The sequence below is a fragment of the Mesoplodon mirus genome (assembly GCF_964341445.2).
Source record: "Mesoplodon mirus genome assembly, chromosome: 16".
Lineage (NCBI taxonomy): Eukaryota > Metazoa > Chordata > Mammalia > Artiodactyla > Ziphiidae > Mesoplodon > Mesoplodon mirus.
Window position 1 is genome coordinate 69053867 of NC_138992.1, and position 1115331 is coordinate 70169197.

The window sequence follows — 1115331 nt, forward strand, 5'->3', positions numbered from 1 at the left end:
AAATGTGAGCCCTGTGATCAGCATCACGTGGGGGACTTGTTAAATTCACATCACAGGATCCCGCCCTGGAGTTTCGGGTAAAGTAGGTCTGGGACGGGGCACAAGATTTTACATTTCTAAACGTTCCCACACTCCAACCAGTGCCGTGGTTCCTAATCCACCCCCACTTACAGCTGGTGGACCCCAAAAAGTTATGTCACTTCTTTCAGTCTTGTTTCCTTGTCTGTAAAACGGGGATGAAGACAGTGTGTACCTACTTAGCCTGCCTTGGGAGGATTCAAGAGTGCAGAGCCTGGCATGGCCACTTCTAGATCATTCCAGTGCTCTCTCCAGAGTGCCAAGCTGCCGACCTCAGTTTTTGTGTATAACAGAATATTAATAGGATGTTCTTTCTCTCTCAGTTTTGATTCAAGCTCAGAAAACAGAGCACAGGATGATAGATGCCCAGGACCCCTTCTCATTACAAAGTGGGGTGCTGGATTAACTACTCAGAACTTGTAAAAGAGATGACCAAGCACGACTTCAGGCTGACCCTGCACAGCAACCCCCTTCAAGGCGTTAAAAGCCTTGAGTTGAAAGACCAAGAAGTACAGATGGCTGTGGGATGTCTCTGTGGATTCCAGGCAGTGATCTATGTACGCATTCCCGTACTTTGCCTCTTGAAGTAGTCACCAAACTGAGAGACCATCACCTCCAGATGGTACAAGTCAAGGAAGCCTTTCCAGGGTTCTTACCTCGCGTCCTCTGGCTCCAACCCTGGAAGAACCAGAGTCAGTCCCAAGAGGGGCCGGTGACCACAGAGAAGAGGAGCACCAGACAGAGGAAGGGAGGAGACGCCTAACTCCCACTCCATCATGCGGCTTCCATATGCCACACCTCAAACTGGAGGAGGAAACAGCTGTAACCTCCGATAAAGTTCTGAGTCGTCGTCATTACAATAGATTAGGTAATTTCGCTACTAAAGTAAGACTTCTTTTATAATTAGAAGTACTGAGAGACTGGTGATTTGAGCTAGTCTAGAAAACTAATAGACCTACACAGAATTTCATCCAGGGGCAGGAAAGGGACTAGCTCTCAGAGCATGTTTGATGGGACAATGGGGATGAGAAATAGGCTTCTTCTGAGTTGCACCCTTAAAGTTTTGGTCTTTTAATGAACCACGTACATGCATACACCTGCACATCCCATGTCACCGAAGCATACTTCTTGGTTCTGAGATTGTGCTTCCTCTCAACATATACCAGATGAGGAAATATCTTTATTTTAATGCCACTTTCAAAGAAGAGAGACATGATCATTTGGAGCAGCTCTCAGAAGCCCAAATATAAACCTTAAAAATACATATTCTTCAGTGGCTATTTGAAATATTATGCAGACAAGCAAAATATGTACTGTTTATAGTCAATAAATATAAAAAGTACTTTTTAAAAAAGCTTTAAGAAACTTAGCTTAGTCTAGATCAATCAACTACCGTTTTTAAGAAAAATGTTTTGCTGCTATTGGCTTGTTTTTCCAACCCAAGTCACTCATGCTCCTATTTGCAATCCTAGGAGATGCACAGCTGCCAGAAAACATCTGAACTTGTCAATATACGGAGCAAGGCTTATATTCTCCTTATGCTTTTAAATCATTTTTCATGTCCATCACTGACATAGTGTAGGTAGTATCGTGAAGGATTAAGTTATGAGAAGCCAGTATTCAGGCACACTCTGAATATTTTACAGTGAGGATATTCTTAGGGCTTGATTGCTACATTATTTCCTGCTTGAAAACACTCTAAACTGCATTGTTTCTCAGAAAATTTTTATTAAAAATCAAGTGCTATTTGTTGTTTCTAACAAAAAAGCATCCATTGTAGCTTCAATTCACCTCTAAACTAAGACACATTCGTATAAAACATAGCATTTTTATCTAGCTTCATAATTGAAACAACTGTTTTTCCAATGAAAAGCAATTCACTGGACTTCTAAAAGCAGCCCAATGAAATTCACATACACACACACACACACACACACACACACACACACACACACACACACTCAGTGATTCCTAAACTCAATGTGTGATTTTGGCAAATAGTTTTAATAAACACTTTATCACCTGTAGAGCCCATCCCTACTCTACATCAGGAGTTATCTGTCCAGGAAAAAAATTCAAGAAATTCCTATTGCCTCAAAATAAGTAAGAGCTATTTCTTTAAAGGGGCTGTCCATCCTCATCCTTTCTCCTTAACTTGGGCCTAATACAATGGTCTATATCTACTTTACTGTTTAAGCACAATAAATATCTCAGCCTCTTACCTTACAAAGAACGAGAGTAAGGGTTACAGAGAGAAAAGTAGTAGAATTAAAACTAGAATTCCAGTCACTGATAATGAATTTCACTTCCAGAAATTCACTTCCAAAGTTACTGAATAGCAAAAAAAAAAAAAAAAAAAAAAAAAAGTATAAATATTCCAGAACTGTAAATGTAGATTGTAACATTACATGAGAGATGATGTGTCAGGCAACTGGGGTGCTAATCCTCACTCTGCTATCATCCACTTGTGAACCCAGAATGGGTTGTCTATCTCCGCAGAGGCTCTAGAGTTAACAACAATAATGGCTTATCCACTGAGCAAAGCTGTTGAGAGAATCTGGCCAGTTAAGAAAGTGTGGGGTCCTTAAAAAACAAAACAAAACAGAATCCGCCCAAACAACAAGGTCCTACTGTAGAGCACAGGGAACTATACTCAATATCTTGTGATAAACCATACGGGGAAAAGAATATAAAAAAGGAATGTCTCTATGTGTATAACTGAATCACTTTGCTGTACAGCAGAGATGGGCACAGCACTGTAAATCAACTATACTTCAATTAAAAGACAAAAACAAAACAAAACAGAATCCACCCTGGGAACCAGTCAGACTTGAGTTTGAAACCAGGCTGTGCCTCCTCCAGGTCAAAACCTTGGGCAAATCATTTCCTCCCTGTGTCTTTATCTCATCTAAAAATTGGATCTGGAAGTAATTTAAAGTTTACAGGGTTCTTAAAGGGATTAAATGTCACCATATATGTTAAAGATGCAGTACATAATAGATGTTCAATAAATGGCAGTTGAATTTATGACTCATCTATGTGAAAGTGCTTGGGGAATATGAAGGCATCTGCATATGCAAATCCTTAATATCACATAACACATTCATGTAATTAGTCGAAGAAGGACTTCAGTCAGTATAGCTGCACAGCTACATGCAGTTCTATTCTTATCCTTTCCCATAAACTCTTTCTAGAAGGTCCATTTCTTACATTTTGTAAAACTCCATGATTCCACTTAGCGTTGACCGCTAAAACAATAATGTCTGTCATGAGCTTAACACTCCTTTTACAAATAAAGATGACTATTAATTTCATACAGTCTATCATTATAAGCAAACATTTCCTTTCTCTAGCTGCCTCCCTCATAGGTTTCCGATTCAGGGAAACCTCATTTCCAAACCACAGTGTTGTTCATACTGAACTTTGTCTACAGCTATACTGTGGTTAACAGAGTTTCCCAATCAAATGTTTATTTTTAAAATGAATCACATAGACTTCTAAGCAATCCTAAGTAAAAGCATGAATGATAATAACTCCCCAAAACTTGTAAGAATCATACACTGCAAATGATGTCTCGCAGGGGCTGGAAAACACAACTCGAGCCCATGCCCTTCTCTGCACTGCCTTTACAGTACAGAGCATTTGCAGGTTTCCCTGTGCCAGTAAAACACTGGAAGGAGGCAACTTCTGTAATAGGATCATTGGCTAAAATGAAATGAGTCAATCTGATCAATCGAAATTGCACATGCAGCAGAGAGCTCTTAATGGATCTTAATCTCCATTAGGCTTAGCTGGAGGAAGCTGCATCACATTTCAGCCATTTATAGTAGCATTGTGGTCCATGAGCAGCTTTCAGGGAATGGGAGTATTCATCCTGGGGTGCCCTGGGACAACCATCAATGGGATGGTAAACTCTTGCATCATCGGTGTCCAGGAAATGCTCTGGGGGATACTCTGGAGAACTGTCTCCAAGGCTTATAAAAATTTTAGCAGGAATTCGTGGTGGGTCAACCAGAAGAACATTAGCACATGAAGCTTTTCTGTCATGTGTAATTAAATGTGGTTTAGAATCTCTTAGACATGATTTATAAAACCAAAAGGAACAGTTCCAAGTTTGTTACCAGAGGCCCATAAAGGGTAGGCTATGAGGAAAAGGACAAGGATGAAGCTTTCCAGAAGTAGGCATACTTTGCACATGACACATGGAAATATAAAAAACCTAATGTTTGGATGCCCAGAATGTGAAACTAACTGCCTCTCAATTTAATATATAATAGGGAAAGCTCCATGTGGAAATTCGAAAGAAAAGGAAAATTGCACACAATTTAGAAGACTACCCATTGTACATGCACTTGGAAATTACAGCACAATATCTCCTAATTAATGTTGATTGAGTACTTTGATTTCAAAAATTGAAAAGCATAATACATGGACATTGCATTACACATTCACACACCCTCCCCACAAAGTCCTTGAAGTCAGAGACCAAAATAGAGAAGCCAACAGCAGATTACTTCGTTGCTTTTTTTCTTACTCTAAGTAAAGCTTTATGATTATAAATTCCAAAGTCCAGAATTAATAAAAACTGAACTGTCTTGTGCTATGGCACAAATAATTTATCCCAAATGTTTGGGCTACTTAATTGGAAATGTGAGGATTTTTTTCCATATGATATCAATAATTGAGATTCAGTAACATGTCACTACTACTTCTATTATGATAGCACTTCATCACTATAGAACACGCTTGCTCATTTTCACATCTGACTCTCAGCTTGATTGTGCCTAGATGAATTGTGAATCCCTTGAAAGCCAAAATGTCCCTTTTCATCATTTTATGCTCTGTGCCTAAGACAATGGTGATATAAAATAAATACATGATATATTCAATTGAATAAATCTCAGAACAGTAAGTAATTTTATATACCATAATCTTTCAGTGAGGTATTTAGAAAATACTATTTTTTTAATGTTTATTGGAGTATAGTTGCTTTACATTGTTGTGTTAGTTGCTGCTGTATAACAGTGAATCAGCTATACATATACATATATGTATATGTCCCCTCCCTCTTGCGTCTCCCTCCCACCCTCCCTATCCCACCCCTCTAGGTGGACACAAAGCACCAAGTTGATCTCCCTGTGCTATGCGGCTGCTTCCCACTAGCTATCTATTTTACATTTGGTAGGGTATATATGTCCACGCCACTCTCCCATTTCGTCTGAGCTTACGCTTCCCCCTCCCCGTGTCCTCAAGTCCATTCCCTATGTCTGAATCTTTATTCCTGTCCTGCCCCTAGGTTGTTCAGAACCATTTTTATTTTTTAGATTCCATATATATGTATTAGCATATGGTATTTGTTTTTCTCTTTCTGACTTACTTCACTAGGTATGACAGACTCTAGGTCCATCCACCTCACTACAAATAACTCAATTTCATTTCTTTTTATGGCTGAGTAATATTCCATTGTATATATGTGCCACATCTTTTTATCCATTCATCTGTCGATGGACACTTAGGTTGCTTCCATGTCCTGGCTATTGCAAACAGTGCTGCAATGAACATTGTGATACATGACTCTTTTTGAATTATGGTTTAGAAAATACTATTTTTAAAGGTCTGAGAGACCTTTAGAGACATGTCAAAAGATCACCTTGACATGAAAAACTTAAGTAGGAAAAAAAGCCAGATTTGTGTATCATCTGGGTACTTCCACAATAGAGAATATAATGACATCTATTAACTTTTCAGGTATGCTGCTTTATTGTCTTCAGTCACAAACTTTAAAAACTAAGTCACAAAGTTTTAATGTGTTGGATTTTTCTAGTAAATAAATATGCTGAGAATGATGAAAAAAAAAAGAAACCTAAGTAGCCAAATGTGTTTTATTTTCTTTGCAACTGAACACAGACAGGAAAGAAAGTGTGCTACGTAAATCAATTATTGGTGTCAGAAGGACTACCTAATAATTTACATTTTTAATTATCTTATTATCTATTAATTGCTGCTACCCATGGCACTTTCAAAGCAGACAATCTTATATAAAGTGCCTAACCACACACAGTAGGGACTCAAGATGCCCTGTGGAAAGAAGACATACGTGAGTCTCATTCCAAGAAAGTAATGGAAGCAAGCATCCAGCTTCCTTAGGTGCCATAACCATAAATAGTCCGGGTCCCAACACTTAAGACAACTTTTCTTTCTGTTTTAAAAACATCACTCTGGGGCTTCCCTGGTGGCGCAGTGGTTGAGAGTCCGCCTGCCGATGCGGGGGACGTGGGTTCGTGCCCCGGTCCGGGAGGATCCCACATGCCGCGGAGCAGCTGGACCCGTGAGCCATGGCCGCTGAGCCTGCGCGTCCGGAGCCTGTGCTCCACAACGGGAGAGGCCGCAGCAGTGAGAGGCCCACGTACGGCAAAAAAAAAAAAAAATCGCTCTGACCTCCCTGGACTATCAGAATATCTTTACCTGACTCTAACAACTTGCAAACATGTTCAGTCATCTAAGAATTGAGGGCAGACAGGAGAGAAAGTGCTTTTGGTAACGAAATTATTGATGGCACAATACATTTCTAATAATTTTCATTTTAAATTATCTTATTATTTATTACAAAAATACGAAGGCTAAGTCAAGTGAGAATTTTCCAACTCTTTAATTAATCTACTCTACTCGATTTGATAGTACTTAACTCATCCTGTCTTTTGGGAGAAGTTTCTTCTTTGTATATAATCTTGATCTTAGATAGGCTTAAACTGGCTTTATTATACCACTACTTGGAAGAGGGGAAAAGAGAATTTGCCAGTGTATGTCCAGATTTAATAAATATGATTGCCTAAAACCTAGCAAATGTACATTTTATTTGATATCACCAAAAGTTCCTTTAACCAAAAATTTCTTTCAGTAAAAAGAAAAAAAAAATTCTAGAGTGCAATAATTACAATAGACCCCAGTGGGAGGTGTGGGGCTCAGCTGGAAGGAGCAATTAAGTGCAGGTTCTGAGATACTGCGTGACTTTTGTGAAAGGAATGTGGAAGTGCCTGTCTCTATCCATGACTGGACAAGTCACTCCATTCAGCCATCATGGTCTCTGCATTTTGCAGGTTCCAGGAACTGGCCCAGCTGGGAGCCTGGAATTCCATCCACTTTAAAATATCTGATCAATCATTAACTATTAGAAAAGATGACCCCAGGAGAAGGTCTCTTATCAAGGAATCTCTTAAGAATTTATCTTAAGTAAACACAATTTTTAAAAATTGTGTATTGTAATTAGCTCCAGAGGCATAATCCCCTTAGGAAGAGCATGAAATAGAGTTTACCTTGTCTTCCAAAAGAAAAATGCTTTGTCTGTTCAAAACAATAGGCCTATTAGACTACTAGACATTCTTTTCAAATAACATGGCAGATTAATTCTAAACAAATGTTAGGACATCTTTTTTTTCCAAAAGGAATAACTTTATGAGGAGGAAGAGGGTTTTAGACATAATTTTATCACTGTGATCAGTTTTATAGAGTGTTTTATCTCCATGAAATATCAGATCAAAGCAGTTTAAGACAATTGATGAAACTCACCAATCTGTGACAGCAGCAATAGTACCTGGTGGTCATGGGCAGCGACTCAGGAGCCTGGTTGCCCTGCTTTGAATCCAGAATTCTGCAGTTACCAGCTGTGCTAATGTCTCCATTCTTCAGTTTCCCATCTTTGAAAGGAGAATAATAACAAAAAATATGTATCTTCTAGGTTTCGAGTACATAATATCAAATGAGTTTATATGTATAAAGTCCTTAACATAGTGCCTAGCAAGTTATGAGTACTATTCAGAGTTAATCATGATTATTATTGTGAATAATAATGCCAATGGGTATACAATCTGGGACAGTCATGATATTAGAGGCTCCTCTATCTTGGTATTAAAGCCAAAGTCAGAATCGACGTGAATGTTTTCAAATACATGTAAATGTTAATGTAAATGAGATGAACCATGGTTATGTCTGATTCCCTCCCTGTCTCATTAATTTATATCCAACAACTTGGTACAGCTAATAGATATACTGAATATATGACTTACTGCTCCCCAAATACACGTATGCTACAAGAGAGTATACTCTGATGGGGTTCAGGGTAGGCCACCCCAGAATGTGCCACTTTGACATGTGGATTATTTTGAGCTGAAGACAAACAAGGCCCAGAAACCTGAGGAAGAGCTTTTACCTCCCCCCATAACTGCCTAAAAGAATTTAGATAGAGGGACTGGTCCAGGAAGAGAACTATCACCAGAGATAACTACAAAAAATATGGACTAGGAGTGGTGAGCTGGGCGAAGCTTGGCAGGGCCTGGAGACCAGTCCTCTCTGTGTCCCACTGTCTCTGTATAGCATGGCAAACATTTGTTTACGAAACATGTGCTTGGGCTTTCCTGGTGGTGCAGTGGTTGAGAGTCCGCCTGCCAATGCAGGGGTTCGTGCCCCGGTCTGGGAAGATCCCACATGCCTCAGAGCAGCTAGGCTCGTGAGCCATGGCCACTGAGCCTGCGTGTCCGGAGCCTGTGCTCCGCAACGGGAGAGGCCACAACAGTGAGAGGCCCGCGTACTGCAAAATAAATAAATAAATAAATAAAATAACATGTGCTCTTCCCATCTTCCCATAAATTGCCCTCTTCCCTTTTGAAGTCCCAGACCTCCACCGCTCCTCGTGAGTTCAAGATGGCATACAAGCCTCTATTGTCGGACTGCCTTTGGATCTCATATTCTATGGGGACCCTGTATGTACATAATTAAATTTGTTTTTCTCCTGTTAATCTGTGTTAATTTGATTATTAGGCCAGCCAAAGAACCTAGAAGGGAAGAAGGGAAAAGTCTTCCTCCCCTACAAGTTCTTTTTAAAAAATTCTGGTGATATGTTTTAATTATCCTACAAAAGCGATCCACTCCCTACTTACTTTCAGGAAATGCAAATCAGTACCAAACATCAAAGATAAAAGCAAACTCATTGAAGTGAAAGGCATTTCCTAATATTAATTACATTTCAATTAACTCCATCAATTTTAAGTGACTCCACACAGCGCATTAATTCTTTCAACTATAATAAAATGCCTTTTACAGTTAATTTTATTCTGTCTATCTTATCAGAATGTAGTTCCTTCTTGGACAAGATGGTCTGTTGGTAACAAATGTCTTTAAAATTGTTTCATGCTAAAATGAATTACCTCATGCTCTATGGTACAGGACTCTAAGATCCCAACCAAGTGGCTGTGCAAAGGCTGGAGAAGATTTATGGCTCTTCTTCGGGAAATCACTACCCTTACTGCAGGTGTCTCTGCAGCCACTGGGGTAGGTTGAAGGGGCTAGGTCCCCTGCTTAGGAGAAAATAAGAACTGGATTCTTAAGCAACTAGATGAGAATATCCACTTTGCTGCCTACACATTTAGTACATAAAATATATGGCCCTTGGTTAACCACAGAAGCACAGAACACCTGCTCTATGTTTAAAGAAATTGATCATGATCTAACTGTAAGCCAGGACCACCCAATGGCTTACTCAAGTCATCTGGTACTAAACAGAATGTTCAAATGGGCATCCAACTCTCTAATCAATATTCCATAAATTCTATCCCTATATTAATGTTCATGATCACAGAGAAAATTACTCAGCCCTTGATGATGGATTCAAATACTCTGCTAAGTTACAATTTTATGTTACCACCAAAGCTTTTTTAGGTCAAAACAAGGAGCACTCTTTTGAAAAGTGTCTGGGGCTTTTGCAAAATTATAATTGAAAAAAGCCTTCCACACTTCATCCAGAGTGCTTCAGGAAAGTACACACAAAATAATACTCTCCCTTGAATTTAGCTCAGGAAAAAGTTGCTTTCTACAAATCCATGTACATATTTTCTTTGATCAGACAATGAGAGCCATGTGCCTCAAGTGTTTCCCTGGGTGCCCTGACCATTGGGAAACAGCGACTTAATTCCTGAAGAGTGCCAGTGCTGGGCATAGTAAACACTCCGTGACATCCACCTTCTATTATTAGCTATTATTAATCATTATAATCTTATTTTAAGTGCCAGGTGACATTTCCTACTTGCTATACATGGTCTCTGTTCTAATTTTATACCTGATTATCCTGTTTTGTGTTATTTCATTGTATCAGCCACCTCAAAATAGAGAAAGTGTAAGTTCAAATGAAAATTTTTAAAACAAGTAGGAACTCAACACAGTATTTCTGATTCCAATAATGGTATTTGTGAATCCAGTAATGTGATCCTAATAATTGGGGATTTCAATCATGTATTTAAAACTTACAAATTAGTGCTGATGACGGAAGTATAAGTAAGGCTGAGATTGAGGAGGATGTTAATTTTCCCACCACAATGAGAATATTGGCCCAAATTCAGTGTGTCACTATAGTTTTCCATTTGTAGTTAGGTATAGTAAATTCTCAGCAGGTCAAGTTAACTGGGAGTTGTGGAGAAAGGCTAAAGTAATGAATGGAAAGTTTAAACTATAGAACACATAAATAATGTAGTCGTATTATTTTTAAAATCATGAAAGCAGAAGCCAAGTGAGTCCAAGTGGGAGATGGTGACAGGCTGGACGCAGGTCATGCGGTGAGAAGGAGGGCTGAGCGCAGAGGAGAGTTTCTATAAACAGAGGAGGGCACCCACGTGCAGGAGGCTGAGTGGCCTTGCTCTGAACTCTGGGAGGTGATGGCAGGAAGATGAAATAGTACAGGCTGGTTGGAACTGAGATGGAGTCATTCCAGATTTCTAGGAGGGGGGCAGTCTCTATCCAAGCTGGAAATACAACTTTTTTAGGACATTATATAAATCTTTATAATTTGCTCCCATTTCAGTCACTGTAAATAGTCCTGAAATCATGGGCTATTGAAGCAGGAAGGAACCCCATGGACCATACGCCTAGAAATTTCGTTTGGCAGCTGAGAAAACTGCAGTTCGGGAAGGTTACCCAAGGCCACACAGCTGGTCAGTTAAGCAGCCAATGCTTAATATCAGGGTTTCTAATTCTCAGTTCAGGGTTCTACACCCTGCTGTCCTCCTTGATAGGAAAACCAAACGTCCCTATTTGTCTGGGACTGTCCTGGTTTTAAAATGGAAAATCTCATGTCCCAGGAAACCCATCAGCCCCAGGCAAACCAGGATGGTTGGTCACCTTAATGCAGGTATGAATTATTATTCATATTCCTAGAATTTCAAAAGAGTAGTTTTCATCACTCATCTTACCAAAACTCTCCACACAATAGCTTGTCCAAAACAGCTCCAGAATTAAGAGTGGTGACTTTTTGTCATCATGGTAGAAAGGAGGAGGAAGAACCTCTTCATTTCCAGTCTCACTTGTGGCTGAATACCTGCTATTAGTCCCAGGTTATGCTATCAACAGACCCCCAACCCCTATCCTTTTGGGGCTACCAGATCACAGGTAAAATTTACGGAGGGTCTGCTTTTCCCAACACCAACTACATCTAGAAAAATATTTCAAAGGTAAAGACAGAGTGGGATTGGACACAAGCCAATATTTTGCTCCCCTACCCCAGCCCATTACTCCAGAAAAGCGTGGACTGGTCTAAAAGGATCAGGCAAACAAACGTACAGACTTTAGAGAAACTCAACTGTCTGCTTCCCTCCAAAGTCACCCAGAAGCAAAAAGTAAGCCCTCTTGAACACTCCAGTTGGAGCACACTGGAAAGCAAACTGCATGGCCATCTGCTTTCCTGGGAAAAAGGCACAGAGGACACCTGGAAGAGCAGCCTCCTATCACCCAGCAGCAAAAGACTCGAGCAGAGGACTGTGATTTCCACCTGAAGGCCTTTCAGGCCGCTCAGGGCTGGTCTGGCTCCGCCCCTCCTCTGAGTCACGCTGGCCGGCACTGTCCCTGGCAGCCCAGCTCTGCCGCAAAGTCACGGCTTCCACCAGAGATGCAGCCCCTACAGCTGCGTCGCAGGCAACTGCAAGGATCTGAGCATCCACTTCCACCCCTCGTGTGGAGGGCGGGAGGAATTTTAATTTCAGCTTAAGCTGCCCCGAGTTTGTCAAAAAGAAATGCCTCCCGAGAAGATAAGACAGTGAGGGGAATAGCACGTCGTGCTTGTCCCTGGATTCACCACCTGACACAGAGACCTTCCTCCTGTAGGGAAATGGAGAGGTTGTTTTTTCTTTCCCCCTTTTCCCCTTTGATTTTGGTTTGAAGGAGCTTATGCAAAAAAGAATTTTTTGAATCAATTCCATTCACACTAAAGGAACCATGATATCTTACTTTTTCCTTTACTTTTTTACTTTTTTTTTTTTTTTTTTTTTTAAAAACCTCTTTTACTGAGTCTACATGAAGCTAAAGGGTATGGAATCAAGCCTTCTATCTAAAGGTTGCTTCTCAGAAAAGTTTCTGATTCCTGGCAATGATTCAGTAAAGGTGCAGCACATCATATACCTTCCTTTAAATTTCCTTTTTTGAAAGTCCGTGGGAGTGGGCAAAACACCGAAGCGTGGATCAGCCTGGCTCAAAATAACACGAATTACAGCTAATGCACTTTCTGTGAATTGGAAAGATAGTAAAATTTCAATGGGAAGTCTCTGGCTCCATCCCCCCCCCAACCAGATCATTGTCAATCTCCCATCTGAATACTCACATCTCTGAAGTTTCTTTTTTTTTTTTAACATCTTTATTGGAGTATAATTGCTTTACAATGGTGTGTCAGTTTCTGCTTTATAACAAAGTGAATCAGTTATACATATACATATGTTCCCATATCTCTTCCCTCTTGCATCTCCCTCCCTCCCACCCTCCCTATCCCATCCCTCTAGGTGGTCACAAAGGACCTAGCTGATCTCCCTAAGCTGTGACAAAGTGAGAGAGTGGCATGGACATATATCCACTACTAAACATAAAATAGATAGCTAGTGGGAAGCAGTCTCTGAAGCTTCTTGGTTGACTCAGAGCCGCAGAGGCTGCCTGCCTTCCCCTGCTTTTGCAGACTGACTTTTCTACTGAGCACCTGATGTGATACATCAACATTATCTCCCCCCAGGGGTTTAATTCTGTATTTTTTGTTTGATTTTGTTTTGTCTTAGGAAGTCTCTCTGGAAAGAATGCTGAACTTAAAACGTGAAGACCTGAATCCAGTTCTGCCACTAATTGCCTTGAATTTGAGCAATTTCCTGAGCCTCTCGGCATGCCAGTTTCCTATCTAGAAAATGGCAATCATGACACAATTATACAGGTTTATTGGAGACTCACAATGGCACAGGTGAAAGAGCTGACACACAGTAGGTGCTTAGATATTTATGCAATGCTTCAGATAAACGATCACCTGAATATAAAATACGTTTTGTGCCTATCGCCATAATAGGTCTGCAGAGCAGGGCTCAAAAACACGACTTTGACCTCAAATAGATGGCAACCTCAAAAGAGCTGCCATCTATTGAGCACCTGTTAGGTGCCACAAGCTAAGTATTTTAACATACATTGTCTTACTTAGTTCTCATAACAACTCTATGAGGCAAACATTATTATACCCTTTTTGCAGGTGAGGAAAAGAAAGCTTAGAAAAGTTAAATATACATTTCCCAAAGTCACACAACTTATAACTGGCAGTGCTGGGACTAGAATAAAGGTCTGTCTGTTTTCACACTGCCCTCCAGTACAAGCTGAGAAATCCTTAATCACATGCACACACAGAGAGACATGATCATATTCCAGAATGTTCCCCGTTCTCACTCAGGACTCAGAGGGTTAAAGAGAAGATGACAAAAGAGCATAAACAGCTGGTTCCAAGGTGCTAGTTACTCTTCTGTGATACCATTTTATTTGTCCTCTGCAGCTGTACCAGAAAGTTTTTGTTCTCTGAAGGAAATACTGAACTGAAAAGATAATTGGTATTCAAGACACACATGTTTTCTACCAGCAAATAAGAAGAAAGCACAACAGTATTCTTGAAGGATGCTGATTTTTTTGTGTTTTGCAATTCTGCATTTTCAAAAATGACATCTGTTTTGCGAGTGACTAAAATCTCTGGAGGAAGAATTTGTAAAAGGAAATAAAATTGTGTTTCTGAACAGTTTACTCCTTACTGCCTTCAAATGATATTTGTTTAGTTGGCCCATTTTCCCCAAAGCATTGTCAAGGCAGAAGTTTTTCTATTTCCTCCCCACATTTCTGACAGGTTTGAAATGATGTTCCAGTGGCAAATATTTTCAAAGTTTCTTTTAGCACTTTTTTGCCATGTATCAAATCATCCTTTCTTTTGAGCATTCCAAAAAAAATGTGCCTCGTAGGAGCATAAATGAATATAATGCATTGCATTTATATCACATGTTCTAGGAGGAACTCAAAAGTATTTTACTGTCTTCACTTTTCTAGGCTGTTTATTTTTGCCAGTGCATCAACAAATACAAAGGTTTGAGAGAACCATTTCTTATTCATTCCCATCTCTTGATTTATCACTTCCTATTCCATAAATTTCCAGTCTCTACAGCACACAAATAAAAAGATGCAGTAGCTCATGTAGTTTGTCAGACAAATCCCAGTTTTAGAGAAGACTGAATATTAACTAAGGTCATCTAAGGAAGAACCCACTGCATATGGTGCTGTGTCGGGTTGAACCCTCACCCACCCAGATCAAACTGTGGCCACTTTGCAAGAATCGCCTTCCTAACCCCAAGCATACACCACCTTCCACGCTGTAACTGGCAGAATCAGCACCCTTCAAGGTGGGCAGGAACTCCTCAACTGCAGGTGTGAGTCTTTCTCCTCCTGCCTTTGCCCAAAATTTATGAAGCCATCCATCACAGAGAAATGAAATATAAATGAATCTTTGGGAACTTTCATGAGGCAGAAATCTCCCAAGTTGTCCTGAGGATTTAGTTCTCATTTATCTAGTCCCATAATTCACAAACTGTAAACCCTGTTTGTTCAACATTTCTTTCTCAAAGTTTATATGTGTCATTTTTGTTGTGATATCTTAGTCATACACACTTCAACTTGCCTTGGATTTTAGGCCTTGACTAGCCAAGCACACCTGCCTCGGTATTTTCTTTCTTGCACAATCCTTCTGGCCCTTTGGTATCTACTGACTTTATGTCTTCTCTGTGCAAGTACTAAAGCAAACATTCCCAGACTACTTCACATATTGGATGGCTCTATCATTACAAAGCGTGAAGAGATCAAAGCTACAGAGAGGGAAGAAATAATATACCTCATTCTTGCAGTCAAAATTATCACTGGCAAAGGCCAAACCGAATGCAATCACCAAATGAGGCTCAGAGATACAGAAATTTATATACAAATAATAAAAGTAGCGTATTTGTCAGGAAACTCCTAGACATAATAAGAGTTCTGCCATGCCTGATGATCTGGGGTCAGGACCCAGGTTAGGCATCATTCTCCACCTTTTTAATAAGTTCCTGATGTCACCATGAGCCATGGTGACATGGCTCACATGACAAAATAGACTCCACTAGCTCCCCATCACTAAGATGTGCCTCCCCACAGAGTTGTTCTGCTGGAGAAACCCCTGAGGTTGGAAGCTCTGGTACAGCCTAAAGGACAGGTCCCACATGTTCTAAGTCACTGTGAACCATGGGAACAGCTAAAATGGGTACAGTGAACTTGTCCATTTGTTACCTAATGAAACTGGGGTCTGCTTACCTGTGTGCAGGAAAGCCAATCTACTGACCCCAGGTTCTGGTGCAGGAAAATGCAGTGTTTATTGCAAGGCTACGCAAAGAGCATGGGCAGCTAATGCTCAAAAGACCTGAATTCCCCAGTGGATTTCAGGGATGGGTATTTAAAGGCAAGGTGATAGAGGGGAGTTGCAGTGTGTGTGATCAGCTTGTGCACCATTCTCTGATTGGTTGATGGTTCCTGATTCAAGACTGACTTCCTTGAGGAAGCAATGACTTCACTGGGTTTTGAAAAAAATGAGTAAGATGGAGGAAGAAAAAGGGAAAATTTTCTGAACCAAAGGGGCAGTTTGAGCAAAGTCAGGGTGAAATGTTAAAAATCTACAAAGATACTAAATTAGTAAGCATGAGGTAGTCCTGGGAATTAGCTTATTTAACAAGCATCCCCTGAGTAATTCTGATGGAGGTAGATCCAGAACCATACTTTGAAAAAAATCATTCCACATTCTAGTTCTTGAAGAACTTACTCAGAAATATTTGATAGTGGGTAAAATGCATCATTTGGCTTGGTGAGAGAGGACAAGACTCTTGTGTGGACAGGTCTTTCCTCCACACCCCTACCCAAGTGATCTGTCCAAAATATGAATCTGACCATGTTACCTCTCAGCTTATAATCCTGCAGTGACAGACCACTGCCCAGAGAGGAATACCCACAGTTTTAGTGGAGCATCCCTGACCTCACATGAATTGACCTTCCTCCCTGGCCTTGCCTCTAGCCTCACTGCTCAAACTCCACCTTATGATTACATTAAACTCCACACCTTCTGCTGCTTTTTATAATTGTTACAAAATTACTAAAATTTAAAACATATAGAAAAGGCTTTCTACTGAAGCTATTCAATTAAGTAAGATTATTGTTCTTATAGAAACATAGGATCAATTCAAGTGTTAAGAGTGGAATACCAGAGCACTTTCCTTCCATCTGTGGAAACGTTAAATGGTCTCATAAATAGAAGTAAACTAAAAGAGTTCAAAATTCTGACAGAATGTTAGAAAATATCCCATGAAATGATGAGACATTCTATGCAATGAAGTAATAATGATGAACACAGAAACAAAAAGCATGCTAATCTCCCACCCTAATATGTACACATACATACATGCACAGACACACACACACACAGATGTCTTATAACACTGGAGGGCATCCTGGAATCTATGCATCACCAAAATATTCAGTGATAAAGACATTTTCTTCCTGGCACATTAGAGAGAGAAACTGAGACCAGACAGCTAGTAAGATAAGACACACTCTCCCTTCAGAAGCACATGCCGCTTTGGCAAACACAAATATCACTCACTCACACACACATGTACTCAAGCCTGTGCATAATTCTCTTGACAACTCCAACTTATAACATTAGCATATGAATGGTGAGGCTTACAGTGATATTCACCCACCAAATGGAGTTTATAATATAAATGCAATGAAAAGTATCTGAAAGATTACTCTTCGCTCCGAGTTGAGTCTGTCAGAGCCTGTATGTAAAATATATGTAATATCTGTACAGAACCCAGTGTAAATATATTCTTCCTGCATGCCCCATGGAGAAAAGCTGAGACGGTTAGGACAGTACTAAATTCATACTTCCTTTCCAAATAATGCATAAAATAAATGGTTCCAATTTCCTAGCTTTATGCATGTGTATCTTCCCGTTTCCAATATTTCATGTTTATTAGGCTAAATGTGATTTTTTTCAAGGTCTCTCTGTCTTCATTTTGTTTTGTTAGATGTCCTTTTCCTAGCTGCCAAGAATTATTCACAACTGTAGGAGAAAGATTTTAGAACTGGACCCATAATCTACTCACATGAGAGCCAGAAATTACTTAGTGTATGTGACATGTCTTTCCCAGCAAATTATAAGCTCCTTAAAGGGAACGACACTGACTTGTTCCTCTTTAAAGTCATGCCATCTTTTAAGTCGTGTGCCTAACAGAGCAGCAATGTGTCATCTCATGTGACTCTGCAGGTTGTCTGGGTGATTCCTCTCATGCCATCACCTGGGTTTGCTCATATGGCTCCATTAATCTGGAATGGCTGGCCAGGCTCAACACTTCCGACTTCACTCACAGGTCTGGCAGTAAGTGCTGGCTGTCAGGTGGGCTTCCTTGGTCCTCTTCCTCATGGCCTCTTGGTCTCCGTTGGCCAGGCAGGCTTCCTTACACACTATCTGAGGGCAAGGATGCAAAGCCTCTTACTGCCTTCCCTCAGAGGTCACACAGCATCACTTCCACCAATTTTTATTGGTCAAAGGAAGTCAGAGGGCCCAGGTATGGATGAGAGGAAATAGATGCCACCTTGTGGTGGGAGGACTGGCAGTTAGCCGGCCGAGGGGCAGCATCCTGGACGAGAGGAAGCTTTGTAGCCATCTTTATAAATAAGTTACCACACCAACACAGGCCTAGGAAACATACAGTAATGAAAAACAACTTGGAGAAGCGTCATTCATTCATCCATTTCTTCACTCACCCATTTAACAAACAGTTCTCAAGTGCCTACGGTGGTAAAGCCATAACTTTGGTAGGCTCTGGAAACAGAAGGAGCAACAAGGCAGAACTAGTTCCTTTGTGGAATTTATAAAGAATAAATGAATGAGTGAGTGAGTGAAAGAAAGGTGATAGGCAGCTGAGTGGAACTTGCAGATATACGGCTTCAAATTCTAGGATCCCTTCTTAGTTAAAGGTTTATGAACTTTAAAATGTCTGAATCTCTTATTGGAAGTGGGGAACCCCAGCCAGGATACTATCAAGGGACTAAAGTCAGAGTTGGATCCCAAGAAGTTGGGGCTGGAGCCATGAATTTCTATTGAAGGCAACATTGGCTACAAGAGCCAGAGGACCCTGCTTGGCTTTAAATATGAGAGACTCCAATACGACTGTATCAGTCTGGCCAAAAACGCAGAGTAAACTGTAATAGAGAAAAGGCAAGGCGAAAAGTCTTACGAGAACCAGAAAAGAGTGAAATCTGGAAATTCAAGGAAAAGGAGTGTTTTTTTGTGGGGGGGGCACACCACGGGGCATATGGGATTTTAGTTTCCCAACCAGGGATCAAACCCACACCCCCTGCATTGACAGCACTGAATCTTAACCACTGGACAGCCAGGGAAGTCCCAAAAAAGAGTGTTTTAAGAAGTTAATCACCTACGTCAAATGTGATAGATCAACTGGAAAAGAAATTATTGAATTTGATAATGTAGAAGGTGATGTACAAAGGTACAAAATAATGTCCTCCAAGAGGCTGCTGCAGCTAGTATTATTTGACTAAATAATATTTATTTTTTTATGGGGGCTTCCCTGGTGGTGCAGTGGTTGAGAGTCTGCCTGCCGATGCAGGGGACACGGGTTCATGACCCGGTCCGGGAAGATCCCACATGCCGTGGAGCGGCTGGGCCCATGAGCCATGGCCGCTGAGCCTGCACATCCAGAGCCTGTTGCTCCGCAACGGGAGAGGCCACAACAGTGAGAGGCCCGTGTACCGCAAATAAATAAATAAATAAAAATAATAATATTTATTTTTTAAAGGTTTTTTTGATGTGGACCATTTTTAAAGTCTTTATTGAATTTGTTACAGTATTGCTTCTGTTTTATGTTTTGGTTTTTTGGCCTAGGTCCCCAACCAGGGAGAGAACCTGCACCTCCTGAATTGGAAGGTGAAGTCTTAGCCACTGGACCACCAGGGAAGTCCTGACTAAATATTATTTAGAATGTGTTCATTATATCCATAGATGACTCCATATCGAACAAGACTACTAATAATTTAAGACAGCTCATAATGTCAAAGTAAACAGTAAATTTAAAAATGGCCAGCTTAAAAACACATACATACATACACACATATATATGAGACAGGCACAAGGCATACACATAGGTACCAAACATAAGTATATAACTGTGGGAAGTAATTAGATAAGCATAAGTAAAGGAAGAAAAATATTTGGGAAATATATCATTTTCAAATCAATAAAACTGTTATTCTCATAGCTATTGCTCTCACATTTTACTAGGATGATTTACTAGGATATCAACCTATGACCCCTAAGAAAGTAATTTTTTTTACTATATGTTAATCAATGCACAGTACATATAAGGGAAAATAAAGTGGCTTAGGATCAGTTAACTGCTTTTATTGACTATGTAGATTACTATGTAGATTACATCAGGTCCAATGTCATACATACAGGACACTGCAGCCATTTCCCTCCCTCCAATTGTTTATACTCTATTAGTTGTCTAAATTTTCCAAAAATTTCAAGTTTAATTCCTCTGTCATCTTTGAATTTTCCTTCAAATAACTTTTTCTCTACAAATTTTAAAGGCCTGGAGTTTTTGTTTTTTGGGGTTTTTTTTCCTACATTTTGAAGACTGATGGAGAAGGTGAAGAGATAGGAGGGATAGGAAAGAAAAGAGGAGATGCCACATCAACATAGAGACGTCAGAAGAAGCCCTTTGGAGACTGAGGCTTACTTAGCCTGGACCCCAGCCCACTCTTCAGCTGCTGAAAGTCTGATGATTGCCCCAAATTCCTGCCAATCTCCAGAGGTTATAGCAGAAGGTCCACTTGCATCATTCTTACAGTCTGTCTTGTTTTCTTCCACGCATCACTCTGGGCATGCAGCTCTGCCCTGTCACCAGTTTCCACTATTCCAAGTCCTTTGTCAATTTTTTTAAAAAAATTATGCAAGATACATGTGGTTGTTGGGATGTGTCACAGTCTCCAGCCATCATCTCCCTCCCTCCACTCTCTTGCATCCTCTCCTCTCTGGAGCATATGCTGGACTGTAACTCTCACCCTCCAAGTTCTTCCAGGCAGAGCAGACTCCCTTTTCTTCCAAAATCCTAGCACCAAAAGAGGGATGGTATTCTGCTTCTCCCAAACTTTCTTACACAAACTCATTGAGGCCCTTAGCAGAACCAAGGCCTGAGCACCAAGAGGGCCCATTCTCCCTAGAAGGCAGATAAGTTAGAGGTAACACGTTCATCACAATTAGTCTTTTGCCATAATAGTAAGCCAGAGTTCTGTGGTTACACACCTCACTCCAGGTCAAGTCCTCTCTCCTAAAATGTAACAGATGCCCAGAGTGAAAATATAGCAAGAAGAAGTTAGTCTTTATAAAAAGCATTGGACATGTTCTCCACATGTGTCTTTTATAAGCATTCCAATGCAATTTCTCCAAGAAAACATACCTAAGCAACCAGAAAATGTTGGAAATCTGGAAAGGGAAATTAAAAGGTCATGTGCTTCTTACATTTATTTCCTGAACCCTCTAGTATGTAAATCAGGCAAGAAGCGAAAAACAGCAGGTCAGCCTCCCACTTCTTCTATTGACATGTTATCACAATTTAACAAACTAGAAAAAGGGCGCGCCATGATATGCTAATGACCTCAAACTAGGAAGTGTGTGAGTTTCTAAACTTTGGGAAAAGCTCATTACGTCTTTAGCCTAAGAAAAAAGTTCATTTTTGTCTCTCACATGAACTAGACTGTTCCTGTAAGCCAAGCTTTGTATTAGCTTCCTTGCAGTACATTTTTTTACCTTTGTCTTTTGAAAAAGAGAGAAAGTGTCTCCATAGTCACCTTTCCCTACGCTCTAATGCTCTACCTATTAGGATCGTAATCGTTTGGGACACTACGATATAAGATGTGATTTTGAAAAGGCTTCTATTAGGGTGAGAATTGCTGCCTCAGCCACATTTTTTACATGCCATTATTTTGGGAAAGAGTGATATTATAATCAGATAATAAGTATCTATTTGCGCAAACACCTGTGCTGATTTTTGAAGCACTAATCCCTTAGCTTTCTGAAAATGAAAAGTACTTTCTTCCAGTCTTTCATTGTGTCCTTAGTTAGATCCTCTTCTTCCTCCTGAATATTAGTGTTTCTAAGATTGTAACCACAGGGAAGTGGGCTTCTCACTCAATGCTCTATCCTTCTATAATCTTATCTAAAAGTGTGTTTGTGTGTGTGTGTGTATGGGTGTGGGTGTGTGTGTATGTGCTGTGTTGTACGTGATAAAGTCTAAGGTTTAAGGGAAGTAAAAGGCTTGAGAAATAAATTTGAGAAGCATCAACTGAAAGAGTTGAAGTGTGAGGCGGACAGACTCTCAACCACTGTGCCACCAGGGAAGCCCTTGATTTTTAATTTTTTAAACTTTTTATTTGGAAACAATTTGAAGCTCATAGAATAATTACAACAATAGAAATAGTACATAGAATACCAGTATACCCTTTAGTAAGATTGACCTATTTTTACTCTTGTACCCCATTTGCTTTCATTTGCTTTATTATTTAATCATCAATCCCTCTCTCTCTTTTTCTCTCTGTCATTTGGACACTATCAATTTTAGTAAAAATAACATTTTTCTCTCTGTTTCTTGGACACTATCAATTTTTGACACTCAAACCAGACAAAGACATCACAAGAAAAGAGAACTACAGAACAATATCCTTTATGAATATAAATGTAAAAACTCCTCAACAAAATCTAAATCCAGCAAACTATAAACAGGATTATATGCCATGACCAAGTGCAATTCATCCCAGGAATGCAAAGCTGTTTAAACATATGAATATCAAGCAATGTAATACACCACATTAACAGATTAATGGACAAAAACCACATGATCATCTTGATAGACACAGGACAAGCATGTGACAAAATCCAAGGCCCTTTAATGCTAAAAACACTCAAAAAACTAGGATTAGAATAGAACTTTCTTGACGTGATAAAAAGGGATCTACAAAACTATCCACAGATAACATCATATTTAATAGTGAAAGAATAAAAAGTTTCCCACTAAGATCACAAACAAGACAAGGCTAGCTTGCCATAGCTATTCATCATTGTATTAGTTCTAGCCAAGGCAATTATAAGAGGAATGGAAATAAAAACATCCAAATTGGAAAGAAAAAAATAAAATTTTCTCTACCTGCTGATGAAATATACATACATATCCTAAAAAATCTACAGAAAAAAGAAAAGAAAACAGAAGAAGTAATAAATTTGTTTAGCAAGGTTTCAGGATACAAGATCAATATACAAAAAAAATCAACAGCATTTCTATATTCTAGCACTAAACAATTAAAATGATGTTAAGAAAATTCCATTTAGGGCTTCCCTGGTGGCACAGTGGTTAAGAATCCACCTGCCAATGTAGGGGACACGGGTTCGAGCTCTGGTCGGGGAAGATCCCACGTGCCGCGGAGCAACTAAGCCCATGTGCCACAGCTACTGAGCCTGTGCTCTAGAGTCTGTGAGCCCCAACTACAGAAGCCCACGCGCCTAGAGCCCGTGCTCCGCAACAAGAGAAGCTGATGCAATGAGAAGCCCGCGCACTGTAAAAAAGACCCAACGCCACCACAAATAAATAAGTTTTAAAAATAAGTAAATAAAAAAGAAAATTCCATTTATAAAATATAAAAAATAAAATACTCAGGAATAAATTTAACAAAAGATGTACAAGGTTTGTACAACGAAAACTACAAAACATTGTTGGAAAAAAATGGATAATTTGAGGAAGGTAATGAGTGATAGAGTGCACTAGGGCAACTTCTGAGTTTGCAAGTTTTTATACTGTGATATAAATAGTAGATACACGGGTGTATTTAATTTGTAAGAATTCATTGAGCTGTACACTTAAGATTTGGGCACTTTATTGTGTGTACGTTATGTTCCATTTTAAAAGGGTGATAAAAATAAAGAACTAATCAAATCATATTTTATTTCTATTCCCATTATTAAACACAATGTATTTAAAACAGGAAAGACAGACAACTACACTGCAATGAAGATATAGAATTTTAAAAAAGATGAGCTAATAAAGAGTATCACACAATGGAAAATGAATTCAAGTCACTGGGTCAAAGTAAAATACATCTTAAACTAATAAAGGGTCTGTTAATATAAACTTGGAGAATGATAGTAATTATGAAGAAGTTGTAGCAGACTTGAATAAGGGAGAGATTCTGATTTTCAAAAGGAAAAAAAGGTAGAATCCAGGAATAATTCATTTAGAAAAGTGATATTGATCTCTATCAAAAATCGAAAACATCTTGGTCTCTAATACCATTCTTTACCAAATGGAAATAGTTCTCTTCACAGAAATGGCTAACTCCAAGCCTGTGGCAAGCTGGGAACAAAATCAACCTGGGGTACCCTGTGAGTCCCCAAATGTTAAATGTTAAAACAATCACCACCAACAACAAAACAGTAGTTATATGTCATGAGGATATGAAGGAGCGCCCACTGGCAAATCTTGGACAATTTAAACATCAAAATAATTAAGGACAGTAATTAATTATAGACCACTGCAAAAATAGAAATTCATGAGTCTATTGATAACAAATAGATAACTAAGCATCTAAACAAATAAATAATGGAGAAGACAAAGCTCTTGCTTACAGTACAATTTCAAGAGCCAATAGGTAAATGTGATTGGAAAGGTGTAGTTAGAAAATTACAGTTTAGCACTATTGGAATAAAGATTGTTTCAAGCAAGAATTATCAATGGATGCTAAATATAGGGGAAATTTTTGATGAGGACCAACCACAATATTTGCATAACCTTACAGTGCCTCCCTATAGATTTCTAGTAGTTGCAAGAGAAAAAGTAGTAACTATACATTGACAAAGTAAGTAACACCTTTACCCAGTAATCAAAATTAACATCACCAGTGAGGGGCAGATGGACATTGTGTATGTCTAGAAGCAACACTCTCAGAAGGACACAAACATCTCTTCTGTTCCATCTTGGAAAATGTAACCTAATTTTAATCATGAGGAAACTTTGGGCAATCCCAAAATAAGAGAGAGTTGTATTAAAAGAGAGGAAAGGATGTAGAATTCTTTTAAAAGTGCCAGTGTCATAAAAAATAAATAAAATCTGTGGAAATTTTTCCAGATTAAAATAGGTTAAAGAAATATAACTAAATACGATAGCTGATCCTAGATTGGATTCTTTAATAAAAGGAAAAAAAATTCAGTAAAGGACATTATTGGAACACTTAACAAAACTGGAATAATGACAGTAAAATAATGGTATCAACGTATTTTTACTAAAATTGATAGTGTCCAAGAAACAGAGAGAAAAATGTTATTTTTACTAAAATTGATAGTGTCCAAATGACAGAGAGAAAAAGAGAGGGATTGATGATTAAATAATAAAGCAAATGAAAGCAAATGGGGTACAAGAGTAAAAATAGGTCAATCTTACTAAAGGGTATACTGGTATTCTATGTACTATTTCTATTGTTGTAATTTTTCTATGGGCTTCAAATTGTTTCCAAATAAAAAGTTTTAAAAATTAAAAATAAAAATAAAATCTATAATAAATCTATAATAAAACTAACATTAATTGAGGGCCTCCATATTCCAAAAATTATTTAAATATCCTTTTATTTAATCCTCACAACAACATTGTCCAAATAATTTAACAGGCTTAGGAAAATTTGTCCTTTGTCTTTTTTTCTCAAAATTTTATTTAATTCCTTGACTAAATAAGTAAAAGGAACACTGGTCAAATTTCTTTGTGACATGTGATGTTGGTTTTGAGTGATGGATAGTTTTTACCAACAGGATTGCTGCAGATAGGAGTGGATCCAGATTTCGTGGGACCTGAAACCTTTAGAAATGACAGAAGAAAAGACTCTTCCAGAGTGCAAAGTTACAACACAGAATTAAGTATTTATTATTCATTAAATAATAATAATTATTTACTAAGTAATCATATTTAACAAGAATGAAAAATGAAATCACAATAAATAAACTTAAAAAAACTGGTAACTACCAAAAATATCACAACAACCAGAAAAATAACATAATATTTATATTAATTTACTACCTGACATAGCTGTGTAATACGATTTTCCTACAGGTTTTTGGCTACGTACTCTTGAATCACTTCTTCATATGATACTAATTTTGCAATATTTTTCTAGAGAGCACAGAAAGATATTTCAATCTTCTATTGATTTAGTTGATTGAAATTTGTTTTCCATAATTTCTAGTGTAGAAAGTTTCCTTTGATTTCATAATTCCTTTGACATCATTACTCTTTATGTCACATAAATTTTCAGTACTACTGCCAAACTTGGGGAAATATCTTTCAACTTATTTTCTTATGGAAGACCTACTCACTATAGTACAACTATAAGTTTGTATCCTAAAAACACAGGAAGTCTGATAAATTCTATTTTGTGTAAGTCCATCAAAAAAGACAAAATATATATGCTGTCATAACTGTACATATCCTATTATCAAGTATATATCTGACAACAGTTTCTGGTTTTTTTTAAATAAATTTATTTATTTATTTATTTGTTTTTGGCTGTGTTGGGTCTCTGTTGCTGCGTGCTGGCTTTCCCTAGTTGCGTCGAGCAGGGGTTACTCTTCATTGCAGTGCACAGGCTTCTTACTGCGGTGGCTTCTCTTGTTATGGAGCACGGGCTCTGGGCACATGGGCTCAGTACTTGTGGCTTGTGGGCTCTAGAGCGCAGGCTCAGTAGTTGTGGCACACGGGCTTAGCTGCTCCGTGGTATGTGGGATCTTCCCAGACCAGGGATCGAACCTGTGTCCCCTGCATTGGCAGGCAGATTCTTAACCACTGTGCCACCAGGGAAGTCCCGACAGTTTCTGTTTTAACTGTGTCAATAAGAACAAAATCAGGGCTTCCCTGGTGGCACAGTGGTTGAGAGTCCGCCTGCCGATGCAGGGGACACGGGTTCGTGCCCCGGTCCGGGAGGATCCCACATGCCGCGGAGCGGCTGGGCCCGTGAGCCATGGCCGCTGAGCCTGTGCGTCCGGAGCCTGTGCTCCGCAACGGGAGAGGCCACAACAGTGAGAGGCCCGTGTACTGCAAAAAAAAAAAAAAAAAAAAAGAACAAAATCATTACTGCAGTTATACATGGATGACTGAAAGAAATTTCCACAGTGTAGCTTCTAGGTCTAGGGTCTACAGTATATGTCATATTGATATACAATCTCTGACCTTACAATTGTGTTTTAATGCAGGTGAGCAGGCCCAGGGGAAAGGAGAAAGATTTCTGGAACTCATTTCTACATTGGTCTGCTTGAAACAACTATACATATATGTGTTCAGTTGTAATGCATGAAATGACTTTAAACCACATAATTGTCTCACTGAATCCAAACTAAGTACATTCCCAACTCAGTTCCTCCTTAGCTCAGTTCCAAAAACATCCACAGCCATTCCAAACATGAGGAAAAACACAAAGGTTAAGTCAAAATGGAAAAAGACAGTAAAATATCTCACTTTTGTAAAATTACAAAGTGATATGACCATATGAATATACTGCTAAGGCCCTCCCAGGGCCTTGGAGGGGCCCATGCAAGAGAGGGCCTTGAAATTAAAGCTTTATTTAATATATACACCCCTGGCTTCAGGGCATCTCTTGGCAGAAGAAATTGACAGTTTCACCCTGAACCCTTTAATTGAGTCTACTGTCCGATCTAGTAAACTATCAACTTGGTCTAATAGCTTGTTGCACTATTAGGGGCATTAATTCAGCTCAAGGTGGGTGACAGTCTCATTACACTCACTAAGACCAATTCTGAGAATCAAACTTTTGAAGGTTACTTGTTTAGCCCGGAAGACATCCAAAGGACAGTGACCAGGAAAATATAAAGACTCAGAAGAAGAAGAGTTCTTAGAATTTGGGTATTTTGTATGTCAGAGATGACTTAGGGAGGAAAGACCTTTTGCAGAATGTGAAAGGGGCTGTCACATGGATGAGGAATTGAACTTGCTCTACATTCTTTGGAGCAGAAGAAGGACTAGGGTGTGGTTTGGAGACTTAGTGCAAAAAATATATATATAGGGCTTCCCTGGTGGCGCAGTGGTTGAGAGTCCGCCTGCCGATGCAGGGGACGCGAGTTCGTGCCCCGGTCCGAGAAGATCCCACATGCCGCGGAGCGGCTGGGCCCGTGAGCCGTGGCCGCTGAGCCTGCGGGTCCGGAGCCTGTGCTCCGCAACGGGAGAGGCCACAACAGTGAGAGGCCCACGTACCGCAAAAAAAAAAAAAAAAAAAAAAAAAAAATATATATATATATATATATATATATATATAATATCTCATGAATAATGTTTATGTTGATTACATGTTGAAATGGTAATACTTTAAACAGCTGGGGTTAAATCACATGTATTATTTTCACCTATGTCTTTTTACTGCTTTAATTTGGCCACTAGAATTTCTAACAGTATATATATAGCTTGCATTTGTGGCCCACGTTATGTTACTATTGGATAGCACTGGTCTAAGCCTTCAGCCCCACCAGGATAATCCCTAAGCCCTCAAAGCCATTGCAATTTTACTAGGAACTGAAGCACCAAAGCCATTTCATATTTAGGCAGCTTTGACTTGAAATTCTCTTTTCTTGAATTTACTGCATTTACTGTACCTGGTTCATTGGTGTCACTTGGCTTTTTCTTAAATCAGGAAAATGAGCTCTTATAGTGTTCAAAAATAGTCCAATAAAGATATATTACTGCCTCTTTGCTCAGTAGGGGTAGATGGGTCATAACAGGATGTCTGACACTAGCAGGTTTATACAGTAATTTTTTTCTTATCAGCTACTTAATGAAATGAATTTCTATCATAGCATCTTTTAAATGTTAATACTCTTACAGCTGTCTTCAAAGACCTATTTTGAACTAAATATGTTATCAATCAAAATACTCATTAAAATTCGGTGCAAGCTTATGTGAAGAGAGAGATTAAATCATTGAGGCATCTGGGCCTCTTATTCCACTAATGTGACCTCATTATATCGTAATTTGTTATTACAGAAATTTAATTTTCTGATGCCATAGAATTACTAAGGGTCTTCACATTTCCCAGATTTTCATCCAACCTAAGTGCAAACTTTTTGATCATTTACTGGTTGGGTCCTTGGGTATTTTCAAGATTTGTGCTTCTGACAGACAACAACGTGTAACCAAAGCAAGCAGTGCTCCCTGATGCTGGAGGGAGGTGATGGTTCCAACCCCTAAAGGCGCCTGGAGAGGGTGTTCTCTCTAATGAGGTAAGAAAATACCTTGAATTAGCATTTCATTTCCCCAGTAGCCACCATTAATAGATGTGGATCCTGATTTTCACAACTTCGCACTCTCTACCTTATCTCTTAATGGAATCTTCCTTCCATGGAGGTGTGATGGAGTCAGAAGTGCAGAGAGGGTTGCTTAGAGGGCTGAGCAGTTTGCCCACCCACCTCAGAGAGTCGCGAGGACAAAAGAAGGTAACGTGCAATTCCTAGTACAGTGCCTAGCCAAAGTAAAAACCAAAACAATCCAAGTTCCCTTCCTCTCTCCCCATCACCTTAATCTAATCATTCAACCAAACATGCTACTCAGTTTTCTCCTGCTGTTTAAGGAGAACCCAAGAAAAACCAAAAGGAGAGACAGAACACCCTGAGTGTCAGGAATCAAGAATACGATATTCAAAATTTTGGTCCATTTTTCCCGTGAAGACAATTACCAAAATACCATAATGTAGAAGAAAACTCAGAATTTCGTCTGAAAACCCTGTCACCTTTAACTCATACACCTGTACCTATGTCCAACACTGCTTTCAATTACAACAAAATGGTCATTCTTTTCATCTCTAATATTGTTTCTCCTTGTTACCTTCTATCTTAAAAAAAAAATTACCAAGTTGCCTAATTGCCATGGCCAGGGATGAATTCTGACCAGATCCCAGAACCCAGAGCAGTCCCGTCGTGATGGTCATTGATTTAGTGGCTTAGTTCCTAGTGCTCACACAGAAAGACTCAGAAAAAAGGACATAAGTTGCCCATCAGATCAACAGCCTCTTAGCCTCAAGTCATTACAGTACATCTTTTATGACAGATGTGAACTGTCAGGAAGTGGGTGTTTCATTTTACTCTCCAATTCCGTCTACTGTCTCTCCTACTATTCTCCTCCTCTGGCGCCCTGTCTCAGCTACACTGGCCTCCTTCTTCTGCTTCCACAGCCAGCCTCCCACCACAGTAGGGCCTTCGCACATCCTGTTCCCGAGGCTAAGATGCTCTTCCCCCAGATTCCCACATGGCTCGCTCTCACACCCTACAAGGCTTTGCTCAACGGTCTCAGCAAGTCTTTTCCGATGACCTAATAGAAAACGAAACTCCTTCCTTGCCCAGTCCCACCCCTCATCCACTGCCCTGTTCAATCTTCTGGATAGCATCTATCACCATCTGACACCCTCCATACTTCACACATTGTTCATTATTGTCAGTCCCCTGGGCTCAAAGGCGAGGTCCACAAGGTAGGGGCTTTGGGCAGCTTTTTTGCTGCCGTATCTCAAACACCTCCAAGAGTGTTTGGGACAAAGGACAGTGGGTAAGTGAATGGAGAGAGCATACAGTCACGAATTTTTGTCATTTTGTTGGAGTACAACAAATAAGAGTTAGTCTCCCAAGGACATTATTTTTAAATCCATGCAATGCATAATTTGGGTGACTTGATGTGTACACACATGTCTGTTTGTAAATGTGAATACAGTGCAGTCTACATTGGTGGGTTGTCGTGGTGCCCATTCTTTAGGCCCTGAAAAAAAACAAAGGGCTCTGAATTCACACGACTCTGAATAACAGATGACAGACTACTTTCCCACTGTTTTATGTGAAAGAATAAAAGAGAAATATGTAGGAGAAAAAGCCATTGAAGAGTGAAAAGAAACACCCGAGTCTACTCAGCACAACTACCACCAAGTGCAGCAGGATCCCAGGAAAACAGAGGAACTCTACATGGCTGGTGATGACAGCTTCAAGTCCCTCCCAGGCAACAATGTCTGGCTCTCACCTCCCCAAACTTCAGCTTTGGAGATTCCACAGCAAACACAGGAGGGAAACTGTGGCTTCACCATTAAATAAAGAAAATGAAATCCCTCAAAGCAAAAGCATGACATTTCTTCTCAGCACCCTCTGTTTTTTTGTCCTCTATTATTTGAGATCAAGCCTTAGCGTGAAACCAAAACAAAGAAAAAGAAAAAGTAAACAATTCTTTGCAGATAACTTGCAGTTCAATAACCTGATAATTATTCATTTCGGCTTAAAGCATGCTTGTAAATATCATTTCAAATGAAGCACTGATGATTTTTAATCAATGAAAACTGACATTTGTTGAAAAGGCTTTCTGAATAATTACCTTGCATTCTTATTACTAAAGCACATTTAACGGAAAATCAAAACAAACGATATTAATTACATTGTAGCCTCGTTATGTATTAATAGGTTCAGAAACCAAACACTGAGTGTCTTATAGAGCTGGGTGTAATATTTATATGAAGCTTTATGATGGAAGCCAGCTTAATTCTAATGCTTCCATTTTAGCGCTCTGACCTTCTGCTCTCTGGAAGTGTGTTTGATCTCAACTAGGAATCCATGTTTCTGGCATCAACATTTTGGGCTCATGCCTGAGAACCCAGAATGTCAAAGGAAGTTGACTTTCTCATGTCAAGAGACATGAGTTGCATGACTGATCACCTACCTTTAACTCAGAGTCATTATTGAAACACTTCCCCTCTGGCTGATGAATTTATAACCTCAAGCAAAGGAATCTCACCCTGTGACTATGCATTGAGATCTGCTATTATCTTTGTGTCCAGCAAGCAACTGAGCCGGTACAAGCAGGAGCCTGAAAATGAGGACAGTACCACAGGAGAAGGGATTTCCTTAGGTCTTCATCTCCTGTACTGGCTTTTAGACCATCACATCTTTACATTCATGTTCAGCTCTTTCATTGTAATTAGAAATCAGGTGGGTTTCCTAGCTGGGGAACCTTTTTAAGTTGTACAATACCTCTGAGAATCAGTTTTTGCATCTGTAAATTGAAAATAAAAATAATGGTTGCTGTAAAGATTATATAAAACAGAATTATTATGAAGATTAAATGAACAATCCAAAAAGTGCTCAGCAGACATGTACTAGGCTGTCAAAAAATATTAGTTATTAGTCATTATTATTAAAGGCCCCTTCCAGTCTCGACGTTCTGTGACTACTCAAATGCAATATGGAAACCCTACTGTGAAAGTCTAAGGAGACTTATTACCTCTTCAGTGTCTTACTCTGGCACAATAGCCTTCTGACCTCTAGGCTTGCAGTAAAACGCTAACATGAACAGTATGGACAAGTACAGAGAACTGAGTAAAGTTTGGCCATAAAAGTCCTCCCTACCAGAATGTAGACCACACAAAAAGCAGGCAGAGTTCACCAAAGCAGGTAGAGTCAAGACAATGCCTTCGTCCTTGAGGGCGACTTTTGCAAAATCTGAATCATTCATTCAGCAAAAATTAAATGCGCCAGTAAGTGTTCTAGGTACTGAGGACTCTGCAGTAAACAAAAAGACAAGGCTGTCTCGGGAAGCGGATGTTCTGGTTGGGAGAGAAAAATGGGTGGAGTAGAAAGGAGCGGAGAGTGACACAGCACCCTCCATCCTCCTAACAGCCTCCCTGGAGCCTTCCCTGAGTTCTCCGTGTCTCCACTGCACATGTCAGTCAGCATCAAACTGCCGTTGACTTGTTTCTTTCCTATAAATCCTCAGTCACCCCCCTCCTCTCCAATTCCACCGACACTTTCCTCAGCCAGGTCTATATCCTCTCTAGTCCTGGTTACAAGACCAGCGCCTTAGCAGATCTTCCGGCCACCAGTCTCGACAACCACTGAAATGCCCTTTTCTCTTTTGAAACAATTCTACTCAGCCTTCAAGTCCCAACTCACATGTCACCTCCTCCATGGAGTCTTGCTCAAAAACCTCCTCACCTCACATTCCAACACAGGCAGAACTAATCATACGTGCTCTGTAATTTCTTAATTTGGTCGCCCTTCCATTTATAGCTCTGCTAGGCTGTAACAGAACCCATTCACTCATTGGTAAATACTTATTAAAATCTGTACCCTAGATCTGGTCCTGTTATAGGCACTGGAGTTAAAACACTAAATGAGACAAACTAGGCCCCCATCTCAGGGACCCAGTGGTTCAACCTCCCTCTCCTTGAGGTTGGAGGTCATGTCTTATTACCTGAGTGCCCTTGGTGCATGTCCTGCATTCAGGACTTGCTGAATGGCCGCCTCATCACCAGAATTTGAGTCAGAGAGAATAGGTGTTGGCCAGGCCCAGCCCACCAGATTCTATGCCAGGATATGACACCGAATTCCCCAGTGTGGGGGAAGGTCCCTCATTCCTTTCTCTAAAACAGAGAGGAAACAATTACACCTCCCAGAAGAGTTCTTAATGTTTACCCTTTCATCCCATTACTTTTAATTATATGGGGAAAAAGACATCCACCTCCTTTCATAGCAAACCAAAATTCCTTTAATCTATAACTTAAGGTAAAATTGATCATTTTCTATCATCCACAAGTATTTTCTTTAAACATTATGCTATTAGTCATTTAAATAAAATAATCCCTAAATTTTCCTGTCAGAAGAATTGCTATCATCATATCAGATAATACAAGCACACAAGTGTGGCAGAATGAAAGAGGAAGGCAAGATCGCAGAGCTCTATAAGGTTTAAAATTTTCATTTATTCAACTTGAAGGCTTCTGTATAACCAATACCATTGTCAGATACTAGAAAGAATGGGTGCTAGTGAGGGAGGAGCTACTTTCAGGGAAAGTATTATTAATGAGATAATTACTATTACTAAAATGAGATACACTAGTGTTGTCTTGGTTAGTTTGGGCTGCCATAAAAGAATACCGTAGATTGGGTGGCCTAAACAGTAGAAATTTCTTTCTCATGGTTCTGGAGGCTGGAAGTCCAAGAACAAGGCCCTGGCAGATCCAGTGTCTCGTGAGGATATTCCTCCTGGTTTGCAGATGGTCATCTCATTGTATCCTCACATGGTGGAGAGAGAAACAGCAATCATTTCTCATGTCTCTTCTTATAAAGGCACTAATCTCATTCATGAGGCCTGCACCCTCATGACCTAATTACCTCCTAAAGACCCCATCTCCAAATACTATCACATTGGGGATTTAGGCCTCCACATACGAATCTGTGGAGGACAAAAACATTCAGCTCACAGAAAGTATTATTAGTAACATAATAAAATGAGCATGAGAAACTATAAAAGGACCACATAAACTAAGAGAGTTAGGCCTACACAAAACTTAGAAGTAGTGGAATAATAATGTCTTACATTTCAAATATATCATCTTTGGCCAGACCATCAGTTAGGTGAGTACCTGAACTACTACACGCCTCACCTGAACTGTACATTAGCATCATTCCATAAACAAATATTGAGAGAACTCAAAAGAAACAGGACTTTGAATCTTGCTCTTCTATTTATTTTAGGATTAATTCGTTCATTCCATGCATTCATTGAACATTGTTGACATTGATTATATGCCAAACATTTTATCCAAGGCCCTGGGAATAGAGAATTAAAGTATCATACGTTCCTTTAAGGAGCTTATAGTTTGGCGTGAAGTCAGACAAGTAAAGTATTATCACCCAATGTCACAAGAGCTATGCCAGACTTCAGGTCTGAGGACTCTGTAATCTCTTAAGAGAGGCCCAAAGCCTTGATGAGGGGACCAAGGAAGGCTTCCTGGAGGAAGGGAGAGCAGCATGGAGGGAAAATCAGACAGAAGGAACCAGAAGAGTGAAAGTACAGAATCCTAGAAAAGTATAAAGCAGTTATACCAAATGGCTGTTACAGGTGTAAATGAGGAAGAGAGAGGTCAAGGATGAGAGAACCAGTCAGTGCATCACATGGTTGCCCCTTACAAGAATCCTCAGGAAGAAGTTCAACCCTAATATCAGGCAGTTGTACCTCTCCTGAGCTATTGATTGATGTCATCTTGGGAACATGACGAAGTCTGCAAGCTCTCTGTCAACAGTACAGAACATTACTGGCGTGCTCTGTTCAGTACCTTGCCTGGGACTTGGCATAAAGCAGGCACTTGACAACTTTAGTTGAATATCAAAATAAACTTTGGGGCTATTAGCCTTGGTTTCATCTGACCTTCCAACATGACTTTCTTACCTGATGTTTGTATTTTTATCTCTATAAATCTTTGAAAGGAGATGAGCTATAAAGAAGATAATTACATTTAAAAATACAACTTACTTTCTTATGTAACTCTGTAGGTAAATCCAAAATTAAAGTATCATTTTAAAGATAAGAAAATTAAGGACTTGTGATTCTGGCCAAAAAAGGTATCACAAGGACTGGATTTACCTGAAATGCCTCCTTCCCTAAACACCAAAAATACTCGAGAAAAAATATGAAACAACAGTCTTTAAGGCATTGGCTATCAGGCAGTGATCCCTGGAAGACTAGAAATTAATGAGGTGAGCCCCCCCCCACTGCTTGAGGTTACTTCCTTGAGAGAAATTTCCAGGTCATGGAGAAGGGAAAGGGAATCAGGCAGAACCCAGCAAACTCCCTGAGTTGAGGAGATGGAGATGAAAGTCTAGAGAACAAAATGGCTAGAATTTGAAGAACAGAGCACAGGCGAGGAGAGAGTTGCACAGAGAGAAAATTCCAGTGATCTGCAGAGGCAGGGTCCCCTTGATTATTCGTCAGAGCACTGCTCAGTTCACGCATGGAAGGAAACTACTCCAGGCCAGGGAAAGAACCAGTCGAGAGGATTAGAGGGAAAAGTACCCAGAACTTGAATAGAGCCAAGAACAGTGCCTGTCTCCCTTCCCCACCCCCTCCCCCAGTCCGACTGGAAATCCTCTGATTCACAGGACATCAGTAGAACACTCAGAAGGGTTTTGCCTCAGTAATGAGGTAAAATTAACTCTAGACAAAATACAGCTGTGGATTCACCGAACAAAGCTTAAAAGCAAGGATCAAACTGCATCTAAATAACTTAAACGTGTCCCAGAACAAAGCTCAAGATGTGTAGGAATAAAAGACTTGGAGCCCCCAAAAGACAAAATTCACATCCCATCAGAATTGAACAGGCATGCAAAAAAAGTTAGAAAACAGAACTCATAATGAGGAGAAAAATCAATAATCTAAAGTGACCCAGGACTGACACATGTCAGAATAGCAGACAAGGAAGTGAAATCAGTTACAACAGTAGTCCGTATGTTCAAGCAGCTATAGAGAAATAGAGAGGGATGGATAGAAAAAGATCCAAATCAAATTTCTAGAGATGGAAACTACAATGACTGAGATAAAGAATGTAATGGGTTGGATTAACAGCAGATTTGAAAATGGAGAAAAAAATATTTTCAAGCATTGGAAGACATAGTAATAGAAACAACCCCAAATGGAACACAGAGAGAAAAAAAAGCCTGACAAAAATAATAACAGAGTACCAGTGAGCTGTGGAACACCTTTGAATGGCCTCATATATGTGTAATTGGAGTTCTCAAAAGAGAGGAAAGACAGCAGGGAGCAGAAGAAATATTTGAAGAGATAATGGCCAAATTTTTGCCAAACTTGAGGAGAATTATAAACCCACAGTCACAAGAAGCTTCTTGAGACCCAAGCATAAAAAACATGAAGAAAACTACATCAAGGCATATCATAATCAAATTGCTAATGAGAAGGCAACTAAAGCTCAGAGCATTTACCTGAAGTCCTTTTCAATGGACAAGTTTGCACTGGGTCCCTTCACATTGAGCAGACTTTATTCATATCTTAAAGAGGTCACAGACATGGATTGGCAAGGAATAGATCAGAAGTGAAAGCAAGAAGGAAAACACTACTTAGGAATGAAGGCAGAGACGCTGCCATAGAACCCTTAATAAAATATGTCAACACTTCATGCACTTAGTCAAGGTTAAGGAGGCCTTGCCTCTGCAGGCAATGAGCTCTGCCAGCCACACTGGGTGTAAAGCCAGTGCCAAGGGCCACAGGGTATGTTTTCATATCACTATGTCATTACCCCATTTCTTCAGTCTGCCTTCTTCTTCTCAGGCCTTAATTTTCAGCTTCTTGGGATTACTGTCTTATTCATTGTGGTATTTATTTTTTTTCTTTTCTTTTTCTTTTGGTCACTGGGTTTTCGATTGTTGTGAAAAATAAATGCTAGGTAAATGGGCTGTGTATCCTGTGTATCATTTCCAAAGCTTATAAGACCAAGAGGTTTATCAATTATCTTTCCTCTTCTCTTTTTGTACTTGTAAAGCAGAAATTCCCCTACTCCTTTATATACTTGAAGATGCTGATTCCTTCAGTATTTGCCCGATGAGAATCCTTGTTCCCTTGTGTTTCTTAAGGAGTCTTTTAGTTTCCTAGCTTGATTTTGCTTATTTTGTGATTTCATCTCTCTTCTCTTCTAAATAATAATAAATTAAGAGAACAAGTGGTAAAAATTTGGAATTAAATTTATTATTGGACTAAGCACACTTATAGTTTACCTCGCCGTCTTCCCTTTCCACTCCACAACTCCGAAATACTGTTTTTACTGAAGTTGAAGCACTTAAAATATGCTTCAGATTTTATTCAGCTAACAATTATTCTACCCTATTAGGCACAAACACTGAGCGAGACCTATAGAGCAGGTATGAAGGTGAGTGGCATTGATCCTTCCCGTAGGAAGTCCATAACCTAGAGGCAGTGAGACAAGACAAAACTAAACAAAACCCAAACCAAACAATAATAAGTACTTTCCTTATCAGTGGGTTTTCTTCTGAGTAGTTTGTTCAGATACAAAAACACACACGGCAAGTCATAAAATCCTTGTTCTAAACCAACTCAGTGTTGGTTGGGGCAGAATTCAGACCTATACTCATGAAATCATGCACATATGTGTGTGTTTTCAAATAGTGTTTTTGAAATTTCAGTCTTTTCTTTGCATATCAACTCTGCAACCATACAGCAAAAGTATGATATACCCAAAACAAGCAAACAAACCAAAAAACCCTTTATCAGGACTACTTTAAACCTATAAAACTTAGAAAACTGGTAGTAGTCAGCAGGCCATGAGAAATGAACATCTGATAGCCCAGAAGGTTCTAATTCTGGAAATAAACTTGGCTTTAAGTAATGCAGGTAATACTTGTGTATCTGCTTATCTTTTTCTGTTTATAAAGAAGTTTGAAAGGATGGTGACGCTCAGCAATTATGAACACTTGTTCATAAAAACATGAACATGATTCATGGTATTGAGATAGATGTAGTTTGGAGGCAGACCATCCAGGGAAAGACAGGACCGCTTGCCTTAAAACCCCTCCTTGATCGCCTCACTTCCTGAAAATTGCAAAGACCAAATAAAGAGCTGGAGTGTGCACTAACTGAGTACAGAAAGTGAGGAAGGTGTCAATGAGGGCGTCTCAATTTATTTCACAGTCATTCATCCTTCCCATTTCTCTGCACAGGCCCCAGGCAGGTCGATAACACAGCCGTCAGAACCTGCGTGAAGATGGCTGAACAATCAGGACGGGTGGTGCCAGTCCATTTGTGAGACTCAGCCAGGGAAGGACGGAGCCTGAGCAGCAGGGCACGAGAGTGTGCGCGAGGTCTGGTCTCTGGCCTTGGAAAAGGAGCCTTCATTTCAAGGTCTGCACAGGGGTGTCTGGGAGCCAAAAGAAAAAAGCCGCCTAGCCAGGGGCAAGAGCCATGGACAATGGGGTGACTAGGAGGTGCAGGGGGGAATTTATTTGTTATTTCCTGAAGTCAGAAGAAAAGGAGTCGCAGGAAAATAGCTTTATGTCAGCTCCTGAATTGTCTTATGGGCGATTTCCCTAGAAAGATGTTCGTTTTTTCCTTCTGAACCGTTCAGCACCCGAGCTCTCCCAGGATTTTCTCATTTCCATCCTCACAGGAGTGGATCCTCACACTCCTGCAGTTAAAAGCCCTCTCCTCTCCGCTCCAGCATCTAAGCCTTCTATCATTCTTTTGTTACAAATGCTCTGCCGGCAACAGAAGAGATTCTTTCTAGAAATAGCAAGGGGATGAATATGGGGGTGGGGTGGAGTGCGGGGAGAGAGACGGAGACAGAGGCAAGACAGAAGGGACGGCCAGAAGGAGAAGAAAGCGGTGCAGGGAGAGCAAGTGGGAAGCCCCGGCCTCTGAGGTCTTCCTTGGTCTTTTGTTGCCTTTCTCCCTGGCTGGCCTTCCTGAGAGCTGCAGCTCAGGGGACAGCCCGCTGCTGCCGCCGCTGCTGCGGGAGCTGCTCTTTCTTTCCTTCAGGCTCTCCTCAGCATTGTGATGCAGTCGTGAAGTCAGGCTGCCCTGTCAGACCTCATCGGCAGCCCTGTGAAGGCGGAATGCGATCACTTCTCTTGACCCCCCTGGCATATGCATAGGCTCCATCTTTGTGCTGAGGCTGCTGGTTCTCACCTTCCCCTCCCGCGTTGTGCTTATTCACACCCGTGTGCGACGGGGAGCGTTCATCAGGGACCACGCGCCCCGCTCCCAGGCTGCCAAACCTACCCAATTACTGAGGCTGGAAGGGACCGAAAGAAAAAAAAAAAAAACAAAAAACCCTCTGCTGGGCCAGTTCTCGTTCGTACCCTCTAAACATCAGACCTTCTGACTCTGCACGCTTCCGCTGTCCAATCTGCACGCTGACTTTGAACCGGCAGAGCGCTCATTATCCTTCGTGGGCTGTGTCTCCGAGATCCCCTTTTCTTGTTAAACAATGAGCAAGAGACGCTGTGTTTCCTTCTGGAGAAGCAGGGGAGAGAGGATGCGAGGATAGCTGCTACTCCGCGCCCTTCTTGGCTTCCTCTTCAGATGTGCAAGTTATGCAGCCCTGCTCTTCTGAAGGGCCGTTAGCACTCTGATCCCGTGCTGCCCTCTATCTTTCTGTTTCTTGCTAAAGATGTTGCGGTTTCCTTTAATAAGTGATTTGGAAGAAACCATTAAAATCAGGAGGAAAATTGTGTCATGTGATTTAAAGTCATGAGAGCTAGATGCAGACATTCCCTTCAATGTTGACGGACGAGGAGGGCAAATTGTTTAAAAGTATGTGTCTCTTAACACATTAATTTACTTAGACCTTTTTTTTTACCAATACTTTTATAATTTTTATTTCTCTTGATGTATCTCATTCTTCAGATTAGAAAAGGAAGCAAAGATTAATATTATTAGACCTACTACGTGAGCCTGTAATGTTTTTTGAAGCTCATTACAATAGAATTTTTATGAATTAGGATTTTTTAAGTTTATGGAAAGCAGAGTTGAAGAAAAGCAACAAAACCTGCCTGGGACACAGAAAACCTGGATTCTTGGCCCAGCTTGGCTTCCACCTAGAATCATGACCTTGTAAGTCATTAATCACTCTGGGCTTTAGCTCCCATATCTGTGGTTCTGTCTAGAGCTAACACTTCCATACTTGCAAGCAGGGGACTGAACAAAGGGAGCCTGGCCAAATGACCACTTGATGAATAACCAAGCCATTTGTGAGAACGGGGGTTGATTGCTTCCCTTATCCCCATGGACTAATGCATAATAGCTAGTGAGGCTGTAGCAGCGACATACAAAGCATAAGAAAGACACCTAGACCAAGCATCAACTGTATAGGGTGTGCTGGTCCCTACATAACCATTTCTCAAAAAAAAAAGAGAGAGAGAGAGAGAAAGGGAGACTGATTTGTAGCTTTAGCCAGTTTCTGTGGTATAAATACCCCCATCATGGTCAACTTGAATCTATCAACTTGATTTCACCAATGGAAGAGTTAGGAAGAAATGCTGAAAACTTGACTCAAGAGCCCTTACAATGGAGCTCCAGCACAACGCACGTTCCACCGGTGCACACTGCTACATGCCCAGCCCATCTACCCCCAAGCCCCACCAGCCCCTATGGTCCCCACAGATCAGCTGGGCTTTGAGTAGGGAACTGGGAATGGTGAAATTCCAGTGAGGGCCTGAGATATAAGATGAAGACAGTAAAATTGCAAAGAAAAGCTTGTCTTCACAGAGAGGTTTTGAATACTTCTCAAAAATGTGACAGAAAATCCCCAAAAACAGAAAAGAGAAAAGGAATCTTATGCCTCCAGTCTTTCTGGACACATAGTCTGAAGATACCTTAGAAGAAAATTTCTTCAAAGGTTTATGTCAATTTTGCATTCTATTTTGGAACTATCTAAGACTATTTTAATCTAAAACTAATATGAACATTTTAAAACAAACAAAAAAAAGGTTTTATATACCCCCTAGTGTATCAAACATAGGTCCATACAAGACTCTAAAATCAAACCACAACTTGAAGGGTTTGGAATGGCTTTCTAAATGAAGGAAAGAAGAGAGGGAAAGAGGAAAGGCAAGAGAAAGAAAGGGGAAGTGGGCAGACAAAACAAACTACAAACTCGATAAAAACACTAAAGTATGGAAGAAGAGTTGGCTTGGAAGGAGATACCACAGTTGTGAAATTCTTCTTATGACTCAGCTCATCATCATTCTCCATGACAGAAAGGTTCCAAATTTCTGTGCTCTTTAGCTCACTAGAGAAATGAACACTTTCTTATTTAGGCTAATGCCCATTTAAGCAAAATTTGAAGGTCAGCAGAAGAGGTGTGATAACAGCCACCAAAATGGGTGTGTTAACAGGAGTAAGTTGAGAAAGACCACGATGATAGAGACCATCAAGCACAGACACTGAATTATGAGGATGTAATAGCTTTGGTTTAGAAGAAATTAACATCACATGGGTATTGACTCGCTTAGAGGGAAAGAGTGAGCCGCAATCCAGAGGCTCCACTACCTCAGTGGGAAAGGGAATGTTTCAGATTGTTTGTACAAATGGGTCAAAAATTTCCTGAATTGATATCGGACAGCTCAATTTAATCTCATAAATATTCATGGTGCACCTGTGAGTACAAAAATCCCAAGTGGAGAAGAAATTGGTGCAGGAAAAGGGACACAGCCCAGGAAGTGTGTCCAGAGATAAATAAAGACATGATACACACCCCGAAGAAGTGAAGACTATAGCAGGGGTTGCTACCTAAAGCACAAGGAAGAACGACAGGTGTTATATGAGAGGTAAAAACACAGTGCTTGTGTAATAACTTCCAGTGGGGAATAAAGAAATGCACTGTGAACTGATTCTATTTCTATTTCATAATTCATTTTTTTCCTATAAGTGGAATATTTTGCTTATGTGAAAATGAGGAAGTCAGTTTTATTTCAACTAGATATACCCAGTTCACCACATTTTTTCCTTTCTCAAGTATCTTTCAGCACGGAAAAAGGACTTTTTATGCATTGCTAGCTAAGTCAAAAGGAGTTTACAAATAGCCTGCCTTTCTAAAGACCTTGCAGACCAATTTTCAGTGATGAGCTCACAGAGCTGTGTGGTCAGGAAACTCTTTTATATACCTCCCAGTGCTGAAGGGAAGACTTTGCTTTCAGGTTCTAGCCAAGAGTCTAGAAACAGTTATTAAAGAATTATTTTTTACTAAGGGATATAATTCTGAACTTAACTTTAAAAAGTTGTTAACATCCTATTAAATTTACCTGTCATTTTAAAATTTAATAATGCCAATCTAGTGTTTATTATGCAAGGATAGAGGACCATATGGAGGCTGGTAAAGAGAATACTACCTGGTCCACAACTGGGAATTCTAATACCCTTTATATAATGCCACCTACACGACTCAAAGCCCAACACCTCACAGAAATCTAATAAACCTGGTTGATTAGTCAGATGTGCAGCCAAACATCTAGATATTTTGAAATTTCAGGTAACTGAATTTTGAGTTTTCTTCACTTATAACATATTCTTGGAACTTCAGCTAAGAGCCAAATTCCAACTATCCATAGCAGATAAAGTAGCAAACGCATTAACTGTGAATCAAAACATGCACTTTGAATCAGCCTAGAGAGGCCTGTAGTGTCATAACAAACATAGACTCTGCAACCAGACTCCTTGGGTTCAAATCCTAGCTTCCCCCATTCTTGAGCTGTAAAGCCATGGATGGCTTACTAACCTCAGAACTTTCCTGCAGGGGAGGCTGTGATGATTAAGTAAAGATCTGCCATATACGGAAACCATCCTTCAGCAGTATGTATGTGCAGGTATTGCTATAGCCCTGATCCAACCAGCATTTCTAGATCTTTCTATTCCCCCAGTTACACATTTCCCTAAACATGTACCCTGCTATAGTTAGGCTATTAATGAAAGATTTGTTTACGTTTCCAAGCCTTGTGAAATTCCAAAGAACAAAGTTGAGTCAGTATTTTAGAGAACGACATCTGTGATAACACTTAACAAAGTTTTCCATGTTGACCCATGGACCTCAGGAAAAGGTGAAAGAAGGGGGTCATTGATGAACTTTAGGGAATCTGTGACCCTCTCAAAAAAATTTTATGCAGAAATGACTATGCCTCCATGGACATTGGAGGAAATTTCCATGGCTTTCAGCAGATGTGAGAAAAGACCCAAAAGATGACTAAAAGCCCCTGTATGTAAAACAAAATACCACTGATTTTTTTGATTCAAGGCAACCTTAGAATTCAAAGAGAACCTAATCCAGGTATTTACCCCTGATCTTTATGTGCTTGCCACCATTTTATGTTAGATGACAATTATTATATTTATGCAACTTGTTTCCTTTAACTTACAGTTAAAACATAGATATGAAAAGTATATCACACCCCATCTTAAAACGCAAGGTTATTTATACTATGTTGAACTTAACGGTTACTTTCATGTAGAATTTTTATTACTCCCCTTTCTACTTCAAATGTTTTTAGAGAAGCATCCCATGAAGACATAGAGGGATAGCAGGAAGAACAGGGGCTTTGGCATCAAACAAATGTGGGTCTGAATTCCAGCTTTCCCTCAGAGGAGAGACAAGAAACCTGCACAAGAAAATGGCTCGGAGGAATGTTGTAAACTACATAACAGGCAAAGTACAAGACCCAGGGACACAGTGGACATGCAAAGGTGGTTTTCTTCCCCTTTCTTTCCTCTTCCTGCCCTCTATTCCATAAGAGGAAGTATTGCAAGTTTGAAAATGGCACTTACACCATAGACTCCGACAAACTGAGTAGAGTCACGTCTGGTTTTATTCATTACATTCAGAAGCATACATCCCCTGGAAAAAGGATGAGTGGTAATAAATAAATAAATCGCTTTTAATGTTTAAGTGCAGTAATTTGTTCTATAATGAATTCATGTTAATAAAAAAATTTAAGTGTACATGGAGATCGTAAGAATTATCAGTGTAATATTACTGAAAATGACCAATTCTTGGTCAATTATTTTGTGTGCCCTCAGTGAAAATTTTTATATATTTATTTTTAAGTTATTTTTACATAAATTCATATCTTTCCCATAGGTGCATTTTTTTAAGAAATAAATCTTTAGTACAAAAACATTTTCAAAAATATTTCTAACATTTGAGTATTGGGAAAGATACATGGTAAAAAATGTCAGTGACTCAAAGGCTTCATTTCTTGTTTTAAACCCAACTCTTGTCTCCTCAGGACCAAACTTTTAAAGCTGCCTCAAAACTTAAGTCCATAAAGAAAAACTGATTTTTTTCCCATGAATTTATTTATTTATTTATGGCTGCATTGGGTCTTCGTTGCTGCACGTGGGCTTTCTGTAGGTGCTGCGAATGGGGGATATTCTTCGCTGTGGTGCACAAGCTTCTCATTGTGGTGGCTTCTCTTGTTGGGGAGCACGGGCTCTAGGCGCCTGGCCTTCAGTAGTTGTGGCTCACGGGCTTAGTTGCTCCGCGGCATGTGGGATCTTCCCGGACCAGGGCTCGAAGCCGTGTCCCCTGCATTGGCAGGCGGATTCTCAGCCACTGCGCCACCAGGGAAGTCCCCCAAAAAACTGATATAAACATTTTAAACTATCAACAGTATTTTTTTTTTTTTTTTTTTTTTTTTTTTTGCCGTACGCGGGCCTCTCACTGCTGTGGCCTCTCCCGTTGCGACGGAGCACAGGCTCCGGACGCGCAGGCTCAGCAGCCATGGCTCACGGGCCCAGCCGCTCCACGGCATGTGGGATCTTCCCAGACCGCGGCACGAACCCGTGTCCCCTGCATCGACAGGAGGACTCTCAACCACTGCGCCACCAGGGAAGCCCCTCAACAGTATTTATTATGATAAGATAAAGCAAAAACAGAGGGTACTAATTACCACAGTGACACATTCTGAGGTAGCCGAAAAGTAGAATTCAGATTTCTGGTTCTCGATGAAACAGACATTAGATTTACTGCTGTTAAGGAAGCAGTTTCCAACGTTATTTACATTGAGGGATCAGGGACAGTAGCATTTTATGGCTCCCTAAGACGAGACCAGCCCAGGACCTAGGAGCAAAGGAAAGCATAGTAATGGATCTTATGGGGATGCTCAAGGGCCTAATAACTCCTAATAACTCTTAGAGGTCGTGGAGAATATCGCATCAGGCGCTCTCGGGAAGAAGCATGATGTGCAGCTGGTCCAGCGTTCAAGTCCTCTTCACAAACTGCACCAACACGGGTCCTTGTCACCCCTCAGGGCAGCCCTGTGGTGAGCAATTATTACATCATGTTGTGTGGATTATCACCCTACAAGTAATTTCTCAAATGTTCTCATTAAGAGATATCTTGAAAGCGACAGACTCCACTTAGGAAGGAACAATGAGAGGCACTACCAGCAAACGGGGACGGGGTGGGGACAGCAGTTCAGCAGAGGTCGCTATGAGCCCCTCCCCCTCCCGCCCCGGCCATCCCGCCCCTCCCCCTGCCCTTCCGGAAAAAAGCCTTTGGCTACTCTTAAAAACTCATGAATGTAAGAGTAATACCAAGAAATACCCATGAATCCTCCTTTCAACGTCTAGGTTCCTGCATGTGACTTCTGGCTCTGCCTCTCAACAGTCACATGACTTTCAGATTATGTTTCTTTGGGTCTCAGGGAGAAGAACTGCTTCCTAAGGCTGTTGCCATGACTAAATGAAGCAATGTCTATGAGGTACCTGGGTCAAACGCCTGCACATGGAACGGACCCAAGAAATGGTGGAAATGTGAATATTTTACATTGATTGAGTAGCTTCTCCAGGCTGGACCCTTTGTGAACTTTCTCAGCCGTCCAACAGGGAGTGTGAAGGAGCTTCTAACTAATGGTCGTGCCTGACATTCAGAATTCAAAACATAGACGTGCCAGCCCAGCCTTTCACTTATTCTTGAACTTTTTGTCTGTCGGGCTGCATGTTAGGGGATGGAGATACAAAAATTAAAAAGGAAATCCTATATGTATATGTATAACTGATTCACTTTGTTATAAAGCAGAAACTAACACACCATTGTAAAGCAATTATACTCCAATAAAGATGTTAAAAAATAAAATAAAATTACAAGGGGAAAAAAAGGAAATCCTTGCCCTCATATTTTATAAGCGAATGGAGGAAATGTATAGACTAACTGCAAAAAGGGATCAAATGAATAGGAGAGGAGATTATAAAAGAGGAATAATAAACATTATCTCACATGTGACTCTGTTTTCTTTTCCAAATGCATTTCCTTTCATGTTTGTTACTCTATTATTTAACACATGATTCTGTTAAGTGGCTGCATTTTGCCAGCTCCATAAATGGCATTATCCTTGGAGCCACGTGGACAATGCCACACCCATGCAGTTTTGATCTGTCCCTGATGGTGCGACCCATCCATTTCCAGCATTTCAGAAGGCTGGTAGGGTCTCGCCATTGTTATGGTAGACTAATGGTATGGAACTGGTAACAGGACAACAAGAAGAAAAACCCCACACACACCAGCTGTGGTAGATGGGCACGGCCAAGGCCACATGGTACTGCCTCTGACACCTGAGGGAACAGATACAGGAGGGAAGGAACTGGGGGGGTTGCTCAGCTGCACCGTAGTAAAGGAGATGACGGGGAGAGAGACCTGTCCAGCCATATCCCGGTTCAAAGTCAGTTGCTCCCTGACTGAAGCACGGTCTAAGGAACCTGTTTGAGATCTCAGCAACAGCTTCCCCAGCTCTGCACCAAGCGGGGCTAAGAGCTTAGCCCAGACGTTCTACATCACCCTCAACTCTGATTATGCTTCTCAGAGTGGGTCTGTAATGAAATGCAGGTCTAAAGAGTAGCCAACTTTTAAAATCAGAAAGCACTTCAGTCTCGTTAAAGGCTTAAAAATCGGTGTGATACAACTGTTTACTCAGCACACATCAGGTTTATCCTCAGGACAAGGCAATGACCTGCCATGAATGACACGATTTAAACTGTTTCTTAGGCCCAAGTACTGTTTGCAAAACGCTTTGGAGACTTCCTTATACATATAAGCTGGAAAGCCAAGATAAGCCCGTGTTTATAGCATCCAAAATCTTAGCAAATATTCTAGCCTGTGAATTATGAATTAGCAAGATTTCATTATTTTTCTTTAAGAAAATGAGAGGCATCGGGTCCTGCAGAAAACCTAAACACGTCCTTGGAACTATGGCATTAAAAAGCTTCTCAGTATTTATAGAGCTATATGTGGAGAAAGATCAAGGTCGTGAGGAAGCACACCATGTAAAGGAAAAAAAGCACAGAGAATATCAGCACTTTCCTCTGAAATATGGCCTATGCTTTGTCCCCCAGTGAAGAAGCAATGGTCTCCATCACGTATGATGTAGCATGTTCTACTTGCCCTTCTAGATAGAGGAAAAAGTACTTAAATCTGAGGTTTATCTTCAGCATCCTTTCCCTGCCCCATTTAGCATCCTTCTTCCACCTCTTGGAACCCCAAGCCTCTGGAACTACTTTGGTTTCCAACAACCAGATCTTTTCCTCATCATCCTCATACCCACGCTTTCTTTTGTCCCATTCTGCTCTTCTAAAGGAGCTTAGAATACAGAGAAAAGGAGAAACCGTGGACTTGAGAACAGATGTCTGAGTTTGAGTGCTGTGAGTCCACAGATGCAGTCCAAGCATCAGTAGTTTTGAATGCTTCCCAAGCATATTCAGCTGCGTTCAGAATTAACCTGATGCTAACTGATCGTGTTAATACTCAGCTAGAACTCCTGCTAGAAAGCAAGTACAGAAATCCCGACTTTCCATCAACATCCGTTTATTGTGCTACCCAGTCTAAAGGCTAAGTGTCCAAGGATGAAGGTTAGCACCTCGTGGCAAAGCTGCCCGTGTGTTAGTGAGTCTTCAGGACATTCTCAGACCTCCTACTCCAACCACCCAGCAACTGGTCCTAACTCAGGCAATACCTGAACTTCCTCTTGTTGCCAGTGAGACTAAGGGACAGAACAAGATAATTCAGATGCCACAGGGGCTACTCATTTAATGTATGCAGAGTTGAACTCAGGTGTGATCTCATAGGTCTAAACCTTTTCCAACTGACTAGGAAAGAAGAGTCCAGTAAGCTAGGTTCCTCCCTAAAAGTAGGGCACTTCTGTTTTCAAAGGACAAAAATACTATTCAACTCGCAAAATAATATGCTTAAATAATTTAGATGAAAAAATAAAGCTACCCATATCACCCATATGAAGCCCAAGGAATCATTTGAGAGGAGATTGGTCAGTATATAAATTTCCTGAGATTGTGTCTTATCAATAGAAACATATTCAGGCAAATATATCACCAAGCCACTTCAGGAAAACAGCTGCTTCTTCCAAATAAGGAGTAGGCTTCCAGCCAACCATATGGAAAACATTCATTATGAAAAACAAAATTCTCTCACCTTCACCTCCAGACTGAGCCTTCTTGCTATGATTTACAAATATGGCTGCACATACAAATGACCTGGGACTTTCTTTTGGTGTCCCACCAAAATTTACTATATAATAACAATATCTGAGTGTGGCTTCTGGGAATCTGTATTATTGAAAAGTTCTTCATTCATTCAAGAACTAGAATTGGGATAACTGAGAGGCTCTGAGGGGAAAAAATTAAGTTAGGTCCACACCTCACATTGAAACAGGCTGAAGTCACTGGATCCCAAACTAAAAAATAAATAAATAAAACCACAAAGTAACAAGCAAGAAACTATGTGAGAATTCTTTTACCATTTCAGAATGGGAATAGCTAGAAACTATGAAAGAAAAGATTGGTTAATTCAGCATTATAACATATTTTAAATGTTGTTATAAAAACTGTTGAGAGAGATAGACAGACCATAAGAAAGTCAAAAGATAAACTGGAAAAAATAGTTTAACTTATATGACTTTTAAAAATTTGGTCTTTCTAATGTAAAGGATTCTAACAAATCAATAAGAAAAAGCCCAACAACCCAGTAGAAAAATGAGCAAAAGATTAGAATACATATTCACAGGATAAGAATAGCAAATGGCTCATAAACATATGAACATATTATTTCTATTTTTCATGATAACAAAAGAGTAAATTAAAACTACACTGAAATATCTTTTCATAGTTAAGAATGGTAAAAATCCCAAAGCTTGATGACACTGTTATTGAACAAGGCATGGGGAACCACTTTGCTCTCTCAAGTGGAGTGTAAATTAAACATCTGTGGAGAACAAGCTAGCAACAGCAGTTGATGTCATGTGGCCTAGCCACTCTCTTCTCTTCTATAGGCACACTTTCAGGCATATGACAAGATATATGTATAAAACTGTTACTGCAACATTGTTTGTAATAGTAAAATATTGAAATTAACCCAAATGTCCATCAAAAAAAAGGGTCTGTTTTATTAAATTATGGCTTAACCACACAATGGAATACCTGGCTGCCATAAAAAAAGATCAATGAAGTTTCTTTATGTACCAACACGTAATGACATCTAAGGAAACAAATGAAAACGCAGCACAGTCTGTATACTGTTGTACTATTTGATTTTTTTTAAAGCAGAGGGAGGGGAGCGCTGCTTTTCCTTGCTATCTGATCTTTCAGTCTCTGAAGAGTCACTATAACAACTGCCAAACTGTTTTATTCAGCATTCCCTATCTAAATTGAAAAGCTGCTATAATGAATCCATACGCAAGCACCCACAAACATTATGCACGATTCCAGGCAAGATCAGAGGGGGTGGCAATCATGTCTCAGGTGTACTCCAGATAGAATGGAGTCTCGGCTGATGCTGTCTAATCAAGTTCTGCTTTATTGTCATTATCTTCCCCCACCTGAAGTAAAAAAATATCTCCTAAAAGTAGAGAAGGAGAAAATAGGTGAGGCAAAGAGATACAGAAGTGTCCACACATAAGAAGAAAAGTTTGAAGTGATAAAGCAGATGGAGAGAGGAGATCTCAGCAAAATTCAGGTTCTGATTGACTGGGTTTGGGTCTGAGATTCGACAAAGCTAACAAGCTCCCAGGTGATGGCAATGCTGCTGGTCCTTGGACCATATTTTGAGTAGCAAACTTTGTTATTGTGTACTGCAGGTGAACATACTCATTAATGAGTTCAGTAAGTGTTAAATATTTAAGTGCTTGGTGTTTTATGATGCAGACAGCCTTGCTCAATTAATATACAACAATTGGAGAAATAAATTGAGGTTTCTAATTGCCTGGGAACATATTACTTTTTCCTTCTAAAATAATGGATTATAAGCTCAAGTTATCTAAAAATTTGCAATCCAATAGGTTTTCAGAAATTTATATGTATATGCACGCCTGTATGTTTATTCGTTCTGATGTGAGTAAAATAACTCTGAAAGGTTCTGGAAGAATAACAGGTTTAACACTGAGTATATGGGAAACATGAATAGTATGTGAACTTTATTATATTTCCCTTTATGCCTCTTGAATTTGAGTCATATAAATACAATATTTATCACTGAATAATTTTTTAAAGTTCCCCGCCTGAAACTGATGACCTCTTGAAGTTGAATGGAAAGGAAGGAGAAATCATGCAGGTCTAAACCTACAGAAAGCTTTTCCATGGTGCTGAACTGACCCTGACCAATTTGGAATACCTTCAATCTACACACAGAAGGAAATAAGTGTACAACGGTTGTGAATGAGAGTTTTGTATTTTTCCAAGAGCTTTTTGAAAGATACTCGTTAGAGTTATATAAATATGAAAATTTTAAATCACTTTATAAAGAAGGATATAATGAAAAGAAATGGTACCCTATCCACCACCTATCCATCTAGGATGGATCCACAGGGGAAACCATTTTTAATATTTTCTTCCTATGATTACATCCATGCTGACAAACAGTGTTTTTCCACACCTATTTATAAATTCAGGAACTGTACGCATTAATCATCACTCCCTGCTATGATGAATTAGGATTTGGCTTACCTTCCATTGCTCCCCGCCTCCTCCTATCATCCACCTAAAATGCTTCTATCACTATTTTTTTAGGCTTTCCAGCTGTTACGTTCATAACTGTAAGTAATATGGTTCCGTCTTTACTTTGTACTCTATCGACTGATACCGTGTCTCTTGACCCCTCCCTCTGTCTTATGAAAATATTCCTGCCTCCATCCTTCCTTTTAGCTGTCTCTCCATCTCTGGCCCTCCAAACACTGGCATCTACATTTTACATCTCCAGGGTGATCATATTCACATTCCGTTTTCAATCATAAATATGTAGTCCATATTTTACCCTAAAAGGGTTATCCTACACATTGAAATTTAATGCAGGGTTTACTTAATTATGAATAAAACTATCATTTGCTGTAGAGCCAACATCATAATATAATTATATTCGATTTCTTGAGCAGCTTTTCATTTTTCCTAGTGGTCCTAACTGGTTTCTTATTTCCTCCCATTATTTAACTTTTTCATAATTTTAAGACCTCATGATTTTTTCCTAATATTTTCATTTTTCCTCTGTAATATCACATCATATTTGTCCACCGTCTCTTCCTTCCCAGAGCCTGCCATTTTCTGCTGCAGTCTGTACCAGTCTAGGCTTGTAACACAATTCTCTTCCTAAACTTCCCCTCTTGTTGTCCTGGGTTGAATCCCTACCATCCTAGCAGGTCTTCTGACTAAAGGAAAATCTTCTGGCCAAGAGATTTTTCCAGCAACTACAATGAGACACTCTTCAGCCTACCAAGGACTTTTTTGAGGGAAAGGACTAATAGAAAAAGTCAAAATACCATATACTATGCTCTTTTTTTTTTTTCCTGCCTCCAGGATAGCAATATGCCTTTTTGAGAAGATCCCTAACTTGATGATTCAGATAAGACAATTTGGAACTTGATTTTAATTTAGTTATTTAACTCATGCCAGTTGTGATTTATTCTGTTTCATACTGAAATACTGTACTTTATTTTTCTTTCCAGAATTATTTGACAGACACTAAATAGAACCTTTTTTATATAATAAAGAGTGCTTAATTGTCAAAGGAGTAAAATATTATACTTGGACAAATGACTAACATTTTACTATATTTTACTAAGGTGCTCTGACTCTGCTTCCTTAATAATGACCAATTTTTTCAGAGTCTACTTCTTCTGAGCCTGTAAGATGCAGTAGGGAAGGAGAGCTATGATGATTCACCAACTTGATTAACTTTTTTCTCTTTTTGACAAAGTATTGTGTCATGATTATGTACAGCTCTGATTCCATTTAAATATCTGTGTGACAAATATTCTGCAGAGGAAAAAGAACAGGACTTGAGTAATATGACTAACTCAGCATACATAATTTGTTAATGCAGTTAGTTCTGATTCAGAAGTATGAAATCCTCAGAATTAATGGAATGCATAAAAGACAGACAGTCTAACTTTTACTTTTCTTATACTGGTTCAATTTATTCCAAATCCTAGCCTTTTTATACAGACATCAATATCTTGAAGACATTCGATGTGCAAATGTCTTATTTTATTCATTTTAATTTTTTAAATCTGACCTCGAAAATTTAATTTGTTTACAGAGCTCACTGTCCTATCTTTTCTCTTTGCTTAGTGAACATTTACTAAATGTTTAGCATTTATAGGTTCCTCCTATTTATCTGGCACAGTACGACATTCTTGGAGGAATCAGAACACTTAAAATACTAATACCTCACTCCAAGCAATTTTACAGAAACATGAATGATACTATGAAACAAAAAAAAATTCCAAACAGTGAAGAATCAAGAGCTACATTATGTGGCACAAAGGACTGTGTGGCACTTAGAGAAATCTGAAGGAAACAGAAATGAGGGCTGGGGCACCCACACAAGACTTAGTGAACAAAGATGAGACGTGAAGAGCTGCTTGTCGGTCATTCTGATGCAAACACTTGAAGCCAACTTATTGACTATGAAACACAAAATTTCCCACTGCATCTGGAACATTATTTAACTTCTTGGGGTATGTTTTCTTTGTCTCTGTGTGATGGGAATAAGATAAAAAGATTCATGCTTGCTTCTGTAAGTTGACTCTAAAAGTCAACATTTGTGTGTGTATATGACTTTAAATAGAGCCTATCATTCTAACTAAAATTCATGCAAGTAAAACTCTTTATTCTTTTCAAGTAACTTGAGCTCAGAAGGCATGATCATTTTAGAAGACGTATTAATAGTATCCTGTGACCAGCCTAATGCCCTGGAGATGTCATCACTCAAGGCGGGCCGGGTAAGCTTATTTTAAATACCAGTCCTGTGGCCAAGAATTTATGATAGAGGATATTTCACTTAAGGAAATAGGTATTTCCTGGAAACTTTGAAGACTGAAAAGCAGAAGTACTAAGTTAAACCATACAAAACTGACAATCTGTAGGGCATAATATCAGCAATTTTCTATGGTTCTCTTTTCCAGTTAGGTTCTCTTGGTAGCCACCACCCATAGATCAGACTCCCCACAAAAATTACACCTAAAAAGGAAGAGCTACTTTTATTTCTAAAATCCTAATATTTAAAGTTGGGGATTGATAAATCATCTCCAAAGCAATCAAAACAGGCAACAGACCCTTTCTAAATTCCATGAAGTTTCTTTGAAGATTTCTTTGTGGATCTCTCACCTCAGCTAAGAATAAATAGGTTAAGAATATGTGTATTGGGTTTTCTGTAAATTGAATAAGATCACTTATTCTGGACCTTTTAGACTTTCATATAAGAAATAAGGAAAAGAGGACAGAGAGAGAAATGTTTGTCAGCCTTGACCCAGAGTTCTTAAGACAAAGAGGAATAATATACTGAGGTCTATTCAAGCTTTGGCTTCTCCACAGATCATTACAACCAAGATGCCAATTAACACTAATGTGACAGTGGCTTGTATGATGTGGACAGCTGGCCACTCAAAGATACACAAGGACCACCTGCTCATGTAACATAGGCCACCAAACAGGCACCAGATGGTGACAACATTTGAATGTTATTACTATAGTCACTTTCACCTCAGCTCTATTTGAACTGGACATTAGGAAAAAGAGCTGTAAAATTTGCATTTGATTTTTAAAACAATATGGTTCTCTATAAATCTCACGTGTATGACTTACTTGAGACCAAAGAATCATCCCTGGGCATTGGTGGCTCAGAAGAAAGTTCTGCATCATATGGCAATTAGAAGCAACTGGCTTAACCAAGACATACTATTCCTGCTGAGATGCCCTTCTGGAAAGCTTGGAGAAGAGAAATGTGGAAAAATCAGGGACAGGGAAAGACTTGACTGAGGTGATGGAGTTGGGGGTTGGTAAAAAAGTGAAAAATGGTCGTCAGAAGAGGCAAGTGCCAAAGCAACAAGAGGAGCCAAAACATGCACAGTTTTTGCTGCATATCCCAAGCCCTTGAAATTTGCTCCTGGTTATACAGATTTTCAAGGGAAAACATTCTAGAAACTTTTAGACATGCTTATTGCCAAAAAAAAAGATGTAAATACATTTTTTTTTCAATAAATATGAACTAGGAGTTTGAAAGAACATTCAAGAGTTCACATCATTTCCCCAAACTGTGGAAAATGTTCTGTGAAATTGACTGATGCCCTAAGCATGGAAAAATAGTTATGAGGTAAAATTTGGTTAACAAATTCTGGAAACATAGTTTGTACCTTGGACAAAGAGCAATCCATGTTTGTATGTCATAGGGAGAATAGACTTCAGATATCATGCCCAAATCCTTAGTAAAGAAAACAACACTGTCTAAGGATCTAGAGATCACATGTAAAAATGTCTAGCAAAGTATACAGCAATCAAAAGACCATAGAGATTTCACTAATATTACTGCATTATAGACTGATGTGGTCCCTACTTATCTATGAAAAAAATCAGATTCCCATTTCCCTAACGACATAGGTGACCTTTGTTGAAACAGCAGCCAGATGTCCAATAAGATTTCCTGAATTTCAAAATGCAACAAACTTAGCAGGTGGTCCTAAGTCTCTAAATCAAACTGTTAGGGTTTCTTGGGGGTGAAGGGTGAGGATTCCTAGCTTAGGAAAACAGGGTCAGTATGGGAAAAAAGTCTGAAAAAATCTAGAGAAAGCAAAAGAATAGAGAAAAATATTGGTAAAATTTGACAAATGCATTTCTCAGTATTATGTCAAACATGTTTACTGAGCAGCACAATTAATAAAAAATATTCTGTACTAGAGCCCCTAATTATTATTCCACGCAGGACAGAACACCTCTTCATTATGCCTTTTTGAATTGATTGTGTACACCAAACAGTCGAGATATAAATAAAATATGCCTGCATGCATAATGCCCTCACATTAAAGCTGAAGGCAATTAACCTATGATTTCTCATTAATTAAATTAAACAACCTTCTAAAAAATGTCTAAAATCAAACCAGATTTCTTTTAGTGTAGATTTTCTCCACAATGATGCAGAGAAGCTGTTTACCAAATTTATCACACCAATAAAAAAAAATGCTATTTCTGATTTTATCCCAGGCTTGTCTCTAGTTTTCTCCTGAGGTCCCAGTCTCATTTAGCTAAATCTGATTACAATGTCAGGGTTTAATTTTTTTCCCTCTGTCTTTAAAAATACCTGTTCTCATCAAGATTTTTTTTCCTATTAAAATGTCCAAACACCTCCCTGAGCTGGATCCATATCATATAGTGGAAAACTCAAATTATTTGGTGAATTTGCTGAATTTAGATAGCTGAAGCACATAAATGAGACACAAGAGGGCATAATGGGCCCCAAGTACAGGGCAGCCCTCAGCAAGGCTGGAAAATTCTCATTACCTCCTCCTGTTCAAGCTCTTTCCAATTCTCCCTCTCCTTCCCTGACTCCCAAGTTACACCGAGTTGTTAGGTATTTCAAATTTCAGTAGTCTCCCCTCTACAGAGTATTTTCACTTTAAAACAGGTATAAAATGATATGTTCCACCAAGGAATATATCCTTAATAATAGAAACATTTTGTTTTGCTTTTCTATAAAGTCCTTTGCAGATCCCCTAAAATCCCACTATATTAAGAGACCACGTAGTCAGAGATTGCCTCCACCTAAAGCCTGCCCTTCTTAACACACAAACGGGCACTAAAAATTTTCTTAAACATCATGCATTGACTTCTTAAACATCAATCCCTTCTCCAATGGACAAAGTATATATATATATATATATATATATATATATATATATATACACTTTTTCTCATATCCTGAGGATCTGTCTGAAACAGTGCTTTCACATGGTAAGTCCTCAATAAATGATGCTGTACTGAACTAAGTTTAAACCTGGGTTCACTCCTTTCCCCCAGTGAATCAGCACCCCATCTCTACTACCACAGGCTGTTAGTGACAGCCTTTGTCTTCTAGTTCCCTGGATTAGAACTGTGAAGATATCCTTCACTCTTTGGTCACCTTTTCTTAATCCTTTTATTGATTTCCTCATGAGGTGCTATCATCTCTTCCTCAAAATGACAGGAAGAAATGATGACTTCCTTTTTCTTGATTCCAACAACCACAGACTAATACAGACACATTACTTTGCCCTTAGAAACGTTAAGCTTTCCCAGACAGCCCTCTAATCCCACTCACTGCCTCTAAATTATCCCTCTATGATATACATTACCTGTACTCTTTAACAACAACTCTTCCTTCAGCCTTGTTTTGCCCTTGACCTCCTCCTCACACACGTACATCAGCTGTAAAGCACACAATGTCCATTGTCTGTTCAACAAATATCATCACCTTCACTCCTAGTAGAGCCCTGGATTTTGTGTTCTAAAGGCAGGAGAGAGTCTATACTCTTAGAAAAGAACCACCCTTCCTCTGCTCTATGATTGGTCTAAACCAGCCAGCTTCTGGCCAATGGACTTTAAGGGAATGTTTCTGGGGAAGCTAATAAAATCCTCAATAACATGGCAAAGCTTCATAAGGACAAAATACTACACCTAAGTCTCTTCCTTACTGCTTGGAATATGAGTGTAAGGTTGTGATGCCTAGACCTATACCAATAGGTAAGAACAGTAAATCAAAAGAACAGAAAACCTCGGGTCCTTGATGGCATCATTCAGCTGGGAGCCAACTCTTCAAGACTTTTTGTTAAAGAATAAGAAATTTAAATTTAGTACATTTAATTTAGTTGAAAAAGATCAAAAGAAATTATTTTACTATACAAGGTGAATCTGCAAAAAGACTCTGTAAAGCATTGTTCTTCAATGCCCCGATTTGGGAACCCACTGGCACAGAAGACCATGAGTACTCTGAATACTGTGTAGCTTCATGATAAATTCTTTAGGAGAGTGATAACATACTGCACAGGATTTAATGTCAGGGTACACACAATCTCTGATCCAACAAAGGCATCTGAGAAATTCACTAAGCACGTATTTAAACAATTGAATCTGTCATGTGCATTCTGAGAAGTCCCTGAAGAAGAGTAAGCCTGACAGGATACAATGGCATTGGAGAAGCTATTATAGTCAATTCTATGAATCAGGTACCCTGATTCCCCAAGGCAATTTTTACAAGAGCGGGTCAATGGCTTACATTTAAGGCTTTGTTTTAAAAATGATACAAGGGATTTGAGAAAAGGTTTCCTTTTAGTTACAATACCTTTTAATACTACATTAAAATAAGACAGGTGCTATTGATACAAAGGTACATTTTGATAAAAGGATTTTATGATAAATAAATCTTAAAATGAAGTACTAATCCAATTTTTACTGCAGACCGTCATAAATAGAACACAGTATGCTGTACATAAAGAAACGAAAAAGCCTACTAAAAAGGTCTAAAGTATTAAAGTAATGTGACTGAGTTTTACAAATCTGTACATATGATTTTAGTCACTTCAATGTAGTCATCTTGTATATGGTGTGAGAATGTAGCCCAGTCTGATTCTCTTCCATGCAGCTGTCCAGTTTTCCCAACACCATTTGTTTAAGAGACTATCCCAACCCCATTGATTACTCTTGGCTTCCTTGTCAAATACAGGTTGACTATATGTGTAAGGGCTAATATTCCCAGGCTCTTGATTCTATTCCATCGGTCTACGTGTCTGTTTTTATGCCAGTACTGTACTGTTTTGACTACTGTAGCTGCTTTGTGTCAGTCTCAGCCTATCAACAGCGACTTTATCTGCTAGGAATGCCTGAGGGCACTTGGGCCCATGCTATTTGTGGTGAGCCCCACAATGTAGCGGCTGGACCACTCTTGTGGTTCTTATTATAAGAACCACAAGAGTAAGACACACTGCAGCAACAACCATCAGGGAACTTGGAAAAAGCAAAGGTTATTATTCACCAATCCTGGAGGGTACCTGGCACACCTGGGGCCATACCACAAACTCATGGATTTGGAGGGAAGGAGAGAAAGCACAGACCTGGGGTTCTGCCTTTATTCGTGCGTTCACTATTTATTGGTGAATTTAAAACATAAGAGCAAGAAGTAAAGTACAGGAAAGGAGAAGCAAGTAATCAGTTATCTAGGTCACCCAGGGCTTTCTAAAAGGGAAACTTCATGGATGAGGTAAGCCTGGCCATTTATTTACTTTGTTGTGTGGCTGGCCATGTGTTTATTCGAGACGAACGTCTTCGAAATGGATGCCTTGGCAATCAAAAGCTTAATGTCAATCTCTTCAATTACAATCAAAAAATTGCCAGATATTTCACTAAAATAGCTTAGTAATACAATTTAAAACCAGGAAGTGTGATGCTTCCAGCTTCTTCTTTTTCAGGATTGCTTTGGTTATCTGATGTCTTTTTTGGTTCCATATTAGCTTTAGGATTGTTTGTTCTATTTCTGTGGAAAAATGCCATTGGAATTTTGATAAAGGATTGAATTGAACATATGGGTGGCTTTGTGTAGTATGGCCATTTCAATAATATTAATTCTATTAATCTATTAACACTGGATATCTTTCCATCTGTTTGTGTCTTCTTCAATTTCATCAAAGTATTGTAGCTTTCAGACCTGTTAGTATTTGCTTAATATATTTAGGTGCTCCAATGTTGAGTGTATATATATTTACAATTGTTATGTCTTCCTGATAAATTGACCCCTTCATTATTATATAATGATCTTCTTTGTCTCTTGTTACCATTTATAACGGGCCTAAAGTCTGTTTTGCCTCTTATAAGTATAGTTACCTCTGCTCTCTTTTGGTTTCTACTTACATGTATTATCTTCCATCCCTTCACCTTAAGCTTATGTGTGTCCTTAAAGCTGAAGTGAGTCTTTTGGAGTCAGTATATAGTTGGATCCTTTCATAGTCATCTAGCCTCTCTATGTCTTTTGATTGGAGAATTAAATCCATTTACATTAAGAGTAACTATTAAGGGAATTCCCTGGCAGTCCAGTGGTTAGGACTCTGCGCTTTTACTGCTGAAGACCCAGGTTCTATCCCTGGTCAGGGAACCAAGATCCCACAAGCCATGCAGCATGACAAAAAAAAAAACCCCAAAACCAGAGTAATTATTAATATGTAAGGACTTACTAATGCCATCTTATTAATTGTTTTCTGGCTGTTTTGTAGTTTCCTTGCTCCTTTCTTTTTACCTTGCTGACTTCTTTTGTGAATTGATTTTCCATGGTGATATGCTTTGATTCCCTTCTCTTTTATCTTTTGTGAATCTACTGTAGGTTTTTGCCTTGTGGTTATAATGAGGCATATATAAAACATCTTACAGATAATAGTCTATTTTACATTGATAACAACTTAACTACAATCACATACAAAAACTCTACCCTTTTGCACCCTCCCATAATTTTATGCTTTTGATGTCATAATTTACCTCTTTTTATATTGTGTATTCATTAACAAATTATTGTAGCTATAGTTATTTTTAATACTCTTGTCTTTTCATCTTCATAATAAAGTTAAATGGTTAACACTCCACCATATTACAGTATTAGGGTATTCTGAATTTGCCTATGTATCTACCTTTACCACAGTGTTGTATAGGTTCATGTTTTCATGTTACTAATTAGTGTCCCTTCATTTCAGCTTGAAGGACTCCTTTCAACATTTCTTATAAGGCAGGTCTAGTGGAGATGAATTCCCTCGGCTTTTGTCTGTGTAAGTCTTTTATCTCTCCTTGTTTCTGAAGGATAGCTTTGCTGGGTAAAGTAGTCTTGGTTGACTTTTTTTTCTTTCAGCACTTTGAGTATATCATTCCACTCACTCCTGTCCCATACGGTGTCTGCTGAGAAATCCACTGATAGCCTTAGAGGAGTTCTAAGTTACAAGCTTTTTTTCTCTTGCTGCTTTTAAGATTCTCTCTGTGTTTGATTTTTTGGTCAGTTTTATTATAATGTGTCTTGAAGAAGATCTCTTTAAGTTGACTTCAGTGACTTAAGAGCTTCGTTAACTTGGATATGCAAATCTCTTCTCAGATGCGGGGAATTCTAAGCCATTATTTCTTTAAATAAGCTCTCTGCCTCCCTTCTCCCTCTCCTCTCCTTCAGAACACCGATAATTTGTGAATTGGTCTTTTTGATGGTGTACCACAGATTATATGACTTTCTTCTCTCTTTTTCACTTTTTTTCTTTGCACTCCTCTGACTGACCACAGGGTGGAGAAGTGAGGTGTGTGGGTGAGGCAGGGTACTAGGGGTGCCCATGGGCCAGTCAGGCGATCCACAGATGAGGCATTTCCAGTGGCTCATGAGTAGTCTTCTTCATGGAATCCACAATACAGTTAGTATCTGTGTCCCTTTAACATCCTCTGAGAGTTCTATATGCTGCTTTCCCCACCTCTATTTGCCCCTCAGTCATGTAGCTCATGTTTCAGTACTCTGGATGGGGTGGAAGAGAAATGAACCTTTTGGCAGCATGCTGCAAGAGACTCGAGCTGAGGACAAACTTTCTTGGCCCTAAGCTGTGCCACCTTGGGAGAGGGGTGATACAGATAAAGTCAAACTGTTCCTCTTACGCACTCCAATGTGTCCTAACTTGTATTTTTTGTTGTTGTTGTTCTAATGGAGTCCTGAAACTTCGTCTATGGAAACCTGGACTTTCACAAGGACTCTCTCATCTGTGAGTGACTAACTCAGTGTTCTCCAGGGGCTACCAGACCATGGCCAATAGAGGCTGCAGTTGGCTCACAGGCCACTGCAGTGTCCACACCTGGGGCCAAAGTCTGTCTGCCTATTACCTGATGTGCTGGTAGATAAGACTTCTCCCAGGTTCCCTGGCATATAGTGCTGGATCCACAGTGTCTGGCTCCCTCAAAGGCATGTTTGTCCATGGATGGATGACAACTTTTTGTTGTTGAGGGAGAAGAGACAAAAATGAGGGACTTCTTAGGCTGCCATGATGCTTATGTTACTCCTGACCATTAGATTTTAGTTGACGTTCTGTATTTATCCTCCTTCAGGAAAAGAATGTACTGACCATGCAAATGTACGTGTTTCAGTTCAGTGTCAATTATATACCTTGTTACAAATATCAAATAACTCAAGTCAAATCTAAATGGTGAGCACACAAAAAAAGTTGTGAACAAAGATGAAATAAGAGCAAGAAGTGCAGCATCTAAGGAAAATTAGAATCAAACCTGGAATTAAATTCTAGCTGTGCCAGTTTATAAGCTGTGGGACCTATGTATGGTAAGTCACTTGATCTCTCAGAATCCACGTTTTCTCATTTGTGAATGTGAATATTAATACAGTATGGTATTGTTGGGACAATTAGCAATGACATATTTCTAATCCAAATGTCAGTTGAGATCATCCTTTCCTTTTCATGCTGTGATCTCTGGAAACTCCAGTCCCCAAGATGCTTCGAGTCACATTGGGGCTTAAACTCTATGGTCCTCTCTCCTTCTAAACTCTTGTTTCTGCTAAATCTTTTATCTCTTTCACATTCTGCCTCCTGTATCTTTCTCTTTTTTCTAAATGTGCCACCTCAGAGCACAATCTTTTTCCTCTGATTTTTCCAAATCATCCAAGGCATTTATGCCTAGTAGACACTGACAGAGTATTAACAGATTTAAAAATAAATATTAGAAATGTTGTGGGCTATTTCCTGTTCCCAGCCAGCTTTCCTACTAACATTACTCCCTCTCTCAACGTTTTCCTCAAATCTCCTTCCCTACTCCCAACCACCAAAGTTTGTTTTATTTCTTTTGAAAATCAGTGTGTTACCTTTGCTTCTCACTCCCAAGGTCATTCTTGTTATGCCCAGAGAGGATGATTTTAAGAGAACTTGGTGGGCAGCATTTAAAGTAATGTTGTTTAGCTACATCCCTAAAATTCCTGAAGCGCAGACATTCAATTAGTGGTAGTTGTTATCATTATGTGTATAAATCGCCAAGGTAATGACCTTGAAATGCTATACTCTTTTGAATATATATATATTCTTTTATGTTTGTTAACAAGCCAGTCCCATTATTTTATGGTCACCACTTACAAATCACCATTCCAGAGGCCACAGGGGGTAATTCAATACTTTTGATTTTTAGAGTGCTGAAAAATAACTCACAATCACTACTTTTTCAATTATATCCCAACAAACGGACATTTTTTTTCCTTGTTTTGCTCCAACAATCACCTAATTTTCTATGTTAGATGTATTCTGCTTTGGTCTTTAGAAAACCACCTCTCTGTACTCTCAGCCTTTTTGCCTCCTCTTGTATTGCTGACACCAGCCCCACAGCCAGGGTGTATCTTGTGATCTAGGCTTAGAGAAACAGTACATTACACTCCCTGGCTTCAAACATAAGTCAAGGATGGACACAGTACCAAAATTGAATGAATCAGACCAAATGAGACAATTCTAGATGCTTTTAGGAAAGCCAACTGTAATGGTTAATTTTATGTATCAACTTGATTGGTATAAGGGATGCCCAGGTATTTGGTCAAACATTATCTGGGTGTGTCAGTGAGAATAATTCTGGATGAGATTAACATTGAATTGGTGGACTGAGTAAATCAGATTGCTCTCCTTAAGGTGGGTGGGCCTCATCCAATCAGTTAAAGGTCTCAGTTGAACAGAAAAGTTGACCCTCCTCTAGTAAGAGAGAATCCTTTCTGCCTGACTGCCCCTTTGAACTGGGATATCAGCTTTGTTCCTGCCTTCAGACTCAAACTGAAATGCCAGCTCTTCCTGAGTCTCAAGCCTGCTGGCCTGTGGATGGGAATGAAACCATCAGTTCTCCTGGTGCTCCAGCTTGCTAATGCACCCTGCAGATCTTGAGACTTACCTGCCTCTTGTCTTGTGAGCCAATTCATATGTGTATGAATCGTTTCTCTGGAGAATCCTAATACACCAACTATCCAAGATGGACCTTTTATAGACATATTGTTATTGTCAAACACACAGATAATTTTTCTGAAAATAAAGCCAACACAGCAGAAAACTGCACTGACAGACAGAGAGAGAAAAAAAAAATCCTTGTGGTCTTTCCTTGAGCCCTTGGTCAAGCAAAATTTGAAACCAACTCTATCCCTGGGTTTTTTCTGTTACATAGCAGAATAAACTCCCTTTTTGCTTAAAGGACCTTTCTATGTTTTGTAACAAGAATTTTTACTGATAGCTCATTTCATCCAAATTGGGGATAAATAAATACAAAGAAATACATACAATCATCCAGATAAAGTAAATGGAAACACAGAGACACACAATAAATGGAAAAAGTTTACACAAAGTCACATATAAACCAAGTATGCAAAAGCACATGTAATTAGCTTCTGGGGAAAGGTCCAAATTCAGGACCTTCCTAATGGCTAATAATTAACAGTTGTGAAATTTATAATTTCCATGAAATTAAAGAAAATCAATTGCATGGGAAGACCCCAGTTTCCTGATTCAAGAAAGGAAACCAAATATAATATTAAGATAGTCATCAAACACAAGGAAAGAGAGCAAAATAAGAAGAAAGGAATGAAAAAGAATTACAAAAACAACCAGAAAACAATTAATAAAATGACAATAGGTGTATATTTATCAATAAAGATGCAAGAATTTTATATTATAGAGCATGCCTTAAATCACAGTATTTTGGAAACTTTTCAAATAATATAGGACTTCTCATAATATACAGCATTCTCAGAACAGCTAACTTTTAACAATGTAATTCCTTAGAGAACTCTAAAAAATAAATTGGTTGAAAATATACCTCTGTAAAAATGAATAATTTGATACAAGATCATTGGATATAAGCCAATTAAATGCTGAAGGATGTCTGCTAAAAATGATAATTTGTGATTTGAAGTTGTTGAATGATGCATGTTCATTCTTTAAGACAATTTGATAGCAAAATCAATTGTCTGTAACCTAACATGTGAAAGAAAACCCATACGAGTGATATAAAGAATACTTATCTTTTTATTCTAAAAAGCATTAAATCTATTTCATCCACAAGCAATTTCAATTCATTACAATATCAGGATAATAAAGAGGAAAACATATGCCCATTATACACTAGCATATTTTCAATGAGGATATTATCAAGTGGGAGAATGGCACCAACTGACTCATTTGTGAATGTAGTTTCTTTGTGAGCCTCAGTATGAGAAGTTTATGTTGATTTTATATGACTTAATCTAGTTAAAAAACTACTACAGATCACAGGACAGAGGCCTAAATAAAGTTTTTATAGGAATATAGCCATACCCATTCTTTTATGTTTTATTTATGCTGCTTTTGGGCTCCAGTAGCAGATTTGAGTGGCAGAGACACAGACTGCATGGCAGTAAGACTAAAACATTTACTATGTGTCCCTTTAAGAAAAAGTTTGTGTACTTGGGACTTAGTTGAGAACTGCCCCTGGGTCCAAGTGCACTATTTTCAAATCTTAGATACTTTTATTCACAAAATTACAATGTGAAATTGTGGGTAAAGATTGTCAATATTGAATGAGTAAAACTTAAAGCCTAGTTGTTCATCGTGTAGAATACTGGCCCAAGGAACACAGACTTGAAATTAGTTAGGAAGGAAACTAGCATAGAATTTAGAAGACATGCCTATTTAATCAGTGGACCTATAACATCAGGTAAAGTAGAAGATTACCTTTTCAAAATTGAACAGATTAATTAATGGACTAGCAGGATGAAAATAGAGGATTACTTGCTAAAAAATGAATAATGAACCTATAACATAGGGTGAAGTAGATTACTATTTTAAAAATGAAGAGATTACTCAATGAGCACATTCAGATGTGACTAAAATCAGACCCCACAGTTTCCAAATAAACCATAAAAACTGCAGGGAACGTAAAGTCTTCAGGAGGTATTCTATTTAATTTAAACTCTTTAATCAACTATTCTAAATGAACAACCACAATTTACAGTAATAAAACCTGAAAAAGACTTGGAGACTACAAAGGTCAAGCAGTTCTCAAAGTAACTTCCTTTGTTGTATTTTATGAGGGTTCACTTAATACATTTGCTTACTATCTCAGAGTTGTGGGACCATCCTTCCTAAGAAAACTCAGGATCTGGTATAAATAGTAGAAATAAAAGAGTAAGTATCTATAGAGTAAAGTAAGAAAGAGCAAAAGAAAAGATAAATGTGCTCCAAAGAAATGGGATAAAATCAACATCTCTTAGCATGAATGTTGCAGGCCAAAACTCATCTTATTTATGCTTGAAGAGAGAATATACCATACCTGTCATCTCTCTGCTTGCTAAGCAGGAAATGAAGCTGACCAACTAACACATATGAACTCTGTTCACAGAGCCCAAAATGAACTTTCTACTCACAGCAGAGGCCTGTTTAGGAAAAGGCCTACACAATGACAGAAGAACGCATGCTAACCATCTACATTAATCAACCTAGTCCCTCATAAGTCGTTTTAAATATGAATTAATAAAGAAGCTCTACCCAACATTTGAGGAAAATCAATAATGTGAAATAAAAATGAAAAGGTAAATAAAGAAAACGAATAAGTTTGAATGAAACAAGATTATTTGGGAGAACAGAAGAAAACTTTTTTAAATTTTTAATATTTAATTAATTGATTAATGAAAATGTATGATACCCAAGAAACAAAAACAGACTGCCATCTATTTTTTAAAAAAATCAAAGAACCAAATAAAGAGTTCTTATAAGTAAAAATATGATTGGTTAAAATAATAGAAATAGGAATAAATAAGTAAGGTATCTTCCAAGCATTGAACAAGAAGAGACAAAAAGGTAGAAATATAGAAAAATTTGACAGTCATATAAGATGGGATGAAAGGAAAAATCTTCAGAAAGAAAATATGAGGGAGTAATCAAAGATATAGTAGAAGAAAAATATCCCAGAGCTGAAGAAAATTACTAGATAAGAATGGTACCACAAAGATTATTGAAAAAGTCTTATAGACACATTCTAATAAAATTTTAAGTACTCCAAGATAAAGAGAAAACCCTAGAAGCTTCCAGAAAATGAAAACAAAAGCAAGCAAGACTCATATTGCAACCAAATATCTCATTCAATATACTGGATGCTAGAAGAAATGGAACAATATCTTCAAGGTTCTGAGAAGGGGATTAATATCGACCCTAGAATTTTACACAAACTATTAATGACATGTGATGACAAAATAAGTTCATTTTCAAACACGAAAAAACTCTGAAAGCTTTTCACAGATATATCTAATGCGAAGAAAAATACTTCAGAGGCAATTGAGCAATATTCAATTCAATGATTCAAAAAACACTGACAGCTAAAGATATCACACACACACACACAAAACAGAAGGAATTGGGAAAGAAAATGACAAAATTTTGAACATTTCCTTTTCTGTGGTTGATATCTTTCTTCTTGGTTGTTCATTGATACAGTATTTAAAACTAACCTAAAGACAAAGTCTAGAATTCTTAACTATAGTTATAATATTGAGTAGAAACAATAATATCAATTTATATAGACATGAATCAAAAGATAGTATCTGAAGTTAATTAAGAAATACTGGTTTAAGTGTAACATCTAAAGTTATAAATGTATATGAATAAAAATAATAATATATAATTATATATAATAAATTAAAATTATGAGTAAGGAGAAGGGTGTGAGAGTAATAGAATTAAGTCAATTTCTCCTTTCCATACTGGGGTAAAAATAGGTGCTGTGCTAAGTTGCTGAATACAGAAAGAAATACAAGATTTAAACGCCAGAAGAACTAACAATAAGAATTATGAAAAGTGGTTATATCTGAAAAGTGGAACTGGAGTTGAATGATACCATGGGATATTTTAAATTTCATACTCTTTTGCATTGTTTAAATTTTTTCCATGGGCATATATTACTATAATAATATTAGTAATAATAAAAAATAATTATCCCAAGTACTAACCATGATATGGATTTCTAGCACCTCACTCACCATATTCAAATATGGAAAATACAATCCCAGAATCTATATGTATTCCCAGACATGAGTACCAAAAACATCATAGAAGGTTTTCAGATTTTTAGAAGAAATAATATTTTATAGTATAATTTAAATATGATAAGAATTCAGGTGGGACCTCCTGAGTTCCATCTTGTTTACCACATAGGTAACTTTACCAGTGTAGTTTTTAACTTCCCATCAGTTTTTGTCAAGCCAAGAATTAAAACCCTGTGAAGTAGGAGCATCAGTTCCTCTTTTGAGGCAACCAAGACAGCATTCAGTAGATCCTAGGACACCAAATAATCAGCAATAAAATTCAAAAGTCCCAACCATTTCACTTTTCGTAGCCCTTTAATCCCAATAGTCTAATTATGAGTACAAACAGGCTCTAGGTTGAAGTTAATGTAAGAGGAAATTGATCACTTTCTAACCAGTTCATAGAATCCTTCCTAAGTGTAGCAATAAGCACAGAGGAGATAATTATAGTTCTGTTTCCCAAATTTCCCCTAGGGCTCTGCTATGCACTTCCATTCAGCAAGATCAGTTTCTCTTAGTAAAGAATTATTCATTCATATGTATTCAACTCACCAAAGGAGAACGGTCCCAGAGATGCAATCTCCTACTTCTGCATTGGCTCCCAGTAGAACTCTACCAAGCCGACTCCCAGACCAGTCATTCAGATGTCCAGAGACAAGTATCTCTACCATGGAGATGCCTAAAGTAAAGAACAGTTGAAAGATTACCTAGCCTGTGTGAACCACGTACAATTTCAGGAAATGCATCAGGATTTTTCCATGAGACACAACATCAAGTAGTTCTGAGAATGAACAGAATGGCAGTAGTTTGCTTGCTTTTATGTTTCCTTCTAACATTTTGCCCTCAAAACAAAAGGCTTAAAATCATGGCTATAAAAACAGGTTATTAAAATTGAGATGCTCTTAAAACCTAGCAGGAAAGCTGACTCCTCCAGATTCTTATACATGGAACCCCAACCAACAACATTTCAGGGAAGAAATTTTAATGAGTGGCAATTTTCAGGAAATCTAATGAGAAGAATACAACTTTTTTCTTATGATATGGTAGCTCTAACACTGCACCTGTTGTGGGTGACTTGGCCCAAATAAAAAGGGGCAAGCTCATCAAAACAAGATGTATTATATGTAACTATTTGGGACAGTATACTTTCTTTTCTTTTTACAACATAATACTCAGACTAGAGTGTGTCTCATGGTGATTTATACAGAAAGACTTCACGCAGGGAAAGGGAGGTCAAGAAATGGATGGAACTAGTAGTTACACTAATGTATACATTGATATTTCTCAAAACTCATCTAATTGTACTCCTAAGAGCTGTGCATTTACAGCATATAAAGTTTACCTCAATTTAAGAAGAAAGACGTTGAGTCATCCTGACGTTTTAAGACCCCAGGAAGGTGAGGGCTTAGAAAGGCATTGTTTTACCTGTGAGCAGTCCTCTTTTTGCACAGTTCCAGTATGTGTGAACTTCAGTTACCACGGTTCAGTTAAATAACAGCAGTTCCCTGACATATAGTTCAAATTTCAGTTGCCACAATAGACTACCTAATTGCATAAAGTGCAAACTTCACTGTTAGCCCTTCAGTCCACAGATCACTATGTAAATAATGGATGTACTCATGATTGATGACTCATCGTGTCACTTCTTTCAAAGTCTGTTGGTGACTGATCACTGAGCATCTGTTATTCAGTTCACACAAGCTTGTAGTTGTGTTGCTTCCTTGGCTTTTCGTGGTAAACCCTTAAGACATTTTATGAAAATGAATACTTAATAGAGAGAATTAGCCAATCAAATGAAAGTGCAGCAAAGAAACAAAAAGTGGTAACACTTGGAAGTGAAATTCGAATCAAACATCTATTAAAAAAAAAAAAAGGAGCTGACTTGGAATATTGACACTGCTGCCCGTCAACAGACCCTAGATACACAGCTGGAGGAACTTAGTGAAGGCCAACTACTTACCCACATGAATGATAAAAGCACTTGTGACAAAAAAGATAAAGGTGTCACAGAGGAAGTGACACCAGGAAAAAAGTTCACATTAAAGGAACTCTCAGAGATATTTCATGACATTGAAAGCAAAACAGTTAAAATGCTGGGAGGTGGTCCAAAGGAGTAGGACAATTCCCAAAGCATAGAAGAGATGCTCACTCCATACCATAAGTTATATGAAAAGAAGAAGGCAACCACCTTTCAATCTGTTTTTCTTAAGTTTTTTACAAAGGAATAATACACCTTAATTCTCAATGTCTCTAATGTTTTAAATTAGAGTGTTATAAATAAATATTAATTTTACCATTTTTTATTTTGTTATGCATTTCCAATCAATAGTAAGATAGTTTTTTAATTTTTGACATTTTGAAGGGTAGAAGAACAATTGTAATTTTTTCATTGATTTTTAATGTTTTTAAATTTCATTGTGGTAAGAACACTTAAGATGAGATCTACCCCCTTAACAAATTTTTAAGTTTCATTAAAGTTGACCCTCGAACAATGCAGGGTTAAGGGCACCAGCCCCCTGCAGTCGAAGATCCACATATAACTTTTGACTCCCCCTAAACTTAACTACTAATAGTCTATGTTGACTGGAAGCCTTACCAATAATATAAACAGTCGATTAATACATATTTTGAATTATACGTACATGTATCATATATGGTATTATTACAATAAAGTAAGCTAGAAAAAAGAAAATGTTATTAAGAAAATCAAAAATTAAGAGAAAAGACATTTACAGTGCTATACTGTATTTATTGATACCGTAAGTTTATGTCATCTGTTTGCAAGATGAATCATCTGTCTGTCACTATCTACATTAATATTGTCTTATATGATACAAAACATTATATGCTCTATGTATTACTAACATTCGACATCAAACATGAAAAGATAATGTGAAAAAGAAATTCGTATTTACTTACAGGTATACCAATTCATGCGCTGACAACAGCATTTGTAACAGCAATATAATTGCTTTATGATAGCGTACTGTAATCAATATAACTGTTTCACAGTAGCCTAGCCATACCTAAGGAATGAATGAGTATGATATGTTTAAGGCATGAAGTATTATAGTCATATTCATAATACAGTATTGGAAACAGTGTTACACTTTTTAAAAAACTTTTCTGTCATCATAAGCTGATACACAGTTTCTCCAATTATAAGGGAGAGAGGCACACTATACAAAAATGTTTCAAGGGCTTCCCTGGTGGCGCAGTGGTTGAGAGTCCGCCTGCCGATGCAGGAGACACGGGTTCGTGCCCCGGTCCGGGAAGATCCCACATGCCGCGGAGCGGCTGGGCCCGTGAGCCATGGCCGCTGAGCCTGCGCGTCCGGAGCCTGTGCTCCGCAATGGGAGAGACCACAACAGTGAGAGGCCCGCATACCGCAAAAAAAAAAAAAAAAAAATGTTTCAAAAATTCTTTGAAAGCAAAGTTATAAAACAGTAAGGAAACTAACAGGTTATTAATTTTATATTAAATATCTCTCACCTTATGCCTACATAAGGATAGACTAGTATCTACATATATATTATGCATTCATGACATACCTGACTTTTTTCAATATTTCTAGGCTACGTGGTTTGTCTACGATATTTTTCAAATTGTCTCAAATCTCCAAAAAATTTTATGATATATTTATTGAAAAAAATCCAGGTATGAGTGGACCCATACAGTACAAACCCATGTTGTTCAAGGGCCAACTGAATAGTACTGATGACTACAGGTACAACGTTGTACAGCAGATCTTTAGTATTTACTCATCTTGCTTAACTTTATGCTCATTGATTAACAAGTCCCCATTTCTCCCTCCCCCCAGCCCCTGGCAACCACCATTCTACTATTTGAGTCTATGATTTTGACTATTTTAGATACCTCATCCAAGGAGAATCATGCAGTATCTGTCTTCCTCTGACAGCTTATTTCACTTAGCATAATGCCCTGAAGGTTCATCTATATTGTCACATGTTGTAGAATTTCCTTCCTTTTTAAGACCAAATAATAAGCATTGTATGTATATACCACATCTTCTTTATCCATACATACGTCAGTGGACATTTAGGTTTCCACATCTTGGATACTGTGGATAGTGATGCAATGAACGTGGGAGTGCTAATATGTCTCCAAGAATCTGATTTCAATTCTTTCAGATAAATACCCAGAAATGAGACTGCTGGATCATATGGTAATTCTGTCTTAATTTTTTGAGAAATGTCCTTTCTGTTTTCCACAGCATCAGCACCATTGTACATTCCCACCAACAAGCTGTGAGGATTCCAATCTCTCCACTTATACTTCTTCTACTAACTCCTCTATCCCCTCCCCATATCTCTAGGTCAAACTCCTGAGGGAGTAAAATCATATTTGAGTAGAGCTTGCAAGTCAAGACTTCTTGAATGCTTTTGGCTGCCTGTAATTGTGTGCTCTTGGGAAGTTCCAGTTCAATAAAATGTGGCCAGGGTAGGGAAGACTGGACACTGCAGATATAGGAAATGACCACCTATGCCTAAAGACATTCTGAGAAAGGTGCTTTCAGCCAGCAATGGATAGTAGGGAAGTTTCCCTTTGAAGGAGATTGACAAGGCAGGCCTTTTCAGCTCTGACGATCCAGTATGTTGTGGAAGATTTGTCAGGGATAGAACACATATGTAACACTTTACCACTAGAGTAAGGCTTTTCCCCACCCATTAGAAGAAATGACCTATTTCTCTCTGCTATAATCCCTACTAGTTGCTGCTTCAATGTGTGAGACAGGCCAGGACTTCAAATGTGTTTCTTATGGGAGGTTATGGAATGTGACGACTGAAAGACATCTACTCCTGGGTTTTCCTCTATGGGAAACAGGACAGGATGAAATAGTCCAATATCAGAGGAATAATATAATCAGGTCATCGTTTGAGAAAGTTAATCTTGACAATGGGGTTAGTGAGATACTGAAGCAAGAGGAACTGAGAGACAGAGCTTTGCCAGAGTTTACATGAGAGATATTGTGGGTCTTACTATGAAAGACGCAATGGGAATGGAGAGAAGCATAAGCCAGGGATATTTTACAGTAGGTAAAAACTAAGGTGCTCACGACAGTGAGATAAGGAGTGGAATCAATGGCAGGGGTGAGAGATGCCAACTATGACATGAAGATTGGTGATTTTAGGGACTATGGGGCCTGTAGTTAAGGCAAGAAGTACAGGTGGAGCAGAGGTTTTTTTTATGGGGAGAGGATGACATAGGACACATTTGATGTCGAACATGTTGCATTTGAATTTGCTTCAAGTGATCCATGTGGAACTTTCCAGAAGGAAGTATAAATCTGGATTTGGAGCTCAGAATAGAGATTGGAAATGGTCATATACATTTGGCAGCATATGGTCCATTCTAGCCCTTCCACTTTGAATATTACTTTCAATAAAGGAAAACATGCCAAATAGAATGTGCATTTCTTTCTGTGATCCCCAAAATAGACGTTATCTCTTTTTCTTTATTGCTTGCAGCATACTGAATTTCCGAGAGAAAAAAAAATCCCCCAAGATTACATACTAAATGATTTCATTTGTATAAGATTTTTGAAAAAACAAGAATATATAAAAATTTATAAATGAAGACCACGTTAATGGTTTCCAGAAGTTGGGCAGGGGCTACTGGAGGGAGGTGGGTGTGGTTATTAAAAGGGCACCATGAGGGAGTTTGCAGTGATGCAACTGCTGTGGATCTTGACTGTGGTGGTGGTTCCCATCAACATGCACATGTGATAAAATTACATATAACAAAACACACACACACACACATAAGCACAGGCAAAACTGGACAAATAGAAATGAAGACTGATGGAGGGAGCAATGTTGATCTCCTGGCTGGGATATTGTATTCTTCATTTTCAAGATGTTACCATTGGAGTAAACTGGGTAAAGGGTAAATGAGATCTCTGTATCATTTTTTATAACTCCATGTGAATCTACAATTATCTGAAAATAAAAAGTGTAATTTTTAAAAATAGAAAGGTAAGATTATTTTGAGGAAAAAAAGTGTGTTTTCTCCTTACTTTTCCTCCATTTGCTTCCTTAACTTAGGAAATATTCGTGGCAAGCTGGTGGAGACAAGAGAATTTAAGGAGGAAAGAGCATCCCAAAGTCTAAGAATAACTTGCCCTCGTTGGGATAAAGTAGGGTGAGGGAATTTGAGAAAAAAGTAAAGAGAGAAAGAGATTGAAGAGTTCTTAGCACTGGATGACTGAGACATGAACAGGTGATGTTTATTAAGATGCTGGCTGCTGACCAAGGAATGCCCAAGAACGAGGGCCAGCACACTGTACAAAGCAATGCCAAAGTACCCCCAGCATTTTTATAAACCCAAACAAAGGGACAGGGTGGGCATCTAGTGAGTAGTGTTATTTGAAGGAGGTGCTCTCCCACCTACATTTAGGGAATGATGTTAAACAGAGCCATCTTGAGACCCACCCCCTGCTCAGATCAGCTACAGTACCTCTCTGTCTCTTTAGCATTTGTCTTAAGCCTAATAGAAAGTCTACATTTTTGTTTTTCCATCATCCTGTATGCTTTTGGTTATTTAAACCTCCTTTGGACATTAGTGGATTCCTTATAAGATTGGAGCTCAGCAGAGAGACTTCTTTGCAGCCACACTGATTTCTTTATACACCTCTAATTTTCATAGTGCATGGGGATTATGAGTATTTTGTTTTCTGAAATTCTATTTGGGGGCCCTTCTACCAATCTTAAGCCACATTCTTCTCTATAATCACCCACCAATGAACTATACTTTCTTCTGATTTTGTTTCAATTTGATTTCCTTGACACTAATTTATATGTCTGATTATTCTTGGAATTACTTTATTTTTTGTCCTTATTATGAAATCTGAGATTTCTTGTATTACTTCTGCATCACCAGTGAGCTCTTCCTTCCTGACAAGAACTGGTTCCCAAGTTCTGCATGTTACAACTTCTATCTTCTTGGAGAACAAAGTCTCATCAAGCCAATTGAAGAGTATATCAAAACCATGCTTTTGGCAGAGTAAGGCTTTTCAGCAGATGTCTGAATAGTTCAAGTTTCCTATAACAACCAGATCATATCCCCGCACCTGCTTTATAATCCGTGTGAGAAATGCATCATTCCTCTCCCCTAACTGCCCAGCCATCCACAGTAGTGACATCACATGTTTCCTTCTCAGCGTACCCTTAACCAGATGTTCTCAACTGTGTTTCCAAAATTAGGCTTATTAACTTTCTTCTGTAGGAAACTTCGATACTCTCCAGCCATTTCTATTAGGTGTATTCTTCTTGTCAATGCTTAAGGTCACTTTCATTGCCATTTATGGTATTGGTGATTGTTATGAGCAGATGTGTATCAATTTGTGGTAAAAATCTTCAGTTATTTTATTACTCTATGCAACAGTATGTAGGTTCCTGTAATCATAAGTGTCAATCATGGCCTTCTTATTTACTTTTCCCCCAAGAGTCAATAAGTCCTCCCTCCTCTAAAGGAGAAAGCTATGCCACAGCAGCAATTATTGATGATATCAAAATGTTTCAGAGTTCTTTGAGGACATTTTCTTCTTTCCCCTCAATTTTCACTTTTTTTTTTTTTTTGCGGTACGGGGGCCTCTCACTGTTGTGGCCTCTCCCGTTGCAGAGCACAGGCTCTGGACGCGCAGGCTCAGTGGCCATGGCTCACGGACCCAGTCGCTCCGTGGCATGTGGGATCTTCCCAGACCAGGGCATGAACCCGTGTCCCCTGCATCGGCAGGTGGACTCTCAACCACTGCGCCACCAGGGAAGCCCCCAATTTTCACTTTTTAGATGCCTTTTCAAACACATTGGTGAGGATCCTGTTAAATATGTTCTTTTCAGGCAATTGCCCAATGAGTCAGAATGGGCTGAATTTCATAAAAGGGTAAGAAAAATCATTCTCATCTGAATCATTATTCAACTTGTTTGACAGTGAGCATACAAATTTAAATAACAGAGAAAAAAACTTCAACTCTCCCTGTGGCACTAAGTAACTGATTCTGAGAGGACCAATTGTATTATATGGTGAGGCAGGAATTTTGTTTTCTTCTGGCCGCACCACACAGCTTGCAGGATCTCAGTTCCCCAACCAAGAACTGAACCCAGGCCACGGCGGCAGTGAAAGTGCCGAATCCTAACTACTAGACCACCAGGGAACTCCCCAGAAATCTTAAATAAAAATGTTTTCATTGTTTTTAGCCCCCCTTTTGTGGGTTTTTTCCTTTACATTTTGCAGCTTGCTTTATGAGTAGCAGCATCATTGTACAAGCATCTCACAGATGTTAACGACCCAGAATGATAAGCTTTTATTATAATCTCCACTCATAGCTTCTTCATATCATTCCAAAAGATATTCCCAAACATTCTAGTTCAATGATTGTTAATATAACACAAAGTGATTTGTAGAGTTTTGCTTGGGATGTTCCTATGCTTGTTTTAAACAACATTTAAAAGAAAAAGTTAAAAAAAAGCTTTTCTGTTAGTACTTGCAATTCCATAACAGGTGTCTCCTTTGTCATGCAGCAGTAGGGGTGCAGGTTCTAAAATGAGAACATTGATGAAATCCAGATAAGGGGGATTGTCTGCTTCCAGAGAAGAGAGTCCCCTTGGTGACCAATTTCTTCCCAAGAAAGTCATAGGACAAGTAGATGACAGGGAATCCACTAGCCTGAGTAATCAGGTAGCTAGTATGTAACACATTAGCAGTCCAGATCACCTGTTTTCACATGTGGCCAAAACACAAGCAGAGGAGAGAAGCAAAAAATAGAAAAATGTAAAGATCAGAAATAAGGTAAACACAACCTAAATTGCAATGAATGAATGCCAGAAAAAGCATCAAAATCAACAGTGCAATGCAAGGTAAGAAATACAACCACAGGAGACAGAAGGATTGCACGAGAAAAAAAAGGAAAAGGAAATATAAGAGTGCAAAATTACCAGGGAGAGGCAACAAAGCTATTGTAACCTAAGATCTAGAACATAACACCTTTTCAATATTTAATTAATATTATTTTTAACTGTATAAAGCAATAATAATGTAGGATGTTAATGGAAATTAAAGTACATTGTGACATGGAAGCAACCTAAATGTCCATCAACAGATGAACGGATAAAGAAGATGTGATATATATATATATATAGATAGATAGATATAGATAGATAGATAGAGAGACATAGATATAATGGAATATTAGCCATAAAAAAGAATGATATAATGCCATCTGCAGCAACATGGATAGACCTACAGATTATCATATTAAGTGAAGTAAGTCACACAGAGGAAGACAAATAACATATGATAACACTTACATGTGCAATCTAAAATATGATACAAATGAACTTATTTACAAAAGAGAAACAGACTCACAGACATAGAAAACAAATTTACAGTTAACAAAGGAGAAAAGGGGTGGGGGAGGGATAAATTAAGAGTTTGAGACTTGCAGATACAAACTACTATAGATAAAATAGATAAACAACAAGGTCCTACTGTATAGCACAGGGAACTATATTCAATATCTTGTAATAAAACATAATGGAAAAGAATATGAAAAAGCATATATTGTGAGGAAGAATGAAATGTACAAACATGACAAAAGTTACACAAATGAGAGAGTGAAAGCGATCTAAGATTCTTCTATATTTGGGAGAAAAGTAAAAGTTTTTATTAACATTAAAATTTTATGTCAAGAAACCTCACTAATTTCTAGGAGTAATCACTAAAACAATAGCAAACAAGTATAGACTTCCAAATTAATAAGGCAGTGGTAAAAAAAATCAAATGATTTGAAAAAATATTCAAGTCAAATGAAAGAAAGGGAATAGAATCAGAGAATAGGCAAAACAAATAAAAAGCAGATAGATGGGAGGAGACCTTCAAGATGGTGGAGGAGTAAGACATGGAGATCACCTTCCTCCCCACAAATACATCAGAAATACATCTACATGTGGAACAACTCCTACAGAACACATACTGAACGCTGGCAGAAGACCTCAGACTTCCCAAAAGTCAAGATACTCCCCACGTACCTGGGTAGGGCAAAAGAAAAAAGAAAAAACAGAGACAAAAGAATAGGGACAGGATCATTCCCTCTGGGAGGGAGCTGGGAAGGAGGAAAAGTTTCCACACACTGTCCATTTGTTTGTGGAAACTTTTGTTTGCCCCTTCACTGGCAGAGATGGGGGGGAGCGGGGGGGGGAGCTTCGGAGCCACAGAGGAGAGCGCTGCGACAGGGGTGCAGAGGGCAAAGCGGAGAGATTCCCGCACAGAGGATTGGCGCCAACCAGCACTCATCAGCCCGAGAGGCTTGTCTGCTCCCCCACCAGGGCGGGCGGGGGCTGGGAGCTGAGGCTCGGGCTTCTGAGGTCGGACCCCAGGGAGAGGACTGGGGTTGGCTGCATGAAAACAGCCTGAAGGGGGCTAGTGCACCACGGCTGGCCGGGAGGGAGTCCGGGAAAAAGTCTGGAGCTGCCTAAGAGGCAAGAGACCATTGTTTCGGGGTGCGCGAGGAGAGGGGATTCAGAGCACCGCCTAAACAAGCTCCAGAGACGGGCGTAAGCGGCGGCTATCAGCGCAGACCGCAGAGACGGGCATGGGATGCTAAGGCTGCTGCTGCAGCACCAAGAAGCCTGTGTGCAAGCCCAGGTCACTATACACACCTCCCATCCCGGGAGCCTGTGTAGCCTGCCACTGCCAGGGTCCTGGGATCCAGGGACAACTTCCCCGGGAGAACGCACGGTGTGCCTCAGGCTGGTGCAATGTCACGCCAGCCTCTGCCACCGCACTCTCGCCCCTCACTCCGTACCCCTCCCTCCCCCGGCCTGAGTGAGCCAGAGCCCCCTAATCAGCCGCTCTTTTAACCACCTCCTGTCTGAGCGAAGAACAGACGCCCTCAGGCGACCTACATGCAGAGGCGGGGCCAAATCCAAAGCTGAGCCCCGGGAGCTGTGTGAACAAAGAAGAGAAAGGGAAGTCTCTCCCAGCAGCCTCAGGAGCAGCGGATTAAATCTCCACAATCAACCTGATGTACCTGCTTCTGTGGAATAACTGAATAGAGAACGAATCATCTCAAAATTTAGGTGGTGGACTTTGGGAGAAACTGTAGACTTGGGGTTTGCTTTCTGCATCTAATTTGTTTCTGGAATTATGTTTATCTTAGTTTAGTATTTAGAGCTTATTATTTATGGTTGATTTGTTTAATGATTTGGTTGCCCTCTTCCTTTTTTAATTTTATATATATATATTTTTTCCTTTTTCTCTTTTTGTGTGTATGTGCATGCTTCTTTGTGTGATTTTGTCTGTATTGTTTTGCTTTTGCCGTTTGTCCTAGGGTTCTGACTGTCCATTTGTTTTTTTGTTTTTTCAGTATAATTTTTAGTGCTTGTTATCATTGGTGGCCTCAATTTTTGGTTTGGTTGCTCTCTCCTTTCGCACTCTATTTTAATTATTTTTAATTTTTAATTTTTAATATTTTTTTCTATTTTAATATTTTTATTTATTTATTTATTTATTTATTTCCTTCCTTCCTTCTTTCTTTCTTTCTTTCTTTTCTTTCTTTCTCTCTCTTTCTTTCTTTCTTTCTCTTTTTCTACCTGTATTTCTGAGCCATGTACCTGACAGGATCTTGGTGCTCCTGCTGGGTGTCAGGCCTGAGCCTCTGAGGTGGGAGAGCCAAGTCCAGGACATTGGTCCACCAGAGACCTCCCGAACAACATAATATCAAAAGGCGAATGCTCTCCCAGTGATCTCCGTCTCAATGCTAAGACCCAGCTCCACTCAATGACCAGCAAACTATAGTGCTGGACACCCCATCCCAAACAACTAGCAAGACAGGAACACAACCCCACCCATTAGCAGAGAGGCTGCCTAAAATCATAATAAGGTCACAGACACCCCAAAACACACCACAAGACATGGTCCTGCCAACCAGAAAGACAAGATCCAGCCTCATCCACCAGAACACAGGCACCAGTCCCCTCCACCAGGAAGCCTACACAACCCACTGAACCAACCTTACCCAATGGGGGCAGACACCAAAAACAACAGGAACTACGAACCTGCAGCCTGCAAAAGGAGACCGCAAACACAGTAAGTTAAGCAAAATGAGAAGACAGAGAAATACACAGCAGATGAAAGAGCAAGGTAAAAACCCACCAGACCAAACAAATGCAGAGGAAATAGGCAGTCTACCTGAAAAAGACTTCAGAGTAATGCTAGTAAAGGTGATCCAAAATCTTGGAAATAGAATGGAGAAAATGCAAGATATGTTTAACAAGGACCTAGAAGAACTAAAGAGCAAATAAACAATGATGAACAACACAATAAATAGAAATGAAAAATCCTCTAGAAGGAATCAATAGCAGAATAACTGAGGCAGAAGAATGGATAAGTGACCTGGAAGATAAAATAGTGGAAATAACTACCACAGAGCAGAATAAAGAAAAAAGAATGAAAAGAATTGAGGACAATCTCAGAGGCCTCTGGGACAATGTTAAATGCACCAACATTTGAATTATAGAGGACCCAGAAGAAGAAGAGAAAAAAAAAAGAGGGACTGAGAAAATATTTGAAGAGATTATAGTTGAAAACTTCCCTAATATGGGTAAGGAAATAGTCAATCAAGTCCAGGAAGCACAGAGAGTCCCATACAGGATAAATCCAAGGAGAAACATACAAAGACACATATTAATCAAACTATCAAAAATTAAATACAAAGAAAAAATATTAAAAGCAGCAAGGGAAAAACAACAATTAACATACAAGGGAATCCCCATAAGGTTAACAGCTGATCTTTCAGCAGAAACTCTGCAAGCCAGAAGGGAGTGGCAGAACATATTAAAAGTGATGAAAGGGAAAAACCTACAACCAAGATTGCTCTACCCAGCAAGGATCTCATTCAGATTCGACAGAGATTAAAACTTTTACAGACAAGCAAAAGCTAAGAGAATTCAGCACCACCAAACCAGCTCTACAACAAATGCTAAAGGAACTTCTCTAGGCAGGAAACAAAAGAGAAAAAAAGACTTACAATAACAAACCCAAAACAACTAAGAAAATGGTCATAGGAACATACATATTGATAACTACCTTAAATGTAAATGGACTAAATGCTCCAACCAAAAGACATAGATGGTTCAATGGATATATAAACAAGACCCATATAGATGCTGTCTACAAGAGACCCACTTCAGACCTAGGGACACATACATACTGAAAGTGAGGGGATGGAAAAAGATATTCCATGCAAATGGAAATCAAAACAAAGCTGGAGTAGCAATTCTCATATCAGACAAAATAGACATTAAATTAAAGACTATTATAAGAGACAAAGACGGACACTACATAATGATCAAGGGATCAACCCAAGAAGAAAATATAACAACTGTAAATATTTATGCACCCAACATAGGAGCACCTCAGTACATAAGGTAAATGCTAACAGCCATAAAAGGGGAAATCGACAGTAATGCAAGCATAGTAGGGGACTTTAACAGCCCACTTTCACCAATGGACAGATCACCCAAAATGAAAATAAATAAGGAAACACAAGCTTTCAATGACACATTAAACAAGATGGACTTAACTGGTATTTATAGGACATTCCATCCAAAAACAACAGATTACACTTTCTTCTCAAGTGCTTATGGAACATTTTCCAGGATAGATCACATCTTGGGTCACAAATCAAGCCTTGGTAAATTTAAGATAATTGAAATCATATCAACTATCTTTTCCAACCAGAACGTTATGAGACTAGATATCAATTACAGGAAAAAATCTGTAAAAAATACAAACACATGGAGGCTAAACAATACACTGCTAAATAACCAAGAGATCACTGAAGAAATCAAACAAGAAATCAAAAAATACCTGGAGACAAATTACAATGAAAACACAACGATCCAAAACCTATGGGATGCAGCAAAAGCCATTCTAAGAGGGAAGTATATAGCTATACAAGCCTACCTCAAGAAACAAGAAAAATCTCAAATAAACAATCTAACCTTACACCTAAAAAAGTAGATAGAGAATGAAGAACAAACAAAACCCAAAGTTAGCAGAAGGAAAGAAATGATAAAGATCAGAGCAGAAATAAATGAAATAGAAACAGAGAAAACAATAGCAAAGATCAATAAAAACTAAAAGCTGGTTCTTTGAGAAAATAAACAAAATTGATAAACCATTAGCCAGACTCATCAAGAAAAAGAGGGAGAGGACTCATATCAATAAAATTAAAAATGAAAACGGAGAAGTTACAACAGACACCACAGAAAAACAAAGCATCTTAAGAGACTACTACAAGCAACTCTATGCCAATAAAATGTGCAACCTGGAAGAAATGGACAAATTCTTAGAAAAGCACAACCTCCTGAGACTGAACCAGGAAGAAATAGAAAATATAAACAGACCAATCACAAGCACTGGAATTGAAACTGTGATTTAAAATCTTCCAACAAACAAAAGCCCAGGACCAGATGGCTTCACAGGCGAACTCTATCAAACATTTAGAGAAGAGCAAATGCCTATCCTTCCCAAGCTATTCCAAAATATAGCAGAGGGAGTAATACTCCCAAACTCATTCTATGAGGCCAGCATCACCCTGATACCAAACCAAGACAAAGGTGTCACACAAAAAGAAAACTATAGGCCAATAACACTGATGTACATGGATGCAAAAACCCTCAACAAAGTTCTAGCAAACAGAGTCCAACTGTACATTAAAAGCATCATACACCATGATCAAGTGGGGTTTATCCCAGGAATGCAAGGATTCTTCAATATATGCAAATCAATCAATGTGGTACACCATATTAACAAATTGAAGGAGAAAAACCATATGATCATCTCAACAGATGCAGAAAAAGGTTTTGACAAAATTCAACACCAAATTCAACACCCATTTATGATAAAAAACCGTCCAGAAAGTAGGCATAGAGGGAACTTACCACAACATAATAAAGGCCATATATGACAAACCCACAGCCAACATCATCCTCAATGGTGAAAAACTGTAACCATTTCCACTAAGATCAGCAATAAGACACGGTGGTCCACTCTCATCACTATTATTCAACATAGTTTTGTAAGTTTTAGACACAGCAATCAGAGAACAAAAAGAAATAAAAAGGAATCCAAATCAGAAAAGAAGTAAAGCTGTCACTGTTGGCAGATGACATAATACTACACATAGAGAATCCTAAAGATGCTACCAGAAAACTACTAGGACTAATCAATGAATTTGGTAAAGTAGCAGGATACAAAATTAATGCACAGAAATCTCTTGCATTCCTAAACACTAGTGATGGAAAATCTGAAAGAGAAATTTAGGAAACACTCCCATTTACCATTGCAACAAAAAGAATAAAATACCTAGGAATAAGCATACCTAAGGAGACAAAAGACTTGTATGCAGAAAACTATAAGACACTGATGAAAGAAATTAAAGATGATAACAAACAGATGGAGAGATATACCATGTTCTTGGATTGGAAGACTCAACATTGTGAAAATGGCTATACTACCCAAAGCAATCTACAGATTCAATGCAATCCCTATCAAACTACCAGTGGCATTTTTCACAGAACTAGAACAAAAAATTTCACAATTTGTATGGAAACACAAAAGACCCCAAATAGCCAAAGCAATCTTGCGAAAGAAAAACAGATCTGGAGGAATCAGGCTCCCAGACTTCAGACTATGCTACAAAGCTACAGTAATCGAGATAGTATGGTACTAGCACAAAAACAGATATATAGATCCATGGGACAAGATAGAAAGCCCAGAGATAAACCCACACATATATGGTCACCTTCTTTTCGATAAAGGAGGCAAGAATATACAATGGAGAAAAGACAGCCTCTTCAATCAGTGGTGCTGGGAAAACTGGACAGCTACATGTAAAAGAATGAAATTAGAACACTCCCTAACACCATACACAAAAATAAACTCAAAATGGATTAAAGACCTAAATATAAGACCAGACACTATAAAACTCTTAGAGGAAAACGTAGGCAGAACACTCTATGACATAAATCACAGCAAGATCCTTTGTGACCCACCTCCTAGAGAAATGGAAATAAAAACAAAAATAAACAAGTGGGACCTAATGAAACTTAAAAGGTTTTGCACAGCAAAGGAAACCATAAGCAAGACAAAAAGACAACCCTCAGAATGGGAGAAAGTATTTGCAAACGAAGCAACTGACAGAGGATTAATCTCCAACGTTTACAAGCAGCTCATGCAGTTCAACATCAAAAAAACAAACAATCCAATCCAAAAATCAGCAGAAGACCTAAATAGACATTTCTCCAAAGACGATATACAGGTTGCCAACAAACACATGAAAGGATGCTCAACATCACTAATCATTAGAGAAATGCAAATCAAAACTACAATGAGGTATCATCTCACACCGGTCAGAATGGCCATCATCAAAAAATCTACAAACAATAAATGCTGGAGAGGGTGTGGAGAAAAGGGAACTCTCTTGCACTGTTGGTGGGAATGTAATCTGATACGGCCACTATGGAGAACAGTATGGAGGTTCCTTAAAAACTAAAATCAGAACTACCATATGACCCAGAAATACCACTACTGGGCATATACCTGTGAAAGCCATAATTCAAAAAGAGACATGTACCACAATGTTTATTGCAGCACTATTTACAATAGCCAGGGCATGGAAGCAGCCTAAGTATCCATCGACAGATGCATGGATAAAGAAGATGTGGCACATATATACAATGGAATATTACTCAGCCATAAAAAGAACAAAATTGAGTTACTTGTAGTGAGGTGGATGGACCTAGAGTCTGTCATACATAGTGAAGTAAGTCAGAAAAAGCAAAACAAATACCGTATGCTAACACATATATATGGAATCTTAAAAAAAAAAAAAAGGTTCTGAAGAACCCAGGGGCAGGACAGGAATGAAGACGCAGACATAGAGAATGGACTTGAGGACATGGGGAGGGGGAAGGGTAAGCTGAGATGAAGTGAGAGAGTGGCATGGACATATATACACTAACAAATGTAAAATAGATAGCTAGTGGGAAGCAGCCACATAGCACAGGGAGATCAGCTTGGTGCTTTGTGACCACCTAGAGGGGTGGCATAGGGAGGGTGCAAGAGGGAGGAGATATGGGGATATATGTATATGTATAGCTTATTCTTTGTTATAAAGCAGAAACTAACACACCACTGTAAAGCAATTATACTCCAGTAAAGATGTTAAAAAAAATTACCCAGATAACCCTTTTCCCAGAGGAAAAAGAAAAGCAGATAGATGGTAGATTTAAGCTCAAATATATTAAGATGTGCATTAAATGTAACTGGATTAAAAGGTTTCAATTAAAAGACAAAGCCTGTTCACTTAGAAATAAAATGTATGCTGTTTAAAAGAGCTATCTAAAGCATAAGGATACAAAAGGGCTTAAAGTAAAAGGATGTAACAAGATATATGATGCAAACATTAATGAAAACTATATGAAGTAGCACATAAATACCACACAAAATAAAACAGAAAGGCACCAGTAAGATAAAGAAGCTCCTTCACAATGATAAAATGTTCAATTTACCAGGAAAATATAATAATTCTAAACCACACGGACCTGATAGCATAATCCCCCAAACAAAACACAAAGTAGCAGAAATGCACAGAAAAATTAATTCATAATTAAAGTTTAATTCACAATTAAAATGAAAGAATCTTAGCATACCTCTAGAAGAAGCAGACGAAAATCAGTAAGGATACAGCATATTTGAAGAACACGATTAATAAACCTGAATCAGCGGGTGATATACGACATCCAAACTCAATAACTGCAGAGTATACTTTCTTTTCAAAAATACACGAAACCGCTTCAGAGATAACAATATACTCGACCATAAAGAATTACAATCTCAGAGTATATTCCCTGATCACAAGGTAATTATGCTAGAAATTGATAAGCAAAGATACTCTAAAAATCCCCCATATGGTTTATTATAGGAAATATAGTTCTAATTAACAAATGGGTCAAAGAAGAAATCATAAAGATAACCAGAAAGTCTTTGAAATGATAGATAACAAAATTAATTTATATACAAACTTGTGGAACTCAGAAAAAAAAAACAGGATTTAGAAGAAAATTTCACTAAAAATGGCAAGAACCTTGCACCAAAATTTTTGAAAATTTAGATGAAATTGACAAATTATTAGAATAACACAACTTAAAAAGCTGACATAAAAATAACAAATAGAATGTAAAACATTCCCATAAAGAAAACTCCAGGCTTCACCAGCAAGTTGTTCTAAATATTAAAGAAAGAAATAACTCCAGTCTTATAAGAAATCTTCCAGAGATGAGAAAAAGAGGAGACACTTTTCAAATAATTTTACAAGGTCAAGATAACCTTGGTCCCAAAACTCAACAAGGAAGAATAACTGCAGGCCAATCTCACTATGAACAGAGTTTCAAATATTCCAAATCAAATATTAACAAATTGAATCCAGCTATACACAGAAATAAGACAATATGAACAACTTTCATTTGCCCCAGGAAGGTTGGGGCAAAGTTGTTTTAACATTAGAAAATCCATGTAATTTAGTGCATTTACTGAATATTATGATGATTTGCACAGAGGCAGAAAAGGCATCTGATAAAATTCAACATCCTGTCAAGATAAATATTAGCAAACGACCAAAAAAATATCAAGTATTCTATTTAATGGTGAAACATTAAACATTTCTTTCTGAGATTGGGGAAGGACAAGAATGCCGTTGTTATTTCTATTCAACATTATGCTGGAGGTCTTAGCAAGTGCAGTAAGATGAAAACAGAATGAAAGGTAAATGGATTAGAAAGAAACCAAACTTTCACTATTCACAGATGATATGTGTGTATAGCAAACTCCAAAAGATTCCACTGATTGTTAGTTAGATTAATGAAGACGTATCAAGTTAGCCTGATTCAAAATCAATGGATAAAAATCAACTGTGGGGCTTCCCTGGTGGCGCAGTGGTTGAGAGGCCGCCTGCCCATGCAGGGGACGCAGGTTTGTGGGAAGATCCCACATGCCGCGGAGCGGCTGGGTCCGTGAGCCATGGCCGCTGAGCCTGCGCATCTGGAGCCTGTGCTCCGCAGCGGGAGAGGCCACAGCAGCAGGAGGCCCGCATACCGCAAAAAAAAAAAAAAAAAAAAAAAAAAAATCAACTGTGCTGGCCGTGTTCTGTTTCTTTACCTGGGGACTTGCTATATGTGCATCTGCTTCTTACTGATTTGTTAAGTTGTACATGCTTGCTTTGTGCACCTTTTTTATTAACCTGTACCCATTGCTAGTACCCTAAAGGTGTCATACTCTTCCTAACAGGTTCTACCAGCTTGACAGAGAGGAAAAAGGTAGGTAGCACTCAGCCTGAAAAGCAACAGTATACTTATATGAAAACATTTAAAGCCTTACTTAATGGACACTTACTTCTGATGCTCAGGATTTGGCTTAATTCCATTCCTGTTTTACTGTTTAAGTTTCTTTTTAAAGCAACCATTTCCTTTATATCGTTTACAACAGACCCTGCAAAACTATGACAGAAGCTATTTATCCAACAAACCATACTATTTCCCTTGTAGATATTTTACCTTAAAATAGACATTTACTTGGACAATTCTATGTACCTAGCTTTCAGTCAAAGAGATCTATATATTATACTTGGCCCTTGATGCACTGATCTATACATTAGCCTTTCCCTGAAGGAAACGGTCATTCAGAAGGAAGGAGCTATTTGATAAAGCCTATACAGCAAGTCATTGTAAATAGAACTGAAACGTTTTCTTAAAGACAAAGTAGAACAAATTTCTTTTCAACTTCTGATCAGTAGACAAAAATAAGTTGCATATAAATTTATGGGCACAAACAAGCACTATTTGATTCACTTATTGTTAGCTGCACTCAACACTGTTAAAATCCACTGGAAGCCCAAAGAGCCATTAGCAAAGGGTGGCAGTCACAGCATCCCTGTCTTCGGGCCTAAGAGCAGAATAGAAAAGCAGTATCAGGCCTCATGTAGGGATATGGTTTAGAACTCTGGCAAAACTCCCATGCTCCTAGGGTACCTGCTTCCTCTTACAAAAACATCATGCACTTTAAATGCCTGAGCCACTTTTCATCTAAAAAAAATACCATCCACTACTACACGGTTATTGTAATAACCTATATTATATGTACATTAGACATTAGAAATACAAACACTGACATTCTTTGCCTTACCTGTTATGGCACAAGAAAGCATAAACGAGTCTGTCAAATAACAAAAGGCTTTTGTTAAGCATCCCAAAACTAATCTGTTATTACCCTGCCTGTCAACGGGAAAAAAAAAGTCAGAAAACACAAATTCATATCATTTTCTATTAACCAACTAAAAATAGAGGGTAAAATGTAATTTCACTAGAAAAATGAATAAGTACTTGAAAACCATCACATTCTATAAAGGTCTAGCTTTTGGAAACTGTAACCCTGTCATTAAATTATTTCCCCAAATCCATTCACACAGTCATGTGCTGAGTCTAAGAGGATGAGAAAAGATCATTTTTTTCCCCAAATTTGGTATCTAGCTTGCTAAAAAAAGACAAAGGCACATTTTATCATCCTGGAAAAAGTGACTTCAGTGAAGCAGATAAAGTGTCTAATAAGGCCTAATTATCTCATGTTGTGATTCTTTTTAAATCACTTTTAACCTCAGGAAGAATTTTAATTATCTTGTATAATAAAGTCTCTCCTTATTTCACCCCCTCTAGGAGAAAAGACATATTAAAGCTTATTTTTGTCAAAAGATAAGAGCAGTATTAAGTTTAAATTGATGTCATTATGAAATAGTCGATATCAGGATTACAAATTTCAACTTGAGTAATTATTCGAGCGGTCACAAAAAGAGTATCATCGTACCACCAGCTCCTAGAAAGGCCATCATCGCTATCAGCACGCCTGTGATACACCAGGGATGGTGGGGGAGAGGAAAATGTGTTCTTTCTATTCCAGTCTTGTGATTCCAAGGTTAAATTACTGAAGCAGTTTGGGAGGTACATTTTAATATGATTTTCAAAAAGTTTTCTCCTCATTATCAACTCTTTAATAAACACTTCAAAGTTTCTGTGAGCTTCTCTACTGGGAAAAAATATTAATTCATGAGTTCTTCTTCCCAAAAATACACTCACTTCTCTCACTGGGATTCAAGAACTCAAGAAGGAAATGTTATGCAAGGTCTGCATATGGAGAGACAAAGTTTCCCTTCCTCTTTTTCCTATTTCTCCTCCGAGCATGCTGGGCACAGCGCCTCTATCCTGCAATACGATTCTGGCATATGAAGGACAGCCTCTCCGACTCAGCGAGGGCCTCTGAAACAGGGCATTAATCTAGTTCTCTCCTCTTCCTTCCTCATCCACATAAAATAACAATAGTTAGTGTTGACTAGATGCTCTGCACAGTGATAAGCCCTTCCCAACACATTTATCTCATTCATATTCACAACTCCACCCCCCTCTACTAATGAAGTAACTGAGCCTTAGAAATGTTCGGTGGCTTCCCCGAGGTTACACAGCTAGCGGATGATGGAATTTGAATGCACCTCTGTTTCAATTTACAGAATCTGCTCATGTAACCATCACACCAGTTGTAACACATTCCTTTATTTTGACATAACGGAAGTGACTGCTTTCCTCCTTAATATAAGGATGCAATTTGGATATTCATGGTGTCTGGGAAAAGCATGGAATTTTTCACTTACTTGTATCTTTATATAGTTGGCTTTGACCCTTGCCACAGAAACATATATATATTCCATATATATATATATATATATATATATATATATATATATATATATATATGGGTGAAACTTTATAGCCAACTGCTGGTATACTGAGCCTCGTTAAAACTCAAACTACTGTGACAAAGCGAAAGAGAGGCATGGACATATATACACTACCAAACGTAAGGTAGATAGATAGTGGGAAGCAGCCGCAGAGCACAGGGAGATCAGCTCGGTGCTTTGTGACCGCCTGGAGGGGTGGGATGGGGAGGGTGGGAGGGAGGGAGATGCATGAGGGAAGGGATGTGGGAACAGATGTATATGTATGACTGATTCACTTTGTTATAAAGCAGAAACTAATAAAAAAAAACTCAAACTACAGAATTAAATATGAGCAGAATCCAATTACATCAAATTTTACTTAAAGGAACTCAACTTCTCTTTGGCTTACTACAATAGAAGTCTGTGTCTTATTCTGGTCAAATCCCATTGGCAGTGTATAGGGGATGGGAAAGAAGCTCACCTTCGTGCATTTAGGGGCCCAAACTGTCAGGGACTCTTGATGTCTTGCAAGGTCACCTTAGGTGTCAACCTCCAGCCTGGGGTCTTACAAAGAAAGAGTGGAGGACGGCAGGGAAGGGTTTTCTGAGACAGGCAGAGAAGTACCCAAAGAGAAAAGGGAAGAACTGGGCAAACAGCTAGCCAGTCTTGTTTACCTTAGGTATACACAGTAACAGAAATTAGGTAAAAAAAATGTGATTAGAAGAGGCAGGTATGGGTATTCTACCGCATGGACTGAAATTTCATTTTTTAATGTGATTATTTTTTTACTATCTTTCAATTTTATTAACTACTGTTTAATCTGTATCTGTGTTAAGACCCTTTAACTACTCTCTAGAAGAAAAGAGAGGACTATATTTAATAATTAATAAATTAATAATAATAATATTATTGAATAATATCCTATGGGATCAAATAATAATAATTTTAATATTAGCAAACATCTACAAAACATTTCTTATATGTCAGGTACTATTCTAAGTATTTGACATATATTAACCCATTTAACAAAATCACTATGGTTAGTCATTTATTATTAATAGGTAAATAATGCTGCTTTAATCTGTGTTATTCATTTTTGTTCCGGGAAGGTTAAACCATTGCCTCATAATCTTTTTTGAAGTCTTAATTTGATTAGGAAGCCTATTTTTTATTTTCAATACAAAGGTAAACATCAGACAAGCTTAACTATACAATCGGTTAAAACACAGAATGCATGGTCTTCTCCCAGAGCTTATAACACAGTAGATCTGGGATGATGCCCAAGAGCATCAGAGTTTCCCTAAGTGACTCTGATACTGTTGGTATAGAAAAACTGAAAGGACTTAGTTTGCAAGAGTGTAGAAGCAAGGGTGTAGAAAACCCTACCTAAAGAACTTAGACCATTGGACTCTTCCAGGAATACGAGAGAATGGCTTACGAGAATGGGTACAAATCTGATTTTGATTAGAATCATAGAAAACAATGTCCCTGGATATTTCTTATAATAAGATTTCCAAAAGTTGTGTAAGCAGACAAGGCTTCAGTTAAAATCATGTCACACTGAGTTTGTCTGTCTCCGTAGAGATTCTGCCAGTGTGCTTGGTGGGACGTCCCAAACCCCTTCTAAAAAGAAAAATTCAGAGATTTTAGGGCCGCCTGATATTTAGTGCTACCTCTAAGAGAGAAATGAGAAGGCAAACCAGGAAGAGATCTCACAGGCAATCCATCTCTTCGGCCAGGAGGAAGGAATGCTGAGACAATTAAGAGAGATGGGGCATTCAGGAACAATGCCTGAGGAGGGTACCACCTATAGCCCACCCTCACAGCCAGTATGGGGTGGATACAAGCAGAATAAGAACCCCCTTCCTCAACTCTGGACTGCTTCCGACTTTGTAATTTGAGAAGAGGGCAGAACATGACATGGTGATGGACGCCCCATTCCTCTTCCTCCGTGGAGTGGGACCCCTTCCGTGCCAGAGTGAATTTCAAAGCCTCCACAGAACATGACTGTATCTGGGGCCTTTCAAGTTCCCACTGTGAGATCAGTGTGTAGGACATTTTTCTGAAATGAATCGCTACATGATTTGGTCTCTGCTCCTGATTCTCACTGCCTTTGCTAGACTGGCTATTTTTAAAGTCCTGTTTTAACCATGAATGAGCAACTCGAGTCTACCTTCCAACAGGGAAAGAAATTACTATTGTTGTATCAAAAGCTGATCTTTTCCTGTTCCTCTAAGATTATGTTCCATGGGGAGGGACGATCAGTTACTCCCTCCTCTCCATCCCTTCCATCTAGGAAGGATGCAGCCCAGACAGGTGTCACCAGCAGCCATAGGGCCATAAGCTCAAATGTGTAACAAAGCTCTGTAAGAAAAGGAATCACTCCCTGAGAGTCTCTCAGTATCATCGCGCCACCAAGCATTTCTGTTTGAGAAAGGAAGGACAGGGTACAAGCTGTAAGAAGGCAAGGAGGAAGCAGTCCATTCTAGCAATTCTGCCATTATGATTTCACTTATTCATTCAGCAAGCGTTGACCGAAGGCTACTGTATACCAGCGCCGTGTTGGACTCTGGAGACACATGGGGGAAAAGGCACACATGGGTGGTCCTCTCATATACTTTCTATTCCAGCAGGAAGACCAGCTATTAAACAACGACATGCATTACTAACTAACTGTGATTCCAGTGAGGCCTGTGAAGCATGGCTACAGCCTGGGGAGCTGAGTTGGTCCAGGGATCAGGGAAAGCTCCTTGAGGAACTGACACTTAAGTCCTGAAGGATAAGTGGATTTCTCTGCTAAGAAGGATTCAAGTAGGGAAAAGAGCTATTTGAAGGCCCAGAGGTGGCAGCATAGATGGTGTATGTGAGGAGCTAGCCAAGGGCTTGTGTAAGTGCAATAAAGACGGCAGGACACCAGCAGGAGATAGGGCTCCTGGAAGGTTCATATAAGGCAATCATGGGCCCACAATTAACCGTAAAAGGTTCTCCAAGCATCACGGACTTTGTCCAGAACAATCAAAGTACTGTCTTCCAATCCACCTTTTTTAAATCCAAAGCATCTGGTGCAGCGCTCTGCCAAAGGTGTCCAATGAATGTCTGACGAATAATGAATAAATTAATCAAAAATGTAAGCATGTGTATAAAACCTGTCTTTCACACCCTGGAATTTGTGCTTTGGTCCATTTGCTGCAATATTGCAAAATCATATAAGTGTCTGGGCTTCCTGAATTTGAAAAGGCAACTTAAAATAATTATTGAATTCTGAGCCTCTATTCTCTCAAATTAATTCCCAGGGCAGCATACGTGCTCTTAACCAGCTTTTCTGGTTTTCTGTCCAAATAAAATAAGAGTATTTCAAAAGACATATTGGGCCACGGATACCACATCAGATACCAGAAAATCTTAAAATGTTTATTTACAAAAGTCAGAAGAGAGAACAGTATCATAAGCAGCTGAAAACAATATGGACGACAGAATGGAAGACTTCCTACCAAATTTCTCCACTCTTCACACACCTTTTTTCTTCATCTCTCCCCATCTCTAAATGCATTCAGCCAAAAGCTTGAGAAATTTAAAAGCAAGTTGTATGTTTTAGACAGTAGATGCTTCCTCATTCTTTCTATTCATGTTTTTGTTCATCTGTTCATATTTACTGAGTTGTACATCAGAAGCTGTGCTAAACGCAAGAGATGCAAAGACAGATGTAACACAGTCTTTACTACCTACACCTCTTAGTAGGAGGTGTAGATAGACAGTAAGTGTTCAAGTGTCTCAGGTAGGGAATTTGGGCCTGGGGGCAGTGGAAACACCAAAGAAGGAACAGCCAGTTCTATCAGAGGTGGGGTAGTAGTGGGGACCTGCTACAGCGAGGTCCAGACAAGAAAGGCTCAGAGGAGCTGACAATTTCCTAAGTCTTGAAAGGTCCACGACCCAACGAGGGACACAGAGAGGTAGCATTCCAGACAGAACCACCAGAGCAGATGCAGAGAGATGTGAAATAGCTTGCAATACTCAAAGAACTGGGGAATTCCCTGGCAGTCCAGTGGTTAGGACTCCACCCTTCCACTGCCAGGGGCCCGGGTTCAATCACTGGTCGTGGAACTGAGATTCCACAAGCCATGCTGTGCAGACAAAAAAAACAAAAAAACAAAAACTCCAAGAACTGCATATAGTTCAGTGCAGAAGAACACGGAGTTCAAGCCAGAGCACAAAAACAAGACTGGTTGTGGACATCTTGTATTGATGAGAAGGCAGCTACTGAAGATACTCACACGGGGGAATGATAAAGCCAAGCATTTTCTTGCCAAAACACAAGCGTAAATAATAGATTACAAGGTGGGGGAGGGATAAACTAGGAACTTGGGATTAATAGATACACACTACTATATATAAAATAAACAAAAAGGACCTACTGTATAGCACAGGAACTATATTCAATATCTGGTAATAACCTATAATGGAAAAGAGTCTGAAAAAGGAGAACTGAATCACTTTGCTGTACACCTGAAGCACTGTAAATCAACTATACTTCAATTTTTTAAAATGAAAAAAAAAGAATGCATTGGACTAACATTGACATTGGGACATTTACTGAAGAATACAAAACTAAATAATGCATTCACTTCTCACAGACATTTTTCTCCCTTCTTTGACATTACAATTTCTGGAAAAAAACTAAAAATGTTTCTACTGTATGTGAAGAAATTTGGAAATTTCTTAAGTCCAAAATTCTTAATTCTAAAAAAAAAAAAAAAGAAACAAAGAAAGAATGGATTATGAGGAATTTAAGACTAGAGGCAATTGTCTAGGCAAGAAGCGTTATAAAGTTAGAACTGACAGAATTCAGTTGGCTTCCTGAAAACCTAGGTCTTAAATAAAAGGGGAGTCAACACAACTTTTACTTTTCTACTAACACCTTGGTACCTTTGTATAGAATTATTCAAGGCTAGAGTTGGCTGGACTTAGATGTCATCTAACCCAGTGCCCTTAATTTGCTAAAGAATCTGAGACCCCAAGAAATAAAGGTCACAGAGCCAAGCAGGGCAGAGTAGACTCCGGTGTCCTCAATCTGAGCCAGACATCCTAAGGGCACCCATCTCTTCATCTCTCCCCACTTTATTAGTTAATCACTTAGTGCCCAGCTATCACATGGTACTACTAGGATTCTATTCCAAGGAACTACACAATGAATTTTTTTATAATACAAATAATTTCGTTTTGTATTTTATACTTTCTTGTGTTTATGCATTATATTGTGCATGCCTAAAATTATTTTTTAAACTGTTGAAAGTCCACTTTCTGGGAGACCCAATAAACTATGACCAGTGTGAAAAACAGTGACCATTAACATTTGTAACTAATTCACATTCATCCTCGGTTTCTTGGTTGCAGTGATTCTAGGGGAGTCTTTTGCACCATGAAAATTACAAGCCTGTGTTTGAAATCTAGCTCTGCCACTTGCTAGCTGTGTGATCTTTAAAAAGTCACCTAACCTCTCTGTGCTTCAGTAAAATAGACCTAATAATAAAACCTATCTGATAGGGTTCTGGAAGTCTTAAATGAGCTAACGCTTTAGAACACTGCTTGGAATATAGTAAATACTACAGAAGTGTCAGCATTTATCAGTATGGATAAAAAGGTTCAACTAATCATGGGGTGGTCCAAAGCAGGACCCTAACAAAGACAAGGCCTATCTGTGATTACATATCACCAGAGAGGTTTATCTCTAGCTGATTTCAGCCTTCCATGAGTCTGTTGGGATGTCCCATAAAATCAAGTTAAATTTAGGGAATTCCCTGGCAGTCCAGTGGTTAAGACTCTGAGCTTTCACTGCAGGGGGCCTGGATTTGGTCCCTGGTTGGGGAACTAAAATCCCACAAGCCGCGTGGCCAAAAGTATTTTTTTAATTTTTTTAAAATTTAAAAATCAAGTTAAATTTGAAGGAGGTGATTCTCCCTCTGTCTTTGTTTGTGATTATTTTCTTCTGACGTCCGACTCTTCACAGGTTATCTTTCCTCATTAAGGAAATAATGAGGTACTATTTTGCAAGAATGGTACTAAACTTACCTGATAATATCACAAACCCTGCTGAACGTTTTCTAATGATGCTGTTGCATTTCTCCAAATAATAAGACATCCCTCCTCACTTTTTCTGATCCTGCAATCAAATGCTCATTTTTATCATTTTAATAAGACACTCCTATTCTTCCAATAATAAACACGCACTAAGAACATATAGGTGGGGGACACTCAGCTGGGTGTTAGGAATACACAGACACGACCTGTACTCAAGGGAATCACATTATTCCCTTTTCTGTTTGTTTACTTCACTCCTATTCATAGAGTACCTACTGGAAGCCAGGCCCTGTTCTTGGGAATGGTGTCTAGTGGTGAGTGAAACAACACAGACCCTGCCCTCGTGGAGCATCCAGTCTATTTTATCTATTAGGTAATAAACAGGGAAACAGACAAAGAAGCGCAAAATTACAAACTGAGAAAAGGCTTATGAGGGCAAAGAACAGGTTAAAATGAGAACCTTCTCACTCCTCCAAGGAAGGAGGTCTGTGTGTAAATAGAGTGCGCAGAGAAAGCCACCGTGAAAAAGGAGAGTCGAAGGTGACACCAGCCCAGCAGCCTGCCATACAGAGAACAGAGGAAAAAACGGTCGAAGCTGAGGAAACAATGACTGAAGCCCCAGGAGGGAAACAACTTAACAGTGTTCAAGCAGAAGTAGCCCTGTGTGGTGGCTGGAGTGAAGGCAGGACGATACCACATGAGACGCAGGGACGAGCAGGGACAAGAGCATGCAGGACATTACAAACCATGGCCAAGAGGGTGTATGTTATTCTTAAAGCAACAGGAAGTCATTAAAAGGTTAGAAGAAGTGATGTGCAGTTTACATTTTGTAAGGTTCTGATGGACACTGTAGGAGAATGCAGCTGGAGGGAAGTGGAGAAATTCTGATTCATTTGCAAGCAGCACTGTGATCTCACTGATGAATTAAAACTGCAGGTTGAGGAACAGGGAAGAATCAAGGATGATGCCCATGCCTGTGTGTCACGCAAGAAAGTGAATCAGGATGAAAAAGACAAAGGAGGAACTGGTTTCATGAGAAAAAAATCTGTTCCAATTTTTTGGTCTTATACAGAAAAACCCTCTTATAAATAACTACCTTACAGGAGTTAAGTCCTAATAGAGTTTCCTGTCAGCAATCCGGAAGGCTGCTTTGTGAGATACTCTGACTCATGCTGAATTAAAAGCACAGAGTGTTGCTCTCATCCCTGGCTCACTTCCTGCTCTGGACAACGGGCATCCATTATTAAATGTGTCTGGGAGAGTAACCCTAGGTGTTGATAGTAGCCCGAAGAAGATTCACCTCCCCTCCTCCTGGCCTGAATGTTGCTTGGCACCAGTGTAGGTTGTCCACAAGTGCAGCTGAATCCTTAATGAACCTGATGCTAGAGCACGAAATGGACAGCCATCTTAGAGTACCATATGAGCTGCCATGTTGGTGTACATTGGTAGTGAATGCCAAATGATTAGCCTGAGGGTAAGTGAAATGAGGAGTCTGGAGGCAAGGTCAAGGCCCCTCAAATGATCAGTCTAACTCAGTCATGGCATTCAACTCTCTCGCCAATGACTGGTTCAGGGATAGGCATGTGACCCAATCCTAGTCAATTCTAGTGAAGGAAAAACTGAGGGCTCTGGGGGAAATGTGTCTTGGTCCCAAGAAGAAAACACAAGGAGAGATAATCCTTTCTTTGTCCTGTGGACATTGCCATATCAGGAACCTCTACAGCCATCTTGCTCAGAATGGCTAAGGATGAAGCCAACGCATAGAGGAAGACAGAAGCCACACAATGCGCACGAGCTGAGCGGGACCCCTCCTTCCCTGGATCCCACCCTTCCTATCCCAGGGGGTAATCAAGTTCCTCATTGCTAAGCCAGTCTGATTAAGGGTTCTCTTGCTGACACTAAACACATCCTTACTAACATACGAAAGTCCCATGACTTGGGGAAATGATCAAATCGCTGTATGTTCAAAGTCCATGAAAAAACAAACCCTCTCAAGGGTTCTACTATACATTTTTTAATGCTGTACATACCTAATTTTTGGGAATCATGTAAATTCTCTCAAAAGCTTATAAATCAAGGTGTGTAGACAGAAGATATCTGGCAAAGAATTAAAGTACTTTTTAATAATGTTTTCCATGGAATAGAACAGTCTTCAAAAGAGAAATAAGTGGAGAAAAGTCACAAATTTCAGTTGCAAAGAAAAGGCAAAAACATAAAAGTGAGAACATGTTGAAGACCATACTTTAGTAAATAACCCCTGAAAGACAAAAATAAAAGAATCTACAATAAAGGTTTCTTTCTCTTTCTTCTTGATTTATTAGCTACTAACTCAGATGAAAAGTAGAAACAGTACTATTGAAGTTGAGAGGGGAGAATTATTTGGAGGACACCTCTGATGTTGTAAACAGCAGGGAATTGTATGAGCATCAAAAACGTCTTTGGATGCCAAGTTATGGAGAGAAAGGATTTACTGAGCTTTGTGGCCCTCACATCCTGAAACAAGTAAATCACAAGAGCAGGGAGAGATTAGCATGGATCACAAGATCAACAGAAGGTATATGAAAAAATTGTATTTCTTGAGCAGCTGAGCACTGAGGACCCTGAGAACATGAAAGACCTAGACCAGAAACAACAATACCCTTAATGGGAGAAGACTGCAACTGCACGATTCCACTGCCACACATCACAGGATGTCCCCAGGATCCATTCCTTACCGGCTACCTCTCTGTGAGGAAATTTCAGCTTGAGTCATGTAAGTCAGTCTGCATATTTAGATTTTGGTCACTGTGAAGCTAGACTAACTTCCTGGTCATTTATAAAAATGTCAGCTCAGATATAAACATTAGGGTACTTAGAATATTTTTGAAATATTTAACCTCTCACACACATAAAATTTTTCAGATTTTTCATCTTCTAGAAAGTGAGCAGGCCCCTATATTTTCCCTTTTGAGATGAAAAAAAAATTTTTTTTCAACTCATTCCCCAGTTTCATACTATTTGTAGTAACAGCAATTTATTCTTTGAGCAAGTTTCCCAATAAACTTTGTCAAAGGGACCCACATGAGTGCTCATGTGTGTATAAATATACATGAAGGTGTGATTCACTGTAAGCTGAAATATGAAAAGAACAGATTTACCTAGCAAGTAAATTCAGGGATGTCTAATCACTTTACAAAATTACCCATTATGGGAGCTCTTTAAATACCGAGTTTCCATGACAAGTTTTTATAAAATTATTAATTCATAAACATCAATATACTCCAAACAAGATATACAGATTGCCAACAAACACATGAAAGAATGCTCAACATCATTAATCATTAGAGAAATGCAAATCAAAACTACAATGAGATATCATCTCACACCGGTCAGAATGGCCATCATCAAAAAGTCTAGAAACAATAAATGCTGGAGAGGGTGTGGAGAAAAGAGAACCCTCTTGCACTGCTGGTGGGAATGTGAGTTGGTACAGCCACTATGGAGAACAGTATGGAGGTTCCTTAAAAAACTAAAAATAGAGCTACCATACAACCCAGCAATCCCACTACCAGGCATATACCCTGAGAAAACCATAATTCAAAAAGAGTCATGTACCAAAATGTTCATTTCAGCTCTATTTACAATAGCCAGGAGACGGAAACAACCTAAGTGTCCATCATCGGATGAATGGATAAAGAAGATGTGGCACATATATACAATGGAATATTACTCAGCCATAAAAAGAAACGAAATTGAGTTATTTGTAGTGAGGTGGATGGACCTAGAGTCTGTCATACAGAGTGAAGTAAGTCAGAAAGAGAAAGACAAATACTGTATGCTAATACATATATATGGAATCTAAGAAAAAAAAATGTCATGAAGAACCTAGGGGTAAGACGAGAATAAAGACACAGACCTACTAGAGAATGGACTTGAGGATACGGGTAGGAGGAAGGGTAAGCTGTGACAAAGTGAGAGAGTGGCATGGACATATATACGCTACCAAATGTAAAATAGATAGCTAGTGGGAAGCAGCCGCATAGCACAGGGAGATCAGCTCGGTGCTTTGTGACCACCTAGATGGGTGGGATAGGGAGGGTAGGAGGGAGGGAGACACAAGAGGGAAGAGATATGGGAACATATGTATATGTATAACTGATTCACTTTGTTATAAAGCAGAAATTAACACACCATTGTAAAGCAATTATACTCCAATAAAGATGTAAAAATAAATAAATAAAAAATAAACATCGATATACATATCCTGGCACTGCTCTCTCAACTCCGTGGGCTTCAGCACAGCCCCAGCCCTTGAATGACGTGGAAAACACATTAAAACCTCCATCACCTGTGCAACTGTCTATTGTCCTTCAAACATAGCTAAACACATTTGATTTTTTCCCTCAAGGTAAAGAGGTAACTCTGAATACGGCCAAATAACCTAGACTGTGAGAAATGCTCCACTGTCAGACTGTCTTGACTTTTTTCCTTGGAATCATAACAAAACCACGCCTGTTCTCTCTTGGAAAAAGCAATGAAAACCGACATGCCACGTGACTGTTTCGGAGGAGAAATGCGATGAGACTTGGCTGGGGGTTTCTCCTCTCTGGAGGGATATTTTGTTTCCCACAATGGGCACGACCTGCCTACCCCCCCGCCTGTGGGAAGCGGGAGTCCGCTGCCGTCCGAAGTCAGAGGTGGCGATGGCGGCCGTGCAGACGAGGGGGCGTTGATGGGGAGTCCACCAGGGAGACGGCTGTCATCGGGTCCTGTGGCTGCACAGGGCAGAGCAAGGACACTGACCCTCTAGAGCCAAGATGGGACGTATCCCCTCCCAAGGCCAGTGGGACTTGTGATACCACCACAGGGAAGCCAGCTGTGCCCATCAAAGCAGAGGCCACCTGTGAGGACACCTGTGAGGACACCCACAGAAATACTGAGAAACACTCTGGAGGAGACTCATTTATATAAAAGGAGCCAGTGGGAGATCCTACAGCAATTATGGATTCAGGCCTTTTCACTCGGCTGTTCTCCTTTTCTGAAATGTTCTTCCAGACAGACACATAGCTTGCTTTCTTACCTGCTTTGGGTCTCTGTTCAAGTATCACCTTATCAAGAAGTTCATCTCTTTCATCTCTGACCACCTTTCTTAAAATAGCAACACACACACAGAGTACCCATCCCGTACCCTTACTTTAATTTGTCCAATGCACTCTCACAATCTGACATATTGCATACCTTATTGTTCAACTCTTTTCCACTGGAAGCTCTGCAAGGTAGAAATTTATGTCTACTTGTTCACGGGGTTTTTTTGTTTATTGTTTTTTGGGTTTTTTTGCGGTACGCGGGCCTTTCACTGCTGTGGCCTCTCTCGTTGCCGAGCACAGGCTCCGGACGCGCAGGCTCAGCGGCCATGGCTCACGGGCCCAGCCGCTCCGCGGCATGTGGGATCTTCCCGGACGTGGCACAAACCCGCGCCCCCTGCATTGGCAGGCGGACTCTCAACCACTGCACCACCACGGAAGCCCTTGTTCACAGTTTTATTCCCAGTACTTAAGAGTAGGGCTCGGCCAAGAGTAGGCCCTCAATTATTCTTTGTTAAATAAGTAACTAATTCTACCCCACACTGTGGTCCACGGTCTCTCATTTCTTTGCCCCAGTCCAGAGACTGCAACAGTCACGTCTGGAACCTTGGCATCATCCACAGTAAACTTCTCCACCCCCACACCTCTCGCCTCCACTGACGTGTGCAATTTCTCCCACCGCAGACATTCTTCAAACTCACCACGACTCCTTTTACTTTCTTCCAACCATCAACTCCATCCTTTAAACCAAACCCTTTACTTCTCATGGCTCAGCCTTCATTGAATATCATTTCAATAACATTTCTTCACGCTCTCTGTCTGAGCTGTCCTGTCCTGCTAGCCCAGCCTGGGTGGACCAGCTCCACACACCTCTGTGACTCACGCCACAGCCAGGCATCGTTGAAGAGAGTCACATAACAGAGCAATTAGCCAATTAGATGAAGCGCTATGGCCAACCTCACAAAGGTCCTCAACACTCCCACTCTAATTCCTTCATTTTCACCAGGTAGTCTCTCCTCCTAGTTTACAGAGAAAACAGAAGCTGTTAAGATGGGGAAGGCATCACCTTTTCAAAAGCAAACACACAGGCCCACTCACCTCTCACACATTCCATCAACTTTCTTATCAGCTTGAATCCCATTCTCACTTATCTTCTGAGGAAATTCCACTATCAACTATCCTTGTATATTTCTCTTTTTTCCTAGGATCTTATATTTGTTTGCGAGGGTTGCCATCACAACGCATCACAGTCTGGGTGACTTAACAGAAATCTGTTGTTTCACAGTTCCGGAGGCTGGAAATCAGAAAGTGTCAGTCGAGCTGGTTCCTTCTGAAGGCTTTGGATTATGTTCCGTGCTTCTTGCCTGGCTTCTGGTGGTTTGCTGGCAATCTTTGGTGTTCCTTGGCTTGTAGAAGCATCACTCCAATTTCTGCCTTCATCTTCACGTGGCCTTCTCCTTGTGTGCATATCGCTGTGTCCAAATTTCCACTTTTTGAAAGGACACCAGTCATAGTGGATTAGGGCCACCTCACTCCAGGTTGACCGCACCCTCACTTCAGATAAGGTCACATTCTGAGATACTGGGGGTTAGGACTTCAACATATAAATTTTGTGGGGACCATTCAACCCCTAACAGATCTACATCCTTCCCAATGGCTTTTCAATATGCTTAAGTCTCTCCCTTTAACAAAAATCAACAGAGTCCACGTTTCATTCTGAATTCTGACCCTGTCTCTATTCTTTCCTAACAGTCATTTCTTTTCATTGTTTTCTTTACCCAATGTCTCTATTTCTTTATTTCCCATTCTCTCTTTGATTCACTCCAAACAGCTCTCCAATAGCTCCCAGAAAAGTCAACAGTAGATAACACAATGGTTATTTTAGTGCTCAGCTTACTTGGTTCCCCAGAAGCATTTGACCACACCAAACACACCAACTTTCTTAAAATATTCTCCTCCACTGGAGACTTATCACTACCATTGCTTTGCCTTCATCTTTCTACTCACTTTTCCACTTCCTCTGCAAGCTAGTCATCTTCTAAGAAGCCTGTAAGCAAACCTATAATCTTCCATCTTTGCTCCTGGATCCTCTCCTTTTTACACTCTATACTCTCTTTCTAGATGATCCCATACCTATAGCTTCAGTTACCTCCCAGACAGAGGTAACTTGGAAATTGACCTGGTCTCTCCATGGTTGCCAGACCTGTGAATCCTACTGGCTACTTGTTTCTTCTTGAATGTCTTAAACTTTTGTCAACTTCACATTTCTAAAATTGGACACAACATCTTCACTCCATCACCATCACTAATAGAGCCATCCTCCTCTTGTGTTCTCTGCAGGGATGAATTCAAACATTATGCAGACTTGACTAAAGGACCATATGCCAAAGCTGTTTCTTCTTCCTTTAACTTCATGTTGTCCTCCAACTCAAGTGCGTTTAAAGTACTTATTAAGCATCTAAGAGTGTCGCTATTCAAAATGAAACATATTACATGCAAATATTCATTAACTCTCATAACAATTCTGTAAGGTAATTTTATCTATTCGCATTTTGCAGATGAGAAAACCGGGCTTAGAGAAGTTCCCTTACCATGACCTAAATAGCAAATGATGGAGCCTTGTGTCAACCTAAATCTGACTCAGAATCTGAACCGTTAGCCACATGACTAAACTGTCACAATCACAGAATATATTGAAGTCATCAGGAGAAAGCAGAAAGCCGCATTTAATCCTGGTTTTGAGGAATGAGTGAAAATACGGATTGAGAACTGAGCAAATCATGCCATCTGAGCAAAGTGAAGATTATAGTGACCCTGACATATGAGAGAGACAGCAGAATCCATTCCAGGGGACCTGAGTCCCTACTGCGGACTATTAAATAAAAGTGAACATATACGCTAGGGTCATTAAATGGAATTTCTTGAATGCCAGGCTGAGAAGTTAAAACTTGAACCTCTAAGCAGTAGGAAATCAAGAGCAAAAGCATAATTATGTTGAAAAGAGGAGGATAATACAGTCTGGTTTTGCTTCCACTGCCCTTTCTGATGGCACTCAGATCTCTAAGAGCCATTTGGGGTTCAGTGAGAACATAAACTCTTCCTTCCTGAATTATAACTGACACCTCATAGATGGTCACAGTAATGTTAGCCCAGCAGTCACCATGCATTAAAGGTGGTTAGGCTTTCGAGAGTAAATCTCTAGATACTTGATAAGATTATACAAATTATTTAGAATAGGTGCTTTCTCAGACCCAGTTGTCTTCTCTTTTGTATATTAACGCACCTTTCTCTCCACCAAAGATCTATGCCAGAAATTAATCTGGAGAGTAAAAGATAAGGGTGTGGGACCATTGTACTAGGAGACGGTGAAAATGCATTCCTCATGATGACTGCTCACGTCCAGCTTCCAAAATGCCTTATTCTTACATCATGGCTGTGTATCAGGAGATAAACTAGTTGGAAGATTGAGATCATTCACTGATTAGAATACCTAAATTGGGTCAGGGATTCGCTAGGGACTGGAGACCCATGGAGCAAAAGGGTCTCATCCTCATCAAGCTTCCAGTCTGGGGGAAGACAGACACTAGCCAAATAAACACAAACATACACATTGATATTGATGAGGACTCATATTATATAATTCACTTCAATATAACAGATGAGTTAAATTAAACTTTGTTTTGTTTTCTGTATGCTGTAGGCCCTGATGTGCAATCCTGAAACGTGATGCATTTGCAAAGGTCCTCAAGCAAGTTATTCAATTTCACCAAGGTTCAGTCTCCTCATATATCAAATGGGAGTAATAGTAACAAATGGGGAGTTTTATAAACATAAGTGAGATAATGTATGTGAAAATGCTTGCATTGTGCTTGATACATACTAAATATTCAAATATGTTAGCCATCGTAATTCTTAGAGCCTCTTAGGAGTCTGCATCTTTCCTGCTATGGGATATAGAATCTGAGTAGCCGAATAGTCCTTCACTGCAACCACATCAACAATGTTTTGTGCCAACAGTGTATGCTTACAAAATATCTCTTACAGGCACCGTATAACATTCTGGAAGTAGGGAAAGAAGATGGTAGTTTTTAATCTAGTAAGGGAAATAGATATGGATACAGATCGAAATAGACATAGATGTGCAAACCACAGCGGGAGCTGGACTTGGTAAGTGTGGGCTGGAGATGGAAAAAGCTAGATGGAGCATGATACACATTAGAACACCGGAGTGAGAGTTATCTCAACGGTAAAAAGCCTTAACTGAATCTGGAGGCCGGACAGAAGCCCAGGTGGAGGCAAAAGAGAAGAACAAGCAAAAGGGAAACACTTCAGCTCCACCCCAGCCTCCTGGTGGGGAGAGCAGCCTAACCAACGTCAACCTAGAAAAAAAATACACGTTGCAAAGAATGCGTCCATTAAAGGCGCTATGACAATGATGATCCTAGCTTCTTGATACCAACTTCAATACAGATGCAAGTAAGAGACATAAAACAGTCCTAGGTCTCAGGTGGTTAAGATTTCTTTACACGTCAGAGTTGTTATTTTGAAAGTCTCAGCCTGAAAACTGACATCCTCACAAAAACCTGCAACTGAATGCTTATAACAGCTTATTCATAATTGCCAAAATGTGGAAGCAACCAAGATGCCCTTCAACAGGTGAACACGAATAGGTGAAGATGAATATCAAGATGAGTAGATGAAGACATGGAAGAATTTTAAGTGCATAATCACTAAAAGGAAGAAGCCAGTCTGAGAAGGCTGTATACTATAGTATGTAGACAGCATGATTCTAATGAGATGACATTTTGGAAAAAGCAAAACTATGCAAGTAACTGAGCCAAACTTGGGTCCACTCACCTGTGCACAGTAAAGCCAATCTACTGACCCCAGGCTGTGGTGAAGGAAAGTGCAGCATTTACTGCAGGGCACCAAGCAAGGGGCCCAGGTAGCTAATGCTCAAAAAACCCAAACTCCCTGATAGCTTTCAGGGAAAGGTCTTTAAAGACAGGGTAAGGGAGAGGGATGCAGGTTGTGTTATCAGCTCGTGGACGTTCTTCCGACTGGTTGGTGGTGAGGTAAGTGGGAGCCGGCATCATCACCCTTCCAGTTCCAACTGGTTTGGGGTCTACATGCTTGTGGGCAGCAGACAGTTAACTTCTCCTACCTGGTGGGGGCTTCAGTACCTGCAAAACGGCTCAAAGGCTCAAAGCTCAGAATATTATCTGCAGCTCTTGAGGAGGAACTAAAGGTCTCTGACTTTGTTTAATGGCTAAACCATTATTACTTTGCCTTACTTGACTGCTTTCCTCTGTTTCTGCATTTTCTCACCTCTCCAATTAAATTTATTCTTTGGACCTTGGGGAAGGCCTAGGAAGCTAAAGTTACTCTACAAACGAGAGGCAGGCAGAGGGCATGGCAGTGGGGAGGGGGTCGTCTGTCCCAGGAAGGCCCCATAGGGTTCTACTCAGTTACCTGGAGACAGTAAAAAGATCAGTGATTGCCAGGGCTTTGGTGGGAGGTCGGGAGGGATGAAGAGATTGGAGTATAACTGATTTATAGGCAGTGAAACTCTTCCATATGATATTATAATGGAGGGTGCATGTCGTTATATATTTGTCAAAACCCATAGAACGTACAACACCGAGAGTGAACCCTAATATAAACGATGGACTTAAAGTTTAACGATGTGTCAGTGTGTGTTCATCAGCTGTAACACAGGTACCTTCCTCTGGGGGATGCTGAGAGTGGGAGCGGCTGTGTACGTGTGGGGAGGGGATGTACGGGAAATCTCTGCACTGAACCCTCCATTTTGCTGCGAATCTAAAACTGCTGAAAAAAAGTCTACTACTTTTTTTTTAATCCTCAGTGGATGAACACTGTGTAGATAGGTGACGGGTGTGGGAGGGAGGCTTGTTTATCCTTTTCAACATTTCGAATTTTACATCATGAGAATATATTTCCTATTCAGTAAATAATTTCTTCAAAAATTAAAAGGGGAATATATCCACATCGACGGTATCTGTTTAGTTTACAAGTACTTAAGTCTAAGCTTACAAGTAATTAAATCATACATAGTCATACATGGAAACACGTGGAAAACATGATTGGTCATCCCGAGGCAACTCTGCAGCGTTGTACCCATCTATCTCTTAGAAAGCAGACACAGCAGTGAAGGGATTTGCCCCAAGACTTTTATCTGACCAGGAGGATGTTTCCTCTTCCGCTTCCTGCTATTTCACTGCTTCTTTGTATTGAAAAAGAATAGGGGTTTCACAAGATGTTCTAATCTGGCTCAAAGGCAACAGATGGTTCAAAATTAAGAAAACGTGAACCAGCTATATGGTTTGGATACCTTCACCACTTAGAAATTGTAACTGACCTTTACACCTGATCTCTGGCCTCTGCCTCATGGTCAAGCCTTGTCATTCAGCCAGGTGACAGGGTTAAAGGTAAGGCCACAACACTTCTGGCCTCCCAACACCCAGGCACAAGGGCACACTCCCAGGGACTGGGATGCTTCTTAGTTCAAGTTTCCACATAAGGAAATGGCTACTGGAGGTAAAGAGGAGGGATGACGATAATAGCTGATATTTATTGCAACTAACGTGCGAGGCATTGCTCTGAGCACTGTTCGAGTATTAACTCATGTAACCCACTCAACCCCGCGAAGTAGCTGCAGCTCTGTCCCCACTTTATAAGGAGAAAACGAACATACGCAGCGGTTAAGTAACTTGCCGACGTCACCCAGAGATGGAGTCAACAGACAAACTCTGGCAAACTGTGATCCCTCAGTAGAGAATGAATTTGCCCACACTCCCCGATACTTGCATTAGGATTTAAAAATAGAGGCCAGGGCTTCCCTGGTGGCGCAGTGGTTGAGAGTCTGCCTGCCGATGCAGGGGACGCGGGTTCGTGCCCCAGTCCCGGAAGATCCCACGTGCCGCAGAGTGGTTGGGCCCGTGAGCCATGGCCGCTGAGCCTGCGCGTCAGAAGCCCGTGCTCCGCAACGGGAGAGGCCACAACGGTGAGAGGCCCGCGTACCGCAAAAAAAAAAAAAAAAAAAAAAAAAAAAAAAAGAGGCCACAGCTCTCAGCAGGATTGTGGAGCTCAGTGCTCTGAAGTGTTCTGGGGAAGAGGAGAAGCAGCCTGAGAGCCATTCATTCTGTTCAGAAGGCGAGCAGCAGAGTCTGCTGGGAGGTCTGAGCCTGGCGTAGTTTCGGGACCTTAGAAGCCAGGCTGGGATCTCAGGAACCAGCCCCACATCCCTTACTGAGATCTGTGTGCTGCAGATCCCCAGGTCCAACCTCAGGAGTGATCCAGAAGCCTTAGCGATCTTCAAATACTTCCCGAAGCAGTGGTTCTCCAGCTGTGGTCCCCAAGCAGCAGCATCAGCATCGTCTGAGAGCTTGATAGAAATGCAAATTCTCAGGCCCCATATCAGACCTCCGGAATTAGAATCTCATAGTGGGGCCTAAAAGTCTGTGTTTGAACAAGTAATTCTGGGTGATTGTAACGTGGGTCAAAGTTCGAGTACCACTGCCCTGCAGGACTCCTATATTTGATCCGTGTCTTCTTTCCCCAGAGCGCCCCTTTGGGCAGTAATTTTCTGGGTATCCTTGGAATCACCTGAGCTCTCCTGATTCTGGGACCACCCACCAGTAGCAGTAGCACATAAACAGAGTCAGGGGTAGGGAGAGGGAACCTGGGGCTCTGACTTCCCGTTCTCTTTTCTAACCATTTTAAAGGCAAAGAGAGAGTGATGATTTCTCTTCTTTTGAAAATGCCAAAGGCAAGCTAAATCATCAACACGTTCCTTTTTGACAGAAAGGGATCACGTGGGAAAGTCTCTCAAGCTTGGAGTGATTTATTCTGCTCAAACCCCAGGTCAGCCCAGGAGCCCTGGCCATTTCTGGCAGTGGTGAGAGTTCCAACTAAATCAAATAGAGTGCGATGCCTGCGTGCGTGGACGTGCTGAGTCTCTCCCAGACACTGTTTGGAAATCCAGGACAGAAAATCTCATGGAACCTTCAGAACCTTCCCTTTCTCCTCCTTCTGTGTAGACGTGTTAAAAAGATGTGTAAGTGATTGTTCTGAGTAAGAATCTGTTCCACCGGCTCCAATGCGGGAAGCTGTAGATGCGGCTGCTGTGTGATAAAGGAAATGGTTTCTGGAAGCCCAGCTCCAGAGGACTGTGTTCCTCATGCGCCCTCTTGTGGCCACTTACAGATAATGCAATCAGGTGAGGCCTCGGACGGTGTTCTTCCGTTAAAGCTACAATTTAGGGAATTTGAAATCTCAAGAATTCAGGATTTGGAAAGCTTGTCTTTCCATAAATTATGCTTGCCTTGGGCCTTGTGGAAACCTATAGAGCTATTCTTCCTAAAATGACTGTGATGGTCTATCCCAACTAAAGCTGTTTTGCAAAGAATAGCGAATAAGTATCAGCTTTTTGTTTAAAGAATGTATACCGGGGCTTCCCTGGTGGTGCAGTGGTTAAGAATCCGCCTGCCAATGCAGGGGACATGGGTTCGAGCCCTGGTTCGGGAAGATCCCACATGCCACGGAGCAACTAAGCCCGTGCGCCACAACTACTGAGCCTGGGCTCTAGAGCCCGCGAGCCACAACTACTGAGCCCGCGTGCCACAACTACTGAAGCCTGAGCGCCTAGAGCCCATGCTATGCAACGAGAAGTCACCGCAATGAGAAGCCCGCGCACTGCAACGAAGAGTGGCCCCCGCTCGCCGCAACTAGAGAAAGCCCACACACAGCAACAAAGACCCAACGCAGCCAAAAATAAAAAAAGATTTTTAAAAAAAAAAAAGAATGTATAATAATTAAGGAGGCTGCAAGTAGAGAGAGGATAATTGAATTACCGTTGGCTTGTAGCTGTGTTTACATGGGAAAAGCAAAGTGCAACAGAAAATTTAGATCATTTGCAGGCTTGTTCAGCAGTTAAACCAAAAACAAGCTGTAAAAGAAATTAAAGAGATTAATTTCTATCTAATAATAGATATTAAAGCATGTATGTATGGAGACTACATATGTTTGGTGCGTGCCAGCCCTGCACAGCCTCCAGAACGAATTCCTTCCTGCTGCTGGCGTGGTTCTGAAATCCAGCGTCCTCCCCGTGGCTACACTGCCTTAAGCTGGGAAAAGGTGACGACTTTCCTTGGCTCCCAGGGGGGATATCCCAGGGGGGATATGGCACTGTCCTCTCCCCTGGGTCCTTGTTCTTCACCTGAAAAACACTTCCCTGCCCCACTAGGCTCTGAGAATGTGAGGCTTTGTTCCTGGTGCATGGAAGTTTAGCAGTGTTATGTTCCTGCTAGATTCTCTTCTGGCTTTAGAAAGAAGCCTGCCTACAGTTAATAAGCTTTCAATAGAGAGCAACAAGACCTAAGTGCTGTGCAGTGTCTAGCTAATCACCTCCACAAGTAGATAATAATGAAAGTTTGATAAAGGGAAGATTACATTAGTTATTCAGTTTTTCTAGTTGTCCAGAAATAAAAATGGGTTGTCGGCAGCTAGACAAAATTTTCCAGATCGAGGAAACATGGGGATGAATTAGGGGATTAGGAAGCACAGAAGAGTTAGGACAGGGCAGCTAGACCTTGGCACTCCTCGGCTGTTTGAGTTGAGTAATCCTTTGTTACAAGGGCTGCCCTGTGCCTACTGGAATGCACAGCAGTATCCCTGCGTTTACCCGTCAGATGCCAGGAGCACCCCACCAGTGGCGATAACCCAAATGTCCTCTGATGGCAATACCATCCTCAGTTGAGAACCATTGTTTTGTGGGGATGAGGCTGGTAGCAAAATTATTAAATATTGCAATTGATGAACCAAGATGAGACAGAAGATGTCTGACTATAGGGCGCCATGATGCACAGGACAGCAAATGGGCTTTGGGGTTAGTAAGACCAGGGCTCAGATTAAATGACAGGACCTTAGGCCTCTTTTTTTTTCCTAAGCCTTAGTTTCATGTACGTAAAATAATAACAATAATAATAGAACAATGGTAATTAAGAATAACATTGTTGATAGGTTAAATGAAATAAAGTTCATAAGGGGTCTAGTATATTGCTTAGTATTTAACAAGGTCAGTAGATAGCAGTGTCTTTTCCTTATCTCCAGAAGTTTTTAGAAATAAAGTATAGCTTCCTGGCGTAGTTTAAAAGAGTCCTGGGAGACTGGCATAGGTGGGGTGGGAAGAGCCTTGTACCTGGGATCCTTGGTGAATAATGCCACCCTACCTTCCTTCTGAAAGATTCTCCCTGAAATATAGGCTGTGCCTATTCAAAACTGAGGGTGGTGCAGTGCATTAGCTCTCAGGATAAATAATCACAAAGGGCAGCAAAACAGGTAAGAGCATTCCAGAAACAGAAATATTTATAGTCTCTAAATATTCCACTTGGGTCTCTATTTTTCGATCAGAAAAGTGCAAAATCATCCTTTTAACATGTGGAGTACAATCCTTATACTTTGATGTCAATGAAACATCCTTGGTAAATTTGAAGGAGGGGATGTTTGCCATGTTATTTGTGTCTGACACACATCCCTTCTTGAATAATGAGTGCTGTGTTTTCAGATTAGTCTTATAACGCTTCATGAGAGCCTTAAGTAACTCTCTGGAAACATCTTCATTGCCCTTACTGTTCCTTACAGCTTTCATTAAATCATTTGTTTACCTCTTACATAAACCACCTAAAAATAAAAAGGTGTTCAAATGATTTAAGTTTCCCATACAGTAACAATCATGGCATCAATAATTTATTCTTGTATTTTATCCCACTAAAGATTAATTCTCCTTTTCCCAGAATCCCTGAAACCTAATCTGTTCACGTCTGATTCTCTTCTTTCTAAACATTCAAGACCCTTTGTTTGAAAATGGGGAGCCTGGGAGAAGACTGAAATTCCCCGTTTTAAAACTTTATCCATGTCTCATCACTGTCACAAATTGTTCTAGGTGAAGCTAGCTGAAATTAACAACATATGACTTTTTTTGACCTACAAAAATGGCAAGTTCACATGGTTTAAGTTAAAATTCTATCCCAATTTCTCTATAATTCTGCTCATCCGATGTCACTTTCCTCATGGAGTTTTCCACAGTAGCTGCAACCCTGAAATGATCTCCCTTTCCTAAAGATGCCTACTTTGCAACAGTACTGTTGTTGATCCCTTATTACATCACTTTTGGGGGTGTTTCCCTTGGAGAGAGTGTAAATTGCAGAATTCAGCCAGGAGAGCTGTATTTGATTCTTGAGTCTTCTAAGTACTTGCTGGGTGAGTAGGGGTCAGTTACTTGGCCTTCCTAAGTCTCAAATTCCACTCTTGTAAAAGAGTTGTCTTAAGTATTGAGATAATGCATTTAATATTTTACATAGTGTCTAAATGCTTAAATGGTCATTTAAAAAAATGATTGGCAGCTGTATCAATGAACTCCTGATGCCATGCCTTATTCACTGCAGCCTCCCCATAGGGGTTCAACACGTAACAATAACAATATAATAACAAGTAGGCGTTTACTTACTTACTTCGAGTAGGCATTTACTCTACCTAGTACTTTGCTAAGTATTTTCCTTGGATATATCTCATGTAATCCTCACAACAATCCTGTGAGGTAGATACTGTTAATATCACCATTTTAGAGATGATGAATGTGAAGCAAACAGAGATAAGATAAGTGGAACATGGCCACACACATGGAGAAGCCAGGGCTGGAACCACAGTAATCTGACGTCAGAGTCCCTAATCTGTTCGATGGCTCCCTGGTGATGCCCTAGACCTACTGCAAAGGCCTCAAAGACTTCTACTTTAAAGATTCCATGATTCCAACGTGATATTCTTGGAGCACTGTCATTTTTACTCACTTAACTCATCCATCTTCCCACTTTTTTCTTTGTCCTATTAACTGTTTGATATTTCTTTTGGGTTCTAAGTAGCTAGAGATTTTTGTCAACAGAGCTGGGCAGGACTAAATCATGGTTAAAATGAAGAGTTCAGTTCATTTTAACAATCTACCCCCTATTTGTGAGATACCATGTGAGGCACTCAACAAATATATATGAATACCATAAGTACTTTGCTAGAAGTATTCATAGCAGTATCATATGAAAAGCCTAAGCTTGACATTTAAGAGCTGACGCCGTGGAAGACACGAACGGAATGGAACTTGGAGAACCATTGCAACAGATATCACATAACTGCCCCTGTGTGTCCAGCCCGCACTTTGCAAGGCGCCGTGGGATCTAAACAAAACTACAATGACTCTTGACTGCAGAGACCACCCGGTCCTGTGAAGATATCGACACTCACATGTGCAGTCAGATGACTGTGCAAATCAGCATAATCATTCCTTTAACAAGTATAGATTAAGAACCAACTACCAGCCAAGCCTATGCTGGGAACTGGGACAAGGGTAAACGGGTTAGGCCTGGCCTTGCCCCCGTGAATTGAACAATTTGGGGGAATACATGACAGATTTTGTGGGAAGGATAGAAAATAAAGTCACAGTTTAGAGAGCTCACTGAGGACTACAGTAATTGGAAAAGGCCTCTTAAATGAGGGCAGGATTTGAGTTTGGTCTTCAGCAAAGGATGGTAACATGTCACCTAGTGACTTAATTCCCAAACACGGCAATCAACACAAATGCATAATGTGGTATCGTAATTTCATAATGGTGGTAAAAGACAGCCAGTGAAAGATGATTACACCTTCACAGTGTGCATTCATATTCACATCGTCCTTCACAGCATTTTAAGCTTAGCATTCCTTTTTTTGTTTTAATTTATTTTATTTATTTATTTTTGGCTGCGTTGGGTCTTCATTGCTGCGCGCTGGCTTTCTCTAGTAGCAGTGAGCAGGGGCTACTCTTCTTTGCGGTGCACGGGCTTTTCATTGCGGTGGCTTCTCTTGTTGTGGAGCACGGGCTCTAGGCACTCAGGCTTCAGTAGTTGTGGCACGCGGGCTCAGCAGTTGTGGCTCACAGGCTCTAGAGCACAGCCTCAGTAGTTGTGGCGCACAGGCTTATTTGTTCCAAGGTGTGTGGGATCTTCTCAGACCAGGAATCGAACCCGTGTCCCCTTCACTGGCAGGCAGATTCTTAACCACTGCGCCACCAGGGAAGTCCCTAAGCTTAGCATTCTTATTTCTTTCTTACTGAAAGAACTAAGGCAAAATGTAACCTCAAATTTGAAAATGCTCCTTGCAAAGATTCTTATAGAACTATGTTAAAAAGCCAAAGTTCTGCACTATAGTTAAAATTGAGGTGTTTTCCTTTCAATTCAAAACCTCAATTTTCAGACCTAAATATCTTGGACTTTTCAACCACAGGCAGTGGGAAGTTGGTTACACAGAGTGGTTAGTATGAAGAAGGGGGTGGCTAATAGCATACTTCTGAAGCCCAGCTGTGGCCTCTCATCTTTCAGTGGTTAGGGAAGCAATCCAGAGAAAAATATGTTGAGGGGGAAATTGCTAACTCAATCAAGATGAATAACCTGGGCAGGTCAAACTGCATTTTTTTCCATTTCCTTTAATACTGGTCCATAGTGTGAGTAAGAAGCCCAGCTATATTTTCCCCCATATGATGGTTTAGAAAAGATTTCCACAATATAATTCACATGGTATCAGGGATTATCTTTTTATGTGCAAACTAAACAAGATGAAATTATGTCAGCACAAGCCTCTGCAGATAAGATATGTCAAAAAGATAAATTACATAATTTATATTTGCATTCCTTTGCATTTTAATATTGTTATATTCTTTGCATTTCTAATTATATTTGCATTTTAAATATTGAATTCATTTTTAATTTCAGGGGTAAAATGATATGATATAACTAGGAATGGATGGACATGAGACACTTTCAAATTCTTGTCTTTGCCACAGCTGCAATCAAAGACTTCCTCCCTTCCCATGATCCCACAGTACCCCCAAAGACCAATATAATAAAACTAATGCCTAGCTGCTTACTAATACAGTACCTCTTACTATTGTTCAAATCATTTCTCCCAGCCACGTAAGCAAAGTAGACACCTCTGCCCTGTGACGCCCCCTTGCAGGAGGCATCACATGCGTCTCTGCCTCACCATTAGGCTTGCTTACGTGAGTGGATGCAGAAGTTTTGAATCAGCCAGCACAGCTGTGTGCTTGCCCTCTGCCGTGAGAACACCAACCACGTCTCACATAGGGCTGCACCCTCACCCTGAACCCAGAAGTGAGAAGACATAAGGAGTGGAACCGCAGACGATCTGCACCACTGAGCAGACCTACAGTCAGCACAAGGCTGACTCCATGGCCCTAGGCACTGGCTCGCAGGGGGATCCCTCAACCTGGGCCCTGGTTCACCCCGGTGCCTGCTGGCTCCAGCGGTCCCAGGAAGCTCCCATGGCCCAAGGTGACTTCCCTGTCACCAGGATCCAAGTGAGTTCCCGCTACCCCAGGACTACAGTGGCTCCTGCTGTCCAAGGTGGCTTCCATGGCACCAGGCTCCCAGTGGGCTCCCACCAATCCAGGCCCCTGACCCACCCCAGCATCTGCTGGCTCTGGCAACCCCAAGTGATTTCAAAGAAAACGAGCTCCCAGCCCACCCAGGCAGCTCCCATGACCGATGTCTCCCCATGGACTTTAGCCAACCCGGGCTCCCAGATCACCCCTGAGCTAGCCAACTCCTGTGGCACCAGGCTCCTGGTAGGTTCCTTAGAACTCAGAATGCAAACGAGTAAAGAAATTCTGCATGCGTTATAGGATACCATGAAAAGAAACAATCTACACATTATTGGAGTCCCAGAAAAAGAACAGAGAGAGGGAGAAAGCACACAAAGTTTATTTAAAGAAATAATGCTGAGAACATCCCAAATTTGGGGAGAGATTTGGACATCCAAGTTCCGAAGCTAACTGGCCACCCAAAAATTTCAACTCAGAATGATCTTTTTTTTTTTTTTTTTTTTTTGCGGTACGCGGGCCTCTCACTGTTGTGGCCTCTCCCGTTGCGGAGCACAGGCTCCGGACGCGCAGGCTCAGCGGCCATGGCTCACGGGCCCAGCCGCTCCGCGGCATATCGGATCCTCCCAGACCGGGGCACGAACCCGTATCCCCTGCATCGGCAGGCGGACTCTCAACCACTGCGCCACCAGGGAGGCCCCAGAATGATCTTTAAGACACATTAGAATAAAAGAAAAGATATATTATAATGAAATTATCTAAAATCGAAGATAGAGAATTTTTAAAGTAGCAAGAGAAAAAATTCCTCACATAAGGAATTCCACAAGACTATCAGAGGATTTGTTAACAGACATCTTGCAGGGCAGGAGAGAATGGGATGATATATTCAAAGTGCTCAAAGGAAAAAAAAAAGTCAACCAAGAATACTTTCCTTGGCAAAGCTATCCTTCAGAAATGAAGGAGAATCTATGAAACAGAAACAGAATCACACGCACAGAGAACAGACTTGTGGTTGCCTAGGGGGTGGGGGGTGGGAGAGGGATGGATTGGGAGTTTGGGATTAGCGGATGCAAACTGGTATATATAGGATGGATAAACAACAAGGTCCTACTGTATAGCACAGGGAACTATATTCAATATCCTGTGAGAGACCATAATGGAAAAGAATATGAAAAAGAATGTATGTATATGTATAACTGAGTCACTTTGCTGCACAGCAATAATTAACACTACATTGTAAATCAACTATACTTCAATAAAAAAATAAAAATTGAAAAAAAAATTTTAATTTAAAATAAGAAAAAAGAAATAATGAGTTTGAAGATGAATAAAAACTAATGAATAAAGTGGGGAAAAAAAGAAATAAAGGAGAGATTAAGATTTCCTCAGACAAAGCTAAGGGAAATCATCATCACCCCTAGACCTGCCTTTACAAGAAATGCTGAAAGGAGTCCTTCAAGCTGAAATGAAAGGACACTAACTAGTAACATTAAAAAAAACATCAAAATATAAAACTTACTGGTAAAGCTAAGTATATAATCAAATTCAGATTACTCTAGTACTCAATATGGCAGTGTGATAATCAGATTATCACTTAACTCTAGTATAAAGGTTAAAGGACAAAAGTATTAAAAATAACTATAGCTACTATAATTAGGTAATAGATACACAATGTAAAAAGAGGTATATTGTGATATCAAAAACACAAACATATGGGGAAGAAGGTAAAAGAATGGAGTTTTTGTATGCAATCAAAATTAAGCTATTATCAGCTTAAAATAGACTGTTACACCTGAAAAATATTTTATGTAAGAGTCATAATAACTACACAGCAAAAACCAATAGTAAACACACAAAATATAAACAGAAGGGAATCAAAGAATACCACTACGAAAAGTTATCAGTTCACAAAGAAAGACAGCAAAGAGGAAGACAGCTAACAGCATACTCAATGGTGAAAGGTTGAATGCTTTTCCTCTTCAATCAGGAGCAATACAAGGATGCCCACTCTCACCACTCCTATTCAGCATAGTACTGGAAGTCCTAGACAGAGCAATTAGGCAAGAAAAAATAAAATAAATAAAATAAAAGCCATCCAAAATGGAAAGGAAGAAGTAAAATTGTCTCTTTCCACAGATGATATAATCTTATATGCAGAAAACCCTATAGACTACACACACACACACACACACAAAAATCTGTTAGAACTAATTAAGGAATTCAGCAAAGTTGCAAGATACAAAATCAACACAAAAATGTGTTGCATTGTTATACACTAACAATGGAACAACTGAAAAAGAAAGCTAGTGGCAGGGCAGAAATACAGACGCAGATGTAGAGAACAGACTCCAGGACACAGGGCGGGAAGGGGAAGCTGGGACAAAGTGAGGGAGTAGCATGGACATGTACACACCACCAAGTGTAAACTAGATGGCTAGTGGGAAGCTGCTGAATAGCACAGGGAGATCAGCTCGGTGCTTTGTGACGACCTTAGAGGGGTGGGATAGGGAGGGTGGGAGGGAGGCGCAAGAGGGAGGGGATATGGGGATATAGGTATACTTATAACTGATTCACTTTGTTGTACAACAGAAACTAACACAACATTGTAAGGCAATTATATTCCAATAAAGATATAAAAAAAAGAAAGCACCCAATTTATAATAACATGAAAAAGAAGGAATAAATTTAACCAAGAAAGTGAAAAAATCTGTATGCTGAAAATTACAAGACATTGATGAAAGAAACTGAAGAAGACAAATAAATAGATCCCTTGCTTATGGATTGGAAAACTTAATATTGTTAAAATATCCAGAGAACCCAAAGCCATCCATAGAGTCAATGCAATCACTATCAATTTCCGAGGGGGTTTTTCACAGAAATAGAAAAAGCAATCCTAAAATTAGTATGGAATCACAAAAGGCCCCAAATAGCCAAAGTAATCCTGAGAAAGAAGAACAAAGCTGGAGGCATCACAATTCCTGATTTCAAACTTTATTTCAAAGCTATGGTAATCAAAACAGTATGGTACTAGCAAAAAAAACAGACATATAGACCAATGGAATAGAATTGAGGACCAGAAATAAACCCACACATATTATTTGTTCAACTAATATTTAACAAGGGAGCCAAGAATACTCAATGGGGAAAGGAGATAGGGCAACAGGGAGATGTTGATCAAAGGGTACAAAGGTTATGTGGGATGAATAAGTTCTGGAGATTTAAGGTACAATAAGGTGACTATATTTAATAGTACTGTATCATACTTGAAACTGCCTAAGAAAGTTAGTCTCAAGTGTTCTCACCACACACACCACACAAAATCGTTAACTGAGATGATGAATGTGCTAACTAGTTTGATTGTGGTAATTACTTCACAATATATACATAGATCAAAACAGCATGCTGTATACCTTAAATATATACAGTTTTATTTGTCAGGTACACCTCAATAAAGCTAGAAAAAAATAAAAATGAAAATGAAAATAAAAATCTTTCAAGTGTTGACAGCTACAGGCTTCACAGTACTTGGGATGCTAACAAAGCATGAACTACTCCCATCAGATGGTGAAGAGAAAAATATCATTAGAAGCACATTAGTAGAACTGTAACCAGAGATGAGGCTTGAATTAGTGGAGGAGGGAGAAGAAGAGGAAGAGAAAGGAGGAGGAGAATTTTAGAAGTAAGATGAGGAGGAGGAGGGAGAAATAATCACCTATATCTCAGCATCCAGAGAGAAGCATAGCTAACATTTCGGTGACAGCACAGACACACAAATACACACACACAGTAACTTCAGCACTTTTCCTAAAGTTGGCAGGTGTACAAAACTTAGACGAGAGCCAGTCGGTTATAAGCATGTCAGGTTTGTCATAGTCATGCAGCATTTAGGAAGATGCATTTAAGAGTGAAATTTAGGTCCAACTTTGAAAGAAGGGAAAGAAAGCAGATGGGTGAGTGGTATTTCTAGGACTTGTCAATCTCTCAGGAATCTTGAAATAGACATCATAGAAGAGAAGGAACTGGCTGAGAGGATTTGAGAGCATCAGTATGGAATTAGATGAGAACAAAAATGGCCTTGTAAATAGGAAAGTTGATAGAAGGGAACACTGTGACAGAACAAAATAAAGTAGATTAAAACTAGGGGAAAAGAAGCTTAAGATTTTAAAATATAGTCTCCCCTAACAATTAGTTAGAATATGTAAAATATATATTACTTTTAAAATTGGTAGGCATGATACTGAGACTGCTTTGGGAGTGATTTGACACACGTATATCACAAAATAATTATTACAATAAGATTAGTTAACACCTCCATCTCCTCATATAATTATCATTTTCTGCGGTGATAACATTTAAGATCTCCTATTAACAACTTTCAAGTACACAACACAGTATTGTTAATTATAGTCATCTTGCCGTATATTAGATGCCCAGAACTTATTAATGTTATAACTGGAAGTTTTATACCCTTTGACCAACATCTCCTCATCTCCTCTGCCCACAAACCCCAGTAACCACCATTCTACTCTCTATTTCTGAGTTCGCTTTTTTAGATTCCACACGTGAGATCACGCAATATTTGTCTTTCTTTGTCTGACTTACTTTACTTAAAATAATGCCCTTGAGGTCCACCTATGTTGTCCCAAAAGAAAAGATTTCCCTCTTCTTTATGGATGAATATCTATTTGTTTATTTATTTATATAACAATGTCTTTATCCATTCGTCAATGGCCACTTAAGATTGTTTCCATGTCTGTGCTATTGTGAATAATGCTGCAATGAACATGGGAGTACAGAAATCTCTTCAATGTCCTGCTTTTCTTTCCTTTGGATATATACCCAGAAGTAGGATTGCTGGAATCATACGGTGGTTCTATTCTTAAGTTTTTGAAGAATTTCCATACTGTTCCACAGTAGCTGCGCCAATTTACATTCCCACACACAGTGCACAAGGGTTCCCTTTTCTCCACATCCTGTTATCTCCTGTCTTCTTGTTCTCTCTTGTCTTCTTGATGATAGTCACTTTAACAGGTATGAAGTGGTATCTCATACCTGTGGTTTTGATTTGCATTTCCCTGATGATTGGTGATGTTAAGCATCTTTTCATGTATCTGTTGGCCATTTATTTGTTTTCTTTGAACAAAATGTCTACTGAAGTCCTCTGCCCATTTTTTAATCAGATTGATTTGGGGTACTGAGTTGTGTAAGTTCTTTATTTTGGATTTTAACCCATTATCAGATAGACGGCTTGCAAATATTTTCTCCCATTCTGTAGACTGCCTTTTCACTCTATTGTTTCCTTTGCTATGCAGAAGATTTTAGTACGATTCAATCCTATTTTTGCTGTTGTTGCCTGTGCTTTTGGTGTATATCCAAAAAATAGTGGCTAAAATCAGTGTCAAGGAACTTCATCCCTATGTTTTCCTCTAGTAGTTTTACAGCTTCAGGTCTTACATTTAAGTCTTTAATCAGTTTCGAGTTCATTTTTGTGAGTGGTGTATGTGAAATAATGGTTTTATTTCCTTCTTTACATGTGAATATCCAGTTTTTCCATACCATTTATTGAAGAGGCTGTCTTTTCCCCATGTGTATTCTTGGCACTTTGGTTGAAGATCAGTTGGCCGTATATGTGTGGGTTTATTTCTGGGATCTAGAATAGAGAATTCAGAAACACTTGCAAGTTTTATGCCTAGCACCCTACTACTTACTTTGATCTTCCATGTTTGGTACCAAGAATGCTGAACAACTACAGCTCTGAATAGGGAAAAACATCCAGTATTCCTCCTGGGTTTCTCCTTTATTCTCACACTCACAACACTTCTACACTTCTAGTCACCAAATGTGTGTGGGGCTTTCCCACACCAAGCAATTCTCTGTTACACGAGCTGGTCAATTCTGACACTATCTACTAAAGATAGCAGCAGAGTCCACAGGTTAAGGGCTCAGTCTCATAAGACTGTCTCCCCGTCTCAGATGCCAGCTGCAAGTAGTAAGCCCCCAGGTTATCCACAATTTCTGTCTGAATTGGCCACAAATCAGAGGTTCCCATGACCTCCACCCCTTGGATTTGATTTTTGCTAAAGCATCTCACAGAACTCAGGAAAACACTTACTTACATTTACTAGTTTATAACTAAAGGATGTGAAGAGCCAGATGAAGAGATATGTAGGATGAGGTCTTGGGAGGATCCCAAGCAGGAGCTTCTGTCCCATGGAGTTCGAGTCCATCACCCTCCCAGTACATGGACGTGTTCACCAACATGGAAGCTCTCTGAGATCCATACTACTGGGATCTTATGGAGGCTTCCTCACATAGGCATGATCAATTATTAACTCCATTTCCAGCTCCTCTCCCGGATCTGAAGGATGGGGCAGGGGGTTGGGGGGTTGAAAATTCCAAACTTCTAATCATGGCTTCCTCTTTCTGGTGACCAGCCCCCATCCTGGAGCCATGCAGAGTTAGCTCACTAGTACAAAAGACGCTTCAAATGCTCCAATCAAGGTGGACTTTACATGGGTTTTAGGAGCCCTCTGCCAGGAACCGGGGGCGGAGATGAAGAGATAGGTAGGTAGGTAGGTAGGTAGATAGATAGATAGATAGATAGATTATATAATCTAATATCTCACAAGCTCCTTTACACTACTTAAGCTCCTTGGGTACCAATTCCATACACAGACCTGTCCTGAATTAAGTGGATATAGTGTTGGAGATTCTAAAATAAGTTTGTATCTCCAAATATAAAAAATAGATATAAGAATAAACAATTGATGACCCTCACATCTGATCAAATTTTCAAAACTCACCGTGTTAAGAACCAAGCTCTGTTTTGAAAATTGATCCTCAGAGGGGGGAAAAAAAAACCGGGTAGGAGGGAGATTCTGAGCTGCTGGAACTCAAACAGGAGAGACCCGATGTTAATAACTGAAGACTTCCTTCCCAGCGAATCTATATCTAAGGAGGAGAGCAAGAAATAATGATGATTTTGAAGCTTTTGCAAAAGCAGAAATCCTATCCCTAAGCAGTTCTAAACAGAAGTTAAATCTTGAACAAATACAAGAAGTGAATATAACAATAAAGAAGTGAAGTGCTATGACCATTTCCAGAATGGAAATATAAGGTCCTTCTCTCCTCCCACATTTATAAGAATCTCATGTTTTCACAAACTTCAAAATTCTGTGGAGAGAGTTTAGTTTACTGATTTTTTTTACTTTAAATAGCACTTGAAATGCTCTTTTAGTACAAAAAAAAAAAACACAATGATTTTTTTCCTCTTAAAGAGTGGCTGTCCTCTTAGGTTTGCTTTCATCACTTTTAAAACATTTAAATGCCAAAGTTTTGTTATGATTTTGCCATAATTTTTTCAAATTTATGTTCTTCCAAAATTATTTTGAATGTGTCATGTGATAGTTAAGAAAGTGGGTTATGAAATCAGAACTGTCCAGCTCTCCTGTAGCTTGCCATGATCGTACAGTAGTTAGTACTCTGCATTGTGGAATCAGAACTGTGTTAAGTCCAGGTCCTGACAATTAATATAAAAAACTAACATATGCCCCTATGCCTAGGCCGTTTTTTTTTAACCTGGGTGGATATAAAATAGTCCATGTTCCATAACAGTGTCATGGGTATTAAATGAGATATTGTCTATGAAGTGCTTAGAATAATGCCTGACAGAATAAGCTAAAGATTCTAGAATATTGTGGAAATGTTTATTAATTGTGTACAAATTAATTTCAGCTAGGAGCAGAGTGTGCAAACAAGCATTTGGATACTCAATAAATTCTGTAGAGGGAATGCTAAGGAAATACCTGCATTGACGAATGAATGAAATGTTACACAAAGTAATGTGGTGATGCTTTTCCTACTCTCCCAGGCAAGGTTAGAGCTCCCTCCTCAGGATTCCCTCAGCATTACAAACATGCTTTTATCACAGGACTTAACCGTGCTGTCCTCTGGGTCAAAGACTGTCTTGTGTCTTGTTTAGGTCCGAACCCAGAGCCTGGCGCTGTGTCTGAGTCTTCAAAATTTCTCAATAAATCTTCCATCTAATGACTGAATTTCAATTCCTTAAACAAAGGTTAAGACTCACGTGTAACAGAACCTCTGTCAGAATAATCCCCTGGCCAAACTCTGTTCCTGAGAGGAGGAGGGATGCTCTGAGAAATGTTAAAATGGAAAATTTTTAAATAAAAAAAGGTTCATAACCTATGGCCTCAGTTATTTATTCAACAGTCATTTAACAGGCACATACTGGGTGAAAGGTACTGTAAAGGATACAAAAATAAAGCAAAATAACATTTTCCTGTCCTAGGAGAGCTTATATTTGAGTAGAGAAAATAACATTTTTCATATATCACTAAAAGCAACATATAGTAAATTCTGCATAAGCAATTTTCTTTTAAAAGGACGGATTTCCAACTCATGTGATAAGGTTGTCCATCCTAAGAAAAGAAGTATTTAGGCGGGTTGTTGAAGATAGGTGAGGGCTCAGTGGGGCAGGTAGAAGAAAAAGAATGAAGACAGAGAAAGGGCATGTCAGAAGAAACAGCAGGAGCGAAAATGCAGAGAGAGGAAAATGCAATATGCGTTTAGAAAAAGTCTAGCTTCCAGCTGTACTTGTAACATTTGTCGCATGAGGGAGGCAAGGAAGCCAGCTTAGGGGTGTACTGTTGAGCCTGAATGCCAGCCTGGACTGTGAATGCCAGCCTGGACTGTGCTCAGCGATTGAAGAAGGTCAATGCGGTGCCGTGCGTGGAGTGGTTTGGAAGGTAGAAAGGGATCTAGTGTGAAAGCTCAAGCTTGGGTCATTAGTGCCAGAGCAAGGAATTAAAGAGAATTATCTACAAGGTCAGATAACTAGTGCTTGGCAACTGACTATGGACCTGAGAGCCCAGCGGAGAGGAGGCAAAGATGACTTATCATCATTAGACAGTCAGCCTCTGGCCAGGAGATGAAGTATTCCTTCCCTGTGACTCACACATTTCCAGAACCTTTTGATTTCCTGGAAATTTTCATTAAATTTCTAAGTCTTTCAACAATAAATTTTTAAACCAATTTTACCTTTTGTTCATGTTGTAGTATCTCTATGACAGATTTTAGAGCGGAGACTTTCTTTTCCAACTCCTGACATGAATCGGACCCAACATGACCACTTTTGACTAATTGGTCTCCAAGTCTATTACCTCAGTATGAGCTGCTGTCGACTGTTTTGTCCTAGACGGCAACAAATGAATGGTTAGATGAGTGGTTTTCTGGTAAATAAGAAACTTCTGGGTATGTTCGTACCAGTAAAAGGCAAGGTCTGTCACCTCGTCATACGGATGACAGGTTTCCACTGCAGCCCAGGGAAGTGGTCTCTGGTGCATAACAAAGGGGAGGGTGACTAGCTAATTCACAGAGCCTGAAACCACGTCTCCACGTCTCTGGGTTAGACTTCTCTCCTTAGCTCTTCTCTTTAACATCTAAATACCTATTTAAAAATCTCCACCTAGGTGTCCCACATGCACCTCAAATTCAGCATGTCCAGAAGATCATTCCTTCGTTGTCCTCTACCCAACACCTTCTTATTTTCTTGTATCCCTTGGCACCTAAGTCTACAGCCATGTTGGCCTCTTCTCTTCCTCTCCTTTTCTCCATAAAGGAACCACCTACTTACCCTATACCTGGACCCTCATCTTCAGTCCTATTTTACTGCCTTTTTTCCTCAGCGCTTGCCTAGGACTTCTGCAACAACGACAAACACGTCTCTTGCCCTCATTCTGTCTCCTTAAATCTCTTCACTATATTAGGACCAGAGTTATTTCTTCAAAATGGACATTTAAAAGTGTAAGATTTTGCTTTACACTTGTCAATGGCTTCCACGTTCGAAAAAAGATCCGAACTCCTCAAGTTAGTCTTCTGTTGCAGCACTTACTACATTGCCTAGTGACTGGTAGCACTGGTATCTGAATCCTCTAACACATTAAAAGCTTCTAAATGTTTGTGGGATGGAAGAAACGAAACAGTACTCAGTATATTTTTATGATATTATTTCATTCTCACAAAAACCCTGTCAGAGAAATAGTGTTCTTCCCATTCCACAGAGGAAGAAGTTAAGAGTCAAAAGAGGATATCTAGCCTGTTGAAGGGACATGGAGAGTAACGGACAGAGACTGGGTTGAAGAGTGAGTCTATTTGACCCCAAATCGCAACTGCTCACTGTTCCTCCATACTGCCCTTTATTTGTATTTGTTGTCTTCTAATTTTTGTAGCTACCCTAGGTAAGCCTGAGAAACACCTTTTGCTAAAATTTGTGTGTGTGCATATACATGTGTATTATTAGATTATGAGCTCCTGAAATTCAAAAGCCATATTCACTTCCAGCACAATACCTTTTATACACGCCTTTAGTTGGTTCTTAATAAATGATTTATTAAATTAAATTAAATAATGTAATGATAAAGGTAATTTTGTTATTTTAGGAAACAATGATGCTTACACCAATTACAAAGCATAAAGTAATTTTTAAAGTACCATTTAAGTACCACTCTATATGAGATAAGTAGTACATAAAGAAAAAAATTGCTGTATGCATTTACCATTTGTAGCTCATGAATTTTAACTACTAAAGAAGACAATATGTCTTTAAAACCTTGGTGTAAGTAATAGCCCGATGTTCTCAGGGCAAATTTTTTCAGTTATATTATTAATAAGATTTCACTTTGCTTTGGATTCAGATAGTCCTTGGCCAATAGCATTATTCAGTCTTTCATCTTGAATTCTCTATATAGAAAAATTTCTTTGGGATCATAACCCTTACCAGTGATGGCAACTTCCAGGTCAGGTGAAGTGGTAAGTTCTAAGAGAAGGAATCTCACAGGGGGTCTCCAACTTTTGCCAAGATGACCTTAACTCCATATTGATCAAATATATCTGTTGTGATGAATTCTAGAAGCTGTATTTTTATGACAAAATTTTGAAAAGTTAAAAAAAACAGATAGGGAAGTAGTCTGCATGGAAGCTGAGTCATCTGAGAAAGGGGCTGGAGAAAATGGAGATATATAACCTGGTGATAAAATTAGGAGGAATATTTACAAATATTGCTGCATTCAAATGTTTGTTATCTGAATGATATAACATTTGAATGACAAATAACAAACTATCTGAGTTTGCTTTGTGAGTTCACTGTGGGGCATTTAACCTCTTTGGCCCAAAAAGGAAGTATGTGCTTGTTTATTTTAATAGAAAACGTGGATCAAAACACCCTTTCCCTAAAACAATTTACTATAATCCTATTTGTTTGACTATGACTTTCTGTGAAACACACATGTTAAAATAGTGAGCGTTCTGGAACATCACGGCAGACTATCTATTGGTTATTGTGGAAGATAAACCATTTACTTTGTGGAGTTTACATGGTTTTACATGCATATTAATTGTAATAAACTATGCCAAATCAAAAAAATGTGTTATTTGAATGATACTGAGATATGGTATTAGTAGAATATACAGAATTACCTACCTAATACTCTTTCTCTAGAAATTGGCCCTCTTTTTCCCCTTTTTCCCATGACTGCAGCAGGAATGGCCGTGTTCATATATGACACAACATACAAACACAGATTTGTTCAGAGGTGGAACTTGATTCAACTAGAGTAGTAACTGGCCTCTCCAGGAATTATGGAAGAGAAAGAGAGAGGGCGAAAGAGAGAGAGAGAGAGAGAGAGAGAGGGAGATGAAAGACATGGAAAGAATCTTGGTGCTTTTGAGTCTCTGATTCCAGATCATTGCTCAAGCCTAATGCATTTGTGCATTTCTGTCCTTGGGTCCCATAGGAAAACTCTGCATCTTTCTTATTAAATTCCCCTTTATGCTTAGGCTAGTTAAGGTAGGGTTTGGTTACTTAAAAACTTAAAAGTCCACATTAATATAGTTGTGACATGGAAAAGAAATTGGACATTCTTATTGTTTCCATAGAGAGATTAAACAAGGACTAAAGTACTGAGGTTATAAAAAGGCAGACATCAGTGAGAATATATCGGAGAACTTTATAATAGTTCAGAGGAATCCGTAAGTGTGTTGCTGAATGAGCTTTCTATCCCTAGAAGCATTAAAGGAAAGGCTGGCTCTTGATCTGATACAGACGTAGTAGAGAAGATTTCTGACTCCCAGGAAATTGGACGAGATAACCTGTTAGGATCTTTCCAACTGTGATTTTCAATGAGGTGTTACAGCGATACGTTATCACTCATCTTCAGGTCCCCTGGTACCCACCTCAAGTATGAAACTATGTTCTCTCACCTGCGATTATCCCAGTGCTCCCCACCCCCCATCTCCAGGAGTTGAGCTCTATTCTGTCACCATGTTAAAAATTTGGTGCTTGGTGAAATGGCATATGACAATTATAAATGTCAAGGTGGTTGTGGGAATAAGAAAGAATTGCTAACCTGATACAGGGAGACAAGTTTAACAGCGGACAGTACGGGAGTCAGCCAACAAAGAGGCTGGTACTTGAATGAAAATGTTGGAGGAAGCACAAACTCCAAGTGGCGGCAAGGTTCTGCCAGCTCCATGCAGTTCACCCAACATTCCCTGCACCAAGGTGGTGACTGGCTCATTAGAGGAGTGCAGTCAAGTCACTGAGCGGATGGATGGATGGATGGATGGATGGATGGAAGGATGACTGAGTGAGTGAAGAGATGAAGCAGTCAAGAAATTTAGGCCAAAAAATACGAGAGGAACCTGAGTATAGAGATTTGAATTAACTTACAGAGCTCAGCCCCATCAGTTGGAAAACCACCTCTTTAAACCTGAATTGTGTGCATCAGGTCTACTTTGCACTTTCAAGGCTCCATTCACTTGGTTTCAGAAGTAACTGTTCAGTTTGACCACTAACTAGAGCCCTTACTGCCTTTCCAGATTCCAGAAGTATTCTCATCACAGTCACAAGCAGATTCTTCATCATCACGGCTCAGACTCATTCCCTCAGAGCCTCAGATTCAAGTTAACCAATGTTACTTCTCTGTCCTTCAATCTGAAGCAAACTTTAAGTGGGAGAGTAATCTCTGAACAAAACAAGAGGTTTGAAAACAATTTTGATGGCTGGAAATAAATTAAGGTGCTTAAAGTGCCCATTAAACTCAGCAGAGCTTGAGTCGTGCTGGCAACAATAAAGAAACCAAGCTCTTTGGAATCTGAAGACTCTCGAGTTACATAAGTGACCTGAGAGTTCTAGGAAGAGAAGCCTCAGGGGGCCTTGTTCAAGTCCCTCACCCAGGGGCCCTGAGGATGGAGATGGCGGGCTGCTCCCTTCCCCAGCCCCTTATTCACGCTTCACATGTTCAAGCTCTGTTTGAGGGATTAGACTCCTTCTCTCTCTAATTTCAGACCCTTGTCTTTCCTCTGTCCCATTTCTTGCCTGGAAGTGTTGGTGCTCTGAATTCCATTTTACTGGGTGTATCAAGCTCTGAAGGTCAAGGAGAATAGAGCAGAACAATTCCTGGGACCGTGGACAGCAACCTGCTCCTCAAGCACTGCTGGAGGCCAAGCCTTCCACATACTTGGTTCGCTTCCAGCTTATTTCTCCCTTGATTTTTTTTTTTTTTTGATAACCCACTTGTGATTTTAGGCTAATCAGGCAAAATATTAGCTCCAGTGTTGTGAAGAATTTGAGATGGGGTGGGGTTATTTTCTTCTGTTGGATCCAGTTCACAGGAGGAATTACATCCACAAGTCATAAGAAAGGGAACCCGTATCTTTTACTTTTGCTCTTTGTGCTGGTAAAGGATTGACTCACACACTTCAGGAGAAGAAACAGCCCCCTTAGAGCATTAGCTGCCTAACCCGTGCTTGTACCACCAACATGAACCAGCATGACTCACTGAAGGACTCATTTTTTTAAAAAAACTCCTGAGGTGACCACGTCAGTGCCTTCGTCTTAGTCCTAGATGAGTAAAGATTCTGATTATTTCCATTTGATACTGAATCTTCCATCCACTTTACCACGTGGTAGTTTATTTATTAATTATAACCAACTTTGTCTCAAAATTAAAGTCAGAAATTTTTCATACATGGATTTTCAGATTATTACTGCGTGCTCTGACAATCACATGAGGTCCTGTGTCATGAAGTGAAACTCACTAGTCACTAAACACATTAACTCAGAAATCTGAGTGGCTTCACACAAAGTCATTTCTAACTCAAGTACAACTGGTGAGAGAGATGCTTGTCTGCCAGGTGCTTGTCATCCAAGGGCTCAGGTCCCTTCTCACTTGTTGGTCCATTATCCCTTGATGCTTAGGGGTCCTCTGATGGATCTCGGCATCCAGCAGATGAGGGCAGATGGAGAAAGAGAGAAAGCACGGAAGTTGCACGTGAGGCTTGATGGGCCAGATCTGGAAGGGGTACACTTGCTTCTGCCCACGAGCCATTTCCTGCAGCCTAGTAAATGGCCTCACCTGATACAATGGAGGCGGGGGCATATAGCAGCTATTTGTCCAGGGGGAAAGGAAAATGGGATGGAAGAAAAGTAGCCAGCCGCTGGCACATCTAATTGCTGAAGAGTAATCATAATCCAATATTTTTGAGTACATACCAGTCACTGTGCCAAGTACTTGAAATTCATTACTTCATTAATCCTCTCAGAAACCCTAGAACTAAGTCTCATTCTTACTATTACTAGCTTATAAATGAGGATCCTGAGGCTGAGGAGTTCAGTCATTCAATCAGAGTCACACTGTCATCCACGGCGCAGGATTGGGATTGGAGCCCAGGCACACGGTTCCTGGAGTCATGTTCTGCATCCACGGTCCAGACGGCCATGTCTCCAGTTGCCTCCACCGTCCCCCTCCCGCCCCGTCGTCCTCTACGGGGTCCGCACTCCAGCCCCGTGACTCCAGGGTCAGTCTCTGCCTACGCCACCCCTTCTACCTGCTCCTGCTCTCCCTGACGAATTCAGCAGAACGGACTAGTCCTTGTGTCACATCAAAAGACAGTAACAGCTTTTTTAGAATGAGCAACCCGCCTCTGAACCCGCTCGGAGGGGACCCTAAGCCCAGTGGGTCCTGCTCTGCTTCGTGGGGCAGGTATGATGTATACACAGCCTGTGATTTAATTTCCTGAGCAGTTCTCCTCTTTTCTACCTCTTGAATCCCCGTCTGCAGAGAACACTTACATTCTCTGCACGTCTGGCTGTCACAGATCAAAGTCCTCCCTTTCTCTGTTCTCTATTCTCTCTCCCTTCCCCCTTTTCCCCCACCAATACACACACACACACACACACGCACACACACGCACCCGCACACACCAAAACCACAAACAAAAACAAATAACAATTCCATCTGGGGCTGGAGAGAAGGTCTGCAGTATGTTTTCAATCCTCCAAATTTCCAAGGCCCAAACCACATACATACAGATTGCGTGGGTACAAACATGATAGAAAAAGTGATAGAATCATATTCATTCCAACTGCTATGACCTAGGATCTCTGGAAGGGTTCTTAAAATTTTGCAAATGGTGTGGAACCAACGCGGAACAACAGAAATTACAGAGGAAAGGGAAAAAGTGGTTGCGGCTTTTGAACGAATTCCCCAGCTCCCATCCTGCTCCAAATAAAGACGGTGGAGCCTGAGGCCATGCAATTTCAAACCAGTTAAGTGAGCCTGGAGCATTCTCCTAGGAGCCCTGAAATTCACGGCAGGCTCAAGACAGATCTTTAATGGATTCAGTTTTTGGACCCAAATGCAATAGGTGAATTCACTTAGGCTTCTCTAAACCTTAAGCTGTTAAACAGCCAAGAACAAAAGCTCACCAAAAGCCTCTTTCAAACTGCTCTTAGCTGCACAACACTTCTTTTTCCCAGACAAACCTCCTTTTGGAGTAATAGCCAAGGCTTCTCTGTTTAAACTCAAGGCATGATTTTTTTAGAAGCCATGTTTCGTTGTGAAAACACACCAGTATCCTGCGGTAGATTTTGTGTGTGTGTGATTTTCTCTATACCATTAAAGGGAAAATGCACCAGGTTGCTAAAGCAGAATTTCAGCTGGATGTGTTTCAGGAGGAAACCATCATAACTGCCTTAAGTAGACAACACCCTAATACGGGCATTAGATAACACAATTCACTGAAGCAAGGAAAGAGGAGAAGGCAAGCCTTTGGCAGACTGTTCTTTAGTAGAGATACACACCCTGTGAACCCAAACTGCTGCCATGGAAAGACTGAAGGAATCTGTTCATAAGGGAAGTCAAAAGGTAAAACAAGACACCTCTGAGGAGCCTTTGATGCATATTTAAGGAGCCCAGCAGTGGCGGTTGGGTTCTGCTCTCCCCGAGCCCGAGACAGCTCATCACTAGACCACCTGGGGACAAGAGGCGAAGTGGTTGAGAGCTCTGGCAAGAATCAAAGACCTGATTCAGAATCTCATCTCTGCCTCTCACTAGCCAAATGACCTTGGCGAGTCACTTCACCGCGTGGTTCCCACCTGCAAAATGGGAATAATGGTAGTACCAAAATCACAAGTCAGTTTTAGCAAGAGAGATGCTTGTATGTCTTGCATGTGCTCCACTCCTTAGCAAATGGAATTTGGCAGCAAAAATTTATAGAAAAGTGATGTGAAATAGCACTGGCCGACTAGAACACGGACACTTGCATTGGAGCCAGCCTGGGCCCCCGAGGAGCACAGGAGGAGAGTGAAGGCAGAGACGTCCAGACACACGTGAGAGCTGCAGTTTGGTGAGGATGGAGAAGCAACTGTTGAAACTGATGATTTGAGTCTTGTTTACCTGCATTTCCAATGTCCAGAATATGGTAGAAATATTCAATAAATGCATGGAGAATGCATGCACGAATGTATGCATGCATGAACACTACGGTCGTAAATGTCTCCAGCCAGTGTGCTAGTGGCCAAGATGTGGAATGTCCACCCGCTGCGGTAAAGAAAGCCTGTGGGAATGGTGAGACTGTATCTGGCATCTTGAATCTATTTTATAAATTCTCCAGAGCATTAAAAAGTGTCTACTCTTTGAAGAAAATGTATTGCTTGATAAACACCCAGTGATGTTTTAAATGAATAAATGAAGATAATCAAACCCAATTTCATTAGTACCTATGTATCAAGGCTTCTCTCCCCAGCCAACACCGTCCACCAAGCTAGCTGAGGACGCTTTTCTCATTATGTCCTGGAGCTGAGGGATCTGCTGAGTGGAGCTAAAAACAGGCTGCCTTTGCTGTGGCCCCTCCTCTCCCAGCCACCGGCCAACAGAGATTCTCTGCAAAAACAGGACAGCTGCAATGCAGTATTTCCTCTGGAACTCTGAGGCTGAATTAAAGATTTCAGACATACAGTGAAAGCATATTTGTTTTCAGTGTTCAGATGCAGTTCCAATGGTAGCTGTTGAAGGAGGCGGATGAATTATTGCCAGCTGAGCAGCACTTTATTGGGCTGGCCGATCAGAATGGTGTTTTGCTGAACTAGACTATTTGAGGCCCCCTTGAAAATGATGCAGCTCTGCCCCAGAAAGCGTCTGCTGCTCATAACTCTAAGCCTTTAGTACCACTGCAGGCAGCGGAACTGGAGAGGAGAGCTGTCCAGCCCTGAGCCTTCCAGACCCAGGAGGAGAGTACTGATAAAGCAGCAGCAGGGAACTCACAGCAAAACAATGGGAACTTGCAGGCCACCTTTCCTTTTTTTTTTTTGCGGTGCGCGGGCCTCTCACTGCTGTGGCCTCTCCCACTGCGGAGCACAGGCTACGGACGCACAGGCTCAGCGGCCATGGCTCACGGGCCCAGCCGCTCCGCGGCATGTGGGATCTTCCCGGACCGGGGCACGAACTGTGTCCCCTGCATCGGCAGGCGAACTTTCAACCACTGCGCCACCAGGGAAGCCCCACCTTTCCTTTTTAAAGGTCATTTTTCTTACTCCTACTGATGCTAGCCACAGAGATTCTGATTCCTCACTGGAGACTTGGGTTATTCTGTACAATATTTCTCCTGGGTCCTATCTCGCTTCTGCACGTTGTGTATTCCGGGGGATGTATTACTGTCTTCTGGTCTTCAGTACATTCTTTTTTCTTTCTTGCCTGCCCTCTCACAGACTTGCGACTAAATTCCCTGGTCTCAAGGTAACAGAAATCTGTCAACATCAACTAACAGACTACACCTTGGTCGCAATTCCAAAGTCCAAATTAATCCTTAGAAATCAGAAGAGAGTTAAGGCTGAAGCCTGAAGACAGGAACTGCAGTGTTAGAGCTAAACGCCCCGGGTGAAGTGTGAGGGCTGGAGAAGGAAAACACAGCGTCCCTTGCCAACGCTTCCGTAGAATTTTATGGTCCGGGATGGAAAATGGAGTCTGGTTCTGCCCTTTGTAAGGTTGATATTCAGGACCGATGTAAGATCTCATTAACCCTCCTAGCCCCTCAGTGAGGTACAGAGCCAGCAGTATGAACTTGGCTTTATACAAATGGAAATGGAACACCATCAGGTAAAGAAACACAGCCAAAACTACCTGCCAAATTAATGCAGGAGACAATACCGTGTGTGTGGGGGGGGGGGATGTTTGGATTTAGATCTACTGTTAGGTTATGTTGCTTTTTGTTCTCAATGAGTTTTTTTCTTCCTTCTCCTGCCCTTTTAAAATTATTTGAACATTATTTTGGGCTATATCTCTTTGTATTATACATATTTACATATATATGTAAACTTTCGATAAGACCCTTACCAGCGTCTGACCATTTCTAGAAATTCATGCGATCTAATTAGAGAGTAGAATGAGTTAAAATGTCGTCCAGAGTCAGTCTTTGTCTTCTTCGTTTCCGGCCGACATTATTTCTCCTCTTCTGTCATCTCATAACTGGTAAACCCCATCGAATCTTTAAGCCCTGTCTATGACATTGCCGCTTGGTTAGTTAATATTATCCTGCACTCAGGGGTGAAAATGTTGCATCTTTAATTTTCCTGAGTCCTTTCTGCAAGCAGCTAGACTCTTTCATTCCAGAACATTCAATTCTAACTCCTCTTTTCGTAATGAACATATAAAAAGAGGATTTTCACAAAAACCAAACAGCTTCCTAAATAAGCTCTTTGCTCTCTTCTAGGGAAACTGCTTCAGCTGTGGGATACTTCGAATGTCCTTCTTATTTACCACTCCTGAACTAATTCATCATGAGAGCAGCCATATAAGGGTCAGAGAGGGAGGGAATATTGTCCTTCACCCCGGGCACCACGGAGGGGTGGTGATGGCTTAAACTAACTAGCCTGTAATAATACTGGCAAATGTATAGGGTTCTTTTGTGAACAAGGTAATGACCATCTGAAACGGGCACCTTGACTTCCTGTCCCTCAATCCTTTAAACCTATTATTATAAGACGAAAGACATGAAATATCTGATTCTAAGAGGCATGTAAATCATTTGTACAGAGATCATAACAAAGCTCTGCCCACACACAGGGTGGGGAGGCATGTCCCCCGATGCAGACCACTGATCGGCTGACCATTTGCCAAGTTTGGGGTAGGGCTTGGCTCAGAGCCCATCACCTTTTTCACGAAACCTGGAGAACTGACTTCACCCCCACGGCATGCCCTTGGGAAAATCAGTCCACACTTAGAGCAAGTAGGACCCCCTGAGTGCCAGTGGAAAGGAGAGGATGGAAGGCAAGCCTGCATGACCTCAGCAACACTCCCCAGAGGCCTGGGGGCATGGAGAGGGAGGTGGGATGTTTGGGGGTTTGAAGCCTAGCGCAGGAAGCGCAGCCTAAAAGATAGGCAGGTTTGGGAAATGTCCGAGAGGATGGGCACCAAGTATCCAGGGGATAAACAAACTTCCTGACCTTTTGTGGATAAGGAAAATGTAAATTTGTGATTTTCCAGCCTTGGAAGCTGTGCCAGGAATTTTTCCATCCCATTTTTATGGATGCATCTCAATCCTGCTCCTTCACTGTGATCCAAAAGTTTTTTTCTTTTTTCTTAAATGTTCTAAGAAATGAGGGTAGCCGCCCCTCCCATGGCAAAATATTTCCACTAAGATATATTGCTCTCCCTAGCTGTCTCCTTCACCCAGGGGAATAAGACAAAGCTTATCTTTACTTCAAGGTTCAGGTAATGTTTGTTACAAGCTGAAAAACAGAAACAAAATGAATTTGCCAAAAGGAAAAAAACATACCATTGTACTGGCATTATAAATTTTTCAACTATTATACTTTGTACTTTACAATAAGTGGTTTTGGGATCCCATCTGAACACACACAACTTTTTTTCTCCCTGGAAAATGGGCATAACTCCCACTTGAATCAACAGAGATGTCAGATAGATAACGTTCCCATTCCTTTCACTGATTTAGATTTGCTGTGCCCATAACTGCTTTCTTTGGAGGAAAAAACAGAAGGGGAAGACAGAAGAAAGAAAATGAGTTGAGAAGAAAAGGAGAAAGAATACAGGAAGGGAAAAGCATTACAGAACAGTAACATCAATAAAAAATAAGCAAGAGAAAGAGGATAGGTAGGTTACATTATCCCCATACGGGCACTGACAAGAAAACCAGGGTTTTGTGTCCTGGAAGTGTTGGTTTCCCAGATAATTAAGAATTGTTCTCAAGAATTCCCTGGCGGTCCAGCAGTTAAGACTCAGGCTTTCACTGCCATGGACCCGAGTTCGATCCCTGGCCAAGAAACTAAGATCCCACAAGCCGCGTGGTGCAGCCAAAAAAAGAAAAGAATTGTTTTCAAAACTAATTTCATAACAGCATTACACAAGGTTTAATACAAGCTCTACTCTGAGTAGAGCTGCAGAAATGAAGGAAGTAGAGAAGATCTGTACTCCCCAAACAGTGGAGGACAGGGTCTCCCAAGGAGGACTCTGACCTGTGTACACAGCCCTTCTGGGGCTTGTAATAAATCTAAGAAGGATCCCTGTGTGTGTACCTAAGGGGTCTAGACAATAAGTACTAGAGTTTGGCAGCCTTGGCAAAGATGCTCATGACTGAGCAAAAACAGAAGAGGAAGCACAAACTTTCAGACAATGGCAGGCAGGCAGGAAGAGACGAAAGCCTAGGAGACTAAAGCCTTTTTTTTACAAACAAGAAATGGGGGGCACAAAGGGGCTTTTGTACCTGGGAGGGCCCTACAGGGTTCTGCTGGGTTTCAGCACCCCCCCTTTTCTTTGATACCCCTCAATCCTGAGGGGAACAGGGAAAGGACAAGAATGGGAATAATGTTCTGGGTAGAGAGGTTAATGATAAACTCAGCAGGGGAACTCAGTGTTGGGGGGACTCAATTTCAACGTGAAATTTAAAGTATAGTTTGGGGGTCTTGAAAAAACAAGTGAGGCTCTCCTGATCCAACAAAAGAAGGTTTCCTGACCCTCATCTCCACTGTTACCACCAGTAGGCTAGGACTCCTGGGTGGAGGGAATGAAAAAAAGCCTAAATGCCCACTCAGCAATGTCCAGCAGGTCAAGGTGGGACTGACTCCACCCTCCTTCCTGACAATCCACTGCAGGTAGCAGGGAAAGGATTAAAGTGGGACTCACAGACTGAAGCCGAGATCTACTTCCTCCTAATGTGGGGAAATCAGAGACTGAGGAGAAGAATATGACCCTGAGCCCGGAAAACATTATGGTTAGTTAATTGGATCCTGAGCTAAGTTTTATTTGAAAATCAAAAAAAAAAAAAAAAAAGATGTGGCTTTTTTTAATGTCTTTAATGCCACAGAGCAAATTTATTCCATACTTATGGCAATATAGGCATGCAGAATACATACAGAAAACAACAGAACACAAATCCTCTGATCTGGAGGAATGAAGGAGTACTCAGATATGAAGAATAAAATGAATAATTGAATTAAAGACTATCTGGTCTTAAACAATCCTTTCATTTCTCTGTGATTTAATTTTTCACTTCTCCTTGGGAAAAGTAATAGTTGCTATTAAAAGAAAAAAGTATTATGAGAAAAGTTTATGTTTAAATGTTGCTTCTGCACAGGAAGCATTACATAAAACATTTTCTTTCATATAAGTTCTCTAAAATGCCTACACCACCATTTCTCCAGGAAACTTACTGGGCAGAGAAAGTAAACCGTAACTGAAACACCAAATAATGTCTGCTAAAAGAGCCATCCACCATGTAAAAACAAACATCCATTTCTACAATTTATTTTACCGGAATGATTTAAACTCTAAATTATTTTGGACCATTAGTCAAGTTTTAATTCCAAATTTAATTCTTCTCTAGTCTAATGTGTCAAGTACCTGGCATAAAAAAGAACAATAGCTCAGGTAAGAAATAGGAAAAGTGTATCTAATTATTAAAGATAATAGTATAATAATTTTTTAAAAGGATGCAAGTTAATTGATTCTTACATTTGATTCTCTACTCAGATTTTAGTTCTTTACTTTTTTATGTTTTTATAACCATAGATTGTGGATTAATCTATTTAAACGGGATAGTATTTCACAGAAAATGGACATCCTCATGAATCCCAGAACTCCTTACCAAGATGAAAGGCCGTGTTAATAAAACAGTATTAAATTACTCTGCAATAGTAATTACTCTGCTTCATTTACCATAGTGAATGGTAATAAAGGATGATTTCCCCACACAAACGTCCACGCTATTTCAAAAAATGAGACCACTGGCTTGATTTAAAATTTGGCTGTAGGGCCTACCAGTTCTAATTCACATAACTAAATCTTGATTTAGAAAAAGAGATAGAAAGAGGTTAAAAAAATACAGCATGTCCTAATCAAATAAGAAGATAATTCAAAGGTCTTCATTTTGCCCATGGAAATGACTGCCAGTTGAGATACATAAAAGAAAATTGAATCAAGTTGATATAATCTAATATATAGGAACTGACTTGAGCTTCATAACATAAAAAAGTTTTCTCTGATTCAGGCATTCAACACATTATGAATACCAGGTCAACAGAATCAGTATCAGTAACTCCAGTCCTATATGGGTATTTTATTTTTATTGAAGTATAGTTGATTTACAATACTGTATAAGTTTCAGATGTATAGCAAAGTGATTCAGTTTTATATACATATAATATTTCTCAGATTCTTTCCCATTATAGGCTATTACAAGATATTGAATACAGTTCCCTGTGCTATACATTAAGTCCTTGCTGTCTACCTGTTTTATATATAGTAGTGTATATCTGTTAATCGCCTATATGGGTATTTTTAATTGTCCTAAAATTTTTCACTGTAGCTTTTTACATTAATCAAATAAACAAATGAATGGTAAGTTATCAGCAAAACAATGGCTATCTTCTTAGAAGCCAGAGACTCATAAAGCATAGCTACAGAGGAGATAGATATATAGAAAGCGGAGGATACTTGACAGTATGTATACACCTTAGATGATTCACTGGGATAATTTATTTCAATTTAGATGTCTTTTAATTTTGTGGATTCACTCTGAGCTAGGAAGAATTTATGGATAATTTCATTTTGGTGATGACATGAATTAAGAGTTGGAGGGTGGAAATATTCTAATATGAATATTTAGAGTATTAGCATATTTAGAATATTAGAATATAGAATATCCTAATATGAATATTTAGAATCACTAAGTGATTCTAGGTGGTATAGTGATTTCCAAGTTGGCTAATCAAGTAATCTTCTGAAGAAATGATCTGGAAGAAAGGAGACTGAAGACCACCTGAACCGAGTAATCCATCTAATAGCAGAATAACCAGGCACTATATAAATCCTAACAGTATGAATCATGAAAGATACATCATCACCTGGGATATATTTTACCAAGAATGTTTAACTTAACTCTAACCAAGACATTAGTTCTAACTTTAAGTTTATAGGAAATACAAAAGATAGAACAAGTTAACACCAGACAAATCCAGAATATGGGACACTCCACAGAATAACCTGTTTCATTTTTTCAATGACTCAATGTCATTTAAGAATTAGGGAGAAGGGGGACTTCCCTGGAGGTCCAGTGGTTAAGACTCCATGCACCCACTGCAGGGGGTACAGGTTCTATCCCTGGTCAGGGAACTAAGATCCCACATAACACATGGCATGGCCAAAAACAAAAATTAAAAAAAAAAAAGAATTATGCAGAAGAAAATTCCAAATAAGACACTTAAAAGATACAACGACTAGAGTCTGTGGGTCTTTTTGCATTCTGGTTTACCAACCATAAAAGACATTTTGGGGACAAATGGAGAAATGTAAATGTGAACCAGCATTAAAAGATAATAAGGACTCATTGTTAATTTTGTTAAATACAATAATGTTACGGTGGATACTTTAAGAAATGTCCTTATTTTTGCGGGCTGCACATGAAATATTTAGATGTAAAATGACATGTCTATAATTTATTTTAAAATATCTTTATAAAGATGGGGCTCAACTTCCAGTAATGGTGGAGAGGTGAGATGATAATGTGACCCCCACAGATAACGACTACAAAATACTGGCTAAAATTTAAATTCGGATGATTAGAAAATCTTAGAAAGCATCTAAACTCAAGCAAAAGCAACAGGAAAGTTTGACTGTGAAAAAACTGCAGCTGGAAAAGTTAAGAATTTTCAGTCTGTGGCTATTCGATCCATGGCTCTAGCCAACCTCCACAGCTATGGCTGTTGAACTGCCATGAGAAACACAATAGCCTATTTTAGCTAAAGGTGCCACAGACTGAGTTCAGGCTTGGAAAGCAACTGGAATTTTAAAGGGGAAATTTTAGCAGCAATAGAGCCTCAGAAGGAGCGAGACCAAAATTCAGAGCAAACTGTACAAATCCCTGGCTGGCAACTAAACTATGCATAAGACCCTGGTGGGAAAAGTATTCAGAGACTAGAGAAAAAAATATTTTTGAAATTTAAACAGAACCAGAACTCTAAATTTGGTGCTTATCTAACTGAGGGCATTCCCCAACTACGAGTGGTTCAGCTGAAGAAAGCTGAATCCGCATCAGTCAGAAGAATGAGACAATAGAGCCTGAATCAGGTAGAAACTGGGGAGACAGGGGTCATAAACGGGAAAAAATCACAGAAGCAAGGCAGCACAGAGAGGGTGAGCTGCACCTCAAAAAGGATTTTCTTGGCTGGCTGCCACATTTTATAGCTATGGGGATAACTACAAGGGACAGGTTAAAAGGCTGCGTTTGGAAGCCTTAAAAACAAATAACAGCTGTTTACAGAAGAGACAAAGTCTACAGTTTGAATCCAGACAAGGTGATCACCTACTAGAACAAAAACCCAATAATACACAGGAGAACATGACAGAAGCCAGAGTTCATTACATTTTCTATAGTATCTAGTTTCAGTGAGAAATTAGTACTCATGCAAAGAATGAAAACTGTGACCTATATTCAGGAAAAAAGGTAGTCAGAATCTGACTCTAATTTGGGCCAGATGTTGAATTTAGCAGGTAAAGACATCAAAAAAGTTACTACAAATATATTCAAAGAAGTAACAGAAAATATGTTGGAAGAATTATAAGAAAGTTTGCTAGCAATAATTGATATGATATCTCAACAGAAAAGTGGAAATTATTTTTTCAAAAGGATATCATAGAGCTGAAATGTAAATAACTAAAATTAAAAAGGGCTAAATGGGCTGAAAAGCAGACAGGAAATGAGAGGGTATAATCAGGGGACTTGAAGATAGATCCATAGAAACTGTCCTAGCTGAAAGAGACACAAAAAAACATTAAATAAAAAAGTAGCAATACCTCAGAAAACTCTGGTAACACTATGAAGTGATCTAAGCAGGTGTAATGGGAGTGCCAGAAGGAGAGAGAGAGAGGGCAAGAAAATTTTTTTTTTTAGGTAATGTCTGAGAACTTTTCAAATTTGCTGCAAAACATTAATTTATAGAACTAAAAATCTCAATGAATCTCAATCGGAATAAATGAAGAGAAAATCATCCCTAGGTACATCATAGTCAAACTGCCATCAGTCAAAGAAAAATTGCAATTCTTCAAAGCAGCCAGAAAAAATACATTACACACAGGAAAGCCACAATATAACTAATGACTAACTTCTTACCAGAAACTATAGGAGTCAGAAAAAATTGAAATAAAATATTCAAAGTGCAGAAGAAAAAAAAATGTTAATCAAGAATCCTATATCCAGCAAAGCTATTCTTCAAACTGAAAGAAAATAAAAACATTTTCAAATAAACAAAAATGAAATGGATTTATCCCTAAGAGAAAAGAGTCACTAGAAGTCTGACGGAGAATGCTATTAAATTGCAGCTATTCATATCAACAGGATGAAGACCCCCAGAAGTAAACATGTGGTAAATACAAATATATATATACTTCGTACATATACTTACATTTTATGTTTATGTATAAATATATGACATACATACATGAGCCGTATATGATAAAAATAACACTGGGAGTTGGCAAACAAAAATACACTGCTTCAAAGTTGCTATATTTTACCTGAAGTAATTCAAATATTAATTCTGAATTGATTAGGGCTAATTTTAAGATGTATGTTGTAAACCTTAAGGCAACCACTAAAAAAAAGTAATACAGAAAGACATAGCAAAAAGTCAATCAAAAAATTAAAATGGAAAACTAGAAAACACCTGATTACCACAGAAGAAAACAGAAAAGAAAGAATAGAGAACAAAATGTTGATACAAGTAAGACCAATAAAAAACAAATAGCAAAAACGGCAGACCTAAAGCTACCACGTCAATAATTACTTTCAATGGGAACAGACCAGATACTCCAATCAAAAGGGAGAAATTGGAACTTCCCTGGTGGTCCAGTGGTTAAGACTCCATGCTTCCACTGCAGGGGGCACAGTTTCAATCCCTGGTTGGGAATTCTGCATACCACTATGCAGCATGGCAAATAAATAAATATATATATTTTTAAAGGCAGAGATTGCCCAACCAGATATAAAAGTAAAACCCAACTATATGTTCTCTATAAAATATGCACTTGAAATATAAGCACAATTAAAAGTGAAAAACTGAAAAACTTTTTTTAAAAAACAGGTTATTATGGGATTATATGAAATCATGTGTGTGAAACTTTTGAAAATTATAAAGCATTATAGAATTTAAAGAATCTTTCATTCAATAAAAAAAAGTGAAAAGCTAGAAAAAGATATGTAATGCAAAAAGAAAGCTGGAGTGGCTATATAAAATCAAACAAAATAGACACCAAAACAAAGAGTACCACTGTGGACAATGATAAAAGGTTCAATATATCAGGAAAAGATAACAATTATAAATACGTATGTGCCTTACAAAAGAACTTCAAAATACATGAAGTAATGGACCTGAGGGGAGAAAACAGACAAATCCACAACCATCATTAAGACTTTAACACACATCTTTTCTGTAATTAATTTTTAAAAACTAGATAAGAATATCAGTATTTCTGATAGAAGGCCTGAATGATGATACTAACCACTATCTTCACCTAATTGACATTTTTAGTAAACTAAACCCAGAAACTGCAGAACACACACCTTTTTGAAGTGCACATAAAGCATTCACCAAGACGGAGGATATGATGGGCCTTAAAACGGGTCTCAACAGATTTCAAGATTGAAAACTTACACAGTATGTCTTCGGAACACAAAAGAATTAAATTAAAATTAGCAAAAATAAAATTTTTAGAAAAACTTCAAATATCTGAAAATTAAGCAACTCTATTCTAAAAACCCAATGGGTCAGAAACAAACACACACACAAAAAAATTAGAAAAAATTTAACTAAATGAGAATTTGCTGTGACGTGTAGCAAAATGATTACTTAGAGGGAAAATATTACATGCTTATATTAGAAAGGCACAAAGTTCTCAAATCAATAATCTAAACTTTAATCTTCACAAAACTAGCAAAAGAAGAGCAAATCATATCTAGACTAAGTAGAAGAAAAAAAAGATAAGAACATAAGTCAGTGAAATAGAATACAGAAAAAATAGAGAAACATCAATGAAGCCAAAAGTGGTTCTTTTCAAATATCAAGAAAATTGATAATCTAGCTGAACTGATCAAGAAGAGAAGAAACAAATTACCAACAGAGAGGGGAAATATCACTTCAGATCTTACAGACATTAAAAAGATAATAAGGAAATAGTATGTACAACTTTATGCCAATAAATTTATCCAAACAGATTAAATGAATACATTCCTTAAAAATAATAAATTATCAAAGCTCTCTCAAGAAAAAGTAGACAACTTTAAAAGTCTGTACCTATTAAATAAATTAATTTCTCTGTGCACAGATTCTGATTGTGAAGTCTTAAGTAACCTACTATTAAAACCAATAAGTGCATTTAGCAATGTCAGAAGATACAATATACAAACATTACTTGTATTTCAATACACTAGCAATAAAAAATTGGAAATTAAAGTAAAAATAGTACTACTTACATTGAATAAAAAATTATGATACAGTAAAGTATAAATTTAGCAAAATATGTGCTATACTTCTCCACTGAATACTACAAAACGTTGCTGGGAAGATTAAGGAAACCCACGTAAATGCAGGGAAATACCGTTTCAAGAATCACAAGACTCAGTATGTTAAAATGTCAAACCTATCCAAACTGATCACCCCAATACCAATCAAAATCCCAGCAGGCTTTTTTTTTAGAACTTGACAAGCTGATTGTAAACATTTATATGCAAATGCAAAGGGCCTAGAGTAGCCAAGTGCTCTTGAAGAAGAACAACATTGAGGACTTACACTACATTATTTCAAGACATATTATAGAACTATAGTCATCACAACGGTTGTAGTATTGTCATAAAGGATAGTCATAAACATCAATGGAACAGACTAGAAAGTCCATAAATAGTCCTACAAGTAAATTGATTCTGAAAAAGATACCAAAATAATTTATGGGGAAATAGTTTTTTCCAACAAACAGTGCTAGAACAGCTTGATTATCAGATGCAAATTTGAAAAGATATTGGACACTCATCTAATATCATTTCCATAACTTGAAATGGAAAATTATAAAACTTCATAAAGAAAACAAAGGAGAAAAATCTTGCTGATCTTGGCTTAGTCAAAACTTCTTTACTGTCAGCCCACGTGCTGCAATGAAAGAGCCACATGCCACAGCTAAGACCTGACGCAACCAAAAATAAATAAATAAATATTTTTTAAAAAAATTTCTTTACTATCAGAAAGCATCAACTACAAAAAAATAGATAATTTGGAATTTATCATAATTAAAAACTTCTGCTCTTCAAAATTGACAGTTAAGAAAATGAAAATACAAGCCACAGACTGGGAGAAAATATTTGCAAGATCCATATCCAATAAAGGACACACTGCCAGAATTATATAAACAACACTTAAAACTCAATAATAGGGTTACAAACAACTAAATTTCTTAAATGAGCTAAGACTCAGAAAGGCACTGCACAAAATATGGTATACAAGCGGCAAGTAATCATGTAAAGAGATGTTCAATATAATTAGTCATTAGAGGAATGCAAATTAAGATACACACTCACCAAAATGGCTAAACTTTAAAAGATTAACATAATCAAATACTGGTGAGGATGTGGAGCACCTGGAACTCTCATTCGTGACTGATGGGAATGCAAAATGGTACAGCCACTTGGAAATAGTTTCACAGTTTTCTATAAAATTAAAGACACACAGTAGGACCAAAATTCTACTTCTAGGTGATTAGCCAAGAGGCATGAAAAAAAAAATCTACACCAAGATGTGTACCCAAATGTTTATAGCAAATTTATGAAGAATAGGGGAAAAGAAAAAAACCTGGAAATAACCAAAATGTCCATCAGCTACAGAATGGGAAACTTCGGTATATCCATACAATGCAACACTAATCAGGAATAAAAAGAAAAAAATATTGATAAGTTCATCAACATGGATGAATCTCTAAAGCATTTTGCAAAGTGAAAGGAGCCAGACATAAAATACTATCTACCTCATGATTCAATTTTTGTGAAATTCTAGAAAAGATAAAACTATAGAGGAGGAAGAGAAGTCAGTGGTTTACTGGGGTTTTGGTGGAGGAAAGGAATTGGCTGGAAATGGCCATAAGAAAATTTTAGGGTGTAGAATGTTCCATATCATGAGTCTGCTGGCTGTCACGTGACTGTATATATTTGTCAAATCGTAAAATTATTCACCTAACATTGAAATTTTTTATTGTATGTAAATTACACCTTAATGAGAAGCCTTAGGATTAATAAAGTTGTATAAATCTAAAACATCGAATAAATATAGTAAATGTTAATAAATTGTTAAATCTGTACGATGGATATATGAGGCATTACACTCTTCTTTCTCTTTCTCTGTATTTTGCAAATTTTCTTTGCAGAAATATTTTTAAGGAAGATGTTGACATGATGGGAACATCATGATGGTGAACATCAGGAAATTTTTTTTTAAATCTTGAAGAAGATTTCTTTCCCATCAAATGTAGCCACTACCACATATAGTGGCTCTTTGGCATAAGTTTACAACCCTGGCTAAGACTGAACTGCAGTCTCTCTTGAGGCTACTTTCACTGCCTTGAAAAATAAAGTCTCAGGAACAAAGAGAAAACCAGTAGTAAGATCAGGTACTATTTTCACAGAATGAACAATTTCTTACTGGCTCAGACTCCTTTATTCTTTTTTCCTTTCTTTCTTTTTTTTTTGGTGCAATATTTGTTAAAAGCTTTTTTTGGTGTTTTATTTATTTTGGATAGGTTTCTTTTTAGCATGGTAGTTCACAGACCATTTTCCATTTTTATTTCCTTTTTAATTGATCACTTGGTCATCCTACTTTTAGAAAATGAAGGAGCAAAAAAGAACATTTCACTTCTTTCACTCTCTAAAACAGTTCTAAGAAATTGAGAGAAAATACTAAGGCTGACATTTAGCAATTATTAAAAGTCTTTGTTTTAAAAACAAATTCCCTGAAACTCTATGATATATTAAATACTCACAAAAATTAATGAGAATGCTTTTATTCTTACCTGTGAAAAAAAATTTTTTAATGCATGGTTTAGATAGGAAAATTTTTAGTCTTGCAAGTGTTCTGCAAGTGTTAAGAAGTCTGGAGGGACCATATGAGAGAAAGTGAGAATGTGGAGAGCTGTGTGGAAAAAAAAATAAAATTGTTAAGAATATGCTGGGTAAGAAGAAAAAAAGATATCACAGCTTTTCTGCTTCTCCCTTTCTACCACAGCCTTTCACTAATGTTCTCAAGTGAAACACTCTTCTGAAAGTTTAAACAAAATCAATATTTTCCTTCATGTCAAATACATAAAAGCATATGTTCAAAGGCAGAATTTTCTAGTTATCCATTTGTCATGGTGGAAATGATCAATATTTGATGTTAGGGAGAAAATCATTTATTTCTGTCCATGTTTTCAAGTAAACAATTTTCATTTTCAAAAAAAGTCATGTTGTATATATGTACAATTATCATTCTTGCTGTCATCTTTCTCTGACCTAATAAAAGGAAGAAAGGGAGAAAGGAAGGAAGGAAGAAAGGGAGAAAGGAAGGAAGGAAGGAAGGAAGAAAGGAAGGAAGGGAGGGAAGGAGGGAGGGAGGGAAATTTCTTCTAACTTATTTCCTATGGAGAGAGTTAACTATATATAGCACTTCCAACAGAAGAGAGCTACTATCTGAGAAATGAGGAAGACTAAGAGAATAGCTAAGACTGAAAGTCTCTCAATTTAGTCTGTGAATTCCCACTCAATGTCACTGAATCCTGTTAGCAAATGATTTGACTATAATGTCTCAAGCACAGGGTAAGCATTCTTGAATTCTCTTCAGAAATCCTTCACTTGTACCCTGAGGCTGTCAATATCTAACAAACTAGAAATTCAAAGGCCACTCAGATAACTTTTTCCCTTGACAGTAACCAACCACTGCTATCTTTTACTTACCTCCTTTTACCAAACAATATATCACCAAGAGAGATATGGGAATTCCAACATCACGGATTTCATATTTGTGTATATATACTGTCTTTTTATTAGATAAGTATTTACCACATGCTAATATTATCCAAGAAATTGCATAAAAATCACATGCAAGGCACATATTTTAAGTGTGTTATCCACATGTAATTTACAAGATAACATCATCTCACACTATGATAGAAAAAAATAGCTAAATATTTAGTAAGAACACCATGCAGATGGCACTAGGCTAGGCACTGTCTGACTTACAGAAATGTATAAGACATGGTTCCCACCCTCAAAAAAAGCACTATTTCATTAAAGAGAAAGACTTAAAGACATAAATCTCCAGGCAGCATGTAAGAGGAGCCATGGGGCAAACCCATGACTAGATGCCAAAAGGCTGCACCAATAAAACGCAGTGCTCCCTCGGAGGCAGTGAGTACGGTAATTTGCAGAAAATTCTGTGCAGTGACTTAGCATTAAGTCAGCACTGATTGAAAATCCACACTTTTTGAGTAGTTTGTCATGCTGAGAAGGACACAGAATTCAAATTCGTCCTGCTCTGGTGTGAACTCAGGCTCTGCCATCTAGAATCTCAGGTTCAGCATTCATAAACTGGAAATAATAATACTTTTTCATTCCCTTGTTGTGAGGATTAAATCAGACAACATAGAGAGAATTAATCTCAAATACACAGAATATGATTTTTTAAGTTGTAAGCTATTTTATTTGCCATTGTTATTGGATTTTAAGTATCGGCTGTGGGATTCCTATCCCTTGGGAATCTGCTTATCCTAGACCCAAACCCCAGCTCCTTAGCTGTGCAAATTAGAGAAGTCTTCCCATGATTGCTCTAGGATTCTTTCTCATGCTTCTCATCCCCCATCAGTCTGGGCATGAAGCACAACCAATTCTTCGCCCTTCTTCTAGATTTCCACGTTAAAATCCACTGGCTGCTAAGCACAGGCTGTGTCCAGGGATGGCGTGGGGAGAGAAGAGGCGCAACATCCCAAACTTCTGAAGTTCCAGTGTCCAGTTAGAAGGCCCTCCAATAATCATGCAAGCTTAGTAGTAACAGTCGACTGGTCTACCAAAGGTAGCCTCAAGCCAAATCCCTTCCTCTTGGCATTTTTTCCCCTCAGTCTATCCTGTATATGCTGCTCCCCCCTAGCTACCAGGGGTGCGTTTGCAAGTGGTTCCAGCTCTTATTTTTGTGACCGTTCTCCCCTCAATGTAAGCAAATTGAAGGTTCCGACCTCCAACCAGGTCCCTGCTCAGAGGAACACTGCTCAGACTTCACCCTGAGATGCACCTCCAGTTCCCCGGGTCTAGTTCAGGGAATCAAGTTTGCTCTGTCTTATTCCCCAAGAGCTTGGTTGCCTCTTTTTTGCCCTCTTATTATTAGTTTCACTAACAGCAAAAATTTAAGGTTTCCCGTAAATGTATTGGAGCTTCTTCACTGGTAAATGTTTCTGTAAACTTTTCATACCCATAGCCCCAAGTTCTAGCAGAGCCTGATTTTTTCCAAATGACATTCCATAGCAATTTCTGGTACAGTTTGCTGCAAAAACATCTTAAATGTGCACATGTATGAAGAAATCTTTTCTCCTAGTATGTGGTCAGGAATTGACTGAAAGAATATCCCAGAAACTTCTAGTTTACCAAATATTGAATACACTGAATAGCAGACATTCTGCCATAGAAACAGACCCTGGCAGACATGAAACCATGTAATGTCAGACCCAACAAACATTAACTGCAGCTGCTTCTCCACCTCCAAGGCCTCTCATGTTATATCATTTCAGTGGCATGTTTTAACAACAATTCAAATTACCCTCTACTACCTGAGGCACCTAAGTCTCCAAAATGTCTCCAATTTCTGGAACGGGATCCCAATTATCGGCCATTTCCCAAAAGCTTATAGGAATATATTTTATTTTTAAGCTTATGAGACATGCATGGTACTTATGTGAATTTATATGAAGTTTGGGCTTATAAATTTGTGTACAGAGCTATAATATCTTCACTACTTTTCCACTCTTTCCAAAGCAACAATGATAGAGCATCTGATTTCCATGGCTCTCAAAATTTGTTCATATATGCTGGAAATGTTTCCATTTTTAATTAAAATTAATATTGTACCAGAGATGGTCTTTTCTGTATTACACATATCATATTTGAACTATGTATTCTATACATACAGACATGCCCTGCCATTCTAACATCAACCTGAATTCTGTTACTGGACTCATTTGGTACAGCAGGCTGATGTGCTGAGGGTCCTGAAGATTGGCCTTATGCTCCATGATTTGCTGGAGGGACTCACAGGACTCAGAAAATCTGTACGCACTGTTTACTGCAGTGAAGAGGTACAGATTAACATCAGCAGTGAAAAAAGGCTCAGAGGGCAGAGTCCAGGAGAAACCAAGCACCAGCTTCCAGCTGTCCTCTCCCTACGAAGTCATGCACAGACAGTATATAATTCTCCCCTTAACAATGTGTGACAACCCATGCTAAGTGTTACCAACTTGATCATCTCACCTGAGTCTTGGTGTCCAGGGATTTTATTGGGAGTCTACCACATAGCATGCAGCACCTGTATGACTGGCCTTAGCTACTCAGTCTGCAGCCCCCCTCCTCCAAGAGGTCCAACACTTGGTATGGTCCACAGCCTCAGGCATGCCGAAACAGATGATCACCATAAATCATATTGTTAGCACAAACTATCTCCTGTGGCCCAAGATCTCAGGTATACAAAGAAACTTATCAGGTAGGATATGCCAAGGACTCAGAGGTCATCTTCCAGAGGCCAAGCCTAGGGTCAGTTCTGAAGACGTTGGGAATGTATAGGGTTTGAGCAACCCAGACCTGCTGAGTTCATCCTTTCCTGTACAGCTGAATCATAATTCCCAAAGATATCCTGGCCCTCATTCCCAGAACCTGTAAATGTCATCTGATATGGTACAAAGGACTTTGCAGATAAGATTAAGTAGAGAATCTTGAGATGGAAAGAAAATCCTAGATTACCTGAGTGGATCTTAAATGGAACCACAAGCATCTCTATAAGATAGAGGCAGAGGCAAATGTTACTACATTGAGACACGGGGCAATATGCCTGAAGCAAGATGCTGAGGTGCTGGCTTTGGAGACGGAGAAAGGGGCCACAAGCCAAGAAATGCAAAGAGTGCAACGAGAAGAGGCAAGGAAAGGAAGTCTCCCCTGGAGCCTGCAGAGGGAGCATGGCCCTGCCAACAACTTGATTTCAGTCCAATGAAACCAATTTCAGACTTCTGTCCAGAATTGTAAGCCACCGGGTTTGCAGCAATTTGTTACAGCATCCATAAGAAACTGATACAGTTGGGGACAAAACTTTGTAATGAGATGGCTTTGGCATTTCATTTACTAAATCTTCTTAGAAGTCATTCTTTCATTTCATTCAGCTCTAAAAGAGTGAAATATTATAGCAGGATGTCAGTATATACATGAACATGCATGCACACATTTAAAATGCAAATGATCACAAGTACAAAACATTTCAAGAATTTGAAAGCCTAGAGAAATAGCAGGCAAGCTACCCTAAACCAGATGGCTAACTAATGGATTCAGCAGTTGTCCTATAAGGATATTAAATTCAAATATCAAAAGCTGTAATATCCTGAGTACTGTGACTTAAATATAAAAAAATAATTGCTAACACGGAAATTATAAAAAAGCAAACTGGCATCACACGAAGGGTAAGATAATCAATAATGTGGGAAATATCAATGAACTTTACTGGGTTCCGGGTCTGAATTTCCATATTCTATAATAAACCTTAAAGCTACTCACACTATCTTATTTCCTGTTTTTACAGATGATAATATGATCATCTTCTGCCTTTGGTGATGTCCCCAGCTTCAATTAATGTACACATTTACTCCTCTGCGAATGTATACTTTTCAGTTCTGATTCACATATACATATTTTAACCATTAGGTCAGAACAGGTTTTTTTCCCTCCAAGTATATTGGTAAATCTTCAGAGGCTTTTTCTCACCAATCAGATTTACCTATATATAATTATATTTATTTTTATAGTTCATTAATTTCTCTTTTAGTCATGATGTAAGCCAGTGGAACAGTCAAATAACCAGCACGATTTTCCTGAGCTCTATTTTTGTGGTAGATAAAGATAACTTTTTAAATTAAGTTAAAATAATAATTTTAAACAGTTAGGAAAGATGTCTATCCAATCTCTACCATTTTGTGTGTTCATTGTGCTATACTCTGTAAATTGATTATCATAAAATACTATGCACATTACACAATCAAATAGTGACTTCTAAACCATCAAAATGTGTAGAATAACTTTAGAATTTACCACACTGCATCAAATTGTTTGAAAATTGATAAGCCATATATGGACTATATGTCTACAATGAATAAAGCAGAATATTCATTTGTGAAGAACCGTCCAATTTATGACCATTCACAGTAGTTGTTCAATAAACGTTAGTTACATTTACATGTTAATATACTTTAGTAAACATCCACTCTGTCATGAACTTGATAACCATTTGTGTCAGAATAGAGCTCAGTCTTCATTATGCCCACTTCATTGAAACTTTATGTAATAAATTAGGAAACAAGGGTGTCAAGAGATTAGGTAGTTTGGCCAATTCTCTCAGCAAGTTATTAGCAGAGTCTAAACATGGTTACAGAGTTTAATAAAAATTCTTACACATACTTCCAATTTATCATGAAATATGTGAGAATATAGTTCCCATTAATAACTCTTGAGATACAAAATATTCAGGTTTTCTTTCTCCCTAAATAAAAGATTGGAGAATTTTTAACAATCTAGGCAAATTCATGTTTATAAAAGTCATGCACCAATTGCTACATCAGATATATGAGTCTAAATTAAATCAAAGTATTAATATTTGATCCAATTAACTGGAGCTCAAAGAAGATATTCACTCTAAGTAATTTCATTTCTGTAAAAATTTTTCAATTAATTACCACAACTGTTAGCCAAAATATCAGATTTCCTCCGAATAAGTGTAGCTTTGGGGACCTGGCCAGAGGTTGTGGCATCCTGCAATGCTTTCCACACTGATGACTGGCTCTGGGTATCAAGGGAAAATGCAACTCTCCTCAGAGCTCAGCTGGCATCTCCTACTCAGACACATAGAGCCATTTCTACTGTTATTTCCATGGAAACCACTAGCAACGTAGCTTAGTGAACCAAGAACCAGGTGTGAAGCCTCTCAGCTAACTGTACTGCGAGTTCAATCTCTGATGGACAAAATGAGGGTCATGTGGTTACTTAAAACCTAATATCCTCCATAGTGACCAAGACCCAGGTGAAGATTTTATAAAATTAAACTGGTGTGAAGGTGGCCCAAAGCCTCCCTTTCCCTACTGAAGGACAGCTGCTTATAAGTGCCAGAGCAAGGGCTTTACAACAGCTAAAGAAGTAATAGCTATAGTCTTTTGTGTGACTATATACAGGCTTTATATGCTACTTTATTCAAAAAAGACAAGTAATCATATGGATTCTTACTTCAGTTCTATGAGTACTATTATCTGCACAATTATTTAACATTTTTAAAATGAATTTTCCATTTACATTAAAATATCTCACTTTATATCAACAAAAACAGAGTTCCCAGTTTGTCATAATCAAGTCTTTAAATCAGTTCTTAGTCCCTGAGTACATATGACCTGACACAGATATGAAGGGGACCAGGAAAATTCACACCTACGTCATGGTCACTTGAGGTGACTGCTTCATCCTCAAAGTATTTACTGAGCACCTACAATGTGCCATGCACTATGTCGAGTGCTAAGGATAGAGTGGGAGTAAGGAAGACCTAATTCCTGTCTTCAGGGAGTTTCCAGCCTAGGGTATTCCATACTATAGGTGACCCAAATCTGCTGGTTGTGGGACAAAGTTCAGTAAAGTAACCATGTGCGTAGAAAAAGTTGCCTCTGCTAGCTGGGGCTGAAAATTATCTAAGGTAGTTATCCTTCTAGTTAACCCATAAAACATGCATTGCTTAGGGTAACTAATGCTGCTGTTAAAGAAAGAAATAAACCCTGAAATCTCAGCTCCTCATTTACCTCATCTGGGGAGGGGTGAGGGTACTCTCTTCCATGGTGTTCCTCGGCATCTAGGCTGCTACCACCTTGTGGTTCCACCCTCCTCTAGGTCCTTGGAGTTTTTATTCATTAAGTAAAGAGAGTGGGACGATTTGATAGACCAGGCCTGGAACTTGGGCACATGACTTCTGTCCACATTCCCGTGGCCAGAACTCAATCTCAAAGTCACACTTAACCCCACCAAACTCTAGGAAATACAGTCCAGCTGGTGCCCAAGAAGAGACAGAGAGCATCTTCTCCCTCTCCCCACCCATGCCAACCCATGAAGTTCTCTCCATTCCACCAGTGCACTGGAAAGAGAGCAAAAAAAGTGTACAAGAATTTTTCTCAGCTTGGCTGGCAGTGAAACACATGACCCACTCAAATTCCATTGTCAGAACTCAGTCTTGTGGCCACATTTAACCAAACGAGATCCTGAAAGTTTGAATAGCATTCGAACTTTCAGGATCTAGTGTCCACGGGTAGAACACAGGCACTGGGGTCACTCGTCCAACCTAACACAAGCTCCCTTTCAGTCATTACTAAGGCAAAGAAGAAAAGTGCACCCTTACTTGTTCACATGCATTTCTTTGGCTGCCCCTATGGGATTCTTCTTTTCAGAGAGTCCTTGAAGTCTTTTATTTTTCCATTTTAAATAAGAAATTAGAGGACTCGAAAGGTAAAATCTTGAATAAACTGATAGTTTATAGTCTGATAGCTAACCCAAAGCACACTTGTAACTAAATTTTAGATCTTCTCATTCATAGTCTATTTAGTTGACTTTTATTAAATACATACTGTGTATGTAGCATTGTGCTAAATATTTAGGGAATAAGAAAGAAAGAAAGGCCTAATACTTCCCTTCAATGAGCTTTTATTTATTTTTAAGAAATAATATATTTACATAAAAGAAACACATATATACATAATTATTATTTGGAGAAATGCATGCAATTGCACATAATGTGATGCTGGAATCAGAACAGGGACTCCAGGACAGTTTGTAGACAAGAAGGAATTGTGCAGAGAATAACTCCCAGGAAGAAGTTCACTGAATTTCAACTTGGAAACTGTAGGATGTGGATGAATAGAGAAAGAGAGAGGACTTGGAGAGATGATACTGAGCTGGCAAGAAAGCATGCACAAAACTCCGTTCTGAACAGCAAGGAGACAGGTGTGACTGAGGAGAACCAGTACTGGGAACAGGAGAAGTGGGGAGATAGAGCATGAGACCTCATTGCTGGGGATTCTGAAGACATCATCTCTAATTGATGTTAGAGGACTACAGTAGGGACTTGACCTGGCCATCACATGCCTGTCCAAGTGCTGAAGAAATACTGCCCTGGTGACAATATGTAGAACACCCTGCAGAAGGTAGAGATGGCTGACAGTGGTCAATTCAGTGGACCTTGACAGAGACTGAGGAACAAGAAGATGAGAGACTGAACAATAGCCGTGCTGGAGAAACCTTACAAAGAGAGAGTGAAACAGCCCTTGACAAAAGAATCTTACATTCATGAAACAACATACAAAAAAAACTTTAAGATGTTACAGAATAAATGCCCAAACCAATAATGTAGCCTAACATCCCCTACATGGTGGCCCATTTCTAGTAAATCCATGTATTCGTGTCCTGTTTACATTTTTGTCACGAGAAGAAATTATATCACTACCTACATAAGACCCTGTGCTCTTCCCTCAAGACAGTAATTTTTTGGCAAAGAGATTAAGTAAAGCCACAACCCTACAAAGAAATGCAAGACGACACACATTATCTCTTACAGGCAGGCAGTGATGTTTGTAATACACTAAGGAGATATCTTCTCAAAAGAAACAGATGTTCTTAGTTGACAATGGAAATGTAAACAGAACCTTATGGAATTTTCTCATTTGACTTATTTATTTATTTATACACTGCCTTTGCTAAAAAACAAATTAGACAAGCTTAGAGAGGTAAAACAAGATAAAGTAAAAATAGGTGATGAAATCAGGTCAGAAGAATAATACAAGTAGAAAAAATAAGATAGAGCCAAGAGTAATGCTGACACTTTTTTTTTTTTTTTTTTTTTTTTTTTGTGGTATGTGGGCCTCTCACCGTTGTGGCCTCTCCCGTTGCGGAGCACAGGCTCCGGACGCACAGGCCCAGCGGCCATGGCTCACGGGCCCAGCCGCTCCGCGGCATGTGGGATCTTCCCAGACCAGGGCACGAACCCGTCTCCCCTGCATCGGCAGGCGGACTCCCAACCACTGCGCCACCAGGGAAGCCCAACACTTTTTTTTTATGTGATAAAGCTCTATCCACTGGCTGAAAGCGAATCCAAAATTTGGTTCTGAACTTTATGCCCAAAACAGAATTGTTTTCATGATAACACAGTGTTCATAAAACAAAGCGTTTACTCAGAAGAGACAAAGCCATGTCTAGATGTAAGAACCCCCAAAAATTTCTCTTGTGGATTCTTAAAAAAAAGAGGTAACAATTATTAATATTTTGTATTGGTCGGAACTCTTTCCATTGTAAATGATAGAAAGTCTGACTCAAACCAGCTGAAGCAGAAAAGAGAATTGACTGACTGGTGTACTGAAAATTCAAAGGGTTAATCTATGGTTTCAGGCGTCGCCAGATTCAGGTGCTCAAGTACTGCTGTGAGGGCTCTCTTCCTATACCTCGGTCCTGCTTTCCTGTTTGTGGCTTTATTTTCAGGACGACTCTCCCCACTTAAAGGCAACAATGGGCACCAGCAATTCCAGATACACATTCGACCAGATTAGCACCTCTAAGAGGAATAGAGAGCCCTTTCCCAGTTGATACAACAGAAGTCCTGGGACCGGTTCTGGTGGTCCCAGCTTTGGTCACATGCCTCCGTCTGAACCAATCACAGTGGCCAAGGTAAGGTCCTTGTGTCTCGTGGGGTTGGGGTGGATCACTGCCATCCAATCCGCATGGACTCAGATTGGAGATGAGTGGATCCTTTAAGGGATACTGGCCAGGCTAAGTCGTGTCTCCTATACATCCCAACAACATAGTTCTAGAAAAATAGTTAAGTATTTATTTAATAAGGTTGTTTCTTATACATTTTGCTTAATGGGGTTAATGTTCTCACACCAAAACTCTACAATTCTATTAAGGTCACTAGAGTGTCAGCTAAGCACATACCTCTCTTTTGGCATGGCTTAGTTGGGTTTTCTGTGTTAGATTTCTGGAATAAACTAGAATTCACTCAGATGGTTTAAATAAATAGACTTTAGGAAAACAGTTACTTATGAAAATGTGGGCAGGAGTAAGGATGCATATAAGAGGTACTGAGGCATCCAGAACACAGCAGCATTAGGAAGTTGTTAAAGGGGACATGATTTTGCCCGTGGGTCTGTGGGTTTGGAGCTGTCCAGTGAGAGCTATGGTTGTGGAGGAAAGTACTTGCTCCCAGGAAGCAGCCAAAAAGCCAGGGGGAAGTGGGAAAGACATATCTGAGATCAATATAGATCCCCACATTGAAATCCAGGACCATTTCACCTCAAGAGACTCGACTGGAGCAGAGGTTCAGAACAACACCGTCCCAGTGATACATCCATCCACCACACAGCACCGTCACTGTCTATTCCCACAACCCTCAGGTACAATAATGGTTAGCCAACTAAGTGAGACCCTCTGGGAACACCTGAAGGAGAAGTCCTAATGGTGACCTTGCTGAATCTTCTAGAGTTGAGCATTGCTTTGTTTAGCTCTTATTAAAAAAAAAAAAAAAAAAAAAAAAAACAACCAGCTCTCAGCAACTCACTTACCATCCTCTTAATTTACACTGTTAGCCGCTGTATCATATGTAACACCCTGAGCATCGCAATTCAAATTAATCCTGTCAGTGCCTTGAAGCTCAACACGGACCAACAATCTTCCTATGACTCATGCCACTGGGCAAAACACCTGACACAACTCCTCAAGGTAGGCTTTGCATGGTGAAACCTTGAATGGAGACCAGATGGATTCTGGACACAGACTCCGCTCCCACACTGCTCCCAGATGCCAGCAGTGGATAGCATTCTCCAATGGATACTGAGTACCTCTAGATGTGAACTCCACCTCTATCAGATGACCCACCTTTCTCTTTCCTTTCTAAGGCCTCCTCCACCCCTTTACCTTCCCCCATCTAGGGAAATCCTTTCAAGTCCCAGAGGATGAAAGCTTGCTTTTATTTATTATGTATTACGGTCTAGCTCAGAGTTGTCCAATTCCAGTCATGGTAGAAATGATCTGTAATCCTGAGTTATATATACAGTAGCTTCCCTAGCCAAGTCTGGCTATTGGGCACCTGAAATGTGCAAACGAGGAACTGACTTTTCATGTGTTTAATTTTAATTCATTTAAATTTAAATAGCTACATGGCCATGGACTAGGGGCTACCAAAAGGACAGGTTTAGCTCTTGATACTCAAAAACTAAGAACTGATTTCCTTTTATTTTTGCTCCTGATTCCTTCTGATTTCCCCCCTTTTTATTTTTTGAGGTCGGAAAACGAAGGGGTTTTTTAAAATTTATTTAATTTTTATTTATTTTTGGCTGCGTTGGGTCTTCATTGCTGCATGCGGGCTTTCTCTAGTTGCAGTGAGCGGGGGCTACTCTTCGTTGCAGTGTGCGGGCTTCTCCTCGGGCTCCAGATGCACGTGCTTCAGCAGTTGTGGCTCGCGGGCTCCAGAGTGCAGGCTCAGTAGTTGTGGCGCACGGGCTTATTTGCTCCACGGCATGTGGGATCTTCCCAGAACAGGGCTTGAACCCATGTCCCCTGCATTGGCAGGCGGATTCTTAACCACTGCGCCACCAGGGAAGCCCGGAAAATGAAGCATTTTAATAGTCATTTCAGATAATATGGACATTCTTTTTTGATATTACATAGCTTAACAAATGGTAGTTTCTTAAAGATCAGTTGAAATGAGAAATCTGAAACCATACCTTTTGTACTGTTAACCTTAAAATTTATTGGTTTATCTTGCAGTTTGAATTGATCTTTTACCCATGTGTGATTTTGTAACATCGTGTATTGGTCAACTGGAAAATATTGGTTCACTAAGTTATACGACCGTTCCAACTGTACAGCGGAAAACTCCACCATATACTCCTGCGTGATTAAGAGTAAAAAAGACAAATAATGTCTTTATAACATTGTAAAAACAGCTTTGGCCTTCTGTACTCTCTAAATGGGTGGGTGGGGCTCTCCACACCTACTATGAGAACCACTAACCTAGGATGGCTACAGCCAACAGCTTCTGAAAACATAAAGGACCTTTAAGGTATCATTTTATGGCAAAATAACTCAATTGGATGAGTCTACAGTTAAACATAAAATGTATTTCAAGATTGTGAACACACTTCACAAATAAAGAAAAGCCTAAAGAAAATAAAAGTCACTTACACTTTTGTCTTCTAGAAATAAACGTGTTACTATTTTGGCCCACTGGCACCTCTCCTTAAGGGCAGGGACTGTGTTTTATTGATCTACAAATTTAAGATCTAGCACAGCGCCTGGCCCTTACAAGCACTCAAAAAGTATCTTCTTTTTTTTTTTAAATACCATACATAATTTTGTCCTTAATTATTTTTACGTATACTGTACATAATTCTCCATCCTTTGAGTTATTTGTAGTGTTATTGTATATAGTGTTATTGAGTTATTTGTAGTGAGGTGGATGGACGTAGAGTCTGTCGTACAGAGTGAAGTAAGTCAGAAAGAGGAAAACAAATACCATATGCTAACACGTATATATGGAATCTAAAAAAAAAGGTCATGAAGAACCTAGGGGCAAGATGGGAATAAAGACACAGACCTACTAGAGAATGGACTTGAGGATACGGGGAGGGAGAAGGGTAAGCTGGGACAAAGTGAGAGAGTGGCTTGGACATATATACACTACCAAATGTAAAATAGATAGCTAGTGGGAAGCAGCCGCATAGCACAGAGAGATCAGCTCGGTGCTTTGTGTCCACCTAGAGGGGTGGGATAGGGAGGGTGGGAGGGAGGGAGATGCAAGAGGGAATAGATATGGGGACATATGTATATGTATAACTGATTCACTTTGTTATAAAGCAGAAACTAACACACCATTGTAAAGCAATTATACTCCAATAAAGATGTTTAAAAAAAAAAAAAAGGGACTTCCCTGGTGGCACAGTGGTTAAGAATCCGCCTGCCATTGAAGACGACACGGGTTCAAGCCCCAGTCCAGGAAGATCCCACATGCCACGGGGCAACTAAGCCCGTGCGCCACAACTACTGAACCTGTGCTCTAGAGCCCACGTGCTGCAACTACTGAAGCCCAGGCGCCTAGAGCCTGTGCTCTGCAACAAGAGAAGCCACCGCAATGAGAAGCCCACGCACCGCAACAAAGAGTAGCCCCGGCTCACCACAACGAGCCCAAGGCGGCCAAAAATAAATAAATGTAAAAAAAAAGAATTACTGAGGGTAAACGTGGATAGCCTGGCTGTCATCACAAATTCTAAAACTCTGATGATTGCAGTCTTCAAATGAATTCTTTTCAGAAAATAAGTTTTTGCAAAAAGAGAGTGTACAACACATACATATAATTCTTTAATTTGTAATCTGATTAAAAATAAAAAGAATGGGGGGTTTCTTTAAAAAGAAAAAGACAAATGTAAATGGCATGGGTCCAGAAGGGCTCTAGGGCAGAAGTTTGGGGAGTGGGGTCGCTCCGCCACAGACTCACCGGGCCTGGGACACCTGGACACGGGCCACCGCGTTGAGGAGGGTCCCGAGACCACGACAGGTGGCGATTTCGCGGGAGACGGACATAGGAAACATATGGTCCAGCTCAGGCGCCCCTTCCATCCGCGGAGCTGCCTCGCACTTGGCTGGATACCGGAAGTGGAGACAGTTCTCACGTCTACAGCCCGGCAAGCTCGCGAGACGCCCGGAAAGACTGAGCATGCGTGGACCATGCGTGCACCGTGCCAGGCATCCCGTCTCCGCGTCGGGGAGAAGGCAGAGGTCGCCGGAGTGTTACCGCGCCGGCTTTCCGGGGTAGTCTGCGGCTTTGGCCTTTGTATCCCAGCAAATAAAAGTGACTCGAATCCGGGGCAAAGGGTGTTATGTGCCGTGTAAGGTTGACTTGATTAGCCTCAGTACTGGGACAACGTTCTGGCCCCTCTCGCGTGTCACTTCCTAGTTCTCCCGGGAGCATCTCTCATGGTAGAAATGAAGAACTTAGCAGAGTTGAAGAAGGCAGAGAGAAGTCAACATCATACCCATGACTGCACATTGCTTTTCCTGTGCATGTTCCAGGTAAGGAGGTTGCTTGACCCCCATATGATTTTGTGGGGTCTGTCTGGGTGGCATAGGCCCCGGACTATCTTGGAAGTTGATGGTTGTGTGCCCTCAACAGTGGTGCTGAAGGAACAGCAACTATAGGCTTGGACCTGAAGAGGCCTGTGGGGCAGGAACAAAGAAAGGATGGCTCAGCAGTGACCTTCATAGACCATCTGCCAGGAGCAGGTAGGTCAGCAGTTGCCACATTGGAAACAAAGGTGGACAGATGACAGCTGCCAGATGTCTCCCCTCTGTTCAGTTCCGTGGCATCATTTAAATCCCCCAGAGATAGGATGGAACCAGAGGGAAAAGGAGAAGTCCAAATAGGTTGAAACTAGGTTTTAACAAACCCCAACAGATTAGCACACAAAATTAAAATTTAGTTTTATCTATAGAAAAATGAGTTGACATTTATTCCTCACCTAAGTTTGTGAACTGTTATATTATGATAATATTACTGTTGTGTATATATAATATATCATATATGTTATATAGATTATGTATAATATATATTCCCCCAAAAGTACCCAGTGAGAGTGGACTTAAAAATCTACGCAGTATTTACAGTAACCCAACTCCTCTTTAAAACACCTAGTAGGTTACATTATTACATCTAGTCCCAGATGTAGCCATGAGTTTCTAGCTCCAATGAAGAAAGGTAAATTAAACTCACACTGGAAGACTAAACTGCACAAACGCTTAGAATTTTTCCTGACTTGATGGAGAGGAGAACAATACTTTGTTTTAAATCAAGTTTGAATAAGTCTTGGATTTATTTAACTAGAAATCCGTCTCTGCTTACTACTGATATTTAACTATGTTCATGTTGCTGCCTTAGTTTAAGCATCCAGCAGGTTGCCTCTAACATCCATCCTTTTCTCCTTGTCTGTCTGCTTTTTACTATGCTGGCAAAGCAGATCAGACTCAAGAAATCAGTGAAGTTTGTCTTCAAGTCCTCCCAGTAGCATATCTACCAGCACCCTGGTACCCACTCCCCACACCCCGGTGTAACTTGAGGACTCTAATATGGGCTAAGATGTTAGAACACTCTGCCAAGGTGACATGCATGCAGGGTCCCCTGTGCCTAGTGCCTTAATCATGAGGGTGGAAATGTCAAGTGCACCAAAAGAATGCAGGGAGTCGCCGAAGCTCAGTGGAGACAACAGACCTAAACAAGAGGTCCAAATACATCACTTCTAATCTGACACAACGACCAACTAGCTGGAAAACTTTAAGCAAGCCACTTAATCTTTCCAGGCCTCAGTTTCCTCATTTGTGAAGAGCTAGATAAACTCTAAGATTTTTTTCCAGTGAAAAAACTGGATGATTCTGATTTCATCTGTCTACACATGTGTATGTATGTGAGTAAATTACAGTCACTTACTTCAAAAATATCCTGTGCCATTTCTAAGATTTGTCTTATGAAATATCTTATAAAGCCATTTCTGCTGCTAGTGCAGAAATAGGTAAGCAGAACAGAACAGAAAGCACAGAAATAGACTCAAAGATATAAGCTAAAAGCTAAACATTGTTTAATCACTGCACATGTGCCAGATACTGCACTTTGCTTCTTATCATTATTCAACTTATCACTTAGTCCCTGCAACATGATAATTGGTGTAAGAGGGTGATTAACTGAGAAAGTCTTGGGTGTCTTGTTATTTGTTTCCTTACCTTGTTATATACTCCTTGGAACAAAACCTAAAGGGTTTTTTTCACCCTTTTTCCATCAGAAGAGTTAGCAGGACCTGTGTTGCCAAATCCTACCCAGAGGTTATAAACCAGTGACCCACGGTACAAATCTGACTTTCAAATGTAAAACCCACAGTGTGATTTTTTAAAAATATGTTAGTTGCCAATATTTTAAAATAGGGATGTTTCACTTTTTAAAAAAAATCCAAAATTTCATCCTCTCTTGAAAAATCAGAAGATTGTGCAACACTGAACATTTATTTCCAAACAAGATCAGCAACACAGGAGTAGCAACTGCCCCTTTAGGCTGAGCACCGTGTTTGCAGTTCACCACAGAAACTCCCCACTCTCTGCTCACCTCCATGTTCCCACCTAACTGGCCCCTGAGGGCATCTCATTTTGCACTTTCTGATCTCCTTACCTCCAGCAGTAAGTTACCAGCTTCTGTGGTTTAGGCTTTGAAGGCTTTGAACCAGCTTTTGTGGTTTAGGCAACATGGATCTCCTCAGACTGGAGGGTATAGAAACATTTGTGCACTGGGGGTCAGACAGGGAGGCATGGCAACCCACCCTGGACGGTCGTTAGGTGCAGAACAGTGGAGCCTGGGAGACTGCAGCCTCCACGGGGCCATGAGACTCAGACAGCTTTGGGGGAGTGCATCCAAAATACCAGAACCTCCTGAGGGGATCGGGGAAGGAGTCGGTACTAAGCCTCAGGAACTGACAAGCCTTGGCAGTGTCTGGGGTTGGTGCCCTCCTCAGAAGCTGCTCATACTAGAGGAACCAGACGGGCCCAGGCAAGTGGGATGGCAAGCCATACCCATCCACGTGAAGACACAGCAAATGATCAATATCTAAAGGCAGTGCCCTGGGCTGTGAAGAAAATGGCATGTTCTCCTCCAAGAGGCTCCTTCCCAAAGCCTTTTGGAGCATTGAGGACTTCTTTACCCTCCTGCAGAACTGGACAGTGCCCGCGAGAGCAACTCGTCCGGAACCTTGCCTGACGTTTAGTGAGTGGGCAGGGGTGGGGCTGGGCGAAGGGCTGGCGTCCCTATTTTCAACAAGCTTCCCTGGAGATTGTGCCACTCGGACTGGTTTGGGATCCCTTGGACTAGCCTTTTGTTCACTGACGTCCCCTACAGCTCAAAAATTCCACGATCCAAAGAGTTCTTTTGCATAAAAAGGGGAAAGGATAAAGGATGAGAAGACTAGTGCAGGGCACATGGACTGATGGGAAATTGATAACCATGAGATTCCCTACCAGGGTATAAGGTCCAGCATAGGAATTCTGTTGTAATTTGCCGATATATCAGTGCTATCATCAAAATGAAAGAAATCTTTAATTCACAAAATGGTCTGTACCTCCTAAGCAGTGCAATGCCACTAGTGGTAGAGGACATTTGCCATTAAGCCACCAGGTACAAGCAGGTGTTTCCCCATCCTGGTGGCACCTGATTTCTTTTTAAGGCCTTGCCTTTCCCCCAGTGGCTGTAGCCTCAGGACACAGACTAGGCTGCTTCAACGAGAACTTGTTTAAGGCTGATGGAGGTTTATTTCTGTCTTATAACATTTAAATGATTTCTTATATAACATAGAAGTTATATGACATAGAACTTATTTCTTATATAACACATAAGTTATTTCTCACTTATAACATTCGAGATGGTGGTCCAGGCCTGAGTGGAGACTTAATGGTTTTGAGCACACAAGCTCCTTCCATTTTTTGGCTTTGCCATCCCGAGGGTATGGCCCTTGCCCACAAGGTCAAAGATGACTTTCCACAATCTTTACATTCAGCTATAAAAAGAAGGAATGAGAAAAAGGGAACATGAGTACCTTCCTTTCCTTTTAAGGGTACAGCCCAGAAGTTGCACAAACCATTTTTGCTCATATGATCTCATTGACTAGAATTAGGATACATACTTTTGTATGAGAGAGGCTGGGAAAAATGCAGTCTTTAGCGCAGCTAAAACTTTTATTACTAAAAAAGAAGAGGAAAGCAGACAATGGGGAAATAGTTACAGTCTCTGCCACAAAAGGAGAATCCCTGGTTCCTGCCCTCCATTAAGAAATTGAAAGGGCCCCATCCTTCATTTACCAGCATCAAAGCAGCCAGGAGTTGGGCACGTTAACTAAGAATGGCCAATTGAATGATCTCTCTCAGGGTTTTGAATCTTGAGTGAGTGAGGCAAGGATAGAAAGTTAATTGGGGGCCATATATTATAGTGGCTGTGTGCTGACCCAAGTTACTGCTAGGAGAATGTTGCCATACTTTTTCCTAAATCCTGGGACTCTGTTTGCCCCTGCCTGACCCCAAACCTGGCCTCAAAGTCTTCTGTTGATTCTATAGCATCCTTCCCCACACCTACCATATCCTGATACCTTTCCAGTAAATTTCCTTTTGCTTTAGTTGGCTAGATTCCATTTCCATTGCTTTCAGTGTAGAACCTTGAAGACAGGGTTAGCCTCAGCGTAGGGAAATGAAAAATCTCAGGCTCAAGAGGTTGGATAACCCCTGACATGTGCTCTCAGAACCCCACACAGTGGAGCCTATGGGTCATGTCATTATGCTCCCTGTTTTCAGAGACCTGGGGCCTGGTCTAGAATCTATCATTCCCATTGTACTCCCCATCTGTATTAGTTACCTAGTGCTACATAACAAATAACCCCGAAGTTGCACAGTTTAAATCAACAAACATTTATTATCTTGTAGTGTCTGTGAGTCAGAAATCTGAGTGTCACGTGGCTGAGTGCCTCTGGCTCAAGGTTGCTCATGAGGGGACAATCAGGGCTGTGGTCTCATCTGGAAGCCCAACTGGTGGGGAGAAATGTGCTTCCAGGTTCATTGGTGTCGATGTCTGCAAACCTCAGTCCCTCCTCTTGTGGGACCTTCCACAGGGCTGCCCACAGCATGGCAGCTGGTCACCCCCAGCTGAGGGATGGAAGAGAGAGCAAGGAAGAGCACCCAGAATGAAAGCCACAGTCCCTTACCATCCAGTCTCAGAAGGGGCATCCCACTAGTCCTGCCGCATCCTATTCGTTAGAAGCGCATCACTAAATCTAGCCCGCACTCAGGAGGAGAGGATTACACGGGGCGTGAACACCAGAAGGCGGAGGTCACTGGGGCCACCTGTCTGCCTGCCACACCAAACCGTCATTCGCCCCATATAAATAAATCATAACCGGGGGCTGAAAGTATGATTCTTTTTTTTTTTCCATGAAAGGGCCTAAAAATGTTTAAGTGACTATTTTGCTTTCAAAATATCAGGCAGCAGTTGTCAGGCAGAACCCACCACTGCCAATTTTTTTTTTTAGTGTACTATAATTTAGGGTGCCCTGCCACAACTGCTGTTTTATATGACATCCCCAAGGATATTTTTTAAAAGACAGTTATATCAATTTCTTGAATTTTATTATTATTATTATTAACAATAATAACAAGCAAAGGAGCAAAAAGAGGTGACGTGTCTTTTTCTCCATTTATCTTATTTCTGTCCTCTATTATGATCTCCTTGGCTGCCATAGTAGCTTTCAAAAAGCTAGTTCAATTACTGAAGTACTGCCCATTAAATTAGAAATGATGGGTTTGCCAAAGAAATCAGCTATTATTTCGAAGTAAAAAGCATAGGCAAAGATACTGCTCACTCTCAATGAATTTCCAGAAGTCTTAACACCTTTTCAAAGCCATTGTGAACAACAGAACTAAGTTGATGCTTTTGAAATCTAACGAATTGTTAAAGGCACAAAAGTGACAACACCTGTAAATAGCTAGATTCTCTCCATTATCTAATAAAAGAGCTTATGTGCAAACAAAGTCATGTTTAAGCATCTTTTTGCCAGTTGTTCAAGCCCTGGAGTCCTCGTGACTTTCCATAGCTTTCGACTAAACAGCAAGATGAGGTCTGGGCACACACCCCGGGAGTCTACCTCTTGGGGTGGCCAAAAGCAGTGGGAGGTGATGCAGGGTCCAGAAAATGTTTGCAAGATTTTATTTCAATGCGTAAAAGAAAAGTAAGGGGGACATTTCTTGGCAGGACGCTCAGACTTCCCTTTGACAAACACATTATCTCATTTCATGTGAGCTTCAATGTCACTTTTCTCAAGGAAAACGCCCCTCACCACCCTCTCTGAAGGATCTCCAACACCCCTTTCCCCTTATTCTCTGCCACACACCCTATTCATTTCCTTCATAGCACTTGCTTTAATTTCAAATATGCATTTCTTTGTTTCCTTGCACGTGGACTACACCAAATTGTTAGCTCCACTCACACCACAGGGCAACACAGCAGAGAAGCTAAGCCCACGCACGGGCCCTGAGACCAGGCTGCCTGGGTTCTGACCTGGACATGTCAGTCACCAGCTGTGCGCCCTCCACAAGTTTCTTAAGCTCTCTGGGCTTTACTCTTGCCGTTTGTAAACTGGAGGTAAAAGTAGCCCCCTTTGCTGTGAGGATTTAAGTGAACTAATGTAATCATCGCTGGGAGACCACGTGCCACTTAGCAGGAACTGTTAAGGTTTGAGTTATCATTGAATGCCTCTCTTGAGGCTCAGTCAATATACATGAATAGTGGCTGTACCAATTCACATTCCCACTATGGAGAACAGTATGGAGGTTCCTTAAAAAACTACAAATAGAACTACCATATGACCCAGCAATCCCACTACTGGGCATATACCCTGAGAAAACCATAATTCAAAAAGAGTCATGTACCAAAATGTTCATAGCAGCCCTATTTACAGTAGCCCGGAGATGGAAACAACCTAAGTGTCCATCATCGGATGAATGGATAAAGAAGATGTGGCACATATATACAATGGAATATTACTCAGCCATAAAAAGAAACGAAATTGAGCTATTTGTAATGAGGTGGATGGACCTAGAGCCTGTCATACAGAGTGAAGTAAGTCAGAAAGAGAAAGACAAATACTGTATGCTGACACATATATATGGAATTTAAGAAAAAAAAATGTCATGAAGAACATAGGGGTAAGACAGGAATAAAGACACAGACTTACTAGAGAATGGACTTGAGGATATGGGGAGGGGGAAGGGTAAGCTGTGACAGTGAAAGAGCGGCATGGACATATATACACTACCAAACGTAAGGTAGATAGCTAGTGGGAAGCAGCCGCATAGCACAGGGAGATCAGCTCGGTGCTTTGTGACCACCTGGAGGGGTGGGATAGGGAGGGTGGGAGGGAGACACAAAAGGGAGGGGATATGGGAACATATGTATATGTATAACTGATTAAATTTGTTATAAAGCAAAAAAAAAAAGTACTTATCACTTTTAGAGAATAAAGATGCCATTTTAAATCTTAAAAAATATATATATATATACATGAATAAATCCATGTCTCACAATAGTTCTACCAAATAGACGTCATTGTCTCTAGGTCCGCAGATGAGTAGACTTACAGACCAAACCTCAGAAGTCAGCCAAGTTCACATACTAGTTAGTAGTCCTGGGACATGTCTGTGCAACGCCAAGCAATCTACATTTCCCAGCCCAAATTGCCTAGTTTTGTGTTACCCTTCATGTTAGTTTTATTTTCATTGTTTCCTAGCTTTCAGTGAAGGTTTCCAGCCTTACATTAACTGTATTAGGGCGTATTTACAGGAAAATCACTCGCTTATGCTTGAGCCCTAGTGTAAAACCAGGCGGGTGGTGCCCCTGCTGGAGTCCAGCAAGGGTTCCCCAGGGAGGGGATCCAGGAGACGAGAGTCAGAGTTTCAGGATCCAGGCACCCTTCCCCCAGGTTAAGGTTCTTCTGCCTCTAAGGCGAGTTTGGAGGAGCTGGGCCTTTTTTTTATGGAGGACTCGGCAGTTTGCTTTCAATATTTTTGCTAATTTTCCCAAGAATCCTACTAATAGGTACTATTATTCTCATTTTACAGGAGAGACACTGTGGAGAGGTTGTGTAACTGCCCCGTCCCTGTGCATCGCAGCTGCGGAGCAGGACTGAGGCTGAACTGATGGCGAATGCGCTCTGGAGGCGGAGCCCCGCAGCTCTGAATCCTGGCCCACCCTCTTCCCAGCTGAGGCAAGGTATTTACTGTCTCTGAGTTTAGCTTTCTAATTTGGAAATGAGAAGTAATAATAACTATCTCATCGGCTTGTCGTATAATTTAAACAAAGTCTGTGCATGCAAAGTGCCTTGTGTACTCCCTGGCGCACAGTGTGCTGGATGTAGGGGGTACCAGGCGAGGCTGTGGATAGTGTCGGCATTTCCACCGTGAATGCAGTGATTCTTCACGCATAAGATGAGTTGCCCAGACGGACAAGAGGAAGGTGGGAGAGAGGCCATTCTTACAGGAGGTATGGCCTGGGAAGGCATGGAACGGATGTGCTTGAGCAGCGTGGCTGAAGGAGAGGGGGCGGGAAAGATGGGGATGCCGTGAACAAAGAGTTTTAAATGGAAGAGAGACACAGTCAGATTTGCTTTTTTTTTTTTTTTTTTTTGCGGTACGCGGGCCTCTCACTGTTGTGGCCTCTCCCGTTGTGGAGCACAGGCTCCGGACGTGCAGGCTCAGCGGCCATGGCTCACGGGCCCAGCCGCTCCGCGGCATGTGGGATCCTCTCGGACCGGAGCATGAACCCATGTCCCCTGCATCAGCAGGCGGACTCTCAACCACTGCGCCACCAGGGAAGCCCAGATTTGCATTTTAAATGTTGCATAGAGCTGCAAGGGTTGAATCAGAGGAGACAACAGAGGCATAAGAAGGACCAGGACCCAGTCCATGGTGAACATCTGCATGGCGGCTGGGCTTGCAGACAAACAGCAAGATGGGATGCAACTTCCAGCCTGGGCTGGGGGGCAGACCTGACAGCATTTGACTGTAGTCTGAGCGGGCTGGAAAGAGAGGAGGCGGGGAGCCTGTGTGCCCAGTGAGGCGACCGAGCAGATGGACCAGCCACAAACAGACTGCCAGAAGGAAGACCAAGTGTTAGAGGTGCGGCAGAAAATGAAGAAATTTATCAACAGACGTAAAGTGCTTAGAGGGCAGATAGTAGACGGCTGAGTCCTATAGGATGAAAGATCAAACCCTGGGTAGATAGTCATCTTCTTGTGCTTGTGCGCAAACAGCCTGACTCTGCGCCATTTCCTCAGCAGGGCTCCCGTCCCCTCGTACCTGGGCACGGTGCCTGGACCCCCGCAGCATGGGTGGGAGTTAGGTTCTCAAATAGGTGCTTTTTCTTCATTTGAGCATCACATGAGCTAGTTGGCTTGTGTTTAGGGCCATGACATGAGAACCATGTGTATGTTTAAACACTAGACTAAAAGTCAGCGTGAAAAGGCGCTCACCCTCCAAGAGCTACCGGGACATGAGATGCTGCGTCACTCCCCCTCAGGACACACCTCCGTTGAGTTGAAACCAGACAGACCTGTCTAGTCAACTCAAGTTGTTGTTTCCCTCCCCTGTTTCTCCCGTTTTGATTTGCTGAGTGAGAATAGTTGGACTCACATAAGTTAAACATATGATGTGAGTCCTCTATAGAGGTTCAGTTGGTCTTTAATAAACTAGTTAGTAAGTGATTAAACCTTCTAAGTTTCATGTGCTTCCCCAGATTCACCCCAACCGGAAGGTCGTGCTGTGTGGGAACCCAGAAAACGGAGTCCTACCAGCCAGTGGTCTTTGAACTTCCTTGTTTGCCTATTCCTTGCAGGAATTTTGAAAGTTTATATGCTCCTTGCATATTTTTTAAGTTGATATCAAATTTTTTTCATTATTAGTTTAAGCAGTTGCAAAATGTATAGTTTCCAGTGTAGTGTAAATAATGATTTTTTAAAATAGAACTATGAGATCCCCCTTTCAAATATAGCCAGTGGAACGTAATACTGTATGATTTGGATACCCTTCCTTATCCATCTGCAAAATGGACACTAACAAGCTCTTCTTTAACAGCGAAGTTTCTTATATTATTCCTTTCCTCCTCACATACTTATTGCCATTCCACTGCACTTACAGAATTCTATCCTAATGTAACATATTTTATCTGTAATGATGTTTTATTATTTTATCATAGTATTCTACTAAAAAACTGTATGTATACTGAAATTAAACTTTATCATTTTCGGTGACTACATAGTTCTAAGTGTTAAAGATATCTTTCTTTCAGAATGTTATCAATGTAAACATCACCATTGGTTACAATTGATCAAAACAAAATACATTAAATAGGTGGATTAAATGTCATCAAACATTACAAGCTCCTGTCCGTTTCCTATTGCTGCCATAACGAATGATCACAACTGTAGCAGCTTAAAGCATCACATCTGTTTTCTCACTGTGGGTCAGGAGTCCAGGTATAGTGTGGCTGGGCCAGTTCCTCTGTTCAGACTCTCAAGGACTTGGCAGGGCTGCGTTCCCTTCTGGAGGCTCTAGCGGAGCATCCGTTTCCAGGGTCATTCAGGTAGTTGGCAGAATTCGGGTCCAGGCAGCTGTAGAGCTGAACACCTATTTCCTTGCTGGCTGTCAATTGGGTATCACTCTTAGCTCCTATAGGCTTCTCTCTGGTCCTTGCAGGAAGCCCCCTACATCTCGAACCAGCCACTGTGCAATGTGTCGTTCTCACCCTCCACATCTCCTCTGCTTCCCTTCTTCTGCTGCATCTCTCTGACTGAGGCTTCTGCCTTCTGCTGCTGCTTTTAAGGGTTTATGTGATTATTGAGTCTACCAGGTAATCCAGGACAATCTTCCTATTTTAAGGTCAACTTATTAGTAAATTTAATTCTGCAAAGTCTCTTCAGAGCAATACCTGGATTCGTGCTTGTTGATTAACCAGGGGTCAGGGACCTTGGGGGGACATCTCAAGAAGGCTGCCTATCACAGTAACTTCTCATCAAAAAAACATCTAGTGAGATACATGAGGCCATTTTTTTTCAAAGAAATCATGTGTCTGTGGATGGATATTACTCACAGGATGAGATAGGATGAGATATGTTCAACATAAATTATATTTCTATTTTTCATTTCAGATATGCAAGTGTTGAGAAACTTTGTCCACATAAATAAGCAAGTGGGAACAGGAGTTTTGTTACAGAGATGTCAGATGTCTTTAAACCCCTCCTAAATTATCCTCCAAAAATATCACGAAGTGATATATCATCAGAAATCTTTTTTCTTAAACGATCCATCAACTAAAAAGCCACTGAAAGTCCCCTTTAATTCTGTAGAAAGCAAAGAATTAAAAACCATCTGACTTGCAGTAGGATTCTTTACCCAATCATCCTTATTCTCAATTTCTGGGACTTACACCAAAAAGTATTTACAAGACTTATTGAGTGACTTTACCATGCTTATTACTCTCTCACTTATGAAGATAATGGAAATAATGTTTTTGACACAAACAAGCTTGGATGGAAAAGAAATGTTTTGTTCCCCAGCTGTGTCTTACTATGTAAACAATATTTTTAAATTAAGTACTCAAATTCCAGAGGTTAGAACGGTCCCCCCAAATAACCAAAAACCCACCTCAACAGAACAAAGGGCAAGGCTGCTTTTATTACATAATGAGTACCAAGAAAAGATTCAGAAGTGGCTTAATCACAAAATCTATGTTAACCTACAATAAGAAATATTTTTTCTCAGACTATCGACAATAACAATAATAGATAGACTTTCCAACACCCTCCCTCCAAATTAAAAAGAATATCTCGGCCAACAGGCTAATACACAATTTCAAAGGCAATGTAAGCTCAATAAAGAATAACAGAACAAAACAGAAATAGACTGTTAGGAATTGCATGGGATCTGTTATACAGCCCAGCCTCCTCATTGCATCCTGAGAGGTCACACAGCACCAAAGCATTCTTCCCTTAGCTCACCTTACAAATTAACTTTCACTATCTCAAAAATATCCCTGTGCCATTTATCAATTTATTGCCTGCATCATCTGCAAGATCACCCTTCATTGCCTGCTCAGCAAAAATTGTTCTGGATCCTTTAGTTTTTCTCAGCCAAGTGTCATGATATTAAGCTTTGCCAGTAGACAGCACTGGAGACATATTACAGGAGGAAGGGGCTTTCTTGCCTATTCAGGTGTGCTTTCTAGAATGCTCCTAAAGATGCCATCTTTAGGTGGCATCTCTGGCACTCAGCTCCCGTGATACCTGCAGCCTCTTCAGGACACAGTTCATGCAGCATTGCCAGCCCAGGCAGTACCAGCAGCCAGCAGCTCCCGTGGCATCCCTCTCCAGCAGCTTTTGTAACCTGCTGCTGTAGAGTAACTCCAGTCAGGTACCTCCCAATCAACAGATTCCCTGCTGTCCAGTAAGTTCCAGAGGGGGCGTTTCCAGCCACTTCTACCAGAGCAACACCTCAGTGACTTCTCTGCCAATCACTGAACTATATAGCCATGCCTTCTCCAACAAGGACTGGATCTCCAGCTGGGGGTGAGGGCGAGGTCCTCCTCCTTGGGCACCTGCACTCAGCCTCAGGAGCAGTGGCTGTGGCTTACAACCGCTATTTCTGCATCCTGTGACATTCTCTTTACTTCTTACCAGCCAATCTTTTGTAACTCCAACTCACTGTTATTTATATAATTATAAATAATAATTATATATAATTATAAATAACTATATTTATATAATTATAATTAATAGTTCTTTACATTAAGATTTCCTTGTTCAAATTTCCATGTGGTTCCCCTCTTCTGCTGGGACCCTGATATAGCCCTAAAATCAGACACCTCCAAGAGAACTTCCCTCAGCTCAGCTAAAGACAGATATGTCTCTAAGTTTTACAGAGAAGGAAATTTTTTTGAAGATGTTATAAGTTTCTCTTTTTAACAGATCACATTATCTGAAACAAATTGATATTATTTTTTAGCAAATTCCCTTATTATACATGATGAGTAATTCCTATCCATTTAACCTTTCCTCAGGGGCTCTCATTGATTCATTCAGCACTCTTCACTGGTCTTTCAGGATCTCCTAAATGTGAAGAGGGATTCTGTAATCTCACGACATGCTGTTGTGCACGTCTGTTATAATAGTTACATTTTCACAAGTTATGAAAAGTGAGAAACATGCTGATGCAAAGGCAAAATCATTTTAATAGGTAGAAAAGGCACTCTTTCTTTCATCTTTCTTTATTAAAAATGGAAGTGTGGAAAGCAGAGGAGGAAAGAAGAGAGACCACAAAATGTTAAGCAACCTAATCAAAAATAGAAAAGAAGCTGGTAATGAATGCCTAAATAATAAAACGACAACATGAGAGTGAGAATAAGGGCTCTATCGAGCTTTTAAATCTAAATTCAGACTTCAAGAAAGATTTCTAGTCGCCCTTGGAATTACCTGAAGGACCTTAAAATATATAACCCATCATTTGAATTAATCCTGCTTTTGCTGTTGTCTTCTGAAACAAGCCCAGAGAGTTCTTCAATACTTCAAGGTCATTTTCTGCAGCAAGGGCAATAGAATTCTGCAGCCAATGTAAGTCGATTCAGCAGCTGTAATAACAGGAAGCCATCTGCAGCCCTGCATTTAGTATGCAAATGAGAGAAAGCAAAGGTCTAGCATTCGATGTAAGATCTTAAATTTTATACCTCTCCCCTCCAGCTTTCTATCTGTTTACCTCTAGTAAGATCAGATTCATTCCTTCCTTCATTAAATAGTTATTGAGTATCTGGGGAAGAAAGACACGATCTTGAACGATTGGAGAAACCTGCTCAGGCCACTTTACGTTTTCTTATTCCCTTGATCTACCAATGCCCTTTTGGATTTACTTGCCTCCCTAAAAATCCGGGACAAGTCAGTCAGTCATCTATGAACTGGAGCTGAGTAGTAGCTGCTGCCCCTTTAAACCGTCCCTGTTTCCCCAACTCCCTTATCTCTTACACACACCTGCTCCACTCATTTACATTACTTACCTTACCCTGCAAGCATTCAAATTTACAAATGATGCCTTAGAATAACTGAGAGGATTTTCAAAGGAGGTAAATGGGAAAAGAAGATTCTAGAGTGTAGACAAACATGAGCAAGATTAGGGATTTTCTCCCCATTCCCACCTCATCCTAGAAGGAGGTGTTGCCTGGCTGAGAGGAGAAGTGAAGAACAATCTGCAGATCAGAGAACAGCAGAGATGCAGCCGAACTTCATGGCCATACCACTAAAGAGGAGAAGCCCCCAGAGAGGAGTGGTTGGTTGTGAGTCTACAGTCAGGAAGCACTGAGAACTTAACCGAAGCCTCTACATCCCAGGGCTGGTATAGAAGTAACATAAAGCTGCTGGAGATGCTGGAGCTAAAAGGAAAGGGACACAGCTGCTTGTCAGCAACCTGTAGTAACTAGGTCATACCCCAAATGGTGACTCAACTCTAGAGAAGGAAGGGAGATCCAGGGACTGTGGTTAGGTTTTCCATGAGCATGATGTCAATAGAAGAGGGACATAGAGACAGAAATACGCTTGAGGTGTAGAAAAATATTTAAGTGACCACACTCGCTCATCTGAGTTTGTGGACCATTACGAAAATTTCACAGAGGATCTAAAAATAACTAAGTATTCACTTTGAAACCAGAAAGGGAAGTGGCTCTGAGGACAGGACATGGAAGCATGAGCTTTATGTATTTAGATCAGTGCAGTCAGGTCATTTTGGCTGTAGTACAAAGGTTAAGATGGGGCCTGACAAGATCAAATATTGGAAAGGCAGCCAAGAGTGTGACCATGGAAGATATAAAAGAGAAAGGATTTTATCCTGCACGCAAGAGACATAATTGAGCAGGACCCAAGATGTTGAGCCAGTTGGAGTAGGTGGAGAGGAAATGAGTTCAGTTGTAGACATGCTGACTTGGAGGTGTCTCTGGGACATCCAAGTGGCAATATCCCCAGATATTAATGTTGGATACATTAATCTGGGACTTGGGAGAGAAATCTGGGTTATCAATACATACGTGGACATCATCAGCCCATAGATGGTAACAGAATCCATGGGGGTAGGTGGAATCATTCAAGGAGTGTGTCAGGTAGAATAAGGTGGGAGAGGACCTTGAAGAAAACCTAATTATAGTGATGGTCAGAGAGAAAGGACTCTGCAAAGGAGACTGAGAAGGAGCTTCTAGAGAAGAGGAGGAAATAAGAGAAAGCATCATCCTGGAAAACAAGGGAAAAGAGATTTTCAAGAAGTGGCCAAAAATCTCAAGTACAGAGGAACAATCAAATAAGATTCTTTTTTTTTTTAATGTGTGTATTGAGTTCCGTGACCTGAAGCATGGATTTTCAGGGTGAGATCAGTTTCAGCTGATGGTGGGCAGGCATCCTTTTGTTGTGAGTTGAGGAGTGGGTGGGCCGTGAGGAAGTGGAGACCGTGTGTGCAGATAACCTCCAGGGGATTTACCTCTGGAAGGAGGGAAGAAATGGAGCTACAGCTGGAAGAAATTTGGAGGTCCAGGAGGGGTCACTTTTAAGATAGGAGAGAACTGAGTATGTTAAAAGGTGTCAAGGGGAGAAAAGTTTGAAGATGAAGGAGAGGACTTTTATTCTTTGATTTTATTAAATAAACATTTGTATAGCACATACTTACCACTTTACCAATATTAACTTATTTGATCTTCATGGCAAGACAGTGAAATAAGTAGTGCTATTATTACCCCAGTTTTCAGAGAGGGAAACTGAGGCCTGGGGCAGTTAAGAGGCTTACCAAAGTCACACAAGTACTAAGTGCCAAAACTGGGATCCAGTCCCGGGCAATGTCTCCAGGGCCCATGCTACCTCTTGAGAGGAGGGGGTAGTTATGTTCAGTTCTGGGAGGGCAGGAAGAGTGGAACCCAGAGTGCAGGCAAGGGATAAACATTAGACAAGGAGAACACCTTGTCCTATTAACAAGAGGCACAGAAGGGACGGGAGAAACACAGTTCGTCTGGTAACTTCTCTTTCTTTTTCTCTAAAGTAAGAGATACCGCTGTTTGCTGAGATGAAGGTGGAGACAGAAGGAGCATGCATTTGGGAAGAGTAGACAGTGTTTAGCCATGTGAACAAGGGGAGACAGCTGGCTGGGGAAACACTCAGGCCTGGCTGCCTGGCTATGCCAACAAACCAGCTGCGGTCGGGAGCCGTGAATTCATGGTGGTCGTAATCAAAGCAGCTACATCGTTTGCAGGGCCAAGTGCAAAATGAAAACATGGGGCCCCTCCTTCAAAGAGCAGAAAAAAGGACTCCTAAGCATAATAAAATATACAACTTTTTTATAAAATAGATAATAACTAATGAAAAAAATAGATAATAACTAATGAGAACCTACTGTATAGCACAGGGAACTCTACTCAATGCTCTGTGGTGATCTAAATAGGAAGGAAATCTAAAAAAGAGGGGAGATATGTATACGTATAGCTGATTCACTTTGCTGTAAAGTAGAAATAACACAACATTGTAAAGCAACTATACTCCAGTTTAAAAAAAAAACAACTATTTTTCCTTTCTTCCGCTGTCTCATCTTATGTTCATCTGGTCACATGCAGAGCAGACACATTGCTTCCAAGAACTAAGCAAGAAGATAAGGCTGTGGATTCTCTTCTGGAAACTCAGATGATAACTGAACTGGTCACACCCATCTGTGTCTCAAGTGTCTACTTGGGAAGTTCCCATCCGAGTCCAACAGTGATTACTTCACATTTACTTTACACCGTTTTAACCATAAAATCAGCTTTTATTCTCAGACAATTTTTTTTTTTTTTTTTTTTCTTTTTGCGGTATGCGGGCCTCTCACTGTTGTGGCCTCTCCCGTTGCGGAGCACAGGCTCCGGATGCGCAGGCCCAGCGGCCATGGCTCACGGGCCCAGCCGCTCCGCGGCATATGGGATCCTCCCAGACCGGGGCACGAACCCGTATCCCCTGCATCGGCAGGCGGACTCTCAACCACTGCGCCACCAGGGAGGCCCTCTCAGACAATTTTGATAAACTTAATCCACCACTGGTTTCCACTGTGAAGGAAATTCCTTCTGGAACGTTCCCGAAAGTCATAGTTTACAATATACTAATGATAAAGGAGTCGTTGTTGAGGAGGAAACTTCTGATCTAAAATTCTCAGAGGTTCTGCCCAATTTTAAAATCTCTTTGAAACATTAGAAAAGAATTGACAAGTGGAAAGACCTCTCTGGCATCGTGTCATCTCCATGCTTCCTCTGTGGAGTCTTAAAACAGACACGGAAGAATTTGGGTTGTAGTATCTCTCTTTGGAATTGGCGGTGAAAAATTAGTAGTTATGCAATTTAAACTAAAAAAATAGCTTTAAAAATTATAGGCCCTTTCAAAATTGATTGAATTTGAAGAAAAATGTGTATCTTTTTATTACCCCTGAACTCAAGGATACTGAACTGAATGAACACCTATATTGAACCAAAAAGAGCAGTCTATTTAAACTATATGAAATAGTGCTGATTTTCATGGCTCTTAACTAAAAATTCATTTCCCTCACTCTTAAGACTAAATCACATTCAATTCTATTACTCTATGGAATGATTGTGACTTGAAGACTTTTATAATCTAACTTTTACTGATGACCTATATGCTTTAAAAAGCTGAGCTGCTTTTTCCCTAAGAGAAATGGCAGTGGGGTTAATCTAGCTTATTTGAAGGGCTACTAACTCCCAACCCCCATGCAACTTGGCTTAACACAGACCACTGGTATAAACATTATTCTTAGAATCTTTGAACTGGGTGAGGATTTAGAGATTATCTAATACAATGTTCCATTTGCTTCATGAATTTCACACACTTGCAAATGAATGATTTTTTTTTTGAAATGTACAACAAGGTATAAAAAATAGCCACAGAGAACCAGAAGTACATGGTTGGATATGCATAAATAGCAAGCATCTTCTACATCTAGTGTGTAGAGGGAAATCGCTTGTGTTTTTGTCAAAGTTCAAAGGATATGTTCATAGTCAATTATTTGACTTAAAACACCGCATTGTGACCCAAGTCAAATAAGTCAGTATTTATTACATAAGTACCAAATTGTACCAAGCTAAACTATATAGGCCATCATGTGAAAGGTACAAACTAATGTGAGTCCACTGATATTTTCCCAAAGAATAAAGAAGAAGAAAAGAATATCTTACTTCCTACCCCCTTTGTAGAGAAAAAAATGCTTGGTTTCAAATAATATTTTTGTTATAGCAATCTTCACCTTTTTAATATTGATATATTAAATGTCAAATACAGAACAATCTCTAAATGTTCAAGACAGAATCCCAAGAGACGATATTCCAAACATCAACAGTTTGCAAACAGTTGATCACTCTCCTTCTGAAACAGTCTTCACTTGCCCTCCGACACCACACTCACCTGGTTCCTGCTCCCCTCGGGGCACCCCTTCTCACACCTGTTACCAATCCTTCCTCATCTCTCAACTCCTTAACTTTGAAACTCCTCAGGACTCTTTCCTGGACTTCTTGTCTTTTCCACTTGTTCCCTCATTGATCCGATCTAGGCTCATGACTTTAAATGCCATCTGTTCGCTGGGGCACATAAATCTCCAACCCAGAACAGTACCCCGAACTTCAGACTCATATAGCTAACTACCAACTTGATATCTCCATTCAAATATCTAATAGACATGTCAAATCTAACATACACAGGATGGAGCCTCGAAACCTCCTTCCTCTAGAATCATCCTCATCTCAGTTGTGGGCAATTCCATCCTTCCACATGCAAAGTAAAGACCTTGGAATTGTCTCTAACACTCTCTTTCTCTAATACTTCATATCCAATCTGTCAGCAAATTCTGTTTACCTTCTCAATAGAAATAGAATCCACCCCCATCTCGTCACATCCATCACTCCCACCCTGGTCCAAGCCACCATCAACTCTGCCTGGATTATTGCAATAGCTTCAAAACTGGTCTCTCTGCTTCTACCTGTTCTCAACACTGCAACCAAAATTATCCTTTTCATCTTATCTAGTCTTGCTAATCCATGTCTCAGGTGTCTACCTATGAAGTTCCTATCCTGCTCCAAGAGTGAATACTTCAAAGTTACCTAAGTCAGGTTATATTACACCTCTGCTTAAAACCCTCCAGGGACTGCCCGGCTCACTCACTCAGAGTAAGCCGTGCCTCACAATGGTCCTTAAGGCCCCGCACGGTCTGCCTGTACCTGGGTGCAAACATACACACACACACACACACACACACACACACACACACAGCATTACTTCTCTGCTCTTATCTACACTGGCCTCTTGGCTGAGTCTCAAATATTCAAGAAATGCCCCTGTTACAGGAGTCTTTCACTGGCTGTGCCTTCTGCTCTAACCACGTATCGACAAGACCTACGCTCTTCATGCTTTGCTCACATTTCACAGCGTGAGTCTCTACTGATCCCTCAACTGAAAGTTGCAGTAGCCTCCAACTCCCAGAACTCCCTAGGCTTCTTCCTTGCTACTTTCTCTTTTTCTCCATATCACTTACCAGTTTCAAATATATTTTATGTTACATATTGAGTTTATTATTTTCTCTCTTGCCCACTAGAATGCAAGCTTCATGACGGCAGGGATTATCTGTTTTGTTCACTGGATATCTTTTTTTTTTTTTTACATCTTTATTGGAGTATAATTGCTTTACAATGGTGTGTTATTTTCTGCTTTATAACAAAGTGAATCAGTTATACATACACATATGTTCCCATATCTCTTCCCTCTTGCATCTCCCTCCCTCCCACACTCCCTATCCCCCCCTCTAGGTGGTCACAAAGCACCGATCTGATCTCCCTGTGCTATGCGGGTGCTTCCCACTAGCTATCTGTTTTATGTTAGGTAGTGTATATATGTCCATGCTTCTCTCTCGCTTCGTCAAAATTGAGTTATTTGTAGTGAGGTGGATAGACCTAGAGTCTGTCATACAGAGTGAAGTAAGTCAGAAAGAGAAAGACAAATACCATATGCTAACACATATATATGGAATTTAAGAAAAAAAAATGTCATGAAGAACCTATGGGTAAGACAGGAATAAAGACACAAACCTACTAGAGAATGGACTTGAGGATATAGGGAGGGGGGGAAGGGTAAGCTGTCGCTGTATATCTTTAGTAACAGTGACAATACCTAGCAGTGCTCAATAAATGATTGTGGAAGTGAATTCAGATATAGACTTTAAACAGCTAACATGGTATTACGTAACCTTCGGGCAATTCCGTTTTCTTAAAATTAAATGCTTTTACAATTATAATCCTTGATTTTTGTTACTTATGCATATTCTAAAGACTTTTTTCAGCTACACACTATGAAAAAAAGATAGATATAAGATAAAGACTAGACCTTAAAAAGGTGAATACCTTTTTTAAAATTTACTTTGGTTCAATTTTGTACCTCTACAGAGATCAATGAATTGGTTTTTTTCTGACCTTGGACAGTATTTTATATATCAATTACAAGCCTTTTCCACCTTTAAAAAGTTTAGTTCCTATTGAACAAAAATATATGGAAATATAAGGTCACTTGCTCTAAAGGTTTTATTTAATAAAAGACAGTCGTGAAGATTGATACAGTTAATGTGGATTTGGTTTAGTTACAGACTTGCTCCAGAGATCTCTCTGCCAATCAGTTTAATAGAATTACTGTGGTTTTATAGAGTGTATATTGAATATTTGAGCTTAAATCAAGTGTGTTGTGCAATTATCTAAAAATCAATTGACAAAGTATTTGCATATCACATTGACTGCCAGGTATTATGGAACCAAGGGCAACAAGATTCTACTGTCTGTCTCACGTACACACGTGTGTACACACAGGCACAGACACAAATATTTTGAGAACTTTTACTACAAAAGGAAAACATTTAATTCCATTTTTGAAGAGAGTAAAGACAGGGAAATGAATTACACATTCAAATGCAGAAAGGTAATTAGAAGCAGAATGGGACCGTTATCTGACTTTCAGTCTAGTGCTCAGCCGATGACTAGAAAAAGCACTGTTCTTTCAAGAACGATATAAAGAATAAACAGTGTCAGCACTGCTCCCACTACTTGCCATCCACTCATAGCTCACAAACGCAGTGGTCATAAAATTGTAAGACAGGAAAAATCCGGGTGGCTGCGGTAAGAGGAGAATTTTCGGAGAATTCAGAAGTGGAAATCTCAAAGAACTGCTGTGTTCTTTGGGGTTGAAGGGAATTTTTCAGGTAATGTTCAGTCTAGAAGTTGGTTTCTTCTACCCCCAAAAAAAGGGAAGAGGTTTGCATAGTCTAGCCTTCTCCACCACAGGACATAGAGAGGAATGATCCTCAGGAAAAAAAAAAAAAAAAAAAAAAGACATCACTTCTACAAGTGAGCATCACTGAGAAAGAACGTTGAAGGAAAGCAAAGCTTATTTTCCTGCATCGTAGGTGAGCTAACCCAAAGGATCAGGTGGCCAAGTCATTCACGTGAATCAAAGATCTTACCCAGTATCAAGCTTTGCTAATAGTTGCAAGAATACAAGTAGCTAAGATGCACAAGACACAGCAAGGCGAGGTCTGAATCCCACGTACAGCCCTCCAGGTCTTTACTTTTTGGATCAGTTGCATCCCCTGGCTCAGCGCAGTGAGTTCTCCAGGTAAAGTATGGTTTTCTCTCTTGGCAGGGAGCATTCCAGGTTATGAAATATCTCTGAATAATATCCAGAAAGTTAGACCTGTGACATTTTCTAAGAAGCCGTGTCACATAAATTTTTAGATTCTAGGTTTGTTTACCATAAGCATTCTAAATCAGACATCTTGCTAAAATATTCCACAGTTAAGGACTCTCCTCCTGAAAAACACCATGAATTAAGTTGGCTTTTAGCATTCTTACCAGAATATACACCTCATCACCTGTCTTCTCTCTTTCTTGGGCATTAGCAAAGATTCTCTCTGTGACCAAACTCTAGTCAGCCTCGTCTGAGCTCTTTCTCAACTACACCTTGACTTTTGGACTTCTGTGTTTGTCTCTGAATTGTCCTATTTTAGCAAGAGTCCTGCTAAGTCAGTTTAACCAGAAAACCTCCCCCTTCCATCCTCCGTATTTGATCACCTTTGATATCTATTCACATTCCTTATCCTTTACCATCCCCCAGGTGACATTTGATCACACTGGCCTGCTTTCAGCAAGAATCCTGCTAGGTCAGTTTAGCCAGAATCCGCTTACTCCAGATATTTATTTCCTCTTAGTAATTTTCCGCCCACTGACCTCCACCCTGCTCCTTGGTTGTAAATTCCCATTTTTCCTTGTTGTCACTGGGATTGAACCTGATCTCTGTGCCTTGCTACAAAACCCCATTGTAGTAGGTCACCCTTGAGTAGAGTCCTCCATACTGCCTTTAACGAGTGTCATGAATAATATTTTTTCTTCAACAGCATCCACCCTCAGCTCCCCATAAAGGGAAAGAACTAGATCACAGGCTGTCTTCTTCCTCCCCGGGTTGATCTGTGTGGCCGCAAATTAGAAATAGCAGTGAGTATTACTATGGCAATATAGTTAATGATCACCCAGTCCTTATAGTGTGAACCTTAAACAAACATAGACAAGATATCTGGCAATTTCTTGCAATTAGTACAAAAGTTTTGATATAAGGGAAGAACTTTCCAAAGCCAATTAACACACGTTTGAAATAGCATGACAGATCAGTAAACAACTTCACAGAAGAAAACCAAACGTGTGGTCTTGACAGAACCAACACAAAGCTGATGCTCCTGGCCTCTCCACTATATATTACTTGTAATTTGCTGTGTACAAAATTATGCTTAAATATTTATTAATTTGTATCTGTCGTGTGGGTTCTAGTTTTCTCAAGATGTCTTCTCATTGTCGTTAATATGGTTCAAATGTAATGACCCCCTTCTGGAACTGTTAAGCTGAAACCAGATGATTCTCCACATTTGCAGCACCAAGATTATGGTACCCAAAGTTGGTTTTAAAAAGTAATGCTCTTGCTGCTGGAGTGCAGTGCACAGTCCACACTGTCATTGTTTTTTGTTTTTCTGTTTTAATAAAATTTATTTATTTATTTATTTATTTATTTATTTTTGGCTGCACTGGGTCTTTGTTGCTGTGCGCGGGCTTTCTCTAGTTGTGGCGAGCGGGGGCTACTCTTCATTGCATTGCACCAGCTTCTCATTGCAGTGGCTTCCCTTGTTGCGGAGCACAGGCTCTAGGCACAGGGGCTTCAGTAGTTGTGGTGCATGGGCTCGGTAGTTGTGGCTCATGGGCTCTAGAGCTTAGGCTCAATAGTTGTGGCACACGGGCTTAGTTGCTCCACGGCATGTGGGATCTTCCCGGACCAAGGCTCGAACCCGTGTCCCCTGCATTGGCAGGCGGATTCTTAACCACCACGCCACCAGGGAAGTCCCCACTCTCATTGTTTTTATAAAGTCTTCCCAGGCAGTGTTCGGAGCAGAGTAAACACACGAGGACTTTGTCCTTAAGGAAATTACAGTCTAAAAGGGTCAACAAACAGAAAAATCAACAAGGCGACTATTCCCACTCTGACCCCACTGAGCTGATGGATGTCATTAAAACAAATCATTAGCCTACAGAAGGACGTACTGTCCTGGCTCACATAGACCTAAATCCTGGCTCTGCCATAACTCTCTGTTGGACCCTAGTGAACCACTTCCTTTTTCAGGATCTCAGTTTTATCATTCATGAAATAAATGAAATTTGGATTAGATGATGCAGAGGCCCTTTCAAAGTCTAAGTTCATGGAGGAAATACATACGATAAATGGATTGAGAGAATTAGCATCCCTGATGTTGGTATTATGAGACGTGTCATTAAGTCCCAAGAACTGAGTGTAGCACAACATGTATTTCATTTGGAAAATTCATATGACTCACTGCACAGAGAAAGGATTTGAAGTGTCTTGACTCTAGTGCTTCTATAAATATAATATGATCTTGGTTCATATTTTGGTCCCCAGGTATTTGAATTCTTGAGTCCTGTCCATAGCCTTGTACTCAAAGGCTATTTACGTAAAAATGTCCGAACAAGCTTTATGCCTTTAGTTAAGTTGCATACAAAAATGGCTTGTTTGAAAGAAAAGCAAACATCATTTCAAACTTCTAAAAGGAAAATTCAAAAATTTCAGAGAATACAGTCATGTTTTCTGGTCAAGGCACTCCCATAAGGAGCTGGACAATTTTTGTGAGCCTTTGAAGGTTCATTGTCAGAGTACCACATGGCACCGCGTTCTGAAGACCAGGGTACTACCTCCTCTAGTCACTGGAGGCTTCTTCCCAGCCCTGGCCAGAGTGAAAGAGACTGTTATGATGAGTGAAATAAGCCTGGCACAAAAAGACAAATGCTGTGTGATCTCATGTACATGTGGAATCTAACAGAGTCAAACCCATAGAACCAAAGAGTAGAATGGTGGTTCCCAGGGACTGGGTGGGTGAGGGAAATGGGGAGATGTTGGTCAAAGGGTACAAACTTTCAACTAAGAGATGAATAAGTTCTGGAGATTTAATGTACAGCATGGTGACTATAGTTAATACTACAGGATGATATACTTGCAATTTGCTAAGAAAGTAGGTTTTAAGCGTTCTCACCACACATACACCAAAAAAAATGGTAGCTACATGAGGTGATGGGTGTGTTAATTAACTTGGTGGTAATGTAGACACATATCAAACCATCACCTTGTACACCTTAAATATATACAATTTTTATTTGTCAGTTAGACCTCAATAAAGTTGTTGAGAGGGGAGAGAGATTATTATTGAGAAGCCAAGATGCTAAACCTTGAACCTGGCAAAGCCTAAGCTGACTGCATAAGTTATGTAATTTTTTCCCTGAGTCTTCCATAACTCTAAAAGAGGAGAGGGGAAAATCCAGTTTGAGTCTTTTTTTGAAGCACCTCATAATGGCAGAAACATTTGAATTTCTTATCTGGTGCACAAGCTAGGAGAAGAAAACAAGATGGGTAGAGATTTAAATTCAATTCTTCTCTTCTATTATGCGAGGCTACAGCATCAACAACTGGCAATTGAGAGAAGAGATACATCATTATACTTATTTATAGCATTAACTACTTTACATTCATCCTCACAAGTGGAACTGTAAAAAAAAAATTATAAAGGGAGTATGTGGTTCTTTCATTAGCCTGTCTGTAATACTGGATTGGTCCATAAATTAATGTGTATGGGGGGGGAGAGAATTCAAAGCTCTGCCATTGTAATTACAGCTCTTTAAATATCAAAAGACACAAAGAAAGATTCCTTTTGAAAAGCCTACTGACTGTCTTGGCAAGACACTATTAATTACTTGCATAAATCGGCAGTTTGTACACCCAGAGCTCTGGGTGACATTATATTACATTATCCGAGCTTTTAGCAGTCCCCACTGGTCTCAGCATGTGTTTCTTTAAATTCTTGTTTACCAAGCGATCCCTCTGTAAACTTCAGCCTCCCGCGCAGAGGGAGGGAACAGAGCTCTGGGTCAACAGGTAGATTTGAGTCCTCGTAGTGTCTATAACTAACACGATTCAATTAGAGAAACTGTACCAGGCGAATTATTAAATTAGGCTGGAGATTGCCATGAGCAGTAATAATATCACACTCTGATTTAAAACCAAGACATTTAGCTTCCATAAACAAACTGTTTATAAACAAACCACATGGGCAAGTGGGAGATACAAAGTGGGCCTCAGATCTAAATGAATAGTTAAAGCCCTAGAGAAAGGACACTAGAGAACCTGTTATATCTTAGAAAATATTTGCCTCCAAATTTCTAGCCTTTAGATATAAATTTAATCAACATGTCTCTTCTGAACATCTATCGCACAGGAAAGTTCATAGAATTAAAGTCTGGCCTGTGGCTCTATATTTTTGCAATAAATACAGACTCTAGGGAACATCCTCCAAGCTGCTTTGGAGGAGAGGGGAGAGTGTGTTACTTGATAAAATGAAAACCTAACTTCAAAACAGCGAATGTGTCCCCTGCTGTGCCCAAGTGCCAATTTTCAGCTTTAGCCATGCCTAAGCACCCTTTGCAAAATTTTTTTAAAGGAAAATGGGTTTATGACCAAGCCAAATTGGCCCACGTTGTCTATTTGGGGAGAGAGAATCAGGAAAAGCAAACAGAATGTCACAAACTAAACTACCTGGAGAGCCTCGCACCCAGGAGAAAGGAGAGGATGCTCTTCCTCAAGGCTAAGGCAAGCTCAACACGGTGGGAGATGAGGCTCCCTCAAGTCAGACCTTTGCTATGACTGTGAAGTTCAGAGATTCCAAGATCGATCTCAGAGGTAGCCCTGCTCTCACAGCCGTGAAACCTAACATGACACCATTTAATAATACAAGTTGTATTCCTCCTAATGACCAACAAGCCAATTAATTATAAGACTTGGCTGACAGCCAATTCTATTGATATCATGAAGCTTGATCATATAGTAGAATGGAACAGCTCCTTTACATCTTCTCAATCTTTCAACTCTTTATTTTACAGACAAGGAAACAGAAAGAGAACTCTATTTTACAGACAAGGAAACAGAAAGAGAAGGTACATGATTTTTTAAATTTTCACAAATAATGAGTTGGTAGAGTTAAGCTTCAAACTCCCATTTATCTCTTACTCAAGGATCCTTTTGCTATTATGCTTGAGAGTAAAAAGTACAGATGAGTGAATATGTATTTTCCTTAAATCTAACAACTGCTTTTTGCTGTGGTAGCCATGGTCCAGCTAAATAACAAGAAGAGAAATTTTAAAACAAACATAAAAACAAACGTATTATGTGGGAGATGTTTTAAAGAATGTTTGCCTGGGGCTCCCCTGGTGGTGCAGTGGTTGAGAGTCCGCCTGCCGATGCAGGGGACACGGGTTCATGTCCCGGTCTGGGAAGATCCCACATGCCGCAGAGCGGCTGGGCCCGTGAGCCATGGCCGCTGAGCCTGCGCATCCGGAGCCTGTGCTCCGCAATGGGAGAGGCCACAACAGTGAGAGGCCCGCGTACCACAAAAAAAAAAAAAAAAAAAAGAATGTTTGCCTGGAAGGAGGATTAAGAGTCACAAGCTGGATCGTGTCACTTTCTTACTTAACACATTTCAGTGATGGTCCTTGACTTTCAATGGTTCGACTTAATGATTTTTTGACTTTACGATGGTGCAAAAGCAATAAGCATTCAGTAAAAACTGCCTTCAAATTTTGAATTTTGATCTTTTCCAGGGCTAGCAACCACCTACGATCCTCTCTCAGGATGCTGGGCAGTGACAGTGAGCCACGCAATCATGAAGGTAAACAACCGGTACACCTCCAACCATTCTGGACCCAGACAACCATTCTGATTTTCACTTTCAGTCCAGTATTCAGTCAATTATATGAGATATTAAACACTTTATTATAAAATAGGCTTTGTGTGAGAGGATTTTGCCCAACTGTAGGCTCATGTAAGTGTTCTGAGCATGTTTAAGGGGGGCTAGGCTAAGTCTATGATATTTGGTACATTAGGTATATTAAATGACTGTTCAACTTATGATGTTTTCAATGTAGGATGGATTAATGGGGATGTAACCTCATCGTAAGTCAAGGAAGATCTGTACTGAGATTCAAGCTCCACTGTGACCTTCAAGACTCTGCCCTGGGCTCTCTCTCCAGCCTTCTCTCATGCCCTTCCTCTCCTCCACTGCTTTCTTAGGTCATCTGACTCCTTTCTGTTCGTGGTTGTCTCTTATCATCTCCCTCCCTAGATCATAAGCCTCGTATTTGTCTTTCTTGTTCTTCATTTTATTCGTGATGCCTAGCACAGAGCCTAGCATATGGTGTGTGTTCAATAAATTTGTGTTGAATAAATGAATGAAGTCAAGCATGTAAGAATGCTTGGAAAAATTCTAGGATGTAAAGCACTATTAAAATGTTAAGTATTTCTTCATTTAATTTTTAATGCATTTGGAATCTGACACTTTCACACAGTTTCTAAGGGACAGATTTATGGCCTAAAGCTGCATGCATTGTATTATACCATGACATCTGGATGAGCCAGAGTAATTAAAAATACACCACTTTAATCACCTATCACCCAACTCCTTGTACTCACCAAACTGAATGTTCTTAACTATACCTCTTATTAATAAAAAAGAGGGCTATTTCATGTCCAGTAAACAAAAATGAAAAGGCAGGACCATTCACCTCCTCTATTATCCAGTCCCTGGTTGGAGGGCAGGATACTCTCAGATCACACACAGTCATCCTCTGGAGACAGATGTGTGCGATGGCAGAGATGATGTTATTGGTCCCTCTCTGACCATTATTGACTGAGCTAAGTTTCTGCCAAGGGCCTCTCTAGAAAACGTAGCAGGAGCCTTGGGGCATTATCCCAGTAGAAAACCTGGGCCAACCAGGTCTCCAGCTCTGATGGGGATTGGTCCTTCTGCAGACAGGCTCCTCACCTTCAGGGTAGAGGAGGCTGCCCATTGGCACATATATAGCAGATAAAGTCTCTATACTCATGAAGTTTACATTCTAATTAGGAAGACAGAAAAATAAATAAGTAACTATATGTCAAAAGGGTAAGTGCTGAAGAGAACAGAAAAGGGGAAAGCAGGATACCAGAGGGTGATGATGGGGTGAGGCGAAGGAACCAGACTACATGGGGTGGAGGTGAGGGAAGGCCTGAGTGATAGGGTAATATTGAGTAAAGACTGTAGGGGTGAGCAATCCATGCAAACCCCTGTGGAAATGATAATCTACACACAGGGAACATGTAAGTGCCACTGTACATATGTGGGGAGCATGCTGCATTAACTATATTTTCTTATTTTCTGTATTCTTGAAGCTCTGGCATCTAGAGCCTGTTGATCCTGGAAAGACTGACGCCCCCTCCCCCGTGGGGTTAGCTAATTCCTAGAAATAGCAAACCACTCACTCCTGGAACATGCATTTCATATGCAAACCAACCAATCCAAAGCTGATACCCCAGCCACCTCCTTGAATGGGCTTTTACACTCAGGGCCAACATTCCCCTTTCCTAGTCATGCCAAGAGCAGGTATCTGACAACTAAAGACAGCCCCTGTACCCCAGAGACCACTAAAATTACTCAAACTGGCCAATCCTAAGCATGCTTACCCTGCCTTGCTGTGCTTTTCCCTGCAGAAACCCCAGTAAAGGCTTTTACCCCTGCTTTCCCCTCACTCCTCTGCCTCCTGGATGGCCCCGGTGCTTCCTTGTGTGGCCCTGCATGGCCTGTGATGCTTCTAGGGAACTGTGAGTAAAAACTTCTTCCTTCATGACAGTCATCTCCATGTCTGCATGTCTTGCCATGCGAGATTAAAACAAATCTAAGGACTTTTAAAACACATGCCTAGTGTGTTCAAGGAGCAGCAAGAAGGCCAGTGTGGCTGGAGCAAAGAAAGTAAGGGGATTAGGATGAGGAGAGAAAATGGGAGAAGGAAACAAAGGAGTAAGTCATGTAGAGCCTTAGATACAGTTATAAGAATGTTAGCTCTTCTGCCAGGTGAAATAAAGAGCCAGTGAGAGATTTGAAACAGAAGAATGACATGATTTGACTTAAATTTCAACATGATCAGTCTGGCTGCTATGTTGATAATAGACGAAATGGTAGCAAGGGCAAAAGCAGGGAAATAACTTGGGGATTTTTTACAATAAACTAGGCAAGAGGTGTTGGTGCCCTGGACCAGGATGGTCGTAAGGGAGATAGCAAAATATAGTTGAACTCTGGATATAAATTCTTTTGAAGGTAAAGTCAGTAGAGTTTGCTGATGGATTGATGTGGGTGTGAAAGAGAGAAAAGTCATGGATGACTGCAAGGTTTTGGGCATGTGAAACTATAAAAATGTGATTGCCATTTACTTAAAAGGTAAAAAACTGCAGGAGGAGCATATTTGGGGTGGGGACGTGGGTCACAAATTAGGAATTCATGTTAAATTTGAGATGCCTAATTAATTATGTTTAAACATAATTAATTTTATGATTAACTTGCAGCGAGCAGCAATAGGTACAAGTATATCTTAGGTAAAGAATGATAAAGTAATTTCCCATGTGAGTGAGGCTCACATGGCAAGAAACTGAGGGTGACCTCCAGCCAACAGCCAGCTAGGAACTGAGGCCCTGATTCCAACAGTTCAAAGGAACTGCATCCTGCCAACAAGCCTGTGCAGGACACACATCCTTCACCAGTCAAGCCTTCAGATGAGACCCTAGTCTCTGCTGACACCTTTATTGCAGCCTCATGAAAAATCCTAAATTACGGGATCCAGCTATGCTGTGCCCATATTCCTGACCCACAGAAACTGTAAGATAATACATGTGTATTGTTTTAAGCTGCTGATTTGGGGATAATTTGTTATGCAGCAATAAATAACAAATACAAGATCATTAGAATGAATGTATACATAAGAGAGAACTGGGGGTTGGCCCTGGGCTCACCACTGTTCAGAAGTCAGGAAGGTAAAGAGGAAGGTACAAGGGGTTGGAGGACACTCAGGGAAGTAGAAGGGGAACAAAGAGACGGGAAGACAAAGGGGTCAGCGAAGAGGGGGAAGTGATCAACCAGTAAATGCTATTGATGAGTCAAGTGAGATGAGGGCTGAGAATGTGTCGCTGAATGCTGAGAAAATACAGTGATACTATAAAAAGAATAGGGCAAAAAACATTTAAAAACTTAACTTCTTTTATAAAGATAGCCAAAATTTCACAGATGGGGTTTCCTTTAAGTCAGATATAGCTCTATCTATTCCTGCTCTGCCGCAGTTGATCATAAAATTCTAACACTGAAAAAGAATTTAGCGACTTTCAACTTCAAATGTCTCCTGCATCGATGAGCACAGTGAGCTAAGTGAATTATTCAAGGTCACATAGTTAACTAATAGAGGAGTTAGGAATCAAAATGAGAGCAAAGATTCTTGACCTACTGCTCTGCTACATCACATTCCTTCTTCGATTTCCTAGTGCAAGGTGGATGATTAAAAATCCTAAAATGCTGTATAGCAATATTAAGTATAGCTAACCTTTCTTACCTGAAATCTGGTTTATTTGTGCTCTCCTATGTTTAAAAGTTTGTAAACATCTTATTAAGAGCAAGTCTGTGGGCTTTTCTTTAAACCATTGAAAGAATCAACATGTAAAAGACACAGGGATACTGATGTGGGAGGTGGCAGAATTTAAATTAAAAGCTCAGTAAAGCCAATAAAATTATTTTAGTTAAGACAACTGCCAATGATCGCACTATTTTAATGAACATTCTACAAAGTTAGTCTTTAACACATAAAATAATTTGCTTCAGAACATTTTTCAGAAATCATTATCTTGCTTATTTAATTATTACTCTTGTTTCCATTGTATTAAAATATTGGCTCCATGAGAGTGGGGATCTTACATGTACTGCTCACTTCTGTTTCTGGGTACCTATAACTGTCCTTGGAAACCAGTAGAAAGTAAGATATATTTGAAGGATGAATGAATGTTTGAACTGGGCCTTGAAGAACATAAGTGGAGGCATGTAAAGCAGAAGAAAAGCCATGGACACGGGCCTGGAAGCATAAGAGTTCCTCACATGTTTGAGGATGGGGAGGGGCTCTGGTCCCTGGACAGTGGATGATTGAAAGAAAATGATGGGAAACGTTAGAGTGGAGCCAGCTCGCATGATTCTTGAATGACCGGTGAAGAGTTCTGGCCTCCATCCTGAAAATTCAGAGGACCCTCCAGAGATTATTGATAGGAAGAATGATAAACATCATGAAACCTGAATTTTAGAGAGGACTTGTATTTCCGTGTGGACGAGAAGTTGAGAATGAGACAGGAAGGAGGGCAATTTATTAGAATAATTTTGATTGGTTTTTAAAAACATGTCATCTGTGTGCTTGAGCTACAACCGTGATCGAGATATTTGCCCTCAGGGAAATGACAGTCCAGTGGGAAGGCAAATGCCTAAGCAAGCTACTGCAGCTCAGGGTCATGAGTATAATAGATGGAGAAAACCCAGAATGTGGTGGGTGCATAAAAAGGATTCTGAGCTCAACTTTAGTTGCAAGTGACATCTATTGTGATGGCAAAAATATGAGAAGTATCAGCAGTGTAGGGGGGTGGTCTAGGAAAAGAAAAGAGCATAGCCCAGGAACAAAAGGGCTACTGTCCCAGAGGCGAGAAATGATGCTCCCTGGACACACAAAGCAAGAAGGCAGTAAGGGCCATTCAAACCACAGGAGCATAAAGATTCTGTTAGCGCACACACCAGTGGGGAGGGCATAGAATATTTCCAGAACCCCGTAACTTTCTTACAGGCCCTTTCCCCAGTCTGAATGTTGCATCCCCACTCCCATGCCTGCTCCCAAAGGTAACCATTATTCTTACTTTCATCATCACAGGTTAGTTTTGCCTATTCTTAAATTTCACATGAGTGGAGAGGCCACAACAGTGAGAGGCCCACGTACCACAAAAAAAAAAAAAAAAAAGTTATATACCTAGTACTACTTAATTAATAATAGCTCTACCAATGGTTGTACACTTTGCTTTCATTACTAGCAGATATGTCAAGATTTGCACGTAGAATACCACAAAGGTGGATTTAGATATGGGGTTAAAAGTTAAGCAAAGGAAAAAAGAAAACTAGTCGAGAAGAGGCAGCAGTGAAGTGAAAATACTATGGCTAATATTTTATGAAAAATTTAGAAAGACAAGATTTTGTAAATACCAAAGAGACAACCAATAAAGATCTTGTTTCTTCCATCTGACTAATCTGGGAGCAGCAGAGAATATCGTTCATTTTAACCATCTTAAAAAAATGATCTTGTAATATTGCCATCTGTTGGCATATGACAGATACAGCAATCCAACAATACAGATAATGAGGCAAAAATACAGAAAATAAGGGACAGATGTGAAAAACTCACACACTCATTTGGCTTAGCGTTTCACTTCTGTAATCTCCGAAGCCTTCCCAGTGACACAAATCTAATTCCTGGATGCAATATCTTGAAATGTTGTGCTGTGCAGCAAGCAGTGTGCCCATGACTTACTGAAGGTCCACCCATTCCAACACATCATGTGTTCCCTCATCAATATTGGGACTCTTCTATCCAAAACTCCGCTTCTGTCATCAAGGGAGGGTCCGTGTAGGTATACATAGGTGTATATTACACTGAATGTATTTATCCATCCTTCTAAAACTTGGTCTCACTGGCGTTTGAAGTTAACTGTGACAAGAAATGCAAAAAAGGCTCTCATCCATGTGTTCTACACACCATTGTGAGATCATCCACATTTTTGATTGGCAGAGAAAAAATGAAAAGTAATAAAAATATTAACCAATTCCTGCATAGTGTATAAATCTGTTCATTTAAACACCAAATCTCCTTTTTACCCTTTTAAAATTTTGGACCGTAAGTTGCCTATTCAAAAATGTTTAGTTTAAAATGTGATGAAAGAGGGACTTCCCCAGCAGTCCAGTGGTTAAAACTCTGCGCTCCCACTGCAGTGGGCCCAGGTTTGATCCCTCTTCGGGGAACTAATATACTGCATGCCACACGACGCAACCAAAAATAAAAAATATAATGTGATGAAATAAATATTTAATTATTTCACAACACTTGATGCACCCTTGCCAGAGCATCACAGCTTGCAGAGGTCCCCGACCAGGGCTTGAACCTGGGCCCTGGAAGTGAAACTGCCGAGTCCTAACCACTGGACAACCAGGGAATCCCCGCCAAACACTTTCTATACACCTTCACTGTTGAAGCAATGTTGTAAAGCTCGGTGTTTCCCAATATGGAGCCCACAAACCACAGGGAGTCCTCAGCTGCATTTTTTTTCTTTCCCCAGCTTTATTGAGATATAATTGACAACATTCTGTAAGTTTAAGGTGTATAAGGTGATGATTTGATATACATATATCTTGTGAAATGATTCCCACTCTAAAGTTAGTTGACACATCCATCATCCCACATAGTTACTATTTTCTGGGTGCAGTGAGAACACTTAAGATCTACTCTCTCAGGGGGTACCTACAAGGTGGAGCAGTAAGACGCGGAGATCACCTTCCTCCCCACAAATACATCAGAAATACACGTGGAACAACTCCTACAGAACACCTACTGAACGCTGGCAGAAGACCTCAGACCTCCCAAAAGGCAAGAAACTCCCCACGTACCCAGGGCAAAAGAAAAAAGGAAAAACAAGAGACAAAGAATAGGGACGGGACCTGCACCTCTGGGAGGGAGCTGTGAAGGAGGAAAGGTTTCCACACACTAGGAAGCCCCTTCACTGGACGAGACGAGGGGTGGCAGGGGGAAGCTTCAGAGCCACGGAGGAGAGCGCAGCAACAGGGCTGCAGAGGGCAAAGCGGAGAGATTCCCGCACAGAGGATCGGTGCCGACCAGCACTCGCCAGCCCGAGACGCTTGTCTGCTCCCCCGCCGGGGCGGGCGGGGCTGGGAGCTGAGGCTCGGGCTTCGGAGGTCAGATCCCAGGGAGAGGACTGTGGTTGGCAGTGTGAACACAGCCTGAAGGGGTTAGTGCACCACGGCTGGCCGGGAGGGAGTCTGGGGAAAAGTCTGGACCTGCCAAAGAGGCAAGAAACCATTGTTCCAGGGTGCGCAAGGAGAGGGGATTAAGAGCGCCGCTTAAAGGAGCTCCAGAGACGGGCGCGAGCCGCGGCTAAAAGCGCGGACCCCAGAGACGGGCATGAGACGCTAAGGCTGCTGCTGCCGCCACCAAGAAGCCTGTGTGCGAGCGCAGGTCACTAACCCCACCTCCCCTCCCCGGAGCCTGTGCAGCCTGCCACTGTCAGGGTCCCATGATGCAGGGACAACTTCCCCGGGAGAACGCACGGCGCGCCTCGGGCTGGTGCAACGTCACGCCGGCCTCTGCTGCCGTAGGCTCACCCCGCATCCGTACCCCTCCCTCCCCCCAGCCTGAGTGAGCCAGAGACCCGGAATCAGCTGCACCATTAACCCCCTCCTGTCTAAGCGAAGAATAGACGCCCTCAGGTGACCTACACGCAGAGGCGGGGCCAAATCCAAAGCTGAACCCCGGGAGCTGTGAGAACAAAGAAGAGAAAGGGAAATCTCTCCCAGCAGCCTCAGGAGCAGCGGATTAAATCTCCACAATCAACTTGATGTACCCTGCATCTGTGGAACACCTGAATAGACAACAAATCATCCCAAAATTGAGGCAGTGGACTTAGGGAGCAACTGTAGACTTGGGGTTTGCTTTCTGCATCTAATTTGTTTTGTGGTTTTATGTTTATCCTAGTTTAGCATTTAAAGCTTATTATCATTGGTAATTTCTTTATTGATTTGGTTGCTCTCTTGCTTTTTTATATATATATATATTTTTTTCTTTTTTCTCTTTTTTGACTGTGTATATGTATGCCTCTTTGTGTGATTTTGTGTGTATAGGTTTGCTTTTACCATTTGTCCTAGGGTTCTGTCTGTCTGTTTTTTCTTTGTTTTAGTATAGTTTTTAGTTTTTGTTATCATTGGTAGATTTGTTTATTGCTTTGGTTGCTCTCTTCTTTCTCTTTCTTTTATTACTTTTTATTTTTTTATTTTAATAATATTTTTAAATAACTTTCTTTTATTTATTTTTCTTTCTTTTTCCTAACTTTTCTTCTGAGCTGTGTGGCTGACAGGGTCTTGGTGCTCTGGCCGGGTGTCAGGCCTGAGCCTCTGAGGTGGGAGAGCCAAGTTCAGGACATTGGTCCTCCCAGCCCCATAAAATATCAGATGGCGAAAGCTCTCCCAGAGATCTCCATCTCAAGACTAAGACCCAGCTCCACTCAATGACCAGCAAGCTCCAGTGCTGGATGCCCCATGCCAAACAACTAGCAAGACAGGAACACAACCCCACCCACTAGCTGAGACGCTGACTAAAATCATAATAAGTTCACAGAAAACCCAAAACACACCACCAGACGCAGTGCTGCCCACCAGAAAGACAATATCCAGCCTCATCCACCAGAACACAGGCACCAGTCCCCTGCACCAGGAAGCCTACACAACCCACTGAACCAACCTTAGCCACTGGGGTCAGACACCAAAAACAACGGGAACTACGAACCTGCAGCCTGCAAAAAGGAGACCCCAAACACAGTACGTTAAGCAAAATGAGAAGACAGAGAAATACACAGCAGTTGAAGGAGCAAGGTAAAAACCCACCAGACCAAACATATTAAGAGGAAATAAGCAGTCTACCTGAAAAAGACTTCAGAGTAATGCTAGTAAAGGTGATCCAAAATCTTGGAAATAGAATGGATAAAATACACGAAACGTTTAACAAGGACCTAGAAGAACTAAAGAGCAAACAAACAATGATGAACAACACCATAAATGAAATTAAATATTCTCTAGAAGGAATCAATAGCAGAATAACTGAGGCAGAAGAACGGATAAGTGACCTGGAAGATAAAATAGTGGAAATAACTACCACAGAGCAGAATAAAGAAAAAAGAATAAAAAGAACTGAGGCACTCTCAGAGACCTCTGGGACAACATTAAATGCACCAATATTCGACTTACAGGGGTCCCAGAAGAAGAAGAGAAAAAGAAAGGGTCTGAGAAAATATTTGAAGAGATTATAGTTGAAAACTTCCCTAATATGGGAAAGGAAATAGTCAATCAAGTCCAGGAAGCACAGAGAGTCCCATACAGGATAAATCCAAAGAGAAACATGCCTAGACACATATTTATCAGACTATCAAAAATTAAATACAAAGAAAAAATATTAAAAGCAGCAAGGGAAAAGTAACAAATAACATACAACGGATCCCCATAAGGTTAACAGCTGATCTTTCAGCAGAAATTCTGCAAACCAGTAGGGTGTGGCAGAACATATTAAAAGTGATGAAAGGGAAAAACCTACAACCAATATTACTCTACCCATCAAGGATCTCATTCAGATTTGATGGAGAAATTGAAAACTTTACAGACAAGCAAAAGCTAAGAGAATTCCTCACTGCCAAGCCAGCTTTAAAGTAGCAGGATACAAAATTAATGCACAGAAATCTCTTGCATTCCTATACACTAATTATGAAAAATCTGAAAGAGAAATTAAGGAAACACTCCCATTTACCATTGCAACAAAAAGAATAAAATACTTAGGAATAACCTACCTAAGGAGACAAAAGACCTGTATGCAGAAAACTATAAGACACTGATGAAAGAAATTAAAGATGATAACAAACAGATGGAGAGATGTACAATGTTCTTGGATTGGAAGAATCAACATTGTGAAAATGACTATACTACCCAAGGCAATCTACAGATTCAGTGCAATCCCTATCAAACTACCAATGGCATTTTTCATAGAACTAGAACAAAAAATTTCACAATTTGTATGGAAACACAAAAGACCCCGAATAGCCAAAGCAATCTTGAGAAAGAAAAATGGAGCTGGAGGAATCAGGCTCCTGGACCTCAGACTCTACTACAAAGCTACAGTAATCAGACAGTATGGTACTGGCACAGAAACAGAAATATAGATCTATGGAACAGGATAGAAAGCCCAGAGATAAACCCAGGCACATATGGTCACCTTATCTTCTTTTTAAAATATTTATTTATCTTTGGCTGTGTTGGGTCTTTGTTGCTGTGCACAGGCTTTCACTACTTGCGGTGAGCGGGGGCTACTCTTCATTGCAGTGCGGGAGCTTCTCATTGTGGTGGATTCTCCTGTTGTGGAGCACGGGTTCTAGGCACGCAGGCTTCAGTAGTTGTGGCATGCAAGCTCAGTAGTTGTGGCTCACGGGCTTTAGAGTGCAGGCTCAGTAGTTGTGGCACATGGGCTTAGCTGCTCCGCAGCATGTGAGATCTTCCTGGACCAGGGCTCGAACCCGTGTCCCCTGCATTGGCAGGCAGATTCTTAACCACTGCACCACCAGGGAAGTCCCTGTGGTCACCTTATCTTTGATAAAGGAGGCAAAAATATACAATGGAGAAAAGACAGCCTCTTCAATAAGTGGTGCTGGGAAAACTGGACAGCTACATGTAAAAGAATGAAATTAGAACACTCCCTAACACCATACACAAAAATAAACTCAAAATGGATTAAAGACCTAAATGTAAGACCAGACACTATCAAACTGTTAGAGGAAAACAGGCAGAACACTCTATGACATAAATCACAGCAAGATCCTTTTTGACCCACCTCCTAGAGTAATGAAAATAAAAACAAAAATAAACAAATGGGACCTAATGAAACTTAAGAGCTTTTGCAGAGCAAAGGAAACCATAAACAAGATGAAAAGACAACCCTCAAAATGGGAGAAAATATTTGCAAACAAAGCAACTGAGAAAGGGTTAATCTCCAGAATATACACACAGCTCATGCAGCTCAATATCAAAAAAACAACCCAATCCAAAAATGGACAGAAGACTTAAATAGACATTTCTCCAAAGGAGATTGTCAACAAACACATGAAAGGATGCTCAAACACATGACAGGATGCTCAAACACATGAAAGAATGCTCATCATTAGAGAAATGCAAATCAAAACTACAATGAGGTATCACCTCACACCAGTCAGAATGACCATCATCAAAAAATCTACAAACAATAAATGCTGGAGAGCGTGTGGAGAAAAGGGAACCCTCTTGCACTGTTGGCGGGAATGTAAGTTGCTAGAGCCACTATGGAGAACAGTATGGAGGTTCCTTAAAAAAATGAAAATAGAACTACCATATGACCCAGCAATCCCACTACTAGGCATATACCCTGAGAAAACCGTAATTCAAAAAGAGTCATGTACCACAATGTTCATTGCAGCTCTATTTACAATAGCCAGGACATGGAAGCAACAGAACATGGCAGCAACCATCAACAGATGAATAGATAAAGAAGATGTGGCACATATATACAATGGAATATTACTCATCCATAAAAAGAAACGAAATTGAATTATTTGTAGTGAGGTGGATGGGCCTAGAGACTGTCATACAGAGTGAAGTAAGTCAGAAAGAGAGAAATACCGTACGCTAACACATATATATATGGAATCTAAAAAAAAAAAAAAATGGTCCTGAGGAACCTAGGGGCAGGACAGGAATAAAGATGCAGACATAGAGAATGGACTTGAGGACATGGGGACGGGGAAGGGTAAGCTGGGACAAAGTGAGAGAGTGGCATGGACATATATACACTACCAAATGTAAAATAGATAGCTAGTGGGAAGCAGCCGCATAGCACAAGGAGATCAGCTCCGTGCTTTGTGACCACCTAGAGGGGTGGGATGGGGAGGGTGGGAGGGAGACGCAAGAGGGAGGGCATATAGGGATATATGTATACGTATAGCTGATTCACTTTGTGATATAGCAGAAACTAACACACCATTGTAAAGCAATTATACTCCAATAAAGATGTTTAAAAAAAAGTCTACTCAGCAACTCTCAAGTATATAATACAGTATTGTTAAGTATAGTCACCATGCTGTACATTCATTATATGCCCAGAACTTATTCATCTTATAACTGTATTTGACCAACATCTCCCATTTTCCCTACTCCCCGGCCCCTGGTGACACCAATCTATTCTCTGTTTTGACGAGTTTTGTTTTTGTTTTTTTTTTGGATTCCACATATAAGTAAGACCATACAGTATTTGTTCTCTGTCTGACTTATTTCATTTAGCATAATGACCTCAAGTTTCATCCGTGTTGTCACAAATGACAGGATTTCCTTCTTTTTAAGGCTGAATAATATTCTACTGCATTATTACAATGTATATATCAGATTTTCTTTATCCATAGGTACTTAGGTTGTTTCCATACTTTGACTATTTTGAATAATGCTGCAATGAACATGGGATTGCAAATACCTCTTCAAAACAGTGATTTCCTTTCCTTTGGATATATACCTAGAAGTGGGGTTGCTGGACAGCTCTATTTTGAGTTTTTTGACAAACCTTCATACTGTTTTCCGTAGTAGCTGAACCAGTTTACATTCCCACCAACAGTGCAGGTAGCTTCCCTTTTTTTCCACATCCTCACTCAGCTGTATTCTTGATAGCATGAGGATTCCTAACAGAACAGATAAATTTTGTGCCTCTGTTAATAGTCTTTCAAAAAGAAATAAAAGCATATTTTCCAGATATGGATAACAACCTTATAACCTAATAGGAGCAAGAAACCCTATTTTTCCTTTAAAAGGATCTGTCCATTACGAAAATTTGAGAACATTGGTAAAGTACCTACCTTAGCATTTGTTTTTATGAATGTGTCAGTACCAAGTTGCTTTGCATCAAAGCCTAATGTAAAATCAACAGAAGTGAACTTAATCTGGAAATCCTGCTTTTTAGCCAAATGACATCAAGAGCTGCAAGACAAAAGGCTTTACAGCAATTCATAGGGAGAAAAGTGGCAGAATTAAACTATCACAGGGCTTGTGATAGGAGAGTTGTGCTGATCACAAAAGCTTTTACACCTTTGGTCATCGGCACCGTATTCACACGGGAAAGAGTAAAGCAACAATATGCCTCCTATACTATCTAACATATACTTATCTTCAGCTTGTGGAAATTTACAACATTGAAGAAAAACAATTCACATCCATAATAAGGAGCTGAGAATCTTCTCCCCCAGCCTCCCACACATTAAAAGGGTTAGTGCTGTTCTCAAGCTTGAGAAAGACTTGTGTCAATGTTAGGACCACACCTTTGGGACATACCGGCCTGGTTTCCCCCAGGCTCTGGCCCTCACTAGCTGTTGATGTAACGGAAGTTCCTCAACCCCAGTAAACCTGCTCTCCACTTGTAAATGGGAATAACAAGAAACCACCCTATAGCTCATCAGGATGAAATGCCATCATTTGTTTAAATCACATGTGTTTATAAAAGACACAACATGGAGCTGTTTAAGAGCAAGATCTCAATATGTTTTCATTAGTTATTTTTCTTATTATTGATTCCTCACAATGAAGTGTCAAGGTAGAAATTATGGAGCCTATTTTACAAGTGATGAAACTGAGACTTAGGAATTTCTAGTAACTGTTACACAGCCAGGAACTGGTCTGGGGGCTCTGGAGCCTGGAATCTGTCCGTTCTACCACACCGCCCCTCAGGCAGTAGCCCAAGAATTCTCACGCTGTGGCTGAAGGTACACGGGCCCAGCCAACGGCAGCCCCACCAGCTAGAGCTTCCTGTCCTTTGTTACTAGAATCTGGGCCAAGACTTCTGACCATGGTGAGCAAAGTTTACCAGACACGCGATTACCAGTGATAATCTTAGCGAGCGCAGCTCCGAGAACAAGACAGAAGTGACTGTTGTCGTGAAAGATAAAAGCTCTTCCTCCACCTCCCCCTCAGCTTCCTCGGGCTCCAGGAACCACGAGCAGAGTGGCAACGTCTCACCTCCCTTCAATCCGATGGCACTGAGATAAGGAAGCATGAACACCCAACATATGTTTCCTGTTCCTGCCAGAGAATTTTCCTTGTTATCTATTCCAGTTAGAGGCTTTGTGGTTTCCATTACCAGAGTAAAAGTAAATCAGTGTGGGGTTTTTCTGTTTCTTTTTTGGAGGGGGAGGGGGAAACCTTTTCTATACCTTGATGTGCCCTCAGAAATCAACTGCAGAAGCAAATGGATGGAAGAATTGGGCGTGTAATGAATGCAGTGGCTCCCACGTCAGACATGACACAGTATTCTCTACACAACAGGGAAATAAAACTCTCTAGACTATCAAAGGTGACACTCCTGCAGTAACAGTCAATCCTTTTTATTTCTTGTCATTAAATGTGCTCTGCATCAGTATAATATGTAATCATCGTCCATGAAATGGATGTCTTTAGACTGACTTAGTTTCAGCGAAGGAGAAATCACAGATTTGTGATGTGGAGGTATTAACGGTGATGAGGGGGAGGAGGATGGCGTGGGGTTCTTGAAATGTCCTCCTTTGAAGAACCAAAGGCAGAGGATCTAAAAAGGCCTTGACCACAATCAGCGAGCAAGGACTCCACAGTCATTTTTTAAGATAAACCCTTGCAACATTATCTTTTATCTTCATCCAGTTTCTGAAGGGCTCCTGTTAGAGACCTGAGACACAGTATGGACTGGGGGACCCATACCATAAACATTCGTCTTTGCTCCCATGGACACATGGAAGCTGGAGGTTCGCCAGGGTGATGAGGTTCATGCAACGATCCCTTCCTCTGATGGTACCCTGCTCCTACCCACGGTGTCAGGTTCAGCTTCCTAGAAGGTAAGTCACAGCTCCGTGACACATTCAGTCCCTATTTATGTGAGCCTGTGTCATGCCAGGTGCTGGGAAAGGCATATGAAGGGTACAAGTCCCAAGGAGCTTGCAGTCGGTTGAACTGGGCTCTGCACTAGCATGTGGTAGGTGTCACAGTAGGATTAAGTGTGAGGATGGACCAGCAGGGTCCTTCCCAGGTGCTGTGGAAATGGAGCTGAAGAAAGAGCTTTTGTCCTCTCCTAATATGGGCTCTGAAATGGGAACCTAAGAGCTGCCAGCAGTCATACTGAAAAGGCCAGGAAACACTTGGCTGGAATAAAGCCAATATACCAAGAGAAATCAGGACAAGTGATTGAGGCAAAGTCCAATGCACTAGAGTCCCTGATTCCAGGTGTCCAGGACTTGGTCACCTAATCCTATGAATTCCCCGTTTTGGCCTAAGCAAGTTCAAATGTGGTTTCTGTTCAATATGAATTTGCAACCCAAGAGTGCTGGACAATGTAAGTGACAAGTGGGCCCAGCAGGGCATCCAAGTCGGTATATTCAGCAGACAGCTGGCTGGGTGCAAGGTTCAAAAATAGAATCTAGGGGCCTTCCCTGGTGGCGCAGTGGTTAAGAGTCCGCCTGCCAATGCAGGGGACACGGGTTCGTGTCTCAGTCTGGGAAGATCCCACATGCCGCGGAGCGGCTGGGCCCGTGAGCCATGGCCGCTGAGCCTGCGAGTCTGGAGCCTGTGCTCTGCAACGGGAGAGGCCACAATAGTGAGAGGCCCGCGTACCACAAAAAAATAAAATAAAATAGAATCTAGGATAGAAATATTGGTTCAGGAGTCATTAGCCTATAAAAGGTAACTAACTTCATGAGAGCAAAAAAGATCTTCTGGAAAGAAGATATAGAGTAAAAAGATAAGAGGACATAAAACCAAACTTCAGGAAACAGAACTATTTAATGGACAAAGAAAGATGAACTAGAAAGGAGATGAGAAAGTGAGCCAGACCCCAGGTGGCCTCTTGGAGATGACCGTTTCACTGAGGAGGGCGAATGGGACCACCAGCTTGAAGCATCCTGGCTTGGCCGGGAGGCAGATGCCACGGCAGATTTTCCACAATACTGTCAGGTGGCAGGGGTGCCCCAGGGTGGAGAGGTAACACCTGCTGCCTAGCAAGCAGTGAGTTCTTGGGTCTTCTCTGCGGATGTAGTGAGTGGTCCAGGCTGGGGTGGAGAACACAAGGGTTTCTTGCTCCTTTGGGTGAGTGTGGGAGACATTTCTGTCTTGGTTTTCTGCAAGTTCCATGAAAATGGTTCTCTTCAAAGCCCATTGTATCTGTCATGGTTTCCGTCTGTCTTATAAGCAAGTCATTCCTTTATTTGGCATCTCGAACGTCCCAGCCATTAAAAACCCCATGTTCTCTGCACTGTTTGGCCAGCATAATAGCTGGCAACGATTCAAAGCAAAGAGTTTTTAACCTGACGGCGTGGAATGGATAAATGAGGGTAGGTCCTTTGGTATGTACTCCAAGCACTGTATTGCTATTTTCTATAAAACAACCCATAGGCCTTTAACCTTTAGAGAAAAAGAAAAAGGTTAGTGTTTGGGGGGAAAGTGACCTCTTCATTAAGTCAATATGTCTGAGCTGAGTATGTTTTAATAAACCTTCTGATTTTTCTTGAGGAAAAAAAAAAAAAAAAGACTACCAAGCACTTGAGTAAAAGCAATTCCAGAGACATATAATCAATGTTCCCCTCATCAGGAGTGAAGTGATGGAGACAGATGGGGAAGAAACTGAGGAGGGTAACGGGAACAAGATGGTTCTAGAGTTACTCTGATTCTACGACTAGTCATGCAGCTTTGGGCAGGTTGTTTAACTGTACTGAGCCTCGGCCTTCTTATCTATAAAAACACGAAAGGTAGACTGTAATTGTGAGCTCCAGGCACGCCACACCTTTTGCAGAGGTCTTGATGATTATTCAGATGGACTGACCAGGTTAGTAAACCCACCCACTCAGGGACCTCTCAAAACTTCCACTGAGACTTCCTAAAATCCTTTTGCATAAGTCCCACTAGGCTTCCTTTAAAAAAAAAAAAAAATGGTTGGACTTCCCTGGCGGTCCAGTGGTTAAGACTCCATGCGCAGGTTTCATCCCTGGCCGGGGAACTAAGATCCCGCATGCTGCGTGGCACGGCCAAAAAAAAAATGGTGACAAGGACTTTGGGATCTGTGGTCGGTTCTGGAAACTTCAGCGATCCTACATTGCAGATGCCCTCAGCCCCTGAAGGGAAGGTGGGGTGAATTCCCCCTTAGGGGATACTGTGGTGTATGCGCCCGGATACCCTCCTTAGGACTGGAGCACATCTCCGTGCTGAGAGCTTTGGTGGCAGGCAGCACTCAGCTCCATGCCCACCCAGAGATTGCCCCTAGTTAAGGAGAAGCACGTTACCGAGGTCACACTTCCCCACACAGTCTGCATCCGATAACTGGCTGGTGGTTATAAAGGCCAGAAGGCCGTCCCTACCTCAGAGCCCAGCTCTGCTGCCTTCACCAACCTCCCCACCTCCCGCCACACAGGGATTGATCCCGAGGGTCCACCCCGGAGAACCTCCTGCATCCAAATCTCCATCCAGAGCCTGTTTCCTAGGAAACCCCAGCTGAGTTACCAATATTTAGAAAGTATATTGCTGGGCTCCCCTGGTGGTGCAGTGGTTAAGAATCTGCCTGCCAATGCAGGGGGCACGGGTTCGAGCCCTGCTCCGGGAAGATCCCACATGCTGTGGAGCAACTAAGCCCGTGTGCCACAACTACTGAGCCTGCACTTTAGAGCCTGCGGGCCACAACTACTGAAGCCCGCGTGCCTAGAGCCCGTGCTCCGCAACAAGATAAGGCACCGCAATGAGAAGCCCGCGCGCCACAACTAGAGAAAGCCTGCACATAACAATGAAGACCCAACGCAGCCAAAAATAAATAAATAATTTTAAAAATTAAAAAAAAAAGAAAGTATATTGCTGATGAGAAGGAAATGCAGACAGACAGGCATTAGGAGTGAGTTATTGTCTAATGTGATCCCAGATATTTAGGGCACACAAGAAGAACTTCTGAGTGGTATTTTTCAAGTGCACCCTGGCCCACTCTCAGGAGACTTAAAACCTGAAAAGCCCAGCACCCCTTTGGAGGACCTAGTACCAAATTTGTGTGAGTGAAAGGGGTCATAATGGACAAATTTCCAGTTCTGAGTTCTGGGGATGTAATGCACAGCATGGCGACTATAGTTAATAATACTGTAATGTGTATTTGAAAGTTGCTAGAAGAGTGGATCTTAAAAGTTCTTATCACACACACAAAAAATATATAACCATGTGTGGTGCTGGATGTTAACTAGACTTGCGGTTCATTTTGCAATGTATACAGATATCGAATCATTATGTTGTACCTCTGAAACTGATACAATGTTATATGTCAATTATATCTCAATTTTTAAAAATCTGTAAACTGAAGCAGAGGGTCTGCTCCCAACTGGCCCTGGTTGAAGCCACAAGTCTCTCAAGTCGAGAGTGACCCTGGAGGCAACAGTAGAGTCACTTACCTGTCACTGAGAACAAAAGTGCCACCCGGGGACTGGCCAGGGACCCTGAGGAGAGCAGGTGAGGGCTGGGGCTTGAGGGAGTGTGGCAGACATTGGTGACATCAGCGTCCACCCCTGGGCAGGAGGCCTAAGGTGACTTTCCTGCACACGGGGGCCCCATTCCACTTATGGCCAATAAGGAGAAGCACAATGTATATACTGATACTTCCTCAAACTGAGGCAACTTGCTTCTACACAAAGATTCTTGGGGAAAAAAAATCCATTATCCTAAATAGCTGAAAAATAATTTACTTTTTCCTCTTTTTTTAAAATTTAGTTGATTTACAACTATAGTTGATTTACAGTATTGTGCTAGCTTCAGGTGTACAGCTTCAGATTCTTTTCCATTATAGGTTAGTACAAGATATTGAATATAGTTCCCTGTGCCATACAGTAAACCCTTATTGTTTATCTATTTTATATATAGTAGTGCGTATCTGTTAATCCCATACTCCTAATTTATCCCTCCCCCAATAATTTAGTTTTTTACCGTAGTTTCTGGGGGGAAGAATATCAAAACCTTGGGAAGTCCTCTTCGCCCATTTCGTCACCTTTCCACCTCTGGCCTCTCGCCTCTAGTCCAGCTCCTGCCTCTTGAGCTCAGGGTGCTTCCTTCTCCCTCCTGTTCCTTCACCCTGTCTGTGCCTTTCTTTTCCCTGCCGGTGGCTCCCTAACCTCTCAAATATACCTCGCTGCACCCTCTCATGCTTCCCCAGTCTGTGCGTGTGTGTATGTGTTTGGGGGGGAGAGACACCTTACCTGTCACCCCAAGGCATGGGACAGGAGGTCCTGGCTTTTTACTGCTTGTGACACAGGGTCTTTCCTTCCTCACAGAATCTCAGCAGCAGCTTTGCTTACATTCCTGTCATACTAGATGTACTACATTTAAAGCTGTCCTTTATTTCAAAATTACAACCTCTTTACCTTTTGGTTGTTAAAATGTCATACCTTTTATTAAATGATGGTAACAGTAGATGGTAGTGTTTTTTTTTTTTTTTAAAGTACTTGGCTAAATAAAAGGTCTGCAACCTTATATCAGCCTTCAAAACTTTCTTTACATTTTACAAGTCCACTAAATCCAAGACTCTTGGAATCATTATAGTAAAACAATATGCATACCTGAAACTAATAATTTTATGTCACTTATACCTCATTCAAAGAAAAAGACAATATGCAGAGAAAGAACACAAAGCAGAAAGAAGGAAGCACTGGGGACTGTCAGTCTGCAAAACGTTGACTGCTATCCCCCTTGGAAGAAGAATTTGAGGAAAGATTAAAAAGAACAGAAAGGAGCAAGGGGGTTAGGAACATCCCAGGCAATATATGAGGGCTCTTTGCATACATTTGCATACATGATAACATGTAGGTGTTCACACCCCGACATTACTGATGCTGAAACAGGTTCAGAGAGCCTAAGGAAGGTGCTCAAGACAACCCAGCAGGGGGTGGCCCAGCGGTGTGGAGTTCCCCTGGTAGTGGGGACAAGAGGGACATCCCTGATGAGCAGCTGGATTTTAGAGACAGTGGAACTGATGGCTAGGTCCTAGGACACAGTATATACGACCCCCCAACAAAGAGCAGGGAGCAGAAAGTCTGCCCTGTCTATCCTCTAAGGACAGACAGGGACATTCTTCTGAGATAGAAATCAGTTGGAGGGCCTCAGATATGGAGCCAAGCAAAAAAGGAATTATCATCCTTAACTGACTAAATCATCTACTCACATCCACATAGAGTCACACGGAAATTTAATTCCCTGCCCACCAAGTGTTTCTGCTGTGTTCTCACACTCAGACCTTTGCCTCAAGTTATCAATAGCTTTTCTTCCCTTTCTTTCTTTTTAACTGAGCTAACTCCACCACTGCATCCTGACAGTATAATTAGCGCTAGCCTTGGGAGAGGAATTGTTCTGCATTAAAAAATAAGTATTGTAGACAGATACTTTTAGATCTTCTTGCATGGCTGAGGAAGAATCAGTACACTGAGCATGAAGTCAAGACAAGTCAAAGAACAAAGGAAAAGGAACACTAATGAATTCTCAGATGTGTTGGAAACCTGTTAAGTCACAGGTTTGACAGTAGACGTGGAGTTAAGTGATTTTTAATTTTTTTAATTGTAATTTCAAATTGAATATAATCCAAGAATGCTGTCTGTCATTTCACAAAACCTCACTGATGGTTACACAGGAGGGACACAGTAACTCCTACCAAAGGGATTCCCTTAGGAATCAATCTTCTAAGAGTTTGAGACAGAGGTGATCCTCCATAAAATTATGCATCTATTTTCTTCCATGTTTTTCAAACTGAGCTGTTTATGTTGGTCAGGAGAGCCAAATCGTCATCTAGGAAAGTAAGAAAGAGTTAGAGAAGTATTTCCTGAACAAATATTGTAATATCTTTCTGTAATATCTGAACGTATACATAAATCAGTCTACCAGCTCTATCAATCACAAAATGAGATAGGTTACAGGAAAATGCTTGGTCGACTATTCAGAACTCCTTTCATGTGATATATTATTCTTGTCATTATTATTGCTACTTCTGCCATAACCATATTTGAATTTGGTATTGAAACGTATAATAAAATAAACACTAATTCAGACTAACTGGGAGAGAACAGCCTAAATCATACACTGGGTTATTAAAATGTAGTGTTATTATCATAAAGTCTGCAGTCTAACTTAAAAGCTCCTTCTAACAAGTGCAACCAAATACAGTTTTGTCTGTTCTACTTCAAGATAAGAACCATTTGTACTTGAAATTACACATTTATATGCTATAATGAATGTGATAGATTCTTTAAAAAAGAATCTATCCTGTTAATTATTGTAAACATGTCTATATATTAAAACCTCATTAATCCAGGCTTCCAGTAATTCAGAGTTTAATCTCATTTTCCCTAGGCCAAAATGAAATATACCTTTCTCTCAAGATAATGTAAAGGTATATTTCAGTAGAGCACAAGCTGAATTAGTAAAATTTTAAAATATATTCTCTGAAAGAGATTTTATTTGAAAGGCTTTCAAAATCCTGCATTGCTGCCATCTGGTGGCCAAAGTGGTTCTCTACAATAATTTTAAAATTAAAACTACCTGGGGCTTCCCTGGTGGTGCAGTTGTTGAGAGTCCGCCTGCCGATTCAGGGGACACGGGTTCGTGCCCTGGTCCGGGGAGATCCCACATGCCGCGGAGCGGCTGGGCCCGTGAGCCATGGCCGCTGGGCCTGCGCGTCCGGAGCCTGTGCTCCGCAACGGGAGAGGCCACAACAGTGAGAGGCCCGCGTACCGAAAAAATAAAAAAAAAAAAAAAAAAAAAAAAAAACAACAACAACAACAACTACCTGTATAGAAACGTAACAATTTGAACTCTACCAATATGGGTATGCTGTTGCAGATGTAAATATCTTGCCATAAAGTAAGTGCAAGTAGGGATTTAGATAATTACCTGTAAAAATGCCCATTTATATTTGTGATATGCCCAAAGAAATTCTTCAAACATGTTCTGTAGTGGATTATTAATTACTGTACAGAGCAAGGTCCCTGCCTATGAATACAACCCCAAAACAATGAGGAATAGTCTCTGTAAAGGCCGCTTCATGTTCTTTTTTTTTAGCATAATATAGAGTTTTTAACAGCTCATGGGGTTTTGAGTTCTATTGCCATAGATTCAAACTGTACCAGGTACTGCTACTTATTAGCTAAGTGACTTTTGGTAAATGACATAGTTGCTCTATACGCTCTGTACCTCATTTTCTCATCTTCAAAATGGGGACAATTGTATTTATCTTTCAGTTTTGTTGTGCGGATTCACTATGGATATTATAAGCGTGTAATTAATGGTAGCAATTACTAGCATTTCTGTCCTAAATGGCAACACAGACGAGACTCAAGGAGAAAGCAGACTTCTTGTTTGGACTCTAACCCTAAATTTTCAGTCAGTTTCTACCTGAAGTGCAAAACGATCGCCAGCTTTCTACCCTTCCCGTGTAAACACTTAGGAGGAGTTTCTTCGTAACTGCTCCTTGTACTGTGACTCTGGCCTCTTGAAAGGCAAATATTTCATGGTATTCTCAAATAGCCAAGACTATAAGGAATCCACACTCAAACATGGGGAAAATGGGAAACAGCCACTGAATTCAACCTACACTTTTAAACTACTTCCTTAAAGGGCAGAGTTCTCAGCCGAAGGTACTGCTCCCCATGACCAGCGTAGAGGGACGTTCTGATTCTGATAGTTCGCCACCTGTCTGAGCATCCTGAAGCAGAAGAGGGCACCATCTGGACATCCAGCTCTTACCCCTCTGCTATGCCCTCAAAGAGGTAATTTGCTGCCCCCTTCCCCCCACCAGGCCTCCCTGTTCTCCCAGAGCGAACATTGACTCATCAGATCTGGTTTCCGAAAGGACTTGACTCAGATGTTTAGCCTTAGGTTGTTATCTCTGTGTTAAGATGCTTTGGTAGCAGGAAAACAGCATGAGAGGTTTAATCGTATTGATGTAGCACAACCAGCAACTGCATAACCCCACCCAGGACCACCTGGCCAGGCTCAACCCTCCAGGCCCACACATCAACTTTCATTAAGGGTCATATGTATGCTTGTGTGGCTCATGGGCTGGGTGATAAAGATTGGTCAGAAATCGTTAAGTAAAGACATAATTTTTATTTTCAAGAAACATCGTGTCCACCCTGGAGAACCCAATAGTAATAAGGGAAATACTAAAAAAATGCCTTAATATAATGCAGAGAGTGCATGGTTCTTTGCAACAAGGAGAAGGAAGAGATCAGAGCACACCGACATGATTCTAATCTTTGAGTGTCTCTCACTCACAGTAAGCGTGATTATCAGACCTCAGCACCCTTCCATCCGCTATGTAGTTCATCCCGTAGTCTACTTGGCCCCCCAAAAAGTTAAATAGCTAAATCATTTAAAGAATCTTTTCTTGGGCTTCCCTGGTGACGCAGTGGTTAAGAATCCGCCTGCCAATGCAAGGGACATGGGTTCGATCCCTGGTCTGGGAAGATCCCACATGCCTCGAAGCAACTAAGCCCGCGAGCCACAACTACTGAACCCGCGTGCCACAACTACTGAAGCTCGTGTGCCTAGAGCCCGTGCTCCTCAACAAGGGAAGCCACCACAGTGAGAAGCCCACACAGCATAACGAAGAGTAGCCCTCGCTCGCTGCAACTAGAGAAAGCCCGTGCGCAGCAACAAAGACCCAACACAGCCCAAAAGAAATTAATTAATTAAGTAGGAAAAAATTTTTAAAAAAGAATCTTTCTTGATCAACAGTTACTATGTACATGGAGCCTCTGAAACAATCCAGCATCATATCCTTGTTCCAGAGGCGTGTAAACAGAAATTGCTTTATAAGTTTCAGTTAATAAGCTTGAAAACAAAGTAGAGAGGGATTAATGCACAATTCAGATTTGTCATAATCAACCCCTAGATGTGAGAGTCTAGACAGGCAATAATAAAGATTAACAATCTTATCAGGATTATGAGGCAGCGAATTATTGGAAAAGATATCTTTGATTTATTATAGTCATCAAAGGAATTATTTCAGAGCTGTAGAAAATGATGTAAGTCAAACTCCAGAAGAGACAGAGTCAATTGTTAACCACTAAAATGACTTGTTTCTTGGTATCTCAAAAATTACCTGAAAACACAACAAGGAAATTAATTTTGTCTATCTTGGAAAGAAGGATATGTAGCCAAGTTATCAGCACATATTTATAAGAGCCTGAGCTACATCAGACCACATCATGTCTTTTGACATAATTGAATGAGTACATAGGAGTACCAGAGTAATAATAATCTATTTACACCTTAACAAAGCACTCATGATGAAAATCCATGAAAGGTCTACAAATATATGGATAAAGGAACTAAAGATGAAAATCCATGAAAGGTCTACAAATATATGGATAAAGGAACTAAAGATGACATAGTAATTAACAAATTGGTTTCTAGAAAAGCTTAGATAAATAACAGTACTGTTTCTTGTTACCTTTCTTCTTGAGTTCCAAATGGCCATGCAAGGATTTTGGGTGCATCCCAACTTCATAAGCGAAAAGGTTTGTCTCAGAGCACCTACACTCTGAAAGCATGTGACATAGAAAAGAAAAGATGTCGTGGGGAAAGAGAGGTGCACTGAGGGGGAAAATTGTGGAAAGTTCTGAACACAGCACAGAGAATTCAGGAAAGCCAGATTGTGAGGGAGACTCACTCTCCTAGTTGACTGTCACTTTGCCATATCCTGCAGGACACCACTAAGTCATATAAATACCCTGAGTTTGTTCCTACAGCCTATCATGCCACTCATTCTCAATGGTTGAGACCATATGCCCCACTTTGGTTACTATAAGCATTAGAACGTGAGTTCCATTAGGGCAGAGGTCTTGTATGTTTTATCAACTGCTCTATCCCTAGTGCTTAGAAAAGTGCTCAATACATAGCTGTTGAATGGATGGTAAATATGATCAATAAACTCACTGAAATAATCTGTCTGATGGGTCTAAGATAAATACTAACTCAGTAGCTTTTCTCTGCAGAAATAATAGCACTTACAAATACAAACGGAAAGAAATATTCCATTCACAGAAGTGACAAAAACTACAAAGCAGTAACAATACAAGAACAGCAGAGATATGAAGAATAACAGTACAAATATTACTAAAGACATAAAACAAAATTGGAACAAATGCAAAGATATAGTTGCATAGGAAGCTAATAATAAAAATGTCAATTCTCCCAAAAGTAATAATGTAAATCAATGTAATTCTAAGTATCCCAAAAGAATCTTTTATTTCATTAGGATCATATTGAATTTCATATGGAAGAATAAATATCTGGAATAGCCAAGAAAACTATTTAAAAATCTAATGACAATGGGAGATGTACTGTAAAGCCACTGTAATAAAACCAGTATGCTATTGACATGAAAATATATTAAACATAATAAATCAGTGGAATAATATAGACAATCCAGAAATAGATCCCAGTGTATATGTCACAAAGGGATACATTAATTTCATGAGTAACGAACTGATTCATTTCAAAAGTGTAATGGCATAGCCAGTGCTCCATAAGGAGAATGTAAAAGTGGGTGGGCCTTTATTTACACTGTATACAAAGTCATCTCCAGGCGTATACAAGAGGTATCTGTATAAAAAATAAGATAAATGAAAATGTTTGAAGAAAATGTAAGAGACTGCATATATAATCTAGGTATGGAGAAAATTTATTAACCAAGTGAGAAAAACTGAAATCTGAAAGAAAGAAACAGAAAAACTAGACAGGGAGTGAGGAAGGGAGGAAAAGAAGATTTGACAATACAATTTTTTTCATTAGGGTGAAAGTGTCGTAAACAAAATCAATAGATGCACAGGCAAGCAGTGCTTTGTGGGGGGGGGAAGTCACAACTTTGAAGACTGACAAAGTGTTATCATCTGTAATGTGTGAAAAGTGCCTCCAAAACAATGTGCAATAACATGGGAAAAGATATAAAAATAGGCAGTTCACAGAAAAGCAAATCTGAGTGACCAGCACACACACAAAACGATTTCAGATTCACTAGTAGTCAAGTAAATGCAAAAAAATAAAAAACTAAAATGTAACAATGAGATATCACATCCAGCAAAAATTAAAGTGCAATAAATGCCTACTACTGACAAGAATGTAGGGGGAAAGGAGACTCATACTACTAGGTGAAATGTCAATTTTATAGTCTTTCTGGAAAAAAATCTGGCAACACCTAATAAAATTTAATAGACTTACCCCCTTTGATGGGAGCAATTCTACTGGTAATCTATCACATAAAAATAAAGGCACCTAAAAATATCTATAGCTATGTTTTTTGCAGTACTGTCGATATGGTCACAAACTACAAGCAAAGTGGCTGTCTATCAATCTGGGGGATGCTTGAATATATTAAGATAAAATTACATCATGAAATAATTTGCATCACTTAAAACAATGGTTAGAATGATACTACATACTTGAAGTGAGTTCCTTGAAGTTTTCTTGAGTGAGAAAAAGAAAACACATAAAAGTAGGAATAATATAATGCCGTTTTTAAAAAGAACTGAAAAATGGCCTTCTGTGTGTATACATGTGTGTACAGAAGTGTATCTATTTGTAGCTTGTTTATAATTATAGAGCATGGAGTAAAACACATTCATAAGGGGTAAGGTCTGCCTGATTTAGGGAGGAGCAAAGGAGAGAAGCAAGAAGAGGCAAACAAAGGAGAAAAACATGTTACAGCCTCCCCAGATTATTATGTGATTCCATTTAAGCAGTTACATTAAATTATTTACATATATATGTGTGTGCATACATATAAAGAAACATTACAGCCTCCCCAGATTATGATATGATTCCATTTAAGCAGTTACATTCAATTATATATATATGTATATATATATGTGTGCATACATATAAAGAAAAACATTTAATTAAAAAAATTAAAAAGTGAGAAAGGGAAGGAGGAAGAGAGGAGAAGATGGGAGGGGTAGAGGAGGGGAGAAGGAGAGGGAGAGACGGGGAGACAGAAGAAATTGGCTTCGGTGACCAGCCTTTTCAGACTTACATCACATCAACTACTTCACTTACTAGTGACTTAAGACTCAACCTTGACTGCCTTCAACAATATCAGATATTTAAACAACTTAGTCCAAAATGGGGGTGCATTTTTAGTTTTTGTAATTTTTCTTTTCTTTATCCTTCCCTCCTCCACTTCTTCCTTTTTTAAAAACAAGAACAACCCATTGCCAATGTTGAACATTGCCTCCATGGCTCAGAATCTTACCTGACTACGTTGAAATCTTTTAAGCCAATGTGCCTACAGACTGATTTTCTAAGCTTTTTGTGGTATGTATGAAATCTCAGATAATCTATTGATGAGAGGCTTCTCCTAAAAGCAAAACTACCCAGCTCCAAGAAAAGCTCACTTCTGCAAAACAACAACAAAAGCTTCCATGTCTTCTGAGTTATAAAAGACAAGAGGCTATGTTTCCAACACAGAAGAAACAGTTTCTGAAACACCTTCATAAATCTCAGTAATTGTTAGCACACCATCAAGTCAAGCAGAAAACAAAGAAGGATATCAGTTTCTCAAAAGATCAAGGTCAATAAAATTGGTTCCAGCAACCATTCAACAATTTATAATGAGATCAAACTTGTCACCAAATATCTTGGGAAAGTAATTACAGTGGATGTACTTTGAGGCTATGGGTTAGCATAAGGCGTCACCGAGGAATTAAGAATGATGAGAGTATTAAAGGTTTAGAGAACAATGGACGAGGAACACGAATACCAGGGAAGGAGGTTTTAACACAGACATCGAGTCTGCAGACGAAAATTAACTGGAATTCAGGTTCGTATCATTCAAATAATCTATGTCCATTAAAATTTTATATTCAGCCCTCATCTCATCATTCATTCAAGCCGCCTCCCTCATCTTTTCTCTGCTTTAGCAAGAGTTGAGGACTCGACTAATACTAACCCCAGCTTCTTTTTGTTGAGCCCCTCTTCTAATAGAATCACACTTCCTATCGTATCTCAGTTAAGCATACTTGCAAGTTTGTGAAATAGGTATTTATTTCACCATGTTAAGATGAGGAGACGGACGCTTGGAGAGGTACAGAGAATATGATCAAGGTCAAACAGCTAGTAAGTGCCACAGCAGGGATTCACAGCCATGGCCAGCTTCAAAACCCGTGCTTTTTCTGCTCCACTGTCATGTGTCTCTTGTTAAGTCAATGTTGTCCTGGAGACAGCCTAACAGAGAACCCACCATATTCACAGCCATACTCTAGCTTGGAGTCACTGACTCGGTATTATTCGTACAAGGTCATTGTGGCTGTTAACATCTGTGGGATGGATCTGAAGACGTAACTGCCCACCCTCATCAGTTCATCTTCCTTAGACACTCATCTAGTAGGAAGACACTTGGTCCATCTGCCCCAGTCAGTGAATGGCACCCCACCCTTTCCCTACCAGCCACTGTCAATATCTCAGACTCCCAGGACTTATAGGCAAGTGACCTCAGGGAATTAGTCATGACCCAACTCCATATTATCTTTTCTTGGGGAAAAAAATATACATTTCCTCCTCCTAAGCTCAGAAAATTTCATGGGAAGAAGAATATTAAGGCTAATGGGTAATTAAAATAAGGTTACAGAATCTTATCCCAGAGAACATCGTGGATTGTGGAGTGCTCAGAGATTCTATGAGCTAGAGGTCTCCAGGCCAACATGCTCACTTTGCAGCTGAGGAAACAGGGCTCAGAGGTGACATTACAAAAGCTCCTCAGTGGTGCAGCCCTGCCTACCTTTCCAACCCTAGCCCACACCCCTCTGCCATCCGTCACATGCCAGTTAGAGCAAAGCAGCTAAGTGCAATGGACAGATTGCATGTTTCTCTTCCTCCATTTCCTTGTTTTCAAAACAGGGATAGTTCACCTTTTGGTCCTTCAACACATCCTTACTGAGATTCAACAATACTAAGAACTTTCTAGCCAACCTCACAGGGTTTATATGAGGATTACTTCATTAGAATTGATTAACGAGGCTTAAATTCCATGTACAATGTACAATTCTTAGCCTGGTGAGTGCTATATATATAGTAACTTCTCTGTAAGTTATTAGTGTTATTATTTCCTTATCTCACCACTACATCTTTGTACATGCTGCCCTGTCTGCTTGAAATGCCCTTCCCCAGCTTATTCAAAATATCAAAATATCACCTCCTCTGTAAAGCCTTTCTTTTTTACCAGAACAGTAACTGGTTTCCTTCTCCTCCTCTGGGCTCTCTTTGTGCATACATCAATTATAGAAATATTATAATACTTTGTCCCGTATCTGTCTTCCCCCATCTCCACTAGACACTGAGTTCCTTGAAGGCAAATGGGGATGGTGTCTTATTCATAGCAGAAGCACCAACATTTAGTGCAATAGCAAGGACAAAATCACTTCTCTGTACACGGATGCTGAAGAAGTGAATGGACTGCCTGAACTTTTAGAGTCAGTTGGTCATAGAACCAGAGATCCTGGTCCCCGATCCTGCCGCTTGTGCTTGTCTCTCTAACCACGCTGCTTCTCTGCATCACTGGGGAAAGGGGCCACAATATGCTGGTATCAAGGTACCACAGAGCAGCCAGTGCTTCTCAACAGGCCTATGTCAGTCTGGGTCCAATCAGGAGACAGAATCTACACAGCAATTTAAGCAGGGGAAGTTTAACATGAAGTTTAACATAACTACACTATGACTTAAGAAAACTATATAAGACAGAGTACCCAAGGGAAGACAAACATAGGAGGTGGTCCCCTCCCCAAGGCTGGGGTCCAGATCTCAGTGGAGAAGGAAGAGTTTCAGGCCACTAGTTGGCAGACAGATTTGTGGGCCCACAATCACAGGGCAAACAGGAAGCAGCCTGTGTGACACAAGCAAGCTGTGGCTGGTGGGCATGCCCACGGGTGTGCAAGGGGAGAGGGGCACCAGTGCAGGTAAGAGGTCTGGAGTGCCTAACGTTTACATCAGGAAAGCTACAGGAGACAAACCAGAGACAGAGGGAGCAGGCACGCAGAGGGAGGTGGGGTGCCAGTGTGGGCAGAGGGCCTAGGGTGCAGTGTCTGTGATCATCAGTCCAGGCCAGGGATGCAGGATCGTCAGAGGACCATGCGTTCTGGACTCATGGCTGGGGCACAGCACCAGTGGCGTTCTCACAGCCACACTGCTGACGGACAGGGTGGCACCAGAACCAACACAAAAGCCCATTCCTCCTGCAAACTCCTTCCGCTGCCCTCTATGAGAAAGCTTAATATGCTCACTATAAAGGAAAAATGTTTAAAGTTGGCCTGTCCATTATGACAGAGTAGATATTGAAAGATGAATTTGGAGCTGACGGGCAATAAATTGATGACTGGCACAAAGCCTAAATGGAAAGTTCAGAGTGCAATAACTGCTTATGCTAATTTTTTGAAGTCCATGAAATTGCCAGTCAAAAGTGAACAACAGGTTGGAGCTGAGGAATAATGAGATAATACAGATAAAGGTGTAGCACAAAATATACCTTCAACTAATATTTTTACCTAATTCCCTTAATATTATTATAAAAGTTTGCTATATGAGTGATCTATTGCTGTGTATCAAATTATGCAAAAATTAGCGGCTTAAAACAACATGTACTTATTTGCTCATAGTTTCTGTGCATCAGGAATCTGGGCCCAGCCTGATATGGTCCTCTGTGTCAGAGTCTCTCACAAGGCTTCAATCAAGGTGTCACCTTGGGCTGCGGTCTCATCTGAAGGCTCAACTGGGGAAGGTTTGCTTCCAAGCTCACTGCGATGGTTGTTGGCAGGACTTGTTCCTCAACAACTGTTGGACTGAGGGCCTCAGCTTTTTAAAGGTGATGGGCTTGAGGCTACCCTCAGCTGCTCCCCACATGGGTCTCTCCAGCTTGTTTCGTCAAAGCAAGCCCATGAGAGGAGCCAAAGAGAGTGCAAGCAAGACAGAAGTCACAGTCTATTATAACCTCATTTTGGAAGTGATGCTTCTCACCTTTGCCATTTTCTGCTCATTAGGAGCAAGTATCAAGTCCAGCTCACACCTAAAGGGAGGAGCTCCCACAAGGACAGGAATACCAGGAGGTGGGGTAATTGCAAGCTCTGTCAGAAGTTGTCTGCCACATTGCCTTTTGCTTTTCACCTCTCACTGCTTTTCCTTAAGAATGTAAAATTAATACATGAAATTATATTGTTTAAAATCCCTATTAGAAATCTAACTATGTTACTCTGATGGGATAACATATTTAAAAGATCTTTGGTAATGCAGGAAATGAACACAAAATTTTTAAAAAAATGCTTTACGATTGAGGCGCTGGCTACCAATCACAAAATCTTCCTCAATTTAGACAAGTTCAGCCATTTGAAACCAATTTTGAAATGTTTCAAGATTAATCCCTAAATTAATACATTGTGCAGTCATACACACTTGTAAGTTCTTTCTCAAAAGTTTAATTAGACATTCTAATTTTATATTTATTGTATTCATAGCTACCCCAAATAATTGACTACAAAGCACAATCATCATAGTGAAAGAGTATTTGTTAAGCATTCAGTTTTGTCCACCAGTGTCCATATACACATGTAAGGGTCTTATATTCTAACAGTTTACATTCTAGAAGATTTGACCCTGATGTGACTAAACATAGCTATGGCAGCGGTAACAGAATCTTATATTGCACTTTCTTAGCTATTCACAGCACTCTTGCAGGACCAAGACATCCTGCACTGATAGGACTTCCTCTGAAATGGGAAAGTTAAATGATCAATATATAAACAAGTAAGTGCTAAAAAGGAAATGTAATAACTGACAGAGGTTAGCTTATATAGAGTGGTCAAGAAAGCCCTTTTTGAGAAGGTGATTTTTAACCAAAGATGTAAAGAATGAGAATGAATTAGACTTCCAAAGAGCTGGAGAAAAGTGTTCCTGGCAGAAAAAATGTAAGTACAAAGACCCTCTGTAGCAAAGGGTATCTGCTTGGAAGCAGATTCTTTCCTAGCTGACCCTCCAGATGAGAGCCCAGCCCTGACCCACACCTTGACTGCTGTTTCATGAGAGACCCTAGAGCAGAAGATGCAGCTAAGCCATGCCAGGCAGCTGATACAAAGAAACTATGACTAATAAATATGTATTATTTTAAGCTACCAAGTTTGTAGTAATTTGTTACCCAGAAATAGATAACTAATGTAGGGCCTGTCTGCATAATGCCATCACTGCAGTGACATTCAGTCCCCTGAAGGGAGAGAGATTTACTTCATGTCTCAGGTCACCTACTGGTGGCAAATAACTTGAGAATTCACATACTCCTCTTGTGGTACCATAAATGTCTACTGAAGCCCCAACCAGGTAAAGGCAATTGATCTTGATCTCCTTAGGCCAAAGGCATTTAAAGAAAGGAATCAGCAATATCCTAGATGACATTTCAGGTGCCACCAGTTTTGATACACAACATCTGGGATAGCCAGGGCTATAACAACTGAATTCAGTGGCAATAATCCACCTGAAGTGTCCAGCCTCCATTAGCCTTTTCAATGGCCACACTGAACTGTTACAAAGAATTACATCTCTCAATACCTCTGTTGCCTTAAAGTCCTTAATCATGGCTTTGAATATGTTTATTTCTAGATAGTACTTCTGTATCACTTTTGTTGCATAACATGGATGGAACTGGAAGCCTAGTTAGTGCCTTCATCCCACTATCATCCTTTTACAAGCAATTCCTCTCCATTGGGAAAACCCTCTTATGCTTTATAAGCAATGAGAGCAACAATGGTGCCTCACAGAGGTGAGACAGCCCCATCCAGTTAATGACAGTGTTATTAAAAGACAGTCACTTCCTTTCCACATTTCACTCCTATTGTCAAATCCAGCCAATTGAATGAGTGGCACTCACCCCACAAAAGAACCTGAGAAGATAGACAAAAGAGCCATCAAAGTTTGTACCCCCAGCCCTTCCATTCTATCCCATTGTACCCTCAATGGAGTATAAGGTCTTCAGTTCCTTCTAGGGTCAGAGAGTTCCTTCTACGGTCAGTTCCTTCTTGGTCTCACCCTTAGCCTACCTTTTCCTTATAGGCTGTTAAAGCAGGACACAGGAATGCAAGGTCAGGCAGCTCCCTGATCAGTTCTCTCCAGTAGCTGGAGGTCAAGTACCATGGAGGAATCTGGCTCTAAAGAGGCACTTTCTGTTTCAGTTAGGTGGACAGCTGCCTCCTGGAACCCACTTCCCCCAGTTGCTATATGGGCCAAATTTCTCCAAAGCTCACCCCCTCCACCTCTCCTTGGGAAGCTCCTGTTAACCCATCACCATATTGCCTTATGGCTGGGTTCCTTTGAAGGGGGGTTGGTTTTAGTCCCATTCTTGGGTTTTGATTCAGATTACAGAGCCAGTGCTTCGTTTGGAGGGTGGGAAGGTCAGTCGTTGTCCTGGGCAGAGATCACAGCCTCCAGCATGGGGACTCCCATACCAGCAGCAAAACCAGTGGAGTTCTCCACACCGAGGGGCCGAGTTTGAGAACTCATCAACCATTCTGTAGGAACGGGGCTCGTTAGTCAAGGTGCCTTTTTTGTCCATTGTGCAGCTACTCAGGGAAACCTGTAGGTCTCGTGCTTTGAAGAGCTTACTCCATGGCATTTCCAGGGATTTATCAGCCTGGAGGAGGTCTCCCTGTGTTGGCCATGATGTAGTCACTGAAACAGAAATCCAAAGCCTTTCTGTGGAGCATGATTCTGTTCCAACTAAATCATTTGCATAATGGCTCAAGGCATTGGCCACGAGTGAGACAGCCTAGTTACTGCCAGTCATCCTCTTACAACAGAACCTTCCCTTTTCTCTTGTCAGACACACTGGCTCAGTTTCTAAGAGTTTCCTGCTAAGAAATATCTCCTTTAACTTCTCTCAAAAACTCAATAATTTCTTTCTTAGTTCCTCTTTCGCCACTGATACCTTTTCACTTACAGCTAAAAGAAACCCACTGGAACTTTTTTTTCCGCCTGGCAATCCCCTTACCCAAAATGCGTTGTAAGTATGACTCTGCCACTTACCAGGTGTGTGATATGGGGCAAAGATATTTCATCTCTTGTAGTTTGAATTTCCTCACCACAGTAATAAGGATATTGATGGCATCCTTGCAAAGATGTTGAGAGAGCTATAGTGAATGTATGCATTAAGCTCTAACCACAAGTTCATTAGGTGTATTTTCTATTTTCCATATTTTTCTTTTGGTCACACGGCTTGCAGGATCTTAGTCCCCCGACCAGGGATCAAACCTGGGCCCCCCTGCAGTGGAAGTGCAGAGTCCTAACCACTGGACTGCCAGGGAAGTCCCCTATTTTCCATACTTTTGCAGATGAAGAATGCGGCCTGCTAGATCAGTAAACAAAGGATGTTGCAGCCATCAAGCCATCAGCCATTGTAGCTCCCCTGACTGTGCACCCTGAAGGGATTCAGGATGGGTAGAAAGAGGATACTGGCCCTAGATGGCTAAGGTGCAGATCAAAGGAATGATTTCAGCGAGCCCAGGCTCTTGCATCTTCCCGTACAGAGAAAAGCGCTAACTCATTAACTTGAGATGCCTGGGTTTCTTTAATAAACAGTCATCTTTTGATGTTCCGATTGCCTGGTTTTTTCTGCCCAAACTCCTGCATGTCCTGGCTCCTCCCTGACCTCTTTGGAGGAGTCTCTCAGAGCCATGTGAGAGGATGTCTTCCAGAAAGTCTGCTGAATAAAACATAATTTTCAACTTTTAGGTCGTACATTTTTTTTCAGTCGACACTATCAACTTTCTGCCAAGTTTTCAGCCACAGGTAACTTGGGTCACCTCTTCTCCAACCCCCAATGACAATTTTTCTCTCTGTCCTTCCAGGTCTCACTAACAATCCCCTTGAGTCCCTTCCAGATTCTACCCGTCCCAAAGCCAAATCCTTAGGTCCTAAGTTTTTGTGATAGACTGTAATCAGGAGGGGAATGAGACTGAAATTATTTAGAGGTTTCCCTTGGACATTGGGATGGATTGGACTTTCTCTCCATGTAGTGTCATGTGGTCTCTCCAGGGTGGCCAGATTTTTTATATGGCAACTTAGGGCTCCCCAAAATGAAGCTTCCAGACCTTAATGCTTAGATCCACATAGGCAAGTGCCACTTGAGCTGCCTTCTGTTGGTGAAGCAGTCACAGGACAGGACAGATTCCAGGGAAGAGAAACTCTAACTCCCAATCAGGGGCATGACAAAGCAACTGTGGCCATTTTTTTTTCATCCCAAATAGGCTTATTGAAGAGGTACTTTCGGAAGTATCTCCTCCCAGGTATATAACTTGGCATCTTGACTTGATTGGCAAAAGTTTTGGCCGTGGTGATCTGGGAGAATCATCTGACCTCTTTGCTGAGCTCCGGGCTCTTGCTAGAGCAATGCACTTCATTAAGAACAGATTTTGCTACTGCTATTTTATGCAGACACATTTTCACGGACTCATTTCCTCGGATAACAATCTTAGCTATCAAGAAAAAGAGACCTTTAATTTGTTCTTGGCATCGGGGGTGGGGAGGTCGGTTTAAAACAGATTAAAAACAGAAGATAACACAACACATCTCTTGTTGCTGATAAAAAGCAAAGTGTCAAAAGAAACAAAGCTGAAACCAAGCACACTTCCAGCTTGTTGCTAAAAGGAACTAAAGGAGACGGGCAGCACTGAATTTTTATAGGAGATATTTCTGACATGTATTTCACTCACCTGGATACATCACCTTATCACATTCATGCAGTACCATGTTCCAGAAACATCTTCTAAATAAGTGAACTCTGCCAGTAGCATTTCTATCTTTATGGAACAATCAAGTTGATCTGTGGTTCTTGCCACCTAAATGTTTCCCAAGAAGCAAAAGAAAATGTTTGATTATACCTCATTAAGCAAAATGACATAAAATTAGATGCTTGGGAAGATTATCAGACTTGGGCAAAAATCATGGATTCATTCATTCATTCAAACATTTGCATTGACAAGATGCTGCCGCAGGACAAATGCTACTTACAGTTTCAAAAGAAGGCATCATAAAAAGCAGTATGGGCGAAGTGCCTTTAAAGACAGGTCACTCATAAGAGGCGGTGACACTGTTAAAATTGTGAAACCACCCACTATCCCTGATGCAGGCTGGTGCTGCCCTCAGGAGCAACTCAGCTTAACTGCTCTTCTCTGCTCCATGCCAGCCACACAAAACTCACACCATCGGTAGTAGAAACTACCTATATAGTTGAGTTGAGAATGCCAAATTTTCAGGCTGAGTTTCCTATAACTGTGCTCTTCCTAATATAGTGCCTGGATGTTACCACTGGATTCACCTTGGAGGTAAGCCACTAAAGGACCACGGGACACATGGCGGCAGGCTTTGGTATGAAGCCACAATCAAGACTGTCCATCCAAATATCTAGCTGAGGGACAGCACAGCTTGAAGTGAATGAGACACAGCACAGGTAAAATTCGATACAGAAGTCTAGAGAATGATGTCATGCCACGGAAGAAAAACCTGTGTAAAAAGCATTACTACTTTTATTTGACAAAGTAGCAAGGCTATGAGAATGGAGAAAACAATCTCCATTCTCTAAAAATTCCCCGTTACCTCTTATCGGACACCTATATCTGCCTGTCATCAGATGAGCTTTCGCATAAATTCACTCTGCCCCTCACAACAATCTTGCAAAATGGCATCTATATTCCCACTTCTATGGTGAAGGAACTCAGGCTAAAGGAGGATAAATGTGTTGTCCAATATCACACGGCAGGTAAAGGTTGAGCCATGATTTTCCCCAGTTCTGCCTGACATCAGAACCCCTTCTGGTTCTAGTGTACAATCTACCCCAAGCAGAGAGGAGGATTCCAACTGGGTGACCGCAGAGGAACACCATCTAAAGCAGACCCAGGGGTACGTGAAAGGCTTCAGGGAGACACTGATGCTGTGATTCAATCTGGGAAGGTCAGGAGACTTATTCATTTGTTTGTTTTTTAATCTTTATTTTATCTCGGAGTAGAGTTGATTAACAATGTTGTGTTAGTTTCAGGTGTACAGCAAAGTGATTCAGTTATACATATTCATGTATCTATTCTTTTTCAAATTCTTCTCCCATTTAGGTTGTTACAGAATATTGAGTATAGTGCCCTGTGCTATACAGTAGGTCCTTGTTGGTTATCTATTGTAATGCTCTTTTTTTTTTTTTTACTAAATTTATTTATTTATTTTTGGCTGCATTGGGTCTTCATTGCTGCATGCAGGCTTTCTCTAGTTGCGGCAAGCAGGGGGCTACTCTTCATTGCACTGTGCCGGCTTCTCATTGCGGTGGCCTTTCTTGTTGTGGAGCATGGGCTCTAGGTGCGTGGGCTTCAGTAGTTGTAGCACGCGGGCTCAGTAGTTGTGGCTCATGAGCTCTCGAGCGCAGGCTCAGTAGTTGTGGTGCACGGGCTTAGTTGCTCCATGGCATGTGGGATCTTCCCGGACCAGGGCTGGAACCCGTGTCCCCTGCATGGGCAGGCGGATTCTTAACCGCTGCATCACCAGGGAAGCCTGTTTTAAATATAGTGGTGTGTACATGTCAATCCCCAAATCCCAATCTGTCCGTCACCCCCCCTTCCCCTTTCATCTGCATTTAAATTATGTTCTTAATTACAAGTATAAGCTCTCGGCAGATAGTTCAAACCGAAGAAAGTTATAAGACAAAAAGCAAAGCCTCTCCTCCTTCCTCCTCCACACCCAGATAGCCTAGCACCATGCTTCAGAAGTCGCCATTGTTATGAATGTCCTGTGTATATTTCGAAAATCTTCAGCTATAAAATCCTTTTAACATTGCTTAAATTATGTTTTCAAATTATATGTGAATCTTTTATTTCAATTAAAACTCATGGTACAAATCATATGTGCCGTGAGTTTTTTTAATTTCAGAAAATTCATCACCATCTTCTCACATCAGCATTAACGGCTACCTAGTGTTTCATTGTCAGGAATTCCACCATTTACTCTTTAGACCAACAGACTTGCTTCCATTGTTTAATTTGCTATTACAAACCACACTGCAAGGAGTGTCCCACATCCCCACACCTTTTTTTAGGCACTTATGCACAAAAGGAGAAATTCCTAGAGGAGGAATTCCAAGTTGTGTTGAAAAAAATGAAGACGGTGGCTGAAGTGGGGAGGGTGGGCTAGGAGTGGGGAGAGCTCCGAAGCTGAGGGTCCAGTTAGGGGGCACAGAGCCAGCAAGGACCAGGGCCAGCAGGTCGCAGGGCCATGGAGAGCAGGAGTAAATCATACACATGGGCATGACCTAAAGACGATTGTGGAGAAAGGCCCGAAACAAACTTTTCCCACCTCCCTCCCCGTCACCCATCCACACACTGCACATGCCACCCGCGCATGCACACAGCGTGTCTCGTCTAGGTCAACCGTGCCTCCTCATAAGGAGGGTGTTTCACAAACGCTGTGAATTTCAAGCCTTTCAGGTCTCATACCATACAAGCAATCCCTGTAAGACTCTGAGGCCCAATAGAAGTCTCCGGGAAGCCAGACAAAAACACAAGTTAGGACAGCGGCTTGTAGAACAGCTGATCCTGATGACCCAGATTTACACTAATGGAGTAGATTCATTTCTAAAATTACCACTGTAAAATTACCATGACTCTTCTTATACCAATTACCTTTACAGGAGTTTGGGGCATGATCAAGAATGGAACGGGGCCAGATGATAGAAAAAAAAAAACAACTCATTTTTTGCAATCCTCCAAAGTGCATATGTATCCTCCAATATAATCAAACTTTTCCTGTCTGTTGACAATTGAGAAAATCTAAGTCAAAATATTATAGTTTAAAGAAAAACCTCAACCAGGGCAATGGAAAATGTAATCAAACCTCAATAGCTCCCTCTGCTGTCATTTTATGTAATTAAAAAAATTTTTTGTTTTATTTTGTAATTGCTCAATTACGAACCACATTAAGCTGGGCAGTACATAAGTCAGTTGATAAAATCCTTACTACTTTATCTGAAATTGGAAGCATCACCCCTGTATCATGAATACGGATTCTCTTATGGTGGAACATTTTTCTATACGGTAGAGGTATTAGGGTAACTTAAAGACGTAGCTACATTTCTGAAGTGAAAATTGATATATATGTTTCAATAACAAGGAAACATCAATCTCTAAAAATTAGACTCATTTTTTATTTTATTTATTTATTTATTTGCATTACGCGGGCCTCTCACTGTTGTGGCCTCTCCCGTTGCGGAGCACAGGCTCCGGACGTGCAGGCTCAACGGCCATGGCTCACGGGCCCAGCCGTTCCGCGGCATGTGGGATCTTCCCAGACCGGGGCACAAACCCGAGTCCCCTGCATCGACAGGCGGACTCTCAACCACTGCGCCACCAGGGAAGCCCTAGACTCTTTTTTTAAAACAAAACTTTTAACAATTCACTTGTCTAGACAGCGTTGGCCCTGTGAAAGCTGAAAAGCCCACTCATGGCTTTGAAAAGGGTGTGGAAGATCTACAGTTTGAATGCAGAGAAGGAGACAAGCACCAGGCCAATTAGGGGAAAAAACAGGTTCTTCTACTTGAGGAGCCAGCACGGCAGGAGAGAGGAGAGGAGGGAGCCAGTGCTGACGCACCCTGGAGGCTACAGGATGCCCCACAGCGCGCATTCTCACTGAAGGCTCCAAACAAGTCTGAGCAAGGATTTTTCTCACTTTACAAACAAGAAAACAGAGGCGTTTAATTGTTTGGTTGGTCAACAGCTATGGAGAAGGTGTGGGCACAGGTCTAGAAGCATTTGGCTTTGAAGTGGGAGCTAGAAACTCTGGGCTGGGAAGTCCTGCTTCTGTCATTCACTGGGACCCTGGGAAAGTCGTAGCATCGCAGCCTGTCTCTTCCTCTATAAACTGAAAGATGCGAGTCAGTGGTCTCCCCGGTCCTTCCCAGAACTCTTAACCATCGCAGGGCCAGTCACACTCTATTCCCCCACCTTATCGGACCCAGACAAAATCCAGCGTAAATGACAATCAAAGGCAATTTTGGAAAAAAAGAAGGAAAGGAGGGAGGGAGGGAAGCTGGCGGATTTCAAAAGAGCAGCCAAGTAGAATACTTGAGATGGAATGGAGATATGCTCAGGCAGTCAACATGTCCCTTGGTAAGGAAGATGAGTCACATGGCTTTTTTTCAAACAATAATTAGCAGCAGCAACTTTTTCCTACTCTTTGCATCACCAGTTCATAGACTGACTTCTGGATCTCAAGCAACGAAGGCCACCATCGCAGATCAATAGCAAAGGCTCCATCCATCCCAATCCAGGAGCAGATGGGTAGCTATGGAGCAGTAGCTATGGAGCTATGGAGCAGCTTACGTGCCAAAGCCCCTTCCCTCCGAATCTCACAGTTTACAAAGCCATACATAAGGGGCTTCCTTGGTGGCTCAGTGGTTTAGAATCCGCCTGTCAATGCAGGGGACACGGGTTCAAGCCCTAGTCCGGGAAGATCCCACATGCCGCGAAGCAACTAAGTCCGTGTGCCACAACTATTGAGCCCACGAGCCACAGCCACTGAAGCCCGCGCACCTAGAGCCCGTGCTCCGCAACAAGAGAAGCCACCGCAATGAGAAGCCCGCGCACCGCACGAAGAGTAGCCCCCGCTCGCCGCAACTAGAGAAAGCCCGCGCGCAGCAACGAAGACCCAACGCAGCCAAAACTAAATAAACTATTGCCTTAAAAATTTTTTTTTTAATTTCAAAAACAAAAAAGCGATACACGAACACTTCTGGATGAGTGCTAGGAAGAGGGCAGAGGGTAAGAGAATGGAGTGGCCGAGTAACTGATTCAGCTGTGGTGACCGGGGACGTCCTCTCTGAGGCGGTAAACCTAGCGGAGCCCCGTAGAAGAGAGCAAATATCTGATCCGGGCAGAGGACGGAAGAACTCGGAAGTGGGAATGAAACTGAAGTCTGTGGGAAGAACGCAAGCCAGTGTGGCTGGAGCACGGGGCCAGGGCAGAAAGAAGGAGCTGGGAGCTGAGGCCGGAGGGCAGTCCGGGCTGGTTAAGGACACGAGCAGGACGGCCGACCTGGACGGGAGAGAAACACAGCTGAGCAAAATGGGGCAGGGGAGCCCCTGCTTGCCTGCCGTTGTCCCTGCGTTTGTCACCACCGCCTCTGCTTGCAGCTTGGTAACTTAAAGCGGCGGTACGGAGAGAAGAGCAGAGGAAAACGGAAGCGAGAGGATGCTGAGCGGGTCAGGACAGGCCAGGAGGACCAAGGATAAGAGCAAACGTTCCCCTGCAGATATCCCCACACAAACCCCGTACAAGTACGGATCAAAACTAATGTGAGCGTTAAACCACTCATGTTCTTATTGCTGTAGGCAATAAAGCCGCGGGTAGGCTAAGGAAATGATATGAAGTTACAGGGAAAAAGTTCAGCGTTAACTAAAAGCTATGAATCAATAGGTCCCTTGTAACAAAGATGTTAACCGAGATGCATATTGGACTTTCTGTTAGTAGATCATGAAGGAAAAAGATTGGTGTGTGTCTGTAGGAAGGTGGGGGGCTGTGTACCCGTGAATGGCGGAGAGTTTCCCAACGAGACCCAAAAGATCTTAGGACAGCCATTCACACAGGGGACCACGAACACCATGCAGTCCACCAACAGTGTCCACAGAGCCGTGGTTCCCAGAGGGCGTCTGCAGTGACAAGTTTATACTCAGAATCATACCAGGACTTTTCACTCTCATTCTCTCCTGAGTGTTCAGTCCAGTTCTCCAGAGGATTACACACACAAGAAAGAGGAAACTCCAGCTGCTATTAAATAAAATAAGCGCTTCAAAATTTTTCAGTTTTAGTTTCCAGTAGGGTAAATACCGATAAAACCCACATGAACAAAATCTCTTTGGGTTACTCAATCATTTCAGGGTAACGGGGTCCTGAGACTAAAGAGTTTGGGACCTGCTGCCCAAGCTGTTGATAAATTTGAGATTATTAATATTATATACTATTATATTATAAACATGATGGAAATGTTACAAGTATGATACTGATTGGTGATAATTTTATTATTAATACATTAGGGGAGTTCCATTAAGACTAGATACCAGGACCATAAATCCAAGCATCAAAACCATCCAAGAGCCACTGTGAGGCAGTCATGTGTCTAGCATTGGGCCTGTGCAACACCCCTGAATGATGTAAAAACAGATCGACATTGATGAAACATTGGAGGCTTTCCTTTAAAACAGTGAAAGTTGTGCTTTCATTGTGAATGGATGTTTCCTCACCAAACTAAACACAGGAACTGAAGGGGAAGAAGCTGTGTCTATATGTGAAAGAAACTCAGCATTAATGTCTTTTGTTGTATCTGAACCTTTGTCAGAAAGCTGTTCAGAATGTCTTCTGTGAAATCTCTTTTTAATCTGGTTGAAAATAAATACAGATGCAAATAAGTAGTTTATTTCTACACACACACACACACACACACACTCACATACACACATATGCTACTAGTATTCATTCCTTTGGTTTTTCATTTGGTTTTAACACATGACCTTTCAACTATTGCCTGGAAAGCTGAAGAAATTTGAAAAATAAAAAATAAAAAAAAAAAGGAAGAACAAAAGCAAAGAAACAAGCCAAGGCTACATAACTCTAAGACAGGTACTGAATATCTAACTTCCTCTTTCTCAGGCCTTTTTTTTTTCCCCTTATTAAAGGAGTAATGGCAGGGGTGGGAGGGGAGGACCATCCATTTACATAAGCTCTGTGCCTTTCCAAAAGAGGAATGGTTTGACTCAAGACTTGACATGGTTTCAGTTGGCTTTAAATTTAGATACAAGAAATTATTAGTGGGTACATTTCTTCTCTCCAACATTTCATACAGAAAACATTGCTCATAGTTTAGATATTTGAAATAAATATGTAAGTGCTGGCACATTATATTTTCCAAGTGGTATGAATACTTCTCTTTATTACATTTATTTGCAAAGATATCCTAGCAGCTTATTATTACACGTGGACACATGCAGTCATGTTAAGCTATTTAATGCAGAAGGAAAAAAGTTTTGGGACTTTAAAAATAATTTAGGTTAAAACTTTAAAATAGTGTTAAATAATGAAAGAGATGTCAGTTAACAAGTAGATTCATAAGTGATACAAACAAACTTTGCACATTTTAATTTAAAACACAAATACTTCAGGAATTCCCTGGAGGTCCAGTGGTCAGAACTCTGCGCTTTCACTGCTGATGGCCCGGGGTTCAATCCCTGGTTGGGGAACTAGTATCCCACAAGGATTTGATTTAGGGCCAAGACTTCTCTGAATAAGAATCCTGTCTTTCTTCTGTGAACCACACCTCACCTCTAAGGCACCATCTAACATTTCCCACTGGAGCGAGAACTGAAAATACACTTGCAAACTACACGCAAATTCTACATTTTAATGATTTTCCTGCCAAGTTTTTACGTTTTCTGATCTATACCTAATTAGACAACTCACTTTTATCAGGTATTTCCAAAGAAGTCCATTTAGTTTTCATAGCAACAACTGTCAATCACATTTTATCAGTTTATGTATTTAAATCTCATACTGAAAGAAGTAAGTACGACGGGAACAAACAAGCTTAGGGAGAACCACAGATGACACTGGTAAGCACACGTACATGGGCAAGCTAGCAAACGGCTCGAGGTGCAAGTACCATCTGTGCTGTACGCACTCGGTGCTTCACAGAGGAAACAGAGTCAGTGACTGCAGCAAGCCAAGCAGAACAAGCTTAATATACTGGAGCTTGAATATTAGCATGCACCCGTATTATGTTGAAGCTTTATTTGTAAACGTTTTACCTCGAAATATAATCTTGAATACATACTCGTTGGAACTACTGTCTGTCAAATACCTCTTCCTTGTAAAGTGGAAATATGGAGGTAACACATCCATATGGGGTTTCCATTTTGAATTGTTACTAAATATTCATAGTGAGTTCTTATAACTTACTAATACACTTAAGTGGCATTAATATCAAGGGACATTTGTAACAAGCAAAGCAAAAAAATTCTTGATCTAATTTTCATCTTTGGCTTAATTTTCTTCTATTTTTCATAGATTTTCTTGTTATTCCTCCTATTGGCTTTCCTTTTGGTCTAATTTGCCTTTGGTTTTGCCATCTGCTCAGCTCTAGCAGGATAAACTATGTCATTTGATTTTTTTTTAATAAATTTATTTTATTTTTGGCTGCATTGGGTCTTCGTTGCTGCGAGCGGGCTTTCTCTAGTTGCGGCGAGCGGGGGCTACTCTTGGTTGCAGTGCGCGGGCTTCTTATTGCGGTGGCTTCTCTTGTTGTGGAGCACAGGCTCTAGGCGCAAGGGCTTCACAAGTGGTGGCACATGGGCTCAGTAATTGTGGTGCATGGGCTTAACTGCTCCACGGCATGTGGGATCTTCCCAGACCAGGGCTCGAACCCGTGTCCCCTGCATTGGCAGGAGGATTCTTAACCACTGCACCATCAGGGAAGCCCCTCATCTGATTTTACGTACTTTGAAAAAGCATGGCTGACAGTCACTGAAAACCCCGAAAGTCCAAAGTTGCAAAAAACGAAGATAAATGATAATTTAACAAAACTTTATTCAGGTAGTGCCTTTTCTCAGGATCTCAATCATATAATATGAACTGAAAGTAATCAACTTTCTACAACCTCTATACTGCATCTAAGCAGTAAAGATTACCGTAAGAAATATTCAATGGTAAACAATAAATTCTAAATTTTCCATAAGAAACAAAAGAGAGCCAGTTAACAATCGGAAGGCTTGCCATAGGCTCAAGGTTTGTGCTCACCACTTCCTATTACTTCGTTTAATCCTTATAGGCTCCATTCTCATTCATCTTTTTTAACTGATGAAGAAATCTAGGCTTGGAGCCTAGTGGATCCAGATTCCATTACAGGTTTATCAGCCTCCAAAGTCCATGCTCCCGGCCAGAATATTATGCAGCAGCCTCAGAAGTATTTCAAAAGCATTCCATCAAAAAACAGAGGCACAGCTATTTAGATCACCTTTTAAAGGAATGCATCTTTCTAACCATAATATACTGTTTAACTCCTATCTTTGGTTTTTCAATCCAGGCAAATTTGAATGACTATCTGTTCTTACCTATACTCGTTAAGATCAGGCTATTTGGCCATCATCTAAATTTTCTCTCCTGATAAACCTTCAATCCCTTTACTAAAATCTCCACACACAGTTAGAATCCATTCAGGGAGAGGGTATGAGTCTCTATTAGAATTCCTCCAAAATCCAACTATTCCACTGAGAAATGAGGAAAGAGAGTGGGAAGGGAGGGAAGTTCTAAAGAGATAAAAGCAAAAAGGATGCACAAGCCTGCCAGGATGAGACTATGTTCTAGTAAAACAGATTCCTGTATCCCTCTTTACAAATACAAGGATAAGGGAGAGCATAGTTGCCTACTCAAGTGTGTACTGTGACTTCCTTCCAAAGTACAGTGTGGAAAGGAGGGAAAAAGGGTGGCTTCATAATGGAGAAACGTGACACCACCAGAGCCAAGTGGTCAGTCAACATCAACAGGCATATGTTGGTGGTATGCATCCTTGACATGATGTGATGGAAATGGCAACTTTACCTATGTGGTCTTCCTCCCAAAAACTCACGACCCCATCTAATCATAAGAAAGATACATACAAGATAAATTCCAAAGGAGGAGTACTCTACAAAATATCTGACCACTACTCAATACTGTCAAGGTCATCACAACCAAGTCTGAGAAACCATTGCAGCCAAGAGGAACCTCAGGAGACATGACAACTAAAAGTCACGTGAATCTATCCTTGACGGCGTCCTGAACCAGAATAAGGACAATTTGGTTAAAAAAAAAAAATCTGAAAAAAAGATAAGGGATCAATATTGGTCCATTAATTACAACATATGTACCAGACTAATGTGAGATGTTAGAAGAGAGGAAGCTGGGTGTGAGGTATATGGGGACTCTCTGTACTGTCTTCCCGATCTTTCTCTACAACTGTTCTAAAAAATAGTCTCTTTGGAAAAAAAAAAAAAAGGATAATGTAAAACGGCAGTAGAATTAAAAAAACAAACAAACTTGGACTGGATTTCTTTGGGACACACATTCTCTTGATTCTTTTTACCAACACTGTGGAAAAGATGAAGATTTTGAACCACTAGACTTCAAAACTCACTAAAGGGAAGTAATGGTTATATTTTATCAGAGGCAATGAATAAAATACAATTGGAGGTATTCAGTACTTACATTCTGAAATAAACAAAGAATGACTATCACAAATTTCACTGGTTTCCAAACTTATTTTTAAAAGAACATTCATTATTGCTAGAATAAGCCTACAAAGCTATATACATCATAAAATTATAAAAATTCAGAACTGCAGAGAACCTAAGATGTATTCTATGCCAATCTCCTAAATTTACCAAGTGCGCTAACAACAAGGGAAATGATCTGTTCAGTGTCAATCCACCAGTTAGAAGTAACTATGCAAGTCTGGTCTTTCCAACTCCCAATTCTAAGATCTTCCCCTATACAGTAATTCCATTCTGGTTACAGATGTGTCAGAAATAGCCAATGATGTTTTCAAATGACATTCAGATATTTAAACCTCTAAGTGTGTTCTATGTAAGGGGTATTCTTTGAAGCGGCCCGGGGTGGCAGGCCTGTGTTTCGGCCCCCAGTGTTTCCAACTCTGCACTCACATCTTCCTTGTACACTGACTTTTATAAAGACAGTTTCCAGTTACATTTAGTTCCAATGGTATACAAGTAACTCAAAATGTGGAGTAGAAAAATTCTGAATTTAGTGCACAATTTATAAACAAAGTGTATTTAAACTGCCACTGCTACCTGTGGGTGATCTACAGGGGAGTTCTGCCCGTCACTGTCATTGCACCAAGAGAAATGAGGACAGAATACACATCAAGATTACACAATGACAAGTACAAGTGACCCTTGAAAAACACAGGGGTTTAGGGGTGCTGACCCTCCACGACATACAACTTAAAGTCGGCCCTACTCACACACAGTCCCTCCACATCCGAGGTTCCTCTGCATCCAAGGATTCAGTCAACCTCAGACTGTGCAGTACTGTGGTATTTACTACTGGAAAGTCTGTGTACAAGTGGACCCATGTAGTTCAAACCTGTGTTCACGGATCAACTGTTCCGTGATTAGAAAGCAAATGACCTTGAATTGCTCAGTTAACTTCTAACTGCAAGAATATTTTAGTTCCTAGACTACAATTACTAAATCTTATGTCACTAAGCAAGATAAAGCAAAGCCAGTAAGAATTAGGGTCCCAACTAAAAATGAGTAGCCTCAAATGTAAGTACACTGAAGAGATGCAAACCCTCTTTAGGAGATGATGCTGCAATGTGGGACATCTGGGGTGCCTGTAAAACTGTGCCCTGATCGCAGGCTAACAGTGTTGTATGCAGCACAAAACTAAAACTCTTTGGTTTCCCCCATCTGAACGAGTGCCTTAGAGAACCCAGCAATGATTATCAACGCACCATTCAGAGTCACCCCGATCCCATCTCCACAAGCTCTATCCAGCCCAAAGGATAACGTACACACTATTAAAAAGCATTCCTTGGTACCAAGAATGGGGGATTAGGGTTACGAGACAGCTGGTGCCAAGACTTCCTCCTATTAAATAAGCCTCTTTCTCTTTTGCTCTAAGTTTAGCGTTAAGAGCATGTAATTCAATGAGCTCACTGGAGTGGATAAAGATTAGGATAAACTGTGATCCTTCCTCTCTCTAACTTCCCCACTTAATTTCAAATGGCCAACTAAATCGAATGACATAATCTATTTGTACTTGAAAGGTATGTCAATCAGGAAATTCATAACAGAGTTGACAAGAATGGTACGTTTTCTGGAAGGCAATCTGTATTTATAAAGATAAAATGGAAAGAACACAGATATGAGTGAACAATTTTTATTGAAACCCTCAAAGATTAAAGAGGACCAAATGGTGAGTTTGGGTACCATAACAGAAAATCTCACCTAACTGTACCATCATTCACAGGAATGAACAAACCCAAACACGACAAAATTTAAATTCTCATGTAATTGCTACAAGTGAATGTAAATGAACTAATCATTTTATCATAACCTTTCTTTAATCATATGAAGAAGAAGGGAATTTACATGGCATAACAAAAGATATGCAAAACTTAATGAAACACAATTCTCTTAAAGTTCTCAAACTTATTTTTATAGGATGCAGAATGCACTTGAAATGATTAAATGACTTAAGCTGATTCTTTTTTTATTGCAAACTGTTTTAACATCAGCTTAACCCCCATGCATGGTATTCAAAAAGAACACAGCTTTTGAATTAGAAAGATCACTTAAGTTAAAACGAGGATTGAACTTAGGAAAAGGCTGGGGTTTCTTCTGAAAGGAATCTTCAAGTACCAATATGTATAGAGAAAGAATACTAATTTTGGTTACATTTTCCCCCTTACTGTTAAATATACAAACTATATAATGCCTTTCAAAATAAAACACCCACATAAGATAACTTTAATTAAGAAACATTCAAACCAGATCTTGGAAAAACATTAAGCAAGAAATTTACTGGGCCGATAATGTCTTAGTTTGTGATCACTCAAAACACTGGATCGGTCTCCTGCTCTAAGAGCCCAGTTTCTCTCCCTCTTGGTCCCTACAGTTAAGAAACCTTCCATTAGTTGTGCTACTGAGACAACCTCTGATCATCTCACTTAGAGGAAAAACACTTTGCTGTACACTGACAGGCCAAGGAGGGAGAGGGAGTAGGCGCTCTGAAGAAAATTTACATGAGGAAAAAAAGAAATTTACCAATTGGAAAGTTTTGTTTTGCCTTGTTTTTTCCCCAAAGGAATGCTGCACCCATTTCACTTAATATTAGAAGTCCAGGGTAAAGGCACTGGGATGTAGTCCTCACCGTGAGCAGACTGCTGAGTTACACCTGACATTTCTGAGTCTGCTACTGCAATCAGCCTGCTTGCTGAGTGTTTCCGTGACACCTCTTACACAGAAACCTAATGTAAATTAAACAAGTTTCAATCCGTGTAGAATGTAACTAGTTTTATAAAAATATTCAGAGTTGCTAATAAAGCACCAAGAAGAAGAGAACCTCAGAGAGAAGACTCAGATCCTTTCCACAAGGTCACCCCTGGACAGTTTTCTCTAACAGGACCTCCCGAGTGACAGTGGTCCCCTCGGACATGTCCTACCTATATGATCCTAGGGATGTAGAACGTTGCTGTGGTGACTATACCCAAATGCCAATTTTCATTACAAATAGTTACGAGACATGTTACAAGATTTCATGGCTTACTCTTAAAAAAGGTAAAATAGGTGCAATTTTCCTTTAAGAAAGTCTTTATTTTGTAATATACTATTAACATTTTGATGTTCCCTTCAGTAAACACTGATAACTATCCTGGGACTACCAAAGCACTGTGAAGTAGCTACAATTTAGCTACAAATACTGTATTGGTTTTCACTTGAATACAGTATTTGTACATTTTAAGAAAACATTGTACAAAAAAAAAAAAAATCACACAAATGAAAGCCTCAAAGAAATATCTGTCACTAAATTTCTGAATCGAAGTGACCAAAGACCATAGTAAATGAAAACATTTCTAAACATGATGTAAACATAAGTGGAGTAATGCAAAACATCAAGGTACTCAAATCTACTGTATTGCTATTTTCATCCTTAACAAATCTTTCTACATAGCTTTCTCCTTTTGGAACAGTAATATAAGGGGCAGTACATTATTTCATAACCATGTGCCATCAAATCAGTTAATACAGATGTTTGACACATAATTATACAAAATCAATTTGTTTCAAGATACAAAATTAATGTTGATATGTAATTAATGAAAAAAATAAGATGTTAAAAAGATAACTATAAGAATACCCAGATATATGCTGAAATTCCCATTTATATAGATCTGATCAATAAAACATCAACACATTCACTTAGATACTGATTTAATCCATGGATCAAGGCCATATTTTCAAATATTTTAAGGATGCCAGGACACTGCAAAAGCTGGAGAAAGGAGTTGAGGAACAGTATATGCTTGCTAAACAAGAACTATGTTTATTTAGCTAGTGAATACCTAGAGTAATAAATTTTTTACTTCATGATAGCAATCAGGCTCGCAAACACCCAGAAATAGGAATTAAGGGTTTTAAATGTAGTTATAAAGGTCATAAAAAGTCTGATTAGACTGAGGTACATTACTCAAAATTTTGAAATTCATTAAGTGGTAGCAAACAAAATAATTCCTCAGACAAATGCACATTTTTCAGTCTACATATTATTGGGGGAAGGAGGGAGGGAGAAGAATGTGCATTAACTGGTGAAATCCACCAGGCTGCATATCAATATTCTGTTACACCAAACGGTTTGAAGACAAGGGAAATGTTCTAATATAATCTCAGATTATGTTTCATTTGGCTAAAATAGAGCATAAGGTTGCTTTGCCATATTAAAAGTTTACTACAATAATTTTCACATAAACATTTAGACTTGAACTCCAGGACTAAATATGGCATGATTATTTTGCTTTTAATCTGTCAAATAGCTAAAAATTGACAATTTAAAAACTACAACAAAGAAAAAGTTGAAGCAGTGTGACTCTTACATCATTGAACCACTTCTAATGGTTAACTGTTAGTATTTAACAAATTCAAAGAGTTAATGAATCCTTGCATTCATTCAGTCTTCTGTGCCTTAGCTAGGATGCATAATTACAAAAGACAGCAGATACTGGTAAAAGCTTCAGGACAGAAAGTGCTTGACGAAGTTACAGTTCTCAAGTGTGTTTGGTGAGAGTATAAGGGCAGATGCGCTGATGAAAACCATTACAAGAAGAGTCAGTTCTGTGTTAGAGTTCAAAGATGTCACCTTAAGCAGAAAAAAGCTTTAATAACGTCTTCTTTGACTTATTAGGCATTTCCAGAGTCTACATCATTAGTGTTGTATAATTCTAACAGGACATCTTCATATGGTTATTGTTTGTTTCTATTTCTCTCCTGAAAGAAAAGCACAAAGACCTTTAACAAAACACCATCATTATTTAATGATTTAAACTATATGCATTTATAATGTAAACCATCTCCATAAGAAGTTCTTCAAATACTAATTTTCAAGTAATTAGCTAAAGACGATTTACTATTACCTATACACACCTTAGTGGGATTACCACAAACTATTTTAAAATAAAGAAGTCCAAACACAAAGACCTAGTTCAGGAGATTATAGGTCCTCTCCACAGCTCTGTTTTCCCACAGAATTTTGTTTAGGTGAGACGATTACAATAATGTCTTTCTAGCCCTTTCAATGAGTTTTTGATGGTGAGGTATCAAGTAGACCAGAAGTTCTCTGAAGCAATTAGAAAACTATTGGCCGAGGTAGAACCGTTAGGAGGAAAGGAAAAGAGTTGCATTAAACTGCATTAAATTAAGCTTTCAGTATTAACTTAAAAAAAAACAACAACAAAAAAAACTGAATCACAAGCTTCCTCCATATCCTACTCTCAGATTCAGGAGAATTTTTCACATGAAGAAATACTAATAATACTTATTATTATAATTTCTTTTAAGAAAGCAGAAACCCCTTGAACAGAAGTTAAGCTGAGTGATGTTTTCAGGATGTTTATTAACCAAATTATCCACATGTAATACTTATCCTTGATAAAAAGGATGACTAGCACTCTGCATGCCTATCGAGTGAATGCATTACGTAGTTTGTTTGTGCCATCTGTTTTAACGTGTCCTTCACTGGTTCTCATACTTCAGCAAGCAACAAAATCACCTGGATGGCTGTGGAAACACTCACTATTGGGCCCCAAAGGTCTGAAGCTGAACTTGTGAGCCTGCAGTTCTAACAAGTTCAAGGTGATCCTAACACTGCTGGTCCAAGGACCACACTGATAGCCACTGGTGTCTAACACATTATAAGACTCTCTATTTGTGGTTTCACTACTCCCACTTTTCCATAAGTAACACACGCTCCATAATAAATATGTATATACTTTGCCAATGGTCAAATTAATGTCCCATCCCCTGTGACACCATCAGAAAACTGTATTTTAAATTCCAAAGAGGGCACTTCCCTGGTGGGGCAGTGGTTAAGAACCCGCCTGCTAATGCAGGGGACATGGGTTCAAGCCCTGGTCCAGGAAGATCCCACATGCCGCGGAGCAACTAAGCCCCTGCACCACAACTACTGAGCTTGCACTGTAGAGCCCTCGAGCCACAACTACTGAAGCCTGCGCGCCTAGAGCCCGTGCTCCACAACAAGAGAAGCCACCGCGATGAGAAGCCCGCGCACCATAATGAAGAGTATCCTCCCGCTCGCTGCAACTAGAGAAAGCCCGGGGGCGCAGCAACAAAGACCCAATGCAGCAATCAATCAATCAATCAATTTATAAAAATAAATTCCAAAGAGAACTTTAAGTTCTTTGTTACTAAAGTCCTTTCTTTTTCATCTTTATATATTCCTAGAACTAGAATAACAGTATTTAATACAGAAAGCTAACAAATAAATGCCCTACTATACGATAACTACAAATGAATTATTTCATACACCCATAAGCATCAGTGAGATATTCCTAAAGAAAAAAAACAAAAATGAGAACAGACACAGAGCCAGCTAATTAATCATGTTTCAAAAGGATAAACAAAAACAAAAATCCAACAACATAAACAAAGGAAAAAAAAGACAAAAAAAGAATTTGGAACCAGGAAGCTGTAGTCTAATTTTACAAAGACCCTGAAGCTTTAAAAAAACCAGCCTAAACATAAAGGAAATTTATTTCTCAGCTGAAGGAAACAGATTTGTATGAGAAATGTTGAAGCCTGCTTTAATTAGCTGGATATAAAGCACAGTATTACAGATGAAGCAAAAAGTGGTAACAGCTCACTGCTTATTCCTCCCCATGAAATGACTGATCAAAACTAGAGAAATTCATCAACTCCATGAAAAGCCCCAAAACTACAGAAAAAAAGGGCAATACTACTTAAGGATAAACTAGACAAAGAGAAGTTTAACCTGAGGGAGATGATTAGGTACATGAATGAGGACCATGTTTTATTTAAACAGAAGTTAGAGATGCTGTTTCAGTTTGAACTGTAATCAACTATGGCACCTTTAACTGAATCGATAAAACATATAGATTAAATCTATGTACATAATGCATAACTTCTAACTCAGTGGACAGGAAAAGAGGAAAATTTTAAAAACTCCTTGCCTGTGGTAGGACAGGAAAGGAGGGAGAGGGGAGCTTGAAAGATCTAGGTGAATTAGAAAGCACAAAATATAAAATGGCAGAAATACACATTTATAACATTTATACATTTTTATCAAGCAATCAAAAAATGGAGGTTCATTAACGAAAACACAAAAGAGCTCAAAATTAAAAAAAGAAAAATCTAGTTTCACATGATTTACAGGAAATTAACCCTAAACACAAGGACACAGAAAGCTTAAAAACAAGCCAAATGAAGACTTAGTCAACTATATTAATATCAGATAAAGTGGATTCGAAGGCAAAAACCACTGAGGCAAAAACCGCTACATACTGAGTAAGAAACATTTTTTTATAAACAGCTGTAACAGTATTTAACTAAATATACAACTTTACATATATTAAAAGTTTTCAGAATTACAAAGAAAACCTGACAGGTTCCTAATTATAGCAGGAGAATTTAACACATTTCTCTTAGTAATTGATAAAGCAGACAAGTTAGTGAAAATAAAGATTGAATATACAGAATACAGAAAACTGAGCCAAATAATTACAGGGTACACAATGAACAACCACAGAAAGAAACTATATGCCAGACCAGAAAACCAATCTAAATACCAAAGAGTCAGTATCATACATATCACATTTTCTGACATCAATTTTAACAGCAAAACAGGTAACAAACAAAATCTTACATTTGGAAAATCTAAAACACATTTCTAAAAGTCTCCCAAAAAATCATAATAAAAATTGAAAATTTTTTACACCAGTACAATATAAATATACTAGATCTAATAAGCCCTGAAAAATAAAATTAGAAATTTACATGTATAGAATTAAAAAAAACCTTTTTTTAAAGCTGAAAAATAATGAGCTCATCATCCAACTCAATATGTTAGCAAATAAGTAGCATTGAGTCCCCCAAAGTAAAATGAATGAAATAAGACAGCAGGAGAAAATAATGAAACAGAAAACAAAGATAAAGAGAGCCTAAGAGAACAAAAATAAAAACTGGTGTCTGGGGGGTAAAAGAAGCTGACAATAGAAAAATCTCTGGAAAGACTGATTTAAAAAAAAGAAATGAAGCATAAATAATATCGTAAAGACTCACACAGCTAAAAATAATTAAAATACTATTAATGCCAATGTGAAAAAAAGCTTAAAACAAAACAGCTTCCTAAAAATAAAATTTATCAAAACAAATTCAAGAATACAAAGAAAACTTGAAGGCTTATAATAACTAAAGAACTTCAACTAACATTTAAAAATCTACCCCAAAGAAAAACTCCCAGGCTCATGTGGTTTCACAAGAATTCTGTACTTATACCAACTGTTCCAGAGACTAGAAAAAGGAGTATTTCCTGATGTATCTTGAGGTTGGCAACACTTGGATACTACCTTCAGAAAAGCAGGAGAAAACTGAGTCCAGTCTCACTTGTCACAGAAGGACCTCTTAAGGGCTGTTCTGATGGTAACGGAGTGCATAGAGGAGCAAAAGTAGAAGCCGGAAGGCCAGTAAGGAAGCCAGCACAACCATCATCCAGTACAGTAATAATAATGGAGGATGGAGAGCTAGTGGAAAGTGTTTAGATTCTGGATCTATTCTGAAAGCAGAGCCAACAAGACTTACTGATAGACTGGTTAGCTATGGAGTGTGAAAGAGAAATAGTGCGAATTAGCCCAGTATTATTGGCCTAAACTGGAAGGGCGGACAGTGGTGCCCTCTACAAAGAGGGAGAAGGAAGACTCTTAACATGCTTGATCTTTCTGCATGACCACACTATAATAAAGAACTACTTGAAAAAGATTCCAGGGGCCACATTTGCATCTGATGCTTTACTGTGTGTCAAGTTTAAGAAAAGAATAGATGCAGTCTAATAATATAAAAACTATTCATCTGTACCAAAGATCAAATAACCTCAAAGTGTACTATAAAATGGAAGAGTTAGGAAGAAGGTCAAATAGTGAAAACGGTAGAGGACAGTCATAAACGTGTTAGTTTAGGTGGTCCAAATGAGAGTAAAAACAGGGTTCTAAGACTGAAGACTAATTCATGCTTTGAGCTGTGATTTAGTTTCGGAAAAATAACATCACTCATCACACTAAATTTTTTGTTTATGTGCAGTTTTATTTTGGGTTTAGAGTTTTCACTTAATTTTATGTTTAAGTAATACAAGTAATAAAATTACAGGAAAAAAAGCATAAAGATCAAAAAGAAATAAAACGGTCTCTATTTGCAGATGATATGATCTGTTAGGCAGAAAATCCTCAGGATGTTCTATTAGAACTACCAGAACTAATAAGTGAATTTAGCAAGGTCACACAATATAGGACATTCCTATTGATATAAAATTGTAGCAAACAACTGGGAAGACTGAAAATACAAATTACATTCACAATAGCAGTAAAAGTTATATAAAATACTTAGAAACAAATTCAGTAAGAGCCATGTGCTTTTCAACAGTGAAAACTACAAAATTTTACTGAGAGAAATTATGTCTGTCTCTCCAAGACCTCTGAGTTCTACAAAGAAAGGGTTATTGGGGCTTCCCTGGTGGTGCAGCGGTTAAGAATCCGCCTGCCAATGCGGGGGACATGGGTTCGAGCCCTGGTCCGGGAAGATTCCCACGTGCCACGGAGCAACTAAGCCCGTGCGCCACAACTACTGAGCCTGAGCTCTAGAGCTGCAAACCACAACTACTGAGGCCTTGCGCCACAATTACTGAAGCCCGCGTGCCTAGAGCTCGTGCTCCACAACAAGAGAAGCCACCGCAATGAGAAGCCCACGCACCGCAACGAAGAGTAGCCCCCGCTCGTGGCAACTAGAGAAAGCCCGCACGCAGCAATGAAGACCCAACACAGCCAAAAATAAATAAATAAAATAAATAAATTTTAAAAAGAAGAAGAGCTATTTATCTTAAGTGGCTTCCTGGTAACCTTTAATATTTATCTGTTGAATGAATAAAGGAACAGTTAAGAAAAGAACACGCAGGCTCTAAATATATGGTGATAAAGGTTGACTAGAACACAAGACATATGCTAGAATTCTCAGTGGGGGGTGGGAGGAGCGGGATGTCACTACTCTGGAACCTAGTAACAAGTTCTTAAAGCCAAGCAAAGGAATCAATATGCAACCATATTTTGGAGTGAGATTTTGGACTCTTTATGATAAAATGAAAGTAATAAAATTATTATACTCCAGATTGTTGTTCACAAGTGGAACTGTCCACTTGTAGCTTTTTTACATCCTAGATATATATATATATATCACATATACTACACACACACACACACACACACACACACACACAGTATATATCCTGCAGGGAACTGGTTCCAGGACCCCAGTGGATATCAAAATCCAAGGATGCTGAAGGCCCTTACAGCTGGCCCCCTGTATCCACAGGTTCCATATCTGCAGGTTCATATCTGTGGATATGGAGGGCTGACTGTAATCATGCATTTGTTGCTAAAGAAAAATAAATAACGGAAATACCATTCAATTTAAGGATGACTGTTCACACCATAATCGATGTGAAACAAATCTCTCCCAAAGATCTATGATTAACCCAATAATCCATCTCCTAAAAACTCATAAATTTCTTTATCAATGTTGGAACTTAACATAGCCACTATTAAGTCTCCTATGGGGTGCCAAGATAAATCTGAGGGGGAAAAAAATCAATGTTATAAAATGCTAATTGAAGTACCTCTTTTCCCAATTCTGGTTTATAAAGAATTATTTACTAAGCTCAGAACAGAGTATTACTACAACAAAAACAGAATCATCTTGATTATTCAAATATCACTCAATGTCTTATCATAGAATTACTCACTTAAATACGTAATATAAGTTTATTCTGTCAAGTGTGATACATCCTGGGCCAAAAACTGTTTTCCAGAGAAATATTCTTTAAATTTTACAGTGAAGATGAAAGGAAAAGCAAGATTTTATACACTGAATTTGTTTCTGTTCATCATAATCAACTCACAAATAGACAACTACAATTGTAGAAGAGTTTACTGAAAGGTCATCAGATAGAGACTTCAACCATCTTGATCCTAAGAACTGCAATCTGATTAATGGGAAAGCATTCAACTAAATGTTCCACTTGAGAAAAAAGAAGTATAGAACTGTCAGGAAAATGCTCACTGCTAACAACAGCAACTACTACTAAAATAACTACAACTGAAGTAATTTCTTGTATATTAGCACAAACTTGATTACTCTGAGACAGAACTAAACATCACCTCATCTCAGAATCAAAATTATTCCAATTGTGAAAAAAAATATATCAGGGACTAAACTTTACTCTTTGGAAAGGCTCAACGACACAAAATAGCACAAATGACTAAAATACACAGATGATTCTGGAAAATAAAACTATTTAATAAGGATTTTATTACAGTTATGCCTTAAGTTCATCTCAAAGTTCCAGGTACCTGAAAACACTAATTGTTCCTATATGGAATTTAAAAAGCTATTAAACTAAAAATCTCACCTCAGACTGTTTACTGATCAATAAGGATTTATAAGAATGAAAGAATACAGTAGAAGCTAAATGATGCACGTTCAGTACAACAAAGGTAAAATTTCAGTAAAAGGTTATCTAAATAGTCAAAAGTAGACTCTACGGCTATGTAGACTACTCGAATTTATACTGGACATAATATACTCAAGACATTAGCAGTTTTTTGTTTTCTTTATTTTCCAATCAAACTAGCTTTATCGTTAGAATACGTACAACTGCAAGTTAAAGTAAAAAAGTAAAGCTCCCCTATCCTCCTCTAGTCTGTTCTATTTCAACTTCCTCTGATAGGTTACCACTATGGACTTTAAGTGGCATGCTAATTTATGCATTTCTTGACTTGTCAACTCAGACACCATCAATTCCCATTGTATATGATGAGCAATTTATCACAGTGAACGTTATATATTCTCCTCTTCCCCCTCCCTACAATAGAACTCACTCTATCTTTAGTTCTGGTGACTGTCCTTATGACGTCGCCCACTACACGCCAAGCATTAGGTGCTAAGGATTCAGCAAAGAACAAAGCAAGTCCTGCTCTCACAGATCATCTCCAAGGTCAGTGCTTCCCAACTGAGGGCTCCTGTCGTTTGTCTAAGACCACAGTGCCATTTAGCAGACGGAGGCTTACAGCCCCGAGGTCCACTGTATACAATGAGAACCTTCTGACTCAAAATGCATACGGAGTCCCTACTGATGGTTCTAGTATAACCAGCTACCAGACGTTCTCCTTCTTGAATTCCTTTTTCATTCTGCTGAAATACCTCAAGTTTCTCATGAAGGATATGTAGCTAAGCTCTTGTACACCTGAACTCTTTATTTTGCACTCCTCCCTCACAGATATTATTCGACACTCATCTTTAAGAACGTAATTCTATGCCCCATTCCCCTATACTACAAAATATGATTTTATATGTGTCCAGAGTTGTAGATGACAGAATTCTGGTTAACAGTCTGACTCTCCTTCCTGTGTAGCTTACCTACAGGCCTTTTGCTCGGAACACTTGTCTCTTTCTCGTATCTTTTTTATCTTTTACAACTTTAACTAATCCTGCTGGTTACTCAGTGAGCCCGTCATTCTGAAAACATGTATCTTTTGGCTCCGGAAACTTTTCCTTAGTCGCTCTTCCCGCCAGCTGTTTCCTCCTGTTCTCTTCTTAAAGCCTCCTTTAGACATAGTGGACCTCCTTCCCACCACATCTTTCACGCCTTATATTTTCCATCTCTATTTTTCCACATTTGGAAATTTCTGATTTGAAATTCCAGATGATTAACTGGACCTAAAACATTAACATTTTATTAATCCACTTGCTTAAAAAGAAACATTTTTAAAAACTGCTGACAATCCTGTTTCTCATTTCTAAGAACATTTTCTGGTTTCCTTTTCTTTTTACATGTGAATCCTAACAAATCAAATTCTGTTGTATAAATTACCTTCTGCTCTCAGAAATACCTATTTCTTTTAGAGGATTTGTCTTGGTTTTTTCATCAAGCTTGATTTTAATCAAATATATCAAAATTATGTGTTCAAATCTAAGATTGAGGAACTATACAAACACTGCAATAACTGGCATGGATTTTTCCTGCAGTTTTAAGTTTCACGACTACCCCTCAGTCTAAGATAGAGAGCCTGACTTTCCAAGTTTTATATGAACAGACAGGATATGTCTGGTCAGCTCCTCCATAGGCTGCTGTACTGGCAAAGCAAGCGGGGGAATTCCTCCTCTGCTAAAATAACCAGAAAAGGGGCAAGAAAACAGTCAATAAAAAAGACCCAGCAATGACAAGATGGAACTGGCTTTTTTAAAACTTCTTTTCTGCTATCACAAATAGGCTGAAGAACTTGAAGAGAAAAATGAACACAGTAAGAAGAGAAATGAAAGAAAGCTACAGTAACCACAACTAAATGTAAAATTTTAAACTACAAAACTTCTATTAAAAAGTATACAAAAAAATTTTTCCACACTTGGGGAAGGCAAAGATTTGAAGTCAGGTTAGTATAAGCCTTCTAAAATAGTTCTTATACAAAACTGTTTTGGTTATTCTAATCTTAGCCTGGATCTTATACTACAAAAAAAGTTAAAAAAAAAAAAAGGCTTAAAGGACACTGGACCAACTGACAGAATATCATGCTTACATGAGAGAATATCCTTATTCTTAGGAAATATATACGATACTTTTTTGGGGTAAAGAGCCATGACGTATGAAACGTACTCTCCAATTGCTCAAAAAAACCATAAAGCAAGCATTTTTCCTGCTGATTGCATTTGAGTTGTTCCCTGTTATTTACTAGTATCAACTGAGCTCCTAAGAACTTTCTTATATGTATTCTGGGGTATGCGCGAAGTTTCTCTTAGGTATAGATATATATCCTGGAGGACAACTGCTGAATTACAAGGTACTGAAACATTCAGCTTTGTAAGAAAATGCAGAACTACCCACCCACATGGCTATATCAATTCGATGCTCCCACCTGCAATTATATAAGACGTTTTGTTGTTATACAGTCTCTCCAATACTTGCTATTATCAAATTTCTTAATTTTTCCAAATGAGTGGATATAAAATATTTTCTCATTATAGTCTTGATCTGCATTTCCTGAATTATTATTAAGACTGAATATCTTTCTACACTTATTACCCATATTTATTTCCTCTCTCATGAAAGGATTATCCGTATCTTTTGCCCATCTTTGTAGTGGATTATTTTTTTCTTAAACTGATTCACAGGAGTTCTTTAAATGCTCTTGACAACTGTCTCCGGTCACTTATGTTCAAATTCCTCCCAGTTCCTAACATGTCTTTTTACTTTCTTTAAAGCATCTTTTGATGAACAGATTTTAATCTAGGCAAATTTTTATCAATCTTTTCTTTTATAAGTAGTGCCATTTTTTGTCTTGCTTAAGAACCCCTACTTTACCCAAGGTCTCTGAAGGATGTGCACCTGGGAAAAATGTGACCTCGACATATCAGGAGCTTTGAGGAATTTCAGCTGAATACAAGACAGATGGGGTCACATTAAAACATAAATAATGACTTCAACTCCTTTTACTTAAAAAAGAAAAAAGGCATAACCAGTGAAGGAAATCCTAGCAAAACACCACTAATTTGTCCTTTTTGATGGAGCCAAGGAGGACCTAGAATAGACAGGAGGCACATCCTTCATCACTGGGATGCCAAGAGTATTTGAAAGTAGTTTTGCTGGAAAGCCAAAGTGCAAACACAAGCGAACCTAAGAGGAAATCTACAAATGAATACCTACAATTTCTGCCTGGACAAGGACTTAACAGCTCCAGAAAGAAAACGGCAAGAACACTTGATATCCCAAATGCCAAACAGTTAATAAGCAGGGGAAAAGGTTTCCTGACATGATGGTTTCAAACTCAAAGGAAAGTCAGATTTTACCGACTAGCATGTCCACTGCACTGGCTCTCCCTTCTTACTCTTCACAGGTTGATGAATCACTTAACTGGTAAAGTCAACATACATCATGGCTCTCCCATCTCCACATTTGCAATGGAAAGAGAATATGCAACTAACACCAAGCATTAAAGCACACACACAAAAACAAACCTATCTGGGGGCAAATACCTGATCCGGATGATTCTCTGCCTGGTTTAACGATGACAGGAAAAAAAAGAAGAAAAAAAAAAAAAAAAGCAAAGAGTCTTAAAATATTTTTTCAGAAAAAAAGGATACTAACAAAACTATAATGAGTTCAGACAGACACTGGGGAAAGATAAAATACAAAGGGGAAAGAAAAGATAGACTGGGGGGAATACTGTACCCTGATAGTGGTGGTTACACAAATCTACAAATGTGTTACAATTCATAGAACTGTACAGCCCAAAAAAGTGACTTTCACCGTATGATTAAAAAAAATTTTTTAAAGGATATATACACAAATATTTATAGGAGCTTTATTTACATTCTTCAAATCTGAAAGCAACCAGATGTCCTTCAAAGAATGAATGGTTAACAAACTGGTAAATCCATACAATGGAAAGACAGAATTAAAAGGAACAAAGAACTGATACACAAAGCAACATAAACTGCAAGGACATCGTGCTGAGTACAAGACTCCAGTGTTAAAAGATTACACATTGTAATTTCATTCATGTGAAATTATGGAAAATGCCTTATAGAGAGAGAGAACAGATCAGTGAATTACTTACTAGTGGAGGGGCGCACTTGACTAGAAAGAGGCAGCAAAAGGTAATTGACAACTTTACTGCGTGTTAATTTAAAAAAAAGAGAAATTAAAGAAGATATGTAAGAGGAAGGAATTTAAAAATGATAATGACAGGAAGCAGAAATACGCTTTCAACAGTCATCTTTGCGCTCAATAAAATCAAGATGAGAATGGCCAAGAAGGGGAAAAAAAAAAAAAATCAAGGTGGACTCTGGAACAAGGGATTCAGGTTAAGAAAACAACAGGTGTGAAGGGAGAACTAGATGTGGTAATGTAAGCAAACTAACACTGTCACCGAAAAATACAAAACCTCACAAATCACTGAACCAACACAAAGCAAATCAAATCAATGACATGGAAATTCAATTTTGAGAAACTCTCCAAACGCAAAGAAAAATAATGAAGGTAAGAACCAATGGCATTCAAGGACAAAGATTCAATATATTTTTTGACATTACTAGGAAAAAGAAAAAAACAAATTTGGCCTACAGATGAAGGAATAAGGAAAACTGTAAGGGACCCATACTGTGCACATTCCATATACATGTTCACATACCAAGAATAAATTTTGTGCACACAGAGAGAAATAGTTATTTCCAAAGAAAATTTAGGCTGGCCCCAGACTTCTCCATAATATAAAACTATAAATAATAGACTATAAATAGAAAACTATAAAACAAAGCCTGAATAAAAAGACTGTGACCCAAGATTTCTATATCCAATAAAACTGTTGTTCACATATCATGGCCAAAGGAAGGCATTTTCGGGATTTAGAGGCGCTTACTAAATATATTACATCAAATTACTTTTCCTAAAAAAAAAAAAAAGATGATGGTAATAAAACAAGCTAGGCTCCAAATTAAAATGTCAAAGGTGGGTTCAGACACATTATAAAAAGACTGGCAGTAAGCCATGAAACAATTTAAATGTAAAAATTTTAAGTTTAAAAATATAAAGTTTAAATCATTGTTGTATATATGATTATAAAACATAAATAATTCCTGAGACAATTATATAATAAAAAAAATAAAACTAAGATAAATTTTCAGACTGGGTAGAGGAGAAGTGTGGGAAGACGTACAAGGTGACCTGTCCTGGTGATGGGAGAAAAGAAAAGAATCATTTCTCCTGATTCACTATTTGTAAAGGCACTTACAGTGGGACAATCTACTCAACTGCTGAGCTCAAAAACTCAGAAGGTACTCTTGATCCTCCTTTTTCCCTCACTTCCCACATTTAACCTGGAGAAAACTCAATTATATTCAGCAATTCAGTGGAAAGGTTGAGCAGGGCCTTTAAGAGTCATACGTGTATTATTCCAAAGCAAAGTTTCTAACAATTCAGTGCAGCAATCACTAGCACCAGAATCACCTGAGGTGCCTGTAACACTACCAGGTTCCTTACCAAATATATCAGATTTTCCTTGAGTGGGTCTCAAGAAGCTGCATTTTCAGGGAGCACCCTGATATTTATATGCCATAAGGTTTGGTAGGATCATTATTTCAACATTATTCAGCGATGAGGATTGTTATTTCAAACAGTTCCCTCTTCTGTACAGACTAAAAAGCCACAGGATACTCAGGCTCACACACACAGAAACGCATCACTGATGTTTTACATACAGATAAAGTTGAAGTTCGTGCTTTATCTTAATTTCTACATAGAAGTTTTCCATAGTAACCAACATAATTTACTGGAGAAGATTCTAACTTAAGCCCTGCTTCATTTGAAATTTAAATGTATTGTCTATGGAAAAATCTGCTAGTTGCCTATTCCATCCATTCTCTTTCCCTCCTAAAAATAGGACTCTGCAATTTACTTTTGTAGCTTGGAACAGAAAATATTCCTCAGCCTGTCCTGCTCTATGGGCTCTGTGATCAAATCCCGGCCAACCTGACGCAAGTATCAACAGTGTGTAACTTCAGGATACATCCCCCTTAAGAGTCTCACAGTGGGCAAATAACAGAAGTAGAAATCAAATTCTGCCGAGTTTTAGGTCCACTTCTCAATTCTAAGCTGCCTTCCTATAAAGTCAAACCCATACTATTATTTTGTACAAGTGCTTTAAGTGTACAAGTTATGAACATGCCTCGGGAACCTTGGGGGAAAATATCTATTTATCATAAATACAAAATGTGTAGCACTCAAACATTTACTTAAAAGCTGTTTGTCTCAAACTCCAAATACATTTTCCCGTAAAACTAAAGTCTAAGATTAGCGACTAGAATCCCTAGCCAGTTCTTAAGTCGGCTTAATTACAAATGCAGAACCCCTTTATCAGGGGTCTGATAAAGAATAAAGACCTTTATCACCGGAGGAGTATGAATAGGCAGGAAGCAGATTCTGAGTAAGGGTTTTACCCTTGGAAAGGCATCCGAGGCCTTCACGGGGTTCTGCAGAGTTCTGTTTCTTAAGCTACGTGGTTGGTTGCCTTCAGAGTAAAGTTCTTAAACTCAGAATGTAATCTTAAAAGGCATTAAAGATGTCCATCCATACACACCACCCCAATAAAAAGACCCTACACACAAAAATTACTGGACTCTTACCCTACGCATGGCTTCCTCCTCTTCTTGACGCTTTTCATAATGTGCAAAGTCATCAAAGATTGAGGTGGTGTGCTTGAAAGTAGCAATTATTTTAAGCACTTGCTTAGCTTTTTCTAGGGGTACCTCTTGGGTGTCCCTTGAATTGGTAACTGGTTTGTTGTCATTATTTTCTAAGCGAATATGCCGTAACTGGTTATTGGGAACATCTTTGACAAAGATCCATTTAACTTCAAATTTGCCCTTCCACTTATCCTGAGACCAGACACCGGCGTACGCGTTATAGTCCACAACAGACTTCATCTCAGCCACTCCACAAAAATGTCCACTGCCATTCACGCTGAAGAGCAAATAGAGTGGGCCCTTCCCATTCAGGGAACGGTAAGCGGCATCCAAACGCTTATTACCATGCTCAGTACTACACCAGATGGAGTACTTAATGGAACGGTGTATGTCATCCTCAGAATAGCTTTTAATTATAAACACCCGTCCGTTCTTCAGGTTCCAGTCAAAGTCTTTGGGATTGTAGTTGTTTATGGCCTTTAGCTTTTCCAGCACTGGATGCACTTCTACACTTGAAGGTGAAGCACTGGCAGGAACAACACCTAAACCAAAGTTTTCCCCTCCCCCTCCACTGTTCTGGTGGAAGCCCGCCCCCCTGTTCCGAGGAGCGAGCCAGCGATTCTGCAGCGGCTGCGGCGGCGGCGGCGCTGGGTGAGGCTGGGCCTGTGGCTGCGCTCCCGGCTGCGGCTGCGGCTGCGGCTGCGGCGGGGGCAGCTGGCCTTGCACCAGTGGTGGCGGCTGAATTAACGGCTGAGGCTGCTGGACTAGAGTCTGAGGAGGCAGAACTGGTTGGGCTGCTGGAGCCTTTACCACTGACCCCTTTTCATCCCAAGTTCCAATATTCATGTTGTGTTTTATAGGGGGCGGCGGCACGGCGGAGCCGCCAATCCCCACGCTGCCCTTGGGTTTGAGTTTCGGTTGAGGTTTGGCAGGCTTTCTGGCGATGGCAGCCCAGGAGGTTGGCTTAGGCGCTGCGCTGCTAACGGGGGGCACACTACTGGCTGCAATGCTAGTCATACCACTGCTGCTCAGAGCTGTTCCTACAGTTTTCGTCACCGCGGCTGTCAGCTCACCACCAAGTTTCAGTCCCGTCATGCCTTGCTCAATACTGCTAATGCCAGGCACCTTACTCAAAGTCTCATTGCCAAATCCAGCCTGTCCATCAGTGATAGCTCTCCCGAGAGAACTAGGTGGATAGCCGTAACTGCTACTATAAGCAGAACTCTGTGTTGATTGTCCCTGAGATCCACTTGTCCCCCATGTAGAGAAATCAGCATTACCAGGAAAAAAGTTAAACCCATGCTGACCAAGAAATGGAGGGGTATTTCCTAATGCCCCAGGCTGGCTAAACACACCATCTGGTATATAATGATGTTCTCCATTACTCATTTGTCCATAGGTTGTCAGATATGGCATAGGTTGGTCTCCAGCTGTGGACCATGCTGCTTCCCCAAGAGAATATGGAAATCCAATGGATGGCGCATAGTAACTAGGCATGTACGGATCTGACATTGGTGGATAGCTGTTATTCTGGAAAACAAAAGATCACAATCAGGACAGAAATAAGATTGTGGGGAGAGAAACATCTGCAAGAGTAAAATCAAATAGTTTTAAATAAATGGAAAACAGATGCACCTGTTCCAGATAAAGTTAAAATTTCAAATCCAGTTTTATCAAGGAAAAACTTTACTAATGACTCTTTTTATTTTATCTGTAATGAAAGTACAGGGTAGTTTTTTGCGGGGGTAGGTGGGTGGGGGGATACGGTGGGGATTATTTTTGTTTAAGAGCCAGATCCTCTGCGCACGATTTAAAAATACTCTAATTTTTACAAAAAGCTGATATATAAAGTTTGCAGAAACAAGGATTGTTAGCTTTATTTTTAGCAAGTGATGAACAAAAAATTTATGTGCAAGGATTAAAGAAACTTGGAAACTATGCCCAATAACAGAGGAACTACAGTGTATCTCTACGATGGAATCCAGTTCAGCAATTAAATTCTGTACTTTCATAAAGAAAAACTAGAGAAATGTTCACACTCTGAGAGGAAAAACAAAAAAAGATTCAAGATTATACTTAGAGCATGATCCATATTTGTTTGTTTTGTTTTGCCTTGCTCATTTTGAAAAACAAGACAAAATCCTAATGGTTTCTTAATGGTTGGTTACAGGTGCCTATTTTCTAAATTTTACATAACAAATGTATCACCTTCCTGATCAGAATTTTAATTTAGAAATAGTAAGTTCCTATCATTTTTTCCAGAATTCCTGTAATTAAATTGGCCTTTATTTTGAATAAAATTAATCATCCATTTAGTGATTTGCCAAAAATCAAAGCTTATTAAAGAAAAAACTCAAATTTGTTACTAGCCAATGTAAAAAATAAAATATTCTACAGATTTCTTTTGAAAGTAGGTTTCTTATGCCAAAAATATGTCTGATACAGCCGGCCCTCCAATCCACAGGTTCTGCATCCATAGATTCAACCAACCATGGAGCGAAAATATTCAGGAAGAAAAAAATTTCCATAAAGTTCCAAAAAGCAAAACTTGAATATGCCACACGGGCAACTACTTACATAGCACTTACATTGTATTTGGTATTATAAGTAATCTAGAGGTGATCTGAAGTATACAGGGGGATGTGCATGTTATATGCAAATACTACGCCATTTTATATACAGGACTTGAGCATCTGTGGATTTTGGTATCAGCGGGGGTCCTGAAACCAATCCCCTAGGGACACCAAGGGACAACTGTAATAGATTTTCACTCTATGATGTAGGTGTGATTTTTAAAGCTTTGGACAGAGCTTCAGAATTTGTAAAATTAAGCAAGATGAAAAAACTAAGCTAATATCTAGTCAAGACAATTTGTATTCCCCTCCCAAGGGTCAATACCATTTTGAAGGCTGATTATTCATTTTATCTACATAGACATTCTAAGTTCCCTGGAGCAAAGTGGAGAATGCAATGGAGCAAAGTGCAAAATGGACATTCCGGTTTTTTTGGGCTGTTACTCTCTTGGGATTATTCTGCCACTGCTTTCCCATTCAAGAAAGTATATAAATATGTGACAATTACATCATAGATACTACCTGGAATTCATTTTATTTTTTTAAAGGCCTATTATTGAAAACTAAAATGCTTTACTATTACTATTAAGTTACTTGTGACATACCTTACAACTATTAAAGCTGTCCACTGTCCATAAGAAAGCTAATTTCATATTTTGCCTTTTGAAATGACTCTCATATAATTAAATGAAAATGACAAGAGAATCAAATAAAGGCTGCATTTAAGTTAATAATTAAGACATAGATTTACTGAGTGTTTTCAGTAAAACTTGAACTTAAAAATAAAAAACAACTGTGTCAGCATTATTTAAAGAAAAAAATGACTTTAAACACATTTGATATTAAGTATATTCCACTGTATTCAAAACTGGAAATATATGTGTCAACCATTTACTAATTTAGTTGAACATATTCTCTAACTATATCGGATAATTATTAACCATATTTGAAAATATATTCAAAGAATGCTCACAATATTAGTATGAAGGAAATGAAGCCTGAGGGAAGCTCAAAGTCACCAACAGTGGTTTTCAAAGAAAAAAAAAATTCTTGAAGAAATTAATAATGAGTAAGCTTCAGTAGCCATGGATATACACACACACACCTGTTTATAATTAAATCACCAAATTATTTATTGAAAGTAAAAGTATTCATAGTACTTCATACTGAAGTCACTGTTGAGAAAGCCCAAAAATTTAGCCAATATTAATGAACATACACAATCAAGATATTTTTTAAATTTTTTCAAGTTATTAAAGGTTTCCCTTTATTACTTTTTTAACCACTTACTGAATGCGTACATTGTGAAAAATACTGATATAAAATATTCATTCTAAAAGAAAACCTACAGTTAAAGACACATTGCACAGGGAAGTGAATATATTCCACGTGAGGGAATAAGGAAGCTGAGTTGAATATGGAGGTAATCAGTTTCAGTTTCAAAGTTTTAATTTAGAATGTTGGCGTTGAAATCTGGACTTAGTAAGTCTTTACCTGGATGTGGGAGTGGAAAAACAGACAAGGTGGAAAATTTTTAAGTTCATTCATCATGATAAAGTGTTGGCAACATTACACTCGTAACTTATGTTGAATATTCTTACTTCACCCTCACAAATGCTGAATTTTGCACAACAGTTACACATCAGGTTCCTAATTTGTCTATATCCATCACATGATTCAGGGATCAGCAAACTAAAGAGCCAAAGAGCAAATATTTTAAGCTCTGCAAGCCAAGTACGGTATCCGGTTGCAGTCACATATTCATCTTCTTTTAACAAACCTGTAGAAAGCTGCTAGCTCAAGGGTTTCCTCAAAGAAAACAAGTTTTGGTCCCTGGGGCACAGTCTGTCAACCCAGTTTTAATAGATTATCTAATATATACTGATTCCTATTTTTAAAAAAAGCCCCCCCAAGCTATATTATTAGATTAAATGGGTAACAAAATTTCACCAATTCTGCCACTTCTGGGGCTGGAGCAGGTCCACACCCTTTTGTTGTGGGGCCTTCTATTAAATAGCTTTTCAATTATTTTTTAAATCATGGGTTTTACTACTTCACCCCTAAACTACTGATTTTGTCAAAACGGTAAGTTTTAATTACTTTAAAATGTGCTCCATTAATCACAAGGCCTTGTCAAACAGTCAGCTCAAGCTAATGAGCAGAGATGCACTGCTGTCCCTACCTGACTACAGAGCTATCCACAGTGCTTCTATGCTACCAACCTAGAATCCTTGAGTACACTGGATAACCTAGAATCCTTGAGTACACTGGATAAATGGCCTGCTTTCTCCAGTTTATCAAACAATGCTATTTATTCCTCAGCTTTACAAAAGTAACTTAAGCAGTCTCCTTCCAAAAGGCAAGGGTTTTGGTTTGCGTTCTAGTAAGAACAAAGTTGTAGGAAACTACTAAAGTTTAAAAAAGTAAGATATGGTCAACACATTTTGTATGAGCAGAGCTTCGATTATAATTGGAAATATTTTTAAACGTTTTGCTAAATGTAAGATACGTTTTTAATTGCTAGCTAAGTGGAAGGAAGGGGAACACAATCTCCACCTACTGATGATGGAGAACAGAAACTCAAAACCTTCCTTCACCTTTTACGTCAAACCCGGTACAACGAGGTACAAGCAATTTAACCGTTTATGTCCAAATAATCACTTTAAAATAGTGTATTCATAATTCTCAAATTGGTAGTAGTGAAATTTTACTTTGTTGTTTAAAGATATATAACCTTTAACAAAGTGATATGAAATGTTGGGCATTTCCCTCTTACTCAAAAAACGAATTGAAAAGGGGAAAATGACAATAGGTACACATAAAAAACGATATATAATAATCAATGGATATAATTAAACATACTTGTAAAGTAACAGATCCACAAACCCTTTACCTAGAGCATAAACTTAGAAACGCAACCTGAAGGTGGATGTGAAGCCACGAGGTAACTAAATTCTAATCCCAACCCAGGACTTATCAGCTGTGTGAAGCCAATATCAAGTTACTTAAAACTTGAGTTTTCTCGAATATTAAAAAGAAATAATGTACCTAGGACACACTAAATATTCAATCAACAGTCGTTATTCCCTACTTTTGCAGTTTCTATGTCAGTGATCATCAGATCATTTAATTTCTCTAACCCTGTTTCTTCGTCGGTAAAATGGGAAAATACCTGCTGCTCTAATCAATTACATACCTTTAAAAATCTAGTTGTTAACTGCAAAGTGCTATACTGAAGTACAGGAGTTAATCTTGTTTTAATTTGAAAACTAAAATATAGAAAAGATGAAAAATTCTTCCTTTGAATTTCAAAATCATTTGTACTTATCATTTCTTAGCCTTGTGAGTCAGGTCAATTGTTTTTCTATTATCTCAAAGAAAACTGGAACAACACTAAGAAAAAATTCATGATTACTGTTCTGACCTGAGGACACTTTAATACAACTCAATTATAACTGAGTCTTTCAGTTATAGTAACTTAATACCTATTTTTACTTCATAAATATCCAAACTTCCAAGAAAGAGCATTGTACAATGTCGCAGAAATTCAATAAAAAATGGTTGAGGTATTATTCACCAAAAACAGCACGTCTGCATAGAAAAAAGGAAACTGTTTTCCATTAAGAACCTGAGGCACTTCAAACCCCAGAACTAACTACTAGATTAACAAAAAGTTAAGTGAAGTGTAATGTACTTTTAATGTTTATGTACATTTTCTTCTATTATTTTAAAAATATTATTGTACTTCTCAAAAAGTAAAATACATGCATATTTAATCACAGAGATGTCATAAGAAAAAATGTATCATACATTATACTCAATTAACATGAATATTTCATCAAGCATACTTCTTCATTCCCTAATTCTAGTAGTTAACCTAATCTACTTATTCAATAAATACTTAATGAATGCCTACTACATGCCAGATACAGTGCCAGTCAACCTAGAATCAACCCAGAATCCTTGAGTACACTGGATAACCTAGAAAATAAGATAAAGAACATGGAGAAAATTAGATAAAGAACATGGTCTCTGACCTGGAGCACTTCACGGGTCAAGCAGGGAAGACATATTTACCCTGCAATTTGATAGGTATTGTTACAGAAATAAGAACAAAGCAAAACAAAAACTCTAGTACAAAGAGGAGGGGGCAAGTAACTGGAAAATCAGAAGACTTCATGAAGTGACAGACATGAGAGTCTGCGTGTGTACATCATACATATAAATGGAAAGCTTGAGATCATGGAAGAAAATATTTAGAAAATACTTATATTTTCAGAAAATAATAAGTCCTATTCCCTAAATAAGTTACATGGATAAAGTTGACCAAAGATGAGGCAGGGAGGGAAGTGGAGCCATTTTAAGGGCACTCATATAATGAATATATCCAATGTGGTGAAGCTTTGATAAGTCTTTAACGAGACGACGGCAGCAGACTTGGACTGTAAGAGGACTGCGGAGCGGCAATATGGAATTACCAGTTCAGAAATCATTCCAACAGCAGAGCTAATGAAAACCTCACCTAAGGGCAGTAGTAACACGGACAGAAAAAATCTGTTCCTGTCTTAGTTCTCTACACCTCTTCTCTGATAAGCATGGCTCGGAATTTATTTCCCCATATATACAAGCAGACCAATTCAAACTTCATTTTTTTCAATTTATCATTCAAATTTATATGCACAAATTACACAGCATCTTGAACAGTACCAATTAAACCTGAATTTTTAATCAACTTAATCGTCAGATTATTCCGAGGAACTATACAGAGAACTAATTTTAAGTCCTGAAGGACATAGGTTTACTTTTTAAATTACTATGAAAATTATTCCCTGAGAAACTGAGCATGAGAAAATAGAATACGCTGCCACAGAAGTAAAAGGCCAACAACCTGTTTTAAAGCATCCCTGGGTTTGATGTGATTTAGATCTAAGCATATAAAACAAACATTAAAAACTTTTCTAGACTAAAGAATATCATTTTTATTATTTATAATATTAAAATCAGATGAAGGGATTTAATTTTAAAGACATCCTGTATATTAGTTGAAAAAATTTTTAATTAACCAATTATTTCAGCTAGGTCAGTACAAGAAACAAATACTTGCATAACTTTACATCTGAAAATAATTACTTTAGATATTTCATCAATAAATCCACTTTTCAATAGTGTACTTTAAAAGGTCAATTTGTAAAAACTTTTCTATTTTAGCTAAGTAACTACGATAAATTTAAATTCTGTACAGCTTACCTTTAAGATTTCAGATAATTTTCAATTCTGCTCTCCAATAAACCCAGTTTTCAATATTCTATAGTGTTAGTATTCTTTAAAAGGTAAATATGTATCCTGGTTAGACAATTATTTTTAGTTATTACAGAAAGATAATTGCTGAAAACCTATTCGTCAGCACTGGCAAGGAGAGGGAGTTAAAATATAGCCGTACTGATATCAAACTTTAAGACTTCTCTTTAAAGAGCACATAACATTGATTCTAACATCAGTAAGTGATTTAATTAATATAAAGTTTAAGACCTTCCATTTAAACATCACATTAAAACAAACCTTTTATAGATGTTTTTGCCCCAACACAAGGAAACTTTTATGATTCAATTTAAAAACTGGGTTCACTAAGGTAAATGCTCTTATAGTCTTAAAAAATAATGACTTTCCAACACTTTATGTGAAATCTTATGCAGAATTACAACATATAAAACACATGAAAAGCAAAGCACAGCTCTGGCTGCTGCACGGGTAGGATCCAGGTTACCCTCCCCAGGTCTCCCCTAGGCAGACCTGAAGCATCTCTGTGGAATGCCAAAAAACCAATCTTCTAAGCCCCTGTGACAAATAAATTATGAAACATCTGTTACCAAATAAAATGAGAAGATTCTCACAGGTAGCAATTCTCAAACATTTATAATCCATTAAAATTTCTTGAAAATAGAGTTTGAACATGTCAGTCAGAGAGTATTCATACCATACCCTTGTCTTAGAAATTCATTTTACATTAAAATACAAAAAGTATAAAATCAAGTAGCAAAAAATAATTATGTAAACCAAATAAATTTCCCAAACTTATCTGATCATGGAGATCTTTTTAGGAGAATATCTACTACACCTCATTACATCAGAATTCCTCAAAAAAGTTGGAAACACTGCCATAGGATGTTAACTGAGATTACTGTATGGGACCAAATAGAACAGAATATATTTCTTTTAAAACTTGCACTACACTTCATAACAAATGATCTTGCCCTATTTTCCAGTGATATATTCTTTCACAACCTTTAGGTGGAAAGTAAATTTGTTATTGAGATCATAAAGGTAGATTACATAAGAAGGAAATGAACTTTTTCATTTTTTTTAAAGTAGGCTAACTTTCATAGATTTTTATCACCCATTTTTATTCTTTATTATTTATTTATTCCCTCCCAACATATGCTAGGGATGTGGATCAACAGATAGTAGGGGGTGGTTAAAGAGAAATAAATGTAGATCAGGTTGAACATAACCATGGCTCTCCAAAGTCCTAAAAATAACTGTACATTCCACAAATTGGAAACTACTCGTTTTTCAAGTTTTCTCTGCAACTGCAAAGTTCTGTAACAGTATTTGGTTCCTTATTCTTTTATAAGTTAAAAAAACTAGGTTAAGATTTCAAGGTACATTTTTCATGTCTTTTTATAAGCAAAACAACAAAGCAGTTTCATTCCAGAATGTTCTCTCTAAAGAAACTGTTTAATAATGAAAGTTTTTTTTAAATTTATTTCTAGTAGTGACATTTTTATTAACAAACAGAAAGAGATGCAGAATTGGTATACAGAGACTAAGAAATACCATTCTTTTTTGTCAATGTTTAAATCTAAATTATTCCTATATACAAAGTCACAAGATTATTTGTGAAAAATTCAAACACAGAAGAACCTAAAAAGCGACCAGTTATCTGATTTGATGAAATTCTCCATGCCTACAATATATAAGCAAGTGTGTTTATAATATCTTCAATTCTATTTCCTATGCTACCAGGTTACATGCCAGGTTATATTAAAACTTTAATTATACTAACCAAAAATTTCAGGCACAAACTAGTCCTCTCCTACGAACTTCTAGCTAATTAAACCTTATAATCTGCTTTAGCTATGAAGATATGGTAGCAGCATTAGAAGATTAAACTCAACAGTCAAAAAAAAACAATCTAACCACAACATATACAAATGTTCATCTTCATAGCTCTGTATTTCATAATCTAGTTTCAGCCATCTCCAATTTCCAAAGAACTCTCTTGTGCCAAAAGCCTGCAGCTGCTAGTCACTATTATGTAGGCACACTAGGTTAATTCATGTTAGGGTTCGCCTCATTCAACTAAAATACCTACTTTAAAAAATCAATTAATACTAACGTTAAGTTTAATTTCCTAAATATGTGACTGTCACACTTACCTGATTTGTCTGGCTACTCAAGTATGGCTCAAAATCATCATCATTTACAGCATCTTTTTGATGAATCGAACCGTTTTGTACTGAAACTAAAAATATGTTTGTATTAGATGCACTGTAATTATCTTTATGAAACTCACAAAATAACCTAATATTTTCAATATTTTTCAAATCAAATAGGAAACTTATCCTGGGTCCTTTGTTCTTTTCATTTAAAACCCCCTTTAGGATTAATTTTGGATATAAATATTTATGTGCCACCAAAAACTTACAAATCTTGTATATATAAGCCCAAGATTACATAAATACAAAGTATATATATACTTCTCATCACTAAAAACATAACGTAAATATCCCAATTTCAACACTGTAGTAAGCAGTTAAATTAAAATGTTGGAAGGGTTTGCTAATGCTATATTTGAATCTAAAATAACCACTTTAAGCAGTGCTATTGACAAGATAGATTTCTGAACGTTCTCTACCTTTGTTAAATCACTTTACTACTCAGTCCAATAAAGGTAAATAAATAACCTTGTTTGGTAACCGACGTTAAAATAAATATCTTAAATGTCTCCAAAGAAAGTGGCTAAAATTCACTTGAAGCAATATCACAATAAATAAATATTATCATAAAAAAATCTAAATAAAAAGGGCCTTTACTCTAAACAAAAAACAATGAAGACTTTCACAAGAAAGTATAAATAAAACTAAGACACTAAAGATAACCATGATTACTCTTGCAACATACGAGAAAACCAGTCAAGTGTGATTTATAATGCCATATTTGTTCAGAGATCACTTCCATAAATGCTCTATATAAAGCTGTTGTTCTGCACACTGTCTCAGTGCTTTTGAGCACAGACTCAAGGTAAAAAGATCCTGGGTTTGAATCCCAAGTCCAACATGGAGAAGCTGGGGGATCTCTAGTTAGTAACTTAGCCTGTCTAACTCTGACTACTTCTCTATTCAAGGAGGTTATTAATAGTACCTAGCTCATCTCATCTGAGTATTCAATGACAGTATTTAATAATCTTGGATATTATTATCACATAAAACATTACAAGATCCAAACAGGACTAAAAATTACTTTAGGACCACATAAACAAGCTTATGACTAATCGACTAATCTCTTGGAAACAAAAAAAAAGCCCCTCAACACCTGAAGATTTGTTGCTTAAAAATACAGTATTTTTAAATACAATACTTAAATATAAAATATTATAAATTAAGGTTAGGAGCAATGGATTTACGTTGTGTGTTCTTCTATAATATCATAACATCTTTATTTTCCCTAATCATTCCAATGAGTTCAGAAACATAAATGAAATACACAAGTTGACAGAGTCATGGGAGCAAAAATAGGTAAAATCCCTTAGTTCTTTGCCACCCACTGAGTAGCAATGATCACTCAAAAAAATACTATTCTGTGAAGCCTTCAAAGTAGACCTCTCAAGATTCTACACTGCCCCTCAGAGACTACAAGAGAAACCTCAAGGTCACCGTGGTCCTGGCTCCACTGAGGTGGCTTAACTGCATTTGATAAGGAATGCATCAATGCCAGAGTTGAGCTAAATGTGCTCCCCAGAATTTAAATATGTAACAGCCACTAGAAACAAAATTAAAGCGCAGGGTACCTTAGGTTATTTCAGGTGGGCTAATCATTTCAGCCCAAGAGATTCTAACATATCTGTTCTCCTCTACCACTCCTCTATCAAGGATAGTTATGCCTGGTCTATTACCTCCTGAAAAATAATTCTTCACTACGTGCCTGGACTGGTACATATCTGTCACTGTTACGTGCGTATTTGACAGTATCTGAAACAGCTACCCATTTCAAAATTACAACTATTATCTCTTGTATTCATTAGATTATCAGTTTAGTCCACACTGCTGTAACAGTAAAAAAGTACCTACTTAAAAGTTATCCAAATATATATTATACTGCTCTTGCTCATCCGCTCTATTCTATCTTTTCTTCTAATTCTAAGAGGCTGAGACTAAGAAAATATTCTCCTACACTAAGTAAATACAGTCTATAGTCATTTATAATGATGCATTAAAATGTCTAAGTCCTAAAAGATTATTCAAGGACTATGTCAATCTAAGGAAAAAATGTTTTATTTTGTTTTAAGTATTTCACGCATACTGATAAGCAATTTGCATCAAATTAGAATCTGAATAAGAAGCTAGCCCTAGAGTTTCAGAAGCACACCTTTCTTAAAGAAATTCAATTGTCTTAAAGACTTCAGGTTTTGAACATTACTTAATGACAATCTAATGTCTTGGAGACTGAAAGCCATTAAATAGTAATGAAATCCAAGCTAGTCCCATAGTCTGTACAAGTTCTTCAGGGAAAAAAGAACGGATGACTTACATGATTCTTCGCCTGTTTCCCCTGCTCTATGAAGCAGAGTCAAATCAAGATAGAACATGGGCCTTAGGAGCCAGGTGATTCTTTGCTCTGGTCCTGACTACATCAAGTTAGGAAAGTCAACAGATCTGTGCATCATGTTTTCCCACCTACAAAAACAGCGACAATACCATATACCCTCTATCTCCTTATAGGAATGTTTTGAGGATTAATCAAATGAAGCCTAAAATAACAGTAAAGTGCTTTGCAGTCATTTCCCGAGGGGTTGGGGTAGGGTGGGGAGAGGATACAAAAGATATTGCCAACATACAAGGCATTTTCCACTACTTTTCTGAAACGCTAAAAGATAGCCAAATTCAGCCTAATTCTTTTAAATTGCAGTACCAAACAATGACTATGTCCCTCTGTCGGGAGGGGCAGGTGAGGAGAAGAGGGAAAAGATAAATTCCTTTCCATATATTTGCCTATTCGTAAACTTAAGGGATAGGAGGAAGCAGGCAGCAAGGCCTGAGGCTACTAGAAGCATGGGATCTGACACTTTTATCTGTGGTGCCTGCAGGGAAAGGAATGGTACACTTGTATTCCAGCAAGCAAAAATTCCACTTGTTAAATAAACAAAAGTGACATGAAGTCAGTTTTAAATTATGGGCCAATAGGTACATAACTATCCTTAAATTTCTACTGTCCTTCAGTACTACCCTGGCCAAGGATAAAAGAGTTCTAATATTTAACATAGGGACAATCTATTAAAAAGAATTCAAACTTATAAACAAGTAAACCTAGAAGTATTACTTATACTACAAAAGCATTTTTGCCTTACAAAGAGATTGATATAGAATTCCTTTTAAATTTTTGCTCCTTTAGTGCATTTAAGGACATACAGAAAAATACTTAGTAGAAAATCAAAGACACTGAAGCCAGGTGTTGGGCTAATGCTGTCAACTGAAGACTATTAAGAAAGGAAATACACAGTCCCTGAAATCATTTTAAGTCAACTAAAAAGGATTATGCTTTCAGAATTCTGATAATTCCTCAGGGGCATGCATTTTTCATGAGGTTGATAAGTTCTGAATTCAAGTTTAATACTCATATTCTTAGGACACCGGGACTGTAGTTCAAGAAAAATAACTTTGCTTTCTGCTTCATAAAAGTAAACAGAAAAATTATAAAACAATTTTACTAGCTTGAAAACCAAGTCAACTAAGGCAGAGTAGTTTTTCTTAAACTCACATATAGCTACTTGTACCAGTTCACTGGAGCTGCTGCCTTTTCCTTGTAATTCTCAGAGGCATAAAAATACAAGTCATGTGTATGTGTATTTGTACACTTGTAATATCTACCAATTTAAAGCGGCTTAAGTGATTACCAATACTTTTAGGCCAATAGAATTTCTCCCTCCTGCCAGGTCTTAGGCAATAGTCTTCCTGCACCTTAACAGTAAATAGATGAGGTGAGGCAGCAATGATCATGGCTACTAGAGCAATGGACTATTTTAACTACAACAACCCTCATAACATACAACAGGATTTATGGCTAGAATTGTTACTTTTATTTTACAGAGAGAGGGGAAATTCTGACCAAAAGGTGCAATGTGTTCAAGCTCACTTGGCAAGTCAGCAGTATGAGAACACAGGTCTCCTAGGAATCCTAGTCCATTGTTCTATCCATGGATGAAATTATGAACTGAAGAGTAAGGGGGAAAGTAAGAAAAATTTCTTGGAATAAACAACTATCCAAATAAATACTTTGTATGTGTGTCTAAATACATCTAACAGAGGTGATACAAATGGATTAAAAAAAATTTTACTAACCAATAAATATTTGTAGTTGATACACAATTTTGTTTATAGAAAATTTATATCTCTGATATCAAAGACGTCCTGAGGACGTACCTAAGTGAAATAACTGTCATAAATCAAACGTACAGTAATACAGTAATGGCTTACAATGCTGTAGATGCTCTATTTTGTTGTGTCAAACAAGTACTTCGTAGAACTTGCACTTACCTTAAAGCAGGTAACACAAAACACTTAGCATTTCAAATAGCCTTGCAAAGTGCCACCTCCCCACAGATCTAGGATAAAATAATTTATGCTAGGCAATAATGACCACAGATTGCACATATGTCCAAGTCTATATACTTCCTAATGGGCAGACTAACAAAAAAAGAAATTAATGGATCATTCTTTTTAGATTTACAAATAAATTTTTAAAAACTCACTTAAAATAAATCAACAGTATCAAATTCTGAGCTGTGTGCTTACACCACAGAAGATAATTCTAAAATTAAAATTAAATTCTAAAATTTAAAATTGCTGTTTATATACATCTTTAATCAAAATAAAGCAATGAATCTGTTACCTAATACGATGCCATATAACTAGTATGTAAAACTTCTCAAAAAAATTGTACTACAACTCAAAAGAAAATTAAGCTGTGCATACAGAACCCACTCCTTTCAAATGTGCAATAGCTAATAAAAACCTTAAGAACATAAGGAGCACCGATAAAAGACATTAAACTTTACATCTAAAAGGCTACTGTAGATCTTACTTGGTAGGCAATACTTCACTACAGAAATAAGAAACTGGAAGCATAATTCTATTTAGTCTGATTTCAAGCCCTATTGCAAAATGTAATAAATACATAGTTCACTGTAATGTTATTTAATTGGCACCGTCCCAAGAAAGCAGTTATTGTTCTACACTTACTAATGTCACATGATTAATGTCATGTTTCAGTCAGCTGACTGTATGGCTCCATATTAATAAACACAAACCACACTAGTTTTTTTTAAAATGCTTGACTTTCAGCAGTACTTTTTCTTTCTTTTAGCTAAAGAGTAAATCATATAATCCTGGCAGGAACCTCACAAATTATTTCCTTCCCAATCCTTTCTAAAGTACCATATTGAGTCAAACCTTGCAAGACTACAGAGCAAGATGACATGCCTGTTCCGTTCTGATCCCTAACGGGCTATTGCCTCAATGGGACCGACTTCAACAGAACCAGTGACTAACCGTACAATTTCCACTACTGGAACACAGAATTCTATGTGGGCTGCGCGTTCCACGTAAACCAGACAAGGAAGAAAATGTCCACTTATCTACATACATTGGGAGAATCTGTGGCAGAAGTCACATAATACAGACTGTAAAATTAAAGAAATGTCACTACATTCATAACAATACCTCTTTAAGTGAAATACAAACTAATAAAACTGTTCCTCGTATCACTTTGGTTTCTATAAAAAGTGGCTTCTAAGCAAGGACCTACCAAACTTTCGGACAGCATTTGGCTGCCTTAGCCGAGACGAACTGTTTCTCTAATCCTACATTTCAAAAAAACAAAAAACAAAACAAAAACAAAATATCAAAACCAAAAAGGCCTTCACATAGTTTAAAAGTAACATCAAACCAACAATGAGAAATAAAGGTAAAAAAATATCCGAACTCACCTTTATTTCCTTGTCCTTTAGGTCTCTGTGTAGCAAGATGAAAGATGTGGTAATAAGGAAAAATTTAAAAAAAAAAAAGGGAAAAGAGGAAAAGCGTGTTAATCAGAGACGTTATCCGAGACAAGTTATTTTAAACAATCCGCGTAGGAGTGAAACCCACCACATCCTCCATCGCCACCGACCGCCCACCCATGCCGGGGCTTAGCCCTCCGACCCGCCACTCGGAAGCCGTCCCCAGCACCCGCCCGGGGTCAGCCCCACTTCTGCCGCCCTCAGGACGCGTCCGAAGGCCCCGGAGCGCAGTCCTGCCTCCACCCTCCGCGGCCCCCGCGGCCGCCCGCCTGGACCGCAGGCTCCGCGGCCCGGGCGCACGCCCCGGCTCGGGCGGCGGGACCGCAGCCAGTCGTGCCCGGGGCACTGTTACGGGCCCGGCGGCGATGGGGAGGAGCCGGAGCCCCACGCGAGGGTGGAGCTCCGGGTCTCGGGCCTTCGCCGAGCCTGCGGCCTCTGCTCCCTCACCTGATCCACGCTAGTGGCTGACATTCTTCACCGCAACCCGAGAGCTGCTGCTGCTACCGCCGCCGCCGCCGCCTGGGCCTCTCCCCGTGCACTCACAGCAGTTGGCTGCCGCCCTCAGCCGAGAGGCTCTTCCAGCCGCCGCCGCTCGCTAAGAAGCCAGAAAGCGGGCCTCGCGCTCGGGAGTCGGTGGAAGGGGCCCGTCTCTTCCGCTTGCACGCTCTCCTCCCCTCTCGCTCTCCGCTTCTCGGGTCCACAATGGCGGACAGGCTCCCTAGTCTCACTTCCGCTCTGAGCCTCCCTGACCTTCCGCTCTCCACTCTGACGTCCGCGTTCACCTCGCTCTTCCTCCCCCACCCTCCCGCCACAGGCCTTGGCTCCGCCTCCGCACCCTCACGTGATCTGAGACGGGCCTGAGCGGCCGACCTCTCGGCGCATGCGCCGCGTACAGAACGCGCTTGTGCGGCTGCGAGCGCCAGCTTTACGGGGCGATTCGGTACCTTTCTTCTTTCCCGCTTGGAGGCGGCAGGGCGCGCATCGGTCGGCGGCAGCAGAGGGGAGCCGGGCAGAAGCCGGAGTCTTGTCTCATTCTGGGAGGGAAGTGGGCGTGGGCGGCAGGCGGGGGCTGCCCGGGATTGTAGAGCCCGGCCGGCGGCGCCCTCCCGGCGGCGGAGTGAACGTTGTTGGGGTAGGAGCGCCGCGGCGGCAGCCGCGCCCACCCCTAGGTGATCGAGCCGCGGCGGCCAGGCCTCTACCGCGGCCGCCCGAGGCCGTCCAAGGCCACGTGGGCGGCGGGATGAGTCGGCGGCCCTCGGGACGGAGTTGCTGGGCGAACCGCACGTGCAGCGAAAGTGGCTGGGTTGCGGCTCCGGGCGCCGACACTTAAAAGCACATAGGAGGTGCCCCGGCAAGTGTTCGTTCTCTCCAAACCCCAGGAGCATGGTAGGAATAACTCACATTAACCGTCATCTCTGAAGTCAGACTTTACCCTCCCCTAACGTTGATTTTGATGAATGAATAAAGTTACCTTGGGAAAAGTAAGCACAGTTGCAGGACGTTTTTTCAGTCCTAAAAGGACAGAAGTTTAAAGGTTCAAGAGAAACTGGTAAAGTTACTTTTCTGCAAATTGGCAAAACAAAAGGAGCTGATTTACAACATTTTGAATGGTTCGTTGAAACAACGTCTTTGCAATAAAGGCAAAGATTTCTTAGAGTCTATGTAAAGAAATAACTTAAATGGCCAAGTCCTTACTTTACTTAAAAGCCATCGGATAAGTGATAGTTTATAAAATATAAAAGTGCTAAGTTATAGGATTGACTTTGTGTTTAACAATGCAACAATATTTTAGAAGCAATGAATAGAAGTGAATCTTATCTCGAGAGTCCAGTGTTTCATATACATCACCAAGAGGCATTTTGCAGGTCTGCTTAGCTCCCCAGACTCTCCCATTTTGCCACGAGTCCCAAGTGGGACTCTGCCTGATTCTCAGCTCAGGCTGAATGCTTTTGCAATTTCCCAGGACCGCCCTGCTCCACCCTACCCCACCCTTCCAGTTGCTGCTCTTAATCTCTACAGTCTGTCCATCCTCCCTCCTTACAGACCTTAGCCTGAAAGAGTTTGCTACTACAGTACCTGTTATGAGTGGGGAAACAAACGGAGGGTATACAAGAGGAAGCATGTGAAATCTTACAGGCTTTGCCTTCCAACCTTGACTATCTTAGTTAAAAAGCATGGCTTTGGGATCCAAACCAATCTGAGTTTGGATTACAGCTGGGCTAGATACATTAGTTGTATAACCTTGGGAAAGTCACTGAACCTTTCTAAGCCTTAGTTTCCCCATGAGTAAAATAAGGTCAGGGGCCTCCCTGGTGGCGCAGTGGTTGAGAGTCCGCCTGCCGATGCAGGAGACACGGGTTCGTGTCCCGGTCCGGGAAGATCCCACATGCCGCGGAGCGGCTGGGACCCTGAGCCATGGCCGCTGAGCCTGCGCGTCCGGAGCCTGTGCTCCGCAACGGGAGAGGCCACAACAGTGAGAGGCCCGCGTACCGCAAAAAAAAAAAAAAAAAAAAAAAGAAAGGTCAGATACGGATAATTCCTGGCAGAGCTTAAGCCTTCAAGAAGCAGTGGCTCTACAGGTCTAGTTTCTGGTTCCTTTGCTAAAGAATTCCCAGGATGGTGGTAATAGCTTACATTTATTTATCACTACATGTCAGGCACTGTAATAATCATTAAAATCCTCAGTGCATCGTTGGGCATTAAGTGCTGTTAACAAAAACTGACACACAATGAAGTTAAGAAAAGTGCCTCAAATAACACAGCTGATCACTGAGAGCCAGGATTTGAACACAGGCAGTTTGGCTCCAGAGCTTGTACTGTAGCCACCATATAATGCTGCCTAATGACATGTTCTGGTGAGTTTCTGTTCTCTTTCTGTCCCCCAACAAACTCCTTCCTTCCATATTATCCTAACTAGCCTGGAGATCTGAAGTCGCAGAATGCAGCACTACCTACCATGAGATGTGGCCCATTTAATATTAAATATGTTTTAAGTACCTGTGGGAACTACCTCAGATCCTCCCCACTGCCTCCAGAAGTGTGCAGACTTTAGCTGTAGAGTCTAGATTCTAGACAGTGCTTCACTCTTGCACAGGGCCGCAGGCATCTCAGCCTCCTGGTGAATACCCACTCTGGTCACAGCTTGGAAAGGAAAGGCAGGCTGGATTTCAGCCCCCTTTCACCCCTCAGCCACCTTGCTGCCTTTATCCAGTGAGCTTCCACTCTGCACAGCGGTAATCGTGGGCCCTGCACTTCTGCATTGACTCTTTGTATCCGTTCCAGTTAGGTTCAGCTGCAGGTGATAGCCAGTCCAAGATAACGGGAACTTAAGACAGGTCAGTTTTTCTTTCATACAAAAGAGGTTTTGGAGGGGCTTCCCTGGTGGCGCAGTGGTTGAGAATCCGCCTGCCAATGCAGGGCACATGGGTTCGATCCCTGGTCTGGGAAGATCCCGCATGCCACGGAGCAACTAAGCTCGTGTGCCACAACTACTGCCTGCGCTCTAGAGCCCACATGCCACAACTACTGAGCCCGCATGCCACAACTACCGAAGCCCACACGCCTAGAGCCCGTGCTCCACAACAAGAGAAGCCACCGCAACGAGAAGCCCGCGCACCGCAACAAAGAGTAGCCCCCGCTCACCTCAACTAGAGAAAGCCTGTGTGCAGCAACGAAGACCCAACGCAGCCAAAATAAAATTAAATAAATGAATTGAAAAAACATTGGTCTGGAGGTAGTCAGTCCAGGGCTTGGGCTGCTGTCAGAGTCAGGTACTGGGCTTCTTACAGCCTGTTTCGCCACCATCCTCATGATAACACTTCCACCTGGGGTCCAAGATGACTGTTCAACTTCCAGCCATCATAGTCATTCCTACCAGCAGAAAGCAAGGTGAAGAAAGGCACCTTTCTCCCCTTTAAGGACATTTTGTAGAAATTGCATTCCCCACTTCTGCCTGTCTCCTAACTAGGACACAGTCTTAACGAAAATACCAACTTAAGCAAACTTGGAGGATATATTTTGATGTATTCTGGTTGGCCATGTGCTCAGTTAAAAATCAAAGTTTACTACTAAGGAAGAAGGTGACAGTGGATAGTGAGAGACAAATTATAATAAACTGTGTGCATAGTAATTACCCAGATTCACTTCCTCACCTAGCAGCATTTAAACTTCTCTTTGAATTTTTGCCAATATTTAAGACAATTTCTAAGGCTTTTTGTTATCATTAAGTAACATAGTATAAGTGAAACAAGCATGGAAAATTCAATGTGAGGGTTGATTGATGCATTTTTAGAAGGAAGGAATCCTTAAATATGCTTAAGGGAAAACTAATAGCTGAGGAGAACAGTGAATAAACCCCTCCTCCCACCAAAAAGGAAAGTAAACCTGCTTTGAAAGAGAAAAGTCAACAACTTTTTTTCATTCTTGTGTCTACTACAGAGAAATTTACAATGACAGGAAGAAACAGAAAACATCAAGTAGCCCTAAGGTTTCCGTAAACCGGTGTTTTCCAGAGCGTTTCCCTAGTAACAGCATCTCTGGGGAACTTAATACAAATGCAAATTCTCAGGACCCACTGTATTTACCAAATCAGAAACTGGGTGGGGAACTTCTTTATTTTGAAATAATTGTAGATTAACAGAAATGTTGCAAAGATAGTACAGAGAATTCCTTTGTACCCTTCACCCAGCTTTCCCTAATGTTCACAAATTACTTAACCAGGTATATTTATCAAAACTAGGAAATTGAAATTGTTGCAGTACTATTACCTACAGACTATCCGAATTTCCAGTTTTTTTCACTAACGTTCTTTTTCTTTGTCTCCCCCAGTTTTTGAGTTTCTTCGTCTTTTCTTGTCTCATGGCCTTGACACTTTGGAAGAGTACTGGGCAGATATTTTTAGAACGAACCTCAAATTGAGTTTTTCTGATGTTTCCTTCCTCACAACTAGGTGGGGCTCGTGGATTTAGGGGAACAATACCAAAGGTGAGATGCCTTTCCTATCACATCATAACAGGGGGCATGTGACATCAATATGACTTACCACCGATCATGTTAATCTTGGTCATTTGGCTAAAGTGATGTCTACCAGGTTTTCCATGGCAAAATTACTATTTTCCACTTTCTATACTATAGTCTTGGGAGGTGAGTCAGGAAATCCAGCCCACAGGCAAAGAGAAGGGAATTAAGGCTCCACCTCCTGGAGTATTTAGAATTCTTGTGCAAGGAAGGTTTGTCCTTTCTTCCATATTTATTTATATCACTATGGACTCATGGATATTTATTCTTTGGGTTATAATCCAGTACTGTCGTAATTTATTTAGTTGCTCAGATTGTTCCAAGCTTTGTCCACTGGGAGATCAGATTGATTTTTGCCATACCCCTGTTCTTTTTTTTTCCCCCCCCAAGCACTTCACTTTGGAGCACAACAACTAGTTGATTCATTCTAATGTTTACTACAGGGAAATTTACAATGACAAGGAAAAGGCAACAGAAAACATCAAGTAGCCATAAGATCTCCCTAAAGCATCTCAAAGTATGGTCCTGGGATAACAGCATCATTGCTACCTGGGGGTTTGTTAGAAATGCAAATTCTCCAGGGCTCCACCCCATAGTTACAAAATCAGAAACTCTGGGCTTGGGTCCCAACAAGCTATATTTTATCAAGCTCAACAGGTGATTCTGAGGCACACTAAAGTTTTAGAACCACTGCACCTAAGTTTCCCCAAAGATCCAGGTCGAAAACCTACCCAAAGAACCCATAAATTCTGTTACTAGCCTTGGTGAAAGAGTTTCTGAAAAACTTCTGGTTATTTGCATTAAAAACAAAGCAGACAAGACATGGACAGATATTTCACCAAAGAGGATATACAGATGGCAAATGAGCATGTGAAAAGATGTTCAATGTCTTTTGCCATTAGAGAAATGCAAATTAAAATCACAGTGACATATCACTACACACCTATCAGAATGACTAAAATGAAGTGACCAAATGCTTGCAAGGTTGTAGAGAAACTGCATCGCCCTTACACCGCCGGTGGGACTTATGGAAAACAGTTTGTTTCCTATAAAAGTAAGCATGCAACCACCAATGATAGTTGGATTCTTGAGCACTTACCCCAAAGAAACAAAAACTTGTGGTTGGCTACATGATGGCTTTGCCGTGAGGCCCACATCCTTACGCGTAGAATTTGTGAGTATGGTACCTTATATGGGAAAAGGGTCTTCGCAGTTGTGATTAAGTTAATGATCTTGACATGGAGAGATTATTTTGGATGGTTCAAGTGGGCCCAATATAATCAGAAGGGCCTTTATAAGAGGGAGGTAGAAGGGCCAGAGTCAGAAGATCTTGTGATGTTTTAAGCAACACTTGGAATGCCGCCACGAGCCAAGGAACGCCAGCCAACTCTGGAAAGAAAAGGCAGGGATCCGATTCGTCCCTAGAATTTCCAGAAGGGACTCAGACTTTTTTTGGCCATACCCCATGGCATGAGGAACTTCCCTGACCAGGGATCAAACCCTTGCCCCCTGCATTAGAAGCTCCGAGTCTTAACCACTAGACCGCCAGGGAAGCCTGGAACTCAGGCTTCTGATCTCCACAACTGCAAGATAGTAAATTTGAGGTTTTTAAATTAAGTGTGTGGTAATTTATTACAGCCACAATAGGAAACGAATGCGCTTTTGTGGCACAAAAACCTGTATGCATATTTTTATAACAGCTTTATTCATAATAGCCCAAAACTGGAAACAACCTAGGTGTCCTTCAGTGGGTGAATGGTTAAACATTCTGTGCTATGTCCACACCTGGAATACTAGTCGGTAATAAAAGGGAAGGAACTGCTGACGGACGAAACAACTTGAGTCTTATGCTGAGTGAAAAAAGCCAGTCCTGAAAGTTTACATACTATGTGATTCCATTTATATAACATTCTTGAAATGACAAAATTATAGAAGAAGGACAGATTAGTGGTTCCCAGGGGGTTAAGGAAGATTTGGGGGCAAAAGAGAAGTGGGTATGGTTGTAAAAAGGCAACGGGAGGGATCCTCCTGGTGATGGAAAGTTCTATCCTGACTGTATGGACATCATTCTCCTGGTTGTGACATTGCTCTGTAGCTCTGCAAGATGTTCCCGTTGTGGGGAACTGGGTAGAGAGTATACTGTGTCTTCTGGATGATTTCTTACAGCGTATATGAGTGTACAATTATCTCGATAAAAATGAAGCAGACAGGAAAAAATGACATGCCTCTTATTAAATGAGATGATGTACAAAGGATTATTACAATTTATCTTATTTTTGAAGACTAAAGATATGGAAAACTGGCTTAATGTTAAATGAAGAGGGAGGAGCTAATATGGTTCCAATCTTTCTGTTTATGTGTAAAAAGACTGAGAAGAAATCAATCAAAATGTTAACTCTATCAATTTATGTGGTTAGTTCCTTCTTTGTAACTTTGTTTTCCAGATTTTTTACTCTTACAGTTTTAAAGAGTTAACAAGAATTTACCTATAAGATAGTTATGGATGAAATGGTATATGTCTGGGATTTGTGTCCAAATAATCCAGCTAGAGAGAGAGGAGGAGGAAACGAGACTGGCTGTTGTTGAGTCTGGGTCCTAGGTACCTGGGGGTCCGTTTACTATTCTCCCTCTTTCAGTTTTCTGTAATAAAATTTTAAAAGAAGAGTTACCTTATTTTTGTTGTTGTTGTTCATTAAAAACAAGAAAATGTACAGTCGATTCTCTTTATTCTTGGTAGTTAGTTTCTATAAAGTCTCGGGGAAACTGAATTAGCAAACAATGAGCCGTGGCTCCCAGGGAATCACAGGGTTAGGTTCCTGCAAGCCTCTAATCATGACATTTTTGTCAGCCAATCAGAACATAACCTTGTTTTATTTTTATTTAGTTATTTATTTTTTAAAAATATATTTCTTTTTGGCTGCGTTGGGTCTTGGTTGCTGCGCGCGGGCTTTCTCTGGTTGCAGCGAGCGGGCGCTACTCTTCGTTGCTGCGCGCAGGCTTTCTCTAGTTGTGGCGAGCAGGGGCTACTCTTTCTTGCGGTGCGCGGGTTTCTCATTGCTGTGGCTTCTCTTGTTGCGGAGCACGGGCTCTGAGCGCGCAGGCTCAGTAGTTGTGGCTCGTGGGCTCTAGAGCACAGGCTCGGTAGTTGCAGTGCACAGGCTTATTCGTTGCTCCGCAGCCTGTGTGGGATCTTCCTGGACCAGGGCTCGAACTCGTGTCCCCTGCATTGGCTGGCGGATTCTTAACCACTGCGCCACCAGGGAAGTCCCTAACCTTGTCTTAGGTATGTTCCATATATACTGTTGATTCATTAACATTGAACTCAGGGCCAACAGCACTGAACTCATGCCTGAACAGAGTTATCTAATGTGCGCATTTTCTCCTTAGGGCACATCACAGCCTTCTTGCACTTAGGGACACTAGATAGCATTCAGCGCTACAGGTAGGGGCCATTTTAAACAGCAAGATCAGCAACAAAAAGCACAAAAATGTGATAATCGGCACTTAATAGACTACAAAAATGATGTACGTATACAGTATGTGAGCTGAAACCAGAAGAAAGTGTGTAGCCGTGTCAGACCTCAGCGGGGAGCATGTGCCTCCCTTAGCAAATCAGATGCCCCCAATCTGCCCATGTGTATGCCCACCATCTCAAAACTGCTGGAATATTGATCTGAGGGTTACAAATAATTTTTTTAATTTATTTATTTATACAGCAGGTTCTTATTAGTCATCCATTTTATACACATCAGTGTACACATGTCAATCCCAATCGCCCGATTGATCCCACCCCCCGCCGCTTTCCCCCCACAGATACATTTTAAGTAGGCATATCTGCAAATACAGAATTCAGGAATAATAAGCGTCAACGAGTCAAAGTGACAAGTATAATGATTGACACAATATAAGTGATAATTAAGTGTTCCTTTCTCTTTTTGTAGGTACAGATGAAGATGCTGAATTATTCAATAAAATTTGATATGAGTACTGTGGTTCTCATGTAAGTGAGTTACGTTAGTGAGTTAAATATATTAGAAAGTAATGTGCAGATGAAACAAATGTCATCTGTAGTTGGTTATAAGTGGTGGTGGGGTTATAGAAACTTGGACATAACCTCCCAGCCCGTGAGAAAATGAGATTTAAACGTTTGAAAATTACAACATTTTGGGGAGTTCCCTGGTGGTCTAGTGGTTAGGATTCGGCCCTTTCACTGCCGTGGTCTGGGTTCAATCCCTTGTCAGGGAACTGAGATCCCGCAAGCCATGAAGTGCGGCCAAAATAAATAAAGTTACAACATTTTTGTCAATACTAAATCCACCATAAGCTGGAAGACTCACTACATGCTATTAAATGAGATTTGTGCTTCCCTGAATTTCACAAATGCGTCAAGTAAAATACTTTAAAAGGAAAACTATTCACTTTAATGTGAAAATGCTGAAGAATTCCAGTTTTATTCTGTTTTTTCCAAAGTGATTTTTTTAAATCAGGAACTTCAAATGGAAAATATTGATGTTTCTGATAAATCTAGCATAATGAAATTAGATTTAGGTTGTAAAAGAGTACAAAAAGACAATGCTTGTAAATGTCATTCAAAAGTCAGAAAAATCACTGGATCTTTAAAATGCTAAATCTGTTCATTAGATCTTGTTTACTAAAACTAAGTGTATAAAGCTGAAACTTTACACTAAAAGACCTCTTTTTTGGTAAAAATATTGTTTCCCATTAATCAACAAATACTGAATGTCTTCTGTAATTGATGCACTTTCTGAGGCATTTTGGGGGATGCACATCAGACATTGCCCTTATCCTCTAAAGAACTTTCCTAGTTATGAAGATAAAACCTGCCCTTATCACCTCAGTTGGATAGTGGTTGACAACTTTCAGGAATGTTTTTGCATCTGTTCTTAAACGAGCACGTCTCAGTCCTCTGAGGCAGGTCAGTTAGGATGTAATCCATTCATAAGAGAAGAAAGCTAGACTTAGGTTGTAACAGTACGTGAAGATGATAGAACTGGAAGTAGAACATAGACCTTTCAGATGGTTAGGCCAGTCTTCTAATCAAGTTTGAGGCAATTGTTTTAGGAAAGTCTCTGCTTTTTCCAAAAGAGTAAAACTCATGTGCCAAGTGCCATAGGAGTTTTACAAGATCAACAGAGGTTGCAGAGTGGATGGCATTTACACGGGCAGTGAAGAAAAGTCTAGGTAGCGGGAAAGCAGTGAGCAGAGCGTGGAAGCCGGAACTCGGCGGTGGCATCAGGTGATGGGGGAAGAGGGGCGAGAATCCTGGATGTGCCGACTTGTGAAAAAGGGCTGATTCCCAGGCCACCTTAGGACTCTGCTGGAAAACTCCACTTACTCTCACCCTCTCCCTTCCCCACTCCCAATAGTGCAACGGGACTAGACCAGAGAGTGCTGTCCCGGGGTCCCTGGATCATGGCTGGTGAGAGATGAGTTACCGCGGGCTTCAGCCCAGGGTGGATGTGGAAATAAGTAACTGCCTTCCCCGCCAACTCCAAACCCGAGGGAGTGCCCTTCTCCATCGTAGGTGTGGTGGCCACTGTCTCAGGCGGCAGGCGGGACAGTCCTCAGGGAAGAAGAGGATCAGGTGCCTCAGGCCCAGAGTGCGGAGGCCAGAGGGCCAGTGCGGAAACCGGCTCTTCCTGCCGCTGCAAGGGTGGCCCTCCGTCGGTAAAGGGAGCGGTGATACGTGGGTGATGGCAGTGGTCCACACGTGTGAATAGAGAGTTACAGACTCGATGGCTGCAGATGGGATGGTTTCCTTAAGTACCCACAGCACAGGCAGTTGGGGGTCACAGCTCCTAATTCCGTAGGGGGTGCTCAGTATGGTGACCCCTCCAGTTCTTACAGGCAGGGCGCACTTGTTGGAACCGTCATTTCATTTGTGCAGGATTCTCTGCGTACAATGCCCTGTTTGTTTGGGCTGCTGTAACAAAGTACCACAGACTGGTAGCCTATACGTGTGTACAGGAGCGAAATGTATTTCTCACAGTTCTGGAGGCTGGAAGTCCTCCAACTGCCGACACAATTGCATTCCAGCTAGGGCCCTCTTTCCGGTGCATGGCCTGCAGCTTCGCCATGTCTCCACGTGGCAATAGGGGCAGGGATCTATGTGGGGTCTCTTTCTTTTGTTTTTTGGGGTTTTTTTTGTGGTACACGGGCCTCTCACTGCTGTGGCCTCTCCCACTGCGGAGCACAGGCTACGGACGCGCAGGCTCTGTGACCATGGCTCACGGGCCCAGTCGCTCCACGGCACGTGGGATCCTCCCGGACCGGGGCACGAACCCATGTCCCCTGCATCGGCAGGCGGACTCTCAACCACTGCGCCACCAGGGAAGCCCTATGTGGGGTCTCTTTTATCATAACACTAGTCTCCTCTCAAAGGCCCACACTTCCTAATACCATCACATCAGGCATTAGGAATTCAACATACGAACTTCGGGGGGACCCAAACATTCAGACCACAGCATGCCCTTCACCTGTTAACATTTTTTTATTCTTAAGTCCCCGCCGTTGCTTTTCCCCATAACATCTCCAGTCCCACCCGTCAAGATTAATTGTCCCCTCCTCCAACCCCCAGAGTACTTTTTAAACAATAAATTATCATTATCAGCCTGACTCATAAGTACAATTAATTGAGTGCCCGTTACCTGGCTGATGTGTGCTGGGTCATTTACATGTGTTATATAACTTAGCCCTCACTGCAGTATATCTCCATGTGGCACATGAGACAGCTGGCAATGGAAATTGTAAGTCACTTGCTTAAAGTAATTGGGCTAGTCATATATTGGTTTGTAAGGTGCCAATAAACACCGTCACGCTGGTTAGTAATGGTGCAACAAGAACTCGGGTGACGAGGACTCTGGAGTAGAGACTGCCGAGGAAGGCTTCCTAAGGTCAGCTAGGCGTATACAAGTAGTTAAGAGGGCAGGCTCTGGGGAAGGCCCACCTGAGTGTGCATCTCGGCTTTTGCATTTACTAGCTCTGTGGCCTGTGGCTAATTCCTCACTGGCTCTTCTGTGCTTGCCTCTTAGGGTTCTTGGAAAAATTAAATGAGAGATAATTCTATGGAGTGCTTGGCACGGTCCTTGGCAGATAGTAAACATTCAATAAACATCAAGCAGTTATCATTATCATCATCATCATTATTATTAAATATTAAAAGGTACCAAGATGTGTGGCAAGAGCTCCAGAATTTTACTAAGAACATCTGGATTCATGTCCCAAGTCTGCCTCTTTAGAAAGCCTGTCTTAAACAAGTATTTAACATTCTCCATTCTAATTTCTTAATTTTCAAAATGAGAAAAACATATTAGGGTTCTTTTGAGAGCTAAGGGAGAAATCACACCCAAGAGTACTTGGTGAAACTATCAAGTGCTTCACAAATATGTTGTATCAGTAGTATTTATTATGAACTAATCTTTAAATGTTTTGCAGCATTTTATACACTGCTTGCACACTTAGGTTTAAAAACGTTGCTAAATCCAAAAGTATGTGGCTAATGATGAAAAATATGAGATATTTACTAGTATCTTTGTTCTTCGCACTTTATGAGATGCTGATGGGCAGTTGTTAGTTCACTGTATACACAATAGTGTCTCTGCTGTTTAAAGTACTTAGAACATTCTTATTGTAGGTTGAATTATGTCCCCTGAAAGATAAGTCCTAACGGCTAGTACCTCAGAATTTGGAAGTCGGGCCATTGCCGATATAGTTAGAAAGAGGTCGGAGTAGAGTGGGCCCACACTCCAGTACAACTGGTGTCTCTTATGAGAGGAGACCTGGGGAGGAGGCCCCGTGATGCAGAGGCAGAAGTGATGCAGCTTCAACCCGAGGCCTGGTAAGGATTGCCAACAGACCGCCAGAAACTAGGGAGAGGCAGGAGGGATCCTCCCTTATGGGTTTCAGAAGGAGCACAGCCCCACGGACACCTCGTTTTTGGACTTCCAGCCTCCGGAACTGTGAGACAAAAGAATTCTGTTGTTTTGAGCCGCCCAGATTGTGGTACTTTGTTACAGCAGGCCTAGGAAGCCAATATGATACCTTATGAATCACTTTCAAGAATGTTCGATAATCTTAATTTTTAAAAAATTAGAGAGTTACTTTGGAGAGTTAAAGAACCATAAAGTGGAAAAGAATAAAATACGATCTTAGACCAATACTATTCATGAGTCGAAAAATCTATGAGAGGCAACGAAAAATAATAAGAACGCATGGGTTTTTCAGTCATATGTGTCTGGCTTCAAATTCTTGCCAAGCCACCTAATAGCTGTGTGAACTTTAGCTAAAACGTGCTCAGTTTCCTAATTTAAAAAATGGAATCATCATGCCTATGTCACCGGGTTGTTGAGAAGCGTGTTTCCAGCGCCTGAGGCCAAGCAGGGACTCTGGCACATGGTAATTCTGAGTAGATGCCAGGGGATGTCCTGTCCAACAGCCTGGTGATTGTAATTTACCACAATCTCAGATTAAGAATATGTAAATAATCCCTACATTCCCCTTTAGTGACTCATCACAGATATTCCATTCAGGAGTCAAATTTTTACTTGTGAATATGAAGCAGAACACAGATTTTACAGTATCTGTCAGTATTCATCCAATCCTCTCTCCTCTTTCTCAACATTTCCTTTTTTTTTTCACGTAAAAAGAATTTAATCACATCTTCATTTGTAATTAAAAAACTGGAAACAGCTTACACATCTGATAGAAGCAGGTCATTTATATTGTACAATATGCAACTTATTTGAACAATAATATGGGACTATATGACATGGTATTGTGATATGTATATATATTTACACATTCATATGAATATATGTAGCAAATACACATATATTTAGGATACAACTAGAACACATACAGCCTAAAATAGCATTGAGGCCTTTATTTGAACAATTAAAAACAACTGTGTTTTCATTCGAGAGAAGCCATTGTAGGGGTAAAGAAGAATTCAAGAAGAACTTCAAGAAGGCTTTAACATCTGGAATCAGATGTCATGATTTCAGAAAGGTTAATACTCCCAAGTCGACGCTTGTTATAAATTGTCCAGTCTCAACATTTCCTTTTGTCTTCTTGGTCCTTTATCCATTTTAAAGCAGCACCTAGGCGCTTCTGTTTGTACTCAGGGAAGGAATGTAGCTATGTGTGTGTGGGGGGGGCGTGCTGGCCTTTGAGTTTCAAGGATAAAAACTAGTGAATTAATAGACAAAAGGCTGGGGAGGGAGCATCAAAATGATTACAGCTTCCCCTCCTTCTTCCACAGTCTCTCGACAGCCTCAAACAAGAATCCCCAAGGCTGAGAGGGGTCCTGAGTGTCCAAATGAGAGGAGCCTGGGAGGGTCCCAGAGAAGGGCACTCTCCCTGCCCAGTGAAGAGTCAGCACCTCCCAGGTAGGGTGGAGGTCCCAGAGCCAGCAGCTCCAAGCTTCAGCTCTGGGGGAGACCCCTGGGCATTCGCGGGACCCAGAGGGAGCGGCTGCCTGGAGCACCAAGCAGCAGAATGAGTCCCACTCATCCTTGGGAATGAGACCCAAGGACGGAGGCAGAGAAGAGCAATCCTAACTCACACGAATCGTGGGATAGGAAAAAGACAGTCTCCAGGGCAACCTGCTTGGCCTAATCCAAAAGGTCCAGGTGGGGAATTGATATCTCAAGTGATCGGGGGTCCAGATGACATTGAAGAGAAATGAGCTTCATCTCAATATCTCGGCTTTATGCAAATATTAGGGGAAAAGAGGGGAAGCTACTGAATTGACCAAGACAAAATTTTTGCCAGCCTTGGAAAAGAAATTGAATGGTAGTAGTTCTACAATTTCTATGTGTACATTTCATGCACATAGGAGTTTGTAGATGGAGATTCTGGCCTAATATACCTGATTCATCAGTTTGAACTATAAAGCTCAATTTAATCCAATCAATGTTTACTGAGTGCCTGCCATGTGGCAGGCAGTGTTCTAGCCCACATGATGTCTACTGTCCAGTTGGGGTGGTGGGTACTAAAAAGTAATTGCAAGTCAAATAAATGTTACCAAAAGGGAAGTTCGTGGAATCACATAGCAGAAGAATTTAGACTATATAGCAGTGTGGTAAATGCCTCCTTGAGAAAATTACGCTTAAGCTGAAACATGAGAAATTAGAAGGAATACGCCCAAGGTGAAATGTAATCAGGAGAAGAGTGGTAGAGGGAAAAAAGGGAGAGCCTGTTTCAGAACTGCGAGTGACAGGCGGCTCGGTTGGGGCCTAGAGGGCAGAGGGAAGGATATTAGTGCTTCGGCTCAAAAAAGTTTTTAGATTTTTATGATATTATTTCTTTGCTAGGTAAGTTGGCTGGAAAATCAGATAATGCAGCATACTTAGGTCTAAAACCAGGGGGAAAGTCTAGCCATCATTTAAAGTAGCATTCTATCATAATGCCCCAAATTCACTTGAAATGACTGATAGTTCTAGAGTAAAAATATTTTCACTCCTACACCCTATGCCTATTTCTAGACATTATCTGTAGTTTCATAACTGTGTCCAGATGGAGGTTCTCTTAAGGTCGTAAAGACTGTGTGCTCTTGTAATTATGTCACTATCTTCCCAACATATTACGGTGTTTACAAGTGTAAATGAATTCAGAGCTTTATACCACTTCCACTGGAACTCAGTACATTTCAAATGTTCTTTTGATCAGAATCTGATCATTTATTTCACTTCCGGGTTGGCAGTCTTCAACAGCACATTTGTTGTGTTACATCTGTGTGGGCTGGAAATTTACAACTTAAAATGCATGCCTGCATTAAACTACTATTATAAACGGTAGCTTCAACGAGGGTATGCATCCTGTAGTATTTGCTGAATTAATTTATCCTGCATTTGACTTTTGATTCGGCCCACTTGTGGTTACCTTACAAAGCATCCATACCCTTCTTTTTTTTTTTTTTTTTTTGCGGTACGCGGGCCTCTCACTGTCGTGGCTTCTCCCGTTGCGGAGCACAGGCTCCGGACGCGCAGGCTCAGCGGCCATGGCTCACGGGCCCAGCCGCTCCGCGGCATGTGGGATCTTCCTGGACCGGGGCACGAACCCGTGTCCCCTGCACCGGCAGGCGGACTCTCAACCACTGCGCCACCAGGGAAGCCCCAAAAAGAATTTTTATACCAGTAATAAAATAATTTAAAATTATTTTTTATATCACACTTGCTTGTCTATATTTTATAATGTACATAATTTATAAGTATATAAATATAATTAGAAGTATCCTTGAACAAATCACTAAGTCTCTCTGGATTCCTATATTCTCATCTGTAAAATAAATGGTTTTGCTTCCATAATCTGTTTAACTTGCTTGAAAATTATTCGATTTTATAATTCTATGCCTAGAGATTCCTTTTTGGCCTGTACATCTACATCTTTTAAATGATACTATCATCAGGATTCTTTCACATGTTTAAAAACGTTAAAGACCGGACTTCCCTGGCAGTCCAGTGGTTAAGACTCTGTGCTTCCACTGCTTCCTGGGTTCTATCCCTCGTCGGGGAGCTAAGATCCTGCATGCCGTGTGGTGTGGCTAAAAAATAAAAATAAAAAATCAAATTTAAAAAAATCATTAAAAAATGAAAGACCTATATTTTCTTTGTAATTCAGACAGCTCAATTCCCCCTGCCAGAGGTCAATCCCAAAGTTACAGAAGTATCACTCACTTGAGGTAACAATTAATTCTTTCCCCCCCACTGGGGAATACTGGTGAAAAGACCCGTTCGAGAGCACCGCTAAGCACCACTACAACTGGGGAATGAGAAGAGGGATTTTCTTAAGACAGTGGGGAAAGAAAGGAAAGAAAAAACAATCAGACATGGGGAATGACAGAGGAATTTATTGCGAAGAAAGGAATGACAGAACCTGGTGATAGGCTGGGTATGAGGGACTTTGTAGAGAGAAGAGTTAAAGGTAATTTAGGGGATTCTAGCTTTGGAGACTAGGAGAAAGACGGTATTATGAATAGATTTATAAACATATTAAAAGGATGCCGGTTTGTGACAGGAGAATATTGAGCACAGTTGCAAGAGTTAAATTCGAAGTAATTTTGGTACATCCAGTTATGATTTTTCTCTCCTTTTTTAATTAAAAAATAAATCTCAGATTATGGGAAAAATAGATGAATGTCCCTAATGGATAAAGAGCATGTACAAATCAATAGAAAGAAAACTACATTTCCAATAGAAAAATGGGCAAAGACAATGGCCAGCAATTCACCAAAGAAGACACCTAAATGACAAATAAATGTGAAAAATGCTCAACCACATAAACCATTTAAAGACTGTGAAATTAAATTAATAATTTAATTTAATATAGATTATCAGGATAGACTTTAGCCGCAATAATGTTGCTTCTTTGGAGAAATGGTTCTTTTCTCTTACAGAATTAGATTTGAATGTGCTTACAATGTACTTCAGAGCTGTGACTCTGTGCTCTGGCTCGTGGAAGTGAGAGCCTGAAACGGAGAGAGAGGCAGGCAGCCTGGCTGGAGCAAAGCAGGTTGACGTGACGTAACAGGTGGTCCGGAAACGTGATGAGAAGAGCTGAGAGTTGGAGGGATTAATGATGACTACATCAAGTGACAAAGATAATCTTTTACAAATTGAAGCGATAGATCTCGTTTCTGAAGCTGAAGAAAAAGTGAGAATATCTTCCTAAGCCAGCTCTCCAGGAATCCATTAACACAGTAATCCCAGCATATCTGGAGGAGTTGAGGAAGCACCAGATAAATACTGAAAAGCAGAAAGGTGCACAATCTTAGGTACGTGAGTACAGAAGATAAAGTTTGTCATGTACACTCATATCCAAGAAATGGAATTTGGCTTGAAAATCCTAGAGGATGCCCTAAGAATTCATAAGAGAATCATAGATCCTGTTAAAGAAAAAAACATCGGGAGAAACAGCAGAATTTCTCCAACTCTATTTGGAATCTATAGAAGAAATTAAGGAACAAAACAATGATGAAGAAACAATTTCACCAGCTTCAGGACTTGTGGCGTATTTTATGACAAGTCTTAACTTCGTAATAAGTAGTTGCAGTTAATTTTCCTTCTTATACTGCTGATTATTTATATGTCTTTAGTGACTACCTGCTATTCTAACTGAATGAAGCTTAGAATTCTAGGAAGGCCTCCTCATTTTTCAGGCTGAAATTTCTGAAGCCATGTTAACGTACTACATAGAGTGAAATTTCAGGGCCTAAAGCTCTTAATTATATATGCTTTGAAAAGAAATTTTTAAAAGAATTCTAATGAGAATCTGAACCTGACTTTCACTGTACTTTCTTGGATCATCTATCTCCTTGGAGAGGTAGTAACCTTCATTCAGAGCAATGTTTTATTAGGATTCTCAATTGTCAAAGAGGGCGTCAGACTTCTGAATCGTTTGACAACGTGTGAGTCTATATTTAAATGACAACACAGAAAATCTATAGTTCAGGTAATGGTCAAGCATAAAATATTAACTCACTGTTTGCTGAGATGTTATCAATGTCCTAGCTGAGAGAAGAAATGTTTTGGGAAGACTGACGGGAGAACTTATGCTCTATAGTGATGCTGTGGTGTGCCGTCCAGACCCCTGTAGGACTGCGGTGTTCATTTCCACCTCTGCCCACACTCACGGCTGCTGATGGCTCATGGTCCCCTCCAGGAACTGCCTTCAGCGGAAGCCGCTTTGCCCGAGGTTACACCACCTCCCTGAGACAGCTTGCAGCAGTTACTGGTTGGGGTGGGGCACAGACCTCCTTCCCTCATCTCTGAAGCTCCCTCTGGGGCTGACCGAGGCTTCTCCAGCAGCCGCATCGTGGTTCAAATTCTGCCAGCTTTACTTCCCCAGTGGTCCGTCAGGCGCTGCTCGTGAGTACAATCCTTAAAAAATCTCCGGCATGCAGATTGCCCCCTCAGATGCTGTTTCCAGAGAACCTGAACTAAGACGTACTCCAAATATTCCTTCAGATATTTCAACTCAATCCCTGGGTCGAGCTAGATATTAAGAAAGGTGGCTTTCTTGGTAATTTAATATCAGCCAGCGTAGAATCGCTTAGTTTAATTTGCATGGAGGGGTCTTTCATCTGCCTTTGAGGAGTGATGCTATAAAGAATAGACAGCTCTGTGAAGCTTGTCATTATTTATTCTCTAAACTATCATTATTTCTACGATTTCATTTCTAGGGAGTTTATCCTAAAGAAATAATTTGACTTGCACGCAAAGCTAAATAAAGATAAAGATGAACAGTGTATAATAAGGGAATATTGGAAACTATATAAATATACACCATATATTCATTATTTAAGTTTTAAAAACACATGTAACAATATAAATAATCTCATTTTTAAATGCCCTAAATATGTTCATAGATGAAGTTACCTGAAATTTGTCAAAACAGATCATGACATTAGATGTAGATATAGTAATTACCTACATAGATGTAAAAGTTGAAGTTACATCATTCTTACAACGCCATAAAATTAGATATATTTGACTCATTTAATTTTAGACAGATTCTAATTTATATAAAAATTGAACATATTCTTGAATAGATATGTTAATTTTTTTTTTTTTTTTTTTTTGCGGTACGCGGGCCTCTCATTGCTGTGGCCTCTCCCGTTGCAGAGCACAGGCTCCGGACGCGCAGGCTCAGCGGCCATGGCTCACGGGCCCAGCCACTCCCTGGCATGTGGGATCTTCCCGGACCGGGGCACGAACCCGTGTCCCCTGCATCGGCAGGCGGACTCTCAACCACTGCCCCACCAGGGAAGCCCCAAGATTGCTTTTTGGTGGAGGGAAAAAACCCACACATAGAATTGGTGACCAGAATTATTATATAGATAAATATATAATAGCTTGATGTAACCAAAGAAGTGTTAAATGAAACCAGTACAAATGTATAAACTCTATTTTAAAATATAAATATATATACAGACATAGAAAAAATGTTAAAATGATATACATTCTTGAATGGTGGAATTCTGAATGACCCTTATCCTAGTATACTTTTTTCTTAGTTTTGTAATATAAATGAGTATGTCGAATTTATAACTAGAAAAATTGGATTTTTAGTTATAAATATAAAGCTGCTTCTTATTTTTAAAGGGAGCATATCAGTCTCCCAGATAACTTTAGGATGTGCAATTTGTGTTGAGCTTACTTTTAATGAATCCTGATTCACTTTACATTTTTCCTTGTTTACGAGACTGTAGAAAAACCAATTGATTTCTTCTAAAGTTCCACTAGGTGGTGCTACAGTGGAATTAATCATGGCTTTCTTTTCTTTTCTTTTCTTTTCTTTAATCCACTAGTTCTCAAACTTTAGATCCTGTTTTGGAATTCCAGGCACTATTCATTTCCCCCAGTCAATCTCTTTATGGTGCCATTACCAATTAACAAAAACAGATCACCTCACTGCAACTCAAGTGCTGATTTAATGTGATATTAAGGAGGTGACATCTATTAAATATGATAGAAAATCCATTGATTTATGCTGAATGATAATATAAGCAATGGTCTGTTGTAAACATTAAACAGACATATATCTAACCTTGATAACCATGAGTCCTTGGAGGTAACTGGAGGTATCTGTACCATATTTTGTGAACCACTAATTTACAATACAGTATGTTAAGAAACTTGGATTGTTAATTTTCCAATTACCAGTCATTCTGAACTTTCAGATCTTGAGCTACAGTAATCCAAAATAATGGCACACTGATGATTAATTGCATGCTATTATGTATGGCATTTAGAGCCGTCTGTGCAAAGGTCATAAGTGTTCTGGCCCAGAGGTCCTTTATTGATGAGGCTCAGTAAATTTCTCCTTTTGCTGCACATTTGTCCCCCAGCGATCTTTCTGGCTCATGGCTTCAGACATTACAAAATTATCTCATTCTAATAATATATGCTCTTTAGCTTTTTTTCCTGGTAATTTTGTTAATAAATGTCATGAGTTGTAATACTGTGCCATTAGAAATATTTAGCAAAAATATGTCACAATTTGTTACTTGTAAATAAATTTATGTAGTAAAAAGAAAAACCCCATTTTTTTTTTCCTGTGTAGGGAAAAACCCAGTTCTTCCCTACTGTGTGTTTCTCTCCTGTGTGTCTCCTTTCCCACTCTCATCAAACACTTCACACCTGACACTTCTGGTCACGAAATGTGGGTCTTTTCCCCAATAACAAAAAGCAAGTCTTTGGGATGCCAGCTGGCTGTCCTACGATTTAACTAAATTCTGATCCTATCGACCTGGAGGTAGGTCAGATCCCATAGGTTAAGGGCTCAATCCCATAAGACTTTCCCAACACACACTCACAGTCACACACTTCAGATGCCAGTCACAAGCCCAGGTTCTCACCCGTGCTCCTGACCAAACTGGATATAAATCAGACGTCCGTTCAACCCCCTCGTCAGCTTCCATTAATTTGCTAGAGCAGCTCACAGAACTCAGGGAAACACTTACTTACATTTACCATTTTACTAGAGGATATGATAAATGATACAGGTGAACAGCCAGATGAAGAGATAGACAGGATGAGGTCTGGGAGAGTCCCAAGCCCAGGAGCTTCTATCGTCATGGAGTTGGGGTGCATCACCCTCCTGGTGTGGATGTGTTCCTCTACCTGGAAGCTCTCCGAAGCCCCTCCCATTGGGATTTTATGGAGGCTTCCTCACATAGGCATGGTCAATTATTAAGTCCATTTCCAGCCCCTCTCCCCTCTCTGGAGGATGATGGATGGGGCTGAAATTCCAAACTTCTCACCGGGAGCCCACTCAGACTCACCTCCACAGAACAAAAGGTGCTTCTAGTGCCCTTATCACTCAGGAAGTTTCAAACATTTTAGGAGCCTTGCACCAGCAATGGGGTCAAAGACAAATATTAGAACAATAGGTGCTCCTAGTATTCTTATCACTTAAGAAATTACAAGGGTTTGGGGAGCTCTGTGCCAGGAACCCGGGACAGAGACATACATATATTTTTTTCTATAATCTAACACGTAGTGTCTATAAAAGGTTGATGTGGTAAACTAAATAATGCCCTCCAAATGTCCACATCCTAATCCCTGGAATCTGTGAATGTTATTTTATATGGCAAAAGGGACTTTGCAGTTGTGATTAAATTAAGGATCTTGAGACGCGGAGAATATCCTGGATTTTCTGCGTGGGCTTGATGTAATTACACGTCCTTATAAGAGGGACACAGGAGGAGTCAATGGCAGAGGAGAGGGCCACGTGACTATGGAAGCAGAAATTGGAGTGATGTGCTTTGAAGATGAAGGAAGGGGCCACAAGCCAAAGAATACAGGCTAGAAGCCGAAAAATGCAAGGAAGTGAATCCTCTTTTAAGAACCTCCAAAATAATGCAGCTCTGCAAACACCCTGACTTTAGCTCAGTAAAACTGATTTTGGACTTCTGGCCTCCAGAAATGTAAGAAAATAAATTTGCATTGTTTTAGGCCATTAAGTTTGTGGCAGTTTGTTATAATGGCGATAGGAAATTAAAATATTGATACTTGTATATCTGATTCTTGCTCAGTTACCTACCCCTATTAATATAGCATTGTTGCATCTATTTTGAAATCCTAACCTGCCTATTTTATTGTAATATAAACATTGTAATACATTGCAAAAAAAATATGTGCTACTTCTGATGGATTTAATAACTAGTTCAATTTTTCTGGAAGAAGGTTTAGCAACATGTACCAAGATATTTTAAAATGTTCATACCCTTTGACCCAATAATGCTAGATATCTCAGGAAATAACCATAATTACATAGATTTTATACAAGAGTGGGCATTGTAAGAATATAACCAATATTAGAGGAGATATTAATAAAAGAGAAAAAACAAACAAAATAAATACGCTGCTTTCAGTAATGAATAAAATAGTGTGGCAGAAGGTTGACAAGAAGTAGAAGACATGAATATATTATAGCTCAAATAGACAAATAGACATCAATAAAACACTCCACCCAACAACAGCAGAATATACATTCTTCTCAAGTACACATGGACTATTCTCCTGGATAGACCACATGTTAGTCCACAAAACAGGTATCAATAAATTAAGAATATTGAAATCATAGCAAATTAACTTCTCTAACCATAATGGAACCAAAATAGAAATCAATAACAAAGGGAAAACTGAAAATTTTACAAATCTGTAGAAATTAAACAACACACTCCTAAACAACCAATGGGTCAAAGGAGAAACCATGAAAGGAATTAGAAAATACTTCGAGATGAATGAAAACTAAAACACAACATACCAAGATGTATGGAATGTCTTGAAAGCAGTGTTCAGAGGGAAACTTATAGCCATAAATGCTTACATTAAGAAAAGCAGAAAGATCTAAAATCAGTAATCTAACTTTCCACCATAAGGAACTGCTGTTCTAGGAAAAAAAAAACAAAAAAAACAGCAAATTAAACTCAAAGGTAGCAGAAGGAAGGGAATTATAAAGATTAGAGTGAAGATAAATAAAATCAAAAATAGAAAAACAGTAGGGCTTCCCTGGTGGCACAGTGGTTGAGAGTCTGCCTGCCAGTGCAGGGGACATGGGTTCGAGCCCTGGTCTGGGAAGATCCCACATGCCGCGGAGCAACTGGGCCCGTGAGCCACAACTACTGAGCCTGCGCGTCTGGAGCCTGTGCCCTGCAACAAGAGAGGCCGCGATAGTGAGAGGCCCACGCACCGCAATGAAGAGTGCTCCCCGCTCGCCGCAACTAGAGAAAGCCCTCACACAGAAACGAAAACCCAACGCTGCCAAAAATGAATGAATAACTAAATAATTAATTAAGAAAAAAAAAAGAAAAAGAAAAGAAACGTATGGGATTGCAGTTTTTAAAGTATATTCGACAGCCTAGTAAGGTTTGTCCTGAAATGAAACACAGGCATCATTCATCACATTGATCATCATATAGTAAATATTAGAATACACAAGAATCATAATTTGAAGCTATGATAATATGTTCATAAATCTTTTTCTCAGTTCTGATCATAAGTATTTTCATTTTAAAAATATCAATTTTGGGGGCAATAAATTTGTTCTTAGATTATTTTCTAATGTTCAAGGCATGTACTACCTGTGTCCATAGGAAAAATAAAATACTCAAAACTTGAATAAATGATATTATACTTACATATATTTTTTCAAGAATAATATTGGTCAATAGCAGGATTTGGAATTTTAAACTGTTACTATTTCTATTAGCTTAAAAGTTTTTTTCAAATTCCATGTCTGGGTAATGTAATCTATCTACAACAAAAAGCAATTTAATATACTATTAATTTAGAGTCAGTTTCCAAAAGGAGAATGACAGATCCCCAACATTTGTGGCTCTAGAGTCTAGAAGAATTCCTGGCGCATAGTAGGTGCTCAACTGTTTACTGAATGAGAGACAGTCGAATCCAAAAATGTTAAATCTGTGATTGCCAGTTGTATACTTAAAACTCTAAAGCATGCAACTCCCATAGCTCCAACTCTGCCCTGTTTTTAGATAAAAATTAGGTCATATCGTATTAATATCTGAATCTTCCCTTCCCGCAAAATGTCCTCCCTCCAACCAGGTATTTCAGAGAGGCCCAGGCAGGTACCACACACACTCACAGATCAGGGGCGGCTGTCCTCACTGTCTCTCTACTGGCTCAACCAGACAGTCGCTTCTTCAAGCGCTCTGCCTGAGAGTCTGGTACCCACCCCCCCAGGGTGTGCTCTGGGCACATTCTCGTTGCCACTATCCCAGCCTCTCATGGATAGCACAGCACGGCCAGCCCGCCAGGGGCCGGAGCCAGGAGGATGCCTCCTCTCCCATTTGTTACGTCCAGTTAGAGGGACCCCACAGCATAGCCTTGGGGCTTTAACTTTTAAATATTTAGTGAGAAATCTTGGAGTTCACCACCCCCAAAATGAACATTCTTTTATGTAGATCTTTGTACTCTTAAACAATTATTTCCTCAGAATAAGTCTCTGGGTTGAACTGCATGTCCTCTTTTCTTTTTTTCTTTTTTTTCCCCAGGGCATTTTTCAGGGCATTTTTTTTTTTTTCAGGAATGTGGATTGCCAAACGATTTGGAGAGGTTGTGCTACTTTACCCTCCCACCAGAAACTTAGGTTGATTTCCTAATGCTTTTATCAGCAATCATTTACATCTTCCTTTTTAATCAATTCCAACTAGATATATTGAAAATAGTACTTCATTGGTTTTTAAAATTTTTTATTACAGCTTACGCAAGCTTCTTAGAGATGCATGAATATCAAGTTTTACAGAAATGCATTTTGGAAACATTTGAATTATGAAAATTCCAATTTCATGTAGTACAAACTGAAGCAAATACTATCTGAAGCACTATTTGAACTTGGTTAATTTGCATAACTGATTGCCAGAACTAACTCACAGGGCAAAGCTAAGTAAACACTCTCTGGAGTTGGTTTTTGGTTATTTACAATGCTGGGTAGTGTACTAAAGGCCACCATCAAGTAAACTGACTGTGGGTACCTGATTGCCTCGTCCCTTCTAAAAACTTCATGTACAGACATTTATTCCTGTTTCCAGAATGAGGCCACCTATATAAATAATTTTCATGTAACAGGAATATTATGTATTAACATTTATCTATGAAACAAGACAAATTAGCTTTCTTTTTTTCCTATTCTTAATCTGATGTTAAATAATAACTGTAGGAAAGGAAATGGCTTCCTTCATATAAAACTCCTTTCTCGGGACTTCCCTGGTGGCACAGTGGTTAAGAATCTGCCTGCCAATGCAGGGGACACGGGTTCGAGCCCTGGTCCAGGAAGATCCCACATGCCATGGAGCAACTGGGCCTGTGAGCCACAACTACTGAGCCTGAGTGCCACAACTACTGAAGCCTGCGTGCCTAGAGCCCATGCTCCGCAACAAGAGAAGCCACTGCAATGAGAAGCCCGCGCACCGCAATGAAGAGTAGCCCCCGCTCACCGCAACTAGAGAAAGCCCGCGTGCAGCAACAAAGACCCAACGCAGCCAAAACTAACTAAATAAATAAATTTATAAAAAATAATAAATAAATAAATAAAACTCCTTTCTCAATTGTCATTCTGCTGTTGTCATCCTGCTGGCTGGGGCTGGGAGACCACTATCAGAAGCAGCTTCTCATCGTGTTAATTAAACATACCATGGGCTATGTAGATGTAACTACTTATGTTCATTTTACTTTTCTACCTTATAGAAGCACTTTCACAACAAAGATTTTTACATTTCCCAATGGATATTATGTTAGCCATATAGATGCTGTCACTGAAAATATTACAGGAGAGAAAGCAAATTTTAGGTAGATGAAGTTTATACCTAAGATAGTATGTAACCCAGTTCTTTCATTTTTTAGATGAGGAAAATAGCTTGAACAATTCTCTGTCACTTAAGTTTTGAAATAAGCTGTTTTAGCTTAGTGATTCCAAAGTAACGTTTCATGTGACCTTGTACAGTGGCTACACACAGAAGGCACTTTATAATTAATTGTAAAATGAATTACTGCTGCTGGAAAATGTTTAAATGATTTCTCTCAAAAAGACTGCCAATGAACACTCTATGACATAAATCACAGCAAGATCCTTTTTGACCCACCTCCTAGAGAAATGGAAATAAAAACAAAAATAAACAAATGGGACCTAATGAAACTTAAAAGCTTTTGCACAGCAAAGGAAAACATAAACAAGACGAAAAGACAACCCTCAGAATGGGAGAAAATATTTGCAAACAAAGCAACTGACAAAGGATTAATCTTCAAAATATATAAGCAGCTCAGGCAGCTCAATATCAAAAAAACAAACATCCCAATCCAAAAATGGGCAGAAGAGCTAAACAGACATTTCTCCAAAGATGATATACAGATTGCCAACAAACACATGAGAGCATGCTTGACACCACTGATCATTAGAGAAATGCAAATCAAAACTACAATGAGGTATCACTCACACTGCTCAGAATGGCCATCATCAAAAAATCTACAAAAAATAAATGCTGGAGAGGGTGTGGAGAAAAGGGAACCCTCTTGCACTGTTGGAGGGAAGGTAAATTGATACAGCCACTATGGAGAATAGTATGGAGCTTCCTTAAAAAACTAAAAATAGAATTACCATATGACCCAGCAATCCCGCTACTGGGCATATACCCTGAGAAAACCATAATTCAAAAAGAGTCATGTATGGTACTGGCACAAAAACAGAAAGATAAATCAATGGAACAGGATAGAAAGCCCAGAGATAAACCCACGGACATATGGTCACCTTATCTTTGATAAAGGAGGCAGGAATGTACAGTGGAGAAAGGACAGCCTCTTCAATAAGTGGTGCTGGGGAAACTGGATAGGGACATGTAAAAGTATGAGATTAGATCACTCCCTAACACCATACACAAAAATAAGCTCAAAATGAATTAAAGACCTAAATGTAAGGCCAGACACTATCAAACTCTTAGAGGAAAACATAGGCAGAACACTCTATGACATAAATCACAGCAAGATCCTTTTTGACCCACCTCCTAGAGAAATGGAAATAAAGACAAAAATAAACACATGGGACCTAATGAAACTTAAAAGCTTTTGCACAGCAAAGGAAACCATAAACAAGACCAAAAGACAACCCTCAGAATGGGAGAAAATATTTGCAAATGAAGCAACTGACAAAGGATTAATCTCCAAAATTTATAAGCAGCTCATGCAGCTCAATAACAAGAAAAGAAACAACCCAATCCAAAAATGGGCAGAAGACCTAAATAGACATTTCTCCACAGAAGATATACAGACTGCCAACAAACACATGAAAGGATGCTCAACATCTTTACTCATTAGAGAAATGCAAATCAAAACTACAATGAGATATCATCTCATACCAGTCAGAATGGCCATCATCAATAAATCTAGAAACAATAAATGCTGGAGAGGGTGTGGAAAAAAGGGAACACTCTTGCACTGCTGGTGGGAATGTGAATTGGTACAGCCACTATGGAGAACGGTATGGAGGTTCCTTAAAAAACTACAAATAGAACTACCATACGACCCAGCAATCCCACTACTGGGCATATACCCTGAGAAAACCATAATTCAAAAAGAGACATGTACCAAAATGTTCATAGCAGCCCTATTTACAATAGCCCGGAGATGGAAACAACCTAAGTGTCCATCATCGGATGAATGGGTAAAGAATATGTGGCACATATATACAATGGAATATTACTCAGCCATAAAAAGAAATGAAATTGAGCTATTTGTAATGAGAAAGACAAATACTGTATGCTGACACATATACATGGAATTTAAGAAAAAAAAATGTCATGAAGAACATAGGGGTAAGACAGGAACAAAGACACAGACCTACTAGAGAATGGACTTGAGGATATGGGGAGGGGGAAGGGTAAGCTGGGACAAAGTGAAAGAGCGGCATGGACATATATACACTACCAAACATAAGGTAGATAGCTAGTGGGAAGCAGCCGCATAGCACAGGGAGATCAGCTCGGTGCTTTGTGACCGCCTGGAGGGGTGGGATAGGGAGGGCGGGAGGGAGATGCAAAAGGGAGGGGATATGGGAACATATGTATATGTATAACTGATTAAATTTGTTATAAAGCAAAATAAATAAATAAATTAATTAAAAAAATAAAAGAGTCATGTATCACAATGTTCATTGCAGCTCTATTTACAATAGCCAGGCCATGGAAGCAATCTAAGAGTCCATCGACAGATGAATGGATAAAGAAGATGTGTCACATATATACAATGGAATATTACTCAGCCATTAAAAGAAACGAAATTGAGTTATTTGTAGTGAGGTGGATGGACCTAGAGTCTGTCATACAGAGTGAAGTAAGTCAGAAAGAGAAAAACAAATACCGTACGCTAACACATATATATGGAATCTCAAAAAAAATGGTTCTTAAGAACCTAGGGGCAGGACAGGAATAAAGATGCAGACATAGAGAATGGACTTGAGGACTCAGGGAGGGGGCAGGGTAAGCTGGGACGAAGTGAGAGAGTGGCATGGACATATATACACTACCAAATGTAAAATAGATAGCTAGTGGGAAGCAGCCACATAGCACAGGGAGATCAGCTCGGTGCTTTGTGACCGCCTAGAGGGGTTGGATAGGGAGGGTGGCAGGGCGACACCAGAGGGAGGGGATATGGGGATATATGTATACATCTAGCTGATCCACTTTGTTATACAGCAGAAACTAACACACCATTGTAAAGCAATTATACTCCAATAAAGATGTTTAAAATAAAAAGAATGCATGGACAATGGGGTCCTACTGTATAACACAGGGAACTTTATACATGTGTATATAAAACTGAATCACTTTGCTGTACAGCAGAAATTAGCACATTGTAAATCAACTGTTCTTCAATAAAATTTTTTAAAATGTTAAAAAAATTAAAATAAAATAAACTCTCTGAATATGAAAAAAAACATTAAGAGCTTAGTATGATCCCTGTCACGTGGTTAGTGAGTGTGTATGTCTATGTAATATAAAATCCCATCTAAGGTACATGGGGATCATCTGTTCTGCATTGCGACAGTATTGAACTGAGGCAAGTGATTTCTCAAGGAGAAGATGGGTTGAAGTTAGGATCTCAGTGTTAGTCAGCCTTTTATAATCTATATTATTTATCATACTTATAATTTGCACCTGAAATCGGTGACTTTACTAGGAAACAGAGCCACGTGGTCCAAGGTTATGAGCCAGCATTCCTGAAATCTGATGGTTCTTTCAACCCACTGTGGTTTGCAAGTCCGTTCTTGTAAGTCTCTTTGATGAAATGAGGTTTAGGGTAACCCCAATAGCCTAAAACTCCAATTATAAATCTAGAGCCAAATAATCGTACACTTATGAATGATTGAACTGATACATATTTTCTTATGTATATTTTTCCACACACAAAAAAGTTTGCACCAGTATTTTATCTTCAGATTGCTTCCACGTCATGCACACCCCCTCTGCAAGTCTTCATGCTTGCCTTTTTGCGGTGTGCAAGCAACATCTACTGTGTCACAACCATGGCCTGAACAATAGCAATTGTAGGAAGCCATTTACATGTATCCCAATTTCAGAGATGAAAAATGTGGAAAAATGTGTGCCTCAGAAGGAATGAAATGAGGGTCAGGGACTTGGGCTAGAATTAGGTGTCGGTATTTAAGGTCACAAGGGCAGTAATCAGAAGAGACTACATGTGATCCTGAGATAAATTCATTTGGCGACGTGGGTAGCAAAGTAGCAGACACAAAATTAGCTGATTTAAATTAGTAATCAGTTCAGTTAAAACTCAGTGCCAGAGTCACAAAGCAAAGAATGTGTGTGAGCATTCTGGCATGTTGAAGCAAAAAAATTAATAATAATGACATATAATATACATAAGTATATATTAAGTACATGTAATATATGTAATGAATCTGACAATGAACAGATCTTGAACAAACATAAGGATGCTCTTTTGATACCCTGCATCTGTAGTTACTACAACACACTTTCACATATATTATTTCATTTGACTTGACCCAATGGTCAACATCCCAATGAGGTAATCGAAGGAACCCCTTTCAGAGAGGAGCCAGGCACTTCCTCAGAGTCATGTCTGGTGACAAACAGAATCAGAGTCCAACTCCGGCTTTCTGACTCCAAAGTTCAACTCCTTTTCCCTCACCACAGGAACGACTGTGTTGTCTGTTATCACTGAATATGAGAAGCAGTGTGTGCTTGGGGTCTGTGTCATCTTGCCCAGCACTCAAGAGCTGAGTGGCATTAGATTTCACAGCAATAACCTCTTGAGACCCAATTTCCTCATTCCTAAATAGGGATAATATTACCCACAGTGCAGCACTGTGGTGAAAAAAGTTAAGGCATGTAAAACACTGAGCAGAGTATCTGGAAAAATGATAAATATTAGTAATATTTAATATTTACTCAATGGTTTTATTTTTACTCATGACAGCTACATTGACCCAATCAGTCAATTCTATATTAAGATAATCTGGTTTCCACAATTTAAATTCATGTGAGAAATAATTGCACATTTGAGGCAAAATAGCATGGTGGTTAAGTGTATGGACTCAATCATAAACAATCTTAAGTGGACTGACTACTAGCTGTGTGATTTTAGGCAAGTTACTTAACTCCTCTTTCCCTGGTTTCCTCAATTATAACATGGGATTAACAGAACCTACCTCATAGGATTGTGGTGAAAATTAAATGAGTGAATATTTGTAAAGAGCTTAGAATATTGTTTGGCACACAGTAAGGACGTATAAGTCTTTGTTTAAAGAAATAAACTTTGATCTAGGCTTTAGCACATGTAATTTTCAAATGAATGACTGACACCAGTATAAGGGATAATATTCCTAACAAGAGGCACAAATTTTTGCTTTTAGTAGCCCGCGTGATCCTTAATGTGTGGCTACAGAAGTGTTTGCATGGTTCAAAAATGGACCAGTAAGTACCCAGTTTACACTCTCAGTCCACAGTCCACAGATGTGGGGATACTTGATTGAGGGGGAAGCTAGGTCCTTCTGGGACATTCCCTGTTCTGCAATAGGTGTATAATACGAATCTTTCCCCCAGATCAAGCCCAGAGGGACCTGAAGCTATCTATCAGAGTAACGGAGCAATGGAGGAAAGGGACCACGTTGAGCTTCTAAGGGCTCCCAGATATTATGAAGCTAATCCCCAGAGCCCCAAAATACCTCTATGGTTTCCATCAGAATGAGGCTTATGGAGATAAGTGATAGATGAAGTCTTGACCTGAGTTTATTTTAGTGAATCTGATGGGATAGAAGACTGATCCTATGGTCATTTCCTCACTCGCAGAATAGGTAACGGGAATAAACATATTTGGTATCTGGTCATATCGGTCATGACCCATGAAGTACGTGCTATTTTAGTAGAAAGAGCCAAAAAGAAGCCCTCGAAACGGACCACCTCGCTCTCTCTCTCCACCCCACCCCCCAATGCCAATCTCCCGTATTATCTCCAAGGTAGTAACCCAGAAGCAGGACCACGTCCCTAGGTAACTGCAGAAATTGGGGCTATTTAACTTGCTCCTTCAGTTAGCAAAAGCCAAATGGTTCTTAGAAGGTGACTGTGAATTATTAAAAACGTGATCAGGTGGTGATGCCAGTTATAGCTGAGGTTCCAAGAGGTGGTTTCTTGACAGGAGCAGATAAACATTGTGCTATTGACCTAAGAAAAAGGGCTCTCCAAGTTCCTATCAGTGAAGATAATCAGAAGCAGGTTGCCTTTAGGCAGCTGAGATCCAGATCTTACCCCAGGGCTGTGCAAACTCTCCTGCTTTCTTACTTCATCCAGACGCCTTGATTGTCTTAATATGCCAAACTGGTTGGTCAGACAGGGTTCTGACCAGAAACAGATGGCACACTCAAATTGGATAATTTAGGATATAGTTTAATAAAGGGACTATTTACAACAGCAAAGAGGTGGAAAACAAAGTCGTTACCACCCTCAGGTTTGGTACTGGTTTAGTGTCCACCCCAAATTCATGTCCTTCCCAGAACTCAGAACGTGACCTTATTTGGAAATAGGAGAGGACAAATAAACTCCTGTATTAAACTGGTCGCATAACCCCACAGAAAAAAAGCATTTCTTAAGTGAATTTAAAATGCAAGTTTGTTTTGTTTTGTTTTGCGGTACGCGGGCCTCTCACTGTTGTGACCTCTCCCGTTGCGGAGCACAGGCTATGGACACGCAGGCTCAGCGGCCATGGCTCACGGGCTCAGTTGCTCCGCGGCATGCGGGATCTTCCCGGACCGGGGCATGAACCCGTGTCCCCTGCATCCGCAAGTGGACTCTCAACCACTGCGCCACCAGGGAAGCCCCATAAAATGCCAGTATTTTGACTATATATCCCTAATAAGATATAGTTGGGAAAAAAAAAGATATAGTTGGGTTTTTAATATTCACCTTTATTCATTTTATCCTGTACACACAATGTGTTTTGGGTCAGAAACAGAGTTCTTACTAAATATTTACAGTAAATTAAGTGGGTTGGTTCCCCTTGTCCCAGTCCTTGACCCCTGGGCAACTTGATGAATACTAAAGGATAATTTTCCTACGTGAGTGGCCAAACACCCCTACTAAGGAGTGTTGAGGAAAAATGATTTATCTTTGCATAAAAGGAGGTTGTCCTCCACCCCTCCTAAAAGGGTCTCCTCCTTAGACCTCCAGACCTTTGGTATGTAAATAAAATCTCCCCAGGAGCCAAAGAGATCTACTCCCTTGGATTCTCAGCTTCTACTATTTAGAGCTGTCTCCTCATTCTGGGATAGCCATTCCAGTCTTCCTGGCACCGTGGGGACTTAACCTAGGGACTGAGATGTGGTCATCTGGCTTTCTCCAGGAGATTAGAGAAGTCTTCCTATCCTTTCAGGTCAGAGCAATTAACTAGACACACTGCTACATAATCTAATCCTCGTGGTATGTAAAGATGTTTCTGTGAGTCTAGGTCTTTTTATAGAAACACTAAGCAATCCAGGAAAGTTTAATTTCCCCACAGACATATCCTAAGGACAAAAAGGACCACAAAGAAATCTTTAACAGCATTCAGTGATCTTATTTTTAACAGTACTATTGATACTGCCAATTTTAAACTTTTACATGTAAATTATATGATTAAAACATATAAGTATGTCAATATCAATAAGTGGTAAGATTTCGAGTGTAAGAAAACAGGGTTACAAATATAAAATCAAAGATCAGTAACACCATGACAGTCTTAAGTTTGGGAAAAATAGGTCTGAACTCATGATGCATTTTCTGCTTTAAAAAAATGCACTTTCTGGTTCTGTTCACTAAAGACACCTAGAAACCAAGACACTCCAGTAGAAATGAGCAAGAATGGGAGCGCCTTTGTGCCTGTCCAATCACCATCTGCCCCCCATGGGGACCCACTATGCAGGTTTCTGATACACAGTACTTCTGCCAGGTTTTATGCTTGTTACCGATGGAACAATCCCGCATGAAGTCTTCTGTGCCTGCCTTCTTTAACTCTACCTATGTTTGTGAGATGCATCCATGCTGTGTGTGGTTGGTTTGTTCATTCTCATTATACAGAGTGCTTGAGTGTCTGAATATGCCAAAATGTATTCATCCCCCGCTATTGTTGATGGACCGTTTCGAGAAATGGAATATTTCCTGCCATGTCAATAAGCAAAGGATTTCACAGTCATCAGCAATTGCAGCCCTCCAGCGTGAGTCGGTGAGCTCTGAGTAGACTCAGGAAGGAAAGAATACCTGCCATCTAGCAGCCATCAGACTGCAGCCACTCCCTAAGGTGAGCCCTGAGGAAACTCAGGATGTGAAAATACGGGATACTGACCCCAGGTAGCTCAGGTGCGTATCAAAGGAATGATTTCAGTGAGACCAGACTCTTGCATCTTCCCATACATAGAAAAGCGCTCAATTCCTTAACTTGGGATATCTGGTTTTCTTTAATGTACAATAATCTTTTGATGTTCCCGACGACCTGCCCTTTGTTGCAAAACTTCTGTATAACCTGGCTCCCCTCTCGCCTTGTCTCCTCGGAGAGTTTTCTCAGGGTTACTTGAGATGCTGCCCCCTGGGCTTGAAGTCCTAAAAATTCTCTCCAAATGAAACATAACTCTCACCTTTTAGGTTGTGAATAATTGTTTAAGTCCACAGTTTCATCGCTTCCAACTTGGGATACAACAAATAGAGCTCCTACAAACATTGTTTTACATTTTTTTTGTTGAACATATGGTACTTTTTGTTGAACATATGTATTCTGCATATATAGACACGTTTTGTTACACCCAAGTTATACATATGAATATATGTGCACATACATAGAAGTGAAACTGCTGGTCATAAGGCATGAATATTTTCAGCTTTAGTAAATACTGCCAACCAGTTAATGAGAACAGTCAAGCATTTATCTTACCTTTCCCATAAAAACTAAATTTCAAGTTAACGAAATAGTTGATAAGGGCAAGTTCCTATTCACAGAAAGTTTCTTTCTAATAAATTAGGAGAGAATGGTAAGATAGAAAATGACCATTTTGCAATCCCTATTAAAGTAATGGGCCTAAGCAAAGATTGTCATCAGCAAATGCAAAACCACTGGGTAAAAGGGAAAAGGAAAACTTTAAAATGGATGGATTGGGGTGACAGTATCTAAACCAGCTAATCCATCAGTACTGTAAACCAAATGGACCACACAGATATTATGCAAAGAAGATGCAAAGATCCAAGGAAGAGTCACCTCATGATAGTCTTCCCAGAGTAAGACTAGCTAAATCTAATCAAACATCTAGATCTACTTATTGTAAACCCATCTAACACCGTTCAGAATAGAGAAGCGCCTGTCAAGGGCCACTATCAAGTCTCCTTCAGACACCTAAGGACTGGGAAATTACTGAAGACAAAAAGTTACAGATTATCAGCACGTCCTGCCGAAGCACAGCCAGGGCAGGTGCAGCTGTGGACCAGAACAGATGTGAACCACCTCTCCTTGCTGCACCGTTTGCTCTTTGAAGCCCAGTGAAAGACTCAAAGCCCCACCACTTGCGGTCAACGCCACTCTGTGCGTCTGGCCCCTTTCCTCCCTTGGAAAGTGAATAAAAACTTTCTTTTCTTCCCTTGTTAATACTTCTGTGAATTCTTTCACAACCCACATCGACTCACCTAACACTTATCATAAGAAATGCAGGGGAAAGAGGAACAATTCAATGATACCACAAAAAAGCAATCCACCGCATCTAGACTGTGGTAAATCCTAAGGAATACTGACCTGGTTACTCCAACAAACTATTTAAGTTAAAAAAAAAAAAAGAGGAGAGCTACTTTTTACACTTAGGTTAACCAACCAAATGCAGTGTGTGCATTTAGGCATATCCTAATTTGAATAGATTAAAAGGGGGTATTTTTGAGACAAGCATGGAAATTTGAATATAGACAGGGTATTAGATGATATTGGGGAATTGTTGCTAATTATTTTAGGTGTGAAAAATGGTATTTTGATAATGTAATAGAAAGAAAAAAATGCACATTTAAGTATTTACCAGGAAAATGATTCTTTAAAATGTAGGTAATATTTAAAATATTACAGTTTATTAAAAAAGCAGAGGAGGGCTTCCCTGGTGCTGCAGTGATTAAGAACTCACCTGCCAATGCAGGGGGCACGGACTTGAGCTCTGGTCCGGGAAGATCCCACATGCCATGGAGCAACTAAGCCTGTGCGCCACAACTACTGAGGCTGCTCAGCCCCTGCTCGCCACAACTAGAGAAAGCCCGCGTGCAGCAACAAAGACCCAACGCAGCCAAAAATATAAATAAATAAATAAATAAATAGATAAATAAATAAAAGCAGAGGAGACAGATAAAACAAGACTGGCAAAATCTCATTGATTGCTGCAGCAGGTTGTTCATTAGTGTTCGCTAGTAGTCTCTTTTTGTTTAAAATTTTCCACCATAAATATTACTTTAAAATTTTTAAAATAAATTTACATCATTCCAAGTGATGTAGGATAAAATTGTGCTTCAGGGGAAAACTGTGCACTGTATGGACTCCACAGCACTCCCTCTGAATTATCTGATTCTGATTCTATCTAGGTTATTTCACAGCACCATAAATTATAGCTCACTGATGGCAATGACAGCTATCTAAGGGCATGCAAATTCTGCCCTACCTGGTAGAGTTTCAATTGGCCTCCTTCCTTCACGGTGGAAGAAGTTCATTTTGTCTCCATTTGCACATTCATTTCAACATCCTTTACTCCACGTAAATGTGTGCTATTTTGATTTCTCCTTTGAGCCTCATAACATCTGCCTGGTTCCCTGCTTACAAGTTAAATAAAAAATCCTTAACACACGTTCATTTTTATATCTGTATGAGAGTCATAATTGTACCTTTTTGGAAGTTATCTCTTAATGATAATAAATAGTATTTATGTCTTTCTTGTGAAGCTGAAAGTAAAATAATTGGTATACTTATGAATTATTACATGTTAATAAATAGTTGCTAAATAATTTCAGAGTAAACTGTAAGTTAGTTGTACAAATATTAACTAATTTTCCTTCCATTTTTTGTTTTCATTTCCTTATGCCACTAGTTCCAGAAACCCTTCTGGAATCTTTGTATCTGAGGCCTGGATGTATGTGCAGCAAGCAGGTGAGCTTGCCAGAGAAACATATGAGTGAAGACACTTCAAAACAAAGAGTGAGTAACATCTCCAGAAAACTCATGCCAGGAATTCTAAAATGTTTTTTCGGATCTAAGATACATTGTTGAAAGACAGAAGGATGGTCTGCATTACTTAGCAAAACTGTCTGTTTAGGTCTTCTGCCCATTTTTGGATTGGATTGTTTGTTTTTTTGATATTGAGCTCCATGAGCTGTTTGTATATTTTGGAGATTAATCCTTTGTCTGTTGTTTCATTTGTAAATATTTTCTCCCATTCTGAGGGTTGTCTTTTCATCTTGTTTATGGTTTCCTTGGCTGTGCAAAAGCTTTTAAGTTTAATTAGGTCCCATTTGTTTATTTTTGTTTTTATTTTCATTACTCTAGGAGGTGGGTCAAAAAAGATCTTGCTGTGATTTATGTCATAGAGTGTTCTGCCTATGTTTTCCTCTAAGAGTTTTATAGTGTCTGGTCTTACATTTAGGTCTTTAATCCATTTGGAGTTTATTTTTGTGTACGGTGTTAGATAGTGTTCTAATTTCATTCTTTGACATGTAGCTGTCCAGTTTTCCCAGCACCACTTATTGAAGAGGCTGTCTTTTCTCCATTGTATATTCTTGCCTCTTTTGTCGTAAATTAGGTGACCATATGTGTGTGGGGCTGTCTCTGGGCTTTCTATCCTGTACCATCGATCTATATTTCTGGTTTTTTTTTTGCCAGTACCATACTGTCTTGATTACTGTAGCTTTGTAATATAGTCTGAAGTCAGGGAGCCTGATTCCTCCAGCTCCGTTTTTCTTTCTCACGATTGCAATAGACATTTCACCAAAGAAGACATACAGATGGCCAAAAGGCACATGAAAAGATGCTCAACATCACTAATTATTAGAGAACTGCAAGTCAAAACTATAATGAGGTATCACCTCACACTGGTCAGAATGGCCATTATCAAAAAATCTAGAAACAATAAATGCTGGAAAGGGTGTGGTGAAAAGGGAACCCTCTTGCACTATTGGTGGGAATGTAAGTTGATACAACCACTTTGGAGAACAGTACGGAGGTTCCTTAAACTAAAAATAGAACTACCATATGACCCAGGAGTCCCACTACTGGGCATATACCCTGAGAAAACCATAATTCAAAAAGACACATGCACCCCAATGTTCATTGCAGCACTATTTACAATAGCCAGGACATGGAAGCAACCTAAATGTCCATTGACAGATGAATGGATAAAGAAGATGTGGCACATATATACAATGGAATATTACTCAGCCATAAAAAGAAATGAAATAGTTATTTGTATACAGAGTGAAGTAAGTCAGAAAGAGAAAAACAAATACCATATGCTAACACATATATATGGAATGGTATTGATGAACCTAGTGGCTGGGCAGGAATAAAGATGTAGACATAGAGAATGGACTTGAGGACATGGAGGGGGGTGGGGGAAGCTGGGGTGAAGTGAGAGTAGCAGCAACATATATACACTACCAAATGTAAAACAGATAGCTAGTGGGAAGAAACAACATAGCACAGGGAGATCCACTTGGTGCTTTGTGACCACCTAGAGGGGTGGGATAGGGAGGGTGGGAGGGAGACAAAAGAAGGAGGGGATATGGGGATATACATATGCATATGACTGATTCACAATGTTGTACAACAGAAACTAACACAGTACTGTGAAGCAATTATACTCCAATAAAGATCTATAAAAAGAAAGTAATCAAGAATTCCTGTAGGAGTCTACCACTTCTCCACCTATTTTTCTTTCTCTTTTCCTTTTTCTTCAGTGGTACTAACTGTAGGCACTGGAACTACTTCACATTTTGGTCACAGATATGCCCCGCCACCACTGTACCTCTTGGCTATTAGGAGCCGTCTCTGGGCTCTGGGCTCTGGGCTCCATGTTGGTAACATTTTCACTGAGTTTAATGGTTATCAATCAAAATCAATCAATAAATATTCTTTTGTGCTTATCTTATAGAGTTTTACCAGTACAGACCTAGCGAAATTGGACTCCACACCCCAAATAGCTCACTTCCAAAAAAGGACACTATAGCCATGATACTATAGCTATGTCCATGACCTCTCACTGAACTTTTTTTTTTTTTTTTTTGGCCACGCTGAATGGCTTGCAGGATCTTAGTTCCCCGACCAGGGATCGAACCCACGCCCCCTTCATTGGGAGCATGGAGTCTTAACCACTGGACTGCCAGGGAAGTCCCTCTCACTAAACTTTCTGCCTTATTTCAAAATAGCAGATGCTAATTACTAAGAACAGGTAGAAAAATGTGTTTAAAAAAATTGAAAGAGAAGAAAATATGCTATATATACTCTTTCTTCTACTAGAGAAGACTGGCTTCCCTTGTAGTTCTCATTAGTCAGGGCTCCAGGTAAGTCTTTGCACAGTCTACACCTTTTGGCTAGTACTTTCTTCCTGATCTCCCCATCTCGCCCTCACCTGGCATACTTTCCCAATGCATCCACTAAGCCCAAGCAAATATCCCCTCTTTATGAAGCCTTCCCAGATCCCCTAGGCAGAGTCAGGAAGGCTTCCTCTGTGTTCTCTACAGCACTTTCTCTTTACCTCTTTCATGACAGTTTTCATGTTGAATGGTAAGCCTTTACTCCAATAGCTTTCCATCTCACTCCAAGTAAAAATCAAAGCTTGGAATCTCTAGCCCTCATTTAAGTAAGTACCATAGCTTATTTACTGGATTCTGCTGATTTATTCCACTGGCTTCCCAAGCCTGCTCCACCCGTCCCCCGCCCCGCCCCCCAACCCTGGTCCAGGCTATCCCTGGTCCAGCCTCCTCACCCCTTGCAGGTGTTGATTCAAACATCACTGTAGGTGCTATCCTTCTTCACAGTTTTATGCTTCCCCAGAGCACTTATCACCACCTCTCATATTGTTTTATCGCTTATTTATCTCATTCCTTGTCTATCTCCCTCCACCAGAATCAAAGCCCCCAAGAAGAGGGTTTTCTCTGTTTTGTTTGCTGGTGGACCCTCAGTACCTGGAACAAGTTCTGGACACAGAAGCTGCTCAATAACTATTCTTTTCATGAATGAAATGGCAGTCTCTCTCACCTGCCACTAGACATCTTAAAGGCAAAGATTTGGTTTTATTTGTGCGATTCTAGTATTTACCTGTCGCATACCATATATTCAATAATAATTCGTCTCATGGGTTCCCCCTTGGGGAAACAGGTCAACTCTGGGATAGGGCAGAGATCAAGAAAAGACCAATTTAACGACCTTTCTGGCTTCCACATCACTTTCCTGCTCCGTCTTCATTACCCAGGATCACTTAGATGAGGTCACATAAGGACTCTGGACTCTCTGTTGAGGGACTAGACATGGTGGTGAAGCATAACAGAGGAAGTATAGAGTGTTTAGAAAGATTTGGTTTTGGCACTTACTAGTCATTTATTGGTATATGTCACTAACAGAGTAAAGTGCCAAGAACTGATAAGACTTTGCCTGGATTGGGAGGAAGGGGAAAAGCAGTGAGTCAGTGAAGGTGCCATTTTGGGATGTGTATTTTGGAAACCACTGTTGTAACACAGTTTGACGTGAGGACTCAGTGTGAAGCCTTAATGGAAGGGGTAGGGAGAGGGGTTCCGCGGGGAGTCTGACACCGAGACGTGAAGTGGTGGTTCGAAGGCTCCTTCCATCTCCGGGACAAGGAGGGAAGGAAGAAAGGGAGGGAGGGGGGAAGGAAAGGAAGGAAGGGAGGGAGGGAGGAAGGGAGGGAGGGAGGGAGAGAGGAAGGAAGGGAGGGAGGGAGGAAAAGGAAAGGAGGGAGGGAGGAAGGGAGGGAGGGAGGAAGGGAGGAAAAGGAAAGGAGGGAGGGAGGGAGGAAAAGGAAAGGAGGGAGGGAGGAAAAGGAAAGGAGGGAGGGAGGGAGGAAGGGCGGGAGGGGAAAAAGCTAAGTACTCTAGCAAACTATTTTTAAAACACCCAACCAATCACAATCAACTGAGGCAAACAAACCTTGTCATCTTCCCCTTGACGTCGAGCACCAGTGCCTTCCTTACTGGGCATGCTGGGGTTCCGACCTGAGTTTGCAGAACGCTGAGCACGTCGGGGCTGCCACGTGGTTCGCGTGAGGAGCGGCCGGGCTCACCCCTGCAGGCGGGGCGGGCGGGGGGCGTGCGCGGGCTGCCCGCGGAGGAGGGGCGGAGGCGGGCCCGAGCTCTCCCCGGCGCCCAGGCCGCGTCGGGAGCGGGGCGGCGGGCATGGCGGAGGCGCGGCCGGGGCCGGCGGCGGGGGCGCAGCTCAACGGGCTGCCCGACCACTCGCCGCTGCTGCAGCCCAGCCTGGCCGAGCTGCGGCGCCGGGCCGGGGAGGCGGGCGCTCGGCCGGCGCGGCGGCCGCTCAGCGACGCCTTCCTGCTGCGGTTCCTGCGCGCCCGGGACTTCGATCTGGACCTGGCCTGGCGGGTAAGGGGTTCTCCCCGCCGGGCCGCACCCGGGGGACGGGCCGGGAAGCCGCGGCCGGGCCCGGACCCTCGCCGACGCCCGGCTCGCCGGCCGGACCTCGGCGGGGACGCAGCCCGGGCGCACCGCGCGGCGGGAGCGGGAGCTCTGAGGATTCCCGCGCTGGTCCTTGCAGTTTCTCTGGGTCGTGGAAACGGAAAACCTAGAAAAACGCTGGAGCCTCCTAGGGAGAGGGCCCATTTGACCCCAAGCACTGGAACTCTGCCCTGCACGAGTCTCCCGAACGTATAAAGTTTGGGGGAAATGCCTCACTCTCCGCGGCAGAGCGGGTGAGATAAAAGAAAATGACAGCTGAAAAGTGGGAAGCCTAGAGTTATTCCATCTTAGCAGGTAACTCGACGTTTGGTGGGGGAAATGAAATTGCCAGTAAAACTGAAGATCCAAAGCCAAATCCTAGCAAAAGAGTATTATTATTATAGTAACACTGAAGTGTCAAGACGGTAAAGCAGTCCAGAGTGTTTTGAGTGGGAGGATGGGGATGAGGCGCTTCTTTTTTTTTTTTGCGGTACGCTGGCCTCTCCCTGTTGTGGCCTCTCCCGTTGCGGAGCACAGGCTCCGGACGCGCAGGCTCAGCGGCCATGGCTCACGGGCCCAGCCGCTCCGAGGCATGTGGGATCTTCCCGGACCTGGGCACGAACCCGTGTCCCCTACATCGGCAGGCGGACCCTCAACCACTGCGCCATCAGGCAAGCCCGGCGCTTCTTTTGTGGCTCCAGGTGTGTTATTACAGCTGGTTGAGAGCAGAGTGGTGGGAAGACAGGAATCAGAAAGGGGGGTACGACCTTGAGTTCTGGCACTTTGGACTCAGCATCCTCACCTGTTAAATAACGGTGAAAGGGCCTCCCGTGATGACTGGTTTCCAGGACTGAACATTAACCAGTTTAACGGAACAGGACGTACCCAGCACAGGGCCTGGCACTTAGGAAGCGCTCTGCAGTTGAACTTGATCTAGCCCTTTCTCCAAATGGCTCGCTCAGTGTCACACGGCGAGCTGGGAGGCAGAGGAAGTATTATAGTGCAGAGTCCCAGCTGTCTCGGTATGAGGATTTTTGTTGTTGGTAACTAATTTTTAATTGGAAAAGTAAGAAGTACAGACGGTAAAAAAAAAAAAAAATCCATAAATAGTAAAGAATGCAAAGTAAGTTCCTAAAAGTAACTTTCTAAGGGAAAAAATTCCTCACCCCAGACCTTAGCTTGCCAGCCTCCTACCCAGTGGCAGTTACCGTTACCTGCCTCTTACCTTTCCAGGTGTAATCTACAGTCACACAAGCATATGTATGTGTTTTACATTTTGCCTTTTTAACATAATTTATCATAGAGATGAATCTGTTTCAGCATGTGTCTTATTCTTTTGGGGGCTATTGCATTGTCTCAATTTCTTATATTAAAATGTATTAACCAGTCTCCTGTGTTGGACATAGGAGTTGTCATCAGACATTGGCAATGCTGCTGTGCATGCTGTTCATTCCTTCATTCAATGATTATTTTTTGAATTTCTACAATTTGCTTGGCAGTTCACAAAACACAGAAACCAAGACAAATAGGGTTTCTTCCACATCAGCTGGGTATTCTAGTATGTCTTTGTCATTGTGTCAATACAAAAATAGGAAAATCCTTATAGGGTAAGTTGAACTTGCACAATTGCTGGATGAAATGCAATGTTCATTTTCAGTGTCGATGAATAGACCAACTGTCCTCCAAAGTGTTTGCACTTATTTTATCACTTCTATATTATCAATACATAATGGTGTCTTTCCCCATATTATCACCCATGCTGTGTCACCAAACTTTATGATCTGTGTGTCAACCTGCTAGGAACTGTTTCTCATTATTTTAATAATAATGAGGAACTGGTTCTCATTATTATTATAATATGCATTTATTTAATTACAAGTGAGGTTAATCATCTTTCATATATTTATTTAAAAATTCCTTTCTAATTAACTGCTTGTTTTGCTATTTTCTTCCACGTTGTTTACATAAAATATAAAACGTTTTATTCATATCTTCATGTATTAAAGAAAATAGGCTGTTGTCCTAGTTTGTGGTTCGTCTTTTGGCATCGTTAATGCTATTTTCTTTCTGTGAAGAATTTTAAAGTTTTTATGTAATCAAATGTATTGATTTGATTGTTCTGTGATTGCTTCTAGTTTCATAAGCTCTTCCCTTCTGCAAAATTTTCTCTAGTAATTTATGACTTCTCTTTTTTATGTTGGAGTTGTCGATCTACTGGACTTCATTTTGACATTAAGAATGAAATAGGAGCCTACCTATTTCTTTTATCAGATGGCTACTAAGGTGTCCTCATACTTACTCAGCAGCTACTAGATATGAAGACACAATCTCAGGTCCAATGAAAAGTGTAGCTCTAATGGGGCGTTAAACATTTATAGGTAACTAACAATTACAAGTGTATGATTTACAGATTTCATTTTGGTTACCTTTTTTAAAGTTTTTTTAAATTTTATTTTATTTTTGGCTGCGTTGTGTCTTCGTTGCCGCGTGCGGGCTTTTCTCTGGTTGCGGAGCACCGGCTTCTCATTGCGGTGGCTTCTCTTGTTGCGGAGCACGGGCTCTAGGTGCACAGGCTCAGTAATTGTGGCGCATGGGCTTAGTTGCTCTGCGGCATGTGGGATCTTCCCAGACCAGGGCTCGAACCCATGTCCCCTGCATTGGCAAGCGGATTCTTAACCACCAGGGAAGTCCCCATTTTGGTTACGTTTTAAAGTAATGTCTACTATGTATAAAATAGATAACTAATGAGAACCTACTGTATAGCACAAGGAACTCTACTGTTATCTGTGGTGACCTAAATGGGAAGGAAATCTAAAAAAGAGTGGATATATGTGTATGTATAATTGATTCACTTTGCTGTGCAGCAGAAACTAACACAACATTGTAAAGCAACTTTACTCCAATTAAAAAAAGTAATGTCTAAATAGAAGATGAAATAAAATTTACCTCCATCCTCTGTGTTGTATATTTTTTTCCTGTATTATTTATTTTCCTGAATTGTTTTCATTGCATCATGTCTTTGAGGAGCTGGCTAGCAGGACTGTGTCCAAATCTACTGGATAGGAATCAAGTTTCTGTGAACCCTTTGCCCTATTTTTCTGCCAACTTGAAAAAGGGACAGTTAAGAGTATGAAACTGTTTTTTTCATTTTCTTCCACAGAGGCAGTTAATTCAGTTTACACTCCTTTATTTAAAATATGAAAGCCCTATCGTTTTAGTGTATGAAGAAACCTTGATAAGTCCCTCAGCTTTAATGAAGTTTCTCATTATTCTAGTTTTTGTATTTGAAGTTATAACAAATTAGTGACTTTGGTGAATTCTAATAGCTTTGGGAGTGCCAGCTACTTTGGTAAGTAGTGTTTACGTGGATTATCTCATTATTTTCTCATTTTAGAAGGAACTGAGATGTAACAAGTAAGTAACTGTCCTAAATCGCCGTTATCAAGGGGTAGAGCAAGACTTTGAACTTGAGCTGAACTCAGGGGAGCCTGCACTTTCAAGTGAGCTGTACTTGCCCCATCTGTTTAAAACAACCAACCGTTAACCTCTGTCTGTTCTATATATTCTTGTGAATATACAGAATCTTATCTTTCACAAGTGAATATTCCTCCTTATATTTTTGCTCTATGTGATACGTTTTTTATTCTTTAATTATTTTTATAGTTTTCCCAAATACTTCAATGTTTTCAAAATTCCACTGACGCTCCCTGCTCATTTCCCACTAAATGCAGCTTCTTTTGTAAAATTCACCGAATCAAGTGTCAGTTTCAGGCTCCGCTCTGCTTCTGGTAGCTACTACCCTGAAACAAATGTGTAATTTCTTCCAGTTTAGTTTTCTTACCAACAAAATGGGGTAACAATAGTTACCTCTTAGAATGGTCGAGAGCAGGAATTGAAATGATGCCATTAAACCCCAGAAAAGTGGCACAAATATGGTTGTAATTTTGTTGGAAAGTACACGAAAAATGTAAGGAGAAATCTACTCTACAAAGCAGAGTTAAAATAAGCTGTAACTTTTTATATTTATTTATTGCTAGTGGCGGTACAGAACAGGTGCCTTTCGGTAATGAATATTCACCCGCAGGCAGTTTTTTTTCTGCTGTGCACTTTGTGTGGTTTGTTGGAGAATTGCTGGATAGCAGTTTACGTCATTTACATAATTTATTTATGTCAGCCAGACTTTTGAATTTATCAGTGGAAAAGTAATAATCAAAGATCCAGGTGTAGAGCCTTCAGTTTGCAAAAGTCAAGTGTCAAAAGTATGAGGGCAATTTGTGCATTTTTATGAAAGTCATTTTTTTCAAGCACGTGGATCCAGCTGGTTTAATCATGTATTAATTTATTCTTTCATTCAACACATTTACCTATCTCCTAAGTGCCCAGCACTCTGCAGAGATCAATAAGCTGAGGAACCTGCCTCTATTCCCTAAAAGATCCCTTTAAAAAAAAATTTTTTTTTTTTTTTATTTTTGGCTGCGTTGGGTCCTCGTTGCTGTGCGGGCTTTCTTTTAGTTGCGGCGAACGGGGGCTACTCTTCGTTGCGGTACGCGGGCTTCTCATTGCGGTGGCTTCTCTTATTGCGGAGCACGGGCTCTAGGTGTCTGGGCTCCAGGAGTTGTGGTGCATGGGCTCAGTAGTTGTGGCTCATGGGCGCTAGAGCACAGGCTCAGTAGTTGTGGCGCACGGGCTTAGTTGCTCCGTGACATGTGGGATCTTCCTAGACCAGGGCTTGAACCCGTGTCCCCTGCATTTGTAGGTGGATTCTTAACCACTGTGCCACCAGGAAAGCCCCAAAATGATCCCTGTTAATGAAGCTATAACTTTTATTATTCCATGGGAAAATAAAATTGTTATTTCTGTATTGGAGCTCCTATGCTGCTTCTGGTGTTTTGCTTGAATTAGAATTAAAAGGACTAGTTTTCCATCCGAGGGAACTATGAAAAAAGTAATGAACATTAAAAATGCTAGTAACACTTATTCTGATGCCCCCTAAGACAGGAGAAGGAAGAGAAATTCATCTTATAGAAGAGAATGAATATATCAGGATCTACAAGGTGTCTTTTGTTCTTACTGCTTTTGGAATCTGCTATTTAGGTCACCAATTATTTCTTTGTTGGCAAATTTACTGACTTTTTTTCTTTCTAGCCTCTCTGTTGCATTTAACTCTTAGTAACATTCTCATTTTTTTTTTTAACAGTTAGGGAAAGTTTCTTAAATGCAGAAATGACAGGGAGGAAGAAAGAGAAACAGAGGGAAACAGTATCAGAGAGAAAGAAGTGAGTAGTAGAGCAGCACAGATGCCTTTCCCTCCCTTCTGTACATTGTGGTGCCAGTTCTCCTGTGGTCCAACCAGATCCTCTCTTCCTCCAGCCACTCCCAGCCGTTGACATCCCCCACGGCTTGGAATTTCACCCTTTACTTGGTTTTTTAAACTTGTTTTTGCAGTTTCTCCTCCAGATCATGACTACTTCGTGATTATAGTTCTCGTGTTCATTCCAGTGACTCAAATGCAAAATTTGTCCTTTCCTTTCATCTGAACTTTGGTTCCATGTTGCTAATAGATCTCTTTAAACTCAAAACAAATATACTGTCGTTTTAGCAAAACTGAGAATGCTGAAAATCATGGAAAGGTAAATTGAAATATAATAAATTTTAACTGTATAATTTGATGTCAGTATTCTCCACAATACACTGACAATGTTTGTATTATTTGTAAATGCAGAGTAACCATTAGTGGTGTTTTTTGGGGGGAAATAAAAGAAAATGCGGTGCTTTCAAACCATATTTTGCCAAGACCTAATATCCAGGCAGACTGTTCCACAGGCTCTCCGAGTGCATACTACCGTTAACAAAGTCCATTTTTGTTGTTTTCTGTTAGTACGGTATAGAAATGTTCCTTTGTATCTTTTTTCTAGGAGAAAAAATAAAAGCCAAAAATTTTTAGTTATCTTTAATATAAACCTGCACTAAAAACTTGGATGAGCAATTAATCTAAATAACTTTCCCTATTAAGAGAACAGCAAGGCTGACTACCACTCCTTATGCCCATGTATGCTTTACCCAGAACCCTGCAAGACACATGTTGAGAAAACATGACTCAGAGCAGTTAAATACACGCCAAGACCAAATGGATAGTAGGTGGTGGAGTCAAAGGTTTCCTGAAGCAGCAGCAGCCTGCGAATCAAGCTCTTCACTACATAGCATGACCTGTATGATCCAGTTGTCACCAGCCGGTGAGGTGCAAAGAGAGCAGGGATTTTATTCTGCCCATTGCTATACCTCAAGGGCCTCACTAAGTGTGTGGAACGTTGCAGATGCTCAAAAACATTTGTAGAGTTAATTCATCTGACTGATTCCTTTTCTTCCTTATTCACAAAGACTAAAAGGTGGATGTTTCAGCCTTCTATTGCCAAGTAACAAACCAACCCCGAATTTAGTGGCTTAAACCACGGCTGTTTATTGTAATGTGCCACTTTGGGCAGGGCTCAGTGGGGATGGTTCGTCTGTGCTCCACGTTGCATGAGAAGGGACCATGGCCGAGGTCAGGCTATCTGAGATGGCCTCTCATTGTCCAGGGCCCCTCTCTGCAGTGATTCATTATTTAATAATCCTACGTGGTGTCTGGATCCCAAAAAGCAAAAAGAGAAGGTCTCAGGCTTCTTAACCAAGCACCGAGTCACTTCCATCAAAGTGAGACACGAGGCCAGCTCAGCTTCAAGAGGAAGGAATCAAATGGACTCCACCTGCTGGTGGAAGGAATGATGTGCACACCAGGAGGGGAGGCATCGTTGACAGTTATCTTTGGGAGACTCTTTACCACAGGAGACAAATAAGAATTCCTCAACTTTGAATTTCTGACTAACTCCTATCACCTGAGATCCTGCATGAAGTGTGCTTTTAGCTTTTACAGCTAAAAAGATACCCCAGGTTAGAATCCTGACATAATACATGGCGAGGGCCCTACATAATGCCAAGACTTTCCTATCGCTCTTACAAAATGCTTATCATGTATGCTATCTGTAGATAAGTTTTATTTTATTTTCCAGTTACTAAAAAACTACTATAAGTGGAGAGCAGAATGTCCAGAAATAAGTGCAGATCTCCATCCTAGAAGCATTCTTGGCCTTCTGAAGGCCGGCTACGTCGGCGTCCTGAGAGCCCGAGACCCCACTGGCAGCAAAGTTCTGATTTACAGAATTGGTAGGTCACACACAGCACTTCCTCTTTTTTATTTTTCTTGACCGCCATATCGGAAGCTTCCATGAGTTCATATTTAAGAATTTAGCTTTTTAGATTTTAACTTGGGTTTCGTTTAGTCTTTAAAAAAATTTTTTTTAATTTTAATTTTTTATATTTTCTTGGCTGCACTGTGTGGCATGTGGAATCTTAGTCCCCCAACCAGGGATTGAACCCACGCGCCTTGCATTGGAAACCTGGAGTCTGAACCACTGGACTGCCAGGGACATCCCTCATTTAGTCTTTAAGGTCCCCCAAATATAATAAAACTGGCCGTTGTGAGAAAATTATCCAAAACCAATGAAAATCCTACTTCCATTCTTCCACACAGTTAACTATATAAAATAAGAGGAAAAGAAAACAGAGAAGACAAATAGGTGGAAAATGTAAAAAAGATCAAGGTAAAGTGTTTCAAAAATTCAAATAAGAATTCTGAACCATAATAATACAAGCTCCATGAGAGCATAGATTTTGTCTGTGTTCTGTTCGCTGAGGTTTCCCAAGCACCGAAACCAGGGCGTGGCACATGGTAGGTATTTATGAGATATTTTTGGAGTGAGTGACAGTGAACGGTGGTTGGGTCCTGCCCCAGGCTGAGGAGCGAGGGGCTCATTCTCCAGGCGGAGGAAGGGGCCGTGGGAAGCAGCACCCAGGCAAGCGTTAAAGAACCCCTGTTCCACGTTCCCCTCTTTCTTTTCACTGCTTCCTCTTTTCACCCCTAGGTCTTCCTAGTGTTTCCTGGAGGCTGGACACCTATAACTTTTGCCCCTCCCTTCGACCTGTGTGTAATTAAAAATGGCACAAAACAGAGGATTCACACTGTCCCCAGCATCCTTTCCTGGCCCGGTTGGAATGACAAAGATAACCAACATTTCATGAGCAGAATCTTATGAATTATCCTCTTACAGAAACGTTCACATCTGTAAATATTCTAGGGAACTTAAAGATATTTATAGATTTGCTTTTCCTGCCTGCTTATAGATAAGATACCTGCCTATAACTCAGCCCTTGGCTGTCTTGCAAGAAGATCCTGCATTTAGTTCTTGAAAAGGTAGCAGAAGACTAAGAAGAATGGTTCTGTTTTTCTGCTCCAGCTTCTGTGTCAAATACAACTGGGTTAATCGTGACGTCGTTGTCTGTAAACCAGACGTTACAAGTGCTCTTCTGCCCTGTCGTTGCCTCACCGGTGTTATAGGAAGTTGCATGAGGTTCCCGAGTTCCTGAGGGGTAGAGTTGCCAGATTCAGCGAAGTATCTGTGTTTTATGTAGCAAGTGAAACTGTTTTATAAAAACTACAGTGTCCAGTTACATTTGAATTTCAGGTAAACAATGAATAATTTTTTTTTAGTATGCATGGGGCATACTTAGACTAAAAAAATATATCCAGTTTATCTGAAATTCAGCTTTAATTGGGCTTCTTATATTTTATCTGGCAACCCTACTCAGGGGTCCCAGGAGCACAAGAAGGAAACCTACAGGTGATTCCTTCTGCGAGTATCCTGGCTCTGCACGCCTGGCTGGAGGTTTTTTGGGGTTTGCTCATGTTAAGAAGTAAAAATGAGACCTTAATAGTGAAAAAGCAAATGTGCTACTTTGATCAGAAACACCTTAAATAATAGAAGTCAACAGTCTTCTGTTGTTTAGCGAGGGCCTCTTTTTTTTTTTTAACATCTTTACTGGAGTATAATTGCTTTACAATGGTGTGTTAGTTTCTGCTTTATAACAAAGTGAATCAGCTATACATATACATATATCCCCATATCTCCTCCCTCTTGCATCTCCCTCCCACCCTCCCTATCCCACCCCTCTAGGTGGTAAAAAAAGCACCGAGCTGATCTCCCTGTAGCGAGGGCCTCTTGCAGTTCTTAATTTATAAGTGTACTGTTTAACTCAAAGAGATTTTAAAATCAAGAAAACATATCACTTTAGTGACGGTCGGACAGGAGAGTATGCAGCAAATCTTCTGAGTGTTATGTAGACTAACATGTTACTCCAGGGCGGAAGGAGAAACTCAGAAGAGTTTTATGAGTAAAATGAAAGAATAGGATAAATTTATATTTATAAATTTTCTAAATTTAATTGAATTAATGGGAGGAACTTAAAAAAGGAAATCTGTGGTAGAGCTTTTTGGGTAGAACGTTAGCATAACTCCTTCCCTGGTACCATCTCTGTGCAGTGTAAGCAGTGAGAATGCACAGAACCTTTTCCTCCAGTCCAGCAGGACAACCCAAGGTGAAACTAAATGTTTGCCATTATTGGCCTATAAGCCAAAGGATTTAATTTTATGCCTTTTGAGACTCACTACTGTACTACAGCAGCAAAAGTAAAATTTAGCAGCGAGCATTAAGTTTTGACTGGCTTGGTTCTCAGGAACACAGGTTCTAGGGCATGCTGCCTGGGTCGGAATCCCAGCCCTGCTACGTCTAACTACATGGAAAGCTGTGCAGCTATAATTCCACCTTCTCATCTGTCAAATGGGCATAGCAGAAACTTTCCTCATAGGGTTGCTGTGAGCATTAAATCTTGCAATACAGTATATATAAAATATAATTAGAAAATTACCTGGTATGTACTAAGCACTCAATAAATGTTAGATAGTTGCTGGAGAAGGAATTAAGAATGTACAGCAATTTTTTCTTTTGCCTTAAAGGAGCTTAGAGTCTAGACCAGCAATGTCCAGTAGAACTTTCTATGATGGTGAAATTGTTCTCAGTAGCTACTAGCCGCATGTAGCTGTTGAGCACTTGAAATGTGGCTTGCAACTAAGAAGCTGAATTTTTATTTTATTTACTGTTAATTATTTTGAATGTTAATTAATTTAAATTTACATAGCCACAAATGGCTAATGGCTACTATTTGGACAGCACAGGTCTAGACAACTATGCTGGTGGGCTCAGAAATTTAGGTCAGTCACTATTTTCTGAACTGCAGACTTTCAGTCATTCTGTTTATATTTTGCACCATTGTAGCTTTCAGCCAGTGTCTGAAGTCATACAGTATACGTGAACTGGTTTATCCATGGATTGATTATTCAAATTCTTACCAGGAATCTGAGGCTTTTAAAAATAAAGGGCAATTCCATTGTACCTTTCTAGGAATACCTCTAATTATCCCTTCTCTTTCTTCATCTCTAGATTTTTCCTTGCTATTACACACTATCCATTAACATTTAAATCTGTTAGGAGCAGCCATCCAAAAGCTCCTTAATCCCGTAAGACCCTCCAGCCTCCACCCTAGCCGTCTCCCCACACCTCTCATTCTCAGCCACATTTTTAGAGTTAGTTATGTTCACCATCCACATTTTCTCACAGGTCCTCTCAACGCCCCCTGGTCTGGTTTCACTGCCACCTCTCTGGTGAAATGACCTTAGCAAATCATCGGTGACCTTTTCACCAAATCTAATGGATGTGTTTAGTGCTATTTCACTTGACCTCTTTACATAGCAAACCTCTTCCTCTTTTTTGAGGTATCTGCCTCCCTTCTCTGACGCCACATTCTCCTAGTGTTTCCTCCAACTTAACTGTTTCTTCTTAGTCTCCTTTGCTGGCACTATGTATTCTACTGTAAATTCCGAAATTCCTTAGGACATTGGCCGCAGCCTCCTCTTCTTGAGCTACTTACCTCTCTACCATAACAGAGAGAAACATAAGTCCCTGGTACTCCCTGCTATAGACCTTTAAACACAGAAACTCTGAGATTTGTATCTTCATCCCCATTATCTCTTTGTCCCCAAAGCTCCATACGACCAGTTCCCTATCTCAGCTGTATCCGACTGGACATCTCACAGTCACCGTTCTAAAGTGTTCAAAACTGCCCATGATCCTTCCTTCCTAACACTTTTCTTCCAGTGTTTCCTGTCTCAACAAATGGTACCACCATTCTACCCAGTTGTTCAAGCCAGAAACTTTGGTATTTTTAGAATTTTATCGTTCCTTAGTCATGAATCTTTTTTTTTTTTTTTTAACCCTTCATCTTGTTAGGTATTGCATGAACCTTGTAATCTGAAGATTTGCATCTTTGTCCAGCTTTGGAACAATTTTCTCTTCCGTTACTATTCCTTTCTCCTCTGTTCCCTGTTCTCTGTATTTTTGCCTTCCAGAACTCTAATTAGTTGGATTTTGAAACTTCTGGATCTAGCTGCATGTCTGTTAACTTTTTATTCATACATATTGACTCCTGGGTCTTCTGTGTTGAGATTAAGAGACTTCCTCAGCTTATGTTCCAAACTATTATTCACTCGTTGGCTGTGTCTTTTCTGACATTTATCCCATCAACTGAGATTTGCTTGAAGTGTCATCTTTTTATTTCCAACATCTCAACTGATTCTTTTTCATAATAGCCTGTTCTTATGACAATAGCCTATGGTATCTTTTTTTCCTCACTGAAACAATTTTGTTTCTTTTAATGTTTCTTGCTTTATTAGCTGTTTCCTTCCGTTTTAGTGCCTTTGTCTATTGAATTTGGATCCTCTCTTCTTTGTGTGTCTGTGTCTTTAAAACTATTAAAATTCTTAGTGGTTGAATATCTTTTTTAAAGATCACCTGCTTGCCTATCCATTACTGTCAATTTTGCATGACGTGGCCTGCCCCAGGACTGATGGGGGAGGGGAGAGGACAGGAACTCAGTAGCTCCTCTTCTTAGCACAGGTATTCCTTGTTTTTCCTGGGTGTGGGGAGCTGGCTACCCGAGTGCTTCCCTGACTCAGCTTTCCGAGCACACACTACTGTTCTAGCCTATATGGACGTGCCTCTCCTACACGGAGGGTGTCAGAGAGACCCACCTGCCTGTCTACTCCTCGCACTTTCCCTTAGCGGCAGCCTCTGTGGTTACGATGGGGCCGTAGCTATTCTTCATAATCCAGAGCCTTGCTTTTCCCATTTGCAATACCTTCGAGCGTGGAGCATACCCAGAGGCATTCCCACCTTCAGCCACAGCTCCATCCTGCATATTTTGGGCTGTAGTTTCCTCTGGCCATCAAATCCAGGCTGCATTTATTCTCTTATTTTCTCCATGCTCTTAAGAATCTGTTCTTTGCTAGGGATTGGAGGGAGGGAGGGAGGGAGACACAGGCACGTGTTCTTGGACCACCAATTTGATCTGTTACTCAATTCATGATCTTTGTACGTGTTTTATTTCTATTGATCCTTTAAGTCTAAAAAGAATTCGTTTCCTTTTGTAAATCTTTCTGATTCTTTACACAGTGCTGAGATATGATTTTTTACATTTTTTTTTTTTTTTTTTAGCACACTGGGACCCAAAAGTTTTCACAGCTTATGATGTGTTTCGTGTAAGTCTAATCACATCCGAGCTTATTGTACAGGAGGTAGAAACACAACGGAATGGAATCAAGGCTGTCTTTGATTTGGAAGGCTGGCAGTTTTCTCATGCTTTCCAAATTACTCCATCTGTAGCCAAGAAGATTGCTGCTGTTCTTACAGTAAGTGTGTATTTTAACTGTTTGGGATAATACTTCCAAATAAGAGATACAAATTTAGTTATACATTAGAGAAGGGATAGTACATTTATTAGAAAATTAAATAAAATTTTAGAAATGATACATAGAATTCAATAACGGTAAGAGGAAGTAAAGTGTTATTAATTTAAAAAGAAAGAATGTTGCAACAAACTGTGAAAATATGTTCAAAATTTCTAACCACAGAATTCATATATTTAAACAATAATGTGGTGATTTTATCTTTCAGTCACTAAAATTTTCTTCCTAAATTAAAAATTGACTCAAAAAATAATATTTATAACGATGATACAACAAAATGTCATGTAGGTTTTGGTTGGTACAGACTGATACAGTTCTTTCCGGGAAAAAAAAAAAGTTTTAAAAATGGCCATCACCTTTGACCCAGTAATCCTGCTTTTGGAAACCTAGCCAAGGAATAATCTTAAATATAGCAAAGACTTTGTGTAGAATAATAATAGCTTACTGTGTGCCAGGTATTTTGCTAAGTGTTTCAAGTGCATTACCACTTAATGGCTACACCAAAGCTTATGACATATGACTATTAATTTTTCCATTTTACAAATTATTTTACTATGTCAGAGAGGTGACATAGCAATGCCCAAGCTTACACATTTTGTCAGCAGTGAAACAGGGATTCCAATCTAGGATATCTGAAGATAAAAGCTGTACTTAGAACCACCATTGCTTCTATTCGTAAAGATAGTTACTATAGCATCAATTTTTAAAAAATAAATTTATTTATTTTATTTATTTTTGGCTGTGTTGGGTCTCCGTTGCTGCGCGCGGGCTTTCTCTAGTTGCGGCGAGCGGGGTCTACTCTTCGTTGCGGTGCGCGGGCTTCTCTTTGCGGTGGCTTCTCTCGTTGTGGAGCACGGGCTGTCGGTGCACGGGCTCAGTAGTTGTGGCGCATGGGCTTAGTTGCTCTGCGGCATGTGGGATCTTCCCGGACCAGGGATCGAACCCATGTCCTCTGCATTGGCAGGTGGATTCTCAGCCACTGCACCACCAGGAGAGCCCCCTATAGCATCAATTTTTATAGAAGAAAATTAGAAACAGCTTATTTGTCCAGAAATAGGAAAAGGGTTACTTAAATAATGGTACATCCATTTGATGGATTATAGCATCAATATTAAAGCTCACAATGTTTACAAAAATTGTATTATGTCAGTGAAACAAAACGGGGTGCAAATTATTTAGAGAGCATATTAGCAATTATGTTTAAAATAAAATTATTCATAGAAAGAACCTGAAAGGAAAAGTCACAATTGATAACACATCTCTAAAAGCTATGTGCAGAAGAAAAAAAAAAAGTTTTGCATGAAAGAAACTTGGCAGGAAAAATCTCTATATTAACAACACATCTTTGGGTAGGGAAACTACTGATGAGGTTTTTCTTTGAACCCTTAACATTTTAAACCTTAGAAAAAAGCCGATATTACTTTGATGTGAGAGACTTATACCCGTGTCAAAAGTTTAAAAGTGTGTGTTTATTGTACTATTCTTTCAAATTTTATGAAAGTTTGATTTTTCTTCCTCAAAATAAAAATTTGAGGGGAAAGGTTAAATATCCAAATGACTCATTGATTTTTCAAAAGCACATTTATATGCGATTGGGGAAGATATTTTCTGTGTCCTGCTTATGAAAGATGCAGGTATTTCTTAAAATACTTTGCCTAAACTACAAGGTGAAACCTTTTTAGAGACCTTTTCTTCATCTAGGGACAGTGAACTATAAAGCAGGCTATTGTGTTGATGGACTAATTTTGAAAATAAAATCACACTTTAGGTGTTGCTGTAAGTTTAGCAAGTGTTCAAAGAAGGGGCTTGTCGATAGGATTACATATTGATTTATTCTTTGTTATTAACAAGACATTTTCTTTATTTTCAAAGGATTCCTTTCCATTAAAAGTTCGTGGTATCCATTTGATAAATGAGCCAATAATTTTCCATGCTGTCTTTTCCATGGTTAAACCATTTCTGACTGAAAAAATTAAGGAACGGGTAAGTAAAACATATCCAAGTCACTATTCTTCTGTATCAAATGTTCCACTCCTTTGTTATTTAAAAATTGCTCTTATTTCCACCCCTCCCCCAACACACACAGCATTGTCCCAGTGTTTTGAATATTTATCTAACAACCCAACTACTTTTATAAAATTTCTTTTTAGTTTTGAAAAATCAAGTTAGTGAGGCTGTGGAAAAACTGGACCTCTAACACATGGCTGGTGAAACTGCAAAATGATGTATTCCCTATAGGGGGCAGTGTGGTCATAGTTATCAAAATTACAGGCTTCACATTTCTGGGATTTTTATCCTACAGATATACATGCTCATAAACAAAATTACATACACAAGGGGATTCATCGTAGCAAAATATTGGAAACCACCCAGTTTTCATCATGAGGGAACTGGTTAAATAAACTGTGATGAATCTACACAATGGAACACAGTCAGATTTGCAGGATGTATTGTGAAGGGAAATGAGAATAGTGTTTATACTATCTTTTGTATAAAAAGGGAAGAAATCAGAATCTATAGTTATATTCGCATAAAAGTTATTTTTAAAGGATATGCAAGGAAACAACCAAAGTGGTTACCTGTATGGAACAAAAGAGAGGTATGGATGGGGTAGCTGAGGATATGGTTGGGAGCAAGACATCTCACTATGGATTTTTTATCTTGTTTTGATTTCTAGCCGTGTGAATGTATTATCTATGTAAATAATAAATATGCTTAGACATGTGTAACTCAAAACCATAGTACCCAAGGTATGTGACTTAATGTCATGTTAGTTAAAGCAAATAGATTTGATGGTTTTTTTTTTTAATTTATTTATTTTATTGATTTATTTTTGGCTGCGTTGGGTCTTCATTGCGGTGCACGGGCTTCTCATTGCGGTGGCTTCTCTTGTTGCAGAGCATGGGCTCTAGGCATGTGGGCTTCAGTAGTTGTGTCATACAGGCTCAGTAGTTGTGGCTTGCAGGCTCAGTAGTTGTGGCTTGCAGGCTCAGTAGTTGTGGCTTGCTGGCTCTAGAGCACAGGCTCAGCAATTGTGGCACACGGGCTTAGTTGCTCCACGACGTGTGGGATCTTCCCAGACCGGGGATCGAACCCATGTCCCCTGCATTGGCAGGAGGATTCTCAACCACTGCGCCACCAGGGAAGCCCGATTTGATGTTTTTTACCTATCTTGCGGAGTCTTATCTCAGGTGAATATCTAATATTACTTGGGATTTTTCAAGTGTTGACAATAGAGTGTGAGCTCCCAAACTGGCAACCACTCTTCTGCATGAATCTGTAGAGGATAATTTTTAGAGCATTTATTTAGACAAACGTTGGCAACATCTAATGCATGAACACAAACAGGTTTTAAAGGCTTTGACAATTTACATCTCAAAAACTATTTAAATAGAAATACTGGTAATGTGAGTGATAATAGCATATTTGGAATGTTACAAAGTATATTCTTTCATACTAAGAAAGTGTAACATCTTGCATCTGGTCAGAAAATGATGACCCTAGAGCTTCTTTTGAGGTTTTCCAGTAGGTATTTCTGTCTGTCTTCAAGAAGAACCGCCCCTATGGAAGATTCTTTTATTCTTATAAAAGCCGGGTTCTTTTGTTTATTCTTTTTTTCCTCTCTTCAGTATAGCTTGACAATAGCTGGCCATCTTCTGTTGAACTCTGACAGACATAAAAATAAGTATTTCTATCTTGGGTTATATTCTGGACCAAAAAACGAATACAACAATAAACTGAACCTAATAAACAGGAGAACATGAGCAAGAAGCGAAGAAAAATTTTAAATTGAGAAGTGAAGCATTTCAATGAAAGTTAATTGACATGAAACAGACTTGCCAAAATGGGGAGGGCAGGGAGGACCAAATCTAGCCACTTTCTCTCTTTAAACATTTTGGCAGTACTCTATGAATGATTTTATTTCTCCCTTCCTGAAGAGATAGTTGAATTTCTTTTCAATTAGCTGGTAATATTTTAAACATTTCAGAAAAAAATCAAGGATTGGGACTGCAAGGTTCCTGAGTGCAAAAAACTTGTTTCATTCATCTTTCAGTTTTCATATCCTAAGCACATAGTAGGTGCTTATTAAATGATTGTTGAATGTACAGATGAATCCTAGCAGATGAATAAAGATATTTATGTATTTATTTTTAACAAGATGTGCTTTTAATCAAAGGTTCCAAGTCTTTATTTTAACTTCAGGACATTATATGATCAATTTTTATAGTTTAAAATGTTCAAAAATTTAAAGTTCTCAACCATCATAATTTCTCTTAATTTTTTATTAGCCAAGACTATCTGTCAACTGTACCACATAAATTATTCCCTGCGTACCTGATTGTGTGCTCAAATATATGCTTTTATTTAATATGAACTAATAAAAGGAAGAACATTTTTATCATCTACAGAACCATCCCAGGATATTCGATCTTTTGCTAAGAATCGCCTGTACATTAGGGAATAGAATGTATAAAATGATTTTATTTAGAGTTTTAAAAATCTACTTTTGAAAGAAAAAAGAATAGCTTTTTGTAAATATTGTATAGTTATAAGGATGCAAATGTAAGAAAACAGTAAGATGATCAGATTCATAAGCAGTACAATCTAAACATAAGTAAAATTATTAGCTTCATAAGCAGAGGAATAAAGGCTGTATCAATAGTATCTATACATGCACTCCTATCTTACAAGTGATGAGAGCACCTTATCTTACAGTGTTGGTTTTCCATTCGAAATGCATCTGATATACTGAGAGGCAGAGGCCATACCTTCTAAAACATTTTGGCTGTTTCAGATTCATATGCATGGGAACAATTACAAACAAAGGTTACTTCAGCATTTCCCAGACATTCTTCCAGTGGAATACGGTGGTGAAGAATACTCCATGGAGGACATTTGTCAGGAGTGGACAAATTTTATAATGAAGTCTGAAAATTATCTCAGCAGCATTTCACAGACGGTTAAAGGAGAAGAAGTTATTTAATGTGAAAGACTTCCTAATTAAAAATACATGAGTAAGATCCTACCTGGTTATATGAATGAAAGAAAAAGAATTATTAAACTAATGCTTTTCCGATTTTTTTCAATGTAAAAATCTTCTAACTTGAGCAACATGGGTATTTGGGAAATTTCTTTACTTTTTAAATATCTTTTCTTTACCTTTAAAGTAATTAAATATTATTATACCTTAAAAGCATAAAAGAGGTTCCTGATTTTTGCACTTGGAAGAAAGTTATCTCTAAAGTATCTTTTCATGCGCACTTTGGTGTGTTTCTCAAAAGTTTTATTTTAAACAATTTTTCTGGTCACACTGGTTTGATTATAAATGAATAAATAGTCCACTGAAAAGAAATATTAGCACAAATCAACTGATTATAAAAATCTATTCATACTCATTTTGGGTGCGTGTCAGATAGACTATAATTCAGATTAAAATCTGAATACAGTTTTATATAGTTATTTCTGTGGGCCAGCAAGGTAGTTCACCTCAGGGAAATTCTATTTTACCATATTTGCACAATAGAAAGTTTTGATTGAAGGGTCTGTATGCCATAAACTCTTATGTGTAGCATCAATAGGTCTCTATGAAATTATTCATGTTGATACAGTTAGCTACATAGAGATTCAGAGGTGGAATAATATTTGGTTGCCGTATACGTGGACTCTATTTTTAATTGAACAGTAACACAACTACACAAGGGAAAGGAAATGTTTACATTTTAAAATCACTGTCAACTACATCTGGAACTTTTCAGATTATGCATGAAGAAATTTGGGTTTTACTGTATTATCAGAACATTCTAGCCAAATCCTACAATTCATATTTACTTTAAAAAAAATCAGGAGTTAAAATGTGCTGTTTGTACTGTAGCTATGTTAAAGCATATTTCATTTATTGAGAAAGATATGTCAATATAGCTTTCAACTTATAACAATTTTTATAGTATTTTATAATTTTTAAATTTTATTTTAAACTTAAAAATGAAAGATCAGAGTGTACAAAATTTGTTAAACATTTTTTAGCTTAGTTGGGTTTCAACATTAATCATACAATAGTAACTTTGTGAAAGAATATGTAAAGGGTGTTTTTCATTATAAGAAAATTATTCTAATCAGATGAGCTGATACTTATGATTCTCTGTACATATACCTGTGAAAAATTGAAAGTGATTGTGAATGTTCTTTAGAGAACGTGTTTGATTTTGATTTAGCATTGGGAAGGTAACTTTACATTATAAATTTAATTTAAAATATTGGATCATGCCTGTTTTCTAAAAAATGTTAAAATCTTCTTTACAAAATCATACAATTTAAAATTGTATAATTAAAAATGACAGCAGAATAAAACTATTTAAAAAGTATAAATAATAGCAACAACAAAAAGTTCTAGTTTACCCAACTTTTATTCCTGGAAGGTTTACATCACAAAGTTCCACTTCATTCACATTTGGGTGCTTAAAACACTTTCTTCGGACTCTGTGAAGGAATGATTACTTTAGCACAAGAATAAAGGATAGTATTTTAAAATGTCTTTTAAATATGCTTCATTGATGATGTTACTAACAGTAAATAGAATTAAAATAAGTCAATCAATAGAAGTACATTTCATAAGAGGACTTTGAATTTTTTATGACATGCAGCGATTCACTGAAGAACATTAAAAGAACAGTGTAAAATGAACAGGCAGTCTTATAAGGTGGCAAGATAAATAACTATTGAATTGTCTCTATTACTTTACTGTAATTGCACCAGAGGTACCTTTTAAAAGATTAACTCTAATGTGCTCATTGTGTTACTGAACTGCCCGATAATTTGTTTTAATATTGTTCAAAACAAAATAAACATCTTTCACACAAACTATAGCTGTTTGTGTTTCATTTTTAAGTATGAATATTTGGCATTCTTTTTCAAAAACTGCTTTTCCTTACAGAAGAGGTTAAGAAAACAGTATCGCATCTAGTTGTCCATTACAAAAACGCCAGTGTTTTCTTTAAACGTTTCAATTGCAGACTGGCTTTCCTGCTGCTCAGTTCAATACCATCTTCCCCTGTCTTCTTGTGCTGAAAGGGACCCAAAATTAACTTCATAAAACTAAGCCATGCATACTTCAGAAGTTAAAACTTCTAAGTGAGAAAAGCCAGAGTGTGTCACTAAATCAGATAATTGGATTCTGAAACTGCTATGAGCCCAGATCATGATTTCATTTGTCAAATTATGTTTTCCGGGCTTCCCTGGTAGCGCAGCGGTTGAGAGTCCGCCTGCCGATGCAGGGGACACGGGTTCGTGTCCCGGTCCGGGAAGATCCCACATGCCGCGGAGCGGCTGGGCCCGTGAGCCATGGCCGCTGAGCCTGCGTGTCCGGAGCCTGTGCTCCGCGACGGGAGAGGCCACAACAGTGAGGCCCGCGTACCGCAAAAAAAAAAAAAAAAAAAAAAAAAAAAAATTATGTTTTTCTTACAGAAATAACACTTAAGTCCTAGAGCTAAGAATATCTTTGTCTCCCACCTAAATTAAGCCAGTAGCTCACGAAACAGGTCAAACATACAGACAAACTCAAAACTCAACAAACTAGTAAGGTGGTGGTGTCTGAAACACTCCTTCCTGGCCTATGTGTTGAATTTTGCCCCACCTGGATGCTGTGGAGGAATTACAAGTTACAAAGATTGAACCAGAAAGATGGCAGTAAAATGAGGATCGGCAGCAGTGCGTCCCCACTAATGTCTGGCTGGCAAGGGCACATCCCATCCTTCTCCCTCCCCCACAGCGAGCACTTGATTGACTGCTCGCCTCTTCTCTATCCAAGTCAAGCATATCAATCTATTAAATATCTACTTTTGATAACACTGTACACTGAATTAAGTACTATAGTGAATAGAAAAACTAATTGGATGCTACCTAGACGAGAGAAAATACTTATCTAAAAGAGCCAGGTAGGACTTCCCAGGTGGCACAGCGGTTAAGAATCCGCCTGCCAGGGGCTTCCCTGGTGGCGCACTGGTTGAGAGTCTGCCTGCCAGTGCAGGGGACATGGGTTCGAGCCCTGGTCTGGGAAGATCCCACATGCCGCGGAGCAACTGGGCCCGTGAGCCACAACTACTGAGCCTGCGTGTCTGGAGCCTGTGCTCCGCAACAGGAGAGGCCGCGACAGTGAGAGGCCCGCGCACCGCGATGAAGAGTGGCCCCCACTCGCTGCAACTGGAGAGAGCCCTCGCACAGAAACGAAGACCCAACACACCCAAAAATAAATAAATAACTTTATTAAAAAAAAAAAAAAAAAAAGAATCCACCTGCCAATGCAGGGGACATGGGTTCTAGCCCCTGTCTGGGAAGATCCCACATGCCGCGGAGCAACTAAGCCCGTACACCACAACTACTGAGCCTGCACTCTAGAGCCCGCAAGCCACAACTACTGAGCCCGCATGCCGCAACTACTGAAGCCCGCATGCCTAGAGCCTGTGCTCCACAACAGGAGAAGCCACCGCAATGAGAAGCCCACACACCACAACAGAGAGTAGCCCCTGCTCGCTGCAACTAGAGAAAGCCCGTGCGCAGCAAAGAAGACCCAACGCAGCCAAAAATTAATTAATTAATTAAAAAATAAATGGATATTTAAGGGAAAAAAATACTAAAATAGCCAGGTAAAGTGCAGTACAGGTTTCTCCTGGTATCTGAGAGTAGAGCTTTCCTACCAAACCTTGCTTAAGCCAAAATGGGGTAACACTAACGGATGCACAAAATAAAGAGAGAAAGCACAGGTGCTCATAGACACAGTTCAAAGCTATGGATGCTGGATGCTGAGATGCTAAGTGTGGTTCCAGGAAGGAGCCTGGCAGTGTCACTCTCACTGCTCTGGGTGGTGCCACCTCTATAATGGCTCACGGCAAAGCAAACACTGAGCGCTATTTTGGCTTTTAGCCTTTTTTTGTAAAAGCAAAAATCCTTGTGGGATTTCTTTCGGTTAGTGAAAACAGGTACTAATGTAGGTTTTTGCAAAAGTGAAGTGGTGTAAAGCAGCCTTTCGAAAAGCAGCGGATACCTGTATAGTGTAAGAATCTTTAGAGTGGTTGCAATAAAGTGCTTTAGGAGTTTACCAGAAGGAAAGATCATTTCCACCCGGGGATCTAGAGGATGTGTTTTTAGCGGAGGTACTATTTGAAGCACAGCCTTTAAGAAGAATGGACTCCCCCAGAAAGCAATCAGAAGTGAGGAGAGGGAGGCTAGCCCAGGCAAAGAAATAGCATGAGCAGAGACTCAGAGATCAGAAAGAGTAGGTCACGTCTGAGAAATCGCACGTAGGCCTATATTTTTGGAGGGAGGGCAATGCTACAGGAGTGTGGGCCTTCTGTCTAGAAGGATGCTTGGGAAACAAAATATGGGAAGCCTTGAATGTCAGCTGAAGGGCACTCAAATGTATGAATTGCTTATTTTGTGCCAGACCCTATATTAGATTCACATACATGTCATTCAAACTTTGCGGAAAAAAAGAAGTAAGTGGCATTATGCCTGTTTTTTACAGAAGAGAACTCAACTCTGAAAGTGTCCATTCCTTGCTCAGAATCACAGGGCTAGTAAATGCCAGAATCATACTGAACTCGGCTGGCCTAGCTGTAAAGTCCACGCTCTCTGCAACACCACCATGTTCTAATAGACCCAATTCCACAGGCCACAGGGCTCAATGGCCACCAGATTCTATCAGTCCTACCTGCAAATATCTGACCATGACCCATTTCTAAGGCTAATCATCTCTCATCCTACCTGCTGTCATAGCCTCTCTTGTTAGACTACCAGCTTCTCACTGGTCCTGCCTTTATATACCCCTCCACTGCTGGAGTTATTTTTCTGCAAGATTTCATTCTCTGAACTTTTGGCAGAGCAACACTGCATGCGGGTAAATTACTAATTGGCACCTGAGGCCCTTCACGATGAGGCCCAATCTGTTTTTCCATCCTTAAATCGCAGGACTCCTAACCCCACGTATACGCTAGGCACACCAACCTTTTTTTTTTTTTAATTGCAGTATAATTGTTTTACAGTGTTGTGTTAGTTTCTACTGTACAGTGGAGTTCCCTGTGTTATACAGCAGGTTCTCATTATCTATTTTATACATATTAGTGTATACATGTCAATCCCAATATCCCAGTTCATCCCACCCTTCCCTTCCCCCCTTGGTGTCCCTTTGTTCTCTACATCTGTGTCTCTATTTCTAGGCACACCAACCTTTTCCAAAAATATCACCCTTTCTACACAAGACCTCTCAGAATCAGCAGCAAGGGGAAGGGGCAAGGGAGATGAAGTGTGTGTATTTTGTATTCTGGCCAAAATTCCTCAGAAATTACTCTAATCCCTACATTGTTCTGAGACAAGTTATGTTTGTTTGACAAGATCAACAAACACAGACCTTTCTCTTCTGCCCAGACCTGCTGACAAAGTCTCCAATTTCCTGCTCTATGTCTCATTAGTAATTAGCTATGATTAGAACGACTTATCATGACTGGTTAGGCAAGGTTAGACCTCTTTGTCCTCCTGAAACTTGTTAACTGCGGAGAAAGACATTTCCTGTTCAGATACCTGACAGACTTCTCCTGCTTGCAGAACAACCCCCAGAAGCCACTGCTCACCCCTTTCCATGAAGGTCTAAGGCAAAACCTCCTGAGTGAAACACCCTGATAGTCAGATCCGGGGAGCTGTCTATATTGCAACAGCCAGAATAATCAACCTCTTTACTTGTCCAGTTTTTGTTGTTGATAGAAGCCACCCAATATTCCCTGACAGGTAGGCAGGTGCCCCGTATGGAGTCAACAGAGAAGTTCTAAGGTTGTGAGCAACTGTTTTACCTCAGCTTGACTCAGCCCCTGGCCACAGGAATGTTATACAGAACTGATGTGTCTGGGCCTCCCTTGGCTGACTCTGACCTCACTCAATCAATGTGTCAGACTAACTTTACTCCTGAACACCCAACACACATATACACACAGTACAACACCAATGAAGAAGACAACAATTGAAGTAAAAAATACGCTGGAAGAAATCAACAGGAGATTAGATGATATGGAGGGATGGATCAGTGACTGGGGACCACACAAGCTGAACAGAAAATAGAAAAAAGAGTTTTTAAAATGAGGATACTTTAAGAGACCTCTGGGACAATGTCAAGCATACTAACGTTCTCATTATAGGAGTTCCAGAGGGAGATGAGAAAGAGAAAGGGGCAGGAAACTTATTTGAATAAATAATAGCTGAAAAATTCCTTAACCTGGGGAAAAAAAACAGACATCTAAGTCCAGGAAGCAAAGAGAGTCCCAAACAGATGAACCAAAAGAGGTCTACACCAAGACACATTGTAATTAAATAGCAAAAATTAAATATAAAGAGAGAATCTTAAAAGCACCAAGAGAAAAGCAACTACTTACACACAAGGGAACTCCCGTAAGACTATCGGCTGACTTCTCAGCAGAAACTTTGCAGGCCAGAAGGGAGTAGCATGCTATATTCAAAGTGATGAAAGGAAAAAAACCTACAACCAAGAATACTCTACCCAGCAAAGTTATCATTCAGATTTGAAGGATAGATGAAGAGTTTTACAGACAAGCCAAAGCTAAAAGTGTTCAGCATTACTAAAGCAGCTTTATAAGGAATGTTAAAGAGAATTCTCTAAGTGGAAAAGAAAAGGCTACAACTAGAACTATAAAAATTATGAAAGGAAAAAATCTCATTGGTAAAGGCATAATACATTCAAGGTTTAATCAACTACTTATAAAATTAGTAAGAACATTAAAAGACAAAAGGAGTAAAATCATCTATATTCACAATAAGTAGTGAAATAATACACAGAACAAAAAGAGGTAAAATTTGACGTCAAATACATTAAAAGTCGGGGGAGGGAGTAAAAAGGTAGTGTTGTTATAATGCGTTCAAACTTAAGAGATCATCAATTTAAAATAATTATATATATATATAATTCATATATCTATATAATATATAATCATATATATGTTTATATATGTGTAATTTATACAATAATATAATTATATGTATATATGTGTGTGTGTGTTTATATATAAACTTTATGGTAACCACAAAATGAAAACTTACAGATACACACACAAAAAAGAGAAAGGAATCCAAACATAACAGTGACATAGTCATCAAATTATAAGAGAGCAAAAGAAGAAGGAACAAAAAATACAAAAAACAACCAGAAAACAATTTAAAAATGGCAATAAGTACCTACCTATCAATAATAACTTCATTGTAAATGGATTAAATGCTGCAATCAAAAGTCACAGAGTGGCTGCATGGATAAAAAATCAAGACTCGGGCTTCCCTGGTGGCGCAGTGGTTGAGAGTCTGCCTGCCGATGCAGGGGACGTGGGTTCGTGCCCTGGTCTGGGAAGATCCCACAAGCTGCGGAACAACTAAGCCCGTGTGCCACAACTACTGAGCCCACGTGCCACAACTACTGCAGCCCGTGTGCCTAGAGCCTGTGCTCCGCAACAAAGAGAAGCCACCACAATGAGAAGCCCGCACACTGCAACAAAGAGTAGCCCTTGCTCGCCACGACTAGAGAAAAGCCCGCACACAGCAACTAAGACCCAACGCAGCCAATAAATTAATTAATTTAAAAAAAAGGATGAATCAGGAAGAAACAGAAAATATGAACAGACCAATTACCAGTAATGAGATTGACTCAGTAATAATAAAACTCCCTCAAAACAAAAGTCCCGGGCCAGGTAGCTTCACAGGTGAATTCTACAAAACATTTAAAGAAGAGTTAGGTCCTTCTCAAATTATTCCAGGGGCTTCCCTGGTGGCGCAGTGGTTGAGAATCTGCCTGCCAATGCAGAGGACACGGGTTCGAGCCCTGGTCTGGGAAGAGCCCACATGCCGCGGAGCAATTAGCCCCGTGAGCCACAATTACTGAGCCTGCGCGTCTGGAGCCTGTGCTCCGCAACAAGAGAGGCCACGATAGTGAGAGGCCTGCGCACCGCGATGAAGAGTGGCCCCCACTTGCCACAACTAGAGAAAGCCCTCGCGCAGAAACGAAGACCCAACACAGCCATAAATAAATAAATAAATAATTAAAAAAAAAAAAAAAAAGAACATAGGGGTTAACATAATTAAAAAAAAAAAAAAAATTATTCCAAAAAAATTGAAGAGGAAGGAACACCTCCAAACTCATTCTATGATGGATTAAAGGCTCAAATATAAGATCTGAAGCCATAAAACTCCTAGAAGAACATACACCACCACTGCACCACCAGGGAAGTCCCTGTTATTTATTAAAAGAAATTTAACTCTGTTTATAAGCAGCTCCAAGTTATTAATTTTCATGCATCATAATTATCTATTAATTATACAATTTTTCATTATTTTATTGATAATGATGTAAGTTGCACGTAATAATTCACTATTACAAAAAATGCTACAAAGAACATACTTGTATATATTTATTCACACATGCAAGCCTTTTTCTAGGGTACATACCTAAGTCTAAAAAGTGTTTGTGTTACAGAATATGTGCATCTTCACCTTTACCAGATACTGTCTAATTGCTCTCAAAAACAGTTGTAATACTTTACAATTCTACCAGCAGTGTTAAGAGAATTCTAATTTCTCTATACCCTTGACTTAGGTTCACATTTTTGTCATTCTGATGGATATGACATATTATCTTGTCTTTAATCTGCATTTCCCTGATGACTAGTGAAGGTCTGATTTGTCTTTTCATATTCTTTTCCAATTTTTCTATTAGGTTGTTTTTCTTCCTTGTTGATTTTAGTTCTTCAGTATGTGCTAGAAATGAACACTTTTGAAATTCTGTATTTTGTAAATATACCTTCCAAGTTTGTGCCTTATCTTTAATTTACTTAGTTACATAGAAGTTTTCAAATTATAACATCATTAAATCTACGATTTTTTCCCACTACAATGTCTTTTTTAAAAATATAACTTCCCTGGTGGCGCAGTGGTTGAGAGTCCGCCTGCCGATGCAGGGGACACGGGTTCGTGCCTCGGTCCGGGAAGATCCCACATGCCACGGAGCGGCTGAGCCCGTGAGCCATGGCCGCTGAGCCTGCGCGTCCGGAGCCTGTGCTCCGCAACGGGAGAAGCCACAACAGTGAGAGGCCCACGTACCGCAAAAAATAAATAAATGAATAAATAAATAAATAAAATATAGTGTTGTATGAAATCCTTCTGATCACCGAAGTCATGAACATACACTCCTATATTTTCTTATCAAAGTATAATATTTTGCCTTTTACATTTACATCTTTACTCACCTGGAGTTTTTGTATTTTTGCCAGGTAATACTTTAATTTTTTCCTACGTGGAGAGTCAATTTCTCCAGTACCACAAATTCACACTTACAAAGGTTCTGTTCAATTGTGTTCAAAACCAGCTGAGAATGTGGGGCCTTTCACAACATCTTTAACCGCACCCATGGAGCTTATCACTCATCATGCCCTTCTACAGCAGCATTACTTTCTTGCCAAACCAGACTACATATTGCATTCACTCTTCTTGAAATACGTTCTCTTCACAAGTCTGGTTCCTTTTTTCCTTACTAAATTGTAAACTTATGAAAACAGACATTGTCCAATTCGTCTTTGCATCCTCCATACTTGGCATTGAGTTGATTTTCAAACACTCTTCAATTTTATTCCGAATTTGACCCTTATAGGTGGGAACGCTCACCTAGTATAAGCCATATCTTTACATTTTGGTTTTCACGCAGAAAGAAAAAGCTGTCTTTCTTCTACTTTCCCACCAAAATATGCCTAGTGTTTCTAAATCTCTTTAAAATTTTAAACAGAAGCCTCAAAAGACTTCTAATGACTAGGAACCCAACTCATCCTTTCTGACCCGTTTGTAGGACAGTCTGCGCTTGGGGTCAACAGCGAAGTTAGGAGGCACCGTCTGCGGGCCTGGCCTGGCCTTGCCCCTTTGCCGCGATGCCAGCAGTGGGCCGACGCAGTTCGGAGCTGGGGCGATGCGTCCGTGGACGTGTTCGCATCCATCGTCCTTCCCTCGTCTTCCCGTCGTATCGTCCATAAGCCTCGACCCTGAACACAAATGGCAAGATGTGGAAATTACCTCCCAAGTCACCGTCCATCTTTGTATGGAACGCTGGGGTGTCAAACTTGGCTGCCAGCCTTCCTAAAGACGATTTTAGCAGCTCCCGACGATTTTAGGCAGGAGCTGCCGATGGCGCAAAGTTCTCAGGCGACTTCTAGAACCTCTCGTCAGCTTCCCCTGCTGCCAGGTTACCATTTCGGTCAGGCAGAGACCATGCGGTTCCCCTTCGACCGCTGGACCGGGCGCCCCAGTTAGTTCTCGGTGACTTAAGGTCACGTCGAGAAAACAACTGAAAGAGCAGATTCGAGGACGCGGAGACCGCCCCTTGCCCACCCGGCACTTTCCCGAGTCTCCGCAGGCGCGGCGGGGCAAGGCGGGGTCGGGGTCGCAGAAGCAGCACCAGCGGCAGCGCCGGCAGCGCCTTGATGGGGCGAGCGGGGCCTCTGGTACCCAGGAGCCGCCCGGCCCCGCCCCGGCCCCGCCCCGCGGCAGCCGCGCGCACGCGCCGGGACAGCTTTTTCCCATAGGCCCCTGCGGCGGAGCACCGCCCTCGCCCTAATCCCCGGTTCGGCCAGGAGTCAGCGGTTGAGTTACTTGGCTGAGCGCCGGCAGTGCCTTTGAAAGGCGGCGGGAGGCGGCGAGCGCGATGGCGAGCTTGGGTCTTCTGCTGAGAGTGCTGGTCCTGGTCCTGTGCGGGGCGGCGAGCCTTGGGCTGTCCGCTCCTCCCGCCCCCACCTCCAAGAAGCCCATCATCGGTGAGGAGGCGGCGGGGGCCGGGGGCCGGGACCGCGGTGGGCGCTTCCAGCAGCTGTGCTCCGGCGGCTACGTCCTGTCCTGGAAGACCCAAGTTCAGGGTTAGGATGTGTGCCTTCCTGTGTAGCACAGGGGCCAAGCCATCATTTGGATCGTGCTGAAATATAGCTAATTAATGCCTCGTTGATTTCCTCAACTCCAAGGCTCTTAAAATTGGAAGGGAGGAAGGTGCACTGTGAAGAATCCTGCGGATGGTTTTCTTGTTTGTACTTAGCTAGGAATTTCTACTGATCAAATGGATTCTGTACATGCATTATCTTTATTAAAATTTCACTGGCAGAGGGCGCATTTCGAGGAACGATACATTATAACGTATAAAAATCGAATTGGCTAGATAATCAAGAAATAATGGTATACCTTGGTCTTTGTCATCTCCAGCAGAGGAGAGACCAGCAGCGGCTGGTGTGATCCTAATGGCAATTCTATTCGGTGTTAAAGTGAAGCATGTCATTTTTCGTTTTCGACAAATGTATGTTTTAAAAAGAGAGTAAAATCAATTTGCATTGCCAGAATAGACATTTGATACTGGGCAGGGGAAAGCAACCCAGGAGAAATCAGCCCGGACCTTAAATTTGCAGAAAGTAACTTGTGTGTGGACAGTTAAGATGGTCTCATTTTAGCTGTAGTGTTATGCTTTTCGTATTGTTTTTTGTGTGTTCCCCCCCCCGAAGATGGGCACTGTATTGTGTAACTAAATAGAAAGTAGATGGGCATTTTTTCATGTATTTATTGGTTGTGCCCAGTTTTCAAATGTGTTGTGTATCAGTATTTGGAACTCGGAATGCCTTATTTTATAAGCTACTTAAAACAGTGGTTAGACTCGCCCAGGGGAATTAACTCAAAGTATAATCGCATGTAGTGTGCTGGGAACTGTGGGTGCAGAGGGGAGGGAAAAAGGAAGGAAGAGGAGTGGTTGGTTTCTCTTTGCTAGAAACAGTGGTTTCTAGGAAACAAGTCCAGGGTCAAATACAGAAAAAGTAAGGAAGCTTTTGGTTTACCCTGATCAGTTAAGACAACATAGTTAACTGAACACCTGTGTGCAAGGCACTGAGTTAGAAGTGCAGAGGATTCCAAGAAAAGAAGCCGCGAAATTCATGAGATGGCCTCAAAGTATGGGTAGAATTTTGGTCCCATTTTGAGGGGCGGGAATATAGCCGAGCTCTTGTCCCAGGATGGAGAGGGAGCGGGGGAGAAGTTGGTGGAACTTACCTGCTCTAATGTACTTTCCTCCTTTCTGGTACCTTGTGTCCACATGTCCCCTGCCCGCCTTTGTGGCACCTCATCCCTGCCTGCCCTGTAACCACTGCATTTCCTATGACACTCCCTAATTCTTTCCCTGCCAAATTGTTACTGTCCTTAATAAGGGCGATCTGACCGCTCCCTGAGGAGAAAAGCAGTCTTACTGAACAAAGTTTGGCATGTGGCATATATGTTAACTGAGTGCCTGATGAATGCCAGTTGTTGTAAGAAGCTGGGGATACAGGTGACTGACTGATAAGGACGGCCCTGCCTGTCGGGTGGCCTACAGAGACACTGAAGGTGTTCCAAATGGTGAAGTAGTGAGCGGTACAGGCACAGGTATATCCTCTCCGGAGAGATGTGTTTTGATGTGTCCTGGATGCCAGTGCTGTGCTGGGGCTGAGGTTTCACGGGTAAGAGGCAGCCAGAGCGGTAGGTGGGCCCGAGCATCAGGGTCTGTAGAGTTTGTGAAAGTTTAGGAGCCCATCGAAGTGCTCAAGCAAGGAGGTACCCCCTGCTGCTTTGATCTCTCTCTCTCTCTCTCTCTCTCTCTCTCTCTGATTTCCTTTCCTGTCACTTTGTCCCCTTGCCAACACAGGACTCTAGTCACAGGCACTCCTTGCAGTGGGTCAGGCACAGAGCTGACTTGGGGTCTTTGCACTTGCTATCCCTCACCCTGGAACCGTCTTCCTCCAGATATCCGCATGTGGCTGACTCCCTCACCTCTCTGAAGTCCTGCCGACAGTGTCATGTTCTGCCTTCTGAGAGAGGACTTGCCTGGCCACCGCCTTTAAGAGACTTTCTTCTCTCCTATAGACTGGAACTTACCCAATCCTTCCTTCCCCAAACACACACCTTCTGCTGCTGCTTTACTTTTCTTCTCGGCTCTTAACCACCAGCCGTCACACTATTGTTTACCCTTTTGATCTTGTTTACTGTGTTTCCTCTCTTCTCTCCCTTCCGCACACTGGAGTTAAAGCCCACAAAGCAGGGATTCGGTTTGTTCAGTTCACTCATGTGTCCCCAGCACCTAGTTCAGTGCCTGGTATATAGTGTGATTCAGTAATATATGCCAAAACAGTGAATGGTGATATCATCAGATTTCTTTCCATGTGGAGAACTGGTTGGAGTTGGAAGGCAGTTGTTTAAGAAAGGATGCAGAGAGACCTTTTAAGGGGCTATTATAATAGTCTGGGGTCGGTGGGACGCAAGATATTAGTTGCTTGGATTAAGGTGGTGTGGATGACGTTGGAGAGATATGGATAGAAGATATTTTCACTCCTTTACTTTGTTGTCAAGGAAACGATGTGCCTTAGAGTGTGTGTGTGGGAAGGGAGAGGCCTCCTTCTAGACTGAAGGATCTGTACTCTGAAGTTGATTCTAGCTTTTGTGAATAAGGCTGGTGCTATCGTAGACCTACTTTGGGGGCTTATTTGGCCTCCCTAACGAGGCAAGAGAGAAGGCTACTTAAAACTCAGATCAGCCTCCACTACTCCTTCCCCAAATTCTATAGATGTGCTTTCAGGAGAAGCTTCATATTTAATTCTGTGAATTAAATGAGTAGAGTAGTGACATTTCTAGGGTGATGTGTTTCCGTTTCTGAGCAGGAAAAAAGGAAATTGCTTGAAACTGAAACTTTTTTTTTTTTTTGTAATTTAGGAATATTAATGCAAAGGTGCCGTAGTGAGAACATGAAAATCCTGGGAAAATACTATATTGCTGCATCCTATGTAAAGTATCTGGAGTCCGCAGGTGCGAGAGTTGTACCCATAAGGTATGATTCGATATTTTTTACACTGAGCAATAAAACCTACAACTGCTGTTTCATCTCTAAAATTATCTTTTATCTCTAAAATGAATGCTTTCTCTCCTATGATCACGTCATTCAAGTGTGTTAACATCACACCTGATTTTTGTCACAACATCTAATGCTTAGGAGTCTCATTAAGCCGTTTAAAGTGTGAAGCTCTGTGCGTCTATGATATCGTTAGACGTGTGGCATATGTATCAGACAGAGAATGAAATGAGTGACCTTTACCCCCAGAAAAGGTGATCCTCATCAGACATCGTGAAAGTAATGGAGTGAAAGCACCTACAGCTTCACCACCTTCATCCCGTAATATTAGGATAAGGAAACACTTAGGGAATCGAGGAGTGTTCTAGAAGAGGACGTTTAAAACACCTTTGCGCTCTACTCTAGAAGTTTGGAAATGACTAATACAGCAGTGTTGCGTCCGTATAAATTACAGGTATTGCAATTTTAAAGGAGGTACATTATTTTTGTGGTATAATGACCTGTAATAATAAAATGATTCATGTCATATTCATGACATGACATGATAATAAATGATGCATGTCATTTTGATTTGGAAAGAGTTGAATTTTTTAACAAAAACCTTGTAAGTATTGTTATTATCTTATCATCCAAAATTAGTTATAGTTTAGGGTCTTCCAGCACCCTCACCTAATCCATTATAAGTGATTTCACACACAAAACACAACTATTTGCTCCGGGCAACTTGTTTTTGTAAATAATTTCGCATTAAAAAATTGTAACAAAGAAAAGTCCTGCTCAAAAAGAACATTAATACTAAAAATGCAAATATTACAGTTTTGAGAATGGTTCCACCAAATGGTTTTATGTTTAGATTCATAAGGATTGTCTTTTTGCTTGATCTTTTACATTTAACTCTCTCTACTCCAAGATGAACGTTCGCTTTTGACATTAGCCTTCAGTTTTTTAGCAGCAGGTCTAATTTTTCAAATGAAATCTTATTTGGAACCCAGATAACAGCAGCATTTTAGAGCTGAGGCAGAGGCTCTGGACAGTCCTTAGGACAGTGTTGCAAAGTTTTGATCCTGGAAGCTTCTTCTGCAAGCTCTTCTTTTAGGACATAGTGCTGATAACACAGTGGGAGGTGGAGAGTAAAAAGGCAGGTAGGCCAGTTCAGAGGTGGCTGCTAGGTGTGAGTAGGCTAGGTGTGAAGTGAGAAGGGCTTGGCTTAGAGCAGTGGTTGTAGGATCAATGGGTAAATATTCTTTAAAAAAATCAATAAGACCTGATGAGTAATAGAATGAAAGGGCACAGGGAGGAATAGATGAGAATGACAGAAGTTTTGAAATGGGAAATTTTGAAACTAGGGAAGTTTTGAAACTGATGATTTGTAGAATACTGGGACTTAAGATTGAGATACTGAAAACATGACTGTCAGCATTCAGGTTAATTTCCAGCTTGGGTTCCCCAAGTTCACTTGAAGGTATATTGCTCAGAATTAGAATCATGTGATCCTATAACAACAATGTAACGCATGGCAGCTAAATTCCCAGAGGAACCTGCAGAGGATTGCCTAATGTAGAATGAGACAAGTGATCACACCGATAACATTGGGTTCATTTCTGAATTTCGGATGCTGGGGACCAACTTCTGTAGTGTATGAATTTCTGAACAGCACAGCTTATTTGGGCTTAGAGGAGAGCCTAGAGGAGTTTTCTGGCAAAGCACAGCTATGTTCTGGGCATCATAGGTATCTCCTTAATAATGGGAGAAGTGTCCTAACGCCCTCTAAAACTTTCCTGTGGGGCAGAAATGGACTGTGGTTGATATTTGCCTATTTCTTTTTCGGCAGGTTGAGAAGGCATTATGCCTTTTTATTCTCTTATACAACCAGAAGACTGCTAAACGTAGAACAGATCTTGCAGGAATTCATAAATAGGATGCTCTTTTCCCTTGTTCTTTCATTCTGTCAAACTTCTGGAAGAGTAACCTGTCTTACCGTGACATAATTCAAGGTTGTAGCTAGTTGTCACAGACTAATCCCATGGGTTTTCTCTGGAGAAGGGAATAAAATCATCAATAACGTGGTGATTTAGGAAAGCCTTACCAGATGTTTGATGAAGGGAACTTCAGAATAATTACCTGGGCAAATTAGGCCCATCTATAGGGACCTGCATGCAGTCTGTACCACCTAGATCTGAACTCTTCTGACTTGTGAATACACAGTAGTTCCGAGACCTTTGCAGTTGGCGGTAGGGGTGGGTTGAAGCAGGGACTTGGCATTTATATTTTTTGCCAAAGCTTCCTGTAGTTAAGATAGGTACGCTAATAAATCTCTCAGTCTTTACTTAAAACTATGGAATATCCTTACCTTTTTTTTTTTTATCTTGGCTAGCAGAGAAATTACTGGTACCCAAATCTCGTAGTCTTTAATGTTTTGCATATTAACACGTACCTCACAATATCAAATTACATTAGACCAGAGGAAAACATGTTTACTTGTCTGATTAGCAAAACAAGGATATAAGTATGTGGCTTTCGCGTAGTTTGAAAAAAATGCCTCTAGGAAGGCAGAGGGGTGATGTAGTCCAGTATTTAAGAATTATTTTTCACCCGGCTTTTAAAAATTAATGTGGTAACTTCATTTAGAGGCTTACTTTTCTTCTTAAGTTTTGTAAATGGATGTTTTGTAATTATTTTTATTGTTTTCAGGCTTGATCTTAAAGATGAAGAGTATGAAAAGCTTTTCAAATCTATTAATGGGTAAGTTGCCAACATTGGTTTAATATAGTGTAGGAGGTCTAAGCAATTCAAAGAAGTACATATAAATTTAGTATTATGTTTCTATGTAGCTATCTTACAGTGGTGTAATATTAGTTTTCTGAGTTGAGAGGTGCAGAAGTCCTGCAGAGAAAAGGCAGGTTAAGAAATAAATGTTACACAGTAGACAACATACAATTTTTTTTAATGTGCAACATAGTCTGTATTCTTTTAATGCTTGTCTTAAATGTTTTGAAGCCACTTTGGAGGCCGTGGCATACTGCTTGCTTAGGGGATGTATAAGTCTTAAGAATGAGAATATTAATTGGTTATTTTTCAGAAGGTGACTTGGATAGAACTTGGAAAAAAGTTTTATATCCTCCAGCTTCTTCGCAAAAGATATGATTGCTTAGCTCACAGGAAAAAAAAACCCTCTTAATCATATGAAAAAATGTGCAACATTACTCACAATTAGAGGAAAGCTAATTATAGCAATTAAAAACCATCAAGTCAGCAAAGAGCAGAAAATGTGCTCGTACTCTGTGGTGAGGCTGTGAGGAAACAGTGTTCTTATCCTTTACTTACAGGAGTTGTTGTTCCAAATAATCAATAAACAGTTATTAAGGAATAGAAGAGAGTTTTATTTGAGCCAAATGGAGGACTATAGCCCAGGAAGAAAGTGCTCTGGGAAAACACGGTTTTATATCTTGACAGAGCAAAGAACGTACATCAAACACAACAGGGGTACATTCCTTCAAGGTTTTGACAGACAGATTAGCACATATACAGCGAGTTGGCATGACCTTGGTGTCTGGTCTTTGAAGGACTACTAGCATGGGCGTCATAGGAAGGGGAGACATTTATCCCTGTCTTCAAAGTGGACTTTTTTGAAATTTCTGGATAATGCATTATTTCCTTAGTGGTTAAAGCAGTTGTACAGCACTTGTTTGATGCACGATAAGATAGGCTGTTCTAGTTAGCATAAAGTTCAAGCCAAATCATGTGTAAGCCAGGATGATGTCCCCATACCTCAATAGGTGAAAATTTCTTCCATCAGGATGTAAGTTATATAGTCTTTTGGGGGCAGGTTTTTTTTTTTTTTTTTTGCGGTACGTGGGTCTCTCACTGTTGTGGCCTCTCCCGTTTCAGAGCACAGGCTCGGGATGCGCAGGCTCAGTGGCCATGGCTCACGGGCCTAGCCACTCTGTGGCATGTGGGATCTTCCTGGACCGGGGCACGAACCCGTGTCCCCTGCATCGGCAGGCGGACTCTCAACCACTGTGCCGCCAGGGAAGCCCTTGGGGGCAGATTTACAGTATCTATTGAAATTAAAAATGCACATACCATATGACCCAGGAAACCCTTCAGAAGGAATTTTATTTTACAAATATAATCACCCCTTTTAACATATACACACTACTATATATAAAATAGATAACCAACAGGGACCTACTATATAGCATAGGGAACATACTCAATATTTTATAATAACCTATAAGGGAAAGTAATCTGAAAAAGGATATATGTACATACATACATATACATACATATATGTATAAAAAAATGAATCACTTTGCTGTATACCTGAAACTAACACAACATTGTAAATCAACTATACTTCAGTAAAAAAAAAAAATAAAAGGGAAAGAAAAATATAATCCCCCCTTATGTGAAGACTTAGGCCCAAACATATGCATTGTAGAATTGTTTGAAATACTTCTGTTTTAGAACCCATCCAACAGTCCATCAGTTGCGAATTGGATTAAAAAAATAGCTTATATGCATATAATAGAATATTATACACAGGTGAAAAATGAGGCTATCTATAGATGTTGCCCCGAATCACTATTTTTCTGTGAACCATGTGATAAGAAGCAAGGCACATAGTGTATACTACCATTTACTTTTGTTTTTAAAGTTGGGGTGAGGAGATATGTATAACATATATGAGGTTAACATAACAAATTTTAATGGTGGTTATTTCTTTTTGCTTTTTTTTTTTTTTTTTTTAGAGAACACCCAGCTTTTTTTGAAATTAATTTTTGTTGCAGTGAGTCTTAGTTGCAGCAGGTGAGCTCCTTAGTTGTGGCTTTGTAGGCTCCTTAGTTGTGGCATCCGAACTCTTAGTTGCAGCATGCATGTGGGATCTAGTTCCCTGACCAGGGATCAAACACACGTTCCCTGCATTGGAAGGCAGATTCTTAACCACTGAGCCACCAGGGAAGTCCCATTATGGTGGTTATTTCTGATCAGGAGTGGGATGGAGGGAGTCTATTTTACTGTAAAGCTTTTATAAAAAGAACTTTTTAAAAATTTTAGAAAACTGTTCATTTATTACTATTTTTTTTAAAAAAGCTATGTTCAAAACAGTCGTTTGTATTCACCTCAGTTTGGATCAGTAAATATTTACAGTAAAGTTAGTTCAATTTAGTGAAACATTTACAATGCCTGTTATATGCAGTGTACTTTAGCATGGACAAAGATAAATAAGTCCAGGAGAGAGTATATGGTAGAACCTCAAAAATATACAGCAGACAACGAGCAGGACTCTAATGCCACTTCAGAAACACCTTTACTGAGCCTTGTATGCAGTTTTTATTTGGCGGGGGTGGGGGGGGCGCAGGGCTTGCAGAGATGAAAAGGCAGAGCCTTGCTTTGAAGGAGTTTGTCAACCGAGAGGGACAGTCAAGTTTTACTTTATGAATGGACTTTGAGATTAAACATACAAAGTTTGTTCAGAGGCAGCTTTTTAAATACTGAGTCAGTGAAAAGGGAGAACTGCTAATGAGTCTTCATTAAGCCACTTTAAACTGTAGGGTTTTCTGCTTGGTTTTGTGGCAGATGTTCTGCCTTATAGTTTATATATTTCCTACTAGACCATGATCCTACTAACAGCAAAAATTACCCATCTTTGTCTCTGTGGGCTAATACCTATTACTGAATGAACACAGTCTCAAAAGTGATATTTCACATATCTCAAATTCATATTTAAGTATTTTCAAAATTTTTAATATATTTAATCCAACCTTTGTAATCTCTTTTGAATATGCTTAGTTACTTTAAGAGCTTTTTAGAGTTAGTTTAAAAAGTTGATATGAAAACTTAAATATTTTTCTATCTCTCTCCTTTATGGGTAGAGTAAAATAAAGTCAAATGTCTGTGACTCTCCCCTTTTTTTTCCTAGAATTTTTTTAGAATGGTAATTGTGTTCTTTTTCAAAATTTTCTAACACCATTCTTATTTCTGGAGAGATTTCAGGGTAATAATAATAAATTTAAAATTCCATGGATGTTTAATTCTAGCCTACTATATTTTTATGACTAGTTTGTTCTTTATTGTTAAAACAGATTTTTTTTGTGAGGTAAGCCTGACTCATGATTATGGACCTGCAATTGATTTTGACATCTCTGATCATCTTAATTTAAACCTAGCTATACTTGGAATTTTATTTCTACTTGATTTCTAGCTGTGTGTACTCTCCTCCCCTCCCCCCATTTATTTTACTTTAATTTATCCGCACTCTATTTCAAAAATAAACTTGTTTATCCAAGAGGTTTGGTAGAATATGCACAAGTGCATTGTTAACTGCAATAGTTTACAAATGGGTGGGATTGTAAATATTTTGTATTTTCTTTTTGCCTAACTTTTCCCATTTTCTCTAATGATCTTGCTGCTTATGTAATAAGGAAAAGATGTTTTAAAATAAAAAGATTGTTTATTTTCTGGGAGTGGGGAGGGGTTGAAATGCACCCTGTTTGATGTTGTTTCAGGATCCTTTTCCCTGGAGGAAGTGTTAACCTCATGAAGTCAGGTTACGCCCGCGTGGCCAAAATATTTTACAAGTTGGCCATACAGGTAAGCCTCAGTTATTTCTTATTATTCCAGGTGAGTTTTTGTAATTTTCCACGAGGATAATTCTTTTTTTGAGCATGTGGTAATACTTCCTGCACAATTACCCTAGTCTCATCACACCGTTAACTTTTTTTTTTTTGCGGTATGAGGGCCTCTCACTGCTGTGGCCTCTCCCGTTGCGGAGCACAGGCTCCGGACGCGCAGGCTCAGCGGCCATGGCTCACGGGCCCAGCCGCTCCGCAGCATGTGGGATCTTCCCGGACCAGGGCACGAACCCGTGTCCCCTGCATCGGCAGGCGGACTCTCAACCACTGCGCCACCAGGGAAGGCCACACCTTTAACTTTTGAAGTGCCTGTTCTTTTCCAGCCAGTGGCAGCTCTTGCCCATTTTCTCTGTGCTTCATTTAATTCTGGGCTCCAGGGAGCCTTCAGAGCCCTGCTGGCCGGCCCTCTCTGTTTGAGCTCATTAACGTGAACCAGGCCCTCATGGTGGCTGAGTAAGCTGTCTTCATTATTTACTGGGCATTGTTCATGTGTTGTGTTTTATGTTTTTTTTGTTAATTATTTTTTTTGGCTGCGTTGGGTCTTTATTGTTGCCTGCGGGCTTTCTCTAGTCGCGGTGAGCGGGGCTACTCTTCATTGCCATGCGTGGGCTTCTCAGTGCAGTAGCTTCTCTTGTTACAGAACACGGGCTCTGGGCACGTGGGCTTCAGTAGTTGTGGCATGTGGGCTCAGTAGTTGTGGCTCGTGGGCTCTAGAATGCAGCCTCAGTAGTTGTGGCGCACGGGCTTAGTTGCTCCGCGGCATGTGGGATCTTCCTGGACCAGGGCTCGAACCTGTGTCCCCTGCATTGGCAGGCATATTCTTAACCACTGTGCCATCAGGGAAGTCCCTGTTCATGTGTTGTTAATTCTCATCTCCTCTCCGTGCAGTGACTTGCAGAGCCCCTCGATTTCTTTTTAGTCTCCTAAAAAGACTGCTCCTGCCTTTGCACCATAGCTCAGACCCTCGCTATTTCTCCCCTGAACTGTTAACAGCAATTTTCTAACTAATCTTGCTGGCCCTACTATCTCCCCCAACCTTAAATATTTCCCTAAGAAACTGCTTTTAGCATATGAGATGCTTGTTTGAAAACTTTTAATGGCTTGGCTCGATGACCTGTAGCCTTTCATAGTCTTTGAGTCAAGATATATAGTGTGTCCACAGCTCACCTTTCCCAGACTTTGCTTGTGCAGGTGATTGCAGCCAGGCTGGTATTTCCAGCACATACTCTGTGTCCTCCTACTTTCAGATCTGCTTAGGCTGTTTCTTTCTACCCCATCCCTAATTTGTGCCTTAGCCAGCTTTTCAGGGAAGCCCAGAGACAGAATATCTTGAAGTTAGCTGTTCATGTCTCATCAGATTGCATGGTTCTGACACCCTTCGAGGCATTCCTCATTTCATATCATATGGTTCCATGTATTTAGTACATGCTCAGTGGATACTTTTTGGAAAAACTAGCGAACAAAATTGAAATTTTATAACATGAGTGATTTAAAATGCATTTGGAAAGCATATATATGAACATTATAAAGCCACTCTTCCTTTGCATATAGAGACTCATGTAACTGGCTTGTTCAATTAAAAAAAAAAAAAAAAAAAGGAACCACCTAACTCATAAGACCCAAAGGCCTATTTAAAAAAATGTAACTAGGGCTTCCCTGGTGACACAGTGGTTAAGAATCCGCCTGCCAACTCAGGGGACACGGGTTCGAGCCCTGGTCCAGGAAGATCCCACATGCCGCGGAGCAACTAAGCCCGTGCGCCACAACTACTGAGCCCGCGTGCCACAGCTACTGAAGCCCGCACGCCTAGAGCCCGTGCTCCGCAACAAAAAGTAGCCCCTGCTCGCCATAACTAGAGAAAGCCTGTGCGCAGCAACGAAGACCCAACACAGCCAAAAATAATAAATAAATTTTTTAAAATGTAATTAGCTACTTGAAGATTTCAAAGCAAAGAAAAAAGCTTAGCAACCTTAAACTTCCATTTAGCTGTAGCCACTGGGGTCCACAGGCCCTGATGAAGAAGCCCTGAGAAGTGATTTCTGTGAGATCTATTTGGTTTCACTCTGTGTCCTTTGCTCTGCTGATCACAACAAACAAAAGATGTGGTCCCAGCAAGTGGGGATTTAACATTTAGTTCAGAAATCAAATTTGGTGCGCATATGGAAAGAGAGAACAGTTCAACCCTCTTTTGTGTTTACTGTAAGTGAATGCAGTAAGACCCTTCAACATAACATATACAATTCTAACTTCTAAAAATAAAATTTTCCAGACTTGCATATAAAAGTATTAAAATCCTATCCTGAGATAGGAAGTATAGAAATTAATGCTGTTCTATATTTTTCTCATTGAAGAACAGAAAAAAACTCCCTAACAATTTCCTCATTTAAAATGAGTTACTGTTAGGTTATATTTTACAGTCTATGCAGGAAAACCACTGCTTTTAGAAAAGTTACAAAACCCATTTTTGTAACTATCGGCACATATGGGTTTAATCTTTGGTTGATCAGAAAATTCAGTCTCTGGAATGCTTCTCCCCCAGTCACACTGGTTGTTGTGATTTCCTCTGAAGAAACCCAGTACATTTGTACTTTTTTAGTTGACAACTTTTACTCTCTGAAATTTTATTTTACTTTTGCTTGTCGACTGTTCCTTTCCTTCCAGATCATGGCTTTTACCTGATTTAAATCTGATTAGCTGAAGGTGGTATAATGCAGCTGTTACTATAACTTCTGAGATAATGGAGGAAAGACTTCCATTCAGAGTATGTTCAAAACCAGACAGTCCTTTAAAGCAACAAGATTTGTAGAAAATGTATAAATAGGCATTTACCTAGCATTATCTTTGATATTTACAGTCCCTGAATGTTACATGTGTTGTTTGGTAGTTGACTGGCAAATGTCTGTATCTTTCCCAGCACAACTGAGTTTGGATAGTTTGGTTAATTAAACCTGAACTATTATGTGGGAGCTTGATCTAAGAGAAATTAGGTGATATCCTGCTGATAGAAGAGAGAGAAAGTGATAGCCTACTACTCTTGATCCTGGAAAACTCCTTAGAAATCCATGTATACCTCAGGTGCCAATCTTGTATGACAAACCAAATGTATAATTTTTATTTTGAAAAGTGTGAGTAAGCTTAGTTTTCTCTTTATTCTGCACAGGGTTTTGATAAAGGAGACTATTTTCCCACGTGGGGGACCTGCCTTGGATTTGAAGAGCTTACGTATCTGGTCAGTGGAGAGAGCTTATTAACCCTCACAGATACTGTTGGAATTAAAATGCCACTGAACTTCACTAGAGGTAAGAATTCTCTTTTGATCCTTAAAAAAATATTAACTGGGCAGGATTAGTAAGTTGCAAATATCAGAGTAAAAAAATGTTCATAACATTTGTTAATTTTTAAATTATTTACACAGGCTGAAGATGTGAATGATCACTTTTCGTACTGAGTTATAAAGTTGGCTTAAGGAATTTTGAACGTTGATAACTTATTGCTTCTAGTGACGTCAGGACAGTGCATGATTAAAAACTCTAAAATCAGACTTGGTTTTGAGTCCTAGCTTTGTCACTTCTGCCTTGGGGAATCATTTAACCTCTCTTAGCTTTAATTTCCTGATTTGTAAAAGCGTTTACCTCTTAGGATTTTTTTGTGAGGATTAAATAAGATAATGTTTTCCAGGTACTCTGATAAGCACTTTAGATATTACTCTAATAAATGTTAGCTATTATTATTATAGTCAGCATTTTTCCCTTGGCTGTGTACTCTGTTCCGATCCCAGCTAGGGTGCACTGCGATTCCATTCTAGTACTAACAACCTGGAGTTAGCACAGACTCCAGTTAAAGGTTATCTCTGTGACTAGACTGCCCTCATGTCTGATACCAGCCATGAGTCACACCCCCAGGCCACCCATACGTCTGATCAGCTGGCCATGGATCTTGGGATTCCCACAATCCCCCTCAGGTCTCATAATTAACTGGAATGACTCTCAGAACTCAGGAAAGTGCTATGTTTGCAGTAAAGAGTTTTACTGTAAAGGATCCACATGGGACAAGGTCTGTGAGGGAATATAGAACTTCTTGCCCTCTCCCTGTTGAGTCAGGGCACGTCACCCTCCTGACACATCAATATGTTCACCAGCCCTGTAGCCCCGGTGAGCTTTGGTCCTCAGAGTTTTTATCGGGACTTTATTGTGAAGGCATGGTTGATTAAATCATTGGCCATGTTACTGAACTCAATCTCCAGTCCTTGTCTCATCCCTGGAGATCAGGCTAGCTCAAAGTCAGACCTACTCTAGAAGTCCAATGCATGTCCATTGCACTACACAGCCAGGTAAAGTCAGACCTGCTATAATCACGTGGTTAGTTTTTCTGATAACCAACCTCATCCTGAAGCTGTCCAGGGGCCACCTTGTGTCACCTCATTAGCATTACAAAGACACACCTATCAGTCAGGAGATTCCAAGGGTTTAAAAGCTCCCAGTCAGGAACCCAGGACAAAGACCAGACAAATTCTTTATTTACCAATCTGTGTAAATAGATAATGATTCTTGTAGGTTACTTGATTTCTGAATCATCAGAATTGAATGCTACCAACCACTCCTGTTCTCATAAGGATTTTGGATAGAAAGTAGTAGTTGTTATACATAGAATCTATAAAATGCTCTATACTTTTCAAAGCTCTTTCTCACATTATCTCACTTAATTACTGCAAGAATCCTGTGGGAGGTGTATGTATTAGGTCAGTCTCTTTTGGTTGTATGTGGTTAAAACCGAGTTTATACAAAAAAAGGAATGAAATCCGCTGAAGTAAGGTATCAGCGGATTTTTATCATGTGGGGCTCTGGGATTCTAATGGAAGCCATTGCATCGTGAATGAGGGGTTCATTTAGGGACAGCTGGCATTAGGGCCTTGAACACCATCAGGATTTTCTTAACCCTTTGCTGGTGTATGTCTGTGTCAGAGTCCAGAGCCTTCATTGAGGTAAATTGCTTCTTTTGATCTATTTAGTGAGTAGAATTATCTTGGCCTGGTTAGTGTTTTTTCCTACGTTGTTGGTATTTTTAACCGTTTAAGTCCCACTTACCTTTGAAGATGTGTTAAAAGTTCTGGGTCGTTTCCTGAGTAAACAAATATATACACATATGGAAAATTTTACCTCTGTTTCAGTGCCGTCTAGAGAACCCATTTCAAAATGCTCTGCTTACTCTATGACCAGCCTGCTCATTATCCCGTCTGAAGAATGTCAGTTATTCATGTTACAATTCTAGAAGAAAAGTACTTAAGTATGGAACATATTTGGAATTGTGTGTTAAACTTATTTTGTGCTTGACTAGAATACTTCTGTGGAAACGATATGTTTGCATATCATTTAGTCATCTTGATTATGTCTTAACAATGGCCTCTCTCTGGCTGTAGATCAGTGACTTCAATGGATTGTATTTTTTTGTGTGTTTAAATTATTTCTTTTTATGCTTCAATTATTTCAGGTCCACTGCAGAGCAGAATGTTCCAGAATTTTCCTGCTGGCTTGTTGCTGTCATTAGCAAGAGAACCTCTGACTGCAAATTTCCACATGTGGAGCCTCTCTGTGAAGGTATCACATTAATAACGCAATGAAATTAATGCATTTAGATTTACTACAGAAGTAATTATTTTGTTCTTATTTTTGTACTTTAGAATTTTACAATGAATGAAAAGTTAAAGGCGTTTTTCAATATATTAACTACAAATACAGATGGCTATATTGAGTTTATTTCAACAATGGAAGGTATGTATCACTGCAGATGTACACTTTATTTTACTTATTATATTTATTAATTTTGATTTTATAGTTCTCTTATGAATAACCTCATGTTACTTTGGGGACTGAAGTTAGAAGTTAGGGCATTTTTGGAGACAGGAAACCTGTTTTGCCCATGTTCCAAATCAGTTGTGGTTTACCTGGGTCACCTTCTATGATAGGGTGATGAAACAGGGAAGTGAAGAGTAAGGGGAGAGTGGATGAAGAAATAAATGGAGAAAGTGATTTCTGTTTCTAGCAATACTGCAGATTAAGTACGTGCTGCAGACAACGCAAAAAATGTGATTGACATACGGAAAAACATCTTCCTAAGTAAATACATTGATGAAGTGACAGTAAGGGTATTCAGGCCCCAAACCGCAGGAGGTAAGTGGAGTGTTTAAACCAGTCTTATTACTGAGTCAGGAGCGCTTGAGATGAAGCCCAGGAGCCCCCTCCCTGGAGAGCACCCCCATGGAGCAGGACGCAGAAGGCTGGACCCTCAGTGAATCCTGCCTGCAGAACTGCAGGGAGAGTTTGCCATCCTGAACCGTAGCGCTGAGGGGGTGGGCTGGTAAATCAGTAAGCCTCGAGTGTTTTCATGACAGGCCGGTCTAGTGTGGCCCGCGCTATACTAACTGGGAAGTTCGGCACATCTTAAGTCAAAAAGTGTGTTTGAAGTTATCTCGGACTGATAGTGCCTCAACGTGCGTGGCAGAAACAAATATCAGTAGTGCTGTCTGGAGGAACCTGCATTTATCCGGGACTTTTAAGAAGTTTCCATATGAGGTTTTAAGGAAAGTGATTGGTTCATAGCCAAAACATCACAAGTGCACAAGGAAGCAAAATACCATGAATGAGAGCTTGCAGAAGCAGTAGGTGGTCTTTCAGCTGGTGAGACTGATTGGCGCTACTGGCGAGGCCCGAGCACTGGACTGGAATTAACTGGGATGAAGCGGAAGTAGTTCACGCTATTCACAGGTTGTGGCCATGTCACTGGCTCTCTTGTTGGGGGAGGTCAGATGTCTGAAGGTTCAGAAACCACCTCCCCGGAATTCTGGGAAGGCTGATGAATCCAGTCTGAAGTGAACCACTCTGAACGTATCTCTCTAACCCTGTCCCCTCCTGTATTTCTTACTTGAGTTGACAGCGTTGTCATTCACCACATCATCTAGTGTGGGCTGCCCTCATCCTCCACATCTAAGAAGTCCATGCCACTTTCTACTTCCCAAATCTTTCTTGGGAATTCTTCTTCCCAAATCTCTCTATTCCTCCTGTCCGACTTCAGCATAAACCACCTGCCACCTGTGTTGCCGCAGGAACTCCTAACTGTTGCACAAACCTGCCTTCCAGCTGGTCACCAGCAATGCCCCGAGATTCCAGTCTGACCACATTGCTTGGGGAGAAAGCTCCTCACTGGCGCTTCAGCACTTGGAGGGTGGAGTCTGGATTTCCCAGTCATTTATTCATGGTCTGCCCCGCCTTCATCGCTAGCCTGGATTCCATGCACCCTGTTCAGTGCACACAGCCCTCCACAGAGCAGCACTTCTTGCCCCTGTGCTTTTTCTTAGGTTCTTTCCTCTCCTCTGAAAAGCTTTCCTTCCTCCGCATTCCCTTCTGCTGATGACCTCTTAGCTAGCTTTAAGAGCTCAGGTCAGTGGGCAGCTCCTGGAGCCCATCCCTGCCCGTTATCCTTTCTCTCCACATCCTCAGTGCTCCTGCTTTATACTTGCTCTGCACGTCCTAGGAATGTCTCTTTGCAGTTACTTGCTCATGTTCTATCTTTCCTCCTAGGCTAAGAGCTCACTGAGAGCTGGGACTCTGTCATTCTTTGTGTTTCCAGGACTTTATGGAAATCTCAGTAGATGTTGAATAGATGAGTAATTATTTAAATGAAAGAGTTTTGGCTTGGAAATTAGGGAATAGGACTTCATGTTGGTTCTGTTCCTGGCTACGTCATCATACCAGGCTCATTTGAAATTTTTATCTTCTGAAAGTTTTCTGACACCTACTGGATAGAAACACTTGAGATGCTCCTGTTTGCACATTTCCTTCCTGTTCTTGATATTTTGTTCTAAATCAGTGAGCCAGGGCATGATTCCTAGAGTTGTCAGGAACCTGCATTGATCTTTTATTGACGCAGTTTACAAAAAAAGAGTAAATCTCAACTTGTTTCTGAATGTCAGTGTGTATCTCTGTCCTATCCATTCATCTATCTATATATCTATCTGAAAAATCTTTATTACAATTTATCACTTAGGGTATTTCTTTTTTTAAATAAATTTAATTAATTAATGTATTTATGTACGTCTGTGTTGGGTCTTTGTTGCTGCACGCAGGCTTTCTCTAGTTGCGGCGAGCGGGGGCTACTCTTCGTTGCGGTGCGTGGGCTTCTCATTGCGGTGGCTTCTCTTGTTGCGGAGCACGAGCTCTAGGCGCGTGGGCTTCAGTAGTTGTGGTGCGTGGGCTCAGTAGTTGTGCCTCTTGGGCTTTAGAGCGCAGGCTCGGTAGTTGTAGCGCACGGGCTTCGTTGCTCCGCGGCATGCGGGATCTTCCCGGACCAGGGCTTGAACCTGTGTCCCCTGCATTGGCAGGCAGATTCTTAACCACTGCGCCACCACTTAGGGTATTTCTTATTCTAAATAATACTTTTCATATCTCAAAGAAATACATTAGAAGATCTGCCTTTCAGTTACCTACGTGTAACAGTTAATTTCCTGGTCATCCAGCCCACGGATCTCCTGCTGGTGGCATCACATGTGGTTCAAGACAGAGAAAGAGAGTACGTCACAAAGAAGGAGGGAGGGGGGAGGGGCGCAGTGGGGAGGGATGGAGTAGACTGACCGGAGCTGCTTGCTGGTAGGTTGTTTCCTCTTGTGAATCTAGACTGAAGAGGCCTAGGATAAAATAGGCTTCCTTCTTCTGACGTGATCTCTCTCAGCAGAATCTCATGGGATATGAGGGCAGTGCCCTTTTCCCTAGATATCTCAACTTTTGGATAATTCATTTCTCTATAATTCAAGTATCTCCCCATGGTAGTCAGGGTTATAATTTCAAAGCAAAAATAATAGAGGGAGGATTTTTTTTTTCAATTAAAATGAGGAAAGGCATATGTGAAGAGAAAAAGAGATGAGTATAGATATTTCTCAGAAGGTAAATATTATACATTTTTTTTAAATTATGGAATTTTAAAACCATATTTAGAAGTAGAGAGAGTAAGATAATGATCCCCTGGGTACCTTTTTCTAATTTCAACCACTATCACATTTATGTGGCCATTCTTGTTTCATGTCTATTTTCTCCTCATACCAGCTTAGTTTTTGGAGTAAATCCTAGGGATAGTATCATTTTTGTATATAAAGATATTTAAGAATTCTAAAAATAAGTGAAGTACATTACCAAAAGTCTTCCACACCAAATTTAAACTTTTAAAAACTATTTAAAAATTGGCAGTATGAAACATGAACCTTTCCGTAGACTGAGCGAGAGAGACACAGTTTAGCCTGAGACTTACGTAAAAGGACACTAAAGATGCTGGCGTAGTTCATGCTCATGTGAATGTCATTATAGGAGGGGATGAAAATGCGGTATGAAGTGGGGGGAAGAGAGTTGTAGAAGAAACTTGTGACCAATCAGATGTGCACTTGACTGTTAAGCTGGGATATATTCAAAGTCTCAGTTATTTCTCTCTACTCTGATCACCTAGTAAAGGGAATCATATTTCAAATTATAAAAGGTTATAAGTCAGTGAAACATTGTATTGTGAACTTTCACATTGACTATTAACTGAAATTGTTTGTGTCTGAGAGAATGCACAGTTTAATTTTGTCTGACATTGGGTGTTATAAAAATAATGTTTTACACAGGATGTAAAACATAATTTAATTGTAAGTAACATCCCTGACCATTGTTACTACTTAATACTCACCAGTCTATGTTCTTTGTGCAGGATACCAGTATCCAGTATATGGTGTCCAGTGGCATCCAGAGAAAGCTCCTTATGAGTGGGGAAACTTAAAAGGCATTTCTCATGCACCTAATGCTGTGAGGGCTGCATTTTATTTAGCAGAGTTCTTTGTGGCTGAAGGTAATACGGGGCAGGGATTATAATTTTGTCACCCTAGTGTGGTTTTGAAGGAAATTGCCCTCATCTGAACTTCTGTGTACTTTTACTCTATAAATGTTCTGTAGGTTTAACTCTTAAAAAAACTAATTCATGTGAAGGCCCTGAAATTGAGATATTAGTCATTCAAATCAAACCAGGACAGTTATTTCAGTTAACAGTACTGCACAGTCTAAAGTGGGCTGATTTCCTGAACAACAGCATAAAGATTGTTTTGTTTTGTTTCCTTGAGTGCTTTTTTTTTTAGATTCCCCTCCAATTACTCTTTTTAGGGATAATGATTTAATTATGACATTCTCTGAGAATTAGATCTTACTTTTCCAAGACAATTATGTAAATTGACTCTATGCTCATCAGTCTGTGGTCTTAAGGCTGCCTATCTGTAGGTATTGGCACATTGGAGAAAGTTAATACGCTTTGCCTGCTTTTTCATGATGAAAACACAGACACAGTCATGCTATGTTATGTTTGTGGGGAAACTGAGAATTTGGTTATAGATGCTTGAGTTTTAGTTGAGTGATACGGGTGTAAGACAGAGCTACGAACACAACTTGCAAGGGATAGGGCGTCACTCTGGCAAGTCGCGGCCCCGGGAGGATTTCCCTGAGCTTTGTTTGCATCCTCTCTTCACGCTTGCCCTGAGGTTTTATCAACCCTCCGTCCACACTCGCAGGTAAAGTGCTTCCTCCTGAGTTCACTGTGGTTTAGAATTGTGCTCCGTTGAATGGGTCGTTTCATTACAAAAGCCCCAAATTAAAAAACAGTTCTCCCATGTGTAGTGTTAGTCCCAAGAAACATCTCCATGTCGTGTGTGGAGGACAGCAGGGCGCAGAGCAAGGCTCTCTGCAGCAGTATCACAGGAACGGCTATGTGGCCTTCATTGTCCAGCATCCCTCTTTCTAAAAATGCCACGGAAGCCTGTATTTACCTTATTTTGACTTTAGGGTAAAGTCTGAGCCCTCACCCCCTCACACCTGAAGTTTAGCCGTGCGACTTCTTTGTGCCTCCTTGCTTTTCAGATTTCTGCCTTACCTGGGGGAGATGCCTCCCTTCTCCCCAACCTCAGCTTTGCCAGTGTCTCCATCCTCTTGAAGTGTCTTCCTGATTAGCCTATAAAAACTTCTGTGTGGTGACTAGACAAGACTTCTTGAGCGTTAGGACCTTGCCTTGTGGATGTCGCCATCCCCAGGCCCTGCATCAAGCCATGCACACAGTAGGCGCCTAGTAGACATTTGAATGGAGGGGGAGTGAGCACCACGTGGGGTCTGGTGCGGGGTAGGCACGGCTGCTGTCAGGAAGGCTGTACTCCAAATCAGGTGCTGCTTCACTTGGGGGAAATTTGGTAAGACGTTTCTCCTTTTTGCTGGTATTATCCCACTTAATAAGGCTGATTATAGGAAGAAATATTTTAAAGTAGCCTTTTGAAAATTGTATCCTATCTTTTTAAAAATTAGCGCTTTCTTTTTCTTGCAGCTCGGAAAAACAATCACCATTTTGAATCCGATGTTGAAGAGGGCAAAGCACTAATTTATCAGTACCGTCCAGTTTATACTGGGAACATTTCTTCATTTCAGCAAAGTTATATATTTGATTGAAAGCCTTCAATGTGTTAACAGAGAAATTTTGATTAACTCCATGATTAAACTGTTGTAATAACTTGTTACTCATGATGATAATAGAAGGCCACAGAGATTCCGTTTCTATGATGTGACTGGCTCTGATTCTTCATTCAGTACATTTGACTATTTATATCACATTTGATAATCAGTCAGTGAGACAGATACATAATCTGAGTGTTTTTCATGGAAAAGCTTTCTTTTATCTGAAGATTAGAAAAAAATAAATTTATTGAAAATACAGATATTTTATTTTTTCTAACTGATTGATTCTGGAAGTACGTACCACTCCCTACCCATCCACCTACCTCATCCTTGCTGAAGACTCTTTATTTTTTTATTAATTTTTATTGAGTTATAATTAACGTACAACATTATGTGAGTTTTAGGTGTGCAACATAGCGATTTGATATTTGTATACATTATAAAATGATCATCACAATAAGTGCGGTTAATGTCACCATAGGAGATTGTTACCGTGTCATTGACTGTTTTGTCTCTGTGTATATTACATCTTCAGGACTTAACTTATTTTGTAACTGGAAGTTTATATCTCTTAATCCCCTTTACCTACTCTGCCCTACCCCCTGCCTTTCTCCCCTCTGGCGACCACCTGTTCATTCTCTGTATCTATGACTGTTTCTGTTTAGATGTGTTTGTTCATTTGTTTTATTTTTTAGATCACACATATAACTAAAATCATTCAGTATTTGTGTTTCTCTGTCTGACTTATTTCACTTAGAATAATACCCTCCAGATCCATCTATGTTGCCACAAATGGCAAGATTTCATTCTTTTTTATAGCTGAATAATATTCCAGTGTGTGTGTGAATACATAATGGGATGTATACATATATATGGAATATATATACATACATATGTGTATATATACATATGTACATATGTTTGTATATATGTATATTTATTGGGTTGGCCAAAAAGTGCCTTCAGTTTTTAAGTAAAAATAAAAGACACATTTTTCATTTTCACCAAGAACTTTATTGAACAACATATTCACCCTTTTATTCCACTACCTTCTGCCATTTTTCAGGCAACTTCATAATTCCATCTTCCCAGAACATTTTACCTTTTTGAGCAAAGAACTGTTCCAGGTACCTTTTACAATCTTCTGGGGAATTGAAATTTTTTCTATTAAGAGAATTTTGTGAAGACCTAAATAAATGGAAATCCGAAGGTGCAATGCCCGGTGAATACGGCAGATGAATCAGAACTTCCCAGCCAAGCTGTAACAGTTTTTGCCTGGTCATCAAAGAAACATGCGGTCTTGCGTTATCCTGATGGAAGGTTACACGTTTTCTGTTGACTAATTCTGGGTGCTTTTCATTGAGTGCTGCTTTCAGTTGGTCTAATTGGGAGCAGTACTTGGAGTTAATCGTTTGGTTTTCCGGAAGGAGCTCGTAATAGAGGACTCCCTTCCAGTCCCACCATATACACAACATCACCTTCTTTGGATGGAGACCAGCCTTTGGTGTGGTGGGTGGTGGTTTACTTCACTTGCCCCATTATCTCTTCTATTCCACATTGTTGTACAGTATCCACTTTTCATCGCCCACCACAATTTGTTTTAAAAACGGAACATTTTTCTTAACGTTTAAGTAGAGAATCACATGCGGAAATATGGTCGAGAAGGGTTTTTTCCGTTTAGCTTAAGTGGAACTCAGACATCAAAACAACATAACCAAGCGGGTGCAAATGATTTTCAGCCGTTGATTTGGATATTTTGAGTATGTCGGCTATCTCCCACGTGGTATAACGTTGATTGTTCTCAGTTAATGTCTCGACTTGATCGCTATCAACTTCAACTGGTCTACCTGGCCGTGGAGCATCATCCATTGAGAAATCTCCAGCACAAAACTTCGCAAACCGCTTTTGACATGTTCGATCACTCACAGCACCTTCTCCATACATTGCACAAATCTTTTTTTTTTGCGTTTCAGTTGCGTTTCTACCTTTCTTGAAATAATAAAGCATAATATGCCGAAATGTTTTTTTCTTCCATATTCAATATTAAAATGGCTACACAAAAATTTGCCAATTTTGCTAAGTTTTTTTTAATGCACTTTGATATGACAGCTGTCACGTTAAGAACCTAATAAAATTGTTTTGAATGATGTTAAAGACAACCAAGTGCTACTAGAGCCATCATAGGCAGAAAACCAAACAAACATTTTGGCCAACCCCAGTATATGTATATGTGTATATGTGTGCATCTTCACTCATTCATCTATCCATAGACACTTAGGTTGCTTCTGTATCTTGGCTATTGTAAATAATGCTGCAGTGAACATGGGTACATAAATCTTTTCAAATTAGTGACCTTTGGTTTCTTCAGATAAATACCCAGGAGTGGAACTGCTGGATCAAATGGTGGTTCTAATTGTAGTTTTCCGAGGAAACTCCATCCTGTTTTCCACAGCGGCTCCACCAGTTTACATTCCCACCAACAGTGCATGAGGGTTCTTTTTTCTGCACATCCTCACCAACACTTGTTCTTTCTTGTCTTTTTGATAACAGCCATTTTGACAGGTGTGCGGTGGTATCCCACTTGGTTTTGATTTGCATTTCCCTGTTGATGAGTGATGTTGAGCATCTTTTCATGTGCCTGTTGGCCATCTGTATGTCTGAAGACACTTTAAATCCTATCTCTAGTTCACTGTGACGTATTCCTCCTCTGAGTCACTGGAGTAGTGTGGTGTGTGTGTGTGTGTGTGTGTGTGCACACACACATATTTCTGTTTCTGCTGTTTCAGCTCTGCAGTTAAAGTGCACTCCTCTTGAAAGCAGAGTGTGTGTTTTTATCTCCCACAATGTTCAGCACAGTAGGTCTTTAATGTTTGTGATCATTTGTGAATGTATTTTCTTCCATGGAAAATAATTTGAATGCTGTCGTATATTTACCTGGTTATATTTTAATATAGTTCTCAATCTGTGTTTCCCTCTTCCACCCCTCACCATCCCATATACCCTCACAAACACTGAAACGTGGGCATTCCTTGGGGACAACCAAACAGAAGAGAGGATTTTTTGAGCTGTTTCTGACACCATGTAGGTATCTGCTATCCTTATTCTTCCAGAGATGCTGCTGGAGAAGGGAACATGGGAAACAGAGAGAGTGATTGGGCAAGATGCTGGAGGAGACTAGGCACGATTTTATGTACAGAAAGATAGGAGCAATAATTTGAAGACACTGAGGTAAACTGTGCACTTTGGGCAGTAAGGCCAAACAGAACATAGAAATCAAAGGGGGTTAACACACTTAATCAGTTGAAAGACCTTAACGGGAGTGTGGCAGATTTCGTTTTTGTCTATGAGCACGAAGATTCCTTGTTAAGTCTTGACGGATGTGCTGTTTCTGGCTAATTTCATGTCTTTCACCAATAGAAAAAGGTAGTGACACTGTTCTTACACTGCCCGGGCTCTTCCCAGCCCGCCTGTTGCAATGTTGTAGATGTGCTTGTCTCTGAAGTTCCCTAGTAGCCCCGAATCCCGACGGTATCATTACTCACAGTGCTGAATCATCCATCCTCCTGCCCGTGAATGCTGGCTTCTCATTGCTCCCAAGGATTCTCACTGTGCTCCACCGATCATGGCCGCAAATGGCCATCTTTTTTCTTCTTCACTCATGCTAAGTTTTCCATTTTTGCCAACCATGTGGTTTTTTTTTAAGTCTTTTCGCTGGAAGCACTTTATTCCAAGAATGGAATCTCTTGCAAAGTTGGCAACACCCCTGCCTTCCCCACGCCACCATGCAGAGGCTCAGCAGGCGGCCCGAGGGCCAGTGAGGAGGGCTTCCCATTCGGGCAAGGCGTGTCTGTCCCTGGTCAGCTTGGCTGGAGTCGGACCCAGGGCAGCCGGACGTCGCTACCTCAGCGGAGCCAAGCAAGGACGTGCCTTAGAAGCGCCTGTTGATGTTACGGACCAAGTCAGGAAGTCCTGGGAGGGAGACGGGCGACCACGGCCAGGAGACCGCCTGACGCGTGGGGTAGCCTGGGAGTAGGGCGCCAGTGGCCGGAGGCCCGAAGGCCGAGAGATGGGTGTTGCCACCCCACCGCCTTTGCGTGTGTAAACCGGCGGTGACACTAGCTGGAGGAGTAGAACCAATACGCGGGCCCACGTGGGGCTCAAGCCCAAGGGTTAGCAGATCTCCCGTTGCCCAGATCCCTGAGCCTGTCCTGTGCCCATCATGAGAGTCACTTAGCATCAGCATGTCAAGGGACTTCCCTGGTGGTCCAGTGGTTAACACTCGGCGTTTCCAATGCAGGGGATGCAGGTTCGATCCCCGGTCAGGAAACTAAGATTCCGCATGCCGCGCGGTATGACCCCCCCCAAAATAAAAAAGAATCAGCATGTCAACAACACCATTCTCGCCAGGTGGCCGTCCTGGAGCTGTCCCGTCGGCATGAATCCCAGAGCTGCTCAGGGCATCTTGCTGAGCCCAAGGATGCTGGGCAGCACCTGGAAGGGGAGAAGTGGGAGGCGGGACCCGTGCAGCTCAGGCCAGGCTCGGAGTGGCCTGCCCGCACGGCCCTGCCCTGGCTGGCTTGTCCCCACCGGCGGCTGGGGCAGTGCTTATGAAACGCTGAGGTGCGTGCCTCCTGGGACCGGGGCCCGCACAGGACCAGCTCCAGGCGTGGGGTACCCAGCCCAGAGAGCACTTCTGCCCTTGGCCAGTCTCAGGCACTGGAAAGGGGCTTAGGCAGCTTGGAGGAAGGTACTCCGCAGCGTGGAGACCCCTGATGAGCCAGGTCTGAGCAGGGGCTCCGCTTGCCTGAGCCTAAGGGTGATACTGCCTAGCTCAGGGCGGGCCCAGTGACAGCTGCAGCTGGGAGGGTAAACGCTAAGAAGTACTAGAAGGTTTGTTTCTGAGCACAAAGTATGGGTGCCACACTGCCTACCGCGCTCGAAGAAGACATCCCTTACTGTGCCGGCGCTGTTGCCTTGAACCAGTTCGTGGTTCCAGTCAGCTCCCCCTGTTCCTGGGGGTGGCTTGTCAGCTGAAGCTCATTTGTTACCACTCTTGGTGTCGAGCAGTGCTTTCCAAACTTACGTGCATCAGAATCACCAAAATCTAGGGATCTTGCTAAAATGCAGCTTGTGACTCAATAGGTCTGGGGTTGAGCCTGAAGATCTGCACTTCTAACCACCTCCCAGGTGGCGATGATGCTACCGGCCACTGAGTCCCACTTGGAGTATCAAGGATCCAGACCTTGACGCAGGAGAGGAGCAGGGGCTGACAAAGTGTGAGTGCGGGAACGTGTGTGGATTAGGAGAAGGAAACAAAAGGAGGCAGGAGTGGGTTCATCTGGGGCTTCCTTATAAGTAAGAGATGCCAGTGTGCTCCCAACAGCTGCCAAAGTTCTTCCAGCGTTTCCCATTTCCTTTCCCTCGTGGAGCATCTCCAATGGAACGGGAATGTGGGATTTGAAGGACAGGCCCAGTCCCTCATTTCTATTCGAATAGGCCAGCTCTTTCTGACTGCCCACAAGTTGCGTAACTTGTAGCCTGGCACGCGACATTTCAGGAAGGGATGTTGACTGTCTCCATTTCCAGCTGCAGAGTGGGAAAGTCCTCAGCACCTCATCAGGGTGAGTGTCCGCGGTTAGGACGGTCCTGTAGCTTCTAAAAGCACAGTGATAACTCGCACTAAAGTATTTAGGCCCAGTACCCAGCACATAGTAGGCCTTCAGTAAGTGCCCCTCCCTCCTCTGCAGTAATGGGCAGCCCTACATATATGCTGGGAGCCTCTACCTTGCTATCAGAATAGCAAGAAAATCTTTCTCATGTGGGAAGAATTAGGAGAAAAAATCTTTTGCTCCTTAGAAACAGAAACCTTGTTATTATTTAGCTTGTAGTTCTATTGCACTTAACAAATTTCCTTCTAAAATGAACAAAGTTTTTATTCCATATAACATTTTCATTCTCATAGTTTAAAATTAAATGGAACTATTTTGCAGTAATGAATCAGGAACACTAGATGTCAGGAGAGAATCAGCTAACCTGATGTTGAACAGGTGTTTACGTTCAACCATTCAGGATAGTAGATTTTATTTATTTATTTTTCTTTTTTTATTGATTGAAATGTAGTTGATTTACTGTGTTGTGCTAATCTCTGCTGTACAGCAAAGTGACTCAGTTATAGACATATAGACATTCTTTTTTTCATATTCTTTTCCATTATGGTTTATCACAGGATATTGAGTATAGTTCCCTGTGCTATACAGTAGGACCTTGTTTTTTATCCATTCTAAATGTAATAGTTAGAATAGTCGATTTTATGTAGCTCATGATTCTGTGGGTCTGCTGGGCAGTCCTTTGGTGTGGGCAGGTAGTGAGTTAACACCCAGATGCCCTGCCTGAGACCCAGGTCCTTCTGAAACAAGACTATGAGGCACTGAATGCGTTGAGAGGGGATTAATTCAGTTTTGCATCTGTGAACTGTCTTTGTCCAAGTGCTGGGCCAGTTGGCCGCTGTGGCCCTTTAAAAACATTGAGATAGAACTGATCTGATAATCTTCAGAGGTATGCTTTGATCCTCTTCTCTTTATCTTTTGTGTATCTGCTGTAGGTTTTTGCTTTGTAGTTACCATGAGGCTTACATAGAACATCTTATATTTAGAACAGTCTGTTTTAAGCTGATAACTTAACTCTGAACACATACAAAATCTCTACATTTTTCCACTCCCCCTCCTCATATTTTATGTTTTTTATGTCACAATTTATATCTTTTTATATTGTGTACGCATTAACAAGTTATTGTTGTTATAATCATTTTTAGTACTTTTATCTTAAGGACAAGTACTTTTGTCTTGAGTTATAAGTAATTTGCCCACGACCATTACAATGTTAGAGTATTCCAAATTTAACTATATATTTACATTTACCAGTGAGTTTTATACTTTTACATGTTTTTCACATGCTGTACTTTCATATATTTTCATGTTGCTAATTACCATCCTTTTATTTCATCTTGAAGAACTCCCTCTAATGTTTCTTGTAAGGCCAGTCTAGTTGTGATGAAATCCTTTAGCTTTTGTTTTTCTGTGAAACTCTTTTTTTCTCCTTTGATTCTAAAGGACAACTTCACTGGGTAGAGCATTCTTGGTTAGCAGTTTTTTTCTTTCAGGACGTTAAATATATCATCCCAGTTCCTTCTGGCCTACAAAGTTTCTGATGAACAATTTGCTGATTGTCTTATGGGGGTTCCCTTGTGCATAAGTTTTCTCTTGTGCTTTTAACATTTTCTCTTCGTCTTTACCTTTTGAAAATTCAGTTACTACGTGTATTGTTGTGGGTCTCTTTAGATCCATCTTATTTGGAAATCTAGGGCTTCCTAAATCTGGATATCTGCTTCTTTCTCTGTTTTAGGGAATTTTTCAGCTGTCATTTCTTTGAATAAGCTTTCTGCCCCTTTGCCTTTCTCTTCTTCTGGCACCCCTAGAATGCATAGATTGGTCTCCTTGTTGGTGTTCCAAAGTCCCTTAAGGTATTTTTATTATTTTTCATTATTATTTTTGCTGTTGTTGTTTTTGAACTTCTGATTGGATGAATTCCACTGCCCTATCCAAAGACAAATTTCACTAATCCTTCCTTCTGCTTCATCTAGCCTGTGGTTGAATCCCTCTATTGAATTCTAGTTCCATTATTATATTCTTCAGCACTATGACTTCTATTTGGTACTTTTTTTTTTTTTCAGTACACGGGCCTCTCACTGTTGTGGCCTCTCCCGTTGCGGAGCACAGGCTCCGGATGTGCAGGCTCAGCGGCCATGGCTCACGGGCCCAGCCGCTCTGCGGCATGTGGAATCTTCCCGGACTGGGGCAGGAACCCGTGTCCCCTGAATCGGCAGGTGGACTCTCAACCACTGCGCCACCAGGGAAGCCCCATTTGGTACTTTTTTACACTACCTATCTCATTGTTGAAATTCTCATTTTGTTCATTGTTGAAATTCTCATTTTGTTTGTTCTCCTGACGTCCATGAGCACCTTTATGTCCATATTCTGAACTCTCTATTGAGTAAATTGCTTATATCTGTATCATTAGGTAGGTTTCTAGAGAGTTATTTTGTTCTGTGTTGAACATATTCCTATTTCTTCATTTTCCGTGACTATCTGTGTTGATTTTTGCACATTAGATAAAACAGTCACCTCTCCCAGACTTTACCAGCTGGTCTCCTGTAGGAGATGGACGTTGTCAATCAGGCTGGCCTAAGCTCCTGGTTGCCTCTCAGATCTTTGTGATTGTCTAAGCCACTGTCTTTTTCCTTAGTGGCTTCTAGCAGTCGCAGGTGTGTCAAGACTGTCAGTGTACCAAAGGGGAGGGTTGCATTCAGCACCTCTAATGCAGGCGATTAAAAACCAGACCCTGGGCTCCCCTGGTGGTGCAGTGGTTGAGAGTCTACCTGCCGATGCAGGTGACACACGTTCGTGCCCCGGTCCGGGAAGATCCCACATGCCGCGGAGTGGCTGGGCCTGTGAGCCATGGCCGCTGAGCCTGCACGCCTGGAGCCTGTGCTCCGCAACGGGAGAGGCCACAGCAGTGAGAGGCCCGCGTACTGCAAAAAAAAAACAAAAAAAAAACCAAAACCAGACCCTGGGGCAGCAGCTGGGAAAGTTTGTAGTCAAACCCCTTCCAGGGAAAAATTGGGAGGGGGCATTTTGCCTCCTCTCTCTGTGCCGACAAGTGTTTTGCCACAGAACATGCTCCTGCATCTGTTTGTTTGTTGCCGTGCCATGCAGCTTGCGGGATCTTAGTTCCCCGACCGGGGACTGACCCGGGCCCTCAGCAGTGAAAGCATGGAGTCCTAACCACTGGACTGCCAGGGAAGTCCCTGCATCTGTTTAAAAACTGCTATAGTCCTTTGGGACTTGTGAATGCAAGCCTGTTGGTTCTCAGGGGTTAGGACAATTGAAGCCTGCCCCTTGGTCGACAGTCATAATGTTGGGGTGCTAGATGTGTGGACAGCTCCTTCCAGGGAGATACTGTTGTATTGCTGGAGTGATCCAGAGGGAGAAAGCGGGGGAAGTGCACACCGGCTCTCTGGGGCAGATCACAGTCAGCACCTAGATGCATGACAGTCAGAAACAAGACTCTCAGGCAGCAGCTTATAAAGGATGCAGTTAAGTCCCTTCCGGAGATGGATGTTTCTGTCTGCTCGCTCTGCACTGAGCCCTAGGGGATAGCGGAGTTGAGGGCACGTGCGCCCATTAACAACTCTTCTTCGTTTGCTATAGTACTGTAGGGCTTGTGAATGCAAGCCCTGTTGGCTTTCAGAGCTAAGTGATTTGGGGGCCCCTCCCTCAGGAGGCAGCCTTCAAAGTTGGGGCGTCAATCCAAACCTTTTGCTCCTCATGGAGCAGCTGGGAGTTGGGGGGTCCCTTCCAATTGTATGGTGCTGTGCGGGGTTTGGGGTTATTGTAAGTGTGTCTCAGCCTTTCCTACCCGTTTTGATGTGGATGTTCTCTGTTTGCCACTGTGTAGGAGTCACTCAGCTAGTTTCTGGCTTTCTCTCAGAGGGAATTGCTCCGTGTGTAGCTGTTTATTAGGTGTGTCTGTGGGAGGAGAGAAATTTAGGAGCTTCTTATGTTGCCACCTTGGTCTGGACCTAGATTTTTTTCTTTTGATATTTATCTCTTTCTTTAAGCCTAGAAAATCCTTTCCTCTTTTTTATGTTTTCTTCATCTTTTTTTCCCTGATTTTCTGTGGTATAACTTTTAAACTCTGTAATGCAAATCAAAATCCATTTTACAGCATGGTGTGGAGTTAGCAGCTAATTTTTTTTTTTTTTTTTTTTTTTTTTTTTGCGGTACGCGGGCCTCTCACTGCTGTGGCGTCTCCCGTTGCGGAGCACAGGCTCCAGACGCGCAGTCTCAGCGGCCATGGCTCACGGGCCCAGCCGCTCCACGGCATGTGTGATCTTCCCGGACCGGGACACGAACCCACGTCCCCTGCATCGGCAGGCAGACTCCCAACCACTGCGCCACCAGGGAAGCCTGCTAATTTTTATTCTATAGTTACAACCAGCTTTTCTAGCATCACCATCAAATAATCATCTTCCCTACTTATTTACAATGCTGTCTATAGAATATACTAAATGTTGGTAAATGCTGTTTTGTATTATTTTGTTTCCTTAATTTCTGCTTATTCTTATACCAGTAGTACTAATTTAATTATAATGGCTTTGTAATATATTTTAATATATGGTCAATCCTTTTTATTGTTTTCTTTAAAGAATTTGTTTTGATATCCTTTCCCTTTTATATGTTAAATGAATTTGAGGATTGATAAAAACTCACAGCTTTTCAGTGTTTAGCTTTTTTCATAAAGCAATATATAATGCATCTTTTTTTTAAGTTGGTAATTTAGACTTTTCTTTTTTTTTTAAATTAGTTTCTGCTTTATAACAAAGTGAATCAGTCATACATATACATCTGTTCCCATATCCCTTCCCTCTTGCGTCTCCCTCCCTCCCACCCTCCCCATTCCACCCCTCCAGGTGGTCACAAAGCACCCAGCTGATCTCCCTGTGCTATGCGGCTGCTTCCCACTATCTATCTACCTTATGTTTGGTAGTGTATATATGTCCATGCCTCTCTCTCGCTTTGTCACAGCTTACCCTTCCCCCTCCGTATATCCTCAAGTCCATTCTCAAGTAGGTCTGTGTCTTTATTCCTGTTTTACCCCTAGGTTCTTCATGACATTTTTTTCCTTAAATTCCATATATATGTGTTAGCATACGGTATTTGTCTTTCTCTTTCTGACTTACTTCACTCTGTATGACAGACTCTAGGTCTATCCACCTCATTACAAATAGCTCAATTTTGTTTCTTTTTATGGCTGAGTAATATTCCATTGTATATATGTGCCACATCTTCTTTATCCATTCATCTGATGATGGACACTTAGGTTGTTTCCATCTCTGGGCTATTGTGAATAGAGCTGCAATGAACATTTTGGTACATGACTCTTTTTGAATTATGGTTTTCTCAGGGTATATGCCTAGTAGTGGGATTGCTGGGTCATATGGTAGTTCTATTTGTAGTTTTTTAAGGAACCTCCATACTGTTCTCCATAGAGGCTGTACCAATTCACATTCCCACCAGCAGTGCAAGAGTGTTCCCTTTTCTCCACACCCTCTCCAGCATTTATTGTTTCTAGATTTTTTGATGATGGCCATTCTGACTGGTGTGAGATGATATCTCATTGTAGTTTTGATTTGCATTTCTCTAATGATTAATGATGTTGAGCATTCTGCAACCAAGATTACTCTACCCAGCAAGGATCTCATTCAGATTTGATGGAGAAATTAAAACCTTTACAGACAAGCAAAAGCTGAGAGAGTTCAGCACCACCAAACCAGCTTTACAACAAATACTAAAGGAACTTCTCTAAGCAAGAAACACAACAGAAGGAAAATACCTACAATAACGAACCCAAAACAATTAAGGAAATGGGAATAGGAACATACATATTGATAATTACCTTAAATGTAAATGGACTAAATGCTCCCACCAAAAGACACGGATTGGCTGAATGGATACAAAAACAAGACCCATATATATGCTGTCTACAAGAGACCCACTTCAGACCTAGAGACACATACTGATTGAAAGTAAGGGGATGGAAAAAGATATTCCATGCAAATAGAAATCAAAAGAAAGCTGGAGTAGCAATTCTTATATCAGACAAAATAGACTTTAAAATAAAGAGTATTAGAAGAGACAAAGAAGGACACTACATAATGATCAAGGGATCGATCCAAGAAGAAGATATAACAACTGTAAATATTTATGCACCCAACATAGGAGCACCTCAATACATAAGGCAAATACTAACAGCCATAAAAGGGGAAATCGACAGTAACACACTCATAGTAGGGGACTTCAACACCCCACTTTCACCAATGGACAGATCATCCAAAATGAAAATAAAAAAGGAAACACAAGATTTAAATGATACATTAAACAAGATGGACTTAATTGATATTTATAGGACATTCCATCCAAAAACAATAGAATACACATTTTTCTCAAGTGCTCATGGAATGTTCTCCAGGATAGATTATATCTTGGGTCACAAATCAAGCCTTGGTAAATTTACGAAAATTGAAATTGTATCAAGTATCTTTTCTGACCACAATGCTATGAGACTAGACATCAATTACAGGAAAAGATCTGTAAACAATATAATGCATCTTTTATATCTCTTAACTGAGTTTTGTAGTTTCACATACGTTTCTTATTAGGATTTTTCTTAGCTATTTCCTTGTCTATTTCTATTCCTCAATGGAGTTTATTAATCTACTTTCTTAAATGGAAATTTTTAAACATATGTCCCTTAAATTCATCAGAATAGGATGTATTTTTAAAATTTTGATAGAATTTTGTTTTTTTCTTGTGGGTGTGGTGAGGACTTGGCGTACCGGCATTCCACTGACATTTGTGAATTTTGTGCCTGTTCTTTTTACTGAGCCATTTGTTAATTCTAGTAACTTTTTAATTGATTCCTAAAGGCTGATCATATTTTATTATGTAATATATGTATACATAAATATCTATAATTATATATTATGCATAAATATAATATAGTAGGATTATTAACTCACATTTTCTTTTTATACATATATGCATATATGCATTTTCCACATTCTATGTGATGATCCTTTCCTAGAAATAAAGACTGGAATGTGCATGTTAAAGTAAGGAGGGCTGAATCATTTGGATATTTAAATGGTGCAATTAAAGTAGCATGGTTAAGGTTTACAGACTCCTACTTTGCATAAATAAAAGCATGAATAAAAGCATTAGAAGTGATGGAGTGATCACAGTATGTAGTTTTCTGGTTGGCATCATCCCAAACCAGCTATTTAGAGGTAGGATCAGATGTGTGTGGACTATTGCTGCTCTGGTACTACAATTAGGCTTTTATCTTTTCTTTGCTTTCAAACAGAAAGGTCTGACAAACTATGTAGTGCCTTCAGGGCCTCTTGGAAGCCACACAAATGATGCCCTTGTGTTGAACTGTAATTTAAAGAAAGAACTGATGCTGTGCTAGTGAACTTGTGTCAAGATATTACAGCTCAGGTCTCATCACTTCTCATTAAGGCCTCGAGAATTCTATGAACCTTGCCAGTCTCTACCTTAGGTCATTTTAACATGTTTCCATTCCAAAGTCTGGCTGCTAATTTTGATTTTTTTTTTCCCTCTGTAGGAGTCCCTGAATAGTTATGGCATAAAGTCATTTACTTTCCCCTTCATAATAGAAAATTTCTGTTTTAGAAACTTTTTATTTTGAAATAATTTGTCTTAACAGAAAACTTGCAATTATTGTACAAAGAATTCCTGTATATCCTTCACACAGATTACCCAGTTGTTAACATTTTACACATCTGCATTATCATCCTCTCTTTCTCTGCTTTGTGTATGTGTGTGTGTGCGTGTATGTATATACACGCACACACACACATTCTTTTTTAACTAAATGAGATTAAATAGCAGGTGTGTTGCCTTTTAACCCTAAATACGTCAATGTATAATTCCTAAAAACAGGAATTTTTTTTACATAATAATGTATAATTATCAATATCAACAGACTTTATTAAAATGTTGCCAGTTGTCCTGCTATTGTTCTCTATAGCAAGTGAAAAAAAAAAACGGGGGGTCTGGGATCTAATCCAGAATCACATGCTGCATGCAGTTGTCATGTCTTCTTAGTCTCCTTTAATCTGTTCCTCAGTCTTTGACTTTCATGACCTTGAACTTGTGAAGACTGTAGGCGAGTTGTTTTGTGGAAGCTTTCTTTAATCTTAAAAATCCTAAACCTTCAACTAATTCCAAAGGCATGACCTTTAATTTGCAATTGAGTTCTTGTTATCTTAATTTTCCCAGATGTAACCTGAAGACATTTACCTCCTAATTATGATAAAAGAAGTCAATGTACAAGGGCAGAAACATGGGGAGGGAATTGACATTTGCTGGGCACCTGCAAAGTCCCTGGACTGGGTAGCTGATACACATTTCATTTAATTAGCACATCCATCATGTAGCATAAATTATTATTATTATTGCTACTACCCACATTTTGCAAATGAGGAAACAGATACTCAGAGATTGTAACCTGCTCATAAGTAAGATAATGCTGAGAGGAACACTGAATGTAGGCATAGAAACACAATCCTTAGAAAGGTAAACAAATCGCCAAGTAAAAGGGGAATTCAGGGGCTTCCCTGGTGGCGCAGTGGTTGAGAGTCTGCCTGCTAATTCAGGGGACACGGGTTCGAGCCCTGGTCTGGGAGGATCCCACATGCCGCGGAGCAACTGGGCCCGTGAGCCACAACTACTGAGCCTGCGCGTCTGGAGCCTGTGCTCCGCAACGAGAGAAGCCGCGACAGTGAGAGGCTCGCACACCGCGATGAAGAGTGGCCCCCACTTGCCACAACTAGAGAAAGCCCTCGCACAGAAACGAAGACCCGGCACAGCCAAAAATAAATAAATTAATTAATAAAACTCCTACCCCCAACATCTAAAAAAAATAATAATTTTTTTTTCTTTAAGTTAGCAATCTAAAAAAAAAAAAAAAGGGGGGGTGTAATTCAGGGCTTCCCTGGAGGCGCAGTGGTCGAGAGTCTGCCTGCCGATGCAGGGGACGCAGGTTCGTGCCCCGGTCCGGGAAGATCTCACATGCCGCGGAGCGGCTGGGCCTGTGAGCCGTGGCCGCTGAGCCTGCGTGTCCGGAGCCTGTGCTCCGCAACGGGAGAGGCCACAACAGTGAGAGGCCCGTGTACCGCAAAAAAAAAAAAAAAAAAAGGGAAATTCAGTGGATGTCATCATATGAGTGTTTAATTTTTCAAATTCAACTACACATAACCAGCAAAAAAAAAAACAAACAAAAAAATACCAAACACAAAAAAAACTGTAATGATGAAAAAAATCGCAGGGTGACAGCTCAATCCCTCTTCTGTGAAGACCTCTAACAACTAACTCATCTGACGGGCACCCACAGAATCCAACCACCCCTGACCAATTGTTGCCATCACTTCTGTGGTCACAGCCACTCCCACTTCTCACCTGGAATATTGCAACAGTCTCCTCACCTGTCACTTGTTTCTGCTTCTGCTCTCCCAATCGTCTCTTCTCAACAAAGGAGCCAGAGTGATTCTTCTGTATCATTTTTTTTTTAAAGTCCGCATGTAAGTGATATCATATATCTGTCTTTCTCTGTCTGGGTTATTTCACTTAGTGTGATCATCTCCAGGCCCATCCATGTGGCTGCAAATGGCATTATTTCCTTCTTTTTTATGGCTGAGTAGTATGCCACTGTATATATGTACCACATCTTCTTTATCCATTCCTCTGTCCAGAGTGATTCTTTAGAAACCTGGGTCCCATCGTATTACTCTTCTGCTCAGAACTCTTCGGCTACTTCCTAAATCACGCAGAGTAACAGCTGACCTTGTGCACCGGCCTCTGAGGTCTCGGGGATCTGGCATCATCTCCATCCTTCCCGCCCTTCCTCACTCCTACAGCCAGCTGTGCCAGCCTCCTTCCTGGGTCTCCCCCTCCCAGCCGCTTCCACACCTGACCTTTGCCCCTGTGCTCCCAGTCTGAAATGCCCTTCCCCGCAGAGCTGCTGGCTCACGCCCTCCCTTCCTTCCTCCCTTCCAGTCTCTGCTTAAATGTCACCATCTGAACGAGCCTTTCGCGATCACTCTACATAAAACTCTTGTCCTGGCGCTGCCTCCTCGCTTTCCCTGCTTTTTTTGTTTCCACAGCACAGAAAACGATCCGATGTAGTTTTATGTACTTGCTCACGTCATTTTTCTCCGCCGTATCACCTAGAACATCACCTAGAACGTACATGACGGTGAGGACTATGTTATCCTTTGTCACTGTGTGTGGTTGGTGCCGATTAAATAACCAGTGAAGAGCTGTGTGTTCAATGCTGAAAAACTCCTGACAGGGCTCAACTTAGGTGTACAATTCCCAAGTACTGGACTTCAGGGGTGAATTACAGTATTTTAAATGGAGATTTTGACTATACTTAACTTTTGCTTTATGCACTCACTTTACAACTTCATCCCTTGAGTAAGAGTTGACTCCACTATAGAAGACCATGGCTGTGCGACCTCTTTCATAAAATAAATAACAAAAACCTGGCAACCCAAAGGTCTTTAAAGCCTCTGACGACAATTAGTAAGTAAGTGCTGGTGTTAAGGGCCTCAAGCATCCGATATACTTAAAAAATGTACTAGACTCATAGTTTCAATTTTAATAATTCAACCCCCAAAACATGAGGCTTTCTTTTTTATTTTGAATTTTTGAATTTTATTTTATTTATTTTTTTATACAGCAGGTTCTTATTAGTTATCTATTTTATACATATTGGTGTATACATGTCAATCCCAATCTCCCAATTTATCCCATCACCACCACCCCCCTACTTTCCCCCCTTGGTGTCCATATGTTTGTTCAAAACATGAGGCTTTCTTGCTTCCAACTCAAAACCCTTGTCAGCCCAGCACCATACACAGAAAGGAACATAAATCTGACTCCATAAAGCCCTGAGGAGTAATAGGTCTTCAGGTGGAGTTTTCATTTTATTTTTTTATGAGGCTACGGAGGCGGGGGCGATTGCATGGTCACAAACACACTAAGATTTCCTACCACTCTCTGTAGACACCGTGCATCATTAAAGCTCCTTAGTTACTCCAATTTCCTTCCCTTTCTGCTCCTGCAAGCTCTCCCGGACCTTGCCCTCTTCCTCCTCGGTCACCCGTCCTGTCCCCAGTCTTCTTTCTTCCATGTGTCTCATGACATTTGTAGATCAGTCATGACTAATGTCGATCAATGTAGCTTTTATTGGTTTTCTTGGCAACAATCTGCATCCACGCTGAGCACCACAAAGGGTGAGAAGTGGGAAGGAGGGTTTTCCTCTCCCTCAGACACAGGCTGAGCTCCTCCATCGCTGGTAGCACAGTGAATTCTCTCTCCTTCTTAGCTGAGTTCAGTGCCCCTGGCTCTTGCCCTGCAGCCTGCACCATTTGAATGAACTCCCGAAGAGCACGGAGGACAAACATCTGAAAGATCCACTGCCCATGATTAAGCATGCAGCAGGCTGTGCCTTTGCCACGCCCATCTAACTGTGGTTCATTTGTTTAATATTAAAATACTCTCAAATCTACATAAGCCATCTGCTTTTCCTCCACGTTCACTGAGCCCTGATGCATTAAGCATCTCTAACACTATTTCTCTTTATGTCATTAAAAATGGGTGGGTGTTAATGTAAATACCAATTGGTTATTTATTTATTTATTTTTGTGGTACACGGGCCTCTCACTGTTGTGGCCTCTCCCGTTGCAGAGCACAGGCTCCAGACGTGCAGGCTCAGCGGCCATGGCTCATGGGCCTAGCTGCTCCGTGGCATGTGGGATCTTCCCGGACCGGGGCACGAACCCGTGTCCCCTGCATTGGCAGGCGGACTCTCAACCACTGCGCCACCAGGGAAGCCCCTGTAAATACCAATTGGAAAGCTTGAGTCGTTTCTCAGATTTTTCAATCATGCTGTTTGCTGTATTATTATTGTGGGTTAGTCTACTTTTGGTACAATTTCACAGTGTCGTCAAAGTCCTCCTCTAATACTTAGATCCCAAAGGAAAGATTTAATGGCCACAGTTAACACCCCAGTGACGTGGGTTTAATATTATGGTTCACCTGTTTTTGCTGTTTACTTTCCTGAGCTTCAGCCAAACTAAAGAAACTATGAAAACAGAGTCCAACTGCCCGTGAAAGAAAATGCCACCTTCCTCAGTAAAAAGAAAACCTGGATTCTTCTAGGTTGGTACCTTAGGGAGGGACTCGGCACTTGGTGCAGAAGGAAATGCAGACCCTGTGGCTCCCCTGCTCTTCCTCACGTGATGCCCGAGTCACACTGGCTTCAAGGACAAGTCCTGCCCTGGAACGTTCTCACTCAAAGGAAGAGCTGTAGCCCATGGCACGGCTGGTTTAAGATCAAAACATTTTGTTTATTTATTACCAACTTGAATTTTCCTGAACAGATTATAAAAGGAAAGTCTAGAGTTCCGGAGTTTGGAGGTAGGGCCTGGGTGGGGTGTGTGGGTGGGGCTTAGTCCCAGCCCGGCTGTAGGGGGTCTCAGAGGGGGTCTCCGAGTGTAGAGGTGGGGCCCTGGGTGGGGGTGTAGGGGTGGGGCTTGGGCTCTGCGTGCAGGACGGAGGCTCCCAGGGCAGAGGATGAGGCCCGGGAACCCAACAGGCTTCCCAGTGCCTGGTGGCCCCGTTCCCTTCCGGTCCTTCACGCCCATCCCGCACTATCTCCCCAGGGTCTCCCCCGTCCCCCCTGGACCCCTAACCGCGGGTGGGTCCCGCTGGGTGTAGGAACTCCTCCCCTCCCCCAGCCTCCCCGCAGGGGTGCAGGTCCCCGAGGTCCGGCCTTGTGCTCCCTTTTCCATCCCTCCCACTCCCTCAGGACCCACACGGCTGGACGGGGCCTCGGTGGGCAGAGGGTCAGGCCCGGGATCTCAGCAGGTTCCCAGGGGCCCAAGTGGGCAGCGGAAACCTGGCCACGCTCCCTTTTGATCCCCTGCCCTCCCAGTGGTTCCCCAGGTTCCCCGTGCGGGTGTGGGATCCCTTCCCCTCCCCCAGCCGCCCCTGAGGGGCGCCAGTCCCCTCCCTCCTCCACTCCTCCTCCCCCTTCACACCCCCCACGCCCCACGTCCTACCTGGTCTTTGGGGGTTCCTCCTGTCCCCTTAGGTGTCCGTGGTCCCCCACCGGTGCCTGGTAGGTGCCCTAGTTGTGAGGAGATGGGAATTCCGAGTCCTTCTAGCACAGCATCTTGACTCCGCCCGGAAAATACTTTTTGAAAGCAAACTTAATGAAGTCATTTCTACATCATCTGGAAGCAGAACTATCTTTTATGATTGAATTTCTACTTCCAACACATTGACCAATGTCAGGGATTATTATGTGTCACGGTGAGATGAACAAGCACGCACTTTGCTCTGCGTGGGCATAGGTGTATCCTCAGAGGATCAAATGAAATTAAATTTCAGCCTAAGTAAGAGGCGTCATGCAGTGCCTTGTCCTTCACCAGCCATTTTGGTTTTTGAAGATGCATGCAGTTCCTAGTATTTGCTGGTATTTGTTACCCAAAGAGGTAGGATTGGAGACGACTTGACTTACCCATGGGACCCAATGCCCTTCAGTGGTTTCCCACTGGCTGCAACCTCCACTTGCACTGACCTACAAGGCTCTGAATCTGGCTACTCCTCCCTGCTCCCCACCTCCCAGCCTTTTCTCATGTCTCTCTTCCACACTCACTGCACTCCAGCCACGGCGGGTCCCGTTCAGTTCCTTGCTGGCATCCACCTCTTTCCCGACTATAGTCTTTGCACTTGCAATGAAATCAGAGGTGTCACTTGGCCACTCTGTCCAAGATAGGGCCTCATTCCATGTCCTTCCCTCTCTACCACGTCATTCTGTTTGTGTTTTCATGGCACTTATCATAATCTGAATTTATTTTTACTGTGTTCATTGGTTTTCTTCAAGTTTACATACCATGTGATTATTGGGTTTGTCTTTGCTCATCAAGACGTGAGCTCCTTGAGGGCTGCTAGAGACCAAGTTCCTGGAACTTTTCCTTTGTCTTTAGGAAATTTTATAATTGCAAATGACTATTGGTCAGCATTTCTTCACCTTCTCTGGTAAGAAAGATAACTCCCCAGACAAACACTGGTAAATGTTAACTGAAGTCCCATAGCGCTGGAGCAAGGATCTAGCTGGCTCCCCATGCTGTAACCATTCAAGACACAGAGAATCATAATGTGAACCCCTTGAAAGGAGGAATCGTGTCTGTTTGGCTCAAGGCTAACGCCATTGTCCGGCCCAGAGCCTGGCACGTTATAGACGTTCAATATCTCCTTGTCGAAAGACTGAGTAAATAAAACTGCAGTAAGATCCTTCTTCTGGGTGAACCTGGAGGATCTCAGAGGATGGAAGAGGTGCCAGAAGACTGAAAATGGGCCATCAGTGTGAGAATCTTCAAGTGGAGGGAAGTAGATTTCACAAATCTTAAACTGATGAATTTAGTGAAAAATCCCAAGTAAGACACTAAGATATGACTTATAAAAATCTTGTAAAAACCAAGTGTGGTCTTTAAGAACTAATATCAATTCAGGTCAGATATATTATTTCTTCTTCATAAAATTAATACATTAGACTACACTAGAAAGATAGGAAAGTGAAGAATCTGGGTTTCAGAATGGCAGTCTATCTAAAAGTAGTGCATCCTCCCAGATTCTAAGGAGGCATTTGAGGACTGGCTGATGGGAATAACGTGATAATTTGGCAATAATCACTGTCTAACGTGCCTTATTCAACAATTTGTAGCCTCTGGATAAAAAAATGGTTGAGCATCTGTAAGTCACATGAATTTGAGGAGAATAACCAATAGTTTGGTTTAAAAAAACAGAATTTAAAATGATATAATCATATTGAAATGATTGGCTGAATCTAACAAATTAACTTTAATAGGAGTCAGTGTAAGTACCTGAGATTGAATCCAATAAACCTATTGGACAGATGCAGGATGGGGAGTTCCCACTTAAAATTAGGAGCATATAGGGCGGAAAACCTCAACCTTATGGCTCTAGGTGATAGAAGAATTAGTGGGGTAATTACAGGGTAATATGACTGCCAGAAAAGCTAACGTGATTCATATTTATAAAGCACTCATAAAACTCACAATGTAGTAGGTGTAGTTAGGGCTCCACATGTAATTATGGAAGCAGGATCAAAGTTCTTAGAGTATAGAGAGACCGATTCTGCCTTGTAGATTTGGAATCTTCCACATAGTAAGTGCTCCATAATTGTAAGTCGAGTGGGTTTTTAGTGGAATAACGTTTGACCTGAGTCTTGAAGATTGAGTAAAATATATCTAGCGTTCAAGACAATATGAGCATTCTACAATACTTACAGAAGAGGACTCCCATGAGAAAGCAGGGGAAATGTTTGGACAAAAGCATGAAAGAGACATGGAATAGGGAGTAGTAAGAGGCGAGGCTGGTACTGTCATTTGGGTCAGATAATGGAAGATCTTACATACTAAGCTTAGGAGTTTGGATTTGTTTTTTTATTCTATTTTACGATTTTAAGTAGGGTGATAAAACAATGCTCAGATTTGTTATTTTAGAAATATATTGAAAGCAGAGTTTTTAGGGAAAGGTGGAAGGTCTAAGCTCCATTTGGAGGCTGTTAAATTGGAAGATGATGAGGGCCAGAACTAAGGCAGTGAGAGTGGGATTGGGGAGGGGGCGCTAAGAGATGATATTTGAGTTATTTTCACACATGTGAAAAACAGCAAAAAAATAAAATTCAACATATGCTTAGAGTAGGGAAAGGATATATGCTAGTCTGTTGTTTAAATTCGTAGCCATGATTAGACTATAGGAATATCTTATCAATACATGATTTCTATGTGTCCAGCTAGGCATAGGAATTCAAATGCCCATTTGAGGGAAAAGGCAATAAGATTAGCAATTAAAATTTTTCTTCATTTTGCTTGTAAGTCCTTGGGTGCTCTGAGGCTAGACTATATTCCAATTTTTCTTGATAAATGGAAAAGGGGAAAAACTTATTATGTTTTAGGTTGTTGTGCTTGCATCTCTAAGGGTAGAATCTGGATTATACCACTGAAACAAGCCCCCTGCCCCCGCATTTTAAATAAACTTACTTTTAGAATTACAGAAATATTGCAAAAGTAGAGTTCCCATGAACCCCATCACCCCTCCTTCTTTTTCTTAGGGATGAACCCACTGTGAGCTGCTAGTCAGTTGGTTCAAGACAAATTCATTCACTGTTCTTGGGGAAGCCTGATTTGGGGACAGAATCCCAGGGCACAGGCTTCAGGCCAGGTGTTTAGTACTCTGCTAAATTGTGTAAATAACAGTATTCTCTTAAATAATCTCTGTGGAGATTACTCTCATGTTAAGGAGATTTTACTCCCTGATTGGGGTGAGGTGAAGGTATTTTTGCTAACCCGAACCAGAAACAGTGCAGAAATCAACAGTGGGTGGGTCTCCCTGGAGGAAGGAGGGAGCAGGCGGGAGTTTAAGAAGGGAGGGGCCGGCAGAGACCACCCCTCCCCCGTGAAGGTGAACTCAGAACGACTCCAGGCCCGCTGGTACCTGACATGCACTTTAAAAAAAAAAAAATTAATTGATTATTTAATTTATTTTTGGCTGTGCTCGGTCTTCATTGCTGCGTTTGGGTTTTCTCTAGCGGTCCGCGGGCTTCTCATTGCAGTGGCTTCTCTTGTTGCAGATCACGGGCTCTAGGTGTGCGGGCTTCAGTAGTTGTGGCACGTGGCCTCAGTAGCTGTGGCTCACGGGCTCTAGGGCTTAGTTGCTCCGCGGCACGTGGGATCTTCCCGGACCAGGGCTCGAACCCATGTCCCCTGCATTGGCAGGTGGGTTCTTAGCCACTGCGCCACCAGGAATGTCCCTGAGATGCACTTTTAAGCTTTTCCTTTCTGGGATGGAATCTCCTTATTTATCATCAAAGCTTAGTAAAATTTATTAGTTACAAAGGTTTGTTTCGCTTTGCTTGGGAAATAAAAGGAGAGCCTGAGGTCCTGCTTTGGAGAGAGGTTGCCTGGAGTAGACTGCAGGGACGAGAAGTTACTAGAAAGTTAGAGTCACTGGCAGAGCAGCCCAGAGCAGCTGTCTGCAGGGAGCCCACCCAGGTATCACCTGCGTGGATTGGAGGAACATTTGAACACTCCCCAGAGGTGCTCAGAAATTCGTGAAGAGATTGGTTTCCTATAGTCATGTAGCCTGAGATGTAACTTTTATTTGTGTGTGAAATAGAGGGCTTTTCTAATTTTACTATAACAAATACACATTGGAATGGGGAAAAAACTTATTAAAAACAGTAGTCATCTTTTACTTCAATGTACATTTTTATTTGTAATTGAAAAGAATAGTCTATTATACTGCTAATTTATTGTAAGTGTACCCAAAGTAAAAGGTCCATAGAGGCATAAAAAAATGTATGCGGTTTCTATTAAATAACACTTTCTGGTCACTTTAGAATATGAGTATAATATACAGATATTATATGCACAAAAAATGTAAAAAGGAACTGTGAAAACAAGTCTTGTTACCAGTTTGTATAAGAAAAAAGACATTTCTTTTTCACAGGCTACCAACATCACATAGGATGGTTCCTAACAGAATTCGACTTTTTCAGTTGATTCACCTGGTAGCTCAAATACGTGTAAGAAAAGAAGTTAATATACAATGAAGTCACTACACTTTGTTAGGGGGCAGTAGAAATTCATACTGGTACAAAATATTATTCAAGATTTTTACATGAAGTTGTAGTGTTGAGATTGAGACACATCTTGGTTGGCAAGTAATCTAAGAATCGTTCACGATTGAAAGTTTTGTTTAAAATGACATTTGTTAGTAAAAATGTTAAAGGTTAAAAACATGTAGAAATACACAGGCCATGTCCTTCTGTCCTGTTACCAGTAGATCCTTGCCTTTGTAGAGTGAAATGCTTTAAGTACTTCCAATATTTTCCATAAGATGGCAGAGTTGCTACTACAAATGTGAGAGCAAACTAACTTTCATTCTGTTGGTCACAGTGACAAAAAGACTTAGAGGCATTCCCACCATTTAAATACTGCTACTCCGCTTTCAATAAATAATAATAACAATATTGAGTTTGTTAGAAACAATACCAAAGAAATAATGACACGTCGTGTAATCCCGGCAACTTATGCCATCTTGCATGGGGATTGCTTTCATCATCGCACTGCTCCTTTACTGAGTCCCCTTACTTGTCTGCTCTGGGTTTTATTTTAAAGTGATCCATCAAATTAGACCAGGGGTCCCCACCCCCCAGGCTGCGGACTGGTACTGGTCCGCGGCCCGTTCAGAACCGGGCCACACAGCAGGAGGGGAGCGGGCAGGCGAGTGAGCGAAGCTTCAGCTGCCGCTCCCCATCGCCCCCCATCGCTCGCATTAGCGCCCGAGCCATCTCCCCACCCGCTGCCACGACCCATCCGCGGAAAAACTGTCTTCCACGAAACCGGTCTGCGGTGCCAAAAAGGTTGAGGACCTCTGGACTAGACCCTGTGCACCACCCTCGGGTCATCAGAGGTGGAACAAGAAAATGTCTGTTGATAATCACGTGAGTGAGTAGTGGCCACGATTGCTTTTGATTGCGAGGAGCTTTGAATGTGAATTCAGAGGCCCTTCAGACTTGCTGTGGCTTGTCTGGGATGGGTGACTGCAGTTCTGGCATTTGTTATTCGGGTCCTGAGCGGTAGGGGGCTCATTTTGTCCATTTGCCCTTTCAGCCAGAGTCACAACAGAAAAGATGGTACAGGTTTGGCAAGATGGACGGGGCAGCCTCTGGCCTAGCGAGACCTGGGTATCGTAGAGTGAGCAGATGTCGTTTCTAGAGGCCGAACCCAAGGAAAGCAACTTATTGACCTCCTGAAAGCTACTAAGATTTCTCCTGTAAACTTCTCAGGGCAAAGGTGTGATTTGTTTCTGTCACTCCCCCAGCTTCTGGCACAAAGTAGATGCTCACTGTTTGCTGAATCACTGGGAGAGAGAGAGAGGTTGTGAATGGGCTTTCCTTCCTCTTCCTGGGGTTGCTGGGGCCCAGAATCTGGAGGGAGGAAGGCCCTAGCCTCTCCCTTCAGGACCTGGCTTGTACAGAGCCACAGGTTCAGGGTGGTGAGGTTAATACTCCACAACCGACTGTGAGCTCCTTGTGGGCAAACCCCTTACATCTCTAGTGCCTGCCCAGCCCCTCACACACAGCAGGCGCTGAGCAGGGTGTTTTGAAAGGAAGCAGCAGCAGCCGTAGCTAGACACCAGGGTGGGGGGATGCTGGCACACAGTGTGGCTTCAAGACGGTCATTTAATCCCGTCTCCCTGGAGGAGCTGGTGTACCAAACGTTAGTGTGGTCCCCACCTGCACGGAAACTTCAAGACCAGCAGTATCTTCTGGATATTGTCAGTTTTACACATCCAAGTGCAAATCAGACTTATCCATGAACGAAGAAGTAACTACACATTCGAGTTTGCTGTAAGCTGCTATTATCAGGAAAGAAGAGATTTCTTTTCATAGAGCGCTGATAGGCCAAGAATGCGCCAGGAAGAAGTCTGTTTTCACAAACAGAGGAGGAGGGTAACACTTCCCGTGGAAAAAGCATGCTATACTCATGCTTGCTGCAAAGGCTTCCCTTGTCTGTGAAACGTACCAGGACTTTGATGTCTTTGCAACTGAAAAAATCAGAGCATTCTACTAGAAGAGATAATTTGGCAACTACAAGATGGAGAAAAATTTATCGAAGGGGAAAATTCCAGAGAACTAATGCCAAAACTCACAATCTTGAAAACCTATTCATTTTTTCCCCCCGAGAGAGCATCTCACTAGAACATGACTCCTATTCAGAATATTCAGGGAATGTCTTTGCTATTACTGATCCTTTAACTTTTAAAATACCTAAGCATCTTTATTTTAATCATTTTGGATGGTTAGTTTTCCAGAATCAATTTTATGTACCCAATTATTTAAGAAGAGCTTATTCACCACAGAACCAAAGTATAAAGTTGTGCAGGTTATACAGGGCACAGCAATGCCACATTTAAAGGGTTTCCATTCGAATGATAGACATTGAAGATCTGGATGGTTATTTGAACATTTTTCCAGTAGATGCTGAAGTGTCTAATTTAAATAAAAATCGATAATTTAATTTTAGGACAAATGAAAGGACCGTATCTTGATTAAGGGGTTCCTGTTCCTAATTTACAGTAAATGTTTTTATTGATAATCTGGATTTATCATTATATGAGTAAGATGCCGTCCTTTGAAGCAATACAATGTTACCCACAGGCTCTACTAAGTGTATTCCTTCTCACCTTAAATGTCTCCAGACAACTGTGCTATAGATTTTTATATTAGTTCTCTTTCCCTGTTCTTTTAGTTAGGGAGAGTATGTTAAATTATTGTAAGTATTCCTGCATATTGAAAGTATTCCTTTCTAATTTTCTGCTTTTTAGTCTGTCATGTGATTGACAATAATATCATTAAGATCATAAGAATTGTGTGCAAATTAAGAGTTAATAGGATTGAAACAGAGGGTTGAAGAACTTTTCTATGGGAAAAACTCAGGAGTTTCAGAGTGTGGACTTTATAACATTTATTGGGCTAGTCAAAGACCTTTTCTGTTTGTTCCTTGGTTCTCAGTTCTGTTGTGGGTAGAGGTTGCCAGGAAGCAGAGTTCTTGTCACATATAAGGGAGTCTCAGAAAAGTTTACTGAGAAGACAATGTTTTCTTGTCTTTCTACCTACAATTGCAGAAATTCCTTAGTGTTTTCAGATTGGGAAGGTCTCAGGGGGAGTTCTCACCTGTACATTGCTACCATGGGATGAGAAATAACTATTATTCAGAAAGAGAATAAAACATGCATTTAGACAATTAATACTTTCCACTTCAGATGTTCCTCTAAGGACTTAGAAGTATTTTGAAGTGTTAACACCCAAATTCCCTTTGAGTTCTATAGGAGGAAATTGGAATATCTATGTCTTTATGAGAAAACAAGACGTAGCCTTATTACAGGTGTCACCGATGCTAATAATACTCTGTGCTGTTAGCATCCATCATACGGCATCTTAGATTTGCAGGGAAACTTTAATGAAAATGCTCCACTTTCTTAAGAGGTTTTAATTATCATGCGGCCCCATATTTACAGATATGGAAATGTGAAGATCAGGTAGACTAAAATCAAGGAGGGTTGACGGCCATGGGCCCTGAAACAAAAGAGGAAAGAATAAAACAGGATCAGAAGTCCTCCTGCTCGACCCTCCCCCGAAACATCCTTCTCGACAAAGATTAATGGGACCAATGTGACTCAGACTCAGAACTTTAGAGCCAAGTCTTTGCAGGCCTAGAGCACGAACAGAACTTTCCAGAGGGTCAAGCAATTTTGATTTCTGGGTGAACTTGAGATATTTGAGTAATGAATGGCTTTTCTCTGTGATGTTAAAATAATCCAAAGATCAAGCAGGTGATTTTTTTTCTTAATTCACCACACTAAACAAGTGGTTTAAAAATAATAAATAAAATGGAATTAACAAGCTTTGCTTGCCCTATTAAAAACAAGTTAAGCATGCCGCATGAATTGCCCCAAATTCCATTCTCTAAAATTACTTAACTTGGTGCTCTATAGATTATATTTTGCTTTAAAATGTTTAGCACAGGAAACTAATTTTCTTATTTCGAGTGATGGCAAAAATGAAAAGCTATAGAAGGACTTAAATAAATATTTACAGGTGTTGGTTGAATAAATGGGTTAAATGGGACAGTTTAGAATAATAAACACCCTGGACAATGCAAAGAGGGGTCTGCACAACACAATGCAAGTTAAGATGAGGGAACCAGAAAGCAAATTACCATTCACACATAGAATACTCTAGTTGTACCATCATGATCTGAGTGCAGTAGGAATGTTGCAATGGTGAGGCTGTTGATTTCACTTTACATAGGAGACCCAAGAAAACTATTTTGTAAAAGTGCATTCAATGAGTGCTGTTTTAGGTTTAAAAGAGATTTAAGATAACAGAAGTGCAAGAGAGCAATTCCCTTTTAAAAAAAAAAGAGGTTTAAAAGAAATGAAATTATGGGAGGCAGTTAAAAGATGACTTGAAGCAATTATTTACAAAATCACTTCCTCAGGAGTAAAAGTCTTGAGAAGAGACTGATTATCTGGTAATTAGTAGTAAACTATCTGCTGGCTGACAAAAAAGCATGAGAAGGCTCGACTGGAGCAGATAGGAGTATGTTTAAATCACGAGTCAAGAAAGAAGAAGGCAGGAAGGACTGAGCTGTTCTGTCTTTAGGAAGCAAAGAGCAGTGATCTGAGGTCTGCGATGGTTTTTTGTCCTGAGAAGGCAAAGTGGCCAGAGGCAAGCCCACTGGACAGGACTTTCTGACGCTCAGATCCAGGAAGAGGGAGGGGGGAAAGGGAGGAGACACCAGCAGGAACCGAGGGGAAAACACTCATAAGACGGCAGTCAACAGCCAAGGGATGGGTCAGTCCAGACTCGTGACAGCTGATGGCCACCAAATGCAGAGAAAAGAAGGCTGGACCAAAAGCTTGCCCAGCAGACCGATGGGACGAGGGACAAGCCTTTGCAGCTACCAGCCTCTGTCTCCTCATCTCTGAACCAAGCGAACCAATTGTTGAGGTCCTTTCAACACTACAATCTTGCAGAGAAGGAACACGTTGTCCCAGGCATCTTCCTTCTTTTAATTCTCGCTCCGAAAAATAATGTTACACTATTTATCCTTCAGGGAAATGGCCCACAATGGTGCATTTTAACAATGTGATTTTAGAAAAGGATGTACTTAGTGAAGTTTGTGTACAGATGTGTGTGTACAGCATGGATAAGTCACCCAATCTTATCTCAATGATCAGTGTCAGCTGCCAGATTTGCAGGCACCAGGTGCGAGGAGGATATAACCAACACTTTTCAGTGATGAAAATCACTTCATGGGATATTGTTTAATGAGTAAAACCTGGAAGGTTTCTAGCTCTGTTGCTCTGGCTCTGTCTCCCTTTCACTCTCGCTCACACACACACACACACACACACACACACACACTCACTCACTCACAGAGCCTAGGAGGAATATATGATAAAATCTAATTACAAAAGCAGGTTATGATTTCCCTCAATTGTATGTTTTCTTAGAGAAGCGTACTATCAAGTAGTTTAAAATACACCCCCGCCTCCGTATCCACGGGTTTCCACATCCACGGATCTGGGGTGTTGGTGGGGGGAGGTGACTGTTTTCATTGTTTGTGCCGCTTTATTTAAGGGACTTGAGCATGGAGGATTTTGGTTTCCCTGAGGACTCCCGGAACCAATTTCTCACGGATACAAAGGGACGACTATACTCGTTTACCTCCAGCCAATATTATGTTCTTAAAGAAAAACAGATGAAAGGAAACACAAGTCTAACTTTTACTGAGAGAAAATAACAGAAAAGAACCATATACTTTTCACTTGAAAGTCCTTCCCCACCTCCCTAAGCACTGATGTCCATACATATTTGTTGAATTGAATGAAAAGAAAATAATGACACTACTGATCAATTCAGAAGAAAAGAGTTGAAGAGTTATGACCACAGAAGGATTAATGTACTTTTGTAGCAGAACAGTGAGAATCAAGCAATACATTAGATTGGTGCTTGAATTTTCAGTGCAAGTTTCAGAGAAGGAAAGTTAAAATATACTCTGCAGAATTATGGGAAACATTGAAGTATCTTGTGTCATAGATTTACATTTTTCTTTCTCAAAAGAAAGGCAGAAAGATGAGGTAGAAATTCTCATTTCACAGAGGTGATAATCAAGTCCTCACACTATTGAAGAATATATGTATTTTTCTATAACGTATTATAATTAAAGTAAATAAAAACATTATTCCAAAAAATCATGCCCACTAGTTTGAACCTTGTGGCAGAGACTGCTAAGCATTCTTCAATATACATTTCCCTTTCTTACTAAGAAATGAAACCCTTAAATTTTAGATGGGTACAAGGCCACCATGAATCAGGACTACAATTTCCAGCTTTCCTTGTAACTAAATTGGGGGTGAACCAAGTAGTGTGTGCAACTTGTGAGACACATCCTTAAATGAAAGAAGCACCCTTCTCTGTCCCTTTTTCCTCCTTTTTAGCTGGAATACAAAAGCAATGGCTGGAATTTTGGCAGCCATCTTGAATCATGATCTTGAGAATGGCAGGACACATAGTGAAGCAAGACAGAAGGAGCCTGGGTCCCTGTCTCTAGGGAACCCAAATCCACCTCTTTGCTATCTCCAGAATTTTGAAATATGAAGAGACATAGACCTGTATCTTATTTAAGCCACTGTCATTTTTCTGTTCTGTCACTTGTAGGTAACTCTAATCCTAACAAATAAAGACTGACGACATTGTCTGCCAAAGCAATTCTATGAGAATAACTAGATAGATTATTGGTTTCTTCAAACTGTTTTTAAAATCTTAACTCTGGAGAGCAAAGGAAAAGCAAGCCCTAAATGGAAAATGGTCCAATGTTTTCAGTTACTCAAAGAAACGAGAACAATAACCCCAAGTTAAGGATTGATATGTCCAAATCCAAGTTAGGTAGAATTTCAAATTTGAATTCTTCCCTCCTTCCTCCCTCCCTCCTTTCCTTTCTCTTTCTTTTCTCCTTTCCTCCCTCCTTTCTTTCCTTCCTCTCTTATTTCTCCTTCTTCTTTTTATTTCATTTAGTTCTCAGGTTCAAGCCAAAGCATATTTTGGATTCTTCACATATTTCATTTAAAATGTTTAGTATTTAATGTGCTACTTGCTCTTTATATGCTTGCAAGTCTAAGGAAGATGATTCATTTATCACCTGACACCAAACTTTTCTACAAATATCAATATTTAAGAAGCTTTCCTACCTTCTAGAAACGGCATTTTTTCCTTAGCTCTCAATAAAGAAATTAAGCTTTTTCAGGATGAAAAGAGAAATGCTGCCCACAAATTGTGAATTTTTTGAGAATTCTGGTTTTTGAAGAATTCTTTATTAATAAATACATTCTTCTAATATTTAAGATATATCTTCTCCCTTTCTGCACTACACACTATGCAGTTACGTGAGTAGTGATTCCCTGTATTAGCTTAACTTTTGGACATAATATCCTTGAGTTATGGGCCTATTTATCACGAATATTTGAGCAGCGTTCATAGGTAGACTATCTATCAACCAAAGATTACAGATGACCCTTAAATGGGAGGAAACAAGAAAAACAGACATTCAAGGTTTCTAAGTTTGAAAAGATCAATTATTGGTATTGTTTCCCACTTAATTCAGTTATCCATTGAAAGCAACTACTACCTTGGGCTAAAAGGTCAAGTCAGAACATTTGAATTCTAATCAACTGTAAAAGTTCTCCTAGTTACCTACTACAGTGACTCAGAAATGATAAGCAAGTATTTCCTTTAAGAAATAATTAGCCAGAATGTTTACACCATAGTGAATCCACATTCTGGGACACTATACATTTTTAAATTAGGTATGAAATGAAGATCTGTTTATTCTTGGCAAGAGTCCTTTCTAATTTGCAAAGATTGAAAAGAGCAATTTTGGTTTTCACTTGCTTCTCAATTTAGCAGTCACGATGGTTCTCTCCAGATTTGCACTGTACATTTCAGCTGATGTTGATGAAGACAAATTCCTCTCAATCACGAGCATCCCATCCATTAAGTTAGACAGATGGCAGCCCTGCCATATTTTGTTAGATCCAGCCTCTTGAAGCTGGCTGCTTCCCTTATTTAGGTCTATAGGAAATAGCAAGCCTTATTTTTCTGGAGGAAAAAAGAAAGAAGGATGCTAGGCAGGATGTCAAGTTATCTTCAAAACAAGTGAAGCAATACCCCCTCAGATTGGAGTGATATGGACATAACCTTTTGTTTCAGGGTTACATACCCTCACACTCTATGGCAGGTGGAAGGCTGAGATACTTGTGGATGTGCTAGCTTAGAGCTTTTCCTAAGAGACGTTCTCGATTTCTCTGATCTAGGCTGTTCCACACCCCAGTATGTATTCTGTCCCTTGGGAATTCTCTAACTAACCCTCTCAACCACTATAATTCCACTGCTTAACTTTTGCTGCTTTGAAGGTAATCCCAGCTGCCTGTGACTGACTAAGATAGAAGACACGGCCTGGGGCAGGGTTGGGCAGGGTTCACAAGGCACAATGCCAGGATGGTTCAAGGAGGAAAAATCCTGTGGTTTGGGGCTTCCCCGGTGGCACAGTGGTTGAGAGTCTGCCTCCCAATTCAGGGGACATGGGTTCATGCCCCGGTCCGGGAAGATCCCACATGCTGTGGAGTGGCTGGGCCCGTGAGCCATGGCTGCTGAGCCTGCGCATCCGGAGCCTGTGCTCCGCAACGGGAGAGGCCACAGCAGTGAGAAGCCTGCGTACCGCAAGAAAACAAACAAACAAACAAACCTTGTGGTTTTAACTTTCCTGTCTCCATTCCAGTCAGCACTAGGGGCTCATGGGCACTGGGAGACCCATCTCCAGCTTACTCAGGACAACTTCTGAGGAGAGCACTTGAACCTGGAGTTGGACCATCTTTTAGGATGAGGAGATCGTAGCAAATGAATACAGGCTAAATATATGAGTTGCTCTGACCAGACACACACTTGCATACAGAGAAGCCAAGATTCAGCAAGAGTGTAGATATAGTGAACATGTTTTTGTCGAAAACCCTGCTGCGTGATGCACGGTGCAGCGTGCATTCCCTAAAACAGGAGGCAAAAGCTGCAAAACCTGGAAACTCTCACTTCTAAGAGGCGGCAAGCTGGACAGTGCTGTGTTGGAATTACCCAGATCAAGCGGTGGCTGCTGAGTGTTAACTGCACAAGCCTATGCTTCTTTTTATCCCTTGGTCTTAAGTAAGCAGAACCTCTAAAGACTGGCCAGGAAGAGGAGAGGCAGGGAGGGCCCCAGTGGGAGGGAGAGGAGATGGGAGATCTATCTGACTTGTTTCTGATGAGTGGCAAATTTTCTGGAACTTTAGAATTACCATTATGGATTGCTGGGATTGGGGATTGAAACAGTTATAACTTAAATGAAGAAAGATTAAAAACTAAAAACACACGTACCATATTAAGTAGTTGCCTATATTGAATATCCATAGAAAGATCACTAAGGTGAGGATTTCCTCCTCAAATCTGCGGTTAGACAAGATCTAGGACTCTGCAGTGCATGGTAGAGGTATGTTCAAATTTATACGAAGGTAAAAGAGCAACACTAGTTAGTGTGGCACTGTTTTATGAAGTGTTTACTGTGTTTTGTGTGCGTGTGCGTGTGTGTGTAATGAAATGACAGTTTAAAATATTTAAATGTTATTTATACTCTTCTGTCTTACTGATTTTCAACATTTTTTATATGCTATTAGTTTTCTCCATAATAATATGTATTTGTCTTGGAATTTGAATGTAAAAGTTATTTTTAAATTAAGAAATGCAGCGTTTAGTGTATACTATTTCTAATCTCTTAAGTATGGGCAATTTTTTCAAGCTACTGTTTAGAAAACTTGGAAGAGTTTGGGGTTTGCATGGGCTTTGCACAGCACTTGAATGGGTAACAAGAGGTCCGGACAGGATCCAAGTTGTTCTGACATGACAGTGGTAACTGCCTCTTTCAATTGCAGCACGCTTCATTCACAGTTTACACGGTATTTTTTATATTTTCAGCTAATCCTCACCTTACCCTTGGGAGGTAGGGATTGTTGTTCTACTTTACAGATGAGGAAATCTCCAGGACCGAGATGTCTAACACTGCCCAAGACCACAGTGGTGGGCTGGGGGCCCAACCCTCTCCCCCTTTTGCCCTCCGGCTTCTCCTTCCTTCGGTCATAGCCTGTGCCCTCTGTATACAGCAGGGCTCTGGACAAATCACCAAATCCCCTAGGCTCCACCCCCAACTGTACAAGCCGGCTTGGACTGGCCCTGCTCCCCAGTCCCTGCGACCTCCTCTACATTTTGAATTTGGGTTTATTCAGTGGAATGAAAAGTGATGGGATTCACTGAGTGTCAGCTGACTGACAGGGCACAGCCCAGAGGCTGTGAGTACAGTAGGCCTCCGGAAAGCCCACGGTGTCTGTCATGAACTGAAAGGAACCAGGGCCGACTTTATCGCATAAATTCTGATTCTTAAAAGAATCTTATAAAATATCTGGGCTTCAAAGGAGAAGAAGGAAAAAAAAAACCTCTACACATACAAAAAATTGGACACAATTTAAGATGGTTTGTAGACCGACTTAGAGATGTATGGGCCACGTTAACTTCTGGATTAAATACTGCATGTAGACACAGTTTTGGGCCCTATAGGAGGCCTCATCTTGGTTGTTACACAAAGTGAGCAAAGCTTATTTTGATATGGGAAATAATTATTGAAAGATATGAAGGGAAAAAACTGTGATATGTTTTCAACAGTCCTTTTCCCATGGAATATTGTTTCCCATATTACTTTCTTGGTTCTTGGGATGGGGTAGGAGAAAGAAAAGTTGATTCAGAACAAATATAAACATCTTCTTTAGAAGTATTATAGAGAATTCCACACTATTTTAATACTTTTTGGAATATCTTAAGAGCAACATTCCTGATCACAGATTTATGGTTGTGATTTCTGTCCCATAAACCTATAAGCTGTATATTTAGGTCTGACGCCAGTGTCAGGACTGGGATAAAGGGTAGAAAATCTGAACCTCAGAGATACCAGATTCCCTCCAAATGGGAAAGGTGTTCTACTGGTCATTTCACTCTTTCATACGCCCATGATATATTTTTTTCCAGAACATAGGAAGAACAAGATATCATGCATGCATCTGAACATTTAGATTGCCATAAGATGATTCTGGGTTTTGGAAAGTCGAGAAGAAAGGAGGACTCTCTATTTTGTCTGTGGTGTTGAAAAAATGATCTGTACTCAGTCTGAAAGCCCCATCCACTATCTGTACCCATTTATCAGCTGTCACCACATCTAACTTCCTGCCGAGGAACCCCGGGTAACATCCTCTATGAGAACTCCCATCAGGCCTGAGACCACCGCAGTCAGCAATGGGGACTTGACATCTCAACTACACAAACCCACATTTCTCTTAGAATCGACTGTGGAAGGCTTTCACAGAATGTTTTTCATTTTGCATGCCTCACATTAAATATGGTTAAAAGATTAAAAACCAATTTTGGGGTACAATTTACAAGTATTCATATAAGAAGGAAATGACTAAAACAAACACCCACCCACGCACCTACAACTCATCTAGCGAACGATGCTAATAACACATAGGCTGTGCCTGGAGAACTCTGTGACTCGTGGGAAAGCGGGGAGGTGCAGTCCATCCTCTGGAAGAAAGTGAGACGTGTCAGTGCAGAGAGGTGCTGTCATTGGCGCTTCGCTTCCTAAGTCAAGTTCAGCAGCCGCACTTTCAGAGTCAGCGTCATTACTTATTTCGACCTGAAACAGAAAGGATGAAGGGCTTTAAAAGACTTCAAACTTGAAAACTAAATTTCCTTTTTATTCATCCGGGCTTTTCAAAAGGCAAAATGTGCCTTGGGCTCTCTGTGCCCGTGGCTGTAGCAATAAGCAAGCAAAACACCTGGGCTCCCTGCTTTTCAGATCAGGGCGGGGCAAGCAGGTGTAAACGTCAGAGGGGAGGACTTGTGGTTTCCTGGGAAAGACGTGCCAGCCACATAGCAAATGGGGAGTGAGGTAAAGGTATGGCCTTTGGTGGCCTTGGGGTAAAGATGACAAGGTAGTAGTATGTCTGCAAACTGCTAGCTGCAGCCTTAGCCTAACCTTCCTGTAGCCTTCTGTTGGTTGACTGCTGAAGAACCATCCAGATCTAGCTTTCATACCACCTATGGCCCGTACATACATCCCACCCTGTGACGGTTAATTTTATGTGTCAATTTGGCTAGGCCATAGTACCCAGATATTTGGTCAAACACCAGTCTAAAAGTCACTGTGAAGGTATCTTTCTTTTTTTTTTCTTTAGAAGAGATTAACATTTCTATCAATAGACTGAGTAAAGTAGACTCCCTCCATAATGTGGGTGGGTCATGTTCAATCAGTTGGAAGGCGTTAAGAGAAAAGACTGAGGTCGCCAGAGGAAGAAGGAATTCTGCCTCCAGACTGCCCTTGGACTCCAGATGCAATGTCAACTCTTCCTGGGTCTCTAGTCTGCCTGCCTACCCTGCAAATTTGGACTTGCCTACCCCATGATCACATGAGTGGATTTCTTAAAATCTCTCTCTCTCAACACACACACCCTATTGGTTCTGTTTCTCTGGAATACACACTCTCATCTCCAATCATTCTTGCCTCCACACATTTGACAGAGACTCTGTGCATCTTCCTGACTCCATACCAGGCGGTAAGCCTTTGGAAGGTGAGGGCTTTGGCTCTAGCACCTTCGTACAGTATCAACCTCAACACAGTGTCTGCTATATGGTTGGCACCTAATAAATATTTGTTGGATACTCTTGTTTCTCTCTTGTGAAAAGTCTTAGCTGATCCAAACCTATTCATCTCTGAGGTTCAGTTGAAATCTCCTCTCTTCCACGAAGATTCCACTTCTACCTCAGCCGTGTTGTTTTCTCATCCTGCTAATGGCAACTCTTATGCTATCAGCTGGACCCCATGTGTAGCGGATGGCTTTCAGCTTCACAACTAGTTGTGTACTGATTGTTTCACTCAGGTATGTAAGTTTTTTCCTGCCAACTAAATTATAAGCAGGGTGCCAGTGGAGACGGTGTTTCATACTTATTTTATATCCCCATCCAGCAATTCTCTTCCATTAACTCAGTTCAATGACTCTATGGCTCGGAATGGACTTTTTCATCATAATTTGAAACAGCTGAAAAAAATGTTCAACTTCCCAGTTTTACTTTTTGGAAGCCACTCTTCTCCCTGTAAATTCTGTCCCCTCCTCACCCCTCAGGGGTGGGAGCCCTGCAGTTCTCTCCTTATCACTTATTACACTTTCTCTGCTCTCCTATTTCTCTACATTCTGAAAGACGTAGCCCAAATGTCTAGCCCTTTGACCCCACTGAGTTGAACAAGGATTTAAATGGAAAGATAAAGGGATGAGATTATAAAGGTGGGATTTTTATAGTTTTATATAACCTTTTAGTCTGAAGGAAGATTCAAGTTGTGGAAGTTTATTCATCCGTCCAACAGGTGACTCTTCTAGAATGGGATAAGGCAGCAGGGGAAGGCGTTTTCTTTCTTTGTTAGTGATAATATTGGTGGGCGTCGGGGGAACGTCTAGGTACCCACTACATTTATCTTTCGTGTCACCTCTACTTATAGCTACTATTTTCTGCTTTGGGGCTTTAGCAACATGGATTGGAAAAGCTGTGAGGTAGGCTGAGCCTGTCCCTATGATGCCAGGTAGGAATGCTGGAGTGTTACTTCAGGCATTGGGAAATACGTCTGCAAGGAGTTTTCTAAGAAGACAATGAAGCAACTGTGAGAGGAGGCACTGAAAGGAAAGCTTATTGACCACTCTGCCTTAGGTTTTATTAACAGATGGATTTTTTAAAAGTCAAACATACACACACAGAAGTAAAGAGAATGGTATTATGAATCCCTATGTTCTCACTGTCCAGCTTCAACTAAAATAAAAATTATTTAAGTAAGTTTCATGTAATCACCACAACTTTATTATTTATTTTTTGGCTAGAGTATTAAAAGCAAATCCTAGACATCATGTCTTGTGTGTCACTCATCGACACATCTCAGTGATGATTCCCTAACTCGGTGATTCTTCCTAGCCAGGGACATTTACCAGTTGTTTGCCACAATTTGGCCGTGTGTGTGTGTGTGTGTGTGCACGCGTGTGTGTGCACACCCGCTACTGGTGTCTAGTGGGCAGAGGCCAAGGATGTTGCTAAATATTCCAAAATGCACAGGACAGCCCATACTACAAAGAATTATCTGGGTCCAGAGTTAACAGTGCTGGGGTCCAGAAACTCTGCTCAAGTGATAAAAATTTTTTCTTCTTTGGTAAAATCTATTTATTAGCATATCTATCAAAATAGGCAATAATTCCTTAATATCATTTACTATCCAGTCCATATTTGCATTTCCCCAATTGTCTAAAAGCATCTCATTACAGTTGGTTTGTTGGAACCAGAATCCAAACAAGGTAAACACACTGTATTTGACTAGTATGTTTCTTAAATCCCTTTTAAGTGGTAAGTGCCCCGCCCCCGCTGCTTTTTTCATTTGCCCTGTACTATTTCCCACATTCTAGAGTGGCTGATTGCTTCCTTGTGGTGAGATTTAACTTACTGTGTTATTCTTGTATTTTCTACACTTTCAGTCCAAGATCAGTCAGCCCAAGATAGTTCATAGATGGTGCTGTCTTGTTGCATCACCTCTGGAGACATAGAATGTCTAGTTATCACTCTTTTAATGATGGATCAATTAGTCTGGGTAGAAGAGTTTGAGTTTTGGGATCCTTAAGATCATTTTTTTTGGCAGATTTTGTAGATATGTTGGCAGTTACCTGAGGGTGCCTACCCTCGAGGCAGAATGAAATCAAATGATAAGATAGTGTTGTTATTTCAAAGTGTGTCTCCTGATAGGCCCATCATTGTCTCTTTTTCTATTGCTTTTTAGTCTCTCTGTCACTTCCAGTGTGTGTGTGTGTGTGTGTGTGTGTGTGCTTGACTCTGTGCTTTGTACATTCTTTATTATGTCTTGTTTCTTCCCAGAACCTGTCATAACATGAGGATTATATATATTTTTGATGTAACTATAAAATGAAAAATATATATTAAATATAAAACTTGGTTTATCTTCATTACCTTTAAGTTTAAAATCAGTGTATACTTTCTCTTGGGAACAGGTGTGAATGAAGTTACTTTTACTTATGCTGATGAGTCTTTTTCGGGGGGAGATGCTCCATATTTCCACACCACTACCGAAATCTATTTTCTTCTCATTGACATCAATGACAAGTACTGAGAAAGATCCTGAGATTCTGGGAAAGACAGGAATTGACAGCTTCCCTGGGTGGGGCACCGTTCAGATACGAGCTTTCTCATTTTGGGAAAGGCTCTATGTGCTTCACAAGGCAGCATGAGGACCGAGCTCCTCAAGGCTCTGGGGGCAGTGCGTGAGGTCATGTGTCAAACGAGAGGGTCTTTGTGTCCCCAGTGAGGATGACTGACCCTCAGTCGTGGAGGCCCTCTTGCGTGTGGCCGGCTACACGGTTGGTGGCCTCGTTCCATCCTAGCAAGGACAGTAGTGCATGAACTGGCCAGTGTAGGGATGAGTCAGAACTGCGGGAACCATATAAACACAGCCTTCTCACTGCTACTTGGTCAAATAGCTGCACATTAGGTGTGTTCTTACATTGTCCCTAAAATAGTATAATCATTTCCTAGGATGAATCAAAAAATCATGAATGCCAGTGACAAAGGGAAGGCTCCCCAAAGCCAGGGAGAGTGGTGAGCCCTAAGTGCCGCCCCCTTTGAGCTAAGTAAGGCAGGCAGGCAGGGAAGCTGCCTCTCCTTTGGGGCCACTAAGAGGACACTGAGTGCTATGCAGTTGCAATGCTCTGCATGCTTGAGGCGTCCCGGAGAGTTAATGCCTCTGTAAGTGCCCATCTTTCCAGGGACCGATGGTTGCCCTCAGGCAACAGAACTGCACACTCAGTAATGGGAAAAGTGAGCTGCCATCCTATGAGCAGGTCACAGACACCTGGCTTTGCGTGCCACAGGGACAGACACATAGATAGATGAATAGGAAGGTGTGAAAGCCAATCAAGGACAAATGAAAGCAGGATATAGCCAGAGAGCTATCATTTTATTAGTCTTCAGGCGGCTGGTCAAGAAATGGAGGAGGGGCTTCCCTGGTGGCGCAGTGGTTCAGAGTCTGCCTGCTGATGCAGGGGACGCGGGTTCGTGCCCCGGTCCGGGAAGATCCCACATGCCGCGGAGCGGCTGGGTCAGTAAGCCATGGCCGCTGAGCCTGCGCGTCCAGAGCCTGTGCTCCACAACGGGAGAGACCACAACAGTGAGAGGCCTGCATACCTCAAAAAAAAAAAAGAAATGGAGGAGGGATGGGGTAAATGATGGTTCCCCATTGGTGTTTATTGGTTGTTAAATCAGGGTTTGAAAGCACATCATTCTCACCTCCCCATCTCCCACACACACCCACACACATCCCTCTGATTTGTCCTCCTGGCTGGTTTTTAATGTAGATTTTGTACACGCAGGATGGCCTGGCACCAACTTGTAAGGATACTGATACAAAACACCCGTTCTCAGGAAAGAGCGGAGATGGATGTGACCATGTCTGGTTCCGTCCAGCAGCCCGATCGTCAGAGGCGGATGCCCTCTGAGTCTGTGCTGTGAGGGGTGGAGGTACAGTGGAGCTGACGGCAGTGTCAGCCTGAAATGGGGGGCAGCTGCGTCTGTGTTCCGGTACTTGGTTGCAATAGCACACACTCCATCAGCGGTGACCACAGAGCATGTAACAATTTTTGTGAAGAAGCATTAGCCTCCTGCAAAGGCAATCAGACAAGTCAAGATACCAGAGAAAAGTCAGGTTCTCATTTGGAAACCTTAGAAAAAGATTGGCTAAAAGTAACAGGAGAAGCTTTTTTCATCACGTCTTTCTTAACTGCAGTCGCAGGGTGTCTTCCTCATGGAAATTTCTAACATCATCAGATCTCTCTACTTCTCTTGTGAATCTCAGTTCTGAGATTCCACTGCCGTCTTTCTTTGATAAACTGCCTTGGTCTAATTATTATGTGAAGAGTTACTGCTACATGCAGCTTAATTGTCCCACCACCCAGTGGCTAACGATTATGATGATTTTGACAAAACTTAAAGTAATTCAGTTGCTCGCTCTGACATCATTCCCTGAATATCTGTATCTCTTTCAGAGCTGCATGGATTTATGCCAAGCTATGCTTCTTCCTGAGAGGTAAACCTGCTTCTGTTAGTCCTCTCCCTTTGGGGCAGCTGCTACTTCCACCATGAGCTGCTGCGGAGGTGTCCTCTTCACAGCCACTGATGACCAGGTGAGCAACCCTTGCCCTGACCCTTTCCCCATTGTGAAAGGGGGTGTAGGAGCAGCAACGGAGGAGACCCTGGCAGAGAAGCAGGATGTACTTATGTTGAGAGTTACAGCTCCCTCATTCGCCGTCATGGCAAGACAATGGTCCCCAGAACAGGCTCCCCTTGACCCGTGTGTCACGTATCCCCAAGCCAGACCCAGACGACCATCACTGGAAGCATCTCCATAGCCTTAGGCCTAAAGGATTCCATTGTTTAGATGGTGCAGCAATGGCTGTGGAGGGTCTCAGAGCATCCCCACCGGGAGCCAAGGTTCCTTCTTGGCTTAAACATCTGCTTCCTTGTAGGTTTGCTGACTTTGTGAGAACTGTGGTGAAGGCCAGATTAGATATGCACAACTTTCAACTTGATCCTCTGCAGAGTGGCCCAAAAAATGAGCCTCCATGCAGGGGACATTCATCTTCTTCTTCTTCTTTTGATAAACTCTTCATCCTTTTTCCAACATCAGCTCAGGCATCCTCTCCCAGTGGTGCCTTCTCTCCCCAAGTGAGAAGTAAAGGTTCCCTCTTCTGCAAAAAAATTGCCTTGGGGACGTTGTTTTGTATCTACTTATTTCTATGTAGGTCTCCTCTACTAGATCATTCGTGGCTGGAGGTCAAGCTCAAGTATTACTCATCTTTGTGTCTCCAGCCCAGGGCCTGGAACACATGTTGTGAGTGATCAACAAACAGTTGTAAATGGAAGCAAACCAATTTATGTAACCAGTGGGTCTTGATAGCTTGGTGCCATTACTTTTTTTTTTTAATTTAAATATAGTTGATTTACAATGTTGTGTTAGTTTTAGGCATATGGCAAAGTGATTCAGATATACACACATGCGTGCACACACACATATGTATATATCCCTTTTCAGAATCTTTTCCATTATACATTATTACAAGATATTGAATACGGTTCCCTGTGTTATACAGTAGGTCCTTATTGCTTATCTGTTTTATATATAGTCGTGTGTATCTGTTAATCACAAACTCCTAATTTACCCCTCACCCCCTTTCCCCTTTGGTAACCATAAGTTTATTTTCTGTGTCTGAGTCTGTTTCTGTTTTGTAAATAAGTTCATTTGTTGATGCTGGTACTTTAAAGAGAGACAAAACGTGAAAGACCAAATCCATGTGTGAACTGCCTCACATCACATCACCCCAGTGCACATATTCATACCCAGTTGGACTGTGGCCCTGGAAAAGTGCACTTTATGGTTGCGAGCAATGACACAATCAAACACAAGAATGAGGGCTCCCTGTACAAGTCTGCAGTGACTGTAACCACCCATGTGGAGTTGAAAGTTACCCATCTATGTCCATGTTCCCAGGCATATGATAAAGATTTTCCCAATCCCCTTCATAAAGTGGCTTCTTCGTAAACCTGGCTTTGTACTCCATGGAAATTAGAGCCTTAACGAAGGTAAAAAGCCAGGGTTCATGCCCCCTCTAACGATTTATTTCAGAAGATTGGCTTTTCCTCCAGTCTTGCTGGTACAATGGATGTGGCATCCCTGAGCTGGTTACAATGGAATCCAATACAAAGGCTTTATTAAAAGAAATCAAGCAGGCTGGTTGATGCCAACTGGATAAACTCTGCCATATTTGCATTCCTGAGGGGAGCACCCACTGACCTCTTAAATTGTTTCATGCACAATGATTTTAATTTGGGTTTAGTTTGATCTTGCAGATTCCTGCTCCCTCCATGGTTGAAAGGCATTCCATATTCATCTGACATAATGATATGCATCATCTATCAAAGCAGAAACTTGTTCTCTTGCTTTCTGCAGCCTGTAGTTGATGCCACATTCAGCTGAAAAGGTGTGGGAGGTCAGCAGTGAACAGGGTAGTTGAGAAAGCCCTTTGGTGCAACTAGAGATGATCATGCTAAGTGAAGTAAGTCAGAAAGAGAAAGATAAATACCATCTGATATCACTTATATGTGGAATCTAAAATACGACACAAATGAACCTATCTATGAAACAGAAACAGACTCATAGACTATTGGGCATATACCCTGAGAAAACCATAATTCAAAAAGAGTCATGGACCAAAATGTTCATAGCAGCCCTATTTACAATAGCCCAGAGATGGAAACAACCTAATTGTCCATCATCGGATGAATGGATAAAGAAGATGTGGCACATATATACAATGGAATATTACTCAGCCATAAAAAGAAACAAAATTGAGCTATTTGTAATGAGGTGGATGGACCTAGAGTCTGTCATACAGAGTGAAGTAAGTCAGAAAGAGAAAGACAAATACTGTATGCTGACACATATATATGGAATTTAAGAGAAAAAATGTCATGAAGAACATAGGCATAAGACAGGAATAAAGACACAGACCTACTAGAGAATGGACTTGAGGATATAGGGAGGGGGAAGGGTAAGCTGTGACAAAGTGAAAGAGCGGCATGGACATATGTACACTACCAAACGTAAGGTAGATAGCTAGTGGGAAGCAGCCGCATAGCACAGGGAGATCAGCTCGGTGCTTTGTGACCGCCTGGAGGGGTGGGATAGAGAGGGCGGGAGGGAGACGCAAAAGGGAGGGGATATGAGAACATATGTATATGTATAACTGATTAAATTTGTTATAAAGCAAAAAAATAAAATAAAATAAAATAAAATAAATAAATATAGTCAATTTGAGTTTTGTAAAAAAATAAAAATAAAAATAAAAAAATAAAATAAAATACGACACAAATGAACCTATCTATGAAACAGAAACAGACTCATAGACATAGAGAACACACTTGTGGTTGCCAAGGGGGAGGGGGGTGGGGGAGGGATGGACTGGGAGTTGGGGGTTGGTAGATGCAAACTATTACATTTAGAATGGATAAACAAGGTCCTACTGTATAGCACAGGGAACTATATTCAATATCCTGTGATAAACCATAATGGAAAAGAATATTAAAAAAGAATGCATATATGGGTATAACTGAGTCCCTTTGCTGTACAGCAGAGATTGATACAACATTGTAAATTAACTATACTTCAAAAAAAAAAAAAAAAAAAGAAAGCCCTTTGAGGAGGGAGTGGAGTTGATCAAAGCCTTTTAGGTAAACTTACCAGGACGTTTCATGTGTTCTGGATTCACAGATTGAAGGGACTTTAGGAAACAGAGACAGAAGTCACTTGCCTCTGGGCCATGCCACAGGGCACCGTTTTCAGGCACATGGATACACGAGTGTCATTCAAGAAAGGAGATTACCATCAGTAATCAATTGCCATTTTTAAATAACCTCCCCTAATAGTAAGATCTTTCTGACATCTGACCAACATCTTTCATATTGCAATTTCTCTGCTGAGTTATATTTTTCACAGTGGAGATGAAAGACATCATTCATCATCCTCTTTTCACATAACAAATATATAGAAGACTCTCTAAGTCACCGCTAGGCATTGTTTCAGTTCTTTTCTCACTTCCAGTTGCTCTGATCATCTTTGTTATTGTCACAATCCCTGCCAAGTTCCCCACATCCACAGATACCCACTTCTGGAGTCGATCATTTATGAGCACTCAGTAGCATGAGTAATGAGGTGACGGCTGCTTGGTCCTGGAACGTTATATAGGGTGAATGTTTTTCCAGATTAGGTTGGCTTTAAGAAACCAATGTTTAAACATCTCTCATGTGACAGGCACAGTGCTGATTTGTGTAGCCTGTGAACTATGTTTCCTTCAGCTCATTCTGCTGGAATCAAGTTAATTCCACATGGGGAGGTGGAGGAGCCAGTGCAGGTTTCTCAGGGCTTCCATCCCCAAAGAAGCTGGGGAAGGGGGTGCAGATTTGGGCAGGAACCACTGTGGCAAAGAGGCAGCTGATGAAGACTTTCATGCGTGTTTCTTACACCAGTGACTGTTGTCCAAATTTCCTCTGTCTCCATGAAATTACAGACCACTGGGCCAAAAGAATCGGAAGGTCATCTGAGCAGGTCCACAATGTCATGTTGAGGGAAAGATCCCAGCTCCATCACTGACTACTTGAGAGACTTTGGGAAGGTTGTCTATCATCTATGAGCCTCAGGTTCCTTATGTATAGAATGGACTACTAATTAGTACATTACAGTAGTTTCATGAGGATGAAGTGAGATAATACACACAAAGTGCACATGATATTTATTATTTATACAGTTGTCTATTTGCTACTTAGAGTTTTCTAGGAATGGAGTCATGGTATCTATTTTCTTGTTTTCTAGTATTTTATCAATCAAGTGACCATGATTCCTTCCTTATACTCAACTGAAATCTGTCCAGTTTGAGGTGTTTTTGTTGTAGTTGTTGACTTCCTTCTGGTTAGTCAAATATTTGAGTACTAGGCACAGTCATGAGCAACTTTACAGGTGCTCTACATACCTTATCCCATTGAATCCATCCTCCCTCCTCCACCTATGAAACTATAGCCCAGGTGACAGAACCAAGTCTCAGAGACTTCAAGGGGGGCCCCTGGGACCACACAGATAGAGTCTGGATCCCAACCTAGTCTTTCTTCCCTTTTCCCTCTGCTCTGTTGCCCCCAAGACACATATTAAGTTTCTCTTTTGTAGACTAAGTCATCTTTTTTTCCCTTCAATTTGGCAATCAACTACTGATAAGAAAAATAAAATAAAACTATCACTCTAGAAACATAAACCATGGTACCGACATCAAATCCTTTTTGGAATGAACAATAATAATGATAATGTTGGGTTACATGTGAAAGGTGTGTTTCAAATATGAGTGGAAAATTAAACCAATGATTAGTAGTGGTAGGTCCAAATTATTTCAGGTTTGGTTAGTTTTGGCCAAGTTAGAAGGATTAATATTTTCCATCTCATCACACCTTTACTTACAGATGAACAGGCTTTAACTCAACATGATCCTGGTAGTAGGAGTGTGCATCAAGTCCACCTATGAAATCAACTGAAAATACAACATAGCCCAATATGAATAAATGTGCAAACTCATATAATACTAGGTGATTTAAAAAGAACACATAAAAATAATATTAACAAAAATATCTGCCTATCACAAAAATGGAAGAATGTGTATTTAAGATAAAGACTGTTCAAAATATTATCAGTGGTCAAAAAATGGGGAAATTTTAAGAAACACACATAGAACTTGGGATCTTAGTGACTGAAAAATCACAGTTGTTACTGGCTTTAGTGAAAAATGAAGTAACATTAAATAACATTAGATTTTAAATAATGTGTTTGTCCTTAGGCATACAGATATGCCCTTTCCCCCTATATATCAAAAGATATAACTTTTCTTCTTGTTGCCAGAATCCATTTTTTTCCTTAAGAATATTTATTGCATCATTAGAAAGACCTTTGAGAAGTCACAAAATCTATGTCCTTGCCTTCTGTCCTCAAGCCGTTCCTGACAAATAAGTACCTGCATTTTGTTGGGTCCCCTAATTTTCTTTCCTTTTTTGGCCATGCCATGCGGGCTCTTAGTTTTCCAACCAGGGATCGAACCCATGCCACCAGCATTAGGAGCGCAGAGTCAACCACTGGGCCGCTGGGGAAGTCCCTAAGCACCTGCATTTTGCAGAGGAGGTTTCGACCTCTCTCTGGCAGTGTGGTACTTGCCTCACAGTCTGTATAGACTCACTATTTTTGGTAATATTCTTTCTAATTTCTTTCTGTTTTGATCAAAGCCTCAATCTTTCTTTTCCAAACCTAATGTCTACAGCTAATCTTAGTTCATTTCTCCTGCTGTTTTTTTTTTTTTTGTCATAGTCCATTAAAAATATTAATTAGGTCATACCAAGCTCTGGTTATACTACAGCACTCTAACATTAACAGGTATGTGGGCATATAGGAACACTGAACTCTGTGTCTGTATGTTTAGGTACACAGTATGTGAATATTATATTATATCCTCCAATCAAGACAGGCATACTAGTGAACTGTGATTTAGAGAGAGATGAATTAGCCTAGAAGTTCTAGTTGAGTCTTGACCTACTCTGACTTGCTCTATCCTTCCATCTCCACTGAAGGAGGTGAGGTGAAGCTTCACCAGATCACTGTGTACACATGAGCTTTGGAGTCCTCTGGGGCTCACAACAACCAGGTGACAAGGAACCATTTCCAGGTAATACCCCTGGAGACCAGAGGAGCCTGAGGCCCATCCTTTCCCTACCAAGTCACATAGGTTACCTGGATACAACCTCAAGGAGAGAAGCAGTGAGAGGGGAGTCAATGTGAGACACTAAAAAGATTTTCCCAGAGAGAATGAGCAGTGCCTAAAGGGGCCATTTAGTCAGACTGGATTAAGTTTTTATTAGATTAGATATTTAATCAAATATCAACTCCCTTACCTTGTTGACCAACGGGTGGGAATTTAGAAGAAAGATCACTTGATCAATTAAGATCATTGGCTAAAAGTTGAATGATCCTATAATTTATAGGGCACTTTTGGAAGTTAAAGGGGTGTTAAAATAAACAAAAGTATAAATATATACATTTGTGAATAAAATTATTCAATTGAAAAATTATATTGAAAATAAAATTATTTATAAAAATAAAGATTTAAAATGAATACCTGTATTCATTAAAGCAAAATAAAAAGAAAGCTTCTTTACAATTATCGTGTGAACGTTAAAATGGAACATTAACAGAATGATTATTTTTGATATATATTCATGTACTGCCATGAATCTGCTCCTTAGCCCATTTCTGTCTCTAATATACCAAACCACTGATATTTTGGGGAAAAATATATACATAATATATAGTTTTTTCAATATGGTTTTATTATTTTCATAAATTTATTTACAATCTTATTCAAAATTTCTTTTTATGATTAGTAAATTTGAAATTGTTGATATCTTAATTGACTGTAAATCACAGTATATATTTTTTACTCTATTTGCTTTATAGTTTGCTGTTTCTCTTCCATATACATCTAGATCGACATGTATTCACACATACACACACAAATAATATATATACATAACATTTTTCTGAATGATTCAAGAGTAAGTTATTTGCATAAAGCCCTTCACCTCCAAATATTTCAGTGAGCATTTCCTCTAAATAATAATATTCTCTTACATTTACACAGTAGTGTTTTCAACTTCAGGAAATTTAATACTGATACAATATTTTTATCTAAGCAAACAACAATATGCCAATTTTTTAGTTGACCTAATAATTTCCTATGTAGCATTAACTATTTTAACTGTGGAAATATCTTCCGTATAGGTGCTGCTAAATGCCAAGCAAGTTTGCTAAAGAGAGGACAAGTGCAATATAGTTTAGCCCAAATACCTCCCCAGCACTGTTATTTTACATCCACTCAGCACATCTTTCCTTGCCAAAAATGTTACAGGACACAATACTTAAATTGTATCTATTTATGATTCTTTGTAGAGCTTCTCACAAATCAACTTCTTTTCATTTTGGTGCAGAATATAAATTTGTTGAATAAAACACAGGAGCTCTGCCAAAAGAGTCTTTTCTCAGGTTAAGAAATTTCAGAAGGAAATTATAAAATTGAAAACTAAATTTTGTATAACCTTTAAACACTAATTTGTCCAGTTTGCTTGCTTTTGTGAGCATAAATTTCAGTGTTTTCCTTTTTTATAAGCTTTCATTTATTGCCATTTACTAAAAGCTTCAAAAGATGATTTGGGGGTGCTTCGTTTGATTTAATAACTTGATTTAATAATTTGATTTAAATTCTTTAACTGATCTTGAATGCAGGGCAGCTAAAATGTAGAAGAGTCATTTATGAAGTGCTCACAGTCATTGTAGGGAACTTAGATTAATTTACAAAGCAGTTTTTAAAGGCTGAAATAACTCTACCTCTGACTGATGAAGAGCAGCAAAGAGAGAAAATGTATTCTGTCATCCTGAAGTGGTTTCTGTTTGTTTGTTTGTTCATTTTCAACATCAACCTCATTACAAAAATATTCTCAGAGAAATGCAAACCAAAACTACAGTGAGATACTACTTTATACCCACTAAAATAGCTATAATAAAAAAAATCAGATAATAACAAATGTTGGTAAGGATGTGGAGAAATTGGACACCATGCACTGCTGGTGGAAAGGTAAAATGCTGCAACCACTTTGGAAGACAGTTAGGCAGTTCTTAAAAGGGTAAATCTAGTTACCATATGACCCAGTAGTTCCACTCCTAGCTATATACCCGAGAGAAATGGAAACATACGTCCACAGAAAAATTTGTACACAAATGTTTATAACAGCATTATTCATAATATCCAAAAGGTGGAAAAAGTATTGTAGTTTATTTACCCTAATGTGTGTGTGTGTGTGTGTATATATGTAAATTTTGGGAACTAGACAAGACTACCGAAAGAGTAACTATTAAGGAGGAATCATTGAAAAGTAGGTAATTAAGAAAGTGAAAACATCAAGAATCCTTTATGGATGGAACACAGCAATGTGGCCTCTTGACAAGAGAAGCCTGATGTTTCCATATTAGAAAAATAGTTTTTTATGCACACACCAGAGTAGGAAGATAGTTGAAGTAAAGAGGTAAATGGAAATGCAAATGGAGGGCAAGTTTATAGACTCTGAAAGTGTTTTTAAAATGATGCTTTAAAAAATGAAGTTTTTTTTGTTTTTTTTTTAAGATGACTTAACAAAATACTTGAAAACAACTCAGTAGGAAAGACCTTCAGCTTTTACGTTTGCAGAAAGGTAGTTATATCACATTGTTAAGAAAGTGAAGCAACTGTGCATTCTAAAAGTCACTGTAATGAGAAAGATGTGAGAAGATGCTGAATTTAAGGAGCTTCTCCAGTAGAAATAAGGAGATGGATTTCAATGAAACCTGGGAAGTAGCAGAAGAGGCATGGATGGGTTTTCAGAAGTATTAGAAAAGGAGGTTTAGAAAGGAAGCACCCATGGATTCTGCAGTCATTACAGTGAGAACACCACATAAGGGTCTTTGCCAGAAGGGTGCCTTGGAAGAGGCGGGGAAGACAGAAGGAGGGGGCGGGCACAGCTTGGTGGGTGACCTGCAGGATAATTGAGTTGAATTCAATATACTCCGGTTATTAAAGTCTTAAAATGTAGAACAAAAAACTTAGCACAATTAACACCTGGTATCAACGGTGCAGAAAAGCCAGTTATGCAGAGCATCGCCCCCTTCACCTGTTCTCGGAAACTGAGGTGTTACAATAAAAGATCCCTCAGGGAGAGACTGCAGCCAGGAAACCCCATTGTTTGCAGTCCTTTCAAACGTATTTCCTGTGCCAACTTCCACTTGGAAGAAATGATGTTACTTGGAATGGAATATCTTTGTGGTTACTCACTCTCACCACTGCAAAAACCTGTCAAGGGTTCTCTCCGACCTGGAGGAATTGCAAAGGTACTCTCGATTTACAGCAGCATCTTACTGTCCAAATACAGACTTGTTACCACTTGTAAGAGATGCACAACCCACTGCAAGTTTTCTGTTTGACTACAGGAGACTTTCGGTCATCAGTCAAGTTTCCAACAGATAACTCAGTGCTACTGACGCAGTGCCTCACTCAGACATTGCAAACCTGATTGACACCGAAAGCAACACAGGCCATTTCCAGTGAGGAACTCAACCTATCATTTATGTCCCAGGTTTAACTATTGTATATTCACCAAAGAATGAACCAGAGGGCAGGCCTCTTGTTTCTGATCCAGCTTTGTTGCATGCAGCCTTGTCTCTGAATTGGGAAACGCAGAGATACTGTACCACTGCATTTAGCTCAGAGAAATGAAAAGATTTGGGAAGATGAGGACCAATAACATATTTATTCTTAACCTACTTCCTGCTCTATCACTGTTCCTGCAAGGTGGTAATGAGACTATCCTAATAAGCATTTATTGTGTAGGTTGCCAACAATAATGTCTTAAGGAAGCGCTGCTCAGGACTTTTAAAGAACTCCAATATGGGGACCGTTATGTTGTGATTTACTTGTCCTGTGATATGTGTTCATAAGAGAAAAGCTGGGGTAGAGGCTCGACATCAACTGAGTTCACGAAGAGGGGCCCTTAAAGGACCTCAGGGAGGATTTTGCAGCACCCCACAGACAATGAGGGCTTTTAGGAGAGACCCGTTATTTCCGAGGTAGCTGGCAACTGAACTCTGCCTGCGTTACTAGGGAATGAGCTAGTCCACAGCATCACTGACTTGCTGCTATCTCCTGTCTGAAGAATCTGAGCTTTCAGAGGGCATGACCCGTGTGCCAAACTGCAGGCCACGGTCGGGCTGCTCACATCACACCAAGGGGTGCCCTGATGGGTCTGCTGGGCCCGGGGAACGTGAAACGCTGCTGATGCCCAGAGGAGCTGCTTGAGGCTGTGCTGCCACCTGCCCCAAATAACTTTAGGAGCCGTAAGAGCCATTAAAGAGGCAGACGACACCCCAAGGGCAACGCTTATGGATGCTCATTATTGTTTCAAATCTCCTCCACCTTGCAGAAAGCACAGGAAACTGCAGAAGGGAAGGACGTGGGACCAATGAGATGCTCAGGGAGATGTCAGCCCCAGCCGGAAGAGCAGAGTCCACAGTCCCAGAGGCTGCCTTGTCTGGATCAGAGTTTTCCAACATGTTTACCTCTTCCTGCCTGGTAACAGCCATGCAAAATGGACTCTTCTCACTTCATCTAGTCCCCCTCAGGCATAAGTACTGATGTAGCTCATAAAAACGGATATAGCTCAATGACCTGATGGCAGTTTGGTCTGGAAAACACTGAGAGCCATCACTGGGAGAGTCTGGAGGGTCTGGAAGCAACCCTCGGTCTGTCTGGGAGTCCAAGCTCCTCCTCATCCTGGGAGGATGTAAGGACTCCCCAAATGGTGTGTGGGTAAGTGTAATTTAAGGTGGCCAATTCCAAGAGCCTTATTCCAAAATTTATGTGTCCTGAGAAGGTACCTGTGGCTATTCTGGTCCTGGGTTCTCTCATCCTCTTCCACAATTGTCTTCTTTCCACTTTACTGAAAGGCATCCATCTCAACCATCTGAATAGGCACTTATCTTTTTGAAGTACTCATGTAAAAGCCCCTAGTGCGCTAAACAAAATGACAGTTTTAATTTCTTGTGATGGATGATAAAGTAATGGCTACTAATGACAAGGTAGGTGGTTTCCAATTTTTGCTTCCAAAATAATTGAAGGAGAACATAACCGATTTATCAGTTGTAGTACTTTAAAAATAATTTTTGATAATGGGTCAGTATGTATTGTACTTTTGGACCTATATTTCAGCTACTTTATCTATAATTTCATTCCTTCCCATTTGTCCTATCTCTTTTCCTCCTTTATTTTTTCTCTTTTGTATTTATTGCTCTTTACCATGCTGTATTATACATTTTACTTAAAAAAAATCTTATTTGATGTCTGACCCCTTCACTACAATTTAAGTTTTATGAGACAAGAATTTTTGTCTGATTTTGGCTGATTTTGTTCAGTTCTATATCCCCAGCGCCTAGAACAGTGCCTGGTACAAGATAAGTCCTCAAAACTATTTGGGGAAAGAAGGAATTAAAACAATTGAGTGACATTGCTGTAATCAATTTCCTCCCATTCTCATTTTTTTTTTCTGTGAAAGTACCTGTGGTAACCTATTGCATTCCAGCAAAACTAATTGAAAGAAAACAACTCTGTCCATTTTATTAAGAGGTACCCTTCCAATGAATATTTCGTTTTACGTTTAAGACTTGTTCATCAATATCTGTAAAATACATTTATGTTTGCTCAGTCACGTTGGTAGACAATAATTGCAATTATTGCAATTGCATCTAAAGAAGAACCTTAACACTTAAAATCTGGTCACAGGAAAATATTAAATTTTTATTCATGGGAATAAATCTAAAAAATTTGCAAGTTCTCTGCCCTGAATACAAGAAAATATCTTGACGGAAATTAAAGATGTCTTAAACAAATGGAAGAATATAAAACATTCATGGATTGTGAGACTCAATATTGTAAAGACACCAGTTAATTTGTGGATCAGTTAATCTATGGATTCAAAGAAATCTCAGTAACAAAATTTCAGCAGTTTAATCAAAATGCTGATTCTAAAATGTATGTAAAAAGGCAAAGACTGAAGATTAGTTAATAATCTTGAAGGACAAACCATGAAATTTCCTAATTAAGATTTAAGATTGATAACTGGACTACACAAACTAAGAAGTTTTGTACACTCAAAGGCACCACTGAGAATGAAATTTCAATCTATAAATGATTTTTCATTGCAGTAATGTAAGGGTAGACTAAAAAAAACCTTTTAGAAACAAATATATAACATTAGGACAGAAGTTTATGGGTGAAGAGGAACGGAAGTACAAGGTCAACAGAAAATGGAACAATTTAAAATTTCAACTATTAATTAATGCTTGTTTAGGTGCCTTTAAAATGAATAATTAAGGATATTAAATTGCTATGACATCGAGATTATGTGGGATACGTTCAAGAGTAATGCCTCCGTTTTATTATTAAATATTGTAGTGATTTTGTGATGGGTCAACGTATCTAAGCTGGAATTGCATTGTTTCCTGACTTCCCCTCTCTCTATGGGTCTGAGTCAGGGTTGGCTACACGAGACATTAGTGTGAGACGTGGAAGACTGATGTGAACAACAGTTATCATGCTCAGGAAGGTGATCTAGGGCCCAGGCCCCTCTGGACTTGTCCACGGAGTGAGGACAGCCAAGATCAAGACATGTTTGACAACTGAGACCGTGATAGGACCCTTGCACAGCTCAGTGGATGCTGGCAGGAAAGATGGGAAAAGACAGGGCTGCCGAGCCCTGCCCCTGACAGCCGTATCAGCACATCCACCTTCACCTCAGAATCAGTCCTGGGAGGAGGACAGCCTTCCCTGTGCTGACACCTGATGTGGCTGAGAAATCAGTGAAGTGGCTGAGGTTTCCTGGAAGTGACCATCATGAGAAGAAATGCTAAATCTCGTTTTGGGAAAATAAGGGAAGGTACATTTTTGCTTCTTAAAGATCATACCCACAACATTTGCCAGATCATATTCTGTTACATTTTATTGAACCAGACTTTAATCATGACAGATTATTGATTAGAATTTCATCGTATAGCCATACAGAACAGCTATTAAAGGCCAACAGTTTTTTGGGGGGAGGGGCATTGTTTTCACAGTTGTGTAGTATTTGAATCGCATCCTAAAATTCTGTTATTCTCATGACAATCTTCACATATTGAGTACTTGCTAACAAGACATTTGACTTGGAGCAAGATCGCTGGGTGTGTTACATATGCCTCTCCACATCCAATTAAATTTTACTGTGCTAGCCCGTTATTTTTCTTACATCATGCAAGTAATTTATATTCTTACTCAATATTTAAATATGAATGCTTTAGTTTTAACCTAGTGAGTGCACAATTTATCTTTCTTTACCTATTTATGAAGAATTTCATTGCTATCCTTGTCGGCACAGCTGGGTGCTTGAAAGCATACGGATTTTGGTCCCTGAAATATCTGGATCAAATATTAGTTCCACTTCTTGCAGGCTGTGAGCTGGGAAAACTCTCAGTGTACTCGTCTGTACAATGAATACAATGACTGCCTGCCAGGGTGTGGACGCCCTAGGTGAGATAAAAGACTTGGAGTGCGTGCAGCAGACTACAGGCTGCTATTGATTTATTCACACATTTATCTTATTCCGATGACACATTCCCATCAACTACTGATTTCCAAAATTTCAAAACCTTTGTTTATCTTAGGATAACAAAATGGTTTGTGAGAATTCCAGCATTCTATTCCCCCCTTCCCCAGAAGAGCATCTGTCCTTGGGGAACTTGTATTGAGCTTGCTTCTAGTCTGATTTTCTCATATTTGGAAAGAGTAGCTAGTCTGGAGGAGGGAGGATTGATTAGTCCATCACGTTTTGAAGGCTGAGGTTTCACCTTCTCTGAGTGTTTTTTATTCTGGAAAATTAAGCTTCACCGTATAAGGACACGGCAAGGAAGAAAGTAAAGCTCAAGGGAGGCAGAATTTTCAGAGTTCAGTGTCACGTGGGATTGTGGCTCTCCCTCTGTCCAGGGGTGGTGCTGGGCACTCCCTGAGCACGTGTCCAGCCTATATAACCCGCCCAGTGCACCCGTGACCTGCCTGAGTGTACACGGAACACCTTTTTTTTTTTTTTTTTTTGGCTGCATTGGGTCTTTGTTGCCGCGCGCGGGATTTCTCTAGTTGCAGCGAGCGGGGGCTACTCTTCCTTGCGTTGTGTGGGCTTCTCATTGCAGTGGCTTCTCTTGTTGCAGAGCACTGGCTCTAGGTGCGCGGGCTTAGTAGTTGTGACTCGGGGGCTCAGTAGTTGTGGCGCACGGGCTTAGTTACTCCGTGGCATGTGGGATCTTCCCTGACCAGGGCTTGAACCCGTGTCCCCTGCACTGGCAGGTGGATTCTTAACCACTGCACCACCAGGGAAGTCTGCACACGTGACACACTTGATCACCATTTTTTTATAAAGCTTTTAACTGCCATTGTTTTTATTCTCTAGTCCTTTCCCCCCACAGTAGCACAAATACTGAGGGAAGATCTCTCTCTTTTTTTCTTGGCATTTCAAGTCACTCCGTGGGATTCTTTGTAGGTAATATATCCCTTTTATGCAAAGTGCACAGAGTGATTTTTCCTAATGCCTTCAGTGTTATTCCTTTAGATGCAGGGATGCACTTATTCTAGTTATTCTGTAAGAATCCCATGGACCGTCTCTAGTATTTTGTCTTTGATTCTTGCAAGGGGGAACCTGGTTATAGTGTCCTTACAGGGTCCTTTGATAAGAAAGCATCTGCCACCGTGGCTTCTTTCCTCACTCTTAGTCGCTAGAGTTGTATCACCTCTATAAAGATGCCTCTGACATACCAGCTCCCAGCATCCTACTTCCTCAATACACACATACACATTTTTTTTTTTTTTTTTTTTTTTTTTTTTTTTTGCGGTACGCGGGCCTCTCACTGTTGTGGCCTCTCCCGTTGTGGAGCACAGGCTCCGGATGCGCAGGCTCAGCGGCCATGGCTCAGGGGCCCAGCTGCTCCGCGGCATGTGGGATCTTCCCAGACTGGGGCACGAACCCATGTCCCCTGCATCGGCAGGCGGACTCTCAACCACTGCGCCACCAGGGAAGCCCCACACATACAGTTTTTAGTTTAGATTTTCTCATATTCAGAAAGAAAGGAGCTAGGTTCTCTTTTTTTTTCTTTCTTATTTGTGTTTTCATCTTTAAAACACAGTTATGATGCTCAGGAAGGTGATCTAGGGCATTTTCTATTCCCTTTAAAGTTGCTCAGCTTTTTTAAAGTGACAAATTGTGCTATTTCCCTATTGTAGACATACTCTTAACCCTTTGCTTAATCTTCATCACTAATTTGGTGGAATGGCTGTTTACTCTTCTCAACTACAATTTGGCTTTCCTGAAGTCTCTTTCAAAGTTTTTGTAATTTTTCTATTACTATCTGCTCAGAATCACTGGTGGCTTTGTGTCACTACTGCTGGGCTCATTCAGAGGAACATTTTATTCTAGAGAAAACAAGATTTTTAAAAATTCTGAAAACACCTCTCTTTTCTATTTTTGGAGCTCCCTTTTCATTTTCATTTGGCTGAATTTCCAGCTTTTGTTTCTCTCATGGGTCCAGATCTCTGGAAGCAGATGTTCCCATAATCAGTGCTGACAGTTTCTTCCCACTTTAAAATTTTCTAAGAGTAGATAATATTTAAATAATGGCATAATGAATTTCTAAAATCTCTTTGGGGTCAATAAAGCAGAATAGAATGGCTGAGAGGAAAAATATTGCTTAAAAAGGTAAGGACTAAAAACAGTTCTAAGAATCTGTCTAAACAGATATAATTTTTCCCTTATGTAATACATTTTTTCTCAGTTATCCAATTTTTTCCCAATATATTTTTATCATTCTCATTTAAATCTAGCTAATGTTCTACTTTGCTCGATAAATCAAGTGACAAATACTTGTTGACTTTTAAGTCTCTCTATAATTCATTTTTACTGTCTGCTTCTACAATTTTGAAAATTTCCCCTTTGAATATTCTTTTTTCTTTTTTAAAAATAGCCTCTATTATTACTTTTGGTTTTCCCATTTCTAGGGCAGACTCCATCCCCAAAATGCCATTTTTTCTGAGATCATTTTATAAATTCTTTTCCCTTTCTATGAATTACTGTTCAAAGAAAATTGAATCTGATTGTATTCTTCCCAAGATTAAACCCACTCATTGATTGCATGTCATCTAGCAGAGTATCCCAGCTGGAGAGGCCTGAGTAGGGTGTGGGTGTGCACGTACACACTTGCTGAGCAAGCCTTGGGGTAGCTAGCCCTTTAGGGTGGTCTTTTATTGCTCGGAAAAAGTAATTTATTTATCACAGAGTGCCTTATAAAGGTTAACTTTCTCTATAAGTGCCAAGATATAAAATAGGTTGGGACTCACTGGTGTTAAGACAGAATCCAAGGTCCCTCAAAGACTGACCCTGCTGTTCACTTAGTGAACTGAACATACCCCACTACTCATCACTTCCTGAGTATCCCATGGTTTTCCCAAGCTTTTTTGACATACTTTTGCCAGTATTTAAAATGCATTTCCTTTGTTCCCTTCCTCATGATGTAATATTCTTCATATAAGACCATGTTCTCATGCTCTGAGCAGCCATGCTTGGTGCCCTGACACACAGTTAGCCTCTGCTTATTTTTTTTGTGCTTCTGATTCACTTTATACAGACCATTATCTGCACTTTACTCTTCCATAATTATTTATATGCCTTGCTCACTTATTAGAATGTAAGATCTCCTGGGAAAGGGACCAAGTCTTATTCATTTCTGTATCCTTGTGGGTCTAATACACAGAAGTCTTTCAATAACTGTTTCTTGAATGAATGAATCAAATCAATACAGGATTAGCTATTTAAACATGTTTAAAGCCCTAAAATTAATCACTAACATGCTGGAACTGGACTATACTTTTGGATATGGACAGGTTAATGACCTCAGACAAGAAGAGATTTGGGAGAAATGCTGAATCCAATCAAGCATTTAAATATCTACAAGAAAGAACACAGAATTCTGTTAGGAGCTATGGTTGAAAGAAGTCAGTGTAATGTCAACAAAGCATATGAGTCATGTGGGAAGACATTAAAATGTTTTAAAGGGTTAGTGAGTATAAAACCAACCAGAAAGAGACTCTTAATCGGAGTAAAGTCTTGTGTCTACTCAAATCTAACGTCATGAGTCCTGATGCTGTGGGCGGCTGAATTAATCACATTTGAAGGGTATGGAATGAGATCTCCTCTTACTCCACCAACTATTTCAAAAAGCTCTGAAAATCCATTCGTGGAAAGTGAGAATCCCCTTGGAATTGAGGTCCTGCTTCCCAGCTGAAAATCCCTTAACATATAGCAAACTCAAATTGCTTGAGATGCTTATTTGTTGGAGAAATAAATTTCAATATTTATTTCAACATTGTGGCTCCATCATTTTAAACATGTGGCTTCCAAAGCTTCTATGTTGGTCTGTATCCAACAGGCAGAAACAGGAAGAGCATGGAGAACCACATGTGGAAGTGACGTGGGCGCTAGGCCTGGAAATGGGCATGTCCCTTCTGCTCACATTCCATGATCTGGAGTTCAATGTCATGGGACACCTAACTGCAGGGAGCCTGGAAGATGCAGCCCAGCTGTGTGTTGGAAAAAGAACACACAAATGGCAAAGACCTGGCCAATCTCTGACACAAGCATGTACATTCAAGCTTTGCAGTTGACTGAACTGTATGTAGCAAAGAAAGCTGTTCTCTGAGTACACCATTAACTCTAATCTGGACTTTTGGTTCTTATAATCAAAGAGAGAGGAGAGAAAAAAGAGAGCAAGTGAGTGAGAGAGCGCAAGCTCCTGTTTCCTCCTCTGAGGAAAAATGTGGACAAAACTGAAAGGCTAGTTAGGTATAAAATTTAGAATTAATTTACTTTGTGCCTCATACACCTTAGAAGGAGAGACAAATGCTTTTACTTCTCTCCTACTTTATCTTCATGTTGGCATCCAAGTTATTGGTACTCCCAAATACCTCACTTAGACCAGTTTCAAATATTGCTCCCAGAAAGAACATGAAATTATTCTTTTTTAGTCACTAAAATGCTTAGTATAAAACACACGAAGGGACTTCCCTGGTGGTCCAGTGGTAAAGAATCCGCCTTCCAATGCAAGGGAATGCAGGTTCGATCCCTGGTCAGGGAATTAAGATCCCACATGCCGCGGGGCAACTAAGCCCATGCGCCACAACTACTGAGTTCGCGCGCCTCAACTAGAGCCCATGTGCTGCAAACTACAGAGTCCACGCACCCTGGAGCCCTAGCGCCACAACTAGAGAAGAGAAGACCTGCACGCCACAACTAGAGAGAAGCCCGTGCACCAAAATGAAGAGGCTGCATGCCTCGACGAAGATCCCACGTGCCGCAACCAAGACCTGATGCAGTCAAAACTGAATTAAAAAAAAATAATAATAAATAGATCTTTAAAAAAAATAAAGCACACGAAGATGAGTGTTCTATATATGCCTCTTAGTGTTGGTTACTTGCATGACATTTCTTCAAAGGAATTATAAAATCTGACTTCCATTACATATTTGGTCCAAGAGTATAGCTCTTGAGAATATTGTGTGCCATTTTGCTATCTAAGAGGGATGAACATCTGTTTCATTGTTTGGTCTTACTTTAAAATGCCTCTGTTTCATTGTCTGATCTTACTTAAAATGCTTTAGTGTAACAGTGAGAGTATAAGCTATATACTGGGGATGGCAAGTTAACATTTTAAGGACTTAATGATAAAACATCACTCCAAAAGCAGCCAGGGTCAGTACTTCAATATGTGTTACCTATGTTTGCATCAGAAATCTGCTTAATTTGCATGAGGATAATACAAAAAAAATTTTAATTGGTAAAATAAGTGCTCTTTGGGACTTCACTGTTGTCGCAGTGGTTAAGCCCCGCGTTCCCAATACAGGGGGCCCAGATTCGATCCCTGGTCAGGGAACTAGATCCCACATGCATGCCACAGCTAAGAGTTGGCATGCCACAACTAAGGAGCCCATGTGCCGCAACTAAGACCTCCTGCAACCAAATAAATAAATATATATTTTTAAACAATAAGTGCTGTTCAAGAGATGGGACTGCCTGGGAAAACTCAAGAGATGGGGTTGCTTGGAAGCCAGAAGGGAGCAGTCAACAGTGACCTAAGTCACCCATTACAACGAAGCCCGTTAAGATCTAAGTGAACTTGACAATTAGGAGGTCATGGTTGGCCTTCGAGAGAGCACTTTCAGTGATAATATAGGACAGAAAGCCCAACGACAGAAGCCCAACAGCCACGGCCTGACAGTGGATAGGAGGTGAGAAAGTTACACTGTCAGTCTGGACTATTTTGTAGAAAAGTCTAGATGTGGAGGGAAGAAGTGTGAGAGACAGGGAAGCTCAGTGTATACCGGGTGGGGAAACAGGGTAATTTCTTTTGTTTTGTTTTTAAACTTCTGTGGCTTTATTCATAAACTGAGGAAAAAGTTCCAATGAGAGGAAGAAACTGGAAGAGAGAAGGGAAAAAGAGAAAAAGTTAGGGCGGCGGAAAGAGAATCATTAATGAAGCAGGCCCCTGAATACATGGGAAGGATGGACAGAAAAGCCACAGAAGCCCGGGGACAGAGTGAAGGCCTCCTCTTCTGTCAGGAAGGAGAACATCATGGATAAATACGGACAGTTCCGATGGGAGAGAGACCCTAGGAGCTTGTGGGCACCCATGCCTACTGGCTTTCCTTTTCTTTGCTGTAGAGTCTTAGCGGGAGAGTCTCAGCGCTGGGCGGGCAGAACAGAGGAGGACAAGGGTGCAAGGATCACGTCACCTCTCTGGGCTTCATGTCCTCATTGCTAAAGTGAGAGTAAGGACTCCAAAGGCTCAGGGTAGGGAGCACTCATACTGCAGTTTTAAGGGACCCAGAGAAGGCACAAACTCAGAATGGGTGAGAGGAGGGGGGAGAGGTGGCCGGCGCACGTGCACACGTGTGACCTCATGGGGCTGCCTCAAGGCCAGTTGGTGCAGCACGTTCTTCTCTGCAGCTCAGGGCCGGCTGGAGAGACGAGGGCTCAGCCTACCCCTGGTGGGGCGAGCAGAACAGCTCAGTGTGAGGATTGAGAAGTGTGTGTGTGGCGGGCGTTGCGATAGGGATATTGAATTTAGAATTAAAATGGAAACACACGGACCCTGTCGGAACGCTGTTAGCTGCTATCTCGCTTGGGCTCCTAAATGTTCCCACTAATAACCCACAATAAAACCATTGCCCAGGACCCACATAAAATCCTCACAGCCCATTATTTTTTTGTCACTGCATTTAGGGTGCCGTGAGGATGTGATTTTTTTTTTAATGTTGAGCCTTCTTTTTATTTATTTGTATTTTTGGCTGTGTTGGGTCTTCGTTTCTGTGCGAGGGCTTTTTCTAGTTGTGACAAGCGGGGGCCACTCTTCATCGCAGTGCACGGGCCTCTCACTGTCGCGGCCTCTCTTGTTGTGGAGCACAAGCTCCAGACACGCAGGCTCAGTCATTGTGGCTCACGGGCCTAGTTGCTCCGCGGCATGTGGGATCCTCCCAGACCAGGGCTCGACCCCGTGTCCCCTGCATTAGCAGGCAGACTCTCAACCACTGTGCCACCACGGAAGCTCCTTCTTGAGCAAAGGGCATGCCACACAGCTTGGGGCTGTTGGTAACCAAGAGAACCTGACAGCTCCGACCTGTCTGACCAGGGATGGAGGGAGGTGAGATTATGTCTCCTTCAAGCTAACAGGCATCTGTGTAGAGTGCTTGCTTTAAGGGGTGAGGCTGATGCTTCATAATCCCTGGGCTGCTAATCTGGATCAGAGAGATCGAGATGTTCTGAATAGCTGCCTATATTTACCATTTGTAAATGAATGAAGGAAATGTGATGCACTTGATGGTACCTTGAGATAACCCCCAGCTCTGGGCGCCATCTACAGGGCTGTGGTGTTCGAGCTGAGTGCCTTGGGGATCCCCCAAGGGGTGATTCCATTTGTTAATGGGCGCAGACCTAGATATTGGCAGAGTGACGACCACCTTCATTTAAATAATTTCTAACATACAGTTTCAAGTGGGAACACAGAAAATTAAACCCCCTCTGGGGTGTCGGTGTTCTCTGCTTGTTGGTGCCAACTTTCTGTCAAAACAGGCCACAATTAGTAGCCAATGAAAACTTCCAGGAAATATAAGTGTACAAACCATTTATACCTTATTGCAAATTAGTCAGATTTTTTTTCTATAGTGCAAGGAATGGGAAATTTAAATTTTCATAAGGTGTGAGGACAGAGATATGAGAGATAATGTAATGACATGAGGGCATTTTCCTTGCTATGTGTTTTGTACATATTTGCACAGAATTTCACATCTTATTTGTATGACAAATATTTACTGATTTCTTATGATGTTCCAGAAACTGAACCAGGTCCTTGGATCCCAGGGTGGGCAGGGTATGATCTCTATGCTCTACAAGCATGTGGGGAACACAGTTAATTAAAAAATAAATTGAGCCCAGGTTCAGAGGGTCTACTGAGGCATAGGGAAGAGGGTGTCCTGGGGAAGAATGCTGAAGAACACGTACTTGAAGGGAGGTGACCGTGTCTCATCTGGTGACTGAATAGATGTGGGAGGTGAGGAAGAGTCAAGGAATGTGCCCAAGGTTCTAGCTTGTTTGAAGAATGGTCATTCATATAAATGGAGACAGAGAATAGAAACGGAAGAATTCTCCCCCACCTCTGCCAATGGAACTGCTAACCAACCTTCCAAGTCAATTTGCTTGCACAGTTCTTCATTCAATACTCACTCATTATCTATTGTACAGAGTGCCCATTATGTCAGGAAATGGGCGAGGCCCTGGGGATATCATGACTTTAAAAAATTACAGTTGTGTTAAATGTTTCCAAGGAAAATGCAGTGTGCAATGAAACCATATAAGAGTATATCCTGGGTGCCCTCAACTAGCCTGGGGAGGGTGAGAGGGAAGTGGCTAAATTGGGGAGAGACAGTTAAGCTGAGATCGGAAGGATGTATATAAGTTAGTGAGTCAACAGAGGGAGGAACGGGCTTGGTGAATGTAGGAAAACAGATGTAGCTGGAGATGAGGAAGTGAGGAGGGAAGAAAATATGGCTGTGGATAGTCCCTAGTTAGGTTGAAATATAGGGGTTTGGGGTTGGAGAGACATGACCGTCTGGGTTCCACTTCACCATGAGGTTAGCTGACTTTGGAGCTTGTTCTAGTAAAATGGCTTCTCTAGTCTCCATGGAAAGTTCCCCTCTTGAGTCACTGGTTTGGGTACTTTGGTGTTTATGACATTCTTCTTGAGAGATACTGTCTTCTTTTCAGCTTTGATGAGGTATAATTGACAAAACTGTAATATACTTAAAGTTTGCAACATGGTGATTTGATATATGTATACATCGTGAAAGGATGCCTACCATGGACTTAATTAACACAGTCGTTATGGAGACAGACTGTCTTGCTAACCTGCCCGAGGACTGGAATCCTCTCTGAACCAGAGCACTATAGTTAGAACCCTATTCTGTGCGGCCTGACCTTCCCATGTGTGGGGCTGGCTTAGGTCTCCACCCTGTTGGACCCAACTTTTTGACCGTACGTCTGTCCCCTTGGCCGTATTTTGCATTTGAGTTCACTCTATGGCACATCTATCTTCCAAGTCTCTGTTGCCTCCCTGATGTCTTGTCCAGCAGTCCATAAACTCAAGCTCTTGCTCTAATGTGGTATAGTGGAGGTTTACTCCATCTCCCTATATCTGTTTTTCTTTTTAAAGATTTTTTGATGTGGACCATTTTTAAAGTCTTTATTGAATTTGTTACAATATTGCATCTGTTTTACGTTTTGGCTTTTTGGCCCCGAGGCATGTGGGATCCTAGCTTCCCGGTCAGGGATCTAACCCACACCCCCTGAATTGGAAGGCGAAGTCATAACCACTGGACTGCCAGGGAAGTCCCCATCTCCCTATATCTTGACCTTCAAAATTACTAAAAATCCATCTGATTATGCTAAAGAGATGCAGGACCTCCATTTGTTAAACATAAATATTTGTAAGTTGGATGAAGGTGGTCAAAAGGTACAAACTTCTAGTTATAAGATAAATATAATAAATACTAAGGGTGTAATAACAACATGATTAATATAATTAACACTGCTGTATGTTTTATATGAAAGTTAAGAGAATAAATTCTAAGAGTTCTCATCACAAGGAAAACTTTTTTTCTTTTCTTTTGTTTCTACATGCAATGATGGATGTTCACTAAACTTATTCTGGTAATCATTTCATGATTTATGTAAGTCAAATCATTATGCTGTACACGTTAAACTTATACAGTACTGTATGTCAATTATATCTCAATAAAACTGAAAGAAAAAAATTGTAAATGTACCAAGCATCTCACTAAATTCTGAACATAATCCTAACACTTCATCAAATTTGAGAACCTTGTAATTTTGAAATCCATTTTGAAAAATGAGTTGCTGGGCCAAGAGAATTTACTAATAAAATAAACTTAACTATCATTTAAAAATATTTTTATTATTTTATTTTTGGCCATGAGGTGCGGCTTGCAGGATCTTAGTTCCCCAACCGGGGATCGAATCAGGGCCCCTGGCAGTGAAGGCACTGAGTCCTAACCACTGGACAGCCAGGGAGTTCCCTCAACAATCACTTTTTTTTATTAGATGCTATGTGCAAGGCATTTTCTAGGATCTAGAGTTATATCTGGGAACATAAAGATTCTGACTGCAGAGATTTTGTATTCTAGTAGGAAGGTTAGGTAGTAATTTTGTAGCTGTTTGGCAGAGTTATTGGGACATGCTTCAGGCTCTAAATCTAAGCTGTGGTGAGGAGAGCTGTAACTCACCAGATTGTTACCAAAAGAAATATATACTCTCTGAGAATCAGTAGATTCTTCATGGCTTATTGGACCAGTACTATGACTCCTTTGAAATATTGACTGTGACCACGGGATCATCCTTACCTGGGTCTCATGTATTTCTCCATCCTTGACTCTCACAAATTTCTCCTGTCCCTCCACCCTCGTATGGTCAGGCCACCCAAGATGGCTGTTCGCTTGCTCTCTGTACATCCCCTGCTGGACCAGTCCCTGCTTCACCTACACCCTACCCACACGACTGACCTTCCTTCTTAATCATAGAGCTTAATCAGTAAATGCCGGTGTACTTGCCCCCAACCCCTGTTAGTAATTGTTCTAATCTTTAAATCAAAATGTCTCCACTATGTTAGTTTGTCAAAGGGGTGGTGAGGGGAGTGCTTTTCTGCTGTTTGCCCTGGTAACCAATTAGTCAACCTGATAGTGGGGTGTCGCTCCAGGTCCCTTTCTGCTTCAGACGTGTAAGATCCCCCATTCATTAAACCATTGATGTCTCTGTTGCTGACTCTGGGCTCTTTCTTCTGTCTTGAGGCTGGGCCTCAAGGGGTCAGATGGTTGTATAAAGAGCTATTTTGAGATTTTTCCATGTAAAATGTTGAACCCACATCTGGGGAGTTCATTTCCTTTTCAAAAACTAATGCTTAGGATTTTCGATGTACATTTCTCCTGCCAATCAACATATACAGCCCAGGCTGGCCTTTGTGAGCCTGACAGACATCCCATTCGCAGTTTGCAACCTAATATCAGAAGAAGTAGTGCTAGCAACAGCTCCTCTGAAAAAGCCTGGCAACATTTATACAGGTTAATACTATTTTTCAGTATTTTTTGCCTCCCCTCTACACTTCCTTGAATTAAAAATGTTCTTTTTAGTAAATCTGACAAGGCACTAACAAGCCCACAAGTTCATTTCAGCAGTAGATGGCTCACACACAAGATGTTGACTTTTTTTTATGGTTATTTTTTATTTCATTTTTTAACATCTTTATTGGAGTATAATTGCTTTACAATGGTGTGTTAGGTGCTGCTGTATAACAAAGTGAATCAGCTATGCATATACATATATCCCCATATCCCCTCCCTCTGCGTCTCCCTCCCACCCTCCTTACCCCACCCCTCTAGGTGGTCACAAAGCACCGAGCTGATCTCCCTGTGCTATGCAGCTGCTTCCCGCTAGCTATCTATTTTACCTTTGGTAGTACATATATGTCCATGCCACTCTCTCGCTTTGTCACACCTTACCCTTCCCCCTCCCCGTGTCCTCAAGTCCGTTCTCTATGTTGACATGTTTTTACGACTACAGGTTCCAAATAGCCTGGTCCCACAAAAGTGTTCACAGAGATTGATAGATTTTAAAAAAGGAAATAAAAAATGAAATATATATAGATAGGCTTTTTCATTAGAATGAATGATGAAAAGTATTGACCCTACCTAGCAGTACTATTGCTTTTGTGAGCTTTTTATTTCATTGTCTTTGACCTGAAATCATAGTCTTTATAGGAAATTGCTAAAGAGGCTGAAAGGTAACTAAGAAGATGGGTGGCTGGAAATAAATGTTTCCTCAAGCATTTATTACCCTTCAGAAATGTCCATCAGCTGAAATGTTACGCCCATAGAACCACTTAAGCAGCGCAGAGGAGAGAAGCGGGTAGTTATTAATTTTTAAGGCTGGCTGACAGCTTTCAGTCCAAGAAAGGCTTAACTTTGCATTTTGAATAAGGCAGAGATTTTCATTAGTTAGAATAGAAATCGAAATGATAAATGATATATTGTCTGCCAAAATACTGTGACATTACATTATCTACTTGCAGTTACCTTTCAGAAGAAGCTTTCCAGAAGCATACTTAGATAAATTGGAAGGCTACCAGTATTATTTTCTTATTTTATGTTTAAATTTTGGAAACATAATTCAAAGGACACATCTTCTCGACTGTGGGTTGGAAAGGGCGGTTCATTGTTGCACCCAAAACCTAAGTGTTGGCACAAATTGTACTAGTCTATGAGATCATTGCAATTGGTTTCAGACATTTCTTTTTGCTCACATCTGCCTTCTGAAGACTCTAGAACAATTTAATTAAAATTACACTCTGATTCCTACTGCTTTCAATAAAAAATATAAAATTACCCTCACTTGAGAACTATCAGACTAAAAGATTTGTGATTGCTTTCTACTGTCATCTTGCTCCCTGCCGATTATCATGTCAGGCTGGTCTAGGGCATGTTTACTTTGTTTTGAGCACCCAAGACCCTTTTGGCTCTAAGTATTATTTGAATTGATGGTAACATAATTACTTTATACAGATGTCTCTTGGTAACTTAAGGTAGGGCCCTAATAACAAACAGTACAATTAAACCATTAATAGAATAGGCTGCTAGCAGGTGCTTCAATGCTGGTTTGATGGGCATTAGAATGGCTGATTCAGAGTTTTCTATAGAGAAACTTAAGCTAGTTAAAGACTCTAAAATCAATAAAACTACGATATCTGCCAGTAGCAATATGATCCATATACACTGACATTATTTCTCTTAAAAAGGCTGATAGAAGGTCAAAAATCTTTTACCCAATTTGGATGAGCCTTTTATTTTGCATGACATTTTGTATTTCCAAGTTTTGCTTAAAGTCACAAGCTTCAAGGAAAAGCCCTTTATATATTTATTCTACTAGATAAAAGAAGATTATTGATTAATCTACCTGTCCTCACACAATAAAATGGGGATGAGACATTAACATCATTTGAGAACCTCTAATCAGTTCGGTGAGGAGAAGAAACAGGATCATTTTGGTACCTACTCAAAAGTACTTTATAAGGTATTCAGCTGGGATTTATCAATCAGTGTATCATTTTGGGGGAAGAATTTATTCAGCACCAATTCTAATAATTCTTTTCGTTTTCAATTACAGTTAAAATTTTTCTTGCTCAACCGGTTGTTTTTTGGCTGTCAGGCTGTCTTAGCTGTGAGTTGGAAGCATGCTGCTGATTTTCTGTACATTAACTTTGTCAAATTGTGGAGCTACTAAATGGAACACCTGAAAATGTACTTTTTGAAGTTAACCTCATAGTCAAAAGTATTGTCATTACAACAGCACTTTTGAAATGTCAGAAACTTTCCAGCTCATCTAGCATTAAAAACCAAACCAAAACAAAACAAAGCCCCAAGCAAGCACAAAAGAGATGATGTGGTACGTTTGCGTGTTTTCACTGCCTGATGAGTTTAATCTCAAGGTCTAATATTTCTTCCAGTTGGTTAAATAAATCCTCATTGTTAACTGGATTCCAGTTCATACACCATGCACTGTACCTATTTGGTGGCAAGCACTCATCAGACCCTTTTTGAGTTGTGTTCTAGAAAGAAGTCGTAATGGCTAGCTAGACACTTATCCTCATATTTTTAAGAGTCAACTTTGCAACCCAGAGAGTATCTGTAGTGGTATAACCAAATCCCTGGGATGGTTGGGTATGATCTGTTTATCTAATAATTTATTTTTTTAAATTAAAATTTTCTTTGGTATTACATGAACCCATAATGGAGTGGTGCCGAGAAGTGCCTTAGACATTAGCAGGTGCTCCATAAATGCCACTCGTTAACCTATGTTGCTAAATCTCTACCCACATAACTTTGGGTAATATGTCTTTTTTGTGTGTGTGTGTGTGTGTTCTGCTAAAATGTGACCACTTAGCTTTTTATCATTCCATTAATTCTTTTTCAGCATCTCTTTTTTTTTTTTACATCTTGCATTGAAGGTTGTCATTTTTAGTTTTCTCAGAGTATTTTATGTAGTTTATGTATGTGTAGTTCTTGGTAGACTGTTATTATATTGATGTTATTGCTATTAGTCAGATTTCAAAATTCTGCAGCCAGCATACTTACAATTAGTGATGGATAAAACAACCCCAATTTTCTACTCTGAGAAACGTTTAGGTCTCTGATGAAAAGTTACTAAAATGAAACAACAGCCATCTGTAAGTGTCCCTGTCTCTGAGCATCCTCCCACATGACTTGGATTGAGAGTTTCAATACTTAGTGCCATCTTGTTTGTGTGCAGTATAGTTTGTAAATGTTTGATTGTAACTTTACTATGCTGATTTTCATCATTTAAAATTCCAAATATAAAAGATTTCATGGTCCTGTAATGATTAGTTTTGGAAGCTATATCTCAGATAAAATAAACCCACAGGTAGGTAGAATAATACTTACAGGTGTCCTCTTCTTCCATGAAAATACTGATCACATAACAGGCATACACAAAACCAACCAACTGCAAAGGAGAAAAAAATATCTTAAAAATCTAGGACAGATGTCCATAATTAAAAAGCCTATGTAACCAATAGACAAAGAATACACAGTATTATCGTCTATGAATTTGTAATAGAAAAAAATCTTAAATGCTATTTAAATGTTTTAAAATAATAGCTATGATTTTAAAGAACCTTTTCATTTCTACTTAGGTTTAATAGCTTTCTAAAGTAGTACACAGAAATGGGAAAAAAATTGCAGATATTTCACTTAGATTTTGATTTGGGATTTACAGTTCTTATATTGCAAAATCACCACAGGTTATTCAGAACATCTATTTCTAAGTTTTGACTATTTGTAGAGCAATTTGTAGCAACTCTCATTATTACTACAACTATTTTAATGTTTAATTACCACAAAGGGAATCAAAATATGTTCACTGTAAATTAAATACCAATCATTTACTTAATTGTGGAAAATGCTCTGAGAATGTAAATTCTATTTGAATACTAAATTGTTTTGTTAATTATACACTGCCAGCCACAAACACCAGATATATTGTTCTTCTTTCTTGACTGCTCCCCCTTTTTTTCTGCATCCCATCCCTTTCCTGATTAGTAACTATTTGAATCTGTCCTTTGGAACTCAGGGAATGTTTAAGAGACTGAAACCTTTTTCCTACTAGGAAACAGGGACACGAAAAGGCTTTTGTACCCAAGGGGGCCTCACAGTCCTGCTTGGTTTTAAGGGCAGGGATGTGTATGTGCGCCCATAGTCCAGGAGCAAGGCCTTCTGAAGAGAGCTGGCTGTGCTATTCTGGAGCAGGACCCTACCCAAGAGAACAATATTCCTTTGAGTTCTTCTGCAGCCACATCATACAGGGGGGCTCCTGTTCCCTCATGGGATATTGCTAGTACTTTAGTAACACATGAAGTCCTAACGTGTAGCCCTGGTGAGGCTACCAGAGTCAAGCCACATGTTAGATATTGTTAAAGGCTGGGTTTTCTTAGGATTTTAGAAAATAGATAGGTAGACAGATAGAAAGAAAGAAATAGGAGTAATATTTTCTCCTTATGCTCCTATGGATTATCTTGTTCATTCCTTTTAATACATGTGTTCTACTTTGGATTCCTTTATGTACCTCATTAGATTTATATAACCTACTGTGGAGAATTGACTTTGAAGATGACCCTTTTGCTTGAAGAGCAGTGCAATGAGTTCAGCTGACATGAGTCCTAGTGACAGAAACAGGCAGATCAGATATCTTTTGAACCCTAAAGAGCTAGACCAAGTGACAGCCAAACAAATCAAGAGTTTCTCTGTATGCAGTGTGACTAGGATGGCGGATACTTTGGGTCTCTTCTACTCACTTTACAAGGAGAAGGGTAGTAGAAGAATGGATGAATCATGTTACAATAGAAAAATGTCTGAACTACTTTTGTTACTTTTGTTACAGACCAACATTTAGATACTGCAGTGTTTATCTTGGACGTTGCTTATTGAATAGTTAGGCCACAGATGCTTGATAGCTTACATAGTTCAATCATTTTTCCCCTACAGCAAACTCAGCTAAGTTAAATCTCACAAATCATTATTTTTCCATCTAAGTAGGTGAAAGATAAGCAAACTGTTTTGATTGAGTGCTGTAGAACTTTTCTAGTATAAAGCTAAGGCCTTCATGATACCTCAATACTACAATGAATATTATTTTTCTACTTTCCTAATAGGCTATACATCTCTACAAAAAAATCTATTTACACCTTTATGCTGATTTGAAGTAGAATAAATTATTATTTTGTCTTCATTGATACCTTTTGAGATGACAATGATGTCTAAAGTGTATATTAGCATATTATTAGCCTCTTTGACAGGGAACATATTTTGGTGTCTTCTAACATTAGCTCATTCCATTTGATATGCTGGGTCCATTGGCATTTACTGGTTGGTTCATTGGCATTTACTGGAAGAAAGGCCAGAGGATTGATGAGAAGGGTCCTTGAGAGCAAACTCAGTGAACTCAATGCTAAAACACTGTTTTCATACATCAATATGTAGAGTTAATTTGATGAGGTTGAAAAAAATCCCATCCTGATAGAGAGATTTTAACTTGAAAATGAAGTCTACCCCACCCTTCTCTGGTTTGCCTTCCAGCTGTTACAAGAGACCTGGAAAATAGTAACTGCTAATGACTGTTCCATAAATTGCTTTGTTACATATTTATACATTTAAAGGAACAAATCTAAGCAACCTCTAGGGACTCTTTTTAATACAAAATAAAAATTTATTTTTTTGCAAGAAACTTTTTAATGACTCCAATACAAGTTTCCTTCCAGGCTAAACAAAAAGGGGTTGACCAGATGGCTAACACTGAAGAACAAATGCAAGTTATTTAGTCCTGATTCCATCATTTGAGTAAGTGCAGTTGAAATTTAGGGAGAGGTTTGGGGTTAGGATGAGACATTAAGCAAGTTAGAAGGACTGCATAAGAAGATGATTATAGATGTACTTTTATAAAGGCAAAAGGAGCAAACTCAACTGAATAATTTTTCAAAAAAATGTTTTTAGGGCTTCTGTGGTGGCGCAGTGGTTGAGAGTCTGCCTGCTGATGCAGGGGACACGGGTTCGTGCCCCAGTCCGGGAGGGTCCCACATGCCGCGCAGCGGCTGGCCCCGTGAGCCATGGCCGCTGAGCCTGCGCATCCGGAGCCTGTGCTCCACAACGGGAGAGGTCACAACAGTGAGAGGCCCGCGTACTGGAAAAAAAAAATGTTTTTACTTAAGTTTTAGTTATTTTGTATTTCTTCCCTGTGTTTTAGGACCATGGATTATTTTAAAATTATTGGGTTAACTGTGTTTCTGAAAAGATTGTCTATATACTGAAGATAATTCATTGATAGATTTATTTCTCTTTTTCCAAATGAGTCTTTTTCTTTTTTAAATAAATTTATTTATTTATGGCTGCGTTGGGTCTTCGTTGCTGCGCGTGGGCTTTTCTCTAGTTGTGGTGAGCCAGGGCCACCCCTCCTTGCGGTTTGTGGGCTTCTCATTGCGGTGGCTTCTCTTGTTGCAGAGCACGGGCTCTAGGCACACGGGCCTCAGTAGCTGTGGCTCGTGGGCTCCAGATGCGCAGGCTCAGTAGTTGTGGCTCATGGGCCTAGTTGCTCTGCCACATGTGGGATCCTACCAGACCAGGGCTCAAACCCGTGTCCCCTGAATTGGCAGGCAGATTCTCAGCCACTGCGCTAACAGGGAAGCCCCCAAATGAGTCTTCTGACAAATAGAAAGTAAGATCAGCCTCTTAGTTATAGTGATACCACACTATCCTTCCCTATTCAGTGAATTATTTTTTATTAATGAAATGTGAGAACACCCAGTTTTTAAAGAACAGAGCAGTGCATAGCAACAGAAAATTTGTCATATCCAATTGTTTACTAATGGATCTTAATAATATCTTGAGAGATGTAAAGAAAGGAATTTTGGCTAAGTAACTGAAATATGCAATACCATTAACCAGAAACAATAAGATAAAGACATGCCATATTAGACATATTAGATCATTGTCCAGGCCTTCAAACAGAATTTGTCAGACATAATCTCAATATTATAACAAATGAATTAACTAAAATATATCCTTTTAATTTTGCTTTATTGACTGGCATACTAATAAAATATTTATTCCCAAAATTACTTTTGCTATCATGATTAACCAAATGACTGTTTAACTAATAATGTTATTCTCATGAGAACATGTCTAGACATCATGTTAATCACTTATTTGTAGAAGCTGACTGTTGTATAGTTCTTGGTTTCCCAGAACATGAGTTGAAATAGTCCCTGTGGCTTTCTGCTTATCTCCAAGAAATGGAATAAAATGCATTCTTGCCAATAATGAAGACACATAAAATAAATAATATCAGGATAATAATCCTGATTATTTCTGCTTTAAATAAAGCTTTGAGTCACTCGTTTTAAAGACACCTCTTTTCCATTAAAAACATCCATCTCTATAGTTGTAATATTTAAATGATTTTCTCCTCCATATTGTAAATTCTGACTGCATAAATTCCACCTGTTTCAATATATTAAATGGATGTAAATGGCATAAGACTAGATTCCAACACCATTTTTTTTTTTTGACGAAGGGATTGATTAGTTTTTGCAAGTAAGATTTGTATATGAAATTGATTTGTTTTGGCCTGCCGGCCTTGTATAAGGATTGACAGGATTAGGTTTCTCACATGCAGATACTAGGATGACAACAATCCATTGTCTGTATGTCCTGCTAATTGTGGGTCTTGGTAAAAATGAGTCATCTCTACAAGCCTGAGTGTCTTAAGGGATCAGTTTTAGGTGAAGTGGATGGGTGAGAAAAGCTCATTTAGGGAACTCAGAGAGAAGAGCTTTTTCAGACCTAGCCTTAGGGTGAGAGAACTGAGGGGTCTGAGGGAAGCCAAAAGGATTCTTGAACAATAATAACTCCCCAATACTTTCCCAAATTTCCCAGCATTCATACCAACATTTAAGCCCTAAAGCTTAAGAGAATCCATAAGGAATGACAGAAGTTTCTCTATTTAACACAGGTTCTAAACAGCTCTTTGTTAGTCAGCTCTTCCTCAAGTCCACAATGACTTTATAAAAACCTTGGCCATGTATATGTGCTAGCATATTTGTTTCTGACGAACCTAAGAGCAGGACAGGAATAAAGACACAGATGTAGAGAATGGACTTGAGGACACGGGGAGGGGGAAGGGTAAGCTGGGACGAGGTGAGAGAGTAGCACTGACATATATACACACGACCAAATGTAAAACAGGTAGCTAGTGGGAAGCAGCCGCATAGCACAGGGAGATCAGCTTGGTGCTTTGTGACCACCTAGAGGGGTGGGATAGGGAGGGTGGGAGGGAGATGCAAGAGGGAGGGGATATGGGGATATATGTATACATATAGCTGATTCACTTTGTTATACAGCAGCAACTAACACAACAATGTAAAGCAACTATACTCCAATAAAGATGTTTAAAAAAAAAAAAAAGGAGAAAGATGGAGGAAAAAAAAGTCTTGGCCAAAGCTGGCCCTATTGGAGGCAGGCAGGCAGTGACTGACCCTCTTTGCTCTGTGTAGGACTTTGTCCCTATTGAAGTCATTAAGTTGGACACTTGTGAGCAGAAAGCTTCTGCATGTAATTTATTTGGGTTAAGGTGTTAAGTTACTTATAAAAGGAAGCATAGCTACCTAATGTCAAGAATGTGCAGGGTTTGGGATTTTACTCTACTTTATAAGCTAGCAAGTTAGCCTGTTACTCTTTCATGGGTGCTGGACCAGAGACCAAAGACTTTATTGCTCATGGCACAGAAGCCAGCACAAGCTTCACACCTCTTTGTTGTATTCCCCATGCCCCTTGGGCCATGATGGACCCCTGCACGTATAGTGGGTTGTGTTGAGGAGAGGAATATTGAGTTACTGTTTTTTAATTGGAATATAATTGCTTTACAATGTTGTGTTAGTTTCTGCTGTACGATGAAGTGAATTAGCTCTATGTATACATATAGCCCCTTCCTCTTAGGCCTCCCCCTCCCCCAATCCCACCCATCTTAAAGCATTAGTCTAAGTAAAAAAAAAAGACAAACAATAGAAAAATGAGCAAAGAACGTAAATATCTAAGCTATACAGAAAGAAAGAAAACTAATAAACTGTGGAATGATGTCATACATCAGTCATAAATTAAATGCACATTAAGAGTACAAGGAAACTATGTTATCACCAAATTTGCAACATTCTTTTTTTTTTTTTTTTGTGGGTGTGTGTTAGCAAAAGTGGTCAGATAGATATTCTCATATACTACGTTTGGAAGAAAAAGTTGGCAAAAAAGTTATACTCTTTCACCCAGTAATTTTACCTCTAAAAATCCATCACACAGAAATATTTTAAAAATCTCTATAGTGATTATTATTTTTTTTTTTGAGTTACTTTTCTAGCAAGAGGAAGCAAGACTACTCTTTGTCAGGGGTGGGATGGGGGAGATGTTACCTCATCCCTAAGGGTTGCTAGTTGAAAACACAACCCTGAGAAATGGTTCAGGCAAAGAGTGATGATAAATTTGGAGGTCATCAGTGTATCTATAGATAGTATTTAAAGCCATGTGACTGGATTAGATCACTAAGGAAGTGAGTGAAGGGAGAGAAGAGGTCCAGGGAATAAGTCCTGGAACATATTACATTTAGGGGTTGGAGAGAAGTTAACTCACCAGCAAGAGACAGAAAAGGACTGACCCAAGGGATACAGGGATACAAGAAAGCCAGGGCTATTGGCCGCATCCAAGGCCTCTGATAGGTCAAGGACAACGAGCACTGTGTTACTGAGGGCTGGGCTGGGTAAAGTGGAGGAAATGGGAGACCCTGACAGAAGTGGTTTTGATGGAGGGTGGGGCAAAAATCTGATGAGACTGGGTTCAGGAGGAAATAGGATGTCAACGATTGTTTCAAGGAGTTTGCCTAAAAGGAGAGTAGAGAAAGGGACAGCAGCTGGAGAAAGATGTGAGGTCGATGGGGATTTTTGTTTTTGTTTTGAAAAGTGGGTATTACTACAAAATGTTTGTTTTCTGATGGGGATAAACTCTTTTTTTTAATCATAATTCACAATTTGGGGTCATGGAGACCAAAGAATCTCTCGCCTGTCCAAGCACACATGCACTTTTTATGTCTCCAAGCCCTCTCTAATCCTTCTTCAACCTGGATTTCAAGGCTTATCCCCCACTCTTCTCTGCCATAGCCTGTGCTCCAACTCCCCACACATTTCTCATTCTCTGCCTGCCCGCCAACCCCTGACCCGTTCTCATATCTCTGCTTGCCCATCCTCTAAGTCCTGAGGTTAATGGCACTTTCTTTGATCTCTCCAGTGGATACGCCTCTAGTCTGAACTGTCTCAGAACTTTGTTCTTATATCTCCAGTGGCGGTTCCCAGCATTGCTTTGTATCATAGCTATGTGTGCACTTCCCAGTAGACCCTTGAAGGCAGGAACCCTCGGAGAGAGCTGATAGAATGGCCACATCCTCTGAGAGTCCTGACCTGGTTCCTTCAGGAAGAGGATCTGCTCCTTCCCTTACTTTGGCATGGCCTCATGTACCACGCTGAAGGCACATTTCACATGATTATACAATCTGTCTGCATGTCTGTCTCCACCACCAGGCTCTGGAGAGAACTTTTTGTCAACTCAACTTTGCATTTCAGACACACTGCCTGGTACAAAGAAGGTATTCATTAAATGTTTATGAATGAATAAATGATGAGCAGCGCTGTATTGCAAAGCAAAGTGGGGGCAGGGAAACCAGTATGGCTGAAATAAGGTGGGTGAATATCACAATTCCAGCGTGTTAGCAACGCTGAAATTCCCACAGGGTTCCCGGGTCACTCAGCCAACGTAAAAGCCAGCTCTGCTCACCACAGCAATAGCTTTCGTATTGACTTGATAAGTTCCACAGATTTTTGCTGTTTTGCTTTGATACCATCTGGGTCATGCAATAAACACGAGAACAAGCCAATGATTGTACCATGTTAGACAGATGGATGTATCATAAACATGTAGAAAGAAAAGGGATTTTAGGGATATTAGTCTATTTCCACTTATGAATTAACTATTGGTTGATTTTACATGAAACCAAACATTTGAAGTACATTAAAAGTAGCTACAGGTATCCCTGAATACATGCTGCTTCCTTCACTGGGGAGAGGAGAAATAATATGATGGAATAAGAATTTTCTAGCCAGTTTACTGAAGCGATCAGTGGTTTTCATAAGGAATGCTGGTGCTCCAACCCTCACTGCAAGTCTCAATGCAGCCTGCCCTCTTGTCAGGTCAGGATGACAAACAGAATGTCCAGGCACATGACACATGGTTACTGATTTGGGAACCTTCTGACTCCCTCTTTTAGAAGGGGTGTGGGCTCAGCTTTGTGCAATGGCTCACCCTCTGTACTGGATGGGACAGCAGGCATATCCTTCCTTCCTAGGGAGATACTTAAAAACTCTGAGACTGAAGAACAGGCTGCAAGTGGACAGTCTCATCACACAGAGCTGTGTGGACACGTTTCTTTCTCTATGGCTTCCAGGAGGGCTTCTACATGCAACTGTCACCCATGTCCATCTGTTTTCTCCTGTGTGCCCAGCAGAACAAAAGTCTGGGAACTTAGGATCCTCAGGGGAGGAGGCCCCCAGAGGGACTGGCTTCTTATTTATACGGATGACTCTAGGGAGAGTATCCTCGGAATCCTAGTAATTCCTAACCTATTTGTTTTTTAATCAAGCTGCTCATACTTATCCTTCAGGAATCCAGAATTTGTTATGTCTGTTTATGGAAGTGTCCTATGCCAAGTGAAGCCTGAAATTATTTGAAGACATTTGGTTCACTCTCCTAAGAGTCCCACTGGCACCCTGGGCTCCAAATGAATCAATGAATATGGAAATAAGTTGTTTTCTCTACGATGACCATAAAAATATACACTGGCAACAGCATCACATTACTTTGGGCTTTGGGGATTTATCGCCCTTATGTGTATGAGAAGCGCTTGTGTAAACAGTCAAAATGGAAAACAAATGGTTTGCTGGCTTCAACCAAGGAAGATAAGCTTTTTAATGACATGCTTTTATGATGCAGACACTCTGCACAAGCCAGCTCAGCAATCTACAGAGGACACACAAGTTACTCTGACTTGCAAAAAACTTTGTTCTCAGTGCATTTCTGGTGTCAAGTCATTGAGGAATAAGAGCATTGTTCAAACAGGACAAACAAACAAACAAGTATTTAGGTAACTCATATCTGGGACCTTTCTAAGTGTCCACTGCCAAGCTTGATGATTCTTCAATGGCATCATGTAAATAGTTTGGTAGGGTCATAGTACCTGAGTGTTACGAGGTGATTTGAAGAAAAATGTTTCTACTAAGAAAAATGTCTTCTAGTTTTTACCCATTTTACAATCTTAAACATAAACCTAAAAGTCAATTTGTAAATGTGTGAGATGCACATAAATGTAGCTTGGAGCTCAAGAGTTGCTTTTGTGATGGTGTTGGAATGTGGTGGGTAGGGTCTTGGGTGAGCATATATGTGGACTTACTCCAGGTCACATCGAGCTCTGACCCCTCCATACCTGATCCTCTACATGGAGTCAGGTCTAGGGAATTGGAGTAAAATCTGGGCTTAGGCATCCACTCAGACCCACCTCAACTTGTCTGTTCCATCTTGAGCTGTTGACTTCACTCCCTAGCAACTCAGACCTCTAGTTCTGATGACTCATTTTGAATCTGTTCTTTGGCTTACTAGAGCATGTTGACTCTTCTTGTGCCTCTCAGGGTCAAGGGTGGGCACCCTCAGTGTCTCAGGAGAGACATTCCTGCCAATACACCCTCAAATCCAGCTTGCCACTGGACCACACAACCCGACAGTGGGACGTCCATCTCCAAATCTTATGTATTGAGAACGGAGGTCCCCAGAGCACTCACTGAAAGGCAGTGGATGGCAGAGTGGCCGTGCTCTGAGCCCCATCTTAGGTAGCCAGGCACTGCCCCAGGGCATACAGATCTGTGTGTCTGTCCACTGCCACCTGCTTCCCACTGAGAAGCTGGCTCAGTCAGCAAGGGAGTCGCTGAGAGGATATTAACAAACGGCAATGTCTGGAGCCCTATCGATTGTGGACACTGCTCTCGCCATCCAGGGACAGTCATGCAACCTCCATAGACTTCTCAACCCCTTGTTGCAGATGGAGTTCTATGTGGATATATAGACTTTACAGATCTTAGGAGAACCCAAGAGAAAAACAGGCATTCCTCTGCTTGGACGATCTGTGGAATTTAAGGGGAGACATTTTGCAAAATGGAAGTCTACTTGTCCATAATCAAGTGGGGTTTTCACAGGTTTCTTAATTCATTTGAGGGATGTATTTGAAAGTCCCATCTAGTGACATGTGGCAGGAGCTGTGATCTGCTTGGCTGAATTAGTACATGGAGTCAATTCCACCTAATTCCCTTCTTGAACAGGAGACCGAATGAGACTGTGGTCTAGTTCTGAGAAGGCCCCAGGGTGTTCTTTGTGAGCAACTGGCTGCAGTACCAGTGCACCAGCCTTTGTAACTATTGAACCTTTGAGGGAAGCAGAGGCGCAGCCTAGGATCTGCCCGGACTTCACTGTTCTGCAGCAGATCACCCATCCTCCATTCAGGGCCAAGGCGGGGGAGGATCCCATGTCATGGACCGCCTGACCTCTCCTGATGGTCTCTGTGATGAGGACTGCCACCTTGCCTGTGTGCAGTTCCTGCACCCTCCTTGGTTCTGAGCCTCTGTATCTCTTTTCTCGTGACTTCTAGAACAACTTCAGGGTCCCTGGGACCAATGATCTCCTTTGAAGGGATTCAGGGAGTTCCATTTAATGCTTGGGGAATCCACAAGAGGCAACTCTTGCTTCTGGTGTTGCTCCAGTGTATCCAGTTGTCAGGAGGGGTTTCAGCCTTGTTCCCGGAATCCAGTGCTTATCTTACAGTTAATGGTTATGCTGGTTGAGAGTCCAGCTTTGTGGTTGGAGAGATCTCAGTCCAAATACTGGCTTTGCCACTACTACCTGAGCAACCTTTGGCAAGGTATTTGACCTCTCTGAGCCTCAGTTTCCTCATATATAAAATGGGGAACATGATCATATTAAATACTTCATTGATTATTGTGAGGGTTACTGAGCTAGTGGATGTTTAGTGCTTAGCACAGGGCTTAGCAGGACACTATAGGTCCATTGATTCATTAAGCCCTTATATCTTTAAGACCCAAGTTCTATCATCATCTTCATTCTATGAAGGAGAAAACTGAGGCACAGAGGTTAATCAATTTATCCCCAAACCACTTAGGTAGGAAGTTACACTCTGACTCTGTAGCCCATGATGTTGACCTCTCTCCTTACTGCTGCTGTATATACAGCTCTTCTACAATCCAAAGCTGCATTTACTCGGCAAAGCAGTTACAAACTCCTTTATACTATAATCTCGAGATTTTTCTTTTTTAAAAATTTATTTATTTATTTATTTATTTATTTTTGGCTGTGTTGGGTCTTCGTTGCTGTGTGTGGGCTTTCTCTAGTTGCAGTGAGCGGGGACTACTCTTTGTTGTGGTGCGCGGGCTTCTCATTGCAGTGGCTTCTCGTTGCAGAGCATGGGTTCTAGGGTGCGCGGGCTTCAGTAGTTGCAGTGAGCGGGCTCTAGAGGGCAGGCTCAGTAGTTGTGGCTCGCAGGCTCTAGAGCGCAGGCTCAGTAGCTGTGGTGCATGGGCTTAGTTGCTCCCAGCATGTGGGATCTTCCTGGACGAGGGATCGAACCTGTGTCCCCTGCATTGGCAGGCAGATTCTTAACCACTGCGCCACCAGGGAAGTCCCAAGAGTTTTTTCATAGTAATCTTACATGGGATTAAGTACTATCCAGGTGTTCACGCACCCCACTGCTCACCACATGCTCTGTTCTTTTAAAATGATGATTTAAACTTTCCAAAGCATTTAAAAAGCCTGAGAAGTACAAGATTTGAGTCAAAAGCATAAAATAGTTCCAAGATGCTTGTGTCTAATAATCTGGAGTTTTTAGACTTTACTTTTAGTTTTACTAGATACTTTTCCAATACAATGAGCAACAGTCATCATTATTCCTTATAATATGTTGAAATCATTAGAAAGGAGGCGGTTTTCACTAATGTTATCCATTTTCTTATTGTCCAAACTAAGAGTTTTTTCCTAAGATGGCTTTGGAATGATCCCAGAACTATAAGGCTGTGATATTTCCTTTCAAATTCTAGTGCCTGTCAGGGTCCAGGCAAATTCATTATTATTGGAGTTTAATTGATTGCTAAATGTTTTGTTGAAATTCAGATGCACCATGTATTTAGATCCAGGCACAGTCTAGCAATCATTACTGAAAATGCAACAAGGTTAATTCACTATGATCTACTCTTAGAGAGTCTGTGTTGACCTCTAGGGGTTCTATCATTTTTGTTATTAAGAGTCCTTAAATAATGTGTTTAAGAATCTATTCCATTGTAGGATGGTGGAAGGATCGAGTTTTCTTTCTCTATAATTTGTGAAATTCATCTTTCAAGAAATGAGACAATTGCCCAGGTCCAAGAAGGAAAACTTAAAGAACCACCCAAGCAGCAATCTTGGTTCTTTACCTTTGATAAAAGTGAGTTGCGGGCCTCCCTGGTGGCGCAGTGGTTGAGAGTCCGCCTGCCAATGCAGGGGATACGGGTTCGTGCCCCGGTCTGGGAGGATCCCATATGCCGCGGAGCGGCTGGGCCCGTGAGCCATGGCCGCTGGGCCTGCGCATCCGGAGCCTGTGCTCCGCAACGGGAGAGGCCACAACAGTGAGAGGCCCGCATACCGCGAAAAAAAAAAAAAAAAAGTGAGTTGCATGATTTATGGAAGATGGGACTGAGCTCTGAGTTGTACAAGCCACACTAAAGCTGTTGCAATCCAAATATCTCAAACAGAGCCATGTGCTACCAGTGGGGTCAGTGGGATTCTCATAGGAGCAGCTGTTCCCGTGGTGCCAAAGCTGGCTCTCGGCAACCTTTGTTGTCCCCAGTTGGCATTTTCAAGGTAGATATCTCAGGCCCAATTGTCAACCTCCCTCAAAGTGCAGAATGTTTACATGTAACCACATTCCAGAAAGGGAATTTGGGAGTTGGAGTGTTAATCAAAAACGATATTTGGGTTGGGTAAGAGGGGTCGGACTGAAAGAAAGTAGTTCTAAAACTATTTTTTCAACTAACGTTTTTGGATTAAAATATTTTACTTCAAGAACCAGTGAAATTTCTAGATGCTTTAAACTGTACCCACAAAAATCCTAAGTAAAAAATAGGTGATATTTTTTGTAGTTGTGGGTGAAAATAAATGGCACCTCTACTTCTATTTCAGGTGTTTAAAAATGAGAATAGTTGACAATAGCTCTGACTATTGGTTTCTTGTTCCAGTTATCGGACTGAAACTCTTTTGCTGTATGGACATTCCAGGAGAAAAGCATTAAGGGTTGGTTCAGTGGTAGTTAAAGCTGGTCTCCCTACTCTTCTCTGAGAAGTAGAAACTGTGTGGGAAGAAGCTTTGGTGTCACATAAACTCAGCGGGAGAGAATAGTGTTCAACGAGCTTTAAAAATATGGCATCTTAAAAGGGTTCTTGAGGCATCTCTCTCAGCATCACTGACAAAAAGTATATGTTCCCTACCAGGTTTGATAGCTTTCTACTTTTCCACATGATGGGAGCTGAGCTGAGAGAATGATCTTATTCACTGTAGAGAATTCTAGAGAATATCTGAATGGGCATATATTACACAGCTATTTCTAGGTAATAATCTGATACTTCAGGACAGATGATATTGCCTTATATTTTATGGTGCATGTTTCTATTTCATTAGAAGAAGAGACCTATGTAACCATTTGTGGTGACATTTGAGTATTTACTAGGTACTTAGTGCTAAGTTCTCCAGAATTTAACTTTCACAACGTATTTGTAAGGTGAGTAGTAGTATCTTTTTTTTTGTGGATGAGGAAAGGAAGGATCAGAATAACTAGTTTCAGTTTACATAGCTAGTTAGTAGTGGAATCAGGAATCAAGTGTACGTCATTAGTCTACAAAGTCCATGTCTTTGACATAGTTTAGAATGTCTCCATATTCACTGGGCAAGACCGGAGACAGTGAAGACTTGGGTTTCATTAGAGCTTCTCCACTGAGAAGGCACCGTGCATGGCAAGTGGCTCATGCTGCCCTCCCAACGGCCCTAGGCTCCCAACCATCTTGCTCATTGATGGACCAAACCAAGCCCGACCCTGTATCACTTCTTCTCCTTCTCCTTTCTTTGCTCCTCCTCTTAGGTCACAAAGTAGAGCAGAGTTATAGTGCTCATGCCTTATAAATATGAACAAATGAACTGGGACTTCCCTGGTGGCTCAGTGATTGAGAATCTGCCTGTCAGTGCAGGGGACACTGGTTCGATCCCTGGTCCTGGAAGATCCCAAATGCTGCGGAGCAACTAAGCTCGGGCGCCACAAATACTGAGCCTGTGCACCTAGGCTGGTGCTCCACAACGAGAGAAGCCAACACAATGAGAAGCCCATGCACCACGCATCACAACGAAGAGTAGCCCCTGCTTGCCACAACTAGAGAAAGCAGGTGCGCAGCAGCAAAGACCCAATACAACCAAAAAAAAAAGAACAAATGAATTTTAACTTCCTCAGCTTCAACTGTGGCTTCATCTTCCTCCTCAAGCTTACCCCCAGCCTCAGCCTGGACCTCAGCTTCATTTCCAGAACCTGGCAAATTCTGCGTTAATGTCTAGCTCATGATCTTCAGGAATTCCTCTACATAGCATCAAATCCTGACAGCTGCGAGATCCCTCTAAGCCCATCTTGGCAAATCAGTTTATCTTTTCATTCACAGTTTCCCATCTCTTCAAATGAGGAGAATACATTAATAAGTTGTTTCCATAGACTTTTCCTACAATAAACTTTTTTTTTCTTTTTTTTTTCAGTACGTGGACCTTTCACTGCTGTGGCCTCTCCCGTTGCAGAGCACAGGCCCCGGACGCGCAGGCTCAGCGGCCATGGCTCATGGGCCCAGCCACTCCACGGCACGTGGGATCCTCCCGGACCAGGGCACGAACCCGCATCCCCTACATCAGCAGGTGGACCCTCTACCACTGCACCACCAGGGAAGCCCCCTTCATTCTTTCTTAATGCATCTGAGGATAAGAAGTCTTTCCTCTTTAAAGGATCACTCCTGTCTCTCTAATGTTTTTTCTTATCTTGATTTTTCAAAGATCTTTCTTTTGCTCTTTTGAGTTTGCTCTTTTGAGACATTGTCTCCAATATCTCCTTTTCACAGATTCTTTTCCTTCTGCCTTCAAAAATGTTCAGTTCTCCCTTATCTTACAGAAGTGTCATTTGATTCTCTCACGTCTTACAGCTTCTTCCTTCTATGCATGAACGTCTGAAATGAACGTTGTTATCAGCTGCCTGCTTTCCTCTGCTTTTCATTCCTTCCTTAATTCACTGCCATTTGGCTTCTGGCCCTACTTTTCTGCTGAGATTGCTCTTGTAAAGGTTAGCAGTGTACATTTTTTCAAATCGAATGGCCTTTTTATCCATCAAAATTCACACAGAATCAGAGTCGACATGAAGTTCCAACTGGACTGTGAGTATTAGATTCTGCCAGGCCTCCCCATCTCTATCCCACCTGCCTCTGGACTTCAGCGGCCCCAGTGCCTAGAAGCAATGCTTGCTGTGCTGACAGTGGACCGAAAGGCTAGGTCAATGGTGGGGCTTAGCAATGAATTCCTTTCTGACAGCAGCAGCATGGTCCTATGTGGGTGTGATGTTGAACGGCCCTTGTGTCAAAGGAGACAAGCTGGGACAATTCAGGCTTGACACAAACGTAGGGTAGGAAAAATCTGCCTGGGATCTGGGGGAGGGACTGGCTCCAAAACAAACTTCAGGAGAGAGTCAAAGTCAGCTGGGATCCTGGCTCTAGTCCCTAGCCGAGGTTGTCCCAAGTCAAGAGAGGAAAGCGAGCCAGGATCCAGCGTCGGGGTAGTGATACATTCTCAGAGCTCTTGGTTTTAAGGATGGAAAACAAGTGCAGTGCATTTAAGGAGAGTGAAGGAGACTGGAAGCAAAGGCAGATCCAGATGAAAGGAGATACAGAAACCAGGGAGAGAGGCAGCTGGGGTTGAAAGCCACCTTCCTTCCAGTTGAGGAGAGGGAAGCATGGGGATTCGAGGAAAGAATCCAGCCCAAGAAATTAGGGCAAAATAACCAAGCATGCTGGCTGATGGCACAGTTAGGAATAGATCAGGAAGGACATGAGTTCCTCTGCATCCATGGCTTCTCTTTCTGCAGTTTCAGCTACCCTCAGTCAACTGTACTCTGAAAATATTACATGGAAAATTCCAGAAATAAACAATCCATAAGTTTTAAGTTGCTCCCTGTTTTGAGTAGCGTGGTGGAATCTCATGCCATCCCACTTTGACCCGCCCGGGACGTGAATCATCCCTTTGTTCAGCATGTCCTGTCAGTTAGTCATTTAGTAGCTGACTTGGTTATCAGATGACCAGTGTTTGTTTTAAAGTAATCCTTATTCTACTTAGTAATGGCCCCAAAATGCACGAGTAGTGACGTTGGCAGTTTGGATATGCCAAAGACAAGTGGTGAAGTGCTTCCTTTAAGTGAAAAGGTGAAAGTTCTTGACTTAAGGAAAGAAAAAAAAGCCATATGCTGAGGTTGCTAAGATCCATTGTAAGAACAAATTGGTGAAATTGTGAAGAAGGAGAAAGGAATTCGTGCTAGTTGCACTGTTGTGCCTCAAACTGCAAAAGTTATGGCCACAGTGAGTGATAAGTGCTTAGTTAAGAGGGAAAAGGCATTACATTTGTACAATAAGATATTTTGAGAGAGAAACAGAGAGAGGGAGGCTACATTCACACAAATTTTATTACAATATATTGTTATAAATGTTCTACTTTATTATTGCTGTTGATAATCTCTTACTGTGCCTAATTTATAAATTAATTATCATAGGTATGTATGTATAGGAAAAAACATAGTACTATATATAAAGGCTTTGGTCTATCTGTGGTTTCAGGCATCCACTAGGGGTCTTGGAATTTATCCCCCCAGGATAAGGGGAGACTACTGTATACAGCCTGATGCTCACACTGGCCCTGGTTACTCATCTAAGGATATGGAATTACTTCCAGACCCTAACAGTGAGTTGGGAGAGGGCTCCTAATATATTACTAGGCTTGCATCTCACTAAGCTGGGACTTTACAAGGGCTGAGGGCATGTACTGCCTCTCAAACTCAAGTGACCATACATATTACCTGGGATCTTGTTAATTTGCAAATTCCAATTTAGTTGATTTGAGGTGGGGCCTGAGATCCTGCATTTCTAGCAAGCTCCCAGGTGGTATTGCTGTTGCTGGTCTATAGGCAGCTCTTTGAACAGCAAGGAGGGCAGGAAGCAACTGTTGTTATGAGCATTTGGGGTAGGACAGAGCCTGTCATTGAAAGAAATCAGCCCCTGATTTTGTCCTTTGGTTTTGGTCCTACTAAAATCTAACCAATGTGGCCAATAGAGTCAAAGCAATGTGGGTATGGATAGCGTGCCACCGTTTGTTTAAAAAAATTGGGGGGAGGGAATGCATGTGGGCATTCCCTTGTATGCTGTCGTGGGTTGCTAGTTGCCTATTCAATATGCATTGTTCCTTTGATCTTTATTATTAGAATCTCCAAGTTTGGGAGTGGCAAAGCGCCTGGCTTAAAATCTACCTCCTCTGACAAGGCTAGTCAACTAGATGTGATATGCAGCTTTCCAAAAGCTCTTTGAAGGGAGCTGACTGCAGGGACGCACGCCCTTTTGTTATTCCTTCCTCTTGGCTGGAATGTTGACGTGATAGATTTCACTCTAGCCACCATATTGTGATCATGAGGTGATTTTCAGGAAGAAAACTGAATGATCTGAAATCAGAATGATGAGGAAGGAAATATTAAAAGAGCCTGATTCTTTGGTGACTGTGGAGCCACCATTGTAGGCCTGCTGTGCCTGCATCCAGATCCCTCTCAGATGAGAGTCAAACACATCTCTATCTTCTACATAACTAATACTTGGGCTTTCTTCTATACGTAGCTAAATTCAATTATAGGCTGGTATTATACGTACGTAATATTTCTGGAAGCTTATCCACAGAATTGATATCAGCTGTTGCCTCTGGAGAGGGGAATTGATCCACCCTGGTTTAAGGGCTGGGAGGAAAATTTAAATTTTACAGTATTCCCTTGTGTCCTTTTTAGAGTTTTCATTCTTGGATAATAATAACAACTAGCAACTGCAAATAAAAGGGGGAAGGGGAGGGTGGGATGAACTGGGAGATTAGGATTGACATATCTACATGACCATGTGTAAAATAGATAGCTAGTGGGAAGCAGCTATAAAGCACAGGAAGCTCAGCTCAGTGCTCTGTGATGACCTAGATGGGTGGGATGGGGGGGTGGGGAGTGTGGGAGGGAGGTCCAAGAGGAAGGGGATATAGGCATACATATAGCTGATTCACTTCGTTGTACAGCAGAAACTGACACAACATTGTAAAGCACTTCTACTCCAATAAAAAAATAAACAAACCATAACAACAAAACACAAACAAAAAAGCAAACAAGTGAAACAGAAACAATAGTAATGTGAGAACCGAATTCTGTGAGTGTTCATGAAAAACATATTTTGAATTTCAGTCTCTGTTTTCACATACTTTGAGTGATATTTTCTTTTCATTAAAGATGAAAGTGGACCCAGCTGCATTATATGAACTTAATCAGATATTTGTACATGAATGGAAGTTAGCATGCATAACTGACTTTCAACCCAACTCATTTTCTAACTTGCCTTCTGCAGAATTTTACATCAGGATTGCTATCCAAATAATTAAAGCTCCAGCATTTCTCTCACTGAAATCAGATCTCCAAGATTTTGAATTCATATTTGTGATTGATAACAAGTGAATAAATGGCTAAGGAAGAAATCTATTTTAAAGTATGTGTCTTTGTTTGTTGGGTATTGACACAATTTAATCTATCTAATGCAGTGTTGGATTTTCCTTGGGAGTGCCATCTTACGGCAAATATCTTAGGAGGCACAAATCTTTATGTATGATCAAAATGCAATTAATCAAGATCATTCAAGAGTCTTCTGCTTACACAAACACCTCCACTTGCCTTCCAAGGCTCTGTTCTACTACAAAGTCAATCTTCTCTCTTCTGGTTGGGGAAAATTTCTCCTCTTTTACCCAAACGTTCCATACTTTCTCATCATTCCAACCAGTTGATCATGGATATTTCCAGTGTCTGGGTGGCTGCCTCCTTTCTAAACCTTTCCCTGTTGTATATGTCTTTATGTATATACATGCATACACACACACACACACACATTTAGGAAGTAACTCATCAGTAAACATCACAGCTCTCCCTGACTTCCCCAGGCCACACTGAATCACTAGAGGAAACATCTACTCAATATTCTGTAATAACCTATATGGGAGAAAATCCAAAAAAGGATATATATATCTATATATCTATAACTGATTCACTTTGCAGTACATCTGAAACTAATACAATGTTGTAAATCAACTATACTCCAATAAAAATAAAAAAAAAAACAACTGGTGTCCTTTGGCTTCAGTCCACAGATATGCTTTATTTTGTTCATGTGTTATTTTCTTAAAATGTTAAGATGGTTGCCAAAAATAAAATATTATTTTGGAAGATGTCACAAAAAGTTTCAAATATCTAGGTTTCCTTAAAAGAATTGGACCTGTAGTTCTGCACATCACCAGTCTGCTCAAACTGAACAGCTGCTCCTCTTTAAAACAGAGCAGTCTCAAATTTTCCAGAGTATCCCCACATCCTATTGACTGACTTCTGAGCCATTTGAGTCTTTCCTCTTATCTTGTGATCCTTAAAAGGGGGACATGAAAGCTCGAGTGGGGAGGGGACCTGAGCGAGTGGATCTGAGCACAAAATTCTATGTAAACATTTGCAAGTATCTGCGTTTGTCTGGAGAGAGTCCACTGCCTCAAGCACACTTAGAACTATGTCCTGCTTGTACGAGAGCCCAGCACTGATTGCTTCTGTGTGAAATAATTACACAAGTTATTTTCTTCTTATTAAGCCAACTGTTTACACTAATGTACAATTTAAAAGTGGAATGGAGTCTACTGAGTATCAGAAGTCCCCCCTTTATTTTGTATGTCAGGTAACTGATCTACAAAGCTACTTATCACTGCCTAACACATCTTATTACCATTCCTTTACCATTTTATGTTTGTATGTTTCAACTTTCCAAATTAATGACAGACTCCTGGAGGGAGGGGTGTCATCTACTATTTATTTCTGGAAGCTAATAGAAGACCATATATATATATCAATAAATAAGTACTTAAATTTTTTTTTACCAAAAATACTGGGGTTTTGACATGAGAGAATCTTTTCCTCCTGATCGTTAAGATTTCCTTCCTTTACATTTGAATTTATGGTCACTTGCATTAGAATGGCACACCTGGCTTTGTTTATTTATTTTCTTTGGCAGTATATTTGTATCTATGTTTTCAAGTGTATAATTTGAGCATTTCACCAGGGGGCTAATAACTGCGGCCTGGAAAGTGTAAAGATAAATCTTATTCACAAGTCATTAGATCAAGAGACATTTTCTCACATCAGTTAGTATGGCGATAGTTTTTAAAAGGTCTGCCTGCTTCCCCCCATGGTGCTAATGTGAAGTGAAGTTAATCAAAGACTAGAAGGGAAGCATATTTGGAAGGAGATTTTGCAGACATCATTTGAAATGTTAACCTTTCTATGTAAGGCTCTGACTATGAAATAATTTTATCTTGAGTACCGTGCTGCTTCCTTCCTTTTTTTCTGTTTTTTTTTTTTAATTCTGAAAGGTTTTACCTTACATGATACCTAGAGATGTCTCTTCTCAGAAAAGGAATTAAATGATTGTGTAATAAAGAACTACTAAAATATATTTAATCCTTGTTAAAATGGATAAAAGTCACCTATGGAATCTGTTGTAAACTTTACCTCACACATATTCACCAGCCCTAGTCTTGTTATTTTTGCTTTTGCTACAATTTTGATCCTGTGAATAGAAGGATTTTAAGCCTGTTTCCACTTACTGATGGATTCTCAAATAATTTTCAGCCCGGATTTTCCTGACATCCTTTCTCTGCTATTTCCTTCAATTAATAATATTGATGTGTGTCAAGATGGAGAGAGAGGAAGGGCGAGGGAAGGAAGAGGAAGAAGAAGAGGAAGAGGAAGGAGGCTGGGAAGAGTGGGGTGTAGAGAAAGAGAGGGAGGGAGGGAGAGAGGGATGTGTGTCGAGACGGAAACCATGTCAGAGGGCTTTGCTAGGAATTTTTTTGCATTTTAGGAAAAGCAAAGTCACCATGCAAAACGACCAAATAAGGATGAAATTTTGTCTCTGCTTAAAAAAATAAATAGGAGGAGTATTTCAAATAGTTAACAGTGACATCAAACTGGCTCTATTTGTCCCCCCACTTCCCCCTCTCTGCTCGTTGGCTTCCAGAAGGGTCCAGCATCACCGTGTTCTTCCACGCTGCTCCCTAGTCCCAGATGCCTCGTTGGCATTAAAGAGAAAAATCACAGCCCTCTGGTGGTCTTCAAAGGATAAAATATTAAAGGAATAAAGCCATCTAATGATCTTAAAGGGCTTATAAAGGTTGCAAAATGGCACATTACCTGGCCGTGGGGAAGCGCTTTATCTAGTGATGACAGAGGTGACATGATCCAGACTGAACACTCCAAAACGGTGGCACGCACTTCCCTTCTGGGTGAGCAGGCCAGCCCTGCTGGGAGGGGAACCTCAAATCCAGTCTCCCTAGTTGGTGAGTGTGCAAGCACGTACATGCTGAGAGCATGGACACCCGAAGGGCTCTCCAGTTAGAGGGGAAGAAAACTCAACTGATGAGTTGGAATGATAACTGTCTATGCTTGAATACATTTCCGAACTGGTGGCTTCTTCTATATTATTGTTCAGGGGCACAGGCAGAAATTAAACACTCTGCTTGTGGGCAGAAAAACGACCTTCCAATAAATTGGAAAATAGCTCATGGAACATACATAAGTTGTAAGGAAGAACTGGTCTGAGTAGCAAGTTTCCACTCGCATCCTGGGTGTGGGCAGTGGGCTTGAGTGAGGAAACTACCTACAGGACATATCCTTTCATCGTTGTGCAAATTAACTAACAAAAGGAAAATCAGAAACAGAGAACTATCAGTGCTCATTTGCTAGAGATCTGTTTGTTGGTCAGTATTCTTATTTGCTGTCAGAGCTTAAACATGTTTCAATAATCCCCTTTGAAGAGCAGTGTTTTAAAAAGTTTAGTAACGTTGGCCTGTTATCTTTCTAAGGGGTCTTATTAAAAGATTTTAGTCTGCTTCAGATCAATGGATTCAAGAAGGATAATGTGGATTCCAACAGCTAGAACTGTCAGCTAAGCTGAAGATCTATTTATGCTTAAAATAAATTATTCTTACAGCCACTGAAACATACCACACTTTAATTGGGAAGGTGAATATATAGTGCATATTAATATATATTTTCAGCTAAAATCTTATTGAAGGAAATGAAATTATTTTAGTTTTCACTATGCCATTCCATTGTGGTTTCCCAAGATGAAACTAGAAATATTAATGATGCATTTTTCTCCTTTCAAACCCAAACCTGATTAAAAGTCACCCCACACTCATACCAGTGCCAGACCTTTGCTCCTCAAGTGCTCCTCTCTGAATCCTGGTCACTGCTCAAAGTCGATCCCAAGTGGTTTGCTATGAAAGCTTCCTGAGTCTACCTTGGACTTCCCTGAAATTTCAAATCATGCCTATTCTGAGTCTCCAAGAATTCTGGTGCCAATTCCAATGTCTGGGTTTTCCCCCATGCCACTATGCAATTCTCCAACATCAGCTGGGTGTCCTACAGTTCAACTCAATTCTGACATATCTATGTGGAGACACCATCAAATCCCACAGGTTAAGTAAGGGCTCAGTCCCACAAGACTGCCCCTCGTCCTCACCCCTGGTCAGATGCCAATCACAAGTCCAGGTCATTCGTTGTGCTCTGACCAACTAGCTATGCATTGGAGGTTCCAATGACCCCTCTCTTTGGGTTTGATTAATTTGCTAGAGCTCCTCACAGAATTCAGAGAAACACTTTACTTACCAGACCATCCGTTTATTATAAAAGGATATAACTCAGCTATAGCCAGATGGAAAAGATGCATATGGTAAGGTATGGGGAAAGGGCATGGAACTTCCATGCTTTCTTCAAGTGTGCCACTCTCCCCAAATCACGATGTGTTCAAAAACCTGGAAGCTTTCTGGATCCCATCCTTTTGGGGTTTTGTGGAAGGTTCATTACATAGACATGATTGATTAAATCATTGGCTATTGGTGATTGATTCAAGCTCCAGCCCCTCTCCCCACCCTGGAGGTCTGGGGAGGGGGGGTCTGAAATTCTAATTCTAATCACATGGTTGCTTCTCTTGGCAACCAACTCATCCTTGGCTGCAGTCCAAAGCTCACCTCATAACATAATAAAAGATAATTTTATCACTCATCACTTAGGAAATTCCAAGGGTTTTAGGAGCTCTGTGTCAAAAAAGGGGAAGACCAAATATATATTTCTCATTAATCACAGTATCACAGTCTCAAATGACATACCACTTTATTTGCTCTGCTTAATTTCCAAGAACCAGAACAAATTCCTCCTTTTTCTTGGGTACTTTTTAAACCATTAAAAAAGATATTTATACAAAAGTGCATATCAGAGATCAATAATGGCTAGATTTTATCAGTAGGAAGTGATGGCTCTCTCCTAGATAGAACCACAGGATTTACTATTTGCATCCCTAATTTATCACCATCATATGCTGCCTTATGTTGGTGTCTTTTGTAGGGCCTCTTTTTTTTTTTTCTTTTGGCCATGCTGTGTGGCTTGTGGGATCTTAGTTTCCCAACCAGGGATGGAACCCACAACCCCTGCGCTGGAAGTGGGGAGTCTTAACCACTGGACTGCCAGGGAAGTCCTGAAGGACCTCTTCTAATGTTCCACAGGATTTTAAATTTTTATCTTGTAGTCACTTTATCTTATTTTTCTGTGTAGCTTTGTGCCTATTCCATTGTTGGCACACCACATTTGTCTAATAAATTCATGCTAAAAAATTGAATATAGTTTTCTGGAACCCCTCGGATGAGTGCAACAAAAGATAAGAAGGGTTCATTCAAAACTTGCTTGTTGGCAAAACAATAGACAAATAGATCAATGGAACAGAACAGAGTGCCCAGAAATAGACCCACATAAATTTGGTCAACTGATATTTGACAAAGAAGTGAAGGTACTGCAAAGAGAGTGTTTTCAACAAATGATGTTGGAACAATTAGACATCCACATGCAAAAAACAAAAAACAAAGAAAAGAAAAGAATATACTCCACAAAAATTAACTCAAAATAGGTCATATATCTAAGTATAAAACACAAAACTATAAAACTAGAAAATAACATAGGAGAAAATCTAGATGACCTTGGACATGGTAATGTCTTGGTAGATCCAACATCAAAGGCACAGTCCATTAGAAAAATAATTGATGAGAGGAACTACATTAAAATTAAAATTTTCTGTTATGTAAAACACACTGTCAGGAGAATGAGTAGACAAACCATAGACTTGTGAAGAAAATATTTCTTCAGACTTCTTCAGACTTGTGGAGAAAATATTTGCAAAAGACATATCTGATAAAGGACTGTAAGCCTTTATCAAAGGCTACTTTATTAAAGTATACAAAAAACTTTTAAAACTCAGCAATATGAAAATGAACAATCCCATTGAAAAATAGGCCAAAGACCTGAACAGACATCTCACAAAAGAAGATACACGGCTGGCAAATAAGCATATAAAAAGATGGTCAACAGCATATGTCATTAGGGGATTTCAAATTAAAACAACAATGAGATAGCATGACACAACTATTAGAATGGCCAAAATCCAGAGCTCTGACAACCCTAAATAACAACGAGGATGAGAAGCGGCAGGAATTCCGGTTGCTGGTGGGACTGCAAAATGGTGCCCTTTGGAAACAGTTTGGCAATTTCTTATGAAACCAAACATACTCTTACCATTTCATCCTACTTTGGGTATTTAAGAGGTGGTGAAAACATGTCCACACAAAAAACCTGCATGTGGATATTTATATCAGCTTTATTCATAATTGCCCAAACTTGGAAGCAACCGAGATGTCCTTTAGTAGGTGAATGTGTTACATTCAGACAATGGAACAGTATTCAGCACTAAAAGAGAAATGGGTTGTAAAAGCCATGAAAAGCCATGATGGAACCTTAAACGCATATTCCTAAGTGAAAGACGTCAATCTGAAAAACTATATCCTGTATGATTCCAACTATGTGAAATTCTGGAAAATGCACAACTATGGAGTTGATAAAAGGGTCACTGGTCACCAGGGATTAGTGGGGAAGGAGGGATGAATAGATAGAGCACAGAGGATTTTTAGGGCAGTGAAACTATTCTGTATTATATATATATATATATATATATATATATATATATATATATATATATATTATGATGGATACATGTTATACATCTGTTAAAACTCACAGGATGTACAACTCCAAGAGTGAACGCTAATGTACACTATGGACTTCATACGATTATTATGTGTCAATGTAGGTTCATCAGTTGTAACAAATGGACCAATCTGATGTGAGGGTCTTTTTTAAAATTAATTAATAAACTTTTTTTTTAAGAAAAATTTTAAGTTCACAGCAACACTCAGCAGAAAGGACAGAGAGTTCCCATATACCACAGGCATGGGGTTTTGATAGTGGGGGTCTGTGCATATGTAGAGGCAGGGGGGTATATGGGAACCTATACTTATTAGGAGGCAGGGGGTATATGGGAACTCTCTGTAGCTCCTGTTCAGTTTTGCTGTGAACCTAATAAGGTCTATTAAAAAAAACTTATTTAGAAAAACAGATCAGATTTTTGTTTACCAGAAAGGGGTAGTGGAGGAGTGAATTGGATGAAGGTGGTTAAAAGGTACAAATTGCCAGTTAAAAGATAAGTAAGTTCCGGGGATGTAATGTATGTACAGTATGATGACTATGGTTAACACTGCTGTGTGGTGTATTTGAAAGTTGCTAAGAGAGTAGATCCTAAAAGTTCTCATCATAATAAAAAAACCATTTTTTGTGTGTCTATATGAGATGATGGATGTTAACTATTATTTATTGTGGTAATCATTTTACAGTATATATGAGTCAAGTTATTCTGCTGTACACCTTAAATTAAACAATGCTGCATGTCAATTATATCTCAATAAAACTGAAACCCAAAAAAAGTCTATTAAAAAGTCAATATGATATATAAATTAAATATGCAGATTAAACCAAATACAGAAATGATTTTCCATGTGACGCTCCAGTTGAATTTGAAATTAACAGTCTAGCTCTGGCGCTTCAGTTGAATTTGAAATTAACAGTCTAGCTCTGGCACCTGGACCTTTAGCCATGCCCCTCACTTCTGGTGTTCAGTAGATTTTGGATTCCGTCAATTTACAAGTAGGACAAAGTAACTTGGAACAGGAGTCTCCAAGCTGATGGCCCCATGGGGAGAATCCCTGAGCCACCTACATCCTGCTTTGTCTTTAGTGTAAAATGGAATGACCTGGGGAAGGTTGTGTGTGTGTGTATAAAACCATAAGTAAATCTTTAAAAACTCCTGTCTTGAAGAAAAATGGATCAATCTATTTAAAGCTAAGTGTGCAGTTACTGAAGGAAATTTCATGTCTCTGTGTTCCTCTACCTTCTCTCTCCCCAAAATCCGATATAAAAATATATAAGTCCCTTCATTCCACACTAGACTCTGGGTCAAGACCTGGCAAGAGGAGAGGATGCTGGACTTTAAGTGAACACTCTTTATGTTGGGGAGTTGATGGTAGGGCTTTTCAGAAAGGCTCTCCATCTATTGATGTCTTGGGCAGTCTGGTTGGAAGCACTGGGTGATCTCAAGGAACTGTGTGAATTCAGTTGCTTTGTCTCACTGAGAGGGCTTCAGTGAGGTGGCAAAATGTCCAGAATTCTGGGTTCATGTCCCAGCTTCCATTCTGGATGTGTGGCTAGGGACAAGTTCCTCTCTCTCTGTGTCTGTTTCTCCCTCTAAAAACGAGGGTAATAATACTAATATCTAGCCCACGAATGGAATTTCCATTTGGATTAACTGAATTATTATAAGTAAAGGGATTATGTAGTGTCTGGCACAGGGGAAGCATTACATATGCATCTTAGTAGGGCCTGAAGATCTAGGACTGTGGGAAGCCTCCAGAGTTTAAGGAGCTTTTGTGACATCTGCCTGTGGACAGGGTTACAGTTCTCTGGGCGATGAGATGGACCTGACACCAAACTGACCCGCAGGAAAGGCTGCTGACCTCCCAGGGAACGGCCTTCTCTGCTCGGTGGAAGCCGGACGGGTTATTCACAGGGCCATGCCCGGCACTGAGCCCCCTCACGTGGGCCCTCTGTAGGCGGCCCCACGTCGATGTCTAGGTCAACAGCAGCAACGGCAGAGGTCAAGTTCTCAAGAGTAGCAGTAGTAACTGTGGATCGGGCTAAGCTGAGGTGCTTCAGTGCTTAATGCCTCTGCCACCAGCAAGACTCTCATGTCAGACAAGGAGAAATGCACAGTTAGGTTTTGCTTTTTCCGGGAGGATATATTAACTGCTAAGAAAAGAGTTATTTGATTAACCAAGGTATTATCTCCATTGGGATTTTATAGGTTGAATTCTTGTACAGAAAGAAATGTAAACCTAACAAAGCAAATATATTCTTCCCTTCAAATATCTAATCCATTTATGGCCATACTAAAAAAGCCTCCCAGCATTCTGAAACACCAGAAAACAAAAAACAAACAAACAAAAAAAACCGGGAAGGTTGATGTAAAGCAAATTATTGAACGTATCTGATCCTTGGTTGAAATGCAAAGTCTCCTATTAGATCTTTGTATCTTTCTTTATGTTGACACCATCATTTAACTGAAAAATAAACCTTCTCCCATTTGTTCATTGGCAAAAAAGTATCTGATTACTTTATAAAATATAAAATATAAAAGTATCTGATTTGGGTAGGACTAACTGATCATTTTAGCATTAAAATTTTTAACTAGAAAGTGAGGAGTCTGACTCTAGGTAGAACCCTAGGTGTGCTCTTTCAGGCCCAGGCACAAGCGATGATAAAGTCCTTACCTGCCAGGTGTCAGGGGAAGCTGCCCCGCCCACCGCCCAGGCTTGGTACTTGGCTGGGCACTGCGTCTCTGAAGGGAGTTCCAGGCAGGGACTCAGTGCTCCCCCATCCCAGCCCTGCTCTTCCTAGATGCCTCCATTTGGAGGCCTAATTATTAGGCAGCTCTCAACAGAGGCCTTTCTCAGATACTTCTGCTGAGACCACCCTATGGGGGATGAAGACACTTTTCTCTAGCCTGTTTCAAGTTCAACACCTTTTCACTTCTAGTCTTCCCCGGTCCTTTCCCCTGACCCCCAGGACTATAGAATGGCAGGAGACTGGTTTGGGGCTCCTTTGGAAGTGAGATGATTCCCCCCCACTCCTTGTTTACACTGATACATCTCACCCTCACACTGGTCCCATTTGGCAGGGGGTGGGGAATGGGACACGGGGCGGGGAGCCAGCACATCCTTCCTGGCCTCTTGCTCACATGATCACAGTAAGTGACTGAAGTCTTGACTGGTACTTTCCGTTTTCGGATCCTCATGTTATTGACCACTCGGACACCTGGGAGCTGGGTCCTCTCTCCTGACAGGGGGCACATCTGGACTCTTGGCAGTCACTCCCTCCCCTCCGAGAAATACACCTTCTGTCCACAGTGCCATTGGGCAGTGGCATCCCTTTCTTACTCAGTCAGAAAACAAAAGCACACAATGGTGCCCTGTCGCTCAAACCCACCTGTCAGCTCTGCTGCCTAATGCTCGGTCAGGAGGGGACCTGAACGTGAGTGTCCACCTGGACGTTCCTGGATTTGCATTTTCGGCTGCGCTGCTGTGAGGAGGCCCTGTCTGCTGGGCATGAACCCCATGTACCCCAGGTATGTACCCACTGGGGTCTCCTGGCCTCTCAGAGGTTTAGGATACTTGGCTCAGAACTGAGGCAAGCACTAAGTCCTCCTGTGATCTCAGCAAACCTCTTCTTGCCCTACCTCTCAGCCGTGTTCTAGTTATATGTTTTTTTTTTTTTTTTTTTTTTTTTTTTTGCTGTATGCGGGCCTCTCACTGCTGTGGCCTCTCCCGTTGCGGAGCACAGGCTCCGGACGCGCAGGCTCCGCGGCCATGGCTCGCGGGCCCAGCCGCTCCGCGGCATGTGGGATCTTCCGGGATCGGGGCACGAACCCGTGTCCCCTGCATCGGCAGGCGGACTCTCAACCACTGCGCCACCAGGGAAGCCCTAGTTATATGTTTTTAAAGCTAGATATTTTTACTCTCCCTTCGAAATTAACTTGCCTCGTGGATAAAGCACAGCCAAGGTAGCCTAGAGGTGGTACAGATCTCTGTTTCCTCATCATTTTCCCCAAGAGAACTGGTGAAAATGGTAATTTTACTGACGGTCTAAGGGATCCCACAATGGATCTCATCCTGTGCCTTCCAGCACCTCTAGCTGTTCCCAGGCTCCACCCCCTCCAAAAGCCCACCTCCCTCCTGCGACCCTGTCACACTGTCCCCGGGGCTTGACCCTGGGAAGGACAGCCACTGCTGGTGCAGAGCAGCTGCCCCAGGCCCGGGCTTTCCCTTTTCTGGGAAGTCTGGGGAATAGCACGGCCTTCATCTCATTATGTTTATTTGCTGAGCTCTCCTTGGCCACTCCTTGAAAGAAAAAAAAAGTAAATATTATGCCATTAGGGTAAAGCGAGTCTTCTTCTGTTGCCTTTAGCATATAGAATCATTCCAAAGCAAAGGGCTGTTCCAGAAAATTTCCCTCTGAGGAAACTTGTTAAAAACAAAAGCCAGTCTTTGTCTCTCATCTTCCCAGTATGAATTTTGTTGTGGTAAAGGAAGACAAATCTAAAAATCAACCTTTTTCCTGTAACCACTTTTCTAAAGCTAACTAGTCAGAGCAGATGGTCTCAGTTGGTGATTTCCATTCTTTCCAACCTCCAAAGAATATTTCTTTTAAAAATCCTATTAAAATTTTTCTTTTTCTTTTTGTTCGCTTACCTTGTTATCTTAAAATAAGTTTCTACTCTGCCTTTTAACCCTCTTTTTATTTTTTGCCTTTTAAACGTTTTAAATTAAAAGAATTCTACTTGGGCTTCCCTGGTGGCGCAGTGGTTGAGAGTCTGCCTGCCGATGCAGGGGACACGGGTTCGTGCCCCGGTCCAGGAGGATCCCACATGCCGCGGAGCAGCTGGGCCCGTGAGCCATGGCCGCTGAGCCTGCGCGTCCGGAGCCTGTGCTCCGCAACGGGAGAGGCCACAACAGTGAGAGGCCCGCGTACTGCAAAAACAAAAACAAAAACTAAAACAAAACAAAATGAAAAAAGAATTCTACTTAATGTCAATTCTCTAGGTGGGTCCTACTTAAGTTCATTCCTTAGGTTCGATGTCATTCATCTTCCTTCTAAATTAATTTTCCCATTGAAAAAATGTCACCAAAACCCAATAATTTTATTTTTCTTTCTCAAAAGTATTTTTGTAAAAAGTTAAAAACAGCTTCTCTTTAGAATAGACATGTCTTTTCCAAAACATTCTTAGCCAAGGCCATTTCCGAGGGCACGCAGACCAAGGCACACCACCCTTCCATTCTATCCTTTCCATGATCTGGTTATATTTCTCTCATCCTCACCCATTTCTTTCATATGCTCCATTCCCATCACTAGTCTGTTGTCAGAAAGCTACAGGGGCAAGGAGGAAAAAAAATCTAATCTTTTAGATCTTTTTACATTTTGCTTCGATTTTTTACTTTTTTCCCCCATCTCCACTGTGGGCAGCTGTGGGAAAGGTCTGAATACTAATCAGGAGATGGCTTTGTGCAGCTGTAGATCCATCACTAGAAGTCTATGGGCAGGTTATGGAAACACTACCCATGTTGTTGTCATAAGGCAGAGCACGTGATGACAGTCCTATCAACACTCACTCACGTATTTAGACCTTGAGCCTCTCAGGGTTTATCAGTGTTGAAGGCATGCAGTTTTCCCTTACTAAGTTTTTCAGAATATGAGACTTGAATAGTGGTGTTCAAAAGGAAGCCTTCACACAGATGATAACACTGCCATGATCACAAAAGGGTCCCAAAGCACAGGTAGGACTCAGGGCACTGGATGAATCAAAGTCACAGCACCGTGGTATCATCAATACATTATTTTATGTCTGAAAACAAACCAGGTGTGGGGTTAATCCGAACAAAAATTCTCTTTTGTCTAAAACATCTTGCTATTTCGGTATAAACTGTTTCTGCCTGAATGACTGAGAGAAATACCTCCTTGGTCCACTTCACTTTGCTAGTAAAGTCCTAGCTTGTAATGGAAGCAAATACTGGGTCATGGGGAAAAAATGAAAACGAACCAAGAATGAATGAAAAGGAAACATGAAAAGAAAAAATACTCTGCCATCAGCATGATAAAATGATTTTTGCTTTCATTAAAAGTTTAAAGTTCTTAGGCTGCACCATAGAGGATCATTTAAAACCGTTGCAAAGCTCAAGTGTTCGTAATTTGGCTTTTTTTCTCGCGAGAACATCTGTTTCCTTTTCTAATAGTCATATTTCTCTTCTTTTTTTCCTTTAAAGATGCTTTTCAATCTCCAGACACACTGGTCTTTTTTTTTTTTAAATAAATTTATTTATTTATTTATTTATTTAGGCTGCGTTGGCTCTTCGTTGCTGCACGAGGGCTTTCTCTAGTTGCGGCGAGCTGGGGCTACTCTTCGTTGCGGTGCGCGGGCTTCTCATTGCGGTGGCTTCTCTTGTTGTGGAGCACGGGCTCTAGGTGCAAGGGCTTCACAAGTTGTGGCACATGGGCTCAGTAATTGTGGGGAATGGGCTTAATTGCTCCATGGCATGTGGGATCTTCCCGGACCAGGGCTCGAACCTGTGTCCCCTGCATTGGCAGGCGGATTCTTAACCACTGCACCACCAGGGAAGTCCCCAGCCTGGTCTTTTAATGCATTCTAGTCAGATCCACTATCTTCTTTTCAGAACGGCATGAGAATAGCGTACAAGGTCTCCTGTCAGTTTAATGATTTAGTTGATTTGTAGATCTGTCTTAAAACCATTTATGCTTTCACTGCTGGATGTACTACATTTCTCTGTGCATGTGTTTGTGAATTTATGTATAGATTTTCAGTGTAAATATACTCATACGTGTACAACCAATGGATCGATTTCATTTTGGGAGATGGCTCAAGGAGAAGCTTTTTATTCTATGCTTTTGAACTGCGAGTGGAGCATGGTTATTAAAAGGATGTAATATGCTGCTTTAAATATCTCAGTTCAACATCAGGCTATCGGATTTGTCATTATCAACTAACATTTCTTGCTACTGGCAGTGCACTTTAGTATGAAATTTATTATGGTGACTCATTATTCCTGGACTCTGAGAGTTTCCTGCCTAACTTGACTGTGGGGCTACAGGCTACTCAGAAAATAGCAGTCAGGGATGTAGGGTCTGTATTAGTGGAGGCTGGGCTGCAGGTTCCCATTTGAATAACAGCCAGCTGCTGGCCAGTCAATTCTCAATTCTCTCCTCTATCTCTTATTTTCTTGCTGAACTTTCTGGTGTGTCTAATTTTGGTTTAGTATTTAGTATGTTTATGAGTAAAAATAATGACTATAGTAATTATCAGGTATTGATGATAAATTTGTTCTAGGCACGATGTTGAAAACTTTTATACATGAAAGTCTTTTTTAATAAAATTAAAGAGTAATAAATTACTTTCTTTGATTTACCTCTTCCTTAATTTGAGAGATGTTTGGTGTGAAGGATTGAAGGGTTTGGATTCTCTAGTATGGTTACATACGTACACATGCACACACATGCACAGGAACATGCTTACATGCACACATGTGGATACACATACAGCTACACAAAACACATGCACACACACATACACACATACATATGCACAACACGGACACTTAAACCTGGAATTTTTCACTCCTGTATTTTTGGATGGTAAAGCAACAGTTTTTAAGCTCTTCTTAGCGGTTATGGATAGAATAACTTGGGTCACGTTTCCTCCTGATCTGAGACCCCAAACTTGTATTATCTGACTTCTCCTTGGAGTAGCCTTATTCTTTTCAGTCTCTGTGCTATTTCTTGTGTCTATATTTTTTCCATTTCTTCAAGTCATTGACTTGTGTCCTATCTTGCCTAAAACCTATATATCACCTCAATATTATCTTCTGCAATTCCAAAATGATTTTCAGGGACCTTTAAAAACTCTTGACTGTATTTTATTTAGAACTAAGACTTTTTTCATGATTTTCAGCACTCGTTTGCCTGAAAGAAGGGGAACTCAGATATTATAACAAATGATAAATATCTCCTTTATTTCTTCCCTGAAAATGCCTTAAATTATTTTTCACTTGAACCTTTCCTTTCAAGTTTTTAATATTGGATCCTCTTTTCAGTAAACATGTTTTCTTTAGTGTCTTTAATATTCAACATTAAAATATTTTCATTTTTACTTCATCTTAACTACAGAGAATGATTTCCTAAGTGACTTTGTTATGATCCCATTCATTGCTTCTATCGCATATTTTCTTTTTTGTTTTTATGCAAATTACTATCTCCTTTCTAGAACCAAACTGCTTCACACCCTGTCACTTTTGTGGAAAGTTTCTTCTTCCCTTTGACTATGTTTTACATGAGGCATTGGTTCTGTCCTATAAATGGGAAGCCAAATCATATTTTTTAATGCCTTAAAATACAAAAGGGCAGCTGTCTAGTTTTATTAATATTGTTTTTATAATTTGATTCCTGACAGTATATTCACTTTTTGGCAATCAGTATCAGTAGCCAAACTGAACCACGGATCAAACAGATTGTTGTAAATACAAGACAGTAAGTGTAGAAATTTGGTTAGGACAAGCACATCTTCATACTGCAAGGAAACAATTGGAGCCCTGAATGTACCATATGGCTATCAAGAGAGTTCATCTGTTTCACAAGGGACATCAGAGAATAAATGAAAAAATGTTCCATGTCATCTCTTTCATGTCACATTGAGATGAATCTGTCTTTATTCTTTCACTCATTTAAACTTAGTTTAGGATATGAAGTGAAGGCTTCTGATTCAAACCTCTTCATGGTTTTATCTTAAAATCATTCACAGTATCAAACACTGATTAGATGTCAAACTGCTAATGAAAAAAGCAAAATAGTTTCTTGGTAACAAATAGCCTAATATCCTAGTATAATCAGAAATTACAAAATAGCATTAAAGTTATACTACTTGGAAAGAATGAAGATGCCATTTCTTTTACAGTCACTAAGTTGACTCCTTTCAAGCAATGAATTCTCACAATATTTTTTAAATGATGCAAACTGAAAACTTGTAGGAGGTTGTTTTCATGCTGGTCTAACAGACCCCCCAGGAACTCCCTGTGGGACCCTAGCCAAGGGAAATATCCCTTTCTGGGGTGTCACTGTTGGCTCCCCTAGGCAGGTACAGTCTGAGGTGAAGTAGAGGCCAAAGGATTAGAGTCCATAGTGAGACACAGGGAACTGTAATCCCAGCAGATAATTGTGAAAGTGGAGCTTTGACAGAGTCACTAAGACATGGTGGGGAGACGGGGTGGGTGTATCATTGCTCCCGGCAAGGCTAAGGAGAAAGGTACAAACTACACGCCAAGGCACTAAGCCCCCGCAAAGAAGAAGCTGGGATGCTAGCTTTGGTACAGGAGAGGAGGGAGGCTCAACATGCAAGAGGGCTGAAGCCCAGGTAAGCATCTCGGAAAGCTTTGGGGGAGAGGGAAGCTCAGAACAAGACCTCAAGCAGGTTTCTTCTCTCTGGAGGCAGCCCAAAGGTTGACCCAGCCCACCCTGCTCCCCCATCCATCATTGCTGACCTCCATCCTCACCGCCAGGGCACCATCTCATCTTCTCACGAGGCCTCTGTGTCTGCGTCTGCATCTGGGTCGTGTCTTAGCACATTCAGGCCTCCCGTGGTGGGGGAGGGGAGAGGTGTCACATTGGCTAACATAACAGTCTATGCCCTGCCTCCAAGTAACCTGCTTTCCTTGTGTTGTTTATGTGGATGAAGATGCTGAGTGGGAAGCTCTAGATAGTTTGGTGCCATAAAAGAAAAAGCCGGAAACCTCAGGTGAACCACGAGGTTACTCGGGAGCTGGATTTTGCGTTCCTGGAACAGACAATTTTGGAAAGCTCCCAAAAGCTTGATGAAGTTGTTTTCCTACCAGCTTTGTAGCCAGCTAGTTCAAGGTAGGCATGAAATGGGCAAGCGAATCTGGTTTCTTGTCTCAAGGACTTTCGTGGGGTTTACTGTTAGTCAATTTGCATCCTTGGATGTGTTTGCTCCCTGGCCTTAGAATGGTCTGGTGGCAGAGGGCAGTTGGTGCTTAAAAGGAACAAGGGTGGGGCTTCTCTGGTGGCGTAGTTGTTGAGGGTCCGCCTGCCGATGCAGGGGACACGGGTTCGTGCCCCGGTCCGGGAAGATCCCACATGCTGCGGAGCGGCTAGGCCTGTGAGCCATGGCTGCTGGGCCTGCGCGTCCGGAGCCTGTGCTCCGCAACAGGAGAGGCCACAACAGTGAGAGGCCCGCGTACCGCAAAAAAAAAAAAAAAGTAACAAGGATGAAATTGGTGATTAACATGGCAAGGGATGTTCTGGGGGTGGAGGATGGGTGTGCTTGGAGAGGCCAGCATGATTTTCTCTGACAGATGCTATAAATTAAAGGTGCAGCTCTAAGTACAGTCAGTTCTGCTATAATGCTTGCTTTGAAAATATGTGATTGATGTATTTGGGAACAATTTTAAAGTAATGCAAGTTTTGCATTTGCTTATGCACGACTTTGTCCGTGAGAAAAATAAGCAAACAGAAAGCTGCATCCAGCTGAACTGAGCTGTGTAGGAAACCACAAAATTCACACATGAACACAGCACCAGCATCTCCCAGCTACCTTGGTTTACCACGTGCGTTACGAACCAAGCTCATCCGCTTCTGAGTTACAATTTTCCATCAGATTTCAGTAAGTTTTCTCTTCACAGTAAGTCTCAGGCTGTGACCCTTCTGTCACCCACTTTCACAAGCAAACTGCAGATCTTTTTCTTTCAAGGTAAAATACCATATTTATTGTAATATTTACCTATTTCTTAGCCATTTAATATGTGCAAAACTGTGCTACCACCTTAATAGCTTCATATCTTTTCATATGTCATTGATGAAGTTTTTAACTGTTTCTTCCCTGACCCCATTTCCCCCATAAATCCTGTGGTTTTTCTTATACAATTTTTTAGGGACATATCTATCCCTTCAGAGCAGAACTGACGTGACATTTGGTTTATCCACTAATGTGATTGGGATGGATTATAAAGGGTTTTGAAAAGATATCTGTGGTTGCATCCTGGGATTCTGATAGAGGAGTCCTTCCAGTCCATCCCTCTTGATGACATGAATATAGATTTCTCAGTAGCCACAGAAGGAGGATGTTTTCCTAACACCATCGTGAAGAATGTAATAGACACCAATGTGCCTGATGAGCAAGACAGACACAGGGTGGAGGTGATGGAGGGTGATGATTTGAGGTGTGGAGACCTCACTGATAGTTAGCGCTCTCCTGGGCTAACTTTTTGCTACTCCAAGGTGAACATAGACAGCCTAGCTGGGGCTGTAAAATGGACACATGCACTGCAGGCAACTGGGAAGCTGGGGGCCTTCAGAAATTAAATTCTAAGAGAATTTAAAATTGTCTTTATCAAATATCATATGATATCGCTTATATGCGGAATCTAAAAAAGAATAATACAAATGAACTTATTTACAAAACGGAAACAGACTCACAGACTTAGAGAACAAACTTATAGTTACCAGAGGGGAAGGGTGGGGGGAGGGATAGTTTGGGACTGACATGTACACACTGCTGTATTTAAAATAGATAACCAACAAAGACCTACTGTAAAAAGAAATAAAATAAAATAAATTAAAAGATATTGTCTTTCTGTTTCTGTGCTTTGGGAAGGTACTGGCTCTGGCAGTAAGGGCAGAAGAGGGCCAGTAAATAAATCAGCTCTTGGCTGACTTGTGTGTGTCATTGAGGTTCTGTTGGTCTGTGCTAATGGCTAATGGGTCGTTTGGCTCCCACCAGAAAGCGCCGCCAGCATTTCATGAATTGATGGTGAGGGTTTGATAAAAAACAGCTCATTCTCCCACGTGATGCAGTTAGACTCCACAGAGCTGATATTCAGATGGAGACAGTTCCGTTACAGTCTTCCTCGTGGGCTTCACAGCTTTCCCTTCTTCACTCCCTCCCAGGAGTTGCTGTCCACAGTGACAAACAAGTCACACGTCTGGGTTGTTTAATGTTGACTTAATGTTAAATTGGTCTATGCATGGCCTAACTCCTTTATTTTATTATTTTATTTTATTAATTTTATTTATTTTTTCACTACACCGCGGGACATGTGGGGTCTTAGTTCCCTGACCAGTGATCGAACACGCGCCCCCTGCAGTGGAAGCTAGAAGTCTTAAACACTGGACCACCAAGGAAGACCCATAACTCTTCAATTTTTTTTTTTTTTTTTTTTTTTTTTTGCGGTACGTGGGCCTCTCACTGTTGTGGCCTCTCCCGTTGCGGAGCACAGGCTCCGGACGCGCAGGCTCAGCGGCCATGGCTCACGGGCCCAGCTGCTCCGCGGCATGTGGGATCTTCCTGGACCGGGGCACGAACCCGTGTCCCCTGCATCGGCAGGCGGACTCTCAACCACTGCGCCACCAGGGAAACCCAACTCTTTAATTTTTAATTTTTCCCTAGCTTTACTGAGATATAATCAACATAGAACATTGTGTAAGTTTAAGGTATGCAACGTGATGATGGCAAGGATTAACTCTTGCTAGACCTCTGACAACTGAAATATCTGATAGTTGCCTCCCTGTTTTGTAGCAGCAGTGATTTTTTAAACAGTGTTTTGTGCAGCTCAGGGTGTTTTGGAGGAATGTCAAGAGAGAAGAAGGGGGGAAGAAAGAAAGGAAGAGGAAGGCATCAGGCAGAGAGGCTCCTCCCCCACTTCAAGGTAGGCAGATCCAACTTTTTGAAGTGCATCCCCCCAAGAGATTTTGAAGTCCTAACCCCTAGTGCCTGTGAATGTGACCTTGTCTGGAAACAGGGTCTTTGCAGAAAATTAAGTTGAGGTCATTACAATGGGTCCTAATCCAATATGACTGGTGTCCTTATAAAAAGTGGAAATTTGGACACAGAGGCAGATCTATACAAGAAGAATGCCCTCTGAAGATGAAGGCAGAGATAGAGAGGTGCTTCTACAAGCCCCAAATGCCAAAGATACCAGAAACCAGGAGAGAGGCTTGGCACAGATTCTCCCTCACAGCCCTCAGAAGGAACTAATCTTGCCAACACCTTGACTTTGGACTTTTAGCCTCCAGAACCGTGAGATAATAAATTTCTATTGTTTAAGCCACTTAGTTTGAGGTACATCATTACAGTAGCCCTAGGAAACTAATACAATATTCTGGGTGAAATTCCGTTTGAGAAAAAAGCACAAAGAGTTCTAAGGTTAAAATTATTTGGAAATTATTGAGTTAGAGAGAGATGGGCCAGGTGGAGAATTGTGGAGTCTTTCAATACAGAACTGCGCCAATCGAATGACACAAGACCTCCTCGTGCCAAGATCCTACCAGAGCAAAGTCAAATGCATGCTTCCTGATATGGGCATCAAGTTGGTGCTTTCAGAGTGGGGCTTGTACTGTGTAGTTTGAATGAGTCATGAGAAGAAAAATAAAAATGTTACCCAACAATTAGACTATGCAATAGTCGAATGTAATCATGATCAGAAAAGATTGAGTGGCCTTAATGTACACTCAGTCCTCCATATCCATGGGTTCCCCATTTGAAGATTTAAAATATTTGAAAAAATTCCATAAAGTTCCCAAAAGAAAAACTTGAATTTGCCGCAAGCTGGAGACTGACTCTTTACATAGCACTTACATTGTATTACATGTAATCTAGAGATGATTTAAAGTATACAGGAGGATGTGTGTAGGTTATATGCAAATTCTCCTCCATTTTATATAAGGGACTTGAGCATCCACAAAGGGCCCTGGAACCAATACCCCACAGACACTGAGAGACAACTGTATATTCAAAATGGACATAATAAACTCAAACTAGGGTCTTCATCTTTTTTCACATTTACGACTAGTTATATGTTCTCAGGAATCCCTGTATGCTATGAACTGTGGTTCACCTGTGTTGATACAGCAAGCCAAGAGTCAATTGGAAGATACTGATTTTGGATAATGATTTTATTTAATACCTGGTGCTCATTGCATAGCTGTGCATCCTTGCATCTCCTCTAGACAAGGAAGAGAGACAGTAGATGGGCACATGGGTACCTTCTGTCGATTTCTTTCCTTAAATTCTCCACAGATGCCATTTTTGACTGGTCATGAATTCATGTACCTGGCAGAAGATCCATAGCTCAGGCAGAGGGGTAGAATTCAGGCAGGGTTTTGGCTTAAAAAGTCTAAATATATTTCAGAGGCCTGGGATTTCTGTGTGAGCATTGGTACATTTTGTTTTCTTCATACTCCAGTATGCGTGCTGGCTGAAGGAGGCTGCTAGAAGTGATGGGAAAGCACCAGTTGCAAGCCTTGGCTTTCAACGATTTCAAGTGATACTGGATAAGCCCCTGCATCCTTGGAAGTAAAAGGTTGTGAAGGACCAGGTAGTATCCAGGAATGTATATCCTTGGTGGTATTTAAAATTATGGGTGGGTCTGGAATCTCTCTTTTTTTTTTTTTTTTTTTTTTTTGTGGTACACGGGCCTCTCACTGTTGTGGCCTCTCCCGTTGCGGAGCACAGGCTCTGGACACGCAGGCTCAGCGGCCATGGCTCACAGGCCTAGCCGCTCCACGGCATGTGGGATCTTCCTGGACCAGGGCACGAACCCGTGTCCCCTGCATCGGCAGGCAGACTCTCAACCACTGCGCCACCAGGGAAGCCCCTGGAATCTCTTGTAACACTGACCAGAGACTGAGATTCTTTGGATATTGGGTTCATGGTGATGTCACCCAACTGAAGGAATTACCCAATCATTACACAGCACGCTGGGTGTATGAATATGGCCACCTGTTGAACAACAGTCTATGTCCATGTTGAACTAAAGCAGCACTTTGAGGATCCCCAGCGACTGAGGCTTCCAACTCTGCCATGTGCCCAAACAACTTTCTCCAGGACCCCCGGCCGAAGCCGTCACTGACCAAGGCACATGTTTTTGTTTATGCTGAAGTCAGAAGAGGCCTCAGAATTCTTAGACACATGGCTGTCTAGGAAGTCACTCCCAATAGATGAGTTTTCATGCAAGATGAACCCTATCTGCCCTGCCCATGTTAGGCTTTGAGTAGGCACTTGGCATAATGCCCATCCTGAAATAGGCCAGGCTAATGACTCAGTTCCAGGAAAGCTCCAGTGTCTCTATAGAAGAAAAATCATCTGGGTGGAGTATCCAGGTTCTTGTCTTGGGTGTATGGATTGAAGGTTGTCTAAGTGTTGGTGTGAGTCGTGTGCAAGAACACAAGTCATCTTGGACAGCTGCACCTAGTTAGCTGCAACCCAAGGTCAAGTGGTTTGGCCTCGCCCACTGGGCATCAGAGAAATTCTTCTGACAGTTTTGCACTGTAGACAATTGACCTCAAGTCAACAGGTAAGTAAATGTGGGCAAGCACCATGGACTATCCCCGGTGCCTATTCAAACATCTCCAGGGTTTACCAGGAACTTATTCAGCAGGAAGAGGCAGGAGTGAGCCTATCACAGTGAATCAGAGATTCTGTCTGCGGGGGCTGAGCCAGGTCCTTACAAAGGGCCTTGGTTCAAGTTCTTGATTGGCTGTTAGTGTAAATTATTTGCAATGTTAAAATAAAGTAGAAGCGGGCTTCCCTGGTGGCGCAGTGGTTGAGAGTCCGCCTGCCGATGCAGGAGACATGGGTTCGTGCCCCGGTCCGGGAAGATCCCACATGCCGCAGAGTGGCTGGACCCGTGAGCCATGGCCGCTGAGCCTGTGCGTCCGGAGCCTGTGCTCCGCAACGGGAGAGGCCACAGCAGTGAGAAGCCCACGTGCCGCAAAATAATAATAATAATAATAATAATAATAAATAAAGTAGAAGCAAGGGAAGAAAAGGCAATTTGGCGATGATGGAGCCTGACACCTTGTGTACACTATCTTCTTAATCTTCTCAACACCCCCATGAGGCAGGTGGTATGATTTCATTTTACAGGTTGGAAGAGTGAAGCCTAGAGGGACTGTGTACCCTGCCTGAGGTCACAAGTAAGAAGGACCAGAAGTGAGATCACATTTAAGCGTGCCAGAGCCCTTCCTCACTCCTCAAGGCATCACGAACCATACACCTATGCTGTTGGGAAAGAAGCCACAGCTTTCCTAACACACATATTTTTTAAAAATCATTTTTATTTTATTTTTTAGCTGCGCCATGTGGCATGTGGGATCTTAGCTCCCAAACCAGGGAATGAACCCGCGTCCCCTGCAATGGAAGGGCGGAGTCTTAACCGCTGCACCACCAGGGAAGTCCCCTCCTATCACATGTTTTGCTTTTTGGAAAATTTAAAAAGCTTCTTATTGTCTCACATTTCTACTCTACAGCCAGCATTTAAGCAGACTGATGAGAGTCTGCCGTTCCTAATAATTCTGACGTTTCTGAGGTCTTCCCTCTGATTCCCCTCAACACACAGATGTTCACTCAAAATGAAAAAGCAAAATGGCAACAAATGTCAAGTGTAACAGTGATTCTTTCAGACAAAGCACCAAGAGAGCAAAGCTATTAAAAATTTCATTCTCCTTTGCCCTTCCATTTCCTGGGCTGCATCCTCTGTGCTACTGAAATCAGCACCATTGGATGCAGCATCTACTACTGCTACCTGGGACACAGCACTGTCTCTGTAAACGTGAATCTAACTGCAAATGTGTCTCTGTAAACGTAAATGTAAATGTGGGTCTCTGTAAATGTGAGACCCACAAATAGCTTGTTTAGTATTGGAGGCTGGTGGGAAAGATCTAGTAAATTCTGTATTATTATTCATAAAGAAAGGGGGCAGGGATAGGAACATAAAAACTCATTATCTTTAAAGCAATTTAAAATTATATGTTTATTTATTTGAATTTGGTTAAATTTAACTAGACTCCTCCCAGTTAAGTAATATTTTAGTTGAAGTAAGGGTATAGGAAAAGTTAACTGAAATAAGAAAATCTTGCTCTTTAAAAGGGAAATGAACTTCCTCTTAAGTTAGAAAATAAACAGCAAGAAAATGATGCTTTGTTATGTACATTTCACGTTTCATCATTGGCATCACTTAGTAAACTATGTACACTAACACATAATTAAATCATGCCATCCAGTACTGAAAAAGTAGCATAAGAATGTTGCTCTTCTTTAAAATCTGAATTAAAATATGTGAATCAAATCAACGCTTCATTTGTAAAAACAGAAAAGTTGAACCACTTGTTACACTTCTTATGCTTCTGATAAATCTTGCCCTGGTTATCTAGTCATTGATTTCTAAGAAAATTTACTTGTCAAAGCTCTTTTAGTTTATGCCTGTTAGGCATTCATCATTTACTGAACTGAAAACACACAGGCTTTCTCTCCTCACCCTTTATATATCACTTTATCAGTTTTGATCTTTCTTCTTCTTTGATAGCTGTGTGATCATGTATGGATTTTTTTAACATCTTTATTGGAGTATAATTGCTTTACGATGGTGTGTTAGTTTCTGCTTTATAACAAAGTGAATCAGTTATACATATGTATATGTTCTCATATTTCTTCCCTCTTGCATCTCCCTCCCTCCCACCCTCCCAATCCCCACCCCTCTAGGTGGTCACAAAGTACCGAGCTGATCTCCCTGTGCTATGCGGCTGCTTCCCACTAGCTACCTATTTTACATTTGGTAGTGTATATATGTCCATGCCACTCTCTCACTTTGTCACAGCTTACCCTTCCCCCTCCCCATATCCTCAAGTCCATTCTCAAGTAGGTCTGTGTCTTTATTCCCATCTTGCCCCTAGGTTCTTCATGACATTTTTTTTTCAGATTCCATAAATATGTGTTAGCATACAGTATTTGTTTTGCTCTTTCTGACTTACTTCTGTCTGTATGACAGACTCAAGGTCCATCCACCTCACTACAAATAACTCAATTTCGGTTTTTTTATGGGTGAGTAATATTCCATTGTATATACGTGCCACATCTTCTTTATCCATTCATCTGTTGATGGACACTTAGGTTGCTTCCATGTCCTGGCTATTGTAAATAGAGCTGCAATAAACATCATGGTACATGACTCTTTTTGAATTATGGTTTTCTCAGGGTATATGCCCAGTAGTGGGATTGCTGGGTCGTATGGTAGTTCTATTTGTAGTTTTTTAAGGAACCTCCATACTGTTCTCCATAGTGGCTGTACCAATTCACATTCCCACCAGCAGTGCAAGAGTGTTCCCTTTTATCCACACCCTCTCCAGCATTTATTGTTTCCAGATTTTTTGATGATGGCCATTCTGACTGGTGAGAGATGATATCTCATTGTAGTTTTGATTTGCATTTCTCTAATGATTAATGATGCTGAACATTCTTTCATGTGTTTGTTGGCAATCTGTATATCTTCTTTGGAGAAATGTCTATTTCAGTCTTCTGCCCATTTTTGGATTGGGTTTTTTTTTTTTTGATATTGAGCTGCATGCATTGCTTGTATATTTTGGAGATTAATCCTTTGTCAGTTGCTTCACTTGCAAATATTTTCTCCCATTCTGAGGGTTGTCTTTTTGTCTTGTTTATGGTTTCCTTTGCTGTGCAAAAGCTTTTAAGTTTCATTAGGTCCCATTTGTTTATTTTTGTTTTTCTTTTCACTTCTCTAGGAGGTGGGTCAAAAAGGATCTTGCTGTGATTTATGTCATAGAGTGTTCTGCCTATGTTTTCCTCTAAGAGTTTTAGAGTGTCTGGCCTTACATTTAGGTCTTTAATCCATTTTGAGTTTATTTTTGTGTACGGTGTTAGGGAGTGTTCTAATTTCATTCTTTTACATGTAGCTGTCCAGTTTTCCCAGCACCACATATTGAAGAGGCTGTCTTTTCTCCATTGCATATTCTTGCCTCCTTTATCAAAGATAAGGTGATCATATGTGCATGGGTTTATCTCTGGGCTTTCTATCCTGTTCCATTGATCTATATTTCTGTTTTAGTGCCAGTACCATACTGTCTTGATTACTGTAGTTGTGTAGTATAGTCTGAAGTCTGTGAGCCTGATTCCTCCAGCTCCATTTTTCTTTCTCAAGATTGCTTTGGCTATTCGGGGTCTTTTGTGTTTCCATACAAATTGTGAAATTTTTTGTTCTAGTTCTGTGAAAAATGCCAGTGGTCGTTTGATAGGGATTGCATTGAATCTGTAGATTACTTTGGGTAGTAGAGTCATTTTCACAATGTTGATTCTTCCCATCCAAGAACATGGTATATCTCTCCATCTATTTGGATCATCTTTAATTTCTTTCATCAGTGTCTTATAATTTTCTGCATACAGGTCTTTTGTCTCCTCAGGTAGGTTTATTGTTAGATATCTTATTCTTTTTGTTGCCATGGTAAATGGGAGTGTTTTCTTAATTTCACTTTCAGATTTTTCATCATTATTGCATAGGAATGCAAGAGATTTCTGTGCATCAATTTTGTATCCTGCTACTTTACCAAATTCATTGATTAGCTCTAGTAGTTTTCTGGTAGCATCTTTAGGATTCTCTATGTATAGTATCATGTCATCTGTAAACAGTGACAGGTTTACTTCCTCTTTTCCAATTTGGATTCCTTTTATTTCCTTTTCTTCTCTGATTGCTGTGACTAAAACTTCCAAAACTATGTTGAATAACAGTGGTGAGAGTGGACAACCTTGCCTTGTTCCTGATCTTACTGGAAATGCTTTCAGTTTTTCACCATTGAGGACGATGTTGGCTGTGGGTTTGTCGTATATGGCCTTTATTATGTTGAGGAAAGTTCCCTCTGTGCCTGCTTTCTGGAGGGATTTTCATAAATGGGTGTTGAATTTTATCAAAAGCTTTCTCTGCATCTATTGAGATGATCATATGGTTTTTCTCCTTCAATTTGTTATATGGTGTATCACATTGATTGATTTGTGTATACTGAAGAATCCTTACATTGCTGGGATAAACCCCACTTGATCATGGTGTATGATCCTTTTAATGTGCTGTTGGATTCTGTTTGCTAGTATTTTGTTGAGGATTTTTGCATCTATGTTCATCAGTGATATTGGCCTGTGGTTTTCTTTCTTTGTGACATCTTTGTCTGGTTTTGGTATCAGGGTGATGGTGGCCTCATAGAATGAGTTTGGAAGTGTTCCTCCCTCTGCTATATTTTGGACGAGTTTGAGAAGGATAGGTGTTAGCTCTTCTCTAAATGTTTGATAGAATTCGCCTGTGAAGCCATCTAGTCCTGGGATTTGTTTTTTGGAAGATTTTTAATCACAGTTTCAATTTCAGTGCTTGTGATTGTTCTGTTCATATTTTCTATTTCTTTCTGGTTCAGTCTCAGAAGGTTGTGCATTCCTAAGAATTTGTCCATTTCTTCCAGGTTGTCCATTTTATTGGCATAGAGTTGCTTGTAGTAATCTCTCATGATCCTTTGTATTTCTGCAGTGTCAGTTGTTACTTCTCCTTTTTCATTTCTAATTCTATTGATTTGAGTCTTCTCCCTTTTTTTCTTGATGAGTCTGCCTAATGGTTTATCAATTTTTTTTTATCTTCTCATAGAACCAGCTTTTAGTTTTATTGATCTTTGCTATCGTTTCCTTCATTTCTTTTTCATTTATTTCTGATCTGATCTTTATGATTTCTTTCCTTCTGCTAACTTTGGGGCGTTTTTGTTCTTCTTTCTCTAATTGCTTTGGGTGCAATATTAGGTCGTTTATTTGAGACATTTCCGGTTTCTTAAGGTAGGATTGTATTGCTATAAACTTCCCTCTTAGAACTGCTTTTGCTGCATCCCATCGGTTTTGGGTTGTCGTGTTTTCATTGTCATTTGTTTGTAGGTATTTTTTGATTTCCTCTTTGATTTCTTCAGTGATCTCTTGGTTATTAAGTAGTGTATTGTTTAGCCTCCATGTGTTTGTATTTTTTACAGATTTTTTTCCTGTAATTGATATCTAGTCCTATAGCATTGTGGTCGGAAAAGATACTTGATATGATTTCAGTTTTCTTAAATTTACCTAGGCTTGACTTGTGACCAAGATATGATCTATCCCGGAGAATGTTCCATGAGTACTTGAGAAGAATGTGTATTCTGTTGTTTTTGGATGGAATATCCTATAAATATCAATTAAGTCCATCTTGTTTAATGTATCATTTAAAGCTTGTGTTTCCTTATTTATTTTCATTTTGGATGATCTGTCCATTGGTGAAAGTGGGGTGTTAAAGTCCCCTACTATGAGTGTGTTACTGTCGATTTCCCCTTTTATGGCTGTTAGTATTTGCCTTATGTATTGAGGTGCTCCTGTGTTGGGTGCATAAATATTTACAATTGTTATATCTTCTTCTTGGATCGATCTGTTGATCATTATGTAGTGTCCTTCTTTGTCTCTTGTAATAGTCTTTATTTTAAAGTCTATTTTGTCTGATATGAGAATTGTTACTCCAGCTTTTTTTTGATTTCCATTTGTGTGGAATATCTTTTTCCATTCCTTCACTTTCAATCTGTATGTGTCCCTAGGTCTGTAGTGGGTCTCTTGTAGACAGCATAAATACAGGTCTTGTTTTTGTATCCATTCAGCCAGTCTATGTCTTTTGGTTGGAGCATTTAATCCATTTACATTTAAGGTAATTATTGATATGTATGTTCCTATTACCATTTTCTTAATTGTTTTGGGTTTGTTATTGTAGGTCTTTTCCTTCTCTTGTGTTTCCTGTCTAGAGTAGTTCCTTTAGCATTTGTTGTAAAGCTGGCTTGGTGGTGCTGAATTCTCTTAGCTTTTGCTTGTCTGTAAAGGTTTTAATTTCTCCATCAAATCTGAATGAGATCCTTGCTGGGTAGAGTAATCTTGGTTGTAGGTCTTTCTCTTTCATCACTTTAAATATGTCCTGTCACTCCCTTCTGGCTTGCAGAGTTCCTGCTGAAAGATCAGCTGTTAACCTTATGGGGATTCTCTTGTGTGTTATTTGTTGTTTTTCCCTTGCTGCTTTTAATATTTTTTCTTTGTATTTAATTTGTGATAGTTTGATTAATATGTGTCTTGGTGTGTTTCTCCTTGGATTTATCCTGTGTGGGACTCTCTGTGCTTCCTGGACTTGATTAACTATTTCTTTTCCCATATTAGGTAAGTTTTTAACTATAATCTCTTTAAATATTTTCTCAGTCCCTTTCTTTTTCCCTTCTTCTTCTGGGACCCTATAATTCGAATGTTGGTGCATCTAATGTCCCAGAGGTCTCTGAGACTGTCCTCAGTTTTCATTCTTTTTTCTTTCTTCTGCTCTGCAGTAGTTATTTCCACTATTTTATCTTCCAGGCCACTTATCCATTCTTCTGCCTCAGTTATTCTGCTATTGATCCCTAGAGAATTTTTAATTTCATTTATTGTGTTGTTCATCACTGTTTGTTTGCTCTTTAGTTCTTCTAGGTCCTTGTTAAACGTTTCTTGTATTTTCTCTATTCTATTTCTAAGATTTTGGATCATCTTTACTATCCTTATTCTGAATTCTTTTTCAGGTATACTGCCTATTTTCTCTTCATTTGTTAGGTCTGGTGGGTTTTTACCTTGCTCCTTCATCTGCTGTGTGTTTTTCTGTCTTCTCATTTTGCTTAACTTACTGTGTTTGGGGTCTCCTTTTTGCAGGCTGCAGGTTTGTAGTTCCCGTTGTTTTTGGTATCTGTCCCAAGTGGCTAAGGTTGGTTCAGCGGTTTGTGTAGGCTTCCTGGTGGAGGGTACTAGTGCCTGTGTTCTGGTGGATGAGGCTGGATCTTGTCTTTCTGGTGGGCAGGTCCACATCTGGTGCTGTGTTTTGGGGTGTCTGTGGCCTTATTATGATTTTAGGCAGACTCTCTGCTAATGGATGGGGTTGTGCTCCTCTCTTGCCAGTTGTTTGGCACAGGGTGTCCAGCACTGTAGCTTGCTGGTCGTTGAGTGAAGCTGGGTGCTGGTGTTGAGATGGAGATCTCTGGGAGATTTTCACCATTTGATATTACGTGTAGCTGGGAGGTCTCTTGTGGACCAGTGTCCTGAAGTTGGCTCTCCCACCTCAGAGGCACAGCACCGACTCCTGGCTGGAGCACTAAAAGTGTTTCATCCACACAGCTCAGAATAAAAGGGAGAAAAGAAAGAAAGAAAGAAAGAATGAAGATAAAATAAAATAACATAAAATAAAGTAGAATAAAATAAAGCTATTAAAATAAAAAATAATAGTTATTAAGAAAAAAATTTTTTAAGTAAAAAAACCAAAAAAACAAAAAAACATGGACAGACAGAACCCTAGGACAAATGGTAAAAGCAAAGCTATAGAGACAAAATCACGCACAGAAGCATACATACACACTCACAAAAAGAGAAAAAGGGAAAAAAAAAATATATATATATATAGTTGCTCCCAAAGTCCACCTGCTCAATTTGCGATGATTCGTTGTCTATTCAGGTATTCCACAGATGCAGGGTACATCAAGTTGATTGTGGAGCTTTAATCCACTGCTCCTGAGGCTGCTGGGGGAGATTTCCCTTTCTCTTCTTTGTTCGCACAGGTCCCCGGGCTCAGCTTTGGATCTGGCCCCGCCTCTGCATGTAAGTCGCCTGAGGGCGTCTTTTCTTCGCTCAGACAGGCTGGGGTTAAAAGAGCAGCTGCTTCGGGGGCTCTGGCTCACTCAGGTCAGGGGGAGGGAGGGGTCCGGATGCGGGGTGAGCCTGCGGCGGCAGAGGCCGGCGTGACTTTGCACCTGCCTGAGGGCACCGTGCGCTCTCCCGGGGAAGCTGTCCCTGGATCCCGGGACCCCGGCAGTGGCGGGCTGCACAGCCTCCCCGGAAGGCGGGTGTGGATAGTGACCTGCGCTCGCACACAGGCCTCTTGGTGGCGGCGGCAGCAGCCTTAGCGTCACATGCCCGTCTCTGCGGTCCGCGCTGTTAGCCGTGGCTCATGCCCGTCTCTGGAGCTCCTTTAAGTGATGCTTTTAATGCCTTCTCCTCACGCACCCCGAAACAATGGTCTCTTGCCTCTTAGTTCCAGACTTTTCCCCGGACTCCCTCCCGGCCAGCTGTGGTGCACTAACCCCTTCAGGCTGTGTTCACGCCTCCAACCCCAGTCCTCTCCCTGCGCTCCGACTGAAACCCGATACCCGAGCCTCAGCTCCCAGCCCCCCCGCCCCGGCAGCCGAGCAGACAAGCCTCTTGGGCTGTTGAGTGCCGGTCGGCCCCGACCCCTCTGTGCGGGAATCTCTCCGCTTTGCCCTCCGCACCCCTGTGTCTGCGCTCTCCTCCATGGCTCCGAAGCTTCCCCCTCCGCCACCTGCAGTCTCCGCCCGCGAAGGGGCTCCTAGTGTGTGGAAACCTTTCCTCCTTCACAGCCCCCTTCCACTGGTGCAGGTCCCGTCCCTATCCTTTTGTCTCTGTTTATTCTTTTTTCTTTTGCCCTACCCAGGTACGTGGGGAGTTTCTTGCCTTTTGGGAGGTCTGAGGTCTTCTGCCAGCGTTCAGTAGGTGTTCTGTAGGAGCTGTTCCTCGTGTAGATGTATTTCTGATGTATCTGTGGGGAGGAAGGTGATCGCCGCGTCTTACTCTTCCGCCATCTTGAAGCTCCTCCCATGTATGGATTTTTTTTTTTTTTTGGCGGTACGCGGGCCTCTCACTGTTGTGGCCTCTCCCGTTGCGGAGCACAGGCTCCGGACACTCAGGCTCAGTGGCCATGGCTCACGGGCCCAGCCGCTCCGCAGCACGTGGGATCCTCCCAGACCGGGGCACGAACCCGCGTCCCCTGCATCGGCAGGCGGACTCTCAACCACTGCACCACCAGGGAAGCCCACACCTGATAAATGTGAAGTCAGAGGGAATCAAAATAGTATCTGGGGAGGGCAATGCAGTGAGGATCTTCTTATGACACCGAAAGGTCCTCTACTTCATTGTTGGCTTAAAAGTAAATATTTTCTTGTACCTTGATTTCCCATTTTGTTGCCAGCACTAACCTAAAGCTCAAGCAAGTCTCTGAAATGCACACAGTTAATCTGCAGTTTTCTGAAAGGAATCTGAAATCCCTACCATCCCCAGAAATAAATCTTCCTTCTTGGACATGAGAACAGACCATTTCGAAGGAGTTATTTTATTCTGTGGATACACTCACTTTCTCTCCAGGTTTACCTGCAATAACCCTGGAGAGCTTCTCCATTATGCCTTCCGTAAATAATGGAATCATGTCTTTTAAAAGCTCAAGGCAGAAATGTGAATAAATTGAGCTGCAAAAAAAATCTCTCAGGCCAAGGATGCCCTGTCAGATCAGCGGGGCCAGAGATCTGCACGTTTGAGGCACTTAAGCTGATGTTTCAGCTTTTGCCCTGGCAGTTACCTTTACTACACGATTAATTTAGCATACAAATAGCCTTTTATTGTGAAGTTGCAAAGTGCCTCAAAGCACTCCTTGGTTACAGGTTTTAGGGCCTTTCCCATAAAGTTTGGGACCCCAAACGACTAATGAGATCGTCTTCCAGCTTTCTCACTTCTCGTGTGGCATTTCATTTGGGCAAAGAGGAAAGGTCATGCACAACAGTAAACACGGGAGTGAGGCCGCGGGGCTGAGGGCTCCCTCCTACAGCTGCTGCTCAATTCGGGAGACACAGGGTAAGACAAATGCTGAAAAAACACCCTGTTAGTTTCCTATTGCTGCTGTAGCAAATGATCACTTAGTCACTTACAGCAACACAAATTTGTCTTCTTACAGTTCAGGAAGTCAGAAGTCCAAGATGAGTTTCCCGGGCTAACACCAGGGTGTTGAGAGGGCTTCGGTCCTTCCTGAAGGCTCTGGAGGAGAGTCCGTTTCCCTGCCTTTTCCAGCTTCTAGACCCTCCATGTATTCCTGGCTGGGCCCCCTTCCATCTTCAGAGCAGCATCGGCATGTTGAACTTTCACTTCTCATCTCTCCCCTCTTCCACTTTTTTTTTTTTTTTTTTTTTTTTTTGCGGTACGCGGGCCTCTCACCGCTGCGGCCTCTCCCGTTGTGGAGCACAGGCTCCGGACGCACAGGCTCAGCGGCCATGGCTCACGGGCCCAGCTGCTCTGCAGAATGTGGGATCTTCCCGGACCGGGGCACGAACCCGTGTCCCCTGCATCGGCAGGCGGACTCTCAACCCCTGCGCCACCAGGGAAGCCCTATTTTTTAAAATATAGGCAAAAAACCTCTAAGATCTTTAGCTAGAATAGTCTGTCAGGCTTGGCATATTTTAGATTGGTTAAAAATAAAGACAACGGAGAGTGCATAAATAAGGGAGTTAAAGTCAATGAAAGATGAAGAATTCTTGTTATTAAGCCTTTAGAAGGAGGAAAGATGTAGAGTCAAAAGCAACATGACAGAAAGGGCCTTGCTGTCAGATTCTGCCTGATAGAGAGATGGGAGTGGATATATTTTGGAAGGGGATGAAATTACGTCAGAAACATCTGCTTTCTGCAGTGCTCAGGTGTGGAGCCGGGTCCCTATAACCCCTGTACGTAGGAGCAAGGGGAAGTCCGCCATGCATGTTGAAATTCCCCTCTAGTTATCCGAAGTTAAGAACGTTAATGACAAGTCGTTCATTTTCTTGTCACTCATTTCTTCCTTCAAGGAGTACAACCTATCCTCAGGAACACAAATACTGCCTGGTTCAAGCTGAAGGACAATGTATAGTTACATTTTACTCAAATGACTGGAAATTGGTGTCTCAAATGCAAAGTTTATTCCCTTGGATATGTGCAAATATTTTCTGCAAATTAAATATGTGATGTTTTTTCTATCTCTTATGGCTAATAATTATGTCTTTTTATGAGAAAGTTTAAAAAATTTTTTTTTATATAGGAGCATAGTTGATTAACAATGATGTGTTAGTTTCAGGTGTACAGCAAAGTGATTCAGTTATACATATACATGTATCTATTCTTTTGGGAGTTTGGGATTGACATGTACGCACTGCTATATTTAAAAGAGATAACCAACAAGGACCTACTGTACAGCACAGGGAACGCTGCTCAGTATTCGGTAATAATCTAAATGGGAAAAGAATTTGCAATCATATCTTATAAATGCAAAATCTTTCATATATATAGAGAGAGTCAACCACTACTCCACCAACCAGTACCCCCATCTGCTATGTCTAAAGGATTGGTTTTCTCTGGTTAAAACTTATGTAGACCATACTTGGGAGCAGAATAACATTTACACATCTAATAAGACAATTATGGAATAACGTGAGAGTTAACCTAGCTACATAATTCTATTTGTTTCTATTTTCCATTCTTATTAAGTTTACACTAAATCCACAAGTCTCTTTCTAAAAGTCCCAGCTGTCTTCCTTAGCGTTTAGAGAAGCACTCTGAATGTTGCCTTCACACCCATTTTGATATCATTATACATTTCTAAATCCTAGGATTTAACTACTTCCTCCATATGCTTTTTATTTTCCTAACAAGCTTCTAAGAATCAAGAGGGCTTTTCCTTACTTTTATCTCTCATTAGCTCTTAGGCTGTACTTTGCACATAGTAGACATTTAATAAACACAGACTATGCAGCCAAACCAATTTAAAAAATTTAAGTTCGAGGTCTCTCTTGACATCAACCCCCCAAGCATCCTGCAGTTCCCTACAACAGGATTCCCTCTGGTGAGGGGGGCATATTGGATCATGTTTAAGGTAAATTGCTCTTGTAATTTCAAATTGTTTTGGGCACAAGAGACAAAGTGAATTAGCTCAGTGTCTTTTGTTTCTCATTAACCATGAAGCATATTGAATTTAGAAAGATTGTGTGAAGATTATTTGATAGTACATTACACTTTGTCGAACCTAGCTACTCCAAAAGTTGTTCTGTTATAAATCAGTAGACAGATGGAAAATACAAAATCCTGAGCTACAAACTTGAAACAGAAATAGCGTTCTCTGGTCACCAAAACGCCACGATGTTTGCATACCATAGTACAATGCTGTACACATTGTTTCCATATTCAGATAAAAATTTTCCACCAAACAATTAAAAATCACTTTGAGATAACTCTAAATTCTTACTGGAATTTTCAGGCAGGGGGAGGCGATTCTTTAAATTGCCTGATACCGATTGAGGGGGTCTTTCCCATGCATCTATATTATGAACATCCACAGCTCACTTCAGCAACTGTTATCATTATTAAATCATGAATTGTTGATTCAAACATGTCATGAGTAATGTTTTAATCTTAAATGGAGACGGTGTTATGTTCTGTATCTCATGAAGATGCACAGAATCAATCAACTTCAAACATCTTAAATAAATTGCAAATTTGTGAAGACAGAAAGAAGATATCATTCATTAAAAATAAATGCCAGGGCCTCCCTGGTGGCGCAGTGGTTGAGAGTCCGCCTGCCGATGCAGGGGATACGGGTTCGTGCCCCGGTCTGGGAGGATCCCATATGCCGCGGAGCGGCTGGGCCCGTGAGCCATGGCCACTGGGCCTGCGCGTCCGGAGCCTGTGCTCCGCAACGGGAGAGGCCACAACAGTGAGAGGCCCGCATACCGAAAAAAAAAAAAAATGCCAGTTCATTATACACAATGTCATTTACAAGGTCCTAACAGTGGGGAAGCTGGTTACTCCTTGCTAATATTTTCTTAGAAAACAGATAGTGGAATCTTGCATGAATGTCAAACGGAGGCAGGACTGTGAGTCTAAACTATTCTGTGAGTGAATTTGACAGAAATTGCGTTTACTCCCTTTAGTGATAAATGTACCTGTCACACTTCAACTTTCCAGGCAAACTCGTTTTTTGTTTACTAAAAGGTTTAGCTTTCACTCTCTGCTCAACTCTTCATACAGATATTAGTGCCTTAGCGGCTTCCCTGGTGGCGCAGTGGTTGAGAGTCCACCTGCCGATGCAGGGGACACAGGTTCGTGCCCCGGTCCGGGAAGATCCCACATTCCGCGGAGTGGCTGGGCCCGTGAGCCATGGCTGCTGAGCCTGTGCATCCAGAGCCTGTGCTCCGCAACGGAAGAGGCCACAACAGTGAGAGGCCCGCATACCGCAAAAAAAAAAAAAAAAAAAATGTTGTGTCGGGTGACTTATAGCTATGGCCCCAAATCCAAAAGTAAATACAAGAAAGACAAGAAAAATATTGGTTTGTGAACATATCTCTAGAAATTTGCTATGTTCGGTCATTAATCATAGATCCTTTCCATTTCGGTCTTCTGGTGCCCACTCTGAACACCTTGAAGTTCAAATCTATGTCTAATAATAGAATTATGGCTCCTCCTTTGATAGATGTTTTTGCTTTTAGTAATTGGAACACAATCATGGTTTCTTAAATTTATTCATTTCCCACTTCATTTCAAAGTCAATTTGAAGCAGATGTGGCAAATTAAAAAAAAAGTCTCTATCTTTCATTTTGTGATGGAAGATGGGAAGCACGTCTTCCAAGAGTCTACTTTACACAGGAATAGCTTTAATGAACAAAAAATGAGTATTTATAAAAGAAAGATAGGTGATTATAGTTTTTAACTGGGTTTTCTTTTCAATATATATGTATATATATGAAATCACTAAACTATGAAGAACAAAAACAAATTAGCTTTGTTACTTTTCTTCTATATTGTCATTCTTCCTCTTCCTCCTCTTCTTCTTCTTTTTCTTCCTCTCCCTCACCTTCTCCCCCTCCCCCCTCCTCATCTTTCTTCCTCCTGTTCTTCTTCTTTATTATCATCATCATTACTATTAATTTGTCAAAACTCATTAAATGATAGGGCTTAAATACCCTATCAATATGATGTGGCCATTTAATAAATGTCAGTATTCCTACCCATTCCCTGCAATACACATGGTCTTATTTTCCCTTATTTTCACGCCCGTTTAGAATTTATGCTCTGCTGTGCTCTTGTCTTTCGAACAAGCTTACTTCGGAACCTCTCTGCCTGGTTTGCTTGTAGCAATTTTCTTTCTCATTGAATTTCTTTATCTTTTCTGGTAATGACATGGGACACCCCCCAGTTCAGCTATTCCCAATTAATTTTTTCAGTGTGTCTGAATTGCTGGGAGTCCAACATTAGGATGCACTAGAATCACTTGGGTGGCTTGTTAAAGATGTGGGTTTCTGGATTCCCACTTCAAGAGATTCTTTTTCAGCAGGTTTGGCAAGGGGTGGGGACTTGTTTTTTCACAAAACTTTAGACCTTCTGATGCAGGTTCTCGAGGCTGGCACATTAATGAACTCTGCAATAAGTCAATGACTCGTGACTGTGGGGCCTGTGTTTTCCTGAGGAACTCTCTCAGTTATCTATTACTATATAACAAATCTCTCCAACACTTAACAGCTTAAAGCAACCACAGTAATTAATTTTGCTCACCAATCTGCAATTTGGTGGCAGAGGGTGGCAATGTCTTGTCTCTGACCCTGTGATATCAGCTGAAGTGGTTTGCTTACAGCTGGATATCCACTTCCAGCATGGCTCACTCACATGGCTGGCAAGTGGTTGTTGGATGTCAGTCAGGAACCTTGGTTCCTTTCCACATGGGATTCTCCATGGAGCTGCTTGGGCTTCCTCACAGGATGGTGTCTGGGTTCCAAGAGTGAGTGTTCCAAGAAAAAGTGAGTGGAAGCTTCCAGTCTCTTAAGATCTGGCCCCAAAAGTTGATACAAAACCATTTCCTCTGTATTCTATTTGTCATAGCAGTGAAAGGGCTCTCTCAGATTTAAGGGGAGGGGACAAAGACCCCACCTCTTGGTGGGAAAGTGTCAAAGAAGTTTTGACTATTTTCAGTCTGTCATAATAACTTGATTATTTCAGACTGTGATCACTAAAAGGGAATTTAGAGGTAAAAGGTGGATGGTGAACCACTGGGGCTGAAAGAGAATGTATTAGAACTTCATTGTATATTTTGATTACTTTTTAAGGTATATTATCATACAGTATAGTGTATTTTTCTGCTTTTGATATACAGTTATATGAATTTTAATACATGAATAGATTTATATAGCCACCACTGCAATCAAGATACAGAACAGTTTTATCATCTTAAAACACTCTCTTATGCTATCCCTTTATAATTACACTCTTACCTCACTCCTGGCAAACACTGATTAATTTTCTATGACAATAGTTTCCTCTTTTTGAGAATGTCAAATAAATGGAATAACAGAGTGATACCTTTTGAAACTGACTTCTCACAATGTATCTGAGAATCATCTAAGTTGTTGCACGTATCGGTTGTTTGTTCCTTTTTACTACTGAGTAGCATTGCATTGTATCAATACACTAGTTGGCTTATCTATTCACCTGTTGAAGGACATTTAGGTTGTTTCTAGCTTTCAGCTCTCACAAATAAAATTGCTATGGACGTTCATGTATAGAACTTCATTATATTTTAACTCATGCATTAAAAGTACATACATGTGAGGTATGTTTAAAAATGGGTATAATGTATTGGTACAGTAATACATGTTTATAATTTACATATAAGTTGTGTGTAAATTCTCCTTAACTTAATGGCAAGGGTATGTGATCAAAAAGTCTGGAGACTGTGTCGCTAATGGTTGAAGCAGGGGGATAGATGCATGTACATTCAACTCTTTTGTTTTAAAACTTACATAATATAAATTTTTAAAAGGTTTGCAGACCTCTCTCTGGCCCACCAGACTCATGTGATAGGTGAATAGCTGAGCCTTGGAGGTATCATGGACTTGAGCAGATGGCAGAGAGACACCCGGGTCTTCTGCCTCTTTCCAATGTGTCACGCAGCCGATTTAGGTGAACTAACAAATTACATAAAGATTTTAAGTAACTATATATATTCACACATTCTAGTATTTGGTAACCACATATTTGGATAACTTGATGGATACTTAAAAAAACCACACATGAGAGCAAATCGAGGTCAGTGGCACAACTCTTGTTTCATCTTTGTTCTTTTTTTTTTTCCTGGCACACTAGACATGTGCACGGCAGAGAAAGCAAATTAGCAGGCTTGTGAAAACTGAAAGTCCCCACTCTCTTTGCCTGGTGTGTGAGGAGATCCTATTTCTTCTTAGCCTTTTGTTACTAACCCCAGCAACTAGTAGAAAAACAATGGATATAGACCCTAGCAGGGGTATGACTCTGCTACCCTGATGCAAAGGAGCTTAATTTGTAGGAAACCAGCACGTGCCATGCTGTGACTTCTTTATTGTCACTGGTTTGGGTTGGGAAATTGTTTACATACTATTTATTGTTATTTATTTATCTATTATTTCCCTGGAATTTTTGCTGTAAAAGGAAAATTAAACCATCCAGATCAGCTTAGCTTGGCTAAAACCTACCAAATGACAGTTCTTTCCCTTCCACACTTAGACTTTGATGATCCATCAAAAATAAAGGGGGAGGGGCTTCCCTGGTGATGCAGTGGTTGAGAGTCCACCTGCCGATGCAAGGGACACGGGTTCGTGCCCCGGTCCGGGAAGATCCCACATGCCGCGGAGCAGCTGGGCCCGTGAGCCATGGCTGCTGAGCCTGCGCATCCGGAGCCTGTGCTCCGTTGCAACGGGAGAGGCCACAACAGTGAGAGGTCCGCGTACCACAAAAAAAAAAAAAAAAAAAAAAAAAGATAAAGGGGGAAAACTGAGACTAGGGATAGAGTTGAAGCCAACCCAGATGTGAAGCGCATGACTATAGTTCCTTACAATTCAGCAAGTCTCAGCTAGTCAAGTTCTCACTTACTTCCTCTGTTTTCCTAGCCACAGTACTAGGAGAGCATTGTATTTCCAATAAATAATGTATAATTAATTTGCATTTCCAAAAGCATGGTACCCTTCACATATAATTAATTGTCTTCTCTGTACCAAAACAGCAGGGGCTAATGAGATCAGGTTTTTGTCTTGGAGCAATCAGTTCCTGTTATTTGGCAATTATTTCGTGCTTAGGGGATGCAACTCAATTTCTCTGGGTTCATACGTTTAAAAGCAAACTTATTACTATGGAGCGGATAGAATTCTTCTACATGGGAAGTCTTATTTAACAAAGAGAAAAAGGACCCTTGCTCTAAGGAAATTTTACTATGTACTGCCTTAGAGGACTTCATAATTCTGAGTTAAGTAGAATATAGAGGTCAGTGGAGCGGCCGCTCACATTGTTGAGTATGGCTTTGCTGCTATTGTAATAAATACTCAATACTGAGTTGCCTACTCAAGAGAGTTTAAATGAATAGAAGTTTGTCCTTTTTATTCCTTAGACAAGATTTTTATGTTTATACCCACACGCACATTTACACACATACTTGTTAGAGATGAATAAGCTCTTATTGTAATACCTATTTTGTTCATGCCTTATGGCCTCAACTTTCGAGGTCTTTTTGATGATGCACTGTTCCCTTAAGTTAGGAAATGAGGCTAGAGTAACAGAGGTCACTGAAGTGCTGAGCCCATTCAACCTGATGATTGCAGATGAGCAGAGGAGGGGTTTGAGTCTGTGGCGTGGTGATGATCCAGGGGGCGGAGGTCCGAACCAGGAGCACGCTTTTTTTTTTTTTTTTTTTTTCGGTACGCGGGCCTCTCACCGTTGTGGCCTCTCCTGTTGCGGAGCACAGGCTCCGGACGCGCAGGCTCAGCGGCCATGGCTCACGGGCCCAGCTGCTCCGCGGCATGTGGGATCTTCCCGGACCAGGGCACGAACCCACGTCCCCTGCATCGGCAGGCGGACTCTCAACCACTGCGCCACCAGGGAAGCCCACGGAGCACGCATTTTGACGTAAGGTGAAGCATTTGCCATAACTCACCCTCAGTGTTACTGATATGCCTGTAAAAGGTTTGTTCTTCGTTGTTTTTTGAGGCGTGACTGCTGCCGTGCCCTTCATTACTTCAGTCCCTACCTTCCTGTGACTGATGGGGCTGTCTGAAACTGACCAGCAGTCAGGGGCCATAAGCCAGCAGGTACGATGGCTTTACCCTCTGTAGGAGTACCGTGGAGTGACGGAGCTCCGTCACCTCACACGTCCCAACAACATGATTTCCACACCTGGCTGCACATGAGGGCTCCCTGGGGAGCTTTTCACACAGAGCTCTCTGGACCTCATTTCATACCCAGTTGTGAAATCTCCAGAGAGCAAGACCCAGAGACTCAACAATCTTTTAAAACATTCCTGGGTAATTCTGATTGGCAGCTTTGTTGACCATTGTTTCAATCAGTTTGTTTAACAGGTTCAAATAGAGGTATGTGTAAAGATCACACACAGACACACACACACACACACACACATTATTATAACTAATTAAACTACTGGATCACTTTTAATCTAGTGGATTTTATATCATGATAGCATCCGGGCACCTTTTGTAGGCAGACTATAGAGATTAGAGAGACAACAATATTCTCAGTTTCTCCATAGTAGCTCAACAGGATGTACATACTGTAGGATGGATTTGCCTCAAGCCCCTGTTAAATCTGTAAAAAAGGCCCTTATCATCTCTACCTAAATATATGTCTAGTAAAACTGAAAAATGCATAGGAATTATAAGTAAGATCACTCAGCTTGATAAAGTTTGCAGATTATTTTGGGGAAAAATCTACTTCCTTATGTGTATTTCAGAACTCCCTTAAATTTGCTAAGACTCATGAACTGTTTCATGCTTTGGAGGAGACAGTGTAAGGAGGGGATGGGAGTCCATGCGCTTGGTTCTAATCGTACATCTTTGTTATGCCATGTGGGAGACCTTGAGAAAGTCACAATCTCCTTTCTTGTTTGTTTGTTTGTTTGTTTTTCATTTGGGTCGCTTGGTCAAATCATCTCTAAAGTATCTTTGGGCTCTATATTCTGTGATGATAATCATCTATGAAGCAACTGTCAGAACTGTGCTGTCCTCTGTCCTACTGGTGTTTACCATTTAGGTAGGTGGCATTACACCTCCTTGAGTTCATAAGTGACCTGTAGCATCAGAAGCCAAGTGGTTAGTGCTGAGCAGAGGTCTCTAAGATCGTAGGGAAGGTTGATGAGGGAAGGCCTTGCGGTAGAGTTAGAACTGGGTCAGGGCCAGAAAAAGAGGATTTAAATAGGTGAAAAGAGTGGTGAGGGTGGACTTCCCTGGTGGCGCAGTGGTTAAGAATCTGCCTGCCAATGCAGGGGACTTGGGTTCGAGCCCTGGTCCGGGAAGATCCCACATGCCGCAGAGTAGCTAAGCCCACGAGCCCCAACTACTGAGCCTGCATGCCACAACTACTGAAGCCCGTGCGCCTAGAGCCCGTGCTCTGCAACAAGACAAGCCACTGCAATGAGAAGCCCGTGCACCGCAAAGAAGAGTAGCCCCTGCTCGCCACAACTAGAGAAAGCCCGTGCGCAGCAACAAAGACCCAATGCAGCCAAAAATAAATAAATAAAAATAAATAAATTTATATATATATATATATATAAAAGAGTGGTGAGGGCATTCCAGGCCAAGTGGGAAGCTGGGAAGTTGGAATATACAAGCACCGCACTCAAGCTTTCCATCCCCCCATGAAAGAGCGACTGAATCTCTCCATGAAGTAAAACTCCCTCTTTTGCATTCCCAAAGCATGTTGCAACTACTATTATTATGGTGCTTGCCATGATTTTTTTTCTTGTATGTTTTTTTCTTCCCTTAGACCACAGGATCATCTTCCATTCATCTTTACATTGTCAAGATATCATGTATCTGGTAGATTGAGTACCTATGAAGTATGTTACACGAATGGATAGAGGAGACGATGAGAACGCTGGGGACGTGAGGCTGGTGGAGTCCAAGTCGTGGCCCATCACTCAGGTCCCCACGGGGGACTGAGCGCTCATTCTCCAAGCGACTGGGAGTGTTGGTTGTCGATGGCTCTTTACTCAATCGCTTTTGGGAAATTTCTCTCAGCTGAAGAAAGCTGTCTCATCCAGGTCAGGGAGGGGTCCATATCCAATGGCTGGTCAATGCAGCAATAAAAAATCTCAGCCTCCTTCCCTCAAAGTGAGCAATTGTGAAGGGCTCTGACAGCTCCAGAGCTCCCTGGGGGATTAGGTGATGTCTCTGTGAGACTTCACTACGGTTCACCTCTCCCCTCTGTTCAGTCCCACTTGCTCACTTTGCCTTGTCTGCATCCTAAGAACACACCCCATTAAACTTCCAGGTGCAAATTTCCACCTCAGAGTCTGTTTCTCAGGGAATCCAATCTAAGACAGCCAGTGTGGGAGTTTAATCTTTGCTACTACAGAGGATAAGGTCAGAACAACCCTGGCTTGAGCCTAAATGACGGTTTCGTGGGAATTAGAAGGAGTTGCCCTGACTCATCTATCAGAAAATAATGTCCCTGAATATACAAACCTATGTGATTATAAAGGTGGGAGGCACTCCCACAGTTGAGTGGTGCTTTAAGACGGAAAGTGGCAGCCTTGAAGTGGAAAGGTAGATTTGTGCTAGATCATGAAGGGTTTTACTAATCAGTTTGTGGATTTTTATCTTCTCAATGCTACACTCTCATTTTTGCTGAAGTTCAAGGGTAGTAATATGATGCTGGCTTTTAAACCAAATTTAAGTAATGGTTCTTTTCATAGATGGCTATGTTTGAACTTGCTATCAGGCTTCACCTCCATAACATTCTTGAAATATATCCTTGTGAATTTTCTATTCAGCGTTATATGCAATTTATTTGTACTTAGCATTACAGTGTCAAGGGGGAAATGATTTATGGTTGCTTGTGCATCTGTATATTTGTTCGCTGGGGAATATCTTCAGCAGAAGGGTGCATCTTCTAAATATGGTCCCTGGGACTTCTCAGGCTACATGTGACATCGTAATAACTTGAACGCTTAGCCCAAGTACGGCAAGAATAATGTGACGCAGTACTCTGCGATGTGTGTGCAGAAAAAGAGTTGAGAATCATTTCCCAATTTGGTTCCAATGTAAGCCTGTCTTAGAGTCCCCTAGATTAGTTAATTTTATCCTGTGATACTTTCCTTATAATACTAAACCACACAAAACCAGCATGTATGTTACACACATGCAAGTCAGATCATTAAGGTAAAATGCTTTATAGATTAACATAAAATTTACCTCATGTTAATGCTTTTATTGAAACAATCTTGTCATGCTAAAGAATCAAATGCTTTCTAATTCTGTACTTTTCTCAATGGAATTTTTTGATGTCTTTAACTCAGAATCCTTCAAATATTTTTTCCCCTTCCAGTGAGAGGAAATAAATTATGCCCCACCATCAAGAAGATAAATCAGCAATAGAACAACCACTATAGGTCAGTTGGTACCTTTTTCTTTTGACAATATGCTTCACTTTGATAAGGATTTGGCCACCTTCCTCAACCCAATTTAAGCTTCACAGAGGATCATAAACTAGTAACAAGAAACTGGATTTTCACAGTTGCATCCTGAAGGGATTTTTTTTTCCAGCCCTAATCTGTAGCTTTGGTCATCAGCCTCTGTATAATGGCTTTTAAACTGCAAGGCTACAGCCACATTGCACCAAAAAGTACAGCTTCTGTGGGTTTCCCTTTCTAATGTACAGTAAATAAGAAATTCATTTTTTTCTTAAGTTTCCCCTTTCAATAACATTGTGTCACTTAGTAAGATCCATTTATGGGCACATGCATGCAAGGACCTGGCAGTGTGGATTTCTTAGGAATCTTCTACCTGTTGTGTCCTTCAAATGAGATGAAGATGGGAGCTCAAGAAGGACATTTTTAGCAACCAATACATTACCTTTTACCATCTACACTAATATTGATGTGCTGAACATGTGGATCAGGCATAGAGGTATGTGTCTTTCACTTTAATATATAATTTAGAGATTCATGACCACTTCAAAAATAATGATGTGCTTCAAAATGAGACAGGAAGCAGTACTATCTCTCCAATTCTGTTTCTTGTTCAAAAAGTCCACCTCATACCACGTAAGATTACCTATTACACTGATGGAAAGCACCAGCCAGTAATCCAACTGCTATTTCTCCTTCTAAGGTTACAACCTTTCTGGACAGAAACTTTTTCCAGTGATGAGAAAGACATTTAAGTGTTTGGGTATTAAATGTGAACTTTGGTATGGAGACAAGACCTCAATCTCGATAGAGTGGAAGAGGAAATAAAAACACAAACAAAAGAGAAAATAAAATTCACCACTGCCCTGTCTCCATCCTAATGGATCATGAAGCATAAAACTTTGCCACAGCTTATCACCTGCTTGGCAGTTAGATATTTGAGAGTTGACTTTGCCAGTTATAAAATAAAACATTTACTATCAACAGAGAGGGGAAACACATACTACTAGGCAACAGTTGATATCATTCTTACTTCAACTGTCATTTGACAGAAACCAAAAGCTCAAACTCTGTAACTCATTATTACAAAAGATAATTTAGACTTTGAATTTTGTAAGAGTATCAAGGTAAAATGCAATCAGCATTAATTAAAATACTCCTGCTTATAATTATGCCTATGACAGGTTTAAGAGAACAAAAACTACCAGGAAACACATATTGCAAAAATAATTAAACAAATAAAGGTGCTGTAGATTCAGATTGCTTCAAATTATTTAGCTAAATATGCACGTTCTTGTTTATGTTTGTTTACTGAGAGTCTCTTCTTCACAGATTGTTACACCCCGATATAATATTCTTCCATTGTCAAGCACTTCCTCAGATCTCACCCACTCCATGGAGCTTTCCTGAAATTGATATCATTTTGCTGTAATTCTCTCTCTCACCTCCGGCCGGTGCTTTTTAACCTGCCCCTCCTTCATTCCCACGTTAGTTCGTGGGTTCACCAGAGTTCTGCCTTTGATCATGTCTTCTTGTTCTACCTACACATTCTTCCTGGGCATGGAATACGTTTCACTTCAACCAAAGAGGATAACTAACCTCTGATCCTAAGCTGTCATCCTCAGCGCTGCCTGGATGTCCTGTGGACCTTCACGGCGAGCGTGTCTAATCCCGCACTCCTCATGCCCTCCCTCCCCAACCTGTTCTAAGTTCCGTATCCTCTACCTTGCTTTAATGATGCTACTATCAACTGAGTCATTCTTCTCTCTCCCCTTTCTTCCGCTGAGACTCCAAATCTTAATTGAATCTGTCTCAGCCAAAGCATTTCCTTTCATTCCCAAGGCTGTGTTCAGGCTCTCGTCATCTCTTGTCTAGACCATTTCAACAGCTTCCTCCTTTAAAAAAAAAAAATTTATTTATTTATTTTTGGCTGTGTTGGGTCTTCTTTGCTGCACACAGGCTTTCTCTAGTTGCAGCGAGCAGGGGCTACTCTTCTTTATGGTGCGCAGGCTTCTCACTGCGGTGGCTTCTCCTGTTGCAGAGCTTGGGCTCTAGGCACGCGGGCTCAGTAGTTGTGGCTCGTGGGCTCTAGAGCGCAGGCTCAGTAGTTGTGGCGCACGGGCTTAGTTGCTCCACGGCATGTGGGATCTTCCTGGACCAGGGCTCGAACTTGTGTTGCCTACATTGGCAGGTGGATTCTTAACCACTGTGCCACCAGGGAAGTCCCAACAGCTTCCCCTTTTTGATGTTGCTGTTTCCAGATCACTCCCCCTTTATCCCACACTCCACATCTTTATCTTATAACTACAAAACAAATACGACTCTGTTATTCCCCCATTTCAAACCTCCATTGGCCCTCCATTTCCTACAGGATTAAATACAAATTTGTACGTCTGGAAAAATTGGTTAGTTAGGAAGTACCCTCAGCCGTATGGTTACTATCTTTCAGCTTCATAACCTCAGCCTCTTGCCTTGGTTTCCGTTCTACTCCTGGCTCCAGCCAATATTTTCCTAAGGTAATTTTTTTTAAATCAATACTGTTTCCCCTGCCTGGTCCTTTCCTTCATCTAGCAGGTCCTCCCCCAAACTTTAATATTTTTCCTCATTTAAAAAAAATAAAATTTGTTTACTGAGACTATTTGAAGCTTATTTTTTATATTTATAAAATTTTTTGCAAGCTTTTGGGTAGAAAGTTTTCAAATCCTATCAGCTTATTCTCAGAGTCAAAAGTATGGGCCTACAATTTCAGAGCTGATAAAAATCTTTCATAAGTCCAACAGTAATGGAGATAAAGAGATCTTGTCCCCAGTAATTTCTCTGAAAAAAATTCCATCTTCATCCAGTCCACAGAGGAAGTACAAATTGCTCCAATAAATTCTTTTCTCCCCCAGTGCCATGACTGTTACCAATGCCACAGAATACAGAAGACCATAACCCAAAAGAAGGAAATATGACTACTGTGACTGAAAAATTAATCAATGCTGTCTATGATTCAGAATAAATTAAAATGAAGATTAGGTGCTAAATGTTCTGTTATGTAAAGTGGTGATGATTAAGCAATATATCTTACTATTATGGAAATTTCCAAACATAGAATTAGCATAGGGAGAATAGTATAAATGAATTCTCATTCATATCAACCAACATCAACAGTAACTTTTTTTTTACTCAATTATGAGTAATTTATCACCTGCAATTATTTTTCTGGCTTATTTTAATGCAAATCCCAGTCATCTGGGATTGTTTTATTTGTGATTGTTTTATTTGTGAACATTTCAATTTTTAACTCAAACATACAAGATTTTTAAAAATCTTAACAACGATACCATTATATTACCTAATAAAATTAGCAACAATTCCTTAACTGCCATTGTTATTAACAATACTATATCCTTATTCATATTATTATTAAATCATTATTAACAATAATTTCTTACTATTCCATCCAATCTGTTTTCAAATATCTTCAACTGTCCCATAAATACCTTTTTTTACAGTTGTCTTATTCAAATGAGGACTACATATTACATTTGGCTGATATGTTTCTTAAATGCCTTTTAATCTATATTCACTTAGCTTTCTTTTTGTTTATATCACTTATTTGTTGAAGAAATTAGACCATTTATTACACAGAATTTTTCACATTCTATATACTAATAATGAATATGTGGAAGCCAAAATTTGAAAATACAGTTACAATCATTAAGAAAATAAAATACTTATGTGTAAATTAACAAAATATGTATAGGGATCTGTATGCTGAAAATTACAAAATGCCAAGGAAAGAAATCAAAGGAGCTCTAAACAGTGAAGAGACATATCATGTTCATACAGACCCAACAAAGTAAAGATATCATTTCTTCCTAAATTGATCTATATATTTAATGTGATTCCTAATAAGATTCTAGCAACTATCTTATAGTCATAGACAAGTTTATTTTAAAATTTATGCAGAAATACACAGGCCCTGGGATAGGTAAAACAATCCTATAAAAGAACAAAGTGGGAAGAAGCATTCTATCCGCTACTAAGTCCTCCTATATAGTTATAGCAATCAAGAAAGTATGATATTGATGAAGAGATTGATACATGGACCAGTGGAACAGAATACAAAGTTCAGAAATAGACTCACAGAAAGATGTCCAACTGATTTTAGACAAAGGTGCAAAAGCAATTTAATGGAGAAAGATGGCCATTTGTACAAATGGTGCTGGAAGTAACCACAGGCAAAAATTATTCTTGACCTAAATCTCACACCTTATTCAAAAAATTAACTCAACAAGGATTATGGAGTTAATGTAAAATGTAAAACTATAAAACTTATAGAAAAGAGTGTAGGAAAAAGTCTTTGGAGTCTATGGCGATGCAAAGACTGAGACTTGACACCAAATATATGATCCATAAAAGAAAAAAGTTGATAAACTGGATCTTGTGAACAGTCAAAGTTTTGCTCTGTGAAAGGCCCAGTTAAGAGGACGAAGAGATAAGCTATGGACCAAGAGAAAATATCTGCAAGTTACATATTCAACAAAGAAGCTGTATCTGGAATCTATAAAGAGCTGTCAAAATTCAATAGTAAAAATTGCAAACAATCCAATTAAAAATTGGGCAAAAGACATGAACAGACATTTCACTGAAGAGGATATACAGATGGCAAATATGTGCATGAAAAATTATTCAACAGCTTTAACCATCAGGGACCTGAAAATTAAAACCATGAGATTTTTTGATATACCTATAAGAGTGGTTAAAATAAAAAACAGTGACAACACCGAATGCTGGTGAGGATGCAGAGAAACTAGATTAGGCATACATTGCCAGTAGGAATGTACAATAGTACAGCCACTCTGGAAGACAATTTGGTAGTTTCATTAAAAACTATATATACAACTACCACACAACCCAGCAATTACACTCTTGAGCATTTATCCCAGAGAAATGAAAACTATGGCCACACAAGAACCTGTACACAAGTATGCACAACAGCTTTCTTTGTAACAGCCAAAAGCTGCAAACAATCTGGATATCTTTCCACAGGCAAATGATTAAACAAAGTGTGATATATCCTTAGCAAGGAATACTACTACGACAGCAATGGAAAGGAATAATTGATATACGCAACTACTTGGATAAGTCTACAGGGAATTAAGCTCAGCGAGAAAAAAGCCAATCCCAAACCTTTACATACTTTATGAGTTCATTTATATAACATTTTTGAAATAACAATATTGTAGAAATGGAGAACAGATTAGTGATTGCCAGAGATCAGGTACTGGGGTGGAGAAGAGCGGCGGGGGGGAGAGAAGTGGGTGAACGTTAGAAAAGAGCAATAGGAGGGATGCTTGCGGCAGCGAAACTTCTCTGTATCTTGACTGTAACGATATCGATATCCTGGTTGTGATAATATTGTTGGGCAAGATATAGTTCCCATTGGGGGAAACTAGCTAAAGGTATACAGGCTCTTTCTTTATAATTTCTTATGACTGTATGTAAATCTACACTTATCTTAAAATTTAAAAGTTTAATTAAAAATGTAAAGAAGAAACTAAGGATAATCTTTTTTTTTTTTTTGCGGTCCACGGGCCTCTCACTGTTGTGGCCTCTCCCGTTGCGGAGCACAGGCTCCGGACGCGCAAGCTCAGCGGCTATGGCTCACGGGCCCAGCCGCTCCGCGGCAATGTGGGACCTTCCCGGACCGGGGCACGAACCCGTGTCCCCTGCATCGGCAGGCAGACTCTCAACCACTGCGCCACCAGGGAAGCCCAGGATAATCTTTAATGGGAGAAAACATATATGCACTTTCCAAGTGAGCAGCAAATAAACACATAGATACATACATAAGTAGAACCAGGAGTATTTAAAACTATCAAGTTAACAAAAGTCAGGAGAGAGAAAAAAGAAAGCAAAAATCCATACCTACCTACCTAGACACATACACACCTATCTACATGCATATACACACAGTATGGTAAATAAAAACATAAAATAAAAACATCAAAGTTTGTCCAATATATAGAAATGCATTTAGCTCACATATTAAAAGACACATATCTCCTTCAGATTTCACATTTCCTAAGCGAAAAAACGGAATGACTTGTGTGTGTGTTCTCAAAGCAAACTGGATTCAAGGTCCAGACTGAAACCCAGTCCCCCTAATTCCCACGCTCGCATGCTATAAATTAAAAAAAAGAACCACTTTTATTCCAGAAATGACCTACTTCACCAAATATCTCCCATTAGACTTGCTGGCCTGCCTGGTGATATCCTCAAATTATAAAAGAAAAGAAATGTGCCTGAAAATCGAATTACATTTTTCTCTGGCGTAAAGGCGCTTCTGTATTTCAAAGGTCATTTATTTTTCCAGTTTTCCATTTTTCAGTTTCTCAGCATGTGACCGTGGGAACCTCCCCTGATCTGAAACTCACAAACATAATTACTCAAGCAAGCAGCTGACTCTTCTAAAAGCGAAGTCTCTTTCCCTGCCCTCAGGGCAGGTTGGGGCTTTCTGATCCTTGAACTTAGGGAGCTGACTTTCACCTTGGACTTCCTGAGGAAGACACCATAAATGATGTGTTCACTAAATGAGAGTGACCAAGGGCTCTGGATTTTAATTAGTCTATTTCCTTTCACTGTCATAAAAATAAGTGAAGGGATACAAAATAACTTTATTAATTGTAGACGCAGCTAGACTAGTTTGGAATCTCAAGACATAGGTTTGCAGCCCATGAATGCCATTTCTTAGCTGTGTGATCAACAGTAAATATTTGGCCACTCCAGGCTTCAGTTTCTTCATCTGTAAAATCTGGAGCTATTAAAATTTGCTAAGATTGTGAGATGCAGTGAAACGGGAAAGCCTCTAGCCTTCGATAGGCATTGAATGCATTTTTTAAAAATTGAATCTGAATTATTTTGAAAAGACTTAAATATAGTAGTAGTGGCTACTTAATTACCTATAAGATTGTTTCCCCATGAAAATTTCAGGCCAGGTATTTCCTTTGTACATACACTTTTCTGGGAATACTTATCAAACCAGTGTGATTAATAACATCCGACAGTTACAAGAGACAATAGAAGATGGTATGCTGAGGGAAATAACTGTCAACTTAGGATAACTGTTGAGCTAAACTACTATTATAGAATATAGCTGAAAGACATTCAGACCAATGAAACCAGAGTTTACTGTTCACGAGCTCTATGAAAGAACTGCTAAGGCATATACTTCATCTACTTCAAGGGTAACTGAACCTAGAACAGAGGGGGGTTATATGCAAGCAGCAGTAGTGATCAAGGAAATTGATAAGCAGGTGCAAATATCAAAATAAGCATCGTTTATCCCAAGGGAAAACTTAGGGGGAAAAAAAAGCAGCTGCTATGAAAATATTAGTCACTAAGTTGTGGTCTTTATAAATAAGGTGGGGCTTCCCTGGTGGCGCAGTGGTTGAGAGTCCGCCTGCCGATGCAGGGGACATGGGTTCGTGCCCCGGTCCGGGAGGATCCCACATGCCTCGGAGAGGCTGGGCCCGTGGGCCATGGCCGCTGGGGCTGCGCGTCTGGAGCCTGTGCTCCACAACGGGAGAGGCCACAACAGTGAGAGGCCCGCATACAGCCAAAAAATAAAAAAGCTATATAAATAAGGTGGACCTAAAACACTAGACAAAATTATATGGAAAATGAGAGGGGGATGTCTGGAATTAAAGTGTCAAGGACTTTATGTCCTTATTGTGTTCAAAAGGAAGATAAAAACATAAACTTGGATTTTTAAATCAAGTACATATGTGAATCTTTAAGGGTAACTACTGAAAGACCAGAAAAAGATACATATCTCTTTAACTAGCAGAAGGGAAGTGATGAGAATAAAGAAAATTGATGAATCTCACAAAAAAGCAGGAAAGTAGTAGAAGCAAAGGGAAAGCATGGTGAATTGAAGGCACAAAACAAGAAATTTAAAAAATCTATAATCTTTACATTGCAATTCTTTATTCATTAACTAGATAAAAACTATGAGAAGAAAATTATTCATCCACTTTAGGACAATGGCTACTGATGGAGAAAGTGGGAGACAAAGGTGCTTTGGTGATATCTGCAAAGTTTTATTTTAAAATATCCGAAACAAAAAATGGCAAAATGTTAATACTTGTTCAATTTGGGTACAAAGGTCTCTGTTATATTACTTTCTGTTAATTTGAAATATAAGACAATAAAAAATCCATAAATTATATATGTTCACAAGGGCATAGGTGTACAAATTAACAAAAAGAAAATCTATCCTTTGTTGCAAAAAAGTTTAATAAACTAAATGCTAGATTTATAAAATAGTAAAAGAGTAATATGCATCGTGGGGAAGTCCTAGTCATGATTTTGGAAAGGTAATCCATGTGCCCCCTTTGCTTGCTACCTATCCCATTCCCTCCGTCCTTCAGAGGCCAGGCAATGGCCCCTGTCTAATGTCTGCTTGGTTTAATGTAGACAATGGGAAATAAACAAGATATTGTTCTGGTGATTTCTGAAAGATAGTACAGTGCTCCTGAAATTCTCCAGAGTTAACTGATACTGGAGAAAAACCCAGAACGTCCCAGCACGGCATGTCTTTTGACCTATGTCTTGATTTCCAGTTCAGTTTACTGGGAATTCTTTTAGGAACAGACCTGATTTTATAATAGAATTCAGTACTAAAATGGACTTCCATCGCAATAGTTAAGTGGTAGGGCGGTAGGCTTCTCTGTTGATCAAAGTTTGGTCTCAATCCACGGCCCTGGTTACAAGTAGCGCCTAGAAGAGGGCCTCACATAAACTCTCTCCTACGTGCAGATGTGTAACCGTCAGAATCAACTACTGGCATAGACCAAATAATAGTCTAGTTATGTGTACAGAATATCAACCTAACTTTATGTAGGAAATAAGCCCCAAACAGACTGCCGTTCTTTTGGATCCACGGGTAGTAGGTTTTGCATTCCTCCTCCTCATTGCATCCTTCCCCCCAGACCTCCACATGTAGTTCTGCTCCCTTCCTGGTCCCCACATCCATTTAAATCTTAAATTAAGATTTAAATCTTAAATCTTAAATTAATCCATTTAAATTTAAATTAAGAACAGCACTTAACCAGCCCATATCCCAACCTCGAAGCAGTTCTGCTCACCAGGCCCTGATGTGCTATTGCGCCTCCAGCTCCTTTGGCAGCTGCCTTGGCTGGTCTTCATTAGAGCCCAGTTCTTGCATCCCAGTTAGTGGCTGGGCCACGCCCTCTAGTAGATTTATTTTCTTGATGTCTCCTTTCAACATTTTTGGCACTCCTCCTACTTCTAAATTCTCAATCGCTACGTGTATTAGCATTCTAGGGCGGCTGTCACAAAGCACCACAAACTGAACGGCTGAAACAACAGAAACTTATGGTCTCATAGTTCTGGAAGCTAGAAGTCTGAGATAAAGGTGTCTGCGGGGTCAGGCTCCCTCTGAAGACACCAGAGAAGGATGTGTTCCAGGCCTCTCTCTTCCCTTCTGATCAGTCCATGGTTAAGGGCAACATTAAGTCCATCATTCACGTGTTCTTCCTGTGTACAGGGCTGCCTCCAGATTCCACCTGTTTATAATAACCCCAATCATATGATATTTTAAAATAAAACTTTGCAGATATCACCAAAGCACCTTTTTCTCCCACTTTCTCCATCAGTAGCCATTGTCCTAAAGTGGATGAATAATTTTCTTCTCATAGTTTTTATCTAGTTAATGAATAAAGAATTGCAATGTAAAGATTATAGATTTTTTAAATTTCTTGTTTTGTGCCTTCAATTCACCATGCTTTCCCTTTGCTTCTACTACTTTCCTGCTTTTTTGTGAGATTCATCAATTTTCTTTATTCTCATCACTTCCCTTCTGCTAGTTAAAGAGATATGTATCTTTTTCTGGTCTTTCAGTAGTTACCCTTAAAGATTCACATATGTACTTGATTTAAAAATCTAAGTTTATGTTTTTATCTTCCTTTTGAACACAATCACAGGGGCCCATGCTACTCCAGTCCGACCTTATGTTATCTAATTATATCTGCATGACCCTATTTCCAAATAAGGTCAACCTTCTGAAGTACTGGTGGTTAGGGCTTCACTGCATGAAGCTGTGGAGGACAAGATTCCACATGTACCAACACTACGGCGTCTCTGACGTCTTGAAACACTGTTAGTCATTTACATCTTGTTTCATCCATTCCTTTGTTCATTTATTCATTCAACCAATATTTATTGAAAGCTCACCATAGGTCAGACACTCTGCCAGGCATTAGAAGAAACAAACGAGACAAAGAGAGTGAAAGAGACATAGGTGACTAATGGAAGGGCACCCATGTTGGAGTCTTCAATACAAGGTTAAAGAGGATGACCCATTTCTCCCAAGACTGTTTTAACTGGTCAAGCTCTGCCAGGTTTTGTTTTTTTTTTTAAGAGCCATAGTTCCATTTATTATCCAGCAAACAATAGGAGGACCAGAAGAGTGGCCCACCCCGGACACCCTTCCAAGATCTGCCAGATTTTGATAGAATCATTCACTTAACTTACACAGCTACAGATTTCCTAAAAGTGTCTGTTACTCAATTTACCTGTGACCAAGGAGTCTGTTATATTGATTTCACCATTTGTGATTTGTAAACTATGTTTTCCTGAGCTTTGGGTAGACCAGAAGGCTCATTTATTTAAGTTTTAGGCCTGGCAGATCCATTTACCGTGCTGTTGCTTAACTATAAAAGTGATTTTTGATAAAGAACAGTGAGAAAATGCCTCCTGAGAAAGGATCCTTCTTTGAAACAAAATGTTCTGCCTTTTCCGGAGAATAATTAAAGAGCAAGCCCAATGAAAAATCCAGAAGAAACAATAAGTAGAAGATATTGTCATCCAACTCCTGTTACATCACAGTGGAGCTTTCAGTCTGTAAACGAACTGCATTGGAGAGCACGCTATTCTCTCTATAAATGACCCCGAGTGACCTTATGAATAAACTCTTCCTTTGCTGGGAGGATCAGCCTGTTGGGGGAAGTCACACCTTGCTAAAGGGCTGTTTCCAGAATGACAGCCTGTCCAGTGATGCCTTTAAATTCCTGTTGGGTTCAATGCATGTGTGTGTGTGTGTGTGTGTGTGTGTGTGTGTAGTGAAGTAAGAACTAGAGTTCTTTCATCTGAATAATTCTGCTTCTTTTCTACTAAATTAAATCCCACAGTGCTCAGTAACCTGAACACACTTGTTCCTCTTCACAGCACAAGATAGGCTGAGACTGGGGCCCCTGGCTCAGCTCAGCCTTTGTGATTTAAGTGCTAAGTGAAAATGTTCTCTGCAAATCGAGATCTCTGGATACATTTAGGCATCATTGGCCTCCATGTAAGGAATTCAGATTGGTTGTCTGCTATTGGGTAAGTGCCATGCATCATGTGTGTATTTGTGCAGGATAATCATCTGGTCAAATCGAGCAGCTTTGTCCAGAGACTGGGGGCAGTATCTGTCGTCCACTGATGACTTTAAAATCACTAGGGACATCTAATTTGGTGAGCCTCAAACCAAAGGTGGAGAATTAAAGACAGTCATGTGCATGTTGTTGGACAAACCAACACACTTTTTTTTTTTTTTTTTTTTTTTTTCTTTTTGCGGTATGCGGGCCTCTCACTGTTGTGGCCTCTCCCGTTGCGGAGCACAGGCTCCGGATGCGCAGGCCCAGCGGCCATGGCTCACGGGCCCAGCCGCTCCGCGGCATATGGGATCCTCCCAGACCGGGGCACGAACCCGTATCCCCTGCATCGGCAGGCGGACTCTCAACCACTGCGCCACCAGGGAGGCCCCCAACACACTTTTTGAAAGAGTTGGAGGCTAGGTTGGGGTCTGGATATTTGGTGGATTTCTAAAGAACCATAAATTTCAAGGTTAGGGTCATTTATACACACACACGTGCACGCACTGATATATATATATATATATATATATATATATATATATGTATGTATACATATTTTAAAATGCAAAAAATAAATATTAATTTCAACCCAAAACCAGACTTGCTGATGTGGTTAAAGTGAGTTCATTAATATTGATTTTCTGGGCCTAAAGATGTTTTAGGTGACCAATATTAACATGGGGTGGAGTGATGAATATACACCAAACGTATTTTTAAATATTCACAGTGTTCCAGGCTACTACCTGTGCCATCTAATTAAATTACAAAGATGTGAAAATATTAAGTTTTTAATTCCCTTTTAACTTCATTTTAGAGCTGAAAAAACAAAGACTTAGAGAAGTCCAGGCACCTCTAACTGAAGGTTCTACAGCTAGTGAATTCTGGAGCTGAGATCCGAACTTAAGACCACCTGGTTCTAAAATGGGTGGGGACTTTTTCCACCACATAACGCTGCTTTCAAATCTCTTTTAAACATGAGGTCCACAGACACCCAAGGGATTTGTGGATGGAGTTCAGGCGGTCCATGAACATGGTGGGAAAAATTACATCTTTCTTTTTGCTAACCTCTAACTGAATGCTAGCACTTATTTCAATTATAATTGTTTACAACAAACCTTAGAAGTATTAGCTCTTGTTTTTGTTTGATTTTACACTTATGAGGAAGGGAAAGAATAGGGAAGAGATTTGAATAGTGGACAAGGTGAAGCAAAAGGGTGACCGCCTTGGTGACAGGAATCCAGGTTATACTTATTTGTAGCCTCTAAGTAAGTGGTACTCATACACGTTTGAGAATCAGAATTACCTTTAGAGTTTGTTAAATACACACATTCCTGGAACTTGCTCTCCTGAAATTTTGATACAGAGGCAAATTCTGGTCATCTGCACCATGATATACACACAGAAGGTACACAATGAGGGCTGAAGGGGATTGATGGATGGAAAGATGGATGGAGAGACGGATGGATGGATGGATAACTACTTGAATGAATGAAGGAAAAAAGACAGTAAAAGAGGAAGCATTAGCAAAGAGCCAGTGAGCCTGCTGGCCGCAGCCAAGTGCTGTGTCCTCGAGGTCTCACTGCCTGTCACTGTCTCTGTTCCCACAGTCCCTCTGTTGGGGACCTACTCTGCATTTCCACAGAGTTAGAGTTTTCTTAATGCTGGAAAGACAAATTATTATGGCGTCTTAGGGACGCAGGCAACTGTCAGGAAGTCTCACATTACTGGCAACTCTCCCCCAGATAAATAACAACTATAGAAGATGAAGAAGAAAGAAAATGAGGCTAAGGGGAGGGTTGACATTGAAGAGACCTCCAGTTCTCCTGCTTACCAACTTTCAATTTCCTTTCCTGACACTTCACTCACCTCAAGAAACACTTTCAGAGATGTAAGCCCAGTATTTTAGGTATATTTGTCGGGGGAGGGAGCTATAGATTTTCCTGAGAGTAGCTTCAGGTTTGAGGACTATTTTCTAAGTATTGTTACTGAGTTCCGTTTTTGCCTGATGACATTTTATTTATTAAGAGCATTTATCAGTGACAGTTGAATGGATTTTTCTTGTACTTATACACCACATCGGAAGTGAAAAAGGAATTTTCTATGACATTTGTCTCATGCTCTATTTGATATTTATTGGAGCCAGACTAGAATCTACACATGTTAAAAATAATCACTTAATTATGAGGCCATTTCTTGCCAGTCAAGCCACCTTACTTCCTGCAGAGAAATAATATTTTACGTGCGCAAAGGCTACTGATGGTGGCAAAAAAAAAAATACCCCATAAGAGATGATAAGAGAAAAAGAGCAAAGCTACTGACAGCACTGCCGCTCACCTGTTTTCCTGGTAGCTATTGGACTTATAAGAGAGACTCTTTGTTTTAAAAATAAAAAAGTAGATATTCAAGTACGTCTAAAATCATAGGTAAAAGGAACGACTCTCAACTATTGCTTATATACTTAAAAGGATTTAGTTAATAAAATAGGGCATCATGCTGTTGCTATTTAATTGGTGATATTTTCCTTCCCTCGGGCTCAAACTCCAGCAAGGATAGGAATTATTGAACCCCAACATGTCAGGTGAGATGAGGATTATGGATATTCTGGGTAATGATACTGAGGACACATTGGTTAGATATTCCTAGAGCTGACAATGAAAAGGTAGAGGTTAGGTCCTCTCAGACCTCTGGAACCGGCTGCCAGACACTCACCCAACTTTACCAGGGAAATGAGCAGCTGCACCCACACTGGCTGCCACTAACTGCCACGCTATTCCCATCATCACAGATAACCTGCAGGTGGGGAGTGGCCCCAAGGAGAGACAGAGAGCCAGCCTATACCCTGGCTTGTGACCTACAGCCTAGAACCAAAAGAGGGGCTGAGCCAATGAGATTCATCCTCTTAGAACTTCAGAACATGTGCACATTCTCAGTCGCTGGAGAGAGCTGAGGCCAGAGGGCTGTGATTTGGAGTAGGGCTGGGGGTGCCATGTCTGTAGTAAGTTGAAGGCATGAAGGAGCGGAAACTATGAGTAAGCCGAGGAAGTCAATGGCCACAGGAGAAGAAGTGGGATGGGTCAGCGGGAAGGACGGTGATGCCATGGCCGGGGCAGAGTCGGGGTCACGTCTATTTATTTTCCATGGTGTTCGGCCGAGCCCAGCTCTCCTTGGACTCCTGGGAGAGCTACTCTTGTTTCTCCTCAGTCAACCATCCTTATCTGAAAAACATCAAGGGGGCCTCTTTTTCTCACAAGCAAATGTGTCAAGTTAGACAAACTCACTTCAAAATGCCAAAGCTGAAGGCTCCACAGATGAGTTTTAGGAGTCTGTATCTCTGAAATTCCAATACAGGTTGCTCTGCTATCTGAAAGGAGAGCATGCCTAGGAAACCCTTCGTAAGCTGAAAAGGCATAAAGTGGAGAAGCAATGACCTTAGGACACATCTTAATAACGGGGGCACAAAATAAATTGCGATAAAGCACTGATGCTCACAGACACATTTCAAAGCTCTGGCTGCTGGATGCTGAGATGCTGAATGTGGTTCCTGGGGAAGGAGCTCGACGGTGCCGCTGCCTCTATGACAGCTTGCTGCAAAACAAACGCTATTTTCGATTTTCACCTTTTTTAGAAAAAGCAAAAATCCTCCTCGGATTCCTTTTAATTAGTGAAACCTAATGTAGGTCTTTTGAAACAGTGAAGTGGCATAAAGCAAACTTTCGAAAAGCAGGGGATACTTGTGTTTGACTTTAAAGAAAATGTTTATTGAAGTATAGTTGATTGACAATGTATTCAACTTTTGATCTACAAAGCTGTCAATTGCATGCTGTTCATCCTGATACTGTGTTGTTTGTGTACCACCTTGGGCATGCGTAGAATACTTAGCCCAGCACCTTTGAGTTCCTTACCTTCTACCATTTTTCCTACTGAATCTTAAGCTCAGATAGATCATTATGCTTCCCTGAACCATGCTGTTTCATGTTTTCATAAAAGTGTTTATGTCATTCCCTCTAATTGGAATACTATTCCCTAACTTTTCAACCTGTTGAACTTTCAACTTTTCAAGACTTATTTCAAATGCTAGCTTATCTGTGAAACTTACCCTGATTTCATTAGATTTCATAGATCCTTTCTTCATTCCGCTCTCCCACAATACCTAGTTCTCATGTGCCACACTAAACTACTCTTCTCTATTAAAAGTTTGTCTAAAAGGCTACCTAAAAGGCCGTGAGGTCCTTGAGAACAAGGACCATGTTTTTTATTTCCATTTCTGGCACAAACCAGTACTCTGTAAATGTGTACTTTTATTTCTTTTTTCGGCTGCGCCATGTGGCATGTGGCATCTTAGTTCCCCGACCAGGAATCGAGCCCAGGCCCCCTGCAGTGGAAGCGCAGAGTGCCAGGGAAATCCCAATGTGTGCTTTTAATTAAGCTAAGAGAACTGAAATTTTAGAAGATGATCCCAAACAACTAAAAAATTCAAAAATCAAAAGGCACTTATCACGTGGTAACATCACGTATATCATACCCCACCACTTACATGTGGAATGAAATAAGCTTGGAAAAATCTAAATAAACAACAATATTTTGAAATTTAAAGCACTAGACACAACTTATATCCAATATTTCCAGTCAAATAATTGTCGAACATAATGATTGAATTATAGCCAAGAAAATAAGTAGTCTTCCCTTTGGAATAACAACTCAGTTTCCTTGCAAATGTATCTATCCTTCCTTCAAGAGTTTGAGGATAGTTTAAAGTAACTTGTTTATTCTGAAATCCATTGAAAATATTGGCTTGGAATGGACTCTGGGGAAAAAGTAGAGACATTAACTTTTTTTAAGTAGAGAAGTTAATGATTAGATTTGCATTTTAGAAACATGTAGAAAATAGCCCAAAGAGACTTCAGGCAGGAAGACTCGTTAAGGAACTGTTCAGAGTCTAAATTAAGGCAGTGGCTGTGCAGAAGGGGAAGGGAAGACCAGGAGAGATATTTACAAGTATTCACAGTAAAGCACCAAATTTTCATATACAAAGGTAGGTATAATCAACAATATTTACTTTCAAGGCCTTTTGGTAAAGTAATGCTGTTAATTTTTCTGGAATTTGAATTATGAATAAGGACAATAGTTTTCTCACAGAGAAGCCTTCAATCTTTATAATGAGTGAAATTCAAAACAGCTACTTAAAATGAGCTAATTCTTACCATGAGGAACAGCCATTTACACTGTTAGGAGTTCTCTATTAAAGGAAAATGTCAACACATTTTCCACTGTAACAGCTAGGGAATTAGGGATATATGGATAGTACCAAGAATCTTTCATTTGGAAGTAGCATCATTGTATCCATTTTCTAGAAAGTCAGATATTCATGTTTTGCTCATAAACAACAACAAAATAACTGGTATAAGTCAGGGTGTATATGGAATTTGTTCTAATGGACCAAGTACAAATAATATGTCTTAGTCTACACACTGAAGACTTTTTTTTTTAAACCCTGGAGGTATAGAGTCAAAGCAAATTCAACAATATTTAAATAGCATCGAGAGTTTTGATTTTCAAAAGAATCTGAGTTGTTGGCAAATACCTTTGAAAGACCCTACATAATAACACAATTTAAAATTGTAGTTTAAAATGTGGGCTGATTCTCAATTCAGTACCAAGTGATTTGCAAAAATATATACCTACTTGCTCAAGACAGAAAATGTGGTGTCATTATTAGTTCCTTTCTTTTCTCTTTCTTCCCCATGTCCAAACAAGCATTAAGATCTATTCATCCTACGCTTTTAGTGGCCTTTTCATCCCCACTGCCATGTGGAAGATTGTAACACTGGCCACATTATTTTGCAACTCTTCCATTAAGAGGTGGAACCTATTTCCCCGTTCCTTGAATCTGGGTTGGTTTTGTGACTCCCTTTGGCCAGTGGAATACTTTAGAAGTGAGGTTTGAGCTAATAAGTCCAAAACTAGGACTCAAGAGAGCTTGCAGTTTTTGCTAGCATCCTCTTGGAACCCTGTGACTGCCATGAGAAGAAGACCCATTTAATCCTCACAATGACATTTGAGAGGTAGGTACTACTGTTGTCCCCACTTTAAAGATGAAGAACCTGGAGCACAGTGAGGGTAAGTAACTTGGCTGAGGTTATAAACCTCATCATTGGTCATCTAGACCAATCACTGCCTAGAATTCAAACCCAGGTATTCTGACTCCAGAACCTACCCACTTAGCAGAGATAAGTGCTCTGGTCAACCAAGGATGACTAGAATCTCCTTGTTATTGGTGACAGGAGGGGTATGCACCTATCACTTTAGGTAACACTGATCAGAGTTGCAATTACTTGTTCAAAACTATGTCTTTCTCAAGTGTAGCGATAACAGGACCATGCCCTCCTATTCTTTGTGTATCCCCAGTGCTTGGAAATGTACCAGACATAGAGCACATGTTTGAGAGAATTATTTCCCTTTTAGAATTCCTGCATTAAAGGTCCTAATCTTTGAATTCACAAGTAGCCTCTGAGCTTCCACTTCAACTGTTAATAAAAATGTTCATGGGGCTTCCCTGGTGGTGCAGTGGTTGAGAGTCCACCTGCCGATGCAGGGGACACAGGTTCGTGCCCCGGTCCGGGAGGATCCCACATGCCGTGGAGCGGCTGGGCCCGTGAGCCATGGCCACTGAGCCTGCGCGTCCGGAGCCTGTGCTCTGCAACGGGAGAGGCCACAACGGTGAGAGGCCCGCGTACCAAAAAAAAAAAAAATGTTCATGGACTATTCATACACACACACACACGCGCGTGCGCGCGTGTGCGCGCGCGCAGACAAGGAGCCCATTGGTCACTGCCTATTGGTACTCACTCATTGTCATACCAACACAGCAAGAAAAATAAATGGTGTATTGATGTGCAGTTTTGAGAAGGTATCATAACTTTTTAAAACAAGAGGATGGCAGTATTTATTTATTGTTTTCCTCTTTGCTCTGGTTGCCAAGGAAGTTCATAATTATCACATTTAGTTATTGCAGATTTTCTCAGCCAGCGGATTTTGATCTCTCTCTCTGATTTTGGATTGTTTTCTTTGTTTTATCAATAGCTGTTTTTGGTCCTTTTAGTTTTGTGCTTTTATTATTAGCAGCCTAAATCTTTTTGGGAGTAGACAGGATATGAAAAGATCTGCAAAACCAGAAGTGGTATATTTTTGGTTTTTGTTTGTTCAACACATATAGCACATAGAATTGGAAATGGAATATATTCATTGCTTAAGTGATGCCATGCCTTTCAAAGAAAGAATTAGTTTATCTCCTCCAAGGCACAGTGGAGGAATAACATTATGTAATGTATACAGATACAGAATCATTTAAAAATACTTTTCCCCCCCTCTTTCTCCTTTTGTTCTTACGTTTGGTCTCTTCATAAAGGGTTAATCCTTCTTCCCAACCAACAAAGGTAAGTCTGCTAACCCGTGGGTTCCTCATTGTCCTGCTTCGGGTCGGGTTGGAGAGCAGCTGTGGGTCTGAGAGCTCACCCACTGAAGCATATGCTCGCGACTGCCCTCCAGGAGCGTGCCCCTGACGACTGCATTCAGACTGTACACATGTACCAAGCACAGGCCAGCCTTTAACATATTAAGAAGTAACCAAATCATCAGGGTTTCATACTTCACTGGCACCATGCAGGTTAAGGACCTTTCGCAGAGGGTAAAAGCTTATGCTGCTTTCTTTAGTTCAGCAATAAATATTTATAGGATTACCAGCCCATTGTCAATGGGATAACCAAATGCATTCTAATGCAAAACTGCAGGCTGCTTATCTAGCTGTTTGACAGAATGCAATTACACGACCAATTCTCTTTTTTGTGCCCTTCTGTTACTGCTCCCTGGATCATTCATGATGGACCCTCAGTAGGTGGTTTTTTATTTTCAACTTTTCCAAGCATTCATGGTAAACAAGGTTAGACACATCCACTATTGCAGGCTATCCCATAAGTACTGGAATATACATTATTCTGTTTATGTCCTGATATGAAAATATTTTTCACTATCACAGCAAATCTTACTTAAATCATCTGTAGCTAATTAATTGTCTTTGCTTCCAGTAAGAGGCAGAATCTTTGATGATCTATGTATAATAATATTATATGAAATACCTACCATTTATGTAACACTTTTCTCAGAGAAGTTCCATATGTCCTGTGAATCTTGGGCTAACTTATCTTTATGGGCATGCTGGTACTTGTGATATTATTATCAGCTAAACTTTATTGAATGCATATTATGGGCCAATCACTGTGCTTGGTTCCTTATATGTATAATCTCCAAGTCTTGCAATTACCCAATAAAAAAGACACCATTACTATCTTTACAGATGAAGAAGTGGAACTTCTTAAAGTTTATCCAGGATATGGTAGCAACAGAATTCCAGTCCAGGTATGTTTCTTTCTACCACTGATGAAAAACTGATAGGATGAGGGTTGAATTAATTCTCATAGGATCCAGTAGCAAAGATTATGCACTTTTAAATAAGTAATTCAATGTGCATCCTTCCATATGAGTAGATGAGTAATGAGGCGGAACTTGGCCAATCTCTGTGATCCTATTTGATACCACCCACCCTGGGAAACAGGTGGCAATCCCTTAGGAGTACTGGGTTGGGGCAGGGTTTTACTACAGTGCCTTAATAACCTCCAGGCTGCCCCTCCCCCAATATACAAAAATGGAGGGTACTTAAAAATATATTGTTCTAGGTGGGATAAAAACGATTCAGTACTATAATGTTAAATGCAATTATTCTTAATCATTTATTCACTCCACAAACATAGAAAGTTTTTTTTTTTTTTTTTGCGGTATGCAGGCCTCTCACTGTTGTGGCCTCTCCCATTGCGGAGCACAGGCTCCAGGCGCACAGGCTTAGCGGCCATGGCTCACGGGCCCAGCCGCTCCGCGGCATGTGGGATCCTCCCGGACCGGGGCATGAACCCGTGTCCCCTGCATTGGCAGGCAGACTCTCAACCACTGCGCCACCAGGGAAGCCCGAAAGTTTTAATTATGATTTTCATATGTCTAGTGTAAGTATCTCTGCAAAATCCCTTTAATTTGTAGTGTCTATCTCCATTCCTGTGCATACATTTGGAGGTACTAAATTTTCTCTCGTGATAGGGGAGCTCTTGAGTTCAGCCCTTTTCTCTTTCTTGAGGCATGTAGAGGTGGGGATGAGAGAGCCAGGCTTCCTGCAGGACGCAGGCATTGTCTGTTCTCTGTCACTTAATTCAGTCCTGGTCCCATAGGAGCCCAGAGTGTCCAGCTGTAAGGGTACCTAATTTGGGAAGCAAGGATTAGAAAGCCCATTTCGTTGCCCTATTTAAAGCCATGCTCTTCAACTGGATTTATGAGGGATAAAGCTCATATTCAGATTTCCATCTGTCTGTTTCCTGTATTGTATTCCTGTTTGATTTTAAATTTAAAAAAGGGAGTGATGTATTATCTAAAAAATTCTCTAAAAATAAGATAATATCTCTATTCATTGCAGTATTAATTTTAGCAGGAAAGGAAAACAAGAAAAGACTAGACGTTTATGTGTTAACTAGCTTTGCATTCCTCGCATAAACCCCCCTTGGTCATAGTATATGATACTTTTTAAAAAACAGCTTTATTGAGATATAAATCCCATAGCATACCATTCACCCATTTAAAGTGTACAATTCAGTGAGTTTTAGTATATTCACAGAGCTGTGCAAATATTACCCCAATCTAATTTTAGAACATACACTTCAGTCCAAACGCACAAGAGGAGGAGATTATGCAAGGGCATAAATAGAAAGAGAGAATTATTGGGGTTCACCTTAGGCTCCATCTATCACACAGAAAAAGGTCACCAGGGACCTCGGTGGTCACTTCCTCTGTGGCGGGAGGTTGGAAAGATGTAAATTAGGAGGATTTTCAGAGGATGACTGAGTCTCTAACCTGTTTAGTGGAATCACCAGCACTCTTTTAATTCGCCAGGCTAGAGACAATGAGATTTTAGAAATTTTGGATTTGATGACATAGAAAAGGCTCATTGCACTGGGGTAAGAGAGGCACTATAGGATCCTGAAGGTGATTTTTTACGTGGAAGAAGGCAGTACAATGACTTATTGAGGAAATAATGAGTTGAGATGGAAGCCCTGGCTTTTTAGATGGTCTCTATAAAACTTCTTAGACTGGGACTGTTTGGATCAACTTTTTGGGAAAAACTAGCTTGTCCATTCGTTGGTGATTTTTTTTTTAATATTGAATTAATTGGGTTGAATGAACTGAATTAACTGAATGTTTTGGGTATTGTGTAGAGAGAATTTCAGTCTTGGATGTTGATAGGAGTGGAAACAGTGGGAGTTGAAAGGGCACTGAAATGTCTTAACATCTCTTGATACTTTGAATTGGATTCATCACCACAAAATTTATTACTTCTTCAGTTACTTGTCTGGATAATCAGGGCATATAACTGTGTCCACAAAACGTGGATGCTCTAATTAGTGCCTGGCATGAACTTTTGAACTTGTTTTATTTAATTTTTTCATTAAAAATTTTATTTGTAATAAAAAGCTTTCCCTAGACAAGAAAATTTTCTATTTGATCACTGGACTAAACAGTGGAGTCTAAGGGTGAGTGATGAAATCTAAGTTGAAACATTAAGAAATGAAAAAAAGAGTGGGTTTTGGACGTACAGGTGTGCTTTTATTTTCAGGAGTGTCAATATCCTGACCTGAAGGGAATTCCAATTAAAAAGGCTAATTTATCATAGGTGCTCACAACTTTGCGGTGAAAAAACTTTGAATGTGTTAAAATCACACACAATAATGGTGTTTTAAACCCACTTTTTACCCTGAAAGATCTGAATTCGATTTGATTGTAAAAACAGGCACCAAGAACCTAAACTTCATGATACACTTAAGTAGCAATCTGTGGCATTCTCCCTAAGTTAAAAAAAATTTTAAATTTAAAAAGGATATTAAATTTCTTGATACTTCTTTATGGACACTAATGACAAAGAAGCCGTCACTTCTACTGTCATGATCAGTCCGCCTTCCCAAAGCCTGGGTGGGAGCAGATTCTGTGGGAACAGACTCTGCTTTGGGCTGAAAGTGGACTCACAAAACTGCCACTCACTTTGGACACCTGTCCTTGTCTCAGCCCGAAGCCCACGACCACTTCCGTGATAGAACTCAGGGGAGGGGAAAGCATCCCTGCTGGATGACCGTAACTTCTGCTTCTGTCCAGATGACACCTCATGGGGCAGAGAGCTTCCTAGGTCTCAGGCAGAAATCTATACCTCACGTGTAGCTTCACAAGGAAGAGGTGGAGCCAGGGTTTGCATTAGGCGTAAAGGATCATGGCTAACACACCTGCATCTGCGGCTAATGCAAACACGGGATCCTGTCAGCAAGGCACCAGCCAAAAATGTCCGTGATGTCCTAAATATTGTAGGAGGTGGGTTAGAAAGTCATCTTGTAGTAACAAACCAGAAGAGCTGGATGTGAGCAGGGAGTAGATACTCTATGATATTCAGGAGGCAGAACTAGTGTCAGTAGATGCAAGTTCCAACATAATGGATTGTGGAGCTACAGGCAAAAGTTCATTTTTAAAGCTTAGAGCAGTCCAATAATGGATGGAGCTGCCTGGACAGGTAATGAGCTGCATGTTCAAGCAGAGGCTGCATCACCAGTCGTCAGGGATGCCACAGATTCGCACTGGCCAGTAGAAATACAGAGTGAGCTGCATACATGATTGTAAATTGTTTAGTAGCCAATAGCAAGCCAGGGTCGGGCTGGTTTGGGTATGACTTGATCCAGGACTACATCTGCCTGTCTCTTTCTGTCTCTGTACGTGTCCCTCTTTCTTACAGTTATTTTTGCCTCAGGTAGTCCCCTCTCCTTACGGTGGCTGCCTACATCTGCAAATGCACGCCCTCCTAATTCAGCAGTCTTGAAGGGAAGAATTGATATTTCTTAAAAGTTGAGAATTGTTGAAATGAGTCCCAGTGATCAGCTTCCCTCACATGATTATCTCTGAACCCATCACTGGGTCCAGGGGGAGGAATATACTGATGACAATACCTGGGTCTCACGTCCAACCCTGGAGCTGGAGGGTCTGGGGTCAACCCTGCCCTACCAGAGCCCACCTTCCCCATGCAGAGGGTAAGAGTGGGTGTGTGGCTCTCTAACTACAGAGCAGTTGAGGTGCTGTTATCAAAGCTTGGGGGTGTGGGAGCTGGCAAGCCAAGACAATAGATGTCCGCTCTTCCTGCCTCTGTCCAACAGATGTCGGACACAGAAATCTCACAATTTGAAGCTTCTGACTTATACGAAATTGTAAAACAGATGAGCAAACTTTGCAAATTGACTCTTTAGAACTCTAGTATCCTTCCAAGCATACACTAAATGATACATTTTAATCTAATATTAATACACTTCTATTAATATTGCCTTTTGTGTTATGTATGAACAAAGTATCCTCAATAAGCACAGTAGTTTTGGGATATATCAGAACCGAGTTTGATGCCCTCTCCCCAATCACTGACCACAGAAAATTAGACTAGTTATTTATTTCATGTCCTGGTGTGTTCATATGTAAATTAGAGATAATAAGGTCTACTTTGTATTACTCTTGAAAAGATTACACAAGATAATACTTCAAAGGACGATGCCAGGCACATAGTATACACCCAGTAAATGATAGCTATGATTTCTTTTATTATTATCATTGGCTTTAAAATCCTTTACAGCCAAGCCTTACAACATGGTTTTCTATTTATTTGGATTAGTTCAACTGATTAATTAAAGCTGTTGTGTATCCTGAAGATTTTAATTGTTCATATTTCATTGTCTGCATGTCTTCCTGATTATCTTTGCTACAAAGTAATAATTATGGATTGCCAATATTGCCTTGATTTTTATAGAAACCAGTTTTAAACGAAAGAGCTATTTACATTAATCAATTTAAATAGAGAACACCACTTCCTCGTGGCTTTCTTGCTGTCAATTTTACTTGTAGTCAAATGTGAATGGCTAATACTGCACTAATTGCTTTAAGTCATTCTGAAATGACAATCATTTGTGAACGATTAGAACAGCAGGGTTTTCTAATCTGAAAAAGCATAACTTCTACTTCTAGATGATGCTTCTTTTAGGCTCACTGTGTAAGTCTTGTGATACTTCTGGAAATATTTCTCTATTAAAACTATTTTTAAAAATCTATGTTTGATTCCCATTATTTCTTATGTCGAGAAGAGAAAATTTACCAGTGGAGCAAAATTCCAGACTCTCTCATCTCGGTAACTAGTAGCATCATCTACCCCACAGCTCAAATCCAAACCCCAAGCTCCATCCTTATTTCTTCCTTTTCCTCATGGGCCACTGCTTCTCTTCCTGCAAGAACCACCATCTAGACATTTCTATCTCTATTGCTACCACCCAAGTCCAAGCCATCATCTTCTCCCATGCAATCTGTTGCAAGAGCCTACAAATTAGTTTCTTTTCTTCCACTCTTATTCTCCTCCAATCCATTCTCTAAGCAGCTCCAGAGTTGCTTTTCTAAATATAGATCATGCCACTCTCCTGATTGAAACACAGTAATATCTTCCCAGCATTTTATAATCGAACTCAAATTCTGTACCACGTCTTCTTTAACCTCTACCAACTTCTCTGATTTCATCTTTCATCACTCTCTCCCGTATTGTCTAAGTTCCAGCCATGTGAATCTTTCTGTTTCCTCTGGAATATTCCTAGACCCACACTTTAAATGACTTCTTTTGTGTCTCTGCTCAAATGCCACTTCCTAGGATACGCCTTCTCTGATAAGTATTGAATAAACCAGTTTGATCATTTACAGTCACTAAGTCCTTTTTTTGAATAGATATTTAGAGACGTGAAGGGCCAAAATTTTTCTCTCTCACAAACTTACTACCTAAAAGCAAGCAAGTCTCAGTACAACCTCTGCCACACACATACCAATATTTATTAGCAAATAGCACAAAACCAGTCACAAAACCTGTTCTGCAAGCTCAATGAAGTCCCAGCTTTCTGTTTTTGGGGGGCATCTGAAAAGCTGCTTCCAACAATATTCTAGCAGCAAGATGCAGCCTTGCTTTGAGTTGGAGTCTGGCAGCAGAGTCCTCAAGTATCTGAACAAAGGGCTGGTGTGAACCCACACTCTAGAGCCCTGTTCCCCAGCATGTAGGGCCAGTAGACTCACTAGACTCACATGCTCTGTGTGTGCAAAGCAGCATGAGTGCTTGAAGAATATTTCTAGCCAAGGCACATCACTTGAGAACCATTCATGTCACCAATAAAACAACATTTCTATTATCAAGTATGCTAAATAAACTCTGTCTGGTGTTGATTAGAGAAGAGAGGCTGATGGCTTTTGGAAGCTGCCTCTGACACGTGGGCTTTTGTTTAGGGTCGACCCTGTGATTAGGGTGTTGGAAGTGGGAACCCACCAGACAGAACCACCTCTAGCCCCGCCCCCAGTGTGTGTAGTAACACTAATACACGTACATAGCACGCATGCTATACTGTGCTAAGGTGAATTACAGACAGCACAACACACTCCAACTCACCCCTTCACAGCACAGTGTATTTCTCCTTCATATGACTTTCGAGTCCCTGCCATTGGCTGGCTTAGCTTTGCTTCCCTGTATGAATGTCTTACAAACCAGTCATTTGCAATAAGACATTGAGAGCCTGTTATGTCCAAGGCATGTTGCTAAGCTCTTGAGGTGAAAAAAAAAGCAAAAAAAAAAAAATGTTTTTCCTTTTTTATGCTAGAACAAACCTACTAGGAAAAATAGGAAAACAAAACAAAACAAAACTAGAAAGTGAGCAACAGTAGAAAATAGTAGCCGTAAAGCGCTAAATGCTTTCTGACCTGGTCCGTTTCCAGTCAGCCATCCCTCCACCCTCATCACCAGGCCCCAAGGCTTCATGCTTCCCGGCATTGACCAGATTTTCTGATTGCCAGGAAACATTCTTTTACTTTCCTCCTCAAATTAAAATGAAACACACTCATAGTTTTTTTTATTATGCGATATACTGAATGAAATAACTTAGATGTACCCCCAATGAGCCTCTACTCATGACTCCTCTCTTTCTGTAATGTTATTGCAATTTTACTTGTCAATTGGGCTCAAAATCTGTGTTATCTTTGCGATTTCCCTTTCTATTGCTTTCTTATCTAATGAGTGACCAAGTTCTCCTGACTTGATCTCTCTCCCTTCTGTTTCTTTTTTTTTTAATAATTTTATTTTTTTAATTGAAGTATAGGTGATTCATGATGTTGTGCTAATCTCTGCTGTGCAGCAAAGTGACTCAGTTATATACATATAGACATTCTTTTTTTTAAATATGCTTTTCCATTATGGTTCATCACAGGATATTGAATACAGTTTCCTATGCTCTACAGTAGGACCTTGTTGTTTATCCATTCTATATATAATAGTTTACATCTGCTCATCCCACACTCCCACTCCTTCCCTCCCCCACCCCTTCTGTTTCTTTGGTGTCATTGGCCTCACTCTATTCTAGCTCAGGCTTCATTATCTCTCAGCTGCCTGCACGGCTGTTCTCCCAGCTCTGTGTCTCCTGAACTCAAGGCTACAACCGCTACCTAATTCACCTTCCTTAAGCACATTTCTCATTATGATACCCCCTTGACGAAGAGCATTCCATGGGTCCCTGCCTTGACTAAATTAAACGTTAAAATTTAGAAAGTTTCAACACTGAAAACAGTTCCTGCGTTTAGATTTTCAGAACAATCTATTCCCCGAAGGTTCTGTATAATTAAATTCGCAAGGCATTATATTGATAAGTTTTCACAAAAATAAACATGTATATGAAAGCTAAAAATTCAGATGATAATCTTGATGCTTTGGCCACAAGGTGCTGTTTTCACTTTTCATCTGTTATTTGGCTTGGAGATGTTTCTGACTGCTGGGTAAAGAGAATATAAGTTAAAAAAAATCACCTTGCGCTCGTATTGTTTTACAATCTGTAGAAAAATGAATGTGAATGATCATGTACTTACTAATGATACTAGAGTGTTAAAATCTGAGGAGCCTTCTTCAAACTTTCCAGGGACCATATTTTAAGTGGAGAATGCCAACAGCCTTAACAAAATGACTGCTATTGTTTAGCCCTGAATGCTACAAAAATACAAAATAAGTCCATGTTTTCAAAAATTCTTACATATTGGGATTCTTGTGAATTCTTTTGGACAATTTTGTCTCTAATTTTCCATTCCCAGTCACTTATTGCCATAGGGAGGCTATACAGATTGAACGAGCAAGAGAGGGTAGTTCTTTATCGCAACAGGTAATTAGGTTTTAAAAATACAGATGTACCTTAAAAATGTTACGAGAAAGAAGAGTCAGGATTCAGCATGTGTCCAAATCTAAACTTGTTTGTTCTCTCTGTCAGAGCGGCTCTTCCCCCAGCTGCCATGTGGATGCAGACCCCTCTGCCCTCTTGGGCTTTATCTCCTTTGCCTCCCCTCACTGGTAAGTCTCAGTAATGTTTTTTAAATCTATCCTTTGATTTCCATTCTTACTGACACTTCCTAACTTTCCCTTAAGCCAGTATTTCCCAAAGTGTTTCCTTTAGAAAATTGTTTGGGAATGCAGTAGTTTTCTAGATTAAAAAACATTTTCAGTTGCATTTTGAAATAATTTCAGACTTACAGAAAAATTGAAAACAATTCTCCAAAGAATTCCCGTATACCCTTCACCCTGATTCTTCAAATGTTAGTATCTTAATACATAGCCATAGTACAGTGATAAGCACCAGGAAATTTAACATTGGTACAACACTATTGTCTAATCCATAGACTTTACTCAATTTCCAACTCTCCCACAAAGATCTTTTTTATTTTGGTCTAGTATCACACGTTTCATTTCATTGTCATGTTTCCTCAGTCTTCTTTAATCTGGAAAAGTCCCTCAAGTCTTTGTTTTTCATGATTGGTTTTTTTTTTTTAAAAACAGCAGGATTTCTCAAACTTTAATATGCTCATTTTCACTGTGAATCTCCAAGGAGTGGACATAACATGACATCAGTCAAACTTAGGTCACCATGGAATCTTTCTCAAGGTTCAATTTGTTGGACAGGTGTTCCAAGGACACTCTGGGACATACGGGTCCAGACTATGATAGACTATCCTGATATGTGTTCCTGCGGATGTGAGCCATCCTACACACAACTATCAGAATAGCCTCCCTAGTTCAGAGTTGTGTGTACGTCATGACCTGCCTATAAACCCAAAATAGCTTGATTTCACTTAGGGTAAAGTCCCAAAGCCTTAACTTGGCATTCAAATTCCTCACCCCAAAGTTTCTTTCCAACTTAAGCCACTGCATCCGTGCACATCCTCTTTTCTCAAGTCAAAGTGAACTACCCACCGTTCCCCTGGCTTCTTATTTTATTTCCCTACTTAACGCTGTTCCTTCTGTCTGGAACACATGTGAGAAGTCACCAAAGGTTCCCTTTGTTGTAGGATTCAGCTGCAGCCATGGGAACTCTGAACCTTGGTTTCTTCTGAGCTTGCCTTTGACCAGTTGTAATAAGAATCAATCAAAACCCCTGCATGTCTGGACCTCTCTTTGGCCAAGGCAGCTCTGTTTCCTGGGATTGTGAACTCCAGAAGGAGTTTCTCTACCTTCTCATTAGGACAATCAACCTACTGCTTTTCTTTTTTCTTTCCTGAATGTCTCCATTTTTGCACTTTGTGATATGCTTTAACATATTGTTTTTATGTATCCCGAGGTAATTAATTTTCAGAATTCTTAATTCTCCCTGTGGTGGCATGATTGAAAACTACTGTAAGCCCACCAGTAACTCATTTCAGATGTCCTTGAAATTCAGATCCCTCCTCTCATGCCCAAAGCTCCTAGCACAGTGCTTTGTATAATGTAGGGGCTTCCTGGGTATGTTTTTTTGAATGAACGATACACTGCCTGTTTTCATTTAGAAAGAATACAAAAAGTGACATAAGATTTTCTTTAGCGAATTTATACGCAATTTGGTCTTCTAAAGGAAAAGGGTAAATGTTTTTGAATTAACTTTTGTTATTATGGAAACTGCTTTTTTTCAACCCAATAATTATTCCTACCTAGGGCTAAAGAGGAAACCTCTGCCAACATCTGAATGACATTAAATTACCCTAAGTAAAGCATTACTAAAATTACCTTTCTGGTTTCTAATTTCCCCATTAAGCATACAGTCACAATGTTTGCCCTGATTAATTATTAAACATAACTCAGATTTCCTGTATTAATGGTTTTGTGCTAGATATGATTTCTAATTAAGCTTTGCATTTCTCTGATAAAATCGTATTTAAGTCTACCAAATGTCATAACTCACTTTTGCATTTAATAATCAATGTTTGGCAGATTATTTGAAACTAGTAGAGCAGTAATAATTTATGTTTGTTTGTTTGTTTTTTTGCGGTACGCAGGCCTGTCACTGTTGTGGCCTCTCCCGCCGCGGAGAACAGGCTCCAGACGCGCAGGCTCAGCGGCCATGGCTCACGGGCCCAGCCGCTCCGCGGCATGTGGGATCTTCCCAGACTGGGGCACGAACCCGCGTCCCCTGCATCAGCAGGCGGACTCTCAACCACTGCGCCACCAGGGAAGCCCGAGCAGTAATAATTTATGAAGACCTGCAAACATGTCTGGGATAATCATGAGCATTTGAAAACTGTACGAATTTGTGGTTGGAAACATATGTGTCTGTGATGACTGATTAACATACAGAATAAAATCCAGTCATACACATACTATTAAGGAGAATGTTATGGTATAAGAGGATATGAATTTTAAATGTTTGCATGTTTTAAGTTGCTCAAACCCATAGACGCCGTTTACAAGTGATAGACAACATTAGTGCTGTGTTAGATTTATGTAAGACCAAACATCTAAGCGCTGAGAATTGCTATCTGAAACCCAGATGTTTCCAAAACAAGGATACATATGTAGACAAAACAGATGGTGAATTTCCTAAGTTCCACTTAGGGTTTTATCAGTGGGCAGGTGAGGGCCTTCTACATATGAATTGTAAACCTGAAATTTTTGCTAAATATTGTACATGTATCTATAACAGATAGAAGTATTAAAAGTAACTGTATGGGGGCTTCCCTGGTGGCACAGTGGTTGAGAGTCCGCCTGCCGATGCAGGGGACACGGGTTCGTGCCCCGATCCCGGAAGATCCCATATGCCGCGGAGCGGCTGGGCCCGTGAGCCATGGCCGCGGAGCCTGTGTGTCCGGAGCCTGTGCTCCGCAACGGGAGAGGCCACAGCAGTGAGAGGCCCGCGTACAGCAAAAAAAAAAAAAAAAAAAAAAAAAAAGTAACTGTATGATAGAATATTTTTCAGCCATAAAAAGAAATGAAATTCTGATACATGCTACATGGATAAACCTTGAAAACATGCTAAATGAAAGAAGCCAGACAACAAAGAAACCACATATTATATCATTTCATTTATATGGAATGTCCAGAATAGGCACACCTAAAGAGAAAGAAAGTAGATTAGCTGTTGCTTAGGGTTGGAGAGAAAGAGGGGATAGGTAGTGATAGTCAAAGGGTATAGTTTTTTTTCAGGTGATGAATATCTTCTAAAATTGACTATGGTGATGGTTACACAGATCTGTGAATATACTGAAAATTAAATGGGTGAATTGCATGGTATATGAATTGTATTTCAATAAAGCCTTCAAAAATGTATGCACATTTCAAAGACAGAGAACATACACTGCATAGACATGAACACTGAGAAAGAAATGACTTAAAATCACAGTTCACCAAACAGACACTTTCAAACCCAAACAATTTTATTAACCAGATATACTCTGGTTCCTGAACATAAAGGTGTCTGCCAAACCCTTTCTAGTATCATTGGCACAGCAGTTCTTCCTCGACAATCACAAACTCTATTCAATATTTTGATGGTCCAATAAATGATTCCTTTACAGAACTTTAGATAAAAACTGATGATTCGTTTTCTGAGGCTGGAATTGAATAGAGAGACCAGAGTCTGTGCAGAGGAGTAACTGATCTAAATACTTGATCCTTCTTGGTAGTGCTCAGAAACTGCCCAAAATTTGATGCGAGCAGAAATCATCCATTTCCTACAAAAATGGATTATTTGGGACAGGATGAATGGGGGAAGAATTTAGGGCAGGAGAGGTTGATGATGATTTCCTTCCTCTTAACTAGCACCTGGAATGCCCCAGCAAGCAAGCAAGATAAAAGAGTCTGATATACTTAGCATTTTATGTGTTGAAATCCTCCATTTTTTTTTAACAACAAAAAGGTGGTTAGGAGATGTTTTCCAGGGTGAAATGAAACATTTTGAACTGTTCATTCCACAAATCTTTTAGCTATCAGATAATTATTAATTGCTCTCTATTACTTTAAAAACTGCCATGTAAAACCCATCAACACAGCAGGAGATTCCCCGCCTTACAGCCCTGAGAGAGGTTACCAGTAATCTCAGCTAAGGGCAGGAAGGAAATTGGAGGTTCTCTTTCCAATGTCAGGAGGACGGTCAATGAAGCGGTCAAGACCAGGCACCCTGGAGACCACATGCCTGGGTGTCAGCTCCAGCTTCACTCACTCGCAAGCTGTGTGACTTTGGGCAAATTAGTGAACCTCTTTGTGTGTCTCAGTTTCACATTTGAAAATAAATAAAATAATACCTACTTGTCGGGTCATTTTGAGCATTAAATGAGTTCATATTTGCAAAGCACTCAGAGTAGCTCCAAGCACATACTAAAAGTTTGTTAAATAAATGAAATGTTAACTCAGAAATAAGACCTAAAAGAAACCCACTTTTAATTATATTTGCATTTTTGGAGGGGTACAATTGATAGCAATTGGAACTTATTTCATAAGCTTATTTCTTGACTTGCATTCTTACACTGTGTGAGTGTATATTACTGAATTAGCAATAGTATTATCTGCTCCTGTGACCATGCTATTTACTCTAAGCAGATGGAATAGATACTCACACAGTCTTCTGAGGATAAAGATTCCGTGGGATACCTTGTGGTCTAATGTTACTTGTTCACCCTTCTCTACTGAGTTTTAATTTATCTTTAAGCTGAAGATGTCTGATATGAAAGACAGAAAACAGGGATGAATGCTGATGATGGGACTAGATAGATGCAATGCACAGAACACAGGCATGACAGAAAACCAATTCTCAGGGCACTCTGATGCCCAGCTCTGACCATGGTGACAGCCACCAAAGACATTAAAGAATGAGACTTGTCACCTATCAGATATGAATGAAAATATCTTGACAGTGAGGGTTCAAGACTATATATATGTAAAATTAGCCCCAAAGAGTTGTAGATAAGGTGAGTTTCAAGTGATGTAGATAAGGTGAGTTTTAAAGGTTTAGAGATTAGGATTTGTCTACCAGTTATAAAAATGACTTCCTTTAAAATATACATATCTTGTTTAATAGTTAACATGAGTATATGGGTCTATTTACCCACAAATAATGAATCCTGAAAATTAAAAAAGGCCTTAAATTGCATATTCTTTATTATTGACCTACTGACCTCAGAACTGGGCAGTCCACTGAAATGGAATATCTCGTAATAACGAAGATTTAAGAGTACCTCCAAATAATTAAATAAAAATTATGAGATTTGCAAATGTTTCATAATCTAAGAAAAACGATCATAACACTTCTACTCTTCTGCACAAATCATGCAATGATGAAACACATGAATTATTAATGAAAATGTGATACACATGTAAAACCATTTTTGGGGAAAACACACAATTCTACATCTTTTTTTGCATCTTACCTCTCCTCCTTGATTGCTTATTTAAATCATAACTACCTTTCCATGTCTTATATATGGTGTTTAAAATGAACATAATGATTGCTACTACCTAATTATCATGTCAGTACATTGTAAATTGCTGTACTATGTCTTTAATAGTATATGTTTAGACATAGCTAGCTAGGTTTGCTATCATAAATCACAGTAAAAAAAAAACAAAACATAGCGCAGGTAGCTCTTTGTTTCTGTTGAATCATTTTCTTGGGAGAAACTTCATTGAGTGAGGTTACAGGGCCAAAAGGTAGGGACATTTAATGGTCCTTGCAGTAAAGAATGCTTTTTCCAATAAGCAAGTAACAATTTATTATTAATGCTATATGTTATTATTTTAAAAATTTGCTGTTAGTGAAATAATTTTTTAAATTAATTTGCATGTATCAAGTTGCTATCAAGAATAATCATATATTAAACTTCCGGGTAAGATGGCGGAAGAGTAAGACGCGGAGATCACCTTCCTCCCCACGGATACACCAGAAATACAGCTACACGTGGAACAACTCCTACAGAACACCTACTGAACGCTGGCAGAAGACCCCAGACCTCCCAAAAGGCAAGAAACTCCCCACATACCTGGGTAGGGCAAAGCGGAGAGATCCGCACACAGAGGATCGGTGCCGAGCGGCACTCACCAGCCCGAGAGGCTTGTCTGCTCGCCCGCCGGGGCACGCAGCGCTGGAAGCTGGGGCTCGGGCTTCGGTCAGAGCGCAGGGAGAGGACTGGGGCTGGTGGCGAGAACTCAGCCTGAAGGGGGCTAATGTGCCACAGCTAGCCGGGAGGGAGTCCGGGAAAACTCTGGAGCTGCCGAAGAGGCAAGAGACTTTTTCTTCCCTCTTGGTTTCCTGGTGTGCGAGGAGAGGGGATTAAGAGCGCTGCTTAAAGGGGCTCCACGGACGGGCGCGAGTCGCGACTGAAAGCGCGGAGCCCAGTGACAGGCGTGGGACGCTGGGGCTGCTGCTGCCGCCGCCAAGAAGCCTGTGTGCGAGCGCAGGTCACTGCCCACACCGCCCTTCCGGGAGCCTGTGCAGCCCGCCACTGCCGGGGTCCCGGGATCCAGGGGCGGCTTCCCTGGGAGAACGCACGGCGCGCCTCGGGCTGGTGCAACGTCACGCCGACCTCTGCCGCTGCAGGCTCGCCCCGCACTCCATGCCCCTCCCTCTCGCCTGGCCTGAGTGAGCCAGAGTCCCCGAAGAGGCTGCTCCTTTAACCCTGTCCCTCCGGCGACCTACACGCAGAGGCGGGGCCAAATCCAAAGCTGAGACCTAGGAGCTGTGAGAACAAAGAAGAGAAAGGGAAACCTCTCCCAGCAGCCTCAGAAGCAGCGGATTAAAGCTCCACAATCAACTTGATGTACCCTGCATCTGTGGAATACATGAATAGACAACACATCATCCCAAATTGAGGAGCCCGGAGTCAGTGCTGTGCCTCTGAGGTGGGAGAGCCAACTTCAGGACACTGGTCCACAAGAGACCTCCCAGCTCCACATAATATCAAACGGCGAAAATCTTCCAGAGATCTCCATCTCAACACCAGCACCCAGCTTCACTCAACGACCAGCAGGCTACAGTGCTGGACACCCTAAGCCAAACAACTAGCAAGACAGGAACACAACGCCACCCATTAGCAGAGAGGTGGCCTAAAATCATAAAAAGTCCACAGACACCCCAAAACACACCACCAGACGTGGACCTGCCCACCAGAAAGACAAGATCCAGCCTCATCCACCAGAACACAGGCACTAGTCCCCTCCACCAGGAAGCCTACACAACCCACTAAACCAACCTTAGCCACTGGGGACAGACACCAAAAACAACAGGAACTACGAACCTGCAGCCTGCAAAAAGGAGACCCCAAACACAGTAACATAAGCAAAATGAGAAGACAGAAAAACACACAGCAGGAGAAGGAGCAAGATAAAAACCCACCAGACCTAACAAATGAAGAGGTAATAGGCACTCTACCTGAAAAAGAATTCAGAATAATGATGGTAAAGATGATCCAAGATTCTATTTCCCAGATACAAAATCTTGGAAATAGAATAGACAAAATGCAAGAAACAGTTAACAAGGACCTAGAAGAATTAAAGATGAATCAAGCATCGATTAAAAACACAATACATGAAATAAAAAATACTCTAGATGGGATCAATAGCAGAATAACTGAGGCAGAAGAACGGATAAGTGAGGTGGAAGATAAAATAGTGGAAATAACTGCTGCAGAGCAAAATAAAGAAAAAAGAATGAAAAGAACAGAGGACAGTCTCAGAGACCTCTGGGACAACATTAAATGCACCAACATTCGAATTATAGGGGTTCCAGAAGAAGAAGAGAAAAAGAAAGGGACTGAGAAAATATTTGAAGAGATTATAGTTGAAAACTTCCCTAATATGGGAAAGGAAATAGTTAATCAAGTCCAGGAGGCACAGAGAGTCCCATACAGAATAAATCCAAGGAGAAATACGCCAAGACACATATTAATCAAACTGTCAAAAATTAAACACAAAGAAATCATATTAAAAGCAGCAAGGCAAAAACAACAAATAACACACAAGGGAATCCCCATCAGGATAACAGCTGAACTATCAGCAGAAACTCTACAAGCCAGAAGGGAGTGGCAGGACATACTTAAAGTGATGAAGGAGAAAAAACTGCAACCAAGATTACTCTACCCAGCAAGGATCTCATTCAGATTTGATGGAGAAATTAAAACGTTTACAGACAAGCAAAAGCTGAGAGAGTTCAGCACCACCAAACCAGCTTTACAACAAATGCTAAAGGAACTTCTCTAGGCAAGAAACACAACAGAAGGAAAAGACCTACAATAATGAACCCAAAACAATTAAGAAAATGGGAATAGGAACATACATATCGATAATTACCTTAAATGTAAATGGACTAAATGCTCCCACCAAAAGACACAGAGTGGCTGAATGGATACAAAAACAAGACCCATCTATATGCTGTCTACAAGAGACCCACTTCAGACCTAGAGACACATACAGACTGAAAGTAAGGGGATGGAAAAAGATATTCCATGCAAATGGAAACCAAAAGAAAGCTGGAGTAGCAATTCTCATATCAGACAAAATAGACTTTAAAATAAAGACTACTAGAAGAGACAAAGAAGGACACTACATAATGATCAAGGGATCGATCCAAGAAGAAGATATAACAATTGTAAATATTTATGCACCCAACATAGGAGCACCTCAATACATAAGGCAAATACTAACAGCCATAAAAGGAGAAATTGACAGTAACACACTCATAGTAGGGGACTTTAACACCCCACTTTCACCAATGGACAGATCATCCAAAATGAAAATAAATAAGGAAACACAAGCTTTAAATGATACATTAAACAAGATGGACTTAATTGATATTTATAGGACATTCCATCCAAAAACAACAGAATACACATTTTTCTCAAGTGCTCATGGAACATTCTCCAGGATAGATCATATCTTGGGTCACAAATCAAGCCTTGGTAAATTTAAGAAAATTGAAATTGTATCAAGTATCTTTTCCGACCACAATGCTATGAGACTAGATATCAATTACAGGAAAAGAGCTGTAAAAAATACAAACACATGGAGGCTAAACAATACACTACTTAATAACGAAGTGATCACTGAAGAAATCAAAGAGGAAATTAAAAAATACCTAGAAACAAATGACAATGGAGACACGACGACCCAAAACCTATGGGATGCAGCAAAAGCAGTTCTAAGAGGGAAGTTTATAGCAATACAATCCCACCTTAAGAAACAGGAAACATCTCGAATAAACAACCTAACCTTGCACCTAAAGCAATTAGAGAAAGAAGAACAAAAACATCCCAAAGTTAGCAGAAGGAAAGAAATCATAAAAATCAGATCAGAAATAAATGAAAAAGAAATGAAGGAAACGATAGCAAAGATCAATAAAACTAAAAGCTGGTTCATTGAGAAGATAAACAAAATTGATAAACCATTAGCCAGACTCATCAAGAAAAAAAGGGAGAAGACTCAAATCAATAGAATTAGAAATGAAAAAGGAGAAGTAACAACTGACACTACAGAAATACAAAAGATCATGAGAGATTACTATAAGCAACTCTATGCCAATAAAATGGACAACCTGGAAGAAATGGACAAATTCTTAGAAATGCACAACCTGCCAAGACTGAATCAGGAAGAAATAGAAAATATGAACAGACCAATCACAAGCACTGAAATTGAAACTGTGATAAAAAATCTTCCAACAAACAAAAGCCCAGGACCAGATGGCTTCACAGGCGAATTCTATCAAGCATTTAGAAAAGAGCTAACACCTATCCTTCTGAAACTCTTCCAAAATATAGCAGAGGGAGGAACACTCCCAAACTCATTCTACGAGGCCACCATCACCTTGATACCAAAACCAGGCAAGGATGTCACAAAGAAAGAAAACTACAGGCCAATATCACTGATGAACATAGATGCAAAAATCCTCAACAAAATACTAGCAAACAGAATCCAACAGCACATTAAAAGGATCATACACCATGATCAAGTGGGGTTTATTCCAGGAATGCAAGGATTCTTCAATATACGCAAATCAATCAACGTGATACACCATATTAACAAATTGAAGGAGAAAAACCATATGATCATCTCAATAGATGCAGAGAAAGCTTTCGACAAAATTCAACACCCATTTATGATAAAAACCCTGCAGAAAGTAGGCATAGAGGGAACTTTCCTCAACATAATAAAGGCCATATATGACAAACCCACAGCCAGCATCGTCCTCAATGGTGAAAAACTGAAACCATTTCCACTAAGATCAGGAACTAGACAAGGTTGCCCACTTTCACCACTCTTATTCAACCTAGTTTTGGAAGTTTTAGCCACAGCAATCAGAGAAGAAAAGGAAATAAAAGGAATCCAAATTGGAAAAGAAGAAGTAAAGCTGTCACTGTTTGCAGATGACATGATACTATACATAGAGAATCCTAAAGATGCTACCAGAAAACTACTAGAGTTAATCAATGAATTTGGTAAAGTTGCAGGATACAAAATTAATGCACAGAAATCTCTGGCATTCCTATATACTGATGATGAAAAATCTGAAAGTGAAATCAAGGAAACACTCCCATTTACCATTGCAACAAAAAGAATAAAATATCTAGGAATAAACCTACCTAAGGAGACAAAAGACCTGTATGCAGAAAATTATAAGACACTGATGAAAGAAATTAAAGATGATACAAATAGATGGAGAGATGTACCATGTTCTTGGATTGGAAGAATCAACATTGTGAAAATGACTCTACTACCCAAAGCAATCTACAGGTTCAATGCAATCCCTATCAAAGTACCACTGGCATTTTTCACAGAACTAGAACAAAAAATTTCACAATTTGTATGGAAACACAAAAGACCCCGAATAGCCAAAGCAATCTTGAGAACGAAAAATGGAGCTGGAGGAATCAGGCTCCCTGACTTCAGACTATACTACAAAGCTACAGTAATCAAGACAGTATGGTACTGGCACAAAAACAGAAAGATAGATCAATGGAACAGGATAGAAAGCCCAGAGTTAAACCCACGGACATATGGTCACCTTATCTTTGATAAAGGAGGCAGGAATGTACAGTGGAGAAAGGACAGTCTCTTCAATAAGTGGTGCTGGGAAAACTGGATAGGGACATGTAAAAGTATGAGATTAGATCATTCCCTAACACCATACACAAAAATAAGCTCAAAATGGATTAAAGACCTAAATGTAAGGCCAGACACTATCAAACTCTTAGAGGAAAACATAGGCAGAACACTCTATGACATAAATCACAGCAAGATCCTTTTTGACCCACCTCCTAGAGAAATGGAAATAAAGACAAAAATAAACACATGGGACCTAATGAAACTTAAAAGCTTTTGCATAGCAAAGGAAACCATAAACAAGACCAAAAGACAACCCTCAGAATGGGAGAAAATATTTGCAAATGAAGCAACTGACAAAGGATTAATCTCCAAAATTTATAAGCAGCTCATGCAACTCAATAACAAGAAAAGAAACAACCCAATCCAAAAATGGGCAGAAGACCTAAATAGACATTTCTCCACAGAAGATATACAGACTGCCAACAAACACATGAAAGGATGCTCAACATCTTTACTCATTAGAGAAATGCAAATCAAAACTACAATGAGATATCATCTCACACCAGTCAGAATGGCCATCATCAAAAAATCTAGAAACAATAAATGCTGGAGAGGGTGTGGAAAAAAGGGAACACTCTTGCACTGCTGGTGGGAATGTGAATTGGTACAGCCGCTATGGAGAACGGTATGGAGGTTCCTTAAAAAACTACAAATAGAACTACCATATGACCCAGCAATCCCACTACTAGGCATATACCCTGAGAAAACCATAATTCAAAAAGAGACATGTACCAAAATGTTCATAGCAGCCCTATTTACAATAGCCCGGAGATGGAAACAACCTAAGTGTCCATCATCGGATGAATGGATAAAGAAGATGTGGCACATATATACAATGGAATATTACTCAGCCATAAAAAGAAATGAAATTGAGCTATTTGTAATGAGGTGGATAGACCTAGAGTCTGTCATACAGAGTGAAGTAAGTCAGAAAGAGAAAGACAAATACTGTATGCTAACACATATATATGGAATTTAAGAAAAAAAAATGTCATGAAGAACATAGGGGTAAGACAGGAATAAAGACACAGACCTACTAGAGAATGGACTTGAGGATATGGGGAGGGGGAAGGGTAAGCTGTGACAAAGCGAGAGAGAGGCATGGACATATATACACTACCAAACGTGAGGTAGATAGCTAGTGGGAAGCAGCCGCATAGCACAGGGAGATCAGCTCGGTACTTTGTGACCGCCTGGAGGGGTGGGATAGGGAGGGTGGGAGGGAGACGCAAAAGGGAGGGGATATGGAAACATATGTATATGTATAACTGATTAAATTTGTTATAAAGCAAAAAAATAAAATAAAATAAAATTAAAAAAAAAATAAAATAGTACTTAAATGCTCATTAAAAAAAAATCATATATTATACCTTTATAATTTGGATTTTCTCTCATGTGATTACATTTATTCATATTCTTCATAGACTTAATTATTAAATGTGTATGTTATTATTCTTCATTTAAAAGATTTCATCAGGTCTATGGATAATGACCCTTTGTCTGTCATATGTGATGCAAATATAACTTTTAGCCACTTGTTTTATTTTAGATTTGTAAGATATCATGTTCAGATTTTTGGTAATTAAATGTGTAAAGTAGAGTATGGCAGAATGAGATTAAAGGATAATGGAGATTTTTGCAACCAGAAATATTTTATCCATATTCTCTTGTAGAAAAGGGAAATGCTGTGCTTTGGACTGTAGTATTTAATTTCATATACTGTATATGTTTCCTCGTTAAATCTGTGGTGTTACATTTCCAGAGTGAGAATCCAAAGTGATCTGAAAACATGTACAGTCCAGTGCTTGGAATTTAAGTGGACATAATTTTAAATTTTCACCACAAACTGTTTTGATACTCTCCTTAATGGGAGCAAAACAACAAAGATAAGCTAAACTCTCAAAATGAAGAACACATGGATGTGGAAGAACAAATTCAAAGGTAGAGTTATGGTCTTGGAGCAGACTGACTTTCCTTTTCCCTGCACCTGGTACCCTCACCAATCCAAACATCTGCATCAGAAATAATTTTCAAGGCATATTTTCTGTTTAGGTTCTCTTTACCAAATGGTATGAAACAAAATCAAGACATAGCCACATTAAATTATGTACAATGTTTAAAAATCATGCATTCTGGGGCTTCCCTGGTGGCGCAGTGGTTGAGAGTCCGCCTGCCGATGCAGGGGACAAGGGTTCGTGCCCTGGTCCGGGAAGATCCCACATGCCGCGGAGCGGCTGAGCCCGTGAGCCATGGCTGCTGAGCCTGCGCGTCCGGAGCCTGTGCTCCACAACGGGAGAGGCCACAACAGTGAGAGGCCCGCGTACCACACACACACACACACACAAATCATGCCTTCTGTGGATTGTAAAACTAAAATGCAGAGAATTTATACAACAATTTACTGAACAACTCTGAGTGAGTGGCTTACTCTGAGCTGGGTACAGCCCTAGGTATTACGGATACAGGGTGAATAAGGGATTATGATCAGAGCCCTCAGGAGCCTCCAACTGGTCTTTAACTGGTTACTTCAAACCTTGTTTCATTGTAGTGACTCTGAGACTCTCCACGAAAATCTGAAACACATTCAGTTAGCCAAATGCTCTTGAGATGCATAGGTAGGAAAGAATTCTAGGAAACCAGAATGAGGAAAATAGATACATATTAAATAAAGTTCAGCCCTCAGAATAGAAAGTTATGATTTCATGTCCCATGAAGATCATAGGAATGGCATTTTTCATGCAGGAAACAGGTGTCAGATATGGGATTGATGAACTAAGGTTTCAATACACAGAGCATCGCCAGGATGTATCCCTCTAGTCTTTCAAGAAGGACCAGCCCAGGTAGGGCAGGGACAGGCAAAGAGCAACTGTAACAATAGCAGCGTTAGCAACACAGAGCTACTGAGTGCTTCCTGCCAAGCACTGCAGAACATTTTGCCTACACCCCCTCCATTTGCCAGATGAAGGGAATCTTCCCTCTGGCTCCAGCGTTTTGCCTGTGCATTCACCCCTGCCAGTTTTTGATCGATGGATTCTTCCTGTTGTGTTTACCCACTTCAGACGTTGGAAGTGTTCATTGGTCATTTATTCATTCACTGAATACTTCGTGCCATCACTCTGCTAGTGACTGGGACCACAGAAATGAACAGGGGGAAAAAGGACACTATACCAGCCTTCAAGGAACTTTCTTTCTGGAAGAAACACAGACCAGAGACTCAATGACTATAGAAGAGTGTGCTCACATGGCAGGCCATCTGGTAGAGCCTGGGGATGAGTGAGATGTATAGGTCTACGAAATGTTCTCAGTGACACATGCACAGTTATTTAGTATAACATGTGTGGAAAAAATTATAAAATATATGACTATAATACACAATTGACATTATATTATACTATATATTATATATTATGTTAGATATATTGTATGTTATATATATCCAAAATCATTATATTTAGGTGAGCTGACAATCCAAATGTCCCTCAATAGGGGACCATTAAAATAAACAATGAAACACTGATGTGCTGATATGGAAACAGCTCCAAAATATATAAGTAAAAAAATGGAAAGTCTCAGAAGAATGCATATCATATGCTGTTTTTTGTGAGGGGCAGATAAGAATATAGAGTCACATTTTCTGATATGTGCCTAAAGACACTTTGGAGTCATATGCATGACACTAAACAAACAAACAAAACAAAACGGGTTGGGTTTCCCGATGGGGAGCAGAGATGGGGGACCCAGGCAAATGGGGACACAAGGGAAGGAGGGAGGATTTTCACCGTACACAATTTTTTTTTTTTTTTTTTTTGCGGTACGCAGGCCTCTCACTGTTGTGGCCTCTCCCGTTGCGGAGCACAGGCTCTGGACGTGCAGGCTCAGCGGCCATGGCTCACGGGCCCAGCCGCTCCGCGGCATGTGGGATCTTCCCGGACCAGGGCACGAACCCGTGTCCCCTGCATCAGCAGGCGGACTCTCAGCTATTGCGCCACCAGGGAAGCCCCACCGTACACATTTTTATGTTTCTGAATTAAGTGAATGTATTGTCTATTTTAAAAAATTAAATTAACATATCCTGGAACTTTTGGAGGAAAGATGTCTACTTGTGGACCGTGGCCGGTGGATGAAGAGCTGGGGGTGGAGGACCCATTCCCAGCAGAATGCTGCAGGCTGGGCTGCAGGCTTGCTTGCCAACAGGTCATGCTCTGCATGGGTGGTGGCTGGGCTCCTGTCGGGGAGGGTCAGGAGGCCAGGATGGGAATCAGGCAGGGGCAGGTCCTGAGGGCCTCAGCGGACAAGGTGCAAATTCGGATCTCATCTCGAAGGTGATGGGAATCACTGAGGGTGATCAGAAGGAAAGTGAGTAATCACATTTACACTTTCGCATCGTGTCTCCAGGAGCACAGTGCAGGCATGACACTGGTGGGGCACAGCTGGGACAGGGAGACTAATACTCAGGAGGTGACTGGCCGTGCTTCAGGTGAGCAGGCAGAGCAGAGGAACCCAGGCAGGGCCGGCGAGGTGGAGGTCCCGCAGCCTGATCCCGGCTGCTGCCTTTGACTCGTCATCCCCTCCTAAATTAAACGGGCTCCTCCGCTCAAACTGCCCACAACCTTTCCTGGGATTCCACTTGATCTTCACCTTGGTGTCGCTCACAATGGGCAGGAGGCCTCGGGGAGAGCTGAGTGGGGTGCGGATGCTCTCAGAGCCTGTGGGACTGTCCTGTGCGGGACCCTATTCCTTCTTGCTGAGCTCTGCTGTTTCTGTCTGTTTGTTTCCTTCAAGCTTGTACACATTTCCTGTTGAATGCTAATGACTGGGATTTCATTTCTTCCAGTTCCAAGCCCTGCAGTTAGGCGGGACAATCATACAGGTGGTGTCCACCATCAGAGCTGTATCCGCAGGTAAGTCACTCAAACACTCCCCTCTCAACTTGCCAGAGAACTGCTGCCCTGAAACCCCTCTCCACCAACCTGGCCGCCCTTGCCGGCCCCTCCCTGTGTCCTTCTAGATACTCCTGGGCCTTCAGCCATTATAGGGGTAAGCCCTGGTGCAGCAGGGCCTCTGGGACCCTGCCTCATCTCAAAGCCCTTTGCCTGTGTGCTTCGTTGTTGCCCGTGCAGGGGCTGTTAAATCTTGCAACTGTTACTTTTTCTTTTTCCACTAATAAGACATCTCAGCACATGCTAAGCATCTCAGCGCACGCTAAACAACTGATACAGGAAGTATTCCCATATCATCGGATTTTAAAAAATCACAGTTCTAATCATTGTAGACATATTCGTATGAAATAAGTGGAAAATACAAGAAAATTATATGCAATCAACCACAACAGTAATACATAATTTGATCGTTGTGAAACAAAGTCAGGATATAATTCATTTTAACATAAAAAGAAAAAATATTGAAGATCTTGTCTGGCAGGTATATTATACAAGAAAAGTCAGAGATCAGCAACTTATATTTTTACTGCTGGAAGGCTGAACAGGATAATGAGGACTCTGTATGCCTGTGGACAGCTTTGAACGTTCGCTAAACAAATATGCTGAGGAATTAATTTATAAGTGACAAGTACTTGTAGGTGGCAACATACACTTTATTTTGTACTTTTCTCTAAAGTAGGTTTTTAATGTTAGTTCAGCTTCTTATCATATAAATACTTTCACCTTGCTGTTCATTTGAATTGGAGTTACTATGGAGAAATGACTTTTTGATTCTACAGCATTCTACTGCATTATAAAAACTTGGAAATCATGCCATCATGCCACAATTTTCACAATTTTCACGGCTTAGCAATTTTCTATGAATTTTTTTAAGGAGGGGAATCTGTTCACACATGAAGGATTCTAGAAAAATGTTTCAGTGTTACAAAATTTAGTAAGAACCTTTAGAACCTAGGACATGATGATAGAGTACTCTTTCACCTTAAAATAGTCTGAAACAGTTTAAAAGAAAATTTGCCTCCATGTTTATTTTTTAAATTCAGAGATTTAAACGTATACAGTTTGCCACAATTTCATATGTTACTGCCAGGAGAGTAAAGAAAGACCAGAGAATAGGGAAAGATTGATAAACACATATTGACAAGTGACAGCATATAGAAACCAAGAATAATCAGATTCCCTGTTACATCTCTGAAAGAAAATTCCTTAGCATTGAGGTCCAACCTCTTTCTTTGAATTTAGGGTAGAGTTTGCCTTTCATTGAACTAGAACACTAAAAGATCTTTGAAGTTTTTTATTCTAGTCTTTAGTCTTTCTAGAAAATTATAATTCAAATATGCTCTAAACCACTATTTTAAACCTTGACATATGCAGGTTAAAGAGTAATAGTTAATAAATTATGTAAAGGCGGGTAAGACTGCTACATTGGTGGCTCCAAATGAGCCATGTCTCCTGATACTCTCACCTTTCTAGAGGCCCCTCCCACAATGATGCTGGGCTTGGTCACATGACTTGCTGTAGCCAATGGGACAACAGTAGACATTACTCTCAAGTAGAGGCTTGATAAATGCTTGCATGTTGGGCTTCTCTTTTTGGAACCCAGCAGCCTGGCTGTAAGAAAGTCTGTCAGGTTTTCTTCAAAAAGAGAAGCCATGTGGAGGAGAATGTGGGTCAACAGCCAGCACCAGACATATGAGTGAGGACTTCTAGAATATTCTAACCACAGCAGAGCTCCTGGTGGAAGGTTCACGTGAGTGACCTGGCTAGTACCATGTGAAGCAGAGCAACCCAACTGAGACCTGCCCAAATTCCTGAGCCACAGGACTCTAAGCAACACACTGATACTGTTTTAAGTAATTACAGTTTGGAGCAGTTTGTTACACAGCAGTAGATAACAGATACAGCAAGTGTTAGCAGGGACGCCTAAAGTTCTTTCTGGAAATAATTCCAAGGTACATTCTTCATTGACATACACCTCTCATACTCCTGTCATCTATTTATTTATTATTGAGCCTGTCTTTCTCATTCTGACTCTAACTCTAACCAGCTGGATAGAAGAGCTGAGATGGTTGGTTCATGTGAAAAGCGTTGTGAGAACGGCTTTATTGTATATTGACTCAAACAAAATGCCAAGTCCTTGTCGGATCTCAAAGAAACAGCATTCTTGAAGATGGTATATATCTTAAATTAATTCCACTCCACAGCATGATCAAACTGTGGCTGGGACAGTCTGGTGGAAAGAAAATGTCTTTAAGGAATTCCTAGCACATAAGCCTTCTGTGGTCCAATCAAACCATTGCCTCTCTGTTTCTCTATATGGAACTGTATCCTCACAACAAATTTCAGGCACTAAAATGTGTAGGACTCTCTGGAGGAATTTGTTTTCTTAAGAAATAATTATTTGAAATACAAGGTTTATTAGATTGAGAAAGACGTCGGGTGTATTTGCATCCTTCTTTCTTTGGAACTAACATGACTTAACAAAAGAATGCATTAGAAGTAGTTGCAACAGTAGAAGTATATTAGGAGAAGAGCCCACAGTAGTGAATGGGCAATGCACCACTTCTGGGGGATGGTGGTACTATTCCACTGAATTGTGGGGATTGTATCTCAAGTTAGAAACTACCGCAATGAACTGGTTCTAGAAACAAAGTGTCTGGATACCAAGAGGAAAAAGATGTCACCTGCCATTAAGCATAACTACTGTTAGCATCATCGTTGCTATTTCCATTGTTTAAAGGATGTTCTCTGTGTGCTTATCTACAGCATTATCTGCCGGTGGCGGGGTGGGGGGGCGTATGGACGGAAAGTTTAGATATAAAATGCCATTAAAGAGAGTCCTGATCGGACAATGATACAAACGTGATACTTACAGAGAGTAGTATTTGGACGGCACTGTGGATGACCTCCAGGTACTGGAAGTCGACGATGCAGCCGGTGACAGAGACATACGTGTAATCGTCCACCATGCCGTGGGCTGACGGGGGCAGCACTCTTCGGACACAGCCAGGCCCATGTTCCCGCCACCACGACCGGTGTACAGAGATGTTGAATGTCATTAGATCTGTATCCTAGGATATAAGGAGACAAGAGAGCAAGAGGAGACAATCAGAGCACATCACATCTTTGATTTTCACCTTAGGACGAATTCAGGGTGAATGAAATTGTTGAAATGGTTTAAATTTCAAGTAAAAAGTGACAAAAGACAAAGTTAACATTGGCGACATGTATCACATGGCTAAATGAAATAGCTCATTTTTCACACTGGTTATAGTTATTCAATGTGGTGATATAATTCTTTGAATAATAACATTTCAAGGTTAGCACACATCAAAAATCCAGAGATGATATGTTTAGTTAAAAGTTCCTATGTTTATTTAAAAATTATATTGTGCACATTGAAATTTTCTTCTGTATTTTCTTGTTGCTCCATTGCCATTGGCATCACCATCATGCGCTAACATTTATTGAGAGATTTTTTTTTTTTTTGCAGTACACGGGCCTCTCACTGCTGTGACCTCTCCCGTTGTGGAGCACAGGCTCTGGACACGCAGGCTCAGCGGCCATGGCTCACGGGCCCATATGCTCCGCGGCATGTGGGATCTTCCCGGACCGGGGCATGAACCCGTGTCCCCTGCATCGGCAGGCGGACTCTCAACCACTGCACCACCAGGGAAGCCCTTACTCTGCTTTTAATCACTTCTCCAGACTCCTTGTTTTTCTTCCCCTCACACTCCATGCTCTAGCCATACTGAGCTTCCTTCTGTTCCCCAAATGAACAGTTCTGTCTAACCTGTTGGTCTTCACACATCCTGTTCCATCTTCATAGAATATTGTCTTTCACTCTCACCCTTCATCTTCTTCCCCTATCACTAAAATCAACACCTCCCCATCCTGGTTACCTGGTAACTCCTATTTATTTTCAGATTTAGGCAGAGATATCGACTTCCTTGGGAAAGTCATCACTGGTCCCTGGAAATTCATCCATAGGAAGTCTGGGCAATAAAAGCCTTCTATGTTCTCCCGAGTGCCTTGTCCTTTCACGTAATTTTATATCTTTGTTTGGGTGGGGATGACACATTATTCTTTTTATAATCAACTTGCTGACTCACATGGCAGATTATAAACCAACTATGATCTGCACTGCTTTCCAAATGCCAAGCTCACAGTAACAGCTCAATTTTTTAAGTCGAATGAACGAGCCTAGCTACTAGATTTTTTTTGCAGTACGCGGGCCTCTCACTGTTGTGACCTCTCCCGTTGCGGAGCACAGGCTCTGGACACGCAGGCTCAGTGGCCATGGCTCATGGGCCCAGCTGCTCCGAGGCATGTGGGATTTTCCCAGACCGGGGCACGAACCTGTATCCCCTGCATCGGCAGGTGGACTCTCAACCACTGCACCACCAGGGAAGCCCGCCACTGGATTTTTTGAGGCACAAACTCAATTAAGAATTGAGAAAACCTTATAAAACCCCAGAAGGTCACTGAACATCCATTATTGCTAGTGGGAGTGTGAATTTGTACAGCCACTTTGAAAAAAGTTTTGTATATCGACTGTAGCTAGATAAATGTATGCCTTACGACCTAGTGGTCCCACTCTTGAGTATGAATGCATTATCAAATGCATTTCTTTTTTTTTTTTTTTTTTTTTTTCTTTTTGCGGTATGCGGGCCTCTCACTGTTGTGGCCTCTCCCTTTGCGGAGCACAGGCTCCGGATGCGCAGGCCCAGCGGCCATGGCTCACGGGCCCAGCCGCTCCGCGGCATATGGGATCCTCCCAGACCAGGGCACGAACCCGTATCCCCTGCATCGGCAGGCGGACTCTCAACCACTGCGCCACCAGGGAGGCCCAAATGCATTTCTTAAGAAAGGTAAGTATGGAGAGAATCAGCCATCTTTCTCATGTGTTTATTAAAATAACTGAGACACTATGCAAAACAAGGAGGAAAAGAATCATGGTCAAAGATTGAATTTCTTTCCAAAACCGTTGGATGCCGTGGAAGGAACCAAATGAACACCCCCCACCCCCAGTTTTCTAATAATGACTTTAAAGAAATTACTAGTCCCATTAGAGGAAATAATATAAATGAAGCCCACCTCTTGCAGGGCCACCTTGAAGGGGGGTAGGGGAAATACAGCGAGAAATTTTAAAAAGTCTGCAATTTGCAGGAAGACTTTTGTTTTTCTTTTAAAAGTCAACCTCCCCTTCTCTTATCCGTGTTTGCTTTGTAGTTGTCCATTCATTAGCCATGTCTTGTTTTATGCTGATTTGCTTTTTCTTAAAAATCCATATGTGTGCACTTTTTTTTAATCAATATGCACAGCACTTTTCTAGAAGGACATACTTAGTAGTGGCTTCCTCTTGGGGAGAGGCATTGAAGGTTTGGGGTAGGAGATTTACTTTTTGTTCTAAGTCTTTTGTATTGTTTGAAGTTATTACTGTGTATATATACAGTAGTGCCTTTTTAATTAAAATGTTTTTATGTGTAAGTTACACTTAAAAAAACGTTACCAGTTTTATTTTTTGAATTTTTTTTATAGAGCAGGTTTTTATTAGCTATGTATTTTATACATATTAGTGCATATAGGTCAATCCCAAATCTCCTAATTCATCCCCACTTTTGATGTGCATCAGGTCCATAGGGCAGAACCAGGTATGTCCCTGCAAAAACAGCCTTTCAAAGCTGAGCATTTGTGCATAGAATGCAACATTTCAATGCAATGGAAAAAACCATTTCATGCCAGTGATGCCTCAAATCTTATTTGTGAAAGTATAATGTACATTCCCAGATATTGACATTTATGGTATGTAATTGCTGCACCTGATGACACTAAGATTTGCCTACAGATGATTTTTTAACAGTAAGTGTACATGTTGCTGTAATCTATGAATTTTAAACACCTGTAGTTTACTTAGCTAATTACCAAGCCCGCTCAACACATCTGGCTTCTCTGTCTTTGTGTTAATCAATAACTATTTGATTACAATGTTATGCCTTTTATGCTAATTGGGATTTTGAGACCATAAAATGGTGCTACCTTTGTGTTTCATGCCTGTACTAATGTGTTATATTTATAGTTTGTTGTATTCAGAATTCATGCTGCATGTGCATGTATGCACACATTTTACTTCATTTGCCCAACAGAAGTGTTTCTATTCAATCTGTTTTTTGCCAAGTTTATTGTCTGAAAAGAAAATCCTTGCTTATTTTAAAATTTTGGCTGGAAAATTCCTTGTTTGAGAAAAATAGATGTTTGTTTTAATCTGGTAGGATTCTTTAAAAAAAAAAAAGGAAAAGTCATATGATCCTTTTAGCTGTTCCCTTTTTGAAAGGTAGCCGGATAAATAAAATAATACTGGTATTTTTGATCTGTGGATGTAGCTGCTGGTGCGGTTTAAAACCCTCTGCAAAAGAAGACTGTTTTTTCTCAGTTGCTTCCTTTGCTCTAATAATCGTGAAGGCTGGAAAGAGGTCTGATTAATTGCAAACTTGGATGTGGTAAAAACCTCTCTGGCAGGTTCTTATCTCTCACTATCAATCTCAAGTTTCAGAGTAACCATCTTGGAAGGCTTGCAGGAGGGAGCCTCTTGGGATCTGGAAATTCCAGAGACAAGGATTCAAATGCAGAGTTGGATTTCTATTGTAGCAGCTCAGTGTGTATATGTGCACACATGTGTTCAGGGGGAAGGGGGGCTATTCACTTTGCTGTGGGGCAGGCGCTGAATGGAGAATAAAAGCCCACATCTGCCCACGATATTAATTTTGAGAGTTCTGTCTCTCTTTGTCTCCACAGATCCCCTAATATGACTGATAAGTAATCACACCAAGTATGGAGATGCTTCATGTCAGCATTAGCTCTCTGCCTTTCGTCTAAACAAGATTAAGTGTCACTAGCCAGATATTCCATAAATATATAAGGCCCAGTGGCCACAAAGGACACTGTTTATTTTATTACTATTAATTCTTTAGGGGGGGAATGATATTTAAGGTCATTTTTTTTAACCCCATGGCCGAGTCATGGGGTTTTCTTTCCTAGTGTCCTAAGGAGTTCAGGGTGCTTCTAAACTATTAATTAATTCATATTATAAAGTGAGTTCTTACTAGCAATGATTAATCCCAGTAATTTTAATTCCCCTAAATGAAGTAAAGACCACTTTTAGCTCTTCCTTAGAGTTGAATTGGAAGCTTTCCAAAGAATATTTGAATCCTTTTCAATTTGCAGATCATGGGGAGACATATTAACTTCTGGTTGTCCTTACAGATAGCAGCTACTCTTAAAATATCCAACTTGTCCAAAAGCACACTTAGCTATACTTTCCCTAAGTACCTAGATGAATACACAACTATTATCCAAAGTAGAAAACCTCTTCCCTTTGACATTTCTGCAGCTGGCCACCAAACAACCCTCTTGCCATGAGCTGGGATTATTTCTGTGGGGCAACTTACCAGATGGCATCTTCAATGGATGTCGGGTAGTTATTGTAGCTACATCGTCTGTAGTGTCTAAAGTGGCAACAATGCCTGTCTATGCTCTGCCCAAGGAGACTTCAAACAGTGTAGGTTTCCTCCTTATAAATAAGATAGTCCTACTGTACATATAGATGATTATAAATTTAAACATCTCATCAGGTCACAAGATCTTCTCTGAGAATGAATGCATAAGTTTTTCCTGGCTCATCTCTTTAACAGAAATGTTATTTATAGCCATTGTTCTCTATTCATCATAGTGCAAAAATCTCATATTTTCTTCATTAGCACCTTGTAATCTAAAAGTATACAATCTATATTAATTATAATATATTGGTGAATGCAGAACAAAGGTATTTAGAACTACTTTAATTCAGAGCCATTTATGTAGAAAGTGACTCACACAGTCTGATATAGTTTTCCTTTAAGAATGATGCTTTGAGCATTTTGTCAACCAATGACAAGGCGTGAGGGCATCTTATTGTTATTTAAGAATAAGCTTTGTGCATTGGGAGCTCCATGCATACTGAAGGGCATGGTGCAGGGGCCACAGTTTGGGGACATGGAGGGTGGGTCCAATCAGTAACCAGAATATACCCCCAACTTGTGATAATTTTTTGCAAGGTCAATTCTTGCATCAGATGGAAATATATTCAGAAGATTAGAGAGTGTCAATCAACCCACAGCATTAGTGTTGGTGATGGTTGAAATTTACCTGTCAGACAAAGCATAAGACAAATGGATTATTTGTGGACATACTGCTGAGAATGAACTGAGAACAAAGCCAGATGCTCAGAGTCACACACAACAAAAACTAGACAAGGGCTTCCCTGGTGGCGCAGTGGTTGAGAGTCCGCCTGCCGATGCAGGGGACGCGGGTTCGTGCCCCGGTCTGGGAAGATCCCACATGCTGTGGAGCGGCTGGGCCCGTGAGCCATGGCCGCTGAGCCTGCACGTCCGGAGCCTGTGCTCCGCAAAGGGAGAGGCCACAACAGTGAGAGGCCCGCATAGTGAAAAAAAAAAAAAAAAAAAAAAAAACAAAAACAAACCACAACTAGACAAGCTCTCAGCTGATTGTAGGACAGTGATTCTTAGGACTCGGTCATCCCAGAGCTTTTCAAAGCTTCTCATGTGTATGAAAGTGTCAAAAGTTAGTTCCCCAGAGAATGCAACCAGGCTCGTGGTCAATGCAAAGCTGCCAATGAACATTATTAAAGAACTTTATCGACAAGAATAGGGTCCATTTTTAGAGTGCAAGTTACTTCTGATGGTTCTTGGATTTTTAACGGTGTGATGGCAGATCCTCCCTACCTTTCTACCGCACCCATGCTCCCGACTCTACCCTCTGCCACCCATGCCTCTTGTCCCACCACTAGGAGAAGCAGAATGATGTGCAGGAGACTGTAGGGGGCTCAACTTATACAGGAAAGATAGATTCCCAACAAGCCTTCTCCGACCGAAGCTTCCACGTCATACACAGGTTAAACATAGCACTGCAAAAATCCCGAGGGCGATCCTATGTCTAATATTTATTGGAAGGCAGTCATAATATTCTGATCTTTCTGGACTTATGAGGTGGGAGTGGCAGCAGCAATGTCTACTTAATGACATTTGTCTATTGTCTTTGTCCAGACTTGGACACAGCCCGTTCATATTCAATAGTACACCTGCTTTTCTCTGCTAATGTGAGTCCAGCTTTGTAATGAGAGTACTCTACGAACTCAGCATCCTACCTGCACCAAGAAGCAAAACGCTAGCCAGTGGAGAAGCTACCACTATTGGCAAAGCTTTGTGTCTTCTTCCTGCTCTTTGACCCTTTTCACATTGTAGTTTAATTTATCTTTTTATGGCTTACCTTACTCTCTGATTTTATGTTTCTCAAGACCTGGCATGGATTCATTTTTGTGAACACAGTGCCAGACATAGAGTGAGTATGTAACAAATGTTCATTGAAGGAATTATTTGTTCTTAAATAAAATAAATAATACACACTACTATATATAAAATAGATAACCAACAAGGACCTACTATATAGCACAGAGAACTATACTCAATATTTTGTAATAACTTGTAAGGGAAAAGAATCTGAAAAAAATAGGTATATATGTATGCATAACTGAATCACTTTGCTGCACATCTGAAACTAACACAACATTGTAACTCAACTCTACTTCAATAAAAAAAAGAAAATATAAAAAAAATACACACACTTTAAAATCAAATGGTGAATTCTGAATGTATTAAAGAGTTAAACATAAAATATAAACCATAAAAGAATTAGAAGGAAAAACATGAATATTTATCTTAGGGTGAGGAAGTACTATATAAACAAAAATAGCAAAGGAAAAAAACAAAAAAAAATTATGTAGAATAGACATGATAAGTTTGCTTTAGACAGCAGCTAATAAGAAGGAGAATTGGCATTGGAATAACGAATTGACTGCCTTGCACCTGTGTTATGCTAGGGTACTTTGAAAAATGGTTTCGCCACAATTGAATATTTTCAACTACATGTTAAAAGGAATAATATCCATGTAAATTACATGTGTTTATGCAGATAAATTGGTTTAATACATTGAGGAAAAATGCTGCATGAGTTAAACAAGATGCTTTAAAATGTCTTTTAAAAATTTATCAAGGAATAATTGGTTTGACCATATTTTTCAGAGTTTAGTCAACTAACCTGGTGTCCTTTAGGTGTGATCCCCGTACTAGGGAATTACTTATTTGTAAAGTATGTACAGTTTTTCACTCCACAAGGATGTAACAAGAAAAGGTTCTTCTATTTAACCACAAGCCCATATTTTGCTGAGGTTGTTTTACAAGTAGTATGCCATACTAACCAAAAAAAATCCCCAATCGTAGGTTTAAGGAGTCTAAGAGATAATGGATAGAAAGCCATGTTTTGGAAAAGCCATAAACTTTATTCTTATACTTGTAATTTTTGCCATCTGATTCACCATCATGAATATTCTGGGGGGTAAATCACTGTTTTTCTAGTAAATTTAAAAGGTTTGGAGTTCTATTTACAAATCTCATTTTCTATACTCATGCAGAAATGCATATTTATAAGAAAGTAATAAAACTAAATACTTCTTTAATAAGAATCTTAATCTGAATATGTAACTATTGACAGTTTTAAATTAACTTAATGAACTCAGAATCTGAAATTGGCTCTTGATCAAATTAGCTGGATAATGGTTATTCATCATTTGGTATTGTAAAAATACAACTTTAATTACAATGAATTATATGACAAAACAAAACACAGCTTTAGTTTTTTTTAAAAAAAGACTTGTACTACGATTTCAATCTTATTAGGCAGAAGTCACTAACTGGTGAAGCAAAGAGTAAAGCATAGACAGACATAAAAATCCCATTTCAAATACGAGAAGCTTAATGTGTTATAGGGAATATGCTCATACTTCTAGGAAAATGACTCAGTGAAGTATTTCCAAAATAAATACTTTAGCTAGAAAACGAATATTCTTTCTATAGGTAAGTGTGACCATTTAACAATTCAAGCCACAGAATGTCTGACTGAATTGTGGCCTCTTCACATTTAAATTTCTGGGTGTGACACTATTTTCAGCTGTAGTAGTCAGACCCTCATTTGTAGTAAAACTCAGTGCTATCTCCTGATCAAATGTTCTTTTGCTACGGCAATTTTAAAGTAGAACTGAAACTATAATAAAACTGTGGATATAGCCTCCTTGCTAATTTTGCATATTAGACATATCTTCAATAGCAGGTGTTAATTTCTAGGTAAATTCTGGTTGGGCTTCTTTTTTAATTAATTAATTAATTAATTAATTAACTTATTTTTGGCTGCATTGGATCTTCGATGCTGTGTGCCTGCTCTCTCCAGTTGTGGTGAGCAGGAGCTACTCCTCGTTGTGGTGCGTGGGCCTCTCATGGAGGTGGCTTCTCTTGTGGAACACGGGCTCTAGAGCACAGGCTCACTAGTTGTGGCGCACGGGCTTAGTTGCTCTGCGGCATATGGGATCCTCCTGGACCAGGGATTGAACCTGTGTTGCCTTCACTGGCAGGCAGATTCTCAACCACTGCACCACCAGGGAAGTCCCTTGGTTGGGCTTCTTGAAAGATGATTCCTAACAGCTGCTATTCTCTAAGTGTTTTTCTGAGAATTCCAGTTTCCAGGCCAAAGGGAGCAATTCCCCATGTGTCTGTGAGTGTTCTGATGCCAGCTCTTTAGAATGATATTAATCTCTATGCCACAGATTCATGTATTTTTTAATCTACTTCAAGAAAAAAAAGGATATAACAGCCCATTAGGAAACATTAAATCCTAATCATTTCATTAATGTTCTCACTAATATGTGTTCTATAAAGTTGCTCACTTTTATAACTAAGATTCTAGTGTCACGGGTTAATGAGCAACATAGCTTCTAAGGTTGTGCAACTGCCATCAATCCATCATCAGGAAAGGACTGATCTGTCGTCCTAGCAGATGGATCAGAAGTCCTGTAGGGGTAAATTAACCCCCATTCTTTATTGCTGTGTCCTACAGATTCACAGAGCACTCCTACATATGATCATATTTGATTCTTTTTTTTTTTTTTTTTTGCAGTACGCAGGCCTCTCACCGCTGTGGCCTCTCCCGTTGTGGAGCACAGGCTCTGGATGTGCAGGCTCAGCGGCCATGGCTCACGGGCCCAGCTGCTCTGCGGCATGTGGGATCCTCCTGGACCAGGGCACGAACCTGTGTCCCCCGCATCGGCAGGCGGACTCTCAACCACTGCGCCACCAGGGAAGCCCCTCATATTTGATTCTTAAATCCAGTCAGGAGGATGTGTATTATTATTCTCATTTGTTTGAAGGGCCTGGCAGGGAAGCACAGCATCTTTTGTATCATTGACCAAAAAGAGCTGTGGGATGGGATCTCTTCTTATTGGGAAGGTCATTGGCTGTCTGTGCAGCTTCTGGAGGGGTGCAGTGGGGGCACTGACGTGCACACACTCAGTCAAAATGACCCTGGGTTACCTAGTTCTGATTTTTGGATGAGGAGTCAGTGTTTCAACCAAACAGCAGTTACATGGAAGAGGAAGGTGGCAAACTCAGGTTGCTGACTTGCTCCTTGTCTTTTTCGTTATGTCTTATGCCAAGTTCCTTGGAGGCACCAGTGCTAACAGCCTCTACATCATATTCATGGTAGATGAGAAATGTTGTTGAGCCTGTCTCTTTATGCCCCATCCTTTCCTGGCCCTGGCCTCGGGGAAGGTGACTACCCTCAGCTCTGGGGCGTCCTGACTGTTGTCTACGGTAAACCTGTTGCTATTAGGTGGCTGTTCAAGGCAAAGGCTTGAAACCCAACTCCCATACGGCAGATGTGGGAAAAAAATCTGCTACAGGACTGAACATTTTTTCATTTCTATGAAGCCACTATAATTGCTTTTTTCTGGACATTGTCACAGTAGCATAACCAGAAAAACAACAACCATAATAGTTAACACGTACGTAGCACTTACAATGTGCCAGCCATGGTTCTTAGCATTTTATGTATTTTAACTGACTTAATCCTCACAACAGCTCCTGGGGTAGGTGATGTTATTCTGCTAACCGTGTAGATGAGAAAAAGGAAAACAGGCACCCAGTTATGAAGCCTGGAACAGCTGCAGCCTTCCTGCTTCCAGTCCTAAATCAATACAGCAACGTTGTCATTCTCAGTTACAATTGAATATACTTGGGCTCATTCTTGGTATAAGTAATTTGCTTAAATTGATAGCCAGTAAGAAGCAGACCTAATTTTGGAAGCCAGACCAAAGTGACAAAACAGACAGAGTAATAACCTGGGTCTTTGATGACATCACCGCATCATCAACCAATCTTGAGACCTGCTCTACTTCTGGGTTTTGGGATGCGAGATGCTAGATGTCCTTAATGCCTATGGCACTTTGAATCAGAGTTTCTGTTACTCCCAGCATAATAATGGTCCCAAGGGATCCAAGAGTCATATTTTAGTACTGACTATGGATGCCACTACCTGGGTTTGAATTTGGCCTTGTGATTTTGGGTCAGTTATTTTTTTTTCCCTCTGAGGTAAAGTATCCTTTCCCTTTTTCATTTGTAAAATGGGAATGATCTTCATACCTATTTCATACGTGTGGTAAGGATCAGACGACATGATATATACAAAGCAGTTAAAACAGTGCCCCAAATAGAGCTTGTATTCACAAATATTTAGTGAATATTAGGGCCTTTAAACATTATTATTTATATTATTATTATTTTATTATATTTATTATTGAGTCTTGGTATTTTTCTAATCCATAAAATGTGAATAATAATAAACTTGTAGGGCTGTTATGAGGATTAAATGACATAACCCATATAGAGTGTTTAGCAGAATATTTGGCATATAGAAAAAGTTCAAAGAAATTTGGTAGTTTTCTTTCCAATTTATTTTTTCTCTTAAAATAATATACATGTGATATAAAAGATAAAACAATTACTAAACATTTTTAAAGAAAAAAAGCAGTCCTTTATATTTTATGAGTTAAAGCTATCATAGCATGTTGTTTTTCTTTAAAAAATTATATACACTAAAAAATAATACTGTCATCGTTTATGTAAAAATTTACTCCTTCAATAAACCAGTCTGAATACAAACTTCATACTTTTTTATAAGTGAAAACAAATTATAGTCTGTGCAAACTGTTACATAAAAAATGCCCTACTATTGTACAAGCAATTGGTCTATTTCTGAAATGAAAAATGGAGACATGTCTGGCAAATTATATTGCTTGCTGAACCATAAACTTGTATAGATCAAATATCCAAGTATAAAAGTTAAATATCTAATACTATACCCCAAAGGAAATATACTGTCTGGATAAACTGAAACTGTGATCTGTAAAAATCTCGGGGTTTAAGTATAATTCTGGTTGAAATAAACATTAATAATAACCACCTGATTCTAAAATAATTCCAAATACATTACAATTACCTTTCTAGTCCTCTCAGAAACTGATGAAGCTTTCTATAGAAGCAATAAACTATAACTCCATTTGCATTATTAAATTTAGTAATAGAATGAGGGCTTCTATATATCAAAGTCTTATTTACTGACACATATAAACCATAGAACTGTTTACTTCAGTCTTTGGGAGTTAACAAATTTTAACCTAACAAGTTTCATTTAGGGGATATTCCTACTAATTGAATAATATCCAATTCATAATAGACATGTAACCAAATGCAAACATTAATCTCAGTAATTCTTAGTGACATTGTGCTTTCTCAATAAATATTTGTTGAATAGATAAGAACACAGGAGTAGATAAAATGTCCATTCAAACTATTAACTTTTTCCATTGCAGATTTTTACCTAGGGAGCTATATCTATATGTTGCATTATTAGAGAAGAAGAGAGATATTTAGTTATATTAATTTGTCAAATACATAAATCTCTAGTATGGGAAAAGGCTGTAGTACTATGTTTTAGATGTATTTAAAGTCTTCATCTATTCAATTCTACAAATACCAGGTCAATGTCTTTTGTGCAAGACGTTGCTATATGCTATGAGAGAATCAAAATGAAAATTATACCATCTTGGTCTCTTATTAAGATGGGATATTGAAAACACACTTACAAAAACTATAGTATAAAGGGATATATATTAAAGACATAATCCACAAGGATGGGGAAAATGTGAGAGGAGGTAAAGGGCACACAGTTTTGAAAGGCAGAAGCAAATGGATGAGTGGGAACCAACGTCAATAGGGAAAGATAGGGACAGACTCAAGTTACACTTGCAGAGTCATAAAAAGCATCAGTTACTTCTGGAGCAGAGGTAAAGAGGATGGTTCTGAAATTAGCAGCCTGGTTAGAATCTGTCTGAGAACAAGTTAGACCTCTGATGTCTTCTGTCCCTCTCTGCGTGTCCGTCCTCCCCCCCCCCCACAAAGTCTGGAGTTGTATTTACTAGAGAGGGAAAAGGGAGGCTCTTGATCTGTCGAATGCTACATATACCTGAGGGTGGATGTACCATGCTGACCGTGTGGGGATTCATGATCAGATGCATGCCAAATAAGGAATGCAAAGACCCCAGCCTCTGTCCCTAACTGGTTCTCAGGAGGCTGGTTCCTAGATCCCTCTCCTCTAGTTAGAAACTGGAAGATTTTTTTCCTGAGGAATTTGGTCTATTTCAAAGCAGAAAAGGCAAAGACACTGACACCTGGAGTTCCCGAACAAATGGTCCACACAGGTCAATTCACAGTGTAGCTCATAGCTGAGAAGACCCATGATGTGCTCAGCAGAGCCAATCAAGTTTTAAAGCCCTCACGCGTTATCATGCACAGAAAGCCAAGGATGAGAAAAATCTGAGGAAAGGCTCTCAAAGATAGAGACTCAAACTAACAGACAGAAAAAAAAAAAAGGCAAGCAACTTTGAGAAAACAGATTATGCAGGGAGAAAAAAAATCTACAAAACAAAACAATTAGGAACATGTATAAACCCCAAATAGGATGCTATTAATGCAGGACACCCAAATTTTTAAAAAGAGCATTTGAAATTAGAAACATAATAGCACACCTGGAAATTAAGTAGAAGGGTTGGAAGATAAAGTTTTAAGAAATCTCCCTGAAAGTAGAGTAAAAATACAAATGAATGGAAAATAGAGAAAAGGCAAGAAGTTAGAAGATTGATCCAGAATACGCAATGTTTGAGCGATAGAATTTCCCATTAGAACATGGAGGACACACAGCATGGAGGGGAGAAAATTAGCAACAAATGATTTAAGAACATTTCCCCAAAATACAGGTCATAAGTTTCTAGAAAGAAAGGGCCTGCTAAATGTTCTGCATGAGATGCCTTGTTAGTGAAGAGTCTCACGTTTCCCAGAACGCATCCATTGCCGGGTCTAAAGACCTCTCAGAATCCCTTGAGCCAGACCACGATTTAACTCTCAGTGCCTTGAAATGTGAAAGACTAAATCCAGGAACTCTGGGTGGTAATTTAATTGAAGAATAATAAAGCAATATAAGAAAACTCCCTGGACGGTCTCATATTATTTAATAAGCCCCTTAAAGATAAACAGGAGGGGGGAATTTGTCAATAATGTCATATTCATGCAACTTTTTAGAACATTCATCATCAAAATGTGATGTATCTTCTGGGCTGTTTACTTCTATGAAAACGGTGTTTGTGGTTCCAAATAGTGCCAGGTGCTGCTGGTGAAAAATGAATAATTCTTAAAGTCTTTCATACCATTTGACCAAATCATCGTTCCCAGCCACAAATGAGCCATACGATATGTTCTTCAGAATTTTCAGACCCTTTAACTTTGAACTCAAACTAAAACCTTCCCTAAGCAAAGCATTTAAAAAAAAAAAAGAGTAGCAAGGATAATCCCTGTTTAACTTCCTAGATTCCTTCCATTTATCTTCTATTCTCAATGATTATTTAATTAATCCCCACTTTTGCAAGTTATGTTCTAGCTGCTAAGAGTATACAGAAATAAAGGAGAATTCTTGGTCAAGATGATGGTTTGCAACAAATATAAATGCACTTTCGTTCCCTCCTAAAGCCACTAGAACAGTTCTAAGAGTTTTAAGAAAAGCACACAGGTACGCAAGGATGAAGTCAGGCTTTACCTTCTAGGAGTGAGGCTAGGAGACTCTCTTTTGGGATATCTGACAGCTGGAGAGCAAAGCCAAATCCACCCTAATATGAAGGAGGTGGCCAAGAAGACTCATGGAATTCGTGGAGATTTTAAGCAATCCCTCCCTGAAGACAGGGGACAGAGACCACGGCAAACAGGGGAAAACAAATGAAGTGCTTGGAAGAAACAGACACCCTGGTGGTAAAGATGGCTCTCTTTCTCCAGAAAAAAAAGACCGTCATTCATATCCACAGAAAGCAGAGAGAAAAGTATCATAACTATGAAGTAAGATGAAGATTTTGTAAAAAAAAAACCCGATCTTTTGGGTACTTAAAATATTATGGTGTAAATAAAAAGCTCATTTAGAAATGTTAGACAATAAAGTTAAAGAACTCTTCCAGAGAAATGCCAAAGAAGTTTAAAAAGTTGTTCAAGAAAGGAAAAGTGTATGTATTTCACCACATCTTATCTGCAAATACCATTTTTACAGCCATACTAAACACTGAATAAGAAAAATAATAAGAACAAACAAAACAAAATTCACCTTGCTCATTTGCAAGAGTAGATGTGAAAGCCTATATTTAATGATTATCTTGCTGAAATGGTCTGTTGATCTTAAAATTCTAAATTAGAACATGATTTTGTTAAAAAGAAAATGAGAATTTGCTTCAGAGAATACCTAGTGAAAGATGACAAAAACGGTAGACATTATGAGATTAAGCAAATTGTCTTAGTTAACTGTGGCTTTAGGTAATATACTTTTAATAAATTAAAGTAAGGAATGTATGTACTGCTTGCAAGGTAGAGGAAATTAAATTCAGTAGCTCTGTCATGGAACAATACCCCTATCCCCCCAGCCCAGAAAATAATGAGCTTCTTTGGAATATATTACCTTAATGGAGCTCATTCCCATGATGCTATGGAATGAAAGGAATGAAATATTGGTGCAAATGTAGGCAATCATTAATGCTGACAATGTGACTCAGTGAAGCAGAACTCCCTGTCGTTTTTACTTTTAATTCTTCTATTATTATATGGCTTCAATGAAGTTTACATTGATATTTTGCAGAGGTCTTAATAGTTCTTAAATTTGACTTAGGAATCAAAATGAAACAACCAGCTAAGCTTTCCAAGAACAAAATTTTGGAAACAAAACTTTAAATGTTGCTAAGTGGGTTCTACAACAACAGAACCATTTAAGAGACCGATTTAAACTCAAACCACCTAGAATTTTCAAAAATGGATCTGTGGCTAAAGATAGAACGTAAGGCGACAATTTACAAGTCTTTAAAGTGCTGGCCCCTGACTCTAACTTGCAAAATGTAAATCATCTAGAAAACTCCAAAAACCATGTTTGGCTCAGTCACTGGTGTTCATCCTTGGTAATACAAATAAAATAATTATTAGTTTGATCAGGAAGCGAATTGTCCACAGGCACTTTGTCTTTCTATACACACTATCTACATAAGAATCTAACTTTCGGACTTCCCTGGTGGTCCAGTGGTTAAGACTGCCCACTTCCAAAGCAGGGGGTGTGGGTCTGATCCCTGGTGGGGGAACTAAGATCCCACATGCCAAATGGCATGGTCAAAAAAAAAAATCAAGATCAAAATAACCAAATATTTGCTTCTAAAATGTCCACAATTTCCAGATTTAAATATTTTCCAATGCATTTGACACGCCTCCCCCATTTTTGGAGAACATTGTAATTGTATGGTCTCCTGTCTTAAACTGAATGATTTCTGAGTGGAATGATATCAATGGTTTAGAAGTTGTATTTTTATGTCACATGTAATACACAGATGACATATTCAAAGTCTGAAATGAGTATAGGCAGCCATGACAGAACTGAAAGTTGCATCATTGGATTTGATGTTCTACATTCATTCAACTTTCAACATTCTTTGGTTGCAGGCCTTCAAGTGCAAAGACATTGTGGAGATGACCCAGAGGAGTGTGGACCTGAAGATACTTTTCATCTAGACATGAAGACAAGCATGTAAAGAACCCGATCATCTAACACAGCAGAATGGAGAAAGCTCTACAAATGCTCTACAAGCATACATGGCTTCCGTTCACCCATAGGGTGCTTACGTGGAATTTGAATAAAAAAATGCACCTCTGGATGGCTGCAGCTCTGTGCATCCTGGGAACACGGGGGCAAGTGGAGACCGCTGCATTCAGCCCTGTAAGTTACTGCTTTGGAACTGCAACATCAGTTCCAAATGGGCACACACAGGGAGCCTTCCTGGAAGAGGTGGCATTTGGCTTTGGAAGAATGGGTGGCACCTCAATCAGTAGAGAAGCCTGGGAAGTACAGTCTGTTTCTCACTCTGGCCCTTTTCTCAGTGATGGAAATGGGGATCTGAGACTCATTTTGAAGAAAGCTCATTTGAGCAGCGGAGGTGAATGTACCTATCACATCATCTTTTCCACATGGCACCCTGCTGCATAGGACTCTGCCAGTTTAGTGCTCCCATTTATTTCCTCAATACTAAAAATAGAATTTCACTTTTATTTCTACATAGACGGAGCACAGGAGGGATAGTAAATCGCCCATCTGTGGGGAGTTTCACTTGATCCACATTTAACTGCCTGGCAAGTTTTTCAGCTGTCTGTCCATTTGAAGGAGCCCCTGTGTTTCCACAACCCATGAAACACGTAACGACTAAATTTGAGATTTTTCTAATTGAGAGTTAGAAAGCATGACTAAAGCATACGTGACCATAGTAAACTGTTGGGTCTAGGCTGGGCATTTTTGACAAATGGCTGGTTATGTGTAGTGAAGAAGTGAACATTAGACACAGTACCAAACGGTGACTCCATTGGTCTGATGCCATGTTTTAAAACACCCAGATGGCCAAATCCTCACATCCATGGCATGAGAGCAGCATTATGAATCAAAATAAGAGAAAGGATGCTGGGACCCAAAAGTGGTTACACTACAGTGATAAAAGGCTTACAACCTAAGCAACACACAGGGATTAATAAAAGGTAAATCTGGCTGGATTTAATGCTGACCTTCAATGAAATAATTTACTTTCCAGTAATCACAGATGGGTTTATAGGGGAAAAGACTAGCTATGTATAATTTTATGGCTAAGAGAAAGGATCAAAATGCAAACATAATCTTTAGAATGAATTTGTTTCTGGCCAAGAGTACCACGGAGAAGTTAGGGTCCATAAAGGAAATGGATGGAAGACAATGGTATAAAAATATAATTTTTTTAGTTTGGAAAATATGGTCTGACTGATGATGATTTTTTTAAATTTTGCCTGTGACAGAGAAAGTCTACCATCTTCAAACTATGTTTGTTGAAGAATCAACAATACATAAAACAACAAAACAGTTAATGGATTATTGCTTAAAAATGTGAGGCCAGTTTCTTTTTTTTACAAAAAATACTGGGTAAACACTGGTGCTTCAGATCATATCTTTGAGCTTTTTACACAGAACTTGTTATTTTTACATCTCTGTCTTCTTTGCCAAAGGTGCTGATTAATAGGTGATTCAAGGTTTAAAAAATGCATGTCTACCAACTTGACCATTCTGACTGAATTAGGGGCTGACTGGGGAAAGAGATTATATTTCTGGGAGCCTGTACAGTATTTCATAGTTCATAAAACACTTCCACATTTGAGTGAAATTATCCTGAGGCAATTCTGGAAAATACCATTTCTCCATTTTTTAGCTCAGGGAACTGCAATGCAGGTTGTAACAACGTGACTCCAAGCACCAGCATTTAAGCTGTAGACTCGTGCACCTTCTCTGAATTATCAAGTAAGTTCAAACCAAAAATAAGCTACTTCAGAGATTTCTTCTCCCTTCCCCTCCACCCCACACTTTCTCCAGTTGACTGTTTAGCATCATAGAGCAGTGGACTAAACTATCTACTCATTCTGAATTTCAAAATCACCAGCAAGCAATTAAATAACCAAATTTCTTTTTCAAAAAAATCTGCTCTAAAAATGTCAAGATACTAAGTAATAATTCATAGATTACCCATGTTTTCATTCTGCATAGTGGATAACTTTGAGTAGCATAAAATCTGTGAATTTACCTTTCTGTGGTATCCTACCACAAAGACCACAGTTCCTGACTAACTAATCATAATTTGGGGTATGTTAATAACATCCAAGCAAATTTAAAGATCTTCCTTTAACAATACCCAATTAAAGGATAAGGCTGGGGCTTCCCTGGTGGCGCAGTGGTTGAGAGTCTGCCTGCCGATGCAAGGGATGCGGGTTCGTGCCCCGGTCTGGGAAGATCCCACATGCCGTGGAGCGGCTGGGCCCGTGAGCCATGGCCGCTGAGCCTACGCGTCCAGAGCCTGTGCTCCACAACGAGAGAGGCCACAACAGTGAGAGGCCCGCGTACCGCAAAAAAAAAAAAGGACAAGGCTGAATAAACCATGGAAAAACGTTAGACAAAGATCTTAAGTTCAACTTACAGACCCCTCCTTCTCCTACCGTTCCTCCCTCCCCCAACAAAACTAGGAAAATAGGTGGAAGAGAAGCAGATATTTAGAAGCATTCGCTATGCAAAGCTTCCCAATTAGTTACAGCAGCAATTATTTCATCAGAAGTTCCACAATATCAAAAGCAGTTTATTTCATTAGCACTAATTCCATTTTGAAGGGCAACGCCAATTAAAGACTTTTAATTGAGCATCATTCATGGTTTAATAGAGATTCTCAATGTAACTGATTTAGAATTAAAAGTATAATTATAGAGAAATCCAGCAACGTGCTTTATAAGAATGAAATTAGTATTTTCCCTGAACTTGTTTGACCTTTTTTCAACAGTTTTTGTGGGGTTATATCAAATTTCTAATTTGCAAAATGTAGGCAGCAAAATTGTGAAAACGATTTTAGGATAAATTATTAAGAAGTGGTATGTAAATATTCCGAGGAAGGTCACAAGGAATCCAGCATGTGTCTCATAACAAGAACTCTGGATTTATTTCTCTGATTAGGTTCACAGATGGAGAATAGATGGAAATAGTCATTCAGGACTAGTTCTTAAACTGGCAAAATCTTAGGCAATATCCTTATTCTTTAGGTAGAAAGAAATTTGAACAACAGATAAGTGGCTTAGAAACTACTTACATCATAGTCCCTCAATGGCACTCATTAATAAATTGATGTCAATCACAAGGGAGGTTTCTGGGGAAGTGTTGCAGGGTTTCATCTTTTTATCTGTCCTTTTCAGCATTTTTCCAATTACTTACATTTCTTATGTAAAGAGACGGAGGGCAGACTCCCCCCACTCCATTGATAGTTGATGTTAACTTCATGATTAGTAAATATGCTGAATCAAAACTCTCTTCACATGATGTAGCCATGGACTGAAAGCTACCAAGTTCCTGTTTAATTGGAAAACTATAAGGTCCTACACTTGGCTGTACACAGAGGGGAATATGTAGCCAAAGAGTCTCAGGAATTTGATTCAATAGGAATTCCATATGTCATTAATATAGCCTCAAGAAAAAAGAAAAAGCAAAACCCAGACATGCTCCTAGGCTGAATTAGTAACAGCAAAACATCTAGAAGTGAGAGGATGGCTGTGCTCTGCCCTGTGCTGCACTCAATTCCGGGTGTCACTCGGTAAGAGGAGACAGAAGGGCTCAGGTGACAGACGAACACGAACTTAGGTTGTGTCTCACACACAACCTGTATCTCACAATTGTGTCTCACAATTGGACTTAGGTCAATTGTGAGACGGCTCATTGTTTATCCTGGGTCAGAATAGACTAAGCACTTGAGTGGAACATGAAAACTCTCTTCAAATATTTCAGGGTTGGATATTTAGAAATGAGGTTTAAGAAAAGCACTTAACCTTTTTTTTTCCCTTCTAATGAGCATAATCACACTATTCTATTGACTCCACCTGTGAAAAGTGGGAACCTTTTTTCACCATTTTTACCTTGTCCTTTCTATTGTCTTTCCATTTCCCAGTTTATATTGATTTAGTGTGTTATTTTAGAATCCAATTTAGGGTTAAATTAATTTATTACATTATTTGAGTGTTCGAGAAGAATCAACAAAATGGACAACGATCTCTGCCCTTGAGGACTATATGTTCCAGCATTTGGGAGTTGCTAGAGGTTGGGAGGAGGGGAGAGACAACAGCAACCACAAAACCATAATAAATAAGCAAATTATTAAGTATGTTAGAAAGTGAAGAATGCTATAAAAAAGAAAAAACAGAGTTTATTGGGGGTGGAGGAAGTTTACAATTTTAAATAAGGGGCGATGAGGACATTTCTCATTAAGAATGTGGTATCTGAGACAGTCTTAGGAAGGGGAGGCAGAGAGACATGAGAATAACTCTTGGAAGAAAATACCAGGCAGAGGAAACAGCATGTGCAAAGGCCCTGAGGCAGGCAGGTTCCCAGCCCAGGGAACACAAAGATGCTAGTGTGACTAGAGCGGTGGGCAAGTAGTAGGACAGAGGATGAGGATAGAGAGGTCATGAGGAGGTCAGGAGGAACGTTTCTAAAGCTCAGGCAGGGCCCTGTAGGCTGCTGTAAGGACTTGGTTCTTACTCCATGTGGAAAAAGGAGCCATGCAGAGTCCTGAGCAGAGGGCTGCCAGGACCTCTGGTTTAAAAGGATCACTCTGGCTACAGTTTTGAAAACAGACTGTAGAGGGGCAAGTGTGAAGAGATTCAGACCAAGTCTCTTCCATTTATTCCTTAGTAAAGTAAAATGGAAGCAATTTAACAGTGCCATTTTGCATTGGCTGTATATTTTTTAAAAATTTTTACTAGGAAAAAATGTAACAGAACATGTCACAAAGAAATCATTGAACTATATGACTGGAAGAAACCTTGAGAAATAATCTATTCTACCTTGCCTCAATCAGATAGCCTCCCAGTCAATGATTTCAGACATGTATGAATCTGTTTTACCTTAGAATACTTCTAGTAAAAGAAATTTCACAGTGCCTTATAATCCATACTCCAAAGCTTCACAGATGTCTCTGTCAGAAATGCCTGCCTTATGTCAAATAAGAATTCTTCATTCTATAAATTACAATTTTTTATCTCTCTCTCTCTCTCTGAAAATGGGAACTTCTTAAAACAAAGAAAACTATATGTAGAATCAAAAATCCAGATTTCTAATACCAGGATTCTAATCACAGTGGCACACCATGTAACCTTTGTCAGATCACTTTGTTTCTATGTATAAATAAAGTAACAGATGTAGACCTTCCTTTAGCTCCTAGGAAGAAATGAGCTCTATAAGTCTAAGACATAATTAGAATCATTGTTGGTATTCTTCTCATTAGGAATGGAGAATTAATCCAATCCCTTACTAGGATTTTAACTCAGCAAGATGGTGTATGCTGCCTATAGATATGAAATCTTCAGGGAGCACTGAGTCATTAATTGAGTCTGGAGAAAAAAAAAACACTCTGAATTCACCAAAAGCTTTTAATCCAGATTTAGATTCATTCTTACTCTATTACAATGAGTGACCTTTAAGGAAGAAATCCTGACAGTAATTTAAAAGAAGTTTAACAGAACAGTTCAATATAGCTAACACAGACTCCCTTTAAAAAATATACTTCAGGTGTTACAGTGATGAAAATTAGATACTTAACTGAGTGAAAATTTACTTGATGACCATTAAAATTTAAAATGCAGTAGCTCAGTTTCCCAATTTAAAAAATACATATAATTTAAAAATACTCCCTTCATTTGGAACCATTTTTCTTAAGGTGCCAGCAATAGCTAACATCGTGAACAGCATTGAATCCACGTTGATCATATCTGAAATAGAGTTCAGCTTCCCTCCTGCTTTCCCAGGGATTGTTATTAAAATCATTCATTCTTAGCCCCAGGCTCAGTTTTGTACTTATTATCATTATTGCTTCCACCCTCCCAAGCCCTCACTGGGTACCGTGGATTCCATTTTCAGAGATGCCCGATATTCTTTGCTCTATGGCCATTGACCATTTCCCGCTTCACCTCATTACTCACCAGCCTGGATTATCTCAGTGCCCTCCTAACTGGTCCCTCGCATATGGCTTCCTCTCTAATTCATTCTCCATGCTGTTTCTGTACTTATTTTCTTAAAGCTTCGCTCTTAATTTTTGTTCAAGTTATCACTGAACCTTCACCAGATGACATGCACTGTATCAGGTGCTGGTGATGTGGATGTAAATAAGACTTGGTCCTTTCACTTGTGGAAACTGCAGTTAAGCTTGGCTGAGAGACATGCCAGTAAGCAATTTTTACATAGTATGACTAGTGCAACATGAGCATGTGTTACGGCAAAAGGAGGAAAGGGTCGAGGCTGCCTAAGGTGAGAGGCATTAGGAAAGTCGTCAGACAGGAGAAAGTAATATGAAATCTGTGTACAGTGACAAGTGGGCTTGCACAGGCAGACACAGGGAAAGCTAATTCTCAGCAAAGAGAACAATATTTGCAGGAGGCATGGAGATAGGAAATACAGCAAGTTTGAATATCTCTAACTCTTCCCAGTTTGCCAGGCTACAGGATGTGAGCTAAGAAAGGTAGAAGAATTGACAACAGAGTTTGGGCAGGAACCTTTCTAGAGTGGATTTTATGTAGCAGATAGGCGATTTAGACTTTATTTTGTGCTTCACAGATACTGGAAGTGATGTGGTAATATTTGGTTTTAGGTAGATGACTCTGGAAAGTGTTCTACTCATTTCCCGGATGGATCAGGAACCAGCAGCAAGGAGATGAGTTAGTCTCTTGCCAGAGTCCAGGGAAGAGCTGATTAGGGCAGGGGGTTGGCGGGAAAAGGCCCTGTTACACAGTCTGTAATGTGGAGGGTTTTTAGTTCTGTTTTCTAGGATTGGTTAGATAAGCCGAAGTCAATGCATATGTCCATATAAATGACATTTGCTCTTTACCTGAAGTACATTGGCCTCCTGTTTCCCCTAGGCCCATGATTTAAAAAATTTTTTAAAAATATTTGTTTGTTTGTTTGGTTATTTATTTATAGAACTGAAGAACACATTTAAAAAACTAAAAAAAGAGCTACCATATGGTCCCACAGGCCCATATTTTTTAATTGGGTTCTTCAGGGCCTTAAGATTAGTTAGAGGTCCTTCGGGGGTCTTGCAGGAGGTGCTTAGAAGGAAGGGGTGAGAAACCAAAAAGCGAAGTCCTTGCACCTCTACCCCATACTTCAGTAAAGCCAGCTCTGCTTTTATTTGTTTTATGTGTGAAGTTCCACATAGGATTTTGTTTGAAGAAAGCTATCTAAACAACTTTGCTCAATGTAGTGGGTAGGGCCTATGCAGTTTTAGCATTCGTTTAGTACTGACATCAGGCTTGGAGGAATAACCATTTTGTGCCAAGATGTAGAGAAAGGCTGGGCTGAGCCTTTGTTGTGACCATAGAGAAATACTATATACCATATGACTGTAGGTCACGTGAAGATGAGATTTCTGGGACTAAGAGTATGTAAAGGTCACAAGTCATATTGGAAAGCTTGTTCCTTCCAGTCTTTCCAGATAACACACCTGCCTCTTGTCATGGGGTGCAAATTCTTATGTTGCAGGGAGCAGGTTATGGAATGCTTCAAAGAGATATAAGGTGTTTTACTTAAATATCATTTGATCAAGATACCATTATGGGGGGACTTCCCTGGTGGCGCAGTGGTTGAGAGTCCGCCTACCGATGCAGGGGACACGGGTTTGTGCCCCGGTCCGGGAAGATCCCACGTGCCACGGAGTGGCTGGGCCCGTCGGCCATGACCGCTGAGCCTGTGCATCCAGAGCCTGTGCTCCGCAACGGGAGAGGCCACAACAGTGAGAGGCCCACATACCGCAAAAAAAAAAAAAAAGATATCATTATGACATCAATAAAATATTCTTCACACTAAAATTAGGTGAGCTGAATTATCTCTCTCCTTCCTACCTAACTTGGAGAACCCATGGAACCACTGCCACAGCTGATAAATGGAGCATTCTAGTACTGATACTAAGAAATATAATTGATGGGACCGAAGACTAAATGTGAGACATGAGGGGGAGAAAGAATGTTCAGGTCTTTCCTGAGCTTCTGGCTTGCGCATCTAATGGATAACAGTGGTGTTTAACCAAAAGAATACACAGGAAAATGAGAAGCATAGAAAGGAAGACGTTAAGATTCAGTTGGAGACAAGTTGAGCTGGACATGTGTGAGCAGCACCCGGGATACAGTTTGATAAATGAGCCCAGAGCTCAAGAGAGAGTCTGGGAGGGGTCCAGATCTGGGAGTCATCAGTACGGCATTAGTGGAAATTAACAAAGTGGATGAAATTGCTGAGGGGCCATTTTTGAATGAGAAGAGAAGGCTAAGGATGGATTGCTGGGTGGCCCCAAATTAAGGGAGGACACAGAAAGAGAGCTCATGACTAAAACTGAGGAATAAACATAAGATAAATGAGAAATAAACCAGGAAATAGTCATTATCATTAAACCCACAGGAAAAGAGAGTTTTAAGAACGAAAAAATGGCGATCAGTGTTAAATTCTGCAAACAAGCATCCTCTGCTATAATTCTTTGTGCCTTCAACTGATCATAGAACAAGGCTCTACTTCTTAGTGTGGAATGGAAATCCCTTCCAAATCTCATTTCTAATCCCTTTTCCCACAAACCCCCAGTATTCTTCTGTGCTTGCAAACACAAAATCTTTGTTCTAATAGCAGTCCTCTTTGCCCTTTATGAAATATGTTTTGTGCTTTTCTCATATTGCTCTTTATACATGGAAGCTTCTTACATATTATCTTTGCCAATTGGACTCCTACTAATCCTTGAAGTTTGCGGTGGCTTGACTGCAAAAACGGCCCCTGTTTCTAAGCTCCTGGAATATGACTTTGAAGATGCTTGGTCCTTGGATCTGGATGGCTTCTGGACCCACTCTTTTTTTTTTTTTTTTTTTTTTTTTGCTGTATGCGGGCCTCTCACTGTTGTGGCCTCTCCCGTTGCAGAGCACAGGCTCCGGACTCACAGGCTCAGCGGCCATGGCTCACGGGCCCAGCCGCTCCGCGGCATATGGGATCCTCCCAGACCGGGGCACGAACCCGCATCCCCTGCATCGGCAGGCGGACTTCTCAACCACTGCGCCACCAGGGAGGCCCTGGACCCACTCTTGCCAACAGAATGAGCCATGTGAAGCATGCCAGTTCTGAGCCTAGGCTTCAAGTAGCCTTAAGAGTTTTCATTTTCTCCCTTGCAACCCTGCCGTGACTTGAGAAAAAGCCCAGGATGATCTTCTGGAAGATGTCAGACCATGTGAAGGAGAGTCAAGGTCATCACAGGCCAGCTGCCAGCAGTGCAGTCATGGAACATGTGAGAGAACTCAGCTAGGATAAGTGGAGCTGCCTGCCTGACACAGAGCTGATCACAGATGCATGAATATTTCTAAATAAGCCAGAAGACCTGCAGGCTGACCTTTAGACTCATGAGCAATAATAAATGTTTATTATTTTATGCTGCTGTTTTAATGACTTGTTATGCAGCAACAGCTGACTGATACAGTGATCTAGCTCATGCCTCATCAGTTCCGTGAACCCTGCCTTGATGAATCTTGCTAGGAAAACAAAGTGAAAAACAAAAGCAAAGTACAGTTGAACCTTGAGCAACACAGGTTTGAATGGCATGGGTCCACTTGTACATGGATTTTTTTCAATAAATACATTGGAAAAATTTTTGGAGATTTTCGACAATTTGGAAAACCTTGCAGATGAACTGCACAGGCTAGAAATATTGGAAAAATTAAGAAAAATTTGGTTATATCATAAATGCATAAAATACATGTAGGTACTAGTCTATCCTTACATAGGCATAAGGTGAATGATATTTAATATAAAATTGATGTTAGTTTTTTTACTGTTTTATAAGTTTGCTTTCAAAGAATTATATTATTGTACAGTATGCCTTTCTCTCTTGTAACTGGAGAAACTGTGTATCAGCCTATCATCACAGGTGTTATTTTTGTTTTATTTTGAGTAACGATGTTTCCAATACTGTATTATGAATATGACTGTAATACTGAACTGTGTGCTGTAAAAATTTTATAACTATTCTCTCATTAGCGTATAGACAGGCTACCATAAAGCAATTATACTGCGACTTCTTCATATCAATGCATGAATCATTACACCTGTAAATATTTTTTCACATTATCTTTTTATTTCTGATGCCTAGTGTTAGTAATACTTATAACATCTGCAGCGTTTTGTGTCATATAAGACAATATTATGTAGTTACCGACAGACAGATGAGTCATTTTGTATTATCTATGTATACATACAGTACAGTACTGTAATGTATTTTCTCTTCCTTATGATTTTCATAGTAACATTTTCTTTTCTCTAGCTTACTTTATTATAAAGGTACAGTATACAATACATATACAAAATTAATAGTGTTAATCAACTATTCACATTATGGGTAAGGCTTCTGGTCAGCAGTAGGCTATTAGTAGTTAAGTTTTGGGGGCATTAAAAGTGATAAGGGTGGATTTTTGTCTGCACCGGGGTCAGCGCCCCCAGCCCTCACCTTGTTCAAGGGTCAACTGTGGTATCTTTCCTTTGATAGAGGCAAGTGGCCTAAAATGAAGCGATACAGGAAGATAGGACCCAGAATATGCAGGGCCTGATGGACTTGTTAAGAATTTGACAACTTAACATTCTCAAATACACCAAATGTTGTTTCTTTCCTCCTTTGGATAATACCCCAAAACCAACCAACAAAAAAATCTTAAACTTCAGTTTAAGGTTAAGAAGTTTTGAAATCTGGGGACAGTTGGAAATCTCCCTGAAGATATTCAAGAGCCCCCTGTTTCCTTTCTCTCCCACCCACCGTGGTGGGAGTCCCCATCACTGCATCAGCCTCCACTCCAGACTCTGCTTGTTTTCCTGAATTTGGAACATGCTTAGAATCAGACACAATGGAATGAGCATAGCTCACCCTCTTTCTGGGGTTACCTTCCAGAGTGGAGGCACTTAAGACCCTCCAAGATTCACTTGAGTTGGTCTCTTTACAATAACACCTGCCTCTGTGCCGAAAACACTTCCATGAAGGAGATAACGTGTAAATCCAGGTAGAGAAGCTACTTAGCTTCAAGCGCTTCTTATGAAAAAACACTGAACTACATACTCGAAACCATGGAACTCTAAGCCATGCGAAAGTTTTCGAAGGCCTCTGGAAGTTGGATGACTTGATCCTCTTTGACAGACGGGCAGGGATTGTGTGTCTGATACCTTCCCGTCTGAGAGCTGGGGAACACATCGTTATCTTCATAATTTAGTCCACGGCTTCTAGTTAGGATCCCAATATCAGGGAACACAACGGAAACGGGTGACGCCATTAACCTAGTGTCTCTGTGCCAGAGACGCTGCTCCCTGAAGCTCATAACTTTGCACCTTTCAGAGTGCAGCTTATTCAGACAAACCCAAGCAGCTGCTGCTTCAGTGGAACGTTTGGCTCGTGTGAAATGCGCACAGCTGTCAGGGAAAACCTTCTCGGTGCTGCAGACAGAGAAGAGAACTGGCTGGGAGCGCCTCTGTCACAGGCCTGGGTTCCTCCCCACCCAGCTTCTGGACAACTGTCTACACGCCAGTGCTGCCAGCCAGGCGGCCTGAGACAGAGACAGACACTTCCGCGGAGGCGTGGATGCTGAATACCTCATGCTTTTCAGTGATGCATTTGGAAAACTTCCCAGACTGTACATCTGCCTTGGCATAAAAGCTTGTATTTCAGAGGAGGCTTTCAAGGGAGACAGTGAGAACAGCCACATCTACTCACGGAGGGAGGGTGACATTTCTTCCCTCTTTCAGGGACAAGTGCCTGCCTTGTCATGCTCTGCCCCCGTCGTTGTAGCTGCTGGTGAATGTGTGTGGCCAGGAAGGGCCCACTTGGTGCACGAGCCCCGCTGGGGGAAACCCTGAGATTGGTGCTACTGCCCAGCCAGCTCCTAAGGAGCAGGTACTTAGGATGGGCAGAGGGGATTGCAAGGGGGACCAAGGCCAAGGAGCCTTTTTCACTCTATCTTCCTCATCGCCTCGTAGTATCTGTCTTTCCTTTTTTGTCTTTGCTTTTCAGTGTGGAGGCAGGTAACCAGATGCCAATGAGCTTCTTTTGATATCACTGGAGGAAATTGAGATTTATGTAGCATAACTTCCCTAAGGGAACGTACAGGCCCAGCTAGTACTTTGTAAATCTCTTTACTGGGTTAGTCATCTTACTCTGTGATGACATCTCACATTTATATTCAAATGTATATAATTTCAGGGTCAAAAAAGACAAAGACACAAAAGAAGAAATTCTGGTAGGCGTGTAGGAATTCTGGGCACCTGGGTGGGCTGAGTAGGAATATCTGAACATACTTTAAAATGTGCTCTTCTGATATAAAGGTAGAGTGAGCTCCAAGGAGGTCTATTTTACAAAGAAAGAGAGAGTCTTTTAAAAAAAAAGCACATAATCTACTTAGGTTTTAAAACCAGGTGTATTGGGATGACATTGTTCGCTGAATGGACATTTATGGGTTTGTAAATGGACTAAATTAATGGTTTGGGGACTTCTGATGGGGTCAAATCCATGGCTGCCTAAAAGACAAAATGTACAGACAATGTTCAAGTGTACATTCTTCTTAAAACAGGAAGAAAAATGAAAGATGTGAGATGCGATCAGGCCGGTGGCTTAAATGCTGGCGTGTGCTTGGGGAGGGGCCTGCCCTCTGGGAGCTGTGTCTGTGATGAGGGCACACAGCCAGCTGGACAGAACATCCATGAGACTGGAGGCGTTTATATCCGGTGTCTACACAGAAGGGACGATACACATCACTTTTGGTCACTTCCCAAGAACGGCAAGTCTAGTGAAGAGGAGAAACTTAGAACCCCTATCTAGATAGTTTATAAATAACTTTAAAATAAGTTCCTGCAAGGAACTAGATTATAGTTTCTGTTAAAATGTATTTTCCTCAACATTACAGAAGCAACCATAATAGCCAATAAAAAGTGGTACATACAATGCGCCAACTATAAAAGGGATGCATGTTTGCAATTGTTACTTGATATGTTTAAAGGGACTTAAAAACACGAAAAGGAATTTTAAACAATATGAATTATTATTAGGCTTAAATTAACTTAAGGATCTTTTAATGTTCCATATTTTAATAGGAAAAACTAAGCCATCTCATAACCATGCTATCTGAAGAATGGATGACAACATTGAAATGTTTATTCTTGAGATAAGAAGACTTTTTAGGGAAAGATAATACATTAGGCTTGTGTGTGTGTGTGTGTGTGTGTGTGTGTGTGTGTAACCGAAAATGGACTTGTTCTTCATGATTCCCTTTATACATGTTCTCTAAGTACCCTGGTGTTTTCTTTCATAGCACTTTTAACATTTCTAACTAGATGTTTATTTTGGATACATTAATCTCCTTAAGACAAGGTATGCATTTCTTTTATCTCTGCTATGTTACCAGTGTCTAGTTCATGGTTCAAAATAAGAGAAATGCTCAATCAATATTTTACCAGTGAATGAATGAATGTGTTTTGACCATTATTGGACGGAAATAATATTCATCAAACATCTACCATGACAAACACTATACCAGGTAATTATGCCTATTTATCTCATTTAATCTTCTCTATGATTCTGAAAGATAGATATCATCAGCTCCATTCTATAGATGAAGAAATTGAAGCTTGCTGAGATTATGTGAACCATCTCTGTCTGTTTGGGTCCAAGGCCACTGTTGCTTGGACAATGGTGGACATTCTCTGCCACTGCCCATAATGAAAACAGATGCCTTCTCAGTGCAAGACTGGCCTTTCTAAGAAGTCTGGCAATTCTGGGATGCACTCTCTTATGAGGAACCGAATCCTCTGTCACTGGAATTATGGAGTCTGCTTGACCATCTGTCAGGAACATATAATAGAGAAGATGGGAAAGGAAGTTGAATTAGAAAACCTCTAATGTTCCTCTCAATGCTCAAACTTTAATTTACTGTCTAGCCATATGCTGAAGTGGCAAGAATAATACAGTTCTTCCCTCCATTTGGCATTTCTCCCTTTTTCTTTTCCTTTTAAAGCAGATGGCTGCTATTGTGCTTGTTGCCCCAGGAGATGGATGTACAGAACAACAACCAGAAAGTCTGCTGTCTTTTGGCTTTTTGATTACAAAAGCCCAAGCCTTCAGGGGAAGCTGGAAGCTTAGGGGCACAGATGAAATATTTCAGAGACAGATTAAAAAAAAGAAAAAGATGACAGCTCCCCCACTGGTCTGAAAAAGATAATCTGGATTGGTGAATTAGAATTAGATAAACAAAGTGTAGACTGTTTCATGACCAGCAAGGTACTTACTTGATGCTTCAGAGAAAGAGGTACCCTTTAGCTTCCTTCTTGGGTAGAGCCATGTGGAAACAGAATTACCCCAGAAAGGGTTTGAGGGGCTTCAGAATACAAGACATCACACCTGTTTTCAGGTAAAACCCTGGGCAGATAGAAGAACCCAGAAAAATGTTGTCTGGAATGAGTGTCCAGGCATAGTAGCCAGAGGAGGCACTGGGGACCCCAGGATGAAAGGGACATGCCCCCAAGCAGGGCCTTGGCTTTTCAGAATCCCACCCCCTTCCTCACCTAAGCTCAGACACAACTCTGGGGAAGGGAAGGAAGCCTGCAGGGACAAGAGGAATGAAAAAGGGGGCTTAAAGATTTCTTCTAAAACCTAAAGACTCATCAAACCAAAGCTTGAAGAGTTCTTTTTAATCCCTTACTTGTCATTCCTGTGTTTTTCTCTTGCTTTTAGTTGAAATGAAAACACGCACATTCCTCCAATGAGAATAGTTGAGTGTGTGTGTTTGGAATCATTCAAATGTGATCTTGTGATGGAATGCACGCTTTCATGGGGTTAACTTGTTTATTTTGAGAGACTATCTTCATCCATTTTCCATTAGCTCTCTAGTCTTAAAATCTAGGTTAGGAGACTTATATAAAAATTACACCTCTGTTTCCCGCAGAGGTAATGTTTAGTGAAGCAGAAGTGATGAACAGCACGCCTCTATTCCTTTCTCTGATAACATGCCTTTTCCGTAGGTTGTACAGAGTTTGCCATGTCAGGGTCCTTTGTGAAATGGACACCAAAGCTGCAAGAGATATAACGGGGCGGGGGCGGAGTGGGGATGTCTGTGAAAGGTGAGGTGCCCGGGCAGGGGAAGCGGCAGGGGAGCCCGGTCCACAGCGCAGGTCTGACCCTTTGGAAAGCAGAAAGGGAAGCAGGAGGGCTGCACAGGAGGGTCCGTGGATGGCAGTGCAGCTCTGAACAAAGGCTCATAAGGCTGTAGAGACTGTCTGTTAAAGCGGGGCTCCGTCAGCCAGAAAGGACCCAGCTCCTGCACTTCCACTGTGCTTAGAGATGGGCTGGGAGCAGCCTGGGGACAGTGTGGCCATGGGGGATGCTGCAGGGGTGACAGCTGGAGGCTGTCGGCTAAGTGGCTTCTTTAAGGCAGACTTTCTCTTGAAAGGAGCTTTGAGGGGCTCACCATCCCAGCTTCCACAACCACCACGGTTCATTTTTTAAATGGAATGAATTCTTAGAATAGTGTGGATCTGGACATGGAGTAGTAGGTTCATGAGGAGAGTTCTGGAGAAAGGAAACCGAAAAGGTGATGGGATTGTAATAGAGACGAGAAGCGTCTGGTTTAAATGAGCAGCTGAACATCTGAAAACATGTTATCCTGAAGATGCGGCAGTCACGCTGTTGGGATGATTCATTTCCCCTCACCCCACTAGTGAGAGAACCTTACCTCTTCATATATAGGCGTCCCCTGCCTTTCAAAGGTTCATTTTACGCCATTTTGCTTTTTATGAAAGACCTACATTAGTACCTGTTTTCACTAACCAAAAGATACCCGAGGAAGATTTTCACTTTTAGGAAAAAAAGCAAAAATAGCGTTGTGTTTGTTTCGCAGTGACCTGAGCCATTGTAAAGGCAGTGGGCACCCTGAGCAGTGAGCAGGGCCCTGTCAAGCCAAGCTCCTTCCTGGGAACCACACTTGGCATCTCAGCATCCAGCTGCCAGAGCTTTGAAGCATGTCTGTGAGCATCTGTGCCTTATCTTGATGTATTTTGAGCATCTGTTGGCAAGATGTGTCCTAAGGTCATTGCTTCTTCATTTTATGGCATTTCAGCTTACGAAAGCTTTCCTAGGAAGCCTCTACTTTCGGATAGCGGGGGAACCTGTTTAGAGTTTTGCAGATATCCTTTATATAGATTCCATTAGCAGCCCAGTTAAACCTCTCAGGGCAAGTGTCTGAATGCCACTGTGACCGTATATAGCAGTGAAGCTTAGAAAAAAATAAACTTCCCCACTTGACTAAAAGGATAAGCAAAGAGAAATTAATGTTCTTGAACTTGCTTTGTTAAAGGCAAGAAGGAGGCAAGTCTTAGTGATTTATTTAAAGTAATTGTTATTGATCAATTTTCAAAAGTGAGTGAACCAAAGAGGTGCTTCAGAAGTAAAGAATTAGAGCTTATTAAATTCAATTTCCTCTGTTGTGAGGAATAGAAAGTTAATGAAACTGAATAGAAAAGGAGGGTACTTTGTAAGCCAGTGACTAAAAATGAGGATTGAAGACTTTTTAATACGATTTTTTTTTTCTAAACCAAATGGCATAATTATAGAGACTAACTAGGAAATCTCACCCAAGTCTCAGTATTCGTGAGTCTATTTTGCTCCCTTGAGCTTTGGCAAGTGTAAGCTCTATATTCCCCAGATGGAGAGGATATTAAAATCTTTCCCACCTGTTGTCATAAATCTCACTAATGATGGACCTAGGTTTGCCTGGAAGGAAAACCCTCACTGGAGGGTTTACAGCAACCTAACACACTGGTACCAGTCTTTCCAGTACATTCAAACTTGAGGATGTTAAGTGCAGAGCAGGATGTTGTCTTCCTGACCCCCCTGAGAACAAGGTATTTACAGGTAACCCTACATTCCCCTCTCATAGAGCTTCCAGCTGGGGAACAAGATACCCCCCATCCAGTTTTTCTGGAGGTGCTTGCTCCACAGAATTCGCTTTATACTCCTGCTACCACCAACACCCAGTTAACAAGATAATGGGAATGGAGAATTACCACTTTTTTCAGGAGAGCAGAGATTAGAAGGGATGGGGAAAGGGGTACTTTGCTTCCCTAAATCTGAGGAAGGAAAGTTCCAAGGAAATACCTCTTTAAAGATGGATGCGCCTACAAGAATTGAAGGTTGACAATTCTTTCTTTGTGGGGGAGGAGAACACGGGGGAGAGACAGCATGGTGGGTGCTGTCAGCAGAGCTGGGTCCCAGACCACCTTCCTCCTCTTTCCCCTTGACCACCCCTGAGTTCCCAGTTCTTGAAATGTATCCTGGACCTGCCTGTGGGGCTCAGGTTGGCAATGGATGGTAGATGAGATTGGGAACTACCACACAGACTGCAGGGGAATTAGGGTAAAGCTGCCAGTGGGGGCTGGTCAGGAGATGCAGTCACATCTCGCACGTTCCATGCCTAGGGGGTCCGCTAAGGAGTGGGACCCTTATCAGTGAGGCTCGTTAGAGACACACCATCCATCCTTGTCACAAACTATGTACAAGCCACATCAGCAGTGTGACTATCCAAAAAGGAAATGCAACGTCACCCCAGGCAGTCCACAGAGAGCCCTCTCGTCTGTACCTCTTCTCCCTGATCCATCATCTGTGTGATACACATGGGAGAGAGTCTCCTGAGAGCCAGACCAAAACCCCTTCCACTCCATGTCGTGGAGGGCAGGGCAGAAATGGAGAAAAGAGTTATAAAATGTTTATGAGACTCTGAATTTTAAGAACTCTACATGTCTGATTTAATCACCAAATAAAACCGAAAAGTTAAAGATTCTAACCATGATTTTATTATGGGCTCACTGAACAAGTAGAAAAGACAGGATTCAACAGAGCACGTTCAGAACAATAATTGACAAATAAGAGTTTTATTTTTATATCCCAACACATCTTTTTCTTAATAAACCAGTTACTTATTGTAGATAAAGGATTAACAATACCCATTCTCCCGCTGCTTAAGAAACTGACCTTTGGCAACTCTCTCTGTCCTCCTGGTAACTTGGTAAAGATAAGATGTACAGATGACATTGTGAAGCCACAATGAGTATGAGAAAAAGTGACCCACGATTGACAAATTACATCTGGACTGGGATTATATGTTATACATGCTGATGAGAAGCCAGAACTTTTGGCTTTCCCGAGTAAGCGCCATGCTCTGACTGGGGATTCTAGAAGTTATGTCTATGGGGGGTGCTACAAAAGACATGAGATTCCCTGATGTATGAAGCTTTTAAGCCAGTGCAGGTCCTGGACCTGTTTGATGTAAAACTCCTGCTGAATGGATTATTTCAAGAACTCTCAGGAAGAAGAATACCTGACATTGACTATCAACAAGCTCTGCTTCCTGCCTAGATTCTTCTAAGTGCTGGTGCCAAGTGTGGTTTATGATGGTCTTGAGGCAAAATGTTTAGTTGAACATAAGAAGACTCTCCATGGGTTTGCTCCCATATAAAAGTGGTTGAAAAAATTGCAGGCACAACAGAGCAACTGGGAGAAGATTTGTAAGCACCACTATGCATGTCTTTAGGGTGTCCTCGGGGAATCACATCTACTGTTTAGTGGTTCCCCATCGCTCCCAGTGAGGGGCAGAAATTCTCCCTTCTTCTTTCCAACTTCCCACACATAGCCCAGCATTTTCTTGTGTTGATTCCTAACCTTTGTTTGCTTTTTGCTCCTTGTTCATTGCCATTTTAAATAAAAATTGCTAATATTTTTGGGGGAAGCTGACTCTATTCCACACACTTTTCTTAAGTACTTTATCAGCATTATTTCATTTCATTTCATCCTCACAACAAACTATGAAGTGGGTTGATAATCCTCATTACAAAGACCAAGAAAGTTTAAATAACTTCTCAGGATCATCCAATTATTAAGCCATATAGCTGTGATCTAAGCATGTCATCCAGGAGGTGATTTAAAGTCACATTCTAATGATATAGAAGAATCTTTGATTTTCCCTTTGGTAGCTTATATGAGTAAACTTATTTATAGAACAAATATGTAAAAATACATGTTCTAATATTATTTTTGAAAGTCCATCTTCCCCAACTTCCACTCTCCTCATCACTTCTAGTGGAAAAGAAAAAAAATTGTCCATATGGTGTGTTTTTCCTTATACGATTCAAAAATAGTTTTAATGACAAACCACTGTTGGAAAGGTGGAAGAAATGAAAATTGAAAGGCCACTGTTGTGTGAATAAGAGGTAAATTAACTAAGTATCAGCTCTATGTCTAGGACACCCTAGAAGAGACCATGAACCTCGAAGGAAGACCAATTACATGAAATTGAAACTTTTTCCTTAGGAAGGGAAGGGGAATGTGAAAGTTCATTTGCTAGAATCCCTCATCCAATAATGGCAAAGTTCTCCCTAACACACAGCTGATCCAGTTGAGGCACCATTGCAACCACATATGCAATTTTGAAATTATTCACCTTTTATCCATTTTTTTAAAAAAAATGAGCATTCAGAGCAAATACAGCTCACTGGGAAAGTGTCTGCATTGAATATCTTGAAGGGTTGTCCTTACAGAAATAGAATGATTTAGGTGTGGTATGCCATGATTCAAGACCAAGGGGCTAAATAATTACCGATAAAGCTTTTCTCCTTTATTGAAATCATTCTAGTTCTATCTTCATATTTTATATGTTCATGTTTAGTTGCTCCCATTTCAAAAAAAAAGCTTGGGAGATCTCTACAATGTGTATGATATTATTCAATTCATTAAAAACATTTACTTGTCTTTCTAACTTTTTTTCTAAAGTCCCAATTATTATAGGGACTTTACTATTAATTATAATTAGATAATTAGTTATAATTGAATGAAAATTACCCTGGAAAATTTATATAATTAAATGGATAATTATTTACCTGGAATTATTTAATATGGTGAAGCATTTTTGCAAAGAGACAGTAAGGCATATAAAACCCCAGCCATCAAAAGTTTTAGCTCAAATCACACATTATATGTTACTTTACTGAATGTCAGGGTTCAAGAGATTGGAAAATTCTATCACAAAACGTCAGAGTTCTGCAGAATATGCCCAATGAAATAATGAAAGTATGTTTGTCCCACTGTGGGTATTGGATATGCTGAATTCCACAGTATCTTGAAAATTTGACCTCTTTTTTTTTTTTTTTTTTTTGCTTAAATAGAGAAGGAAAGGAAAGTGAAAGAAAGAGCAATAGCCAGAATCCTTTCTAAGCCAATCATGTCTCTTGACAATTCAGGGTGATTTTTGATATCTATATTAGTTTCCTATGCCTGCCATAACAAATTACCACAATTTGAGTGGCTTAAAATAACACAAATTTATTATCTCACAGTTCCGTGGGTCAGAAGACCAGATGGGCTTGGCTGGGAACTTGGCTTAGAGACTCACAAGGCTGAAATCAAGGAATCAGCATTCCTTACTGGAGGCTCTGAGGAGCTTCCAAGCTCATTCAGGATGGTGACAGAATGCAGTTCCTTGTGGTTGTAGGACTGAGGTCCAAGTTCCCTTTCTGGCTGTTGGCCGGGAGTGGTTCTCAGCCTCTAGGGGCTACTACGTTCCCTGGCTTATGGTCTGCATCTTCAGAATCAAGTCTGTGTCATGCTTTGAATCTCTCTGACCTTCCCTTCTGCCTCATCTTACTGACCTCTTTTCCCAGTGGAAGGCAGTTCTCTGCTTTTAAGCCTTCATGTGATTAACTAAGGTCCACCAGGAAATCCACCTATTTTACTGTCCTTAACCTTAATTACATCTGTAAAGTCCTTTTTGCCAATGGAAGGTAATATATTTACATGCTCCAGGGGTTAGGGCCTGAACATCTTTAAGGGCTATTCTGTTATTAAGAATTGGCCATAGTTCAGTCCTGTTGTGTCTCACCTCTGCCAGATGCGTCCTCTAACCTCCACCTGCTTACTCTGGATGTGTCCTGTAGCCTTTGCTTACTTCTGTATAGGAAGCATACGATGATTCTTCTCAGAAATGTCCTGTTTCCAAGATCCCCATTCTTACTGAATCCTTGGGCCTACTCTTCTGCAGCTTTATGTTGCCCCTTAAGTTCTGACAGATGATCTCTTCCCTGCTATTTGCCTGGATATTGGAATGTCTGATATTCGCAGTCCTCTGCCCTGTCCTGGGTGGGCAGCATGGCTTCCAGATTTGTCTGTCCCAATCTGGAATCTCCAAATATGTCTTTCTGGAAGGTCTCAAGTCTTTCCATAATTTCTCTGGTTTTGGCCTGAGCTCCTCATCCTTTACCATGAGGCGCTGTTGCTCTTGTTTTGTTTTTTTAATATTTATTAAGAGCTAAAAATAGAGCTACCATGTGATCCTGCAATCCCACTGCTGGGTGTATATCTGGAGAAAACCATAATTTGAAAAGATACATGCACCCCATTGTTCACTGCAGCACTGTTTACAATTGCCAAGACTTGGAAGCAACCTAAATGTCCATTGACAGATGAATGGATAAAGAAGATGTGGTATATATACACAACAGAATATTACTCAGCCATAAAAAGAATGAAATAATGCCATTTGCAGCAACATAGGTGGACCTAGAGATTGTCATACTAAGTGAAGTAAGTCAGACAGAGAAAGACAAATATCATGTGATATTGCTTATATGTGGAATCTAAAAAAATTATACAAATGAACTTTTTTACAAAACAGAAATAGACTCACAGACATAGAAAACAAACTTATGGTTACCAAAGGGAAAGGGTGGGGGGAGGGATAAATTAGGAGTTTGTGATTAAAATATACACAATACTTTATATAAAATAGATAACCAACAAGGACCTACTGTATAGCACAGGGAACTATACTCAATATCTTGTAATAACTTATAATGGAAGAGAATGTATAAAAAAGAATATATATATATATATATATATATATATATATATGTATAACAGAATCACTTCGCTGTACACCTGAAACTAACACAACATTGTAAATCAACTATATTTCAATAAAAATTTTGAAAAAGAGCTATCACTTGGTATAGAATGTTACTAAAATGTCCTCTCTCTGTTCCAGCATTTATTCACTAGAAATATGATACATTTATTACCTATGGTTTAAGCCAGTATCCATGTGTTATGTGATGAATCACAACACAAACTCAAAATTATTTTTCACAAATCTCTATACCTAGGTTAATAGAAAAAAAGATTATGTATCCTGGATCAACTATTTTCTCAACACTTTTGATAAATTATTGAATGATGATGTAGTACACTGAGGATATTGTTAATACTCCTGAAATGACTGGGCTGCAGAATATTCATCTTGGTAATTTGAGTCATTCTAATAAATGAACTGTATTAATATTGTAGCAATCTACTTCGTAATTAGTTATTATGCAACTGGGGGCTAACTGGGTATTGGGAGGAATGGAGTAGTCACTGTCAAATCTCTTACTAGGGTATTTCAAATATTATGTGACTTCATAAGCTCAAAGTACAAATATTTATTTTATGTCTACTGAGTGCGATTCATGGCAATACAGACCTGGATTTTTCCCTCAAGGCACTTATAGCCTTTTAGAGGAGGTAGCAGGTACCCCAATTCCTGGAATTCAAAGTAGAGAGAAATGAAGCCCTAACAAAGGCACAGATGAGGCATTAAAGAAACTGAGAACAGAAAAAATGACTCCGCTATCAAGAAACATACACACACTACTGTTTATAAAACAGATAACTAATAAGGACCTACTGTATAGCACAGGGAGCTCTACTCAGTACTCTGTAATGGCCTATATGGGAAAAGAATCTAAAAAAGAGTGGAGATATGTATATGTATAACTGATTCACTTTGCTGTACACTCGAAACTAACACAACATTGTAAATCAACTCTACTCCAATAAAAAAAATACATAGTACTTAGTTTAGGATAGACATTTAATAGGTGCTAATGAATGTACGGAGCCCCTCATTTGATTTGAATCTTGGTATATTTCAAAGAGGATGGAACCAGCAGTCCATCAAATGAAGAAACGCAAACCAAAGCACAGTGACAATAAAAGTTCTAGTTACGGTGTTTACCTCTATGGTTTATATCTCTGTCAACTGGATCATTGTCATCCGCATCTCTCTTTCTCACCCTGGTCTCTGTTACTTAGTCTTATCCCCCGTCTCCTCTCCCCTCCCCACCCAGCACACATGGACTCAGGAAATTTCATCCATCTCTAGCAGAAAACAAAACATGGTGGCCATTTTCTTCTTTCCATTTTTACCATGATCATCACAGATGAGCACCCATCCCTTATGCCTGGTCTATCACAAACTGGGCCCTTGACCTTCATGTTTTACTCCTCCATATCTCCTGCTGCCACTTAACCCCTTCATCGTACAACTCCAAACTTGTCATTCTCAGCATTAAAGCTATTTAATATTTCCTGTCTACAATCTGGTCCTTACCCTGGCTTTCAAGGGCTCTGTGATCTGATTAAACCCACAGCCCCCCTATATTTCCCTCTAGTTTTCTACACAATCCCTCTAACCCCAGCTTAGTTAGACTACTTGCTATGCGTTGCTTTCCTGCTCTGCTCACATTCTTCCCTGTTTGGGGGATGCCTTTTCTCATTGCTGTTCCCTATCACTTCCTATACGTAGAAACTCACCCATCCTTGAACGTTCACCATTTTAGCCCCTAGAAAGCTTCTCGCCTACCACCTAGAAGTGCTTTTCGTCCACATTGGATCCATTTAACTTTTCCTGCACTTTTCACACTGTCCCACAGTACCGTTAAAACTAGTCTTCAAGCTCCTTGAGGGAAGAGTATGTGATTTATTTTTTCATTTTATGCCCTCATGATGGTTACTTAACAAATGATCAGTAATGGTTTAATGAATGGATTATTGTCACCTGGCTCCTCCCTGTTTTATTTCTCTGCAGAAAATTCATTTACTATTTGATCTTCTCTAGTTGGTTGGTTGGTTAAATGAATCTCCCAACCCCAGACAGTAGGCTTTATTTGAGAGACCTCACTAAGTCTTTTTTGTTACTAAAACTTCAACACCCAGGATCATGTCTGGCATGTCCTAGACACTCAGGCAGTAAGTGGTGAGTAAATGAACAAATCAATAAAACTGAAAATTTAGGAGATAATTTTGGTGTCTTCATACACAAAATACCAGGTATTTTTTACAAGCTCTTTGGATAGCTCTGATGAGTTTCCTGCTGGTTGAGTCTGTCATTTTAGGTTGACTGGGATACTTTGTGTTTTGGGGGCCACCGTTTAGGGGTACAGGGAGGTTTTTTTTTTTGCAGATTTACTAGCAGTAGTAAAGAACTTGGCCTCTGGCTTTTTGGGAGTCTGTCTTGGATCTTTTTTCTCCAGTGAAGAGTTTCTTTAGTGATTCATAATTACTTTGATACACCAGAAAGACACTTCCAAAGTATTTGTAGACTCAGTATTCTTATATTTCCAGGCTACTTGTTATACTCAGTATTCTTGTATTTCCAGGCTACTTGTTATATTTACCGTTGACAGTTAATTATTATGAAACATGGACATTCTAAGAGTTTCTAGATGATGCTGAAATTTGAGAGATAGGTAATTCTCTGCTAATGTTTCCTACTGCCTGAAGTATTCTAACAGGATCATTGCTAACATGCTCCTTTTTTATTCTCAAGAATAAGACGTTCCTAAAAAAAAGAAAAGAATAAGACATTCCTCCGTGATAGAGAGACCACTTAGAGATCTCCTATATGGTAAAAAGTACACTTGGAATCTGTATGGAGACTATAAACTCTAAAGAGGTGAAAGTTACCTTCCACCGGCAGCTGGAAATAATGGAGTTCTCCAACTCTAATCTCAGACAGACTTGGGCTTGAATCCTGGCTCAAACACTAGCTGAGTGTACTTGAACAATTTATTCCAACTCTTGTCTATAAAATGGGAGTAACAGTGGTCCAGTTTCAGGGGGCTGTGGTGAGGACTAAGTGAGATATTGCACAGAGGTACTGGTGACAACTCATATTTCTTATATGCCCTGCAGTCGGCTCTGTGTTTAATGCGGATTGCCCCCACTTAAGCCTCACAATTGCCCTTTAAAAGTCAGTACTATTATCCTTATTTTTTAGTTGGAGAAACTGAGGCACAGAGAGTTGCCTGAGACCTAGTAAGTCCTTACTAAATATATATTGCTAATTATCTCTATTGATGGATGTGTACTATTAGCATATATGTTAATCGAATTATATATTTCTTGGCATATATAATTTGATTAAAACGTATGCTAATAGTAATAGCTTAATGAGCATTACATTGCACCTGATGCTTTAACACTTTATAGGGTCATACTAATTTAATCATCACAGTATGCCTATGTGATGTGATTATTGCCCCCATTTTGCAGATGAGGAAACTGAGGCTTAAAAAGTTTGTCATGTGTCTGAGGTCCCACAGATATAAATTGGTAAAAGCCAATAGTTAAAGCCAGTCTGTGTGAGTTCAGAGCAGGTATGAGTAACCCTAACTTTACTACGTAGCCTCCAGCCCAGCTCCTAATACCTCTGGAAGTTTCATATAAAAACATAAAAGGAAATGGGTCTTAGGAGCAGCACTATGGGTGCGTTAGTTTCCTATGTTCGCTGTAACAAATCACCACAAATTAGGTGGCTTGAAGCAAGAGGATTTATCCTCCCAGAGTTCCAGAGGTCAGATGTGTGAAATCAAGATGTTGGCAAGTTTGCCCTCCAGAGGCCCTAGGGAATGATCTATTTCTTGCCTCTTCCAGCTCTGGTGGCTGCCAACATTCCTTGGCTTGTGGCTGCTTCACTCTGATCTTCAAGACAAAAATCTTCAAATTTCTCTCTGCTCTGTCTTCTCATTGCCTTCTCCTCCATGCATGTATAATCTTCCTCTGCCTGTCTTTTTTTTTTTTTTTTTTTTTTTTTTGCGGTATGTGGGCCTCTCACTGTTGTGGCCTCTCCCGTTGCGGAGCACAGGCTCCAGACGCGCAGGCTCAGCGGCCATGGCTCACGGGCCCAGCCGCTCCACAGCATGTGGGATCTTCCCAGACGGGGGCATGAACCCGTGTCCCCTGCATCGGCAGGCGGACTCTCAACCACTGCGCCACCAGGGAAGCCCTGCCTGTCTTTTTTAAATTAAAGACACATGGGATGGTGTCAGGACCCACCTGGATAACTCAGAAAAATGTCCATCTCAAGATCCTTAATCACTTTTGCAAAGACTTTATCATATAAGGTAAGATTCAAAGTTTCCAGGGATTAGACCTGGGATCTATGGGGACACCATTCAGCCCACTAGAGCGGGGAATATTTCATCAAATCCATGAATCCACTGGTGGTGACATCCATTATTATTTTATGTACCAATAATGGGAAAAATACCCAACACGAGCAGTCTATTTAGGAGACCCCTTAACATAAAACATAGATAACAACTATACCCTCAGTGTAGATATAATCCAGGAAAAAAATCCACCACACAGAAGAAAGGAGAAGGGCATCTTGCTTATCTCAACCTTGGCAGTGGGTGGAGGGAGGAGAAGGACTCTCTGAGAATTTGAGCCCAGGTGATACTCAGGGGGGTCTAGTGTCTTGTGGTCATGCTCAAGGTCGGTGGTCCATCTCTAAGTGTAGTGCCATGGCTGTGGATGAGTCCGAGTCCTCAGAGATGCACGTCTGTGCCCTCTAACTAGAGGAGCAGAAGTGCTGGCTGAGGGTGAGAGTAATTTAGACCAGAGGGTAATTACTATCCATTGTAGCATCAAGACCAGCACAGCTATGGGGGCTGTAGTTTATATCACTAACCTTTCTTTTATAAATTATCCCAAGAAAAGAGGCTGCCCCAAATCCTGGAGGAGCCAGTCCCACATCAGGTAAACATACATGAATCCATGGGCCCTAAGCACACAGGAGGGGACTGTAGTGCATGCTGCAGTATGACACCCAGGTCCCCCCTTGATGACCAGGGCACTCTTGTGGCTCCCAGTTCAGTATTCTTCCAGGAACTGCCCTCTCTGGAAGGAAGTAGCATCACCCAGGGTTATGCCCCCTCCCCATATCCAATGCACCATGTCGGGGTACAGAGCTCAGCCTCCTTGCCTCCAGGGACACTTTGAAGGCTTATCCCAGCTTCAGAGTTCACCCTGGGCTGGTGTGAGGCCACGACTGCTGCTGTATGGCCTCTCAGCATCCCTCTCCTAACCCTTCTTCCTTCTTTCTCCTGCAGGTCCCGAGAGCACACCTCAGTGGTCCTTCAGCAGGTAACGTCCACCTCAGGGTCTGTTTCCCAGGAAATCTTACTCATGGAGTATTTGAAAAATACAGAAACAAGCAAACGAACAGACCAGAAAACAAGAATACAAAAGCCCCAGGCTTTGTTCATCTGTGCACCATATTTAAAGGCTGTTTGACCTGAACGACCCCACCACTGGGCAACAGATAGGTAAACCGTGTACAACTCAGTCATAAAGTTAAAGATCTTTTGAGTTTTAAAATCTTTGCTAATTTGATTGGACCCACCAGATTGCAGACCTTTATGTATCTGTTCCCTTCTAATCTAACAGCACGTTCTTTGGAGCCAGGCACTTCTGGGTATAAATTCTTGTCCTTCTACTTGCTAACTACACATCCTTGCATAGTGACTTAGTGTCTCTGAGCTTCTGTAAAGTGGGGAGGGAGGTTACCGAGCTACCTCACGAGACTGCTGTGAACATTAGGTTAAGTATCCTCTGTGCTAAACCCTGGCGCTCTGTCTGGCATGGAAGACGCAATTTCTGAGTGTAAGTTCCTCTTCCAGTCCCCATGAGGATGTCTGAAAACCTCCTCTCATGCTGGCAGTGTCTCCTCCTGAGAATTATTTCAATAGAATAGCAGGAAATGTATTCTTTGTGGGCGGGTACTTTCAATAAATAAAGCTAACATACAGAGTAATAGGAAGAAAAATGGCAAAGAAATCCTCTCTTTTCTAATTTAAAAAAAGAATTCAAAATCAGAGTCCATATGTTATTACTAGAAGGCACGGTTGGTCTGACTGTGGTCAACCGACCGAGACTCAGATGGCATGAACCACCCTCCCTGCACTGCCACCTCCATGGGAACCTCATATCAGGCCAGTGTCACCTGCCCCACCAGCATGCCTGCTCCCATCTCAGAGGCATGGCTTTGCCTGGTGGTCCTGAGATCACCTGGCAGCTTTTGATGAGCTAGGGAGGCGACGATTAGCTGCCGGTCCAGTTCACTTGCTTTCTGCCATGTTGAAATCTTAGAATCCCCGACCCTCAAAGTCCACACAGAACTTCCACAGGTGTCTGGCACAGCACTGGTGATGGTGGTTTCAACCTGGCTGCTCTTCCAAGGGGACCCTGCCCATTGTCTGCATAAATCAGGTCACCATGAATTTTGGCAGGATTTCTGGAGCCTTAGAAAAAAAATGCATATGCTCTTCCAGAATTGAAAGGTTGTAAGAAAAAATATGAACTCTGATTTGTAATAAATGATTAATTTTTTTGTGAATATCTATCAAGGTGATCTGGAAATACAGGTATATTGATCATGCAAAAGAGCCGAATTCAGTGATATTTGGCCCAAGGCTTCTGAAAAGTTTAACAGAATTGACACAAGAAAAAAAATCTCGTTACAGATAGAAAAAAATCACTTTTCATTTTTGCAGTGCCATGAAGTTGGCTAAGCTTTTTTTGCATATACTAATGTGCACGATAATCATTTAAGATAGGTAGGTTATGTATTCTTAGCCTTGTTTCACAAATGAACAGACTGAAACTCAGAGACATTAACATGAAAAATAAATTAACTTCTCATTCTCAGACAAAAGCTGGACAAAGACCACACTGATTCCTGGAGTTTCCAGGAAGCCTGTGTAGAAGCTGTGTGTGGAGCCTGTATGTCGTACAGCTTAGTTTAGGGTGTGGACAGGAGAGTTCGGGGCAGGAGAACTGGATGCTGGAAGCGCTTTTCCTCCTACTTTATTATAATTCTCCTTATCTGGAGGTTTTGTAACTGGCCAGGCTCTCACGAAAGGCACAGCAAGAACATTCGCTGCTTCTACTCTGTGAAGTGAGTATCAGTGTTAAAGATTCTAACAATCTCACATGGTTATAACCTAACAAGCCTCTTCCCTTCATATATTCTCTCATTGAGGTATCATCCAGAGCTGAACTCATTTCCCATTTACAGCTGCCTTGTTGGGCATCTCCACCTGGATGCCTGGCTGGTACTGAAAACTGATCCTGTCCAGATGGAATTAGTTACCATCCCCATCAAAATCTTTCCCTCTACGTGTTAAGCAAACTAATTGCAAGACACCAGACTAACTGCAATCAAATAGTTAATTCTTTGCTTCCTGCCATCTTTTATCTTTTGTGTTTCTGACGAGTGTGACCCCTTTGTGTTGCCCTGACCCCAAACACAATATTTAAGAGACATTCACTTAATTCATGCGAATTGGAGCAGGGCTAGGTACAAGAAGCTTCATTAATAAGGGGAGCTTGACACACGGACAAATAACAGAAAGGGAGATGTCTACCAAAAGGGCACTGAAACTATAAAGAAGGTAACAGTAACGCCTACTTCTGATGAGATAAGCAATGACTTCCCAAAGGAGGGACACCTGAGCAGGTTCTTGCATCTTTGCTCACTAGGCAGACGGTCAAGGGGGGGAAATTTCAGCTGAAGAGTCATCACGAGCCATGGCACAGGCCTGAAAGAGCCTGGCACATCTGGTGAGTTTTGAGTTCTTTCATATCAACTGGATGAGGCGAGAGACAGGTAGGGATCAAAGCGTAGGAATCTGCATGCGTTTGCTAAGTGGGGCGGAAGTTTTCTGTAGACCAGTGATCAGTCCTGGCTTCACAAACTACACAGGAGAATCACATGGAGCACTTTGTATAAATAACAAAGACTCCGCCCAATTACACTCCCAAACACACACACATATAAGAAATGTATCGGGCCTCCCTGGTGGCGCAGTGGTTGAGAGTCCGCCTGCCGATGCAGGGGATACGGGTTCGTGCCCCGGTCTGGGAGGATCCCATATGCCGCGGAGCGGCTGGGCCCGTGGGCCATGGCCGCTGGGCCTGCGCGTCCGGAGCCTGTGCTCCGCAACGGGAGAGGCCACAACAGTGAGAGGCCCGCATACCACAAAAAGAAAAAAAAAAAAAAAAAAAAGAAATGTATCTGTTCCATCTTTTTGGTCCCTTCCTGTGACTTGCCAAGAAGGAAGAAGGAAGGGACCGAAAAGATGGAACAGGCAAAGTATATCTACCTAGCATCTTGCACCCTCAAAAAAACTCCATAGTGACAGGGGGACCAGTTATCTGAGCGTGTCACTCTTTTGCTTAAAACTAGTAATCACCTGTAAATCACCGCTGGCACTGTAAAAAACAATCAATTCCAAGGCTTCAGGGGCAGGATTAAATCAATCTCTCTCTCTTGCACCTCAGTCCAATGGTACTGTTTCCTATTCCTTCAACATTCTCTTTACTTTTTGGCTTGGCTCATATTTTTTTCCTAGTAGAAGACGTTTCCTTAATCTCTGTTTACAAAAATCTCTCCCATTTTTCTTCCACGGTTGGCTCACGTGATGCCTCTTCTGCAAAGCCTCCCTTGATTCTCCAACCTCCTTGTAGATTTCATAGCATCTTTTTAACAAACATTTATAATTTTCTAACATCTTCTCTGTAACCATCATTTAACACCATCTAACATGCTGTCAGATCATATCATTATTGATGCTGGTGCATAATTGGCCTTATTGCAAATCAAAATGATGTCATCACTGTATTTTACCATACATTCTGCTCTACAAGAACTTGCCCATTCCAGGCATAGACTACAGAAAATAAATGAACAATTTATAGATAATTTATAAATAAATTAATAATTTCCAATAAAATTTGAAATAATGAATTGAGTTTTTATTATCTCTATGTATGAAGAATTTTGCTTAACAGTTTTAATAATAAAATTAATAATGAATTGGAGAAAATATAAGACTCATCTTAATATTCTCCCATGGCTATTAGATGTGTAAAGACCACTGATGTTGGCATCAGACAAATATGGAGCTGATACCATTTCATCATTTACCAGTTGTTTGACCTTGAGTAAGTTGCTAGCTCTCTTTGAAAATTAGTCTTTTTCTGTAAAATTAGACTTGGCCTTGGTACACAGTGATGGATGGTGTGGATGAACTTTGTACCACACATTTACATGTCGTTCTTGTTCTTAATTTGCAATGGCAAGATGAGGGAGGATGATTGGACGCTTGTCGGTTGCCTATGCTTTGTCTTTTTCTCCCTTTCCTCTTTCCCAATAGCTGCTTTTGGGGATTCATGTGGTTTTGGACTAGCTGAGCCCACCATTGCACTGGGATGGAACACATGAGCTAGAGAGGCCAATCAGCACATTCCATAACTCTGGCTATGGTGATTGGCTTGCATAGCCATGTGATCTAATCCAGTTGAGTCAGACAATCTCAGTTCTTCTTCTTGGAATTGTGAGACAAAGGCATGTTACTTTCTTTTAGATGATGTGGGGTATGGCTGTCAGACCATGGACTACTACAGCCATTCTTTTCTACCATGAGGGAAGCCGTCCTGAAGAAAACACCATGAAAGGGGGGAAAAACTAAGCAGAGTTAGAACTCCAGTAATATTATAGACCTAAGGATCAAACTGTGCCTGAAGCCTGACCCACATGCAACATCTCAGTTATAAAAGTCAATGAATTCTTTCTTCTTACTCAGGTCAGTTAAGTTTTATGTTACTTGCAAAACAAAGGGCCCTGACACAGAAAAGTACACTGGTGTGTCATCATAAATAATTTTTCTTTTGTCAACTTTTAAAATAAAACCCTGAAAAGAATACATACAATTATAAACCACGGAGCTTCCTAGTATTAATATTTCACAGAAAAAAATAGTGTTTTCATTCTTTCCAAATGATTCTACCCCACTTAAGCAACTCGCTGATGTTATTCGGAAGAGATTTTTATGGTGCTTACTCGTCTGTATTTGAAAGTGAATAAAATCGTGGCACTCAATTTTCAGTTTTAAGCACCTAAGTCTTAAACTATTTTCAAGAGCACTTAAAAGAGGTAACAGAAAGTTCTTGGGCATAAGTAGATTTTGTTAAAGCAAAAAACTGTCAGGCAGGCTTTCAAAAGTCTCAACTCGTCAAGAGAGATATAAGAGGCATTCTTATCTGGTCTCATCCTGGGTGACGTGTCTGCCTCACAAACTTAAAAGTTGCAAGTGTGTGCGCATGAAGACAGCATACTAAAACAGCTTTTAAAAGATGAGAGTCTAGAAGAAAACAATATGAATTTATTGAAAGCCACTAGCTATAGCTCCCCTTTTACAGGAAAACATCTATCATGCCACTCTTTCTCCACACAAATAATTGTAAATGTTCAATGCTGGAGGACTGGGACAAACATGTACTTACTTGGGCTTTGCTTTTCCGCTTTTTAAAAAAATATAACATTCAGAATCATGGCATCAATATATAAGATGCTTTGTCATAAGCAAGATAAAGCAAATCTAGCTACTTGAGTAAGACAGATTTATCTGGCAAGATATTTGTGTGTGTGCATTAGCAGATGTGGGGTTTCCCAGAAATGGTGGGAGACTCGGGACTAGCCTTAGAAACAGGTGGAAACCGAGAAAACTACAGAGGGACAAAAATCAGGGAACAGGACCCACAGTTTCCATATTTTAACTTGTCTAGAAGCCCATCACTGGGATTTAAAAATCTATAACTCTTCCCTCCTGACAGGATGATACATAAGAGCAGAAAGGTCGATTTCCAAAAGAAAATTGAGGCACTATTAAGAAGGGACCACCTCCTGGCTAGCTAAAGCAGCACACGTTTTCACTACAGTATCTATAGATCCAGGGATGCTGAGGCAAAGTCCTGCCTCTTCAGATAGACACAGAATGCCAAAGGAGTTGACAGCATGGTAACGGCACTGTGCTTTGTGTCAGAAGTCTAAAGCATTGGGTCCAGTAATATATAACTCAAGGATAAAATGCCAGTGTTCTCTAAGGCACAAAGATTGAACAGTAGCAATTCCTTAAAGGGAATGTTTATGGTTAGATATTCTTTATATTGCAGATGGAGGAAAATGCTTGTGGACACCAGTCCTGTTGTTCTGTCATTTAAACAGATTGAGACAGAGAAAGACAAATATCGTATGATATTGTTTATATGTGGAATCTAAAAAAAATGATACAAATGAACTTATTTACAAAACAGAAATAGACTCACAGACATAGAAAACAAACACGGTTATCAAAGGGGAAAGTGTCAGGGAGGGATAGATTAGAAGTTTGGCATTAAAATACACAGACTATATGGAGTAGATAACCAACAAGGACCTACTGTACAGCACAGGGAACTATACTCAATAGTTTGTAATAACTACAATGGAAAAGAATCGAAAAAAGGATAGATATACACGTATGTGTATTGGGGTGGCCAAAAAGTTCATTCGGGTTTTTCCGCGACATCTTACAGGAAAACCCAAGCGAAATTTTTGTATATATATATATATACACACACACATAACTGAATCACTTTGATTAAACCTGAAACTAACACAACATTGTAGATCAACTACATTTCAATAAAAGTTAAAAAAAACGTATAAAGTACATACACAAAAAATAAATAAAGAGATGGAACCACTAACATCACACACACGTAATAAAGAACGGCTGTCCTAAAAGAGAACGGCTGGCTTCTTTAACATTGAACAAGAAAGGGGGTGGAGGGCTTTTGCAAGTCTTCATTCTCTATCTCTCTCCTCAGTGAAGGTAGGTTTCTGTTTTTGTTTGTGTGTGTATCTAGTGTAGAACCTGATTCTAATTGTGTTGCTTTTGCTTGTTTGTATTATTTAAGGCTGGCTGAAAACACGGATTTCATTCGTAGACTAAACTTTGGTGGACAAAAGCATAGGGAGTTTGCTTCCATTATAGTTAAGTAGGACAAAACTGACTGTAAGAAGAGGACAGGAAAATAGATCATTGTTTTTTATCAAATGCCTCTCCAGTAGCTGATGTCCTTAACATGCAGAAGAACACACAGACGAGGCGACTGCACTTTCCTTCAGAGCAGGTATTTGTAAAGGTAATGCACTAACGCGATCTACATCTCAGTGAGATCTAAATACTCAGTGAGTTTCTGACAGTCCCATTTGTCACAATACTACTCTTGCCCATGTCACCGAACTACAGCCTTTCTAATGAGTCAAAGGGAAGGAAAGGTGAATACACTGTGGAGCCACTTAGGTCCTGTGAAGAACTTTGCAATGTATGCCTTTTCCTCTCCTTTCTCTTGTTGTGCATGATTGTATACTATGTGCAACTTCATCTGATGAAATACATTTCCCTAAAATGGAAGAAGAAAGGAATTTAGAAAATGTATCATTTTGGTCCTCTTGGGAGCAGATCCTGAGATAAAGTTAGGAGTGCAAGAGGTTTATTAGGGGTTCATGTCTGTGAAGATAAAAGAGGTAAGGGCAGGACTGAGCAGGGGAAGACTTCAGACTGAAATGCAGATCTCATAAAGTCTTGGCCAATGGAACAGGGAGCTCAAAAGCAAGACTTGACCATTGGAGTTCTGCACTGGGCAGAAATGGCCAATGTTAATGTCCCAGTCATGCTCACTCACTCCCTGGAGTGAGTGAGACCTTGGCTTTAAAGATGAAGCAAATCTTGCAGGAGACTATCAGCTTACAGAACTCCTTGCAGATAAACAGCAAGTGCTTTCTTGAAAGGAATTTAGAAAGATAGACCTTCTTGATTACCATAGAATAGAAAATGGTTAGTCTAGAATTAGATAAAGGTTTAAGTTCCAGTGATCGAAGTTAAAGAATAAGTGTCACCTATTGACTCTTCACCTATTTTCATTTTTATGACTTACTATCAAGGGGCACAGTCCTAAATTTGTAGGCAAGGGGAGTGAAAACAATTAGTTATAGTAACTGTTCTATTAAAGGAGAGCATTTATAGATTTTCTGTAAACCAAGTAAAAATTACACAAACACTGTCTTAGTTTGGACTGTTATAACAGAATACTATAGACTGGGTGTTTTAAACAACAAACATTTATTTCCCACAGTTCTGGAGGCTTGGAAGTCCAAGATCAAGCTGCCAGGAGATTCAGTGCCTGGTGAGGGCACTCGAGCTGATCTGCAGAAAGCTATCTTCTCCTGGTACTTTTATGTGGCCAAGAGCAGAGAGAGATCATCTCTCTTGTATGCCTCTTTTTATAAGGACACTAATCCTGTTCATGAGGGCTCCACCCTCATGACCTCATTACATCCCAAAGGCCCCAGCTCCTAATAATATCACATTAGGGGTTTAGGCTTCAACATATGAATTTTGCATGGGCACAGACATTCAACCTATAGCAAACATTTTAAAAACCAAGAAATACAGATATATAAAAAATTTAAAAAGTGTATTCTCACAATCTCTTTTGCCCTCACCTTCCTTTACACAGATTTATTTTTATGTAAATTGCTTAAGTATATCAATAGTCAGTGTTGTCTGGTGTTGACTTAGTCATTTTCATACCAGAAGTCTTACTGCAGATTGTTAAACTGATGTATGGAATCTTGAATAAACATAATTTCACCTACCATATCATTCAGGAAGACTGTGCACATAGTATAATGGAAATGACATACAGAAAGTGAGAGGATTTCAGCTCTGGTCTTGAGTTTTCTTCTTACAATTAATATCTAAATTCTAAGTTTCAAAAAATAACTTACTTTCTGTGAATAATTCCACTGTGGATTTTATTTTATCAGTATGATATGATTTTATCAGTGGGCGATACCAGAAGTTTAAAAAAGTCTTTAATGATATCCCTCCATTGATTCAACAAGTACTTGCTGAGTGCAGACTCTGGCTAGGCACAGCCCTAGGCATAGGGGATTCAAAGCAAACTCCAGGCCTTCTTGTGGTTTAGTCACCAAGAAAACACAGATACAATCTGCGATAGATGTAAGTGTTGTGAAGAAAGATGAATAGTGCCAAGAGGATAGAGGATGCCAGCATGATAGTGTGTGTGTGTGTGTGTGTAGACTTGGATTTTAGACAGGGTGGTCAAAGTCATCTTCTAATAGAGAAGAAGGTGTCAAAGGAGAGATCTAGATCGTGCACAACTGACAGAGACGATGTGGGGCAGAAGGGACAGCCAGGGTAAAACTCTGGGGCAGGAGTGAGCTGAGCTTCTTGGAGGAACCCTTGATGGTACGTATGGTTGGATCACTATGAAACAGCTGGTCAGAGAGTCATAACTGAGCCAGGAAGGCTACAAAAAGAATGATCTATGAAACTCAAAAATATACCCTATTCGGGCTTCCCTGGTGGCACAGTGGTTGAGAGTCCGCCTGCCGATGCAGGGGAAATGGGTTCGTGCCCCGGTCTGGGAAGATCCCACATGCCACGGAGCGGCTGGGCCCATGAGCCATGGCCGCTGGGCCTGTGCGTCCGGAGCCTGTGCTCCGCAACGGGGGAGGCCACAACAGTGAGAGGCCCACATACTGCAAAATATATATATATATATATATATATATATATATATATATATATACCCCATTCAACTAAGACCAAAGGTATTCTCAGCTTACTTTCATTGTAGCCAAATGACCAAGATGCCCATGTCCATTTCAAAGCCATCCTGCCACCCAGAAGCATGACAGAATTAGAAGTGAAAAGAGACAGTGTTCTTAAACCATTTGAATAAATGATTTTGGCAAACTTTACTAAAACATCACGTGAACACGTTGCTAGGACCCCTCCTGGCACCTTGGAAGGGGCCTGGGCAGTGAGGGGCCCTGAAACTTAAGCTTCATTTCCTCTATGGTAAATCCTCTTTTGGGTGAGAGTCACAATTTGGTATGTCCTTTTTTATTTTTTTAACTTGGTGGTAGAGAAAATAATAACTAAATAAGTGGTAAGCCCTAAAAGAACTTCAGACTCATAGAAGGAAATCTCTGAGCACATCTGAAGAGGAGCAAGAGGAAAATAAAGGGTCTATTTTTAGGGCATGTTAGGCTTCAAATGTTTTACTCTAGTGCTTCTCAAACTGACATGTACATGTGGACCTGGGCGTCTTGTTAAAAGGCAGACTTTTGACTGAATAGTTCTGGGGCAGAGCCTGAGAACCTGTATTTCTAACAAGTTTCTAGGTGTCCCTAGTGCCAGTCTTAAGATCATATTTAGAGTCGCAAGATCTTAGTAGTAGTTCAAGTGGTGATTTCAAGTTTCTAGAATTAAAAGGAGAGTTGAGGTTTAGAGATCTTGGGTATCATCAGCATGAGATCATCTAAGTAGTAAAGGTAGTCAGAGACGAGAAAAGGGCCCAGGACTGAACTTCAGGGCACACTGGTGTTTAGAGCATCCTTTCTTAACTGGAGTTCCTCATATAAACCATGGAACACAGAAAATCATTTCAGTGGCTATTTTCTCCATTCCAAGGATGGCACCTAACTAATCCATTGTAGGTGTATAAAGGAGAGGTTACAACAATGAATGCCTTTGGCCATCAGGGCTTTGTGCTCTGGAGAACTCCAGCTGAGGGATCATGACTTCAAATATAAGAAAAGGAGAAATGATCCATTACTGGAGACTGAGATGGACTGGCTGGGAGGGTAGAGTAATATGAGGAGCCTAGCACTTCACGGAAACTCAGTTAGAAAAATGGGTCAAGATGAAGGAGTGATCAACTAAATGAAAAGTTGTTAAGAGATAAAAGAAAATGAGAACAGATCATTGATTATCGTCCTCTCCTCCCACAAAGCAGGCTGTGCTGACCTTGACAAGAGCAGTTTCAGAGAGAGGGAGATAGAAGGTTTGATTTGAGAGGGTTCAGGAGAGAATGGAAAGTAAAGAAGTTATCATGGTGACTGTAAACACTCATTTTTTAAATAAGGACTGAAGAAATGGGCTCTAGCTGGACCCCAAAGGGGAAGGGATAGGGAAGATTTTTTTTTAAATGGAACCTATTACAGCCTTTTTTGGCAGGCTAATCAAAATGGTCTAAGAGAGAGGAAAAGTTGAGTCATCTGAAGTGAGAAGTGACAATCTTAGGAGTAAATGCTTCTCCTAGGATAGAGGGGATAGGATAGATAGGCTAGGACAGAGGGGATAGGATAGATAGGCTAGGACAGAGGGGATAGGATAGATAGGCTAGGACAGAGGGGATAGGATAGATAGGATAGGACAGAGGGGATAGGATAGATAGGCCAGGACAGAGGGGATAGGACAGATAGGCTAGGAGAGAGGGGATAGGATAGATAGGCTAGGACAGAGGGGACAGGACAGATAGTGTAGATAGGCTAGGATAGATGGGATAGGATAGATAGGATAGGATAGAGGGGATAGGATAGATAGGCTAGGACAGAGGGTATAGGATAGATAGGCTAGGACAGAGGGGATAGGACAGATAGGCTAGGATAGAGGGGATAGGATAGATAGGCTAAGACAGAGGGGATAAGATAGATAGGCTAGGACAGAGGGGATAGGACAGATAGGCTAGGATAGAGGGGATAGGATAGATAGGCTAGGACAGAGGTGATAGGATAGATAGGATAGGACAGAGGGGATAGGATAGATAGGATAGGATAGAGGGGATAGGATAGATAGGCTAGGACAGAGGGGATAGGATAGATAGGATAGGATAGAGGGGATAGGATAGATAGGATAGGATAGATAGGCTAAGACAGAGGGGATAGGACAGATAGACTAGGACAGAGGGGATAGGATAGATAGGCTAAGACAGAGGGGATAGGACAGATAGGCTAGGACAGAGGGGATAGGATAGATAGGCTAAGACAGAGGGGATAGGATAGATAGGCTAGGATAGAGGGGATAGGATAGATAGGTTAGGACAGAGGGGATAGGATAGATAGGCTAGGACAGAGGGGATGGGATAGATAGGCTAGGACAGAGGGGATAGGATAGATAGGCTAGGATAGAGGGGATAGGATAGACGGGATAGGACAGATAGGCTAGGATAGAGGGGATAGGACAGATAGGCTAGGATAGAGGGGATAGGATAGACGGGATAGGACAGATAGGCTAGGATAGAGGGGATAGGACAGATAGGCTAGGATAGAGGGGATAGGACAGATAGGCTAGGACAGAGGGGATAGGATAGATAGGCTAGGACAGAGGGGATAGGATAGATAGGCTAGGACAGAGGGGATAGGATAGATAGGATAGGACAGAGGGGATAGGATAGATAGGATAGGATAGATGGGATAGGACAGATAGGCTAGGACAGAGGGGATAGGACAGATAGGCTAGGACAGAGGGGATAGGACAGATAGGCTAGGATAGAGGGGATAGGATAGATAGGCTAGGACAGAGGGGTTAGGACAGACAGGATGGGATAGAGGAGATAGAGGGGATAGAGGATGGAGGAGTTGGCTTTTCAGAGAGCGTGGAACATGCAGCAGTAGAGGAGGCCGAATATACGGGCTCAGGTGTAGGGCCCAGATGTATGGAAAGAAATAGTGAAAATACCATCAGAGGACAGATATCCTCACAAAATCCTAATTTTTCTACCCTCTGCCACAGTCTTTAAGGCCATGTATGCAGCTCCATACTTTCAATTCATTCATCTAGCAAACACTCAAGGAGGACTGGCCATTTGGGTGTCCAACACTGTTTTACCTGGTTGACTGGGTTTGTCCACAGAGCCTTTTTTCCCCCTTTCTATTAATGTTCAACTGGGTTCACTGAGGCTGTTTTGTGAGTTTATTGGAAAAGAACAGGAAGATAATATCATGTAGAAAGCACTGGTTAAGGTTAAGATGTGGAAGCCCGGGTTTTGGGATTGTTGCTCTAGGGGAACATCCTGCCCCTTTCCTTTACCGGGGGGTCGTCTTAGAATCGTCAGGAGTATGTGACATAATAAAGCGGGGTATTTGGAGGTAGTCGTAGGTCGCATAATGTCGCCCTGCCCCAGCACCATCTCCCTCCCAGCCGCTCTGGTTAAGAGACTCTTGGATGCCCTTGACCCTTCCTTCGGCTCTTTACTAACATATCCCATCCCTACTGTAGGTTGAACCTTTACCAAGGTCTCTTGTGTCTGATCCGCATTTTCACTTCTAAACCTACCTCTGCATCTCAGCCCCTCAGAATTTACTGCCCAAATTTCTGCGACAGCCAAGAAGCCTCTCTGTGGCTTCAAACTACTCCTTACTCTTTTTTTTTTTTTCCAAAATCACGGGCCAGATCTGCCACTCTCCTTCCCCCCAAAACTGCCCTTTAAAGAAAGCCTGAACTCCATGTGACATTTGGAGCCTGCAAATCTGACAGTTTCAACTTCATCTCTTTTCCCATCCATCAAATCACCCTCTGCTTGAACCACACGGAATTACCTGCCATGCATGCTCTTTCTTGTACCTTCTCATGCTCTTTTATGCCTTCACATCTCCTATTCTATTTTTCAAGTCTGAAATATAACACACTCATATCTTGGCCTTGCAAGTTATTTCAAGGATTCATCAAAAATTCTATATTCTTGGCAAAGCCTTCTGGATGATTTCAAGTCATAATGAATTGCTCTTTCATCTACTTCCCCATAGAAGTTATCCTGTACAGCCATCCCAGTACTAGCTTACATCTTGTGGTAGATACAGACTTGTCTATGTTTATTTCCCATACTTGATTATCAGTCCTCGCAGAGGACGGTATTTATTCATCACTGAATCTGCTGAGCACATTCATACAATGTCTCCCAAAGTGCTTTGCCTGTAGTAGGTGTCCAAAGAATTTTGCATGAATGCACCAACCAATCTATTAAATATTTCATAAAAAGTGAAATAAAAACAACTTTGGGCCATTCACCAGACTGTAAATGTTACAAGGGCGGAACTTTTTATTAACCTTTTTATTCCCAGCACAAAGGACAAAGCGTAACTCCATACGAATTTGTTGTATGAATGATTCAAAAGAGTCTAAGGATCAGTGTATATCAGGTCCATCTGACGGTTAAAGGGAAAGGATGACTCCTGTGAGAAAAGCAATAAAACAAAAATACCTTCCAAACAAGAGGGGAAAAAAACCACAGTAGAATTGTGGAGTCAGTTGCAGCTGGACTGGCAATGACTGGGATGCCCAAGAGAAGCACACGTTCGAAAGAAACTGAGGAAGAGGCTGTACATCATCTCAGGCTGGGAGGGGGTTACAGACATGATGAGAATGTTGACAGGAAATCGGAACTGAGATACTTTTGTCCACCCCTGTTTTGGATTGTCTGGAAAGACGGAGGAACAAAGGCTGCAATTTGTAGAAACAGCAGCTCAGAGCATGCGGGCAGGGAGGGGGCTGGATTAATGCTCCTCAGCCAGCCTGGGCTCCTGTGTAGCACAGAAAGCACCAGAAATTACAGTTTCTTGTGGGGTAAGGGGCAGTTGGAGAGCTGGGAGCCTCAGATGGGCTCATTCTGGCACCAGCTAAGCGACCCTGGATCCAAGGGCTGATGGATGGGCCCCTCAGGATTCACACAAATGACTTTGGCAGGTGAATTGTACTAGTCAGAGCTGGAGAGGGGCCTGCTTAGCAGTGGCGATGCCGGGCTCCCCAGGAGCGGGGCCTGGATGAGTGAGCACACAGGAAGTTACAGCAGCCGGGCCTGAGCAGAAACACAGGCGGGACACCACGGTTAAGGCGGATGCACCGATCTCAGCAGAGACCAGCCGGAGGACAGCCAGGATCAAGGGGCCGGTGCAGGGGACCAGCCAGCACCTCGCACCAGGCCAGCCTCCCTCCCCCAAACCGCCATCTGGACATCAAGAGGATGAGGGGCTTCCCCTTCAGTCAGCAACCACCTGGGGGAGAAACAGGCCTCCTAAGGGTGAAGCTGCATCAGCGGACATTTAGCCAAGAGCACTGATCTCGACTGAAATAAACCGAGGGGCTGCTAGATTTGCACCTGCCCCACCTCCGTGGTCCCACCCAGGGAAGTGGAGGCTGGTGAGCAGCAGATCACAAGAGAAAATCAAAGGCACTGATTTATTTGTTCTTATGAACCCAGTGTGTTAACACTGCAAACTGTCAACTTGGAGGCCCAGGGGCCATGAGAAGAGCAGCTTCAGACGGAAACCAAATGGTGGCCTGCGGCTCAGACAGAAAAGGGCACCACTGTCCTCAACGGTCATAAGGGCTCAGGATTGCCGAGCCTGACTGGGCAAGGGTGGAGGAGAGAAAACCGTGGAAGGTCCAGATCACAGCACAAGCCTGCTGACCCAGGGAGGAAAGCTAACCGACCTGGAGGAAGGGTGCCCGTGCTTCCAGTCTGCTGTCAACGAACTGAATAATGAAAGTGTGTTTCTGCTACAATCCTAAACTTCAGAGCTCTAATTTTCTTATGTTGCCTCTGCTGAGTATCTGGAAATGTACTAGAAGGTGCCAGAAGTACTTTGTGCCCGTCGGCCAGGCTGTTCCAAAGTGTTCAGTGAGGGTGTTCCTTTGGCAAAGCCAGGTGGGGAGAGGGAAGTCCCCAGCTGCCCAGAGGAGCCCCGTGCACAGCCCAACCCGGGCCAGCTGACCCGGCAGCGCTGTCTACCGGTCTCCCCTCTTCTACCTTTGGCTGCAGGATGCGGACACTGGAGGGCGTGGAGAAAGCCCTCGAGGGACGGGTCTCCAGAGCATCTGAGTGACTATTTACTACGCGTGCTCACATCCAGAATTGGGTTAAGACTCTGAACTTTTCATCTCTAACCACCTTTGATAGATTCCTTTCTTTTGTGAATAAAGTATAGTTGATCATTTTGCCTCTAGTCCTGGACTATGTGATGCCTTTAATCATTTCACTAGCAGTTTTGATGTCACATTCGCCGGATACATTAAAGCTTCCATAATGCCTTCCAATAAAGTTTTCCAGGTCATCATCTCTACTAATGTAAGGCCAAGCATAATTAGGTTCTTTACTTTTCTAAGAAAGGAAAGAAACAAGGTTTAGTTTTTAAATGCATAATGTACAATTTGCATGTGGACACCTCACTATCCATATACTTAATTATAGATTATAAAATTAATGGTGTGTTCTGTGGTGTTTCCTTCTGAATCTGCTCCAGATAGCCTATGTGAATCTTCACTACATCTTTGTGAGGTGTGGCCATAAGGTCAATTATTTTGTTTCAATAGAAAGAAAAGAAGGAAAGTGGTTTGTTCAAGGTTAGTTACCAAATTAGCACTGGGACCCTGCATAAAGCTCAGTCTCATGATTCCTGCTTCTGTGCTCAATCAGGAAATCTTCTTGCCTCCAAACCATGGAGTGGCTCCAGTTCAGCTAAGAAGGCGGACCCCCCCCTGAGGTGCTCGGCCAGCCAGAGAGCATGCAGCCCACTGCAGGGCCAAATCTATCCTCACCCTTGGGCCAGAAAGCAGCATCACTAAATAGGTTACAGGACCAAAAAGAAGCAGCGCCCCATCTCCATCCAGCACAGCAGAGCGTGCTGGAAAACCTCAGTCTCAGAAACGCTTTCTCATCATGACAATAGCAAAAGCAGAGGTGCAATGCACCCATGAGTCACATTAATCAATTTAAAATGGAGAGTTTTACATGCAAGGCCCTCAGGTATTTCCCACGTAACATCCAGATTCATCCTTACGAAACATCGTGAGGTACACACAATCAGCCTAACACACAGCTGGCAGGTGCCAGAGGCAGGACCTGAGCTCAGATCTAACTTCATCTCCACTGGTAGAGCAGGAGGCACGTGAAGGTGAGCCCTTCAGAGCAGGTCACTGACAGTCATGGGGAAAGGAGAGCCAAACCCGAGGAAGTCATCTCAGAAGCAGGCTCAGCAGGGACCAGGAGATGGCGTGGAATGCGTGTCCCTGTGTTACTATGGTACTAATTTAATGTCATGACCTTGACATAGTCAAGCCCAGTGTCAAAGTGATCCCATGGACATATGAATGGTTTCTGACGGAATGGACACTTGGAGGGTGAAAAAGGATGAATTCCGTGTCGGGGAGGGGTTCAGGAACATTCCTCTCAGGTAGGCTGGTCCTCTCACTTTTTATCACTCCTTCCTCCCCAACACTGCTCCATGTTATGAGTCTTGAATAACCTCTGCATTCCAGATACACACTTCAGTGTAAATATGCAGAACATTCTGGCACTTAAAAACATATCCACCACAAAGTAGGACAGGTTAGAATTACAGTGTAGCCTGGAGGAAAAAGGGAGAGAAATGAGTAGGTAATACTTCACTTCCTGAACTTCCAGGGAATAGTTTACCAGCCAATTGCTGTAGAAGGAGGAGAAAATTACTAACCAAATCAACAAATGCACAGGCTAGAAAACAAATGATTTCAGCACTACTTCAAAAACCCATGTTTCATCAATGAAAAATCACCGAATGGGAGGGAAGCTATGAATACTGTACTTATTTTAAAGACTTAATATATGACTCGACAGCTTCATGGGATGATATATCCATTTATTCACAAGTGAACCATCAAATTATCTGAATGGGTAAGCCTCATCCACATATAATATGCCAAGCAGTGACAAATTAGAACTCTGAGCATCTACTGCCTCGGTTCTCCAGTGATATACTCAATTAATTTCTTTCCAGATAAAGCAAACAAATAAACGAAACGACTGTTTCCAAAGTTTACTGAAGAATCTTGCACTACATCCTCAAGACCAAATTAAGTTTTTGCCAGAGGATGGTATGTCTTGTGTATGATGCTCGCCTCATGATGTCACTGGTCTGGGCATCTAATAAGAATCCTTTAGGGCTTCCCTGGTGGCGCAGTGGTTAAGAGTCCACCTGCCGATGCAGGGGACATGGGTTTGTGCCCCAGTCCGGGAAGATCCCACATGCTGTGGAGCAGCTGGGCCTGTGAGCCATGGCCGCTGAGCCTGTGCGTCCGGAGCCTGTGCTCCGCAGCGGGAGAGGCCACAACAGTGAGAGGCCCGCATAGCGCAAAAAAAAAAAAAAAAAGAATCCTTTAACGCAGGGGAAGATTGAGAGGCTGTCACAAATGTACCCCCAAGCCAGCTCCAGAGAACTGTATCTTTGCAGTTACATCACAATTTTGTGAGAATATACTCTTGGAATGCTACACAGAACACATTCAGATTTAATTCCAAAGCCAAACACAAGTGCTTGGGATTCTTCATGCCTGGGCTGACCTTCATTAATGCAAAGAATGAAAAGCTGACGATAAACAGAAAGGCACATGGACGGCTGAGATAAACCAAGAGATCTGCGTTCTCTTCTGTCATTCTGTTTTCTTTTGTCCTTTTGGTTATTTGAATGTTTACACAGTTTTCTCCATTTGTTCCACTTAATGACTGCTGAGGCAAGGGGTCAATAGTTTTATCCCAGGTCCTCAAATGAGGAACCTCAAATTCTGAGACACAGACTTGGCCAAGGTCAGGCCAGAAGGGGTGGAAGATAGAATAGATGGCAGCACTTGTGTGTCCTCCTGCAGGGCTGCTTCTACTGTACCATCTCCATGGTATATTTCAGAGAAGGCACCAACAGTGGGTACCATTCATTCATTCAACAAGTATTTGCTGAGAACTCATTGCGAGCAGGTAACTGTTTTACATTTTAGGTACTGTGGACAGAATGATGAGCAGCGTACAGATCCCGCCTCCACGATACGAACGGGTTGGTAATGCAACATGTAAACCATGAAGGTTTCTTCTTTTACTTCTTTCAGCTTTCTACCCTTAGGAGAAATGAACAATTAGGGGATGGGCTTTGAATGTAAAAGAGGATAAAAGGAGGGCTTCCCTGGTGGCGCAGTGGTTGAGAGTCCGCCTGCCGATGCAGGGGACGCGGGTTCGTGCCCCGATCCGGGAAGATCCCACATGCTGCGGAGCAGCTGGGCCCGTGAGCCATGGCCGCTGAGTCTGCGTGTCCGGAGCCTGTGCTCCACAACGGGAGAGGCCACAGCAGTGAGAGGCCCGCATACCGCAAAAAAAAAAAAAAAAAAAAAAAAAAAAGGATAAAAGGAGGATTACTTGCTTATTTGTGGGAGTCCCAGTTTCCTGTTACTGAGAATTAACTGTGGGCACACAGATGTGCTTTGCTTCTTTTATAATGCATACGTAAAATGGATCCAAATGAATATAATTAAATGTAGAGTATTGACCAACCAGTCTATTAAAGTGAATATTATTGAATACATGCTATACTACATTATTTCAGTTTCTAAAATGGATTCTGACATCTTAAGAGGTTTCATTGCACACCTTTGAAATATTTACAAAACTGTTCTGAGCCGTTGATAAATAATAGCAAATTTCAGACATGCTTAGATAGCTATTTTGAAAGATAGAATTCCATATGTAGGCAGACCTTTAAAACAGTGTGAGAGTTGAAATATTTTAGGTACTGTTTCTAGCCTGAAAAAAATAGCTGAAACATGAAAGTTATAAACACAATAAACTGCAATATAGCTTCATATACTGGAAACTGACCTTTCTAATGCTTGAGTTTAGAAAACAAAAAGTATACCCCTCCTTTAAAAAAAAAGGATTCATTTCCACAAACGGATTTTTAATAAAATTGTCAATTATTTGCTAATATGTTCATTTACTAGCCGCTTCCATTGTCTTTCCTTACTTGTAAGTTTCTTTATCTGCCCTGAACAGTCCTAGCTGGAGGCAACCTCAGAAATACAGAACTCTATTTCAAGCTTCTCTTTAAAATAAGAAAAAATTGATAAGGGCTATGTTTAAAAAAGAGCTGTTAGGAAGAATGAGAACTATATTTAATTTGGGGAGTGGCTGGGCTAGACATTTTAGAGTAACCTGAAAAACACTCTTATGCCAATTCACAAATTCATAGCCTGAAATAACATTCTTTGGGGAAGGATAATATTTAAATATAAATGTCATTTACATAGTGAGGTTCTAATTTATGAGGCTGGTTGCCCTGAGTCACAGAAGAACCTCAAACATAGGATTTTATAATTTTATGACCCTTACTTACTTTGTGTCTTCAGCTGGCTAAATGTTTCTTGATATACGAAAGAAGAGCTGCTGAAATTCTGCAAGCCATAAAAGTATTCTCAGGCTCAAAAATCTATGTCCTGATTTTCAAGGCTGAGATCAGAACAAGTTGCTGAATCAGATTTTTAAATTGGAAAACAGGGAGTGTAATGGAGAATCAATCGTAGCCATGGTTCAAAACCAGCTCTGGATGGGTGCTGCTGCTTTGCACGGCGGCAAGGCCACTGCTCACAGGAAGCAGCCTCTGTCAGGTCGGCTCTTGGCTGCCAGCTGCTCCGAGACCCTCCGCCTGGAGCCATCCCTCTGGTCCCTTGGGCAGACAGAGCTATGGGGCTTGGCCAGAGAAGGTGACTTTTGTTTAATTTTACTTGCAGATTCAAAGGAAAGGGGGCTTATTTTATTTCCAACACAATCTTTCCAAGATAGCGATTGTTTCAGTGTTCCTAACTTCCCATACCCAATATTTGGAATGAAAATATATGGAAAAGAAATTTTATTGACTCTTACTGGGTTCTTTATTTCTGCTATAGTGTTTTTGATTTCCAAGAACTCAGCTTTGTTTTCTGCATTTTTTAAGCACCTTGTTCTTGTTCTGGTGTTGCAAAATCTTTTCTCATTTCATTTAGAATATTAAGATAGTGGTTTTTTCTCCACTGTGTTTAACTTTGTTTTGTTTTTGTTTTTTTGCACAGTCTATGCTTCTAGAAGTTAATTTTATTTCTGCTTTGTTTTGGTCACTATCCTTCACTTTAAAGGCTTTCTTTAGGTATCTGTCATCCTTAGGCTGTCTGTTCATGATTATGAGTGAGGGATTAAAACAATGATACAACCACTGAATCCATAGGAAGGGCTTGTCAATTTTGAGCTTCTCTGTGGTGATTAGGTTTGTATATGTTCCCAACTAATAACATAATCATGTTCTTTTCTTGTAAAAGAATACTGAACTAAGTGTATGTCTTGATCATACAAACAACAGATCAAACTCCATCCTGCCCCAGTGGAACAGTAGGGCTGGTGGGGCCCCGTGTGCTACTGGCCAACCACTTACACTTCCAGATTCAGTGCCAAGTCTCTTCCTCTGTAAAACCTGCTCTAATTTCATCCTGCCCCATAGACCCAGACAAAATTAATTGCATCTTCCTTGGTGCTTTCAGGACACCTTGTATAGTTCTTTATTTTGGGCCCTGTAATTTTTGTAATAACTTCCTTATGTATCCCCTTAAAATTTTATTTCATTGAAGTGAAATCTAGGTCTTTTCAACTTTTAAACCCCAATACCTGGATCAGTACCTGCTATGGACTGAATTGTGTCCCATCCTAAAATTCACAGATTAATGGCTTAAACCTTAATGTGATAGTATTTGGAGATGGGGCTTTTGGGAAATAATTATGTTTAAATGAGGTCATGGGATGGGGCCCTCATGATGGAATTAGTGCCCTTATAAGAATAGATGTCAGAGATCTTGCACTCTCTCTCTCTCTCTCTCTCTCTCTCTCTCTCTCTCTCTCTGTTATCTAAGGATACACCAAGAAGGTGACTGTCTAAAAGCCAGGAAGAGGCACTCATCAGAACCTGACCATGCTGACACCCTGATTGTGGACTTTTTAGCCTCCAGAACTGTGAGAAAACAAATTTCTGTTGTTTAAGCCACCCAGTCTATGGTATCTTGTTAAGGCAGCCTAAGCTAACTAATACAGGATCTAACCCAGAAGAAAATTCGTAACAATCCTGGATAAACCAAGGTGGGACTATTGCTCTGGACATAAATTCATAATGACAATAGGGAATTTGGTTCAGTGTGCCAAAGTGAAGAATATCACATTCCTGCTTTCCTGAGTTCTGTTCTTTCAGTCTCTTTTTATAAATGGGTAGTAGTTCAGAGCATGGTTTGCATATCAGACCCAAGTTTTGGCCTGGCTCTGACACTTACTAGTGGCAGACCATGAGCAATTTATCTGTGGTTGTTTCCTTCCCTGTAAAAGAGGAGCAATGAGTGTATCTACCTCAGAGGGTTGTTTGGATAATGGAAGGTAGAGTGCTTAGAAAAGCTCTGGCAGAAATTATTGTCTCAAAAATGGTAGTTGTAGCTCCCACCTACCCATACCATTACACCAGGAGCATTCTAACCAACAACCAGAGAATCAGCATATAGTAGACTATTTAAAACTGGTTTATCCCAAATAATCTGCCTTCTTAAAACTCTCCTCAGAAACATTTTTGTTAATTGTCTGACTGAAAAGGAGGCTAGATATTTTTCATGCTTTCTTTTTAATCCTAATATTCTGAGAATGAGAAGCTTTTCCTATTCTTCTGAAAAAGGTTATATTTCTTCTGAGAACAAATGGTTCAGTCCATCTGTCTGGCAGTGCTTCACCGAAGCTGCAGGAGAGCTAGTAGGAGGAGAGCCTTTAGGTGGTGTTAACTGACCAGTCTAAATTCTTTTTTCTTTAAATTGAAGTATAGTTGATTTACAATGTTGTGTTAATTACTGATGTATAGCAAAGTGACTCAGTTATACATACATATACACACATATATATATATATATGTATACACATTCTTTTTTTATATTCTTTTCCACTATGGTTTATCACCAGATATTGAATATAGTTCCCTGTGCTATACAGTAGGACCTTGTTGTCCATCTATTCTATATATAATAATTTGCATCTGCTAAACCCAAACTCCTACTTCATCCCTCCCCCACCCCCCTTCCCCTTTGGCAACCACAAGTCTGTTCTCTATGTTTGTGAATCTGTTTCTGTTTCATAAATAGGTTCCTTTGTGTCCTAATTTAGATTTCACACGTAAGTGATATCATATGGTACTAGTCTAAATTCCAGCTTCTCTTAAGAGACAGTTTAGACTGTTAGTTTAACATCGAAGGCCAAAAGTTCTATATGGAGATAATTCCATATAAAGTACTGAATGACATTACTGAGCTGCCATGAAATTTGCCAAGTAATATTCCTCCCAAACCTTCCACAAGGGCAACAATCCTCTGCCAATGACGCTTAATGAGGTGAATACTAGACAGTTATGCAAATTGTTCCAATACGAGACGTGAAAATTGTTATTCCTCTTTAATTCCTTGGGTGTCTCTCTTTAGCAATTCAAACCATAAAAAGGCATTTTAAAGAAGATGTGGCACCTTTTTTATCATGCAAATATGAATATAAAATGTGAATAAAAATTAAATTATAACTTGAAGAAAAATAACATGTATCAGCGTTATTCTGGAAAAAAATCCACTTTTCCCAAGGGGGAATAATCTTGCAAATGTATTCTCTTTTCCTTTCAAAAACGATGTTTTTCTTTTTGCAGGTACTGGTGGGAAATCAGAATTAATTCAAATGAAGGTGTATTAGAAAATACACATCTTTTGGCGTTCTCTGGATTTTTTTTTTTTTTTTTGCGATACACGGACCTCTCACTGTTGTGGCCTCTCCCGTTGCGGAGCACAGGCTCCGGATGCGCAGGCTCAGCGGCCATGGCTCACGGGCCCAGCCGCTCCATGGCATGTGGGATCTTCCCGGACCAGGGCACGAACCTGTGTCCCCTGCATCGGCAGGCGGACTCTCAACCACTGCACCACCAGGGAAGCCCTCTCTGGATTTTTAAAACAATTTGAAAGGTTTAATTAAGATCCTACAAAAGATACGTGAGGCAGCACATCTGTTCCCTCCAGGAGGTCCAGAGCAGCATGGCTCTAAACCCCAAGATTGTTTGTGGTGTCATTTCTGCTTTCTGCCACGGGTTCTCTAAACATTTAGCTTGACTTTCTCCATCCTTTCTCGAATAGATGAAACTGTGTTTCAACGGTTGAGGAAAGAGGATGAAGAGGCAGAAAGAAGGTCCCGACTTCTGCCAGCGCCGCTCCACTGAAACCATCCTCACTGAAGTTACCAATAATCTTTGTCATCAAATCCATTAAACCTAATGGATCCTCTTCCGCTTCTGTACTAATCAGGTGTCTTTTGGTTACCAAAACAATTGACAGAAAACAATTCAAACTGACTTCAGAAAAATAAAAGGGCATTTATTGCTCACAAACTGTAAAAATCCCAGGCTTCTGGTTGTTCCAGTGAAATTCCTGGCATGGAGTCCCATTGGCCTGGTTGGCTCACAGGCCATCCCTGTGCTCAGGGAGATCACATGCTGATTGTTTGCACCTAGGCCACGTACTGACCCTGGAAACCAGACGGTGGGGTTCACTCAACCCAAACCAAGTGAGCCAAGGGTAAGGGAGGCATGGTTCCCACAGGAAAACCAAAGTACACAACTGGAAGCACAGGGAATCTGCATATCCCCACTTCAATGTTCACTGTATTTGTGTGGACAAAATATCTGACACTGATGACCCCTCCAGTAATATGGCCTTTCTTGCTGGCTTTGACATTGCTTGCTTTACCCACTTCTCCTGCTACTCCTTCTCTGGCTCCTCCAAAGAACATGCCTGGCCCAGTCCCATCCCAAACTGTCCAGGACATCAGTTACTTGCTCTGATTCCTCCCTGAAGGAAATCCATTTAGACTCACCCTATTCTATCATTTACAAAATTCCATCTGCTAATGCCATTGCTTCACGTCCGAACACCATCCTCTGTCCAGCCTCTCCCAGGGGTACTGACCGAGGTGCGGAAAAGCCTCCATCACGTCCATTACTACAGGGACTGGAAGCTCCAGCACTGAGGCTTGACTGGACTAACCCCATGGACGCTCTGGCTTCCCCAAGAAGTCCCCAGAAGGACTGAGGGACTCTTTTGCAGCCTTACAGATTGACAGCCAGGGAAGTAGGTCCACAGGATCTCTCAGGAGATGTGTCCCATGACAAAGCCCTCCGCTGTGTCTCCTATGAAGCTAACAACATAATGCACCGCTGTGTGTTTGCTTTCCTGATTTTCCTACTTCACTCTTATTTTCTCTTATTCTTACCATCCCGCTATGGCATCCTCTCCCCCCAGTAAAAGGTTAGCATGTAGCTTTACTTTGGGCTTTGCTTCTTTGGACACCTGGGTTAGGACACAAGACCATCTTTCTCTGATCAAGGCACATTTATGGTATAGGGTATCTCCTAGGCCACTTCATTTCTCACAACACACATGCTTCTGGGGAGACATCACCCACTCCCGTGATTTCAATCACCAACTATAGTCTGGTGACTCTCAGGTCTCCATCTCCATCCTGAGCTCCAGCTCCATGGAGCCAGCTCTTACTGGACACTTCTCCTTGGAAGGTTTACAGGTATTTCCAACTCAACACACCCCAAACTTATCCCCGTGCCAAACCTAAACTGCTCTTCCCTTGACATTTCCTTTCCTGGTGAATGAGACCACCATGGGCCTAAATCAGAAACCTTTAGTCACCATGATACCTCACTCCCTCTTACCCCTCACTACTCACATCCACTCTCCCACCAGGCCCTGACAATTCTATCTTTTAAATACACTTCAGCTGCAATGACTTCATTCCATCTCTACTCCATAACCTCTCCCAGCCACCCTCCTACCTTGCCTGCACTCCTCCAGTTCATTTTCTATACAGCTGTCCCTTTGTTTATTTTAATTTTTTCCAAACTGTATTGACATAGAGTTGACCTATAACATTGTGTAAGTTTACTGTGTACAACGTGTTGATTTGACACACTTATATACTGCAAAATGATTACCAGGTGGGTGCTGTGAGATGGGGGAAATGGGGAGATACGGGTCAAAGACAACAAACTTCCAGTTAGAGCAAGAATAAGAGCAGATTTTGAGACCTTTAAAACATTGACCTCGAAGGCTTTCTCATACCCAGACTCCTGATCAATGGAAGCTGTGCAATAATAAATTTTTGTTGTTTTAAGCTGCTAAGTTTGCGGTAATTTGTTAAACTAGCAATATAAAACTAATATGTACTTCAATAAAAAAAGGCTTTCTGTTATTTCAGGTAAAAAGTCCTTAATGAGGCTTCCTCTGACCTTGATGCCTTATGCCCTACCTTTATCTTCAGGTTCATTTCTTGCCTCTCAGCAATCTAGGAGCTTAAGGCTTCAGCCCCTTTGGATTTTTATTTTCTCATGGCTCCACATCCTCTCTGACCTCTAAGCCTGCACATAAACTGTTTTCACTGCTTCTTCATCTAGCAAACTTCTACTCATCCTTCAGATCTCAGCCTAAGCGTCACTTCCTCCTGGAAGCCCTCCTTTCTTTCTACCCTTTCCCCAGTCCAGGTCAGCGCCTACCGCACCTGCACATTTGCTGTCCCAGCACTTATGATGCTGAATCAGACATACCCTTTAATTCTTTTCTCTCTAAAAAGAGGCAGGTCCTCTATTTGCTTTGCTGATAATTGCTTTCCTCAGAACCTGGTCCAGTGGCTGGTTTAAAAATACTCCTAATGTATAAGCACCCTTATAAGCAGTTTTGCTACCTTGCATTTTGTGTCAAGTCCCGGAACAGCCAGTGTTTTCTCCTCAGAATTATAGACAACTGTTGAGTGCAGTCTTGCCTATGCAAACTTTTTCAACAGCTTTCCTTACAGATCCTAATTGATGGTATTAACAAGATTTTAAATACATATGTTCCAAGGTAGAATATATTATTGACTAGTTCTAAGAAATAACACCATATAGACATGAATGCGTCTGTTATTATATATTGCAAAGTTTGTCTCCTTTCTGTCTTACAGATTAAAAAACCCAGTCTTGATTAGCAGATGCAAACTTTTATATATAGGATGGATAAACAACAAGGTCCTACTGTAGAGCACAGAGAACTATATTCAATATCCTGTGATAAACCATAATGGAAAAGAATATAAAAAAGAATGTATATGTATGTATAACTGTATCACTTTGCTGTACAGCAGAAATTAACACAACATTGTAGATCAACTATACTTCAATAAAATTAAAAGAAAAGTCTTAAAGAATTGATTTCACAGCAAATGAGTAAATTAAGCACTCATCAGCATTGCTTGCCAGGGACTACGTACAGGGAACTAGGCCTACAAGACACCTTTTTATTCATTTATGCCTCTTTGAGCTGATATTCATGGCTATTTTACCCCGTGGCTCTCAATCTTGGAATTTTTACTTTGTGATTGACCTAACCTATTGTACCTTTAATAACATTTTTTTCATTATTATAATTTTTGCTTGTGTGTGTTTTTATTTTATTCCCCACTACTTTATGTGATCACATGCATTATATTTTTGCTGTTCCCAGTTTATTAACTGTTGAATAGAAGTTGCTGATGGCAATTTTTAGGGTTATAAAATGTAATATGGGCCCATATCATAAATGGGAATTTTTAAATGGAATAGATTTCCAAAGAAATCAACTTTATGTAAAAGCGAAGCCTGTTCAAAATGGATACATACAGTGGCTTATTATACACATTAGGAACATATAAATTAACCTCCACATTTTATGGTCAGAACAAGCTATTATAGGATCAGTCAGAGCATTTTTATGTCTAAGCATATTATCTCCTACATTAGTTTTCTTTAGTATCTTAAATGACTTTTGGAGCTGGGTGAATTAATGAAAAGGCTTCATAAGCACAGATTCAAAACCCAACACAGTGCACTGTTTTTCAGTTTCATATGGAAGTATAAAAATACATGATTAGTAGGAGTGAATTAGGTCTCTAAAAAAATCACCTTCTAAGCCTTATTTGATTAAACCTTTGAATTGAGTTGAGCATGGGGGTTGGGAGGTTAAAGCTGTGGAAGAGGCTGGGAAGAGTTGCAGTGCTGGCTCCATCATGCAGACTCCCGAGGAGCCCCGGCCAAACCAGGTTTTCTGGATGTTTCCAGATATGAGTGCCTCATACCAGAGACCTTTTTGCAGAGGAAAGCAACAGATGGCAGTTTGTCTCCCTCTTAGGCACCACACCCCACCCACATCTAGAATCTCATTATTATTTAAGGATGTGGATCCCTCTGACCTGGGGTGGAAGGCTTCACCCTGCTCTTCAGTTAGTAAGGGCTTCCTCTGAGGACCTGACAGGGAAACAGAGCTGTGCCCCATTCCTACCGTTCAGATATAAGTATCGAAACTCACACCAGATGCTCTGGAGGCTGTAACTATAACCTGTGATTAAAACATTTATTTCTTGCATTTTTCCCTAAAAAAAAAAGAAAGACCAACAATCCCCAGTTAGTCAACATACCTGCATCTAATTTCCTAACAGAATAACGCCCTTTGATTTTTAAGCCACTGCAACTGACATATGTGAGAGTGTCTGTGTGTATTCTCTATATATAATATGCTTCATCCCCAGAGTTTTTGGTATGTATTTCAAAGTAAGGTTTCAAGATTTAATTATAAAGCAGAAAACCACTTTTGAGAACAGTAATACTTCTGGAAAGTAGAATATTAATTTCATGTAAATGGGTCCTCAGATTAACTAGGAAATACTTCCGAAAATTGTTTTAGGGGCTAAACAGTTGAGATAACTTGAGCCTCGGATGATTTGCATCACAAAGTTGCACTCCTGGCAAGAGCAGTAGTTGAGAATAGAAACCCCAGAATATCTTTAATTGTCTAAAGCAGAGCTGGCGCTCAGCAGTAATGATGCCCTTTACTTAATAACCCAGAAAAATGCTATCTAAGAAATGTGGGTCTTTGAACTTTCAGAGAACCCATCACTTCGTATAAATTTGGTTAATTCTTTTATCTTCAATCCAGTGTGATTTAAAAGATAAATAAATTTATTTATTTATTTATGGCTGCGTTGGGTCTTGGTTGCTGTGCGTGGGCTTTCTCTAGTTGCGGCGAGCGGGGGCTACTCTTCATTGCGGTGCGCGGGTTCTCATTGCGGTGGCTTCTCTTGTTGCGGAGCACGGGCTCTAGGCGTGCGGGCTTCAGTAGTTGTGGCACAGGGCTCAGGAGTTGCGGCGCGTGGGCTCTAGAGCACAGGCTCAGTAGTTGTGGTGCACGGGCTTAGTCTCTTCGCGGCATGTGGGATCTTCCTGGACCAGGGCTTGAACCCGTGTCCCCTGCATTGGCAGGGGGGTTCTTAACCACTGCGCCACCAGGGAAGTCCCCAGTGTGATTTTTGATTTAAAAAAGGGTGGGGGGAGGATTTAAAATATTGGGTGCGTTTGTGGTTGTGTAGACAATCTCTTTACATCCTGGTTATTTTTAAGATATTTATCCTCATTCATCTTAAATAAAACCTCAGAAAAGCCAAATGTGTCCCTGCTGTTACCCTTTTCCAAAAACAGCATGTCTTCATTACATTTAAGAGGATAAATAAACAGTGTCATTTATATTTATATTACCTGGTAAGATTTTTTACTCCTTAAAAACCAAAAAAATTAGAGTAAAAATTTCAGGTAAATGGAAGTTTTTGGGTTAAATTTGTCCAGAGTATGAACATGAAGTATCATCAAAGAATTGCAGTTCAGCTTCACCCTCCTTATTTTTGTGCTGTCCACAGCTCTGTGACCTGAAACCACTGAGCAGTGGCTCACTATTAAGAAGTCCCTCAAGCTCTATTCTTATACCCTTGGCTTCTCCTGCTCTGTGGTTCTTAATTGGTATTGGAATCAGACCATCGTGAGACTGCTATGATTTGCCTTAGGTGAATGATAAGCTAATGAAGCAAAGTTAGAGACATTTCCCACAAGTAATGTTTGCTATATAATCCCCTATGCGTGTTCCTTTAACCTACTTAATGAGAAAAATGCAACAAAATTCACATGTGCCAGACATGATACAGCTATGGATGGTGTGCCTGCATACAAAACTACAGATTTGAAGGCAGATAACTAATTGCATAAACAATTAATTATGCCAACAAATTAATCAGTAATCAGTTATGACTCATCTGTTTTGTGCTTGACACTCTGCTATGTGCTTCAGGCAATAAAGAATAAAGAACTTCCAAACGCATATTAATTTCTGAAGAACCATTTAGAAAACCAAAAGATCTTCAGAAAGAAAATGCTAAAATCAATACTTATAATCAATATGCAGCATTACTTAGCTTTCAGTCGTAACCAAAAAGAACTGATCTATAATCATCCTTTCCATAGACCTCATAATGTGAACATTTGATTCACTTAATTTTAAAAAGGTTCCTAAAAGTCATAATTCTGAATTTCTAGGAAATGTGGGAGATAGGTGTATAGTAAGATATAAGGATCAATAGAGAGATTAAATACAGATTTATTCTTCTGGAAGTCTAAAAATGTCATTTTGAAATTTTTTTCTTTCTTCTAGCTTTCTTTCAAAAAAGCCTAGCCGTACTCCTTAACCAAAATGTGTGCTTGATGTGCATTGACTCCTTGTTAGAGATGAGAGTATAAAAGCTTGCATTTCATCAATCAGGGTCCCAAAGGGAAAGAGTTGGCAAACACTCACATCAGGATAGTTTGAGGTGGTCTAGGGTTTGCAGAGGGAGTAATTACAAGACAGTGACAAGGTCTATGAGAACTACAAAGGACAGTGTAGGAACCGAGCACCAGCAGGGTCAGTGGAGGAGTGGAACCTCTCAGACCTGAATAGACTGGGGAAGTGAGAGCTTAGCCAGGGGGATGGAGCCAAGGACAATAACGGCATGAAGTGAAGGGACACTGCCAGCTTGAGATGGCCTGAGATGGTCTCACAAGGTGGAGCCCAGGAGAATAAAATCCCTGCCTTCACTCTCCTCCCTCCCTTCCACTGTCTACCGGGTCTCTTCATTTGTTACAATGGAATATTACTCAGCCATAAAAAAGAATGAAATAATGCCATTTGCAGCAACATGGATGGACCTAGAGACTGTCATACTGAGCGAAGTAAGTAAGACAGAGAAAGACAAATACCATATGATATCACTTATATGTGAAATCTAAAAAAATGATGCAAACAAACTTATTTACAAAACAGAGATAGACCCACAGACATAGAAAATAAACTATAGTTACCAAAGGGACAAAGGGGGGAAGGGCTAAGTTAGGAGTTTGGGATTAACATATACACACAACTATATATAAAATAGATAATCAACAAGGATTTACTGTATAGAACAGGGAACTATACTCAATATTTTGAAATAACCTATAATGGAAAAGAATGTGAAAAAGATTATGTATGTATATATATATGCATATAGATAGATAGATAGATAGGTAGATAGATAGATAGATAATTGAATCACTTTGCTGTACACCTGAAACTAACACAACATTGTAAATCAACTATACTTCAATTAGAAAAAAAGCAATTGGAACCCAGAGCGCATGGAAGTCCTTCACTAGAACCTATACAAATGTAGTCTCGGTATTTATGGGAAGGAGAGGGTAGAAAGTGGAAGTGGAAAGTCAAATGCAGGGTAAATGCGTTGCATTGGAAGGAGTTTTGCATCACTATGACTAATCCATTAGAACAATGAGAGATCTAACAACTTACCTATAAAGCGAGGAACAGTTCTTTCTCATAGGTGGAAAGGCATGCCTAGTAATGTTTGGAGTGCTGATGAAAGGATTCCCTAGGTGGACGATGAGCAACAAAGGCAAATACCCGACAGCACATACAACGTGCCTTCTGAAGCAGTGTTTATCTGGGGAGCAGTTGTGCAGGTCCCCCTCTGCCCACTGCACTTAGAGACCCACAGGGCAGTCAGATTTGGGGAGGGGCCCCTGGCCTTGGGTCTGGGGTTAATAAAATGCACAATTGGGAGGCCAATACAACTCTCCTAGCAGAGTCAGGGGCAGGGTCTAAGCTTGACTCGTGCAGCTCATATGATGTGGGGGTCCTTGGCCCAATCCTCCACATCATCATTCTGCAAGGACTGATTGCCTTGGACACTCAGCTCTAGCTAGTTTTTTTGGAGTCTTGCAGGATGCAACTCCTCTGGGAGACCAGCCTGCAGGGAACCAGTCTTGGATAAGTTAAGCTTTACCTCTGTAGGTAATGTTTTTGTGTGTTCACTTCCTAACTGATGATACAGGATTTCTGTTCCTACCACATCAAAGTTTTAAAGTGATATTTTAGCTTTATAGAATCATCTTGGATATACCAGAATTTTAAAAGTCTTGTGCATGTAAATCACAGTACTAGCTCGAACTGAATAAATTTGGTCAAGTTATTTCATTTTTCTGGTGCTCAGTTACCATAAACAAAGACGAGGGGCTGCAAAAGGTGATCTCAGAGGGTTCTTTCAGCACAAACATTCTTTCATGTCTGTTTACTTCCAGAACACAGAATGCTCTGAAAACTACGACCTGAACAACACTTCTGAAGGTGACCATTCTGTGCTTAATAATGTATAAATTTTAGATAATGTCAGGAATTTTTTATTTTACCCTATCTTGTTATGATAGAAAACGCATACCTCCTTTTGTATTCACTAACAAATCTTTGTGTTTACATTATGAACATACCGAGTTAATTGAGGCAAATTGTGATGTGGATCTTCTAAATCAGCTTCATGTAGGGATGGTGTGAAAAGGAGGAAGGAATGTGCCTACGGAAAGCTCAGCCTTCTTTGACTTATAAGTAACATGACTTTTGATAAACTTCCTACTTTCTCTGCAGGAAAGTGACTAAGGGGAAATCTACTGAAGAAAAGAGATTAACTTTTTTAAAGATAATTATTAAGGTATGAATTCAGCGGGATACATTTGCTTCACCAGAAAAAGGCAAAGAGGTGTAAATTCATTATTTATTTTGTTTACATTGTGCATTATACTGTTTTGCATCGTACCAATAGACCAAGAAAGAGGAAGTCACATCATAAAAATGAAGCTGTCCTTTGGGAACCTGGCAGGCAGAATTCAGCACCAACATTATCCAATTTGAAATAAAATTAGAAGCTTAAAAAGCAATATTTTTAAAAATAACTACTTTATGGGTTTGAGAATTGTTACCATAATAAATGTAAAAAAAGATATTGTCCTTGTGTAACGAACTGTACCTACTAGCATCCTGTAGAAATATGCTTGGTTGAGAAACAGAATTCTGACTGAGGTTTCAATGACAGTTCTGCTCTGTTATGTAAAATGGTCACATTTTGGAAGTTTACTAGTGACAAACTGGTTCCTCTTTCAATAATTAGATTTAAAGTTATTATCTCAGGGTAGATGGGCATATGAATACTTTATTTTTCTTCACAGTTTCGAAGTTTTCAACAATCACCATGTATTACCTTTATTATAACAAAGGGATCATTTTTCCCCAGAGTACATTATGGTTGCTGGTCTGATTTGTTTCATCTATGTCTCTCCTGGCAGGTTTCATCCTAACATTTTCAGAACATATTAACTGATGATACACCATTTTTCTGGACATTCAACAAGGGCCTGCTCTATTCATTTTCACATGAGATTAAAACATAGATAGAATATCTGAAATTTATCTTAGCCAAATGCATTCTAGAATTAAGTGGAAATAACTCCTCAGAGAGAAGACTATAATAATTTAAAAGATTTGTAGCCTAGAAGAAAGCTCTACCTAAATTTTCCTGTTACCTGTCCCCATACACATTTTCATGAAAATAATTCTGTGATTTACATGTTAAAAAGTAAGTGATTCAGGGCTTCCCTGGTGGCACAGTGGTTGAGAGTCTGCCTGCTGATGCAGGGGACACGGGTTCGTGCCCCGGTCCGGGAAGATCCCACAAGCCGTGGAGCGGCTGGGCCCATGAGCCACCTTTCTGTTCCTTAGGTCTGTGTTTATCCCCCAGAAATATAGCAATATAATGTGCGTTTATTTATAAAAATTAAAGCAATTATTAAAATTTTCATATATTTTGCAAAGCTTTCTGTTAGCACAATTACTTAACCTGACTTGGGAGGTTCTCTTATCCTGTGTAAGAGAGCTTAACAAACTTTGGTGGCTTGTGTATCACCTGAGCATCTTGTTAAGGTGCAGATTCTAGTTCAGTAGGTCTGGGGTGAGGCCAAGACTTTGCATTTCTAATAAGCTGTCAAATAATGCTGATGCACTGGTGCAAGGACCACACTTTGAGAAGTGAAAAAATACAAACGAGGCATTTCTCTTCTACTTCTAGGGCATAGCCTGTGACTTCTGCTACCATAATGCTGAGGGTCAGAAATTATTGAGGTTAAAGAATTTGAGTACCCCAATGTGACTGAAAGGAACTGGCCCTAGTTTTCAGCTGCAAAGAAAGAAACTATAAACAGACATCTCACACTGGAAGTCCCTCTGGCTGTAGATAAGTTGGATAAGCAGAGGACATATCTAAATGGCTGTGGAACTTGGACCCACACGGATGTGCTCAGAGGGCTTCCACTGGCTAAGCAGACCCTGTGTTGGCCAGGCTGAGAGTGTGCAGAGAAGTAGTGATGATTTACATAAGCATGTATGTTAACAAGGTACAGGGCAAAGGGAAGGTGCTAGAAACATCTCCTGAAGTGTTTCATTCAGCTTACTCCATCTTAAGTTCTACAAATGATTATGAGAAGAAATTCCCTTGTGGAGGAGCCCAGAGCTTATGGAACACCCAACCTCCATCACTGTATTTTTGGAACTACATGAACTATTCACCTCTGTGCTTACAGGATTCTGGTAGTCGGAGGACATGAAAACTGTATTGGGGTTCAGGGAAGGAAAAGATCGTATACAATTGTGAGATCAGGGTTGAATCTGTAACATTAGGAAGAGGCTAAGATTATCGAATTAAGTCTTGAGAAAAAGAAACAGGTCAGCAATATGAATAGGTGTTGGCATTTTTGGCATTTGGGGTGCAGGAGACTCAAATACACTCTGCAGCTCTGTGCCTGTGTAATAGTTAGTTATTCTGCTATTAAATCTATTCCTCCAAGGAACAGAGACCTTCAGATCATAAAGTCATCTTGGCAGCTTTGAGGGTGGCCAATATGGTTACAGAAGAGTTTGAAAGGTGGAAATAAGTTACATGTTGATGAGCTTTTGTTTGCCTCTCTGTGTCTCTCATTTCCAATGACTGCTTCCTGCCACCAGCCCCTGATTTGTAGCATGTAACTTTCATATGTAGAGGGCTGGTCCATGGCCAAGGATTAAGAGGAAGAATGGAGAAAAGTGGTTTTTTTAAAATGATAAATGTGAGGAAAATACTGGAGATTTTTTTTTTTTTTTTTTCCGGTATGCGGGCCTCTCACTGTTGTGGCCTCTCCCGCTGTGGAGCGCAGGCTCCGGACGCGCAGGCTCAGCAGCCATGGCTCACGGGGCCCAGCTGCTCCGCGGCATGTGGGATCTTCCCGGACCGGGGCATGAACCCGTGTCCCCTGCATCGGCAGGCGGACTCTCAACCACTGCGCCACCAGGGAAGCCCTGGAGATGGGTTTTTTATTCAAAACGAATCTTTCTCCTACCATCGTTTTATAAAAATTCTTCTAAGGAGCTTGCAGACCTTATCAGGATAGGTCAATCATATACATTTTCTAGGGTCTTTGACTAGGAGTCAAACACTCTAAGGACACTCATATTTTGATGAAGCCATCTTTTCAGATTCTTACATATTTCCACAAAGTATCAGTAGAACATGTTATTAGTATACTGTCCTGTGAGCTGTCCTAGCTTTAGAAAGTTAATGGAAGCCCCCAGAGTTAGCAAATCTACTGGCTATTCCTTTTGGACTGGATAAGGAACTGCCATAATTACATTGCTATGCCTTTCCAGGATGCTGTTTATAATGTGTGATAGGCAGAGGGAGTCAACATAAAGTGGGTGGCATACTTCACCTCATGGAAACCTGTGTGTTCTTGTATTTTCCTGTGTGTTCTTATTCTTTAGCTCCCCTTGTGCAGGCCAGAAGGACCTCACCCCCAGGCCCCTGACATTGGAGGCGACCAGCCAGCTGCTGGGAGGCCTCTTCCCACAGTACTATTTGCACCATCATTATGCATCTTGACTCTCTAGAATGAATTAATGACAAATATGCCCAGGACTTACAGTACTTCTCCTTTGAAGGACAAAGTTGGCCTGAAAGTCTGCTTAGGCTCCTCTAATAAGTGGTTCCAGGGGATTGAGGATTCCTTGAGATGGAACACTAAAGGCAGATAAGAACATTCTCTGGAGAAGCCTCCTAATTGCTGAGTTTCCTCATTTTGTTTCTGTGCAGGAAACTCCAGACTGAGAAAGCTCTTCATTTCTTGGCAGTAATCTGATTAGGGCCTTTGTACTGGAGTTTTCCTGTGGGGCAGGAGAAGAGCAGAAATCACCTGCTCCAGCAGGATGTGCAGACAGGGGCAGCTCATTCACATGCACATCCTCATGCACAGGTGCTGTGTTTCTTCCACACCCTGGTTGGTCCATATAATAAAGGAATATTGCAGTGAACTCTTTGAGCAGCCTCGGGGGTGCTCTTCAAAGACTCCAGGCGATGAAAAGGAAGACAAGGTCTTTCGGTTAAATACTGAACTTTATTAATTAGAGGAAACCATTTGTTTTATGCCCAGTTATGTCTGGCCTTAGCTTTTGTTATTTAACAAAGTTTTGTACTACAATCATGAACTTGAAACCATACTTTTCTAAAACATCCTAAATTTTTTAGAGGATAGATGTTGATATGTGTATAAAATGAAAAAGTTATATTTTTGTATAACATGAGGAAAGTTAATTACAAAGGAGCAAAAAATTCAACTTTAAACATTTATAATTAGGAGAGTATAGTGCAGATAGAGTGCATGATAGAGTGAGCGTTGCTGACTATTGTGTATTTTTCAAATATCAATTTGTCATCACTAATTACTATCATTATAGAGTATGAACAGAAGATTAATGGGGATTTCTGAGGTCTCTAATGAGGTTCTTTGTAGCAAAATTTATATCAGTGACATGATTTCCTTCTGTTAGGGTATCAGTATAATTAATTCAGTTCTCTAATTATGAGGAAAGCCCTAAATAGAGATAAAAGTTTCATCAATGGAAGTATGCCCACTAAAATGCTATCCTAGACATAGCTGCAATTCACAATGAATGATTCGTCTCAAAGTGGAGAACTTCACATTCAGATTGAGACTTTTATTTTCTGGGAACAGCCATGGATGTGAATTTGCAAGTTCAACATTGTTCAGAGATTTGTTTTCTAAATGTGCAATTTACTATGGTAAATTTCATCATTTGAGGGTACAAGGAGAGACTTGCTTTAGTGTCCATTTCTAATTACTGTGAATAAAGTGCATTAGGAAAATTCTAACAGGAGCTATTGCTGTACAAGACTTGTGTGTGTGTGTGTGTGTGTGTGTGTGTGTGTTTCTTCACTGTGAACTGTGTCTATAATTTTTGGAATCTGTTAAAAATGACAATTTTTCTTTCTTGAATCATTCATCATGAGACAATGATATAGAATATTTTAAAGTTTGCTGCACCACAGATTAGAAAATGAATATTGTAAATAAGTTCATTACTAATAGGACTGGAAATTTGGCCTTCCCCAACCATAGTTCTCAATTTCCATCTATTTCTGAATCTGTAAGAAGGAATAAAATGGCCAGAAGTGTTTTCTTTTTTTCTTTTTTTATTGCCAGCTAGAATCATCCTCAGCTTGTACCGCTTTGATCTGAGTTCCTTATCACAGCTTCGATGCTGGGTTTGGTACACACACCTCACGTTCCTGGTTCATCTGCATGCGGTTCTCTTCTGTGTAGACAGGACAGTCAGCCCTCAGATGTTTTCTCTTGCATTTTCCCAAATGGTAGTATGGCTTCTGCTAACATTCCATCACTGATTAGTATCACTAAGAAATTACAGTGTGGGAATATGATTCAACTTTCCGAGGTGGTTCCCAAAGGTAAGTCTGTCCACATGTGCTGTGCATAGGGACGTCCCCATGGTCACCATCTGGGGGACAAGGAGACCTTCCTTCAAGAACCACCGGCTCTAACTTTGGGCTTTTTATCTCAAACTTTAATTAATGTTGTCTCAGAATTTCTTCATATGCATAAATATTTCATACTACAATTTGTGGGACTCACGGAGTAAAAAAATATATGATTGCAAGAGGTTGTAACTTAGAGACAATCTCATGTAGCTTGTCGTGTATTTAAACATTTAAAAATAGCTTTCAAATGCTTCCTCATTTTGCTTTATTGTCTGTATCCTCGATTTATTTATTTTTATCTCTCGATGGCTTCAATGTCTAAGGTCTCCAGAGAAGGTGTTTTGTTTGTCTCTAGACTCTCACGGTTGAGTCAGAGCCACCTGACCCACGAGGTAACTGGAATCCCCAGGTTCTCTCTGTTCAGTCTGAATTCTTTTTATCTTTGGCTTCTGAGCTGAGATTCTACTTAATACAGCACTTCGACTTTCTTCTTTCCTCTTTCCCTCTCCCTTTTCTTGCTCTTGTTTCTCCCCACATGTCCATCATGCTGTCCTAAGGCCAGTTATAGCAGCCCTTCCATTCTCGCTTGGTTTATGGAGTAACTCCATTCACACCCCCTTGCTCCTTCAAAGCTCGGTCCTTTCCCTCCCACTCTCCCTGGTGTCTCCCCACCAGGGATCACCTCTTCCCATCTCTGGCAGGTGCAGCCACTGCTTTCCTTGGGCAATATCTGTAGAGAAGAAAAGCACTTCTCTATGTAATTACATTTCTAATTCCTTGGTTTCAGTTAAGCATACATTCCTAAATCCACCCTAATTTCTTTTGTTGAGAGAGGAGAGAGGAGGGAGGGTCCCAGCTCCATAAGTAAAGACTCAGTCCTCCTGGCCTTACAGCCTGCACTGCGCTACACAGTGTTGGCTGCACTCTCGAAGATGCTGAGGGACAGAGAAGGGAGGTGACCTTGAATGACAGCTGCCTCTTCTCGGGAGGCTCACACCTTCCCCATAACCTCTCACATTTGGACGAGGTAAGGGCAGGTCTGAGTGGGTTTCTACTGGGCAGGGTTCCCGCCGGTGCCCCCTGGTTGGCTGCTGTCCTGGGCCAGGCACATCTGTCTCCAATCTCATAGCTGAAATTGAGGGTCACGTGGCAGAAAGTAGGTCAAAGACAAGCTGCATTTTTGGCGTTTCTGTTCTCAGGACCCTGGCGCACGGCAGGCGTTTCCTGGACTTCCCACTGTCTGCACTCCATCCCTCTGTTGTCTGTGGTGCCTCTACCTTCACACACTGACACCTATCCCGTGGGGCTCTTGCGCGGATTAGAAATAGCACAGGCAAGACTCGGACACTCAGTCAGTGACCACTGTTACTGCTACTGCTTTTTCTCTCTCAATGAGTCTTCCCCACTGCAAGAAACATGGGACGTGAGACAGTCAGGACTACAGCTGTGGACACGGAACCCTCACCCATGATGACAAGACTACCGAGGTACTAGGTGTTGAAATGGTTGGGAACCTCAGGACCCTGCTGTGCTGGGGCATGCAGGTATCAACAGTGACGTGAAAGGAACAGTCAGGTGGAACTCCCTGTGGGGGAAGGTCAAGGGGAGAAAATGAAAGATTCGGCCAAGGCCAGTTTGTGAGGGACTCTGAGTATCGTGTCAAATATTTTGATGTTTCTTCTGAAAGCTGCGAGAAACCACTGATGGGTTACAAACACAGGAGTGACAGGACCAACTTTTCATTTCAGGAATCTTATTCTGGTAATAGGACGTTGTAGGCAGGAGAGAATGGGGAGGGTATAGAGCAGTGTTTCGTGTTTCTGGATTAGTTTTCAGGTGTAGGGTGGCATCCCTCATCAAGGTACAGGATATCAGAGAAGCAGCAGGATGGGGAGGGCAACGCAGAGTCAAGACATCACAGAGCAGTGTAGAGGATAAAATGCTCCGACAGGGCTTCCCTAGTGGCGCAGTGGTTGAGGGTCTGCCTGCTGATGCAAGGAACACGGGTTCGTGCCCCGGTCTGGGAGGATCCCACATGCCGCGGAGCGGCTGGGCCCGTGAGCCATGGCCGCTGAGCCTGCGTGTCCGGAGCCTGTGCTGTGCAACGGGAGAGGCCACAGCAGTGAGAGGCCCGCGTACCGCAAAAAAAAAATAAAGAAAAAAATGCTCCGACATTCAGAGATCCCCATAGAGAGGTCAGGAAAGATGTCCCTCTGGGGACATGGAATTTAAAAAGAGCTGGAGAGAGTGTGTTCAAAAGTTTCCAGTGCTACAGAAAATTCCAGTAAAAAGGGACCCAACAGGAGCTGACTTGAGATGGCAAAGAGAGGTCGTTGGTGACCTCTGGAGGGCAGTGCCACTCGAAATGCCAGGTCCCTTCCTTCTGGGGACTACGTGGGAGGTCTGGAAGTGGAGACCGTGAAAACAAATTTGTCATTCTAGAAACTTGGCTGTGAAAGACAGATAGAGCCCGGATGTAAAGGAAAGTTGCCCTTCTCTTAATATGGGAGACAAGGCTTGAAGCTTCAGGCTTGTTTATATGATAAAAAGAAGGATCCAGCAGTGGAGGGAGAGTAAAAACACATGAAGTAAAGATGCGATTTCTAGGGGAAGCAGAAGGTGCTGGGCGGAAGAGCACCTCTTTCTTTGAGTCAGAGAGAAAAAGTGATTACAGAGAGAGAGAGAGAAGGTAAGTGGAGGAAAGTCACAACTCTTTGCCTCTATTTCTACTTTGAAATAAAAAGCAATGACACCTGCAGAGCTGGGGGTGATGAGGGTTGGGTTTGAGACTTGAATAAAGTAAGGGAGACAGAAGTACTGGGATGGAGGAGGTACCGTGTTCTGGATATACCTCATCACAGTGTTGGTGACTTGCTGACTATATTTGGAAAAATCTAGAAAAATACTTTTCTTTAGGGTCAGGTCTTCCATCAGCCTTTGAGAAGGAAAGCTTCATTATTACATGATTATGAAGTGCTACTGTTAATGAAGTCTCTGTTCTCCAACACTAATTAGGTTAAATCCCATTATAATTGTCTGCCGAATGGCTTACACCTCATTTTACTGCAAAACATCATTTATATTCAGAGGGAAGAAAGGCCATCCTACAGTGTGTTTCTACAGTTCAGACTCTACCTCTTGCTTAAACAATTATCTAATGTAATTACATTATAGTTATTAGTATGCACCTCTTAAAGAATCCAAAATGAATCCAACTCTTGGGTGCAGACCCATACATAAATCTCAGAAACTCATATGTCTAATGAAAAGGAGTGAATTTGAAATACTTTAATTAGTATTTTCCAGTCTAAAAGAATATGTGTTGCCCCCAAATTCCTGGGTCTATCACAGTCCAGTACTTAGAATTTCTTTTATATTACTGGACTGTGATAGACCCAGGAATTTGGGGGCAATAAATATAATAAATTTATATTGAACTATTTGATCTCCCTCAATCCTTCCTAATCAATGGAAAACATATATTTAACTACTTAGTCTATGTATGTTGTTGCATAGTAATGATGTCTAATATTTATTGAGTGCCTACTATGTGCCAGCATTGTTCTAGGTGATTTTACTAGTATCATCTCATTTCACCTTCCTGGCAATCTTATGACGTAGGTGCTATCATCAAGAGGATGAGGATATTATTTCACTGTGTTTGTGGCTATCTCCCTACCACCTATAACAGTGTATGGCACACAGTAAGTGTACAAAACATATTTACTCAATAAATGAAACTCCGTTTGACAGGTGAGGAAACTGAGCCTTAGAGATGCTAAATAACTTACCTTATAGCCTGAGGTTGGAGCAAATTAAATGAGCAGATATAAGAAGAGCACTTAAAATAGGGTAGTGGTGAGGATGAAATACATTCATACATATGAGTTGTTAGGACAGGGCCTGGAAGCTAATAACGTTGTCCGGGTTATTTGCCGACATTACTAGAGCTATCCGTTTACTTTGCATCTTCCCCTCATGACTAGGCAAGGCCCTACTCTTTCTGTACTGCCAGCCTTGCGCCAGTTTCTTACATAAAGTAGGTCATGTACAAACATGTTGGAGGGAAAAAATGTCTTCAAATACTGTAGATATTTTTGAGAGATTAATGAATCATTTGTTTAAATAAAAGTAAAATGAATTTAAGTCACACATTCAACATTCATTCAATAAACATGTATCAAGTATTACTCCTACCCAGGTCCTCTGCTGGGTGTTTGGAATAAAATGTTGAAGAAAGACAAAAAGGACAGTCCCTGACATCGCAGAAGTTGCCATCTGGGGAGGGGTGAGTTAATAATATATGCCTTTTGTTTTTTTTTACAGTCTTGACTGGGAAGTTGCCTAAAACCATGACTTATGCATGAGAAAACTATAAAAACTTCTTGACAACTGGAACACAAATTAAAGTGCTAACAGTGATTAAAAGCATGACCTCTGCAAAAACAGTAAGAACATAGCATATGTATAGATTAGAGATAAATAAAACGCGGAGGAAAGGATGACTACTTATTAATGATGAGAATAACAGAACAGCCTAGAAGAATCACTTAAAATGATTTAGCATTGCATAGTAAGAAGAAAAAGTCCACAATCCAAAAATTAAACATTGAGATGGGAAATGAAAAAAAAAACAACAACCTGGTTGTGAAAAAATTGGTTAGATAATGGGCTAATTTGTCCAGAAACATCCTATTTTCAAATACAGGTGATGACAAAATGTGCAAAATTTGCTATGCAGACCATGTGTAAACCAAGTGGGGGAAAACATTAGTGCATCAATCATGTATCTTCTCGTGCAGCCACATATACGAGCACTTCACTCCACATGGAGATGATGACATTTTAGCATCTCACTGACAAGAGCTTAGATTTAGGCCCAGTCTCCTCTCCAGGCCCTGCTACTCCTGAGACGTTTCCTAAAGTTGCCGTGTGAGATAGCTTTATAGTCTCCATCAAGTCCTATGACCTTCGTGGCCTTCAGCATCCCCATCTGTGAAGCAGAATCATGACCTAGCTCACTGTGCATTTAGAGATAGCCCACAGTGCTTCAGAGGGCAGGATGCTTTTACGGATGTGGGAAGCTATGGTAACAATGCACCCTGTATATTGAGTACCCTGTAGAAGGCATATTGTTCGTACGATCTTATTTCACCCTTTCATGGCCTGTGAAGTGGGTGCTATTATTCTAGTTTTAATCTTTTTTTTTTTTTTTTTTTTTTTTTTTGTGGTACGTGGGCCTCTCACTGCTGTGGCCTCTCCCGTCGCGGAGCACAGGCTCCGGACGCGCAGGCTCAGCGGCCACGGCTCACGGGCCCAGCCGCTCCGCGGCACGTGGGATCTTCCTGGACCGGGGCACGAACCCGCGTCCCCTGCATCGGCAGGCGGACTCTCAACCACTGCGCCACCAGGGAAGCCCCAAGGGTGCTATTATGCTCAAGGATAAGGAGACTGTGTCTCTGTGGGACTCAGGACCTTGTCCAAGTGCTCACGGCTGCTCAGCAGCTGGAATGACCTTTCTACCTCCAGAGTTTACTTCCTGTCCTCCGGGCCCTGCTACCTCCTACAAAATGGGTCTTTCTTTCAAACCTCCACGAAACCAGCATCCTAAGGATGACAACAGATGCACCCTTTCCCATCTCTATTTTACCAGAGTTGTGACTTCTTCGTAAATAAGGAGATTTTTAAACTTGTAAAGAGTTGTGAAAAGACAAGCTGTTGTAATGACTGCAATCACGAGCATATCTTTATCTTGATGAGCCGTTCTATCAGGGACTGCATCCGCTTCACTTCAAAGCACGTGAAAGTAGCAGAATTCCACTCTCTTCCTCTCTGGACCCCTTCCCATCCCAGCCCCCAAGTTCTCCATATGCTTCAGGAAATACACTCTTCCCATCACCCCTTCCAGAGCTCAGCGAAAGTTCCCCATCACCCAGCATCCCTGGTCCCAGCCACGCCTACGGGGAAAGCAGCCTGATGGCCTCTTGAAGTAATTCACAACAGCCTAGCCTACCAATAACTGCCAGAGCAGCCCAACCTGCCCAGGACACAGGCATTTTAATCACTGAATCAGTGAAGCAATAATAGCTAGCATTCGCATAGGGCACTGGTGCTTACAAATACATTTAAAGCGTATTTAATTCTGTGAGGTGCTGTTATCCATATTTCTCAAATAGAGAAACTAAGTTTTAGAGAGAGTGACTGTCACAGAGTCATTCTGCTGCTAAGCGGCAGGGCCACCACCGCAGAGCTTCTCATTCGTGATTGCACATCCTGGCCATTAGCACTCACAGCTGCTCACAGACCCTGGCTTTCTTTTTCTTTCTTTTTTTTTTTTTTTACATCTTTATTGGAGTATAATTGCTTTACAATGGTGTGTTAGTTTCTGCTTTATAACAAAGTGAATCAGTTATACATATACATATGTTCCCATATATCTTCCCTCTTGTGTCTCCCTCCCTCCCACCCTCCCTATCCCACCCCTCTAGGTGGACACAGAGCACCGAGCTGATCTCCCTGTGCTATGCGGCTGCTTCCCACTAGCTATCTATTTTACGTTTGGTAGTGTATATAGGTCCATGCCACTCTCTCACTTCGTCCCAGCTTACCCTTCCCCCTCCCCATATCCTCAAGTCCATTCTCTAGTAGGTCTGTGTCTTTATTCCTGTCTTATCCCTAGGTTCTTCATGACATTTTTTTTCTTATATTCCATATATATGTGTTAGCATACGGTACTTGTCTTTCTCTTGGCTTTCTTTTGAGGAGGATAAACTTCCTCCTTGGCTCTCCCCTAGTTCTGGCCACCAGCACATCCTTCCTTGGATCCACCGCATGGACAAATCATTCAGTTAGCGATGTGGCAAACCTTCAGAAACTTGCTAACTATTGCTCTGTATTTCACTGACATGTTGAACAGAGTTAATTGCTACATTTGGCAACATAGAAGTGAGAGTGGATGACTTACTGTCTGAAATGAGTACTTCTGGAAAAATGCTTTCAGCCAAAGTGTATTATTTTTTCACTGCTTCATTTAATGTGTGGTGGGTACCATTTTTGGTGCTTTACATACAGTAGGTCATTTAATGCTTATGTTCACCCTAAGAGGAAGAGGCTATTATTATGTGCATTTTATAGATGAGAGCACTGAGGTACGGTGAGGTAACTTGTCAGAGAGCCAGTGGCTGGAGGTGACATGCAAACCTCAGGAGTGTGTCCCCAGAGCCCTGGCCTTTAGACTCGATGCCCTACTCCTGGTCTCCCAGGACCTCCCTCCTTCCCTGGGGAATCCTGCAGAGGCTGGTATCAAATGAGAGTACCAGCAGCTATGTGCAGACAGGACATCTGACATTCTACCATGACCTTGTGCTTCTGAGGCTTTCTCGGCATCTGTGCCCCAAAGGCCACTTGACGTGTTTGCTCAGTAAGAACAATCTCTGGAATCTTCATTGATCTGAATTCAACCTCTCCATTTGTCAGAATCATTGCGCCCAGCATAAAATATGAGTTTATATTAAGAACAAAGAAATCCATTTCTGCATTTCCATCTAAATGAGGCTTCTCTCCATGGAAATCAATGGAAGTTGAGTGGCTCTGAAGGGCCTGCCTGAGATGTACTAATAGAATCACTGGGTGCCCCTTCTACTTATTGTGTTGCAAGCAGGAAACTCTGGGTGGTGCCCATACCCCAGTGGAGAGGGTGGAGTTGGGAGCTAATGAACACAGAAATACCTCAAGGGCTAGTGAGCTAGAAAATTAGCCTTCCTCCAAATTAAGCAAACCACAAGGATGGGACTCATGAGCTGTGGTCCTTGTGCAAACTATTTAAATCTTCAGTGCCTCAGTTTCCTTGTCACAGGGTTGCTGTTTGGATTCTGTTGCATTAATACATGTAAAATGTTTGTAACAATGTTTGACATTAATGTAAAAAATGTTCAATAACTTAGATTTGTCTTTGCTGCTGACTTCCCTAAGTGGATACATAATGTAAAGAGTGATAAAATAGTGGTCATGGCTCAAAAGAAATCCACAAGAGGAAGGGGGGGCGATATGGTAATTTCCAATTCCTTCTCACCCTTCAACTCCCTTGTCATTTGTCACCTCTTCCTAGGAGCCCTTCTCAATTCCTTAGGCAAACTGAAGTGCTCCTCCTCCTGTAATCACATGCTGTTTATTTCTCCATCAGAGTAATTGTCAAACTTACAACCCGATGAGGCAGGAATTATTACTGTCCCCATTTTCAGATGAGGAAACTGAAGTCAGATGTTAAGCAATCTGCCTGAGTCACAGAGTTTGTACATGGTGGAGACAGGACTCCTCAAATGGAATAGAAATACAGTGACTGGGCGACCAACAAGGGCTTAATTTCCAAAATATACAAACAGCTCATAAAATTCAATAACAAAAAAACCAAACAACCCAATTGAAAAATGGGCAGAAGACCTAAATAGACAGTTCTCCAAAGGAGACATACAGATGGCCAACAGGCACATGAAAAGATGCTCATTATTGCAAATTATTAGAGAAATGTAAATCAAAACAACAATGAGGTATCACCTAACATCAGTCAGAATGGCCATCATCAAAAAGTCTACAAACAATAAATGCTGGAGAGGGTGTGAAGAAAAGGGAACCCTCCTATACTGTTGGTGGGAACGTAAATTGGTGCAGCCATTATGGAGAACAGTATGGAGGTTCCTCAAAATACTAAAAATAGAGTTGCCAAATGATCCAGCAATCCCACTCCTGGGCATATACCCAGACAAAACTACAATTCGAAATGATACACATACCCCTATGTTTATAGCAGCACAGTAGCCAAGACATGGAAGCAACCTAAATGTCCATCAACAGATGAATGGATAAAGACGATGTGATATATGTATACAATGGGATATTACTCAGCCATAAAAAGAATGAAATAATGCCATTTGCAGCAACATGGATGGACCTAGAGATTATCATACTACGTGAAGTAAGTCAGAAAGAGAAAGACAAATGCCATATGATACCACTTATACATGGAATCTAAAATATGACACAAAGGAACATATCTACAAAACAGAAACAGACTCACAGACATAGAGAACAGACTTGTGGTTGCCCAAGGGACAGGGCAGTAGAAGAGGGAAGGATTGGGAGTCTGGGATTAGCAGATGCAAACTATTATATATAGAATGGATAAATAACAAGGTCCTACTGTATAGCACAGGGAACTATATTCAATATCCTGTGATAAACCACAATGGAAAAGAATATGAAAAAGAATATATATATGTATAACTGAGTCACTCTGTTGTATAGCAGAAATTAACACAACATTGTAAATCAACTATACTTCAATAAAATTAAAAAATAAAATAGTTTTAAAATTTAAAAGAGAAATACAGTGATTGGTTTTATATAACTCACTGTAGCACAGTGCCTAATTAGCTTTGAATCAGAAAAATCCAAGCAGGAGTCCAGGTTTCACCATTTCTTAGCCATACGACCTTGAGCAAACTCCAGTTTCTGTTAAATGTGAATCATGATGTCTACCCTTTGGGACTCTTGCGAGAATTAAATGAGAAGCACATGCCAAGAACCAGTAGGAACTAATTAATTGAAGCTTTTATTAGAACTATCTACTAGGTCTAGACCTTGATCCTAGCTTTATAACTTCAACACAATGTCCAGCATGTCATGGGTGCTGATGAACGAATGGATGGATGGAAGAATGAGACATGAAGGATTAAGTCGGGCTGAGAATATTATGCTCAAATAGCACAACAAAGTATCTATCAGTTGCTCAGACCATGGTTAGTGTTGTTATTTTAATATGAATATATGTTCTGCTGGACATTCATAGAGTAATGAAGGTAGGAGAAATCATACAAATATAAAAGTTAGACATAGCTATAAACTTTATAAATGGCTGTATTGATTGGTTAATGTTTCTAGGTACTTAATGTCTGTACAAATGTATGATAGTTCTTTCTAATCATAATATCCATTTGCACTTACATTACATTATCTAGAAGCACGTACTCATTTTGTTACTGAAAAATCTACCATCAACCATTTATACTCCATAATATTTTTATTATGACTATTGTTCCTCAAATAAGAACCCAGTCATTTGGCATATGTTGATTGTCCATATAAATTTAAAGTGGGGTGAAATTTTTTCTGGCATCGTTGATCTCATAGGAGAACAAGAACATCCTCCATCATCTGCCAGGCCTGTGACAAAAATAAGGGGCCCCTTATTACCTCATTGTTGTTGGTTTTGAGGAATACCCCATTGCTATTATCCAGACAGAAATATGGAGATTTGCTTCTCCCTACAGCTAATGGTCTCAGACACTGGACTTTCTTTTCCTTTCTATGCCTCTGTCTCTAGAGAAACACTTTTTTTCTCTCTCTTTTTCTTTTCCTCTCTTCTGGAGCCTTTGGACTCTTTGCATAGCTTACAGCCAACAGAAGTTTCCTATACTTTCATCATTCTGTTGTATATTTTCTGCTTAAGAAAGGAAAGCTAGATTTCCCCCAGGAGTCTAGCTCAACACCTGGCAAATAATGATATTCAAAAAATATTTATCAAATAAATAAACGGACCTCTCTCTGTGATATCTTACCTATTCTAATTTAATAAGTTTCTTTAATGTGGAACTTTTCAAAACCCTTAATAAATAATTGTTCATTGTAAATTCAATGAGTTAAATATAGTACACAGCATTTCCGAAACTTGTTTTACCATGAAAAATTTTCCCCACAAAATCCTTTGTAGTATTATAGGTAATGAAGTCTGGACAACCAAATACGGAAAATATTGCATTGGCTTTTAATTTACACCTCATTGTTTCCTAAAATTCAAGGTCAGCAGAGACCTGTAGTGTTCACTGAATATTCATGAGGTCCCTGCATCTCCAGTACTCCCCTGTTGTTGGGTCAGGGCCACATGATTGCAACTGGCACATAGGAATGTGAGAACAAGTAATGCGCCATTTCTATTCCAAGGCACTTGAAAGTCGATGGGTCTCTTTCATCTTTCCCTTCCTTTGCTGGGGCTAGTCTGGAAGTCAACTGTTGAGATGATGACCTAACAAGTTGAAGGGAATCTCCAACTCACCAGATGTAGAAGACCACCTGCCAACTTACATCAGGGCTTGTGGTGAGCAAGAAATGTACTTTTGGAAGCAACCTAAGTGTCCATCGACAGAGGAATGGATAAAGAAGGTGTGGTACATATATACAGTGGAATATTACTCAGCCATTAAACAGAATGAAGTAATGCCATTTGCAGCCCCATGGATGGACCTAGAGATTGTCATACTGAGTGAAGGAAGTCAGAGAGAGAAAGAGAAATATCGTATGATATCACTTATATGCGGAATCTAAAGAGAAATGATACAAATGAACTTATTTACAAAACAGAAACAGACTTACAGACTTAGAGAACAAACTTATGATTGGGGGGGTGGGAACGATAAGGGGAAAGGATAGTTTGGGAGTTTGGGATTGACATGTACACACTGCTATATCTAAAATGAATAACCAACAAGGACCTACTGTAGAGCACAGGGAACTCTGCTCAATATTCTGTAACAACCTAAATGGGAAAAGAATTTGAAAAAGAATAGATACATGTATATGTACAACTGAATCACTTTGCTGTACACCTGAAACTATCACAACATTGTTAGTCAACTACAATCCAATATAAAATAAAAAGTTAAAAAAAAGAAAACAAAAAAGGAATAATACATAAAAATGTACATGTTGAATATTTACAAAACATTTTATATAATGAAAATATATAGAAAATTAAAACAGTAAAAAAAAAAGGAACTATTTACTCTGAGACCATCAGTCCCAAAGCATATTGATAATTTCAGTTACAAAGTCAATAGGGGAGAGAGGTTAAAAAAAAAGTGTGTTTATAAATGCTGTGAGCCCAGATCCGTGAATCTTCCTCATTTCTCTTCTCCAGGATGTGCTACATCTGATGTCTTTCTGTCTTCTACTGAGTCTTTTGATCCTGGTTCAGAACCTGCTCACCTAAATGGCATTCTTAGAGATTATTATCCACTTTCAAATCTAGACATCTATGTTAATCCATCTGGATTATAAACAAATACATGCATACTGTTTTAGTTAAGACTTCCTTAGGGAGGAAAATGCCATAGTGGTTATATATACAAATTTTATTTCTAGGGAAGAGTCTCCTGATTTTAGGTTGTTTGATAGTATTTGAATGCAGCTGTCAATATTAGCACTAAGATGATATTCTTTTTTTTTTCTTTTCTTCTTTTTATCCAGCATTTTATTGATTTTTTATGGAATGAAAGATTCTTTAAATTCTATAGTGCTTTACAAGTTTCAAAAGTTTAGGTCGATATTCTCTGTAAACAGACAGAGAAAAAACACGTGGAAAAAAGGAAGAGGAAGACAAGTGGTTTTAGCAGATGAAAGACCTCAAGAGTTCAGCAGTAGGAATAAAGGGAGAGGAGTAAAATGATGAATGCGCGTTCTGGACTAGACCTTTGGAGAAGGACTGACAGGAAGAGGGGTCAGTTGAGATCCCTTGTCTCAACTGGTTCAACTGGACGGTAGTTTATCCTCAGTTAATAGGCAATTATGCCTTTCTTCTCCTAGTCTCACTTCATCCATGAATTTCTGGACTCAACACTCAAAAAAAAAAAAGTTAACTCACTGTTAATATATTAATTCAATCTTACACAAGGAATAAAATTACAGCAAATTAATGAACTCAAAATGGGTCGCTGATTTAAATATAAAACACAAAACTGTGAAATGTTTAGTGAAATAAAGTCCTATTTTATGGCAAAATAAGAAAAATTTAAACGCAAAAATTCTTCTCTGCCCTTCGGACTCCTCTCTCCCCACACTGTGCATTGTGTGTCTGCATTATGCGTTGACCAGACCTCCTCCATCAGCAGGAATACTTGCTCAACCATAAAGAGCAACATTCTCCAAGCATCAGCAAGACAGCTCCTTAAAAACAACATTCCTTCTTGATCTTTTAATGGGTCACATGACCCACCCCACATGACACTTAAATCTGGATTATGTAAACGGTCAATAATACGTCACTTGATGTACAGCCCTCTGTCTCAAAAAACTTACATAACTGTGCTTTGATCTCTAATGGGCAGAACAGTTCTCAGCGCTTTCTGAGATGCTCTTCCCAGGTTATAATCCTCAAATTCGGCTTGAATAAAATTTTCCAATTCTTTCTTAGATGTATTGATTAATTTTTCATCAACAGTTTGAAAAAGAAGAAAATCTTCAGGATCTAGGGCTACCAAAGAGTTCTTAGAATTGACAGCCACAGTATTATCCATAAAAAGAAAAAATTGATAAATTGGATCTCATCAAAATTAAAAACCTTTGCTCTGTTACAGAGTCTGCTAAGAGGAATAAGACAAAGCTACAGACTGGGAGAAAAAATTTGCAAACCACATATCTGACAAAGAACTAGTAACCAGAATATATAAAGAAGTCTCAAGGTTTAATATTTTAAAAAACCCAATAAATCCAATTAGAAAATGGGCAAAAGACATGCAGAGATATTTCACCAACAGTAAATAAGCACATGAAAAGATATTCAGCACCATTAGCCACTAAGGAAATGCAAATTAAAACCAGGAGATCTCACTATACACCTTCCAGAATGACTAAAATAAGTAACAGTGACAACACCAAATGCTGGTGAATATGCAGAGAAACTAGATCATTCATACATTGATAGTGGGCAGTAAAATGGTAGTCACACTAGAAAACAGTTTGACAGTTTTATATGAAACTAAAGATGTAACTACCAAATGATCTAGCAACTACACACCTGGACATCTATCCCAGAAAAATGAAAACATATTCACAAAACACCTGTACACAAAAGTTCATAGAAGCTTCACTCATGATAGCCAAGAGTTGGAAACAACCCAGATATCTGCCATTATGTGAATGGTTAAACAAACTGGCACATCCATATCATGGAATACAGACTCAGTAATAAAAAAGAATCAACAATTGATACATGTAACAACTTGGATGAATCTTCAGAGAATTATGCTGGATGAAAAGTTACATACTGGGTGATTCCATTTATATAACATTCTTGAAATAACAAAACAAAAGAAATAGAGCACAGATAAGTGGTTGCCAGACATGAATGACAGGAGGGAAGTGTATCTATAAAAGGGTACCATGAGGGATCCTGTGGTGATGGAAATACTTTTTATGTGAATGAACAAATGTGAATATCTTGGCTGCGACACTGTACCAACAGTTTTGCAAGATGTTACCACAGGAGGCATAGGGCAAAGAATACACAGGCTCTCTCTGCATCATTTCTTACAATTCTATCGCGTCTACATTGTCTTCAAAGAAAAATTCAACAAAACATGGTTTTCTAAGGATACTATTACATAGGAAAATGCTCTTATTATAACGTGAAAAAGCAAAATATGAAAATAGAGTTTAAGTAATGACAAATTTAGAGAGTGTATCTATTTATATATGTGCTGAGTTATGTATATACTATGTACAAATGCATATGCACAAACACAAAATCTATATTTATGCCGAGCTTAACAAATGGGAATACGGAAAGGCAATGATTAGTAGAAGGGGGGATAGATAGATTTTTTCTTCATTATAATTCAGTACCTTTTTCAGTTTTAAAAAAATATTTATATGTTACATTCATCATCAGCAACAACAGAACAAACCAGCTTAAGCCATGACCACCTGCTCAACTCATACTTCAAAACTTCAGACCTTTCCTAGCAGGGTATCAGAAGAAATGGGAAATTATTGAAAATCTGGATCTGATATCAAATAAATTATCCTTTCCCACTCTCCAAACTGATGACTGTTATAATTAATGGGCTAATTTAACTGCAAATCTTCAAGTCAGTAATATTAATTAAAAAGAAGACATGTAAATGACCTTCTGAAAGGGACTTATCTCTTAATTTGCCCACAAATGAGCACTTGCGATTACTTCTTTTTTTTTTTGCAGTACGTGGGCCTCTCACTGCTGTGGCCTCTTCCTTTGCGGAGCACAGGCTCCGGACGCGCAGGCTCAGCGGCCGTGGCTCACGGGCCCAGCCGCTCCGCAGCATGTGGGATCTTCCCGGACCGGGGCACGAACCCGTGTCCCCTGCATCGGCAGGCGGACTCTCAACCACTGTGCCACCAGGGAAGCCCCGCAATTACTTCTTAATCAATACCAGGAAGCTGGCTAGAATTAATGCCAGGCCTCTGAGTTTCAGCCACTTTTAAGAGCACTCAAGATCACTGCACGCAGAATGTTCAAGGCTGGCCCTATGTTATCCTTTAATTTACCTGACCTTTCAGGCAGTGGGTGAATTTAAGGCCTTCCATAGGCTTGGCCTGAATAACTGGCAACTTTCATTATTTTAATCATTGATCAAAAGCTTTGGGAAATGTCAGCCTTTCCTATGCCATTGTTTAATATGTTAATAAGATCATTAATATCTTCCTTTGCTGAGAAAAGGGTCTGATACATAAAAACTGGTAGGAGGATGGCGGTGGATGGGAATGAATAAGACTTTATTTTTATTTCCAAAAAAATTGGAGTTACTTCCTCACTACCTTTCTTCTTGCATTTAGTTATAGCATAAATGGTGGCTAGCAGGTTTCTAAGAATTGATACCTAGAGGCAAAATGCATTGGCTTCTTATGTGAGATCTGGGTCTAAAGTCATCACAGAAGGTGAAAATCAAATAAACATATTCCAAATGACCCCTGGCATCCCTTAAATTGTCCAGAAAGACTTGTTAATATACATTTGTATATAATGCATCCCTGTAGCTTTTCCTTTCAGGGTTAGCCCTAGGTTAGTTCACTTTCTTTCTCAAGGATGTTGTCAACTACTGTGTTTTTTTGCACATCTTAACAAGCATTTTGTAAGCAGCTTTTGGCGGGAAAGAGCTCTCTGCAGGAGGCCCCTTTGTCTGTCATTAGCCTTAAACCAGGCACCCCACCATGCTCGACTCATCTCTGGCCCTAGCACACCTTTCAAATCTTTTGATCACACAATACCTTGCCTAATCTGTTGGTTCTTTCCATAGATCAAAGAAGTAGAAATGAGGAATAAGTAATTAACAGATGGTCAGACCTCTTCCCTAGCTTCCCCTTCAGTAAAAGGGGGAACAGACTGTGTGAACAAGATAGCATCTAAAGAAAGCTCACGAAGACTAAACAAGCCTGAACACAAGCCTGCATGCAGTGGGAGATGGCGACTCTGACCCCCCATCTCAGACTTAACTGAGATTACTTCCCTTCTTCCCTTGAAAACTTTCATGGATGAGCACTGAGTCCATTGTCGCCCCAGATTGCTGGCATTCTGATTAAAAGCAACTTTCCGGGGCCTCCCTGGTGGCGCAGTGGTTGAGAGTCCGCCTGCCGATGCAGGGGATGCGGGTTCGTTCCCCGGTCTGGGAGGATCCCATATGCCGCGGAGCGGCTGGGCCCGTGAGCCATGGCCGCTGAGCCTGCGCGTCCAGAGCCTGTGCTCCGCAACGGGAAAGGCCACAACAGTGAGAGGCCCGCATACGGAAAAAAAAAAAAATAAAAAAAAAAAAAAAATAAAAGCAACTTTCCGTTCTACCAACTTCTGCCAGTATTGATTTTTTTAAAGCGGGGAGCAGCCAGATCCGATTCGGTTAATGATTTCACCAATTTGTCAACAGAAAGACCCTTAAAAGCATTGCCATGTATTGTCAGTACCTTTTGCCCATAGGCATCAGCTGTTCCAGGCTTGAATGTTTCCATTTCCATTCCCTTGAAAATATAAGTGACTCAGTATGGGAAGTGCCAAATTGAACTCAGCTAAGGTAAATAAATACCTGCAACTACCTGATGGCACTGCATGCAACATCTGTCCACCACAGCAGCATCTTCACTGGGTACAGTTTCCTGCTTAAATTAGTACATGGTTTCTCCAAGTTGGAGGCTGAGGTCTAACAAACAACATTAGCACCAAATCGGAATGTTTATTAACTCGACAGCATCACTGTAGAAAAAAGTGTAGAATATCTATTTTATTGATTATCATTTTTCTAATGAAGGGAAAAGCAATGCTGAATAAATAAGTGGGAAAAAATTTAAAAAGACAAGTCACTGTAAGTAATTGTCCTCTGCCAGAGAGGCTATCACAACAATTGCACCAGTTTTCAGACACAGCTGGATGGAGCAGGAGCTTTGAGCAGTAGCAGCAGTAGCTTTGAGCAGTAGCTGGCAGAGATAGAATTTAAAGCTCTCCCACACACCACCTCTGATCCTTTAGCAAATTCTGCCAGTTCTGATTTCCAACTGTAAGTCAGTTCTGATTACTCTGCCCTCTGTCACTGCCACCACCCTAGTCCAAGCTACCTTTATTTCTTAACTGGACCACCAGAATCATCTCTCTATGGGTCCTCTTGCTTCTATTCTTGTTTCCTATAGGACAGTCACACCAATTTTTGATCCTGTCATTCTACACTCAAACTTCTATCGGGTTCCCATTACATTGAGGCCAAATCCAAATTCCTACCATGGCCTATGAGGTTCCTACAGGATCTTGCCCCTACTCAGCTCTCCATACTCACAGCCAGTTAGGGACACAACACAGCATCCCTGCTATTTGTTGTACACACTGAGCATCCTTCCACCTTCGGGACCTGGCATCCTCCCATATCTTTGCATGACTTGCTCCTGTCTTCTACTTGGGCCTCTTACCTCCATCTTCCCATGAAGTCACCCTCTATCCCCTTATCCTGCCTTTTTTTCTCTTGATAGCACTTAACAGATGATATCATGTCATGTATTTATTTGTTTATATATTATGTCTCTTTCACTACAATTAAAGCTCCCTGAGAGCAGGTTCTTTTCATCCCCCAGTTATATTCTCAGCACCTACAATAATACCTGGCACAGAGAAGATGCTCAACACATTTGTTGCATTAAAATGTCTGATTCCAAAGATGAGAAAAGAAAATTCTTAAGAAAGTTGGGACTTCTTTTAAAGAAAATTTCTAAAATAGACAATCGCTTGAAAAATATGTAGAAAATGAACGTTTTCCAGTAAGCATTATGCCTCTGGTGCATTTATACCAGCATTATTTCTTGCCTTACATGCCTGACAAAGTGTTTTGATGACTGCTGTCATGTTCTGTAAAGCCTCTTGAGTTACTTGAAGGAAAACCCAATATAAATGCAATGTAATAAACCACCTCTCTGTTTGGTACTCATAATAAAGTACGTGAGGCTTTTGATGATTTAGTGAAAAATAAAGTAGGCAGTTTCTAAAGGTAAAGAAATAGATCAAGTCAAAAATCATTATACTCTGATCCAAGCATCAAGGGGCCTTAGTGGGTAAACCTATCACGATTTAGAACTTGGAAATTCATTTCCTGATGTTTTCAACAATGGTGAAAGCCTCCTACATGCAAGGCATTCTGTTAGCTGCCACCATTATTATACCCCAGTCTAATCTTTAGTCAAACAGATAAAACATTGATTTTATTGTCTACAAAGCTAGCTCTAAATAAGCCAACATTTTTCCCCTTCTGAAAGTATACATATATTTTACATTAAAAATACTATAGACAAAGAACGAACAATGAAGCTGTATGATTTAATTGGTTAGAGTCACCCAAAGTCAAGACTGTGTAAGTAATTACAAACTTACATGTTTGTCAAGAGTGTTTTTCTACTGCCTTAGATATCAAGACGGTAAGTCTGCCGAGCCACTGAAGAGCTCTGTCAGTCTTCAGTGTAATGTCTTAAAAGTTGTCCACTCATGTGGACTTTAATTTTACTGATTAAAAAAAAAAAGACTTCTGGGTAAAGCCAGAGTTGTGGTCTAATACTAATCTCTAGCTATTATACAGTTTGAGTCTTGGCTTTTATGGTAAATTTCTAACATCCTATATTTTGCTTTTAATATTGGATAGAGAAGGTAAAAAAATAATTTATCAAGTGGTCATCTTGTTTTCTCCTTTTGGGAAAAACATGTGGGAAGAAATGATTAAAGGAAACACAAAAGCTGCCATCAATTTGTAAGAGTTTATAGACCCAGCCAGATGGGCAAACAGAGAAAGAGTGGAAAGAAGAAGGAGGAAGGTATTTGTCTTAGTTTTCAGATTGATTTTGTTGCTAACAATGACACACATTGACTTGGTTCTCATTTGGAAAACTGAACTCATTTAAAAATATAGTTACTATTGACACCTGTGATTTCAGAAGAGGAATTACAATTACAATCTTGATTTGCAATGTTTAAGCTTGCTAGGAATCTTTGGAGAAGTTGACAACATAAACATTGAGTATAAATTTTGAAGTATATCAAAAGTCCGTTTTTTGGTAGTGCTCCAAAAATGATCAATCATACGTTATCCTTTGTTGTATTTAAATTATGAGATGCTGTATATGATGTATGTCCTTTCTATAGAAGTTATCCTTCAGGATACCTTACGGTATCAAATTCCACCGGGGGCTAAGGTTTCCTTCATTTTACATTTTTATGAATTCAAATATGAAGAAATTATTGTTACTGACATAATTCCAATAGGGAAAAGAAGTGGAAAGAAATTACACTAATAAAAATGGGATTTTCCTTTAATCAGCTTCTTATGAATAGCAAAGTAAACTTCTGGTACAGGATGAAAGTGATTATACCCCCAGAAGGCACAGGACTAAAGAAATATAGAGACAATGATTTCTTCTCCGAGAAAGAAAGCCCATCACCATGCTTTCTCAGGGACAAGTGCATTAGGGCACTGGCTGATGCAAAGGTGCTTAATGGTCCTAGAGCAGGTGCATCACCCTCTCTGACAGCGCTCATTTGCATATGCACATTTAATCCCAGCAGGAGGTGTGCATTGAGGGGTCCCCCAGAGCAGAAATATAGACAATCTCAGGTAAAAGCAGGTCTTCATAAACTTTATAACCTCATTCCAAAATCCAGTTGTCAGTGAACAGCTTTCCAGATTGACATCTTAAATCAAGAAAATGTCACACATGTACAGTAACTGGCCTAATCTTTTCTGTAAATTGCTGCTTGTGGTTTTCAAAAACGTAGTAAATTGCTGGCAATTGACAGTGTGTCTCCCTGCTCGGCTAACTTCACTTCTGCCCAGTTAACAAATCAGTCTTAAATTATTCATCAGATCACCCAATGTCTAGGCTCTTCTGACTGTCATTGATTTCAGGGACCAGTAGCCTGTCTGTCTTTTATACTAAAGTGAAATTCATACCATGTTCTCGGCATATAAGATTAATTGTATGTAGCAAATAATAATTACACTCTTTGTCTCAGGATCTCACTGAAGGGTGAGCACAGCTCACTACACACAATCAGTGCCTCTGCTGTTCTCTGCTGCCCAGAAGCAGGACAGAGCATCTTGTCACACTAATACTTAAAATAGTCTTAATGCACCCCGATACTTCAAATACACAGAGGAAGTGTTTTCTCTATTAATTCTAGAATTAAGGACAAGCACAAAATGACAAATTATACGTATAAGCTAAAACATAGATGGTCCATGTAGAAATGATGCCTTTAAACCATCGCACATTGTTCTGGAAACAGGGTCAAATCAACTCTCCAGACAGCTCAACCAAATTGAATTTTTGTTGCTAAAATAAGTGTGGGGATAGAATGCTTGTTCTGAAAGGACTTCTTAACTCAAGGCCATTTTTCTTTCAGTAGCACACAGAGGATTTTGCAGGAAGCATGTTTGCCCTTCCTTGAAATACTTTTTGAATCAGTTACTGGCCCTAAGCTAAATAGTGCAGTTGTGCAGTGAAACACTCGTATATTTGAGAAGCACATTTGTCTATTTATGCTCAGGGAAATTAATGCCAGACCATCTCAAAAGGACCTCCAGCATTCTGGCATTTTCTCCCAACTGTTCCTAAACATATTTCCAGGCCACTGGTAGTCATGATCTGTACCTCGAAAGCTCCCTTGTTTAGAGCATGTCCTTATGTGACCACCTCCCAAGGGTAGTGACCTTGGCTCTGATGCATGTAACCCCATGGAGTTCTCTCTCCAATATATGCTGGCCAGAAGAGAGTCTGGAGAAAAAATACGGGATGGAGGTAGGTGGATTGATGAAAATTCATTATAGGGAATTAAAAACAAAGTAGCAACTGAAAGCACTTTTCTGGTGGATGGTAGGTCAATAACAGCATTTGTGTTTTAAAGGTCAACATGGTACTTGTAATGCTGTTCTTTACTGAGTGTGTCTTCCTGTCTTCTTTAGGAAACCCTCCCTGATCCCGGTGATGCTATGTTCTCTGTTCTAGGGTATCAGAGGCCTTTTTCCTTCATCATCATAACACTGGTTACATTTTCTTGTTTTTACCTATTTAATGTCTGTCTTTCCTATGGCATAGAACATTTTATGAGGCAGGAACTGGATGTAGCCCTACTACCTGGCACATTGCTTTGAACCAAGTAAATGCTACGTAAAATGATCTGTAGAATTATATATGATTGGTCAGGTATTATTTTCAGCTGCATATTTCAGCTGCCACCCCCAAGAGTGCCCCCCCCCAATATGAAAGAAATCTGAGTGGGCAACACAGGGCTGATACAAAAGCTCCACAGCGTTAGGGTCCCAGGTTCCTTTTTTCGTTTTACTCAATTATTCGTCCTCATGGTGGACATGGTTGAGATCTCAACCTCGACCTCCTTAAGGTTACCTCATAGTCCCAAATGGTTGGCACTGCTGTGGTAGCAGAATCCCCAAAGATGTTCATGTCCTGACCCTCAGAACCTGTGAATACGGTACCCTGCATGGCAAAGGGACTTTATAGAGGTGGTTAAAGTGAAGGACCTTGATATGCCGAGAGAAGCCTCTGTTATGCAGGCGGGTCCAATCTAATCACCGGAGTCCCTAAAAGTGGAGAACGTTTCCCGGCTGCAGAAAATCAGAGAGACGGCAGCATAAGAAGGTTTGGGCTGCCATCTCTGGCTTTGAAGACAGGAAGGAGTGTGGGCAGCCTCTAGAAGCTGGAAAATGAAAGAAAACAGATTCTCCCCCCCAGAGCCTCCAGAAAGGAACACGGCCCTGCTGACACCTTGATTTTATTTTAATTTTTCCCAGTTATATTGAGCTATAATTGACATACACTATTGTATATGTATATATTGCAAAGTGATTACCACGGTAAGTTTCATTAACATCCATCCCTTCACATAGTTCCAAATTTTTTTGTGATTAGAAATTTTAAGATCTATTCTCCTAGCAACTTCCAAATATACAATACAATATTGTTAACTATAGTCACCATGATGTATATTACATCCCCAGGACTTATTCATCTTATAATTGGAAGTTTGTACCTCCTGACCACCTTCATCCATGTTTCCAACCCCTCACGCCCTGCCTCTGGAATTCACAAATGTGTTCTCTCTATCTGTGAGTTTGTTTTTTTAGATTCCACATGTAAGTGGTATTACTCAGTATTAGTCTTTCTCTGTCTTACTTATTTCACTTAGCATAAGGCCCTCAAGGACCATCCATGTCCCCCCAAATGGCAGGATTTCCTTTTTCTTCGTGGCTGAGTGATCTTCCTATAAAATACCACTTTTTCTTTAACCATTAATCTGATGATGGACACTTAGGTTGTTTCCATGTCTTGGCTATTGTAAATAATGCTGCAATGAACATGGGGGTGCAGATATCTTTTCAAGAAAGTGATTTAATTTCCTCTGGGTAAATACCCAGAAAGAGAATTGCTAGATCATATAGTAGTTCTATTTTTAATTTTTTGAGGACCCTCCATACACTTTTCCATAGTGGCTGTCTCACATCTTGATTTTAGACCATTGAGACTCATGTCTGATTTCTGATCTATAGAAGAAGGGTAAGATTTGTATTCTTTTAAATGTAAGATTTGTATTCTACAAGTCACTAAGTTTGGGCCTGCTTCTAAACTGAATTAGCTTTTTTATTTTTTATTATTATTATTATTATTTTTTGCGGTACGCGGGCCTCTCACTGTTGTGGCCTCTCCCATTGCAGAGCACAGGCTCCGGACGTGCAGGCTCAGCGGCCATGGCGCACGGGCCCAGCCGCTCCGCAGCATGTGGGATCCTCCCGGACCGGGGCACGAACCCGTGTGCCCTGCATTGGCAGGCAGATTCTTAACCACTGCGCCACCAGGGAAGCCCTGAATTAGCTTTTAAGTAGCCTTTTCAGAAGCCTTCACAATTCTTCTGCTTATATCTTAATGGCCAGAACTTAGATCACACCTGTTCATATAAAGGCAAAGGAAATAGTTTTTTAGCACTTGCACCTCAGACAGGTAGATTTCCCCTGACTCTTGACCAGAAGGAGGGGGAATAGATAATGGAAGATAGCTAGAAATTTCTGCCATCATTTGTTTAATGAAAGAGTGATTAGATGGATGTAGTTGAACACCTACAAAGTTAGGAAAGTGATATGATTTTCATAGAAAGTTATATTTCCCATTTATAAATTAATTTAGCAAATGGATAGTCTTCCTTTTCTCTTAAGTTAGCTAAATTTCATTCCATTTTGTCCCTCCCCATCTAACTTTAATCTTAGAAATATATGATTTTAAAGTTCCCATGCTTTCAGGTAATTAAGAACTACCAATATTCAGATTCCATAAATAAGTTCTCAGAGACCTTGAACCATACCAGCTTCTGCAAGAATAGAGTAGAATTACTTTTTTAATGTCTTCATTTGTTTTCTCAGCTTCATTTCTTATCTGACTGTGAAATATTCCATCTAGTTTCTGAAACAGGCTGAGAGTTCCCAGGAAAAAGCCAAATTTTTAAGGAGTCTAGATCGCTGGATGCTTCGATGCGCTGATTTTAACAGGGAAGCACACTGACAATTCTAATAAACACAACTGAATATTGTTTCTGTACTTCTCCTGTTGTTCCCAAGTCAGAAAACAGGCAAAGGGGGATCAACGCTGAGGGCTTCCAAGGGGTGGCGGAGGGCTCCTCCCGAATCCTGGACACTCAGATACTTCCTGTGTCCCTCTCCCCTTTAATTACATCACCCTGTGCTTCTGTTCGGTGGTCTGTGCTGGGACCAGCCCGTTCTGCCTCATCTTTGGGGCAGTCTTTGCTCCAGGCACTTTTCCTCCGTTTTCCTCTCTGTCGGCCCTCAAACCGGACATGGGGGTCTGGAATGGCTCCTGTTTCCGGCCTCTCTAACCTGGGCAGGTCCATCCTCGGCCGCCATGCCAGTCAGCCCAGCTGGTGGGCAGACATGACTTGTAAGGAGCTTCACACCAAACGGCATCTCCTTACAAGAACTTCTAAGTTGTCATTCCATCAGCATCTCCCTGCGTCAAGAGAAAGCAAAACACATCTCCATTCCTGCTTCTCATCCCTGACACTAAACTTCTGGCCGATCGTTTTCAGTTTTCACATCATTCCCGGCGACTCTGACTGATTTCATCATCCTTCAGCTCCTCCTGAATTCTCAAGCTTATCCTTTCTGAGCCAGGGATCCAGAAGTCTCGTGCTGGGGCAGCCAGTGGTCCAGCACTGGGGTTCCCGCAGCTGCTGTAACCAGCCACATCACAGGCTGGATGCACAGATACTTTTAGGGCCATCTATGTTCAAGGCTCTAACCCAGATCAGTCTGAAGCCTCAGGCCCATAATTCCTCATGCCATCACAGCCACCCAGTGGCTCAAAGAGAAACTTTCTCTGAGCAAAGAGCACTTCTGAGATATGATTATTGTTATCTGTGATTTCCCTCCTGCCACTCTCACAGACTACATAGGAAAATTTGATGTAAAGCATTCAAATGACTTGCGTTTGCCTCGCTCTGACAGTAGTTGTTGAGTAACTGTTATCCTAGGCCCCTCTGTTCCTGCAGGACCCTCCAGCTTAATCTTCATCAGTTATAATTTGACTATGTGGTGCTATTTTATTTCGCAGTGGTATATGCTGTTATTCTGGTTTAAAAAAGTAAATAAATGCAACTAAATGTGTTTATCTGTCTCTATAATTTTATGAACCGTTGCAATTGTCACCACTGTGTCACCAGGGAAGCCCCGGGATTGCATTCTTAATTGATGTTTCACAACAAAGAGACTGTGTCTTCAGAACAAACTAATTAACATCACAAAAAATTCCAAAGTCTTGGGCTTCTCTGGTGGCGCAGTGGTTGAGAGTCCGCCTGCCGATGCAGGGGACACGGGTTCGTGCCCCGGTCTGGGAAGGTCCCACGTGCCGCGGAGCGGCTGGGCCCGTGAGCCATGGCCACTGAGCCTGCATGTCCAGAGCCTGTGCTCCGCAGCGGGAGAGGCCACAACAGTGAGAGGCCCGTGTACAGCAAAAAAAAAAAAAAATAATAATCCAAAGTCTTAACGGCATTTACTCATGTTCTATTCGTACTACATATTGTTCTAAAATGATCTTATGTTCAACTGACTGCATCAAAAATTTTGCAGTAGCATCTTTAAATTGCCTTAAAAACACAGCAAAGCATTTGGATATAAGCTATAAAGTGTGGTTTCTCTGCATATTCCAAAATTAAAAAAAATAATGCTTGCATGGAAATGTAGCAGCCAAGTTCCATGCAGAATGGCTTAATGTTATATAAACAGTGGCTTAACAAACTTACATCTATTGGAATAATTATAGACTTATTAAAAATATTGTTTTACTAAACTTAGTGGAAGAATTAGCCAATTTGGAGATTGTCACATCAGCAGCAGCTGTTACGAGGGGCTAGAAAAGACTAAGGCTGGCATGAGGTCCAGAATCTCGGCAAACTCCACCATCAGCTCAAGGTTGGTTATAGAAGTTGACTACGTCCTGTCTTTTCTCCCTGAGGAGTGGAGTCAAGAGAAGGGAGGAGAGAGAGGTATGTAAAGGCTGTAAGCATGGTCAGCTTTGGTGAGAGGAGAACAGGTTTGAATCAGACAGGAGACTAATTTTTAATGACCAAACTTGTACACAGAATCTGTTACCCAGTGTGATAATGAATGGGAATAGGGTTGGAGATGAAATAGTTTGGAAACAGCTTATTCAAAGAAAGAAAACCATTTCATGATTATAATCCACTGAGTCGAGACAATAACTCAGTTATTCAATTATATATATATATATATATTCAATTATATTTGCATTGGCTTTGTTCAATGACTCTCATTCTGCAGCAATAGAGTTACTGTTGATTGAATAATACATCCATCTGCTCTTTTGAAAAAACTATTTGAACCTCTACAGAAGGACATAAGATTATCACACAAACTTGTGATTAAAAACTCCAAACACCACCCAGGCCGCAGCAATTACTTAGTTCATTGTGGTTTCTGCATGTCATTGGACTATAACGTAGCAGCAAATTGGATTTTTTTAGCAAAGGTTTTCAAAATGTTTGTATTTGATGAAATCTATGAAAATATAATACTGAGTTTAAATGTGCTTATAATTTTCTTTACTGTGGAAAAGAAGCCACAGGGAAAACAATGATCTTCCCATACAAAGAACACTGAAGATGCTATTTTCAGAAGTTATGTTCACTTAGACCAAGGCCAAGGGAAAAAGTATAGTTTAAGTCCTTTGGAATAAGGAATACATAACTATATTTACACAGCTTTGCTACTTTTTTTAAAAAATAAAAGAACATAATTGCATCATTTAGGTAAAGGACTGTGTAGGAAACAATAAACATTTGTAAGCTTTTGGGTCTCATTTTGATTTAATGCCCAGAAGCAGATTGTGATGGTTCTTCCTTTATAAATCTTTAATAACTAGATAGATGTCCACCATCACTTCCAATCTCCCATTCCCCCAGTCAATATTACAGACAAAAGCATTCTTTCAGGATAGCAGGATAAATATATACCAATATATTAGTTCAGAACATAAAATATTTTGTTATTCCAGTGAACTGAAAGTTTAAGCATTTTTCCAAAGATTCTCATTGATACAGATATGCTATTTACCCATGATACAATAAAAAGGATATCATTCTTGTAGTTTCAAAAGTAGGCATAGTTTTACTGGGTTTCTTGGATGCTACTCCTATATCATTTGCTGATACATTATTCTCAAATACAGACATTTTGTATCCTAGCTTCAGCCCTCCATAAACATCACAGTTCAAGGTTCTTTCTGAAAAATGTCTGAGGAAAAAATCATCAAAAGGAAAGGATAAATGCAAGTTTAATACTCATTGCTAGATTCAGCAAGTTGTATTTACATAAAGAAAGAAATGTACTATGCATCACTTATTTAGTTTGAAACTGCCCACAGAAAAAGAATTCTTTGAAACATAAAAATATTTAGAATGTTTGTTAAGAATAATGGATGGATTGTAAGCAGCTGAAGGGGATTGGGAGTTCTGTTTCCTATGCAATAATTTCTACACGGAACTCTGAATTGCCTAAACGTTTCCTACTTGAAAGTGCCTGCCCAAAGCCAAAGTTAGTGGAAGAATCCAACCTTGAAGGAAAATGAATCGTGATCAAGAAAGAGATTTTTCCTAGTAAGTACAGAGGAGCAACTGAGGCTAGATAACAAGAATGAGCCTCGAAAAAGAAGAATGATCTCATTGACCCTGCCAGACTGCTCAGGTGAAATATTCAACTGAAGAGTCTCACAAGAGAAGAGAACCCTTGTGAGTGAATGGTGATGATTTAAGTCAAAAAAAGGATAAGAAAGTGCTATTATTGCCATTTGGGGAAATGGCTTAAATTTCTTTCTTTTTTTTCACATCTTTATTGGAGTATAGTTGCTTTACAATGTTGTTAGTTTCTGCTATACAACAAAGTGAATCAGTATACATATATCCCCATATTCCCTCCCTCTTGTGTCTCCCTCCCTACCCCACCCCTCTAGGTGGTCACAAAGCACTGAGCTGATCTCCCTGTGCCATGTGGCTGCTTCCCACTAGCTATCTATTTTACATTTGGTAGTGTATATATGTCCATGCCACTCTCTCACTTCATCCCAGCTTAACCTTCCCCCTCCCCATGTCCTCAAGTCCATTCTCTATGTCTGCATCTTTATTCCTGTCCTGCCCCTAGGTTCATCAGAACCTTTTTTTTTTTTTAAGATTCCATATATATGTGTTAGCATACAGTATTTGTTTTTCTCTTTCTGACTTACTTCACTCTGTATGACAGAGTCTAGGTCCATCCACCTCACTACAAATAACTCAATTTTCTTTTATGGCTGAGTAATATTCCATTGTATATATGTGCCACATCTTCTTTATCCACTCATCTGTCAATGGGCACTTAGGTTGCTTCCATGTCCTGGCTATTGTAAATAGTGCTGCAGTGAACATTGGGGTGCATGTGTCTTTTTGAATTATGGTTTTCTCAGGGTATATGCCCAGTAGTGGGATTGCTGGGTCGTATGGTAGTTCTATTTTTAGTTTTTTAAGGAACCTCCATACTGTTCTCCATAGTGGCCGTATCAATTAAATTTCTTTAAGAATCAAAATACCCACAAATCAGGTACTATGAAAAAAGTGCAGTCATTAAGACATGATACAGAGAAACAAATATAGGTAGTTTTCCTTTTGTGCAAAGGCAACGTGAACGCCAGTACAGAGGAGAAATCAGGAAGGGTTAGTCCCAGGCTTCCTGCCTAAGTTTTAGAAAACCCCTGATCAAAGCTCATGATTAATATAAGTCTACAGAGAATTTCTGTACATTCATTTTTTATGTCTAAAGTATGCTCATGCACCATCACACACAGTCAGAATTCTAGGAAAATGTGACACACTGAAAATTCTCTAGGATCAGTAATGTGTAAGTTCTATACATCTCTCAGGAAAAGTCAATTAGAAGAAATACTAGCGTAAAGTTTCTACAATTTGGAGTAATCAAAAAGATGCCATAAGGCATCAGCTTAATTTTGGGGGGGATTAAAAACAAGTACAACTTGATTTCTCAATGTAACTTGTCTTTCAGGAGCTTTAAGTGTAGCAAATGAGTTAGGTTTTCATATTTACATTCTGAATGGATTCCTAGGAAGAAAAAAATGATTTCAAGTCTTGGGACTTCCAAAGCAGCAATAACTTATTAATTGTACCCGTGGTGATCTTAAAGTACAGCATGAAAAACAGTCTTAGGGCCTCCAAAGATGCATAAAGTCCTTCCAAGGGGAGCAGGAGGGACATCAGGATAATCTAGCTGCAGAAGCGTTTCAAAAACGCTATTTACATGTTGAAGGAAAGGGTTTAATTAATCATGTTACAGCTGTGAAGTTAATATGCAGATCTGAGGTCCTATCACAAGGGACTGTTACATACTTTTTAAACAAGTCACTCAGTCCCACATTTTCTTCCCTTTTACAGCTCTTGCATAGTAATAAATATATGTCCCACAGGTTTGCAGAATGAGGACCATGATGTCTGTTAATTTCTCAATAATAATAAAGATGATGATGTTGATTGGCAATTATAAAAACCACTGTTTACTGAAACCTCACAATATGCCAAGATCCTTTCTAAGTTCTTTGTATGAATCATCTTACTTAATTCGTTGAACAATCCAGTAAAACTAGTGCTGTGGTCTTCCAGGTGGGTACACTATTAGTTAACAAGAATGGCTCAGTAGTGCCTGTCATTGGAATAACACCCAAATCCATAGAGATGTTGTGGAAATTAATCTGAATCCGGTCTTTTGACAAAGATTCACCATTTTAGAATGGACCTTTTGGGCAAAAATCAAAGTAGAGGGAGGCTTCTCTTAATCTATCCAAGTGGGTAATTCCAAGAAATGCCTTCATTAACTAGCAGGAGATAGAGGGCTCTAGAAGGTTAGTATATAAACTAGCACACGTGGACAAGGAATATCTTATGAAATGGGGTACAACCTGGAAAAAATGGCAGAGGTGCTTGGGTTTATCTGCTCTAGTCTTCAGAATAGATTCCTTACAGGCTGGAATTGAGGCTTACCTGTGGCTAGCCAGGGAGAGGTTACCAGCCTTTGAAACAGTAAATAGAGACCAACAGAAAATCTTTAGGATGCTCCTTTTGGAGTCATCTATCCTATTTATGATCTAGAATACTTGGTTGACTGCTTAATGGGCATTTGAACGGGTAATAAAATGAGTAACGGGGACCACTATACCCATTTTTTTTAACCTTGAACCCAAAGAAACGAGGAAAAAAAATCCTTGACATGCACATTGATATTAGAAAAGCAGTTACAAGAAACAGTTCACAAAGGTCACCTTGAGCCATGGAGGGAAATCAGCCTTTGGGGAACAAATCAATGCTACTATTATTATAGTTTTTAAAAATTAAAAAAAATCACATCACAGGATTACTTTGCAGCTTACCTGAGTTACCATATTTGGTAACAATGCGAAACACCAAACAAACACTGATTACTATCTTTATTGGTGAAGCTGGTCCTGTTTTTATATTTCACAGAGACTTTCGGGGTTCAGTGCTTTGCCTAAGGGCCCATAGTTTATAAGCACTAAAGACCAGATTTGAATCCAAGACTTATGATTTGAAATTCAGTCCTCTGTCAACACACTATGATGCCAATTCCATGGAACAAATTTCCTCTGGTCTAATTTATTCCAAACCAATTAATAGAGAAAGAGATAAAGATGATTTCCACCCAGTGAAATAAAAGTATGACTTAAAATGACCAATCAAATCATGAGTAACAAAATGCTATGGGTTGAAAAATGCTATGCTTAACTTATTATCCATAATTATTTTATTCATAAAATTGCATTTTAAAATTACTGTATAATCTGCATGTTACAGATGATAACTGGGCACTGATTTAAGTACTTTCTTCTGTCTTAGAAATCAGGTAGAGGTAAAGGTAGATGTTGGTGCATTTGTATGTAACTCAGAAATGTCATTTCTAGTTCCTAAATACATTTGCCAATGTGAGAAAATGATGACAAGCTCTAATTATAAAGTTATTATAGTGTAGAACAAAGAGTAACCACCTCTGGAGGTTCTGGAGAAAACCCTTCAGGGATATTTGCTGCTTGGCTATATCAAAAATTCTTTGTTAGCGTATGGACTTCAGTGGAGCCTAACAATTGTAAAAGTCTCTGTGTTGGTCAAGGCAAATTTTCTAAGATCTAAACCACAAATGCTACTTAAAGAAAATTTGAGACCATCATACAACAGTAGAATGTTTGCACAAATACAGTTGATAACAAGAAATCTAAAAGATAGATTACAGCTTTCTTATTCTTTTTGTAATTATACTGTTAGGTTTCTTCTCTATGATTTCAAGTGGGAACTGTGCTGGTTTATGAGAAAAATGCTTAAGAAACATAACTAGAAACTTAACCCAAGATGCTCTTCCATTTGGATGGTAATCAAACAATGATTGTGCAAGAGTCATAATGAAAATTATGTGCTTTGTTGATGTGAGTTCTAGACAGAAATAATATTTGTATCATGTTGCATCAAGACAATTCTTTTCTGATCAGGATTTCACAATAGGAATCACTGCACTGATGTATTTAGTTGTCAGTAAACGTATGCTCTATTTACTATAATGAGGATTTCCTTCTCTGACAAACTTTATTTTTCCAGAATTAATATTCAAGCAAAGATAGCAATTTGCTATTCATATTTGTTACATTTACATCTTAGTCAATCCCTTTTCCCATTTTCAACACAAGAATGTTCAAAACCATTTTTCATTTAGCATATGGGGCTGTGGTCACTGGGACATTAGGACTTTTTAAACTGGACATGAGGATACACTGGTAGCTGAGTTCCACGACAGCTTAACAAAGGAAATCATAAGGCCATTGTTTCAGAGTTTCATTGTATTAACATGTTCCCAAGGTTATTCTTTCTAATGGTATCCAAACTCTTTTTTGATTAGTATTCCATTTGTAATGTTGCTTAGATTACTATATATACTTAGTATTCCATTTGTAATGTTGCTTAGATTACTGTATACATATATATATTAGTATTCCATTTGTAATGTTACTTAAATTATTTATTAGTGTATTCTTTTTAAAAGTGTACTTTAAAAGCATGATGGACTTACCTTAGAGAGCCCACCTACTTCCAAATAGAAGCAGATAATGAAAACATTCCAGGTGACCCAGAGGGCAGTCCATACTGTATACTGGAAAGAAAGGGTGGGGGGAAGAAAGAGAAGAAAAATGTGGAGATGAAAGGCATGCATACTAAATGAATCGATAATAAAAATGTCAATAAGTGTGTCTTCTGGGAAGAAACAGGGCACGCTCAGAGAAGAATGCTCCTTATGTGGTCCCCTAAGATCTCTAGAAATTAAAAATCCAATAGTTTCTACTGCTTTAAGTAGATGCCAATAAAACTAGACTTATTTTTACAGTGCTTTGCTGGCTTGCAGATGCAAGTTAAATCCAAGCGCTGATTTGATTCGTTTTCTGACTACCAGCTTTTCCAAGGGACACAATTATGCGAATTTTCTGGGGGCTATCTATCTATCTAGCTAGCTAGCTATCTTTTAGTTACAATAATAAATCATCAAAGGTTTAGGAATGTTAGTCAAAACCCTTCACTTCCATACCCCTGAATGAGGATCATGTTTGAAAATGGATGTATGGAGTAAAATTAACAACTTTTCAACTGTTGGACTATTTTATTGAGTGGAGTGTATGCCCCTAATATAATTACAGAATATAATGTGATTATGTACAATATTTTTTAAAAGCACACAAGTTCTAATTATGGTAGGATTAATAAGTAAATCCTACTTATTAATAAGTAGGATTAAGAGTGAGCAAATAAGCAACATATTTCCATAATGGGAAAATACCTTCCAATCACAACCAAAAAACTCTAAACATGCCAGCCTTATTGATTAATTGGTTTTATTAATGTATTATGTATTAGGAAATGCCTTCCTCAAGAGTATTAGTCAGACAATTAAGGTAGCCTTAGATCAAGACTCATCAATAGAGAGGTCTTAGGGCTCTATTCATCCAGGCACTTTCTTAGGCAGACAAAGACACTGAGGTCTGGAAAACTGACATATAGGAAGGCTTGGATGACTCAGGATGGAACTTACCATGGCAACACAATGAGCGGATCAAATACAATGGTTTGCTCATTCATTTCATTGTACTGCAAAAATCTATGAATTCGTAACGTCTTAAACAGGCATACTAATTAAATTATTGCTTTCTATTGTTAAATTAAGATAAATGTTGAAATAACTTATTAGCTATTGTTAAATTAAGATAAATATTTAAATAATTTATTAGCTTCTTCTATGCTCTGCCAAATAATAGACTTATGAATTTTAAACACTGTATAAAATAGCCATGATCTTATTACAAACCTTATCAGAAGCTTTTAAACTTTTTCTAAAATTCAATTTACATTTTGTATCTTTGTCATTTATGATTTTTTTAAAGAATAATACATTAAAAAAAAGAATAATACATTTATAATAATGAGTTAAGGCTCCAAAATCACTGGAAATTTAGAGGAGTTGGAAAATATGTTAAAAAGTTAACATAAGTTAAAATATATATTTAGGCTTTTGGTCGTTGCTGATATTGTTGACCTGATACCTTCTGCTGGCAAGGTCTTCTAGTGTGAGTGGGTTTAGATGTTCCCTTAAAAATGCACCAAATGCATTGAAGTGCATTTTTCTGAACCACAAAATATTCCCATGAATATTCAAAATAGCTAATCTACATTCTCAATGTATACTTTTTGCAAACTGATAAAGTCACAATAACCACAACACATTTTAAAGATGTTGCTAATCAGATGGCATCTGGTATCTGATATTTTTCATTCTAAATAAATATAATTATGGGTACATTTGAGTGACAGAGTAGTGCTGACCACTAATTCAGGAGGAAAAAGCCAGTGATAAAGGTTAAGGGAAGGACATAAAATAAAGCAAGACTAAAGTAAGAAAATGAATTGAATTAACTGTAAAACCACATGATTCTTAATTATTAGGACTGCAAGCCTAAACCCATAAGTATTATTTTAGAAAAGTAAATCAACTCATAGTTATAAAAAATACATAACAAAAAATTCTACTTAAAATCATAGCGCAAGCTTAGTGACTGAAGTGTATTCTGATCCCTCATAAATTGTATTATTGATGTCACTTTCAAACATTCAAAGATAAAATGATCAGGCTGAGTAGATTCCAACCGTCAGCTCCGAAATTCCTAACAAGAGTTACTCCGCTGCTTTCTGCGTTCCTGGTACTGTGATAAGCTCTTTACACAGATTAAGTCATCTAGCCGTCACATTAATACAAAGGTAGAGAGGAAATCATCTGATCACCCAGTTAGTGTCAGAGTTGGGAGAGGCACTCTGGCAGTTTGACTCCAGAGCTGGGGTGCTTGGGCATTACATGATAGTCTTCATTTTAAAAGATCTTAGGAAAAGGACTACAGATTAATTTGCAAGTTAACACTTCCCCAAATTCTGCAATTTATCAAATAACCAATTCACCAGATTACCAGTTTACCAAAAATTCATTCATTCATATATATTCTATAACTGGTTATGTTTTTGAAATGATTTCTTTTGTATTTTGGTATTAATGTGTCCTATGTTATATAAATACGTAGCTTTTTTAAAAGCAATATTGTAAGTTTCTTTATTCTAATACACTGGTTTGTTGAGAACAAAGAAGACCTGTACGGTTGAATTTTGGATTGTTATGAGATGGAAACCATATACCTCAATGTGCACCTGAGACTCAAGTCTGCACACAGAGGTAAGAGGAAAGGATTTCTAGCAACATGAATAACACATCCAAAGGAATTTTGCCTAAGCAGAAAGTATTAGAACCACATATGGTATAAGACACTGACTATCCTCCCTCTCTTCTTTTTGATGTGGGTTAATTTATTTATAATGTAATTGAAACTAGAATTAAAGAGGTAAACTACATTTTTAACAAATACCAGTTGGTTATCATGGAGTATGCCTACAAGCTCAGACAGCCACACAGATATACTTGAAGTATAGAAGACTTAACTTCTCAAAGTAAAAAAAAAAAAAATCACTCTGTATAATTATCTATCCATCTATTTACCCATCATCTATCTATCTAAATATAATCTATCAACCTATTTATCTATCCTACTTTGCTTATGTTCAGTACACATATTTTAAATCCTAATTTAATTAGACAATGCCCATAAAGATGGTAAAACATCTATGTGCTCTCTGTGGCTTCCTGGATATTGCATAGTTTTATGAAGATATTTCAGCATTTTTTAATTGAAATGAACTTTAGCAGTCTCCCAGCCTATTTCTTTCTCATTGAGCAATTAGTCCATAACATAAATTATTTTTACTTCCTGAGCTTGTTTGTTTTCCAATTACCAGGAAGGCCACTCATTCATTCATTCATTTACATGTGTATCAATCAGATACAATATTATACTCAATATGTTAGATTCACTCAAAAAAAATGTAGGTTCCTTGCTCACTCATTGTTCTAATAGTTTCTGGAGTTTAGTATTCATGTCCAGGGGGAAATAAATCTGAGCCACTGAATGGAAACCTAACACTCTTAACTGCCCTGTTGAGCGATAACTCTGGAGGGAGATTTATGATGACATAGTAGGGATATTTCCCTGTATAACAACTCAAATGAAAGCAAGTTGCAGTTCTTTGGATGTGGACATTTGTATAAAAGTCCAAATAACTAACTTATGGGCCTAGCATACTTATTTGGCTTTCTTTTTTTAATTTTTAAAGAAAGGAAGCTTTGAGTTACTTTTAATTCCAATGTTAATCTTTATTCAAAAACTGTCAAGTTAGCTAATATTTCTGCATTTAAATTAATGTAAAACCGCTTGATTAAATTATTATCCATGATATAATAAAGATTTAAATAACTGTAGTGCAGAATCTCTTTCTAGAATTTGCAAGTAAGATTTTAAAATATTTGACATAGGAGCAAAGCAGACAGGAGTAAACAGCTGATTCCAGAACACTACTTTTTATGACTGTTAAATATGACTTAGCCCACACTCTGCTTCATTTTGTCTAGAGCCAAGGAAACACAAAATGTGTTTCAAATGCTATGATTACACTTGGCATCCCTAATGTATATATTCCACCTTGTACCTTAGCTAAAATAAATTTTAATCAGCGAAAGAGCACCATATGACAAAGTTGGTTTTATATTCTAAAAATAAATGTAGAAATAGTAAATTGTACCTTCTCAGCACTGATGGTAACCAAAGGGGAATTATGTCTCTTTCATTTTGTGATTTGGGTGAATTTTTCTAACAGTCTTTGCCATGGGACCTCCTCAAGACAGTGTCAGGGGCCCACAGTGTTATATTTATTAGAAAAAAAATAAGTCAAGGAATAAGTCAGCTAATGGTAGGTGCAGGCAGAGCAGCACATACTATTTTATCTTATAAATCCGGCGTTCAGATTGAAAGAAGCAAGGCAGTAAGGCCAGCTTCTTTTGCAGAACTATTGTTGCCATGTTCTGAGATAAGAAATCACCGTCTAGTCCATCCAGTAAAATAATTTCATCCAATAACCTTTAATTAATTTATTATTTGTTTAATCAAGTATTAAGCATCTTTAAAGGCCCATGCACATCAGGATAACTTAGAATACAGCCATGGACAAGCACCGTCTACCTGCCAGGAGGACACTCTTTTTTTGTAAATTTTTATTGGAGTATAGCTGCTTTACAATGCTGTGTTAGTTTCTACTGTACAGCAAAGTGAATCAGCTATACGTATACATATACAGGAGGACACTGTTGAATGAGATGAGACGGGCCTGGAAGCAAGGATGGCAACCGTGTAGAGAGATAGGATAGAGTCACCAGGATCTATGGGTGCAGAGAGGAAGAGGCACTCAGCCTGGAAGGGGGATGGCCAGAGAAGGCTCTTAAAGGTGACTATTCAGTTGAAGAATTATTATGGGATCTCTCCATTATACATCTTCTGCAGGCTCAGAGGGATCTCTCCATTATACATCTACTGGCACAATGTTCTCCTTTTTAACACTTGTGACAGTTGCAATTTAATGTTTATGTGGATGATTATCTGATAAAACCCACTTGCCCTCACTAGACTGTAAGGTAAGTACCCAGGAGGACAGAAAACACATCTGTCTGTATTTGCTCACCTTGTTCCCCGCACTGAACACAATGCCACGTACAGTGTAGAAACCCAATAAATAGGAATGAATATGTAAAAGAAAAACGGAAGGAAGAAAGTTAAGAAAAAACAGATATTGGGGAAGAAGGAGGGGGAGAAAGGAAGGAAGGAAGTAGGGACTGTGAGATGAGTTTGGTCAAGTGGGGCAGCCCAGAATATTCTTAGGTTTTGTCCTGCTACGAGTTAGTGAAGGGTTTTAAGCCAGCGATTTAGAAAAAGTACAAGGGACACGTTAACAGGGAGGAAGCTGAAGGCAAGCAGGAAGTCCATGTGCAGGCAAGAGACTGCAAAGCCTCAACCAAGGCAGGAGCTGCGTGAAGAGTGTGTACAGCTAATATGGAGGGTAAAAGCAGTAGGACTAGATCCGTCACTAATGTGTACAGACAGCTTCATCCCATAGAAGCCACTGGCTTCACAGTCACCTGGCATATTGTGCTTCAGCAGAAAACAACATCATACAATGACAAGTCTGTATAAGTTAAAGTGCTCTGTGTTCAAAGCAACAAACTAGAACATAGAATCCAATAATAGTTTGCTATTATGCATATTAAAGTCTCTTGAGCTGCAAGTCCACCTCTGTGAAACACCTTTTTAGTAGATCACACAGTGGCTTAGCAGAGGCTATCTTTCAGGGAAGAAGAGTAAAGCAAGGATTGTTTAGTCACTGCAGTCAGCTGAGTGACAGAAATGTTCCAATGTGCCTGGAGCAGCAATTTTGAGGGCAGAGTCTGTGCTGTGGGCTGGTTACCTTCACCTCTGTGTGATATGATGAAAGATACCCAAAAGCCAATTTTGAGATGCAAACAGAGAATTGAGGCACTTATAGAAAAATTTATAACTTTTTTCTTTTTGATAGGTGTGACTGGATTAAACCAAAACACAAAGATGGCATATTTTTAAGTCTATAGTTTTCTTCTAGTGAGGCAATCATCGCATTACAAGAAAATATTCACTAATTCTACTGAACATTGTATATTTATTCAGGCTCAATGAACATTTTAGAGTATGTCACCCCTCATTACAATTCCTTATACATGCTTGGTATTTCTGACAACCTTCTTATACATGTAGCCCAAAATATTCCCCTCTTTTTACATTGAAGAAATCTATTACTGGAAATAACTTCCAGTCAACTGCGGAGCGCAGAATATCCCTTATTAAATTTCCCTACAATGGAGGGTGTGTTGACCATGTATGTCACAGTTTGGAGTATGGATTTATGTTTCAAATTTATCTTACCAAAGTGGAGAAATGTTCAGTAATATACAGTATGCAATACCTTAAAGGGTGAGTACTAAATAAATGCACATGCCTTTGTAATGTCCTATGTCCATTAAAATTAAACTGTATTATTGCTATCAGTTAGTAAACAGTTATGGCTAGGTCGGTTTGCTTTTTAGGGTTAGTGACATATGCCATTGACATGATAGTTAAGGTACAATTATATCTCATCTAACATCAAGACCACATCCAGTCCTACTCCATCCAAACCACATCTTAAATTTCCTTGTGAAACTTGATTTCAATTACACTGTGAGTCTCACTATGCATCTCACGCTTACAGTCACGTTGCTTTGCTTTCATTGTAAACATTCACTGAGTCTTCTTCTTTCTCACAGGTAATCATCTCTCAACAGAATTCAGTAATGAAGGCCAGAATGGCCAAGCCACGTTATATCAAAGGGAACAACTAAAATGATTTACTTCTTCTCCTAACAGTTTTGCAGTGTTTATATGAAAAGACATGGTAATAATAAGACTTACCACCACGATATAGCGAGGTCTGTACTGAATGGTTCCAAATAAACCCAATATGACGACTATTATATGTAGAAAATTTCCAAGGATGGGCGCCCATTGGAAGCCGAGGAAGTCAAAGATCTGCCTCTCTAATGCTGCGAGCTGCAACAAAGCAGAGAGAGCCCATGAGCATCTAACCCAAGCACCAGCAGACCATTTTAATCTTGGTTCCACAGCTGGAGAAGGCTGCAGTCAATTTGAATCGCAGCTATGGACACCATCGTCACTAAGATTGTGGTGCCCATTTCATGTACTGCTTTACGCAACTTCTCTCAGAAAATATACTAAGATAAATTTGAGTATTATGACTTCAAGTATTCATAGACTTGGAGAATTAGAGATTTACTCCTGAAATCATTTTCTATAGTAGTAAATCCAGGCAACATTTTATGATATCATATTTTATCATATTAACTTATCATTATTTTTAGTAAATTATTGGCTTAGTATAACCCATTCGGAACAGTAACCCCAGGCTTGCAATGCTAGGACTATTATTATTTTGGAAACAAAAACAAAAACAATAACAAAAACTACCCATCTGTGCCTTCCTGTGTGAAACATGAATTATCAAATTATCTGTTCTTTTTTTTTCCTTTCTTTAGATTGTCATTGATTATAATGACTAACCACTTTTTCAAAATGAAGCTTATTTATTTACTCTGGGCTTACTTACTTACTTACATTAATGATAATAAATCCTTCTTCAAAATGAGCTTACTTATTTACTGTAGTCCCGATCTAAAACTAGAGTTACATAGTTCCTTTGAACCATATTTTATTGAGATAATATATTAAAATGAATTTTATATAGTCCAGTGAATGCCAACAATGTCATTACCTGTACAAATGATATTTATTGCATTTTATATCTAAAAATTTTATAATTCTGCCTGCTGTATTTGGACACAAATCTTACACATTTCAAGCATTTTTCTACATTTACTTTGATAAAATAGTATTTCTAAGAAAATGATCCCACGATTAACCATACTGCCAGCAAAAGAAACTGCAGATTTGAAATGAAAATGGTACCCTAGGTATTTTTCTAGTTATGTGGCAGGTGTATGCTTCATACATACATATGCCTTTAATTTCCTTGGACATAAAGAAATGTCCTCTAACCAGTAAGCTGAATTTACCTTGGTTTAGATTCACCTTCAGTAAGCTGTGGAGGAGAAGAGAAACGAGCAAATACCTAAAGACAACCACTCTGAACCACATTCATTTCACGGGTGTTTCCTGATTATCAAGTGATTTGTCACCATTCCCTGCACTCACAAAGTGGAAGATGCACAGAAATGGCTAAAACACAGAATAATCAGAGCAAGGTAAGAAGCAGCACGGTGTTTTCAACCCCCTGTTTCTCTCTGCTCGTGACTCTAATTAGTTCCCAGGAACCTTTCCCTAAAAATGCAGCATTTTATTTATTGGCCCATCAGTGATGTACATATGCAGCTTTTTATGTCCAACAGGATGGATGTGCTCAGAAAAAAACAAAAAAATCCTGAAGAGAAGCTGCGGGCAATTCATCCTGAAAAGCAACCCTATTTTAAAGCTGTCGTGCATCACAAAAACCTTTAAAATGAACTTTTCAAAGAGAGAAAACCCCATTTTCTTTTCTGTCAGAAGATGCATGGATAGCATTCTCCTTTATGATATTAAAGAAAACACACACAATGAAAGGGAAGCCGAATTAACACCACTGATTAGAAAATCTGCATTCTTTATTGGAGGCACCCCGTCTACTTATTGATATTCATTCTCTGATAACTTAAAATGAATTTATAGTGACTTGAAATAAAAGCACAAATAAAAGGCCATAAACAAACAACAAACAGACGGGAAGAGACCATATCAAGGATTGGGCAAGAGGCAGCTAAAACAACTATACAAACCATGAAAGCTAGATTTGAGTATTGTATTTTAAAAGTTAGCTAACAATGACAAAAGGCCCTTCAAAAGTAAACAAAGTACCACTGCATTTGGTATTAATTACTTTATCTAATTTCCACCTTCAGCTATTAAGTCATTTAGTTTAGAGGCAAATATATTCTCTCTCAATGTCATCATTAGTGATACCACTTTTTGCCTTAGAGCTTGATATTAATAATGATGACCTAGAGCCACAGAATGAAATTAAATAATATCCAGGTGCTTTGCTAACTCAAAAAAAAGCATGAATATATTTTAAAAACATCTCTGTCAAAATGGTCTTATCAGTGATGTGCTCAAGCTGCTGCAGCTAGCCAGGGAGCATGGATCAGGTACATCTTTTTCCAACTCCACAGTCAGTGACTTCAAGTTTTGGGAACTTGACATTGGCCATTATATTTACAACATGGACATCAGGAAATGCTAAAAAAAAAAAAGGTCTTGTTTATTTGTGATGAGAGCCTATGGTAAAATATTTATCTCTACACCACTGAATATGGCACCTAGAAAATAGTGGTTCTAATTCAGGAGAGCAGTGAAAGGCAGAGTGATCAAATGTGTGATGCAGCATCAAAGGGAAACATCTGGTCCAGATGAAAGCGGAGGATGGAGGGCTCTGTGGAGACGCCATAGCAAAGAAGAGAATGAATGAGACATTGGAAGAACTTGAGGTTTAAATAAAGGGAGAGAGTTCAAGAAAACAAAAAGGCAAGGAGACACTCAGAGAAAGCAAAATTAACCTGTCACCAGTTTAAAACAGAACAGGAAGCAGTGGCCTAAAGAACAATAGGTTCATTTCTAAGTAAAAGGTCAAGTAGGTAAGACTCTGGGAGTTATAAGAATATGATGGAAAAGAATATGTACATTTTCCTAACAAGTTAAAAAACGAAGGCAACCAGAATCTTAATAAAAAGGAAGAGTAGAAGGGAGAAGAAAGAAGGAAGGAAGGAAGGGAGGAAGGAGACCAAACCATTGATGCAAGGAAAGTATGGTTCAAAAATACTAACAAAAAAAATGCTAACAGGGCTTCCCTGGTGGCGCAGTGGTAGAGAGTCCGCCTGCCGATGCAGGGGACGCGGGTTCGTGCCCCAGTCCAGGAAGATCCCACATGCCGCGGAGCGGTTGGTCCCGTGAGCCATGGCCGCTGAGCCTGCGTGTCCGGAGCCTGTGCTCCGCAACGGGAGAGGCCACGACAGTGAGAGGCCCGCGTATCGCAAAAAAAAAAAAAAAAAAGCTGACAAAATTAAAATTGGGCATGACTTTGAATGTAAATATGAAGAGGCCATTGAAACATTCTCCCTGAGTGGCATGGGGATGGCAACACTGGAACTGTAAGGACAGAAATGTAACCCTAGATCATACTTGGGCTGCATGAAAATTATCCCACACCCATTATAATGGGAATGTTGCTTATTGGCTTGTAACTTTCAGAATCCAATTGTAGAAAGCTTGGAAGTCTTCATTATGATTAGGGAACAAAATGTAAGTATAATCTGACCATATAAAGTATATCTAACAGAACTTGGGAGAGACTGAATGTTCTATATAAATTCGTGAGTATGGCAAGGGAAAGGGGGAGTGTTCTCAAATTCTTCCTGGAGGGTCAGGCATTTCCTTTTATCAGGCTCCAAGGTGAAAATATTTCCTATAAATATATGAATCATTAACTACATCCTATATTAACCACACATACTCCCAATAGCTCAAGAAGTGTCCCTATTTCCTTAGTACGCCCAAGCAACAGAGATAGAGACAAACAGGGGCACCTTTCAAATGCAGTAACTTTCTTATCGATCCATATATTATGTTTAATGCTTCACACAGTGTTTTGCCTAAAAGCTCATAATTATTACAAATTGTGAAAATTTATTTACACTTAATTAAAGAGCTATAAAAACTCTAGGTGACCAAACATTTTCCTGGTCATTTACCTAGGTTGGATCTACACAATATGCTCTTGTCCAAACAGAAGCTGGGTAAGAATGCTCATTCCTAAGAAGTGAGTACACTTGGAGGTTGAACTTCACGGTGAGCTGACTTTTCCTTCCACTCCCCTGGGACTTTTCTCTGCTCACTAGAATCGGACACAATTCAAAACAGGGTTACTCATGTTAGTGTAATCGTAGGAAAGTATTTAATCAAACCATGGTTTCCGAAAAGACTGTGAAATTAAAGCATACTGTGTGACTGATACTCTCTTCTATATAACCTGTACTCTAGGAATTCATGAGGTAAGTATTTTATAACCATGAAGGACTGAATCTTTCCTTAAAGAGGGAATTTCAAAGCTCTAACATTCCTATTGGCTAAATTGATACATCCCAGGTCATTTCAAATAACTTTTGGGCATTAGAGGAGGTTTCTTTATGCCTGGAAAGTCTGTGTAGCCCTCAGCCCATCATCCTTGCTTCGTTTGCTCTAGAATCTCATAGCTACTCAATCCCAGTGGACTTTTCATGCTTGAGGTTGATGATGCCAAACTTCTGTGTTCATAGACCTGGCCTAGGCCAAATTACGATCTTGTATTTTAAGCCATAATTTGTGAATATTTTTTCATGGCTCTAAAAAAATAAATAGAAGGATCTCTACTTATAGAGATGTGCCACAAAAAGTCCTAATAACTTGCAGATTTACCACTACATTAAAGCAGGTGCTATTTTAGAGAAGTTTCTCTTGTCTATAGACAGAGATAACCAAGCCTTAGGGTGTTCACAGACTTCGATGGATCCAGGAACTCTAGATATGGCCTGTTCATGATTTGGTTTATCCAGTAAAGACAGCGATTGTGTTAAGGGCTTCACAGTTTCTGCATGATTTTGTACTATTTTTGGTAGCAGTGTTAGAAGGCAAAATCTATTATTCCAGTGAAACCAGTAACCAATCATTTAGTGAAATGAATAAAGTCTAACTAATCAAGTCTAACAGACCCTCCCCAGTGGCCTGAATGACCACGAGTGCATATGTAGCTGGGGGAGGTGGAACCATAGGGTTTGGAGGAGGAGTACTTTCCTTGATGCCAAGTGCGATTGTTGAAGTTTGTTCCTTGAATTAGCTTTACTCAGCAATTGTCTCCAGAACATCTGAAAAGGCTTCTTGACTTCTGTCTATGTATTTTGAGTCCCTGTATTTCAAAGAAATTGAATAGGCATTTCCTACCCTTACAATTCAATCATGAGGATAGAAGCTACTTGGTCATGGAAACAATTTTTGGAAATCAGAAAACAATCACATGTTGTGATGCTAACTATGTTTTGAAGAAATAAGCAGCTGTGGGTAACATATCAAGGAAAGTTTCCTGTTTAAAAAGGAACAGATATTGCACTGCACATGGACAGATTTATGGAGGCTGATGAGCTGAAAGAGGCATGTGAAGGGCATTTAAGAACTACAAATTCACTTGGGAAAGTTCTTTAGTATATTTCATGCATCGAGTCATATCAACTGGTAGAATGACAACTGTTTCACCAACTTCTTAGTATGTCAGAGAATAGGCTACCGATTTTTGTGTGTGTGTGTGTGTGTGTGGTACACGGGCCTCTCACTGTTGTGGCCTCTCCCGTTGCAGAGCACAGGCTCCGGATGCGCAGGCCCAGCGGCCATGGCTCATGGGCCCAGCCACTCCACGGCATGTGGGATCTTCCCGGACTGGGGCACGAACCCATGTCCCCTGCATCGGCAGGTGGACTCTCAACCACTGCACCACCAGGGAAGCCCAAGCTACCGAATTTTAAAAAGTGCTCTAAAGCCCAAGAGAATAATAATACTATGAGTGGGACATTATTTAACACTTACATTTTTCCATATTTATTAATCTAATTTGATGCTAAAAAACAAGATAAATATTATTATCTTTATACAAAGAAGCTCAGAACAATCAGCTAATTAGCATCAGAGAACAGACTAGCATCTTTATGTCCTGATCCTATGTTATTTCGATCCTACTACCCTGAAATCATGCAATAAAATGCACACTGTTTAATGAGGTTAATTCTGAAATAAGCTCCATCACAAGAGATAGAAATAATATAGGAAACATAGTGGGCTGTTTCATGATTTAGTCTTCCTTCCTCCTACTCCTAAATTTCTAAGTGGAGCAATCTCTCTCTCTGTCTGTCAGAAGAGGCAAGTTGCATTTTTCAGAAACTTACTTTCTGTGCTACCTTAGGCAAGCTTCAGTTTCTTCATCAAAGGTAGATAATAGTAATCTTACAGTTAAATATTAGGATATGCACGTCAAGCACTTTTGATGGTGATCAATAAATGCTAACAGTTGTGTATTAGTTTACTGCTGCTCTTTGAATGGGCTACCAAATTACTCAAACTTATAGAAGTATAGTACCTTCTGTAGTTCAGAAGCCAAAACAAAGATGGGTTTTGTTGTACTAAAAGCAAGGTCTTGGGAGGCAGGGCTACCGTCCTTCTGAAGTCTCCAAGGGATATTTCTTTCCCTTGACTTTTCCAGCTGCTAGAAGCTGCCCACATTCCTTGGCCCTCTTCCTTCATCTTCAAAGCCAGCAACCATGGGTCAAGTCCTCATGCTGCCATCCCTCTAGTGCCTTCTTGTCTACCTCCCTTTTCCACTTATAAAGACTCTTGTGATTGATTACATCGGGCTTTCCTGGATAATTCAGAAAAATCTCTCCATTTTAACCACAGCTGAATACTTAATTCCATCTGTGACCTTAATTCCCCTTTGCTATGTAAGGAGATGTACTCAGAGGATCCAGTGATTAGGATGTGGACATCTTTGGGGGCCAATATTCTGCCTACCACACAGTTGTTATTTCCGGCCCTCTCAATTCTACCTTTCTCAGGGATGGGACCCTGATGTGTGGTGGAGGTGTGTACACATCTCAGCCAGGCCCTGACCCATCGAGGAAGAGCCCAGAGCTTTCCCTAACCCTCTCTCAGCCCCAGAAAACCGTATCTGAGATAGTGTGATTCCAGCTCCTGCTATGTCCAACTCCATTGCCAAAGTCACCAGAACTTCTCTCAAAGCTTCCTGCATCCATAGGAAGATTTCTTTCCAGAAAAATTCACTGAAGTAGCATTATAATTCAAAAATTGTGATACAGGTATTAGAATTTTGATGTAAAGAAATAGAGCTCTAAATCCACAAAAGTATCTATATAAAGCTCTGTCAACAAGGCATAATGGAAAAAAAGATAAATGTTCTCAGTATATATAATAGGGCATATATCATATATCCTAGTAATACCTTATTTGAAATAAAAAGATAATGAATAAGTCCTTATTCGTGCCTAGATAAAGTCACTTTCATGTCAATAATCACTTGGGCTATGTCTAGTGATACTTAATGATCAATAGTAACACTCAGCACTTACATAGAAGTTTTTATTCTCAAGCCACTCTCTGATAATAACCGAGTTCAGGATACTCTGACTTTTTCAAGAAGAATTAATTGAAAGAGAATTTGTAGTTTTTGGTCTCTCTAGAGCCCAGAGTCTGCTTTGAGGGGCAGGCATTGCAAAAATCACATGATACCAGATCATTTTAGGAAGTGAGATCTTACATACATATTATTAAAGTAATGATTAATGAATTCAATGTGGAAAGACTAAAGAGGCAAACAAAAAAGTTTTAAAATACTTTTGATCCAATCATTAGAATATCATCAGCGATTTCTTTTCAGGTATGGAAGCCCTCTCCTCTCTATCTGTGGATATGTGCACAAAAGGTCAAGTGCTTTTCAATTTAGATTAAACTAAATATAATCAGGATAACTGAAATAATAGGTAAGGACTGGGCAAAAAGCTTCCTAGAAGGAAACTTAAAAGGCCACTAACAATAACTTTTGGGTTACTCACTGTTAGGGATTATTTTAATAACTACTGTTCTCATATCAACCCAGTGAGCTTAACTAAATACACAAAGTTTCAAACTGTGGTTTAATTAAGGGAAATGAGGCTCTTAAAATTGAATAAACTTTCAAAATATTTCCTTTGGCAGTACACAGTCTGAAAAAAAGATTCTTACATTTTACCAACTGGTTCTTGTCAAGAGGGGGGTTTTCATACTTGTTTGCTAGCCCTGCAGACACTGATAAGAGACATAGACGAACCATGCCATAAAGAAACGGGGCGGGGCTTCCCTGGTGGCGCAGTGGTTGAGAGTCCGCCTGCCGATGCAGGGGACACGGGTTCGTGCCCCGGTCTGGGAAGATCCCACATGCCGCGGAGACGCTGGGCCCGTGAGCCATGGCCGCTGAGGCTGCGCGTCCGGAGCCCGTGCTCCGCAATGGGAGAGGCCACAACAGTGAGAGGCCCGCGTACCGAAAAAAAAAAAAAGAAGAAGAAAAAAGAAAAAGAAACGGGGCGGTGAGCACTCTTCATACTAAGTCAGTCATGCTCTGGGTAAGAATTTCACAAAAATTAGGCAGAAGGGAATAATCTGTTAGTATTTGTTTGAAGATGTCCCTTGATCTCTAAATGGGGTGATTACATCATTTGATTCAGCTTCTAAGTATCCTTCCCCTGCCAGAAATTCTCCTCCAGCCAAACTCCTCCAACTTTGCCAAGCAGAAGCTGACCTTAAAAAATGCAGTTCCAGGGCTTCCCTGGTGGCGCAGTGGTTGAGAGTCTGCCTGCCGATGCAGGGGACATGGGTTCGTGCCCCGGTCCGGGAAGATCCCACGTGCCGCGGAGCGGCTGGGCCCGTGAGCCATGGCCGCTGGGCCTGCGCGTCCGGAGCCTGTGCTCCACAACGGGAGAGGCCACAACAGTGAGAGGCCCGCGTACCACAAAAAAAAAAAAAAAAAAAAAAAATGCAGTTCCAGTTCATGAATAGCTCAAGCCAGGAAGAAGGCAACTATTTCAGCAAAAGCCCAAAGTGCCAGTTTGTTACAGAACAGTTTTTGAAGATTAAATTTCAACCCTCCAGTGGAGCCATAATGGATCCAAGAACACTAAAGTTGAACCCCTCGGCTGGGTGACCTATACAAACAGCTGGCAGGAACACGCCTGCTGTGGCATTTAAGACTCCCATGGAGGTTTTACTTAAATGGAAACCCAGCATGAGAAGACAGAGAGAAGGTTATGGGATGAAAGTTTCTCTAAGGGCCTTTTCACATTTTTATTTGTAGTAGAGACCACCTGCAAAATTCCTTCTCTAAAGAATTCCTTTAAAGTATACATTTTCAAAAAAAATAATAAACTATACATTTTCAGCAAGAACTAGATTTTTCATTTGGGAAGGAAATTAAATGTTTCTTCTTTGGAAACTAATATGGAAAAAACTTGAACATGCCAAAGTATTTATGCTATAAAGAAGACATTCTCACTTGAAAAATTAGAATGTACAATAGACATTTAAGTAATAATCAGTTCATGGTGTTAAAGTAGGTGAACTTCAACTGTCTATTTTTCTTTTGATGGTTCTCTTTGTCTTTCTCTTTGTAGAGAAAGGCAGTTCACTATGTAGCAGCTGCTTGAGTGTCCTGTTGCTGTCCATACCCTGGGAAAGATGCTGACAATGCAGCAAACCACTGACCGTGGAGCATGTCTCTAATTGCAGAGCTAGTGAAAACCTTAGACAATGATTGAGGTGTTTCTGGTGTTAAACTTGCATTTTATTTTTTTCTTCACAGTTATCACTAACAAACAGCTATGATCTAATTTGGTGACATAGTCTCCATCAACTTGATATGGGTGTCTGATCTTCAGAGTCTCAAGGGACAAACTGAATTAATCACTTTTCAACCATGCTTATACTTTTTGGACATTAAAATGTTTCTCAAAGGACCAGGAAGCTTGATCAGCCTCTTGGTTTCCAGTTTTTTAGATTATAAGTGTATAAACCAACTACATGAATTAGAACCTGTCAATATTATCTGTCTTCTGGTCCCTCTTCTAGTGACAGGGGTTGAATGAGTGTTAATTTTATGAGCTACACTGATCGAACAGAGATACACTGCCAACATCCTGAGCTTTCATCTCAGACACACTCATTCCCTTGCTTCTAGTGAAGATCCACATTTGTAAATTTCTTTACAAGGATAATGCTTTTTCCTGTAATTTTATGTGCAATAAGTATAATTACTGTTCCATATGGCAGTGTTATTAATGATACAGAAGAACATATTTATGATGCCAGGCCAAGAACCAGGAAGATTTCAAACTGAATGAAAAAAGACTAACAATAGATGTCATTACCAAGAGGAAAGAGACGTTAAAATTATTTGACAATTGGGCTTCCCTGGTGGCTCAGTGGTTGAGAGTCCGCCTGCCAATGAAGGGGACACAGGTTCATGCCCCGGTCTGGGAAGATGCCACATGCCACGGAGCGGCTGGGCCCGTGAGCCATGGCCGCTGAGCCTGCATGTCCAGAGCCTGTGCTCCGCAACGGGAGAGGCCACAACAGTGAGAGGCCCACGTACCACACACACACACACACAAAAAAAATTATTTGACACTATAGATAAATCAAAATGGAATTCTAATAAATGTTCAAATAATCTACAGGAAAGCAGGAAAAGAAAATAAGGATGTGAAAAAAGTGTGAATAGAAAATACAAAATAAAATGTCAGATTTTAATCCTTAATATATCATGAATCACATTAAATGTAAATGGTCTAAATACACCAATTAAAAGATAGAAATGGGAAGAGTGGATTAAAAAACATGACCTATCTGTATGCCATCTATAAGAAACTCACATTAAAAAAATGACATAAGCATATGACTCAGCTTATCATTTTCAATTCAGCCTGAGAATCTTTGTCTTTTATTGTCCAACTATGTTTATTGTGATTAAAGACATATGTGTATTTGTTTCTATTACCCTTGCTTTGTATTTCTTTTTCTTGCCATTTCTAAGATTTTATTTCTACTTTTATCCCTTCTTTTGAAATGATCAGTTTTTTCCCATTCCATGTTATCCCCTTATTAGTTTCAAGTATATTAGTTTCAAGGCTTTATTACTTTTATTTAAATAATCACCCTAGACTTGTTAGCATATATACATGTTATCAGTGTCTAAAGTTAATCATCATCTTACCCTTTTTCTCAAACAATACAATCTTAGAACACTATAATTCCCTCAATAGGTATTTTTTACATATAGTTTTCTATCTTGAATTATTATTGTTATTGTTTTATTCAGTCAATGTTTGTATCTGATTTACCCACATATATAACCGCTTCTTGCTCATCCTTTCTTCTTGTTTCTCAGATCTTCTCTCCAGGAAAACTTCTTTTTCCTGAAGAATATACTTTTAAATTAGTTAAATTGAGGGTCTCCTGGTGGCAAATTCTTTCCATTTGTCTTCACTTGAAAGTATCTTTATTTTACTCAAACACTTAAAAACATTTCTCATTAAATCTATTTTACTTTCTGCACAATAAAAAATGTGCTGGATCCCAATGGTGTTAGTAAGAAGTGGGGTCTTGTTTCATGATGTTTCCTCTGAAGGCAATGTCTTCGTCCCATCCCTCCAATAGATTTAAAAATCTCTCTATGTTCTTGAAGTTTTTTTTTAATAGGTATTTTTTAAATTTTATTTTATTTTATTTTATTTCTTTTTGGCTGAGTTGGGTCTTCGTTGATGCACACGACTTTTCTCTAGTTGGGGCAAGCGGGGGCTACTCTTCGTTGTGGTGTGCAGCCTTCTCACTGCAGTGGCTTCTCTTGTTGTGGAGCACGGGCTCTAGGTGCATGGGCTTCAATTGTGGCATGTGGGCTAAGTAGCTGTGGCTTGAGGGCTCTAGAGTGCAGGCTCAGTATTTGTGGTGCGTGGGCTTAGTTGCTCCATGCAGCATGTGGGATCTTCCCGGACCAGGGCTTGAACCCGTGTCCCCTGCATTGGCAGGTGGATTTGTAACCACCGCGTCACCAGGGAAGCCCTGTTCTTGAAGTTTTGATGATTGACTATGATGTATCTTTGTGTGAATGCTTTTAATTTATCTTTCTTGGTAAATTTTGGTCTTCCAGCATCTAATGATTGATGCTTTTTATTGGTTCTGGGAAATTTTCAGCTAAAATTCTCTTCAAATAGTTACACTTGTTTTATTCTGCCTCTCTTTTTTCCCTTCCAGAACTCCATTCAGGCACATAGACTTCTCATTCCATCTTCCTGTCTCTTAATCTTCTATATTTTCTAACTCTTGTTTTTCTGAATTGTATTCTGTATAATGTCCTCACAAAATATTTTCCCATTAATTATTTTTCTCCACTCTTCCAAATCTGGTAAACCCACTCACTGAGTTTTTAAAAATTAATATTATATATATATATATATTTTCTGTTAATTCTATTTGATTTTTTCAAATATGCTTAGTCATTGTGCTCTTTCCTTACCTAAAACCTCTCTTTCATTTCTTTGAGCATATTACTTCATGCTTATCTCATGTTCTGTCCCTGACTGATATCTTTGTGAGTTTGATTCAGCTATTTGATTATTCATTGCTTTATGGGTATGGCCCCTTGGTTCTTTGGATATTCTGAATTGTTGGTTGTGAATTTAGGTCCTTGGAACTTTATCTTTTAGAAAGTTTGTGATTTATTTTGAAGGCAGATAACCTCCAAAAGGAATTTTATTTCCTTTTGGATTTTCATTTGTATTTGCCAGGTGCCTGGAGACACTAATAGCCTACTACCACCACTTTAACTTAAATTCTTTACTTATATATTCTCTGGATCTCTCAAGTGATGTGAATTTAGCTTACAAATCTGTGTGAGGACTAATCTATTTTTGTGAATACTGAGGAGACATTTTAACTTTTTTCCACCTAGTAGCAAGGTTGGAGGAAGACAGTTCTGCTTGTCTTTAGGGCATGAGTCTGGGTCTACCTCTCACCTTCATTTTGAAGCTGTAGATGTGTGGGGTTCCAGCTTTATGAGAAGCATCTTCTATTAGACTCCCAGCTTGGGCAGTCCTTTGGGATTTGTCTCTTCTTCCCCATTCTTTGAGCTTTGAAAATAAAGCTCAAGTTTAGAAGAATTTAGTGTCTTGTTAACTCACTGATGCAACTAAAACATCTTTTAAATCTGAAATTTCCAGTTGTTTTTAACAGCAGTGATGTTCAGGGAAATTATTCTACCATTCTGCCAGAAATACATCTTCCAAAGATGTTTCTGATCTCAAGTAATATATTGTCTCTATTACATGTTCCTCTCATGGAATTTAAAAAGGTCTTACTTCAAGGAAACAAAATTCCACTGATATGCTTTATTAGGAAACTGATGACATAGGTCATCTCTGTATTTTGAGGCCAAGTGGGAACTTATACTTATCTAGTTCTCCATCAAGCAGTATTATTGTTTAATGCTAAACATCAGAACAAATAAAAGAAGAAATCCTCTTTGGTAATAGTGATTAAAATTTCATTTTTCATTATTAAATTACACATTTTTAGAAACTCATGAATCAGGCTTTGTTAAGTGGAAAAAATACTGCACGCTCTTTCTCATCATGTAAATATTAGAGGGCAAAACAGTCTGTGGCATAAGATATAATATGTTAATAATCCAGGGCCTGGGTCAGCTTATATTTGTATCAGATAGCTTACATACAAAGAGTATAGCAGTGTTTTGCATAATGTATCTGTACAATAAATATTTGTCAAAAAAGATTCTCTTTTCTTTAGAAAAAGAAAAGAGACTTGTTTGAGAGAGAGAACTTGCAGTGAAAATATCTGGTGGGAAATCTTGCTTTAAATCATGATAGATTGAGTAAATAAAATGGGCATTTACTTGAGTTGGAGGAAATAAGGGAAATGGTTTGACAAGCAGACTGAGGGGGTAACTCCTGAGCTGGGAAACACAGACATGAATAATGTAACCATTTGCATGGTAGATTTCTGAATTAATGTGATGAAAATGGTAGTGCAAGACTGATTATTCTTCCCTAAATTATTGAATTCTACACAACTTTTACATAGAAGGAGACTTGGAGTTTTTATTTCTTTGTCTCCAATACAACCAGCACCATCTGTTTTTCCTCTTATAGCCATCTCGCCATGGCAACACATCTTGATTTACCAGCAAGATTGCAATTGTATGGCCAACTACATATAACTCTGTACTGCCAACCATGAATACAGCAATTTTCTTTTTCTACCTTGGCTTTCAGAGTCCCCCTCCAGTGGCTGCATTGCTGCATTTTAGGGCACATCACAAGAGGAAAGAGTGTTTCTTAGTGAAAGGTGCCTTTTATCTCAGCAGCTGTCTCAGGGCTAGAAGGTCTCCAGCCGTTCTTTTGTGAAAGTTAAGACCTGGCTGGTAACTAAAAGTGTACATACTTGTCAAGAGCATTAGCTGAGACTTCAATGTATTGAACCAGACAAAAGAGAAGCAGGAGAGCTGGCATTAAGTTCAGAAATAGCACGTTCCTTTTTCATTTGGTCCACCTTGTGCCATTCCCGAATGGCGTGACGGTTTAATGAGACTTGGGTGCTTCTTTAGTCATTGAACAGTGACATCCTTAACAACAGAAATGTGAATGAATTGCTCATCAAGATTGGACTTTCTTTCATCTCTATGGTTTAACTAAGAAGAGCTCGCAGGCGCTGCATTATGACAGATTGCCAGTGCAAAGAAATCATTAAACTCTTCATCAGGGGATTATTAGATGCATGTTGTGAACAGCTTGGAAAAATTATAAACCAGTATTTTTCCAGTGGAAATCTGGAATCAGAATATTATCTTTATTCTAATAAGTACTAAATTAATCAGAATAAGTCTTCAAATAAGCAAGAAAAGGAAGACATATTGAGAAAGTAAAACAGAAAATATTAGAACTGAGTGTGATATGTTAATGTAGGTCAAACAATGTTCAGCAAGGTCCTCACTCTGTATTTCCCCGACAATTGTGTCTGTGGCTCTATAATATTTAGTACATGTTGAATTCAATAGTTTTATTTTGGGTAAATGAATGATGTCCTGGATCAAGGCATAGGGAACCCGAGGGAAAGACCCATCTCCTCAACTATTTTGGTATTTTGCAGGTGGTAGAACTGATTGAAAACATTTGCAAAGAAATGTGATCAAAAAGATAGCTTTTCCACCGAAACAGAGTAAAGGTATAGCAAGTCTTTCCAAGAGAGATGTTACTCAAGCCAAAGATGCAGGATCAAATAAAATGTACATGTCAAGCAATATCTCTGATATCAAGATTTGTCTACCAATATTTCAAGAATAAACATACTCTGAACATTTCCCACCTGACTTCTGCATCCAAACGTCTTCTTGCTGAAACTACTGGAAAAGTGATGGGTTGGTTTTTACAATGATGTACCTCTGTTGTCTCTGAAGGCAACTCAACTTACAAACTTACTTCCAAAGGTCTCAAAACACCTGTTCAAATGTAAAAGTTTTCTGTCCTCTCTAACCTTTGTAGCATGAGTTAAAAGTTTGTAAGTCAGAAGCAAGCCCTACTCCAGCACCAAACACTCAATGCAATACTAATTTCTCTTGGTTTTTAAGATTCTTCTCTTTTATAATAATTACTAAGGCACACATATAGGCATCATTCCCACAGCTCCTTTGATTTTCCTCTTTGTCATGGTTCAACTGCACTGATATTTGGAAACTAACTAGTCCGTGGCTTAAACAACAACAAAACAAAAACCCTATGGCCATATAACACTCTGTTCAAATTACAGAAGCCTGAACAAAACAGAAACCTGAGCTGGAGTGAAGTTAGGGACCCTAGAGACTCATCCTTTGCCTTTCCTTCCTCCATCCCACGCCCCCATCCACCAGGGAGGAGCACCATTTGAAAAATACTAAAGTAAATGATGAAATTATATTCACACATTCCAGGATAGCCACCGATAGAAGTTTTCTCTTCTTTAAATCATCATTCACTATGGGGCTTTGCGTAAACAACCCAATTTAAAAACGTTTGTCCTCTACTCTATGTCAAGGACTAAGTATGGGGCCAAAGTCCACCCAAAGCCCACAGTCAAGTTGAGGAGATTGGCAAATAAATCAGCCATACAAATACTGCAGAACAGTGAAGGGGAGGAATATGAGAGTGACAGAGGTCGTATCGGAGACTCCCAGCAGATCATCAGTAGCTCCGAAGTACTTCTGGGACAACAGAGTCAGAATTTATAAATAAAATAAGGAATTTACATTGTTCTCCTTGGCCAGCCAAAGATACATTTGACCTGTTCTTGTGCAAACTCACTCTCCTCCCCATCTTCCATACAAAGGAGATACTATTCTAAGAATCTGTAAAAATCCCTTACAATGTATAGCACATCTAGTTTTATAGGAACACATTAAATGCACCAAAGTCTTTTTATTTGTGGAAAATGCAATGCTCGTTTTTGCCTCAGAGAAGTTTAATAAATATGACTTTTACCTTGAGAACCTTACTCTTTGAAAATTATTTCTGCTCTCCATCTCTTGATAAACATTGTTTAAAGGAACTGTACAGAATGTCTCAAATTCTAAATTCAATTCAGCCAATGTCAGTGATGTTCCAGGGACCAATTTAGGCAATGCCAGAGATTAAAATACAAAAGGTGAGAAATCATTGTTTTCTTAAATGGGCTTTAGAACCTAGTAGGAGTCATAAGTCAAGTTCCTAAATGATGGAGCAGAATGAGATGAATGATGTAAGAGAGGTGAAAACCAAGTGCTGTCCGAGTTCAGGAAGGAGATGGAATTACAGCTTCTTGAGTGTTGTCCACAGTTTTCAGAGGAAAAGGGGGAATTGGTATGAAAATGAAAGGGTAAACATCTTTTAAAGGCCGTGGATTGACAGCAAGTAGTGAATCATAGGAGAATGAGAAATATTTATCAACAGAAGTGACATGATTGGAGATACGAGAAAAGGGCAATCAATGTGGACACGCAAACTATAATCGTAAGAGTTTCTAGTAACTTATTGGTTTTCCACACTAGTTCCTACCTCACTACTAATAGCATTTGCTCCTGCTTCAATTCATACATTCATTCTTTCAATGAAAACACATTAAGTGACATGATAGGCTCCAGAGGTACAAGGTGAGCAAAAGGAGACTCTTCTCATGAATGCTGCACTTCTAGAAACATGAGGATGACACAACGTAAACGTGCAGATGTGAGTGTATGTATGAATTTGTACATGTAAATATAATCTCTCAAATATTTGAATAAATTAATTTAAAGACATTTATCTAGAAGTACAGATCAACTTAAGGGAGAAGAAAGAGTCAGAGATAAAGAGATAGAGATAGAAACTGGTAGGGGAAAACTGGGAGAAAGAGACAAGAAGAGGGTCCATCTGGATAAAGGAAAGGAATCAACAGGTTAGTCTAACGAAAAGAGACTTTGTTCATCATCAGTCAAACTATTTCAACACAGACTCATGTTGTCAAATTTCTGAACAAAATTTTTCCTTCTCAGGTGAAAATGCAAAAGGTTAAAGTGACCATATCAGCTGCTAGCTGGTTTTACCTAGTAACATTATTTTCAAGCTTAAAGGTTGTAGGCAGAAAGATGAAGGGACATACCTGTTACTGAGGCTAGATTTTATGTAAGATGGAAACAAAGACATGATTTTACTGGGTTTGACCCTGAGAAAACCATAATTCAAAAAGAGTCATGTACCACAATGTTCACTGCAGCACTATTTACAATAACCAGGACATGGAAGCAACCTAAGTGTCCATCGACAGATGAATGGATAAAGAAAATGTGGCACATATATATAATGGAATATTACTCAGCCATAAAAAGAAGCGAAATTGAGTTATTTGCAGTGAGGCGGATAGACATAGACTCTGTCATACAGAGTGAAGCAAGTCAGAAAGAGAAAAACAAATACCGTATGCTAACACTTATATACGGAATCTTAAAAAAAAAAAAAAAGGTTCTGATGAACCTAGGGGCAGGACAGGAATAAAGATGCAGACGTAGAGAATGGACTTGAAGACACGGGGAGGAGGAATTGTAAGGGGGGACGAAGTGATAGAGTGGCATGGACATATATACACTACCAAATGTAAAATAGATAGCTAGTGGGGAGCAGCCGCATAGCACAGGGAGATCAGCTCGGTGCTTTGTGTCCCCCTAGAGGGGTGGGATAGGGAGGGTGGGAGGGAGACGCAAGAGGGAGGAGATATGGGGATATATGTATACCTATAGCTGATTCACTTTGTTATACAGCAGAAAATAACAGAACATTGTAAAGCAATTATATTAATAAAGATGTTAAAAATAAATTAGAAAAAAAAACCTTAGGTAGTACAGAGGCCAAAAGAAAAGGAGGGCACTGGGGAACAGACTACCGAATTGGATTGAAAGATGTGGGAGTTTTGCTGCACTTCATTTGATAAAGGGAATTCCTAACAGCTTTTTTACTGAGTGTCTGGATGAGGACAAGAGCTCTTCCTTAAGGGCCCTGTACGTTTCATCAAACTTTAGGGAATGCTATAAAGTTTACAAGAAAAATGAGAGCATTAACATAACTATAAAAATTTCACTCTTATAGTTAATGAAATGTTTTCAAAATCTGTTTAATTTCTCTAAAAGGAGTCTTAGGTAGAGTGGACTTTTGCAATTAAATATGTGGAGGGAAGCACAAATAATGTCTAATAATAGTAAAATATTACTCTTGTGGTTTCTTTTTTCCTATAATTTGTTGGAAACTGTGTCATAAGAAAGGAATAATTTTTAAGAGGAAGTTAAATCATCTATAATCTACATCTTGACTAGCTTACAGTTCTCTTTCCCACGTTCCTGTTATTTGTCTATTATTTGTGTATATTAAAAATTGTAAACACACAAAGGTGCATGGTTACATCCAGTTTTTTTCACTTAACATAGTATAAAATTTTCATGTTGTTAGAGTTGTTGCAACCATAATTTCCCAGGTACATTTTATTCCACCAGGGTGACATGCCGTAATTTACTTTATATTTTTATTCCAATGGGAATTTTTTTCACTAACATGCATTGAGCACGGGTGCCAGTTACTCTGGGAAGCACGTGGATCCAGGGATGAACAGGATGCAGAGCTGGTCCTGGTGCAGCGCGAGGACACCAAGCAGAGGGGCGCCAGGGTGCTCTGATGGCAGTGACCCCCCGCTGGAGGCAAGGGCTGAACTGAGTCCTGACAGGGGTAACAGATTGGAAACTGTAAAACTACTTCCTCAGCATTACCTTCCTTAACAAATGTTCCCAAGTCCTGCATCTGTAGTTCAGCAAAATGTGAACTATGTTTCAAATAGTAAAAGGCTGAACATATTTTCAGCTCATTTATTAAAGCTCAACTTTAACTGTAGCAGGTTTACTTTGCAAACTCATGAGGCATAAAGGGATTATCAGAGAAATGGGAATCACCTTTTGGTCGCTGCAGAAATTCAATTTCTGTTCACGTACGTCCAGGTTAAGAGCATGGGAGTGGATGGTTGGTACAAGATGTACAACCCAAGGGATCACAAACCAACGGAGGTTGTGTTTTATCTTCAGCATTAATTAAAAGATTTAGAACCCAAGACTTCGTATATTCAAAGTGTGGGATGTGGACCCACAGTATCAGCAGCACCCGTGAGTGAGTACTGGTGAGTACTGCAGAATCCCAGGTCTCACCACGAGCTACAGAATCTGAACGCACATTTTTTTTTTTTTTTTTTTTTCGATACGCGGGCCTCTCACTGTTGTGGCCTCTCCCGTTGCGGAGCACAGGCTCCGGACGCGCAGGCTCAGCGGCCATGGCTCACGGGCCCAGCCGCTCCGTGGCATGTGGGATCCTCCGGGACCGGGGCACGAACCCGTGTCCCCTGCATCGGCAGGCGGACTCTCAACCACTGTGCCACCAGGGAAGGCCTGAACCCACATTTTAACATGATTCCCAGGGGACTTGGGTGCACATTCAAATCCAAGAAGCAGCGCCTTAGAGACCACCTTCCTCGCTACCGACTGACACGCAGCGTGCTAATCCCCGTGGCCATGGAAACAGTCAACCCGGGACTCTCCTTGCAGCTTGAAGCCCAGTGATAGCTGACCCTTCATACCGGGTTTGCTTGTGGGTGATCAGAGAAGCAGTTCTGTCACGTGTTTAGACCATCGCTGAGCTGGTGGCCAGGGGCCTTGAGATTCTACAAGCATTTTAAAGCCAATCCAAACAGTAGAAATGTAATCACTAAAGTCATGAAACGCAGCCTTCTGTTCTCACCACCAGCCTAGTGGCCTCTGAGTTTTCCCTTCCGATGAGAAATGAATAAATAGGAAAAAGCCCCTGATTGTCAACTGAGGCTGCCATAGGCCAGGGACTTATTTTTACTAAGTATTAATGATATGCCTCCTGGGAATTCCCCAGCAGTCCAGTGGTTAGGACTCCACGCTTCCACAGGTTCGATCCCTGGTCCACATGCCGTGCAGTGTGACAATAAACAAACAAACAAACAAACAAATAAAATGCCTCCTGATGCAACGTTCTTTTAGTTACCTTTGCTTTTGGCAAACACATACAGGAGAAAAGCGAACCTCTGAGGCCTGGAGGGAAGAAGATATGGTCCCATGTTAATAACCCACCAGGAGCTACCAGAGGGAGATAAACCAACGGAGACCTCTCCAAGGACAGGGGTGAAGTCACCATGCAACCAGTGTTAGAAAATTCAGGCAACTCCGATCATTAAGGACACTAGCAAGTCACTCAAAATGTATCTGATCATAGCAGCTGCTGGTGCCATCGTGGGGCACAACTGTAACTCATTAGCAACCTCACCCTCATCTGACTTCTTCAAACGAGTCCCTCAATCCATCTTTAGACCTTAGATACCAATGATGAAAAGGGATGTCTCTGATGGAGGCTCAGCTGCACCAGATCTTCACAAATCCACTTTCCTCCCAGGCATCAAACACGAGATAATAGAATATTCATTGTTCATTTAAAACCATATGCTCCACTGGCACAAATCCCATCGTTCAATATTTAAAGCCGTGGCGGATCCCCTGACATCCGCTGTCAGAATCCTCAGGATAGTGTGTAACGGCAAGACTTAAACATCTACTATTGTATTTCCTTTTGTTACCTTTTCCAACGTTTTATAAGCTTATGTTTAAATAGAATGAAATTATAGAAAATTTTTCACCCAGAGGCAATCCAGAGACTTCTGATTTAAAAATAGTGTCTGGTTCATACTCATGACACGGCCTTTTCGAATTCATACAGTGATTATGATGAAGACACCAAAACAGTGAAAATTCAGAGAAGTGCAACACAGACGAAGGGCCACGTACAGAATCTGGGAGAAATAATCGCTGGTCCAACTGGGTCCAAAAGCACAACTAGTACCCATTTGTGCTTTGTTATTTGGAAACCATGCAAACCTGCAATTGTGGATACAGATACCTAGATGCTACTACTCGCAATCACCTCAGTATCTCACCATGTGCTCCTGAGATCCGAAATGCAAGATTCAAAGCAACTCTGAAACTAGCTTCTGCCTTCTCAGGTAGACAATGTAAAGCATCAGCTTTGCCACCATCAGTGCTTTCTCCTACATCCATTCCAACTACCATGCTCAGAAAATGACTGGGATTGCACTATGAGTGGTCTGATGAAGGTCTCTTGTACCTTATCCTCTAATTCTGAGATGGATATGGGCATGAGAGTAATGCATTAACCTGCTGTAGACCAAAGTAGGAATAGGACAAGCCCTGGAAGCAGTGCATGCTGGGGAATGTAGTTTTTCTACACAGATTGTCAGCCATCCAGCAGCAAATAGCCTGTCTGCTTGCAAAAAATCAGGTTTGGATGAGTGTTTATACTCAAGGAAATATACATTAAAATAATAATTAGTAATTTGGATTGCTCAGATTGGCAAAACATTTAAAGACTGACAATATTCAGTATTGGTGAGGCTGTGGAGAAACAGGCATGTTTATATATTTTTGGTATAATTTATACTGCCTTTTTGGAAAATAATTGGACTTCCACTAATTGGATAAATATCATATATCATTTGATTGGATAATTTTACTTCTAGGAATCTATCTGACTAAAAAGACATTTTGCTCACATATGCAAAATCTTTGTGTATATAGAGATACACACAGCAGTGTTGAGTATAATAGTACAAAAACTGGAAACAAAGTTAAGTGTCTGTCATTTGAGAAATTTTTACATAAATTATTGCATATCAATCCCATAAGGTCATTAGAAAGAATAAGATAGATTATATTCACTTAGTTAAAAGATGTGCTCAGTGCAAATGACCTAATTTAAAAAGTAGGTTGTGGAATAGTATCTGTGTTATAGTTTTATTTAAGTAAGAAATTTTAAAGGTTGGTGTATACACCTATTTATTTTAGTTTGCCTAATCTTTGGATCTTAGGAAATGTGTGCTTTATATAAATGTTATAAATAGTGTAATGCATGGGGGGTGTGGGAAAATATACAACCAACTTTAAAGAAGCTAAACCTTGAGGAATCTTATTTCAGGGAAAGATAAGGCTGAAAAAGGAATCCTAATTATTTGTGCTCTATAACTCTATGTATCTATATTTTTCAAATGAGCCTTTAATACTTTTGTGATGAAAAATAAAAAATAACACCTTAAGGAAATATAAAAGTATAAAGTTTTAAAGTGGTTATGTCTGAATATTCAGATTCTGGGTTTAAATTTCTTATATATTTCTGTATTTTCGAAATTTTCTATAGTGAAGACATCATAACATTATAATCACAAAACGAATCTTTTAAATTTAGCCTGCCAATTTTGTTTCTTTCATTATAGTAAAGAAGAAAAAATAACTTGGAAAAAAGCACACAAATATTAACAGTAATTCCCTTTGGTTAATGACACCCAGGATAATTTTTTTGGTGTGCTCCTATTTCACTGCAATTAAGACATTTTCTATATGTTATAGTTTTGCACTGATAAAAAATAAAAACAAAAAATAAATGAAAAACTTCAAAACTCTGGGAGATGCAGGCCAAAACAGTTATGAATTACCAGACACCTAAAATGGAAGGAATGTCAAAATAGAAAAAATAATTAAATTCAGGAAACCAGTCTGAGATGTCCAGTTTTCTGTGTACCAAGGATGTTACATATTGGCAAAGACTTTGCCGAAGTATCTAATTAAAGAGCCTATATAAAGCAGATAAAAGATTAGCATTTTCTCTGGTTGCTAAAAGTATGGTGCCCAGGAACCGTCCCATTCTAGACCAATGTGACAGACAATTCCGGGCATTTATGGCCATGCATGCTCAAGCCCCATCTGCGATTCTACTGATCCCAATAGGGCTCTGCAACGTTGTTAACGGTGTCTCCTATGGGGTCCTCAGAGGCAGTGCCACCTCTGAGCCACTGTTTATATAGAAACTGAAGGCATGTTCCATAGAGTGAAGTTTCTAGAATTCTCCTACATGCTCCTTCTGGAACGGGCATGGAAGGAAAATGACTGATCTCTAAATTTTCTAGACATTAAAGGAGCCGGGTGGACCAAAGGAAGGCTAGAGGCCTGGAATGCTAGCAAAAGCCAGCAGGCGATAAACTGGTTCAGAAAAACGACACGAGTGTGGAACTAGCAGCATCACCGGTAATCTCAGGTAATAAGATGGTTTGCTACAGAAGAAAGCAGGCTGATGGCCACACAGAAACTTTTCTTCTAATGTATGTCTTTGCTGAAGAGATCACCCATTCAAGTATGAGTCATCTCACAGAGACTCTCAATGGTGAGAATAAAAACTTGCCTGTTTAACTACATGCAAAATATTACATGATGTTTAGGTGTATACACTTACTGAAAATAAATAGGAAAGCAAAGGACAGAGGAAGTAACACTGGAAAGGTGCATGAAGAACATTTAACTGTTCACTGAGGGTTCCTTCTAAAGTGTGGTAGTGGGTGCATGGGTATACACAATAGCTTTTTTTTTAAACATAATTCCATGTACTTTGAATATTTCAAAAACCATTGAAAATTAAAGCACTTAGACTCCAGATCCCCTCCCTCACTCCATGCAGCAGAATGATTGTCCCTTCTCAATTCTGGTAGAAGATGAAACATTTATCCTTTGGAGATGATGACAAAATTTAGACTGGGTATGGGTAACACAAAGTCTTATCAGTGGCAAGTCTCCTGTAAAGAAAACCAGAGGTCTGAAAATCCACAATCCTGATATTACAAACTACCACTTCCCTAGTTTTCTTCCCAAGTGGGGTCTCAGAACAGTGGGAGCTGGAGCTTCACTCTCTGGGCAAGAGGGCTTTGACCAGACCAAGAGAAAAGATCCAGCAATGCAGCCATCTGGGTCTTCCCCCAGGGCAACAATCTGGCCCGATAACTTTACAGTCAAGTCCACGGGCAGTAAGACCCACCCACATGCCTGGAGATTTGTATTAGCTTGCTCTTAAGTGTGAGCAGGCAGTCAAAGATCATGACACATCTTTAACATAAAAGACTTCAAAACATTTTAAAAAGTAGCTCAGAAGAAAGAAACAGCATAGAGAGAAGAAAAGTCCACAGTCACAATATGAAACAACCCAAACCTATCATTTATATTCTTAGAGATAGAGAAGATAACATTTATAAAGCAAGAATAGGATGCACTAAGGAAGCAGCACTAGCAACATAAAAAAGAACTTTCAGAAATTTAAAAACAGAGCAGTAATAGAAAACTAGGTAAGATAAATCTGAGAAAATATCTCAGAGAATATAATTAAAAATAGGACAATAGGAGAAGAAGGATGAGAGATACAATATCTAAATAATAAGAATTCCCATAGAAACAACAACAAAAAACCCAAAGTAATTTAATAAAATTTCTCCGAGCTCAAGAACAAGTTACCAGATGAGAGATCCTCCTCTCCAATCAAGGGCTCAGCAAAATGGATGAAAATTGCCCTAACAAGCTACATCATTATGACATTTCAGAACACTGGCTAGAAAAAGAAGGTTCTATTCTTCTTCTTTTTGGGGGGGAGGGAAGATTATATAAATATACAAAGGATGTAAGCTCACAATGCCATTGGACTTCAAGTTCATTTATGTTGTCAGAAATGACAGGAATTTCATGGCAATACACGCTCTGAAACCACTTTCTTTTGGAACTCTCTTTAAGATTTATTGTATAGGAAAAAAAAGACAACTATAAAGTTACTTCATAATAGGAACTACCTCTGCCAATGACATGTTTAGTGATCAAGCCAGGCCTACAATTTTCTGAAGTTCCTCAGGGCTCTGTTTTCCCGTCCCTTCTCCCTGTGCTCTGACACCTGCTTTCCATCAGTGGAAGCAGCTCCTGGTGGAGACCCTGGACTCAGGGAGGCTGGGCTGTAATCACAGTTGCCATCACTACGAGGTGCGGTACAAAGACCACATAGCTCTGTCCTTGAACTTGGCTTCTCTGAGGTTGTGTCAAAAAGTGAAAATTATCCTGCACTTCAGCAAATGCATTGTTGAGTAGGAGTAGCTTTCAAAAGCAACCTGATCAAAGGTGCCCCAGAAAGCAGAAGTCAACTCTCAAAGTTACCAGCTTCACTTCATAGCGACTAGACTCTTGCACATTTTCAAACAGGATTTATCTTCTGAGATTCCCAAGAAAGTCATAACTACAGTCGTCCCTCAGTATCCAAGGGGGGACCCCTGCCCATGGGATCAAGTAGTAATGTAGTATTTACTGGAAAAAAAAATCCACATATAAGATGACCCGCACAGTTCAAACCCATGTGGTTCAAGGGTCAATCGAGTCTCTATGAAACTGCACACTAACGCTCAAAGGAATTGCTGACTGAGAGCTGTCGGATGAAAAATATAAAAGAGGAAAACTGATGACAGCATTACTGGATATAATAAGATGCAATTAGGGAGAAGTGGCCAGGAGTATATGAAGCCAAACTAAGAAAAAGAGAGTCTTCCTGGTGAGTGAGACTGCAGAAGAATTTGTTTCTAATCGAAGCCTTCTTATTACTCGTGGCATCTTAAAAAGATGCTGAGCACTTTACAGCAGTGGCAACACCAAGGGTGAGATGCTTTTAGAACCCCAAGAACTTCTACTGGTTTCCTCTCCTAGCCAACAAAAACAGAGAACTAGGTAAGTGGAGAAAAATCATATAGAACATAAACAAAGGTATCTTTTAAAAACACTTTGCTGGTACACTCTAAGTAAAATGAGTGTATTTACTTGACAAACAGAACTTCAAAACAAATTCCTTATCTCTTCCTTCCAAGTAGCTTGTTGTCCCTGGGCCCCAGTTATATAAAAATTCTGAAGCAGCCCCTGGACATTCTAGCATTTTGTCTCCATTTGAAATGTGTCCTACCCAGAATTTATTCTAAAGTACAGGCATAAGGTAACGATTCATCTTTTCTTTCTCTTTCCCGAAATGCTGTAGTGCTTATTGCAAAGCCCAGCTTTTGAGTATGTGCTGCCATGTATGCATGTTCTGGTTCCCAAATGAGACGGGCCCCCCTTCTGATGATTACTGCTTGGATCTTCTCTCTCCTGCTGGGAAGGAAGAACTCAGCGACACTGAACTAAGTTCACAGATCACATTTCTTCCTCTGTGAGCATCGGGAATATTATTGGAACGTAGGCTGAGAATGGTTTGGACTGTATATAAAATGTATTTCAGCTTGGAAGAAATCAACGGAGGTTTATTGCCACTATTCCAACATCACTTAAGAGAATGTGAGCAAGTTACCTCTCTAAACTCTGCTTCATTTGTCAGAAGAATTTAATTCAGGGGACAAGAAAAAGTAGCGACTGTTTCAGGAGGGTTTTATAGGTTCTTCCAGAGACAGTTTCATGGTCACAGAACCTGTTCCGGCCATGTTTCTCCAGGCCTGGCCAGATGTGTCCATGGATCCACCACTTAGAACATCCAGGAAACACCCACTGCTGTTCTACTGGTCCCCTTATCCAATTTCTACCAAGAATATGCTAACAGCAAAAGCAATTCAGTAAATCCAATTGATTAGGTTCCGTAACAGGACATATATTAACATCATTGTTAAATTTATGCTCGACATGCTAAGTGTTTAATAACTGTTCTGTATGTTTATGTCTTAAAACATATATATATATATATTTCAGCTCTAGTGGGGAAAGCAACTGGATCATGCTTCCCTTCTCTTCTTCAGTTAGAAACCTGGCACCGTGGGTGTTTGCAGCCTCGCTTTCTGAAGGCGTTATAATGATAAATTGATTTTTAAATGAAATTTACTCTTAAAATGTTATAAACAGGGCTTCCCTCGTGGCGCAGTGGTTGAGAGTCCGCCTGCCGATGCAGGGGACACGGGTTCGTGCCCCGGTCCGGGAAGATCCCACATGCCGCGGAGCGGCTGGGCCCGTGAGCCATGGCTGCTGAGCCTGAGCATCCGGAGCCTGTGCTCCGCAACGGGAGAGGCCACAACAGTGAGAGGCCCGCGTACCGCAAAAAAAAAAAAAAAAAAATGTTATAAACATTCTTTATCATGTTCCAAATGGCTCCACTTATAGGAATGTTCCCAAAATACTTAGGGACATTTTCTTGAAAATATTAATGCATGTCCAGGAGAACTTCATATATATATATATATATATATATATATATATATATATATATAGAGAGAGAGAGAGAGAGAGAGAGAGGTAGATATAGATTTACAGATTCATAGATATGTGTGTCTATACCTGTGTATACACATGACATATGTCATATGACTTGTATATGATGGAAGCAGCACATACACTGGGACATATGTTACTAGTACTTCAATAAGATGAGCAGCAGTATGGATTTAATTCAGTGCTCATTTGTTAGCTCTATCAATTTGGGATGCAAAGAGGAATCACTCACTGTTAACTGAATGGTGGTAACGACTCCATAAAGGCAGTCCAATTCCAAGTATTATAAATAACGCTACTCGTAAACAAAGCACGCGCACAATCAAATCAATTTGAATTTCAATATACAGCTGCAATGAGTGTAATGTTATTCGTCTAGCTGTGTTTCACAAGCTGCTTATGAATACCTCCTTTGGGACCATGCTGTGGTACTTTCAGAAAAGCAGAACACATACAAAGAAAGAAACAACAAATGGAATGTTATTACATCTCTGCCAGGAAGAAGGAAGAATTTTCCTGTCAGGGAGAGGCAGCCACGTGGAAATAGAAAAACAGAGGTTAGCTGTTAGACCAGTGGTTCTCAAAGTGTGGTCCAGGAGCCATAGCATCAACAAATGGAAATTCTTCTAACTTCTGTGAGAAATAGAAATGCCTTGGCCCCGCCCCATTCTTGGGTGGTGCCCAGCACCCTGTGGTGGCAAAAGCCCTCCAGGTAATCCTATATGCTAAAGTATGAACACCGCTGTGTCGGGCTACCAGTGATAAGAAACAGCTGATGATTTTTACAGTTCACATGTGAGACTCGTCCTATGTCAGTTTTAGGGGGTTGAAAAAAATACATTTAATTATGAGCAAAGTGACATAATTTCCAAATACTAAATGAAGTGTGGATTGGGGTGATTTCATAACTCAGCAATCTCCACACGGTGAAAGAGGAGCTGCACTACAGAGTCCGGCCAGAGGGGGCGCTGTTCTACTTATTAGTGTTCCTGTTGGCGGGTCTTTCTTCAAAGGGGCCCGCTGTTCCACCCCACCTGGCCTGGGTCGCACTAACCTTCAAAGGAAGCAACTCCTCCCGTATTCGGTTGTTGTTTAGCTTGGAGCCGAGCTTCCTGAGCACACCCATTTGAACACACATATTGGAATCAGCCTACTAAGGGGGCAGAGCTTTCATTTCATGACCATGGTGCTTAATAGAGTGGCAGATGCAAGGCAAGAAAGTCATCGGAGAATAAAGAGAGCCGCAGGAAACTCAGGAGCTGGGCCAAGCTCCACCCACCTTTCTCATTTTCATGAAGTTGCCGTGGCGATGATGATGCCCCCTGAGGGCACAGACCATCATTGATGGGGGACCAGCAGGGCCCTCTGAGGACCCCTTGCTCTCCAGCGCGCTCCTGTTCTCAATTTCAATCTGCCGTCTTTCTTTCGTGTCTAAAACCTTGCAAATTTAGATGATATTACAGAATAGCTATTATCATAACTTTGTTCTCCACAGTTTCGTGGTGGAGGAGTTCTGTTTGCTGAGTCCAGAGAGAAAAGACTTAAAAGATCTAGGCATAAGGGGCAGAGAGGGTGGGAGAGGGATGGAGGGGGAGTTTGGGATTAGCAGATGCCAACTATTATATATAGAATGGATAAAGAAGGTCCTACTGTATATAGCACAGGGAACTATATTCAATATCCTGGGATAAACCATAATGGAAAAGAATATGAAAAGAGAAGATACATATGTGTATATATGTGTGTGTGTGTGTAACTGAATCACTTTGCTGTACAGCAGAAATTAACACAACATTGTAAATCAACTGTATTTCAATAAAATAAATTTTTAAAAATCTAGGCATAATTACCATTCATGGGAATATAATGTGAACTACTGATGTATACATATGGACTTTTTCTCTCTATATAAGTAATGATCAGGGTCTCAAGGAAAAGGGAAAACAATTTAAAAGTTTAAGAAGCTCCAAAAAATCATCTATAAGGGAAAAAAGCTGTGGAGAGAAGGAGGAGATTTTACTGAGGTTTCAAAATGGAGAAACTCTGTCCCCCAAATGTAATTATGTTCCTCACAGAATGATTCCCCTCATCCAAACATCCTGAAACACTTGTTTGGGAGGTGGAACCTGAAGATGACCATATAAGGGCCTCCCAGCTCAGGGGGCTAAGGTGACACCAAGCTAAATGAGAAAATAGGAGAATTTTTTTTTTTTTTTGGTGTCACCATATGGAATTCCAATCTAATTTTTCCAATTTGTTCCACTGAAGCTGGGCCATGCTATAACATACTAACAGTTGTTAACAGTTCTAGTTATTACAGGTTAAAATTCCATCTTTTTACATTTTTTTCCCTTGAGATAATCACACTTTAACAGGGTATAAGTTACATTTTCTGTGGAGCCTTTCCTGAACAAACTATAAATTGCAGCTCCCTTGCCACACTCCTCTTTTATTTCCTGTTTCTTTTCTCCTACGGCACATTTCATCACTCCAAAATTACATATTTTATGTTTTTATTTGAATTATTTTTTGTCTCCCCCACTAGCATGTCAGAGATTTTTGTTTGGTCAACTGTTGTATCCACAGTGCTAGGAGAGTGAGTGACACAGGGTAGACACTGAAATATTTGTTGAAAGAATAAATAAATGAATATTCTAGGTGGTGATAATTCCTAGAACTAAATGTTGACTCAACTGTGCTAGAATGTAAAGCATTGAACACAATGGTGATATGGGATGTGAAGTAGGAGTTTTCATACACAGGCCCTCAAATCTCACTACCTCCATCAATTTGGACGCTTTACCTAGAACGAGGAGACTCCAGAAACTGCTGGGGAGAGCTGCCACAGTCAGGCTACTTTAGTAAAATTCCTCGCAGAATGGAATTGAAAGGCAGAGCCAGACCACTAAGTGATTACAACCATACTGACTTCTAATTGGACTCACTACCAAAATATTTCCAATATGGTGTTCGTCCAGAGATGCTGAAATGCTGACACAAACACACACACTACAAAGCTATGTATCATCACAAAACCAATGCAAAATGCTGAGCCTGCCTGCCAGGGATGCTAATTCTTCAAAAGATTAGCTTCCTAGCTCTATGAAAACATGGATAATTATAGCATGATGTTTATTATGCTGTAGCTAGCAAAGCACACATTCATTATAATGCAGTTTTCTCCCCTTGGGGCTTCAGTGCAAATATAGACGTTATACTTTGGACAGGATCACGAAGGCACAGAGCCTCAGTCTGGGGGATTAAGCAGGGGATGCTTGGCAGAGCTGACTGCAGCCTGGGCACGGGTGAGTGGCTTTGTCTCTCTGCCAGGCCTTGATGTCACCTCCTGATGCCACGAAGCTGGACTTCCCCTTCAGCTAACAGCCATGATCAGCGTGATGACAAGATACATGTGAGACGATCATCTCATTTCTCCAGGATGTTACTGACAAACAAGAGTTAATAGAGCCCGACTGAGCCGTGATCACAAAAGAAAGCATCAGATCAGGTGCGTTAACCAAAGAACAGATGCCACAGATAGAAGAACGTGTCCACCGGGGCTCACAAGTAAATTCTAAATGACAGAGTGTTTCCCCAGACACGCGAAGGTGAGGTGTCTTCAGTCCCTGCTCCATTACTGTCATCTGAGGGGACTGAGCAGTCATGAAGGCCCTCGGCAGGATGCACAGCATGCAGGGCTGATCCAGACTTCCAGGAGGAAGCGCAATTCGTGCAGCTGAGAGCAGCACTCCCACCAGGAAGGTGGGCAGTGATGCACGTGCCCAGCCGTTCAGAATCTGGCTATTTCCCTTCAATCTCTCTGCTCCTCTCCAATCAGACCAGGATAAAATGATATAAAGTGCAGGCACTCAATCTATGACTTATTTCCTCTTCATTCCGGAAGTGTTCTGAACAATTACTACACAAACTAGGAAGTTTTTGGTTGCAAATAACAGAAGAGCCAACTCAGACTGGGGTAGACAACATGGAATGTACTGGCCCCATAATTGAAAAATCATGTCAGCCAGGCTTCATGGATGCTGTTATGTGTTGGCTCAGAGGGTCACCAGGAGCCTGTTATTTGGCACCCCACAATTCTGCCTTCAACAGAGCCTAAGTGCCTTCCTATTACAAGATGGGTCCAGGAGGATGAGCTTCGGGAAGGAGAGAGGGAGAGAGAGATCACGATGTGAATGTCACTCAAGTACGGATGTTAGGCAGAGGGAGAGTGACGGTACAGATTAGATGCCAGGACGGGGGCAGCCAGAAGTCCACTACAGCAACCATAACGCTGGCATTAGAGAGTCCTTATGGAAATCCTTTATGTTACATTTATTCTACAAAAAACATACAAGTAAATGTGTCCTATGTAGAGACAGAGAAAGAGAGAGAGGAGATGAGAGGGAGTGGGGAGATATTAAGAGAGAGAGAAGATTTTAGTCTACAGAGAAGAGAGAGAAGCCATAGATCAGGGTCTACCCACAGTGACCCAGTCCCATCACCTCTTGGACTGGAAGCTGGGGAGTCAAGGATAGTGTTTATCTTCTCTTTAGAATTCATCCGGTAGTTTTCTTCTTTCCATAAAATCACACAGACAGATATAACGGCCAAGAAAGAACGGATATATTTTCCCCACGTGCGTGCGCACATGCACACACACACACACACCCCAACACCAAAAATCCCTTTACTGAATCCTTCATATTTCATATTGATATCATCAAGTCAAATCTCAGACCCACAAGAATCCCAAGGATTCATTATACTCTTGACATTTCTGGAGCAGTATTACACACAAAAACCCTTCTGATTAATGTTTATTATTGGATCCTGACTGGATTGGAGAGGTACACATACTAATACACTTTCTAAAACATTAGTTCTTAACCCGTCCATAGCATTTACCAAAGAGCAAACATTCTTCACAACTGAAATAAAGGAAAGGAAACTGAGGCTCAGTGAATTAACTCTCAAATATATAGTAAATGATCTGCCAATTACAATATATAGGGATTGTGTCTCCAGAAACTTCCAGAACAGTCAGAAACTCAAAACTTTACCTTGCTGTTTCAAATGGGATGCTTTATCCCCATTATTATTTTGTAAAGATATAGTTTGGTCAAATGTGTGCATGGAGGAACATTATAAGGAAAGGTTTTATGAAATTCTCTACTATAGTTAGGGACAAATGCTCTAGTAATTGTTGTCCATTGTATTACATAACGACTCCTCTGAAGATGCTATGGGATTCCTTGGTGGAGACTACCCTTCTTGACATCTGGCTTTATTTTATCCTCCATACTCTGTAAATTTCTAACCGTTGATATTTTCCTCTTTGCTTTGACCAGTGGAAGCTGTGGAAGCTATGACCACACAACCACACCTGTGACCTGCCATGGCTATACTGCAAAACAAAATGGCAGAATAAACTTGTGCTTGGCACATTTTTCTTTTCCTTCTCATGTCCTCTCTCCAACCAAATATTCCAACAAATTCATGTAGTGTTAATATTTGTATTTTCAGGAGATGCCTCAAATCCCTTTGGATGAAGTGAAAGAATAAACGAGTGAAAGAAACAAAGCAAAAGTGAGTAAAAAAATCTTTCCCATCAGCTTTGAGTATGATCTTGATCTGAAGCTCTGATCTTCCTTTTTAAACTACCTTCTGGATATTTTCCAGTTAAATGACCTACAACTGACTCAAAAATCTAAAATAAAACCCATCATTTTCCTCACAAAAAAGTCTCCTCCTTCTGATATCCCATCAAAATGTGTTTTGATTCTTTTAATGATATAAATAACTATGCGTATTATAATTAATGGTAGGATGTTGGGAAAGGGGATTCCACCTCCATAATCTCCATTCATCTCCTTACAACACTACAAAATACTATTATTTAATATAGAAATTGGATTATTTTCCTTAGTCTCATTTCAAATGTGGATAATAGATTGTTTAGAATGCATTTTAAGTGTCTAGATGTGATACAGACCCTATGCTCCGTGCGAGGAATACAAAATCAGATGGACACAACCCTTGCCCCCTAAGAAATGTAAGCAATCTGGGCATCACCTTTGACTCTTTCATTCCCTCACCCTACATGTTTCGTCACCAAACGTAATCGAGTCTTCTTCTGCATTGTCCTGTGCGACCCTTCTTCTATTCTTGCACAGCCATCATTGTTTACAGTTCTTTCGTCTTATTTTTAGACCACTGTGATCTCTTCCTCACTTATTTCTCTAAATCTTGGTCCCAATCCTGTCATCCTTCTTTCTGCCCACTACTCCCAGATACCTCTTGGCCATCTCTCTCCTGCTTCAGGTAGCTCTACTTCCCCATCTTAAGGTACAGCCTTTTACAAGCACCAGTTCAACACTCCTGCTCCCACAGCAGCCTCTGCCATGCTCCATCACTTTCCATTTCCCAGCAGGACCGCATGTCCTGCTTCAGAGAGAAGGAGAAGCCTCAGATTCCTGTCACCCCCACCTTCCCCCAGCTCACCCCTTGCAGGATGCCTATTTCTCTCATCTACCCATCCTTCATCCCTTCCTCTCAACGGGGAGTAAAATGTGCTCGTTGATTCTTCCTGAATCCCAAGTCAGTATAGATTGTATGTGCTTTGGCAAAGTCTACTTTGGCAGCCCTGACAGATAGAAAGAATAACACTGCTAGATTCCTTTTTGAGAAAGGAACAGAGAAGATTGGCAAATATGATCACTGTGGTCACACCTACAGTAGGAGCGTGTTTACTGTGGGAAACTAGCTTCTGCGATTAATCTATGGTGAAAACATTTAGACCTGACCTAAGTTAAATAGAGAGATTTAATTAAAGAGTCTTGAAACCACTCACTCGGGTCAAGTTTAGAGGTAAAATCAATGTAATTTAATTTTCGATGGAGAAAATATGGGCTGGAAGATACATTAGATTAAATATAACTTTCAATTATTTATACGGTCAAAGATGGAGGGACTCTTCCAGTGAAACTTTTGATATAAATCCCTCTGATTAGCACCAAATCCCATCCCATCTGAAAGAGGAGCAAGAAGCAGGTGTACAGAACAGAAGAGAAAGAGGCAATTACCCCCATGGAATGCCTTGGCAGGTTTACCAGGAACAAGGGCTCCTTCCGACGTTGTCCTTTTCCTCTAGTTATGAAATTGCTTCTTCTTCTACTGCCGCCTCCTCCTCCCACCACTCAATATTTGTTTCTCTTGAAATGTCAATTTTGAAAAGGTTACAATTCACTCTTAAGTATGCATCCCTGAGTAAGCATTTGAAAAAAATGCAATCAGATCTCATTAAGGGGTTCTGGGACAGAATTCTTGGTACACAACTCCCCAAGCAAGCTAACGTCAGTGTAGCTGAGGGTGCGCAGCAGGAATTATACAGCTGTTGCTAATCGAAGAAATTTACATAGAATCATCTACCCTTTGAGGGTCTCTCCACACACACACCCCCGTCGCCCCACCACAGTAGCCTCTGGAAAGGATGAAGTGACAGAGCAATAGACGGTTCTGTGTGGACCCTCTCTGACGGGTCCTTCGGTAAAATCAGTCCTTACGTGTGACGAATACATCTTTAATACAACCATTTACATCACCAAACAAATGCAGCTATTAAACCAGAGTATCTCAGCAATTCTCTGAAGGCCTGTATTCATTTCATAAAATCTGAAGATATACTCAGGAGTGAGAGTAAACAAGTAACCTGCCCGGGATGGACAGAGTACCCTTAAGAATGAAGAGTGAAAAAATAGCACAACTGTTCAGTTTAAAACCTTTGCAAAGAAAGCAAAACAAATTTGAAAAGTTCTGGATAGCTACCTTAGAAGGATGGGGGTGTGCCTGGAGATTTCCAATAAATGAAGAATGCCATGGGGGTTAATTGATGTCAGTAGTGCAAGGCTGAGAAAGCCACTCACTGTGGATGGAAGACAAATAATTTGTTCCTTTCAGGGTTATTTTCTGAATGACCTGTGTTGATTCCCAATCAGCAGACAGAATTAGTTAGCACTGCCCACGTGTCCCTTCAGGGTCTGCTGACTTTTCAACCCACTGCCATTTGGTTGAATTATTCCCTAAATGAATCAATCACTAATTCATAATTAGATCCAATGACAGCATAAATCTCTGTAGTGGAAACTTTGGAAATGACAACATGAGTCTTAAGACAAATCAGAGACATAGCACGATTGTTAGGCTTAAAACCAGTTGAATCTTGGCTTAAAATCTTGGTCAAGATACATCAGCTAGATTTTTGAGAAGTTTGGTGTGATGAACCGAATACTTCTTTTGTTCATTTATCCTTGTTTTTCATATACATACACAGTGACTATTCTAGTGCAGTAGGATCTATCAATGTCATTGACATAAAACATCTTGTCCTCATTTCTATGTTATAGAGAATATTATATGAAGCAACTATTGTTACTTTAAGGCCAGATAATTATCCTCGAGGACCAAAGCCATACAGGAGAAATTCCTTGTGGCTATGCTAAGACTCTCTAAAATAATGGACTATAAAATAGTAAGGCTAGCCAAGCCAGCTGGATTTCTAACTCATCCTCCTCTCTGTGAGGCTTGGAGAAGTCTCGGTCTCTGAAGTAACGTTATTGGCATCACATTGCTTCTTTGAATCCTTGCCCCACTGCACACTCCAGTACAGCTGACCGTACATGTATGTGTGTGAAACAAAGTAGTATGGATGTATTACTTCCTTACCCTCTGCCGATGTGCAGAGCCCTGGTGTCACTTTGTCATAACCCAGAGATCTCATGGGAAGGCTGTGACAACCAGGGTGTGAGCCTTTCCATTTCCCTTTCCCTGGATCAGGAAAATATCTCCCCATCCTAAATATTTTGATTTCTGGTATGCAACAGTCAATACCAGTGGGTTATTTAATTACTCTCTCTCACAAGTTTGCCTAGCTATTCCCTTCTCGCTGCACTGCCTTACTTTGTATCTGTTTAGGTGAGTCTAATGGATACTAAGGAATGCGGTTAATACTGAGAAGCATGGTTGCTGTGCTATTGGGATCAAAGGGCCAGTTCTCCCCAGCCCTCTCTCACCAAACACAGTATGGAGATGAATACAGGTCTCATGTCTGAATATGATTAGATCTTACCGCTGAACAAATCCTAGACCACTGCCTTTCCAGGCTCTTTGCTTCCTATTCACTCTCAGCCCCACAAGGGGATGAGGGTAGCCATGCAACTTGAATGTCATTGCCACCACTGCTTCCTAACAATTGTCTGATCTAGGGAACACTTGCCTAATCTCAAGCAAAACATGGAGAACTTCTTGTCCTACATTCAAAATGTTTTAACAGCAATTATGGCACATAAGAATTCAGACTTCCCCGGACCAAGAAATAAAACAACTTAGGGAAAAGTTTAACTAAAATCTTATCTAGGAATAAAGATTTTGATGGCATCAGCTCGAGATGTTTTCCGGTTTTAGAATCCTATTTTCTTGAATTGACAACCCCTAAGGACTCTGTGTTAATGAGTCTTCTGAGATAAATTGGAACTGATGTTGTGGAGAATCAGAGGCTGCGATCCAGGTCTCGATCCTATCTGCTCTTTCTGTCAATCATTCAGCTACACTGCCAACAGTTAAAGCAACTCAAGATGACTTGCAAGTGAGGTCAAGGGGCTTGCTCTCTGCATTTCATTCAACATGGATGCATCCTTGGCCTCAGCCGTCTTCTGCAAACAGTTTAAAGGGGATGTATGTGTGCCTCTCAGACACACACATGAGACTTACTGCCCATTTACCGTAATCATACTTATGGTGATAGAAGGACTCCTCCACAACTCCAGAACTTACCTGCTTTCATAGTTAAGCACTGGCTCAATGATTCACACACTCCCAGGCAAGAAAAAAAAGTTAGAAAATTCTACAGAACCAGTTATGTAATCACAAAGATTAATCGTTCTTCCAAAAACAACATTTAAAAACAGCTGGTGTGTGGCCTCTCTACCCACTGGTTATCTCAGAATCACGGAATCAGAGTAGGGAGAAACATTGAGAGAACAATCCCTCGGTCCTTAAGGAAGACTGTGGCTAAATCATCCCAGACAGAAGTACATTTGCCCTAATTTTAATGAGCTCCAGGGACAGAGCTCTTAAAACTTTCTATTCTGAATAGAGAGAAATCTTTTCTTACAGCTAAACAATCTCTTCCTTTAGAGCTGAAGTCTATTCATGGTGTCTGGCTATTGTTTGAGATGGAGAAGGAAATCTCCAACAATTTTTATATCATGCACTCTTTCCACACAAATGGAAATAGGTTCTGTCCTTGAGAACTCTATTTTCCCAAAACCTTAAAAATATTAAAATAGTTTTGAGACATTCACTTGCTTCTCAAAGTTTTCTCTATTTCTTCTTAGCCCTTAAGTCCAAACTTAGGTATTATTTTCCAGTAAAGTCTAACCAGATCTGAATAAAATAACAAGTCTGTGTGTTGCCTAGAATGTTGGCCCCTTTTTAATTTTATTTAATTGTACTCAATTTAAATTTAGATCTAAAGACTGGTATTGGCTACAGTGTTTGGAAGACTTGACATATGTGTGGGACAACTTGGGTTTGTGAATCTCCTTTTTCAAATGTAAATTTTTTGACATAAATAACATTCAAGTATTGCTGATGAAAATTTAGCACCCGCTTTGAGATATCTTTCAGTGTATAATACACAAAGAACTGGGGAGACTTTAAAAGAATTTAAGTATCTCATTAATATTTTTATATTAATTACATGTTGAAAGTATAATATTTTGTATATAGTGGATGCTATGGACTGAATATTTGTGTCCCCCCCACCAAAATTTTTATATGTTGAAGCCCTAATCTCCAGTGTGATGGTATTTGGAGGAAGGGCCTTTGAAAGGTTATTAGGTTGTGAGGGTGGAGCTCTCGCCATGACCCAACCTGGCTCAGACTTCCAGCCTTCAGAGCTATGAGAAATAAATATCTGTTGTTTAAGCCAATAAGTCCGTGGTATTTTGTTATGGCAACCAGAGCTGACTGAGATACTGGGTTAAATAAAATATATTATCAAAATTAATTTTACCTTTTTTTCTTTTACTATTTTTTAACCTAACCAATCACAATCCTGAAAATAATCCCTTAACAAGAGTTCTATCTCTTATTATATTTCCTCTCATAAGCTTCATCAATCTGCAGGATTAAAAGGTTGAGAGAGGAGGGACTTCCCTGGTGGCACAGTGGTTAAGAATCTGCCTGTCAATGCAGGGGACACGGGCTCGAGCCCTGGCTGGGAAGATCCCACATGCCGCGGAGCAACTAAGCACATGCACCACAACTACTGAGCCTGTGCTCTAGAGCCCGTGAGCCACAACTACTGAGCCCGCGAGCCACAACTACTGAAGCCCACACGCCTAGAGCCCGTGCTCCGTGACAAGAGAAGCCACCGCTCGCCACAACTAGAGAAAGCCTGAGCACAAGACACGAAGACCCAACGCAGCCAAAAATAAATAAATAAAAAATTTAAAAAAGGTTGAGAGAGGAAAGGAAGGAAGTCAGAAGGGCAGGACTTTAGATGTTGTGCCACAAAGTCATGAACAGAAGAAGCCAAAGGAAGAGGATTTAAGGTTGTCTCCGTGGTCTCAGCACTCCAGCTAGGTACAAATCTAAGGACATCTAATGTACACAAACAAGTTCGTTTGAAGGTTTTTTGGTTTTGTTAGTCTTGTTTCAGATTTTGCATATGATAGATGTGAAGTAGGAATCTGCAAAAACGGGGGAAAAGCTGACAACAGAGTGTTACACATCCTCAGTCGTCCAGTTGGTCTGGGAAAGCCTTGGATGGCTTGGGTGCAGAGTGCTGGGCTGGATTACATGTGGTGGAACGTGTGTGTACAGGACGGGGCTGGAGACAAACACCAAAGTCACAGAGGGAAGAGGTCCTGGCAATTTGAAAATTTAGGAAGCTGTATTGAATGCAACTGGCTATGAAAATATTAGCAGTATTATGACTTGGAAACAACTTTTTAAAGTATTACCTCCTGGATTAGAGCTGAGAAAGGTCCCATCACCAGACCCAGCTCTGTCCAGGAAGAGAGATGACCGACCATGCAGAGATACCCACAGATGGTGAATTTTGAGGGATTGGTGTTCACTTCTATCACCTTGTGTTAAAAGCTGCTTTTTATTTCATCTTGGAACCCCTTTCAGGTGTCTTTTAATGATACCAAAAGAACATGCTCTGTGTGTACCCACTGTGATTATAGGCATTAATATTGTACATGTTCTCATGGATTCTGATCTTCCAAGAAAGTAAAATGTGTAACGATCAGCGGCTTTTCTTTGATGTGATGTGTATTCATGACAGTATAATTTTAAGGGTCAGAAAAGTGAATCTGGCCTGTTCTTACAAAGAAACTCCCAGGAGGATGAAAGCAGAAGACATGAGATTTCTGCTTGCAGATCTTTTAATGAACCATCCTAAGAATTTTAGCAAGTCACCTTTCCCCTCCAACTCTTCCTCGACATTTTGAATACTAACTTTTGTTATTATTTTATTACTTTATTTATTTATTTATTTATGGATGGATGGATGGATGGATGGCTGCATTGGGTCTTCGTTGCAGTGCGCGGGCTTCTTATCATGGTGGCTTCGCTTGTCGTGGAGCGTGGGCTCCAGGCGCGCGGGCTTCAGTAGTTTTGGCACACGGGCTCAGTAGTTGTGGTTGTGGTGCATGGGTTTCATTGCTGAGTGGCATGTGGGATCTTCCAGGACCAGGGATCGAACCCATGTCCCCTTTATTGGCAGGCAGATTCTTAACCACTGAGCCACCAGGGAAGTCTCATTGCATTTGTTTTTAATATGCTAACACTGCCAGGAATTTCATCTCACTAATATTAGAGGTTCCCTGAAGGCAGGGACTGTGTCCTCGACTTCTCTTGTGTTTCCCAAGTCCTGGTACAAAGCTCTATATGAAATATTATGGAGTGTTTTTTTTTTTTACCTTTAGGAAAAATATGTCCACCTTACACATTGTTAAAGCTGTTAAATATTAGAACTTGCATGTTAAAATGAGTTTGAGAGATTTCCAAGTAAATCCCTTCATGGTAGAACTGACAAAGCTGGGACCCGGGCATTAACGTCACTTCTAAATCCTGGAGCTAGTTAGCAGAAAACTGCAGCTAGAATCCAAGTCACAAAAAGATTTGCTTCTTTATGCTGTTTTAGCAACAGTAGAGATAATTTAGGTGGACATTTAAGAGGAACTCAAATACACAGACAAAAATATTTTCAAGTCTCTCCTTTTAACTTTAAACAGTCGTGTTTTCAAAAGTAATTTTTACTGTGTTTTAAGAAAAACAATTTTAAATCTTTTGATTACTAATGTTCTTGATGCCAAAAGTTATATAAAACCGAATATTTAATACACAATGAAATCGTATATCTTTAATACCCAGCATCACTTAGAGAGCAACTACTGTGTGCCAGACACTGTGCTAAATACTTCACATGCATTATCTCATTTAATCCTCCAACATCCCAGGAGGAAGGCATTAATGTTACTGATACTTTGCAGCAAGGAAGCTGATACACAGAGACATTATCTAAAGAGTGCAAACTCCACAGTCATCTGTTTCAATGATGAAATCAACTGGGCACCTGCAGGTGCTGAATTATACTTGAGTCTTCATGTTTGCTCCCACAGTCAACTCATGTAGCTGAATATGACCAGTGTGGTGAACTCATGCTGTGGCATTTCCATGCCATTTGACGTGGAAGATAGAGATATTAATATAGATATAGGTATAGATGTAGACATGGATATATTTCTCCTAGATAGTTCTCCTGTGTAATGAAATTCTGAAAAGCAAACATTAAAAATAGACCCATTGTAAACAAACTGTTGACCACAGGAGAACTTAAAATCCATTTCAGGAGAACTTAAAATCCATGACCCCGAGAGAACAGAGTGTATACAACACAACAGAGTGTATACAACACCATGTATTCAACGGTTGATGAGTAGAAATTAAAAGTAATCACTTTTACCCAAAGCTTCTGATTACTGATGAAATACAGTCGTACATCATTCTCTTCCCCTCCAGTGTCAATGAAAAGCTGTGAGTTCCAGATTATGTGGCTACAGAAAGGTGAAGACTCAGCTTGTCTGTATCACTTCACAACTGTACACAGAACAACTGTCCCAAAGAATTGCTTAGACCTGCAGCTGACTTTGCTTAATAAGAAATAAACCTTCAGAATCTGGGGATATTTGTTAGTATGATGCATCTCAGACTATTCTTAATTAATACTCATGGCAGTTTCTGAAAGTAAGTTTGTTAGAATAACCACTACCCTTGTGACAGAGCATTATCTTATTTAATGCTGAAGATAGAAGAATGTTACTGCCACAATCTAAAAGTCATAACTGACCTCTGCAATCAGAGGAAAGAAATGGCTACAACAATTCACTCATCTATTCAATCAATATTTTTGTACTAATTTTGAAAAAAACCTCACAAATAATTTTAGCATTAAAGTAGAACTTAATGATGGATTAGATGGGATGGTGAAAAAGAAGATAGTATTGGAAGGAAATCAGTAGAGGATTTATGATGAAATGTCTGGATGGAGCTGAAAGTGGTACCAAGCAATAAAATGCAGGAGACTGAAGGGGAAGGCATTTAGGGTGTGAGATGGAGATCAAATTCTCAGTTGGGGAGACATGAAATTTTATATGAAAGAGACTTCCAAAATGGAAATGTAAAATTGGCAGCTTGGTACACATTTGCAGCTGATTCTCAAAAGAAAGATTTGGACTACAGATACAGATTTATAATAGCAATAAAATTAGTCAGTATCTAGGAATTCAGGGAACCAAGAACCCATAAGATTTGTACAGAGCATAATTTTAAAACTCCGTTAGAGGACATCAACCGCATGTAAATAAAAAAAGAAATATACTTTGTTAATCGATGGATGTTTTCACATTTTAAAAACCTTTATTTTTCTCAAGTGTATCTGCAAGTTTGACACAATGCCAAATTGGCAGAAAAAGCTTTTTGAGAATCTTGGAAAACTTACTTAAAAGTAATGTGAAGTGTAGGCTGTTTTGACAAAAAAGGCAAAAACAAGGGTCTTACTTTATCATACATGAAGACACATTTCAAAGTAATAAGCAGAGGTATGATACTGCTACAAGATAGAGAACCCTGAAAATACTGCACAATTATGTTAACTTGAAATATGATCATGCTGGCACCAGTAATTATTTGTGAAAAGGTAGATTGTTTAGCAGAAGATATTGGGGGGAAAATTGCATACCAATCAAAGAAAAAACCCTCCGAATCCTAACCTTATACTACACAGAAAGCAGATCAAGATGAGTTAGAAAGGTGATTTTGATTAGAAATGGATGGTGGAGGGTGGAACTATAATTTAATTTAAGAATGTATAGACATTTGAGACTCACAAATGTACAAACTATATTTCAAAAAAATTGAAGGACATTCAGCAGAGGGTATCTTAGACAAAGTTGACAGATACATCATAGACTGGGAAAGATTTACAGGATCTAAAATAAGCAAGGGGCAATATCTTAAAAATATAAGGAAACTCCTACAAATCAAGAAGAAGAAAGGCAACCCCAAAGAAAATGCAAGCAAATGATATAAATAGGTGATTCATAGTAAAATCCAAAGAGCTAACAAATATGTGAAGAACCGTTCAACCTCATTAGCAATCTAATAAATGCAAATTAAAACAAGATATGACTTCTCTTCCATTGGATTGACAAAAATTTGAAAGTCCAAATAATATCAAGTGTCGGTGAAAATGTGGGGAAACAGAAGACCATGAGGAATTTTGGTGAGATTATAAATTAATATGACTTTTCTGGAAAGCAATATGACAATACTTGGTGCAATTGATTATTTGTGTAACCTGTGATTACATCCACCCTTGGATGGATAGATATATATTTATGTGTATATACATGGTGTATATATACATGATGTATATACACACATACATATATCCTGACAAAAGGGAATATGTATAAGGATACTCAGCATAGTATTATTTTGGCATGGAAGAGATATGGGCAATTTAGGAGAGGGGAAGTAAAATATGCAAGGTTTATGCTATGGAACTTAGAAAATTATTAGAGGTACATACAGCACTGGCATAGATTTTTAAAAATCTGTTGAACAGAAAAAAAAATATTAAGAATCAGAATGACCCTTTGGCACGGTTTTGTTTTCTTTAAACTTAGCATGATTTTGTTTTCTTGAAAACATGCACAGATAAAAACAATATTGCAATGGTATATTCATACTCAAGGATCCATCCAATTTAAGGATACTCTATGTAAAAAGAAAGTAAGCTACTATTATTAGTAAATCAGTGAACCAGCATGTAATTCAAATTATACTTAACCCAATGGAGCAGACCCAACTCACTACACAAACACAATTTCTGATGAAATACAGAGAAACCTATGTGTAGCGTCAGCTATATTCCAATAGGGAGATTTGGTTTAGGAAAGCAATACTTGAAAATTCAGAATACAGAAATACAAATGGATGTTGTAGTGTTGTATCAGGGTCATAACTATTCTCATGCCTTGCCCCTAGAAAATCTGAGTGGAGGGTCTGATGAGCATGAGGTGACGTGACAGAATGCAGCTTTGCAAATGCATTGCCTGAACTTGCATCGCATTTCATTGTAGTAAACAGCATTAGTAATTTTTTTCCTAGCAAAATAGGAAGCATCTCTTTATCATAATGCATTACTACTATTTATACACGTGAGGCTAGACAGGGCTTCTGTCTTCTAGGAATGTAAGTGCTTTGACAAGAGATTATTCTTCCCAAAAATTGTGTTCTAAAGGAAATGTACATGATGCCAACTGAGCTGTCTAATTCAGTTTCTTTCAACATTTTATATTATGTTTTTTCAAAAATGGACTTATGATGCCAGTAGGAAAGCAAATACCGTTATAAACTCTTTTACTTAGTGTGTTTCCCATACACCCTGCTGCCATATTTTTTTGGTGTGGTTAAATTTATTTGTTTCTAAATACTTGTTGGGAAGCTCGCTATTTGCCACTTGCTGGTAATGTACCATCTGTTCAGAGAAAATGAAAAACATGATAAATAAAAGTTTTCCTGATTGGAAAGGAAAGCCAAGATGAGGCTGAAACTGAGGATTTACCTGAGCTTAAAAACGCGGTTACATAAATACACACCCCAGGTGAGAGGCATGGTTTTATTTGTAGCAGCAGCTCAGATGCAAACAGTAGGACTAACACTCAGTTTGTTCATTGCACATGAAGGAGATTTCCCAGCACCAGCCACTGCAGTGTGGACACTGCCCTTTAGGACCTGTGTCTGTGGGAGTCCTGCAAAGTGCCTATTCCCCCAATGCAGCTTCTAGATGAAAGGATGAGCAAGTATAAGATTGGAATTTGAGATCAAGGGAGGCGATTTGGAGGATTAAAAAGCAGAAACGAATATCAACCTGAAACAGAACTGACTCTAAAGTTGAAAAAGAAGTCAGAGGGATCTAAAAACCCCAAATTCTTTAAAACCAGGGAAAACATGGTCACATATTTGAAGGGGTCCTGTTTCTTTGGTCAGATCACAGGAGGCAGAAATGAGAACATGTTTCCAGGTTTTGTTAAATATTTAAAAGAGAAGATTGGGTAAAAGAAATGAGCTAAGAGCATTAGTGAGAAGAGCTGGTTGGGAGTATTGGGGTTAGCTGGCTAGGGCAATAGACTCCTTCCAAACCTAAAATCTCCTATTGGTAGCTCCAAATTCATCAGCCTGATAGTCACAATAGTTCACTCATTAAATCAATCATCCATCAATCGTTTTAATAACTTTCATAGATGAGAACGCTTCAAGGTACTGGGATATCATGTCAAATGAAGATTGTCTCAGTTCTCCAGAATTTCATGGTATAACATAGAAAGTCGATTCACCCATTCATTTTTGCTAAGAGAGTTATACCTACTGAGCATTACACCTTTGCCAGGCACCATGCAAGACACTGGGAATATAAGCACGAGCAAAAGACACCCAAGTGATACATTCACAGAGATGACTATTTAGACGGGGAAAGAGATATTAATTAAAGAATCATAAAAACAGTTCCCTGGTCATAAACAAAGACAAGCACCATGAATGAGAGGGACAAGGCTCTCTTGAAGACATGGACCTGAATATTAAGAAAGGCTTCCCCAGGGTTGTGGTTCTTGAGCTGTGATCAGACAGATGAATAGAAGTTAGTTCGGTGGAGATTGAGAAGATAACATTCCAAGCAAAGGAAAGAAAAGTTTTAAAGATTCTGTGAAGGGAGAGGATGGCCTGGACCTTTTGAATAAATGAAAGAAGGCCAGTGGGATTTGGAGAGAGAGAGTAAGAGGGGGGCAAATGTGCATCAAGGCTGGAGAGGGGCCCCTTGCATGCCTTCGTATGAAGTGTAAGGACCTTTGTCCATCTCCTGAGAATAACAGGAAATCTTTGAAAAGCTTTAAAGCAGAGAACTGTCACCATACTATTTTTGTCTGGAAAAGATCATTTCACTTCAGCATAAAGCACAGTTTGGAGAGCCCACAGGATACAAGGAGATTAAAAAGAAGACTTCTCCAGTGATCTGGGTGGGAGCCAATAGTGGCCTGGGGTGGGCAGGTTACAGTGGCCTTGGAGAGACTTAGGAAATCATTGGTCACTGAATCAGTGACTAAATATAGTGAAATAAGCACTAGAAAAGGTGAATTGAGCAAACTGGGACCCCAGAGGAGTGACAGGAATTAGACTGCAAGACAGCATCATGAAAGAAATGCCTCTTACATGAAGTTATGAGTGAAGCGTTATGCGTTGACCCAAAGCAAGGGGAGGATGTGGTATTTCAGGGCTTGCAGAGAGCAAAAGGGGAGACACAGAGGCTGAGGTGGGTGTGGCGAGCCAGACCAAGGTGGAAAGAACACTCAAAAGTTTGTGCCGGAGGCTTTCGAGCAGTATGTGTAAACCTGGCAAGTTTATGTGGGTTCCATCAGGAGAGGTGAGACAAGGAAAGAAACTGGACCATTTACCTGGGAAACAGGGGCGGAGGGGGGTTGGCGTACCAGCAAATTACATTGACGAGAAGCAGATACTTTTTTTTTTTTTTTTTTTCCTGCGGTACGTGGGCCTCTCACTGTTGTGGCCTCTCGCGTTGCGGAGCACAGGCTCTGGACGCGCAGGCTCAGCGGCCATGGCTCACGGGCCCAGCCGCTCCATGGCATGTGGGATCTTCCCGGACCGGGACGCGAACCCGTGTCCCCTGCATCGGCAGACGGACTCTCAACCACCACGCCACCAGGGAAGCCCCCTCTTCCTCATTCTTTTTCTTCTTATTCCTCTCTGCTTCCTCCTCCTCTCCCCCCCTTCTTGTTAATAAGCCTTGTTTTTGTAAGGGGTTCAGTCGCAAATGGTCTAAGACAATCACAGCAAATCCATTTGTCTTTCCAGCGATTGATCTAGATGGGAGGTGTCAAGGCAAAGTGGCAAAAAGAGCCAAAGTCCTGAGGATGATGGCGTGAAAGAAGAGAAGGCCAGGTCCTTGAGGACACAGCTGGACCTGAGCAAATCCTAGGACCAACCACCTCCAGGTTCTCACAGAATAAACCTCGCATGTCTGAAAGCATTTCTAACAGACATAATAGCTAACCGTTGTTTCTTATACAAACTCCATTTTGTGTCCATTTCCCCCTTTATTCAGTTTAGCTCCTCTTGCAAGAGATCCTTTAAAACCTTCATATATCCCAAATCAACCCAAATTTCAAGGCCCTATTAAGTATCACTTTCCATCACATGGTCTTCTCTCTTCTTCCCAGTCATAAGGAATTACTTCTCTGCCCCCATCCCTCAACCATCTATTTCTCTTCCTGCAGATCTCTTTGACCATTTACAAGATAGGTATTTATGTACTTGTCCTATGTCCCTTGCTGGACCTCAGTTTGCTCAAGGGCAAGATCCATGTCCAAATTAATTTCATTTCCCAACACCTGATACATTGTTTTGTCCAGAGAAGGTCCTTAGAAGTGACTTAATAAAATATCTGAGTTTCAATATGAATGAAGCTGGTAATAGAGGTATACGGATAATGTAATATTTAGGAGAGTTATGATAAGAAAGAAAATTCCTAGTAGAATAATCAAAGTCAGAAGAGAGAGTTAATAGCAATTTCAGACACAGCTTCACGGCAAAGGGCATATTACTGGAATTGTGGACCCGTATCTCATGGCAATGTAATCGTGATCTTACACTTCTGGCACCTGGATGCTCATGGCGCTTAGAGATAAGAATGCAACCACTCCTGCATTTCACTAATAGCCCAGAGATCAGGAAAACCAACCCCAAGGCTGTTTTTGTTAAGCCAGGGACAGGCAACATGGGCAGTAAAGGAAGGAAGCATATGGAGCACAGACCTAAGTGAAAGTGACAGACTAAGGATGTAAAGAGCAAGGGCCACAAACCTCACTGAATAGGACGCTTCACCCGGACAGATGGCACGGTGGGTGGTCAGAGTTATTCTGAGACAGTGAAACAGGGTCGGAGGTACAAACTATAAAGTGAGGTGAAGGATAAGAAGAGATGCGTCTCTAAATGCCTTCCTCAGCCTTTGACGAAGCTTTTCTTGACAAAACCCCGCTGTACTCCCCTCCTGTTTTCCTCTGATCAGTGCTCTATCATTCGTGTTGATCCTGCACTCATTTTAGCAAAGTCCTTTAGCTGTCCTTCCCTTGTGCCGGGTATTTTTGCTCCTCCTGCAAGGCTCTAAGCTAGACCCTATGAAGAAAGCCGTCTCCCTCCTAAAGACGGTACAGAACTGTGCATTCCTGGAGGGAGCCGTGCATGACTGTGGAGAGAAGAAGTGAATGAATTCCCCAAAATCCCTTCTTTAAAAACCTATCGAGGGGCTTCCCTGGTGGCGCAGTGGTTGGGAGTCTGCCTGCCGATGCAGGGGACGTGGGTTCGTGCCCCGGTCTGGGAAGATCCCACATGCCGCGGAGCGGCTGGGCCCGTGAGCCATGGCGCTAAGCCTGCGCGTCCGGAGCCTGTGCTCTGCAACGGGAGAGGCCACAATGGTGAGAGGCCCGTGTACCGCAAAACAAACAAACAAACAAACAAAAAACCTATCGAATTGTGCAGAGGCACAAAGGGGCATTGGAGTACCCATGACGATAATGATCTCTTTCCCTTTCTGGGTGTTTATTAGTGTGGTTACTTTGTGAAAATTCATTTCATTATACACTTACGATCAGTGTATATTTCTGAATGTACGTTATACTTCAGAGCCACAGCCCAGCTGCCAGTGTATGGGGTGAAAGGAAACCAGTGGCCGTGCCTCGGCTTGGAGGAGCTAGAAAGCAAAGGAAGAATCCAAAAGTGATGTCCAAGGTGGAGGGAGGAGGGGCAAAAGAGGGGCAAAAGTAAAGGACTGAAAACTGAGCTTGGCCTGGAATGATTCTGCTTTATTATCTGTAAGAATGACCTTGTCCTTGTGCTTTGCCTTTGCATTGTGGGAAGGCCTCAATGCTCTCTAATCAAAATCTCCCCACATTTTCAAGACCTGCTTTCTCCCTGGCCCAGTGCACACCTTTCAATGATTATGTAGGGAAACAGGCATACAAGAAATTATTTCCTAGAAACAATACTGTATCACCTTCCCTATAGAGGCCCCATCACTACATTATGACAGATATCTGTTTTAGCTGAGTTTGAAAAACCACACAACAAGATGTGTTTCAGCACTTATACTGTGGAGAGAAAACATGGCTCTTCTGGGCACCAATGATGCACAAGCAGAATCTCCCCAAAGGTCACCAGATACACTCTCAGCCCCCATCTCTTTCTACATGTCCTCTTGGCACGCCCTCCTCTCTCACTGGCCCTTGCAGTGGGCAGCCGTGTACAGGCATGTTTACCTTTACAGACCCCACATGGAACAGCTGAATCATTTGTTACGACTGGGGGGATGTGGAAGCAGGTTTGTAACAGAAAGGAAGAGAGAGTCACGTTAATAATTCCTCCTCCATCCATCCTGGGACACTGTTTTTAAAAAAGAGACAAAGAAGGAAAGAAATGATGGCAACTTTGTAATTCTCGACCAGTGGCATATAATGTTAACACTTCTGGGAAGGTGATGGCTTCAGTAGAAAGCCTTGGAAGGACCTGGGAGTGGGCATCAGGTGACAACAGCGGTAGGAGGGGCTATTCTGACAGGCATGTCAGCCATGTCTACGTGATTCATATTACGTATGGGAAGAATATCCTCAAACAACTCTTGGCTAGAGGAGAAAAAGTGAAACATGATTCTCTTAGTGAATAAGTATTTACTGAGTGTCTACTGTGTGCAGAACTAGATAGTTGCTGAGGTACTGATTACATTGGTTTCTGATAAATCCCAGCAAGTAACTCAGAATCCACAAGCAGCATATTATGCTTTGTTCACATTCCAGACTCAGATCAGAAATCCTCATCCATCTGGTTGTACCCACAATATCCAAGATTGTTTCAATTTTGTAAAGTGAAGCCGACAAACACATAATAGAAATATTTTTTCTAACTGGTCACACACTTTGGAAAACAATTGGAAATTATTCATACAGTGCAAAATTATCTTTATACAAAAGATCACATGAAGCAGCATGTTCACATCAAACACATTTTACATTCGCAATAAACACAAGTCATTTATGCAAGAGCTTCCCTGGGTTGGTAGATATTTTTATGGCTTCATTTTGCTTCCGTCAAAGAAATGGAATAGATGCTTTTAACCTTTTATCAATTCCACATCAGGTGAAGAGAAGGGAAATGCAAAGCCTTAGAAAGAGGTCGGGGAGGAGGAGAGGGACCTCCAATGTCCCCTATAAAGGAAACAGATTCAGACATGGTCGCCCCAGACACCCTCTTTAATTTCTAATTTTATAAAGCAGAAAACAATATGTATGTCCTAAGTCACACATGCACACATATCCCTACACAATTACCCATGGATTCTAAGGAAATGCAGCTTTATTTATTTTTTTAGGGAAAGGGTCCAGAATTACATCATGCAATTTTCTCCTTTGAACAGGTAGCTGGGGGAGTCACAATCTCCACTGTAAAATAGCACATGTCTGTAAGATGGTATGGCAGGCAGAAAAACGTGCCCCCCCTCCGCCACCCCAAATGATTATTGTATGTATTACTTTGTAGGACAAAAAAAAAAAAAAACCTTGCAGATGTGATTAAATTAAAGATGTTAAAATGAGATTAGCCTGGATTATCCAGGTGTGCCCAATCTAATCATATGAGTCCTTAAAAGCAGAGGATCTTTGCCACCTATAGTCAGAGGGACATGTGACTATGTAATAATGACTGGAGAGATGCAATGCTCCTTAGGCTTTAAAGAGGGGGGCACAAGCCAAGGAATACGGGTGGCTTCTAGAAGCTGGAAAAAGCAAAGGAACAAATTCTGCCCTAGAGGGACTTCCCTGGTGGCACAGTGGTTAAGAATCTGCCTGCCAATGCAGGGGACATGGGTTCGAGCCCTGGTCCGGGAAGATCCCACATGCCGCGGAGCAACTAAGCCCATGCTCCACAACTACTGAGCCTGTGCTCTAGAGCCCGTGATCCACAACTACTGAGCCCACGTGCCACAACTACTGAAGCCTGCGCACCTAGAGCCCCTGCTCTGCAACAAGAAAAGCCACCGCAATGAGAAGCCCGCACACCAGAATGAAGAGTAGCCCTGCTCACCACAACTAGAGCAAGCCCACACACAGCAACGAAGACCCAATGCAGCCAAAAATAAATACATAAATAAATAAATGAATAAATAATAAATAAATAAATTTATTTAAAAGAAAAAAATTCTGCCCTAGAGTCTCCATAAAGCAACCAAGTTCTGCAGCACCTTGATTTTAGCCCAGTGAGACCTGTATAGGACTTTGAACCTACAGAGCTGTTAAGATAATACATTTGGTTACTTTAAGCCATTATTTTGGGGTAATTTGTTACCACAGCAATAGAAAGCTGATACATGTGGGCTGGCAAATAAGGGTTTGTTGGTGCTAATGTCCCAAATAAATGCACAGAACCATTTTGACTAAGATGTCAGTGATATTATTGGAGGTGGGTCTGGCTATATTTGGTAAAAAGACTGACAGAGGGGGGTGTTGGAGGGAAGGGATATGGGAATGGGTGTATATGTATAACTGATTCACTTTGTTATAAAGCAGAAACTAATATAAAAAAAAAGACAAAATCAGGTCAAAGGGCTTGATTTCAATAACCATTTAGCAAGTCCTTATTATGTAGTAGGGAATGTTCATTTCTTTTCAATAGTAATTAATAGTCATATAAGGCTATGCTTCTATTTTTATTACAAAAGCATTGTTGAGGGCCTTACCCTTGACTTCACTCAATAGACCCTAAATAGTACAACAAGTGGGCAATTTCTCTCAGAGTTTAGAACCAGCAGAAATGTTGCTCCTCAGAGAAAACTGTTGCGTATATGCTTCTAAGATCATCTCAAGGGTATGACTTATTCCCACAAATTGTTTTTGTGAGTAGGAGCCAGATCTGTCTTGTTCTTGGTTGCTTTTCAGTACATAGGTGCTAGGTACAAGGGATTTACCCGACATTATTTGTGAAGGGAATGAATTAAGGACTAACTCTTGACGAGGTTTTGCGCATGGCCTTTATTGCCCTATTGACCTTATTCTTGGCAGAACTGCTTTTCTTGGTTCTTCCTTTACCATTTTTTATTTATTTTCTCCAGCTTCATTATATTTGTCTTGTCTGCTCTCAAAGGACTTAGCTTGTGGGGAAAAAGAATACTTGCATACTAACTACAGTAGAATGAAAAAGCACTAAACAGATATTCAAGTGTTACAGGAACCAAAAGGAGGAAGTAGCTAAAAGTAAGTGGCATTTTGTTCAGGGAAGAAGGGCTTTTACAGAGGAGTATCATTAACACAGACAGTTATTTGGGGGACACTGAATCATCTGGTGTTGCAAGAGCATAAGCTAGTGGGAGAGGAATCTGGAAAAGACAGTAGAATAACACTGTAAAGGACAACGCCAGCTAAGCTAAGGGATTATGGCATTATACCATAGGCAACAAGGAGTTACTGAAGGGTTCTGAAAAGACTCACCTGTTTATTTCTGTGTTTCAGGAAAACAAAACCAAGTAAAACAAAACTCTGATGACAATATAATGGATAGTTTCGAGAAATGGAACAGACACCAACTTGAACTTTATTTCAATAATCCAAGAAACAAATAGTAAGCACCAAAACATAGATAGCTGGGAACAGATTCGAGGGAAACTAAAGAAGTAGAATCAACGTGACGTGACCAGGGATTGGAAATGAGGATTGGGATAGAGGGGAAGAGAAAATGACTCTGGGATGATGACATTTTGATTAAAAGCAATAGGAATGCAAGAAGAAAAAGAGGCATTGAAAAGAAGGTAATAATGCTGCACATCTCCTATGTATTGAATGACAACCATTTGCCCGGTTTTGTTTTAGACATTTTATACTCACGGTTATTCTGCGAAGTAGGTTCTACAGCCTTCTTTTTATAGCTGCACAAAAAGTTTTGGTATATTCTCCAAGATACCAAATTAAGAGCCAGAAATCAACCCCGGGTCTGTTCGGGCACAAAGGTCATGCTCCTTATGCTTATCTTCACAGTCCAGGTTCACTTTGGACACATTGAACTTGAAAGCCAAAAGAATGTCCACACGCAGAAAGCTGTTGTAGATGTGCCCGTGGTGCCCAAGAGAGTAACTGGGGCGTGAGATTTCAAGTCATCTGAAGGTAGATGGTGGCCAGGGAAGCATCTGAGGGAATTTAGGGAGGACACATGGGAACAGAGAAGACCAAGGATGTTACTCTTAAAGGGTAGCTGGAGAAAGAGGAAGTCAGAAGGGGAAACTAAGAACTAGAATAAGTGAGAAATGAATGGGGAGAGCATAGCGTCACAGAAGTTGAGGGGGCATGTCCATAAGGAGTGGGTAGTCAGCTGGAATAAACTGGAAAAATTACAGGAGGGTGAGAAGCAGAAAGGGGCCACTGGATTTTGCAAAGGGGAATCCATCAGGGGCTCTGCAAGCACAGCATCGCATCAATCATCAGGTACTGGGACAGCCCAGAAGCAAGACTGCAGGGTTGGGTGGTGAGAAGTAGTGAAGAAATAAAACCTGTTCTTCATGACATTTAGCAATGACAGGAAGACTTGAGATAGAACAGAGGATGTAGGAACAAGAAGAAAAAGATAAGGTATTTTTTTGTATATTTTCCTGTCTATAGGAAGGTTTCTTTGGGTATAACAAGGCAGTGGAGAGGGAAGACTATGAATATATTAGAAGGAGACGGGTTTTCCTCACTGCCTTGGGAGATTATCTGGTGCTGGTGGGAATGATGATGCTAAATGCTGGACTACATCCCTCTGAAGGCCACTTGCTGTGTCCGCATGGGTTGCTACAGGATGGGCTGCAGACAGAGCTCTGGGCAGCTCTATGGCACATCTCGAAAATGAGGACTATTCAAACCCTCTGTAACTTAAACATGATATCCAACTAGGTTATATCGGTATTTAAAACGCATCCACTGAGAAAAACGCTGTGTCTCAGACATGAATCATCACTTAGCATAGTTATATCATTAGTAAATACCAAGGATAGTTCCTCAAGTTTATGATTTTATTTTGCATACAGAAAGTAGCATTGATTTGAATACTTACACACAGGAAGTGTTAAGTCCAGCAGCTTCTGTTTGCTACAGAAATTGATTTCAGCTTTTAAGTGAGCAATCATCAAACAAATATTTAGAGTACCACAGGAAGAATATCTGCCAAAGTCTAGCCCCGGCATACAGAATGCACAACAGCGAGAACGCACATTCTGCGTAATGGCCAGACATCAGGGGTGGAGAGAGTAGAATACAGTCTGACTCCACAAGAGGAGCTACAAAAGCAATAAAGGCTTAGAATCAGCAACAAAGATGAGAGATGAGGAGACCCATAAAAGACACCAGTCAGTAGAAAGCTTCATCACTTGGAGAGAGTTGGGAAAACAAATGAAAATTAGCAAAAGAAGCATGTCGGCCCTGAAGAGAAAGCCTGAAAGGAACACATTCCATGCTGCATCCTAGATTACTTTGTCCCTAGAAGAGCAATTTTAAAAAGAGAGAAGGAATTCCCTGTGATCCAGTGGTTAGGACTCAGCTTTCACTGCTGAGGGACAGGGTTCAATCCCTAGTGGGGGAATTAAGATCCCACAAGGCGCAGGACAGACTCAGGAGGATTCAGTAGGGCGATGGAGTGAGGGCAGGGCTGGGTCCTCCAAGAGCCACTCATGGAAAGTCAGGGTATGATGTCTTCCTCTGCATCCCATTCTTTCATATATTCAATACATTTTTACCCTGTATTCATGAAACAATACTAGGAAACTTGGGAGTGATACAATTATGTCATAAATGATCTTTGCCTTCCCCAAATTCTCAGTTCAGTCTAGCTCTAGTTGGAAACAGTCAAAAAATACCATAAATGGAATAGCTAGGACAAAAGGAACATGTGTAAGAGTCTGTTTATATGTATGTAATCAGCATAACAGAAGAAAACTGGATATAGTCTCAGATTTTCTGAAAACCGAAGTGTTTCCCTTTGGTTTGATATAGCAAACCCCACTTCCTCCCTTGTGGCGGCCTGGGAGTCATCCGCTGCTTCCAGGATGAACACTTATCTGGACATTCCCTTCCTGGGCTTCTGCCTTCTCTGGTTCTCTCTGATGACCTCCCTTCCCCTCCACATCCGAACTCATCTGCCTCCACCCTGATATCAAACCTATTCGTCAAGGTCCAACTCCTGGGTCGTTTCCTTGACCAAATCCTCCCCACTGTGGTGTCCTTCTCTTTACCCCTTCCCACTGGTACGTGGTGCCACAGAGGTAATATCTAATTCTCTTCTGATCATTTCTTACATTTTAGAATATAGTCTGACATTTTTCTACTGGGATCGAAACCCATGTAGCATTTGTCCTGAGTTAAGGAAGACATGATAAATGTCATTATCTAAAGCTTTCAACTGCTGAAATAAATCTCCAAGAAAGCTGATAAGATTCAAAGAGCATAGGATTAGATCCGTAATATTTGGGTTCAAATCCAGACTCTGACACCAACTCACCATGTGCTCTAAAATAGGACATTAACCTTGCTGAGGCTCAGATTGCTCATCTGCAAAACACAGGGTTGAGGATGACAGAGTTCTCTGGCACTTCAAAATCCCCAGGCCCTGCGACCTTGCTCAGTGACAAGCAGTACACATATTCAGACCCATCCAGACACACTTCCATGAAGTGTTCACTGACGTTAGTGTCAACCTTCAAACGTTAAGTCTGATCTTCCTCTTGAAATAAATCATTAGTTCTCCCCTCCTGTTATCAGTTCTTAGAAGATGCTTCAACCATGATAAGACATAATAAAAGGAAGATTAATCGGTGAACTGAAAAATCCTTGCAGTGACAAGGACACAAAAAGGAAAAAAAAAAAAGAGAGAGAGAGAGAGGGGGGAAAAAAAAAGACCAGAGAGAACACCGCATTCTTTTGCAGTCCTTGTTTATCTCAGGTTTCAAGGTTTTATTAGTGGGATGACCAGCTTACATCCTTAAAAATATACTGCCTAAATTGTTAATAAAGAGAAATATATAAGTCCTAATCTTGTTATTAACTAACCTTGAGTAAAGCACCTATTTATAGTGACTTGCAACCTCTTGGGAGACATGATGCTACACCCTTTACCACTTTATTTGCCTGCCCAGTGATACACGAAATATCATTTTCTTCTATTTTTATTAAGTTAACATAAATAAAATTTAATTTTGCTTGAGCACACTAAATGAAACACCTCTCAAATAAATTTGAGATACTGTGAGGATTGCAAAATTGGATTTGGGAATCATTCAATGACATTCTGTCTTGAGAGGCAGCAAAAAAGAACAGAAAATCCAGCTTCTATCTTCAAAAAGTGTGATACTTGCTGCTCACTTTCACCAAGGGCTCATGATGGGCCAGGGAATATCTTTTCATACTTATAGCAGTCCTTCACATAGATGCCACTACTACTTCCATCCTAGTTGTGTTTAGGACAATCACGTGGCACAGTCTGACATATGCTACAGAATATGTATCAACAAGGAAGCCTTTCCTGGGGTTCACTAGAGAATCTGAATTGATAAAAGTGGGAGAACATAGAATGAAAAGGTTTACAGGAGGAAATCAACTTCCTACAAAAGGCGACATTTGACTCAGTCTTGAAACTGTTATTAGATACAAATAAATGGTATTAAGTGGGAAGGACATTCCAGAAAAAAAAGAATAGTGTACGGCTAGGGAAGTCCTATTACAGTAATGATCACGTCTGTACTTTGCTTGCTCCATGTCAGTTGGCCCCACTATGCTACAAGAGTCATCAACTCTGAGACTCCACCTTGCTTCAAGCTATAATTCCAAGTCCTAGTATATGTAATACAAGTTGAATGAAGGGAAATACATGTATCACTTAGTAGACTGAGTTATTGGCCCAGTTCTTTATTCATCCTAAGGACCTTTGCCATGTAAGCTTTCAGTTCCTCCCTAAAATGGTAGACTGTGCTTCATCACTCTGTTATGGACTGAATGTTTGTGTTCCCTCCAAGTTCATATGTTGACACCCTAACCCCCAATGTGATGGTATCTGGACATGGGGCTTTGGGGAGGTAATTAAATTAAGATCAGGTCATGAAGATGGGACCCTCATGATGGGATTAGTGATGTTATAAGAAGAGAGAGATCTCTCTTTCCAGGCATAGGCATGGAGGAAAGGCCCCGTGAGCACACAGTGAGAAGGATGCTATCTACAAGCCAGGAAGAGAGCTCTGACCAAGAACTGAATCTGCCTGTGCCTTGATCTTGAACTTCCCAGCCTCTAGACCTGTGAAAAATAAATGTCTGCTGTTTAAGCCACCCAGTCTATGGTATTTTGTTATGGCAGCCTGAGTTGACTAAGACGCACTCACTGACTGTGTACTTAGCCATGTGATTTGCTTCGGCCAATGAGATTACACCAGATGTGATCTAAGCAGAGGCTTGAGAGGTCCTTGCTTTTCCTCCTGTGCTTCTGCTGGTACCACAAGGAACATGCAACACAGTGCATAAGAGTATGAGAGCTGAAGAGGCAGATAGACTAATATAAAAAGGTGGAGGCATTATGATGCTGTATGTGTGAGAGAGTGGAGCTGGAAGTAGGAATAAGGTGAAGACGAAGCAGTTGAGGGATAGTCTTCATAATCAAATTGAAAAGTTTACATTTCAAGAGGAGCTCTGAGGAGAAAAGCAATTCCATTATACAATCTTTACAATGGAGTTGAGTAAGATAAACCCAAAACTAAAGACGACAGAAATAAAGCATTCTCCAGACCAGTTCCGCCCTCCCCAATAACAAGTGCTGAAATCTGCTATATTTATGTCCCTTTTTTTTTGACAAAGCAACCAGGGATCTTGTTTTACAATGTGTTATATAACAACCCTGGCTAAATATTATTCTCAATGTAGCCTAAAGGCTTGATAATTACCAACCTTCCTTACTTGTGATAGTAGCCTACAGTTATAATCAGTGTACATCTGTTACACACACACACACACACACACACACACACACCTGGCAATGTTCTAAAAACCAAATAAAATGAACTAAGCAATGAGAGGATTTGAATGCATGAATGCCAAGTAAGGCAGCTTACCCACCTTCCCTTTAACCACTCAGCCACTGCAATAGTAGGTGCCAGCAGCTTTGCTAATGTTAATCCAAAAATTTTTGTAGCTAATAAGCTCAATCTGGCAATGCCAGAAACTCAGTCTGAAGAAATCAGTAAACTAAATTCCCTACGGCTGGGAACTCAGAGAATCATAAATATCCAGGGGCACTGGAATCAAAACTCCAACTGCACAGCACAAGACTCCTGGATTTCAACATCAAGTTCAAATTTGGTTCTCAGCGCATTTATCAGGGATATTTGGGGCCTATGCTAGATACTTAGGGTCCTCTCTTAATTGGAATTGGCCTCTGGGAAATAGGATGCTGGTCTTTAGTGTGTCTCCACTGAAAAGAGGTCTGGAACCAAGCAGGGACTAGTGGGGTTGGAAGTGAATTATAGGATTAGTAGACCATTTTCTACTCTTATTATAAGAGTTTATTCTAAATTAAATTACCTGTAAGGCAACAGACACTGCTAGGAGCTTAAAGGAAAATTCAGGGTAGATCTAGAAGTCACTGCCCACATATCTCGTATCTCACAGAACTTTGCATCAATAATTATTGTTTTTATCATGAAAATAGAATATATATCCTATCTTCCACTATCAGTTTTCAAGTTTACAACTGAGACAGACATTCTATGTTTAGTAGTTCATTTTGCTATAATTTGTCATTCTCTCTTTCCCTCAAATCCTACACTTTTATAACTAAAAACTATTGAATTACATATTTTGAAAGTTTTTTCTTTTTGTAATAGCTGTCAGAAAGCACTTCACACACTTTGAATTTTGTAACGGTAAGACATAAAGAATTTATTTTAGCCTAAAGCAGAAGAAATAACTTTTTTAGATTATCAGCTCTTTAGTTGGCAGCTGTATCATTAGGGAAATGTCTTTTTTTTAAGACCTTGAACTTCAATGCCTTGTTAATTGCAAAACTCGTTAAGTGTTCAGAAATGACATTATTCTCTAAAGCTCATACCCATTAAGTAAAGCATACCCATTGTAGTTATTAACATACTAGGAAATCACTGCACCAGTGAGGAAGTAGGAAAGTAGGAGGCCACAGACCGAAATTAAAACATTCCCAGTAAGAAACTAATTGCATAAACAATACAGAGCGAATGAAACTTCTGCTTCCCCCAAAAGGAGCTAAAGTCAGTCCAATCTATTCTAATCATGTTGTACAGCCCATTTTAGCTCTGCTTTTCTGAAGGAGGGTCTCCAGTAGCCTTTCAGAACTCTTCCCATATCCCCTGACACCACTGAAACCTACCCTTCCCATTATCACTATCAGGAGGTCTGCTGAATAAATGTATATGCGTGAGTAATGAATGAATGGATTAATACAAGTTTGGAACAAGCAACACAAGTAGACTTTCTACTAAACTTGTTCCAGCAGTTTTGTGTGTCTACCGGAACCAGGGGGCAAGATGGTAGTCTACGAAATTCCTTTCTCTACAATACTGCTCCTTCCCCTGGAGCTCTCTCCATCTCTGATCACCCAGCAAGGAGGCTCTGGACAAGCCCTGAAACTCAGCACTTTCAACATCATTGAGGCAGAACAGAAGTAAAGACCTGAAGCTCACTGGAGTTTTTTTTTTGTTTTTGTTTTTGTTTTTGCGGTACGCGGGCCTCTCTGCTGTGGCCTCTCCCGTTGCGGAGCACAGGCTCCGGACGCGCAGGCTCAGCGGCCACGACTCACGGGCCCAGCCGCCCGGTGGCATGTGGGATCTTCCCGGACCGGGGCACGAACCCGTGTCCCCTGCATCGGCAGGCGGACTCACAACCACTGCGCCACCAGGGAAGCCCTGGACTTATTAAAACATGTGATTTTCTCCCATATGGTGAAGCTATGGTAAGAATTGTGGCTATATCAGATTTTTATGCCCCTTGGGAGGCAGTATAAGGGAGCATTATTAGTAGTCTAATTTAAAACAGCTTATTTCTTGTGTGTATTTATAGTTTTCTGCCTTTCCTTGTATGTTTAGAGATTATAAGCAGTAAGTACATCATTAAAAGCTGTTAAATTAAAAGGGCATAATGATTTTAATAAAAGCATATAACCACGAATGATACTTACAAAGAAAAGCTTCCCCAAACTCAATGTTCAGTTACTAGACTGACAATTCCTTGCTTAGACCAATTTAATGGGGTAAACTCTGCCTTAACTGTGCTGTGGGGTGAGCCCTGGGCTGGGGTGGGCACAGCTGGGCTCCATTGCTAAAAAGCTTCCGGGCTTGACTATGGAGAACAGCATGGAGGTTCCTTAAAAAGCTAAAAATAGTACTACCATATGACACAGCAATCCCACTACTGGGCATATACCCTGAGAAAACCATAATTCAAAAAGAGTCATGTACCACAATGTTCATTGCAGCTCTATTTACAATAGCCAGGACATGGAAGCAACCTAAGTGTCCATCGACAGATGAATGGATAAAGAAGCTGTGGTACATATATACAATGGAATATTACTCAGCCATAAAAAGAAATGAAATTGAGTTATTTGTAGTGAGGTGGATGGACCTAGAGTCTGTCTATCATACAGAGTGAAGTAAGTCAGAAAGAGAAAAACAAATACCATATGCTAACACATATATATGGAATCTAAAAGAAAAAAAAACGTTCTGAAGAACCTAAGGGCAGGACAGGAATAAAGACGCAGACGTAGAGAATGGACCTGAGGACATGGGGAGGGGGAAGGGTAAGCTGGGACGAAGTGAGAGAGTGGCATGGACATATATACACTACCAAATGTAAAATAGATAGCTAGTGGGAAGCAGCTGCATAGCACAGGGAGATTAGCTTGGTGCTTTGTGACCACTTAGAGTAGTGGGATAGGGAGGGTGGGAGGGAGCCGCAAGAGGGAGGGGATATGGGGATATATGTATACGTATAGCTGATTCACTTTGCTATACAGCAGAAACTAACATACCATTGTAAAGCAATTATACTCCAATAAAGATGTTAAAAAATAAAGAGCTTCCAGGCTTGAAAGTCAGCCCTTGGGTTAACCTATTAGCTGTGTGACCTTGGGCAAATTACCTCATTCTTATGAATCTCAATTCTCTTATCTACAAGTTAGGACTCTTAGTTCATAGAGCTGTTGAGATATTAAGTAATGTGGGTAAACAGCTTAGTACAGTACAAGATAAGTCAGTAAATGATAGTAAAAATATCGATACTTTGAGTGCTTCAGCTAACTTTTTTTCCATTTATTAAAAAAATCTAAAACCCTTTTTGTCCTACAAGAATATATTTTAATATATTTTTACATATTCTCTGTTTAATTATTCCCTACTTTTTTATCCCCCATAACTTTTGCAGTACTGATCAAATGAATTTATTGAAAAAAGCCAATTTAGCACTAAAGAGGTGTACCTGTGTAATTCTCAAACATAGTGCTGATTTTTAACATTTAGTTAATAGCCTGTGCTCATTTATTTATCTCTAGTGCTCAACCATTGATTTCTTTTCCTTTTGCTGGTATAGTGTCTATTTTTCTGACTATATATCAATGCTCTATTCTATTAATTTCAATCCTTCTTTCAAACCTATCCTTAATTTTTGATTCAAAAACACTTAATAAAGATTTACATAGATTACACATAATTGGGCATGAAACAGTTACAGCAAAACTGCAGTGCAGCAAGCAGACAGTTTTAACTACAGCTGCTGTAGCAAAATATGATAATGGATAGTGAGGGATAGGAAGTAACCACAGAATAAAGGGTTTCTGATAATGGAGGGAGAGATTTCCACGTAGACCTCAGACCAGACGTTGCTCTTTCCCCCCCAAATTGCTACCAATTAAATTACTGATAGCATTTTCTGTTACTCACATGCAGCTGCAAAAAGCATAATTGCAAAATTGGTAGAAAATGGTGCTTCTAACATTTTCACAGATTTGTAAAGTAACAAGTCAGAACATTTAAACTAGTTACTACAATAGAACAATAGTTGGAAGGTATGTGTTCAGACTAAAATTTGAGCAATTGCAGATAGAGTTGAGTAACATCTTGAGATTATTATGTTTAGCTCTGATATAAAGAAGAAAACAATTCAATAAGGTGGGGCATGGGCCATATATACAGTACCTGGTAAGACAAGAAGAAAACGAGGACCACAGAAGACTCACTCCATCCCTGAGGTACTGGTTCATAGATTTGAGGTGGAGCTTGGGCAACTATATTTACAAAGTTTCACAGGTCATTCAGGTATAGGGCTAAGTCCAAGTGGTACCAAATTCCATCATTATACTTATTAAACAAATACTACACTCCACTTCTGGAGAGAAGCAACTTGTCACATTTTTTGTTGAACGCCACCATGGACCACTAAGATCTACTAAAATCCCTGATGTATTCCTGTCTTTATTCTTTCCATCTTAGTTGAACTTCTTGGGAAAGTTTTCTATAATTTTCCATGTCCTCTCTTCACCTACCATTCTTCACTCAAGCTATTGCAATGCATCTTCTATATTCACAACTCCAGTTAAACTGTTCTCACTAAGATCATTCATGACTTTCCTAATGAATAAATCTAATGAATGTTTTTAGTCTCCAATTTTTTGTCTTCTCCCTTTAGAACTAACTGACATTGTTGATTACAACCTCTTTAAAACAGTCACATTCTTTTCATTTATTTATTTAGTTAGTTTTGGCTGCATTGGGTCTTCTTTGCTGTGCGCGGGCTTTCTGTAGTTGTGGTGAGTGGGAGCTACTCTTCGTTGTGGTGCGTGGGCTTCTCATTGCGGTGGCTTCTCTTGTGGTGGAGCACGGGCTCTACGTGCACGGGCTTCCGTAGTTGTGGCTCATGGGCTCAGTAGTTGTGGATCACGGGCTCTAGAGCTCAGGCTCAGTAGTTGTGGCACACGGGCTTAGTTGCTCTGCAGCATGTGGGATCTTCCCAGACCAGGGCTCGAACCCGTGTCCCCTGAGTTGGCAGGCAGATTCTTAACCACTGTGCCACCAGGGAAGCCCTAAAGAGTCACATTCTTTTATCTCGTCTTTTGGCCTCCTCCAGGAGCTTCTCCTCTTCCTGCAGTTTAATATATGGTACTCACTAGGGTCCTATTCTTAGTCCCCTGATCTTCCCACCCTAGGTGCTTTTCCTAACTAATCAAAGAAATGGGGATAATACTCAGAAAATTCTCATTAGCCTAGACTTTTATTTTCTACATTCACTCAAATAGGACTTAATATCCAAGGTGGAACCACCTCCACCATCCTTTCCCTCCCACACATGACACCTGCTCTCTTTCCCTTTTGTTTAAGTGATTTTCAGTGCTTTTTAAATTTTATGCAGACTGCAGTTAACTGCTAATATTGGTATCATTAAATCCATAGAGGCCATGATTTCTGTTTGCCTCTTTCAAGAAATAAAAAGAGGAAAAAAGTGTAGGATAAGTCTTTCAAAAGACAATTCAGATGTGGTGGTTAGTTTGAGAAAGCAAGGGAAGCCCCTGTATATAGTTACTTCCAAAACATCTAACTTATGAATAGGTAGGAAAGAAAAGTAATGTAGGCCATATGGGCAAAAGCTAGAACAACAGCTGGCCATTGGTCTTTAGGATCCATCTGTGCTGTGCTTGTAATTTCAGTTGTCTGATAATGATGTAATGATACATTGCCAGTGGACATGCTAAGCAGTCCATTTCTTAGGACTACTGTGACATTTATAATAAACCTTTCTATACAATTTGGGAAGTGTGATCTTATGACTTTTTTTTGGATATTTACTATTTCTTCTTCCTTGTGGAAGGTAGGGAATATGTGACTGTTCAGTTACCCTCTAAAGATGCTTGTTCATCAATGTTGGTTCTTAGTAAGAAGTTCAGAAAATGAGAAAGGGCATAGTGACAATCCACAGTCCCAATATAATACTATTAGTCACGATTTATTGTGTGTTTATTTTATGCTGGCCCTACACATGCATCTCTTGATTCTTACAACAACCCTGAGAGAAAGCCATTGTTATCCCATATTTTCATTAAAAAATAATATAAGTGAGCTTCAGAGAGGTTGAATAACTTGTCCAAGGTCAGGCAACTAACAATGACTCACCAAAGCACAATTTTAATTCCAGTCTGTTTGACTCCACAGTCCTTGTTCTTACTACTGTGACTTGATATACTGCCTCTCCCATCATACAGCTGTGATCTGATTGATGGGATGGGCATTCCTTTTGCACCCAGGGGTCAGCTTTACACTTTGTGAAGCACATGTAAACATTCGTGGAGTTCTGTTTTTCAGTGAGTTAACACATTGTCATATTCCTAAACTTCTGCATGAGTATTTATGAATAAGTACTCATGCAGAAGTTTAGGAGGCTCATTTCTTCTTCTTTTTTTTTTTTTTGAGGGAATACCAACCCTTATTTACACTTGGGTTCAAGTTCAGAACTGCCATCTTAGTATAGCAAGGCAAAAAAAAGCACAGATCCTGAGACCAAGGTTCAGAATCCAACACAAGCATATTAACTGTGTGACAACCAGCAAATGTTAGTCAGTTTCTTCAGTGAAGTGGGAAGAGTGTCACCTCAGCTTCCAGCGGTTGTTACAGCTGCCTCTGCCCCAGCTGCCACCCCAGGCACCGTCCTGCAGGCAGCTGGGCTGAGAGAACATGGGTCTTCCCTTCCCACCTGATCTTCTGAAGAAGGTTTCTATTAATCATTCTGAATCCTTGAAGTATATAATGTGATTGCTTCATCCCTTATTGTCTCCTGTATTTCTTATCATGTTTCCCTCTCAGAGGAGAGTCATGTAAATTGCTACTGTATCAACCAGAGAAGTAGAACCAGCAGGAGATACTACATTAAGAGATTTAGTGCAGAGAACTGGCAATTGGGAGGCTCAGATCAGCAAATCTGAAATCATGAGGACAGGCCATCATGAAGGCAGGTTATGACCCATGGATAGGCAGGGGTACAAGTGCAATTTCTTCTCTTGGGGAAGCCTAACTCTGCTTTTAAGGGCTTTCAACTGATTAAATAAAGCTTATCCAGATTATCTAGGATAATCTTTCTTAATTAAGGTCAACTGACTAGGAACTTTAATCACATCTACAAAACATAACCACAGTAACACCAAGATTAGTGTTTGAATAACTAGGGACTGTACCTTGCCAAACTGACACATGGAAAAGATTATCACAGCTGCTATGACCACTTTTAATACGAATAAATAATATTTATCATACTACTATATATATTTTCAACTTATTTAACATCTGATCCTCAAAAAACTCTGAGAAAATTAGATTAGGGTTTATTGTGCCCAATTTACAAAAGAGAAAACTGAGGCCCAGATAACTTGAATTTATCTATGGTCACACATGGAAATGATGGAGTTGGACCTGAAGCCAGATTGTTGGTTGATGGGTTACCCTTGCCATCACACCCTGATGTAGGTCACTGATCCAATTATTCATCAAAGGCACTGGGCAATATTAATGATGGGATGATGCTAGAATTTCAATTTGCAAGGTAGGAATGTTCTGTCTCAGACAAAAATGAAAAGTTATTTTAAATTCAGTGTATAATGTACTTGGTTTATTGACTGCCTAACTGACATTTGCGATGGGCAAAGAACATAATTAAAATAAAATGCAAACTCACAGCTCTTTTGAACATGCTAAATGTTTTGTCTTCATTTTCCAAACTTGTTATATCGTAGAACCTACCTGTCATAGAGTTTAATATATTGTTTTAAAAATCTCCATTATTCAGATATTAAAAGCAAGGCACGGGGACCTACAAAGACCTTCAGAGACCCTTCAAGTGTTCATTCGCTCTCAGACACCTGCCTACATAACATGTAACAGAGAACTGATGAGGTTAATATGTTTCTATCTATAATTTAAAGGTTTACATCATTTTAAAGATTTCAGGATATATTTTTAAATTTAATGCTATGAATGCACAATTCAAGATTTAGATAAATGTATGCTTAGCTTTTAAATTTTCAAATCAAATAGACTGATGATTGTCATATAATAAATAAAATAAATAGCTAGCATTTATTGAACTCTTAGCCTGTCTGCCATTTTGCTAGAATAATATATCATTTAACCTTCCCAACAAACTTAGGTGGCAAGGACAGTTTGAGGGAGGTTAAGGATGCACAGCTGCTAAGCAGCAGTGTCACAGGTTGAACCAATGTCTAACTCACTCCAGGCCCTCAGTTCTTAGCCCCCCTAACTAACTACCCCTCTGATTAATGCAGCCTTACACACAGATACTCCACAAAATCTCAGGCCTTACACTGATTTTGTTTTGCTCACAGTAAGTAGTCTACTGTTCTTTTTCTTCCATTAGCAGCAGCCCTACCAGGTATCCTTAGCGCCCTCCACCCACCCCATTATTCCAGGCTAACCAGAAGCCCACACACTGATAACTTTCACCACAAGCTTTCCCATGAAATGAAAACAGGATTCCCAGTAAACAGCAACATATAATAGTCCTTACCTCACTTATTCATTCATTCATGATATGTATTTACTGAGATGACGTGCTACCCTTTGAGGTAGGCAATGGTAAAGATGGAAAAGAAAAAATTTCTGCTCTCAAAGAATTTGTTGTCTATTGGGGTGGGGCAATGGGACAACTATATAAAACAATGAGTCAAGTGTCATGACAAAGGAGCATACAGGTGCTATGAAATCACAGGGAAGATGACACTCAGCTCATCCCTGAAGGTCAGAAGGTTAGGTCAGAATTAGGAAGAAGAAATAAGAAACACCTCCAAGCATGGAGAACAGTATGTACAGTGGCACCAAGATAAGGTAGAGTCTGAAATGTTTCCAGAAGACTGAGATGTTCTCTGTGGGTGAGCAAGCAAAAGCAGGTAAGGAGGTGGTATCCTTGGGACAAGAGGAGGTCCGGCTGAAACTTGGTTGGGTTATTATTGCCAAATTTGTTGCAGCACTGGATTCCATTCGGCCAAAGTGACCTAACTTTAGAAATGTCAGTTTAAAGATACAATGCTTAAGCTCAGAAAAATAAAAATTAGATTTTAAGGTAAAACATTGCCAACAATGAAATGAACCAGTAAATCTCCCCAGTGGTCCAGCTGCCTTCCTAGAAATGTAATAAGCTACCAAAGTGAAGTTCTCACATTGAATGACATCAAGACTCCTCAAGAGATTCACAGATATTTGTCATTTTCCTGGTATATGCCTCCAAATTCTATTCCCACATGTAATTTGTCGCTGGCAATGTAACTGGCTTAAATGCAGTTGTTATAAAAAATGACAATGGGCACATTTCAAAAGAATGTGATGGGTTTACAAGACGTGTGGTGACAATGGGACTGCATGACACTACAATGAATAGCGTCAGAATAATCCTCTTCACCGAGTCAGTTTGTTAGGTTGTCATGTGTATTGTGTGATCATATGTGACAATGCAGGTATTCAAAACTCTTGAAAAAAATGAGGTTTCAAATGAGAGTATCATTAAAACATGAGGCAGTAAAGTAGCCACTGAGCCAACTTGGAAACTCACTTGTGTCTTTTTGGGATAATATCATTATTTGAATTACAACATGACATGCTGCCTCCACCTCTAAAAACATACCATTTCATTAGGATTCATACAAAAAAAAAGAAGAGTGAACCTTCATTTTAGAAATCAGTGCCTCCATGTCCCAAATGTCCATGTGCCCATTCCCCTTGTCTCTTTGTTTCCATGGATAGGACTTCCTCTAGACCTCCCCAAACTCTGCCATCCATGAGCAGTGCACGGCTGTCCTTTTTTCACTGAGTGACCCCTGGAATTCTGAGCTCTTGATTACAAGAGAAGCACAGATTCTTTCGGTTTCTTAGCATCACGCATGCCATTTTGGCCACCAAACCCAGCATCTCAGAAAACCAGCTTTGCTCTCCAATTCATCAGTGCCCCACAGCTGGTGACGGCCCAAGCTGTGTGGGAAGCTGGTAGGGGTAATTAGTACCTTCTGTGATATTTTCAGTGTCTTGCCTTTTATTTTGATGATGATGAATTCTCTGGCCTGACCTGATCTAGGAATTGAGTTTCCCAGTTATTGGTCCAATTGAAAGAAAGAAAGTAAAGGTGTGAGAGGTGTTAGTGCTTGTGACGTCCAGGCCGGGTCTACATGAGATGATTGATTTTGTCAACCTGCTGCATCCATTTATTTTGCATCATCAGATATCTAAACAGCAGCAAGGCAACTTCCAAAACTATTACCGACCCTATGTTCAACGGCCCCCTCCCCACGCCTTTCACTCTTCCACAATGCAGTCTGTCCTCAGAAAGAGGATGCAGAATGAAGCTGTTGCCAGCCACCGTTGACTGAGCCTTAAGACAATCTACTGAAGCAGTAAGAAGAGCCCGAGAACGGCGCTGGGAAGATGGATAATGTCTTTCCCACTTTTCCCATCCATGGTGTGCACTGGCAGTTTTCTCTGCGTGTTTGTGAAACTGTAATAAAGGATATTACTTTTGCACATGGCCTTAGGTCGAAGATAGCACGTCAAAAACCAAATGCAAGTGAGAAAGACACCACACTCAGCTTGTGCTGAGCTGTGCTTCCAAGCTTAATTTGAGTGATATTTCAAATGACCATGAGGGGATGTTCCAAATATTTAATACGTTAACTGTCTGAGCACCAAAGAGTCAGATGAAAGAATTTACACACCCCCAAATTTAAAAGAAGGTGCAGGAGGAGGAAGAGGATGGGAATAAGAAGAGGAAGAAAGAAAGGAGGAAACCCTATGACCCTGAGCTCAGCATGCCATGAATGAATGCCTTATACAACTTTTCATCTTTGAGACCAACAGATTCTGACTTATGGAGGTTTCCTTTCTTCTTGGCTCCAAGGTCAACCTCCCCTTCCTGGAACTCTCTCCTCTCACAGCATCCTTTATCAGGCTCCGCTGAGGCTCCACTGGTCCGACTTTCTCGGTCTCCTTTGCTGGCTCATTTTATTCTGCCCCTTAAATGTTGGTGCCCCCTAGGACTCTATCCTCAGCATTGTTTCTTCCCGCTTTGCTTGTGTGATCAAATCCTCTCTCCCAGCTTTACCTGTATACCCACAATTTCCCAAATTTTCTTTCATCTCCATCCCTGGTCTTACTCCTAAGCTGACACTTTCATTTGTACTGCATATTTTCAGCTAAAAAGCCTATGACTACTTCGTAATTAACATTGACTTATTGTCATCGCTCAGCCCCGCCCTCTACCCATATTTCAGAAGTCAGCTAATGCATTATCAATCCCCTGCTCACTCAAGCTAAAACGCTTTCCTTCAGGCTTCATATCGGAGCTGTCATTAAATCTCTCAAGTCGACCTCCAGAACCACTCTCAAATCCGTTCTCTCTTCTCTTTTCCCAGGGCCATTGCCTTGTTTAGATCTGAGTCTCTTTTCCCTGAACAAATGCTACAGTCACTTAAAGGATCTCTCTAGGTCCACACTCTTGTCCTTTCAAGCCATCCTCTGTACCGCTGCTCTATGTGACACAAAGTCACAGAGTGACATTCCCATCAGTCCATTGTGTTCTTGGCTTCACAATTTTCCCGAATAAAGCTCAAACTTCTTGACACAGAATAAAAAGGTCCTTAAAAAGCTGACCCCGATATGTATAACTTAACCTCTATTGCCAGCCTTCTAGTTTAGCAGACAGCAAACAGAGTGAACACATAATAAACATCTGCCTAATGAATGAATGATTTTTAAACAGGATTTGATACATTTGTGCTATTAGAATGTTATTTCCTCTCGGTGTGGAGACAAGGGACCCCTCCTACCCTTGGTGCGAACGTAAATTGGTGTAGCCACTATGGAAAACTGTATGGATATTCCTTAAAAAACTAAAAATAGAGTTACCATATGATCCAGCAATCCCACTCCTGTGTATATATCTGGAAAAGACAAAAACTAATTTGAAAAGATACATGCACCCCAATGTTTAAAGCAGCACTATTTACAACAGCCAAGACACGGAAGCAACTTAAGTGTCCATCTACAGATGAATGGATAAAGAAGATATGGTACATATAGACAATGGAATATTACTCAGCCATAAAAAAGAATGAAATAATGCCATTTGCAGCTACATAGATGGACCTAGAGATTATCATACTAAGTGAAGTAAGTTAGACAGAGAAAGACAAATATTATATGATATCACTTATATGTGGAATCTACAAAATAACACAAATGAACTTTTTTACAAAAGAGAAACAGACTCACAGACACAGAAAGCAAACTTATGGTTATCAAAGGGGAAAGGGGGAGGGAAAAATTAGGAGTATGGGATTAACAGATACACACCACTGTATATAAAATCGACAAACAGCAAGGATTTATTGTATAGCACAGGGAACTATACACAATACCTTGTAGTAACCTCTAATGGAAAAGAATTGGAAAAAATATATATGTGTAACTGAATCATTTTGCTGTATACCAGAAACTAAAACAATATGGTAAATCAACTGTACTTCAATTTTTAACATGTTGTTTCCTCTCTATGTGGTAAAAACAAATAAAAATAATCGAATGTGTCTGACCTGAAATTATACATATACACCCCACGTAGATTTCCAAAGCCTCTTAGGAATGGATTTTAAGAAAATACACCTCAGAGTTGACCAATAGATTCTCACTTCCACCATTACCAGTGCTTCCCTCTAGGGTTTTTGTCCCCATTCACATGTTGCAGGGACTGAACAAGCAAGCAGGAGTTGCCTGGGCTGCGCATTCGCTATGACAAAGGACCCAACCCTGGGAAAGCCAAGGCCACATCTTCTGCTGGCCCAGGGGCTCTGCCTGGCAGGGACTATTCAGTTATTATTGGGTCAAAAGAAATAAACAGCTCTTAATATATAATGTGGTGACTCCAGTGAGAGTTGTGCACAGGATTTATTTGTCCTAGGTGGATGGCAGGAGCTGTTGTCAGTAAGTCCGTGGCACAGTAAGTGCCTGTCCACACGTAAATGCAGTCCCGGTGCCAAGGCCACTGCTGATGCTGCCCAAACAATGGCTGGGTCTGGCTGCTTGTGACTGGAGGTCCCTTAGCTTTGGTTATTTCTATGGATTTCTAGATGACCTTTAGTAAAGCTCTCCCATACATTTTCATTCTTTTTTATTCCATCAGTTATGAAACCAATGGACATTTACCAAATGCTACCACAGAACTGCCTCTGTGCCAGTTGATGGGCATGTAAAGTTTGGCTCTCAAGCAGTTTACAGTTCTAGCTGGAGCGGCAGAAATAAATGGATAGTTAGTGTATCATGGGTTACGTCCAATGACAGTCATGCACTGGAATTATGTCTATATGAGATGAACACATCACCCAACCTGGGGCCTTCTTAGAGAAAGTGCCAGCTGAGAGGTGTCTTAATGGATAAGTAAGAGGTGGCTGGGGAAAAGGGAGAGAGCATGGAGGTCAGAAGTAGGATGGTAGATGCAAGGAATTACAAGCAATTCGGTGTGGCTGGAGCATCAGGTATGAGAGAAGGACACAGTAGAGGACGTTTTGAACAATTATTAACATCATTGGGTTAGAAGAAGTTAAACATGAATATGAATACCTATATCAAGGAAGAATTTAGCATTACCTGTCACAAAATCACTCAATAAATTGAAATGCCAATGATATCATGGTTATAAATATGAAAAGCATGACAGATGTTGGGTTTTTAAATGATTACGCCCAGGCATCCAGACCTCACAGTAACTGTCAGTCCACGAGGGCAGGGCTGTTCATGTTCTCTTGGGATTAGTGACTTCTCCGTCAGGGTCCCCTCTCCTGCCTCTTTCCAGGTCCCTGGGGAATTATTCCATTCTGCTCATTCCTTAATTTTGTCTGTGTAAATTCCGCACTCTATAGACACTGAGAAGCATCCCCCGCCCCCCTGCACCTGGGGGCTATTCCTCATCACTATTCAGGGGACTCCAGAAGTCCATGACTTTGGTGTCTAGTTTCAAAGAAAACCTCAAAGTTATTCAAGAAATGGTTTTTCTGGGTACAATTCAGAGCTGTCATTTAAATAGAACCCCAGGGCTTTTCTCAACAAGCCCTGAGGCATCCATCCGCTGGGACCATTTTAAAAGTGTCTCGGGCTGACTTCTCTCGTTGGGGGACTTCGGGAAATCCCAACTCTGTCCTCTAATTTCTACATCCAAACAGTAATAAAAACTTAATTACTTCTTCCCCAACTTCATCTTGAAAACAAACACTGTCACATGGAAAACTGTGAGTGACTGAATTCCCGTTTAAATTCCTGTGAAGAGAGATGCTATATGAAAACCAAGTGTTACTTAAAAAACAAAACAAAAAAACTTTGATTCAAAAGAATATCAAGCTAAATTCTAGAATAGTCTGGGGAAATAGCAAGATATTTTTCGTTGACGCTCTTCATTCCCTTTCCTTTACCTTTCTCCCTTGTTTCCTTGCTATTTAGAATTCCACTAGGGACAACTGGGATAGAAACATGCTGACCAACACTGCACCAAATGAAGCTTGTGAAATAACATTTCTAAGGTTGATTTGCTTCTGAAAGTTTACTCGGGGCCCCTGAGGGGTAGAATATTCCTTATCTTATCTTTTCTCCTAAGTCATCACAGTCAGGATCAGAGAGAGAACAGACACATTTGTCTCCTGTCTCACTTTTGAATAAGGTTCCTGTGGAGTGCATCCAGTTTGTCCAGAACCATCTTAGTCCCTACCCGGCACTCCCTTCTCCTCAGCAACCAAAACTGATCTGTGGGATCACAGATGAGTGTGGGATGAGTGCAGACTTGACAAGACGCTCCGAGCAGTCCCAAAGGTGACTCAGGATGTCTTATCCAAGACAACACAAACGTGGTGGAGAGAGTGGGGACTTTGGAGCTAGGATCCGGGTTCAGATTCAGACCTCACCACACAGGCTCTGTGTGAATCTGGGCAAGTTGATTTCTCTCTGCATCACTTTCTTCACCTGTAGAACGTGTGGCATCACCTACCTTGCAGTGTTGTGTTGAGGATTAAATGAGACAATATATGTAGACTCTGGGATGGAATGGGTGCTTAATAAACTATATTTCTAATAATAGCAATAATAAAATTAATACATAAAGATTTAGATCAGTTCCTTTGAGGACACTCACATCTAGGAATTCATTATTAAACTGCTCAGATTCAGAGAACAATCAGCCTAAGTAACACATCAAGTCCAACACGACATCTTATGGCCTCTTATGACCGCAGAGGCTAGCACCTGCAGACCACACTAGACGCACAGTAAGAAACAGAAACAGAGGTTTAGAAGATGAAACAGTGGGGGGCCCTGTCTGAAGCCAGACCTGTCAGATCCCAGGGTCCATTCAGTAAATCTCCACTCCGTGTGCTCTACCTGAGGGTGCTCCATTCTCTGAGAACCTCCTGGGCATCCAGTACCGTGGCCCCCTCACACCACCACACCCGGCACACTGCCTGGCAGTGGTATGAATATTAGCGGACCAACACTGTTCTTAATCCTGTTGTGCTTTAGAAGTATTCAGGGAGCCCACCACACCCCTCCACCTTTGATACTCTGGCCTATTTCATATGGTGTATGGCCCAGGAAATAAGTATTTTTTAAAACCTTTCCCATTGATTTTAAAGGACTACCAGGTTGAGAAGTCCTGTGGAAAAGTGCTTTGATATTAATAATAAAGATGATTAATAATAAATATGAAAACACTAATACTGGTAGGTATTGAAAGTTTATTACATGATGCTCAGGATGCTAAGTGCATGGTTACACAACTTGCCGGTGGTAGATTCAGGATAGGCAGTTAGGTCTGAGTGACTTCAATGCTTATATTTTTAACCAGGACCACATATGTGTCTTGTGTTAGTTTTATATTTGACGGGCCATCCATAGAGTAGAGCTAAAAATTAATGTACCACATGACTTGACTTTCTTCCAGGGTAATGTACAGCTACTTTAGCAGTGGCCACTGGAGCTTGTGACTTTGACTTCATATACAGGCATCATAGGGTGGTGGTTAAAAGCATGCATGCGTGGACTCTGGGCCTGGATAACATTGGTTCAAATACTGGCCCTTCCACTAACCAACTGAATAGCTGGCTCTCCTAGTTACCATTTGCTTAACTTCTCTGTTCCTCATTTCCTCATCAGTAAAATGGGAATAATAATAATAACAATAACAATAATAATAGTACCTTACAGAGGTCATTAAATTACTACACATGAATAGTGCTTAGAACAGTGTCCGGCATATTGTAAGAGCTATATACGTTTTGCAGTTTTTTTTTCCATCATTATATACCTGAGGCAATGCCCAATGGTGGGAATTTCTGGAATCGTGGAAGCCTGTTGGGGAGACACTTTTGGATGGTTAGCTCTTTGCCACAGTTCTAGGATCACGCTACATTTGTGGCCATTTGGTTCTGAATCTTTAGCTCACACGGTGAATGATGTGTGTTAGCGATTCTCATCAGGGAGAGGGGGATGGTGCTACCTTCTAAGGAGAACTTAGGAATGTCGGGGGGGGCATTTTTACAAGGAAAAGGGGAAGGAAAGGGGAAGCCCTACTCATAGGTAGTGGGTAACAACCATGATTATTTCATGCTGCATTCAGGGGAGAACTGCCCCACCCCCAACGGCAATAACATCCAACTGAGGAACATTTAGGAAGCAGGACACAGTCCAGGGTGATGGTCTAGAAAAGATTTTATCATAAAGTCAGAGGGAAAAGGACAATTGTAAGTTTCCTTTAAACTTGAAAACGAGAGGGAGACTATTTGGAGAGTAAAAGTGGCAGCTGATGGAAATCAGGTCTGCTGGGCAGGAAAGAGGCCCCTGCAGGGGTAGAGTCTGAAGACTCCCACACAATATTTAGTCTAAAAATTCAGGGCCCCAGGCTGCAGGTAGGACACATTTTTTTAAAAAAACTATAATTATTATTGTGTCAGAATACATAAGCTTATGAACAGAGAATAGAAAGAATAAAGTAAAAACAAACACAGGTTTAAAAAGTATTAGGGTAATAGGACTATGTATGATTTTTCTTTCTTTTAAGAGTAAAATCATTGTGAGAAAATCCATAAATGAAAAATTGACAAACATATAATGACTTTTTAACCATAGTGGTGAGAATGAAGCTAGTGTTAAAGATAGACAGTCTTGGACTGGAGAGCAACCCAAGAATGGAGATAAAACACAAGCAAAAATATGGCCCAAGCTTCCTCCTTTTTAAATAAAGAAACCTGTATTTGGAAGTATTAGGTACAAATACTAATACCTTATATTTTTGACTTGTCCTTCTAATTACTCTAACACACTTTTATATCTTTTCATATATGAGAGCTTTTAGAGTTCATAATTCTCTAAAGAATTGTTTCCCCCTCTTGATTTCATAATTTTCACAGTAATGACACAATTTAGAGTGGGTGGATACATCTGTGGCTGTGCTACTTCTAAATTTCAAATTCAACTTTTGTTTAGTTGGAGGCATCCTTTGATTAAGATAGAATCTGTCCTGACTGGAAATCTTACACAATTTAACCATATTTCTAGTTACATATAACTTTCATTTCTGAATTATTATTTATGGGCTATAAAACTGGCTGCTTATAATGAGAAAAAAAATCACTCTCCCACCCGCCCATTTAAAACACTCTGAGCAGATTTTACCCTATTGAATTTGGTATCATACATGCCATAGATAATACAAAGTACACACTCAAAAACAACATTTCTATCATTGATGTCTTTGATTTGCATTGTTTCCTTCAGTGGTGATATTTTCCTGTATGTGATACTCTCTAAAACTTTAAGTATCTGGCTTTGACCTGTTTGCACTTTAAATTGAATTACTTATAGTAATGAACCTGGAGTTCTCTTTTCAAACATCTCAGGAGTTTTTCTATCTTTTATTTGAAATGGCATTTTCTTCCCCTGGTGGTAAGTTAACTATTCTGCAATTTGCTGTACTTTCACCTACTGTCCTTCTTCTGCTTCATTTTTTACAAAGTCACTTTTTTCTTTTTCCAAAGCACCCAGTATATGGATGCATTTTATGAGCTATCTTTTTTCCTATGGAACCATTTTTGTTTCAGGTCCCAGGAGCATCTTAGTTCTAAAATAGGATGATCACAAAAACCTGGTTATTTCCTGTCCTTTCTCTTATTATATTACCCACAAAGTACAATAAAACAGAACATTCGTCCATTTATCCTTTCTGCTTTTCAATTTCAGATTTTGTCAGTGCAATAAAAAGTATTATGTTGAGGGTTTTTTCCCTTTTTTCTTTTGTGTTTTCTATTTAAGATGGCTCTATTATAAAAATAACCTGTTATTTGTGTATTGATTTTAGCTCATAGAAGTTAGTTTGTTTCCTAGGTATGAATGAGGTTCTGGAAACTATTTAATATACATATTATCTTTTCTAACATTTCCTTAATCTCCTGTATTTTGGAGGTGAGCCTGTTTCTCTGCCCTCGTTCTCAGAATGTCATTCCTCTTTTCCTCAACTTCCAATGTGCATTATACTTCAGTGGGAGTCACAACAATTGTTTCTGCTTTACTGCTGAATCCCTCTTTCCCATTTTCTTTCTCTGTGGAATGCTCTAGGTCCTAAAGTATACACCTCCCAGAAGCCCCCTTCACACAATAAAGCAAGCGCCCTTATCTCCTAGAAATATGATTTCTCTCCCCCGAGGAAGCTCAATATATGGAAGTATAAAAGGGAGAGGCATAAGAACCGTCCTGTTGTGAGAATTGTTTCCTGGGCTCTGTGGCCATGATGACAGCCACAGGGTCCTCGAGAACCATGAAATCAATGAGAAGAACAGCCTGTGATGCTCCTTCCCTAGTTGCCTCTGCAGTGGCCACACAAAGAGACAGCCCACAGCCCTCATTCAACCCATCACCGGGCAGAGGATGTGCTGTTGTCACTGTCCTTGGCAAAGGACTCCAGAAGATGCTGGTGTGTGTGTGTGTGTGTGTGTGTGTGTGTGTGTGTGTGTGTGTGTGTCAATGAGTGTGAATCTAAGCCCATCCCTGCCCTCAGCCCAGTCCTGGCAAGGAGCCTGCGTTCTCACACTGCTCACCTCTGTGTGTATTTCCCCACATGATGGATACTCAACATTTTTCACCAGCTGTTTCCTCCCCACATGAACATTTCCTGCACTGACTTTCCCTCTGCCCAGGAGATCTGTAATCGTTTCCTCGCATTGCTCGTGTACCTCTCCTATGTTTTCCCCAATCAGAGCCGCCTCCGTATTTGCAATCAAACCACAAATCTTTCCATCCTATAGTCACAGCATACTCCCTCTCCTCTCCTTTCCCTTTGTCTTGGTGTACTGATCCATTTTAGAATTCCTGTGATCACTTTAGAGTGTCAGAGAAAAGCAGAATATTATTCATGAAACAAGAGACAGGGACAAACAGATAGAGGCAAAAAAAACCAACCTAATAAATTACCTAAAATGTTGTATTTGGGGGAGGGTACAATGGCTTTTGAATTACTGTAGAAACAGACACTAACTATACAACATGTACGTGATTCCAACAATCCTTCAACAGCAAAGATACATGGCTGTAGTCTATGCTTCCAGGATAAGAGTTTCAAACAATGTGTAGACTCAATTTTTCTCAGTTCCATCCGAATAAGGTAGACAATTTACTACCCTGCCACTTCCCTCTGTGTTTTCACATATCTATTTCTCAGTGACAACATGCCTATGAAATAAGAGCCATGGTTATAAAATTCCAAGCCTCTTAACTTGATCATGGAATAGAGCAGCAAAATGCTTCACATTGGTCTTGGTACGAGCCGAACCTGAAACTGTGAGCCACAAACTATAATGATAATAAACAGCTACTGAGTACATACCATGTCTCAGATATTTTTCCAGATAACTGACGTCTTTTGTTTCATTTTATTCATCACAACCTCAAGAAGAAGGTGTTATTACAGAGCAGGACTTGTGGTGAGTCTGAGTGATTTGCTCAAGTTCACAAAGATAGACCCCTTGGATCTGACCTGACCACACTTCACGCTCTTGTTCTTAACCCCTACTCTCTACTATGATTTATGTCGATTAGTTAAAAAGTTTGTTCATGTTCTTTAGCGATAATTTTGGTCCTTTTAAATCTACGTGAGTTTTCATAGGGCCCTCAGATGGCATCAACCGGGGAGCCCATCCCAAACAAGGCACCGGAAGGTGTGACTCTGGGGGTGGGCAGTGCCGGAAGCGGGGTGCGAGCTCATTCTCACCATGGAATATGAGATCTTTGTGAACTTCCAGGACTTAATGAAGAGGCGAAGTGAAACGGGACTGGAGAGAAGAGAACACGATTACCGATGGGGCTGTCAAACGTGAGTGCTCCCCAAAATCACCCATGGGAGCTTGTTAAACATACACGTGTCCCAATCTACCCCCAGCCATGTAGTTTCAGGGTCTTTAAGGTGGAGCCTGGGATTCCAAAATTTCACAAGCAGAGTGGCTAGAAGAAAGGAGCTGAGGAGTACAGGGTTTCTTTGGGGTAAAATATTTTTTTTTCCTACTCTAATTACTTTTATTATTTATTTATTTTTTTAAATTAATTTTTATTGGAACACTGATTTACAGTGTTGTGTTAGTTTTAGGTGTACAGCAAAGTGAATCAGTTATACATATACATATATCCACTCTTCTTTAGATTCTTCTCCCATATAGGTCATTACAGAGTATTGAGTAGAGTTCCCTGTGCTATACAGTAGGTCCTTATTAGTTATCTATTTTATATACAGTAGTGTGTATATGTCAATCCCAGTCTCCCAGTTTATCCCTCCCCTCACTTCCCCCTTGGTAACCATAGTTTGTTTTCTACATCTGTGACTCTATTTCTGTTTTGTAAATAAGTTCATTTGTACCATTTTTTTTAGATTCCCCATATAAGCGATATCATATGATATTTGTCTTTCTCTGTCTTACTTCACTTAGTATGACAATCTATAGGTTCATCCATGCTGCAGCTGGCATTATTTCATTCTTTTTTATAGCTGAGTAATATTCCACTGTATATATATGTACCACATCTTTACTCATTCATCTGTTGATGGACTCTTAGGTTGCTTCCATGTCTTGGCTATTGTAAACAGTGCTGCAGTGAATACTGGGGTGCGTGCATCTTTTCGAATTATGGTTTCCTCTGGATCTATGCCCAGGAATGGGATTGCTGGATCATATGGTAGCTCTATTTTTAATTTTTTAAGGAACCTCCATACTATTCTCCATAGTGGTTGCAGCAATTTATATTCCCACCAACCATGCAAGAGTGTTCCCTTTTCTCCACACCCTCTCCAGCGTTTATCATTTGTAGACTCTTTGATCATGGCCATTCTGACAGGTATGAGGTGATACCTCATTGTAGTTTTGATTTGCATTTCTCTAATAATTAGTGATGTTGAGCATCTTTTCATGTAATATTTAAAAATTAGGTTACTGTGATGGTTGCAAAACTCTTTAAATATTCAATACTAAGAAATATTGAATTGTATCCTTTAGGTGGGTGAACTCTATGGCACATAAATTGTATCTCAACAAAGCTGTTGAAAAAAAAGCTTATGGGCAAAACTGACCACACAGGCACAGCCTTTCAGGCAAGTCCCTGTGACTACAGCTCACAGAGGCCCACAAAGAACAGAGCTAGAATGGATCGGTTCTCTGAGCTGGAAGTGGCGTGGTTTTCTCATTCACTTCAGATAACTGAAGTAGTTTATGACAAAGACAGAAAACATACTTAGAAAACAAACTTAGAAAAACATAGAAAACAAACTTACGGTTACCAAAGGGTAGAAGGGGGATAAATTAGGAGTTTGGGACTAACAGATACACACTATTATACATAAAATAGATAACAAGGATTTACTGTATAGCACAGGGAACTATATTCAATATTTTGTAATAACCTATAAGGGAAAAGAATCTGAAAAAGAATATATATATATACACTCACACACACACACACATATATATGTATAACTGAGTCACTTTGCTGTACACCTGAAACTAACACAACATTGTAAATCAACTAAACTTCAAGTTAAAAAAAGTAGTTTAGGGCTTCCCTGGTGGCGCAGTGGTTAAGAATCCGCCTGCCAATGCAGGAGACACAGGTTCGAGCCCTGGTCCGGGAAGATCCCACATGCTGCGGAGCAACTAAGCCCGTGTGCCACAACTACTGAGCCTGTGCTCTAGAGCCCACGAGCCACAACTACTGAGGCCGTGTGCCACAACTACTGAAGCTGTGCACCTAGAGCCCGTGCTCCACAACAAGAGAAGCCACCTCAATGAGAAGCCTGTGCACCGCAATGAAGAGTGGACCCACTCACCGCAACTAGAGAAAGCCCACATGCTGCAACTAGAGAAAGCCCACACGCAGCAACAAAGATCCAACACAGCCAAAAATAAATAAATAAATAAATAAATAAACCAAAGCTGAGATTTAAAAAAAAAAAAGTAGTTTATGACAAAGATAGAGATCTCCAAAGGGAAACATGGTCTCTGTTCTCTTTTTGGTTCTTTCTATTCTTTGTTCCTTCTTTCCATTTTACTTTTTTCTGGAGAGGATTCAAGTAAATGAGTATGTTTTAATATCTTGTCTACTGGCTTTTTTTTAAGCTATGCCTCTTTTCATTATTTTTATAATCATCCCTCTAAGAATTACAGCATGCATTCTTAATATATCATGATCAACCCTGAATTCATATGATATGTTTTCTTTCTTTCTAATGTAAGATATTTTAACTGACTTTTTAAAAATTTAAAAGAGAAAATAATCTTTTATATTTACCCTTTATTTTTTCCCTCATCAAGGTTCTTTATTCCTTATTGTAGACATAAGTTTCCATGTGGTACCATTTCCCTTCAGCATGAAAAACTCTAGCATTTTTGATAGTGTGAGTCTGCCAACAACCATTTCTCTCATCTTTTGTTTATCTGAAAATATTTTTATTTAACCATAATTTTGGAAATTTTTTTATTGTATATAGAATTCCAGGTTGACAGTATTATATAGTTTTTGTGTTACAGCATTCAAAGGTTTTGTTCTTTTTTTTTGCCTCCATTATTTCTTACAATGTCATATTATTATTCCCTGTAGGTATTTTTTTTTCTGGCTCCAAGATCATGAAGTCTTTCTCCACTTTCCATCCCAGCTCCCAGCCTCTGCTTACTCAGCAAAACTCCCAAAGAGGGAATAACTAGATGGAGAGGATTACTTAGTGTTTGGATTGGCATTAGATTAAAATATAACATGCCAGCCCAAAGATCCACCCAGCATTTACTGGTTTCTGCTGGTCCCAGCAAAGATAGTTCTTCTCTGGCTGGTGGCCTCCTTCACAGCCTCAGAAACTTGGTCTCACATCCATCAGCTTCTCTGGTATTATATCTTTAACATTCTTTTGTGTTCACAATTCTTCAATGTCTTTAAAAAATTATGACTATTTTTGTTTGTATGTTGGCCTCGTGATTTCTGGCTTTTAACACATGAATGAAGATCTTGCACATCCTTCTGTATCCAAACTGGAAGTGGAACTCCTCTCTGTTTCCAAGGAGCTTAAAATCTGACTGAAGACATACAACAGGACTAGGTTGGAAATGCCAGGTGGTAAGTGAATGATAAGAAGAATCAATCCCCCAAGAGTTCAGAGGAGGAAGTAGCGTTGCCAGATACAGTATGGGACATTCAGCTAAACTTGAATTTCAGATATACAAGATATAAAATTTTAGTAAAAGTATATCCCAAGTATTGCATGAGTTATAATTATATTGAAAAATATCCCTTGTTTATCTGAAATTCAACTTTAACTGGACATCTTGTATTTTTCCTAAATTTGTCCCTAAGAGGGAAGGGCCACTAAGAGGAGAAAAAAGGCCTAGAAGCAAGTAAAACTTGAGTCAGGTTGTTAAGAAGGGCTGAAATGATCAAAAATTGCCACATAATGTATATGCAGATAAGTACTGGGAGAAATGATCAGAGAAATGTGTCAGGTTCAAAACCCCGGAGGATTCTGAATGCCAGTCTCAGAAGAATGGACTCTATTTTGCTGGCAAAGATGAATAAAAAAGATTCTCTGTAAGTCTCTCATTTTTGACCTCTTTAAAGGTAACAGTAGTAATAAGAATCAATTTTATGGTATAGGTCTTCCACAGCAAAGCCCTTTTCCAATTTTATAGGGCTTTTTGCTTCAAAAAGATCCCATTTTCCTTTTTACATTTTTCCTTAGGTTTTTACAGCCTTCATTTGTTCAGGTATAAGAAATGATGATGGCTCTACCTTCAGAAATGTGATTTTCTATTGCTGTCAAATAAATGAAAATCTAGATCATGTAGAAATTGACAAATGCCAAACAATGGACTTTTAACCAGGTTTATGTGAAGCATCTTGCTATACTTCAATGCACAATTACAAATAATCCTTTCAAGCTCTTCAGAATCTCAGCCTGGCCAAGAGCTAATTAACTGCTCTGACGGTGGGAAGTTATGGCAACATAAGGCACAGTTTCTGAATGACTGTAAGGTATTTAATTTGAATAAAAGGAGAATTAAAAAGCAGCGGTGAGCAAGAGCGGTAGCAGATAGAGAATGCCTACATTAAAGATTTCTGTTTGGTTTTAAAATCATCCCCCGGAAATTTACATTGGGATGAATGCTTTAAAGCGTGAGACAGCCTTCCACAGCAGACAGTATGTGACAGAAGCAGACAGTGACTTTGTGTTGGTGCAGCTCTCCCAGCAGGGATTGATTGATGTTTGGTCCTTGAGCATTTTTCCTGCTTCTTATCGGGGACAGAACATGAACAATGATGCCCGGTGCTTAGTGTCATGGTCAGAACAGCCAAGCTTCCCCTAACGTGTGTAACCTAACCAAGTGACTGCTGCATCCTAACTGATTTGTGGAATATATGCATCATCTAAGAAGTGCCCTCGTCATTAAGTTGTAGCTGTTTTCAGTCACTGTCCAGTCTCACACTCCACCCCAATCCTCCTTCCAGGTCTGAGAAGTGGCAGCAGAGATGGGAGTTTTTCTTAGGTCCCTTCTGGGAGAGCCGCTCAGATAACTACAGCTGAAGTCTTCTGGCTGTTTCTGTTTCTTCTGTATTTTACGCCCAATTATGCTTAACTTAACAAGTGGAGAGGAAAATAACTTGTTTGAGGTGCCAAGAACTTCCACGTGTTATTCTATTTATTTCTTACAGGACTATCACGACGGTAGCACTATTCCTATTTTCAAGGTAAAGAAACGAAGTCTCAGAGCTTTACTGTCTTGCCCATCATTCAGACTCAGATGGGCTCTGACGCCAAGTGTATCTGCTTCCCACCTGACCACAAAGGTTCACCACGTAGCCTTGCCTTTCTTCTAGAATCTTCAGCTCCAGTTCTCTTTGTAGCTAATCCCGGATTTGATTCCAATTTCACGTGGCATTAAGGGTCCCTAGAACAACTTCCTTCCCGCCCAAAGGTTGAGTCCTATCTGTAACAGAGTCCAGCTCATCCCAGAAATGGGGTGGAGTTGTCCTTATCAGTGCCCTAAATGCCCAAGATTTCCAGACACTTCCCCAACCCCCAGTGCCTTAGAGTACCCCCAGTGCCTTAGAGTAGAAAGTACTATTTACATTCATAGCCATAGGAGTCCTTCTGCTATCCAGGGATTTGATCATTTTTCACAGCTAGTTTTCCAACTCATATGGACTTCCTTCCACAGGGGGCAGATAAGAGTATGCATCAAAGATTTTTTTACCAGTAACTCTAATGTTTTATGATACACAAGAGATTTTCCTCTTCTAAATAATATCCTGCAACTTTTCATGGAACTTAATTCTAACAGAACTTATGAAACATTCCAAGTGTATTTAAAAGTATAAGAAAAATATAACATCTACATAGTTATCACCAAGACTGAACAGATGTTAACACATTGCAATTTGCTCTAGATCATTCTTTTAAAGAAATACAATGTTACAGACATTGCTAAAATGCTAATTTCACCCTGTACCTCTTCCTCTCTAGAACTATCCACTCTCCTGAAGTTGGTGTGGATCATTTCCGAGCACAGTTTTGAACTTCGATAATATAAATAAATTCATCAATAAATAATATGTGTGTCAGTTTTAAAGAATTATGTAATTGCAATCCAACTGCACATATTTTTTATGGCTTGTTTTTCTTCCACTTTTTATGGGTGTCTATCCAAGGGAAACTTGATGAGCTCAAGGAGATATGCACAAGGATTTTCACTTAATCACTGTATGCTAGTAAAACAAAAGATGAAAACAACCCAATTGTCCCTCTCCTGTGCAACGTTTACATAAATGTGATTTATGGAATGGGATGCCATCACTACTACCCAGCAGTTAAATTGGATCAACAAGATCTACACATCTTTATAGAACTTTTCTTTTTCTTTGTTTTCAAAATGCACTTAGGACAAGGAAAGCACTGAATATAAAGTGAGTTTTTACAGTAGTAGGGTTTTTTTGTTTCTGTTTAAGATTGAGCCCTTGATAATATAAAATATTGAATGATTTAGTACATAAAAATTCTTAGTGTTATCACTGGTGAGAAAAAAAAACTGTTTCAGTATTTTCTTTATCTAAACCTCTGCTCTGTCTTCAGCTCCGTCCATGCCTGTAATGCAGACAGCAAAAAGATGCAGGATTTTGACACTAAATTAAGTCAACATGTTATCAAACTCTCATTCAGTCCCTGTCATTGACTCCACTAAAAACTCAGCATAAAGGAAGTCTACCTTTCATTCTTAATAAATCGGTCCCCTTTACTGTATTTGTGTACGGCAATCAGATCAGTGATGTTGTTCAGAGGCTTGGTCTTTCTTGCTATCTGGTCTTATCAAGTTGGTTCCGAAAAGACTTTAGATGACTCATTTGTATGCAGACCAGAATTTCCAAACTGGCAGCTCGATTGACCACAACATTCAAACTGCCATATATAGATGACAGTAAATTACTACCTGTATTACCTCCAGACTATTAAAGCTACAGTGGTATGAGAATAATGCATGTGTGCACTTGCGACCGTCAGTAGGTAACCAATCAATAAAACAATATTGCTCTATATTTCAGCAGAACAGAGGTCTGATAAGGTAATGGTAGCCTGAAACATGTTAATAAATATATTTAGCAAAACCTCTGTTAGTGACGACGAGGCTGCTATGAACTGGGAGGTTTGGAAAGCATGCTGGGACCAGTGCAGCTCAGAACTGGAATTCTACTGGAAACTTTATTGTGGTTGAACCTAGAAGGGAAGAGAGGTGTGAGTCAGAGAGTAAGTACTGAGCAATCTGACTGAGTTGCTGAGGCAAAACAGCAAAGCTCTGACCGGCCTGAATAGGTCAGGTCGTCCTGCCGTAGGCCTTCCTTGTTCATGGCGATCTTCTTAGTGAGCTTATTGCGGCAATAGGTTTGCAATTTGTCGTAAAATTATGGGATTAAGGTTCCTTTCTCCTGCCAGATGCTTAGTTGGATAGAAGGGACTGTGCCTCTCTTGTCTATTACATATTCCCAGGGCCAAGCAAAGCTCTTCGAACACATAATAATACAATCATAAGAACATTTAAAGGGGTAAGTGGGGAGAGTCCCAATTTAGAGGTCCTATTGGGCACCAGTCTTGATAAGGCAAGTCTTCCCTGTGTCTCCATCCCACCTCTGACCAATCCAGCAGGGCCAGTGAGTCATAATTCCAGAGGAGCCACAGAGTGGAGTTCAGAACACAGGTCTGGCTTCAGGCCACTTGGTCCATGTTCAACAGTATTATTCACCTGCTGTGTGACTTTGAGCGAGTTACTTAGCTTTCGTAAGCCTCCACTTTCCCATCTTTAAAATGGAAAAGGTTTCACACATTGTTTTTAAGGATGAAGATAATTCAGGCACTGCTTAGCGTATAGTACCTGCTCAAAACATCACTTCTATTATGACCATTATTATTTATTATTCAAGATTAGAATTCATTTGAAAGGAATAGGGCTGATAGAAAATAAGAGGGCGTGACACAACATCCAGCCATTGGTACTGGTTTAGGATGGCATTCCAGACTCAGGGATGTGAAGTCTCAGATGGAATCACTAGCATGTTTCAGAAAACAACCCAGATTTATGGTCGAGGCCAACAGAGAGGTGATGGGCTGGGAGAGGATGATGAAGTTCTAGGCCTTCAAGGCTTGAGAGAAAGCAACAGAACACAGAGTTGGATGAGAGTAAGTTTGATTATTGGAAAGAATGCAGAAATCCAACAGATATCCACTAGGTGCTGGCATTAGGGCTGCCTTACTCAGAATTAGTGATCTAATTTTGAGATGCTGGCAAAGAGACAGGAAACAAGTCAGGAGTTGACATTCATTCTGATGGTGCCAATTACTACAGGAAAGCTTATCTAGAGACATAAATATGACATTAAGCAGAACTGAACTTTTAAGGATGTTGGAAAAGGGGACTGATGGCCATATACTTATTATACTTTTATTGAAATTAAATCATAACAAAATAGAGACCAATGTGGATAAACACAGGCATACCTCAGAGATATTGTAGGTGCAGATCACCACAATAAAGCAAATATTGCAATAAAGTAAGTCACACAGTTTTTTGCTTTTTTGGTTTCCCAGTGCATATAAAAGTTACATTTATACTATGCTGTACTCTTCAGTGTGCAACAGCAGTATGTCTAAAAATATGTGTTTACCTTAATATGAGCCATCATATGAGACTTCAGTGAGTCTTAATGTTTGTGCTGGTTGGGGGGTGTTGCCTCAACGTTGATGGCTGCTGACTGATCAGGGCGGTGGCTGTTAAAGGTTGAGTATGGAGGTTCCTTAAAAAACTAAAAATAGAGTTACCATATGATCTAGTGATCCCACTCCTGGGCATATATCCAGAGAAAACTCTAATTCGAAAAGATACATGGACCCCAATGTTTACTGCAGCACTATTTACAATAGCCAAGACATGGAAGCAACCTAAGTGTCCATCAACAGATGAATGGATAAAGAAGATGTGGTACATATATACAATGGAATATTACTCAGCCATAAAAAAGAATAATGCCATTTGCAGCAACATGAATAGACCTAGAGATTATCATACTAAGTGAAGTAAGCCAGACAAAGACAAATATTATATATCACTTACATGTGGAACCTAACAAAAATGATACAAATGAATTTATTTACAAAACAGAAATAGACTCACAGACATAGAAAACTTATGGTTACCAAAGGGGAAAGGGAGGAATAAATTAGGAGTTTGGGATTAACATATACACACTGCTAAATATAAAATAGATAACCCAACAAGGACCTATTTTATAGTACAGAGAACTAAAATCAATATCTTGTATTGGGTGGGCCAAAAGGTTCGTTCAGTTTTTTCCGTAAGATGGCTCTAGTAACGCTTAGTTGTCTTTAACTTCATTCGAAACAATTTTGCTAGATTGTATATGACAGCTGTCATCTCCATGCATTTAAAAAAAGACATCAAAATTGGTAAATTTTTGTGTAGCCGTTTTAATATTGAAGCTGGAAGAAAAAAGCATTTTCAGCATATTATGCTTTATTATTTCAAGAAAGGTAAAAATGCTACTGAAATGGAAAAAAAAAATTGTGCAGTGTATGGAGAAGGTGCTGTGACTGATAGAACTTGTCAAAAGTGGTTTGCGAAGTTTTGTGCTACAGCTTTCTTGCTGGATGATGCTCCACGGTCGGGCAGACCAGTTGAAGTTGATAGCCATCAACTTGAAACAATAATTGAGAACAATCAACATTATACCATGTGGGAGATAGCCAACATACTCAAAATATCCAAATCAAGCATTGAAAATCATTTGCACCAGCTTGGTTATGTTAATTGCTTTGATGTTTGGGTTCCACATAAGTTAAGTGAAAAAAACCTTCTTGACCATGTTTCCACATGCGATTCTCTACTCAAACGTAATGAAAACGTTCCATTTTCAAAACAAACTGTGATGGGGCAATAAAAAGTAGATACTGTACAACAATGTGGGATGGACGAGATCGCGGGGCAAGAGAAATGAACCACCACCAACTCCACCAAAGGCCGGTCTTCATCCAAAGAAGGTGATGTTGGGTATGTGGTGGGATTGGAAGGGAGTCCTCTATTACGAGCTCCTTATGGAAAACCAAATGCTTAATTCCACAAGTACTGCTCCCAATTAGACCAACTGAAAGCAGCACTCGACGAAAAGCGTCCAGAGTTAGTCAACAGAAAATGCATAATCTTCCATCAGGATAACATGTTTCTTTGATGACCAGGCAAAAACTGTTACAGGTTGGCTGGGAAGTTCTGATTCATCCACTGTATTCACCAGACATTGCACTTTTGGATTTCCATTTATTTTGTCTTTACAAAATTCTCTTAATGGAAAAAAATTTCGATTCCCTGGAAGACTGTAAAAGGTACCTGGAACAGTTCTTTGCTCAAAAAGATAAAAAGTTCTGGGAAGATGGAATTATGAAGTTGCCTGAAAAATGGCAGAAGTAGTAGAACAAAAGGGTGAATACGTTGTTCAATGAAGTTCTTGGTGAAAATCATAAATGTGTCTTTTACTTTTACTTAAAAAACCGAAGGCACTTTTTGGCCCATCCAATAATAACCTATAAGGGAAGAGACTCTAGAAAAGAATATATATATAACTGAATCACTTTGCTGTACACCTGAAACTAACACAACATTGTAAATCAACCATACTTCAATGAAGAAAAAAGGAAAAATAAAAGCAGCACTTTGGAAAGATTAAAAAAAAAAGAATCACTGACATCTGTAATTTTGTCCAGGAATTGCCAATACAAGTGACATCTGCTGGCATGTCCAAATTCTGCATCCTTTGTCCAACCTCAAGGAGTAATCCCTGCGTTCTTTCCTGGTGACCCCATATATGGCCTCAAGATGCTTTGTAATACAGGGCAGTGGCCTCTTCTAACCAAACTAGTATGGCATTAAAGAGAGGACCTACTTGCCTTAACTGATCTAGATTAACTAACCCCTTAATACTGAAATGAGAAAACTGAAGCCTAATGAGGCGAAACCACTTTCCTCTTAAAATCCCAGAGCCTGCTATTGCACCTCTCCTGGTTAGTATATTTCACCTCCTCTATTCATGATCCTCCTTTCTATTTCTATCCAATTAACCTTATTTTTACATAAAATATATTTAGGCAAAGTATCAGATATTAAATAAGTTAATTAGTTAGATGATCTTTCTTGAAATCACATGACTAGTTGTTCAAAGACCCAGGACTCTGGGAAGACACTGAGTACTTGTGGCTGAATCCATTGACCATGTAAGAAAAGACAAATAGGAGAAAAATGTTGAGTAAACTCAAAAATAAAAGCTCTTTTCAATGAAGGAGACGTAATATTTGTGCATCACAGTGACTTTCCTTGATGGAAACAATGTCATGGAAATAAAAAGACATAAACACAACCTACTTTAGCAGCTTTTAAGAGAGATCTGGACCATCCAAATTATCTTCCCCCAAAGTCTTGTAAATTCTCAACAGTAAAAATAATAATTAATGAAATGGGTAATGCTTTATTGTAACTTCCATATTGACTTCAGATAAATTTGCAATGGGGATAATTGCAATTTTGTATCAAGTACTTATTACATACACTGATCAAAAGGAAACACCAATTTGTAAGGTTTCAGGATAATTTAAACTGCTTACAGGAGTTTAGAGTGTACCTTAGTTTTCATAAGATTGTTGATTATGGCTGTGATTTTTTTGCTACAAAATCCCTGGTTAGGAATTCTCTAATTTTTTCTTTTCTAGGTAAGTATATGACCTATTTTTTTTCCTGATACAGTTTCTAAGAAACACATGGAGGTAATAGGAAGAAAGCACTGCCTAGAATCTGACTTGTATGTGCTGAGTTGTAAGGAAGCAAGAGCCAGCTTTCCAGACGTAACACACAAGTGTAAAGGCCCTGAGGCAGGAATGAGTTAGGTACCTTTTAGGAATAAAAATGCACCTCCTATGGTTGCTGAACTGTAGACCTGGAGAGCAGGGGAGAGGTCAGAGACAGGTCAAGTGGGGTCTTGTAGGTTAGGAGTTGGACTGGAATGTCAGCCCCATGGGAAGTCACTGGGGGAGCTAAGCAAGCAAATGAATGATTTGATTAATCTTTTAAAGTGACAGTATCTTTTTTCTTTGAATTAGTGTTATTTAAGTAAATCATTTAAGTAAACTCAGGACAGGAATTGTTTCCAATTCATTTCTGACACCTCCGTATCATCCAGTTCATAGGCTAAGAATAAATGTGCACAAAATGCATAAGATTGAATGGCTTACTGAATGAAGAAATGAATACAGAGGAAGAACTATCAATGTGGATAGAGTTCAAAACACATCCTGAAGCAATTCTGGCTACATCTAAGTCTGAGTGGATAGGAAACCACTTTAAAATAGCATGCATGGGGCTTCCCTGGTGGCGCAGTGGTTGAGAGTCCGCCTGCCGATGCAGGAGACATGGGTTCGTGCCCCGGTCTGGGAAGATCCCACGTGCCGTGGAGCGGCTAGGCCCGTGAGCCATGGTCACTGAGCCTGTGCGTCCGGAGCCTGTGCTCCGCAACAGGAGAGGCCACAACAGTGAGAGGCCCACGTACCGCACAAATAAATAAATTAATTAAATTAAACTAAATAGTATGCATGTATGATTTATTGTTGAAGATGTAATTAGTCCCTGAATGTTTTCCTTCTTTAAAAGTTCCTTTATTCTGTAGTTGTTGTGTTAACATTCTTGTTTTATTTAAGTGTGTTCTTGCTGATTAGCATGCATTTATGTAGCCAGGATAATTAGGGTGAATTACATCAATTTGGAAAGGTTAAGTTCTAGTAATTATACATTTGCAATTTAGAGTATGAATCTGATGATGGTATATTACTTGCAGTGCATAAGATAACGGCAATTTAAGAAAGATGTTAACTTAAGAGTCCAGGATATTGTTGACTTAAGCAATCTATTGAGTCTATAAAAATGTTTGAGTTTGAACATTCTAAAAAAAAGCAAGCCGGGCCTCCCTGGTGGCGCAGTGGTTGAGAGTCCGCCTGCCGATGCAGGGGATGCGGGTTCGTGCCCCGGTCTGGGAGGATCCCATATGCCGTGGAGCGGCTGGGCCCGTGAGCCATGGCCGCTGGGCCTGCGCATCCGGAGCCTGTGCTCCGCAACGGGAGAGGCCACAACAGTGAGAGGCCCGCATACCGCAAAAAGAAAAAAAAAAATAAAATAAAAAAAAATAAAAAAATAAAAATAAAAATAAAAAAAAGCAAGCTGTAAATTGATACCTTCCCATTTTATAGTTGAAAATGCTATGTTGTGTCTGTCTTTAAAATGTTTTCCAATGGGGAGAAAGCTATTTAGAAGACTACGTTAGAAAATGGAAAGTCCTTCTAACATGCTAAACTCAGTACATTGAAATAGCCATTCTATCTTCACATTTGAGCTATAGTCCCAGGTAGTTTTGCAAACAAATTTTAAGTTGCACTATTAAAAAGCACTATGATGAATAATTCACAGGTACATCTTTATTTCAAGTATATTTAAGCATGTAGAATGTCATTGATATCAAGAAAGATTCTAACTCTGATGCTTTTCAGAGTCAGCACTGAATAACTGGAAAGTTTAGTTGACAATAAACTATTTGCTTTCCAAAAATAGTTATACCTGAAGATCCTCCTGACCCATCATGGGGGACTTTTCTTATATTACAGGATTTAGAATACCATCAGGATAGATCTGTGAACATCTTTAAATAGAACATTTTAACTAGCATTTCAGATAAACTCTTTAGCATTACACTAACAAGCATTAAAATGTTTTGGGGACTTCTTTGGTGGCACAGTGGTTAAGAATCTGCCTGTCAGTGCAGGGGACATGGGTTCAAGCTCTGGTCCGGGAAGATCCCACATGTCGCTGAGCAACTAAGCCCGTGCGCCACAACTACTGAGCCTGCACTCTAGAGCTCGTGAGCCACAACTACCTAGCCTGTGTGCCGCAACTACTAAAGCCTGCGAGCCTAGAGGCCGTGCTCTGCAACAAGAGAAGCCAACGCAATGAGAAGCCCACGCACCGCAACGAAGAGTAGCTCCCACTTGACGCAACTATACAAAGCCCGCGTACAGCAACAAAGACCCAATGCAGCCAAAAATAAATAAATAAATAAATAAACAAACAAACAAATAAAAAGAATGTTTTTGAGCAAGGACAAGAAAAAAAGGAAGGGCCACACAGTGATTGATTTTTTTAATGTTATTTTATGAATAAAATACTAGTAATTACTCTTTTTAACTTTCTTCTGTGTGAATCCAAATGCACACATACATGTACATTTATACCTAGAGAGATGATACTTAATAATTATTTGATAAAATGTGCTATTATCAAGAGTAATTCTCCTGACTTCATGATGTAAGAGGAGTCAAGGGATGCACCAGCTTTGCCAGTTTTAATTTGAGAATACTTTCTGAATACTGCACCTTTCATTGATTTATTTTTGAATAAACTTTATTTTGGAATAATTGAAGATTAACAGAAAGGTCGCAAAAATAGTACAGAGAGTTCCCATATACCTCTTACTTTTTCCTTTTTGTCCTGGGATATGGAGACATAGATAGGTAGCTAGCTAGCTAGCTAGATGGATGGATAGATAGATAGATAGATAGATAGATAGATAGATAGACACAAATACACAAAAAGCAAGGGAAAGATCACATATAAATGAAAGAATTTAGAGACAAAGGATCAGCTCTAGGGGCGAGGAGAATGAGCCAATCACCAAGAATTAATATAGTTTTCCATATTATGACATAGTTTTTATTTTTTTTATTTTTTTATTTTTTTTATTTTTTATTTTTTTTCTTTTTGCGGTATGCGGGCCTCTCACTGTTGTGGCCTCTCCCGTTGCGGAGCACAGGCTCCGGACGCGCAGGCCCAGCGGCCATGGCTCACGGGCCCAGCCGCTCCGCGGCATATGGGATCCTCCCAGACCGGGGCACGAACCCGTATCCCCTGCATCGGCAGGCGGACTCTCAACCACTGCGCCACCAGGGAGGCCCTGACATAGTTTTTACATATCACAAAATTCAGTTCAAACACACGAGTTTTAATTTCCTTCAACAGCGCCTTGGTATGTTTTAGGATATGTCTACTAGCTTCCATGACAGGACTTAAAAAGCACTAAGTTACAATATTCTAATGTAGACCATAATAGGAATGCTGTGTTTCTGCTAAGTAGCTCTGTTTGGCAAGATGGAGTGCATTGATTTTCAATATTTTCCAAGGTAACATCAATGCTAATTGCTAATAAACCTTATACTCTGCCTAAAACAGATTTTAAATTTGCTGGATTCTACTAAACTGAATTTTAATGGACCAAACTCACTTTCATTGCACATTTGGTTGTTCCTACTTATACAGAAACATTTATTAGCTCTGAGCAGAATTACAAAAATGAATAAAAATGTCAGTTTTCTCTTTAAGGAGCTCAAAATTCTAAAAGAAGAAACAGAAAGAAAGATCAAACAAGATTCAATAAGAGACTTAATATGAGATGTGCTGTAAGATTTGAGCCCTCAAAAGCCTGTGGGAGACTTGAGAACACATGGGGTTGGGAGAAACAGCCTTTAGATTCTGGGAATGACTGGAATGTTCTGGGCACTCAGTAGTATGAGAGTAGGTCATTGTATGAAAAGAAAAAGGAGTGAACCAAGATTTGTAAAGCCGCCATATGGAGTGCCTATGCCCTGTGAAGAGGCTAGCTGTCAAATGCATGGGCAATGTTTTAGAAGCATCAGAAAGACCTTCCATCTGACAAATGCATTTTGTTCTACAAAGACAAAGACCTGGAACACTGTCCACCCCAGCTGCTTTTCCAAATCAAGATGACCAAAAGGACATGCTTTCTTCCCAACCTTCCCAGTGACAGCTGGTTCAGGGTCTGGCACTAAATTACCAACAGCCATTATTCACACCATGGAAGAGTTGGGTCAATGACCTCCAAGGTCAACCACCCATCACGCTCCAGTCTCGTTTCCATGGACAGATATGTTTTGACATGTTTGTATTTTTAAAAAGCCTTAATCCTTTTTGATAAACATGACTCCACTTAACATGATCCTTTACACACACTTCCTCTCTGTAATTTTTCTGACTCCTTAGGTTTCGCAAATAAGTTTTTGTAGAGCTAGCCCTAGGTGTAAGCAATCAAGTCAAGAGGCTGAATACAAGACACGGGCTCTTTCAGAAACAGCAGCCTCGACTAAGCAGCTGAAGAACACAGAAAGATTAATCTTGACACAGACTTGCAGATACGCAGACAGGAAGATGACAATATGCTTTGAGTTTTCCGCTGTAGTGCTGTAATTTTTGTTTCTACACGAACAAACTAGAGCATTTGAAGACCAGATTACATTAACCATTCCCCTCTGGGACCTACCTATAGACACAATCCAAGCCAAAGAGACAGAAAATCTGTAGGTAATCAATAGTGAGCCTCTGACAGTGTGGCAGCTTAGGTAATTTTGGCCATGTGCCTATTTTATCCGCCTGGGAAAGACTTGAATAAATCTTCCCTGAATAAAAATTAATTGGGTATAAGCAGGTGCTAATGACCATGGTAAGAAAAAGCAATTTACAATATATGACAGACCCAAATTGTTTCAGATTATATCCACAAATGACTAATTTAATATACTAAGAGCCTCTGGTGTAAATTTGAATCAATGGTAAACTGTGCCTAAATCATGCTTTACTCAATACTTCTTTAATCAATCATTATCTACCTAGAAAAAAGACCTCACAGCTAGAAAAAAAAAAGAAAATAGATTTTCCAAAGAAATTAGGGTCTTGAGAAGTGGAAAAATAAGATTATAAACCACAAGTGGAAATCATTGTGTGCTCAATTACATTAAAGTCACACACTCATATACCTCAATAAAGCTGAAATTTAAAAAAAGAAACATTAGACAAACTACTCCATCCCCCCAAAAGTCACATGATCATAGCTGAAGAAGACTTCAAAGTCAGCATGCCCATCCTCCAACAGATTGAAAGATTCTGCTCTAACACCCATCACTGCAAGTGGATTATCTCACCTCTGAAACCAGTATAAGAGAACTCGATACTTTGCAAGGGAGCTCACTGTGCTTATGTGTGAACATTCTTATTTAATTTTAAGTTCTCCTGCCTAGATACAGATCTCATCTTCTGTGTGTTTTTGCTGTATTTTCCTGAGCATGGTGAATGAGTTGCATTATTCTACTGAGTGGACCATATTGGTGTTCAAACATTCTTAACTAGTAATTGAGGTATCCTGGAAAATAAAGTAAGCGTGTGCATGTGTAAATTGGGTTGGCCAAAAAGCTCGTTTGGGTTTTTTTCCATAACATCTTATGGATAAAACCCAAATGAAGTTTTTGGCCAACCAATAAGTATGTGTAACAAGTAGTGTCCTACTAAATAGCAGTGTCATCTTCACACCCCTTTAGCTTTTCCAACCTCAGATATTCTGCCCAGCAAATGAGAGGTCATTTCTGAAGCTTTCTAGACTGCTTCCAGTTGTAATGTCCTATGAATCTGAATACTGTTTAATTAAGTTTAAAACACTTTCCTATCAAGATCTCCATAAGGTGTGGAAAAGAACCCCTTTGGTAATTAGGAGACTAACCAAAATATAAAAAATAACACATTTTTTTAAAGTCTCAAGAATACTTGACTGTGAATGATGTTAAGTAATCTATTTCTACTGTTAGAAACACTCAGTTTTTAGGATTCTACAAAATGTTTTTATGGCAGATTTTAGCACAGATCTTCCCATCAAACATCCACCAAATAGCATGAGTCTAGAAACAGATTGCTCACATGGTGCTTATTACCACTTTGCATTTTCTGGATGAGTTGTTGTCCAACTGGCTAAGTTAACTGCTGCTTGAAATGTTCGGAGAGCACTAATCGATGCCGAAAGATGGCAGATGACATGGATATTGGGATTTCATCATGCATCACTTTGACATGTGTTTGAACCCAATTTTTGTTTTGCAAACTCAACAACTTCTACCTTACCTTCTTGCCTAGTTTCATTTCTACCTTTCTTTGTAAATTATCAGATATAAGTCGTGACCTAACTAGTCAAAGGTCAGTTGAAATACCTACCGCTTTGGAGAAAGAGAGAATTAATAATGTCATTCTGGGTCTTGAAATGTATATGAGAGAGAGAAAGAGAGAGGGAGAGGGAGAATAAAATGTGCTCAGGATGGGATTGGTGAGGGAAACACACAGAACTCAATGTCTTCTTCAAATGCTATTTAGAAATATTTACTTCCTTCATGTAGTAGCAATACACATGTTATTTAGAAAATTTATAGCAAATTTTGGTTTGCTTGTCTTCTGAAAAACTCATAAGAACATTCATACTTCTGAGAATTCCGGCCTAATTTCAACATAAGCTATCTATCTAATCTATAAATCTATAATCGTACATTATGCATGCTTTGGATAATCATCTAAATAATCACAGATTGACTTGGGGAATCCTTTGAGGCTCATCACACTGCTTTCTTTGATATCCATGTCGGAATGGCCATTGGATTCTTAAATTAAGCAGACTGTTTTCAAGGGAAGATGATCCAATGGCAAAAGATTGGATTTTAGTTAATTGTATTTTATGATAAGCTTACTGTATTTAAAATTACTGTAGCATAGTCATGAATGACAGCTGCCTCTGCTCCAAATAAATGTAATCCAAACTAATTTGAAGAAAAAATCATAATTCTATTTAATATTTTCAAAATTGATGTCAAGACATAACTTACCCTCACTCTACACTGCATAAATACCATCTATATGACCTCTGGAGAAATATCACTATATCTCTCACTGTTCACTGCATGTATTTCCTCATCAACAAGGTGGATTAATCATCTCTACCTACTCTTTTATTGGTTTTCCATAACATCTGATGGAAAAACCGGAATGAACTTTTTGGCCAATCCAATACAAAGTTGTCATGATGCGCTTTCAAAGTATACAACACCAAAATAATATGACATTCTTCAAAATAGCTGTAATTATTTAGGAATTGGATCAACATTTCTTCTGCAGGGATTCAAGGTTCTAGTTTCTGATGCTGAATTATGTTGTATACATATGAGAAGGCACCCCAGCAGAGACTAGTAGCCAAGACTCTGGAGCCACACTGACTGGGCTCCATCTCCTAGCTCTGCAGTGAACTCCCTGTGTGACCCGAACAGGCTACTCAACCTTTCTGAGCCTCAGTTCTTTACTGGTAAAGAGTGTATAATAACAGCATCTCCTCGCAGGGTTATTTTAAAGCTTAAATGGGTCATTATTTAAAGTGCTTAATGCAGTGCCTGACACATAGCAAGCCCCTACAGACCTAATAATTATTACCACTAAATTGATTAAATGGCATTTGCTTTAGAGAAGCAAGCCTAAGGCAACTCTTGTCCTGTTGTAGAATATTTTCACAGGTTTGAGATGTTATTGAAGACAGGATTACAGCACTTACTCCTCTAATTTTCCTGGGTTTGGGAAAGCCATACTCTTTGCCCTTCTACTTTCCTACCTCACCTGTGCCCTCACACTAAATCTCATCCTCGGTCCACATAAGTGGATATTTTTGAAACAATGTGGATGTTAAGACCAAATCAGCCACCTGCTTTGAATGTTGGAGATTAAGATTCAGGATAATTCAAATATCATTCCCTTCAAACATCATTCAGATGATTTTAATAAATCCAGGTGATTTTCATGTTTCCTGTGCTCTTGACAGTCCTTAAATGAAGTTCTAGCAAATAGTGAAGGTGAGCTAGAATTTCATTAACTCACGCAGTCCTAGTAGCAGTAAAAAGATATTTGTTGAAACTAAAGATTGCAATGCTACTGATAACAACAATACACCTTGGTCATGTAATTTATGAAGATGGTGACTTTGCAGATTTAGAGGAGTTTTTAAAGTACAATTTGATACATTAAAGTAAGTTTTAGCCTCAGGTTTTCATTTGTAAGGTTACAACATTCTTCGTGAATTAACCAAGGATGGCAAAGTGGAGGGAAAGAAAAGAATGAAATAAAAACAGAGCAACAAATCAGTCATCAAAGGCACAACAAAATTATCCCCTCCATCCCATCAAGGTTACAAGAACTATAAATGAACATTAAAACACACTAGTCACCTGAACAGAAAGAATATTGAAATTAAAAATACATTATTTTGCTTTTGCCTGAGGCTCTTCTTAGTGTGGATACACATTTATCTTCTTGTAAAATTCCTTTCAGTCAGAGCCATTTATATCCACTATTGACAGAGAGCAAACCCAATAAGGAAGAACCACATATGGGCAGCTCTCCTTGTGGTCTATGCCATGTGATGGTTTACTATGCCTTATTAAATTTCAATAAAAAGTTTTTTCTGACAATTCAGTAAGGCATAAACTCATCAAGAAGTAAAGGGAGGAGGTGGGAGACCCTTGGCAGTTGTTCCCTTTCTAAACTATAACAAACCTTACGGTATTTTAATACTTAAAACTCACTTATTCTGAAGATATATTCTACCTCTCTCAATCACGTATACATGACCCAAAGGCTGGAACAGAAGGAAAAAAGAAACAGAACTCAAATGCATGTCAAAGTTTATTGTTAGTTTTATGACAGAACTCAGTGAAATCTAAGAGAGCAGAGACTGTAGCTATATTCGACATAAATAGACAAATCTGCCCTAAAAACCCCAGCATAGGGCTATGTATGTGAAACAGATCATTTAGACAGTGCTGAGTGCTCCATGGGCTCTAAATATTTTATGTCCTCCCCATTTGTGAATGCTTCCAGTCAAATACAGATATAGAGTGGAACACAGCAGATTGATGTTCTGGAAATCGGGCGCAGATTTAATAGACTACAGGTAGAGTAAGCCTGGCTTCTAATCTTAGGTTTGTTTTCATGCACTTAGAATCTCATGAAGTATTTGTCAACATAGTCCTGTGAAGACTTGGAAAAGGATGCAGAAGAGCGGATCCCATACTTTTTAAAGCACTGCTTCTAAAGACCAGTTGCTTTTCATTTAAATGAAGCTGTCTAACCCCAGATACTTTTGAGATTTCTGGTGCACTTTAAATATTCAGGTTCTTACAAAGATCACAATACAAACATCTTCACATGGTAAACTTTTGAGTTAGCAAGTATAAACCCTATAAGAGAAGAAAGACAGATAACACAGTTTGAAAAATCCCAAGATAACATCTGCTCCTTCAACAGATATTGGATACGACAATTTTAAGGTCAAACTAGGAACTGTGCTCTAATTGTCAATAGCACCAAAGAAGAAAGAAACGTGGAAAAACTGATTAAATGGAGTTTGGGGATTTTCTGTGCATTAAAAAAAAATCCATACTACATTATATCCCTTATAACCAACATTTTTCTTAATTTTAGGACTCCTTCATTTGGTACCATGACCTGACCTGACCCAGAAAAAAACTATGTACAGCTTTTATCCTCCTTGTGAGAATTCTGACACAGTCCCCTGCAGAAATACTGTGTTTGATTACGGAGTCTAAGACTTCACCAGGGTTTGTACAAAATTTATAGAATATGTGTCATATCACATTTCTGAAACCTGAAAAGTTCTGAATTCTGAAACACATCTCACCCTAAGCATTTTGGATGAGGGACTGTGGATCTCTAGTAAAGTCAAACACTTTAATAAGATCTTTCAGGAAGCTTAAAGAGATGATCATGACCCAGTGCCATTATTTACCAATATATGTTCATCTACAAAGAATCTCCAATAGAATTAACAGGTAAATTCTGAAAAATAATAAGATAGTTCTGGAAAGTTCTCAGATATGAGATCAACATTCAAAATTTCTTCTACATAAGGAATAACTAAATAAAAAATAAAATAAAAAATAAGATATTCAAATAGGCAAAAAGACAATAAAATATCTAGGGATTATTGTAATCATGTATAAAGAATGCATAAGACATTGTACAGAAAATTTTTTATTGTAAAACATTATTAACTCTACTAAAAGATATAAAAGATCTGAATAAATGGAGAGTTACACTCTGCTCACTGAGAGACAACTTCACATTGTAAAGGTGTTAAATTTTATCACACATTTAAAATAAAGGGGAAGTGACTCATCTAATATATGAAGATATACAAAAAAGAAAAAAAACAAAATATAATAAAATACCATAGCTATAGCAGTAAAAAGAGTATGGAGCTTAATTATCTCTTAGAATCAGTAACTTTATGTGCTACTTCTTCAACAAAGAATAAAAACCTTAGCCCTTTGCTTGAACCAATGAGACCTAGATTGTATTCAAAACTTAATGACAAGCAAGAGGTAAACAGAAATAGAAACAGAATAGAAAGCAGACAAACCAAGCTGAGTTTGTTGACAACTTATCCCCAGATGAGGCCTCAGAAATGGAGAAGGTTACATGGCAACAGTTGACGCGCCCAGCCTCAGGGATGATTCTGAGAGCAAAGTTTGCACGGGTCATGAGAGTTCTGAAATAAGTCAGGATATTTGGAACAGAAGTTTTGTGCAAATATTTATCACCTCACACGTAACAAACTCTTGTGATAGCCACAAAGTGATCTGCTTGCCTCTGGCACCCCACAGCCAGATATATCTTCCTGGAACGCTGCATGTCAGGAGAATAAGAATGTCTGAGGGAAAAGATAGTTCACTGCTGTCTTTATTTCACAGTCCTTAGCTCTCTCGATGAAAAAAAGAAAGGAGTGTGTAGTCACTAGAAAGTTATTGAGGAGCAAGGGAATTATAACTATGACTATAACTATATATATATAGTTATAGTCATAGTTATATATATTTATATTAATATAGTTATAGTTATATATAACATTTTATGTGTATAGCCTTATATATGTACAATTATATATACAGTTTATTATATATAAATATATATATAAAAAGTATATATATATTCATACATTTGAGCATGGACATGGATGTAGGTTGCAGGGAAAGTAGCAGCAGAAGAAGCCTACAGATGAAGGAGACATGGTGACAACGAAAGAAGATGGAAAGGACTGGATGGAGAGCAGTGTGAGACAATGACCAAGGACAGGAGGTGGGAATCTTATTTCCTAAGACAGAGTGAAAGTGACACTCTTGTCAAGATTCTGGTTCAACTGATTCTTCTGACTGATATCTACTGACAAAAATGTTGTCTTGTAAGCTGCAAACCTTGTCTGAATCTTGACCAGCTTTTCATCTTCAGTGAAGGTTGGACAAGGATCCTTTGCTTGACATTAATTTCTGAACGAGACCAAAGAAGTCGTAAAATTCACAACTGAAGGGCACCTTTAGTGGGGCTGGATTTTGTTCCAGTGTTTACCTTCTGGGTCCTTTCGGTGTGCAGTATGGAAGGTAATTAAAGACTAACAAATCGATACTGGAAATAATGATGTTTTCCTAATTCAGGAACTGCCCTGACCTTGGACTTGAATGAAGGAGTAAATAAAATGCACATTTCAGTAAAGGCAGTGCATCCAATCTCGGTTACAAAGTGAGAGGCAGGATTCAATGAGAAAGTGGGTCCTGAACTTCTTTCCATTAAAATCAACATCCAAGTGTAAGCAAAAAAGCCTTTCTTCTCATATTAATATCTGCTTCCCAACAGAGTAAGTAAAACAACAAAAACTACCATAAACTGAGATTGGAACAATAGCTGATCCCATGCAGTAAAGTAAAATGCTTCCCCTTGTACGAGCACATGTTCATAATTCAACAGCAAACAAACAAACAAGCAAACAAAAATGTTTCTCCATTGACCGCACCTCATGTTTGGTGGCAATGGTTGTTCTATGCAAAGAACTGAGGAAACTGTGAAAATAGAACATCTTTGATAACATCTTCCTGCAAATGTTCGGAACACCCAGCATTTGATTCCATGCGGCCAAGTACAAATGTTAACGATTCTGCCTTACACTGGGTGGAGCACTGAGACTTCCAAGTCTGACACGGAGAGTAACGTGAGGGGGAGCAGTCTGCGTGCTGGATGCATTTTTTCACTCAGGATGAATGCTGAAGTGCGGAGACACTTGAAGGAAATCTATTCCTTAGCCAAAATGATGCTGGTGTTTGTCATTTGCTTTCTTGCTTCCAGGCTCAGACACCTGCTAAGTTTGATCTTTTTAAGCACTGAAAAGCATGGGCTGGCAGGGATCAAACTTATACTAACAGAGAAGTAGAGGCTGCATGGTACTTGTCTTAACTGTCTCCTAAGATGTGGCACCTCCCTTACAGTTTGTGAACTGAGAGTGTACTTCACAGAGTCTTCTTTGCAGTGTGGAAAAGGTCCGCGTTTCATAATCCAGAGGAGCTGGGTTCTCATCCTGGTGCGTCACCCGCCAGCTGTGCAAATGTGGACCACAGCCAGAATGATCATTTACTTTGCACATCACTCTCCCCTGCTTAAGATCTTTCAAGAGCTCCCTAGTGACCCTTGGACAAAGCCTAATATCCTTAATTAACTTGGCCTAGAAGGTCCTGCATGACTGGCCTTGCCCACCTTTCCAGTCTAAACCTGGGTGACACCACTGCTTGCCATCCATCCTCCAGCTACACTGGCCTCTTTCATTCCCTGCTCTGACACCCAAGGATCAGCAACTTTGGGGCTCTCAGCCATCCTGAGCACAGATATTGGCATTTTCATGGTGGCTGCTCCTGACACTGGCCTCAAGGGCATCATTGATAAGTGGGCGCCAAGGAGAGAGATGATATGGTAGGTGACCCGAGGTGACTCTGGGTGACAGACTGATCTGTCAGCTATTAGACTCACTGGTGTATGTGTAAGTCACAAAGGGGAAGTGGGCCTCACAGCAATTTTAATTGAGCATAAATGTAACTGTCACCCTATTTGTGAACACGGCTCACTTTTGATTTTAGAGCACTGATTCCCATTACAAAGTATAGCTAAGGAAAAAGAGAATGAAAAATGATTTTATCTATTCCTTCAACTAAGGATTGGACCATTACCTATGGAAAGATACACAAGAAAAATGTGAAACTTGCACAGAGAAGGGGCTGAAAAGAAGGGAAGTGAGGGAAGCAGGGGTGACAGAGTAGCAGAAAGGAGGGACATGGAGCCATGTGTGGCCACCTCTCCTGCAAGATGCCCTGTATTACCCCCACCATGCACCTGCTCAAGGGATCCACAATGTATTTTCAAATTAGGGGGCATTATATACAACAACGATTGGTATATGGTTACTAAAGAAAATTTGGAAAATTAGGAACATGGGAAGATTAAAAAATAATGACCCAAGGTCCTTGCACAGTAAACCAAATAATGATAAACCTCTGCCGTGTTTTCTTTTAGCCTTTTTTGACATATGTGGTTTTTAGACTTATTTTTAGGTTTTAACAAAGTTGACAGCTTACTCATTTTACAGCAGTTTCCCAAGCTATCATACATCTTTCCTAGACTTCAATTTAAATAGCAACATTTATTCTATCAGGAAGAAAGAACATATATTTACCCACCATCCCTACTTGGATATTAAAGTCCTTTCCAGTGTTTTACATATAAAAATAGTCATCATACATTTCTAAGTTCACAGGATATAAGAGTTACCTGAGGACACCCAAAATGCTGTCTTTACTGTTTCAGTGGCTCCCATAACTGAGAATTTCAGGGACCCTTCCTTGCATAGGAAGACAGGAGGACATAGCCTGTAGCATCAATAAGTCATTTTAAGTCACTGCTAGAAGTGACAGAAAAGCACTGCCCAGTTGTCAGTCAACACTGCAGGATATCCACGTTCACAGCTAAAATGGAGCCTGTGTATAAAGAAAACATCTCAATATTCTGCTATTTGTGTGTATCTGTAGGCATAAAGGAATTTATTTTGCAAAGAAAACTTTTCTTTCTTTAACTAAGAGTGTTAAAGCTTCATTTCTACTCAGAAGAAATTTTGTAACTATTCCTTAAGGGAAGTACAACTAAGTCAGCCATACCTATTTTCTTGTCTTGGTGGCTGTTCTGTGAGATATTATAGGTCATTAATGATCAATGGTTTTTCATATGCTTTTAGCATCTTCTGCCAAAAGAAAGCTATTCTACTTCTGTCCATACTAATAATATTGAAAATTTCACATCTTATAATAGCAATTTGGAATTATACATCTCTTCTTTCTAATTCATTTGCCTCCATTGTAACACTGTGAAATGAAACTTAAAGTGATTAGAAAAACAATATATTGAAGATTCTAAAACAATCTTTCATTTACTTTGGTATATTTTATTTAGATTTAAATATAATTATTAATTCATTTTAATATGCATCCCTCTTTTTTGGTGTGTCCCACGCATCAAAATTACATTTCTTTCTACTTTGCAGGGATCTTAATTTCTTAATTCTGTTTGTACCAAATCTGGTACTTTTGAGAAATGTGAAAAATGCTAATTGCCAAGTCAAATGGCACCAGTTCAGTAGCCTGTGACATCACCATTCATTATACAGTGAGGTATATTTCTGATGATTTACTATTTTTATGAAAAGCTGTTTGACATTTATATCACTGTTATTTTAGGAAACTGGTCAACATGTGAGAACTCCTAATTAAGTGACCAAACTAAGATTTCTGAAAAAGGATACTGTCTCCAATTTCTATGTGTTAGTATAATTGCTTTATTGAGTATTTAACAACTAATAACAAAGAAGATGAAGACTGGAATCTATTGATGGTTAAGTAAAGATTCTGCATTCATTAAGCTGGTGTAGATAGCCTCATCCACCAGAGGGCAGACAGCAAAAGCAAGAACTACAATCCTGCAGCCTGTGAAACGAAAACCACATTCACAGAAAGATAGACAAAATGAAAATGTAAGGGACTATGTACCAGATGAAAGAACAATATAAAACCCCAGAAAAACAACTAAATAAAGTGGAGATAGGAAACCTTCCACAAAACCAAGTCATAATAATGACAGTGAAGATGATCCAGGACCTCAAAAAAAGAATGGAAGCAAAGATGGGGAAAATGAAAGAAATGTCTAACAAAGACGTAGAAGAATTAAAGAACAAACACCTAGAAGAATTAAAGAACAAACAAACAGAGATGAACAATACAGTAACTGAAATGAAAAATACACTAGAAGGAATCAATAGCAGAATAACTGAGGCAGAACAATGGATAAGTGAGCTGGAAGACAGAATAGTGGAATTCACTGCCATGGAACAGAATAAAGAAAAAAGAATGAAAAGAAATAAAGACATCCTAAGAGACCTCTGGGACAACATTAAATGCATCAACTCACATTATAGGGGTCCCAGAAGGAGAAGAGAGAGAGAAAGGACACAAGAAAATATTTGAAGAGATTATAGTCGAAAACATCCCTAACATGGGAAAGGAAATAGTCACCCAAGTCCAAGAAGCTCAGAGAGTCCCAGGCAGGATAAAGCCAAGGAGAAACATGCCAAGACACATAGTAATCAAACTGACAAAAATTAAAGACAAAGAAAACTTACTGAAAGCAACAAGGGAAAAATGACAAATAACATACAAGGGAACTTCCATAATGTTAACAGCTGATTTCTCTGCAGAAACTCTACAAGCCAGAAGGGAGTGGCACGATATATTTAAAGTGATGAAAGGGAAGAACCTACAACCAAGATTACTCTACCTGGCAAGGATCTCATTCAGATTCGACAAAGAAATCAAAAGCTTTACAGACAAGAAAAAAATAAGAGAATTCAGCAACACCAAACCAGCTCTGTAACAAATGCTAAAGGAATTTCTCTAAGTGGGAAACACAAGAGAAGAAAAGGACCTATAACAACAACCCATAACAATTAAGAAAATGGTAATAGGAACATATATATCGATAATTACCTTAAATGTGAATGGATTAAATGCTCCAACCAAAAGACACAGGCTCACTGAATGCATACAAAAACAAGACCCATATATATGCTGTCTACAAGAGACCCACTTCAGACCTAGAGACACATACAGACTGAAAGTGAGGGGATGGAAAAAGATATTCCATGCAAATGGAAATCAAAAGAAAGCTGGAGCAGCAATTCTCGTATCAGACAAAATAGACTTCAAAACAAAGACTAGTACAAGAAACAAAGAAGGACATTACATAATGATCAAGTGATCAATCCAAGAAAAAGATATAACAATTGTAAATATTTATGCACCCAACATAGGAACGCCTCAATACATAAGGCAAATGGTAACAGCCATAAAAGGGGAAATCGACAGTAACACAATAATAGTAGGGGACTTTAACACGCCACTTTCACCAATGGACAGATCATCCAAAATGGAAATAAATAAGGAAACACAAGCTGTAAATGACACATTAAACAAGATGGACTTAAATGATATTTATAGGACATTCCATCCAAAAACAACAGAAAACACTTTCTTCTCAAGTGCTCATGGAACATTCTCCAGGATAGAGCATATCTTGGGTCACAAGTCAAGCTTTGGTAAATTTAAGAAAACTGAAATTGTATCAAGTATCTTTTCTGACCACAACACTATGAGACTAGATATCAATTACAGGAAAAAAAAAACTGTAAAAAATACAAACACATGGAGGCTAAACAATACGCTACTAAATAACCAAGAGATCACTGAGGAAAGCAAAGAGGAAATCAGAAAATACCTAGAAACAAATGACAATGAAAACACGACAACCCAAAACCTATGGGATGCAGCAAAAGCAGTCCTAAGAGGGAAGTTTACAGCAATACAATCCTACCACAAGAAACAAGAAACATCTCAAATAAACAACCTAACCTTACACCTAAAGCAATTAGAGAAATAAGAACAAAAAACCCCCAAAATTAGCAGAAGGAAATAAATCATAAAGATCAGATCAGAAATAAATGAAATAGAAACAAAGAAAACAATAGCAAAGGTCACTAAAACTAAAAGCTGGTTCTTTGAGAAGATAAAAAAAAATTGATAAACCATTAGGCAGACTCATCAAGAAAAAAAGGGAGAAGACTCAAATAAACAGAATTAGAAATGATAAAGGAGAAGTAACAACTGACACTGCAGAAATACAAAAGATCATGAGAGATTACTACAAGGAACTCTATGCCAATAAAATAGACAACCTGGAAGAAATGGACAAATACTTAGAAAAGCACAACCTCCTGAGGTTGAACCAAGAAGCAACAGAAAATATAAACAGACCAATCACAAGCACTGAAATTGAAATTGTGATTTAAAATCTTCCAACAAACAAAAGCCCAGGACCAGATGGCTTCACAGGTGAATTCTATCGAACATTTAGAGAAGAGCTAACACCTATATTTCTCAAACTCTTCCAAAATATAGCAGAGAGAGGAACACTCCCAAACTCATTCTATGAGGCCACAATCACCCTGATATCAAAACCAGACAAAGATGTCACAAAGAAAGAAAACGACAGGCCAATATCACTGATGAACATAGGTGCAAAAATTCTCAACAAAATACTAGCAAACAGAATCCAACAGCACATTAAAAGGATCATACACCATGATCAAGTGGGGTTTATCCCAGGAATGCAAGGATTCTTCAATATATGCAAATCAATCAATGTGATACACCATATTAACAAATTGAAGAATAAAAACCATATGATCATCTCAATAGATGCAGAAAAATCTTTTGACAAAATTCAACACGAATTTATGATAAAAACCCTCCAGAAAGTAGGCATAGAGGGACCTTACCTCAACAAAATAAAGGCCATATATGACAAACCCACAGCCAACACCGTCCTCAATGGTGAAAAACTTAAACCACTGTCTGCAGATGACAAGATACTATACATAGAGAATCCTAAAGATGCTACCAGAAAACTACTAGAGCTAATCAATGAATTTGGTAATACAAAATTACAGGATACAAAATTAATGCACAGAAATCTCTTGCATTCTTATACATTAATGATGAAAAATCTGAAAGAGAAATTAAGAAAACACTCCCATTTACCACTGCAACAAAAAGAATAAAATACCTAGGAATAAACCTACCTAAGGAGACAAAAGACCTGTATGCAGAAAACTATAAGACACTGATGAAAGAAATTAAAGATGATACAAACAGATGGAGAGATATACCATGTTCTTGGATTGGAAGAATCAACATTGTGAAAATGACTCTACTATCCAAAGCAATCTACAGATTCAATGCAATCCCTATCAAACTACCACTGGCATTTTTCACAGAACTAGAACAAAAAAATTCACAATTTGTATGGAAACACAAAGGACCCTGAATATCCAAAGCAATCTTGAGAAAGAAAAATGGAGCTGGAGGAATGAGGTTCCTGGACTTCAGACTATACTACAAATCTACAGTAATCAAGGCAGTATGGTACTGGCACAAAACCAGAAATATAGATCAATGGAACAGGATAGAAAGCCCAGAGATAAACCCACACACATACGATCACCTTATCTTTGATAAAGGAGGCAAGAATATACAGTGGAGAAAAGACAGCCTCTTCAATAAGGGGTGCTGGGAAAACTGGACAGTTACATGTAAAAGAATGAAATTAGAACACTCCCTAACACCATACACAAAAATAAACTTGAAATGGACTAAAGACCTAAATGTAAGGCCAGACACTATAAAACTCTTAGAGGAAAACATAGGCAGAACACTGTGACATAAATCACAGCCAGATTTTTCTGACCCACCTCCTAGAGAAATGGAAAGAAAAACAAAAATAAACAAATGGGACCTAATGAAACTTAAAAGCTTTGGCACAGCAAAGGAAACTATAAACAAGACAAAAGGACAACCCTCAGAATGGGAGAAAATATTTGCAAATGAATCAGTGGATAAAGGATTAATCTCCAAAATATATAAACACCTCATGCAGCTCTGTATCAAAAAAACAAACAAACCCAATCAAAAAATGTGCAGAAGACCTAAGTAGACATTTCTCCAAAGAAGACATACAGGTGGCCAAGAGGCACATAAAAAGCTGCTCAACATCACTAATTATTAGAGAAATGCAAATCAAAACTACAATGAGGTATCACCTCACACCAGTCAAAATGGGCATCATCAGAAAATCTATAAACAGCAAATGCTGTAGAGGGTGTGGAGAAAAGGGAACCCTCTTGCACTGTTGTTGGGAATGTAAGTTGATAACAGCCACTATGGAGAACAGTATGGAGGTGCCTTAAAAAACTAAAAATAGAATTACCATAAGACCCAGCAATCCCACTACTGGGCATATACCCTGAGAAAACCATAATTCAAAAAGACACATGCACCCCAATGTTCATTGCAGCACTATTTACAATAGCCAGGACATGGAAGCAACCTAAGTGCCCATCGACAGACGAATGGATAAAGAAGATGTGGTACATATATACAATGGAACATTACTCAGCCATAAAATGGGTCATTTTATGATCAAATTGGGTCATTTGTAGAGACATGGATGGACCTAGAGAGTGTCATACAGAGTAAACTATGTCAGAAAGAGAAAAACAAATATCGTTTATTAATGCATAAATGTGGAATCAAGAAAAATGGTACAGATGAACTGGTTTGCAAGGCAGAAATAGAGACACAGATATAGAGAACAAACATATGGACACCAAGGGGGGAATGCGTGGAGCGAGGGTGGAGGTGGGATGAATTGGGAGATTGGAATTGACATATATACACTAATATGTATAAAATAGATAACTAATAAGAACCTGCTGTATATAAAATAAAATAAAATTCAAAAAAATAAAACACTTATATGTGTAGAAAAAACAAAAAGCTGGTGCTCACAGCTGTTTTATAACCACATAATATGACAAAAGTAATGTAATGGCTTTATTCTGTCTCATTTGAAGTCTCCATATTAAATACTATTTTAATAAATAAAAGATGTCTGTATGGTTTAGACTCTTCTCAGAAAATACCTTTATGTAAAATTCGCAGCCCTGAATTCAGCTCTACTCAAGAGTGAAAAAGAAACTTCACCTGACTGCCTTAGTAAGAATAAAGCTAGTAAGACTTGGAGTAAATTATGAGTGAAAGAAGACTTTTAAAGAACTATTTTGGCACTTTAAAATCTCCATTTATCAGTGAGGATGGGGAGATACTGTCTCTTCCACATACCCTCTGGTGGACCTGTGAGATACGTAATATCTGAAGGGCAATTTGATGATCTACTACATTGTAGTTTAAAAATGTTCATATGCTCTGACCCAGCAATTTCTCTTTAGGAATTTATCTTGAAGAAAACAAATCAAAGCAAGCAAAAAGATTTACATCTAAGAATATTTATCCCAGTGTTTCTTTACAATATTAAAACACTAAAGGGACTTCTCTGGCAGCCCAGTGGTTAAGGCTCCACGCTTCCAATGCGGGGGGTGAGGGTTCAATCCCTGGTCAGGGAACTAAGATCCCATACGCTGTGTGGCTTGCCCAAAAAATAAAAAATAAAAATAAAAAAATTAACTTCATGCTTTTGCTCTGTCTGGGTCGGTTACTCTCTAGACTTAAAATTAAATTAAATTAAATTAAATTAAATTAAATTAAATTAAAAAGTGAACTTTATCTTTGGGCCACTTACATGTACTTATATATGGACACATCTAATTAAAATTTAGCATAGTTACTTTTAGCAATAACTCCCTTTCAATGGAGTTCTAAGGGATTAAAATTATTTGACTTCAAATGTCTACTTGACTCTTTTTATTTTTTATATGATTCATTTGTCCAGCAATTCAGTCCCCTCACGTCATAACACTGTCAGCATGTGGTTTTTGGTAAAGGTGAAAATAAAGGAAGCTGTGCTGGAGAGATTTTATTGTGTCTACAACCTTTAGTTGTCAGAGTCTGATGCTGCTGCGAACCAGAAAAGCCCAGGAGAAACTGCCTTTAACCATCAGGAAGCCTAGACCTGGTGGCCAGTAAGGTCCCGACACTTCCAGTAGCTGAAGGTGGCCATAAAAGACAGCACACCCTAGGGTAGAATTTCAAAGCCTGAACTGTCGTACTTCAGCAGCTAGAGGTATGAGAGATGACCGAAAATTGTCAATTTATCAGAAATCTCCCCTTTCCTTCTCCTCCCTTCTTCCTCCCTGTTCCCGTCCTCCATCATCCATCTGCCCCTCAGAGCACAGTGTCTTCAGGCATTCTCCTAGCTAATGCTTGCTATTGGGAAAGAGAGTATCTTGACCTGTAAGAATAACTAATGTATATCAAAGCTCCTTCAGTGTTAATATGTGTTCTATGAAAAATTGGGGAAACGAGAGGTATTTAATGGTTGGCTTGCTTATTTATTTATGTATTTATTTATTTATGTATTTGGTGTGTTAGTTTCTGCTTTATAACAAAGTGAATCAGCTATACATATAAATATATCCCCATATCTCCTCATTTATTTTTTAACCACCGGATTTCTAAGTTCCTTAATACACATGTGTATAGTTCATTTTCAAGAAAGGTCTATAGACTGAATGCTTCCCAAATTTAATCATCATGTAACCATTTTAATCACAAAACATATTCAGGACTCAGGCTTTCCAAATGCCATTTTTGAAATTCCTAAGCCTAAATCCAGTGATATTTCCTTTTAGGTAGAGTTTGGAGCCTTTATGGAAAGGAATGACTTGATCATGATGTAATTTGTTTCTTTACCTGTATCAAGTGCAGGGACAGAGACTTGGAGGAGAAGTGGTCCTTTCCTAAAATTTTCCTCAAATATGCATCTCTGGGTCTTTATCTTAAGATAAACCCTGGTTCTGATAAAGCAGAAGACTCCTACCCCTGAGCAGGACCTACTCAGGGCTGAAAAGCTCAGGGCCACATTTCCAGCTACTTCCAATGTCACTGCATCCAGGAGTTGTTCCCTGACTGCTCCCCATGGGAGGAGAGCCCCATCTTTTGCATTCTCATCCGGCACTTGCCCATCCCTTTCTTCCTTGTTTCACTGTTTTCTCTCTCACCTTGTGAAATCTGAGAGCAGAGTCCTTGACTGACTCACCTCGGTAGCATCCTGCAAAATGCCTTTTGCATCTTGGATTCCACTTAAGTATTGTTGAATGAAAAAAAAATGAAAGAAATAAAGTTGAGATATTCATGACTCAGTGGGAACAACAGGGTCTAAATCCTGCTCTATTTTGAGACTCAGCTCAAGTGTCAGCTCCCTAAGGACACCACTTCTGACTTTCTTAAGAAGAATAGAGGTCTGCTATAACGTCAATACAAATCTCTAGCAGAAGACTTATCCCAGGGTGTAATTATTAAGTATTTTGTGTGCATTTCCTTCACTGGATCTTACCCTATTCATGTTGGTGTGGTCCGCATCAAGCTCACACAGACTATAAGCTCCATGAGGACAGAGGGCATATCTGTCTTGCTTGTATTTGTGTCACCAGGACTCAGCATAGACTCTTGTATTTGGTAAATACTCAAAAAAGATATGATGCATGAGTGAATCGAAGATTAAAAACCAAAGGCACAAAAGGATGACAGGATGTTAAGGGACAGATTCCATGCCCTTGCTTGACTTTTATGTTCATTAAAGACTTAGTTTCAAAAACCACAAAAGGGAGAAGCTATCGATATTTCCATCAAGGGAAATTTTAACTCCTCTTAATCCAATTAATTTTGTTAATTCAATTTAATGTCAAATGAAATTTAAAGCAATAACCCCCAAATTTGGGACTTGCTTAGAGAAAAATCCCTGTCATCTTATAAAGAAAAAGTATAATAGATATCGAAATTTCCATTTCTAATAGCACTTTTTAAAATGGTTTCATTGCAGTTGGGCTTAAGAAATCACTGTACAATGCAAATAAAGTTACCCAAATCTGTGAAGACTGTATTTACTGTTAAATTTGCTCACATTTTTTTTCTAGTAATTTAAGAGGTGGATACTTAGAATTATATTTTTATTTTACTAATATCTATAGCTACTTTGCCATCTGCATTTTTTAAGCCTTATTGTTTAAGCAGCAAAACTGAGAAAGCATAGAGATTTCCCATATACCTTTTGCCCTTATACATGCATAGCCGCCTACCTTATTGACATTCACTACAGAATGGTGCATTTGTTACAACTCATGAACCTATTGTTTTTTTCCCCTTCTTAACCCAATTCTATGAGCTGATCATTCCTGTTCCCCACATCCTACCAAGACACTGTCAATAACCTGAGTTAATAAACCAAATATTTATTAGAAATTGATGCTTCTACTCAGAGATGGCCCACACACCTGTGATCTAACATTTCGCAGGAAATGCCCTTTAATGACTACATTTTCAGTCGTATTGAGCTGAAATCAATAAGATTTTATTTGAATACAGAAGTCCCCCAAATAGTCAAATTACTCCTAAAAGGGCCAGAACATTTATTAAACTTTCACAAACATAAAATGTTCTGTCAAAGTAATTAATTGAGGATTTCATTAATTACTTTGGAATTAAGAAGGCAACAAACCACTCAGTGGTTAGTGGGCTGTCAAATGCTTCTGAATGAGACAGATTCATTTCACTGGTTTAGAAGGTACCAAGTCACTAGAGAAAACATCAGGGCATGGGTGTAATGGATACTGCTGAGCACTGATCAAATATGAAAGCACCATTTTGGGATCAGTAGGACTGAGGTAGTGTGGAATGCATGGTGATCTTCTAAATGACAAGTCGCATTCCAAGGGACAACACAGTCTCCTGTTCTCAGACTCATTACTGTATGTTGAAGTGCATGAGAAGCAAATGTTTGGAGCAAATATGAAATCGACATTCAAAATTCAATTCATATGGTCCAGGCTAAGGAGCTTAAACTTGGATGTATTCTCTCTTTGATAAAGCATTATACTTTGGAGAGGCTATTTCCCTTTTGACACAGCCCTCAGGAAAGATCAAAGACAGCATGAAAAAATATGCGTGCAATATTATGACAGACATCAAATATCATACTAATGTACAGTTTCTGTCACAGATTAACTTGATGCACAAGCCCTTAAGTCACATCAGTATCACAGGGGGTTTCTAGGTTACAAATCTAAACCACTCCTCAGTGGTTTAACATAGAATTAGTTCATTAAAGTGATTGTCTAGTTGTAAGGAAATAATTTCCCTGTTTCTTGAAGTTCCTCCAAGTGACGAAAGAGCTCTTAGGCTAAGTTTTCCTTTGACTGGAAAGGCAGTACTCAGCTGGGAAATTAAACAAAACCCTCCTGCAGGGATTTCTAGTCTCTGATAAGTTCAGAATTGTGTGGAACCATCATAATGATCCCATTTTCCTTTAGTATTCTTACAACATCAGAGACCTTCTTTGCGTGTTTTTTATGGATTATTTTGACTGATTTGGCTATCTTGCAGGGACAAGCAAATTGAGGAGACTATAAAGGGAAATGATCAAATTAGAATCTTTTTGAGGATAAAACCATGTAGTCAGCTATTTGGTTCTCCATTAGTTTTCTACTACTTATTTCTTTTGCTAAAAATTATTCTCTCTCATATACATAAATATCTAAAGGGCTTTGACACGGGATAACTACATGTCAGTTATAGTTAAATTGGGTGGATATAGTTCTTAGAGCCAGTTAATTAACTTTTTCCTTTTCATATGCTTTTCTTTTGGTGGTTTTTAGAGCATCTCAAGCAGATAATTAAGCATTCTCTAAGGCACTTTTACAGTCCTTGCTACCATCGATTGCTAACAAGACTTAGCAGAAAATAAATCACCTTTTTTTTTTAGGTTACATGAAAACATTTTTTTAAAATCCTTTGTTATTTTAGAATACAAGAAAATCAATTGCTACAGCAATAAGGCTTGTCAGATACAAGCCTTGACTAAGAACAAACACAAAGATGTTATTTGTTTCATTTTGTGATAGTTTAATCTATTTGTTAAAAGACCCTTTTACCTAAAATTATGATTGTTTCCCCACTATTCACCTCTCTGAATTCACAATTTCAAGTACAATATTAGTTTATTTTTGGTCACATATCTTAGTCAATTTAACATAAATCAGTTCAGTCAGAGTTTGGGGCAAATTAGAGAATATAGTTAACAGAAATAAAATGCTATTAATATGTTTATTTTGAATATAAGGTGTATTTAACTAAGAGAGTGGAGATACAAGTGAAAAACCAGAGATGCACCTTAATTCTTTATGTTCTTCATAAAATACATTTAGAGAGTTAGCTTTCATGTTTTCAGAACATCTATTTTCAAGGAATACAGCCTGATTAAAGGTGAGAATTAGAGTAACCCAACCAGGAATCACTCTTTGACTCAGATTGTCTTTGGATATGACATAAGAAAACTAACCTAATGAAAGAAAGAGTGCTTTCCAAGGAATATTAACATACAATGCAAAGTCATAAACAAGTTTGTAAAATGTTAAGAGTGCTTTATCTCCCTTTCTTTCTAACACCAACTTTCCCCTGAATCATATTTCTGTGCCATTTCTCAGTAAACCAGGTTCACGCCACGTGGACTCATTCTGTGCCCTCTGCCTGTGCTGGGTCTACAATACCCTACTAATTATCCAATATCCACATGGACTTCCATCCCTTCCATGATTCTTTCCCGGCTGCCCCTCTCCAAACAAGTATTTATAACCCTATTGCTATATTTTAATTTGAGACAGTTTCTTCAATCTACCTTCTTACTTCAGAAATATACCCACTCTTAAAAGCATAGTTTCCATTTTGACTTCTTTTAAGGACATATTTAAGAATGGATCAAGTCTTCTACATCTGTGACTCTGTTTCTGTTTGTAAATAAGTTCATTTGTACCATTTTTAGATTCCACATATAAGTGATATCATGTGATATTTGTCTTTGTCTGACTTCACTCAGTATGACAATCTCTAGGTCCATCCATGTTGCTGCAAATGGCATTATTTTCTACTTTTTTTATGGCTGAGAAATATTCCATTGTATATATATGTACCACATCTTCTTTATCCATTCTGGTTACCAGGGAAGAGAGTGGTGTGGGGGAAGGGATAAATTGGGAGATTGGGACTGGCATATACACACGACTATATTTAAAACAGATAACTAATAAGGACCTGCCGTACAGCACAGGGAACTCTACTCAATACTCTGTAATGCCCTATATGGGAAAAGAATTGAAAAATAGAGTGGATATAAAACAAACAAAAAAGAATGGCTCATTTACCAGCACAGCTGCAGCACACACGCTGGAGTGTGCTGGACATGATGGCTATGCCACTGTGAAAGTCTGATGCCTTCGGCTCCACAGGACTGCATTAACAAACAAAGGTAGCCAAAGGTACATTCTCCACAGTGAATGAGTTCTTCTGAGAAAACACATGGAAAATCTTTCTCTGGGAGGCAGAACCAAAGGCAGCAAGCTCTCCACACAGAGACATTCTCTGTGCATAGAAAAATCTACCGATACATCATCTCTGTATTAATGACATTGTTAGCAGTAGTTATCTTGTACCTAGTAATTATCAGTGTCAGGATACATATCACCTCAATTCTTCTTCAGAAAACTCTTTAAACTATTATTATCTACACTTCAGATGTGAAAATTGAAGCTGACGAACAACAAGGGACTTTTCCCAGCCAAGCAAGGGAGTGAGGATTGGAGTCCACTTCAGAATCTCAGGGATCTTTGCCTGTCAGCCATGTTGCCTTTCCACTACTCTTCCACCGGTTTATAGCAGAGCCTTGTAACAATCTGGAGAGGTCTAGGACATTTCCAGTTTTTGAGGACCTTAAAATATATTTTTTCAGTGCCCCTCAAAACCAGATTTCAAAAAATTATGATATACTTAAACTTACATTTAATATGTGAATAATTTTGACATAATTATTTGCAGATATCATTTGACATATCATTTGCAGATATCAAAAAACTACAGTTACAGCATCCCTGGATTAATAAATAACTGGGCTAAATGGCCGTCTTGACCTCCCTTTGTTGATGAATAGAAACATCCCCAGTAGCTCTCACCAAACAAGGGTGCATATCACCTCTACAGGTACCACCTCATTCAAAAGTCTCAAGCTCAGGAACATCTTTATGACCTACAGGTGCTTTCTGAGGATCCATTATTGTATTTATTACCCATGCTCCACTTTATGTACATAGCGGCCCAAGCTAACTGACATGAGCAGAGTATAATTTCTTCTCACCAAAGTCAGCAGCTTCTGAAATAACATCTTAACATGAATACATCTCACAAAGAACAGAACACAACAACAAACAAACTGGAAAGCAAACCAAGGAAAGCTAAAGTCAGAATTGTTTCTATGCTTCAGTGTTGCTTCTACAGAATGTCTCCGTGAAATATTCACTTGAGGCTGTTTTACTAAAGCTCTTAATTAATGAAAGGCACTCCACTCAACCATATACAAAGAAACAAGGAGAAAATGGAGCAAGCTGGGAAAAGTACTGCAGGTACACAAACTCTCTAAAGAGCAAGTAGTCAATCAGAAGTGCTGTACTGTAAAGGAAATGTGTTTTGAAAAGGTAATATTCCCATATGCAAAAGGCCATCGTAAAGCTAAATGTGTCTATCACTGTGGCAATGGTTATTAACCACCGCTGACTTTTCATAAACACCTCATCAGTTTAAGATTAGAGTTTGACCATCAAAAATGTGGATTCTCGCTCTAAATTCATGTTCTGAAATAATTAGCTTTTAAAAGTTTCACCTTACCTCATTGATTGGTGGAGTTCTTTTTTAGTAATAGGCTCACTTAAAGAAGTTAACTAGGGTTTCTTAACAAATATCCATGATCAAATTTCTCAAGTATACATTTTATCCTTATGAAATTGGAAACTGGGATAATTAAGTCAGTGTACTGTCTCCAATGGTAGATTCACTGTTCTCATCACTATCCTTTCTAAATGGACCAGACTTTCATTTTAGAACCCAAAGACTTGATCAGATAGTGACCTGACATTTCCAATCTAATTAAATGCTCCTGATGATTTTTCATAATAATGCAAGTAAATTTTTGGAGAATATGCATAGCTGTGGTAGAGATGGTATTATCCACGTCAGAGATGGAAAATAAGTTGAACACCTGTACTAACTCCTGTAAGTGTCACCTCAAGACCTGTTTTGGAAAACTTCTGAGATAACATTCATTTTCAATGAGAAAGATAAGTAATGTCTCACATGAGTGCAAGGTGGGAGAGATGGGACATTTGCCATGTGTTCGCCATTTGTGATTTTTTTAGGTCACCAAGGTAGGGCATTCATAATCAAATTAAAAATATAAGACTCCACCAGAGTGCCAACCAAATCCCGATAGGTGATATTTTGTTCTTAAATTCTTCTCAAAGTTACTAGGGACCTTAAATGCTTGACCTTGCATTCAGAATACTTTTCACATTCCAATTCTGTCACTGTGTTCCATGTTCATACCAAGGGAAAGACTCATAATCTTAAAAATCAATTACAGTATTGTTCATTCAAACCATATTGTTCTGTTAGGAAAGACAGCATAGAGAAAGAATTCTCATCATTTAAAAAACTTATTTCTTTAAATATTTAATGATGTATTTCATGCAACATTCCAAGGAAACAAAATACATAACCTTACTATATGACATTTTGCCCTAAAACAAAATACCTTACGTATCTCAGTTTTCTCTAGTTCTTTATTATCTTCATTATCTAAATGTTATCTGTAAAACTGGAGTAAGGAACTCATCATACTCTGACTAGCCAAACAGCAATACCTATAAAATCATGGCTATAACAATAGAGCTTAATGCAGATTCCTATCTATCATGGCCCTTTTCTGTACCGCTCTGTGTGGCAGTGAAGAGTTGAGTTCTAGAAGCCTGATTTTGAACCTCAGCTTCCCCACATACTAACTACATGACTTCATAGCTTTATTCAATTAATCTGTATCTCTGTTTTCCCTATGTCCAAGAATGGGACATTAGTATTGTGTCATGGGGTTCTTATAAGGATTATAGTATGTAAATATAAATCATATTGTCAGCATCTAACACACACTTGTTAATAAATGATGAGGAACTGCAGTCTAGTTTTCCTGTGGAGAGTAGATTCACACCCCAAGGCAGGTGCGGAGGAGAGATGGACTCCCGCTGAGAGCCAAAGTCTCCTGCAGCCTTTTCCGTTGATACAGAAAAATAAACTGCACCCCAGGCACATGGTGTATGGTCTTTTCCAAATAGGCTACTTCTTCAAAGAGCTAACCCATGGGGTTTAGAGTCTCCTCCTGCTTCACCTACCACATACACACTTAGACTCTACTTACGAAAAACACTCATACACTTAAGACTGAGAGACAGCTGCATCCTCACTCATAGCTAAATGATGGAAATATTTCAGAGCTTATTTAACTCTCAGTATAAGGAGGAAAGATAGCCATGGGAAATTTAATATCTTTATATTTAAAACTTTGTAAGGGGCTTCCCTGGTGGTGCAGTGGTTAGGAGTCCACCTGCCAGTAAGGAGATGCGGGTTCGAGCCCTGGTCTGGGAAGATCTCACATGCCTCGAGGCAGCTAAGCCCATGCACCATAACTACTGAGCCTGTGTGCTGGAGCCTGCGAGCCACAACTACTGAGCCCACGTGCTGCAACTACTGAAGCCTGTAGGCCTAGAGCCCGTGCACCACAATGAAGAGTAGCTCCCGCTCACCGCAACTAGAGAAAGCCTGCATGCAGCAACCAAGACTCAACACAGCCAAAAACAAATAAATTTAAAAATATTTTAATAAAATAAATTTTAAAAACCTTTGTAAGAATAATTTTTTAGAGTAAGAATAAAAAGATCATTCAAATCAACTTTATTAAAACATATACTAGTTTAAACATAAAAACCCCTTTTTCCAATGGGGAAAAAAACCTTTTTTCATACCATATTTTCCTGCTTTTGAAGATTATGAATTGCATACAAAATGCACAACACCTTCTTTTTTTTTTTTTTTTACTATTTAAAGGAGAATTTTTTTTGAATTTTATTTATTTATTTTTTATACAGCAAGTTCTTATTAGTTATCTATTTTATACATATTAGTGTATATAACAACATCTTCTGAATGGAACTAACTGCTCATCAACTTTCATGAACCTGGAATACAGCCACCTTGTAAATTCTAATTCCGAATGTTAAATACATCTTTAATCTTTAATAGAACTTGTCAAAACTTCTCATTTTTCTTGCTTTTGACTTGTCAAAATGCAATTCTTTTGACAACTGTCAAGCTTTATAATTTTGTTTTTTATCAGTCCAATAGATTTTTCACTTCTACATTATCTAGTTCCTTTTCACCACTTTTGTATACATGCCATACACACTGAATCAGAACTCTAAGAACGGCACCCAGCAATCTGTGAAATATTAGAGGGACTCCCATTAAAACTAAGAACACAATTTGGAGGGTGGCCAGTGCCATAACTATTTATCACTGTTTTGGAAATTCTGGCTAGTGTTTTAAGGCATGTGACAGAAATAAGAGATTGAGTTTCTTTCACGGAAAAGATAGAATGTGAAATCAAGACAACTGACTGAGAAACTATTCCAATTAATATGGTGGTTCAATAAAATGTCATGTAAAAGATGGATGCATAATAACCAATAGCATTTCCTGCAAGAGTTTTATTGGAAGAAAAATTTGATTCCCAGTAGTAATAAAAATATAAAATATTAAGAACTATTATAAGGGCTTCCCTGGTGGCGCAGTGTTTGGGAGTCCGCCTTCCGATGCAGGGGATGCGGGTTCGCGCCCCGGTCCGGGAGGATCCCGCATGCCACGGAGCGGCTGGGCCCGTGGGCCGTGGCCACTGGGCCTGTGCATCCGGAGCCTGTGCTCCGCGGCGGGAGAGGCCACAGCAGTGAGAGGCCCGCGTGCCGCAAAAAAAACAAAAAAAAAAACAAAAAAAAACTATTATAAAAGAAATATGCTCGATTTACATTTTAAAAACTACAAGTCTTTAATAAGACATTAAAGAAGATTTGAATAGAATATAGATCCATCCTTGTAAATAAAATGATAGAATATTACAAATCAACCAACCCTTCCAAAGTTAGCTTAACATTTTAATACAACTCCAATCAAAAGTAAATTAGTTGTTTAAAATTTTAACCCCCAAAATCTAAGAGAACAAATAAGTAAGAAACACTAGTGCCAAGTATTAAGTAAACATTTATTATTCCATTAAGGTAGAAAACCTATAGAGTGTGAGACTCAAGCCAAAACTAAAGAACAACCCCAAGAGTGATAGTGACACTATTTAATCTGGTAAGTCACCCATTCAGAATGGATCTTGCTAGAATATTCCCATACTCAGAATATCCTGGCTAAATGACAATTATGGAGAGTACAACAAAATAGAATAGATAATCCTTAAAGTAATGCTAGACTGTATAAGAATATAACATAAAATTTTTAATATAATGTTAAATAGATAAATTATTTTTAAAACAGTAAAGAAAATTAGCTAATAATTTATTTAAAAAAAGACTCAAGTTGAATATTTCTCTTCTCAGCATTTTCGAAAAACAAAGGCCAAAAAAATTTTTAAAACCCTCTGCAGATTAAAAAAAATAGAATTACAAGTGATATGAACAAATAAATGGAAAGATAGTCCATGTTCATGGATGGAAAGAATATTATTAAAATGTCCATACTACCAAAGCAATCTACAGATTCAATGAAATTCTTATTAAAATACCAATGGCATATTTCATAGAACTAGAACAAATAATCCCAAAACTTGTATGGAACCACAAATGACCCTGAATAGACAAAACAATCTTAAGAAAGAAGAACAAAGTTGGAGGTATCATGCACCCTGACTTCAAACCATACTACAAAGCTATAGTAATCAGAACAGTATGATAATGACACAAAAATAGACATTACTCAAAGAAAAAGAATAGAGAGCCCACAAGTAAACCCACACATGTATAGTCAATTAATCTATGGCAAAGGAGGCAAAAATATACAGCGGGTAAAGGACAGTATCTTCAATAAGTAGTGCTGGAAAAACTGAACAGCTACATGTAAAAGAATGAAAATAAGACAATTTTCTCAAACCATGTACAAAAGTACACTCAAAATGGATTAAAGACTGAAATGTAAGACCTGAAACCTAAAACTCCTAGAAGAAACATTGGCAGTACATATAGTCTTTGAAATCACTCTTAGCAATATTCGTTGAATCTGACTCTTCAGGCAATGGCAACAAAAGGAAAAATAAATAAATGGGTCCACATCAAATAGAACCATCAACAAAACAAAAAGGCAACCTACTAAATGGTAGAAGATATTTGCAAATGATATGCCCGATAAGGACTTAATATCCAAGATATATAAAGAACTCATAAAACTCAATACAAAAAACAAGCAAACAAACAATCCAATTTAAAAATGGGCAGAAGATCTGAGTAGGCATTTTTCCAAAGAAGAAATACAGATGGCCAACAAGCACATGAAAAGATGCTCAACATCACTAATCATCAAGGAAATACAAATCAAAACCACAATGATATACCACCTCATACCTGTTAGAATGGCTATCATCAAAAAGACAAGAAATAACAAATGTTGTCAAGGATGTAGAGAAAAGGGAATCCTTGTGCACTGTTGGTAGGCATATAAATTGATGCAGCCACTATGGAAAAACAGTATGGAGGTTCCTCAAAAAATTAAAAATAGAACTGCAATACCATCCAGCAATTCCACTCCTGGCTATTTATCCAAAGACAATGAAAACACTCATTTGAAAAGATATATGCACCCCCAATATGCATAGCAGCATTATTTACAATAGCCAAGATATGTAAGCATCTTGAGTGTCCCCCAACAGATGAATGAATAAAGAAGATGTGCTCTGTGTGTGTGTGTGCATATAATGGAATATTCCTTGGCCATAAAAAAGAATAAAATCTTGTCATTTGCTACAATAGGGATCGACCCAGAGGGTATTATGCTAATATAACAAAACAGCAATAGACTCACAGAGAACAAATTAGTTGTTGCTAGATGGGAAGGGGTTGGAGGGATGGGTGAAGTAGGTGAAGGGGATTAAGAGGTATAACCTACCAGTTATAAAATAAATGAGTCACAGGCATGTAATGTACAGCACAGAGGATACAGTCAATAACATAATAACTTTGGAGCATAATCTACAAAAATATTGAATCACTATGTTGTACACCTGAAACTAATATAATATTGTAAGAATTTTAAATATTTTAAATATTTAATTAAAATTGTATTCAATAAAAAATAAAAATAATTAAAAACATTAACTCACTACAAAACTTTTAAAAAGAATTATAAGTGAGGGGCTTCCCTGGTGGCACAGTGGTTGAGAGTCCACCTGCCGATGCAGGCGACACAGGTTCGTGACCCGGTCTGGGAAGATCTCACATGCCGCGGAGCAGCTGGGCCCGTAAGCCATGGCCGCTGAGCCTGCACGTCCAGAGCCTGTGCTCTGCAATGGGAGAGGCCACAACAGTGAGAGGCCTGCGTACTGCAAAAAACAAAAAGGAATTGTGAGTGAAAGTTAAAATTTAAAATAAATCCTAGGGACTTCCCTGGTGTTGCAGTTGTTAAGAATCCGCCTGTCAATACAGGGGACACGGGTTGGAGCCCTGGTCTGGGAAGATCCCACATGCCACGGAGCAACTAAGCCCGTGTGCCACAACTATTGAGCCTGCGCTCTAGAGCCCGCAAGCCACAACTACTGAGCCCGCATGCCACAACTGCTGAAGCCCACACACCTAGAGCCTGTGCTCCACAACAAGAGAAGCCACCACAATGAGAAGCCCGCGCACTGCAAACAGAGAAAAGCCTGCACACAGCGACAAAGACCCAATGCTGCCAAAAATAAATAAATAAAATTTAAAAAATAAAATAAGGTAAATCCTAGAAATAAATATTGATGAATATTATAACTGATCTTGAGGAAGGGGAAGACTTCCTAAGAGGAATGAAAATGTTATCATAGATGTTTGACGACATAGCTTGTAAAGTTCCAATAAAACAAAAATGATAAAATACTTGAATGAATGTGGTAGTCAATAATTAATAGTTTTTAACAAAAATCTTACAAAAAACTAATCCAATGAAAAAATTAGCAGAGGGCACTAATGTGTGATTCACAGGAGAAACTATAAAAATGTATGGGAAAAATGTCAACCTCACCAGTAACACGTTGCAAATTTAAGATTCTCGGTATGGAAGGGATGTGGGAACAGATGTATATGTATGACTGATTTACTTTGTTATAAAGCAGAAACTAATAAAAAAAAATAAAATAAAATAAATTAAAAAAAAAAGATTCTCGGTATGGCAGAGACAGGTAGTTCTTCAAAACTGTTCTATTTTCCCTCAATTAATTCCTAGTTTCTAATTGGGTTTAGAAGTGACCGAAATAAACACTGTATCTTCCAATTTCTCTAGCAAGGTTTGGCTAGGTGTCTACGTTCTCATTAATGGGATAGATAGGTACAGAAGTTTTGTAAGCAAACTCTACCTTGTATCCTTTTCACTTTCCTCCATCTTGCTGTTTGGAACATGGTGGTCGTGGTGATGTGCCAATACGATCTCACACCAAGTGGATGGGAGCAAAACACTGTGATGGAGAAACACAGTAACAGCAGCAAGGGTCTTTGGAAAACCTTCTGAAGAACCCACCCATCAGACAGGAAGGGACCTCCTCTGCTTACCATGGAACATTAAATAAGAGGAAAGATCAACTTCTCCCCCAATTCATATGTTGAAATCCTTAACCCCCAAGGTGGCAGTATTAAGGTGTGGGGCCTTTGAGGGCACCTTGATTCTGGACTCCCAGCCTCCAGAACTGTGAGAAATAAATTTATGCTGTATATAAGCTACCCAGTTTGTGGTATTTTTGCTATAGTAGCCTGAATGGACTAAGACAGTCAGGGATTACAGCAACAGCAATTTGGTCAAGTAAATTACAATAAAGGAACATGTATCGTATTTACAAGTAAAAATATTGAAAGATCACTTGAAATTTATTTTTCATTAAAGTTTTCCCAGAAAAGCACATATGAAACAATAAAGTTGTCTAATTTATTTTCATGATTACATATAAATTTGTGAAAAATATGGTTCCTCTTTTCGAATGTAGAATCAGAGACAGGAATTAGTAGTCTGTAATTAGCAGGAAGAAGAAAATTCTTAAATACTTGTTGTGCTTAAAGATTTTTGTTTAGATCAGTGGAAATTCATTACAACTACTTTTAGATCTAAAAAATGGTGTAAATGGTATCTCAGTGTGTAAATAAGACATTTTTTAATATAATACTTTAAAATTATAATCACAGGTTCTATCACAGGTCCTGTGTTTGAGCAAATTTTATAGCCCAGAAATTAGGAAACAACAGCCTTATAATGTAAATTAAAATTAGGAGTTTGCGATTAACAGACACACACTACTATATATAAAACAGATAAACAACAAGGACCTACTGTACAGCACAGGGAACTCTACTCAGTATCTTGTAATGACTTATAATGGAAAAGAATCTGAAAAAGAATATATACATATGAAACTGAGTCACTTTGCTGTACACCTGAAACTAACACAATATTGTAAATTAACTATACTTTAATTTTTTTAAAAGGTTAAAAAAAGACATGAGAAATACCAAAAAAAGTATTTTAAAGTAAGAGTGATTAGTATTTGACTTATTTTTTAATGGGAAAGAAAGTTTTAGCCTTATACTTTATATCTTAGCAACTTATAGTCTTATTTTCCTAGGTTTTGAAAACAAATCTTAGACATCATATAAATTTTAAGGTAGTTCTTAAATTTACAGAGGGTCCCTATGAAAAGCTCACACACAGTTCATATAGCAGACACTAATTCTAGTGAGGCACAGCCCTTCTCATTTCAAGATGTTGAAAATATATTCAATGAAATTATGTACAAGCCTTATATATTTATTTGTTGCCCATATCAAGTCAAGAAGCATTTAATGAATACGTTGTGTGTGCTTAGCCATGTGTTGGGTATTGAGGAGAGACTAAATATAAGTCTGGCTTCCCTAAGAAAGATAGTGGAACAATATTTCACTAAACATTTGTGGTGACTAAGATAAATTATCCTTGGTTTTACTGTAGTGAGCAATATTGATCGAAGAACTTACTGGAGAAAGGAGACTCATAAATTTCAAACAACTGGATACGGGTTCAAAATAACTTACAGTCAATTAATAACTTGTATGGTATAAATTATTAATACTTTGTTAGTTAAGAGAAGGGAGAAATTAGTGAGCTTGTAAAGGGAGAAAGCCTCATCAAGAGTACTTGAATTTAGACTTAAAATATGAACATGATTAAGGTAGGGAGGAAGGGTAGAGGTTGTAGCTGGGAAGAGCACAAGAGAAATCCATTAAGACAGAGGTGGGCTTGGGGAGGGGGGAGGGGGTGAGCGGGGCTGTGGCCAGGATATGTGGAAGGTAAACTTGGGTGTTCCATGAGCAACAGATGAAAGAGCTGTAATAGGAGTGAAATATATTAGTTGATTAGCATGTTTTAACCAAATATTGGGGTGGCCAAAAAATTCGTTCGGTTAGTGAACACGGTGTTCAATAAAATTCTTGGTGAAAACGAAAAATGTGTCTTTTATTTTTATTTAAAACCAAACGAACTTTTTGGCCAACCCAATACATATTAGTGATCTGATCTGTGTTATACTTTAGAGCCATGAGGGAATATGCAAATGCGCTTAGAAGCAGCCATGAGGTAATTAACCTGATGTGGGAAAAATCAGCAAACAACCTGGCCAAGGAAATAAAACTGACTGAGGGAAATAACTGAGGCCATAGCAGACATACATACCACGTGTAATAAACAAAGAAAGCCACATCTAAGGTTTGAGAGTAGCTTTAGGAGTGCAAAAAAAAAAAAAAAAGAGGTTGGAAGATTCTTGTACTTCTGTGACCAAATAAAAATGATTAACAGTAGCAGTCAGACTCAGATGGCCCCCAAAGATCCCAGCCCCCTGGTACTCACATCTTTGTGTAATCTCCTCCCCTTGACTACAGGCTAGACTAGTGATGCTTCTAATCGACAGGATAAGGCAAAGGTGATGGGATATCAATTCTGTGGTTAAGACCCACAAGACTGTGACTTCTGTCTTAGCACATTCTCTCCCTTGCTGGCCTTGATGGATGCTATGAATGGTTAAGGGTAGGGAAGTTTAGTGGTGAGTGAGGGGAGTTCTTACGAATGTGCATAATTGTATGTTCAAGACTCACCATATAGCACTCCCCTGAATGAATGATGTAATGGTTCAGTGCTAGTCAGAGAGATAAATGGCTAGTCAAATGGAAATCTTTCTTTACATATAGTTTTTTCTTTAGCTTCTTTTCACAAAACTCAGAAGCATGTTTTTTTTTTATTTTTGCTAGTAGGACTAGTATTTCAGTTATGAATTAGTCCCAATTTTTATATTTTGCCTCCACAGAAAGGGCTCAGTACTATTTTCCCCCTTTTGTTTGGACAGAATGTAATTCAGACATGCTAACCTATATTTCAAAAGAGAACACTCGTGTGGTCTGTCAGACTAGTTATTCTTTCTAGCCAGGGTTTTCAGAAGTTACATTTTATTCTTCGATAGTTTAGTTTATTTAGGTATTTCTACTTGTCTTCTTTTTGCATAATACGTGTATTTCTCTGAGATAAACATTTTAGAATAGAAATACATAATGTCTGTCCATTCTTTACTTTTTTCCCTATTCTTTTAAAAATATTCATAGAAATCCTATTATGTACAAGGTGCTGTGGGCGAAGGCATATCCAGTAGGGAAATCATGATTATTTCAAAATAAGATCAAAACTAAGATTTGAGACTCTATAAACAATTGATCCAGATAACTCACATTTTGGGGAATGTGTTTGTAATCATTTTCCCCCATCTTTGCAAGTATATTAATGAAATAATTTGATTCTTTTCTTTGTATTCAGTTATATAAACCAAATTTACTGAAATATACGTGTGTATAGTTGGGGAATAGAAGGCACCCACTTGTAGCTGGCAGCTGGGGCCTCACTTGTGTTTATCACCAAGTGTTTGCATGGTGCCTGGCACAAAGTAAGCACTGAGCAAATATTTACTGAATAGAACAGAGTAGGATAAAATTGATATTTGGATCTTAGACTTTACTATTTGTAATTTATGTATTTAAATGTCTATGAAATTTACCATTGCAAACCGATTCCATATTAATAATGCCCACATACAAGTTAGCAATGTGCAATACTTACAAAATTAACTTTTGTGTTCCTTCCCTTTTTTTTTTTTTTAAGAGAAAGATGGTCTGATTTTCTTTTAATATTTATTTGACTGTACTGGGGCTTAGTTGCTCTTTATTTGACTGCGCCGGGTCTTAGTCGCTCTTTAGTTGTGGCATGCGGGATCTAGTTCCCTGATCAGGGATCGAACCTGGGCCCTCTGCTTTGGGAGCGGAGTCCCAACCGCTGGACCACGAGGGTCCCTGCATTCTTTCCCTTTTACAGCTGTATCTTATTGAGTGTGTTTTTATCTCACTTATACCTGTGATTCCCCAATGACCAGCTTCTGAAAACAAGAATGTTCTTGTTTGTATGTGAATAATTTATTCACATTTTGCTCCACCCACCAATTTTATTCACATTGAAATGTGGCATAATGTCAGGCATATTGTTATTAATAGTAAAGCTGTGTTAAACTAGGACAGAAGTCCGCTTTGCATTAATAAAAGTCCTTATCAATGCAAAATATTTTCACATTATCAAAATCAGCTATGCAGAAATGTAAAGATGGTTCTCCAGGATGCAAGAACTTGAGTTCACTGGAATGTAAGTATTTCTGGGGCTGCTGTAAAACTTTTGTTGAATATACTGACCTAGCAGATTTATAAACTTGAAGTAATCATTCTATTTCTGGTCTAGCAGCTGTGAAAATTAATTAAATCACACTGGAAAACGTAGGAAATGTCTATAATTTTTTCCTCATTTACTTCCCTAAATAAACGAAAAAGAAATAACCAACTTGAAGCTATATTTACAAAGATAATATCATAGGGTTATTAAAAAGAGAGTAATCCAAATAACTTTTAATATTAAGATTTGTTATTGCACTTCACAAAGGGCTTTAGAGAAATAATGAAATGTGGATTCTGCTAAAACATTCAGGGTTCATCTGTAAAATAATGTATTTGTATAAATGGCCCATAAACAGAAATGTCACTGGTACTTACATTAATCAGTCTATACTTTTCAACATTTTAATTTTGGATTTGTGCAAATAACCATAGCTTAGATCCCCTTTGTAATTTCTGAGCAAACTGTTACACACTTAGAAATACTCCTGTGGTAATTTTTTCTCATACCCTTAACCTTATACAAGGAGAAGTAGACTAAAAAGACAAATATTTACGAACAAGACAATACAAAGCCAGGATTATTACAGTTGTTAGTTTAGTCAATGTTTTTGTTGGTTTACGATCTGATCTTGTCTGAATATTTAACTTGTTTGAGTCTGCATGCAATTTAAGCCACATGACCGTGCCATTCTCATCATCTCTGTCGTCCACCCTCCCTGCCTTTTCCCTCATTTACTGAAGACTCTACTACTGGTCCCTAGTCTTCCACTCCACCCAAGTGCTGCCATCATCTGGGTAATTTCAGTGACTGTGGAATGGCCCACTTGACGTGGTGGTTCCATGGACCATCTCTTGACCGACCCCTTCTCCACCTTGGGCTGTTGGGAAGCCCACAGCTCTGCTGACTGTGCCACCATGGAGTCCTGCTCCACCTCTTTACAGGGACTCCATCATTCTCTGGCTCCCTATGCTTTCTCTGTATCTACAGTTGATACTTCTAGTCATTCTCCATAGAAGAGCCAATTTGTAGAAAAGATAGCACCCGCCATACAGGAACTCTCTCAACTGACCCGCCTTCATTATGATCTCACCTTTTCCCTTCACTCCTGAATGAACAGAAGGAATCTTGCTCATCTGAGATGGCCCAGCTACATCTGCCTGGGGTCCCATCCTCTCCTGGCTGTTCAGGAACCTTATCTTACTTATTATCCCTCTCTCTCCTCTATCATCCACTCGCTCCACTATATTAGACCTTTTCTTTAGCTTTTAATAATGCTAAAAAAAATCTCTCACATTTGCGACAGTTCATATTTCCTCTGTACTTGAAGCACCTTAAATGATATTTCTATGCTTACTTTCTCCATATCTTCACCTCCCTTCCATGCTGCAAGTCACTGAAATCTGGATTTTCTGGATCATCATTCATTTAGACAGTCGACAGATACTGTTTGAGAGCTGACTATGCAGGAGGCACTGTTCTAGGTGCTGGAATAGAGCCGCTAATGAGATACACACCTTCCCAGTCTCCAGAATCTTATGGGAAGCCCCTTTCAGAGATAACATAATTCATTTACATTTTCTTCCAGGCTTACCATACTCTCCATTCTCCCTTTTTTATACAATTACACCTGTCTAAATAAATCTCAGAAATAAATACATATTTCATGTAATAAGTTCATCTTATCTTCTGAAAAAAATAATTTAAACACCTCCAAGCAATAGGAACAAAAAATAGAGTAGCTTTATCCCATATAAATTGTGACTATAATTTATTTCTTTTTTCTTTTTTTTTTTTTTTTTGGCCACGCCGATTGGCTTGTGGGATCTTAGTTCCCTAATCAGGGATTGAACCCGGGCCCTCGGCAGTGAGCTCTCAGAGTCCTAACCACTGGACAGCCAGGGGATTCCCGTGACTATAATTTCTTATGTTAAACAGCATAACCAATTCTGACCTTCAAGAAGATACATTAGAAATCGCTGAGAAATCAAAATAAAGATAATAATAAATAAAACAGCACAGCGCCAGCTCTTTCTGCTAAGTGAGCATGCTTCAGCTTATTTCTCCAAGGTGCCAGGAGCAAATTACTACTTATGTGAAACTGAAGAATTTGAAATAATCTTTCTATTGAACCTTGGATATTTTTTATTTTAATTGTTACCATTTCCATCTGGAAATCTTCAAATTACTATCCTATACCTTCAGTTCTGTCATTCCACTGATACCAGAGTTTCAACAGCTCGCATGAAATCTGCCTGAGGTTTGGAAGAGCAGTGACCTTGCAGAACTGTGAAAGCTCTAGCTTCAAACATTGCTTGCTTATGTTGATGTTTTGGTTTAGATTTGCCCTTATGTTTACTTAATGTCAAGGTGTATATGTGGAAAATGATAAATAAGGATGGAATTCCATTTCAGTTTACATCCATCTGCACAAATAGAGGGCAGTATACTCACCATCTAACTCTGCAACTATCACTCTGTTTCCCAAAACTTTCTGGGTTGTGTGTTTCCCACACGTAAGATCTTTTTGCTTCCATCACCGTCTTCCTGTTTGCCTTTCTTCCTGCCTTTGCCACAGCAGCAAGGACACGGCTGAGCTGATGCTGGCAGACACCCCATAACAGGCTAGAGACTTAGGATATGACTGTAAACCAGGAACTGTAGATGCCCATTATAAACGTAGGTACTGAGAGTTAGCTTTATATAAAATTTATCAGCCATTTTCCAAGGACTGAAGGGGGCAGGTACTGTGATCTAGTGGACAGAGAACTAATTGGGAGTCAAGTGACCTGGTTCCACTCTGAGTTCCATGATAGCTGTGCTCTGCGACTCAGAGCAATTCACCACATCACTCTATTTCAACTGTGCTCCCTGTAAATTCGATATACTACTTATCACCTCCAACCCTCCACAGAATTTGAAGATCTAAATGAGTTATTGCCTGTAGAGTTCTTTGTGCTCCTGAGGGAAAAAAAAGGTACATACTTCAAGATATAAATGCTTTAATTTAAACAAAATAACCCCAGTACCCTCATAACCTCGCTCTGCAAAACAACAAAAGGTGAATTTTAGAAGCTTTGGGGTTTTTTTTAAAGGAAATAGGTAATAAAGGCACAGATGGGATACTAAGTTTTATTTTCTCCTCTAATGAAATGTCAGATGGTAGCAAGGATCAGTATCTTTGGAGCAACAGGGGCAATGGCATCCCTATGAAACTCTAAAATCATCAAGATTGTGAAGGACACCACTGATCATAGAAATGCCACTTCTGAGCTGGGAGTTTTAAGATGAATCCTCTAGAAAACTCCAAAGAGTACCTCAAATATCCCAATACTCAAAATAATATTTAGTGGGCATCTGTTGTGCACTCCATCAGATTGCCAGAAACTGTAAATATATTACTGCCTATTCAAGGGCTCCATGCTCTCTCCCTGAATAAGCTGAGGTTAAAGCAGCTGAAGCATTACAGTCAATCAGCGTAGAAAATGCTGAAGGAAATCATTCTAACCTGGTGCCCAGGAAACAAAGTCACATTAGGAAGGTTCTCTGAATGGTAGATGGGGACATTTTCCTGATGGTAACCAACACAAGAGCAGTCATAGGGGCAAAATAAATGAAGGGCTTGTTCTGGGAGTACAGTGTAAACTAATTTGGCTTAATTTCTCGTAGAACAGATAAAGTACCACTAAACATGGAGGACTTAAAGTAGGTTCTAAAAAAATAAACAAGATAAAGTAGGTTCTCACTAAATTCTTGCTAATATCATAAATCAAAATGTAAGTTACACCCTTAAGAGAATTTTTAAAAGGTGAGATTTATATTGTTAAAGAATAGTTTATATCCAGGACAAATAAATGATGCTGAACTTTTAACTTGAAGAGTCTACTCCAGTCCTGTTCCACAGAAATGTAATATGAACCACATACGTAATTTTAAATGTCCTCGTAGGAATATTAAAAAAATAAAAAGAAATAGGTGATGTTAATTTTATTAACATATTCTATTTAACTCAATATATCCAAAATATTATCATTTCAACATGGAATCAACATAAAAAGTGTTAATGAGATCATTTCCATTCTTTTTCACACTAAGTCTTTGAAATCTGATATAGATTTTATCTCAAGTTGGATATTAAAATTTCACTCATTGAAGTGAAAAACAGCCCTACCAAAATGGTACAAAGTTAGGTTAAATGGAAAAATTTAACAAAGTTATGTTAAATGGAAAAATTTGATTGTTTTTAAATTTTAATTAAGATCAACTAAAACTAAAAATTCAGTCCCTCAGTTTTACTAGTCATAATTCAAGTGCTCAGTGGCCACATGTGGCTTGTGGCTACTACAGTGGACCGTACAGACTTAGCCCCCAGAGTCTTATCTTTTTCAATAAAAGCATAGGGCCTCCCTGGTGGCGCAGTGGTTGAGAGTCCGCCTGCCGATGCAGGGGATACGGGTTCGTGCCCCGGTCTGGGAGGATCCCATATGCCGCGGAGCGGCTGGGCCCGTGAGCCATGGCCGCTGGGCCTGCGCATCCGGAGCCTGTGCTCCGCAACGGGAGAGGCCACAGCAGTGAGAGGCCCGCATACCGCAAAAAAAATAAAAAAAAAAAAAAAAATAAAAAATAAAAGCATATTTCTTCTCCTGATCACGCATCACACTATTTGTTCTCTATTACATACAAATTTAGTCCCAATCACTCTCATCCTTTAGAAAGAAAGGAGACAGCAGATAGATTAGCTTAATCTGTAGTAATACTCCAGATTATGTGTGTATGTGTATGTGTTCGTTGCCCAATTCAAAATACTTGTATTCTAACATGGAGAGTGGAACGAAACTAGAGTCGCTGTGATTTCATTCATATCCATCACCTACTGCCTTGGGCTGCCTCAGGCTCTTCATCCAACATGAAGCCCACAGCAGGAGCCAGAGGGAAGGTGGGATTGAACCCATCTGAGTGGGCCTTCTGGTAACCAGAGATCTACTCCTGGAGTATCATTACACACTTGACTTCTCCTATAATCTGAGGTTTCAGTGGTGACTCTTGCAGTGACAAGTGAAATTCTAGCGATGTTCCAATTAACATATCTTTCTTTTTTTAAACATTTTACTAAGAAGAGGAAGATGATAAATGTGCCACATCATAAAGAAACTAAACAAAAATATGTAAGTGGACTAGCATTTTAAAGTATAAACAGGTAATTTATTTAAATGTGTTTCTAAAATTTGTCGCCTCCAATTCTCATGGCCTTTCCACTCTTCAAAGTAGACCTTGAAGCTGAGGTGTAGCTCCTCAGAGAAAGAGAGAATGCAAATACAATCAAATGTTCACTTTTGACCTAAAATAAGCCTCAATACCCATAGCAAACAAAAGGTAAAGCTAATGCATTAAATTATAATAATTAAGTTTTTCTGAATTTCCAAAGTATTAAGAACATAAAGGACTTGGAGGAGGTGAGAATTCACGTTGACAGAAGAAACCCTTTTCCTGCTCAGAGGAGATGAATTCTGCCAGCAGAGGGGTAGATAGTCTGGGTCAGTTTTTCCCATCCCTGTACATTCTCTTCATCACACCCAGAGGTGGATGCTATTTTCCCTTCCTCTGAATCTAAACTAGTTTGATGGCTTGCTTTGACGATGGATTGCTACAAACACATGGTCGACATGAAGAAGGCCTGGTAGCTTCAGTTGTCACTCTTTTGGATACCTGAGCGGTCATATAAAGCAGTTGGGCTACATTGATGGGGAGTCTGTGTGAGAGAGCAGTCCAACTAGGCCTCAGCTGTTCCAGTCAGCCCCACTGACAGCAGAGATGTGAATACAATTTTATTGGGTCAGTCAGCCTGACTTGAGGCTCCAGATGACAATAGTCATGTAAAGGACCTCAGGAAAGACCAGCAGAAAACCAGTCCAAATTGCTGAATCATGGGCAAATAAATGATTGTTGTTTTAAGCCACTAGTTTGGGATGGTTTGTTACACAGCAATAGATAACTGATACAAGCAGGCAGCTGAGTATAGGCAGGCAAGAGACTTAGCTAATGGCAGAGGTTTCTGAGAAGGCATCTCTTATCTTAACACTCCTCTAGGAAGAGGCCCAGTGTGTGGTGTGGATGAGAATCAAGGAAGCCCCATATAGATTGTCCTTTTGGAGAAGAGGTAACTGATTGGTGATGAGACCTATGTTGGATCTGTGGGTGAAGACTAAAACAGTAAGCTTCCTAGGAAAGACTCCAAAAGCAGAATAGTGAAGCATCAGCCTAAAGGAAAAGATGGCCAGACATGTCCATACTGAGAGGACTTAAAACAATCTTCTGAACTTTCTATAGCCTCAGTGGAGGTAGGGAGGTGCCCACGACTCCAACAGGTGTGTAGATGTGGTCTGGATCATCGAACTTCTCCTGCAGTGGATGCAATAAAGATTGGGATGGGTTAGCAAAGATCAGCAGCTCCAAAATACCATTCTGAATGTCAGAAGAGGCTGCAGGATAACCACAGACCGATGACCTTCTCTCCAAAGGCCATGAACCACAGTCCTAAGCTTCCCAGCTCCACACTGGAATTTAGATGCCACCAGAGGGAGAAGTGGGAGTGTGGGGGAGGTAGGGAAGGGGGATGAGAACTCAGAACTGGTTGAGTTTAAACCCTGAATTGATTAAAAATTACCAAATTTGCCAGTCTCATCCAGAAGTGATATCAAAGGGAATAGGGACTTGGATTCTGAAGCTTAACATTTATAAAAAATAATGTTGCATTCCTTGGCCACTTGAATGTGTGACTACTGCATATATACTGCCTTTATCTCTAGTCTGTGAATTGTTTGCCCCTGCCCTATTACATATTTGTCTATGACTTTTATATGATCTTGGAAATAGCATCTTTTCATACATGGTGAACAAGAGGTTAATCTTGGCAGCTTTAGTAAAGTATTACCAATATATTTTGTTGATATTTTCCCACTCTTCTGGAGTAATATTCCATAACTTCTACATACTTTTAATGGTTTTACATTATTTTATAAAAATTGTAAGAAATTAAAGACTATGTCGGTCCATTATGTTGTTAGGATGTGCATGCAAGTGTGTGTGTGCGTGTGTGTGTGTTGGCACGTGTGCGTGCTCTCCCACATATACTAAGGCCTGTGTTGCTTATCTAGCTGTGACTGTAGCATATATGCATCAGTAAGGTAACTGTTAATGTTTTTATGCCGTTCCATAAACAGTAACTTTTATAGCATCTTTTTTTTTTACAAGCGTCTAGGATACCAGTAAAGTGTGAATCCTTAAATTGCTTATCATTATTAAAAAATGGAAAGACAGTTACCACAAATAGTAATATTTAATTCACAAGGATATTTTTCTCACCCCAAAAGTATGTGTAAGACCAAATGGCACCGTATTGAAACAATTCCTAGTGAGGCAAGGGTTTCCTCAAACGCCCACAATGGAGTATCACATGATACTACAAAAGAAAACCCTCTGGTTCCTTCAAGAAAATAGTAAGTGTGCATTACTCTGGTGTCACTTCCTAGCTAATAATGCTTAAGGTACGTTCTCTATGAACTATGAACTCAGATTCTACAGAAACAGAATATAGGGTTCTGCACTGTAATAACCTTTCTTCACCTTTTACTCAACATTTTCTGCCAAAATTCAACATCTCTGCACATGGTCAATGTGAAGATTCATGCTGCTGCTGCAGTTGAGGAGGCTGATGCTGAATATGAAATCAAGCTTTCTTATCTCCAAATCAAATTCTTTATTTCTAGTATTTTCGAAGAATGTAGTGAGAATGTTTTTATTTAAATCTAGTCTGCAGGTCTTAAATAACAACACATATGAATTACGATGAGGAAAATGGAAAGACAGTTACCAAAAATAGCTGCCCCTCTGTTCATCTTACCAAACAGATGCAACACTCTGACAGCTAATCAACCTAGGTTTTATTTTTTTTTTCCTGCTATATCTGTCCTGTTCCTGGATGACCTATTAATTTTAATGGTTTGCTGGACTCCCATTTAATGGTTCAATGAATATAATACATTTGTGCTTTTCTTTGCATAATGAAGTGGCCAAGTAAGCAAGATAATGTTTTTGAAGTTATGTAGCTCAAGACAGTTCAAATATTGCAACTTCCCATTATAATTGTAAAACTAATCCAAATTCTATCCTTAAATTTGAAAACTAGCTCTAAAAGTGAGCTTCACTTGACTACAAAAATATCCATCAAATTATACACATTTTTTAAAAGTTATGTTAGCAAAATGTTCTTTATGATTGTGCAAAAACTTTATTTCTCTATGTTACATGTTTATTTAGTTTTGAATTACTCTGGCATCAGGTAATTGCCAATAAACTTAACTACTGTGCAGAGTAAAAATATTCAGTAGTAACTACTTTCAAAAGTATAGAGTTGTCGGCTTCCCTGGTGGTGCAGTGGTTGAGAGTCTGCCTGCCGATGCAGGGGACGCAGGTTCGTGCCCCGGTCTGGGAAGATCCCACATGCCGCGGAGCAGCTGGGCCCATGAGCCATGGCCGCTGAGCCTACGTGTCCCAAGCCTGTGCCCCACAACGGGAGAGGCCACAACAGTGAGAGGTCCGCGTACCGCAAAGAAAAAAAAAGTATAGAGTTGTCCTACAAATTTCCTCATAGGCTTATTCTATCAGAATTTTGAACTATTTGGCAGTTCTGATATTTTATCAGTCTTAATTTTTTTTCTACTAAATATTTTTTAGGGTTTGAATTAGAACTTTCTCAAGTTGTCTAGTGATTTTTTATGATTGTTGTTGTTACTAAGAGAGGGTCAGAGATTAATATGCTAAAGAGAAATTATCTCGGGCCAGAACGAGCCAGAGAACGATTTCACTCCACGAAACATGGGAAAATGTTTGTGATTTTTCTGACACTATGTATTTTTCCCAAATGAATCCAGTATTTCACACACACACACACACACACACACACACACACACTCATCTTCAAACTGCATTGAATAATGTGTGGCATTAAAAACTTGCCTATAGCCATACTTCCCATTGTAATCTGCAAATTAAATTTCAAAGATTGGCACTTGCTCTTATTTTTATCATTGCTTTATTTTCACTAAAACCTATTTTAAAGTCATATTTATATACATTGTACTTCTTATCCATAAGATTTCCTGATTTTCCTACTTTGTTCCATTTCAGCATATCTTTTCTCCCTTCGCTGTGTCCAAATTACCTTTCTGCATATTAAAGGCTGATTTCCCTTTTCTTTAGTTCTCAGCTTTCATGGTCATCCTTTTTATTTAATGTTGTCACCTGGTTTTGACCTTATTCTACATACTGAATTTGATCGTTATTTCCATCAACCAAGTTCGCATCATTTCCTGCAAGTCCCTTCTAAAGGAATGTTTTAAACAAAGCCACCTCTTTGACCATTAAGGCTGTGACAGAGACCTGGCCTCCCCAGAGCAGCCCAGGAAAGTTCCAATGGTGCCAGGAGAAAAAGATGCACACACCTGCACAGACAACTGTTGTTTCCAGACTGACTATCCCTGCAGCAGCTATAAAGGCAAATCAGGCTCCCCTTAGACTGAACTGAATTCCATTATTCACACACAAAAAAAAACTAGGCAAAATAACATTATCTAAGAGAAGTCATTACTGCTACTGTGCAATAAATGATACTCAAGCAGCCTAGAAACTTAACTGCATTCCCCTCAAATACTAAACTATATCAGGAACCATTTAATAAACAGTTATTCTGCTTTCTCTGCATCTCTTTTCCTTGATATCCACCTGTACGTATTTCTACGTCCAGATGTGCTATACAAATTTACTGTTTCCCTTGTCTGCAAATATGTTTATTGTAAGATATCAGGAAGAGGAATGAGATAACTATCCAGGGGTATTAAGCCCTTTCTATTCCCTAAAAAGAGGGCAGCCCAGAGCATCTCTCAGCTTGGCATGGCTGCGGCTGCCCTGGGATGGCTAGACAGGGTCTCATCACCAGGCCCTCTCATTTCTGCCTTGGCCTTGTTATGGAAGTTATCTCTACCAGCACCTCTTTTCCCTCAGTGAAGTGCTGGGAGGGGCATTTCTACCTTTATTTCTCCCTGCTTCTCTTCTGCACAGGAAAACGAATCAAATGCCAGGTGAGAGTCTGCATTCTGGGGGCCGGGTTTCTTTACTAGGCAGAGGTAAGGTGTTAAAGTGCAGGACTCATGCCTATTGTGAGATTGTGGATCTGATTCTTAGGTGGATGAAACTGCGCTCTGGCTGGGGGGTTCTGTGTGGCCAGTTTCCCTGTAGCAACCCTCCATCCCTGCCAGCTAGAATCCCTTCAGGCAGACTATCTGCCCTTGGTGGTTTCTCTACCCGCGGCTAAGCAGGGGAGGCCAATATGGGTTGTACCTGCAGGGCCTGCCCTAGTTTTGTTCCCAGTTCTCCCGGAGAAGTCTATTTTATAGGGATAAGGCACTAGTCTGGCCCATTAAGCAAGCTGATAACCCAATTGCTCCCTTGATCATGGAGGTTTTGGTCAACTAGAGATTTCCTTACGATTGGAAGGAGCAGACCATGGCAAGGGGAGGCATGCCTTATGCCCTACAGCATGCTCAGCATAATGGACAGCTGGTCAATCTGGCTTAAATCTCAATTTGGAGACAAGATACTCGGGAAAGCTGTGCAAACTCATTGAGCTCTGGTGTCTTTATTTTAAAATTAGGATAATGCAACCTTGATGGCTGTTTTAAAAATTAATTTAGAGAATGATTGTCAAGTGCCTGAAGTAGAACTTGGTGTGCAAGACAATGGCCAGGATTTGATAAAAGTAGCTAATTAGGTGTGAACTACAATTAGTCCACTTATGCTCGAAGATTTGCCTCAAATGCTTGGGTTTTTGGTTGCCACATATTACTTCATTGGGCCTGAATAGAAAATAGCTAAGCATTATAAATAATTTTTTCTTCAATTTTTTTCAAAATCATGAAATAAATCCATGCCCCATACACAATGTTCAACTGGAAGTGGCTATATTTATAATGAACAAACATAAAGCAATCTGGCAGGTTTTATATATTAGGAATGATCGATATAAATTATTCCATTTGAAAAAAAAACAAACGTCAGGGGCCCAAAGTACACTTATAAAAGCAAAGGCATTTTATTCAACATCTAAAACCTTCACAATAATATTTATAATGTAGATGCTGATTCACAGAAGCTGATGTTACATGCTGTTTTAGGCCCACATGAGTAAGTTAAGGTCTATAACAATTTCAAAGCAAACATTTTTGGAAATTATTAAATATTTTTAAAAGTTAGTGTTCTATGATAAGAGGTAATAATTTATTCTGATACTCCAGAATGTCATTAAATATCAAGGCATCTGAGTTAAATTTATCCAGGCTAAATATACCATGCCTGATGGAAGAATATTTGGAAAGCAATTTTTTATTTATATAAAAGAGAAATCTTTTTGTTGCCAGATATTTACCTGGGCAACAAGAAACTGTAAGCAGAGTTATTGCTTCTCCTTTCTCAGGATAAGAAAGGAAAGCACATGGAACAAACAGTATGCTGAAAATTATAACTACTACCAACCTTACTATAGCCACATGGAATTTTAGAATAAAAATCACTGCAGATTTAATTGAGCCCAATGCCTTCATTTTACAGATATGGAAACTGGTGAAGTGACTTGCCCAGGGTACCACAGCACCCAAATAAATGCCAAACTGGGGAACAGTATCACAACAGACAGGTTTTTGCATTTTTCTCCTCCTAATTGGGGTAGGATCATACTGAAGAGGAATAAAGGTGATGATGAGCAAATGTGATCTATTTATTCATCTGTGTCCTCCATAAAATAACGGGTCCTTTCTGAATGTAAGCGCCAATGCTGAAGGTAAGATGAACCACTTCACTTACTATACACGGTAGTTTAATGAAGGCTGCAGACATAAGCTGACAGTGATTCATTCAGAGGTCAAAAATGGCAGACTGCATGGTGACTCTACCACGAGCATATTTTTATTTCATCCACTCCATGTTTGGGACAAAAATCTCAGCAAAAATAATAAATCTAGTATTCTGGCTTTATTGAAAAATCACATGGGCCCTTAAACAAACGATGGCATATATATACAATCCATTTCATCCATGTTGGTTCTCACAGAAACCTGTATGAATCTCAAATGCATTATGCTGAGTGAAAGAACCAGACCAAAAAAGGATGCATACTGTAGACTCCATTTATATGCCATTCTGGAAAAGACAAAGGTTGAGAGACAGAGGACATATCAGTTGTCACCAGAGGTTAGGTGTAGGAGAAGGTCTGACTACAAAGGGACAACACAAGGGAATTTTGTGGGGGAATGGAACAATTCTGTATTTTGACTGTTGTTGTGGCTATATGACACTAAACACCTGTCACAACTCACAGAACTGTAATCAAAAAGACTGAATTTTATTGCATGTGGACTAAACCATAATTTTAAAAATACTCTCTCTTCTCAGTGTTAATTGTGGAATTGTGCAGAACTGAGGGAGTTGAAGTTAGAAGGACCTGGATTATTTATATTCTGGATCTGCATTTTACTATCTGAATGATTTAAATAAATAACATGTTTCCGAGCCTCAGTTTAGAATACGTAAATGGAAATAATAATACCCATTTTAGGTTTCCATGCTTCATCTGTGAAATGAAGCAACTAATACTCTCCAGAGTTACGGCTGAGAGTTAAGTGAGATAATATCTGTAGAAGGCCTGGCACAAAGCAAGTACTCAAGAAAGGGAAACGAAGATGGTGTATATGTTCAGATGATGATAATGATAATGATGATGGAAACGACGGTCTCCATTAGAGGAACACTATTTCAGAAGAATTTATGCCTCTAGGAAACTGGTAGAATTCTCAGAGTTCTGATTCTAAATATAGATTGTGTCAATATGTCCTCCTGAAAGATCCTGCATCCCACTGGTAATGAGACTTCCAACAAATGGAAGCTTACAGGATGAATGAATTCAGCAGATGTATATTAGGCACTTACTACATACAAAACACTGTCAAACGTGTGTTCTATGTAGTAATTGCATTTATAATTTCTAAAAGGTCTCTTACAACAAACTACAGTGATATCTTATAAGATATCTATAGACCTTGGGCTTATCCTTGATATAGGAAGTCCCTCTGTAACTCTACTTGTTACCTCTGAGGTCATCCTTTGGGATGTGCAGGCTCCGAGTCCTAAAGCTTTGCAGAACTCTGGAGCCTTTGCACCTATGACTATGACTTTTCAGTGAAAGCTATTTATATTATTTTTGGTTCCTTTACTTACATTAAATCCTTAAAATAAAGAAAATCATCTAAAGTCACTGAATCTTTGGATGACTGATGTTCAAAATACTAAATATGGTCCTAGCTCACACCTGAATGCATTATACTCCCAAGAGATAAAGGACAATCCTTCACCACTGGGGCCAGGAGGGGTCTCCAGCTCCCCTGTCCTCCCTAACAAAGGAACTTCTCAGCTTAATACTGATGGAGTTTAACTGGAAGTTAGAAGAGGGAATGATCAATCTGCACATGCAGATCGGTAAAAATAGTATTAAAATATTCATGTCTAGGGGAGAACTCATGACTATGTATGTATTCACTGATACTAACCAACTATCATACCTTGGAAAGAGCACTGAGCTAGGAGTCAGGAGACTGGGCTCTAGTCCTGCTGCAGATCAAATCTCTCCCTTCCATCCATCAGAGACCTAGACTGGAGTGAGTCCATTTAATTTAACTCTTTATATAACTGGCCATGTCACCTACTTTGGGGCAGGCATGGAGAAACGATGTACCTTTATATTGTCAAACAACATCTCATTTCCTTGTTCTATTTAATTTACAACGTATTTTTCCCTTAATATAAATAAAGCACCATCGGAGTCAAACAAAATTTTGTAAACCTAAAGGATTAGATATTTGACTCCTGGGGGCCGTGAAGGAAATGGTAGAAGGGGCATCCTTGTATGAAGTGGTTTCATGCATGCTTGAAGCTTTAGGCAGAGAGTAAATTTCAGCGTGAGTGTGATTGGCAAGATAAAAGTGTCTTGCTGAATGGGGAGAAAATGGATTTCAGCATTCTTAAGGGTTCTTCTACAAAGAAAAAGTAAGTAAAAGATTTAACTACAGGAAAAACTGTCAATGCCAAGGGGAAGAAAAAGCAAACTGAAGTTTCAAACATTCAGAAATGATAAAGGGTCTTGTAAAGAAAGTATGGAAACAGTACTTTATTCACCTTTATGATTCTAGAAAATGTAACATGGAATAAAGCATAAATAATTTACATTTTAATTGCAAAACCAAGTAATTGATATTTTTGAAAAACAGGGATACTCAAAAGTAGTTCACAGTGGGTTTTTTTCAATAGAGCCCCATAAGAAGTAAATTATAAAGTCCCCATTTGTGCCTCACGGGAAAAAAAAATCCATTACCATTTGCTTTTTATTGGTCTAATAGTTCTTCAGAACGGCTTACAACTGAGCTTATATTTCACACATGAACGTTTGATTGAGCTCACCTGTTGTGATCTGCTTTAAGTGCCCACATTTCAGGAGCAGCTGTAGATTGCTGAAACCAAGGCTTTTACTATAATGTTTTAAAATAATTGAGGGAGCTTTTCCTTTGTTCCGCTCTCACTTTCTCTCACTTGAATGTTAAACAGAAATTACTCAAGTTTGGAAACTCGGGGGGGCGTTGTTGATAATGGAAGCCTGCTTAATCTCCCAGAGTTGAGACTGCCTCTCCTACCCGTTTCTCATGACAAGGCTCTGCTGAGACCAGCACCGGAGCTACCAGCCTTGTCCACAGCCACCATTGTCGAAGCCACGACTCAGCAGCTGGGGTTGTGAGGGCCTTGGGTGCTAATGACCAGTGCTGGCAAGGGGGGCATCCACCTCCTGGGTTGTCGATCAACCAGAAGATGTGAGAGCCCTAGGATGTTCTAGCCCATATTCCCATTATCATCTGGCAGGAGAAAGAGATGGAAAACCACATCATCAAAAGTGGTAACTAAGGGCTTCCCTGGTGGTGCAGTGGTTGAGAGTCCGCCTGCCGATGCAGGGGACACGGGTTCGTGCCCCGGTCTGGGAAGATCTCACATGCCAGGGAGCGGCTGGGCCCGTGAGCCATGGCCGCTGAGCCTGCGCGTCCGGAGCCTGTGCTCCGCAACGGGAGAGGCCACAACAGTGAGAGGCCCGCGTACCGGAAAAAAAAAAAAAAAGTGGTAACTAAGAGAAACAACTGCACTTACGGCAAAAGCGAAAGTCAAGAGGTCCAAGTGGTTGCCTTGGTTATCGTACTGAGGCACGCGAGTGAGTTCATTTAGCTTGTGAAAGTGAAAAATATTTATTAATTTAAAAATCTTCTCATGACATCCTAGCTCGAATTGAAGGCTACGTTGTCTGTTTTTCATTCTTCAGTCAGAAGTCTACCTAAGCCATTTCCAACAAAAACATTTTGTCATGTTTTTCAACCATGTTAACATACTAGTTACCAGACTCCTTTACAAATAATATTACTATTTAACAACGTTTGCTGTCAAGACACTTTTCCCTAAACATAGTTAACTGCCCCAGACAGTGAGATATAATGGCAGGAAGTGCACACAGACTCAAGTCCTAGTTCAATCAACTGATGAGGCCTGCTGGGGTCCCATTACCCTCAACTGTATTGTAGGAGTGTCAGCTTGAGGAGATGACCTGCATAAGAGTTCCTGGTGGAAAATCTGTGCCAAAGGAAATACAAGTTATCCCTATGCACGCTACACTGAGTCCATCACTTTATGTTCTCTATTCCGTAAGGCAGTAATATAGAACAGCTTATTAATACCCATCATGTACTGGGAAATGGCTGCCATTTTTGGTCTTCTCTTTTCTTACCCCTAATGTTGCATGTGTATGTGCAGAGCCCGTGAAAACTAAAACCACACTTTCCTTAATAATAGAACAAAATTTTTAAAAGAAACAGCTGTTAGACTGAAAATGGTTCTGAGAAATGAAGCATTTAGAAGAAAAATGTCTTTAATAATGTTTAAAAGCCTAAATAAGGAATTTGGAAGGTTTGTTTTCAAGGAAGGATAAAGGATAGAGGGAAAAGTTGTGTCTATGTATAGGTAACCATGCCTTTTCTAATATATTCATGCAACATTTAACAAATATTTAGAATATGCTAATCAGGTGCCTAAAGGTAAATTTTTTTTGGGTGGGGAGGGAGTTTGGGGTTGGTACATGCGAACTATTACATTTAGAATGGATGAACAGCAAGGTCCTAATGTACAGCACAGGGAACTATATTGAATAGCCTGTGATAAACCATAATGGAAAAGAATATTAAAAAAGAACGGAGGTATGTGTATAACTGAGTCACTTTGCTGTACAGCAGAGATTGGTGCAACATTGTAAATCAACTATACATCAATAAAAGAAATTGAAAAGAAAGAAACTATGCTTTCTTATGTGTGTGTTTGTATGTGGAGATGTGTGTGTGTTTGAGAGAGACAGAGAAAAAGAGACAGAGGGGAATTTTTTAAAGAGAAGAGTGTACATGTTCTCAGTAATCAACATTTTTTCATTGCAGAAATGAAAATTCAGAACTAATTAAATGCTCATTAGGTAGTAAAATGTGTTTTTATTCTATTGTTAATTTTCCATTACATTAAGCTTCTCATCAAAACTTATGTTTATATATTAAAGTTTTCTAATGATAGAACATCATGAAAAAGGTTTAGAAAGCTGTATCTGCATAAAATGTAGGTCTTCCTCCAGGGTTATTATTTTGTGCTTTATAGAGAAATACATATATGTGTGTATATATATATATATATATATATATATATATATATATATATATGTATATATATATATATACACACACACACATATATATATAAAATCAAGTATAAAAGTAGCCATTGTGACTTAAATGAGTATCTTCCACAAAGAAACCATTCTAGATAAAAGAATAAGATTAGATACTAATTTACCAATAACTAGAGAAAAATGTTTTATATTTTCTACCGAAATTATCTTAGAACTGCATGAAAAATGCCCTTTTACTTAAAGAATAAAGTCTAAACATATTAGCATTTGAGAGCGCCATAATACAATCCCACTCATTCTTCCATATATAACTGCTGCCTTCCCTGTCAGGTTCTGAAGAATAAAGTATTTAAGTCATTTTATACTCCCAACATCTCCCAGGAGCTTGGCACATGGTAGATGCTCAGTAAGTGTGTCCGGAACCAAACAGGTCTCACAGGTTTACTCACTATTCTCCACTGCAACCTATGTATGTTCCCCTGGATATTTACGACCTCAAGATTTTTGTCAACCAGAAAAGGCCATTTTCCTTTTTCTCTGCCTATTTCAATTCAATCTGATTTTAAACACGGACTCAAATATCACATCCCTAGTAAAGCTGACCAACCAAACCTCTTCTAAACATCCACTGACTGCACCGCCTTTTCAGGACAAAAATGTCATCACAACCAGGTCCAGCTTAGTAGTGCAACAGGACAGTCACAACCAGGTCTGAGTTAGTAGTGCACCACGACAGTACAGGGAATGTCAGGACCTTCTAAAAAGTCCGTCGAGGTGGATCCTAGGCTGGACCTGTGAGTACAGGAGGGAGACTGAGAGGCAGTTATCACAGCTTCACACTTGAAGACATGAGTCTGCATCTTGATCAGCCCACAGGGGAAAGGTCACGGGGAGCATCACAGATGGGCCGGGATGCAGGGTGGTCTCTGACAGTGGCAGGAGGTATCACTTGGGTGTCTCTATCACAGAAAAGCTAGTTTTCGAGAGTGGGGATTCTGTACCTTGGTACACCAGTGGGCAGAAGATAGCACTAAGGTATGACAAGCCAGGAACAGAGTGGATGGAGATGCAAGGTGGGTCTGGGCCCTTTGGGAGAGACCATGAAAAGGCTATGTTCAGGATGAAGGTGGTAAAAGAGCCCGAAGAGTTTAGGTTGTCAGGGAAGGCCCTTCTGCACAGATGACCATTTCTCAATTCCGTATAAGAGGTTAGTTGTTAAAATCCTACTAACACCTTGTAGTGTTTCCTGTACACTGAGCCTCCAAGGATGGAGAACACTTAGATGCAAGAGAAAGGCAAGAGAAGGGTCCTGCGTCTGGGTGACTCCCTCTTTGATAGGAAGGTCCTCATTGCCCAGGAAACCGCTTCCCCATAACTCTCAACACAGTTGCGGGTCTACATTTTGCATTTTATTTGAGTAATTTTCATTAAGGACTGAATGTAAGCACCTTTAGGGCAGGGGTCACATCCGCCAGTTCTTTGCTGTGTTCCCAGCACCTAACACAGAGCCCAACACAAGTAGGGACTCCGTGCCCAGACTTAAGCAAACATGATGTCCAGGAAAGGATAAGTCAAAGCTGCCAGAGATAAAAATGACACAGTACAGCAGTATCAAGATATATGGACTGAAGTTTTGTCCAAAACAAATCTTGAGAACTTACCGCTTTTAAGGATCACGTTTTTTCAGTTAGAGTTTTAAGAGTGTGTGTGAGTTAAGCATTCTAACATTATTAAAGGCTCTTCCTGGAGCTGCTCGGCCATCATCCCAAGTAGCTGTCAGGTGGTAGTATATATTCTGAATATACTTTCTTTGTAAAATATAATTTTACGAAATTCCACCCTTGGTCTCCCTCATCGGTAAGCTAGGTCGTAGGATTGACATTCACTAGTCCTAAAGATTTTATCTACTCTTATGAATCAAAATCCAGCTGAAGCTCAGGATGGCAGAATAAATGACTTTGGGCTCCCTAGCCTGGCTGACATCTGGATTCACCGTGACGCCAAGTTTAAGCTCTTCCCACAGCATGCCTCCTGGAATCACGGTCATGGCGTGTGGTTCAAGTTTGCCCATTTCCAGGGGGTGCCAGCTGTGGGTTTCAAGGATGTTTTCAAAGGAAAAATCGCTGTGCTTATGAATATTAATGCATAGCATTTGTACAGCCCTTCACAGTGTCCACAGACCTGATATAATTGATCTTCACACCATTTGAGGAGCATAGGTCTGATCACATAACTCCCATTTTACAGGTGACAGATTTGAATCTCTGAGCTGAAATGACTTGCTTATGAAAAAAGCTGATCTGGTTAATTCAAAACCTATAAGATTAACTTTGAATTCAACATCGAGAATCATTCATTTGTTTCAAACAATGCATCTCGATTGAGGAGCACGGATTATTTAATTCAGGGCTGGGAGAACAGAGTATTTACACATAAGAAACAAATGAAAATGGACGAGTCAAAGGACAGACGAACCCACGAAAAAAGGAAGCAAAAATTGTGAAATGCTGCCAATAAACAATGCAGCTCTCTTTACGAGCATGTAGGTTTTAGCTGTGATCATTTTTCCTGAAGTTCAAAGAATCCTGTGTTCAAATGATACACTTTGGTCCATGTAAATGGAGTAGGCAGATAACATGCGTTAACTCTGCCGGCTCAAGTTAGGTTAAAACGTCTGATTTTAACACCCATTTGCTTGAAGTTCCACTGACTCGGGATTTGCCAGATTCCTTTCAAACCTCCAATCCTACTTCCCACCCCCGCCCCTAGGATTGCTTAATTTGCCAAGATTTCCTTTACTGGTTGGAACAGTGAAGCTATAAAGAAAAACCATGAAAACTGACTGCATCAGTGTGCAATTTGCCACTAAGAAGCCCTCATTTCATGGTTCAAACTCACAGGTGAAAATTAGCAGTAACCCTCCCAGGAGGAAAAACACTCCTTATTTTGCTTAAAGCTGCTCAACAATGCTTCTTAGGCTGGACTCCTGAAACCTCAGACACCTGAGGTATTGCATCACTCCTGGGGAAACCAAAGCATAATTTTAACTTTGTGGGCAAATTTAGGTGAACTAGAGTTAGGCTGCAATTGCCAGTACTCATTAGTTAGATGCTGCAGAAGGTCTGAAGTCAAGTAATGAAAATATTTTAAAAGGAATTTTGAGTGAAGTCTAGCCAAAAGTGATTTTATTCCAAAGATGGACACTAATATCATTTTCATTTTGAGAATTGTATTTTAAGGGTGGCTTTCTGAGTTCAAGAAGTATAATTTCTACAAAGGGCAGTGGAGTCAAGTCTACCCCATACTGAAGTGACAATGAACACCTCTGTGATAAGGAAGGGTCTCTGTAGATGGACGGCTGCAATTAATGACTACATTTCCTCAGTGCAATAAACTGTAACTTAACTCTTCGTTCAAGTAAGTTTCTGATTTGCTTCACTTTTATTGCAGCCTTCCATCACATGATTCATTAGCTCAACCGTAAACGCGTTTCACGGGAATGAAATGGTTAAGTCTGAAATAACTTAGCGAAAAGCCTTGCTTTAGAAGGGTTCTAAGCTTCCAAACTGGCAGAAGACAATAACATATGGGAGAAAAACAGCTGAGTATAATTTCTCCTCTCAGTGATAATAAGGGGACCCCAAAACATCAGTAGGTACGCAAGGCTTCTGGTTATTTACTCCGAGAGTACTGTTAGTTCATGACATCACATTGATTTTTATAACAAAGTTAGGAGAATTTCAGTGTAGAAATCTTAAAAGGAAATCTGACCAGGAACATTTCCTAACCCATATTTTATTTATTTAATGATAGAACACTCAAAACATTTTTTTTTTGAAAATTCCTCTAAAATTTGACAGTCCTTTAGGGTAACCTCTATTTATCTGGGATAAAATACAGCACCTCACATAGACCCTGGCATTTAATAACTCTCATAAACAGCTCCATCCTGACTCTCCTTCTAGTGATACTTTCAAATCATCCAGTTATTTTCTTTCAATTTTCTAGAAACAGGGTTTCTGAGTCAAAGGAAATGCATAAATTCTACAGTTTTTAAAATATGTTTTGCTGAACTGCTTTCCAGAGTTCGCTTATCCTACCATCAGGAATAAGAATGCTTATTTTCCTAAACAAAGACTGATAATGGGAAATATAATTTTTAAAAAACCTTCAAAAAGAGGGAAACGGAGAGAGGGGGAAGATGGCGGAGGAGTAAGACGCGGCGATCACCTTCCTCCCCACAGATACATCAGAAATTCATCTACACGTGGAACAACTACAGAACACCTACTGAACGCTGACAGAAGACCTCAGACTCCCCAAAAGGCAAGAAACTCCCCACATACCTGGATAGGGCAAAAGAAAAAAGAATAAACTGAGACAAAAGGATAGGCACGGGACCTGCACCAGTGGGAGGGAGCCGTGAAGGAGGAAAGGTTTCCACACACTAGAAGCCCCTTCGCGGGCGGAGACTGCAGGTGGCGGAGGGGAGAGCTTCGGAGCCGCGGAGGCGCAGCCACAGGGGTGCGGAGCGCAAAGCGGAGAGATTCCGGCACAGAGGATCGGTGCCGACCGGCACTCACCAGCCCGAGAGGCTCGTCTGCTCACCTGCTGGGGCGGGTGGGGCTGGGAGCTGAGGCTCGGGTTTCAGGTTTCGGTCGGAGCGCAGGGAGAGGAATGGCGGCGTGAACACAGCCTGCAGGGGGTTAGTGCACCACGACTAGCCGGGAGGGAGTCCCGGGAAAACTGTCTGGAGCTGCCGAAGAGACAAGAGACTTCTTCTTACCTCTTTGTTTCCTGGTGCGCGAGGAGAGGGGATTAAGAGCGCTGCTTAAAGGAGCTCCAGAGACGGGCGTGAGCCGCGGCTAATAGCGCGGACCCCAGAGACGGGCGTGGGACGCTAAGGCTGCTGCTGCCGCCACCAAGAAGCCTGTATGCGAGCAGGTCACTATCCACACCTACCTTCTGGGGAGCCTGTGCAGCCCGCCACTGCCGGGGTCCCGGGATCCAGGGAAGGTTTCCCCAGGAGAACGCACGGCGCGCCTCAGGCTGGTGCAACGTCACGACGGCCTCTGCCGCGCAGGCTCTCCCCGCATCCGTGCCCCTCCCTACCCCCGGCCTGAGTGAGCCAGAGTCCCCGAAGCGGCTGCTCCTTTAACCCTGTCCTGTCTGAGCGAAGAACAGACGCCCTCCGGCGACCTACACGCAGAGGCGCGGCCAAAACCAAAGCTGAGACCCAGGAGCTGTGAGAACAAAGAAGAGAAAGGGAAATCTCTCCCAGCAGCCACAGGAGCAGCGGATTAAAGCCCCGCAATCAACTTGATGTACCTGCATCTGTGGAATACCTGAATAGACAACGAATCATCCCAAATTGAGGAGGTGGACTTTGAGAGCAAGATTGATGATTTTTTCCCCTTTTCCTCTTTTTGTGAGTGTGTATGTGTATGCTTCTGTGTGAGATTCTGTCTGTATAGTTTTGCTTTCACCATTTGTCCTAGGGTTCTATCCGTCCTTTTTTTTTTTTTTACTTAAAAATTTTTTTTAATAATTATTTTTTATTTTAATAACTTTATTTTATTTTATCTTACTTTATTTTATTTTCTTTTATCCTCTTTCTTTCTTTCTTTCTTTCTTTCTTTCCTTCTTTCTACTTTTTCTCCCTTTAATTCTGAGCCGTGTGGATGAAAGGCTCTTGGTGCTGCAGCCAGGAGTCAGTGCTGTGCCTCTGATGTGGGAGAGCCAACTTCAGGATTCTGGTCCACAAGAGACCTCCCAGCTCCACAAATATCAAATGGCGAAAATCTCCCAGAGATCTCCACCTCAACACCAACACCCAGCTTCACTCAACGACCAGCAAGCTACAGTGCTGGACACCCTATGCCAAACAACTAGCAAGACAGGAACACAACCCCACCCATAAGCAGAGAGGCTGCCTAAAATCATAATAAGTCCACAGACACACCAAAACACACCACCAGACGTGGACCTGCCCACCAGAAAGGCAAGATCCAGCCTCATCCACCAGAACACAGGCAGTAGTCCCCTCCGCCAGGAAGCCTACACAACCCACTGAACCAACTTAAGCCACTGGGGACAGACACCAAAAACAACGGGAACTACGAACCTGCAGCCTGAAAAAAGGAGACCCCAAACACAGTAACATAAGCAAAATGAGAAGACAGAAAAACACAGCAGGTGAAGGAGCAAGATAAAAACCCACCAGACCTAACAAATGAAGAGGAAATAGGCAGTCTACCTGAAAAAGAATTCAGAATAATGATAGTAAAGATGATCCCAAATCTTGGAAATAGAATAGACAAAATGCAAGAAACATTTAACAACGACCTAGAAGAATTAAAGATGAAACAAGCAATGATGAACAACACAATAAATGAAATTAAAAATACTCTAGATGGGATCAATAGCAGAATAACTGAGGCAGAAGAACGGATAAGTGACCTGGAAGATAAAATAGTGGAAATAACTACTGCAGAGCATAATAAAGAAAAAAGAATGAAAAGAACTGAGGACAGTCTCAGAGACTTCTGGGACAACATTAAACGCACCAACATTCGAATTATAGAGGTTCCAGAAGAAGAAGAGAAAAAGAAAGGGACTGAGAAAATATTTGAAGAGATTATAGTTGAAAACTTCCCTAATATGGGAAAGGAAATAGTTAATCAAGTCCAGGAAGCACAGAGACTCCCATACAGGATAATTCCAAGGAGAAACACACCAAGACACATATTAATCAAACTGTCAAAAATTAAATACAAAGAAAACATATTAAAAGCAGCAAGGGAAAAACAACAAATAACACACAAGGGAATCCCCATAAGGTTTACAGCTGATCTTTCAGCAGAAACTCTGCAAGCCAGAAGGGACTGGCAGGACATATTTAAAGTGATGAAAGAGAAAAACCTACAACCAAGATTACTCTACCCAGCAAGGATCTCATTCAGATTTGATGGAGAAATTAAAACCTTTACAGACAAGCAAAAGCTGAGAGAGTTCAGCACCACCAAACCAGCTGTACAACAAATATAGTAGAGGGAGGAACACTCCCAAACTCATTCTACGAGGTCACCATCACCCTGACACCAAAACCAGACAAGGATGTCACAAAGAAAGAAAACTACAGGACAGTATCACTGATGAACATAGATGCAAAAATCCTCAACAAAATACTAGCAAACAGAATCCAACAGCACATTAAAAGGATCATACACCATGATCAAGTGGGGATTATTCCAGGAATGCAAGGAGTCTTCAATATATGCAAATCAATCAATGTGATACACCATATTAACAAATTGAAGGAGAAAAACCATATGGTCATCTCAATAGATGCAGAGAAAGCTTTTGACAAAATTCAGCACCCATTTATGATAAAAACCCTCCAGAAAGTAGGCATAGAGGGAACTTTCCTCAACATAATAAAGGCCATATATGACAAACCCACAGCCAACATCATCCTCAATGGTGAAAAACTGAAACCATTTCCACTAAGATCAGGAACAAGACAAGGTTGCCCACTCTCACCACTCTTATTCAACATAGTTTTGGAAGTTTTAGCCACAGCAATCAGAGAAGAAAAGGAAATAAAAGGAATCCAAATTGGAAAAGAAGAAGTAAAGCTGTCACTGTTTGCAGATGACATACTATACATAGAGAATCCTAAAGATGCTACCAGAAAACTACTAGAGCTAATCAATGAATTTGGTAAAGTAGCAGGATACAAAATTAATGCACAGAAATCTCTGGCATTCCTATACACTACTGATGAAAAATCTGAAAGTGAAATCAAGAAAACACTCCCATTTACCACTGCAAAAAAAAAGAATAAAATATCTAGGAATAAACCTACCTAAGGAGACAAAAGACCTGTATGCAGAAAATTATAAGACACTGATGAAAGAAATTAAAGATGATACAAATAGATGGAGAGATATGCCATGTTCTTGGATTGGAAGAATCAACATTGTGAAAATGACTCTACTACCCAAAGCAATCTACAGATTCAATGCAATCCCTATCAAACTACCACTGGCATTTTTCACAGAACTAGAACAAAAAATTTCACAATTTGTATGGAAACAAAAAAGACCCCAAATAGCCAAAGCAATATTGAGAACGAAAAATGGAGCTGGAGGCATCAGGCTCCCTGACTTCAGACTATATTACAAAGCTACAGTAATCAAGGCAGTATGGTACTGGCACAAAAACAGAAATATAGATCAATGGAACAGGATAGAAAGCCCAGAGATAAACCCACACACATATGGTCACCTTATCTTTGATAAAGGAGGCAGGAATGTACAGTGGAGAAAGGACAGCCTCTTCAATAAGTGGTGCTGAGAAAACTGGACAGGTACATGTAAAAGTATGAGATTAGAACACTCCCTAACACCATACACAAAAATAAGCTCAAAATGGATTAAAGACCTAAATGTAAGGCCAGAAACTCTCAAACTCTTAGAGGAAAACACAGGCAGAACACTCTATGACATAAATCACAGCAAGATCCTTTTGGACCCGCCTCCTAGAGAAATGGAAATAAAAACAAAAATAAACAAATGGAACCTAATGAAACTTCAAAGCTTTTGCACAGCAAAGGAAACCATAAACAAGACCAAAAGACAACCCTCAGAATGGGAGAAAGTACTTGCAAATGAAGCAACTGACAAAGGATTAATCTCCAAAATTTACAAACAGCTCATGCAGCTCAATAACAAAAAAACAAACAACCCAATCCAAAAATGGGCAGAAGACCTAGACATTTCTCCAAAGAAGATATGCAGAGTGCCAACAAACACATGAAAGAATGCTCAACATCATTAATCGTTAGAGAAATGCAAATCAAAACTACAATGAGATATCATCTCACACCAGTCAGAATGGCCATCATCAAAAAATCTACAAACAATAAATGCTGGAGAGGGTGTGGATAAAAGGGAACACTCTTGCACTGCTGGTGGGAATGTGAATTGGTACAGCCACTATGGAGAACAGTATGGAGGTTCCTCAAAAAACTACAAATAGAACTACCATATGACCCAGCAATCCCACTACTGGGCATATACCCATAATTCAAAAAGAGTCATGTACCAGAATGTTCATTGCAGCTCTATTTACAATAGCCAGGAGATGGAAACAACCTAAGTGTCCATCATCAGATGAATGGATAAAGAAGATGTGGCACATATATACAATGGAATATTACTCAGCCATAAAAAGAAACGAAAGTGAGTTATTTGTAGTGAGATGGATGGACCTAGAGTCTGTCATACAGAGTGAAGTAAGTCAGAAGGAGAAAGACAAATACAGTATGCTAACACATATATATGGAATCTAAGAAAAAAAAATGTCATGAAGAACCTAGGGGTAAGACAGGAATAAAGACACAGAGTTACCAGAGAATGGACTTGAGGATATGGGGAGGGGGAAGGGTAAGCTGGGACAAAGTGAGAGAGAGGCATGGACATATGTACACTACCAAATGTAAAATAGATAGCTAGTGGGAAGCATCTGCATAGCACAGGGAGATCAGCTTGGTGCTTTGTGACCACCTAGAGGGGTGGGATAGGGAGGGTGGGAGGGAGGGAGACGCAAGAGGGAAGAGATACGGGAACATATGTTTATGTATAACTGATTCACTTTGTTATAAAGCAGAAACTAACACACCATTGTAAAGCAATTATACTCCAATAAAGATGTAAAAAAAAAGAGGGAAAGGGAACTGCTAAAACGTTTAAGAACAAAAATTGAAGGACAGTAAAATCAGAGATCCAACAAGAGGTCCTGGTTATCATTTTATCCTTCTGCATCAGAATTTTTGCAATTTTCACTTCCTTTTAAGTGTAAAGAAAGAGAAGTTATTTAAGTACAGATACAAAATTCAATGAAATGCTCTTCCACATTTGGCCATTCTCCAGGATTCCTCAATGGACTCATACCCAGTAGGGCTTCTAGGGTTAGGACTTTTAGGTCACACACCGCTAACTAACATGTTTACTTCGACACATTTACTTACTTTTTCTAAGTACTTACTTAGAAAGCCAAAAGTCAGGTGAAAGTTACCTGAAGATACCTTTTCAAGTTATAGATGAATGATGCCTGCTTATTGAAGGACCTGTGAGAAAAAATATTACATGCACAGATATGGGGGGAAAGGAGAGAATATACTTTGTGGTTAAATTCTCCCTTTGCTTACTTTTGGCAAGTTTAGAAGCAGCATTGTCTTTTCAGGCACTCAAGACAGCAGCCATTACTTCTTAGGTCTAATAGGTACCACCAGTCCACTGGGAGTAAATAAATGGCAACATTATTCAGTATAGAATCATCAGTTTTCTATATCTTAACTACCTTAGGAAAAGTTTGTTTGATCATCTAAAAAACCTTATTGTATTCAAATCAAACAGCTACTAAAACACCTTGGACAGGCAAATGGCTTTGGTGACAGATCTCGGGGGCCATGCAGCACAGCTGAGACAACTTCAGAGATTGAGAGCCTTTATTTTCATTTTGCAGAACTTCCACCAGAAATTCCTGACTGGATCATGTCAAAGTCAGATCCTATCGATGCCCAGTCAACTGTTCTTCACTGAAGCCAGCAAAATCTACTCCTATTTCTAAAACTTTCTTATAATAACTGTCTGGATTCTGTAGATTTATGCTTCTGGGGTTTAGGTGGAATAAAAGTAGAAGAACACTTAAGTTTCAGAACATACTAAATGTTACCCAATCTGATCTATTAGGAATGACTTGTGAAACGATTACACACACACACACAAATGTTCTTAACTCAAAATTTATTTTTATACCTAGACTACAAATTCAACAAATGGATACACTCTTTCATTTTTCTATTGGTTTTTTGTTAATTTGAATTCCCTTAAAAGCCCCAGTTTCCATTTAAAAAATTTAAGACATAATTACCATGTGGCAAAATTCAGCCATTTTAGTGGACAGTTCTGCAAGTTGTCATAAATGCATAGAATCCAATAACCTTCACCACAATCACGATATAAAACATTTCCATTACCCTACAAAACTCTCTTTTGCTCCCTTATAATCAGCCTCTCTGGCCAGCAATCACTTTTCCTCTAGCTTTGCCTTTTCCAAAGTATCGTATAAATGGAATCGTGTAGTAGGTAGCCTTTTGAGTCTAGCTTTTTCTACTTAGCTTGGTGTATTTGAGATTCATCCATGTAGAGATTCATCAGTAGTTCATTCCTTTATATTGCTGAGTAGTATTCCATTGTGTGGACATACCACAATTTATTTATCCATACCAAAACTGAGGGACATTTGGGTTGTGAAACAAAAAAAAAAAAAAAAAAAGCTTTATATTTCTGATTTTTTCTACATTAACATAATTTAAGGTTCATGGTCAAAATTTCCATTTTTAGACCTCTGAATCACTCTTAAGCTACGTTCCTTTTTTGAGTCTCTGTCCTTGAGATTATACTTGTCTGTACTCTGAATTTTTTTAATCTTTTGTTGTCACTTTTATCTCATTCTCTTGTTATTGTAAACTTGAAGATAGATCACTTCTTTCAAAGGTTACCATCACTTCCGCATTGAAACCTATTTTTCTTCATATAAATGCACACGTTTTCAGTAACAAGGTCTGTTTGAACCTATTACTGCAGCAGTAAAAAAAAAATCAGACATCGTTAAATGGAAATATGTTTGATTTTACCTTTACGTCTAGCTAAACATGCGAAAACTTGTTTCTCGAAATGGAACAAGAGTTCCTTTCAGTCTCCCCTTACTACTGAAAATTTTGTTATTGTGCCATGATGGAAATAAATGCTAGCTATTGTTTTTAAAATAAACACCTTCATTCAAATTGGATTTGATAAAATATTAACTATAGCTCATACTTGAGAGAGAATGTTACAAAAAGTGATCTATCTCTGTCCTTATGTGTGTTCTGCTCTTTTGTAAATACTTCATAAAGTTGTGGCTTTATGAGAGTATAATTGGTTGCCATCTAAGACAACCTGGATACATAAAATAAAATGAATAAAACAACAGTATCATTTTAGGATGAGGCCAGCATACCAACAAGCATATAAAACTCAAATTTATCTATCAAACTATAAGAAAGTACATCCCTGGTTAAATAACATCTAACTCTGGCTTCTTAATTTTGACACAAAATGTGTGATGTGAATATCTACCACCAGATAAATGTCTAAAGATATTCATTCAGCTGACAGCTTTCTCCTCCTTCAAGCAGATAATCATATATTTTGTTAGAAACATGAAAAGGAAATATAATAGTACCAAAGTTCAGAGAAAATAATGAACTAACCCGCTACCTATTTAAAAAAAGAATACTATTAAAACAAGATACATCTATTAATGACATTTTATGTCTTTTTAGAGAAATAATAGTAAGAATTAATAATGCACCTTCAGTATATAACTAAATATTATTTAAAGCTTATATATGTATACAATATAAATACATTTTTTCTTTTTCTTTTTCTTTTTAAGCAGTTGTTTACATACGTAAAGGGAAAAGACTCAAACCCAGATCTACAGTCTTCATAAATTCTTTGCTCTAATCTACTGGGTCCCATAGCTAATCAGCATGCCTTTTTTCAACCCCAGAAAATCTAATCAGAGTGGAAAAGTATTTTATGTTGATTGGATAAAGCCAGAACTAAGTTATAGCTTTGATACATGTTTCTATCATCAAATATTAAAGAATAGGAAAAAAGAAAAACAGAAAAGCAAAGATATTTTGATAAACCTTTGTCAAAGAAGCAAAAGGGAGCCTAGTGTGCAAGAAATAAAGGAGGGGTAAATAAATCCCTGAAGATAATTTACCATAGGAATCAGGAGGAAAGTTTAGAAACTTCTTTAGCATCCTCACTAGTGCCCAAAAAGAATAGGCAAAAATTAAAAACAACAGCATGCAATATAATGGAGATGTGTGAAATAAGGAATGAATTCAAGTGTATTAAAATTACTACAAAACACAAAAGCTGAGTTAAAATCCACATTGGAGAGCAGAAATTTACATTTCAGAATTTACATTGCAGAAAATAAAATCAAGGATCTGGAGCACATGGAAAGCTCTCCCAGAATTCAGAAGAAAAGCCAAAGACGTTAAAACAAGAAAACCATGGTAAGTATGGAGGGCAGAAAACAGCGATCTAACCTATGGATTGCAGCTGTCCCTGAGGAAGAAGCAATAATTGAAGTAGAAGTCATAATAAAAGAAAATGGAACTAAGTTTTTTTTTTATAAATTTATTTATTTTATTTATTTATTTTTGGTTGCATTGGGTCTTCGTTGCTGCCCACAGACTTTCTCTAGTTGCGGCAAGCAGGGCCTGCTCTTCGTTGGGGTGCAAGGGCTTCTCACTGCAGTGGCTTCTCCTGTTGTGGAGCACGGGCTCTAGAGGCGCGGGCATCAGTAGTTGTGGCACAAGTGCTCAGTAGTTGTGGCTCACAGGCTGTAGAGCACAGGCTCAGTAGTTGTGGCGCACGGGCTTAGTTGCTCCATGGCATGTGGGATCTTCCAGGACCAGGGCTCGAACCCGTGTCCCCTGCATTGGCAGGTGGATTCTTAACCACTGCACCACCAGGGAAGTCTGGAACTAAGTTTTTTATTTTAGAAATCAGCAAAAACGTTCTCATTATGCATGTAAGCACTAATTTCATTCCAACCAAAAAATAGCAGAAAGTGACCTATAATTAGATGAATCTTAAAAGGACAAAGGAAGGAAAAATAAGATAAAATAAAATACAGTATGAAGAAAGACAAGGGGAAGAGGAGGAATGAAGGGAGAAAGAGAAAAAGAGGAAGAGAGAGAATCAGGAAAATAAGGCTGCTTCAAAACAACGACAACAGCAACAAATAACAAAATATGTTGTCTGGATTTGGCTTTCCTGGAGCATTAAATTCAGAAGGACAGAAGCATAATGTTGCCAGAGCCTTGTGAACAAGATGGCGTGGCAGCTCCATTATTACTACTGTATTAAAGCAACAGCAGGGTAATAAACCACATTATATTATGGCTCAGGACATATCACATTTACATGCTCCTGTTTACAAATGTTCTTTAAGATTTACTACAGGCAATCTTGAAAAAAACAAATCTACAACTCAGGCCTCAGATAACACTCGACTGGTGAGTCTACCTTAACCAGGTTTAAGTCTCAGAGGAAATAATTCCAAGGTGCTTTGGGCAGCCTGGGACAGCTGGACTCTGCAAAACTTCTGCAGCTTTTCTTCTGAATCTGGTGCACTACCAGTCACAAAAAAAAAAAAAATGAGTCTCTTAAACCACGTTCTTGCCCGTGGTTCAAGTAAAATGTTTTGTAATTCTAATGATTATTTATTACAATAGGTAGTGTTGGTTCCACTCTTGGTAATATTCCTTAGCTCATATTGAACATGGTGCTAGGAGAATTATTAGTCAAAAAGCCTCTATTTTCCTTTCATAAAGGTCAAGTTGTTACAGAAATCAACATTGCTGAGGTACTTAAGGAATATATATATTTTTTACAAAACTGTTGAATGACATATGTCAATTTTTCTTTACATTGAAGACTAATAATTCACCCAGTAACAAATATTTTTGTATCCTCAATCGAAAATATGTGAATGTTCCTGAATTCTGTTTAAAATCAATATATGATGTATAGTCATAACCATGAGTAATGACATTCAAAGAAAAACTGGATAGTAAGGAAATGCATTAAAATGTAAAAAGCTAATTGTAGTCTTCCATAAATAATAAAGCTACAGGCAATATTTTTCTTCCTGAGTTTTCTTTATCCTCTTTTTTAATGAGTACACTCTTATTGAATATTTTTTTTAAATATGTAAAGCAAATATGCAAATGCTCAAGCTCACACTACTGAGATAAATGCAAATCAACAGTGAGATACCACTTCATACTCAAAAGATAAACACAAATTTATCATCAGAAAGTACTGAGTGATGGTATAGCAATAAGCACTCTGTGATCCTGCAGGGAGAAGTCGCAAATTGCAACCTTAGAACTTGGTAAATTTGAAGTTTTGTGCTTATGTGATTTGTCTGCTTCATTCCTATAAGCTTAGAGAAATTCTTGTAGCATGTGTACACGGAAATATATGTCAAATAGTTTATTTCAACAGAGTTTGTAAGAATGAAAACTAGAAACAATATAGATGTCCATTCTTCTATATAGAATACTGTATAGAAATTAAAATAAGCAAACTAGAGTTTCATGTGTCGATATGTATAAATCTCAAAAACATTAGGTTCAGAAGAAAAAGCGATAGTAGTGTTATACGGCACATAATTAAGTTTTACATACTAATATTTAAATAAAGCTTAAATATGCAAAACAATACCATATTATTTATGGGTCCATAAATATAAAGCATGAAAAGATTACCGAGAAAAATAAACACCAAATGCCGCCATGTGGAGGATGGGAGAGAATGGGTATAGCAAGAAATACACGGGTGTTTCATTTTTTTCTCTATATTTTTCTGTGTGCCTGAAAAAATATCAAAATAAGAATAATGCACTATAAAAAGATCAAACCTTTTTAAACAACCCTCTCAATTATAAAATGAAGAAAAATGATTTGAAAAACAAGGTATCCAGATTTTGACTGATTTTTAGATGCCATCTATTTTGATTCTTCACCCTCTGATATCTTTAAAGAGTTACACACGAGTTCTCTGTTAGATCTGATCTTTTAACAACAAATCACCTTTAAGCTCTAGTGATTTGTCTGGAAGGGCAGCTTGGACAATGACTCTGCAAACCAAGGTTTTGAACACGTGTACATTTTAATTAATTGAAGCAAGAAAAACTTCAGTGAACTATGGAATTGAAATATCCCATAGATAATAAAACTAATCAGGATGGGAAGAATAGAAGAGTAAAATTTCCTGTAATGATTTTGAAATTCCATAGAGGAGAGAAACTGCTGTACGGAAATGATGAAGTCTATCATGCAAGCTGCTACCCTTAAAAATAAATAAAATCCAGGGACCTCCCTGGTGGCGCAGTGGTTAAGAATCCACCTGCCAATTCAGGGGACACGGATTCGAGACCTGGTCTGGGAAGATCCCACATGCCGTGGAGCAACTAAGCCCATGTAGCAACAACTACTGAGCCTGTGCTCTAGAGCCCGCAAGCCACAACTACTGAGCCCGCATGCCTAGAGCCTGTGCTCTGCAACAAGAGAAGCCACTGCAATGAGAAGCCCATGCACCGCAACAAACAGTAGCCCCCACCCTCCGCCGCAGCTAGAGAAAGCCCATGTGCACCAATGAAGACCCAACGTAACGAAAAATAAATAAATTTTAAAAATAAAAATAAATAAATAAATAAAATCCACACTCTAGATTCCTAGAGGAGAACACAGGCAGAATACTCTTTGGCATAAATTGCAGCAATATTTTTTTGGATCCATCTCTTAAAGTAAAGGAAATAAAAGCAAAAATAAACAAATGGGACCTAATTAAACTTCTGGCTGTTTTTGTAGTTCCTCCCTCTTCCTTTCTTCTTTTTCTCTCTCCCCTTGTGTTTTGGTGGTTTTCTTTAGTGTTGTATTCAGATTCCTTTCTCATTTTCTTTTGTGTATTTACTGTAAGTTATTTCCTTGTGGTTACTGTGAGGTTCACATATAACATCCTATGTAAATAGTAGCCTGTTTTAAGTTGGTAGCAACGTAAACATGAACATATTCCAAATCTTGATTCTTTTACCACCACTCCCAAAGTTTATACTTTCCACAACACATTTTACATCTTTTTGTTTCATGCATCCCTAATTATGGTAATTTTAGTTAATTTTAGTACTTTTCTCTTTCAACCTTCATACTTGCTTTATAAGTGATCGATTCACTACCTTTATTATATATTTACCTTTTCTAGTGAGATTTTTGCTTTCATATGTTTTCTTATTATAAATTAGGCCATTTCTTTTCAGCTTAAAATAGTCCCTTTAACATTTCTCGTAGGGCTGGTTTAGTAGTGATGAACTCTAGCTTTTACTTATGTAGGAAATTCTTGATCTCGCCTTCAGTTCTGAACGATAACCTTGCTGGGTGGAGAATTCTTGGTTGAAAGGCTTTGTTTTTGTTTTCGTTTTTCCTTTCAACACTTTGAATATGTCATGCCAGTCCATTCTGGCATGCACACTTCCTGCTGAAAAATCTGTGGATAGCCTTTTGGGGTTACACTTATATGTAACAAGTTTTTTTTTTCCTTTTTCTGTTTCTAGGATTTTCTCTTTAACTTTTTTTTAATTGTTCTGTGTCTTTTTCTAAAATTTATTTTTAATTTATTTTTAATTTTTTGGCTGTGTCACACAGCATGTAGGATATTAGTTCCCAGACAAGGGACCAAACACGCACCGTCTGCAGTGGAAGCACAGAGTCTTAACCACTGGACCGCCAGGGAAGTCCCTCTTTAACTTTCAACATTTTAATTATAATGTGTCTTGGTGTGGTTCTCCTTGGGTTCATTTTATTTTTAGATCTCTGGGCTTCTCATATCTGTTTCCTTCCCCAGATTAGGAAAGTTTTCAGCCACTATTTCTTCAAATAATTTTTGTGACCCTTTGGTTTCTTCTCTTTCTGAGGCCCCTATAACGTGAAGTTTTTCCACTTGATGTTGTCCTGACAGTCCCTTAAGGTGTCTTTACCTTTTTAAATTTTTTTCATTTTGCTGCTCTGAGTTCCGTTTTTTTTCTCTTCCAGCTTCATGACTCATTCTTCTACCTATCCTATCTGCTGATGAGCCCCTCTAGTTCAGTTCTGTTCAGTTATAAGTTCTATTGGTACTTATATCTTCTGTCTCTTTGTTGAAGTTCTCCCTGTGTTCATCCATTCTTCTGAGTTCAGTGAGCATGTTTCTGACCATTACTTTAAACTCTCTATCGGATAGACTGCCTAGCTCTGTTTCATTTAGTTCTTTCTCTGAGGTTTTGTCTTCTTCTTCCATTTGGAACATATACCTCTGTCTCCTCATTTTGCCTAAGTCTCTGTGTTTGTTTCTGTGTATTAGGTGAATCAGCTACCTCTCCCAGTGTCGAAGGGTGACCTTCTTTAGGAGATGCCTGTAAGGTTCAGAGGCACAGTCTCACCCAGCTGTCAAAGCCAGGTGCTCAAGGGATGTTCCTTATGTGGGCTGCATGTGCTTTCCTGATACGGTCGGGCCACTGCTGCTGCTGCAACACACTGGTGGACAGCGCTGGCTGTAAGGCTCAGCCAAGGCACAGGGGTGGACAGGGCTCTCAGCGGGTTGTACGCACTGGCACTAACAGGTTAGAGGGAGAATTTGAAAATGACGCCCACCAGCATCGGTGTGAGCAAGGCAGCCTGAGATCACAGAAATGGCTCCTGCCTGTGGCTCTGTCCCTGGGGAACATCCCAACTGGTTCCTGCCTCTCCAGCAGATGCTTCAAGATTAGTATAACGGGACCCCCTTCACCTACTGTCCATGTGCTTTTCAATCTGGTGTTTTTGCACTGGTTTTGGGATCAAGTCAATCTGGGTGTGGGCCCTTTAAGAGGGAGTTTTTCATCCACTGCAGTCCAGTGATTTTCCTGGACATACCCCCTGTTGGTTTCCAAGGCCAGGTGTTTAGAGGGCTCACCTCTCCTGGGCAGGATTTCTGGGTTGGAGTGCCTGGTGGAGCTAGAATCCCTGGAAAAGATCTGTATTTTTGTGATCCTTTCTGCCTGTGGGTTATAGTGGCTGGGATGTGTTTTTTTCCTTGGTGAGACTCTCCCTCTGCCTCTCCTACCTGTCTGGATGCTGTCCTTTTACCCTTTGTTGTGGAGGCCCTGTGCATCACTTTTCAAATCCCTTTCTGAGGGAATTATTCCATATGTAGTTGTAGATTTGTTGTGTCCATGGCAAGAGATGAGTTCGAGATCTGTCTACACTGTCATCTTGAGACCTCTCTCCTATAAAATTTCCAAGTTATAGAGGTTAAATGATTTGGGAAAAAAAACTTTTACAGAAGTTTTATAATTATCTTTAAGGCATTGCTCTAAGTCTTGACTTGCTAATTGACTTTTTGTATGTTAATAGGCCTGAATCTATTAATATACACATTAAGTAATGCCCTAATATGCTTTAGTGCTTTCATTTAATGGAACTACAACAGAGCACATACAGAAAACTATTCATTCACTCATTAACATGCCCAATAAACATTCACTTTTCCTTATACTCCAATGGGTTTTAAAGAAAAAGATATGTAAAAAATTTTAAACTCACATAAACCTCTAGAGAAGGAAAATCAAATGAGAAATATCCTCTGGGTAACTGTTCCCCATTATTATGGTATACTGCATCATTCTACATAAGTTTTTTTTTAATTTCTAATCTGTATTGAAAAACAGATAATAAGCATTAATTAGACACCTTTCTAATTTCAGACTAGCAATTCATTTCCTCTGCTTGAAAAAAAGAAAACTATGTCTTTCAAATAGAACTAGTCGTTGAGATAGTAGATTCTCCAATAGACTTTATGATAAATGTTGGCTTGCCCAGAAGTTAGCTGGTGGACCAGACGCAAAACAATTTTCCTCTAATCCCTGGCGTATTTGTTTGATGACTCCAGGCAGAAATGATATCTCCTTTCTCTGACAGTTTAAGGCACTTGAAACATATAGTTTTGTATTGTAATTTTTGAATAATACATTTTATCTAACCTAATGATAATCATTAACATTTGAGTAGCACTTTTGGAATATACTGTCTCATGGCTGATGACATGTTCATTTGATGGGGAAGTACTACAGCTTCACCCAAATCTTCAAAGAGAAGAACAGCTACAAGGACAACATCAAACAAAGTCCAGTGTGCTAAGGAGGCAGACTGAATGCTCATCGTCCCAGACAGTTAGGTAGCATCCACTGGTCCCACTATGAGGGCTCAGGCAAGACAGAACTGGAACTGTAGATGAAAAAAGCTAGAGGAAGACACGTTCTAGAAAGTGACCTCCTCATCATGCTGACTCACTGTCAAGAGAAACAGAAGTCCTGGAGGATACCTTAGGTGTGCACAGAGGCAGTCCCAAGAGATGAATGGGAACAGCATCACCAAGCATGTGCTCTAGGGCACTTTGCCATCAGAAGCTCTTCTTCAGAACAGAACTCAGTTATTACTGCGTCTTCCAGAGCTTTGCCTCCCTCTGCACATATCTTTATTCATACTCTTTCCTTCCCGCCCTCCTACACTATTCCTTTATCTGAATGTAACTTATGGTGTTTTTCCACTTTTTTTTTTGTACTCTATGCTTTTTTCTTCTGCTCTGCAGTTTCTCCTGCCTGTTATTCATGCAGTTTCCAAAGCCTCATGGGTTTCTCCACCCAGCTGGGAAACTGTCCCTGAGTTTGACACATAGCCCCTCTCTGCAGCTGCCGCTCCCTCATCAAGCATTGTCTGCGCTCGCTGTTTGGTGCTATGTTCCATTCTCCTGGTTTCTGGAATTGACATAGAAGATCTGGAAACTATCTGGCATGAGTTGATAGATAGATAGATGCCCAGCTCTTTAAAAACCAGAAACCATTATGAACGCGTCCCTCAAATTCCTGCCTCGCGTTCCTGTTGTTTTCTAAATTATGTCCTATTACTTGAGAGTGATTCTTATAGCACACCCCCTTGCTCAGCCCTCGGTGCTCATTCATTCGCTCACTCTATATACACCGAAATCCTCTGCTGCAGTACAGCTTGTACTAGGTGCTAGAGCAAATCTCAGTCATCAAGGACTATATGGTCCAGTGGGAGAAGCAGACCAAAAGATGACTAAGCCACAGTGCGTCGCAAAAGGGGCCTGGGCGGGTAGTACGGGATGTGCATTTGGCCCATCGTGGAGGGCCTAGGAATGCCTCCTGGAAGAAGAGACACGGAAGCGAAGACCTAAAGGAAGAACAGGAGTTTTCAAGGCTAATGGAAGGAAGTGAGCAGTATAGGCAGAGGAAAGCACACGCACCAAGCCCAGAGGCAGAAAGAAACATTCACAAGACTGCTCGTTACTGTCGTTGCTGGGAATGGCAGAGGAAATCTTATCTTTAAACACTTAACTCTTCACTGCTAACTTCACATTACATCAATTTAAAATAAACAAGTACATACTAACGTTAAGAATATGAACCACGGGCTTCCCTGGTGGCGCAGTGGTTAAGAATCCGCCTGCCAATGCCGGGAACACGGGTTCGAGCCCTGGCCCGGAGCAACTAAGTCCATGTGCCACAACTACTGAGCCTGCGCTCTAGAGCCTGCGAGCCACAACTACTGAGCCCGCGTGCCACAACTACTGAGCCCATGAGCCACAACCACTGAAGCCCATGCGCCTAGAGCCCGTGCTCCGCAGCAAGAGAAGCCACCAGAAGGAGAAGCCTGTGCACCGCAACCAGGAGTAGCCCCTGCTCACACAACTAGAGAAAGCCTGTGTGAAGGAACGAAGACCCAACACAGCCAAAAATAAATATATTAAATTTAAAAAAAAGAATATGAATCATTAAGCACATATTTGTATTAAGAATATGAGTCATTAGGTACAACATTTAATAAAATCACGGACCTGGAAGGATTTTCAATAATTCATTTGTCTCAACTCCCTAAAAATTTTGAGTCAGTAACAGTTATTCTCTGTTTAAAACTATAGTGAAAAAGAAAATGGGCCACTATAGACTAAATAAATAACTTCTTTAACTTCATTCATTCATTTAATCATTGTACACATACTTAATGAGTTCCTACCATTGCTAAGCACTTCTCTCAAGATGCTTACTATGCTAGTAGAGGGAAGAAAAGACCAACTCTAAAACCAGTAAATAACTAAATACATCATGAAGCACTTCAAATATAAACGTTACAGGCAAAGCAGTGCAAATGATCATAAACCTAAGATGAAGTCACATAAAAAATTTCATTTACTGAAAATGCCGCTGAAAGCAAACCAACGCTAAAAATTCTTTCTAACAGATGGCATTTGTTATATTTCCTTTACAACTTTCTAAATAACCACAAGTCACAGATTCACTTTCTGGAGTTGGACTCAGTTTATTAGGGATAGCAAGCAATCATAGTAGACTGGTGAGAAGCAGCAGCTTGCAGGCGTTCCGTGCTCTGGCTAATTTAGAGACCAGCTATAATCCTCATTCTGGCTTTTTCTTTTTTTTTGCGGTATGCAGGCCTCTCACTGTTGTGGCCTCTCCCGTTGTGGAGCACAGGTTCCGGACGCGCAGGCTCAGTGGCCACAGCTCACAGGCCCAGCCGCTCCGTGGCACATGGGATCTTCCCAGACCGGGACACAAACCCGTGTCCCCTGCATCAGCAGGCAGACTCTCAACCACTGCGCCACCAGGGAAGCCCTGGCATTTTCTAACTGGATGAAATTCAGGAGGTTACTTAACCTTATATGAATCTCATTCCTTTTTTAATAATATGAAGATACAAATTATAATAATGTTAGTACAAACTTGTTGGGTTGTTTTGAGGCTGAATATGAGTTAATTCATGTTAAGCTCTTAGAGCAATGCCTGGCCTGCTAGCTCCCTGCATTATAATCCATTAAGAGAACAGTGAAGACCCTTGCTGTTCAGAACCACCACAAGGTTTAGGAACTATTTCTGCCTTCCGTGCTCTCAATGGCTATCACAGAAGAGCTCTTTACTGCTCTAAATGGTAAAAAGCTGGTTTCTTTTTAGACAAGTCTACCTGGTTATGTCCAGATAGCAATTTTCTTTGAGATTAAATAGTCAGGGGTTAAGCACAAGCTGCTTGGGAACCTCCACCAGTAAGCAGCCTGTCCACGTGTTGATCCCACAGGCAGATGCTCGGTTGTTCACACAATGAACCACAGCTGCTCAGTGCGATAGATGCCCCGAGACTCCATCATCTGGAGAGACACATCCTTCCCTCCTTCCTGGCTGCATCCCCACCGGAGTCGCTGGAAAGGGCTCCAGGACAAGAGCATCTGCAGTGAGGCTGCACTGTGCCCAGGTGAGCTTTCGGATGTGGGTGCCTCTGAAGAGCAGCGCGTCTCACAGACCCGTCACAGCAACGTCCCTCGGGACCAAAGAGCTTGACATCAGGGCTGCTCCTCCTTTGCCATTTGCGTTGTAAGACCTTTGGAATCAGCCTCTGTCTCCTCAACCAGGAACGTTACCGCCAAGCTCCATGTAGCCTTTGCACAAGGAACAGAATGAAGGCGTACGTGGCTTTCCCGTCGCTGCCCCGACGACAACGCAGGGCAGTGGCACCTTCAGAGGAAAGTGTGCAGGGGTGTCTTCCTCCCACAAACTACGTGTGTTACCCACAGCAGGAGCATCCGTGAGAGTTTATAAGTGAGGAGGAGGCTCGCGGCCCCTCTGCTTCCCAAGAGACGACAGGCCTCATCCTGCTACCCTGCAACTTGTAGAATTATGGGGACACCGGTCAGTGGATGACAGCCACGGGCCCTCTTGACGGGGTGGAGCTTGGCGAATTTATTCTCTATCCGTCCTTCCCCTCTGGACCAAAGAGAGGCAGCAACCCTGGGGAAGTGTCTCTGCTCTGCAGGTCCAAATCCCCCTTCTGATCCGGTGGTCCACCGACTAGCCTGGAGATCAGGAAGGGTTAGTATGTCCACTTCGCTTGCTGGCAGATATAAACTATGCAGTCCAATAGCCGGGTATCAGGTAAAAAACAAAAAGTGATCTTTTGATCTCTCTCTGTGTCTATGTCTCAATTGTTTCCAAACCAGATAAATAGAAAAAACAGAAAGGATGATATTTACTGATCTTCTCTGAAATCCCAACACTTAGTTCTTTAAGAAAAATAATGTTTAAATGTAAGAATCTTATCTAAATTACATGGGAATTAGTAAAAGACTTTAAAAGCATAGCTAAGAAAAAGGAAACTCCCCCTAGAAATTGTCCTTGCCCTTTTTGTTGTTGTTGTTTGTTTGTTTGCTTAGCTTTTACCTATATAAACCAATGAACTCTGTAAGCCTGAAGAAAATAATACAATAACATGTAAGTTATTATTTTACATTTATTAGTAAATCTGAGAAAATAAGTGGAATAAGCTAGTAACACAAGCAATTGACTTTATCACTTAAGGCTTGGCTTAAGTTTAGCAACACAAATGCTGAAGACATCTTTTCTTTAATTCACTGTTAAAGGACAATTTGTGTCTGAGGATCCCGAGATGCACTGTGTGAAGAGATGCCGGCTTCCGCAGTGCTCATCTCTCAAAAATTACATATTCTACCACTCATATCTAAGGGAACACGTTTAATTTTTTGAACTAAGGCATAAAAATGCAAATGTGAGCTTATATCTATACTTAGATCTAATGGAATAAAACTTCTTCTTTTGGCTTACGTAGCATTTTGTACCTTATCAACCACCATTCAAATGCATTAAATGGCTCTAATAATGATGCACAATTGACCTGTCCAGTACTTCAGCATTCCTAATCATGTCTAATTTCAGTCTGAAAAGGAAGAACAGTCTAATTATCAAACTACTATCTTCAGGTCCTTTGAGTATTAAAAAAAAAGTCAAAGAACATTAATTAGCTTCAACTCTCAATCTTAGAAACTTATGTACTTCTTGGGGAAACTGTCAGTGACACAATTCCAGCCTTTCCTCCACAGGTGTGCCTGAGATATTAACAACACCTAGGCTTGATAAGTTAGATAGACTTTTCCACCTGTTACCCTCATAGTATGAATCTGTAATGTACTCCAGTGTTCCCTCTTAAAGTGTCAACCAAAGCTAGAAACCTAGTGTTTAATTAGTCCATGTGCTACCTCAAAGAACAAATAGCCTGATGACCTTCATATGTGTCAAAGAAAAAGAGTGGGTCATACGTCATCATCTAAGAACAGTTTTAAATAGAGAGCATTGGGCTGGCCGAAAAGTTCGTTCGAGTTCTCTGTAAGATGCTGTGAAAAACCCGAATTAACTTTTTGGCCAACCCAATAGAACTCACAAATAATACAACTTATTAGCATTTTAAGAGTGTAGACTATCCCTTAATTTCTGAGGAACTCAAACCCCTCTCTTTTTCTTGTAAACTCTGCTGACAGTTAACTAGAATTGGGGGGCAATGTCCAGGAGAGGAGAGAGGTGAGGATGGAGAGAGTAGAGCATTTCCCGAAACATACTTAGGAGTTTGGGCATTATTTTTCAGGTTTGCCTTTCTTAGAGCAGTAACAGATGTTTTGCCAAACGAAAGAATTTAATTACCAAATACTCTGGGAATATCAGGTTATTTGGGAAAACAAAGAGATGTCTTTATCCCAGGACTTCTAAGAGCCTTTTATACGCAAATGAGCAATTTTTCAGCAACAAGAATTTTAAATATACTCTATAGAATTTCTAATTTTCTTTTTACCATCGAATTCTTTTTTACGAGGACACTTCTTTATTTATTTATTTATTTTTTTTGCTGTACGTGGGCCTCTCACTGTCGTGGCCTCTCCCGTTGCGGAGCACAGGCTCCGGACGCGCAGGCTCAGCGGCCATGGCTCACGGGCCCAGCCACTCCGCGGCATGTGGGATCTTCCCGGACTGGGGCACGAACCCGCGTCCCCTGCATCGGCAGGCGGACTCTCAACCACTGCGCCACCAGGGAAGCCCGAGGACACTTTTTTTTTTTTTTTTTTTTTTTTTTTGCGGTATGTGGGCCTCTCACTGTTGTGGCCTTTCCCGTTGTGGAGCACAGGCTCCGGACACGCAGGCTCAGCGGCCAGGGCTCACGGGCCCAGCCGCTCCGCGGCATATGGGATCTTCCGGGACCGGGGCACGAACCCGTGTCCCCTGCATCGGCAGGCGGACTCTCAACCACTGCGCCACCAGGGAAGCCCCGAGGACACTTTTTTATAGAACTTGGTATCACAAAACGCACTTGAAGTATGACTTCAGGCAAATGGGAGACATTTAGAGATTTTAATCCTAGGAGTGACATGGTTTGATGTGCTTTAAAGATAAGAGTGCTCCGACAGCTGTGTGAAAAGAGGCTGCAAGGTGGTCATGGAGCCTGTCAAGACAAGATCGGAATGAAGGCAGCAGTACTTAGGAAGAGAGAAGCATACAGACTAGGATCTACCTAAGAGAAGAAAATTGGCAGGACTTGGCAATTAGTTTGATAAGGGGGTAGATGAAAGATGTTTCCCGATTTTGAAGTTTCGATGCCTGGGTGAATACAGTGCCAACAATCTATTAATAGATGGAGAATAATAGAGAAAGAGCAGCATGAGCAAATGCACAAGCACATGTAAATTACAGTTTACAAACTTCTTTCACACTCGTTACTTTGTCCAACACTCATAACAACCCTAAGACATAAGCAGTATACACAGTTTTTTGTATTTTAATGATGAGGAAAATGGGATCAGAATTTCAAATTACTCTACAAAGCTAAGCTAAAAACACACGTATAACAAGGCGAGGATTCCCCTCCACCCCTTATATCATCTCTCAGTAAAGAGAAAATGTTTCTGTATTCCATCTTTGATGGTTCAGGGCTCTATCTAACTGTGTTTTGAAGAAACTGCGTTAGTCTGAAATGTTCTCCACCAATTCTGGTTGAGATGCTTCTGGAGCTCAGCTGAGTAAACTGATAAACAGGGGGGCCAAGAACTATAACCTGGATTTAGGATTAATGCTTAGGATTATGTCCTCACCCCTGCCACTGTTGGCAGTTACTGTAGACAAGGTTTTAACATATCGCTTTGAAAAGTCATATGGTGTTGCTACATTTTAGAGATCATGACATAACTACATACATACATACCTACAGCATGGATGTAAAAAGAACTTTCCTAATAGATTTATAGCTTGATATAAAATATAGTGGCAACATCATACACAGAAACAAACCTATTGAATTTTTAAAAACATATGAATGTAGAAACAATGGACATAAAATACTGCATTAGATGACCCCAAAGTGGCTCTAAATGTTGAAATACATGTGAAGAATCTGAATGACATTGTTTTAGGAAATGAGAGGAAAAAAAGCAGCTTTACTAATACACTATATAATTGCATATGTGGCTTTAAGTATATATGAGTAATTAAAATTATAAATTTAGAATTAAACATAAGTCACAGGTTTTCACCTACATCTCTAAGAGTTAGACATTTAGACTGGCCAAAAATACTAGTTCCTCTTATTGAGAAAGTGGGAGAATCATCTTTTGTACTGAGTTGCCTTTTATTCAGGCTTCTTTGACATTTGGATCCTATCCACTCTTCACTACCACCCTGTTCCATTGACTCAAGAGATGCCTGATTAATCCTATCAAAGCTGAAATTGGCAAGCCAATGCTGACCTTGAAAGCAAGAGAGGCTGTAAAGTAATGTGGAATTAGGAGTGACATATACAGTACTGACCTTCTCAACTGTGTCACGAAGATTTCAAAGTTTGCTTCTGAAATTGGGAGAAACAAGGCTTCCAGAAAATGAAAGAATGTATGTGCCGTGACTTGGGGTGTTTATGGGGAAATAGTATGGTGGTGTGAAAAAAGCCCTAGGCTTGAAAACAGCCTTGTGGTCTTCTACCTGTGACTCATTTCTGTTAGGAGACAAACCTCCATGGATCTCTTGCATTTCTGCACATCTTGACAGTGAGACACTGACTGCCCTTTTTCCTGGACTGTATTTTCAAAGGTGTTTGGCTAGCAAGTAGCCTTGGAGGGTGGAGACAGTATCTCCCTCCAGAGAAAAGGGCAGGCAGATTTATTCCCCTGTATAATAAAGATAAATCTCCTTGTAGAGGGAAGGACAGACATGCTTTCTGCCCACTTGAAAAGATTCAGAGACCCTAAGCTCAGGGTTCTCCTCCTTGAATGTGACCCACTGCGTGTGCGTGTGTCAGATGGACACGGCTATGTCGCTCTGTGGGACCAGGGACCAAGGGATTGGTGCACAAATGCTGACACACTGGCTATGGTCCCCCCTGTGTGTAACAACCTGTCTTCCACCTCTGACCCAGGAGTCTTGGGTCTCCTACCAGCATCCATGTAACTGTGACAAGCTAACTTGCTAGTTTGCGAGTAGAGTGAAATCTCAGACACTTCACAGTTCTCGAAATTCTAAACATTCCTTCCTTTACTTGTCTAGAATAAAAACAGCTTGGGCTAGATGATCTTTGGTGTCCTTTCCAGCTCAACGAGTACATATGATTTATATTAAGAACAGAAGTAGCTTTGGCAACGACGGTGTTTCTGTTTTATGTTTTCATTGTTTATTAATTCTTGAGGTTGTTTTTCCAAAAGAATTCCACATCTAATGCTTTGAGTTTTATATGTTTCCTCTTTCCTTAAAACAAAGCAAAACAAAAAACCAACCAACAAACAAAAACATCAGTGACCTGCAGGCTTTCCATTTACTTTTCAAAACACAACCTGATCTAATCAGTTAAAACTTCAGCCCTTAAACATCTCGGATTGAACTGTGATCAATCTCTTCTCAGACCCCTCATGCACACTCACTTCCTTTCAGAAGCCATTCAAATACAGCTTTAGTTTTGAAGGTTCTCCCAGCAGCTGAAAATGTCTACTAACATCATACCTCTGACATCTTAAACCAGTTGGTCTATTTTATATATAAAGTTTGTATTTGTGGCTGTTTTAATTCCAGTGATGTTAGCCACAAGAAAATGTTATTCTCCACATGTGATAAGAAAAAGTATTCATTCATGTCTGACAAAAATTTCTCTATAAGAGCAGGAAATTTGTGCACACATTAATAAATGATTATTGAGTTCCTACTATGTGCTAGGCACTGAAATAGATTTTATGATATAAAAATTAACAAAATATGATTACTGCCATTATAAAGTGTCCAGTAAAACAGAAAAGTCTATAATCTGGTGATATCTCTTATAGCCTCCATGTCCTTAGAAAAGAGATAATACACCATTCATACGTTAAAATTTTTTTAATAATAGCTGAATGAATGAATACATGGGTACTAAATGAAGAAATACAAGTATGCAAACTGAGGAGAATCCAGGCTATGCATCAAACACATGCCTTGGCAGCCTAGGGATTTCTGAACCCATTTCAGATGAGTAGTGTTAATGAAAACTCATTTCTTTGCAGAAAGTAGAATTTAAATTCTAATTGCATTAAAATCCCTGAGCTAATATTTCGTACCAAGAATGCACATAGAAACTATTAAACTAGACTTAAACTAACCCTGTCTTAGGGAAGACTTTTTTTAACTTTTGTAAAGCGGGCAAAGTTTCGCCTGAGACACAATTAACCCTTGTCACCGATTCTTAAACTGATGCCACAGGCCTACCTGAGGTTGAACTGCACACTGAGGCTTTGGAGGCTTTACTCTTAAAGACACAGACTACACTACATCCAGGGATTAGGCTGTTGATCTGATTTGATTGCTGATCAAGCAATAAGAAGGCAGATGAGCTCATTCTTCCTGTTGGTACAGACCCCTAAGTCATCAACCTGCCTGACTGTACTGAGAAGGGTAGGTCTGGGTCTCCGAAGCTGGAATACGGTTATTATGATGCAGGGGGTGTTTGTTAAGGCTGAATCTTTGAGATTTTTATCATTAATTTATTCACTCCACAATTCTTAATGTGGTGCCTATGTCTTGGGAACCAGCACCTAGGAAGAAAAGTAGTGGAGGGTTACAAAGATGAACGGTGTCTTCATGGACCCGAGGGATCTGTAGTGCAGAAGGGAGAAAGGCAGGGATCACCACGAATGTGATAAGCCATATCCTCGTGGCGGTCGGGTGCTCAGTTGAGGTTCAGAGGGTGTAAAGTCATCTCCAGAAATAAGAAGCAACTGTTTTCTATCTGCTTCTTCAAGATCTAGATCAAATGTCAGTTACCTTTAATGTTGGGAGAAGTGAGGCCATTTAAAAGGGTGATGTTCAGCTTAATTCTTTTCCCTCAAGACTCCTCCAGAGCGTCTGACTGGCTCGCCCATTTTTCAGCCTCCTTTTCTGCTCGTCTTTGGTGCTGCATCCATTTACTCCATAACTCCCGGGGAGGCAGGGGAGACACTGCCCTACAAGCACTTTAAGTTTAATAGGTTGGAATCAGTGTAGGTGAATAAAATGTTCCACGTGCTATGGGACAAATGTGTGTAGGATACAGAAGCCAGTTGTCATTTCTATCAGGGGCTGTTGGAAAAGCTTTAGAGGGCATCTTGATGAGAGCAGTGAGAGAAGAGCAGATGCTCACCGCCCAGGCAGGCAGACGAGAAAGAAGAGGTGAAGCTCAGCAGCATGAGGGGTGAAATCGAGGCCTCTCGGCACCTATGGCCCCACCTTTACCTGCCTTCTCTAAAAATCCCTGCTCTGGTAGAAGTCTGACTTGTTCCAACAGCATAATTCTGTGTTCCCAAGATGTCCTCTCTCCCACTCTTCCTGAAACTTTGGTTTCCATCAAACTCCCTGCCTGGTAAGCATTACCAGCCTTCATACCTGGTCTTGGACCAAGCCAGCAGCTTCATCCCTATTGATTCATCCATAACTTGTACTGACCCAGCCCAGGAGGGAGTTCTCTGTCTCCATCCCGGAACGTGACTTCTGCAACCCTGCTTCTTCCATGGTTGCCCAGGACTCCTGCATAGTATCTCAAAATAAATATGTCTTTACATAAATCACTTTATATAAGTTTATTACAAAATAAATTACTTTTTGGTGATGATACTTCCTCTTGGAATCATAAATTGTAAAGGGTTGAAAGGTACTTTTCAACAGAAATTAACATGTAATGGGCATTTGGTAAACCACAAAAACTGTTCCAGGCAATTTCATATTTTTCATATTACTTGGTTGTTCTAACATCTCTTCAGTTTAAGAACTATGATTTACATTCTATAAATCAGACACCTGAGGATGGGGAAGTGATAATTTGCCCAAAGTAACACAGCTAATAAGTGTCACTGAGTCAGGGTTCCACCTCCAGTCTCTCTAGCTCTAAGATACTTCTCAAATGCCTCTGCGTGATCACCTTCAGTGATGACAAAGCTTATCACTCTCTACGGTAACATATTTTGATATTTTTATGATGATTAAAATATAATGACATATTCAGTGCTAAAAATAAATGAGCTATCAAACCATGAGAAGACACGGAGGAACTTTAAATGCAAATTATTAAGTGAAAAAACCCAATCTGATAAGGTATATACATATGCTTCTCACTCTATGACATTCTGGAAAAACTAAAACTATGGAGACAATCAAAAGATCACTCGTTGCTGGGCCGGTGGGGGAAGAGATGAACAGGCAGAGCACAGAGGAATTTTAGGGCATAAGCGCTCTGTATGATAGATACAGGCCATTATACATTTGTCCAAACCCATAGAATGTACAATGTCAAGAGTGAACCCTAAAGTAAACCACAGACTTCAAGTGATTATGATGTGTTAGTGTAAGTTTATCCTTGGTAAAAAATCATACCATTCTGGTGAGTAATGTTGATAGTGGGTGAGGCTATGAATGTGTGGGTGCTGGTCTTTTAGAGCAATTTTAGATTTACAACAAACAAAAACAAACAAAATGTATACGACATAAAATTTACCATTTTAACCATTTTTAAGTGTACAGATCAGTGGCATTAAGTACATTCACACTGTTATGCAACTATCACCACTGTCCATCTCTAGAACTTTTTCAACTTCCCACACTGAAACTCTGCACCCAGTAAACAATAACTTCCCACCCTCCTTTCTCCCCCTGCCTCTGCAAACCCTCATTTTGCTTTCTGTCTCTGTGAATTTGACTATTCTAGGTACCTCATATAAGTCGCATCATATAGTATTTGTTCTTTCGTGCATGGCTAGTTTCATTCAGCATAATGTTTTCAGGTTCATCCATTTTGCAGCCTGTGTCAGAATTTTATTCCTTTCTAAGGAAAATTTAATAATATTCCATTGTGTGTATATGCCACATTTTGTTATCCATCCCTCTGTCAGAGGACATATGGATTGTTTCTACTTCTTGGCTATCGTGAATAATGCCGCTGTGAACATAGGTGTACAACTATGTCTTGGAGACCTCACTTTCAATTCCTTCAATTCTATTGGAATTGCTATATGGCGATTCTATGTTTAATTTTTCTGAGGAACCAACATATTGCTTTCCACAGCTGCCAAACCATTTCACATTCCTACCAGCCAGGTACAAGAGTTCCATAAGGCGACATATTTTGGGCCACCAAACTTAAATGTAAATAATAATTTGTCCAGAAAAGTGGACCCCTTGCCAACACACAACTCCAAACCTCAAAGGAGTAAGAACGTTGAGGGTGAGTGTATCTTCAGATCCTGGGAGAAGTGGGAGGTGGGTATGGGACAGGGATCTAGCCAGAGAAGATCCTGATATATGTAGGTTGACTCTTTGGAACTAGGGTGAATTGAACAGTTGTCTTCTGGATGGAACTTGCCTTCAAGGAGGCATTCACATCTCATGCAGGGACTTCCATAAGCTGGTAGCTGACCCGGGCCTGCTTCTTCTCCAAGATACATCCTGCTAGTTTTCTCATGTATTTGATCCTCCTGGGACCCAGGACTGTCCCAATCACATATGTGGCTTTAGTGTTCGTACCCACATCAAGTTTCAATCTCTGCTTCTCCAATCACACTTTTCCTAAAGCTTTATCTCTTCCCCAACTTTACCTAAGTCTTATGTTTGGAGCCAGCTTTATCCACTAAGCATATCCTGCTTTCTACCAATTGAACAAACTGCAGTCTGTCTTCTCTAACATCCATGCCCAGTTCTAATCTTTTCTGTCTAGTTAGGTTTTTGTCCAAACCTAGGCTTTAACTTCACTGAATTCATTTCCTGCTCCAAAGTCAGCAGTCTCAACTCCTTGCCTCTCTAAAGCAGACGTTTTGCTCCAACACTTCCCAGTGGTATCAAGTATTTAAAAATTTCATTGCTGTACCTCCACACGAAGACACCTGGACCCTCCAGGTAATCTGGAGACACCACCTTGTGCACATAGCTTCGTTTGCACAAAAAAAGCATGGCAAAAAATACAATGATGTATTTTAAGAAATAAAATGAGAAATTTTGAGAAATCTTATGAGGCTCGGGGAATACTCAAGACTCTTTCTTTGTCCATATAGAGTTACATATAAAGTGATTACTACTAGAATTACCAATTCTAGTTCAGGTGTGTTTCTGTAATAGCTTGTTCAAGGATTACGTAGCCATCACTTCTGCTAGACTAAAACTGAAAAATCTGACAACAGAAGGGACTTATCTAAAAGCCAGATATAACAGGGACACTTCTTGTCCCTGTTGAATGGGATGCATGGGATTTAGCTCATATTTCTTGGTCAGTTCTACTTCTTGGATGAGCAATGAGTAAATACATTTATTGTTCATGTACTTGAATACAATCATCATGCTTAATCGTTTCCAGACTAATATCTCCAACTACTTCAAAAGTTTGTCATACAACATGTTTTTCAGTATCCTCAAGTGAGGACCTTCTAGTTTATTAGGGCTTATCTTAAAAGCTGGATCCTGCAGATGAGTAATGCTCAGTGGAGAGTTTTAATCTCAGCACTGCATGCCTGTAGAGCAATCAAAGATTCTGTTACCTATTTTTAGAAGCCAGAGACACAACTGGTTCCCATACAAACTGTGAGCAACTGAAACCTCTGACTATTTGTACATTAATGTTGTTAAATATATATTCCCCTATTCTATGTTCGGGCGGTTGATTTCTATATGTATATTATCTTGCCTGTTTCTTTCCATCATGCAAGCCAACAGAAATACTTTTCAATTTTAGTAATGTCACTAAATTTATCTGCAATGCCTAAAAGACTGTGTCATCTTCAAATATGATAAGCATGCTTTCTGGGATGAGCAGCCTTACAGAAAAAAGAAAATAGTTTAAGTTGGTTGACTTGGTTTTATTGAACCCATGAGGTGTCCTAGTGATTACTACATTCTTTTAAAAGTAGTCATCTTCTGTTCCATGACATTAGCCCTGTGTTGGAGATTAATAGTATAATAATTCACAGTTGCTTGAATTTATCTTTTCCTCAGTTTTGGAAATTAGGATCAAAATTGTCTATCTCTGGCAGCCTATTATGTTTGTAGTCAAAAATTTCTAAAAAAAAAATACTTACAGTGAATCTAAAAGCATATCTTCAAACCCTTTTAAGAACTAACAATTCTTCTGTTTGAGATTTGACTTAAACAACCAAACGCTTTCTCACCATCTGATCCTCTATGGGAACAATGAAGGGTCTCTTTCTTCCAATTTAAAGTTCATTCTCTTACTTGGACAACAGGAAGAAATGAAGAGTAAGTGCTTCTTGCTTTCTCGGTGTCATTCCATAGCCTCATACTTATCTACCCAGAAATGGACCTATCACATCCTTCTTGTTATTCTTGTTCCAACAAGCTTTGCAAAAATACTTCTTAAGTTTTTGAACATTTTTCAAAACACCCCACCATTGTAGGCTTTAGATTATCTGCCATTATATTTACATGTTTATTCCTCTTTTTTTTTCAGAATCCGAATTTAGTTATTTATGCACCTCTCCTTTGATATTTTTTTATGTGCATCTCCTTTCAAAAGGTTTATTTAACAGGGATCTAGTTATATTCCCACTGAAATTTTTACTCTTTGATTTTCATTAGGATCACCTGTAAGTGTACAGTCAGGATTTGTATTTTGAAAGTCTCTTACCATTCGCAGATAATCTGTCTTTTTAGAATCTTTGAACATGGGAATGAATCCCTTTTTCTAAACTTTTCTACTATCTTTTTTAGAAAAGGTAGGATTCAGATCTGGAGATGTTCAACATTTATATTTCTCTCCACTGTGACTTCTAAGTTAATAGCATCATGGGCTCCTGAAGTTCCCACAAGATCTAAAGCTCCAATACATTTTCCTCTTTGGATAGAATTAATTCAACAAAAGCTCCTATCTTCTTTCATAGAAATGCAATTTTAAGTTATGCAGGACATAGACAAGCCAAGTACTCTGCTTTTAGTGAACGGAATTTACAGGAGAAATCTTCATATTAAAATCCTCCCTTACTACTCTACTCCAGAACCAGCTTAGCATTTATATTGGAAAGCATCACATGTAACTATATCTGTCCATGGCAGATATTTGTGCTGGTTCTTCAGGACTGGATGCTATCATCCACTCATTCACTTCTCTAAAGGTCCTCAGTTCTCCTGATTATCACTCATCATTAGTTTTCTTAGCTTGACCATAATAAATGAAAGGTAAACTGGGGATGTGATATCATTCATTTATTCCTAGAATAAGGCTAATTGTACAGTTATTGTGCCCATTAAAAATACTGAGTAAATGGTCATTGAACTATTATACCCCATGATTTCCCTGAATCATGGAAAACCCAGTCTAAGTCCTATGGTCTACAAGGGCCCTGATGATTCTACAGTGATCTGCTAACATAGCATAACATGACTCAGATCCACCTTTCTGGGGGCATGTAGAGCCTAGCTCCTGTTACATCAGAGTAGAAGCCTGTGGCAGACTCAGCTATAGTCAAGTTTTGCCAATTCCTTACCTTCTAAAGCTTTGGGGGTTAATTTTTGACCTTCAAAATAAGAGAACTAATCACACTTCACAAGACTCACTCACTTATTCTGTATGTATATAATTTTAAAGTCTTTGGAATGCACATGTGATTAAATATATACAAGATCATTTTATCGCAAATTAGTTTAAAAGTTAGTTTAAGAGCTGAATAAGGTTTAAGAATCACTGAAATTTCTTATTTTATTGCCTCATATGGCACGCTACACAATTCCAAATTTTTTAGTTTTAACAGCTTTCTACCTGTTTAGCAAACTGGAAAACTGACCTTAGTCAACACATACAGGCAACTGAGTTGCAGGATAAAAAAAAATACAGCAATTAGAACTATAAAGTACTTATTAGATGATACAGTGCACCCCTTCCCACTGCCAACTGAAAAGAAAAGCAAAGTATAGAGAAGAGAAAATACAATGCACCATTCTCTATTAAAAGCCTACGTATAAATGTTAAACTTTCTAGCTGAAAATAATTCCAACACAGAGAGTGATCTAATGTTCTCATTTTAAAATGCCTTTTGATGGTTCTTCCACCTTGTGTAGAGAACTTAAAAACACCACAAGCATGAGCATTGTTGTGATAACAATAATTCAAAATATAGACATCTAGGAAGATAGTGCACACTTATGCACTTATGTATAATATATGTACATAATGTTCATAAGTACATAATGTGCTTATGTACAATAAATTTGCCATTTACATCAACTGTTCTAAGTAGAAGTCAAAGAGATTGGTCTACTTGATGTTTAACGTGCTTATAAACTCATCTCAAAAGGTGCTTTACTTGGTTTTTAGGGGAGTCCATCAAGATCCAACATGGAATGATAAAGGGGTCAAGTCATTAAGAAGATATAACAATTGTAAATATATAAACACTCAGGTTGGAGGACTTAAATATGGTAAGCATATACTAACAGAGCTGAAGGGACAAAGAGACAGCACCACAATAATAGAAAGGGACTTCAATACCCCTTTCAGCATTGGATAGATCATCCAGACAGAAAACCAGCAAGACAATGTTGGACTTGAACCATACTTCAGACAAAATCGACCTAACAGACATATAGAACATTCAATCCACCGGCAACAGAACACACAATCTTCTCAAGTCCACAAGGAACATTCTCTAAAATAGATCATAAACTAGGCCACCAAACAAGTCTTGGCAAATATAAGAAGGCCGAAATCATACCAAGTATCATTTCCAACCACACTGGTATGAAACTAAAAATTAACCAGAGGAAAGCTGGAAAATATATGCATATGTGGAAACTAAACAATACACTCCTGAAAACCAGTGGGTCAAGAAGTAATCAAAAAGAAAATCAAAGTATCTCTTGTAAAGAATAAAAATAGAAACACAACATACCAAAACCTACGGGATGTTGCAAAAGCAGTTTTTAAAGGGAAGCTTATAGCAATAAATGCATATATTAATAAAAAAGAAAGATCTCAAATAAACAACCCTATTTTATATCCCAAGGAACCAGAAAGAAAAAAAAAACACTAAGCCCAAAATTAGCAGAAGGGGGCCTCCCTGGTGGCGCAGTGGTTGAGAGTCCGCCTGCCGATGCAGGGGATACGGGTTCGTGCCCCGGTCTGGGAGGATCCCATATACCGCGGAGCGGCTGGGCCCGTGAGCCATGGCCGCTGGGCCTGCGCATCCGGAGCCTGTGCTCCGCAACGGGAGAGGCCACAACAGTGAGAGGCCCGCATACCGCAAAAAAAAAAAAAAAAAAAAAAAAAAAAAAATTAGCAGAAGGGAGGAAATAATATAGATCAGAGTGGAAATAAATGAAATAAAGTGCAGTAAAACAATAGAAAAGATCAACAAAACTAAGGGCTGGTTTTTTTTTTAAATAAATAAAATTGACAAACATTTAGTTAGACTAGCTAAGAAAAGGGAAGACTCAAATAAATAAAATGAAAGAGGAGACATTACAACTGATACCACAGAAATAACAAAGGATCAAAACAGACTACTGTGAAAAATTATTTGCCAACAAATTGGATGACCTAGAAGAAATGGAGAAATTCTTGAACACATGCAACCTTCCAAGACTGAATCATGAAGAAATAGAAATCCTGACAGTCCAATACCAAGTAAGGGGATTGAATCAGTAATCAAAAACCTTCCAACAACAACAAAAAAAAACCCTGGTCCAGATGGTTTCACAGGTGAATTTAACCAAGCATTTAAAGAAGAATGCCAATCCTTTTCAAGTTCCTTTAAAAGACTGAAAAGGAAGGAACATTCCTAAATTCATTTTATGAGGCCAGCATCATGCCAATACCAAAGCCAGATAAGGACACTACAAGAAAAGAAAACCACAGGCAATATCCCTAATAAATAGAGAGGCAAAAATTCTCAAAAATATACTAGCAAATCAAATTCAATAGCACATTAAAAGAATCATACACCATGATCAAGTGAAGTTTATTCCTGGGATGCGAGGATGTTCCAGCATGCAAAAATCTATCAATGTGATACCCCACATTAATAGAATAAAAGATGAAAATCACAATCATCTCAATAGATGCATAAAAGGCATTTGACAAAATTAAATGTACTATTATGATAAAAGCTCTCAACAAGTTTCATATAGAAGGAACATATCCCAACATAATAAAGGCTAGATATGACAAGGGTACATCATACTCAACAGTGAAAGGTTCAGAGCTTTTCCTCTAAGATAGGGAACAAGGGAAGGGTGTCCACTCTCACCATTTTTATTCAACATAGTATTGGAAGCCCTAGTCAGAGCAATTAGGCAAGAAAAAGAAATAAAGCATATCCAGTTTGTAAAGGAAGAAGTAAAATTGTCTATTTGCATATGATACGATCTTATATACAGAAAATCCTAAAGACTTCACTAAAAATCTATTAAAACTAGTAAACAAATTCAGTAACATTGCAGGACATAAAGTTAACATACAGAAGTCAGTTGTGTTTCTAGACACTAACAATAAAATATCTGAAAAATAAACAAAGAAAATAAACCCTTTTACAGTAGCATCATAAATACTGAATGCTGTTATATGTCAACTGTATCTCAATAAAACTAAAAGAAAGAAAACAATACTTAAGAATGAATTTGGGCCTCCCTGGTGGCGCAGTGGTTGAGAGTCCGCCTGCCGATGCAGGGGATACGGGTTCGTGCCCCGGTCTGGGAGGATCCCATGTGCTGCGGAGCGGCTGGGCCCGTGAGCCGTGGCCGCTGGGCCTGCGCGTCCGGAGCCTGTGCTCCGCAACGGGAGAGGCCACAGCAGTGAGAGGCCCGCATACCGCAAAAAGAAAAAAAAAAAAAAAAAAAAAAAGAATGAATTTAACCAAGGAGATAAAAGATATGTACATTGAAAACTATAAGACTTTGATGAAAAATATTGAAGAAGACACAAACACATGTAAAGACATCTCACTTTCATGGGTTGAAAGACTTAATTTTTTAAAATATCCATACTACACAAAGTTGTCTACAGATTCAGTGCAATCCCTCTCAAAATCTGAATGGCATTTTTCACAGAAATAGAAAAACTTTCCTAAAATCTGTATAGCCAAAGTAACCCTGAGAAAAAAGAATAAAGCTTGAGGCATCAAACTTCTTAATTTCAAACTATATTACTATAGTTTAATAACTATAATAATCCAGCCAGTATGGTGTTAAAAACAGACATGTAAACCAATGCAATAGGACCAAGAGGTCAGAAATAAACCCTTACATATATAAACTAATATTTTGACAAGGAAGCCAAAAGTATTCAACAAGGAAAGGCTACTGTTTTCAATAAATGTTGTTGGGAAAACTAGATAATCACATGCAAAACAATAAAACTGGATCCCCATCTTACACCAGTTACACAAATCAACTCAAAATAGATTAAAGACTTAAATATAAGACCTGAAACCATAAAACTCCTAGAAGTAAAACAGAGAAAAATCTCCTTAACATTGGTCTTGGCAATAATTTTTTGAATATGACACCAAAAGCACAATCAACAAAAGCAATAATCAACAAGTGTGACTAACAAACTAAAAAGCTTCTGCCCAATAAATGAAACAATCAACAAAATGAAAAAGCAACCTACAAAATGGGAGAAAATATTTGCTAACCACACATTTGTAAACCATATATCTGAGGGAATGTTCAAATCCAATACACATAAAGAACTCATACAACTCAATAATAAAAAAATCAATGAAAAAATGGGCAGAGGAACCAAATAGACATTTTTCAAAACAAGACATACAAATGGTCAACAGGTACATGAAAAGATGTTCAACATCACTAATTATAAGAGAAATGCAAATCAAAACCATGATGAAATGTCATCTCACACCTGTTAGAATAACTGTGGTCAAGAAAACAAGAGGTAGGTGTCAGCCTACCTGAGAAAATGAAGCCCTTGTGCATTGTCGGGGTGAATGTAAATTAGTGCAACCACTATGGAAAACAGTATAGAGGTTCCTCAAACAAATTAAAAATAGAAGTACCATATGATCTAGCAATCCAAATTCTGGGTATGTATCCAAAGGAACTGAAAACAGAATATTGAAGAGTATCTGCACTCCCATATTTATTACAACATCATTCACAATATTCAAGATATGGACATAACTTAAATATCCATCAGTGGTACAATGGAATATTACTCAGCCATGAGAAAGAAGGAAATCTTGCCATTTGCAACAACATGGATGGACCTTGAGGGCATTATGCTGAGCGAGATAGGTCAGATGGAGAAAGATTAAATCCTGTATGATATCACTTGTATGTGTAATCTAAAAAAAAAGAGTGAACTTGCATAAGGAGAGAGTAGAATGGTGGTTACCAGGGGCTGGAGGGGTGAGGAAATTGAGGAGATGTTAGTCAAAGAGCAGTTTGAAAATGAATAAATTCTGTGAATCCAATGCACAGCATTGTGACAAGTTACCCATACTGTATTATATACCTGAAGGTTGCTAAAGACTAGATCTTAAATGTTCTCACCACAGAAGAAAATGATAATTATGTGACATGATGCAGGTGTTAAGTAAAGCTATGGTAATAATCATACTGCAATATATAAGTGTATTACATCAACACATTTTACACTTTAAACTTACACAGTGTCATGTGTCAAATATATCTCACTTTTTTAACATATGGGGATATATGTATCTCAATTTAAAAAAAAAAGAAAAGAAAGAGTAAACTTATGGCAGAAAGAAAGCCAATGTTCTAGAAAATAGCATAGGGTGGAAAAGTGAGGGTAGGGTATTGGTATGAAGAGGCTCAAGGACCCAGCACTAACACAGGTATAGGGACTGCCTGGATTTTGGTCAAAGAGAAAAGTGAGAGGATGCTCTAGAAGGTGCTAGGATCCAAGTGCTTGCCCTGGCTTTCAGGGCAGAAGATGGAGCTGGAAAAACTTGAGTCCCAGAAGAAAAAAAAAATGATGATAGTAGGTTTACATATATAAATGAGAGAGTAATGTTTTATCAGGAAAATAATTTGTCACCTGAGTAAAGAGGATGTTATGCAAAAATAATAACTATTCAAGTAATGCTATCTCTATGCCTGGCAGTGTTCTGCGTGATTTACAAATATTAGCTCCATTAATCCTCACAACAATCTTAAACAGTAGGCATTATTATTATCACCGTTTTGCAGATGAAGAGGTGAGGCAAAGTGAGGTTAAGTTGCCCAGGGTAGTCCGGGAGTTAAGTCACAAAACCAGGATTTGCATGTAGTCAGTTGGTCTTTGGACTAGGTACCCTTGTGCAGGTTGCCAAATGATTTTCTAAAAGATTAAGAATAATAACTAATGTTATTTGTACTCTGAGATAATAATGATAATAAAGGAAATAGAATATATAGCAGCTATAAAATCGAAAATAACATTCTGCAATTGTATTTTCCACTCCAAGTTCTTCTCATCAGATTTGCTTTCTACAAGTATAGTCTCAGTTTCTCTTCCACAGGTCTATTACTGGAACATTAGCAGTTATATTAAAGTCTGCCTTGCTCCATTTTTCTAACATCTACCATGACTCCCCCTGGATTCTAAGAAAGCAAATCGTAACCTCTCAAGGGCAGTTCTTTCTGTGACTGATGGTCTAACCCAACTTTTGACATTATTTAACATATTTTCAGAGAACATTATAAAGAGTGTGGGCAGCTGTGCCATGCTGGCTGTGGCTGCTGTGATAACTCTCTTACATTCAGTACATCAATGAAAAAGCAGCCCTGTTATTCTGAGTCACCAGAAGAGAAACATCAAGAGCTCTGAGAGTTCCTTTATGTAGAAGTCTCAGCCTTCCCCATAGGGGAGGCAACCTGGTGCCCAGCAGTATGTGACCAGGTGATAGTCAAAATGCATTAACAGATTCAGGAAGCAAGAAACCAAGTATTTTTGTCACAGAGGAAAAGCTTGATTTAAAAGGATTTTACTGCATTGGTCTTTGTCAATATAATCTGTATCAGAAGAAAACTAAATATGTTCCAAACTTTATTATGAATATATAGGCATTTATATAAGATGGTGAACAGTTCTGAGTGCCAATAAAAGAATATATTTCCACTTTTCCAAAACAAACAAAAAATTTTTTTTCTTTTCTTTCTTTCTTTCTTCCTTTCATTGTTTTTTTTTTTTTTTTTTGCTTCAGAGTTGAGAGATTGTGAGGAGTGATATTTATTAAGTTTTGAAATTTTGAAATTCAAGCCACAGTAATAGAAGGAGGCAGAGAGGCAGATACCTCTTTTGCTTTGTATCCTCCTTTTACACAAATATTGAAAGCAACTATTTTTCTCTAGTGGGAAAAAATACAGATATGAATCGTTTCCCCAAAATGATAGAATGGATTAAAATTTGGATTGAGAGTTGGAAGACCTGAATAGTAGTCTTGACTTCAAACATTTATTTCTAAATAACTTACAGTTTAATAGCTTTTAATAAAAACTTGCATACCAAAAAAAGGGTTAAACAGGAAATCAGTAAATAACATAGAGTATAAAGGGAGAAAATTTCCTTAACCTGTTCCATCTAACTGAGTGTCCTGGGCACAAAGTGAAAAGGAAAACATGATGAATCTCATAGGTCACTATTGCTAAAGGAAAGCCTACCAATTCTTGACAATGGAAGCTGTTTCTGGTTTTTGTTTTGTTTTGTTTTGTTTCCTGGTCCTAAATTTTAGAAAGAATTTTTTCTTGTGTATCTTTATATAAAAAGGCATCAAGTTAGACTCTTTAGAAAATGCAAAAGCTCTGGGTAATGGTTAAAGGTATTTTTTTGAACTGTACTTGAGTGAAGGTAATTTTGCAGAGAGTTAATCCACTGGAGGTCAAGTCAATTGCTTTGGATGCTCTACCTTGATGGAAGGAGTGACCAGATAGCTCCAGGACCTCTTCTGCTTCTTAGTCAATAAGTCAGGGATTCTGATTAGATTAACTTACTAGTTCTATTATTTCTAGGATTAATTTCATTTAGACTTGCCATTATTGTTAACATGCCATCCAAACCCAGAAGGCCACGGTATAGGAATTCCCATCATCTTCTTTTTGTCATAAAATTAACATTACAAACATATTTGAAATCAAATTATGTGCTTTAAGAGACAGGGTCTCCCATAGTACTTGAAAAATAATGCCTGTTGAATTAGTAAGTGAACACAAATATTTCAAAGTTCCAACTGCCACTTTTATACTTTGCCTTTAAAAGGCTCAGATTAATGGATAACAAGTGAACTGTCTGTATGTCCTGTGAATTCTAAAATAAACAACACAGAAATCATGCTGTAGCTAATACTAGTTCCAAGGGTAATCTAATAGCACCAAAATACATGCTGCAAGTTCTAGATAAATAAGAAAGTAGTTAAAAGTAAAAAAAGTAATTAAAAATTTTAAAAATTATATTTTAATGGATAGTGAAGGTGACCAAAATATGCCACCCCAAAATATGCCTCTTTGGCATATTGATTATATTGAGCTGGTTATTTTTAAGAAACAGCAGACACAGGAGAAGTTCTGAAAACTGAGTAGAAGTTACTCTTTTTTAAGAGACATTCACACTTATAAGGGAGATCTCCATCTGTAAGCCTGTCTCCTTCTCTGTACCAAGAAGAGAAGGAAATTTCGATAAACTCTTATCAATGGAGAAAGCAATGACTTAAAACTGCATAACAATCTTACCATTATTTACTGTGCTTTTCCGGGTAACCTTCCATAACTAGCATCCTCCCCTCTCCCAACCAACATCTTCTTTTGTCTTTAGCTGCAGATGTAATTTAAGGACTCGGCTCATGTCCCTTCAGAGAGGAAGGTAAAGATTTCACCTTGTCTCTTCCTTTCCAAATTAGCTTAGCAGGAGAAAATATTTGTGTAATTAAGCTGGCTAAAATTGAATGGTTATTATAATTTTTTTCATCTGCTAAAAAGACAAAGTTTTATTGGACTATTAGTCTACTCCTGATAAGCAATTATGAAGAATTTTTCTTTATTTTTTAAGTAATCTGCCTAGGATGCAAAGATTTTGTGTCTTACCAAAATAATTTCCTGTGCTTCATGTTGTCTTTATGAGGTCTTTGATTACTTAAAAAAGAACTGAGTCTTCTCCATATTAAAAAAGCTAATTTTTGCTCACAATTATGTAACTTCCTGTATTTACCTTTAAAATCTTTTGTCACTTTGGTTAAATAGATAACTAAGTATTGCTTCATAATAACCTGTGATCCTATTTAGGCAATTGTCCAAAACCTTTGACATTTTTGATAAACTTCCCCAAATTCTAAATGAAGTCTTTTTTACCTTGAACTAACTTTGGGATTTTCCAGAAGGTGCCTCGAACATCTCAAAAGATTTGTTCTCTCTCCTTATAAAGGAGAGATGTTAAACTAATCAGGCTTATTTGATATGTGAAATTACATTGGAAGTATTGGTAAACAAGAAATAATACCAAGCCCTCCTTATGTTGTATTTGTATGTTAGTGCTCCAGAAATTATATAACATTACTAGAAATCTGATATGTCCTGGTATAACGTTATCACTTGTAATTCTAGTTATTAACTTAAAATGTCATGTTACAGAAATAAGCAAATTTCCTTGTCAGTAGCATTATAATGAACTCTCATAAGACCTTTAACGTTGGCCATTTTTGAGTCTTTTTGTCATTTACAGAAGTTATTGTTTTACTCTGATCTTTTGCAAATGTGTTTCATCTTCAGAGATTCATGGAAAGGACTCTGACGAGTACAGGTTTCTGATAACTTTAAGATCATACCATTAAACTGGGTAAGAATTTACAGAACTCAAAGGAAAAACTGGATTCATAAAATTACTAACAAGATTAAGATCAAGAAGAATTAATTACATGGGATTGAACAAATTCATGAGAATGACTATAATTTTTATGATTTTGTTTTGTTAGAAAAACTGCCACTTCTTTAATGCTTTGTTTTTCCAGATTTAAGGAAATCTTTTCTTTTAATCTCTCTCTCTGTGACTTACAGAAATCTGGTAAAGTATATCCTTGTGAACAATGATGAAACAACTTTTCTCCCTACTTGATCCGTCCAGAATTTGGAAACTCTTAGTGACTGAGTATTCCTATTATCGTGGTAAATAAGAATCTGTTCTTCTTATAACAGGACACAGTTGGAAACATTGTTTATGTTTCCATGGTTTCCATAGGAATGACATAATTGAGAATGATATGAATAGACTCAGGTATAATCAGACAGCTCTAAGGAACTAAGACTGGCTTTATGCACCTGAGGCAGGAGATAGATGGGCTCCAGGTTAAGCGTTTACAACTGGCCTCCTGTTCATACCTCCTGGGGTGAGAAGATGAGCTCCAGGCCCCAGGCCAGACGTTCATTACCAGCCCCTTGTTTACATTTCCTGAGGCAAGAGACAAACAGGCTCCAGGACTACATATTTATAAGCAGACTCCTGTCTATAATCTTAGACAGGAGATATAAGAAACAGCAGCAGGAATAGGGTACATGACCAGACATTGGGCACTTTTATGGCAGGGACAGAGAGGGGCTAAACCCTGTTAAAAGATCAAGAGGTCATACATTTCCCATCCTTGGGGCAAGGGAGACACTACACATACGCAAAAGCCTTCACAGGGTCAAAAAGGCAGGGGATGCCAGACCATAGTAAGTCTTGCTATCTTCCTCCTAGAGGCCTTTGCAATGAAATCCATCTTGACTATGAGGTGCGTGCGCACCCAGGGGATGGTCCAGATGCAAATTAGCCATGGGTTCAAAACAATACTATTGGCCAAGAAGAAGAGAAAGACCCGGAAGACAGCCCCCTTAAAAAGGATTTAAACTTCCCAAAGGTGCGTCTCTCTTGCTTGAGTTCGCCCCTGTGTCTCTGCACATACTCTGCTTTTCTAAGAAACACTTACTTTCTTCTATACCTTCCGTCACCTTGTCAGGTTCTTCCTTTCAATGTAGACAAAGGACTGGGGACATGGATTCTGGCTGCTGGCCCCATGGTCTAGTGGTTAAGATACTGGTTTCCATCCAAGCGACCTGGGTACGATTCTTGGTCAGGGAGCTAAGATTTTGCTTCCATCTATTGCTCACTGCTGCTTGCTGCAAGCTGCCATTTACTGCCGTCTGCATCCGATATCAGACCCAACAAAGTCCCTTGGAAGAACAGCTTGGTACCTTGCTCACAAGGGTCACAGCAGCCTCATCATGTGAGTAAGGAAGGTCACTTCCTGGCAGACCCAGAAACCTCAGGATATTTGGAGAACCTTGAGAAGAGAGGATTTTACCCAAATTTATAGTTATTGCAGGTGAAGTTTAATTTTGAGGTCTTGACTTGGCTTCCTAGCTTCAAGGCTTTTACAAGTCCCAATCTAAGATTCTTTATGAAAAGTTCTGGCAAAGGAGATTTAAAAAAACCCAATGATCAATCATTATTCTTGCTGCATTTATATAAATGATCAGGCCAACTTTATTGAAACTAGACTTAGTTTGCAAACAAATTAGTGTTAGTGTAATTATCTTTGATAGAAATGATTTTATAGAGAAAAATTATGTTTCAGCAGAAACCATAATACACCTTCATGTATGTCACATTCTAGTCCTGTTCATTGTTTTTGAGGTTTTGTTATTTTCCTGTAACTGGATTGAATCCTGAATTCTTCTAGTTTCCTCAAATAATATGGCGAAAACTCTCCAACCTAATGTTTCCAATTTTCTCTCTTTTGACTTGGAATACTATGAACAAGAACTGCCCTTTTCCCCAAAATCCTGCAAATGAATTTGAACAACTTAATATAAACTTCAGAGAAGTCACAGCAATAGATGATGTTTAGACAACAAGCATCTTCATGCTTGTTGCTGTGTGGGAAACTCACCTGGGCATATATCCAGAAAAGACAAAAACTCTAATTCGAAAAGATTCATGTACCCCAAAGTTCATAGCAGCACTATTTACAATAGCCAAGACATGGAAGCAACCTAAGTGTCCATCAGCAGATGAATGGATAAAGAAGATGTAGCATATACATATACAATGGTATATTAGCCATAAAAAAAGAAGTGAAATATTGTCATTTGCAGCAACATGGATGGACCTAGAGATTATCATACTAAGTAAGTCAGACAGAGAAAGACAAATATTATATGATATCACTTATATGTGGACTTTCAGAAACAATACAAACGAACTTACTTTCAAAGCAAAAACAGACTCACAGACATAGAAAACAAACTTACAGTTACCAAAGGGGAAGGAGGGAGGGAGGGATAAATTAGGAGTATGGGATTAACAGATACACAACACTGTATATAAAATAAACAAGGATTTACTGTATAACGCATGGAACTATATTCGAGATCTTCTAATAACCTACAATTTTAAAAAAACTATAATGGAAAAAGAATCTGAAAAATTATTATGTGTGTGTGTGTGTGTGTGTGTATGTATATACACACACACATACATCTTTCCAAGTCACTTTGCTATACACCTGAAACTAACACAACATTGTAAATCAACTATACTTCCATTAATAAAAAAGATGGCCACAAGATATCTGACACCCTTTCCTATTAAGACTGTCTATCCATTAAGGGTTGTGTCTTTTCCCTTCAACCTGGGAAGGGAGGTCTGTGATTATACTGACCAGTGAAAATGGCAGAAATGAGGATGTGGCGCCTGTTACCTGGACCTAAACCTCACGAGGCTGGAAGCTCCCACTTCCTGTCTCTGGAACACTCTCTAGGAGCTGAGCTTCCACGTGAGAAGTTGGACTCCCTTGCTGGAGAAACCATGGAGAAAGGCCTTACAACTACCGAGAGATGGGGAGAAGCCCTCCTGAGCCCTCCCTTCAAGCCATCTTCATGAAAATAAAAGGCCTGCGTAGGGAGCCTTCTTGGATATTACAGACCAGGTGTTGTCAAACTATGGCCCACAGTGCAGATGCCTGATTTGTAAATTAAATGTTATTAGAACATGACCACAGTCATTTATTTTCATAATGCCTGTAGTTTCTTCCACATTTCAGCAGCAGGGTTGAGAAGCTGTCATATAAAATATGTCCCACAAAGCCTAAAATATTTACTGTTTGGCCCTTCACAAAAAATGTTTGTTCACCCCTATTCTAGAACATCCCAGACACCTCCAAATGACCACGGATGACACCATCCAGAGCAGAAGAATCTCTAAGCCAAGCTGTCTGTATTTCTAATCTACAAAAATCATGGAGTATAATAAAATGGTTGTTGTCTTAAGCCACTTGTTTTAGGACAAATTTTTAATGCAATAATAGAAAGTTGGAACATACTTCATTACCTGGAAGTGTGATGTTACTGTATAAAACCTATGACATGTGTCGATGGCTTTGGAATCAGGCAGTGGACAGAAGCTGGAAGGGCTTCAAGGAGAATGTTAGCGGAAAGGAAGACTTTTAAAGAGAGTGTTAGTAAAAGTTGCAAGAGCCTTGAAAAGACTACTGGTGAAGCCTTGAGGGACAATGAAAATATGCTATTGGAGGCTGGAGAACACAGAACTCTTTTATTGTATGGGCAGAAAGGTCAGCATTAGTGTCATGTGTGATAATGAAGAAAACAGAAAAGGAACTGAATGAATTTGTGAACCAGGCAGAGAAGATTAACAGGCAGAACAGAGAAAGTGCCAACAGGCTTTTAGCTGCCCAGGGGAAGATATGAGAAGAGAGATGAACTAAAGGAGGAATTGTTGAGTTTGTGAGTGGGATTTACAGAAATAACGGAGCCAGGGCTGCCTGGGTATGAAAATAAAACTATTTCTCATCCCAGTCTCTCCCAGCAATAGACTCGCAAACTCAGAAATGGCCTCAGGACAAAGGTTAAAACCAGGCTGCTGCCTATAAAACTTGCCATGGGGTAAATAAGCTCATGGGTGTTTCTTTGTTCAAAGAATCTGAGGGCAAGTCTAATAGGGCTTCTAATAACATTAAGGGCTATATACATCTTAGACCCTCTCTGCCAGGAAAGAGGCTTCTATGAATCTAAGGATGTGCTTGATAAACTCTTTCAACTAGATAAAAAGGCTTCTTTGCATCATAAATAATCTATGGCCAGAAGCTGGACAACAGTCCTTCCATAGAAAGTCACCCCTCTCCCCTTAAACCTGAGGATACCCTGTAACTATACAGACCAATAGAATATGTTGGAAGCTATACTGTGCCAATTTGGGGGCCTGGCGCTTAAGAAACTGAAAGTTTCTTGTTCCTGTCTCTTGGGTTACTTACTCTTGAAGCCCCAAAATACCATGCAAGACCTCCAACTACTCTGCTCAAGAAAGCATGTGAAAAGGTCCTGAACCCACAGCCTTCTGGCTTGAATGAAGCCATCTTTGACCCTCCAGCAGAGACACTAGCTGTGGAGCACCACGGATGCCACATGGAGAACTGCCCAGCCAAACCCTGCCTAAGTTTTGACCACAAAATCCTGAAATATAATGAAATGGGTGTTGTTTTACAGCACTCAGGTTTGAGGTGATTTGTGATACAGAAATAGATAATAAACCTACGTTTCATATTGGTACTAAAAATACACAGTTATAATTTCAACATACTCAACCTTCAAACCCAATGAGTTTGGAAATCTATGGTATCTGTTTTGGGTTGAATCGTCTTTCCCCAAAACATATGTGGACATCTTAACTCCCAGAACTTGTGAATCTGACCTTATTTCAAATAGGGTCTTTGCAGATGTAATCAAATTTAGATGAAGTCCTACTGGATTAAGGTGGGCCCTACTGGTGTCCTTAGAAGAAGAAGAGGGAAAATTGAACACAGACATACAGGGGAAAAGGCTATGGGAAGATGGAGGTAGAAATTGAAGTGATGCCTCTTTAAGCCAAGGAATGCCAAGGATTACCAGCAGCCACCAAAAGTAAAGAAGGAATCCTCCCTTAGAGCCTTCCGAGAGGACATGGCCTTGCCAACATTGATTCTGGACTTCTAGCTTCCAGAACTGTGAGAGAATAAATTTCCGTTATTTTAAGATGCCTGATTTGTGGCACTTTGTTACTCCAGCCCTGGGGGACTAATATAGCCTCCTCTGGCAGGTGGTATAGAGTACAATTTACATGTCTATTCCAAATACCACTGATAGCATACAACACATTTTCTGGAATGTTATCGGTATGGGGTGATAATCTTCACGTGGCCCGGCACATATAAATTCCAAATATTTAGGCTAGTTCTCCATATTGTGTCAATGCTCTTCTTTATATATTGATTCTTGAAGTCATAGGGTTGACATAGTCATCCAGCGCTCCAGTTCTCCTGGCCTTTCAAAATCACTTAATGGCTTATAGACCTTACACCTAAGGAAGAGAAAGAGCCATAAAAAGGGACTAAAAAATATCCAAGGAGGCACTGCCATTACTTGCCAGCAGTTTGGTGATGGATAACTGTAATTATTCTCCAAAATGGGATTTGGAAATTTTTGATGGCTTTTAGTGACTCATTCTAAATACTTTCAAATAATGATACTTGAGCCCAAAGCCATAGGTAAAGCATTTAATGATGTACATTCGTGTCTCTATCAAGACTTCAGAATGCCTATCACTCTAAGAACAGGAGGAAAGTTTCTGCTGCTTACTTTTACTGAATGATAATACATATAGCTAAGAAAAATGATATATCAAGTTAATGCTTAGTAAGTGCTCTTCCAAAGTGGTTGTTTATACCTGGTTCAGGAAAAGACCAAATAAATGTGACTATCACAGGATTTCAGTAAGGGCATCCACAGTATTTCTTAAATGACATTAAACCTCCCTTAAGTAGCCCCTGGTACACCTATGCAGAATGCAAAATTATTGCTTTATTATTATTAAAATGCATGTCATATTTCCAGATTGTATTCATTTGGCCAATGGGACCTGCACTATAATGAGTTAGTGCCAGATTCACCTGAGCTATAAAAATAAGTAACAACTACATGATAATCTTTTGATGTATGGCCAAGGATCATTTAATTTGTAGAGTCATAAAAAGGTGAAACTAACCACAAATGCAAAAATGCCAGTGAGTACTTGAAGGAAATATCCTTTAGGGACAGGTAACTAGTTTTTTTATACAATAAAAAAATTAATTTCTTAGGAGATAAGTTGATAGTAAAATGACATATTTCTATACTAGTGTAATGGGAAAGCTGAAAATATTTTTAGGGGTATTACCTTGTGCATTTTCAAAAACCATCTTGTAAATTGTACTAGAAAAACTTTTTATAAAGAAACTAATAAACAAAAACCAAAAGAGAAACATCGCATCATGGCAAATAGATGAAGCAGAGGTTTGTGACTACAGACCTAGGTAGACAGTGCAGCTCATTCATAGATTAGCAGGGGTCCTTAAGTCACCACATCTTCTCAGGCTTCAGTCTCCTTGTATACAGAATGAAAGGATATTACTGCCTATGTCACTAAATCATTATGAAGAAAAATGAGGAAAGTGTATGGAAATTTTCCTTGTAAATTGCAAGCCATTATACAGATGTTATGTTATTCATTGGTCTAGTTGAGAAAGTCACCCCAAATTACATTCATGTATATTCTCTTTAACTTGAGGTTTTGAAATTTCAGTTCCAATTTAGTTTATGTTTAATTCTTTCTGATGATGAGTTTTTGTTTTTACTCAAAATATAAACTCAGAAAACACTAAACCCATCACTTATTAACAATGGATATGTATAAGAGAAATACTAAGTTCTCCTGGAGGTCTAAAGCAATATGCTGTTAAAACATTCTTACTGACCTTTAACAAAGTCTGTTAGGCAGAAACAACGGGTTAAGAATTTAATGGACTGGGAAACATTTTATTTCTGAAGCATTTATGATTTCACAGATTCCCTTTTCAAAGTCTTTTTAACAGCTCTGACATGAGGCTCCACTGAAGTTTCAGAGGAATGTAGACAGGTTGAAAGGCATACAAGTAAAAAGGCTTCCTATTAGAATCAAAATGGAAATAACGCCTTAATTGTTCCCTTCAAATTCATATCATGATCAGTCAGAGCATGTTTCTGCCCAGGTCATCCAGCGGGGGAGTTCCCCTGACTTCAAAGAAATCTCCTCTGAGGGAAGACATCAGCTGAATCATATCTGAAGACAGAGTTAAACATGAAAATAAAAGGACTTTTTATCATTCTAAAAGAACTCTTCCAAAGCACTGTTTAATGCGTCTTTCACAAGCAAAGACAAAGATACACAATAACCTATGGGTCCTGGAGCTATAAACTAGTTGTTAAAAGTCCAGTTGGGAGATAGTTGCCCCTAATGCTCATTAACTCACTTTCCAGCTCATCCAGTATAAAAATCAAACTCCTTCCTAGAGCTGATAAGAAAGAATTATTCAAGCTTTCCCAACTCTTAAAGCAGAGCACAGGCTTCCTATGCTCAGTGCTTTCTTCTTTGGATGGTAATGACATCTTTCAGAAAAACAAATGAAATGTTTGAATGCAGTGCCCTTTCTAGCCATTCAGCCATTTCACACTCCTTTATTGTCTATTTTATGCCAGATCCCATGTAGACTGTACCAGGCACATGAGGGATGGTTCCTGCCTTCAAGTTCACCAACCAGTAGGAGAGACTGTCATGTGAATCACAAATTACTGTAGAGGGGGGTGGGACCTGGCATAGATGGGAGTCAGAGATACCAGCTTGTGTGTCCAAGAAGAGGTGACACATAAGCTGGGTCTTCTTGGACATGTAGGAGTTAGCTGGGGAGGGTAGGGAAGGGAGTCCAAGGAGAGAGCAGGTGTGAAGGGGCACAAAGCACCCCCGTACTTTAACAGGGCTGTGCAGAGGGCTTTGGAAGGGGGAGAGAGAGTGGGACAGAGGGGGCTGGAGAAGTGAGCAAAGAGCTTTGTGTCCAACCGGAGTTTGGACTGTGACCTGAGTGACATAGGGAAGCAGTGGCACATGTCTGAGCAGGTGGGAGGATGTTCCTGGAGTGTGTGAGTGTGTGTGTGTGTGTGTGTAAATAGCAGGAGTACAGAGAATTAAAGAAGGTCTGGTTGGGAGCAGAATGGTTAGGAAGCCATCACAGTAACCTAACCGAGGGAAGAGGTGCTCAAGTGTTGACTTCACGCTAGTGGGTAAACCGGGGAAGGGCACACTAAAAAGGAATATTTCAGGCATTAGAAACAAATGAAATCTGGTTGCTAATAAGGAAAAAGGAACTGTTTTCCAATGATTTCCAGATTTCCATCTTGAGCAACTGGATCATCAGTGGTATCTATCACCTGAGACCGCTGTACTCAAGGAGGAGCAGGTGTGACTTAGTTTCCTGGTTCTTCGTATAGAAAGTGAAAGGCAAATATGCCTAATTATAGATGTCACCATCAGCTACCAACTCTAACTTCTCCACATGTCTCAAATCCAACCTCCTCTCGTCCTCTGCACGACCTTCCATGAAGCTCCCACCATCACTTCCTGTTCCTGTGCCAGCCTCTCCTTGACTCTGGGCTTACCCTGCCTTGTGCTCTGAATTGTACCCATGTTCCTGCCTAAAGATCTGCAGTGGCTGCCCTAGGACTTCAGGACCAAAGTCAAACTCCTTCCCATAGCATCCTGTTCCTTCTGAACTGTTACCTGCTCACCTCTCCTACATCATTTTTCTTCACTCCCAAACAAACCCTATTGCTGGGAACCACTGTCCTTGCTTCTCTGCCCTGGGCCTCTGATCACCCTCTTCCTCCTGTCTGCAACACTCTGCCTCTCCTGTTCAGTGCTTTGCTCTGGCTGTCCCTCGTTCTCCTCCGTTTAGCCTCAGGATTAGGCATCGCTTCTTCAGCTGCTCCTGGTCCCCAGGACTGGGAGGTGCTGGCCTCATATCTACCTTTGGTTTTGCACTAAATCAGCACAGCACTAGTTTTTCTGGACTAGAAACTTCTTGAAGGCAGGGACAGTGTCTTGTTCATCGGTGTGCCTCTGTATTAGTTAATCTATTGCTGTTTAAAAAGTTGTCCCATATGTTTCAGGGTAAAAGAACAAACACACTTGACACTTGACCGAGTTCGAGAGGATCCAGCTGGCAGCTCCCTCACATGACAGCTGGTAGGAAGCTACAGTTCCTCATCACGTGGGTCACTCCAGAGAGCTGCTGAGGACATGGTTTCCTCAAGAGTGACCCAAGAGATATAAAGCCCAAGACAGAAGCCACAGTCTTTTACGACCTAATCTCAGAAGTGACACGCCACAATTTCTGCAATATTCTACTGGTCACACAGGCCAACCCTGGTGCCATGTGGGAGAGGACTATACCAAAGTGTGAATACCAGGAGGCACGAATCACTGCAGGCGATCTTGAAACTCTCAGTCTCCAAAACACAGCCCCAAGATTAGCCCATAAGAGGTACTAACAGATATCTGAGGATTAATGAATAAATGAATGAACAAATAAAAGGTAAATAAGTTTAGGCAAAGTTCTGGGCTAATTACTCTGGATTTTTATCTTTTTAACATATTTTTCTGTTAAAAAAGGGTATGCCATAATCTCTGGGATGTTAAGGCCTTCTTTTGCATAAGATACCTCGCACAATGAGGACTGGTTTAATGGCATATGGTTATTTATTCCCAGAAGGCTGAGTGGACAGGAAAAGCTCTGTGAGATAATATTCACATTATCTCTTTACATCTTGAACAGGGAAAAAAAGAAATATTGCTACCCATAGATTCTCATGCTTTACTTGTAATAGGACTTGTCTTATTATGGGTATTTTGATCCATTTAAGCTGATTAAAAGGTAAAAGAAAACAATGTCTGAAACAGCAGGTTCATTAAGCAAGAAAATGAGAACCATAAACAAGGCAAAGGATATTAAACTATTTTACTTTTCATTTAACTTGTGAATTCTGTAGAAGGCAATGCTGAGCTTAGTGAGAAGTAATTCAAAAACTAAATTATTTTAATAATAGACTGGTCTCCTGACACTATTTTCTAGCTGTACTGCACTAAATGTCATTCAATTTTTCTAATCAATGTTTAGCCCACAGGTACAACTGACAGGCAGTTCTCTATCTGCCTGTAAATAAAATAAGCTGGCATGATAAATTAATACACAATGCGACACTGTACTATGATGGTGATGTGCTAACTGAACCAATAAGAAAAAATTCATTATTAAGGTAATTGTTTTAAAGTAACAAACATTTATCTTAAAAGAGCTACATAAGGAAAACTACAAAATGCTGTTGAAAGAAATTAAAGGAGATATAAATAAATGCAAAGATATCCCATGTTCATGGACTGGAAGACTTAATATTGTTAAAATGTCCAAAGCAATCTACAGCTTCAACGCAATCCCTATAAAAATCCCAATGACTTTTTTTGCAGAAACAGAAAAATTTATACTAAAATTTATATGGAATTTGAAGTGACCTTGAATAGCCAAAACAATATTAAAAAAGTACAGAGTTGGAAGACTCACATTTTCTGATTTACAAACTTACTATAAAGCTACAGTAATCACAATAGAGTTGTACTGGCATAAAGGCAGACACACAGACCAACAGAATAGACTAGAGAATCCAGAAGCAAACCCTCACGTATATGGTCAAATGATTTTCAGTAAGGATGTTAAGCCCATTCAATGGGGGAAAAGACAGTCTTTTCAACAAATAGTGCTGGGAAAACTGAATATCCACTTGCAAAAGAAAGAAATTGGACCCTCACCTAACACCATACACAAAAATTAACCCAAAAACCTAATGCAAGAACTAAAACTATAACATTCTTAGAAGAAAACACAGGGTAAGAGGTTTATGATGTTGGATTTGGCAATGATTTCTTAGATATGACAGCAAAGGCACTGGCAACAGAAGAAAAAATAAAAGTGTTCATCAGCAAATGAATGGATAAGCAAAATGTGGTCTATACATACAATGGATAGAATTAATCAGCCTTAAAAAAGAAGGAAGTTCTGACATATGCTACTACATGGACGAACCTTGAGGACATTATACTTAGTGAAATAAGCCACTCATAAAAGGACAGATACTGTATTCTTCCACTTACAAAAGATACCTAGAATCGTCAAAATCAGAGACAGAAAGTATAATGGTGGTTGCCAGAGGATGGCGGGGAGGGACATGGGAGCTACTGCTTAATACTGTACTATAGTTTTGCAAGATGCTATCATTGAAGGAAACTGGGTAGACTATACCTGAGATCTCTATGTATTACCTCTTATAATTGCATGTGAATCTACAATGATTCAAAATAAAAATTTAAATTAATATTAAAAAAAGAATGTTTAAAATTTGTAGTTTATTTATTGGGTGTTAATATACACATATCTGATAAAATTTTCACTCATTAATTTAACAGCATTTATTCCAAATATACAATATGCTGGTTCTCATGGAGCTTATGTTATTTTAAAAACAAATTTTAGTATCGTAAGGTGAAGACTAAAATTCCCGCAACTGTCCTACTGAGAGAAGTTCATAGCCTAGCTAACACTGTGACGCTATATCCAATAAACTACATTTTGTGTTCAGAAAATAGATTGTGTGATGGAGGAACAAATTATTTAGAGGCTACATTATATAAATGTCATGTGGCAACAATTTTTCTCAAGATAGTAAAAGTATATGCATTACGTTTTTTTGAACCAACTCCATCTGAATTCATTTTCATGTGAAAGTTGAAAATATCCATTATATCCTACATACCTGAATAACTAGGGATCAGTGTAAAGTGACACTTCTTTTTATAGTTTATCTTTTTTTTCTAGACCAGTAAAGGACATAAAGGTCCAAGATATACAAGCTTGCAGCCAAGAGAGAGAAGAACCAATTTACTACTTTGGACTATCAGCAAAATACAAAGCTACATTTCATTGTCCTGGATGGGACGCTGTGACTTATCAAATGTTAATCTTCAAAGATCCCATTCCTTTACTAGTGAGCAATCAAGAAGGTTCAAATGTGCCTTGTTATTCTGTTGACTTGCTGGGAATTTAGTGTTGTCTTTCTGCTTTTCCAGTTTTTTGGGAGTTTTGGGGTTTTTTTTGTTTTTGTTTTGTTTTGGTTTAACTTAAGGCCATTTAAAGGAGACTGGCATTTAAAATTTTAGTTCTCCCTTGTAATAAAAGTTTCCTGAAAAAATACTCATTATATAACAACTGAGAAAATAGCTCATCTCTAATATACATGTTATTAATCCAACATTGTTATCAAATCAATCTCATTTTGAATTACTGATAGAAAGATCAGTTTGAATTAGTGAAAGAAGATTATGTAATAAGACATTCTAATGTAATTTTATTACTCACAGGTATATTTTTTAGACTGTAAACATTTTGAATGCAAAGGTTTTTATTTAGAGACCCAGCTGAGCCAGTTTAACAAAAGTTTATGCCCCCCCCTTTTTGTTTAATAGACTTTATTTTTTGGAGCAGTTTTAGGTTTACAGACATATGAGTGGAAATTACGAAGTTCCCATATACCCCGACTTTGCCTCCCCACCCCAGTTTTCCCTGTTACTAACATCTCGCATTTGTGTGGTATGCTTGCAGCAATGGATGAACCTATACTAATTTATTGTTAGCTAAAGTCCATAGTTTACATTAGTGTTCATTCTTGGTGTTGTTCGTTCTGTGAGGTTTGACAAATGCACGATGACATTATAGGATGATACAGAAGAGTCTCACTGCCCGAAAAATCCCCTGTGCTCCTCTTATTCATCCCTCCTCCCTCCCAACCCCCCAAACCCTGGTAGCCAGTGATCTTCTTACTGTGTCTATAGCTCTGCCTTGTCCAGAATGCCAGAGTCGGAATCACATCATTTGTAGCCGTTTCAAATGGACTTTTTTCACTCAGCAATATGTATTTAAGGTTCCTCCGTGTCTTTTAGTAGTTTGACAGCTCTTTTATTTTTATTACTGAATAACATTCCACTGTACAAATGTGCCACAATTTGTTCATCCATTCCCCTATTGAAGGACACCTTGGTGAATTCCAGGTTTTGACAATTATGAATAAAGCTGCTATAAACATTCGTGTGCAGGGTTTTGCAGGGGCATAAGTTTTAAATTCATTTGGTTAAATACCAAAAAGTGTGATTGCTGAGTCATACAATAAGAGTATGTTTAATTTTGTAAGAAACCACCAAACTGTCTGCCAAAGCAGCTGTACCATTTTCCATTCCCACCAGCAATGAGAGTTCTTGTTTCACATCCTCACCAGCACTTCCGGTTGTCAGTATTATTTGCAATTCCCTGATGACCTGTGATGCTCAGCATCTTTTCATATGTTTATTTTCCATCTGTATAACATCTTTGGTGAGGTGTCTGTTCAGATCTTTTGCCCATTTTTTAAATTGGGTTGTTTGTTTTCTTATTGTTGAGTTTTAAGAGTTCTTTGTATATTTTGGATACCAACCCTTTATCAGGTATATCTTTTGCAAACATTTTCTCCCCATCTGTGCTGTGATCCGTTTTTACTAGCTTAACTAATTTGCTCATTCATCTTTATATGACCTTCAAAACTTAGAAGGCTCCTCATTTAGTATTTATTCAGCAAGTGTTTGAAGATGCCCATTTAAAGAGCTTTCCCGCTATAATATGGGTTTGCATGAAAATATTTGTTTTGTGTGGGTACATTTTCAAATATCCTACAGTAATCATTGAGAATAAATGCTGATATATTTCCACCCACCCTCCAAAAACAAAATTTGAGTTTACTTGTAACAGAGAGAAACTTGATGAAAATATATCAATCCACTTTCAAGACTGCCACTCGTTTCACAGAGTTACTTGCATTTCGAGTTAAGAAGACTCATCTTCTAACTGGACGCCAGCCACCGGTGCAAAAAGATTTAACCATAACATTGCTGCACTAGACCAAGCTGGGCACATTGGTGACTCCTGCCCTCCCCAAGCTAATCATGCCTGCTTCTTTCAGATACATTTACATTTTAGACATTGGAAGTAGGTTACCCGCTCATTCCAATAGCCTAAGATAAACAATCTTTTAAAAGTACTTCCCTTGCTAAATCAACCCCAATGAAGTATTACGGATAGTCAGGTCACTCCAACAAAGTTAAAGATCATTCATCTCTTAGCATTTGCAACAAATCGTGAAGAATCCCTGAGGCTACCCTGGAAACTGAGGTCAAACATTTAATAGATGAGTCCTGGGCAGAAAGTCTTCTGAATGAGTGTAACAGAAATGTCTAAAATACTACTACTCAGGCCATTATGTTTACATCACAATTTGTGTGTGTAGCACTCTGGAAAATTGACTATGTAAAAGCTTTCTATGAATTCCATTTTCCATAGTGATTTCCCTCCTAATGTCTTTTTAAAACAATTGGAACAGTTAAGCAGGGGTTGTTACTTAGAGAACATGTGCTAAAACAGATCTACTCTCCTTGTCAGAAAAAAGGAACGTGTCCTAAATGATTCCTGTGTCTTAAAACTCTATTGTCTTCCTCTGTGATCTATTTACACAAAACACCAGGCTAGTCTATCCCCAGCAAGGTCCTACAAGCTGAGGACAGCTAGAGAAAACAAGCAAGCTGGGAGAATCATCTTACCTGCAGCTTACATGAGCTAGGGCTCTCAAGATTTAACCTCCTGAAACAAAGATTTTTTTCTTCACAAGAGAATTTTGGGTTCAGTGTTCATGACTAGAGATCCTTGTCACACAAGAGTTTGCTAGCATTAATACAGTGTAAAATGCATATTAAAAATAGCTGCTGCAAAGGAAGCAGTGTTTTGATTATTGGCAAATATGTTATTTGGCAAGACATAACCATCACAGGGCACCTTGAATGGACAGGGTTCTTTGTAACTAAAGACTGTCTATCAAAGAAAGTTCCAGATTCTAATGTAACACAAGTTGGGGGCTGGGGTAACACTTAGATCCTACTTCTGCCAAAGAGGAAGAAGTATATGGTACAGGCTTGCATTGCAGCTGGAGCCAGGTAATGATCATTGACTGGAGGATCCTTTTCACAAGAAGCAGTGCCTTCCTATCAATAGAGTTAAGGCTGTTGCCAGGGAACCACTAATCTAAAGTCAAGGACAGGAGTCTGGTCACTTCACAAGTCTTGGGGCTCTCATTATAGCAAAAAGGAGGCCTTTTCATTTGTTCAACAATAAGACCCAACTGAAGGCCTGGAAAATGGCACCCTCAAGCAACACTGACCACCACCAGGGCCAGACTGTGACACTGGATTAGGTCAGCAGAATAATTTAACACAGCAGGAGCATTTTTCTGGGGTGCTATTGAATACTGAAACATCTAAAATTTGCCTAGTAATCGAGAAATTAAAATTTTTCATCCACTTTTGCTGTATATACTTGATTCAGTATTGTATTACATGCAGAATATTTTAAATCTTCCCTTAATTCATGGCCTTATTCTGAATGCCTGTATAGGAACTTGAGAGAGAGTTTTTCAGAAGGTGGATGTACCCACTAAAGGATGCTTAAAAATCAGTCTTACCTCAAGAGACAATTAGCAGAAGCAATTCTGATAAAAACACATGCATACATTTTATTGCAGGTCTTTTGGGGTTTTTGTTTGTTTGTTTGTTTTTATTGTGGTACACGGGCCTCTCACTGTTGTGGCCTCTCCCGTTGTGGAGCACAGGCTCCGGATACGCAGGCTCAGCAGCCATGGCTCACGGGCCCAGCCGCTCCGTGGCATGTGGGATCTTCCCGTACCGGGGCGCGAACCCGTGTCCCCTGCATCGGCAGGCAGACTCTCAGCCACTGCGTCACCAGGGAAGCCCCTATTGCAGGTCTTTTTAACTGGAAACACTTTTGTGTCTCTCCTCTGTGCCACAGACGGGGTTTCTCTTATTGGCAGCGGTATCTCCAGGGCTTTGTTCACAGTATCCCCTACAAACGTTTTACGAATGAATAAATAAGTGAACAAAAGGGTATGGAAATTCAGAACCATAAGTAGCCTGATATGTGGTCTGCATGTCGGCTTACAGCACTGTGAACAGTTGTGCAAATGTCTATGTCCTTTCACAAAAGGTGCCAGAATGCTTATAGCACAGTTTCTGAAAGGACAATCTTTTATGCTTTTAGGAACCTGTGAGTGAAACAGGTTGAAATTCCCCCAAATAGAAAAGCCTTTTCATGCATTCAGCCCACTGTGTCTATCAATCCCATCAGTAATATCTACTATTCCCCCTTGAGCTCCTTATAATTAATACCAGCTTTTTCAAAACTGCTGACATTTATGCCCTGAGCACTTGCGCTTCCAAAGAAACATTCTGACTTACATCACAGGGAAGTTTATATGCCAGTTATGTATCAACACCTGCACTGTCGTTTTCCTCCAGCTTCCAGAATAAAGGGGAAAAAAATCTGAAGGCTAAATAAGTATCTACCAAAAAAAGTACTGTTATTTCAAAGACACAACTCTCATTATTTAAATGACTTGGATCCATGAGCTAACTTCGTTCAACCTGTAGAACTGATTTCCTGAAGGACAGTCCTCATTACCTGTTTAATCAATGATAGGAAAAACTTGAGAGAGTTCACCCACGTTAGTGTTTCACAACAATTCCACGGATTAAAGCCCACATCCATAATTAGCTTAGCATAGAGACAGAGGAAAAGTAAGTGGTTCTTGTTTCTTTGCTGGAAACATAGTTGGTAACAGGATGGGGGACGGTAGGAGCTAATTTGAAGGCAATAGGTTCCCAGGTCAGCTCTTTACTCACTAGAGACCCATTTTCATACATCCCCCCAAATACCGACCAGCAACCATTCACTCCTCCTGAAAATCAGAGACAGAATAATATGAGACAATTCATTTGGAAGATTTGAATATTCAGCTTCAAATCCTCAGATTTCTTCTAGTAGTTTCCTGGAGATCACAGTCCTTGCACTTATAAACCCAGAACATCTCCCATCTCCCACCTTTTCAAGTGCATGTGCAAAAGGAATGTGGGGAAGCAGGTGGGGAGGGTGGGATCCTTGCATAATTTACCTCCTCTTTCTTTCCCAAAGTTGATTCTATCCTGCTGGATGATTAAGATTTCAGGGGGGTGGTTCATTCAATCCACCGACACTCAGAATCTATAGTGATCATCAATGTTTTTTGTTTATATAACCCTAATTTTTTTCCTTCAAACCCTCACATATTTCTATGTATCTGACATCTAAAAAGATTGAATAGTTGCAAAAGATGTAATTTTCACCATACTATCATTAATTACATTTTAAAATAAAACTGCTGCATTAGTCTTTTAAATATATCCTTCAAATCTAAATACCACAGTGAATCCACCAGCATCTACTATGACACATATGTACAATCGTGTCTTTAAGAGTCAGAAATTTTACGTAGCTTCTTTCTTTCTTTGAACTCATAATGACATTTCACATCCCCCAAAGAATTTCATTCTCATGTATAAACATTTTTTTCTTAAAACTTCCATTCAAACTACTTTACTTCTTTGCAAAAATCTGTCTATAATTAAGATTTTTATTTTCTGTCACTATCATTCTTTCTGTCAATACTCACATCAGTATTTGAATGTTCCTTTCTTTGGCCCTCCACTGGTTTTTACTTCTTGGAACCACACAGGACAGTGAAGTTAGGGATGGGTAAGAGGTAAGCCTGTATTTTGCAGAGTGGGAGGATGGAATCTGAGAACAGGGATGTGGGAAAGGGAGCCCATTCCAACCACAGGCATATTTCAGGCCGATCACTTTTATGGAAGATTGAATGGAAGTTGAGGATCTGGAAACTGATCCTCCTGAAAGTCTTGGTGCGCCATGTGCCCTGGTTGGCACGCACATCCTTGTCTGGAAAAAACCACCAAACTAAGAGCTCACTGACACCAAGAACCTCGCTTGGGTTTGAACCAGCCTGGAAAATGCCCTGGACAGAAGGGTCACCTGGCTCCCACATTTATGCCTCTTTGCCCCATCAGCCCGCAGGTCATCCAGATGGCCTCCTGGAGGAGGGGGCTCCTCTCCCACTTCTTGGCCTCCCACTCAAATGGGGTCTCAAGTACTGAAATGATCATGGGGTTGGGAGTCAGACAGACATGAGATGAAAGCATAGATCTGCCACCTGTTATCAGAATGAACTTAGTCAAGCTAATTAAATCTCTGGGCCCTAGTTTCCTCACCTTATAAATGAAGCTAATAATACCTGACTTTTGTGAGGATTAAACGAGTTGAAGTACTGAGCACAGTGCACACAACACACCTGTTTGCTTTGCCCCTTTCTACCCTCCCCCACAGGTTGTTATTCAGCATCCTTATCTGCTCATCTCCCATCTCCTAACCAAAATATACACATTTTAGTCAGTTCTACCTTAAAGTTAGGATATAAAATGGCAGGAAACAAATGCTGCATTTTCTACATGTTTTGTTTCGTTTTTATTTGGCTTGGTTAAGTTTTTTAAATTAGCTATCAAAACCTACATCTAAGCAATAATTCTTCAAGGGCTGAGATTTCGGGTACAGCCCTGTAGGGAGATGAATTTGAGGCCAGAAAGAGCCTCTCCATTGCCCAGAAATTGTATTGTATTGGTTGTTCCTGACTCAGTCCAGGTGTTGGGTGGCCTTGACTATGATCTGGATTGACCACTGAAGTCCTCAGGGCCTTGAGGAGAACAGACCTAATCTTCTGAGTGATCCTAGGGTCACCATCATTGCCTACACCCACCCCCAGCTTCTGAGCAAGGTCTGCAGCAGAGGGGTCATATACCTGGTTGATGCCGAGTCTCATACATACAGCTTAGTTCCATTTCAGACGAGAGCCGACTCTAGGTCTGTGTGGATCTGATTACACAAGCCTTAAGAACGGGCAAACAGAACCAGCTCCTGTGCTTATTGTTTGATCAAATACTCCAAGTAATGGCAATACCCACTTCTACTTTGATCCTCAGCATCTTATAGACTAATCAGCTTACAAGCTAATAAATAAAAAATAATAATAAAAATAAGGAGAAAGTCCCAAGTACTCTAGCACCTACCACAGAGTAGGAATATTTATGTTACAGAAATACTTTCTAAATACTTTCTAAACACACTAAACCTCATATAAAGTTGTTCTTTTCCACAATTTTAGAATATCTACAATTTGCTTTGCGATCTTTTAAATATAGGTGTCTTCCCTGTCCTTTAGTTTTCTTCCTAACCAAATGGCTTTGAAAGGTCATGTGGAATTTAAATACTATCGAAAATAGCCAACATTTTGCTTTTAGTTATATGGAATTGAATCCAACCCCATCTACTCTCTTCTTTAAGTCTTGAAGTACATTTTTTTTAAGTTTAACATTCACTTAAAGTTTCCTTCCCCTTTCAACTTACAATTGTCTCTCATACAAAGGCATTCTGTAAGACAATATAAAGAAAGTAATCTGAAAAAAAGTATAGCCTATTTTATTTTACAAACACAGCAAACAAGTTACACTGCTACGTCACCAGGCTGACACTGCCCCAATGATCATTTTCCATTTTATAGAAATATCACCTTTAGAATTTTTCTTCATGTATCAGAGTTTATGAAATTAATTGACAATTGAGGTATAATGCAAGATATATAGTACCAAGCAGAACTGTGGGATATAGACAAGTTTCGGGGATATCCATTCTGTTTTAGAGCTGTAGCTTAAGCACTGCTTGGAATTTTGGGGATCTACTAATACATCAAAAGTTTCACTATAAACAATCGAGGCTGCTTCAAAGAACTAAGAGTACTTGACCTTCCTGCTAAATTATGAGGCAGGACATTTTTCTGTTTCAGACAATACAAAAAATCTGAATGATAATACTTATCTACATTTAACTGAAAAATCATACAAATACACAACTTGAAGAATTTAAAGCCCCATGGTTGGATTCTCTGGAGGTAGCAGACTCCAGGATTTGGGAGATCACAGGTCTAGGACTAGCATTCATATTACAAACAAGTCTAGGATTTTTGTCTTGGAGTATGACTTAGAACCTGTTAACTAGCAACTTCATAGAGTGTGCCCTGATTCCAGTGAGTGATGGTTCCATCCTCTGCCATGGATTAGAATTAAGTAGATTCGCAGCTCCTGGCTTTCAAATGCTTCTGAATGTGACTTGTATCCACATTATCAAAATAGGAAGTATTTAGGCAGAACAGTTTTCCTTCTTAATAAGCATAAGATGCTTTTTACAGGCATAGATGATTTAGAAACTCAAATCAAATTTTTTCAGCAATTTAAATCTTTTTTCTTTTAAATGTTACCCTTGCAACCTCTTGAATCATGCTTAAATAGATTTGTTTCAATTTGGACATATAACAGATGTGCAAGTACTATTATTTTTAAAACTCAAATTCTAAGTTTAAATGAACACCATTTTTATAAAGCAAAGCAACTTTTGGTATATGGCTTGAGCACAGCTTCATAATGGGTGGATATTTGGGGTTTTAAAACGATAAAATTTTTTCTTTAGATAAAACACCAAAATGTTTTCTAACCAGTCTGAATCATACTAACTTTCAAGAAAACCTGGAGCAAATGACAATATCCTTTTAAATTTCAATATATGATTGATTAGATGACTGATTCACTTTTCCACGAGTGAGGCAAAATAATATCTATTTTGTTATGAAGGTAAACAAAGTACCTCCTGCCATTTGTCAATGGGCTATACAGGTAGACTTGCAGCTGTGAAATGCAAGATTTCTCAGCAGATCTGCAGTTTCTATTTCCAAATCTCCCATGCACTTGCTTATTTCCCTACTTCTGCTAATGGGACCTTCTTTTTTACAGAAGTTGGCTTATCACCTAGGCTCAAGCTCTTTGAATTACAAGACTCTTGCTTCTCATTTGTTGCCTATAGTCAACTGATCGCCAAGTTTTATTGATTTTATTTCCACCACAAACCATGAGGATGATGTTTCATGCAGAGTACAATTACTCTAGTTGACCATTCTCATATCTCTTCCAAAGATGTTGCAATATACCCATAAGTGTCCTGCGTCCAGATTTGCTTTTGGCAGAATAATCTTCCTAGACTACAGCTCTTGATTATGGCCTTCTCTGACACAACTTCAAACTCTTCACGTTTCATGTGAATTTAACTTTCAGTTCCTTAACTCAAAATTAAGGCTCTCTGGGCTTCCCTGGTGGCGCAGTGGTTGAGAATCCGCCTGCCGATGCAGGGGACACGGTTTTGAGCCCTGGTCTGGAAGGATCCCACATGCCACGGAGCAACTGGGCCCGTGAGCCACAACTACTGAGCCTGCGCGCCTGGAGCCTGTGCTCTGCAACAAGAGAGGCCGCGATAGTGAGAGGCCCATGCACCGCGATGAAGAGTGGCCCCCGCCTGCCACAACTAGAGAAAGCCCTCGCACAGACACGAAGACCCAACATAGCCAAAATAAATTAACTAATTAATTTTTTTAAATGCTGTCACTTTATATGTGTATGTAAAAGCTGTAAATGAGAAAAATCATAAATCTAAACAGATTCTCAGATAGATTTTCAAGTATTTAAAAAAAATTAAGGCTCTCCCTTTTCCGTGACTCAGCCGTCTTCACAACCACACTTACCCTGCACCCCACTTAGAAGGAAGTACAAATCATTCCTCACAAACACCAAGTCTGAAGTTACCATATTGTCCTCAGACATGGAGACCGAGGAAAGCTGGGTGGCTGAGGGATCTGTCAGGTGAACAAGCCTTTGAGGTACAGCTGAAGAGACCACTCGGAGTCATCTCCAGAAAAAAAAAAGTAAATATCAAAAAAGTATACTTTTCTTTAAATAATTTTCAGAACAACTAGCTTCTCCCACAGCTATCTGTGGAGATGAGCTTTGGCTCTGGTGTCAACCTAACCATCCAGCCAAACCTGCCCCATCTGTTCATTCAGGACCACAGCTCCTAACTCAGCGCTAGGTTCTCCTGACCTGTTACACTCACTTCTAAGTCTGAGCACCTCGGTCAGCTCTGACCAGCTCTGTTCGCCTCTGTCTTCCCCAGGGCCCTGCCTTAACCCGGCTGTGCTGATGCACCTCTCCATCCAATTTAAATTCAGTTAATGCAGTCTTACTGCACAACCTAACACCACACACCTTACCCCAGAACACTCCGGCTGGAAGTGCTCTCTTCTCACCTATAAAAACACTTTGTACAATTCACATAACATTTCTCACATTCTGCCTAGAGTTATGTTTTCTTGGGTTTTTTTTCTACATGTTTAATAGCACAACAACTTAAGGCCAAGAATTACGTTTTTTGCTTCTTCTACAAAACCCAAATGGTGCTTGCACACAAGAGAAGCTTAATACATACTTGTGCAGTTAAATGGAATTTGTGTCATAAATGAAAAATATATTTAACTGTATATTTGCTTATGTGCCTCTTTTTCCTACAAGATTATAAGGGCTTTTCTCCCCGAGTACTTAGTAGTGTCAGGCACACAGGAGTGCTCAGAAAAAATTGCATGTGGAAGGGAGGAGAGGAGAGAAGAAAAATAAATAAGGAAGGGAAGAAGGAGAGATAAAGAGATGGATGGAAGGAAGGAAGGAAGGAAGGAAGGGAGGGAGGGAGGGAGGGAGAAAGGGAGGGGATAAAGGAGATAAAGAGGAAACAGAGCGAGAGAACATGTTTCTACATGAAATTTTTGGCTTGTTGATCTCACTGAATTTCAGGAAAATAAAGCTATTTGTGCAGCATTTTTAATAGAATAGAGTGAATTAAAACATAAGGGGAAAAAGCTGTTTCTTTTAAAATGATTAGGTAAGAGAGCATTTAAAATGGAATGGCATGCGACTGACCAGTGTGTCACCAGGAGAAGCAGCTGTTCAGCTACCCAAGGTCTCGTGCGACTGGGGGTGGGGACAGCAGATTGACAAGGACAGGCCCTCAGGTCGAGAGGCTCAGCAATGCAAACCATGTCTCAGGAGGGTATTCAAACCACCAAGCGCACAAAAATCAAAGTGGTAGAATTAGGATGCAACTGGACTCTTCTAATGTACACTGAGAAATAAAACTGTGGCAGAACTGATGAGGTCATGAGCAGCACAGGCTCTCCCTGTGGACACACCTGCATGGAGTGTCCAACATTAAAGTTAATATTTCTTGGTGGGTGCTAGGATCAGAACCAGGCAAGTTCGCTACAGGATTCGAAAGGGTGATAGCATTAGTCTAGGATGGTTTGCAGTGTCTGTCAGCTCGGTGGTCATTCATCCTGAACATGGAATTCTATTACCTGACTCTTTGGCCAGACATATCACTCCACTAACACCATCAGTTACTGACCCATCAGTGTCAAAATTTTGACACTCTGACTCTTCTTTTTCTGTGTTCTACTGCTGACCAATACGTCTCTCCACTCCCCTCCCCCCATACACACACTTCCTCCTGATGATTGACACAGATACCCCCTTTCTTTATCTTATGAATATATTCAGTCAGGTATCTCTCTGGCTGGGAAAAACTATCTCATTAAGGTTTTCACAGCTCTGCTCTTTCTTATTGCATTCTGCTTTAATAGTTCAACTATCAGAGCTGTCTTATTGCTATTAACTCTAAATTCCTGGGAGATACCCAATTATTACGCACTGCCATGTGCAGCAAGAGGTATAAAAGTCTTCCTTTCAAAAACTCTTTCAAGATGTTTGAAGGTGGTCGAAAGGTACAAACTTCCACTTATAAAATAAATAAGTCTTGAGGATGTAATATACAGCATGGTGATTGCAGTTAACAATATTGTATTGTAGGGCTTCCCTGGTGGTGCAGTGGTTGAGAGTCTGCCTGCCAATTGGGGGGACACAGGTTCGGGCTCTGGTCCGGGAAGATCCCACATGCTGCGGAGCAGCTAAGCCTGTGCGCCACAACTACTGACCCTGTGCTCTAGAGCCCGTGAGCCACAACTACTGAGCCCGCGAGCCACAACTACTGAAGCCCGTGCGCCTAGAGCCCATGCTCTGCAACAAGAGAAGCCACTGCAATGAGAAGCCCATGCACCGCGGCGAAGAGTAGCCCCCGCTCGCCACAGCTAGAGAAAGCCCACACGCAGCCAGGAAGACCCAACACAGCCAAAAATAAATAAATAAAATACGTAAATTTATTTTAAAAATATATTGTATATTTGCAAGTTCCTAAGAGAGTAGATCTTGAAAAATGGTAACTGTGTGGTGATGGATGTTAGCTAGACCTATTGCAGTGATCTTTTCACAATATATACGTATATTGAATCATTATGTTGTACACCTGAGACTAATATGTTATACGTCAATTGTAGCTCATTTTAAAAAAAGAACTTGACAAAAAATTATAAAATTTAGTTCTCTCCCCAAATACTAAAATTCAGTAATACACATAGTAAGAAAACAATAAGACATTTAACAAATGCAAAGGAAAAGTACAGGCAGAACTGAATCAACGGCAGATATAAACTAAATCTTTTAACAATGTAACAGTTTAAAACTAATAAAGGAAAAGAAAGTTCAATCAAAGTATTTGACTACAAATCAAAATTCCAAGAGAGATATTAATAGTTCCGGGAAGAAGAATATACTGAAAGTGCAGGGATAGGGTTAGGGTCACCATCCCCTGCTCTGCTCTGATGCCTTACTCTGAGCGCTATCCAACCTGCTTCCCCAGAACCCAGGGAAATGTCTGGGACATTAGATAGCAGAGTAGGGAGATCTCAGGGCTCAGAGGCCAAATTCCATTCACCAATGCAACGGATGAGAATGAATTAAGGTCCTCAAACCTAATAAGATATCCAAGCACCACAAATTCTGGGAACCCAGATGGAGACGGTGGGTGGAGATCAGCCTTTCATTCTTTTTCATCCACAGGTTAGTGCCCATGGACCCGAGAAGGTGGGCCTGGAGACACCTTCATGCTTAGACCTTGGGGAGAATCACAGGATGCTCAACAGGCATTTTTAAGGGACATGCACAGAAAGAGGACTGGCTTCCATTGTCTCTAGAAAGAAAGTCAAAACTTGCCCTTAAAAAACTAGTGGTGTCTAGGAGTGAATTTGTCAATAAGAAACAACAAAGTCAGTGGGCACTCTGTGAGCTGTACTGGTACATGTTTATTCTAATTAATAACTGTATCCTGCCCTGAGATGAGTTTTTTTAAGGTAGTTGCAGTTTTTGCAACGTCCTCTTGCCAAAATTATATCTGCATCCATTATGGAATGCCCTAACTCAAATTCTATTTTCTCCTTTAAAACCCAATTTCTGCCAAATGATCTGTAACCATTAAAGCTTTAGTCATATTTAATAGAAATATCTGTTTTCAAGACAGTTATCAACAATTAAAACAGCAATAAAGATGTATTTGTAATTCTGAGGGTTGAAAGATAAAAAAATACTTTAAATTTTGTATAATCAAGGGTGAATGATATGGTAAATACGATTCTAAGAACAGTCTGTTTACAGAGAAACTGTTCTGTGCCAGGCAATGTGCTATCTCCTTTACAGACCCTGAAAAGGGTCTGGTCCTTGAAACACTCCATAATTTTTTCACTTTACTGACCAAAGTCACATGGCAAATGAGGCTTAGAGCTTGAGATTTAACCACATTTCCTTCCCATATTTCGCTCTTTCATTATAACTGAAACTTCCCAAAGCAAGGTTCGGGCCACCAAGAAAGGATGTTCTTGTGATTTATAAGTAGCTTCTGCTGACCTACTGGATATCCATATGCCAAGGATGCAAACAAAGCAGGATGCTGTGACTCTAGGCAAGTTAGAACAGAGGCAGATGCTTTCCTATGGCATCCAGTGGCGCTTAAACTCCTCGTATGTGAAATGATTAAATCCAGAATATTAGTCCCAGAGTGGTTATGTCATCAGCCCAGGGCCCAGGTCATTTAGCAACAGTGAGACTAGTCTCTTATACTTGCTGGCTCTCAGTTCCTTGTTCTTCCTTCATTCTATTTGCATAGTTACATTTCAGCAAATTCGTGGTAAGTGTCCACCTGTGCTAGGCAAATCAGCTTTGAAGACTCAGTTATGCATTAGAAGATAACTTCTCTGGCATGGTATTAAAACAAAGTGATCTGGAGCTCTATCAAGCTACACGGTCTCCTCTGTCCCCTGATGGGGACTGGCAGAGCGCTGGTAACTTCTTGCATTGGTTTCCTTCCGGCTGCATTACATGCTTCAGCAGATGGATTTGGACACATACACAACTCCTCAGCCATGCATTTTCACGTCCTCCCCTAGGATGTATTTCTGTAGATGACTATGCTTGTCCTATTCCAATTTAAATAGAAAAAACAGTGACTTGCCCAGGATCCCACAGCTGGTCGGGGACAAGATGAAGTCTGTTCCATTTTCTACTTCCCTGCTCCTGGCAGCTTTTTAAAAAGACAGCTTTAATCACATTTTATTGGAAAATAGGAAATTAGAAAAAGATTATTAGATACTCCCTTGAAAATTAAACCTCTAAAATGGTAACAACTTTTGCAATTCTATGTTGGTTATTTTTATTCTATAGATTTATAATCCTGTAACTAAAATTAAAACACTAAGTTTTGTGCTTTAGATGCTGTATTTCTTTTATTAATCAGGCAATATTTTCAATATGTATTTTAAAAGATTCTGCAATCCCAACAATTTGAAAATTTGAAATTATCTTACTTTCCAAGTTAAAGGCTCTTTTTTGATAAGTCAACTATATTTTCTCATAGCTTCCAAATTATGTATGCAAGTCCCTTCACCACATTAAGCTACAATTTCCAAAAGGGTCCTCATTTTAAGGCGATCTATTCTGCAATAAGCATTATCTGGTCCAGATAAAGCTCACTTGGGTCCCTGGAAGTGTAGTTAGGTGTTAGCAAACACTTTTTTTTTTTTGCGGGGGGAGAATCTTATAAAAAAAAATGAGTGGACTAAACATTGGATCCTCAGTCACCGGCTATTTTTCAAGAGTCCTGTGACCACTTCAGCAAATTGGAACAGGGAGCCATGCTCACAGTGATGCGCTTCCAAGGTCACTAGTCTCATCCAGGGATCATTCAACATTTTCACACATTTCATTTTAATTGTCACAGAATCCGTGACCAAAGAGCACAGCTGTTTTCAAAAGAAACAGTAAATCAACCACCGGAGAACACATTTCCCCAACTGTCACTGACCTGTTTGAATTCTATGCCTTGTTTTTCTTGTTTTTTTTGTTTTTTTGTTTTATTTTTTTTGCGGTACGCGGGCCTCTCACTGTTTTGGCCTCTCCCGTTGCGGAGCACGGGCTCCGGACGTGCAGGCTCAGAGGCCATGGCTCACGGGCCCAGCCGCTCCGCGACATGTGGGATCTTCCCGGACCGGGGCACGAACCCGTGTCCCCTGCATCGGCAGGCGGACTCTGAACCACTGCTCCACCAGGGAAGCCCTATGCCTTGTTTTTAATAGTCCTGAGGAGTCCAAAACCATGACCAGGGCACAAAACTTCTTCACTGCACGCTCCCTCAACCCACTGGAGTTCAGGCAGGCAGCTCAAGTGATTTGCAACATGAGCTTGTCACAACGCCACTGCTTCTTCAGAGGTACAGGTGGGAGGGGCTAACAGCCCACACCTCTTTGTAATATCACTGTTGTAAAAAGAAGCCCCAGGGACGGTGAGCAACACAAAACATGGATCTTCTGACAAAGATGCCCTAGATAATACTTTATTATGATCAGATTAAACCAGACCATCATTATTTCTCCTACTGCATTTGTTTACTAAGAAGAAAATAAACTTTGTGACATGTTCTCTGGAGACCTACCGTTAGCTTTCCTCACCCCTGAAACAATGCAGAGGACAGGACTCACATCTCTAGGCAGCGAATATTCACTGAGTACTTTCTGTGCACCTGGCACTAGGACAAAAGCCAGAAATCGCCATCAAACCTCCAATGGACATACTGACATCCCTGAGGGTCTCGAACTTGGGCTACTCTGTTACTCTAACAGAGCATACGGTTGGTTGGTTAACACGATATTTTAAAATCCATGTTTATGTTTTCCTTGTTATTGATACAGCTTCTAAAGAGAAGCAAAAGAGAAACAGAGCTTTTGTGGGATGGACTTTAATTACTTTTCTGCTTAGCACCTAGAAATAATGCCTAGTCTTTGAAATACGACCTGTAGATTTCACTTTGATAAAAAGGACTGCAAAAGAAGTTGGGAACCCAGCTGAGGTAAGAAGAAAGGTTGCTTTTATCCATGTGGCTTAGGGGAGTAGAAGGGACTAGTGCAAAGGATAGAAACTGCTTTCTTCCTAATGAATAGGTGACCCACATGAATGCCCTCGGTTTCCCCACTTGGCAAACCTGACACAGAAACACCGCCAAGTTATGCCGCCATGAATAGCTTCGTTTGAGAATTCTGAGCATGGCAAGGGGCCGTTCTTGAACATGTTTTTATTCATCATGGAAGCCTTGTAGGCTAATTAGGCAAGCGAGAACACTCAGACTCAGGAAGGAGTGGTATTCAGGCTGTTTTTAGGGTAGCTTGTGGGAGCAGCTGTTGAAAACCACAGTGTGGCAGCACTACAGCCCTACAGGAGGGGAGGGGAGAAGGGCCAAGGATGGAGGTGTACCTGGACGTTTGAGAGTGAACAGTTACTATAGTTCAGGGCTGACGTTCATTCAGCATGTGAGAAGCTGTTAGTGACACAGGACTTAAAGCGATTCATTAGGAATCAGAACAACCACTCTGAGAAATGAGAATGCATACTCTTCAGAACAAGAAAATAATTCCCCTGAAAGTTGTTATGGGTCTAGCTAAATTGCAGAGTCCAAGTGTGTATCAGCAACAAACTACACAACAGGGTTATTTTCTTCACATCATTCAAAACCGGAGTGCAAGTGGAAGGCTAGACTGATTCAGGGTTAATGATTTGTAGGGTAGCTAGAGCAGATTGATAAAGGGCACTGAAATGACAGATGAAGGAAGCGTTGAACTCTGGATTCACGGGAAAGGTAGAAATGGAAAACTTTCCAAAATGAGTAAATAAATTGGGAGAGAAAGAAGGCTATGAGGGATGTGACACGGATATCTCGATGAGGTTGAGAAGCAGGGGTGGTGCGAGTTGGGGTTGAGGGAACAGAACATAAGACTTTAGAGCCTGGGCAGTTCCTGGCAACACTCAGGATGTGATTAAGACCCAGGATGACCGTCAGGAGTGGAGTCAGTCCCTGGAGGAGGATATATCTTCCATCCTTCATAAAGTAAGAACTCAAGCCTCCCAGGGTTTCCAACAGGGAGAACTGTGGTGAGGACCAGAGCAGTCAGCCCTGATGGCCCTGACACGTGTTCCCCTGTAGGGTTCTCCGAGTGACTTCTGCGGCCACACTGCCTCTAAACTCTTCTTCCCTCACATCTCTGGACCAAGTGAAGACACTTAAGTTAATTATGTCTGGCTCTGTTGAGACCAGTTCTGAAATTGTAAGACTCTATTAACGACTTAGTGAGACAAAAGGGAAACTGATAGAGTAACATGAAAACTGGATACTCGGGCTTCCCTTGTTGCACAGTGGTTAAGAATCCAGCTGCCAATGCAGAGACACATGTTTGAGCCCTGATCTGGGAAGATAACACATGCCGTGGAGCAACTAAGCTCATGAGCCACAACTACTGAGCCTGTGTTCTAGAGCCCGCGAGCTGCAACTATTGAAGCCCACGTGCCTAGAGCCCGTGCTCCACAACAAGAGAAGCCACCACAATGAGAAGCCCATGCACCACAACAAAGAGTAGCCCCCTCTCGCCACACCTAGAGAAAGCCCAGGCGAGCAACGAAGACCCAAGGCAGCGAAAAAAATAAATTAATTAAATAAATAAATAAATTCAAAAAGAAAAAGAAAACTGGATACTCTTCTTTTCTTTTTCCTTCGTTTTCTGCTTCGTTTTATTTTTTATATGATTTCAGCATGCCAGCTTGGTTCCCCCTACATGGAGATCTTCCTGTCTCACTCCCTGATCCAAGCAAGTCATTTAGACTCCCTACACCTTGGTCCCCTCACCTAAAAATATGGTTAAGCCTTTCAGATCTACTCCACATGACTTGTGAGAATCAACTCAATAAGATGAATTCTAAAGCACATAGAAGCTTTTATTGTTACATGTGCACTACGTTATTGCTAATTTATATTATCTCCCATTAAAATAGCTTCATAAAGTATAATCTTTACATTAAAGTGTACTTGTGGCTTTTACTTCCTGGAAGACATGGTAGATAAGCTCTAATTTTATCAAATCTATATTGAGCAATACAAACTCATTTCTTCTGCAGTTTACACACTTTCCCAAAGTGCAAGTCTTCAGCCATCTGTCCTCCCCCTACTCTCAGTGGGGCTAAAGCTGAAGTGTTCCTGCTGGAGAAATAAGCTGTCCAGAAATCTGGCCATAGTCACTGTTGTCACCATCATCATTGTCATCACTGTCAGAGCCTAGAGTAATAGCTAACACATTTAAAAGAAAAACCATAAATTTTGACCATAGTGAGAGAGAGAGCTCAGACTAACTTACACAGATGTGCAGTAGAACAGTATCAAAGTGGGCAGCACTTTTAGAAGCCTTAATTCTTAATTAAAGGATCCCCCAAGTGCACCAGGGAGTATTTTAAATATCTGAGTCACCAAAAATGAAGAAGAGTAGCAGCCTAGTTTCATATTCCTCAGGACTCAAAATCCTAATTAACATGGAACATCAAAGCTTTTATCCATTTCAATACCCAGTTCCCCTCTTTAAACTAGTATTTCAGTGTGACATTGAGATTTCAAGTTTTCCCTTTCAACCTGTATTTTTTTGGATAATGTCACTGGTCACAGATGTAACCAAGCCCAAGAATCATGAAGCACCACCCACCTCCCTATTTGATTGGCATTTCTCATTGCAAAATATGCTATGCTTTTGACACACACCACTTCTTTTCTGGAAACGTCTATTGAAAGAGATGGGAAAGTAATTCCTTGAAAGTCAGCAGCTGAAAAGGTCTATTCACAATAATGTATATATAAATGTGCACATTCTCGTATTTTGAACATTATCAGAAAATAATGATAATTTTGTCAGTAAAGTATATAGATTCTCAACATATAGTTCCCAAGGCACTCCAAATCCAGATTACTATTTATGTAAAAGAGTCTTTTTCCCCATTCCTGAAGCCATTGTATATATTTTCAGTGCTGTCTTAAGTTTTCTTGAAAGGGAAAGCCATTGACCACATGCACACATCACATCTAAAGTACATCATTAACTGCTTGTCCATTCAAAGCAGAAACCCTTCTCCTCCTCTCACACGCTACTGCTCTAGTACCATCACTCTAACCCCAGCCCTGTCTCGGGTGTGCCCAGAGCAGGCAAGCAGCAAACACCTGCGAAGTGAATAAAAACATGAGTGAAGTTTCTTCACTCTTTACTTTGCCCCTTGAGCCGTCTAGCCCTTTCCTCCTCCCCTTTGATTTTGTGTAACCTTATCTCCAAGCTCGCTAATCTGAAGTCAGTCGTCCTTTCTGCCACCCAAATTCCCTCCTGGATTTCACCTCTCCCTGACTCTCCACTCTGGCATTTAGGCTTAGGCTCGCATACTTAGTTTCTGGATTAATTTGTATTCCCAAAAAAAGCTCAGCCCAGCTCCTTGACCTGCAGACGCCACTTACCCCATTGCCCAGCACCCAGAAGGATCCCATGACCTGCGGGAAACATGACGAGGGGGAAAGAGATACATAGTAGATGGAGCTAGAGTTCATTTCTACCATTTTCTTCTATTCAGACAAGCTGAACAACACTGAAGATATAGGACGGTTGACAAAAATAAATAAAAAGCAGATTGTGGGGTTGGTCTTCACACAGGAGCATAATTAGACGGGCGTATTACATGGTAGCTGGCACTGAAAAAAGGATGCTACGTATGTAAAAAGAAGGACTAAAAGGGACACTAACAATAATGAGATTATACACTGGATGGCACTCTACAAGAAAATCCTAAATAAAATAATCCATATTATATCATAGAATATTAGTTCAAATGAAAATCAAAATAATTATCGTCAGTGCTAAAAGTGTATTTCACAACTTACATCACCCATTCCTAAGATATCACTTGTATTTTCTTGCATAACAAAGTATCTATTCCAAAATGATACTTACCATGATATTCCAGTGGGAAATATTAGATTTCTGTGTACAGTAGAATCTTTTAGAATACACAAAAATAATTTTTAAAGCTTTGATTTTTTCTTTCCTTATTACTTTTGGAATACATGAACCTCTTCAAATTCTTCTTTTAAACTTTCTAAGCTTATTCTTAATTTTAGAAACTATAAAATGACAACAAAAATTTTTTTCAAACAGTAAAAATAAAGCATCCCATTGTCTTTACACAACCTTTTATAATGTGTGCATATTCCCTTCTTGTGTTTTTAGACATCTTTTTACCTCATGATAATAGCGCGTGCAATTTGTGCCTTGCATTTTCATTTATCACTGTACATCTAGCATTCTTCTATGTGGCTACCTAATTTTCTTTATTGTTATTTTAAAAGACTGCCTGTTTTTCCATCATGAAGACATTTTACAATTTATTTGAGTATCCCCTTGATTGATAGTTGTCTTATTTGCAGGTTTTAAGGAATGCCATGGTGGACAGCTTTAAGCACTACTTTATTGGGTTTTAACAATTCTATTTTTAATTTTATGAACTCATTTTTAAAACCCTTCATTATATTGTTGCAAATATTTCCTTAATCTTTTGCTTGCCTTTTCAGTTTTTGTCACTCAGTTTTTACCCTTCATGTTATCATAGATCTTTTCCTTTGTGATTTCCCAATCTTAAAAAATAGAGAATTTTACTCCTAAAGAAACTGACAACTTAAGGTGAGGTTTTATGTTCATCCTTCCCTAAATTTCTAATCAGTTATTGCAATACCACTTACTAAGTAATTCTCCTTCTCTTCATTGTTTTGTAATGATTTCTTCAATAACCATTAACTTCTAAAGTATGAAGAAATATTTCTGGGAAAACTGTTTTGTTTCATAGGTCTATTTTTTGTGCCCAAACCAGAAAACTCTATAAATTAATTTGCCTTTTAGCACGTCTATACTAGTTATAGAGATGTTCCTCTTAAATAACGTTTAAATTTTTTAAAAAATGTTTACTGTTTTCTTCAAATGAACTTTAGAATAATTTCTTTGAATTTACAGTTTCCTCTTTAGATTTTTAATTTCATTAAACATATGAATTAGACTGCAGAGAATTCATACTTTTATACATTGAATATTTTTTAAATAAAGCAATGACCTGTCTCTTCGTGTACTAAAATCTTTATTCTTTATGAGGTTTGGTGGTCTTCTGTTCGTCGGCCTACACAATATCTATTAAGTTTACTATCATAATGTACATTTTATTTGCTTATAATATGCTCTTCTTATTATTATAATTTGCACTTGGTAATGGTTAGTATATTAAGGGAACTTCAAAATCTAAGTGAGAAAAAGCAGAAGTACACACTTAAGGAATATGTAACAATTCAGTGAACAAAAAATGCCCAGCTTTCCGACCCACTGCAACCTCTCTGCTCCACCAAAAATGTTCCGTGCTAGCTGACTGTGAATTCTTTAAACCTTTTAAATTATTTATATGAAAAATATGTTTTGCCATTTTTCCCATCTGATGTTAAAATTTTAAATTTAAGATAAACTCTAAAAATCACAATAACAACTTATTTTAGCTGAACAGGATACTTTTTAAGCTCCTTTTATTTATCCCACCTGTAATATTTTTGTTTCATGACTGATTTGTTTTTAATTACTAGAACTATATATTTTAAAGATGGTAATTAAGTTAAAATTGACCATGATTTTTATTTTTTATAATTAGAAATTAAACTTTTGACTGAAGTCTGTCTTTGCATTTCCATTCGACTGGATAATCTCATTGCAATCCATACCTACCTTTATCAAATTATGTTCCCCAGATAGAGATAAGTGACATATCAGTAGGATTATAATTTCATTTGTTGCTTCTCCTTCAATTTAATTTTGTTAATACATCTGTTCCAAAAAACGGTTCTTCTTGTCTATTTTGAATTAAAATAATACAGTTATGTTTCATGTTATTATAAATATTTTTTTTCATGCTTATTGCATGGCCACCTCTCAGGAGAGATTCTTTCCACCCCTGCCAACTGACAGACACACAAACACCACCCTCCCACGACACGCCTGCAAACTCAGGTCTGACTGGATGATATAAATGAAGCCTCCAGTCAACAGCAATAACATGTCATAGCCGCTACATGATGCGAAAATCACTTAGCCACTCAGATCCTACCAGCGACAGGGAAACAATTTTTCTTCTGATTATGATTTTGGACACAGATAGCACCCCCATTCCTCAGATTTCTAATTGAAAACTTCTAGATCAATATTAAAATTCAAAGTCGCACATTTTTAGCTAAAAATATGCCACAACATTGATAACAAAATACAGTGTTTCTTTCTAAATGAGGAGAATTGTGGCAAAGGCAATAACATCAAGGCCTTCTCCATCTACATATTGTTCAACTGGTGTTATATTTCCAATAGTAATTTAAAAAAACTTCTTTCACTACACCAAACATGGACACAGCCATAAAAGGCTGTTAAATAAAGGAAGCAAAAAGACTTGGGCTAATACACAGAGAGACTTTCCTTTTTGAATGACCATCAACTCCTAAATTCACAAAGTGTTTCTCTCTAATTATCTTGAACGTAGACCCTATCCATACATGAAAAACTGTAATGATAAAATAAATTTCATTTAAGTTAAACCTTTCTGTGAAGGGGGGAAATGTTCAAGGGAACTGAACTTCAATCCTGAGCTCTCCATCTGAGGAGCCTTTATTCCAGCAAGAGGACAGAGCCCAGTCTCCCTGGGAAGCAGATGTGTCAACAGTGGAAGAGCGTTTTGAAGCCTGTGGTCAGGGCTGTCTTTCTGGCACGGGCCACTGAACCACACAGTCGAGGCTCCATTTACTGTAAAATAGGCCTATGACAGTGCTCCCGTCTGAGCCCCCATCACACTAAAACCTCTGATCCACAGAATCACGGAGGTTCTGAAAGCCATGGTGGGAGAGAAGAGAGGTTTTCTCTTTACACATAGTTTTCTCACTAATTCCAGAAACAAACAAACAAAAAACCAAATGCATAAAAAAGTGAACAACGATAGAAGAGCAAAACATTTTTCACAATGTAAAAATATTTTAATAACAAGAGAGAACCGACCAAACCAAAACACATATTCAACCTTGTTAGCAACAGAACGTCAGTACTCAGACACTGGTTGCTTAGCTGTATCAGACAGCGTGGGTGGCTTAACTCCTTTACACGGAGAAGCTATGTCTTAGAAATACAGGGAAAATGTTATCTTTCTATCTCTAAATTTCTTCTCATTTATTCATTCACTTGACAAAAAGCTTCTGAATACCTACTCTATGTCAGAGACTCTGAGTGATAGGGAGATAGCCATGAGAAAGCAGAGATGGTCCCCTTTGCACATGGATTTCTCAAGGTCTTGGAGGTACAGGCAACACACTCAATAAATATCTAGCTGCAAGTTATGATAAATGTCATGAAGGAAAAAAATAACAGTTATAACTGGAGGAACAGATTCAGGTTAGAAAGTAAGAGAAGTTGTCTTTAGAAAAAGTGACATTACACCGATTCCTAAAAGAAAAGGGATGGTCACCTGCATAGTTAACTTAGGAGCAGCAGCAAGTGGGATGGCACTGGGTAGAAAGGGCATGGGACTTTGGGGGACAGAAAAAAGGCCAGTGTGACTGCAGCAAAGCAGACAGAGGGAGGTCAGGCTCGAGAGGGAGGCAGGGGTCAGACAGTCTGGGCTGTAGACTGGGGCTCACCATCTTAACGGTGGTGGGAAGTTTTTGGCAGAATTGATACGGAGGTGGGTCAGAATCAGATCTGAGCTATTGCTTGAAAGATCCTGGTGACTGCCAAGAGAAGAATGAGGGGAGGCACAGCAGTCTACTCAGCAGGTGACTACAGTGGTCCAGCAAGAGGAAGTAGTACATTACCCACTGGTGGTCTTGGTGATGGAGGAAAGCAAATACAGTCAAGAGCTATTTGGGGATAGAACCTGAAAGACTTGGAAATGCATCAGGTATAAGAGGTGAGGGAAAGTGTGAGGCCCTCTGGTCTCTGTAATAAGCAGCTGGATGGAAATAGGGGCCAGAGGTGGAAAAATGGTCAAAGAGGTTATAAGGAGGAGGGGACCTAGGGCTATGCTTTGGAATTCTTATATCAGGGCGGCCAGTGAGGAAGAGGGCAAGAGGCCATGTGGATTGGGAGCACAGAGATCCGGGCTAGAGAAATGAACTGAGGATCTGTTGGTGTGTAGAAGCCATGTAAAGAGGGGAGAGTGGGTGAAAACTGCCCTGGGCAAGAGATAAATAGAGACAGCTGCCACCCAGGACAGATCCCTACCGTGGGTTAGCATGTGGACACTGCATGTAGCAATCTTGCAAGGAAAGGAAGTGAAAATTAGCCCTAGAGAAGTGAATAAAACAGGGTGTTGAAGGAAAATGGCCCGGTGCAGCAAATGCTACTGAAGGGTGAAGAGAGTTGAAGAATGAAAGGTAAGTATTAGGTTTAGCAATAAGGAGGCCCTACGGAAGAGCCATTTCAGTAGAAAATCACGAGTGGAAACATGTTGGTGTGGGTTGAAGAGTAAACTGGAATAAAGTGAAGATAAGGTATAAATATATGCAGAAATAGCTTGTGTATAAGAGTATCTGAAAAGTATTCTTATAAGGTAGAACATAGGACTCTGTGCTTTTTTTTTTTTAAGATGAGAGATAAAAGGCATATGTGTTCATCAGGAGGAATGATGCAGTAGGAAAGAGACAATTCAAGAGAGAGAGAATGGGCCCACCTAAGAAGCCACGAGTCAAGAGTTACAAACAGAAATAGAGTCCCAGATGTAGAAAACAAACTTATGGTCACCAGGGGGGAACAGTAGGGGAGGGATAAATCGGGAGATTGGGATTGACATACACACACTACTACATATAAACTAGATAACTAATAAGGACCTACTGTATAGCACAGGGAGCTCTACTCAAGACCCTGTAATGGCCTATATGGGAATAGAATCTAAAAAAGAGTGGATATAGGTATATGTACAACTGATTCACTTTGCTGTACACCTGAATCTAACACAACGTTGTAATTCAACTGTATGCCAATAAACATTTTTTTAATTAAAAAAATAAAAGAGTAGATGATGCAGCCTTAGGAAGGTGGGCTAATGGGTGGAGAGGAGAGAACAGTGATTGATGGATGGCGGGGAGATGAGGGAAAGCCTATCTGATGGCTCCTGTTTTCTCACCTGGTCAGAGTATGGGACTAGTGACCGTGAGAGGTGGGGCAGAGGACGAGATAGAACAGCCCAGAAAGTTTGAAGAAGGTGGAGAAATGTGTGGAAGTCACTGCAGTTTGGAAAGTCAGAGAAAGCTGAAGACCCAGTGGCAATCAGTGATAATTTATAGCAGCGCCAACACACCCAGTTTCCCCTCTATTTATTCTCTAAATTAAAGCATTTCTAACCTACCCAGGCACTTGGCCATGAATGTGTGGGGTCACCCTTGACCCTCTGCGTGTACTTCCAAACTGCGCATCAACCCTGCACATCCCGACTCCAGACCCCTCCCCCACCTTGGTCCCCTGGCCAGTGACCTTCTTCAGGCCTCATCATCGCCTGGAAAGAAAAGTGCTGTCACCTGCAGGTTTCCATCCTCCAGGGTCTCTTCTCTTGACCTCTTTCCACAACCCCACTACTTTACTCACCACACCCCTGGCACGGCTCACTGCAGCACTGGCTTATTCCCATGCCCCTTTGTTGACTCTTTGTTTTTTCCTGGAATTCCTTTTCTCCTTTCAGGCAAAACTAATTTACTCCCTCATCTGCAGTCCTGGCACTTCGATGTCCAGCTCCCCGTTAGACTGTGAGTCTCTCAAAGGAAGACAGTGTCTGTTTGCCTCTGTGTCACCAAGGTCCAGCAGAAAGGACCAATGACACAGTTTTCAGGGCCCGGTGCAAAATGAAAATGTGGGCCCCTTGTTAAAAAACGGTTAAGAATTTCAAAATGGTAATTGTCTGGAGTTACAGTAAGTGTGGGACCCTAAGCACGGGGCCCTGAGCAATTGCACACAAGTTACACACCCATGAAGCCACCTACCAGCAAAGTACCTGAAAGATATGAAGTGTTCATTAAGTCACTGAATTTAATGAGAGATTAGTACATGTAGATATAATCACTGATTAAGTAAGGCTGTACTATGATAAATAGAGCACTAGATTTGGTCTCTGATACTAACTGGCTGTCTGATCTTGGGTAACTTCCTTGACCTTCACGTTCCTAATCTCTAAAACAAGAGGACAGGATTAGACAGCTTCTCAACCACACTTTTAAAATCCTAGAATTTGTAAATGTGCTCAGGCCTCCACTCAGTCTGACAATCTCTCTTACTAGCAAAGAAAAAAAAAAAGATAGAAGATACTAATGAATTTCAGAATATCCAGGTGATTCTCTTTATTTATAAACTCAGTATCTATGAGGGCCTTTAAGGGTCTCACTTGAACAACATGAGAATTTTAAGTGAATGTTATAGAAAATTAGTAAAATTGGGAATCAGTAACTAAACAAGAAGGTTCAAAAAACAAAGCTCAGGTAGACAAGTAGAGACATGATTCAATTTGTGCAACACTCCTGTTTTCTGAGTGCTTATGATGAACTTCACAGGGTGCCAGCTCCTAAGGATTCAAAGGCAAACAATTCCACATCCTGAGCTCAAGACATCTGCAGTCCGTGTATTTCTGCACATCTGGACAGACATGGGTAATGTGGGTCTTTTCCCTTCCCAGGCTTTGTACCTCTATATGCACGTAACAATAAGGAAACAACCAATGCAGAGCAGTGGTTAAGCCACTTCTTGGCTTGGACAAGCTACATATTCCCCAGAAGACTTAGTTATCTCCTCTATAAGATGGGGTAAATATCAGTACCTTCCTTGTAGAACTGATGTAAAAACTGGATGAGAAAAAGACTGCAATGTACATTGCACCAAACAAGTGTTAGTTTATATTTTTCCTGTATTCACTAGGCACAGGTGAATTAATAATCATAGAAAAGCTATTTGAAAAGCTCACTAGAAATGTTCCTGAGATCTGCTTTCTACCTGATCCATGATCTAGGCTGGCCAACTCGATTACCCACAATTAAACCAACTTCTGTTCTCTCAGCCTGAGCATACTGGTTCTCTGGGTTAATTTCATAGCACTCTGCTCTATTTTACATAGAGCCAGAGTTAGTTAAAAGAAAGCAAGAAAAAAGTTTCCTTAATTAACTCTCTAAATATATTTTGAGCAAATATGACCCTCAAAAGTATCTTCAATTTTCCTAATAAATCTTCCTCATCAATATCAGCTTCTCCCTACATCAAAGAAAACTCTCCATTCATGAAATTTTGACTAAAGTGGTAATGACTATCTAAACAAAGCAACATAACTGAATATTTCTTATCTTCCAATTTTGGTTTACTCCCACCCCCTCAGAAAATAAAAACAAAAGCAAAGAAACCCCACTTTTACAAGGAAGAAGATAAAACTCACTGGCTGTAACAAAATGGTACCCCTGTCCTCCCTAGTATTTGAAAACTATGCCTATAAAGTTACTGAATTCTGACAGGTAACATCAGGCATCTTCTAGCAAAATGTGCTCTTAGGACATATATGGTTTTTTAGGAAGTGTTTTTCAAACTAAAGAAAGTTTATAAAGATTAATAATTCTAAAGATTTGGAGAGTCAGAAAAATGAAAAAAAAAAGTTTTATTATTACCTGCGGACCTGTGCTATATTCTAAACACTTCCACATTTTCAACAAAAGAGCGAAGAGATTAAATATTTTTCTCTCTAGGTAAGGGACACTTACAATGCTGGAAAAATATTTTTTCCTAACAAGCATATTAAAACATATAACACACTCTTGTTGGGATTATTCTTATGAATATAAAGATGGACAATGTTGAAAATATAAATTGATGATTATTAGCTTATTTTTTTAATCCAAGAATATCTTCAGGGAGCTACTTTAATAAACCTCAAAGGGTTCTGTAATTATTTTGTTCCACTAAATTATACTGGTAAATAGTATTTAATTTTGTTACATCAAATAGTGTTTGAACTAAGGGAGAGATTAGTGGGCGGAGAGGTTAACCATTTTATTGTAATGGAATCTGGAGGGAGAAATCTTATGATTGAACTAGAGGAGTAAATCCATTACAGTCATTTTACTTCAAAATGTTGATTAGGAGTCTCTATGTACAGTCAGACTTGTAAATTTACAACTCTAGCACCAAAGTGTGAAAATTCAAGTTTTCAATCACTTGAAACAAATCTTGTCCTTTCTTGCTCTTTTGATGATGTTAACTGAACTATGTAGGATGAAAGCTGATTACATTACGGTTCTCAGGGAGCTGACTATCTAGTGTGTGGACAGGAATATACCCCTCAAGGCAGAATATGACACCACCCAAGGCACTGTGGAAGCATGAAGGAAGCAGAAAGATTTATTTTCGTAGGAGGATTTGAGAAGGTTTGGTTGAAGAGCAGTTATATTGTCTTGATAGGCTATTGATGGGTGAGGATGGGAAGAAGAGAAGGCGGTCCTCACGGTCATTAGGTGAGGAAACAGATGAAAACTAGGACGCACAGGTCATGCCCAGGCTGGGCAAGCCAGCATGGTCAGCTGGAGCACAAACAGCAGGCATGTGGTGTATGTCCTTCACGGCAGGAAGTGGGCAGTAAGACGATGTTGGGTGGGTGGTGTTCAAGGGTGGTAGAGAACAGCAACCAGTTAGAATCTGACTACGGAAGGATGCTAAGAATTTGTACCTGTTTTTTGGGCAGTGGAAGCCCACCAAAAGGATTTCAATAGATGGGTAATGAGGGAATAAGTAGGAATTTCTGTCCCACTGGAATACACTGAAGCTACTCTTTCAGTCTTTTGTGTAAGATGTTTTCTGAAAAGAGATCTGCAGGAAATTTCTAAACGTTCCCCAGTAAACTTTCTAAAATGAAACCTAACATATTTCCAAGTATCTATAACCCAAGTGCAGATAAATGCTATTGATTTGTTTCCATAGTTCCCCCATGAAAGCTCCCAAGTGTCTTAATCTTGTACTGAAATGAACTGGTTTCTGTCCAGTTAAGAACATAAATCAGGTTCCTAACCCACCCACCACTGAAGGCCAGCTTTGCCTCTTCATGTCAGGATTGTTTCTTTCGTCAGAAACAACGACTAGCTGGGTTGTAGGTACTTGTTAGAGAATCACGGACTGAGTGGTGCTGGGAACTTGCCAAGAATACGGATATTTGAAAATGACACTTTAATAGGAATCCATTCACTTAAACTGTACAAGTTCTATCATATTAAATTGTAATATAAATAGAGGATTCCTAGACAGCATTATCTCTGGTCCACAGAGAATCCCTTCATTAAAATATGGTGCTGTATTGTGCCTTCTACCTTTGAGAGAGGGTATATGAGAACTGTTCATTTAAAAATATTTCTGTATCATCTTTCATACAAATAGAAAGAAAACATAGTCAAGGGTACTGAGCATTATATTTCATCACTTCTTTACATGAAGTTTGCTTAGATAAGTTTTATATTCTTTTTACTTTCAAGGTAAGGGTTATGTGCTGTTTTGTCAGAAACGAAATCTTGAACAATTTATTACAAAGGCAATAGTGTGCTGAATTTAGGAAGCTCAGAGTTAAATTAAAGGTCTAATGATAACATTCTGTTGCAGATATCTGGTGTGATCACTTCCTTTCCCCAAACCCTCTTTGTTCAGTGGGGGAGGAGGGGAGGATAAATTAGGAGTTTGGGATTATGATACACACACTACTATATATAAAATAGATAATCAACAAGGACTTACTGTACAGCACAGGGAACTCTACTCAATATTCTGTAATAACCTATATGGGAAAAGAATCTGAAAAAGAATAGATATATGTATATGTATGTGTATAACTGAATCACTTTGCTACACCTGAAACTAAGACAACATTGTAAATCAACTATACTCCAATATAAAATAAAAAATTTTTCCAATATATTTTAAAAAAATCTTTGCTTTATTTTAGATTCAATTTGATTTAATAAACATCTATGGAGTATCTACAATATACCAAGAACTTGGGTAGACATTTGGGATGCAGATATAAATAAGTATCTTATCTTGCACTGAAAAAATATGTAAGCTACCCCAAGTCCTGTAATGGAAGAATGTACATCATAAATAAATATGCCCACATGCAGAATATACAGCTTCAATCTTCTAGGAGAAAAGTTGTGTTTAATTTAGCCTTTCTTTTTTTTTTCAATATACAAGTATAGAAAATTGAATGATAAATCATGTAAAATCCTAAGTGAAGAAAAACTACAATTGCTTTCAAGCTTCCTGGTCCAGATATTTCTGTGTGTTACCCTCGTCTATCAACTCCAGAGGAAAAGGGACTCAACAGGGATGGAATCTGAAGGCCCTCAGATGTCAAGTTTCACCCACAATTCAGGAGGTGGCATCAAAAACGGGCAATGGGGTCAAACAGTGGTGTCACACAGAGAGCTCTAAAAGCCACTTGGAGGGGAACCCCAAATCCTACTGCAGAGCCTGGCCGGGGACAGGAGAGGAGAAACCAGGATGGAGCTCAGGGAACCTCTGATGAACTGCTCCCCATAATGTGCTCCAGCCTCGGCTGGTTTAGGGTCAGCCTCTTAAACTCTAATTATCATTCCAGGGACACCTTCAAAGAATGCCACAGCTCCTGATAATGGGGTACCCCAAAGCCAACATTTCCAAAAAGAAGGAGATGCTGTGTTTGTAGGTGAGCACAACATACATTTGTGTATTCTCTCACCTTTCCTCCATACCACAGAATATACAACTCAGCAGAAACATTATTTTGCCAAGATTTCATAGCCAGCAACTTCAGATCAATGGCTTAGAAGGCATACATTCTCGATTTTACAGTGACTTTTTCTTCTCCAATGAATATGTATATTTTAGTGGCTTTAGCATTTGTGAAGCCTGGGATATATCAGGAGAAAGATTAAAGGAGATGTTTTATGACGTGTATTGAAGGGTCCTAGGACAGTGTCTCTTTATTTTCCAGAAATAGTAATATACTTGAAATTATAGAGTCATTCTAGTGCATTCCCGGACCAATGCTTTAAATTACTGTGCTGCTACTTTTCACTAAAAAGAATCTGAAAACTAAAAAGCCAGTTTCTCCGCCAGCTTGCTCACAGATGCACGTCTAAACCACTGAACTGGGATGTCACTGAAGCCATTTGTACCAAACTTATCTAGGAATTCTTATTGGCTTACATTTAAATAATTACATATGTGGGATGTTCCAGTTTCAGAGTTTATTTCTGCATCTCACTTATACCACATTCACGTTTTACCTTTTTCCTCTTGTTGAAATTCTACCCACGGTGCATCATTACCTCTGGGTCTTGAATAAGCCATACTCTCTGAAACTAAGCACCACACATCCGCCATCTTAACCATAACAGCAAGGACAGCACCAAAGAAAGTAGAAAAAGCCTGAATGTCCCTCACTGCCACCAATGTCTTCCCCTAAGTCCTATTCACATGGGTTACAATGACCAAAAAATTAGACAACTTCCTAGAGCCCCACAAGCATAATTTTCTCAGCCAGCCAGCACCAGTGCCATGTTGGTTCACTCCACCCCAGCAGAGACCCCCTTTTTATACCCTTTCAGGGACCACCCTTTCCGGTATGAAACACATCCAGAAGTCGAGGAGGCAGGTGGCATTGCAGTTTCTCCACTTACAAGAATAGTATTTTCAAACTTTAATTTTCTATGTCATCTTCATAATTCTTGCTACTTTTGTGCTGCCTGTTGTACAGTTTCTCTTTAAATCAACACTATTAAAAATAAATGTAAATAAATAAATAAATAAATAGAATAAAAATAGATAAATGTATCTCCAAAGGCATCAAAGAGTTTCATGGGCCTGTTATATTGTTTTCAAAAGTACATAAATACAACATTTCTTAAATAAAATATTTGCCCACATATCACAAAAAATGTAGACTATTATAAGTCAGGCTTGCAATTAAGCACTTTCCAATCTTTAACTAAAATTGCAAGTGTAAGCATAAATACCATCAGTTAATTTGAAAATTCAGGAAACAAAAGCATTGCTGATTACTGGTTTTAGGAAGGTATTTAATGAGCGCGGCTTCTATTTGGTGTAGCTTCAGCAGCCCTGGTTTGAGCCCTACCATCAGTTCGCTTCCCTTTCTTAGCAAGCTGCAAAGCCACTGAGGCACCCCAGACATCTTCCTTAGGCAGGTCTGTGTCCATGTATATATATTCTGTCAAACTACTTGCCTAATGAAGTTTTGAAACTCTAAGGGGTGGTGGTGGGGGGGTTATGTGTGCATATTCCCTACAGCCAGAAATCCTCAGAACAAAAGGAAAGTCAGACCTTGAAAGGAAAATAGTCTAATTACCTGTTTTTCAGGAGTCCAAGAGAAATTTATTAGTGATCAACTGGTCATTACAGAGAATGGACATAACAAGATGGAAGAAATGGTCTCCGCGCTAACATGCTTTCTAATGAAAGGTCAAAATGCAGAGCTGACTTAGGGGTACTGACAGTGTAATGTCTACAGTCATGAAAATGAGGCACTAGGAAAGCTAAATAGCAGGTACCTGCAACATGTAAAGATAATTTTTATTAAATGAGAAAGACACACAAAATTCAGACCTTTAAAGTATAAAGAGGGAATCTACAACTGAACACGTGAACGTATTTTTGATTGAAGAAACATTTATACCCAGTGAAATACAAAGATCTTATTTATACACTTCAATGAATTTTGACAAATGTAGACACTCCTTTAGCTAACGACCCAATGGAGATACAGAAACTTTCACCATTCCAGAAAGTTCCCAACTGCCACATTCCAGTCACTCCACCCCCACCCTTAAGGAACCACCATTCCGTCTATCACTATAAAAGTTCTTGAACTTAAATATATTATACTGTAAGAACTTCCATGTTTTCTTCTAGAAGATTATGTCTGTCTCCTTTCTCACATTAATAGTATTTTTGAAACTCACTTATGTTATTGAGTGCATCAGTAGTTCATTCAGAAACTTCGGGATATTTGGGTTGTTTGCAGTTTGCGGACATTATGAATAAAGCTACAATAACAATTGTGTACAAGCTTTTGTCCTGACACATATTTCTCCTGTGTAAATATCTCGAAGTGGAATTCTGGAGTGCAGTAAGGATACGTTTAAGTTTCTGAGAAGCTGCCAGTTTCCCATTTTACATTCTGCCAACGATGTCAGAGTGTTCCAGGTGTTCCACATCCTCACCACCATTTGTGTTGTCACTCTTTTAATGGGTAAGAAATAGTATTTGGTTGTGATTTTAACTTGCATTTTCCTGATGAACAATAACTGGGAGAATATTTTTCATATGCTTACTGTCATTTGTATCTGTCCCTGTGTGCTTGTCTCATCAACCTCTTTGTCCATAAATTCATCTTTTTGTCTTTTAATTATTGTTTTGTATTATTCTTAAAATATTCTAAACACAAGTCCCTTGTCAGGAAGGTGTAATGCACATATTTTCTACAACGTGTGTCTTGTCTTTTCATTTGCAAAGTTTGTCTTGGGATGAACGGAAGTTTTTCATCTGATGAAGTACAATTTATCAGCTCTTTTCTTTTTTCTTTTCTATAATGTCTTTGCCTATTCCAAGGTTGCAATGTTATTCTCTCATGTTTCCTTCTAGAAAGTTAGGAGTTCAGCTTTTATGTTTATGTCGATGATCCATCTCAAATTAATTTCTGGGAATGGAATTAAATAGGGGTCAAAATTCATATTTTTCCATATGTCTATCCAGTATTCAGCACCATCTGTTGAAAAGATTTTCTTTACTCCCTTGAATTGTCTTGGTGTCTTTGTCAAAACTTAATTACACACAGGTCTACTGTGCACTCCTTATGTTCCTGTTCTCTATGTGTCTGCCTTTATGTCAATAAAGGTTTACAATAAATCTTGAAATCAGGTAGCAGGAGTCCTCCAACCTTGTTCTTTACCATGAGAGCTCTGGATATCTGGGTGCTTTACATCCCATTTACATTTCAGAAACAGCTTGTCAATTTGTTTAAAAATAATTAAGATTTTTGATTGGCATTATATTGAATCTATATTATGCAGTTTTTGAGTGTACTGTCTTATAAATATCGTTCGTGTCTGTTGATTACTGAGAGTTGCTGAAATTGCTGATTATGAATTTATCTATATTCCCCTATAGTTCTGTTGGTTTTGCTTAATATATTTTGAAATTCTGTTAATATTTGATTGCATATTAGGATTTTTTAAATGGATCCTTTTATATTTATTTTAAAAATATTCTCCTTTGTGATTGGCAATACCTTTTTTCTGATTTCCATTTTGCTTAATACTCATAAAGCACACTAACTTTTTGATGCTTGTTGTTGGCAAAGTACATCTATCCCCATCTTTGATTTTTTTTTTTTTTTTTTTTTGTCTGCACCATGTGGCTTGCCAGACACGGGATCTTAGCTCCCTGATGGGGGATCAAACCCAGGGTCCCTGCAGTGGAAATGTGGAGTCCTAACCACTGGAGCGCCAGGGAATTCCCCCCATCTTTGATCTTTAATTGCATATATCAGGATTTTGATTTTTTTAAATCCAGTCTGCTAATACACAGCTTTTATTTGGAATGTTTAATCAATTTATATTTGATGCAATTATTGATTTGTTTGGGATTTTCCATTGTATAATGGTATATTTGCTAATTTGTCAGTTAGGATTTTTATATTATTGTTCTTCTTCTCTTGCTTTTTCTAGGGTCATTATCATAATTATTTCTAATTTTATTATCTCTGCTGGCTTCCAAGCTACAACTATCTTTTATGTTTTTTGTAGGAATTACAATATGCATCCTTTACTTATCACAGACTACTTAGAAATTAATATTGTAATACTTGCTGTAAAATATAAGACTTTTACAGCAATACAACTCCATTTATTTATGCCGTCTCTTTTTCACATATCTTACATCCATATGTGATGTAATACGCATAATACAATCCCATTACTTTCATTTTTGTTGCCTTTGAAAGAAATAAAGGAAAAATATTTATCCAGCTATTTGTAATTTCTGATGCTATTCTTTGCTATTTGTGGCCCAGCCCACAGCCAATGTCTTGAGTCATAACTTCATCAACTCCTCATTTCCCACTGTGCATCTTTCTGTCTCTGTTACCTGCTCCACAAATTTCAGCCCTGACCTCCAATACCTGCATCCTTGTATCAGCAACACCCCTGATGTCGGGGTGGGCTCCAGACCCTGCTTCTCATTCAGAAAGTACCTTGTAGAGCCTCCCTTTTCTCAAGGCCATAGCCCTGCACTGCCTGCTGTCCAATGCCTGAGAAACTGCCTCATCTCTTCTGTCCAGCATTACAGTTGTTTACGTCAAAAGAGAAAATTCAATACCACTTACGTCATCTGCCAGAAGCAAAAGTCTACAGATAATTAAAGGAGGATTTTAAAAATAAATAAAGTGAACTTTATTTAAGGATATATCCTAAATCCATGTTAACTTACCTTAATCCTTCTTATAAAACAAACAAAAAAATTAATCCCTTTGCTTTGGATTTCTAATTGGGAAAACAGCTTTGTATAGTACATTTCATCTGAACTTTAAAGATGACTATATATGAAAAGGTTCCAGAGAAGATGATAAATTTTTATACCACACGAGCTACATCACATAAAGGATAATGACTAATCTTCCTTTCCAATAGGAGGTCAGTCACTACCCACAGCCCACAGACCCACAGAGGGAGTGCCTGCAACACCAGGCAGCCCAGAAGGCTCAGTGTGTGAGTGACAGACACTAGCGGTCATCAATAACTCCTGTCCACTCACATGTCTATACATCGCCACAAACCTGCCCAGGTCTAAGTTTAAGTTTGGAGTAAACCAGATGTTCAAAAATACAAATCTCTTTCTGTTCACCTACAAACTAGAAATTACTACACAGATTCAGAATATATCCTAAGGAAAAGGTATCTTGTTTATATAATATTCTATCCAATAACTGTTGACAGGTTCATCAAAAACTTAGCTGAAACACACTTGTTTTTTAATAACAAATTTATATTATATTCAAGAGTATTGTTCCTTGATTTCAAAAGTAGTTTGATTGGGGCATTTTCTGAAAAGGGCATTTTATACATCATTATTAAAATTGAAATTCACTGTTGAATAAAATTTAGCTATCATTAGCAATTAATTAAATTATACAGATCAAAAGAAAAAATAAAAAAGTCAAAGATCATAGGAATAGAATCTTTTGTGGTAAAAGTATGGAGTATTAGGAAAAAGAAAATTCAGAAAAGTAATGAGAAATATGCATTTTATTCACTATTGCATAGAAATATTCACTGAATTCTAAAGCATAGAAATATTAGCTGAATTCTAAAAAGAGAGTCAAAACAATTATTTTATTGTGATGATTGACTTGAACAAATTGTAACTATTCCTAATGAAAAAAGCATTGAAAATTACCATTCTCATTAATTTGAGCATGACTGCGAGTAATGATAAATTCCTGGCCTTTTAATTTTAACTTTCCTCAGCAGTCTATTAAATATTGCCTGAAAGAAACAGACGAACTAATAAATTGGGAAATTTGCCAACCTAATACCAAAAAAAGTGATTTTAATAGCAAAGCCGAATATGCAGATAAATATAAAATTAATCTGAAGCATATACATACTTTATAGCACACCATCTCTCATTTTTACAACTGGTCACTAGGATAGAGCTTTAGGTAATTAGAAGTACAATAATTGCTTCATTTCTAGTTTTTCTTCTTAAGTCCAGCGATGTTGCCTAGCAATGCAGAGCCTTGTCACCACTCAAAAACACTTCTCTTTAATTACTAATTTAAAAAATAAAAATCAGAACTGACATAATAGACCTACATACTAGTAACCTACCATTCTCTCAAATCTGAATTTCTTCCCTACATTTCCAACATATTGGATCTTACTTAAACCCAAGAAAAAGACACCCTGATTTTATACACAGCTAAGTTATAGCCTCAAATACTTTATCTTTCTTCAGCATCTAAAAAGTCATGGAAAATCCAAGAAGAAAATGATTAGTAAGCTTCAAATTCCGCAGAGTGAATATTGTTCAATGTATATTGTTCAATATATATTCAACACTAAAATAATTAAAAGGCTCACATCATGGTAATATTCACAAAAATAGTGTTCTGATAATAGAATTATATTAGAAACATTATAATACTACAAAATTTGTACGTTGTGATTCCCTAAATTTTACTAAATAATACTTTAAATATAAATTATAAAAGGTTCTCCTACTCCTTTAACATAAATAATATTTGACTTTTACAGCACTTAGATTTACTCTATTCTTCATCAAAACTGGTCTTTAAACTGGAAAAGGCAGGATTCATGTAATTTAAAAAAAAGAAATTGAAGTAAATCTATGACTATGGAATTAATGGGCTTACAACTTGAAGAAAATGGCAGAAAAAACTCAGAATTAAATACTCTCTTACTTCTACTCTTTTTGAATCAAGATGGAAAATGAAATAATATACCAAACACCTTAAAAGAAAATTAAACTCAAGAAATAATGTAAAGCTGCCAGAGACTCCCCCCAAACACACACACACACACACACACACACACACACACACACAGCCTCAGAGCATTCAAGTCTCAGGCCCAACTGAATATTATCATAGTGCAGAATCCCAAAGTGTTGTATTATCACAGCTGATTCACAGCAATCATAGATCACAGATAGCACCCAACTTCACTAATGATTAGTGAAGGACACTAAAGATTCTCTTTGAAAATTCTAGCCAGACTCCTCTGAGCCTGCTTCCTGAATAGCCCCGTCAACCTTGGCCTACAAGGACTGAACAAACACTAACACAGTTTCTAACAGCTCAAGGCTGCATCCCAAGGATGACCCTAACTCCCCTTAAAGTGCCTGCCTGAGAAAACTCAAGGCTGCCCAAAGAGTTTAGTGTTTGTTCCAGCCAATGCCTGAAAACAGGGCCCCTGTCTCCAGGGTCTGTGGGAGGGTAGGAGCCAAATCACAAGCACCAGTTAACAAACCCTTCACATGTACCAACCATCCCTTCCCAGTTTTTGTAACTTTTCACTTCCCTAACTCTACAGAGCCCCCGTTCACCCCCTCCCTGTATCCTCATTCTCCCTTTAAAATCCCCCATCACCTCCTTACAAATCCAAGTTAAGCTCAGTTCCCCTGGACTCATTTCCCTACTGCAATAGCATATCCCCAAATAAAATCCGTCCTTACTGCTTTAACTAGCGTGGGGCTTGTGTAACAGTCCAAGTAACAACAGACACACTTGCAATAATGAAGAAAGCCTGAACTATCACAGCTTCAAAAAATTCTTTTTCCCAAAAGGGATGCAATTCAGCGTCAGAGTAACAGATGCGTGTCACTATGTGTCTAATGCAAGTTATCTCAGAAAAAAAAAGTTGAGGGCTCTCTTAGTTTTTATATTTCCTTCCTTGTGTGGATGAAAAACTCACATAACTAACTTTCACTCTCTGGCCACCTGTATCACATAAATTCCAGGTTTGTTTATTTATAAGAAGTAATCAAGACAGAAAGAGAATACTCTATTAAAGACAATCTTAGATATGGGCCTCTTAGATTATCTTTCTGTTACTAAATCTCCTTGGAATGTCTGCAGGATATCTAGTGGAGGTCAGCAGTGGCCCAGGGCTTCCTTGAGAAGGAGGAAGGACACTAAGACCACTGTTAACTCTTTCCTTCCCACAGAGGGTTCTAACAGACCCTTAACTGTGACCTCAGAACCACAGTCAGAAGTCTGTGCCATCATGCTACAATGGCATGAAAACCCCACTTGGGCAAGTATCTCAAAAGGAGCGGGTACAGGGGTGGGACTGATCAGATTTCCTCTCTTCCCAGCAAACTGTAAGAATATATGAGTAAACAGATGATTTACTAAAAGCCAGTTTTATATGAGCAATATTAGTTTTGTCGGCATTAATGGAGTGGCATGGCAAGAACCTGTAATAGACATACATCTTGATTTTAGGAAGAAAATACACACAACCCCCTCATGATTCTTGTGAAGAAAAGAAGATTGTGCTGCATACCAGAATTTTGGTGTGGTTTCATGAATTAGTTGATGATTAAACCATGGTAATCAAATGTTTATCACTTAGACCACTAATCATCTTGAGCTAACTAGTTATGTGGTTAGGGTCTCTTTTTGGCTTTATTCCATGCAAGGTGTCTGTTTTGGTCTGAAGAATAACTAGATAAAAGCAAAAAAGTGATGTGTTAGGTGATACAGAGTATAAAAGAATCTAATTTTTATTGGATAAGAGAACTTGAATAACAAGAGTTCAAGAGGTTCTCAGCTGATTGGAAAGACTGGCTGAAATCAATACAGTGATATGAACAGACATAAAAAAAAGTACCACATTTGGATTTTAATCAAATTATTCTTTATGTACAGAGCAGGGATTGGCAAACTGTGGCTCAGCAGCCAAAACTATCCCACCACCTGTTTCTGTAAATAAAATGTAATTGAAACACAACCACACCCGTGGATCTATGTCATGTCCACGACTGCTTTCGGGCTACAAAGACAGAGTCCAGTAGTTGCCACAGAGATCAGCTGGACTGAGAAGCCTAAAGGATTTATTATCTGGTTCTTTACCAAATAGTATGCTAACCCCTGGTACAGAATGATGGAAATTCTGATTGTCAGTGGCTGATGTGAAGATCTGAATTGTTCATGGACAATCAGCTGATAAAGATCAAAAACAGATAAATGCAATCTTAGGTTGCATTAACAGAAATAACAGTAACAGCTGTAACCAAGTCGTAAGTTAGACGCCGTCACTAATACTACAGGTGCTCTTTACGCTGCACGGTCAAGCCACAGACGGAAGACGGGGTCAAGTTCCAAATGCCGCACCTTAACAAGGACAAAGAAAACTTTCCTCGGGCTCACACCCTGAGGAAAGTCACCAGGATGGGGAAGGTCAGTAAATGTGTCGTAGGAACAACATCAGAAGAAGCTGGCAGGTCTCTCCATTCCTTTGAAGGACAGCGCAGATACCAATGGGTCGAAGTTTCAAGGTTTCGGCCAAACATAAGGAAATCTCATTCTGAATGCTGCACGTCCAACAAGATATCTGGCTCCTTGAGGGAGTGATGACTTCCGTGTCTTTAAGCCTCCTTTCCAAGAACTCAGATGGAGACTCAGTGCTTCTCAGTGGGACGCAACTTATTACTTTAGGCAACACTTTCTCATCGGGCAGGACTTCCTGTTCGCTGAAGGCTCATCTCTGCACTTTGGGGACCTGAATGCCAGTAGCACCTCAGCCACCCTACTGCTCCCATCACGGTGACAACCAAAACGTCATCACACAGGTCCAAATGCCGCAAGTGAGTGGAAGGGTGCAATACTGGCCTGGGTGAAGAACCACAAAAAATGGCATGTTGTGGGAATTCCCAAGGAAAATGATTGAACGACCTGACTCGAGGGTCACCTTCCACTCCAGAAGTCTATCCAGTCAATCCCTCCTTTATTCACTTTTACCAAAAACATTCACGGAGCACTTCTTCCATCTGAACACTCGGATCCCATTGTTCCCCCCGAGGCTGGCTGGAGGGCAGACTCTTTTCTAGCCTTTAACCACCAGTCACTGCCTCTGCTGTTAGCCATACCTTTCTGTGCACTGCTCGGCTGAGCTGTGCAAGTAGCTACCCTAACCTCCAACCACGGTGGGGAGGCAAGCTGGCCTTGGGCTCCCCACACAGCCTTGTGGACTCTTCCCTAAGTCTGGGGGAGGAGAGAGCTGACCGCCGCAGGAGCTCAGCATCCCAGGTGGCCCTCTGAAGAAACAGGAGAGCTGAAATCAGTTCTCTCTTCTCAGAAGAAAGGGATTGTGATAGATGAGCTCTAAAACATCATTTAAAAAAAAAAAAAAAAAAGGAGGGCTTCACTGGTGGCTCAGTGGTTGAGAGTCCGCCTGCCGATGCATGGGACGCGGGTTCGTGCCCCGGTCCGGGAAGATCCCACATGCCGCGGAGCAGCTGGGCCTGTGAGCCATGGCGGCTGAGCCTGCGCGTCCAGAGCCTGTGCTCCACAACGGGAGAGGCCACAACAGTGAGAGGCCCGCGTACCGCAAGAAAAAAAAAAAAAAGGAAAAAGATCCTCTGTCCTTTCTAGTGGTATTGCACCAATGGACCCATAGAAGCCCTAGTATCCTGAAAGCATTCAAATACAACCGTCGGTAATTCTTTACTACATGGAAAATGGAGCACTATGAAAGCATTACATTATTTACCTGGATAAAGTATAACAGAAATTCTTAGCTCATGCTATCCCGCACACCTCCCAATGCCACCAGGCCAGAGCTGGGGTTTATGTAGCTGCCTCAGCTCTTACGCACACCCTGCTACTTTATCCCAGACAACACAACCAGGCTATTCTCAGTTTTCTCCCTGAGTCAGTCCAATGTAAAGCTTTCTTTCTAAAACTCCCAGTCTCTGGGTCTGCCACAAATCTTGGGCTTAGAGACAATAGTAAAAACAAACAAGTCAAAGAGTTGATTGCAATAAAAAAAAACCTCACTTGTGGACGTATCTTGCTGTCATGAGCTATTCTGTTGAAAGTTTAGGTCACAGTAAATCTTATCCAAGCTGCATTCCAATCCTGGCAGAAACATCCACTGAGATTTATAATTTGAGGCTTTGACTCTGCATTGCTTCTAACTAAAACTAAAGCAACCCAAAATACTTCAAAAAAATTTTCAGAGAGAATGCTCTGAATATGTTTCATGTTTGATGCTAAGAAAATAGGAGAAATATCCATGTTCTTATGAGTGACATCTAAAAATATTAGTTAGGTTTTTGAGACCAATTTTTAAGTTTTTCACAAATTTTCAAAAGAACAGTAAGAATAAATTATTTCAAAAGCCACCCTAAACTTCAAGGTAGCCAGACTTTCCATATTGCCATACCAATATCACATTATGTTCTCAAAGGAAAAATTTGGTATTTGGGTTACCAAACAATGGAGAAAAGCAGGAAGCCCTCCACATGAACTAAAATAAAACTAATTAAACTGTTTTGCATTACTTGTACTTCAACATAAATTATTACTTTTATTTTACTTAATCTAAAGTACATAGAAATTTTTAGAAGATAGATGGGCTAATTTTGCTCAAAAAGTTTTCTTTTTATGACTTCTCATGAAATGGTGAATCTGATGAGAATGTTTAATTATACACTGTGTACTTGCCGGGGTTTTCATCCAAAGGCAGAGTCAGCAACATGAACGAGATTATCAAATGCCACACAAGTCAAAGTTGCTGATCTGAAGTAACTTACAACTGAGTATAATTGACAACGTATGGCTGTGATAAGAAAAACATATCTTAAGGTGGACCCACATAGTTTGATAAGTGCTAAAATCTTCAGAAATGTGATAATAAAATCTACACATTTGGGCATTAAAGATTAATATTCCAAAGCTTGTTTTTACAGCCCTGTACACTTTGCTATGATGTATGCATTAACTAGAACAGACTATCACCTGCAAAAAGGAGCATGGTCAAAGATAATTAGGATTGTATGCCCGGCTCAGCAATAGAATGAAAAAAAATTGGACCACTCCAGAGATATACTGTCTCATCTTTCTCAAAGCAATTTTCTAGGGAATTGGAATATGAGAAACTGTAAGATCGAGGGAGAATTCCATAAACTGGGCAATTTTCAGTTTACCAAAGAACTCTGTTGTAAAGAAGTGCTTGAACGTTGGTTGTGTGGTCCTCTTTAGAGTTGAAGATGGTTTTTGAAAGCCCAAGAAAACCTAGGTAAGCCACAGAGCTGCTGATAAATAGTACTGCGCTATTAGTAAAGTTTCAAGCTATACTTATCCACCATGGAGAGGGGTTTTATTGACCAGTGGTCTTCTAGATTGCAGAATTACAGAGAATACATCTGTCTACATATTATATCCAATCCCATGACAATAGAGGTGGCCTTTGACCCCTGGGGCAGTAATGACAGTGACAGATGATGTATAGGGGATGCTTTTCAGACAACAGCAAAGAGGGTTTACATTTTAGTGACCAGATAAGAAAAAAGTGTAGAACCATGTGCCAGAAATTAAATTAACTGCACGTAGAAATGTTAAGACGTTTCACATTACCTACTTGAAAGAGGGCATCACTCAAGTCAGTCTCCCTGGGTCAGACTTTCCCAGGTTTCTGATATTGTGTACACCCCATGGGCAGCAAATCAAAATAGGCTTCGTAACAGAGTAGAAAGAACCTGGGTCTAGACCTTCATGATGCAGAGCTTGATTCTCAGCTCTGTTTTACCTCCCAGTGATGTGATCTCAGGCAAGATACTTAGCTTCTCTAGATCTCATTTTCCGTATTTGTAAACTAGGGATAACACTGGCTATATGCAGGGTGGTTGTATGAAATACAAAGAATTACATAAAATACCGAGCATAATAGTCTATAAAGTTGAACTATGATCATACCTCCTTACTTATTGCAACATTGCCAGTGTATGTCATTTTCTGATAATTTTAGGTCTTCAGAGGAAGGCACAGAGAGCATTCTCTTGTTCTTCTTGTCAACAGAACTCTGGCTCTGCTCATGCAGTGAGGTGTCCTGCCTGGAGGATGGGTCTTGGTGAACTAGGCCATGACAGTTCTGCATTGATTGGCCCAGAGAGGACAGGTGACCCAATTAAATATGCAGAGAAATCTGGAAAAAATTTTCCTTCCAGATGAAAAGAGAGCTGTGAAAGAGGAAAGGCTATTTTCTATCTGTCCATTTCCTTCCTGAGTTGAATATTTTCATGTGAATATTTTCACAAGGCTTAGAACTGCAGAAAGCATATGTAACTAGAGTAGACAAGACCAAGAGAATCCCAGAAACACCACGGAGAGCCCTAATGCTGTTGAATTGATAATCCGACCCCAGCAGCAAACTCTCTCTGGATTTCTTGTTATGTGAGATTTATTAATAAACAGTCAGTGCTTCTCAAACACTCTTTAATAAAGGACATTTCTTTTTTTAATTTTCAATCCGTTGAGGACAAAACCTTTTCTAAAATTCAATAAAAAATTCCTAAGATAGTGGTCAACCACATGAATGTCAGGACACATTCAAATTGCTACAAATGGGTCTAAACGCTGACTTAATTACTTAGCTCCTCACAGGTCAGAAATGAAATTTATGTATTGATACCAGTCTATGGATCACATTTTGAGTAGCACCGGTTTAACCAATTTTTACCTGGGTGCGTTGCTTCCTGCAAGCAAAAGCAACCTGATGATACTGAAGATAACCCATTCACCCAGAATTCGACATATATCTATTGAGCAACTCCTGTGCGTAAATCAGAGTACAGGCACGGTGAAGAATACAAAAACAAGGATGGCACGAACCTTTCCATTCCTACAAAGGGGGAAATATACACAAATAATAAAAAATAAACCAAAGAATGATAGCAATATGGGATATTGGCCCAGAGTAGTAATTCAGAGAAGATAACCATCTTCAAATATAAAACATATTCATGTGAATGTAGCATAGTATCTGCCAACAGAATCAGGACAAATAACTAGGGAGAAACATACAAAACCGCCAATATTTTATCTAAAAACACTAAAATTTCACCAGGGTTTACTGATTTAGGAATCTATTTTTAAAAAGTGGGTAAGTTTTCCATATATAGAAAAACGCTATGTAGGAAAATCGAATTGAGTGATTTGTTCTATTGCTACAATTTGGAGTCATATCTATACGAACCAAAATTTCAACTGTGGAACACAATTAGCACGTTGTATTTATTATTTGTTATAATTCAAAAACCAGAGTTGTTATACTTTTGAAAATAATACAATATAGTTAAAATATGCTTCCTTTAAACATAGTTTTTGTACAAGGGCAATGATAGATGCAGTTGGATACTTCAACTCTTAAGCGGGATGTGTACTACAATTTTCAAGTGTCCCCTTGAAAGACACAGCATGTAAGATTAACTCTTTCATGCTATGTTTCTCTTTGAATGTGTTTGAAGTTTTGATAACATCTATTTAAAATTACCATTTTTATTTCATATGTGTGTATACTTCTACAGGGATTTGCCATCACTTAGCAAGAAGGTACGCATGTGAAGTGAAGCATCTTAATTTTTAAATTGGAAAATCCCTAGCAAGAATTTTAATAAACAGAAATTTAACAATTTTAGTAAATAAAAATAAATTAAAAATCTAGATTTTAATAAATCTAGAACCACTTCACACTTTCTAAACTAGCAGTTTTAAGATTTGTTTCAACAGTAGAAACTCTCTTGTTACCAAGGCTATTGCCCCAGAATCATACCCCTGCCTCTCCCTCTAATGGAAACCAATTACTCTTATCTAAGTTTCAGGAGGAAGCTGCAAAGAGAAAAAAACAAGAACTGTTTAGAACCAACTAGGCCCAAGAGAGCAGATTTGACTTCCAGTAGACCTTGAGCCTCATTATAAGCTCATTGTAAGACTAAGTGACACAACCACCAGTGCCATGACAGTTTACAATTGCCATAACAACAGCTGGAAAAGCCCATACAAAGACTAAAAAGGAGAGCTTCATCAGTTCTGGGTCCAAACCACACCCATGCTACTGGATAACGCATGAATATTCCTCCAACTCTGTCCACTTCCCTCCATTTTACCTCGACTCTCCTATATATTTGGTGCCTCCAGCCGAACTGGATTGAGAAATTAATTTGCAAACTAGGTTCCTGCTTCTCCATCCTTTGGCTGTTGAATAAAGCTTGTGCTGTTCCAGTCTCAGCACCAGTTTCCTTAATGACTGTGGGAATCTGATGACTCCAAAGCTGGTCCAGTCAACCAACTCAGTAATGCTTTCCCAAATAAAGTCTTATTTAGACTTTAGAGTTTTATAAAACAGAATCTTAACTGTTCTGCTTAAAATGCTACGAGCCTCCATTTCCTACAGAAGATCAAGATTGGAGTCCAGGGCCCCTTGCTTGGTATTCCCTTCTTTCTCCCTTCTGAGGATCCTAGCGACACTGGGACTCTCCAACTCCTTAGGAAACCTCAGAATCTGTGTGACAGGGACACACCAGTGCAATGGCGTGCTTTTTAATGTGCACATCTTGTTATTCCCTCTCTTGAAGAAGGTGAGGTGGATTGTTTTGTCACCAGAAAACTCCATTTTTGTTAGTATTTCTCATTATTTTAGATACTGCTAATGTTCCACGTGGTTTGACCTTCTACTTTGTCTACAATAATACTGAGCATAAATTACTAACTCTCGATTATATCAGTTAATCTTATCGAAATTCGTTGACACTAGGCCACCATCCTTCACATTTTGTTCCGATATCACTGTTCCAGAAAGCGTCCCTGAGTCCCCTCTCAGGCCGGGTTAGATGCCCACTCAGGACCCCGGAGCTTCTAGGGCTTAGTTCTGTACCACAGCACATTACATTAACATTATCTATTTACTTAATTGTCTTTGGTCATGAGACTATAAAGTTCTCAGGACAAGGTTGATTTTTAAATTCATCTCATAGAGAGTCACAAATACAGTTTGGACAGTAATAAAGAAAAATGATTTCAAACGTTTGGAAAGGTAATGTTACTATTAACCTCACTCCTACCACAAGCATTAGTCAAAAAATCTCCCACATATATTGTAACAGTTACTCATGTGATAATCCTCTGTGCTTCAGACATTTACTGTGACTAAACTATGTTTTGTTATCATATATGCCACACTCCACTGAGGGAGGACCATGTGTGCCCTATTCAGTCAGTATCTGGCACTAGGCAGGATACATGGTTAGCCCTCAGGAACTACCCTTGCAGAAATTCACAAACAAATGAATGGATGGATGGTGAATGAATGAATGGATGAATATAATGGTTTCTGAAATTTAGTTCAGTTCTATATAGTCACAATTCCCTGCTGTGATTCCATAGATGAGGCTCCAAAAAGCCCCACAAATAATCATGTTGGTGGAAGTGAATTAATTTTAAGTGCTACAAGCATATCAAATAGGAATAATAATGTTCAAAATTAGCACTCAGGAAAAATATGTGCTATTATACAACATATTATTAACTTTTCAAACTCACTTTTCTCTACACAAAGTTAATAGAAGGTAGAAAACAAATTAAGATAGGACAGGCAGAAGGAAAGAGAGAGAGAGAAGAGTGAACAAAGAATGAAGGAAGAGAGGGAGAAGGGAGAGAAAGAAAGAATAAGGTCCCTTTCAAATCGAGAAGAACTCATTCTAAATCCGTTCTGTGGGGCATGGAATACCCTGAGAAATATGTCCTTGGGGTGATGTTTATTTTCAGTGCAGTCATAAATGATAAATGCAGGAATTACATCACATATTTGAACCCACTAAGTTTCAGATCCTTAAAATCTCAAGCCAGACTGAGAGGGCATCATCCAATATTAAAAGTTCGGACTTGTTTGAAATTTCCTCGGGCCTTCAAATCTGAAGCCACCTGATGCAACCAAAAAAGTTTAGTCGATGTAGAGCTTCCCAAAGACTCTAATTTCGAGAGTTACAAGTTTAAGTGTGAATAAGAGAAGGGAACTGGCTCAAAGACATGATTAAAATATTAAAAACGTTTTGCATCATATTTAAATGAAATGACTACTTCAAATGTACAATTATAAAAATAAACAAATGTGAAAAATATTTGCTTTGCAAGTATCAGATACCTATTGTGTGTCTATCAATGTTTACTGAAAGCTGCATGGTTTATTTTTCTGCTTCCAACAATTGATGTGTGATAGTTTATTTTATGTGTTAATTTGACTATACTAAGGGATGCCCAGAGAGTTGATAAAATATTACTTCTACTACAAGCCAATATCCCTGATGAATACAAATGCAAAAATTCTCAATAAAATACTTGCAAACCAAATTCAGCAGCACATTAAAAGGACCACTCACCATGATAAAATGGGATTTATCTTTGGGACACAAGGATGGTTCAACATATGCAAATCAATGTGATAAACCACATTAATGGAATAAAAGAAAAGAATTATACAATCATCTCAGCAAACACAGAAAAAGGATTTGACAAAATTCAACATCCAATCAGGATAAAAAAAAAAAACTCTTAACAAAATAAGGCACAGAAGGAACATATCTCAACACAATAAAGGCCATATATAACAAGCCCACAGCTAACATCATACTCAATAATGAAAAATTGAAAGCTTTTCCTGTAAGATCAGGAACGAAACAGGGTGCCCCCTCTCACTGCTCCTATTCATCACAGTATTGGAAGTCCTAGCTGGGCAATCGGACAAGAAAAAGAAATAAAAGGCTGAGGATTGAAAAAGAAGATGTAAAATTGTCTCTATTTTCAGATGACATAATCTTATATAGAAAAAATTTTAAAGACTCAACTAAAAAACTGTTAGATCTAATCAATGAATTCACTAAAGTTGCAAGATACAAAATTAACATGCAAAAATCAATACTATTTCTATACACGAACATGGATTTTATGAAAAAGAAAGAAAGCATTTATAATAGTATCAAAGATAATAAAATACTTGGGAATAAATTTAACCAAGTAGGTGAAAGACCTCTACTCTGAAAACTACAAATTTTTCCAAAAAATCAAAGAAGACACAAATAAACGGAAAGACATCCCACATTCATGGATTGGAAGAATTAATATTCTTCAAATGTCAATACTACCAAAGCCATGTATAGATTCAATACAATCCCTATCAAGATTCCAAAGGCATTTTCTACAGACATAGAAAAAAAAAAAAACTCCTAAAATTTATATGGAACCAAAAAGACCTTGAATAGTCAAAGAAATCCCAAGGAAGGACAAAGCAGGAGGCATTACACTTACTGATTTCAAGCTATACTATATAGCTACAGTAAACAAAACCATATGGTACAAGCATAATACCAGACAAACAGATCAATGAAACAAAATGAAGAGCCCAGAAGTAAACACAGGTATATACAGTCAACTCATATTTGACAAGGGAGCCAAGAATACTCAATGGAGAAAATACAATCTCTTCAATAAATGGTGCTGGAAAAACTGGATATTTACATGTAAAAGAATAAAACTTGACTCCTATCTTACACCACTCACAAAAATTAACTCCAAATACATTAAAGACTTAAATGTAAGACCTGAAACCATGAAACTCCTTGAAATGGGTCTTGGCAATGACTTTTTGGTTATAACATCTAAAGCACAAGCAACAAAATCAAAAATAATCAAGTGCGGCTGTATCAAACTATCAATAAAAAGCTTCTGCACAGCAAAAGAAATATCAACAAAGTGAAAAGACAATCTACAAAATGGGAAAAAAATTTACAAACCATATATCTGATAAGGAATGAATATCCAAAATATATTTTAAAAAACATATACACTTCAACAGCCAAAAAAAAAAAAAAAAAAAAAACCAACTAACCCAATTAAAAAATAAGGTAAGGGGCTTCCGTGGTGGCGCAGTGGTTGAGAGTCCGCCTGCCGATGCAGGGGACACGGGTTCGTGCCCCGGTCTGGGAAGATCCCACATGTCGCGGAGCGACTGGGCCCATGAGCCATGGCCGCTGAGCCTGCGCATCCGGAGGCTGTGCTCCGCAATGGGAGAGGCCACAACAGTGAGAGGCCCGTGTATTGCAAAAAAAAAAAAAAAAGAAAAAAAAAAAAATAAGGTAAGGACCTGAATAGACATTTTTCCAAAGAAGATATATAAAAGGCCAACAGATATCTGAAAAGTTGCTCAACATCACTAGTCATTAGGGAAATGCAAATTAAAACCACACTGAGATATCACCTCACACCTGTTAAAATGGTCATCATCAAAAAGACAAGAGATAACAAACACTGGTATGGATGTGGCGGAAAAGGAACCCTCACACGCTGTTGATGGGATTGTAAACTAGTATAGCCACTATGGAAAACAATATGGAGGTTCCCCCCAAAATTAAAAATAGAACTACCATATGATCCAGCAATTCTACTTCTGGGAATATATCTAAAAGGAAACAAAAACACAAACTCAAAAGGATATCTGCACCCCCATGTTCACAATGTTCACAGCTGCATTATTAACAATAGCTAAGACATGGAAACAACCCACGTGTCCACTGAAGGATGAATGATGAATGAATAAAGAAGTTTTTATAGATATCTCACAAAATATACATTATATATTATATAATACATATTACATATATATTACATGTTTTTTTAATATATATACACACACATATTCCAGCCATAAGAAGTGAGGAAATCTTACCATTGGCAACAACATGGACAGACCTGGAGGGTATTATGTTAAATGAAACAAGTCAGACGGAGAAAGACATACTGTATGATCTCACTTATATGTGGAATCTAAAAAACAAACAAACTGATAGAAAAAGAGGTCAAATGTGAGATTACCAGAGGTGGCGGAGGGTTGAGGGGGATTGGAGGAAGGTGGTCAAAAGGCACAAACTTCCAGTTATAAGGTAAATAAGTACTAGGGGTGTGATGTACAACATGATGGCTACAGTTAACACTGCTGTATGATATAGAGGAAAGTTGTTTAGACAGTCAATCCTAAGAGTTCCCATCACAAGAAGAACATCTTTTTTTTTTCTTTTTTTATTTTCTTTATGTTGTATCTATATGACCTAATGACTACTAGCTGAACCTTTTGCTACAATCACTTCACAATATATGTCAATTAAACCACCATGATGTACACCTTAAACTTATACAGTAGCATATGTCATTTAATCCTCAATAAAACTGGAAAAAAGCATTATTTCGAGGCATGCCCAAGAGGGTGTCTCTAACAAGAGATCAGCATTTGGATCAGTCGACTGACTAAAGAAGCTCACCCTCAGGAATGCTGGTGGGCATCATCCAATGTGTTGATGACCTGAACAGAACAAAAGGGCTGAGGAAGGGAGAATCTGCTCTCACTGTCTGAGCTGGAACATCTATCTTCTCCTGCCTGTGGACATCAGCCCTCCTGGTTCTCCAACTTGCAGACAGCAGGCGGGGACTTCTCAGCCTCCATAATCACATAAATCAATTCCTATAATAAATCTCCTCATATACACATATAATAGGATATACGTCTACATATCATCATGGTTCTATTTCTCTGGAGAACACTGACTAATACAGGCTGAATCTATCCTTTTAGACAAAAGCAGCCTCAATCTATTCTATTCTTTAAATCATCATAGAAACAATTTCCAAAATCTTCTTCTAGTAAACTTCATAACACATCTTGTTCAGACAAAAGCGTTTACAGAATTTGATCACGCCTGCCATTTTATAGAAGAGAATAATTATAGAGTAGTCACCGCCATGGTTTTACTATGGAGAGAAAAGCAAATGGAGCAGTAGAAAGAAACATGCATCTACTCTCACGCTCCAGGTAGTAACTGTAAACAATGATTTGGGAAGTAAGCAGTTAAGAATTGATCACTTGCACACCTAGATTAATGTCAAACTCATTTTCTGTAATGGCACCTTTTATACACCTGTTTTATCCACTGTTTGCTGCCAAAAGGTGCAAGTTTCTGATAGCACCTTTCTCATACGTCAAGGAAGTGGCCGTTTTGGAAATTTCACACGGCTCCTTTCTCAGCTACATGGGTGGGAAAGGCCAGATCATAAAACACTGCTCCAGGTGGCCTCTGAGAGCCTCCGTAAGCATGTCACACTCACAAAAATACAACTGAGGAGAGAATTCATGGCATGACACAGGCAGATGGTGGTCACAGGAGCAGGGGCACAGACACCAGTAAGTTGTCATTTTACTGTCACAATGGACAGCTGAACAGATAGTGCTGCAGCTGGGGTCTGCAGAGGGAGGGTCTCCGGGATGCAAGTCGGTATGTCAACCTCAGTGTCTGCATCTTTCTCTGTAGTAAGAGACTGATGCAGGAAGCACAAGTAACAGATGTAACTAAATGTGGTGTAAGTTAACATCAATTGCGTCTTATGATATGGACAGGCCCAGTGCAATTATATAAGCTAGAAGCACGAGTTGGCAGTTGTCAGATCTTGGGAAGAACCAAGAAAGCTTGAGAATCAAGTGGGTAAGGGCAAACAAGGGACCACTCTTCTAAGGTGTCCAAGTTTCTCTAGTCAGTCATCTTGCTGTATTATTATCTTTCATGCTTTGTGCTTCTGAGAAAAGAGTTTTATATACGTGATTTAAAGACTTAATGGCAACAAACTGAAGAGCTGAAGATGACATACATACTATTCTAACGGTCAACATTGGCTCAGTAACTGAGGTGGGTCAAAATAGGCAGAGTAGGACAGTGATTCCAGGGATGAAGGAAACACAGACTGAAGCAGGAGGAGGTTGGGGGGAGGAGGGGATTTTCCTTTCAACGTTCTGAAACAGTTCCTTGTGATGCTAATAATCTATCATTAGGCTAAACAATCCAAATGCCTTCATTTTTCCTTCTGACTTATTTCCAAATTAGCATTCCCTTTACGTCGGACTGTACATTTCTCAAAATATTTCACTGAGAAATATGAAACTATCACATCCTTTGGCTTAAATATATCTGATCAAAGCTGACAAGACGGGATTGCAACATATCATGCTAACATTTACGCATTTCAATATTCACTGGTTAAAGAATATTACACTGCTGATTCGTCTTTTGTCTGTCGTTTATTACTGTTCAGATCTTTATCTCCAGGACTTTCTTGCAAATTGTTATTATTGCACATAATGGAGTTTATACATGAGTATGTAGTTTAATCCTGTCAAAAACACCATTTCCCCTATACTGGAATGTGATAGAAAAAAAATAAGTCCAAACACCAGGAACTCCCAGAAATGTCCAAGGATTTTATTCTTCAGGCTTAGAGATGAAGCTTGTGAAGTTTGCCATGATTTGCTGCACTATCTTTCCACTCACACGTACTTCAGTCTGGACAGCCTATCTCTAATGTCATCTAACTTTCTGCTGCTATCTTGAGTTCAGTTATATCACATTAAATGTTGTCCTTATAGCACTAATCCTGCGTCCGGTTGTGACCCCCCCCCCATAAGGCAAGCCTCCTGTACTCATTTGAGCACCTTGGAGAAAATCGTGGCTACACAGCAGCTAACCATCCAGAGTGTAATTCTGATGCCTGTGGGATAATGGTTCTCTGTTGCTTTTCCTTTCACTTTGGGTCACGGAGAGCACATAGGCATTGCAGGTGAAGTAGGACCCAAATCTAAATTTCAGATTACCTCCTAATTAAATATAATGGAAAATACATATTGACTAAAGAAGTGTATTTCTATTCATAAAAAAGAGCTTTTAACTACCATTCTCCTAAGGACATTTTAAACCTTTCATTGGTATTAGTAATCAACATTGCAAAATCAAATTAAATTTTATGATGACTAAAAATATAAGAAATATAAACTTTAGATGTCTGAAAATGTTTAATATAATTATCTCTTCAGCTTAGGTACAGTCCTCTAAAATATGCAAATAATATTATTTCTTCAATATAATGGGACAAAAGTAAAGCGTCTTGAATTAGAATCCATGCATATTTTTAACTACTAAACTACTTTGGCATTAATAAAGAAAAACATAAGAAAAAAACATAAGAAAATCAATAGTTTGTACTTGTGTTGTCTTGAAAGAAAATCGAGCTATTATTTATATCTTAAATTCCCCAAAACCTCTGCGCTCCAACAAAAGTATCATCAGTAGTGAAGGAGTAAAAAAGTATGCATAAAGACACTTTAGGACTAGTCAAACTAACATATTAATAATAGATGACCAGCACTCCTCTGTATGATGTAGTCTGTGAAATGTTACAAAGCGTTGTCTCCTTCTTGTGAAACGCTCCAACAGAACCCCGTGTGTGAAGGACAGATCCCTCAGGACAACTCCGTCTGTATTGCCAACCACAGTTCTGTTTTAGATGAAAAGGCTGTGAGGGAATCTTCACAGGTTTCCTAATGGTTCAGTGGCTTCATCTTATGCTCTCCCCTAATTGGCCCTGCATTCAAGACACTCAGTCAATGATGCAGTATTTAGATCTTTGACAATCACACACTCCCAGGCCAGGGAAGAGTTTCCCATCAGAGAGCAAAAAGGATTCGTGGCTTCAAGTCTTACGGACAGAGAGAGAACAGTTGTTAGTTGAGGTCCCGATGGTATTAGAAGATTCTATCTGGACAGTGAAAGCATTGTCAGAAGTGGTTCATCTGTTGAAGAAAGTAGAGCATGCAAAAACTGTAGGATATTTGGTCTGCATAAACCTTACCTTTCATTCTTTTGTTTCAGGATAAATTGGGGTGCCTCCTGAGAGACTCTAAAAATACACATCCATCATGAGGAAAGCTATCTTCTACAAACAGAAATGGAAGAATAAAGAAGGCTGCTTCAAAGAGCTACAATGCCACTTCTTATTACTTAAGTCACTTGGATCGTAGTTTAAAATCACATTTTATATAAAGAAACTACTTGCTTAAATAACTACTCTTTCCAAGAGGTTTGGCCTGAGCCCAGAGAAACAACTCTCTCTTTTAATCCAGTCTTAAGGTAACACACGCAAAAATCTGTTATCTGCATTTCTACATTTCTGATGGCTTAAGCCATATCCTGACATGATTTCAATATACAGCATAATGTCTCCACATTTCAGTTTTCTCATCTGTAAATAGGAAAAATATTAATATCTGGAAGAATGAAACAAGGGAACTGAGGGGGCAATAGGATTTTATTCCATATTGTAACAATGATTACTTTTTAAAATTCAGAAAATAAATTTTATGAGCCAAATATCTTTTAGTGTGCTCCCAAATAAATCACCTTCTCACAGCCTCCTGCAAGATTGAATATTTAGTATTTCAGTGTGGGGACAATGGAAAAACTGAAGCGCATCCCAAGCCTGGAAGAACCAGACATGGTGTCAGAGGGTATGTTGCTCTTCCTGCCACTGATTACTTGACATCCCTGTGGAAGGAGCTTTGGGGACCAACGAGTAGGCAAGTGGGGCAGCTGGGCGTGGGCGTAAGTCCTTCTTCCCTCACAGGAATCAAGCAACAACCATTAGGCAGAAAGGACTTTCCTCTCAGTGTGGGATTCTAGAGTCTAGTCAGTCACCTAGAAGTGAAACAATGATCAACTCTGGATCATTTAGTCACAAATCAGTTATCAACTCCAATGTGTAGGGAGGTCCGAAAGCTATTATACAAAAGGAGTTAATACTGGAATTCTTGAAAATAAAAACTTCTCCATTATGTTTATACAATTTTGCAGATGCACTCAAAAGCAATAAATAAAACGTTTAGGTTAGGAAATACACTTTCTGCTCACGCATTAATTAGTTACATTAAGGGCTTTATAAATCAGCTCCTGTATGTCCAAGGAAGAAAATCTGCTTTCTTCTGATGAAAGCCCCATCTCAGTGGCGGCTGGTAAGTCATGAGTGACTCGCTCTGAGGAGTGAGAGGAAGCCCTGACTGGAGTTTGCGTATCTTTATGACATGAACACTTCCACCATAATAGATTTTTAGCTACCAATATGATGCCACTGGATGCAGAGTTGGAAGGCAATGCTGAGCAGCGTACTGTTGCACAGAATTTCTACCCCACAGACACCATAGATGTAAAATCACCCCTGGAGCACCAATTAACAGTGCAATGCAGTAAAATAATTAGGAAGGGTTGAGACTGGGATATTTATTACTTTGGATTTTAATATAATTTAAAATGTATGTAATTAATGCTTAATAAGGGCTGTGTTTAACAAGTGGCTCACAGAATTTCTGGAAACATAGCAGTAAATTCTCCCCGGTTGGTACGAGCTGGCCCTAGTACATCACTGCCTTCATCTGCAGATAAAAGGCAAATGTACAGAAGAGAGAACAGAAATCGAAGCACAAGAAATTCAATTAAAATATAAGGAGGACTTGGCTACTAGTGAAAATGTCCATTCTCAGAGATATTTAAGAATCGACAGCAGGGTCTTCGGTATTGAAGATTCATGCTTTGACCTGCTGTAGGGCTAAAGACGGGTCTAGATCATTTCTTAAAGACCCCTCAAATCTGAGATATGATACGTTTCATCAATTATAATTTGAAAGAGCTCCCTCATCAATAATTTATATTTTAAATACAAATTGATAATGAGTTGCCATTAACGAGAATTTTATATTTCCCATTATCTTAATTATGATCAGTCACAGCTAGTTATCAGCACAGGAAATGCAACTGGAAAGCAGAGCATTCCACTTTGTACTTTAATTAACAGATTTAACCAATCAACCTCTGTAGCCTGGCGCTTCCCACATGCAAGCACTTATTATACTACATGTGAATCAATACCAAAGTATAACCACGGTCTCTAATGACTGCAATAGAGAGAAACTGTCAGAAATATATTTATGACTTATCATCACATCCATTGAGCTCTTATCTCTTACGAGAATCTGATTGCTACAAACCTATTCCAATACCGCTTGTTAATAAAGGAGCTAGGCCTCTGTATGAAACCATTCTTAACACGAGTACCTGTGGACAGAGTGGAGAGAAGAAACTCAAACATTTAATCCTACTTAATGATTCAGGAATACAATTAATCAGCAAAGCCATTCTAAGGAGTGGTCCTCTAGGCAGAAAAAAAAAGAAAGAAACCTAGAAAAACAGAACAAGATCATTAACATTGGCACGATCTTGCCCTCCATTTAACAAAGGACCGTCTAATTCTTGCAATCAGAGTCCTTGTCGGTATCCCCAGCCCGGCTGCCCACCGGTCTTCAGCCTCATCTCCCGTCCCAATAGACAGATGCTTCTCCTCCAAATCTAGGAACTGGGGATGGTCTTACAAGAGTCCAACAGAATAGCAATCTGCTAGTTCAAGGATTTCACCTTCCCTAACTCCGTGATTAAGCAAGACTCAAGGAGTTCCCCAGATTTTTTTTTTTACTATGCCCATCTTTAAATATCTATTCTCCAATCCTCTACCTAGACCTACGCAGAATCTAAAAAAGAGTGGATATATGTATATGTGTAACTGATTCACTTTGCTGTGCAGCAGAAACTAACACAACATTGTAAAGCAAGTATACTCCAATAAAAATTAATAATAAAAAAAGGAATGTTCCATTAAAGGACATTTAGGGCCTATCTCCTGTTTTATTTTAGTATCTGCCAAATATATCAAATTAAAAATGTAAATTCGATAGTTTGTGCTATGTGTCATTTGCTTGTTCTACCATTTAACTGGCATTTTGAATACCAATCATTGACAGATGAAGCGTCATCTTTTAGTCTAATGTTACATTCTGTAGTAAATGCATGAAGATTCACACACATTAACATCAATTAGTGTTAATGGGGATTAAAAGCATGAATTTTTGATGCACCTAAGAAAGAAGGTCCACTTTAACCTTATCAAGGATTTGCCAAATAGTCTCCCTAAAACTGACATTCGAAATGCCTTCAAAATTGTTTGAAAAATCTTTTCCCAAAATTAATGTTAAAATTTCTCTGCAGTGTAACATAAGTATTACAAGAAAATCAAAACAAGCAATTCAAAAGATAATCATTTGTGGTTTTCTTTTTAACCTTCTCATTTTTTGTCTAAATTACTATAAATGTTAACTTACCTATGAATCAGCTTTACTTTCAGAATGATTAATACATTTACTCTCCTACTCCATATTATCTCCACAATGATATTAGACACCTAACTTTCCAAATGCAACACTACAAGGCACCCAATTCTGCAGCCCCGTGCCAGGGTGCCCCTCCCAGCAAGCGGATCAAGTGTTGGGCTTCTGCCTAACACACCACACCTGTGTGCCACCCACCCTCCTATTAATGCTCTGCTCAGATACGCTCTGCTTATCTTCCTGGGTCCCTCCATTTGGCTGGTCGTCTGTTTGTTCCCTTTTCCTTCTCAGCACTATTACTGCTTCATTCACTGGGACCTTGGGGAGAAGGGAAAGTAGATGCTTCTGTGGTTTGTCATCTTGTTGTGAAAGCCCTCAAATTTTCTGTTTTCTGTTCTGATTTTTATTTTTATCTTTAATGAGTAATTTTTGTTAAGCACTTGAAATCCTGCTTTTGAATGCAAGATGTACTTCACCTGATGAAAACATGTGCTTAAGAAAATTGTCAAAATATACACAAATATATCTGCTTTATTTTCTGCTCACATATACAAACGTTTGCAAAGAAGCTGCAGAGTTTATATTAATATGTCTCTAATGCCAAAATCTTAAGTAATATTAACTCAAAATTTCTTAGGCTTACATTTGAAATTCTTCCTTTATATAATCTGGATAATTGTTCAGATGTTTCCCAGAGACCTAAAGTATATACATTGTAAAATTGGTGAGAGAAAGGTGAAAAAATATGGACAGAGCCGCTCATTTTTTAAAATAGAAAGTACTATCGAAGTTCTGGGGAGAGAAAGCAATTTATTTTTCAACATCTTATGATCAGGATTATCCTCTTAGAGGGAAAACAAACTAGGCAAAACAAAAATCCACATGGAAGTGACTAGAATGAAAATGATTTTATTAAAACTGGGGACCATTTTTTAAAAAAATCAATAGCACTTGATATTTTATGAAGAATAAAATAACACAAGTATATATAAATATTTCCATTTCAGTGAACTTTGTGCATTTCCATTTTCTCAGTTTTACCACTTTGAGTCCTGGTTTCCGTCCTGTTCTCATCTATCTTTATGCTCTCTCTCTCTCTCTTTTATTCTTTTTTTTTTTTAACATCTTTATTGGAGTATAACTGCTTTACAATGTTGTGTTAGTTTCTGCTGTATAACAAAGTGAATCAGCTATACATATACATATATCCCCATATCCCCTCCCTCTTGCGTCTCCCTCCCTCCCACCCTCCCTATCCCACCACTCTAGGTGGTCACAAAGCACCGAGCTGATCTCCTTGTATGCTCTCTCTCGACTGATCTCCTCCAAGGCTTTAAATACCAGTATTGCACGTGGTGCCCAAGTCTGAATATTTGGTCCAAAGTTGTCCTCTGAGTTCCAAGCCCAGATACCTAACAGCTACTTGGCCTTAGGTGTCAGAATCTTAAAGTGTCTCAAACAGAACCCTTCTGTCTCCAAACACTCCTGGCTCCGCCTTCACACCCACAACACCCAATTTCCCCACTTTCAGTAAAAAGCACTGCAATTCAAGTCTGTTAAACAAAATGTGCGGGTCAACCCCTCAGCAAGTCCTAGGCTTTTACTCCTAAATCGTGTCCCAAGTCCATCCTTTCCCCCATCTGTCCTGATTCGAATTCCCACATGTGTCTGATTCAAATTCTCCCCTGCTCAGAATAACAGAAGAAGATCCTGGCTTCCGTTTCTTCTCTTGTTTCTCTCTAGTCTATTCTCTACTCAGCAATGAGAGTATTTTGAAACACAAGTCACTGGACACCAGGACTCTGTTTAAGATGCTCCAGTGGATTCGCATTGCTCTTTGAAGGAAGTCTGGTGCCACCGCAGGTGTCCAGTGCCATCTCACTGCATGCACCCGATCTCATGCTGTGCCCTCGCCACACCAGACTCCTGTCACATCTAGAAACGTTCAAGGCCCTTTCAAAACTGGAGGCTTTGCACATTTGGTTTCCTCTCCTTAGAAGGGTTCCCCTCCCTCTGCAGGACTGAGAAGTCTTCCTGACCACCCCAGCGAAGACCACCCCTCCCTACTTCTCTGTGTATACTTTCATCTCCTTAATGGCACTTCATACTTGTAATTAGGTAATCTTTGTTTACATATTTATTGGCAGCGCTTCTGCCCTCAGATATAAACTCCAAAAGAGCAGGCCTACATCTGAATAGCTCACACCTGTATACCCAGTGCTTGGGACTCTATGAATAATTGTTGAATGTTGTTGATTATTTCAAGTACAGGAAGCAAAGAACAGAGTAAAGAGAGTGAAGATTCAAATCTGAACCCTGGTTCCATCGTTTACCAGCTGGATAGTCTTGGCCATGCCACTTAAACTCTCTACCTCAATTTCTAAATCTCTAAAATGAATGGTTGTGAGAACTACATGATTTCAAAAGTATCTACAGCAATGCCCGGCACAGAAAAAAAAAAAAACTCAATGAAGTTTAGCTATTCATTTATGCATTAATTTATTCTCCAAGTATTTACTGAGTGCTTACCCTTTGCAGGGTGTAGTGTAAAATTCTGTGAGTAAATCAGTCTTTGCCACTTGTGGACTTTAAATCCAGTAAAAGAAACAGCATGTACACAAAGAGATAAACACAAAGAAAGTTTGCTAAGGGCAAAGTAGCTAAGTAGCACAAACTGAGTGGCTTAAAATACAGAAATTCTATTGTATTACAGTCCTGAAGCTAGAAGTTTAATATTAAGGTGTTGGCAAGGTTGTTTCCTTCTGAGGGCTTTGAGAGAGAACCTGTTCCATTCCTCTCGCCCAGCTTCTGGTGGTTGGCTGGCAATCTCTGGCTTTTCTTGGCTTGTGGAAGTATCATCCTATTCTTCCTTTCACATGGCGTTCTTCATGTGTGCATGCCTGTGTCCACATTTCCCTTTTATATAAGGATACTCAACTAATTACACCTGCAATTGTCCTTTTTCCATATAAGGTCAGGTTCTGAGTTATTGGGGGTTAGGATTTCAACATAAGAATTGGGGGGGAACACAATTCAACCCATAAGACTATAAGAATATAACATTTCTTAAGCAAATTCAATACTCTGTACACTTAAATAACAAGAGAGCTGTAAATGGATTTGGATTTCTGGAAAATTGGCTAATGCAGAATATTGTAATGATTTCAACACCAATCACGTCATAACTAAAGTCTCATTATTAGCCAAAATTTTAATTTCTCTTTTTCTAAGTTTCATAAGATGAACCAGAGTATTTAAATATAGAAAACTAATAGAAACTAAATGATTACAAATTATATTTTTCAGCAGAAGAGAAAAAGCTATTAAAATTAAAAACATCTTAAAACAAAAGCATCAGTACATCTACATAGTAAAATAAATGTATCTGCATCCACTGCCAGATATCTATGATAAGTGAGGGGTACCCTTCATAAAACTTTGTTTAAAAACATGTTACCACAACTACACCACCATCATTCAGACCCTCTCAACACAGTTTATCTCAGCATCATAGTGTCACAGGTGATCACAAGATGGTTTGAATGTGGAATGGAGAGACAGTTAACTGATTTTCACTGTGAGAAAAAAATTACTAGTTTTATTTCATTTGACAGGATGTTCTCTAAAATAAAAACAGAGTCCATCTAGGTGTTAAGAGCTGCTTGTTTTCTATAAATCCTCTAAAGATTTCTGTTACTGTGGATATGTAAAGTAAGAGTTTGGGATTTTTAGGCCTCATAGGAATATGGTGGTAACCTGTCCATAAAGTGATGCAAGGTGCAATAAATCTCCCCTGGTAATAACCATATCCAGGGACAAAGTTGCCCCCTGTGATGTTGAGAAGACATCTAAAGCTCTGTGGGAGCAATCCCTGCCAAGCTAAGTTCAACATTTCACTGAGGCCATTCTGAGAAAGTGGCTCAGAAATGCATGTGGAAGAAATTTTAGACTGAAAAACATGCCATTAAGACTCATTTAAATGTGGCAACCAAAAACAATTTACTAAAAGCATATGATCAAGTGTTTCACACGTATATAATAACAGAATACACATTATTCTGAAACAAGAAAAATCAAAAGTAGCCTTACAAAAATGTGTCTAAAGTTCTTGGATGACTTGATGAATCTGTTACCTGGTGATGAACTGCTTTTTCAGAAAAGATTTACTTTGCACAGTTTACTATAGGCAAGCACTCACGCTCTTCACATTCTCTCCAAGCTCACTTAGCAGAATTAAGAACGTGAATGCGGAATCTGAGGCAAACACACAAATGTGCTCGAGGGTAGAAGCACAGTAACATGGGAGGTGGCCAGAGCAGTGCAGTGAAGGAAGCAGAAAGAACAGTGAGATTCTGCAAAGCAAAGCGCATCCAAATACACGAGCCTCAAAATGGTAAACTCTCTCCAATGATGTCCCCAATCTGGGGAGGAGGGAGGTCGGATGAAGTGTGAATGAGATGATAAAAACCTTTCATTTGTTTCTTCAACTTTAAGCAGGAGTTAATGGACCATCTTTTAATGGTCCGCACAGTGACTTAGTCATCAGCACGCAGATTCTCTTCAGCAAACGTGTCCTCCGAATACCATTCCTTCTCAACACCCGCACTTATTTGTTGCTTCATAACCCCCATCTTCCAACAGTTGGTGGGAGCAGAAAGAAACATGAAAGGGAAAAAAATGACAGCTGGTTTCAGTGGAAAGAACAAGAGATCTGGGAGTCCTACCCAGGGGCCTGCTGGAGGAGGCTGACACCAGATCAGAAAGTTAGACTTTTAGGATTTTATGAGCCAGTGGTAAAACACAACCATTATTTTAAAATAAATAATAAAAACTTTAAATTGTATTAAAAACAGAGAGACTAAATATTTAAAACACATCCTTTCCTCATTATTTTACTGTCTTCCTTTTTCTATGCTTCTGAGGTTTTTTATGCTTATTTTATCTGTATGATGGAAATGCTATGTAATGTTGTACTTCAAATTGGCCAAGGTGGGAGTATTTACACCACAGAAATTGGCAAATGCTAAAAATCAGGGTGTAACATTGTTTTGTTGATCGTCTAGACTTTAAAAAGTGATGGAAAACTTTTTTCTAGTAATGTGTATTCAACCTAAAATGTATCATGTCATTATATTGCCAATAGCACAAAAGAATTGAGGCAATCCCAAAAAATGGCCAGAAGACTAAATAGACATTTTTCTAAAGAAGACATATAGATGGCCAATAGGCACATGAAAAGCTGCTCTACATCGCTAATTATCAGAGAAACGCAAATCAAAACCACAACAAAGTATCACCTCACATGGTTCAGAAAGGCCATCATCAAAAAGTCTACAAATAACAAAAGCTGGAAAGGGTGTGGAGAAAAGGGATCCCGCTACACTGTTGGTGGGAATGTAAATTGGTACAGCCACTATGAAGAACAGTATGGAGGCTCCTTAAAAAAATAATAATAGATTTACCATATGATCCATCAATCCCATCGGTGGGCATATACCCAGAAAAAATGAAAACTCTAATTCGAAAAGATACACACACCCCAATGTTCACAGCAGTCCTATTTAAAATAGCCAAGACATGGAAGCATCCCAAGTATCCATCAACAGATGAATGGATAAAGAAGATGTGGTACATATATACAATGGAATATTACTCAGCCATAAAAAAGAATAAAATATTGCCATTTGCAGCAACACGGATGGACCTAGAGATCATCACACTAAGTGAAGTAAGTCAGACAAAGACAAATATTATATGATATCACTTATACGTGGAATCTAAAAAGATGATACAAATCAACTTATTTACAAAACAGAAACAGACAGACATAGAAAACAAACTTATGGTTACCAAAGGGGGCAGGGGAGGAGGAGGGATAAATTAGAGGAGTATGGGATTAACAGATACACACTACTATATATAAAATAGATAAACAGCAAGGATTTACTGTACAGCACAGGGAACTATATTCAACACCTTGTAATAACCTATAATGGAAAAGAATCTGAAGCTGTACACCTGAAACTAACACAGTACTGTAAATCACCTATAGTTAAATTTTAAAAAATTGAGGAAATAATTTTCCAGTACTTGAAAACTATTACCCAATTCCGCAAAGAATCTGCTCATATGTTGGAGGAGGTCATGGAGAGGACCCGACCTCCAGTTGACTCTCGAGCTGGACCCGGGCAATGAGAGGCTCCCCACTCCCTCCCAGTCCTCGAATATATGTCCTGCCCACCATTCCCTCCGTCGGGGCTGTTTCAAGGATGCAGCCTGGACAGAGCAATGTGTTGTTGAGACCATCTGGACGGTAGACATGACTGAACCCCAAAAGCCCTCTAAATAAACTGAAGATGCTGGCTGCTGTGGGTGGGGCGGAGAGTAACTCATCTTGCGGCCCCGTCCAAGACAAACCTTGTAAATTTTCTTGCAAATTAAACCTGCCACCTACCAATCAGGAGTTGCCTGCCTCTTCTGCCCCTCCTTGGCCTCAGGCTATGGGGGGCCAGTCTAGAATTCCACCTGGGTTTGAACCAATATCACGTCATCGATGGAGTGAAGTTACAATACCGACTTCCTGGTTTCACTTTCCTATTCCTCCTCAAAGGAAATAAAAATATTAACCAGCATTTATATCAGAACTACAGAACCAAGAGTTCATCAAGTTCATCAAACTAAAGAGATTCTGCCAGAATTAATCGGTTATGTAGAATTTACAATAAAGAGTACTGCATATTTTATTATTATAATTTGTCAAAGTGACTGCTACACATCCTTATATATATATATATGTAAGATTTATAATGTATTATGTAACAACGTAAAATATACACATATGTTTTGTTTTGTCCGAGATCCAATTATTAAGTGTTTACCATCACTCGGCTGTCTCTACCATCCAAAACCTACTGATTTGAAGAAGTTGTTTAACTCTACAAGCATCAGCTTCCTCATCTGCAAACTTGTGAAATGGATGCCTTCCTCAGAGGATAATTTTAGGGGTAAAATAAAATAATCTTCATGCAAAAACCCGGTATGGATCGCAAATGTTAATTACCATCATCCATTCAGCTGTATGTTTTCTCTCCTAATACAAGCTCTTCTAAGGACTCGCAGGGTTTACAAAGATGAACAGTGTTTGATCCTTATCCTCAGGCTGCTTACAGTCTAGTAATGTGGAAATCACTAAAATAATGTAAGAGGATGAAATGTGTTCCAACAGAGGAAAAAGCAACCTACCGTGCAATTAAAGGAAAAGAAGGGATTGGTCTTTACCTGGAGCACCACGGAAGACTCCATAGAGAAGGTGGAATTCTGAGATAAGCTTTGAAGAGTAAGTTGCATTTGTATCAGTGGAGAAGGTGTATGTGGAAAATGCAGGCATTCAAGGCTGACACATGAAACACCAAACACATCACCATCACAAGTATTACACCCTCAGCTAAGGAAATCATAACTGCATTGATAAATCTGCTGCATCAAAAACCCTTCCATGTTACTTCCACATAAAACAGAAAGGATTATGCTACTATAGATTATACAATCCAGTGTGCCCAGCTACAATTTTGCATATTCAAAGGTTGACTAAATATTTATTGTTTTCCCAGCTTATAAGCCACGTCCACTTCTGATAACCAAAGTGTAAATTATCCTCTGACCTTCTCTCCTGAATGAAAAAATTCATGTTCCAGTGAATTTTCAAATTATTTTTCAAGGAAACTCTATAAAATACATCCTATTGTTACATAGGACAAAAGGGACTGTTCCATAGATTTAAAGAAAAGTAGTCACTGATTCCAGATCTATAAATATATAAATTATGCACACATTATGTAAACAATGAAGAGCGCCTCTAAAGTGAGGGTTTAATGGGAGAGTAAAACACGGAAGAGAAAAGCGAAGCCTTTTCAAACATTCGTGGGTACAAGGACTGACTATTAAAGAAAGAGCATTATTTTATCCCTCAGTTAATGAGTCTTGCAAGGGTTGACATGACTTGGTCAAACTCACCGAAAACCTTTTTCCTCTTGCTAGTCAAAATATGCCAGCTAATGTTTGTGACTTTAAAAAACAACACTTGGAAGGAAGCTTGACAGAGCATCTACAGAGTCTGTATTAAGTGTAATAGAAGAGCGATGTCTATTAATCTCTCACACACAAGTCTCCCACGTAAGGTCTGTGGCCTTGACCTCAAGTGACTATGAAATAGACCACAGGCCCGGTCTAGGTCCCAACAGGACATATGTCAAGATAAGCATTCGCTCCCCACTGAAAGCCCTATCACTCTCCACTCTTCCCATTCCATGCACTTCCCGGCAAGCCACTGCGCCTTCTCTCCCTGATGACAGCTGTCAGTCTGTCGCTGTCTGAACACGCAACACTTCTACAAAATCTAAAGAGAAACTGGAAAGGCAGGGGCTGAAACACTCCGTTGAAAAACACACAGCGCGACCTCCTTCCTGGAGATCCAAGACTCCTCAATCATCCCCTTTCAACCGCAGGAGGGAAGAACCGCCTCTTAACTAAGACTTGGAGCTCGCCCCGTCTCCTCGGACCTGGGCATTCCCACGCACCTTGTTACACAACGTAACTGGAAACCATCCCGAGAAGAGAGAGCCCACAAGCCCCTGTGAAACTTCAGCGGGAGTGCGGAGGTGCTAAAGCCAGCCGGCCAACCCAGGGGCGGGGAAGTCGCTCACTCCCCCGGCGCCCAAGCAGCAGCCCCTGGACCCCGTGGCGACGTCCGGCGGGGGCGCGTGAACCCCCGTGCCCGGGGCCGCGGGGAGACCGCGCCCTCCCGCAGGGCGACCCGGTGAGTGCCCGAGGCGGGGAGGCAGTGCGAGGGGAGCGGCGGGGAGGGTGGGAGCCGGAGGGAGCTCAGGGCTCGTCCGCCCGCCAGCCCCGCGCCCGGAGCTCCGGCTCCGCGGAGGGAGCCGGCGAGGCCGGTCCCGGGGCAGGAACTCACCAGCTGCAGCGCGCAGAGGCCGATGAGCGCACAGCGCCCGGTGCAGCAGCCCATGGTGCCCGCGTTGTCCGAGCGGCGCGCGCCGCCAGAGGTCCGCGTCGTCCGGCGCCGCTGCCTCCGGACTCCCGAGCAGCCCCCGCCCGGCGCTCGCCCGGCCCGGCCCAGGCTCCACAGCCCCGCGGCCGCCGCTCGCAGCTCTCGGGGCCGGGCTCGCGCGCCGCCTTTGTTAGTTTCCCGGGCGGGCAGAGGTCAGGACGGCGCGCACGACCCGAGCGTCTGGCGGGGGTCCCTGCCGCCCGCTGTGCAGGTCTGCTTCTTGGGGAGGGGGGGGCCGGGCGGTCGGGACGGGGGCGGAAGGGAGGCTACAGATGGTGAGTGGGTGGAAGTCTGTTTAGGGGAGGGGAGTGTGTAGGAGGTGGGCGTCTGAAAAGTGGAGAGGGCCGCGTGTGTGCGTGCGTGTGTGTGCGTGTGCGTGTGCGTGTGGCGGGAAGGGATGAATGGAAGGGAGTGCCGGGGGGAGGGTCGGCCTGTCTTGTTTGGAGTCTGGAGAGGGAGGACGAGGAGGAGAGAATGAGAATGCGAATGAATATGAATGAGCGTGAACGGGGGCGTCCGCGGGCGCTGGAGACCCTCGGCGGCGGGTGGAACTGCGGAGACCCGGGCGCGGCTTTCTCGCTGGGGGCTGTGCTGGGTGTCGCAAAGGTGGTCGAGGCGGGTGCGAAGGAGGGGACCGGGTTCGGCTAAGGTGCCCCGGAGGCGGAGAGGGTGGGAGTGGAGACGGCGTGGTGCCCGTGGGAGACGGGCCCGGAGGCGAGAAGCCGAGGGCGGGCGAGCGCGGCGGAGCGCGGGCCGAGCTCCGAGACGGCGGGCTGCGAGCGCGGGCGCGTCCGCTCGGCCGGCGCTGGGCGCGCGGCTCCGGGGTCTCGGGGCCAGGGTCGCCCCTGCCGCTGCGGCCGGCTGCCCGGAGGGCGCCTCTGCCGGAGTCTCAGGGGCAGAGTTGACCGAGTGCGAGGAGTTGCGCCGGCCGGGAGCGCGGGGATAGAGCGGGACGCCGCGAGGAGACCTGGCGTAGGTTTTCTCCACTGAAATGCTGTTAGAGATCGTCACCAGGCGTGAAAGGAGAGGACGCGTGGCTTTTTCTAGGAATGGAGAATGTTTCCTGGGTGAGGATAAATATGATTTCTCCCTAGAGAGAATGAAATTGTTTGGAAGGGGCTTGGAAATAAGACCTGGTCCCGGATGGTTAAGATCCAGGACAAACTCTCCATGAATCCCAAGGAGGCTCTCTCGCTCTCTCTCACCTAATAGATTAGAGCGGAGGAGTTCTGCGGAGGATTCAGTTTCTTCAGGCTCGGTGTCAGATTTCATGGGCACGTTTGCTGTACCTGGTGGAACAACGCACGGGGCTCGCGCACCTGAAGAGCAGGAACAAGCCTCCCGGCCAGTTGTCTCAAGAGGTTTTCTGCGGATCTTGGCACTGAAACCCCGTTCTAACCCACTGCGGCCCTCCTGGGTCCTTAGTGGTAGGTTAGTGAGAAAAGGAGAGAGATCTCTGTGTTTTTAAAAATTCACTCCGTGCAGGGAAACTCTGCTCAAGGCAATCCTTCACACATTACAGGGAGTTTTGTTTTTATTTGTTTTGAAATTAACTGGCTCTTTCTAAACCGTTCCTTCAGGACTGAGGTTTATAACTTAAAACAGAGTTCCCAGGACAATTGTTGCATGATGTCTTTGAAATGCTAGTAGGGACACACGGAATAGTCTGAAGATTTGGGTCAATGAAGGGGTCAAGAACACAAGTTGTTAGATTCCACCTCTGTCCATTGTCTGGGAGAAGGGGACTAATAGAGGCAGAAGCCTTTTTTCTTTTTTTTTTTTAAAACCCAACCTTTAAGACATCGGAGATCATGAGGGCATGCTTCTTTTATGCACAATAAACATAACCGTCACCATGCATGATGAATGAAAACAACAGGAAAAAATAGACCCTGACAGATAGGTAATTTAGCATATAGAAAAGGACAGCACAGAAAGTTCCAGGCCACTGACCCCTCTGAAAGCTGTAGGAGGCAGCTGAAGAGGGAGAGAACATGAACTAGTCTACCTACAACTTCCAGAAATGATCACAGCCTCTTCACCATCAGGGACTGTGATGAATGATGATCCTAAACATAATGGCTCTTCTTTCCCTCCACATTTACATACGTTTACCCCAGTATCCTTTTTTCATCGTTTTATTTATTTTTTAGGAAGTACCAAATTTGCAGCTAAGATGCACTGACTGGGTCCTTGCCAGGCACCAGGCTAAGTGCTTTATGTATATTCATTTATTAAACCCTCACAACAGCCTGTGAAATGGGTGCTATGAGCATCCCCAGTGCAAAGATGTGGATATGGGAACAGGGCATCCCGCGGCTACTGAATGGATGAAGAGGAACACAAAGCCAGGTCGTCTGACTCAAGAGCTCCTTGATGTACGTGTTCACCATACTGCCTTTAAATCTTAGAATGCGAGTGACACCTGCACTGGCACTGACTGCTCCCCATTGGGAAGCAGGCATAGTAATTTGCATTCACCCCATCTTCAGAGTCAGTGCCACTCACGTGGTGTGAACCAGGGAACCAGGAGGGTCCCCCTATACCTTTCCCTTTCCCACTGCCCTCTCTACTGATAGGCCCAGATTGGCGTTTCTTCCTTGTACAGTTAAAGACAGTTGAAAAATGCATTTGGCTTTGAAAGAGAGGAAGAGGAAAGACTCAGAGATGGCACAGTGCAAGTAATAAGTCTAGAAAGTGTGTGAAACTACCTCTGTTTTTCTCTTCGGTCTCTCATTCCTTTTCTAAATTGAATTCCACCGTGAACTAAAAATCTTCCTCCCTTCCTTCTTTGTTTCCTTTCTTCCTCAGCGCTGCCCTCAAATATTTCTTTCTTCCTTTCTTAATTGCTTATTATGTCAAAGGCTATTCTAGCTGCCAAGTTTGCAGAGCTAAGTGATGTACTCCCTCTCCTCCCCCAAAGGCTTGGAGGTGGGAAGGGAAAGCAGAAGGTCAATGAAGCAGGGCCCACCTGGCACCGAGTGCTGTCACTAAGGGAATTACCTGTCTCTTGGGGAGGGGAGAGGAGAGGAGAAGAGAGTAGACAGTGACTGAGCAATGGACACAGTGGGGCCCAGGGAGGATTTTGGAAAAGTTATTAATGAAGAAGTAATCATCTAAGGAACAACTAATCCAATGTATGGTTGGTTGTGTCATTCCTCACTGTAGAATCTCAGACAAGTCACTTTGCTTCCCTCCGAGTCCTCATTTTCCTGTGTAAAGTGGGCGTGATGTACGACTTGCCCCATGGGAACAAGCCTGACATTTCTCCTTCATCCTCCACCTGCATGTGTCTTGCTCCCTCACCTCAGGTCACATCCCATAGAGGCCTCTGCTGACCACGCCATTGGATTTAACACCCCAGTCAGTCTATTGCATTTTCAATCAAAACATCGCTTTGTTTATAATTTCCCATCTCCCCCACTCAAAAACAATGCTGTTTCTCTAGTGCTTATAACAATAGTTAAACTCAACATTTGCTGAATTAAAAAAGATAACGTGCACATTTTTAGCATAACACTTTGCACACAGTATTGACTATATACGTATACACACATATATGTACAATACAGTAAGTATGAAACATATACGTATACACAGGCAGACATACCCTAATGACATCAGAGTCTATGGGTGTTCTTCTTTCTTCTTTTTATTTCTCAGTTTCTTGGTAAAATTCCTTTTGAGAAACTCCAGTCCTGTCCCCCTTAAAGCTGAGAGAGAAGCAAAATATCTATGCACAGGAAGAGCCAGATAACTGAGTTAAGAGCATGTCCCTAGAAACCAGACTCAGAAGTGCAGATGTCTAGATTTCACAGGACTTCAAATGCTAAGATTTGAGACACCAGCTTGAAGGAATTAAAGTTCCTCCTTAATTATTTCACGGCTTTTTTTTTTTTTTTTTTTTTTTTTGCGGTACGCGGGCCTCTCACTGTTGTGGCGTCTCCCGTTGCGGAGCACAGGCTCCGGACGCACAGGCTCAGCGGCCATGGCTCACGGGCCCAGCCGCTCCGCGGCATGTGGGATCTTCCCGGACCGGGGCACGAACCCGTGTCCCCTGCATCAGCAGGCGGACTCAACCACTGCGCCATCAGGGAAGCCCATTATTTCACTGCTTTTTTAAAAAAAAATGTTTTTGAAGACTTCCAGGTCTGCATTTTTGTTTGAATGAAATAGTGTGCAGTTTGATCAAGTGTTCTTCTATCTCCATTGAGAAAAGTTCCCAAACGTGCCACTAAATGTGTGTTTGTTTCCCTGGTGCCTGCTTGATGGTGGGCCCTTCTTGGCACCTTTTTTGAGCAAGAAAATCTAAATCCTCCAACATCCTCCTGCAACTAGCTTAACTTCATGAATATCCGACAGGCATTGTAATGACAGGATGGCTGCTCAGATAAGGTTCACCCTGGAGCAGAATGTGGAGACCTACAAGCGGAGCGTGCGAAGCACGGCGGTAAAGGCTGTGGTACATCAGTGTGCTGTCCAATGCCTGCTGAGGCCACAGTCAGTTCTAGCTGAACTGATTCACTTGTTATGCATAGCAATGAATGTCCCAGAGTACTGGGGACACGGGAGAGAGATACTTCTTGCTATTATAAGCACTTTACATCATAGTATTTAAAAGTGACCGGGACTTCCCTGGTGGCACAGTGGTTAAGAATCCGCCTGCCAGTGCAGGGCACACAGGTTCGTGCCCTGGTCCGGGAAGATCCCACATGCCACGGAGCAACTAAGCCCGTGCGCCACAACTACTGAGCCTGCGCTCTAGAGCCCACAAGCCACAACTACTGAAGCCCGCGTGCCTAGAGCTCATGCTCCACAACAAGAGAAGCCACCGCAATGAGAAGCCCACGCACCGCAACTAGAGAAAGCTCGTGTACAGCAACGAAGACCCAACACAGCCAAAAATGAAAAATATATATATATAAAATAATAATAATTAAAATAAATAAAAGTGACCCCCCCCAAAGGGCTGTTTTATTAGGAGGTAAGGTGAGAAAAAAGTGGAAGATGGATAGGGGATGTGATAGTGTTTTTAAGGACACCAGAAAGCCTGGAAGATTCGAGAGTTACAAAAGGAGAAAGAGCGAGGAAATTTCTTTGGAATATTTTGCTTCAAGAATTATTAGTAATAACTCGTTTTAAAATTTGAAAGGGATAGCCAAGTACCATCTTTTTAAATTTCTGTTTGGGTTAAAAACTAAGCCTCAATTAATATTTACCTAGCACACACTTTAGTGGTCTAACAGCACTGATCTTGTGGCTACTATTATCATAATTAATATTGCAATGATATGCATGTAGAGTGTTTCCAATATCATGAACTGAGCCACCACTACTGACACCAGGGGTTCAAGCATTTCTCACTCACTAGTTTATTGCCAAACATTGGCGACCATTGGGGATTTCTATGCAACAAACGCTACTACACGCCTACTGTGTCAGAGCCCTCATATCAGAGACACAAACACTTCCTTTACTACCATTAAAATCTGCTCGCCTGCCCTCTGCTTTTCTCAAGATTTCAGAAGATCGGATTAGACTCCTCTGCATGGTGGCTTAGCTAGACATCCAACAAAGGACGAGAGAAGGTGGCACGACTGAAAGCAAAAAAGAGAACATTAATACGAGTCAATGAATCCCGATGCCTCCCAGCTCGGTTTTTGTATGTATGTATGTATGTATTATCTATCTATTGATACCTATCTATCTGTCTGTCTGTCTATTGGATTACATTGTGTTCAAAGGAAAGCAAAGATCTTTTTTTCTTTTTTTTTCTCTCATTTTTAAACCAAGGATGTTAAATTTTTTATCCATTTCAGCACCATATGTGGAGAGAATATCTCTACAAGATGATGAACCTTTGCAGCAGATTTGCTCACATCTCTCTGGTTCCAGAATAGGTCCTATATTATTATATAATGTTTATCTGAGATGATAACATTAAGGAAGGTATACGGAATCTCTATAACTTACTTTAACACCTTTTTTTTGTAAGTCTAATAATACTTAAAAATAAGTAGTTAAAAGTAAGAAACAATCATATAAAATATGCTACACATGTAACAGCAGGCATATGCAGTACTGAACAGTAGCCCATCAGAAACGTAAAACCTAATATAAAGTGCATTAGCTCAGGCTAATATGAAGCAAACTATTTTTTAGGTATATATAAATGACGGATTTTTTTATTTGTCCATGGTATTATAATATGCATATATGATCCCCCCAAAATATATACCAATGTGCATAAATATACATTTGTTTTAATTTTAAAATCAGTGATACAATGATTTCAAATCACAATGAGCCTGCTGGTGCTTATTCCCATGTATTTTTATTCAAGAAATCTAGAGAATTTTTTAAAACCATTAAAGACAATACAATCATATAATTTCCCTTTATATTTTTGAATGGGAAAATAAGAAAATGAAATTGATAGTAGAGAAAATGAGTAGTCCTTTGTAAAATCACTGTGATATTCCAAGGCAGTCTTGAAAAGTAGAAGTGGCATTCCAGGCCACATGGCATAGATTCCCTTTGCATTTACTAGATCCCAAAGTGCCCTCAGTCAGGCTACGGTCTCACCTGAAAGAGTTACAACTCACTACATTATACATTGTATTAAATAGTGTCCTTTGACCTCTTAGGTTTGCCTGGTATGTTTTCCATAGTGGGCTTAACAGAGCAATGGTAAGGAACTGACAGATTTTGAATACAGTTGTAAATATAGCTCAGTTTTGAATATGTTATGTATAAAAATGAGTTGATTAAAATAAAAATTAATTAAGGCACAGAAACCTACTCTTGGTTTTAATCAATCCTGAGTACCTGCAAACAGATCCTCAGGTGTGTAGTCAAATCAGTGGTGCTGGGACACAGTGGGAAATGCACAAAAGCAATTTTCCCAAGAAGCACATCCAGCCTAGAAAAAGTCTTGTTAAGATGGCATCCAACAGCGGTTCATAGTAGATGCTCTGGCTGTCCCACCGCATCCCTTTGTCCTTACCATTTCGGTGCACACGGGTCCAGTTCCTCCCGGCAGCGCCTGGATGTCACATGCATGCAGGGCAGGCTGGGGCTCCGGAGAATTTCCACCTCCCAGGAGTGACTCTGGAATCCTGACTGATAGAAGTTGGAATAGAAATACTTCAGCTGCCTCGACACTTGGCGAAGATAAGTCAAAGGTGCATATTCTGTATCATTTCCCCAGCTTCCATGGCCCTCAGGGGTAATTTGTTTCATAATTTATTGGGTTGGCCATAATACTCGTTTGGGTTTTTCTGTAACATCCTATGGAAAAACCCAGACGAACTTTTGGTCCAACCCAGTACCTTTTATTGGCTCTTCCCCTCTCGGTTTCACATCCACACTCCTCTTCCGTGGTTTCCAGGGATCATCTCCCAAACAAACTGCTTGCATTTGAATTTTTATCTAAGGGTCTGTTTCCATAAAAGCCCAAAGTAAGACATGGTTACACTCACCTGGTGTCCCATTCTTGGCACCTGTACCTTGACTAAGGAATCAGTAGGATTCAACCTGGATTTTACACATGAAAATGACTTAAAGTGATTCTTTAAATCGATTTTATAAAAAACATAAAAAGATGAGCAGGTAACGACTTATCCCACAGCATAGGATCAGAACTGCAAGAAATTTCACACAGTGGGATGCTGACATGAATTTCCCATTTCTTCCTCACTAAGGATTTGAGTCACTCTTAGCAAGAGGTGACAAAAAGAACTCTGTTTTGCTCACGCCCATATTTCTCTTCCAACATTGCTGGGTTCTGCCCAGCTACTTCTAGATACTCTGTATAATGATGATCTCCAATGAAGTAATCTTGCCCTAGCAACAAAACTCTTATGCTAATTATTCTCAGTCTCTGCCTGTGTGTAGCTCAACATCTGTTTTCGGTACAAAGTTACCAACTCCTACATTCAGAAAAAGTCACTTCTGGCAAGGGTTACTCCTGGGTGCCTCTCATCGGTCCCTTACACCTTCTCCTTTCTCCATTTGGCAAAGCTCAGTTCTCTGTGAGCCCTCATTTCAAAGAGGAAAGGTGAGCCTTTATGTTTCTACTCCTTTTGGCAGAAAAAACAACTTCCAGATGGTGTCATACTCTGAAATGGAAGCAGAAAAATACACCTGTGATACGTGCTGTCGCTTTAACTCAGAGGTTTTACTGCTTTACTGTTTAATTCCAGTCATGTGATGACACACTGATTAATGAGTTGGGTTTTGTTTCTTAAGTCTCGTTGGAGAAAAGGCATGTCCAAGGTTGAAAGATGGAGAAAGAGGCCCATCTCAGCGACAGTTAAGCTTGAACCTTTGGGAATACACGTCAAAGCCCATTAGAAATAAAAAAAGCTACCAGAAGAACACACTGTCATGCTTCTTCTGCCATAAATGCATCCTATAAACGATTGCTCTGAGCAGACAGTCTCTGTAGTGTGAACCAACCCTTCAACTGGGCGTCACTGCATGTTAACATTAATGCTTTGCCCAGATTTATAGTGCTAAAGTGCCGTTATATCTTTTAACGCACTTGGTTCTCAAACTAACCACAGAGGCATCTAGAATAAGCAAGTAACACAGCGAGTCTGTGACTGTTAACTTCTTTTCCTGCCTCGTAGCCATCATTTACCATCAGTAAAACACATTATCTCTGTTAGTTAAGGCAAGTAGTGTTAGCCGCTGTAACAAACAAATCCTAAATCTTAGTGGCTTTAGACAGTAAAACTTTCTCTCTGCCTCACACAAATGTTGTTGTTTTTAATATATTTATTTATTTATTTTTGGCTGCGTTGGGTCTTTGTTGCTGTGCGCGGGGTCCCTCTAGCTGCAGAGAGCGGGGGCTACTCTTCGCTGCGGTGCGTGGGCTTCTCATTGCGGTGGCCTCTCCTGCTGCAGAGCACAGGCTGCAGGCACGCGGGCCTCAGTAGTTGTGGCTCGCAGGCTCTGGAGCACAGGCTCAGTAGTTGTGGCGCCCAGGCTCAGTTGCTCCACGGCATGTGGGGTCTTCCTAGACCGGGGCTCAAACCCGTGTCCCCTGCATTGCCAGGCCGATTCTTAACCACGGCGCCACTAGTCAATGGGGAAGACTTTTCATGTGATTGTCCAGTGACTCAGCTTCTTCCATCTTTTGGCTTCACCCTCCTCCCGTTCAGTTGATTGAAGGGGAAAGAGTGAGAGAGGGGAGGTTTGCTTGTGGAAGGTTTTTAAGGACCAGACCTGGAAAGGAATACACAGCATGTCTGGGCTTATTCTTTGGCCAATACTCAGCCACATGGCCATATCCAAGTTCAAGGGAGGCTGGCAAAGGTAATCTAGCTCTGGGACCACGAGGGGAAAGAAGTAGGATTTGGAGAACACATGGCACTCTCTGCCAGATAGAATACGCTGCTTCTAAGTTCCTCGTTTTGTCCTGTGATCTCCTCCACTAGAGCACTCCCTCCCCTTCACACACTTTCCTTCTCTAGAAAACGTTCACCCATCGCGGTCCTGAGCTCAGATGTTGCCTCCTCTGAGAACCCTTCCCTGATGTGCCCATCCCCATGCTCAGTTTGTATAAGGTACCCCTTTTCTTGTTCCCTTTCCATCTTAATTATCCCCTATTATTGAATTACATGAGCTCTATTTCCTCTTTTGTCTTTGGACAGTGTGTATGAGTGACAATACATACTTGCTGAGTTCCTGAAAGAATGGAGCCCATTATTTCCCTTATATTCTCTAGTGGCACCAAAATAGCAATCCTCCAACACATACAGGACTGACTTCATAAGGATCACCTGTAGCGTTTGTTACACCTAGTCGCTCAGCACCAACCCTCAAATGATCCTCCCCCCCGCTCCCTGCTCCCTTGGGCAGAGTATATATCAAGCTCACTCATGACGTGAGGCACCTCATGACTTGGTCATGTGACTTGCTCTGACCAATGGAATGTGGGCAGAAGTGAAGGTGAGTCTGTTCACAACAGCTGAGCCACAACCCACTCACACAACCGTAAGCAAGAAAGCAGTGTAAGCCTCTGAGCTTTTTAGCAGTGTTTGTTGTACAGCATCACAAAAGCAAATGGTAACTCTCTCACCCTGATCGTTTTTTAATAATGGATCAGGGTGGTGCCTAGAAATCTGTATTTTAAAAGCCCCCAAGGTGCTCAGCCAGCCATGTTTGAAACTATTGTACACACTAGTCTCCTACTTAACAGCGGAAAAACCTAATATTAAGCCCATGAAGCAGGTCATCTCTTAAGACTTTATTGTCAGCCATTTCCCCAATCACTTGCCAGGGAACATGACTTCAGTTAGACTCGCAGCTGTTCTCAGGGCATGGTGAACATGGACCCTGCTGCACGGGGGATGTGGGAAGCAGAAGCAGCCTGGAGATGAGCACTGCTGCTGGACCCTGCCAGCCTCAGTGTGGGCAGTAGTGTTATATGAGCCTATATAGGACGTAGGTTGGTATAATTTCCTTCTTTCAACTTGAATTCATTGTTTCAACATAGTGTATTAAAATGGGCCAGATTACCAAATCTTAAACGATCAGTTTATTCTAAGTCGTTAGATAATATAATTTAAAGGTAAAATAATAATATTTATGCATATGGTCTAGCAATAAGAGATGTGTTTAACAGTAAATAGCATAATTACTATTTCATATGTGTTTGCAAGGACTTTTTTCCCTACATACCTGGCATGTAATATGTTATTGTTGGCCATTTTTTAAAAGACGCTTCAGTGATTTTTTTATGGCTCTTTTTAGCCATATAATATGACTACACATGATTTCTCCAGTGATACACATTCTCTGCTCATGAACTGAGGATTTGCAATAGGTGCAAAAGAACCTGGCTCCACGATAGCTGTTCTTACATGCTATAGTTCAATAAGTGACAAAGGAATTTGACTTTTGCTGTTTCTTTAGCAGAGGAAGGAAAGTGTAGGGAGAAGAAATATATTCAGCTCTTTAAATGCTATATCTTATTTCCCCTATCATGGTAGTAAAGGAAGAGGAGATAGGCATAAGAACACTGAGAAATTTCTCACATCCATGAATCACAATAGGTAGGGAGATTAGAGTACTTAAAAAAAAAGTTGACAGAAAGCTTCATTTCAAATACAGAGTTATAATCCCAAAGCACAGGCATATCGTGTCAGAATCCTCCAGGGCTCCTCTAGTTTGTCACAGACAGCAATCCTGGCTCAATTTTTGTGCTTGCCCTGTTCCTACCCTAGTTCCTAACTTTAAAAATGTTTGTTGAGGGCTTCCCTGGTGGCGCAGTGGTTGAGAGTCCACCTGCCGATGCAGGGGACACGGGTTCGTGCCCCGGTCTGGGAAGATCCCACATGCCGCGGAGCGGCTGGGCCCGTGAGCCATGGCCACTGAGCCTGAGCGTCTAGAGCCTGTGCTCCGCAATGGAAGAGGCCACAAAAGTGAGAGGCATGCATACCGGGGGGGAAAAAAAAAGTTTGTTGAATGAATGGATGGGCAAGTGGACAGTGGTGGGGAGGGGAGATTTCTTCTGAGCCCAAATCGGAATCATTGATGATGCTAATCCAAAAAGTCATGCATGTGGTTAAACAAACACTTGCTACCAGAAATTTTGCCCTTTATCCCTGTCCAAGGAGGGTCTCATGCTAGCACCATCTGCTGGGGGTTTCTTGAGATGCCCATGCAGATAAGTCTAGATTAGCCTGCCACTTCCTCAAAAGCTGGCTGACACTATTTCTGATCCAAGTGCTGCAGAAGATTTTTGTCTGCTGTTACCTTTTTATGGATGCCATTGAATATTTTATAGTATCGTTGGTGTTTTTAGCAAATCCTATTTTCAATATATCCTTGAAGAAACAGACATAAAGATGATCTGGTTTTAAATTCATGTATGCTTATATCTCATGCTAAGAAAAAACATTCTTCATTGAAATTGAGCAGTTTATGTAAAATGACTAAGTTACTAAGTATTTGTAAGCTAACTGAGAGGATGCAAAAAGCATAAGCAAAAGCATAGTGCAGGAAAAAGCACAGCCTTCTTATCATAACCAACATATGAACCTGCTATTAATGCATGTAAACTTAACTTATCCTGCAGAAAGTAGGAGTGGATCCTCTGAGCTTAACTTGAAGAAGGCAGGCAATTTTTTCTCTCATTATTACTTGGTCTAAGGCACAGAGATTCAGGCAAAATTTCCTGTCATTACTACTGAGTCTAACGGTGGAAATAAAGGTAAATACAACAAATACCCTATAACACTTCACCGTCATTTGTAATTTTAAGCATAGACATCATTATACAATTTTAAAAAGGAAATGCAGATGGCTTAGTCCTCATATTAAAAAGCACATGATAATGCTAACTTTGGTCTTGAATGAGAAAGGAAAGCTCTGGGCACTCCAAGCAAGGTTCTAACCATAAGTCTGGCCTCAATCTTAATGTTCCTTATTTTTTTTTATTGGAGTATAATTACTTTACAATGTTGCATTAGTTTATACTATACAACAAAGTGAATCACTATATGTATTTCATTTTAATAAGTTTATTTATTTATTTATTTACTTTTGGCTGTATTGGGTCTTTGTTGCTGTGTGCAGGCTTTTCTCTAGTTGCGGCGAGCGGGGGCTACTCTTCGTTGCGGTGTGTGGGCTTCTCATTGCAGTGGCTTCTCTTGTTGCGGAGCTCGGGCTCTACGCACACGGGCTTCAGTAGTTGTGGCACGTGGGCTCAGTAGTTGTGGCTCACGGGCTCTAGAGTGCAGGCTCAGTAGTTGTGGTTCATGGGCTTAGTTGCTCGGCGGCATGTGGGATCTTCACGGACCAGGGCTCAAACCTGTGTCCCCTGCATTGGCAGGCGGATTCTCAACCACTGCGCCACCAGGGAAGCCCTATATATATATTTTTAATACCTGGAGCAAAATCCTGGCTAATGATGTCCAGCAGCTCTGCCCAGAATACAGTCTTATGTCTAAAGTGTTTGGCTAAAGAGGGCCTGGGTTTTTCGCCCTGGTCTGAAGTTGTCAGATGGTTCTCAGCCCAGGGATGTAAGTTTCACGAGAGCAGGCCTAGTTGAATTTTACCTTTTCTACAGGAAATTAGATGTTACATTTTCTTCAGCACCGCTTTTAGGCTCCAAGCCCTTTAAGAGGCTGTATCCAGGCCAAATATGTGTGTTAGATAAGCTTTGTTCAGGCCTGAGTTATGGTGCTGTTGACTGTGAGTTAAAGGTTAATGAATCAACAATATATATGAAATAAAGTCTCTTTAAAGAGAAATACAGAGAAAACAAAACCTTGTTTTATCAGGAAAAATTTTTTTCAGCTGGGCACACAAGGACAGATTATAATGAGTTGATGTAAATAATTCAAATATTTTTTCATGTTTGGTTGACTATCAAGCCAAAATAAGCATGTCTTTGAATAAAATTTTTTGTAAAGGTTAATCAGTGCAGGACCCTAGAATTTCACCAGTTGTTACTTCCATAATACATGCTTTACAAAGTCACTGTCCTAAGCCATTTTCCTATTGGCAATTTTCTTAGGTATTTATCCTCTGGTATGCAATGTCTATTAGTGATTGCATTATGAAACCCCATCACTGTCTGCTGGAGTCCACATAGGAAATGAGACACTACCATCCTCCACAAATGGAGTCAGAGAGACCACAGGAGGAGACTCAGAAAGCAGGGACATGGTGGCAGCAAAAAACAAAGTGAAACAGAAAGGGCAGTATTTCAGTTTAAAGAAAACTAGAGAGCATCCCAAACAAGATCTATTTCTGTTGAGGGCTGCATTCAGAAAACGACCTAGAGGAGTTGGAAATTTCAAAGATGAAGGAATGCTGGCTGATATAAAGGTCCAGCTCACAATCATGGGAGGAAGTGGGGGAAAAAATTGATTGGAAGTGAAAATAGACATCAAGTAGTCAAAGAACTATGTCTCCCTAAAAATGGCAGGAATTGGGGTGGAAAAAAGAATCCATGAACGAAGCACTACAGTTCTCCCTAAATACAGAAGAGTGTGTGACCCAGAGACTGGAGATCATATCGAGTGGGCAGACAGGTGGTGTTATAACCTGATGCCATGGGCTTTGGTACATTTTTATTTAAGAATGGAGCAGTTATTTTGGAAAAGACTTAGGGTAGATTGCTCTAGGTTCAGAAATTGACAGGAACCTGGTGAGGTCGGAGAGCAGCTCCCCGCTTCCAGGAAGTCTTTCTCCTCATGGAAGTGTTAGGATGTGCTAGGAGAATACTAAGAAGATAAGGAAAATATAGAAGAACTTGTTCACAGTAATCTTGGATTCCACTGGGCACCGTCTAAGTGGTGAGGATAAAGAGCGAGCAGTATTTGAGGAAGTGTCCGAGGGTGGAAGAGTAGAGCCATAAAAAGTGGCCAGAGAGGCCTGACTTTTGGTTTGGGTCCCATGATTACCAAGATGAGAAGAAGGGAAGGAATTTACTAGCCAGAAAAGGTTCCTAAATTTGATATGAACATTATAATGAACATTACCTTAATGCTAGAATTGGAGCAAATCTCAGGTGTTATCAGGGTCGATGCAGAACTTCCCTCTTCGTGGCACACTAAGTGTCCCATAGCCTGGGGGATGATTTCGTTCCAGTATTGCTTGCTGAGCTGTGGTCCAGGTGTGGGTGAGGTCCTAAGGATGGTTTACAAAGCTCTTTATCATCCATCTTCATCTCCTACTGTTCCTCCCACTGTTTCTCCCTGGCGCGACTAAATGTCCAACAAGGTTTCCCTTTCCACTACCAAGCTCCAGACGGGCACAACGCATGTGGCCTCTTCACCTCTCCCTGGGGAATTCTTCATCAAATTCAGGCATCAGCTAAAAAGCCCACTGCTCTGTGAAGTCTTACTCACCTGCTTCTCTTCTCCCCAAGCTTCACCAAATCCCTCCTTCAAGTCTTCAACCAAACTGAAGGTGACCTGGAGGGGCAGAATTGGATGGAATTAGACAGACATGGTGTGCCCTGAGACCCCTAAAGACATGACTAATGTTCATGTCTAATGGAAGAAGCATTAGCAAAGTTTGACTGTAAATCAACACGTAAACATATGTATCTGGGAGACGAGAGCCAGTGACGTGTTGTAAAACCTCCAGAGCCCAATTGCCTGTGCTCAAATCTTGCTCAAGCAGCTCCACGGCCTTGAGAAACTTACATTACTTCTCTTTCCTTCTCTGTAAAATGAGGATCATGATAAAGGTTTTTAACAGAGAAGTGTTATGAGACTTAAATTAGCAAAGTAATATAAAGCTGTTGGAACTGCTCCAGACCCATGGTGAATACGCAGTAAGAGGTAGGTATTATCTCGATCAGTACAATTTTTAAAATTCTCTTGACTTTAATTGAGAATTGATGTTGGATTTGGTTACATAATGTATTTTGTTTTTCCTTTGCTTTGTTCATTATTTGATATTTCTGTTTTTCTCTTTCTTTTGGAAGAATTCAAGCAATAAAAAGTAAATTAAAGAAAATCATTAGGAAACACTTTAATTTTCCCTGAGCTTAATATAGCTCATGCATCTTTTCAAATTATGATTTATTTTTTATGCTTAAGAACACAAACACATACATCATAATCATTTAGAAATAATTTTAAAGGGTTATTTAGGTGCTTATTTCATATTCTACCCATAATCTTTGAAAAAGAGATTGCAATAAAGTATTTTTAAATGGGTAAAGCAAATAAGAATATGTTTAGACAGCATGAAACTCTACTTCTTTTTCTTACCAGTTCTTGCTCTTACAAGTCTGTATATTCTTTTATACAGGGCTTTCTTCCTTGTACATCTTATTAGAAACACATGAAAATGTAAATAACAGTAGCTCTTCAGATGAAACTGCAAAGTGAAATGTATTCTGTGCTTTAGTGGAGTTTACTCCACTCTTAACATAAAATATCAAGTGGAAGATTTCAAGACTTGAGGTCTATTTATTAACAGGCTGCTTAGGACAGCACTTGTACTGTCCTTTCCTGGAAATCTTACTAACTCAACAGTAGTCAATCCATCATAGCTTCACAAAGGAGGCGATGAAAAGCATGCCTGTCTGCTGCACTTGAAATTGAAATTAGCCTGATTGGGTTGCACAAACAGTCCTCTGTAGTCAGCCCTGGTTGACTTCAAAGGATTCATATGCATGGAAGAAAAAAATGCAAAGCTACAAAGAGTTGAGAATGTGGAGCAAATAATGTCATTTTTTACTTAAGGCTTAAAATAACAAGCAAAACAAAACCAAGAAAACCCAAAACCTTGCTGTTTCCAAACAATTAATTTTAAAACTGTATGTGATTAGTCTATTTGTCATTTAATAGCTACAGGTGGCTCTAAACATTACTACTGAAGTTTAAGGCAATTATCTTTAGGTACCTTTTGAAATGCATCTTGCTTTGGTAAGTAAAGAAAATACATGATATTCCTGAAATCCTGCAATGTTTATTTACTATTTACAGTGGGTGTGGCAAATATCAGTGTGTGTAGGGCCAGGCAGGAGGTGTGGTAATGGGAGCAGCGTGGATGTGGATGGGGAATGTGATGAACTTGTTTAAAGGGGCAGCCATGACTCAGCATCAGCCAACTGCTGTCTTGCAGGGAGAAGAAACAGCATTGCCTGCTCTAAAGACTGTCAAGTTTTTCCACAATTGCAGTTAATTAAGAAATTAAAACATTGTGTGGGCTAACAAAACAAAACAAATGAGTCATATTTATTATATTTCATAGAGAAATCAGTTGTAAGGGTGTGTGGAGCAAAAGATGAAAAGGTAGGGTTGCTTGAAAATTAGTCACTACAAGAAATCTCTGTTTCTTCTAAGTTGCAGGAGTGAAAATGTTGCCTGAAGGTCAGTGGCAGGTACTTCAAACCTTCAGATGTCCAAGTTCAGCTTCTTAAGCAGGAGCCTAGGAGGTTGCGTTTCTGGGGCCGGGCCATTACTGCTGTTTTTGAAGCTGCCACCATGAGGACTCACACGTCAGCTGCTACAGATGTAGCTAATATTGTCATTACTTCCTGAATTATTCCCATTCCCTCCCTGTAGCCTCCATCATGGGGATCCCTCAGTGCTGCTACCACTGCTGAAATCAGTGTTGTCATGACTTCCAGATCTGTTGCCACTGCAGCATTAATATCACTGCAGCTACCACTGAGGGCAGCTTTAGAGGAAGCAGGTAGAGAGTAACTTCTCCCCTCCTCCACCAGTATGACTTTCTGTCAGGTCCACCCATTGGCAGATGACATAGAAATGATATGCCAATTTCTTTAAGGGTACATGTGCAAAATTCTCCTGAAAATATTAGAAAACTAGGTTGACCATACATATAAAAAAGCCATCAGTAATACAGAATAATGGCATTGGTTTTATCTAGTAATGCAGGAATGCTTGAACAATAGAAATTCTTTTAATGTCATTTGCCACATTAACAGATCGAAGGAGGAAAACCATAGGATTGTCTCAGAAGATGTGAGAAAAAAAAATCATAAAATCCAATACCCATTTATGTTACAAGCTTTTTACCAACCTAGGAATAGAGGACAACTTTCTTAACCTATAACAAAACCATCAACATTATCATATTTAATGTTGAAACAATATTTTCTAAAAACACTAAGAAAAGGAAAGAGATGTCTGCTGACACTCCTTATATTTATTATTGTTCTAGAGTTCCTGGCCAGTACAGTAAGACAGGATGAAGAAATGTTATATAATCAGGAACAGAAAAAGACATAAATTGTCATTGTTTGGAGATGTTTAAATTACCCATATAAAAACCCAAGAAAATCTGTAGTTAACACTATTCAAATCAACAAGGTTTTTAGGTATAAAGTATCAAGGTAAAAAAAATCACTGAAATTTTTATAAATCAGCAGCAACTAATTAGAAAATATTATTTTTTAAATATACCATTTATATTAAACATTAAACATTAATGTACCTAAGAATTAATCCAGAGAACACATGTAAGACCTTTCACTTAATTTTATTGAGGGACATAAATACCTATATATACCTAAAAACAAACAAACAAAAAAACATGAGGATACCATGTTCATGGTTGGGAAGGCATAGAATCATAAAGATGGCAATCTATAAATTTATAGTTATTCCAATAAATACTCCACTAGTATTTTTCTTAGAACTTTATCTTAAAAGTCATACTGAAAAATCAATGGAAAGAACATGCCAAGATTATTTTATGTATAATATTCTATCAAATATTAAAACTTATTAAAATTATAATTAAAATAGCTTTCTTTGGCTTAATGATACACTAATAAACCAATGGGGAAAACTGCGTAGCATCAAAAAATAGATCAATGGATATACTGAATATTTTGGACTAGTATTGAGAGTTGAGGTATGACAAATCAGTGGAAAAATCATACTATTTAATAAATGATGCTGGAATAATTGACTATCCACATATAAATAAAATCTGTATTTTGTATCATATTATGAAAATCTACTTGGGTTAAAGACTTAAATAAGAAAAGCACATCTTTAAAATACTTAAAAGTATGTATAGAAAATTAACGAGTTTGGTGTAAGAAAGGGTTTATTAAACAAATACCAGAATATAGGAAGAACCAAAGAAAAAACTGATAAATTCGAGTATATGAAAATTTTAAATTCTAGGCATCCTAAATAAAGGTTAAATACCAGCCAGAAAACTGAATAAGGTATTTACAAAATATGTAACTGCAGAATATAATATCCACTGTATATCAAGGATCCCTACAAATCAATGAGGTAAGGGTAATTCAATAGAAAAAAATGGTTAAAGATTTTGACACAATATTCACAAAAGATGATAAAAAGGAATAGTGGATTGTTATGGAAATATAATTTAAAACAGCAAGGTACAATTTAACAACTATAAGACTGATCGTTGCCAGTTTGAAAATATAAAACCATGGCAGGAACTCATATACTGATAAGAGGAATTTAAATCTGTCACTTTGGGAAGTAATTTGAAAATACATGGTAACATTGAAAAAAAGTATATATATTATATATTGTTATATATAAATATATATATTTAGTGTGTGTGTGTGTGTGTGTGTGTGTGTGTGTATACAAACAGAAATTCCACCAGGTAAATCTTCTTCCTAGAGAAATCTCCCTAGAGAAATCCATACACATGTACAAGTACTTGAGTACTGACCAAAATCCGCAATGCTAGCCCTATCCCAGGACCCTCTTTTCAAACAAAGCTGTTAGGCAGATGGTTAGAAAAGTGACACTTTGTATGGACCCTGGGACATGCTGCTGCATCAGTACAGCACTGTCTGTCATGAATGACCATAACCCACCTTAGAAAGACTGTAAACACGGAGAGGCTGGAGTGCTCCCTTCCCTAAAACTGATCACTATAAATACTTGTTAACTAAACAAAGGAATGTCATTTCTATTATTGTCATATAAATAAAGGAAAGTTATTTCTATCATCAAGTCGCAAATACTTTAATAGAGGGGAGAAAAGACCATTTTTTAAAAACAATCTCAAAATTTTCTCCAGATTCATCTTGCATTTTGTATGTCCAACTGCTGTATAACACCAGCTTGTTTTATTCACTGTTGGTACCATAACCCATTTAGAAGTATGAAATGTCTTTATGACCACATGAGTAATTAACCAAATAAAAGGCAATATATGAGACAATTATTCCAGGGCATAACCTTATCCTTGGCGGGAAATTTGATAATAAAAGGGTTTGGATGACTTCTTTTTTCTATTTTAAGAGTATCAAACTGATTCCCAAATAAAATCTAATGCACTAAGATAATATGGTTCAATAAAAGGAACAGCAGCCTTATACCCTTTCTAATGAAGAAAATTAATTTCCTAGCCTATTTGAAATGTCAGAATTCACACTTAAGATTTCCATGAACTAAAATAAATAAACTAATAAGAAACAGTTAAGGGAAAAAACTGAAATAGTAGTGCTATCAAATGGATTATGTAACGATGTCCATTTAATAAAGATTTTTGTATATTTTCCTAAATATAAATTCTTCAAGGAAAATGGAATGTTCTGTTAACACAGGAGAAACACTCAAATGGAATAAATGATTTTCCTTTCCTCTTTTGAATAAAATAAATGTCAATTACTTGGCCCATGACACACCGAGTTAGATTGACAGAAAAAAAGAATGTGGTTAAATAGCTTCTCATTTGGTGCACTGTTTATGTATTTGGTCTTGATGATAATGCACTGAAACACAATCAATCACTGATTTTAATTTCCTTTATTGTGTTACAGACAGATGAGAAGGGAAGAGAACTGAATGAAGGAGTTGTTTAGCCAGGCTGTGCACCGTCTCTAGATCCGGATGGCACACATATCCTGTGTTCTTTGCAACCTGACTAAGCATGGCTAAGAACCTCCTCACGCAGTCCGTTCAGCTCACAAAGCACTTCCCTAAGAGACGGACTTCAAAAAAGACTCACCACCTTCCTCTTTTTGTATGTGAGGGGATCGTAAAACAAAGAACCTAATTTTCATGAATCACAGAATAAAGACGTCTTATATTCTGTATGTATTATATGTTCTAAAAACAAGATTAGTAATAGTTGCCTTTGACACTACCAGGCACTCAATAACCAAGAGTGTAAAATAGCTAGTGGGAAGCAACCACATAGCACAGGGAGGTCAGCTCAGTGCTCTGTGACCACCTAGAGGGGTGGGATAGGGAGGGTGGGAGGGAGACGCAAGAGGGAGGAGATATGGGGATATATGTGTATGTATAGCTGATTCACTTTGTTATAAAGCAGAAACGAACACACCATTGTAAAGCAACTATACTCCAATAAAGATGTAAAAAAAAAGTGTATTTACTAATACTTTTCATTATAATATGTTGGCAATCCCTGGTTCTTTCTCCCTCTTTCTCTCTCTTTTTACCCGGACAGACATTAATAAGAATTTATAATATAAAGTGAATGAAATTATTGTGTAGCGATGAGGATAATAATTTTTTCTTCATTAAGTTGAGTATTTTCTATAGGAGCAGAGTAAACCTAAAGAAATGACCTATAATTAAAGGTTTGAAATGTCTTCAGCTTTACGTCCAACAAGAATACAATTGACCCTTGAACAACATGAGGGTTAGGGACCCCGCGACCCTTCACAGAGTCAAAAATCCGAGTATAACTTACAGTCAGCCGTCCACATCCTGAGGCTCCTCCTATCCCGAGGTTCCTCTATATCCTTGATTCCACATCTGTGGATTCAAACAACACGGGACCTTGTACTGCTGTAGTATTTACTACTGAAAAAGATCGCATATTACTGGATCCATGCAGTTCAAACCCATGTTGTTCACAGGTCAACTGTACAGGATTTTTTAAGCCTTTTATTCAGCACTCAGGTTTACTACCCAAGCACCATCCGTTCTGAAATCCTTTCGTTTGAGAAACTGTTTCTTCAAGAAACTTCTTCAAAATGCTTGACTTTTCCTGGAAAGCCATACATATAACCTCTTATCTTGGACATCTGTCAATATACATCAATACAACTGGTTAAAAAAAGTAACATATTTGGTGACTAAATAAGCATCCCTTCTTCCAGACAATCTCCTGTGATGCTCAAGGGGATGCAAACCCTCCCTTCTTGTCTCCCCTCCCCCAAGTTCTCCACCTCTCATGGGGCACCAAATACACAAAAGGCATTTATTTGTTTTTCTGTATCTTGTCCAGTTGACTGTGTGCTCCTTGAGAAACAGAGTCACAACTTCTCCATCCCTGTATCTCCCAGGGCCAAGGACAGTGCCTGGTATCTGAGTTTAATAAAGTGAAAAGGATAGTTGAAGAATCTTTCTACTAAAATAAAATCCACTTTTATGTCCCTTGCCACTGAATCTCTGGATATTTCTGAATAGTCGAGAGCACATTTAAAACATTCCATACTGTTCTGTGTTTTGTTTTATTTTGTTTTTTCATGTGATGGCCAGTCAGGTGCGGCCACAAGAGGAAACACAGGAGAGATTTGGGAAAACAAACTCACAGGTCCCAGCACATGACACAGGCTCACGTGGGGAAGCCTCAGGTGATGAGTAGGCAGAAAGCAGGAGTGAGGGGAAGGGCTGGGCTAGACCTTTCCGGGGGGTTCCCGGGAAAGGCAAGGCAGGTTAAGGTGAACAGTTAAGGACTGGCTAGTTCACATACATTCAGCAGGAGCTTAGCTATGGGATGGTCCCTAGTTGCCTGGTTCCTGGCCCTGGGATAATTGAGACAGGGAGTCATTGGCTCCTGGGGTGCAGGGCCCACAGAGGAGGGCAGGCTCTGAGTTGAACAAACTTCCTGCAGCTCATACTTCAAGGACAAATGGTGGGAAAGCAAACAGCCAAGTCCAAGGTCGCAGGTACCTTCTCCACCCTCGCATGGACCCCGAATACCAGGATTAGAATGGGACTGAAATCTATTGCAATCAATAATAATAATCATAAAAGGTAGGTCCCTATAACTCCATGGAACTACTTTCCATAAATTTTCACTTAATGGAATTGAACTGAAAGTGGTTCCAAGGCATTTATAGCATTCTTATTGTCATGTGGGGACACAGTGCAAGAAGCCCCCTTAAATATCAGACCTCAAGGTCAGGGAGAGGAGAAAAACTGCCTTTGTGTTTCCTCCAGTCCTGAAATGTGGCAGTGTGCTAAGTGGCCACACTGATGGAAGACAAGAAACAAAAATATAGAACAGCAGACATTGTCCCCAGGAAAAGGAGACAGAACATGCAATAGAACAAATAACAAATGTACCTAAATGAAAAGGAAAAAAGTTATTTTCACTTGCTATACATAAATAGAATGAAGTAGCCAGGAAAAGAAAAGTGTACACACAGTGGAAGACACTCTATAATGTATAACATTATTCATGTATTTTCATCAGTGATACACTTCTCTTTGCCTCCATATGTCAGACAATTGTTACCCAATTAAAAATAAGAGAGTGTATAAAAAGAAAGATAAAAGCAAATATTAGTAGAATGATCACACTGCTTTGGTGGAAGTAGAAGGGCCCCAAAGATTGCTTTAAATCACCATCTCAGACCTTTGAGAGATTAAGCCTTGAAGCTCCCATTTCCTTTTCTATCTCATAAATTGGTTTGAGGAATAATGAACTACTGTTTGTGAAACACTTATATCTTTAAATAATGACTGTAATAGGAAGGCAGATGAGGGTCGAAGGAGGAAATATTCTTTTCAGAGCGGAACAGGTTTTATCCAGTGACATCATCTCTGAGACTTTGGCTGCTTAGGCTGGGATGATATTCTGATCCCTGGACCTCATCTCTTGAGAAGCAGGGAAGAGTTGTCCACCGTAACTGTCAGACATGTGTACTTGATATCTCTATCAGATCAAAGCCACCACTCAGGTCTCTTTTGGGAGACAAAGTCAAGGGTCATTTGTGCAGCCTCACACTAAAAACTGAAAATTAGTCAACTCTATCACTCCACCTGGAAGAAGAAAACGCATGGGATTTAATTTGTAGCCATGGTATAGGATGTTGAAGAAATAAAACCTATCTGGCTCCTTGGTTATCAGAAAGAAAAAACAGATAAATTGCAACTGACTAATACAGGAGTGTCAGAGGTCTCAAAACCGCCAGGGTGTTTATATTTTCTTCAATGCTCTTAACGTTAAATTAGAAAAGATACTAAATAGCATTGGAACTGATAGAGTATAGAAAGTGATATCAACAAAACTGCTCAGAAATAGAAGGAAGTCTTAGCTTTAAACGTCAAGTCCAAATTGATCTGTAGACAGAGAAAGACTGCCTCCTGGAAAAAAAAAATGGCAGCCAAATGCTCATCAATAGAGACAAAAGATGAGACTGGCAAACTCATTACAGGGCCAGTGAAGCTGTTTGATAAACCACAGGCCAGAGACAAAGCTCTCTGTTAAAAAAGCAGTCTGAGGCTCTCCACTCAACCTGCCAACTGCAGCTAACGTGAACATCTCTTAACAAGTAATGTGCAGGGGGTGGAAAAATGAAGGAGTGATTCACTGAACGAGACAGAAAGCTCCAGATCATTAAAGGCATTTCCTGCCACACCTGGAGTTGGTTATATGCCAAAGCCCAATGATGCAGCAAAAACATCTGCAATCAACTGCTCAGAAGAGATCAACATTCAGCAGACCTAAAACTTAGCAAACTATTTATTTAAAATCTTACACATCTGGGGCAGGGCAAGACTGACTGGGCTGAGGCCAATGTCATTCGTGAGAGAGATAATGACTGCTGAATACATCAACCATCTCTTCCTGCCAGACTGAAAACGCCCTTGCGGATGAAGCCTTGCTCAGAAGATTTGGGATTCTGCGTGGGATCTAGATGTGTTGGCTTAACACGCTTAGCTCTGAGTGAGTCCAAGTCTGCTGGTCTGGACAAATTTACTCCAAGCTCTTGAGAGAATTTGGGCCAGAAATCATATATGCCCAAAGATTCAAAGTAGGATAGCGCCGCTTGAAGAGAAGAATGTTTGTGAGAACCGTGGAGATGCTTCGCTAATACCTCCCATCAAGAGAACTTTCTGTGGAGGACTCACAGCACCCAGCTGCGGCTCCCGAGTGCTCTCAGGTGCCCATGCTGAGGCCCTGCTTCCCCCTGCTGCTCCCATCCATGACTGAGGATGGCAGCGCAGCTTGGGCAGTCTACATGTGCAGACGTGGGGCTCCTCTCACAGGCCACCCTGGCCTGGGGACTTCCTATCAGCTTGGTGAACCCATCCCAGAACCGCACAGTGGTCTGAGGCTCCTTTTTCCCAGTCCTTCCTTTCCCCGCTGCTGTTACAGGAGCCACCACCCCTGCAGGACAGTCTAAGTCTAAAGACTCCTTTCTCCTATTCCTATCCCCTCCCTCTTTATCCTTCAGGGCACTTCCTCAACAAATTGCCTGCGTGTCTAACCCTGCCTGGTCTACATAGATTTCCACTCATGGAAGAGAGGAGAGTGATTTATCAAGATGTTTGTTTAGCATTAGAAAAGCACAGCATGGATTTCGTAAAAGTCGTGTGAGATTTAAATGATTTTCCCTCTCAGTAGGGTTACTAGAGTGACACATGGGGGGAAGTACAGAAGACATTTGTATTTTCACAAGGCATCTGGCGATGTCTCACTTATGACTACATTTGGTCTGCGAACACCGTGCTATGACTGACCCTGACTGCACTTGTCCAGGACACTTCAGAGGGAAGGCTGTAAAGGATGCGGCGGCGTGTGGGAGAGGTGCACTCAGGGAAGATGGAGAAGACCAGGCAAAGACCCAGCAGGCTAACAGCTGCCACGCACTGGGATACTTCCAGAACATTTACAGTGCTCCCGGCAGTATACAAAACAAAATGCATACTATGTATACAAACACATAAAACCCAAATGTCATCCTTTGGATGAGCCCATGAAAGAGATGATTTCCTCTTGTTAAGGATGAAGAAGCCAAAGCACGGGACGCTGGTGTAACTTGACAAAGAATGCACCATTGGTTAAGAAACAGGAACTAAACCTGGACTGTCACCCTCAAGCCCTGTGCTCACCACAACCCCTGCCTCCTGTCTCTGGGGAAGGATTTCAAGTTCAGTGTGGCCAGACTTTGATATGCACTGCGATGAACACTATGGTGGGAGAGAAGGGTCCCCTCTAAACAATGCAAGGTCACAGTTTGCAAAGAAAAAAACAAAACAAAACAAAAACCTTCCGGGCCTTTTTTAACATGCAACCAGCATCATCTGCAGGGCAGTAGGTGAAAGTGCAGGAGAGTGTGCTCTGGGTCTCTGGCGGCTCTCCAGGTACAAATACAGATGCCTCTTTGATGGGGTGGAATCTGGGCAGAGTGGCTAACAGGACAAGGTTGGGCTTGGGGAGGGTGTGGGTTAGGTCAGGCGATGACGTTACTCCTTCGTGATGCCACATCGTAGCACACATGTCACACGTTCCCTTCCCAGCAACTTGGCCCACTTCTGAATTTACTTTTAATTGTGGTGGACAGTTCCACTGAAGCTCAGCCTGCTTTTGTGCTGCCAGCATCCCAACTGATCAAACACCTGCATCTTTTGCCATTATCTTGTAAGATCTGATCCAACTTAGCATGCTCTCGTTTCAGCTTAGGCTTGTATGCATCCTAGAGATACAGAAATTTAGCAGCTCCATTAGAGAAAGGGAGCCATTGGATAATTCTGGGAGCATTCTCTCTGCTCTGAGCAGTCATGGCAAAATTGAGCTACTGTTAATTAGAGCAGCATCCTGGATAATGCACGCTTATGTTGGCTTTGCACCTTGCCTTGTCTCAACAACCCTGCTTCCTCATTCCCCTGTGATCACCTCCCAAAATATAGAGGTGCTCGAATCCTTGCCACAGGCTGTCCTGTCAGGGGAACTTAAGCCAAGACAGTTGGTATAAGCAGTGATTCTAGAAAGTACTCAGAATGAGATTCTGGAGCCGGGTCTATCACAGACCATCAGCCCATTTCTGATGATTAGAGGAGGGGGCGATAATCCCTGGCGTGTTTAGCAGCACAGTTACTGAGCCACCTGTGAGGTGACTGGGATGAGGGAGAGGAGAGAAAGGTAAGCAAGCACTGGGTCCTTCAGTCGCTCTGGCAAAGGAACAGCATGGGGCAGTGGTAAATATGGTGGTGCTGGAGTGGGCTGGCTTTCCCTACCTGCTCTAGAAGGCTTGAGCAAAAGAGGGAATCAGGCTCAGGTTAGTCAGCTATCAACCCAGTGCAGGCAGGTGGCGACAGCCAGAAGGTCTCATGGCAACACTTAGATACTCCTCCAGACATATAGTAAAATGTGCTAAACATGCAGCCCAGAATTAGCTTAAAAGGGTGAGAACTCAATGGAAACTGAATGTATCATCTGAAGAGGTATCTTCTGCTAAAATAAGGGCCTCACTGGAAATAACAGCATCTTGAGGCCTGGGTTGGGGACTGTTCTATGTCTGCATCAAACAAAGGTACAAGTGGAATTGCCTCGCTCCCCATCACTTCCAGCGACACTCCTGCAGGATGTGTGCTGTACAGGTCGTATATCCCACAGAATTAGCAGTCCAGGGGAAAAAGAAACAGAAAACATTGCACCAAGGGACAGTAAGGGACAGTTTACCCTGAAACTTATTGGGTATTTTAGACTCCTAGTTTCAGCATAGGAAGGCTTGTAGTTTTTAGTGTAATCCACTCTGCCATCAGGAGCTAAAGGGGGAATATGGCTGCGACTTGGGGACCCCCGGGGGTTCTTTGGCACTTCTATGCCTGATGCTTACTGAACAGACAATTGTAACAAACACTGCCACAAAAAGGCAAGGCAATCAAGAATGCAGACACCTCTGGGATGAAGGTCTGGGGCTCTGTACCAGGTGAGCAATGTAGTTCTGCCACAGTGCCGGATGAGGGTGAGGGATACCTAGAGGGCATGGTTGCAGAGGGAAATGATAAATTCCAATTGTCTGGATACCAGTTGCAGCAGGGAGGACCGTAGCTTGTTCTAGTAGACCTGCCTGTATAAAACTTTTTGATAGAAATTGTAGCCAGTCCCCACCTTGAAAATGTGGTGACAGAGTGGACTTAGTGAGGGACACGACACAATCTGAAGAGTGCAGCAGGCTGGACTGGAACACATGCCACGTGGCTCATCTCAGTTTTAGCCTCGCCTTCAGTGTGGCACCTGAGCTCTGACTCACCTGGCTGTACCTCAGACACGCACAGCCTGGATCAGTGCATCGTACTCCAGGGCTTTCTGAGATGCCAACAGAGCTCTTTTGACCAGCCACAGGCACAGCCTGAAGACAATACCCTTGGCGGTGACCTTAAACCCATGGGTGATGAGTGTCAGTGGATAAAGGCTGCAGCCTCCGGACTTTCACAAGGACATTTCTGAGAAATGTTCTGTTCATTTCCCAGAGGTTCTGAACGAATCGCCCGATCGCCTTTAGCAGTGGCAACAATAAGGGACGCTTATATTGGCTTTCCTCCTTCTGTGTCTTTCTGTCTCCCTCCCTTCCCTTCCTCTGCTTCTTGAGTTCATCTGTCAGACAAATTACCTGTCCTAAAACCCCCTTTCAAGCTCTACTTTTAGACAAAACCAAACTAAAACACACAAAATGTCTCCAAAATCGTCATGTTTTCTGCTTTATGACAAATGTGTTCACTCCGGCTGGAGGTGTAGCTGCATTGAATACTGGATAAGGAATATTTATTATTTAGAGCCCAATAGCAGTATGAGTCTGGGGTATGTGCCAGATTTCAGATTTCTATTGCTTTGCAGAATCTTCACCTTAAAACTTGGAGATGCTGAAAACTCACAGTCCAGCCAGATGAGTTATTGCTACTGGAATTTCTAAGTTGCTCAGATAACATATTTTTAGAGAAAATCTACTGCAGAGCAAAATTGGAAGCATTGGAGGGAATATACGTTACAAGCCTATCAGTTTTCACCTTTCAGATTCCCTTACGCATCCAGTTCAAGCTATCATTGATATTGCTTTGGGTCATTCCAAGTCGTCCCCAGCGAGCAGTCAGCTACTAGCTCTAACCACTCTCTAAGAAACATGAAGTTCAAGCATAGTCTAAGAGCTTAGATCAATGAGTCATGAAGAAGCTAAATGGGGTGGCTCACCTTCACAAAGCTCCCAGACCCCGATGCAACACTGAGAAATTCTGATGGATGCTCTCCAAGGCACAGCAGTTAAAATAATACTTAGCATTTAGTGGCTTCCAGTTGCAAATTATTTACTGAAATCTGGGATATTCCATCGCCATGCCTTTGAAATATGTGATATTACCCTCCTTATGCTAAATAGAGGAAAATAGGTTAAAAGTGACTTATTTAATAGTATAGTGGGCAAAAATGCAAAAATTGTAATTCAGTAGTTCCTAAATTCAGAATTATCTCCTTTGGTTGTATCAGCTTGAAGAATTCAAACCAGACTGATATTCCATCCAGGAAAATGTTTTTTCTATGTGCTATTTCCTACTGTGTTCCAGAAGCAAGTGATGTCAATAGCTCTTTGAATGGGAAGCTTAGGCTTCAAGCTCTTGAGAGTGAAGGATGCTTTGTTGCACTCAACAGGCCATGGAGGTTCTGGAGAATTCAAAACCCATTGTTGAAGACAGTGAAAGAATATTTACTAATCCTTACTTATCTCAAATAGATGAAAGCGGAGGTGTGGAGTAGAAGGTGTGGATTGATACGACTTGTTGTTTGCCCACGAGTAATCCAAAATTAGGGCGCCATTCCTTTACTCTGCTGAGTTAACTAGCTTTCCACTTAGAGAGCTCATTGAAGGATGTGAGCAGAAGGAATTCATTTTTTCTATGTTACAAAATTTCCTTTGCAAGATGACTAAAGTTGTATGGTTGTTAGCATACCTGACACCATCTTGGGCCCACAGGGCTCCTCCTGTCCTTACACTGACCCTGCTCAGGACTGTACTGAATGGCAAACCACTTCTCTATCTTCAGGGGCTTTGTAGTTAATGGCTATTGTTTAATAATCATTAGGACCACATGGCCTCTATGCTCTGTTAGTCCCCAAACAATGAAGAAGACTGTAGTCCCAGTGCCCACAAGACTAGGTTCCCATTCATAAGTCTTGACTTAGGGGTGCACATCCTGTTTCCAAGCATGCACCCCATACCGTAGGTTAACTATAAAATTTATCCCAATGACCCCCCAGCAGTGCAGCTCTGAATGCGTCTCAATGGTTGTCCACCAGATCCTGGTCCCACCCTATGAGTAATTTACCCTATAATAAACTGATCCATCGATTATACGCAGCTGCCCGCCTCAGTTTTCAGTCTCAAGATAACTTCTCAGTTTGGTGGGTACTTTTTGTTCTCTCCATCCTCCAACAAAAATGAATAAATAAATTAATTAATTTTAAATTATCTTTTCACATAGACATCATTTTTGAAATTCTGGGCATAGCTACATCCCAAGAAAAATAACCATTTTTTCAACATAGATAAATCTAATGAGAACTGAAGAGTTTAGAAGGAAAGAATTACACTAATATAAATTATCATAATGTTCAAAACTAAACACTGATATCTATATGCCATTTTCTTAAAAGTCTCTGGGATGCTTATTAAAAAGGCAGGTTTCTGGGGCTTCCCTGGTGGCGCAGTGGTTGAGAATCTGCCTGCTAATGCAGGGGACACGAGTTCGAGCCCTGGTCTGGGAGGATCCCACACGCCGTGGAGCGGCTGGGCCCGTGAGCCATAACTACTGAGCCTGCGCGTCTGGAGCCTGTGCTCTGCAACAAGAGAGGCCGCGATAGTGAGAGGCCTGTGCACCGCCATGAAGAGTGGCCCCCACTTGCCACAACTAGAGCCCTTGCACAGAAACGAAGACCCAACACAGCAAAAATTAATTAATTAATTAATAAACTCCTACCCCCAACATCTTAAAAAAAAAAAAAAAAAAAAGGGCAGGTTTCTGGACCTCATCCAGGACCACCAAATCAGAGTGTTCTAGGGTAGAGTTCAGGTGTGTAAACTTCCAAACAAACTCCACTCCCACCTTCCCCTGCACCACACATAACTGAGTCCTAGGAAGTTTGGAGAAACAGAACCCTGCACACTGTACTCTGGATCTCCATGTTTGGAAAGCAGCAAGTTACATGAAGTCTGACCTATAAAAGCATACTCACGTTGGGATTTTTCTCACATACCAACAAGTCTGCACATAGGTGCCTGCTGGCTTCATTCCAACAGTGCCGTGATGCCAGGGCCAGTGTCTGCAGACCCTCTGGGCCTCTTCCTCATAACTGTCCCCCAACACCAGGAACTACTGCTCAGCTCACATTTACACCCGTGTTGTGGCTCCTCAGAGGCTGCAGCCTAGGGCACGCACACAGTCATCTGGGGATGGCAGCTGTATTATCAGGGTTCTCTTTGAATGTCTCTATCTCTAAGTTAAGCTGTCTGCCTCTCATTGTATCATCTGTAGCTTTTAGACTGCACTAATAGCTGACTAATCGCTCTATTTTTTCGATAATGAACTGGAGCATAAATTTTTCCGAGGTCTGGTATCCTTTGCAGGGATATTTCTTGAAGTCAGTATCTGAGTTTTGTTCTGACCTCAGGAGGACTTTTTTTCTTCCTCTGGTAGTGTAGCCGGCCTTCAAGTTAGCCTGCTGGTTTCATGGAGCTACCCATCTCCTCTTAACAGCTTTCCATAAAAATCTCCATTGGTGTTGAAAGCAATCTCAGGCTTGAACACACCCACATTCAGTTCTAAGTAAAGCCAGTGTGTGGGGGGAGGAGCTTCGGGGCTCTGACCCGCCTCTCTCTCTGAGCAAAATCTCCAAGCCACTCTTCTCCAGCTGGAGATGGGGCACTGACCCCCTTCTTTCAGAGTGACACTCCTGATTTATGAGCAGGATGCTTGGCTGGGGGTGTCTCTCTCAGCTTTGAACCCCCAGGAATGAGGCGTGACCCAGGGGGAAGGTGATTAGGACCTGCCATGCCTACAGTAGAGGTTCTGCCCTGTAAGTAGGGGCCAGGGGAGGAAGAGCCCTAACATCTTAGGCTCACTTGGAATTTAGCCTGTGCAACATGGAGCTGGGAGATAATTAGAAATCCTGGCAGCCTATGCCTCCCGGAAAGATACCATAGCCCTGGACTAGGGGCTGTGAGGAAAGGGAGCTCTATTTTCTTACCACATCCTTCTGGGGAGTGGAGCTTCCTTCCTGCAGAGTTGAGTGGGGAGGGAGGGAGCAGGTCATGGTCAAGTGATGCCCACTCTGTTCTAACCAAGATTTAGTAGACTTTTTTATAAAAAAATATTTCTTCATTTTTTTGTATAACCTTAGCACAGTTTCCAGAGACTTTACCTTTTTTTAAAATTAATATTTGCCAGTTATGGTTGTGTTGCTGGGGAACCAGTCTGTGGAGTTTCTTACACTACTGTTCTGGAAGTCATTTCTTTTCTTGATTTCTTTAGACCTGTTAACACATTATAGAATTGACGTCTCTAACTGTGATATTAGTTGCAAGTATTTTATCCCAGTTTGTCATTTGCCTTTTTACATCACTTGGGGGTATATTGTTTTGGCATGGTATTTAGAAATAAAATTGTATGGATAAAGAAGATGTGATACACACACACACACGATGGAATATTACCCAGCCATTAAAAAGAATGAAATAATGCCATTTGCAGCAACATGGATGGACCTAGAGAATATCATACTAATGAAGTAAATCAGAAAAAGAAAGATAAATACCGTATGATATCACTTATATGTGGAATCTAAAATACAACACAAATGAACATATTTATGAAACAGAAACAGACTCACAGACATAGAGAACAGACTTGTGGTTGCCAAAGGGGAGAGGGAGTTGGCAAGGGAAGTATTGGGAGTTTGGGGTTAGCAAATGCAAACTATTACATATAGGAAGGATAAACAACAAGTTCCTACTGTAGAGCACAGGGAACTTTATTCAATATCCTGTGATAAACTGTAATGGAAAAGAATATGAAAAAAGTATATATATATATATATATATATATATATATATATATATATATATATATATGTATGTATGTATAACTGAGTCACTGTGCTGCACAGCAGAAATTACATCATTATAAATCAACTATACTTCAATAAAATTTTAAAAAATTGTATTTCGCTTACATAATCATTTTCTCCTTATTGGATTTTGAACCTTAGTCAGAAAAGCATTCTCCTCTCCCATGTTATAAAATAAGGGGCTCATTTCCTCCTAGTACTTGTGATTTAATTTGTACATTTAGGCCTCCAACTATCTTTAGTTTATTGAAAGTGGGTGGTGTGAGGTATAATTTCTGAATCAGCTTGTTCTAAATGGCTCATTTAGTGTTTGTTCCAAACCAATGAGTAAAAACTCCATCTTCTCACATTCTTGACATTGCACCTTTATCATTTAAAAGTTTTCCACATATATTTTAGTTATTTTGGACTCCATTCTGTTTTTTTAGGTATGTCAATCTATTTAGGAGCTCTTTTAATTATAGACTTCCTATTACGTTTAAACTTTTCTAAATGGTTAGCCTCCTGCAAGTCAATTATTCTAATTTTTAGGGTTTTCTGGACAGTTGTGGTTTATTTTTTAATTTGTAAAATTTTAGAATTATCTTGTATGGCTCTGGACCAAGGAAATAAAATTAAACTTGTTGGATTCTGTTATCACATGACATTTATACATTAACTTGGGAAGTACTGACACTTTTCGACTGCGTTGCTCTATTCAGAACCACAGGAGGTCTGTGCATTTGATTCAGCCTAATTCCTCCGCTTTTCAGTGGCAGTTTAGTTTTCCTCAGTCACATCTTGCATGTGTCTTCTTAGCTCTATTTCTGGGTGTTTGTCACTGTTGTTGTTGCTGTGATAAGTGGTGGTTTTCTCTTCCAACATGTCCTTATACATTGTTGTTTTTGATCTATGAAAGAGCTGTTGATTTTGTATTTTAACTTTATAATCTGCTAAATGGCTGATTCTCTTATTGCTTGCACTGATTTTTTTCACTGATTGTCTTTGGTTTTCAAGGTATGCCATTAGAAAGCCTACAAAGAAAATTATTTTCTCCCTTTTTTTTTTAACTGTAATACTTGGAATTGTTGACTATGCCTGAAGGATTGGTCGATTCCCCCAATATAATAATAAGTAGTAGTGAGTATTAGAGTAATTCTTGCCTTGTTCATGATTTTAGTGAGAATGGAAAAGATGTTTTTCTTGTCAATGAAGATGCCGATGCTGATTTTTCTTCATTTTCCTGGAATAAACTCCACTTAGTCTGATGCATCTTTTTTTTATGGTATTGTTGGATTCTATTTGTTGACGATTTATTTATAACTTTTCACCAGTATCTGTGAGATTAGTCTGTAGTCTGGTTGACTGTGTAGTTGTAATTACTGTTGCGATCATTGCCAGGTTTGGCGATCACTGTCATATTTCCTTAACGAAATTTATTTGGATGTTTTCCTTATTTTAGAAGCCTTGGAACAGTTTAAATAGTAATAGCATTCTTGGTTCTTTGAAGGTTTGATAGAACTTCCTGTGAAAACATAGGAATGAGGTCCTTTTGGGGGGTACAGCACTTCAATATAGTTCTCTAGTTCTTCTAAGGACATTGAAATTCAAATCTCTTCTTCCTGGGATTGGTTTCAGTAAATTTTGTTTCCCTTGAAATTTACCTCTTTCATCTACGTTTTCAAACTGACTTACAAAGAATTGTGCAAAGTTTTCTCTCAGGAATTTATTTAAGCTCCTATAGTTTCAAAAGGTATTTTCCCTGTCATTTTTTGTTTTGTGTATTTTGTGTTTCCTTCTGTTTTCTTTATTATGTTAGCTGCTGGTTTGTCTATTGGGTTGATTACTTCAAAACACCAGCTAATGTATCTCTGTATTAGTTTTATTTTCTTGTTTTCTAATTTGTTAAATTTCTGCTTTTATCTTAAATCTTTTATTCTTCTGATTTTTTAATATTTATTTTGTTCCTTTTCATGCTTTATGAAGTGGATCCCCCCTTCCATTTTTGTTATTTGTATTAAGAGTCACGAATTTTCCTCTGAACATTGTTTTAATTGTATTATATAGATTCTCTTTTGTACAGCTTTAATTCTTTCTAAAAGAAATTTTTTGATTTATATTTTTCCCTTTGACTCAAGAGATGTTTATAAGGAAGTTTTAAAATTCTGGTTCTAAGGATTTCCCACCCTCTTTAAAATTTAACTTCTAGTTTAATATAACATGATCAGAAAATATTATTTGCATTATTCTTTTAAAAATATTTATCCTATTTTTATATGTTGGAGCCTATGTATCTTTACCCTGTTAATTTTTCATTCCAATTACTTGTCTTAGCTTGCCAATATTTTGTTCAAATCTCTTATTACTGGTGGGATACTGTTTTATAAGTTTATTTCCTATAGTTTTATAAAAGTAATATCTAAGTTATTTTTTCATTTCTATTCATAAATGCTTTATATATTCACTGCAAAATTATGGCCTTATTTATTATAAACTACCATTATACAACATTTCATACGATCCGAAACTACGGAGAAGAGTATAATTAACCCTCGCATACCTGTCACCTAAGTTTAATACTTCTCCAGTCAAGACCAGTTTTATCTGTATTTCTAACCACCCCCTTGCTTCCCTGCGTTATTTTGAAGCAAATCATAAGATGAAATTGGAAAATTTCCTTTTTCTTTCTACGCTCTCAAATAGTTTAAGTAGCATTCAGATTATCAAATCTTTAAAAGTTTGTCAAAATTCCTCCTCAGAATCATCTGGATCAGGTGCTACTTTTGTAATCTACATCTTCTATCAGTATTTCTACTTTGGTAATGGTTCTGACCTCTACTGAGGTCAGTTTTAGTGAACTGCATTTTTCCTAGAAGATCATGCATTTCATCTAGTATTTCAAACGTATTCAGACAGCTTTAGAAAACATTGTTTCTTGTGATTTCAAATGCTTTCTCTATTTTATAGTTAATTCCCTTTTTAATATCTCAATATTATAAATTTCTGCTCTTTAAAAAGCACTACTAAGAGATTCAAAAGGCAAGCTTCAGACTAGGAGAAACATTTGTAAGTAACATATATGACAAGGGAACTTTTTCCAAATATAAAATGTCAAAATAATAAAAAAAAAACAAGCAGTCCAGTAAAGGGAGAAAAAAAAAAGGACAGTAATTTTGGACAGGTCCACAAAGAAGATACATGAATGGCAAATAAGCACATGAGAAGAGGCTCAACATCAATTAGTCATCAAGAATTGCAAATTTAAATCACAGTGAGATACCACTTTAGAGATACTAGAATGGACAGACAAAAAACAAAAACAAAAATAAAAAACTCTGGTAAGAACTTGAAGCAAGCTAAACTCAAATATTGCTCATGTGAATGCAAAATGTCACAGTCACTTTGTAAAGTAAACCATCACTTACCATACGACCCAGAATCTCACTCCCAGGTGAGATTCACACAAAACCTGTACATAAAAGTTTATAGCCACTTATTCATAACCATCCCAAACTGGAACTACCCCTCATGTCCTTCAACAAGTGAGTGGATTTTATAAAAGGTGGTACATTAATACAATGAAATACTTCTCAGCAATTCAAAACAAATGAACTATTGAGACACACAACAACATGGATGAATCCCAAGAAGACTTTGGTAAGCAAAAGAAGCCAGAGTTAAAAGGTTATATACTGTACGATTCCATTTGTATGATACCCTGGGAGAGATAAAACTATAAGAAAGGAGAGTGTTTCATTGGTGGCCAAGGGAGGAGATGGGAGAAGGGTTGACTGCAGAGAGCTGAGTGGGGGCTCTTGGGGGGATGATGGAATGGTTTGTATCTTGTGATAGGAGTTGCACAAGTCTATGTAAGCACTTGTCAAGACTCATAACACCACACACCAAAAAGTGTATTCATTGTATGTAAATATAAAAAATAAAAATAAAGTGGGTAGGAAGCAGGAAGGAGTAAAGGTAAAAACAAGCACAAGGAAAAGAAAACAAACATGTTGGATGTCTTCTGTTTTTGCAACCAAATCATTCTAACACCTTCTTCAAGGTTCTCTGTGTGCCAGCAGGCTGACCTTTTTAGGCTACACCAACATGTCCCCTCACCATCAGTGTTTTGGTGGGTGTGGCCACATGGAGCCCCCATCATGGGATCAGAGGAGGGAGGAAGGTAATGCTAGGGTATAGATACATTGATTCTCCTGGCTCCTTCCCTGTGGGATCCTCCACCAATCCTCAGGACTCCTCTAGTCATCCTGTCAACATGAATCTCCCCTTACACTTTCCAGCATTTACTTTTTCCTCTGATCCCTTTTTATCTAGAAATAATAATTCCCACTCATACTAGCTCTAGGGAATATTGCTATCTTTGGTGGTTTCCATACCTCTTGTGCATAGTTTCATAAGTACTCCTATATTAAAATCTCTCAAGTCATCCAATGTTACTTTGCCATCCACTTCATGCAGAGACCCTAACTAATGCAGTGACTAAAGACTCAGGAGAATGATTCCAGCATGTACTTGGACAGTGAGAAGGGCAGCTTGACTGGAATAACAAGCTTGAATAAGTGAGAAATAAGATAGAAAATGTAGAGGCCATGATCAGCAAGGTCACGATATCTAAAACTAGGTTAATCTTGATTATATCAGGAAAAATGAAACCATTGGAAACTTTTGAGCAGAAATTGATATTATTAAAACATTACATAATAAAGATTGACTGTAGTATGCTAGATGGATTGTATCGGGAAATGGACTTTTGATGAACAATTAGAAGAATGATATATGACATATAAGGTGAGCTACACAATTAATCATGCCGTGGAAATGACAAGCATAGAAAAATAGATCTTGGAAATGAAGTAGATACAAGACAGGAAAGAATAAGATGAGCCAAAGATGACTTTGAAATTTGAAGTCTAGGCGACTGGAAGAAGGATGATGTTATTAAAATGTGACATTTGGGGGGAGGGCAGAGTGATCTGTAAACAGAGATGGTGTTTGAAAGACAAGGAACTCATGCCCTCACATTACCATTTCAGGAATTAGCTCTGGGATGGGTATGATTTCAGCTTTAAAAAATATTTTTCTCCCTATGTTAAAGCCAAGTCTAAAGTTAATAATCCACATGAAGACCAGCAGATGGTTCAATGTACAGTATTCAAGGAGTCTGATTCCAGGGATCATTGGGAACAGAAGCTACAATCCCAGGAACAAGATAAAATAATAATTTCTGTGACTCAACTCAGCGTAACAGGTCAGACAGACTGGTTGTTGAAGTCAGGGGAATGTTACTTGCACTGGATATGGAAAATAGAGAAACCATCCAAACTGAAAGAAATACGGACAGTGAGAGCTTTTCTAGCAGAAGCTGTACTACAAAGTGGTAAGGGCAAGGGGAATCATTATACAAGACAATTTATTTACTCAGTAGTTTACAGAACAGACTAAGGCTAATCACAGAAGGAAATTAGCTAGCCTGGGAAGGAGATGGCATCTAGATTCAAAGACTACAGAAGTATGTGGTGTCACTGCTCCAATTCTTGTCTCTACTTAGTAGTGATCTATATTTGGTGCAGTGTGTGGGAACCCAGCCATTTTGGGCAGACTACCGAATCTGACCTTTGGGGTACATGGTTTAATAGTAAGCTCAGGTTACTTTTGTAGTTATTAATATTCTTGCTGCAAATGTGTAATTTGGCTTGAGATTGGGGCAGAAGAGGAGATGCAGATGGAGGAGTTTTTTGAACTCAGGTGAGCGAAAGGAAGCTGCAGCGGGAATATACCCCAAACTCAGACATGTGAGGATTCCTAGGTTTTTTCCTCTTTTTTTGGTCTCATACAGACCCTACCACAATATTGGATTTAGAGAAGATGCTCGCTAAATAAATGTTGAATTGAACAGGTACTAACCCAGAATAAAGGCAGTCCTACATCAAAAGGAGAATACTATTGCTTGAAAAAGGCAAAAAGTTGTAAGACTCAGGGACCCCAGAAAGATGTTTAAGTTCTAAAAAATCTGATATGCTTTAGAAAGCATGAAGTGAGATCCTCAAATATGTAAGGGCAAATGTCTTTTAGATAAGCGGAGCTGATATGACAAGACAATATATATATAGCTCAATAACCACTGAAGGAATAAGAAAGGGTAGGCAAACTGAAGTTACTTCCTTGCAGTTTTTAAAGAAATCCCAGTGGCGATGAAGATTAGAGTTAGAAAAGACATATCAGAGAAGGCTCAGCAAATCAGTGATTTCTTTAAGTTGAAACTGAAACAAGTACAGTGCAGTAGATCTGTTCATACACATATCTAATAAGTTTCTTTTATCATAAAATATTAAGAGTAGATATTAAAGGAGGCATTTTAATGACTGACTTAAATTCCACCACCTCCAAATGAGCAAAGGTACCATAAACAAGGAGTATGAACCATCTTCTGCGGTACATTGCTGAACTATTTCTTCCTTGGATAAGCTTCTCCAGCAGTGTTTCCCAGTGAGTGGTCAGAACTTCACCATTCAGTGTTGACAGTGAAATCTCAAGTTCACATTTTCATCATTGAATCAGAAGGCGCAGGGGAATTGCTAATAGACACTAAAAGAAACATAACCAAAAAATCTACCTGCATTTCCACAATCACTTGTTAGTTTATTAGCAAATATATATACCTGTGATGCTGGATTTTTCAATTATAAAAGATATCACAGTTGTGATGTTGTGTCCTTAGGTTTTCTTCATTGTCTTTGTCCTGGAGGATTTAAGTAATAGTACATAGGACAGTTTATTGGGGGTAACCCCCCCAGAAAAATTAATAATACTCTACTCTTTAAAATATATTTATTAATATATCACAAATGAATGCATAAGTATTCCTAACAATAGGTTTTATTTTTGATGTTTCAACTGTGGTGGAAAAATGAATTTGTCCGGAATACATGTTGTATACATGTTATTTGTTCTTAATTTTACTGATATAAAAACTGATGCCTAAGCCACTATGGAGGTTCCTTAAAAAACTAAAAATAGAGTTACCATATGACCCAGGAATTCCACTCTTGGGTATATATCCAAAAAAGAGAAAAGCCCTAATTAGAAAAGATACATGCATCTCAATGTTCATAGCAGCACTATTTACAATAGCCAAGATATGGAAGCAACCTAGATGACCACTGACAGATGAATGGATAAAGCAGATGTGATATATCTACACAACAGAATATTACTCAGCCATAAAAAAGAATGAAATTCTGCCATTTGCAGCAACATGGATGGACCTAGATATTATCATACAAAGTGAAGTAAGTCAAAGACAAATATCACTTATATGTGGAATCTAAAAAAATGGTACAAGTGAACTGATTTACAAAATAAAAATAGATTCTGATTTACAAAATAGAAATAGATTTACAAAGACATTCCCCTTTGGTAAACTTATAGTTACCAAAGGGGAAAGGGGAGGAGGGATAAATTAGGAGTTTAAGATTAACAGATCAGACTACTATATATAAAATAGGTAAGCAACAAGGATTTACTGCATAGCACAGGGCCTACAATGGAAAAGAGTCTGAAAAAGAACATATATATATATATATACACATGTATATATATATATACACATATATATGTATATATATATATATATATAAAACTGAATCACTTTGCTATACACCTGAAACTAACACAACATTGTAAATTAACTATACTTCAATTAGAAAAAAATAAAAAAACTGATGCCTAGGTATAAAGAGAAGCTCCCAAAGTCACAGAACAAGGTAGCTTCCATACTACTGCAGGCAATAAACTCACCCACCAGTCAAATACTCAAACTCATTTTTGACAAAATATAGATCAAGAAATAATGGTTTTTCTTTTTACGCCATCAATAACAGTAAACAATTTAGCTATATTAATGTATTTGTAAGCTCACTGTAAAATGTAATGGAGCAACACCTCTCAGTATCAATATATTGCAGCAGATAATAAGGGAAATTTTAAGTGGATGCATAGACAAGTATATATTCAGTTCTCTATATTTCACTAAATTATTCATCACAAAAGCTTTAACAAGTGCTTCCCCCCAGAGATGGAATAAACAAGGAAACCTAACTGAAGGGGTATTTCATTTAAAAAATAATATACATTATATTATTTAAAGTTTATTGATAAAAATCTGAATTGGTTCTTTTCTTTAGCCTTAGAGTAGAAATTCCCTTGGGAAATTTTCTCAGCTTTCCTCAAGGCTGGAAAACTTGGCTTTATATCGATTAATAACCTTAGAATTTTATCCTCGAAGAAACGTTTAGCAGCCTGATGGATTGTGGTATAGCACAAGTGATTCCTGTGAAGTATTATCTTTTACTTGTTTTCAGCACAGCAAAAAGGGACTTCAGATAATTGTAGCCTCCCTTCCTCAGTGCAGCGTCCATGACTCTCTGAGTTTATCATGAAGAATAACGGTGCTTTGATTAAAAAAGGGGTATCACTGCTGCTGCAGTCGGACCTCACCAAGGACGGGACTGCACAGCTGCCTCTTACTCTTTTCCCCGTAAACACGACAGAGCAATGGTACAGTACATCAGATTATGACAATTGTGCAAGGACTGCTATATGTCTTCAGTTCCTCATGAAATATTCACAAAACGTGTCTAACCATTGCAATGCGTATACTCATTGATCTTCAGTTTCTCTCCTTTGTGAAAAGGTAGAAATATGCTAAAAGAGGCAAAGTCTATCAGCCTTTAGCCCATCAGCCCAGAGTTCTTAACCCATTAGCATGACTCTAATATGTAAGTAGAAAAAGCAACATAAAAATTTAATATATTCTATATTTCCTTCTCATACTTTTCCATCCTCACTATAACTCTGGTTCATTTTCTTATGCCTAAGCGGACTGATGTGCAATGGTCTTCCAGCTGATGTGCCTGCTTCTCGTGTCTTGCATTTCAATCTATTCTTCACGTGCTCCAGGTAGCACTTCAGGTCTGCAATCTGCTTTCTCACTGCCCAGGATTCCAAGCCTTTTGGGTTGTTGACTGTCTCTACCCCACCATAGGGAATATCCTCTGCCCCCCATTCTGCTTTCAGTCTCCTTAGATTTTCAGGCCATCTGGGTTTGGCTTTTTTTGTCTTTCCCATTATTCTGGGCTTTATGTTGTTTATTGTCCAAATTATGTGATTGTGATTTGATGAGAGCCTTTCACTGATAAAACTTGGTGAGTTTCCACTGGGTTCAAGCAAATTCATCTTGCAGAAATATTTATATGAATCTGTTTAAAAATACTGGGATTTCTCATCTCTCTTTCTTTAGTCTTTAATGGTATTTCTTTCACAGTATTCCAATGCGACAATTTCTGGTACTTTTAAAGGCTAGCATTTTATATATCTTTAATCACTTTAAGCATATAAAAGGCAATTTAACTATTCATAACGTATTGTCAGAGTATTGTTGGAACACTGGAAACATTTCTGGGCAAAGTAAAGCCCATCATTCCCTAAATTGATATTGATCTTCCTTTTAAGGTTATTAGTAATATAAAGGGTTGTGAATATCTTCCATATGTGGTGTTCTACATACAACCACGACAAGTTATGTAAGTGCTGACTTAGTCATACAGTCCTGTTGTTGAGTATCTACATTTGTAAATTGTCCATATGTGACGGATCAGTCCTGCCCTTTGTGGAGAAAACAATGGAGTGATATAAATCCAATGATATAATTTTGGTTCTGACTTTACATAAACTAAGGGTACAAAACCAAGTCTGAGCAGAAACTGGCTTTTCTACTCCCTTAACCCTTTTTTCTCATCAAGCATAATTTTGAAAGCCACATAGGCACATTCATTCAACAATGTAGAATCTGCTGTTGAAAGCTACTCTGTCCCAGAGAATATACCATGCTAGATGGTATCTGTACACAGCCGTTTTATTCAGACTCTTAGGACTAGATATGCTTCTGAATGAAGAATTTTTCAAGTTTTAGAAAAGTGAAACAGTTCGTGCATCTTCTGTTACAAAATACTCCCAGGGGAACCCTAAATAGTATCCTATAATCAAACACATTAATGTGTCAGCAGTGAAAATCACGACTATTCACTTAGGAATAATGAAGTTTATAAAAGTTCTCACATCAAGGCAGACAAGGTTTTGCAGCCAAATGAGTTATAGAGAGGATTTTTATCTTTTACAGCTTTTTTGGATTTTAGAGTTGTCAAGGCTTGGGACCTGTGGTGGTTAATGAAAACTAGAACATAGTTTCTGCCCTCAAGGAAGCCAACAAGTGTTAATATTTAGCTAGTTCGTCCTGGTAGGCTCATACTGAAATTAAAATATTGAAAAGTTTTTCCACTTATTAAGTGATCATTGTCCCAAGCCATTCAAGGACTCTTCCCTCCAACCCATCCATCTCCTGGACCTGGTACCTTCCTTGCACCTACCATAACCCAATAACTGAAGGGGAAACTCCACAGCCAGCCTCGATGGTTGGTAGGTGCCTGAGCCACCCCTCCTGTTCACAACTTTGAATACCATTCCTGAAATCACAGGATAGTGAATTTCTTCCAGGATTTTGGCAGAGAGGTTGGGAGAACTACGGAGTTCCACTTCCTTTCATTTTTAACTTTAATAGATCAGAGGTTTAGGTAAGCAGAAAGCCAATGAAATTATCTGTGACCCTAAGTCTCTACTGCTCCAAGAAGGATAACAGTCCACAAGAGGACAGCCAGGGAAGAGTGACCGTGGGAAAGAGTGTCCACCAGGATCCCTTATCAGTGGCTTTTGTAGTTATATTCAATAGATTTACCTCAGATGTAGGAAACTCCACACACAATTTTTTTTCAACAGATGTTAATTTTCAACATGGCATAATTGAAAGAGAACATGGCTTGATGAAAGACCTGTTGTTGAGAACTTTTCCTTTTTAGAAAGAATATCCCTGAGCAAATTCCAACCTCACTAGCTTCTATTTTTCACCTTAAAAACAAGTGCCATACTTCCTATTTGATGCCAGCATGTTTGTGAAAACTGAGATGTCATATATTGCAAAACTAATACAAGACGTTATCATTTGTTTTTTATAAGATTAAAAATGACTCTTAGAGATTCCTTTTGTTATATATTTTCCATTGAATTTGATCAGCACTGACGGCTGGTACTTATAAATGAAATGCATTGATCTGTCACCACCCTGTCCAGCTGGCCAGAGGCCAGTGACTTGAGCAGATACTAATTGGGACTTTCATTTAAAAATTGCTCCCTATTCTAATTTAGTATGACAGGCAGTAAAACATAGTAGTTAAGAGAGTGGGTTCTGGCATATGACTGCCTTATTTTAAATCCCAGCTCTGGCACTTACTAGCTGGAGCAAGTTGACTTAATCTCTTTATTCTTCAATTTCCTCACTGATAAAATAAGGATAGTAATTATACCTATCTCATAATAGTGTTATAATTATTAAAAGATTTAATGAATTCATAAGGCCTAGTACACTTCCTAGCAGAGATTAAGCTTCTCCAAGTGTTGACCATTACTGGAAGGATGCTGCCACCAGGGAGAGCCCTTGTCCCAAGCTGCTACTTCTCAGTTTCTGCCACGGTCTTAACTGTGTTAGTCAGGCTGCTGCCTTAGAAGCCGATCCGCATTCCGTTTCCCCAGGGCCCTGCAATGAAGGCAGCTCAGCTTGTTATCAGGGCTTCCCTGTTGTCCCTGCCACTGCTGCTACCGCAGCTGTTCTCTTTCTTCTTCTCCTTCCCTTTTTCCTCTTTCTCTTCCTCATTGTCCTATCCTCCTCCTCCTCCTGAAATTCATCTGAATGCATATCTGTTAGTACAAAAACGTATGTAATCTGTTATTATTTTGTGCTCTTCCAACTCTAAATCCTCATGCCTATATTCTCCCAGTTTGTCTTGGTAATACGGAAATAGCTTATCGCACAAGAAAGAAAGGTCTCCATTCTCTTGTTATCACCTCTTCAGATTTTGACTTCTTCTCCTTTTCAGACATGTCTGTTCTTATCCCCTCACGTGTCTTATACTGTGACTATTACACATCTTACTATAATCTCCACTACTATCGGAGGTGCACTCCACCAAACAACTGTCTCCCTTCCCCCATTTCCCTACCTCCCACAAATTTAGTCACGTTTCTTAGTCTATGTCCCAGCTTGCCGACAAGCAGTCTTCAATTCGCTTTCCTATTTTCTAATGCCTATTTCGATACATACCATTTTGAAGAAATATTGTTAAGGCCACAATATTTCAATGGCCAAGTATGAACAATCTAAGTTTATGGAGTAAAGATACTGGTACTGTAATTTTTCACATGTTAGAAAAGGTTAAGCTGGTAGGACATTCCCTACAGAGGTTTTTCCTATATCTATGTTTTAAGTCAAAACCTTAGATAATTAGCTGAATTTTAGGATAACACAAACTCAACAGCAATGTCAGTTACCCTTGCTAACTTGACTTTGCCTTAGAAACTTCGGCCTTTTTAACACCACTGCTTTGACGACCTGAAATTTGAGAGAAGAAGAATGATGAAACATACAAAGAAGAATAACTCAAGGTTTTTGTTTTCTTATTATTATTATTTGTCCTGTAGGCTTCAAGTAACAGTGGTTGCTTTTTCTTAGGCTGCCCAGCAAAGAGAGATCAGGATAAAAGCATACAAACATATGCTAACGTTGGACTGACTTCACAATCATAAGGCAATGTGATGATGGTGGCAGAAATTAGTGTAAATCATCCAGGAGCCAAGAGATGCCACAGCTTCTGGAAGCTGGTAGAAGCAAGGAACTGATTCTCCCCTAGAGCCTGCAGAAGGCACTATCTCCAACGATTCCTTAAGTTTAGCCCAGTGAAACTGATTTTGATCCTCTGACTTCCACAAATGCAAAAGAATAAACGTGTGTTAAGCCATTAAGTTTGTGGTAATTTGTTATGGCAGCAATAGGAAACTAATACATATTTTGGTACCAGAAGTGGGGTGCTGCTATAACAAATACCTAAAACATCATAAACAGAATCTTGAGCATGGGTGAAAGGAATATACTTGAAAAGAAGAGTGAAACCCTCCTCATTGGAGATTGATGATTCTATAACTCATCTGTAGAGATGCTTAAACATAGTACAGAGTAAGGCTTGGTGTCACTCTCCTATAAGGTGGACAGCTGACCCAGCAAAAAGAATATTGAGAAGTGCTAATAATATGTGATATTCAGAAGATAAATGAGGCAAATTGTATTTGTGCTAGTCCAAAAACCACACAAATTTTCAATATTCCTTTTATCCTACCTTTTTCACCTTCATTATCTAAAAATTTTCTATTTCTCCCTTCTCCCCCCTAAACTATGTACATGACCCTTTATCTCTACTTTTCTCAGTCTCTATATATGTTGCATGATAATGACTTTTTTAAATGTTTTGATAAATATTGACTGGAAAATATTTATTGAGTACCTACATTGTGCTCAACAGGCCTTACATCTCTTCTTAAAAATGACTGAAATTGGGAACTTTCTCTAATTCACTCTTGATTCCACCAAAGGGTCTGAACCAGGGTGTTTTACTCATGCAGATGATAGGCAAATGTTTGCTGAATTAAAAATAAGGGAAGTTATTTTAATGTTAGCTTGTTCATGCTTGTATTTATTAACTGACAGAGATAACAGCTAAAAGTACTAAGCTTTTCTCATGAATTATATCACTTAATCTTCATGCAAATGTGTGATGTATATACTGGTATTTTTATTTTACTGTTGAAAACAACTTAGCTTTAAAAAAGTTAAATAATTTACTCAAAGTTACACAAATAGTAAGGACTCGGATCCATACTCAGCCAACTCCAGTAGCTTATTTTTTAACCACCATCTTCTCCAATCCATAAAGTATGCTGCTTGTTCACATAAACTTTTGACCTTCCACCATCAGAACCTATTAGAAATGCCAAGGTCAAACATTAAATAAAAGAACCTAGAGGACAAGCAAAAAAAGGAAGGTCTTCACCTAGGAATACCCAAGTTGTGCAATCACAGATAATACAGTGGTATTATGTTTAAAAAAACCTCCTGAAAAGACAGTCTCTGTTGCTGATGTCCCCTTTTGTTCTCAAGACACCAACGCGCACAGAAACTTAGGCTCAACCTGTCATCATCTGCTCAGGCATAGTGTGTTTGCTGAGATCAGCTTGGAATGCCTGTCTGTGCACATAACCTATCACCCATAAAGCCTGACCACAATTTTTCTGACTTCTTGTCATGGTTCATCTTTTGCTTTCAGTTTTGGCCATGGTGCTTATACTACTCAAAAGTGTCCTGAAGGGCTTTGCCAACACTATTTGATGAGGATCACCCAGCTTACTGAAGCACAAGCATTTTGTGGAGTTGGGGGCACTTGATTGAAAATCTCCTCTCCATCCCTGAGAAGTAATATTTTCAGTCTATTTTACTCAGACAACACTTTTTCAAATTCAGAGTGAAAGTCTGTTTCCATAGCACAGGTAATTTATTCCAGTTACTTAAGACTGAACTCTGAATCCATGTGCCATTGGTAATTTAGGATGGATATAAGGAAGAATTTCCTGAGAGTCTTATGGGTTATTAAACCCTGACATGTGCTACAGAAGAAAACTGAAGGACCCTCTTCCTTCAAAGGGCTTTAACAATGTAATCAATGAACATTATCCAGTGTGGGCTAGGGTGGACCCATATGAAAGCAAGGATATGGAATAGACGGCTTCTCAAGGTAATTTACAGGGCTGGCATTCTATGATTCATGCTTTAAAATAAATGATCTGTGTTGAGAAAAATTATATCTTATCAGTATGTGAAGAAAGCAAACATAAAATATTCTAGAGGGAATGATAAGCATTTATAGTGCACTAAACCAATACTGCTGCCTTACAAGATATTTACCAAGTTTGACTGATTGCAAACGTGGCAGTGATACTACAATCTTGGGGGGGAAACCTACAGTTTTTAATGTAGCACTTAAAACTCATTTGTTTTTCCCTCTCTGAGAATGGAGAAACTCTTTCAAAAATACATTTATTTACTGTCTACATTCAATTAACAGGAGAAGTTAGAAACCTTCCAAAATGCTGTCCCTGCATTCATATTATAAAAGAAACTAAAGATATAAATGGCTCTCAAAGATTGTACCATGCTATTTTTTTTTAAGTTACTCTTTTTAAAAAATAATTTATTTTTTGGCTGCATTGGGTCTTTGTTGCTGCGTGTGGGCTTTCTCTAGTTACGGTGAGCGGGGGCTACTCTTCGTTGCGGTGCGCAGGCTTCTCATTGCGGTGGCTTCTCTTGTTGTGGAGCATGGGCTCTAGATGCGTGGGTTTCAGTAGCTGTGGCTCGCGGGCTTTAGAGCACAGGCTCACTAGTTGTGGCGCACGGGCTTAGCTGCTCCGCGGCATGTGGGATCTTCCCGGACCAGGGCTCAAACCCATGGCCCCTGCATTGGCAAGCGGATTCTTAACCACTGCACCACAAGGGAAGTCCCTGTACCATGCTATTTTTAAATGGCATATAACCTATTTATTTTTCTATACTCATAGATTATTTAGGCAGTTCTCCATTTAGCTTGGTTGTGCCGCAAATTTTCATGCTTTGGGAAATGAGAATGCATTTTATTTTTTTTAACATCTTTATTGGAGTATAATTGCTTTACAATGGTGTGTTAGTTTCTGCTTTATAACAAAGTGAATCAGTTATACATATACATATGTCCCCATATCTCTTCCCTCTTACATCTCCCTCCCTCCCACCCTCGCTATCCCACACCTCTAGGTGGTCATAAAGCACCGAGCTGATCTCCCTGTGCTATGCGGCTGCTTACCACTAGCTATCTATTTTACATTTGGTAGTGTATATAGGTCCATGCCACTCTCTCACTTTGTCCCGGCTTACCCTTCCCCCTCCCCATATCCTCAAGTCAATTCTCTAGTAGGTCTGTGTCTTTATTCCCGTCTTGCCCCTAGGTTCTTCATGACCATTTTTTTTTCTTAGATTCCATATGTATGTGTTAGCATACGGTATTTGTTTTTCTCTTTCTGACTTACTTCACTCTGTATGACAGTCTCTAGGTCCATCCACCTCACTACAAAAAACAATTTCGTTTCTTTTTATGGCTGAGTAATATTCCATTGTACATATGTGCCACATCTTCTTTATCCATTCATCTGTCTATGGACACTTAGGTTGCTTCCATGTCCTGACTATTGTAAATAGAGCTGCAATGAACATTTTGGTACATGACTCTTTTTGAATTATGGTTTTCTCAGGGTATATGCCCAGTAGTGGGATTGCTGGGTCATATGGTAGTTCTATTTGTAGATTTTTAAGGAACCTCCATACTGTTCTCCACAGTGGCTGTATCAATTTACATTCCCACCAACAGTGCAAGAGGGCTGCCTTTGCTCCACACCCTCTCCAGCATTTATTGTTTCTAGATTTTTTGATGATGGCCATTCTGACCAGTGTGAGATGATATCTCATTGTAGTTTTGATTTGCATTTCTCTAATGATTAATGATGTTGAGCATTCTTTCATGTGTTTGTTGGCAATCTGTATATTTTCTTTGGAGAAATGTCTATTTAGGTCTTCTGCCCATTTTTGGATTGGGTTGTTTGCTTTTTTGATATTGAGCTGCATGAGCTGCTTGTACACTTTGGAGATTAATCCTTTGTCAGTTGCTTCATTTGCAAATATTTTCTCCCATTCTGAGGGTTGTCTTTTTGTCGTTTGTGGTTTCCTTTGCTGTGCAAAAGCCTTTAAGTTTCATTAGGTCCCATTTGTTTATTTTTGTTTTTAGTTCCATTTCTCTAGGAGGTGGGTCAAAAAGGACCTTGCTGTGATGTATGTCATAGAGTGTTCTGCCTATGTTTTCCTCTAAAAGTTTGATAGTATCCAGCCTTACATTTAGGTCTTTAATGCATCTTGAGTTTATTTTTGTGTATGGTGTTAGGGACTGTGCTAATTTCATACTTTTACATGTACCTGTCCAGTTTCCCAGCACCACTATTGAAGAGGCTGTCTTTTCTCCACTGTATATTCTTGCCTCCTTTATCAAAGATAAGGTGACCATATATGCGTGTTTATCTGTGGGCTTTCTATCCTGTTCCATTTATCTATATTTCTGTTTTTGTGCCAGCACCATACTGTCTTGATTACTGTAGCTTTGTAGTATAGTCTGAAGTCAGGGAGCCTGATTCCTCCAGCTCTGTTTCTCTTTCTCAAGATTGCTTTGGCTATTCGGGGTCTTTTGTGTTTCCATACAAATTGTGAAATTTTTTGTTCTAGTTCTGTGAAAAATGCCAGTTGTAGTTTGATAGGGATTGCATTGAATCTGTAGATTGCTTTGGGTAGTAGAGTCATTTTCACAATGTTGATTCTTCCAATCCAAGAACATGGTATATTTCTCCATCTATTTGTATCATCTTTAATTTCTTTCATCAGTCTCTTACAATTATGTGCATACAGGTCTTTTGTCTCCTTAGGTGGGTGTATTCCTAGATATTTTATTCTTTTTGTTGCAATGGTAAATGGGAGTGTTTTCTTAATTTCACTTTCAGATTTTTCATCATTAGTGCATAGGAATGCAAGAGATTTCTCTGCATTAATTTTGTATCCTGCTACTTTACCAAATTCATTGATTAGCTCTAGTAGTTTTCTGGTAGCATCTTTAGGATTCTCTATGTATAGTAAGTATCATGTCATCTGCAAACAGTGACAGCTTTACTTCTTCTTTTCCGATTTGGATTCCTTTTATTTCCTTTTCTTCTCTGATTGCTGTGGCTAAAACTTCCAAAACTATGTTGAATAATAGTGGTGAGAGTGGGCAACCTTGTCTTGTTCCTGATCTTAGTGGAAATGGTTTCAGTTTTTCACCATTGAGGATGATGTTGGCTGGGGATTTGTCATATATGGCCTTTATTATGCTGAGGAAAGTTCCCTCTATGCCTACTTTCTGGAGGGTTTTTTATCATAAATGGGTGAATTTTGTCAAAAGCTTTCTCTGCATCTATTGAGATGATCATATGATTTTTATCCTTCAGTTTGTTAATATGGTGTATCACATTGATTGATTTGCATATATTGAAGAATCATTGCATTCCTGTGATAAACCCCACTTGATCATGGTGTATGATCCTTTTAATGTGCTGTTGGATTCTGTTTGCTAGTATTTTGTTGAGGATTTTTGCATCTATGTTCATCAGTGATACTGGCCTGTCATTTTCTTTCTTTGTGACATCTTTGTCTGGTTTTGGTATAAGGGTGATGGTGGCCTCGTAGAATGAGTTTGGGAGTGTTCCTCCCTCTACTATATTTTGGAAGAGTTTGAGAAGAAGGATAGGTGTTAGCTCTTCTCTAAATGTTTGACAGAAGTCGCCTGTGAAGCCATCTGGTCCTGGGCTTTTGTTTGTTGGAACATTTTTAATCACAGTTTCAATTTCAGTTTTTATGATTGGTCGGTTCATATTTTCTATTTCTTCCTGGTTCAGTCTTGGAAGGTTGTGCATTTGTAAAAATTTGTTCATTTCTTCCAGGTTGTCCATTTTATTGGCATAGAGTTGCTTGTAGTAATCTCTCATGATCTTTTGTATTTCTGCAGGGTCACTTCTTACTTCTTCTTTTTCATTTCTGTTTCTATTGATTTGAGTCTTCTCCCTTTTTTTCTTGATGAGTCTGGCTAATGGTTTATCAGTTTTGTTTATCTTCTCAAAGAACCATCTTCTGGTTTTACTGATCTTTGCTATCGTTTCCTTCATTTCTTTTCCATTTATTTCTGATCTGATTTTTATGATTTCTTTCCTTCTGCTAACTTTGGGGTTTTTTTTTGTTCATCTTTCTCTAATTGCTTTAGGTATAAGGTTAGGTTGTTCATTTGAGATGTTTCTTGTTCCTTAAGGTAGGATTATATTGCTATAAACTTCCCTCTTAGAACTGCTTTTGCTGCATCCCATGGGGTCATCGTGTTTTCATCGTCATTTGTTTCTAGGTATTTTTTGATTTCCTCTTTGATTTCTTCAGTGATCTCTTGGTTGTTAAGTAATGTATTATTTAGCCTCCATGTGTTTGCATTTTTTACAGATTTTTTTCCTGTAATTGATATCTAGTCTCACAGCGTTGTAGTCAGAAAAGATACTTGATACGATTTCAATTTTCTTAAGTTTACCAAGGCTTGATTTGTGACCCAAGATAGGATCTATCCTGGAGAATGTTCCATGAGCACTTGAGAAGAATGTGTATTCTGTTGGTTTTGGATGGAATGTCCTATAAATATCAATTAAGTCCATCTTGTTTAATGTATCATTTAAAGCTTTTGTTTCCTTATTTATTTTCATTTTGGATGATCTGTTCAATGGTGAAAGTGGGGTATTAAAGTCCCCTACTATGATTGTGTTACTGCCGATTTCCCCTTTTATGGCTGTTAGTATTTGCCTTATGTATTGAGGTGCTCCTATGTTGGGTGCATAAATATTCACAATTGTTATATCTTCTTCTTGGATTGATTCCTTTATCATTATACAGTGTCCTTCTTTGTCTCTTGAGAATGCATTTTTCTTGATCAACAGCATTGATTTATTTATTTGCCTGTTTAGCTTCCAGAAGATATTTAGCCCCATGAATAATGGTAATGTTGCTTTAATCTTAACAAAAAAATGAATTAATGGGAAATAGATGCTTTGCATTCCATTTCATCATATTGAATATTTGAAATGAAGGAGGTAGAAGGAAATTTATGTAGAAATACTGCAAAGAATTTCTGGGCGTTTTCATAGGCTTTGGTAGTTAGTATGACACTGAGTACCATTTGTAATTTCATTAACATTTTTTACTTTTTTTTTCCTGCAGATAAGTATATCATTATTACTAATTTTTCATTTCACTTTGATGGTATTCCTTTCCATTTATTTATTAAACAAATATGTATCAGGCACTGTGCTGGCTACTGGTATATAATAGCTATAGAAAAGATGAGGTTCTGTCTTCATGCGTTTTACAATTCACTAGAAGAGATATAGTGACAAGAAAAAGGAAGCCTAGTTACTTAGTATCAGAAAGTTTGGCAACACTTAAGAGCTGCAGGAATGTAGAAGATAAGCAACGTAGCTAAGTAATGAACTCGTTGATTTAGCTAAGGGGATTTCCAGGCAGAATGCTGAAACGTTGACTATCCTCGCTATGATAAAATAGTCTAGTGTATTATAAAACATAAAAAGAGAAGTGGAAGTTGTTCAGTTTTTAATCAGAATTTAGAGGACATATAGAGTACCCAGTACAGTCTTTCTAGCCAGGAAAAGATTCTCAAAGTAAGAAATGGCCATAGGGCAAAAGTCAAACCCCAGACGGAAAGACTAGGTCTCTGAGAAAGACTGAAGTCAGGATGAGGCTGAAAGACTCCTTTCTCAATACTTCATAAAGATATAAGGGTGTGCCTTACAGATCCTCTTTGTTAAGAAATAGTATTTTTAAAATTTTTAAGAATTAAAAAATTTTTTTCCAAAACCTCACAGATTGCTGAAGGTGGTAAGTGGCTTTTGTCTAATGATGTGAAATATAAATCTGATGTATTAGACAACTACAAAATTTTAGGAGATATGTACTGGCTGAAAGACTGTTAAATTAAAACATACACAGACAGTACAAAATGAAAAAGAAGAAAACTTTGGTATTTGGTCTCCTAACAATTTATAGACAGGAAGTTGGCTGAGAAGACTACACAGCTGCAAACCTGGTACATTTTTTATGGAAAAGGAACAGTGTCTCAGATTCATGAAGGGTGCATCCAAATATCACTGAGAATGTTTTCCAGGAATTAGGAGAGAGTCCTACCCAAGAAACCAGCAACATGTAACCGTCCAGTTGCAGAATTGTTATGAATCGGTTATGTGCCTAGAATTTTCCCACGTTTTGAAGACAGGTGTCTATTGTGGTTGCCCTAACCCTGTCTCGTATTGTATATTGAGTGTGTTGGTGTGCAGATTACTTGTTTCTTTAGTTCACAGACCTTCAGATCAAAAGGAACCATACTCAAGGAACCGCTCTTGAGGAGCCTCAGCCAAGGCTGGTCCTGATATAAATTATAAGGCTCTGGACTTTGAGATGATGTTATAATGGGATGAGACTTTGGGCATCTTGCAAGAAGTGGATCTAGTTTGCATTTTGGAGAACCACAAATAAGTTTTTGGTTTGGGCTGTAGGAGAGATGGTAGCAGAGTCTTTGGCTTTTATCTCTTTGAGAGGTTGGATCTATTTCCCTTCCCACTGAATCTACACTGGACTGAGATTCCCTTGAGCATTATGGCATGAGGGAGTGGAATGACACTATGCCTGGCCCAGGTCTAGTGAGGACTGTAAGCTTCTGCTTTGATCTCTTAAAGTTCTGAGCTGCCATTCAAAAGTGATTTCTCAGGTAGAGATACCACATGGAGAAGACCTAAGGCTACATGGGCAAGGTGAGGAGCCCAGCTGAGGTCAGCTTTCCAGACATCCTCCTTCAACTGGCACAGGCATGTGAATGAAGCTATATGGACCTTCCAGAACATTTCAGCTGAATATCACTGTGAGATGCCAGTCAATGTCAAATAGAGAAGGACTACCCAGCCAAGTCTGCCCAAACTCTGATCCATGAAACCATTAGTTATTATGAAATGTTTTTTGTTTCAAGCTACTATATTCTGAAGTAGTTTTGCAGTACAGCCCCCAAGAAACTGAGTTAGGAAGAACTGAGAAGTCTGAGTGGAGGGTATATATTTACAACAGTGGAAGCAGCAACTGAATTAAAGATAGAAGCTTTGGGAATTGAGAAGAAGGTTAGACCTTTGGTGAGAGGGCTCAAAGACCCCAAGGCAACAAGGAATATTTATAGATTTATAATTCACATAAACAAATGGATGATGACTTAGGTCTCAAGTGGACCATATGAGTAATGAATATTGTTGCATATAAATTATGAGTGTATCCATCCTTTTAAGAACTTTGAAGAACTTTGAGAACTTTGAAGTGGCCATATTCCTGGATGAATTTGAGGGATGAAATAGGTGGGTCTTCCGAAGGGTGACCTTTTCCCTGAGATTCAGACTTCTCTCAGAGGTTTTCTGACACTTGCTAAAAGTTCTTACTTAATTAATTATATCCATTCATTCAGCAATATTTGTTATACTACCTTCCTGTGCAAGTTCAGTGCAAGGTTCTGTTAGGGATACAAAGAAGGAGATTCTGTCCTTGTGCTTAAGGGACTAAAAATAGGGTAAACAGGATCAGACAAGGATTGAAATAACTCTAATGCAGCAAAGAAAATAATGATTGCTAGCATAAGATAGGGCTGACTGACCAGAGAATTTGGGAACCTAGTCAAGGAGCTCCCTAAGTTTAAGAGGCAATATCTCAGTTCCTGAATAGACTAGGGTATTCTTGGATATTCAAGGGGCCTAAATAATTCCAGAAATATTTCTGGAGCTGAAGGTGAGCCTTTAGTCTAAGAATCTAGAGAATATAACCTTAATATGAGTCTCTGGACTCCAGGTAGACCTGGAGCCCTGGCAGATACCTGACCTTTTAAATTAGCATCAGAGGGCGGACAAGGTATGCCGGACTCAAGGGCTACAAGTATGAGTGCATGGCGCTCAACCCTGTGCAACCAGTGGAAAGGAAAAGAGAACCCTATGTTCTGGAAAAAATCACATCTCAGCTAGGTTTTAGGTCTTAACTGTGCTGAAGCACTGCTGGGCTGGGAAAAAGTGGGGCAGGGAAAAATGTCCAGGTCAGACCTAGACTTGCAGGTGAGACGATAGATAGATGGAGGTAGATTTGAGGAGCCAGAGAAGCAAAGAAGTGCCTGTATAAAATGTCTTTTTGTTCTGCTTTTGGCTTCTATCCTAGCTTCCCCTTTCCTTGTTGTTTACTAGGGAATTTGTTGCCTGATGCAATAGCCATCTCTGTCTGAAATTTAAAAATTTTCTCCATTCAAGTTTCTCTGAACTCATAAAAAGATGCTCTGCCTCTTTTCTCTGGTGGCACTACTGCTAAGTTCCTGAAGAGGTTGGTCATGGAGCATCTCTCAACCCAGTGAGGACTATGCAGGGTGCTGTGGGAAATGGGGGTATAATTTTATAAGACAAGGTCCCTCAAGGAGCTTAAATAGAGTCAAGTAGATGAAACATTGGCATGTATAACTCTAGTACAAAGCAGAACGTAAAAACATTCCACAAAGCCAAAAATAGTTTAATTTCCCTTGAAAAAAGACTGGTTGCTCTTTGGCCATAGTAACAAGTAGCTCTCAGACCTGGTATTAAAAAATCCCAATTGATCAACGACAACTTTGAATCAGTAATCACACTTCTGGATGCCAGGCATTTTGTGACAGTCCCATACTCCTGAAAGTATCAGCAATAGCTACGCTCCATGAACCAACTCTTCACAGCTAGAGATTAATGCATCCCTAAAAGATTTTGCTTCTGTACATCATCACTCCTGAACCCCATGCTTCTCCAAATCCTATGTGAGATCAGCAATTGCTTTATTCAGAGAGATTGCATCTTGCAAGCACAATTTTTCTTTGTCTAATAAACAACAAGTTCACCTTTCTGTTTTAGATTTTGAGTGATGATTTTTTTCTTTGACATCCCTGGTAAAACTCAATCATTATCTTTGTTTGGTGTGTTTTCCCTGGAGTCACAGGCTATCGGAAAATGAGCATCCCATGGAAACAACCTTCCCAGTCTAGACTCACTAATCATAAGTCTTTGATAATCCCATTACCAAGTATGGTGCTCTGATCTTGGGAAATAATTATGCCAGTCATCAGGATATAGATGGTACCATAGACAGAGCTTTCTTTGTAAAAGCAAGATCACAGACAGTTTTGGCAGGAGGGCTATAAGTGATAGGGCATGCCGTCTCTCACTACGGAATGTCAGAATCAAAATGGGGAAAACAAAATGTTTACCTGAGCCTGTGAGGTGGGTGATAATCTGCCACACTCCCACCTGCCATTAATTAGAATCAGGATAGCTAAACCTCTTCTCTCTACTATATATCTTTTTCCTGTACAGCCAGAGAAGAGAGTCAAAATTCCTAAAGCATGGGGATTCATGTTTTTAAAATCTAGGCATCTAAGGAAGGAAGAATATTAAAGAGGAAAGTTAAAAGATATTAACTATTGTAATTATAATGTTAACCACTGGGAAGTATAGTCTGGGAATCTTTCTAGTATAAAAATAATGGGAATTCCCTGGCAATCCAGTGGTTTTAGAACTCCGTGCTTCTTAAGATCCCACATGTGGAGCAGCATGGCCAAAAAAACTCAACCAACCAACCAAACAACAACAAAACTTATCCTGTGCTCTAGAGATATTTGGAAAGAGAGAGTAGGGCTGGCCAAAAAGTTCGTTTGCGTTTTTCCGTAACATCTTATAGCAAAACCTGAACGAACTTTTTGGCCAGCCCAGCATGTGACTTGATAGACATCACCACGCACTGGATATGGCCGGCCTGATACAGATTAAGATGTATCATGTTTAACCAATTCTCTAATCGGTTTAATTCGATCTCATGAGAACATTTTAATTTCCCTGGAAAAAGACTGATTGTTTTCTGGCCATAGTAACAAGTAACTCCCAGATCTGATATTAAGTTTCAGATCTGGAAAAGTCCTCCAGTTTCTAGACTCTATTTTATGTAGAGATTCATGGCAAACTGAGAAGTCAGCTGAGAAGAATGACCATATACAGCTCTCACATTTGGGGAATGTGGATAATGAACAATGCAGATAACTATAAGGACCTATAATCCTGCAGGAGAGGGGGGTTTGGAGGGGCAGTTACACTGTGAGGGAGAGTGGAAAATATCACCCTGTAATGAGGAAGGAAGCTGGGCAGAATTGACTGAAGGAAAAATGGTCCCTTAGAGCGGGACCCAGAGTCAGATGATAAAATGGTCAGTTATCAATGCTAGGTCACTGAGACCTGTGTCCTGCAAGCTCTCCACTTAGCTTTGCAAAGACAGAAAAGTCTTGTAAAAAAATAGTTCTTTCTAAAGTCACAAGCATATCTATTAAGAAGTATACTTTTCTTTTAAGACAGCTGAGGGTTAAAGTAAAAGATGAGGCAAGAATTCTTTTTGCTCTGAAATATCAAAGTCATGCTGACTTTGTGCCTTTTCATAACCTGAGAGCTCATTTCTTTCTAACGCTGAATAACAGTCCATTGTCTGGACGTACTACAGTTTACTAATCCATTCACCTACTGAAGGACATCTTGGTTGCTTTCAAGTGTTGACAATTATGAATAAAGCTGTCATAAACATCTGTGTGCAGGTTTTTGTATAGACATAATTTTTCAATTCATTTGGGTAAATACCAAGGAGAACGACTGCCGGATCATGTGCTAAGAGTGTGTTAGTTTTATAAGAAACTGCCAAGATGTCTTCCAAAGTGGCTGTACCATTTTGTGCTAATTTGAATTTCCCTGATGACATATGATATTGAACATCTTTTCATATGCTTGTTTGCTACCTGTCTATCTTCTTTAGTGAGATGGCTATTAAGGGCTTTGGTCTATTTTTTAATTGGACTGTTTATTTTCTTATGGTTGAGTTTTAAGTGTTTGTATAATTTATATACCAATCCTTTATCAGATGTGTCTTTTGCAAATATTTTTTCCTAGTATGCTGCTTGTCTTCTCATCCTCTAGACATTGTCTTTCACAAAGCAGAAGTTTTAAATTTTAATGAAATTCTGCTTATTAATTATTTATTTTATGGATTATGCCTTTCGTGTAACTAAAAAGTTATCACCATGCCCAAGGTCATCGAAGTTTTCTCTTATCTTCTAGGTGTTTTACATTTAGGTCTGTGATTTATTTTGAGTTAATTTTTGTGAAAGTTGTAAGGTCTGTGTCTAGATTCTTTTTTTTTTTTTTTGCACGTGGATGTCCAGGTACCCCAAAACCATTTGTTGAAAAGACTATCTTTGCTCCATTATATCGCCTTTGCTCCTTCTTCAAAGATATGTTGACTATATTTATGTGAGTCTATTTCTGGGCTCTCTATTCTGTTCCATTGGTTTATTTGTCTATTGTTTCACCAATACCACATTGTCTTGATTACTGTGGGTTTAGAGTAAGTCTTAAAGTCAGGTAGCCTCAGCCCTCCAACTTTGTTCTTCTCCTCAAATATTGAATTGGCTCTTCTGGCTCTTTTGCTTCTGCATATACATTTTGGGGTAAATTTTTTAAAATCCGTAACATAACTTGCTGTGATTTTGACTGGAATTGCATTGAATCTATAGATCAACTAACATCTTGACAATATTGAGTCTTCCTATCCACAATTTTGCTTATTAATTATTTTATGGATTATGCCTTTGGTGTAACTAAAAAGTTATCACTATGCCCAAGGTCATCAAAGTTTTCTCTTATGTTATCTTCTAGGTAGAAAAGGCAATTTTTAAAAAACCATTGGAAAAACAGTAAATTAGGTTTGAAACAAAGAATGAAAAATATAGATGTGGACAGTAATGTTTTTGGTGACTTTTTGCCCTTCTCCTTACCCCAATTATTAAAGATTAGCATGCTCTGCTTTTCCAATCAGAAAAAAAATTTTCAAAAATGTCATTGTCCTTTTATGTTGTCCACAGACAGTTTACCTCTTTTTATCATACTTGGGCTAAATATGTGCACCTAGGATGGCAGGGAAAGTGAGGGATGAGAGTCTTTCTCTACATAGCAACAACTGGTATCAGCATTTTGAAAAGCCCTCTCTTCAAAAGAGAGAGAAGTGATTCTAAGCATGGGCTTCAGGAGTCAGATGGAAACAGTCTGAGTCCCAGCTCTGCCCAGTACTCAGTATGTGACTGAGAGTGAAGGATTTAACCTCCCCAACCTTCATTCAGCTCCACCACCTATGTAGTGAAGATCATAAAAGAACCTTCTTTTTGCTTTGTTGTGAAAAGTTAATGAGATGGTATGCTTGACACGGTGCCTGGTACATGACACTAGTCGATAAACTGTGCCTTTACTTTTTAAAATTCACCTCTCTTATTAACACCAAATACTCCGTGTGTTCATGTAATTCATTTTGTATAAAGGTATCAAAACCCACATACTGATACAAATGCACAATGAATAATTAAGAAAGGATTATTCACCTCACTGAACAAATCACAGCAAGACTTTCTTAAATTATAAGCCACTACATTTACTTTTTGTTAATAAGTAATTCCCAAGACACTTTTAATGAACACATAAATATATATATATAAAGAGAACCAAGCAATTAAGATTTATATACATGAAGAATATACACATCACATTTACATAATGTCAGTCATCCTCAGTAACGCTAAAGCAGTTGAACATTTTATCCAGAGCAGTGCCTTCATTCTAGATTATAATCAGCTAGCGAACAAAGGCTGTATTTAACTTGCCTTCTTCCTTGCCTTGTATTTGTATACATTACTAAAAAATATTAATGTCAACAAGCTGACTTTCCAAAGTTTCTCAGAACTGACCTTGTTACATGAGTGTGCAATGCAGAGAAACAAAAAAAGTCCTTTTTGTGCTAGAATCTGCTCCTCCCTCCATGTGACTCTAAGTGTCCGGGCAAAATGAGGTTGTCCTTCCTCAGGGCTGGATGGACCAGGCTGCCCAGATTTAGGGAGAAGAGCATAAGCATCCCATGGTGTAGAAAGCCTGGATGAGGAGCTGCTGGGGATCAAGAGGACACAAATAAAAGTGCTCAGCCGGTCACTGTATGGTTGATGAATAAAAGTGAAAGTGGTTCTGAGAAATGTACTCTTGACTGAAAAAAATACATAATTCTGCTACTATTATAACCTTCCCGTTAGGAGACAAAGCAGAGTTCTTCTGCCAGAAAAATTCAAGTGAATGTAGAAGAATCAGCAGCCTCAAGTGGGAAGCAGCCGCATAGCACAGGGAGGTCAGATCAGTGCTTTGTGACCTCCTAGAGGGGTGGGATAGGGAGGGTGGGAGGGACATGCAAGAAGGAGGGGATATGGGATATATGTATATGTATAGCTGATTCACTTTGTTATACAGCAGAAAATAACACACCACTGTAAAGCAATTATACACCAATAAGTATGTTGAAAAAAGAAAAGAATCAGCAGCCTCAGAAAGAGGGAGGGGATGTCTGCTTTGTTCTTAGCCCTTCACCTCCAAGCTCCAACTGTGAGGAGGCATCATTTTCTGTACACGAAGAGGCATCTTACCTATCTAGCCCTGAAAAGATGCCCTGGAGAAAACAAAACATTGATGTGGAATTTAAAGGGCAGTGGAAACAATAAAAAACATAAAAGGTCAATGGATCCAAAGTCTGGCAGCCAGAGCTTGCCGACCCCTCCTCACTGGCAGGGCGAGGAGACCCTTACAAAGCACACTGGGTCAGGATACAGATAGGAAAACGGTCCTTCTTTCTTGAGCACAATGATTTGTCTCAACCAAAGACCCTCACTTAGGAAAATCTTTCCTGCACTCTGCACAGTGTCTTCACTTTTTTATCAAATCATTCTTCAGGTAAAAGCTGTCACATGGAGAATGTTTGATTCCATTGGTTCTTTGAAGAAAGAATAGTTTCTTGAAGCACATCCTCTGTTAGTGGATACAAATGTCTTTAAGATTCACAGGCACAATCTTACACTGGCTAAAATCAAAAGACAGTTGCTACTTTCCTGGCACATAGGAGCTAAATGAATGAAAGTGATATGCACTCACACACATACAAACACACGAGTCCTTTTTTTTTTCTTTCTGCAGAGTAGAGGTTCTATTCATGGAATGCAACTTATCTGTCTATATTTTCTTAGAGACCACTTCTACTTTTACAGCCCATGAAGCCCTAGCTAATATTTGCCGACCTTCTCTTTTGAGCTCTAACCACATCTTCATTCCCTTCCTTGCTCTACTTTGGATTACCTACATGAGGTGAAATAATTCACTAATTCTATGTAAAATCACATTGCATCTATTTCTGCACTTGCGTGTGAGACTGGTTGTGTTTAAGGTGCATCTATACTCAGTAAGTTAAACAAACATAAAAACCTAGAACCTTAAAAATGTCAAAATGATGTTAAAATCCATTAAAACTAACTTTAAAGTGGATGCTATTAATTTCCCATCTTTGTGATTGCATTTGTTTGATTTTCAGTGTTACTCTGGGTCTGTGGCAAATTGTTGCTTTTGTCAAAGTACCTGTAATTCCACAGGGGAGAAAAAGAAAAGGAGAAAGAAATCGGGAGAGTTAGGAAAATGTACATACATAACAATGGTATATTTAGGAAAAGATGATGTAGATTGGTAACTGTTATGCACGTGCTTGTAAGATTTACTTTTGAAACACCTGTTAGATTTTGATTGTAATATTGGCATTGGAAACATTAGAAGCATACTTTTATTTCCTTAATTTTTTAGTTTGTAGGGAATATCTCTTATTTAGTTTATTATATTTATTGTTGAAAAAGTATGAATGAGTAATCTAATAATACATAATGGAAATTCAGAAAACATAACAAAAATCTAAATATCTTAGGTATCTATAATATCTGACATAGCTCATGATAGCATAGAAAACAGGACTATTCTTAGCCTGACCCCTAGTGTTAAGTGCAAATAAGTGTGGATTCCGACAATATTAAACAAAAAAATTTGTTTCAAAAGAAACACATACCCATCGTTTTTTTCATTATAAAATAGTTCATCCTTAGTGAGTAAATACCGAGCACAGAAGCATCAATCCAAAAGAAGCTCAGAGATTAACACCTTCATTTGATAGAAGAGAAACCTGAGCCTGACAATTTTTAGGATCACAGAATTAGTCTAAATCAGTTTATGGAGTTGCATTTCAATCTTTGCACCCACTCCACTGACCATAAATCTATTTTACAACCATGGAAAAACAATCATTGGCTTTTAATCCCTGTCATCACTGTTTCCTGAGCCCTGCCATGGCTAAGATGCAGGTACAGTCACTCCTTGCCTGACTGGAAGTTGGTAGGCAACTTCAAGTTAGTCCAAGGGCACAGCAGAAAGGGCCAGAGAAAGAATTTATTCTTTATTAATCCAGTTCTGAGTTTAGAGTTGTATGACTTTTCTCCAGGCAACAGAGACAATCTTAGTAATTATCCACTTATTTACAAGACATTCCCAAATACAGCTCCTTAATTCAACCAACTCTCTCTTTTCTCTGGTAGGAAGAAATCTCTTCTTACAGCAGAAGCCCTCTGAAGCTTTCATCCATGACTTCAGGTGATAATGTTCTTGGCAGATAAAGAAGAGGAGAATTGTAAATTGTTAAAATTGCGTATTTTCCTTAAGATCTGAACATCCAGCTCTTCTGATCTCCTTTGTGCTTTTATATACTGTATATACCCCCAAATCTGCATTTTAAAAAATTTATTAATTTTCCACTTCTTTTGACCCTGAATTCAGTCAAATTATAAAAGTTTCCCAATGATGACTGGTTAGCTTTCAGCGTTGGATTATTCAACTTTGTTTCCTATATCTAAACTAATGAAGACATTTGCTTCCTAAACCAGGAGATTGTCACCAGGGTATTCTAAGATACTTTTGACAAGATGTAACCTATCAAGTTAATTTTTCAGCAGAAGTCTGAGCAGCTAATGTTCTAGTTAATACTCAATTTCCTACCTTGAGAATATTTATAAGATGATTAAAGAAAGGCATGATTAGAGGTTGCTTAATTATTATTGGTCTTAAAATGACACAATTCTCATTGTCTTAATTGTTAATTCTCTTGTCTCTTAGGGTACTGATGGAAACATTTGAATAAAAAAAGCATTTTTGGAGATATTGTTAAAATAAACTTGCAATAAAACTGCAAAATTTTTGATGGAGCAGTTGCCAATGATGAGTGCTGTGTATACATTTGAATGTTTGCAGTGTTTAGAAAGTTTGCCAAGATTAAAGAAGAAACATACATGATAAAGATAATATTTGAGTGAATACTAACTCTCCAATGTAAACAATGGTGATTAGAATCCCCCTGTCCCTGAATCAGCTTAACTGCTATCCCTTTACCCACCCCTCCAGAGCTCCTTGATTCCTGTCTGATTTCCAAATATGGGGCCCAGCATCCTAACCATTCTATGAGCTCCTCCACTAGCATTCTGATAAATCTCCTTTGATTTTCAACATTGGTTTCTGTTGCTTGTATCCAAAATTAATCCAGGTTAGCAACATTACAGGTTAACAAGCAAAAGCTGAATTTAGTTCCAGGCAAAATAAGGCTGGTAGCAATGACAATTCCTATCCATAAACCCAGAGAGGAATGTAGCACTCTGTGGAACGAAGTGGCTAAATTAGTTAATTGCATTGCCACTGTGTTCATCCAAAATCAAATTCATATGAATATATATATATATATATGTATACATAAAATACCTCTGCTCATCCAAAATCTAATTCCTATCTATATTGTAGCAAGACTATTTTGGGAGATTTGCACTGCTTCTGCCATGAAAAATAAGAGATATTGTAGACCCTAGGGTCACAAATGCCAGGCCATAGCACTCTCTGAGGCAAACATGTTTATCATAAGAAGCAGCAACACTGGTACAATAAACCCATTCGATTCACAATGTGACCAAGGTCAACTGAACATGAATTTCCTGGAAGAAAATCAAAAATAAAAATAAAAATTGAGTTCTGGGACAAAAGTCTGTCTTGAGCCACCATAATAAATAGAGCTGGTCCTCTCTTGATTCCCAGGCCTGAAATAGTTCACAGACAACATGCATAAAAGGAGGCAGGAGGGACTTCAAAATGAACCTTGCAATGTATCCTTTATGTATACCCTGTAAAACTGGTCCTAACCATAATCAAAGGGTCCTAAAGCGACTTACCAGGGTAATTCTTTAATGGAATGGAAATACCAAATCTTTCAAGGGTTATCAGGCACTGTCGCAGAGCTAATCCCTGGGAACTCAAAACACTGCTGATCTATTTTCAATGTAGCTTTATTTTAAGGTGTAGACTTTCAGAGTTCTCGGCACTTGCCAGGCACCTTTATGGATCTTGAATTTCAACTTTTGTCCCAGCAGTCTGTGAACTGATTGAAGATTTTTTTCAACCTCTTAGGCTTTCAGGATCTAGGAGGAAATTGTTCCCTCCTAAAAGCCAGAATTACCTCTTGGGAGTATTTTTGTTTTCTTAGATATCACTCTCTTAGTTCTCCATAGACTTGATGGCTCTTAAATACCATTCAAAGGATTGAAAAAACTTTTGTTCATCTTCTATAGTTTCCTCTTATGTGTGTGTTGTCCGAAAGACTCTTCTGCTTTAACGTAAAACAAAACTTCTCAGGTACTATGTTGGAGTGAAAATCTTCAAGGATTTTGAGAAAAGACGGAGAAGAGGTATTTTTTTCTCAATTTTGTTTGTAAAATATGAAGAATATGAAGCAAGGTGACTATAAAGAGAAATATTTAAGGAAACTGGAGTTTATCGGTTCCTTTCTTAACTTCAATTTAACATTTCTCATTCTTAATTTCCTGTGAAATTTTTAAGTGAATATAATAAGTTTGTTTTCCCCTAAACTATTATTTTTGTCCTATTTGCTATGAGATAATTTATATTTCCACACACACAAACTGGCTGTAATTCAGAAAGAAAATACAGCCTCTATTATAATTAAAAAATTTTAATGTAAATAATGTGAAGAAAGCCCCACATCATTTAGAGACCTGACCGATTCATCTGCAGGAGAATGAAATAGCAAATGGTGTTGTAAGGAACAGGTGAGAAAAAGTTGGATAGTAACACTGGAATCTCATTTCCCTGAACTTTTAAATGATTTAGGTTTTAATATTTTTCTCTTGTCCGGGATAGATCAGATGCCTCCAGGAATTTCTGATTAGTTATGTAGTTTTAATTTTCAGTGTGATGACCCTGTGCTAGCCATGTCTTCTAAGCATGGATTAGGAGTCAGATTTCTCTGTAATTACTGTGATGCCACTGAAAATATGTTGATCTTTTGGACCAAGAAAATCAGTATTTGAATGACAGTGATTTTCATGGGGTAAGCAGTGTTTTCCTGAGCTGTTAAAAAAACAACGTTTGAAAAAATAAATAAGAATAAACAAAAAAAAAAACAATGTTTGATATGTCACACTGTACTTTCTTTTGAAACAGGATAAAAGAATTTGGATGACAGATCCCAAAGAAACATTAATTCCATCAGTACTTGAAATATTAATCAGGATATCTCTATAGATTAAAAGATGTGTTCAGAATGCAAAGAAGATATTGGCAGTTGATACATAAGTTGTTTATATTTAATTTAGCTTTCCTCCCCTACTTAAACTTACAGAGAATTGAGAATATAAAGGCAAAAGAAGCAGAACACAGAAAAGGGGACTTTTATCATTCTTAATTGATCAGCTAAATATTTATATGAAGTTATCAAACAACTGATTCAGAATAGCAATTTCTAAAAACAGCTTTTCTAGAAACTGGGATTCTTTACAGAAAATAATTCAGAAAAACTGTATTTTAATACTACAGGTTTAGAATGTAATAATCTGGTGAGTCAGATATCTTTTATTGATTTTTATATTGCTATCTCGACTTTTAACTGCTTAAAAATCACTCAGAAGGTCCAGGGGACATAGTAATATCAGAAACTGGTATATCCATTCTTTTAATCATCTATAAAGGTAAATTGGATTGAATTTGCACACTACTGTCTCTCGAAAGTTGTGTATTTGGGGATAAAATTCAACCTAAATAGTACCTTCTGTTTCGTATTGTAGAAAAATGAAAAATCACAGGTCATTAATGTAATAAACATAACTTATTTCTTCTAATTCATAATTTTCTTCCAAATTATACTCAGTTTACATTCTGTGTTTGAATTCTGCCAGCAAAGAAAGACCAGTATAAAATATAATATTTTAAGCAATATATCCTATCACAGAAAACATGGAATTTCTGCAAAAAGGGAACCACAAGGAATTGTGACTTTAGCAATGCAACTACCTTGATGCCTCAGGCATATAACATAGCAGTCAGGGCTTTAGGTGCATCATTTTAAACATACAGATTAGTGTCCAATGTCACCCTGAGAAAAATCCTTCATAAGCGAAGTTCAAAACCTACTGTCTACGGGCTTCCCTGGTGGCACAGTGGTTGAGAGTCCACCTGCCGATGCAGGGGACACGGGTTCGTGCCCCGGTCTGGGAAGATCCCACATGCCGTGGAGCGGCTGGGCCCGTGAGCCATGGCCACTGAGCCTGCGCGTCTGGAGCCTGTGCTCCGCAAACGGGAGAGGGGCTACAACAGTGAGAGGCCCGCGTACTGCCAAAAAACAAAAACAAAAATAAAAAAACCTACTGTCTAATGCAGGGGTCCCCAACCCCCGGGCCATGGACCGCTACCAATCTGTGGCCTGTTAGGAATAGGGCCTCACAGTAGGAGGTGAGCAGCGGGCGAGCGAGACAAGCTTCGACACAAGCTTCACCTGCCGCTCCCCACTGCTCCCATTACTGCCTCACCACCCCCCCTCCACCACCTTGCTCACATCCGTGGAAAAATTGTCTTCCATGAAACTGGTCCCTGGTGCCAAAAAGCTTGGGGACCACTGGTCTAAAGAGATGCAATCTCTAGTGCAGGAGTGCTGATTCTCTAATGTGCATCTCACTGCTAGGGAGATTGAAAGAGAAAATTCAGAAGACTTTTTTCAAGTACAGTTCCTACAGTAACCCTATTTTACACTCCTCAGTCAGCCTTTAAGTCCCCCCCAAATAACACCTTAACCACATGTTAATATTGTTCATGGAATACTGTTAAGTATTAAGTATTCTGTGAAAAAATGCTTGAAATATGGATAAATTCTATATTCTAGTCTCAAAACACTATTGCTTTAAAAGTTTTAGTTCATGAGATAAATAATCTGCATATTTTCTGGTCTAAAACTATTTTTAACGTGATTAAAGCCATAATAATTTAGAAGCCAACAAAGGACTCTTCAAACCTAAAAAAAAAAAAAAGTTATAATTCTGACTTGTCCATTAACTTTTAGCAAGACATTATCCAAGATACTTAATCCTTTTCAGTCTCAATTTTCTCATTTGTAGAATGAAAAGCGTTGAACTTGAATATTTCTTAGGTCCCTTACACCTCTATTAATGAATTTGAGGGAGAGACCATTGAAGGAATTCCCCATATTCTGGAGAATTAAGACAGTATTGAATAGTGTCACAGTATCTGGAGTGGACCAGGGCACTGGGTCATACCTACTCATACCTTTGTCATCAGAAGTAAAAACTGGGCCTACTTGTTTGGTGGTAGGTGTCTTCAAAAGTCTCAGTTTCATCAAGGAGGGTGCAACCAAAGCACACATGCTCCAAGAGCATTTCCTTCTCCCCCAGCTGGAGTCGAGTGGCATGCTGGGACTAACAGCATGATACCTCTAGAGCTTTTACACTCTTCTCAGGGGTGAAGACAGAGCCCCAGGGCCACTCCTCTCCACTGCCCACACTCAGCGCTTCCACCACCACCTACTTTGAAACAACAGAAACTAACTTTGTTCTGCTTGATTCTTGTGTCTTCAGTCACCATAAGAAGTTCCAGACCGAGGACATCAGTCACTCTCCAGTCTCTGATGGCCTCTTTTCTCTCCCCTTTTTTCCACCTCTAACTTCTGAAAAACTTCCTGTGCCCTCTGGACCTCACCTTCGATCATCAGCACATCTCCCTGCATTCTTAGCCTCTTCTCCAAATGCTCCTTTCATGTTTTGTTTTTTAAAGGAATTTATTAAATTTATTTATTTTTGGCTGCGTTGGGTCTTTGTCGCTGTGCACGAGCTTTCTCTAGTTGTGGCAAGCGGGGGCTACTCTTGGTTGCGGTGTGGGGGCTTCTCATAGCGGTGGCTTCTCTCGTTGCAGAGCACAGGCTCTAGGTGAGCGGGCTTCAGCAGGGCTTCAGCAGTTGTGGCTTGTGGGCTCTAGAGCGCAGGCTCAGTAGATGTGGCGCACGGGCTTAGTTGCTCCGCGGCATGTGGGATCTTCCCGGACCAGGGCTCGAACCCGTGTCCCCTGCATTGGCAGGCGGATTCTTAACCACGGCACCACCAGGGAAGTCCGTCCTTTCATGTTCTTGATATAGCAAAGCCTGACTCTCTCCTGAGGACCTTACCTCCCCTCAACCCTCTCAAATGGTGGCTGTATTTCCTTCTACCTTGTATGTTGTGCTAGAGGGTGGGGCAGGAGGTTGAACTGCTCTTCTTACCTGTTATTTTCAAACTATTCTCCTTCCCTTCCTTCTAAAGACCTCTCAAGGTTTGAATTTCATAAATCAGATAATTATTTTTATAACTTTTTTGGTTTGTTTTCTTTTATTTATTTATTTGGTCGCACCAGGTCTTAGTTGCAACAGGCGTGCTCTTTAGCTGTGGCTTGCCAGCTCCTTAGTTGCGGCATGCATGTGGGATCTAGTTCCCCAACCAGGGAACGAACCCAGGCCCCCTGCATTGGGAGCTCTGAGTCTTATCCACTGCACCACCAGAGAAGTCCCGGGTTGCTTTCTTATTTCCATTCACTTCTATTGATCCTAGACCCTAGCTCCCATCATGGACTTTCTCCTGTTTTAATTCTTGGCAATTTTGGGATACATGTATTAATCCTTCCCACACTCTGGCCTCTCAGTTGCTTGATCTCCTTTCCACAATGACTTTATGTGTCTCCTCTTCTCAGGCACTCTCATGGTCACACCCAAGATCTCATCATTACCAATAACAATACAACAAAATGGCAACCTCTGTTCAGATCCTAATCTGTGACACTAAATAAAAGGACAATCAGGTGCCCTGCTCAACAACAGACAGGGCTAATTGTCCTGAGACACTGAGAATTCAGACTGGCCCAAACTCCTCCCCCTGCTGAAACATAAAACATGGAGCTACTGGGCACCTCTTGTCCTTGATAGAGGGAAGCAAAGATGTGTATTAAGACTATTTGTAAGATTTACACCTGTGCTGTTTTAACACTAAACTATAAAAGCCATAAATGTTCTAATACAATCTGCAAGCACTGAAAAAAAAAGAAAAGAAAAAAAGGGTGATGGAAGGAGAAGACTCCTATGTCACTAAAAATTTTAAAAAAAATAAAGCACACAAAATAATAGCTCTAAGTTAAATCCACTCATGGAAATAGTGATTTGAATTTACCCTTTGAAAGCAACTTAAATGAGATTGACCAGGTTAGTGTGTTCAAATTAGGGTTATGATTATCTAGGTTGTTCAAATTCAAATTTCAAATGCAAGTTATTGCCAAAATGCAAGGGATTTAGTTTACCCTAGCAAAAGAGTTCTATTTTCTAATTACAGGCTTAATGTTAAATTAGGTCCTATTTCTCTGTAGCAGCAAAGTAATCAGAGGAGAATCCCATGCCTCTATTAAACATTTACATTAGAACTGCCTAATTACACCAGGATTTGTTTGGGTAGCAGTGGCACATGTTCTGAAAGGCTGAGGAAAACACAGTCACTGTTTCATAGGAGTTGGGCATCAACTTATGACCATCTTGACATCAGAGCAGGATATGTGAGTGCATGAAATCAAGAAATGTACTGGATGCTTCTCAATATAACTCATTACAATAGATCATCTGAGCACCTGTAATGAAGGTATTTGTTCATCTGCCTCAGGAAAATATTGCAATAATTCACAAAAAGAAGCCCAGAAAACTTGAAGCATTTCAAAATTCAGTGTTGTAGAAACAGAAAGCTATTTAAATCATTGTAATCAGAATTTTAATGTTGAAAAAAGATCCACATAGGCCATTTTTGTGCCAACTGGCCACACATTTCCTAAACCCTTTTTATCTTCACTTATACATGATCCTTGTAATGCTATGAGATTTTACTGGTATAAGCCCTGGTGGTTCACAGTTGAATAGAAGGCACAAAGTTAGTCACTGCCCTCAAGAAGGGGTGCAGCTGGCTCTGTTTCCTCCATTTCATCTCATGATGCAGTGCTCAAAGGGCTAATCGTGGGTCAGAGAAGCCAAAGAGGAAAGAATCAGGATTGTGCAGGTGACATGGTTCAGGCACAAAGAAATAAGCTCTGGATCCAGGTTTACGCCATGTCTTCTCCTGCCCCCCTGCTTGAGACCCAAGATTCCTCTATAATAAGTTCCTTTCTCAGGTTGGGGACATTCCCTCAGGCTCTCTGAACTTCCTCTGCTCAGAATATGCTTGTTCTCATCCATTTTCCTAAGAGTTTGCTCAAACCTGGATCTTCCCTCTTTGTCTAACTCTCTCTGACAAATTGGTTGGATGGTCTGCTTGATTTTCATTTGAAATCCTTCCCCACGAACCTACTCCCTGGGTGACCACCAACCCCGGGTTCCACACAGTGCAGCTCACGGACCACTGACCCCCTTGACATGCCCCCACTTCCCATTGAATCTGGCCACATTCCTGGGACACACAGCGCACAGGGCCCTGCATTCTCAGGAAGGGGGTTCAGATAATATTTATTTGTATCAATATTTTAATGTGGGACATGTGGAGGCAAAAAGCTGGTCGTCAATAAGTTGTTAGTTGGACTAACAGTATGCAGCACTGCTTTGAGCAGAAAGTTCCTTTTCTTCTCTAAGCCCCATTAGGGTCTTTCCTACAATCTGCAGAATTCATTCTTAGCCTTTCCATCTGCAAGTACTCAGAGAGGACATCAAGGAAAATCCTAACCATTGATTTTTGTTGTTGTTGTCTTAATTTATCATCCTATGAACGGCCTCCTGTGTTTGCTTGGTTCTCTCATCATCTTTATAATCAGAGAGCTCTTTGAGATCTACAAATTTTTTTCTGGATGTTATTTTTCTGCTCCCACTAATTTTCTAGATGGTGTGGAATTAACAACCACTTCAAGTTCTTTTTAGCAAGAACAGTTTTCTGTTTGGGATCTAAGTCCCAGAGTCACCACAATCAACTCCCTCAGGGCAGCTGCAGCTGAAGTGGATTCCTGCCTGGTCCATTTCACAACTGTCACATCTACAGATGCACAGTGAGCTGTGACACCTGTGGCCACTCATTCATTCCACCTGCCCTTCTCTGGTCATCTGCATTCCCTCTGAGCCATGGGTTCTCTCCTGAATGTTCAATCATAAAAGGAGATTTTAATGCAAGTTCTGACCCCCCCCACCCCGCCTCACATTTTCACGTGACATCAGTGACTGACTGTTTCTCTACTAAAGGCTGAGATGCTTTCCTGGAGAAAATGAATGTGGCAACCATCTAACTGTCAAGAAACCACTCCTCCATACCACTGACAGAGGAGAGACATGGAAGGGATGTGGCTTAATTTCTACTATGCACACATATATCAGGCACACTTAATTTTGTATTAATTTCCCATCCTTTTACCAATATATGCAATGATTCTCAGGAAGAAGCCAACAGACATATTCAGTAAAGATGGCTTAAATATAAACATTATATTTTCCTGACTCTGGAGTTCTGTTGTATTCTATGAAGACAGTATTTCTTATCAAGTTCTAAACAAGGGTCATGACTATAGATTAAACTGAGTTTTAGGAAGTATGGAAGAGAAAAACAAGAGAAGCAAGTTTCTCTCTGAGTTGAATGGTGTCCCATACAAAATGATATGTTGACATCCTAACTCTCTTTACTTCAGCATGTGACCTTATTTGGAAATAGGATGATTGCAGATGTAATTAGGTAAGTTAACATGAAGTCATGCGGGAGCAGGGTGGGCCCCTAATCCCATATGACTGATGTTCTTATAAGAAGATGGCCATGTGAAGACAGAGACACACAGGGAGAATGCCTTGCGATGATGAAGGCAGAGATTAGAGGGATGCAGCTGCAAGCCAAGGAATGCCAAAGTTGACAGCAAACCACTAGATGCTAGGAAGAGGCAAGGAAGGATTCCCCTGTAGGTTTCAGAAAAAGTATGGACCTGCTAACAATTTGAGGTCAGGCTTCTAGCCTCCAGAACTGTGAGACCATTTCCTTTGTTTTAAATGAACCAGTTTGAAGTACTTGTTATGGCAGCACTGGGGAACGAATACACTTTCCTTCTCCCTAACCCCAAAGCTGGGCCACAGCAAATGCTGCAGCCATCTGTGGTCACTGATGCAGCCTCCCTGGACTGATCTCAGGGAGGCAGCGTTGCGGGACAGAGCAACACAGAAACTGCAGGCAAGTCATGAGTGTGACTGCCGCGAACACCGGAGCTCCCATCCAAGCCTGGTGTTTAGGATTTGCTGAGAACCCAATGCCGGGGGAGAAGAAAAAGAGCAGCATGTCAGAGTCAGACAGATCTGGGGGCTAATCTGAGCTCTGCGGACTTCTGACTTCTGATTTTGGAAATGTTCCCTAACCATCTTGGTCTTTTGTGTCTTGAAGTTTGAAATGTAGTTAATAATGTCTGTCTTAGAAGGTTTCTATATGGTTTGAGAAATAAATATATATAAATTACCCAGAAGTTGCTATTATAGTGATCACAGAGAGTTCAAAATATTTATAATGCACAAAAGAAAATGCATCAATTAACGTTGATGGACAGCTTTGTTGGAATGGTTTTCTCTAGGCCTCTACGCGGGGGACCTGGCTTCGTGGCCAGGGAGATTAGTCTCTGCTCTGTGCTAAAGCCACATACAAGGGTTGTGATTAACTCTAGAAAACTGAGAACCATTCCAGCCCTTTCTGGATTTTCCTATTTATAAAAGACTAGTGACAGTAACTATTGCCACTGGGTGCAGACTATGTGTCAGGCATTAGCGTAAGTTTTAAGTTCATTATCCTCTTTTGTTCTCATAACAAGCTCATGAAATATCATTATCCCAATTTGCAGATGACTGATTTGAAGCTGAGTTAGATTAGGTAGCTCACGTACAGTCCAGTAGAAAGTGGTAGAGCCATGATTCTAATCCAGTTCACTCCAGCTTTTAATTACTACATTAGTCGCTCTAAAATGTTTTTTAGCCAGAACATCCCTTTTTATCAAAATACTATCCATGCTCTTTTTATCAAAATGTTTCCCAATTTCATTTCTCATAATATTATCTAGATCCCTAATAAATAGAACAGACAAATCTAGCTGGTGTGGTTCAAGCCCAGAACTCTAGGGCCTACAGAACAAAATGAAAAGCACTCACTTTAGTGCAAGCTGCTTCTCAGAAACTCCTTTGAGAAGCACAAACTACTTGAGAAATATAAACAGGCTACATACATGTGACATTTAACATAAGGGAAACGGCAGTACTGCCCTGTCAGGGTGCCCAGTAGCCCGGACACTTTTCCCACTCTTGAGCTTAGACAGTTTAGACAAGATAATGGTGCCATTTCCAATGACAGCAGGCACCCTCTTCTCCCATCTTCCACAGAAAAAGGCAACGGGGATCACTCATTATCCAACTTGATGAGCTAACAGCAAAGAGACTGGAAGAAGCAGAACGCAGAGAAGGAGAGTTTTCAAAGCATTCTAAAAAATGTTAGATTCTGTTCTCTTAATCACATCACTACACCCACATGCACTGAGAATTTCACAAATAATTTGAGGCAATGCAGACATTGCCCAGAAGGAGTTCCCCACCCAGGGCACCACTCAACAGATGGATTACTGCAGATTTCCAGTTGTCTGTACTAATGCACCTTATGTAGCAAAGTCCTTAGACTGATGTTACTTAGCATGACCTACTTCGGTATCTCTCACTTTTTGTAGTTTTTCTCCTCACTGTGTTGTTTCTTAGAAATCTATTTCAGCCTTGATTTTCATTTTCACTTCTTTTACTCGACTTCAGCTTTGCTAATATTTGATGAAACGACCTTTTTATCAACGTGGAATTTACTGATTATCCTTTGAGAATTGGAAGCAGCTACACTCAAGGCATTCAGTCCTCTGATTCTTGGTGAAGGCCAAGATGATCCAGTACTGTTCCTTTGGTGATTACATAAAGAGGTCCTTCTTTGACATCTGATGATTATAGATGTTTTGGTGATTACTTTCTAGAACTGTGTTGGTACTTGTAGTCAAAACTCTGAGCTTCCATCCTGAATGTCACTATTTGGCAGAGAATGTCAAATGATGTGAACAATTCACATGTAGATTCACTTCATCTTTTTCTCTGTAATTGGTTTAATTTAAAGTGATATAAGTAGACCAGAGGTTTAAAAAAACCATGCAAACATGGCTGAGAATGTAATTAAGAAATGAGTCAAAATTATAATCCATATGAGACACAGCTTGGAACCCCTTCCTGGGATTCAGCTGTCCAAACATTGCTGATGCTGATAACAGCCACATGAAGCATAGTTAAGATGTGTTAAAGCTGGAAGAAACAGAGGGAAATATCTGCCAACTGTGCATAGTAAAAACGTCTATGTTTTAACAGCTTTAGAGCTGAAGAGTTACTTGATTAATTTTAAACTTTTAAGCTAAATCTCTTGGGAAATATCAGGAGTTGCTTAAATATCATTTTCATGTACCTTGAGTGGGAATTATTCCAAAATGTTTTGCTCTACTTATTTATAATCCACATCTGCTCTGTAAACGATCATGGCTGCTTTCTTGAAAAATAAGCACCAACATGGATTCTAAAGTAACTAAATGATTTTTTATGAGAAAATATTACAACATGATGCAAAATGGCAAGCCTGGTTAAAGTGTTCTTAGGCCTTTTTAATTATTCTTTTACTCATGTGGAAATTTTTTTTTAACTCAGAAGGTTATTTTAATGAAATTTAAATATACTTGCTTTTTTATGAAAAAAGAATTATTAAACCCAAATTCCCAATGATTAATTCAGAAAGAATTATTAATATCTGAAAGTATAACAGCTTTACTTAAGGTTTATATTATATTTTATATAGCTTTTTATGATATATAAAATACTTCTAGGTTATAAAAATTAAAGATCCACATTATTTTTCAGGACTATACTTATTGTTTAAGCCATCTGTATTCAATATTGAAAATGAGACATGGTATTTATATCATTTTATTTGTATTTACAACTATATTTCTATTACTGAATATTAGCATTCTCATACGATTCACCCTCATAGAATGGCCATCAGAATGACAAGAATAATCAGGAAAATTGCAGTATCAGGATGACAAAATTCCCATGATGAGGTCTTCTGTGGTGGATACAAACCGATGCTTTAGATTTATATTAATCTAAATATATTTCTGCATATATTACGCAGAAAACAATCTATTTGCTTTGGAAGCAAGTCAACTGACATCATTCTCTACTCCCTTAACACCTCGAGCTTTTAATTTAACTTAAAAAATACGTTTCTTTTCTTCCAAGAAAACCTTTGATTCCAAAACATTTGCCAGTAAAGGAGTTTCTTAACAGCACCCAAATGGAAGTATTTGTTAATTAGTCATTTTAAATTTGCTACTTGATAACATTTATGCCTACATATGTTCTCTTATTGTTATGACCCTGAGATTATTTAAACCCTCTGTCAACCTTTTCTCCACGCACAGGTAGAGTCCACTGAGCAAACAGTAAGTGGGATATTCAATTATAAATGGATTACTTTCTGCCTTTAGACCTTGGCATGCCTTGGGCTTCAAAGTTTGATTCCTATGATAATACAGTTGTCCCTTGGAGACTGGTTCCAGGCCCAAAGTCAGGGGATGCTCAAGTCCCTTATATAAAATGGCATAGTATCTGCATATAACGTACACACATCCTTCCATATATTTTAAATCATCTCTAGATTACTTATAATACCTAATACAATGTAAGTGCTATTTAAATAGTTGCTGGAGCATGGCAAATTCGAGTTTTGCTTTTTGGAACTTTCTGAAAAATTTTTTCTCTGAATATTTTCAATCCTCAGTTGGTTGAATTCACAGATGAGGAAGCTGTGGGCTCAGAGGGCTGACTGTATCTCAAATTATTTTCTTGGCCGTGTTATTAAATGTTTAAATAGCACTCTGAGGACACTTCTCCAACCACTAGGAATATAAAGAACTATATGATTATTTTTAAAATATTTCCAGAGACTAGATATTTTGAGTGCATTTTAAGCATTCTTCCTTTTTGTTGGACACACAAAATTGTTCTCACTGGCTTTAGTTGAAATCTATGATTTTTTAAAGTACACAAATGAAAAGAAGTACTTTAAACAGGCCTCTAGACAAGCTAAAAATGGCTGTAATTACTTCCATTTCCCAATGGGAAAGCAGGGTCCAGAAAACATACTGAGCAGGGAAATGTGGAACCTCTCATTCTGAACCCCAGTGCTTTCCTTCCTAGCTTCTGCTTTCCCCAGCTACGTTCTATGACTGGTAGCCTAGTCAATTCTTTTGGGAGGAGAAGTTGATGTTCGCTTTGGTTGCTTCTGCTACTGGTGTCAGATCCAAAAAATTGTAGCCAAACCTATGTCGAGGAGCTTTTTCCTTATGTTTTACTCTGGGAATTTTATGGTTTCAGGTCTTATGTTTAAGTCTTTAATTTATCTTGAAGTAATTTTTGTAACTGGTCTAAGATAGGGATTGAATTTCATTCTTTTACATATGATTATCTAGTTTTCCCAACACCATTTATTGAAGAGACTTGCCTTTCCCCACTGAGTATTCTTGGCTCCCTTGTCATGTATTAATCCATGGTATATGTGAAGGTTTATTTTTAGACTTTCAGTTCTGTTCCATTGGACTATATGGCTGTTTTCATGCCACTAACATGCTGTTTTGATTACTATAGCTTTGTAATATAATTTGATATAAAGAGGTGTGATAGCTCCAGCTTTGTTCTTCTTTCTCAGAATTGCTTTGGCTATTTGGGGTCATCTGTGGTTCCACACAAATTTTAAGGTAGCTTTTCTATTTCTGTGAAAAATGCTGTTATAATTTTGATAGGGATTGCACTGAGTCTATAGATAGCTTTGTGTAGTATGGACATTTTCAAAGTTTAAGTTCTTCCAAGCTTTGCACATGATCGTTTCATATATTTGTGTCTTCTTCAGTTTCTTTCATCAAAGTCTTATAGTTTTAATGTAGAGATCTTTCACCTCCTTGGTTAAATTTATTCCTAAGTATTTTATTGCTTTTTCTCCCAATTTTATTGAAATATAATTGACATAATAGTATTTCATTGTTTTTGATGCTATTGTAAATGGGATTTTTTAATTTCTTTTTCAGATCTTTTGTTGTTAGCGTATAGAAACACATTGATTTCTGTATGCAGATATTATATCCTGCAACTTTACTGAATTTGTTTACTAGTTCTAATAGTTATTTTTTGTGGAGTTTTTGGAATTTTCCCTATATATAAAATCATATCATATGCAAAAAGACAATTTTACTTCTATCTTTCCAATCTGGATGCATTTTATTGCCTTTTCTTTTGCCTAACTGCTCCAGTAATTGTGTTCAGTATCTAGTATTGCTTTCAATAATATACTGTATAGGAGAGGTGAGAGTGGGTACCCTTGTCTCATTCCCGATCTTAGGGGAAAAACTTTCAACCTTTCACTGTTTAGTATGATGTTAGCTGTGGGCTTGTCATAACTGGCCTTTATTACATTGAGTTACATTGTTTTTATATAACATTTGTTGAGAGTTTTTATCATGAAAGTATGTTTAATTTTGTCAAACGCCTTTTTGCACCTATTGAGATGATTATGGTTTTTATCTTTTATCCTATTACTGTGGTGTATCACATTGATTGATCTGTGTATGCTGGACCATCCTTGCATCCCATGGATAAATCCCACTTGACTGTGGTGTATGATCCTTTCAAAGGGCTTTGAATTTTATTTGTTAATATCTTGTTGAGAAATTTTTCCTTTCTATCCATCAGGGATGCTAGCTTGTAGTTTTCTTGCAATGTCCTTATCTGGCTTTTGTATCAGGGTAATGCTGGAGTCATAAAATGGTGTCATTTTCAAATGACAAAATGAAATAAAAAACATAATAATATGAATATATTTACACAGATGATAAATTGAAATCATGATCAAACCATACTCACAATAACCCCAGGCTCAGATACTTTTGTCAGTGAATTCTATCAAATATTTAAGAAAGAAATAACACAAACTGTGCTTAAAATTTATAGAGAAATGCAAATAACCTAGAATATTCTAAATAAATTTTTCTTTAGAAACAAAAATGGTGGAGGACCTACACTCTCAGATTTCAAGCCGACTATAAATACAAAATAAAGTGTGGTACCAGAATAAAGATAAAGAATAGATCAATGAAACATAACAGAGTTCTCAGAAATACACCCACACCTATACAGCTTGCCAATTTTCTATGACACCAAAACAATCTCATGAAGAAAGGAAAGAATTTTCAAAACAGGCTTTTTGAACAATTGGATGTACATTCAGAAAAGCAAATTATAAAATATTTTTTATTGAAAATGGAAACACAACACTTCAAAATTTATGAGATGCAACTAAATAAGCACTTATAGAGGGAAATGTCACAGTAAAGTTTATATTAGAAAAAACTAAAACATTAAATCAATGATCTAAACTTTCATTTCAAATATCCTCATGAAAACCAACTGTGCAATCTTTTGGTCAAGAAGTTGAGACCAGTCATTCAGTTGGCGTGGAAGGCAGTGTCCCAGTGACCCAAGGTCCTCAGTGAGGGAGACGGCACCTGTCCACGTGGCCAAGAATGGGGGCTCCAGAGACAGACTGATCTGGGTCTGCATCCTGGCTCTGCTGCATCAGCCCTGTCACCCTGGGCATGTGAGCTCACCTCTCTAAGCTCCAAGTCTCTTGTCTATGCAATGGGGCAGCAATATAACCAAAATCCTAATGTGTATGTGAGGATTAAATACAATAAAATATGTGTTGATTTGCAATCCTGGGAGCTTCCCCAGGTGAAATTCAAAACTGGCCACTGTACACGGAGGGCAAGGAGAAAAAGAAGAAAGACAGAGAACTCCAGATTTGTAGGAGGCAGTTATAATAAGTAAGGGAACTTACATACGAGGCTTGTCTAGGACAGGTGGCCGCAAGGTTAGTAATCTCTGTCCTTACCCCGCAGAATCTTAAGAGTTTATAGAGAGGCCTTAATGGGTCAGTCACATACACTGTCCACATGGTCTCACAAAGCATTGCTATCTCAAGGCTGTATCTGCTGGGATACTGAGGATGCCTGGAATTCCAGGTGAGCCTGAGCCAGTGAGGGCTGCTTTCTGAACTCAACTGAAAATGTTTTTTGCGAAGAAGAACTAAATTGCTCTACTTAAGGTTTCTGTTGCCTAGGTAAGTAGATAGTGGAAAAAAATTCTTTTATAAAAATGAAAATCACTTTTCAAAAATATTCCCAAAGGCTACACTGTTCATCATTGGTATATTTAACTCATGCACCCTATTATTTAACAGAGAAAATTATAACCTGTTAGCACAGAATTCTGAAATGTTAATTAGTTTTCCCTATGTATTTTCCAAGAACCATGTAGAGTTTTTGTACTGGCTTAGTTCTAGAAAAAAAATGTGATGTCTATTTGCTACAACAATTTTTCCAAATGGAATGCTAAAATTTTTTCCTATGAGTTACTTTGGAACATTGAAAGTGACTTTTCAGAATAATAATTTTTATCTTTTTATCTTTGATATATAAAAGCTGTAATTTTTTAAACCTTCATACTATCTCCATCTTTAATAGTTGGAGATTTCCTTTGGAACCAGGCTTTATTTCATGATTTGGAAACTTTATTTTCTTTTTCCAAGTAAATTTTTGTTCTTAAGACTTCTTCCCTGGCTATTCAAGTCCTAATGAATATGGTAAATGATCACAAACAAGCCAAACTAGAAGACCAATTTTTTTTCCCCATATTTAACATGTTATTTTATTCAGTCCCAACATCTTAGGGTTGGAGTTCTCTTTAAAGATTTTTCAATGTGGACCATTGAAGAAGACTAATTTTTATTCACACCTAATCAGCTGCTCTTATCAAACCCTCAATCTATATATTGCTCATAAAGTGTTATTCTAAGCACTTTACACTTTATTACGTATAACTTTCAAACAACTGCTACAGTTAAGTTGCCCTAACTTAAAATTAAGAACCCAGGACTCAGTGAACTTAAATAAATTTCTCAGTTTCTCAGTTATGTAGTCTCTGAATTGGGATTCAACCCAGTTCTGTCTGTACCTGTAGTACATAAGCTTTATCTACCATATGACTACATTGGACTTAACATGGTCTAGTCACTTACTAGCAAAGAACTCTGTGGCCAAGTGAGAAGCCAGCTTCTCAGTTTTACTAACGGGCCACAGAAATTCCCTAAACCCACAAAGTATATGGCTCTTTGATAAAGCCAGGAAAAATGCTCCCGTAGACCTTCTAAGACAAGCCTGAAGTGAACTGATCCACTTAGATGCTGGTGGAAAAGCTGTGGCATGGCTGGCCTGTCCTCTGAGAGGGTCCCAGCTGGGGGAAGAGGGCTTTCTCCCTGGAGAGTGTAAACACAAAGTCACGGAACCTGAAGCCAGTTGGGGCCACAGGGAAACAAAACTACACTGTCATGACATGCCATGACATGACTGCCTTCATGCCTTAACCCCACTTATCAGAGAAACATGGCCCAGAGAATTCTTGACGCTCACAACTCTTAACATAAGCGTAAGATTGAACTGTCCTGTGAGAAGGCATAAGAATAGAAAATAAAGATGGAAGTTTCCTCTATCTGAAACTAACTTTTGTCAGTTGGGTAGAAAATGAGAAAAGCAAGGCAATGGTTTCCCTACCTTTCCAAGTTTACTCTCAAACAGCATCTTAATTTGGATAACCTCTGCCATACGCATGAGAAATCACACATTATTCACTTTAGGATACAGGAAGGGCTCAATGTTGGTGAAAATGTAACCCATCCCTTGACTTAGTATTTCATGAATAAACATTTTTATTAAGAGGTAAATTAGAAATGCCTTTCTATATCTGCATTCATTGAATGGACATAGGGATGCATAACAGAAGAAAATTATTCAATGTCTTTGCTCTTCCAAAAGCAAAATACCTTGTTCATTAAGTTGTTTCCTGATACAATTTCATAATTGCATGGAATCCAATTAAGTTTTCAGGCCCGTTGGGGATCACTTAAAGCAACAGAGAAGTGCACTATCTTGGAGAATTAATGTTATTTTTCAAATGCTTTTTCTATGAATAAAATGGATATTCAGTTCCATCTAAGAAGAGCAATTACCTTTATAACCCCTGTAGGGATAAACACCTAGGAGCAATAGTTATCTGCCCAGTGCCATATACCTTTTGCTTTTGGGAACAGACAAGGAGAATCATTGCTGCCACCTCTAGGAAAGGCACTGAGAGGCCTGGCATCGTGATACTTTCCTGGAAAGTTATGGGGAGGCCATTTGGATGTTCTTTACACTCTGACTGTTAAAGGTATATTAGCTGAAGATATTAGTGGACAAAGGGATCGTTCATTTACATAGTTCTTATGAAAGGAGTTAAATGAATCACTAACTTGGTGACAGAAATAGGGATATAATCCAGGCTGTGAAATAAGAATCACAGAGAGAAGGTAAAATTAAGATGATACCTGGAATTGGAGAATAGGTGAAAATGAGAACAAAGAAATAAGCATAGGAAGAAGGAATTTCAATGTGAAGAAAATTTATTTGAACATAATGAAGGAGGAAGAGGAAATATTGACCATGGAGTAAAAGCAAAAGTTATGAAATCCTTTGGATAAGAAAGAAAAATACATGTGAAAGTAGGATTTCTAAAGAGACATGGAAAAATAATTTATAAAAAGAAAGAAACTACTAACTTTGAGGTATAGTTCCCCACTTTAGTTCCCCTCTTCCTTTTATAAATGAAATTTAAAAAAATACAACAGGAATATTCTTAAGGATCTAACATTTTGCTACCAAATTAGAAAGAGCATCTAAAAATTTGAGATGTCACTACCTATGTGCATTTTTATATTATTTTTTGCATGTACTTTGGGTGCTGAGACAAATCAGACTTCACAATTCACTATTTTTGTAAATCTCTTTATGAAACTCAACATTAATCCTGAACAATACATAATATACTATATTATATACTATCATATACATTATAGCATAATAAATCCAATAAATCTTAAATAGGTATCATAGCTGTTGTCTTGTTAATATCTCCATGATATAACTCTTTAAATACAGCTTCAAATAAGTTATTTCTCATTCAATTATTTGGAGAAATAAATGAAGAAAATACATAAGCATTTTGTTGAGTTTGGAATTTTGGAAAGTTTCACTTTATTTTCTTTTCTTTCAATATGACTGATTTATTTTTTACATCTGCTTAATCTAAAATCTAAACCTTACTTCAGTGTTTAAAATTTGTTAGTATATAGTCTCAGCAAAAGTTTTTTTATAAGCTATTAAAATCCTGACGTTATCATATGTTCAAGTTGAATCCTTGGAGAATTATATTTATATTTCCGCATTCATTTGACAACGGAAGAACAGTTTGCATAAGAGCTTCATTAATGCAAAACAAACTTCTTAGTTTCACATTATTTTAATATCAATAATGATATGCCTTAAAATGTCCATATTTCAGTAAATTTTAGTAAAATTGATAGGTGGAAGAAGATGTGAATGTATATTATTCATGTACAAACAAATCATTCATGTTTTTACAGAAGCTAATCTTTGGGGACCCACAGGTATCCGTATGATAAAAATGACTGAAAAGGATACATATGCAAGGGGAAAAATGACAGTAAGCTTGATTTTGTAAGTACCAAATGTTGCCAACTGAAGTGATGACATAATTAATTTTCAATATGAGATTTCATAGACAATTTGAAAAATTGCCCACTAGTCAGATTTAACAGCCAAATGATTTGCAGGGGAAAAAAAAAAGACAATTTTTCCCACGCTATTTTTTATGCAACAAAAAATATTTTGCTTCTACTCTGTGTCCAGCTCTGTGCTAGATACAAAGATTACAAAGGTAAGATTCAGTTTCTGATTACAAAGAAATTACAGTTACAGGAACTCATGGACTAAGTTTAAACCACTTTCTAAAACACGCACAAATATTTTTTCCTAAATTTTGGTCTACAAATTAAAAATAAGAATAAAATTATGTATAAATATTTTTGTGAAGGTGGTCATCCCTGATTGCACATTCCCCCCAAAATTCACATTGGGCCCTGAAATATTTTTCATAGACATCCAAATTACTGTTTAGCTTTGTGTTTTCTAAACAATCACAATGATCCTTCTGCTTCATGTGCCTAGAGCAACAGCACCTTACCCACAGTAGGACGTGTATCAATACTGTTAAACAAACGAAATACTTAATGACTACCGAATGTTGATATTTTAACATATTCCTCCTGAGACCTTGGGAACTGATACAAAATAATTTCATTATGTAAATGTAAGGCAAATTAAAATTATCTCATATCAAAAGTAATTACTGAGAGCCCTGGCTGGTATGAATGGTCTGATTAAATCTGACCACTTTTCTTTCTGTGAAACATAATTTAGCAGATCTGCATATGAATAGAAGAGGAAAATTAAATCAATTTATTTAAAATGGAAAATTTTGGAAGAGTTCACAACTGAAATAATCTCACTAGTCAAAAAACATGTCTTCTGCAATTTGTGAAATAATTAATATATTGCAGGAGAGGGTGTCATTTGAACCAGGATTTGACTGGCACTGAGCCATTCTGTCATTCACCTGGGGTGAGTCCTGAGTGTTGGATTATAAACATTCTCAGGAACATTCACCACCAACTCTCCTACGTACCCAAATTCTGATCTTGGTGCCTTTGCAAATGTGGTTTAGTTGAAGCCTTGATAAACTCAGGTCCTGTGTTCTGATTACTGTGTAATATGATACTATTATCTACTGATTTAAAAACCCTTCTAGAGCCCTCCAGTCCCCCATGATAAAGTCCACACTCACAATATCTATATGGTCCTTGTGATCTGCCTTCCTATGTGGCACCACATTTGAGGATCGATATTGGTCATGGTGGGAATGTTTACACCTAGGAAACGGACCATGACTACAGATCATTTTTTTTGAGAATCAGTTATTTACCAGCCCAGTAGTAATTCCATGTCACTGTTTCTGTAGTCAACATTACTGTAAAAGGATCAAACAGTACATTTGTCCACTATGATCCCAGTACTTTATCTTGTCTTGTTCCATGTTCCTTGCCAGACTCCACTGTCCTTCACCAGCCTCAGGTAAGTTAGGACGTGCCCATTCATTTCAAGTCACATTTTCAAGTCCTCCGTGATTTATGAGCTACCCAGTGTTCATACAGGTTAAGGTGCAAATATAAGTGCACTTATATTCATATATAATATAATTAAACTCTGATTTAATTAAACTATTTCCTCAACTACTCTAAAGATCCATCTTGTTGCCTTGCGCATACGATAATCTCCACCTTCAAACCATTGTTCTTACATGCTTTTCCTTAGCAGAACCCTTCACCCTCTCCTTTGTACCAAACACAGTTTTGCTCATGTTGAAGGCTCATTTCAAGTGTTTCCACTGAAGACTTCCTATTTTTAAAATTCACAGTAATTCCTCTAGTCTAACAAATGAGGCATTAATAATTTATAGGACTATACAAGATGTCACTTGACTGGAAATTATTATGTCCTAATTACTAATTGTTTTTACTTTATAAGCCTCACTTCCTCAATAAGATTGTGAGATCTTCAATCAATGGAGCTTGCTAGAGTATAACTAAAGAAAGTTTATCTTAATTATCACAAATGATAAAGAAAATGCCTTTTTGATGTCTTTTTTAGGAAAGATATAGTTATCCTTACTCTGTCCCTTAGCGCCTAAGACTTGAATGGGTACTTACAAGGTATCCAATAAATACTTGTTGATTTGATATGGCAAATATGTAAATAACTTCATTACTTATATTTTTATAACATAAAAGAGAGAATGAATGATACGCTTCACTAAAGATTGCATTTGCCTGTAATATATGAAATGTGTATGCTATGTGAGTTCTTAGGAAGAAGAGCTCTGTATAACTTTTTTAAAAAACATAACATTGAATTGATGCTAAATATTTTCCCCCCAATCTCAGAAATAAAAATATAAGTTGCTCAAGGCCGAATTTAAGCAGTGGTTCTCAAACTTTAGCAGAATCAGCATCTCCTAGAGAGGATGTTAAACATGAAACAAGCTGCTGAGTCGAACCCCAGAGTCTCTCATTCAGTAGGCCCAGGGCTGGACCTAATAATTGCATTTTTAACAAGTTTTCTGGTGATGCAGATGCTGCTGTTCCTGGGAACATACTTGGAGAACCAGTGTGTAAAGTATTCTTTCTTATAAGAAGAAAAATCAGCTGCTTTAGTCATACCTTCACCATGTTCCGAGAAGCATGATGGAGGAAGGTGAAAAAGCCCAAGGAAGTAAATATTCATGATTATTTTATTCAAGACAAGGTATTCAAACAAGGGAAGTCTAGTTTCTCAGAAACTGGGAGGCAGGTTGTTTGCACTGACAAAGGAGTATTAGCGTGACCCAGATGCTTCAGCTTCAATTTGTCTACCCAGATGCCCCTGATCCAAGCCTCAGGGTCCCACACTTTCCCAATGACAATCCTCAATTTCACATGAAAATCTTGACGAGACTGTGAATCCATTCTATGTTGTAGTTCTGCAAACTTCACAACTAAAGCCTATGTTAGTTTTTCAGAAAATTTTTTCTGATGGCTTCATAAGTAAGAGGTTCTTCTAGGGCTACTACAGAAGCTCTTTGTTCTCTGATCATGACTTGACCTGAGAGTTTACAGAATTGAGTTTGTAAGTGTTTTTGTAAGAACCCCAGTGCACTCAGAAAAACCCATCCCATGCCAACACGTGCTGGAAATGGCTCATATCAGCTAGCATGATGTGTGCATCTCTTCCCAACTCTGTGTTCAGTGGCACCACATTTGAGGATCGATATTGGTCATGGTGGGAATATTTACACCTAGGAAACTGACCATGACTACAGATCATTTTTTTTGAGAATCAGTTATTAAACATTTACTAGCCCAGTACTAATTCCATGTCACTGTTGCTGTAGTCAACATTACTGTAAAATTCAGTGCAGAAACCTCATGGTCCCCAAGACAATTTCTTGAGAAGGCACTTCATCAAAATCAACCAAAGGTGATTACTCATAATTCTGCAGTATCCTAGGACTAATTAGCATCTCATTTCCCATTGGCAAGGAGCTTGGGATTGTGTTCAAGCTCTGAGACATGAGCCAGTCAACTCCCAAATCCCGACTTTCAGGTACTATTTCCTGGGACGACTCCTGATAAAAACTTCTATGTCAGTCTATTGCCTACTCAGGAGACAAATTGCGGTAGTTATTTTAACAGAGAATTTAATACGAAGAACTGTTAACTTGTACAGAATTGTAAACTAGGTAACAATGCAAAAAAATCCACATTAAGGTATCATAGCAATATATTTTATATTAGGTATATTGTATACCTAAACCTATATAGAGAGAAAATATCTACAACATTATCATGAGGAAAGGTAAGCTGGGGGAGAAGTTGAGATTATTAACATTTAGAGGCTTGGAAAATGAACTCCATCAAGCTGAAACGCAGATCTCAGAGAAGGGATGTGATTCTATTTGGCTAGTTCTGGTGTTTTTGAGCTTGGAGGAGGGAACCTGTGTTCTGGGACCCTAATGACCGAGGAGAGGATCATATGGGCTGATGCTGGTGTCCATGTCAGGATGTCTCAGGAGAACAGGAAAACAGGTAATACAACAATGGCATTGCAAACACATAGATAACTATGCCTGGGAATTGATTCTAGGGTACTAGACAAAGGAGAATACAATATAACATGGGGTCAGGCCAAAATGATTGATGTGGGTGCATTTACTAGAACTTTTGGATTTACTGTGTTAGTGAGTGAATTTGAAAGCTTGGGTGATGATATGACTAAAACTTGGACTCAAGCATGGTCTACCTCTAAAGATGTTGAGATTCAAAACTTTCCTAGCATAATAGAGAGAAAGAAATGCAAAGGTTTAGACAATAGGAATATTAGAAACAATAAACCTGTTTCTCCAAATGTTGGAAAAACTGAACACTGTAATCAAAGAACAGGCTTTGCATATGAGTAGAATTGAATCTTTAATATTTGCAGATTCAATTCTTATGCAGTGAATAATTATAAAAGTATCATCAACTCCCAGTGTGGTATCAATTTATAATTGGGTCCAAAGCTAGGACTTCTATTCCCTAAATGAGTATCTTTCTATGAAAGTGTAATTTAATAGCCAAGTTCCAGAACTTTAATTTTGTCAAAATGAGTATTTTCTAACATTGCTCTGTTTTTCCCTGTAAAATGGGTATAACACCCGACTTTCAATTATCATATGCCGTATTCTTTACTTGGAAGGTGTCTCTGTCCCTCATCAGTACTTCATCTAGCATCCTGTCATTCCCAGTTTTAATATCACTCCTTCAGCAAAGTCCTCCCATGTCACTTGAATTTATCCTTTATGGTTTCGACCACAATGGAAATTGATTAATGGTGATGAGTGCTTCATGTCTGTCCTCTTTTTAGTCTGGTTATGAGAGCAGTGGTCATTTCTGTACTGTTAATGGCATCCCCTCAGAAGATGCTCAATATATACCTGTAGAATGGATGAATGTATATCATATAAAGCACCTGACACAAGTAGATAGGCAATAAATGATAGTTAATGCTATATTCATCATTTGTATTTTTATATTGTAATTTTTATAATTTACTGTGAAGTCTTTAATAAAAATCTGCCATGGTGTTATTTTGTGCAGTGACTTTTTTTTGTCCTACAGAAATTAGAGACTATAGCATAAAAATCAAAGGGCAAATTTTATCACTTCATCAGATGAATATGTTGGGTCTTATTTACCTGCAGAATTTTATAGATGTGAAACTTTTCAGAATAGGAACTTTTCCCTTTGTTCTGATGCTAGGGAAAAAATGCTGATATTCTCTTTAGTTTATACTCACAGTTAAATATTTTTTTAAACAATTCACTTTTGACTGTGGGCCAAAGCGTTAAAACATAGTGAATGATCCACTTAGCATGTTCAGGCATAGTCGCTGTCTATATGGCTAGCAAATTTACCACAGAGAGTTAGATGGCATAACTCAAAGCATCCAGGTAGCCAAGAATCATCTTTCCTCTAAACAGGAACTTTCCTACCAGCTCCCCGATCCCAGGCAGGCCATTGTCAATTTGTTTGTGCCTATGGAAACTCATCGGGTATCTACCTGGCCAGATCAGTATTTGCAAAAGGTGAGGTAGTTCTTGTAGGAATAACTCCCTTAGAATCCTTGACTCCTACTCCAAAGGACTCATACAAAGGTGCCATGAAAGAAACTGATAGCCCGTGACTTTGCTCTTTGGAAAAGTAAAGGCATTTGGGTAACATTGCCCCATATACTCTGAGGTAGAGTTAATTTTCTGGAGCAAATGAAAGAGCTCCCAAAAGGCTTTCTCTCCATGGGTGCCTTTTCCTCTCTCTAAATTTGCCTGTGGATATGGATATGCAGAGTTTCTTTACTTAATAGCTAATGTGTATTGAATGCGTACACTGTGCTTTATTCTTATATAAAACTTAATGTTTAGTTACCTTATAACGTAACTACTATATCCCCAATTTCCAAAATAGCTACCATTATTCCCAATTTCCAAATGAGAAAACTGAGGCACAGCAAAGTTAAATCAATTATAACTCATATGTTCTGCAACTAGTAACTGATGAAACTGAGATTTAAATGAAGCTGGTCCAACCCAGAACGTCCACTCTTCACTGGTATGTAACACGGCTGGAGAAAAGAGTGGTGATGACTGGGAATTTACCTTTCTCTCTGATGTGTATATTTATATAAATAGAAAACATATGAATTTATTTGACTAGTCAAAGACATATGCCATGCTCTCACTATGCAGATCAAACAGCAACAACAACAGAATGGCCTGAGATGAGGGATGCTCTGGAGGACTTAATGAATGAGGTGAGCTTGAACAGTGAATGTGCTCACGAGGCAGAGGTGATGCGGTGCAGAGAGACTGACAAAGAGCTGCCAAGTGGAGGAACAGCTGGGCAAAGGCATGAAGGTGTGAAGCAGCATGTGCTCCCACCAAACAGCCAGTGCCAGGACGCCGACTGTGGGGAACAGTTCTCTAGCTGTCGGCTTCACTTCTCTTCTTCAGGCGCCTTCTGCTTCCCGTGCCTAGATTTTAAAGGCTGGGGCACAGGCATCATCCACCATGTGTCACTTTTTGTAATCAAAATTTCCCAGGGAGGGACAGATTACCTAGACAAGTGTCTGTTGAATGAATAAACGGTTGCATTCAAGTGTAGGGATTGCCAGGTTAAATAAGAAAGAAGAAAAATGGGGAATTAAAAAGTCTGTTCTTGATCTGGTTTGGAGACAGCTAAAGAGACATTTCTACTTTGTTTAAATGTTTTCGTATTCCCGATTATAAAAATTTCTTCTAAATATGCTGACATTTTTATTCAATCGGCTAGAATGCTCACTAGAAATAAGATCATGAATTAATATAAATGCATCAAATAGTCCACTCCTGTAGTTAAATGCAGCTTGTACATAATTCAAAATAAAAATATTAATAAACACTTTTTTTCTGTGGCAACCATATTCTTTTCTATGTCTGGAGCTCGGGCCAAACTAATTTGTGCTGAATTTATTGAGATATAAAATGTACAGTAATCAATATTTGGTTTAAACTCATAAGTGAAACACTCTTAATTTCATGTATGTAAGCTGATTGACAGACTTAAACAGAACAAATTAAAACAAATGGCATCTTTGTGTTTGCTCTAATTCCAGCTTGTGTCTGAAAGCATTATTGCTATAGCAATTGATTTTATCATACTCAAAAATAACAGATTTTCAAAAATATTCTATTAACCTGAAAAGATTAAATTACTTTCTGCTGTCTTATTAGCAATCAGATGTAATAAGGACTGTGAAAGTGCCTTAGAGAATGCTTCATTATCTTTTGTGAGATCCTCTGAGAACAAATGAAAGAGAGGCATGTAAAAACAAAAGTTAATTAACTTGTCCTAAGGACTCTACACATCCAATTAAAGTATAAATAAAATATTGTTAACTTACCATAGGTTGTTTATGATAATTTATGCAAAAATAAAAATAAGCAATAAAAAACATTTTAGAACCAGTTACCTTACTCAACCTGGTTCTCTTAAAAGGTATGTCTTCTAGTTTGATAATTTCTCTTTATTTTCCCCTTAAATTATTCCTCCTTAGAAGATGGCCAAAGGACCCAAAATAATCCACAGGAATATACGAAATGGTCTCTGACCTTGCAAATGTGTTCAGGGAAAACAGAATCATGATGGAAGTTAATTGCAAGTCTGGAATCTTCACAAACTGCTGGATACGTATCCCTCTAGACATTTTATTTAATTTCCCAACTCAGTCTTACCTTCTGGGTAGAAGAAGAACTCAGCCAAGGTCCTCTTCAATCATTTTGAGGTCCTTAAACAAGAAATTGGGGAGTATTTTAAAAAATTACCCATTACTATAGAATTATTTTAGTGAACTACTATGTAAGATGAAAGGGTTTTCACCCAAAATACTCTCCATGACACTGATGTGAGTTAAGGAAGGGCCTATACTTCAAAGTAACCTGGAAAAGACACCATACATTAGCAAACATTTTATGCCTTATTACAGTATATTTTGTCCTGTCGTCTCTGATCTTTTCATGGGGAATAGCCTAACTGAAGTGTATTGCATTTTTTAAATTACCTGCTTTTCCTAGACCATGTGATTTGAATATGGAGTTTATATCATCATCAAAGATTAGATTACATCTCAACATCACCATGCAGCAATGAATCTAAGAAATAGTGTATTATGTCCCTTGATGTTACTATCTAGAAGACTACACTGCATTTTAGACTTCCTCAGCACTCATATGCCCACCATGCTTTCATACTTCATCAGGGCTCAGTACTAACCACTACTCTATGCCTTAAGTCTCATTTGATGACTTGGTCCATGTTGAACTGGGGAATTAAATCCCTCTCACTCAGAGACATGCAAGAGATCACTTACCGCTCTTACAGCACAGTGGTACAACCCCAAGTGGAATAATACTTAATTTACAATTCCACAGAACCTTTTATATTTGCAAGAGTTTAACAAATATTGTAGTCCTGATTTCTACATCTAGCTAGAAGGCAAAAAAACACTCACAAGTTCTGATTGTAATAATGAGAATAAGCCAGAGAAGCTGTAAAATCAGAGTAAGCCGTGTTGGAGTAACCAGTATCAAAATTTGCCTCCTGGCGTAAACAACCAGGAAAACAATTCGACACAATATATGAAACAGTTGACTGTACACATTGGACAACAGGCAGTGCAGGGCTGTGATCCTTGGAAAATTAAAACTAACAAAGAAGCTTATGTGTTGCCCCAAGGTTCTTCATGGAGGCACCTTCAAAATCAGCTTATAAGAGCAGACCATGGAGATTTTGATGAATTAAGAGACAGACATTGCATTTTGATGAGGCCCTAGCAGCCAAAATTTTAAGGACAGAGTATTAGAGAGGAGGGAGCTATGCAGAGAAAGAGCTCTAGAAATGTGCATAGCGCCACCTGAATGTGTGGCTGAACATTAATTTGTTCATGTGTAGCATAAATACCCTGAAGCCAGGCTAAGATATACTTTTAATTATAAGATAAACAATTCCTAGAGATCACCCAGAACTGTAAGATGTTCAAGTTACAACCTGCCATAGGAGAGATGCCTCAGTGAACAATCAGGGTACTCAGGGTACTTTGTTCAAAGACAAAAGGAGATGGAATGGAATGGGAAGATTTAAGGAGGTTTGGCCATAACACTGAATTTGGAAGCAAGACATCCACTGAGAGTTTTCGTAAGTACATTGTCGCTTATGCCTCAAGTTCTGCTTCACTTCACTAAGGTAACCTTGAGTACGTATCACACCATCTGTCCAGGAGAATGTTTCCATTCAATGAGACTTGTGGCCCTTATTCTTCTAGTCCTCTTATCTGTCACTTTCACTATTGCTGTGCTCCATATGCTCTCTTCCTTTATGGTCTATATCGTGTATCCCTGACTGCACAAAAATAGTTGTGTGTTTGGTATTTTTGATCTATGGGCTCTTAGTGAAATGCAGCAATGGTTGCAATTTCATACCGAAGCAGTTTAAGCATCCAAGGAACAGAGACATAATATAATCACCAGGCAGCCATGAGGCACAGGCCACAATTGCAAAGACATGTCATGTACCTTGACCTGGGTCTTCTGATTTTGGTTTCTTTTATAGTAATTTCTTCCTTATTGTAATTTTCCTAAATATCATATTATCTATTTTTCCTCTATTACTAGCCTTTTCATATAGAGACATTTCGAGGCATATCATCTTGGGCATTTTAGTCATTCGCTCACTAAATCAGTATTTATGGAGCAACTGCAATGGGGAAAGCAGTATGTTAGACACTGGAAATATGCACATAATTTATACATGGATTCTGCCTTCATGTGTCTTACTGCCTACAACAGGAGTCAGGACATTTACATAAATGCCTTTGTTTTAAGTATGCAAAAGATTTACAAAGAAGAGATACGGATATTCAGAAAAGGAATAGATTCTTTCGGATTGGATGAAGGAAAAACTTCATAATGGGACTGACGTTTAAAATAGGCATTCTCGGGGCTTCCCTGGTGGTGCAGTGGTTGACAGTCCGCCTGCTGATGCAGGGGACACGGGTTCGTGCCCCGGTCCGGGAAGATCCCACATGCCGCGGAGCGGCCGGGCCCGTGAGCCATGGCCGCTGAGCCTGCGCGTCCGGAGCCTGTGCTCTGCAACGGGAGAGGCCACAGCAGTGAGAGGCCCGCGTACCGCAAAAAAATAAAATAAAATAAAATAAAATAGGCATTCTCATGTTGCTTTGAATTTGGATATTGAAGTTTAAGGAAAGGAACACATTGGGCACACAGAACAGTATGAATAAAGGGAAAGATGGACTTACCATGGAGTTTGTAGAGGGAACAGCAAATAGATTACACGATAGAAATACTTTTAGCTGTAAGAAACAGGAAACCTTTCTAAACAGTGATTTAAACATAAGAATATTTGTAGAATACTTAAGGGAGCCTTAAGACAGAACAGCTCAAGGTAAGTTTCTTGATTCAGGCACATTCTGAAAGACCCAGACCATTTGTTTCCATCCCTCCATTCTTGCATCATTACCATGCTGGCCTTTATCCTTGAACTTCCCCCTTTATCTCATTTTTTAGAATTAAACTGCACGTCCATGTCTAGACCATGGGGAGGAAGGAGACGAAATGACAAATGCCATTCTGATTCCTTCTCTGAAGCACTGTTGTTTCCCCAGAAAAAGACAGAGTTGGAAAAATAAAAGGGGCCATGGTGGTGGACAGGTAATCTGATAGGCAGCTGGCAGTGTCTGCCAGACTTCCTTTGGCTTCACTTTGGGTTTTCAATGTTTACAGGGATACACTGGGTGGAAACTTAGGAACTGTGTTTTGAGACCAATCCATATTGTCCAATCCAGTGGTCGTAGTTCAGCCCTCCACTCACCTGACCTCTCTTGACATTTGACCCTTTTAACTCTCCTTCCTTCTTAAGCTCTCGTGTCACCCCCTTTTCCCATGTTTCCCTTCTTCCTCTTTAGTTGCTCCTTCTCCATGTACTTGGCTGGTGCTCTTCCGTTCCTCACAAAAATGTCAAGGTTCCTGGTTTCTCTCCCAGGTCCTTGCCTCTTCTCACTAGTCCAAATGAAATTCATGTGCCATCTTATATATGTTTGCTGCTATATTGCTTCTAAATCTCTAGCACAAGCCTCAAACTGTTCTTCCAGCTTTTATACTTATTTTTTTTAAGAGAGAGATTGTTTTTTTTTTTTTTCCTTTTTTTTTTTATTAGTTTCTGCTTTATAACAAAGTGAATCAGTCATACATATACATCTGTTCCCACATCCCTTCCCTCATGCATCTCCCTCCCTCCCACCCACCCCATCCCACCCCTCCAGGCGGTCACAAAGCACCGAGCTGATCTCCCTTTGCTCTGCGGCTGTTTCCCACTATCTATCTACCTTACGTTTGGTAGTGTATATATGTCCATGCCTCTCTTTCGCTTTGTCACAGCTTACCCTTCCCCCTCCCCATATCCTCAAGTCCATTCTCAAGTAGGTCTGTGTCTTTATTCCCGTTTTACCCCTAGGTCCTTCATGACATTTTTTTTTTTTAAATTCCGTATATATGTGTTAGCATACGGTATTTGTCTTTCTCTTTCTGACTTACTTCACTCTGTATGACAGACTCTAGGTCTATCCACCTCATTACAAATAGCTCAGTTTCGTTTCTTTTTATGGCTGAGTAATATTCCATTGTATATATGTGCCACATCTTCTTTATCCATTCATCCGATGATGGACACTTAGGTTGTTTCCAGCTCCGGGCTATTGTGAATAGAGCTGCAATGAACATTTTGGTACATGTCTCTTTTGGAATTATGGTTTTCTCAGGGTATATGCCTAGTAGTGGGATTGCTGGGTCATATGGTAGTTCTATTTTTAGTTTTTTAAGGAACCTCCATACCGTTCTCCATAGTGGCTGTACCAATTCACATTCCCACCAGCAGTGCAAGAGTGTTCCCTTTTCTCCACACCCTCTCCAGCATTTATTGTTTCTAGATTTCTTGATGATGGCCATTCTGACTGGTGTGAGATGATATCTCATTGTAGTTTTGATTTGCATTTCTCTAATGATTAATGATGTTGAGCATTCTTTCATGTGTTTGTTGGCAGTCTGTATATCTTCTTTGGAGAAATGCCTATTTAAGTCTTCTGCCCATTTTTGGATTGGGTTGTTTGTTTTTTTGCTATTGAGCTGCATGAGCTGTTTATAAATTTTGGAGATTAATCCTTTGTCAGTTGCTTCATTTGCAAATATTTTCTCCCATTCTGAGGGTTGTCTTTTGGTCTTGTTTATGGTTTCCTTTGCTGTGCAAAAGCTTTGAAGTTTCATTAGGTCCCATGTGTTTATCTTTGTTTTTATTTCCATTTCTCTAGGAGGTGGGTCCAAAAGGATCTTGCTGTGATTTATGTCATAGAGTGTTCTACCTATGTTTTCCTCTAAGAGTTTGATAGTTTCTGGCCTTACATTTAAGTCTTTAATCCATTTTGAGCTTATTTTTGTGTATGGTGTTAGGGAATGATCTAATCTCAAACTTTTACATGTCCCTGTCCAGTTTTCCCAGCACCACTTATTGAAGAGGCTGTCCTTTCTCCACTGTACATTCCTGCCTCCTTTATCAAAGATAAGTTGGCCATATGTGCGTGGGTTTATCTCTGGGCTTTCTATCCTGATCCACTGATCTATCTTTCTGTTTTTATGCCAGTACCACACTGTCTTGATTACTGTAGCTTTGTAGTATAGTCTGAAGTCAGGGAGCCTGATTCCTCCAGCTCCGTTTTTCGTTCTCAAGATTGCTTTGGCTATTCGGGGTCTTTTGTTTTTCCAAACAAATTTTGAAATTTTTTGTTCTAGTTCTGTGAAAAATGCCAGTGGTAGTTTGATAGGGATTGCATTGAATCTGTAGATTGCTTTGGGTAGTAGAGTCATTTTCACAATATTGATTCTTCCAATCCAGGAGCATGGTATATCTCTCCATCTATTTGTATCATCTTTAATTTCTTTCATCAGTGTCTTATAATTTTCTGCAAACAGGTCTTTTGTCTCCTTAGGTAGGTTTATTCCTAGATATTTTATTCTTTTTGTTGCAATGGTAAATGGGAGTGTTTTCTTGATTTCATTTTCAGATTTTTCATCATTAGTGTACAGGAATGCCAGAGATTTCTGTACATTAATTTTGTATCCTGCTACTTTACCAAATTCATTGATTAGCTCTAGTAGTTTTTTGGTAGCATCTTTAGGATTCTCTATGTACAGTATCATGTCATCTGCAAACAGTGACAGCTTTACTTCTTCTTTTCCAATTTGGATTCCTTTTATTTCCTTTTCTTCTCTGATTGCTGTGGCTAAAACTTCCAAAACTATGTTGAATAAGAGTGGTGAGAGTGGGCAGCCTTGTCTTGTTCCTGATCTTAGTGGAAATGGTTTCAGTTTTTCACCATTGAGGACAATGCTGGCTGTGGGTTTGTCATATATGGCCTTTATTATGTTGAGGAAAGTTCCCTCTATGCCTACTTTCTGCAGGGCTTTTATCATAAATGGGTGTTGAATTTTGTCAAAAGCTTTCTCTGCATCTATTGAGATGATCATATGGTTTTTCTCCTTCAACTTGTTAATATGGTGTATCACATTGATTGATTTGCGTATGTTGAAGAATCCTTGCATTCCTGGAATAAACCCCACTTGATCATGGTGTATGATCCTTTTAATGTGCTGTTGGATTCTGTTTGCTAGTATTCTGTTGAGAATTTTTGCATCTATGTTCATCAGTGATATTGGCCTGTAGTTTTCTTTCTTTGTGACATCCTTGCCTGGTTTTGGTATCAAGGTGATGGTGGCCTCGTAGAATGAGTTTGGGAGTGTTCCTTCCTCTGATATTGTTTGGAAGAGTTTGAGAAGGATGGGTGTTAGCTGTTCTCTAAATGTTTGATAGAATTCGCCTGTGAAGCCATCTGGTCCTGGGCTTTTGTTTGATGGAAGATTTTTAATCACAGTTTCAATTTCAGTGCTTGTGATTGGTCTATTCATATTTTCTATTTCTTCCTGAGTCAGTCTTGGCAGGTTGTGCATTTCTAAGAATTTGTCCATCTCTTCCAGGTTGTCCATTTTATGGGCATAGAGTTGCTTATAGTAATCTCTCATGATCTTTTGTATTTCTGCATTGTCAGTTGTTACTTCTCCTTTTTCATTTCTAATTCTATTGATTTGAGTCTTCTCCCTTCTTTTCTTGATGAGTCTGGCTAATGGTTTATCAATTTTGTTTATCTTCTCAAAGAACCAGCTTTTAGTTTTATTGATCTTTGCTATCGTTTCCTTCATTTCTTTTTCATTTATTTCTGATCTGATTTTTATGATTTCTTTCCTTCTGCTAACTTTGGGATGTTTTTGTTCTTCTTTCTCTAATTGCTTTAGGTGCAAGGTTAGGTTGTTTATTCGAGATGTTTCCTGTTTCTTAAGGTGGGATTGTATTGCTATAAACTTCCCTCTTAGAACTGCTTTTGCTGCATCCCATAGGTTTTGGGTCGTCGTGTCTCCATTGTCATTTGTTTCTAGGTATTTTTTAATTTCCTCTTTGATTTCTTCAGTGATCACTTCGTTATTAAGTAGTGTATTGTTTAGCCTCCATGTGTTTGTATTTTTTACAGCTCTTTTCCTGTAATTGATATCTAGTCTCATAGCATTGTGGTCAGAAAAGATACTTGATACAATTTCAATTTTCTTAAATTTACCAAGGCTTGATTTGTGACCCAAGATGTGATCTATCCTGGAGAATGTTCCATGAGCACTTGAGAAAAATGTGTATTCTGTTGTTTTTGGATGGAATGTCCTATAAATATCAATTAAGTCCATCTTGTTTAATGTATCATTTAAAGCTTGTGTTTCCTTATTTATTTTCATTTTGGAAGATCTGTCCATTGGTGAAAGTGGGGTGTTAAAGTCCCCTACTATGAGTGTGTTACTGTCGATTTCTCCTTTTATGGCTGTTAGTATTTGCCTTATGTATTGAGGTGCTCCTATGTTTGGTGCATAAATATTTACAATTGTTATATCTTCTTCTTGGATCGATCCCTTGATCATTATGTAGTGTCCTTCTTTGTCTCTTCTAGTAGTCTTTATTTTAAAGTCTATTTTGTCTGATATGAGAATTGCTACTCCAGCTTTCTTTTGGTTTCCATTTGCATGGAATATCTTTTTCCATCCCCTTACTTTCAGTCTGTATGTGTCTCTAGGTCTGAAGTGGGTCTCTTGTAGACAGCATATATCTGGGTCTTGTTTTTGTATCCATTCAGCCAATCTGTGTCTTTTGGTGGGAGCATTTAGTCCATTTACATTTAAGGTAATTATTGATATGTATGTTCCTATTCCCATTTTCTTAATTGTTTTGGGTTCGTTATTGTAGGTCTTTTCCTTCTGTTGTGTTTCTTGCCTAGAGAAGCTCCTTTAGCATTTGTTGTAAAGCTGGTTTGGTGGTGCTGAACTCTCTCAGCTTTTGCTTGTCTGTAAACGTTTTAATTTCTCCATCAAATCTGAATGAGATCCTTGCTGGGTAGAGTAATCTTGGTTGCAGGTTTTTCTCCTTCATCACTTTAATTATGTCCTGCCACTCCCTTCTGGCTTGTAGAGTTTCTGCTGAGAGATCAGCTGTTATCCTGATGGGGATTCCCTTGTGTGTTATTTGTTGTTTTTGCCTTGCTGCTTTTAATATGATTTCTTTGTGTTTAATTTTTGACAGTTTGATTAATATGTGTCTTGGCGTATTTCTCCTTGGATTTATTCTGTATGGGACTCTCTGTGCCTCCTGGACTTGATTAACTATTTCCTTTCCCATATTAGGGAAGTTTTCAACTATAATCTCTTCAAATATTTTCTCAGTCCCTTTCTTTTTCTCTTCTTCTTCTGGAACCCCTATAATTCGAATGTTGGTGCGTTTAATGTTGTCCCAGAGGTCTCTGAGACTGTCCTCTGTTCTTTTCATTCTTTTTTCTTTATTTTGCTCTGCAGCAGTTATTTCTACTATTTTATCTTCCACCTCACTTATCCGTTCTTCTGCCTCAGTTATTCTGCTATTGATCCCATCTAGAGTATTTTTCATTTCATTTATTGTGTTTTTAATCAATGCTTGATTCATCTTTAGTTCTTCTAGGTCCTTGTTAACTGTTTCTTGCATTTTGTCTATTCTATTTCCAAGATTTTGGATCTGGGAAATAGAATCTTGGATCATCTTTACCATCATTATTCTGAATTCTTTTTCAGGTAGACTGCCTATTATCTCTTCATTTGTTAGGTCTGGTGGGTTTTTATCTTGCTCCTTCTCCTGCTGTGTGTTTTTCTGTCTTCTCATTTTGCTTATGTTACTGTGTTTGGGGTCTCCTTTTTGCAGGCTGCAGGTTCGTAGTCCCCGTTTTTGGTGTCTGTCCCCAGTGGCTAAGGTTGGTTTAGTGGGTTGTGTAGGCTTCCTGGTGGAGGGTACTAGTGCCTGTGTTCTGGTGGATGAGGCTGGATCTTGTCTTTCTGGTGGGCAGGTCCACGTCTGGTGGTGTGTTTTGGGGTGTCTGCGGACTTTTTATGATTTTAGGCCACCTCTCTGCTAATGGGTGGCGTTGTGTTCCTGTCTTGCTAGTTGTTTGGCATAGGGTGTCCAGCACTGTAGCTTGCTGGTCGTTGAGTGAAGCTGGGTGCTGGTGTTGAGATGGAGATCTCTGGAAGATTTTTGCCGTTTGATATTATGTGGAGCTGGGAGGTCTCTTGTGGACCAGTGTCCTGAAGTTGGCTCTCCCACCTCAGAGGCACAGCACTGACTTCTGGCTCCTCAATTTGGGATGATTTGTTGTCTATTCATGTATTCCACAGATGCAGGGTACATCAAGTTGATTGTGGAGCTTTAATCCGCTGCTTCTGAGGCTGCTGGGAGAGGTTTCCCTTTCTCTTCTTTGTTCTCACAGCTCCTGGGTCTCAGCTTTGGATTTGGCCCCGCCTCTGCGTGTAGGTCGCCGGAGGGCGTCTGTTCTTCGCTCAGACAGGACAGGGTTAAAGGAGCAGCCTCTTCGGGGACTCTGGCTCACTCAGGCCGGGCGGGAGGGAGGGGCACGGAGTGCGGGGCGAGCCTGCAGCGGCAGAGGTCGGCGTGACGTTGCACCAGCCCGAGGCGCGCCGTGCGTTCTCCCAGGGAAGCCGCCCCTGGATCCCGGGACCCCGGCAGTGGCGGGCTGCACAGTCTCCCGGAAGGGCGGTGTGGACAGTGACCTGCGCTCGCACACAGGCTTCTTGGCGGCAGTAGCAGCAGCCCCAGCGTCCCGCGCCCGTCACTGGGCTCCGCGCTTTCAGTCGTGACTCGCGCCCGTCTGTGGAGCCCCTTTAAGCAGCGCTCTTAATCCCCTCTCCTCGCGCACCAGGAAACCAAGAGGGAAGAAAAAGTCTCTTGCCTCTTCGGCAGCTCCAGAGTTTTCCCGGACTCCCTGCCGGCTAGCTGTGGCACATTAGCCCCCTTCAGGCTGAGTTCTCGCCGCCAGCCCCAGTCCTCTCCCTGCTCTCTGACCGAAGCCCGAGCCTCAGCTTCCAGCGCCACCCCCCCTGGCGGGCGAGCAGACAAAGCCTCTCGGGCTGGTGAGTGCCGCTCGGCACCGATCCTCTGTGTGGGGATCTCTCCGCTTTGCCCTACCCAGGTATGTGGGGGGTTTCTTGCCTTTTGGGAGGTCTGGGGTCTTCTGCCAGCGTTCAGTAGGTGTTCTGTAGGAGTTGTTCCACGTGTAGCTGTATTTCTGGTGTATCCGTGGGGAGGAAGGTCATCTCCGCGTCTTACTCTTCCGCCATCTTACCCGGAAGTCCTAAGAGAGAGATTGTTAACTTAGTTTATTTATTTATTTGGCTGCGCCAGGTCTTACTTGCTGCGTGCGGGATCTTTTAGTTGCATCCTGCGGGCTCTTAGCTGCGGCATGCGGGATCTAGTTCCCCGACCAGGGATCAAACCTGGGCCCCCCTTGCTCGGAGTTCCAACTGCTGGACCACCAGGGAAGTCCCTGTATTTATTTTTGACTTTGGGGTCCCTCCAATCCATTTTACACCTTCTGCTTTCACCCACATTGCCTCTACCTGGAATACTATGTTCCTTCGCATTTTTGTGTGGTAAATTAATTCTCATTCAGGCTATAGTTCAAGTGACATTCCTTTCGAGATGTTTTCTTATATTCTCATGTTGATTCTCCTCCTCTGTGCTATCTGATGCTCTTATTTTTTCACTGTAGCCATTCATTGAGAGACAACTTATCTTCAAAGCTACTATAATCTCTCTATGCTTCCATCGTTTCCCACAAAAATCACTGCAATAGCCTCCTCGTTAATCTCTTTACATCAATTTTGGCCATCCTACAAACTTCCTGATTCTCTAACAGAATGGTCTTTTCTAAGCACAGATTAGATGATGGCTTTATGTTATTTAAGAACTTTCAGCTTTCCTGTTATCCTTAGGATAAAGACCAAGTCACCTCATGGCCAGGCCTGTGCTCCCCTCTCCAAACTTATCTCACATCTTCTGTCTCTTGATCTTTGTTCCATAATCCTGTGGACCTTCTTTCATTTTCCCCAAGGTGCCACACCTCCTTCCTGCTGATACAGGGTTTTCACAAATGCTCCTTCCTTTCTCCACTTTTACCGGACAAACTCATCCATATGATCACAGCTCAGGGATCACTTGCTAAGACCATTCCTTAGCCTTTCAGTTATGTGTTTTTGTAGAGCCTTATTCCATTCTTCCCTTGTGCTTATCTTTGAAATGATACACCTGTTTGTGTGATTATTTGGTTAATATCTTTCCCTCTCTGAACAGTGGTCCCAGAAGAGTAGCCTTGCTCATCTTTGTATTTACAGCGTCTCACACAGCTAGTAACATCTATTACATGTTGATAAACATAATGCTTGTTTTATAAATTTATGAAGTAAATTAGCCAATAAATGATTGGAATTTCTATTTTATTCTATGAAATTGGACCTTGCCCTGTACTTACACCATAAGTTATTGGTGCATTACAGAATTAAGGAATGAATTAGGGGGACTTTAAGGAATTTGGTTTCTCTGTTCTCTCTTAGTTTGACTTGGTTTGCACTGTGTCATCCTAGTTAAACCAGAACTACATTTCTTGGTCCTTCTTGTTTATACGTGTCCAAGTTTGAGTTGTCCATGGAGGAATTAGCGTGAAATCTAGAAGGCAGAAGTTCAGCAGCAGAGAGTACTCTCTGATGCCAATGGGTTTCAGCTTCTTCTCGTCCTCCTTCATTTTGCTTCCAGTAATTCTCGCAGCTGCAGTCCCTGCTTACCCACAGCAGCGCCAGGCCACTCACCAGACATTTGGCTTCAGATCCACAGGAGCTGCCCCTGGAACTTGGCACCAGCACTCCTTGTACCTCTTCGGCAGTGGGTTGTGCCTGGATTGTCAGATCAATGGTTGTGACCACTCTCACGCTCCAACCCGCACTGCAGATCTCACTTTCCACTTATACGTGAGGTTTAATTTCTATAGTCAATATCTCATCCCCCATAATACATAGTTCTTGTGCTTCCCAACTGAACCCAGACTGATACAGAATCTGGTATCTGGAAATAAGATGTTCCTGTTACAAAGGTCAGAAACATGTGGCAATGGCTTTGGGACATTGCCAATAACAAGGAGAGTGGAAAGAAGTGTATTTTTTAAATTGCTGTAGGCTGAAGAAAAGGGGATTCGTTTTTGCATTGGTGGAGCAATTAACTAGACTTCTACCTGCAGTAAAATGAAATATAGAAAATGATTTTGTGGATCTGGCTAAAGAAATTTCCTAGCAGAATATTTAAAGCATCAATTGGCTTCTTACAGTGGCATACTGTAAGGTATTGCAACAGAGTTATGAGAAAAATAAATAGGCAGTTTTCAAGCAAAATTTACAGAATATATTTCTAACACAGAATTTCTTGGCTTGGAAATTAAAGTTGTTTTCACACTCAACCTCTCCTGCCAGCAAAAGATTCTCAAATAAGTAATGTCCTCAGGGTTGGGACCTTCCTGGTGGTGCAGTGGTTAAGACTCCACGCTCCCAATGCTGGGGGCCCGGGTTCGATCCCTGGTCCAGGAACTAGATCCCACATGCAATCTGCAACTAAGGAGCCTGCGTGCCACAGCTAAGACCCGACGCAACCAAATAAATAAATAAATTTAAAAAATGTCCGCAGGGTAAAGAACAAATCCAAAATGTTGAGAGAAAAATGTGGCCTCTAGGTCAATATCAAACCAAGGGTAAGGCTGTAAGATCCTTCTGTTAAGACGTCAGAATGTTGTAAGATGGTGCTTCATAGACCCTCTCGGCCAGCGTTATGCTGATATTGGTTGATGTTAACTCATGAGACCTGACTGTGTGTCTCTCTTTCCAGCCAGCTTTCCATGACTTCATGTTAGTACCTTTACATCAGCCATGGGGGATTATTTCCACCACAGGAATGGGTAAAACTAGAAATCAGTCCCCTCTCTTCCCCCCCAGAGAAGTGCTTGTCAAACATTTAGCCTTACACTACTGCTCCTGGAGATAATAAGGATGCGAGAGTACCCTCTTACACCACTCTGACTCTCAGTCCATAACAGAGAAGCAGCTGCCTCAAGGAAACTTTTTCTTTCAAAAATACTTTTCTTTTATTTTGAGATAATTGGAGTTAACAAGAAATTGTAAAAAAAAAAAAAAAAATACGGAAAGATCCTGCATTCCTTTTACCCAGTTTCCCCAATGGTACCTATAACTTGCAAACCTGTAGAAGCATATGACAACCAGGATACTGACATTACTGTGTTCAAGACACAGAGCAGGTCCATCACCACTGGATCCCTCATATTGCCCTTTTGTAGCCACATTCACCTCTCTCCCTTTACCCCTCACAACTCCTTCCATAAACCCTGTCCGCCACCAACCTATTCTCCATTTCTAAAATTTTATCATTTCTTGAATCTTACATAAATGGAATTACACAGCATAGAGCCTTTGAGTTTTGAATTTTTTCACTAAGCATAATTCTCAATTGCATCTATCAATGGTTTGTTCCTTTTCATTGTGAAACAGTATTCCATGGCATGGGTATACCACAGTTTGGTTAACCATTTACCCATTGCAGGACATATGGGTTGTTTCCAGTTTGGGGCTGTTAGAAATAAAGTTGCTATGAATATCTGTGTACAGGTTTTTGTGTGAAGCTTCTGGGTCGTATGGCAGTCATATGGTTATGTATGTACAAAAGTATCAAACTGCTTTGCAGAGTGGTTGTTACCATTTTATATTCCCAACAGCAAAGTATGATTGACTCAGTTCCTTTGCATCCTTGACAGCATTTGGTACTATCACTAATTTTTACTTTAGCCATTCCAATGGGTGTGTACAGACATCATACTGTAGTTTTAATTTGTATTTCCCTAATGGCTAATTATGGCGAAATTCTGTTCATGTGCTTATTTGCCATCTATATATTCTCTGGTAAAATGTCTTTTCATGTCTTTTGCCTATTTTCTAATTGGATTCTTTGATTACTTTTACTGTTGAATTTTGAGAGTTTTCTTGTCTGGCCATGCTGCATGGCTTGCTGGATCTTAGTTCCCTAACCAGGGATTGAACCCCAGCCCTAGCAGTGGAAGTGCCGAGTCCTAACCACTGGACCACCAGGGAGTTCCCGAGAGTTCTTGATATAGTCTAGATATGAGTCCTTTAACACATATGTAGCTTTCAAATATTTTCACCCAGTCTGCAGCTTATCTTTTTATCCTCTCTGCAAGGTCTTTCATAGAGAAATATATATTTTTAAAATTTTGACAAAAATCTTACTAATTTTCCCTTATGTTCATTTCTAAAAAATTTATAGTTTTACACCTGACATTTCACAGTATAATGTATTTTGATTTAATTTTTGTATAATGTGTATGAGTTTTTTTAATTAAAAGAATTTGATCCACAGCTCCCAAAAATTTTTTAACAGAGATTTATCTAATTAGACTAAAATGAACATAGGGAGTGCAAAGTAAAAAAGAGGCTTCTGAACTCTGACATTTCTAAGAGCAGGAAGTGCACTGATATTATTGTTTAACTGAAAATATTGCTTATTTTTAATGGAAGGGAATGATGACTATGAAAGTGGACCAAGATCCCTGAGAGAGGATTCAAGAACAGGGGAATTCTAATGCCAGGGACCAGAACTCAGCTCTAACCAAGTAACAGTCTCTGACCCTGGATTAGGGGCTCTAGAAATATTTTCCTTGTGGGATGGTAACAGAGTTAATATAAACTAGTCATGAGCCACCACATGGAAAACAGGAGGATGAGAGACTATCTTGGGTATTCTAGCCTCAGATGATTTCCCCACCGTATGCAGTGCATACGCATACAGTTGCAGTTGCCATGATGTTACCCTGCAACACATGAGGGTCATACAGCTGAGCCCATGCAATCCATAAAATCATGAGAAATTATAACTTGGTGCTGCCTTAAAAGCCACCGTATTATGTAGTGGTTATACCACAGACAACTGAAACAAAGATATTATTTAATTGTACCTTTTAATTTTTTCAATCTCATCCATGATTCTGTAATCCCACTATTACATTTGTCTAATTTTGTGCCTAAAAACCACAGGCAAGAAGGCACTTTTCAGCTATACTATGAGTTTAAATCCTAAACTGCAGGAGTATACCAGAGTTGTTTATACAAGAAAATCTTCACTCTGCAATGAATAGCCTGTGCTTTCGGTCATAGAGTTTATATTTGAGCTGCTGCTTCAATTACACCTGTGGAGTTTATTTGTGTAGCCACACATTTAGTTTTGGTTAATTATTCACTGTAAACTTATTCTGACTTTCTTTTTCTCGCTAAGAAAATTTTTATTTATCAGCATTTTAAGTTTCACTTTCTCTGAACACATAGTACATTACCAGCAATTACTTAGAAATAAGTAAATTTTTAAAAGTTTGTGGCAGCAAGGTGTGTAAAATATCATTATGAAGTGACTTTATCACATCATTGGTTCCTATTGACATCATGTAAGCTATTACAGGAAACGCAAAATATTAAAAGAAACTGATTTGGATGGCATATCTCCTTTCTAAGACAATTAATGGCAGAAACTAATCTTCTTTTGTTAATGCATTGGTACATATGGACAAAAGTACTGCTATTTAGCCTTGTATGAATAGGTATAATGCATTATGATTAACAGATGTCTTATAACTCCCCAAGAGAAAAATAGGCAATTTATTGCAACCAATTGTAATCCAGATTTCTTTAACACCTCTACAAAATTACATTCTATCACATCAGCTCACACAGCATCAAACTTACCAGAGGAAGGAAACAACTATATTTACATTTAAAATGAATTATTATATATATATATATATATTTTTTTTTTTTTTTGCTGTACGCGGGCCTCTCACTGTTGCGGCCTCTCCCGTTGCGGAGCACAGGCTCCGGACGCGCAGGCCCAGCGGCCATGGCTCACGGGCCCAGCCGCTCCGCGGCACATGGGATCCTCCCAGACCGGGGCACGAACCCGCATCCCCTGCATCGGCAGGCGGACTCCCAACCACTGCGCCACCAGGGAGGCCCTAAAATGAATTATTTTTAGTGCACTTGTGGGTAGAAGATGTGGTGTACATCCATTTCAACTTCTCTATTCTGTATTTTTAAGATACTGCCTTTTCTCTATTAGAATTTAGCTAAAGGTACACATAGTTTGCTCCAGAGATTACTCAATTTACTTGTATAATGAGACTGGGTAGAGCCATGTTATCCAATTAAACTAGTAACTTACATTCTATCCTGTCTCATAGACCCACCTGTATTAACAGATTAAATTGTTTGCATAGTACATCCATTAAAATACAAACTCTTGAAGGGTGAGTATCTGTGTATCTTATATGCCTAGGCACCAAATAGGGATTTAATAAATTTTTAATTAATTAAAATGCTTAGTATTGATTGACTGGTAAATTTTAATTCACTGAGAACAATAACTTGAGTGATCTTTAATTGTGCACCAGTATTTGTATTGAGTGTATTAAGGTAAAATAGAAACAGGAGGTCTGGCAGCATTAGTGATTATCATTTGTACTACTCTTATGCTAACATACTGATCAATTGTGTTGTTTATCGCTTTCTGCTAACTATTTATTGACCATACTACCAGCCTTTGTTCTCTGAGATATTCTACTTTATGTGTTTGAAATACTGTACATTGTCTGAGCCTTGTCCTCCTGCTAAATAGATGGCTAAGAAATCTCTCTACCTCTTTATGTTCCTTGAAACAACTAACCACAAAGAAGCACTCTGCTCTCCTTTACTCAGAGGTAACACCCATCTCCAACCTGCCTTGTGACTCCCATAAGACTCACTGGCCAGCCTTCTTCATGATCACCTTGTTTAGTTGCCTCTGTAAGACCCCAAGTTTTCTCCTTCCTCAAGGCATTCTACATTAAGAAATATATTTCCTAATGCAATAGCCTGAATAAAATGTTCCCCTTAATTGTGTAATACATTCTGTCTTTCATGTGAGAGATGTCTTGGAATAGAAATACATGATTAGGATAAAATAAACAAGATAAGTAAAATAAAAATATTTACTACATTAACAGATAGAATTCTATTTTAAATTAAACACACACACACACACAATGCAGGTATTCAATAACATATCTTAGAAAAGTGAAATTCAACAAGTTATTGGGTTAAAGTAATCTCTGTAATAGAATATTGTTTTCTGTGCTTTTACATAGTTCATTATTGCAATGAGGATGAATACAATGATAACCAGTTATTTAAATGTAGGGAAATACTTTAAACTGTTTGGGTAGTGTTTTCATTTCCTAGTGCTGCTCTAACAAAGTGTCACAAAATTAGTGGTTAAAAAACCACAAATTTTCTATCTAACAGTTCTAGACATCAGAAGTCCAAAATGGGTCTTACTGAACTAAAATCAAGGAGTCAATAGGGGTGTGTTTCTTAATCTGTCTTCTCGCCCTTTCCAACTTCTAGGGGATGCCTCCTCTCCTTGGCTTATGACCCCCTTCTGCCATTTTTAAAATCAGCAACATTGCAGCACTATTTACAATAGCCAGGACATGGAAGCAACCTAAATGTCCATCAACAGAAGAATGGATAAAGAAGATGTACATATGTACAATGGAATATTACTCAGCCATAAAAAATAACAAAATAATGCCATTTACAGCGACATGGATGGACACAGAGATTGTCATACTGAGTGAAGTATGTTAGACAGAGAAAGACAAATATCATATATTATGGCTTATATGTGGAATCTTAAAAAATGGTACAAATGAACCTATTTACAAAAAAAAATTGAGTCACAGTTGTAGAAAACAACCTTATGGTTACCAAGGGGGAAGTGGGGGGGATGGATAAATTGGGAGATTGGGATAGACATATACACACTACTATATATAAAACAGATAACTAATAAGAACCTACTGTATAGCACAGGGAACTCTATTCAATACTCTGTAATGACCTATATGGGAATAGAACCTAAAAAAGAGTGGATATATGTATAAGTGATTCACTTTGCTGTACAGCAGAAACTAACACAACATTGTAAATCAACTATACTCCAATTTTTAAAATTAATTAAAAAAAGAAAAGAAAAACACTAATTCAAAAATAAAATAAAATAAAATCAGCAACAGTGAGTTGAGTTATCACGTCATACCACTCTGACCTCCTCCTCCACTTTCTTTTTTCACTTTAAAAGATCCCTGTGATTATACTGGGCCGAACTGTAAAATCAAAGATAATATCTCCATCTTAAGGTCAGCTTATGAACAACCTTAATTCCCCTTCATCATACATAACATATTCGCAGGGTGTAGAGATTAGCATTTGAACATCTTCAGGCAGCTATTATTCAGCCAACCACAGATAATATGTTCATGTTTTACCCTAAGTAGAAATAAATTCTTCTGGCAGAAGCGGTCTTAGGAAAATTGGGCTATAGATGAGGTTTCTCTGCTCGTGTCTGAGATCTTTTTCTTTCCTTTACCCAGGCTTGCTCCTGCCCCATCTATGCCTTTTGCCCCGCCACTATCTCTTTGCCCCATTATTCCTCTGCACAAACCCGTTCTCAGGAAAGGTTCTAATGAATTCAGTCCTAGGACAGGACTGAAGCCATTAGTCCAATTCATTATAGATCTTCATATGTTTATAGTTTAACAGATGCTAACATGTCTAATTTCAGAGGAAGCATTTTGCTGGTGGAGGTGCATTTCAGAACTGTGAGACTGTGCTGTGTACAAAGCCATCCAATCACAAGGATTGTGCTCCTGTTAAAGTTCCACTAGGAAAGAGAGATTTCAATTTTGGAACTCAGTAATGGCATAAACAAATGATTGTCTTAGCTGCTTACCTTAATCTAGTCCCCAAATCCCCACGAGGCACAGAAAACAAAATAAAACAAAAACTCTTTAAAAATGCATAGGCAATGAAGTCAATCCTCCTCACATAGGTCTTCTTAAAATTAGGTCACCTAGAAAGAAGATAAAAATTATTAACTACAGAAATAAAAGAGAGAACATTATTATGGATCCTAAATATCAAAAGGATAATAAACAAGTACTATGAACTAAATGATATTTTATTAAATTCAACAACTTAAATGAAATAAATTTTAGAAAGATACAAGTTTTCAAGCACATTGATGAGGAAATAAAGAAAATGAGTAGCCAAATGTCTACTAAATAATGAATTCATAATTGTAAACAGTCCCATATAGAAAATTTCCAGACCAGAGAGGTTTCTTGGTGAATGTTCCCAAGAAAGAAGAAAGAATACCAATAATACATAAAACCTTTCAAAAAAAGTGGAAAAACTCTTTCCTACCCATTTTAAGAGAGTAGCATTATCCTGATATCAAAGTATTGAGGCATTACAAGAAAAAAAAAAACTACAGACAGTATCTTTCAAGAATGTAGATGCAAAATTCCATAATGAAATGTTAGCAAATCATATCTATTACTATTATAGATGATAATGATGCCGTAATGATGGATATCCACATGTAAAATAATGAAATTGGACCCTTATCTCACAACATATATAAAAATTAACTTAAAATTTATTAAATATCTAAATGCAATGGATAAAACTATAAAACTCTCAGAAGAAAGCAAAGGACTAAATCTGCATAACATCAGATTTAGCAATAGATTCTTAGACATGATGCTAAAGCATAAACAACAAAGAAAAAATAGACAATTAAAAAAATAGACAATTTCATCAAAATTTAAAACTTTTGTGCTTCAAAGGATATGATCCAACAAATGAAATGCCAACCAATAATAAAAAATACTTGCAAATCATTATATATCTAATGAGGAATTTATTTCTTGAATATATAAAGAACTCTTACAAATGCAAATGTAAATCAAAATTACAATGAGGTATGACATCACAACCACTAAGATGGTTATAATCAAAAAGAGGTAATTACAGATTTTGGTGAGGATGTGGAGAAATCAGAACTGTCATACACTGTTGGTCAGAATATAAAATGGTGCAGCCATTTTGAAAAAGAGTCTGGCCATTTTTCAAATTGCAAACATGGAATTAAATATGATCCAGCAATTCCACTCCTAGCAATATACCTAGAGTAATGAAAACATATGTCCACACAAGAACTTGTTCATGAATATTTATAGCAGCATTATTACTCATGATAGCCAAAAAGGTGGAATAATCCAAATGTCCATCAACTGATTAATGAATAAGCAAAATGTGGTATATTAATATCATGGAACATTCTTTGCTTATATGGATGAATCCTGAAATCATCACGCTTGGTGAAAGAAGCCAGTCACAAAACATGAAAATTTTATAATTTATATAAAATATTCAGAATAGGCAAATCTACAGAAACAAAAAGTAGATTAGTGGTTGCTTAGGTATGGGAAGATAGAAGGATAGGAGCGTAACAGCTAAAGGTTGCAGGTTTCTTTTTGAGATGATAGAAATGTAGAATTGATGTGGTGATTGTTGCACACTTCTGTGACTATAAAAAAATTGACCTGTATACTTTAAAACAGATGATTTGTATGATATGTGAATTATATCTAAATAAAGCTGGTGACTGCAAGCTTTCCCAGCTGCTGTCTGAGGATCCAGCTTATAACCAGCCTGCATTTTAAAGCTGACTGGGATCCTTCCTGGAGCCCAAAAGAGCCAGTGGGCACTTCCTCAACTGTCTCCCTCTTCCTTGCTCCAACAATAGGACCAAGTCTCCAGCTTCTCCCTAGAAAGAGCTTGTCCACACATCTAGCACCCTAAGTATAACGGCTGCCAGCTGAGCAACTGTCACCGAGCTCTTGGTTCTGACAGGGCTCAGCACTGATGTGTCCCCTGAGACCACATGAAAAAAAAGGCAATTCTAGTTGGATGTAAAAGTGGTCCCAGCAACTATACCTGCTGGATCAGCACAGATTAAGTGGGCAAAAATACCCAGCGCCTAGGTTTCTCCCTGATAGGGGCTAGACTGCATAGCTAACCTCCTGACTTTGCCAGCTGTTACCCGAAGATCAGACTTTAAAGTAGCCTGCACTGGGGAGCTGAAGGGGAAGGCAATTATTATTCTTTCAGGAGCCAGAAGAGGCATATGGGCAATGTACCACTGGAACACCTACGGGTTCTGGCACACTCTCAAACATTGGGAGCCACTAAAAACAAAGACAGCTGCTTTCAAAATCACCAAGGTTTGAGAAGCAACCAGGAGTTTGGGCCAGGCTGATTGACAAGGTTCATCTCATACAACAGGCCAGTCTGTCAATACTGAGAGAGGTAACTCTTTGATCTAATGCAGATAAACCAACCCAAAGAGTCAAGGAATATGAATAAACATGGGGAATATGTTCCAAAGAAAAGAACAAGATGAATCTTCAGAAACTGACAATAATGAAGTGGAGATGTGATTTACCTGATAGAGAATTTAAAACAATGGTCATAAAGATGCTTGCTAAGGTCAGGATAGCAAGGCATGAACAAAGTGAGAATACACCAGTCAGAATGGCCATCATCAAAAAATCTACAAACAATAAATGCTGGAGAGGAAGTGGAGAAAAGGGAACCTTCCTGCACTGTTGGTGGGAATGTAAATTGATACAGCCACTGTGGAGAACAGTATGGAGGTTCCTTAAAAAGCTAAAATAGAACTACCATATGACTCAGCAATCCCACTACTGGTCACATACCCAGAGAAAACCATAACTCAAAAAGACACATGCACCCCAATGTTCACTGCAGCACTATTTACAATAGCCAGGTCATGGAAGCAACCTAGATGCCCACTGACAGACGAATGGTTAAAGAAGATGTGGTACATATATACAATGGAATATTACTCAGCCATAAAAAGGAACAAAATTGGGTCATTTGTAGAGACATGGATGGACCTAGAGACTGTCATACAGAGTGAAGTAAGTCAGAAAAACAAATAGCATACATTAACATATATATGTGGAATCTAGAAAAATGTTACAGATGAACATGTTTGCAAGGCAGAAATAGAGACACAGATGTAGAGAACAAATGAATGGACACCAAGGGGGGAAAGGGGGGATGGGATGAATTGGGAGATTGGATTGACATATATACACTAACTAATATGTATAAAATAGATAGCAAATAAAAACCTGCTGTATAGTACAGGGAACTCTACTTAACTTAGCCGTATAGTAGAAACTAACACAACATTGTAAAACAACTATATCCCAATTTAAAAACAGTCCCAAGTAGAAATTATAGAGCTGAAAAATAAAATTAAAAATTCAATAGAGATATTCAACAGTAGACTAGAACAGCAGAAGAAAGGATCAGTGAACTCGAATACAGGGCGGTAGAAATCATCTAATCAGATGAGGAAAAAAGAAAGAAAAAAAGAAAGGAAGGAAGGAAGGGAAAGAAAGAAAGAAAAAGAAAGAAAGAAAAAGAGAAAGAAAGAAAGAAAGGAAGGAAGGAAGGAAGGAGAAAGAAAAAGAAAGAAAGAATGAAAAGAAAGAAAAACAGTGAAGATAGTTTAAGGGACTTATGGGACCCCATCGAATGGACCAATATACATATTACAGGTGTCCCAAAAAGAGAAGGGAAAGAGATAGGAACAGAAAGCTTTTTCAAAGAAATAATGGCTGAAAACTTCCTTAACCTGGGGAAAGAAACAGACATCAGATCCAGGAAGTCCAAAAAGTATCAAGAGGAATCCAAAGAAACCCACACCAAGACTGCTCTCTTCATTTATCTTAATTTTTTGTCTTTTATTATGCAAGAATTGTTTTAGGTGACCTTTTATTTTTGTTTTTATTTCAATTCACATCAAATGTATCTTTGAGGTATTTATGGAATAGATTTTTGGATGTGAGAGAGAGAGAGAGAGAGAGAGAGGGAGGGAGGGAGGGAGAGGGGGAGATTTCCTCGGTAAAGAATACAGATCTCCTCATAGGTTTCATTGTTTAGAGTCTTTTTCACTATGTACTTTTGGTCTAATACTCTAACATGGAATGTTACCCACACATGTTCTAACAGAACAGGAAATTTTTCTTACTTGTTTGAAAATTTTACCTTACCTGTTTTGTGCTACATGACAGCTTTAAACTAATGTTGCTTTCAGACTGTATTACCTGTAACTGCCCTCCTGGGATCTATTTTTCTGAGCAGAGCACTCGTGTTAGTACCTTCAGGCTACACATGTATCAAGACGTAAATGGCTGCACTTGTAGTGGGCTGTTCACGGCAACTAATTAGGGCCAGAGATAAATAGGGGAATGGAAGGCTGCCCGTTTATTTACATTACTCTGATCATTTTGCTTTTTGGCCATTTCTATGTATCTTTCAATACGTGGATGCAGGAGATTGTGACAAGTCACTTAATAATTAGGAGATACCCATGAAAGGAATGTGGTTCTGCTGTGGTTGTCTGCAGGCACTTGCTCTTTTCTTTTCTCCTCCACAGCTTACTGAAGGTGCATCTGAACCAAGAGAGATTCGGCTTCCGGGATGGACATTTCTTTTGTCAGCGGAGATTAAAGCTAACCAATCCAAACAGCTGCCATGAATATCTGGTGATATCCTTCAGGTGCCGTTTTTATTTCTAATCTGTTGCTTCTACTGTTATCAGTATAACTAATCACTGCCTTACTTTGTTGGAATTATTATTTCATCGGGGGAAATCTAGGAAGGGGGGAAATGCCTGAAATATATCAGATAGTACCCTAATATAGTAGGTGGTACTATAAAAGACTATAAAAATTATACAGATAAAGAATATAAAACTTATACATAATAATGATCCTGGTAGTCACTGAACTTCATGAAATTCAGTTGCATCATCGTAAATTATATAAATTATATAAATGCATATTTTAGTACATCTTAAAATTGCTTAACAATGTTATATATATAGCAAAAATGGACTAATACTGACAATACAGCCAAAACTCTCATGGCTCTGTAATTTGCATTTGACTATTCCAAAATAGTTTTTTACTTTTTAAGAGAAATTAGGACCTACTGAATAGAACAGGGAACTCCACTCAACACTCTGGAATGCCCTATATGGGAAAAGAATCTTAAAAAAGAGTGGATATATGTATATGTATAACTGATTCACTTTGCTGTACACCTGAAACTACACAATATTGTAAATCAACTACACTCCACAATTTTTTTTTTTTTAAAGAGAAAGTACCTTGTAAAGGTTAGGTCTCCACAAAATGTATTTCAAAGGGATTACTTTCCTCCAGTTTGAACCATAGTTTGAGGACATAGTAAGTAATAAGGAAGCTTTATAGTTTTGTTTTTTTTCACATGCACACACTGTATTTTATTTTTACAAGAGATAAACTGACACCAAGCACTGTAAATGGATGACCACAAAAAAAGCAACAATGATTGCAATTACCAAACACGAAACACACTCATACTGTGTCATAATACTGACATTCAGTCCAGTAATCCTCCACTGTAACAGGAAGCTTTGTTTTTAACAAGTGGTTAGCTCTCATCAAAATTGCCATTCTTTTGAGAAAAAAAAAATGTGTATTTGCACCCAGGGAGATGATAATGTGCAATAATTTCCTCCACAAAGCCTTGGCTCTGTTATTGTAAGCCTGAAATTACTGTTCAGAAAGTATAATAAGCCAATCATTTTATCAAGCATCGTAGGAAATTTAAATCATAAGTCTTCCCAGATTTTGCTAGTGTGGACAACTTAAATATATATTTCTCCATATAGCTCTAACATCTATTTAACACTTGAAATCATAATCCTCACAAGATCCTCGGCACATCCTGAGAGAAGTTGCATGAAATTGTTTATGAATTTGGTAACAAACATCTATTAATATGGTGCCATAATATGAAACTGAACATTCAGACCTCACTAGCTGTTCCAGTTATTATGATTGTGAAATTGAGGGGCTTAAGCAACCATTTATTATGCTCACAAATCTGGTTGTAAGACATTCAGTCAGGGCCCTGTGGAGATGGCTCTCCTCTCTGTTCTGTGATGTCTGGGGTCTCAGCTGGAAGACGCAAAGGCTGGAAAACAGGGCTTCCGAAGGCTCACTTACACATACATCTGGCAGCTAATGCAGGCTGTTGGCCGAGACCTTAGCTGGTGCTGTCAATCAGGACTCGTGTAAGTCCCCCTGTGTGGCCTGGTTTCTTCACAACATGTGGTGGGTCCACGGGAAAAAGTCCAAAGACCGGGAGGAGCGAGGTGGAAGTTACGTGACCAGCTGTGACCTAGCCTCTAGTTCCTGAATTCTGTCATTTTCTCCTTGTCGAGGCAGCCATAGCTCTAATTTCAAGGGGAGGGGAATTTGAAGCCACCTCTTGATAGGGGATGGCAAGATTCTGGAAAAAGATATGGGACAAGAAATACTCTGTGATCATTTTTGGAAACTGTAATCTGCCACTTTAACCACGAAAGAAATATCAAAATAGTGTGAGTGTACATAAATTAAACACTACTAGATTGTTGTGGGGTTTTTTTTTAATTGAAATTTTCAGCTCTTTAAGGGGCATAGCTTTGATTTCCTTGATTTCCACTGGGCTCCTATTACTGGTAATTTTCTACATATAATAGTTGCTGCATGGGTTTGTTTAGAATAGTCAGAATAGTTCTTAACACACTGTGACTGTAAGTGTCTTAGATTTACCATGTCTTTTCATAAAAACACTGCTGAATTGTTACAGGAAGATGAAAGAAAAAAATTGTCATTCACTTTGACATCTTAAGATTATTGTTCTAGAACTCAAGTATTAAATTATATTGAGAAAGGACTGTCTGCAAGGAGGATAACAAGGGCTTGCACACATTGAATAATTCACAGTGAGAACAAAACACAGAACACCAAGCATATAATGGCACAGTTGATCTCACACCACATCTGAGTTCAAGGTTTGCCCAGGGAATTTAAAGTGGAGTCTGACCAGAATCAGAGGACAGATTTTGGCCATGCAAGAAGAAATGAACATGGTGATGATGAGAGTGTTAATTATAAGTGTGAAAACCCTAAAAACCTATTTAAAATCATTCCTGTTTGAAGATTGAAAAGAGCAATGTAATTCAAATTATAATTAATCTAGTAAATTACAAATATGTATATTGAATTTATTTTTGATCTATCCAGAAAAAATTTTATCCTATATATTATTGGATATTTCTCCAAATCATTAAGTTAACTTGGGGAGAAAAAAAGAAAACACAAAAACTCTGTATTCTAACTCTTCCAAATATGATTGATATATTACCCTACTCAGGGCCAATATAAAGGCCGTGTACTATAAACCACAATCTAATAAGTTATTTATTGTACTTAATTTCATTTTCTATAAAGACAGTTTTTATAATCACTTGTGCAAAAAAAATGTACAAAATAGCAAGTGCTATAGGTAAATGTAAATAAATTCTCAATGAAACTATTTAACCATACGGTACTCAGTTTGGTTATGGAATTACTGAGTGTTTGCTCTTCTTTCTCTGGTTTCCTAAGGGGAAAGATTAGATGATTGGTTTTAGATCTTTCTTCTTTTCCAATATATGCATTTACTGTTATAAATTTCCTTCTAAGCACTGCTTTTCCTGTACCCCACAAATTTTGATGTTTTTAAAAAATTTTTCGTGAGTTTAAAATGTTTAAATTTTTTCTTGAGACTTTGTCTCAACCTATGTGTTATTTAGAAGTGTGTTGTGTTCATTAAACAAGGAGGCCATTAGACCAAGGTGGCTCTAATGCCTTGGTAGCTACATAAGCCACAGTCAATGCACTAGCATCTGAGAAAATGAAAACTTAAGAACAATCATAGACAGCCAACCAGGCTCTCCCAAATAAAGAAATGTCTTACGCTACAGCCAATCAAAAATTTCCTTGCTTTGCTTCCTTGTCTTCTCTATAAAAATCTCTCCTCTAGTTCTGTGGGTGGAGGGCTCCTAACAACTTTGGGTTTGACACTGCCCAACTGGAATCAATGTATGCTCAAATAAACTCTTGGAAATTTTAATGTGCCTCAGTTTATCTTTTAAGAGTTGCTTAATTTCCAAATACTGGTGGGGGTTAGTTAATAGCTACCTTTCTATTACTGATTTCTAGAGTAATTCCACTGTGGTTTAAAAATACACTAAGTATCATTTTTTGTTCATTTAAATTGGTTAAGTGTGTTTCATGGTCCAGAATATGGACTATTTTGGTGAATGTTCTATGCAAGCTTGGGGAAAATGTATATTCTCCTACTACTGGACAGAGTATTCTAGAAATGTTCATTACATCAAGTTGATTTGAGAATACTGTTCAGGTCATCTATATCTTTACACATTTTCAGCCTTCTTGATATATCAATTACTGACAGGTGTTAAAATATCCAACAATAAAATATAATTGTCCATTTCTCCCTTCAGTTCTGTCAGTTTTTGCCTTATGAGTTCTGGGGTTCTCTAGTAATTAAGATATTCTCTAATATAAAAAGAGCCATTAATAAAAACCAATTAATGTGTCACAACAGATTTACAGGTTTGATTGGAAGGCTTTCCTTCATTATGGAAATCTGTCATTAATTTATTCATTCTCATCCTATTCATTAAAGTTTCATGGCATTTTTTTAGTCAATATTTTCACCATATGATCCACAGAAAGTATATTTTCTACTTTCATAAAATGGATTGAGAAAATAACCTTTACTTACTTAAGTCTGAATATCTGTTTTTAGAACTAGCTTTCTATCAGGACTCTGAAAGTGCTGCCACTATCTCTAGTCCTGACAATTTATTAGTGTAATTTATTGTAATATTATGGGTGGCCTCGCAAAAAATTTGCATGTTATTTGTTATGAAATGAGAATACTTAGAAAACAGTAATGAAGTCAGCATTAAGGATAATGTTGTATTTTCAGGCCAGCAAGACAATTTAAAAATTAATTTTACTGGCAGGTACTGAAAGTGGTAGAAACTACTGGACTCTGAAATTTGAAATATCTTAGTGGACCTTTAAAGAGCACGGTTTTCTGAGTGTTCCCTGTCTTTCTTCCCAGAAGATTTAAACTTACTGACATTTTTGTTATTGACCTATTTTGTATATATGCCTTCCATCCCCACATTTTTCTTCTCTCTTTTTATTTTTGTCTTGTGTACAGTCACCAGGAATGTTATTATCTATTTTGATGGGGAAGTATGTAGTCTCTCTACGGCAAGTTTATTATGCTATCATACTATTGGTATGAAAAAGTACACTTACAAATTATTATGACACACATTATTGTTAATGTAACAATCAAGATAATATTTTAAAGGAAATGCTGATTTAAATAGTAAATAATGACTTTGGAAATATGTAAACATAACAAAACTTCAAAACAATAGCCTTATGTTTTTGTTTTTCACGCTGAAGTGGGACTTGGCTTCCAGTGTATCTTCATGTACATTTTTAGATAAGTAACATCAGCATGAACACAACGCCAAATGATTAAGTGAAACATTGTTTTAAACATTCTTGTTGTAAAAGCACAAAAGGGGTTGACTAAGCATGTTAATGTAACAACATACAGAGCAAATCGGTTTCACAGTTTGAATAAATCCTGAAAAGTATATATATCACAAAGGATGGCATCTCTGCATGTCTAAGTGGAACACTTATTTATAAATAACTGAATGTTTTATTGTGGTGATTCATATTTTGAATTCCTGATCCGAGAGCAGACAGTCGCCCAGAGTCACCCTTATGTCACTGGTAAAGCCCATTCACAATTCCTGGGAAATAAAAACAGAATCTAATAAAATAAAGTCTAAGCTTTCCTTTTTTCTCCTTTGTGCTTAGTCTAGCTTCACTTGCTCATAGGGTGCCGCATGCATGGCCCTGCACCTGGTGCTTAGGACCAGAGTTCCTAGTATGAAATGGCTGCACCCCACACTTCAACTAGGAGGACCACGTGCAGAGATGCTGCGCCCAACACTTTGATCCGGAGTGCCGGGAGCAGCACGTCTGTACTGGACCCGCAAGAACTCTGTCCCCCTCCCCACTGACAAAAGCCGTAGAAAGTAACCCTCACCCCAAAGGCCTTTCGGGGAGTGCTACCCACCTAGGCTTCACTCTCACAGAAGGTCAGAAAAGCCTACCCCGGGAAAGGAAAGAAGCCATCTGCAGCCTTGCCCCTCCTCAAACGAGAAGACAGCTTAGGTGTTTCCTGGGGAGGGCCGGGTTTTGCCACATCTGGATGCATAACTAAATAGTTAGACCTCCATATGAAAAGTTGAAAGGAAAGGGTGATAATCCTTTTGAATGGAATTCAGAATGCAAAGGAGCCTTCCAAGAATGAAAGAATTACTTCGGGCCCCTGCCCCTGCCCTCCCAGATTTAGCTAAACTCTTTGATCTTCACATTCATGAAAGATGGGGAAGCGCCCTTGGGGTATTAGCTCAAAAACTAGGGCCCCTAACTGGGGCAGGTTGCTTATTTCTCTAAATAATTAGATCAAACAGCTAGGGGGTGGCCTCCTTGCCTGTGGGCAGTAGCAGCTACTCCCCCTGCTAAAAGAGCCTGAAAAGTTAACATCTGGTCAGCCAGTCCCTATATGGACCCCACACAGGGTTTAGGCTTTAGTACGTTCTAAGGGAAGAGAATGGTTATCCCCTGAAGGGCAATTCAATTTCAGGCTATGCTTTTAGACAACACAATGGCTACTATAAAAACCTAATGCTAAAAAGCATGCTAAATCCTGCCCCCCTGCTGCTACACACAGAAACGGGGCCCCCGGAGCACGACTGTATAGAAACCATACACACGATCTATTCCAGTTGCCCAAACCTAGGAAGTGAGCCTCTCCCAAACACCGAAGAGCAAGGTTCACGGACAGGAGCAGTTTTATGAGACAGGGAAAAGGGCTGGTGGGATAAGCAGTAACCTCCCAGACCCAAGTCACAGAAGCAAGAAGCCTCCCCCCCAGGGACTTCTGCCCAGAAGTCTCAGCCGACAGCCCTCACCCGAGCCTTAGAGCTCAGGACAGGGAAGATCTTAAATGTTTACACAGACTCCGGTGTGCCTACGCTGTCCCAGAGGTACACACAGCTATCTGGAAGGAAAGAGGGATGCTTACTGCGGAGAGCAAACACACGAGGCACGGCTAAGCATACTGAAGCCCTTAGAAGCAGTGCAGCTTCCAAAAAAGGGGGCAGCAATTCGTTGTAAAGGTCGCCAAAAGGGGGGTGCAGAGATCATAAAGAGAAACAACAAGGTGGACGCAACCGCCGAAAGGGCCGGCCCTAGAACCAGTAACTTGGTAACCACCCCTCAAACCTTGAAGACCAGAACCCTGCAATCATTCCCCAATCTATACAAAGGAAGAATTAGGCCGAGCCTGAAAACTGGGCTTCAACAGAGATTTAGGAAGCCATGGGTGACTAGTTAATGAACGTGGGCGATACTTCTTTTCCCAAACTGCAGCTTGTCCAGCCATCAGGGAGGATCATCAAGGAACTCACTACGGAAGGGAAACCCTATATAATTGGTCAGTTGAGGTCACGGCAACTCCTGGCATGAAAAGTATAATCAGTTGGATCGTTGAGGGATGCTCCATCTGCACAATGAACCACCGCAACACCAGCCCCTCCAGGGGTCCCCAGATAAGGTCCATTCAAACCGGAGGGACATATCCTGGGGAAGACTGGCAGGCTGATTTCACTGTCATGCAGAGCATGACACATTTCACTGTCATGCAGAGTAGTACCCATTTTTCTGGGTGGATAGAAGCATTTCCTGCTAGAACTGAAATGGCAGCTGAAGTGGCTAAGGCATTACTAAAAGAAACAACCCCCAGGTTTGGGCTCCCAGGATCCCTACAAAGCAATCATAGTCCAGCATTTGTGTCTCAAGTGGTTAAGGGAGATAATGAGTGGGTGCCCCGGGCATAAAATGGAACTTGCACTCAGCCTGGAGACCCCCATCATTGGGGAAAGTGGAGAGGTCCAATCAGACCTTGAAATGGGCCTTAGCTGAGCTACGTCAGAAAACTCAAGACAACTGCATTAAGTTAGCTCTGATTGCCCTGCTCTGCATGCGGTTAGCCCCAAGGGATAAGTTAAAGTGACGTGCCTTTGAACTCCTGTATGGTAGGCCCACTCCCCAAGCCTGAGCAAAGGGACATCTTAACCCCTTTGAAATGCAACAACTCAAGTCGCCCTCCAGGTAGGAGAAATCACGAAAGCCCTCACTGCAGGGCTTTGAGCCCTGAGCGCCTCCAGCCAGGAGACGGGGTGCACCTAACCTGGAAAACCCACAGCCCGCAGGGCCCGCTCCCTGCTAAGTGGGGCGGACCCCACTCAGCGGTCCGCTCTGAAGTCGCAGGGGTCATTCCATGGGTGCTTCACACTTGAGGAAAGAGGCCCCCCCGAGCCCCAAACTCCGGTGAGACAACTTGGGGCCAACAGCCCCCTTGACTGCTCCCTCTGACCTGAAGCTTCTCTTCTGAAAAACAACCAGAGTGCGACCAGGGCACACTCAGACCACCTCAGGGCACACTCGCCTACAGGATGACGACCTAGAGACCTGCATTTTTAGGAAACGTTTGACACGTGACCACTATTGTCTTGTTGACATTTGGACCCTGCATCCTAAATTGTCCCGGGTCCTTTGTCTCCAAAAGTTAGACAAATAACTGGTGGCTGCTCAGGGAGATGAAGAGTCAGGGCTGAGTCCTGGTGACAACCAGACACCCCTAAAGGCGGCTGGGAGAAGTCCTGCACCTCCACTCAGGGTTACAACGATGCCTGAAATCAGCAAGAAGCAGTCACAGAAGACGGACCTGCGCCCTCACTGCCCCTCGTCACCAGCCCAACCCATGAACAATTCCCAGGAAATAAAAACAGAAAGTGGGCGATAAAATCCAGTCTAACCTTTTTCTTTCTCCTTTGTGCTTTGTCTACTTTCCCTTGCTCGGCGGGTGCCGCGTGCAGAGGCCTCACACCCGGCCCTTCAGACCAGAGTTCCTGGTGCAAAATGTAACCCCGACACCTCAGCTCCGCGAGCACCTGCAGCAGGGTTAGCGAGACTCCACGATTCAAGATGGCGGCGGCCAGAGCAACTAAGCCCGGACGCCACAGCTACTGAGCATGCGCACGGAAAGCCCGCGAGGCGCAGCTACTGAGCCTGCGCGCCTGGAGCCCGTGCTCCGCAACGAGCAGCCACCACATTGAGAAGCCCGCGCACCGCAATGAAGAGTAGCTCCCGCTCGCAGCAACTAGAGAAAGCCCGTGCGCAGCAACGAAGACCCAACACAGCCATAAATAAATAAATAAATAAATTTATTTATTTTAAAAAAAGATGGCGGCGGCAGGCCGTGTCCAGAGAGGCTGCACCCCATGAGAACTCCCCCAACCATGAGATTCTTATAAAGCAGCACCTCCCCAGCCTGGCGCGGGGGGGGGGGGGGGGCGGGGCAGGGGGACGCTCTAGAGCCGAGCAGGCACCTCTCTATTCTCTGATCAAAGAATAAAACTTTGCTTCAGAACAAAATTCGGTCTTGTTCTATTGGCTCAAACGCTCCTGGGCAGAAGGAGCGACTCGGGAGGGTCGGCAATCCTCTCACAACTGTTATGTCAGCCTATCCAGATCAAAGGTCAGCGAAGTACAAGCTTCTCATGACTCCTGAAGAAGCAGGATTTGATTGCCTTCCAGATATAAGAGCAGCCTGTGCTGAATTTTGATTTAAGTGATTTAAGTATTTTCTTGTACACAGTATAATTTGTCATTGTAGCAAACCTAAACAGTATGATTAAATAAAAAGCCATATCTATGTTTTAAATTTATTTCCAACTATAGTCTTCAAATGCATGCTGTTGCTTTAAGTCACTCGCGAAGATTTCTGAGTACCTTATGGCTTAGATCTTAGAAAATCTGCCTTGACCAGCACAGATCCTTATAGAAGAACTCTAACAAAAACTCCAGTGAGGCCCATTTTGTAAAAAAGGCGTTGATTCAGTTAAGCAGTAAGATATCCCCGGAGGTTTCCTCTAAAACCCTCAGAGGTGGTTTCTGTTTGTTCTACATTATAATCACTGTATAGTTAGAACCTGTCACCACATCTCCCATCAGTGGATATATCCATGGACCATACAGTGCATTTCCTACACTAAGTTCAATACCTGTAAACTAAATTTCTCTTTTATAATGTGTTATTTTATTAATTGCCCAACAGTCTTCTATCATATGCCTATTATAAAATAATTTGAACTTTACAAATAAAATCATTATGTACACTGTTTTCTGCTTATTTCAATCCATTTTGCATCTTGTAATTTGAATTTGCTTTATTTCCTTCTACGTAACCTAATTTGAGATAGATTGTAACTTAGACTAGAGAAGGTACATCCTGTGGAATTGGCAGCATGCAGCCTGTTTTTCTGCTAGGATTAAGTTCCTCATGGTCACTCCCATTTCCCTGAGATGTTGTTCCTCTTCCAGTCACTTCCTATGTTGTATCAGACACCACAAACACAGGACCATTGGGCATAGCAGACACTTACTGAAGACTTGAGATAAAAGAGGGCAGGATAGCACATTATGAATGAGAATTTGACCCAAACATTAGACATCATGATTTTTGACCTTGATCATGGGAATTTATCATCGGTCATTTTTTCCTCTGTCACCATTTTAGTTACCCTCTTTCAGCATCTCTCTGATTTCATATTTAAAATTGAACTGTATTGAACAGGTCTTTACAAACATAATTGGATAACTACACTAAAATATACTTTCTCTGCCATTTTTATGTCATACTACATTCTCCCTCCAATCAACATTTTGGAATAAACAATTTTTAAATAAAATTAAATGCTTTATCTGTGTAATTAGTTTGCTGCATACTTTCAATTCAGGAGTATAAATATGAAATGATTATATTTTCTCTGATATCTCCTTTCCTAACTAACTCTTCTGTGTTAGATTCCCTGTCTCAGTTTCTTAGTACATCATGCATATTCTGTACCAACTTTAGCTGTTAAAACTTGGTGGTTAAATATTTGTCTCATGTCTGCTCCCTGGCCAAGCAAACCACACTTGTGGCTTGTGGCTTGAGGGTTTCCTCGCCTACCCACACTTCTTCCCCCAGACTCTGCCAGCTGGGCAGGGGACAGGATGGAGCAGTGGGTGCTCATCTGAGCCAGACTGAAGCTGGAGAGAGCTTGGGAGGTGATCCTGCTCGCACTCAGGTTCTCTGATATCCCTGGGGCTCTTCTGATGTGAAGGTCTCCAAATTTATGCACTTTGCTCACATGCATCAATAAAAACAACATTTCTTTCTTAATAAATCTATAATTATTTCAATCTATGACAGGTCACTGTTTGCAGAAGTTAAACCATTGAGAGTAGGCTATGGCTGCTGAACATCAAGTGAAGGCAGTGCTGTGCTCCAGAGAAAACCACTTTCCTAGTGTCTAGTGCAATGCGTTCCTGTGCCTTTCGAAAGGCAATTCACACAGGTGGAATTCTTGATGGAGCTTATATAATATAAGATCATTCTAAAAGAACAAATGTGTAGAACAAATCGAACACCAGTAAAGGCCTTTAAGATTGTGGATTCTCTTGCTGTGATGTTAATTCATGTACTTAATGGATACACTCCTACTCTTATAGTTGAGAAATTTCAATTAAAAGGAAAATCCAAATGAAGAATTTTAGGCGACATCTGCAATGTCTCATAAGATTACAAAAGGGAACATAATAAACATGTTGATTTGCATGTCACATTGTTTTTCTTAACACAAGGCAATTTATGCCTTCAAGTAGTTTGACACAATAGAAAAGAATACCACCACAAAATTAAATGCTAACTGATGAACAGTTAGCCAAAGGGCCTTGTAGGAACAGAGCTTACAATACAATTATGCAACTCTACTTTCTGAAATATTACAAAGGAAAAAAGAGAGTCATTGAATTGCTATACAAATTTGCCTCGGTAACTCATTTGACAAGAGTCACACACTTATAGGCAGATTTAAAAAATTTCTCTTTGGGGCTTTCCTGGTGGCACAGTGGTTGAGAGTCCACCTGCCGATGCAGGGGACACGGGTTCGTGCCCCAGTCCAGGAAGATCCCACATGCCGCGGAGTGGCTGGGCCCACGAGCCATGGCCGTTGAGCGTGCACGTCCACAACGGGAGAGGCTCCTCCCTGTGCTCCGCAACGGGAGAGGCCACAACAGTGAGAGGCCCACATACCACACACACACACACAAAAACTTCTCTTTGCACAGAGACAGTTTGCTATTGATACATGAGAAATTGTGGGTAAAGGCTTTAGAGTGGCCTTGACCAGGAGAGGCACCAGGGTACCTGTGCATTTGATTTGTGGTTTGACTGGTGTGGCAGTCTCAGAACACCCACAAGAGACTAGGTCTCCCACACTGAAGGAGAAAGGCTGAGAATGAAGGGAAAGCAGAATGATGAGGAAATCAAACCAATTATGTTGGGGAAGATGGAAAAAAGGATGGGCTGAAGCCTGAGCAGCCAGCTTGGACCATAAAATAACCTGGAGCAGACAAGTCATTGGTTAGGATAACAGAACAGAAAGATAGCAGGAGAGCCTGGGACCTTCTGTCTCTGTGAAGCTGTGACATCATATCCAGACTGACTCTCTATTGGATGTCTTGTATATGAGAGAATATCTTGCAAGCCATGGTTTTGGGGCTTTTCTGTGGTGCACCATCCAACCTAACACAAACCAATACATCTAAATTTTAATTTAGAACGTATGAGCATGACAATCAGAACATTAGAATACACCAGATAGTCTGCTTCTGTCATCATGAAATTTTCTATGTAATGGAAAGCATAGACACTTTAGTAAATAATAATGATAGAATGTGAAAGTGTTATAATAAGGGAATTCTCCTGGAATTCTGAGTACATAAAGCAGGAGTGTTAAAACCAAAGATGAGCAAGGTCTCCCAGAGGAAAACATGATGAGTTTATAAATTACTGTGTTTAAGGACCAAGAGAGGGCTTCTCTGGTGGCACAGTGGTTAAGAAGCCACCTGCCAACACAGGGGACATGGGTTTGAGCCCTGGTCTGGCATGATCCCACAGGCCGCGGAGCAACTAAGTCCGTGCGCCACAACTACTGAGCCCACGTGCCTAGAGCCCATGCTCCGCAACAAGAGAAGCCACCGCAGTGAGAAGCCCACGCACATCCCCAGTCTCGGCAAGCCCGAGCGCAGCAACGAAGACCCAATGCAGCCAAAAATAAATAAATAAATTTATTTTTAAAAAGGAACCAAGAGAATACAGCCTTAATAATCATATTTGACGCTGATATTCACATATGAGGACAATGTTTATGACCAACCACATGTAGGAAAAGCCGTTTTTTCCTATCCCTTATGATGGATTTGTGTTGATCTGTCCATCTCCATCCTACACTCTTCTTCCAGATTCTTCTTTTACCTGTAGTTATACTTGTGACTGCATACGATCATGAATCAGAATGTGGATCACTGTCCTTCCAAGGTGGTCTTGAAGAGAAATGCTCTAAACAAAACTGCAGAGCTACAATGTTATAGACCAGAGCAACTGTGACATGCTTCTTGCTGGGGATCCTTCTAAGGTGCCCCCTGCAGTTAATCTTGTTGAGCAAATATAGATAAATGTGCTTCTCAAATATAAGACTCTTTTATAGCCCTTGTGTATTATTTAGCTTAGAGCCAGTATTGATCAAAAGCACGTTTCAAGGAAGGGTAAATATGCTTCTGGAAAAATCCCCTTAAAAAAGTATACTGCTAGGGCCTCCCTGGTGGCGCAGTGGTTGAGAGTCCGCCTGCCGATGCAGGGGATACGGGTTCGTGCCCCGGTCTGGGAGGATCCCATATGCCGCGGAGCGGCTGGGCCCGTGAGCCATGGCCGCTGAGCCTGTGCGTCCGGAGCCTGTGCTCCGCAACGGGAGAGGCCACAGCAGTGAGAGGCCCGCGTACAGCAAAAAAAAAAAAAAAAAAAAAAAAAAAAAAAAGTATACTGCTAGAAAAAATAGTGTTAAGAAGTCTTTTCAGAACAAAGTGCTATATCCCTAAACGTATTTTAGGAACAAAATTCTATTTGAGCTATTTGAGATAATCTAGCCCTGTTCCTAGAACAATGTGCAATGGTTTAATAGCACGACTTCCTAATGGGCCGTCTGATGTTTTAGGTTGTACATATAATGAATCATTTTAGTTTTGCCCTATAATGATACAATTAATGGAGAACAAACTCCTCTGTGTTTGAAACATTAGGAGGCACTGTTAGTCTGAGAAAACAGCCCGCTCTACTTCCGAGCAGCATAGGACAGCAAAAGCCCTGAGTAGTGACTTGTGCTCAACATTAACTGAGATATTGAAACAGGAGCTGTAGTTATTTTTCCTGCTTATGGTTTTAATTTTACATTGGAAGACAATAGAAACAACCAGGTGGAAAACTTCACCTCAGTATAAAAGATAGAATTCCAGGTCCCTAAAATCAATGACCGTCAATCAGAACACAGACATTGGGTGATCTGATGAATAATTTAAGACTGATTTGTTAACTGGGCAGAACTGAAGTTAGCCGTGCAGGGAGACACATTGTCAATTGCCAGCAATTTACTATGTTTTTGAAAACCACAGGCAGCAATTTACAGAAAAGATTAGGCCAGTTACTGTACATGTGTGACATTTTCTTGATTTAAGCTGTCAATCTGGAAAGCTGTTCACTGACAGCTGGAGTTGGAATGAGGTTATAACGTTTATGAAGAACTGCTTTTACCTGAGAATGTCTATATTTCTGCCCTGGGGGACCCCTGAATGCACACCTCCTGCAAATGAGCGCTGTCAGAGAGGGTGAGTCACCTGCTCTGGGACCATTAAGCACCTTCGCATCACTCAGTGCTCTAATGCACTTGTCCCTTAGAAAGCATGGTGATGGGTTTTGTTTCTTAGAGCTGATATTGTTTCAAAGAAAACACTATAAATGCATTTTATTTAGCTTAAGCCATCTCAATAGATATAATTACTTTAATCCTGCACCAGAATTCTTTTTTTTTTCAGTTGTTTTCAAAAGAATATGGTATGAGCAAAGTAGAAAATTACCCCCTGGACACCACAGTAATAATTGCTGCAGGTAAGATCCACTGATGTATGATAAAAATAATGGGCAAACCTTTAAGGAGAAACAGGTTACCTGCATAACCTCAAAGTGTCTACCTCCAAACATTTACTAATTACTTTGTAGGTTTTAACCTATGTCCACAAATTTCTTTATATTCCCCTCCACTTCAGGAGGTGAAAGTCAATTTTCCTTCCTATCAGTATGGACTGGACTTAATGACGTGCTTCCAAAGAACAGAACATGAAAAGGGGGAAATGGTAACTTTACAGTGGAGAAATCTTATCAGACAGAACCTTAACCAAATGACTCAGGTTAGTGTCACCAAAGACAAGCCATGTTGGTATAATGTACCTCCTGATATGATATGATGAGCAGGGCACTTCACCTCTGAGATATCCTTCCCCCAAATTCATAATCCTAGTCTAATTACGAGGAAACATCAGAAAAACCCAAATGAAGGACATTCTACAAAATATCCAATGTTCTTCAAAAGTCTCTATGCCACGTTCATAAAAAATCAAGTAAAGATTTTAAAAACTGTCCCAGATTGGAGGTGCAACTAAGTTAACTAAATAAAACTTGGTATCTTAGGTTGGATCCTGGAACCAAAAAAATTAAAACAGGTATTAGTGGAAAAATTGGTTCAATACAAATAAAGTCTCTAGCTTTGTTAATAGAATTTTACCAATATTATTTTAGTTTGATAAAGGTATCATAGTTATGAAAGTTGTTAACATCAGTAGAAACTGAGTGAAGGTATATGAGAATCCTCTGTAAAACCTTTGAAACTTGCTGTGTAGCTAAAACTATTTCAGTACAAAAAGTGAAAAAAAAATAAAAAGAAGAAAATGGTCAATGGACTTTATATGTGGCACTAAGTTCCCCAAAAGATAAGTCCTAACACTCAATGCCTCAGAATGTGACCTTATTGGAAATAGGATCCTTACAAGATGTAATCAGTTAAGATGGGGTTATAGTGAAGTAGGGTGGGGCCTTATTTAATGGGACTAGTGTCCTTTTAAGAAGGCACACAGACATACACACGCAAGGGACAAGGGGCAGAGATGAGAGTGCTGCAGTTTCAAGCCAAGGGACATGAGGACTACTGACCTCCACAGGAAGCTAGGAAGCTGCAAGGAAGTTTCTTTTCCCTCACAGGTTTCAGCGGGAGCATAGCTCTGCAGACACCTTGATCTTGGACTTTCCAGCCTCCAGAATTGTGAGACTTTTTTATTGTTTTAAAGCATCCAGTTTGTGGTACTTTGTTTCATTAGGAAACTAATACAGTTGCGAACTAGAGTATGTTTCATTAGGAAACTAATACAGTTGCAAAACTAGAGTAAACTTCTGAACTCATTTTTTATTAGCATGAACTATTTTGATCTGTTTCTATTGATATTAGAGTTTTCCTTGAATTTTAAAGAAGCTACATTGCCAGTAGAAATTGTAAACTACAAGATGTCCTGAAGGTGCTGGCTACTCAAAGAGCATTTATGGGACAAAGATTTCATAATTCAAATGCAATTGGGGGTACAACCTGGTTTTGATCATTTCTCTGTGTTTTAGAATAAAATACATTTAGTATACATTTCTAAATTTATTCTCAGGGTTTACATTAATTTATTAAATTCTTCAATATTTCCCAGGAAGTTTAAACCTTGTAAACCAGGGTACTTATTATAATTCCTATGCTGAAATTGCATATGCCGATTAACATTTAAAATACAAGCTGAAGTTTTGTTTTCCATATGAGAAACAAGTCAACATGTCCTCCTTGTTTAGCAGCAAACTATATCTGAACATTGACACTTACAACTTCTTCTGTATTATACCTTTTACCATTCTACTCTGATACTTTGCTTCCATCCTTCTTTTCCTCTAACTTTTTTCTCCAAAGGGAAAAGAAAGAAGACTGTTTAAAAAATTACTTTTTTATCTTTGATCTCAATTTTCAGAGTTAAATGTAAAATGGTTAGATTTGATGGTAGAAGTTAAACACTGAAGTAATTTGTGAATAGAAATTATTATTCAGCAATTATCCTGAGTCTAGTCAGGTTTTTTTTTTAATTTGTGATTGCAAAAGACACAGTTATTTGTTTAAAACAAATCAGCAGAGTTGACATTACACTGTACAAGGTAAGTGGACAGACAACACGAATATGAATGGACTGGGGATTTTTGGTCTACTTTTAAAATACTATTTTGAAGACTGACAAATTCAGCTCTAAACTACCTCAGCTCTCATTTTTATTTTGTCATGTAAGGCTTATCATGACAGAATTCAGATTTTACATTACTGACATACTCTTACATTAGGTAAGAACTCACCATGATTTTGGAATGGCAAGTGGCAATTTCATTCCATTTTTCCCTTTAACTGAATAATATAATATCAAGCATCTACAATGATAGCTAACAAAGCTTATATTTCCATTCCCTTAAGCTTTTTTAGTCCCTTAAAATAGCAAGTATATTCAAAATCATTACAAATAGAAAAGTATTCTAAAATTCTGTATACATACCTTACTTTGGAGACTAACTGGTTAAATCATATGCTTTTATTGTGTATACTTTCCTTAAAAATTTAGAGTAGCCATCATATTTTTTAAAAAAAGTTATTTCAGAGGGGTAGTGTTGGCTTATTTAGAGACAACCTGAGCCTCTTCCATGCCTAATTTCTTAACCTTCCAAATCCTACTTAGGCGTCACTTTACCTGTGCCTACCTGTATGTCGAATCTGGTTATGCTATGCTCTGGCAAAGGCTGGCTCACTGCCTCTGGCCAGCTGCTCTGCCTCTGCAGGTAGGTTCAATGTCCTATTGGTCTTTATAATCTTGGGACATATCAAGTGGTTGGCACAGAGAGGACATCTAGTAAAGTCAGAATCACATCTTAAAGTTATATGCCAAATGTATAACGTGGTTATACAATCTTGGGTATAGAAGCACAGAACATGAAAAAGACAAGCACAGTATCATTCTTAGAACATCCTGGAAAAGCTACTTATATTTCATGCCCAGTGGACTGAGGTTCTCCATCAGATGGTCTTTCAGATGATGCTCCTTTTCTCAGATGCAATACCCTTCATCTTAAAAACAAGCCATCATATAAAATTTTTAAATGTACATTTGAGTACATTTAGTCTTCACATTTTATATATATGTATGTTTGTGCACGTGTGTGTACAGTTTAATATATTATTAGCCTTTTTCTTCTAATGAAATTCCCATTACTGATGAACTTCTAGGAAACACGAGTGTTCCCCCAAAATCCATTGTAAAGTGCTGAGCCAGGGCCTAAAATGACACCTAGCTTCCTTTTGAGTACAGCAAAGTGAATTTTAAAGTGCTTTATTCTTTTCAGTTCTGTAAGTCTGAAAATATATCCTATTAGATTGAAACGGAATTTGAAGAGGCAAGTAAGTACGCACGAATACAGTTTGGGTGCGAAATTCTTAATTAGGAAATAGGATTTAAATGGCCTGGAAGGATTATGACAGAGAGAATAAATTCACACCCTTATTGGGATGTAAATTCTACTAAAATTTAATTAAAACACATCCTTGTCAGTTTTTTCCTATCCAAGGGGAAATGTTTCATTTATTTCTTATCCTGCAGTGGGAGGTCCAGGACCTGAGCCAGAATGGCCCTCAGCCACAGGCGCAGAGCAGGGCAGCTCCTGAAGGATCCTCAGATGGTATGCACCAAGGCTGCAAAACGTAGGGTAGGAACGCGGCTTGGGAGCCTTCCTCTCCTAATTTCAAATTTTCATTCTGCCACCTAATAGCTGGGTGTCTGAGCAAGTTACCTAACTTCCCTGAGCTTCAGTTTCTGCTTCTGTAAGAATTAGTTCAAACCTCACAGGATTGCTGTGGGCACCACTCTTCGAGGGATAAAGTTTATTATATAGCAAATCTTTGTTGTTCTTGTTTTACAATACTTGAGAAATTAAAAATAAAATCATTTCTGAGTATATACATTCCTACTCTTCCTATTCGCCATGTAATTGTCTCTGATTATTTATTCTTTGTTTCTACTACCACTTTCATTTCTCATCATTCCAGGGAAATGAACGCCCTAATCAATGCTAGACTTCTATTTTGAAAACCTCACATTTTTGGATGGGGGTTCCAAGCATTAAAAAATCGAATCTACATCCATAGTCCTGACTTTTCTCTGAAGTCCCACATTTCTTGCAATGGGAAAAACAGCAATGCTTGAATTCCTTGTCCTCAATGAAAATTAAGTGCCCACTTACATCATCTCTAGTTTTGCTGTTTTCCATCTGCCCTCTGCCTTTGAACAATTCGAACCAGCTGTGAGTTCTTTGGGACCAGGGACTGCTGCTTTCATCTCTGTCCATACAATCTGAGCTCAGTGGTAGGGGTCAATAAATAGTTGTCAAATAAGAGTGAATGAATGATTGAAGAATGAAGAGTTTTTCTGGTCAAAAAGGGTAATGACAATGGGTAAAGAAGGGAAATAAAACTAATAATCAAAGGTATCACTAATTGTTTTCCTCTTTAGATAAAAAAAAATTGTTTGGGGCTGGGGAATTGTGATTGCGAATGCCAAGTTTTCAATTCTATTAATAATTAACTTATCTCTAGTACCCATTTCTCAATCTGTGACATAGCTATCCCCCAAATATTTTATATCATCACAAGGGTTTCTTGAGATGACCTCAAGAAATAGAAATATAGGATTTACCTATTTCAAAAATTCCAGACTCAAATAAGTCATCATCTAAAGGGACATAAGAGGGCTTCCCTGGTGGCACAGTGGTTGAGAGTCCGCCTGCCGATGCAGGGGACACGGGTTCGTGCCCCGGTCCGGGAAGATCCCACATGCCAAGGAGCGGCTGGGCCCGTGAGCCATGGCTGCTGAGCCTGCGCGTCCGGAGCCTGTGCTCCACAACGGGAGAGGCCACAACAGTGAGAGGCCCGCGTACCGCAAAAAGTAAATAAATAAATAAAGGGACATAAGAATACACATGCTCGTGCACTGACTCAAACACAAACACACATGAGGCACCATCTTACCCATCGTGATGCTCTCCTTCCTTGCCAACCAGTACTAGAGTAAATATCTTCCTGCCTATGAAAGATGAAATATGCAGTAGTTAAGATCAGCTTTTAAAATATAAATCGCTCAGAGATGTTGAAGTCATGTCCTTATAAGTTCTAAGAAAAAAATCTTAGCCTAAATACAAAGTGCTCTCTTTAAGACCAAGTTTAAGTATATGTAGATCGAGCATATGTAAATTGAATATATGTAAATATTCGATGTAAATTGAGTATATCTGTATCTGCCTTATGGTGCCTTGGCCTCTTTTGTTCCCATTCACCCCCAAAATTGCCAAATGAGACATTTAAATACTAAAGAGAAAGCAATTCTAGGAGATAAAATAAAAATAAAAATTCTAGGAGATAAAATAAAATAACCTAAATGGGAAAAGTGTTTGAAAAAGAATAGATACATGTATATGTATAACTGAATCACTTTGCTGTACACCTGAAACTAACACAACATTGTTAATCAAATAGACTCCAATATAAAATAAAAATTAAAAAAAAATTTTTAAAAGGGAGATGGTTATTGTGTTGCCTGTGTCCTGTTGTACGCACATGTGTGTCCTTTTATTTCTCCCTTTGCTTCTCCCTGTGTCCAAACCTGCTGTGCTATCTTGTATCAGTTCTGTCAGACTGTACCCATAGGGTTACACACACACACACACTCTAAGATCCTTTCTCACAAACAAATGCCTTTTGCTCAAGTTAGAGCTAATTTCTGTTGTTTGTGACAAAGAACTCTAATTGATACTGATGTCAAGAGTCTAAATTTTACAGAAAAGGAAATAACCAAAATCTAAGGTGTATGTGCATCACCCAGTCCTCAAAAGTTGAACATTCATAATTAAGTTAGTGAATAATGAAAGTGTGGTATGACCAGTGATATAGAGTAAAAGTGTTCATGCAGGGTCTTAGGATACCTTTTCATTGACACTTTTACCTTTATATGAAATACTTTACTGTGCCTCGTTCATTCTCGGAAGATTTGAAATGTACGTGGGACAGGTAGAAAAAGCTCAACCCAATTTGCTTAACACCAAATGCCCTCAGGCTTCTTCTCATCCTATTGTATCTGATGAACTGGAGTTTTTTCTTTTCTCTTTCTTTCTTTCTTTCTTTTTTTTTTTTTTTTTTTTTGAGAGCTTATCTGGCAACTTGGTACTTTTAAGAAATCTATTTATGCCCAAGAACATTCTTTTATTTCTTTCAGCTGCTCTTCACAGTGGTTTGACATTAAACTGTGTAAAACTGAAATTTTAGTGCCAAGATTATATTGATTTGATGTTACAGGTAAGTAAGAATTTGTGATACTAGAAGATTGTTTAGCATGTTTTCTAAAAACATCGTTTCCAGTGAATTGTAGCACTAAAAATGGATGTGGGCTTAGAAATTTCAATTCACCTCTGAGTGACTGTATTTAAAAAAATAAAGAAAATAAATATCTACTCATAATAAAGCACCATTAAGTGAATTATACAGTATGCTTCCGCATTAGCATGCTGCAAACAAATAAACAAAAAAATCAACTCTCCTGACCTAAACAATATATAAAAATGCATTAGCTGGTATAACTGAGATGTGCAGATATGGCTTGATCCTTGTTATTGGGGATTTGTCTCTTTGTCTTTCTAATTGTCTTAGCTCTTCCTTTCTTTCTTCTGATGTTACTAAAAACAGCTGCTACAGCCCCAGGCCTCACATCTGTACCCTGTATCACTCGGATGGGAGTAATGTGCCTGTGTCATCCCACAGTTCTAAGCAAAAGTTTGGAGATTCACTCCAATTCAATTGAATTAAATCATACGTCTACCCCTGGATCAGTCACTATAGCCAGAGTAATGAGATGCACTGCTTGGCTAATCCTATCTTATTTGTTCTACATGGAAAATATATTTTAATCTTATATTCCTTATTTTTAAAATTTCTTTAAAAGATAAAAGATTACTTAAAGCAAAAATAATAACCACGTTTTGTAGGATTTATGAATGAGATGTAGAAGAAGTAAAATAATGGACAACAGTAGCAAAAAGCTTGAGATGGGTAAATGGAAGAAGACTGTGAAATGGTATAAAGTAGTATAATTTTTTGAAGGTAGACTTTGATAAGTTACAAATGTACTTTTTAAATCTTAGTCAATAAAAACAAATAAAGGGGTCCATCTAATGGGGCAACGGTGGAGGTGAAAGTGATCATAAAAATATTCAGGTAACTGGGTACATACCCTGAGAAAACTGGAATTCAAAAAGAGACATATACCACGATGTTCATTGCAGCACTATGTGCAATAGACAGGACATGGAAGTGTCCATTGACAGATGAATGGGTGAAGAAGATCTGGCACATATATGCAATGGAATATTACTTAGTCATAAAAAGAAACAAAATTGAGTTATTTGTAGTCAGGTGGATGCACCTAGAGTCTGTCATACAGAGTGAAGTAAGTTAGAAAGAGAAAAACAAATACCGTATGCTGACACATATATATGGAATCTAAAAAAATAAAAATGGTCCTGAAGAACCTAGGGGCAGGACAGGAATAAAGACGCAGACGTAGAGAATGGACTTGAGGACACAGGGAGGGGGAAGGGTAAGCTGGGACAATATGTGAGAGTGGCATGGACATATATATACTACCAAATGTAAAATAGCTAGCTAGTGGGAAGCAGCCACATAGCACAGGGAGATCAGCTCGGTGCTTTGTGACCACCTAGAGGGGTGGGATAGGGAGGATGGGAGGGAGATGCAAGAGGGAGGGGATATGGGGATATATGTATATGTATAGTTGATTCACTTTGTTATACAGCAGAAACTAACACACCATTGTAAAGCAATTTTACTCCAATAAAGATGTTTAAAAAAATAAAGTAGGCAAATTGAATTTTTTTTTTTAAAAAGTTAATTGTTGGGACTTCCCTGGTGGCTCAGTGGTTAAGAATCCGCCTGCCAATGCAGGGGACATGGGTTCGATCCCTGGTCCAGGAAGATCCCACATGCTGCAGAGCAACTAAGCATGTGCACCACATCTGCTGAACCTGCACATCTAAAGCCCATGAGCCACAACTACTGAAGCCCATGCGCCTAGAGCCTGGGCTCTGCAACAAGAGAAGCCACTGCAATGAGAAGCCCGTGCACCACAACGAAGAGTAGCCCCCACTCGCCACAACTAGAGAAAGCCTGCATGCGGCAACAAAGGCCCAACGCAGCCAAAAATTAATTAATTAATTAATTAATTTTTTAAAAAAGATGTAGATTTAAAACCAACCGTACCTACACTAACAGACATGATTTACACATTCCAATGAAAAGATTTAATATATGACATAGATATGAGATTTGAAATATGACAGAGATTTGTCATCTTGGATAAAAAGCAACACTCAAATATATACTTCTTTTTTTCAAGAAACCCACTTAAAATGTAAAGACATAGGATAAATTAAAAGCAAAGGGTTGAGAAAATATATACAAGGTGAATACTCACCATAAGAAAGCTGCAGTGTGTATATTAATATCAGACAAAGCTGATTTCAGGACAAGGAATATCATAGGTAAAAAATAGGGTGTTTCATACGTGAAATAAAAACTGTCAGAAATCAAAGGAGACAAATCCACAATTTTACTTGGAGATTTCAACACTCTCTCCATAACTGATAGAACAAGTCAAGAGGAAATCAGTGAAGACAAAAAGGCCAGAACAATATGATCAACAAACTTTACCCAACCTAACTGATTTCACAGTACACTCCACCCAGCTATTTTCTTTTCAAGTTCATGTAGAATATTCACTGAGAGATTCTATTCTGGACATTCAAAGTAGTCTTAGTAAGTTTAAGAAGATAAAAATCATGCCAAGTATGTTTTCTACACAAAAGAGAAATAAACTAGAAATCAGTAACAGAAGTTTATCTGAAAAATCCCCAATATTTGGAAATTCGACAATATCCTAAATATTATGATTCATGAGTCAAAGAAGAAATCAGAAGAGAAATAAATATTTTTAAATTAATGAAAATGAAAACACAACATACCACAATTTGTGAAAAGTAGGTAAAGTAATGCTTGAAGGAAATTGAGAGTATTCAATGCCTATATTGGAATAGAAGAAGTCCCTCAAGTCAATAGTCCACTTTAAGAAGCTAGAGGAAAAAAGAAGTAAATTATACCTAACATAAACAGAAGGAAAGAAATAATGAAGAGAAGCATGACAATAATTATTCAGTAAAACATAAGGGTGTACCATTTTGCTGTAAGTTTTACTGTGACTCTCAGTTTATATGACATGATATGTTACCTGTTGTCTGGGGATATTTTTTTTTCATGTTATTCTTTAGTGTCTTAAATTATTTGATCAATGAAGCAAAATTAAAAACACTTATTGGATAGTTGTGGTCCTTAATATATAAGGAAGATCTTTGTAAACTGAAAAGCACAATAAAATGTGAAATGATTATTTTTGGCTATCTGTAACAATAGCCTAATGGTCACCACTAGTAATTGAAATTCTGTGCATTATAAATTATTCAGAATTCTGCATTATTTTTAATTATCAATAAATCAATATTTCCATATCAGTGTGATGGACGTTGTTATGGAATGAATGGAATGAATGTTTGTGTCCCCCCAAAATTCGTACATTGAAGCCCTAACCCCCAGTGTTTATCTCTTTCTCTGGACCTCTTTGAGTTAATGTCACAGCCACTCTCCTGCTCCCAGAGGCTGGGATAATTCAAGTGTTGAGATGAATTCACAACACGGGTGAAGGTAATTAGGCTTTCACTGTAGTCCGTTTGGTATCGGGTAACTCTGTTCGAGATGCTCAGAGAGCTGTGAGCCTCAGAACTGACTAATGTGAGAAAGCCTCCTACCATCTTAAGAAAAGTGCTCAAATGAGCCCATTTTGTGGCTAATGCATTTCCCGTGTCTCCCAGGTCCCCCGTGCTGACTCAGTCACACTAATGGTAGCTTTTATCCCCTTTTCCACTGTACACCGTGTATTGCCTTGACAGGTGGTAATGCCGAGCACATTTTATTTTCCCTGTAGTTACGTTCAGATGTACGTCTGGGCCTTGTTATTTTGGTTTTGGTTTTAAATGAGAGAGGAGACAATTTGTTTGACTTTTTTTCCTTTTGCCTTGAAGAATAGCTTTATTTGCTTTAAAGTACCCACACACAAAAAGTACTTTTTCCTGCTGCTCAGGGGAAACTATACTCGGAGGAAGAATCCCATGCAAGAGAGGAGTTTCTCAGATATCCACATGGGGACAGAAATCGGGAGTTTGCATTTCTTAATTGCCTCTTTCATGCCAGCCTCAGTACTTACCACCCGGGCCCTTTGGTTCTTAATCTTCTGCCTACGAGACTTCGGGACTGGGTTCCTAAAACCTGCTGTAGAGCTTCTCCCCAACAGAAGGGCCCATAGTGCTTGCCTGAGTCTCCCTGACAGCTGCACTGGGTCTTTGATTTCCCTGACTCACTATATGCCAGCCTCCTCCTGTCCCATCACATTCTTGGCCATGGTCCCTCAAAGGCTGACCTGTCTATCCAAGCTTTAAATTTTGCAAATAAAACTGCACGATCTCATGCCCTTGAGTTGATTTTTATCAACAACACTGTAATTGAAAGTGGGGTCCAGCTGCTCACTGCCCAAAAGCTAATAAAGAGTCAAGGTTGGTGGATAGGAAAGTTTGCTTTATTTTGGATGCTGGCGACCAGGGGAAGGGCGGACTCTTGTCCAAAGGCCGACTCCCTCCACGGCCAATCAGGGGGCAAGAGCTTTTATAGACAGAGGATGGGGGCTCCATGCTGAAACAGCACAGTCAGCTCTGACAGTCATCTTGAAATTGGTCATGCAGTGGTCTGATCAGCATTCTCTTGATTGTTTTAGGTACAGTTAATCTTCAGTTCCAGGGTCGGTTTGTTTCCATTTCCTTGAGGCCAGTTCTCAGAATTGTGGCAGCTTGTGTCATGACTACAGTCTGCTCATCATGTAGTTAACTTCTTCCACCCGGTGAGGGTTTCAGTATCTATAAGACAGCTCACAGGATATGGCTCAGAATCTTATCTGTAGCCCTTGAGGAGGAATTAAAGGTCCTTGAATTTGCTTAATGACTAAACTGTTATTATTTAGTCTTATTGGACTGTTTTCCTTTGCTTCTGCATTTTCTCACTTCTCTGATTAAGCTTATTCTTCGGCTAAAGTTTTTCTGCAGACAAAAGGCAGGCAGAGGACGTGGGAGGCAAGGACCACAGGGTCCCGGTCCGTTTCAATACCACCAGTGATTCAGTGAGCATGAGCTTGATATTTCAAGTAGAAAAATATGAGTCAAATATTTGTTAGTGTCATAGGTCATGCATGTCCCATGGAAACAAGACACTGAAGCAGACATTTGCTGCAGGAAGTTGATTGGAAAGTGCTTTCAGAATTAACACCCCTGAGGGATGAAGGAAGTAGAATTGATCAGACAGAATGTGTTGGTTTTTTATTGCTGCCATAACAAACTGACGTTAAAATAACTATATTTTTTGTTTTTAAAATATAATATATAACATATAAATTATCTACTTAGGACCTCAGAAACAATTGTTGTTAGATAAATTGCAGCTATTATGATAGGACATACTGTGGTGTAATCCCAATTGTTTACTTGGCTTTTCTGCTAAATAACTGTAACTTACAGGACAAGATACTGTATCATCCATCATTTTATGCTTAGCTCCCAGAACTGTACCTGGCATGAAGCAGTCTGCTTAATGCTTGTTGATTGGGTAGTTTTTTGATCAAGTGGCTAACTGAATGCATGAATGAATGATTTCATTTCCAGTTCTTTTTTTTTTTTTTTTTTTTTTTTGCGGTACACGGGCCTCTCACTGTTGTGGCCTCTCCCATTGCGGAGCACAGGCTCCGGACGCACAGGCTCAGCGGCCGTGGCTCATGGGCCCAGCCGCTCCGCGGCATGTGGGATCTTCCTGGACCGGGGCATGAACCTGCATCCCCTGCATCGGCAGGTGGACTCTCAACCACTGTGCCACCAGGGAAGCCCTATAATTATTAATCTTGAAGAATGTTATACCTTCTTACAGATAAATTGATATTTATATTTGAAGAATTAATGGCTTTGAATTTGCATACTATTCCCCATGTAATTGTTTAGGAACTTGTAAATATAAGAATGCCAGCTCACAGATAATTTGGGAAACTCATTTATCAAAGTTCTTATTAAACATCAAATAAAATTGTTCTAGTGTATGAAGGCACTAACCATTACTTCCTGAAATTACAGGTTTAGGATTTCTTTCATTCACTCATGAATGAATTATTAATTCACCTAACACATTTTGTTTGAGCACTTAGGATGTGCAAGGCAGTGGGACATAGCAGTGAAAAAGATAAAATTCCTACTCAAATGATGTCTACCTTCCGATGGAGGGACACAGCCATTCAACAAAACAATCAATGAGAAAATACAAGATAAACAATAAATGTTCTGCAGAGTTAAAACAGAGAGGGAACCAGATGGCAGCAATCATTTATTACACCCTTACTGACTTTTATTAACTATCATGAATAACCAACACAGGTAAACCATAAACTTTGTCCCCTAAAAGCTTATATTCTAGCAGTTTACTAGAGTGTAAGCAATTTATGGACAATTTAAGAATAATGTGTGGGTGTAAAGTGTCCCATGAGACAATTGTGGATAAAGTTTAGAGAGGACAAATGTCAGAGAAATTGCTCCCAAAAATGAGGAGAAGGAGAGGAAGCTTTACTGGAATAAAAGAGGCTTGCATGTGAATCTTGAAGTATGGGTAGGATTCCATAGGTAGATAATGATAAGAAGATGAGAAGAGATTCAGTAAAATCAATGGGTGTGAGCTCAGGGACAGAGGAGAAGTGTTGAGAAGGGCAGGCAGTCTTGTTGGATGGAGTGTAGGGAGTGACTGGAGATTGGTGGGGATGTAGCAGAACCACAGAGGAAATACCCCGAAATTTTATTGCACTGTTCCACTTGACTAGATGGTCAGTATAAATTCCCTCTCCCAAGGTCAAATATTTCAAGTTTCAAATCGGCTAATGGCTTCAATATATCCAACAATATTTAAGTGTCTAATCTAGAAAAGGCATCTTTCTGAATGCCTGAAATGTCTCTTAGTTTCTTCTCAATTTCTTTATGATTTACCTGTGATATTGCTGTGATTTCTGTGACATTATAATAGACCAGGTGTCAGTAATCTTTTTCTAAAGGGTGAGATATAATTATAAATATTTTAGACTTTGTAGGTCCTATAGTCTCTGCCACAACTACTGGATTCTGTCCTAGGAGCATGAAAGAAGCCATAGACAGTAGATAAATAAACCAGTGTAGCCATGTTCCAATAAAACTTTATTCATAAAAGTAGGCAGCTGGCCTGCCAATCTCTGAAACAGACTAGTAACTTGTGAAGGCAGAATCCATGTCTGTTCTCTTGCAGTGCAGTGATTTTATGCCATGGATACATTACAAATATTTGTAAACTGAAGAAAGTCACATAATACTTCACATCATCTTTTAAGAAACTTTTAGCAGTGTCTTCTGAACTCTTTCATTTAAACATAATAACCAGTCACCAAATGGCTGATTAAATGAGTACGCTGTTGATCCAGCTCATTTATTAAAATCACCTAAGTAAGTAGACCAACTATTCTGTAGCCCACTCATTTCTGACATGTTAACAGTAATTATTAGTGTAACTGCAAAGTAATTCAACTATTTATTCAAAAAATATTTTATAATTAGTTGACTCAAATGGTGTATGCTTTTGTTTTCCTATTCATTCAGACACGAGAAATTTGGAAAATAACTGAGTTTGTATTATCATATCATCATAATATACAAATATTTGCTTAAAGTTTATTTAATAAATGTGTCAAAATTCTGCTTAGTAATAGTGGTAAAGGATGGGAGACTGGGGCAAGAACCATAGAAACTAAAGTGTAGCTTGAGAAAGCAGGGAGACATCAGAGAAGGAGACCTTCCCGAAAGGCATTTTGGGAGATCCCAGGATGGGGACCATACGTTCAGAAGCCATTCTGACCAACCAGGACTGGGCAAGGACATATATCAGATATGCTAATGTCCAGGCAGACTGTAGGAAAGAGATCAGAACCAGAAGCTAGCGGGCTCTTTTCTACATTTGGATCTTTTATCTCCCTCTTATGAGAAAAGCACAATAGCAACTATTGGCTTTAAAGAAGAAAAAGGGGGGAAAACAAGGATTAAAAAAATGACATGGTTTAGCATTTCAAAACTATGTCTGCCACTTCATCATGTGGCAAGAAAGTAAAATGTTCTAATGCAATTTCCTTTGCCCTCTTCTCTATAATACATCCCTGACAAATGGTCAGTCTGGGTCTGTTATTTCAGTGATGTTTCCATCACTGCAGTTACCTGTGAGAGAATGGATTCTAGAACAGTTAGACTGCTCAGGAAGTTAGTCCTTGTATTGGGTCATCGTGACATGACAGGAGGCGTATGGACTTTAGGCTTAAATAAACAGAGATTGTTCAAATAAAGGCTCCTGTCTCTTGCCAACTCTGTGCCTTGCAGAGGAATAATGAGAAACTGGGGGCTGTTGATTAAAGATTAAAGTGTGACAGCCTGAAGTTCTCTTTGACAGCCTACAGAGGCCGTTATCCCCAACAGAGATAAGCAACAAGCAGATCTAACAGAATCAACTGCAGAGCCCCAGAGATAGATGCTCTGTCATTTGGTAAAGGACATTGCAGGGAATCGTGGGGTCCTGAAACAAGGAATGAGGTCATCGGATGACTCCTGAAAGCACCGCTCAAGCCTCAGAGTTTTCAGTCATGATCCACTCTTATCTACAGATTAATGTTCAATTAATTAATTAGATCCTTTAATTAACTGAAGAATCCCTATCAAACTCCCAGATGCTTTTTTGCAGAAATAGACAAACTGATCCTAAAATTCATATGGAAATGCTAGGGATCCAGAGCAACCAAAAGAATCTTGAAAAGAAAAACAAAGTTGGAGGACTTATACTTCTCAATTTCAAAACTTATTAAAAAGTCACAATAATAAAGACAACATAGTACTGGCATACAGATAGACATTCAGATCAAAAAAATAGAATTGAGAGTCCCGAAACAACTATAGTCACCGTGTCCCCTGCATCGGCAGGCGGACTCTCAACCACTGCGCCACCAGGGAAACCCAACACTATACACTTTTTGCACCAGACAGCAGTGCATAGTTGAGTAGCGCTGGTATAAACAAACACCTCAGCATTTTAGAATTCTCCCACCAAAGGAGAGAGAGAGCTGGGTATTCACCTACAGCTCCGGAGGATTACTGGTTATAGAGAGACAAGGAGAATCTGGCGGTGTTAATTTCCTGGCACTTCCATTCTGCTGTGTTTATCCAGGCAGTCCAGTCGTCAGGGGCTCCTGAAAAAGTCCTCAGAGCCAGAAGGACAGAGCATGCCAGCAGGATGGGATGGTGGGCTTTGAGAACTTGGGCATCTGGCACACGACTTATTGCTGGGTATGGGAACTCTCTGTGCCCACGTGCAGAGCGAGAGAGTTAATGACTCTGGAAACAGTGTTCAATGACAGGTGGACAGTTGGGGGATAAATACTCAGCTCCACGACGTCACTGTGAGGCATGTTCTCCGCCATCCCCCTTTGGTGAGTGTGTTGTACATCCTCCTCCTAATCTGTCATGACAGTGATTCAGGCTAAAAGCACTGGATTTAAATGGTTGGTGAGCAAGAACTCTGAAAGGGCATGACATAAACACTCTGCCTGCAACTCGAGTTGTACACGTGATCGGGATTTTAAAGGTTTACGTGTGCTGGACAAAGCGCTATAAAGGATTTTCCTTTCCTCCCGGGTTTACTTTTCAACCATAAACCCTAAATAAACAAACTACCTGTTCAGGGAAAAAAAAAAGCCCTTAGCAAAATGCATTACATTTGTGCGTTTTATATGTAACATGTTTTCTTTATTAGTTAAACGTGAAATGTACTACCTACACTTTCTACTTATAATTACATATCTTGCTAGATCTAGAATTAAAAGAAAGAAAAAAATTCTGGATGCAAGAAAGTTTACCCTACCACGTAAACATCATCTAACATATTTGTTTTTCTTTCTTTCTTTTTCTTTCTTTTTTTAAAGTCTCCTGGAAGGTTATAGTTCTCTCCTTGTTGCTATGGCTCAAGGTGTCCTGGTCACACGCACAAAGTAGATCCCTAGTGCTATGGAAAGTTAAAAAGACTTTGTTAGCCTATCCGTACAAACCCAAAGCTTTATGGTGATATCAGTTAACATGAGTTTGAATTAGGAACTTTGTCTCCTTTGCGGCATGTTTAACCATGTTAAGATAGTCAGAGTAGGGCTTCCCTGGTGGCGCAAGTGGTTGAGAGTCCGCCTGCCGATGCAGGGGACACGGGTTCGTGCCCCGGTCCGGCAGGATCACACGTGCCGCGGAGTGGCTGGGCCCGTGGGCCATGGCCGCTGAGCCTGCGCATCCGGAGCCTGTGCTCCGCAGCAGGAGAGGCCACAGCAGTGAGAGGCCCACGTACCGCAAAAAAAAAAAAAAAAAAAAAAAAAAAAGAATAGTAAGAGTAGTATCGAATGCTAACACGAAGAAGAGTGAGTGAACGTTTTTCCGTCGCTGTTTCCAGTTCTTTTCAAGCAACAGTCATCTTCGTGGCCTAGGTTCCCTAGAAAACAAAGCCTGAAACACAACTTCATAAGCGAACATGTTTTGAGAGGACCTCGATCTCAGGCAAGCAGAGTTCACTGGAGTAAAAGCCCACGGAGGAAGGAGGGTGAGCACAATGAGCACAGTACTGAACAACAAGGCTTGGTGACAAGGGGAGTGTTTACTCTTGTCCTCAGAGAGACTGTACGAAACTACACCGTTTTCAAATTGTATTCCAGAGGATGTTAGAGGAATTATCCACTTCTTCCATCTCCTATTGGTCGAGCTCTCCTGGGGATCAGTAACTTCTCTGCACCTCCTGTCCAATCAGATCCTTCAGAGCCTCCAGCCTCCGCAGCATCAGGGATGCTCCAGTGGAAGAGCCGGGAGAAAAAGCCCTGTCAGGGCCCTTTAGAGCGTGAGTGCCGCTGGGTTAGGAGAAGCTGCCCCAGAACACACCCGGGTCTGCAGGGCGATGGCTGCCCCAGTGACAAGGAGGCCACGCCCCTGACAGCAGGACTAGCCACTGCAGGGACCTCTCCACCCAGAAAGCAAAGCTCATGCCTTAGTCCAGGGTGGAGCACCTACGGATTCGAGCATAGTATAGACTTATCTCCCAGTTATCTTCAGGCACACACTTACAGCCATGGTCAAGTTCATCTGTAAGGCTCAGTGTATTATTATTGAGACCATGAAGAAATACATTAATTTATAATTTAGTAAAGAAATCAGTAACCCACTCCTGGAAATCAATCTGAAGAAATTCTATGGATCAACCGATTTTTAACATTATCTATATAAAAGCAGGGGAGATTTTTAATATTATCTATATAATATTTAATAATATTATTATTAAATAATATTATATATATAAAAGGTGTAAATAATTGACCATAAGGAATTAGTTAAATAAATGATGATGCATCTCCTTGAAGGATTATTATCTCATATGACTTCATTTTTAAAAGGACAATTATTTTTAAATATTGCAAAATGGAGAAAATACTAATGACATAATGTTAAGTTAGAAAAGCAGAATGCCACACTTTCAAATTGTGATTCAAAATTGTGTTGGTCAGGAGAGGCTAATCGCACAGCAGTAAAAAACAACCTAAACATCTCAATGGTTTAAGACAATAAACGTTTGTTTACTGTTCACAAGTCGTCTGCTGCATGTTTGGGAGGTTCTCTTGGCCACTGTCCCATGCATTGCCCATCATTCTTGATCCCATCTTATTCTCCATCTTTGATGGAGGAGGGATGAATGACATCCTTCCCTGAACCACCAGGCTACCCAGTCATTAGAGTTTCTGGCTGTTCTGTAAACTCCGGACTATTCTACTGTTTCTGATTCTACAGTCAGAAATCATCAGATGTGTCAAGGTCAAACATCAGGCAAACCAGCATCTAGAGAACAAGCAAAAAGAAAGGAGGTCTTGCCCTGCCATGACTCACAGTAGTTCGGGGAGCTGGGCTCAGGCCGGGCTTGTCTGCTCAGACACAGAGTGCCTGCTGGGATCGGCTTGGAACGCCTGTCTGTGTGCCTGACCCGTCACCGTGACAGCACAACTACAATGTGTGACTCTGGGTCCTAGTTCATCTTGTGCTGTCAGTTTCAGTCCTGGTGCTAGTATTGCTCATGAGAGTCCATGAGGGTTACATCTCAGATCATTTGATGACAACTGTCCAGCTTACTGCAGCACAAACACTTTGTGGAGTTGGGCACACTTGATTGAAAATCTCTTGCTCCAGCCCAGGAAGGCTATATTTTCAGCTTATTTCACGTAGACTGCCCATCCTCAGATCCTACGTGGATATCTGTTTTGCTTGAAAAGGTCATTTATTCCAGTTATTCAGGATTGCAACTAAAAATCTATGCACCATTGGTAATTTAATATGCATATAAGAAAAATTTTCTGAGAATCTTACGGCTTATTAAACACTAAAATGGGCTTCTGAAGAAAATTGTAGGGTATCTCCATGCCAAGTTCTTTGGTTCTCTGTGGAGCCAGGGGAACTGCTGCTCAAGGTGCTTCCCAGGCCTGCTATTTTATGATAGGGACCATAAAATCAATATGCTAAGCTGAGGAAAATTACATCTTACCAGTTGTGAAGAAAAATCTGCAGTATTCTAGATTAGCATTTATCATGCACTAAGCAAGTGTTGCTTCCTTAGCAAAGAAAGAAATGTACCCAGGTTCTTTGATTGCAAAGATTGCAGAAATGCAGCACACTTGGGAAAAAGTTTAATACACGGAGCATTTAGTATAACATTAAATGTGGCAAAGATGGGGAAAGTCTTTCCTTAAAGGATATCATAGTAAATTCCAAGTGTAATCCTAATTACATCCTTGGTTAATAGAAAAACTATAGTTAAAAAATCATTCAAGGGGGTAGAGTTAAGTTAATGCTATAAAAAAGCATGAATATATAGACTGACAAATATCATGGCATACGGTTTTTGAACATAATTAAATTATACTCAAAATAATTCAGTGATAGGGCAGAATGTCAAATTAATATAAAGGAATCAACAGCCTCTGATACAGAAATCATAACCAGTTAGAAGATATAATATTGGAAAAAGTCCCATTTCCCATAGCAAAATAAAGTATAAAATACTTAGGAATAAACTGAACAAGAAACTTGCAAAACCTATGTAAGGCAAACTTTAAAACATCCCTAAAGTAGACAAAAGGAGACCTGAACAAACAGAAAAGCATCATTTGCTCTTGAGGTAGGATAACTTAATACATGGTTAAAATGTTATTTCTCCCTCAATTGATTTATAAAATTAAGGTGATCAAAAAATAAATAAATAACAGGCATTTTTTGGAGCTACACAAGCCGATACCAAAGTTCATAATGAAAAATAAAATGCAAGAGTAGCTATGATGACACTGAAAAAGAAAAACTATGATGACGTATATCCCACATGAAGACATCCTTAGAAGCCCCTATAGTTAAAACAGAGTGGTCTTGGCCCCTGAATAAACTGATGGACCAGTGGAATAGAGCACAATCTGAAAATTGACCCAAGAACAAATGGAAAATTAATAAATGATAAAGACTATCTCAAGTCACAAGGGCAAAAAAGTTTTAAAAGCCATTTGAAAGAAGGTAAAATTGGATTCTTAACTCACACTATATACAATGATAAATTCCAACTGATCTGAGTTATAGCAGTTGCCTGTGGGAAGAATCAAGGACAGAGCTTCCTGGGAGAGGGAATGCAGAGAACGAAGTGTGCAGACATGAAGCCACATGACTTTGCACGAGGTACGAGTAAGCCCGCAAACACCAGCAAATAACCAAGAGCTCTAGGAAGATTGAGGCAACAGAACGGATCACGTGTTCCTCTTGGACTTTAGGTCAATGCCACATCTCTTGTACATCAGCCACGTTTCAACCTTGACCCAGAGGTTTGCTTGGATGCACATGCCCTGTTGAGTTAGAAAGAGTGCCTAGGAATATGGTAAGTTCAGGAAAAGGAGATGTATTCTTCATTAGCACAGAAAGAAAATTCTAATTTTGGATAGATTGATGATAGGTAGCTAGCTAGCTAGCTAGATAGATAATGGATGGATGGACGGATAGATAGACAAATACATAAATACATGCAGACATACACACCCACTCACAGAGACCCACACAATCAACCACAAACACCTTGCAAATATCTTCCAGTCTGTATTTAGATTTTTCTGGCTTCTTTTCCACTTTTAGACTCCCCTTCATTTGTATTTAATACAATTTCATTTATATAAGCATTTACAGTATAGGAGGATTACACCGTACAATATGACCCAGATCCTGCATTTTGGGATTCTTGGCTCACTTTGAAAGTTCAGTGATATTAATGGTTCACCTGGGAGACTTAACATATGGAAAGGAATTTCTTAAACATCTTTCACATTCACTGATGAAATGATATAATGTCTGGTGATTATTTCAAAATAATCCAGGTGGTGTTATAAATGAAACAAGATTGGCCATGAGCTGGTAGCTGTTGGAACTGGGTGAAGGTACATGGGACTTCATTTTCCTATTCTTCCTGCTTTAGTATTTGCTTGACATTTTAAACAATAAAAACCTTTTTAATGAAAAGAAACATGTTTTATAAAATTGAAAAAAATTGTTGTCCCATTTTCCGCTTAGAGACCATCACGTCCTGTGTTTTTATCCAAGTGTTTCACGGGTTTATGAGGCTCTGGTAGTCCATAATCAAGAGGCAACATTTTCTCTTGTTACAGAAAACACTCTATTGTTTTTGATGACAGGGTGTACATTATCCACTTTGACCTCTGCATTGTAAGAGGTAGCACCCTGGTCTACAGGGCTTGGTCCAAACTCCACAGCTCAGTTTTATTTGAAAATTGCAGTTATAGACTATGTATGTTCTCTGAGGAAATGAAGTGAATTTTACACGTTGACTGCAAAAGGGGAGCACAGCTGTGACATGCTAAATGTGTACTTGGAATGACCTTTCCTGTGTCAAACCTCCTGACATGCTCTGAGGGCCAGAGACTCATCAGAATGCATTCTTGCTGCTCTCATCACCAATGCCCAAAAATGGTCCCCGGCTGGGCGTTGAGGGTCAAGCTGGCTGTGACACAACTGAGCTGGCAGAGTTCTTCTGTGCTGGTCGGCTTTCCAAACACAGCCACCAATTCCCCCTGAATGCACAATTCATCTTCCTTCCCTACTCTTGGCCCCATTGATGAAGAAAAGACTTCTCCTTATATTCACCCATCGTCTTTTAAATCTTTTAAAGAATTTCTATTGATGATGCAACTCTGCCCATTTTGAAAACATGATGATGAAACAGCATCTTGTTTTTAATAAAATGCTCATTGAGTAACTTTTATCCTGTCTCTGAAAGCCTATTAGAAAAGCTTAAAAGGTAAATATCTTCATTGTGTTGCTATTGACAACAAGATAATTATTTTTTAAAAATTCTCCCAGTCTTTGAGTTGGTGTCAGTAATTCACTTAGAGGCCCACACTGGTTTTCTTGGCCTGTGAGAGTGATGGTTCCCACACTCTGCTCCCAGACTGTGCCCTTTAGAACACTTCTCACCACACTGCTGAAACAATAACAGTGTGTTTGTTCTAAATGACAAAAAAAAAGGACCCTGTAGGACCTAATGTCCAACCATCAGGTGTTCCCAGCTCCCTAATCCAATATTTCTGCTGTTAAATTTCCCACTTGATGCTAGAAATTTACAACTGAGCAAGAATAACTTTTGCTCTGGTCTAGTGGAGTTTTTTCACAGTAAACAGGTCACTTTATTTTTCAAAATTGTGTGATATTCTCATTGATTTAAGTTAAATGAAGTCAAAAGACTTCATTTAAAAAAACTCATGTCCTCATATCCACAGTACCTATAATTTGGCTGATTTTAGAATCTTTACACAAGGTAAGGCAATGGCAACAGAAGTTTGGACACGACTGGAAAAAATACAGCTATTCTTTGTCTGACCCCTACTGTTCGCCACAAGTAAGTGTAGCGTCAGAAAATACCAAAGGGAAAATTTGGCAGTTACTTTTAAAACATGGTGTTTCGTTTCATTCAGAACAAGAATTTGAAAAGGGTTCCAGAATAATAATTCACCTTCACAAAACTATATACTAAGCACAGAAACACAAACATACAAGGAACCTTAGATATTTTCAAATTCAGCCTTTGCCTCTGATAGACAGGAAATCTGAGAAAGACTCTTCTCAGGGTCATGAGCACAGTTTGAATTGGTTGTCAGGGCCCCACTTCTTTCTCCCTCACTCCACTTGTCTCTAATCTGTTTTACAAGAGCAGAAAGATGATCTTTGGGTTTTCAAAGCTTCCCACCACCACCTAACCTGCACCTGGAACAGCATCACCATCATCCCCAGGAGAAGCGATGACACACACAAGGACCACTCCCCTTCCCGAGAAACCAGTGTTGGCTCCTGCCTGAGGCCGTGAGGACAAACAGACGGTACTCAAGCAAAGTGAAAGACAGAGATGGGCACAGAATTCCATCTCTCTTAGCCCAACCCTAGTGCACACTTTTCTGCTTTCCTTATGTCAAACTGAAGTAATTGCCTAGTAATGGTCCACCTCAACCGCGATTTATATGGCCCTCCTTCTTGAGGTAGAACTTCTTACAATTCAAGCAATTATGTTTTCTTTGCCATTTTCTCTGCTTGTGGATAATCTCTCCTTGTAGCTGGAAGCCTTCTAATGATTTGCATGGAACGTCACACTATGTGAAATTATCAACCAGTGGCTTATATTTTCCTCCATGGCTTCAGAAACAGAAAGGGAGCACATGTTCCGTTGCTTTTGCTTGTTTGTTTGTTTGCGGTTCTTTGTTGGATTTTTTTCTCAGATGACATGCAGCATCCATAAGTTTTGGTCTCTTTGCTCCTTCTTACCATCCTCAATTTAATTCTGCACATCTGCTTTCTTAAAACCTACTTCATTCAAATATTCCTCCTCTTCACTGAATGTTGAACTCAGCCTGTTCTTAGATGTTTTCCCAAAGGTGTGTGTCTAGTTTTAGATCTTCAAATAACTCAACTTTGTTTCCAAATTAATAAGAATATTTGTCCTAATTAATTTCTCTAATTCTAAACCAGGAAATTGTCTCTCAGGCGTTTTAAGATACTTTCAACAAGACATGACCTTTCAGATTGGTAGTTTAGCAGAAGTCTACATAGCTAGTGGCCCAATTACACTCAGTTCTTTCATTGGGAATATTGCTAAGTGGCTCAAAGAAGGTCACGCTTGAAGATAGGATAGTTATTCATCTCTGCTCTATTACGTCTCTACTAGCCTGAATATTTGGAATAGAAAAAGTCTTTTTAGAAATAATGGAAACTACTTTTACTAAAACTCTTCAAATACTTTGCAGGATATATGTACATTTAAGTTTGTTTGCTGTGTTTGGAAGTCTGTCAGGATCAAAAGCAGTAAATAAATGCTAGGAGTAATCATGTCTAAGAGGAGACCTACTTCTTAACCATACACCATACTGGACTCTGACATCTCTGTCCCTGTCTCAGCACCACTGTCACCCCTTCTGCCCAGCCTTTCTGGGTTTCCTGATCCCAGCCTGTGGTCCAGTCCCACATCATTTGTATGAGCTCCTCCAATGGAATTCTGATACATCCCTCTTTTTGTTCAGAGATAATTCTATTGATTACATCCAAAAACCCTACCTGATACAGAAATTATTTTTAAAGAGTGAGTTGTAGACAACAGGTTCTCAAAGAAATAGGGGGAAATTTGGAACTAGTCATCTGTCTAAATATAAAGCAGAAAGCAGTGAAATTCCCAGTAATAAACCCACAGGGGAATGTAGAACTTCCTAAAGTGGCTGCAAAAACTACAGTTTCCCCAAATCAAGTTCTTTTGGGAGAAAGGCTTTGGGTGGCTGGACTGTTGCTGACCTGAAGAGAGCATGCAACATGTTAGAACTTCAGACTGTCAAAAGTCAAGTAGCAGCCATTTAAGTAAAAGAAGCAAAGTGGGCGTGGGCATTCTAGTAAACAGCAGGGAGCCATATGGCAACCACCTGGGCTGAGCGCAGCAATACTGATGATGGTCAGCTGAGGATTTCCTGGAACCAACACACACATCAGCAGCCCAAAAGGGTCCTACTTTGTTTGTAGGACCATAATATACTGGTTTGTTAGTTTAAAGACATTTTCTGCTCATTTAATAAGAAATTACCTGCTTTGTAATTATGGCAGAGAAAAACTTATTCCTAGCCTTCCCTGAGTAATCAATCATTATTCTCATCTTGAATATAGAAGAGTTTTATTGCTAGTAATTAAATCATGAGTGCATCTGTACTATAAAGACTATGAAGGAACTTTCATATTTATTCTGTGACTTCGTAGTTGACATCAGTTTCATGTGTACATATATCCATGCATGGTTACTCCTTCACCAAAAATATTTACATATTGTATAACTTGCTAAAATCTTTTTTGAATGTTTTAAACTTTTAAAATTACTCTGAGAAACCCAAGCTTATTTCACCTTTGAACAATAACATAAATTCTAAAAGGAATCCAAAGTTTCTTGTGAAAGAATTTGGGGTCTTCTGATTTTAAAGAAATGGCTTCTGTGAAAATGAAAAAGGACTTTCCAAGCCAGTGAGTACAAAGTCCACTTTTATCATGTGAAGCAGCTTCCAACACCACAAGGTTCTGTCAACAAGCCGTGCAACCCGGTGTATGGTGGGTTATCGGACTATGGTGTGGAACAGAGTAAAAAAGATGTGTCCACAATACCTGATCTTGAAAAGGTCGGGGAGAATTAGGTCTATTCTTCAATTTCTTCACTTCTTCCCAGATCAAAAATGTATTTTCTAAAATCTAAACATATTTTCTAAAATCTATAACCAACTTTATTGAGATATAATTCACATTCAATAAAATGCACTCATAATACAATTCAGACAGTTTAGAAAAATGCCTATGTCTATTTATCAACCAGTATAAACGAGAATATAAAACATTTCCAGCACCCCAGAAAGTTTCTTGTGACACTCTGCAGTCACTCCCCTCCTATCCCAGGCCTCAGGAAAACACAGATCTGTTTTCTGTTACTAACAGATTGTATTTAAAATTAGAATTTAAATACTGAATGAGAAATAAGTAATTGTATAAGGCCAGCTCTGTGAAGGACAGTGGACATTTGTTACCACTCATTTAAGAAACCAAGACTGATATCCTAAAATAACCCTCATAAACATGCCCAGCTGAGTGAGTATGCATTGTATTAGCGTTACTACTCAAGGTGCCCGCCCACAGTGTCTGCTACCACTCCATTTCAAAAGACATACAGGGGGTTTCCCTGGTGGTGCAGTGGTTGAGAGTCCGCCTGCCTTTGCAGGGGACACGGGTTCGTGCCCCGGTCCAGGAAGATCCCACACGCCGCAGAGCAACTAGGCCCGTGAGCCATGGCCGCTGAGCCTGCGCGTCCGGAGCCTGTGCTCCGCAACGAGGGAGGCCACAACAGTGAGTAGGCCCGCGTACCGCAAAAAAAAAAAAAAAAAAGACATACAGGATTTACAAGTAGGGGCTTAGGAACTTTTATAGCAGTTTGAGACTGCCATGTTATCCAGCTACATGATCACTTTTCATAGAAGTTCCATTTTACTGTATTTTATAGAAGTATTGGTCAGCAGCAGGGTGGGAATTTAAAGACAAAACAAAAGCTGGTACTTTACCACAATCAGAGAAGTATTCCTCAGGCTTCCAGTGGTATGGCTTTCCTCCTTCTGTTCTTTGTGAAATGGCTTTTAGGCTTTTAAAAGATATACACTGAGGGGGCTTCTGGGGGCTTCCCTTCCCTGGTGGCACTAGTGGTTGAGAGTCCGCCTGCAGATGCAGGGGACACGGGTTCGTGTCCCGGTCCGGGAAGATCCCACATGCCGCAGAGCGGCTGGGCCCGTGAGCCATGGCCGCTGAGCCTGCGCGTCCGGAGCCTGTGCTCCGCAACGGGAGAGGCCACAACAGTGAGAGGCCTGCGTACCGCAAAGAAAAAAAAAAAAAGATATGCACTGAATTTAACGCTGGAAATATATGAGTATTTGTCAAGATTTTTAAAATATGTAAGTTGAGAAAGAAATCCTCGGTGACTCACCTAGAATTAAACCAAAACAAGCATCCAAGCAAGGGAAAAGTCATTCATAAGGAAAGGCTGAGGAAATCACTGCTGCCCATTGGTTGATTTAAGCTAATGATGCAAGTAGCCATTAGTTCAACTAATGGTAATGAATCTTCTGATGAGCAATTTAGTGAAAATGTCCCCAATGCTCCCATTCTGCAAAAGGCTCAGAAGTTAAAAAAAAAAAGTATTTATTTTCTAAATTAATGGTGAAGAGATCATTGAGTAAAAGCAATATATAAGGATATTCTTTAGCAATAATAACTAATAAATTATTCTTAAAATTGCTAATATCTTGTGTCCTATAAAATGATTTACTAATACTAATATTGGCAGACACATATAGCACATTTTATGTCAGGTACTGTTCAAAGTGTTTGACATATATTATTTCAATTAACCTTCATGCCAACCATATGAGGTCATCGCTATTATCACCATTTTACAGATGAAGAAACTAATGAAGAAGCTGAGTGACTTGCCAGCGTTACACAGCTTCTTCATAGCCAAGCTGGGTTTTAAACCCAGGTAGTGTGGCTCCCAAGTTTACATGCCTAACCTCTGTGTTTGCCGTCTCTCTGCTACTGAGAAGCGTAACCTTCACCACAGAAGCCATTGAATGAGGCAGCTAGAAAAAGAGAAGTACATCAATGTTCTAACTAAGGCATTCTCCCACAAATTTGTCCTATCATTCAATAAGTGAAGGCATTGAGCATTAATTCTTTTTCTTTCCTAGAAAATTTTCCTGGTGGCATTTGCTAATCATGCCGGGTTTATCTAATGTCGTAATAATCAACTGAAAAACTAAAGAAAAAATAAATCACAAACTAATTGGCATTTTAATGAGGTTAGGCAACTATTTATTTTTCCTGCTTAAATAACCATCTATTTTGAGTGTTATCAAGCTGTGGTCTACTTTGATAATGGCCTAAAGCCTGATCCAAAAGTAAATGCTAATATGAGACTGCTGATATTATGCTTTATTTCTGATGAAGCAAGGTGCCAGTCATGATTGAATTTCTTCTCTTATTTTATGTCTCTCTGGATCCAAGCACCACACACCCTCTATACATTTAATATAAATGATGCCGCATTTTGGTCATATTACAGAAATCCTATGGAATTTTTAAGTCTGGAAGAGTTTGAGGGAGAGCATCTACAGAATTCAGATTTTTTTCATGATGTTTCCACTAAAATAGGATTGATTACTTCTGTCACTGATCTAAATGAGATGTTTAGCTTTTGACATTGTATATATTTGTGTGTCCATTTCCATCAATTCAACAACTAGACTCAAAAACAGCATTCAAATATATTAGCACCAATGAAACTATGTCTTCCCAGAGTTTTCCATAGTGACAAATGCCTCTTATGAAAATTCCAGGTTAGATTCCCCTTAAAGTTAAAGCAGTCATTTGATAAAAAGAAAAGTATAAAACCTTACCTCACACTTTCCTGAGGTTGATGCACAGGCTAATGTGTAAGTTCTTTTCTATCCAACATGAATGTAACACAGATGCAAATTTTGAATTAGAAAGAAAGTAAATTTGGGGATTAAAAAGAAAGATTATCTGAAAAATCCATTCATTTCACTTGAAGAGCATCATTAAACATGGACTATGTACTGTAATAAAAGTATATTGTTATTTTCCACACAAGGATTTTTCTATTTGAATAACGGCAAAGCATAAAATGTAAATTTCAAAACATTTACATCTGAAAGCACGATACATGTCCTTGGTAAAAGCAACAAGAGAATTTTTGTACACCAGATTAGTTCCATTAGCATTTTAATTCTCTGACAGTTGAAGAGTCCCAGTTTATCAGCTGAGATAGTCAAAGCTGGCCAGAAAGCAATTTCTTCCAAAATGAGCAGAAATATCTCGTGAAAACAATGGATGCTAAAATATAAGAACTGACGTGGGACATGTCAGTAGTGGTTTGGGGTATCACATACACTATTGTATATTTTAGCTTTGATTTTTTAAATATAGGAATGACAAAAGCTGTGTTTCTCTCATTGCAGTTACCACCAACGGTGAAAGCATTAAAATGTTTAGACATTTCTTTTTTTTTTTTTTTTTTTTTTTGCAGTACCCGGGCCTCTCACTGTTGTGGCCTCTCCCGTTGTGGAGCACAGGCTCCGGACGCGCAGGCCCAGCGGCCATGGCTTACGGGCCCAGCCGCTCCGCGGCACGTGGGATCCTCCCAGACCAGGGCACGAACCCACGTCCACCTGCATCGTCGGGCAGACTCTCAACCACTGCGCCACCAGGGAAGCCCATAAAATGTTTAGACATTTCTTAAAGAGGCAATTATTCATCAGACATCCTTAAAGAAATTTTCTGTCCTCAAATTTGCCTCTGTATTTACTGAGTGAATACTATGTGTCAGCCACTGTACTAGCTTACTGTAGACAGAATGGTAAACAAGATATGGTGCCTGCCTCTCAAGACAAGCAAGTAAAAGGCTAATATTTATATGATTTAATCATCTATACATACAAAGTTTGATTAAATGTGACTATAAAAACAACAGCACATTATTTGAATAGCTTCTGTCTGGGAAAAAATCAAAATATATTATTTTTCATTTTTTATTATAGAAAAATTATTTTTAAATCATAGCTTTAAAAAGTAAGATTAAAAAGAAGTGCTCCAAAAACCATAAAAGAAGTCTTGAGAATGAAATGTCTACCGTCTTTGAAAAGCTCTGACATATTCATGGAAATCTAGAAAGCCACATGCATGTGTAAGTCTGTGGACATGTCAAGGAAAGACATGAGAAAACCCTAATATTTCCCCTCTGGCTGACCTTGAGATTATTTGAAAGCAGGAACAGAAGCTAAGTCACAGTTGTAAACTGCCATTTAAGGCATGCCTTAGCACACATGCAGATTCCCTTGGCAAAGATAGGAAACAATGATTCAAAGCATTTAAGGAAATTTCTGGCCAGTCATTAGCTGACCAGTAAGTTAACCAAGCAGAGATTTCAGTGGTTCCACATAACAAAGGTTATGGATTTTGCAGAATTAGCTCGGAAAAGTCACTAAACAAAGAGCAACAACAAAAAATGATGGTAAGGCTGGAGTCTAATTTCCTGAAAATACAATGTACAGTGAATTTCAGCAATATAACTATCCTAATGCTTCAGGGATAAAGAGGAAGCTCCTGAAATCCTAAAATGCCTACTTTTCTACTCCCCAGCACCACACTATGCCTTGATTAGCCAAGGAACTAAACTCATTATGCCTTTTTTTCCTCCTTGACAGTTACAACTAGAAGCCTGAGGCTCCAGCCATCCCTCATCCATCCCCCAGTTCCCAATCCCTGAGAGACTCTGCACGGTCCCTTTTCTTTCTCCTTCTCTCACCTCTCTGCATCTCTAATTCCAGAAATCCTTCCACTGTGCCCTTCAGAACTCACCACCCATCATCAGCAAGATCCTCCGTATTTTCAACCTTGTCCCTAAATGTTCCTTTCACCTTCTTTATAGAACAGAAGCCTGGTTCTCCCCAAAGACACTACCTTCCCTGTAATCCTCTCAAGAAATGGCTCTTTTTCTCCCACCGTCCTTGTACGGTTCCACTGAAAGGCAGAGTAGATATCTTTCTTCTTCCTCCTTCCCACTCTTATTCTCCTTCCCTTTTCTCCAAAACTTTCCGACTTTGAAGATCATGTGATAAAAAGAACACTGTTTGTAAGCCCTCATGGATCCCTAGATCATTATCCTACATTTCTTGATGACTTTAGCTCACTTTGGATCATTCTCCCGTAAGATTGAGATTCCCTTCTGAAAATTCTTGGAAATTGCCATTTATAGCAGCCTGATCTTTCAGTGTCTTTTTTTTTCTTAACTTTTAATTTTATCTCAGAGTAGAGTTGATTAACAATGTTGTGTTAGTTACAGGGGTACAACAAAGTGGTTCAGTTATACAAATACATGTATCTATTCTTTTTCAAATTCTTTTCCCATTTAGGTTGTTACATAATACTGAGCAGAGTTCCCTGTGCTCTACAGTAGGTCCTTGTTGGTTATCCATTTTAGATATAGCCGTGCGTACACGTCACTCTCGGTGTCTTGATCTCTTCTCTACAATGATCGCGCCCACTCCCTGAACCTCAGCCTCTCCCTCCTGTGGTGATGTCCCAGGTCTGTCATTACCAGTAGCTGTAGAACAGGACGGCAGCTCCTGCTCAGCTCTCAGCCTGCAGCCCCACATATATGAGAAGAGAGCTCCCCTGGTCATCAACAAAAGCCCTGACAGCAATGCCTCGGAATAAATGACCAGGGACTTGGAGACACTTATCTGGCCAAACCTGCTTCTTCTACTTGAAAAATAAAAGATGAAGGGTCTTTTTGTTCTATATGGAGAGGCCCACATGAAGCTGAACATCGGTGCCTATTTGTATTATTTGTATCATCATTGCTCTCTTAAATAAATGAAATACATCAACTGTAGAGTATCCACTCACATTCCCCACAGTGTCATTTAAATAAACCAACCAACCAACCAACCAATCTAAATAAATAAATAAGCCGGAAGGAGTGGGAGATCCCAGTGTAAACAAACCAAAAAATTGCAGTTCCCCCCATAAAGTCAACTCTGGCACTTGGTGATTTAGATTTACTTTTTGTAAACAGTCCACATGGGATGGACTTAGTGTGTCACCCTAAGGTAGAGTTATGATTTTCTAGCTTAATTTGATTTCAGTTCTGAATAGGTCATTATCAAAATGCAAGGGACTGAGTTTGCCCTAGCAGAAGAGCACATTCACTAATTACAGGCTTAATGTGAAATTAGGTCCTATTTCTCTGCAGCAGCAAAATAATCAGAGGAGAATCCCATGCCTCTGTTAAACATTTACATTAGAACTGCCTAATTATGCCAGGATTTGTTTGGGTAGCACTGGCAGATGTTCTGAAAGGCTGTGGAAAACGCAGTTGCTGTTTCATAGGAAATGGGCACCCACTTAAGACCATCCTGATTCTATAGCAGGGTACATGAGTGCACAGGTAGATGAAAAAAAATGTACCAGGTTTTTTTCGATATAATTCAGTAAAGTGGATCATCTGAACACCTGTAAGGAAGCTATTTGTTCTCCATCTGCCTCAGGAAAATACTGCAAGGGTTCCCGTGGAAGTCCACTAAACTTGGATATTTCCACAATTGAGTGTTATGGAAGAAGAAGGTGATATAAATTATTACAATCAGAGTTTTAATCTTATTTTTAAAAAGTAATAAACCCACTTGAATTTCCATAGTGCCAGCTGACAGTACATTTTCCAAGACTTCTTTATGCACCATAAGGAGTGAGATTTGAGAGACTATGAGATGGTGCTTGTTTTAAGCCCTGGTGTTTTGTAGCTGAGTGGGTGGCACCCTGCCAGCCATCTCTGCCGAACAAAGGAGTGAACAGAGCTGGCTCTGTTTTCTGTTTTTCCTCCCATACTGGTGTACTTGGGCGGGGGGATGGTAAACTGTGGGCCAGACAAGTGACAGATGGCTTGTGTGCCCCAATGAGACTTGCCAGTGCAGGAGGCTCTTCCTTCCCACCGTCCTCAGGAGCTGCCATGGCTCCACATACAAGTAAGATTGCTCCAGGAAAGCTTGCTTGAATGGACAAGCTTGGCACTTACCCTCAGTCTGGCAGATTGCCCGAAGGACCCCGATTTGACTTACCACAGTTCTGGGTCATCACTGGACATTTCCTTTCTCTAGGAGGTATTCCAGAACAATAGAACTACTGGCCACTAGTGCCAAGAACTCCCAGCACTGACTTTTCCTTTCTTGAAGTCAGATTATTCCTGAAAAAAGAAAAATTAAGTTTAAGAAAAGAATAAAGAAAAATTTAAGTTTAAGGGAAGAATAAAATTCTCCCTTACAGGCAGTTTTGGGAAAAATCCGATGACGTAATCCTGCTTCCCTTCCAACCTATTGTACCTTCCCACGTCACTGGCTTTTTACTGCCATCCTTCCCCCCACGCTCTGCCCATCCTACCCCACCCAGATCCTGTTTCTCTGATTTTATAGGTAAGAAAGAAAAAACTCCTTGAAGACAGTGGCTGATTGGTTCCCAGCATCTAGCACAATGCCAGAATATAATAGATATGTAATAAATGTTTATTGAATAAGTTCAGAAAGTGCTATATGATATCAAGAAAATAAGGAGAAAGAAACAGGACTGTCTATGTAACATAACGTATATCCCCAAAGAAACAAGCCATATTAAAACAAAAGCTCCTGCAAAAAAACCAAAAAAACAAAAAAGCAAAAGCTCCATGTATTAAATGTCCACACTCCTCTTCAGTGTTTGTTGTTCTTCCCACCAAAAGGTAGAGCCTATTTCTCCACCCTCCTTGAATCTGGACTGACTTTCTAAGTGTCGTTGTCCCATAGAACATAAGGTAAGGTACATCCTATCCATGACAAAACCTAGTCCTTAAAAGATTTTGCAGATTCTGCTCTTGTTCTCTCAGAAGCCTGAAGCCGGTACATTCTGAAGAAGCTGGGTATAGCCTCCGGGGGATGAGAGGCCACTTGGAGGAGAGCCAAGTTGCTCTAGTCAACAGCCAATGCCAACTGCCAGACGCGTGAGTGAGACCAGCTTGAGTGAGGCCCCTGTCAAGCCATCCACAATCAGCAAAAGAACCACCCAGACTGCAAACTAGTAGAACCGTGAGAAATAATCAGTCATTGTTGCCTTGTTGGAGGTCAGCTGCCCAGCAAGAGATCCCTGAATCACTCCGTGCTGGCTGGGTCATCAGTACCTCTCCTCCCACCGCAAGGGTCTGGAGCCTAGGGTCCTCGGTAACAAGGCTGTAGCTACTTTCTTGAGTTCAGGGTACTCCTCAGGGTCCCCCAACCAGCCCCTGCTCAGAATCCACTTGCTCTTATCCATTTTCCTAGGATCCTGTACCTTTGCCCCATACCAGGAGCTTCTCTCCTTATCTCGCTCTCTCCAATAAATAAATCTGTTGAATGGTCTGCTTGGTTTTCATTTGAAATTTTTCCTTGTGAACCTACTACTTGGGTCACCCCACCTGAGTTCCATGGAAGACCCCACAGCTCATTGAACCTGACCAGATTCCTGGGACACACAATGCCCAGGACTCTGCTTCTTCAGGAAAGGGGTTCTTCAGATCAATGCTTTAAGTTTTTTATATTTTAATATAAAATATATATATATATATATATATATATATATTTTTTTTTTTTTTTTTTTTTTGCTGTATCCGGGCCTCTCACTGTTGTGGCCTCTCCCGTTGCAGAGCACAGGCTCCAGGTGCGCAGGCTCAGCGGCCATGGCTCACGGGCCCAGCTGTTCCGCGGCATGTGGGATCTTCCCGGACCAGGGCACGAACCCGTGTCCCCTGCGTTGGCAGGTGGACTCTCAACCACTGCACCACCAGGGAAGCCCCATATTTATTGTTTTTATATCTTTTTCTGCCATGCTCCATTACCGACCTCTACTGAGCCTTAAGTTGATTTTACAAGAAAACTTAGAAGTCTTATCTTAATACGTTTCCTCTCTACTAGTTACTATTTCTTCACAAATATATATGCTTATTCAAACTATTGCATATAAGTAATACATTTCTATTAAAATCCCTAGTAGAGCAATCTGCAGGGTCAGGATAACCATATGTCCATTAGAGGTGCTTAGTGGACTTCAAACTTATTTGTCTTGGGGTGCAGTCTACTGAAGCCATTCTCATCTCGAGCTTTCACTTTTTTTATATACTTTTAAAATACATCTCCTGTCTTCAAAAATACTGGATCTGTATTAGTTTCCTATTTCTATTTTAACAAGTTACCACAAAGTTAGTGGCTCAAAACAAGACAAATTTATAATTTTACAGTTCTGGAGGTCAGAAGTCAGAAATGAATTTTACGGGGTTAAAATCCACATGTTGGCAAAGCCGTAGTTTTTTGTGGTAGCTCTAGGGGAGAATCTGGATTTTTGCCTTCTCTGGCTTCTAGAGGCCCCCTGGCTTGTGGCCCCTTCTTGCATTTTCAAAGGGCATCACTCCAGGGAATTCCCTGGCGGTCCAGTGGTTAGGACTCTGCACTTTCACTGCTGGGGGCCTGGGCTCGATCCCTGTCAGGGAACAAAGACCCCCACATATATACCCAAAATGATGGAGAATAGGCGTTCAAACAAAAACTTATATATTGTTCATAGAGGCACTACTTAAAATAGCCAAAAGCTGGAAGCAACCAAAATGTCTATCAATGGATGAATGGATAAACAAAATGTGTATCCATACAATAGAATACTATTCAGTCATCAAAAGGAATGAAATATTGATACATGCTACAAGATGGATGGCTGAACCTTGAAAACATTATGTTAAGTGAAAGAAGCTAGACGCAAAAGACCACGTGTTGCATGTACATGTATTTGAAATATTCAGAATAAGCAAATCCAAGAAGACAGAAAGAAGCTTAGTGGTTGCCAGGGGCTTGAGGGAGTGGGGATGGAGATTGACTGCTTAATGGGTAAGCGATTTCCATTTGGGGTGACAAAAAATTCTGAAACTGGACAGTGGTGATAGTCGCACAACATTGCGAATGTACTTTATGCCACTGAACTATACATGTTAAAATTGTAAAAATGGGAAATTGTATGTTTTGTGTATTTTACCACAATTTGAAAACCTAAGTAGAAATGATTCCTGAGTCATGTCTTTCAAAGTTTCTTTTTATACATATGACACACTTGTATCTCATTGTTCTTATACACTTAGACATTTTCAAACCTAAGTCAATCTCTTCTCCACATCTAAGCAGAGTTTACTCAGCAGCCTCTAGATGGGATATTCAAGTGTAAAATGGGCTGTTTTCAGCTTCTAGAAATTCACATGAAGAAGGTTTTCAAGTCTGATTTCTGTAATAACACTCACATCATTTTCTTCTACTGTGAGTCATTAAATGTTTAAATGACATTCTAATAAAACATCCCAAATCATCCTGAATGTTAATATCTGACTAATCGGCAATTTTTTTTAAAGATTAAGAGAGACTGTGTATTTGGAGATCATTTTTAAAGAGTCTTCCTTTTCTTAGACACAAGCAGCCGTTCTGAGCTGACCTTGGGAGAGAATTGCTAATCCAACAATTTGCATATGTAATGTTTGCCACTGCACTTCCTTCTGGAGTAAAGCAGCTCCTTGAAAATCTGGGCTTTTATCTGCTAGCAAAGTTTATAGATTATAAAATTACCATTTTGCTTTTATTAAGATTGGATAAAAAAGGATTCTGTGTAAGACGTACTGCTGAAAAATAATGTTCGATCTTATGTGTATTATAACACAACCTGCATAAACCCAGTTGGCCCAATAGACCTCTGAAGTATTTAACAAATAGTGTGATTATCTCCATTTCACCAAGGAGACAGTACAGCCCAGGGGAAGCAAAGAAAGTCCAAATGTCCAGCTTCCAACACCAGGGCTTGAATTCAAAAGAACACTGCTTCCAACATGTATTCTGTGAACATCAGCCTCATCCGGTTTGTTTTTGTAAGTAAAAGTTTCCAGAATAAATTAAACTTAGAAAATACTGAACAGTATATCCTGCTTTTGAAGCTTGGTCACTCATATGAACATATTAAAGGCCCTGAGAATTCCTGCAGTGGAGAAACTTGTTAGATGTTGTTTAGCTTAGCACATGTTTGCTTCTAGATTTCATTATTCCATGTAATGCTGTTTGTATCCTACAGAAAATTCTTAATATAAGATACTCTAAAGGACTCATTAGAATTTCATGTACACACTGGTACTTAGTTTTATCTTACCCTTGAGAATTAGCCCATAGGCAGTAATATGGTCTAGGGTATTGTAGAACCCTGAAGCTCATCTTTACACAGCCCCCAAATAATGTGCTATCTTCTGCCAATTATGATTATAAACAAGTGAATTACTTAATATCGAGTATAAGAATCATATTGCCATCATTAAATTCTACCACTACTTATACATTTATTGGAGAGAGCAGGTGTCCATAAAAGCAAGAAAAGGAACAAATGCCCATTCTTCACAGGATCCTCGTGGGTCATATGATAATGATTTGAAGAGCTACTGCCAGAAAGCATGTGCTAGGAGTCATGTTCACTGACCAGGAGTTCTGCTGGGGCCTGGGGACAAGGGCAACTCCTACTCTGAGACTGACCTGCAGATACTCAAGGGAAATGGATGGCTCAGGATATCAAGTGAGAAGAGAGGTGTCTTAATCCTCTTCTGCAGCAAAGGCTCAAGTTTTCCCATGTCTGTGAGATCAAGACCCTATCCTGGATAGAGCAGCATCTCCGTCACGCTGACAGAGGCTGGCAGCAAAGGGAGAGGTCTGGAGGGCAATGCATGCGAGGGGGTGTGTGACACAGAGCATACCTCTCACACCACTGGATGCTCACTCCCTATGCCTCTTAATTTGTCTAATTGAAATCTACAAGTAATCGGTCATGGTAAAAAACAAACAAAAAAAAAACCCACTAGACCATCTTTACCAAGGATCACCAACAAATCAACTTTACTCTTTCACAGTTGTCTGCACAAAAGGAAGCATGCAGCTTTCTGACCTAACACTCAGCAGTAACAATTGGCTTCCTCCAAGGTTCATGCAGGTAGAGATGAGTATTGTAAGTAAACACAAGCATGTGGACACAGTTGGAATCACATTTAAATGCATGGCAAACTGCTACGGACTACTAAACAGCAGCACCAACCAAAATGAATTATTTTTTAAGACTTTTGAAATTAGGTATTGATGATAATTTGATTTTATTTAAAGTATCCCCAAAAATAAGAAAAAGAAAAATACTAATGCATGCAATAAAGTGAAATAAAATACCCATAGCTCCCAAAAGTTGCTTTAAGATATCCCAGGGTACCACAGTGAATTCACAGGGCTTTTGCAGGATATTTTAAATGTTCGAGGGAAACAGTGCTACTCAAATCTGCCAGTCACCCTGCAAACTATTAGCTAGAGTTCGTTCATATTTTCAGTATTCGATTGTGCCACCTTTCTGTAGACCCTATCATATCTTTGCAAAGCTATGTTTTCTGTAGTTGCTAGGACAAAAGGCAAGTGCCTCAACAAAAATCAATGTGGAACAGAAAATGAGGGTGGAAGTGTCCAATCCGATTCCCAGCTAGTTGTGAACGCTTCTGACTGTGCAGTCACCAGTGAGAACAGGAATCACTTCTTATCCATCTTTGCGCAACATCCAGCAGGAATGCAATGCCTCGCATGAGGCAGGTCCTCCCTAACTATTTGTGACATGTTACTATTGGATAAATACAACAGAAAGTAGCACATCACTACAGAGCAAAGTACTTATTACATTGTGTATACAACAGTGGTGAATGTGTTTTTGGAAAGCAGAGCCTGCGCTAAGGAATCTGTGGTAAAACCCATTTTGTTCCTATGGGACGAAGCAAGAAAATCCACGTCATCTTTTCTGACCCATCTGAGATGCCCTTTAGGCCCCAGGGTTCTTCAGACAGCTACAATAAGGTGTGCAAAATAGTTTCATAAGTGAAGGAGGAAAGGCATCACCGAATCAACGTTAAGAATAGGATGGGGACTTCCCCGGTGGCACAGTGGTTAGGAATCCGCCTGCCAATGCAGGGGACACGGGTTTGATCCCTGATCCCAGAAGATCCCACATGCCGTGGAGCAACTAAGCCCGTGCACTACAACTACTGAGCCCGCGTGCCTAGAGCCCATGCTCTGCAACAAGAGAAGCCACCGCAACGGGAAGCCTGTGCACCGCAATGAAGAGTCGTCCTTGCTCCCGGCGACTAGAGAAAGCCCGCACGCAGCAATGAAGACCCAATGCAGCCAAAAAAAAAAAGAATAGGATAAAGGAGTCACTAAACGTTCACATGTTCCAAATGTCCTGTGTCCCAGGAAAAAAGAGAGGTGGTGTGAGAGACAGGAAATGAGTAAAGAATGAGAGTCACAGAGCCCCCACTGTGAGAGGGGAAGGATAGGAGGGGAAGGGACATTGTTAAAAAGTAAAGCTGTGTGTGTGTGGCTTCAGGAGCCACACCAGGGCTGGTCTGGGAAGGAAGGACTGACCAAGAGGAAAACAGCACCTGGGCTGAGACTGCCGTGGTTCAGGAGGGGAAAGAACTCAACACAGCCCCGTTCAGGATGGGAGGGCAGAGGATCTGGCCATGCTGTCACCATGATCGTTGTTCCCCAAATGTGCTAATAAAAAAAGACCACAGTAGGCACGGGAGGGGGTTTAGCTAGTAGCGGAGGGAGGTCTCTTTCATTGTATACATATTTGTATGCATTTCCTTGTGTTCTAAACAGATACCTAGCATCAAACACTTAATATCACAACATTATTGCTGACAAGAAAGAGGACGGAGGAAGCTACCTTGTTACACACCAGACACACACCGCCGGCACGCCCCGGAGCTACTAAGTGCATGAGCTGGTGAAGACGTTAGGTAAATGTTGGAGAAACACTGTTTATGATGGCTCCCCAAGAAACTGGCCCTGGCCTTTCTCAAATTTTGCAGGACCTTGTTATACAAATTCTTGTAATGTTGCAAAGCCTAACTTTGGGGGAAAAGAACTTGTTTGCTGGTGCATCTACATAGGAGAGCAGTTGCTTTGAAAAATGTGAAGGGAACAAGATAAACATTTCATGCCCAGGCATGCACAGGTTAGAGCTCCCCAGATGTAAGAGGAAAGGAGAGTCCACAGGTGTGTGTAGTAGTAATATCAGGCTGCTGTATATTACGAACACCTAACATGGCACAGGTCTAACAGGGAAAAAACCCGTTCTTTAATCATAAATTGCATCATTTTATGCCTGCTCGTTCCTTTTACCACAAGGAAGAAAAGAGTTTGCATTCATTAGAGTAAGTTTACCATTCTAAAGGAAGAATAATATTTTTTATCATTTTCTTCCCTAAAGCAGGAGCTTCAGAAAAATTTTTAAAAGAGTAATATTTTCTGTTATTATTTCCCCACACTGTTTTTTCTCGATTTTCAAAGTATTTCCTGTTTTTAGTGCTGTAATCCACTTATATCCTCCTCAGGGAAAAACATGATCAAGGAATATTTCTTGGTAAATGCTCTGAATTTATTCCAGCTTGTTTTGTAATAAAAAACATTCTGGAACATGTTAGTTGGTAGAAATGAAGCAAAGATGGTAGAAACAAGCTTTTTTAACAAGACCTTATTTCACACGTAGAACATGTTGAAATGCTACCGAGATGGGAAATCAAAACAGAACTGAGTGTTAAGAGTTATTGAGAAGAACACTGTGTGTGTGTGTGTGTGTGTGTGTGTGTGTGTCTGTAGAAAAAGAGAGCTGTCCTTACTCACTTTAAAAATGTGCAATTTCTTTTGGAACTAGAAAGCAATATTGATTTTGAGTATTCTCATTTACCACTGAATAATTTTCCCCAAGGATCAGAAAACAATGCAATAGAAGATTTGTTGATATAATTAATTGTAATACTATTGAATTAATAAACTACAAATAAACCCATGTTTCTATGGATGCAAGTGTGATCTATTAAACACAAATATATCCTAACAGTACCCCCAGCTCCAAATCCAAATGTATGCAAAAATTAAAAACAACAGCTACCTATAATATTTACAATCTAACTTCAGAATTCACTCAAGAATTGGCCTAGCGTATAAATGAAAGTCGTAAAACATGATAGGACCCATCATTGCCAGTGTGAGGCATATATAGAAGACATCAGAACGCAAGGTTGAAAATGGTTTGTTCTAAAATGGGATCATAAATGAAGGGAGTAGGAGGTGAAAAGACAGAGATCACTGGGCCAGAGGGCAATTGAGAAGGCTTCATGGAAGAAGTGGCAGCTGATATGGACCATGAGAAGTAAGAAGTGCAGAGATAAGTAGGAATGGGAGAAAGAAATTCTGGACAGAGGAACCAGAATAAGCAAAGCAACAAAGAGAGAAAAGCATGGGATGTACAGCCTTTAGGAAAATGAAACCGGTTTGGAAAAAGCCAGTGTATATGAAGGAAATTACTCATAACAGCTAAAATATGCCAGGAACTGTTACATTTTATATGCAGTATATCATTTAATCCTCACCACAATCCTATGAGGTGGGTACTATTTTATCACGATGTTAAAATGAGGAAATTAGAGCATTAGGGGGATTAAGAAACTTGTCTGAGTTTCTCCAGGTGGGAAGGGACACAGCTGATGTTCAAACCCAGGAAGTACGAGTTCAGAGCCTGTATTCTTAACTGAAGCATCATATTTTACACCAAACTGAACTCAGCACCTTCTGCCCTACTTGTGTTTCTCCTCCTGGAGAAGAGTGCATCTCATTTCAGATTTTAAGCTGCATCCATCCACCCAGGGGCTGACGCCAGAAATCAGGCACCATCTTGACCCCTTTCTCCCTTCACCTCCACATCCCATCAATGGCCTAGCCTGGGCTTGTTCAGCTCCGTAGAGCTCTCAAGACCTCCGCACTTCTCTCCATCTCCCCACCTCTCCTATAGTCCTGGTCACCCACTACGGCTCCCCCTGGCTGATGAACAGCCTCCTATGCAGCCCCTCGGCCTCCAGTCTTGCTTCCCTCTGAGCAATGGTCCTCAAAATGTGGTCCCAGGACCAGGGCTTCAGCATCCCCTGGGAGCTTGTTAGAAAGGCAGATTCTTAGGCTCTCCCCAGATCTACCTGGAGGTGGGATTCAGCAATGGGAGTTCTAACAAGCCCTCCAAAGGATTCTGGCACACACTGAAATTTGAGGTCCACTCCCTCAAGTCATCTGTCTCTACACTGCAACCTGGGCACACCTTCCAACTACAAATTAGATCAAGTCCTTTCTTGTGCTGATTAATTTTCACACAATTTCAACTTAGGGGCTGTTTCTTCAGAGAAATCACCCTACTCAGTTCATGGGGGCTCCCTGTGCATCCTCCCTCAACCCCCATACTTCCCTATCAGAGCACTTATCATACTTGATTAGAATTGCTTATCTGTCTCTCTCTCTCTCTTAGCTGCACACTCTAGAAAGGCAGGGATGGAGTTTGTTTGCCTTGCTCATCACACATCCCCAGCACTTAATCACTTGTGAAGGAGAGGGAGGGGAGGGAGGAAGGGAGAAAAAAAAAGAATGGATGAAATGACAGCTAAGGTCATGTTCTAGAAATCCTGAATGTCAGGTTACAAAGTTAGGAGTTCAATAGATAATGCAGCGTCATTCAAAGTTTCTGAGCCGGAGGCTAGGAGTGGGGAAAGGTTGAAATGCTCAAACCACAAGCAGAGGATGACTCATGGTGCAGAGGACAGATTGGGCAGAGTAAAGGAAGCAGGAGAACAGAGAAGTCCTCCAAAGGAAGACAGTGAGGGCCTGAATGGGTTTTACGGGAAAAGGAACAGAACTGGACCAGTGTTACTTGGCTTTGGATTATCTGACCAGAGCAACCCAGAGGTGGTACAACCTGGAAAATGCTGATGATTCAAATCCAAATGAATAAAAAGATGGTGACACTATTAGCAAAAAAATAATAAGTGTGGAAGTAAACTGAGTTCTGACTGAAGGAATGATGACCTTAGGGGTGGGTCACACTCAAGGTAACTGGTAACTGTGGGTTATCTGGATAGAAAGGTTGGGTGTAAATGTGGAGGTGATGGCCTCAGGAGGAAGGGAAGCCTAAAGAGGCAGGCTTGGGAGGCATCTGTAGAGAGTTCAGGGTGGAAGCCACAGAGAGCCTGGCGCTGGTGATGTCTAGTGATGTAGGGAAGGTGAAGGAAAGACCTGTTATTTGCGGGGTGGGAAGGGGGGCAGACTTCTTAAGAATCATTATCAACACACATAAAAGTAAAAAAAAAACAAAACTGTCAACCCACCAATTAAAAAATTCATTGGAGTAGGTAGTATTTCCTACCTCAGTTCCACTCCCCTGGGTAAATAACACCGACGTGCCTACTGGGTATCCTCTCCAGCCTTTCCTTTGCTTATTCATACGGAGCCTAAGGCTCCCCTTGGGGTACATTCCCATCTCAAAAATCCATGCCCTGTCAATTCATTCTCCAGCAACATTTAACAAATACTAGAGGGGAAATGGATTTCTGAGCTCAGAAGCATACAAACCCATAGTTATGATTGCATAGAGGGAAACATATATGCACTGAATTTATTAGGACTGAAGTACCTTGTTAAAATGTAGCTTTTTAAAATCATACACTCAAATATTCAAATGCCAGTTTTTAATGGAGGAAAATAATTATAAGCATTAAATTAATTATGCATTTAAATACTTCAGGTGGTTGATTTAATATGCAGTTTGGGTTACTTTACTTTCCTATAAATATTCAAAATAAAAAATAATTACCCTAGAAGTCTATAAAAGCTTTTATGAATTTAGCCTGTCCAGTGGAGGTATAGCGTTATCAGTATCCAGTGCGGACACTTGGTTCATTAGCATAGACCCCACTCCAGCAATCAGGAGAACGGACTAATAAATCAGCTTTTTGAGCCATATAGACAGAGAAGAACCATAAAGAACATTTTTGACTCATTCTGATCATCTCTAAACCTTTGTAGTCACAACATAGCATCCATGGGAATAGTAAACTTCAAAAGAAAAGAGTACGTATTGATTCTGCAAGTGAGATGAGTGGCTAATGTCTGTCCTTCTGTTAGAATGTAAGTTGCATGAGGATGGTTTTATGTTGTCTTTTTTCCTATTGTGTCCCTAGACTTTAGTAGCATTATACAGAGTAGATGATCAATACCAGTGGAAGGAAACAGGGATGGAAAGAGGTAGAAAGGGAGCGGGGGAGGGAGGGAAAAATGGAAAGAGAGATGGAGGGAGGAAGCCTCCCCATTTGGACCAACTATGAAAACCAGACCATGTCAGACTACATTCAGGTACATAAGGTACATTTCTTGTGTGTGTGTGTGTGTGTTTTAATTTTATTGGATTACAGTTGATTTACAATGTTTTGTTAGTTTCAGGTGTACAGCAATGTGATTCAGTTATACATATACATATATTCATTCTTTTCAGATTCTTTTCTCATGTAGGTTATCACAGAACATTGAGTAGAGTTCCCTGTGCTATACAGTAGGTCCTTGTTGGTGGTTATTCACCCTCTTCATATTTTCTTTTAAAGATGAGGAAGAAAGAAACTTCTGATTCCCTGGAAGCATTCCTTCCTGGCCTGGCATCACCAGGGAGTTATGCTTGGCCTGCTCTTTGTAGGGTACCTTCCCAAAAATTATTTTCAAAATTATAAAGTCAGCCACTTCATATTTTTTAAGCATCTGACCAAGGATCTCATTTATTTTTCCACTCTATGATGAACAGACTATCTCAGTTATGAAGATACTTAAAATACTAAAATTTTCCTTAGCAGAGCAAAAGTTGGGTTAAATTTCATATCTACCATACTTATTTTAGGAAGATAAGAATGTTCCCATCTAGATATTATTGTAACTACCTTGGTGAAAACTTTCCTCAATAATCTGAGCCACTTTCCTATAAATGTTATTTTGAAAAATATATGGCCATTTACAAAGCACTTTTAAATATATTTTCCGAACAATCATGGGAGAAAATAGGAAATCCCATTCTACAGATTAGAAAATTGAGGCTGAAAAGTATTTAATAACATACTTAAAGTTACAGAGCTTGGAAGAGGAGGAACAGGTATATGAACTGTGATCTATCTGCTTCTTCCAATCAGCTAGCTGACTCAGAGAAAAAAGAATTTTTTTTCTATTATTCGTATTTAATTCATAAACCAAGGCAAGCATCTTGCCACTAGCTCTCATTTTCTAATCTCTCACTAGGTTATTATAGAAAACACTAGCTCTGTAGGAATGGATTAAATTCTCACAGGAGAGACTGCTCAATGTGTTTAAAAATGACACGAACCATCAATACTTCTGCTTCAATTACCTAAGCATCTAAAATATCTTTTCTGTGTGTTTCAGAATGCACAGCTGTCAAACTGCTCCATCCATTTTATTTGTCTTGAAATTAGTATTTGTGTATCTTTCCATTGCTGATGCCTCCCTGTGATCTTCTAGACTGAAGTTGCCTTCAGAAGAGACAAAATATAAATGTAAGTCATAGTATTCAAAAGCAGGAAATGGCCAAAAGCAATCATTTGAAAACACACAACAAAAAGTAGCAGTTGATGATTCTTAGAAAGTCAACTTGTTTCAAACATGAGGAACTTTTTTTCAAAATGACCAGGAGTAAGGCAACAAGTTCAGAGTGTTTGAATATCTTGAGGAAAAGGAATCTTTCTTAGTTATTCTTTCAAAGAATAACTTGGTCTTTGTGTAGTGTTTTGGATTTGGCCATTCTAATAGGTGTGTAGTAATATCTCATTGTTGTTTCAATTTGCATTTCCCTGATGACATATAATGTTGAGCCTCTTTTCATATGCTTATTTGTCATCTGTATATTTTCTTTGGTGAAGTGTCTGCTCAGGTCTTTGGCCCATTTTTTTAATCAGGTTGTTTGTGTTCTTATTGTTGAGGTTTAAGAGTTCTCTGTATGTTTCAGAAAACAATCCTTTATCAGATATGTATTTGCAAATATTTTTTCTGTCCTAATCTTCAATCTTTCAGCAGTGTCTTTTGAAGAGCAGAAGTTTTTAATTTTAATGAAGTCCAGCTTATCAATTATTTCTTTCATAGATTGTGCCTTTGATGTTGTATCTAAAAAGTCATCACTATACTCAAGGTCATCTAGATTTTTTTCCATAGTGCTGAGGGATACCAGGATATGCCACCCCAAAGGATGCTTCTTTAGTATATGGATTATTTTGAGCTAAAGGCCACTGAAAACTATGAGATGCAAGAAAAGTTCTAAAAATTGGGCACAAGTTTTCCTTTTGTAAAGTAAATTTACATTTATAAAGAAAATTTCCATTTGAGAAGTCTTCCTCTCCCTTAGTAGAAGGAGAACTCAACAATTCTTTTTTTTTTTTTTGATGAAGACACAAAAAGAGAAAAATCCATTTATTTCTTTGTGCCTTTTAATGACATTCTCTGTGTCCATTCCGAGAATAAGACAACCACACCAGGCCAAGCAAACATGGACACAGAGTTATAATGCTCCTTTACGTGCTAAGTACAGAGCAGCAATTTTATGTGGCCTTGAACTTTCATCAAATCTGTTTCCGGGTGCTGTCAATTCCACCTTTAAAAAGCACTACTGTACATCAGCAAAAATACATGACTCAAAATATGTAACAGGATTGCTTAGTGGAACAAGAGATATCATTCCCTGAAAAGCACAGTAAAAAGTCACAGAAAATCATATGTAATATTTAAATATCTTATTAATTGTTAAGTAAATAGAACATATATCTTGGAACTTCATGATAAATGAAGGTAAGGTTAACCTACCTTTGCCCACGCTCTTCACTAGAAGGAATCAAGAGCAGAGTAACTGAGGCAGAAGAACGGATAAGTGACCTGGAACACAGAATGGTGGAATTCACTGCTGCAGAGCAGATTAAAGAAAAAAGAATGAAAAGAAATGAAGACAGCCAAAGAGACCTCTGGGACAACATTAAACGCAACAACATTCTCATTATAGGGGTCCCAGAAGGAGAAGAGAGAGAGAAAGGACTGGAGAAAATATTTGAAGAGATTATAGTCGAAAACTTCCCTAACATGGGAAAGGAAATAGCCACCCAAGTCCAGGAAGTGCAGCGAGTCCCATACAGGATAAACCCAAGAAGAAACATGCCGAGACACATAGTAATCAAGTTGGCAAAAATTAAAGACAAAGAAAAATTATTGAAAGCAGCAAGGGAAAAACAAAAAATAACATCCAAGGGAACTCCCATAAAGTTAACAGCTGATTTCTCAGCAGAACCTGTACAAGCCAGAAGGGAGTGGCATGATATACTTAAAGTGATGAAAGGGAAGAACCTACAACCAAGATTACTCTGCCCAGCAAGGATCTCATTCATATTCGATGGAGAAATCAAAAGCCTTACAGACAAGCAAAAGCTAAGAGAATTCAGCACCACCAAACCAGCTCTACAACAAATGCTAAAGGAACTTCTCTAAGTGGGAAACAATTCTTATCAACGGAAAAATGGCACCTACTTAAATCTGCATAACAAACTTTGCTAAACAACCCTTGTTTCCCATACTTTTCCTGGTCACCTTCCCAGAACCTATCCTGCCCAGATGCCCCAAATGTCTTTTCTTTTGTTTTGGTCTAAGCTGATACATAAATCCAAGTTCTAACCATCCCTTTGAGCTTCTCATCTCTGGATATTCCTATGTGTAAACTCATGCAAATAAACTTCTGTTTTTTTCTTTTATTAATCTGTCTCTGGTCTTTCTCATTTACAGGAACTCAGCTAGAGAAGCTTAGATGGGTAGAAGAAAAGATTTTTTTCCTCCCCTGCAGGGTTTAATTTTGAGGACCTGCTTTCCAATGCACCCGGTGACCAAAAATGAATTACGCAACTTCACTGAAACTCTTCATTTTAAAATGGAGAATATTATTTATATGCATGTGAGACTAAATGAGGTGATGAACATGAGGAGTCTGGTACATTAAAAAGTACGAACTTTAATATTTAAGGGTTTTAAATGCACCAAGAATATCATTATGTAACCATGCAGAAAGCAGGAACCAACCCTAAAGAGACTTAATACCAAAATCATTTCCACTTCACCCTGTTTTCTGTGTGGCATGAGAAAATGCTAACTGAAGCTAACTTGAGACTTGCAAACAGGGACCCCGTCCTTAACAGCTGTGAGGCCTTGGGAAAGTAGAGTAATCTCTCATGCCTCAGTTTCCTTGTCTGTATGGGGTAAGCAGTAGTTTCTAGCACCTGGAATTGTGAGTAAAAAATGAATTAACACAGAAGAGGTCCGGGCACATAGCAAGGGGTCATGGAAGGTTAGTAAAAATTATTGTTGCTCTTGTTGTTTTTGTTTGCCAACTGCAGGCCTGTCTGAGCTGTAAGTTCTAGAGCTTCTGGTTGACCTCTCCTGCTGTTCACTTTCTGTCAGCCTTTCTGAATCTGTGTCTTTGCCTCAACTAGACATAATACGAGGCTCAAATGTGAGTGTGGGTGTATTTTGATTTGTACTTTATTTATGCATAAATAACAATTTCTTGCACAATTTCTTGCTTCTGTTTCTGCCATGAGTTATAATTCCTTTCTGCTTCTCTCTACTCACTCACGTTCCCTTCCCTTTCCTCATCCTTACTTCCCCACCCCTGCCAAAGTCACACCAAACTTAGCTGAAATGGCTTTTTGCTGTGAATTATCTGTGCTGGATCAACAGCTTTCAATGGAACAGAAACGTTTCCTACCTCCCTGAAAGTTCACTTTGCTTTTGTTCCTATACTCATTGCATTGTTAAGAAAACAATCTCATTTTAAGATTACATTTACTTGCAGAGATATTCAAAACAGCCAGATTTGATAAGTTCTCAAAACCAACATCCATGTGGCATTTCCAGTCATGAAAAAAAAAAGCAATATTACCAATTCTGTAGTAGCTTATAGTCTTTAACTAAAACAACAAACAAAAAGCCCTGAAAAGCAAACAAATGAAACAGACATCACAGACAGTATAGAATTGTTAAAAGGGCACGTTTGGACCCTGACCTGCTACCGTTAGCTCCGTGACATTGAGCAAATCACTTGACATCTCTGAGCTTCCGTTACCCTAGCGATAAAGTGAGGATAATAATGGGTACCTTTAGTGCTGTCGTGAAGATTAACTGCAATAACTGCCTTGAAATGCTTAGTACGCAGGCTGGTCTTAGGAAATACTAACAACTGATTTTAAGTCAAATGATTTTAACTTTCAGTTGTCACTTTTAAATACATCTGACCTTTGGAATGTACCAAAGCTTTTCTAAAAATCTTTATTTAATTCCTCAGCTATTTGTACAATAGGTAGTTTTGCTCTAAACTATTTCGCGTGACATAGTCTCTCTTGTTTGTGCCTATGAGCCATTTGATCTGGGACCTGGTGTCTCCCCGAACTAGGGCAAGGGTTTTGAGCCCTATTATCATGCATGACCAGTAACAGATGAAAGTAGCTTTTATTTTTCTTTCTGAAACTTAATACAAACTGACAGACCATAAGCAGCCATTTCTGCCTCTGTGTCAGTTTGGAGGAGCACACCACACTTCCTGACCTCCCCCTGACCCGAGTTCTTTGCCATCCCTCTGGGCACAAATGGAAATTCACTCCCCGGCTCACAACCCTTCAGTCTCTTTGCTTTCCCTCCTAGATCTGCTAAATAAAAAGTGGCAGACTTCCAGGTCCCTCTCAAAACATTGTATAGTACTTGATTGTTAAAAAAAGAAAGAGAGAAGGAAAGAAAGGAAGGAAGGAAAGAAGGAAGGAAGGAAGGAAGAAAGAAAGAAAGAAAGAAAGGAGGCTACACATGATTCCTGCCTCTGAGAAGTAGCTGTTAGGGCCACCATGCGGTGCAGCATGGGGTACACAACTCTGGAAAGGGGCAGCTAGGATGACTCCAAATTTGGTTGGGATGAGTGGACCCCTAAGATGCATCTAATTTTTCCATTGTCATGTGGCTACTGAGCTGATCATGTGGAAGAGAAACTTTCAGTTCAGTCTTAGATAAACTTCTTGGAAATTGTGTCAACTTGGGCAAATTTTACATGATAGGCAGTAGTGAAGATAGGACCTGCTTTCATCTGATAATATTTGTAAAATATCCTCTGGGGACTTAACAAAAAGATGTCTTATTTTTTTCAAAATTCAGAATATTAAAGACAATTAGATAAAAAGATGAATGTTGAATGTCTCCAAATCTGCTCTAAAATTTGCCTCTTTGGTGTTAAATTGTATCTAGCATTTCCAGTGTAACTCTGAATTCCGTATGGAATTAAGCATAACCGATGTTTTGTGTGTTCAGAAGCCATGTGCCCTACCTGAAAATTTCTAAAATCCAGTTATTCTTTTTTATTATTAGAAGAATAATTAGAGTAGGGTTGCCAGACTTAGCAAATAAAAATACAGAACTCTTGTATTCTGAAATTCAAATTTAATCAAGGGTCCTGTATTTTACACAGTGACCTTAAGTTAGAGAAAATTTTTAAAAATAAAAAATAAATTAAAAATAAAAAATAAATTAAAAATAAAAATGGTAATGATCACATAGACGGAGGCTGGGCAGGGGCTGGTGTCCTATTCATTGACATCAAGAGATCAGCACGTGAGGCAGCACAGAGATACTGGACCCTGATTCTGCAGATCAGAGATAAGCAAATAGAACCAAGAAACTCATTTTAATACAGACAATAAACCTTTATAAACAATAAAGATTTAATACCTATAATTAACAAAATGCTTAAAAATTTACAAGGACACACCAGTGATATATTAGAAAAATTGAAAAGTGTTATGAAGTAAAGTTCACCAAGTCCAAATGGCTTGAGTGAAATAAATGGGAAAATGCAGAAAAGTCATTGATATATTGTTATACCCTTCAGGATGACACTGCAAGTGCCCAGCTAGAAAAGTGACATCATTTTTCTCCATTTTAAATGGCTTTTGGTGGATTATGAGGATCCATATGCAGCCTGAGATGGCTTGTTTCAAGATTATTTGAGAAGAACCAAGAAGGTATCCTGTTTCAACCCCAGCTGATATAATGCAATTCAATTCTAGCCCTAAGCGCCTGGAATTAGTGCAGACTCCACAGGTTAAAATCTCGGTCCTCCACATGAATACCCCACCTCAGACAACAGCCAAAATGTCAAGGGGTCCCCAAGCCACCTGCACTCTGGCCCACTGGCTACAAATTTGGAGGTTCCTACAACTTCCATCAGTTTCAGTTATTCACTATATTGACTTGCAGAATTCAAGAAAGAGTTATACTTCTTATCACAGTTTTATTATAAAGGACACAACTCACAAACAGCCAAATAATGAATCACATAGGTCTGGGAAGGTCCCAAATATGAAACTTTGTGCCCCCTTATGAAAGCATGGTGTATCAGTTTCCCAGCACATCCACGTCTTCACCAACTAGGAAGCTTCACTGAGCTTCAGTGTTCAGAGTTGTTACTGGGATTTCATTGATTGATTAAATCATTGGCCACACGATTGAACTCGATCTCCAGCCACCTTCCCTTCCCCAAGGGTGAGGCAGCTGGAAGTCCCAGCCCTCTCATCTGTACTTGGCCTTTTTGGTGACCAGCCCCCATCCTGAATATATCTAGGGGCTGACCGTGAATTACCTCATTAGCATAAACTCAGGCATGATCCCAGGGCCTCATGAATAACAAAGACACTTCTACTACTTGAGAAATTCCAAAGGTTTCACAAGTTACATGCCAGGAAGTCACGACAAAGACTGGATAAATTCTTTATTATACAATAAAGGGTGAGCAATAAGAGTAAGCGTTTGAAAAGGTAAAGTACTCTAGATAATTGTTTTTCAAAATTGAGGACCCATTCATGAGTAGTAAAAATGATTTACTCTACTGGGAACCAGTATTACTTTTAATAGAATATGGAATAAGATAGGATAGGATAGGATAGAAAATATTAAAACAGCAGTCCTGGGGCTTCCCTGGTGGCGCAGTGGTTGAGAATCTGCCTGCCAATGCAGGGGACACGGGTTCGAGCCCTGGTCTGGGAAGATCCCACATGCTGCGGAGCGGCTGGGCCTGTGAGCCACTACTACTGAGCCTGCGCGTCTGTGCTCCGCAACAAGAGAGGCCGTGATAGTGAGAAGCCCGCGCACCGCGATGAGGAGCGGCCCCCGCTCGCTGCAACTAGAGAAAGCCCTCGAACAGAAACGAAGACCCAACACAGGCAAAAATCAATATACATAAAAAACAGTGGTCCCCAACATTTTTAGTATCAGAGACTGGTTTCCTGGAAGACAATTTTTCAATGGAAAGGCGGGCAGTGCAGGAGGATGTTTTGGCCGTTAATGCGAGCGATGGGGCTTCGCTCGCCCTCCGCTCACCTCCTGCTGTGCAGCCGTGTTCCCGACAGCCCACGGCCCAGCAGGGGTCCGCGGCCTGGGAGTTGGCGACCCCTGTATTAAAGTATATCATATATAGTAAGAAGAACTGTTATTTTCTGAAATTTTGCTTTAGATAGATATAGATATACAGCTAAATATAGATCTAGTCCATTAGACATATATACACAGACATGCACATACATGTACATTTATATAGACATAAAATGGATTTTTACTGTGGTTTAAGGTCAAAAATATTTAAGACCAGTGTCCCAGATGGACAGAGAACATTTTCAGATATTTTTAAGGTGTCAGGTGAGTTGCAGCATCATTTTACCCATGCTCTATTTTTAGTTTATCAGTTACTTTTAGGACTTCAATAAACATTTTATTTAGCATACAAGCTATTTGAAAATAACTCAGCCCATAGGATGATGAATTGCACTTATTTCTCTTGTTTAAAGCAAACACTTACTACACTATGTTAATTTTTTTTTTTAACTATCCAGTCACCTAGCTGAAAGTTGTAAATTTACCCTGCTCCATGAAATGTGGCCATTCAACCATCAGAATAAGAAAATTGCAGCCAGAAAGTCTTCCAAGAAAGGGTTCCTATTGAATTATGGTGCTGCTGTGAAATACATTTCCATATTTCCTGCATCAACTGAATCCCTTTCACGACTGCTTGGTCCATGGGAACATTACTTCATATACATGAATTTGAGGTTTTCTTTATGGCTGAGTATATGATCAATTTTTATGTTTTATGTTTACAGAGGAAATACACATACTCTTTTTTTTAATATAGTTGATTTACAATGTTGTGTTAATTTCTGCTGTACAGCAAAGTGATTCAGTTTTATATATATACATATATACATTTTTTTTATATTCTTTTCCATTATGGTTTACCATAGGATACTGAATTTAGTTCTCTGTGCTACACAGTAGGACCTTGCTGTTTATCCATTCCCTATATAACATGTATTTTTGTTAGAAGCAGAACTCCAAAAAGTCTACTAGGTCCAACTTATTATTTCTGTTGTTTAGTTCTTCTATTTACTTGCTCATTTTTGTCTGCTTGGCCTTCAACTGTTAGGAGAGGTGAGTTGGAATCTCCCATTATGGTGGTGAATTTCTCAATGTCTTCCTACTGTTGTGTCAGTTTTTGCCTCACATATTTTGAAGGTCTTACTAGGTGTTTAATGGCTTGAACATTTCCTCATTATGCAATTACAGTCTTCATCTCTTTATCCTAAAATCTCTGTTAATATGAAGCACCCACTCTCTTTTAGTTAGTATCTTCCTGACAGGTTTTTAACATCCTTTGCCTTCAACCTTTGTATCCAATATGACTAGGTGTGTCTTTTGTAAACAGCATCTGTCAATATTTGTTTTTTAACTGGCATGTTTAGTTCATTTGCTTTTATGTGATAACTGACATATATTTCTATCTACCACCTTTATCTATTACTGCAGTTTGTCCCTCACTTTTTCTGTGATTCATTTTAATCAGCCCCAAAAGACAAGAATTTTAGTGAGGAGTTTTGCACGGCAAGGTGTTCAAAGCCTTTACTTTACATGCCTGAGAATATTTATTTCATGCCCTCAGATTTAAATGACAGTTGCATCAATATGGCATTCATATGTTCTAACTTTTTTCCCCTCAATTCTTCAAAGCTTTTAAAACACTACTCCACTCTCTATAGACATCTGATTTTTGTTCTTCTATAGTCTTCTCTTTATATATGTGGGTTTTAGAATTTCCTTTGTCTTTGGTGTGATTAAATTTTACTATAAGCTGTGGATGTTTTTCCTGATCTCTTCTCTTTAGTATTCTATGTGTCTTTACAATCTAATGCCTATTTGGTTTTTTAAAATTAATTCTGCAAAAGTTATTTATTATTTATAAATACATGAATAAAATAAAAATTTTAAAGGTATTTGTTTATTATTTCTTCAAATATTTCTTTAAATATTTCTTCCTCTCCATTTTTAATTTTTGTCTCTTTCTGGGACTCCTATTAGTTAGATATTCTACTTCTATCTTCCATATCCCATAACTTTTATTTTATAATATTTATTTCTTTGCTCTTTCATCTCTTCTGGGAGATTTTCCAAGTCTGGTGCTCCAATTCACTAATTCATTCCTTGGCTGTATCCATTCTGTTACTCTTCCCACTGATGTGTGCTTTATTAAAAGTAAAATTGTGGAAACAGCAAATATTTCTGCTTGGTTCTCATTTTCTTTTTCTTATTGCTAATAATCTTCCTGATCTCATTTTTCGTGCTTATTAGGCTGCATTTAAATTCTTGGTCCGTCTGTTCTGAGAGTTCTGCCTCTTATAGAAACTGTAACAGTATGTTTTTCTTTGAAATGCTCCTCCATAGTCTTGTCACGTTGTTGAATGAGCTCTTGTTTGCCCTGAACCTACAGGGCAGTGCATCAGACAAGACCCCAGAGAACGTGAACTTTGTGAGCTCGGAGGAGGAGGGGATGGACCCTGCATGGAGGGCCACAACCAGGAACCCACGTCACTCAATCAGCCCTCCTGCCTCAGAACAACTCAGCTCAGCTTCTTCACCCTTACTAGCCCCACGCATTCCAGCCACTGCCAGTAGTTGGTGCCTGGGACCCTCTCTAGATGATCATTCCCCACCTGGTGGCTTTGGAGGGACAGAGGAGAGCGGGGAGAGCACTGCCCATAGTCAGTCCCCACTTGTTTTTCTCAATTCTTAAGCATGAGACATTCAAGCTGCCCTGATTTTCCTCCAAAAGACCCTTGAGCCAGAGCTCTAGGTTTCTGCAGGTGGCCGGGCGGACACTGTCTGGCCCGAGGCATAGCAAAAAGAACAAAAGCAGAACTCCACGGCGTCCTTCCTGTTTTATCCTCACACCATATCCGCATCATCACTGTCGGCTACCGCTCACCCAGCCTCTCCCCACTACACACACCCCAGTTTTGCTCCAACCTGTAATTTCTTAGGTTTTTTTGTGGTGTTTTTCTTCCATCATTCCTCCAGGGTTGACCTCTTTTGGGGGATACAGGGAAATCAGCACTTTGTAGAAACCAGAAACTGACCACTCTAGTTCCTTAACACAGCCAAATGAAAGTGTACACATTCTTTTGTGCACAAGCACAGTGTAACAACCCCCCCCCCCGCCGCCGGAGTTGTCTGGGGCCAGTAGAAGAGGGCAGGGAAAGTAGGGGAGAGAACCCCCAGTGATTCTCAGCCCAGGATACTCATCAGGAGGCTTTGTTATAAGATTGGAAACTTCAAGGAGCCTCTTGAATGGGGGTGCTGAGAACATGTATTTGAAAAGAATCAGTGTTGGCCCAGTAAAATTTTAAGGACCTACCATTGTGTTGAGACATTTAACTTTCTTTATGTAAATACTTACTGGGTATGCTTCCTTATTTTAGGAGCATATAGAAAGGAAGAGCAAACCAAATTTTTCTTTTTTTTTCTTTTTAGGCAATGCAGATCTTCAGAAGGCATTTGGTTCCACAGGTCTGCAGCTTCCGGGATGCTTGGGTCACGCTTCAGTTTACCAAGGACAGTGGGAGCCATGGCAACAGATGAAATTCATGAGAGAATAAGAGAAGAGAAGATGGAGGCTGGAACAGTAGAGGAAGCCACCACAAAAAGCAGATGGGGAGGAGGAGCCCCTGAAAGAATTGGGGAGCAGCGAGAGGAAAAAGCAAAACCATGAGCAGGGGGATTTGAGAAGCCAGGGAAATCAAGTGTTTCACAAAGAACAACCGCGGTGTCTAATACCCTGGTCAGGTCAAGTACAACCAGGGATGATGTATCCTTGATTTTAGGAGCAAGGAGTTTATGGAATTCAAAATGCTAGAAGCAGAAAGCAAAATTGAATTAGGGATGAACTGATAGTGAAGGAGATAGCCGGTATGAGCAACTGTTCCAAGAAGTTTGGTTGTAAAGTGGAGGGTATTGGAGGAAATGAGAGACGTTTTCTGTATTAAAGAACTGAGCATGTTCAAATGACTAAGACAACAGATCTCAACCATGGCCAGCAAGTAACGCCACCTGGGAAGCTTTGATACATGCCTGTGGCTACACCCTGCCCACGGATATTCTGATTTAATTAGTCTGAAGTGAGGCTGAGGCATCAGTTTTTTTGAAAGCAACCTAGGTGAGTTCAATGCAGCCATATTTGGAGCCACTGGTCTAAGGGAAGGACCCAAGTGAGAAGGAAAGAGGGAAAATATAAGAGAGAAAAAAGATGGGAATTCCCTGGTGGTCCAGTGGTTAGGACTTGGTGCTTTCACTGTCGGGGCCCGGGGAACTAAGATCCCACAAGCCAAGAGGCGTGGCCAAACAAAAAGAGAGAAGGAAAAATGATAACCACTGGAGTGAACGGGGCTCAGGCTGGGCAGAGGAGTTGGCCTTCAACAGGAGGGACATTTCTTCTGTTGGGGAAAGAGAAAAGGAGGAAGAATGGGTTCAGAAGTCGGCAAGGGCACGGCTGAGATGGGGAAGGAAGCCCAGGAGTTCCTGTGTGTCAGGCTGCATTTTCTTTGTGAAGTAGGAAGACAAGCCATCTGCTGAGGGGTCTGGGGAGTAGTTGGAGAGGAGATTAAGGACAGAAGAGAAGGGTTGGAAAGGTCGCTACAGCAGGAGCCTGGAACAGAATTTCTGACCTTGCTGAGGACCCGTAGGAGGCTGTGGTGGAAGCAGTCTATGCTCTTAGGTGACTTTCTCTGGCAGTGTTAAGACTCCAGGTTTTCTTAGACTGGCCAAATGGACATTTATAGTTACATGGTTCATGATTGAGAGGCCAAGGGACACAAAGGAAAAAGTGCAGATAAAGGGAGTTATAGGTGTGGATTGCAGAATCTGGGGAAGATAGAAAAGGAATTGAAGAGACAAGAGGGCTGGTGGGAAGAAAGTAAAAAGTTCAATAGACTGGAAAGATCAATGAGATTGAAAAGGAAAGGAGCAAGAGAAGCTGAGTCATGAAAGGGGAAGATAGCAATGTTGTCATCAGAGTAGATGTTGGAGTTTGAGTCTTCAGATGTGCACAGAGCTGGATGATGACCAGGTCTGGGTACTGCCAAGCGTGTGTATGGCTGAGGCAATATAGGAGAAAAAGCACCAGAACTTTCCATTTTCCAGAGTACCCACTTTCCCAAATATTTCAATTAAGTCTTACTTATAATTTATATCTATGGTTTATAATTATACTATAAATAGTATAAATAAATATACACTATATACAATATATAAATATAGTTATATATTATAACTATAGTTTGCCCAGTATATTTTTGAAAACATAATAGGGAGGAAAAAAAGGAAAAAATGTATATACAGATAAAAAGGACTAGATGATCATAAACCAAAATGTTAACAGTAAGGTCATGGTTAATTTTTTTTCTTTTATTTTGTCCAAAAGTCAAATAGTTCTATAATTAGAAAAGACAATACATTTTATATTTTTATTTTTTATTTTTTTTGTGGTACGCAGGCCTCTCATTGTTGTGGCCTCTCCCATTGTGGAACACAGGCTCCAGACGTGCAGACTCAGCGGCCATGGCTCATGGGCCCAGCCGCTCTGCCGCATGTGGGATCTTCCCGGACCTGGGCACGAACCCGTGTCCCCTGCATCTGCAGGTGGACTCTCAACCACTGTGCCACCAGGGAAGTCCCATTTTATATTTTAAAAGGAAATGGTTTACCCTAAACGAACTTTGGTCTTTCAAGTTGTATTAGTCTGGAAAGGAAGTAATATTCTGAACTATGGAATATAGTGCCATGTATTGGTACAGAGAACCTAATGCAAAGAGTAACTGCAATGAGTCACTTTCTTTCCTGCGTGTTTTAACCTGTGAGATAGCAATCAGGCCTAATTATTTGGATTTATAAATATTTACTCTCAAGACAAGTTCCTTATGTTGATAATGTTGACTTAGTAAATGCAAGTTGACATTGATATATAACCAGACTTCCTCTTTTGTAGGTTAGGTATTCTCCTGAAAGAACTTCTGGGAGGAGAGCAAGAAGAAAGCAGCAAAGAAGCGCTTCTCTGACTACCCAGTTTTAACCTGCACCCTCTTCAACAAACACACACACATTTCCTGTTCCCCTTTCAACCTCACTTTCCTCCCTAGCACTTAATCTGTGCCACAGGAATGTGTGAAATCTGATATACAACATACACACAAGTATTCGTGTATCTTTGGTATAGATTAATTCAGAAATTCTGATTTACCTGGTCTGTGGTAGGATGTGAGTGTTGCTATTTTTTGAGGGTCCCAAGGTGATTCTTCCCTGTAGCCAGGACTCCACATCATCAACTCAGTTAAATCAAAATGGAATTTTGGGAGGCTTGCTTCCTTGTTCCATGACTACCAAGACATTCTCTGGGCTGTTAACATTCCTGTCACTTTTGGTCCCAGCCTGCTTGTTCAATTTCCTGATACACAAATTTTCAGTGTCTGCCTTTTTGTCTCTCCTTGAAGAACTTTAAGTGTACTAACCAAGTAAAAATGAAGAAAATAGATGCCTACGGTCCTTTGAAAAATGATTAAGTAAAGGGCAAATCACATCTCTTAGGTACTTCAAAAAGGCAAAATGAAAGAAATGCCTTTGATGGAAAAGTTACACCTGTAAGAACTTGTCAAGGGCTGCTTGAAAATGTTTAATGGTGAGCACCGGGCCACAGCTGGCAAGAGTGCCATAATGAGATTGAACAGAAGCCCGGTAGCCACAGCTGGCAGAGATCACAGAGGGCTGCTGTAAGGAAGTTCATCAGGGATTATGAAACAGCAGCTGGCAGGGCTACAGGTGAAACCAACTCAGACGACATAAACTTTACATAAAAAAATCACTTTCTGGGCTTCCCTGGTGGCGCAGTGGTTGAGAGTCCGCCTGCCGATGCAGGGGACCCAGGTTCGTGCCCCGGTCCAGGAAGATCCCACATGCCGCAGAGCGGCTGGGCCCGTGAGCCATGGTCGCTGAGCCTGCGCGTCCGGATCCTGTGCTCCGCAACGGGAGAGGCCACAGCAGTGAGAGGCCCGCGTACCACAAAAAAAAAAAAAAAAAAAAAAAAAATCACTTTCTCAACCGGCATCATCTTTTTTTTTTTTTTCAAGTTTTGCTTTTGAAATAATTATGGACTTATAGGAAATTACGAAGATAATACAGAGAGGTTCCATGTACCTTTCACTCAATTGCCCTGGATGGCTGCATCCTGTGTAACTACAGTCCAATATCAAACCCAGGAAACTGGCATTGGTACCAGGTGTGTGTACAGTTCTATGTCATTTTTATCATATGTATACTTTCATGTACCATCACTACAATTGAGATATAGAAATATCCCATCATTTTCATTTCTCCGGGATAAATGCCCAGGAGTGTGGTTGCTAGGTCTTCCCAGTGGATTGATCTTTCTATCCTTATGGTCCTCTCTGTACCTGGTAATTCTCTTTGCTCTCAAGTCGGCTTTATCTGCTTTCTTCTGACTCATGTTTGCTTGATATATCTTTTTCCACTCTTTTACCTTTAGCCTATCTATATTGTTATAGTTGAACTGAATGTATTATAGACAGCATATAATTGTGTCATTTTTTAACACAAAGAAAAATTAATAGACTTTACCTTTTTAGAGGTTTTAGTTTGATGGGAAAATCTTGCAATTCCCCTGTTATTAACATCCTGCCTTAAATGTTCCAAATTGGAACATTTGTTACAATTGATAAACCAATATTGATACATTATTATTAACAAAAGTTCATCATTTACATTAGGGGTCACTTCTGTGTTGTACATTCTATGTTTTTGACAAATACACAATGTCATGTCCCTGCCATTCCAGTGTCACGCAAATAGTTTCACTGCCTGAAAAATCTCCTGTGCTCCACCCACTCATTCCTCCCCCCGACCCCAAATCCTCAACAACCACTGATCATTTTACTGTCTCTATAATTTTGCCTTTTCCAGGATGTCATATATTTGGAATCATACAGTATGTAGCCTTTTCAGATTGGCTTCCTCTACTTAGCAATATGCATTTAAGATTCCTCCATGTCTTTTTACAGCTTTAGTGGC

At 39.8% G+C, this 1115331-nt stretch overlaps 5 protein-coding genes across 11 annotated transcripts; 3 read left to right on the top strand and 2 right to left on the bottom strand.

Annotated features, from left to right (window-relative positions):
• Positions 1-223858: 223858 nt before the first annotated feature.
• YTHDF3 (YTH N6-methyladenosine RNA binding protein F3) lies at positions 223859-268146 on the bottom strand. 5 transcript variants are annotated; one of them, XM_082600728.1, is made up of 6 exons: positions 267834-268146; positions 267315-267339; positions 263861-264006; positions 261490-261575; positions 251421-253010; positions 223859-224413 (listed from the first exon to the last, which is right to left on the bottom strand). In XM_082600728.1, the coding sequence occupies exons 3-6, from the start codon at positions 263916-263918 to the stop codon at positions 224291-224293; spliced, it is 1857 nt and encodes a 618-aa protein (XP_082456854.1). In that variant the 5' UTR covers positions 263919-264006; positions 267315-267339; positions 267834-268146; the 3' UTR covers positions 223859-224290. The 5 variants fall into 5 exon arrangements, with proteins under 5 accessions (XP_082456854.1, XP_082456856.1, XP_082456855.1 ...); XM_082600731.1 differs by lacking the exon at positions 223859-224413 and adding an exon at positions 237203-237938; XM_082600730.1 differs by lacking the exon at positions 263861-264006.
• Positions 268147-268266: 120 nt separating this feature from the next.
• On the top strand, positions 268267-272893 carry LOC309792008 (uncharacterized protein; the record flags this gene model as incomplete). Its single annotated transcript, XM_082601208.1, has 3 exons — positions 268267-268772; positions 272214-272369; positions 272846-272893. The coding sequence occupies one exon, from the start codon at positions 268267-268269 to the stop codon at positions 268714-268716; it is 450 nt and encodes a 149-aa protein (XP_082457334.1). The 3' UTR covers positions 268717-268772; positions 272214-272369; positions 272846-272893.
• A 35960-nt stretch (positions 272894-308853) lies between these two features.
• On the top strand, positions 308854-328916 carry TTPA (alpha tocopherol transfer protein; the record flags this gene model as incomplete). 2 transcript variants are annotated; one of them, XM_082601032.1, is made up of 5 exons in its annotated part: positions 308854-309057; positions 316176-316329; positions 321609-321802; positions 323732-323842; positions 326655-328916. In XM_082601032.1, 5 exons carry the CDS (start codon positions 308854-308856, stop codon positions 326841-326843), a joined length of 852 nt encoding a protein of 283 aa, XP_082457158.1. In that variant the 3' UTR covers positions 326844-328916. The 2 variants fall into 2 exon arrangements, with proteins under 2 accessions (XP_082457158.1, XP_082457159.1); XM_082601033.1 differs by lacking the exons at positions 321609-321802; positions 323732-323842 and having other exon boundaries at positions 326655-326828.
• An 8561-nt stretch (positions 328917-337477) lies between these two features.
• On the top strand, positions 337478-359023 carry GGH (gamma-glutamyl hydrolase). Of its 2 annotated transcripts, XM_082601714.1 has the most exons (9): positions 337478-337692; positions 340649-340763; positions 343476-343526; positions 347294-347378; positions 350580-350718; positions 352907-353013; positions 353097-353187; positions 357149-357286; positions 358796-359023. In XM_082601714.1, exons 1-9 carry the CDS (start codon positions 337584-337586, stop codon positions 358915-358917), a joined length of 957 nt encoding a protein of 318 aa, XP_082457840.1. In that variant the 5' UTR covers positions 337478-337583; the 3' UTR covers positions 358918-359023. The 2 variants fall into 2 exon arrangements, with proteins under 2 accessions (XP_082457840.1, XP_082457841.1); XM_082601715.1 differs by lacking the exon at positions 357149-357286.
• A 45482-nt stretch (positions 359024-404505) lies between these two features.
• On the bottom strand, positions 404506-926865 carry NKAIN3 (sodium/potassium transporting ATPase interacting 3; the record flags this gene model as incomplete). Its single annotated transcript, XM_082601112.1, has 6 exons — positions 404506-404579; positions 427815-427875; positions 536947-537144; positions 650030-650110; positions 656910-657047; positions 926812-926865. The coding sequence occupies 6 exons, from the start codon at positions 926863-926865 to the stop codon at positions 404506-404508; spliced, it is 606 nt and encodes a 201-aa protein (XP_082457238.1).
• Positions 926866-1115331: the final 188466 nt, after the last annotated feature.

What these genes read in the sequence shown, in the direction of transcription:
- YTHDF3 (XM_082600728.1), bottom strand. Translation starts at nt 263,918, where the DNA reads ATGTTCTATCTTGATTTGACTCTGCTTCATAGAGCAGGGGAAACAGGC. An exon ending in GGAAACAGGCGAAGAATCAT is followed by an intron (nt 261,576 to 263,860) that starts GTAAGTCATCCG and finishes ACATATTTTTAG; the next exon opens with TTTCAGTACAAAACGGTTCG. An exon ending in TGAGTAGCCAGACAAATCAG is followed by an intron (nt 253,011 to 261,489) that starts GTAAGTGTGACA and finishes TTTGTTTTCCAG; the next exon opens with AATAACAGCTATCCACCAAT.
- GGH (XM_082601714.1), top strand. Translation starts at nt 337,584, where the DNA reads ATGGCGAGCTTGGGTCTTCTGCTGAGAGTGCTGGTCCTGGTCCTGTGC. An exon ending in GCGAGAGTTGTACCCATAAG is followed by an intron (nt 340,764 to 343,475) that starts GTATGATTCGAT and finishes TATTGTTTTCAG; the next exon opens with GCTTGATCTTAAAGATGAAG. An exon ending in AGAGTTCTTTGTGGCTGAAG is followed by an intron (nt 357,287 to 358,795) that starts GTAATACGGGGC and finishes TTTTTCTTGCAG; the next exon opens with CTCGGAAAAACAATCACCAT.